The 1,153,433-nt window shown below is 42.4% G+C and overlaps 2 protein-coding genes, 5 non-coding genes and 1 pseudogene across 21 annotated transcripts; 4 read left to right on the top strand and 4 right to left on the bottom strand.

The window, feature by feature from the left end:
• Positions 1-46,797: 46,797 nt before the first annotated feature.
• LOC102268627 (cyclin-I2 pseudogene) lies at positions 46,798-47,960 on the top strand (annotated as a pseudogene).
• A 35,437-nt stretch (positions 47,961-83,397) lies between these two features.
• On the top strand, positions 83,398-83,470 carry TRNAW-CCA (transfer RNA tryptophan (anticodon CCA)). The gene has a single exon. It is a non-coding gene; the product is annotated as a tRNA-Trp (tRNA).
• An 8,323-nt stretch (positions 83,471-91,793) lies between these two features.
• Positions 91,794-91,866, top strand: TRNAG-UCC (transfer RNA glycine (anticodon UCC)). Its single transcript has one exon. It is a non-coding gene; the product is annotated as a tRNA-Gly (tRNA).
• A 121,079-nt stretch (positions 91,867-212,945) lies between these two features.
• On the bottom strand, positions 212,946-213,017 carry TRNAR-ACG (transfer RNA arginine (anticodon ACG)). Its single transcript has one exon. It is a non-coding gene; the product is annotated as a tRNA-Arg (tRNA).
• Positions 213,018-273,491: 60,474 nt separating this feature from the next.
• SUPT3H (SPT3 homolog, SAGA and STAGA complex component) lies at positions 273,492-688,180 on the bottom strand. Of its 9 annotated transcripts, none has more exons than XM_070361256.1 (13): positions 687,981-688,179; positions 675,504-675,601; positions 483,330-483,414; positions 426,761-426,847; positions 422,858-422,948; positions 418,028-418,167; positions 388,515-388,590; positions 381,070-381,182; positions 379,928-380,035; positions 376,200-376,367; positions 367,379-367,489; positions 290,976-291,080; positions 273,507-277,900 (listed from the first exon to the last, which is right to left on the bottom strand). In XM_070361256.1, exons 2-12 carry the CDS (start codon positions 675,599-675,601, stop codon positions 291,015-291,017), a joined length of 1,143 nt encoding a protein of 380 aa, XP_070217357.1. In that variant the 5' UTR covers positions 687,981-688,179; the 3' UTR covers positions 273,507-277,900; positions 290,976-291,014. The 9 variants fall into 9 exon arrangements, with proteins under 9 accessions (XP_070217362.1, XP_070217364.1, XP_070217363.1 ...); XM_070361257.1 differs by having other exon boundaries at positions 273,507-277,707; XM_070361259.1 differs by having other exon boundaries at positions 273,509-277,900; positions 290,976-291,061; positions 687,981-688,178.
• On the top strand, positions 640,799-873,151 carry RUNX2 (RUNX family transcription factor 2). Of its 7 annotated transcripts, none has more exons than XM_070361249.1 (9): positions 640,799-640,938; positions 641,142-641,264; positions 735,772-736,127; positions 744,979-745,135; positions 751,231-751,335; positions 812,896-813,069; positions 832,290-832,451; positions 867,027-867,092; positions 868,832-873,151. In XM_070361249.1, exons 2-9 carry the CDS (start codon positions 641,207-641,209, stop codon positions 869,308-869,310), a joined length of 1,557 nt encoding a protein of 518 aa, XP_070217350.1. In that variant the 5' UTR covers positions 640,799-640,938; positions 641,142-641,206; the 3' UTR covers positions 869,311-873,151. The 7 variants fall into 7 exon arrangements, with proteins under 7 accessions (XP_070217350.1, XP_070217355.1, XP_070217353.1 ...); XM_070361251.1 differs by having other exon boundaries at positions 640,830-640,934; XM_070361250.1 differs by lacking the exon at positions 640,799-640,938 and adding an exon at positions 640,956-640,974.
• On the bottom strand, positions 815,722-815,794 carry TRNAE-UUC (transfer RNA glutamic acid (anticodon UUC)). The gene has a single exon. It is a non-coding gene; the product is annotated as a tRNA-Glu (tRNA).
• Positions 873,152-884,858: 11,707 nt separating the features above from the next.
• Positions 884,859-884,931, bottom strand: TRNAG-UCC (transfer RNA glycine (anticodon UCC)). Its single transcript has one exon. It is a non-coding gene; the product is annotated as a tRNA-Gly (tRNA).
• Between the last annotated feature and the right edge of the window lie 268,502 nt (positions 884,932-1,153,433).

The raw sequence follows: 1,153,433 nt of genomic DNA, 5'->3' as shown, positions 1-1,153,433 counted from the left end.
TATGTGGAATCTTAGTTCCCCTGCCAGGGATTGAACCCAAGTTCCCTGCATTACAAGTCAGATTCTTAACCACTGGTCCACCAGGGAGGTCCTGCTTCTTCTTTAAATTCTGGCCAGACTTCAAGGTTTAGAACAAATGTTTCCTTCTCTGGGGCTCCTTTCTGACCATCACCTCAAACATACTTGGAAAAAAAAAGTGAAAGTGTTAGTCATTCAGTCGTGTCCCACTCTTTGCAACCCCATTGACTGTAGCCCACCAGGCTCCTCTGTTCATGGAATTCTCCAGGCAAGAGTATTGGAGTGGTTATCCATTCCCTTCTCCAGGGGATCTTCCCCACCCAGGGATCAAAACCGGGTGTCCTGCATTGGGAGGTAGATTCTTTACCATCTGAGCCACCAATTGAATCCTATCAACTTGAGAGAAATTGATGAGAGCCCAGGATTTACGACACCACCCTTATGGCAGAAAGGGAAGAGGAACTAAAAAGCCTCTTGATGAAAGTGAAAGGAGAGTGAAAAAGTTGATTTAAAGCTCAACATTCAGAAAACGAAGATCATGGCATCCCGTCCCATCACTTCATGGGAAATAGATGGGGAAACAGTGGAAACAGTGTCAGACTTTATATTTTTGGGCTCCAAAATCACTGCAGATGGTGACTGCAGCCATGAATTTAAAAGACGCTTACTCCTTGGAAGGAAAGTTATGACCAACCTAGATAGCATATTCAAAAGCAGAGACATTACTTTGCCAACAAAGGTTTGTCTAGTCAAGGCTATGGTTTTTCCTGTGGTCATGTATGGATGTGAGAGTTGGACTGTGAAGAAGACTGAGCACTGAAGAATTGATGCTTTTGAACTGTGGTGTTGGAGAAGACTCTTGAGAGTCCCTTGGACTGCAAGGAGATCCAACCAGTCCATTCTGAAGGAGATCAGCCCTGGGATTTCTTTGGGAGGACTGATGCTAAAGCTGAAACTCCAGTACTTTGGCCACCTCATGCGAAGAGTTGACTCATTGGAAAAGACTCTGATGCTGGGAGGGATTGGGGGCAGGAGGAGAAGGGGACGACAGAGGATGAGATGGCTGGGTGGCATCACTGACTCGATGGATGTGAGGCTGGGTGAACTCCGGGAGTTGGTGATGGACAGGGAGGCCTGGCATGCTGTGATTCATGGGGTCGCAAAGAGTTGGACACGACTGAGCGACTGAACTGAACTGAACTGAAGTATGATTACACCTCCAATTGATGAGTGCCCAGAATTGGGGGTGCAGTTGTATTTAAGCATTCCCAATTCTGGGCTCTCATCGATTTGAGTCAAGTTGGTAGGATTCAGTGAACATTCATTCAGTCTCCTATCAGTCAGCTTTTGCCAGGTTATGCTACGTTAACGAACACCCCACCACCCCAGTGGTATACAGTAATAGCTTCCATGTCAGCTGCAGGTTGGCTGTGACACTGTCTATTCCTCTGGGATCCAGGCTGAAGGAGCAGCCTCCGTGTGGGACCTGCTCTTCCCACCGTGTTGGGGGTGGGAAGAGAACGCTGGGGGCCCCCTTGTGGCTCTCACACTTTTGCTCAGATGTGGCACATACGACTCTGTCTACATCCTATTGGCCGAAGCCGGTCAGGAGCCTGATGGTCAATGGGGTGGGGAAGAATAATCCTGTTGCCAGAAAGTTCAGTCTCAGCATCTCCACTCATGTGTGTGATATGTCCTGGGTGTGTATACAAAGTGCCTTCAGGCTCACCAGCCAGAGCCGTTGCGTGTCTTTTCTTCTCACTCTGCCTTAAGGCTCTCAACGTGTTCATTGGGGTCTTTGCAGTCACCATATCTAATAATTCTTTTTTTTTTTTAAGGCAAACTGCATGCAGCTTAATATCTTGGCAGCATAAGATTCAACAACTCTCTCCTCTCGGCTTCTAGAACAGAGATTTCCCATGGTGCTTTCTACTCAAGTCACCTTATTTCATGTCTTTGGGTCCATCTTTACTTTTTTTAAGAAAATATATTTCATTTAAAAATATTTATTTTATTTTTGGCTGCACTGGCTCTTCATTGCTGAGTGTGGGTTTTCTCCAGTTGTGGAGGGCAGGGGCTGCTCTCCAGTGGTGGTGTGCAGGCTTCTTGCTGCAGTGGCCGTGGGTTGCGGCTTGTGGACCAGCAGTTGCGGCTCGCGGGCTCTAGAGCACAGGCTCCGTAGCAGTGGCGCATGGGCTTAGTTGCTCCACAGCATGTTGAATCTTCCCAGACCAGGGATCGAACTGGTGTCCCCTGAATTGCAAGGAGGATTCCCAACCCCTGGGCCACCAGGGAGGCCCTTCTATCTTTTCAATTCCTTTAAGTGTTGTGGTTCCCTTTGGGTTGGGAGTTCTCTTCCTCTGAGTTAATTTTAATTTCTCTTCTGTTCTCTATGACCATAAACTTGTTTTCTCTGCTAAACTTGGCCCCCCCTTTTTTACAGCAGGTTTGGTATGGCCATACCTCCTTTGCAGCTTCTATCCAGGGTGGAATCTAGCTCCCCTTCTCTGAATCTGGGCTGGCCTTGGGGCTTGCTTTGATGGATAGAATGTGACAGAGTTGACTGTGAGAGTTCTGAAGCCTAGGCTTTAAGAAAAGCCAGCTGCCATGCGAGGAAGCCAGTCCAGCCTGTTGGAGGATGAGAGGAGCTGAGAACTGAGGTGCCCTGACTGAAAGCCAGTGCCCATTGCCAGGCTCACAAGTGAGGCCAGCTTGAATGTGCCAGCCCAATTGACCCTCCAGCTGAAGGCAGCCCAGCCAGTGAGCCCAGATCCAGGCAGCAAAGGAAGCATCCAGCTAACCCTCCAAATCCTGAGCAATAATGAATCTGTGCTGTTTTAAGTCACTAAGTTTTGGGATGGTTTATGAGCGATAGATAACGGAAGTATCCTATGCATCTGGAAGTGGTTAATGGCACCACCATCTCACCAGTCTACTAACCCCCAAATCTGGGAGTCACCCCTTGCTCCTCCCTCCTCCTTAGCCCCACAATCTGGTAAATCAACAAGTCTTATCAAAGTGATCTGAGGGAGGAATGGGGAGTTGTCATTCAATGGGTATTTGTTGTTCAGTCACTAAGTGTGTGTCCAGCTCTTTGCGACCTCATGGACCGAAGCACTCCAGGCTTCCCTGTTCTTCACTATCTCCCGGAGTTTGCTCAAACTCATGTCCACTGAATCAGTGATGCCATCTAACTATCTCATTGTCTGTCTCCCCGCTTTCCTCCTGCCCTCAATCTTTCCCAGCATCAGGGTCTTTTCCAATGAGTTGGCTCTTCGCATCAGGTGGCCAAAGTATTGGAATTTCAGCATCAGTCCTTCCAATGAATATTCAGGGTTGATTTCCTTTAGGATTGGCTGGTTGATCAATGGGTATAGAGTTTTAGTTTTTCAAGATGACAAAGTTCTGGAGATGTGTTGTACAGTAATGTGAATAGACCAACTGCACTGCACTGCACTGAACCAGTACTGAACCGCACACTAAAAACACCTAAGACGGTAAGTTTTATATGCCTATTTTACTGCTAAGTTGCTTCAGTCGTGTCCGACTCTGTGCGACCCCATAGACGGCAGTCCACCAGGCTCCCCCGTCCCTGGGATTCTCCAGGCAAGAACACTGGAGTGGGTTGCCATTTCCTTCTCCAATGCATGAAAGTGAAAAGTGAAAGGGAAGTTGCTCAGTCGTGTCCTACCCTCAGCGATCCCATGGACCGCAGCCTTCCAGGCTCCTCCATCCATGGGATTTTCCAGGCAAGAGTACTTGAGTGGGGTGCCATTGCCTTCTCTATGCCTATGTTACCACACTAAAAAAAGTGACTTAAGCATCTCCTGATCCTGCCCCCTGCTCTCAGTCTTCACCTACCACCCTGTTTTCTTTCTAAGATGCAGCTCTGGTCCTGACACTTATTTGAAAACCCAGAATCTCTCCCACTGCTTTCAGGGGAAAATCCAAACTCCATACCAGGAAATCAACCCTGAATATTCATTGGAAGGACTGATGCTGAAGTAGAGGTTCCAATACTTTGGCCACCTGATGCAAAGAACCAACTCATTGAAAAAGACCCTGATGCTGGGAGAGATTGAAGGCAAAAGGAGGAGGGGATGGCAGAAGATGAGATAGTTAAATAGAATCACTGACTCAATGGACATGATTTTGAGCAAACTCTGGGAGATAGTGGAAGACAGAGGAGCCTGGTGTGCTGCAGTCCGTGGGGTTGCAAGGAGTTGGACATGACTTAGCAACTGAACAACAGCAACACCTATCCACCCTTGTATCCATCAGCTTCTGCTCTGACTAATGTTCTTCCCCTGTTTCTGTGTGTTTCGGGCCCTTTCTTGCCTCCATGTCTCCAAGCCCTTGCAAAAGAAATTCTTTTTTTTTTTTTTTTTGGTCATGCCTTGAGGCATGTGAGATCTTAATTCTTCTGACTGAGGATGGAACTCGTACCTCCAGCGGTGGAAGTATGGAATCTTAACCACTGGACTTGTAGGGAAGTCCCTACACAAGAAATTCTTTCCACTAGAATATCCCCACTGCTTCCTTTGTTTTCTTTGCATTAAAAAATTTTTTTATTGGAATATAGTTGATTTACAGTGCTGTGTTAGTTCCTGCTGCACAGCAAAGTGAATTAGTTATATCTATATCCACCCTTTCTCGCTGTTTTTTATTCAACATTGGCAACATCCACTGGGTTTTCAAAGGTTCCTATTTTTTAATACAATTTAACCAATATGTTCAAACCCTTATTTTTTTCCTTCATTCCTAATAGTTGGCCTACTGATTTTAATTCTGAAAATCTAACCCGGACAATAACTGTTAGTGTTCAGTTGCTTAGTCGTGTCCCACTCCTTGCAACCCCAGGAACTGTAGCATGCCAGGCTTCCCTGTCCTTCACTATCTCCCGGAGTTTGCTCAAATTCAAGTCCACTGAGTCAGTGACACTATCTAACCATCTCATCCTCTGCCTCCCCCTTCTCCTTTTGCCAAAAATAACACCAGTGCCCAACAATCGACAGGCACTTTGGGGTTAATGGTTGGGAGTGGACGAGAGGGCAGGGCAGTGAACACCATGGTTTATCCTGACAAGCCTTTCCTATCACAGGAGATCAACACCTGAGCACATTTTGCCCTCTGCAGTGTCTACTATGTGGTGGACACTTTCTGTCAACATCTCTAATCCTTGCCACACTTCCATAAAGCAAGAGGTGTTTATTTCTATCCCTAGATGAGGAAATTGAGGAGCAGGTAGAAAAGGTATTTGAAAAAAATTGACTTTTAATAGAAGTATAACATACATATAGAGAACACATTCTATGGAGAGAGTTCTGCCTCAAAAACTGGGAGATGAGATCGGTTGACACTCATGTGCTGCCAGATATCAAGTAGCATGCTGCTGCTGCTGCTAAGTCACTGCAATCATGTCCGACTCTGTGCGACCCCATAGACGGCAGCCCACCAGGCTCCCCTATCCCTGGGATTCTCCGGGCAAGAACACTGGAGTGGGTTGCCATTTCCTTCTCCAATACATGAAAGTGAAAAGTGAAAGTGAAGTCGCTCAGTCGTGTCTGACTCTTAGCGACCCCATGGACTGCAGCCTACCAGGCTCCTCCATCCATGGGATTTTCCAGGCAAGAGTACTAGAGTGGGGTGCCATTGCCTTCTCCGAAGTAGCATGCTACTTGTCTAAAAGTAATTGAGTCACTAGATTTGGTCAAAGATATTGATAGATTAGCACAAAGTGAACACCTCTGACGACCACCACCCAGAAGATGTGGAACATCACCAGTGTCCCAGGAATGCCCCCTCGTGCCCCTTCTGGGCACTGCCGCACCCTCCTTCCCCAAGCTAATCATCATCCTGGCTTCTAACAAACAGATGAGACAGTTTGCCTGAAGTTACATCTTGGGTGGGCTTCCCTGGTGGCTCAGCAATAAAGAACCTGCCTGCCAATACAGGAGACAAGGGTTGGATCTCTGGGTAAGGAAGATGCCCTGGAGAAGGAAATGCCAACCCATTCCAGTATTCTTGCCTGGGAAATCCCATGGACAAAGGATCCTGGTGGACTACAGTCCATGGGGTCGCAAAGGAGTCGGACACAACTTAGCGACTTAACAGCAACAATAACACATCCTGGGTAAAGGGGCTGATGCTTTCTCTACCACTGGAATATGAGCCCTTAGAAAGGGCAGTGTTTCTCTGAGGGCAGTGACAGGAGAGGTGGGGCTGACTTCATAATTTGCCTCTGTCCTGGCCCTGACTTCAATAAGGGTAGGCTGGACATCTGTGTGTCTGGGGCTATGCATTCTCAGTAAATGGAGAAAGGCCTTTCAAGGAACCAATTCTCTTTTATCTATCCCAGCCAGGCCTTAAGGCATGTCGATGCATTCATCCACACACATGCACACACACACACCTCTCCCCATGATCCATCTACCATTTAAAGTCTGGTTCTAACTGCAAGCTTCCTAATAAATCTCCCATCTCTCCCAGAAAGCTGTTGTGAACTCAGTGGAAGGAAAGCTTTTAAAGTGACCCTCCATTTAAGCCTGGTGTCAAAGCCTGTGTGTTTTCCTTCCTTTTCTTAACTGGAAGGTTATGTGTTTCTTAGCTACTGGTCAGACTGGATGAGACTGCCAAAAAGCTTTCAGGGAATTTCCTCACCATGTAACAAATTTATGAGTCATATGAGAAACTGGGAAATGCTTCAACCAGCTGCCTCTCATTGACTCTGAGCCTTTTTTTTTTTTTTTTCTTTTTTTACAACACCTTGGTGCTGGGGCCTTGGATGGAGCCAGCAGAAAGGTTTATTATAACTACGAAGGGCCTGACATTGCCTGGGAAGAAGCTGTCTTGGTCTCTGTTTTCATCTCCATCTCTTGTCCTCCCCAGCAGAAAGTTCTGTGAAACTGCCCAACCACTAAAAGGTCAAAAGTTGTTCCCCAAAGGACTGGCAGATGGATGGGCGGCTGGGAGGGTGGGTAAAGGCAGGTGTGGGGCTTTAGCCTCCATCTCTGCCTAGCTAACCAACGGGAACCTCAAACTCAATGTGTCTAAAGCTGAGCTCTTGTGTCCTCATCTGTATGGGCTTTCCTGGTGGATCCGTGGGTAAAGAATCTGCCTGCTAATGCAGGAGGTGAGGGTTCTATCCTTGGGTTGGGAAGATCCCCTGGAGAAGGAAATGGCAACCCACTCCAGTATTCTTGCCTGGGGAATCCCACAGACAGCAGAGTCTGGTGAGCTACAGTCCATGGGGTCGCAAAAGAGTTGGACATGACTTAGCAACTAAATAGCAACAACTCCTCACCTGTACTTCCCTCCTTGTCTTAGAAAATGCTAACGTCATCTGTGCCAGATTACATTTTCCAAAGATGATTGCAGTGATATCTACCATTCCATGTGTTCTTCTGGAGTGTGATCTTCATTAAGAAGTAGAGTTAGGGACTTCCCTGATGGCCCAGAGGTTAAGACTCTGTGCTGCCAATGCAGGAAGGGCGGGTTCGATCCCTGGCTGGGGATCACACATGCTGCCTGCCCCGCAAAAGACTAGAGTTAATTTTTCATCTGCTTGAAATGGACCAGGCCCTGTGACCCCTTTGAGTAATAGAATAGGGTGGGAGGGACACCAGTTTGGGGCATAGCCCTTAATTAGCCTTGTGCAGTTCACAACCCATGGAAGGGAGCTGCCATGTAAGAGGTGTGATTCCCCAGGGTCTACCATGCTTTGTGTGTGTGTGTGTGTGTGTGTGTGTGTGTGTGTGTATGTGTGAGAGAGAAACAGACAGACAGACAGACAGACCAAGGAGCCGTCAGCATGACTGAAGCAGCCATCTGAGATGTGGTGCCATTTCCCAGCCTCCCAGCTGGACCGCATGGAGCAGAGACAAACCACCCAACCAGCTTTTTCTGAACTCCTGACTCACAGACCCACAAGCAGCACAAGTGGTTGTTTCGTGCCACTGAATTTGGGGTTGTTTGTCTCATAGCAGTGGGTAGCTGAGACACCCTCTTCCCAATTGCCAGACCCAAACCTCCTCACTCATTCCTGACTTTGCTCTTTCTCTCACACTCACATCCAGTCTGTATGCACGTCCTGTTGCATCTGTCTTTAGACTGCATCCAGCGTCCGACCACTTTGCATCGCTTCCCCCGCCGGCACTCAGCCCCGCCAGGACCTTCATTTCTCTCCCGGGTTACTGCAGCAGCCTCCTAGGTGCCCCCTTCCATCTGCTCTCTGCAGAGCCGCCCAGGGATCCTGAAAAGCCCAAGCTGGACCTTGTTAGACCTGGTAGCTCCTCCGCTCGGGGACCCTCCAAGGGCGCCACCCCGCTCTGGCCCCTGTACCTCTGACCTCATTTCCTAGTTCCCTCCTTTGTTCACTCTGGCCCCGACACACTGACTTCCCTGTGGCTCCTCCACCGGCCTCAGGCCCTGCATTTCTGGCTCCTGATTGCTGGGATGCTCTTGCCCAGAGGGCTGCATGGCTTGCACGCTCACCTCCGCACCATCTGGATTCAGTCGGCACCACTGAAGCCATTCTCTTGCTGCACTCACCCCACTCCGGGCACATCCAGTCTGTGCCCCTTGCTTGCCGCTCCGGATGCCTTTTCATAACAGGCACCAGCCAAGGGGGCCACACTGTCCAGCTGTTTAGTCCTTGTCCCTCATTCACTGCAGTGTGGATTCCGTGGGGGCGGGGCTTGCTCAGCTTTGTCCACAGACATGAAGAACCACGCTGCGCACACAGGAGCTCAACAACCTCTTGCGGCCTCCCCTCTCTCTGAGCCTCAGACTCTGGACTCCACAATGAGGGAGATTATTGTCACTTTCAGGGGGTTGTGAAGACTAAATAATAACACTTACGTACAACACGTGGCATCGAACCTGGAGCAGAGCAGTGCTTGGTAAACCTGAGGGTCTTTCCCACACACCCACTCACTTCTAGCAACTGGCTGCTTGGAGAATCTATTCTGGAAAGTCTGGGGACAAATTGTATAGATTATACATATCAGTTATATACATAAATAGAATTATATAATGAAGAAAATAATAACATATTAAAATATAATGTATTTTAAAATTAAATATGTATTTTATTCTTTATAAAAGGACATGGGTAAAATCTAAACTATTTCTAGTAAATGATCCTGGCTCTATCTAACATTTTGTCTTGCATTATAGTTTTTGTCTTTTTTGGAGTTATTTATTTAAAATTTTATTTATTTTTACATTTTTAAACAAATTGCAGTATAGTGAATTACACTGTCATGTTAATCTCTGCTGTTCAGCAAAGTGATTCATTTATATATATATACACATTATTTTTCATATTTTTTCCATTATAGTTTATCCTAGGGTATTGAATATAGTTTTCCTGTACTACACAGTAGAACCTTGTTGTCTATCCATTCTTTATGTAACAGTTTGCATCTGCTAATCCCTAACTCTCAACACATCCCTCCTCCTATGTTTTTGGTCTTTATCCCCTTCCAGAGTGATCACTTTAATAAGTTTACAACCGAGGTGATAAGAGTGCATACTATCAGATCTGTTGGTTACTGCCTGTCTCATCAGCTGGGTCTCCAATTCCTAGTTGGAGATGGAGTAAATACGACTGGCCCCCTTGGGTCAGTTGTCCGTGCCTGGTCCAGGGGTGGGCAGGGCAGGGTTGCACAGCCAAACGTGCCCCCTTAGGCCATCTGCAGCTGATGTCACGGGGGAGGGGCAGGTCCGAGGGCAGGGGTCTGTCTGCATGACATTTCCTCATATTGGTCACAGACCCATGTTCTGCTGATGGAAACCTTCCCCTTGATCTCATGGTTCAGGGTCTCGGGAGCAGGTCTGTGACCCCCAGGATCAGCCCTTTCTAGCTCAGCAGACCCTCATGATGTCTCCCACCTGCCCCTCTAACCCCTTCACCCCGGGCCAGGAGGCCCTTCTCTTTAGTCAGGGCATCATCTGCATCATCGGTGGCCTTTCCCCACATTCCCACAGGAAACCAGCGGCAGGCTAAGAATAGGACATGAGAGGAGGGTTTCTGTGCGGAGGTGTGGGTGTAGGGGATTGTGTTAGGACAGCCCAGCTGTTGCCACTGGGGGCCCCAAACCTCACTCTCTCCTGTGCTCTAGGCTCCTGCCTGGGGCCTCTCGTGGCTGGACCCAACCAGAGGCCAGAGGGCATGTGGGCATGGAGGTAGCCCAGGGGTGGTTCCCTGGGTCCTGGGGCATGGGGAGGGGGCAGAGTGCATGGGATGCAGTAAAGGAAGGCCCGCAGCCCTCCTCTGCTCACTCTCCATCTCCCTCCAAGCACACCCCCGACGGGCGCTTGGGCCAGGAGAGCTTAAATTTCCAGTATCCCTTCAAATGAAGTCTGCCTTTTGGGGCAAAGAACATATTGACCACTATTGTTGGGAATTCTTGAGTCATAACTTACGGTTAACATAGAATCTGCAAGACACAGAGTTTGGTCATTTTCCCCAAATACAGATCCTTATACTTGCTCCTCTGAAAACCCAACTGTGCACTCATCTGGTGGCTTCTTCCTGATTGTGGATGGTTGTGAATTGACATAGCATTAGGATTTGTTTTCTAAAGACTTAAATTTTTTTTTTTGGCTGTACCATGTGGCGTGTGGGATCTTAATTCCCTGACCAGGGATCGAACCCCTGCCCCCTGCATTGGAAGTGTGGAGTCTTAACCACTGGGCCACCAGGGAAGTCAGGGCTTATTTTCTGATAGTCCAGCTCTATCAGTCTACTATTAAGAAAGCAGAAGCCTGGGGAGGGAAGCCATTTATTGTAAGGAGAAAGGCCTCTTCCTTTACTCTCTGCTGCTGCTGCACTGACGCTGTGCTCAGTTGCTAAGTCGTGTCCAACTCTCTGCGACCCCATGGACTATAGCCTGACAGGCTTGTCTGTGATGGGATTCTCAAGGCAAGAATACTGGAGTGGGTTGCCATTTCTCCCTCCAGGGGATCTTCCCGATCCAGGGATCGAACCCACATCTCCTGCATTGCAGGCAGAATTTTTACCGCTGAGCCACCAGGGAAGTACTGACACTTCTGCTCACCAAATGTGTGAACATTTCCTTCTCCAGTCCCTAAATCTCTGACACCAGCTGAGTGTCCCACCTTTCAGTTCAGGTCTAACATATTCTCCCTGGAGTTAGCATCCAAAGCCACAAGCAAGGGCTCAGTCCCACAGCCCTGCCCTCACTTCAGACTCCAGTCGAGGTCCAGGTTGTCCCCTGTCCTTCTGACCGATTGACTATAAATCAGGGTTCCCACAGCCCCTTCCTTGGGTTCAATCATTTGCTAGAACAGCTCACTGAATTTAGGGAAACACTTATGTTTATCAGTTTATTGTATAATAGAGGATATGATAAAGGCTCTAAAAGACGAGGTTCACAGGGTGGAATACGGGAGGGGCTTGGAGCCCCCACATGCACCTTCATGGGTTCAGCAACCTGGAAGCTCTCTAAACTCTGTACTTCTGGGACTTTAATGGAAGTTTCACCACATTGATTATTAACTCAACTTCCAGCCCCCTCCCCCGTCCAGAAGATGAGAAGTGGGGCTGTAAGTTCCGACCGTCAAATGACTTGGTCTTCCTGGGTTCAGCCCCCATCCAGGAGACTGCTAACAGTCACCTCATAAGAACAAAAGATGGTCCTATGGCTCAGAAAATTACAAGGGTTTTAGGAGCTCTGTTTCGGGAGCCAGGGGCAGAGACCAATATATTTATTTTTATTACTTCACACCTGTCCAGAGCCACACAGCCGGGTTGATGGCAGAGCTGGGACACCACCGCAGCCCCGCTGACCCTGTGCCCAGGGGGCTCTCTACTCCTTTTTTGTTTCATTTTCTACCTTTTGGCCACCCTGAGTGGCACGTGGGATCTTAGTTACCTGTTCAGGGATCGAACCTGCACTCCCAGCGGTGGAAGCGCGGAGTCTTAACCGTTCAACCACTAGAGAAATCCCATCTCTCTACTCCTCCTTGCTGCCGAGGGACTACATGACACCAGGAGGCAGAGGGGAGCCGGGCCCATCCTTCCCTCATCCCCTCAGTCCTGTTCTTATTTTGTCTCATTTGTTCACTCCTTCACATGTTCCAGCAGTGAGTGAGTGACTTCTGCTTCAGTTATTAGGACTCCATTGTGTCTTCCCTCCTTCTAGACTCCGTCTCTCCTTCTCCTTCTGTGTCCCGCTGAGGAAGGATCTAGGAGGGAGGGACAAGCTTGTAGTTCACGGCCCTGAGATTTCGGTACCACAGAGTAAGCCTATGCTGACTAACACCCAGCTCCAAATTGCCAGTCTGAGCCCCGGAGTCATTGATGCAGGAGGCCTGAGTCTTTGCCTTTCTAGCTGCTGGTCCAGGGACCACACTTTGAGAATCATGACCCTGGAGAGCTTTGAATGGCCCCAGATCCTCTTGAGGGAGGCTGGGGAGATTCAGGGATGGCTGGACTGATGCTGCTTGTATTCCTCCTGTTCCCTGGGCTGGCTGTTCTGGCTGCTCCCGAGTCTCCCTCTGTGACTCCTGAGCCTGGAGACCTTTGTCTACTTTATGGGACTTGGCGGAGCCTCAGAGGCTGAGGGTGGATGGAAAACTCCTAACATAGAGCACATCTGACTCTCGTGTTGGGGCTTTTTTTATTACTCATGGGGGAGAGAGCTCCACGTGGAAGGCCTACTCCCTGGCCTGCCGTAAAACTCAGTAATGAAGTGCAACGGTGTGGTTATGATTTCTCTGGGAGCTGCGCCCTTGCCCACCCTGCAGCTTGCTGGGGGTCTTTCTGAAAAGGGCTGGAGCTGGCACTCGATGACCCTGGTGGGGATCTTTATGCCCTGGGGCTCCCCATTCTCTGGGCCATTAGGGCTGCCCCTGCCGGAAATGCCCTTTGAAGCTGTATCTGGTCAGGCTGACTCCTGTCCCCATGGGCCAGGTGACCAGGACGCCCACCTCAGAAGAAGAAAACGTGTCCAGGTATAGCTCCCCTTGTCTGAGTAATGGGACATCACCTTGCTGGGTGCTGAATGTGGAGACAGCTTCCATTCCCTGGTTGCCTGCCAGCTGCATCATCCCATTCTGTCTCCACCATGAGACATGACCCCAGGAGACCCTAAAGCACAGCATGTTCTCACTGTGTGCACTCGGTCAACATTTGTTCCTTAGGAAGGTGGGAGTCAAACCCCGGCTCTTTCCTGTGCTAAGAAGCAGGGAGTGCCCTGCCCTCTGTCACGTCTGCCTCGTGGTGGCAGGCTTGTTTCTCTCAGTGCAAAGGTACCAAGAGCCAGGGCTCTAGCCTTTCAGGTTTGGGTGAGTGTGAGCAGGAGACCTAGCATGCGAGTGAAGGAGACGCCCGCTCTGTGTCCCGGTGGAGTCTTCTTTGTGGTGTGCACATAGCAATAGAACCTTCCAGAATTCCTCTTGCTGGGTGTTGGGGCCACACTCTATCTGGGATGATATTCTTTCTTTCATAAAACTAGCACAAGCAGCTTGAGGTGGTGAGGAAACTGGCCTCCAAAAAGTCACCCCGCTCTCTGAGGGCAAAGGAGGAGACTGTCCCTGTCCCTTCCTTTTGGGTTTCTCCAGATCTCTGCACTCTGAATCACACTGCAGACCACCCTCTTTTATCCTCTGGATATAAGGCAGAAAAAGTCCCTTTTCTGTTTTCTTCCCATTTCAGCTGAGAGTGTCGAGACTCACCTATAGGAATTTACCAAGAGTGAGGGTGGGGTCTTCCCTGGTGGTTCATTGGCTAAGACTCCAAGCTCCCAGTGCAGCGGGCCCAGGTTTGATCCCTGGTCAGGAAACTAGATCTCACATGCCACAGCTAAAAGATCCTGCATGCCACAACGAAGACCTGGCACAGCCAAATGTATAAATATTTTAAAAAACCAATGATCTGTTTTGAGACATAACCCATTCAATGAGCTTCAGAAGGGCCACTTTTGGAATCAGTACCTAAAAATGAATAAACAGATTTCTAATGACTGGTTTAGTAGAATTGGAGGATTTTGTAGTTAGAGGGAACTTAGAAGTAATTTATCTCTACACTCCCATTTTACAGAGGAGGAAACTGTTTCCAGAGAGACAGAATGGCTTATTTCTGGCTAGAGGGCGAGTTTGTGATGGAATAAAGATCAAAGATCCAGTCTCCTACCTCGTGGGTCTGCAGCGCTTGGGACAGGGATAGAACCCCGGATTTGGAGTCCAGACATTTGGCCCGAGGTCTCTGAATGAGTGACCCATTCCCCAGTGTCTGCCTTCTGAGCTTAATCATTGTCTAGACAAAAATGTCCTCCATCTGGGACACTGTTTATGTACAGTGTTAAATATTCTCAATGAAACCCAACGCTGTTCTTTAAAACCTTGAGTTGGTGATGCTTTATAGCCTTATTCATTTAATTAATTAATTTTGCCCCAGTAAACAGCTCTGGGGGATTTAAAGCCATATCAGATCAGATCAGATCAGTCGCTCAGTCGTGTCCAATTCTTTGCGACCCCATGAATCGCAGCACGCCAGGCCTCCCTGTCCATCACCAACTCCCGGAGTTCACTCAGACTCATGTCCATTGAGTCAGCAATGCCATCCAGCCATCTCATCCTCTGCCGTCCCCTTCTCCTCCTGCCCCTAATCCCTCCCAGCATCAGAGTCTTTTCCAATGAGTCAACTCTTCGCATGAGGTGGCCAAAGTACTGGAGCTTCAGCTTTAGCATCATTCCTTCCATAATTAATTAATTTTGCCCTAGTAAACAGCTCTGGGGGATTTAAAGCCATATGACTCTATTTAATTTAGCTCCATGGAACTCTCAGATGCTCTGTCCATGGAACAGCAAACTGGGGCACCCATGGAGCACTAAGCTTGTCATTCTGTTAGTTAAGCTTTTTTGATGTTTTGGTTGCATGCTACAGACACTCCCTTTGACTAGCTTAAGCAAAGAAGAATGATAATTGTTTAGAGGGACTATGGGGTACCTCACAAGTCAAGGGAAGACTTGAACAATTAAAATCTGGAATGAAACTGGGCTGCCTTCAATGGCTCAGCAGCTGGAGTTCCTGGATCTTCTCTTTGGTAGGCTCCCATTAAGACCACCCAGCCTCAAAGATTTCTGGCCAGTGTGTGCTGATACAGGTTCAAATTTTGGGGAAGCAGATTGTCTCTGATCCACTTTGGGTCATGCATCCTTCCATGACTGTGATCAGTGGGCAGATCCTGTAATGGAGCCATGACCTTTGGGGTTCGCCTTGAAATGTCTGGCTGTGCCCACCTCTGAAGGGGCATTCCAGGGAGTCACCCAAGAGGTGTCAATGGTGCTCTGTGAAATTCTGCCACATCAGCCAGGCTTGACCTTGGATAATGTACAAAGTCATTCCTACTACTTTACTACACAGGAAACCAGCATCCTTAACACCACTATTAACTCACTTGTTTTCACTTATTTTAAGCATGGAGCTTTGGGATGTTGGCCAAGACCTTTGCCTTCTTGGGATTTAGCTTCTCATCTGTCTAGTGAGGGATCGTCCCTTTAAATTGTAATTTAACTTGTTGGCAGCTCAACAGCCCCCTTTCTCCTGTCTGGCTTTGAAGATCCCATGCTGTGCATGTGAATACACACAAATATATGTGTGTGAATATGGTCTCTAAGAAGACATCATCGACACCTTCTAAATTGCCAGAGTGTATATTCTTTTAATGTGAATGAACTAGCTCTGGGCTGAGCTGGTCGTGATGGGGGTAGGGGTCATATGGATGGACTGTTAAATTTTCCAGGCAGGAAATTCAAAGGCTGGTGAATCTCTCTTTATGATGTATAATTGTTGGTGTAATTTAGGCTCAGACTGGAATTAAGTGTTCTTCCAGGATACAAACTGTAGCAGTAAATAGGGGATGAAGAGGGATAGATGGGTTTCAGATAGAGAAGGCAAGATGAATGAGAGTGAGACTTCAGTTAATCTCAGAGGCTCCTTAAGAGTCAATAGATATTGATACATGGGCTTAGATGAATAAAATATTTGCAAGGCTTGGAGGAACCCTCTAAACATCAACAGTTGTTTGGTTGCTAAGATGTGTCCAATTCTTTTGCGACCCCATGGACTATGTAGCCTGCCAGGCTCCTCTCTCCAGAGGAATTCCCAGGCAAAAATACTGGAGTGGGTTGACATTTCCTTCTCCAGGGGATCTTCCCAACCAGGGATCAAAACCAGGTCTCTTGCTTAGTGGGTGGATTCTTTACCACTGAGCCAACTGGGAAATCCCATCAACAATTGGGACAATGAAAATCTACCATACCTTATGATTCATCTAGGGTTGTGGGGAAGGTGATGGAAATGGAAGTGTCAGTGGAAAGGACCCATCTCGAGCTGGGAAACACCTACCACTAGACTCTCAAACATGACTTTGGTTCCCACCTAGGCGGTGTAGTCCAACTCAAAGCTGGGTTTTGAACCATTCTAACCTGACTTGGGATCCCAAGTAAAAATCATGTAGTTAGACAATGATAACCAGACAGGTCCTCAGAGACAGCACAACTTATTCCCAACACCTTCTCCCCAAAATCCCAAAGTCACGTCTTTGGTAGTTCCACACAAGTAGGAAAGTTTTCTCTCTACGGTCACTAGTTTTTCACTATACTGGCTGCTGCAGAGACGAGCATCTCACCCTCATACACCCATCTACATTCAGGGTTCACCATTTTTTTTTATCATGGAAGAGAATCTTTCCCAGAAACTTCCACAGATCTCTCCTTTTGTCTAGTTGGTCAGAAGAAGTGGGTTAAATGTCACCTTAAAACCAGTCAGTGTCAAAGGGCCCTGGATTGCCACTCCCGGTTCAGACTAATCTTACTTCATCTCCTGGAGCTGGGGGCAGGTGGCCCTCTCCTGAGCCCAAGGCTGCCCACGAGGTGTGTACACAGCAATACTGTGATACATGTGTGCAAGGTGGGGACATGAGTGAGGAGGGCCAGTGGCTGACACAACTATGATGGCACGCAGTCTAGCTAGCTCATTCATCCCTGGGCTCTAGAGTGGCCTGCCTGTGAGTGCAAATAAACAGTCCATGCTGCTGCTGCTGCTAAGTCGCTTCAGTTGTGTCCGACTCTGTGCGACCCCATAGATGGAGGCCCACCAGGCTCCCCCGTCCCTGGGATTCTCAAGGCAAACAGTCCATAAAGGGTTCTTAAAAACATTGGTGGGTGTGTGTGTGTGTGTGTGTGTATAGCAGATGTGCACATATGACAGAAAGAGACTTATGACCCAAGGCCTTATAACGTTCCTTCCTTAATTAGACATGCGGAAATGCACCGTTTTTGCTTTAAAAGAAGTGTAATGAAGATGGATTATAGTTCAGGGTCTGATTGGAAAGAGCCAGGAACTAAGATTAATTAGCAGCAGCATGTGGTTTATTTTCAAGGTCGTTTTTACTTGGCTTCCAGAAATCCTGGCGTAATATCGTCAAACTCTCACTGAACTTTTCAGGCGTCACGGGGTGGAGGGCTCCGTATTCTTAGTTGTTGGGGAGCAGCATTAGCCCTCCTGCATGACTCTCTGGGCCACCCAGTCCCTCTCGTTTGCCTTGTCCGGTGTCTGTGGATGGCTATCCAAGCTCAACTGACCCTCCCATTCTTACTCAGGTATGGCTTCAGTATGAATTGTTTTCCAGCAGACATTTATCAGGAAGTGTGTGGGTGCTGGGTTTGAGGGTGGATTTTAACTGTGCAAGCTGTTTCAAGTCTCCTAAAATTCCGCAGTATCTTTTCTTTTTATTAGTGCTTAAAATTTCCAAGGATTTTCTGGAACATACACTGCTGCTGCTAAGTCGCCTCAGTCATGTCCGACTCTGTGCGACCCCACAGATGGCAGCCCACCAGGCTTCCCTGTCCCTGGGATTCTCCAGGCAAGAACACTGGAGTGGGATGCCATTTCCTTCTCCAATGCATGAAAGTGAAAAGTGAAAGTGAAGTCGCTCAGTCGTGTCCGACTCTTAGTGACCCCATGGACTGCAGCCTACCAGGCTCCTCCGTCCATGGGATTTTCCAGGCAAGAGTGCTGGAGTGGGGTGCCATTGCCTTCTCCGGAACATACACACACATACACAAAGACACAGACACAGACATACACGGCTTTAAAATAGCCCAGTCATTACAGTTCCTGTGTCCTTTGGAAGATTTAAACACTTTATGAATAACTCCTTGGTTAACATTCATGAGACAATCCCATATAGTCTTTTAGCTTTTATTTTCTCTCTTGACAGCTTTGCCTTTTCCTGAAAGACCACCTCTCCTCCTTTCCACCCAAAGGCTGGCTGTCAGCAGCCTGGTAAGCCCACTGGTAGATTTTTGCTGTTCTTGGGAGAAAAGCTGACCTCCTCACCATGGCCCAGGCTTTGCCTGCTCTGGCCCTCAGCTTTCTCCTTTCCTTCCTATGCTCCAGGCACACTGGCTTTCTCTGGATTCCTTAAATAAATGAAGGGCTTCTCTTGTGGCTCAGCTGGTAAAGAATCTGCCTGCAATGTGGGAGACCTGGGTTCAACCCCTGGGTTGGGAAGATCCCCCGGAGAAGGGAAAGGCTACCCACTCCAGTATTCTGGCCTAGAGAATTCCATGGACTGTATAGTCCCTGGGGTCGCAAAGAGTTGAAAATGACTGAGCGACTTTCACTTCACTAAATAAGTGAATCTTTTTTCCCACTTCAGAACCTGTTACACAAATGTCTCCCTTTGCCTACAACATTCTTCCCATTTGGTCACTGGCTAATTCCTTCTCACCTTCCAGGTCTCAGTTTAAATGTGACCTCATGGCGGTCTTCCTTGACTTCCAAGTGAGATCCCTTCTTTAAATATCTACCACACCATCCTGCATGGGTCCTCCATAGCACTCAATGCAATTTGCTATTATTTTACCATTTTCCCCATGCTGCACCAGTCTTGGGGGGATCTACTCACCATCCATCCCCATTTCCTCCAGATGACGAGCCCAGTTTTATTCAGGTGACAGCATGTTAAGTTCTCAGAGACAAAAACTGTTTCAACTGAAATCAGCTCTTCATGGCCACCCCACTTCCCTTTGCGGGGTTGGTGTGGGAATGCTGTGAGACCCTGTTCCGGTCAATGACATGTAAGAGGAACTCCCTGGGTGCTTAGGGAAGAGGTTTTCCTTCCTGGCAAAAGTGAAGGTAGCATGAGGAAAAGTCTTGTGTTCTCCACCCACAGCTTTCTTCTCCGGGAGCTGTTGGGCAGTGGAGAGAGGCGTGGAGCCATGGTAGCCTTGAGGGGAAGGCTAAGGGAATTGCAGAGACACTGACTCAGCACCCTGATGTTTCTGAGCTCCTGTCTAACCCAGAACCGAGACCTCAACCTCTACCAGCAGGAAAGAGTAGAGCCTGTGACAACACCACCTTGGAAGGAGTCAAGTCCTGGCTCTATCACTCCCTCGACCTTGGGCAAAGTGCTTAACTTTTCTGAAGCTCAGTTTCCTCATCTGTAATTTGGGGATCATACAGCACTTCCCTTGTAGGAAGGATGTTAGGACTAAACTTCTGAAGAAAACATATAGAACAAATGCTGGTAGGCAGTAAGGATTGCATAACAGTTTGCTATTATGATGTGAGATCATTAACTTTGTATTATTTAAATCTCCAAGTAGGACTCCTATTACTTGCAGCCAAATGTATCCTAATTGATACACATGCCCAACAGCTATTACTTTTAAAAATATAATTTTATTTACTTATTTATTTCTGGCTACACTGGGTCTTCATTGCTGTGCACGGGCCCCGTCCAGCTGCGGTGAGTGGGAGGCACTCTTTGTTGCGGTGCGAGGGCTTCTCATTGCTGTGGCTTCTCTTGTTGCAGAGCACAGGCTCTAAAGCAGAGGCTCAGTAGTTGTGGCACACGGGCTTAGTTGCTCCGAAGCATGCGGAATCTTCCTCGACCTGGGATCAAACCCATGTCCCCTGCACTGGCAGGTGGATTCTTAATCACTGGGCCACCAGGGAAGTCCCCCAGCTATTACTTTTTATGTCATGTCATAGTGGTCTTGTCTTTATCATCAGTATAGCATCAGTGTCGCCATCTTTGTCATCACCAATGTCATTATCCATAGCATCATAAGCACTGACACCCGCTTCTTCATCTCCTTCTCCTTTTCTTCCTTTCCCTTCTCCTCCTTCTCTATTGTCATCATCATCATCTCAGGTGATTTTGAAAACCACAGTCCAGATGATCACTAAGGTTTACCCACCACTGAGGTTTTAGGTGTCTCTGATCATTCTCTCTTCTCCCTACCGAGGAGTCTGCAGGGAAGGTTGGCAGAACACCTCAGCAGGAAGTGAGGGGAGTTGAAAAGGTTCAGTGCAAGCCAGCCCTAGGGCAAATCAGGCTGTGACCCAGGAAGGCTGCAGCCAAGAAATCCTACTGGGAACATAGGACTTGGGTCTTGAGGACCATCATCGTGTCTCTCAACATTATGGCCATCTCTGCTGACTGTGGGGCATCTTAGAGAGAAAAATGACATTCCTCATTGTCTCTCCCTTGAAAGCAAAGGCAATTGTTTGTCTTAGGGATGAATTTAGAAAGAATAGTTCATTCCATTCTGAAACACACACAACCTTAAAGCTCATTTTATGCAAGATTCTTATTTTATAGTGAGGAAACTGAGACCCAGAGCAGGATAGTGTTGCGGTCAACTTACTCACCATCCATTGGAAGGTCTTACTTGCTGTCCTGGAGAATAAACCCCCTCAGGCTTCTTGCTATGAGGACTTTATAAAAAGCCAGTTCAATATGCTTACTATCATTTTTGTTCATCTTTTTGAAAGATGCAATGTGCCAGCAAAGTCCACTGTCAATATTTTTATGAACTCTGTGGAAAATATGATGTTAAAGGCTTTTGGTAACCACTTCATTAAGCTTGGCTTTTTCTAGGCCACCACAAAAGGTAAATAAACCCTAATGAGTAATATGCCCAGACTGAGATCCTGTAAATTATACAAAGAGTCAGTGCCTCAAAACATACTTATCCCCCCACCCCATGCCCCAGGGGAGTCTGAGAAAGGTGATCCTAGTCCTGCATTGTGCACCAAGACCTTCAGACAAAGACTTATTAACCCGCAAATTAGATACTAACTAAATGAAGCCAGAGTTTCCATAGACTGAAAAGAACTACATAGCATCAGTAATGCTGTAAAGTTAGCACTCGGCCAGTTGGCCTCCTATCAAAGCAGAATTCCCTGGTAACCAGTACACAGTGAGTAGTGTGGGCTGCTGGGCCTAACCTGACCCCAGCTTACTCTTGTGCTCCTCCCACAAATTCTATGCTAGATGTTGGGGATGCAGCAGTGATTAAGACAAAGTCCCAGCCCTCCAGTGAAGTGAAAGTTGCTCAGTTGTGTCCAACTCTTTGCAACCCCATGGACTGTAGTCCACCAGGCTCCTCTGTCCATGGAATTCTCCAGGCAAGAATACTGGAGTGGGTAGCTGTTCCCTTTTCCAGGGAAACTTCCCAACCTAGGGATTGAACCCAGGTCTCCAGCATTGCAGGGGGATTCTTTACCATCTGAGCCACCAGCCCTCCAGGAACTTGTCTTTTGGGGAGAAATTGCAATATAAGTAAATGGACTATAATCTTGGGGTGCAGTGGGGATTGGTAGGAGAACTAACTACTCCATATTGGAGAAGCAGAGCCAAGAATACATCCTTGAAAGGACTGCAGAGTTGAAAGAAAGAGATCCTTTTAAAACAGGAAGAATTTGAGAGATACAAGATAATGGGAAGGAGCCACTGGAAAAGAGAAAAGATTAAGGGCAGTTATTGGTCTGAGGTTCCTTAGAAAGGGAAGGGGAGGGAAGGTGGAGCCAGGTGGAAGGAAGTGCCTTAGGAGGAAGGAGACTCTTGCCTGTGACACAGATAAGAAAGAGACAAGGGCGGACATGGATGCAGAGGAGCTACAAGACAAGGAACCAGAGGTGGAGAAATGGGAAGATGTGACTGCCTTGGGTGAACTAGGAGGTGTGAGCATCTTCTGAGGAGTTGGGCTGGTGAGAAGGTGAAGGACTTTCTGAGAGGGGAAAGTTTAACAAAGCTGTTGGGAAAAATGGTCACGGCAGCCGACTGTGTCATAGAGGATGTCTGCTGGATGGTGACGGGGGCCCCGCTGTTGTCCTGGACCGGAGGGAAGAGTGGCACCAAAGTGAGTGGTTTGGTGGGTTTCACTGTATTCAGTAGTGTGAACATAGAAGCAAAGAAACATGGCCCTTCGCTGGTGGTCCAGTGGCTAAGACTTCATGCTCCCAAGGCAGGGGGCCCAGGTTCCATTCCTGCTCAGGGAACTAGATACCACATCACAACTAAGAGTTGTCATGCTGCAACTAAAGATCCTGTGGGCTGCAACTAAGGTGCGGCACAGCCAAAAAATAAATAAGTAAAAATAAATATTAGAAAAAGATAAAAGCAGGGCAGCTTGCCTCAACCTAGGATTAGCTTTTTCCAGGTGGATCTAAGGGAAGGAAACAGTGGGGCAAAGGGATTAAGAGTTTTTGTAAGACAGAGGCTGGTGATGAATCATGATATAAAGAAGGGAATAGAAACAGAGGGTCTGATATATTAGAGGAAATGAAGGTGCTAGAGATCTAGAGGTCTCAATACAGTTAAAAACAGATACTGTGAGATTAGTGGAGGAGAATAGGTGTTTTCCTCCTAGAAGAAATAGGTGTTTGTTGACAGAGAATGAGCTATTAAGAACTTAGGTTCCAGGTAATGGTGTAGGCTTTTTGGGACTATCTTGCCTGCTGAAAACAACCACAAATGCTGGATAAAATATAAAATCATCTTCTTAAAAGTAACAAGATCAGTAAAAAGTACAAGATAGTAAGGAATTACCAGGTCAACATTTAAGGAAAAAAAGAAGCCAGAAAGGTAAGTGAGCAAAGAATCTGCTTTTGCCCTGAGGGAATTTGACATTTTAGCAAATCTGAACTTCTGTTTTATCTGACAAAGTTAAGTCAAAGGCCAGCAAAAACGTGTAGAGTCTAACAGAAAGCTTTCCCCATTATGAGTGGGCCTCCTAAGAAGCTTTAAAGCAAGTGAACTGAATTAAACCATCTCTTACACAGTCTTGCAGCTCAGATTTGTACTACATGAGTAGTCCAGGGAAATTCAAACCTTGACCTTGGATTAAATCTCAGTTCTAAACTAAGGTTACCAGATATATATCCTCTACAAATAATTTTTCAAGTATTATATAATGACTAGCACATAGTCAAAGATAGCTAAATAACATAAAAATATATACCAGGAGCAACCCACAGATGTAACAGATTTCAGATATTATTATCAGACACAAATTTTGAAAAAACTCTGCTCATTTTGTTTAAAGAAGTAGAAAATTAGCTGAAAAGTATCTACGGGGAATGGGAAACCATTAAAAAGGACACAAATTTGAAAATCAAATAGAATTCTTAGAATTAAAAAAGACAATAACAAAATTACAGCATGATCACTTTGATCAGAATAGAGTAATCAAAATAGAGAATGGTCTACCTTCTGAGCAGAGCGGTTACTAGTGTTGACATTGTTCAAAGTGTGGCCAGTGAGAGCTTGTGGCTAAGAGGGCATGGAGGAGTCATTCAGAGGAGCTGAGGTGGTAAAGGAACTGAGAGGTGAGGAGGGTTGGTGGATCGTTCATGTGACCTGTGAACTCATCCAGAATCAATGGCAGGACTTGTGGTGAGGAGACAGGTGCCACTGGATGAGAGAGTAGTTATTAGATGACAGAGTGAAGAGAGCCAGAGTGGTCTTGCCAAGTGAGATGGAAACCCATCAGGGAATTCTAACAGGAGTGGAGAGGGAGTGATCAGGAAGCGGTGTTGCTGAGTGAGGAGGTGGATCTCATTTCTGTGTCAGGAACTATGCAGGGTCTGCAATTTTGCCTACTTATAAACTGTTAAGACGGACACAGCTTCATGGATGCTGGCAGAACATTTGAAATTCCTGGGTCAGAGACAGAGGATAGTTTATTACTCACAGCAATATCAGTAACCAGAGGATTATCACTTGCATTGATTCTTTGAGCCCCAGTTCCTACAGGGTGATGCAAAGATCGTCAAGTGATACATATATTTGAAGTAAGTTATGTTTCAGGAGAGGAACGCTGAGTTCAAAGGTCGAATCTTTTATAATAAGCCATAGCTTGGCATTACTTCTTCTTTGGAGGCAGACACAGTCTCTATTGTCAGATTCTGGTCACCACACAAACATCTTGAAAAGAAAGTCCGGAAGGAACGGAGTCAGTGACACTGCTGGAAAGATGTTCCGTAAGATGAAAGATCCGTGGAGGACTATCAACACATACAAGCCTCTGGTCCACCAGGTATGAGGAAGAATGGCTTTTACTTTACAAGACTCAAAGGAAGTGATGTTCTCAGAGGCCAGCAGGATTTTAAGTAAGGCCAGGAGGTGAAGGATATTATGAACATCTATGAGAAAATTAAGAATTTATGGAATACGTTATACCCATTAAATAAATTCTTAAAAGCAGAATTAAATAAAATCTTAAAAACAGAGGTGCTTATTGGATCATTAAAAATAAAATCGTGCACCAGAACTCTGTTTGGTATAACATAACACAATACAACGTTGTGTTGTGTGTTCCAGAAAAGACAGAGTGAGAGAGGGGCTGGCCACTGGGCCAGAAACAGGGAGACCTGGGCAGTGACCCAGCTCTCCACCAACTGGCTGTGGGGAATTGCTTTCCCTCCCTGGTCATCATTTGTTCATAGAAAATGAGAAGGAAGGAGATATTCAATAATTTTGAGATCTACCCCCTCCTTTTTTTTTTGAAATCTCTTTTTTTTTTTTTTTTTTAACACTAACAATCTATGTTGTAGCAACTGACTTCTGTATTTTTATTTGGAGAATCCCATGGACAGAGGAGCCTGGCAGGCTAAAGTCTATGGGGTCGCAAGAGTTGGACACGACTGAGTGACTAAGCACACACACACACATCTATGTTGTCCATACTCAGAAAATCAGGACTCTAAACACAATACCTAGAGAAATTCTCTATTTACCAGAAAACCTCACTTTTCATCCAGGCTGAGGACAGAGTTTAGTAAAATTTAAAAAGAGGATTTAAATAAAGTAGTCACAGAGGTAGTGATAACCATGACTATGAAATAGAAGATGGACAATATGGCTCCCAGTCTGGTGCTGCCCTTCATTTGGCTTTGGATGCCAAAAGTATCCATGGCTATTAGTGCCTAGACAGTACATTTATTTTAACTTTCTGGAGAGTCAGACTGACCAACTCTGATTTCCTAATATAGGAGTGCACATTTAGCGCCTCAGAGAGGCAGCATGCGTCAGAGAATGAATGTGGGCTTTGGAACCCAACAAACCTGGGCATAAATCCAGACTCTTCCACTTACTGGCGAGGTAACTACAGCCTGCTACTACTTTGTGGCGCGCCCCACACCCCTCTCCTTTGGGAGCCGTTCTGGAGGCTGCTCCCGTGGTTCAGTGGGAAGCTGCATAGCTCATATGGCCACACCCCCCTGGTCACAGCTGATTGGTTAAGGGACGGGTATCTGGCCCAAGCTGAGCCAATCAGAGTCTTTCCCTGGGATTTCTGAAACTGAAACTGAGTAATGGAGTCAGTCCTCTGCGGACCAATTCTGTGGATGACAGCCAGGAGGGAATGTAGGCAGATGCTAACTGCCACGTGCATTGGAGCAAAGACGTGGAGAGGCCCAGGCTGTCTGAAGCCCAGCTTCTGGTCACTCTCAGGCTGCCACCCCTTGCAGGGTTTGCTTCTTAAACACGTGATTGTACAGGTATCTCTTGCTTTTTGAAAGTTCACTTTACAGTACTTTAATTTTATGAAAGCACAGCGTTAGTACTTGTTATTGCTAACCAAGAGAAATCTGAAGAGGATATTTGCTGTTATGAAAAAGGAGGAAAACAAAAATAGCGTTCAGTGTTTGTTTTGCAGAGGCAAATTGTAGAGGCAGCGTGTACCAATGAGAGTGGCTCCACCAAGCTCCTTCCTGGGAGCTACACTCAGCTTCTCAGCAGCATACCGCCATAGCTTTGAACTGTGTCTGTGAGCGTCTGTGCTTTATATCGATTTATTCTGTGCATCCCTAAGGAAGATGAGTCCCAAGGTAATTGCCTCTTTGCTTTAGCACTAACTTTGGACAGTGAGGGGAACTTGTGTCTTCCGAAACATTGAGTCCCTTTGGTGTAAAGTTGGCCGAATTGGCTTTAATAATTTGCATCTCAAAGAAGACTGACTTGTTTAGAAATTCTGAGCAAGGAACTTCACAGTTCTTCAGTTTTCTGATTTATAAAATGGTAAAAGTGGGATAGAAATGTGTAGTAGGGGTAGACGAGCTGATGAACTGACATAGCTTATGAGAACACTTGGCACCATGCCTTGCCAGTAGGTAAGCTCAAGAAATATTAATATTCTTTCCTTTTTGGCCTTGCAGGCATCTGGGGTGCTGTTTCTTTCTTCTTTTTAAAAAAAGTTTACTAAACAGAAGATTTACCTTTTTTTTTTTTACTGTACAACTTGCGGGAACTCAGTTCCCTGACTGGGATCAAACCCAGGCTCCCTGCAGTACAAGCATGGAGTCCTAACCACTGACTGCCAGGGAATTCCCTGTTTCTTTAAGTTAACATTTATTGAGCACTGATCCCAAGCCAGGCATTATGCTTGGTACTTAGAATGCCTACTCTCAGTTAGCCCCACAATCATCTTAAGATGTAGCTACTATTAATATTTGGCTCCCCACCCCACCTGTCTTGTGCCCAAGATTGGTGGCTGTCCCTTGAGGCATCCAGCAGTGTCTCAGCACCAATAAGAATGCATGCCTCCTGCCCTCCTTGCACTCTGGGAGAAGGCTGGGCACATCTCCATCTTACAGATGTGGAAGTGATCATGAAGGGAATGGATAGGGCGCTATGAACTTGTTCACTGGAGTTAAGGACCTTCAACTCCACCCAGATCCTACACTGCCTAAACTTCAGAGGAGGTGGGTTTGGACAGTTTTAACACAGATGTGAGAGTAAATGTTCAGAATTTACTACCTCGACAAGACCTTTAGGCTGGAAACAGGAGACAGTTCCAAAAAGGCTTGGTTGAGATAACACAAGCGTGCTATAAGGGGTATTAAGGGGTGCTATGGGGAGGGAGGTGCCTACCCCTCTTGAATTTAGCATCCTGGAGGAGACCCTCCTTCACCTGGTAGAATCCCCTCCTCCCCCTACAGAGCACAGCCTTGTCCCAGAGTGTGAGGAGGGCAGGAAGCATACGTTCTTACTGGTGTTTAGACACTGCTGGCGGAGAAGGCAATGGCACCCCACTCCAGTACTCTTGCCTGGAAAATCCATGGACGGAGGAGCCTGGTGGGCTGCAGTCCATGGGGTCGCTAAGAGTCAGAACATGACTGAGCGACTTCACTTTCACTTTTTACTTTCATGCATTGGAGAAGGAAATGGCAACCCACTCCAGTGTTCTTGCCTGGAGAATCCCAGGGACGGGGGAGCCTGGTGGGCTGCCGTCTATGGGGTCGCACAAAGTCGGACACGACTGAAGCGACTTAGCAGCAGCAGCAGCAGACACTCCTGGATGCTTCAAGGGACAGCCACCAATCTTGGGCACAGGACAGGCGGGGTGGGGAGCCAGGAAGACCCTGCAGTGAGTTCCTAGGGAACATGAGAAATCGAACTGGGGCAGCTACCAGGATGTGGTGAGGGATGGAGGGAAAGCTATTTTTTAAGATTTTCTTGAATTTGGTAATCAGCTGGACACAGGAGGTAAAAGAAAGCTAGGATCACAAAGTTATCAGTTTTTATATAGGTGGTTTCCTGGAAAGACAGAGGAAAATTCCTGAATTTTACTACTGTTAAAAGTAATAATAATAAAGAAATCAAGAAAAAGCAAACCATCAAATCACAGTGATCAATCAGTGGTGTGTGGCTAAGAACCGGTTGTCATGGGACTTCCCTGGTGGTCGTGTGGTTAAGACTTCATCTTCCAATGCAGGGGGTTCAAGCCCTGGTCAGGAGCTAAGATCCTACATGCCACACCATCAAAAAAATAAAAACATATTGTAACAAATTCAAGAATGACTTAAAAAATGGTTCACATAAAAAATTTTTTTTTTTTTAAAGAGAAACGATTGTCATATCTGGTTTTGGAGGCACGGTGTACCATACACTTCTGTACTCACTATTTTTCACCTCCTTTCTGTTTACAGCTGGTCCTCTCTGGATGCTCTGTAGTCCCTCAAACCCCAAGGAACAAAGCAGCATGACGTGACTTTTCAGCGGCCTGAAGCTTTGGAGCTTGGGTGGTAGAAACAACAGAGTTTGGTACTAGGAGTGCAGGGTCCTGCGTCTGTCTTCTTGGGTTGCTATGAACCGGCTGTGTGATCACAGCCAACTCAGTCTTCTTCTGAACCATGCAGGAAACTGTTACCCAGACTCCTTAGTGGCTGCCTCTGGGCCTGCTGAGTGGGAGTGGAACCTACCTGTGCCCCCTCTGAAGAGGGCCTCCACTTCTGTCTTTTTAAAAATTTTATTTATTGATTATTTTTGGCCATGCTGGGTCTTTGTTGCTGCACACAAGCTTTCTCTAGTCGTGGTAAGTGGGGGTTACTATGCATTGCGGTGAGTGGACTTCTCATGGTGGTGGCTTCTCTTACTGCAGAGCATGGGCTCTGGGTACACAGGCTCTGGGCTCACGGGCTTCGGTAGTTGTGGCACGTGGTCCTAGTTGTCCCACTCACAGCACGTGGAATCTTCCCAGACCAGGGATCAAACTGGTGTCCCCTGCATTGGCAGGTGGATTCTTATTGACTGTACCACTAGGGAAGTCCCTCCCTTTCTGTCTTATACCCTGTAGACTGTAAATAACATTATTTTTTTCTTTTAAAACAAGTATCTTTTAACCCATGGATGAGACTGTATACTTAGTTTCTTGCAGAGCTCACATTCATGGGTCCTCTGGCCACATCAGGGCCTTGAAGGATTGTAGCAACAGTTAACCAGGACTTTACCATGTGCTCAACCAGGAACTCCTTAGGCCCCAACTCTCCTCGTGTGAATTAAGCGCCCTTAGGTACATGCAGGTGGACGTCAGTGCAGATTGGGCCCGGGGCTGCTGACCTGGCCAGGCAGGCGGTTTGTACCTGCATCTGGTAACCATTTCCTGTGCACTCCCTGGGAAGCATCTGCTTGCTGCTGGAAAGGACTGGATTTCACTTTCAGCATAATAAGGCAGACATCATAAGGTGTAGGGTTACCTGCAGGCGTAAATGTGGAGGCATGGCATGTGAAATACAGATTCTAATAATCTTCAGTGGGTTTTTGATGTGCTGGTTGGAGCCTGGCTGTAGGCCCAGCCAGAGTCCCTGGGGCCACCCCTGCCCAGAGGTGCATGATGGGGTGAACTGGAAGGAGCTGGTATTGGGGCTCATGGGTGGATTGGGAGAAACAGTCCCCTCCAGAGAGCGGGAGGGGTCCCTCACACATCTCTCATGGCTAGTTCAGGCTGTCCTTCCTGCCCAGTCTGATGTCCCTGCTCCTGAAACCCTTTGCTGAGTCTTGGTTGGCTTCCTTACTCAATGGATGTGATGAGTGCTCCCTGGAGGCTGCTCCTCCCTGCCCCATCCCTATTCTTGGCCACTCAGTCCGCTCCCATTGGGGCTATCTAGGATGTCCGGGGCTGGGGTGGGGAAGGACCTTCCCCTGTAGGTCAACCTTCCCCAGCACGTGACCCCAGAGTGTTGCCATCTCCACCTCTGCTCGTGCCCTCCTCCCTGCCCTGGCCTGGCTTCCACTGGAGATAAATCTCTCCTTACCCACATTGACCAGTTGAGGAGGAAGCCACTCAAGGTCTAGAGCTCCCTAAGCAATACCCCATGTCTCTAACTGAGTCTGTTTTGTCTCTGTTTTAACAACCCTCCCCAAAGAAGCCCTTCAACTTCTCCCCATTTTCTAATGAATTACATGCACGCTGCTTTGTCTGGAGTTCCACACTCTTTGTAAGCTGGACCTATCCACTCTGCCAGCCTCCCTTCCATGTTGCCTCTGCTCCCACCGCTGCTTCAAGGCCGCTTGCTGATTCCTGAAGGTGCCCCAAACCCTGCTTCTACCACCATGCCCACTGGTCCTGTGTCTGAGCTGCAAGTGTTGGGAACAGACCATCCTCCCAGCTCATCGCTGGGGCCGAGCTCCGGGAAGCTTCACAATCCCTCACACGCATTCTCTCCACTTTTGTGGCAGCTCATCATCTCCAGCTTCCTGCTCTGCATCCTGAGGCTGCATCCCTGTATTCCTAATGGTGCCTGGTACATAGAAGGGGGAACCTGAGTTTATCCACTGAGTAGAAATGGGAGGGGTGAACCGTGGTTCTGTGAATGGAGCACGAATTGTCTTTCCCATGACAGTCTCACACATTCCACCATTGGTCCAGGCCTTTTAAAAAATGATGGTCACTCTTGTTTAGGAATTTCTTCTCCTCCCACATCTCTGGCGTCTGCATGTCTTCAGTCAGCTCAGATTCCTATGCAGCGCCCCCCCACCCTTGACCCTCTCATGGGTGATAATGAGAGCTGAATTTCTCTCTGGTTGCCGCTGTAAAGGACACAGTCTGTGCCCTGCCCCCGACCCTTGCCACTCACCATTCCCATGCACTGGTGGCCAGCTGCAGCATCTATCCACGACTTGCTGCCTGAGGGTTGGGCTGGAGATGCTGGGGCATTGGTACTCCAGGGAGCAGTCCGGAGTGGGTAGCCATTCCCTCCTCCAGGACATCTTCCTGACCCAGGGATTGAACCCAGGTCTCCCATATCACAGGCAGATTCTTTACCATCTGAGCCACCAGAGAAACCCCCACTGATGCCAGTGGTGTATAAGTACCCCAGCTCCCTTGCTCCTCAGTGGGACAGTTCTGAGACATGTCCTACTCAGGGTCTTTGAGGTCCCAGTGGCATCGAGCCCCAGATGCCTCCAGAAGCCACCTCTCATTACTATGCCCCTTCCTTTCCCTGCCTCACTCCCCTACTCTCTGACTCCCGCTTCCTGGGATCACCTCCCAAGTAAACCACTTGCACCCAAATCCTCATCTCAAGTTCACTTCCAGGAGAACTCAGCCCAAGGCAGTGTCTTATTCTCATTGCCAGTAAGACGGAGACCCAAATCTTTTGCCTGGAACAACTCCATTTCCAGGCTGGTGGTTTGGCTCCTTTTGCAGGGTGAACTGGCTAAAGATCTTTTGCTCTGGCCTCCTCTCTGACCACCAGCCTGTAATTAGCGCTGGCTCCACCATCCCCATCAACATGCAATCTGGTTCCCTGGCCTCTTTACGAGAGTTGCTCAGTCTTCCCAGAACAACATGACCACCCCACCCCCACCCCCAGCCTCTCCTCCTCTGGCCAGAACATCCCATAGCACCCAGCATGACCAGCAGCTCTTCCAGGATGGTGCCCACGGCTGCAGTCAGAGTTGGAGATGCCCTTTTGCCCCTCACAATGCATTGAGGTCTCACCACCCGGGAGGTTATGGACACGTAGTCATCGTCTGCACCTGGCGTGTGTGCAGAAGAGACTATATCTCACCTGGACACCAGCTCTGGAGAGACGGGGCCCAGATCCTAATTCTCTGTGTTCCCTAGAGGCACCTGCTCAATCTGAACAGATTGGGGTCCAGAAAATGCCCGTTGATGACTCAGCACCCCCTTAACCAACAGGAGATGGGGTAAAGCTATTGGGTCAGCTAAAAAGTCCATTTGGGTTTTTCTGTAAGATGTTATGGTTTCCCAGGAAAGTGGATTCCAGAGAAGGAAGACCAGAGTAGAGCAGGAAGGTGGAGGTTGGGGGAGGGAAGAAACAGAAAAAATGTGTGAGTCATAAAGTAGCAGGGAGCTCTGCAAACCATTAGGTAATTAACCAAAGTGAAAAATCAGAGCGCCGGGCTTTGGCTGCTGTTACAGGGTTGCAGCTGCTTTCAGAGTTTGATTGAATAAAGTATTTTTATTAACTTCACATTTTGCTTCTAATTTTTCCCCTTGTTCTTTCTCATTGTGGGACCCTCCTGTTCCTTGGCTTCTTGACTTGGTGATAGGCAGTGGCAGGGACCGCCCTCCCCCGCCTTCCCCGCCCTCCTCCCTGGCCCTGACCTGGTTCTGCTTTCTCTGTCTTCCGAATACCTGTGCCCATAAACTTTCCCATCAATGCACACTTTGGGGCTACAGATCAGGCCAGAAGGCAACTTCCAGGGTGTGATTGAACTGACTGTATTCTGGAGCGCACTGGACCCTGACCTCTGGCTGCGAGGCGGACATTCACAGAGGAGGGAAAAAAAATGTAGAATCAAAGAGGTCATAAGATGTCCAAGTTCACAAACTATTAAAAAGGGGCAAGGCTCCTACTCAGGCTTCCAATTTCTAAAACCTGCCAACCAGCAGTCACTGTAGACCCCAAACCCTCCCCCACTGCTGAGTTCCGGCGCTTTGGTTCTCTCTCAGGTCCTCTGATGATGGGGTCCTCACTTTCCAGGTATCTCTGCCACCTTAGTTATTTTCCCTGAAAACAAACCTGATGTTCATGTTCTGTTGCTTGAAACTCCTCAAAGCCTCCCTAGTGTCCAGAAACTCAAGTCCAGATAAGACCGTGGTGGTCTTAGGTGCTTCTGGAAACCTCTCCCTGATCATCTCACGGTTTCCTGAACAGGCTTCCTTTCTTCATGCATCTGTGACGATACAAACATGCGGGGCAGGAGACCCCACCCTGGCCTCCCTCTCTGATCTGCCTGTGGACTCTTCCTCCTTCTTCGAGGCCGAGTTCAACATCAGCTCTGTGGAAGCTCCCCCTCAACCCTTTGGACAAACACATCCCACTGTGCTCCCAAGAACATGTCTATTGTTGCCCTTTAAACCCTGACCGCTCACGAGACACTGCTCTGAGAAAGCAGGGACCACTTCTCATTCAGCTCAGGGCTGCCAGCTGCTCGCAGGAACAGCCACCCCACCAGACGCAAAATGCTGCCACCTCTTTGGGGAAAGTTACTGTAGCCCGTGTTCCCAGGGAAGCAGATTCTGAAAAGATCTTTGAGCGCAGGATGTAGAGTGAGGAGGGCCCTGGGTGCCTGGGATGAGAGGAGAAGGGGGAAGCAGGCATGGGCAGAGGGAGAAGGTAAGTGGCCCCCTGGTGGGCTCTGCAGCCAGTATGGCCCGGGTTGGAGCAGATCTGCTTTTGGCCGAAGTCGTCTCACTTCCCAGGACTCCAGATGGGTCACTCATGGATGTGGGCTGCATGGAAGGGGGCTCAACTTCCAGGAGAAAGCTTCTAGCAACTGAGGGCAGGCTGCCTGCTGCCTCTACCTGCAGTAGCTGAGGATGTAAGTCTGTGGACAGAGGTGCCTTTTTCTGGGGGAATCAGATGTGAGGCAAAGGGTCCCTTTGTAGTGATCCTATGGATACTTCTCAGAACACTGTTTTCAAAAGCATACGATAAAAAAAGTAAAGGATTACCAAAAAAGCCAATTGTACTGAAATAGTTATACGCCTGGTGCTGAAGCTGTTTGTGTCATTACAAACACACGAAGTGGCAAACACACCCTTTCCTGCCTTTATGGTTTCATCTGAGTATTTTATGTCCCCTGCTTTCTCTCTTTCCCAGGTCTGCCTAAAGCCCGTCCTTCAAGGTCACACTCAAATGCCACCTCCTGCATGAAGTCCACTTAGATTGCTCCAGTCTGGCCTGTACTAGTTTTTGCAGAGCACAATATTTGCTCTTGTTTCAAGACATGTTCATCTTTTGCCCAGAGATTATAACTCTTGATGTAAGAATAGCATGATAAGAAAGGCAGTAATCGGAGAAGGCGATGGCACCCCACTCCAGTACTCTTGCCTGGAAAATCCCATGGACAGAGGAGCCTGGTAGGCTGCAGTCCATGGGGTTGCGAAGAGTTGGACATGACTGAGCGACTTCATTTTCACTTTCATGCATTGGAGAAGGAAATGGCAACCCACTCCAGTGTTCTTGCCTGGAGAATCCCGGGGGCGGGGGAGCCTGGTGGGCTGCCGTCTATGGGGTCGCACAGAGTTGGACACGACTGAAGCGACTTAGCAACAGCAGCAGCAAAGGCAGTAATAGCTAGCTGAGGTCCAGAGAGGTTAAATAACTTGCTTAAGGTTACATAGTGACGAAGCGGCAGAGCTGAGCTGGATTGGAGCTGCCTGGCTCTGAGCACTGTGCTCAGATCGGCTGTGTCTTCTCCCTGGGTCTCTTGCACTCCTTTGAGTCTTCCATTAGAAACTACCCCACTGGTCATTCAGGTTGGAGAGTGGATGCGAGGGCAGATGAAGGGGTGTCTTTAAAGAGGGGCAGAGGGGGCTTGGTACCAGTCACATCTCAGCTTCTCATGCCAAGGAGACTTGGGTGCCAGGCACCCGAGGTCAGATCCACATCTCCCTCCTCCCTGCACCACCCCCTGCTCTTCTCTTTAGTTCTGCAGCCCCGAGAACTTGCTTCGTATCTTGTTCTCAGCTCAGACATTCGTCCAACTCTTTCTAACGGCTTGCTGCTTCACATGAAACCCCATCCAGGTAATTTTCCATTTCACACTGCAAAGAATAATAGCCTGGGGGCTCTTTTTATAGGAAAAACTCCTCCAAGTAGAGCAAGCCTCCACTCCCAGGCAGACAGCAGAAGTCTGCTAGGCAGCAGTATCTGCAGGAGCTGGAAAACATTAACTCCGCGTATAGATTTCCACTCCTCCCTGGCTACTCCTCGCGGTGATGAGTTTTGATATTTCCTGGCCATCTGAATCCACTTCTGTCTCTTTAATCACAGGGCCCTGCATCTCTTTGGGCCCTGCCTGCCTGGCCTCCCCGGGAATTTGGCATGTGCTGTTGCTGAGGCTCTCCTATCCTGCTGGAGAGATTCAACTCAAACTGCCTCCAGAAAGCCTTCTGTTTCTTCCTTACAGGGCAGCGGGGGGGTGGGGGGTGGGGGGTGGGGGGTGAGGGGGTGGGGTTGGAGGGGTGGGCGGGTAGGGGGGCGAGGGTAAGGAGGAGGAGAGTGATGTTTCTGAGCATCTACTATGTGTTAGGTGACAGTGACAGGTGTTTTTGGGTCATAAATTATAATTCATATACTCTGTAACAGGTTGGTTTCTCAGAAGTGGATGTAGAGATGGAGTTTGGGGAACAAAATATTTAGGAGGGATTAGGATTAATGGGTAGGGAAGCAGAATGTGCAGAGGAAGTAGGTGAATTGTGACCCAGGTCTGGTGGAAGCACAGAGCAATATTGGCCCCCTAGGAGTGTCCAGCGGAGAAGGCAATGGCACCCCACTCCAGTACTCTTGCCTGGAAAATCCCATGGACGGAGGAGCCTGGTAGGCTGTAGTCCATGGGGTCGCGAAGAGTCGGACACGACAGAGTGACTTCACTTTGACTTTTCACGTTCATGCATTGGAGAAGGAAATGGCAACCCACTCCAGTGTTCTTGCCTGGAGAATCCCAGGGACAGGGAGCCCGGTGGGCTGCCGTCTATGGGGTCGCACAGAGGCGGATACGACTGAAGCGACTTAGCAGCAGGAGTGTCCAGTGTTGGACCAAAGTGACTGGGCCCGTAGCCCCCACATCTGCTTCATAACTGGATGCAGGCTGTCCTGGGAGCGGTGTGACTTTGGGGAAGGGGGACAGCTCTCTGTAGGGAGCCAGATCCTGAGGAACCAACATCGGGGGGCTATCTGCTGACTACCCCCAGAATCAAGGGCAGTATGAGTTCTTGAAGGGGGAGCTGGGAGTCGTATCTTTGTGTCTGCAATTTACAAAGGCAATCTTCATATCCTTATTTTACAGATGAGGCTCATAGAGGGCATGACAATCACCAAGGGCACACAGCTAGTAAGGAGCAGAACTCAAGGGTATTTGAAGCCACACCTCATGCCTTTCCCATGATATTGTGCCCCAGGGGCCTGGGAGAGGAAAAAGGAGAATAGTGTGATGTTTAACATTTGTTTCCTTTTTAAAATTTTTTTTAAAAAATTGAAGTATAGTTGATTTACAATGTTGCATTAATTTCTGCTCTACAGCCAAGTGACTCAGTTATACACATATATATTAATACATTCTTCTATATATTCTTTCCCATTATGGTTTATTCTAGGATACCGAATATATTTTGTTGGCCAAAAATTTTGTTCGGGTTTTTTCTGTAAATGAAATCCAGCTTCTGTAATTACAGAAAAACTCAAACAAACTTCTTGGGCAACCCCATAGTTCCCTGTGCTATGCAGAACCTTGTTGTTTATCCAGTCTATGTGTAATGGTTTGGATCGATGAACTCTAAACTCCGAGTTCATCCCTCCCGTAGCCCCCTGCCTTGGCAACCACAAGCCTGTTGTCTGTGTCTGGGAGTCTCCTTCTGTCTTGTAGATATGTTCACTTGTGTCATATTTTAGATCCCACATAAGTGATATCACATGGATTTGTCCTTCTTTTAAGACTTACTTCGCGTAGTATGGTCGTCTCTAGTTGCATTCCTGTTGCTGCTAACGATTGTTTCTAGAGCTGTCCATCAGCATTGTTCCTATGCAGAGGAGGGGGAAAATTTGTTTTGATAAGCAGATAGCCACCTGTACAAGCCCATGTCTAGGACGGAGCTTCACAACTCCAGAGGCTGGCACAGTTGTGGAGGTGGTAGGCATTACACTGATCTACCAAATGTGTCTGGAATTTGCTTACACGGAGGAAGGGGGAGAGTTCTAGGTAGCAGGTACAATGAGCAAAGTGATGGGAGTTAGAACTGAGAAAGTCTCACAGGGAAAGGGCAGCGTGGCTTCGTTCGAGGTGAGCAGTAGGATCCCTCAAATACATGAAAGGCAAGTGGGGAAAATGAAATTCAGCTTCATTCTGTTGAATTCCACAGGCTTTTCTTGAGCACCTACTAAATGCCAGGCAGCTCTCAACTCAGCCAGGCCCAGTGGACAGGAGGGCTCTCTTCACTTGGTTGACGAGGCCTCAGGCATCAATCTACTGTCTGTGCTTTGGAGCTGGGAGGCCCACGACCACTGTGGGATGTGGTCCTGCCTGCAGGAGTCACTGCAGGAAGGCTGATGAGACAGCTGCTTGAGTCCACGGAGAGCCTCCTTCTCCTTCAGGGAGGGGACCTCGGAAGGGATGCTGAGGGCAGCCGTTCCATCCTCAGCACCAACTGTCTGAACCTGTCAGGGGAGGGTGAGGGGCTGCCTTTGCCTTGGGGCTCCCGGGAGAAAGCAGTGAGGCAGAAACCAGCCCTCACTCCTACGAGGAGCCCTCAGGGAGAGGCTTGGGTGGGGGCCCAGCCAAGGTGGGGTGGGGAGATGGGAGAGTGAATACCGAGGAACATGTCCCGTCCTAAAGCTTCCAGGCAGTGAGAGTTCACTCACCTGTAAAACAACAAGAAAAATAAACAGAAAGCACAATTTAGCTTGAAGACTTCCAACTTTTTCTTTTTCCCAGTAAGAACATTAGGGAAAAACCCCACTGTAATGGATTGAATTGTCACTCTGCCTCCCACCCACTCCTGCCCCCAGTATATTGATATCTTAGCTCTTGGTGCCTGTGAATATGACCTTTTTTTTTTTTTTTATTTCTTTTAAATTTAAAATTCAAAATGAATCCACCACAGGTATACGTGTGTTCCCCATCCTGAACCCTCCTCCCTCCTCCCTCCCCATACCATCCCTCTGGGTCGTCCCAGTGCACCAGCCCCAAGCATACAGCATCGTGCATTGAACCTGGACTGGCATCTCGTTTCATACATGACATTTCACATGTTTCAATGCCATTCTCCCAAATCTTCCCACCCTCTCCCTCTCCCACAGAGTCCATAAGACTGTTCTATACATCAGTGTCTCTTTTGCTGTCTCGTATACAGGGTTATCGTTACCATCTTTCTAAATTCCATATATATGCGTTAATATACTGTATTGGTGTTTTTCTTTCTGGCTTACTTCACTCTGTATAATAGGCTCCAGTTTCATCCACCTCATTAGAACTGATTCAAATGTATTCTTTTTAATGGCTGAGTAATACTCCATTGTGTATATGTACCACAGCTTTCTTATCCATTCATCTGCTGATGGACATCTAGGTTGCTTCCATGTCCTGGCTATTATAAACAGTGCTGCGATGAACATTGGGGTACACGTGTCTCTTTCCCTTCTGGTTTCCTCAGTGTGTATGCCCAGCAGTGGGATTGCTGGATCATAAGGCAGTTCTATTTCCAGTTTTTTAAGGAATCTCCACACTGTTCTCCATAGTGGCTGTACTAGTTTGCATTTCCACCAACAGTGTAAGAGGGTTCCCTTTTCTCCACACCCTCTCTAGCATTTATTATTTGTAGACTTTTGGATCGCAGCCATTCTGACTGGTGTGAAATGGTACCTCATAGTGGTTTTGATTTGCATTTCTCTGATAATGAGTGATGTTGAGCATCTTTTCATGTGTTTGTTAGCCATCTGTATGTCTTCTTTGGAGAAATGTCTATTTAGATCTTTGGCCCATAGGGTCATTGCAGATGTAAGTAGTTAAGATAAGGTCGTGCTGGGATAGAACGGGCTCTAATCCAATACGACTGATGTGTTTATAAAAAGGGGAAACTTGCACTCAGAGGAAAGGGAAATGATGTGAAAACCCAGGGGAGAAGGATGTGTGAGGACAGAGCAGAGATTGGACTGATGCAGCTGCAAGTCAGGAACGCCGAGGATCGCTGGTCACCAGCAGCAACTGGAAAGAGGCAAGTAAGAATTCTACTCAGAGCCTCAGAGGAAGCCTGGCCTCGCTGGCACCTTGATTTTAGACCCCTGGCCTCCACGACTGTGAGACAATAAATTTGTGTAGCTTAAGCCAGCAAGTTTGTGGTCCTTTGTTATGGCAGCCCTAGGAAATTAACATGTGTGCATGCCTGCTCAGTTGCTAAATTGTGTCTGATTCTTTGCGACCCCATGGACTGCAGCCTGCCAGGCTCCTCTGTCTATGGAGTTCTCCAGGCATGAATACTGGAGTGGATTGCCATTTCCTTCTCTAGGGGATCTTCCCCACCCAGGGATCGGACCCATGTCTGCTGCCAATGCAGGCGGGTTCTTTACCACTGAGTCCCCAGGGAAGCCCTAGGAACCCAATGCCTCCAGAGGAGGATTCACGCTGGTGTCCCTTAAATGCCTCTGTGTCCATGTCACTGCCTCACCATTTTAAGCTTTGAAAGCTGCACTTCTCAAAGTGTGTTTCGTGGAGCGAGAGTTCCTTGTGATGTTAATGGACGTTAGGCGGAAACATGATTTTGTGGCAAAATATACTTGAGAAATACTGGGTCAAACAGTCTTAAACAGAGTCCTCTTCTGCAGGACTTTTCAGAGACTTTACTATGCAAAAGTGCATTGTCAATATGGTAGCACTTCCCGAATTCAATTGGTAGTGGAATTTGTTTTTTCCCCTCTAAAATATGCTCAGTCTCCTGGAATTATTTTCTGAAGAATACTCTTTGGGGACGACTCTTCTAGAAACCAGGATTCTCAAATTTTCCATGAGTACATAGCAGAGTACCTTGAGTAACTTCATAATTAACCATCCTGCTGATGCTGATGGTCCACGTGCTGTGGGTATCGATGGTAGTGATCATGAGGATCCAGGTCATGATTATGGTGGGGACACTGGTGAGAAGGACATTGGTAATGAGGGTGGATAGTAAGGTATACCTTGAGTAAATCCCTAGGGAGAAAGGGCTGCCAACTCAGGTCTTCTGTATATGAATGACCCCACTAGGCTTTGCAGAGTTAAAGACCTGGGCTTATTAGGAGATGGTTCTGGAAAAGCAACGGTGCAACCCAGGGAGGTCGATGGGCCTGGAGCCAACAGAAGACCTTAGCAACGTGGGAGACCCACCAAAGGTGTACAGCCTTGATTCCTGGAGCCTCTCTCAACATGAATAAAAATAAAAAGAATATCTTTTCCATGACTGGAAGATTCCTGCTATGGTGAATCATAATGTAGTGGGGGATGCTGTCAAGGCTTGTGAATCTGTTAAGAAATGAAGTGGAAACACGTGTTTGCCTCTTTGGGGCTGTGTTGTTTGGAATGGCCCGTTCTTAGCTCAGTCACACTGGAGAAGGTCAGATGAGTTACAGCCCCCAAAGAGACCGAGGGAATTGTGAAGGCAGCAATGAAGCGGTGGTGGAGGGTTTTTTTTTTTTTAAATAAATAAATTAATTAGGCTGCTCCGGGTCTTAGTTGTAGCATATGAATTCTTAGCTGTGGCATGTGGGATCTAGTTCCCTGACCAGGGATTGAACCTGGTCCCCTGCATTGGAAGTATGGAATCTTAGCCACAGACCTCCAGGGAAGTCCCATGTGATGGAGATTTTGCAAAGACAACAGTATTGCCAGTGTTCATAGAGGGTGGACAAAAAGGATACTGGTGGTGACAGGGTCACAGTGAAGGTGAGGACAATGCTCCTGGTGGCCGGAGTGCTGCTGGGAGTGACAGAGGCAGTGGTGGAGGTGGGGATGGGACAGTGATGGGACATCCCCAGTGTGACGCTGCCAACAGTTTGCGAGGAATCACGGCATGCACCGTGCACCGATCAGAGTCTAAAGTGACTCTGTGGTCACCTGCTTCCTTCCTTTACAGGTAGGACAGGACCTAGGAGATGCAAGCTGGCCTGATAAGCACAAGACTTTGCCTTGGAGGCACTGAGTTATCTTCTGTGTAGAAAGGTGGCCCTTCACTTTCTCCATAAATTAACTCCGTAAACTTTCTGCTTTGCCAACTGTAGGTCGTCAGCCCCACAAGCCGTTCCCGCCTGGAATATGGAACTTGAACAAATAAATCACTCTTATTATTCACGTCGGCAGCAATGTCATCATTGCACGGGAGTCCAGACCTGGGCTGACCTACCCAGGGGACGCGGGCGGCCCCCCTCTATACTGTTCAAAGCCCAGCACACCATGATTCATCATCGAACTTCTAGACAGAGCCCCCTATATCAAAGTGACATAATTTAATAGTACTCTCCTCTCTCATCAGAATGGGGCTTCGCTGGGGGTGGTAGACATACGGCTTCCTGGGGAGAGGGGGATGACTCTCAGAGGCAGGTTCATGCCCTTCCCCTATGAGAAGCCGGCTGTCAGGTCCCCAGCCTGTAAATTCACCGGGCCAGCTACTGACAGCTCTGCTCCCCTCCTCTTGTACATGTCGGCTCTGCCTGATTTTAAGGAGGAAATAGAAGCTCAATCTGGATCTGTGTCTGCTGGCAAGATGGCTGCCTCTAGGCAGATTTTTAGCATCTTGAGTAATGCATTCTGGCAAGGGCTGCCCATTTATTGCGTTGGCCAAAAAAAGTCATTCGGATTTTAAACATCTTATGGAAAACCCGAACAAACTTTTTGGTCAACCAGTACTTATCACAGGCTTGTGATTTGTGGGTCCTTGTTCTTCCTTGAGAGACACGAACGCTCGGCCAAGGCCTCACTGACCATTTATGGACATTCACCATATGTCCACAGCTTCCTTGGCACAAATCTGAAATCAGGGCATGTAATTAAAGCCATTGCCCTGCGTTTCTTCATGGTTTTATGCAGGGGACGCAAAGTGATAGTGGGGTTGCCCTTTTTGATCTTTTCTGGAAGGAATTATTCATTTCATTTTTTGTGTGTTTTTTTCCCCCTCTGGGAATGAAATAACAATTCCAGCAACTTCTGGAAAACATCTGAGCTAGTTAGTAGAATGTTAAAACAGGCTGGACATCTCATTCATAGATTTATCAGGTATTTTCCTATGACCTTAAGTGGTTGCAGAGGTCCTTTTGGAATTCCAGTTAGCTGAGGGATAGGGGTCTACGGAAGGCTTCTATTTCAATGTTCTAGGATTGAAAGTCATGGGGGAAGTTGCTGTGGCTTAGCAAGTTAAAGGGACCTTCCAGGTGGCACTTGGAGAAGGCAATGGCACCCCACTCCAGTACTTTGCCTGGAAAATCCCATGGATGGAGGAGCCTGGTAGGCTGCAGTCCATGGGGTCGCTAAGAGTCGGACACGACTGAGCGACTTCCCTTTCACTTTTCACTTTCATGCATTGGAGAAGGAAATGGCAACCCACTCCAGTGTTCTTGCCTGGAGAATCCCAGGGACGGGGGAGCCTGGTGGCTGCCGTCTGTGGGATCACACAGAGTCGGACACAACTGAAGTGACTTAGCAGCAGCAGGTGGCATTAGTGGGTAAGGAACTTACCTGCCAATGCAGAAGACCGGATGGCATGCTGTACTAAGTACTTCGGGTTTCCCTGGCGGCTCAGATGGTAAAGAATCCGCCTGCAATGTGGGAGACCTGGGTTCAGTCCCTGCTTTGGGAAGATCCCCTGGAGGAGAGCATGGCAACCTATTCCAGTAGTCCTGCCTGGAGAATCCCATGGTCAGAGGAGCCTGGTGGGCTATGGTCTATAGGGTCACAGAGTCAAACATGACTGAAGCGACTTAGCATACGTGTAGTAAGTTAAAAGTTCTAGAATACATTGGAATTAGGTATTTTGGGTTTGGAATGTAAATGTGTAATATAAGAAGAATGCATGTTTTGGGGTCATTTTAGGTGTAACTCTGGAAGGCAGAGCCTGCATATTTTGGGGAATCAAGGGACTAAATGAATGTGTACAACAGTTTCAATAACACCATAGGGAACAGGTGACATACAAAATATGCCACCATCCTTATAGTAATAAAATTCCATCTTGCTTTGTTTCTAAAATATTTCAAAACGTAGTATACTGGAACATGAAGGTGTGACAAGACGATTTTTGCAGTTTCAGCTGTAGGAACCCTGTGGCTGATTGCACAACATCCATTCACCCAGACAATTAGGCAGTCTCAGTGGGTCATGCTAATTCCATTCCACTTCCTGGGGATTGGCCCGGGGCAGGTGTGAGCCATTTTGGGTCAATGAGACAACAGGGGAGAAGCTCAGGGCTTCTGGGAAAGAGCAGTCAGTCACACCGCCCCTCTCCTTTCTCCTTGCTGGATGTGAACAAGGATGCAGTTTGTGCGGGGGGCTGTTGGCAGCCATTTTGAGACCATGAGGGGAAGTAGTACTGGGTGCAGCCAGCTCTACTGCTGAAAGAGCAGAGAAAGGAAAAGAGCCTGGGTTGAGGGGCTGAATCTGTCTCCACTGACCTCTACCCTACCCCTGGGCTTCCTTCTGTGAAACATAATGCCGTGATTATGTGAGTGAGTCTGAGAAAGTGTTTCTGTTACCTGAGAGGAAAGCATTCTGACCCACCTATTTAATGATTGTGTACTTATTATTACCGTCACTAAGCTAAGCTCTGAGGAGAGAGAAACAATGGAGTCCATGTGTTGTCCCTGATCTTCAGAGCTCTCAAATGCTTATTGGAGAGGTGATATAACTACACAGAAAGCCACAACGTATTAAGTGTTAAATTGTGACAGAAGATACTCCCAAGGCAGGGCTTGGACAACTCTTCCTATAAAGGGTCAGATAGAAAATATTTTTATTTTTGTGGGCTGTATGGGCTCTGCTGTGACTGCTCAGCTCTGCCATTGTAGCACAAAAGCAGCCAGAAACAATGGCTACAAATGAGCGTAACTGTGTTACAATAAAACTTTATTTAAAAGAGCAGGTGGTGGGCCAGGTTTTGCCTACACCTGCTCTAAGGGACAGAAAAGGCAATGGCACCCCACTCCAGTACTCTTGCCTGGAAAATCCCATGGATGGAGGAGCCTGGTAGGCTGCAGTCCATGGGGTCGCTAAGAGTCGGACACGACTGAGCGACTTCCCTTTCACTTTTCACTTTCATGCATTGGAGAAGGAAATGGCAACCCACTCCAGTGTTCTTGCCTGGAGAATCCCAGGGATGGGGGAGCCTGGTAGGCTACCATCTATGGGGTCACACAGAGTTGGACACGACTGAAGTGACTTAGCGTAGCATAGCATAGCTCTAAGGGAGTTCATAATCAGCAGGGGATTGGGGTCATGGGATGATTCCTGGAGGATGTGGGTGCTGGACAGACAGAGTGGACATGGACAGCAGTCTGTCTGGTGCTGGACAGACAGCAGTGGACCATGCCATTCTACAGTCTACAGGTGGAATTCAGAAAGGAAAGAGCCAGAGTGTATATCATAACCACACCTGACTGTCTCCCTGGTGATCAAGCCAATTCTGCAGTCCCTCTTCTTCCACTTACCAATGATCAGGCAAGAAAAGAGGAAATACCCAGGGGCCACACACAGAAAGAGTCCCTCCCAGATCTGCCTCCTACCCAGAGGAACAAAGGTGAGTCTAGGCACACAGAAGCACAGAGCAGGCAGCCCCAGCAGGACAGACATAAGAGTCTTCAATTCAGAGTTGAATTGTCTTGGGGGCACTGAGCAGGTTCAGAGAGTTACCTCCTAAGGGTGACCTTGAGGATGGGTAGGCTTTGACTAAGAGGCAGGTAACATGGGCAGGTGGAAATAATGCTATGAACAGAGACTTGGAAGGGACCCCTCTGTGGTGTGAAGACACCTCTGTAGGATGACACCCCATAGGATACTCTGGATGACACCCTCTTAGGCTACCCTGGGAAGTTGTTCCCCACTCCCTTGAGACAAGAGCCTAAAGTTTCCTTTGAGGAAGTATCTCGACAATAACATCCAAAAATACTGACCTATAGGTAGAATTGTTATTATTTAGTTGCTAAGTTGTGTCTGACTCTTTTGCAACCCCATGGCCTGTAGCCTGCCAGGCTTCTCTGTCCATAAGATTTCCTAGGCAAGAATACTGGAGAGGGTTGACATTTCCTTCTCCCAGGCATCTTCCCAACCCAGGAATTGAACCTACATCTCCTTTGTTGGCAGGCAGATTCTTTATCACCGAGCCACCAGGAAAGCCCTATAGGCAGACACTGGGAGCTATTAAATCTGAAGAACATCAGCGGGGTTTACAGGGCCTGCAGATGAGTTGGTGGGGGCAACCTACCTTGTCTAAGTGTGGACTAAGCAGCGTGATGAGAACATCACAGGAGGAAGATGGGGAGGAGTGGGATGGGAGAGAAAGGCTTAGCATGAGAAGGAAGGTGGCTCATTCTTTAGGACTGAGTGCAAGTCCATCCAGAGAGCCCAGGGTCACACTTTGAGGAGTCGGGGAGGGTGTGCATTCCTGCTGCTGGGAAGGGGCGCTGTGAGGAGGCTGGAGTTTGCAGGGGGAAGGATAGCCTTGTCTGAGATGGACAGCATCGTTCAGAATGGTGAGACCCAGCATGCTCCCCACCCGCAAAGGCTACAACTTAGGGATGTAAAAATATTCCACCCCTGTTTTCCTACTTTGATGTGTAAGCATGGGGCAATCAAGTTGGAGAGAGGAGAAAGAGAAACCACACTGTGGAGTAATATCCTTTTGCAAAGAAATACATATTTTGGAAAAGGGCTGAAACTTGTGGAAGCTTTAGAAGGGTGTTTTCTTTTCTTATTTTTAAGAACTCAAGGGTTTTGGTGAAATCAGTGTTGTTTTCTCAGGCGCCCAAATGAATGAACCTAGGCATAGCTTCAGAGAGACAAAAGGAAACCATAAAAATAGCTCTCTAATTACTGTCTCCTGTCCCCAAACATGACTGTCGAGGGCTGGGTGATGCCAACTCCCTTTCCCTAACTGGGGTCTGCTCTGCCTGTCCCCAGCTGTCATTCCCTGGCTCTGCCACTGCTGCTCTGGTTTCGCTGTGCCCTTTGCTTCTGTCTCTTTTTGTCTTTGCTTACCTTCACGAGGAGGTGGTTGTTTCTCTTAACTCTCTGCTTTCTTTAGGTTTTGCATGGTTTTTGTCTTCTGTTCAGCTGTCTCCATTGGTTCCCTTACCTTCATTCTGCAGGGCTATCGGTGACCTGGTTCCAATGAGGCTGTTGGGTTTTGTCCAGCTGCTTCTTCAGGCAGGCCCTCAGAGTTATGTGGCTGCCGTCTCTCCCTGTGAAGGTTTTCAGATTTGTTTTGTTCTTCCTGTCTTCTATATGTGTTTCTCCTGGCAGGGATATTGGCTGTTTATAAATTTTCAGGAGTGCTTTTCCTTTTAAGATGAGAGACAGGCTTCTGAATTGCTCGGGCTGAGACACATTATCTGTGAAATTCTTGCTTTGATGACTGGCAGATTTCTGAGCCATAGGGCTGGATTTCCAAATCTGGCTGGCCCCTCAAGCTGTGGTATCACCCTCTGCCTGTGGTTCTTTCTAGATAAGAACCTTCACAAAACAACCACTTCATTTGTGCAACACTTTGCCCCATCAAGCCTCCATCTTTAAAATTGATCAATAAATAACACGAACGATCACAACCTGGAAGAAATAAAATTCTCCATTATAACACAAACATTTCTTCATTGAGTTATTAAAATATAGCAGCTGTGTGACACAGATGGAAAACACGTAATGCTCATCATCCTTATTATTTAATACTAACCCTTTCAATCTTCACTATTCAAAATGGGGTCACTTTGGTGGGGGGTCTTCCCTGGTGGTCCGGTGGTTAAGACTTGGTGCTTCTACCGCTGGGTGTATGGGTTCCAACCCCTGGTCGGGGAACGAAGATCCTGTGTGTCACATGGTGCAGTACAAGCAAACAAACAAGAAAAATACAAGTATGAAATATACACCTGGATTTGAGATACTTGGCATCCCCCCCAAAAAGGTTAAAATGACCAGAAATATGCATTTCTGGTCAGAAATGCATATTTCTATCTTTAGAAGTCAACTTCGGCGGATGGAGATCCATGACATCTTCCAGGAAATCAAGCTGTTGCTCTTGAGAGTTGAGAACATCTTTGAGTTCTCCCAGACCCATTCTGAGCTTCAGATGGTGTTAGTAGTGAAGAATCTGCTTGCCAATGGAGGAGATGTAAAAGAGATGTGGATTCGATCCCAGGGTTAGGAAGTTCCCCTGGAGCAGGACATGGCAACCCACTCCAGTATTCTTGCCTGGAGATTCCCCTGGACAGAGGAGCCTGGTGGGCTACAGTCCATGGGGTCACAAAGAGTCAGACACGACTGAAATGACTTAGCAGCAGCAGACCCATTTTAACCTGGCTCTCGCCATCTTCAGCTTCCTCATGGTTTCAGTAAAGATAAAAAAGCATTTAGTCCATTGTGTTACAAAGATTTCTTTGAGACTTGCTGTCAAAGTTAATGATGAAGAGGAGTTAATTCCATGAGGCTGCTGCTGCTGCTGCTAAGTCACTTCAGTCGTGTCCGACTCTGTGCGACCCCATAGATGGCAGCCCACCAGGCTCCACCGTCCCTGGGATTCTCCAGGCAAGAACACTGGTGGGGGTTGCCATTTCCTCCCCCAATGCATGAAAGTGAAAAGTGAAAGTGAAGTCACTCAGTCGTGTCCAACTAGTATCGACCCCATGGACTGCAGCCTACCAAGCTCCTCCGTCCATGAGATTTTCTAGGCAAGAGTACTGGAGTGGCTTGCCATTGCCTTCTCCGAATTCCATGAGGAGAAGACTTCATAAAGCACAATGGCTCTGGCTATTCCCTGAATGAGCCTCTGAGGATGGAACTGGCTATTTTGGACACAATGCACTGGGATCTCTATATTGGGACACCACTGGACTTCTCAGCCCTATTCCACTCCCTGGTGGTCCTGGGCTGGCCCTGTGTACAGGGGTCACCTTGCAGGCATCCTTTTCTCCAGGCTACCTCCCTGACCAGGCAGCTGAAGCCCTGAGTCCCTGGCCACCAGCTGCTGCAGTTCAAGGGCTCCACACTTACCTTGGTCATCATCACTTTAGAACTGGACAGGCTCATGCCCAATGCTGTGCTCCTGCATCTGATCTGCTAAAGAAGGCGCTTTGGGCATCGAGCATTAGGCAGTTGAACCACTACAAGAAATGGGTAAAGCAGCAGCGGACAAGTGTTTAGTTCTCCTCCTGCACAGACAACTTTCTGTTTCCTCTGCAAGCCTTGGTGCCCTGTGGAGCATAACGGCAGTCCCCCTTGCCTAGCCGTCTCTGTACTCTATGCTTTCTGGCTCCCACAGCAAGCAAGAAAGAAGGCACTGAAAGAGCAGCTGAGAACACGCCTTAGGTCTTATTGTCATATTGCCTCCAGACCTACCGAGTTAGATCTGCATTCTGCTCGAGAGAATAGCATGGAAACACATACACTACCATATGTAAAACAGATGACCAGTGTGAGTGTGATGTGTGATGCAGGGCACCCAAAGCCCGTGCTCGCTGACAACCTGGAGGGATGGGGTGGGGAGGGATGTGGGGCGGGGAGTCAGGATGGAGGGGACACATATATATACCTATGGCCAGTTCATGTTGGCAGCAAAACCCATCATAATATTATAATTATCCTCCAATTAAAGTAAATAAATAAAATTAAAAGAAAAAGAGAAAAGATCCCTAGGTGATTCCTATGTAAGTTTGAGATGTCCTGTTTTTGTAACCATTAAAAACTTTAAATGGAGCAAGATACCAAACAAAAATCAATGAGGAAACAGTATGGTGGATGGCACTTAGAAATGCCCCATTAGTGGCAGCAACAATGAACAATGTGTCTATTTTTGTTTCAGCTTGATGGAGCCCCATACCGCGATCATTGAAGGACAAGTTGGGGCTCCTACTAATTCCTGGGCAGCTGATCATCTTTCCTTCTCCATGGAAAGGTCTCTGGAGGCTCTTCTCTGCCCTTGGTCAGAGGCCAACTCTGTGTCCTGGTCTTCTAAGGTCAATGCTTATCTTCTTTGTTGTCAGCAAAATCAAGGGTGACAGATTCCCAGACTTCTTCCAACATTCATCCAGTTTGCCCATCGGCCATCTACTCCAGGGGCTTCCCAGGTGGCGCAGTGTTGTAAAGAATCTGCCTGCCCATGCAGGAGACACAGGAGATGCAGGTTCAATCCCTGGATTGGGAAGATGCCCTGGAGAAGGAAATGGCAACCCATTCCAGTATTCTTCCCTGGAGAAGCCCGTGGACAGAGGACCCTGGAGGCAGTCCATGGGGTCACAAAGAGTTTGACATGACTGAGCGACTGAGCACACAGCATGCAGGCATCTACTCCAGAGGTGTTTAGGATGACTCTCAACTTCTTTGCTGACTTGTTGAGGTGGGTCACCAGGTTTCCCCTGCTACCTCTCTCCCTGAAATAAGCCATAAAACAGATTTTATCAAGGCCATTGTTTTTTGCTTATGGTCAATGCCAACCTGAGGGATCCTACGAGGAACCTGGTAGGAAAATTTGTATGATTAACGTTCTTCCTTAGTAAGCCATGTCAAAATCTGCCACCGATAGCCTTGTTTCCCCTGCCTCATTTATTTCCTTCCAGGGCCATATGGTGGTGATTATCAATCTTTGGGGAGTTGAAATACCTTGTCATTATTTCTTTGATTCCAAGATGTGCCTCCCTCCAGCAAAAAGGAAAAAAAGATCACAGTATGGCATTTATTTTCAAAATGGAAGCAAATGAAAATTAATTTCATGTTGAAATCAAGAATTCAGGTTGTCTCTTGAAATGGTGACATCCTGACACTGAGAAACGAGCCATAAAAACTCCAAACTGTGTGAAAGGAAACTGCTGGGGTTCATCACTTATTTCTTCCTTGTAAATTGCAGTTTTATGCCAACAAATTTATTTATTTACTTATTATATATATTATATTATATATTGTATGTGTATATATATATATATGTATACTGGCTCGTCAGGTCTTAGCTGCAGCATGCAGGATCTTTTTTTACTTAATGTGGGGTTTTTTGTTGTGGCGCATGGGCTTAGTTTCTCCCTGGGTTGTGGAATTTTAGTTCCCGACCAGGGATTGAAGCCAAGTCCCTTGCATTGCAAGGTGGATTCTTGGAAGTCCCAGGTATTTATTCAATCTCTGACTTTCCACTCTTCCTCAGTCCAACCTGTGTCTTGTTCAAGAGGGGCATTAAAAACTGTGATCTTAAAAATAAAATAAAATAAAATAAAAACTGTGATCTTTCTGTACCCTTGCATTTGCCTGTCTTCATCTGCCTTTACTTTTAAGTAATCCTATGTCACATCCTCCCTTTGCAAAACGGAAAGATACCAATGCAACATGTCTCACCTTTTGCTGCTTCTTTTTCTTTTCCCTCATGTTAAGAAGTTTAGCTGGAAAAAACCCAGACAACCTGTGCCCCAGGGAAACTCCTGAGCATGATGAGCACCAGAAACCTTGTCCGTGGCAGTACTGTTGCCATAGCAGAAGACTGGAAACTCCAGTATTCCTATAAGAGGATGGACAAAACATCAAGATCTGTTATTTGCACCATGGACTATTAGACACCAGTGAAAATGAACGACCATCCAGCTACCTCCAATAACATGGAGAAATCATAGAGACATGACTATGTGTCACTAAGTTGCTTCAGTTGTGTCTGACTCTTTGTGACCCTATGGAACGTGTGACATTACACAAAGAGTGACATGGGGTCACCCCGTCACCCCGTCGCCTGCCAGGCTCCTCTGTCCATGGGATTCTCCGGGCAAGAAACTGGAGTAGGTTACCATGCCCTCCTCCAGGGGATCTTCCCCACCCAGGGATCGAAGCCACATCTCTTACGTCTCCTGCATTGGTAGGCAGGTTCTTTACTGCTAGCGCAACCTGGGAAGCCCTAGAGACATGGTAAGGAATGAGAAAAGCAGATTGCAGAGTACTGTATATCATATGTAAAAATACATATAATTTATAATTATATATATATATATTTTTTTTTTATACAGCAACTCAAAGACTAAGAGAACCCCAAGTATCAGGTAAACCATATGTCGCTTGGGGGTAACATGGACATCTCTAGAGCTGACCCCTGTCCTGCTATCCTCTCCTGCTGGGCACATGGGAGCATCCCCTTGCAGTGGAATTAGCCCACGTGACTAGTTCTGTCAATGGGCCATGAGTCACAGAGGCTTTACTTGCAGCTAAAGTAATCCTGGGGGAGCCTCCTGTTTTGATGGAGTCCTGCAGAATAAGGCATCCTGGACTGTGGAGGACATGTGACACTTGTTCTGGAATGCCAGCTGCACCTGCAGTGGATTTTGCTTGACCCAGAGACAAACTGTGGCTGACGTGTTAAGTAGCTGAAGTGTTAGGCTGCTTCATGACTGCAGTGGGATGTGGCCTGTCCTGGCTGTGCAGATGCACACAAGAGCTGTGAGAAAGGCAAGTATGATGACCAACCCACAGTGGAGGATGTGGCTGGCTCCTGGGGGAAGGCAAAGGGATGGGGGACAGGAAAGAACACACAGGGAGACGAGAGAGGGAAGGTGGTGTTTTGGTTCTTAAGCTGGGTGACGGGTTTTTAGGTGTTCATTTTATTAATTTTAAAAAAATGTTTTAAAAAGAGAATGGACTTGTGGACACAGTAGGGGAAACAGCGGGGGATGAATTGAGAGAGTAGGCATTGAAACATATACGCTACCATGTGTAAAATAGTTGGTTAGTGGGAAGTTGCTGTATAACAAAAGGAGCGCAGCCTGGTACTGTGTGACAACCTAGAAAAGTGGGAGAGGTGGTGGGCAGCAGGGAAGTTCAAGAGGGAATGGACACATGTATTCAGTTCAGTTCAGTCGCTCAGTCATGTCCAACTCTTTGCGACCCCGTGAATCACAGCACGCCAGGGCTTGCTGTCCATCACCAACTCCCGGAGTTCACTCAAACTCATGTCCATCGAGTCGGTGATGCCATCCAGCCATCTCATCCTCTGTCATCCCCTTCTCCTCCTGCCCTCAATCCCTCCCAGGATCAGTGTCTTTTCCAATGAGTCAACTCTTTGCATGAGGTGGCCAAAGTATTGGAGTTTCAGCTTCAGCATCAGTCCTTCCAATGAACACCCAGGGCTGATCTCCTTTAGGATGGACTGGTTGGATCTCCTTGCAGTCCAAGGGGCTCTCAAGAGTCTTCTCCAACACCACAGCTCAAAAGCACCAATTCTTCGGTGCTCAGCTTTCTTCACAGTCCAACTGTCACATCCATACATGACTACTGGAAAAACCATAGCCTTGACTAGATGGACCTTTGTTGGCAAAGTAATGTCTCTGCTTTTGAATATGCTATCTAGGTTGGTCATAACTTTCCTTCCAAGGAGTAAGCATCTTTTAATTTTATGGCTGCAATCACAATCTGCAGTGATTTTGGAGCCCAAAATAATAAAGTCTGACATTGTTTCCACTGTTAACCCATCTATTTCCCATGAAGTGATGGGACCAGATGCCATGATCTTAGTTTTCTGAATGTTGAGCTTTAAGCCAACTTTTTCACTCTCCTCTTTCACTTTGATCAAGAGGCTTTTTAGTTTCTCTTCACTTTCTGCCATAAGGGTGGTGTCATCTGCATATCTGAGGTTATTGATATTTCTCCCAGAAATCTTGATTCCAGCTTGTGCTTCTTCCAGCCCAGCATTTCTCATGATGTAGTCTACATATAAGTTAAATAAGCAGGGTGACAACATACAGCCTTGACGTACTCCTTTTCCTATTTGGAACCATAACTGTTGCTTCCTGACCTGTATATAGTTTTCTCAAGAGGCAGGTCAGGTGGTCTGGTATTTCTATCTCTTTCAGAATTTTCCACAGTTTATTGTGATCCACAATAAACAGTCAAATCCACAGTCAAAGGCTTTGGCATAGTCAATAAAGCAGAAATAGATGTTTTTCTGGAACTTTCTTGCTTTTTTGATGATCCAGCAGATGTTGGCAATTTGATCTCTGGTTCCTCTGCCTTTTCTAAAACCAGCTTGAGCATCTGGAAGTTCACAGTTCATGTATTGCTGAAGCCTGGCTTGGAGAATTTTGAGCATTACTTTACTAGCGTGTGAGATGAGTGCAATTGTGCGGTAGTTTGAGCATTCTTTGGCATTGCCTTTCTTTGGGATTGGAATGAAAACTGACCTTTTCCAGTCCTGTGGCCACTGCTGAATTTTCCAAATTTGCTGGCATATTGAGTGCAGCACTTTCACAGCATCATCTTTCAGGATTTGAAATAGCTCCACTGGAATTCCATCACCTCCACTAGCTTTGTTTGTAGTGATGCTTTCTAAGGCCCACTTGACTTCACATTCCAGGATGTCTGGCTCTAGGTGAGACATATGTATACTTATGGTTAATTCACACTGTTGTATGGCAGAAACCAACATAACATTGTAAAACAATTATCCTCCAATTAAAAATAAAATTTTTTAAATTCAAAAATATTAAAATTAAATTTTTTGGAGTATAGTTGTTTTACAATGTTAGTTTCTACTGTACAGCAAAGTGAATCAGCTAATGTATTCACATGTCCTCTCTTTTTCGGATTTCCTTCCCATTTGGGTCCACAGTTCCCTGAGCTATACAGTGGGTCTCACAAGTTATCTGTTTTATACATGGTATCGATGGTGTATATATGTCAATCACAATCTCCAAATTCATCCTCCTCCTTCCCCACTTGGCATCCATACATTTGTTCTTTACATCTGTGTCTTTATTTGTTTTGCAAATAAGATCATCTATACTGTAGGTGTTCATTTTATAATTAGGCTTTATAATTGATATATGTTAATATAAGTGCCAAATATCACACAATAGAAAACAAAATTTAAACAGTTTAAAAATTGAGCAGCATGAAAGACAAAATCTCTGTGGCAGGTAAATGGGGATTCACTGTAAAATTCTCTCCACTTTGCTGTAAACTTGAATATAAAGTGTTGGCTGAAATCCCTAAATGGCTAACAGTTACATTAAGAACTTAAAAAAAATCTTACCTATAATTCAACTACCCCAGCACAGCAACTATTTTGACTTTTTAGAGCCCTTATCTCTGTGAATACAATGTTATCATAGTTGTGGTCACTATGCATTCATAGTGTTTTATGGCTTGCTTTCTTCATTTAGTATTTTATTATCAACATCTCTCTAGCACTCATGCTGTTTCAGTGAGTGCATTCATGTTTGCGGAATTCCTTCTGTCCCATGCAAATGTGGGAATCCCATAAACCTCGGTTAGACTCCAGAAGCCAGACACTTTTTAACCTGATGGTGAGAGTCGTCAGAGGTCTAACTACTCTGCTCCTTCTAAAGTTTCCTTGGAAGATGCTGTGTCTGTTTGCCGCCATTGTTCTCTTCAGATAAAGGGAAGCTTTTGTGTTTAAGAGATACAAGTTAATTATTTACAAAACATACAGACTCACAGACTTAGAGAAGGAATGTATGGTTGTCAGCAGCGGGTCGGGGGTGGTGGTGGGGAAATGAAGTAAAGGGATAGTTAGAGAGTTTGGAATGAACGTGTGCACACTGTTATATTTAAAGTGGATAACCAACCAGGACCTACTGTGTAACACAGGGAACTCTACTCAATGTTACGTGGCAGTCTGGATAGGAAGGGAGTTTGGGGGAGAATGGGTATATGTATATGTATGGCTGAGTCCCTTTGCTGTCAACCTGAAAACTTACGACATTGTTAATCATCTATCCTCCAGTATAAAATAAAAAGTTAAACAAAACAAACAAACAAAAAGACATACCAGGAAAGTAACAAGTGAATTACTCAGTCATGTCTGACTCTTTGTGATCCTATGGACTGTAGCCTGCCGGGCTCCTCTGTTCATGGAATTCTCCAGGCAAGCATACTGGAGTGGGTTGCCATTTCCTTCTCCAGGGCATCTTCCCTGCTGCTGCTGCTGCTGCTGCTAAGTCGCTTCAGTCATGTCTGACTCTATGCGACCCCATAGACAGCAGCCCACCAGGCTCCCCCATCCCTGGGATTCTCCAGGCAAGAATAATAGAGTGGGTTGCCATTTCCTTCTCCAGGGCAAATTCCCTACCCAGGGACTGAACCCAGGTCTCCTGCATTGCAGGCAGATTCTTTACCAACTGAGCCACTGGAGAAGCCCCAGGCAAGTAACGGCCTTCCTTCAAATCACTGTTGCATGCCCACTATGTGCTTGCCTGAAGAATTTGCTACCTTTCCTTCTAGACTTTTGTCCTTTAGTTTCTCTGCTAGTTCTATCTCATCACCATCTCAAAAACAGCCCTGAATTAAAATCTCCACAGGTATAAGCTAACAGTCTGCTCAAAAAATCCACACGTGTTTGGAAGTATACGTTGTTTCTTTTCCAGGTTGTAAAAATTATTCATGCTCTTGGTAGGTGTTTTAGGAAATGAAATTAAATCCACCTATCTTTCTACCACCTCAAGCTAGACTGCTGCTAATATTTTAGTCTTTTCAAGAAATGTACTTTTTTTTTTTTTAAAACAGCGTCTCTGCCTGAAGACAAAGTGTTAAAAACCAAACCATTCCTCTTGTTTGGTCTCTGCCCTGTGCCCACATGTCCACAGCCCAGATGAAATTAACACCAGTGCCATATGGACCATCACTTTTTATCCACGCGGTAGCTGTAACAAGAAGTCTTCCCAGTCATCATTAAGATATGATTTAATATGTCGTCAAGTATATAAAAGTCTCCTCCACTCAGAATAGCAAACAGCTGTTCACCATCTCCAGTGAGCCTGGAGCCAGAGGAGGGAGACTGAGTGATTGGCTTTCTGGGCAACTTCTGGGCTTCTGGCCCTTCACCGGGAGGGCAGACGGTTCCTGGAGGGTCCTGGCTGAAACCATGAGCTGTGCATTTACCTGAGGCTTGGGCATTTTGGCTTGGAACTAGACAGCATTTGCTTCTTTTTCTCTCTCTGTCTCTGACTTTTCATGACAGTGTGGCTGGTAATTTACAGTGGAAGGGTCAGGGATTGTCTAGTTCTTTGTAGGTTTTTAAAAGTAGCCTGTGTTCTCCTCTGAAGGGCATAGTGCAATTTAATATCTATCTATCTATCTATCTATCTATCTCGGAGAAGGCAATGGCAACCCACTCCAGTAGTCTTGCCTGGAAAATCCCATGGATGGAGGAGCCTGGTAGGCTGCAGTCCATGGGGTCTCGAGGAGCTGGACACGACTGAGCGACTTCACTTTCACTTTTCACTTTCACGAATTGGAGAAGGAAATGGCAACACACTCCAGTGTTCTTGCCTGGAGAATCCCAGGGACGGGGGAGCCTGGTGGGCTGCCGTCTATGGGGTCACACAGAGTCAGACACGACTGAAGCGACTTAGCGGCAGCAGTATATATATCTATATATATATCTTTATTTATTGGACTGTACCAGATCTTAGTTATGGTAAGCATGATCTTTAGTTGAGGCATTCATGCTCCTAGTTGCAGCATGTGAGATCTAGTTCCACGATCAGGGATCAAACCTGCATCCCCTGCATTGGAAGGTGGATTCTTAACCACCTGACCACCAGGGAAGACCCCATAATGCAGTCTTAAGTGGGATGGATTTTGTGACTCTGGGGGTTTCATCCACAAAGATCTGGCTGTGCCTTTTCTGCCACCAGCTTCATACCCCCAAATTCAGTTCTCTGCCATTCCACTCCTACTGGCTGTCATCTTGCCCTCTAATCCTCAGCTGCTCTCTGGGAGGCCAGCTGGGTCTCTTGATCTATCAGTCGGAGGACTGGATAGAGCCTCTGGCTTGGAGCAGTGCATGTCGTTTCATCTACCAACCTTTGGGAATGCTTGCCAGGGGCTTCGGATGGTAGCAGAGAGCATACAAATCATGGAGCAGAGAACTGAAGCTGTCATAGCAACTCTTGATATGATAGTTGAACAAACCCAAAGCTGCCCCTGTCGAGGGCAAGAGTGAGTGGGTAGGGAGCATTTACCGAGCATCCTCTTTATGCAAGGGCTGAGTGGGGCAGCCGCCTGCACCAGCCTTGAGAGGTCAATACTCACTGTTAACCCCATTTTACAGCTAGGAAAAGTGAGGTTAAGCGACTTGCTGGACACTGCCAGCAATTGTTAGCACTGGCATCTGAATCTAGTGCTGTCTGACTCTAAATCTGGTGTTTTCTATGCTCTCATATCACAGCCCAGAGCTCATACATATGCTCCCTGGACCTGGGGTGTCCTGCTGTGGCCATGGCATTCTTAACCATATAATTCACCCAGAAATACAGCTCCCCTCCTGCTTCCAAAACACAATACCCCTTGACCGTGACCCTGTTCCCCCTGTTTCACACACGTGTGCCTTTTTGCAGCTCATTTTCCTCTTTGTTTCACTTCAACCTCATGGATTTCTGTGCAAATATTCTAAAGTCGGAAGTGATGCTGGGTGCGGGGGCAGTGGTGGTGGTAGTGAAGGCAAAGGGTCCCAAGCTTTCCTTGGGGAGGGGGGGACCCTGGTCAGCCTTTGGTTGCCTCCATACATGCCTGTGGTGTGACTGTGGGTGTGCGATGGGTTGTGTCAGCCCTGCTGGTCAGGGAGTGGGTCTGTGGCTGTACCCTGGCTGACCTGGCTTTCCACACGTTTTTCCTGCAGTCACATTGGTCTTGCTCTGTGGCAAAGTCGCCTGAGTCTCATTTCCTTTCAGATTCCTGAGGGCAGCATCTGAGTCTACTTCACTTGGGTGCCACCAGCGAATCAGGAACATTCATCCCATTAGCAACGGTAGACATTTACAAAATGTATTTAAGATTTATTTTTTAATTGGGGGATAATTGCTTTACAGTGTTCTGTTAGTTTCTGCTGTACATGAAGTGTATCAGCTGTAAGTATACACACATCCCCTCCCTCTTGAGCCTCCCTGCCACCCCCTCCCACCCCCTCCCACCCCCTGGGTCATCACAGAGCGCTGAGCTGACTCCCTGTGCTGTGCAGCAGCTTCCCACTAGCTGTCTATTTTACACATGGTAGTGTGTCTATGTCAGTGCTCTTCTCAATTTGTGTCCCCATTTCCTTCCCCTACTGTGTAAGTTTGTTCTCAACCTCTGCATCTCTATTCCTGCCCTGCAAATACGTTCATCAGTACCATTTTTCTAGATTGCAGGCAGATTCTTTACTGCCTGAACCACCAGGGAAGCCTATATATATGCATTAATATATATTTATTTTTTTCTCTTTCTGACTTACTTCACTGTATAACAGGCTCTAGGTTCCTCTACCTTACTACAACTGACTCAAATTTGTTCCTTTTCATGGCCGAGTAATATTCCATTGTATATATATACCACAACTTTTTTATCCAGTCATCTGTCAGTGGACATCTAGGTTTCTTCCATGTCCTGGCTATTGTGAATAGTGCTTCTATGAACATTGCAGTACATGTGTCTTTAACAATAGACATTTACTGAATGAATGAGGTGGCTGTTTTCTACAACCAAGCTTCATGGGTGTATACTTTTTTAGGGGTAAGCTATAGGTTCTTATTAACTTTTTGGACTATATTTTAGGAGAAAGTTCAAACTAGCAGAAGAATAAAATTAATCATTTTGACTATAATGAAGAGTGAAATGAATGCTCTTGTACTTATCGCCTGCTGCTGCTAAGTCGCTTCAGTCGTGTCCGACTCTGTGCGACCCCATAGATGGCAGCCCACCAGGCTCCCCTGTCCCTGGGATTCTCCAGGCAAGAACACTGGAGTGGGTTGCCAGTTCCTTCTCCAATGCATGAAAGTGAAAAGTGAAAGTGAAGTCACTCAGTTGTGTCCGACTCTTCGAGACCCCATGGACTGCAGCCCACCAGGCTCCTCCATCCATGGGATTTTCCAGGCAAGAGTACTGGAGTGGGGTGCCATCGACTTATTGCCTAGATTTAACAAATATTAATAGCATTTGCTCTAGTTGATGTAGCTCCCAGAACCCAGGTTTCTTATCTGTCCAATGGCAACAATGATACCATCTTGTCCAGGGACATCTCATCCAGAACTTCAGAGAGATTGAGTCCACACACAAGCTGAGCCTCAGCACCTTTATATTTGACTCGTCTCCCAATCCTGCGAGACTTACAGAGGGACGACTGTGTGCCAGGCCATATGGGGGGCACCCATCTTTTTCAGGTGAGGAAGTCTTGGTCTCCTTCCTGGAGGCATTCACCCCCAGCCTAGAGAGGGAAGAGACATGTAAGGAGATAACTGCATTGTGATGTGTTAAATCTAACACTCCATTTAATTGATGGACAAAGTGAGAAACTTTGGGACTTCCCTGGTGGCCCAGTGCCTAAGACTCTGCACTCCCAATGCAGGGGGCCTGGGTTTGATCCCTGGTCCGTGAATTAGATCCCACGGGCCGCAATTAAGAGTTTGCATGCCACAGCTACAAGATGTGCTGCAAAGAAGCATGAAGAGACCATGTGCTGCAACCAAGACCTGGGGAAGTCAAATACATTTTTGTATAAAAGGGAGGTGGACCTTGGAAACCTACAGTCTCATCTCTAGGTAACTTGACCAGCTCAAACCTGGAAACTATGGCCAGAGGGGCCCCCGAATTTCAGCTTTATCATTACTTAGCTGTGTGATCCTTAGCCAGTCCTTGCCCAGTTCTGGACAGTTTTCCCTTCTGTAGATCAAGGGGTCAGGCTGGAATATTTCAAAGGCCCCTCCAGTTCCAAGTTTTTAGAACTTTTCACCATAAAGTATTTAACCAGCTTCCTTTCTCCTCTCTTATTTGCCTGTAACTTCCTCTCCAAGCCTGGGGCCTGGAGGAATTTCCAGCCCTGTCCCATGCCAGGGACAATTCCTCCCAGTCAGGAATCCCTCTGGTGGAGCAAACCCATGTCCCCACGGCAGCCGTTTCCATTAATTTCCTTTGACCTGTCCTTGGGGGAAGCTCATGATGACTGGTAATTCTAGCTAATCCTTTAACTAGAAAAAGGAAACTAACCATCTAATAGGCAGAATGAGAGAACGACTTGGCACACTGTCTGCAAAATGTAAACCGAAAATCTTCCAGAATGTTCTCTGGGAGGCCGCAGCCATTAATGCCCAGGAGCTGGCTACTGCAAAGCCTTGTCTCCTAGCGGTGGGCACACTTGAGTGGAGCCAGGGGTGGGCACTGGCGGCGGCAGCCCCCGCTGTGTTCCCCTCTCTGCATGTTTCTGGCAGAATCGTTTTACTTGCTGAGGCTGAACAGCTCCAGGCCCGAAAAGGGCTTTCTGACATTTCTCTGAGCAGCTGGCCTCCCCCCTGTTTCAGGAGTTGTCATGGTTTATTAATTCCTTGCAGAAGCAATAAGAACTGGGTATTGGCTTAATTTGGGGCCAATTTACTGTTATGGTAGAAAAATTGGCTCTGTCTCCTTTTATTCAACATGGGCCCTGTAGTTTCTCCCTTTACCCCTCCTGTGCAGGCCTCTCCCGTCCGCCCACTTCGAAGTGTGTGACCTCAGGCCATGAGTTAATCTTTCTGTGCCTCTGTATCCTCCATATAAAACCGGGATAGTCACAGCGTATATTTCATTGTTTTGAGTGACTATTAAGTTACTGAGTTATTTTAGGATTTCTCTCTACCAGAGGCTTTAAGAGTCAACTATATATATATTTTTAAATCTGGAAGTTTCACACCAAAATGCAGATTTTCAATTTCTCGTAAAAAAGAGGGAACCATGACAACCTCAGTCGATGATCCCATGTAGATCGACTATCAAGAGCTGATTAGAGATGGTTCCCCTTAAAAACGATGCCCGGTGCCTGCCCAGGGCCCATCCTTCCTTCACGTCCTTTCTGGCCCCCCTGGTCTACAGTCTGGTTCCTCTGTTCTCTCAGGCTGGGCTGGGCATGCATGCTAAGTCGCTTCAGTTATGTCCTACTCTCTGCAACCCCATGGACTGTAGCCCACTGGCATTCTCTGTCCATGGGATTCTCCAGGCAAGAATACTGGAGTGGGTTGCCATGCCCTCCTCCAGGGGATCTTCCCAACCCAGGGATCAAATGGCATCTTTTCTGTCTCCTGCATCAGCAGGCAGGTTCTTTACCACTAGCACCACCTGAGAAGCCCAGGCCAGGCATAGATCCACATAAATAAACTCTCTTTAACCCCCAAAATCTGCCCAGAAATGTCCTTCCAGCTTTACCTGTCAATGGTGGCAGGCCGTTATGATGGCTGAAGAGGAAAATCTAAACCAAACAGAATCTCTCCTGTGACAAATCTACTTTTTGGATTGAAGATGAAGTTGTAATTTGGAGGCAGAAAGTAAGAACAGAATAACACTTAATTGTATCAGGACTCCCCTTTTCTCATCTATTGCACCATGGTTGAGTCCAAGCAGAAGGTGCTTTGTGGGCATCCCATTTAAACTGTTATCATCCTGCCAACTAGGTAGGAAGGATTGTTCTTATTTTGTAGATGAGAAATGTGAGACTCTGAGAGGTTGGGGAACTGGTACTGGGCTGCATAAGCAGGAAGTGGTGATGGCACAATGATGCAGCCCTCAGCTGTGAACTGGACTGGACAAACATTCTTACCTGGGTGGGGCTGGGGTGGAGGCAGCACGGGTAGGGTTCCCAAGGCATTTAGCATTCCTGCCGACACTGTGCAGGTGACAATGGGGGAGATTTGGGAGGAGGTGAGAGTGCTCAAGGCTCAGAGAGCCTGTGGGCAGTGGTCCTCATCCAAGAATGACTGTGCACCCCAACCCCCTCCCCCCACCCTGGGGAACATGCAGCAATGCCTGGAGACATCTTCAGTTGTCACAACCTGGGGTTGCTACCGGCATCTGGTGGGTGGAGGCCAGGGATGCTAGGAATCATCCTAGTCTGCCCTTGATCCTCTTTCACGTCCACCAGTCTGATTCTAAGATGAATTGGAGGGTCATTAGAAGACCGCCTGCCTTGAAACATGGTCTATAATCATCTCATCACAGCCTGAGCCCAGAGGCTCCTGTGAAGGGTACACTGCCTGGAGGAGGATTTATGGAACAAAGAAAGAATGTCACACTGGAAGGGACCTTAAAGAGCATCTAAGTAAATCAAAAAATGCTTGCTCCTTGGAAAAAAAGCTATGACAAATCTAGACAGCATTTTAAAAAGCAGAGACATCACTGCTAACAAAGGTCCGTCTAGTCAAAGTTATGATTTTTCCAGTAGTCATGTATGGATGTGAGAGTTGAACCACAAAGAAGGCTGAGCACTGAATAATTGATGCTTTCAAACTGAGGTGCTGGAGAAGACTCTTGAGAGTCTTTTGGTTAGCAAGGAGATCAAACTGGTCAATCCTAAAGGAAATCAACTCTCAATATTCATTGGAAGGACTGATGCTGAAGCTCAAATATTTGGCTACCTGATGCGAAGAGCCAGCTCATTGGAAAAGATCCTAATGCTGGGAAAGATTGAGGGCAGGAGGAGAAGAGGGCGACAGAGGTTGAGATGGCTAGATGGATAGGAGTTTGAGCAAACTCCGGGAGATGGTGAAAGACAGGGAAGCCTGGCATGCTGCAGTCCATGGAGCTGCAAAGAGTCGGACACGACTGAATGACTGAACAGCGGCAAGCAAATACTTCTGTTGTTTTGATGAGGAATCTGAGGCCCAAAGGAAGAAAGTGTCTTTCTAGGGTGACAGTTAGCTCAGCTGACCAGGGGGACACCTTATGTCCGAGGGACTGAAATGCAGGTGGTGAGATGCTATTCAGGAGAGGTGCAGGCAGCACAGCGTGGGCATTCAGGCTGCAGCATCACTTCCACTGCCCCCAGCATCTCCATCTGCAACAGGAAGTGGAGGAGACACAGGCCTGAGGAATTTCCAGGTCAGTTCTCACCTTGTCTAGGGCAGTGGTCCTCATTCTCCTTTCAGTGCCTGCATCTTCTGGAGGGGCTGCTAAAACCCACATTCCTGGGCCCCACCCTGAGCTCCTCATCTAATAGACCTGGGGGCCCTGAATTTCTAGCAAGTTCCCAGAGGATGCTGATGCTGGTCTGGCGACCACACTTTGAGAACTCTGTTCCAGGAGAATGTGTAAATTTGAGATACTGATTCCTGGGAAGGGTATGAAACACTGCCTCGGATTGGGCTGCTGCAAATTAGGTGGGGGGTCCCAGAAGACCCTAACCCCTACAGAGGGCCTCACATTTTGATCAAGAGTAGGTCTGTGTCCCCACACATGGTGTAGTAAGATCAGAACTCTTATGTCTGGGAAGGCCACTCTACCTCAGGGGCAGGGTCACCAGATATTTATCTTCCAAAGTGGGTCACACTTGAGTGTGAGGTGAGGCAATGCTAATAATTAGGTGGAAACAGAAGGCTTACCTGGGGCCCATCAATGCAGATCGAGCCGTGGGAGGTCAGGTGGGCAGCTGGACCTCTGGGGTGATGGCGGGGCCCAGCTGTGTGTGTGTGCTCAGTCACTCAGTCATGTCCCACTCTTTGTGACCTCATGGACTATAGCCCGCCAGGCTCCTCTGTCCATGGGATTTCCAGGCAAGAATAGTGAAGTGGGTTGCCATTTCCTCCTCCAGGGTATCTTCCCAACCCAGGGGTTGAACCCGCATCTTCTACATTGGCAGGTGGATTCTTTACCACTGAGCCACCTGGGAAGCCCAGCCAGGCCCACTTGAAGCCTTAAATCTCCCTCAAAAGCCTTTCAAAGGACTTCTCTGGCGGTCGAGTGGTTAAGACTTCACCTTCCAATGCAGGGAATGTGGGCTGGATCCCTAATTGGAGACTCAAGATGCCACAAGGCTTGCATTCAAAACCCAAAACAGAAAAACAGAAGCAACGTTGTAACAAATTCAATAAAGACTTAAAAAATGGTCCACATCAGGAAAAAAAAAAATCTAAAAAAAAAAAGCTTTTTGATGTGGCTAAGTTGTTTCCATAGGGACCAGAGGAAGGGTTGGGGCAATGCTGGCTATCCCAAAGATTTCCAGGGAGGCCTCAAAATATGCAGAAGAGAAGCCAGCAGGGCCCTGAGCCTTGTCACCCTGCCATCCAGCAGCAACTGGTCAGCATCTTGGAGGCTGGCGGGGCCACTGCTCCATGCCACCAGAGCCAGCCTCACCTGCAGTCCTGGACGTTCCAGCAGTCAGGGCTAGAAGGGCCTTGGACATCCATGCAGGGAGGATGTTGGAGGGGGGCTCCCCCAGCGTGTAAAGGAGACACTGAGGCCCTGAGAGGGGTTGGGATGAGCTCAAAGTCACCAATTGGTCAGTAGAGGGAATGAAGCAGGTTTTCTAGGTCAGCAATCTTTCTATTGACTTTTATATATAGATAGATACCTTGAACTTGGGCAGGTATGTGCATTCAAAGGGACACACTGCTAAATGTTCTATGCTGTGCTTAATCACTCAGTCGTGTTCGATGCTTTGCAACCCCATAAACTGTAGCCCCCCAGGCTCCTCTGTCCATGGGGATTCTCCAGGCAAGAATACTAGAGTGGGTGGCTGTGCCTTCTTCCAGGGGATCTTCCCAACTCAGGGATTGAACCCAGGTCTCCCGTATTGCAGGTGGATTCTTACCATCTGAGCCACCAGGGAAGCCCAAGAATACTGGAGTGGTTAGTCTATCCCTTCCCTAGAGGAGCTTCCTGAGCCAGGAATCAAACTGACGTCTCCTGCATTGCAGGTAGATTCTTTACCAGCTGAGCTACAAGGGAAGCCCAGACTCCTAAATATTAGCGGGAGGAGGGGGAGAGGCAAATATCAGCTCAGAGCAGGCAACCCTTATGTCTAATGCAAATATGGAAAACAGGCTGATGTCAAGTTGAAAATTTGGCATGTAGTTCAGTGAAGATCTGTGTTGTAGCTGGGTGCCTGTCTGCCTCTTCCTTTGACATACTTCCTTCAGATGTGAGTGGTTTGGATATTCTTTGTACTGCTTTTCACCTCTGTCGTTTTGTGTGATGTGATGGCAACAGCAAGGAGGCTAGGGAGGAGGACAGGCCACATCCCTCACCTTCTGGAAAGGCCGTGTGCTCTAGATCCAGGCCAGCAGGAAAACCAGCCATGCCACCAAGGTCCCCAGTGTGGACAAGTGTGTGGGGGTGGGAGGTGTCATGGGGGCAAACCCTAGGCCCAGACAGCACATGACAGGGCTTGGGGGATATACCTGGGCTAGAAAGGGGTCGGATCATGGGACCAAGCTGGAGGGAAGCTTGGGAGTCCTACAGATCAACTTGTCGTGATGCAGATGGAAAAGCTGAAGCCCAGAGAGGGGAAGGGATTTGCTCAAAGTCACCCAGAGAGGACTGTAGTCCTCTTCCCTGATTTATGAAAGAAAAAAAGAAAGTGAAAGTGAAGTCTCTCAGTCATGTCCAACTCTTTGCCACCCCATGGACTGTAGCCTGCCAGGTGCCTCTGTCCATGGGATTTTCCAGGCAAGAATACTGGAGTGGGTTGCCATTTCCTTCTCCATTCCTGACTTCTGATCCAGGCTTATTTCCAGCACATTTCTTTAGCCAGGCAGGAGTCTGGGGTGGGTCTGTAGGTCTCCGAAACATTCTGAAAGTAGAAGGTGTGAGGAACATACGGGGCTTTGTTTCAAGCCGTGTCAGGAGGGTGAGTCATCACCTCCATGCCACCACAAGATGGCGCCTTGCCCAACACAGGCAAGGTGGTCAGTATATGGCTGTCAGTAAAACTGTGTAATAGCACTACTTCCAGAAGGTTTGTCTAAATGGAATTGTCGTAACTTTAACCTGCCTCATAAGGCGTCTGAGTGCAAAGAAAGGAAAGGAACTGGGGGTCTTATGTGCTCTATACATGAGTTTTTTTAAATTTAATTTTATCTTTGCTTGAGCTGGGTCTTTGTTGCTGCACTCTGACTTTCTCTTGTGGCGAGGAGGGGCTACTCTCTAGTTACATGCGTGGGCTTCTCATTGCGGAGGCTTCTCTTGTCGGGTTCTAGCCCCAAAGCTTCAGTAGTTTTGGCACATGGGCTTAGTTGCCCCAAGGCATGTGGGATCTTCCTGGACCAGGGATTGAATCAGAGTCCCCTGCATTGCAAGGCGGATTCTTAACCACTGTACCACCAGGGAAGCCCAAGAATTTTCTTTTAAAAACATTTTATTGTTTTGTACATTATCCATATTTGTATGTCTATAAATACAGTGCACATTTACTACAGAAAAAAAAACGAGTCAGCAAAAAAAAAATTTTTTTTTTTTTTTTTAAACAATAACATGATGGAACTGTGAACCTAAGGGAGGTTGCTTTTTGAGCTGGAATATTCTTGAAACCTCAACTCTCTTCCTCTGGCAGCAGACCTCATTTCGGTGTTCCCATCCCCATTCTCTGTCTCCTTGGCATTTTCTTTGAAGAAAGGAGCCCATGAAGAAACCAAGTGCCAGCATCTTATCTTGTTTCCGATATGAGTGCAGCTTAGGCTGCAGCGTGTCCATTGCTGGGCTCAGATGTGTGTTCCCGTCTTCTAGAGAGTGAAACCAGGGTGTCCTGGGAGACCACCCTGAGCCTGACCTGCTCACAGATGTGCCTCGTCTGATCCTTGCCAGCGCTCCCCACCACATGGCACCTAGGGCTTACAGGAGGGCTTCCCTGGTGGCTCAGATGGTAAAGAATCTGCACAAAGCAGGAGACCCAGGTTCGACTCCTGGGTCAGGAAGATCCCCTGGAGGAGGGCATGGCAACCCACTCCAGTATTCTTGCCTGGAGAATCCCATGGACAGAGGAGCCTGGTGGGCTACAGTCCATGAAGTTGCGTAGAGTCAGTCACGACAGAGAGACGAACATAACAACAATAGGGCTTACAGGAAGGAAGCAGGTTGTCTGAGAGTCTGGGGGGGCACCCAAACCATCCCAGACACTGGGACTCACTCCTATGGATCCACCCTACGTCATAAGCCATGGAAGTGAGAGCATTCTGCCCGCACTGGTCACGTCCTCTCTTGCAGTGCTCTTAAGGAGAGGTCCCAAAACAGCACACACCAGCCCTTGCAAGCTGTAACTCTATGAGCTGTGCTGACATGGCTGACCCAGAGAGTGACAAGTGTCTGGCGGAGGTGGGCTGGAGGACTGGATTTACCAGCCTTTCAGCATGACCTACAACAGGCCGCAGCTCTACTTTTCCTGGGCCGCGCTGTCCCTCTGCAATGTGGGACAATACCCTGGCCTGCCATGTTCCATTCTCTGGGACACTGTGGGTCCCACAGTAATGAGAGTTGAAGGTTGCAATGGAGGGAACATGCCACAAAAGAAGATTTCCTTTCCATAAGCTTGAACTAGCATGAGTTGTTCTAGGATAGATGGTTTTTCTTCCCTTCCTTAGCCTCCTGTATCTTGCTGGCATGTCCCCCCTGCCCCCAGCTAGGGGCAGCATCACTGGCTCCTCAGGACCCCCACCCCCTGCTGCAGCTCCCCAACTGTCAGCATTCATTTCTGCAGAAAACATAGGTAACGAGCTGCTTGCTGAGAGTCCCACCAGCAGATAAGTCAAGGTGGGAAAGCAAAGTCTTCTGGAAGAGAAACAGACTGTACTTGGGAAGTTAAATATTCCTTAGAGGAGGACAGGAAACTTAAAATTCCAGCCATGGATTTCCGAGGAAGGCTCACCCGAGAGGTGACATACATCCCCTCTTTTTTTGGATTTCCTTCCCATTTAGGTCACCATGGCTTCCCTGGTAGCGCCAATGGTAAAGAATCTTCCTGCAAAGCAGGAGACCTGGGTTTGATCCCTGGGTCAGGAAGATCCCCTGGAGGAGGGAATGGTTATCCATTCCAGCATCCTTGCCTGGAGAATTCCATGGACAGAGGAGCCTGGCGGGCTGCAATCCATGGGGTCACAAATAGTCGGACATGACTGAGCAACTAACACTTCACTTAGACCACCACAGAGCTCTGAGCTGCACAGTAGGTTCTCATCAGTTACGTGTCATGCACAGTATCAATAGTGTATACATGTCAACCCCAGTCTCCCAGTTCATCCCACTCCCTTTCCCTCCAGCCTAGTATCCACATGCCCCCCATGTGGGGGAAACTGAGGCACTACAGGGTGAGCAGTTGTGAGCCTGACATTCTGAACAGGGCTCCAAATGTGCTCTTCTTTGCCTGCCTTGCAGGCACATGCTCACGCGCGCGTGTGCGCACGCACACACACACACACACACACACACTGAGTTTTACAGCTCTCTAAAATTTATGAGGAAGTCGAGTACCCGGAGATCTCTTAATTAAGCGGCCTTCCCCTAGGAGAAAGGAAATGGGCTTCCATATTCTCAGCTCCGACATCAGATCACATGATTTACTACCCGAGGCCTGCGTTTCTCCCCAAACCAGCTCCTCTATAGCACAAACATCTATCACTTTGAAGGTGGTTCAAACGCCACTTTCCCCTTCTCCTCCCCCTTTCGCAGTGCCCTTTGGGCCTTAGCACTTCCTCTGATCTGCCCCCTTGCCCTAGAGGTTCAGGATCAGGCTGGAGTGCTGAACAGATACCCTACTGTAGCGGCCCAGGAGAGAGGGGAAGCCCGAGCCTAGGGCTGGCACTGAGGGTCTGCCCTCACCCCTGGAGGAATGGGGGTGTGGGGGCTGTGGGCTGGTGCCCAGTCCTTCCTCACGGCCCCCCGATGGCTGCCGATGGCTGCCATGAAGATATATGGGTTTAATCAGGCCCCTGACAGGTAAAGACCTTAACAACCAGGACAGTTTGTTCTCCCAAACTTTGAGTATCTAAGCCCAATGTTTACTTTGGAATTGAATGAATAACATTGTTCTGGGAAAGGAAATTAAAAAAAGCAGGCTTGTAATTTACAGTAGAGAAGAGAGAGATCTGGAGGTCTTGTCACCCCCCCTTCCCCGCCCCCCCAGGCCTAGACCCCACCTCCCACAAACCCGCACTCTGTATTTTTTGCTGTTTTAAACTTCTAAACACACCACAACCAACAAGCTCATCTTCTCAGTGCTGCCAGGAAAGGTCTCAACATTGCCAGGCTCCCTAGAGCTGCCAAGAGAACGCATTGCTTCAAGGCAAAGTTTTTTTTTCCCCCCTCCTGTTAAAAATCAAAACCAAATGCCACTGAAATTCCAGATTCTGTGAGATCCATTCAAAATGTGGAGTGAAGGGGGATGACCAGGGTGGGCCAGAGGTTCACCTGCCCCACGCACCCTAGGTCAGGAGAGAGCGACTGCTTATAAAGAAATAAGATGGCGAAGACGACCAAAAAGCCAAACCTGGCAAAGGGCACCCCTCTCCTGGGGTCGAGGAATTTCTTCACTGGGGAAAGTCGATTTATTTTTAAATTCTTGGTGTGAGAGTAAGGCAGATCTTCTTGGTATCTAGCGTCTAGAAAACTCCTAGGGCCTTTCTTTGAAGACGGACAGCGCGGGCACCTCTTTCCGGTGCTAAGGCTCGGGATAGTGGTTAGCCGCAGTGGACACCAAAAGCAGCCAGGGGGCGCTCGAGACCAGCTTGTTTCCTTCAAACAGCCGGTTCATTTCCAAGTGAAGCCCTGCTCGGATAGAGACCAGCTCAAAGCCCTGAGATTTCCCCCGTTTTGTGGAGTTGCCCCCGAAAGTAAGACAGGAGGAAGGGGTCTGGGCACACAGGCTGCTGATCTGGGGAAGGGGGGCCCTCCAGCTCCTGGCCTGGCCTCGGACAGGGCCACCTCCCTCTCCTGTCCGCCTCCAGACACCCAGGCCTCGCTGGGCTGCCCGCCTGCCCTGCCCACTTCGGATGCCTAGGTTTAGCTAATTGATGGGGGGGAGACCACTTTGAACATTTCAAGGCCTGGTCAGGGGCCAAGTCTCATTACTTAGCTTCAAAGTCAGAAACTCCATAAAAAGTTCATTGGTGGGGCTGATTGTCCAACATTGTCCCAACGGAACTGAACCCACCACGGCACCCTGGGCCTCCTGTTTTAATGTGGGGTGAGAACACGTGTGTGGTATTGGGAGGGGCGGGGGAGCAGGGACCCTAACCCAAACTACCTTTCCTTTTCTCTTTTCAAATACCAATTACGAAAGAAGTATAACCACATTACACAAAATTTGGAAAACAGAAAAGAGAAAAAGAAAATATTTCAGAAGCCCACACCTTAATACAACAATAATATTTCTCTCTGGGCATTTTTCTTATGTACAATTTTATATACTACCCATCAGCACATGTGTACAAAAATGGCCTGTTTTTGCCTTTTTTTCTTTCCTCCAAGCATTAAATCTTAAGCATTTCCTCACTCTTGAGAACCAGTATTTTAAGTGGCTGTGTGATGTTCTGTTCTGGTAATGTGGAATAATGGTTACATATTTAGGTTGTTTATAGTTTTACTTTTTAAAAAATAAATAACACGAACATATTTATATTTTTCCATGATTTGTTCTTGAGTTTACTTGTTTAAAAAGTAACATTTTTCTGATTAGGAAAGTTTCATAAATTAATATTTTTTTAAAATGTGGAAAACTTGGGAAAGTATAATGAAGTTAATAAAAATTCCCTGTAATTGTTCTGCCCAGAGAGCATCACTGTTAACCTTTGGGTGTATTTCCTTCATATAGGTATATATTAGAAACAGGGTCATGCTGTACAGAAGTTTTGTAGGTCCCTAGGGCCGGGAAAATAAAATTGGCAGAGGAAATATTATTTCCAGGAGAGATTCAATGTGTGATATGTGTGAATTTGAAACTGGACGATGTTTTCATTCAGAACGCTCAAGCTGGGACAGACCTGTGTATGGCCCTGAGGCCGAGAGGGCTCCCCGAGGGGGGCGGCCCGTGGTGGGGCTGTGTCCAGCCCCGGGGGGCCTTGCCCGGGGCTGGGGTCGATGGCAAGGCCAAGGCAGGCGTGAGCAAACGCACTTTCCTCATTTCTTCTGACAAGCGCCGCTGAGCCCCTGATTTATGGGCACGCTTCACGGGACACTAGTAAACGTCCCATAGTATATTTTGTAAGAGTAATGAAGTCTCAGTAACCCCAGCCCTCCCCGCAGCCTCGGCTCATAAATTTAGTTCTGCGAGAGGGCTGAGCCTGCCAGGCGCTGGGCGAGGGAGTGGTTGGCGGTGGGTCAGCAGAGGGGGCCCCAGGTCTGCTGCCCCCTTGCCCCCATCTTTGTCAGGAGGAGGTGGAGGGTCTTGCTGGGCCCCCACCCCAGCCCCCGCTAGGCTGCAGGCGGGTCTAGCTCAACTTGGAGCTCTCCAAAGGCCCGAGAAAGATGAAAAGTTGAGTCAGGGAGCTGAAAAAGGAGGGGGAGAAATCCCAAACCATAATTGTGCCTTTCCTTCTGCAGCTCAGATTACTGGCCGGGGGGCTGAGGGGCGGAGGGCTGGTTCTTTTTTGACTACTGTTTCCCTTGAGTTTGAAGATGAACCGTGTATGGGATGAAAGGAGATGGAGGGGCCATGGAGGTGGGCTGAGTTGGGGGAGTGGGGTTGTATGGGGACCACCACCACAGACTGGGAGTCAGAGGCCAGGCTTTCCCTGGGCTCCAGAAGTGCGATGGGGGTGGGGAGGGGCTGGGGTCCTTACATTCCACCCTCAACCGTGAGAACACGGACACTTCAAAGGGCCAGGGCCAGGGAATCTGTTTGCTACTCCACTGAACAGCTCTCCCCACTGAGCCCACCTCTCGTGAGTTTGGTTTAGAGCTCCGAGTTGTCTCTTGCATTTGTTTGGCTGCTTTCTCCAGGTATTGAGGGCACACAGATGAGTGAGACGCAACCGTTGTCAAAGTCACCGAAGTACAAGCTAATCCTTTGTGCCTGTCGTGTGCCAAGCACTGCTTTAAGCACTTTGCAAGGATTGATTCATTGACTCCTCGCAACGCCCAAAGAAATAGGCATTTTATACCATCATTTCAGTGTTACCCAGACCCTGAGAGATTAAGCAGTCCACCCAAGATGTCCTGAGTCAATGCTCTCGGGGATCCTGGAGTCTTATGAACCTGAACTAGGCAGGCCCCTCAGACTTGACCGCCAAAAGGCAGGTTAAGCTATAAACTAGGAAACTGAAGCTCAGAGAGAAGTAATTTGCCCAAGGCCACACAGCGAGGTAGCAAGGTTGGGCATTAGAGCCCAGTGGCCAGACCCCAAGGCTCTACTGCCCAGCTGCCTGTAAGCCCATCTGGATACCCCTCACCCATAGTCTAAGAAGACAGTGAAGTAAGAACAATCTTTTGACATCTGGGAACTTCTTGTTTGTGATGAACTGCACTAGGTTCCCACCCTGAAGACCTAGAAGGAAGTGTAAAGAGGGTGGTTTAAGGAAAGGATAGGAACTCCCAACCAGCAAGCTGGGAAACATTCTTGAAACAGCGGGGTGGGGAATGAGTTTTGCAAGTGAAAGAGTCAGATTTTAGTAACTAGAAATTTCCCACGTCTATCACAGGGAGTTTACCAGTTTGCTCACCCAGACTCACAGCCCTGGCATAAGTACCTGGAACAGCGTGCCCTGTGTGACCCTCTGGGGCCAGCAGGCACTCTGGGGCACAAGTGACCAATGACCTGAGAGTTGGTGTCAGAGCCTGAACTGCTTTGCCTGCAGGATACTTGCTTCCAGGGTTATTCTGGGGCCCCAGTAGAATTCTCAACCCTAAAAGCTATTGCAAGAGCCTGAGACAGACCTCGATGACTCAGAAGTGAACTCACAAATAAAATCTGATTTTGAAAAGAAAATGCCTGGCCTGAATCGACAATGGTTGCTTTCCAAGTTGGCGAGTGTGGGGGTGCTGGGGCTCTGTTTCCTATTAGGATCGTCCTGTGCTTTCACACTGGAGAAGGGCATGGCAACCCACTCCAGTATTCTTGCCTGGAGATTCCTTTGGACAGAGGAGCCTGGTTGGCTACAGTCCATAGGATCGCAGAGTTGGACACGACTGAAGCAACTTAGCAGCATGCACGTGCTCTCACACAGGGAAAACCTGGCTCATTGCAGGCTGGTCCCCCAGCAGCGCCAGACGAAGGCCCTCTGTTGGGAGTCAGGGACCTCTGTATCACCACCAGCGGTGGCATGCCCCAGCTCTGCGATTCAGATACAAGATAAGGGTGAGGAGATATCTCGCAGCCTACAAGGGGAGGGTGGGTATTTAAGACCTGAGGCCACCTATCCTCACTGCAACCCTGGACAAGCACACGGGATTATGGCCATTTAAAGATGAAGAGCCCAAGAGCCCATGCAGGGGTTCTGAGACTCGCAGTGCTTGGAAGGTGGGATGAACGACTCACAGACCGGGAATTGCCGAGTCAGTACAGTAAGTCCCCTCAAATGAGTGAGTTCCGTTCTGAGAGCGAGTTCTCAAGTCCAATTTGTTTGTAAGTCCAACAAAGTTAGCCTGGGTACCCAACGAACACAATTGGCTGTATGGTACTGTACTTTAACAGGTTTATAATACTCTTCACACAAATAATGCGTAACAAACATGAAAAATAAAGAAAACAGTTTTAATCTTATGGTACAGGACCTTGATGAGTACAGTAGTACAGTACAGCAGCTGACGTACAGGGGCTGGCATCGAGCGAGCAGGCAAGGAGAGTTACCGACTGGAGGAGGGAGACGCTGGAGCTGAAGGATTGTCAGCAATAGGAGACGGAGGGCAAGCTGCAGTTTCACCCACACCTGACTTTGATGGCACAGGTTCTGGCTCCTTGCTGGAACCAGACGCACGTGTGCCTCTTTGAAAGCTCTCAACTTGAAGGCTTATATGTAGGGGGCTTACTGTACAGAAATGCAAAGACCGGGGTGAGCAACTGTCTCCAGTAGATCCATGTTGGTTTCCTCCTTTGCTCCTCCTCCCTCTTCCCCTCTAGGGTTGGGGGCCCGTGGAGGGGCCATGAGATGTGGTGACAGAACGCTGGATTGTGAAGGTTTGGGGGACCTGGGTTCTGGTCTCAGCTTCAGCATTAACTGGGTGACAGAGAGCAGCCTGCTTCCCACCCTGGGCCTCATTTCTTCATCTGGAAAGGGAGCGGCCTCGAGAACACCTTTGAGACTCACAGTTAGAAACTCTGGATCTCTTAGGGCCCAGGGTCCTTGTCTGCTGAGTGCGGTGCCTCTTAGGTTCGCCTTCAGTGAATATTTGTAGAATTCAGTTGTGCTCCCACCCATCTGCGGAGATCTTACAAGGATCACATAAAATGAGGAAGATGAAAGTGATTTTCTCACGCAGCTGGAGGGCTATTTGTTACCCTCGCAAGGAGAACGGCAAGGAGAGGAAACCCCAGCTCACCCCTTCTGCATTCTTTCTGGGGACACAAGGGAGTGGGGAGCGTGCCCCCAGCAGAAGCAGACGCATTTGTGGGATGTCTCAGTCTTTCAAACTTGCACCCCCTCCTGATACACGTTAAAACAATCTTGTGCCCCCTCTTGATGTTTTTTGAAATTTCAGAATAAATGACATAGGGACTTAAAAAAAAAAACCCAAACCAATGGTAATTTTAGATCATGCTTTTTTCCAGGTTTCTCATGACCCCTTGGGGAGTCTGATGAACACGAAGCAGGCTCTGAAAAATGCTATTTTTCATTCAAGGCAGGTGTGGAAATTGAGTTTTTCGGGCATTGCCAGTGATCCTCCCTGGCCAGCTGTCCTTGGTCATAATAGAGAGGGTCTGAGACAAAACTGTGCCGTTCCACATACATTTCTTAATATTAATAATGAATGTGACTATCATTCTTTATGATTCTGTGCTTTTCCACTAGACCACACTGCTTTTTTTTTTAAAAAAAAAAAAAAACCTTGTTTTATTTTATTGAAGCATAGTTGAGGTACAATATCATGTAAATTACAGGTGTACAACATAGTGATTCACAATTTTTTAAGGTTATATTCCATTTATAGTTATTGTAAAATATTGGCTATAGTCCCTGTGTTGTACAAAATGTTCTTGTAGCTCATTCTATACCTAACAGTTTCTACTCTTTAATCTTCTACCCCTGTATGGCCCCTCCTCACTTCCCTCTCCCCAATGTTTGTTTTTGGTTGCCCCTCACAGCATGTGGGATCTTAGTTCCCTGACCAAGGACCAAACCCGTGCCCCCTGCACGAAAGGGTCATCGCAACGACCGGATCGTTAGGGAAGTCCCATTCTCTCCCCACTTAGGTAACCACTGGTTTGTTCTCTCTATCTGTAGACCGCACTGCTTTTTTAAAAAAAAATTAATTAATTTATTTTAGTTGGAGGCTAATTACTTTACCATATTGTAGTGGTTTTTGCCATACATTGACATGAATCAGCCATGGGTGTACACGTGTTCCTAATTTTGCTTTGACGTCTCAGCAGGAGTGAGTTGCAGGCGCCTTAGGAGGTGTCTCTGCTCATCATTTATTCTGTTCGTTGCCTGGGATTCATCTGCTCTTCTTTTCCCCTCTGTTCACCTATGTGAGCCAGTGCTTCCTGGGTGTCTGTGACATAAGAGCATCTCAGAAACGGCCCGCCCTTCAGGCACTTAGACTTGCTTAGAGGAAACCAGATGGAGACCGATCATAGGTAAATGATTAGGTGTCATTATATGGTTGAGTGCCTTAAAACACAGGCTCTCTGTCCAAGGTAACTATTTTTTCAACTTTCTATTCCATTCTCTAAGGCCAGAACAAATCTGGTTTAATTACCAACATGGGCAATTTGTCTAACCTCTTTGAACATCAGTTGACTTGAAACCAAGGTTGGGTGAGATGGTGTTTGAAGCCTCTTCTGGGTCTGGTCTGGGGGTTCTGGAGGGTTCCTGTCTGCACCAGTGGGGCTGAAGTCCTTTGTCTCTGAAGCCTGCTGCTCCCAGCCTGTCTGGTTCCTTCTGATGGCGCCTCCCTGCTTACTACCTGACCCTTTGCTTTTCCAACTTCTTGTCACTTTTTTTCTTCTGTCTTTAGGGAAAAAGTGAAAATAGAAGAGCTGGCATTTGGAGGACATTGTGGGTGGCCTGTAAGGGGGATGATGAGGTGGAGGACTCGGGGGGAGGGGCACACCAGTGACTCACGGGTCGCCCGGTGGAGCTGTGTTACATCACCATGGCCCTGCCCACGGCCAAGAGACCTTCGCCATACCTGCCGTGGCCTTGCTGCCAGCTGGCTGGGTCCAGTGACTTGTAGGAGGCCTCCCGAGAGCTCAGGGCGATGTTGGCTGTGAGCGGACGGGGGCGGGCTGTAAAGACCCTTCATCTGGCAGATGATGAAGAACTCCTCGGGGGCTGTGGTTCTCACCACCCGCAGGCAACCAGCCCAGAAAGCCCTCCTTTCTCCAGGTCCCCTCCTTCTGGCCCTGCAGACTGAGAAACCCCAACCCTGAGCCTCACAGGGCACGCCCAAGCACACCCTCAGCAGACAGAGTGAGTAGCTGCTGCCTAGCACGGCGCCTGACCGCATGATTGGTAAGTGGCCAGCAAAGGTCTGCTTAATGAATGACTGCTTCAAACCCACACATAATAAGCTAAGATGGTTACAAATGAATAGCAATCGACAAAGCACTTTTTACATGTCATTTCTTATTAAGATATCTTTACTTCTTTCTGTCTAGGGCTCAGTGTTTGAAGACCCAAGGATGATGAGTGCTCTTGAGCTGGGGACAAGAAAGCCTGGAAGAGTCACATCACCTCCTGTGCCTCTGTCACCTCACTGTGCAGGCTGTGGAGGAAACCCCTGCAACCTGGCTTCTGTTTAAAGCCTGTTGGCTGAGGGGAAGGGTCTGGGGTGGTCAGCGCAGAGGGCCTCCTGCTGAGATGTCTCACACAACCAGCGACATCCCATTCTCTCTGGGATTCAGGCCCCCCAGCCCCACGGTCCTGGGATCATCCAGGAAAGCTTTTGTTTGCTTTACTACTACTAATCCTGCCGGGGCGACCTAAAACAATGAGGCCAATCTCCCAAATTCCTCCAAGATGGCAAATTTCATGGTTTTTCTTTAGGATCTCAGCTTAAATGCCTTTTCATCAGGAAGCCTTTAAAAAAAAAAAAAAAACACCAATAAGTTAATTTGGCTGTATAGGGTCTTAGTTGCAACACGCAGAATCTCTGTTGCAGCGCTTGGACTCTCCATGGGCTTAATTGTTTCATGGAATCTTACTTCCCTGATTAGGGATTGAACCCGTGTCCCTTGCATTGTGGATTCTTAACCACTGAACCACCAGGGAAGTCCCCAGGAAGTCTTTTCTGAAGAGACTGAAAGAGAGAGTGGAACAAACAGACCATTGGCAGGAAGAGAAATCCAGACAGCAAGGCTAACAAGGGACTGTCTGGCTGGGGCTGAGTGAGCCAGGAGAAGGAAGAGCTTAGTGAGCAGCCACAGACTGGGCCACACTGGGCCTCTGGACCATGGGGAGGACATCAGGTTTTATCCTAAGTGCTGTTAGGATTTGTTGGTGGCTTTTGAGTGAGAAAGTGACATGATCTGGCTGCCATGTGGAGAGAGGTGCCCCTTCGGCACACATCCCTCACTCCTCAGAGCTGTTTTTTTCTGAATCCTATTTCATTGTCTTTGTCTAGCCCCCGTATGTTTTCTGCCTTGGACTCTGGGAGATTTCTTCTGCTCATTACTTCCTGCCTAGAAGCAAAGCTTTTGGACAGAATCCTCCCTCCCACTTGCTTAGATCAGCATCATTTGTCCATGTGTTTGTTCCTCGCAGTTCAAATCTGTACTCTGCAGCAGTAGGACTATGTCTTATTCCTTTGTGATACATATACAAATACAGTGTGTGACACACAATTGATTCTTATTTAGCTCATTGTTCAGGATGAACAAGTGAGTTTTAGGTAAAGCAAAAGAAAAAGTCAAGAAGGTCATCCTACTCACAGGATGGATTCCAACATCTAACAATACTTTAAGGTGATCTAATTTGGATCATCTGTGCCTAGCTTCCCCTCCACTGGGAAACTGTTCAATTGTTCTTGGAAGTGTATCTGTTGCCTCTAAGAAATCCCATGAGACAGGAAGGGCAGACCTGTACCTACTTTGTAGATGCAGACGGAGACCCAGGGAGGTTAAAGGTCAGGGCCACAGCCAGATGGCTAGTGGAACCGGGCTTAGCTTAGTCCAGCCCAGTACAGATTTACTGATACCTCTCATGGTTCAGGGTCTGAGTTTTCACATAGAGAAGTAAGGGGTCCTTGCCCTCAGGGGCTCACAGTCTTACAGCGGAGACTGATACTTGAACCCAGCATTTGCTCTCAGTGGGGAAATCCCTGACACACTTTTCTGATCCCATGAGCTGCCTCTGACCTGATTCAAGCAGTAAAAACAGTGTCAGGCCAGACCTGCTGCTGCTGCTAAGTCGCTTCAGTCGTGTCCGACTCTGTGTGACCCCATAGACGGCAGCCCACCAGGCTCCCCCGTCCCTGGGGTTCTCCAGGCAAGAACACTGGAGTGGGTTGCCATTTCCTTCTCCAATGCATGAAAGTGAAAAGTGAAAGTGAAGTCACTCAGTCGTGTCCGACTCTTAGCTACTTCATGAACTGCAGCCCACCAGGCTCCTCTGTCCATGGGATTTTCCAGGCAAGAGTACTGGAGTGGGTTGCCATTGCCTTCTCCAGTGGACCCCAAACCTGATGGATCTTTGGAAACATCTGGACAGCTTTTAAAAAACACAGATTCTAATTTACGGGTCTAAAATGGAGCCCAGGAACCTGTGCTATTGAAAACCAGATAATAGGGGACTTCCCCGGTGGTCCAGTGGCTAAGACTCTGCGTTCCCAAAGCAGGGACCCCAGGTTTCCATCCCTGGTCAGGGAAGTAGATCCTGGATGCCGCAACTAAAGATCCTGCGTGACTCAAAAGACCGGGCACAGCCAAATAAATAAACGTTAGTGCCATTCAGTCGCTCAGTTGTGTTGGACTCTTTGGGACCCCACGAACTGCAGCATGCCAGGCTTCCCTGCCCTTCACTATTTTGAGGAGTTTGCTCAAACGCATGTACATTGAGTCAGTGGAAAAAAGAAAACAGGTCCTACTGATGGGCAGGCAGGTTTGAGGCCCTGTGGTGTAGTGGGTTTGGTTTCAGGACAACAATCATCAACACCCCCAGGTGTTCCGAGGGGGAAGAAGGTACATTTCCCACGGCCTCAGCTTGCTAAACCTCCCCGGGGACTTCTCTTCCCCGGACCGCCCCAGCCGTGGGATGCTCCTGCCGGCTCCCTCAGATGTCCCCTCCTCTGCTCTCTTGGGCCCCACTTACATGCTTTCCTCATGTTACTGGTCACACCCACTAGTCTTAGGCTTCTCCCCCAGGTTTCAAGCAATGAAGTGCTTTTGGGGAGCCATTCCAAGGATAGAGTCACGCCCGTTCTTGGGTGACAGCAGGTTCTAATCATTTCCTCCTCTGAATATCCACCACCCCTCTGTCTGGGGTTTCAAGAGGCTTCGGCTGTTAGGATGTTTGTGAACAAGTCTGTTCTCCCGTGGAGCCAGTAAACGCCTGGAAGGCACATCAGTTGGGGGTTTATATTTGGACCCTTTACCTCCTTCAAGTCTTGGTTCCAGTGTTACCTTCCCAGAGAGGCTTTCCCTGACCACCTGCTTAAACCTCACCCCTGCCTCCTACACACTCCATCCCCCTGACTCTGCCCAAATTCCCCCAGGGCACCTACCACCTTCTATGTCATTACATCACTTGTTTATTCTGTTCCTCCTCTCTTTCCTGACAATCGGGGATAAGCTCCCAGGAGGCTTCCTAGCTCCTCTGTCTGGGGATGTAAACCTAGCACCAGCACGGTACCTCACCTCAAGTAGGTGCTGTAGGAAGTCGTGTTGGATGAATGGATCCTGAGTAGTCCCTAGCATGCAGTGGTGCTCTCTAAATGCTGTGTGGTTGGTTGGTTGGCTGATAAAGCCAGCCAAGTTAATAGAACAAATCCATCTCCTCTTCTGGAAGAGGCCCTGGACAGACAGCCGAGGCTGGCAGACACTCATTTCTCAAGGCTGATAGAGGGAGCCTTGTTGAGATTGTCGCAGCCTTCCCAACTGGACTGAAAAATGCCTTTGGAATCAGATGCTGGGGAGCAAGACTCCAGCTCCAAGACTTCCCAAGGAGCTGGAGTCAGAGCTGGCTCCCCAGCCCGTTCATCAGCCTCGGCGCACAGAGGAGAGGCCTTCGGCTGCCAAAGACTTTGTTTTATTGTCACTGCAGTTGGCTCCTGTCTGCGTGGGAGTTGCCAGGGCAGCAGCCATCAAGCCCAGGACGCCGGGCTGGGGTAATAATAGCAATTCCATAATTCTTGCTCGCTCCGCAGCTGAAAGGAGGGATGGCTGGAAGTGGCTGGGAAAACAGGAGCCCAGCAGCAGCAGCAGGAAGGGAAGCTGGTACAGGCTGTTCCTCTCCCTTGCAGACCTGGCCTTGGGACATGGCTCACGGACCTGCTTCCAGCTCACTCTCAGTTCAGTTTTTCCAAAGCTTGTCACAGAAAGAGGGCTGGGATGTTATTCTTAAGTCTTGGGGACAGTGGTGGGCTCTCAGGCAGGAAATTCTAATATCATCTTGCAGACCCCATCGCAGACAGCCTGCATCCCAGGCAAGAGGGTTTGCTGCTGAGGATGCATCTGAAACCCTACTTCTCTTACATGTCCCTTTTGGCCATTGCTCTGAGAAATTCCCCCAGAACATTTCTTGCCACCCCTGGGCTCTGAGGCTCCCACATGTGTCTAAGATACCCCTGGGGTCTAGCTTTGGAGTTGGCAGGCCTATTACACCCCCTGGCTATCTGGGAGTTGCTGAGCTGTTACTCTAGCTCCTGGTTTAGGAAGAGGAAGTAATGTCCTAAAACCTGGCTTGTCAAAAAGCCTCCCTGAGGCACCTGCGGCTAAAGCCAGAATTGAGAGCCCAGAAGATTTTCCAGCTAAAGTGTCCGTCCCAGGTGCTGGACAGGAAGGCGCAGATGAGTGAAAACAGGTCTGCAGAGAACGAAGCAGGTGGCTCGAGTGAATATCAGTTATGTCACTGTAGCCCTGCAAGCCCACATCTAAGGTGGAATAACATTCCAGGTCACTTCCTCAGCTTCTATGGGACAGAGAGACTGTCCTCCTATGTGAAGGGGGCAGATTTTTGTGACAAACATGTTTTTAATAGTTTATCACACAAGTGTGCACCCCTCACACTGTGGCTTAATTTTTCCTATGTCTTTGATACATCTTTTAGCTTCTCTTTTAATTTAAGCATTCCTCCCTGATGCCCTCTTTTCCCTTGTCATGTATTTGTTGAAGAACCACGGTCATTTGCCCTGCAGGGCTTCCCACAGCCTGGATCTTTTTTTTAATATTAACTTTTATTAGAATATAGTTGATTTATAATGTTGTGTTAGTTTCTGCTATACAGCAAAGTGAACCAGTTATATATATATATATGCACATATACACATATATCCACTCTTTTTAAAAGTCTTTTCCCATATAGATCTTTACAGACTATTGGGTAGAGTTTTCTGTGCTATGCAGTAGGTTCTTATTAGTTACCTGTTTTATATATGGTAGTGTGTATCTGCTAATCCCAATCACCCAATTAATCCCTCCCCCTCCCCCTTTGGCACCATCAATTTATTGTCTATATCCATGACTCTATTTCTGTTTTGCAAATTAGCTCATTTGTACGATTCTTTAGATTCCACATATAAATGATACCATGTTGTATTTGTTGTCTCTGTCTGACTTCACTCAGTATGACAATCTCTAGGCCCACTCATGTTGCTGCAAATGGCATTAATTTGTTCTTTTTTATGCCTGAGTCTTCTTGATTGCATCCTCATGGTGTCATTTAGCCTGTCCCTCCACCCTGTCTATTTCTGCCAAATTAGTAATTGGACCTAGAGGTTTGATCACATTCAGTTTTGATTTTTCTCCCTAGAGGAGAGGTGGCTGTATGCTCTTTCATCAGAAGCCTCACCATATCTGGTTGTCTCTTTTTTGTGATGTTAGTAGCTGTGGATCCTCAATGCCTAGATTGATTTATCCATTCATGCTTTGTTCTGATGTCTCCAGGCTCTGCTCCATGGCCTTGCATCTGCCTCTGTCTCTATGCTCCGCTCTCTGGAGTGACATGACTTTTCCTGATCTCCCTAAGCAACACCCTCTCAGCCTACATGTCCAATCTCAGTCTCCTGTCCAGGAGACCGAGTTCAGGTCAGAAAAAGTTTGAGAAGTGAAACTTTCCTAAGGGAGAAGGAAGGAAGGCAACTCTATGAGGAGAAGATGCTGCTTAGACTAGCAGACATCCTCTCGTCACCACTTAGATGGGATCTGAGGTCAAGCTCTTAGAATCTTTTCTTGACTTTTGACCATGTTTGGGTATGTGCAGAATTCTTGCCTGATAGACTTGAACTCTTATGGAAAGGAAGGCTCTTGTCCAAACTCATCTCACTAGCTTGCAGATTTGCCTATGAGTCCCCTCTGCATGGATCTGGTCATAACTAATAAAGATGGTCAGGGAGACCATCCTGAGCTTACAGGAAGGAACACTGTAGGACAGCTGGGATGCTGCATAAAGATGCTATTGTGGGATGCTGCATAAAGATGTTGTTATTGTGGCCGCTAAATTCTGCATCTTCATAGTTGCTAACAGAGACTACCATGTGTTCAGCAAAACATTTTCTTTGTCTCCTGGCCACAGGAGGCCTTGTTCTTCCAGCCTCTTTTGAGTTAAGTGTGTCCCTGTGACTGAGTTCTGGCCAATGGAATATGGCTAAATCATATCGCTCAGGTCTGGCCCCTAAATGTCACTGTGATTCCATAACCTTCCTTTCTTATCTGCTTGCTGGCTGGAAAGTGCCCAGCAGAGGACTTAGAGTCCTAAGAGTATGGCAGAGACACAAGGTGGCAGGACCTTGGGGTACTGGATGGCTGTGTAGAAGGCTGCCCACTGGCTAGGAGCATTTGCACTGGACTTTGTGGGAGAGAGAAATGACCTTTTATCTACTTATATTGATTATTTGCTGCATCAGGCCTTAGTTCTGGCACATGGAATTGTCACTGCAGCACGTGGGATCTTTTTTATAGTTGCAGTGTGTGGGATCTAGTTCTTCAACCAGGGATCGAACCGGTGCCTCCTGCATTGGGAGTGCGGAGTCTTAGCCATTGCACCACCAGGGAAATTTCTGAAATGACCTTTTATTGAGTTAAGCAATTTTAATTTGGGGGGTCGTTTGTTACAGCAACTAGTGTTATTTACCCTGACTTATATAAACCCTTCGGGGAGTGAGGAATTGGCTCATGATGAAAGTGGAAGAAAAGAAAGAAAACCCTACAGAAGTTCTTCAAGGGAGAATGATTGGAGCTTGACCGCTTCTAAGTGAGTTCCGTGTAGTCTTCCGTGTAGGAAGACCATATGACGTCTTCCTCATATGGTACTGCCCCTGCCCCAAAGGAATCACTTCTGAAAGCCATGGCTCTCTGAGTTATCTGAGCACCCCTCATGTGTGAGGTGCTCATTTGATAGAAGAGGTAATGAATCACTAACTGGATAATGTCAGGGCTCCTTCTGAGGCTGAAGAGATGTTTATAAAGAGGGCAGAGTAATAGAATCACAGCTTCTCTATCCTGGGAGTGGCTAGGAAATGGGGACCCTAAGTCACTGATGGGACAGAATTTGGCACAGATAATGGGCAGGAAGTTATTACATTAAGAGCTGTGACAAAGATGGAAATAATGCTAAGATTTGAGAAGGACCTGATAGAATGTATCACAGGGTCTTCTCTGATGGTCCAGTGGTTAAGACTCCATGCTTCCAGTGCAGGGGACCTGGGTTTGATCCCTAGTCAGAGAACTATATCTCACATGCTGCAACTAAAAAGATCCCACATGCTGCACCCAAGAACCTGGTGTGATCAAATAAATTTTAAAAAGAGAGAAATCATTACAGATCTGAAGTCCCAGTCTCACTATCTGACTCTGTATGTTCATTCATCTGTGCCTTGGGCTGAGAACACTCGATCCCACACAAGAGGTGACCATAGGATGTCTGCTACTCTGGGTACCATCTTCTCATGGAGTTGTCTTTCTTCCTTCTTCCTTGGGAGAGCTTCATTTCTCAGACTCCTACTAAGACCCTCTCACCTTTCCAATGATATTTCAGCCTTTGGAGGACAGATGGATACTCTGGTTTTGGCCTTATTTAATCATCTTTACCCTTCAGACTTTCAACCATTTGATGATTTACAATCAGGAGAGACCAGCATTTTAGGTTACTGCTTTGAATAGTTCCTGCTGCTTTTTGTTATACACACATACATGCACACACACAGAGGTGTGCATCCTCTAAAATATTTTGATATAGTAGTTAAGAGAGAGTCCTCTGATTTGCAATAACTATTCAATGGAAGAAGAAATAGTGTTTTCAACAAATGATGCTGAGACAACTGGATACTTACATGCAAAAGAATAAATTTGGACCTCTAGCTCATGCCATATCAAGACCTAAATACATACAAAACCTAAAACTTTTAAACTCTTTAAACAAAACCAAAAGGCAAATCTTGATGTGCTTGGGTTGGGCAAAGCCTTCTTAGATACTATATCAAATGCACAAGCAACAAAAGAAAATAATAGATAAATTGGACTTTCTGAAATCTAAAACTTTTGTGCTTCAAAGCACAGCACCAAGAAAGTAAGGAGAAAACCTACAGAAGAGAAAATATTTTCAAATCATTTATCTGATAAGGGACTTGTATCCACAGAATGTATAAAGAACTCTTACAGCTCAACCCATTTTTTAAATGAGCAAAGCATTTGAATAGACATTTCCCCAAGGAAAAAATATATATACATGATCAATAAGCACATGAAAAGATGCTCAACATCATTAGTCTTTAGGGAAATGCAAACCAAAACCATAGTAAGGTGCCATTTCACATCTGCTATGATGGCTATAATCAAAACAGTGGAAAATAATAAGTGTTAGTGAGGATACGTAGAAATTGTTATCATCATGCACAGCTAGCTAAATGGTTAAAAACTGTAAAATGGTACAGATACTTTGGAATTTGCAGTTCCTACAAACAAACAAACAAACAAAAACAAACCACCAGCACAGTTAACACATGACCCTATGGTTCCATTCTGAGGTATACCCAAGAGGAAAGAAAGCGTATGTCCACACAAAAACCTGTACACAAGTGTCGATAGCAATACCATCTGTATCAGCCTCCAAATGGAACCCCAAGTCCATCAACTGGCGAATGGACAAACAAAAGCGGTGTATCTATACAATGGAACATTACTTGGTCATGAAAAAGGAATGGGGGCACTGATATATGCTAAAACATGCATGCATTCTGAAAACATGCTAAGAGAAAAAAGCCAGTCATCAAAGGTCATATTTCATGATTTCATTTATATAAAATGTACAGAACAGGTAAATCCATTGAGACATAGTATATATTAATAGAGCCCGAGGGGCTAGGAGATGGAAGAAATTAGGAACCATCTGCTAATGAATACAGGGTTTCTTTGGGGGTGACAAAAATGTTCTGGAATTAGATAGTGATGATAGTCACACAACTCTGTAAATGTACCTGAAAAACACTGAATTATACACTATAAGAGGGTTAATTGTACAGCATATGAATTGCATTTCTTTAAAGCTATTTGGAAAAGAGAGAGGGGAGAAGTCTTTGGAGCCAGACTGCTTGAGTTCAAACCCTCGTTCCTCTGATCACTCCCTGATGAATGATCATTTATCCCTGCTGTGCCTCACTTTCCTCCTGTGTAAAATGAAAATAATAGCAATACCAGCCTCATAGCATTGTGAGGGTTACATGAATTAATGGAGCAACTCCTGGCACAGAGCAAGCACTCCATAAAGTGTTAACTGCTATTATTATTATTGCTACTTTATTATTATTATTTTTGGGCCACACCATGCAGCATCTGGGATCTTAGTTCCTTGACCAGGGATTGAATCTGTGCCCCCTGCCATGGAAGTGCAGAGTCTTAACCACGGGGCAGCCAAGGAAGTCAATGTTGTTTTTATTATTAATGACCTATGCCCTTATGTACAATGATGCTGGTCATTTGTACATAAATCAAGAGCCAAAGAAGACTTGTGAGCAGGGAAGGCTTGGTTCAGAGAGATGTCCACAAGCAGAACCAAGGCTTGGAGATCTGAGTAGCTCCCATGTTGAAAGAACCACTCATGAAACTCGTAGAGCACTTAGCACATCCAAATACACATAAATACAGAGTCTGGCTCCAGATTTTTGGCTGGAGTCCATTGAGAGTTATGAATCCCTCTTTGAACAATGGCAGCTATTATTAAAATCTAGAGGCTTTGAATTGGATGCTTTCTCCAGCCCAGACACTGATTCAGAGCTGCAGCATTCTAAATGGCGAGGCTAGAAATTGATGCTGCTTTTGAGCTGATTTATGGAGAGGTTTCTTGATCTGGGTCAAGTTCCTGCAACATTTGGAAAGTGACGACTATAGCATCATTATTTCCCCCAAATGACCAAAATTACAGCCGGTAACTTGAGGCCAGTAAATTTCCCTGCAGCAGATGTTAAACTCTTTTAAAAAGATGATTAACAATGGGAGACTTGGGCTGTATGGCAGAGCAACCAATGGGGTGGTGTGGCTGAAGTCGACGTGTGAGGTAAGAGGCACATCCAGACCCCTGTGGCGTGGTGGGGAGCCCAGGCTGGAGGCTGTAAGAGCCCACAGGTCATGATGTAAATCAAGCCTGTGGTCCTGGGTGGCTGGACATGTGGTGCTGTGACAAGAGACCTAGGCTGGCTGTTGGGAGACCCCGGGCTCGAGGCTTCCTTCTGCCAGCAGTGTGACTCAGGGCTAACTATTTCCCTTCTCTGGGATAGAGTTTCCCCTTGCTTTAAAATGAGAAGGGACCACATTCAGTGATCTCTAAGGTATTTCGTGAGTTTAGACTGATTTGTTTGATTACTTAAGAAGAAAGCAAATAAATCATTTGTTAGCTGCTTAAGAATCTGTGCTTTTTTTAGATGACATGACTGCAAAAGAACCAAATGAGTTAGTTGTACAATTATGATGATGCTTGTTTCACATCACCACTGCCAGAAAGTATGGGAGTGAAAGTATGAGTGTACTCATATGTATACTCAGGAAGTATGAGTATACTCACTCGTACCACCAGTGACTTTGCCAGAAAGCATAGGGACGGGTTCCCCTGGTGGTCCCATAGTGAAGAATCTGCCTGCCAATGCAGGGGACACGGGTTCGATCCCTGGTCCGGGAAGATCCACATAATATGGAGCAACTAAGCCCATGTACCACAACTACAGAAGTCCCTGCACGGAGAGCTCCACAACAAGAGAAGCCCACTTACTTCAACTAGAGAAAGCCCCTGTTCACTGCAATGAGAGAAAGCCTGTCTGCAGCAACGAAGACCCAGCACAGCCCCCAAACAAATAAATCTTTTAAAAAGGCATAAGGATGGATCCAAAGAGGTTACCCTGGGATACCCAAACCAGGTTTCTGGGTTCAGACACAAATGTTTGCTGCCTGAGGACAAGGCTCCATCCAAGTCTCCTTGAGAAATGTTATGTAGCTTTTACTCATCTTTCCAGTAGATAAGTTCTCTACCTGTTCATCTCTCCTCCCCTTTCCTGAAGGTTCATCATCTACCCAGGAGATTTGTGGATCAACTACTTGATATGTAAACCCATGCATATACACATTTGTTGGGGAGAGTTGAGTGGTCTTCTAATGAAATTCTCCAATGAGGGCACCTTGAGACCCCCTTCTTCAGCATTCCAAGCTCTCTAACCATGCTCCCAGCTTGAGTCCACCGGGGAATGAAAAGGAATTAACCCAATGGATAGGATCATTGAGACCCTTTAGAAAAGTTCCAGAGGGTCTTTGCTTTTTTATTCCTTTGTCTCTTCCCCCAGCACTAAGGGGGAAATGGCCCAGATCCTATACCTCATAGCATTTCAGCCACAGGGCTCTGGGGAGTAGATTTGAGTTGGTCCAAACTCCTACTTAAGCGTTAAGGAAAGGGCTTTGTTTGACTGAAGCTTCTGAAAAGCAAAAACACTTTTTTTTTTTTTTTTTTTTTTTTCAATCTTAGGACGGAAAATCCCAACAGAATTTATCAGCCCTGTCCCTGTCTCATAAGAGGACTTCTATAGAGAGGCAGCTTCAGAAGCAGCAAGGTCTTAGGCAGAAATCAGGTAGAATGCCACTGTCTCTTTCTGAAATTCATCTCTTGTCGATTTTTCATATAACCTAGTCCAACAAATGTCTGCTTTGTCATCATCAACTCCTTCTTGACATTTTTGTAAATGGTAAAACTTTATGATAATCGTTAGTCACTAGACACATGGAGTTCACTTTTTCTGTGGATCCTTGCTGCCTCCAAAGGGCTACATCTGCAGTTGCTTTAGCTTTGCCCTGGGTTTGCTTTCGCGTCTGACTAGAGTAACTCTGGGGGTGTGAAGTAAAGAGAGAGAGGGCGGAGCTCTGCTGAGTCCTGATTGGCTGAAACCTGGCTGCGCTTTGGAGGGCAAATGTCCATCAGCCTCACATTCAAGGCAGCTCATTGTGGGGTGACAGCTCCAGAAGGGAACTAAAGCTGTGCTTAATTTATCTTTTACATAGCGTAAAGAAGCTCTTAAAACTGTTCTAAGCACAGAGCCAAAAATGTCTGGTTCAATAGATTCTGCACTTGTTCATTCCGTAAAACACAATGGCTCTTCTTAAAAGAAGACAAAAATATAAAGGATACCTAGATCGTGCAGTCCGTGCAAACTGCCCTTTGTGAATGGCGTGGAGGATGATGCCCGCGAAGGGTGGACGCTCCCCATTCCTGTGCTGGTAGAGCTGGGACCGGGTTTACTAAGGCCTGAGGTCTGCAGTTGCCTTGCACACCTTACAAAGAGTATAGCCTCTGATAGTGAATACAGCTGAGTCTTTATTGAATGACTGAGTTACTTAGAGATAGAATTATGAACATAAATAATCCCTTAAAGGAATTATTGAATTTGGGCTGAAGGTGAACTGACCCCAGGGTTTATTCTGGAAGCTGAGCTTTTAAAGAAAATGCAGACCATTTCTCTGGAGAGTGGAGATGTCTATCATCTTGATTTCTGGCTACTTGAGGGTTTTATTACATTGAAGAGTTGGAATGGGTGCGAATGGGTGGTTGTAGAACTAGAAACACAGGCAAAAGTCAGGTGTAGACATAACTAAGAGTAGCCTTGAAGATGTATAATAGGGGATTTCTCTTGAGCTCCAGTGGTTAAGACTTTGCCTTCGAATGCAGGGAACTAAGATCTCACATGCCCTGTGGCCCAAAAACCAAAACATAAAGCAGAAACAATATTGTAACAAATTCAATAAAGACTTAAAAATAAATGAGAAGAGTGTTAGAATTATAGATTAATTTGCAGGGTAGGCTTACCATAATAACATAAACAATAAAACAAACAAAAAAAGATGTATGATAAACGCAGCCTCCTCTGGCATGGCCCTCTCCCTGCCACCCCATCCTTGGTTGCACTGGGGGGATGTAACATTCAGAAGAATTTACCAGCTGAATATACCACAGCGCCTACCCGAACCCCAAATACAGAAGAGAACTTCCTTCAGAGAAACTAAATAGGAAAGTGCCTCATATCCCATTAGGGTCCTATGTTTCTGAGACAGTTTCTGCATCTTGTTTTTTCTTTCCTTCTGGAACTCTGATTAGAAATGTTAGTCCTCTTTATTCTTTTGTTGTTGTTGCCCTGTGAGGCATGTGGGATCCTAGTTCCCTGACCAGGGATGGAACCACGTCCCTGTGTATTGGAAGCATGGAGTCTCCCAATACAGGGACCGCTAGGAAAGTCCCAGCCCTCTTCATTCTATCCTCCATGTCTCTTAATGTGCGCAAAGGTGATCCTCTGCTCTAGACTCCTACGCAACTTCTACTTTATGCTATGAAGTGGGGTACAGACATCATTTCTTCTGCCATTGCACGTTTTAGTCTTGACTCCCTAACTTGACTGCAAATCCCTTGAGGACAGAAAACCCGTCTTATGTGCCATTTGTATTCCCATAGTGTTTGGCTCAGTGCTTGATACAGTAAGTGCTCAATAAATGCCTTGTTGATACAGGCCCATTTGTTCATGCTCCCCAGCTGTCCCTAGCCTGGGCTGACGCATGTGACCTCATGGGATCCAGATGGGAGCACTGGATCAGGGCACACGCATCCTTTCTCCATCAGCCCTTGGAGGGTACAGTACTCTGCTCCACTGGCCTCAACTGACTTCATTTTTTTTTTTTTTAATATTTATTTGGCTGCGCCGGGTCTTAGTTGTGACACACGGGATATTCGATCTTTGTTGCAGCACGTGGAGCGTTTGGTTGTGGCATGTGAACTCCTAGTTGCAGCATGAGAGTTCTAGTGTTCCTGACCAGGAATCGAACCTGGGCCCCTGCATTGGGAGCATGGAGTCAGCCACTGGACCACCGGGGAAGTCCCAGCTGACTTCCTTTGGCTTGCACCTTTACCTGCACAATCTTTCCAGCCCAGGGAACTTACCTCATGGGAACTCAACCTCTTGTCTCCTCAAGCCAGCTCTGTTTGGCTGCCACCCAGAGTCTTAGAAATACGATCCCCAGGGCACACCTTAAAACTGTGAACAGCTGAGGCCTACTTCTGAACATCAAGTTAGAGTTTGACATGTGACTCTACTGGCTGTGAGACCCTGGGCTCAGAGCCTTAGTTTCCTTATCTGTAAAAAAGGAATGATGTGGGGAAAAATAATAGAGGTAATGAAGATGAAAGTCCTTGTCAAATGTTGGGTACAATTATTGTCTGCAAAGCAACATTAAGTGATGGCTGTAACCATTAGACACAGGAAACAGAAACTAGTCTGTACCGCAGCTTTGGAAAAATAGAGTTAAACTGTATTGTTCAGTCTGTCTTTTAAGATTAGATAGAGTTTAAAAAACTCTATCAATCTGACTTTGATCAAAAAGTGCTGAAAGGAGAAAAACCAGATTTTTTTCTGAGCTGCAAAATAAAAATTTTTAAAAAGAGAATTGAGTGGTCTATTTAAAACTGAGCACCTTGAACCTATTTGAAGCCCCATGTTCCCTTTAAATCACGTTGCTCCCGAGTTAATAGGTAAGATTACAGTCAGGAAGAATAGAGTAACAGGAAATAAGGGAGAGGATTTAAAACATAAAAAGTGTCAGGCTTCAGAACTTCAAGAATGCTGAATTCCATCTCAGGTCCCAGCATCCTGCCCACTAAGCCTTTGGTGAGGCCACTGCCTTTGCAAGGATCATCTTCTCTCACAGGCTTGAAATCAAAGCCACATGCAGATCTTGATGCTCCACCTCGTGCCCTCCTCCAGCTCTGCAAGCCAGTTCCCACTCTCCTTGGGGGCGGGGACACCCGAATCTCAAAGCTTTTGTAAGAAACAAGTTCATCCTTGGACACTTAGACACTCTTATGGGAGCAGAGATAGAAAGAGCGAGGACACTACAATGGATGCCCTTTGCCTTTTTTTTTTTTTAATGAGTCTTTGTTACAGACTTACGCTCATTTCTTCCCAACAAACTAGTGCTCTGGGAACTGAATAGGAGAGATTAAATTCCCATTTTACAGATGAGGACACAGAGACTTGCTGAGTCCCAGTGCTGGTAAGTAACTGATGTGGCATGATAGCTCAGGTTTCCATCTCTTACTCTCCTGGGATTATTTGGAGTGCAGTTGCAGCACCACCACCCATGAAAAAATGATCCTAAGAGCAAGGAGATCCAACCAGTCCATTCTGAAGGAGATCAGCCCTGGGTGTTCTTTGGAAGGAATGATGCTAAAGCTGAAACTCCAGTACTTTGGCCACCTCATGCGAAGAGTTGACTCATTGGAAAAGACTCTGATGCTGGGAGGGATTGGGGGCAGGAGGAGAAGGGGACGACAGAGGATGAGATGGCTGGATGGCATCACTGACTCGATGGACGTGAGTCTGAGTGAACTCCGGGAGTTGGTGATGGACAGGGAGGCCTGGCGTGCTGCGATTCATGGGGTCGAAAAGAGTTGGATACGACTGAGCGACTGATCTGATCTGATAAGAGAAGCAGCTGCAAATCCCATTTCATTGATAGGAACACTGAGGCCCAGGACTCCCTTGGTGGTCCAGTGGTTAAGACTCTGCTCTTCCAAAGCAGGGGGCCTGGGTTCGATCCCTGGGCAGGGGACTAGAATCCATATTCCACAACTAAGAGTTTGCAGGCCCCACAACTAAGACCTGGTGCAGCAGAATAGATAAATAAATAAATATTTTTAAAAATGCCTGTAAGAGAACCACATGTATATTCCATTTCACTGATAGGAACTGAGGCCTAAGCACTAACTCACGGACCCACCCACAGAGCGTCGTTTTCAAATCTGGATTTTGTGACTTTTTTTCCACCCTCGAAATGGATTTAATGTTATGGATACCAATTCTTCTATAAAGTAGAAACCCATGCTTGATATTTCTGTTAACTAGAAGAGTTAATTAGCAACTGAAATTGTAGCTTTCAGTCACCGAGTTCTCCCCATTCTACAAAGCCCTTTCGAATCCTTTGTCTTATTTGGTCCAGACACTCCAGTGCCCATGGTATCAACTAACCAGGATGTCACCCATCTTCATGGAAACTGGGGATCTATGGTGTTTTCTACAAATGCTCACATTTCACAGACTGAGTGGCTGGAAATAACAGGAATTTATTCTCTCACAGTTCTGGATACCAGAAGTCAGAACTCGTGCTGGTTGGGCACTCTCCTCCTCCCCTGAAAGCTCTAATGGGAGAGTCCTTCCTGGCTTCTTCCAGCTTTTGGTGGCTCCAGCCACTCTTTGGCTCATGGCTGTATCACTCCAGCCTCTGTCTGTGTCTTCCCATGGCCCCTTCTCTGTATGTCTCTTAAGGATGCTTGTCATTGGCTTTAGAGTCCACTCTGATAATGCAGGATGGTCTCGAGATCCTTAACTTAATTTCATCTGCAAAGGCCCATTTTCTATACAAATCCACGTTCACAGATTCTGCCGATTAGCACGTAGGTACATCTTTCGGGAACCACCATTCAAACCCTTGCAGTGGTTTATATGTGTTACACCATCCAATCCTCAAAGGGTGGTTACCCTGTGGGATAAGTAATAGCAGTGTCCTGGTTTTACAGACAAGGAAGCAGGCTGAGAAAGGTCTGTAAGTGTCAGAGTTCTATGGCCAGTCAGATGCAGGGCTGGCATATGAAACCCAGTAGATGACCCAGGCTCTGCCTGCTACTCAGCACATTGCAATTAAAAAAAAATTATTTTCAGTTGGAGAATAATTGCTTTTCAATATTGTGTTGGTTTCTGCCACACACCAACATGAATCAGCCATAGGTACATATATATCCCCTCCCTCGTGAACCTCCCTTCCACCTCCCATCCCATCCCACCCCCTCTAGGTTGTTATAGAGCACTGACCACCATGAGATTCTGCCTCTTTGTGATGTCTGCCAGAAAATCACTCCTGATAAAGAAACCAGGAATTTGGAAACTGTCCTTGGCAGGTGGCGGTGGTGGTTGTCCTAGAAAGGAGAGACAATTTGGCCACGGAGGCAAGGCTCTGACAAAAGGGAGGACCAGGCCTTGGGGGGGATGATGCTTGTTCTGACAGTGTGAGTGTATGTGTGTGTGTGTGTGTGTGTGTGTTGGTGGCTGGCTGGGCACACACTGCCCTCTGGAGCAGTGAGGTCTCACCCTGGCTTTGGGTGGGTTCCTGGCTTGATCTTTTCCCTGCCATCTGCCACAAGAGCAGGTGTGGATCCGTGGTGCCCTGAGGAAGGGAGGGGGAGCCACGGGGGTCACACGGGGCACTGAAGAAGGACAGCAGCCAGGATGGGTGTCCTGGGGACAGGACACTTCCCAGGAGTCTCTGGATCCCGGGGGCAAAGCCGCCCCCACCCTCCCACACTCACACGGCATGAGACTGGAGCCCTCCGTGCGGCCTTTAGGGGAGGGCCCGGTGGTTCAGGCCCCAGGAGGTTGGAGGAGGTCACCTGGGACGTGGAGGGGCCCCTCTCCTGCGTGGCTGACTGAGGGGACCACCCTTCTGGGAGTGTGGGGAGGACGTGCCCACAGGAGAGGAAGCAGCCCTCGCAGCTGGCCGTCCTGGGGCCGCCGGCAGCTGCAGGGAGCCCGGGAGGATGCCCTTCTCTGCCCTTCTCTTTCCTTGCCCCCTGGGCTATTCTGGGAAGGAGAGGATGTGAGGACTGGAGCTGGGCAGGGAGAGAACTGGCTTTGGTTTTCTCGGCTTCGTCTCCCTGACGTGCTGTCCTCCCATTTTTTACCCTGACTACCACGTTGGCCTCCAAATGGGAAAGTGACCTTCCCAGAGAAAGGTGAGGACGCCCCAAAGAAAGCCTCCCGGGCCCCTGAACCTCTCCTGGCTCCTCTGGGTTCTCACTAAAGGCTGCAGGAGGTCACCTACAAAGGGAGTTTTGTGGAAAAGAGAATAAGTTTTGTGACAGCCCCTCGTAGACCCCACGGTCCTATGCACACGCCAAGTGTCGAGGTGTCCCTAATAGCTGGCCACCTGGTGCAGTTACCCTGGGAGCCGGGCTCAATGGTAGCAGGGGAAGTCAGGGGCAAAGGTCAAAGAGACCCAGTGGCTCCATCTCCCTCTGGTCTCCACGATGTTGTCCCTGCGGACCTGGATCCTGGTGCCACTTGTCTGGCCATGTGGCTTTCCTCTCTGGTGGTGCCTTATCCCGGATAGAGCAAGCTAAGGGGCTCACCTGGCCCCATGCTAAGGGGAATCTTGACTGCTGCCCCCTCCCTGCTCACCCCAGCAAGGCTGCCTGGCTCCTGTGTGGGAGGTGGGTGGAGGAAAAGCAGCTAATGAGTTAACATCCTGAGAGTTGGCAAATAGGGCAGAGATGAGATGGTTTCTCCAAAGGCTATAGCAATTCTGGAGAGCACATAGTCCAGGTGGTCTAACTGTGAGATGGACAAAGACTGGCTAACTGGACTGGAATGTTCCTAGGGAGAAATAAGCCTTTTTTGTGCTAAGTCATTGAGAGTTGGAGGTCTACTTGGCTGCTAGCATTTAATGCCTTGATGAATATAATCATTTACATCAAAATAGCCCTTTCAGTTACATAATATCACTTGCTTTTCAGAAAAACCCTAGGAAGTTTAGTTTCCATTCTTCCCATTTTGCTGCTACTGCTGCTGCTAAGTCGCTTCAGTGTGTCCGACTCTGTGCAACCCCATAGATGGCAGCCCACCAGGCTCCCCCGTTCCTGGGATTCTCCAGGCAAGAACACTGGAGTGGGTTGTCATTTCTTTCTCCAGTGCATGAAAGTGAAAAGTGAAAGTGAAGTCACTCTGTCGTGCCCGACTCTTAGCGACCCCATGGACTGCAGCCTACCAGGCTCCTCCATCCATGGGATTTTCCAGGCAAGAGTACTGGAGTGGGGTGCCATCTTCCCATTTTACAGATAAGCAAACTGTAACAGAGACTTGCCCAAGGTAATAGAAAATAAGCAGACAGGACTGTTGAAAGTTAAGGGAACATGTGGAGGGGGTGATGAAGTTACCCACTTCTTAGAGATCTAGGTAGGGGGCCAGGTTGATGGTGAGGTAGAAGAAAGGAAAGAAGGGGGAGTTTCAAGGAGAATTTTGGCTTCTTCTTCCATAGCCTTAGCCTCATGGCCAACTTGGGATCCTTGTAAGGCAAGGGTGAGCCTTGGGAAAGACCCCCAGCACCAGGGAGGTGGGACCATAAAAGTGAGTCTCTGGGAAGGCATACGCCTGGTTCTCCAGATAGGAAGATGAGTGGCAATAAAACCATTGAGACTTTGCACAAAATGAAACATGGCAGAACGAAGTGTGCAATGAATGCATTACCCTGATGGTGCTCCCAGTTCTCACCAGGCTGCCATTGCTCAACCTGCTTTGGGGCCCTCTTTGGGGTGTGCCTGTTTGCAGCCACATCCTTTATAGTGAAGCCACGTAAGTGCTGGTTCTGTTTTTCTCTTTCTGTACTGTTTTAAATTTATTTTTTAAATAGATTACATATATAAGGGTCAAACAGATGGCTCAGTGGTAAAGAATCTGCCTGTGCAATGCAGGAGATACAGGAAGATGCTGGTTCAATCCCTGGGTGGGGAAGATCCCCTGGAGAAGGAAATGGCAACCCACTCCTGCATTCTTGCCTGGGAAATCCCATGGACAGAGAAGCCTGCTGGGCTTCAGTCCATGGGGTCACAAAGAGTTGCACAAGACTGAGTGACAAAACAACAAAATAGGGTTTAAACATTAAGAGTATTTAAAGGTAGAGAATAAAAGGACATCTTCCACCCACGACCCCACCCTTCCCTCTGACAGGTCACCACCGTTGTTAGTTCATTATTCCCACTTAGATCTTATTTTGGAAACTTGTGGGATAATTGAAATACATATTATTTTTATCCTTGCTTTTCTTGTGAATACTGTGACACTATGCTACATCCTGCTTTTTTTCACTTCTTACATCTTGAAAGTATTTCCCATTCAATAACAAAGAGCATAAAGATGGCTGCCTCTCTTTTCAACAGATGTATATGTTGTAAGAAGGCCATGGTTTGTTTAACTAGTTCCCTACTGATACACATTTAGGTTGCTTCCAATATTTGCTATTACAAATCTTCATGCAATGAATATCTTCCACATATGTCATCTTGCAGGTATTCAAGTACACTTGGAGGGTAAGTCCCTAAAAGTGGAATTGCTGTGTCAAAGGATATATGCATTTTGTATTTTGACAGATACTAAATTGCCCTCTCTTGAGGTTTATTGTGACAATTTTTATTCCCATCATCTGTAGGTGAGAGTGCCATTTTCTGCACAATTCTACCAACAGAACGTGTGTTCAAACTTTCAGACTTTGGTCATTCTGATAGGACAAAAGTGAAATGGTGTTGATTATAATACATTTCTTTTTTTATGAGTGGGTTTTAATGTGTTTTCAAATGCTTAAGAGAGATTTGTAGTTCTTTAAAGAATTTTTTTTCTGTTTCTATCCTTTACTTATTTTTATACTGTGTTGTTTGTCTTTTTCTTAATAATTTGAAGGAGCTCTTTACTTATTAGAGATTAGCTCTTTGTCAATACTACCCGGGGATCGAACCCACATCTCCTGCATTGGCAGGAGGATTCTTTACCACTGAGCCACCATAGAAGTTCAGTTTATTCCTAGTTTGACTTAAAAACAGTCTTCTTGCTTAAAATCTGTTTTTTGTCTTTTTGCTGCACAGAAGCTTTGATTTTTATATAATCAAATCACACTTACTTTTTATAATATGGATATTCTAATAAAGTTAGAAAAGCCTTCTCTAACTCCCAGGTTTTTAAAGAATTCCCCCATGTCTCTTCCTCACAGTTTTATAGATTTATTATCTTTTAAGTTTTGGATCAATTTTGAAATTTTCTAATTGAGGGAGTCCAAGTTTACTTTTATCCAACTTATTAGCAAAATATTCCAATGCCATTTATTGAATAATCTAGCTTCTTCACCAATGATTTGAAATACCACCTTTATCATAACAAATTCTATGTTATTTGGACCCATTTGTGATCTTTCTATTCTGCTCTATTGGTTTATCTATTTATGTGCCAGTACCTCAGTCATTTGAAACACTGAATATGTTTTAACATCTGATAGAGTAGAACCTTTTCATTTCTCTTCTTTTCAGCTATTTTGATATTATTCCTACTTATTTATTTCTTCACATGAAATTTAGAATCATATAATTGGTTCAAAAGATACACATCAGCATTTTCTTGGGGAATACATTAAATTAAAACAGTAATTGAGGAGAGATTGACATTGCATTTTGATACTGAATCTTCCTCTCCAAGACTGTGCTGTGAGTTTCATTTGTTTGAGTCATCCTTTCGCCTCTATCAGTTTTAGTCCTATTTACAGAGGGAAGGCCTTTAGGAGAGGAAAACATTTTCAAATCCACAAGTAGGTCTGATGGGTTCATCATGACAGCAATGGCTAAGGGCCTGGCTAAATCTCCATTCATTTCTCTCTGGGCCAAAGCTCACTGGCTTCTCCCTCATGTGGTGTTGGGTTGGGGTTTTGTGGGGAGAGAGGAGGGTCTGTCAGCAACAGATAGAAAAAGACACAAAGAGGGGGGGTGATGGAGGTGGGGAGAGAGACACCATCTGGGTATCCAGAACTGAAAGTCAGCAATGTCGGACAAAGATAGAAAGAAAGGGCAGGCGTGGGGGACTGCGGGTTACCGGTGATGTCTGCAGGAAGGTGGGGAGGAAGAGAAACTAGAAGGGCAGCAACAGCAAAGGATGGGTGAGGAGGGGGAAGAGGAGAGGGAGGAGGGGGCAGGAGAGGGGATGGAGGTGGGGAGAAGAAGAAAGGACATCTGGTCAGGAGCACACGCCTGTGAGGCCCTAAGTTCACCACAGCCCTTCCAGGACTGGGGTGGTGTCTTTATGTCAACATCTTTTCTTATATGCGGTAAATAACGTACATATAGAGACGTGTATGGACTTCCCTGGTGGTCCAGTGGTTAAGAGTTCACCTAACAATGCACGAGGCACAGGTTCAATCCCTGGTCCAGGAAGATCCTACACGCAGCAGGGCAGGTAAGCCCATGAGCTCCAACTACTGAAGCACAAGCCTAGAGCCTGTGTTTTGCAACAAGGGAAGCCGCTGCAACGAGAAGCCTGAGCACCGCAGTGAAGAGTGGCCCCCAGCACCGCAACTAGAGAAAGTCCGTGCACAGCAGCGAGGACCCAGCGCAGTCAGAAATAAGTACGTAAATAAAATTTAAAAATTAATCTTTACAAAAAGGGTTTAAAACATACATACACTGTTTACTGAATGCGTATGAAGTCAGCTTCCTTTCAGCTACCACCAGGTCAAGAAATGGAACATTTACCAGCATCCCAGAACCTCCGTTTATATGTGACCACTGTCCTGAATTTTTATGATCAGCAGACAACTGCTGTTATAATAAAGAAAAAAAATGTTGAAAAATTCAAGACCAGGACTGAAATGTGCTAGAGAGGGGACTGGAAGCCAGGCTCTGAAGGGATGCTGTTTCCAGGACATTTTCCAGCTCCGGATCCCTCGTGTGTTCCAAGCCTTGTCTCCCTTCCCCAGAGAGAGATATCTGAGAGCTCTCCCTATGTGGGTTCCATTCCAGGCCACTGAGCAGTGCCCCTGGGCCCAGAAAGCCCACCTGATCCCCGGAGGCGGGGATTGCGAGTAGAGCTTTTGGCAAATTATCTGACACAAAGGGCACAGGCAAGGCCCCTGGTGTTTGTGGGCAGAACACTGGTGTGTGTGTGTGTGTGTGTGTGTGTTAGTCATGCAGTCGTGTCTGACTCTTTGCGACCCCATGGACTAGAGCCCACCAGGCTCCTCCGTCCATGGAATTCTCCAGGCAAGAGTACTGGAGTGGGTTGCCATTTCCTTCTCCAAGAGCATTGGTAGTTCTGAAGTTTGACTGGTCCTGGGAAGTAACTGGGAAATTGCTGAGGCTCAGTTTGAATCACTTCTGCCACAGGGAGCATGTGGGAGGGGGGCCACATGAGCAGCCAGCACCCCTGTTCTCCTCTCATGGATCTATCTTGGGACTTTGTTTCTTGTTGAAAGAAAACCTTCCAAAGAGAAAGCGTGGCTTGTAATCTACAAGGTAGTGACCTGGGAGTGGGAAATAGGTGCAGACAACTCCTGGTTCACAATGCCTGGGGCCTGTAAAGACACTTTTGCTTTTTTGGAGTTGGAGCATTTGTATCTGTGCTTGACTAGTCGGGAAAAAAAAAAGGATGTGGCCCCACTGTTGGAGTTGTAGGAACCTAGACAGAGGTGCCAGGCCGGGTGAGGTCAAGGCAACAGAGACAGACTGAGGATGGCGAGAGTGCAGTCGGGCAGGGAGGCGGCTCTGGAACGAGTGTGCCTGGGGCCAGCCTGCCTGGGTGTAGCTGGCCTCATGGTGAAGGGTCTGGCCCCTTGCTTAAAGAAACCACCAGGGACAAGGTTGGGGCCCGTACTCTCCCGCACGAGGTCATTTAGGAAGGAACTCTCATTTCTTTTTAGGTAACGGAAGGACCAAAGTCATTCACTTCCTTCACATTTCCATGCTGACCTGAACTGAGGACAGTCCGTGCCTATGTGGTGGTCTGTGAAGAATCTTTGTGGGGTTCCAAAAAGCTCCCCCTCCCAGGCTCCTTAACGTCTCCCATTACCCTTTCAAAATCTGAAAATGCCCACCCAAAGTGAAATCATTGGCTTGGCAATGTTTCTCGGAAAGCCCGTAATCAATCAGTCCCGTGTTCAAAGCTACATCGCAATGAGGTCCACCTGACTGCTGTGTTCAAAGCTGTGTCCAGTCACTGGAAACTTCCAATTCCCCTTATCCTGCCCTATTTTATTTTTATGCCCTTAACATATAATACGGGAGAAGGCAATGGCACCCCACTCCAGTACTCTTGCCTGGAAAATCCCATGGACAGAGGAGCCTGGTAGCCTGCAGTCCATGGGGTCGTGAAGAGTTGGACACGACTGAGCGACTTCCCTTTCACTTTTCACTTTCATGCATTGGATAAGGAAATGGCAACCCACTCCAGTGTTCTTTCTTGGAGACTCCCAGGGACGGGGGAGCCTGGTGGGCTGCCGTCTTTGGGGTCGCACAGAGTCGGACACGACTGAAGCGACTTAGCAGCAGCAACATATAATACCCTTTGCCTGTTCATTATTTTCTCTCTCCTCCTACCAGAATATATGCTTCAGGAAGGCAGAGGTTTTTGTCTACCATGTTCATGGATACCTCTGCAGCCCCTAGAAAAGAATCTGGCATGTGGTAGGCATCCAGCAAAACTCTGTTGAATGAGCTGAAGATCTAGAAACTGAGAATGTTGAAGTTGGGATGGAGCTTTTGTAGTATTTTAATCCACAACACCTAATCTTTTTTTAATGGGTTTCTGTGGTGGCTCAAACGGTAAAGAATCTGCCTGCAATGCAGGAGACCCAGGTTCGATCACTGGGTTGGGAATATCCCCTGGAGAAGGGAATGGCAACTCACTCCAGTTTATTGCCTGGAAAATTTCATGGATAGAGGGGCCTGGTGGGCTACAGCCCATGGGGTTGCAAAGAGTCGGACATGACTGAGCAACTACACACACACACACACACACACACAAAACCTTTTTTAAGTAGGAAGGCTTCTTTTAAGCTCAAAACATTTCATAGATACCTGTATGACAGAAGCTATGCTTGAAAAGTACAAACTACTTTTAAATGAATTTCTCCTTTATTAATCTATAGACATTTGAGAAGTTGTATGTTATATTCTCTATTTATGTCCATTATGTGACATACCAACATTACCTGACATATGGATTCACAAACTGTTTGCAACAACTCCGAGGGAGCAAAGGGTGTGTAACCCAGAGATAAGGCACATGTTTACAGAGGGAAGGCCTTGGGAGATGGAAACATCTCCAAATCCATGGTAGGTTTGATCTGTTCAACGTGACAGCAATAGCTAAGGGCCAGGCTTGGTCTCTGTACATCTCCTTCTGGACCAGAGCTCACTGGCTTCTCCCTCATATGGTGCTGGGCTTGGATCTGGGGGGAGAGGGGAGGGTCTGGCAGCAACAGATAAAGAGACCAGGGATGGGGTGGAGGTGGGGAGAGAGACACCATCTGGATATCCAGAACCGAAAGTCAGCTGTCTCTGACTAAGCTAGGAAGAAAGCGGCAGGCATTGAAACTGTCAGAAACTGTGAACAGTTGAACACTTTCTGGCTCTTAAGCTATCAGAGAGCAAGACACCAAAGGTTTAGAAAGGCTGACAATTATGTTTTGAGTGGAGGGATGAGCCTGGGCTTTGGAGCTGTCAAGATTAGTTCAGATTTTCACTCTGACAAGGACATTTACGTGATCAGAGAGATACTTCTGTCTTTGTGTTTGGTTCAGAGAGAGGAAATGTGATGGTGGTGTTAGGTGCCGAGCGGAATACCTGGGATGTCCAGATACTCAACAAGTATTCCTTCTCCCTAAATGGTCTGAGGGAGGAGCACTGTCCAGGGAGGCCCCCGCTGAAGCAGGGATGAGGATGTGCTGAACGATGGGTGGAGGGTGTCTTTTCCCAGGCAGATGGGGTGACCTTCAGTGGTTCAGGGAATTGGGGCTCTCGGGGTGGGGGGTGCAGGAGAGAGTTTTTGCCTGGTTCTGGAAGTATCAACTTTGGGCGGAGAAGCCGAGTCCCTGGATGCATTTGCAGTGGGTGAGGGACGCAGCAGTCCCCACAAGTGGGAACCATGTGTGCCATGCTGAGTAGCTGATGAGACTCAGTCCCCTAATTAGAGAGAGAGAGTCCTGTTTGAAGCCTCAAACTGAGACTCTAATTCTAATCAGTATTTTAATTCCAGTACATTTGGCAAAATAAAAACAGCTGTGAAGAGAGCCAGGGAAAAAAGACAAGCGAGCTCTCTTCCTTGCCTTTCAACCCTCCAGCTTTCGGAGTCATTTGGCCATTTGGGCTGCTTGCCTCTCCCCCCTTCTCTTCTAGATTTGCCAGGGAACATGATACCTGCCCGCAGGCCTGTGCTCCCATCCCTTGACCTCCAAGAAACCCTCCAGATTCCCGATGGGGCCAGTCCTCTTACGTTGCTCTGTACGAGCGTCTGTCATTTCAGATGGGCTCTCTGTCAGGCCCAGTCACACAGATGTGAGCCACAGGGATGGCAGCAGGTCTATTTTCAAGAGCTTGGGCTGTGAGTGAGTCACAAACAAAACCAGAGAACACGGCCCATCGCCTCAGAGCACCACTTTCCAGCTACTGATGGGTTTGGCCTTGGTCCTCTCTGTTTTTGTGGGTCAGGCGAGAAGTGTCCACTTACAGAGGATGTGATTTTAAAGAGCTCAGAGATGTCCAGCTACGCCTTGGCCTGAAATAGTAATTCTCCTCCTAGGAGACATGACTTCAGGTCAAGAAGGCTCTTGTCGATTAGGGAACGAACTTATGGTTACGGGGGTCGGGGAGGAGGGGGAAAAATGGGGGAAGTGATAGGGAGTTGGGGATGGACATGTACATACTGCTATAGAAAAATAAAAGCATGAAAAACAACTAAAAAAAGAAAAAAGAAGGCTCCTGTCGAAAAGGAACAGCTGTTTTACCATGAAGAGGAAGCAACCTCTGAGCAGGTTTTTATATTTTTGGAGGGGGAGGGTCCATAGTAAAGGGCAGGTAACACGGGACAGGAGCCTTCTGATATGCAGGCAAGCAGAGGAAAATCCCTGCCAGTGGAGGAAGTTCCTACTGAGAGGAGCAGCTTGGGTACCCGGTAACTAGCAAAAGTGTGTTGAGAATTACAATACACTTTTGGAAGAGAAGGGGACGACAGAGGATGAGATGGTTGGATGGCATCACTGAATCGATGCACATGAGTTTGGGTGGACTCCAGGAGTTGGTGATGGACAGGAAGGCCTGGTGTGTTGCCGTTCATGGGATCCCAAAGAGTCGGACACGACTGAATGACTGAACTGATACTGATTGAGAATTACAGAGAATTACAGAAAGTGCCAACTTCACCAGCTTCACTGTGTTGGTCGGCTGATTGGATTCAGGGCCATGCACTGGTCCAGAAGTTCATGAAGCCAATCCTTGATGACTCTGCCAAAGCTCTCCTATTGTTCTACTATGTTCTACCAGGGAAGTGGAAATCCCCCTTCCATCTCCCCCAGATTCAACCTAAACCCCAGGACTTAATCCTTTCTCAAGGCTCCATGTTAGAGGGAGGGAGATGACTTTGCCCCTTGACCATCCCCGCAGGGTAGGGGCAAAAGTAGGGTGCGTGCCCCTTGGTGTGTTCTCAAGTGGGCGGAACCTGGTGGTCTACAGTCTATGGGGTCGCAAAAAGTCAAACACAACTGAACGACTAACATTTCCACTTTTTCAGGTCAGTGAATCTGCAGCCTGGTTTTGCTCTACCAGGGAAATGGGGCTTCCCTGGGTGCTCAGGTGGTGAAGAATCTGCTTGTAGTGCAGGAGACCTGGGTTCAATCCTTGGGTCGGGAAGATCCCCTGGAGAAGGGAATGGCAACCCACTCCAATATTCTTACCTGGAGAATTCCATGGACAGAGGAGCTTGGAGGGCTACAGTCCATGGGGTTGAAAGAGTCGGACATGACTGAGTGACTAACACACACCAGGGAAATTAATTCAGCACAGAGAGCTTGAGCTGGCTCCTGCTTCTTTGGTGATATAAAGTAGGACCCTCTCAAAACAAGGGCTTCTGTGGTGGCTCAGCTGGTAAAGAATCTCCCTGCAATGAGGGAGACCTGGGTTCAATTCCTGGGTTGGGAAGATCCCCTGGGGAAGGGAACAGCTACCCATTCCAGCATTCTGGCCTGGAGAATTCCGTGGACTGTATAGTCCACGGGGTCGCAAAGAGTTGGACACAACTGAGAGACTTTCACTTCTCAAAACGAAGTGTGTTCTTTTTCAGCTGCTAAGAGGGAAGTAAATCCATCAAGAAAAGAATATTTAAATATTCTCAGCATTTCTCCTGTGCAAAGTTCTGTTGTTGCAGCCCTGAGGGGGATATAGGAGGAATAGTAGTTGTGGGTGGGCGGAGCAGGGGGGCACACTTCCTATTGCTTGCAGTGGTCCTGGCTTATACCTGTAGTTCTGATGTAATTTTTTTTTTTTTCCTTTGGTTTTAAGTTTCTGTGTTTTGGGATAACTGGTTACATAGCAGTAGATAACTAATATAGGAAGTAAATGGAAAAAGGAGAAAAACATGTAACAGAGTCTGATATAACTATTTTTTTACAAACCAATTGATTAATTTCTTTGGCTGTGCAGGGTCTTCCTTGCTGCACACGGGCTTTCTCTAGTTGCAGTGAGCGGGGGCTACTCTCTAGCTGCGGTGTGGGGGCTTCTCATTTCAGTGGCTTCTCTTGTGGAGCATGGACTCTAGAGCGTGGATTTCAGTGGTTGTGGTGTATGGGCTTAGTTGCCCCAAGGCACGTGGGCATGTGGAATTTTCCCTGACCAGGGATCGAACCCACGTCTCCTGCATTGGCAGGTGAATTTTTAACCACTGGACCACCAGGAGAGTCCTGATGTCATTCTTATTAGCTCCTCCTTTTAACGTCAGGGGCTCCCTGGCTTGGACCATACACTGTATGTTCATCTGTAGTATGAAGATGCTGCTGGGAGCTCACAATGTAGTGAGCTCATGTTCCTGGAATGAGTGAAGTGAGATAAAGCTGGACTGTGAGTGGGGAGTGGCTTATTGGGAATCCATGTGTGTCTAGAGAGGGCACCGGCATTCTGCCTTCATTAGCTACTCAGATTCCCGCAGGACCTCCAGGTGGCATGGCTGCAGGGCTTCCTAAGCATGTATTCCAGGTTGGTAGCACCCTCTGGAGACATGTCTAGCATATGTGGTGTGAAGGGTGCCCCCTACAGCTGTGCATCGCGGTGCCCTGGGTCTTGGGTTTGAGAAATGCTGAGAGGGCATCGTCTTGTTCCAGCTGTTCCCTCTCACCTGGGAGCCTGCCCTGTGCATCTTCACACATCATGACACAAGTTCATGCAACAGAGCAGTTTTCCATTAAAGGTGGATTGAATAGCGCCATATTTAACCCCTAACATGAGCCCTTGAAAGACCTTCATGGTCTGACCCAGTGGTTCTCAACTATGGCTGGGGAGACATTAAGGTGATTCCTGTTCCTTTTAAGTTTATATTGAGTTATATTAGCTGTTTATATATTATGAATATGAACACACTATTGGTCCTATCATTGGCTGATGTGATTTCTATCTATCTCTATCTATCTACTAGTCTATCCATCTATCATCTATCTATCTATTGGTCTATCTACAATGGAATACTTCATGCTCAGATGGTCAGTTGTTTCTGACTCTTTGTGATCCCATGGACTGTAGCCTGCCAGGCTCCCCTGTCCACGGAACTTTCCAGACAAGAATACTGGAGTAAGTTGCCATTTCCTACTCCCGGCGAGCTTCTTGATCCAGGGATTGAACCCACGTCTCTTTCATCTCCTGCACTGGCTGGTGAATTCTTTACCACTACACCGCCTGGGAAGCCTGACAATGGAATACTGCTGCTGCTGCTGCTGCTGCTAAGTCGCTTCAGTCGTGTCCGACTCTGTGCGACCCCATAGACGGCAGCCCACCAGGCTCCCCTGTTCCTGGGATTCTCCAGGCAAGAACACTGGAGTGGGTTGCCATTGTTTTCTCCAATGCACGAAAGTGAAAAGTCAAAGTGAAGTCGCTCAGTCGTGCCGACTCTTGGCAACCCCATGGACTGCAGCCCACCAGGCTCCTCTGTCTATGGGATTTTCCAGGCAAGAACACTGGAGTGGGTTGCCATTGCCTTCTCCAATGCATGAAAGGGAAAAGTCAAAGTGAAGTCGCTCAGTCGTGTTGGACTCTTAGCGACCCCATGGACTACAGCATTACCAGGCTCCTCTGTCCATGGGATTTTCCAGGCAAGAGTACTACTCAGCCATATAAAGGAAGGAAATCCTGCCATTTGAACTCAAGCGGGCAGGCTCCAGAACCCATGCTTCGCTTCTGTCCAAAGGCAGAGTTTATATCAAGGCTAGAAAAGAACTGTACGACTTGGGACATGGACACGATTTGCCGTGGAGCCCGTCTTCTCCCCGTGGCTGTCCCTTCTCTTTGTGATGGTCCAGAGACCCAGAACTCTTCGACTTCTCCATGTTCCCACTCCTTGGCTCTGCTGTGGCTGGTGTGGTTATAGGCACTCTCAATACATCTTCTCATCAAATCCTCCTGACAACTCGTGAAGGTGAACATCCTCTCTCTCAATTTACAGATGAAAAACAGCACTTTTTGGGTCATGCAATATGACTTTCTTTTCCTCAATGGTCATATTTTCTGGTGAGGGGTGGTGGCAAATGATGTTCTATGTCAGAGAGCAGTGTGAGCAGAAACTTGGGGGCATCACTGCCCTTTGGGGAATCTGCAAGTGTTACGAGGCTGGCGTGTGGTCAGAGAAGACCTTGGGGAGAGACATGGCCCAGCCTGTCCTCTCTTTGCTCAGTTCAAGCCCAGAAGGCTGTGGTGACCCTGCTGGTCCTTGTACCAGCTTCCCAATAGTACCTCATGCACCTGCCCTGCTTACACAGTCTTCCCATTTATCCCTGGGTCTGCAATCAGAGTGGGTTAGGGAGACTAGTGGGCCCGAGAGTGGCGATGGGGGTTTTCTAGGCCTGAATTTCCAGCCCTTCCTCTGGGCTACAGTGAGATGTCACCCAGTCTCTAGTGATGCTGTGTCACTAGAGGTGAGGGTGTGAAGGTACCTCTGGTGAAGAAGCAGCTCTTGGGAGGGGTTGTTAGATCCAGGTATCTTCTAGGAGGGGGCTGGGCTACCTGGGGGCAGCATGGGGGTGCTCGGAGACACATGGAGGCAGAAGATGGAATAGTAGGTTGTCTCTAAGGGGGAGGAGGTTGGCGGAAAATGCAAGAGGTCACGGCTCCCTCCTCATTCCTGATCTAACGGTTCTTAAGTTGAGTGAGGCCTAACCAGCCAGGCCATCCTTGCTAGCTCCTGTTTTTTTTCTTTTCTTCTTTTTTTAGTGTATATTTATTTATTTATTTGGCTGTGCCAGGTCTTAGGTGTAGCACATGGGATTTTCAATCTTTGCTGCGTCACGCAGAATCTTTAGTTGCAGCACATGGGATCTAGTTCTCTGATCAGGGATCCAACCCAGGCCCCCTGCATTGGGAGCTCAGAGTCTTAGCCATCGGACCACCAGGGAAGTCCCCCTAGCTTCTCTTTGAACTCACTTCTGTGGGTTCCTTCCTGGCTCTCTAGGGAGAATCCACGTGATGGTTATGAGGCTCTTACCTTCCGGTTCTGAGTCTTCGCCTCCGTGATGCAGAACCTCATAACCCAAAGACCCAAAATTTCCAGCCGATTTCTGATCACCTGATCTCTGCTCTGAGGTGGAAAACATACAAGTTTCATTATTTCCAAAATGTCCACGTTCTTCCTCCCTCTTTCCTAAAGAACACGAGAGTCACAGGTGGTGGCTCCGGTCCTTGCGTCTTGGTTGGGCCAAGCCTTCATCCTCGATTCAGAGGGATCCTGGGGCAGCCAGTCTTCGTCCCAGAATTTCCAAGAAGTCTCAATTTCAAACAGTCTGCTGTGTTGGGAGGCCACATGTCAGGCCAGGGCCAGATGAATGTGTCCTGATTTATGTTTCAGAAAATATGCTCAGGATAACTGGGGAGAGAGAAATTGGAAAGGACAGTAGTTGGAGCCTGGTCCTGGGCATGAGGTCGAAACCACAGAGAGGCTCCATTTCAGTTTGCTTAAGCAACGGTAGCTATCACAGCCTATCAGGGTGGAGGGGCCGTCAACGTCAAGGTCGTCTGGTTCAGCCTCTGTCTTTCCATAAACACGTCCTGGTGGCTTTGAGCACCGTGTAGGCAAAGCTACACCTGGCTGTGCTACCTCCTGACTGTGACCTTGGACAGGACTCTTAGCTTCCAGGTCCACAGCATGTAGACCTGGAAGGATAACGACACCTATGCTGCAGGGTTGGTTTGAGGGCTAAACAAACAAAGGAATGGAAATGGGTTAGCCCGGCACCACCATCCTCCTCCTCTTTCTCGCTGTGTGCCCAGCACTGTGGAGACACCCGAGTGAGCAGGATGTGCGGTAAACACTGCTCACTGCCAGCTCTTTATCCACCCTTTCTCCCATTTCCCCTTCTCTCCTTCCCAGTCCTCACTCTCCATCCCTCTCTTTCTTCCTTCCATAATGGACCCTGGTTTATTCAGGGTGGCAAAGTGTTCCTCTAAAGACCACTATGTTTCAATTTTTTTATTGACTCTTCCAGGTGGTCATGTGACATGTAGGTGGAAGTCAGTGGGATCTAGCAAGATTCTCTAAGAGGAGATCATGGAGTAGCCACAGGTGGAGTAGTCACCTGTGACAATGATGTGACAAGCATGATGACAAAAGCCACATGCTAAAGCAGAGCAGGAGGAGAGAGAAGGATTTGAGCCCTTAACAGCAGAGTTGGACAAGTAGGAACCATATGTCAAACCTGGCCTGCCATCTGTTTTTGTTAATAAAGCTTTATTAAAACACAGCCATGCCCATTCCTTTATGCATTATCTGTGGCTGTTTTCACATTACAATGCAGGATGGAGTAATGTGCCAGAGTCTGTGTGACTGGCAAAGCCTAAGTATTTATGGTCTGATTTTTTCAGAAAAAGTTCATTTTAATGGCACTAATGCATCTTGAGCCAATTCTGGATTGCTTATCTCCGAGTGTCTTATTGGTGGCAATATAAATCCTTGCATAAATCATTTTATTTAGTGGGTATTTTGCTTTCTGACTCTCAGATGAAATAGGAAAAAGTGTACCACCCACAGGATTGCTTTCAGTTCTGCCAAGATGTTGCAACCTTCTGCTAGAAGATTCAAAACAAGTGTATCTGTGAGGATACAAGTAACAGAAAGGTGGCAAGTAACAGAAACCCCCTCTAACTGATCAAAGCAGAAAAGATATTTTTAGACAGACTAGGAAAGGTTTGAGAACTAGTGTGAAAGAGGGCAGGTACTAGGCAGTTCAGGGCCGGGGAGGGGGTACCAGGAATCACTCTCTCCCTGAGGCTGGAGGTAGAGTGATTGATGGAGCTCTTGGCTATGGCAGGGAAGCACCTCTGTTAATGGTCCCTTTGCATAGTTCCATGGGAGAAAAGTTCATTTCCCAAAAAGGAATTAGGATGCTACTGGAATGCCAAACCAGTGAGGGGCCAGCACAGGGAGGATAAATAATCTCTGCCTCCAAAATCACCCTGTCATCCTTATGCAGAGCCAGTTGGTTCCCTCTTCTCTCCTCTCCCACGATCATAAAACCTCCAATTTCTCAGCAGGTTGCATGGCCACCCAGAATAGGGATGAATTTCCCAGTTTCTATTGTAGCCAGAAGAGGGCTTAAGACTATGTTGTTGACTCTGGGATGAGAGTGAAGGCGATATGTTCAGTTTCTAGGATGTGAACTGAAAGGTTGTGCCCTTCGCCCTTCCTGCAGCTGTTAATGTGGATTTGCTTCTCCATCTTGGACCATGGGGCCGAGCGCCTCAACCATGGGGAGGCAGTGCATCAGGAAACCTGGATCCATAATGTCATGGAGCCTTCAAACCAGTCCTGGACCACTCGCCTCCACTCACATTCACCATAACAGACAGACACTTCTCTCTTGTTTCAGCCACTGTTAGTTTTGGTCTCTGTTATCACTGATCATTGACTTCCAGGAAACAATTACTCAGACGGAGCTGAGTGATGAGTTTTGATAGCCTCCATCCAGTAGATCTCCCCTTGGGAATGTACATGTTTCTAAGTTCTCTTCCAAAAGACAGTCCATCAAGTATTTCCCAACAACCCCAATCCCCACAACACCGCTGTCTTTTCAGCCCTAGTTTCTCCACTGTTATCTTAGGACACATTAGTCTCCTTTGAAAGCACTCTGCTTGTCTTCACATTCCATATGCCTCACACAACATAAATGCAAGCCAAGCAGGGAGGATCCAGGAGACTGCCACCTACCTCACTTCAGATTCTCCACTTCAGTTTCCCAACCAGCTTTTATAAATTGTCAATGAGTCAACATGTACCCTAAAGGCTATCAATTAAAAAAAACTTTTTATTTTGTATTGGATTATAGCTATTTAACAGAGTTTTGATAGTTTCAGGAGGGCGGTGAAGGGACTCAGCCATACAAATACATGTATCCATTATCCCTCAAACTCCCTTCCCATCCAGGCTGCCACATAATATTGAGCAGAGTTCCCTACGCTATGCAGTAGGTCCTTATCCATTTTAAATATAAAAGCTATCATTTTAATCTTTCCTTTAGCCCCAGTAAAAACATAGTGCAGTATTAGTTTTCTATGGATGCTGTGACAAATTACTAGAAAATGTGACAAAACAAATTTATGCTTCTACAGGTCTGGAGGTTTGAAGTATGACATAGATCTTGTTGGGCTAAGATGAAGGTGACAGACAGCAAGATTGCATCCTGGAGGCTCCAGGGGAAAATCTATTCCTTGCCCCTTCCAGTTTTGGCCACATATCTTGCCACCCGCATTCCTTGGCTCGTGACCCTCTTCTTTCACCTTTAAAGCCAGCGACATTGGGCCAGGTCTTTTCATGCTGCCATTTCTCTGGTTCTGACTCTTCTGCCTCTCTCTTCCACCTTGAAGGATCCTTGTGATCACATAAGGAGCTAATCCAGGATAATCTTCCCATTTTAAGGTCAGCTGATTAGCAACCTTGATTCTGTCTGCAACCTTCACTTCTTTCTACCATGTAGCACAACATGGTCACAGGTCCCAAGGATGTCTTTGGGGGCGGGGGTCATTATTTTGCCTGCTGCACAGATTGATGGTGGTGACCATGGCAACCACTTGTAGAAGCTTTCTGCATGCCAGGTGCAGAGATGAACACTTGACATGAAGAGTCTTATTTAATCCCACACCACTTTGGTAGGTAGACTTCTAAGACGGCCCCAGAGATCTGCCTCCTTGTACACACATCCTACATCCCTCTTCTTTTATTTATTTGGCTGTGCTGGGTCTTGGTTGCATGAGGGATATTCACTGTTGAATGTGGAATCTTGTTCCCTGATCAGGGATCGAACCTAGGTCCCCAGCACTGGGGGTGCAGAGTCTTAGCCACTGGCCCACCAGGGAAGTCCCTCCCTCTTAACTGTGGGCAGAACTGTGAACATGACAGAATGTTAGTCCTGTGATTAGGTTACATAATAAGGCAAAAGGGATGGGCTTGCTGATCCCATGACCAGGTTTTATAAGACTTTGACAGGGAGAGAGTCTCTCTTGCTGGCCTTGAAGCAGTGAGCTGTCATGTTGAGAAGGGCCAGTGGGGGAGGCAACATTGGCAAGAAGCTGATGGCAACTTTCAGGAGCCAAGAGCAGTCAGGCCCGAGAGCCAGCAAGAATAAAGGGACCTCAGCACATAGCTGCTGGGAGCTGGGTCTGCCAACACCTGAATGAGCTTGGAAGAACATTCTTCCTCAGAACCTGCAGAGCAGAACTCAGACTGGCCAATGCCTTCATGTCAGTCTTGAGACTCCCTGAGCAGAGGACCCTGCCTGGATCCTGATCTACAGAGACTGTGAGATAAGGATGTCTGTTCGAGGCCACTCTTTGTGGCCATTCCTTATGCACTGATATAGAATAAATACATCTCAGTTGGAGAGAACCAAAGCTCAGAGATAGTTGGATGCATCATCGACTCAATGGACATGAGTCTGAGCAAACTCCAGGAGATAGTGAAAGACAGGGAAGCCTGGCGTGCTGCAGTCCATGGAGTTGCAAAGAGGAAGACACAACTGAGTGACTGAACAATAACAACAAAGCCCAGAGAATTTAAGGAACTTGTCAAGGTCAGAGTGCTAATAAGATGCAGAGCTGGTATTCAAACTAAGGTCTATCCCCAAATCTGAATGTTTAACTTCTGCTGCTTCCCAACTGACAAACATGAGTAAGAGTTTTGGTGGGTTTTTTGTTTCTTTGTTTTTTCAGCTCTTATGGCATGTGGGATCTTAGTTCCATGACCAAGGGATAGAACCTGTACCCCCTACATTGGAACCACAGACCACCAGGGAAGTCCCAAGTTGTTTAAAAAAAAATTTTTTTTTAATTCTACAATTTAATTGTTAAGCTCTTCACTTGTGCCTGATAGAAACAATTTCTTTTCTGGCTTTCGGAAATGAAATAATGACTTTTTAAAATTTTCTGTAATGAGATAGTTCACCCATTCTGTACCAGTTGAGCATTTCTGAGCTTCTGCTGGGCTTCCCATTGTAAAGTGATTCTCTTGTTTTGAACACCGTGGCACCAACATTTAAATCCTGAAACAAGCTGGATGTGTGGCCAGATTTAGGGTAGAGACTTTCATTCTTTCAACCAGACTTCAAATTGACAAAAGCTACAAAGCTGCGCCAGTGAGTTCACTCAGTAAGTCCATACAGTAGGCAAGCCAATGTCTTGATCTAGACTTAGAGCAATATTGACATTGCACAGAGTACATGACAGATGTGGGTCCTTCGGAAGGAGCCAGACACAAATCAGTTGAAAAATGTTACTGAATTTTCAGTAATTTTTCATTGGGAGGAATTTTCTCTACCACAGATGGGAAAAACATGACCACTATCAACAACTTCTATGTTAAAAAGAGGCCCTCCTGTTGCAAAGTTGGGACTCCTACTCCTCAGGGGTGGGGGTCGTGGAAGCCCACCTCTGCCCTCGCAGCCAACAGCTGATTAGAAAAATACAGGTGTTCTCTTGTCCGGGATTCTTTGCTCTGTGGCCTAGGTCTTTCCTCTTTGCAAGATGTGCCCATCAGCCCTTCTGATATCAATACCACCTCACAGTTTTCTGGAAGGGAGGTTTGAACGAAGTCATTGGGTCCTCTTGAGTGATTTGTGGCTTACCTGTTGGGGTGATTGGGAAGCTTGTGAGAGAGCAAAGCTTCTCAGCTGATGGCTGTTAAGCCCTGTTAGGCACATAGTAAGTACTTGGTAACCTCCAACCTGGCTTCCCGAGTGACTCAGAGGTAAAGAATCTGCCTGCAATGCAAGAGATGCAGGTTTGATCTCTGGGTCGGGAAGATCCCGGGAGGAGGGAACGGTAACCCACTCCAGTGTTCTTGGGATTACTCCTGGGAAATCTCATGGACAGAGGAGCCTGGCAGGTACAGTCCACAGGCTCGGAAAGAGCTGGACATGACTGAAGTGACTGAGCATGTAGGCAGGCATGCACAACCCCCAATCCAAGGGAGTGACTATAAGATGGATAACCCATCTGAAGCACAATAGGCCTGGTCTTTCCCCTACAATGACTTGTTCCTTTAGGGCTTGGAGACACTAATGATAATTAAGGGACCCACCCCAGCTGACTCTCTTTAAGTTCCTCTGTTTAGAAATACCACATTTGTGGCTTCAAATATATCAAGAGAACCTGAAAGATAGGCAATTTGGCCAGATTTCAAACCCACTTAAAACTCTGGCTCTAAATTTAGCTGTGATCTGGAAACTTGAGTTTCAAGTTCCCCTTGTGTTGGGCAAAGGTTGAATTTCAAGCTATTGAACATTTTATCTGTCCTCATCTTTTTGACGTGCCTAAACTTCTTGCTCCCTTTTCCAAACTGGTCCCCTGGCTGTTGCATCTTTCATTTGGCCACTGCTGTGACTTCTCTGGAATTCTTGCCAGTTTTTCATGACTCAGACCTTGTAGTGTGTGTCACACACAGTCACGCTTGTAGTGTGTATCGCTGAGTGTGTCCCTCAGTCTTAACTCCTTGGCTAGGCGGCAGAGCCCTGTGGGCGGGAGCTGTCCTTAGGCCGCTTTCTTTCCCCTCAGTGAAGCTTGCCCAGGGTCCAGCCCATCGAGGTCCCAGTTAAGGCTGGAGGGTTGTCCTGTTGTAAAACTAGACACTTGGAGAAGGTGTGTTTCAATCAGATTTCCAGAACCTTGGTTTTCTGATTTGATTAGTTAAATCATCGAAAGTAAACAAGTACACAAGCAATGCCAAGCTCTGGAGAACAGTGGTTTGAATGAAGAAGTTTACACAGTCTAACACAAGTTTGATGAAAACCAAGCCAAAATGCAATCCATTCAAAAAATGCCTTCCCTCAGTCCTGCCATGCCAGTACTGACTGACCTGTTTGTCTCCATTCTGTGGGAGGTAAGAGACTTATAGGTTAGAATTTGGCACATGGGCAGGTCTAGGGTTCAGTTCACACGTCCTTTTCACACCTTTAATCAGCTTTTACGTATTTATTTGGCTGCCCCAGGTCTTAGTTGCAGCACGTGTGTATTCTTTGGTCTTTGTTGCAGCGGGATATGTAGTTGCTGCATGGGAACTCCTGGTTGAGTTGCAGCATGTGGGATCCAGTTCCCTGACCAGGGACTGAACCTGGGCCCCCTGCCTTCGGAGTGTGGAGTGTTAGCCTCTGGACCACCAGGGTAGACTTCTTCACTCTGCTTTTGAAGACAGAGAGGGTATGCGTTTCCTACGGTTGCCATCACAAAGCACCACAAAGTGGGTGGTGGGGGGTGCTTTAACAACAGAAATGTATTGTCTCCCAGTCCTGAGGCTGGAGTGGACCAAGATGTCTGCAGGGTGGGCTCCTTCTGAGGCTGGGAGGGACCATCTGTCTCCTGTTTCCCCTCGCTGCTGGTGGTTTTCTGGTGATCACCCGCGTTTCTTGGCTTGCAGGGTGCTGCCTTAATCTTCACGTGGTGTCCTCCTTGTCCGTGTCCACATTTCCCCCTTTTCGTAAAGACACTAGTCGTATTCGATTAGGTTCATCTTAGCCCATCTCAACTGATCCTGTTCATAGCAAGCCTGTTTCCAAATAAGGCCACATTCTGAGGTACCCTTGCCATCACAGGAGCACTACTTGGAGTCCTATTTGCATGTATCCTCTGACCCACCTCAGAGGAGTCAGGTCTGGGTTCAGAAAGCAGCCTTGCCATTACCAACCCAAAGCCCCAGTGACTGCCTCCTTTTTGAGCTTTGGTTTCTTCATTTGTAATGGAGCAAACACTAGAGCAGAGCCTGGCACCCAAAAGACCCTTGAAAAATGGTTATTAATGTTGTTACTTGTGAGTGAGGTGTGGAGAGAGGGAGAATGTGTGGAACTAAGACATGTCTGCTGACTTCCAGGAGCTCAACACGAGACACTCCCCAGGTGGGAGTCCAGACTGTCTAATAAACACCATGTCTTTTGATCTGTCCTCATGGCATCTGTGGTGCTAGCGAACACTCTGGAGAGTCCCTTGAACAGCAAGGAGATCAAACCAGTCAATCTTAAAGGAAATCAACTCTGAGTATTCATTGAAAGGACTGATGCTGAAGCTGAAGCTCCAATACTTGGGCCACTTGATGTGAAGAGTTGACTCACTGCAAAGACCCTGATGCTGGGAAAGACTGAAGGCAGGAGAAGGGGGTGATAGAGGATCAGATGGTTGGATGCAACATCAATTCAATGGATGCGAGTTTGAGCAAACCCCAGGAGATAATGAAGGACAGGGAAGGCTGGCACGCTGCAGTCCAAGGTGTTGCAAAGAACTGGACACAACTGAGCAACTGAACAAGAACAACACAGCAAGCTATGATTCTTGGAAACTGGATCCCTCTGAGAAGCTAATTGAAGCTGTGGACTCTCTTCCCCAAACAGCATATATACATGGACTGCATAAATTTAAAGATGATTTCAAAAGGTTTATGGCTCCTCTTCAGCTCATCCATGGAGGCTAAGACCCCCACTCGAGAGGCAGCAACCTTAGAAATACCTTTGTTCATTTACTAAACATTTTCTGTGTGGTTGTCACACGCTGGGTGCTGTGGGAGGGGAGTCAGGGAAAGGGCAGGCAGGCAACCTTTCCCCAAGTTGCTCACGGGCATCCAGAACCATAATAAGAAGTAGAAACGATTCACCCTTTGGGGAGAAGTGTAGCTATACTTATGTGAGAGTTCAGAGCACAGAAATCGTTTCCAGCGTGGGGGCGTATGAAATAAACAAGTGTGTTCAGTGATGGGAGGGACATTGTATTGGAAAGTGAAAGAAGAATAAGAGGTTGACCTCAAATGATATGTTGGCTTTCCCAAGGTACATGCTCTGACAGTTCACACAAGGGCACATGTGTTGCTTGCTTTCACCTGGGTGTAACAAGTTGGCAGATTCTCTCTTATAGGAAGCCAGATACAATTCATGTTGGCTTCTTTGCATATAGTCTTCTAACTCAATATCACCTCCATCACTGAAAGCACAGGTCATCTTCTTGCACAAAACACACAGGACACTGAAGTTCCTTCTGTCTTCAGGCTTCACCTCTGTTAGGAGGGAGTGTCTCACCAGCCCCTCCTCTCCCCAGGGTCAATGCCACGGAGGAGCAGAGAGCTCAGCTTTCTCTCTCCATCATAATCAAAGGTCTCAGATGCCCTTTGATGGCTTGGACCTGGGAAGGGCACTAACCCCAGTAGCTGAGAATCACCTTCCATTTCTCTCTACTGGGAGAGAGTTTTCTTCCTACCCTGACTGCCTCTCTTCTTTATCCACATCCCATGAGTGGCCCAGAGCTGGAACTTCTTGGGGTCAGAGATCATTCTGACATGCTGGGTTTTTGGAGGCCCATTCTGGTCTGGGTTTTACAGGGTGGTCGTTGGCAAGATCTGTATCTCAAGTCATCCCAGAGTGACAGGGCAGGAGGATGTGGTCAGGGAACCCACTTCATGGAGAATTTGGAGACGAACACAGCAGCAGCAAGCTGGCTTTAAATAGAAACTACAGTGTTAGGTTCCCACTGTCAAAATGAGTTTGGGGCAGCAAGAAGTTAGGACAATGATTTCTGCTTCGGGCTTGGCCACAGATTTACAATGTGACCCTGGGTAGGTCAATTCCCCTCTCTGGGACTCAATGCCCTTATGGGTAAAATAAACCAGATGATGGCTAAGGTACCTTTCAGAGCTAAAACATTATGATGCTATGAAAAGGACTTTATTTTAAATTAACTACGAATCTAAGGAAAAGACTCAAAGTCTCCCTTCCCCAGGTACACTCAGTTCTTCTTTCACTAAATTTGATCTCTTCCGTGTCCCACTCCCAAACATGACGCTCATTAGAAAGCTGACTTAATGGCTCAAGCAGCCTTCCGGGATCCCATTTCTGTTTTAATGCAGGCCTTGGATATCATTACCCAAGGTCCCTTCAGTAACCGGGGTTGTGTAGCTGAGTTGCAGGCAGGCTCCTGGGTCACAGAACGGTCCTCCCTTCTCCCTCCTTTTTTGCCCCTTCTTTCCTTTCAGCAGATCTCGAATTGAAAGCTTCCTTTGCAGGAAGCCCTGTGTTATGCCTGGGCTTCCCAGGTGGCTCTAGTGGTAAAGAACCTGCCTACCAAAGCAGACGATGACATAAGAGGGGTGGGTTAGATCCCTGGGTTGGGAAGGTCCCCTGGAGGAGGGCATGGCAACCCACTCCAGTATTCTTGCCTGGAGAATCCCATGGACAGAGGAGCCTGGAGGGTCACAGTCCATGGGGTCGCAGAGTTGGACATGACTCAAGCGACTTAGCACAAACAGAAGGGAATGTACCCCTTCAAGGTGTTAGAAGGCAGGACCCCTTTCCAGCAGGAAACAGTGGAGCCCTCTGAGTCCTGCTGTGATCCTGCTGGGTGTGGGGGCTGGAGGAGTTCTAGAGAACTTCATCTGGAGTCCCCAGGTATTCCCTACCTAGCTACAAGGTATGCTAGGCAAGTGTTTCTCACACTTGAAACTCCCCCTTGAACGAATAAAAGGCTCTCATTCAATTTCGATATTTTAAATGAGAATCTACCTACTTTTGGTTTCTTGCTTCTAGACCTTCTTAGCTGGATATTGTGAACAGAATCAAACCTTCACCCTAATGCACATTAACTCTCACGCCTCAGGTTTTCAAGGGTAAACTGGGGAAAGGCAGAGCTCCCTCTCAAGGCCCACCTGAGGCCCAGTGATTTTTTTTAAGTAAATGGTTTGCCTGGAAAGAGCTTAGTTAATAACAGTTATTATTCTATAAATCACCAATTGATTATATCATTGATATTTTCAAGGCGATTGATTTATGGAGAGCAATTGCCCTTCCAGGAAGTGGTGCCTAGACTGTCAGGCATGCTAATTTCCTGGATGTGAATTAAATAGTTTCTCTTCCTCTGGTTTATCACTGGTGGCAGGGCTTGCACCTGATTGGGGTGGCCTTCGCCCCGTCCTCCTACCCCCAACCTCCCTTGACTTTCTTCCTTCCTCTTTCCCTATTTCTCTTTTTTGAAGTTTATTGGGAGTTATTTCAGTATTAAGAGACTACACACACATTACAGATAACTTGAAAGAAGAAAACAAAGTTTAAAAAAAGTAGAAATTAAAAAAAAACAAACACCCATGGCATCCAAAGAAAAATGCATTTTGGTATACCCCATCTTTCTATTTTTTCATTGTTTTGAGTTTTGCCATTTCCTTCTCCAGGGAATATCATCTATCTTGGCTATAAATATAGCCAGTTGGAGGAGGGCATGGCAACCCACTCCAGTATTCTTGTCTGGAGAATCCCCATGGACAGAGGAGGCTGATGGGCTACAGTCCATGGGGTCGCAGAGAGTCTGACGTGACTGAGCGCCTAAGCACATAGCCAATTGACAGGGCACAATGCTATGGTTTAACATGCCTCCCTTTAAAGCTGATTTTACCTTCTTTCTGATAGGCGGTGGCTGGGCAAACACCCACCAGGCCTGTTAGAATTGCATGTAAAGTAAGAATTAATCGGACTTGCTATCTTTTGGGAAGGCCCGAGGGGCTTTCCTCAGGAGCTTTGGGTTTGACTTCTGTGACACATTCTTCAGCCTCTCGGAGGTCCCCTTTACTTTTACATTTTCAGTTCTTGATTGAGGTCTGTATGGTTGAGATGATCAAATAATTGACCAATGGAATATTACTGTACTAGTAAAAATGCTAAAATCTGCCTTTCTCCCTTTAGAGAAATTTTTTTCCGTAGAGAGGTAGAAGAATGCAGTTATTAGGATCTGCCTGTGTCCAAAGCCCAGCCCTTCTGCATCCTGGCCGGTTAACCTCAAGGACCGAAAGCAAGTTTCAGCCTCTTTGAGCCTTGGCCCCCCTCACATGGGATGGCAGTAGCGTCTATCTCACAGGATTCTGGGTGGTAAATGAATTAATCCAGGTAAAGCTCTGATGCTGGGAGGGATTGGGGGCAGGAAGAGAAAGGGACCCCAGAGGATGAGATGGATGGATGGCATCACCTACTCGATGGACGTGAGTTTGAGTGAACACCGGGAGTTGGTGATGGACAGGGAGGCCTGGTGTGCTGTGATTCATGGGGTCGCAGAGTCGACACGACTGAGCGACTGAACTGAACTGACTGAACTGAAAACACTTAGGAGAATGCCCAGAGCTCAGTAAACTCCAGTAAGTGTTTGCTCTTCTTTTGTCTTTGTCTGTAGACAGCATTGTAAAGTTTCTTATTAACATCTCTGATCTTACATTTAGGTCTTTAATCCCAATGTTCACTGCAGCATTATTTACAACAGCCAAGACATGGAAGCAACCTAAATGTCCACTGATGGATGAATGGATAAAGAAGATCTATACACATATACCTCTATACAACGGACTATTACTCGGCCATTAAAAAGAATGAAATAATGCCGCTTGCAGTAACATGGGTGGATCTGCAGATTATCATACTAAGTGAAGTAAGTCAGACAGAGAAAGACAAAAATCATATGATATCGCTTATGTGGGAAATAGAACAGAAAAAAGTGATGTAAATGAACTTGTTTACAGCACAGAAACAGATTCACAGACTTAGAGAATTATGCTTACTGGGGGGAGAAGTGGTGGGGAGGCATAGATTGGGAGTTCATGACTGACATTTATACACTGCTAGATTTGAAAAAGATAACCAACAAGATTTTTTAAAAACCCAAAGTCAGAATATGAGTCATTTCTTCATATCATATTGTGACTTACTATGCTTATATACTATGTTAAGCATTTTCTATACATAAAAATTGAAAGAGACTAGTTTACAGAAAAGATACTTTTGAAGGTAGTTGTTCTTTCCCTTATTGTTTATATTCATATATTAAAAGAATACATATTTTCAAAACATTTTTTCCATTGTCTGTATAGGCTTTTTCTCTTTTTTCATATTTTTTCAATTGGGGTGTAATTGCTTTACAAAGTGGTGTTAGTTTCTGCTGTACCTCAGAGGGACCCAGCTATATGTATACACACATCCTCTCTGTTTGAGCCTCCCTCCCACCCGCCCATCCCACCCCCTAGGTCATCACAGAGCACAGAGCTGAAGCCCCTGTGTTGAAGCAGCTTCCTACTAGCTATCTACTTTACATATGGTAATATATAATATCAGTGCCAATCTCCCAATACATCCCACCCTCCCCTTCCCCTCATGCATCCGTCTCTGTGTCTGTGACTCTATCCTTGTGGGTTTTTAAAAGAGTCTCAGCAGCAGAAGGAGGAGGCAGATTCAAGGGCAAGGCCTGCAAAGAGAAGGAGCAAGGTGGGGAGAGCAGGGCAGTGGGCCTAAGGTTGACATGGGGGCACCTTGGCCTCCGAGGCCGGGGAATGGGTGGTGCTCTCAGGGCTCCCTAGACACCACCCAAATTGGGCCAGAAAGTGAGAGTCAAGGCCCAACAAGGGATAGGGGATGAGATCTGAAAGTCAGACTCTGAAGGAGGAAGGGGCTGGGATCTGCCCTCCCCCTACAGGGTCACAGCCTAGGAGGTTGGGCAGTGCAGCGTCTTAGGGGGGTGGGTGGGGGAAGTCTAACTATAGAATTTGCAGTTTTCCTTACAAGAGATCCAGCACAGTTGCACTCTGGTAATGGAAGCAAAATTTAAAATATAAGCAGGAAATAAAATTAATTTAAAAATATCTGAAAACATGTATTCTGTGACTCCGTCCAACTGGCCGAGCTCAGCTGGCTTGTTTTTTCCCCAGACCGACTGATTAATAGGACAGAAATGAGGAGGTGTGAATTTATTTTGGACCCGGGTAGAGAGCCAGGGGGGCGCTGGCATCAGCCCACTCAAGCTAAATCTGCATTTTCAAGTCCAGGAGGGGTGCCCTGCCCACCTACTGGATATCCTGGGGAGGTGGGGGGTGGGGGAGTTGGAAGGGCAGCGTGTCGGACTGAGCTCCTTCTCAGCAAGCTTCTAGAAGCAGTCTGTTCTCTCCCTCTCTTCTGAAAGTAGAGTCGTGCAGGGCCAGAGGCAGCCGGGAGACCGGTGTACCCTGGGGGCCTTTCCCTGGCCAGGCCATGGACATGGAGCTGCCTCAGGAAGGGAGGCGCAGACTGTCGAGCCTAAAATGCTCCCTGGGATGAGGTAGGAGGACAGGCGGGCACTCAGGGAAATAAAATAAAATCCCTCTGGGCTGTTTTATTCACTGAGCATGGAGAATCATTTAGCAGCATGAAGGGTGGTTGGGAAAAAGTAAATTACCTTCCAATGGGGAAAGGCTGCTGTCTGGAAAGTGGAGAGTCAGGCTGCAGCACAGAGCATTTGATCTGAGTTGAATCTCTGAGGAGAGGTTGATTGCGCCGCAGCCCAGGACATGGATAATTAAAAACAAAGACATCTTTAAGACAGATCCAAGTCTGCCTCCCTGTCCCTCTCCTTCACTCTGCAAGTCCCCACGTCCATCACCCTCCCCTTTCTCCTTTTCCTGGAAAAGGCCGGGAAAACACCTTCCAAAGTGAAATCATTCTAATGAGAGAAGACCTGTTCTTCAAGAAGCCTTGGCTTAGAGTTCACAGCTCTATAAGACGTCCCACACTCGGGCACTAAGTCGAGGGCACATAGTTGCACTGTGAGCGTGGTCTTCTGTGTGATTAGTTTTACAACATCCTCAACGAAATACAGATTTTCTGCTGCCTGCTTCTGACTGGACGAGGGGCTCTAGTGCTTCTGGATCTTTCGGCACACACACCCGGGTACAGGGAGGGATCACGATCGAGCAGGACACACCCCATCTGCAACACGTGCTGGAGTGGCTGCCGCACGGGGCACACGTGTGCCCCCAGGAGAGCTGCCTCTGCCAGAAACTTCTTCGTGAGAGACAGATCTGCTCTGCTTCTCTGTTACTTCTTTTTTAATATTACTTATTTAATTGGCTGCATCAGGCCTTAGCTGAAGTATGCAGGTGCTTTCATTGCAGCACTTGGCCTCTCTAGTTGCAGGGCACAGCCTCCATAGTTGCACAGTGGGGCTTAGTTGCCCCAGGACATGTGGGATCTTAGTTCTCTGACCAGGAATCGAACCCACACCCTCTGTTGCAAGGTGGATTCTTAACCACTGGACCACCAGGGAAGTCCCTGTTAACTTCATTTAGATGATTGAAATTTTCCTCAACCCAAAGGGTAGGGACAATGGTCTTTTTTTGGATATCCCAGAAATCTGGAAGAAAACATGATGATATAAGTTCATTAATTTTGGGCTCCAGAGAAACTGATTGTCGTGCATGTGTGTCTCTGTGTGTGAATATCTGGGTGTCTGTGTGTGCAGGCATGTGTAGGCGTGTACGTTGGGAGGGTGCGGAATCCTGAGAACTTCCAGATGCTCCATTGCCCTTTGTCCCAGAATGGCCAGGGCTGCCCAGCATTGATTGGGAGCCATTCGCAGGATAAAAGGGCTGGTTTTTCGGTCTGTAATGACCAGCCCCTGCCCCATCCAGCATACGGTGGGCTCCAATGAGGGGAGCTGTTATTTGCTTCCCCAGGTCAGTTTAAGAGGCGGTAAGGAAAGGCAGAGCTCACCTCACCTAAGCAGGCAAGCAGGGTAGGTAGCACAACAATCCAGGCCTCAAAGGTGTAAACCCAGACTTGAATCCCCCAGCCACTTTTCTGGCAGTGCAATCCTGGGAAAGTTCCTTGGCCTCTCTCAGCCTCAGTGTTCTCATCCGTAAATTGGGCCAATGACTTCCATGCTATGAATTCGTAGAAGTGCAGAGTAGGAGAGAGAGTGCGTGCTCAAGGGAGGAGAGGCACCACATTCTCCTCTTCCACCAAGTCCTCCAGGTTGCTGCTGCTAGAAATGGATTTGGCAGAAGGAAGGCTTAATTCCCTTTTAGGAAGCCTCTCTCCTAGACCCTGGCTGCCTCCTTGGCCTTCCACCCAGCACTGGGAGCTGGTGGAGTCTGTCACTCAGGTCCAGGAAGGATCTGGAGTAGGTGTCCAGTAGGACAAGAGGCGTGTGAAAGCTCCACCTGGCGGGGCACCCGGTAGGGCATCACCTCGCAGCCTGAGGGGGTGGGCTGCCTCAGAGACAGGCTCCTGCCCACTTCTCAGCATTGCTCAGAGCCAGCCCTGGGTCAGTGGAGTTCGCCCACCTCCAACACAGATGTTCTCAGCCCTCCACACCCCCACGCGGACTCCCTCATCCTCTGGAGAGCTTCCTTTGCTCCAATCTGATGCTGTGACTGCCCAGAGCAGCCCCACGGGGACAGTTCTGACACTGTCCCTTAGCAGCCGGCAGTTTTAGATGCCAGCACTGGTTGTTCTTGGAACTGCCCTTTTGCGTTTTGTCTGATTTCCCCTGGAGCCCCTGGGACCTTGGCACCCAGGTAGGGCTGTGCCACCCTGGAAGAAGGAAGCCAAAAATAGGAGTCCCTAAACTCCAGTACTTTGGCCACCTCATGTGAAGAGTTGACTCATTGGAAAAGACCCTGATGCTGGGAGGGATTGGGGGCAGGAGGAGAAGGGGACGACAGAGGATGAGATGGCTGGATGGCATCACAGACTTGATGGACGTGAGTCTGAGCGAACTCCGGGAGTTGGTGATGGACAGGGAGGCCTGGCGTGCTGCAATTCATGGGGTTGCAAAGAGTCAACATGACTGAGAGACTGAACTGAACTGAACTGACCCAGGAATGGTGGAAAGGCACACATAGGTGCTCGGGGGGTCTGTGGGGTTAACGTCGATGGTTTGAAGTCCAAACCTGGACCTTCGGATATTGAAACTTAGTCCATTGTCAAGTATTTTCAACCCGTATTTCTCCACAGAAAACGAATTGGATGTAAAACTTCCCTCCCACCCTTCACCCAAACTTCTCTGAAGTTGGGCATTTGACACTGATTTTCCCAGCTCAGTATCAACTATAGCATCGCTGAAGAGCACGAAACTGCTATTTAGACATTTTAAAGATGCAATTTGAGTTCCAGGCAGGGGAAAGGGGTGGATAAAAAGAGATTATATGATAATGATATGGCGGTGGGAGCCTGTCAAATAAAGTGCATTTTCTCTGGTGGGCAGGCTATTTCTGGAGCTGGGCATGGGTCGCTCTGCTGAAGGATGTGTTTATCCTAATGGGAAGCAGGGCTGAGCTAGGCCGCAGCTCCCTGCACAGTTCTTAAAGTCTTAAGATACCGCAAAGACATCTGTGGTATCCAGAAGACGCATTTAGTCTGCCCTGGCCCTTTCAGTGTGTGCTGACTTGGCTCTGACAGGAGCCAGAGGAAGGCAGGAGAAAGTCTAACAGCAGAAGTGGGAGAACGCGGGTCTATTCAGACCTGCCGATTAAGGTGCTTTTGGTTACAAGGAACAATGCAGTTTCCTATAGGATCTAACAGGTGGCCCAGAGCCAGGGCTCCAGGTAGGGCTTTATCAGGGCACTAACTCCTGTAATGCTGCCTGCCCTGCCCTCTTGTAATTCTTTTCTTTAGGCTGACTCACCTCATGGCTGCAAGGTGGCTGCCGGCAGCAGCTCTGGCACTTGCTTCCTTGGTCACATCCAGACGAAAAAGACAGGAAACCTTTTTCCTTCAATTTGTGATCAATTTAAGCCACACCTTGGACTAACAGCAGCTAGTTGGCTGACATCTTGGGTTAATCGGGTTGGCGTTCCGAGCCCAATACTAGCAAAGAGACTTAAGTCTTTGTTAACCCTAACTGCTGGGATCAGATTCCCCAGAGACTCAGGTACTACATGAGGGTGGGGCAGGGATGGGGGAGGCTTAATTGGACTCTGTAAGGAAGGCAGGGGAAATGGTGAGTTGATAATGAAAGCAGTTAAGCAATGGACAGTATTCCCAAGCAGAGAGGCAGAAAACTTGTTCTAACAGAGACCTGGTCTGGTCGGGCCTTCTGTCTCACAGAGCTGTCAGAATCAAGAAGATGATGGCGGGACTTCTCTGGCAGTCCAGTGGTTAAGACTCCATGCTTTCACTGCAGAGGTCTTGAGCTTGATCCTTGGTCAGGAAACTAAGATCCCGCATACGGCACAAAGTGGCCTAAAGAAAAAAAGAAAAAAATTCCAAATAAACTCTTTTCAAATTCTGTTAAAAAAAAAAGAAAGAAGACAGAAAATAAAAATGTGAAATAGATGTAAATAATGTGTTATATAGATAAGATACACTAAAGTATAAAATATATGTATATGAACTTCATGGATGAATCACCTCATACCTCAGTTTTCTGTTCTGTAAAATGGACACAGTAATACTGACTTATCATCCTTTGCAAAGGGTACAAAATTTCATGGATTAATTCCAGCCTTCCTAGGGACCTGCGAGATGACTCTGACTGAGGCTTGTTTTCCCCACAGTGGGATGGTGATCACTCCAGTCCCATGGTACCATCTCCCCATCCCACCCCAACCCAGTTGGTCTCAGCAACACTCCCTTCGAAACGTATGAAAATCAGACTTCTCAGTGTTGTCAATCCCTGTCCCAACTACCACACTGGGAGCTCTGCCTCCTGGATCTAAAACACAGAGGCCTTAGACTCACAGGGAGGACCCGCCTCTTCCCAAGAGTTCCAGGGGGGCATTGCTCAGGGCCAGTCACAGTGATGAAGCTTGGCTGTAAGCCCGAGATGCTATGAATGGGACGGGCTGGAGCCTGCTGGCTGAGTCCCAGGACAGACCAGCACAGGTGTCAGACAAAGGGATGGAGGAGGGGTGTTTTAGAGTGTGAGGCCCAGCGTTGGCTGGGGGGCCTGGGAAGACACAGGTGGGTGTTCCCGCCCTGCAGTAGGACACTCTGCTACTGTTGTCACAGGCAAGGCTCACCCCGAGCTGAAATAATGGCCACAAAGCTGCAGGCTTCCTGTCCCGAGGGCCACCCCTGGAAGTGGAACTGGTTGCTCTGCAAGGCACAGCCTCCATTCTCATGGGAGAAAGCCAGCGTTTTTGTTTCCCCAGATGCCAGCAGGCCAGCTCCTCTGCACCTTTCCTCTTCCTCCAGGTCTGGTCTCTTCTCAGAGGGGAGTAGGCACTATAACATGCACTCGCATGTGTGCGCACACACACACACACACCCTCTCCCAGGTCTTACCTGCTCTGCCCCCGGCCACCGCACATGGAGAGATTGCACTCCACTGAGGACGTGGAGGGCAGACACAGAGGACACGCGTTCCCCTTCTCTGCCTACAAAGAGACACCGACCGTGGGAGTTCTCAAAAGGGAGAGCAGTAAGGCTGTTATGCCTCAGGCCCATTCAGGGTATAGTCTCTCTGCAGCTCCAGCCCGGTACTGAGGCCTTTGGGGGAGCTCTTAGAGCTTCCGGGCCCCCGTGGTGTCTGGTACAAAACAGTGACTGTAGAAACTGGAAGGAATCCGGGGGAGCCTGTGATGCCAGGACAACGGCGGCTCGGCAGAGAGGGAGGGGGCCCACACAGGAGTCTCCTCCTGCCACGTGGCCCGTCCCCTGGAGCCTGGTCCAGGGCGCGCTCTGGGGGTGGGGTAGGGTTGCTGAAGCCCGAGGGAAAGGGACAGTACCCGAGAGGAGCCTGGAGAAGCCCGAGGACTCCGAGCCCCACCTCTGCTCCCCACAAGGTGGCAACAGCCCTTTGTAGGAGCCCCGGCTTGGGGTGGGGGTGATGTCCAAGCTCACTCTGAGGACCAGGTCTCACCTCCTGTGTCCTGATGGTCTGAGGAGTCCTTCGAAATCTTCAGGTCATTTCACCTGGGCCTGGGTGTGCCTCTCCTTCCTGTTTTAGTGCCTTAACTCCTCGGACTGGCCCCTGCTGACGGGTTCTGACCTCCCCACTCCCCTTCAGCTCTTCCATAACCTCTGTGGGAGTGGGGGCAACACCAGGACACAGGTCTACTCTCGGGACTCTGAAAGGGCCAGTGGGAAGACGAGCCAGAGATCAGCTCCCCACTAGACCATAGATAAAAACATATAAGTTAGTACCTCTGGCTGGCCTGACCGTGTGTGCCCAGGACACAGCTGTTCACGGATGTCCAAGAAGTCGCCCCTGCAATGTGGCCAACAGCCATGAGGAGCCTTAGCATGACCTCTGCCCAGTGCTGTCTCTGCTCTATGGGGGTCCTGGCGAAAGGTGGGCTCTCTTATGTGAAAATGAGCATCTCTACCCATCAAAGGCATGGTGAGGGACCCTCTGCTTGCTGCCCATGAGATAGACTTTGGGGGCAGATCTGTGGTCAAAGGCAAACAGCAAACATGTTTTTTCTTTAACTTCAAAACAATACATATGTTGTTATTTTTCAGTCACTCTGCGTTGTGTCGACTCTTTGCCACCCCATTGACTGCAGCACGCCAGGCTCCTCTGTCCTCCACTATCTCCCAGAATTTGCTCAAATTTATGTCCATTGAATCAGTGATGCTATCTAATCATCTCATCCTTTCGCAGCATCAGAGTCTTTTCCAATGAGTCCAATGTGATCCCCTTCATGGATTGTAGTCTTGTGGCAAAGTGGCTTGTGTAAGTCAATGAAGCTATGAGCCATGCCGTGCATGGAGAGTTCTGACAAAATGTGGTTCACTGGAGGAGGAAATGGCAAACCACTCCAGTATTCTTGCCGCGAGAACCCCACAAACAGTATGAAATACATATGTGTGTGTGTGTGTATATATATACACACATATCTAATTTTATTTATTCACCAATTCCGTTATGTGAATTTGCCTACTCATTAAAATTTATTTGTAACCCACAAGTTAATAGACGTAGTATTTTTGCAGCCATTTGAGGACATGGGCAGAGGGGCAAAAAGATTTGAGTCACCCACAGACACGTCCCCAGCTGAGGTCAAATTAGGTGACGTTGTTTTATACTGTTAACAAGGATCCTCGTCCATTTAACATTTTTGCTTTTTTTTTTTTTTTGGTTGGTGATTTTGTTGTTTAAAATGGCTCCCAAACATAGTGCTGAAAAATCTGCCTAGTGTTCCTAAGTCAAAGAGGGCTGTGATGTGCCTTTCTGGAAAAAAAAAAAAATGTGTTAGGTTAGTTTCATTCAGGTCTGAGTTACAGAGCTGTTGGCTGTGAGTTCAGTGTTAATGAATCAACAAAATATGTTAAGTAGAGTGTCTTTATACAGAAACACACATAAAACAAGGTTATGGATTGATTGGTTGATGAAAATATTGTGACCAGAAACCTGACCCCACATTTCCCCTAGAAGCAATGGCTCAGTGTTCTGTATTTCAGTGTTTGCATTGATTTTGTAGAACATAACTACCGCAAATAATAAGAATTAATAAGAATTACCTGGAGATCAATTTATTCATACATATATTCAGTATAAAGATGAAAATAATATAAATGCATATATAAATATAAAGTCATAAAATACATAATCTCCCTTTATCCACTTTTCTTCTCTAATCCTGCTCCTGTCTCCTAGGAAACCATTATTAACCATTTGGGATATATCCTTCCATACCTTTCTTTATTAAATTATATGCTGAAATATATGTATTATATATAAATTTTATAAGTCTATTTTATGAAAGGAATTATGCATGTACATATGACTTGCCTTTTATCAATTAGGTGATGGTCAGCAAATTTTTTTTCTGTAAAAGGCCAGATAATAAATATCTTCTGCTTTGTGAACCAGATGATCTCTGACACCCGTCCTCAACTTTGCCACTGCATTTCAAGAAGTCAACTGTAGACAATATGAAAGTGAACAGGTGCGACTGTGTTCCCATAAAACTTTATTTATGGACACTGAAGTTTGAATTTCATATGATTTTTATGTATCATAAAATATTGCTCTTCTTTTGATTGTATTTCAACCATTTAAAACTGTAAAAACCATTCTTAGTTTGCAGGCAGTACAGTCACAGACGGGCTGGATTTGGTTTATGGGACTCACTTTACTGACCCCTGATGTAGATTACATGTTGAAGATCTCTTTCTGTTAATACATGGCTATATACCTCATTGTTTTAATGGCTGCCTTGTATTTCCATTCCATGAATGTACTTCAATGTATATAGCTATTTTCCTTATTGAAGAACATGCAGATTATCCTCAATATTTTGCTATAACAGAACATCCTTGTGCATACATCTTGAGGCCTTTGTGAGTGTTTCTATGCAGTAGAATTCTAGGATTGGAGCTCCCAGTCCATCCCTCTCCATTCTACTTCTCTCTTGGCAACTGCCCATCTGTGCTCTTTGTCTGAGAATCTATTTCTGTTTCATAGATAAGTCCATTGGCTACCCTAGTTTTAAGCAGGAGAGCGACATGGTTGAATCTGCTTCATTTGGCATAATTTTTTGTTACGAGAATAATTTTAGATTCAGAGAAAAGTTGCAAAGATAGTACAGAGGTTTCAGTTTAGCCAGTTCCCCCTATTATTAAGGACTTATATGGGTTTGTCAACACCATGAGAATCACATAGATATATCATTATTAATTATGCTTCAGACTCTATTCAGACTCTCCCAGTTTTCTCTACTGATGTTCGTCTTTTTAAAAAAATGTCTTTAGTTTTGATTGTGCAGGGTCTTCATTTCTGCATGAGCTTTCTCTAGTCGCAGCAAGCGAAAGCTACTCTTCCTCGTGACACGTGGGCTTCTCATTGCAGTGGCTTCTCTTGTCGCAGAGCATGGGCTCTAGGCACACGGGCTTCAGTAGTTGCAGTTTGCAGGCTCTAGAGCAGTGGTACACGGAACTAGTTGCTCCGCGGCATGTGGGATTGTTCCAGACCTGGGATCGAACTCGTGTCCCCTGTGTTGGCAGGTAGATTCTTACCCACTGCAGCACCAGGGAAGTCCCCAGTGCTCTTTTTGTGTTCCAGGGTCCCATCCAGGATCCCACATTTAGCAGGTCTGTTTTTAGGAAGATAAGCAGTAGTTGTGGTCTGCAGAGTGGACTGGAGAGGCCCAGGTTTGGAGGCCAGGGGACCTTGGGGGAAGTTGGCCAGGAGCCCGGTGTGGGGGCTGGTGGTTGAGGCCAGGCTTTCCAGTTGTTGCAGAAGGGAGCCGGGAGGGGAGATACAGACCTGAAAGGTTAGTGATTATGTTACGAGGTTGACCCAGTGGGACAATCGATCTAATAAAGTGAAGTTGAAATATCACCATGTGTGGCTTCCTGCTAAATCTCATCTGGCAGATGATCACTGAGCCCCTATCAGATGGCGGGTCCTGATGTTCTCCAGACACGGGGCTCTGGGTTCCACCTGCCACCCTCATCTTTAGCCTGGTTTTCCCATTTCACTGCCTAGGAGTACGCTAAAACCAAACTCTACTCCTTAAAAGAAGTCCAACACTGAAAAAATTTTCACAGCCTGTCCTTGCTGCTGCCAAGAATATATATTACCAATTTCCAGTGGAAGCTCAAATGTCCTTTTGCAATAACCTGGCCTCCAGGCACGAAGTTCAAGGGGTCACTACAAGTTGGGACTATGCCTGGGGGACTGATGGCCATGGTGCCTGGTGAGAGCTGTGGAGGGGAGGTAGGTACCAGGCAGGGATGGACCCTGAGACCCAGGGAGCCCTGGATGCTCACTGCCTTGGGCTGCAGCCCGGGGTTAAGGAAAAAAATCCAGAGAAATCCTGGTTGGCATGTTTCTAACCCAGATGGAAGAGAAATAGGACAAACTGCTAAAAAGGTTCCAAAACCAACACATGAGAAGTGCCTGCTGCCAGCAAATTCGAGGTATGTTGGCACACGCAGCAGAAGAGAAATGTATTCACCCCTTTGGAAAGGGGAAGACAAGAAGACGGAGGGCTGTTGAGAGAAGGCGGGTGCTCCTTGCCAACCGCCAAACGCCAGCTCTGGGAAAAAGCCGCTGCTTCCAAACGATCGAGCAGGACTGGGGCGAGCCAGAAGGAAGGGGCGCAGACAGCCAGGCGACAGGCATCTCGCGATGTGGGGCTCGTGGCTTGTCAGCCCCACTCCCCTCGGCAGTGCCCTCAGCCACTCAGTCCGTCTCTCCCCACAAGCTCAGGAGGCGTCCTGTTCCCACTTTCTTCCTGGCCTGGCCCTGCCCTTCCAGGGGGCGCTAATGGTAAAGAACCCGCCTGCCAATGCAGGAGATGCAGGAGACTCGGGTTTGATCCCTGAGTTGGGAAGATCTCCGGGAAGAGGAAATGGCACCCCATTCCAGTGTTCTTGCCCGGAAAATTCCATGGACAGAGGAGCCCAGTGGGCTACAGTCCATGGGGTTGTAAAGAGCTGGACAAGGCTGAGCGGCTGAGAACGCACGCCCTTCCTCAAAAGGGCTACCTCTCTTCCATCTTCTCCTGATTCACACTCTGCCCATCTTTGGGGGCACGTCTCTATGCACTATCCATACATGTAGGATATCTCCAGCATTACACATCCTATGTTATCAAGGGGACTTCCCTGATGGCTGAGATGGTAAAAGCGTCTGCCTACAATGCGGGAGACCCGGGTTCAATCCCTGGGTCGGGAAGATCCCCTGGAGAAGGAAATGGCAACCCACTCCAGTATTCTTGCTTGGAAAATCCATGGATGGAGGAGCCTGGTAGGCTACAGTCCATGGGGTTGCAAAGAGTTGGACACGACTGAGAGACTTCACTTCACATCAAGGGAGAAGCTAGAAGAACATCTCTAGATGCCAGTCCCTTGTGTTGCGCTAGACGGGTCCACACGCACCCCAGTCCTAACCTTGACGTCACCCAGTGTCACTTCCACCGCATACTGTACCTCAGTGAGTTAGGAGTGAATTACAGAGCTGGCTGGATTCAAAGGGAGGGGAATGAGGCATCATCTCTTAATAGGAAGGGAGTAAAGAATGTAAGGATATGTTTTAGAATCACTGCAGACTCCAACTTCCAGAGAGTGAAGTGATTTCCCCAATTTACATGGCTAGTGGGTCAGTGAGCAGGACCAGGATTGGAGCAGGGCAGCCAGTGGCTCACTGCCTTCCTAATGCCCAGCGTTAAAATATTGAGAGAGCGACCTCTCTGGTAGTCTAGTGGTTAAGACTCCATGCTTCCTAGGTAGGGGACAAGAAGTTAGTTTCCTTCAGGTCAGGGAGCTGAGATCCCACGTGCCCCATGGTGTGGCTGGGAAAAAAAAAAAAAAAAAAGCTTGGTTAAAAAATATTTTAAAATATTGAGGGAGAGCCAGATAAGGGGGTCTGATTTGGAGGGTTTTCTTTAGAGGGTTACCTCATTTTTAAGCTACTATAGACCCTTTGGACAGGAAGATACCCAAGGATAGCTAAATAAATAAGCAAACGAATGAACAAACCAGGAGACAAACATACACTTAATGAATCATTGCTATTGATAACGCCTTTTTATATTTGCATAACACATGGTCTAGTCCCATGTTGAATGGCTTATCCATGATCCTAAAGCAAGTCAGTTCAAAAACAGAATTAGAGCCGGAACTAGGGGTCCCAATTCTTTTTTTAATTTTATTTTTGATTTATCTTTGCTCTGCTGTGTTGGCAACCCCCCTTGGGTAACCCACTTATTACTTTATGAGGATATTCTTACAAATATTGTGTCTTTTCTTGAAATAGCAGCAGAGGTGCCCATCACTGACTCCTGGGCAACTGCAAACAGGATAAGCGCTGGGTAGCATGGCTCTGGCTGTTACCAGGCAGAGGAAGGGTTTGCAAGGTTAGGGGAACTGCAAGAAGCACTGGAGCTATTAATAGCTCCCCAATCTCATAGACTCAGAAACTAAGGCTGGGTGGGCTGATGGGCTATTGCTTAAGTCCTTTGATGAGTTAGAGAAGGCTAGCATTCAAATTCAGGTTTCTTAATGTAAAATCTAGATTCTACCCCACCCCCTCTGCCTGTATCTTGGATTCCTGTGTGTTTTTGAAATGAAAAGCAAACTGGTTTTGAAAAAGCTAATCATCATTGCTCCTTGCAGAGACCCTGGAGGGGTATTACTTTGGACAACTTACCAAATCAATCAGTCAATATGTAATTGTTGACCACTGTCTTTGTTTTTTTGATGCTATGTGTAAAATAGATACCTGGAGGAGGGCATGGCAACCCATTCCAGTATTTGTGCCTGTAGAATTCCATGGACAGAGGAGCCTGACAAGTTGTGGTCCACACAGTCTCAAAGAGTTGAACACAACTGAAGCAACTTAGCACTCATGCACACACATAAAATAGATAACTAATGAGAACCTACTGCATAGCACAGGGTGCTCTACTTAATGCTCTGTGGTGACCTAAATGGTAAGAAAATGCAAACAAGAGGGGATACGTGTATATGTACAGAGATTCACTCTGCTGTACAGGAGATACTAACACAGTAGTGTAAAGCAACTGTACTCCAATAAAAATTTTAAAAAATAAACACTATTTTATTCTTATTTATTTTATTTATTTAACAACTTTTTTTGGCCTTTCCGCATGGCATGTGGGATCTTAGTTCCCTGACCAGGGATCAAACCTGTACCCTTTGCAATGGAAGTATTGGATCATCAGGGAAGTCCCTGACCATTGTCTGCTGACCCAGTTTGTGCTAGGTATGGGTGATCCTGCATATAACATCTTGGTTTTTACCACTTTTATAGTGATGCTTCCTGGCTTCAAAGCACTTTATGAATCCAACCTCACAGAACATGGCATTCTGTATTGATCATGCGGATGACCCAAAATAGCCTAATTTCACAGAAATCACACCTCCACCAGTACTTTCTAGGAAAAATAAATAATTAATAGCAGCTTGCTTTTCTAAAAAACACACATACATATGACGGCAGTGAACTTAAGCACTATTGGAAAATCCGAAATGTGTGGAGGTTTTCTAATTAACAAGATTATTTCCTGCAAACTCAGATGGAATATCCTTTCCCCTGCTTCTTCTTTTTTTTTTCCCTGTAAAATAAACTCTCTGCAAGAAATGTGAAATTTATTATGAGAGGGAACGTGCTAACTATCCAAACATCCTCGTCAGTCTGAGGAAACGAGGCCATGATGACTTGGAAAACATCTCCCTTTACACACACACAGCCATTCACACGCGGCCAGGCTCAGCCCATCACCCTGGCCGGAGTCGGCCCCTCAGCAGACTCTGTCAGCAGGGGGCATGTCTGCTGAATCAGAGCAATGCCCATGCAAATCACCTCCTGGGTCTCTTGCTCCCACCACCAGACTAATCCAAACTGCAGCTCTGTCTATAGTACATCCTCCATGACTTTTCCCAGCCAAGGTTTCAGTGACTCAAGTTCCACCATGTTCCCTGGAGGGGTTACGCTGCAGCCAAATAGAACGAACTCACCATTTGGAATTTTTTCCCCTTTGATTGAATCTAATTTTTCCTTTCCTTCTTTTCCTACTGTCATGTTCTTGCTGGATCCCTCTGGACCACCCACTGTGCCTGCGCTTTAAATGTGTAGACTGGAATTTCCCAACGTTAGTTGGTCTCTGACACACTTTTTGAATTGTCAGCAGTTTATGGCTGTGGCACTGCAGTCCCCTCCCTCAGATTCAGACAGGTTCCAGGTTCAGCCCTCTGTCTGCCCACACTCTTGATCCTCTAATATGTACACATGCAAACATTACCTCTTTGTGCCATCAGCTCTCCTCTCAATCCTTGAGCCAAATTTAGCGTGGCGGAGTAAAAAAAAAAAATGCAGAATGTGGCAAAACAGGAAGAATGTCTTTTGAAATCCAGAAATGGTTAGGCTGTCCCAGCTGAGAATCACTGTCAAATATGAATCTAAAGAAAGCTAAACTCTAATTTACCTAATTTTTCCCCTTAGGCATTTTTATTCTTTCTTTAGACATCCTGCTTAGCACATTTTGAGATTGAATGACAATTTTCTAAGTCTTCTTTTCAAACTTGAACCCAAAATTAACTCTGTCTGGGCTCAGATAGTAAAGAATCTGCCTGTAAGGCAGGAGACCCAGGTTCTCCCTTGGGTTGGGAAGATCCTTTGGAGAAAGAATGGCAATCCACTCCAGTATTCTTGCCTGGAGAATTCCATGGACAGAGGAGCCTGGCAAGTTATAGTCCATGAGGTTACAAAGAGTCAGACATGACTGAGCGACTAACACACACTATAATCATAGGAGAATACAATCTTTTGGCTGCTTAACTTAATCATAATATGGGAAATAAGCCCGATAAATGACCAAAATATAAATGTTTGCTGTTGTTGTTTAATCACTCAGTTGTGCCCAATTCTTTGTGACTCCACGGACTGTAGCCCACAAGGCTCCTCTGTCCATGGGATTTCCCATGCAAGCATACTGGAGTGGGTTGCTATTTCCTCCTCCAAAACATATGTAGTCTGGTTTAATTCCAAGACATAACACAGAGCCCCTTGTACAGTTAAGAAAACTGATGTTTAAAGATGTTAAGTAACTTGTGACAATCATAGACTTAGAGTTCAGATAACTGGAAAACATAACTGCTACCAAGAGAAACAAAATCATCTTGGAATGGAGAAGGTAAAGATGGAGGTGGGGGAGGAACCAGACACACCCATGCAATTCAGCATGTCTGAGTTTCTGTCTGCTGTTCCACCACACTACACACAGAACCATATGACACATTTTCAGGTCCCAGGGACAGCTGTTAGGTCCAGATGTTCTCATGTGCACGTCACTCACATAATGTCAACACTGCATCACAATTGGCTGGTCCAAGTCATCAGGTGTAGGCGGTCATGGGTAATTAGAACTTTGTCTAAAGAGACGGCATCCAGACCTGAGCCCCAGAGTGGTTTTGACTTTGCTTTTAATTTTGAAAGTCTCATCAGGGCTGGAAAGGAGGCCAGTGGCTCCATCCATCACTGCACTTGATATATCAAACACATAGTGAGTATGAATGACTGGATGAGTTACCCAAGAGGTGTCTGCCCCGAGATAGACAGAAAGAGCTCCAATTCTGGGACTGCCACGTAACTTTTGCAAAACTCTGTTTTCAGAATCTGTTCTCTGTGCTTCAATCCCCCAATCTATACAATGGATCAGGATCAAAACTATCTCTTCTCTCCCTTTCTTAAAAGTATATTGCCCCCAAAGAACAAAATGGAGCTGTTCTGCTGTTTTTGCTATGTCATCTGGGAGCAGGCATGTTTCCCATTGATTCTCCATTGGAGGAATGACGAGGTTTTGGGCTTCAAAGCCCCCCTGAGGCTCTGAACCTCCTTTCAGTCCCAGGAGACTAGTGCTCAGGGTGCCTGCCCCATCAGCACACTCTGAGGTCCTGCTGCTTGTCACGTGCCTCATCTCTGAGCATCCAGATTCCTCACTTTTTATCTTTCCAGCTCAGCTCACATCCCAAATCTGTGGCTTGGTGTCAGTCCTAAGTTGTGGTCCATTCTCAGCCCTTACGCCCCTGCCCCATTTCCTCTTTCCCTACTTTTTGAGACTCTGATTAAACAAATCTGGGACCTTTTCACTCTATCTTCTATGGCTTTTAATTTCTTTTACACTTCCCACCTCTTTATCTCCTAGGGTTGCCTTCTGGATAATTTATCCAGTTCACGTGGCCTTCCAGGTCACAAAGTTTCTCTGTGTGCTGGTCTGCTGTTTCATTGTCTCCACTGAGTTTTTGGTTTCTATTTTATTTCATTTCTAGACTTTTATTTTCTAGAAGTTCTCTTTTATTCTTTTACAAATCTAAGGACCCTGAACTTATATTTTAAAGGTTCTCTGCCATTTATTGAAAATCAGTTCTGTTTCGTTTGATATTTCTCAAACCAGAAGTGTTTGCAGCCTGATTCCACTGTCTGTTGCTGCTGGCTCTCCATCTTGGTACCTTGTTTCCTCATATTGGGGCTGAATTTTAGTTGCAAGCTTCTATTCTTCTGTAGAAACTGCTGGAAATACTTAGCAGCCTCGGGAAAAGGTGAACACCTTCAGATAGGATTTCTGTTTGCTTCCTCCTTAGTCGTCTAGTCTTGGATCCCCTGGAAAAGAAAATGACAATTCACTCCAGTATTCTTTGCCTGGAGAATCCCATGAACAGAGGAGCCTGGTGGGTCACAAAGATTTGGACACGACTTAACGACTAAACAACAGCAATGCAGAGTGAATTCAGGCTACACGAGATGTTTGGCTTGTAGTTCTCAGGAGAGATATTTCCTCCTTTGCTCCAATACTAAACTTCAAGATAAGCAATTTTCCTTGTAGGTATTTCCTGCTCCCCAAATCTGGGGAGGAGGTTGGATTTTTTTCCAGTCCTTCTTTACACTAAATGTATGGCCCTTGGCTGTTCTAATTCTATGAGACATCTCCTACTAGACTGTCTACCTTGGACAGACCTGGTTTGGTCTCCTACCCACCAAACCTCATAAGGCTCCAAATGTCAACTTTCAGGTTCACTAGGTCCAGAAAATTCCTTCAAGGCAAATGCTGGCTTCAGTCCCCATCTCACCTTCTGAGTTTTGCCTTCATTTATTTATTTTTTTAAGCCAGAGTATTCTATACTTTCTTGCTAACTCATGGAGAATTTGAAAATAGTAAAAAGAAAAAAAAAAAAATTTTCCCCTGCCTGTGTTTTAAGCAGGAGGGCTAGCCTGAACATCTGGTCTACCTTATTGCTAGAAGCAGCAGTCTCAGTTTAAATCCTACCTTTTCTAGGAAGCATTCCACAACCCAGGATTTATCTCGAGGATTCAAGAGTGATTCAATATCCGCAAATCAATTAATATGGGTAGCACATTTCGATACTGACATGATAAGAATTGTGGTCAGAGTGGAGACTTCTGTGTTTAAGTACAAACCAATGCCAAATTCTAAATGTAAAGAAAGAAAAGTGAATTGAACGAATCTTAGCCCTCCATGACATGAATTACTGTGCTCTGTAAAAAGCTGCCATTCGATTAGACACGTGAAAGAGCTTTGTCTGATATCTTTCCAGGATCTTCAACATTTACTCACTTTAAAAAACCCATTGTGCACCCTCTACATGCCAGGCATTGTGCTAGTCAGGGGGTCCAGTGGTGAACAAACAGACATGATCTTTGCTCTTGTAGGGCATGCAGTGTGTGCATGTATTCATGATGGGATTGGGACATGAGACTGGACAAGGGCAGGGGATGGCCAGGGAGTGGGTATGGGGTGTGTGGCTGAGTCATCAGCAAGAATAGCAGGAAGCCAGTGCCTTCTCGAAAATACCTAAGCCAAGCCCCACTCTCAGAGAGTATGGGTGGCCTAGGCACAGGCATTTTTAAAAACTCCCCAGATGATTCTAGTGACTAGCCAAATTCAGGAACTACTGATGAATTGGTGATTTAGGGCAGACTTTCCAACAAGGGGTCCTGGGAATGGATCACAGAGTTCCTGGTTCTTGGTCCTCTCGACCTCACTGCTGAGCCTGGTGTGGGGTTGCCAGAGTCCCCAGAGTCCACCTCAACAAGGAGCCTCATCTATTTGCCTCCCTGCGCCATGCCAATGTTGCACTTCCTATGTGTGCCATCACATGAAAAAGGTTGGGAGGGTTTGAGCTGGAATGTCTGTACTGTAGGATTTGGCTGAGATTGGCAGAATGATCTAGTGAAAAAAATTAAGAATTCTGGGTCAACCACCCAAGAACTGTGTGAGCTTGAACAAGTTATTCAGTTTCTCTTGGCCTCAATTTCCACATCTGTAAAATGCATCTGACACCTACTTTGCATGCTTCTTATAAGGATTAGAAATAATACCTGCAAAGCACTTAGCCCAGGAGCTGGTTCATACAGGCCTGTGTTTAATGTGGTAGCCATAATCATTGATATGGTTTCTATGGTTGGAGAGTTCTACCCAAACTTCCACCAAGGCCAGAGGGAAAATTCAGACTGAAAGAGGAAAAGATGGAGCTGGGCAGGCATATGGGAAATGGGTTCCTTGGATCGCACAGTTATAGACTGTCCCAGATGTGTCTCTCTAGGGTCTTTGTGGGGTCCAAGACGAATGCAACAACAGGAGTATTTGTGGAACATTTCTGCCCAAGCCTGCCACTCCTCTGCGGTTTCTAGCATGTTCTTATTTCAAAGTCACTGGAGGAAACCTGAGAGTCATTCTTTTCTCTGGGCTGAGCCTGGGGGTTGTGGAAGTCACCTAGGGTCTTCTGAGCCAGGCTTCCTAGCATCAGGAGAAGATGGTGAGAATCTGGGCAGAAGCTGCAGGTCCTGAACAGGGTCTGGTTCTCCTCTCTGGGACAGGAGAGAAGAAAGGAGACGTGGGCCTGGGGCTGAAGCTATGGGCTCCACGGCAGATCCAGCCGTGGGGCAATTTCTGGAGGAATGGCAGCAGTGAGACTGCAGGCTTCCCAGGTAATCAAGTCTCCCAGCCAGACACTGACTGCAGTGTCCTAGGGCAATGACGGCCTGAAAAGCAGAGGTGATCGGGAGTGCCAGGACACCTACCCTGATTCTGAAGGACTACCAGGGGGTGTTCCCAAGGGGATGATGACTGCTTGCTTGGCAGAAGGAATTGGTCACATCACAACCAGATTCATGTCCATGGCAAGTTGGGCCTCTGCGGTTCATCTAGTTATTCATGGGGTTGTCTTTGTCTTCTTCCCATCCCTGATGAACCACCAATCTCCAAGGCCTCCGTTTCTTCTCTTGACACATCCTTTGCATCTTTCTTGGTCTCTTTTTTTAAGATTTTTTTTTTTTTTTGATGTGGACCATTTTAAAAATCTTTATTGAATTTATCACAATATTGCTTCCATTTTTCTTTTTGGTTTTTTAGCCATCAAGCATGTGGAATCTTAGCTCCCCGACCAGGGATTGAACCTGTAGCCCCTACATTAGAAGGCAAAGTCTTAACCACTGGACCACCAGAGAAGTCCCTTGGTCTGTTTCTTCACCTGTTATACGACGGAGATAATCATGACACGGTCTATGTAGGTGCTCACCCCATACAGGGTCCTGCTGAGGCTCCAGTCCACATTTGGACTCCCAGGCTGTGCTCCTTCCTAGACCAGACTTGTCTCTTCAGGAAGACCGTGAGCTTCTCGAGGGCAGAGACTACATCTCCCGTGTCCTGGGCGGCCCAGCACCATCTCCTGTTGGAAACAGAATCAGCCACGAGTGTTTCCTGTGCTCCTGCCAGAGACGACGGCCAGCAGCCTCCCCGCCTTCACAGAAACCTGCTCTTTCTCGAAATAAGTCTGCTGGACAGCGGGAGTCTCGCCAGCTGGGGGTGGCCAGGCTGGGGTCTCTTCTGGAGACACTGGTCAGGAGAGGGGACCACCATAGTTGGCCGAGATGAGCTAAGCCCCCTCCCGTGCTTGGGCGCGTCTTCCCGTTTCCATGGCACGTCCTTGGTGGGGTTCCTGGGAGCCCTCAGGTGGACAGTGTAATCGCATCCCAGCCTTGTCGAGGGCTTTCTCATCCCTTCTCCTCTTGCTCTTTGATAGTCCTGGGACCCATGAATGGTTTTTTTTTAATTAAAAAAAAAAATTTCCTGGCCAGAGCATTCTGTCTTCCAGGAAGGCTCTCCCATGGTGCGCGGGAGTGGGAAGCTGCCCGGGGGGCCTGCCTGTGGTCAGTCTGCTCTCTCTCCTCCTGGAAGCCATCGTCTTTGACTCACCTCTCCCTCCAGAGTGACTTATACTTGCCTTGACCAGCCAGACCCCATGGGAAGAAGTCTCGAAGAAGCCCATGGCTTCCAGTAAGCTGAAAAGATACCTCAAGAGGGTCTTGGCCAAGACTCCCTCCATCCCTGGCCTGGCCCCTCACCTGCTCAGACCTGGGAGTGGGACCAGGCTGGAACCTCCACGCTCCACCTGGAACCCATTTCTCCTTCTGATTAATATTAAAATCCCAGGGCTTCTCTCCGTACCCCGAAAGGGTATGCTGAACGGCTCTAGTTAAGAATGGAGATTTTTGTACATGGGTGGCTTCCTCTGGCCCAGCACTTGGGCCCCCTCTAGTCCAGGCCCATCAGCCAAGAAAAAGCTGTAGAGCTGCTCTTTCTGTGTCTGAGTTTGTGAAAACCATAGTCTCTTACTCTTCCTACAGGATGCCTAACAAGAATTTGGGAGAGGACAGTTGACCCTCTCTCCCTCCTGGAGAAATGCATGGAGGAGGCTGGGGCAGGGGCCCTGGGAGATGGGGCTCTAGGCAGGGAGGAGCCCCAGAACCTGAGGTCCCCCGGGGCTGCACTGGGAGAGGCCAGATTGGCTCTGGAAGGCCGAGCTTCGCTGGGGGGTCAGCTCACAGGATCCAAGTTCTGCCCCCCTCCTTGCCCTGTCCTCGGACCAGTGGGGCCAGAATGACCAGAGAGGGTTTGAGACCCCACATGGGAGGCCAGGAAAAGGAAGAGATGGGACCCTGGGGGAGAGAGAGCAAAGGGCCCAGGCACAGAGAGGCCGCAAAGGGAAGAAAGAGGGCCTCCCACAGCCCTGTGGACTCTTGATGCGACTGGAGCTGGAACTCAACCTTGGAGTCAAGATGGTGAGGTCCAATGAGGCTTCCAGTTCAAGCTTGACTAGCGGCAGCAAGGTTATTACACTCCCTCGAACGTCGGATCCTGTGATTCCATGTCTGTGCCCCACGCTGTATTCCCCACTCCCACCCTGGGGAGTCCAGCAGGCCTGCGTCCCCCTCCCCCAGAGAACACACAGTCTACAGCTCTGACAGACTTTGTTCTTTGATCCCTGAGAAAGTCTCAGGTTTCCACGGTGTCTTTCTCAACCTCACCGTGGCCTTGGTTTCCCCGGGATATTATAGATGGGACGTGCCCTGACATTGCGCAGTTGGGACCCTTGTCTACATCCCACACCCTTGAAGCTCTCCCCCTCCCCAGTCACACTGGCAGTGGCTTTGCCACCAGCCACACAGCCTCTGTTCTTTCTGCTTTCCCACCGACCGTGGCCTTCACGGAGGCCAATCTAAACCAAAGACCCTGCTCTGCGTCTGTAACTCGTGATCCATCTCCCTGTTGGCGCCCCTTGATCTACAAACCAGCACCCCCACCCCCACCCCCAACCCAATTCAGGGCTTCTCCACTGTTGAAAATGAAGTGGGTATTTGAACAACAAAATAAATATCACTGTATTAGATTACAAACCAAAGTCTAAAATAAATCTCCATGAGTCCATACTTGTATAAATAAATGACTGAGTAAGTAAATAGATGGGGCAAAGAGACAAATCTTCCTACAGAAAAACTCCAAATACAACATAGACGTTCCCTCCTCCTGGAGGAGGAGCTTAATCTGTCCCCTTTTGGGGTGTGGGTGGCGCAGAGCGTCAGTGAGGAGGGGGCCACTTTACCGTGGAAGAATGTAGCAGACACCACGGTGGTCGAGCTGAGGTCAGCCTCACCAGTGGCGGTCATGGTGGCAGTATGCGGCCCTGGGGTGATGGCTCGAGGAGGCCACCTCACCTCTGTGGTTTTCTCCCACACCCAGAGCCCCCGTCTAGTCATAAGAAAACATCAGACAGACCCAAATTAGGGGGCCTGCTATAAAAGGCCTCCCACCGCTCTTCAGAAGTGTGAAGGTCATGAAACAGAGACAAGACCGAGCAACCAGCACAGCCCAGAGGAGTCGAAGGAGACAGGATGACTAAACGCACTGTGCTGTCTTGGATGGGATCCTGGAACAGAAAAAGGACATTTGTAAAATATCTGGTGAAATCCAAGTGGCGTCTGGAGTTTGGTTAATAGGGATGCACCAGTGTTTCTCAGTTTTGACAATTGCACCATGGAAATGTAAGATGATAACCCAACGCCCAGTGAGAAGCGCGAGGGAACACTCTGTGCTATTTGGCAACCTTTTTTTTTCCCCCAGCAAGTCTAAAATAATTCCAAAATAAAAAGTTTATTTAAAAAGACGAGGTGGACTAAACAAGAGCATTTCTTTCTTTTGTGCGTGTGTTTGCTTTCTTACACAATTATAGAAACACAATCTCATTAGACAGGATTCAAACAGGCAGAAGTTTACAAAACAGAACCTGAAGGTCTCCCTCGTCATTATCCAGCCTTCCAGTTACATCCTCAGAGCTGATGCTGTCGGCCGTGGCTCAAACCTGGGAGCTGCATCACCGTGTGCTTTAGTGACCGCACTGTCCTTACAACAGTCCTTTCAGGTAGGCACTGCAAGTCCCATTTTTAAAGATAGAGACGCTGAGGCACGTGTCCTGGAGATTAAGGACATTGGTCAGGGTAGGTAGTAGGTGATAGAACTGGGAACAGAGCACAGGTAATTGAGTACCAGTACCCATGCTTTAAGCACTTAGAGAGGAGACACCACTTCCACTGTTTGCACCCAACCCTTGGACACACACACACATCTTGTTATTGGGACTAACATCCATGTTGTTGACAACTTACTTTTTAAGAGTCATAACTCACTTCCATTGCTGTGCTCCTTCTGAGTACGTGTCCAGACCTACCACCATCTTCCCTAATTGCTCTATGCCAGTGGTTTTCAGCCAGGGCACTTGTGCCCCCAGGGCTCACCTGCCAAAGTCTGTTGACAGTTTGAGTGTGAATGCTACTGGCACGTAGAGGGATGCTGATGAGCATCCTGTAATGCACAGGACGGTCTCCACGTTGTTATTTTGGTCCTGGATTCAGATCAGATCAGTCGCTCAGTCGTGTCCAACTCTTTGTGACCCCATGAATCGCAGCACGCCAGGCCTCCCTGTCCATCACCAACTCCCGGAGTTCACTGAGACTCACGTCCATCGAGTCAGTGATGCCATCCAGCCATCTCATCCTCTGTCGTCCCCTTCTCCTCCTGCCCCCAATCCCTCCTGGATTATCTGGCCCCAAATGTCGATGTTGCTGAGGTTGAAAAACCCTGTTCTATGGCATTCTGTGGAAAAACCAGACAATTCCTAAGGTTCCTCCCAGCTCCAACGTGCCATGTGAATGCATATCCTCTCATATACACTCCAACTCTCTCTGCTTCCATCATTTTCTGTGGTGGACTCACCTGCTCAACATTCCTCACAGAACCAGGGCACTTCTCAAAACCACGCACCTCTTGCTATGCATCTCACTTTATCCTCAACTGAACTGCAAGCTCTTGAACAACACTCATGGTATCCATTCCTGGATCCATCTTTGGGGTCCAGCACGCTATGCATGGTGGGAGAATCAGGAACTTAAATCACTCTGCTTCTGAAAGAAATCTCACTATTCAAGGTGATATTTTAACGCAGGACCTCCCAGTCCTGGCTCCAAGGTAAAGTCACCTAGAGCTCGAAGTAAATAACAAAGATCCAAGCCCCTTCCCAGCCATCAGTAGAATTACCATCTCTTGGGTTGGGTCTGCACTTCCTCATTTTCAAAAAGTTCCCTCGGTGATTCTAAGGCACAGGAAGAGAACCAGTGGGCTGGTGAGTTACCATTGCAGTTATCACAAACCTCTGAACTGGATTCTTATGGTGCTTAAGATAATGCCTGGTGATAAATTTGTGTCAAGGAAGGGGTCATGCCCAGTGTCCTTTCTCTAATCCAGGGCTTCTCACTCTGTAATGTGCCCATGAATCACTTGGCATCATGTCAAAATGCAGACTTAGACTTCGAAGGTCTGGGGTGGGGCCCGAGACCCTGCATTTCTAACAAGTTCCCAGGGGAGGCTGATGCTGCTGGTCCAGGGACCACACTTTAAATAGCAAGACTTTCCTTGCAGTGTCAGTGGCTAGGAGGCCTTCAGGCTGCTTCCCAAACTTAGGCTATGAAATGTTTGCTCATTCCTTGGCCAAGCACCCGGCCACCCTCTTGGAAAACTCCACTCAAGCACAGCAGAACTGGAACAAGACTGAGGAGGAATGGCAAATGTTTACTGAGAGTTAGAAAATAAAACCGAGGAATAAAGCAGGAATGTGACAACTCCTAAAGCTTAAAAAAAAAAAAAAAAAAACAACAAACCCTGAACAACCCAACCAGAAACTTCAGGGCCCCTTCCAGTTTTAACAGCCTCGACTCCATGTCCATTAGAATGTCAGCTAAGATCCATCAAGAGCGCAATTTCCTCTCGCAGACCGGGGACCTCGTCTCTGCTGCCGCAGCCACACTCTGTTCTCCATCAGTGGGATTTACGCATATGGAACCGAGTGTGGAATTGGGCCCATTACATTTCACTTCCTACATCTGACATATTTAATACCTACTTTTCAAATAAATGAAATCCCTGTTTAGCGCTCGCCTGGAAAGGTACAACCGGTTAACGGGGTTTTCACGGGCAGTTCTAGCCGTACAAGGTGGTTCTGGCCATATGAGGTGGTTCTGCCAGACCCAGTGGTCTCTTGAAGAGTGAGCAGTAACCAGCCTTCTGGAAATCGAGGGATAAGGTTAGAGTGGAACAACTTTTATGGGCCAAGGACTTCCCAGGTGGTGCAGTGGTAAAGAATCTGCCTGTCAATGAAGGAGACACAGGAGATGTGGATTCTGTCCCTGGATCAGGAAGATCCCTGGAGGAGGGCATGGCAACCCACTCCAGTATTCTTGCCTGAAGAATCCCCTGGACAGAGGAGCCTGGCGGGCTACAGTCCGTGGGGTCATAAAGAGTCGGACACGACTGAACACACACGCCCATGCCACACTTTAAAAAAATTATTTACTTATTTCATTTTTGGCTATGCTGGGTCTTTGTTTGCAGTGAGCGGGCGATACTCTCTAGTTGCGGTGCTCGGGCTTCTCACTGAGGTGGTTTCTCTTGTTGTGGGGCAAGGGCTTTAGAGCACTTGGGCTTCAGCAGTTGCAGCTCACAGCCTTAGTTGCTCTGGGGCATGTGGTTTCTTCCCGGAACAGGTATCGAACCTGTGTCTCCTGCATTGAAAGGCAGATTCTTAACCATTGGACCACCAGGGAAGTTCCACAAATGCATTATTTTAATAAAGTTTCACTATAAAAAGAGCTGCTTTGTGTCAGAAATACCATCACTTATGCTGAGACAGGTATGTGTTTCGAAATTGCTCTGAGGGAAGTTGCTAGAAGACACTGGGTGTACGTACCTACTTTCATGATCACTTGCCTTCAAGATCCAGAAAGACTCCAGGATCTTGAGTTTGCAGAATGTAATAGTGATGGCTTCCCTGGTGGCTCAGAGGTTAAAGCGTCTGCCCGGAATGCGGGAGACCCGGGTTCGATCCCTGGGTCGAGAAGATCCCCTGGAGAAGGAAATGGCAACCCACTCCAGTACTCTTGCCTGGAGAATCCCATGGAGGGAGGAGCCTGGTAGGCTACAGTCCATGGGGTAACAAAGAGTTGGACACGACTGAGCGACTTTACTTTCACTTTCATAGCTGGCTTAGCCTGAGTTGATCCTTCAGGTCTTCACAGCTGTTCTGAACTGATCATCAGTGAGTGACTTAGCTCAGGGGACTGGGGCTTGGACGTAGGTGCCCAAGGGTAGAGGTCATCACCCTCACTCATTCCACCCTTGCCGACAGGGGTTGAGGTAGGTGTTCCACAGGGTGTTGGGCTGGGCCAGCCTGGCGCTGCAGAAACTGGAGCTTTTGGGAAGAAGAGTGAGGCAACTCCACTCCCTGTCCTCCACCCCAAGGACCTGTGGGCAAGAGCTTATTTGTGTAGAGTCTCAGTTTGGGGCTGATAAGGAAGTGACATGTGGTCAAGTCAAGGAGGAGAGAAAAGTAAACAGTGGAGGGGATACCATGTGTTCCCTACTCTTGATTTCCTAGAGAAATCAAGGTTTCCTAGAGAAATCAAGGTTTCCTAGAGAAGCTGAGAAGCTCTTTTCCAGACCTGCTCTGTGAGCTCCTGGGGCTCAAGACCTGCTGCTTTTGAACCAGGAGACAGGACAGGAGAAGGCAGCATTCACCATACCTCCCTTTTATTTCTAATTCCAGAAATTTCTAGCCAGAGCCTTTCCTGCAGTGGCAGAGGCTATGTCCTGGCCAAGCCTGTCTTTAAACCCAGTGTCTGGGCTTTGGGTCCTGGAATGGGCCGAGTGAAGGTGAGGTGGTGGTGGGGTGTATCCCATGGGTGGGCAGGGGGAACTCTGTGCGAAGAATCTGGTTCTCTGCTTTGGAATATGTCCTTTTGGTGGTGCTTCTAGGCTAAGGACACACCAGAGTTTCTAAGAACAGCATACTTAGAAAAATCAAAAGAAAAACCTGGAGAAAAAGTCATCGTTGTGATGTTGTTGCTGTAAATGTCCTCAAAACCTCATTTCAAGTTCAGGGCTCCCCTCACCCACCTGCAAGTTTCCCATCACCTGGCCGCATTGGTCCGGTTCCTATTCCTTCTGCAGCTGGAGGTGCTGGAACCATCGGAGCGGCTCCCGACTGGAAGACAGATGGATGGGCCGCCCCGCCCCATCCCAGCCCCGACACAATAACAAACAGCCCTGTAAAAAGCACTTACATTTATGAACTGTTTATAAATTTACCGACATTGATTTATGACCTTTGGCTGGACCTGACATTAGACTCTTTAGGGGTATTTCTTTCTTTCTGTCTTTCTCTTTGGGATTTTTTTTTTTAAGCGTTAATGTTACAGTTCACATTCTTAATATAGCCGCACGCCTGGAACTAGGCGGAAGACAGCTGGGAGCCCAACCAATGAGCCATGGGCAGGAACCGAGATGTGATTTATGCCCAGGGTTGGGGCTGGGGCAGAAAGCCGCTGCTGGTTGGTTCAGAGACCAGCCTCTGCTCCAGGAGAAGATGCCTGGGTTCAAGGGGTATTGAGAAAAGCAGGAAGGGGACAAACTGGATCTAGAGTTGTGTGGACCTCATCACTTCCTAGATATGTGACCGTAGGCAAGTGACCTGACCACCCTGAACCCCAACTTCCTCATCTATGTAATAGGGGAAGTAATTCTGACTGGCATAGTTGTTATAAAGGTACAGGAGGTGATGCCGGTCAAATTCCTGGCTATGCCTCCCCTATAAAGGGGCTCGGTAAATGGGGATGAGCATTATGGGGCAAAACTCATTTGAGCTGGGCACATTGGCCTCTGGAAAACTTTTCAAACAAGGCTTACTCCACAATGACTTACCTTATTATTTATTAGCCGGTTAGTGTAAAGTCGGGAGTGAAGCATGCCTTTAATCTCTCCAACGGAGATGTGATCAGAGTCACTACACACAGTTTGGGTTCCTCTTCCCAGACCTGCAAAGGCTGAGAAGCTTGGAGGAAAGTGAGAATGCAGACTTCCCTTCACCCCCACCCCCACTATAGCTCTGCCCATCCCCCCACACACTAAGAAAAAAACAAATATTACTTTCATTGTGTCCTAAACTTTATTACCTATGTAATCATCTCTATCTCCCTATGTCTGCTGAGGAAAGGAGGAAATGACATTTATTGAGCACCCTCAGTGATCAAGAACCTGGCAGGACTTTTGATTTTAAATCTCATGGACCCTCTTAAGTGGGTATGCTGCTGCTGCTGCTAAGTCTCTTCAGTCGTGTCCGACTCTGTGCGACCCCATAGATGGCAGCCCACCAGGCTCCCCCGTCCCTGGGATTTTCCAGGCAAGAACACTGGAGTGGGTTGCCATTTCCTTCTCCAATGCATGAAAGTGAAAAGTGAAAGTGAAGTCGCTCAGTCGTGTCCGACTCCTATCGACCCCATGGACTGCAGCCCACCAGGCTCCTCTGTCCATGGGATTTTTCAGGCAAAAGTACTGGAGTGGGGTGCCATTGCCTTCTCCGCTTAAATAGGTATAGTTCTCCCTTTTTTCTCAGAAAGAAACTGAGGTTCGGAGAGGTGAGAATAACTTACTCATGATCACATAGCTAGTAAGTGGCTGAGATGAGAGGGAAACCCAGTCTGGCTCCTGTTGATCCTTTAGCCCCAGATTTCCTTTCTCTCTCTCTCTCTCCATATATATAATGTTTCTTTAAAACAAAAGAAAGCACTGACTAGAGGGGGAGAGTCTCTCGGCTTCCCAGGTGGCGCTAATTGTAAAGAACCCACCTGCCAATGCAGGAGACGTAAGAGACTCGGGTTTGATCCCTGGGTCGGGAAGATCCCCTGGAGGAGGGCATGGTAATCCACTCCAGTATTCTTGCCTGGAGAATCCCATGGACAGAGGAGCCTGGTGGGCTGCAGTCCATGGGGTCCCAAAGAGTCGGACACGACTGAAGCGACTTAGTACACACAGGGGGACTCTGAAAGTTCCGTCTGCCCTGTGAGAAGCAGCCCAGGGCACAGAGTGTCCGCTGGGGCAGGAATGTCCTGTGAACAGGCTGTGCCTGTTCCCCTGCTGTAATCCAGGCTGACTCCACCTCTCCCCACAGAACCTAAAAGAAGAGCAGGAAAAACAAAGACAAAAGCAAAAAGCAAAAACCTCCTGTTCTTTCTGCTCGGCCAGAACCCACCGGCAGTGAGGCTCTTGGACACCAGGTGGCGCCCAAGTAAGGCCGAACGAGGAGCTTCGGGACAGGCTCGCTCTGAGGGGAAACAGCGACCACAAACTCAGATGGAGAGGATTAAGGTGATGGACGGCCAAAGAGACGTGTCCTGGCTCTGGTAGGGTGATCCTTTGGTGAGGGACTACGTGAGAGAGCGCTGTCTCAGCATCAAGCCCCGATGCCATTCTCCTGCTGCCCCAGGCAGAGTGACCAGGCAGGAGGTGTGGCCACAGGGTCCTCCAAGGCAGATGAGGGGGACGGGACACTGAAGGTGCGTGGTGCGAAGCAGTCCTATGGTTTACCTAAGACATCTCATTCCCGGTCCTTCTTCAGCTCTGGGTGACCCTCCTTGGTGCCCTGGGTAGACACCAGCAGATAGATGCATGTGGTTACATCCGAGAGGTCCTCCTTAGACCACAAGCCTCATTGCAGTCCAGGGAGGTAAGGAGAGGGGCTGCCCCTCTGGAGCAAGGCTTTTCTATCCGCCTCCCCCTCCCCTCTCCCATTGTCCACGGAGCCCTGATTCTTGACTTCCGCGTGGTACCATGTTTGGGTGCTAACATGGACATCTTGGGTCCAAGGGACATCATAGCCCCAAAACATAGCAACGTAGCTCAAGTGGAGAAAGGACAACTTGGTGTGTCCATATTCCACCCTCTTTTCCCCATCACCCCATTACTGGCACTACTTCAGCCCTTCCAAGACATGTTAATTTCCGACATCCCAGTTTTTCGCATAAATCACTGAAAATAGTCTAGAAAACGTGATAGTCAAGATGATGTTTCCCAAACAATTTCTCCTGGCCAGAAATGGGGCCGAGCTCCTCTGTCAGCCTACATGTTCTAGGGTTCGGTTTAGGTGATAAGATCGCCCCACGTGCATCTTACTTCCTAGGGGTTGGGGGTGGGGGTGGTGACTCTCTTCCACCATGGCATGCCCAGAAGGACAGGCCCCTGCCACCTAAGTGTCCCAGTCTGGAGACCCTTACGTTCCTCTCCATCTTCACGCTGTGGCTTCTAGAACCAAAGTCTTCTAGTCTCAAAGAGAGACTGAGTTCGTTTAGAGACTTGTTAATTACACAGCCAAGAGAAGGAAAGGGAAGGAGAAAAACTCATGAAAATGTTCATTTAAAGTTAATTGCTGCCCATACTGTTACTAATTGAAGTTGCTCCACCGGTTTTCACTTATGTACCTGTGTGTATTTAAGATGGGATATTGCACAGTATAAACTAAGCCACATCACAACCTAACGATCTGGAAAATCTCGGTTTAATAAACAAAGCTGGCTTTGAGTTACTCAGGAGAAACACCCGTGCGCGCACGCACACACACACTCACACACACACACACACACACACTCACACTCCCAAAGCACCAGGATCTCAAACCTTCTGTGCACGTCTTTTCCTCCTTCGTTCAAATTACACACAGTCTCCATCCCTTGCTCGCTCTCTTCCACTCTCTTTCTCTTATTAAATTTATTTTTAACAGCACCTTAAAAAAATAAACACACCCCTCTGTGCCACTCCTATGCCAGGTGCAGCCAGGGGCAAATTTTTACAGCTGAATTACATGACCTGAAATATGGAGCACATAATGAGGACATTGAGGGATACCCATCCATAGCGCGGGACCAACGGCTGGTGTATTAACATTCCTGGATAGAGCAGTAGCCGGGGCAGCAGTGGAGTCAGGCCTGGAGCCCTTACTCAGCATGAGGAATTATATATATCTTGGAACTCTTTCCTGAACCTAAACATTATTGCTGAGAAAGGGATAACAGTGTGAGCAGCCACCGCTCTCCAGCCGGGGCTCGCTTACTGACACAGATGCGAGTTTGCACGTGAGGCTGAAGGGAATCCACCAGACCCAGCTGTGGTCGGGACAGGGGCAAGGATGCAGAAGAAGTCCTTGGGAGGTCCTTGGCTCTGGAGTAGGGTTGACATGGCAGTGGGGATGAAGCCTGGGCCCCTGCAAGCCCAGGCTCCGTTACCCAAGACCCCTTGAAAGTGTGACGGGCTTCTGGCATCTTGTGAGCCTGCTCACTGTAATGACCAGGCATTGCCCTGGAACCTCTCGTTATGTGGAGTTCAGATCAGAGGCCCCTAGAGCTCAGCCATCTGTGACCACCGCAAGAGCTGGGAGAGATAGGGAAACCATCAAGCTACAGGAATTACAGAAATAACAAAGATGGCTTTTAGCGTGTGGCTCTTCCTGCTGCTGCTGCATATAAGTCCCTTCAGGCGTGTCCGACTCTGTGCAACCCAATAGACGGCAGCCCACCAGGCTCCCACATCCTTGGGATTCTCCAGGCAAGAACACTGGAGTGGGTTGCCATTTCTTTCCCCAAAGCATGAAAGTGAAAAGTGAAAGTGAAGTTGCTCAGTCGTGCCTGACTCTTAGTGACCCCATGGACTGCAGCCTACCAGGCTCCTCCGTCTGCGGGATTTTCCAGGCAAGAGTGCTGGAGTGGGGTGCCATTGCCTTCTCCAGTGACCCTTCCTAGATAGACATTATTTATTTGAACTAAAATTCACAGGTGAGTGTGTCAGTCACTCAGTCATGTCAGACTCTTTGTGACCCCATCTGTCCATGGAGTTTCCCAGGAAAGAATACTCAACTGAATTGCCATTTCTTACTCTGGGGGATCTTGCCAACCCAGGGATCAAACCCATGTCTTTTGTGTCTCCTGCACTGGCAGGCTGATTCATTACCACTATATCACCATAGCATAAAATTAATCACTAACCACTTTAAAATGAACAATTCAGTGGCATTTAGTACATTCAAAATATTGTACAACCATCACTTCTGTCTAGTTCCAAGACATTTTGATTACCCCAAAAGGAAACCTCTTACCCATTGAACAGTCACTCCTCACCCTCTGCTCCAGTCCCTGACAGCTTCTGGTCTACTTTCTGTCTCCAGACTTACCTGTGCCATATGTTTCCAACATATGGAATCATACACTGTGCAACTTCTTATGTAAGATACAGATTTTCAAAACCTTCTCTGGATGTATAACATGCATACAGCCATGGATTCTAACTATACAACTTGACAAATTTTCATAAATAGAGCACACGCAAGTAACCACCACCCAAATCAAGAAACAGAATATTACCAGCCCCCAGGAGCCCTTCATTCTACCTCCCAGCCCTAACTCCTCAGGGAGAACCATCCTCTTGACTTCTGTGTCCTGGATTACTCCTGCCAGTTTTTGTACTGATGTTTGGGGGTGTGGCGGAAGATTTTCCATCTTCATGGCTGTGTAGTATTCCACCATGGGGCTACATCAGGATTTATAGATCCATTCAATTGCTGATGAACATTTGGGTACTTTGAGCTTCCAAGCTATGTATTTTTTTTTCTTGGCTACAGTGCACAGCATGTGGGAATCTTAGTTCCTGGATCAGGGATCAAACCTGTGTCCCCTGCAGTGGAAGCATGGAGTCCTAACCACTGGACAACCAGGGAATTCTCCCAAGCTGCGTATTTTTAATTGACATTCAAGTCCAAAAGCATGTTGAGTGGATTTCTCAGACAGTGGCAGTTGAAAAGCATCAAATCAGAGGAGGTGGGGATGTATTGGTAGAGGGGGTTGGACCAACTGGTCCCTGAGGTTTCCGTGGCTTGGACACAGTATGGTCTGAGATACAGTGAGAGAATGCAGAGTAGAACCGAAGCACCTCTGAGCATCCTCTCTCTCAGTAAACTGGGGACCTTTATGGGGAAAGGGTGGTGGAGTTAGAAAAGCCCAGACCAGTTTCCTGGCTTCAGTCACCGTCCTCCCAGCCCTTCTGGACCCCGGATAGACACTGCTTCCTCTGTCCACAAGGGCAGATCTCCAAGCCTGCCTGCCCGTCCTGTCCTCTGTAATCTATGTCATGCTAAGGGACAGAGAGCTGGGCACACAGTGGGGAGGAGCTCTGACTGATTGGATAAATAGCAGTCTGGGGGCTGCTAGGGCAGTGTGCTGTGAATCTGGGTCTGCCCCAGGCTCACAGTCCTTGGAGAGAAGACATGCTGTGAGTCTGTTGTCCATCTGGCCTTGGCCAGACCCAGGGAGACACAGAAGGTGATCTCCAATACATCCCCTTACAGTGTGGCTAAGGCACATTCTCAAATTACCCCACTTTAGAAATCAAGAGCACATCAATATACATATATTTATATATATGTCATATATAAACGGTCATATGGTCATATAAACCATATATATGTCATACATATATATGACATTGAATTGTGCCTTTTCCTGTTATATAGTCTGTTCCGTTAGCTGCACAGCTAAGGCAGGCTTTTCATTTGCAGGTTCTGCCTGGTCCAACTGTATTTCTGGAATGAAGGTTTGGGGCAGCCACTTTGAAAACAAACAAAAGATTCAGGTGAAAGAATTCTAGCCTGCAGGCATTCAGACCCCTCACCTCCCGTGTCTATGCAGTTGGGATCAGGGACCCCTGGCTCTTTCACGTCCATCCTCTGTACTAAGCACAGTATGTATGGGGAAGTGGATTAAATGCCCCCTGACCAGAAAATTTCTTCCCGGTATTATTCCCTTTGTGGGGAGGGAAGATGACTTTGGGTGTAGATTTCCCAAGACTAATTTCCTTTCCCATTATGGATGCTGTAGGATGACCTCACTGCCTACCATCCCTGCGGACATTACATCTTATCTCTCTAGGGAGCAGAGGGAGAGCCCAGAGCAGGGGCCCGATTTCTGGGTGACCTTGGCTCTTCCCACTGTTTTGTCTACTCTGCTCATTCTTCAAGGTACAACTTGTCTCCGTTTCCTGGGAAACCTGTTCCGCTCCACCTTCTGCAGCCTGGCTATCCCTGGTCACTCCCCTGGCCCTTGGAGTGCACTGTGGTTTGTCTTCCCTCTGTATTTCCTTTCTCCCTCCCCAAATCATAAGCCCCTTAAGTTGTAGGAGGAGGGGTGAGTGGGCCACGTCTTCTGCTGGTAACTCAGCTCCCATCACAACCCTCAGCAAGCCACAGGGCCTCAGTTAACCTTTCTTAAAAAAATTAATTTTTTAACTTGGCTATACTGGGTCTTGGTTGCAACACTTGGGATCTTTAGATGCAACATGCAAACTCTTATTTGTGGCATGTGGGATCTAGTTCCCTGACCAGGGATTGAACCTGGGCCCTCTGCATTGGGAGCGTGGAATCTTAGCCACTGGACCACCGGGGAAGTCCCTCAGTAGACTTTTTGGTTGTTCATAACCACAGCACAAAGTAATGGTGTGCTTGGGGTTTTCTATGGTGATACGTTTTTTAAATTTATTTATTTTTAATTGAAGGATAATTGCTTTACAATATTGTGTTGGTTTCTGCCATACATCAACATGAATCGGCCATAGGTATACATATTGCTGATCGAGGCTTTTAAATTCAGCATTCCGGGAAACTGAAGGCCAGAGATGGTAAGGAGTTTTGAGGCCAGTATCATTTCCTCTGATGGTTTATGGGGGCCTGGGACCCTCTGTTGAGTACCCCTAGTATGGCTGTGTCCCAGTGGGGAAGGATGCTTGGATCAATTATCAATGTCTGCTGTGGGCAGAGTGGTAGGGAGTAGAAAGTATGCCACAAATTTGCCATGCTTGATCTCATCCAACTGCTTCATCTTACAGTGGAAGAGACGGAGGTGCAGAGAGGGGAAGTGACTTTATCCAAGGAAAATCAATTTCCTAAAAGGACTTTGCGCTCTGGGCGATGAGCTAACACGTTGGCACTGTTCACATGCGGCTGTCTTGAGCACGGTCTCCCTAAGACCGTCTTCCGCTTCCCTTTGAGGTGGTGGATTTTGACATGGGAAGACATATTAGGAAAAGGCATGACTCAGATCTTCTGAAGCCGCTAAAGAGCATATTAAGCCATCGACAGCTTTTTCTGATTTTCGGTTTTCTTGCAGTAGTCGAACTGATTTTTTTTTTTCCTTTTTAATGTAAACAGATTTTCCCCTCTGTAGCCAGCCAAGCACCCCCCAGTGAATCTGTTGGAGTATGGCGGCTTTTATGACTTCAAAACCCAAAGACTTGAAAAAAGCAGCTAGATGTCATAAGAATTTGTGCTGCTTCTGCTGAGATCAGTCCCTAAGGTATCAGCTGGGACTTTGCTCCCTTCGTTCCTCGAAATTGGCCATGCCCTGTCACCTTGCCTTGAGTCTACTTAGCCTTGACTTTATTCTGAATTATTTTCACAACGATTATCTGAACATCTCCTGCCCCAGTGGACAGTGAACTTCTCAAGAGCGTGGATCGTGACTTATTACCATGTTTTTCCCACAGCCCAGCAGACTGCCTTGAACTCTGCCCGTTCATGAATTTATTCATTCATGGATGCCCACATGCGGAAACCATTTATGGAGCGCCTACCTTGCACTGATTAGATTCTCTATGGAAAGAACTGCTGGGATGAGATGTGCCATGCAGACACCATTAACTGTTAAAATTCTCATGGGGCAAGGGCTCAGCTGAATGTGATGTCTCGTCACATAACTTGACGCCTTTTACAGTGGTGAGCGCATGAACACAGGGTCCCAGAGGGACCTGATTCAAGGGCAGATTTGGAAAAGCTGGGGAGAGAGCGACAGTAGTTCTTTGAGGCAAAAAAAAAAAAGAAAAAAAAAATCCAGCTTCAGAGTCCCAGCTACTATTTGCCTTCTTTTTCTGTTTTTGTTTCTTTTATCTATTTTTATGGGAAAACTTTCAAACACACACAGAATAGAGGGAAGAGTGTAATGAACTCTGTGGCTCTATCAGAAGTCAGTGAGTTTTGGCTTCCCCGGTGCTCCCACTGCAGGGGATGTGGGTTCAATCCCTGCCCAGGGAAGTTCTGCATGCCACGTGTGTGTGCTCAGCCACTCAGTCGTGTCTGACTCTTTGTGACCCCATGAACTGTAGCCTGCCAGGCTCCTTTGTCCATGGGATTTTGCTGGCAAGAGTACTGGACGGTGTCACCATTTCCTTCTCCAGGGGATCTTCCTGATCTAGGGATTGAATCAGGGTCTTCTGCACTGGCAGGCAGAGTCCTTCCCAGTGAACTACCAGGGAAGCCCTCTGTATGCTGTGAGGCAGGGCCAAAAAAAAAAAAAAAAAATTACTTAATTAAAAAAAAAAGAGAGATCAATGATCTTTAGCTCATGACGAATCCTATTTCATCTTTGTCCTACTGTCTGTCCCCTGCTCTGGATTATTTTGAAGCAAGGCCTGGACACCCTAGAATTTGATTAGTATGTTTCAATAAACATTGATAAAAGAAAAGGGATATTAAAGATACTTATAATTCTGTTACATGGAAAAATTAGCAATGATTCCTTAATAACCTCAAATATATAGTTCTGTACTGTCTCATGAATGTTTCCTTTTTATTTTTAAACAGTTGAATTTTTACTTGCTTGACTCGGTATCCAAATAAGGTCCATATATTGTGACTGGTCCGTATGTTTTTTAAGCCTCTTTTACCTCATAGCAATAGTTCTTAGCTAAGGGAAACTTCCACAACAAACTGTGGAAAATTCTTAAAGAGATGGGAATACCGGACCACCTGTCCTGCTTCCTAAAACATCTGTATGCAGATCAAGAAGCAACAGTTAGAACTGGACATGGAAAAACAGACTGGTTCCAAATCAGGAAAGGAGTATGTTAAGGCTGTATATTGTCACCCTGCTTATTTAACTTACATGCAGAGTACATCATGAGAAATGCTGGACTGGATGAAGCACAAGCTGGAATCAAGATTGCTGGGAAAAATATCAATAACCTCAGATATGCAGATGACACCACCCTTATGGCAGAAAGTGAAGAGGAACTAAAGAGCCTCTTGATGAAAGTGAAAGAGGAGAGTGGAAAAGTTGGCTTAAAGCTCAACATTCAGGAAACTAAGATCATGGCATCTGGTCCCATCACTTCATGGCAAATAGATGGGGAAACAGTGGAAACAGTGACAGACTTTATTTTGGGGGACTCCAAAATCACTGAAGATGGTGACTGCAGCCATGAAATTAAAAGACGCTTGCTCCTCGGGAGAAAAGTTATGACCAACCTAGATGGCATATTCAAAAGCAGAGACATTACTTTGCCAACAAAGGTCCATCTAGTGAAAGCTTTGGTTTTTCCAGTAGTCATGTATGGATGTGAGAGTTGGACTATAAAGAAAGCTGAGCACTGAAGAATTGATGCTTTTTAACTGTGGTGTTGGAGAAGACTCTTGAGAGTTCCTTGGACTGCAAGGAGATCCAACCAGTCAATCCCAAAGGAAATCAGTCCTGAATATTCATTGGAAGGACTGATGCTAAAGCTGAAACTCCAATACTTTGGCCACCTGATGTGAAGAACTGACTCATTTGAAAAGACCCTGATGCTGGGAAAGATTGAAGGCAGGAGGAGAAGAGGATGACAGAGCATTAGATGGTTGGATGTTATCACTGACTCAATGGACATGAGTTTGAGTAAACTCTGGGAGTTGGTGATGGACAGGGAAGCCTGGCGTACTGCAGTCCATGGGGTCACAAAGAGTTGGGCACAACTGAGTGAATGGAACTGAAGGGAAACTTTGCATCCAAGGGGTACTTGGCCATGTCTGGAGACATTGTTGGTTGTTGTCACTGGTTGGGGTTAGGGGGATGCTACTGGCCTCTAGTGGATGGAGGCCAGGGATGCCGCTCACATCCTACAATGCTCAGGACGGCTCCCGTGGCAAAGAATTATCTGGACCCAATGTCGAGAGCATTGATATTGAGAAACTCTGACCTGAAGGTTCCACCTCTCTTCTTCTTTTTTTCTTGTGATTTCTTTGTTGAGGAAACCAGTCTGTGGAGGCCTTGCAGAGACCCTTGCTCTGTATCTGCTTGATATAGTTCAATATATCCTTCTGAACTCTGAATGTCCTACAACTTGATTCAATCTCCCCACATGTTCTCAGGGTGGATTCTGTGCCCTGGCCCCTCCCACACAGAGACATGGTCCTCAGGGGTACCTCAGTGGTAGAACCCATTGCCCACATTCTGCTGGGTCCTTGTGCTGTTGGCTGTCCTGCCTCACACACGGGGTCTGCCTGTGGACACCACCACAGGAACCCTCTGGTCACAGGAGATGCATTGGCAGAGGGCTCGGGCTCTCCTGGTGGCCCCATTTGACTTCCCTGTGCATCCTTCTCCCAAGAGGCCAAGTCATCCTCCAGCTTAAGCAAAACATCTGTCCTTTTGCGGTTTTGAATTTGACACTAAGAAACTTGACATTTCAAAGCAGGTTCCAGGAATTTAAGTTATTCTTCATTGAATTAGCCCTTAAAACAACCTGGAAACTGGTTTCTGCAGTGGGCACTCTGTTCCTCGGTCCCCAGATCTAAACCAGGTATTTCGCATACACCCCACCCTGCATCCCCACCACTTGTCCAAAGCTGGCTTCCAGTCACACCAACACTTGAGGACAAAGCCACGGAGACAAAAAGGTGAGAACGAGACTCCTGCATTGTAAGCGAAGCAGCTCAGGGCTCCACAATTTAGTTTTTAAGATGGGAGAGGCCCTCACCCAATAATTGGACATGAAGTAAGACAGTCAACAATAGCGAGAGGTGAGAACTAACAGCAGAAGAACAAACAGGACTATTTTAAAACCCCAATGGTCTGAGCCTATTGAGGGTGGAGATAAATAGCCTTACTCATGTAGCCCCAGGGCTGTAATTACTACCACCCATCATCAGAACTGAGGGCGCTTTTTCAGGTGAAAGAGTAAGAAAGGAAGGGAGATGGAGCTTACAGGATGGAGGGCTAACTGGTCTTCACTGTTCTGGGTGCTGAAGAGCAGAGAAAAAGAATAGCCTTGGCCCTTAAAAGGTTCCAGTGGGCACGCAGGCAGAATTCTAGTAGATCGCGATGAATTTCCTTAATGAGGAAGCCCCCAAGCAGGTGAACCGAATGCAATCTCAGAAAGCTTCCTGGAGGAGGTTGAAGAGGAGTAGCCAATACTTTGGCCACCTGATGTGAAGAGCTGACTCGTTGGAAAAGACCCTGATGCTGGGAAAGACTGAAGGCAGGAGGAGAAGGGACAACAGAGGATGAGATGCTTAGATAGCATCACTGACTCAATGGACGTGTCCAGGTGAAGGACAGGGAAGCCTGGTGTGCTGCAGTCCAGGGGGTCACACAGAGTCAGACGCGACTGAGCAACTGAACAATAGCAACAAGCCAAGTCAAAGAGAGATGGAAAGACCCAGCCGCTCTGACCTGCTGGGAGTGTGGCCTGGAGGGAAGGGTCAAGGGGGAGGGGAGCTGAGCTAGGATGCTCTTTGCAACACATAAAGCACTCAAAATTGGTCCTCAGAGCGAGAGGGAACTGTGAAGACTTGAAGCGGGGGAGAGACGGAGGGTGATTTACATTTTGGAAAGGTTATTTTGGCGGAAAGCATCAAGGAGAGAAGAGGAACAAAACAGAGGTTTACTTAGCGGTTGGCGGTGACCCACGCCAGCAAGGGAGAGTGTGCTCGCAGCGGGTGGAGACCCAGTGGAGGGAGAGGGGATGACAGGATTGTCTCGTTTCATCCTCCCCACGCCCCCGGAGGTCAGAACCTTCCCTCTGTGAGGAGGCAGACTCCTGGAACTGTCAAGGTCGGAGATATTAGGACACAGTCTGGATCTGAACCCAGCTCTGACTCCCAGCCCTAAGTCTGCCCCAGGCCACCAGGGCCATACTTCATTTTATGTCTTCAAGTTCAATTGTGCTCAACACAATCAGTATGCAGGAAATAAGGCAGAAACACAGTCTGTTTTAGAAAGATTTCCATAAAGCAAAATTTCTAAGGGCATCGTGAGAGGACTCAGGAAGCTGGTGTTTCCAGGCTCAGTGGGGATGGTAGAAGCTAGATTCCAGCCACTGGGAGCGCGGGTGGCAGGGGAATGACAAAGCCTGCCATTCCTGGGGCAGGAGGGGGGCACTTCACTGGGCAGTGAGCTGAGCCCCCCACTAGAAGGCCTGTCCCTGACCTAGAGACTCATGGAAAGCCGAGAATCCTTTGGGAGAGAAGGCCAGTGTGGGTGGCCTTCATGGAAAGCACAGACCTGGGTCCACAGAAGGGGTTTCCCTGGCAAAATCTGCCTCCATCAAACCCACCACCCAAGGGGCTCTTATTGGAAAGCATGGTGGTGCTGTGGGCAGAGAAGAATGGTATGTTTCAGCCTCTCTCTCTCTCTCTCTCACACACACGCACACACACAAGCACACACACACAATCTTTGAAAATGTAAAAAGCAAGGGGAAAATGTCTCTTTGCACCATCTGGCTTGTTCTTTAGCTCATTCCAAGAAAGAACTATGCTCTCCTTGCCTTAATTTATGTTTCTACCTTTCCCTTCCAATAGGCCTGCAGAAGGGAAGGGGAGGAGGGGGCAGGTCTGATGCCGTGCGAGGATTCGGCAATGGCTTTGGTATGCTGCTGCCTACACAGCAGTATTTAACCCAATTACAGGATAATAAGGGCTCAGACAAATTATCTGCAAATAGATATGTCTATATGTAAACCCTCACATTTGGAACATGCGTCTGGGGCCAAAGAAAAGTTAAGCGCTTAGCCAGAGAGGGACTGAGCTGAGCTCACAGCTTCCCCCCTCCCAGCCCTGTATATGGAGATATTTGAGTTAGATAAATAAGAAATCCCAGGTACAGACTAGACGGTCCAGCCTTGACGCTGTCCAGATGAACAGTTTGGCTCTGAGACTGTTGGTATGGCGGGTGGAGGGGGTTGTCAGTGCCTGCCCAGTGACCCAGGGGATGGACGGGCTCTGCCGCTTGGCCCAGGGTGGCTCTCACATGGACTGCAAATCCCCACCCCACCAAGGCTGCCCGCCCCCTCCCAGAGCCACTACATGGACCTCTCCAGAGAAATGCTCACGAGCTGTCCCCAGTGGACTGGCTTCAAGCCTTATAAGCAAAGCAGCGGGCTGGACTGGGAGGGCACAGGGGCAAAAGTGGAAAGTGCAAAGCAGCTGAAGTTTGCATTTTATGGTTTTAAACAATCAACCAATGTTGCAAGAGCTTTAGAATTTCACTTTACAGTAGAGCAGGAAACTGAGGTCCAGAGAGAACTGACTCACTCAGGCCACCCAGCTGGCGAGTGGGGAAGCTGAGACAGAACCCAGGCTCCTGGGCCCCAGTGCCAGGCCCTCTGCAGGACCCATGCTGCCCTTGAAACATGGTTGGGGTGCTTGAAAATGGTTCTGGGCAACATGACTCTGTTCTGAGAACACAATTTAAATTTGAAACCGGAATACACTTTCGTTTTTTTTTCCCTAATCGTTTACACCTAGAGGAAAAAGATTTTAAATATGAAGTATATGATGTGCGGGCTTCCCTGGTGGCTCAGTGGTAATGAATCTGACTGCCAGTGCAGGAGACGTGGGTTCAGTCCCTGGGATGGGAAGATCCCCTGGAGAAGGAAACAGCAACCCATTCCAGTATTCTTGCCTGAGAAATCCCATGGACAGGGGAGCCTGGTGGGCTACAGTCCAATGGGGTCACAAAAAGAGTTGGACACGACTTAGCGACCAAACAGCATATGTACAATAAAAGTGGAGATTGCATGAGGCAAAATTCCTTCGTTACCATGTCAGGGGCATGTTTGCATGCGTGTGTGTGTGTGTGTGTGATTGCATGTGTGTGTGGCTGCATGTGTGTGTGTGTGTGTAGGTCTGTGTGTGTGTATGAATGGGTGTTCCCCTTCCACCCACCGCTGTGATGTGTGAACCATCCTGTGGGTGTAGCAGTTCACACCTCCAGCGCGTGTCTCCATCTGCCCCACTGCGGCTTGCCTGCCCAGAGTTCTCTCCATTATGATATATTCTGCCGCACCTTGAAAACTGTTTTCTTTAGACGGGCTGTTTGCTGTTTTATGTGGGGCAATTGACACCAGCCCACATCTAGGCCTTGGAAAATAGTTTTGGTTCCCAGAGAGAGGGAGGCAGGACAGCTTTAACAGGCAGCCCAGCGGTCGGGCTTCTCCTGCTAAAGACACCTTGACAGTTTCCCCTGTCATTTCCAGGAATGTCTTAGATCAGTTTGAACATCTGTCAGGCTTTGAGGATGGTCGTGGCAGGGTCTGGGGGTAGGCTGGAGGAGGTGGGGGATGGTGGGGGAAAGGAGGAGAGGAGGGAATAAATCCAGAGGCCCAGGCTCAAAAGTCCCCCAACCTGAACTCTTGTAAGACGACCCCCCCAAATCTGCCCAGGCCTCCTCTTGCTGGCTTCTACCACCTGCTTTTAGTCCCAGAGTTTTCAGTGCATTTCAGTTTCCAGAGAGCAGGCCCTCAGCAGAGCACGGAGCAGGCCGGAATGGTAGAAAGACCAGGGTGCTGTGTTTGTAGACAGGAGGCCTGGTTTTTGTCGGTCGTGAGGAGGTGCCCAGGTGTTTTTGTGTAGCCCCCAGTTCAGGCCTGGCTGGCTGGAGTGGATTTCAATTCTCCTTTGCCAAACTACACTTCTGAGAGGTGTCAGATATCGAAAACCTCTCCCCCAAGCCAAAGCAAGCATTTGGGGGAGGAGGGACCCAGGAGGGGGGCTAGGGACGGTAAGAGAAGATGCCGGTTTAAAAAAATAAAAAGGAAAAAGCAAAAGCAGAAAGAAAAGTCTCTTCACATAGTGTTCCAAGTTGGCTGTTTCTTTTTAAAATAATTGGTTAAGCCGTGCATAAAGCCAGGTAAGTCTGCTCTGCATTGCAAAGGAGCCTGGGCAGACCGTTCTTCCTGGCATGGCTGGGGTTTGGGGAACCAGAGCTCTGCAGGACAAGGGAAAGGGCTGTGTCTGGTGACCCAAGGTGACCCGTCCCTTAAGGGACAACCAGGGGGAGAGAAGTGGCAAGAGAGGGTGTAAGGAAAGTCCTGGGAGGGAGGGAAGGATGTAGAGGGGAGGAAAAGAAGGGGAGAGGGAGATAAAGGAGGAGGGGGTAAAGGCGAGGGTCTCAGGCCCATGCCTGCAGGATGGGACCCCAGCTAGATCTCGTGCGTGCAAGCCTCCTCCAAGCCTCAGTCCTTAAAAATCACTAACTGTTGACTGCTGCCCTTTCCATAGGGTTCAGAATTCTTCCCTCTAATGACTCATGAAAGCATAAAATTAAGACATTCTGGGAAGCCAAAGGAATCTGGTTTAAAATGTGTGTTTGGGGAATGGAAGGCATTAAAAGAATGCTCGTGTCTGGACCATTCTGTTGTTTTCTTCTCTTGTTTTCTCTTCAAATTAATGAATGAGTCACGGTCATCTTTAGGCCCGTAAAATGCTGCAAAAGGGAGCGTCGGGGAGGGCTGGGGAGCCGACCGTCTCATTTTCTCTGGCTTTTCCGACTCTTCAGACCCGCTGCTGTTTCCCTTTTCCTCTTTCTCTGTCTCCTGAGAAAGTCTCCTTCCCATTAATAAGCAACGCGACTCAAGCCCCTTTCTCCTCCCTCCTCCAGGCCCCAGGACCAGACCGCCCACCTTGAATAAAATCCAGCCAAGTTACAGGGATGTGCAGCCGGGTTCTCCCAGGCCAAACCCAGACCTCACCAGGGAGGGTCTTGCTGGAGCCCAGATTCTCACAACCAGCTCTGCTTCCTCCCCTGGGTTCTGCCTTCCAGCAGCTCCCCAAACCAAGGGCACCCCTTGGAGGGGGGCGGGAGCAGGACTGGCCCTATTCCACCAGAGGGTTAAAGAACAACCCCTTAGCTTCCAGTAAGTGCAGAAAATGTCTCTCTCCTGTATCTTAAAGACACCTCCATCCAAGCCCACTCTCTGGACCTCCCAGCTACCAAGACTGCCCCTTGCCCCCAGGCATCACTCAGCCACTGGGCAGTTCAGAAATAGTCCCCATGGACTGTAGCTTGCCAGGCTCCTCTGTCCATGGGATTTTCCAGGCAAGAATACTGGAGTGGGTTGTCATTTCCTTCTCCAGGGGATCTTCCTGACCCAGGGATCGAACTGGCATCATTGCATCTCTTGCATTGCACAGATTCTTTACCACTGAGCTACCAGGGAAGCCCCAGAAATACTCCACATTTCATAATTATTTCTCGAGGGAGCCTCTTCTTTCCTCTGCCTCCACAAAAACACCTCTTCCCTTACGGCTGGCATCAGGAATGACTCTGATAACCCGAGGGGAAGAGGCAGGGCTCACACCTGAACAGCCCCATAGAGGACTCCTCAGTAGAGCTTCCCCAAAGCCCTGTGTCGTTACTGCTGATGACATCCTGGGCCTGCCTCCTGCCCGGTGGCCCTGATCTTGCTGATGGGCTTCTGCAGCCTCTTAGCTTCTCTGGGGATAGGAGGGTGAGGGGACCACAGGCTTATTTTATGGAACACCCACCATGAGCCCAGATTTACATCTTTTTTTTTTTTTAACATTAATATAATTTGATAATGAGTTTGAGGTCCTTTTAATTTAATTTTTTGGCCATACCCTGTGGCATGCAGGATCTTACTTCCCCGACCAGGGATCGAACCCATGCCCCCTGCCTCGGAAACTCAAGAGTTTTAAGCTCTGACTCATTGTCCTTCTTCAGAAGACAGAACTGGTAGCATCCAGAGCCCACTGTCCTCAGGGACGTGGGCCAGATTGGCCCAAGGAGCGTATCTTGGAGCTGAAATCGGGCCTCTGTACACTGGTACCAAACTGAATCTCGGAGACAGAGTTTTGGGTGAAGTAGAAGAGACCCCCACAGAAACCTGCTCAGTTTCAATCTTAGCTCAAGGCTAGGCAGCCTCCTTTGCCAGGATCAGACCTGCTGGGAAGGGATGTTGGGGGAGAGGACGTGGGGGGCCAAAACCCTCCCCCTTCTCTCTCCCACTCTCCCTATTCCAGCAGATCTCCAAAACCCTTTGTGTTGCTGTGCCCAACATTTACAAAGAACGTTTATGCCTTATTACCAAGTTGCCCTGCAACAACTATGTAAATGATTAAATATGTATCAGATTCCCCGTGCTGTAAGTTTGATCTAATTACAACACTGCAATTCTACATATGTCTATTCTGTTTTTGTAGGTTCTTGCCTGTTGAGTATAGTCATTTGCTCAAAATAAATTGAGGGAACACTGTTTACATATGCCAGTTGCAGAGCCAGGAGAGAAAAGCTGATGTTTATGCAAGTTGTGATTATAAAATAATGACTGTGTTTTTTCAGCAAACAGACTAGGACTCCAAAGACATTCCACTGGAAAGCTCCCTCCTGTTCCAGGGAGGCTGCCATTGCTCAAGTACGGTGTGGCATTGCTTTTGGAATGGCCTTCAGAGTCCATTTGTGTGGGCCACGCGGAAAAAAATAAACCACTCCGCCCCACCTCGTTATTGACCGAAAAATTCTATTACCCTGTTTGATTACTCACCTAATTCCCTGGGATGGGCCTCAAATGGCTTTCAATTGCTTCTAAATATCAGATCAAGCCTCAAATAATGAGAACTAGCAATCTTTGGAGGACACTTCCAAGAATGCTGAGCAGACTCCGGGAGCCATTCCAAAGAACTGCAATCCTAGCAGTGGGGTTGGAGGGTGAGGCCAGCGTTGAGCTGAGCCTTGAAGGGCAGGGAAGCTTTGAGTGACGATGCAAGCCCTCAGCAATTTACCAAGTGCTTTTCCCACCTATTCTTTCTTGGCAGTCTCACAATCAGGGCAGGTGTTATGATGATCACTCTATGATAGATGAGGACTTTAAAGCCCAGGGGAAATCATATGTCTTAGTTACAAAACTTGCAAATAAATAATAGAATCAGGAATTGAAGTTAAGGCTTTATGTGCCTGCATGCACAGCACCCACCGTCCCCCCTATGCCCACAGCTTCTCAGGAAGCAGAAGCTAGTCATCTGGGCCACCTGGAGGAGAGGGTTCCTACAGGAGGAGAGCTAAAAGGCAGGCCAAGGGAGCAGGTTGAGCTGGCTTCTGGGAGGTCTTCAGAACAGATCAACAAGCATGGCAGACACTGATGCTGTAGCTACTGGCGAGAGACCAGTGCTGGGGACCACACAGGTCCTGCAGACTGACATGTTTTCTCCAGACTTGGATGCCAACCCTGCAGTCTGGCTCACTAAACATCTGCTCCCCGGCCTTCCTGAATCCTAGGATCTGACCTGTTATAGCCAGAGTTTCTGATGATGGCTGAGGTATGCCAAGTGGTGGTTCATATATAAGGCATGGAAGACAGCCGTGAATAAGGTGAGGTTGCTGCTGGATGTGGGGACATCAGATTCCCTGGAGGAGGCATTTTTTTTTTTTTTCCTGCAACCATCCTGAGTAGTCCCTAACATCACAGGTGTGGAGTTTCCACAGAAATTGTCCTGTGGCGTGGGTGAGTGTTGCCTCAGTCTGCACTGTTCCCAGCTTGGTTCCCTGGCCTTCCAACACATTTTAAAAACTCTCCAATGTTCTCTAATACATCCTTTTTCTTAAAAAAATTTTTTAATTAAAAAATTTCTTATTGGAGTATAGTTGATTTACCATGTTGTGTTAGTTTCAGATGCAATGCAAAGTAAACCAGTTATACATATTCATGTGCTGTGCATGCTCAGTCACTGAGTTGTGTCTAAATCTTTGCTACTCTAGGGACTGTAGCCCACCAGGCTCCTCTGTCCATGGGATTCTCCAGGCAAGAATACTGGAGTGGGTTGCCATGCTCTCCTCCAGGGAATCTTCCCAACCCAGGGATTGAACCTGTGTCTCCTGCATCTCTTGCATTGCAGGCAGATTCTTTATGCACTGAGCCACCTGAGAGGCCTATACATATTCATATATTCACTCTAATAAATCCTTTTTTGTGTGAATCAGCTAAAGTGGACTCTGTTGTCTGCAACCAAAACCAACTAAACCCTCAGATCAATCCATCCTCCTGTTCATGGCACAGATTTTTCTTCAAATGATTTATTCAGCATTTACTGCATTGGCAGGTGGATTCTTTACCACTGGCACCATGTGGGAAGCTTGTGCTTTGCTGTACATTTTTATTTGATATGACAATTGCCTTGTGATATAATTACTCTCACTTAGACAAGAACAAACTGAAGCTCAGAGAGGTTAAGAAATAGGCCACACAGCCAGATGTGGACAAGATTTTTAATTTGCCTATCATGCCATGACCTAAAACTTGCAGGGTAGCTTTGAAGGACTGGTGGATTGGTGATGGAATGAAGGCATGTGTATCTTTTAGAGAGAAGAGGTCCAGTATGCCAGTCTGGGAGCATTTAAGGGGTCCTGGCTGCACAACGTTTAGAGGCCAAGGAGGTTAGAGGCCAAGGAGCTGAGGGAGGGACTGGAGAAGAGGCTAACTGAAGCCACTGTCCTGGGGAAGTCATTCGATATGTGCTATCTTTGGGTATGTGATCAATTTTGTAAAAAGGGGACCAGATTCCTGCGAATTGAGACCTATTTGGTGATGCTGAGTGGCATGTAGGATCTTAATTTCCCAACCAGGGATCAAACCTGTGCCCCTTGCAGTGGAAGCAAGGAGTCCTAACCACTGGACCACCAGGGATGTCCTGAGACCTATTTTAAAGACCCTGGGAGGGCTCATTATTCCCAGGACAGTTATATAACTTTTCTCTTTGTTACAGAGAGCCTTCTGTAATCATGCTGGCCCCTGAGTTCTCCTTTGCATTGATAATTCCAGATTTTCACAACCAGGGACCACACGGGGCCCCTTTCCTCCTCTGGAGTCTTGCCCAAGCCCTTTCCTTTGCTCTCTGGAAAAAAGACTGAGGCTAGAGGTGTGTTAGCATTTTCATTCCAAAACTTGCCTTCTCCCTGAAGAGGGTGAATTCTCATGTTTCTGGAACAAGGATCTTGAAAACCCAGGGCTTGCTTCTTCTGATTAAGTGACGAGGAACTGAAAATATGGAAAGCAAAGATTTACGTCAACAGGCGCTGTGTTCTCACTCCTGGTTTCTTCCCCCAGAGCCCCTGCCCAGCAGGTGTGGGGCTGGCCGACAGTCAGAGGGGCACTTCCGGAAGCTGGCTGACCTGGGGTAGCCCTTGGGAAGGCACTTTTCCCCGTTCCTCACCTTCTTGGTTCCTCACCCTCTTCACTCCCTTGCCCCCTCACCTCTTTTGTGGGCTTTCCCTCCCTCTTTCCCTTACTCTCTCACCCCTCACTTTCTGAGTCTCTTTAGCTCTACTCTCTTGTCCCTCCCTCCCAAAATTCTCATCCCCATCACATCCCTTACTCTTCTAATGACTCCCTTACTCCTTGGGCCCTTCACCCCCTCAGCCTCCTCATCCTTCACCTCCCTGCCTCATCCTTCACTGCTCACACCAGCTCCCTTGGCCTCCCTGCACCTTGGGCCCTCCCCTGGGCTACTTCTCCCCTTCATCTGTAATCTTCTGTTAGAAACAATACACCAAAGCCAACTTCTTGAAGATTCTGGCTATGATCATTTCTACAGCAATTTTGAGAAAACCCATCTCAAAAATGACCTGTGAAAGTCTTTCAGTCAGGTCCGACTCTTTGCGACCCCATAGACTGTAGCCCGCCAGGCTCCTCTGTCCATGAAAATTCTCTGGGCAAGAACGCTGGAGTGGGTTGCCATTCCCTTCTCCAGGGAATCTTCCCAACCCAGGGGTTGAACCCAGGTTTCCTGCATTGCAGGCAGACTCTTTACCATCTGAGCCAGCAAGGAAGTCCAAAAAATCACCTGAAGAGTAAGGAAATAGTACATTAAGGAGTGTAAGGCCTGAATTGGTCAGCCTTCATGAGTGGTGTGATCAGGATTATGTCTCCATTTCCCTGTGATCCTCTTGGCTTAGCTCTTTTGGATGGCTTGGTTTCACTGAAGCATGATTTTCCAGATGGTGGCAAAACAGCTGCAACAGTTCCAGGCTTCACATCCACATACCACACCATAGAGAGCAATAGATAGAGCTCTCCTGCCCCACCTCACCCCTAGGTATTCAACATGAGTCCTGTACTTCACTCTAATTGGGCCAACCTGAGCCAGTCACTGAGGCCAGGAGGAGAAGGTTGTGCTTTCATTGGCTTAGGCCTAGGTTTCTTCCCAGCCCTGAGCAAATCACTGTGGAGAGGAGAATGAGACTGTGCTGCTTGGTTTATGGATGTGGGAGATGGAATACTTCCCCAAACAGGGTTGCCCCATGTGGGAGAAGGCTGGAAGACCATCACATTGTCCACCTCCCCAGGGAGCTGATCTTAGATATAATCTGATCCAGAGAACGTGGGTTTTAGGTCCTGACAGACCTGATTTGAAGTTCAAATCACTGAAGCTTGAACCATTTGGTCAACTACTCTCAGGTTAAGGAAGATTTAATAAGTCATTTAACCACAATGAGCCTTAGTTTTTTCAGCTGTAAAATGGGTATAATTCTGCCTACCTTCCAGAGAAGTAATATATGCAGATCTGTATGATGTCTGGACACCACGGGCATCTGTAGATGGTAGTGATAACACAAATGTTTTAAGCTCCTGAGCTCAGGAGCAGTCTCTGTCCCCTGCCCACCCCGCTACTGCCCCCTGCTGGAAGGAAGAAGCCCTTTGAGTTGCATTTGAGCCAGTCAAAGTGAAAGTCACTCAGCTCTGTCCGACTCTTTGGGACCCCATGGACTGTAGCCCGCCAGGGTCCTCTGTCCATGGGGATTCTCCAGGCAAGAATACTGGAGTGAGTTATCATGCCCTCCACCAGGGGATCTTTCCAACCCAGAGATCGAACCCAGGTCTTCCGCATTGCAGGTGGATTACCAGCTGAACCAAGGAAGCCCAAGAATACTGGAGTGGGTACCCAAGAGCGGATCTTCCGGATCCAGGAATTGAATCGAGGTCTTCGGCATTGCAGGCGAGTTCTTTACCAACTGAGCTACCATGGAAGCCAGATGCCAATACAAAAAGCTCCAGGGAACCCCCTGAACCTTTCCAGTCCTTCTGGCATCCGGTGAGTCAGGGACTATGGAGACAGACCTGATCCCCTCATCTGCCACCTCAGGGAATCCAGAGAGAGGTTATTCCACGGGACACGCTCAGAACTGGCAGGCACGAGACTGTGAAAACCGTGCTTGCTTCCAAAGTACCAAGCTAGGTTCTGGGAAGAAATAAAGGAGCAGTCTTGAGCCTGGACATGGATGTCATGCTTCAGTAATGAGATGGGCTTTGGGCGTGGAGAACCCTGGTTCCAGTTCCTACATGGGTTTGTTGTGAAGACTGAGTACAGTAAAGCATGCAATTAACCTATGACTATGTTAAGGAATAAAAGATTACAGATAAATGTTATTTTTAATTATGAACAAGTGCAAACAAAATATTTGTATTTTAAGGGTCTCTTTTCATTACATCTCTAATATTCTAGGATCTTTTTTTTAAATTTTAGGATCTTTTTTTTTCAAATTAAATCTGGAGTTCACTGAGATTTATAAAATGCTCATACTATCTTCTCAGTTCATTGGAGTTGCATCAACATATATTCATTCAACCAATATTTACTGAGCACTTACCAGTGACAGGTACTCTGCCAGGAGCTGGAAATACCATGAGCTGCCATGTACGGTTGTGTAAGCTGCGCACTGTTCCATTTCGCGTGTCCAGTCACACCCTAATGTTTGTAAGTGAGCCCCCGCTCCCGGAATTGTGCTGTGCACAACCTGTACAGCCACGCAAAGTGCTCTACACTCTCTATTCAAATCGTCCACCATTATATAATGGAAAACTCAGATTCATGCAGCAATGGAAAAGTAAGGAGTACGATGAGATTTTTATCAAAGGAGGGCTTGGAGTGAGGGCCAAACCATGCAGGATCTATTGATTGGGTTAAAAAAACTGGGTTAAAAACTCAAAGCCTGAGTTTTTATTCCTGAAGCAATGAGAAACCATTGGAGGATTTTTTAAAGGGGAGCAACATGATCAGATTTGCATTAAAAAAAAAAAAAACCTGCTGATTGCCATGGAGAGAATGCATTATCAAAAGTGCAGAAACAGAATCGTCCGTGAGGCTTTTATGGGAGAGACATGGTCATGGCTTAGATTAGGATGGCAGGAAAAACAGAAAGGAGGGACACATTCAGAAGTCGACAAGTGCTAGGTTGGGAGGGGACAGGGAGGACTCAGTGGAGAATGGTGAGGAGCTTTTCTGAGAGGAGAAACCTGGGAGGAGGCTCATGATTGCCAGACTTCCTAATAAGATCTGTGAAGGTCTTTACGCCCATCGTTGTATTCCCATGCAGCTGAAGGTTGTCGTTCAGTCACTCAGTCTTGTCCAGCTCTTTGCAACCCATGGACTGCAGCACGCCAGGGATCCCTGTCCTTCACCATTTCCTGGAGCTTGCTCAGACTCACGTCCATTGAGTGGGTGATGCCATCCAAGCATCCGTCCTCTGTTGTCCCCTTCTCCTCCTGCCTTCAATCTTTCCCAGCATCAGGGTCTTTTCTAATGAGCTGGCTCTTCACATCAGGTGCCAAAGTATTGCAGCTTTAGCTTCAGCATCAGTCCTTACAGTGAGTATTCAGGACTGATCTCCTTTAGGATTGACTGGTTTGATCTTCTTGCAGTCCAAGGGTCTCTTAAGAGTCTTCTCCAATACCATAGTTCAAAAGCATCAATTCTTAAGCATTCAACCTTTTTTATGGTCCAACTCTGACCTCCATACATGACTACTGGAAAAACGGTAGCTTTGACTATATGGACCTTTGTCAGCAACGTTAATGTCTCTGCTTTTTTATACACAGCTGAGAGACCTGAGGTCTAATGGGCGAGCAGACTGAGAGGAATATGGAAGGACGCTCGGGGGCAGAACCCCAACCCAACAGCCCTGCTTAGAAAGACGCTATGATCTCAGTGAGGTCAGGATCATGCTTCTGTCATGATCTGTGCTGAGAGCCTCAAACTGAGCAGCAATCCTCACCCACAGGAGACAACAAAGCCAGCATCTGAATTCCCCAAAGTGCCTTTATGGAATCCTGCCCAGGGTGATGGAAAGATGAGTCAACCCCAGGCACCAGAAGTCTGGGAGGATTGAACCAGCCTCAGGAGTTTACCTGTTGGAAAGCCTGTTATTAGACTCCTAAAAGGCCTTAATCCAGCCTGCAGAGGCGCACCCTACCTGTATGCAAATCTCCTTTCCATCCTTTACTCTGGGGCCATTAGTCACTCATGTCTCCTGGCTTCCAAATGTAGTTCTGCTCGGCAGAAATGACCTGCGGTGGAGCTGGCACCTCTGAGGACAAAGGTCACACACAGATCAACTGCTCTGCTTCTCTACCCACGAGCTTTGACAGAGGACCACTGCTCAGGACCTGGCAGACAGGCCACCTTCTCCTGGCCAAAGGCTGGATCTCTGAACACCTCTCTTTCTGAAGCTCGGCTGTGGAGATGCTGACTTAAGCTTAAGAGCTGGGCTGGGTGGAGGGGGCCTGCTGGATGCTAGACAACCCAATGGATGATATTTCCAAAATGGCCTGCACTCTGGCACCTCCAGGGAAAAAAAGAACTCCAACTGTCAGAACCATGCTTTACCAACAAGTTCAATCTCTAGAAAAGAATGACAGTAAGATGTAGGCTTTTAATGAAAGAGTCCAAAGCACTTGCCTTTTACTGTGTATTATTTCTCGGTTCATTTGTTTGTTCATTCACTTACTTGATCATTCAGAAGACACGATGGAACACCAAGTGTGTGCCGCGTAGCGTGCTGGAGAGAATGGGTGAGTGGAGGCAGCAGGGTTTGTATACCAGCACACCGAAAGCAAACAGCCTCTCGGCCCAAGGTCTGTAAATTTCCACCTGCTGGCCATATATGTCCCTGTCCCTGTTCCCAGCCATGAGGAAAGGTGCTTTTTGATGTTTTAAATGAGCAGTACAGTCCTTAGTATAATAAATAGCCACCCAACAGGAATAAGAGGTGCTTTTGGAATATGTAGCCAAAGAAAATATCAACCACGAACTCCAGACCCTGCAGCTAGGGACTTCCCTGGTGGACCAGGGGTTAAGAATCCGCCTTCCAATGCCAGGGACATAGGTTCGATCCCTGGTCAGGAAACCAAGATCCCATATGCTGGAGGACAACTAAGCTGGTGCGTCACAACTACTGAAGCCAATACACCACAGCTAGAGAGTCCCTGAGCCGCATCAAAAGATCTTCACTATGCGATCAACACCCCACATGCTGCAGCTGACACCCAACACAGTGAAAGAAATACATATATTTTTAAAGAGACCCTGTGACCAGGTTTGTAGAATGGATTATTAAGGGAGGGCTTTTCCTATATGGCAACCCACTCCAGTACTCTTGCCTGGAAAATCCCATGGATGGAGAAGCCTGGTAGGCTGCAGTCCATGGGGTCGCTAAGAGAGGGGCACGATTGAGAGACTTCACTTTCACTTTCCACTTTCATGCATTGGAGATGGAAATGGCAACCCACTCCAGTGTTCTTGCCTGGAGAATCCCAGGGACAGAGGAGCCTGGTGGGCTGCCATCTATGGGGTCGCACAGAGTCGGACATGACTGAAGCGACTTAGCAGCAGCAGCAGCAGAGAAAGTGAAATGAAAGTGAAAGGGTTAGTCACTCAGTCGTGTCAGACTCTTTGTGACCCCCATGGGCTGTAGCCTGCCAGGCTCCTCTGTCCATGGGATTCTTCAGGCAAGAATGCTGGAGTGGATAGCCACGCCCTCCTCCAGGGGATCTTCTCAACCCAGGGAATGAACCCGTATTGCCCACATTGCAGGCAGACTCTTTACCATTTGAGCCCCCAGGGAAGTCCCATATCTAGAGAAGGAAGTAGTAAAAAGAATAGCTCATACTTGGGCTTTCCATGCTCCTTCAAGCCTCATAACCACCCTATGAAATGGGTACCATGGTTACTTCAACTCTGCAGGTGAGGTTTAGTGGGGCAGAGAGAGGTTAAACAGCTTGCCTGGTGAGTGATTAAAACACACAGCCCAACTCACTCTGAGGGGGCCCAGCAGCAGGGCCTGAGCCCTAACCACTGCACCACACTCTCTCCCCCCAAGTGCTTCCTGGAAGGAGCCTGACCGTCCAGGAGCAAGTACGTCAGTCCATCCATACTGTCTTCCTTGGCTGAGTTCCAGGATGAGCACATCAGTAGGAGAAGAGACTGCGTTTCAGGATGAGACTGAGAACTCTATCCACGTGCTGGTACAGTTGGGTGGGAGGGTGACTGTTTGAACCACTGTCTTCATGGGGATGCAGTGACCAGATGGGTGTCAACCCAGAGGGCACTTTCTGGAGGAGAGCCACACTCTAGAATGTTGGGACCAAGCATTCTGGCAAAGTTGCCCCCAGCTCTGTCCTACTGAGCGTTTCCATTGGTGGCTTGTATGACAAGTGGAGTGGCTGTCCCTATGAGCCAGTAGAGACCAGATGGAGAGCCAGTGGGCCACGGAGATCTCTGGTCTTACCAGTTGGTGGTCTTCCTGGAGGAGGAGGAAGAGAGGAGGTGATTAGAAGCTTTTATGAGACAAGTTTTGGAAACAAAGTCGGTCACCACTCAGTATAAGGGGGCATTTGCTGGAAGGTTGACCCTGGCTGGATCCAGTGAGGATGCTGGATTTGCGGTCTCCTGTCCAAGTCCTAGACACTCTGGAGCCTGGGTTCAAATCCCATAAGACCTGACTGAGTCAGCAGAAAGGGTGTCTCACTCAGCCTGTAGGCGATTTCCGGTAACTGGATCTCTCAGCAGTGATGCAGACGTGAGATCTGTAAGCAGAGGCGAGGCTGGGACAGGGGGTCAGCCCAGATGGCTTGCTTGCACCAGCACCCTGACTCCTGAGAACGCCTGCAAGTCTCCTGCTCAATCCGCTCCAAAGCCTCGGCCCAAAGACAACTGGGTCACTGCCATTTGCAGATTAGCAGGAATTAGTTTAGGCTGTAGAAATGTAGAATGGAGAGCGGGTAGTGTATTTTTTCTATAAGGTTAAGGAACTAACCAGGGCGTTGGCTGCCATCAGGGTCCTGCAAGCCAGCTGGGAGGATGTATCAGTTCCCAGTGCTGCTGTGACCAAACACCATCCACCCTGTGGCTCGAAGCAACACCAGTGATTACCTCCAGTTCACTAGGTCAGAGGTCCAACACAAGGCTCATCTGAGGGCCTTAAAGATGAGGGCTCATCTTTGGCCTCAAGGCCAAAGTCAAGGTGTCTGTTGATCTAGGCTCTATGTGGACCTTGGGGGAGGTTCACTTCCAGGATCATTTAGGTTGTTGGCAGAATCCATGTCCTTGCTGGATGCCAGCTGGGAAACTTTCTCAGCTTCTTAAAGCCACACCTTCCCCATCGTCACGTCCCCTCCACCTACAGGTGACAAAAGTGGGTCAAGCTCTTTTCATGCTTCGAATCTTTGCCTTCTTCTGCCACACTTCTTAGACTCCAGTCAGAGAAAGTTCTCTGCTTTTGAGAACTCGTGACTTAGAATGGGTCACTCTGATAATCCAGACTCATTTCTCTGTTTTAAGGTCCCTGACCTTAGTTACATCTGCAAAGTTCCTTTTGCTACGTAACAAAGTGTATTCACACATGTAACATTAAGAATGAAGGTCATAGAGGCCAAAGTCCTGCTCCCCTGCTCTCCAAATTCTTACTTCTTTTGTGACCAGTTCATGGTTCAAGCCTTCTCAGAATGTAGGCTTCTTGCTTATTTAACAGTTGGGTATACTGTATCTGTTAAAATGCCCTTTAAAAATCCACCTCCTCCAGGAAGCCTTCCCTGATTGCCCCAGCTCTAGCTCGGTGCCCTATTGTTTGGTGTCCTTTAGCAGAGAGGCTTTCACTTTCTACCTGTGGGGTTGGTTGCTCTGTAAGCAGCCTCAGGTTAACTCACAGATGTGCAATCAGACTTGCCAACATAAGCTTCTCAAGGTCAGAGAGTACATCTCAATATAACTATTATTATTATCATTAGTATTTGTAGCTCTTTAAAAAGGATAAAATGAGGTTGGGCACTTGGTGACAAGACCTAAATCCTTAGTCAATTACTGTAAAGATGTGACAGTGAATTCTAAAAAGGAGGCAGAAGAGGGGTGGTGTGAACTTAGTTATTTTTATCTCCCTATCCAAAGTGAGGGCTTCCCTGGTGGCTCAGATGGTGAAGAATCTGCCTGCAATGCGGGAGACCTGGGTTCGATCCCCAGGTTGAAAAGACCCCCTGGAGAAGGGCATGGCAACCCCCTCCAGTATTCTTGCCTGGAGAATTTCCATGGACAGAGGTGCCTGGCGGGCTACAGTCCATGGGGTCGCAAAGAGTCAGACACAACTGAATGACTAAGCACAGCACATCCAAAGTGGGGATGCTGGGGCTAGAGTTATTAAACTCAGGCCCAGTCTTGGCTTCCCAGATCTTTCAATGACCTGCTGTGTGGCCTTGAGCATTTTATCCTAATCTCTCTCTTCCTCTGAGCTTCATCTTTCTCTTCCCTGAATGAGGACACCAAGCCCACCTCAATTAAATGAGAGCACCCAGGGGTGGCACCCCGCAGGCACAAGGCTGCTCCGAGGCTCTGACTGCGGCCCTGTCTCCTCGCCCCCACATGAAGCCACATTGTTTGTTCTTGGACTTTGTTTTGCTCGTGGTTGCTTCCCCAACATCGAGACCAGGCTCTGCACACAGTAGGTGCTTAATTTTTGCTGAATGGAGAGACCTGTGGTGCATCCAGCTGTCAGAGAGTGATTTTCACAAAAGCAGTGAGTTTGCCGGGGGCCTGTCCCACCCCCTCTCTGCGCCTGCAGCCCCACATCCAGCTGGGGCCCTTCATTCATTCCCCAGCGTGGGCTCTGCCCTCCATGACCCAGGAGCTCCTGGGCATCCCCCCGGCCAGGATTTATGCCCCACTGCCTGGCCCCCCGCTGGGCAGGCTGCTCTTTCAAGTCCATGCGCATTCTCTGATCCAACTTGTCCCTGTGCTCTGCTCCCAGCGCTGTGGTCGCTGGGTCATCCTGTGGTTTGCTGAAGGTCAAGCCTGAAGCAGTCTACATTTTCTTAAGCAGAATCCAAATGCTACCAGCTGAGAGGCCTCCTGGAGGTCACTGGCAGTGAGTCCTTCCTTCAACTGGGGCCCACCCCTACCCCACCCACATGCCCGCAGGCACCCAGTGTGGAAGGGGCTCCTCTCCTTTGATTTCTTACACTGCAACTCAATCGTGTGTCAGCTGCTATCCTGACTCCGGAGAGGCAGGCTGGGCCAGCAGACCTGGATTCACTGGGGGTCCTACCTCTTTCTGGAAAGAGTCAGGCGGGGCACCTTCTAGTTCCCCAGGAGGACAAGAGGAGCCCTCAGCCGAGGTCGGCCCTTTCCTCACAAGCTTGATGGCAGCATCCTTGGTGGCTACCGCCAGCTCTGTCCATCCTGGGGAGATGACTGGGAGAGCTCCTTGGCCGGAAGTCAGCGACGCCCCCCACCCACAGCCTTCAGATCCACTGCGCCTCTGGGCTTGCCTCTCCAGCGGACAGCTGTCACCCCTCGAAGGCCATTGACAGCGGCTCCGGGGATGGGAGCCAAGAGGCCAGGCCCAAGCTCTATCCAGGTTCCTGTGTGTCAGCTCCTGCCCCTCCGCCTTCTCGTCTCTCCCTCCCGTCCTCTGGCTTGCAGAGCCAGGGCTGGACTCCAGCCATGACAGACTTGTGACCGGAGGGCCAAGCAGCCGAGGTGAACTCCAGTCAGTGTGACATCACCCTTGGTCTAAAACCTCCGCTTTGGCTCCTCTGACGAGTTCACATCCACTTTAGGGTTTGGCTCCAGAGCCACTGGTCTTACTTACTCCATATTACCTAAAAAGAGCTACTTAAGTTCTGCAAACCTCCCCAGCCGCTGAGGTCAACTGCAGCTCGTGTAACGACCATTCCAGCATTCTGGGGGAAAGGACAGGGCCCGTGATGCTTTTGGCTCCTTGGAGCCCTTCTGCGGAAATCCCTGCAACCACCAACCAAGTATGTCTCAAATCTTCTTTAAATACGTTCGTATTTTCAAAACATAGAAAGCAACAGTGGAGCTTGGCTGCTCGCAGGCCGCACCAGGAGGAGAGAGGCAGAACTCACCCCTTGCCACTTTTATCCCTCCTGTCCACAGGATCTTGTTTTCTGCCTGGAGCCACTTATTGCTGTGCGTGTAATGAGCTTCATACGATCAGGTACTTGGCTGGTGGAAGGTTTGATTCTTATCTTTGGGGAGGGGCCAGTAAGGCTACAGTAATGGTAATAAAGTAATATTTCTGTAGCTCAGAACTGTGACAACGCAGTCCCAGGTCTCTCCCCTAGCTCCTCTATTGCAGTCATCCTGGCCATTCGGTGACATCTTTTTTCTTAGTTGTGGCATGTGGAATCTTTGATCTTCATTGCGCCATGCGGGATCTTTAGTAGTGGCATTCAGACTCTTAGTCACAGCCTGTGGGATCTAGATCTGTGATCAGGGATTGAACTCTGGCCCCCTGCATCGGGATCACAGTATCTTAGCCCCTAGTCCACCAGGGAAGTCCCTCAGTGACATCTTGTGTCTTGGCCATGTGGGTCTCTGGCTCCAAGGCTGCTGGTTCAGGTGGAGACTGAGGTGACTCAGTGTCTTTTTCACTAGCGGCTCTTCTCGTGACATTAGCCAGGAGCTCCCAGATTGCTACCCTCTGTCCCAGCCTGGGCTCTGTCCTGAGTGCTGATGGACTAAAGTGAGCAAGCATCCTTTCCCCGCTTGACGGCCCCATGGTGACCAGTCTTGACCCAGTGACACCATCCTTTTTCTCTCCCAACCTCCTTTCTGTGGAACTCCGGTCTGGGGTGCAGGTAACTCGTGTAAGAGGGCTGTGTTGGAAGGCTTTGGGTAAAGGAGCATGAAAGGAGAGGACGGTCTGAGTTATACACATTCTAATTGTTTTAACAATTTCCCTGCTCCTCTGGACATAACCCATTGTCTTTGCACCAAGCACATATATTTGCATCTCACTTCCCTTGCAGAAATGAAGTGAAAGTTGCTCAGCTGTGTCTGACTCTTTGCGACCCCCATGGACTATATAGTCCATGGAATTCTCCAGGCCGGAATACTGGAGTGGGTAGCCATTCCCTTCTGCAGGGGATCTCCCCAACCCAGGAATTGAACCCAGGTCTCTCACATTGCAGGCAGATTCTTTACCAGCTGAGCTATCAGGGAATTTGTGGAAGTGACACTCAAAAGTGACCCGTAGTAAGAGCCCCTGGGGGGATTTTCAGCCCTCCCACGCTCACATGAGGTCTGCACTCTGGATGAGTGTGGCAAACAGTCCTCTTGCCTACAGTGCTAAATGAACTCTTGGTATTCAGCACCACTCAGGCCCACATCTCTGGAAGGCAGGGCTGGAAGCCTGTGAACTACATTTCCCAGAATCCACTGTCAGCAGGCATCCCATTTATACTCTGCAATGACACACTCATCTGAGAACTGGAAGAGAGAGGGGAGACACTGACCACATGTTTCCTCCAGCCGTGGTGGGCAGTCACATTGGTTTGGGTAGATGTGGGGTTTTGCAGCCACCTCTGGTTTTTTCCCTGTGAATCACCTGCCTGCCTGCTATGGGTAGTTCTAGTAGCCAGAGCTCTAGAATTAGTGGTGGTTTCCTGTGGTAGTAAATTTCTGATGTCCTAAAAGCTGGCAGTGGATGTAGAGCCAGTGCCAGCCTTCCCTTCCCTGCTCATCTTTTCAACCGTCTTATACACACTCAGTTCCCTGTGTCCCCGTATCAAATCCCTCTTTCTGCTTGAACTACATACATTGGATTCTGGTTTTCTGACAGATACACATTCTATATCCTTCACACCTTCTTCTCTATGAATAGAGTCCCGATTTTAGCAGGGCAGACATGTCCAAATGTTATTCTGACCAATTGTTGTTTAGTTGCTGAGTCATGTCCAACTTTTTTGCGACCCCATGGACTGCAGCCAGGCTCATCTGTCAATGGGATTTCCCAGATAAGAATACTAAAGTGGATAGCCATTCCCTTCCCCAGGGGATCTTCCCATCCCAGGGATCGGACCCACATCTCCTGCATTGAGAATTCTTTCCCAACTGAGCTACCTAAGAAGCCCATTTGGACTGATGCTGCTAAGTTACTTCAGTCGTGTCCGACTCTGTGCGACCCCAGAGACGGCAGCCCACCAGGCTCCCCCGTCCCTGGGAGTCTCCAGCAAAAGTCTGCTGGAAATTTGGAGGAAACATTTTGCTTTTCTGATACAAGTATTGCCTCTTTTTCTTTGATCTTCATTCCTATTTTCTACTTTCTGGTTATAATTTGAACTTAGTGGCTGTCGGTTCAGTAGCAATGTTGTGACCAGCAGGGAAAGGCCAAGGAAATTGCTGAGACCTCGGCCTTGGAATCCTTAACCCCTGAACTAATACTAGGAAATTTTTTTTCTGGACTTCTTGTTTTGAGAGGAAAAAAAATTCTCCTTAGTTTATGTTAGTCACGGTTGACTCATGATTTCTGTTACTTTTAGCTAAGCTCAGTCCTCGCTAACACTAAGAGGTGCCCAGCTACTTCATCTCTTCGGGAATCCCTGTCAGACTGGGCCTTGTTACTTCAGGCGTGTTCAGATAGAACTTTACAGAGAATTCCTTCCAGAGGCTTCTTGGCTTCTCATCTGAATAAGCCCTCTCAAGCTGCTTCAACCCAGGCATGTCCAGGCAGGTTTGCATCCACAGGATGTGGGCTTCTTAGACAAACTTTCCAGCATTACAGCATGTATGGGATTTATCTAGAATCTCTTAATCAAACAAACTGAACTCTAAAATAGAACTTGTCTCTTTCGTCGCTCCAAGGCCAAGGTCTACCTAACAATCAGAATAATCTGTTATATATAAACCAGGGGCAGAAATCTATACAAATAGACAAAACAACAACAACAAACCAAATCCCCCCACCCTGCCCCCAAAAGCTACTCTTTCAGGTCTTATCGTAAAAAAGAACCGGCCTACTTTGGAAAAAGTTCTAGTTTATATGGGTGATTAACATAGGAGTAATAATGACAGAGAAGTATGTATGCTTTTGCAAGTTGATGATTCTGCTCATTAAGGGAAAAAAAGTGATTTTGTCCTGAAATGCAGAGTTTGATGGTTCCAGACATGAAAGAAGATGGTGAAAGGAGAAGACCTCTATGAATGGAGGAATTAGTAGAACCTTTGTGAAAAGAGAATTTTATTTGCCTTGAATTATAATACCTACAAATAATGAGTATCAAAATAGGCAATGAAAAGTAAAATGTAAAATTTTGCCAATACTGGCTAAGTTTTATGAGCTTATTCATAAGATATTTTTAAGAAACAGAAACCTGTTATGCATTTACTGCAAATATAATATTAATGCAAAAGTCAGAATTTTGTTTTCTTTCTACCGTGGTGACAAATTGGTCTTGGAGTATCCAGTCTGCTTTTAACATGTGATATAAAAGTTTTTTTCTTTACCTAGAGAGTAAAGATTTCATATTTCAGAATGGCTTTGTGTACTTAGTGCTTCCCTCCTCCCCACACTTTTGATTGTTTTTAAACAGAGTAAACTACAAGACTTTCTTATTTTTCGAAACAGCTAAAATCTCAAGACTATCTTCAAGTTTGCTGGTTTGTTAGAACTCACAAAACTAATAGCAGGTTATAATCACAGCTAAGTTTTCTTACTGAAAAAAGGAAATAGAGGGTTTCCCTGGTGGTTCAGTGGTTGAGAGTCTGCCTGCCAATGCAGGGGACGTAGGTTTGATCCCTGGTCCTGGACAATTTCACATGCCAAGGGGCAGCTTAGTCCGTGCAGCACAGCTATTGAGCCCACACACCCTACAGCCCATGCTCCACAAGAGAAGCCATCACAATGAGAAGCCCGTGCACCACACCTGGAGAACGCCTACACCCAGCAAACAAGGCCCAGCACAGCCAAAAATGAATAACAAACGAATACATAGTTTTAAAAAAGGAAATAGAGCAAGACAATAGGAAAAAGACTACTTACTGTCGATTTAGAATATTTTACAGACCCATAAAGACAAGCATTAACTTGTATAAAATTAAGATTGACACAAATGATTTTTGTCCAAAAGCAGTGTAAAAGATTTTGGTTCAGAGGAGATACAACTGTTTCTGTCTTGCAGAAAAGAAAACTCCAAAGGTTACAATGTTTTTTTGCTCTGTGGATTATTAAGCAGTTATGTTTCTAAATTAGTGGGTATAAATAGTTTGCTCACTCCAGTTTTCTTTGAATCAGTCTTACTGTCTTGCTGGTTCCGCTGATACGTGCTCACTTGAAAGCAAACAAAAGCCTGAAGACTCAGAATGAAAACACATCAAAGCTCAGATAAGTTTTTTAATGCTCCTTTGAAAAATATCATACATGTGAATCTTCTGACTCTGCAGGAAAAGAAAGAAGATAGGATATTAATCATCAGCTGTAACCTGGAACATCTCCCAACCCCATGCAACAAACCCAAACAGAATGTCTTATGAATACTGTTGAAATATGGATACAAAATCAACCAGATAATTTACATTGCTAGAGTGGGAAACAATTTACAATTTGTTTCAACAAAAATGTGACTAGCTTATTTTGCTAGTATTGGAAATGGGGGATGTAAACAGTGCTCAGAAGTTGCACCATTAAGAACTGAAAGTGCTAAACACTTAACCATATAATCAGAATGGCAATTCTCTTCCATTCAAGTTCAAGATCCCAATAAAGAAAATTTGAGATCATCAGGGAGGAAGAAAGTAAGAGATTATCAGGGGTCAATTTTATATTAAAAAAGCATTTGGAACCATCAAAATTTGTGGAAAAAAGTTTATCAATGACTGTCAATAAAGAAGCAAAAAATTAGGAATTACTATTAATTAGAGTTGGTAGCAATATCAAGTGGTTATTTAAAATATACCCAGAATTTTCAGATGTAAAATATCTAATAGACTTCAGAAACAGTATTTTCAATAAGATCATATTATTATAGTCTAGTTTACGGTCCTGCTTGTTATAAAACATTTGCCTACTAAAATATGTAATTGCTTTTGGGAAAACTTATGCATCAAAGCAGTAAAATGTCAATCATGGTTGACAAAGCTTTAGCTCTTTCACACTGAAGTATTGTTAAAAATTTACTTAAATATGTGAAATTTAAGACTTTGAAATTAGTTTAATAGATTTTGTCTATCTTATGGAACTGAAAATAGTGATGTTTGAAGTAATATATCTAACCTTATCATCAGTGTTTGAGAAGAATGATTTTTCACTGAACAATAGTTATATAAAAATCTCATTGGATTTCGTACAGAGTACCAGTATAATGCTATGGAAAGTTTGTGATATTTCAACCAAGATTTTAGGAGAATTTCCAGTCTGATTTAAGTTGGTAAGTCACTGTGTTCAGTTAGCTTTGAAAGATGCAATGGAAGATGTAAGTAAGATAAATCACTTTAAATCTTTCTACCATAAACTTTTATTCTTCAAAAAAATACAGTTAGGGGTTTAATAATACATTCAAAGAGCTTAGAATTTAGAAAATAAAAACTGGAGGAGACCTCGAGGGGCCTCCTACAGTTTAAGAGCTACGAAAGGAGGTTGAAAATTGTGTCAAGATTTGGATTTTTTTGAAGAGAAATTATGGAGAGCAATAATCGAATATTTTGAAAATAATTTTTTAGAGATTCAGATTTAATAAGTGATATCCTAACAAAAAAGCCAACATTTGGCCTCTCTACATGGCTTGTAGGATCTTAGTTCACCAGCCAGGGATTGAACTCCTGCCCTCTACTGTGGAAGCCCAGAGTCCTAACCACTGGGCTGTGAAGAAATTCCCATACCAATTCTTTTTTGAACTTTATAAGAAAAAAAAATTTCTGTGATGGTTAATTTGGGGACAGTATATTCAGATAAATACAAGAAACTAAGGGAGAAAAGCAGAAGCTGTCACAAAGTGGGTGACCCTCTGGTTTGTCCCCAGAGATCCTCCTTCCTTCTCTGCTCTGCTCTCTCTTTTGGCAAACCTGACCTGATGGGCTCATCCTGCTTCTGGGTACTCAGCCTGCCCCTGGGGTTTGGCAAGTTGGAGAATCAATAAGAGGTTTGAGAAAGGGAGGGTCTGAGTCCAGGGAATCATAGCTGGTTCCCTCCTGGCCTGGGGGTGGCAGGGGTTGGTGGTGGAGGGGGGAGTCTCACCAAGGCCAGCAGCTGCTACTCCTGCCCAGTTCTCTCCAGAGATGCTGGCGTCTGCTCATGCCCCCTCTGGCCTGGGCTGGGTGTCTCCCCACTGTGACCAGCTCTTGGGTGCTGCACTCCTTCTTCCTGGCCACCCTTCTAAGAGTTGCTTCATTAAACTCTCCCCCTATCAATCACCCAGTTTGCATGTGCCATCTGTTTCCTGCTGAGACCCTAACTGATTTGTATCCATTTGAAGCAACAAAAAAAGAGAGTATCTATTCCAAGGGAGAAAGAAAAACTACTAGATTTTAAAAAATTATTTATTTTTTCTTTGGAAGGAGTGATGCTGAAGCCCCAATACTTTGGCCACCTGGTATGAAGAGCTGTCTCATTGAAAAAGACCCTGATGCTGGGAAAGATAGAAGGCAGGAGAAGGGGTTGACAGAGGATGAGATGGTTGCATGGCATCACCGACTCAATGGACATGAATTTGAGCAAGCTCCAGGAGTTGGTGATGGGCAAGGAAGCCTGGCGTGCTGCAGTCCATGGGGTTGCAGAGTCGGAAATGACTGAGCGACTGAACAACAACAATTAAAATTTTTACTTTTTATACCACTTGAAAGGTTACTTTCCCTTTACAGGTATTACAAATATTGGCTATATTCCCCATGTTATACATTACGTTCTTGAGCCTGTCTTACATCCCGTACTTTGTACCTCCCGCTCTCCCACCTCTTTATCTCCCCACAGTGGTAATCACTGGGTTGTTCTCTGTGAGTCTGCTTCTTTTCAGTCATCTTCACTAGTTGGTTCTATTATTTTAGATTCCACAAATAAGTAACATCATAGTGTGTTTGTCTCTGTCTGACTTATTTCACTTAGCATAATGCCCTCAGAATCCATCCATGTTGCTTCAAATGGCAAAATTTTCTTTTTTTATGTCTGAGTAGTGTTCCATTGTATATGTATACCACATCTTCTTTATTTATTTATCTGTTTATGGACACTAAGGTTGTTTACCTATCTTGGCAATTGTAAATATTACTGCTATGAATGTTGGGGTGCAGGTATCTTTTTGAATTAGTGTTTTTGTTCTTCTCAGATATATACCCAGAAGTGGAATTGCTGGGTCATATGGTAGTTTTGATTTGAGCTTTTTGAGAAGTCTCCATACTGTTTTCCAAATGGCTGCACCAATGTACATTCTCAACAGTGTACAAGGGTTCCCTTTTCTCCACATCCTCACCAAGATTTGTTACTTGTGTTAGATTTTTTTTTAAAGTAAAACTGTTAGACTGTTTTTAAAAGGAAGAAAAATATCTATTGTTTGACAACAAAAAGTGAAAAATATAATGAATGTTTATGTTCTTTCAACTGATCGAATCCTGAAGTATGACCAAATAATATTTGGGTTGATGGTGAGTAAAACTAAAAAGATGAGGCCAATTAATTAAATATGACATTCCAATGAATGATTTCATATGATTTTTTCAATAATAGAGATGTAAAATGCATAACAGTGAGCACTACAGTTATAATGTATAATGATTGGTTGTATGTTTTTAATAGTGTCCAGGCATCTACCATAACCATCCCATCCCATATTAGAGGGTGTTCCTAATATAATAATAAACGATAGATGGTAGAAGCCAAGTTAAGTAAGGGAGTGCATGTTCTTAGTCCCTCAGTCGTGTCTGACTCTTTGTGACCCTATGGACTGTAGCCCACCAGGCTCCTCTATCCATGGGGATTCTCCAGACAAGAATGCTGGAGTGGGTTGCTATGTCTTCCTTCAGGGGATCTTCCCAACCCCGGGGTTGAATGCAATCTCCCACATTGCAGATGGATTCATTACCATCTGAACCACCAGGGAAGCTTAAATTAAATAATACAATCCATACTTTATTTTTTTTTTTTACAAAGCAATATTCCGGTTTCTTTTAGTCATTGTCTGGTGTTGACTCATAACCAGTTTTTCATAAAATGTAGGAAACAGTCAAGGGAACAGGATCCATGTTTTCTTCCAGGCATAGGTCCCAAGGGGTAAATGGACTCACCATCTTCTCTGGAAATGGAGACCCCGGACTTCAAGCCCAGGGTACCGTACATGGCTGTAGGGGCAGTAGGCCTCCTGGGATGGCAGAGAGTGGACCCGGAGAGAATCTGCTCCCTAGTTTTCCCTGGTGGCTCAGTTGGTAAAGAATCCACTTGCAATGCAGGAGACCCAGGTTCAACTGCCTGCAATGTGGGAGACCTGGGAAGATCCCCTGGAGAAGGGAACGGCTACCCACTCCAGTATTCTGGCCTGGAGAATTCCATGGACTGTATTGTCCATAAGGTCACCAAGAGTGAGACACAACTGAGCGTGTCCTGAGAGTGTGCATGGCTGTAGGGGCAGCAGGCCTCCTGGGATGGTAGAGAGAGGGCCCCTAAGAGAATCTGCTCCCTAGGTCTCTAGGAATGAAAACACCTTAAAATCGGTGATACTGCCTCACCACCTTGCTTCTCCCGGGAGACCCATGTTCCAAGTCTGGGAGAGTTGTCACGGGCCATGGGGATACCGCCTGCTCTGTCAGACGGGAACCTCACTCCAGCTTCTTGTTGGGTTCCACCAGCTCATGGGGAACACCCCACAATCCTGGAGTGCGACCTGGAGGACATGGGCCCACCCCGTCCTCCCCGGGGGCAGCGCACACCGGAGGCTTGTCTGTAGCATAGACTCCACCAGACCTGCCAGGTCTGATGAAGTGTCTGAGTAATGGGGGCTCCCGACACATGGACGCTTCTGATGCACACACAGTGCAGGAGGCGTGGGCAGAGCAGGGGGCACTAGGGCGGGGAGGGGGTGTGCCCGGGGGTGCAGGCACACTGGCTGTGCTGTGCCTGCGAGGCTGGTCTCCAGCTATTCCCTTCCTGATGGCCAGTCCTGGACCCCACAGGGATTCCCTTCATGCTGGAGTGTCGGGATCTTGAGAAATGAAAAGCTCATCACAGCCAGGACCAAGAGGAGAACAGGACCCTAAGGAGAGTTCGCACACTGCTTCAACTCTGTCTCCTACCCTGGGAGGCTGGACGGATGTATTCCATGTATTTATGACTTAGTCTCCCTCCTCCCTGCTCCCCCACCCCACACACACATCAGTCATGCTCCCATTTTGAGAATGTTGCTTACAAGTTGCTTTAATGTGGCTATGATGATGACATCCTCACATGCTGGGAAGGGATTCTCCGGGGGGGCCCGGGCAGCTGGAGGGGGTAATAGGAGAGGGCCGACAGTCGTAATCCTCCCGTGACTCCCGAGCACGAAGAAGCTGTCGGCTCTTTAGGAACCGCGGTGACAGACAGTGGCCGCCCCACGAGGAGGCCCGGAGACAGTTCAGGCAGGGCGGCCCAGGCCCGTGGTTTGGAGATGCGTCTTGGCTGAGCCTGCTGTCGGCGTCCAGCCCTGGCGTCAAACCCCCTCAGAGGTGGGCCAGGGCTCCTCTCCTAGGCTGCTAATTCTTACATCACCTCTGGAAAGAAAGGCAGACGTGGGCAGTGGGGCAGTGAGCTCCCCAGGGTGACTCTGCTGGGCACGCTTGACTCCTCTCTCAGGGGAGGGAAGTGGCTGGGGGGACAAGGCATCACCTCCACTCCCGGGTGACAACCACGGACACGAACGTGACTGCCTGGCTTGGTGGGCGTGGAGGACGGGAGTAGAGGAAAAAGCCGCCTTCTCTAGCCGTGGCCCCTGTTCCAGAAACCTGCCCCCGTTTGTGATAGCGGCTTGGCTGTCACACCCTCCCCCGCCTTCTCCAGGACCACAGCATCCTTTTCCTCACAATAAGGACCACAGCCTCCACCCTGCACCAGGAACCTCCAGGGACCACCGACTCACATCTCCCTCCTCAGCCTTGTCTGCTCTCCCTCCACCCACTCATTTATTCAGCATACTCTTTGAGCACCTACTGTGTACCAGACTCAGCACACTTATTGAGCACCTACTGCATACTAGACCCAGGAGGACTAAGCCTTGAAAACTCATGAATTCCGACTGATCTAGGTCCAGATTCCAGTTTGGCTGCTTACAAGATGTATGACTCTCAGCACTGCTTAACTTCCCTGAGCCTCGAATTTCACAAAAGGGGGACCATCACACGTGCCTTAGGATGCAGTTGGGAGAATCAAGAGAGATGATACTTGTGGGGTTCTTGGCACAGCCGGCAGCTACTCTTTCTTCCTCAGTTCTCTTTTTCTTCCTTGAAAGAGATGAGGTGAGACCTCAGATGATGCCTGGTGACAAGCTGGGATAAAGGAACCTATGTGCCTCGTGCAGGGGGATCTCGCTGCACCTTGATTGTGAGCCTTAGGGTTGGAGATGTCTTTGGACACTGTCACTGTTTTTTTTCTTTTTCTTCTCTCTCTTATTTGCAAATGAGCCAGTCAGGACCCGGGGAGGTGGCAGCTTGCCAAGCAGTGGAGCAGGGAGCCTATTGAATGAGGCCAGACAATCTGGTTCGAATCACTGATAGTGCCTGGGTTGCAAGGGTGCTGGTTCTCAGGGTGTTACCCGCTCAGTGTTCACCCAACTCTTCTGAAGCCCGGTGCTCGTCCCTGTTCTGTCTGCTCAGTAAGATTGTTGGCAGGGGACAAGGCACCAAATGCACAGGACTGAAATGCCACGGAGCTTTGGCAGGGGGGTCTGTCATTGTGATTCCTCCTTATTAAGCCATGGGCACCTTTGTGCTGACCGAGACGACTGTCACATTGGAGAGAACAGGAAGCAGGATGTTGGCAAAACTACTAAGTCACTGAGTGACCCTGGGCACATCCTCTCCTGCTCTTGGAGCCCAGAAGCTGTGCCTGGCAGTCATCACGTTCCTCCAGGATTTGAAGGTGGATAATATTGAAAAAGCAAGAGAGTTCCAGAGAAACATCTATTTCTGCTTTATTGACTATGCCAAAGCCTTTGACTGTGTGGATCACAATAAACTGTAGAAAATTCTGAAAGAGACAGAAATACCAGACCACCTGACCTGCCTCTTGAGAAACCTGTATGCAGGTCAGGAAGCAATAGTTAGAACTGCACATGGAACAACAGACTGGTTCCAAATAGGAAAAAGAGTACGTCAAGGCTGTATATTGTCACCCTGCATATTTAATTTCTATGCAATGTACATCATGAGAAACACTGGGCTGGAAGAAGCACAAGCTGGAATCAAGGTTGCCGGGAGAAATATCAATAACCTCAGATATGCAGATGACACCACCCTTATGGCAGAAAGTGAAGAGGAACTAAAAAGCCTCTTGATGAAAGTGAAAGAGGAGAGTGAAAAAGTTGGCTTAAAGCTCAACATTCAGAAAACGAAGATCACGGCATCTGGTCCCATTACTTCAAGGGAAATAGATGGGGAAACAGTGTCAGACTTTAGTTTTTTGGGTTCCAAAATCACTGCAGATGGTGACTGCAGCCATGAAATTAAAAGACGCTTACTCCTTGGAAGGAAAGTTATGACCAACCTAGATAGCATATTGAAAAGCAGAGACATTACTTTGCCAACAAAGGTCCATCTAGTCAAGGCTATGGTTTTTCCAGTGGTCATGTATGGATGTGAGTGTTGGACTGTGAAGAACGCTGAGCGCTGAAGAATTGATGCTTTTGAATTGTGGTGTTGGAGAAGACTCCTGAGAATCCCTTGGACTGCAAGGAGATCCAACCAGTCCATTCTAAAGATCAGCCCTGGGTGCTCTTTGGAAGGAATGATGCTAAAGCTGAAACTCCAGTACTTTGGCCACCTCATGCGAAGAGTTGACTCATTGGAAAAGACTCTGATGCTGGGAGGGATTGGGGGCAGGAGGAAAAGGGGACGACGGAGAATGAGATGGCTGGATGGCATCACCGACTCAATGGACGTGAGTCTGAGTGAACTCCGGGAGTTGGTGATGGACAGGGAGGCCTGGCGTGCTGCGATTCATGGGGTCTCAAAGAGTCGGACACGACTGAGCGACTGAACTGAACTGAATATAGAAACCAGGCAAACCCACTTCAACTGTAGACCATCTGTTGGCGTTGCGCTCCTTGGCTGCTTTAGGCCAGACTCTCTTGACGGTTACCCTAGGGGTGCCTGGCAGGTGAGGGGTGGCTCAGGCCCTTGGTACAGCCCACATGCAAGACAGCTGTGGGGGTTGAAAGCACATCTTTGAGAGGAAAATCATTTTCCTTCGACACAGTCTGGCAGCTGGAGGAGATAGAAGTCTCTGACCCAGGGGTTTTCCAAGCCGGGTCAGACTTCTGACTCCTACGCCTACTCCTACTCCTACATTTCTGCACCCGAAAGGCAGTGAGGGAAACCTAATTCACCCACTCACTGTTCTCAGTTGGGGCTCTTGACAAACCACCAAGTTACCCATCTTTCCGACCTCTTCCTGGTGTTTTATGCTGTTTTGCCTGTCAGTGGTCCCACATCACATCCCAACCCTATAAGGCATCACAGAAAATCAAGGGGCTAGCAAGCCTCTGCACTGGAAGAATCAAGAAGCTTGATTCCACTGGTCTTTAACATTTTTCAGTGGTTTTGTCAAAAGAAAATGAAATAACCAGAAATGGCACTTTTAAAGTTCAATTTTATAACATTGGTGTATTATACAGCCCATAAATGAGCACAGGGGTGCTGTTTTGATGGACTTGAGAATTGAAAATTCAGGATTACAGCTGACGGTTATAATCACATTGACATCAGCATTCAATTTAATTCCCAACTGTTGTTGTTGTAGGTGATTAAGAAGATAAGTAGTTGCAAATAGTAATTGTTTTTAATTGGCTTCAATCTTAGGGTACCCTTCAATTAAACAGAGATGGCTAAGAAGCATCATTTGAGGTGTGTTTAAAAACAAGTTCACCTGTCTCTCAGAGAGTTTGGGTGAATTGGCAAGTTTGGAAACCACAGACAAGTTTACTCAGAGTCATAAACATGCTTTTCATGTCTGTATATCTCAGTGCCCAGCACAGCACCTGGCTTGTAGTAGCAGCTCAATAAATGTTTGTTGAATGAATGAACAAATGGTCAGTTTGTTTGATGTTTTAATCCCTAGTCTGTCTTCCTACCAAGCTTTCCACTATATCCTCAGTGAAGATGGTGATATTGATAGATAAAAGACAGATAATTGATTGATAGAGAAAATAGAGGATAGACAGATTGATCGATGATAGGTAGATAGATGTTTGGTTGATAGGTGATAGGTAGATGATTGATAGATAAATAGGTGAGCGATGATTGACTGATGGTCGATAGGTAGACAGATGACTGATTGATGATGGACAGATAGATAGATAGGGATGGCAGGTGGTACTAGTGATAAAGAAACTGCCTGTCAATGCAGTTAGATGCCAGAGACAAGGGTTCAGAAAGATCCCCTGGAGGAGGGCATGGCAACCCACTGCAGTATTCTTCCCCAGAGAATCCAATTGACAGAGAAGCCTGACTGGCGGGCTATGGTCCATGGAGTCACAAAGAGTCAGACACAACTAAAGTGACTTTGCATGCACACGCACTAGGAGTATCTCAGAGTCATCCTTGGAAGAACGAACTCTCACCATCTAGTGCTGTCAATGAAGAGCCCATATGTACATGTTCATACAAAACCTTAACCTCTGCAGTAGACCTTCATCTTACTAGAAACCACATTGCCCAGCCTCCCTTGCAGCTAGATGTGGCCACGTAACTAAGTTCTTTGGTAGAATATGAGCAGAACTGAGGTGTGTAACTTCTGCATCACTTGCTTACACAAAAATAAATTGTCCCCCCACTTCTACTATAACAATAAGTTGCCTTGTTCCCTGTGAGTAAGAGCTCTGACCACCTGGATGAAGACAACTCTCCAGAGGATGGCAGAGCAAAGCAACAAGACAGAAGGAACCTGGGAGCCAAGTGACTGTGTGGAGCAGAGCTTCCCTGCTGGCCTGGACCCTTCACCTCCAGGCTGTCACAAGACAAATAGCCTTCAGTCCAATTAGGCTCCTGGTTCCAGCAGCTTACACAGACTCCATCCTATCTACTACCCCAGTCTGGGATATATTCCTTAATTACAATTACTTTTGCAGAGGGTATATTTTGCTAAAACTATGAAAGGCAAAGTCAGGATATGGTATGTGGCACCCAAGAGGAAAGGGCTTCCCTCCTAGCTCAGTCGGTGAAGAATCTGCCTGCAATGCAGGAGACATGGGTTTGATTCCTGGATTGGGAAGATCCCCTGGAGAAGGAAATGGCAACCCACTCCAGTATTCTTGCCTGGGGAAATCCCATGGACAGAGAAACCTGGCGGGCTACAGTCCATGGGGTCGCAAGAGTCGGACACGAGTGAGTGACTTTTACTGCTACTACTACCTACTACCCAACCAGTCCCTCCTAAAGGAGACCAGTCCTGGGTGTTCATTGGAAGGACTGATGCTGAAGCTGAAACTCCAATACTTTGGCCACCTCATGCGAACAGTTGACTCGTTGGAAAAGACCCTGATGCTGGGAGGGATTGGGTGCAGGAGGAGAAGGGGACGACAGAGGATGAGATGGCTGGATGGCATCACCGACTCGATGGACATCAGTTTGAGTGAAGTCTGAGAAATGGTGATGGACAGGGAGGCCTGGCGTGCTGTGATTCATGGGGTTGCAAAGAGTCGGACATGACTGAGCGACTGAACTGAACTGAAATGAACTACTACCCAAGAAGAAAAATTGGACCCCTCTCAACCAGGAATCACTCTTTCCAGAGATGTGTAGAAAGGACCAAGGTGGTGAAACACCAGCAGAAGAGCAGGTGGTCTTCAGGGATAAGGAAGAAGAACACCCTGGTGGGGGCGGTCCTCATGGGTCTTCCATAATCCACAGCTCTGACTACTCTCCTCAGTCCTAACCAAGTTCTAACCTCAGAAGGGACAGGACAGCCTTTCAAAGAAGTCTTTGTCTTTAAGTCCTTGTCATCCCAGAACTCCCCTCTGAATTTCCGAGCATTCTCTCTTTATGCAGAGACAGAGTGTGGGGGCATGTGTGCGTGTGTGTGTACATTGTGTGTGCATGTGAATTGGTACATGTGTGTTTGTGTATGTGTGGTGCTGTAAGCGCTTGCTAGAGAGAACTGAGGTAGAGGATCTAAGAGGCCGCCCTATGGAAGCTGTGTTCTAACTTCCGTTCTCTAAGTGTGCCAATGGCCCAGCTATTCTGAATGGTGACTCTCACGCCAGACTTGGCTTTTCCTCAGACCTCAGCGGACAGCACCATTGGGTAATGCCCCTGGGGTGCAGGTCCGCTCTGCCCAGCAGGCAGCCCCTTCTTGGCTTCAATGTTCCATCTCCAACATACAAGACCATGGAGCTAGTAGCCCAGTTCTCTCTCAGGTCCTCATGATTGTTCCTTTCCAAGGGCCTAACCTTTCCCTTTTGATCTTTCTGAAGCTGACACAAAACCCTGGGACATCCATCAGGGTAATAGAATCAGGCAGAAGGAGACAGTAACAGAACATGCTGACAAGCCTTTTCGGCTGGCTTTGGGGTTGGATGTTTAATGACAGCAAATGCTGGAAAAGCCGGGAAATAAAAACGGAAAGATGTAAATAGGCAGAGATTATCGCTGAATCCTTGTAATTGTCTTACAAGTCCCTCTGGAGGGGCAGACAGTGACTAAGGAGGGACCCTGCCATGGGATGATGATTAAGCCTTGGCAGGCGGAGGTGTGGTTTAGAGTTGGTCCTGAACGAATAAATGTTCCAATCCAGTTTTTTTTTTTCCTATCACTGGTTTTGTCAGTTTTCCTCCTCCAGCCCCCGCCCCACAAGCTTGTCAGGCGTGAGTCAGGAAGAGGGTGCTGTGGACCTGGGGAAGCGGGCTGGGTCCCTCCCGCTTGGCTGATCCCCAGGTGGAAGGGCTGGGTTGGTCCCAGATCTGCCCTAACCAGTCACAGGAAGGGACAGAGCTTTCCTTCCACCTCTGTAGGCCTCTGTCTCCTCGTGGGAAGGGTGATTCAAGTCACCTCTCACCATCCCTGTTTGCTCCTTTTTCCTTTTACACGTGTGCCTGCCCCGAGGTGGACCCCAGCTATGGAGCTCGCACAAAGGGTCATCTCAAGGGTCCTGCTGAGGCTATGAGACCTCCTGCAACCCAGGGAGCAGTGTCCGCCCTGTATCTGGGGTTGACCTGACTTATCCGTCTGGGTGAACTTGGACATGTTACTGAGCTTTAGTTTTTTAACCTGTAAAATGGGAGTTGTGAGTACTAACATTTATAGCAATGTGGATGGCCCTTGAGGGCATCACGCTAAATGAATCGTCAGGCGGAGAAGGACAAATACTGCAAGGGATCACTTCCATGTGGAATTTTTAATTTTATTTTTGACGTGGACCATATTTAAAGTCTTTACTGAATTTATTACTATATTGCTTCTGTTTTATGTTTTGGTTTTTTGGCTGAGAGGCCTATGGGATCTTCAATCCCCGACCAGGGATGGAACCCATGCCCCCTGCATTGGATGGCCAAGTCTTAACCACTGGGCCACCAGGGAAGTTCCTGGAATTTTTTTTTTTTTAAGTCAAATTCACAGAAACAGAGAGTAGAAGTGATCGCCAGGGAACGGGGTGAAGGAAATAGGGAAAGGTTGATAAAAGGGTACAAATGTTCAGCTGTATGATGAATAATGTGTGACATGGTGGCTGTAGCTGATAACACTGATTATATAATTGAAAGTTGCTTAGAGAGTAGAACTTAAATGTTCTCAACCCCTAAAAAAAAGAAAACCAGTGATGGATGTGTTAATTAATTAGATGGGAGGAATCCTTTCACAAGGTATATGTATATCAAATCATCTCAATGCACACTTTAAATATCTCACAGTTTTATTATACCGCAATAAAGCTGAAAAAAGCGGGTTGTGAGAATTAAATAGAATGTTCCACATAAAATGCGTAGCATAGTGCTTGGTTCTGAGTGAGCACTCAATTCACACTTTATACTACAGCTATTTTCCCCTGACTTCTTCCCTCTTGACAACCAGATACGGCCTCTGGCTTCTTTAGCATCTCCTTGGCCTCTGACTCTGAAACTCAAAGTTGATTTTGGTAAAGATGGTGTCACACATTTTTAAAAGATTTCCCTCCCATGCGGAGCTACCGAGCATTGCAGAAGCTGCTTTGCATCCATATTCACAATTATTTCAGCATTCTTACAGGTAAGGCATTCAGTTCAGTTCAGTTCAATTCAGTTCAGTCGCTCAGTCATGTCCGACTCTTTGTGACCCCATGGACTGCAGCATGCCAGGCCTCCCTGTCCATCACCAACTCCCGGAGTTCACCCAAACTCACGTCCATTGAGTCAGTGATGCCATCCAACCATCTCATCCTCTGTCGTCCACTTCTCCTCCTGCCTTCAATCTTTCCCAGAATCAGGGTTTTTTCAAATGAGTCAACTCTTCACATCAGGTGGCCAAAGTACTGGCGTTCAGCTTCAACATGAGTCCTTTCGATGTACACTCAGGACTGATCTCCTTTATGATGGACTGGTTGGATCTCCTTGCAGTCAAGGGACTCTCAAAAGTCTTCTCCAACACCACAGTTCAAAAGCATCAATTCTTCGGCGCTCAGTAAGGCATTTATTTTTCCATTTTATAGAAAAGGAGACTGAGTATCAGTGAGAATAACTGAGCTGACCAAGGCCACACACTTAGAAAGTGCTGGAGCCAGGATTTGTGCCAGTTGGGTCTGGTGCCAAAGCGCACAGAACACCATTCCCCTCCATGGGTACCAGGTGGGCCCTTCCAACTTCACTATGCCCTCTGAGACCAAGTGTGCAATGGCTGACTTGGGTCAAGTGCACAGGATGGGGCTTATGAGTTTGAGGGGACCCAGCAGGCCAAATGCCTGACTCTGGGCCTATGGACCTCACGCTCCAGGCAACGGAGCCAGCCTGCAGGCTGGAGTCCTCCCAGGAACACTTGGAGAAGAAATAAAGACATGATTGGTGACATCAAGCCACAGACTCACAGAAAGATGATGGAGCTTCATTAAGGTGGAATTTTAAATTTGGACAGAGGCTGGCAAGGAACTGTATCTTATTGCTATCTAGAAAGAACTTGCCAAGCAAATTAATAATGTAAACAGGATTTCCCCAAAGAACCTTTAATCCATGTAATCCTTTCCAATTCAATAAACATTTCATAAGTGCGTTGGAGATACAACACCAAATGAATCTTTCCCTTTCAAAAGGAGCTCACAGTCCAGACCAGACACAAGCATCTAAGTGTTCATACACACACACACTCTCTCTCTCTCTCACACACACACACACACACACACAAACACTACATTAAAAATTTTTTTTTAATGAAAAAAAATCAAGCTGTACATGAGCACGGTGATGAGAGGGATGAATTGGGTTTGGCAAGGTCGGAAAGAACACACTCCCTTAAAAAAATCCCTTTAATTTGAAAGATCAACTTAGTAATTAGAATTATTCCCATCAAGTTGGATATCAAAGCAGGAGATCAAAGGGCTGATACCACCTCAACTTTAGTAAGCTTAGTAGAAATTATTGCATGAGCTTCAAATAATAGGACTTCCCTCTCCTAGGGATATTCTAGAATGTAGATCCCTATTTAGTTCAAACACATGGTCCCCTCAGTCCAAGTTAGTGCAGCTTTTCTGTGGGCCATGAGTAAAAAGCTTCTGTTTTCCATTTCTTAGGGGGTCCCAGAGCACTCTTTTGCAATGAACATTTCCCAGGAAAATGTGGAGAATATGGTACAGAGGGATTCAGGGTTAAGATCAATTGGAGGGACTTCCTTCAGGTCCAGTGACTGAGACTCTGTGTTCCCAATGCAAGGGGGCTGAGTTCAATCCCTGGTCAGGGAACTAGATTTCACAGGCTGCAACTAAAGATCCTGTGTGTTGCAGCGAAGATGGGGGATCCTGCATGTCACAACTAAGACCTGGTGCAGCCAAATAAATAAATGTTTTTTAAAAGAAGGATCAAATGGAGAGCATATTGGATTGTACCGAAAGAATGGGAACTGGACCACGAACTTGGCATTTAACCAGATTTCCTGGAGGACAGAAGGGAAAGAAGCTGGGTGAGGATGTTAGTCAACAGATGTCCATGTCTGGAGGCAGAGTTGGCAAAAGGCAAGACCAACAGAGCAGGAAGAGGCTTTGGGTCTGAGGGATCTACTTTGGAAGGTTGTTGGGTGGCCATGAATCCTCCATGACAGGATATTGGAGCCACAGGAGGTCGGCACGACCAGTGGGTGCCCTCAGTGGTTACCACCCCCCCCCCACTCCACCCCCCGCTCAGCCCCACATGTCTGCTCCACACGCCCCCTCTCTCAAAACCCAACATCCCTCCTTGAAAGTTCACCCGAACCCTACTCCACTGACTCAGCAGGCCACGAAGCACGGAGAAACCCTTTGGGGGAAATCCAAGGGCCAGAGCTTCTTATTCTGAGAACCTCCCACCACCGGACGGAAGCAGAGATCATGACACTCAGCACTTTCCAGCCACCATTCCTCTCTCCCGAGGTGGCATCCGTGGGGGTTGGCGACTCTGCAGCTATTTTTACCCTCAGATTTCCGGAATTGCCGACTAATCTTGGTTACAGGACACCACAGTCAATGCCACTCCATCCACAGCAATCACAAGAAACCTCAGGCACAACGTGCAGCTGTGCATGGCCACACTCATCCTTCCCCCGGACGCACGGCCCCGGCTGTGGAGCCAAGTGCCAAGGCCTCTGCTGGATGGAGAGTGGGAGTGGCGGGGGTGGGCAGCTCCCTCGGGGCAATCTAGCATCAGACGTGATATGACACACGTCGTAGCCAACAACCTCTGCCGGTCGGAGGAGGACCCCAGAGTCCAGGATTGATGTTTTCAGCTTTCAAAGGACCTCTAGGTTGAGTGTTCCCATGGTTTGCGGTGAAGCCAGTTCAGTACCCACAAAGAGCCACTTTCTTGCTCCAATCCTGTGTTAGTGATCACCAACTGGACAAAGGTTCCTTGCCCGCCTTGACCTCTCACCTGTGAACCTCTGAGCATATTACCTTTTGTTTTCCATCTTCGTGTGTCTTTCAGTCTACAGACCCTCTCGGAGGTCCCAGAGGCTGGTGTATTTTAAGAAAGAACTACTTTCTCGGTGTAGATGGAAAAATAATGTTAAAGCTGGAGAAAAGTTTGAAACCAAGATAGGATTTTCCTTCTGCCTGAAAGAATCCTATGAGTTATAAACTCCCACTCAAGGCACATTGGGGCCAGCAGCAAGGAGGTGTTGAAGGATAATGAGAATCAACATTGTAATCTCTTCTCCAACGGCAGCTGAGTGCTAATGGCTAGAAAACAGGCAAAGAATAATTTCCTATAATTGTTAATAATGGCAATTATTACTGTAATAAGGATAATCCTGTCTGAGGCCAAAAGCTGGCCCTGCTGTGTTCTCAGCCTTCTCCTGGGAGGAGGGCCTCATACAGAAAATTTCTCTAACTCTTCATGATCAAAATATTGTCAACCAAAAGCCACTGAGTATCCAAACCACCATCTTCTCCTTCTGCTATTGACCAGTGTTGTTTGTTTAAGTCTCAAAACACCCCTAAATTACAAGGCCTTTCCCCATCGGATTTCCCACAGAAAATTAACTTGGATCAAGAAGGATTCAGAGTGGGTCGGACTTGAAATCCGCCTGGCTCGGACTCGAAATCCGCCTGGCTCAGGGAGCTCAGATGTTGGCCCATGGCCCCACTTTCGCAGGTCCACTTCCGGTGACCGTTCATTGCGGGATTTGCCGGGCAGACGTTCTCCGTTTCAGTTACTGAGCTGGGACATGCTGGCTACAGAGATATACCAACTCACCCAGCAAGGGCATCGCAGGGCTGAGAAGGCCTGGCCTAGGTGGGGAGCGAGGTGGAAGGAAGAGGGAAAAGAAAGTTACAAAAAAAAAAAAAAACGGACTTGTTAGACCCACTATTTCATCATGCAATATTCAAATATTAGAACCTTGGCCCAAAATAGCTGCTCACTTACTGCCTTTTCCCTTTGCCTTGGCTCCAAGAAACACGAAACGAGAGGTAGCTGAACAAAATGCCTCATTCATGAGAGTCTGGCGGATGCAAGCGAGTTCATGACTTGATAATCCCCGACAGCCCTCATTAAATCAGGGAGCCGCAGGTGTGAAGGCCACTGGGGGCGGGAGCTGGAATCCGGGCCAGAGCCGCAGGACGCTGTCAGTTGAGGGACCTTGTCAGGCTGGGGCAGCTTTCCAAGTTGATAAGGGAACAGTGCCAATTCGGAATGAATGCTTAAGGCAGAAGTCTCTTTCCACGGCAAGAAGTCAGAGGCTGTTCTCTTAATCTGATGTGTGTGCATAAAGGCTTGGTTTCTTAAGCAAAACTGAACTCCAGACACCCTAAAACTGGTAAAAAGGGGGAAAAAAAATCTCCTGGTGGGCAGGAGTTCGTACCTCTTCCAGGCTTGACCCTCATCATTCAGAACTTACCTTCCTCTTAGGGATCAACGTCAACTGCTGTTTCCCGCACACCCTCTTCAGGAGACAGGCTTCTGCTTTGGCCAGCGAGAGAGCACCTCCACCCCGGGAGGAGAGCCTCCCGCAGGGACCCTCCCTCCTCATCCATCTCAGACAGAGTTTTATTAGGGAAGGGAGTGCACTTCAGGGCATGTTTGTCTGACAAAGGAACAGGTTTATGGGGTGAGTTGGGTGGACAGGATTAACTGCCACTATTGTCGTGTGATTTTAGGAATGCCTTTAGGAAAATTTGAGGTCAAAACCATTTCTCCCATACTGCCTTTTTGTCACAGATCCCTGAAACCCCTCAGCTGAGGATTTTGGTAAATTACAAGTACTAGTGAGAATTGAAACGCCCAAGGCTATTTCTAATATTACAAGGTACCAAGGGGGAACATCAAGGAGTGAAAGAAACCAGGTCCCCCACTGCAAGCTTTGATTGACAAGGCACAATCACAAAAGAGAACTGACGTCTAAGACAGCTTTTGACAACCTCTTTGAGCCTTAGTTTCTTTATCTGTAGAATGGGGATGACGACAACAAAAATAGGAACTAGCTCCAGAGCACTGTCAAGAAAATGTAATGATGTCCAGAAATCTGCACGATCGCTTCAACGTTATACTAGCCAAGTGGAAACTTCCTATGACACCATTTTCCAGGGCAGAACAACCTTCCAAGTGGTTTTGGTTATTGACCTATATTGACCCAGCAGAGGATGGGCCCCAAAGATTTGACTTTTGGGAGGTCTCAAAGTCAGTTGCTCCAGAGAGGAAATACTGGCCACTGGGTCTCTTGGTACACAAATTGTCTTGTATCTACGGGAACATCAGATTTGCAACTTCAAAATATACTTTTAAACCTATACTTAGTGAAAATGCCTATTACTAATTAACTCATTCACCTGGTTACCTAAGATAGCAACCAGTATTTGAGGAACTGGGAACAAAAACACAGGAGTCATTCAAAACAATCCAAACCATTGAAATTCAACCACCATGGCAACACACTTTGCAAGCAGACAAGAAAAATGTAAAACTGAAGCTCTTTCTAATGGCTTTAGCTAAACAAAATAAACCTAGAGGGGAAAATAAAATGATTTCTTCCAACTAGAGTTTTTACAAGGAGAGCAAAATCAAATGCTTTCCTAAAACTCTACAAAGCAAACACAACCCTTCAAAAGTCCATGAGAAATGGCAGGTATTTCACTGATTAAGTTTGAGTGAACAAGCAAGAAATGTTTCTGGAAAACTGTGGGGAAACGGGCATGGACAGCCCTCGTCAGAATCATCAGGGTTTGACAGTATTAGAAATGCAAGCCTGGAGCTACAAACTTGAAACCCAGGACTTGAAAATGGAATCCATTCTTGCCCCTACTCTCACCTCCCAACAGAATAAAACCCTAATGTCCTCAGAAAGCTATAATGTTGAGAAATAACAGGCAAAATATTTGAAATCATTAACATTTACTGGGCTTTCCCTCTCTGTTTTTCTAATTGGCCTTTGTGTCTTTTGCTAGGGCTGCCATAACAAAATACCACAGACTGGGTGGCTTAAGCAACAAGAAGTTATTTATTTTTCTCACAATTCTGGAGGCCGGAAGTCCAAGATCAAGGTGTTGGCAGGTCTGGTTTCTCCTGAGGCCTCTCTCCTTGGCTTGCAGACAGTTGCCTTCTTCCTGTGTCTGCTGCTGCTGCTAAGTCACTTCAGTTGTGTCCGACTCTGTGCGACCCCATAGACAGCAGCCCACCAGGCTCCCCCATCCCTGGGATTCTCCAGGCAAGAACACTGGAGTAGGTTGCCATTTCCTTCTCCAATGCATGAAAGTGAAAAGAGAAAGTGAAGTCGCTCAGTCATGTGCGACTCTTCGCGACCGCATGGACTGCAGCCCACCTGGCTCCTCTGTCCATGGGATTTTCCAGTCAAGAGTACTGGAGTGGGTGCCATCGCCTTCTCCCTTCCTGTGTCTACATGTGGTCATCTTTCTGTGTATGCTCATCCCTGGAGTTTCTTTGTGTGTCCAAACTTCCTCTTACAATGACACCAGTTAGATTGGACTAGGGCCAATCCCGACAGCCTCATTTGAACTTAATTACTTCTTTAAAGGCCCCATCTTCAAATACAGTCACATTCTGAGGTTAAGACTTTTAACACATGAACTCGGGGGGACACAATTCAGCCCCAAATACCCTATTCTTAATCTCTCTATACCTTTGCACTGGGAAAGTTCTGCTGGAGGCTCTCTTCCCTATTCTCAAATATCTAATAAATAATTTCTATGTGCCTGTTTTAAGCGATGGCAACAGAAGAATACTATTCTTGCCCTCAAGGGATTTTTATTCTAGAAGTTGGAAGGATCAGTTCAGTTCAGTTCAGTTCAGTCGCTCAGTCGTGTCCGACTCTTTGCGACCCCATGAATTGCAGCACGCCAGGCCTCCCTGTCCATCACCAACTCCCAGAGTTCACTCAGACTCACGTCCATCGAGTCAGTGATGCCATCCAGCCATCTCATCCTCTGTCGTCCCCTTCTCCTCCTGCCCCCAATCCCTCCCAGCATCAGAGTCTTTTCCAAAGAGTCAACTCTTCGCATGAGGTGGCCAAAGTACTGGATTAGCATCATTCGATATGTGACTTCAAATGCACATAATTTAAAGGCAGTCTGTGATAAACACCATGAAAGACTAGGGCAGAGACTGACAAACTTCAGCCTGAAGTCCTAATCTGGCCTGCCACCCGTTTTTATAAGTTTCTACTGAAACACAGCCATGCCCATTTATGCATATATTCTTTTTTCAAAGTTACGTAGAGGGTGTGATAACCCACTCCAATATTCTTGTCTGGAGAATCCCACAGACAGAGGAGCCTGGCGGCTACAGTCCATAGGATCTCACAGAGTCAGACACGACTGAAGTGACCTCATGCGTGTAGTTGTGACACAAAGATTTTATTATCTGGCCCTTAACAGAAGCAATTTGCTGAGCCCTGGACTAGAGTAAAATTTGATCTGAGATGAGAGATAGAAGGAAGCCCATCTGACTGTTGTCCCCAGAATGTGTGATTTAAGCTGAGCTTGGATGGATGAATAAGTTCAAGCAGCTGAGGTGGGAAGGGGGTTCTAAGCAATGTGAAGAGCATGAGCGAACGTGTGAGGGGGTGGGAATTCAAGGCACGGTTGGTGTCTGAGGGTCTTCACCCTTAGACATCAAGATAGGAGCCTGGACCCCTCTCAGACGGCTCTGGAGCACCTTGGAGGGTTTTGGCCAAGGTGCTGACATGCAACTAGCCTACCGTGTGAGAGGCCTGACGTGAAATGCTCAGATGAATTAGACCCAGTTCCTGCAATAAAGTTATGACTCTAATAAAGGGAATAAGGCAAGCGTCGGAACAATGACAGGACTGGGCAGAATACTGCCTCCGTGGGGAGAGCTTACATTCAGAAAGCGAGGTTCAAGCAAAGTTGATGATCATGTTGAGGATGGATTATTGATGATAGTAATGATAGTTCAGGGACCTCCCTGGTGGTCCAGTGGCTAAGACTCTGTGCTCCCAATGCAGGGAGCTTGGGTTCGATCCCTGGTCAGGGAACTAGATTCCACATGTGGCAGCTTTAAAGAAAAAATCCTGCATGTCACAACTAAGACCTGGTGCAGCCAAATAAATTAATTTAAAAATCAATATTAAAAAAATAACGATAGTCCAGGTTCACTCAGCCTGTCGTGTAAGTCAGGTCCTCTGTCCCCTGGTCTGCACTCACTGCAAGGAGCTCCTCATATTATTCCAATTAAGTGATGAGGAAACAGAGGCTCAACTGAGAAGGATTCACACCCAAGGTAGCTGCTGCTGCTGCTGCTAAGTTGCTTCAGTCGTGTCCAACTCTGTGAGACCCCATAGACGGCAGCCCACCAGGCTCCTCCATCCCTGGGATTCTCCAGGCAAGAACATTGGAGTGGGTTGCCGTTTCCTTCTCCAATGCATGAAAGTGAAAAGTGAAAGTGAAGTCACTTAGTCGTGTCCAACTCTTCGCGATCCCACGGACCGCAGCCTACCAGGCTCCTCCACCCATGGGATTCTCCAGGCAAGAGTACTGGAGTGGAGTGCCATTGCCTTCTCCACCCAAGGCAGAGAGAGAGCCAAATCACTATGGTAAGAGGGGAGGCCCTGATAAAAGACTTTTACAAAAATCCATGTTTGCAGGGCTTCCCTGGTGGTTCACTGGTTTGGAATCCACTTGCCAATGCAAGGGACATAGGTTCGAGCCCTTGTCCAGGAGGATATACCACATACTGCAGAGCAACCATGCCCAAGTGCTGCAGCTACTGAAGCCCGTGCTCTGGAGACTGCAAGCCACAACAACTGAAGCCCATGTGTCCTAGAGCCTTGCTGTGCAACAGCTAATGCCACGGTAGTGAGAAACCTGAGCCCCACAAATGGAGAATAGCCCCCACTCGCTGCGACTAGGGAAAGCCCTTGAGCAGCAACAAAGACCCAGCACAGCCAAAAATAAATATAAATTTTAAAAAAAGTCTATGGTTTGCAGAGAAGCAAACAGAAAGATTTAGGATTCATGGTTTATAGTTAGTATTTGAGTAGTCTCCAGTTCTTGAAAAAATTTTTCAAAGCGTAGAAGGATGATCGATATGTCTCAGTGTGTGTCCTTGGCTCCGAAATGTGGTTTGTGAAGAACGGATTCCCTGCTGTTCCTGTGGGTGTGACATGTGCCTCTGCTTTACACAGGGCCACAGTGCTTCCGGGAGAGATGGGCAGAAGAAAAAGCTAGTCCTTCCAGGGAGAGTTCAAAAGAGATGTAGTCCTCAATTCCAGGCCAGCAGTGTGTGCTCAGGCCAAAATACCTTCTGCTTATGTTTAAATGGAAAAGTCCATCTGACCACTCCCATCATCCCTGGGGCTACCCTGGAGGCTGCCATGGCTCCTAGAGATGCTTCCAGAGGCTTGTGCTGGGGGTCAGCGCATCAGTGAGGAGGTCCCCCTCTGGGCAGCGACTGCAGTTGGCATTAGAATAGATGCCGCACAGTCCAGAAAAGAGCAGAAAGACAGCAGGGCCACTTGGCTCCACCACGGTCCTGATCGGACGGTCGGGAGCTCCCCCCATGGCCCTAAGGGACACAGAGAGAGGACCAAACGCGGGAACTGAGTAGCTCTTGGCTCTCCACCCCCCCTCCTGGGTTCCTCACATACCACCAGGTCCTAAATGACAAGCTACAATTACAGGAAAGCGCTGAAGTTACAAGTTGTTCTAAACACTCTTCAACAAAGAATATTCAGTGAAAAGGAACCCCAGGCAGTTATAAACCTTTTTAGCTGTGTTGAAACCATAAGGTTTGCATCCAAGAATGTGTTGTCTGTTTGAGGCCAGCCTTTATTCTTTCCATCGGGTGCCAGTGGCATGCATTTCAAATGAGCGGTTGTCTGTGGCCCCAGAGTCTGTGGCCGAGGCATATCTAATCGGGTTGAGCAGCCGTTCATCCCAGCTGTCAGCTCGCTGGAAATCAGAACACTATCTGCAACCACACACAACTCGAGGAGAAGGTTGGAGCTCGGAGCCCTGAGCCTCCAACTCCCCCCTGGCCCGACTGGGGCGGCCCCTGGTTTTTCCTTTTCTTACATGACTATGTACAACAGTAGCAAAGCTATTTTAGGGATTAAAACAGCTAATTGCAGATTTCCATCAGGGCCAGCCGCTCAGAACCCAGGTTTGGAGAGCATGTTGGTGGTCTTTGCCTGTGGGATGGTTTTTTTGGTTTGTTTGCTCGAGAGGTCGTTGGTCCACACCCCAGACCCACAAAGCTGTTAATTGGAGGCTCTTCCATGTAAGCTGCTTGGTTCTGGGAGTGAGGAATTTGCTGGAATTTAGTGTGAAATAGCGTGTGATGTTTTTTTGGCCCTAAAAGCATGGCTGGAAGGGCCTTTAAAAGTCGTCTACTCAGCCTGCTTATTGGATAGATGAAGAAACAGCGGTTCAGAGAGGCCCACAGCCAGTCAGAGGGCAGAAGTGGGAGGAGACTCCAGCTTGGAGGACTTCCTTTCTGGTGCTCTCTCTTCTGAGATGTCTGCACAATTCTCTCAGGTCACTTAAAAGCTTCAGAAAGGTAGTGAAACAGGCTGGTTTACATCTCCAGGCCCTTCCATGTGCAGCAAACAGTACGACCTGGGGTGAGTTATTTAACCTTGCAGAGCTGTGCTTGCACCATCTATAAAAAGGGCGTCATAGGTTTGCCTATCAGGTCGGCCAGTTACTTACATGAGATCTTGATGCTTAGTGGTCCCTTGACAGTGCTCAGTGGCCATATTACACATGTCGCTCTACGTGGCTGCTTTTGCTGAGACTGACTGCAGATTCTTCTCCTGGAGAGGACGCACTGGGAGTTGGTTTTCCTGCCGTGACCCCCTCCAGCTTCCAAAGCTCTTCCTGTCTTTTCTGAGAGGTGATCTCCACAGGGTCAAGGAACCCAGTCCTGGGAAAGCTGGGGTCCTGGGGGTATCAGAAAAATTCAGGAGAAAAATATGTTATTTTCCACCAAGAGATGATGAAGGTCTCATTTATTTTTTATTTTTTAAAAGTAATTAACTTTTAAAATTAATTATTATTATTATTATTTTTTGGCCATGCCATATGGCTTACAGGATCTTAGTTCCCCGACCAGGGATTGAACTCAGGCCCAAGGGGGTGAAAGCACAGAGTCCTAACCTTTCAACTGCCAGGGAATTGGCTGAACTGAAGGTCTCATATATATTCTAATGAAAGTTAGACCTGTGACTTCCGGGCCTGTCTTTTCTGTAGAGCAGCGTAGATGTGCAGGATAACGTGCTTACCTCCTGTTTAAAGTTCACGGCCTCTCAGAGGAAGCAGTTTGCATCTCTCCCTTATCAGCCTGGGGATATACTTCAGAGTGCAGCAGGCAGTGGCCTGGGAGGGCGTCCCTCTTCCAGAAAAAAGCATTGCTTTTTCAGGAAAGGTAAGAACAGCTTCCTGCTTTGCTCTCTCCATCCTCCCCCGCTGTCTGGGGACCCACAGCAGGTCCGAGGAGCCTGGAAAACCTGGGCAGGTACAGGACATGGTGGAGACCACTTGCCCCCTCCACTGCCTGAGGACAAGGTGAGAAGTCAGCCACCTGCAATCCAAAAGAAGGTCTTAACCAGAACCCGGTCGCTCTGGCACCCTATTGTTGAATTTCCAGCCTTCAGAACTGTGAGAAATATACTTCTGTTTTTCATAAGCCACCCAGTCTATGCTCTTCAGTTACAGTAGCCTGAAAAAATGAAGATAACCTCTTATAAACTAGAAAGAGATGGGTACTCCCTCAACCTGATAAATGTCACATACATCCAATAGCTATAGTAAACATCATATTTAATGAAGAAACTTTAGCGATCCCCTTTAATACTGGAACAAAACAGGGATCCCACTATTGGTGCTGTGACTTAGCAAAGTATGGAAAAAACTGCAAGTACCCCCACCCACCCAAAAAATATGCACAGTGGAACAAGTCAACAGTAAGAAAAGGCATAAAGATTAGCAGTGAAGAGATAGCTATCCTTACGATAAAAAATAAAAATGAAAATCAGCACACAAAACTGATAAGGATGGTTCGCAAAGTTGCTAGATAAAAGTTTAACTTACAAAAAAAAATCAACTAAATAGCATTTTATGCTAATAGACAACTAAAATATAAGAGAAGATTAAACATGATTGTTACTAACAGAAAAATTGAAATATCTAAGACTTAATTTAAAAAATATGCCATGGAAGAAAGTTAAAGTTCTTTTAAGAGATACCAAAGAAAATCTAAATAACTGGGAACATCACTCCATACGCTTGGTTGGGATGGCATAATATTATAAGGCTGAAATATCTCTTCCAAATGATCTATAAATTAAATATGATCATAATATATAAACATTTGTTGTATTTTTAAAAAACTCAATATATGTATTCCAAAAATTTCTTGGAGACAGAGATGTCCACAGATAATTATGTCAACAAAGGATGAACAAAATAGAGACTTGCCTGACCCAGCATCAATATGTATTACAAAGGAAACCCAAATAGAAAAAAAATAGACAAAAGACGTGAATGAGCAATTTACAGAAAAGGGAGACCCAAATGATTAAAGAAACATGGGGGGTAGGGAATGCTCAAACATCAGGAATTAGAGAAATTCAAATTGAATCAATAATAGTGTATCACTTTACACACCCTGGGATGTCAAAACTGAAGAGCTGGTTGATGCCAAAGTTGCATGGACTCCTGGTGGAAGTGTGGCTAGGCATACTCATGCTGGAAAACAACGAGCAACACTTAGCCCGTGAAGTGTGTTACGCCCCAGGTCTCAGCGGTCCCACTCCTGCCTGTGTCCCCAGGGAACTCATCCTCCAAGTCCGTAAGGGAACACGTACGAGAATGTTCACCTCAGATTGTCATGGAAGCAGGAGGTGGAGGTAACCTTGGTGCTGACAAGAAAAATGGGTGGACACATGCTCTGAAGTACTGCATAGCAGATAAGCATAGTCTGGTGCGGCTATGTCTTAACAACATGGTGTTTAATGGGAACAAATGCTGGGAAACAGAATGAGGTTCTCAGACCACATTGTTTATATAAATAAATATTTGCACGCTTAAATACAGTACTATGCATTTAGAAGTGTGCATACACATGCATGGACGCACATGAAACACGTTAGAGAGTTGCCTCTGCGGAGAATGAGTTGGGGGCAAGCAACGAGGAGTCAGTGGACCCAGGGCGAGACCGCGCATATGTGCCAATGACAGGTGCTGAGAATTGGGTGTGATGCTCTGCACCTGGAGTCTCTAACAAATTCTAAAACTATTTCTCTTCTTAGATCCTTGAGTGAGGGTCTCTGAGTTATAAAATTCTCCTAATATCTGGATTATCGGAAAGATCTCTATTTTACTTCCTTGAATGATAGTTTTTCTGTACACAGAATTTTAGGTGGAATTATTTCCCATTAACAGGTTTAGGATATTGTTGCATGTTTTCTAGCCTTTATTGTTGCTTAAGGAAGTCTACCATCATTCTGTTATTTCTTTAAAGGTATTTCCTTTCTAGTTGCTTTTGTTTTATTTTCATTGTCTTTGGTGTTCTGGGTGGTAACTTATTTTTGGCTAGCTTGCTTGGAACTCTGGTCCATTTCAGGGACATAATACAGACACGCTAGTAAGACCTGGGACCTAAAACAAGACCCCCCCTCCTTGACCCAGGCTGGGACAATGCTGGATGGTGGGGGTCATGGCATGCATTGCATGCATGGCACCATGGTATAGTTGTGGTGTGGGTACCGAGGAAGGAGCTTCCATGCGAGAGTTGAGAACCGGGGTCATGTGAGTACCTGGATTAAACAGGCCTGCGTGCTGCAATTCATGGGGTCGCAAAGAGTTGGACATGACTGAGCGACTCAACTGAACTGACCTGAAGGGGCAGACCTGTTTTGAATCCTGAAGACCTTTCACCTTGGGCCCATAGAAGCCATCCCATCTCAGGAAGCAGCATGTTGAGCTAAATTTAGAAGACTGAATTTCCAGTTTGGGATACCTTGCAGGAGAAGTGGATCTTTAAGAGGGGAAACTCTTTTGGAAAGACAATTTAACTAGAAAGAGAAAGGAGGGAGCTGTGAGAGCAGGAGAAACACAGCAGACCCTCTGGACAATGGGCTGAACCAGGAGGACCTTAGGGCTGAGCTGGGGCAAAGATCTCGGGAGACCATCTCCCTGCCCAGGGAAGCCAGCCGAAAGCTCCACCTGGTTTGTGCTGCTCGGACTTTTTCCAATCGCCATGTGGAACTGCCAACATTTTCCACATTAAGAACAAATCAAAAGAGATTTTTCACTAAGCGTGAGTTAGGGGGAGGGAATGAGAACAAATCAAATTCATGCAAAAATAGAGGAAATTAATTTTTAAAAAGTCCAACCAAACACCCTGTAATTTTTAGTGATTTCCTTTCAAGGAAACTGACCACTGTCACTATAAACAAAACAGAGAATAAATAAATAAAAAGGGAAAGAAGGTTGTGTGTTTTTTTTTTTTTTTCCTCCTGGCCTCCCTGATGGATGGTTTATAGAGGCCTCAGGATAAAAGTCAGCCTCTAATTGTTCCCAGATGGTGCCCGCTTCTGCCTGCTTTGGTGTTTCCCTGAGTCTCAGCCCCAGCCTGGCAGACACGCTGGTGGTGACGGCTGCTGGACCCTCGTCCCCTTGGCGGTGACCGCAGCCAGAGGCAGAGGGGCAGCAGAAGGTCGGGGCCCTTGGTGGGAAGGGCAGATGGCCACAAAAAACCCTATTAACATCATGGAAATGACAAGCCACGAGCCAGTGCCCTTCAGAGTGGCTGGGCTCCTGCCTCTGTCCCTCCCAGGGGCGGTGTGCCTCCTTCCTCGTGGGGTGGCCTTCCTCACTTGCTCTTCACCATGCTCTGGGGGCCCACGAGGTATGGCCACTGAGGAGGGGCATGGCCAGGCAGAGATCTTCTCCTGACTTGGGAGAATTTTGCCTTCTTTTTTAATGCTCAAAAAGCAATCTAACCTCCTAGACCCTCAGTTTTCACGTCTGCAAAATGGGGATTAAAAACACCTACCCCTAGGGTTCCAAGGAAGAAGGAAGGTGAAGTGAGTAAACAGTGGTGGCCTCTGGACCGGTTATTATGAGCAGCCTCCAACCCTTTCTGAAATAAGGCAAGGTATTTGTCATAATTTGAGGAACCATCTCATATCATCTTTGGTCCTGTGGGATGGGGGCTGGGGGTCTCCATGAATCACCCTCAGCTGGTACCACCCCACCTTCTAGGAGCCCCTCACCCCTGGCTGCCACCCCTGCACCTCTGCTGCTTTAGCACGTAACTCCTGGGTGGTCACTTGGGACGTTTCTGTGTCTCCCTCTGCACTCCTGACCCTGCCTCCCAGGAATGCAGCCCGGAACCCCGCATGAGCTGGTCCCCTCCTGATTCCTCGATGAGTGGGACCTTAGTAAGACTGGGGGGTTAGGCACACAGTCAGGGTCTGAACCTCTATTCTCACCATGTCGGCTCCTCTCCTGACTCTGTTTTAGGGATTCAGGTGCTTTGACAAGATCAGATGCTCTTCTTTGCCTAGGAAGAATTTGAAAATAACTTCTTAGTTGTTGAATATCTCTTGCAAAACAAATAGCATGATGAGCTGGGGTAAATGAATCAGAAACAGATGGATAACATTTATCTGAAATACATAGAATTTCAACCCAGAGGGAAGGGGTGAGGAGGGGTAGCATTTGGGGTTTCCATGAGCCCAGATACAAGGAAAGGGGTTCGAGCCATATGAGGGATCTGACCGGCTCATCCGGGAGCCTCCAACCCAGGGTCTACAGAGGCTGTGCGTGTGGACCTCCGAGGAGCGTGGTTATCAAGGACCAGAGCTGCTATCAAGTTTCTAAGACATGGCTTCTGAAAATAAGCTGTTCTAATTTACAGTATACCTTCTCCTAACAACGCCCCCGCAGCACATGGCCCCGTGGGAGATGGAAATCATTTTGGAGATAGCCAGTTGCTGAGTTTGGCATCCGATCTGCAGCCGTTACATGTGTGGAGAGAGGCCGTGATTGGTGGGACTGGGAGTGTGCTGGGGGGTGGGGGCGGGGGTGGACACATCAGTGGTTTCAGCAAGAATGCGAAAATACTATATTTTGTGACAAAGTTGCTCCAGGGCAGGCAGATTGCTCACAAATCGGTTACAGATTTCCCTGAAATATGTATGGACTTCCATGCAGAAGGAAGGGAGTTTGGGGCCCAAATGCATTTGGGGTTTTGTTGGGCTCAAAACTGGGAGTGGAGTCGGAGACAATGGCGTGGCCCAGCAGTGGTCCCTGGGCCTGCCCCCGCCCTTCCTACAAGCGGGGCCGTGCCGGTCCCATATCCTCAAGAGAAGCTATCGCCCTCTTGGGTCTCCAGTCCTCCAGGGTGTTGTTCAGTCACTCAGTCGTATCCAACTCTGCGACCCCATGGACTGCAGCACGCCAGGCTTCCCTGTCCTTCACCATATCCCGGAGTTTGCTCAAACTCATGTCCATTGAGTCAGTGATGCCATCCACCCATCTCATCCTCTGTCATCCCTTTCTCCTCCTGCCCTCAATCTTTCCCAGCATCAAGGTCTTTTCCAGTGAGTTGGCTCTTCCCATCAGGTGGCCAAAGTACTGGTGCTTCAGCTTCAGCATCAGTCCTTTTGGTGAATATTCAGGGTGAGTCTCTCCCAAACCCACCCGAGTCTGTGACTACTGCCACCATATGCCACCTTCATCAGAGGAGAAGCCTGCTTTCCAGTTTGGGATGTGATATTTTGGAAAGGATGGCAGAATGGAAAGTGCTTGGAGGATCACTCAGAATCTGTCCTGAAGTTAACGTTCTACTGAAAATTTTAGATACTCCTTCCCAGGCTCAAGTGTGGTCCTTCCTAGAATGTCAAACGTGAACGTGAACGTGACGTGAAGTCGCTCAGTCGTGTCCAACTCTTTTCGACCCCATGGACTGTAGCCTACCAGGCTCCTCTGTCCATGGGATTTTCCAGGCAATAGTACTGGAGTGGATTGCCATTTCCTTCTCCAAGTCATCTTCCCAACCCAGGGATCGAACCTGGGTCTCCCGCTTCGTAGACAGACGCTTTACCGTCTGAGCCACCAGGGAAGTCTTAAGTGTTCATCAATTGATTGGTTCACACTGAACACATCTAAACTGGGACTCTGCTTTCTGCTACTGTCTTACCTTTTTATCTAAGAGTTTTTTTTTTTTTCATAACCTACACACGTTGTCTCATATACTTTATTTTGTTTCATTTTTTTGGCTGCCCTAGGCCTTTGTTTCAGTGCTTGGGCTTAGTAGTTGCAGTCCAAGAGCTTAGTTTCCCCTTGATATGTGAGATCTCAGTTCCCCAGCCAGGGATTGAACCTACCTCTCCTGCATTGGAAGGTGGATTCTTAACCACTGAACTTCCAAGGAAGTCCCTCAGATTCCTCCTTGATTGTTCCCTCTTGCTCATTCCTCAGGTCCAGTCTATCAAGGAAGCCCCAGAAGTTTAACTCCCAGACCCTCAGTGTTCTTGAATCCTCCAGATCATCAGCATCTTCTGCCTGGACAACCTCGATCCCCTCCGAGATGGCCTCCACCATCTCCACCTGCTGTTCTGCCTGCCTTTCTGCCAATGCACCCTCCACACAGCTGCCCCAGGGGCTGCTTCTATTCTCAAAACATAATTCAGATCATGATGCATTTTATGCATTTCTCTGCACAAAATTGCTTAGTGGCTTCCTATTGTCATTAGAATTAAATCCAAACTTCTCACTGTGATGGTTAAACCTCGTATGTCCCAGCTTTTGCTGGGAAGGGTTCCCCTCTGTGCTTTACCCTGGCTTCCCTGGGACCCAGCTACACCCCTCTCCTTCCATCTGAAGCCCTCTCAGACACACAACACTGGTTCTTCCTACTTCCTTTGAGTCTCAGCTTAAAGGATTTCTCCTATTTGTTCATGGCAAATAATAATGATCCAAAGCCCCAAGACCTTGATGGAAGTCAGCCACTAATTAGAGTACAAAATAGGTAAGATTTCTGGCTGCTGATCTTAATTTCTGTTTATCTTTGATACTTCTTAGCACGAGGGTGTTTTTGCATGCACACCCATATGCATGAACACACAACATCAACTCATGACACATACATTAACTGCTGTCCCCGGTGAGGACAGCACTGCTGAAAAGGGGCTGATGAGAGCAGAGCTGGGGCTGGTGAACACCTACTCGCAATGGAAACAACTGTAACCCTGGACCCTCCTAGTCCAGGAACCCCTGCCATGGTGGTCTTATGAGTGAGGGCTTCTCTGCTCTTTCCTGATAGTGGATGATCAGGTCCTGGGGCCTGGCTGGTCACTGGTAAGTGAATTGGGAAGCATGTACGCTCTGCTGCACCCAGGGGAACAGGACCATGTTGTCCAATCTGGATCAACCCTCTGGAGCATGAAGGGGAGAAAGACAGGACGGGAGGAAGGCTGACCTAGGACAGATGAGGAGCAGGGAGCCAATAGGGCATTTGACTCTTTCCTCTATGACTCTATACCCTAAAAAATGTTACTGTCACCAAGAATATCACGATTAAAGGGGCGGATTCAGCTTATCTTTCCCCTATGATTGTCAATTTATCTCTCATAGTCAATTATCACACACCATTACACAGTGATTAACAAATTTTGCATGAAAGATTTAAGATTACTTTCTCAGGATAGATTAGATGGGTTCTTTAGATTAGGCTAGTTATTTTAACCTGTAATTTCACATTTGTTTAGTTCATTGTGGTCAGTAATGATTTTTAAGCCTCTTTCTCTCTTGATCTCCTTTTGTTTTCCCTTGATTCTTTATAAAGCAACTTTCTAATGGTTGCGGGAGGTCTCAGCAAGATGTAGCTGCTCAGCAAAGTCCTTTCTCTCCTTCTTCCAGGACACAGCTAGACCCATTTCCCAGCTTGCCTCACAGGGAAGATGTGTCACTTGGTTGAGTTTTAGCCCATGCAATTCAGAGGAAGTGAGGCCTCACACTTCCGGGCCTGATGGTTAAAGTCTCCCATGTATGATTCACCATAGTTTTCTCCTTCCATGAGACAGAAGGAGCCTGGGCCCCTGAAGGACATGGAAGAGAATCACACTGCCTTTCTGAACAGTTGTGTTTAAGTGATCAAGAAATCAGCGTGGGGACTTGCCTGGTGGTCCAGCAGTTAAGACTTCGAGCTTCCATTGCAGAGGGTATGGTTCAATCTTGGCAAGATCCCATGTGCCAAGTGGCCAATAAATAAATAAATAAAGCAATGATGAGTCAAATTTAAGGAGAGAGAATTTTCATTTAAAAAAAGAAATAAGCTTGTATTGTGTTGAGACAGTATGTGTGAAAGAAGTGTTAGTCACTCAGTCATGTCTGACTCTTTGTGATCCCATGGACTACAGCCCACCAGGCTCCTCTGTCCATGAAGTTCTCCAGGCAAGAATACTAGAGTGGGTTGCTATTTCTTTCTCCAAGGGATTTTCCTGACCCAGGGATAGACTCGGGCCACCCACATTGCAGGCAGATTCTTTACCTTCTTAGCCACGTGGGAAGCCCTGAGGCAGTATGTGTTAGTCACTTAGTCATGTCTGACTCTTTGTGACCCTATGGACTGTGGCCTGCCAGGCCTCTCTGTCCACAGAATTCTCTAGGCAAGAATACTGGAGTGGGTTGACACTCCCTTCTCCAAGGATCGAACCTGGGTCTCCTGAACTACAGAAAGATTCTTTGCCACCTGAGCCACCAGTGAAGCATGATTTGTGTCTAATTGTTACAATTTAGCCCATACTCACCAATATAGACCCACCAATATTAATGTCCAATGTTCAATGGTTCCAAGCCCCTATTTATGTGAGCGGAGGACCTTACCCTCCTCACCCAGGTGTTTCTGGAAGTCTTGATCTCATGCACAGGAATGATTCTGCTCACCCTTAACCACCTACCTCTCCAAGGAATCCTCTCTCCTTCTTCAAGGTTAATAAAGCATACTTGTTATCAACCACCCAGGGTGTGTGTGTGACCTTGAAGTTGAGAGAGTCTGGCACATGCTTTGATTTCTTCAGGGATGGATATTACTGGAGGCTCCACCTGGCCAAAGGTTTAGGCACCTCTCCTGAACTGCCCCCTGGGAGGGGCTCCATGGCCCAGAAAGGACCCAGAGACTGCTGGACAGAGCCAGGGAGTTCTCAAGAGCATTGCCCAAAGCAAACACCAGGCCTCCTTGGGCTTTCCTGATGGCTCAGCAGTAAAGAAACCACCTACCAATGCAGGAGACAAGGGTTCGATCCCTGGGTTGGGAAGATCCCCTGGAAGAAGAAATGGCAACCTACTCATATTCTTGCCTGAAAAACCCCATGGACAGAGGAGCCTGGTGGGCTATAGTCCACGGGGTCTCAAAGAACTGGACACGACTGAGCAGGAGCCCTAAATAAAACCAAGCTTCCTTAAGCCTCCTTACAGAGAAGCAGGTGCAGGGGGGCAATGAGAGCCAGAGACGCAGCAGGGGAGGGCGATGAGCAGAGGAAGGCAGCGCCCTCAAGGTTTCCAGGAGCTCCAGAGTGGGGCCTGGGGCCTTGCTCACAGGAGCTGAGGGGTCTTCCAAGGTGCCAAATCTGTTTAAACATGTGCTACAAAATTATAAGCTGCTATTTCCTGAGCTGCCTCATTTAAAAGCCCACATCAATGAGTGGGTAATAAAAATATCATTTCATATTCCACATATGATGAAGGCGTCCTCAGTGCCAATGTTTCCGCTGAGAAGCCTCTTGCCCTGTCCGACTTATGCAGCTTCCCCATCCGCCCCTGTCACGGAGGGAGGTGCGCTGAGCTGTCGGATCCAGCTCTGGCGGCTCAACAAGTCACGGGAGACTTCATCTGTCACCTCCCGGCATCCCAGGTTCCTCTTCCATAAGATGGGGACGAAAGTGGAACCTGTCTCATAGATATTAGGAGGATGGAATGAATAAAATCATCCTAATCCCCTGAAAGACAGCTCCTATTCTAAGAAATAGGCTTTCTCTGGCTGAATTCTCCAGTTTAACACAGACTCTGACCTTATACTTACCAGATACCTGAACCAAGCAAAATAACCTTCCGATTTGGAGAGCACTTTTAGGCTTTGTTTTTGTTCCAGTTCAGGTTTTTAATTTTCATTTTAAAAAATTTAGACAGGTCCAATTATTCTCTTTTTTTTCAGAGTAGGTTTGCTGGGCTGCTGGAAAATCTTTGGTTTGGTTAGCGGGCAAACTCTGCAAACTAGCTTTCGGGTTTGGTTTGGCTTTCAGCTGAAGGGAGCAGCTTGGGTGGGTTCGGGGGTGCACAGTTTGGCTCAGCTTAAAGCCTGAATGTGGGATTTTTGATCCTCTTTCTCTGCTGCTCACCGGAGTGCGCCCAAGAAGAAGGCAAAGTGATGCTCTAGAGAGAGAGGTCGGCGTGTCTGCAGAGCCTGCTGGCTTTGCATCAGAAAGTTCCTTGAAAATCATGGCTCCTTTGCATCTTGAAACACGATAGCCTTAGAGGCCTCAGAATATCGCGTCCATGGCCATGGAAAGACCATGGCAGAGACAGTTTTGGTTTTGCCCTTTATATATAGATGGAGCATAAAAGCTTTACTCCCAAACCCACAGGTATCTGGAAGAACCTGCAGCAGAACCAGGTCCTAACCTGAAAGTTCAGCAGATGTTTGCTCTGCATTCATGTCCATAGACGTACTTGAACTTCCAGCCTCACACTATGTGAAAACTGCTGAACTGATAGGAAATGTTGGCATTATCCACTAAAAAAATTGCTTCTAGACATATTTTCCCAACTACTTTGAACCAGAGAGGTTATGTGAATTTCTAAGTCATCATGCAGCACATGAAGGCATGAGGCATACCTGCGGAATTCCTCTGGTCTGCTCTGACCTCCACCATTTCCTTGTCTTCAGGAGGGTGGATGCTGGTCTTCATAGGATCCCTTAGTTCCTCGGTAAGTCCATGATGACCGATCACTCAAGAGAGAGTTTTCAAACTTTCTTTTTGGGTTATCTCAAAAACTGAACAGAGATTTAGGTTCCCAGCAGAACAACAATTAGTAAATGAATGTGCTGTGGTTTTATTTACATCACGTTCCCGGGGCTAATTCTTCTCCCCCAGGGATTCCTGTGTCCCCCAGGCTATAAGCACAGAGGGAGGAAGGCCAATGAAAGGTAAGAGCCCAGTCCTACTGGCTCTCACCTCTGTTTGTCAGGAAGGACCCCCTCCTAAGTGTTTCTGGGAGTTGTCCCCACGGACACAGCCCGTGCCCTGCAGGGCAGCGGTTCCGTCTCCTATGGGACCATCGAAGGCTCCCCCTTGCTGTGCTGCCTCCAGGTTTTGTTGGTGATACATCTTCTGTTTGCCTTTAGCCTTCTATCTTCTTAGGTCCCAGAAGTGAGTCGGTGTGTATTTCACTGGTGACAAACCAGAGTCACAGATTTCACGCTCACGCTCTTTCAGAACCATGGCTTCCCTCCGACTCTGGTGGGTGTTTTGTTAACTGAGTCAGGTCGGTCCCCAGTAGCTGCCTTGTCTCTTGGGCTGTGTTCCTTCAGGTGTTCCCTGTGGCCACAACACCCCGAAGACTCCCAGTTGCTCCTGAGGCCGCCTCTGTGTGTCCTGGTGAACGGCAGAGTGGAATGTTAGTCGCTCAGTCATGTCCGACTCTTTGCGAACACATGGACTGTAGCCCGCCAGGCTCCTCTGTCCCCGGGATTCTCCAGGCAAGGATACTGGAGTGGGTTGCCAATCGTGCTTGTGGGTAAATAAAAATACCATGCACTTAGAGCCTGAGCTACCAGCTTATGAGCTGGATTTCAATCTACCGTATGAGATAAGTGATGACAGAGCATGGTGTAAACTAGCCATGTTCTGCCAGTTGCAGACTGATTGGCCAGAAACCCATCTGGCGCATACTCTCCTGGCCTGCATTTCCCACCTTGCTGCGGTCCTTATTTGGAAGGTGTTGGAGGGTCTCTGGCCCCTCATCTACTGACAAAAATCAGGTTTCTTTTAACTACTTATACATACATATGTTGCTCAGTCATGTCTGACTCTTTGTGACCCCATGGACTATACAGTCCGTGGAATTCTCCAGGCCAGAATACTGGAGCGGGCAGCCTTTCCCTTCAGGTTCTCTCCTGCCCCACAACTGCTCCTGTGTCCCACCCTCACCCACACCTGGGAGCAGCCCTCAAAGCCTCCTCTCATACTATCATGGATCCTGCCAGTTTGGGATGTAATTGTCATTTCCAGAATGTTGTCCAGGGGTGAGACTTATTCTTTTTTAAAAAAACTGTTAAATTGTATAAGAAAACACTAATACCAGTATTTTTAATATGTAGTTGTTTTACAAGAGCTTTGAAATTTTCAGTTGAAAAATGACTACAAAGTATGTCTATGTATCTGTCTGAGTTATGAACTAATCTGGCCCTGGGGTGCACGTGGGGTCTTATAAGACTATAATCATCAGAAGTGGTCCTGAAGTGCATTCAGATCAGATCAGTCGCTCAGTCGTGTCCGACTCTTTGCGACCCCATGAATCATAGCACACCAGGCCTCCCTGTCCATCATCAACTCCCGGAGTTCACTCAGATTCACTTCCATCGAGTCAGTGATGCCATCCAGCCATCTCATCCTCTGTTGTCCCCTTCTCCTCCTGCCCCTAATCCCTCCTAGCATCAGAGTCTTTTCCAAAGAGTCAACTCTTCGCATGAGGTGGCCAAAGTACTGGAGTTTCAGCTTTAGCATCATTTCTTCCAAAGAAATCCCAGGGCTGATCTCCTTCAGAATGGACTGGTTGGATCTCCTTGCAGTCCAAGGGACTCTCAGTTAGTTCGAGGATATTAAAGCCAAAACATGCAAATATTTGGATATTAGATTTCTTTTCCCTCTGTATTTCTTTTTAAAAAAAGATTTATTCTGATTGGGGTAGATTGTCTACAAATACGATCAATAACGACTCTTTCCATATGGATGGGCAGTGAACATGCATGCTCAGTTTCTTCAGTCATGTATGACTCTTTGCAACCCCATGGACTGTAGCCCACTAGGCTTCTCTGTCCATGGGATTCTCCAGGCAAGAATACTGGAGTGGTTTGCCATGCCCTCCTCCAAGTGATCTTCCCAACCCAGGGATTGAACCCACATCTCCTGAATCTCTTGCACTGCAGGAGGATTCTTTACCAGGGAAGCCTGTGGGTGGTGATAGGGAGGGTCTATTCTTTCTCCCTTGAATCTGGGCTGACCTTGTAGAAGTGCCATTCCGGGACTTCTGAGCTGAGGCTTCAAGCAGCCTGACAGCATCTGCTGTCCTGAAACTCTGGACCACCCATGTAAACTACCCTCCAGAGAGAAAGGTTCCATCAGCCCCGTGGCTGTTCCAGCTACAGTGCCTGAAGGGTCCAGCACGTGAATGAAACTTTCATGGTTTATTCAGCCTCAACTCAGCTTCTAAACTGTAGAGTCATGAGCAAATCAGTGCTTCTTGTTTTAAGCCACTAAAACATGGGGTAGCTTGTTTTGTAGTCAAAGATAACGGATACACTATCTGTAGCAGGCTGATTGCCCTGGCAGCTTGCCTATGACTTAAAATTTACCAGGATGATGTGAGAAAATTTGCATAAGGAATTCAGGGGCTTGCTGGGAGAAACTAGAAGGAAACCTCAGTCCCTCTACGCAGAGATGTCAAGTTGTGGACATTAGTCAGGATGGACTTAAACCCCAGGCTATAATCCAGGGACACAGGAGTGTGTAGCCTCCAGAAGTAAAACCAGTGGAGAAGCTGTGAACAGGGCGCAGGACCCTCATTAACAGCCACAGTGCTTCCTGCACGAAGGCAGTGGCCACAATCACAGGGAGTCTCTCAATCCCTACATAGCTAGGATGTGGCTATGGGAGCAGCCAGACTGACATACTGGAGTTGCCTTGACATACAGGGAAGGGAGGTGAGAGAGGGAGGGGCTTGAGAGGCAGACTTAACATGCTGCAGTCTCAAGCACTGCCTTGGAGACACTCCTGGGGGGGGTTTGTATTTTGACTCCCAAACTGTGAAGTCAGCTATTCCAGGTGTATTCCTATGACAATTTTCAGGTTAATTTTTCATCTTGAGATACTTCATCATGAGGAGGAAAAATCTATTGGAAAAACAAAACAAAAAAAACAGAACAGTAGCAAGTTGTAAAGAAATATCCTCCTGTTCACAAACAATGTCAGTCTTTCTTTCCAAATACAGAGTGTGTGGAACGGAACACAAAGAAATAATTTTTACTATATGAGGAAAATTGTTTATACCATCCCACAGCCTAGTGTTTGAAAATTGCCCTCAAGGAATACATGAATGGTTAAATTATTAATTAAAAACAAAAACAAAGACTCCAAAAGATGAGTGATTTAGGCTTTTCCTCTTCTTTACTTTCTCCCCACCTCCCCACCCCCAACCCAAATCAGCAAATCAGAACACACCTCCACCTTGCTAAACTTGAACTCCAATGTGCTTAAGGGAGACAGGGCTGACAGCCCAGGGACTTGAGGGTCCCATTAGCAGTCATCCACACCCATTACCTTGTCTCTCTGGATTTCCTCTTATGCCAGAGTTCCAACACTCCTTGCAAAGGCAGGATCTGAAATTTGAATGCAGATCCTTCTTGATAGTAAAAATGCTTCAAGATGTGGTTGGGAGGACTGAGTGGCTGACTTCTGAAGCTTTGAAAGGCCCTTCCTGGTCTTGGCCTCATTTCCCACAGTGGAGAGGTATCCGTGGTCTGTCCTTCAGAAGAGCAACCCTTCACCTCCTCTACAGGGAGGGATTCCCGGAAATGACCATGTGACCCGGAAGGTGATGTTCTCTGGAGCACTTGGAGGCCAAAACTCACAGCAGGGGGTGGGGAACAAGGGCGGAGTGTGTGAACCCGATAAATTCTGGTCTATGTCTCGCATCCCGGCTTGAGTTTATCCAATGACCAAAGATGGACTCAGGGTAATGGGGAGGACATCTACCTGCCACGTCATCAGCATGATCGGAAGGTGGACTCACACATGTTAGATCTTTTCCTTTAGCTTCAACTGGTCAAGCTTCTAGGATTCTCTCCAACAGGGATGTGTCTCCAGCACAGGGCTTCTTAACCTGCAGTTAAGATGTCAAGGGGCCCCCAGTTTGGATAAGAAGAAAAAAAACATTTTTTCCTTTTCTCACCTCAAATTGAAGTTTAGCATTCTTTTTCTGTTTTTAGTTGAGATATAATTGACACAACAGTATATTAGTTTCAGGTGCATAATCTGATAATTCCATATTTGTATGGATCATTTGAAATGATCGCCCCAGTAAGTCTAGTCAACATGCATCAAACACATATTAATACATGCAGAACTGTTTTCCTTGTGAGTAAGAAATGTTAAGATCTGATCTCTTAGCAACTTTCAAAAACACAATATAGTATTATTAACTATAGTCACTATACTGTCTATTACATCTCCAAGGACTGTCTAATCCAAAAACGAGGGTGTCCAATTTCTTCTGAAAGCATCCTATACAAGAGAAGGTCACTCCTGGGGTCAGCCTAGTTTATAAATTGGTCTAAAGCTACAGGACATGAGATGTTGGGGTGTTGGGGCTGGGGCAGAGGTGGAGGACCACCTGAGAGACAAAGGTGGCGGCAGGGACACGATCAGGTACCACTATGTCTGTTTCAGAAAGTCATAGTGATGTCCTGGCAAGTCCTATGGATCCTTAATCTTGTGATGCCCAGTGTCCCTACCTCCTCGCCTCCCAAAGTCAAGGACGAAGAAGAGACTTTCACTTCAGCTATTCTTTTTTTTTTTTTTAATACAGAGACTACAGGTTAGTGCAGCCAACCTCAAAGACTCATTGCTTTTTTAAAAAGAAATTATTTTTTATTTATTTTTGACTACACTGGGTCTTCACTATGTGTAGGCTTTCTCGAGTTGTGGTGCTCAGGCTTCTCATTGCGGAGGCTTCTCTTATTTCAGAGCTCAGGCTCTAGGGAGTGCAAGCTTCTGTACTTGAGGCGCTGCTGCACAGGCTTAGTTGCTCCATGGCACGTGGGATCTTCCTGGACCAGGGGTCAAACCTGGGATCGAACCCGTGTCCTCTTCGATGGCAGGTGGATTCTTTACCATTAGATCACCAGGGTTGTCTTACTTTGGCCATTCTGAATGGGGTGGTACTGCCGGCCTGTGGTTCATGACTGGCACTTAGCAGGTGGTGGCCAAAGAATGCCTGACGCCTGCCATTCCCGAGAGTGTCCCACAGAATGAATTGGTCCTTGGCCTGCACAACTGGCAAGTGTCCAGCTTGGATAGTCATTCCTGGAGGTGAAAAGCCTGCTTTTCTCATCTTATACCAGAACCCATTTTTGCATGGTTTCAGAGTACATTGAATGTTTTTCAGGAATGCGACAAGTACCTAAGATTGTACTTCAACAATGTTTAAGATTAATTAAAATTTGTCCCTGATAGAAATGCAGATGGGAGTTTTTGAACCTCAGGACGACCCACTCACATACCCATGGCTCAGTGTGGTGGGGGTTTGAGAGACTAGTCATGAATGCTGTGGTGTGTCCTCTGGGCTTTCAGACAGTCTTGTCTGGGCATTCACATGTGGCAACCCACAGTAATTTGTCATAAATTGCTTTCTTTCTTTCTTTTACAGTTGAGATGTTGACCTTTTGCAATTTTGTGTGTAGATACAATTACCTTTTCCCTTCCTTTTGGGGCAGTAAAGGAACATTATGAAATATTCGTAATAGAGAAGAAGCATTGCATCTGAGAAGGTTGAGAAGCCCTGCTCTGAGAAAATGGCAGTTTCCTTCTTTTCCTAAGAATTGCTGGATTGCAGGATTGGAACTGAACTTGGTCACCTGGTCCTGCCCCGGCCTCCATCCAGTGCTCAAATCTGGGTGGCTGGAGTGAGGAGTGGGAGCCTTCCCATCACCTCTGCTTCCTTCCTCTTGTGATGCGGCCAGGATAAAGCAGATCCTGAGATGCCCCAGAAGGACCAAGGACCCAAACTCCAAAAGTTTTACAGGGTCTCAGCAGGAGGTGTTATGGCTACTTGGGTCCAAGAGCCACTTCAGATGTCCACTGGAATCTCCAGGCACCAGTGGGAGAACCCAAGTCTGCTTGCCAAATGGAAATACTCAATTCTCCAAGGCTCAGTTCTTATCAAGGATCCCAGAAATCCAAGCTGTGGACAAAAACCCCATGGCTCAGCACAGCTCCAGGTAACCAAGTTCTAAACGACACTGAAGTCTGATTCTCAAGAAGCACTGGGCTGGGTGGAACTGAGTGAACAGATGGGCTGAGGTCAGTGCCAGCTAGAGAGCAACTAAGCAAAGTTGTCAACTCTCGGTAGTTTAATCTAGAGTCAAGCAACTCCAACTCCATATTCTAGGATAAGGGGACTGTGTCAGAAGCGGGGCTTCTGCCAAGGCTTAGCCCCATGTTCTGCTGACTCAGTGACCCCAAAGCTGCCTGGACAGGAGGAAGACACTGGAAGAAAACACACCTTCTGCAGTCTGACCGTGTCAGCTCGCTGCACCCTGGTCCACGCTCCGTCCTCCCCCATCCTTTCTCCCCTTGCCCCCTCTACCCCACGAGTTTGCAACTCTCTCGTCCTGCCCCACGCCCTGTGTGCTTTCCACGGAGGCTGGACAGCCTTCTTCCACCCCTTCCCACCGCCCCCGGGGCTGACACAGAGCCCTCTGTCTTCCTGTGGAATGCAGTAGTGATTCCGAGCCTGGTGTCGAACAAGGAGTCCAGCTCCCGCTATAAACTTTTTATAGCTTAGGAAAATAAACATGTGGTTTAAGGTCTTTGCATAGGCAGTGCTCACCGAGTTTGAGCTTGCTTTACAGAACTACGAAAGAAAATATTGGTAGAGCTAGTAAATTTCCGAGCCAGCCAAGGGACAGTAGTCCAGAAATCTAGGGGAAGGTTGATGGTTTAAGAGATAAAAGGAAGAATTATCTCTGCAGCTGTTCCTCTCTTCCACTCCTGCTCAGAATCTGCCTGCCTGAGTGATGGGACCAGGTTCCCGTGTTTCCTGGGGCTGGGAGCCAGTGAAGGGATGGGGAATCACAGTATTTCCCGGCTGCTGCCAGAGCCCTGGGAGATAACTTTACAAATGGGGAAGGAGGCTCCAGAGAGGAAGCAGAGGAAGTGATCTGCGAGTCACACAGCTTATTAGAGCCTGGGACTGGCCTACTTCTCCCTCAAGCAGCTTTCCAGGCATCTGCTGTGTGTGTGTGTGTGTGTGTGAGAGAGAGCAGGTAGCACTCTGAATGCACATGCACGGAGCAGGGCAGCAGGGCTCTTTCTGAGGTTTACTTCCCAGGCGTGTGGAGGACCAGAGACCCTAGGAAGAGGATGAGTGACCAGGAGGTTTCCAATTCCAGCCTTGGGTAGTAAGGACAAAAATAATAATCAACCTTGCTCCTATTGCCATGTATTAAGCATTGACTCTGTGTCAGGATCCGAAGTCACTTCCCTGAATCCTCACAGCCCTGAGAGGCCAGGATGACCACCCCTATTCAGCAGCTGAGCAACCCTGGAAGTCACTTTCCCAGCATCATCTGGCTGGAAAATGGCAGAGCCAGGGGTCAAATCCAGGCTACCAGACTCCAATGTCTGGGCCTCAGGTTGCCCAGCCAGTAGGAGCAGCCCGAGGGGAAGACAAGGAGGTCAGGTTATCAGGTTAGACCCAAGACGATGCAGCCCTCTCTGGGACGGCCAGGCAGAGGTAAAGGTCCAGGTGCAAGATAGGCATCAAGGCTGGGCATGTGGATTTGGGTTTACCTGTTACGGAGTGAGAACGCCTGGTGTGTAGAGAGAGCTGCTGGAGGGTAAGGTGGAAACCTGGGCACATCAGCAGTCACAGGCAGGCAGAAGGCTCCTCGGGCCTTGCTTACTTCCTGGGGGAGACGGGGAAGGCCACACCCAGAGGATACATGCAGAGGGTATCCAGGCTCTCAAGGCCAACACCATTGCTCTCTAGGAAGGATACCAGGCCATCCCTGTGGCCCATGAAGACATGGGAGGGCATATATTTGTCCCTCTGCTCCTGTGCCTTCTAGGGACACTCATTCTATGCAGGCCAGTCCAGGAACATCTGAACCTCTGCGTGTGTGCACGCTTAGCTGCTTAGTCGTCTTTGACTTTTTGCGGCCCCATGGACTGTAGCCCTCCAGGTTCCTCTGTCCATGGAATTTTCCAGGTAAGAATATTGGGAGTGGGTTGCCATTCCCTTCTCCATGGGATTGTCCCAACTCAGGGATCAAACCTGTGTTTCTTACACTGGCAGGAGGATTCTTTACCACTGAGCCAATTGGGAAGCGATATCTGAACAAACAACCCTAACACTGGGCCTGCCCTCTGCACCTGGCGTGCCCACTTCTAGGAGTTTATTCAGAGGACGTAATCAGGGACACGGTGAGGATATTCATCACAGGAGAAGAGACGCATGAAAACTTCCAAATCTTATAAACGTTTCATGATAAGGGATCCTTCAAAGAATGAAACACATGTAGCCTGTAAGATAAAACGGTAGAATGCATATGACCAACATTTTGGTCAGTGTTAAGTTTTATGGACAGACTGTGAACAGTATGAATAGCTTGAGACAATTTTTTGGGCAGAGGAGAATGGACATGTGTGGAATTTCAGTGCCCTTGCCAGACAGTTAATAGACTTCTCTTTGGATGTTGGGACTGTAGAGAGTGAGGTTTCTCTTTTTCTCTTTCTCAGATTTTGCAAGTTTCTTTTGTTTCTTTTTTTATATCCAGTAGATATTATTTTTTGTAGCTTCCCAGGTGGCTCAATTGTAAAGCAGGAGACATAAGTGGGGTGGGGAAGATCTCCTGGAGGAGGAAATGGCAACCCACTCCAGGATTTGTGTCTGGTAAATCCCATGGACAGAGGAGCCTGGTGGGTTACAGTACACTGGGTTGCAAAGAGTTGGATACAGTTGAGCAACTGAGCACTCACAACACATATATTATTTTTGTAAGTTGGAAAAAGATCTTTCTGGAGGATTCAACATAAATAATATTAGCACGTGCTTGCCTGGTGCTTATTTCTGACCAATGCTATTCTGAGTGCTGTACAGGGATTCAACCCTCAAGACAATTCAGATGGTGGACTTGGGGCTCAGGAAGCCCGGGCAGGTGCCTGGGCAAGTTCACAGAGCTGGTGCGTGGCAGAGCTGGAGACTGAAGCCAGGCCATTGGTCAGCCAGGTGCAGGCTCTTAAGCTCTGCACGATCCTCTAGCTTCCTAAGGACCACAGAGTGTGGGAGGAGCTGCACAGGCTGCTGGTGGTACTGCTTCTGAAAGCTCGGCCTCGCTGTACACCGGCACCAAATCAAGTCCTGGAGACAGAGTTTTGGGTGACGTAGAAAAGGATAGCTTTATTGCTTTGCCAAGCAAAGGGAGACACACCAGGCTTCTGCCCCCCTCTCCCAAAAAAAACTGTGTGTCTCATCCCCAGAGAACTTGATGAGGGTTTTTATAACATGGGTCAAAGGTGGGGTCTCTGACAAGATTAGGGTGTGAGCAGGGTTTGCACCCCTTTATCGCGTCTCAGATGATTGGTCTCCTAGTCTTGCTGAGCTTCGTTTTGTTCCTTTCAGAGGTAAAGAATCTGCCTGCAATGCAGGAGACCTGGGTTCGATCCCTGAGCAACTCAGAGATCACAAAGGCTCATGTCACTGTAGAGAGGATGGAATTGAGGCCCAGAGCTGAGAAGGGCTTGTTGGAGGGTACATGGGTTTTGGAATGCCTCATTACTGGGGCCAAGAAGCCCCAGTTCCCACCTCAGTCTCTTCCTGGCCCCCAGTGGGGCACTCCAGTTCAGAGCTGCTTTGGTGGCCAAGCCAAGCTGGGTGGAAGGGGACAGCTCCAAGCAGGACTAAGAAAATGCACATAGCTGAAGCAATGCTATACACATTAATCTCTGCCTCAGAGGACACGCAGCCCACTGCGTGAGTGTGGACATCAATCCCACTTGAAGCAAACCATGTAAAGCCATCCTAGGCTGGGTAGAGGAGGAGGGGAGTTCTTTCTGAAAGTAGTCAGCCCATCATTTCCTCTCCTTCTTAGTTGATTTTTTAAAGTTTATTTATTTTGGGCTGTGCTGGATCTTCGTTCCTGCACCCCAGTTTCCTCTAGTTGCGAACAGCAGGGGCTAGGCTTCTTATTGTGGTGGCTTCTCTTGTCGTGGAGCACGGGCTCTGGGGAGCCAGGGCTTCAGTAGTTGTGGCTCACGGGCTCAGCGGTGGAGGCTGCTGGGCACTTGAGTTGCAGTTGCAGTTTTAAGTTGCACCTGAACAGCAGTTGAGTTGCTCCAGGGCATGTGGGATCTTTCTGGACCAGAGATCAAAACCCGTGTCTCCTGCATTGTCAGGCAGACACCAGGGAAGTCCTTCTAGGAGATTTTTAATCCGAGTATGTCTTCCAGGGAGCCTTCCCTTCAGCACACATTTGAGGAAATGTGTGTTGTGCACAGACTTACACATTTACAGGTGGCCTTTTCCCCACCTGGCCCAGCCAAACCTGAAGCAGGGAGAGGGACCCCCTGGCCTCTGGGACCTCACTGCAGACACTGGGCCCACATGTCCTCCCTGAACCCATCCATTAGTCACTTCTCTCCGTTTTCCAATTTCCTTCCTGGGACCGAGTGAGGAGAGCCAAGATTGTGGGAAAGCCTGTGAATCTAAGAAACATCTGGAACAGGCTGGGGGGCCTGGGAGGCCATGGAGCCCAGCATCATCATGTCACATGTGCGGGAGTGGAAGGGCAGGGTTTTCTCAAGGCCCGGAGCTGGTGGGCTCCCTGCCAGGAGATGCTCCTGGCAGGTGGGTGGGATGAGTCGGGTCCTGAGGTATTTTCCCCACACAAGGTTTCAGTTCTCAGGTTGGGATCTTGGCTCCAGAGGGGAAACTCTGGTCCAAGCTGCTAGAAAACCCTCAGCGGCTGCAGCCTCGCCCTCGGATCGGGCGTGGCTGGTAGGAAAGCAGGCTGCCAATAAATGATTTACAGCCTGTTCCCTCATGTTTTACAGTTTCATCATTTCATGTTGCAGCCCAGTCTCCAGTAATGGGATCTGCAGAGGCATCCGGCTCCCCAGACCGCTGCCCCAGGGAGAAGCCTGGGGGGATGTTCACTGTGGTTCTGTCATGTCTCAAAACTGTGTCCCAGAACTTTTATCATGACTGCCTTCCTATACCACCCTCCTACCTGGAGGGGGTAGAGGGAACCCCTGGCCTCTAGGACCTCACTGCAGACACTGGGCTCACATATCCTCCCTGAACCCGTCAGTCAGGGAGGCTTCCTTCTCACCTTGGACTCTGGGGGGCCTCTGAGCTCACACTGTTCTGGGCACTGAAGGCAAGGAACTTGGGAGTCCTGGGAACACCACGCAGGAGCCCTGTCTCAGGCTTTCACATATCATGCAAAACCCCCAGAGGAATCCTCCTCTACTGTCCATCTGAGGATTCTCAGAACCTTTCCATGGTGGGAACATAAATGATGCAGACCCTGTGGAAAACATTTCAGTACTCCTTCAGAAAGTTAAACATAATGACTCCCCTGGTGGCCCAGTGGCTAAGATGCTGCACTTCCAAAGCAGGGGGCACAGGTTCAATCCCTGGAGAGTAAACTAAGATTTTATATGCAGCATGGCACAGCCAAAAAAAAAAGAGTTAAACGTAGAATTACTGTTGGACTTCCCTGGTAGTACGGTGGATAAGAATCTGCCTGCCAATGCAGGGGACATGGGTTCTATCCCTGGTCTGAGAAGATTCCATACGCCGTTGGCAACAAAAGCCCATGAGCCGCAACTTCTGAAGCCCGTGTGCCTAGAGCCTGCGCTCTACAACGAGAAGCCACGGCAATGAGAAGCCTGTGCACCACAGCAAAGGGGAGCCCCCGAGCACCCAACAACAGAAAACCTGTGCAGCAACAAAGACCCAGCACAAACACAAAAAACAAAGAAGTAATTTTTTTTTTATTAAAAAAAAAGAATTACTATGTGACCCAACAATTCCACTCCCAGGTATATAAGAATTGAAAGCAGAGACTCAAACAAATACTTGTATAGGCATGCAGCATAATTCACAGCAGCCAAAGGTGGGGGGAAAATGTTCAATAGACAACGGATAAACAAAATCTGGTATCTACATACAATGAAATATGAATCAGCCATAAGAAGGGATGAAGTACTGACACGTGCTACCACATGGATGAACCTCAAAAACATTACGCTCAGTGAAAGAAGCCAGACACTAAAGCCCACGTATTGTAGGACTACATTTATATGAAATGTCCAGAATACGTAAGTCCACAGAGACAGAAAGCAGACCAGTGACCGCTGGGGGCTGGGGGGCAGGGGGCAGGGGGTGACTGCTTAAAGGCTGCAGGGTTTCCTTTCGGGGTGATGGAAATGTTGTTCTGGAACAACAGATAGTAGTCGACGCAGGATAGTGTGAATGCACTCAATGCCACTGAATTGTACCCTTTAAAATGGTTCATTTTATGTTATGTGAATTTCACCTTAAGAAATTTTTAATCAAAAAACTTCTCCCACTGCCTCCAAATTTCACTGCACCCTGGCGTATACATATGTCGTCATTCATACCTCCAGCTGCTCACCCAGAACTCCAGATTCACGATAGGAGGTGGCTGCGGAGGCTGTCAGGGAAGGAGTTCGGGATGGGCCCGTAATGAGGCTGGGGGAGCGGGCACAGGGCTGTTCTTAGCCAGTGAGGGCGCGGAGGCCGGCCCAGGGCAGCCCCGTCTCGCTGGCTTCTCCTCTCTCCGTGTCCCAGGCCCACTGTCACCTGGCTCTGTTTTGGGTTTGTTGTTGTTGGTTTTTGCTGTGCCGGTGGTCGGCACGTAGGACTTTAGTTCCTTGACCGGGGATTGGCCCCGCGCCTCTTGCATTGGGAGTGCAGAGTCTTAACCGCTGGACCCCCAGGGAAGTCCATCACTGTGTTTTGAGGGAGAGTTAGCACATGTAACATTGGTGGCTGAGAACTAGCGGAACAGAGAAGGCCTCAGGCACATTCTTTGTGGCTCACAGGGGGACTATTTGAGGCTAGACATTTGGCTTGGGCTTCCAAGCTCAACGGCTGGGTCCCCTAACTCCCTAATATCACCCACCTCTTTCAGGAGGACACACTGCCCCTCCCCTTGTCACTCTCCTGAACTTTTAAGGGTTGTTACTACTCCCCTGGTGGAGTCTCCTCCTCCCTGACAGGCCCTTTCCTCATTTTCACAAAGAACCACCTCCTCTGGGAAGACCCCCTTTCAGCCTGGGCCTCCTTCTTGGTATTTACTCCACCCAGATGGGAATGGAGGTTGGTCATCTGATTTGAAAACTCCAGGATCAGACATGCTTTGCATTTGCTCCTTGAGAACGTCAACTTCAACTTTTGCATTTATTATATCTTCTGTGCTTGGTCAGTATTCAATAGATAATAGTTGGTATTTAAATGCAGACCTTCATGTCAATGTATGGCAAAAACTGCTACAATATTGTAAAGTAATTATCCTCCAATCAAAATAAATAAATTTTAAAAAATAATAAAAATAAATAAATACAGACCTGCAGTTTGCAGCTCACTCATCTGACAGGGTTTCATGTTGAGCTTGTCAAATGGGTGATATGACCTGGGCCTGTCCCTGGACTGGTGGATACCACATCTTTAGGAGGAAAGCATCTCCCTGCAGGGCCATGATGGCAAGAAAGATGGAGCAGGGAGGCTCCATGGGGCAGGGGATGTGCCAGGGACACCCCTATCCAATCTCAGGGTGAGCCCTTCTTGGCAGGGCTCTCAGACTCCCCACAAGAAACCCCCAGAGAAAAGTACTGCTTTGGGGACTTTCCTGGCGGTCCAGTGGTGAAGAATCCACCTTGCAGTGTGGGGAACTCAGATTCGATCCCTATCAGGGAACTAAGATCCCACGTGCCAAGGAGCAACTAAGCCCACACGCCACAGCTAGGTCTATATGCTGCAACAAAAGATTCAAAATGCTGCAGCTAAGACCCAATGCCCAGTGCAGCCAAAGAAATAAACAGAAAGTACTGTTTTCCAGGAGGGCTGAGAGCAGAGGACTGAGCTGCGGGGGAAGGTTCCCATATTTCCCTCTTTAGATTCTTAGTTATGCTTCCTATGACATCAGACTTTGGATTTGGGAAAAGATGGCCTCCACGTGAAGATGAACGAGGAGGCAGGTGGGCCTTGGCAGAAGGTGGCACACCAGAGCACTAGAGACAGCCAGCCTCTGGGATATCCTCTCTCACGCAGTGGTTTTGAAGTTGGTTTTCCACTTAGGAGGAAAAAGTCCTTTGGCTGCGCTTGAAACTAATGCAGAGGATTCATCTCGTGGGGAGAAAGGGTAAGACATGCAGCTCTGTCTCTCTTCAGCTTCCCGTGTTGGGGGAAGGGGTTTGGACTGGTGGGGGGCGGGGGGAGCAGGCAGGCGGAGGGGACAGAGCGGGTCGGCCCAGGCTTAAGGCTGTCACCGAAACAGGGGTTACTGCCTGGGGGAGAAACACGGAGATGCAGGGCATGGGGTGGGAGGGGAGGAGAGAAAAAGCAAGAGAATGGGGGAGGGGTGAGAACCAGGAGGCCTAGCCCCCCTCTCCCCCACTCTGCCCTCCAGACACTGACTCTTGGGCTTCCCTCTCACATATGGGCCTAATTCAGGTAGAGTGAAAACTTGCATTGCTCTGGTTAAAAATTATTGCTTCGGATAATGAAATCTTTGTCATTGGAAACTCCGAAAGAAAAAAAATAAAAAGGCCTTTGGAGCTGTGACTTATGGGCAGCGTGGTGATGGCAATGAATTCATCATCCCATTTTCCTGCATCTGAACTGGAGGACAAGCTTGATTCATACCCGGGCGGTGTGTGCGGGTCCCCGGGGGCAGGGTGGCGGCAGGGCTGGCAGGGAGCCGGCGTGGAGGAGCTCCCGGGACCACGCTGGGGGCCGGAGGCCAGCGATAAGCATCACCTTGGCACGCTCAGGCCTCGGGTTTCCCTGAGGATTTGCCCAAGCTGTCAAAACATTTCAGGGCGGTGCAGAGGTTGTCTGCTCCTATGGAGAAAATTCCATAATAGCTCCATGAAATGGCTGTGTTTTCCCTTTAAACCGTCAACCTCACACCCACATAGAAATCTCCCAGACAAAGCAACGGTGACCTGCAGGGGCGAACAGTCCGACTGGGACTGGTCCTCTGACTGTGGCGCTTTTCATCTGAGATACACAAGTGCGTACAATTTCTTTTTTCTTTTTTCATTGATCTCCGCGTCCCTGCAGGCAGATGAAGGATCCCTGAGATGAGAAACTTGTGGAGAGTTAAGTTATCCCTGCCAACCCTCCCAGGCCTGCTTGCTTCCTTCCTCCTGACTCCTCCACCCTGAATCCTGTTGCTTGGGGGCCATGCCTGGCCTTCTGTGCCAGCCCCCTCACCCCAGGACCGGGCCGGGCGGCCTTGGCCCAGATACCTGCCGTCAGTTCTGTAGATCTCAGGATTGCCTGCTCCCTCCCAGGTTCCCTGGGTCATGCAGACTGCTTCTAGGACCCACCTATTCCTCCTGCTGCCCTTTGTTCCTCCAGAGCAAAGCCTCAGCCAGGTTTGGGGTCAGCCCAGAAGGAAATGTAACTTTGTGTGAAGACAGATCCCCATAGGATCCCAGCTCTGTTTCTTGTCTGCTGTGTGACCTTGACTAAGTTGCTTAGCCTGTCTTAGCCAGCCCAAATGTCCTCATCTCTAAAGAATGGTATTTTCAGGGACTTCCCTGGTGGTCAAGTAGCTCAGACTCCATGCTCCCAATGCAGGGGGACTGGGTTCAATCCCTAGTTCCCACATGCTGCAACTAAGGCTTGGTGCAGCTCAATAAATAAGTAAATATTTTAAAAATTAGTAAAAAAAAAAAAAATAGAACAGTACTTTCAGAGGAAGAAAAGAAGCATTTCACCACAACCTTCTTCAGTTTCACTTAGGAAAGGAACAATCTTAGTTTGGGAAGACGCAAAGATGGGGCATTAAGGGTGGGGGCTCCCCAGGGGAGGCTGAAGGAAGAGGAAGACTAGAGAACATCTCAGTCTATATAACAAAGGACCAGGAGGTGGTGATGGGCATAGGTGAGAGAGGGCTGCAGCCATGAGGACCTGAAGCTGAAGGGGAGGACAGATTCCAGGCACTTCTTAAGCACCTTAAATCCCACTGTTTATTTTCTCTGCAGTTTGGAGTGAGATATATGCTTCTTTCTAGTGCCCCTGAGTCTTCAGAAAAATCTTTACACCCAATTTCCATGCCTGATTGTATGCAGAGACTTGGGGTTCAGGGGAAAGGGTCTTTCTACTTCTGGGTCAGTGCTGGGGAGACATCCTGGGAAGAGCAACAAAATGCAGAGAGGAGGACATTGCAGCCAAAGCCCATAATCAGAATCAGAGGAGGCAGAATAAACATGAATCTCCAAGAACTCCCAAAGGCTTGGGATGGACGGGGTGGTGGGGTGGCACCGGACAAACCTACCAGGTCTGCATCGTAAGGGGCCGGTGGCCCTAGGGGACACCAGGGTTATGCCACCCTGCAAATCTTGGGGGGATTCATGGGCAACTGGTCAGTCCTAAAGGAAATCAACCCTGAATATTCATTGGAAGGATTGATGCTCAAGCTGAAGCTCCAATACTTTGGTCACCTGATGCGAAAAGCTGACTCATTAGAAAAGACCCTGATGCTGGGAAAGATTGAAGGTAGGAGGAGAAGGGGACAACAGAGGATGAGATGGTTGGATGGCATCACTGACTCAATGGACATGAGTCTGAGTAAGCTCCAGGAGTTGGTGATGGACAGGGAAACCTGGCGTGCTGCAGTCCATGGGGTCGCAAAGAGTCGGACATGACTGAGCGACTGAACTGAATAGAGGATGAGATGGTTGGATGACATCATTGACACAATGGACATGAGTCTGAGCAAACTCTGGGAAATAGTGAAGGATAGGGAAGCCTGGTGTGCTGCAGTCCATAGGGTCGCGAAGAGTCGGACTCGACTTAGTGACTGAATGACAGCATGGGGATTTGTATTTAACTGCACAGCCATTGTCCCACCTGGGACTCTGGGGGTCGAGTCCTTTCATTGTCTCCCTTGCCTGGCCTTGGCTGGACAGTGGGGTTCTGGCAACTTCTGTGAGGGACAGACAGCTGTGTGGGCAGCTTTCCCAGAGCTGGGGATTCTGGCTGGTGCATTAATGCCTCCTGACAGCTCAGTCCCCGCACTGCGGCTGGTGAGTGTCAGGCCGAGTCTCAGAAAACAAATGGAAGTGATTTCTGCTCATTCCTGCTGAGGGCTGGCACACTCCAGGACCTGCCGGTTATCTGAGCAAGTGAGAGCCGCCAAGGAATTCCCTCCTGTCCGAGTGTTTGTCAGGCAGGGCCCCTCTGAGGGGCTGAGCAGCCAGCTTCTGAGAGCGAGCTGAATCTCCCACTCCAGCTGCTATGGGGGGCAGGGGGCTTCCCCTTGCCCTGGAGGATGGGGTAGAGAGGGCAGCCCTTCATGGACACAAATATCCTGGGTCCAGGCTCGGTGCTAAGAGGGAAGCCAGGTGCTCAGGCCCTCCCCTCCCCCATGGCTCTGAGCCTCCAGGAGGTCTCATTTGGTCTACTGTGCAGACAGGACAGAGGGGAGGAAGGCTTGACACAGAGACAGAAAGAGACAGCAGACAGCTCTTGGCATAGAAGGACCATCAAACCCCATTTGATTTGCTGTAAATCAAATTGAGTCTGACCCCTAGTCTGCACTGTGACTTGGATAAGGGGGTGAGTTTCTATTGAGCTGACACAAGGATCACGGAGTTTATAGAGCAGAAAGTGGGGCAGGGTCCTCTGTAGCTCCTCTTGATTGTGGCTCAGAATAGGAGGCTCTCACGTCAGGGTCAGCTGGGACATCTGCTCCGCCCAGGGTGAATAGCTTGTCCTGGTTTACCCAAGAATCCCCCAGTTTAAGCTGTGAAAGCCCTTTGTCCAGGGAATCCCTTCATCTCCGGCCAAACTGGGATGGTGGGTCACCCTCTGTCCCTCTCCATCACCTAGATGCGCTGGGTGACTGTCTCTCTGGGCGGTCCTGTCACCTCCGTGGGGTGGGGGTGGCAGGCTGCAGGTCCTCCTGCCTAGACGAAATCCACAGGCTCCCTGTATGGGCCCCCCCTCCCACTGCCTGATCCCCTTAAGTTTCTCCAGCTTCTGGAAGGCAAAGGCCCAGAAGATGGATTGTTCCCAAACAACCTACACCCCCAGCCTGCATGGTCACCCTCTCCAGAGGGGCAGGAACAGAGAGGCTGCCTACCTGCCACCAAGAGGAATAAGCACAGCACATGTGAATGTCCCAGCAGCTTTCCCTTGCATAAACCGCTTCAAATGGCTCAGACCAGATTGTTCAGTTCAGTTCAGTTCAGTCGCTCAGTTGTGTCCGACTCTTTGTGACCCCATGGACTGTAGCACGCCAGGCCTCCCTGTCCATCAACAACTCCCGGAACTCACTCAAACTCATGTCCATTGAGTTGGTGATGCCATCCAACCATCTCATCCTCTGTCATCCCCTTCTCCTCCTGTCTTCTATCTTTCCCAGTATCAGGGTCTTTTCCAATGAGTCAGTTCTTTGCAACAAGTGGCCAAAGTATTGGAGTTTCAGCTTCAGCATCAGTCCTTCCAATGAATATTCAGGATTTCCTTTAGGATGGACTGGTTGGATCTCCTTGCAATCCAAGGGACTCTCAAGAATCTTCTCCAACATCATGGTTCAAAAGCATCAATTCTTCGGCGCTCAGCTTTCTTCATAGTCCAACTCTCATATCCATACATGACTACTGGAAAAACCATAGCTTTGACTAGATGGACCTTTATTGGCAAAGTAATGTCTCTGCTTTTTAATATGCTGTCTATATTGGTCATAACTTTTCTTCCAAGGAGTAAGCATCTTTTAATTTCATGGCTGCAGTCAACATCTGCAGTGATTTTGGAGCCCCCCAAAATAAAGTCTTTCACTGTTTCTCCATCTATTTGCCATGAAGTGATGGGACCAGATGCCATGATCTTAGTTTTCTGAATATTGAGTTTTAAGCCAACTTTTTCACTCTCCTCTTTCACTTTCATCAAGAGGCTCTTTAGTTCTTCTTCGCTTTCTGCCATAAGGCATCTGCATATCTGAGGTTATTGATATTTCTCCCGGCAACCTTGATTCCAGCTTGTGCTTCTTCCAGCCCAGAGTTTCTCATGATGTACTCTGCATATAAGTTAAATAAGCAGGGTGACAATATACAGTCTTGACATACTACTTTCCCTATTTTGAACCAGTCTGTTGTTCCATGTCCAGTTCTAACTGTCGCTTCCTGACCTGTATACCGATTTCTCAAGAGGCAGGTCAGGTGGTCTGGTATTCCCATCTCTTTCAGAATTTTCCACAGTTTGTTGTGGTCCACACATTCAAAGGCTTTGGCATAGTCAATAAAGCAGAAGTAGTTGTTTTTCTGGAACTCTCTTGCTTTTTTGATGATCCAGTGGATGTCAGCAATTTTATCTCTGGTTCCTCTGCCTTTTCTAAATCCAGTTTGAACATCTGAAAGTTCAAGGTTCACGTACTGTTGAAGCCTGGTTTGAAGAATTTTGAGCATTACTTTACTAGTGTGTGAGATGAGTGCAATTGTGCGTTAGTTTGAGCATTCTTTGACATTGTCTTTCTTTGGGATTAGAGTGAAAACTGACCTTTCCCAGTCCTGTGGCCACTGCTGAGTTTTCCAAATTTGCTAGCATATTGAGTGCAGCATTTTCACAGCATCACCTTTTAGGTTTTGAAATAGCTCAGCTGGAATTCCCTCACCTCCACTAGCTTTTAGCGTAGTGATGCTTCCTAGGGCCCACTTGACTTCGCATTCCAGGATGTCTGGCTCTAGGTCAGTGATCACACCATCGTGATTATCTTGGTCGTGAAGATCTTTTTTGTATAGTTCTTCTGTGTATTCTTGCCACCTCTTCTTAATATCTTCTGCTTCTGTTAGGTCCATATCATTTCTGTCCTTTATTGAGCCCATCTTTGCATGAAATGTTCCCTTGGTATCTTTATTTTTTTTTTTTTGAAGAGATCTCTACTCTTTCCCATTCTATTGTTTTCCTCTATTTCTTTGCACTGATCACTGAGGAAGGCTTTCTTATCTCTCCTTGCTATTCTTTGGACCTCTGCATCCAAATGGTTATATCTTCCTTTTCTCCTTTGCCTTCCACTTCTCTTCTATTCACAGCTATTTTTAAGGCCTCCTCAGACAACCATTTTGCCTTTTTGCATTTCTTTTCCTTGGGGATGGTCTTGAGCCCTGCCTCCTGTACAATGTCAGGAACCTCCATCCATAGTTCTTCAGGCACTCTGTCTATTAGATCTAATTCCTTGAATTTATTTCTCCCTTCCACTGTATAATCATAAGAGATTTGATTTAAGTCATACCTGAATGGTCTAGTGGTTTTCCCTACTTTCTTAATTATGTCTGAATTTGGCAATAAGGAGTCTGTGCCACAGTCAGCTCCCGGTCTTGTTTTTGTTGACTGTATAGAACTTCTCCATCTTTGGCTGCAAAGAATATAATCAATCTGATTTCAGTATTGACCATCCGGTGATGTCCATCTGTAGAGACTTCTCTTGTGTTATTGGAAGAGGATGTTTGCTATGACCAGTGCGTTCTCTTGGCAAAACTCTATTAGCCTCTGCCCTGCTTTATTCAGTACTCCAAGGCCAAATTTGCCTGTTACTCCAGGTATTTCTTGACTTCCTACTTTTGCATTCTAGTCCCCTATAATGAAAAGGATATCTTTTTGGGGTGTTAGTTCTATAAGGTCTTGTAGGTCTTCATAGAAGCATTCAACTTCAGCTTCTTCAGCATTACTGGTCGGGAGATAGACTTGGATTATTGTCTACAGACTAGATGGAGTGTGTGCTAAATCACTTCAGTCATGTCTGACTCTTTGCAGCTCCAAGGACTGGGGCCCACCAGGCTCCTCTGTCCATTGGATTCTCCAGGCAAGAACACTAGAGTGGGTTGCCATTTCCTCCTCCAGGGGATCTTCCCCACCCAGGGATTGAATCTGCATCTCTTATGTCTCCTGCATTGGCAGGTGGGTTCTTTACCACCAGCGCCACCTGGGATGGCTGCGATTTAGTGTTGTCACAAAAAGGTTTTTCTTGGGATCTGTAGGGGCACAGCTCTTTGAACCCAGGGCTTAGAGAAGGCTCTTAAGCTGCAAAAATGTCACCTCAGGGGACTCCAGCCTCCTCCCTCAACACTCCACCTGCGAGTGGTGTTAACTCACTCTCTGCCTCTCCCCTGATCGCATGGACACAGTGCTTTAAAGCTCTCAGAATCAAGACCAGGAACCTCAGTCACGTGTGTTTTATTACTGATTAGAGGAATAATCCACGATATAAGACAGTTCTGGACAAGGTGCAGAAGCGAGCCCAGAGAGGATGATGCTTGTTAGCAGAGTAACATCATGGCTAGTGAGAGCCCACGGGGGGCGGGGAAGGGGCAAGAGTGGGCCAAGGGGCCAGGCCAGGCCTTGCCTGTCCACTGACAGCAGATGGATGTAAGGGGGAAAAGCTGGAGGGGAGCTGTTTAATGCACTTAAGAGAACAGATAGCTTTTAAGCCCTTTAGACATGTTGTTTCCGTGTGACCAATGGATGTGTTCATTCCACCTCGGTCTTTACTGTTGCACCAAAGGCAGCACTAGGCTGTCCTTTGGCCGAAGGCCTGTGTCAGGCTCCTTTCTGTCCTCGGAGCCAATAAGCTGTGTCTCTTTAGACAGTGTGTGATTGCTTTAAGAACAGTCTGCAATGGAGTGTCCTTACACATTCATTTCCAGTGGTTCACAGGCAGTAGGCCCATCACCATGGCCACCCAGAAGCCCCAGGGCCCCTCTGGTTTCCAGCACCATGGAAGGGTGAGGGGGACATGCTGGAAGATGTGGTGACATCACCCTCAAGGGGTGAGGGACGTTTCTGCACACCTATAGCTTCCTGACTCTCGGGCTTGCAGGCATCACCTAAGAGGTGACGGGATCCTCCACGAGTCCCCGGCGGGGAGAACCTGGTTCCCCTCCTCTGTGGAGGAGATGTCCTTCCTTTTACTTTCTGAACTCAACTCCGCAGTCCCCACTGCAGAACTTTTCATACTAGACTCTTGGGGGCGCTGGGGGTGTGTAATGCAGGCTGGTCTGCCCTCCCTAGTCCTCACCCCACTCAGCGTCATGTCTGGAGGAGCCGGGCCCCAGGCTTCCTGTCCTCTCCTCACTCTTCTTGCTCAGAGCTGCCCTTCTCTAAATGAACCACAGGCCAGTTCTCTGGAACCCAATAAAAATCACTCAGCACACTGGCTGGGATTCCCAATTCTCCTTCCAGTGCCTGGGAGGGTTACAGGTCCCGGCCCCGCAAAGCCAGACTCGGCCAGGTGATGCTGAGCGAACTCAAAAGGCACCTGTCACTTGGGGTAGAAGCATTAACAGCCAAGCCGTGTGATTTCCATGCCTGAGCGTCCCCTCTGCTGTGGTGACCACTACCATGAGAGCAGGAGCTGGGGAAAGTCGCTCAGCCCCCCAGGGCACAGAGTCTCTGAAGCTCACTCCTGACCTGGATGAAGAAAATAATGAGAGACAAAGAATCTTCCAGAGAGCGGATCCAGAGCTCTCAGAGAGCAAGGGGAGCTTCTCCAGAGAGTGAACTCCAGACCTAAAGGGGACATGACCTGTCAGAGGGTGGGTGCCCTCAGGCTGGGGCCCCAGCATCCGCTCGGGTCTCCCTTTGCTCCCATCAGGGTTGCAGTGCCATTGTGCCCCAGGCTCGTGGGTACCTTGGGGATGTGGGGCAGACAACTCATCAGGTTATCAGGAAAAGCCACAGAGCCCTGGCGAGGAGCTCCCATGCATCACCCAGAGCCATGGGCCTCCACCAGACGCCTGTAGGGGACCTTCCGTCTGTCTCCCCAGGGAGGAGGGGACTTGATTTCTCATGCGATGAGGAGGGTGGGTCAAACATGCTGTGAGCATAAATCAGACTACCCATGACAAGTATTTCCCGACCTCCTTCTGAGCACCTCAGGGTTGTTCTCTCCTGGTAGTGCAGCCCCATGGCTTGCACTGGTCAACAATGCGTGAACGGAGGTGAGGAGGGACCCTCCGGGGCAGCGCATGCTCACCATTCTCCAGCTCTTCCTGTGTGGTGATGGCAGGCGCTGGTCCAGATGATGGCTGCTCCATCAGCCTGAGTCCATCGTGGTGACAGTTTAGAGCTTCTGGCCCATTGTTTTATGAGCAAGAAACAGTTGTGCAGTACAGCTTGTGGGATTTTAGTTCCCTGACCAGGAATCTAAACCAGGGCCCTTGGCAGTGAAGGCATGGAGTCCTAACCACTGGACCACCAGGGAATTCCCTGGGTTTGTTCTAAGCCACTGAGATTTTGGTTTTATTGGTTACCATGGCATGATCTAATCCATTTCGACTAATACTAACACATACATGTCGGAGAAGGCAATGGCACCCCACTCCAGTACTTACTGGAAAATCCCATGGATGGAGGAGCCTGGTAGGCTTCAGTCCATGGGGTTGCTAAGAGTCAGACACGACTGAGCGACTTCACTTTCACTTTTCACTTTCATGCATTGGAGAAGGAAATGGAAGCCCACTCCAGTGTTCTTGCCTGGAGAATCCCAGGGATGGGGGAGCCTGGTGGGCTGCCGTCGTAGGGTCGGAGAGAGTCAGACACGACTGAAGCGACTTAGCAGCAGCAGCAGCAGCAACACGTACATGTACTGCTTCATTGAACAAGTGCTGACTTACTATGTGCCATCCTGAGTCCAGAGGACATGGAGATTAATCAAACACAGTCCATTGCCTTTCAGGTGTGCAGTACACACACTCTCAGGGGCTCACCATTTGGTAAAGGAAACAGAGCAGAAGACACATATTTTCCGTTATCCTCCCACCTGAGACATGTCTGCAGTAGACATTAGCACTCTTCGGCACTTTTCTGACTGTATTCTGGTGATCTCTGCACATCACCCTTCCATCCAGATGCAAAGATCCTGGAGGATGGGCAGAGGTTAGAGGATGCATAGATGGGTGGATGGAATCAGAAGGAGCTGGTCTGATTGAAGAGGCATCTTCTCAGGGCCCATTCTGTATCCTTTCTCCACCCTCTATCAAACTCCACAGCAATAGGGACAGTGGTGTGGTCTTTCTCAGTTATTAGCAAGCTTGATACTATTGGGGAAATGTGTGTTGTGCGTGGCCTTATGCATTCACAGGCGACCTGTTTCCCTCCCGGCCCAGACAACAAGGAGGGGGTGGCGGGACACCCGGCCTCAGGGCCCTCACTGCAGACACTGGCCCCACACGTCCTCCCTGGGGCAGCTCCAGGGAGCCTTGACTCTCTCTTCTCTTCCTAGTTGCTTCTGACAGGATGGGAAAGTCTTTTAGGTTGGACAAGCATATCAGCATGTAATTTTTAAATATTTTGTTTGCTTCTGAACACAGTTTGAGTCCATTCACTATAACAGTATGTTCTGCGGTAGATGTTACAATAAGAACAAAATCTTGAGGGATTTTTGAGAGGCTGGTAGGATAATTTCAGGTGAGACTGAAAGAAAGTGAAAGTGTTAGTGATTTCAGTTATGTCCGACTCTTTGCGACCCCATGGACTGTATAGCCTGTCAGGCTCCTCTGTCTGTGGAATCCTCCAGGCAAGATCCCTTCTCCAGGGGATCTTCCAGACTCAGAGATCAAACCCTGGTCTCCCACATTGCAGACAGGTTCTTTACACTGTCTGAGCCACCAGGGAAGCCCTTGGGTGGGACTGGATCTCAGATAAATCGTGAAATCTAAACCATGGTCTGCACTTTTTCTAATGGTTTCCCCAATCCATGCTGGGTGCTGGAAATGATATTGGGCGGGAGATCAGGAAGTCTGGATTCTTTTATCTAATGGTCTTTTTCATTTTTATCTAATGGTCTCCCCAGTTCATACTGAGTACTGGAAATGATACTGGGTGGGAGATCAGGAAGTCTGGATTCTTCCAGGATCCACCAGGAATTAGCTGCGCGTCACCATGTGACCCTTGACCTTGATCTCCTCCTTTGTGGGAGTCCAGGGTCATAAGTGATGCCCTCTCATGGACAGGCCCAGAAGTCTAAAGTTTTGTGATTCATAACAAGAGTAATATTTTAAATTTCAAATTGAATGTTACTTAATGACTGAGCAGATAACACAAGCATGTGGTTCAAAACAGAATAATATTGGACTTGCCTGGTGGTCCAATGGTTAAGAATCCGCCTGGCAATGCAGAGGACATGGGTTCAATTCCTGGTCCAGGATGATTCCGTATGCCATAGCCTGAGAGCCACAATTACTGAGCTTGTGTGCCCTAGAGCCCATGATCCACAACAAGAGAAGCTACCGCAAATGAGAAGCCTGTGGACCGCAATGAAGACCAGCACAGCTACACATAAACAAAGTCAATAAAATTCATCTATTAAAAAACCAGAATAATATGAAAACATATGCCGTAAGAAGCCTCATCCTACTCCATCCTTATATACCACATTCCCTTCTTCCTCATCAAGAACTGTGGAGGGTCTTAGATTTTACTCTACTTGTGAGCTAACAAGTAACTCTGCCACTTTTTTTTTTAAAGACAAACCAAATTTATTTATTTATTCATTTATTTACTTGGCCACCTGGCACCCACATGGGATCCTAGTTCCCTGACCAGGGATCAAACCTGTGCCCCCTGCCTCGGAAGCAAGGAGTCTCAACCACTGGATTGCCAGGGAAGTCCCAACTCTGTCACTTTTCAATAGCAGAAGACCTGTGACAATTGGGGGAAGGAGGCAGTGAGCCTGCTGCTCACACTGGTCCTCCACACCCCCCAGGTGGATGCTGCACACGCTGTGGGTTTGCCTCACAGTTGAGGAACCCCAATCTCTGATTCTGGGCTGAGAATAACACACCTCCCAATCTTCGCCCTGCTGGGAGACTTTATCTTAATATTATTAATATCAGATAGCAAACGAACTTCTCTGGAGAGGGACACCACCTCTATCTTCTGAGGCTATTTCTACACAAACATCTTTGAAAAAATAATTCACAACGAAACTGCATCCAACCTCTGGTCAGAAGATGTGCAGAAATTTGTCTTTCAACACCTTCACTCCAACCATCTGGGTAACGGCTCTTCCTAGTTACTTTTGTAAAAGATATTTTTGATGTGGACCATTTAAAAAGTTTATTGAATTGGTTACAGTATTGTTCCTGTTTTATGCTTTGGGTTTTTTGGCCCTGAGGCATGTGGGATCTTAGCAACTCGACCAGGGATTGAACCTGAACGCTCAGCACTGGAAGGAGAAGTCTTAACCAAGGGCCCACCAGGGAAGTCCCTCTTGCTAGTTTCTTGTGTATCTTCTCAGGGTTTCTATAGGCAACTGTAAGCAAATATGAATATGTTTTTGAAGCTTAACCTGTTTGCTGCATAAAAGCAGGTCACTGTACCCATCATTATGCACTTGGCTTTTTTTAACTTACCAATCTAAGTTTTTCCTCATTCTTTTTTACTTCTGTAGAGTAGCCACTGTATGCATATTACTTAGCCAGTCCTCTATAAATGGACATTTTTTGCTGTTTCAAACGAGGCTAGAAGAGGTGATCTTGAACACATGCCGTTTAGAATTAAAGAGGGGTTGACTAGTAGCCCAAATGGTCACTGTATTGTAATTTAGTTAGATATTTTTAAATTGCTCTACATAGGCGTTGTTCCATCTTGTGCTTTCACCAGCTTTGTCAGTCAACAGCCAGGGCAGTCCTCTAGAGAACAATAAACAAGCAGGAAGCAATGGGGGGCAGAAGGAGAAGGGGACCACAGAGGATGAGATGGTTGGATGGCATCATCGACTCAATGGACGTGAGTCTGAGCACACTGCCGGTGATAGTGATGGATGGGGAAGCCTGGCGTGCTGCAGCCCATGGGGTTGCAAAGAGTTGGCTGCGACTGAACAACAACAACAAGAGTTTCTCCTCCCTCTTCCAATCTTGCAGGCTTCTTCTAGTTCCCCTAATGGAAAAAGCTGAGAGGGAGCAGCTGGCAAAGCCCAGTGTCAACAAAGTGGAAGAGAGAGCTGATGACCTCAAGGCATGTTGTCAAACATTTGCCTCTTTGCCAACATGACAGGTGAGAAATGGTATCTCAATGGACGTTTCTCTTACAATGAGTGAGACTGACCACTTCTTTATGTATGTTGTAGTTACTGTTTCAGTCGCTCAGTCCTGTCCAACTCTACAGCCCCATGAATTGCATGGGGTTGTAGGACAGGCTTGAAGGACAGGCTTCCTTGTCCTTCGCCATCTCCCAAAGTTTGCTCAAATTCATGTCCATTGAGTCAATGATGCCATCCAACCATCTCATCCTCTGTCATCGCCTTCTGCTTCTGTCCTCAATCTTTCCCAGCATCAGGGGCTTTCCCAATAAATCGGCTCTTTGCATTAGGAGGCCAAAGTATTGGAGCTTCAGCTTCAGCATCAGTCCTTCCAATGAATATTCAAGGTTGATTTCCTTTAGGACTGACTGGTTGGATATCCTTGCTATCCAAGGGACTCTCAAGAGTCTTCTCTAGCAACACAGTTTGAAAGAATCAATTCTTCGGCACTTAGCCTTCTTTATACACATAGCGACTCTTTATATTCTCTTTCTGTGAATTTGCTGTTCATACTCTTTGGCCATGTTTCAGTTGAGTTGTTTCAGTTGGTAACCTCTTAGTTCAGGTAAGCATGGGTGGCTGAGCAATTCCCCACCTAGAGTATGTTCATGTCAAGAGGGAGAGGGGGACTTCTGTTGATGCAGTGGTTAAGACTTCACCTTCAAATACAGGGGGTGCAGGTTTGATCCCTGATCAGGGAGCTAGAATCCCCAAAGCCAAAACCTAAAACAGAAGCAATATTATAACAAACTCAATAAAGACTTTTAAAAATGTTACACATTAAAAAAAAAAAAAATACAGGGACAGGAACTCAGGGGAATGAAACACTTCTGGGAGAATTTTGGACATGGTGAAACCCAGCCTGGGAGACCATAAAGGCCTCCAAGTGGTCCCCACTGTTCACTCTCCTAGTTCAAGACTATGTTCCTTGTGTCAACAGGACCTGACCTGGAAACTGCCTGTGACTGCCCCCTTCCCCCACTGGAGTGGTCCCTTACCACCTTGGTCTGTGGCTTGCATGGTGGTTTGCACGCCTGTGGTCTCCTAGGTGAGCCCTTCCAAGACACACGCCGGCTCCTTATTTGGATGTGAAATACAGGTGGTCTTGGCCAATGCCGCTTCCTCAACTGACTCACCAGGGTGGGAAATTCTTTCACAAAGCAGGTTTTTTTTTTTTAAACCTGGAAAGTCCTGGAGAGTTTTACTCAAATTCAGGGCTTGTGGCCTTGGAGGTGAAACACACTTTCCCAAGGGGAACAGAAACCTGCCCAAAACGGTTAAGTCACGCAACAAGCTGGGAACCCCCGGGACTACTCACAGCTGGGAACCAGGGAGGGGGCAGAGAGCCCATGAGCCTCTGAGAGTCCATGCATGTCCCTCACACAGGGACCCTCAGGCCTCCAGTCACAGCCTGCTCACTCTCCTGGAGAAGAGCTGCCCCTCACTGAGTGACCGCAGTGAGCACTATGCGTCACGGGTTCTGTTTCTCATGCCTGATGCCCCCGTGAGGTGGTGTGCTTATCCCCATTTTATGGATGAGAAATGGAGGCAGGCCCCGTAGAATCATGTGACCTGTGCAGGAAGCCTGCAGCCAGGTCCATTGCTTGGGATGAAGGCTGAGGGGTAGATGAGTGTGCTGAGGGAGGAGTGGGGTGGTGCTCAGTGAAGGAAGAGACTGGGGCCTCACTCAGGCAACCCCAGGGGACTTCCCACAGGCAGTGAGGCTTAAGTGGGGTCTGCATCAGGGAACAGGGGAGAAGATGGACAGGTGAGCCCTTGGGGTGAAGGTGAGAAACTTCCGGATGAGGTGGTCACGTACCATCTGTGTGGGGTCAGGCCTGGTGCTGCCCATGGGGGCTCCAGCACGGCCGGAATTAATGCTGCCTGGAGGGGCTCAGCACCACGCAGTCGGAACAGGAACCGAGGGGACGTGACCTCCTGACCCAGAGCTGGCCAGAGTTTCAGCCAGGGGTGGGTATCCTGAAGCCCTCTGACCTCGGGTGTGAGGAAGGGCCTTTTATTCCCATTTCATCAGTGGGGAAACTGAGGCTTTGAGAGAATAAGTTAGGCTGCCCAGGTGATGTTAATGTGGACTTTGAGCCCTTAGTCATTCTGATAGGCTGTTATTGGTCAGACCTAGATACAGCTCTGTGATCCATATATGATCTTTATCTGATGTGTCTCCCTTTATCGCACCTTACTTTCTCATTTGACAATACAAGATGCCTATTTTCCTGTATCAGTAAGTTTTAATGTTAGCATTTGGATGCATGATTTACTAACCAGTTTCCTGTCATTTCAATCAAATCCCTTATGATTATACAGTGGAAGTGAGAAATAGATTTAAGGAACTAGATCTGATAGATAGAGTGCCTGATGAACTATGGATGGAGGTTCGTGACACTGTACAGGAGACAGGGATCAAGACGATCCCCATGGAAAAGAAATGCAAAAAAGCAAAATGGCTGTCTGGGGAGGCCTTACAAATAGCTGTGAAAAGAAGAGAAGCGAAAAGCAAAGGAAAAAAGGAAAGATATAAGCATCTGAATGCAGAGTTCCAAAGAATAGCAAGGAGAGATAAGAAAGCCTTCCTCAGCAATCAATGCAAAGAAATAGAGGAAAACAACAGAATGGGAAAGACAAGAGATCTCTTCAAGAAAATTAGAGCTACCAAGGGAACATTTCATGCAAAGATGGACTCGATAAAGGACAGAAATGGTATGAACCTAACAGAAGCAGAAGACATTAAGAAGAGGTGGCAGGAATACACAGAAGAATTGTACAAAAGAGATCTTCACGACCAAGATAATCACGATGGTGTGATCACTCACCTAGAGCCAGACATCCTGGAATGTGAAGTCAAGTGGGCCTTAGAAAGCATCACTGTGAACAAAGCTAGTGGAAGTGATGGAATTCCTGAAAGGATATTTCAAATCCTGAAAGATGATGCTGTGAAAGTGCTGTACTCAATATGCCAGTAAATTTGGAAAATTCAGCAGTGGCCACAGGACTGGAAAAGGTCAGTTTTAATTTCAATCCCAAAGAAAGGCAATGCCAAAGAATGCTCAAACTACGCACAATTGCAGTCATCTCACACGCTAGTAAAGTAATGCTCAAAATTCTCCAAGCCAGGCTTCAGCAATACGTGAACCGTGAACTTCCAGACGTTCAAGCTGGTTTTAGAAAAGGCAGAGGAACCAATATTCACTGGATCATGGAAAAAGCAAGAGAGTTCCAGAAAAACATCTATTTCTGCTTTATTGACTATTCCAAAGCCTTTGACTGTGTGGATCACAATAAACTGTGGAAAATTCTTCAAGAGCTGGGAATACCAGAACCACCTGACCTGCCTCTTGAGAAATTTGTATGCAGGTCAGGAAGCAACAGTTAGAACTGGACATGGAACAATAGACTGGTTCCAAATAGGAAAAGGAGTACGTCAAGGCTGTATACTGTCACCCTGCTTATTTAACTTCTATGCAGAGTACATCATGAGAAACGCTGGGCTGGAAGAAGCACAAGCTGGAATCAATATTGCCAGGAGAAATATCAATAACCTCAGCTATGCAGATGACACCACCCTTATGGCAGAAAGTGAAGAGGAACTGAAAAGCCTCTTGATGAAAGTGAAAGAGAGTGAAAAAGTTGGCTTAAAGCTCAACATTCAGAAAATGAAGATCATGGCATCTAGTCCCATCACTTCATGGGAAATAGATGGGGAAACAGTGGAAACAGTGTCAGACTTTATTTTTTTGGGTTCCAAAATCACTGCAGATGGTGACTGCAGCCATGAAATTAAAAGACACTTATTCCTTGGAAGGAAAGTTATGACCAACCTAGATAGCATATTGAAAAGCAGAGACATTACTTTGCCAAAGGCCCATCTAGTCAAGACTATGGTTTTTCCAGTGGTCATGTATGGATGTGAGAGTTGGACTGTGAAGAAAGCTGAGCACCGAAGAATTGATGCTTTTGAACTGTGGTGTTGGAGAAGACTCTTGAGAGTCCCTTGGACTGCAAGGAGATCCAACCAGTCCATTCTGAAGGAGATCAGCCCTGGGATTTCTTTGGAAGGACTGATGCTAAAGCTGAAACTCCAGTACTTTGTCCATCTCATTCGAAGAGCTGACTCATTGGAAAAGACTCTGATGTTGGGAGGGACTGGGGGCAGGAGGAGAAGCGGACGACAGAAGATGAGATGGCTGGATGGCATCACCGACTCAATGGACGTGAGTCTGAGTGAACTCCGGGAGTTGGTGATGGACAGGGAGGCCTGGCGTGATGCGATTCATGGGGTTGCAAAGAGTCAGACATGACTGAGCGACTAAACTGAACTGAAATTCCTGTCATTGTTTTCAACTGTTTTCTCATATAAATGAAGCTGCTGGAAACACACCTTTAGCCAAAGCCCTGTGCACATCCAGGACAATTTCTTTACAGCAGCCCTGTTCAAAGGCTTTTGATATAAACTGCCAAACTGCTGGGGTTCCCTGGTAGCTCAGTTGGTAAAGAACCCACCTGCAATGCAGAAGACCCCGGTTCGATGCCTGGGTCAGGAAGATCCCCTAGAGAAGGGATAGGCTACCCACTTCAGTATTCTTGGGCTTCCCTGGTGGCTCCTACTAGGGCTGTAACAATTTATTTTCCTGCTTCCAGAGGAACAGCTATCTTACAACATCCTAGCCCATACTAGATTTATATTTCAAAATAAGCCCAATGATTTGCTGGGTGAAAATCGGTGACTTGTTTTAACTGGGTGTATTCTACTCCCAGTGAGGTGGGACACGGTCCCATAGATCTGTGGTCTGCACTTGGGTCGGGGTAGGGGGGTTCTCTCTGAGTCCCTGTGTTTCCTACTCAAAATGTGACACCAGATACCTTCCCAGGTCAACAGAAAACTCCAAGTCCCCACATTCTAAATGCCCCCAGAAAACTCTCCTAATTAGGCCCCAGGTGGAACCACTGAAATGTTCTTTGCTTGGCCCCTCTGAATTTTCTTTGTCTTTAATACAGGATGAAGCAAATTCACTGTTTCTCTTGGGGCTTATCCACAAATTGTCACCAGGCACATAAAGTATCCGTTGCATACTCACCCGTAGGAAAGAAGGAAAAGAAAAAGAAAACGGAAAACAGGTTTTGCTCTCAAAACTCTAAGAGATTCTTGAGCAAGGACAAAGTGAATGGGGAACGTTTGGAAATGAGGTCCTTTCCTCCTTAGGGAGGGCACTCGGAATTTTCCTCCTCCTTCTCAGGAACTGGATTGTGGCCTAGGAGGTGAGGATGGAAACTGAGTTAGAGTAGAAAATGCTGGGCTCCACCTCTGCTGGCAGGCCCACTGTGGGCAGCTGCAGAAATTACTGTCCTAGGGCCCCCGCCGAATGGTCCAGGCTCCACGCTCAGTGTCTCCTAGGGCAGAGCTGGCCCTGGCGGCAGAATCCTAAAGTGGTGCTAACGTCCTCCGGCTGGAAAGGACGCAGCCTGGTGGCACAAGGGGGACAGTTCTCCCTTGACCTTCTCTCTGTGGTGGTGTTTGCCTCTCTGGAAGCTTCCACATCCATCTGGCACACATTCATCACCATGCCCTGGATGGGTCCCAGGATAGCAGGGGCACAGGCAGTGAGTTAATGGAGGGGGGACTCTCCTGCTCTGTCCCTGCCCCAGGGCTGAGCCAGCTACCCAGAGCAACGTGGGCATCTGCCAGCTGCTCTTAGTGAAGGATGTTGACAACTGATTCCATCTAGTAATATTCCTGGCTCAGCGGACAATAGTGTACAGTAGTTGAGGACGAGCTACATCACTTACTACCTGGGAGCTTTTCAGCAAGCAACTTAAACTCTCAAATCTCACTTTGTTCACTTGTAAAACGTGGATAGTAAAGATTCTCAAATTCTATGCAGGCTGGCCATCTTGGTCAGTGGTAACTTCATTCCTCCAGTTTGCCTGGATCAAAACCTTATTGATCCGGACTTCCCTGGTGGTCCAGTGGTTAACAATTCACCTTGCAATGTTAGGGGACTCGGGTTTTATCCCTAGACAGGGAACTAAGATCCCATAGGCTGTGGAGCAACTAGGCCCGCATGCCACAACCAGAGAGCCCGAGTGACGCAGCTACTGAGCTCATGCGCTACGACAAAACAGCATGCAAGATGCAACCAAGATCCTGCCTGCTGCAACTGATAGCTGACACAGCCAAATAAATAGATACATAATTTTAAAATCAGCTTAGAGACTTTATATACATATTCTAGACCCTTCTCTAGGATTCCTTATCCAATATATCAGTACTTCTTATCAATCCTCTTATCGAATGTAGCCAGGATCTGAGCATTTCCATGTCCACTGCTTCCTTTCTGGTCCAAGCCAACATCATCTCTTGCTCACATCACTTTATTAGCTTCCTAATAAGTCCCCCGTTTCTGCCCTTGGCTCCCCACACAACCAGAATGACCTCTGTTAAAGTGTAAGGTTAGCCTCTCTCTTGTGTCACTTGCTCCAGGGGAAGCCAGCTGCCATGTCAAGACGACATTTAAGCAGGCTGAGGCGAGAGCCAAGAGGTGAGGAAGGCAGACGCCTGCCAACACCCACGGAGGTGAGTCATCTTGGAGACAGGTCCTGCCATTCCAGGCACCCCTTCTAATGACTTCTACTTCTGCTAATATCCTGATAAAAACTACATGCGAGGTACTGAGCCAGAACCTCTCAGCTGAGCTCCTTCTGAATTCCTGAACCCCAGAAACTGTGTGATAATAAATGTTGGACTCATGGAAAATCAATAATTAATACTGATTTGGGGTACCTGGAAGAGGGAGCTTGCTATAACAAATATGTACAAATCTGGGCATGGCTTTGGAACCAGGAGGTGAGGAGAAGCTAGAGGACATTGATGAGAGTGTAAACAAAAGCCTGAAGTGCTTGGAACAGTCTGGATGTTGAGGAGGATACCGGTGAGAGCTTAATGGGACATGAGGAGCATGTTAGTAGAAACTGGGTGAAGGAGAATCCCTGATACGTAGAGGCAGAAGCTCAGCAACAGTGTTACATGTAGTCATCTGTAATAGAGGATGCAGCTGATGAGCTGGGCGAGTGAACCATTTCCAGCTGGAGTGATAGAAGTTTCCCTGATTCTTCCTGTTTGTACTAAAATACACAAGGAAGCAGACGCACCAGAGGAAAGATTAAACCAAAAGGAACTAAGATTTGCTGATTTAGAAGTTTCCAAGAAACTCCAGCAGGGAATTCCTGCTGTTAGGACCTGTGGTTAGGACCCCGCACTTTCATTGCTGAGGGTCCGGGTGCAATCTCTGGTCTGGAAGCTGAGATACCACAGACTGTGTGGTGTGGCCAAAACAACAACAAAAACTTCAGCATCCAAATGATTATAAAATTAAGAAATATCTTTCAACTAAAGAGCAAATTGGACTTCCCTGGTGGCTCAGACGGTAAAGAATCTTCCTGCAGTGCAGGAGACCTGGGTTCGATCTCTAGGTCAGGAAGATCCCATGGAGAAGGGAATAGCAACCTGCTCCAGTATTCTCGCCTGGAGAATTTCATGGATGGAGGAACCTGTGGGTACAGTCCACCAAGTCGCAAAGAGCTGGACAAGACTGAGCAACTAACAAAGAGCAAAGTATGCCAGAAAAGCATGGTCAAAAAACAAAGCCGTGAATGTGGCTGTAAAATCCTTTGGCAAAACTTCAGGAAAATTGACGAGAGTGCCTTAGAGTACCATTCAGCTAGACCGAAGGTGTTCTAAAGTGTTTAAGGATCTGTCTCACAGATCCTTTCCATCCAACAATGGGGCTTCTAAGCAGCTTACGTGCAAACTTACTTATTGTAATAGAAGAAGCTAGAGAAGAGCTTATCTCAAAAGGATTTGTGTGTTTGGCTTTTGTCTATGGAGAAAAACCCCAAGATCATTCATAGGAAAGCCACAAATTTTAAAGGATAATTACATTCACAAAAATATCTTCAGGTTGGACTGAAATGGACAGAGAGTACAAAATAAATAGAGGTTTGGACCTTTAAAGTTCTACTGGCAGGAAAGAAAAAAAGATAAAGCATGACTCAGAAGACAAAGTGGAGACCTCCAGAGAGTAGAACTAAGAGCCCAGACAGTAAGAACTGTGGAGAATCATTTCCTGGCAGAACTTGGACTGAATTCTTATCAGGAAAATTTCTTTATTAATTTTTTTTTTTCTTTTTGGCCATGCTGTGCATGACCAGGAATAGAACCATCACCTTCTGTATTAGAAACTCAGGATCTCAAACACTGGAAGTCCCTCAGGAAATTTTCAAAAATTTCTCCACTGGATTTCAGAATTGCTATGGGCCAGTGACTCCTCAGTACCTCCCATTTCCCCCCTTTTGAACAGGATTGCCTGTAGTTATTCCTACCATGTTCCAACATTGAATGTTGCAGGGAATAACTTGCCTATCCTGTTTGGAGATCTTCAAATAGAAAGGTATTGTGTTCAAGGAGCTTACGTAAGGAATTACATTCAGGAGTCTCATTTGTACTTAGCCCTCATTAGGCGATGGGATTCTAGACTTTAACCAGATGCTTTCTTGGGCTTGAGATGTGTAGGAATCTTGGGAGGGGATATGGATTTGGGGGGAGGGCAAAGGGAAGGTTGCAGTCACCAGTCTCAAAGATGCCCGCCCTGTTAGGAGGCATGTTGCCTGAAAACGCCTGGAGTTTATTACACCTGCCCTAGTGGGACTCATAGTACCGCTGACTGATACTGTGATACAGAAAGATCATTTCTTTGCCTCTAAGAGGCATAGATAACCTTTTTGTGTCACTCATACTCCAGAGCTCTTCATGGGATCAGAGTGAGGTTGGACTTCAGCTGAACCCATCTTTTTGCTGAGCTTCTTCCCCTGTCCTAGCCTGCATTATTCATTCCCTCAAGAAAACACATCTGAATAGAATCCTTGTCTCATGCTTTGCTTTGACGAAATACAATTTACAATACCTAATAATTATGGCAGAAAGTGAAGAGAAACTAAAAAGCCTCTTGATGAAAGTGAAAGAGGAGAGTGAAAAAGTTGGCTTAAAGCCCAACATTCAGAAAACTAAGATCATGGCATCTGGTCCCATCACTTCATGGGAAATAGATGGGGAAACAGTGGCAGACTTTTTGGGGGCGGGCTCCAAAATCACTGCACATGGTGATTGCAGCCATGAAATTAAAAGACGCTTACTCCTTGGAAGGAAAGTTATGACCAACCTAGATAGCATATTCAAAAGCAGAGACATTACTTTGTCAACAAAGGTCCATCTAGTCAAGGCTATGGTTTTTCCAGTGGTCATGTATGGATGTGAGAGTTGGACTGTGAAGAAAGCTGAGTGCCGAAGAATTGATGCTTTTGAACTGTGGTGTTGGAGAAGACTCTTGAGAGTCCCTTGGACTGCAAGGAGATCCAACCAGTCCATTCTAAAGAATATCAGTCCTGGGTTTTCATTGGAAGGACTGATGCTGAAGCTGAAACTCCAATACTTTGGCCACCTCATGTGAAGAGTTGACTCATTGGAAAAGACTCTGATGTTGGGAGGCATTGAGGGCAGGAGGAGAAGGGGACGACAGAGGATGAGATGGCTGGATGGCATCACCGACTCAATGGACATGAGTTTGAGTAAACTCCAGGAGTTTGTGATGGACAGGGAGGCCTGGCATGCTGCTATTCATGGGGTCGCAAAGAGTCGGACATGACTGAGCGACTGAACTGAACTGAATAATTATAAAATGGTGCTCATCAAGATATGTTCACTCTGTGATGGGATTTTGGGACATTTTGTGAAATCATCATGGATACTAAGAAGAAGAAGAACGAAACAGCCTTGAATGTCAAGTTCAGGGAATTCTCATTGAGGTAACATTGGCAGTCTTTGTTGGTTTTGTTTTCCTTGTTAGACTTCAGGAGTGGGACAGAGGTAATCACGAGCTCCAGTTCACGGTGCACCATCTTTACCAACCTGAGCAAGACCCTTCTCATTGTATTTTATTCCATGTCCACCTTCTCTCTGACTCACATTTTCATTCATTTCCAATATGTACTCACTCCAATGTGTTGGATCAGTTCAGTTCAGTCATTCAGTCACGCTGGACTCTTTGCAACCCCATGGAATTGCAGCATGCCAGGCTTCCCAGTCCATCATCAACTCCCAGAGCTTGCTCAAACTCATGTCCATTGAGTCGGTGATGCCATCCAATCATCTCATCCTCTGTCGTCCCCTTCTCCTCCTGCCTTCAATCTTTCCCACCATCAGGGTCTTTTCCAATGAGCAGTTCTTCGCATCAGGTGGCCAAAGTATTGGAGTTTCAGCTTCAGCATCAGTCCTTCCAATGAATATTCAGGACTGATTTCTTGGATATCCTTAAATGTGTTTGTTTTTCTGATCTGAATGGGAGGGCTTCTGGGATTTCAAAGGGCACCTGGGACTTCTGCAGCTTCTTTGTAGATGTTCTTTGTCAGACTTAAGAGTTCTATTCCTAGTTTACAAAGAGCTGTTGCTTTCTCATTATGAATTTTTGAATTTTCCCTAATGCTTCATAAAGAGTTCATCTTCCTAGCCTCCTCAAAAAACTGGAGCAGAAGGAATAAATGTCTCTTACTCTATTCCTTGGTTTATACTGGAGAGGACTGACTCTTTAAATGACTTACTGAACTCACCATAAAGCCTTCTGGACTGATGTTTCTTTTTGAAAATTAAACTAGTGATTCAGTTTCTTTACTAGTTAGAAGTTTACCCAGATTCTTAATCTCTAAGCCACTTTTATCTATTTCATCTGAATTTTAAAATTTGGACATGAAGTGCTTCCTGATATCCTCCTATCTGTTTAATCTCTACACTATCTGCAGGTGTCTTGTTTTTCCCTCCCAAACAAGACTGGTGAGCTTTCAGGTAGCAACAGAATGCCTCCACGTTCTTTCCACTACACGATAATGGCATCTTCGTGGAGACAGGCTGATCCTGGGACCTGCCCCACAGCTGACCGCTGGCCCAGGCGCAAGGCCGGGATGGAGCAAGGATAGAGCAGCTTGAGCAGAGTCAGCTTCGAAATTGTGAATCCAAGCACGAGGCCACACAGTGTCTGCGGACAGCCTGCAGCCTCGGTTTGGGGGTGGGGAGGGCTTGTCCGGGGGCGAGAGGAAGCTCAAGTCCCAGGCTCAGGCCTCCAGCCTCTTGTCTGGTGCCACCTAGTATTCTGTGCAGTGCCTCATCTTTCCCTCTCATGGTCCCCCTTTTGCATCACTGACCCTCAACTGACTCATCTCATTCCCACCTCTGCCCGCCCTGCTCAGGCCCCCTCCAATTTCCCAACATCACTGATGACTCAGCTCATGCCCAGATGCCCCCTGTAGGGCCACCAGGGGTCCAGCATGAGCAGAGGGATGGGCAGGATGACAGGGCAGCCCCAGGGGCAGCTTCCTGGAAGATGTTTGAAAGACAGAGCCCGACTCCCAAGCTGGGTCTCCTGTGATCTTAATTTGTGGCTTTGTCTGATGGGATTCGCTTCCCTCTGCATCTTCGTCTGGTTTTTTATTTGGGTAAAGGATATTCTCTGCCCTTTCATGTCTGAGTGGTTTCCTCCTGCATATGTGTTCGCTGTGGGGTCTTCTGCATGCCTGGCCCTGGCAGGGAGGGGTTGGGTGGGTGCTTCTTCCGAGAAGGGAGCCCTCAGGGGGCGGAGAGGTCAGACAGACCTTCCCTGGGGCTGCCTCCTGGGGGGCCGCCCCTGCCCTGTGGACCAGCCCCACACATCTGAGTGAAACTCTCGCAGATTTCCTTGGACTTGGGCTAATAAGATTTTTCCTTTGAAAGGAACTTTCCATTGTTTGTTTTAAAAGTGAAATGAGCATTTTTTCCAACCACAGAGGCGATGCTGAAGGAGCCTGTAATTTCTAGGATCCAAGACTGGAACTTAAAAACAAGAAGAAGAAGAAAGGGAAAATTAAAAGAGTTTTCCAATTAAAATGGGTCTCTCCCTTCCCCGCTTCAGGCGCTCCCTCGTCTTCCGTCTCTTTCAGGACAGCAGCAGGGCTGGCGCTTCGCTCCTCCTGCCCCAAACTCTAATGAGCTCTGTCTTCCATTCCTTTGCAGTGCCATTCCCTTCTCCAGGGGATCTTCTCAACCCAGGGATTGAACCTGGGTCTCCTGCATTGCAGGCAGATTCTTTACCACGTGGGCCACCAGGGAAGCTCAATAAAGAGGCACCTGTGGCTAACTAGACATAGGGATGGACTTGAATCTGAAACTGACATACCAATGCCACCCAGTTCAATGCGCACCAACAAAGTCTGTTCGGCTCCCACTGGACACTTGTCCACCACAGGGCCCCTGCTCTCTGGCAATGTACAGCCTAGTAGGGTAGCTCAAGTCTCTTTTTTTATTTGCTAAAAAACTGTAGCAGATATTCACCACATGGAGCGACTAGAGCAACAGCACAGAATGGGAATAAATGGAGGAGCAGGAAGACAGCCCGGTAACAGTTGTTTGGTGTTTTTGTCTTTTTCCCTCCCAGAGCAAACCAGTGGGTGCTCACTGGGCAGCATACCAGGGTGAGGAAGATGCAATCCCTGGCTTCAGGGGATGACAGGCTTTGGGGACCATAGATCCACCCACAAGTTTGTATCACAGCAGCCAGTGAAGCTCTAAGCACCATGACAGAGATGAACACGGAGGCTGAGCAGGATTAGGAGGAGCCCAGGGGTCTCCTTTGTAGGGAGAGGGGCAGAGGACACAGAGTTGGGATCGGGAAGGCTGGCAGGGCATCAGGGTGGCTCGGTTGGGGAGAGAAGTGAGGACCCTCCCCAGAGCTGAGGGTGCTGCCAGTCACTGTTCAAAAGAGCCCCAAGCTGCCCTGAGCTGAGTGCTCAAGTTCATTACCAGGCTCGGTTCTACCTTCCAGAGTCTGCCGTTTGGCTGGAAAGTTTATGAGAACTGGCTTATTCTCTGGTGTCTTGGCACTTTCCCTTCATGTCCTGATTGGAACCAGGGAGGCTGTAAGTGCAAACGTTTTTGTACCTTAGAGTAAATTCTATCTGCTTTCCTGGAGGAGGCCGCGGTGAAAGTGTCTCTTGTTTCCAGTGGCCTGGCTCCCCTCCTCAGGAGACCTGAATTCCAGGCCGGCGCTACTATAAAGTTGATGAATGCGTGCCAGGCCCTCATCCAACCAGCAGCTCCCCATCTCTCCTCCTCTCCTTTCTTCAGGGAAAGGAAGCTGGATTTTTCTTAATAAGGTAATAGCACCTCTTTTATATTTTCCTTTCATAAATTAGAAAGAATTGAAAGCAGAATAAGGCAGCAGCTTGGCATAATGGAAAGATTACTGAGCAGGGTGGGAGTGTGAATTGGTACAACCACTTTTGGAGAGCGAATTGGCAAAAGCTAGCAGAGTTGAAGCCATGCCTATCCCAGAGCCCAGAGCTTCTCCCAGGAGAAGTCCTGGGAGAAACTTTGGGCCATGTGTCCAGGAGATATTATAGCACTGGTGGGGATAGCAAGGCATTGGGAAAAAAGCATGGGTGGGGGATGGAAAAATTGTGTCCCCCGAATGCTTATTGCAACATTATTTATAACAGTAAAAAAAAAAAAGAGCTTAAATGTCCATCAACAAGGAGATAAATAAATCATGTGTCTGAGTAGTTATAGTGTTTGAACCAGCCTGGCATTTATCATCATGGTTCAATCTCAAGCCCATAACAGCAAGATGCAGGATGTGTGCAGTGTTACGCTGTTTATATCAAGTTTAAAAACATACAGCGTGAATCTATGTACTGTTTATAGATCTACACGTGGGTTGCAAAAGTATAAAAACCCGTGGGAATGAGAACATCAAATTCAGGCCACGTGACTCCAGCCCTCCAACCACAGGAGTAGGTAGGCTCTTGACCAAAGTTGAACCAGTCGGACTGTCCACCCCGGGCCTGAGGACTCAATGCAGTGACTCAAGGTGATGGATCTGTCCATGCCTTTGGGTCCGGAGTGGCTGCTTTTGTCTAAGTGTAAGAGGGGTGTGTTTCATCATTGTCTTCACTTAGGGAAATCTCCTGGACCATTCAGTCCCATGTAAAGGGAGGTATCGGGGGCCATTAGTCCAACGCCCTACCTTCGCTGTGTCACTTCTGTTTGGGGAACTCCTGCATGTCTGGCACCATTAGATCCACATAGGATGCGGCTGAGCAGTGACTTGGAGCTGGAAAGCTGCTACCCATGGAGATACTTGACTTGAATGAGACTCCCCAGTGGGCTTCCGGGCAGGTGATGGGGACCCAGGCGTCTTGGGAGCTAGTTTGGCTGCCCCTAGGTAATGAGCTCGCCTCCATCTTCTCACTCTGGACCCTGCCAGCCTCCCCTTATTTGTCTCATCCGTTTCCCATCCTGTGGATCAGCTGATCTCTGGGATCTGGTGGTCTCTCCCTCTCCTAATCATCTAGGCCATCCATATAGGCTTATAGCATAAGAGCTCTTCAGGATTTTGCCCTTTGTGTTTCCAAAATCTGGTTTTTGGAGCCCAGCAGACTCTTTTGCTCCCACAAGAGCTTGACTCTCACCAATCAAAAACCCCACCTTTCAGCACCAATGTTTTTGTTGTTAATGTTAGAAATCTCTTTCCCCCAAACGGGCGTTGATGATTTCTGTTTCCCTTCCTTTTGATGAACAGAGGCCCAGTACTTTCTGAGACAGTGGATGCCATCTACTGAATAGAATCCAGTCCAAGGACAGCAATTTGTCCAGCATGTTATCACGCCACACAAGGGAGAGAGTGCTGGGACTCTCCCTTGTGGACTGGCAGCAGGAACTTGCTGTGCTTTTCCGGTTAACTTGGTCCCGGCGGCGTCCCTCGTGAGGTCTGTGCTAGTTACTGCCCTGACTCCTTATCCCCAAACTGCCCCTTTCCTTTCAGCCAGTTTGAGTGACCGGAGAAGGCAATGGCACCCCACTCCAGTACTCTTGCCTGGAAAATCCCATGGACGGAGGAGCCTGGTAGGCTGCAGTCCATGGGGTCGCTAAGAGTCAGGCATGACTGAAGCGACTCAGCAGCAGTTTGAGTGAATGTTTACTTTTTCCCCCACCTGAGGTGGTGTGAAGGGTCCAGGTGGCTCAGTTGACTGGAATGGGTGCCAGCCAGGCTGGTGACCACACACTTTTCTTGGGGTGAGGTGCAGCCACTGCTGGATGGATACAGATTGTTCTCCCTCTCAGAGACAAGTCAGACCTCACAGTGACCTCCGCCACCAAAGGAATGTGTGATGTCAATGAGCAGGGCTTGAATTCCGCCATCTTTCTGCTGTTGTTTCTGTTTATTTTGCCAAGAATACAAGGACTGGGGCTTCCCTGTCGGTTCAGCGGCAAAGACTCCGCACTCCTAATGCAGGTGGTCCGGGTTTGATCCCTGGTCAGGGAACTAGACCCCACATGCCACAACTAAGAGCCCACATTCTGCAAATAAAGATCTAAGATCCTGAGTGCTGCCACTAAGAAACAGCACAGCCAAATAAAAAAATATTAAAAAGAAAAAGAACCCAAGAGCTGCATCTAGGGGTCAGTACCACGGTAGATGCTCAAGAACCATTCTGTCAGTGAGTGATCTATTTATTCTAGAGAGAGTCCTTCACTCCCGGTTTGGTCCACACAGAGAGCATTCAGCACCACCCTGGCGACTGGGAGCACTTCTCTAGTCCACGTAACGTGCCGCTCTTGGGGGCCTTTGGTCAGAGACCTCTGACCTCACGCTGTACCAGTAAACCACCCTGTCCTTGGAACTCTTCCTCCCCTCACCCACTCCCCACCCTTCAGTCATTTTTAAGAACCCTTTTATTGTGGAAATTTTCAAATGTAGAAATAAAATAGTATAATGAATCTCAAAGTATCTGTCAATGTCAACAGTTATTATTTTTTCTTTAACCTTTCATCTATTCTTCACCACCTTTTTTTTTTCCTATAACATTTTAAAACAGATCTTATACACATTTGTTTTCATTTACTGTTGCAACAAATGACCAAAACCTTAGGGTTTAAGACAAATTAATTGATTATTTCATAGATGTTGGCAGGGCTGCGTTTCTTTCTGGAGGCTTTTGGGGAAAATCTGTTTCCCCACCTTTTCTGGCTTCTAGAAGCTGTGCACATTCTCCAGTTCTGGCCTTCTTCCTCCATCACTTATGTGAGTAGACTGGACACACTCAGCCTATTCTTCTATCTAAGGATTCTTCAGTTAGTCGTCCCTGCAAAATCCCCTTTGCCAGGTAAAGGGATTAGAATCTAAACATTTTGGGGGACTATTATTCTACCTGTCAAATAGGGACATCATTTAATTTCATCCTAAATAATTCAATGTCCATCTCTAACTCTTAAAGTATATCTGTGTGACATCATCACATTTTAAAAGTTTTAAATTAATTCTTTAATATCGGTAACAGCCAGTCCATATTCAAAGTTCCTTGATTTGCTACAGTTGATTTGTTCAAATCCAACCAAGAGCTACACATTGCGCTTGGTTTTCGTATCTCCCATTTTTTTATTCTCCATTCTTTAAAACCTCCACTATCACCACCCCACCTTTTAATTTTTATAATTACTGATGGGACTCCACCCATAATCATGTGAGCCAATTCTCATAGTATTATTTTTCAAAAATTTTGGCCATTGTTACTTCAAAAATATTTCTGTTCTGTTCTTGCTTTGTTCTCCTTCTTATATTCCAATCACGCATATGCTATTCCTCTTGAAGTTTCCCTCCAGTCCACGGATATTTTATTCACCTCTTCATTTTCTTTTTTTCACTCAATTTAAAAAACCAAAAGTATAAACAAAAACAGTTCACCTCTTTCTCCCAGCCCCAGTCCCCACCTCTGGCAACCACAGATTTGTATCTTTGATGTCTACAAGTTTTTTTCATTTTGGCCATACTGCATGGCACGTGGGAACTTAGTTCTTCAACCAGGGATTGAATTTGTGCCCCCTGCAATGAAAGCTCAGAGTCTTAACCACTGGACCACAAGGGAAATCCTTCTATAAGCTTATTTTTAAGAATTCCATACAGATATAAGAGAGACCATATAGTATTTGTCTTACTAATCTTGTCTTCTCTGATTTATTATTATGCTTATTTCACTTAATGCCCTTGAGGTCCATCCATAATGTTACAAATGGCAAGATTCTGTATTTTTTTTGAATAGTATTTCTTTCTCTCTCTGTATCGCAGTTTCTTTATTCATTCATTCACCAAAGGCCACTTAGGTTGTCCCCCTCCCCGCCTTCTTAATGCCATCTGTTTGGTGGAGAAACCAGGTTGTTTGACCTGAAGCCCACATTTTCGATGTGGCTGATTACTCTAATTTTTCCCTCCGTCTCCTGAATTTCCTGTACATTGGTAATTAGAGCTACAGACTCAGAGTCTAATGTGTCTGGTGACTCTTCACAGGGGCACATCACATTGTGAAACCCACCATGTACAGCTGCTCCACCTTTAGGGATGTGAAGACTGACCAGGGGCTGGAGGTGGTGCCAGCCTGACTCTCCCATCATAGAGCTCCCCATCAACCTTTATATTTGATGTATTTGATCTTTTTGATGTTCATATTATCCTTAGGCCAACAGGCACCCTTTCAAGTAGACTCTCTTATGTTCTGTATTCTACTGAATAGACACATTAAGATTAGTCTTTGGTGGTTTCCTTGCTTTCTCGTGCAAGATATCCAAAGCTCATCTTGTATATTCCTTGCCTGAGACCTGGAATTAACCATTTTGCCATGAATTTTTGGCTCCCTTATTGTGGGTCTCTAAATCAGATATAGAGACCACAAAAGTAGGAACTTATTGCTACTGGGTTATCAGCTTCTAAGCCTTTTCAATGGTCGTGGTTAGTTGCTCAGTCGTGTCCAAGTCTTTGTGACCCCATGGACTATAGCCCGCCGGGCTCCTCTGTCCATGGATTCTCCAGGCCAGAATACTGGAGTGGGTTGCCACATCCTCCTCCAGGGGATCTTCCCAACCCAGGGATCACACCCAGGTCTTCTGCACTGCAGATGGATTCTTTACTGTCTGAGCCACCACGGAAACCCTTTCAATGGTTAGAGCTAGGAAATATGTTATTTCTTAAGAGAAAAAAAGAATTAAGAACTCATTAATTTTCCAATGTAACTTTCAAATTATAAGAAACCTACTAAATAAACATTAAGATTTCTTTACAGTTCTTATTGTCCTGTGCATATATCTTACACGGGATGTATAATCAGAATGCTGCTAAGCTGCTAAGTCGCTTCAGTCGTGTTCGACTCTGTGCAACCCCATAGATGGCAGCCCACCAGGCTCCCCCATCCCTGGGATGCTCCAGGCAAGAACACTGGAGTGGGTTGCCATTTCCTTCTCCAATGCATGAAAGTGAAAAGTGAAAGTGAAGTTGCTCAGTCGTGTCCGACTCTTAGCTATTTAAAAAATGACCTGAAGCAATTCTTTTCTCTGCATGACTGTTTCACCATACAACATACAATCAAGTTTCTTTCTTTCAGTTTGAGTACTTTTAAGTATTCATTTATATGTTCAATCATATATCTCCACAGCAGCTATTACTCTTGGGGACTTACCTACTTCATTGTTAGTTATTATTGATATTCCCCCTTTAGCAGGTAAGCTCCACAAGAGGAAGGTCTTCTGTCTGTTTGCTGCTTATATCCAGTACCTAGAATAATTCCTGGCACATAATGCACTGTCATAAGATGCCTACAGTGTAGTAATTGCTCACATGAGAGTACATCATCCCAACAACGAGAAGTAGGTACTTTTTTATTTTTAAAGTCTTCTGGCCACGTGCCAAATGTGATCTTAGTTCCCTAATCAGGGATCGAATGCTTGCAGTGGAAGCTAGGGGACTTAACCAGTGGACTGCCAGGGAAGTCTCACAGAAGTAGGTATTCATATCCCCAGTTCATTAAAAGATGAGGAAACGAAGGCTCAAACAGGGTAATCACTCATGCAAGCCTTCACATGAAGTAACAAGACTTTAGTGGGGCTGGGCTGGTGGATGAGATCTTGGACTTGCAGTGATTCCAGATGGGGATGAATTCCACTACTGAATATAGAAACAGAGGCACTAACTCTTTGTATTTCTGGAAAAGGAAGTGGTTGCAAGAGCCTTGCAAATGATTACAGGAAGCAAGGCAGCGTTGCTGCCCCACTCCCATATCCTGGGCCAAAGTCAGAAACCTTCCCTCTTGGATTTGCTACCAGAAAGAGGAATTCTCCCAGAAGTTCCTTGCAGTAGAAGGAGCACTGATGTGGAGTTGGAGACCTGCTTTAGAGATCTGGCTTCATGGATCGGCTGTGTGCCCTGGGTGAGCCATGCAATCTCTGCACACCTTGGCTTCCTCATTTGTAAGATGGGGTGAGGGGTCTCAGCTCTGAGCACCTCCCAGGGCTTCTGGGGGCTGAGCTGAGGCTGCAGGTGAGGAAGCACTGCATCTGGGAAAAGGGAAAGGCTCTCTAGGTAGAAGGGGTATATTGTCACTCCCTCCCTTCTCTTTCCTGCCAGCATTTAGTAGAAATATGGTCCTCTCTGCCAAAGGTTTTGAAAGAAGTTGGTGAGGGATACACTCACCTGGGAGAAAGGCAGAATACTTTCCTGGTGGAAATCATTAAACGAAAAACAAAAAAAACAAGAAACGGAGTGGAACAGAACATTTGCTTTTTGGTGATGACTTACTGCAGTGGGAAGAAAAGAATCTTCAGAATAAACCAGAGAGTTAGAGAGATGCTGATGAAAGCTGGAGGTGGGGTCACAGTGGCACCACCTCAAATCCTGCGAGGTAGGAATTATCACCTCCACTTGACAGGTGAGGAAACTGAAGCTCCAAGAGGTAATGAGATGTGCCCACGTGCGGAGAGTTGACCAGGACCAGAGCATAATGTAAAGCCTGGAGGGAGGGAGGCTCTCGCTACTTCACCTTGCTTCCACGTCCAGGGACGTTCAGCCGACTCCGTTAGGTTGTAGGGCTGAGAGAGTCACAGAGCAGTCTACGTTGAGGTCAGCTTCACTTGACTTGACTGAGCAAACACTGGAGAAACTGCATCCTTCCTGTGCTGTGTGGCGTGGTACTTGGTGCATTGAGGGCTCAAGGAATAGAACAGAAAAGGTGTTTCAGAGGGGTTTGGATGATCTGCAGAAGATGGAGTGATGGCCATGCTTGCAGATACTGGGAACAGCCATAGGAGCTTGTCTTCGGCCAGTGGTTATATTTGGCTTCATGGCCTGAAGGCCAGAGAGGATTCACAGTCTCAGAGGAAAGAGGAGAAGCCTAGAGAGAGTCCACGAAAGGCTACATGGAAACACGCTGGGAGGTGTGGTAACAAATTTCACTTCTCCATCCTTGGACCAGGTGAAAGACTGATGCTCCTCCTCTTGGTTCCGTCACATCCAATTTCATGAGAGCCGGACCAGCTTGACAGGGGAGACTTGTTACAGGTTCAGCTTCAGCACAAATTTATGATAGTGCCCCCAGGCAAACCCACAACCCAGTGCAACTATAGCCAGATGCAAGATCACGGCTGAGTGCTTTCTAAGCTCCCTTGGAGAAGGCTGAGCTCTGTGGCCAGGTTCTATTATTTATTTGCTTTTTAGCCATCTGACAGTAGAGGGATTTGCTGTTGTTATTGTTTTTAACCTCTAGCTTTGCCTACATGATCCCTCGGACTCCCTTTTCTGTCTGAATCCCACAGGGATCTCCAACTTATTTCACAGTTCAATCTGTGTGGTCCAAAACCTCCCCCCACTGCTGCACCCCAGACTTCCATCTGTAAAGTAACTATCAATCTCAGAGGCTTGTTGTAAGGATCAAGATACAGATACATATATTTGTGTGGGTTGATATTTTAGATAACATTATGTATAATAGATGGAGAAGGTAATGGCACCCCACTCCAGTACTCTTGCCTGGAAAATCCCATGGACGGAGGAGCCTGGTAGGCTGCAGTCCATGGGGTCGCTAAGAGTCGGACACGAATGAGCGACTTCACTTTCACTTTTCACTTTCATGCACTGGAGAAGGAAATGGCAGCCCACTCCAGTGTTCTTGCCTGGAGAATCCCAGGGACGGGGGAGCCTGGTGGGCTGTCATCTCTGGGGTCGCACAGAGTCGGACATGACTGAAGCGACTTAGCAGCAGCAGCATGTATAATAGATGAATTCTTTTAGATAGCCTTCTCTCTTCACTGGAGAAAATTCTGTCCCATTTTGATTCCCTCTTTCCCACTGTCATCAGAACACAAGATGACAAGAGTCAGGTGGTACCTGGAACTTCTACATCAGAAATCTGAACCTGCAACCACAATAAGGAGAAATGTTTTCCTCTGCTTTGAGAGAAAAAGAACGATGAGTGCAAGTGACTGGGGTTTAATTATTATGTTTAAGTATCTATTCGTTACATAAAAATACTTGCATAACTTTAGTTTTGCCCTTGTTATTGTTCAGTTGCTCAGACGTGTCTGTTTATAACCCCACAGACTGCAGCAGGCCAGGCTTCCCTCTGGTTTGAGCAACCATCTCTTGGAGCTTGCTCAAACTCATGGCCACCGAGTCAGTGATGGCATCCAACCATCTCATCCTCTGTAGTCCCCTTTTCCTCCTGCCCTTAGTCTTTCCCAGAATCAGGGTCTTTCCAGTGAGTTGGCTTTTCACATCAGGTGGCCAAAGTTTTGGAGCTTCAGCTTCAGCATCAGTCCTTCCAACGAATATTCAGGGCTGATTTTCTTTAGGATTGACTGGTTTGATCTCCTTGCAGTCCAAGGGACTCTCAAGGGTCTTCTCCAACACCACAGTTCAAAGGCATCAATTCTTCATTGCTCAGTCTTCTTTAAGGTCCAACTCTTACATCCATACCTGACTACTGGAAAAACCATAGCTTTGACTAGATGGACCTTTGTCGGCAAAGTCATGTCTCTGCTTTTGAATATGCCCTCTAGGTTTGTCCATAGCTTTTCTTCCAAGGAGCAAGGGAGGGCAAGGAAGTTTTGCCTTAGAGGAGAATAAGTGACTTGCCTCTCTTTCCATCTTTTTCCTGATTGAGAGTTTTGCTCAGTTGACCTCCCTGTATATTTCTCTCTTACATATCTCAGGCGATGAAACCTGGGGGTGGAGTGAACAGCTTGGGGAAGTTTGGGGCTTCTGCGGAGAGCAGCAAGCTGTTGCTAGGGAGGCTGAAGGGAGTGTATTTGTTTAACATCCTTCCTCTTGCCTTGTCGAGTCCAATGGCATGTTATTTCCACTGGGTGGGAGCCAACGCTGAGTTCCTCCCTGTTGTGTCCAGCCTTGAACACTGCTCTGTGATTATGTTTCATCCAGGGATTAGCAAAACGCAGAGGGGAAAAAAACCTGAGAAGGTGTTTGGCACGGGGCTCCATGCTGTGTTAGCACAATCCTCGGGCATCCTCGGCTAATTGCAGAATGGCAACAAGCAGACCGGCTCCGACGCTTGCAGGAGCGCTTCGTCTTGGATTACCATCAGTGGTTTATTTATCCAGTGTCAGGCTTTTGTGTGTGTGTTTTTGTTGTTTGTTTTTTATAACCCCCTGAGGAAATGCCAAATAAACAAGCAGTTTGCACCGCCTCACCCTGTCTGCACCATTTCTGAGTGATCAGAAAATCTGGGAGCAGGGAGCAGGCTGCTAAGGATTCTTCCTTTCTGACTTGCCAAGGGTCATTATTCAGTCTTCAGCGAATCTGGAAGCAGTATTTTCTTCTTTTTAAGGGGATACCGCTTTGCTTAGCTGGTAAAAGCAGAAGACACAGCAATTTGTAGAGACTCCTGAAAGATCAAGTTCTGCTACCAGAGACCTGCTTTTTTTCTGGCGAAAGAAGTGCAAAGGGAACATTGCTTCTTCTTCTTCTTATTTATACATATTTTTAAGTCTTTATTGAACTTGTTACAATACTGCTCCTGTTTCCTGTTTTGGTCCTCTGGCCAGGAGGCACGTGGGATCTTAGGTCCCTGATCAGGGATTGAACCCGCACCTCCTGCATTGGAAGGTGAAATCTTAACTACAGGACTGCCAAGAAATCCTAAAGGGGACGCTTCTGAATGAGCCTTGGTCTGCCCGAGGCCATCTCTTCACAGCTTCAGACGGCTGGGCTGAGGGCAGTGGATGATGTATGAGGGGATGGGCAGTGTGCAGGGCAACTGAAGATGCTTCAGATTATTAGCAGAGGAGAGCCTGCAGACCCCTCCTCCTGTGGGCCTTGATTCTTGGTAGGGACGCAAAGTAAGGCCTTACCCATAGCAAGAACGTTTATTAATGATAAGGGAAGAAAGAGAGAGATCACCTCAAGAGAGAGGTGGGCCACATCAAGGGAGGCAATGGCCCTGGAGGGCTGTGGTACAGTTTTTAAGGCAAGGTCATTTGCATAATCCATAACTGTTGACTGACAATCTAGATTCACAGCTGCATGTTATATAACAGGATGCTCTACTGTGCATGTCTTTCCCATAATTCAGTCTATCATAATTAGATACGTATTCATGGAATCTTTTATACAGTTAATCAGTCTAATTAAGAAGAGGTGGCAAGAATACACAGAAGAACTATACAAAAAAGATCTTCATGACCCAGATAACCATAATGGTGTGATCTCTCACCTAGAGCCAGACATCCTGGAGAGCAAACGTCAAGTGGGCCTTAGGAAGCATCACTACGATAAAAGCTAGTGGAGGGAATGGAATTCCAGTTGAGCTATTTCAAATCCTGAAAGATGATGCTGTGAAAATGCTGCACTCAATATGCCAGCAAATCTGGAAAACTCAGCAGTGGCCACAGGACTGGAAAAGGTCAGTTTTCACTCTAATCCCAAAGAAAAGCAATGCCAAAGAATGTTCAAACTACTGTGCAATTGCATTCATCTTACATGCTAGCAAAGTAATGCTGAAAATTCTCCAAGTGAGGCTTCAGCAGTATGTGAACCAGAACTTCCAGAAGTTCAAGCTGGATTTAGAGAAGGCAGAGGAACCAGGTCAAACTGCCAACATCCACTGGATCACAGAAAAAGCAAGAGAGTTCCAGAAAAACATCTACTTCTGCTTCATTGACTACACTAAAGCCACTGACTGTATGGATCACAATGAACTGTGGAAAATTCTTAAGAGATGGGAATACCAGACCACCTTACCTTCCTCCTGAGAAATCTGTATGCAGGTCAAGAAGCAACAGTTAGAACTGGACATGAAACAACAGACTGGTTCCAAATTGGGAAAGGAGTATGTCAAGGCTGTATACTGTCACCCTGCTTATTTAACTTGTATGCAGAGTTTATCGAAATGCCAGGCTGGACGAAGCACAAGCTGGAATCAAGATTGCCTGGAGAAATATCAATAACCTCAGATATGCAGATGATACCACACTTATGGCAGAAAGCGAAGAAGGACTAAAGATTCTCTTGATGAAAGTGAAAGAGGAGAGTGAAAAAGCTGGCTTAAAACTCAACGTTCAAAAAACCTAAGATCATGGCATCTGGTCCCATCACTTCATGGCAAATGGATGGAGAAACAAAGGAAACAGTGAGAGACTTTATTCTGGGGGGCTCCAAAATCACTGCAGATGGTGACTGCAGCCATGAGATTAAAAGACGCTTGCTCCTTGGAAGAAAAGTTATGACCAACCTAGACAACATATTAAAAAGCAGAGACATTACTTTGCCAACAAAGGTCCATATAGTCAAAGCTATGGTTTTTTCAGTAGTCATGTATGGATGTGAGAGTTGGCTATCAAGAAAGCTGAGTGCCAAAGAACTGATGTTTTTGAACTGTGGTATTGGAGAAGACTCTTGAGAGCCCCTTGGACTGCAAGGAGATCCAACCAGTCCATCCTAAAGGAAATCAGTCCTGAATATTCATTGGAAGGACTGATGCTGAAGCTGAAACTCCAATACTTTGGCTACCTGATGCAAAGAACTGACTCATTGGAAAAGACTCTGATGCTGGGAAGGATCGAAGGCAGGAGGAGAAGGGGACGACAGAAGATGAGATGGTTGGATTGTATCACTGACTCAATGGACATGAGTTTGAGTAAACTCTGGGAGTTGGTGATGGACAGGGAGGCCTGGCATGCAGCAGTCCGTGGGGTCGCAAAGAGTCAGACATGACTGAGCGACTGAACTGAACTGGACTGAATGGGTCCTATGGCCATCAAAAGTTACTTTAGCGCACGATGGTAGGTGCGCATGTGCTAGACTAGGGGAAGTCCCAACAGTCAGCGGTGGGAATTTTTCCCATTCCCTGACTATTTTGGAGTACTGATGGGAGGGGTGTTACAAGTGGGGCTGGTAAATTGCTTGCTGGGATTAGGCAGCCTTGGGACCTTTAGCAGAGGGGGCTGCCTCTCAGTGCTCTCAGCTAACCTCCTGCCTAATAAGACCCTTCTCCTCACCCCAGACCTGGCCCCACTTGCTGCGTGGCTGCTGGTCTTACACGCACATTCACACACGGTGCTTAGGGAAGGAGGCTTCAGAACAAACACGTGGCAGGGAGGAGGAGGGAGGGGGCCATCCCCTGTGGGCCCAGGAACCTGTGTGCAACAGTCTCTGCCCACCTCTCAGAACTCTAACCTTTTACAGCCCTTCTGCGGGGCATGGGTGGGGTGGAGGAAACGACACTTTAGCAGGTACTCAGCTGCCCCCAAGCTGCTCCAGACCTAGGAGCTCCAGGGCAAATTCTCATTAAAGCTCCGAGGCTGGTGGTTGTGTTGAAATGGTTTGCAGCATGGCTGAGGGGTGTGTGAGGTCACCAGCTGGTCCCGTAAACACTGGATGGGGGTCACGGGCCTGAGAAAACACACCAACAACCCTGAGAGGCCGACACGACACGAGGAGAAGTGGGGAAGCCTTCGAGGTGCCCGGGGCCGGTCTGGGATTGGAATGTGTAGCCGGAGGTGGGAAATGTGACTGTGGAAGGGTTTTGTTGTTTGTCTTTTCAAGAAGGATGTGAGTTTGGCAGGTTAATTTGGTAAATCTATAAATCAAGAATGGGATTTTGACTTGGAACCATTCTATTTACTGCATGTTAGTTTAACAGATTCCACAGAAAGAATTCACCTGTTACAATGATGTTTTTATAAACATCAAAGACACATTGGCTTTCCTTTCAGAGGCCACCTCTCATGCACTAATATTTTATTATTCTTGTAGTATTACAAACTCACTGAAGACAGAACCAGGGCACCATCCGATGTGCCATGGTGTCCTCTGCCCCAGAGTGTGGCACAGGATTCAAACTGGGTGACAAGGAGGTCTGATCACTCTCTTGTCCTGACAGACTTCTCTGAACTTCTTGTCACTTGCTAAGTAAGTGACTGAGGGGATGCAAGGGAACCCCCCTCTCTTTTGCCAACAGCTGAACAAGGTGGTTATTTCCTAAGACAAATATGGGTAATGAACAGAGAAAGGCCAGTGGGCCAATCGAGTTCTATAAGAACTGCATGCCAAGAGCACACCCTTCCATGACACACACTCACGGGGAAGACAAACTGAGTGTGTGAGATGTGTCCCGGGTGGGGGACTCTGTGACCCTTGGAGCGCCGGCGGGAGGCGCAGTTTGGCACAAACCGCATCTCAGATGAGTTTCATTTCCCTCCGGTGCATCTCCAGTGTGCTGGTGAACTAGCCCGTCTACTTGTTTCTTGCTTCTCAGCACCAGTGACATCACCACTTAGTAAGTTAGGGACTCACAGCCACATTTCAAAGAATCATTCAGTTTTCTCATTAAGTTTCTATAGGATTCCCCCCGTGCTCCCCCACCCACCCGCAGCAACAGCCTTGCCAAAACAATGTTAAAAATAGACCTGGTAATACATTTCACATTTGTAGGCAGTCATGAATGTTTAACAGTGTGTATGTCCAGCAGATGTACATAACTTTAGAATTAAGCACTGAATTTTACAGAGTAATACAGAGGACATATACTTGTGAAAAGGATTTTTCAGAAAATGAAGCAAAAGACAAACCTTAGGCTTGGTTTACCTAAGGGAAGCAAAACTTGTTAGCCGCTTGATTTTCTTGTAGGAAAGTGTTTGTTCAATGCATAGAGCATTTAGGGATAAATATATATGTAAAATGGAGAAGGGCATGGCAATGCACTCTAGTATTCTTGCCTGGAGAGTCCCATGGACAGAGGAGCCTGGTGGGCTAGAGTCATAGGGTTGCAAAGAGTCAGACGTGACTGAAGTGACTTAGCATGCATGCACGCAAGCACTATGGTAATTTTCTGACCAGCCTTGGCTACAACTTTTTAATCTCTAGGAGTCTATCTACCAGTGAAAGTTTTCTTGCTTTTGGGGTAACCATAGAGATGGAGATTAACCCTCTTCATCCCCCAGGCTCTAAAAATTATTTTGACCAAAATGTTTAAGTCAGGGGTTTTGTGTAGCTTAAATGAGTCATTAAGAATTTTATTGGTTAAAGTAGGCATATTTTCCCCTAGTAGACATAATGACATAACAGTAATAAAAATGTAATATTCAAGTAATTGCTGTAATGTAATTATAGTTTGGGTTATAAAGTAAGATTAGAGGTCTAGGATGGCTATTTTGTGGGTGTGTGTTTTAATGTCTGAATGTTGTCTTCGAGGGGCCTGTCCCGTCTCCCTGGAATGCTGGTGCAGTCCATCACAGAACCAGGTGGCCAGGAGCCCGGCTGAGCCAGCAACATCTAGGGGTTCTGACACCCCGCCTGCCCTCTCTGGACATCAGCCTCCTGCCTGTCGCAAACCCCTAACCATCATAGTAACTGAAAGCAGTGTTTCTGGTCTTATGTAGACAGCAAAAGGGGAAGTAAAGAAGGGCAGGATCCTCACTAGGGGGACCAGATGCAGTTCAGGGGCCAACCTGGAACAGCCACCACTCTGCCCAGCCAGTGCTGTAGCTCTCGGGTTCCCTTTCTTATCCAAGAGTTTGGTGGGGTTGGTTCTGCTTCTCTATGTCTCTGCTGTGCTGCAGGGTTAGCCTGATCTGGCTGTTGGACGGGAGAACAGTTTCATTAGGTCTCAACAAAAAGAGCTTGATTAGGTGTTTACCCAAAGTATATCTTACCAAAGGATTTGTCATCATTGGAAGCAGTCTTTGAATGGTTATAAGTGAATTTCTGTCTGCTTTTCTTATTTGATGGCATGACCTTGAGAAAGATAAAACTCCAGACAATGAAGTGCTTAACTATTTGTGAATCAAAACAATGAAAAATTTAATTAACAATATTTACACTGAACCATTGAAAGAACATCAGATTTTGTTGTTGTTACTAGTTTTCCTTTGTAACTAATAAGGAATTTGTGGGAAAATAACCTGAGACATTACTTTGCTGACAAGGGTCCATATGGTCAAAGCTATGGTTTCTCCAGTAGTCATGTAAAAAGAGTTGGACCATAAAGAAAGCTGAGCGCCGAAGAATTGATGCTTTCAAACTGTGGTGTTGGAGAAGACTCTTTTGAGTCCCTTGGACTGCAAAGACATCAGATCAGTCAATCCTAAAGGAAATCAACCCTGAATATTCATTGGAAGAACTGATGCTAAAGCTAAAGCTCTAATACTTTGGCCACCTGATGTGAAGAGCTGACTCACTGGAAAAGACCCTAATGCTGGGAAAGATAGAAGGCAGGAGGAGAAGGGGACGACAGAGGATGAGATGGTTGGTTGAGTGGCATCACCAACTCAATGGACGTGGGCGACTGAACAACTTGAGACTATGCAAATTTCTACTCATCAGTCTTTCTCCCTCAATGAAGATCTTTTAATGTCATGATTCCACCTATACTTATTAGTTGGCGATTGATGGCAAAAAAGAGCTTTCACTTTCTCCTCTACTTATTTATTTACATTGTATGGACTCAAAACTATTTCTTTTATTCTATGGGTGATAACTCATTATTATAATCAGATTTTCCCAGATTCAGCCAGTGGTAGCCTCTTGATGTTCCCATTTTTGACATGTCCCTCTGGTTCTTTGAGCAATTCTTTGTCTTCTGGTGAGTTAAGATGTTTCAGGCTAATTTTTCAAGGCATCTTTCCCTGCCTCACTCCTGGAATCAGTTGTTTCTCCAAAAAGCTTCAATATCAATGGAGAATGCTTAGAAACTAAGATCTGGGTCCTAGACATGAAAGAACATCACTTGTGCAATGTGTGAAATTTACTCCTCAGTCTCGAAGAATTTAGGGTGCCTATAAAAAACCAAGTATCCAGAGGTAAATGCTATTTTAGGATCTTGAAAGTTGGAATTCTAAAAGGAAACTAGCCCCTCATCTCCATATTACAGACCTGTCACCGGGATGCCAATCAGTCTCAGCAAACTGATAACATCTTTAAGCTTTTCTCCCTCTGAGCAAATGCTGTTCTCTTGGGACTTCCTAGGTGGTGCCAGTGGTAAAGAATCCACCTGCAAACGCAGGAGACACGAGAGACTGTGGGTTTGATCCCTGGGCCAGGAAGATCTCCTGGAGAAGGGCATGGCAACCCACTCCAATATTCTTGCCTGGAGAATCTGGTGGACAGGAGTCTGGTGTGTTACAGTCCATGGGGTCGCAGAGTCAGACACGACTGAAGCGAATGAAGCAAGCTTCTAATAGCTCTAGACATGTGTTAACTCACGGCTGAATCACAAATCAGCTATGTAGACCATTTCACAAATTTAACATCTTGACAATATCTGTGACTTTAAATACCCGTGTCTCTAAATGTTCTCTTTTTTAGACATAAATCTCACACCGACAAAGGCTGACTGTGAACACAGGTAGCTACCTGCGCATGCTCCTGCCTCTCGGCACTGCGTGGTGTCCTCTCAGTAAATAGTGCGGAGAGTCCCATTCTGCACCTTGAGTCTGTGGCCCTGTTTTCTGCAGTGGTGACCCCTGAGCTGGGGCCTCGGGCAAAGAGGAGGGCCAGAGAGTTGGGCCTACAGCATTTCCTCTTTAACTCCTTTGAGGGAAGTCGAGGGAGGGCAAAGCGTGGGATTTGACTGATCCAGGAGAGTTGCTGGCTTTTACTTGGCATCTATACCCTCAGTGCTTGAAAAATGTTATTTTTTCCCTAAACTTCTATCTCATTAATCTTGCCTTAGGAGTGGTCTAACCCTGTTAGTTTGGTAGGTTGCTTCTATTCCATTAGCATATATTTCCATAAGTGTTGAGAGGAGAAGGGGATGGAAGAGGCAGAATTTCTAAACTATTGACCTTGGAAGGACTTGTAGGAAGGTGTGTCTGACATGAGTGTAATACAACTGAAAAGTGTAATACAACTGAAAAAGCTCTCGTAAATGTTAAGTTATGGTTGGCTCTGATGATTTACGCTAAGCAGAATAAACTATGATGGAAACATAAAATATTTCTAAGCTTACACTTTAGTCACTCAATACACATAACACTCAATTTTCCTCCGTAAAAAATAGACACTTAGAGCACCGAGAATCTCCAGAGGAAACAGGGTTATTTACTATCTCTGTGTTTGCCCATGTCACACATTCCAAGTTGAAGAGTTGGAAATGCTTTCATATTCTCAAATGAAAGGGCCTGTGTGATGCCCCCATTTAAATATAAATCCTACTATTATTAATATATGATCCCTACCATTACATTAAGTGACTTTCCACTGACAATTTGAAGGGGGAATGTCAGAACAGGGCTTCAGCAGCCAAACTGTTTCATTGTTCAAGTATTGACAGGCCAGTTGCCTAACCAGAAAATGCAGAATTAAACCAAGGAAGCTTATTTTGAGAGCAGGTCTGTCGCCATCTACAATATAGGACCAGGAGGTAAACAGGAAGTACTGAGCTGTCTTGGTTTACTTCTACAGGCACAGATTAAATAAAATCAGTGTTTACCGAATGGGAAAGCACAAAGCTGGTACAGAGAGAAATGCTATTTTCATGCTTCTAAAAAGGTATTACAAATAACACAAAGTTTCAAACCTATAATTAAAAACTTATTTTTAAAAAGCTTTGATTAGGCTCCTTTCAAAAACAGAATTCTAGGTGGAAATAAATTTCTTAAAGGTTGACTTCCATGCTGGTTTCCCCTAATCCGTTCTAATCCCCTCTTTCAACGATAGACTTCAAGGGTAAAAAGTATGTCTCAGAGTCACTGAGTAGAAGTTCAGTGCTCCCACTTAATAGATGGGGAATCCAAGGCGCCAAAGTTAAAGTCATTTATAAAGTGTCGAACAGCCAAGTAGGGGCAGGGGGAATTTAGGATCTGAGTTATTCATGAGAAAAATTATGGATAGACTTAATTGCTTAGTGTCAGACACAAGGACACGATCCTGTGGTAAAGGGGCTAAATGTATTTATTGTTGGTGTCCTTTTGGCCAGAAGACAAAACAGTGGTCCTGTGGATTCAAACTGCGCAGGCACTCCCACCCACCTTCAGGAAGGACAAGACCCTTTCTTCTTTTGGTGTCAAAAGCCTCAACTGAAAAATGAGGTGATTCTGCAGTTCTAATATTGTGAAGTTGAGAAAACAAAGAACTGGAAAAGGTGATATGACTCAGGGAAACAGAGAATAAACGAATGGAAATTAAGATACATTATTTTGGGTGAGAGTAATTCATGATATTTAAAAGTCTAGCAGGGTTGTTTGAGGTCAACTAAACTTTTAATAAGCCAGTTTGCAGACAAACATCAACACGCAAACCAGGAAGAGCCTAAGAGAGAATGGGTAAAGTACAAGGTCAGGCAACTCAAAGAACACAGATGCATGGCCAATCAGCTCAGTTCAGCTGCTCAGTCGTGTCCAACTCCTTGTGATCCCATGAACTGCAGCACGCCAAGCTTCCCTGTCCATCACCAACTCCCGGAGCTTGCCATCCAACCATCTCATCCTCTGTTGTCCCCTTCTTCTACCTTTGATCTTTCCCAGCATCAGGGTCTTTTCCAATGAGTCAGCTCTTTGCATCAGGTGGCCAAAGTACTGGAGCTTAAGCGTCAGCATCAGTCCTTCCAATGAATATTCAGGACTGATTTCCTTTAGGATGGACTGGTTGGATCTCCTTGCAGTCCAAGGGACTCTCAAGAGTCTTCTCCATCACCACAGTTCAAAAGCATCAATTCTTTGGCACTCAGCTTTCTTGATAGTCCAACTCTCACATCCATACATGACTACTGGAAAAACCACAGCTTTGACTATATGGACCTTTGTTGGCAAAGTAATGTCTCTGCTTTTTAATATGCTGTCTAGGTTGGTCATTGCTTTTCTTCCAAAGAGCAAGTGTCTTTTAATTTCATGGCTGCAGTCACCATCCGGAGTGATTATAGAGCTGAAGAAAATAAAGTCTGTCACTGTTTCCATTGTTTCCTCATCATTTGCCATAAAGTGATGGGACCGGATGCCATGATCTCAGTTTTTTGAATGTTGAGTTTTAAATCAACTTTTTCACTCTCGTCTTTCACTTTCTTGAACAGTATGAAAAGGCGTGGCCAATAAACACATTCAAAATGTTCAACCTCAGTGGTACTAAAAATGCAAATAAATGCAGTGGTCAGACTTCCCCTTCTTCAAATTAGAAAAGATTATAAACAGTAATGATATCCAGTGGTGGTGCAGGCACAAGGAAACTGACTTTCAAACATTGTTAATGAGAATATAAACTGGGAAAACCTGACTGGAAGACCATTTGGCAAGCCACAAAGTCAGGAAGTTCTACAAACTGCAAGAAAGATAAAATGAGAAAACAAAAACACTAATTCAAAAAAATACATACACCTCAGTGATAATTTTGCAATGTAAATACACATCAAATCACTATGTTATACACTTGAAACTAATATAATGCTGTATGTCAGTTATAGTAAATAAAAAATCAATGCAATGTATCACCCCCCCAACCCTGGATTATCTCCAAGTATGCAGAAAGTCCAGTTGATAAAATTTAACATCCAATCACTATAAAACACTCAGGAAACGGAACTTCACTCAATATGATAAAGAGCAAAGAAAATCTTAGAGCTAATTTAATGGTTAAAGACTGAAAGTTTTTCCCATAAATTCAGGAAAATGTAAGGATGTCTGTTCTCACCATGCCTATTCAACAGTATACTGAAGATCCTAGCCACTGCAATAAGGCAAGAGGAAAAAATAAAAAGTGTATTGATTAGAGGGCTTCCCAGGTGGCGCTAGTGATAAAGAACCCACCTATCAATGCGGGAGACATAAAAGACAAAAATTCAATCCCTGGGTTGGGAAGATCCCCTGGAGGAGAGCATGGCAACTCACTCCAGTATTCTTGCCTAGAGAATGCCATGGACAGAGGAGCCTGGCGGGCTACAGTCCATGGGGTCAAAGAGTTGGGCACAATGGAAGTGACTTAGCGCACACACACACACACATACAGATTAGGAAGAAATAAAGCTGTCTTTATTCGCAAATAACATAATCATCTATGTAGAAAATTCCAAATAATATACAAACAGAAACCAAAACAACCCTCCTCCCCCAACTATTATAGTTAATAAGTGAGATCAATAAGGTTATAGAATAAAAGGTTCACATAAAAAATTGATTCTATTTCTATATATTAGTAATGAACCAGAAACTAAAAAAATTTTAATCTTTCTTATAACATCATATATGAAATATCTATGGATAAATCTAATAAAGTAAGTACTGGATTTACATTCTGAAAAACTATAAAACATTGATGAGAGGAATTAGAAAAGACCTAAGTAAATGAAAAGCTATTCCATATTCACTGATTAGAAGACCTAGCATTAGAAAGCTGAAGGATTCATAAGACCTGATTACATGACTTAGTAATCAAGACAGTAAGGTACTGTTTAAGGATAAGCATATAGATTAAAGGAACAAAACAGAATCCAAATGGACCCACACATATATGGACAACTGGTTTCAGACAAAGGTGTCAAGATAATTCAGTGAAGAAGGAATAGTCTTCAAACAAATGGTGTTGGAAAAATCAGATATCCATGTGCAGGGAGAAAGAAAAAATCTTAAACCTTACTTTGTACCATATACAAAAATAAACTCAAAATGAATCAGGTACCTAAAAGTAAAAGCTGAAATTTAAAATATCAAGAAGAAAACATCAGAGAAAATCTTTGTGAGCCTGGGTTAGATCAAGATTTCTTAGATAAGACACAAAAAAGTATGATCCACAAAAGGATAAAAACTGATAAATCAAACTTCTTCAAAATTAAAAATTTCAAATCTTCCAAAGATACTTGTAAGAAAAGTCAAGACCCATATAAAACATGTGAAAACCACATTTCTATATCTAGACTATATGAAGAACTCTAATGCTGTAATAAGGAAACAAACAACCAGTTTTTTAAAAAATGGACAAAAGATTTGAACAAACAGTTCAACAAAGAAAAGATACAGATGATAAATGAATACATGCAAATGCTTAGTATCATTAGTCATCAGAGAAAAGCAAAGTAAAGCCCCAGTGAGTTACCACTCTTTGCTTATTAGGATGGCTAAAATGGAAACAAAACAACAGAATAGATCACACCAAACGCTGGCAAAGACAGGGAGCAACTAACCAAGTCAAGGGAAGGCAAACGGTTGAGGCACGGAGTCAGACAACAAGCCGAGACAGAGGTGAGACGAACCAGAGGACGATGGCGTGGGCATATTGCTGCAAGAATCTGCAGAGTTAAGGACTGATCAATCATTCATGTGTGTTGGAAAACACTGACGGGACATGCACTGGTGTCGGCCCCTGCTCCAAGTGCTGAGCACGCAACAGTGGGAAACACCACGATCCTAAACCCTGGACAGTTTACACTCGGAGGGAGAAGATAATGAGCAAAACAATAAGTCTGTCAAACGGGTATGGAAATATTAGTGAAAAAAAAGAAAGCAAGGAAGCGGATACGGTATGTAAGGCGAGGCTGGGGCTTCAGTATTTAAAAGAGGTGGGGGTCAGAAAAGGCCTTACTGAGAAAGGTGCTTGATGCGGGGGAGGGAGCCAAGAGGAGAGCTTTTACAGGCGAGTGCTATTAACACTGAGTTCTCACAGGGTACTCAGCTAACACCCATCCACTTTGTTGAGATCCATTTAGTTTCCACAATAATGACATAAAAAGATACCATTTAATGTGATAACTGGTTATTACAGTTTATAAAAATGATTTATGGGGTAAATATAATCTTCATTTCAACTGAACAAGAAACATTAGAAATTCAACTGAAAGAAAACCACACACTTCAATTTACTCTGAACTATTACTTACCCCTCCTGTCTCAAACCTGCCCCTCTTTCAATTTTCATTTATATGTGATTCTGAGAAAGCTGAGTGGCACAGTTTAATATTAATAAATTTTGGAGTATTAGCTGGGAAAGTGGGTTAGAAAAAAAACAGGAGGAAATAGCCTATTCATATGAAAATAATAATCACATAATATTTATTGTCTGGGATTGAAATGTTTCAAATATGCAAAGCAATAAAATGTCAGGAAAAGCAAAACTTCCTAATGTTAAAAAGATCATAAATTTTCCCCAAAATAAGACATGTAAAAAAAAGTTCAGGTGATACTTTATGTCAAAAAAAAAAAAAATACCCTCAAATCCAAGCTGCTGCTGCTACTGCTGCTAAGTCACTTCAGTTGTGTCCCACTGTTAGCGACCCCATGGACTGCAGCCCACCAGGCTCCTCCATCCATGGGATTTTCCAGGCAAGACAAGCTTAAAACCTTCAGAAGCACAACTTACCACTGAAGGGCTATGGAGACAATGGCAGTTACTGTAAAAGCACAGAAAGCAACAGTTATCTTTTTTTTCTTTTTGAGCTTGAGAATCACTTTTTAACAGGAACAAATTCCCTGACCTAGGCATTCTGTAACATGTACTTTTGCTATGTCTTGAGTGAAAAAAAGACACGTAATGTCAAAAAGCTACCAGGATTTCAGTGTCATTTAAAAATAAAAATTTTTTAAACATTTATTTACTTGTCTACACTGGGTATTTGTTGCAGCACTCGGGAATCTGATCTATGTTTCCGCAGTGGCAGCCCGTGGGGTCTAATTCCCTGACCAGGGATTGAACACAGGCCCCAGGATTAGGGGCATGGAGTCTTAGCCACTGGACCAGCAGGGAAGTCCCAGTGTCAATTTTAAATGAATCTGTATTTTATAGATCACAGTGGCAAGTATGCAAATGTCTAAAGTAGAGTCATACTTACGTTGGCAAAACATGTAACATACTTAGTCTATGGATAATTTAATCCAAGTGTCTCTTGCTTCCTTAAATCCCTTTGGTAATTCCTTGGTTTCCCCCAGATCCTTGTCTTACTGTTTGGGAACTGTCAATCCATGTTGATTGCTTTGGATTTCATAGGTGCTAAAATTTGTTTTTGAATCAATGAATGAATGAATGGGGATAAAGAAAGCAGACATTCTAACTGTCAGCTCCTTTTGGGTGAAAAACTGTTGCTTCCTGTTCACAAAATCCCATTATTTCCAATCTAAATAGATCTTCGCATTTACTTTAAGTTCAGTGGACACATTACCTTAGGGAAACCTCATCCTAAAACAGCTCACTGTGTTTGCAGTAAACCAGTGGGAGACCCAGCAGGTTTTTAAGGACAGTGCTACAGACAAAAATGGCAAGTGAGTCTGTAAGTCTAGACTCAAGCAGGCGCGAAGGTTCTGAGGTCTTTAGTGGTATGTAAGTGTAACTAAGGTTCCCTCCCTCTCTGAGGTCATTAACCCCTTCAGATCAGACTGCAGTCAGAGTGTGTGCTCAGTCGATCAGTCACGTGCAACTCTTTGCAACTGCATGGACCATACATAGCCCACCAGGATTTTTCCAGGCAAGAATACTGGAGTGGGTTGCCATTTCCTTCTTCAGGAGATCTTTCCGACTCAGGGATTGAACCCACATGTCTTTCGTGTTCTGCATTGGCAGGAAGATTCTTTACCACTGAGCCACTTGGGAAGCCTGTAGTCAGATCCGAAAAGCCACAAGAAACCTGACCCGTGGCCTGCTTTGAAGTGATTTCTCTTGAGATACTATATGACTGTCATTATGAAAAAGGCTGGGATCATCTATAGTTCTTGAGATTTGAAGCCAAAGGCAAACAAGTATCCATAGAAGATTAAACATAGACTTAACCAAAAAAAGAAAAAAACGATGTTTAAATGCCCATTTTCTTTTCTGTCAACCAACCAATAGATGTTTATTGAATACCCAATATGTGCAGGTGGTGATTACAAACAGGTATAGATTTAAGACTTTCCCTCAAGAAATTCTTAATCTGGGGCAGGCTACAAAGTACATGGACAGACGATTAGGGACAGAAAACAGAAACTACCGAGACCAACAGGAGCATAAAAAGCTCGGAAGACGCAGAAGGCACCCTGCCCTGAGACAGGCAGGAAGCTTTACGGGAAAGAGCTGGGGAGGAGGCCACCTTGCAAACGGCAGACGGATTTTCCACAGGTTCACGGACACGACTCTACACATTTCAGGGGAAGGCGCCCTAAGACCTTTCATGTTTCCACACGGGCCACTTGGCAAGGTCCCACCTCGCTCGGCGATGGTCCCACCTCCCTCGGCGATGGTCCCAGGGACATGACAGGACAGCCAGTCTAGGGAGGGGCCGCCACAAGGAATCATCTGCCTCCCTGGTTCTGGAGACACATGACATTTTCCATCTTGACCTCCTTCTGGGTATGGATAAAGCTGGAAAACTGCTTGGTGGTTTAATTAGAGTTGGCATTCCATGACTCGGTGACCCACCACTCTAATTTTCTGTCATCTGGCCCCTAGATTTGGTATCTTCCTGTGGGATTAGGACCATGGAAAGTCTTGTTTGGTTTTTTTTGCTGTGCCAGGTCTTAGCTGTGGCACATGGGATCCAGTTCCCTGACCAGGGATCGAACCTGAGCCCCCTGCATTGGGAGCATGGAGTTTTAACCACTGGACCACCAGGGAAGTCCCAGGACAGTGAAAAGCTGACACCATGCTGATCTTGCTTAGGCTGCCACGTAAGTCCCAACTTCCAGCACCACCTGGGCTCACTGTCTCTTTCCAGGCCAAACCTATGAAGTGTGGCCAGCCAACCTGCAGGAGTCACTGCTGCTTAAGCACTGCTCAATGGATTGGCACACACAGTCTGGAAGGAGTGATGGGAAGAGGCCAATGTACTGGCAGGTGAACTGACTTCTCCCAAGTAAAGTGGTTGGCAGAAGGAAATCAACGTCGTTCGCAAAAGAAACCTGTAGGTACGTAATGCCACAGGCTGAGGCACTGCTAGTCGACATCTTAACAAATATAAATTTGAAAGTGACTTGTTCTGAGGCAGAACAGACCTCGGGCTGAATTAAAGAAGCTGCTAATGAGAGAGGAAAATCATCATTTATAATGCAAATTGTGTTCAGCAACTTTTGTTCCACTTCCTTCCTTATCTCTGTCCACCACTATCCCACGCACACAATTGCACATCCTGGGCTGGGAGAAACAAAAGACTGCATCACAATTAACAGGCAAATACCTAAAAGGGGCATTTGTATAAAGTTACAGGGGGTTGCTGCATGTACTTCTGGATCGGCCACTGCAAACACATGTAAACACGATGGGGATTGTTTTATAACATGAAATAGCTTGTATGAAAGCATAAAATAGTAGCCTGTGTAATGAGAGCCTTCTAGAGAAATCTGGTCCCACAAAGGAGAGGCTTTGTACACATGGATCTTGGGGAAGTTTTCCTCATAATTTGTACAGGGATTCTTAGTATGTGCATTGATCCTACGTATTTATCTTAAGGTTCAAGACATTACAGAAGACTTGGCATCATGCTATATAATTATAGTCTGTTACACATTATATGATATTCTATTATATACATAATACTTGGCCTCAGGGAAGGAATGTGAAGTTAAAATTTTCTTGTAATCAAGTTTTTTGGTATTGAGAAATACTTCTAGGTTCAGGGCAGCAATTGTGTTATCAGAAATCTTTAGCACAGTGCAAGTGGTATAACACTGGTTTAGAGCATGAGCTCTGGGGTCAAAGTGTTGGGTACTAACAGTAGCTCCATCTCGGGCACTTCTGCATCAGGCATGGGACCATCCTCTCTTTTTTTCACTTATCTATTTCTGGTTGCACGGGGTCTTTGTTGCTATGCGTGGCCTTCTCTAGCTGTGTGTGTGGGCTTCTCATGTTGCAGAGCACGGGCTCAGGAGTTGTGACACACGGGCTTAGCATGTGGAATCTCCCCGGACCAGGGTTCAAATCTGTGTCTCCTGCACTGGCAGGCAGGCTCTTAACCACGAGACCGCCAGGGAAGTTCGAACCTTCTGTTCTTAAATTTGCTTTCTACCATCTACGGGCAACACAGAGAATGACAACGCATCTCTCATAGTGGGGTTGTGAGGATTTAATCAGATAATCACATAAAGTGCTTAGGGTACAGGGTGGCACATGGTGTCCTACGATTATTATGTGAAACTATGATTATTATGTGAAACATTATTAAAATGCTGATATAATAAATTATTTTTGATAGCAAGTAAACTGTTCAACAGTTATATAAGTAAACATCTTGCTTCTTGAGTTTTCCTATATCTTTTTCTAGTTTTATACTCTTTGGGGAAAAAAAAAGGAATAGTAAAGATTGGGTGGTGATGAGCAGAAAAGAGAACATGAATATAATACCCTATACAGAGTTACAGTGGTTTCCAACAATGAAATATTGTATCTGGGTTTCTCATGACTTTGTAGGAATTGATTGTTTTAAAATATGCTTCAATTGCCAAAACTCTCATGACTTACGACAGCCTGAATATTTGATATTTTCTTCCAGAAAAAAAAAGTCTCTTTTTTTTTCTTAAGTGCTATGGTATCACTATCCTAGTCCTGACACTAGAAACTTACTTTAAGAGATATGACTTTTTAATATTTGAGCTTTTAAAGCCATCTGGCCCTTATTTAACCATCACATTTACATCCAATTCCTGCAGGCAGAGATTTGTTGTTTAAGCTTGGCTTGACGCCCTCTGCAGAAAGCCTTTCCTTTAATGAACTCGACTCCACTAAAACTGCTAGCTAGAGTCCCCTGGTCTGCCCTTGTTCCCCACTCCCACCAACTATACAATAAGCACAGAACGTTTCATCTTGTCTTCCAAACAAGAACATAAAAATAAGAAAATAAATCGATGAAGAATCAGCTTAATGTGGCCACCACTGCTATGACATATTCAACTCAATGCCCTTATATTATTTGCAGAAGTGTTTATGTACTATGAAATGTTCAGCCAGAGCACACAGGAAACTGTAAAATATTTTATAAGATGTATACATGGTTGATGGTAGAATTTTAAATGCAACTTGGGAAGGTTCTATCTAAATTCCAGGAGAGCAGATGAGGGAGTATTTTCTCTGTAGTGACTCAGTTTTACATAAGGGGTTATATGAACTGGAAAGAAATGCCTGATTTGGGAACTATATAAATTTTTTTCATAAAACTAAATTTTATAATTTCTAGACAAGTAAACTTATTTACTCTCAGACCAAGAATTACCAGTTATGTTTATCTGTCTTCTACATGGTAAAAGCATTAAAAGTGGATTGTTTACTATTTTATAGGAACAAAGAACATAGAGTAATAAATGAGGAATTCATCCCAAACACAGAAATTATATACACCATTAAAAATAGTTATGCTTAAATAACAACTCTTGCCTCTAAAACTGGAACATTATTTTTGAATCTCAACTATTGCAATATGTGCAGACAGAAGGTTAATGACATATCCTCAAAATGGCATGTTTAGAAAGGTGCATTTGCAAATTCAGGTGAAGGGAGAAATTTTTTTTTTTTTAATTTATTTTTAGTTGTGGGATACCTGCTCCACAATACTGTGTTGGTCTCTGCCATACATCAGCATGAGTCAGCCATAGGTATACACGTGTCTCCTCCCTCCTGAACTTCCCTTCCGCCTGCCACCCAATCCCACTCTTCCAGGTTGTGACAGAGCCCTGGTGGAGTGCCCTGAATTATTCCGCACATTCACACTGGCTATCTGTGTTGCACAGTAGTGCACATGTTTCCACGTTACTCTCTCCATTGGTCCCACCCTGTCCTTCCTCCCTGCACCCTCCCCCGGGTCCGTAAGTCTGTCTTCTATGTTTACATTCCACTGAGGTCAAGTGAGGTCGCTCAGTTGTATCCGACTTTTTGTGACCCCATGGACTATAGCCTGCCAGGCTCCTCCGTCCATGGGATTTTCCAGGCAAGAATACTGGAGTGGGTTGCCATGCCCTCCTCCAGGGGATCTTCCCAACCCAGGGATCAAACCCGGGTCTCCCACATTGCAGGCAGACTCTTTACCCTCTGAGCCACCAGGGAAGTCCTTAATTGCTGCCCTGCATATAGGTTCATCAGTAGGTCTTTCTAGATTTCATATATATGTGTTATTATACAATATGTTTTTCTCTAACTTCACTTTGTATAACAGGCTCTAAGTTCATCCACCTCATTAGAACTGACTCAAACATGTTTCTTTTCATGGCTGAGTAATATTCCATTGTGTATATGTACCACAGTTTCTTTACCCATTCATCTGTTGGTGGACATCTAGGTTGCTTCCATGTCCTGGCTACTGTGAATGGTGCTACAGTGAACACTGGGGTACATACGTCTGTTTCAATTTTGGTTTCCTTGGGGTATATGCCTAGTAATAAGATTGCTGGGTTATATGGTAGCTTTATTCCTAGTTTTCTAAGGGATCAAAGGGAGAAATATTTCTATTTCTTTTATCCTCATGTCTATAAAGCAGCATCAATTTCTCATAAGAGAAGTTATTTATTTACTTACCTGATTTATTTATTTTCAAATTCCATCTCCTAAACACAGAGCTACAAAAATAGAAACTATTTTGTATATTCCCATTTGATTTACAATTGAGCCTGACTTTTTATATTGTTTAGCTATAACTTTTCATTTTATGTTGGAGTATAGTTAATTTACAATATTGTGTTAATTTCAGGTATATAGCAAATTAATTAGTTGTACATATACATATATCTATTCTTTCTCAGATTCTTTTCCCACATAGGTCATTAGAGAGTGTTGAGTAGAGTTTCCTGTGCTATACGGTAGGTTCTTGCTGATTATATTTATTTTGTATACTGGAGTGTGTATGTGTTAATCCCAATCTCCTCATTTATCCACTGCCCTCCACTTTCCCTGTTGGTAACCATAAGTTTGTTTTTCTGAGAGTCTGTTTCTGTTTTGCAAACACAATCATTTGTATGATTTTTTAAATTCCACATATAAATGATACCATATGATATTTGTCTACTAAGTGACTTATTTCACTTAGCATCCTCCTGCAATGCGCGAGTCCTGGGTTTGATCCCTGGGTTGGGAAGATCCCCTGGAGGAGGGCATGGCAGCCCACTTCAGTATTCCTTCCTGGAGAATGCCCATGGACAGAGGAGCCTGGCAGGACACAACTAAGCGACCAAGTGCAGCACACAGGATAATCTCTGGGTCCATCCAATGTTGCTGCAAATGGCATCACTGTTCTTTTTTATGGTGAGTAATACTCCATTGTATATACGCACCACGTCTCTATCCATTCATCTGTTGATGGACATTTAGATTGCTTCCATGTCCTGTTTATTGTAAACAGAGCTGCAATGAACACTGGGCTGCAGGCACCTTTCTGAAGTATGGTTTTCTTCAGATACAGGCCCCAGAGTCGGATTGATGGGTCATACGGTAGCTCTGTTTTTAGTTTTTTAAGGAACCTCCAGAGTGTTCTCCCTAGTGGCTGCACTAATTTACATTCCCACCAACAGTGTACGAAGGTTCTCTTTTTTCCACATCCTCTCCAGCACTTACTGTTTGTAGACATTTTGATGATGGCCGTTCTGACCAGTGTGAGGTGATACCTCATTGTGGTTCTGATTTGTATTTCTCCAATAATTAGTGATGCTGAACGTCTTTTCATGTGCCTGACTTCTTTTTAAAAATTGATGTACAACTGACATATAACACATTAGTTAATTAATATCACAGCCCATCTGAAGATTTTAATCTAATGCTTGTGCTTTAGAATATGTCCATAATTAGAATCATTTAAAAAATAAGAGTTTGGGGGCTTCTCTGATGACTCAGAATCTGCTTGAGATCCAAAAGACAGATCACAGGTTCAATCCCTGAGTTAGGAAGATCCTAATGGCAACGCACTCCAGTATTCTTCCCTGGGAAATTCCATGGACAGAGGAGCCTGGTGGGCTACAGCTTATGGGATTGCAGAGTCAGACACGGCTGAGTGACTAACATTTTCACTTTCACAAAATAAGTTTAGGTTATTGTCTAAGATAAACATGCCATAAAACCCTGACATGTCTTGGTGACATCTAAGGCAGATCCAGAATGGCAAAGTATAAGACTAAGCTGAGAATTAGGGACAATGAGTCTGGTCTCTGGTCTGTCACAGCCACTGTTGAGTGACCTTGGGAAAGTCAGTTTCCCTCTCCAAGCCACCATTTTCCATCTGTAAAATGAGTGGATGTAGTCAATGATCTTTAAGACCATCTTCTACTCTTGACATTTTATGATTCCACATAATATTTTAATCTTGAAAGAACAATTTATTTAAGTCCCAATTTCTGAAACTTTCCTTTTATAAATCTTTTTCCCCCCTATACTCACTGCTTAAGGAAATTTTATTTCACTTCAAATTTAGCGCTGTGGAAAGAGTCAGAAAAAGAACCTAAGTGTAGACAAGAAAAAAAAAGAATTACAAATATTAATATTGAGCAATTACGGGGACATCTAGGCTGGTTCAGGACAGACATAAATGACCTTGTTTTATTCTAAATTCAGCTCATTGGCTTATGATGAAAAGTGAAAGGTTATTATATGGACTTACTGGGCAAAACCAGATTTTATAAATAATTACCTGTCAGACTGTTCAAGATAGACAAACATACGCCAGACCAACAAAAACATAGACCTGTCATATTTTTGAGAGAAATGTACGTTGAGTCTTCCTTCTCTGGGACTATAAGGAGATCAGGTAGAATAAAATGAAGGGGAAAAAACCTAAACCTTATATTTTCTGCCTTGTGCATACTTTAAAATGTATAATGTGGGACAGGAGGAATTTTGATGTGAAAAATCAGCTCCTGAAGATTTTATACATCTATGAGCCTGGCATAGAAACCAAATACAATAAATGCTGTCATTTAAAAAAGTTAGGATGTTTACTGCAAGCTTATAATTTTCTGTGATTAGGGACGCCAAGAAAAATAAGAATGATGATAAAAAGAAAAGTTTAATCATCCATTTCACCAATCACAGATGGAACATCAAAACCCTTTGGCAATTTTTTGATATTATATATCTGTACTTTGTTGTTGTTGTTGTTGTTCTTGACATGAAGATTTCTTCCAGAAGGACTAACACAAAACAGGTAAATGACAGTTCACAAATGTGAATGAAAAAGTAAAAGTGAAGTCGCTCAGTCGTGTCCGACTCTTTGTGACCCCATGGACTGGAGCCTATCAGGCTCCTCCGTCCATGGGATTGTCCAGGCAAGAGTGCTGGAGTGGATTGCCATTGCCTTCTCCAGGGGATCTTCCAGACCCAGGAATCGAACCCAGGTCTCCTGCATTGCAGGCAGACGCTTTACTGTCTGAGCCACCAGGGAAGCTATTGTGGCACAATCCCATTAGCTGAGCCTCGCTGTGATCTGGTCACAGCAGGAAAATCCTTCACGCTTCTCATTTCTATTTTTATTAATTCTTGACAAAGGCTGTCTCAGTGTGCGTAGAAACCACAATAAAAGTAAAATTATGCAAAACTCATCAAGTGTGAAAGAGATAACTTCCTTTTTTTGCAATTCAAGTTGAATCAAGATAGGTATATTACTGCTATATTCGAGTTTGTTTCCAAGAGTGACAGTTCCTCATTTGCTGGAGAAAGTACAGATGTCAGAAGGATAACTCAGCTGCTAGAGCAGAGAAGGGCCCAGCCCACACGCAGGCTAGGTGCTAGCACTTTGGAGTGAGAAAACCGATCACTCAGCTGCCCTTCCACTGATTCTAACTGCTTGGCTTCTAAATGGGTATGGTGTGTGTGAGGGGTGGGCCTGGGGATCCAAGGGACAGGGGAAGGCGAGAAATAAAGACGGGAAGAGTTCTGTGAGGGAAAAAACACACCACAGGCAGATACTTGGAAAGTAGGGAAGACGCCGTAAGAATGACAGATGTACAATACGTGGGGTGAAGGGAAGAAAAGATAGGAACAGACAGTTCATCGGGCCTATTAGGTCTTTGATTAGTCTGAGTTCATAAGGTGGACATGTGTCTGTAAAATACATGAAGATCTAGTCACCAAATGTCAGAAAGTAGAGTTGGTGGGACAGTGCAAGGGGAAATGTGACTGTCCTTTTAATTGTGTGTCCTTTGTCCCAAACCTGGATTACAAAATGCATCAAATAAAACACAGACTAAACACTGAGAAAAAAAAAAAAAAGACACTGCTTTTAAGTTATGTGAGCTGAGAGCAGCTCTACTCCAAATTCAAATTGCAAAATTGCATTCTTGTCCACCTACACACCACCCTGAACATCCTGCCATTAATTGGCTAAATGGCCCATCCAGTAAACAAGACTAAGCGCTGAGGGGGCTGGAAAAGGGCTGGAGTCAGTCAGTTGATAGTCACAACAAACCAACCCACTCCCAAGGCTGTGGAGAGGGTAAACTTGTATTTTATTTTGCCCAAGGAGGGGAACAGAAATCACCTTAATATAACATTGCCTTTCCTGTTGTCGCAGTCACAGTCACATCAGCAGGCCAGAAAAGCCATCCCGTTCCTGCGGTAGGCACTCTGTCAAAGAAGAAGAAATCTGCAGTGAATTATCACATCAAGTCAAAGCAGGAAAGGGGGCAAAAGAGCAAGCAGCACTTTCTTCCTGTTTTGGGGCTTGGCTGGCTACAGTCTAGTAGGGTGCTTCATCTGAACATTGCTGGTGGCCAAGCATTAGCAACTGCTCTGTTAAAAAGTCAGTGTGGTTAACAAGTGGTTAGTGATTCTATTTCGGGGCAGTGGGAGAAATGTAAAATAAGACATCCCATTTTGTTAATTGATTGGGCTTGGTTAGGCCAAAGACATGTTGTGTTGAATCTGTTTGTCCTTTAGAAACATGTGTTCTCTATTGGACATGCCCAGGAATCACTTCTAACTAAGTATCTTAATAGTCTATAAATTACTGACTCATTATATCCTTCCCAGGCCTAATTTATAGTCCCAGTAAAAAGCTATGGGAACAGATAGTAATAGAGGCCCCCTTGCCCAATACGGTGCTAGAGTTCTGTACATTATAGGCATTACATAAAACGTGAATCTTACACAATTTTATTATGCATAGATAGATAGATAGATATTCATGATGGGATAAAAATACACCCATAAAAGAAAAATGGGAAAATAAATACTAATTGTAATAATGTAATATACTCCAGCAAAGAAAGTAACACGGCATAATAATGTAATATACTCCATAAAGAAAGCAACATTTCATCCCAAGAGACATATTTTGCGTTTCAGAATTGGGAGAATTGGGCCACACAGGGCCTTCCACAATGAGACTCAGAGTGAAGCAGAACTGAAATCCAGGATTTAGGAATAAAATTCCTCTTTTCACCACCATAGTTTTCATTAGTTAAACTTGGACCAGCCACCTTCAGAGGATTTGTAACCCTCAATTAGATGAAATTTTTATATAATGTATTTTCAGAAAAATGTGAAAAAGACAAATCCTCATAACATTATGAATTTTTTGTTCTTTTAAGCTAATAATTCTGGGGCTGTTCTGGAGTATATAAACTTTCAGTCCAATAAATTTACCTTCAACAGCCATCTTACAGGAAATACAAAATAAGCTTTTATGATTAAGATAATGTTAGGAATGTGCGGAAGAGTTTAATTCTAAAAAATGATTATTTTTAATTATACAGAAAAAAAAAGAAAAGTAAAACCCAAGTTTTTGACAAAGACTTCTACCAACATGAGGTGAAACAAAAATGGTTTTCCAAATAACTTTCTCTTAATCATAAAATTCAACTAGCTTCAAAACCTTCCCTCCAAATCTCCTGCTTACACAGGATTTACTATGGTTGTCAGGCTTGGGAGCCCTGGTTGAAATTTCATTAGTGGGCTATTACACAGTTCACTCTGGATCAGCATATCAAGGATGAGAAAACAGGCAGATCCGATAGAGCCCTTCTTTGGGGCTCGCTCTGTGAGCTCCATCTTAACAACGGACTTTCTGTGTCATAGGGCACTTTTGGACGGAAGCACACGTGCGAACAAAGGCTAGAAAATTCCAACTCGAGCTCCTAAGACCGTGCACAGGAGAACAGTGGAAAATGAGCTCCTTGGAGAGCCACAAATAACTTGCAGGAACGGATAGGGTGTCTTCCCACAACCACAGGCAGGGGAGCCTCAGGCCCTGAAATAGCCCCTTCCACCACGGCTGCCTTCGAGAGGCTCACACCAAAGTAATACTTTCTGCTTCTTACCCTTGATATTTCACGTTTTACAACCACTGTGACAACCTTCAACATAACATAATATTTAAAGCCCAGGGATGGTTTACATGGAGATAAACAGACCTGGGAGTAAAGCTGGATTCCTCTTCAACATAAATGGTTGAGGTGAGCCTTGCTTGAAAAAGTAATCTTGGCTCAGGAGAAGACCAAAGTTTTGGCTGAGCCCACCTGAGAAATTACCAAGTTTAATCTTTCCAGGGTGGGTGATATGAGATGGTTTACTCCAGTTGAAAAAGTCTCTTTTCACCTTCATAGGTGAGTTGATTAATGCTGTTTGCAAACAACTAAAAGATGACAGGCTTACTGAATAACAGAGGCCCTCAAGTTTAGTAAGAAAACCAAAGTTTAGAGCTGACCCGGATTTCTGGAATAAGTTCTTTCTATTCTAATTCTAAAATAAAGAAGGAACAAACAAGCATGTGTAATTAGTGAAGAGCAATTTCAGCAAACCAATCCCCTAGGGTCCTCCACCCTGAGTCACTGCTCTTTCCTTTTGATGTATAAAGGATGTATGTTGTCTGTCTGTGTAGGGCAATTATGGGAACGTCCCAAATTTGGCATCCCTTCCAGAGTAAGCAACTTGAAAGGAAGATGGATGGAGACAACTCATCTTTGTGTCAACTGTGAATTTCTCTCTATTTGTGCTGCGAATGCTGAAACTAAATTTAAACATTGCTTGGTGTGAGGGCCTTCCAGAGGCCACGTTCTCATGAAGCACTCTGCATCCCACTCACTCTCTATTGTTAGATATTGTGAACAATTCACAGACACTCTTAGTAAAACCCAGACCTTGAGCAGAAAAAGCCAGGACCTCCCCAACTACTGAAAAGTATAAATTAATTAATAACACAGACTCCCTCTCCTCAAACCAGCTCTGACTTGCTATATACCACTTAAGCTTCATTTCTGACTTAATAGAGCTCTGTTCTCAACTACTGTTTGCTTCCATGTAAATGTATTGAAAAGTTCAGATATTTTAGTATCTCTCAAAGTACCAGCAAAGAATATATGTATACATATACATGTGTATATTTGTGTGTGTGTATGTATGTGGCTTCCCTGGTGGCTCAGATGGTCAAGAATCTGCCAGCAATGCAGGAGACCCCGGGTTTAATCCCTCAGTCAGGAAGATCCCCTGCAGAAGGGAACAGCAACCCCCTCCAGTATTCTTGCCTGCAGAATTCCATGGACAGGAGCCTGGCAGGCTATAGTCCATGGGGACACAAAGAGCTGGACACGATGGAGCGACTAACACTTCCACACACACATACACATATATATATATATATATATATTATGTATTTTTATTTTTTTTAAGGACCAATTGTAGTTCTTAGGTCTTTTTTTCTAAAATTGAGTATCAAGTTAGTCTCCCGTTTTTGACATTCTTTTTTATCGATTCAGCTCCAAATTATGACCTGTTACTGGAAGCTCAATCTACCTGGATAAGCAGACACAGACTCTACCTGCTGCACTGGGCACTGGTGGGATGTTAACTCATAAGTGTGACCTTTAAAATAGGAAATTAAAAAGTCTGTGTGTGCACGGGCAATGAACAAACTAGGGAAAACATTTAAATCCCAAACTGGTTTACTTCTGCTTTTATGGTTCATCATAATTGGACATTTTAAGGAATACAAATTAACATTAAAAAGGCAAAAGTTAATAAATATCTTAAGCAAAAAGAAGATAAATATGCTACAAAGCATACCCTGCAGTTCCAAGTTGAATATGATTGTGTGTATACGTGTTGTTTCGGAGAAGGCGATGGCACCCACTCCAGTACTTTTCCCTAGAAAATCCCATGGACGGAGGAGCCTGGTGGGCTGCAGTCCATGGGGTCGCTAAGAGTCGGACACGACTGAGCGACTTCACTTTCACTTTTCACTTTCACGCATTGGAGAAGGAAATGGCAACCCACTGCAGTGTTCTTGCCTGCAGAATCCCAGGGACGGGAAGCCTGGTGGGCTGCCGTCTATGGGGTCGCACAGAGTCGGACACGACTGAAGCTACTTAGCAGCAGCAGGAGCAGCATATGTGTTGTTTGTGCCAGTAGCCTAATTAGTAAGACTTTAATTACAGATAAAGCTATCTCCTTCAGTTCAGACCTACACATATTCTCACTACTACACTTCCTGATTTACTCGCTTTTTAAAGTAAAATAAAACAAGAATTTCATTGTAGGGACTAACCTCAGCAAGATGGCAAACTAGGAGGTCCCAAAGCTTGTCTCCCCAACAAAACAATAAACAACTACAAACAGTCAAAAAATAGCTCCGAATTACAACAAAAAAGTATGACTATACAGAAAAGTGTAGGAAGCATTTTATTTGCATTATTCACCCATGCCAGTCCAGAGCAGCTCAGTACAAAGAGTGACCCTACCTTGGAGGCATATCATCCCAGAGGAAAAGGAAAGCAGGAGATTCCCTGCAAACCTCCCCTCCCCAATGCTGTGGATGTTTGCTACCAAGCACCCCCACAGTCTTTACCAACAAAGAACCCAGTCATCAAGCTGCATGGAGTCCCCACTGCTGTGTTTCCTTGCTGGGGCTGGAGCTGTCTCCCCTGTGCCTCACTCTCTGGGATCATGATGCCATAGCATCTCACCATTGATGGGAGTGAAGCTACTGCTGCTCTCTGTGCCTGCCTCCAGGGTTCTGCAGCTACTATCAGCGGGGCCCAGATGCTGCTTTCTGTTCCACTCCTGGATTCTAAGTCATGGCATTGCTTGCCATCACTGGGCTACACTGATACAGCTCTGCGTTCTACCCTTTGGGTCCTGAGTCATGGCTTTGACCTGGCACTGCTGAGGCTACGCTGCTGCTGCTCTGTACCCTGTGCCCTGGAGCCAGAGGCAGGACTTTGACCCACCATCCCCAGGGTGTGCCGTTGCTGCACCCCCCAGGTGGTGCCACTACTGTATCTCCCCATCCTGGGGCCACAAATCACTGTGGGGAGTCCCAAGGACTCAAACTGGGGCTCCATGAAGACGTGCACACGCCTGCACCTCAGGCACTGGTGCACCAGGACCAAGGTACTTCCCCATGCGCCTGACTCCAAAACCCCGGCTCCACCGCCACTGAGCGCCAGAGCACTAAATCTGGCACCAAAAAGGATCCCTTTGGCTAGAAATTCCTCCAACAGGCAAAAAAGGAAGACCTCCAGCAGCCTCTGTCATTGAAGACCCCAACAGCTGTAGATTCTACTGCCACTGGCAGGACCTCTGTGGTCTGGGCCACTGCAGAGCCCTGCAGTCTTTGCCAAAGTTGACCTCAGCTGCTGATGGAGCTGCCTGGAGACTATGCCACTGTGCTTTCCCCAGAATCAGAGCTGCTGAACTCCAGCCAACCAGAGATCTCACAGACACTTTCAGGTGAAAACCCTCCTCTTCCAGAGTCAGTCTGAAAAGGCGGAAAAGAGATGACTGCTCCCTCAAATGTGCAAACATCAACACAAAGCTCCTAGAAACAGGAAAAAGCAAGGAAACATAACACCACCAAAGGAGCTCAGTAATTTTCCTGTGACTAAGGCCAAAGAAACAGGTATCTGTGAGGTACTTGCAAAAGAATTAAAAATGATTATCTTAAGAAATCATTTGTCTGTCAGAAAGCTGACAGACTGAGTTGTCTGAGTTCAATTCAATGAACTCAAGGAAACAATGCATGAACAAAATGAGAAGTTCAACAAAGAGACAGAAATCATAAAAAAGAGTGAAACAAAAATTTGGGAGCCGAAGGATGAAAAATGCAAGAGAGAGCTTCAAAAACAGACTCAATCAAACAGAAGAAAGAATGTGCCAACATGAAGAGAGATTTTTTGATATTATCCATTAAGAGGAGAAAAGAAATAAGAATGAAAAAAGTGTGATAAAAGTCTGTGTAAATTAGGGGATATTATTTAAGTGAAACAATATAGTCAGCTCCCATATGTTAGTCACAGAGCAAGGTTTAACAAACTTAAGAACACTGACATCCTATCAAGCGTATTTCCCAAACACAATGAAACTAGAAATCAATGATAGGAGGAAAGCCAGAAAATTCACAAATATGTAGAAATTAAAAAAACCCACCCACATGGACAAACAATGGGTCAACAAAAAAGTCAAAGGGAAATACAAAATTTCAATATAAACAACAAAAAAAGCCCTATAATATACCAAAACTTATGGGATGCAGCAGAAGAAGTTCTAAGGGGCAAGTTTATAGTGATAAATGCCTACATTAAGACAAAAGGAAGATTTTAAATAAACCTAGCCTTATATGTTATATAACCTTATATGATTCAATTATCCCTCAATAAAGCTGGAAAAAAATGGGGAAAAAAATCTCATTATAGCAGGTCTCAAATTCACTTTTAAATACTTCATTTCTCAAAGGTCTAAGACAGAAGATTTTTGTCCTATTATCTGAATTCTTATAAATTTGCAGAATTTGATCTTAACAACTCTACTGAGTTCCAACTCCGTGTAAGCCACTATGTGCTTGGTGGTACGAAGGCCTCGAAGACGAGTGACACGGCTCCTGCAGCCGCTGAAGCTTCCAACTGGATGTTAACAGTTTAACCGCCACAATTAAAATGCATTGACAGGTCATTTTCAAGGGTGGGGAAAAAAATAAGGCAGGCTTTTTGTTTGCTCTTCTACTTTTAATCACAATATTTAATTTCAGATAAAAGGCATGAGATTTGTATATTTCTTAAAGCAGGGGTTCAGTTCAGTTCAGTTCAGTCGCTCAGTCGTGTCTGACTCTTTGCGACCCCATGAATCGCAGCACGCCAAGCCTCCCTGTCCATCACCAACTCCCGGAATTCACTGAGACTCATGTCCATCGAGTCAGTGATGCCATCCATCCATCTCATCCTCTGTCGTCCCCTTCTCCTCCTGCCCCCAATCCCTCCCAGCATCAGAGTCTTTTCCAATGAGTCAACTCTTCACATGAGGTGGACAAAGTACTGGAGTTTCAGCTTTAGCATCATTCCTTCCAAAGAAATCCCAGGGCTGATCTCCTTCAGAATGGACTGGTTGGATCTCCTTGCAGTCCAAGGGACTCTCAAGAGTCTTCTCCAACACCACAGTTCAAAAGCATCAATTCTTTGCTGCTCAGCCTTCTTCACAGTCCAACTCTCACATCCATACATGACCACAGGAAAAACCATAGCCTTGACTAGACGGACCTTTGTTGGCAAAGTAATATCTCTGCTTTTGAATATGCTATCTAGGTTGGTCATAACTTTCCTTCCAAGGAGTAAGCGTCTTTAATTTCATGGCTGCAGTCACCATCTGCAGTGATTTTGGAGCCCCCAAAAATAAAGTCTGACACTGTTTCCACTGTTTTCCCATCTATTTCCCATGAAGTGATGGGACTGGATGCCATGATCTTCATTTTCTGAATGTTGAGCTTTAAACCAACTTTTTCACTCTCCACTGCAGGGGTGGTAAATATTAAAAAAAAAAATACTATACTTTTTAAGATTGGATTATGAAGTATTCAATACTTTCATGTCCATATCTAATTTAGCCATTGCCACAACTATTAAAAATAAAGGCCTTATTATTCTCCTTTTTAAAGTGATATGTTTAATGAGTGATCAGTAAATTTAGGATTCAAAATTCAAGACCTGTATTCTTTTCATTATACCATTGTCTTACACTAAACAAAAGAAAACAACTCCCCACCCCCCAAAGTCTAGCTTAATTTATCCCATCTAGATTACTGTAGACATATCTGTTCTCCTAGTCCTAACAAACTCAAGTCTTGCTAAAGGTCACTTAAATTAAAACTGTACTTCAAAGATTTAAACTAGATTAGCTTGGCACAATCCCTGGAGTGCAGAGATGGGACCTTAATCTAAATCATCTTCAGTTTGGAGGCACTCTCAACTAGAGCTTATTTCCAGACTAATTTAAAGGTTAGTATATAATAATAATAATAATAAAACACTGTGCGTCCAAATAACTTGGGGGAGCTTTACAAAAATAACAGATACTCTGGCTTCACTTCTTTCAAGTCTATTGGTCTGAGTGGAGTTCGGGTTTGGAACGTTTTAAAAGCAATCCAGGGACTTTCCTGGTGGTCCAGTGGTTAAGAATCTACCTTGCGATGCAGGGGAACGTGGGTTCAATCCCTGGTCGAGGAACAAAGATCCCACATGCCCTGGTGCAACTAAGGCCACAGGCCCCAACTACGGAGCCTGTACACCACCACAAAGATCCACATGCCGCAACTAAGGCCTGAGGCAACCAAGTAAATAGATACATTTTGAAAAAAAATTCTTCCCTATGACCTAGATGCACAACAAGGGCTGAGAACGATGGTGGAGTAGGTGAGTGCACCATGAATAGGACTCCAAAATGGTTTTGTCAACAAATACAGAATTGTTTCAGTCTGTCACGATCAGACAGTATTTCATAATGGGAATCCTAATCTTAGCATTTAATACAGAAGAAATAGAAACTAAGGTTTTCAACTGCTACATTTAACATGGATAACCAACACGGACCTACTGCACAGCACAGGGAACTCTGCTTAGTGTGATGTGGCAGCCTGGATGGGAGGGGAGTTTGGAGGAGAATGGATCAAGTATAGGTGTGGCCGAGTCCCTTCACTGTTCACCTGAAACTATCACAACCTTGTTTGTTAATCAATTCTACCGCAATACAAAATACAGTTTTAAAAATTGAGGTTTTCAGACGTGCCTCTTATGAAGACAGCAGATGGGCTACCTGCGGCTCTCTCACTTCTGACTGGGGCCACGTGCAGACCAGTCACTGTTCTCCTTCCCAGGAGCTGGGATGCTGCTGTGACGGAGCACAGCCCTGCAGCCCGCCACACCACGTTTAATTCCATAACGGCAGAGGGATTTGGAAGCTAAGCCTACTAAACCACATTGAACAAGTCTTTTGCTTACATCTAAAATCAAGGAACAATAAAACTTTGGAATTGGGAAGTGTCTTTGAGAACTCCTCTAGTCCTATTCCTAATCTAACAGATGAAAAAACTGCTGCCCAGAGAGAGACACACAGACCTGTGGGCACGTGGCGGATAACCCAGGACGGTTCTCATTCTGCCCAAAGCTGTATGTTCAGCTTCTCCGACCTTAATGGGGAAAACAGATGTCGGGGGAAAAATTGTTTTTCCAGATAAAGAATCCTTGGGAGCAGAAAAGTTAAGGGGCTGGAGGGAGGGAAGGACTTCATTGTCCAAAACAGGACAGCTGAGTAGTTAGAACAAGACACGCCATGATGAGCTTTCAGTGCTATGCTTGTCTCTTTGGCATTCTGATTACCTCTCCCTTGGAAAATCACTTAATATCCCCGAGTGCCCCCAATAATAGTTTTGATAAATAGATGAACTCTGTAAATAATTAAGATCAACCTGGCTGAAAGGTTCTGTGGCAAAAGCACGCACCTTTAGAAGCTTCACGGGAATGACACACCATTTATTTGCGCTCAAGTCTTTCTAATAAGTCTGTGTTCAGTGTCTGATTTAGGGTCAAGCATACAATGTGGCCTGCCTGGGTCAGCTTGGAGTTGGCCAATTTGGGCTAAATCCAGGAGAGAAAGGACAATAAAAAGATTTGGAGCCTACATTCACCCTTTCCCAAACTACTGTTAACTCCCAATTAACTAAATGTAGGGTAGACTCTGCGTTTTGGATGATTTGCGGGCCACAGGAGCCACCCTGGTTACCAAGGGCCTGGTGGTTTCTCAAGAGCTCTCTTCTGCTCCATGGGGATGCGAGGGTACCGAGGGCAGAGGTTCTATGACTACTGGCTTGGCTTTGCTGGAGGATGTGGTGGGGGAGGCAGGGGGGTGAACTGAAAGCAACAGGCTTTCCCTGCATGTGTGTGCCAAGTTGCTTCAGTCGTGTCCGACTCTCTGTGATTCTATGGGCTGTAGCCCACCAGGCTCCTCTGTCCATGGGATTCTCCAGGCAAGGATACTGGAGTGGGTTGCCATTTCCTCCTCCAGGGGATCTTCCCCACCCAGGGATCGAACCTGTGTCTCCTGAGGCTCCTGCATTACAGGTGGATTCTTTATCACTCAGCCACCGGGGAAGCCCACAGGCTTTCCCTAGTCTTTATTAATGAAGTTAACCTAAGTGTTCCATTTATTGGACTATTCAGTTGAGTAGGGGCTGAGGGTATGTACCTCTCTGAATTTCATGTATAAAAATGTTAATTTCATGTATAAAAATGCTGTTTCACAAGACAGCCACATTAGCCCACCTCACTCCCCAGTTACTGTCAAGACCAACGGTGCTTTTATCTCCCTTTTTCTATCTCTCTTCTGGCAGCAACACTGGAGACTACACCAGTTTGTTTCAAATTCCACGACCCCCATCAGCCCCAATTCAGCCCTGCCCTCTGTGGGGTCACTGGATTCAGAGTCCAAGCCCCCTCCCAGCTCCTTCACTTGCTGAAGGAGGTGACTGTGCCCTGAGAGGCATCTTGTTTTGCTTTAATACTATAAATCTTTGAACCCCTGGAGCTTCATATCAAAGCTATGTAATAGCTCTTTAAAAGATAAAATATGCCCCCTTTTCTTGCTGCCCTTGTGTCTGCGTGTGGGCAAGAGATTTAATTACAATGAATAAAACTGAATGGTGGTCTGAGACTCTTAAAATCAAAGTGGGGATCATGGCTGAATTTCATTAGCAAACATAAATACAAATAGGCACATCTTGTTTGTACCAATGCCATGTGACTTTCCCCCTTTTGATAATTTCAATCTAACTCTGATAAATTTCAGAAAATCTAAACTGAACCATATGATGTATAGCACTGTAATATGCAAAGCTCTTCATTAAACATTTTCCTTTTTTGGGTACTTCCCCATGTTATAAATATCCTGTGAAAATCATGGAGGACAGTTTGTCAGACAGCAGAGCCTTGATTTAAGACAGTGGAGGGAGCCCTGCCCTCTAAATAAGAGGTCTTCTCTGGCTGGCAGAATGGGAAAAAGACATAGCATTAACTTCCATTCTATTCCAAGTAACTGTGAGCCTATAAATCTTACGGAATGTGTCATTTTATGCATGTTTTTGTCTAAGTCTGTATCATATTCTTCTTAAAAGTTATTTCAGCATTCTGGATATAAACATCTCTCAATTAAAATTAATTATTAAAAATTACCATTTCTAATTGCCCAAGTCATCTCAATCAAATTATATGAGAGATGTGTTAATTTCTTTGCTGTCATTGAGCAAAGTAATTACATGGTTGATGCAAACAGCAGAGTATTTTAGAGAAAAGTTTTTTGTGAATGTTATTTTTAGCAATTTTATATGAGTCTAAATAGAAGTGTACCATTTCTATGCTTAAACTATTCTTTCCATGATACTGTATGCACTTAAATACATTTATGGTAGTAATAATTTAATGGCAATAATATTAAGCTTTTTTTCCCCTTACACCTAAATTATAAACAATTAAAACACAAATTTCCAAACTATTCCAAGCTGCAGACACATGTTATGTATAAACAGTACCAAATTGGCAGAAGTTAGTCATCAAAATCCCCATGGCAGGCAGGGTTGGGGAGAGAGGTGCTCAGTATAACAACAGTTAATTCTTATTTTTCTTGTTTGATTCAAAGCTCTCCAGGAGGCAGGAAGTTACTATTTTATTTGTCTCTGTATGTCCAGGGTACAATCCAATGCATAACATATAAGTAGGTGCTCAATAGACAATCATCTAATGAATGAATGCATTTGATTTGCAAATAGCTTAGTTTCCTCTGGACAATGAGAAATGCTAACATGTATTCACCATGACAGTAGGGGCTGAGATATTGTCAGCTCCAAAAAAATCAGGTTTAGACTAAATACTTATCATTTCACCAGATAATCGTCAGCAGCAATTAGTAGGAAAAATAAATTAGTGACCTTGATAATTCAGTCATAAACAATGCTGCAAAGAGTCACTCTGATGTTAGTTCTCAGTTCCCACTGGGAGTGTTTCTGGCCTTCTCATTACTGTTATCTGCCAGGAGTAAACACTTTTGCATCAATGGAGCCAACTGCCTTGTGTGCCAGAAAGAAAGAATCCAAGTCATCTAAAACAACACTATTGAATTGTTTTGTTGCATCGAAACACTTTAAGTTCCAACATTCTTTTACGGAAAAGCTTACAGTAGTATAAAATAATGTTCTAAAAGTCTTGGTTGGGTGGCAGTATTACTCAACTGTATTTTCCATTTTCAAAGTTGTCAACAATGATATAATAAAAATTAAAAGAAAACACTGCCTCAGTGGCATTTGCTATGTCAAAAAATACAACATGAGGGATAAGTACATGAATAGCAACAGCTGTTTACCAATGGTCAAGGTACCAATTTAGAACAGTAAACAAATTATAATTAAAATTCTCAAGAATTTTTAGAAGAAAATGAATAATAAAATTACAACACAGAACTATCAGGACACAGTCACTAATAATGAAAATCACTGTGGTAGCCACCTGAGAAGGTATACTTTTGTATGAACCTATTGTCATTCATTCATTTAATAACATAGGTTGCGAGATGCAGTGGCTACAGCTGTGATCAGAGAAGTGGTTCCTGCCCTTCACGTTGAACAGCCTAATGGGGGAGACATATTGAATGAAAAATGACAAAGGTAATGGGAATCACAAAATGAGAGTAGAGTATAATGGGACCAATAAGAGCACAGTAGAGGTGGGTGGTGATCAACAATGTTTCTTGAAGGAAAAGACACTCAGCTGAGGCCAAGCTGGGGATGGGGATGAGTGGTGAAAGGGCAGGACAGAAAAATGTTCTAGGTTAAGACCCAGAGGACAGATAGCCTGACTTATTCCAAATGCCAGTCTATAGGCTATGCTTGTCACAATAAATAGCAAGTCTAAGACACTAACCCACACCACCTACCACTGAAGGGTTTATCAAAATTCAGGTAAAAAACGATCATGTTATATTAATGTTCAACTAATTCTTTTCAATCACTGCTTTAGAGCCTGATATAAACTCTTTACATCAAACTGGAAGAATTGGAGGACTTCTGGTTTCTGATCCAGCATGGAAGAAGTCTGGAAGTTGCTACTCTGTCCTTGTTTACTCAAGTGAAAGTTGAACAAAGTGAAAAATCAAGAACTCTTAGATCCAAAGGAGAAGTGAAGTCACAGGGCAAACCACTGTCCTTAAAACAGAGAGACAGACAAAGAGTCACGACTTAATGGAACAGAGATCTATAAGCAAAAACCGCTGTGGGAACCAGTGCTGGGGTGGGGGACACTGAACTGTAACTGACAGACTGCTAAAGCTCCGTGTGGACAAACCTGGGGCTAAAACCCAGGGGACTCAGACATGGGTGGTGGGGTGGGGATGGGGAAGGGAGCCACGCTTTTGTGAGTTTTAGCTCCTGGAGGTCAACTAGGTTCTCACAGTGACTATCACAGAAAAACCTCTTCATGCTTCCATTTTGAAATACACCAAAGCATTATGTTCTTCTTAATAAGGTCTAAGTACAAGAGAAATAATTTAATCAGAGCTTAACCTGCGTAAGTTTTTAAGCGTGTAACTGACCTGGGCAAAGGGAAATACCCGACTGTCAGTCCACCGCAGTCATTCTGTCTAATAGTTTGGTGGGTGGGTGGACACTACAAAGCACTCGTGTGCTTCACAGTTCAGAGGCACAGGCTCACTGTAAGACTGAGACCTACTCACGGTTGCATAGAATGTCTCCCCTCTGCCCACATTTTACCATCACAATAATAAAGGCCTATTTTTACAGCAGTTCCTTTAACCCAGTACATCATGTCTGGCTACTAAGACAAAATTACAAGGTATAATAAAAGGCAGAAAAAAAACAGTTTGAAGAACACAGCAAGCATCAGAACCAGACCCATTTATGACTGGCATGTTGGAATTAACAGACTGGGAACTTTTAACAACTATGATTGAGACGGTTGGATGGCACCACTGACTCAGTGGGCATAAATCTGAGCAAACTTCAGGAGACAGTGAAGGACAGGGAAGCCTAGTGTGCTGCAGTCCATGGGGTTGCAAAGAGCTGGACATGACTCTTAGCAACTGAACAACAGCAGCAACAATGATTAGGATGCTAGAGGCGCTAACGGATAAGGTAGACACCAGGTAAGAACAGAAGAGCAATGCAAGCAAAGTGATGGAAATTTTAAGAAAAAGTAAAAAAGAAATGCTAGATATAAAAACTCCATTGTAACAGAAATGATGAATGCCTCTGATGGGTTTATTAGTAGACTGAATAAGACTGAGGAAATAAGCTCTGAATTTGAGGGTACTGTACGAGAAACCTCCAAAACTGAAAAAGCAGAGTGAAAAAAACCCAGAAAACACAGAAAAAAATATCCAAAAACTATAAGACAGCTACAAATGGCATAACATATGCATAGCAGGAATATTAGAAGAAGAAGAAAAAAAGAAAAGAACAGAAGAAATATTTTTAAAAATGACGACTTAGAATTTTCCCAAATTAATGTTAGACATCAGACCATAGACCCAGGGAGCTTAGGGAACACCAAGAAGGATAAATAAAGACAAATAAAGGAGAAATAAAGATCTTCTCACACAAAGAAAAACCGAGGGGATTATTTTCTAGTAGTTCCTTGCTTATAGGAAAATGTTAAGAGGAAGTTTCCAGATACAGTTCAGAAACTTGGGTATAAAGAAAGAAAGAACAATGGAGAAGGAGTAAGTAAATCAGTGCAGTCACTATGGAGAACAGCATGGAGGTTCCTTAAAAACTGAAAACACAGTTACCATGTCATCTAGCAACCCTACTCCAGGGCATATATCCGCAAAAGATAAAAAACTCTAACTGGAAAAGATCCATGCTCCCCAGTGTTCACAGCAGCTCTGTTCACAGCAAACAAGACAGGGAAGCAACCTAAACGTCCAGCAACAGATGAACAGATAAAAAAGACGTGTGTGTATCAGTTCAGTTCATTGCTCAGTTGTGTCCGACTCTTTGCGACCCCATGAATCGCAGCACGCCAGGCCCCCCTGTCCATCACCAACTCCTGGAGTTCACTCAGACTCACGTCCATCGAGTCAGTGATGCCATCCAGCCATCTTATCCTTTGTTGTCCCCTTCTCCTCTTGCCCCCAATCCCTCCCAGCATCAGAGTCTTTTCCAGTGAGTCAACTCTTCACATGAGGTGGCCAAAGTACTGGAGTTTCAGCTTTAGCATCATTCCTTCCAAAGAAATCCCAGGGCTGATCTCCTTCAGAATGGACTGGTTGGATCTCCTTGCAGTCCAAGGGACTCTCAAGAGTCTTCTCCAACACCACAGTTCAAAAGCATCAATTCTTTGGCGCTCAGCCTTCTTCACAGTCCAGTTCTCACATCCATACATGACCACAGGAAAAACCATAGCCTTGACTAGACAGACCTTTGTTGTCAAAGTAATGTCTCTGCTTTTGAGTATGCTGTCTAGGTTGGTCATAACTTTCCTTCCAAGGAGTAAGCGTCTTTTAATTTCATGGCTGCAGTCACCATCTGCAGTGATTTTGGAGCCCCCCAAAATAAAGTCTGACACTGTTTCCACTGTTTCCCCATCTATTTCCCATGAAGTGATGGGACTGGATGCCATGATCTTCGTTTTCTGAATATTGAGCTCACACAATGGAATACTACTTAGTCATAAAAAGAATGAAATAATGCCATTTGTAGCAATATGGATGAACCTAGAGATTATCAGAGTATGTGAAACAAGCCAGACAAAGACAAGTATCATATATTACTTATATGTAGAATCTAAAGAAATGATACAAATGAACTTACTTACAAAGCAGAAATGGACTCACAGGCATAGGCATAACTTATGGTTACCAAAGGAGAAAGTGGGGAGGGTTCAACTAGGAATTTGAGAGTAATGGATATAGCACTATATATAAGATAAACAATAAGGATACACTGAATAGCACAGGGAAATATATTCAAATATCTTAACCTATAGTGGAAAAGAATGTGAAAAAGAATATAACTGAGTCACTTTGTTGTACACTTGAAAACACTGTAAATCAACTATACATCAAAAAATAGAAAAAAAAACTTGGACCGTGTGTACTGACTGGACAGTGACAGGCATGCCTTCTCCATGCCTTTGTGTCTCCTTCCCTAATTAAGTGTGTAAGGCACTACGAACATACTTTTGAACATATTAATTGCCATATTTCTTTTTTTTTTGGTGGTGGCACTATTTATTTCATATCTAATTTCACATCATGGTAGCTAACATTATTTGGATGAAACTCTCTTAATTGCCATATTTCTATAATGGAATTGTGTTAATGGAATTTCCCACAGACATTTACAATCTACCTCAGCCATTAAAAAAAAAATCACCTTCAAGTATCATAAATAACCAAAGTGTGTTCTCTAGTGAGAAAGATTAATTTGAAGAGAGCTAGCATATTAAATGATTAAATCCCTGAGGTATGGAATCATTCCAAGTCAGATACATAATCTCTATAGCAGCAACAGTGCTCATGTTAGTAGGCATTATTCTAATAAACCCTAAAAGTAAGCTATCTGGGGATTCCCAGGACGCACTAGTGGTAAAGAACCTGCCTGCCAATGCAGGAGACATGAGATGCAGGTTCGGTTCCTGGCTCAGAAAGATCCTCTGGAGGAGGAAATGGCAACCCACCCCAGTGTTCTGGCCTGGAAAATTCCAAGGACAGAGTAGCCTGGCAGGCTACAATCCATAGAGCCACAAAGAGTCAGACATAGCTGAGTGCCATAAAGGGCAGGCTATCTGGGTCACAGTAACTGGAATACTGCACTGGCCTAGACTGGCCTTGTTCCACCCTTGTTCGACTCTGCTGTTTACTGGTCCTATTGTTACAAATACTGAGAGCGTGCAGGTTTAGCACAGTAAAAAAATGTTCTTAATTTCACTTTAAACAGTTATTACCATAAAAAGATACTTTATCATAGAATATTTTGTTTTATTAGTCACCAGATAAATTAAAAAACAGGCCTTCAGAAGGCCTATGAAAAATTTAGCACCAATCCTGGACCAGGGAATGAAGACATTAGTTGACACTCTTGTTGGCGAAAGCTGAGATCAGAGACATCCTTCCAAAAGACTGTGGCTGTCATTATTTCAAGAACTCTTAACCGTGATTTCTTTAGGAAAGGCTGAATGAATTCTACCTTTATGTATTCTATTCGTCGAGCGCTCCAATGTAAGCAGGCATTCTATAAAGTAAAGCCTTGGGATATATAATCTTTACATTGAAATTAATTCAATGAATCATTTCAACCAGGATTTAGGAGAAGGAAGGGAAAGCTCTTTTGCACATGAGTTTTTGTCTGTCCGTCCAGCGCATGTGGTGGTATCAGGGACCGAATGGGCAGGTCCCACCACTCCCAGGGTCCACTGGCCTCCAGTGTGTGCGGCTGGCCTCTTCTTGTTCCCCATAGCCGTGGGAGGTGAGGGGAGGTAAGCTAATGCATGAATAGCTGCCAGGAGAAAAGATGGGAGGGAAAAAAAAGCTAAAGAAATATAGTATTTCAATCAAAGTCTGAAATTTGTAGAAGTGGTTTTGGTCTCCATATAGTAAAAATATTTATCCAAGAAACTCCTACTCGGGTGTGAACATCCTACTTCTAGTGGGATTTTGCTTGGCAAAGGGCTGTGAAAGAGTGGAAGCTAATACAGAACATGTCTATAAACAAATTTATTTAGTTAGTACAGACTGACACATTCGCTAGAGGATTTCAGCAATTACATGTGTAAAACTATTTCCTACAGTGGTTTCCTTTTGTGATTTTGCTAATTTATTCAATCTAGGCCATTTTCATGCACTGACTGTTATAAGCCATTTAGCCACACAGGCCGAAATGAACATATGGAGACTATGCCTTCTTTCCAATTCTTCATGTAAACATAATTACATGGTGATATTAAAGAGTCAAACTTATAATGAAAAAAGTGTCAAGCAAGGTTGTAATATCTTAAAACATAATGTTGTAATCTACCTTTGGAGAAGAGAGTCTTGGAAATTTTGGCTATGGTAATATATATCAGTGTTTGGTAAAATGTGAAGCCTTATGTAAGGGTAAGGGTGTTTACATTTATATTCAACGTGTATTATTATTCTGATTATAGCTATCAGTTCAGTTCACTTCAGTTGCTCAGTCGTGTCCGACTCTTTGTGACCCCATGAACCGCAGCACACCAGGCCTCCCTGTCCATCACCAACTCCCGGAGTTTACTCAAACTCAATGGCAACCCACTCCAGTATTCTTGCCTAGAGAATCCTGTGGACAGTGGAGCCTGGTGGGCTGCTGTCCATAGGGTCGCACAGAGTCGGACAACAACAGAAATGACTTATCATGCATGCATGCACTGGAGAAGCAAATGGCAACCCACTCCAGTATTCTTGCCTGGAGAATCCCAGGGACAGAGGAGCCTGATGGGCTGCCATCTATGGGGTTGCAGAGTCGGCAATGACTGAAGCGACTTAGCAGGGGCAGCAACAGCAGCATGTCCATTGAGTCAGTGAAGCCATCCAACCATCTCATGCTCTGTCATACCTTTCTCTTCCCACCTTCAATCTTTCCCAGTATTAGGGTCTTTTTAAACGATTCAGTTCTTTGCATCAGGTGGCCAAAGGATTGCAGTGTCAGCTTCAGCATCAGTCCTTCCAATGAATATTCAGGACTGATTTCCTTTAGGATGGACTGGTTGGATCTCCTTGCAGTCCAAGGGACTCTCAAGAGTCTTCTCCAACACCACAGTTCAAAAGCATCAATTCTTTGGCACTCAGCTTTCTTTATAGTCCAACTCTCACATCCATACATGACTATTGGAAAAACCATAGCTTTGACTAGACGGACCTAACTGTTGACAAAGTAAAAAGGCAAAAAAATAGGACACTGAAAGATGAACTCTCCAGGTTGGTAGGTGCCCAACATGCTACTGGAGATCAGTGGAGAAATAACTCCAGAAAGAATGAAGAGACGGAGCCAAAGCAAAAATAACACCCAGTTGTGGATGTGACTGGTGATAAAAGCAAAGTCCAATGCTGTAAAGAGCCATATTGCATAGGAACCTGGAATGTTAGGTCCATGAATCAAGGCAAACTGGAAGTAGTCAAACCAGAGATGGCAAGAGTGAACGTCGACATTTTAGGAATCAGCGAACTAAAATGGACTGGAATGGGTGAATTTAACTCAGATGACCATTATATCTACTACTGTGGACAAGTATCCCTTAGAAGATATGGGAGTAGCCATCAGAGTCAACAAAAGAGTCCAAAATGCAGTACTTGGATAAAATCTCAAAAATGACAGAATGATCTCTGTTTGTTTCCAAGGCAAACCATTCAATATCACAGTAATCCAAGTCTATGCCCCAACCAGTAATGCTGAAGAAGCTGAAGTTGAATGGTTCTATGAAGACCTACAAGACCTTCTAGAACTAACACCCCAAAAAGATGTCCTTTTCAATATAGGGGACTGGAATGCAAAAGTAGAAAGTCAAGAAACACCTGGAGTAACAGGCAAATTTGGCCTTGGAGTACAGAATGAAGCAGGGCAAAGGCTAACAGAATTTCGCCAAGAGAATGCACTGGTCATAGCAAACACCCTCTTCCAACAACACAAGAGAAGACTCTACACATGCACATCACCAGATGGTCAACACCGAAATCAGACTGATTATATTCTTTGCAGCCAAAGATGGAGAAGCTCTATACAGTCAGCAAAAACAAGACCAGGAGCTGACTATGGCTCAGATCATGAACTCCTTATTGCCAAAGTCAGACTTAAATTGAACAAAATAGGGAAAACCAGTAGCCCATTCAGGTATGACCTAAATCAAATCCCTTACAATTATATAGTGGAAGTGAGAAACAGATTTAGATCTGATAGACAGAGTGCCTGAAGAACTATGGACGAAGGTTTGTGACATTATACAGGAGACCATCCCCAAGAAAAAGTTATAGCTATAACAACATGAAATCATATGCTTGGAGAATTTTAACTTTAACAAATGTATGTTCATTGAAATGCATATTCTCAACTCTAGAAGCACTTGGATTATAATTCTCTAATTATACATATTTCTATTTGAGAATGTTAATTTAATTCATTATATGAATTAATAACTCCTACCTTTCAAACTGTGTTTTGGTCATTATTATTGTAGATCCCACAATGTCTTACATTTAGAAGCTCAATTAATATTTGGTAAATAAGTAAACTCCATGTAAACTTGGGTAGTCCTCATGTAAAGAAAACCAATACAGATGGACACTTAGGAATTAATTTATTTCACACTAATTATCTTACAGATTGAGAATTTTTATTTCTCATATATATATTATGTTTATGATTAATAAGAAAAAAAGGCAGAGTAAATTTTCTTAACTAAAGGAAGGATACCATGTGAAGGCAGACACGAGACTGGAGACATCTACAAACCAAAGAGTACCAAAGATGACTGGTCATCACACAAAGCCAGGAGATGCGGGGAACAGACACCCCTCTGAGGGAACCTGCCCTGCTGACTCCTTGATTCCAGACTTCTAGCCTGGAGAACTGGGAGATCACTCACATCTGTTGTTTCAAGCCGCCCAGTTTGTGGTACTTTGTTAACAGCAGTCTTAAAAAACTAAGGCAACTCTCTTACATTAACTATTTACTTTTATCGATCTGTATGGTTTTCACCAAATGGCCTGGGAACTAAGGTCCTTGCTGAAATCTTTAAAAACCTGTCAGTCTAGTTAGTAGGAAAACAGCTGCTTTTGTGGGAAAAAACCCACTACTTTTCTGGCCTGAGAGGGTCAAATGAGATGAGCTCTGCTTCTACTTGGACAGAACTTTTCCCTTCTGGTTTTCACAGCAGGTATGGAGTGGGAGTGCTGTAGTCACTTGAAACAAAGTATATTCTTAAGCAAGGCTTTCCTAAATGATAGATCTAGGGCAGAAAGAACTTAGTGATATTTTTCAAGACAGTGGCATTTTCACTTCAAACCCTGCATAAAAGTATAAGACGAGAGAATATTAAGGTACTGGCCCTCAAAGGAAAAAGTTGAGATATTTTAAAAGTGAAGTTCCTGATAATGGCCATCCATCACACCACAGTCCTTTGCGTCAAGGCTAACCTAATAACTGAGATCAAGTTACTTTATTTTTGGCCTACTGAAGCCTAGGATCAGTAATTCTCATCTTTATAATGTGTAAGGGAATACTAAACACATATATTATGGCAAAAAAATTTGTGTATGGGGAGATATTTGAAAAAATTTAAAACACATATGGAAATTCTCCTTCTGGTAGCCACTGACTGAGAAAACAGGTACTGATCAAACTCCTGCAATGATGGGTTTAGATGAATGTTATTTACCAGAACAGTACCTACAACAGTTGAACACATTACGACGTATCAGTTATCCTTTCTATAGACAGTGCTTATGTGTCTTGGGGTCTGGGGATGTGCCATTCTAACTGTAAGGCTCTTGGGGAATGCAGGTTCGCAGGTTTGAAAATGCCTCCCCCACCCCCTTCCCCAAAGAGGGGAGGATGAGCTGAGAGAGTAGCGTTGACATATATGTACTACCACATGTAAAACAGATAGCTAGTGGGAAGCTGCTGTAGAGCACAGGGAGCTCAGCTCTCAGGGCTCTGTGATGGCCAAGAGGGGCGGGAGGGAGACTCAAGAGGGAGGGGCTATATGTGTACTTATTACATATAGGGGATGTATGTATACTTATGATAAACGTTGTTGTACAGCAGAAACCAATGCACACTTAAAGCAATATCCTCCATTAAAAACAAATTAAAAAAAAAAAAAAGAAAATGCCCCCAGCTTACATCTGTTTATTCATTAGCTCACAAGTATTTACTGAGTGCCTATGATGGCTCAAGTAGTTACTGTTCTATGTGCTGGGGGCTCATCATGAAGATAGTAAATCTGACTTTCTTGTGAGTAAGACAGTCCATAAGTAAATAAATACATAAACATAATGCCAGTCGTGTTGAGTACTATGAGAACAAACAAGCCGGGGTCGGGGGACAGACAGCAATGGGGTGGGAGCAATGTCCCCCTAGCTGGTGACATTCAGAGGCCGGAGTGAAGCAGAGGAGGGAAGCCGTGCAGACACGGAAGTTGGACAGCTTATGGATTGCAGCAGCAGTGAGGGGTCAGGCAGAACTGAAATCGTATTTGGAAGGGAAACCCCTGTAAGACAGTGGCAACACTGAGAATATCTTATCTTCTTTTCAGCATTTTCTGTGCATGTCCTGAGTGAAAGGTACCCAGTAGGCTCTGAGGACCTGAAGCAGTGATCCACTCACAGTTCTAGTCACCAGGATCTTGCTTTGGGTCAGGGGGAGGGAGTGGGGAAGAGTCACTTACGACGTATACACGTACGCATGCGCATGCGCACACATAAACTATCAAACGTGACCTTTTCTAGAAGGATGGTCACAGCCCAGCTTAGTCCCAGGTGAGTGATAGATCCATAGTTTACAAAAAAAATAAAAGCTGTTTTCTGGAGTCTGTTCTAATGCTCATGCAAGGGCTGACTGTGAGCTCGCTAATAACACATTTGCAAATAAAAAAGACACCATCTCCCAACGAATTTCCAATTAAAAAAAAAAGTCCCTCAATACAAATCAATCCGTTAACATATCTTTCTTCAGAGAAGTTCAGATTTTGGTGACGCATTTTCCTCACAAAGTCCCTTAAACCAACCAGTGCCACGTGGCATGGGAACATCTACACACCAAGAGGGAAAACGTGCACTGATCTCATCTCCATGGTGAAGTCATTCGGGAGGAAGAGATGGTGTACATCTGGGGCACTTATTTGAAACTCTGACTTAGACAGAGCAGCATACAAAACTCATTTTATGAGGAACTCAAAGTACATTACACATTGTGCAGGACCTGCCACTTTAACTGAGGTCTCAGAGCACGCACTGATCCACAGCAACTGAGACAAACTCAGCAAGAGGCGCTGCGCGCTTCAGCAACTGTTGAGCATGCCAAAGCATCTGAGTTAGCAAGTCCTATCTAAAGTAGCTTTCCTTAAGTAATAAACGTGAAAGTTCTGCTTCTAGGAAAATGGGTAACTGGTATCAGTTTAATAAGAAACCTGTGAGGACATGAGATCACGAGGCTGCTCAATGCTCCCCAACAGGAACTATTTCAATATAAGGAAACGACTGGACAGAGAGTGAGAGAGATCACCAGCCATAAATCAACCAAAGGCTTCTCATGCTTTCATATACCTGTTTAAAAATTACATATATGCATACGTAGATTAGAAAAAATTTTAAATGTTAAAAATGCTAGCCATATAAGAGCAGTGTGATGGTCAAGGAGATTTGATTACCGTGTGGTGACAGACAGGCCTGCTTATCCAGTTTCCTCTAAGATACGAGGGGCCCATGTATCACATTTCCACACAGCAACAAGAAAGGCTATTATGGTAGTGACTATGAATAAATGCTCACAGCAGAATGAATCATAATAAATGCACAATGATGTCACTTGCTTTCGGTGTGATCAGAGAGACAAAGCTCAATGAAAAAGACCCAAGTTCACTGACTTTTGAAAAGAAACATGCTTGTTGTGGAAGAATATTGTTACCTGGGCACATTGTGGCCACTGAGATGACAAGATGAGATGACAAGATGAATTAGATAAGAAAGTACCCAATATTGCTAGAAACTTTAGAAATATTAACAAATAAAAGTCTGGTTTCAGGACCATTATATTTTGGCATGGTAACAAAATACTTCTTGGTGGCAGAAATTATTCTAAGTTAGCATCCTAATGATACACACAGAAAGCCTTAGAAATTCCAATAAGGCATATACACATAAACAGAAATAGAATAAAAACAATAGTGTTTCTTAATCTGATAAAGGACATCTTACAGCTAACATCAAAGAAAAATCCATAGCTAACATCAATTTTAATTGTGTAAATTTGAACACATTTCTCGTAAGACCAGAAACAAAGCATGATATCTACATTCCTATTCACAATCAATACCAGTGAAATAAGAGACATACAAACTGGAAATGCTTCAATAAAGCTGCCTCTATTTACAGACAGCACGACTGTCTACGCAGAGAACAGCAAAGAACCTAAAAAAAAAAAAAAACATAGATGCTAGAACTACTGATTTTAGCAGGATTTCAGAATATAAGGTCAATATAAAAATGAATTTTATTTATGTATGTTAGCTATGAACAAGTAGAAACTGAAATCAAAAACAGTGAAAAAACATGAAATACACAAGAAAAATTTTAATAAAATACATGCAAGACCTGTACAATGAAAATTACCAAATACTGATAAGAAAAATTAAAAAAAACACTAAATAAATGAAGAGCTATGCCATGTTCATGGATCACAAGGCAAGGCAGTATTGTTAAGATACTCTCCACAAAGGTATCTACAGATTCAGTATAATTGGCTTCTGAACTCCACCAGGCTTTTCTGTAGAAAGTGATAAGCTGATTCTAAGTGAAAAAGCAAGGGACTTTAAACAGCCAAAAAATCTTGGAAAAGAATGAAATTGGAAGACATATACTACCTGATCTCAAAACAAGTAGAAAGCTAAATTAGTTAAGTCAGTGTGGTAACAGCACATATACAAAGATGCAGGTAGAACAGATACAAGCGTGTCAGATAGAGTCTATGTATGTGGTGCATTTATTTTCATCAAAGATAACTCAGTGAAGGAAAGAATAATCTTTTCAAAGCTCAAACAACTGAACATTCATATGCAACGCCCCCCGCCCCAAACCCTTGATCCTTACATTATACCAAATACAAACAGTCATCCCTTGATATAAGTGGGAGATTTACCAGGAACCCTGCTGCTGCTGCTGCTAAGTCACTTCAGTCGTGTCCGACTCTGTGAGACCCCATAGAGGGCAGCCCACCAGGTCCCCCCGTCCCTGGGATCCTCCAGGCAAGAACACTGGAGTGGGTTGCCATTTCCTTCTCCAATGCATGAAAGTGAAAAGTGAAAGGGAAGTTGCTCAGTCGTGTCTGACTCTTAGCGACCTCATGGACTGCAGCCTACCAGGCTCCTCCGTCCATGGGATTTTCCAGGCAAGAGTACTGGAGTGGGGTGCCATTGCCTTCTCCAGGAACCCCTAAGTATGCCCAAATTCGAAAATGCTCAAGTCCTGTAGCTGAACCTCAGTGTCCATTGGCAGATTCAAGCAACCTCAGATGGAAATTTAGATCTCTGGTACGTTGACTCCTCAGATATGAAAAATACACAAGGACCAACTGTATACTATTGAAAAAAACTGCATATAAATGGACCCACACAGTTCAAAACCTATTGTCCAAAGGTCAAATGTATTAACCAGGAATGAATCACAGACCTAAGCATTAGAAACTATAAAACTTCCAGAAGAACAAAGGGAAAAATCTCTATGACCTTATGATAAGCCAAGATTTTTTAGCTAACACACTTACACACAAAGACAAAAATGGACAACTTGAACTTATAACAAGTTTTGAACTTCAAAACTTAGAGACACAAGAGAACTGAGAACATGCCCACATAAAGACTTATAGTGTATGCTTATATATCTTAATGTAAACTTTATTTATAATTGCCTCAAATTGGAATTATCCAAAATATCTATTAACATAGATAAATAATGATTACGGATTCACAAACAACACGGATGGGTTTTAAATGCATTGTGACAAATGAAATAAGTCAGACTCAAACTGGTACAAATGTAGGATTCCATATTTATACGACATTCTAAAGGCAAAACTATAGGGTCAGAAAACACACCAGTAGTTGACAGGGCTGGGGATGGGAGGGGAAAAGATTAAGACTTTTTTTTCTGCAGCAGTGGAAATTCTCTATATCTTAATTGTGATGGTTATATGAATATATATATAGTTGTCAAAACACATCAAACTATATACTTTTAAACAATGAATTTTATTGTATGTAAATTATACTTCAGTAAAATAAACAAACAAAAAACCCCAAATAAATATGGCTTTTCTGGGGATGGTCAGGATTTCTACATCACAGGCAGGAGGAATATTTGAACTTGAACAGTGTCAGGAAATGAAAGATGACACTTAGTAAGTTTCCAAGTTTTTGACATGGCAGCATTCTATGTTTTCATTAGAAGGGTGTAGTTGAACAGAAAAAAATATGTGGCTACAATTATTAAAACCAAAGTTAAATGTGTACATATTTATAAAGTCAATTCAATTTGGCAAACACTAATTGAATGCCTACCATGTATCAGGTACTGGCTGAGGCACCAGATGGGAGGAAAACAGATGTGGCATAAAACAGCATGTCCAGGGACGCCAACGTGGTAGATTGAAGCCATCCATTCACATTCTGCCACTGGAAATTATTAACAGCCAGTAAAAAGCCCTGAAACTGTATCGCTTGGTGGAATGCCTGAAATCTAATTCTGGATAACTGTCCTTTGATACAAAGTGCATGAAACACCAGGTTTTGAAAAATTGTTCTGGACCATCTCTGACTCTTGGTGCTTTTCACCAATCTGCTCTCCAACTTTGCTCCTTTCTGCACGATAATTTTTGACATGACAATCATGAACTTTTCCTCAACTTAATGCTAAAGGCTAGTTATTAATAAAAATACGGCAGCTGGGTTCACTGATCTCTTCAAGAGGCAGACTTAAATATTCCAACAAGTGAACCACAGATGACAGTGACAAGATGCTCAATAGTTTAGACACTGGTGAGGAGCTTTAGAGCCCAACCATAAACCATGTGGAGCAGACAGCAAAAGAAACAAAGAGAGCTTTCAGAATCCAAGAAAACTGGGGAAAGGAGGTAGGAAGACAGACAGAAGCATATATACACTGCTGGGAAACGAGAAAGGTCTCTGCAGAGAACAGGGGAGGCCTGGCTTTTCTGAATATTTTGGTCTTTCCCCAATCGAGCATATTTTTCAAAGAGTAAAGAAAGAATAACTTTACATACCAGGAATGGAGTTTTTAGCATTACAGTTTCTTTGACTTTCTTGGCTTTTTCTGTGTTGTTTAAAAACACATAAATGTGACTTTTTCTGGTAACTGATGTTAAGGATCAGACTGAACCTCTGGGCATAAATCAGGACAATGCTCTGGGCACTGGACCCTGAGCACAATGAAAGGCAAATACTTTGTTTCTTGTATTTTATTTTGGGACTGTGCTAACTACTATATACTTTTCCAAATGCTGATACAGTTATTTTGCTAAGCATAAAATGCCACTGTCTTTCTTGCGGAAAGATTTTTTTTTGGCATTTCTGTAAATGACCTGAGACTACAAGTCTGGTCACAATCATAGTGTCTGCACAATAAAGGGAAACCGGCCATGATTAGTTCTAACAACTCAGATTAGCCGTTAGATAAATATTTACTAGAGGGAACAAGAATTGTGAAAATAACACTTAATGCTCATGTTTATGTATACCTATTGCCACTTGACTCACTCGATAGCTATCATATTACTGGCTGAAAACTCACTTTTCAAGTGGAAACTTAATCTGAGAAGAGTTTTGTCACTCCCCTCTGCTTTTTCTTCTCCTGCTCTGATTTTCCACCTGGTGAGCTGTCAGCTAAGCTCCTATAAGATGATGCTTGGAGGCCTGTCGGCCCCACCCATTTTCATTAGACACATAGACTCTTCTACTGTTGATAGTTATCTCTTTGGGTCCATAAATTCCACCTTTGTACCTAGACTTTTGGAGACCTTCTTTTTTAATCTCTCTAGCACAGTGATTTTTCTCACTAGCAGCTGATGGTGCCTTAGAACCACCCGGGAATCTTGTAAAATCCTATGGCCCAGATGGCACCCCTAGATAACAGATTTCTGGAAGTGAGGGCGGGGCATCAATTTCAACATTGAATCTGAATGGAGAACCACTGATACAGGAGGGGGAAACAAATCAAACCCTCTTATGTCTTTCAGGATCATTCTGAGTTTTAATTCCTGCTGCCTGCATCCCTTGTGATTCAACAAAAATATTAAAACATTACAGTTATATTCTGTGTACACGGGGGCTTCCCTAGTAGCTCAGTTGGTAAAGAATCTGCCTGCAATGCAGGAGACCTGGGTTCAATCCCTGGGTTGGGAAGATCCTCTGGAGAAGGGAATGGCAACCCACTCCACCACTCTTGCCTGGAGAATTCCATGGACAGAGGACCTGATGGGCTACAGTCGACGGGATCGCAACGAGTTGGACACGACTGTGCGACTAACTTTCCTTTCCTTTCCTTCTGTGTATACTGTTGTGTGAATATCTGCAACTGGCTTTTTCTCACCAGGGTTTTTCTGTCAGTTGGCTTATAAGAGAACCTTTTCCATTATATATTAAAGCAGTCCAAACTGCTTGCTCGAGAGACGTTTTCCTTGACCGACGCTCATCATTTAGTTTGAACTGGCACCAGTGTGTTTTATGTGCCTCTTTGCACAGTGGTTTATGACTGACAAGGTCCTCCTAGAAGCATTTGCTCATGTGCACCCCACAATTGTGGATAGCGGGTGGGACTATTAAGCCCATTTTAGATGAGATAACTGGTGGAGGGAGGTTAAATGACTTGTCTAAGCCTCAGAGTTCAGGCAGGACTAGGACACAGACACGGGCAGGACTAGAAGCCAGCACATTTAACTCCCCGCCCGGTACAACTTCTGCTTTCACTCCACTCGGCCTTCCTCTGAAGAAGAACAGAGGTGAGTCAGAGACAGCTTTCTTGTTATCCTCTGACTCATTTCAATTCAAATGTGACATCAGAAGCCAAGTTACAGCTGAAGCACTGGGTGCCATATATGGAATCAGTCTAACATAATTTAGTGAGGTGCCCGGAATACAGTATGTGGTCAACAAATATCTGTTGAGTAAATAAATACACAAAATCCTACTTACTTGTGGCAAGGTATATCACCTTTCTATAGAGAACAGCTCTGGAGATAAGCACTCCAAATGAATCCCAGTTTTCATCTTGGTTTGATCTGCCTATAACCCTAAAGATCTGGAGACAGGGTTAGAAAAAGGAATTCAGCAGGTTGAATTAGTCTTGGAGGAAGACAGAGGCCGACTAATGGACAATAAGACACACAGACACGGTTCTCTACTCTTCCTGTCTGGAAGAATAATCTCAGGAAGTAACTAAATGTATGCAGGAGGAAATATTAACTGACAACAGCTTATAAAAAGCTACAATCAAACTCACTGTGCAGGAAGAGTCAGGGAGAACTATTACGGCAGGTCAACCAGATACACGATGTGAAGCACAGCTGCAGAGGCTGCATGCTCATATATTTACAAAAGGTATTTCACAGTGCTGGTGATGTATTTAACAGGGGAGAAAATAGTATATATTCGTAATAATGCCCCCAACACACCTGGCCAGAGGACCACCACTGACTGACATCTAGAGGCATGCCCAGATGCCACTTCCTCTTCAGACATTTCCACTGAGAAGTTGAAAAGTGGATATGAGGCTAAGAACTGGCCAGAGATGACGTGAGTATCAAAATGCTAGTAATGATGGGGCAACTTCTAAGAAACTCAGTCAACAATTTTGAAAAATTATTATAGTAAGATGTATGAGTTTCCCAGGCCAGGTGGCGCTAATGGTAAAAAACACGCCTGCCAATGCAGGAGTCTTAAGAGACTTGGGTTTGATCCCTGGGTCAGGAAGATCCCTTGGAGGTGGGCATGGAAACGCACTTCAGTATTCTTGCCTGGAGAATCCCATAGACAGAGGAGCCTGACGGATTACAGTCCATGGGGCTGCAAAGCGACCATGGACACAACTAAAGTGACTTAGCATGCAAGATGTATGAATGTTCAGATTGGATAGTAACAAGGCAAAAAGTGACTTAAAGGGGCCTAAGGATTGATCTCATTACTGAAAAATAAAACAAACTAAACAGAAAATTGTTTGACTCATGTCTCCCCACGTCTCCTTGCTTGTTTTTCTTGCTACTTTTCAGTTTTTTTTTTTTTTTTTTAGTCTTTCAGAGTTTCTGGTGGGGCTTTGGAGAGACACACACTTCTTGACATATATTAGGCAGGTCCAATCCAGATGTATGTTTTTTGAATTAAGACGGCTTATTTAAAGCAATAAGAAGCTGCCACAGAGTAGCCGAAATTACAGATATTAGGGATGGAAAGGACCTATTAGATCATCACATCTGTCTCCAAGGGCCAGTGCCAGAGAAGCAATCGAAAGAAAATGACCCAGTTGCTCCAACTGCTCTCTGTGGTTAGCAAGACAAAAAAACATTTTCAAATAGAAATGAGTCTTGGAAATTTATGACTGAAATATAGACTGCTCTGTCTTTTTTTAAAAATTATCTTCATTGTCAATCAAAGTCTGGGGAAGCTGGGCTTTTTTGTTACTGGTTTTATATACTATCCATCCATTTATCTAAATGCATCTGTATTTGTGTGTATACAGAACACATACAGGCACTGTGGAGTCACCACTTATGGCTTTCAGTAACCTCTTGCACAGTCACATATATATTCCTAATAAGCTACTGACTCATCTAGAGGTACAGATTCAGATTATGTTCCAGATTTGCTAGTCCAGGAATCACTTCCGTAGACTAAGTCTTCTCTTTTCTGGGAACTCAAGATTTAAGGAGGGCTCTGACCACTGGCAGATGATGCACACAAATCCTGAACACAGATCCTGGTATAGAATTCTAATAGATACCAGCGTCAAGGTCATGAGGATTTCTTCCTTGGGCAGAGACCGGAGCAAGGAAGAGCTGTTAGCTTTCCTTGCTGGAACACTTCCAATCATTTTGAATGACACCTTTCCATGGGACTTTTTAGATATAATATTTTTGAAGAATTTGCATAAAAAATTTACATAAATACAAGAGTAGGATAAAGCAACATCAGTATATAGGGATTAAAGAGAGTCTCCCACACTGGCTGGGATGAGTAGAATGTGGGGACACAGGAGATTCTTTTTCACTGGGAAACAGGAAGTCTTGAAAGAACCCAGATGTGACTCAGGGCAGTGAGTAGGCCTGTGTTAGTATCTACCCCAGTTATGGCTGGCAGCACAGAAAGAGGTAAGGCAATTATGGGGAAATGAATCCAACCTCAAACTGTTCTACCAAAACACTCATTCTCTAAAACCTGTGCCGGCTATAATTGAATTATCAGTGAGAAAAGTGTGATTTCTTTATTAAGGAGCCATTGCTAAGTGGCTCAACATCTCATCGAGGAAACTTGTCAAAACATTCTCTAAACAGTCTTTTAAATTTCCATCCTAAGGTAGACATATTGTCGCCTTCTAGGTCCTTAAAATAAAAATGTGATAGAAATAATTTTTTTAAAAGATTCCATATGGTTTACTATGCCCTTGTAGTAAAAATACATAAAAGTCTTGAGTTATGAAACACTACAGCCCCTTCTCTAATTGATTCAGTTGGTGAAATCTTGGTGTCTGGAGTTATTTCTATAAAAAGCTGGGCATCAAGCCCTTGGTCAAGAATATAAACTCCTACTGAACACTTTCTATGGGAAAGTTTAATACTGACTCACACCATTTTGACTTGTCAGGTCTTTTCCAGGAACTTAACCTGCCAAAGGGATGTAGACTGACTCCTGTTTAAAGAAGAGGGGCGCACAGGCATTTCCTGTGAATCTGATGCCAAAGGAAATGGAAAATCCATTATCCTTGGACATTTGAAGACCAATCCATGGTAATGATACCATATCTTCTATTTTCTAGCCTTGGGAAACTCAATAGACCTTTGCTTCTAGTTCTTATTGTAGTCAAGTGAGGAAGGAAGAGGCTCAGAATCAACTATTTAGAAGCAGTTAAGCCAGAAGAGGAAAATGGGCACCTGAGGAAAAGTAGTTATTGGTGACACCAAACTCCCCACTACAGTCACTCTTTCCATTTTGATTTCTTTTACCTGTCGACTAGTTCCACTCTTCTATTTTTCCCCTAATTATGCACAACGCATGGCTGTGACATGCTCAGACTCTGGTCAGCTTCATTAACCTTCCTGAAAGCTACACTGTGGAGCTGAGAGTCTATAACACGGCAGCCATCTTAAAATGGCTTTAGAGGTCGAGTTTTAGCAAGGCTTCAATTTTGCATTTTGAACTTAACTTTTGATTGTAAGGTTATTGAAGGACTGAATCCTTTGAAAAAAACTGAATGGAGAAGGAACCCTCTCGTCTCCCATGCCTCGGCTTCCTCTCTCTACACTCCCCTTCTACAAGAAATAGTATTTATGAACATCAGAAGAGAATAAAGACATTTTAAAAGTGATGTTATGTTTACCCATTTTTCTGGTTTGGAGAACTTTATTTTCACAGAAGAACAGTTATGATAAATTCTCTATTTTTTTTTTTTTTTACCTTTTAGTGTTTTATTAAACAAAAGGACGATTAGCACACAAATAGTCTTGTGCACCCACAAAATTCACAATTAATTTGCATAAAGTAAATGCTGCCTCCTAGAATTTTCCTTCGTGAGCTGACCTTCAAGGAGCTAGAGGGAACGGATGCTGGAACACTACTGCTCTGCCCAACAATGGGATTTCAACCCTTTATCTTTGGGAGGTTCCCTTCCACTACCTGGTTCAAAATTATCCTGAACAGAAAGCTTTAAGTTGATATCCTAAATATTTCTAAATAATGTCCCAGTGGCTGTAGAAAGTATTTTACCCAGTGGTTGCCTTGCTCTTCTGGAGACAAGAGAAATATGCTTTGTTTCTTTATGATAATTATAAAGGCTAGCATACTGCGTTTCCTCTGTGCCAGGCACTGCTCTGAGCACCTTACTCATATGAACACACTTGATTCTGACAATAATCCTATGCAGTGGGTGCCACCAGGAAGACTATATAATGTGCCCAAGGTCACTTATCCACTGAGCAGGGGAGCCATGATGTGAACCTAGGCAGCTGCTCCAGAGTCCATATTCTCAAACTGGATGTCATCCTGGCCTTGAATCACTGACACCTCGGGAAGCTCTAAAATCATCACAGAAACACGTACTCACTGAATGCACGCATGTAACGAACACTTGCTGAGTGCTGACTCCATCCCTAACCTTGGGCTGTGCTCTAGAGACAGAAACGTGAACACGACTTAGACACCACTGGCATGGTGCCGGTCATTTCAACCAGTGAACAGGTACACCGTGCTTGGGGCTGGGATCTGCATGTAGGGTTGGCCAAAAGGCTCACTTGGTTTTTCTATAAGATGTTATGGAAAAACATGAATGAACTTTTTGGTCAACTCAAAACAAAAGTCAAAACAGAGGCAGCCCCAAGTAGGGGAATAAAAATGAATGCAGAGATGGCAATAACAGGCCAAAAAAGAACTGGCTGCAATCAACTTTCCCAAAGCAAAATACACTGTACCAACAACTCTCTGCAGACTCTTAGAGTAACCTCTGAACTTGTCTCCCTTGTTTGCTTGTTTCTGGCTTAGGGGACATTCTCTTCACAGCAGTCATCCATCCTTTATCATCTACTTGGAGCAGGTGAGAGTCAGTGAGTGATTACTCACTGACTTGACTGATTCCAGTCGTGAGTCAGGAAAAGCTCACACCAAACAGTAGATACCATGAGTCATTCGGTTTCTCGGCTGAACATGGTTACTACGTGGTGGGACTGTGCAGGGGGTTTGACATCATCGAACAGCTTCCCCTGCAGAGGGTCTTCCCCCTCCCCATCTGCTACCTCCCCTGGCCAGGGGCCGCCTTTCTTCTCTTTCTACCTCTGTAGATCTGGCTCCAACTGCCAGTCTCTCTCTGCACCCTGTCCCTACCCCTGTACAGGACCAAAAACTGCAAGTGTAGGCATTTAAAATACACCTAAAGAGTGATTTAGAAAAATATTATTTATAGAAAAGATAAAAAGAAACATTTACCATTTAGATAATTCTTTTATCTCTTAGAGATTTTTCTAACAGAATCTGCGAACAGGATCAGTTCAGTTCAGTTCAGTCGATCAGGATAGCTCTCTTTGAATACCTGAAGGTCTAGCTTAGGAAACAGGATTAGCTATCTCCCTGAAGTTCCAAGAACCACCTCCCTGCCCCACCGCCCTGCCCCGAGATAAAAACAGTATTTCCTTATCTGAAAGATAAAAAATGAACTCGAGGAAGCACAAAATGTGTTCTTAATGAGGAACGTGTTAGAATGAAAACAACCACGGAGTGCATTCTCTTCCATTCAGCTCCACAACCTGCAGTTCTTGGGCTATCAAAGCACACTCAGGCCTGAAGGAGAAACTCAGGCTTTGTGATTTCAGCACTGAAGCTCCTCCCATCACGTGGAGTTGCGCATAAACATGCTGCACTTTCTTGAGGGGTCAGAGGACACTGCATGCTGAACCCTGCCCCCTTTGGCCTGGATCGCTCTACCCTGGAGGAGGGAGCCGGGTGGGCTGCAGCCCCATCTCTCGGGCTGGCCAGTTCTGATTGGCAGATGCTTCTTTCTATCGAGATGGTAGTTTTTCACCTCCTGGGCTTGATGGCCCACACTGTAACAGATAAGGGGCAGCAGACATCCTGTCTCTGGGCACTCAGAAATGAATGCAAACTAATGCAAAACAGAATCAGAAGGCTCTTTTTTTTCCCCCTTATTTTGCTCTCCTAATGAAACTGTCACTTTTAGTCATAGAATGGTTTCTTCATATCTTTCCGCTACTCCTACTGTGCAGCCATAGGTACTGACTTGAAATGTGTTGTATTTGACTCTTCGTCAGTTCCAGTTTCTCAACTATTGCAGGGAATCAAAAATTAATGTACAGCAAAGGCCACTATGACAGAGATGGTGTGTGTATGATTTTGTGAGCATATGTACATAAGGCAAATAGATGTCAAATATTTTCATACATCATACACACCCCTTATATAAGTGTTCACATCCCCGCCCCGCCCATTTTGGTTTAAGGACCACCTTTAGGTCCCTACCCACTGCGTTTCCTCTGATCAGGGACATTTCTGATTGTCTAAAAGGCAGCCATTTACATGACCATGATACTTAATAAAGACTGAAGAGCGTCCTCCTGTCTGTCACTTGGCCTACTCAAGCTGACCGTCTTTTTAATAGTTTCAGTGAAAGTTGTGTGAGGAAATAATATTCTACGGTTCGTGGGTCCCTGGGGAGGAATATGGTCATTCCCAGAAGAGTTTCAGACTTTGCTGAATCTGCTACTTTAAGAGTAAAACAGGAAGTTCAGTCCTCTTTTATTGTACCTTTTTTGTTTTTGAAAAGCTGCCCAAATAGTTCCAAGTCAACTTGAAGCAAAGTTATTCATGTCAAGAAGCCAAGATCTTTCTCCATGGTTTGCTGAATGAGGAAGGAAGAAAATGGTTTGCACTCAGCTGTCCTTGGCTTCTTCGGCTTGGGCCAAAGCACCAGGAAGGAGAAGGAATGAATAAGTGAAAGAGCTGGTGTTTATCTTTTAACGAAATCATGATGTTCTGCGCTCAGCTCCGGCAGTCAGATGTGGCCGTTGCATCTTTAAGACAGGGAGTCTCTCCTCAGAGAGACGACACCCTAATTATAGTGCTGCTGCCGGAGGGAGCTCACACATGCAAACCATTATGTAAAATATAATTTCTTTTTCTTTAGGAACACTCAAGATCATTAGACATGGTTTCTTCAATGCTAGAAAATCAGGCCAAAAATGAAAACAAACAGTTTCAAGTATTTGCAACATAATTCCCGCATGTATTTATGGAAATAGAGTAAAAGTGCCCTAAAATGTGGTTTGACATTTCATGCTGCCCTGTTATTTCTATTTTTCCAATTCCTTAACATGTGTCCTCTTATCCTATATCACTTTAGTTTCACTGTATTTCAAATATTCACTGAGCAATAGCCACAGTTATTACCAAATAGCTGTGCTTCGAGGGAGCTAGTGAACAACAGGAAGCAGCCCAGAAGCTTGTTGTAAATTAAACAAACTCCTTGTAAATTAAACACAGTAACATATGAACACAAATGCAGGGCATGACAACATGACATAACTTTTAAAAACAGCAATTAAATGCATAGCACTGCTTTCCCTAATGATGTGCTATGCTAATTCAAGGCTAAGGTGATGATTCTGTTGATTTAACAGTTTAACATGGAACTCATAAATGAGAATAAAATCTGTAATAAAGAAATCTTGGAGACTATAGCATTTATGAGGATAGAATTAGGTATGTTATTATATAGGAGAAAGATATACATTTCAATTCAATCCATTTTCTATATCATAAACTAACCCGAAACATTTCAATTTTCTGTATCATAAAGTATCCCAAAACATTTAGGCTGAACAGTAAGCAGTCTTTTCAGACTGAAACAAATATATCCCTTTCTTAAATATTCAGGTTCTCAATGGGATATTGATTGGCAAATGATCTTTTTCATTTTTCTTGTCTGTTTTGCTTCTTTCACAATATTTACCTTTTTAATCTTTTAAAAATAGATATTCTGAAAATACAATAGAAAAGACATCATTTATAACATTAGTATCAAACATAAAGTACCTAAGGCACATGCAAGTTTGAGCTCAGTAAGAGGACACAAGCGGAAAGAAAAACATATTCTCTGAACATAGATGGGTTTGCTGAAAGAAAAGAAGGTTCTGTTTGGGGGAACAGCCTTGCTGGAAGGGACCTGCCTACAGCAATCTTTTGCATTCAGTGGTTTACTCTGCCCTAGAGGAAAAAAATATCCAGATCAGTGGGGTTGATGTCCATGTTTTTAAAGTCCATGTTCAGCTCAATGTTAACTGCCTTTGTTTTTTTTTTAATGTGCCTGTTGATTTATTCAGATAAATAGGTCATCCAGCTTCTACAATCACAATGCTATAGCTATTATGATGTGGCATTCTGAACAGATTTTCTTTCCAAGTCCTTTTCTTTATTCCACAGGTCAGTTTTCTTTAGTTCATTTTTCCTACCTAGGACCTTTGATGTATAAAAACACCTTTACACATGAAGCCACTTCTGTACAGGACAAAAAAGCATTATAGTTAGAATTCCTTGATAAGAACTCTCAAACTAGCTGAATTGGCAACTGGCAATAAGCTCCTATAAGATGGGTAGAAATCAAATGAGTTTCTGCTGTGGTGGCAACAGATGAAACGTGCTATGGATGGGGTAATAGGTAAAACAAGGGAGGGAATCAGTGACTGTGCTTTCTGTTCCCTGCTTGGGCCACATTTAACTACTGGCAGGTCTCAGAACACAAGCCACTCTCTCTTCCTCAGGCCTCGATGCTTGATAATCATGCTGATGAGGATGATCCTTCTGGCTTCCCTTGACTAACTTCCACTGGTCCTTTGGGTTTCAGCTTGGATGGTTACTTCCTCCAAGAAGCTTCTCTGACCATTAAGACAGAGATCTGCTTCACCTATGTGGGTCTCCAGTCCCTGATGACCCTACAGTACCATTAACCACATTCCATAAGAATGGCCACAGACATTCCTGTAAGCTCCTTAGGGGAGGGAATACGGATGGCCTTTTCGGAAATTTGGTTCCAGCAACAGACACTCAGCCGCCCATGTAGTCAGATACCAATAAATATTTGTTGAACAAATGAGTAAGATGCTGATAAAGACGACAATGCTTTATGATGTCTTCATTTACTGGGTGCTCATCATACGCCAGGCCCTATTCTACTAGGAGCTTTACATTTAATGCTCACAGTGACCCCAGAAGGCAGGCACCGTGACCACCCCCAATTCATGGATGAAGAAACAGAGAACCCTCTGCATCTTTTTGAGCCGCTTTGTTTGGAAATGCCTTGTCAATTTAGGTGTATTTAGCTAACATGCCAGGGAAAAAAGCTGAACTGAAAGATAATGGCTGATAACAGACCAAAATTATTATTAGACTGAACCATATGAAACGGTTGACATTCAATTGGTTTTGACTTACAAATACAGCAGTATCATACGGTTCAACCTCATACATAGAGTTCAGCTACAGCTCAGTCTTCATCCACACGCCCCATCCCATTTACCCACAGCTGGGAAAAACACCACACCCCTCCGTACTGTCATGCTCAAGAGTGACAGGTATATGGACAGGGACCACAGAAAGCATTTACGCATAGGATTCTTTTTAAGTGTGCCAACGAAGCCTTGTATCTATGGCTGTCTGAGACGTAATGATCTCTTTGCCGTATATAACCCTCTGTGAACAGTGACACTGGTCGTAACACATTCTGCCTATGTAGACAAAGTCAAGGGCCCCAAAAGAGGTAAACTCAGTGGCATGTTTTTCCCTAGTTTTAGGTCATATATGATGACATAAACCCAAAGGTAAAAGAAGAAAAAATAGAATCTGGAGTTGAAAATGATTTAAATTTGCTAGTTTCCAGCACTTTTGGAATATAGCCAGGGTTAATTTGGATTAGGTCTGCATTGCTCTAACCTGAAGTGGCCTAAAAAAATAGGCTTGATAGAAAGAGGTTAAAAAAAAAAAAGGAAAAAGTGCACCTTTTTTTGAGTTGTGTGTAACTCAACACAACTGACAGTCTGTTCTCCAGTGGCCCAGCCCTGCATCCGAATGTTTTATTTGTGTCACTCTAGAAAAGCGTGATACTGTGTCTCAGTGAAAGGTATTTGTGATGAAAATAACTTATAGGCTAATCCCAGACTCCGTAAGGCAAATGCTCACAGGACGGAATAGACCTGTTTTCAGGGGAGAAACATTTTTAGAGTTTGCTGGAGATTTTTATTTCAAAATCTCCAAATTCAACAATTCTTCAGCCTCTGTAAACTTTCAGATGGAAAGCTCCAATATTTAGAGTAAATAATGTCTAAGCTTCCCCTTCACAGCAAGCTTTCTTTTTCTCCCCTGTCATAAGAGTGTTATATCCTGGCAACTGAAATACAGAACCCCTTTGTAGTAAAGCTATCACACTATACCACTCAGAATGTGTTGCTAATGAGGTTATTGCTTAATAGAACCATAGAAGGACATTGAAAAAAAAATACCCTGACAAATGTGTTGACCAAAGGATGCCAACAACTCTCCCAGGGTTCTGTCCGAAATTCAGGGATTTTTTTTTTTTTTAAGTAAAAATGAACTTTAGTGTATGTGAAAAATCATAACATTGAAACATAAGTCCATTTATCTTTTAACTATTTTTCTAGTTCTCTTCCAAAATTTTACTGGTTATTAAAACACTGCTGTGTAAATAAAAATGTTCTGCTTTATAACTCACCCCCTATTTCTTGTCCTTACAATATAATAATGTCATTGTTTGTTATATCACACTTCTCCTTAAAGTAGTAAGGCTTGATGTGAAGGGCTTTAAATAGCAAGCTGAGGAAGGGCTCGTGTAGGAAAATGAGACTGGGGGATCAGATACAGAAGGGGAGTTCAGAGAAGGACTCTGAAAGACTTGTACAGTTCTGAGCCTGGGAAGAGTTTCTATATCACGATTTTCACAGAGATGAGCAGAGCTCTTCGTAAACGTCCTCCTATCTGCTAGGTGGGCTGTCCAAGGCTGAGCTGTCCATTCATAAGGTCATGGGGAATGCATTACCAGAATTTCAGTGAAGCCATTCCAATTTCCAAACTGGGAATATAGCTGCAAATAATTTAACCCATTTCATTAGCATGTATCCTTTGCCTAGATGAGTAAAAATGCCCACTTCTCTTTTGAGAGATTCACAATCAGTTTCTTCCTGTACCCAACTTGAGTCTTTAGGACCACCAAAAATGAGAGCTCATGGCAGTCTATAAAATGTCAACACTCTCAAAGATAAAACACATGCGTTGTAATTAGAATCACAGACTGTAGGAGTTGGAATGGGCCTTTGAGGTAATTTAGTTCAATCTTCTCATTGTACAGTTGAGCTTGAGTGACTTTTCCAAATGTTATCCAGCCAGTTAATGGCTGGACTGGGAGTAGAACCAGGTCTCCTGACTCCTACTCCACCGCTTTTGCCATTAGGACAGGCTGCAGCCATGATATACGATCATTATGGTATATGGTCAGTAAACCCAGGCACTATCAAGACTTAATGGGAAGGGATTCTAGTAACAAGGGGCCTAACAGAAAACTCCCTGTATCTAATTCCTACATGTTTAAGTTGAGGGCTAACTTGGTACTCTTTCAGCATGAAAAAGCAAAGGGAACTGTATAAACTGGATCCAGTTTTAAAAGAATCTGAAATGTTAAAAAAAAAACTTGCATAAAAATTAATTTAGCATGTATTAAATGTAGAAATGATGCTAAAGCTGAAATTCCAGTACTTTGGTCACCTCATTCGAAGAGTTGACTCATTGGAAAAGACTCTGATGCTGGGAGGGATTGAGGGCAGGAGGAGAAGGGGACGACAGAGGATGAGATGGCTGGATGGCATCACTGACTCGATGGACGTGAGTCTGAGTGAGCTCCAGGAGTTGGTGATGGACAGGGAGGCCTGGTGTGCTGCAATTCATGGGGTCGCAAGGAGTCGGACACGACTGAGTGACTGAACTGAACTGAAATGTAGAAAATTGACTCTACCTTGGACATTTTCTTTGTCTCATATATTGCACCTGTGTTAACAGGAGTAAGGAATTTCTGTTGCATGAGATAGTTTTTCTCCAATGAATGTATGTTATAAACTAAACTCTCTCCACTGAAGGCTAACTTTGGAATCAAGAGACTTGGTTCTGTTCTGGGCTTTTCCATGAATTAGTTTAGATACTCTTACTTCCTGAGTCCCAGTTTTCCAGTCCATAGACTGAAAAGGTTGTTTTTTTATTTAAGTGTATTCAGAAATGGAGGTTCTATGACACTGTCTCAGGAGTTGACAAAGCAGCCAGGGGAAGAGTGTGGGGGAGGCCAAGCAGGGAAGTTCTGAGTTTTCCACCCCAACCTCAACTGGGCAGTTCTGCTTTGATCTGCTCTTGATATTAAGTTAATACGGAAGATTTTGTTTGAAGAACAAATTAAGTGGTAAAGTTTCAAAACTATCAAAAAGTTGAGTACTACAATATTCCTTCTAACTCTGTTGGTCACTCCCCAGCTTAAAAGTCCTGCAACTGCACCCCATCAAAGATTAAGTCCAAGTTCCCAAACACAGCATTTCTCCCTGCCTCAGTCCCCACCTCCCCTCTCCTCCTCATCTCCAGTCATTCCCACATATGCTTCATGTGTTAATGTTTTCAAGTTGCTGGTCATTTTCTGACCAGGCAGTGCTGTTTCACGCCTCCTGGGATCTCTGTTTTTGCTCATGTTCCTTCTGCATCTCTTCCTTCTGCTTGACTAAACTCCTCTTACCCTTCAAATCTCAGCTCAGGTAAATCTTCCTTTATGAAGGCTTCTCTGAAATGGGACCAAGCTTGCTTCTGAAATGGGACAAAACTTGCTCCCATTTGGTCTTATGAAAGATTATCAGAGCAACTAAACATTATAAAGAAATTATATAATTCTATCCTGTCTCTTTCAACTGGGCTGTAAACACCTCATGAGCAAGGCCTTTCTCTTGTACATTTGTTAAAACTGGAAAAAGAAATAAAATAACTTGAACTTGATCAAAAATTTTACTTTCAGAAATTCTGAAAAAGGCTTTGATGATGCATAGCTTATTCTCTTGTTAAAAAACCTATCCAAGCTAATGAAGAAGTGAGTCTCCACAAGGATATGACTGGTATTGATAAGAAGCAGTAGGAAGGTTCAGCCAGAGATAACAGCACTCTATTTACTAATAAAAACTGTTTTAAAAACTTTCCTCAACGGAAAAAAAACACTGGAAAAATCACTAATTAAAAACAAAACTTCCCTGGTTAGAAAGCCTACTTGATCTTAGATCTCTTTCATTTTTCCTTTTAAATCAAAACAGATCACCCACCTGAGATTGTGAGGGCAATCTGGAGCTTGGTAAGAGCTGTCAGTTTGGTACAGCTCCCACTGAGGATGCTAATGACACATAAACTTTCATATGTCCTCACTTCCTCACCCCCGATGTAAGGGGTGTGTGGTGTGCTTAGTTGCTCAGTTATGTCTGACTCTTTGCTACCTCATGGACTGTAGTCCACCAGGCTCCTCTGTCCATGGGGATTCTTCAGGCAAGAATACTGGAATGGGTTGTCATGCTCTCCTCAAGGGGATCTTCCCAACTCAGGGATCGAACCCAGGTCTCCTACATTGCAAGGGGATTCTTTACCATCTGAGCCACAAGGGAAGCCGAAGAATGCTGGAGTGGGTAGCCTATCCCTTCTCCAGGGGACCTCCTGACCCAGGAATCGAGCTAGGGTCTCCTGCATTGTAGGTGGATTCTTTACCAGCTGAGCTACCAGGGAAGCCTGATTTAAGGGGAGATGGCATAAAAGTCTACATGAGTCATGTTTTATTGTTGAACTGGGCAGTTAGCAAGAAAGAAAAGATTAACAATGATGAAAGCAGAAGGTTTTAGTGTGAATCACAGGAAGTTCAGTCTTTGTCTGCACCAGCTGAGCTGACAACTCCATTTATGGTCCAGAGGAAGCACGAGAAGACTTGAAACCATTTGCTCGACTCATGTCCTGAACAGTGCTCTGGCCTCATGTACTGATTATTCTCCACAGCCTTCAGAGGTTGCTTGAGTGGAAGTTCTAAATTATTCCTCAGTTGGTAAAACATTAGCTCCCCGTCAGGCAAGTAGGAAGGAGTGATTAAAATCAGTATAGACACAAATCATTACCTGGGGCTGCTCCTAAGTCAGAGGAATAACACGTTCAGTCAAGAGAAATTCCTCAGTTACAAAGAATATCCAAATACCTAGATATTCTTAGGTATTATGGAGAAGACAGTCAAAGGAAGCGTTATCACGGTCCTTTAACCACAGTCATTAAATAGTAGCAACTTGAAGATTCTATTTCTCAAATAAAATGAATTAAAAGTCACTATAATTACTGAAATTCAGGCCACAGGTGATTAATCTTCAAAGAACCTTTTAGCTTGTTTCTTATAAAGGAAGATGCAACTTTTATTTTTAGTAAAATATACAAGATAAGTATTTACTAAATGGCCCATCTTCAGTTCAGAAAAAATTAAACCTCTTCCATTACAAGAAGATCCAGCTAGTCTGAATTCTAACCTCCCTTGCTATCTCTTCTCACAAGTACTTTTTTTTTTATTTTTTAAGAGGTAATAAGCAATCCCACCCCAATGCTGATCTGTAGTCTCAGCTTGCCTGTGCAAGCCTGTGTCACACACGTGTGTGACACATGGTGGAATCTCATTGGTTCACAGTCCTGCAAAAACCACAACCCCCCAACTTTCAAGAAAGCAAAGGCCTCTTAACCTAAGTGCACATTAGCTGCTGGCTCGGGCAGGCTGGATGATATGGAGGCCTCTGCAGCGGGCAGGCGCACCACGGCCAGGCCCTCATTAAGCTATTGAGTTTCATTCCAGTAACTGTTAAGTACATTCTTCGTTGTACCAGAAAGTGTGTTTGTTTGATACTGGTACTTTGATGTCCCCCCATCTACTCTTCCTCCATACTCCCTCATCCCTGCACCCCTGTTTTGGTACTTTTTCCTATGCTAACACGCAAAATATCAGTAATTCTCAATGGGTCTCCTGGTCATTAGTGCAAATTAGTGAGGTTTTACTGAATATGGTCAGGTTTGATTTGCCAAGTTCTTTTCCCGTTAAGGTTTTAAACCCATGTGTATTTCAAGGGAAATCTAATTTGTAGGTTTCGGATTCATTTACACTCAACTCACAAACGTGGTTCTGTGAGTGCCTCCATAGCCAGTGGACAAGAAGCCACAGGAGCTGGTTTCCCTTCCTTTTAACAAGTTCTTGTTAGAATGTTTGCTTTGAAGTAGGTATTTGGACCATGCTGGAAGCAAATAGAACTAAACCCCAAGAAAATGTAAAGTAAAATTTAAAAACCAAGTTCAAAATGGGTGTTTCTTGCCCCCGATAATTACACGTTTTAAAGACAAAATTCTTAAGCATGGAACCATCCATTTCAGCCTTTTAAGGATGATGTCACCACCTGCCTGCCCAGAGGAGGCCACGCTTCATGATGCTTCCGTCTTACAGGATGACAAGGGAATCGTCTGTGAGTAGGTGACTTTCTCTGCTCAGCCTCTGCCCCATGAACTCTGGGCAGGCCCTGCGCATCTGCTGGGCCACCCGCTCTGCTCCACCATCCCACTGGGACTTCACTGGTGGCATCTTCTCAGCTGCCATTTCTGCCCATGGGCGTTCCCACATCTACTGACTCCTGCCTGTCTCCCCTTCACCTTAGCTAGCTCCTTAGTTCCTTCTTAGCTCCTTAGTCGGAGAAGGCAATGGCACCCCACTCCACTACTCTTGCTTGGAAAATCCCATGGACGGAGGAGCCTGTTAGGCTGCAATCCATGGGGTCGCTAAGAGTCGGACACGACTGAGCGACTTCACTTTCACTTTTCACTTTCATGCATTGGAGAAGGAAATGGCAACCCACTCCAGTGTTCTTGCCTGGAGAATCCCAGGGACGGGGGAGCCTGGTGGGCTGCCATCTCTGGGGTCGCACAGAGTCGGACACGACTGAAGTGAAGTCATAGCTCCTTAGTTGTTGGACTTCACCCCAGCCACAGCTTCCTGTGCCCCACCTCCCAACAGGACAGAGTCCTTGTCATCCAGTCATAGATCCCTAATCTGCTTTTTGTCTGAGGTCTTCAACTGCGGACCAACTGCTGCAATCCTTGGCCCTGGTTCTTTGGCTTCCCCGCTGGGCTTCTGTGATGACGGCCTTCTTCGTATCCACCTATACCACCCCACGTGGCAGACCACTACTGGCTTGGCTTCCTGTGTGTCACTCTGGTTTGCTCTGAATAAAAGGGCCAAATCTCACTGATGTTTCTACTACCCATTTCTATCAGCAGTAGGATGGGAGTCTTCAGGAGACTTCTTATCCTTGCAGATGGCAAGAACAGTGCTTAAAAAGGCAGACCCTCTCTAGCTGTGTCAACTCTTGTCCAAACATCAAAAGTAAACAATTCTCCACACTGAGAATATGTTGGTTTGCCTCCCCGCCACCCCACTCCAAGAGTGTCTCCCTGGAATAGCATATCACACCCCAAGAAGTGCGGCAATTCCAAAACATCCTCTACCAGCTGTCTCCTGTACAAACAATTCCTTCCAGGCCTTGGGAGTTCACTTCAAGTGACTTTGGAGAAAAATTGCCCTGGATGCTGCTAAATACTGGCATGACTCATTAAGACAGTGGTGAGCTCTGAGTGGTGAACAAAAAGCTGAGATATGAACCACTAAGAGCAACTAAGACTCCAGCAGATTCAGACAGACTTTAAATTGCAACTGCTCTGAGAAATCTACAAATAATTCAGGGACTAGCAAACAAGGCCCGTGGCTATATAACTACAAATATATATATATATATATATAAAACATATAGCTGTATTATATAGTTGTGTTATATTATTACTATAAATAAGCAAAAAAAAAAAAAACCCAAAAAACTAAGCCAATTATGGATGCCTACCTATGAATGAGCAGTCATGTATGGATGTGAGAGTTGGACTCTGAAGAAGGGTGAGCGCCAAAGAATTGATGCTTTTGAACTGTGGTGTTGGAGAAGACTCTTGAGAGTCCCTTGGACTGCAAGGAGATCCAACCAGTCCATTCTGAAGGAGATCAGCCCTGGGATTTCTTTGGAAGGAATGATGCTAAAGCTGAAACTCCAGTACTTTGGCCATCTCATGCGAAGAGTTGACTCATTGGAAAAGACTCTGATGCTGGGAGGGATTGGGGGCAGGAGGAGAAGGGGACGACAGAGGATGAGATGGCTGGATGGCATCACCGACTCAATGGACGTGAGTCTGAGTGAACTCCGGGAGTTGGTGATGGACAGGGAGGCCTGGCGTGCTGAGATTCATGGGATCGCAAAGAATTGGACACGACTGAGCAACTGATCTGATCTGATCTGATGAATGAGCAGGGCTTCCCCAGGTGTCTCAGTGGGTAAAGAATCTGCTTGCAATGCAGGAGACACAGGAGATGCAGGTTTGATCCCTGGGTTGGGAAGATCCCTGGAGGAGGGCATGGCAACCCACTCCAGTATTCTTGCCTGGAGAATCTGATGGACAGAGGGACCTGGTGGGCTACAGGCCATAGGGTCGCAGAGTCAGACGTCACTGAAGCTATTGAGTACACAGGCACACATGAATGAACAAGCCCTTTACGAATCTGCCTGGAATCCTTTACTCTCACACTTTTAGAGAAGGCAGTGCATGATCCATCAGAAGACAATCATTATCTCACAGGCACCAGGTAAAGAGTCTCCAGAAAGGACTTTCTGATGCTAATGCTAGTCATTCAGTCATCTTCACTCATTCACTTCCTTATTTATCCCTCTTTACAAGGTGACAACCACATGTTAGGAGACACTTGAGATTCTCTCTCTTGGTTGAGAAAGAATTTCTAGGGATAAGAGTACAGAAGAGAAATATCTTTTTCCATTTCCCAACCCTCACATTTACAAATCAAAGCAAAAGTGGAAAGCAAATTATTTTGAAGTCCATATATGTATATAAAAGTACTCAAATGCCTATAACCTGTTTTTTTCTAATCTTCTGCTAAATTTGCTTTTTAAAAAAGAATTGTGACATTTTTCATTCTCTTATTTCTCAACTCTTTTTAGTGATTTAAATAATGATGCTTTCACAAACTAGTATATGTTATAACTAGCTTCTGCTAATGGAGCAATGCCCCTTTTTTCACAACAAAACTCTTTCAATGTAACATATACAGAACATGCTGCTAAGTCGCTTCCGTCATGTCCGACTCTGTGCGACCCCATAGACGGCAGCCCACCAGGCTCCCCCGTCCCTGGGATTCTCCAGGCAAGAACACTGGAGTGGGTTGCCATTTCCTTCTCCAATGCATGAAAGTGAAAAGTGAAAGTGAAGTCGCTCAGTCGTGTCCGACTCTTAGTGACCCCATGGACTGCAGCCCACCAGGCTCCTCCACCCATGGGATTTGCCAGCCAAGAGTACTGGAGTGGGGTGCCATTGCCTTCTCCATACAGAACATAGCATGATTTAAAATGATGATCTAAAAGAAAAAACATTAAACATCAGTAAATAAGATGAATGCTTAGGTAGTGGTGTTTGGAACTTAGTTTGAAAAGCTTCACACAAAAAAGAGGTGGTTGATGAATGGAGAGTGGACAGATCTGTAAGAAAATAAGAAGAGTAAAAATATTAATTGTGGATACAGGTGGTGGGTATACGGGTGCTCACCATAAACTTCTGTCAACTTTTCTGTAAGCCTGTGTGTTTTATGCTACAGTTTCCATAATAAAATAATAGGAAAAAGGTTCATCAAGAAGTCATTTCCACTTCTATTTCTTTTACACATTTGTTGAGGGTACATTTATTATTTCTCTAATTTTGGAAGCTCGTGAAATTTAACATTGTTTTCTTTATAACCTACAAAGGAGGATAGTGAGTACAGAGCACTTGAAATGAAGAGAGGTTCTAGAGTGAAATATCCAGAGGAACTGCTATGGATTAAATTGTGTTTCCCTCTCAGAAATCCTATGTTGAAGCCCTAATGCCCAGTGTGACTGTTTTTGGAGGCAGAACTTTTAGGAAGTAATTAAAGTTAAATGAGGTCATAAGGGTGGGGTCCTAACCCCTAGGATGGGTGGTTTTATAAGAGGAGGGGAGTGCGAAAGACCATGTGAGGTTATAACCAGAGAGTAGCTACATGCAAGCCAGAAAGAGAGCTCTCACCAGGGGCCAAGCTGGCCAGCACTTGGATCTTGGACTCCAGAACTGTCAGAAAAGAAACATCTGTTATTTAAGCCACTCAGTCTATGGTATTCTGTAACAGCAGTCTGAGTTGACTAATACAGAGCCTGGAAGTTAAACATCTGTGGATGTTTAAGAAGTCTGCATGCAGTTAACACAGAGGGAGAAGAAGATCTGAATCAGTTCATTCAGAACTAGAATGATGGAATGTTAGAGCTGGAAGAGGTTTTAGCAACCATGTCATCAAAATGCTCATACAGATGAGGGAACAGAAGCTCACAGAGGTCAAGTGATTTGTCTGAGATCCTTCAGGGAGATTAGTGGCACAGCCAAAGACTTTAAGCCCAAGCCTCTTGACTCTTGCTCTTTTCGCCACATGACACAGCTTCAGTAAATCAACCCCCCTTGAGCCAACTGTTAGCAGCCAAAAATCTAATTTCTTTTCTCCTACTGAAATCTACTTCAAGAATTCAGCCCCATTTTTTTTGACTTTGTACTTTTCTCTCTACTCTTACATTACAAATTCCCTGGTGGGTTGGATGATAACGAATCTGCTTGCAGTGAAGGAGACCTGGGTTTGATCCTGGGGTTGGGAAGATCCCCTGAGAAGGGAATGGCAACCTACTTCAGTAATCTTGCTTGGATAATTCCATGGACTGAGGAGCCTGGCGGGCTACAGTCCATGGGGTCGAAAAGGGTCAGACACAGCTGAGCAGCTAACTCAATATACCCTACAGTAGTCCACATCAATTTACTCATACAGACTTCTACAGAGAAGTCTTCTGAACAAATACAAAATGTGTATGGTTTTCCAGGAGTCACATATAGATGTGAGAGTTGGACCATAAGGAAGGCTGAGCACCAAAGAATTGATGCTTTCAAATTGTGATGCTAGAGAAGACTCTTGAGAGTCTCTTGGACAGCAAGGAGATCAAACCAGTCAATCCTAAAGGAAATCAACCCTGAATATTCATTGAAGGATTGATGCTGATGCTGAAGCTCCAATACTTTGTCCATCTGATGCAAAGAGCCAATTCACCAGAAAAGACTCTGATGCTGGGAAAGACTGAGGGCAGGAGGAGAAGAGGGTGACAGAGGATGAGATGGTTAGACAGCATCACCAAGTCAATGGACATGAATTTGAGCAAACTCTGGGAGATACTGAAGGACAGGGGAGCGGGGCATGCTTCAGTCCACAGGGTACAGCAAATAGTCAGACACAACTTAGCGGAAGAACAACAACAAATACAAAAGAAAAGTACACACACAAAAACCAACATTTAAATTGAGAAGATGGTGACTCAATTATTCATCTGCAGGAGAGGCCTGTGTGCCCAAAGATAGCATAGGTGTACACTGGAAGGAATCTGACTTCCTAATAGTCGCCTATTATAACACATAAAGACATTCTAGAAAAATAATAAAAATGTATTTGTTTTCCAAATTAATCATTTATAGTCTAATTTAGCACAGTATTACATCTTTATAACATTTAAAATATCCATTTTGATAAAACATTCTCATAAACAGGCCAAGAAAACCAGGTTAATAAGCCTGTGTGTTTTATAGGGCAATAAAATAATACATTTTTATAACATTTAAAAATAATATAAAATATAAAATTGAACAATATAATAATTGAACATTATTTTGTTAAAAAGTTATTATAGAACATTTTATTTAACTTTCCACTAGGTAAATGAGAGTATGTGAAGATAAATACTCTTAATGATGTGGATACAATGGAAATATGCCAATGACGTCCAGAAATGGTAATAACCTATTAGTACCAGTTGATATTTAAAATTTTTAAGCAATTTTTTAATTTTCTGCATCAACTTAGCTTCAGCTACTGAACTGGGCCACAAAACAATCCATTCCATAATTTTTCTTTTTATATTTATGTGTACAACCATATGGTGTGTTTGTGAAGTAACTTGATTCATCGCCACTGAATCTTTTCAAAAGAATGTGTTGCAAGCTCTGAAGATAATTACCAGAGAGTAATTTCAAAAATATTTTGAGTGAAGACAGCATTGTTTAAAATTGGAGAGCTACTCAAGGACATTTTGTTTTGAAAGACACAGCCTTTGAGAAATAACGCCTTGGTTATATTTGAAAACAAAACAGGAAGAATAATAAAACTGGTCAAATTGCTTCTAGTTTCCCCTGTCTTTTTAACATGGCTGAGATGATGCTGGCACTGTCTGGGAGTGTGGTGTATTCCTAATGCAGTAACTGCATAGAAGACAATGAGATCTTGCTTTTCAAGCATTCACCCAAAGCAGAACAACACTTAGTGGAAAAGACTGGAGAACAAAGACTTGATTGTAATCTTTGCACTGTGCAGCATGTGGAATCTTAGTTCTCTGACCAGGGATCGAACCTGCGGCCCCTGCATTGGAAGCACTGAGTCTTAACCACTGGACCACCAGGGAAGTCCCCAAAGAATCTATTTTAAAACCAAACCATTACTTACTGCTTTAACAGCCTGTACAATAAAAAATGGAATTCATGCCTCCTATCCAAATAAGTAAGAAATGAGAAGATGTAACTGAGGTAGGGTAAAGTGAGTGAGTATCACACAGGCAGTGTCAGCGGAAGTGAGGTAGCTCAAAGAGTTCCTGGGAATTAAGTAGGATTCTCTTCCACCCTCCTAGGTGGTGACACCCTGGTGGGACCTAGTTTTGAAGGAGGTGTTGCTGTATGTCCCACAGACTCAAAATCCTAGGGGCAAATACCATCCCATCTTTCTCATTCCTCACTTTTTTCTGTAAGACAGTCTTGGCAGCGCTGTTTAGATGCTGTGAGAATCAACTCTATATTTAAAAAATAGACAAGGTCTGAAAGATATATGCACAAACAATGTGGTTTAGTAGAAGACCTGAATTCAAGCTTCAGCTCTCCTACTGTGTTATCTCAGAGAAAAAAATGATGACCTTTGATGAATCACAGCTTCCTCATCAGCACAATCATCATCATAAACATCGTCATTGCCATTGCTAAGACTTACGGAGTTCTGACTGCATTCCAGGCAATGCTGAAAGGGCTTTCACATATTTTAACTCACTTAATCCCTAACAAGTCCATGAGAAGGTACTGTTACTAGTCACATTTTCTACATGAGGAAGCTGAGTCATGGAAGTAAACTGCCCAAAGAGAACTCTTGTTCCCTAGGGTGGCTGTGAGATCAAATACAAAATTACTAAGATGATGATGGATGAGAGGGATCTTTAAGATCATCTAGCCTTAAAAAGAAAAAGGGGGTGACAGAGGATGAGATGGTTGCATGGCATCACTGACTCAATGGACATGAATTTGAGCAAACTCCAGGAGATAGTGAGGACAGGGAAGCCTGGTGTGCTGCAATCCATGGGGTCACAAAGAGTTAGACATGACTGAGTGACTAAACAACAAAAAGCCTTAAACTCTAACATGAGGCCTCTGAGGTTCACAAAAGAGCTGGTTAACTGAAGCCATTGAGCCTCTTCCAGATCTTATTCTAATGGCCTTTTAAAAGCACTTCTCTCCTTTTTTCTAAATAATTTTCATGTATTCTTTCACTTACATGTATAACATTTCTCTAGAGTAGACAAGTCAGAACGAGTTGTCTTCTGCTTTTTAAAAAACAGGTTAGAAAACTCAGCATGCCTCAAAGTCAGCGTGGAGTACAGCTGGACAGGTCAAGGTCAGATGTGAACAGTGATAAGGACAGCACAATCAGGATGACTCTGACTACCACCTCATTAATTGCACCCTGATTCTCGTTAGGCCACTGTCCAAAGCCTCTTATGCACACTCTCTCATTTACTGCTAAGTGGGCCTTTGAATGCAGAACTTGAAATGTTACTAGTTTTAAAATCAGAGAATGGCTGAGCCTGAGGTTGAAAAAACACAGACTTTCTGGAGTCAGGATTCCAAATCCCAGTTGTGCTGACTCAACCCAAGGTCCTACTACAGAGGAGAAACTGAAGGCTAGGCCGATGACGTGGTGTGGGGTTTGGGCTGGACGTGGAGAACAGAAACCTCCTCTCTGTGGAGGAGACACACACAGGTCCTAACTCTTTAAGCAGCATATCAGCTTTATTTGTCAAAATGGATTTTTAAAAACAATGGCTGGATTACCCTACAGTTCATTAGTCATCATACAGAAATCCACTGTGATAAAAATGTTCACTTAAGATTTAGTGGAGGGGAAACGGAACTTGTTCAGCAATTCTTGGCTGTGGTGCTTTACTCAACAGAAATGCCCTCCTTTAATAGCACCAGCTATTGGAAGTAATGTGCCCTCATCTTCAGTGTTCATACTTTTGGAGATGAGATGAAGTTTCTGACTTGGTGTCCTGTTTTTGTTGTTGTTTGTTTTGTTTTTAACTGAGTCCAAATTGCTCTTTTCCCAAAGACTGTATCCTGCATGGGTTGCTGTGCAGCCAGCTTCCAAGACAGTCCCTGGTAATTCTTGCCCCTTGGTATTCCTGCCCTTGCATGGCTCCTCCCACACTGAATCAGGATTGGTAAAGCTATCAGCATGACCCTTAGGTAGGGTGCAGAAGGCCCTTGTGATTTTCTCCATGCTCTCTTGGGTTTCCAGCTCTGGAATAAGCCAGTTGCCATGCAATGAGGACACGTAATCTCACAGAGAACTGAGGTCTCCAGGAAATGGCCAGCACTAACCGTGACAGCCATGTAATAAGTGAGGCACCTTAGAAGGAACCATCTGACTTCAGTCGGCACCTGGCTGACAGTTGACTATAATCTCATGGGAAATCACAAAAGGCAGGCTCAACCCTACTGCTCCCAAATTCTGGGCCCACAGTAATTATGTGACATCAAATGATAACTGTTGTTTTAAGACACTAAGTTCTGGGATTGTTACAGACATCACAGATACGACACAGTAGATAATGAGTACTGTTGCCAACCTTGAGAGCAAGCAATGGCTTACTGTGATTCTCTTATCATCCATAAAACCACCATCATTCCATCAGTTATTACAGACCCGACTATTATTAACAATTGCAGCTGGCCAAAAGGTCAGCAGTTACATCATTACATTCTGATCTATATTTGGTATAACAGGCATTATTATTTGGGGAGGTGGTATTTTTCAAGATGATCATATACACGATATGGCTGTCCCCATTTTCTGAGATGCTAACTTCACGGGCTTGCAAAATCCCCAGTCTGATACAATTACTGGTGATATATGTTTACTGTGCTTTCTCCAATGTTAAGTTTTAAAAAAAGAGAAAAATTGCTTAGTTTCTACCTTTTTTGAAGATAAACTCTGACATAGCGGCTCTGACTGTAGGCAGTGAGGAAGGACTAAAAAGAAGAGACTTGGAAAGAGCAGCAAGAAACAAAACTCTGCCATAATGCGTTCAGCAGTGACTTCCCAAAGCAAGACCTTTAAACAACTCCCCATGTGTTCAAAGGGCTTCATTTCAACCGGTGCAGAAAGGTAGCAAGAATTTCAGAAAGATAATTTAAAACTAAGCACTGGGCACTGGATCTCAATTCTAGACAGTAAAGAAGTGCTACACATGAATTCACGGAACTCACCGGCTGCCCAAAGTTTGATATTTCACCTTGGTACTATGGGGAAAGTATTTAAGAGGACTGCCAACTCGGCCATCCTGCATCTTAAATTAGACCCATGTGATAGTCAAGGAAAGCTACCTTCACACTCCAGAAACTCTTTACTACAAGCCAGTTCTGTGCCTGGGACTGGGCAAAGAACTGCATTGCAAAAAGGTAGGTTTATACAACTCCTGATACATTAGATACCAGTGCACTAAAATACCTGAGTGAAACCTTAAAAAATCATCAAGATACTTTATTCGTAAAAGTTCCCACTGGCCTGGCTTTTACTCTGAGCTTCTATTTTCTTTAAAATATTTTAAAACAGGTAATACTTGAAATTGGTCTAAAACCTCAAACTATGGCAAACGTTGACATTAGCTAGTATGCCTCTCTCTTATCACTGACCTTGTCAACAACTGCGGCCACCTTCCAGATGATTCTCTGCATACAGAAGCATCCAGTCCAGTCTCGTGTTAGTCGCTCACTTGTGTCTGACTCTTTCTGACCCCATGGACTGTGTAGCCTGGCAGGCTCCCCTGTCCATGGAATTCTCCAGACAAGAATACTGGAGTGGGTTGCCATTTCCTTCTCCAGGGCATCTTCCTGACCCAGGGATCAAACCCAGGTCTCTGGCACTGTAGGCAGATTCTTTACCATCTGAGCCACCAGGGAAGCCTATTATATATAACCATATGCATATATAAACATGTATAGATAGAGACAGATACTTTCCTCGATTACTCCTTTTAAATAATAACAGAATATACCTTCTTGTTGCTTTATATATTAGGTGTTTTTGGTGGTTGTTTTGGTTTGGTTACAAACATAATTTTGGAGACTATTTTTCTATTTTTATTGTATGTTAAATTCACCATCCATATTTGGGTATATTTTTGTTCTTTTGAGGTTTCTCAATCTATTTATATATCAATATTGAATTGTGAGTTTCTAAAGCTTTGTACTACGTTTTAATACTTGTCCTACCTAATTAATACTCCCTCTCCCAATTATAAGGGGTTTCTCTGGTGGTTCAAAGGTAAAAGAATCCAACTGCAATACAGGAGATGGAGGTTCGATCCCTGGGTCAATAAGATCCCTGGAGAAGGAAAGGGCAACCCACTCTGGTATTCTTGCATGGGAAATGCCATGGACAGAGGAGCCCGGCAGGGCTCTAGTCCCTGGGCATGGGGTCGCGAAGAGTTGGTCATGACTGAGGGATACAACAACAATAACAACCCCAATTAAATTTTTTGAGAATTTTCCTGACTATTCTTAGATATTTCACTTCTAACCCCAGTTATAGCACTTCTAGCTCCAGTTTTTAAAACCGATATTTGAAGTAGGATTGGTTATTTAGTCCACTCCCTACTTCAAATTTCGATTTTAAAAACTGGGGTTAGAAGTGATATGGCTTTATTTAAGCCTCACACAATCTTATGAGGTAGGTACTCAGGTTATGTCTTACCATGTGAGTTAATATATAGGCCAATTATCTTAAAATTTACATTTATCTAGCTTACAATTATAAATGTTCACTTTTATCATCTCCTTTATTCTTCTTAACCTCTCTGGGACCCAGAAGGTCCTGTATTGTGACTCACATTACGGATGGAGAGAGGCTCATGGACTTGTCACGGCGGGGGCAAGACCAAAGGCAGACAGCACTGGGATTCTCCAAGGAATATTTTACAAACAGGGATGGTTTTCGTTTTAGTGCCATGCCACATTTTAGAAATGTTGGCAGACCATCAAATTATTAAACTTTTAATGATGTTTAAAACTTAATAACACTGGCATGAACACAGCAAAATCTGAACTCTCACGAACTGCTGGTAGAGTAACCTGGCACAGCCCTTTTAGAGTGCACCTGGGCGACACATACTAGAGGTCTTCAAAGTGTTACAGAGGAAGGAGAGGACTGCGGCTGCGCTTCTGGGCCAAAGCCCACCCCGCCCTCCACTGTGAACACGGATCCTTTCTGCAGCTGGGCCTGCTTCCCCATTGGCTTCTGAGTGCCTGTGGCCACAGCTCATCTCTCCCGTCTGCTGAACCTCTCTCCTCTCCTCCCTCCTGGCTCTTTTCTCCTAGACCCTGACCTCAGTGAAGTCTCACTTCTCCTCTTTCCCAACCTTTCACATCAGTTTCTAATTTTTACGTGCTTCTCTCCCTGCTTCCCAATCTGATAGATTCTTCCAAAGTTTCTCCACTACATGTCCTGCTGGAGACAACTGCTTACTTCGTGTAGTTTATATGTCAAATGAATAAACACTGTTCCCCAAGTTCAAATTAAGTGAGAAGCTTTTTCAGACAATGCCTATCCCCTTCCTCACTCCATAGAATTTACCTAACTTTTCTAGAAATAACAACAAAACAAATAAGAGATTCATTGAAATGATTTTCTTGTAATAATAACCCTGATCTATAATAAACAGAAAATATTTTCTATAGAAATCAGTTTTAAAATGATTTGTGAAAATTCTCCTTTGTAATTAGGCGAGTATTTTCATTCCTTTGTTCAAATTTGCTTTTGATTCAGAAAACAATTTTCTCTTAAAAAAAACAACTTTTTGAAATAAGTGAATTAGCCAAATTTAGATATAACTTTTGGATAAGCTTTGGCTAGCATTATTCAACAGTTCATACCGAGTAACTTGGGGACAGTGCAATTTAAAATTGATTTTATTTTCCTTCACAGACCTTGATTTATTCTTGATCTGAGAAACTTGTGTTGGTCTCTTTATGGTTCATCTTATACCTTCTCAAAACTAAATCAAATCACTTCATCTGTTCTTAGTCAGCATTCCCACCATATGTTTGACAGTGATTGCAAGGTCAAATTTGATATCTATTTCATCAAGATGTCCTTTCTTTGGGTATATCCAGAAAAAATAATAAGTAACCTTCAAATTGTTCCAAAGAATGTCACTGTTATTGACAGAGTTGTGACCACAACTTCTAGTAACAAATTTGAAAAACTTTGCATTGTACAAAGCACAAAAAAACACCACTGGCATTTCCCCCAAATTCTAGCCTTGTATATCTTTTCCTTTACCAGTTGTGTGAATACCATTATGATGGGCCTTGCCCTTGATATGTTTTTAAAGTATTTAAATCAAATTAAAATTTATATTTTAGCTTTTTGAAAATGTAATGGAATCATATTATATATTTTAGTAAAATAAATATATTTGCAATTTGAATATTTAATGCCCATCTAATTAGTTGCTAATATACAGAAAAAACTATTATGTTTCATGTATTCATTATCTGGATCTATAATACATATATACCAACAAATTTAAGAGTAATATGAGTCATACTGTTTTTTAAGTTTATTTATTTGTACAGGCTCTAGGGCACTAGGCTTCAGTAGCTGCAGCTTCCAGGCTCTAGAGCAGGAAGTTCCAGGCTCGACAGTTGTGGTGCAAGGGCTTAGTTGTGCCACGGCATGTGGGTCTTCCCAGACCAGGGATGGAACCGATGCCTCCTGTGTTGGCAGGTGAACTCTTCACCACAAGCTACCAGGGAAGCCCCAGTCATACTCGCAGCCAGCACATGCACCCACCGTGGACACTGTGTCAGTTCATGAGTGTATACTGAATTTTGAATTAGAACGTGAAGAGAAGAAGGATTTGATGAGCGAATCTACCTTTTCTCTTACTTAAAAACTTATGCAGCTCAAATCCTCGGCTAACTCAGACTTATATAACACCCACCTAAGACTCTGGCTACAGCACAATCCATAGACCTTCGTGTCATTTGGCAGCAGCTGCTTTTTTTTTGGGGTGAGGACAATGAAAAAGAAATATATATATATAACAAAATATTTGCCACTGTAACCATTTTAAATGCATAATTCAGTGGCATTATGTTTACAAAACTAAACAACTATCACCACTGTTTCCCCAAAGCTTTCATCACTCCAAACAAAAGGTCTGTACCCATTAAACAACAATTCTCCCTCTCCTCCACCCCTGGAAACTTCAAATCCACTTTCTGTCTCTGTGAATTTGTCTTTTTTAGCTATTTCACAAAAGTGAAGCCATGTAATATCTGTCCTTTTGTGTCTGGTTTATTTCACTAAGCGTGTTTCCAAGGCTCGTCCATGTGGTAGCAAGGATCAGCACTTCGTTCCTTCATGGGCTGAACAACAGTCCATCGTCTGCATAGACCACATCTGCTTACGCATCCATTAGTGCCTGCCTTTTGGTTCAGGGCGTGGCGGTGAAGGGGGCCTGAGCAGTGTTTGTGATAGGAGGTTCGGCACACAACGCGGGGTCGAGGGCAGGAGGCCTTCCCACCAGGCCTTGGAGAGCACAGAGACGCACAAGAATCCCTGAGGGAGACTCTTGATTAATCCAGCCATACAGTTCCCTCTGAATTCCAAAAGCAATGAATGAGGTAAAGTTAACACTTATGTAAAGAGGGAGTCACTGTTGCCCTCCCCACAACTGAACGTCAAGCTCTCTTTCTAGTCTCAGGCACTGGTGCTGGGAGTTAACAGAGGTGCAGATAAAGACTGGCTCTCGGTGTGCCCGTTCCTGTGAGAGGTGCTGGCACCCAGCAGATGTTCATTTTTTTCCTTCCTCTCTTCTCCTGTGTCTAACATGGCACTAACCACATACCAGGAATTCAAAACTACAGCTGCTTAATTAATTAACTGGAAAATGATTTCTTCTGAACAAAATATGAGAATTACTCATCATCTTTATTCTTCCTTGTTCATCAGGGGAATTGATTTCCCTGCCCAGTGAGAAGAGTCAAACCAAACACACCCCTCGGGAAAAAGACAGAGGCTGCAGAGAAGTGGGTTTCCTAATTACACACGGGAGGGGTGATTTCTTCTGTCTTCCTTCCCAAGTCTTATCTCCATCTGCCTATGGAGAGGAACCTCCATTCCTTTAGCTGGCAGCAGTACATCAGGACATATTCCTTTGTTACTATCTTGCTGTTGTTTAGTTGCTAAGTCGTATCTGATTCTTTGCAACCCCATGATCTACAGCTGGCCAGGCTCCTCTGTCCATGGGATTTCCCAGGCAAGAATACTTCAGTGGGTTGCCATTTCCTCCTCCAGAGGATCTTCTCAACCCACGGATCAAACCTGTTGATTGGCTCGATTGGCAGGCAGATTTTTTACCAGTGAGCCACCAAAGAAGTCCAATCCTGAGAATTCTTTTATTTCTCTCAAAGCAGAATTGCAGCATCCCTGTGGATATCTGCTTTTCTTTGGCATAAAAAGAAAGACGACTTCTCCTTCAGTGAGGAAATATGAAGCTGCATCTTTATACTGCAGGTGACCAGTGATTTTATTTAGCCTTACAGCACAAAATACTATCTGCTGGGAATGAATTTCTTAATGGGGCAAGAGAAAGGTTCCCCACTAAGAATGCAGACAACTACAGTCTGTGTGGGAACCTGACATTTTTCATGACAGCATGTGAAGCTGTTATCCAATGAGAAAACAGTTTTTCCAAATTTGAAAACAAGATGTCTAGACTCTTTTCCTAATTGATGGCCATGCATAAAAATGTATCATAAAAATGTGTCTGAAACTGTACAGCAGCATACCACTAACAAAGGGACTTTTATCAGAAAAGTTAGGCTGTGTCTCTGGGAATTCATAATCATCTCAGTAATAGCCGTTCTTAATATCCAAATAATTCGGCTATTTTGGGTTCTTCAAATCTTGTTTTCTAAGTGGTTATTTCTGGTGCCTATAATTTTTCAGTCAAAAGCTTCCTGAATGGATAGTGATGATTCAGTGCCACCTCTATCAGGGGATAGTTTCATATTTATAATTGCTGTCATTAAAAAACCTATCTATTGACTATCAACTGTAGCCTGCCTTAAATGTTATCAGTTTAATCGCTCATAAAATAGCCATACCAGTAAAATCTGACTTCATCCATGAAGAAGGATTTTCTATAACAAGGCCAACTCCAGAGCCCAATAATTAGACAATGCTTTCTTGGATTTAAACAAAACAAAACCCCCCAAAGCAAGAACCCTGGAGGTCCAGTGGTTAAAAATCTGCTTTTCAATGCAGGGGATGAAAGTTTGATCCCTGGTTGGGGAACTAAGATCCCACACGCCACTGAGCAACTAAGACCATATGCTGCAACTCCTGACCTCATGCACCACGAGGACAGAGTCTGTGCGCTACAACAAAAGCTTCAGAGTCAGCTCCATTATGGCTCCAGCATGATGCGAGGAGCTAAGCTCCATACTTTCTCAGTGCCCAAGGATTCTTCAAAACATCTGGTATGTAAGTACCCACTGAAAACATTCATTTTAAAATAGATACTGCTCATGAGGTAACTTGGGCATGATTTTGCCTCAGATTCCAGGGGAATCAATGATTAATGCTGGACACTAATAATGAAGCAACCATATCATTTTTATGGCTCTGCAGTGATCTATATACTGTTTAATCAAAAGTAGTGGAGTATCCATGTTTTTCCAGTGGTCATGTATGGACGTGAGAGTTGGACTATAAAGAAAGCTGAGTGCTGAAGAATTGATGCTTTTGAACTGTGGTGTTGGAGAAGACTCTTGAGAGTCCCTTGGACTGCAAGGAGATCCAACCAGTCCATCCTGAAGGAGATCAGCCCTGGGTGTTCAATGGAAGGACTGATGTTGAAACTGAAACCCCAATACTTTGGCCACCTGATGCAGAGAGCTGACTCATTTGAAAAGACCCTGATGCTGGGAAAGATTGAGTGCAGGAGGAGAGAGGGACGACAGAGGATGAGACGGTTGGATGGCATCACCGACTGATGGACATGGGTTTGGGTGGACTCTGGGAGTTGGTGATGGACAGGAAGGCCTGGCGTGCTGAGGTTCATGGGGTCGCAAAGAGTCGGACACAACTGAGTGACTGAAATGAACTGATCCAGATCAGGATATACTAAGTTGACCACCTAAAGCTGACCACGGAGATGAAGATTAGACTTTGTCCATTGGAGGGTTGTTCTCTCTTCAGACCATCATTTCGCTCATCTGTCCGTTCACTCATCCATCTTTTATGATGAGCTCCAAATAAGCAAAGGCCAATGTAATTCACTGAGGGAGATACAAAATGATTAAAACACAGTCTCTTGGTCTATCTGGGGGTAGGGAGACCAGGAAATACAAAATATCTTGGGGAAAGTGGGTCAAGGTTCAAAATTTGTCTCTGAAGAAGAAAACAGTTCAGAGAGAGTCAAAGAAATAAGGAAGAGGAGGGATTTGACACTTCCTACCATACCCTGAATCACCAGGAGCTCCCTGGGCCTAGCTCTATCCAAGTGTGAAGAGGTTTCCTTCTCTAGACCTTGACCCCTAAAGGAAGTATGGGCGTACACAGAAGCTGTCTCGAGATTAAAGTGGAGACAGTGACAAACTTCTTCCAAGCAAGTGTGAGAAACACAGCTACCAAAATTAGAAAGGACCTCAGAGAGCTTGTTCATATCATATTATAGAATTTTTCTTTCCACAAAGGAGAAATAGAGAAAAATTCTCAGTTTAGGTTGGAAGAAAAGAGTGTAAGGATTGGATGCTGAAATAACCTGGGAACAGTGATTTCACAGTTAAATTCTTAGGAGGTTTTAGAAAAACAGTATAAATTCTCATTTATCTTGAAAAACTAAAGGGAGGCAGGTCCTACTAAGATGGACTGAGAGAACGGATGAGGACTACAACTTAAAGTATCATCACCAAATGATTTTGTTGAATTATGAATCCTTTCACCCAGATACTTGAAATTAAATTTTCACATGGGTACAAGACATACTTTAAGAGAGGTCAGTGACTGCTAGCTGGAGTTTAGGGTTTAGGGATCAGTGAAAGCAGGAATAGGAACCTTTCTAGGTAAAGGTCCTTTCTTGATCCTCAAGCTGGAAACCTGAAATTAAAGCCAGTTTGCGATGTACCATATCTTTCATTCTTTCAATCTAAAGCTTCCAACTTCTCTAAGCTCTCATTCCTGGAAAAGCTTTTGGCAGTCACTTTTTGCAACCCACAATTTCTGTAGCTTTTCATCTTTTTACCATACCCTTTTTGCATCTAAGCCTCACTTCCCATATGTGGTCAGTAATGCCACCACCACCGGAAGTACAATGGTCCTCAACATGGGCCTGTTTGCCCACACGGGGGCAGAAATGTGGGGCAGGAAAGGAGTCCAGCGGTCATGGAGCTCAAGATACTCTGAAACTATAAAGAACACATTATTACCCACTTTGTACACGTGAATGTAGACATGAAAACAGCAGGGAATTCTCTGAAGACTACAGAGAAACAATCAGTGGGTCTGGGTCTCTGCCCCATAGTCACATGTCAGACTGGATCTCCTCTGCACTTTTCAGAAGGGCATACTAGCCACGCCATTTCTACTTCTGTGTTCTACGAGGATGACGATGATTTAAACAGAAAAAACTGTGTTTGCTTTGGGGAGCACGTTCTCTATTTTAGGCATAGTGCTAGGAACTTTCAAGTGTTACTACTAAATATTTGCTAAAAAACAGTTATTTTCATAACTGATTAAACTGGGGTTCAGGCCAGTCATCTGACTCCAACCATCAAAGACAGTAGAATGTCAAATGGTGACTTACATGAAATAGTGTCAGTGAAATTTTTGGTTCATTTAAGATAATCTTTTAATGTTTATTTATTTAGGATAGTCATAATTCTACTATCTTTTAGGCTGTTGGAATGACGAAATGGTATTATACATTTAAAACCTTTAGAAGACAATGTTTTAAAATGAGGCTACTTATGTGTATACATGCACATACACACATAAATTCTACCTGTCTAAAAGGCTACACAGACACACATATACATTTTGAATAAAAGTGACAGTTTAAGGCAAATACTGCGCTCACATACCTGGCGCTGATTTCCCATGCAGTCCCCCACATCTCTGAAAAGCACACCAGGAGGAGGACTGACTAGGCTGTGCCAACGTGACTGACTGCTGAGCTCCTGAGATGTCTTTCGCCTCGGCAGGACAGAGGGAGTGCCACATAAACTCTCAGGAGGATAAATGAAGCCTCTTGAGTATTTTGGAATAAACTCCTCCAGGCTTGCTGGGACCACAAGTAAAGCTGCCTAGAAGCTCGATCCTTTGCTTCCAACACTTTGTGAGCTATGACACTGAGATCCGTGTAATCCAAGCATCTGAAATGCTTCCATGCCATTTCAAGTGTAATCGTGAAATTTAAAAATACTCCCCTATCACCATATAGAACAGAAAAAAGCCAATCTTCGCAAAGCTTTTTTAATTTAGATATTTGCATATGTAAAAGCTATTTTAAAATCCTATCAGTATTGCTTTACGCTGTCAGCATACTAACCTTCCCAGTTACTAAATATTAAGTGATTAAGAGTACCCTCTAAAGTATTAAGATTACCCCCATGGAGAGAGCTGGTAACCTGCAAGATCAAGTTAAACGGCATATTCAGTGACCAGTGAACTCCTAGAAAATTAGTTTAAAATGATGCATCACTTTGTCAAACCCTTTTAAGAACTAGCTTTTTAGGATCTCTCTTTAGAAATATGAAACCCCTCAAAACCATTACCACAAACAGCCAATATCTAAAATAACTGCCAAGCCACCTGCTTTTCTCCAGGAAACACCATAAAACTCACAAGTTAGTAAAGCTTTGTAGAGCCTACAAAGTCTCGATCTTTCTGATGAAGTTTACTTATTCTTTGAGAGACTTTATTTCCCCTTTTCTGAGCCATGAAAAGTCCCCACACCAGGTTCAGTTCAAGACACAGGCTTATGTGTACAAGAAGGTCTCTGGGCAGAAGGGGATGCTGAAGAACACCTCTTTGTCACTTTGGTCTTGGCACAGTGTTTCAGATGGTATTCATCTGGAATAAAGAGATCGATGACATAACACCCTCCTCTCTAAGTGGCTTTACTAGAAGTGGGTAAGGGCAAAAAGATATAAATTCATCTGTCTGTAGGCAACCCAAAACATATCAGCTCGTCTTGGAGTAATTTAACCAATACGATGATTTAGAGGACAGTTCAGTGGCACCATTTTTGGAAAGTAAAAGCTTAGCAGAAGGAACATAAATCAAAGGTGACTGGCAGGTAAAGGATATATGCAGCAATCAGCCAAACCATGTGCACACTGGCACCAATTCAATAAGATCATTTATAAAATTTTTAAGGCAGGAGTATACAAAAGGGGTCTGGTGCTAACTAAATCCACAGATAGCTTACATGCCACTGAAATAAACACTTCCAGATGCGGGTGTACAAAAACCTTTCACAGAAAGCAATGTTTTCTTTCATAAAGCTGAAGGAGGGACTCGTAGCGGGGAAGGGCAGAAAGTCTGAGACTGAGCTTCTTACAGATGGTCGTGTCGGTGAGCAGGGAGTGCAGGGTGAGGATGAACTGAGCATAGTGCGTCTCCACTGAGAAGCATCGCTATCATCGCTAAGACTGGATTTCTGTTAAAATAAGGTAAAAAGGCTAACGGTACATCATTCCTTCATCCTCCAAAATCTGCTGTCCGAGTCAGTGTTGTTCCCATTACTTCCCTGAGGCTTTATTTTGGGGGAGGTGATGGAGATAACAGGTTCACACAGAGATGAACGCCACTAATCAACGTTTAGAAAAAAGATGCTCTGGTTATTTGTACCAGTGCAAAGCTATTGGGGGCATGGCTTTAATGATGAAAACATTTCCAAAATCTGGCCAGATTATAGTCATCTTTCAGGAATGCACGACCAAATTCATTCATGGCTTAGAAAGTCAATTTGTTCACCCAAACTGCATAATAATACATGGGACTTTCTGGTTATATATCTAAACACTCCCAGAAGTTCAAACAGAAAGTTAGAATGCCTGTTTTTTTTTTTTTAAAGGTTCAGGTGAGCCATGCATTGAGCTGTCCCTCCTTCCCCCAAGGAAAACCCCTTGAAATTAGTTTTCTTGTTGAATCTTTAAGCTAATGCAAATTTTCTGTAAGCATCTAGGTAGAGAGTTTATTCTTGGGACTATTTCTAATTATCTGCTTTATGCACTGACCTAAATCACAAACTTGTCATCTATCATTCTTTCATTCAGGATCTTGTTCTACTTGTTCTTTATGGCAAATGTCTCTTGAATAGAGCCCCATCTTCTCTGCTCTCAGTGTCACTGCCTCGGCAGAGGCTGTTCTGTCTTCTGGCCTGTAATACTGCGGTGGCCACCTGATCAGTCTCTTGGCCAATTACATCTCCTAACCCCAAACCCTCCTCCATCCCATTAGCTGGGTTACTTTTTTTTTCTTCCCAGAATTCATGTTTGTTCATATGAATGCCTTGCTCAAAAACTCTAAAATTGCTCCCTGCTAACCGTACCTGTTGTTTACAAACAAATTTTCCAAATAAAATCTTCCTGAAAACTCAATATATATGACAGAGAAAAGCTGATCTGTACTATTTAGGGAAAACGCTTTATTATTCTGCAGAAGACATGTAAAATAATCTGGGGTTTCTGTAAAGCATGATTAGATAACCGCTGGCCTGCGTGATGGAGTCCATATAAACTGGCCTGGGATTCAAAATCCCTCTCAAACTGTCATCAGCCGACCTTCGACGCTTCGCCTGCTCAGTGCACTCCAGACTCAGTCCCTTCAGTTCAGTTCAGTTCAGTTCAGTTCAGTTCAGTCACTCAGTCGTGTCCGACTCTTTGCAACTCCATGAATCACAGCACGCCAGGCCTCCCTGTCCATCGCCATTTCCTGGAGTTTACTCAAACTCACATCCATTGAGTCGGTGATGCCATCCAGCCAACTCATCCTCTGTTGTCCCCTTCTCCTCCTGCCCCCAATCCCTCCCAGCATCAGAGTTTTTTCCAACGAGTCAACTCTTTGCATGAGGTGGCCAAAGTACTGGAGTTTCAGCTTTAGCATCATTCCTTCCAAACAACACGCTTACCCTGGTCCAAACAGCCATTCTATCTTCCTACATTTTATTTTCCCTCATTTTATTCCTGCTCTTCTTTCTGCCCGAGCTGTCTTTTCACAGTTCTCACTCATTTCCTTTACCTCCATCTCATAAACTCAGTTTAAATGTTAGTGGCTCAGCAGCCAGTGGCCTCTTTTGTGTGTTCCTCCCCCCTGCCCCCACCCCCGCAACACCAACCACAGGGCATGGCTTACACGTGCAGCTGAGCATCTCCTTCACTGTATGGAACATCCAGCTCCTCATCTCCATACAGTATAGCCCCCTTTCAACAGATTTTTAATACACGTTTAGCAACTTTTACTGAACTATTAAACGGAGACACCAGAGCTGTAAGGATCTCAGGCCATGTGGGGATGGTACCCAGCAGCACTTCCACTTCTAAATCATGTCTAGTTCAATCGTACCAATAAGGATTCTATCAGATGAACTGCTACCATCTAAACCAAACTAAGAAAGCAAGTGCTGTCCTTTGCATGAAGGGTACCTCATGCTATCAGGAAGGCATATACTTCGAGTTGTTTTTCCAGCACTGGCACATGGCAGACTGACTTGGAGCAGTGCAGTCTTGTCCTGCCTCCTTATTCATTTTGCCTTTAACCACTCGTGAACTGGTTGTGTGGGTGCAAGATGCTGCTGTCACCAAAACTGGAAGTGAGGTTCATTCACTCACGTGAGAATCAATTCCCAATACCGTCATCTTTAGACAGTGGCTTCAGAGAAAAGCTCAGTGTGCAGCTCGGGACTGCTTTTTCCTCCTCTCCTCTCCCTTCTTTTTCCTCCTCTTCTCCACACCCCCTGTCTTTGCGTTAAACACCAAAAGCTTGCTTCAAGGAGGAATGCTTGTCAACTACAACTTATTTACTTATTAGGCTCTTAACCTAATTAGTCCAGCATATGGGAATGGGTGGTTCAGGTTAGATCAGGAATGCAGAATTAAATCAGGGCCAGAAGAACAGTCCTTAACTTCTCTCCTGGAAACTATAAAATCTGCACAAGTGTTTGAATTGGAATTGACAGGAACCTGCAGTCCGGGCTGTGAACTTCTGAAGCCAGAGAGGCAACTCAGATACTCCTCCCCTGGTCTCTCCAGCAGGGGCACAGTTGCCCAACTGTCACCTTGAATGCACCTAGGCAAATTCAGAACCTGACCCTGGGCTCTGCCCTCGTGCCCTCTGCCAACTCATCAGCCAAAATACTTCCAGATCTGGAGAGCCTACTCCATATCTTGGGTATACGCCCAGAACTGTGAACGCACTCCAGTCAGGTGGGAGAGCCTCTCCAGGTGCCAGGGCAAGAATTAACATCTGACTGACATATGGGCTATGAATTTTCTCTTCTCACAGCTTGGGGTCATACAGAGGCGGTGTGTGGGAGTGGAATATTTGATCTGTGCATACACAGCCTGGGGGATTTGGTTTAAATCAAATCATAATTAAAACACCAGTCAGGAAAACAAGGCATAATTATTTTTTTCCTGCATTTTTTTCCCTACCTTGCATACAGTCTTAAATATATGTTGGGCACAATAAGACCCAGGTATCAGTTTCATTTTTGGAAGGTGTAAATTTTCCACTAAAAACAATCCACTTATTATGTTGTAGGAATTAACTCTACAACGACATCAGTAAATTAAGTGACAGTTCAATGATTGTATTTGGGTGACTAAAGTATGTAACCCTATTTAAGAAATCATCAAAAAGTAAATCATCTCCACTTCAACAGGCTCTCATCATGGTTGTCTGGAGGGAATTTTTGTCACACTATCAATAAAACAGTACACGAATGTTTTACTTAAACCAAACACGCTATGACTATTAGATGTTTCTGGCAATGGTTAATAAAGAATCTATCCCAATAAAATTAATGTGTTCTTCTCTAATATTCAACTACTTTAGATATGAAATATTAACTGAAAAATTTAAATGATATTTTTGCTAGGTGAACCTTGGCAATTTAATATATTGAGTTTATGTCTAACTCAATGTTTACAATCTTATTTGTAGACTTAAAAGGAAAATTTCTTGCCATTTTTAGGCCATACTTTTTAAGCTCAGAAATATCTCAGCTTAGTTTGGTTCCTCCCAACTAATATTTTTGCTGCTTTCATGAATTTATGAGTTGAAAGAATCCTGTGAATTTTTAAAAGAAAAAATAATTTCCTGTCGGGAGTCACTCAAAATATTTTTCTATTCTCTCTCCACTCTCTCAGAAGATTGCAAAAACCTAGGAAGTACAATAACACATTCAAATTTCAAGATGTGGTCCTTTTAGAATATTCTGCTCAAAAAGCTTCTCAGTTGTCAATTACTGCTTCTTCCGTGCACTCATGTTCAAATTCTTCCTCTATTCTCCACCATACAGCCTGCCTTTTACAATGAATAGAGATAAGTTAGCTTCTTAAACTACTTCAAATCCACGACCCCCACTAGAGGACTCTGACTGTCTCTTTTTCAAATTATTTTCCTGAAAATTCTAGGATTCTCTGCAGGATTTCTAGGGGCCTCTTAGATGTCTGATGTGGATGCCCATTTACAATTTTTTGTGCTACTCAAAATAAGGGTTCTGTCATCTTGTGTTTTATATTTGAACTTCTTGTAAATATTTTGTTGTTTAGGAAGTTATGTCTTGGAATTCTGGCCTTTCAGGTTCTTGTTTGTTTTGATATTTAAAGCAGTCCAAATAAACACTCTAAAACTGCAAGGCAGTATGTCACCTTTGGGTGTATACAGCTCACGCTGAACCAAGTGTGAGGTTATTACTGCTGATATTAAGGCAGAAACAAAGCAAAATGTCCCTGTTTACTGAAGAGACAAACCAGCTGTTAATAACACCAGAATTTTTCAAAACGGAACTGGGTAACTCTTTGTAGACAAATTCATGGGCTGTCCCAATGTAAGCTGTTACTGCAGAATGCTCAGATGACATAAGATCTCTTGTCCCTTCTCCCTGAATTCTGTCTGATGATTAAGAAACATTAAGTAAACATATAACATGATTATGCCAACTCTACTTAGCAATATAGAATAAGACGTTGTGCTTACAACAGTAGAAAAAGTATCGGTAATGAATTCACCAAACCTGGCTTCAAGAGGCAAAGCCAAACAAATCCGACACTGAAACTTTGAACTCCTGGAGAAGAGAAAGGTGTCCCACTCCAGTATTCTGGGCTAGAGAATTCCATGGATTGTACAGTCTATGGGGTTACAAAGAGTCAGACACAACTGAGTGACTTTCATTTTCACTTTAAATAGCTTATAGAGTTTTAAGACACCTTAAAAATATTTCCAGAAAACCATGAAGAGTTATGCTTGAATAAGAAATCCATATATTGATCCCCTTTAAACATAATCAGTTTAAAAATATCAGCACTTATTAGATACTGTTAGTGAAACAATTTTTGAGCAAAAATTTCTTAGTATTTCTCTTTTGAGGCAAGACTATTACAGGTTTGTGTTGATCATTATTAAAAACTGTTATATTTGTGAACTGAAATTTCTTAATGCTTAAATAAAATAAAATGTGGAAATAAAGTAGATACTGTGATGAATATAATGTTACAACATAACTTTGATTTTGAAACATCTTCTCTATTCCTACTGAATGAGATTTTCAGAGTGGATCTTCTACATATAACAATCAGATTTCTGGAATATTTGATAAAGAAACCCTTCTCTTATGGAGCATCTTTAAATTCCTCTTAGAACACTTGTCTTCTATGCAATGTAGTTTAGGAAATGCTATTTCACATTTTCACAATAAGACCACTTAAACAGTTAAGAATAGAGGCCAATCTGCAAAGAGGGAGTTAATGAGGAAGATTAGTGAGGATTCATTGAAGCCTGTGGTCCCTGTGAGCCACAGAGTATTTCTATTTAGCTCTTGTCATGATGTAATCTTAAACTGGTTTCCTGATTTTTCTCTAAATATCAATTTTCTTACCTATAAAGTGGGGAAAACAACACTCATCTTGCTGTGTTGTAAGAATAACACAAAATAAATGAAAAGTTCCTATACAAATATTGTATGTTATTAATCAACTAATACTTTTCTGATTCTAATGACTCTCTCTCAAGAAGTCTTCTAGTATTTTTACTACTACATTTCAAACGTTCTCTCCCGAAGTAATCCGCAAGTGAATACTGTGTTAGTTGGATCATTAGATTTCTAATATTCAACTGCTTATGACCTAAAGAAACCATTATTTCACATAACTTGACACAATAAATCTTGTAATTAACATTTCTGCCCCACCTTATTTGAAAATTAAAAACTAAATTAAAAATTTTACCCCTTTTCTAAATTTTAGGTTATTCTTATATGATAAATATGTGTGTGTGTGTGCTCAGATGCTCAGTCATGTCCAACTCTTTGTGACCCCATGGACTGTAGCCCTCCAGGCTCCTCTGTCCATGGAATTTTCCAGGCAAGAAGACTGGAGTGGGTTGCCATTTCCTCCTCCAGGGGATCTTTCCAACCCAGGGATCGAACCTGCTTCTTCTGCGTTAACAGGCAGATTCTTTATTTACCACTAGTGCCACCTGGGAAGCCCCATATGATAATAAATATGCCACACATCAAATTTGTTTTCTGAGAACCAGTGGCCCATACCTATGAAAAGGTACTTGGCTCCAACCTACATGATAGATTTAGTACTTACAAAAAACAGACTGAGAAATTTTTACTTCCAGTTAAAAAATATTCTTAAAAATATTTATGAATTCATCCACAATTTCTACTTGGTATTTACATTTTAAAATTAATATTTTATAACATTTTATTTTCCAGGTTGAACACATAAGATGCAGACAAATTTTATGTGCTCAAGACATAAGAATTATTCATGAATGTGAAATTCTATATTAAAATAGTCAAAGCAATATGCTATGCCACTTCTGTTTTTAAAAGTTTAACATGAGGATTTCTTAAAGGAAATTTCTTATTTTTGACTCTTATTTGTCTATAGTGAATATTTATGAAGAACCAATGATATGAGAGCGTCTCCAGCATCCCTAATAGACATAACACATCAAAGTAAATGGCCACAGGGAAGAGTAGTCAGCCTAGAGTCCAGAGGCTGGATTCCAGAGCCCGCCGGGTCATTCACTTACAAGGTGCCACTGGGTACAAGGCAAAGCTTCTCTGAGACGGAATCAAACAACTTTCTCAAGTCTTTGTTGCTGTTCAGTCACTAAGTCATCTCTGACTCTTCTGTGACTCCATGGACTATAGCTCGCCAGGCTCCTCTGTCCATGGGTTTTCTCAGGCAAGAACACTGGAGTGGGTTTGCCAATGACTTCTCCAGAGCATCTTCCCGATCCAGGGACTGAACCCTCGTCTCCTGCATTGGCTGGCAGGTTCTTTACCACTGAGCCACCTGGGGAGCCCTTCTCAAGTCTTAGCCAGTTTTAAAATGCTCAGCCAGATGTCTCACAATTTAAGACAGCTGAGTGGGTTTTGAAGCCGCTCACCTCTAGGGACACACTTAGGTACCATTCAGATAAATGACCATGCTTAAATGAGAAATTTTAGTTTTACTATTCTGCTTCAATGGAGAGCCACATGGTAACATGTAAGTTCAGGAGGGTGAGATAGCTTTCCACTGTGAATATCATTCAGGAGAAACTAATATATTTAGGCATTACACATGGGATTATGTCATCCCCTTGGTGTACACAGTTTGCTTTCTCTGGCTTTCAAAATTACAGACCCGGTTTTCTGTCAGCCATTTCCAGCACTTCTCACTGAGCACGGGACTGCGCTTCAGAGGAGGCAACCAGGGGCACCACCCACTGCTTGTACACAGCCGGGGTCTAGAGGAAACACATGTCTGACCATCTTTTTCGTGATAGATAACACAGCCCGCTGAGTTATTCTTTGCAGGTGTTTTCTTCAAGAGAAAAAAACAAAATGCTCTAATTGTAAAATCTACTTCATTCACATTTTAAAATGCTTTCTTGTCCTTTGACCTGAACAAGAATATTCCATGATTTTTTTTTTTTGAAAACAAACCATTACCAAAAGCATCTGAATCTTTAGGCTGCAAGGAAATACTCTTCTGTTACACAATTAAATTCAATTAAAACAATTAAGTACCAATTAATTGTCTGATAGAAAAACTCATTTAAAGCTTTTGCTATACTGTTTTTTTAAGGCCCTAAAAGTTTCTTAATATAAGTTTTATTTTATCCTTTACTTTTTTATATTTTAATTTTCTAACATACTAGCATTATTTTCATAATTGGTAAAATGAGGAAATTTTAAAAACTGAGAAAAATGAGATTAGTAATAATTTATGCTTAAAAATCATACCAACTTTGACACATACAACAGCCTCTGAAAACCTTTTTACAATAACTTACACAAATATATAAATTCATATAAACTGAATTTGATGAAGCTTTATAAATCTGAGGCTGTGCCATTTGTTCCATAGATTTCTGTTTCACAGGAGCTAGTAAGCAAAACCTAAATAGTAAGCAAAAATCAAGTGGAAACTATGTACACTCAGTTGCTGAGACCTTGTTTTTTAATATGACAGTGGTGGTAAAAAAAAAAAAATCCATTAATGTTCTTCAGTTCAGTTCAGTCGCTCAGTCGTGTCTGACTCTTTGCGACCCCATGAATCGCAGCACGCCAGGCCTCCCTGTCCATCACCAACTCCCGGAGTTCACTCAAACTCACGTCCATCGAGTCAGTGATGCCATCCAGCCATCTCATCCTCTGTCGTCCCCTTTTCCTCCCGCCCCCAATCCCTCCCAGCATTAGAGTCTTTTCCAATGAGTCAACTCTTCACATGAGTTGGCCAAAGTATTGGAGTTTCAGCTTTAGCATAATTCCTTCCAAAGAGCACCCGGGATTGATCTCCTTTAGAACTGGTTGGATCTCCTTGCAGTCCAAGGGACTCACAAGAGTCTTCTCCAACACCACAGTTCAAAAGCATCAATTCTTCGGCACTCAGCTTTCTTCACAGTCCAACTCTCACATCCATACATGACCACTGGAAAAACCACAGCCTTGACTAGACGGACCTTTGTTGGCAAAGTAATGTCTCTACTTTTTAATATGCTATCTAGGTTGGTCATAACTTTCCTTCCAAGGAGTAAGTGTCATTTAATTTCATAGCTGCAATCACCATCTGCCGTGATTTTGGAGCCCCCCAAAATAAATTCTGCCACTGTTTCCCCATCTATTTCCCATGAAGTGATGGGACCAGATGCCATGATCTTCGTTTTCTGAATGTTGAGCTTTAAGCCAATTTTTTCACTCTCCTCTTTCACTTTTATCAAGAGGCTTTTTAGTTCCTCTTCAACCACGATCAACTTAAAAAGTGAAAATGAACATTAATTTATTCTCAGGGATAATAATCTTTAAGTAGCATTTATATCTTAATGGTATAAACTATAAGTCTGTAAAGAAGTCACATTATAATTCAAATTTTAGTTTTTTCTAGGATTACAAAGTGAGGCTTCTGTGTGTGTGTATCTGTGTGTTTGGTGGTGGGGGAAATGGTTTCTACTTTATTCCATTTGTATTTTTACCTGATTTTTTTTAGAAAATACACTCCAGCTATTACTGCTACTTCCAATACTATTACTTCTACTATTATTAATGAAATACATTAAGAGCTTATCACTTGTCAAGTTCACAGTACCCCTTAGATTCTATCATGAAGTATGTTCTATTATTATGCCCATTTTACAGATGAGGTAACTGATCCATAGAGAGGTTAAGGAACTTCCTTAAGGCTACTTTGCTAGTAGGTGCAGAGCTGGGATCTTAATCTTGGCCATTTGGTTCTAAGGTCAATCACCATGCAATATAATTTTATATAATGCCAACTACAATGCATAAAAGGATAAGATGACAAGCATCAAAATGTCTCAGGATACCCCAGTTTGCTAAGTACTGTAATGACTACAAGTCACAGGCTCTGAAGTGATTTTCAGAATTATTTAGGAAAAATCAATAATTAAAAAAAGGTAAACTAGTCTTTTTAAATGTTCTTAAGTATTTAAGATAGATACAGAAGCTAAGTCTCCACCACAGAAGATCAGGTATACAGCCATGGGAAAAGTTGCAAAAAAAAAAAAAAAATCTAACTTAAATTAACCTCAGCTTAATCTAAGTTAATCTTTTAACTTCTAGGTACGATACTCTCTTCTGATCTTCTGCAAAGGATTGAGAATAAATGAAAACACTGAAAAGAAAGAAGTCACTGAGTAAAACCAACATGCCAAAGGCAATATAGTTGTAATTGGCTGAGTGGGGACTGGAGGTTTGTAAGTGTCTCCACAGCCTTGTATGAATGGCAGGAAACTGCTGTTCCGTCACACTGTCCCCTCCCTCTCCAACACAGCAGCTACTCAGTGCAAAGCGCTGCTTGTTCTCCTTTCTCCCCTCCACCTTCCATGGCTTTAATCACTCCTTTCTTCTACCATTTCAACTTATTATTCCAAGGGGAAGAACTCACTTTCAATTCTTCATATAATGAACCGCATTCCTGAAATCTATAATGGTGTAAATTTGTACAATCATTTCACAAGTCATACAGTAGAAGGCAGAATGATGCCACATCAAAAGCACAATTTTTTGGCTTTACTGGTTGACGCTGGGATTCAGTTTCCAAGTAACCTACTGGTTGTCATTTTAATTCTCCAAATTAGTCTCATAGTTTTAGGAATAAACTATGTATCAGTCAAGTTATGGGTAATCTAAATGAGATATCTCATTTATATACACCATTAGACAAGCACTTTATGTTCAGAATGACATGCTGCAAAGACAGAATCTCTATGTTTCATAAATATAAACTAGCTGCTAATGGCGATTTTAGTTTACAAAGGAAATTTCATACTGGAGGTAAGTTAGCTCAGCCTTTCTGCATAATTTAGTTCCAGTCTAAGGTTGCTAGAAAAGCAGCCCACATGCCTCCTCTCCTTTTAGGAGCCACAGCCCAAAGCCCAGGAAGCAAAGTGTCCCTAGAGCAGCATCATATATCACCTCAGGGAGTGGACATCAGGGAACTTAGCATCAGCATCCTCCCAGCATCAGGAGAGTCTCCTCTTAACAGTGAAGGTACGAGGGAACCAGGATCGGCGCTCACACTGTTAGCATATGTGGTCTGCAAATCTATTCTACTTTAAAGAGAAATTTAACTTTAAAAGGCAGATTTCTGTATTGTAATACGTAATACTGCCTGATCCTACTACTCATGACAGACAATGGAGTGGGCGTCTACAGCCCTGTGGGCCGGGCAGATCCTTACAGTCCCGGGTAATGGAGTAGACCATTCAAGGCCTGAGGCGTGAAGAAGACTCAGTGTCCGCCTGTGCTGGCCTTCTTTCCCATCTGCTGTTGACGCTGTTCATCTGCTCTGGCAGTGGCTAAGCGGGCCTTCAAGATCATGGCTTATTTGTTCTATTTTCCAGATCTATTTACACTAAGCATTTTTAAATTGAATTATTAGTTTAAAAAACCATATTGGTTATATGTTTATTAGACAAAAATCATCTTAAACTATATTTGAATACATACACACACACACTGAATATTTCAAGTATATTTCCTGCCACATACTACAATCTTGGATTATAAAAGCAACAATACATGACTATCAGGTTAGACACGGAGGAATGAATATATAAGTATACACAGACACACAGTGTCATCAGCCAAGATGGTTCTCAGGTGATCTGACCAGTGTTTTTAAAAACAAAAAACTTGAAGAATTAATGAGCTTACCACCACCACCACTTCCATGTGAAGAAACATCACAGACCTTGTGATTAGGAGATTTCCCCTTATAGTAGATACATTTTCCTTTATGTAATTTTACCCATTACTTTTAGTAACCATTTTAGGTTATTTCTCAAAACCCCTGTCTCTCTTTGCTACCCTTTAATTAGTTCTAGATTATTATCAACTCTGCCCTTTTCTTCTCTCTCTATTCCATTGCCTCAGACTATTAGTCATTATTTGGCTCTTATCTATGGATCTGAAAATTTTAATCCTTTGTTATAAATTGGTTCTTTCAATTTCAGTTGGTTTTTAAACTCTTCCAATCAACTCATATTTCTCTAAATCTCATCTTCCTTTTGGCTAATCACATAAAATAGTCTCACTTGTCATGTAGGAGAAAAATAAAACAAGAGATACAGACTTCATTCTTTCAATTGTAATAACCTAAAAACACTCATGCAAAAGGATACACTGCTTAATCAGTAACATATGATTAATATAAATATGATGAATCATATATATGACAAATTTAATACATTAACCACAAGTGAAAATAATTGTCACCATTATAGAAAGCTTCTAGAGACAAAGAAGCTCTGACACATTCTCGTGGTCATATTGATAATGCATATGATTAACAATAACCAATGAAAACAAAGAATGCTAAGAAAGCATTCTCTTTAACTGAAACACAAGAAAAAAGATGATGAGATAATTTTGAAGAAATTATGACTTCTATCAACAGATAATAGCAAAATCCACTCAGGAAAAAACATATGCTATGTACGTACGTATGTGTAATGTTACACATACATATTCTGCTTTAGTGTGTTAAAGTAGATGTGAATATGAAAAAATGAAACAAATGGTGAATTATACTGTGCTTTAGTCATAAATCAAACCTAGCTTTCTGAAAATCAAACCAATCCCTTATAAACAGAGAAGGACTTGGAGAAAGTTATATTAACATGAATAAAGATTTTTCTTAAAAGAGCCATAAGATGAGCATTTAATTAACACACATACACACACTCTTTCTTTAGGCTGTTGAAATATAAAGTCTTAAATTCTCCATTAAAAAAAAAAACAAACCTTGATTATAAGCTTTAAAACCATTTGAAGATGTGGAAGACTGTCTGCCTTTCAGCCTACTTCAAAGCCAGTAGAGAAATCATTTCTTCTTCTTCCAACTCAAAGTATGTTTAGGAGCAGAACATCTGATAGAAGTGGTATTGCCAATCTAACCAATTTTAAAATATAAAGTGCTTCTAGCAATATTTGGATACATATAATTTGACAAAAAAAGTTTTATAAACCTAAGCTTTGAAAAATAGAAAATATAAGCCCCAAGGAAAAAAAAAAGCATAATTTGTAATTGAAAGAAAATAATATTTTGTAGAGAAAAAAACTGTTCTTCCAAAAAGAGACAAAAATGACTAACTCTTATTTCCCAAGAGAATTATGCCACTTTTATACAACAAAATTACAGCTACCACAAATTGCTTTCAACAATTCCACTGCTGCTTCATTTGACCACTTGAAAATCAAAATTCTTTCAGATTATAAATATAACTTTTTATAACTCTGTTATTACGTACTGTGAATGGGGAAAGGGGGCCAATCTTGTGGCCGTAGCGTCGGATGGCCTCTCTGATGTGGCTGGGCTGGATGGCATCGCTGTGAGCCTCAACACCACAGGCCGCAGTGCTCTGCGACAGAAAAACACATAAATTGTTACTAAATCAAAAACACACAACACAACTACAGTGTATAAAATATGAAAATAAACTTTTATAAAATGGACGGTTTTTCCCTTAGGATGCACATCAGTGCTGCCATATACTACATCTAACAACAACAAAAAAATTCCATTAGCAAATCAAAGATGACTTTTACATGACCCCTTCCAAGCAGACCAACCAAATGCAATTTTTATGCCCCCAATATTTCACCTAGGCCTGCATGTCAAGGTACAGGAGAATAGAGCCGGTTGTGAGCGGTTGAAAAGTGTCATGTGAGCTTGCTGAAAGAACTACAGGAAGCTATTTTTTAAAAAAAACATTTAAACATTTATTACTATAAATGTGTCTTGGGAGCTTGTTGGATGTATTTCTGAAATAACCTGAGAGTCATCAATTTTAAAATAAAAAATGTAAAACTGCTATATATTTATTTATAATACAGGGGATGGCCATAGAAGATCATTTCAACCTGGTTCCTAGTTTTCTAAGTGTCCTCTGTGATTCATTTTGATATTTGGCAAAACTAATACAATTATGTAAAGTTTAAAAATAAAATAATTTAAAAAAATAAAAGAAAAAAAAAAAAAAAAAAAAAAAAATAAAACAGAAACTATTACTTTAATCTGCCTCATCTGTAAAAGACAAGTTTGAAAGTACACAAAGACACAAGAATGAAAAAGATTATTTGCAATAAGAGTATGGATCTCAACTCAAGAAATGTATGTAACATGATTTTAAAAAAATGAAATAGAGGTATTATATGTTTATGATTTAGTTGTAGGCTCTGGCTTCTCAAATACCTTGGTCTAGATCCCAGCCATTTCAGTTACCAGTTCTGTCAAGTCATGTAAGATACCTGTATTTTAGTTTCCTTATCTGTAAACAGGATAATAATTTTAACTGCTCTATAGGGTTGCTGTGAAAATTAAATGAGTTGATATGTTTAAACTCTTAGAACAATGCCTGACATATGTTAGCTATCAACAGCAGTAGGTTATTGTTTAAATTAAAAACAGCACATCCATGTTCTTGAAATGATAAGCTAATTTACTTAAAAGTGCAGTAGGTACCAGATGCCAAGTCATCAACATTAAAGAATCAAGAGAAAGAAATAGTAGCCCATGTATTACTTATCACTCTCATTGCAGAAGTACCATGCTCAGAATTCCTTATAGAGGTATATCTAGCATGACCTCTACTGAGAGTGAAATGGCAAATCTTATCAAAATGAAAAAATACAACCATGTTTGATCCAACAATTTCATGATTTCTAAGGATTTATCCTGCAGATATATTATTATACAGGCAAAAAATAATACAGATAGCTAGACAGTCACTGCTGTACTATCTGAATTAATGAAGCAAATGTTCATCAAGGAGAGAACCATAAAATCAATTATGATACATTCATTCAATGCAATAGAAACCACAGCAACCACCATAAAGAAGGAGGCAGCTCCATATAGATTCCTATGGAGCTATCTATAAGACATACTGTTTGAGAAAATGCCAGGTGTACAACTGGATAACCATGTTATCAGCTTTTTTTTTTTTTTAAAGGCTGAACAGTACATGCTCATTTAAGCATAGGTTATTTCTGCAAAGACACCCTGAAAATTAGTAACAGTGCAGAATTTCTTTCTCTTGGAGTACAGATGGGTGTCTGGAGCATATGGGTTAGAAGAAACATTTTTCACTGTACATCCTTCTGTGCCTTTTAAATATATTTTTTGTGCCCTTTGCATTTTTTTTATTATTATGAACTAGTAAAATAATTAAAACATTCCTACAAAGAGCATCTAATTATTCAAGCTGAACCTGAAATAAGACTAAAATATAAAACGAGAGCTTGATTATTTTTAATTATTTTTAACAAGACCTGAAATAAGCCAAATAGGAATATACTCTAGAGTATCTTTCTCAATTTCATTCCAACAATACCCTAAATAACATAACTGCTGTGCCCACAATAACAAGGATTAAATTATCTTAACCCCTCACTTTGGCACTCATATAAAAGTGCACACATAGTTTTTCTTTAAAAAGAAAAAATGCTTTCTTGATTCTTATCCCAAGTACTTTGTTCCAGTTGGATTATATTAGAATAAATGCAATTATCAAGTACCTGGTGAGGCTAAAGACTCTTTTGTGAGTTGGGCTGGCCAAAAAGTTTGATCAGGATCTCATAGACAAGTGAGAACAGACATTTTGGCCAACCCCATACAACATGGGGACATTCAGTTCAGTTCAGTTGCTCAGTCGTGTCCGACTCTTTGCGACCCCATGAATCGCAGCACGCCAGGCCTCCCTGTCCATCACCAACTATCAGAGTTCACTCAGACTCACGTCCATCGAGTCAGTGATGCCATCCAGCCATCTCATCCTATGTCGTCCCCTCCTCCTCCTGCCCCCAATCCCTCCCAGCATCAGAGTCTTTTCCAATGAGTCCACTCTTGCATGAGGTGGCCAAAGTACTGGAGTTTCAGCTTTAGCATCATTCCTTCCAAAGAAAGCCCAGGGCTGATCTCCTTCAGAATGGACTGGTTGGATCTCCTTGCAGTCCAAGGGACTCTCAAGAGTCTCCTCCAATACCACAGTTCAAAAGCATCAATTCTTCGGTGCTCAGTTTTCTTCACAGTCCAACTCTCACATCCATACATGACCACTGGAAAAACCATAGCCTTGACTAGACGGACCTTTGTTGGCAAAGTAATGTCTCTGCTTTTCAATTTGCTATCTAGGTTGGTCATAACTTTTCTTCCAAGGAGTAAGCGTCTTTTAATTTCATGGCTGCAATCACCATCTGCAGTGATTTTGGAGCCCCAAAAAATAAAGTCTGCCACTGTTTCCCCATCTATTTCCCATGAAGTGATGGGACCAGATGCCATGATCTTCGTTTTCTGAATGTTGAGCTTTAAGCCAACTTTTTCACTCTCCACTTTCACTTTCATCAAGAGGCTTTTTAGTTCCTCTTCACTTTCTGCCATAAGGGTGGTGTCATCTGCATATCTGAGGTTATTGATATTTCTCCCGGCAATCTTGATTCCAGCTTGTTAAGAGGGCAATATCCTGCAGACAAAGAGGGTAAGGGGTTTTCCAGCGCTTTCCTCTGTGAAAGCTCCTTTCTATCTGAAAAGTGGATTTATTTCTTTGCTACATGGCCATTGCAGAGGGACTCTTCCTTTACTTTCCCAAATAAGTTCTATTTTGGTATAGAATATGTTGGTCAAAATCTCCCAGAACTTCTGGCATGGAGATCCAATAGACTTCAGAACACTGAAGAAGGAAGTGTAAGTTAGAAACCACTTGTGGCCACTATTTGTAAGATGGCAGCAAGTAAGCCATCCTGTTTGAATCATGTTATCATTGCTAAAAATAAGAAGTTACCTTATATAAAAATAAGAATATTCAATTCTGTGAAAAATGTCATTAAAATTTCTCTTTTGCCCATTTCTGGTTTATCTGCTATAATTATGCCATTGCAAACACCAGCATAAGTTACCACATGTGCTTCTTCACCCTCTTGATTTGCCCACTGAGTTCTTTGCAAGGAAATCTTTACATCTCAAATGTGTCTGCAGTATTGTTTTCATCTCAAAAAATACCTTCTCATTTCTGTAAACATCCCTTCCCTCACCAAAGTACTAGTAATCTGTTTAAGTTCAAAATTCATATCAAGTTTAGAATTTTTACTTCAGCAGTGACTTCATAAATTTTCTAACAGTCTTCAAAACTGTTACAGAAGGATTAGTATTAAATTTATGTATTTGCTACACTAATAAAAATATTATGTTATAAATACATATGAAGACTGTTAGATTTATATACCAATTTAGCTTTCTCATTCTGCTTGAGCCCACATCTTGGAATATTCTTTAAATTTTCAAAAATGAAACCCACATGTTTGACAAAATACTGAGTCTTGTTGTCTATAGTGTATTTATCAGAATTTCTGTGGGGACTAAACTCCTAATTTCTTAAAGTCAAGAACAAGGTGCTTGATAAAATTCTTCTTCATGTGTCAGCTGCCCTTCCCCCGGCTGTATTCATATTCCACTCTTGGATTCTTCCATTTCGTTTTTAGTTATGTCTTTTTATTCAGAAGCTGCTGCTCAACACTGGAAGTGGAAGTATCACACGGAGTTCTCCATACTTCCTGGATCTGGGCATTGTCTCTCTTCTGTCCTTGCTGACTTGAACTGAATAAAATTCTTCAACAGTTTCAACACTCAACTGTAGTACAAGAAGTTACCCTGAAACTTCGGTTGCACCAGGATCTCTTATCTGACTCTTTTCTTCCCAACATAAAAGCTGTTGGGAAGAAACAACTTTTTTTTTAATCCTTTCTCAGCTTTCCCCTTGCCAGGTAATCTAATATTTAAGAAGGACCTGGAATCTCAGATAACCCTCTTACTCTTTTCACGACTACATCTTCTGTTAAACTTGATACTTTAGATTCTACAGAGGTGTAACAGAGGAGTAATATGTATCTCCAATCAGAGCAAGGGAAAGGTTAGTAGCCTTCTGTCCCTCACTGACCACATGGATTGATGTATGACCAGAGTGGGCAGGCAAGTGTCTTTTTTCTTCTCACTCTTGTACACAGAGCTCTCTCAGTTCTTCGAGTTTATAGAGGATTTCCCTTCAGATGAAGTTGGGCCACTCCTTGGCTAAAGGCTATAGTATAATACAGTTAAATACAGTTAATTTTCTCATTCCAAAATTTAACTGAGATGTTGTGTAATCTGTCATTCTATGTAAGTAGGAAGTGATTTTTTTTTAAACTAAAGAAATTAACTAGAAAAGGTATTTGAAAAGAAGATAATAAAGAATCACCAAATTCAAAGATTCATATATTATAAAATTTGGAAAAAACACAAGATATTATCTATGCTAAACTTTCCCAACTCCCCACATTATAGGTGATACAGTGAAGATAAGGGACACTCCCAAGATTAAAATGACAGTATTAAGATATGATTATACATCAAGTTCCTTGGCTTTCAGTACCATCACAGCTGAGGTTTCCAGTGAGTAAAAAATCAAAATATAGCAAGAGCTTGAATATGGAGTAAGAAATGGTAACCCACTCTAGTATTCTTGCCTGGAGAATTCCATGGACAGAAAAGCCTGGCGGGCTATAGTCCACGCGGTCGCAAAGAGTTGGATACAACCAAGCAACTAACACTTTTAGTTTCCTGAATGTAGAAGATGCGAATAAGTAAATAAAAATAAATAAATTACTTTACATATGCATAATTACCAGGTTAATTATAAATTTCTACGTAGTTTGTAAAGCAAATCCACTGAGGAGGTCCTTAAGTAATATTTTACACTCTAGTTTTAGTTACTGAATGAGTTGGAAAGCACTATAGCCGAAATTCTTTAGAACTACTTTACAATACAGAAGTTCTTTATTGTTCGGAGTTTCCCTTAATAAAGAAGCACTGAGCTCTGTCACTTTGAAAATAGAAGGGGGAATCCAGATACGAGGATGAAATTTAAATGTGCTCACCATCAGTTATAAGATGATATCTTGGCACAGCTCCACTACTAGTAGTGGCAAACAGTTTCTCTTGTGCCAACCAACGTGTACAGAAAAGTATACATTTTGGACAAATTATAAAAAACAAGTACCTGAAAGCAAAAGAGTGATCTCACCCGGACAAAAACTGAAAGGGCGAGTACTATATATAGGAGGAGGGAATGGCTGTGGGTTGGTTTTCTGTTTTTCTGTTTTAGCCTAAGGGTAGGCCCTAGTCAGTACAGGGTCACGGGGCCTTAGAAGCATGAAGAACTGTAGCTCAGAGTTCAGGGCAACCACAGTAGGTGTAAAGAGAAAAAGAAAATCCCAAAAAAGGACAGAATCAAAGAAAGGAAGACAAATATTCAGTGTATAAATTTTACCCAAATCTTTGACTAACTTCTAAGCTATTCCTTCGTGGGACTGAATCCAAGAAACCAAGGTAAAACTAAATAAAGGAAGAGAGCGTCTAGCTGCTGAAGAGGCATTTGAGTTTGGAGTTTATAGAGTTCCATCTAGAAGAGTAAACAGTCTGCTTAACATACATATGAACACACCACCAACACCACCTCTTCTCATAGGAATACTACAGAACCTGAAATCTCTACAATATATTACTCACAATGTCCAGCATATAATTTAAAATTACTAGACATGCAACAACACAAGAAAGTGTGACTTATACTCAATGGAGATCAAAATAATCCAGATAGTTAATTTATCATATGAGAGTTTTAAAACAGCTATTATGAAATAAAAGAAGTTAAAAAATAACAATAAACTATAAAAAGAAATCAAAAGAAAATTATAAAACTGTAAAACAAAATATCAGAAACAAGACATTAATGGATGAGTGTTAAGACTGAACGGACAGTAGATAGAGTTTGGAACATAAGGGAAGATCAACAGAAGTTATTCAACCTGAAGAACAGGAAGAAAAGATTGAAAAGGAAATTCAACAGAGCTTCGGGCACACGTTGAACAATATCAAAGTAACTAACGAAAATATACCTGGAATCTCGGAAGGGGAGAAGAGAGAACATGAGGCAGATAATAGAAATAATAAGAAATAATAGCTGATAATTCCCCCCTCAATTTAAAAGTATTCAATTTTCAAGAGGCTCAGAGGATTCTAAACAGAAAAAATGCAAAAGAAAACCATATCTATGGATATCATAGTCAAACTGCTTAAAATCAAAAATAAAGATATGATTTGGAAAACATCCAAAGAAAAATAGAACATTACAAACACACAAAAAAGCTACAAAATCTTCTGACATGTGATTAAAAGCAGTGGCTCTAATATTTTCTCCCATTCTGTGGGCTGTCTTTTCATTTTGTTCATGGTTTCCTTCGTTTTGCAAAAGCTTTTATGTTTAAGTGGGTCCCATTTGTTTATTTTGATTTTCATTACCCTATGAGGTAGATCAAAATAGATCTTGTTTATATCAGGCAGCGTTCTACCTAGTGTTTCCCCCTAAGAATTTTATATATCTTGTCTTACATTTAGTTCTTTAATCCATTTTGAGTTTTTGTGTATAGTGTTAGAGAGTGTTCTAATTTCATGCTTTTACACATAGTTATCCAGTTTCCCCAACATCACTTATTGAAGAGACTGTCTTTTCCCCATTGTATTATATACTTTTGCCTCCTTTGTCATAGATTAGTTAAGCATAGGCACGTGGGTTTATCTCTGGGCTTTCTATCTTGTTCCATTGACCTATATTTCTGTTTTTGGGCCAGTACCATTCTGTTGTGATTACTGTAGCTTTGGATAAAATGATATAATCATTTGGGAAAAAAGTTCTTGTAGTTTCTTTAAAAACTGAGCACATAGCTACTCTATGATCCAATAATTTCATTTCTAGCTAGTAATTTCATTTCATTTACCTATGAAAAATGAAAGCATTTGTCCATAAAGATTTGTACTATAATGTTCGTAACAGGTTTATTCATAATACCCTCCAAACTGGACATAGCCTAACTATCAAAATGAGAATGAGTAAACTGATATACAAGCAACTTACTCATCAATAAAGAAGAATAAATTACACTTGTACTTAAAAACATAAACTTTAAAAATACCCTGAGTGAAAGAAATTTCACACAAAAGAGTATACATATTATATTCTCTTTGTATGAGGCTCCAGAAGAGAGAAAAGAGAGAAAACTAAAAAGTCAGAACTGTGTTTGCTTTTCTGGGGATGGTGACGGGATTGCCTGGAAGAGGTGTGAAAGAATTTTTGGAACTGATAGTAATGTTTTTTGTAATCTTGAGAGGGTATCAGAAAACAATGTATTTATATATCTGTCAAAACTCAGCAAATGGTATACTTAAGAATTGAGTGGTACACTGTATATAAACTTTACCTTTTTTAAAAAAGTATAATGTATACATTATAAATTTCTTTATAATGTATACATTATACAAAATTATGTGTTCTGGCACAAATTATACTGATGCCTGCTGCTTACCTTTTAATGTATCAAAAAAAAAAGAACTGGTGGATGGATAAAAGAATAATCAGATATACATATAAAGTAAATGTAAATATAGTAAATATATTAAACATAGTAAAATTTTAATTGCAGAATCAGATGATAGATATATGGTATTCACTCTACAATTCTTTTAACTTTTTTGTATGTTTGAAAATTTTTATAATAAAGTATTAGAAAACATCAATATCTTGCTATAAATTGGCTGTTTCTAAAATCTGATTAATGAGAAAAACAGAATACATGTTCCATCCCTGTGAACTCAGTAAGCTCTCCCTGTGCTGTGCTGAGTCACATCTGTCTCTTTGTGACCCCATGGACTGTAGCCTGCCAGGCTCCTCTGTCCAGGCGGATTCTCTAGGCGAGAATAATGGAGTGGATTGCCATGCCCTCGGGGATTTCCTGACCCAGGGATCAAACTCAAGTCACTCACATTGCAGGTGGATTCTTTACCATCTGAGCCATCCAGGGAAGCTCCACTCCACTGGAGTGGGTAGTCTATCCCTTCTCTAGGTGATCTTCTCAATCTAGGAATTGAACCAGGATATCCTACATTGCAGGCTGATTCTCTACCAGCTGAGCTACCAGGGAAGCCCCAAGATCTCTTTTCTTTGCACCAAAAAGAAAGAAAACGAAATAGAAGAATATATTAACCTTTTTTCTTTTCCTTTGCTTGGTCTTAGCCGAGTCTTGTCCAGCACTCCCATTCCCTAGGGATCCTGATGTGGTCTTCCCCGAGTGCTGTGAGCCTGCTGATGGAGCTGTTGGTGTAGGAGGAGGTGTGTTCTCAGGAGACTCTGGATAGGGCTTCATGCAAGACCCCTGTTCAAAGACATGTGGCTCTGAAATTAGGCAACCAGAACTTCTACTAACATTTTATTTAGATAGTTCATTAATTCAGTAATATTTGAAAGTTACAAATATAAAAACCCCATTTATTATTATCCAGTCCACAGAAATGATGCCATCATCTTGCCCCTAAGGGTCTAAATATATTAATTTCTAATCTGTCTGATCATTCAGATAAAAACTAAGATTCCTCAGATACAGCTTCCAAAATTTCTGCTGATTCAGTCAGATAGATATTTTTACTGAGAAGTTTTGTCAGTATTTCAAAAGCACTCAAAAGGAAGTTCTAAACTTTCCCCCCCGAACAGGATGCCTTTCAGACATTCTCTGTATCATGGTGACCGGCCTTCACTTCAGGGTGAAATAACTCACACTCAGTGCTTTAGGGTCACTGCAGCTTTATCCCTAGCTCCTCCAACACCTAGTCTCTTCCTTCCTTCAGAACATCCCTCACATCTACCTGCTTTCTTTGACTATGCCTGCAAGTCTGTTCTCTCTCCCTGGTGGAGGTCCTTCAAATATTTGAAGACTGTCTATCTCACAGCCTCTTCTCTTCTACAGGTCAAGCACCTTAAGTCCCTTCTACCACTTATTATGAGACGTGCCTTCGGGGTCCTCCTCCCACCCCTATTACTCTCCTTTAGATGGCCTCCACTTTGTCAATGTCCATCCTCTCAGATGGTGCCTAGACACTGAAACAAAACAAAAGATATTGTGATGTTTCCTTTTCAGTACCGTCACAATATTTATTATTTATCATTATAAGAAACTTATAGGCAAATAAGTCTTTTTCATATATGGTATTATAAATCTATATTTTCCCGATCCTATCAACTGTAATAACTATGCTATCTACTGACCTATTTAAAAAATTATGCTAAACTTTGTAAAACATTTTGCTGAAATTCAGATACTATTTCCAAGAATATTTCTTTGATCTGCTTGCCTAGAAACATCAAACAAGAAGGAATAAAGCTAATGTGGCATGAGTTGCTCTTAGGAAAAACAAGGTAATTCTTAGAGATCATTACTTCCAGAATATAAACCATGTGTTTGAAAAAAAAACTCTGGAAAATTAATTCAAATTAATATTAACCTTGATAATCTGAGAAACCTAAGTTTAACTAGCTCACTTCTTTATATGGCTAGTGTTCAAGAATGACAATTATTAAAATAGAATGCATGTGATTAATTCCATGCCTTGTGCTTCCAATCCAATTGACTGTACATAGCACCTCCATTTGGATCTTCTTAAAATACCCTTTTGAACTCATCACTCTTTAGCCAAGAAACTTTCAATTCTTCCTTCCCGAAGTGTCTAAGGCCTTTATTTTCTAATTTCCTACTTCCCTTCTCAATGAATCCTTGGCTTGAATATTTTAATCAGGTTTTTTCCTCCCTGTACAACTGCACTTATGCTGCCTCCAAAGCCTACAGTATTTTCCCCACTTTTATCATCTCATCAAAGTTTTATCTTTTCTTCAACACTCAACTTCTTTTCTGAAGTCTTCTTTCATTATAATTAGGGAGCTGCTTTTATCTCTGAACTTTCTGTCTATGACATTCATTTGGAAATCAGTACATAAAATCTTGAACTGTCTGTTTGTTCATTTACCGCTTTGCTTGTTTTGCAGAATGTTCTGTCTCCCTGAATACAGATCATATTAGTCTCCAGAGCCCCCACTGGTTCCTAACCTGGTAAAGTCCCTAAAGCAGCCCCTTAATTGTGCTTGCTGACCTGCAATGCTGATGAACAGGAATTCCTGGCCTAGAGTGGTCATTGTGTGTTGAGTTCGGTAATAAAGGGCAGAAAGACTTCGAGTCCCTCCAAATGTTCATTTTGACCACTAGTCATATTGGAGGAGGGGTGTCTAGCCGGCCAGGGAAATGCTGGAGGCCTGTATCAACATATTTAGCCAGGATGCTTTCTGACACTCCTGCTCCCATCTCCCAGAGAGCCCAGGAAGTTCAACACATACAAGCCATCTTTCTTAACTGCTGGGTAGCTGGGAGCAGCAGCTGTGGTTGCTGAGCACTGTCCAGGGCAGCTTGGCCACCCTGGAGAATCAAGAAAGTGCGGGGTGGAAATACAGTTTTCCTAGCCACGTAAGCAATCCCTTGAATGTTATGGGAAAACTAGGCTTGTTATGTTCACTGTAAATTTCTTTAATTAGAAATGTTACAACAAATTTGTCTGATGTTAATGAAAAGCATACTTCTACACATATTCATAAAGTGAACACGTACCAAAGACAGTTTAACGGGTGTTCTTTGACATCATAATTTGGGTTTGTAACATAAAGAAAACAAATACTGTTTAATCAACTGGGTGTGCTTTAGGGACTTTTGAAGCATGTTCACTGATAATGATGTATAACCTTTTTCAAGACAAAAATGGATTTTTAATGGGCATAAACATTTTAATTCCTACTTTAGTTCTAAGCCAATTTGGTTCCACAAGGGGCATAAAAAAGATGTCATACTTTTGGCTTGTAATAAGATACAGGCATATATCTTTATATATCTCATAAGTATCTCAGAGCAGAGACACTTAAACTTGGAGTCCAGTGGGTTCACAGATCCTTTATATTCATGGAATGGTTTCAGAGAGTCTCTGAATGCCCTGAAGTTGTATACAAAATGTGCAAATGTATTTATGGAGAAAGGATTTACAGTTTTCTTCGGATTCTCAAAGGGGCTTAGTAGCCATTTTCAGGTTATAGGTTTCACCTAACTAAATCTGAGGCTCACTTCATATTATACATGTGAATGTTAACCAAACCTCCTTGCTGCCCTCTTTATGGTCATTAGGTTGAATTATATGAAACTGATGTTTATGTTAGTGTAAAAAAAAAGTCAGATTATTTGCAAATTCATTAACTAGATGTTACATTTATGGTTTTTAGGCACATGCTGTTTACAGGAATTATTTTTTATGCCAAAAATGACACACACTTATTATACAAAGCCTTAAAGTTGGAAAGAAGACTCCACAGTCCCCACAGGTGGGGATCCCAGCAACAGAAACTGAATATAGAAAGGATCTGATTTTTGCATGATTGGGTCAATCAAACCCCAAAGGATACATGGAGCCGTATTTCTTTAGATCATGTTTAGAGATGGATCCATAACTGGAAAGTCCAACCATCAATAATGCCAGGAATTATCATTACATGAATAAAATAATCCTTTCATCTTTGAAGCAAAAATTAAATACATAACTTTTCTCCATGTTATTCAGTTAACTAAACCAAGTGTTCATCTCCCATGGAAATGAGAGGTACTCTTTCACTGAAGGGCCAGGAATACTAAATAAGGCTAAGAGAAGGTGATAAAATCACTGCATTAAGTGGACTGTTAGGGCCTGATACATAGTAGGTATTTGTTTGAATGTTGAATGTATTAAGATTCTGTGACTGAAGGCTATATATTCCTACATAATCTTTTTCTTAGAACTACTAATGTAAACACCAAACATGAGGGGAAAAAAAAAACCCCACAGATGTGTCAAAGCCAGATTTTTTAATACTCACCTCAGCAGAGTTGTGGTACTGAATGAAGGTGGCAGAGATGGCATGGCTGAAGGGGTCTCCTGCCTTGGTTACCATGTCCTGCCTCACAAGAAGAGCCAGATCCACCAACTAGAAGATCAGAATAAGAAAGTTACAGAGCTGGAAACAGTCACCAAGGTGACTGAAACGGTAACTACATACAAGCAATTATATCCCAAATGTTATTAGTGAGATGGTCTGCCTAAAACATCTGTATTGTGGACATAAAGGTATGCTTTCATGGCTGGTAAGTGGACCTACTCATGAACACAAAGGATAAAGTCTGACTTCCTAGTGGAGTGGTTCTCAAAGTTTATAATCTCTAGGAAAACATTTTTAAATACAGATTTCTGGGTTCCATGCTCTGAGAGTCAATAATAATTCAGTACAGCTGCTCTAGGATGTAGCTTAGAAATTTACATTTTAGACAAGAACCAAGGTGAAGCGGATGCTTGCAGTCTGAGAACCAGGCTCTGAGAAACTACTAGAGGACAGTGATTCCAGACTCAGGTTTTGGGAAGCACTCAGTGGATTGTACATTTCTAGAGAGGTATTTTTCAAAGTCCAAAAATAATCTCTAAGCAAGAGAGATGTGTACTTGGAATTCAATGTTGACGAAAACTAGGCAAGGATAGTTTCTGGTTTGGCTAAAGTTGCAAGAAACAGTCACTTTTGCCTAATACCCACTGGAGCTGAGGATGCAGAGAAACATAATTGGCCTGCTGCTGCTGCTGCTAAGTCGCTTCCGACTCTGTGCGACCCTATAGACGGCAGCCCACCAGGCTCCCCCATCCCTGGGATTCTCCTGGCAAGAACACTGGGAGTGGGTTGCCATTTCCTTCTCCAATGCATGAAAGTGAAAAGTGAAAGTGAAGTCGCTCAGTTGTGTCCGACACTTAGCGACCCCATGGACTGCAGCCCACCAGGCTCCTTTGTCCATGGGATTTTCCAGGCAAGAGCACTGGAACGGGGTGCCATTGCCTTCTCCATAATTGGCCTAAATTTCAGCAAATACTGAGATTATCATAGAAGAGAACTCATGGCTGTTTTCAGTCCTGGTAGAGCAGCAGGTGGAAGGGGAAAGCAGCTACATGCAGCTTGATACGACAGATTCAAGTTCTTACCTGTGCCACAGTTTCATACGCTAAATATGCTAAAATTTCCATAGCAATAACATTGGGCTTTATCTCCATACTACCGCAGTCCAACCAGTCTCGAAATTTGGACCCTTTTTTGGCTAGTCATTAAAAAAAAAGTAGAGAATATTTAGTTTTTGAAGTGTTTTAATACTGCATATTACTATCGCAAAGTGAAAAATATATCTATTGAAAACAATGTGCATAAAATGTAATTTTTGAAAACTCTTATTAGTGTCTAGATATATTCTAGTCCCAAGAACGCCTGTACACGTTTGCATCTTTCATATCTCTGCTGCCTAGAAGTACATTAAACCACTGAATGCTTAGCACTTCTTACAGTGTGTTAGAATAGCTTATCACTGACCATAGATTCTGTTCTAACAATAGTCAGAAGAATCACTTGCTTGATGTAACTTTATTCTTATGGAAAGAAAATCCTGGAAGAAAGAATCTGTGATGAAAAAAGGAACACACGGAAATGTATTTTTCAGTTCAGTTCAGTCGCCCAGTCGTGTCGAACTCTTTGTGACCCTGTGAATTGCAGCATGCCAGGCCTCCCTGTCCATCACCAACTCCCAGAGTTCACTCAAACTCATGTCCATCGAGTCAGTGATGCCATCCAGCCATCTCATCCTCTGTCATCCCCTTCTCCTCCTGCCCCCAATCCCTCCCAGCATCAGAGTCTTTTCCAATGAGTCAACTCTTCACATGAGGTGGCCAAAGTACTGGAGTTTCAGCTTTAGCATCATTCCTTCCAAAGAACACCCAGGGCTGATCTCCTTCAGAATGGACTGGTTGGATCTCCTTGCAGTCCAAGGGACTCTCAAGAGTCTTCTCCAACACCACAGTTCAAAAGCATCAATTCTTCTGCACTCAGCTTACTACCTTTCAAAATAGGTCTGTTTCTTGAGTAGGCTCGAAGTTGTGAATTTAGAATTAAATGGAACAAACTGATATCTGGCCTGATCTAAGTCTGTGCTTACATTTTCCTGATGAAAAATGTGTCCATATTCTTAAGCGTGATTCTCAAAACCACCCAGAATGATTCCAACCTTCCTTTATATTATTCCCTAATTAAAATGTCACCTGGGCTTGAATTAATCTTCTTTGTGTTGACCCCTGCATGGGATACTCTCCTATCACTTGACTTCATTCATATGAATCTTGCCCAGGGCCACAGACACACGTTCCCCATTCCAATCATTTACTGAACGCTTATCAGAGATCATTCTGTGTCTGCTCGTGATTTCACAAGCCACATTACAAGTTTTGTGGGTCGACACCACGCATCTCATCTCTCTGCATACCTACCAGTACTGAAAACACAAGGAATCTTCTGTTAGGTATCTCGAAACTGCCACAGCACTATGCAGTCTAATGTGACATAGGGCCACAGTAATAAGATATCACTTATTACTATTAATATATTATTAATAAACTATAAATTATATAAATAATTATAATTAATAATTATAAATTAATAAGTTATTATTAATATATTGTTACTTATTAATAGTAATAAGATATTACTAACTTAACTAGTAATCTAGAGGAAAAGATTGATAGTCAAGATTTTATCACATCTATAACATAATCATCTTTAAAAAATCCACTGATTATTCTTTTGGTTAATCTGGTCCTACAAGTCTGTGAAACACTTAATGGTAACTCCAAGCATGATGTTTTGATCCTGATAGATACAGTCCTCCTGGATTTCACATACAGAGAGTTTTCTGTGAAATAAATCACAGGAGACATTAAGTCCTGCTATTGAAGCATGTATCCAAAGCTGTCAGCCGTGGCCGAGTTACGGTGATCCCCACTGAAGCTATCTCCCTAAAGGAACCGATCTTCCCAGTGCTCTCTGACATGTAACATTCCATCTAACTAGGAAGCTGTAATAGCTCACCAACACTTGGTTCACATCTGTGGAATACTTCTGAAGTTAACAGGCAGCAATTTGGCAAGATCAATAAAATGCACCTTATTCATTTCTCCCTTTGACAGACAGTTATAGGGAAACTGGTTGGGCCACAGACTTGGATTACCATGATACTGAATGGTTTGCCTTAGAAATGAACAGAGATCATTCTTTCGTTTTTGAGATTGCATCCAAGTACTGCATTTCAGACTCTTTTGTTGACTATGATGGCTACTCCATTTCTTCTAAGGGATTCTTGCCCACAATAGTAGATATAATGGTCATCTGAGTTAAATTCACCCATTCCAGTCCATTTTAGTTTGCTGATTCCTAGAATGTTGACGTTCACTCTTGCCATCTCCTGTTTGACCACTTCCAATCTGCCTTGACTCATGGACCTGACATTCTGGGTTCCTATGCAGTATTGCTCTTTACAGCATCAGACCTTGCTTCCATCACCAGTCACATCCACAACTGGGTGCTGTTTTGCTTTGGCTCTGTCTCTATATTCTTTCTGGAATTATTTCTCCACTGATCTCCAGTAGCATATTGGGCACCTACTGACCTGGGGAGTTTATCTTTTGGTGTCCTATCTTTTTGCCTTTTCATACTGTTCATAGCGTTGTCAAGGCAAGAATACTGAAGTGGCTTGCCATTCCCTTCTCCAGTGGACCACATTTTGTCAGAACTCTCCACCATGACCCATCTGTCTTGGGTGGCCCTACATAGCACGGCTCAAAGTTTCATTGAGTTAGACAAGGCTGTGGTCCATGTGATTAGATTGGTTAGTTTTCTGTGATTCTGGTTTTCAGTCTGTCTGCCCTCTGATAGATGATGGTGAAGGAAAAGACCCTGATGCTGGGAAAGATAGAAGGCGGGAGGAGAAGGGGACGACAGAGGATGAGATGGTTGGATAGCATCACTGACTCAATGGACATGAGTTTGAGTAAACTTCGGGAGCTGGTGATGGACAGGGAGGCCTGGCATGCTGCAGTCCACGGTGTCGCAAAGAGTCAGATATGACTGAGTGACTGAACTGAACAGTGACTTTGCTCTGAACACTTGATTTTAAAAGTGAGGGAAAGGAGAGCTCTTGGTCAGATCTGTCCATCAACGCAACAGAATGGGCACCTTCCTCATTAGCTCTTCCACACTGAGAAGGCAGAGGTGAGGACCCTGGGTGTGTCGTGGTATCCTAGCACCCAGAATAGTGCCCGGCATTAGTGCATTCACCATAAATATTTCTAGAAGAAATGAGTGAGTGAATGAATGAAAGAACAAACAAATGATAGATAGTTCTTTAGTAAAAGGACAGGATCCAAACTGCTCCATACATCAGAAAAGATGCACAGAGGTCCCATAAGACTACTTGGTGTCACTAAGTTGCATCTGACTCTTGCGACCCCATGGACCGTATAGTGCACCAGGCTCCTCTGTCCATGGGATTTTCCAGGCAAGAATACTGGAGTGGGGTGCCATTTCCTTCTCCCAAACTGCTTGGGTTACTCCTATTCCTGCAACAGGTGAAGATTCTTAGGTAATTCTGTCCCTGAGACATGGGAAGGACTGTTTCAGAGATGGATCCTGCCAGGGTAAAAGTGGGTCCAACACAAGATGCATAGAGACCTCCAGTCATGATGGTGTGTTTTTACCAGATCTGAGGAGGGCATCAGACTCGATGAGTTCCTTTTCCTTCATCCCTTTTCTCACTGTATCAGGATTAATCCTAGAAATTTATCAACTTATTCAGAATAATAATGATCGATAATAATGATCAATAAATTTATCAATTTATTCAGAACCTTGACCAAAGGTCAAAAGTTCCTAGGATCATCCTCCTTCTGATATTCCTTGGTTTTTAGCCTGTGCTGGAAATAAACTTTATATAATAATTTCATATGGAAATGTAAGGTTAGTTAATTCTCATATACTTTGTCTTTCTCGTCAGTAACCGGGGCAAAAGCCATTCCATTCTCACCTCTCACCCCTCCATGTTATTTCATTATTTTTTCCATATCCCTTTTCACCAGCCCTGCCAGTCCTGACCCTTCCCTCAGGGCCCTCTGTGATGCTCACTGTACTCTGAAGAAAGCCTTCTGCAACTTCTCTCTCTGCAAAATCACTGTTATTTGGGTGAATCAAAAATAGCCTTCCTAAGAGGGCATGGTTTTCTCTGGAATTTTTTCTTTCCCTAAGATTTTTTTTTTTTTTTTTTGATGTGGACCATTTTTAAACTCTTTAGTGAATTTGTTACAATACTGCTTTTGTTTTATGCTTTGTTTTTTTGGCTATGAGGCATGTGGGATCTCAGCTCCCTGACCAGGGATCAAACCCACACCCTTTGTGTTGGAAGGTGAAGTCTTAACCACTGGACTGCCAGGGAAGTTCCCTCCCTGGAAGCTTTTATAGTAGGGGTTCCTTCTTTCTTTCTTTTTATACCTATTTATTGATCAGCTATAAATAGGGATAGTGGTCATAGCTCAGTTGGTAAAAAATCTGCCGGCAATGCAGGAGACCTGGGTTCAATTCCTGGGTCAGGAAGATCCCCTGGAGAAGGAAATGGCAACCCACTCCAGTATTCTTGCCTGGAGAATCCCATGGACAGAGGAGCCTGGTAGGCTACAGTCTACGGGGTTACAAGAGTCGGACACGACTTAGTGACTAAAGAGAGAGAGAGACTGATCAGCTGCTGCTTGCCAGCCTGTTAATTTCCCCATATACTGTAGGGCCTGGCAGCAACATCTTCATTCTTTTCTTTTCTCCCACAGGGAAACCATAAAACAAACAGACATCAGATTTCTCACCAACAACAGAGGCAAAAAGACAATGGAATCATGTTTTAACCAATAACTATTAGTCTACAATTTCCTACTTAACTAAACTATCAGTTAAATATGAGGACAAAGTAAAGCCATTTTTTTTTAAGACAAAAAGGAGTGCTTTAAAGTACTTTCAGAGGCTTGGGAAAAACAAAATTAGGCTGAGATGGAAAGTTCAGATACAAGTATACCTTGGAGATACTGTGGGTTTGATTCCAGACCACCACAATAAATCATATATTGCAACAAGACACATTACATGAAATTTTTGGTTTTCCAGTGCATATAAAAAGCTATGTTTAAAGTATACTGTAGTCTATTAAGTGTAAAATAACGTTATGTCTAAAAAAATGTACACAGCTTAATTAAAAATAATCTTGTTTGAAAAATGGCACCGATAAGACTTGCTTGACACAGGGCAGGGCTGCCACAAACATTCAACTTGTTAAAAAAACACACTATCTATGAAGCACAATAAAGCAAAGATCAATACAAGGTATGCCTGTACTTACCAACTTAAAGAAATTTTAGGCCAGGAATGTGCTTTAGAAAATTTAAGGATAGCAACTAAAATAATAGCAATAGAATAAGTAATACACAAACTGGTTTGTGAAAAATGGATCAAGAAAAGACCATCAATCCAAATAAAAGGAGGAAAACCAAATAAAAAAGCACAGTAAATTCAAAACATAAAATAAGATAGCATATATAAACCCCAATGTATAAGTAATTAAATACATATAAATTAAACTCATCAATTACAATACTCAGATTGATTAAAAAGAAAATTTAGGTATTTGTTTACAAAAACCACACATGAAACAATGGGGTTGAAAAGACTGGAAACAGGTTTATCAAATTATAACTAAATTACAGCTTTGTGAATTAATATCAGATTTTAAAAGACTTTTAAAGGGAAATGATGATCTGACTTGTATAAATATAAAACCAAAATACTGGTGAATGGGATCAGTGTCCTAATTGTAAAGCTCACCCTCAGCCTTTATAAGTTATAGATAGGTCATTTTTAAATGCACCAGCAGTCTCAGCTAGTGAGTACTACGATTAAATATTTAAAAAGACACAAATGGCTGGATCGCAATTCCTGTACCTTGGTCATGTATCAGCAAAGGCATGAAGAGTCTAGTTCTGGAACTGCTGAGCCCCTTGGACTGAGCATTCCCAAAGACAGTACTGTGGCACAGAAAACAGATTCTCCCACTAAGGTTTCATGATGAAGTACTGTGGCACTATATGAAGAAATATTTTTCAATGCCAAGTCCCTCTTCTTTAAAGAAAAAAAAAACTGAGCATAAGATACTGTTTATACTATAATTATTTTATACAGAAATGGAAAATATTAATTTTTAATCTACTATAGTTTATTATTGTTATGAACCAAAAAACTCACTTACGAAAAATCAGATTTTTAAACAAAAGAGGTATCAGGACACTACATGTTTTAGTGTGAAATAGCACTTGTTTCTTTAAGTAAATTAAGAATGATTCAAAAAAATAGTTCAATAGCACTGAATGTTACTTTATAAAATGGAGATTTATACTTATAAAAGACTTGAATGCCATTTTTAAACCTAAAATTTACAATACAAAAACCTCTCATTTGCTGAAATTGCCATGATCTGAAGTGTCATTTACTTAATGCTTCACAGATGTATGATGCCAAATTGTTAGTCAGACTGCAAAGTATATTTAGTCAGGAGAAAAAAAAAAACCTCCCCAAACATGTTGTCCTATATTTTCCTGACATTTACATGGGGTGCTGTTTGAAATGTGTCATTTATTTGCACTTTATGATCTATAAATGAAGCTCTCATTTTCTTTTTCCAAATTGAATACGCTGTTATTGTGACCACATAATAGCTTGTTGTTTAAAGACACCATTGTGTCTATGATTTCTCAGACAAGGGTCATGTGCTACTTTGTCATATTTTTTAACTGGACTTTTCATCACACTTACTCTTTGACCTTTACCCTGCAAGTCTTAGTCATCCCTGAACTGTTGCTGTAAGGATGTTTTTCCTACACAGTCTGGTCCACTGTTTATCACAAGCCTTTATGTACTCTTGATGAGCTGTGTGCAGGGGCGGGGCGGCACTCGTTTTACCAAAGGTACAAGGTGGGGACTAATGACCTTGGCTAACAGGGAACACAGCCTACAGCAGGGGGTTACAGACGAAGACAGAAGAGACTGCTGACACATTCTGTTGTGGCAATATGAGTATGCACGCGCGAAGGGAAAGTTCGGTATTTATTAACATTGCGGGCTTTTAAATGTCATGAGTGTGCTACCACAGCCCACTACGGTCAAGCACAACCGGCAGTACTAGTGCAAACATGACTAAGAAACCGAAAAAGAAAGTTAGATGGGAATATTAAGAAAAATGGAATTTTTCTGACTAAAAGTAACGTGAATAATTAACATGGCTCTTTGTGTATTACCAGCATCCTTTAAAACCTCTTAATACTTAGAACTGCAAAACAGCAGAGTGGGTTAAAACCTTTTATGGGTTCCCCTACAATGCAGAGGTTGTTTCCATAACAGTTATAACTATGCATACATGTATTAAATTCACCAATTTCTAAGGAACAGAGATTGTGTTGTACTTTAGTGTATCTGTAACACATAATCTCTTAAACATATAATGAAGCCAAGTTAAATGCTTACTTACAGAAACTTAAGTGTCGACTTTCACAGAATTCTGCATATTGAGCTGAATCCATAACTCGAGTTTGTCTTTCTGCTCTCTAATAGATGAAAATAAAAAGACACACACCCAAATTTAAATCAAGCGGAGTATTATATGTTTTCACAGCTAAAACTCAAGAGCATAAATTCCATTTCCTTTCCTTACTTTAGGTGAATACTTTAGTACCACCTTAAACACCATGATACACAAAATTTTCTAAGTAACAGTAGTTTTGAAGCTCGCTTGTTTTATAAGTAAAGTTTAAAAAACCATTTTCCAGTCCTCTGTTAATTTTACTATATTGGAAGAAAAAAAAACTAAAGGACCTTACTTAGACTGTGCACTTCTGAATTTTCTTTAACTGTACCGTCCTCTTAAAGAAAAAGATAACTGTGAGGTGATAACAAATTAAACAGAAAATCTGTTATTAACTTTTACTATCCATCTGCCTTAAAGCTAAGGTTTTTCAACATTAACATAGGAGTCAACAAATGGAACCCATATATTTCCCCATAGAACATGGAGCCAGAGCTAAAAAATCCATATTTTAAATGGCAAAGAAAATCAAGAAAAAGGTAAACACAACACAAATCCTTTAATCTGCGTCCAGGTATGATTCACAGTTTGGTATAGTTTCATTCGTGGGGTTTTGGATTCAGTATAGCAGATGTTTGCTGCTTCACTGTCCCACCAGAGGTAGGATAATTATAATTCATCCATAGTTTGGTGGGAAAGAATATGACCGCTTCCGCTTCCTTGGCAAAGGAAGCATTTTGAAATGAGACAGGCTGGTACTTCTTGGAATGAGTTTCTGGCCAGTAAAGGAAAAAAATTCCCTGAGATTTAAAAAAAATTTTTTCTGCTTTGGAAGGACTTTTAGCAAGTTTTCTTTATCACAGTTGGTAGAGTACATTAAGTACCACTTCTAATGTCTGTGGGTATTTTTATATTTTTTAGGAACTGAAATTATTCTTTTTTGCATTTTGTTAGATTTGGGTGGGCGGACAACTTAATTCCAACAATCTAGCTGCAGCGCCATACAGAAAAGATTGTGTGTGTGTGTGTGTTGGTGGGGGGGGCGGTGTTAAGGCAAAATTTACTGACTACTGTGGTTCCTTCTAAGACCACCGATTATTTTTTCCCTTCCTTCTCTTCCTCTTCTCCTTCCTTCTCGTCTTTCCTTCCTAATCTCCTTGATACATACTCACAAACATATATATGTACTGACACAAACCCAGGCTTCTCTATCCTCTCGGTTCAAGTATTCTTTTCTGACACTTACAAGTAAATATTACACCCACAGCCATGCATGTATGTGTACATGTATCCTGGTGTGCATGTATCTGATCATGTTTCTGGAAGGGTATATTACTGAATTTTTATGTACTCAGAAGTATTTTTTTGATGCAATTTAGTTTTGTCCTTTTTAATGTATCTGATACATGACTCAATATACATTTACTAATGGAAAATGGGAAGCAAGGAAAGGATAATTTATGTGCTTTGAACATTTCAAATTATTTACCAATGTGTTTTTTTACAAAAAACCCTCCCTCTGAGACTGATATCTTTAATGCATGTATATATTATGTATGCAAGTCGGTATGTACATCTGACTGTCTGTGTCTGACTATAGCAGGAACTTCTCAGGTTTGAATTTATAGCTCCTAGAAAATATCTGACACGTGGTAAATGAGAATAAAACACTTGTGGAATAAACAAATGCTACCATAATTGGTCTACCTTGTGGGCAAATTACCATAATGCCGCCAGTCCTTGATTATCCATGTGTTCTCCAGGTCTCCTCTGCTACCCTCCAGCTAGACAGCCTCACCCACCAAACACACACTAGACAGAAAGGACTCAGACAACTACATAAAAAGCTCCTAATGAGATTTTTAATATTAACTTTTCTTCTAGAAGTTGAACATTCAAGACCTGTCACCTACATACAGGCAGGCCTAGACAGTGACAGTTGATGTATTTTTTTTTAACAATTCCTTTAGCATCAATGCAGAAACTTTTGGTTGGGAGCCCATGAAGCTACTAGACCATGTATAGAAATTACTCACCAAGTGCTTAGCATACAGCAAACACTCAATGCGAAGCAGTGGACTCCACAGCAAAGATTTATAGGCAGTATAAAATCATGGCATATTAGAGCTAGAGAGCAGCTTAAAATTCTTGTTCAGTCTCCCTCATTTTATACTTGATCTTAGCCAAGAAGTTAAGAAAGCTCTCTCATTTCAAAGATAAGGAAATTGAGGTTCAGAGAGCAATGATTTGCCAAAGGTGATCAAGTGAGAATTGAAGTCCAGGACTCTCAATTCCTTGAAGCAGCCGATTTTTTTTTATTATAAAGAGTTGCCTCAAACCTACAGTAGTTTTTAATCCAGTATTTTTCTTTGGGATCATCCTCTATACATTATCTTCCTAAAATGTATCATGGAGTCACTGCCACCAACATGCCCAAACTGTTCTTAAGAAAATGAAATCATGAGGCCCTGAGCGGCTAAACCACCACCACAGTCACTCAGTCGTGTCCAGCTCTCTGTGACCCCGTGGACTGTAGCCCGCCAGGCTGCTCTGTCCATGGGATTCTCCAGGCAAAAATCCTGGAGTGATTGGCTGCTTCCTTCTCCAAGGGATCTTCCCAACCCAGGGATGGAACCCGCGTCTCCTGCATCACAGGCAGCTTCTTTACCGCTGAGCCACCAAGGAAACCTGTACTTACCTTGGTGTGGCATATCGCTTTAAAATGTTATCACTTTCTACGTGCCTCACAACATGAAAGGGGTTGGGAAGCACTCCTACTAACACCCTTGGAATACACGTGATGAGACACCGAAACTCATGCTTTTCACAGCGTGGTCAAGTGTGATCAACAGGAAATTAGAGATGTTTACTGACAGCTGAGGATGAAGAAGATGATTCAGATTCGCCCCTCACGCTAATTTTTCTTTACTTGTCTCTCTTCCCAAGGAATTGTTTCAAATAACCAAAAAAGGGGGACAAATGTGACCTCATGAAAGCATCCAAATGGTTTAGCATCTGATTATACTATCTCCTAATCTGACACCATCACCTTAAACACTGGGAAGTCAGAAGGTATCTAACCTTCATGGACTACATATTCTTTGCTTCCTTAATCTCAGTGTTGGCCACTGCTTAGCTTGGACTCACCTGGGCCTCAGTAAGCATTTGCTGGCTGGCTAAACAGCTGGGCAGATGGACAGGTGAACTGAGGCAAAAGAAATGCATATAAATCCTTGCTGGCTGATCTACAATCAGGAACTGTAATATCTGTGATCCAACTGTACAAATTTCCGAAAGAGTAGGCAACTTTTTTGAAGCCAAAGACCCATAAAAAACAAGATGTTGGCCAACAATGAACTAAGGCTGGCTCTTGTTTTCTGTGTTATCTTAATTCCACTTTCCCTTCTGCTTCTCTTCAGAGCACTCTCTGTAGTCCACACTAAAGTGCACATTGGCAGTCCCTTTTCTATTCCTGGAACTTTAAGAAATCTCTGCAAAAACATGCAAGGGGGGAAAAATCATAAGCCTAATAAGTAACATGATCAAAAAAAAAACAATGCCTGCTCTTTACATAGAGCAGCACAATAACCTTTAGGATAAACAGTTTTCATAGCTCCATTTTACAAGCTGAGCACACTGAGATGTAGACAAGTTAAAAAAAATTAAAGCATAATGTTAATAAAGAGGCAAAGTGAGAGGTAAATCTTGGTGGGGGGGGGGCGGTCCTGAATGTCCTACTCTGGGGTGTTATCACTAAATAATCTTAGCAGATTAATCACAGCTTTTTTTCATCCTGAACATCCTCAAATGACACACGTTCTCCTGATCTCAAGACTCTCATATGAATGTCAGGTCACGTCTGCATTACTCATGCTTTTGTATCTACAAGTCCAGTTCATCTTCCACTTAATCTGGCTCTTGTACCCACTCCTCCCTTTCTCTAGGAATCATCAGTGCTCTGAACATTGATAACAACATGCTTCATACTCAGAGGCTTTTCTGAAATTGAACCTTACTAGTACTACAACATTGGAGAAGGCAATGGCACCCCACTCCAGTACTCTTGGCTGGAGAATCCCATGGACGGAGGAGCCTGGTAGGCTGCAGTCCATGGGGTCACAAAGAGTCGGACACGACTGAGTGACTTCACTTTCACTTTTCACTTTCATGCATCGGAGAAGGAAATGGCAACCCACTCCAGTGTTCTTGCCTGGAGAATCCCAGGGATGGCGGAGCCTGGTGGGCTGCTGTCTATGGGGTCACGCAGAGTCGGACACGACTGAAGTGACTCAGCAGCAGTACTACAACACAGCAAAGCATTACCAGGTAGGGGCATACGTTTGAAAGAATTATTACCTTGAAAGAATTACTTCTAAACTCTTCAAATGCCCAACAATGCTTTAAAATCTAAATGAAATCACTTTTTAAAAAGGTAAAAGAGAATAGTCATGCTAACAATCATTCACCTCATTATCAAGCTTACTGGTCTTTCTGGTTATTGTAAAACAGAAGGCAGAATTGCAAGGCAGGTGAATTTACTTTCTGGGTCCTACTTGAATGAAAACAGGGGAGCAAATATCCCTACAAATGTAGTATGTAGTATAATTTGTTCAGTACCTGAACGCAACAGACTCTCAGTATATATTTGTTAATGCAGTTTCAGTGAAAAGTTTTTACTTCAGTTGATGAGAAATTGCTTGCATCTTTGAAAAACACTTTCAATGACAGCAATGACAATCACCATTTGCCCCTGCATGTTTCAGTTTGAGGTATGAGGCTGGATTCCTTCTGTAGCACGCAGTTCCATTCAAATTCTCTCATGCTTTCACTGACGCATACGTAAAGGTTATAGAAGCTAGGCACTGGCATATCTCTTGGCGGCTTCTCAAGACACGTGACTTTCTTCAGCAGCACAGAATCACAGAACATAACATTTAAACCAAGATGAAAGCTTATCTGCTTTCACTTCTACCTTGAATTTTTAAAAAAAATCTTATTTTGATGACACTTAGAAGTCTTAACATCACTCATTATCAGAGAAATGCAAATCAAAACCACTATGAGGTACCATTTCATGCCAGTCAGAATGGCTGCAATCCGTAAGTCTACAGGCAATAAATGCTGGAGAGGGTGTGGAGAGAAGGGAACTCTCTTGCACTGTTGGTGGGAATGCAAACTAGTACAGCCACTATGGAGAACAGTGTGGAGATTCCTTAAAAAACTGGAAATAGAACTGCCTTATGATCCAGCAATCCCACTGCTGGGCATACACACTGAGGAAACCAGAAGGGAAAGAGACACGTGTACCCCAATGTTCATCGCAGCAGTTTATAATAGCCAGGACATGGAAGCAACCTAGATGCCCATCAGCAGATGAATGGATAAGAAAGCTGTGGTACATATACACAATGGAGTATTACTCAGCCATTAAAAAGAATACATTTGAATCAGTTCTAATGAGATGGATGAAACTGGAACCTATTATACAGAGTGAAGTAAGCCAGAAAGAAAAACACCAATACAGTATACTAACGCATATATATGGAATTTAGAAAAATGGAAACAATAACCCTGTGTACGAGACAGCAAAAGAGACACCAATGTATAGATCAGTCTTATGGACTCTGTGGGAGAGGGAGAGGGTGGGGAGATTTGGGAAAATAGCATTGAAACATGTATAATATCATGTATGAAATGAATCGCCAGTCCAGGTTCAATGCATGGTACTGGATGCTTGGGGCTGGTGCACTGGGACGACCCAGAGGGAGGGGTGGGGAGGGAGGAGGGTGGAGGGTTCAGGACGGGGAAAGCGGGTATACCTGTGGCAGATTCATTTCGATATTTGGCAAAACTAATACAATATTGTAAAGTTTAAAAATAAAATAAAGTTAAAAAAATAAAAAAAATAAATATAAGACAGAATAAAAAAAAAAAAGAAGTCTTACAAGTGAATTGCAAAGTCCTTTCTGGATGGAAAATGCTAAATGCCAATGGTAACCAACCAAATACCTTATGTTAGACAGGAATTAGTTGCTGAACTTGAAAGCTACATACAGAGAGATTGCAGCAGCATCCAGCAACATGATAACACATGAACTGTGGATGCTGACGGTGCTCATGTTTGTCCACAGCAGAAGGGGACTCAAAGATCAGTAAACACCATGGCATCCTGAAGAATTTCAGAAACCACATACATCCCCAACTCACTGTAAACAAGAAATCTGAGGTCCAGAAAGGTTATGGGGCTTTATCTGGATTACTGCAGAGGCAACCTGGTGACCAGGTGAGTGCTGGCTCTGCTTGCTGGGTCAGTTTGTAATTTACTGGATTCCCTTCCCAAGAGTTTAGCATGTTTCCGCAAAACATCTGGTAGATTCCCCTGCTTTTAATTGCCTACTGCAGTGCTCAACAGTTTGGGCCTGGAGGACTGCAAGAGGGTTCTGCTGGTGCCTTCCAAATATTTTAACTCTCCCAACCCATCTGGATACAATCACTTTAAATAAAAACAAAGAGAAAAGACCTGGGCACAGAGGTCACCCTTCGTCACATCTGCCATGTTCAGCTATCCCCTGCCCCTCCCTCATGACTGTGCTGGACATCCCCTCTCCCATCCCCATGGCACCTTAGCTCCTTTCCTTTCAGCATAATCCTCTGCCAAATTTGCCAACAAGATCTACCAACTGCTTTAGCAAGTTTTCCCTCAAGATCCCAGGTCACGTGGATTCCTCTCCTCTAAACCGTACATGCTCTTCTGGTATCATACCCCATGTACTTCTCTGTGTGCTGCTTCTGTCTCCCCTCAGGGATTATAGCTGCAAGAATGTATCATTAACTGAAAAAAATCAAGTTCAGAATTAGAATGCTGTGTGTCTTGATCCCATTTATGTTGAAACACAAAAGTGTCTGCACACAACATACATAAAATGTTTGCAAACATCTGGAAGTATACACATTATGCTTTTAATAGTATTCATCTCTGGGAGCAACATTAGAGGGAACTTTTACTTTTTCAGATACACATTTCAGTAATTAAAAAATTTTTTTCTTAACTGAATTACAATTAGGAAAAAAAAATTTTGGAAAGTAGTGAAATCTTGACTTACAGAGGGTCATTAAATAAATGTCCATGTGCTAAAAAATTATCAAAGCGGTGACTCAAGAGGCAGAAAGTCACAGAGAGACAGCATTAGTTGGGGTATATGTTCTCAGAGAAAGTGAAGGAGGATGAGAAAGGAGAATGTCACTGTGATGTTAAGGGAGCCAGTTCAGAATCCTGGTTGATATAACCTTGAAATCAAAAGTTCGTTTAAGCCTGACCCAAAACTTTCTCTGAATTATATAACTAGTAAAGTGAAAGTGAAAGTGACTCAATCATGTCCAGCTCTTTGTGACCCTTTGGACTGTACAGTCCATGGAATTCTCCAGGCCAGAATACTGGAGTGGGTAGCCCTTCCCTTCTCCAGGTGATCTTCCCAACCCATGGATCAAACACAGGTCTCCCACATTGCAGGCAGATTCTTTACCAGCTGAGCCACAACGAAAGCCCAAGAAGAACTGATTAAAGATACAATATATTTCCTAGCCTAAAAATAAAGGTTTCCATTGATATTGATTTCTTCCCCCAGAGTGATTTTTATAATCCACCAATTTTATATGCCCAAGGTATTAAGAATGTATTATACTAGTCAAATGAAGTTTCCTGAAGAAACAGCTGTAGATTCTAGGAGAACATTCAAGGAATTTAAAAAGAATTTTTGTGCTAAAAATAAGTCAGTAATTCTAAGTATAAAGCATCAGTGATTGAGAAATACATACTCAGAAGGATATTTGTGATATTAGTTCATAATAGAGTTGTTTCAAAATATTGGATTTTTTGGTCTGTACTCTGGGTCTAAATATATTACTGTTAATATAGGAGTTTTTTCTTTTTTCTGTATTTTAAACTATGAAGAATGAGCATGAATGATTATATAAGGAAAATATAGTTGTTATCAAAATAAAAATACTACATTTTAAATTGGGGTAATGCCTGCTTCACATTTTAAAATCTGAATTTATTAGCTAGTAGTGGAGAAAATTATTCTCAATAAAACATTTCCTGTCTTGGGATAAAATGTGTGCTAGGAAGAGTATCACTTTTTAAAAAAAAATGGAATATAATTGCTTTACAATGTTGTGTTAGTTTCTGCCGTGCAACAACGGTATCATTTTTTCCCATTAACTTAATACCAAACCACCTAAGCCCACGTGTAGTTGTAGACTCTCATGCAGTATTAGTACTAATGCTCACTGATGTTTCCCTGAAATTGTAAACAGGCTTTGTAATAACTGAGCTGGCAAATAATATAAAAAGCTATGTGAATTTCCACCCAAACTAGCTCTTTAAAGTGACAGAAGATGGACCTCTTTTTTATTTTCCTGATTGAGAATTCTATAACCTTTTTTGTGGTTTCTATTTGGCTGTATACCCAAAAGTGAGCATATTAGATTAATATATGTAAGCTCTTTAGGTATTCTGAATAATTCTTCTAGAAATTCTCATAGGTTTATGTAATATCCAGATGAGTCGACATGACTTTTTAGAGTCTAGCAAATACACGAGGACATAGTGAAATATGTTGGTTGTTTCACAACTGGAAAATACGTATGTTTTTTCCAACTATTGCACAAAATTTACTTCATGCTTTCTCTTTAACCTTGAGTTAGATCAAATTCTTGAGCAGTACAACATATGTACTGAACTCAGGCCAGCTTCACTTACATATTTTTAAAAATAAAATCCTGTGAAGCAGGGAGACTGTCATTGCAGCAAAGGCCTCACATCCTTGTCAAGGATATATGGAATTCTATACAGAGCAAGAGAGCCTTCCTTGGAATTTCCCTGTTGTTACTATGTGATACATCTGAGTATTTTCAATGAAGATTTTTTTAATATGTAAAAAATTTTTTTAGCTACTTAAATCCTTCTAAGTTCCAGGAGTTTTGCCTTCAAAATATACCTGGAACGACTTTTCATCACCTTCCACTTTCACTCCTACTACTCTCGTCCAAGCCATCGTCCTCACCTCTCCCTTGGACTATTGCAATAATCCCCTTGTGGGTCTTCCTGCTTCCACGCTTCCTCTGCTCCTATCCCCAACTCTGAGTCTTTTGACTGAGCACTAGCCAGAGTGATCGTTCAAAAACTGAAAATCAGATCATGCTATTTGTGATCAGAACTTCCATGCAGCTATTCTTCCCAATATAAAGTAAAATTTAAAACAAAAACTTCCAACAGCTTCTCATCACATACAAAATAAAAACCAAAATCCTCAGAATGGCCCATAAGCCCCTACACAATCTGGTTCCCTATTACTCTCCGACCTCACCTCCTACCACTCTCCTCACTCCAGTTACTCTGGCCTATCCTGAAGTTTCTTGAAACCGTCAAATAACATTCCCATACCAGGGTTTTTGCACTTACTACACTCTGTCCAGAATGTCTTAACCCCGTATCATTGTCCGGCTTGCTCCCTCAATTCCTTCGGTCTCTGTTCCAAAGTCACTTTATACAAACTGTTTATGGCCACTTAATCTAAAATAGCAGCTCCCTCAGGTCACTCTCTGTCCATTACTATGCTTCATGTTTCTTCATAGCTCTTACCACCATCTGCCACAGTAATATTACTCTCTTATTTTATTGTCTATTTCTTTCCAACTAGAATGTGAGGTACCTGATGGCAGAGATGACGTCCACTTAACTCAGTACTGAATTCCCAGTCTCTACAGAGCTTGACGTACAGTAGTGTTGCATAAATACTGGTGGAACAAACCCATATATACTTTTTCCTATATTCTTTTATAATTATTTTTTTAAAAAATGTTGGCTGTGCCATGAAGCATGTGGGATCTTAGTTCCCCAAACCAGGAACGGAACCTGAGCCCCTTGCAGTGAAGATGTGGCGTCTCAACCACTGGACTGCCACGGAAGTTCCTTTCTACAGTCTTTATAGAGAAAAGTTAATACTAAGGCAAGGCTTCTCAGTCTTGGTAGTACTGACATTCTGAGCTGAGTAATTCTTTGTTGTGAGTCTGTTCTGTGCCCTGAAGGGTGTTTAGCGGCATCCTTGACCTCTGCCCACTAGATGCTGATACCATCGGCCCACCACTTTGTGGGCCGTGAAAACTAAAAACCAAACATTGCCAAGTGTCCCGCTGGGAGCAAAATCCCACCAGCTGAGAGCCACTGGTCTAAGGCAAAGAGGACTAATGCTGGTTGGCTCACCACTATGTGTGTGTGGGTGGCACACTGGTCTTTTCATTATCTCTTTTAATTTTTCCAATAATCGCAATGGGCAGATATGATTCCTGTTTTTAAAATGAAGCATCTATGATCAGATACATTAGGTAACCTCGTCTAAGTTTGCTAAGCAGGAAAGAGGCGTGTACACTCTGAAGCCAGGTCTGTCTTAATCCAAAGTCTATGCTGGTTTTTTTCCTACCTTAAAAAATTTTTTTATTGGAGTATGGCTGCATTACAAAGTTGTGTTAGTGTCTGGTGGGCAGCAAAGTGCATCAGTTATACTTATACACAAATTCCCTCATTTTGGGATTTTGTTCCCATTTAGGTTACCACAGAGCTCCGGGTAGAGTTTCCTGAGCTATATGGTAGGTTCTCTTAGTTGTCTCTTTTATATATACCAATAATTGGACTATAGGCTTTTAGTATTGCTCTGTTCCATTAATTTGGTTCTCCTCTTTGGGGGGTTCAGTATACAGCTGTAGGAATTTCTCTGACTGTCTTCTATGCCTGTCACTTTCTCTTAAATTTTTTTCATGTCTTTCATTCTTTTGGAATTTTGACATTTCCGCCTTTTAATATTCTATTCCTGTCAAGACAGTTCTTTTACTCTGAAGCCTCAGTAATGAAACTGCTAAAGCGGAGGTGACGGAGGGGAGGGAAGGAGTCTTAAGGGTCTTCAAGTTTCCTTCTCCTCTACAAGGTATGTTTCAATCAAACACCAAAACCCACAGGGCAGAACCTGGAAAGCACTGGGCTCTCCCACGCTGCCTGCCCTTCACGGGACGAGCACTGTGCCTCCACCCTATGGTTTCAAAACAGGGGCCACACCACGCCTGAGACTCACAGGATGGCCACCATACTAAAGGAACAACTCACCCCACACATCAGTCAGTGACCTTTCAAAAATGTATTCATGTGCCGTTTCTATCTAACTCCTCTTTAGTTCTGACATCACTGTGAGGTATTGCATGCTGAGACGCTTCATTCACGTCCGACTCTTTGTGACCCTATGGACAGTAGCCCAGCAGGCTCCTCTGTTCAAGGGATTCTCCAGGCAAGAATACTGGAGTGGATTACCATGCCCTCCTCCAGGGATCTTCCTGACCCAGAAATCAAACCCAAGTCTCCTGTGTCTCCCGGATTAGCAGGCAGGTCCTTTACCACTAGCACTCTGTTGGAAAAATGGCAGGCTTACTTGTAGAGCACAGACAACACAGAGCTCCCAAAGCAAGGGCGAGAACAAATGCTGCCCCTTTCAATCCTTCTGAACGAAAACTCCAGGACCTACCCTTGCCCCTCATCACTACTCCCTATTGCAAAGCTCCACCATTGCTGCCGGAAACGTTGAAAAGTAGCAGAGAAAACTGGCTCAGTGGTGGATCAGAATAACCAGTTCAGTCTCTGCTTCCTACAATTTATGCTGATGCTTTCAATCTCTTAGTTTATAAAATAATTTAAAAATTGGCACTTCATATAGTAAACCTTAAGTACTCTAGCTAAGAAGGTATTCTAATAAAATGGTTAAAATTTTCATTTAGTAATTTTCATCTGAAGGAAAACAGTGCTGTAAAAAACTGTGACAAATAGGGGTGTAAAAAACCATGTACAACAATAAATTTGAATCACACATGCTTTAAAAAAATCCAAAAGAAGAAACTATGAAAAGATGAATAATGAAGTCTATTAGGCACCAGCGAAGAAACAAAGTCATCAGTCTAGGAAAAATTCTCAAGGGACTATGTGACAGAAGAAAAAATAGGCTTTTACAACTGGACGCCATCTGAGTTAAGATTAGAAACAAGACAAACCAAATTAAATTGTTTATTTCCCTAAAGAGAATGCTCTTAACCATTTTCAAGCTGACGTTTCTTTTCTCATAATTGGCTGAGCTGTTTTCGTGAGTCAGAAATGAGCAAGTTCATCAACAGAAATCTGCCACAAAGACTGATGTAGCTGCAAGCATGAGTTAACCCCAAACAAAAAGAAGAAAAGGATTTCCTGACTATGCCAAGATTTAATCACTGAAGAAACCCAGAAACAGACTTGACCAAATATGACTCTGATGAGAATACAAGAGCAATCTTGGCTATCCCAACTGCTTTGGTTTCAAACGTGATAAATGAAAAATTCTTAAATTATTAACAGGAAAAAGCAGAAATATCTACACATTCAAAAAATTAATGTCTATTTTTACTCCTACCTTAAAAACTCTTACCTAATAAAAAAAAACTAAACAAAAACAGAAATCACCTTTAAAATAACTGCAGGTTCAAAATCTTGGAAAGATAGAGTCCCGTAGGGTCTTATCTTCTGAAGAAGCCTTGGATGTACTTAAATTAGTATTTCAAGCAGCCTGAAAACTATGATAGCCTCTTGGGCTTCAAAGAATGCAGAACAGCAAAATCCCCTAGAATCATAAATGTAAAACCTATAATTATGGTTATTTAACAAAATGGTTTCTATTAAGATATTTGATGATGAAATTCCCATACTCAGATGTCGGTGCCCAAATTTTAATCAGCCTTTACTCATGAGTAAATGTATCGTAACTGTTATTTGATTAAATGTCAGTGGCCATTAGGCTGGGTTTTTCAGAAAGAAGGCTTAAAGAAGGCATGTCACAGAGGGTGTGGAAGGGATTACAAAGGAAGGAAGAAAGAAGAATTGTTTTGGTAACTGGTCATGTTCGGCAGTGCTTTACCTTATGTGAAGTAACCACAAAGACTTTAAGAAGCAAAGACAACCTTGGCAGCAAGAAGAACGGGAAGACCGGAGGTGGTAAAACGGTGATGTCAAGTAAGGAAGACTCAGCACAGAAGAGCAGCATTTTTGAGTTTTATGTGTATTGCTTTACTTGTTGATTCTCTTGAGAACTGTCTGGGGTCAGAAGGTCAGCTATTATTACCATCTCCATTTGACCGATGAAGACACTGATGTCACTGAACCTCTGTGGCTTCAAAAAAAACAACAACCAACTAACTTCATATTTTGAAATCATTTTAATTTACAGAAAACTTACAAAAACAGGACAGAAAATTTCTGTGTACTTTTACCCCAGCCTCACCAGCCCAAAGACTCCTTGTCCCTTCCGACCTCAGAAGCCAAGTGGGGTTAGGGTGCGTTCACTACTTGGATGAGAGTATTGTGGCTTTTCCTTAAGGTAAGGCATACTGCTAGGGAGTTAAGACTCCTTCTTTAAACCAGGACTTTTTCCACTATGATACTGATTGCTAGAACAAAACTTGTCCCTCAAACATTTTCTGTCCAAATATAGATAGAATTCTCCAAGTAAATTTTACCCAAGTAACATCACCCAAAGAATTCAACTGGACATTAGTGCTGCTCAAACTTGAGCTATGTGTAGCTCTGAGAAGACTTAGAAAAGCATTCTAATGTGAGCAAGACATTTAACAAGATACAAGTGGACAAGTATTATGGAATTGTCTCATATAGTCCCTTCTGAAGATACATGCTACATCTTTAGAGTCATTCTAGTGGGTGAGAGCAGTCACTGTCAGAAAGCAGCCCAATAATTTGATCTTTCATATATGCTGTAAACTCTTTGACTGGTTCTGTCTCTGGTCACTATGAAAGGAAGACTGTGCCTAAACTATATTCCATTTGTATGCATACGCACAGGAATTTAGCCTTATTGTACATTTTTATAAAGATTTTGTCAAAGACAGATACTGTTTTTTAGACACACATGTGCTGGGCACTGAACTAGGTACTTTACACGTGTTTTCACAAATCCTCCTCAACAGTTCTAAGATGTGGCTTCAGTTAAGGAATCTGAGAGTCAGAAACATTAAGCAACTCATCTAGGATACTAACAAAGATACCTGGGACAAGATAAGGCATGGAACCGTGAATTGAGTGCCAAGGTCTGTCTGACCTCAGAGCTGATGCTCTGGTCATAATACCATGCAGTATGAAGAGAACCTCAGAAGGAAGACAGGCGCGCTGCAAACAGCTTGGTAAAAGATTTTTAAAACATTGTCATTCTGTGATAAAGGCTTTTTACTTGTTGGTGATGACTGACATCACTGATTCGGAAAATGATGCCAAGGAAACAAACACATTGATAAGCACTTTGAGAATATACTGTGTGTGTGTGTGTTTAGTTTGTAGGTTTTAAGTGAGAAACACACTACAGTGACCTAAGCATGTTCTCATCTGTCTTGGAAGGTCAACCCTCTTCCAAAGAGTAAGAAGCAACAAGAAAGCTCAGGGTGAAGGTGAGGAGGGGAGAACAGAATTTAATTAGCTGGTCAGAGAAGTCCAATAACCCTGATGGTTACTGGGGCAACAAGTTTCATAACCAGATTGCTCAAATGTTAGAGGTGAATTAAAAACACAACCAACAACACACAGACAATGTGGAAATGAATGATGACAATCCACACAATGAAAATATGACCTTAACAAAATAATATTAAGGTTCTTCACAGGACAAAAGTAGTCCTCTAGAGTTGTTTATATTGTTGCTTTCTTGGTACATTTACAATATGATGAAATAATCTGATTTGTATACAATTTTTTTCTTTTAATTTTATTGAAGTGTATGGCCAATTTACAATGTTGATTTCTTCTGTACAGCAAAGTGACACAGTTTAAAAACAAGTATATACGCGCATACATTCTCTTCCATTATACTGTGTCACAGGACATTGAATACAGTTCCCTACGCTGTATGGTCGGAGAAGGCGATGGCACCCCACTCCAGTACTCTTGCCTGGAAAATCCCACGGACGGAGGAGCCTGGTGGGCTGTAGTCCATGGGGTTGCTAAGAGTCAGACACAACTGAGCGACTTCACCTTCACTTTTCACTTTCATGCATTGGAGAAAGAAACGGCAACCCACTCCAGTATTCTTGCCTGGAGAATCCCAGGGACGGGGGAGCCTGGTGGGCTGCTGTCTCTGGGGTCGCACAGAGTCAGACACGACTGAAGCGACTTAGCAGCATGCTGTATGGTTGGACCTTGTTGTTCATAAATTTTTATGGGGGCTTCCCTGGTGGCTCAGTGGTAAAAAATCCATCTGCCAATGCAGGAGATGTGGGTTCAATCCATGGGTCGGGAAGATACTCTGGAGAAGGATGTGGCAACCCTCTCCAGGATTCTTGGCTGGGAAATCCCATGGATAGAGAAGTCTGGCAGGCTACAATGAGGCTGCAAACCAGTCAGACACGACGAGTGACTAAAGAACAACAATACCAATTTCTAAGTGATACTCCTATTGTACCACCTCAGGTATCCTGTAAATATAGTTAAATGAAGTGTGCCTTTGCATAACCTCTTTTGCATAATGTTCTTTAGAGGACGTAGAAAAACACACAACCCAGATGGTACTTATTTTCTATAGCACAGTATTTTAATTAAAGTAGCAGGATGGATATTTTGATTAACAAACAAAAAATCTAAAATCAAATCTTTTCCCATATTTTCCTCTGGAATTTCAGCAGCAGGAAACATAGTACTAAATGCTGAATGACTTCTTCGATCTTTTGATGTTGATAAGTTTTGATAAACAAAACTTTTAATTAACATGAGACTTATGCTGAAACACTTGTCATGGTATTAAAGTATTAACACTCGTTGCATGGCTATGACAATTCTTTGAAAATCACAGGCCACATGACAGAATATTCCTTCAATATGAAAAACAGATTTAATCACTTTCTAGATATCCTCAATTTTATCAAAGTCTCATTCACAGGTACTACTAAGTGTTTTATAATATAATACAATTACAAATTATAGATGTTTAAACAAGATAGAAATTTATTTTTCCTCACATAAGTGAATTCTGGAGACAAGTAATTCAGGCTTAACATAACTGCTTGCTGATGCTGTGAGAGCCCCAGTTACTTCCAACATTGGCTCTGACATTTTTAAGCTGTAGCTTTTTATTTTTTTCCACGCTTTAAAAGTTATTTATTTATGTATTTATGCATTCAGTCATTTGTACATTCATTTCTTGCCACCTCATCCCTGCTTCACTGAGATATAATTGATGTATAAAACTGTGCAGGCTTTAGATTCATCTTCATGATACAGAATAAGCCCTGAAGCTCCAGATAATCACATCTGGATCAAGTAATCTAACATAGGAAGATAAGAGGTATACCCCTATAGCCCTTCTATTTAAGAAAACCAAGAGAAGTCCAAATATAAATTTATGCTTACATTTCACTTGCCACAGCCCAATGGTACGACCCAACCTAGCTGCAAAGTAAGAAGAGGGGTGTGGTACTCTGTATGCCAACAGCTACAAACCAGGTCCATAGAGGAGGATGGAGAGCAGGGATACGGCATGGTGAGCAGCTGTCTCCATTGTGCTGGTGTATATAGTTATTACACATTTATGTGATCTATTATATGATTTCTAGACCTGCTTTTTAGCAGTCATAGTGGCCATGAATGAGCTTAAGAGTCAGTATTCTCTCTCATCACAATACTCCCCAACATTTTTTTGTAAATGCAATTTATATTTTTTTAACTTCAGGGAATGCTTTCGAGGATAAGGAGAGGACAACACGGAGTCAAACAAATAACTAATAATATTATCCTAACTCCAAAAAGACTGAGATACTCCAGTCTAAAAAGAAATAGATTTACTTGCATTTATCTACTTGCACATGACAGATAGCATAAAACAACTCAAATGAAGGTGAATGACTTAACAAGGGGCTTGACAAACGATTCACTACAATGGGTGCTTCTTCAATACTTACCATTTTTAATCTACACATTCTACATAAATGTTGACTGGCAGGATAAGGACATTGTTTTTTTACCTGTCCTGTTCTAACAATTTACTGGAATCTTAGCTACAGCCAATGAAAAGCCATCCATCTCAAACTTCATCAATGAGAGAAAAGACAACTGAAGCAGACTTGGGTGTGGGATGCAGATGGCTGAAGTGACCTTGAGAACAGTGAAACTTGAAAGTAATAAAGAGTATCTTGAGATGGATATAAGCAAATGTAGGATGGATTTTAATGAAGACATGGACCATGGTAACTGAAAAATACTGCTTTGCATCTTAAACGAAAAACTTAAAATTGAAAAAAAATAGCGCATACTTCTTAGGAAGTTCTCCATTTATGCACTGTTTTATTTTGATGATAAAGATATAAACAGAAAGCAAATAAGATGACATTCGAGGAGATGTATTTGAAAAGGAATGGATAGGGTATATTATAGGGTTAATACAATTCCAATCTAATCTCTATATCCTCTAAATCAGTAATTCTGAGTGGTAACAGCTTTTAATCATAATCTAAAGCTCTGATATATCTTCTTATACGACCTGAGATACATTCTATTCCATCGGAAAAATACTGGAGCGGCCATAGAAGAGAATGCTGACCCATGAATCAGAAGACCTGTATTTCAGTTCTTGTTTTGTCTCGAACACAAAATGGGAATCTCCAGGTTAAGCTGCTTCATCTCACTGTGACTGAGTTCTGTCTCCTCTGTATTGTGCTGATGTTCTGTGATTCTATGTGTATCCTGTACCTTGGTGAAGTCCTGAAATCTTTAGAAATACTTCAGAGCTACAGATTCTAAGATTCAAGAGATCAGACAACTTGTGCAAGTCCAGACTAGAAAATAGCCTCAGTGTATTTGCAGTGATTCTTATATAGAAGAAATATCACTGGAAGAAGCCATGAGGTTCCTAACTCCTGGGAAATAGCCAGGCATTTCAAAATGGAAAACGTGTGCGAATCACTTCTCCTGCAGCACTGATATAGCTATTTACTGCATCAAGTTTTGCTATGCCTCCCCTGACTCAAACAGAGGGGCTTAGGAAGTCAGCAGGTCTCGTGATATGGATAGTTGAAGACAGACTGTGGCATTCATAATGATCTGCACTTTCATTATAGATGGAGAAAAGAAAAAGAATTCAGGGTACATTTTTTCAGGGAAGTTAAAGGTTAGGAAGATCACTACCACTATGGCTTCAAATACCTCCCCCTCAAGATGCTCCTTACTGTAGTGAATCAGGTCTAATACAAGAAACCTAACTTATATGCAGAGTACATCATGAGAAACGCTGGACTGGAAGAAGCACAAGCTGGAATCAAGATTGCCGGGAGAAATATCAATAACCTCAGATACGCAGATGACACCACCCTTATGACAGAATGTGAAGAGGAACTAAAAAGCCTCTTAATGAAACTGAAAGAGGAGAGTGAAAAGTTGGCTTAAAGCTCAACATTCAGAAAACGAAGATCATGGCATCCGGTCCCATCACTTCATGGGAAATAGATGGGGAAACAGTGGAAACAGTGTCAGACTTTATTTTTTTGGGCTCCAAAATTACTGCAGATGGTGACTGCAGCCATGAAATTAAAGACGCTTACTCCTTGGAAGGAAAGTTATGACCAACCTAGATAGCGTACTCAAAAGCAGAGACATTACTTTGCCAACAAAGGTCCATCTAGTCAAGGCTATGGTTTTTCCTGTGGTCATGGTATGGATGTGAGAGTTGGATTGTGAAGAAGGCTGAGCACCAAAGAATTGATGCTTTTGAACTGTGGTGTTGGAGAAGACTCTTGAGAGTCCCTTGGACTGCAAGGAGATCCAACCAGTCCGTTCTGAAGGAGATCAGCCCTGGGATTTCTTTGGAAGGAATGATGCTAAAGCTGAAACTCCAGTACTTTGGCCACCTCATGGGAAGAGTTGACTCACTGGAAAAGACTCTGATGCTGGGAAGGATTGGGGGCAGGAGGAGAAGGGGACGACAGAGGATGAGATGGCTGGATGGCATCATTGACTCGATGGACATGAGTCTGGGTGAAATCCGGGAGCTGGTGATGGACAGGGAGCCCTGGCGTGCTGTGATTCATGGGATTGCAAAGAGTCGGACACGACTGAACGACTATCCTTTACCATTAACTGAAGAAAGAATAAAATCCCTAACAAGTCCCTATTAAAAAGAAGTCAGATTTGGTATGTCTGTGACAGTTTAAAGACCATATTATGTGGGAAAACAAAATCAACATTTAACCTAGCCAGTGAAAATGGTTTTGGAGTTTCAACATTTGGCAGACAGGTGGAATTAAATTCAAGTCAAGTATTCAGAGAAACTAATATAGTATTTAAATATTTGCTTAAGTAATATAGTATTTAAAATAACATATTTGAAGAAATGTTTTTGTTGAAATGTTTTACAGTTTTAAGTGAGGATATTTTTAAGAGAAAAGGCTTGACTGAAGAATATTTTACTTTCTTTGTCATTCTGGGAACTTAAGTGGGATTTTTATATTTACTCTTTTATTAGCCATGTTCTTTTAAGTCTAAGATAACTGGAGAGTATCCCTTGTAGCTTTTAGAAGGAAATTATATTTAGATTAAGATTATATAATCATTTTTGAAGGAAGACACCGAGAGTCTCAAAGTTGGATCTAGTGGATGTGTGTGCAGGCTAGAAATGACGAGTGGACGAGTGGAGGGCTGCCTGGAGGCAGTGAGCGTCCAGGGCACTGGCTGCCTCCATTGCTGCCAGCTTGCCCTACAAGCCTGCACAGCAGAGTGGTTACTGTGCGGCCCTGTCTTCCGCCATGTGGCCAGGCCCCTGCCTGGACACCCAAAAAGAACCAGATCAATCAGAGGCCATGTACTGAGATTTGAGATTCTTATCCCAGAGGGTTGGGTCTGCCTCTCTCCAGGTGAGGAAGCTAACTTGGGAGCACCTGCTGGCAGAGCGTTACCCAGGTGGTAAAAAATGTCAATCAACTCGAAAAGAAAAATGAAGCCTATGCAGAGAGAGAAGCAGGAGGTCAGAAACTGTGAACAGAACGCTGATTTCATTGGTGTCTGCTTTAAGCTCCCGAGGCCCAGCTGTATTTCCGTTGTTGGGTTGCTTAGAAGATACAGATTCTCTCATGATAAAATTTGTCTGTATGCAGAGCTCAACATTTTTTTAAGCAACATATCAAATGGGTTATAAGTGAATTTATAAATTTAGCTTGTCATTGCTTGCCTCTGAATGAATCCATGATGTCTATACACTCTGTATGCCAATTACAGAAAGAAGAGTGGCAACTCTTATTGACATGTAACTCCCAGGATAACTTTGTACTGTCATCCTGAAAAAAACTGATCTCTTTGCTGTATGTAACCAACACTTCTTTTATTTAATAGCACAGTAAATTAATATACATCTTTAATTTACCATCAGAACATTGCCAGTAGCTTGGACATAAATTATGTAAAGTCTTAAATTAATTATGAAGTCCTTTACTCAGTAGGGAATATGATCATCCTAAATAATCTTATAAAAAAATCAGGTGGAGGTGCCAAAATTTTTTACTGGCCTCTAATACCAGCAGTTTTATTACCAGAGAAAACAAGCTGGATAAAACAGTTTCTAGAGATGATAAGCAGTTGTATTGCACTGAAAATTCGTGAACACGTAAAACTTAACTTTTAAAACTAAAATACAAAATCCTCCAACTTAAATCCTAAAAGTGTGTTCTGAATTCAGGCTGCACCTTCTCATAGAAATATTGTCTTAAATGGTGGGTAGGTTCTTAAGTAATCTTACAAAAGCCTCTTTAACCCATATGTATCTGACTGTATCCAGTTTATGGAAGGATCAGAAGAGGCATAATTAATTAAGAGAATTTGGTCCTTGTCCAGAATTATGCAAAATTATAAAAACACAAAGCTGACGTCTTATTTTATTTCTGAAATATCAACCTCCTAGAATCTCTCTAGAATCTTCTTTCCCAAAGACACAGAACACAGCACGTCACGTACTGTCCTCTACCCTTAAATTTCTCTGAAATTCAAACTGCTTTACCTTTACCCCTTGCTGACCAGAAGTCTTTAAAGAAAGTCCCTTTCAGCAGATGATTAAGAGGTAAGCAATGTCATTCACATCCATATGTAAATAAGCAAGCGTCCTTGGCCCTGCAAGTATTTTTAAGCATTTTGAAAGAAGAAACAGTGATCTCTCATATCAACCACGGTTTTGAAAATCGTGGATTTAAGATAACAAAGGTTCACATTTGTAACACAAATATGATAAATCTCTTATCTTTTAAAATGTGTGATTTTTTTCAGCCATTACCTGAAATAGCCAAAGAAAAGCAAAAGTAAAGCAAATAACCTTCTTTGCCTTGATGCTCGGGAGGCGAGTAACCATATACAACTCAAGGAACTGCTTTCAGATCAATTTTTCCAAGTTGGAAGAAATATGACACTTTTCTGCTATTTTTCTTTTCCAGAATAGTGCTTGCACCCATGAGTTTTCCTTCCTAGCATTTTTGCCTTTTAACTGTGATCTTCAGCAAGTGCTTTAGGGTCCTCATTTGCAAACAGAGGATAATAACAGAACTGACTCCAAGGGTAGACATGAGCTGATGTCTGTGTCAAGGTTTAGAACAGTGTTTTGTGTGTACTAAGTCTACACAGGATTCTGTAGTTATTACTACTATACTATTTCTCTGGTATATTACATGTTTTGTCAAGGAAACAACTGTATTGTGAATACCATGTCCCCACGATCTAGTACAGGAGCTGGCACAGACACACACAAATAAAATTAAAAAATACTACTTCACTTTTATGGGTCATAAACTGAGACGTACAGATTTATGATTCCTCAGAATTTAAAAATAACCACTGAAAGAATTACGTATAAGTTAACTCTGAAATTACAAATAAAAAAGAATTAATGAAAACAGGTGAGGAAGAATAAAAAAAGATAAAAATGCATGTGCTATGGAAATAAGGGTAATGTCATCAATTGAAAGAAATTAAAGGAAAAAACATTAATATACTGTTAAAGACAATTATACCCAAACTAATTGGTTCAGAAAGACTAACAGTAAAGACAGGCAAAGTTGTAACAAACTTAGGTATTCACTGGAACAAGAGACTCAGACCTGGGCCTGATGAAGGCTCTATCGACAAGACGTGACAGAGCAAAGATGGAGATGCGAGTTTTCCATGCCACAAGAAAGTCAACAGTAACTTAAAAGGCATCTACAAATTCAAACTGTTTTCTAAGTGGAAATCAGCCAATAACTAACAGAACTGTCCAGAGAAGTATTTAATGGATCAGAGAAGTGAACAAGTATGTTATTATTTGAAGATGCTAAATTGTAAAATCTTATAATAGCAAATACACAAGAAGTGCATAACATTTATTGCCGAATGTTCTGAACTGACAACTAGAGGCAATGAACCAGTGGTCACAGATGCTATTGGTCCATTTGAAAAAAAATCTGGTCATTAACATTAGAACTGATGCTTAGTATCAGCCTGTAGACATATCTGAACACTGCGGGTAAATATTGAAGCAGTGTGGTTAGGAGAACTTCTACAGCTAGAACTGTGGAAAAGCCACCACTCTAATTTAAACAGGAAATTATTCAAACAATGAAAATTATTTGCAACTGGAAGGCACCTTAAAAGGTGTGTTGAAGAATTCCTGGTATAAAACCTTCATAAAGGTATATATAGCTTTTTTTGTAATCCTATGTGAATGAGAAGAAAAGACTAATTTTATATACCTGGAAACTGCATTCTTTAAGCAGAAGAGAAAAAAATTCAGGTTGTCCAAAGGATAGATTAATAGTATTTGCGTGTATCACCTATTACTTCCCCTTATGTGGACAAACAGTTAATGAAAGTTTATAATGTTCAAGGCACTGTGCTGGGTACAAACGATATGAAAGTACAGTATGTCCATGCTCTCAAGGACCTTATTTAGTAAGTCAAACTAAGCAAAAAACATCTAGTTATAATCTTTCACATACTAAAATATCAGAACTGAGATGCGGCCAGATGGAGAAAGATTAACGGAAGGGAAGAAAAGACGAATGCCTATTTAGGGAACTGCAAGTTCAAGGGACTCCTTAAATAGTGTGGGGTGGTGATGGCGGTGTGTGTGTGTGTGTGTGTGTGTGTACATGTGTGTTTCGGGAAGTAATATGGGTAAAGAGGGGGAGCAGGAATGATGGGAGATGAACATGAAAAAGTTTGTTGGGGCCAGATTATAAAAGATGCATGAATAATGTGCTAGGGAGTTAAGACTTCTACAGAAAACGGAGAGTCAGGAACAGCAGAAGCCTGGCAAGGATCTGATCTGCCCTTTGAACCAATCCTTAATAAACAGGAGAGTTCCCAACAGCCATCCACATGCAACAGATTACATTGATCACTAAATGTTTACAGCTTACTCCAAAATTCCTATTCTAAATGAGGAATACAATGATCTAAGAATAAGTCTAATTGCATTAAACAGCTTGATTTGCATGATTTACCATAAGGTGGTGGCAACAATAAGAACTGATCTTAAGGCAGCTCCTTAGCAAGGATGCAAATAAAGGAACAGAAGGAAATTACCTAACCACACAATCAATGATAGGCTAATTCCACTCAATAAATGATGGCATTGAGAAGACAAAACTCTTTCCACAGAATACATTTATTTTCATATTTAGAAGGACTGACTTGTTGAGATTAAACCAGTAAAGATAAATAAAAGCCAGGCTACGTAACAACAATCTGCCCACCTACTGTGGGGAATTCGGGTGAAGGAGAAAGAATAGGGAAACATAATCTACAAAATATTCAGGACAAAAATATTTTGGTTATTACAACAGCCACAATTTGAGAACTATAAACATTAAATGTAAATTAGTGGTAAGTCCTGTGGTGTTCTTAAACTCGATGATATTTTAAAACTCTTCTCTGCCAAGGTGTTTTATAAACAAGCTAGCGGACTGATCTCTAAGGAAACCCTTGAAATGTATCTTTTAAAAGTAAAGGATTTCATTTTCAAAAGGTTATGGTGAAATTATTTGAGAAAGAAAATACTGATTGATTCTATTAAAAACTTAATTGGACAGAGTCATCAGATGTGTTAGAGGAAAATCTGCTTAACAAGACTGAACAGTGTGGTGCAGCAAAGCCAGGGAGATACGGATGGTCAGTGTGCATCACTGGTGTGCATCTTTCCCCCTGGCAAATGATGCTCTGCTTTACTGAAGCTGACACTTCTGGTGAGGAAGGTGGAAGTGGATGGCAATCACTGTTTCTATATTTTACTACCAAGGCCAGATTTAAAATACATACGCTGTCTCCGAAACGAAAGATACCAATGGACGTCGGATTGCAAGCCCTGATTTGGGTTAAGGGAAATATGACTACTATGAGTATTACTTCAGTGCTGTCACTGTGTATCTTGCTCCTTAATAGACTAGGCAGGGAAGATTTTTTTTTTTTTTTTTCAATTTCACCCAGACATTAAATAGTAAAAAATCTTCAACGACTCTGAAGTTAGAAGATGATACTTGGAATGTGATACTAAATTTTTTTTTATCATAGAGACGGTAGTTGTTTATTTGATTTTGCTCTAAAATTTTTCTACAGCAAAGCATAATCCAAGAGATTAAGCATCTTAAATGCGAGAGAATGATCAAAACACTGCTACCATCACCCGATCACTTCTGGTTTCACACCTGGTACATGGAGCACTCTGAGGAAAACAGAAGTCTGACTTTACCCTCAGTTCACAGCTCATAGTTCACATGGATAAGAAAGCCTGAAAGAATTCCTTGAGGAACATCTGTCAAATATGATGTATTAACCTACAGGATGATAAGGACGTGGGTAAGAGTTAGGGAATATTCTATTGTTATAAGATTTGTAACTTACTCTTCATGTCATTGATTGAAATGTGTCTTCTCCAGATGTTTTACTGCAATGAATACACAGGTCTCTACCATTCCATAATCAGTGTTAGTCCCTCAGTTGTGTCCAACTCTTTGTGACCCTGTGGACTATAGCTACAAGGCTCTTCTGTCCCTGGGATTCTCCAGGCAAGGATATTGGAGTGGGTTGCTGTTTCCTTCTCCAGGGGATCTTCCCGACCCAGGGATCAAGCCCAGGTCCTGCATTGCAGGAATATTCTTTACTGTCTGAGCCACGAGGGAAGCCCAATAATCAGAGGTGGGGATAAAAAGTAGTTTGACAGAGCTGGAAATCAGTTTCAGAGTTATATATCATATCAACCTTTGGGTTCTCCTGAAGTCAAGTAACACTCCCTGGTCTGCAGTTTCTAGGCCAGAAAAATATACACTAAGTTACATTAATTCTTCTCTGTGCCAGCTAGAATTACCAAAGATTTTGGGGGTATTTCTATTAGTATTCCCCGAAGAACAATTTCACAGAGTACTTTTAAATTGAACAAAAGTTACCTTGAAAAGAATAAAAAAGACACGGTGATGTGTTCTTTTGATGAATCTCTTTCAGAAACGAATCCTGACTATCACACTATTTTATGTTTTAAAATGGACCCTAGTTCTTTTATTCTGTTTTGTGTCCTCTTCAACAAACCACACTGAAGCTAGTTCTATAAACCACTCTGAAGTTAATCATAAAATATTTCTTGAAGAAGACATGCAGTTTACTTCAGAATAAACAAAATCTCAAATAAAATAACAAGTGAAATAGAATATACATGTCTTCATCACACAACCAATAATCTACTAAGAAGGTTCAAAATTCAAGACAAATATTAGTCATAAAAATGGCAACCATTTATTGAGCCTGTATTCCCCTACCAGTGTACTCGGCTAGCTTTTGATTTGCCAGTTATTACTAAAGGCCTGTGAGGGCAGAAACCATACTTTGTCTTTTTTATAGTTGTAACTTCAGGACCTAGTACAGTGACTGATTTACAAAAGAAGCTTAGACAAATGCTGAATGAATTAAAGAGTGGAAGGACAGATGGATGGATGGTTTGCTTGAATCCAAAGAAAATGATTTCCACTCGTTCTAACACGCTGTCTCTACGGGAAAAAATCCCAGAGATCTGAGCAGAGTCGAGATGATGATGCACTTCCTCTGCCAATTCTTACACATAAGGAGAGGTCCTTTATCCTAAGGACCTTTGTGTCTGCCTTTTCAGCACCTATTCCTTCTTCTTAACGCTGCAGGGACTCACGCTTTTACAGAGGTTAACTGCTTCCTCTTTGGAGATGGAGCATATGACTTAAGCTAAGCCAATCAGAGAATGGTCATCCTATCAGTACAATTCAGATGGCACATGAGGTCTTATTCAACTTTCAGTCAATTTTAAACAATCTTTAAGCTGTCTTAAATTTTATGTATTCCATTCTACTTTCTTTCTAGATTCCAGGATTAGGCCTCTGACTTAAAAACAAACAATAAACAGTCACTGGGGATTTTCAGCACCCTAAGCTGTTTAAAGGCTGCCCTTTGGTGAGCTCTGAACTTTGGTCCCTGTTTATTTTACCTATTTGAGGATTAGTCAGAAAGTAGAGAATTCACTCAATTTTCTTTTTAGTGTTCCTTATTTACACCTCCTTCACAAACCCTAGCAGCTCATTAGACAGGATATTTTACTTGGTTAATGAGTAGAGCAGCAGGGTCTTAGGTGAGGCTCTTATGTGAGTGACGACAGGTCCTTTGTTAAGAAAATACAAAGCTACCTGCAGGCTTTAGTGACCCTTTCTTGGCCTTGGTTGACAGTCACATTTAGTTGATTAGATCTCAAAAGATTGGGATGTAAGAAACAGGATCAACAGTCAAACACACCTGGTTCTTTCTGGTGGTGGGTAGAGGGGGTCTGAAAGGTGCTTGGAGGGCAGTTGTAAATATTTAGATGTATTATGCTTATCATTTCCCTGCTTCTCTTTCCCAGTCTCTCAAATATACTAAAGCAATTCTGAACATTGTTTAATCTACACTTGATAATTTAAGAGGGATCTTCAGAGGTCATGGATCATAGATCTCTACTATTCATACACCAAAGTGTTGGTGATGGGGAAAGATAAATGGAGTAAGAGTTAGTTAATATGATGATGGACTAGCAAGCAGATATAAAAAATGGACATAAAAATTCAGACTTTTTTATATTTCAAATATATAATATCTAACGAAGCAAATTATGAGTAAAACACAAAGCCAGGCACACACACAAATCAGCTGAAAACAACAGGAAAGAACTCAGTTTTTCATATGCTTCCTCAATGTTTTGAGAAAAAGCTAGGATCCCAAGAGAGCTTTTATGTCTATAAATTTCTTTTTCTCTTCTAAATTACATTTAAATGAAACAAAAAAAGAAAGAAAAAACAATAATAAGCTTTGTTGGTAGGTCTATACCATTTTCATACGTTCGAGGGGAGAAGGGAGTAAACAAAGTTTCTACAACTGTAAGTGATGCTTAGAGGAAAATTCAATCACTGAGTGATGCCAGGACTGATTATTCTACTGCACTTTAAAAGCCAGGGATTGCAGTCTGTGAGTCCAAAGTGGTTTCATATGGACTGCCACAGTTGTGGTTTACGCTTGAAACTATAACCTGTCAAATTAGAAGCAGGCAAGACTATGCTCTTAACGGTTCCACTTTCTACTGTCTACAGTTTTGTCTACAAGTTCAGCGTTTTTTATCCAGTTTAAGTTCTGTTATTTGGATGAACAGAATCTCAAAACTACTCTTTGTTATTTTGGTTAGAGATTTTAGTTATGATTCAAGGCTTAGAGAAGCTGGCAATCTTAACTTTTCTTGTATAGATGAAGCTGACTTTCACTGCAATTCTATCAACTATTGATATTTTATTATCCTGGTCACCACTATGCAATATATAATATAACTATAGGGAAGAGAAATTTAAACCGTATGAGCTCCCAAGCTTTTTCTGCCCTACATTTCCAAATATTTGATTCATTTGAACATCTACCTTACTGACTCATCAGTTTTCCAGGCCCACAGTAGCCTGCTATTATGAGCTTACTGTTACAACATGCTCCATTTCTCTTCTTCTCCTTGATTGTGGAATGCCCTTCTGGGCAATAGGCTTGGTTGACAGAGATTTTCCTGTCAAAATTGAAAGAGCTACTTGTTCAATTTCACTAATGTTTTCTGTAGAGTCCTTCGTTAATAAATTTTTCTTAATGCCCATTTGTATAAGGTAAAAATGTTTAAAAAATAAAGCATAAACAATATTTGCTCTCTGCATAATGCATCATAAGTAAAACCATGCCACTAAACAATCATATCCTGTTTAGGCCATAATGACATCAGAAATATATGTTTATCATCTGCTTTGGACAACTGAGCATGTTTTTGGCCCAAGGCAAAGTTGAACTAAAATCATTTGCAGTTGCCTCAAACCAAGATAACCACACATTTCTAAGGTAATTGATACCTAAGAAGAACACTGCCTTTAGATCACAGCTCATGATCTAAGCATACTAATTCTTGAAAGAAGGCTGTTAAATTTTATAAAGCATGGATGTCTACTGGACTTCCTCCAAAATTTAACATGAAATAATTATATTTTTAGCATGCATAGAGACTATGATAAAGTCAGCACTTAGCACAATCTTTCAGAACTCTGGAATTACCTCTCTTGCCCAATTTAAAGAGAAGGGGAAAAATGGAGTTTAAAAAAAAAAAAAAAAACCATGTAAAAGTATTATAAGAATACAAATGATAAGAATAACGCCTTATATTTTGAAAGGCACTCAAATGAAATGAGTCACTACTTTTGTTTTTCCAAAGTACAATATTTAAGGAAACAACTTTATGAATAAATAGCTAGGGTAAATAGAAGGCATACAATTTTTCTTATCCATTGTTAAAACATGCCCAGGGAATCCAAGCGCTTGTCACTGACATTGTTTTACAGCAATATAAAGCATGTAATTGCCCTGGATACTACCTTAGCCGGTGAGGCCAACCATAGCCTGTAACTACAGGCTGAAAAATATAGCTCTTCATACCATAAGTCAACACAAAAGCAGTAAGAATTAGTTTTGCCCACAAAGATAACTGGACAGTTTGGTACAAAAACGAAGTAAATTATTTAATTATAAACTAGCTTTTATTGAAGAAAATAATATCAGTAGAAGTCAAATCCAGAAGGAAGCTTAGGGAAATCTACCCATATTCAAAGGTGGAAACAAAGAAACGGGGGACTGAAGCTGTCTCCCAAAGTCAGCTATGAAGGCAGAGCTGGACATCCTTCCCAGGACTACCTCACTGCACAGCGCTGCTGCAGACATGTCCACTGATGTGGACAATTCAGACAAACTTTTAAAGGACATAAGAATAGAATACTCCAATATTATACACACTGCAATGGTTCTTCTGTTACTCTAACAAGGGAAGCATGTACTATACCTCCATTCTTTCTTGTTTAACTTCATCAATTTCATCATCTTCAAACATTGCCAAGAGTTCTCCTGTTTGGTCAATAGAGTTGAGAAAGTCTTGAGCGATTTTTTGTCTTTTGTTTACATTATTGCTGCCACTCAATTTGTCTTCATGAAGATAAAGGAAGGAAAAACAAAATATTCTTAAATAGGTTTACATCAGTCCTAACCATTGTTAAGTATGGAATACTGCATGTAAAATTCAAAACTGGAATTCTCTCAAAATAATCTTCAAAAGGAGAACCCTTGTATCCAAAATAAAGCATAATGTCTTACAGAATTGAATCACCTACTTACGTCATGAATAAGATTAAGTGAATAAAACCAAATAATCAATTACTACAGTAAGTATTTATAGACTGATTAAAATTTCTTACCAAAAAAAAAAAAAGGGCTATCAGATTTGGAAAAAGAATCCTGCTATGGCAAGCCCAATTGAGAAAATAAAAACAAAGACATAAATAAAGGCATTAAGATTGCAACTTGAAATTAAAAGAAGAAAATACTAGGTACATTACTATGACAATATATGTAAAATCTATGGGATGAGATTTTACTCTTTTTCTCATAAGATATAAAACTATCACTCTTACTTAAAAGCAAAACAAAACTCTAAGAAAAGTTACTGCAAAAAGTCAGGAAGGAATGTAACATACAATACATAATTAGTACAGTTTATTACACAAAAGTATCAGTGTGACTTAGTAAGAACTGGATTATTTTTTAATGTGACAAATTACATACTCATATACCAAATAAAGACAACCCTAACATTTTAGAGTGAGAATAAAAACTGTCATTCCCTGTTCCAATACAACTTTGTTATCATCCAACTCATTTGTGTTGCTACTGTCAAATATACTACATATCTGTATGCTACAGACTCAACAGTACAATTATATATATTAATACAATTACTAACACAGTTATATTTTCTTTTATATTTACCTACATAATTACATTTATAGATACCCTCTGGGAGGTGTGTGGGTGTGTGTGTGTATGCATGTGGATTTAATTTCTACTTGTTTCTATTAATATAATTTCTATTTCTTAATTGGTATTCTCTATTTTGTGAGACACTGTAACCATACTTTTGTTATATTTACTATGGTTTCTTTAAGTTTTTTGAATGTATTTATCAGTTCAGTTCAGTTCAGTCACTCAGTCATGTCTGACTCTTTGTGACCCCATGGACTGCAGCATGCCAGGCTTCCCTGTCCATCACGAACTCTCAGAGCTTACTCAAACTCATGTCCATCGAGTTGGTGATGCCATCCAACCATCTCATCCTCTGTTGTCCCCTTCTTCTCCTGCCTTCAATCTTTCCCAGCATCAGGGTCTTTTCCAATAAGTCAGTTCTTTGCATCAGGTGGCCAAAGTATTGGAGTTTTTTATACTCCAAAATATTTAATGTATTTATAATAGCTATTTAAAGTTTTCATCTGTGAAGCCCAACATCTGGCCCTCCTCAAAGGTACTTTGTCTTATCTGCTTATTCTTGTCCTTTTTATGGATCATATATATCTGTTTTTTTGCATGTCTAGTATTTTGTTGTTATTGATGAAAATGGATATTTTAGGAAATATACTAGAGCAACTGTAGATAATTCCCTTTCCTTCCTGGGGCTTGTTGTTATCATTCGCTTGTTTTTTTTTGTTTGTTTGTTTGGTTAGTGACTTGGCTGGACTAATTCAAATAAGTCTCTTTCCCTCTCAGTGTGTAGCCTTCGATGTTGCTCTTCAGACAGCACAGCCTTGAGCGTGTGAAGAGCTTACTCCACCACCAGGAATGACTGTGGTTTTTAAGTCAGGTTCTCTTTTGCTGTCACTTTTCTCTCCATTAAGTTTCTGGCTGGTCTGACTCTATTTGTATCATACACAGCTGTTAGCTTCCACTAATTGCTGGCTCAGAGTTCTGCTGTTTGAATAATACTATTGAGCACAAATTGCTCCACGGACTGATCTAAATAATTTGGGTCACTCTGCAGAGTCAAGGTTGACCAGCCTGTAAGTTTTGCTCTGACCCCAGGAGGGGGGTCTTCTTAGCTATTGCTCTTCTTAGCTACTGCTTTCTTTTGTTAAAACTTTAAGCTGGTGCACTGTTTTCTGTGTTGTTATTAGTATTAGAGTAACCAGCTTCCTCTTAATGGCTCACCACCAGGATCTCCATTGTTTTAAAACACTCTTAGTCAAGAACTTCCAAATGCTCTTTTCCAAAGAGTCAGTCCCTGCAGGAAGAGCTGTAGAGCTCTCTGCTATTAAGGCTCTCTCTTACTGGCTGAATCTTTGTAGTTCTGTACTAGAGCTGGAGTTGGGAAGAGCAATCAGTAGTCCAAGAAAGCCTGTCCTGGATCTAAGAGGGGGGACCTCATTAGAGATGGCAGACTCCTGTCTTCAAGGCTTGTCTCTTCTGGTGTGAAGCTTTATTCCCTGTGAGCAAGTCAAGATGTGGAGAAGGCAATGGCACCCCACTCCAGTATTCTTGCCTAGAAAATCCCATGGACAGAGGAGCCTAGTAGGCTGCAGTCCCTGGGGTCACTGTGAGTTGGGCACAACTGAGCGGCTTCGTTTTCATTTTTCACTTTCATGCATTGGAGAAGGAAATGGCAACCCACTCCAGTGTTCTTGCCTGGAGAATCCCAGGGATGGCGGAGCCTGGTGGGCTGCCGTCTATGGGCTCGCACAGAGTCGGACACGACTGAAGAGACTTAGCAGCAGCAGCAAGTCAAGATGGGACAACCTGAGAGCTTGCCTATTACTAGAGGATGAGTGACAGTCACAGTCCTTTTAGCTGTGCTTGCCTAGCTCTGAAGTTCTGCAACACAGAGCTGAAGATGAGAGATGCTGACCTCCTGCCCTTCCTGGGGTGAAACTGTCACCCTAGATTAGGGGGTAGAGAAGCAGGTGTCCAGTGTTCTTGGACACATTTACCCAGAGTAAAGCTTGTATCATTTTGAGCTGGGGCACTCTGAGCTGGAAGGGAGGAGACAGGTGATGAGAGCAGACTGTGGCTCAAATGCAACAGGTTCTCACTGTTTTTAGTGAGATTTAGTAGACTGTCTGAATATGTTTTTCCATTTGCTCTCTGCCCTTAAGAATAGTTTCTAGAGATTTTAAACTATTATTTTTCTTAATGCTCATGAATTAAATGTGTTTCTCTGGGCAAAGAGTCTACCACAGTCCTCACACAGCCATTCCAGAAGACCCACTTCAGTATTAAATGTATTTTACCTGAGTATTTTATTTTATAAATTATATGAACTACAGTGCACCCTTGAAGAACACAAGTTTGAAACACGTGTATCCACTTAAACCTGGATTTTTTTTTTTTTCCACCAAATGCATACTACATGACTCTACGTGGTTGGAGAATATGGGGACACAAAACAGTGTATATGAGGGCCAATTGTAAAGTTTTTGGCAAATTTAACTGTACAGACAGCTAGCACCTCTAACCTCCATGTTGCTCAAGGGTCAACTGTATTTTAGAAGTTTATATAAGGCACACAAAATTAGAAAATTTAAATGATAAAGTGGAGAGGTTTGAGATAAACTAAGGAGGAGAGGGCATCAAACTGACACATGACAGTGTGAGTGAAACTGAGTACTAGTCTGAGCTGCCCGGGGTTCAAAGCATCCTAACAGCCACCACTGATGCAGTGGCAGCAGTGTATCCGCTGCCCTTCATATGTCATAGTGAACTGCAAAGGCCAGTAATATAATTTCTGACTTTCAAATGAGAAAAGTGACCCTCAATGATGCTTCCAGAAAGAAAGCAGAGAATCGGGATTAATAGGAATTTAGGTCTGTTTGCTCCAAGTCTTTGTTTTTTATGCTCTCCATAAATGAAAGCATTTAAATTCATTTGGAGAACTATTTTGCAGGAGTTAAATTGTATGAGAACTGTAGGAATATGAAATAGACAATACTGATTAAATGTTTGATCAGTATTTTTTTTTTTGACACAGCTATTACTCTTGCGGATCTGTTGAGGATTAATGAAAGTAACTGGTTCTCTTTCAAAGTCAGTTAACTCTTTAGTTGGTTCTGAGCAATTTTCTGGAATTGTCCTTAGTACAGTAGAGTTTGTTTAGCTACTTTATCACTAGCAAAGGATACCACTATACAGTGACCATATTCAATAGAAAGTAGATGTGTTATTTCTAAAAACACAAACATTTATTTTGATTAGTAATATTATTTAGTAATTATCTGTTTTCAGCTTATCAGTATTTGATTTTTGCAACATAAATATTTTTTCTAAATATCCTAAAATAGGGAATTAAGTTGGAAAATCAGCTAAGGAAAAATTCCCACTTTGTGTCAGATTTTTTGTTAAGATTTCAAACAGCCCAGAAATTATACATTAAAATGATGTGACTTTACATTATAAAATATATCAGATACTTTCTATAATAAATTAACAAAAAACTATACGTGTCAATTTCAAAGATATAATAGTTCAGGCTCCCTATATTCACAACAGAAAAATTATGTTTTCTAAAATCAATTATGTTTTAAATTGGCACAATTTTCTCAGTTTCATGATATTCTGATGTAAAGCAGGTTATTTTATTAAAAGAAGAATTAAAATAACAGATTACTCTGAAGTCACACAATTGGAAAATCACAAGATTTAAGTACCAACTATATAAATATTTGGACAGTTACTAAACTACATATTTAATAGAAGGACATATATTGAACTCTGATGGGAGTTATCTACCTTGATTCTATATAAATGTGTCATCAGCATACAGGAGTCACATAAGTTTTAGTTTAGTGCTTTAAGTTACCTTCCAGAAGATCATCCTCGTCAATGCCTTTGACAATCTTTGATTTGTAGTCTCGGAAAAACATGTATTTTAGCAGTCTTCTAAGTTTTTTCTATTAAAAATATGAAATAAGTAAAGAAGAAACCTTACACATACATTCATTTTAATGATTAAGAACTACTATGATAACTAAATCCCCTTCATGGATCACAGCCTTGTCGTAGTGAAAGGGCTTGTGTAACTCCAAGAAGCCATGCCATGTAGGGCCATACAAGATGTAGAGGTCATAGTGGAGAATTCTGACAAAACGTGGTCCACTGGAGGAGGGAACAGCCAACCCATCTCTTTGCAGTATTCTTGCCAAGAGAACCCCATGAACAGTATGAAAAGGCAAAAAGATCTGACACCGGGAGATCAGCCTCCCAGGTCAGAAGGTATCCAATATGCTACTGGGGAAGAATGAAGGGCAATTACTAATAGTTTCAGAAAGAATGAAGCAGCTGGGTCAAAGTGGAAATGATGTTCAGTTGTGGATGTGTCTGGGGGCAAAAGTAAAATCCGATGCTGTAAAGAAAAGGTCAGGGGAGCATGGCGTGCTGCAAGTCAATGGGGTTGCAAAGAGTCAGACACAACTTAGTGAATAAACAGCAGCAACAAGAAGAGTGATAACTAAACAGAATAAACTTGTACCCCAGGACCACTGGAGAAATACAGCAATTCTCAGCATAGTACTATGAATACAAAACTTAGTCATCAAATTAAAGATAAAGGCTAAAACACAAGCATTTTTAAAAGCACATTTGAAAGTATTCAGATACTCCAGAATCACAATTAATTTTGGTTTTTTCTGGGTTTTTTGTTTTTTTTTTTTTTTGGTTAAATTCCTTCTGAAGATTGCAATAAATATCACACTCTCCACACTAAGCTGACAATACTGTCTTTGCGGAATTTTGTACACCTTCAAGACCAAATTTCATTTTTTAAAATGATTTATAAACACCTATACAAAAGTTTGCAACAACTGTTTTAAGAAGTCAAGCACTTTCCTTTTTTATTTTTTTTTAATTCCCTGAGAATCTTTTATTTAGAAGAGTTGGTTTATGTTTTATATTTCTGGAAAACATCCTGTAATCTGAGAAACGTTATTTTTTATGAAACTCAAAGCTGATGAATGATAGCTGAGGCTTTTTTAGGTTTATTAGAAGACTACAATACCGCTTAACTTTAAAAGTAACTGATGTGTGTGCTCAGTCGTGTCTGACTATTTGCGACCCCATGGACTGCAGCCTGCCAGGCTCCTCTATCCATGGGATTTTCCAGGCAAGAATACAGAATTGGTTGCCAGTTGTATGCTTACACTTAGAGTAGATGATTACTGGTTTCTGGTCTTCAGGTTTAAGATTCCTAATGACAGCTGAAACATATTTTACAAAGCTCTTTTACATGCATTTTGATATTTTTGATAGCCCTGAGATACAGACAAACATTATCATCTTTTTTCATATATAGGGAAACTGAGGTTCAAGATAGTCTCACAATTAGAGCCAAGCAGGGCCAGAAGGAACACATAACCTTTGAACCTCAGTCTCCTTATTTACAAGGTAAGTAAAGTACTTACCTTAGAGGAACATTGTGAGAAATAAATCAGAAAATGAGCGAAGCTGTCTAGTGCAGTATGTAAAATACAGTGGGCAGTCAACAACTTCTACTTGAATATAAACCGGAATTATTAAGAGGAAAAAACATATACTTGCATCCAGGTCTTTGCTATCCCTCCTTTCTCTTTGTTCTGATTCCATTCAGTACTTTAGATTTGATTTTGTCTTATATTACAGTTGTGTAAACTACTTTAAATTCTGTTTGGAACATGTCAGCATATAAATAAAATTATTATTTTGAGGAGAAAGATGAGAACACTGGCAACTATCCTATTACAGCTATGTTCCTGGTTGCTTAAAAGATTCTGATTAAGAGTCCTCTGGCCAGTAGAAGGGCTTTGACAATCGGTGTATGTTCCTGAAGGGTCCATAGGATTTAAAACATTGACTCCTCCAAGAGGCAGGAAAAAGTGTCAACGCAGACTACTTTTTGTGCTGGCCTGTTTACCTCTGTTGATGAAAAAGAAAAAACGACTGGAGGTATTCTGCTAACTCCAGTTACCCAGCTGTCTCGGTCCCTGCTTCTCCAAGGGCACATTCAGGCTCCTTCCTCTCAGCACCATTTGCTGTATGGTGCCTACTTCTCCTTTGTCTTCCTAGTGAAGTCACTAGCTCCTGAATAGCCTTACTCTTCACTATCTCGCTAAAACCTTCCTTCGTATTCACTTCGAGAGCCATCACACTAATCATGATTTGCCTTGATTACTAAGCCTGAACCCTGGTTGCTGCTGCTGCTGCTAAGTCGCTTCAGTCATGTCCGACTCTGTGCAACCCCATAGACGGCAGCCCACCACGCTCCCCCGTCCCTGGGATTCTCCAGGCAAGAACACCAGAGTCGGTTGCCATTTCCTTCCCCAATGCATGAAAGTGAAAAGTGAAAGTGAAGTCGCTCAGTCGTCTCTGACTCTCCGCGACCCCATGGACTGCAGCCCACCAGGCTCCTCCGTCCATGGGATTTTCCAGGCAAGAGTACTGGAGTGGGGTGCCATCGCCTTCTCCGGCACCCTGGCTAGTTCCATTCTAATATAACTGCATGAGTTTCAACCTAGGCAGAAAACCTCCATTCCACTACATTCTACAGACTCTCCGTCTAACCACACAACCTTAAAATAATCAAAAGGCTCAAAATGCTTCTTCAACTCAATGATACAGATTTCTTAAACCAGATTATAGCTTCTTGATAGTAAAGACATTTCTTTTCTCTTTATAGTCCTCATAGCACGTAAGAGTCAATGAACTAAAAATTCATAAAATTCCATGGTAGACTGGTGGAGGTGCAGTTTGTATATCCCACGGCATAAAGAAGAGAAAATCCTTCATCCAAGTTTAGTCAATCTTCAATCAATCAGAAGGAAAGGTTTTTATGAATACAAAGTAATGGGTATCAGAAAGCTATGTTCACAGGATATCCTGAGGGTCAGATGGGATGCCTTCTGATAAAAACTTGAGCCACAAACATACAAAAATGGCGAAAGAAAAACAGGTAAGTGTAATTAAAAGACCAGGGGAAAAGAAAGAGAAATGAAAGCTGGAGCATTAGGAACTAAGCCCTGGGTGCTCATCTGGGTTAGCAGCTACCACAACATGCTCTGGTTACTCAGCTCGTTTCTCCACATATAACAATCTTTTAGATGAAAACTACTAAAAACACACAGAAAGTCACAAAATGTTTTCAACTAGCTACTCATGGAAGATAGTTATGACAAAATTATATGCTTAAATAGTTTAATATCAGAGTTCAAAGATAGATTTCTAGCAAATAAAAAAAACCCTAAGTAATAGAGTGTATATTTTGTGCTATTGCAATATTCATCTTGATTGATTTGCCTTTTCCTATTAACCAGTGTCACAGAAAAACTTTGTATTTCAAGAGAAAAACTACTCTATGAACGTCTACAATCCTGTATAAAATTAGAAAAATAAATATGCCATTTAGTTATATCCCAGTTACCAGAACAAAGTACCCAGTCAAGATCTAGTGAATTTTACGTAGCAATGAAAATGTCTAAATAGACATGTTAAGGATAAGTGAGAATTAGTTGTCAGCAGTTTTACATAAGTGCCCTTGTCCATGTAAAAATAAAAATTAAAAAAAATCAATTCTGTTGTAGTAAACCACTTTGTTGTGCAAACTATGAGGACCCAAACATGAGTTCAACACTTATGATTCCAATATGAAAGCCATATAACAAGGGTAGCTTCCTTACATAAGTGTAATTAAACACAAAGTATGGCATTTCAATACAGTGAAATTCTTTTACATTACCTTATCCTTGCGCATCAGAAACAGAAGATCTTCAGCAGAGATTACTCTTGCTCCCCGAAGCTGAGAAACTTCAGCAGCTTGCTGTAACTAACAACAAAGGAAATTTTTCTTAATAATCTAAATTAAATATACTACAGTCACGGTGTCTCAAGAGAGATAAATACACTAAGAGTTAAAAATCTTTGGGGATCACCCAGCAATCACATTACTGCTTTAAAAAGCAAAATGTCTTATGTTTAATGGTATAAAAAAATGCAATTAACTTATATGCCCACCTGTAACTGATACAATAAACAGAAATCCTTGATTTCTTTCATGCAAAAGAAAAATCAAGTGCAGCTTCCAGAAATGCATTAATGCACCTGAAAATAATTTTATGAAATTTTATCCTTATATCCATGTGAGCAATGGTTTTGCTCAGTATCACTGGTTGAATAACTATATTATTAATCTGAGTTCCCATGCTGGTATGATTTGAAATAGGCCCATTCAGAACTTTAAAAGATCAACAAAAACAGTAGCTGTTTCTAATATCCAAAGGAAAAAAAAATAGTTTTAGTTTTGGCAAGTCTTCAGTGGGCAAAGGATTCAGTCCATAAATCATAATACTGGACCGCATTAATTTCTTTCCACACTAATCACATACACACAAAAAGTTAACTGTATCTGGAATGCACAACACAAAACATACTGCATGAAAAGTTAGATTCCCCTTGAAATGTTCATCTGGGCCCTTCTATCTACAAAGTTGAGAGTTTTCTGGAATTCAGAAGTCCCAGAAACACAATCTTACTTGAAAATGACCTGGAAAATAAAAGAATGTGAAAAATGATAGTTCTATTTTTTTGGCACAGGCAAAACCAGTTTCTTATTTTGATTAGTTAGAAGGAATATAAAATACATCCAGCTGAAAAAAATAAAGATGCTGGAGAAAACAGTACAAAAATGTGCCTGTAAGTTCTTCCAAATTTGATCAATGGTGATTGCAGCAAACCAACTCTATCCAATATTATAAAAATATTTACATACAAAAGCTGTTCCTGAATGCATCCTTCTTTGAAAGGAATAAATCTAACACATATTCCTAAGAACTAATCTTTTAAAAGTGACACACTGTTATCTTAACAATTACAAAGAAATCAAATAGTGCATTTGTACTAAAGAAATTCTGGATGTTCAAGCAATTTTGCTAAGTAAGCTTCAAACCTCGTCTAAATACACAGACTATGAAACAGACTATAAACTCCCTATGTGTCAGCCTTACCGCTGAATTTCCTGGATACTGGTGGTTGGTATATAAACATAATTCACCTAAATATAGAAATTTAAATTTAACTGTGAACCATTTAAAAAGAAATCTTGGGGGAGAGGTTTTTAAAAAGATGATATATCTGCCCAGAAAGAAACTAAGTTTTCAGTAGGAAAAACGTGAACATATTTTTCTAAAAATTGGAAGAATGTCAGGGAAATATGTGTGTATGTGTTTTTTCCAAAGAAAAACATTTCTGTCACAGCATAAAACACACACAATCAATGTGGAGCAGAATATGGACTCAGTATCCACTTGTCTGGACACATACAGAGAACTAGAAGGCCACACCATCAGGTAACGTTTTTATTTTCTCAGACGAAGGATGGTATTGATTTGAAAACTTGAAAATACGACACAGATATAAGCAATTTTTTCTCATGTTGAGGAAAGATCATGATAAGTATACATCCCTAAGTAGTCTTCCCAATAAATCAACTGTTTATCAACCCTACATATAAATAATCTGTATTTATAACACTCTCCAAAATGTTAGTTTACAAACACACTCAACTAGGGAAAATGAAAATGGAAAATAAAGACTTGGAAGAGTCAGCCATTCAAACACCCTTTCAAAACCAGTACACAACTATCATGGGATCTGGAATTTATGTCTCAGTTATGTTGTCATAATTAGCAGGAAAACTTTATCTTTAGGTTTTGTCTATCTTATTTACTGATTTCCCTCACCTAACCTGTACCCTCACTAGCACTGGCTCTGCTGGGCACCTAACCTAGTACCCTCACTAGCATTGGTTCTTCTGGTCACCTAACCTAGTACCCTCACTAGCACTGGTAATGCTGGTCACCTAACCTAGTATCCTCACTAGCACTGGCTCTGCTGGGCACCTAAACTAGTACCCTCACTAGCACTGGCAATGCTGGTCACCTAACCTAGTACCCTCACTAGCACTGGCTCTGCTGGGCACCTAAACTAGTACCCTCACTAGCACTGGCTCTGCTGGTCACCTAAACTAGTACTCTCACTAGCACTGACTCTGCTGGGCACCTAAACTAGTATCCTCACTAGCACTGGCAATGCTGGTCACCTAACCTAGTATCCTCACTAGCACTGGCTCTGCTGGACACCTAAACTAGTACCCTCACTAGCACTGGCAATGCTGGTCACCTAACCTAGTACCCTCACTAGCACTGGCTCTGCTGGGCACCTAAACTAGTACCCTCACTAGACTGGCTCTGCTGGTCACCTAACCTAGTACCCTCACTAGCACTGGCAATGCTGGTCACCTAACCTAGTACCCTCACTAGCACTGGCTCTGCTGGTCACCTAACCTAGTACCCTCACTAGCACTGGTAATGCTGGTCACCTAACCTAGTATCCTCACTAGCACTGGCTCTGCTGGGCACCTAAACTAGTACCCTCACTAGCACTGGCAATGCTGGTCACCTAACCTAGTACCCTCACTAGCACTGGCTCTGCTGGGCACCTAAACTAGTACCCTCACTAGCACTGGCTCTGCTGGTCACCTAAACTAGTACTCTCACTAGCACTGACTCTGCTGGGCACCTAAACTAGTATCCTCACTAGCACTGGCAATGCTGGTCACCTAACCTAGTATCCTCACTAGCACTGGCTCTGCTGGACACCTAAACTAGTACCCTCACTAGCACTGGCAATGCTGGTCACCTAACCTAGTACCCTCACTAGCACTGGCTCTGCTGGGCACCCTCAAACTAGTACTAGTACCCTCACTAGCACTGGCTCTGCTGGTCACCTAACCTAGTACCCTCACTAGCACTGGCAATGCTGGTCACCTAACCTAGTACCCTCACTAGCACTGGCTCTGCTGGGCACCTAACCTAGTATCCTCACTAGCACTGGCTCTGCTGGTCACCTAACCTAGTACCCTCACTAGCACTGGCTCTGCTGGTCACCTAACCTAATACCCTCACTAGCACTGGCAATGCTGGTCACTTAACCTAGTACCCTCACTGGCACTGGCTCTGCTGGGCACCTAACCTAGTACCCTCACTAGACTGGCTCTGCTGGTCACCTAACCTAGTACCCTCACTAGCACTGGCAATGCTGGTCACCTAACCTAGTACCCTCACTAGCACTGGCTCTGCTGGTCACCTAACCTAGTACCCTCACTAGACTGGCTCTGCTGGTCACCTAACCTAGTACCCTCACTAGCACTGGCAATGCTGGTCACCTAACCTAGTACCCTCACTAGCACTGGCTCTGCTGGTCACCTAACCTAGTACCCTCACTGGCACTGGCTCTGCTGGGCACCTAACCTAGTACCCTCACTGGCACTGGCTCTGCTGGGCACCTAACCTAGTACCCTCACTGGCACTGGCTCTGCTGGGCACCTAACCTAGCACCTTCACTAGCACTTGCACTGCTGGAGCTCCACAAGAAGCCTTGAACCTCATGAAGTGAGTCCTCCAGATGAAAGTTATCACTGTTACTGTAACAAGCCCAGCTGACCCCGACATGTCCCATGCTCCAAAACAACCTCGGCCACAGTATCACCACCTTTTCTCTGCCGACTAAGGAGAGCAAGCTTGTTAACTAATGACAGTGTTTGCACTCAAGTGTGTACTGCCCATTGGCTAACTTCAAGAAATTTTACGAGAGAGTAAAGCTCCTCTTCGACAACACAGGCTTAAAAAGCAAGTCAGCAGGAGGCTGGTTCAGTTCCACCGGACACTGAGCTCAGGATCAAGTGCATTCAGTGTGAAAACAATACTAGAAACAGGAAACCAAATCACAAAATATTTCTAATACCTTCAGTGTCAAAAAAAAAAAAAAAAAAAAAAGCTGATTCTATATGGTAAGAATCCCTTAATTTTTTTCCTTGAAAATAAATGGAAGTTGTACTTCATCATTCACTGTGGCAAGTCAAATATTTCTGGCAGTATTGAAAATGACATGATAGTCCATTTTATGATTTTTTATTACAATGGAAGTAGCATACATTTAATTGCATTATAAAATATATAAGAATTGACAGAACATGGGAATATTTTAAGACCAATAACTAGTTGAATGAGTATACAGAATAAACTTTCTTAACTATACAGATAAAGGGATGGTGACAGGAAACTTACAGAGATTTACTTGTAACTCAGTAAAATATTTTGCTAAAAGATATTATTCTGCAATAGCAACTCATTTAAAGCATTGATTTTTTTCCTGATAAATATTATTTCCATTCTTTCAGTTCAGTTCAGTCACTCAGTTGTGTCCAACTCTTGGCAACCCCATGAATCACACCACGCCAGGCCTCTCTGTCCATCACCAACTCCCGGACTTCACTCAAACTCATGTCCATCGAGTTGGTGATACCATCCAACCATCTCATCCTCTATCGTCCCCTTCTCCTCCTGCCCCTAATCCCTCCCAGCATCAGGGTCTTTTCCAATGAGTCAACTCTTCACATGAGGTGGCCAAAGTACTGGAGTTTCAGCCTCAGCATCAGTCCTAGCAATGAACACCCAGGACTGATCTCCTTTAGGATGGACTGGTTGGATCTCCTTGCAGTCCAAGGGACTCTCAAGAGTCTTCTCCAACACCACAGTTCAAAAGCATCAGTTCTTCAGCGCTCAGCCTTCTTCACAGTCCAACTCTCACATCCATACATGACTACAGGAAAAACCATAGCCTTGACTAGACGGACCTTTGTTGACAAAGTAATATCTCTGCTTTTCAATATGCTATCTAGGTTGGTCATAACTTTCTTTCCAAGGAGTAAGCGTCTTTTAATTTCATGGCTGCAGTCACCATCTGCAGTGATTTTGGAGCCCAAAAAATAAAGTCTGACACTGTTTCCACTGTTTCCCCATCTATTTCCCATTCTATTCTTTAGTGTAAACTAAAAATACTATATTTAACTGTTTAAAAGAAAAATATTTCCCCTAGCATATTAACACTTATCATGTTTGCATTTTAAATATTTTGCAATAGTTTATTTATAGGCTGAGGATAAAGTTTAAACTTTACATGACATCTTAAATGCCTCATCTTTGATCCCACAAATAAATCTCTTCTCAACTTCTCATTGTCATCAATGATGCTAACATTGGAAGATTCTTTCTCACTCTCTTTTATTTTCACTAACTTCCGTTGATTTTATTGTTTTAATTGGCTCGGGGTCTTGAATTTGCTGTCTGCTTCCACAGTATTCATTTGAACCTAGGCCTCTGGGGTTTTTGCTTTGTTGTTATCAAGTCATGTTCAACTCTTTGCGACCCCATGGAATGTAGCCTTACAGGGTCCTCTGTCCATAGGATTTCCCAAGCAAGAAGACTGGAGTGCATTGCCATTTCCTTCTCCAGGGGATCTTCCTGACCCATGTGTCCTGTGCTGCAGGCAAATTCTTTACCGTGAGCCACCAGGAAAACCCTGGAGTTTTTGCTTATTGCTTTCTAAACTTCAATGTCTCCAAATGGTGATGTATCTTAGATTAAGTGTTAACATGATCTTCCTCAAATATAATGCCCACAACTTGTGTTCCGGGATCTGTGATAATCCACTGTTATCTGACTTCAATGTGGTTTATAAAGATCAACTCACAGATATTCCCTATACTTCATTCTTATTAAATTTGTTTTTCTGTCGTATTTTTCTACATTTATTCTCCGGTAAGTTCCATTCTGTCTTTATGCCTTTGTGCACTTATGACAGTTCATTTTATGTGTCACCCTAACTGGGCTACCGCGTGTCCAGACATTTGGGCAAACATTCTGAGTGTGACTGTGAGGGTATTTCTGGATGAGATTAATATCTTAATTCCTAGGCTAAGGAAAGCAGATTGCCACTCCTCTCCACCAGCCCCTGCTAATGTTAGTGAGCCTCAACCAATCAGCTGAAGAGGGATCTCCTTCTGCTTAACTGCCTTAAATGGGGACTTAGATCTTTTCTAGCCTTTGGACTTGGACTAAAATATCTCCTATTTCTCAGGCTTTTGGACTTGAACTGCAGTCTGCCTCCCCTGGGTCTCTGGCTTGCCAACAATGGAAATTGGGATTCTTAGCCTCCACAGTCATGTGAGCCAATTCCTTATAATAAATCTATGTACACACACATACACACACGTGTACACACACACATACATGTAACCTATTGGTTCTGTTTTTTTCTGGAGAATCCTAGTATAATACTATACTCAAGTTATAAGAAATTCTTGATTACTTATGGGATACAATTTCACTGTTTTTGTTTTTCCTCAGAGACTCATCAGGAGTCTGCCAGATTCTCTTTAACAGTTACATTCTGGATTTTTGTTCTCTTGATCTCTTTTGTTCTCACTTAATTTATTTTCTTTCTTTTGGTAGAGCACATTCCCTGGAAGTTTCTCTCTTTTGTTTTTAAGCATATTCATAATAGCTGCTTTATAAAATCCCTGTCTGCTGTTTCAGCATCTGGGCCATCTTACAGTCAGTCACCCTGTTGTTTTTACTCTTGGCTATGGATCATGTTTCCTTGTTACTTTGTATTTTAAGAATACTTTGATTTTATCTGAGCTATTGTAAATGATACATTGTAAGGACTCTGGGTTCTGTTATATTCCTCTAAAGAATAATGATAACTTTTTTTTTTTGTAATGATACATTGTAAGGACTCTGCATTCTGTTGTGTTTCTCTAAACAATACTGATAACTTTTTTAAACAGGCAGCTAACTAAAATGAATTCAATTTGTAGTATTTACAGTCTTCCTCCAGTGGTGGGATACAGCTGAAAAATACCTCTCATACCTTCCTGAGAAAAGATGTGTGGAAAACAAAAGTTTTAAAGATTCTATATGTCCAAAAAATCATTTATGCTACCCCGATATTCAATTTATAGTCTACCCAGGTATAAGATTTGAGATTTAAAATAATTTTTTTTTCTCAGAAATTTAAAAACACTGTTCTATCATATTCAAACTTAAAATGTTACTGCTGAGAAATTCAGTTTGTTTGTTTGATTCTGAAACTTCTGTGATTCCCCCACCAGCCCCCTTCCTAAGAAACTTTTACTATTTTTCTCTTTGTACCAGAATTTATTGCTGGTACCAGAATTTCATGCTGTTATGCCTTGATGAGGCTCTTTCTTCATATATTTTCCTGGACACAGGGATATTTTAACTCATATATTCTTGTCCTCCAAGTCTGGGAAATTTTTTTAGATTACTGTGAAAATTTCCTGTTTTCTGGATTCTTTCCAGAATATCTATTAATTGAATGCTGGTGGTCTTTGTGTGTGGGGTCTCTGAGTTCTTTCTGTTCAGTCTCTCTGGAACCTACACTGTTTTGTCAGAATGGCAAAGGGGCAGCTGGCTGCCTGCGTGGTTGTGGCAGGGCATGGGAATAAAACTGCTCCATGACTTTTTAGTGATGATGCTCTCGTGTTTCCAAAGGTATCCTGAATCCTGATTTGTGCCCCCCTGTTCCAAGCTTTCATCTTCTTCAAATCTGTTAAACTTTTAGCATTTCTATCCACTTTTAAGAGTCCATAATTACTTGACATATCTCATCTGCTATTTAATATCCCACTTTTTTGATCTTGATAGATTTATGCTTTTAAAAATTATTTTGCTGGCATTCAGTGGGTTTCTGAGAAGGTTTGAAGACAAGCAATGTCTTACCCATGTTTAAATGAAAGCTGATGTTCTCTTTATATGCTGACATTTACTAAATGTACTATCCCATGCTTCCTGCCTTCTACATATCATCTCATTTAACCCTCACAACAAACCTAAGAGAGATGTCAAGGTACATAAAACTTGGACTAAATAATAAATGCTCAACATTAAGCCATTCATCTTTCTCTCTAAGATTAATTTCTTATTCAGAACACATGAAGGTATGATCACTAAACAGTCTTACATTGCATAGAAAATCTACCCACAAAAACATTAATTTGCCTTTGAAAACATTTTCACTGCTGGCAAATAAATGGTTGCCAAAAAGAGGTTTGGATCAAAACATTCACGTCAGTTGCTTCATGGAGACACAGCTTAAGGACTGAGAACTCAGCAAGTGTTAGAAAGGAAATAGATTTGTAACTAAATGCAGTCAACATTCAGACTATTATAAATGTAAGATATTTGACTTAATCCGTTCCTATCATATGATCTCCTTGTTCTATTTTGGTAACTAGTCTTCCACTGTCCTAGACATTTGAAACATAAACAAGTGCATAAACTGGTTAAAAGATGTGCCAAATTTTTTAGAATTTCATTTTAACTCTTCTTTTTAGAAGACTAAGTCAAACACAGTCAAGTGTTTAAAAAATATGATAAGGCTATAATTACCAGTATCTCATGATTCAAAGAATTCATTTTTATTTATATATGCATTTGAAAGAATGACCAATGACAATCAATATAAGCTTGGAAAGCTTAAAAAAAGGTCCAATAAGAACAGCAATCTCGACAAGAAACTAATTCTTTGGTTATTCTTATTTAAATGTGAAAGTGGCAGAACAACAACCATTTGAAAGTTTTCTTTTAAACTATTTTGCATGTAAGTTATTTGTAAGTAAATTTCAAGTTTAAACAAATCAAATTTTGAAGGCAAAAAGATATTTTGAAAAATTTTTAAAGTTGAAATTAAACTAATAAACTAGACTATACTTTAAATACATGATGAAAAATTATACTATACTCACAATTGCACTCATCTCACACGCTAGTAAAGTAATGCTCAAAATTCTCCAAGCCAGGCTTCAGCAATATGTGAACCGTGAACTTCCTGATGTTCAAGCTGGTTTTAGAAAAGGCAGAGGAACCAGAGATCATATTGCCAACATCCGCTGGATCATGGAAAAAGCAAGAGAGTTCCAGAAAAACATCTACTTCTGCTTTATTGACTATGCCAAAGCCTTTGACTGTGTGGATTACAATAAACTGTGGGAAATTCTGAAAGAGATGGGAATACCAGACCACCTGACCTGCCTCTTGAGAAATCTGTAATCATGTCAGGAAGCAACAGTTAGAACTGTACCTGGAACAACAGACTGGTTCCAAATAGGAAAAGGAGTACGTCAAGGCTGTACATTGTTACCCTGCTTATTTAACTTATATGCAGAGTACATCATGAGAAATGCTGGACTGGAAGAAACACAAGCTGGAATCAAGATTGCCGGGAGAAATATCAATAACCTCAGATATGCAGATGACACCACCCTTATGGCAGAAAGTGAAGAGGAACTAAAAAGCCTCTTGATGAAAGTGAAAGTGGAGAGTGAAAAAGTTGGCTTAAAGCTCAACATTCAGAAAACGAAGATCATGGCATCTGGTCCCATCACTTCATGGGAAATAGATGGGGAAACAGTGGAAACAGTGTCAGACTTTATTTTTCTAGGCTCCAAAATCACTGCAAATGGTGACTGCAGCCATGAAATTAAAAGATGCTTACTCCTTGGAAGGAAAGTTATGACCAACCTAGATAGCATATTCAAAAGCAGAGACATTACTTTGCCAACAAAGGTCCGTCTAGTCAAGGCTATGGTTTTTCCTGTAGTCATGTATGGATGTGAGAGTTGGACTGTGAAGAAGGCTGAGCACCGAAGAATTGATGCTTTTGAACTGTGGTGTTGGAGAAGACTCTTGAGAGTCCCTTGGACTGCAAGGAGATCCAACCAGTCCATTCTGAAGGAGATCAGCCCTGGGTGTTCTTTGGAAGGAATGATGCTAAAGCTGAAACTCCAGGACTTTGGCCACCTCATGCGAAAAGTTGACTCATTGGAAAAGACTTGATGCTGGGAGGGATTGGGGGCAGGAGGAGAAGGGGACGACAGAGGATGAGATGGCTGGATGGCATCACTGACTCGATGGACATGAGTCTCAGCAGACTCTGGGAGTTGGTGTTGGGCAGGGAGGCCTGGTGTGCTGCAATTCATGGGGTCACAAAGAGTCGGACACGACTGAGTGACCTGATCTGATCTGATACTTTAAATATGGAACAACAGACTGGTTCCAAATAGGAAAAAGAGTACATCAAGGTTGTATATTGTCACCCTGCTTATTTAACTTATATGCACAGTACATCATGAGAAAGGCTGGGCTGGAAGAAGCACAAGCTGGAATCAAGATTGCTGGGAGAAATATCAATAACCTCAGATATGCAGATAACACCACCCTTATGGCAGAAAGTGAAGAGGAACTAAAAAGCCTCTTGATGAAAGTGAAAGTGGAGAGTGAAAAAGTTGGCTTAAAGCTCAACATTCAGAAAACAAAGATCATGGCATCTGGTGCCATCACTTCATGGGAAATAGATGGGGAAACAGTGGCTCCAAAATCACTGCAGATGGTGACTGCAGCCATGAAATTAAAAGATGCTTACTCCTTGGAAGGAAAGTTATGACCAACCTAGATGGCATATTCAAAAGCAGAGACATTACTTTGCCAACAAAGGTCCGTCTAGTCAAGGCTATGGTTTTTCCAGTAGTCATGTATGGATGTGAGAGTTGGACTGTGAAGAAGGCTGAGCGCCAAAGAATTGATGCTTCTGAACTGTCGTGTTGGATAAGACTCTTGAAAGTCCCTTGGATTGCAAGGAGATCCAACCAGTCCATTCTGAAAGAAATCACTCCTGGGTGTTCTTTGGAAGGAATGATGCTCAAGCTGAAATTGCAGTACTTTGGCCACCTCATGCAAAGAGTTGACTCATTGGAAAAGACTCTGAAGCTGGGAGGGATTGGGGGCAGGAGGAGAAGGGGACGACAGAGGATGAGATGGCTGGATGGCGTCACTGACTCGATGGACGTGAGTCTGAGTCAACTCCGGGAGTTGGTGATGGACAGGGAGGCCTGGCGTGTTGTGATTCATGGGGTTGCAAAGAGTCGAACACAACTGAGCGACTGAACTGAACTGATACTTTAAATACTATAGTATGCTAGATTATAGTTAAATACTATACTATTAACTAACTACAGTTAATGTTATTTAAAATTTTACTATTTACTATTTAACTATTAAAACTAAAATACTCTCTACTTAAACTAAAATATGATTAAAATTGTACAAATGTGGCAGCAGATCTTGAAGCTGTTCAGTATTACATACAGCTATCTTTCCGTTAGTTGATAACTGAAAAACGGTACTGGTACAAATATGTACGTTTCATTTGCATTTCTTAAAATTATAGATGCATAAAGCGTTCTGGCAGCCTATAAAATGTATACCTTCCTGGTCTACATTTCATGTCTTGTTTTTTCCCTCTGCTTATTTCCTGCCATCTTAGTGCCTCCTTCTGTTCACACTTCTGAAAAAGGCATCTACTGAAAGAACTATAGTCATTACTTATTTCTCCAAAGGACAAAATAATAACAGATATAAGACTCAGTTAATTACTTTTCTGCAGAACACTACCTAATTTTTCCACATGATAACTTGGTTTCATTTCACCCTAGAATGTTTAGGAATAAACATAGGTCTTGTCCTAAATCTTCATGTTTAGGTCAGGGTATTAAAAGCACTGAATTACACCAGACCACACACAGACCAATGTAATGACTGGAAAAACTACCAAATGGAAAGAATAATGCTAAAGAATAATCATGAGGAAATGAGAAAAACTATTTTCTAATTTTATCTCTATTGCTATCACCATTGTTTTTACAAAAGCAATTTTATCATTTTGTCTTTTTGTTGAGAAAATATAGGGACAAAGTGCCAACTTTACAATTTCAGAACTGCAGCTTTTCACACTGGGTCTCAGAACTCGAGCAATGAACAAGGAGGGCAAGGGTCTGCTATGAAATTCAGTTAAAGTTTGGTTTTCTCTGTCAGTACGGTGTATCTTGAAGAGAGTTCCAGAGAATTCCGATTACTCCCTCCATTTTAAAGTCTCACTCAGTCAGCAGATTGTCTCCACGCAAGGCACTACACCACTGACTCCACAAGCAGTTCAATGAAGAAGCTGTAGAAAATCATTACTTTAAAGAAGTTTCCAAAGCCACCTTCAGTTCTTTCCTCTCATTGATGTTTAAGGGAGGTAATAACGTGCAGTATACAGTAATCCCGTAGTCACGGCTATCTCCACTTATTTAGAAAGGAGAAATTACATTTTGGTGTCAGCATAAGAAAATTTGTAACTTTCAGGCTACCACTGGACTATAACTTAGCACTTATGACTTATTTTACTGTAAACAAATTTAGGATGTAAATATTTATGTGGATAAATTACATGTATATTACTTATATACATGTATATAAGTAATATACATGTAATTTATATATACACATGCATATACACATAGATTTATATTTGTATGTATTTACACTCTCATATATATGTGTGTATATATCATTAGAACCACTTCTTTACAAGTTTTAAGAAAATAATTTTACCTAGAGTTCAAGTGGAAAACTAGATGGACTTCTTTTGATAGAGAACTAATAGTTTCTCTAATAAATTCTCTTGAATCAACTCGCCATGAAACACACTGCATGTGTCAGTGTGCATACATTCTGAAGCTACAGTTTTGAACGGAATAGCTGATCATTCTAATTCTCAAGTTCTTCAAGTGGGAACTGAACAGATGTGAACAACAAATGAGCTCCAAAGAGCCTCTGGCCTTTCCTTTCTCATTTTAGTATTTAACACTAGGTATACTGTACTTCTGGCTGCATAATTAGCACTTGCATCAATGAGAGAAGAAATAAAAAAGAAGAATCACAAGGAGAAATAGTACAACTTAGTGAGAGGCACATGGGAGTCGGTTTTCAAAGCAAAGTCCTCTTAGTTATACCAGTGGAAAGGACAACCCATCCAATTAACTGAGTGTGGCAGGAAGCAGGAGGTTGGACTATTATTTAGCATTAATGACTTATTTTACCATAATGTTTGCCATGGTACACAAATAAGCAGGTGATATAATTATTCCAGCATCCTACTCAATAGTTCCAGATACATTTGAAAGCCAAAGCCAGTTGCAAAATGGGATTAAAGCAATGCAATTACTAATGTGTAGAAGAGACTCCTCTCTATCCATTTCCAGTGTGCGCTATGCTTTTATCATGTGATGAGCAGAGGTAATTTGTATATGCTTCCCCCTTGGTCTGTCAGAGAAAGTAGCTCTTATTCAAATTTTGTATCCGTACACTGCTTGCATAGGAAAACCAATCAAGGTTGTATATAGTATTTATCAAATTAGCTGTAGGACATGCAAACTAAATGAAAAGTCAAGTTTCCTAGGCTCAGATATCAGTCCTGTGTTCCACTCAAGAATTTTAGGAGTTACTAAAAAGGGCTTGAGAAGGTGATACACTACAGATCTTGTTACACTCCCAGACCACTGTGAAGGTTAGATGAAAAGATGTGGAGCACATGCTTAGAGAGGGCTTCCCAGGTGGTGACTTGGGAAGATCCCCTGGAGGAGGGCACGGCAGCCCACTCCAGTATTCTGCAATGGAGAACCCCATGGACAGAGAAGCCTGGTGGACTATGGTCAGTCCACAGGGTCACAAAGAGTCGGACACAACTGAAGCAACTTAGCACACATGCGCATTCTTAGAGACCAATTAAGCACTCTACCACCACAAGATACGGTGTGGGGATGGATAATGTGGAATAGCAGCCTACACAAGAAAAGAAAAAATTTCACTGTTAATTCAGCAGGCAGAGAAAATGTTTCAGATTTGCGGCAAAAAACCAAACCAAGATATTCTCAAAGGAGTCATTCATATCAGACATAAAATGGTACAAACTTCAACAATACTCACACCATCACATCCTGAGAAAGCAGATAGCATAGAGAAGACAGAACCCTCGTCCTTCAAAAACGCAACCCACCCTGGAGCAAAGACCTAACCACTCCCTTCCCACTGTGCTTCCTGGGGTCCTTGTAGGACTTCGGCTTACTCCTTATCATCCTACTTTGTAAAGATCTCTTCACAAGAAAAAGGCTTTCCTTCCAGAAATGGAAGGAAACGTTCCATTAAAAGGTAAACTCTCCATTAAGACGTATTAGAAACAAGTGAAAGAGCAGTGAAGCAATTTGGCAAAAGTCACGTGAAAGAAAGGTGCATGACTGGTGCATGGAAACTGGCACAGGGACTAGAAGGCTGAAGACCGCTGATCCTAAGGTGAGCTCTAAGTGAATGTGGCCGATAACCAAACACCACGGAGACCGCGCTAACCAAAACAAACACACCCAGGAATAATACCTGTTCTCTTGCAGGGATGTTAAAAGGAACGAGTGAGGAAGACAAAGTAAACGTAGAAAAGATAATGCCTAAAACAATTATCTGGCCCCCAAATACTAGTCTTTTATTTCCTTCTGTGGACTCACAGGGCAGTGATTTTACTAAAAGAGAAGTCATGGAAGGGTAACTCTTCAAACTGCAGTCACACAGAATGAGGTTAAAATGAAGTAAGCATGGTTAAAAACCTATGAGTTAATTGAATACTAGGCCCTGGTTTGTTCAAGATGTATTTATTGAGCACCTGAAAGTGAAAGTCATTCAGTCGTGTCTGACTCTTTGCGATCCCATGGACTATCAGTCCATGGAATTCTCCAGGCCAGAATACTGGAGTGGGTAGCCCAGCCCTTTCTCCAGTGTACTTCTTGACCAGGCATTGAATTGAGGTCTTCTGCATTGCGGGGGGATTCTTTACCAACTGAGCTATCAGAGAAGCCATTAAGCACCTAGTGTATGCCAACCACTGGGCTTGGAAGTGGATATTATGCTAATTAGAAGTAAAGCAAGCAAGCAAACAAGAAAAAAAAAATCAAAACATGGTTCCTAAACTCATGGATTTACAGATCATGCTTATTTTTTTAGTAAAGATGCATAATAAATAAGAGCAGATGTTACACAATTTTGATTTAAATGAAGTTAAACAAGTTAATGCTGAAAATCAGAGCTGAGTGGTAAGTGCCGTAACTCGTACCCTGTGTTGAAAAGCACAGGGTCCAGCTAACACCTTGGCGAATGCTGCACAAGGAAGCCACACACTACACTGAGGTTACTCATCTGGAAGGAGTCCCAGGACAGTGCTACGGATTATGGAAAATATAAGGAAGAAAACTAAAGAAAATATCCCGAATAGTTCTGTCAGATATTAGCCATGATTAGTTTCCAGCCTAAAGGCAAATCAAATCGCCTCCCAGTCTCTAAATCAGGACTTGGAGAAAAGCTCACATTTCAGAACTTACCTGGCGGAGTCTCAGCTAACATATGCGTGCCTGCAGCATCTCTGGGGATGACCCATATGGGATCACTGATATTTACTTGAATACGCATTTATCAGTCAGGGGGTTGGAATGAAAAGATTAGCAAGTTAAACTGGGTAACTAGAGAAGAGAGGAACTGCTATGAAGTAATTTTTAGCAAGAGAAACAAGATGGAGCAATGTATAATATAGACCAATTTTTTATTTTAAAAAAAGCAACAATAGGGACAAGCCTTGTATGTGTTAAAGTTTCTATATATTTATACATACATAACCTAAGTATACATAAGTATATGCTATAATATACATATATAACTTAAATAAGTGAATGTAGCATCTAAGATAAAAATATAATTTGAAGAGGAGGTATGATTTTTAAAAGTTTTAAGAATCTGTTCTCTTGTTATAAAAGCTGAAACTTACTTGATAAGGATTAAGTTGGCAACTAAATTACACCTCACTGTAATTTTTTCAATGTTATTTTTAACATTTTTAAATGTTATTAAAAATCTTAGCATTATTTTCAGTGTAGCTTTTAACTTAGATTTAACCACTAGGTATTTCCAGAAAAAATTATGTTTCTGTTCTTTAAAGTGCATTTTAATTAACATTCATTTTCCAAGAACACTGATTTGAAAAGGCTATTTCACTTCCCTCTAGTGCAGAGAAAGGATCCCATTTAAACTTTTGAAGGGCACAGAAAAAAATAAACAAGTCTGCTGAACATAATTTCCCTTTTATTCCTTCTGAAAAGTTATGAAATAAAATCTATTATTTAATTACACTGGATCAAGAAACAGGAAGAAAAGGATGCATTTAAGTCACAACACTCCTAAAGAATAAATTACTATACTTCCTCTGGGAAGAAAAGTGTTTTAATATATGGATAGGCATTGCCTAAATATTTCAAATCTACTTTCCTAAGGTGTGAAAGGCTTTCAACAAAAATCAACAATAAAACAGCCATGTAAAAATTGAACGAAATTAAAAAAAAAAAAAACTGCTTGCTAGGATTGATTTATAAGTGTCCTGTAGTATTAAAGAATTTAGGTTTTGCTCTGAAATGTTTCTATCAGTTTACTTTAAAATAAAAAGACCCCTCTGATATGCACAGCTAGGAAAATTTTATTAGACAAGTAGGGTTTATCTTTGCTGTGCTTAAGTAAAATTTACAAGAGGTACCAAATTTACTACAATGGCTATGGAAATAAGAATAAAGGCGTTCAGTTTTTTTTTTTTTTTTTTAACATGCAGTAGGATTCTGGAGTTGATCAGACTCCAGCAGGGCACCAGGCATAATGAGCAGATCAGACAGGATCACTGCCTTCATATGATCTGCAGCAGAGGTCAACAAGCTCTTTGTGTAAAGTGTCAAACAGTAAATATTTTCAGCTTTGAAGGCCACTCTGTTGCATCTACCCAACTTTACCCAACTTAGCACACATCTAGCTACATGTTCTATGAATGAGCATGGCTGTGTTCCATGGAAATACCATTTATAAAAACAGGCAAAGGGCCAATTTCATCCATGTATCTTGGTTTGCTGGCCCCTGGTCTAAATTATTATGGAGAAAATATAAAAATGATACTGTGTTACAAAAACAACGCTATTCTATAAAGTAAAACAAAATAAAAGTAGCACTCAAAACCCAACAAAAACTTAAAAGAGTTTAAATACGTGCTTCATATATGGAAATGCAGATACAGAATAGTTGGAAAAACACATGATTAGTTATACTAGCTATTCACAAGTTTCGATGTGATCTTATAAACTATTTTATTAAAATAGCATTTGGAGCTTTTTTTTTTTTTCCTTTTTTTAATTTATTTTATTTTTAAACTTTACATAATTGTATTAGTTTTGCCAAATATCAAAATGAATCCGCCACAGGTATACATGTGTTCCCCATCCTGAACCCTCCTCCCTCCTCCCTCCCCATACCATCCCTCTGGGTCGTCCCAGTGCACTAGCCCCAAGCATCCAGTATCGTGCATCGAACCTGGACTGGCAACTCGTTTCTTACATGATATACATGTTTCAATGCCATTCTCCCAAATCTTCCCACCCTCTCCCTCTCCCACAGAGTCCATAAGACTGTTCTATACATCAGTGTCTCTTTTGCTGTCTCGCATAATCGGGTTATTGTTACCATCTTTCTAAATTCCATATATATGCATTAGTATACTGTATTTATGTTTTTCCTTCTGGCTTACTTCACTCTGTATAATAGGCTCCAGTTTCATCCACCTCATTAGAACTGATTCAAATGTATTCTTTTTAATGGCTGAGTAATACTCCATTGTGTATATGTACCACAGCTTTCTTATCCATTCATCTGCTGATGGGCATCTAGGTTGCTTCCATGTCCTGGCTATTATAAACAGTGCTGCGATGAACATTGGGGTACACGTGTCTCTTTCCCTTCTGGTTTCCTCAGTGTGTATGCCCAGCAGTGGGATTGCTTTTGATCTTTACTTGCAAAGTGCATACCTGTAAAATCCTATCTTCTAACACTTTTACACAGACTATAAGCACCTAAAACAAAAACCTTTTTCAAATAGATATTTGTACTCTTGAGCAACACACTAAATGTTGTATTTCTACTATATTCTCCTGATATGATCAATAATTCTGCTGAATTATGGAGAATCACAACTTTAAGATGCATAATTAATTAAATATATTGACAGTGAGAAGGAATCCAGAACACAAACCCATAAACAGCCAACAGCTTTGGATTTGTTACAATGAAATTAATTAGCCCTCCTCCCTTGAGAGATTTTCCCTTCCTTTGTATGTGTGGTCAAAAAGTTGGATGTCAATCTCTTGATGTGTAATTTATTTCTTCCATTTCAAAAGTGAGTTAATTTTAGCCAAGTCAATTTTAGCCAAGAAATCTCAACAGAGAATAGGTAGCTATTTCGTGCCATGTCTTACAGAAGCAAGACTAAAGCAAGCTCTGGCCTTCAATTTGTCTTCAATTTGTCATTCATTCTCTCAACAAATATTTATTGAGCGCCTCCTGTACATTGTACTCTGTGCTAGGAACTAGGTGGCCATACTGAAAAAAATAGCCATGGTCTGTCTTCAAGGAACTTCCATTATGACCAGGAATGAATAAATCTATATGTTAAAGATTTATAAGTCATAATGAATGATATAAGGAAAAACTGGATTGTTGACACGGGAGACACCTATGTTACACAGGGGTGTCAAGGAATGCCTCTCAAACATTTTAGACGTTCAAGCTGCGAACTGAGACCTCAAGGATGATAGGAATCTAGTCATTCACAGAGCACTCACTGGTGAGAGTGGTGAAGAGCAGCATACAGGCAGGGAAAAACATGTTGAAAGACCCTTCGACAGCAAAGAACTTGGCTTGAATGAGACGCTGAGACATGACGACAGTGAGCTAAAGAAGAATAAAAATGAACAAATGAGGACATGAAAGGGCAGTAGTCAACTCATGCGGGCCATTAGAAGATGTGTGAATTTATTCTAAGTATAATGGACGCCACTCAAGAACTTTATGCTGGTTGACCACATTGATTTATCCAAATTGGGACCTTTTGTTACCATGAGGGTGTTATGAATAATTGCACCTGGATAACTGACTCAAATGAGATTGTCCTAAACAGAACAGCTACCAGGTCTGCCTGCATCTGAAGAACTCTTGCTGCTGTGAGGAGAAGGGATGGCGGGGGGCAGAGGTGAAGCCGGGAGGCCCTGGCTCCAGGCAGTCAGGAGAAGGGATGGCGGGGGGCAGAGGTGAAGCTGGGAGGCCCAGGCTCCACACAGTCCTCTAAGGGAGGGTGGGGAGTGACTGACGGCACTGGGAATGGAAGCAGCAGATGGGTATTTTGGAGGAAGACTCAACAGAACTTCTTGATGTTTCATCAATAAGTTTATTCAAGGATAAAACTGTAAAGTGTGAAGTACTACTGATAGGGATGAAGGAATATGTGGGGTATACCAATGACTAGACAATACTTTAGAACTTTTAAAGATACAATGATTCTACCACATAATATAAAACATTATAAAACTATAAACCAGTATGTGCATACCATCTTCAGTAATTTTCCTTTTAACTAACCCCTTGTATACCCAAAGTAAACATTTATGCCAAGTACTAGCAAATGTTGATATTAAAAACAATTTTAAGGAAAAGTGATATCCTTATGTAAAGCTAAACTCAGGTTTCCGGATATCTATTTCCTTAATCTACAAAGATAAATGTCCTCAAAAACAGATAAGGTTTTCTTAGATTTGCAATACTTCATTAATTTACAAGTCTGTAAGTTCAAAGTTTAACTCAGACGCATTTCTTTATAAAACTTAAAAGTTAATAAATTAAAAATGGCAAAATTTAAATCAGAAAGATGCTTATGAAATGGAAATTTCAGAGAACACAAAATGCAAAGAGAAAACATTGTCCTTTCACTATTAAAAGACTTTTAAAAAGTCAAACTTACTTAAAAATTCATTTAGTCTAAGTTACCCTTATGGTGGTAAACACAAGTAGAACGCCTAGGACATGGTTTAAGACTGTTTACTATCTGCCTAGAATAGGGAGGGCACTCTATGTAAGGTATTATTAGGGAAAACTAGCCTTTAGTGCTTAAGAAACTACTAGTACTAAGTTATATACATGTAACTATTTTTATTAAAGAATTATCCCATATTCAACATTTTGTGCTAAAAAGGACTTTACGAAATGGCATTATCCACCTTATCCTCTTATGTATCTCTACCATCTAATATTAGAATATACCTTCAAAATATTTTTGCTGAATGAATGAATGAATGTATACAGCATTATTCTAGAATTATTTCAACATGGTATATTAATACTTCAACATTTTACAAGTAATTTCAAAGTTGGAAAATAACTTGATTAAAGTCTCACAGTTACTAGGTGATGGCATCAGTAATAAATCCAGGCCTGCTGCTGGGTTGGGCCAGATTATCCTACACTGTCAACTGAAAGTATTAGCTTAGGTTCTCAGATGTGATTTTTCCAGTATGAAAACAGAGGCACCACCCTCTAGCCAGATGAAGAATTCTTTTTTTTTTTTTTTGAAGAATTCTTATAAAGCATGCAAATCAGCATTTCACTTAAAAAAATTATTTTAGTGTTTCAAATGGCTAGTGAAGGCTTTCTCAAAGCTTTAGTAATCATACAGCTTGCTATCTCTAAGGCAGCCATGCTCAGTTTCACTCTGGATTATTTCATGAGAGGAAAAAAGAATGCTGGACCACCAACCCTACCTATACTCACTTGCCACTGAAAAAACCCTCATCATTACTCATGGGAAGAATGGCATCTGAGAAAATACTTTAGAAATATCATTAAGCAAATTATTAATCCAGGCCATAAAACAGACTAGAGACACTGTCATATTACAAGCCTTAGAAGAAACCAGCTGGCAGACCACCCAGAGACTCCAAGGAGCCCATCAGCGGTCTGTGGGGACCACACTTTGAGGACCAGTGTTACAAGAAATGAAACTGCTTCCTCTTCAGTAATTCAGGAACTCAATTTTTCCCCCCTTAGGGGAACACACTGTCCTTGTACGCCAAAAACATCAAAGTATTAAAGACCTCTAAATTCTTCTAAAATACTGTCATAACCCCAAACTACCTTGTTTATGGGATGTAGTTTTACAGTTGTAATTAATAAGGCAGTGAACTTCTAATACATGTGAACATGTATATCTGTATAGAATACAGACACATAAATGCAGTTCTTACTTAGCTTTTTAAATTTCTGCTTTAACAGTGCAACCATCATTATTCTGGAAAAACAGAACTTACTATATAATAAATGAATTTTATTAGATATACCTAACAGAGTCATTGGCAGGATATACTGCTAAATACTAAAAAACAACAACAAAAAGGGGCCAAAAGTATATAAGAATACTATCTTTGTGAAGATATCTATATTATTTATATAATATACATACATATATGTGTGTGTATATATACACACATATATATATATCCGCCTATGAATATGTGCATATGCATGCGTTATACAGGCTTCTCAGGTGGCTCAGTGGTAAAGAATCTGCCTGCCAATGCAGGAGACACAGGTTCCATCCCTGGGTTGGAAAGATCCCCTGGAGGACAAAACAGCAACCCACTTCAGTATTCTTGCCTGGAGAATCCCATGGACAGAGGCGCCTGGCAGGCTACAGTCCAGGGGGTCACAAAGAGTTGCAACTGAGCGACTGACGACACGCATACAAGAGAGATATATCAGCATCACATTATATTTGTAATTTGCATTTCCCTAATGACTAATGATGTTGAGTATCTTTGCGTGCACAAACACAAGTGCTCTTTCATGAAGTGTCTTCATGAGTTTTCTGGCCCATTTTTCATTGGATTGTCTGAATTTGTTTGAAGAAAAGGAAAATGTCTTAGGTAGAACACAAAGGGGAATTAACAGACATGCAAGGAAATGATTACCATGAAATCTAAAAACAGTCAGGGATAAAGGCAGGTGTTGACTGGAGAGCAGAAGAGTTTAAAGTGAAATCGTAGAGGGGGTTCAGTTATTGTTGACAAGGTCCCAGGTATGACCATGGGGATTCTGGCTGAAGCAGGCTGGAGGACAGTATCATCAGAGGAGAGGAAATCAAAGTGAAGGACAGGGTATTGGAAGGATCGTGTATATAACTACTAAAAAGACCAAGAACTGTCAGAGGAGTATGGTGGACAGAAGGAAAATGAACCAGATCTTTTAATATATCAGAGGGAAGAACCTAGGTACTTTTTATGGAATAATATTTTAGTCATAATAAGGAGGTGAAAAAAAAAAGGTTTTTTGAGGTGAGTCAGTGAGAGAAGATTTAAAACACATTTTCTGAAATGGGATAATTAATAGGGTGGGAGAATTATGTCATTGTGGAATTCTGAGTTTAAAAAAGTGTACTTAAAATAAGGTTGTTACGTTTGCTTTGTCATATTTGATTCATTCAGAAATTTAAATTAATATTTTAAAAGATTTTATTTCTCAGAGGTGTTAAGAGCTAAGAAAGATTGTTAAACAGATAGATGTTCATACCAAGTTTCCCTGAAAGGTTGTTTAGAAACATGCTGAATGTAATTCCCAAATTATGGCATGAATATCGTTCAGTGGCTCTGCAAAAATTCAGTCATCCAAATGGCAGAATTCTGTACAGACTGCATTTCTCAGGAGATGATGACCGTCAATATAATTAAACACCGTTGACGCAGACACTCTTATTTAACCAAGTTTAAAGCAATAGCAAAACAAAAACCTCTACATAAATACAGCTCTTAGAAAATGCCCCATTATTACTAACAGACATTACCTTAGTCCTACTGTCAGGAGAAACAGACCCATAGACGACTGTACTTACCTCATGCTCCTGAGAAGGTCTCCAGGGTACTGGACACTACACCAGAGGCTGGGAATGCAAAGGCGATTAAAATGTGGTCCTCATCCTTAGGGAGGTCATGTTTTGATGTGCAAGACAGACCAGAAAAAGAGGGGTGGGAGAAGAGTATGAAGAAGGAAAAGAGCGCTCTAGGCAGAAGAAAGTATAAGTAAGGCACAAGACCTAAGTGTGTGTGTGTGAGTGAGTGAGTGAGTGAGGTGCAGGCAGAGAAAGTTGGGAGTAGGAGGGAGGGGAATGGGGAGAGAGAAGCAGAGAAAATAAGAAGTCGAGGATGACTTTATGGTTTGCAGTTTTATTGACGTGGTAAGAGGCAGTATCCTCACATGAGAAATTAAACATCTATAGGCAAAGAGGAATTTGAAGGATAAGCTAAGGAATTTGGTTTCAGATGCATATGTGAAGTGCTCACAAGCGTCTAAGAGTAGAGAGCGGACTCAGACACATCATAACATAGATGGTAGTAAGAGCAGTGCCTGACATCAAGCATTTAGAGCCTATACAGTGTTTGACCTCAGGGAGCAAATATATCTGAAAGGCCATGTTAGAAGCACCTGCGGAGATCTTTGAAACCTCACACATACATATACATTTCTTTTATTTAATCCTAAGGTCCAACCCCTTCGGACTAAAAGAAGGGCATAACTGTCATTGAGAAACATGGAGAAGCGTAGAGCATGACTCCAGCTGCTCTCCAGTGTCTTTACCCTTTCCCCCCTCATTGTTCTTAGCTCCAGCCAAACTCATTATTCACTGCTTACTAATTTGTAAAGTTGTTCAAATGCACATATTCACACCTATCTATTTCTCTTGGCCTTGAATGTCTGCCCTCTTCACTTATCCATCTTTTCACTCGAAATCTTATTTAAAACTCACCTCCGATTTCTTACACATTGTAAAGATGTTTTTGATCTTTTAAGAACATCTGATCTCTCCCTTTGCTGAGTATCTAGGTACCTTGAATTCTTCTATTCTACTTATATTTATTGCTATAGTGTTTCATAGATATGAGACAAGAACCATCAGGAAGGTAGGATCTGTGTGTGCTCATCTGTGCTTTGTTTTCCTTCAACATTTAGCACAAGTTATAGGAGATTGAACTGGAACACATTCTATTCAGAAATTAGAAATTAGTGATACTTTTAAAACTAGAATTTATTACAATGTAGATCCATAATTTTTATTATTTTAAGTTTTTGCAATGTCGTATGTGCAGAGCACTTTAAAAATCCAATATATATGAGTATACAAATCAATATTAGACAAATATTTTAAATAATATTCACATTTAAAAGAATTCTAGCCATGCTATTATTCACTATTCTGAGTTTTTAAATTCTGAGTTACATTTCAAAATCAATTGTGGTACAGTAAGCTTTTTATCCTGGAGGTGCTTTTTTGGCAAGGATTCAAATTCTAACTGAAGGGGATTCAACTGGGTGATATTATGTTGTATGAACATCTATACACTGTTAAAATGAAAGTGCTACTGCATATCTAAATTTTCTTAAAACAATTTAAACCCACAATTTAAACGCAATTTAAACAGTACTCAGAATCAATCTTCTTCCAAATACAAAGCATGCAAATTTTAATGTGAATATACACTATACCCTGTGTTTGCCCTGAAGTCTGGATCGTTTAACCTAATCATTCAATCCAGCCCATGACAAACTCAAGGTCACTGCAGCACTTTTTTAAAAAGTTGAAACATGTATCTTACAAAGTAATTTATAAAGTACGTACAATATAAAGTAACACACACCATACTGCAAAAATTAAAATGATACAATGAGTACACTGTAATAAGTGCAACTTAAAAAAAAATAAACTAGAGCATGATGTAAATATTATAAAATAATCATTCTTAGATAAATATCTCAGTGTTATGAGATACTAACCAACATTACAGCCAACAAACTTTAAAAGGGAGAACTGAAATAGTGCAGGCTTCTTAGGAGCGGACTTTACTGCTTTTGCTGTGATTCCTCTATGTAATTCCCAGTGCCCGGAGCAAAGCAGAGGGTCAATAAATACAGAATATATGAATATAAAACACTGAATTAGAAACTGTGGAGATAAAGACAATTATGGATCCTGTCACCAAAAACATTACAGAGACAGTAAAACAAGGCAGCAAATTGTGAATATCCACAATAGCAGCACAAACAAAGGTGTTACACATAGTAAAGCAGAAAGTGTTAAACAACAGTATTACATTCTGAGCAGGGGGAGAGGGTGGATGGGGTGACATGTTAAAGGCTGTGTTTATATATTAACAGCATGCGTTAGAAGGGGAGCTAGAATTGAAATCCAGGTATCATCACCACATGGACTAATTTTAAAACAGTTGTAGGAAGGGAGTGAGAAAGAAGGATGGATCTGTGGTCATAATACTACTTAGATTTATAGACCCTTGTAAATTGGCACAGCATATTTGGCTTGGTTTAGGAAGCTTGGGAGGCAGAAAATGTAAGTATGATTCATATAAGTATATGTAAACTATTGGAAGGAAACAGTATACTTGAAGCTGCCTCTGTATTTCCTAGAAAGTTCCTGTTAATTTTTTTTAAGAGTAACTGCTTCAGCATTATACCAAAAGAATCTGAGATATATGAGTAGAGTGGAAGGAAACCACAAAAAAATCCACAGTTTAACAAAATTATATTTTGTAGAGAACCCTGGAAAAAAGTCACCGAATTGGTTTTATTTTTTGAACAATATCTGAACAGTAATATTGAGCTACCTTCTCCTCTGAAGGTTTTAGGTAACTTTGTTTTCGTTGTTTAGTCGCTAAGTCCTGTCCAACACTTCGTGACCCCATGGACTGCAGCCAGCCAGGCTCCGCTGTCCATGGGATTTCCCAGGCAAGAATACTGGATTGGGCTGCCATTTCCTTCTCCAGGGGATCTTCTTGACCCAGGGATAGAACCTGGTTCTTGTGCATTGGCAGGCTGATCCTTTACCACTGAGCCACCAGGGAAGCTCTACTCCAACACAGGAACAACACAGTATCTCCATTCCTCCTGCTTAATCATGCCTAGAGAGGAGACTACCAGTAGCTGCTGCTGCTGCTACCAAGTCGCTTCAGTCGTGTCCGACTCCGTGCGACCCCACAGACGGCAGCCCACGAGGCTCCCCCGTCCCTGGGACTCTCCAGGCAAGAACACTGGAGTGGGTTGCCATTTCCTTCTCCAATGCATGAGAGTGAAAGTGAAGTCGCTGAGTCCTGTCTGACTCCCAGCAACCCCATGGACTGCGGCCCACCAGGCTCCTCAGTCCATGGGATTTCCAGGCAAGAATGCTGGAGTGGGGCGCCATTGCTTCTCCACCAGTAGCTACTGGCAGCAGTATTTGTTAACTGCTGGGAGAGGGAACTTGTTCAGTTTCCTTCAGCAAAGTTATTCAACAAAGTAGTCACATGTTAAAGAGCCATCAGATCAATGCCATGTATCAATACACCATGTTCTGCTGGTACTAACAGTTTCCAAGAAAGGACCTCTAACAGGTTTTCAGGTTACCGAATACATAGAAGAAAATCTGCTCATTTTCCTTGGCTATGAATATACTAGCATATCATTATTTATTTCATATAATCTGGAAATTTAAGAGGAAAAAGATCACTGCTTATCCAACAAACCCATGTTATCCAAGAACAGTCAGTATCCAGACAGGAGGTAAAACATGTTGAAATGTATGAGAATATATAGAGCCTCCAGATCAAAAAGTAGATTGCTCATCTTTTCAGACCACCCCAAAGCCAGTCTGTAAACTACAGGATCAATCTATTCTAATTCAGTGTTCAGAGACATAAGTTTCTGCTGAAGGGGTTGCATGCATGGACAACAGCTGGGAAAACGAAATCCTTTCATCTCAAAATGGAAGCAATTTCTTTTTAAAAACTGGAGTGATGACACGGAAGCAACTGTCACATCCAGTGTGCAGCAGGATGCCGTAAGTTCAAAACCACCAATGAAATCACAGGAAACGAAGCAGATGTATAAACAGCAGACATCTGAGCCACACAACAAACCTCCTATTCCTATGTCTTCTCTTGCCATTTATTCTTAACGTAATTAGTATGTTCACTATACTTAAAATAAATATGATAAAGAGTAATAAACCCATGATTGAAAAAGAAGTTCTCAGTATTTTATTTCTGCCCACTCTTCTAGAAAATGAAATGAAGAAAAGTGGATAAAGTAATAGAAAGATATGTATCTTTATTTCAGGCAGGTTCTTATTTGGCAAGAGTTTCAAGTTTTATTGAATGACAGGAATAACAAAGCCCTGGTTAGAAGATATATGGGAAATCCACATTTTTCTTTATTCTGTAGGACAGTGAACTGAGGATTCTGAAGGTCAACATCAAGAAGCTCTAATCTACATTTTAAAATTTTTGTTCAGGAACACTTAGAAAAAGCTGCAAATGTCACAAGTCAGGAAGCTACCTAACCAAATAACTTATTATTTGCTGTTTTTGCTTTGCCCCATGATATCCATCAAAGACTGTTAACCTGCAAACTCAGTCCTTCCTAGGCATGGAGCCAATGCTATCTTCTTAGGCATCAGCCAGAAAGGGTAAAAGAGAGGTAAAAGAGATTATCTCTCTTTATAGAGCTGGCTATCAAGCACCAATAAATTCAGGTTTAATTCAGGAAATACCAACAGCCTCTGAATTTCTTCTGTAGGTCTAGGCATCAGGCATCTTTGTCTGATTAAGCAATATATACTAAATATTAAGCAATATATACCAAATTAAGCAATATATGCCAAACATCTAACACTGCAAGTAAGATCACCATTATTTGAGCACTAAGAAAAAATACATACTGCCAATTAAACTGATACAATGCTCTCTTATCTGTGCTACTCAAAATTCGGGCCCTGATCAGCACCAGACCACAAACTGCTGTCAGTATTCAGCAAAATAAGAAGAGAAAATGAGTGTTTAGAAACTTTTATAATATTGTGACATCACTATGATTTTTTTTAGTATATTTTATAAATGTGGGAAAGGTAAAAAATACCAAAAATAAAAATAAAAACCAGACTTTTACTCCAAATAGTTTAAGAAGCACGGACTTAGAACTTTGACTCTTCTGAATCTATTTTTGACGCAGAGTCATCTGGACTCATGTTCCTCTGTTATCAAGGCTGCACCACAATCAGCTCCTGGGTTTTAATCTCAGACAGGGACAAGCACTCTTCAAACTTGGATCCCCTCTCCATCTTACCAGAAGGATTCAGACAATGACAGCTGTGTCACTATACATCACCATACATTCAAACATCAGAAAGCTCAAGGTTAAAGAAAATAATCTCAGAGTTCAGAAAACAATGGTATCAATTATTACTGTCATCTTTAAAATTTCTTGATGCTCTCAACTCTATTTTTCCCACTATAAGTTTGAAAAAAAATTACTTTGCCCCTATGTCTGTTTTTGTCCCTTGTAAACAACATTCTGGTGGACACCTCAGCAGACCTCTTCATTATCTACATAGAAGATGTGTGGGGAGTCCACAAGCAGCATTATTTAAATATACAGATCTCTGGAGCCCAAACAATGTAATTAATCACATGAACTCAACGCATTCTAGAAGCTCCATTTTCTCCATCTTCTATTTATACTGATTTGAAAAATTCATTAACCAAATTATCCTAATATCTAAATATGTCCTATTCATTAATTAGGCATTGCCAAAAGTTTAGAGGACATAGTCTACTCTTGGACATTATTAATGGCTACTTTTTGTTTCCAAGTTATATATAAAAGCCATACACATTTATCATGGAACATTTGGAAACTATAGAGAAGAACAATAAGGATAAAAATCACCCTTAATCTGAAGATCAAATTAATTATAATTAGGTTATAAATACGGTAAGTCTAGGGTGAAAATAGACTACTCAATAAAACAATTATTTTATTTGAAAAACTAGAAATCAATGTTTTCCTAACTTCACTTATGAGAGTCATCAAAATGTTTCTAAAATGAACACAGAATTCTAAGAAATCTTATAAAAGAAAAGCAATTGGGCTTCAATCATCACATTATACTCCCACACCTAAAATACATCGGGGCAGCATGTTATATAACAACTCAGCTAAATAATTTTAGAAAATACCTAAGATCTTACAGCTTGTGGGGTTTGTGTCTTTACACTTCATTTTGAGAAACGCAGGAAAAACAGATTAACTGAGACTCTGAGGAGAACTTTAAGATAGCAGTTAGATACAAATTCACCAAAAGTCACTCCATATTGACAAACAGGAGTAACTGGTCTAAGAGTACAGATGGAAGAGAACAGAAAAGTAGGATGCACGATGACACCAGCTTGCTGAAACGTTACGGGCAGGTACAGTTTAATGAATTCACTAGCGGACAAAGTGCAATTAAATTCAAAGGAGCGAACAGAAATGCATATTGATGAATTACACAAAATAATTTAAAAATCATATGGTCTTTTATCCAGTACCCAAAATGTTGCTGAAATAATGGGTAACAAATGTGGATGAGAAAAGCAAGCTCCAATATCTACCTTATTCCACAAATAAAAATCAATTCAATGTACATCACAGATTTAAGCATAAAGTCAATAACCGTAGAAATATCAGAAGAAAAACCTGAGAGAGAATTGTTATGACCATGGGATACACAAAGATTCATCGGACAAAGCATAAGAAGTACAAATAATCCAATAAAAACAGGCAGAAAACTGAACAGATATGTCACAAAGTGAGACACATGAATGGCCAATAAACATATTAAAAGATGCTGAATATCATTCATCATTAAGGAATTAGAAATAAAAATCACAGTGAGATAACATTACATATCCACTAGAACATATAAAATAAAAAGACTAACAAACCCCAAAAAAGCTAGATACAAGGGTACATTCTGTATAATTCCATTTATATGAAATTTAAGAAAACACAAGTTAATCTGTGGTGACAGAAATTGCCTGGAGGCAGCAGGCAGGTTGTGACTGGAAATGAGAATTTCCTGAAGGAATGCAAATGTTAGTCCTAGTTTGGGGTAACAGTTACATGGTAATGTAGAATTGCCTAAGTTCCCTGACTGAGGAACTAAAATGTGCATTGCCTTGTGCTAATTTTATATGCACAAATATGTATATTAACATATGACATACATATATGCATTTATATACACTATCTCTCTACATATATATATATAGTCTAAGAGAAAGACTGAATTTAATTAAGTCTTCTTTGCATAACGACTAATTTAATCGACAAACATACACTGAGTTCCTAGCAGATGCGACATCACTTGTTTTTGTGTTAAACATGAATATATCTTAATCTGACTTAAATGTTCCAATACAAATACTATGTTGAAAGTAAAACACTCTGTAAATCTCCCTCCTAAGGAATGGTAACTTGTCAGTTCTCTGATGACAACACTGTTCAGTGGTTTTTCTGCATCCAAGATATCCCCTATCTTTTAAAAACAGAATAAACTCCTATCTGCAAACATGAAAACTACAAATACAATACTTTAATAATTATTAATGCTTGCTGTCAATTACTCTGTATTTATGTGCTTATATATTTTCAAATACTTTTCTAAAGCTAGATAGTTAACCAAGGTCTGAGAAAAGATCTTGTATAACAGATTGTCAAATCTTGGTCACAATTGAAATGGTGGTATACTTGGATGGTCAGAATTGACCTTGGCTTCTCTGCCTAAATGATGTTTGTGAGCAATACTTAGGTTTCCACAGACTAGAACATTTTCAACAAAACAGTGCTAATCACTTGCAAAAGAACCACTGAATTTCAACATTTTTCTTTGGTAGAGAAATGCTTACTGTCTCCCACCTAGATTGTAATGCTTGAGTCATTTCATTATCTGCTGCATTTTCTTGATAGGAAATTCCATTTCATGATAGCAAAAATCCTCAATGCTGTTGTTAAAGATATTTCAAAATTATGTGCTATGACAAACTCATGTGCTTCTTTGTGATTTCGAAATATCTATGCGTAAAACAAGTGCAAGTTCCAGGCAGAAGAAAATATTACTAAACATACACGACATACCAAAAGTAGGCAAAATATGGTCCAGAATGTTCTCATTTTTCTAAATTTCTTAGTTCTTCAGAATTTAATTAAAGGAAAAAGTCATCTTGATTTAAAGTTCTCTGAATCATTTCTTATCATAAATAATAATGATCTAAAGTTACTGTGCTTGCATATATCTAGAATTATAATAAATGCCATGTGTCAAAGAGTATTACTAGAGTAATTTTCATTATCTATAGAATTAGTTCCCATAATACATTTAATGGCCTGTTATATGTTTAGCCGGCAAGTTTCTACATCTACTAACCCCATAATTTTATATTAGAAAATTATATATCAACCTACTGTTTTTATTTTGACTACATCCAAAATATATTAATTGTGGCACATACAGTCAATAAATGAGCCATTATTCTCCAAGGTGTATAAAATACATGCATAATGATGCCAACTGCATTAAATTTCCCTGCCAAACAGGAAAACAATTAAAATTGTGTTAACTATAAAATCAGGATTACATTTATTTTAATAAAAGGAAAAGATTTACCTTATTATTTTTTTTCAGCTTCAGATATGCAGTTATGTGAATGGTAACCTAATGCTGACTGTATAAAATATGAACTATGCAAAGGTTTTACAGCTGGTTTTGATCAGCTTCCTTTGTTTAACATTAAAAGTTAACTTCCAGAAGATACATACAAGCTACAGGTAATAGTTACCAGATGGAGATGTTGTTCCTGTTACTGTGTCTGATATCATAAAGAATACGCCATAAGAAGGGGAAAAAAAAACAACGTGGGCAGAGATTCTGATGTTTTCTGTGATAAAAATAGGCTCTTCCCAACTAACGCTGGCCAGCAAAGTCAAAGACCCTTTACCATCAGAATGCTGTTGTACTTTTTTTATAAGAGTACAATAAGGTTACATTCAGCATACATGGCAAAACTTTTACAAAATTTACATAAACACTGTTAATTATTAGCTCTTCTTTCCTGTCAAAATAATTAAGTTGCAGGCTATTGAGTAACATTAATGTTTTATTACTCACAATCAGTTCAGAACAAAAGGTTTGCTCCCCACTACATATGCCAGGCACCCATGCCATGTCCTGCAACCAGCTAACTTACCGTCAAGCCCTGGGAGTCGAAATGCCCTGTTTCCTACCAGGGGCCCCAGCAAGAGTCTCTCGGTCCCAAACTATTGCATGTACTGATATTAGGCTATTATCTGAAAACAGCATGAAAAATAAGGTCAAAACTTGAAGAGACTCTCAATTTCTTTTAAATGTGATCTCATAGTTTAGATTTTTAAATTTCATTTCCTTTCGCTTCAAGGATGATATTATTTTCTTCAAAATGAAATACTCATTTTTCTCGAACTATTCTATCTATAACTTCTACTATCTAACTCCAAAATTATTTCCAGTCTCTATGAGATCAGATATCACTAATTCCTAAGCCAGCACAAAAATTATTTCCTTCATAAGGCTTTTCCTGATTCTTAGAGGAAGAATTAATTTTTCCCTCATTGAACAACTATAACATCTCATATATTACACCTTCATTAGTAGTATATTCATTTCATAATTTATCATATCCACTGCTGGACTATATATAACCTCTCTAGTAAGGCAGAAGGCATCAGATATGGTACTTTTTGAAGGTTTTAGCCCTCACTGTATCCCTAAAGTTCAATATAAGACATTCTGATGAACTCAATACAGTTCAGCAAAGGAAAGACTTAAAATAAGGTATTACTTGGCTTTTTGAGAATGTCTAAATTATAAAATGAAATAAAAATTAAATCATTTTGTAGTATACCAACATACATTGAGTATCAGAAAAGTAAATCATACTATATTAAAATTCTTATCCTAAGTATATCCAACAAAAATATGCTCATCAAAATACCTGTACAAAAGTAATATTAATAATAGCTCTAATTGGATTAACCATAATATTTACTAAAATTAAAACTGATAAGTTAATTGTGCTGAATTTGTACAATGGATGCAGCACTATTTTACAATAGCTAGGACGTGGAAGCAAGCAACCTAGATATCCATCAACAGATGAATGGATAAAGAAGTTGTGGTACATAATACACAATGGGATATTACTCAGCTATAAAAAGGAGTGCATTTGAGTCGGTTCTAATGAGGTGGATGAACCTAGAGCCTATTATACAAAGTGAAGTAAGTCAGAAAAAGAAAAACAAATACTGTATATTAACCCATGTACATGGAATCTAGAAAGATGGTACTGATGAGCCTATTTGCAGGGCAGCAGTGGACACGCAGACAGAGAGCATGGACTCACGGACAAAGAGGAGGGTGGGATGAATGCAAAGAGTAGAACGGAAACACACGCGTTCAGTTCAGTTCAGTCGCTCAGTCATGTCCAACTCTTTGCGACCCCATGGACTGCAGCAATGCCAGGCTTCCCTGTCCACCACCAACTCCTGGAGCTTGCGCACACTCATGTCCATTGAGTTGGTGATGTCATCCATTATAATATGCAAAATAGATAGCCGATGGGAATTTGCTGTTTGAGTCAGAGCTCAAACCAGAGCTCTGTGACAACCTAGAAGGGTGGGATAGGGGTGGCTGGAGGGAGGTTCAGGAGGGAAGGGACATATGTACACCTATGGCTGATTCATACTGATGTATGGCAGAAACCAACACAGGAGGGTAAAGCAATTATCCTACCATTAAAATAAATTTAAAAAAGTATACAATGGAATGCCATTGAGCACAAGAATAAATAACAATTCATCACAACAATTGTGATGAATCTCACATGATGAGTAAAAGCAGCTAGATTCAGAAGAAAATACACTGTAAGCTTTCATTTATATTATTAGATCCATTAGAATAATACTTATCAGGTTCAATAAACTCCTCCCTTGATCCCAAACCCTCTCTCAGTCTTTGACAGTGAACAGAATGCTGATAACAGTTATGCCGGGATGACAGGCACCAACTAGGACTTCCTGAGCAAGCCAGGACGCGTTCACATTTTACAACAAAAATCCTCTCTAGCTTGAGTATCACATCTGCCTTCACTTTCTCATCTCCAATTCTCTGGGTAATTATTTTGAAAAAGACTTTTTTTCTCCCACCATTGAACTGGACCTATTCTTGCCACATCTTATCAAATGTAATAATCAAGTTTCCAGTTGGTTCAAGGAGTAAAGAATCAGCCTGCAATGCAAGGGACACAAGACACTTGGGTTCGATCCCTAAGTCAGGAACATTCCCAGGAGAAGGAAATGGCAACCCACTCCAGTTATTCCTGCTGGGAAAATCCCATGAACAGAGAAGGCTTGAGGGCTACAGTCCACTGGGTCGCCAAGAGTCGGACAGACGCATGACTAAGCAGACGCACGCACTTACGATTTAGACTTAAGTCTTCATTTTAGTCAACTTCTCAGCAGGATCTGAAACATCCTCCTCATTTGGCTACTAGCTCGTATGGATGGGCCACCTGGCTCTGCCCTTATGGCTTTAACCTGTGAATCTTAGGATACCTTCTGCAGCTACTCTCCAGTCCTCTCTCTGTCTTTTCTCTTCTCTTCCTAAGTGATCTCATACTATCTTATGACTTTAAATATCATTTATATGCCAATGACTCCAAAATTCTTATCTTTAGTGCCAATCTCTCTCATGAATTCAAGTCCTCTATTAAACTGCCTACTGCACTCCTTCACTTAACTGTCAACTACACTACTATACAAAGGTTCATATACTCAAACCTATGTTTTTTCTAGTAGTCATGTATGGATATGAGAGTAGGATCATAAAGAAGGCTGAGCACTGAGAACTGATGCTTTTGAATTGTGGTGTTGGAAAAGACTCTTGAGAGTCCCTTGGATGGCAAGGAGATCAAACTAGTCAATGCTAAAGGAAATCAACCCTGAATATTCACTGGAAGGACTGAAGCTGAAATTCCAATACTTTGGCCACCAGATATGAAGAGCTGATTCATTAGAAGACTCTGATGCTGGAAAAGATTGAAGGCAGGAGGAGAAGGAACAATAGAGGATGAGATGGTTGGATGGCATCACAGACTCAATAGACATGAGTTTGAGCAAGCTCTGGGAGAAGGTGAAGGAAAGGGAAGCCTGGCGTGCTGCAGTCACCAAGAGTTGGACACGACTGAGCGACTGAAGAGCAGCTACTTAACTTTAACACAATCAGTGAATTTAACATATAAATGCTAAATTTTGGCCCCAAACCACTATTCATCTAGCTGCTCAGACAAACATTCTAGACGTCACTTTGATTTCTTATCTTCACATCTAATAATCCTGTCTGTGAACAAGTCCTGCTGATGACACCTTCAAAATAAAGCCAGACTGGATCACTTTTCACCACCAGTGCGAGCTACCACAAACCACCTGAGAAGCTTCTTAAAACTAGTTAGTCTCCCTGCTTCCACTTTGAAACTCCTACAGCCAGCTGCTGCTGCTAAGTCACTTCAGTCGTGTCCGACTCTGTGTGATCCCATAGACGGCAGCCCACCAGGCTCCACCGTCTCTGGGATTCTCCAGGCCAGCTAGAGTGATCTTTTAAAAACCTTAAATCATCAAGAAAGGTCTGGGGATCCATTGTACAACAATGTACCTGTGATTAAAAATACTGTACTTCAAATTCAGAAATTGTTGGAATGATGAAACAATTAGTGAAATTACTTCCCTGGATAAAAATACTTTTGAAACCCATGTGCTTAGTTTCAAATTCTAGAAGATAAAAAAAATACCTGTAACTGAGAGCACAAATCCATTCCCTATTTATAAACTTCAGTAGTTTCCTATTAGACTTTGAACAAAATGCAACTCTTTAGCAAGATTTATCAAAGTAAATCAAACCTTTTAAAAGCTTCTGCCCTATACAAAGTTGAAAAGGGAAAGTGATACAGAGAAACACAATGCCTACAGAATCATGACCTTGCTTACATTTTACACCTCCTCATCTAGCATTTGACCCCACTTCCTCCACTCCAAACACCCTGAGATTTGTTTCTGAAACACATTTCAGTCTTAGGAACTTTATACCTCCTGATCACTGTGTCTGGAATGACCTTCTCCTAAAAGGCTATGGTTTTCCCAGTGGTTATATATGGATGTGAGAGTTGGACTGTGAAAAAAGCTGAGCGCAGAAGAATTGATGCTTTTGAACTGTGGTGTTGGAGAAGACTCTTGCAAGTCCCTTGGACTACAAGGAGGTCCAACCAGTCCATTCTGAAGGAGATCAGCCCTGGGATTTCTTTGGAAGGAATGATGCTAAAGCTGAAACTCCAGTACTTTGGGCACCTCATGCGAAGAGTTGACTCACTGGAAAAGACTCTGATGCTGGGAGGGATTGGGGGCAGGAGGAGAAGGGGATGACAGAGGATGAGATGGCTGGATGGCATCACTGACTTGATGGACGTGAGTCTGAGTGAACTCCGGGAGTTGGTGATGGACAGGGAGGCCTGGCGTGCTATGATTCATGGGGTCACAAAGAGTCGGACACAACTGAGCGACTAAACTGAAATGAACTGAAACTGCTGTATGGTACTCTATTTAACATTATGTACTTTTTTGCTCAAATTTCACCTCCCTCAAAGTAATATAACTTTCCCTTTCCCTTTCCTTATCCTTCATGATTTTCTTTATAGCAGTTAATATTAGCTATTCATTTATTGACATTACTTATTCATTTATTATCTTTCTTGAACACCAAAGAAATTATCTTTATTATTTATTCATTTATTATTTTATATTATTTATTCATGTATTATCTTTCTTGAATACCAAAATACAAGCTCTATGAGGGCAGAGGCTTTGTGTGCCATTATATCCCCAATGCCTGAAACAGCGCTTCTGCAAGTTTCATCAGTAAACCTTTGACGAATCAATGAATGATGGAATCCCTGTGAAGCCAACAATTCCATCCAGTCTAAGTCTACCTTGTTATACACAGCATAATTGAGGAGACCAGATTTTACTTATTTCAGAATCCACATAATTATACACTATTTTTAACAGAGTTCTACCTTAGGAGTAGCAATATAAAATTGCAGTAGTTGTAGAATATTTTACTCTTGGGCCTGATAAAACATTAAACCAGAAAGTATTCTAACATAACTGCCTGTCCCAGCCGTTTCAGCCAATTTTTGCACCTGGAACAGAAAGGGAAAAAAGCCAGGTGAACTTTCACTCAGTTACATGTAAGTGTGGTGCCTTTCTTTAATTTTATTGGGTTTCTGAATGAAGCAAGTGATTTGAATAAAAGTGGTGCCAATGAGCTTACAAAGTAGAAAAGTACAACATGCACTGTCTTAAAGCTTCTGTGAAAAAATGTAATTTGAAACTTTACTGTCCTGATTTAAAAAAGAAAAACTGAAATATTTCATTAAACATTCTGAAATATCTCTACACAGAGAATCAATATATTTATGGACATAATTTACTACTGCTCCAGTTTTCATTCAACATTAATGTATGCTAATATTCTGAATTAAAATTTTCAACCCATTTAAATCAATGGAAAACTATGTACTCCACAATGGTTACCGACTTCATTACTCATTTTTGTTTTATCTGACAAGGTCCTTTCATGTCACACGTATAAGAGTACAATTAAAGGGACTGGGCACCACTTTTCTAAGAACCTGGGTGATCTGGAGCTGAACTTGATAATCCTGAAAACACAACTTGAGAAATGTACTGAAATTCAACCCCTAAAATAATGTGAGAAATTTACTGGAAATTATCAAAAATTTAGAAATGGTAATAAAAATTCTTTCCTAGTTTTTTTCTGTATTTCTCTAGTCTTATCATTTCTGTTAACCAAAACATTACGAAGACCTCATTAAACACCTTTTTCCTGCATCAAAAATAGTGTCTATCAAATAGCAGACAATAAATAAATTTAAGTTATGAATATTAATTATATAATAAAGATGTGTTGTACTATGTATAAAAAATAGCTTATGAGACAGAGTTCCCCTTTCAAAGTTCTTCAGTTCAGTTCAGTTCAGTTGCTCAGTTGTGTCCGACTTTTTGCGATCCCATGAACCACAGCACGCCAGGCCTCCCTGTCCATCACCAACTCCCGGAGCAAAGTTCTTAGATTACCTAAAAACATAATTATTATTAACAATAAATCTAATTCAATTATGATTACCTCCTATGTTTGATTTTTACTTATAAGAAAAATCACAGTTCACTGAAAGATACATTTTGTTACTCAAACACTCTGAGATCTGTAGCAAATTAGGAATGACTTGAAATTTACTCTTTGTCCCTGACTTTGTAGATACTTAAGCAAATTAAATGTTCAAACTTATTTAAAATTTTCAACTTAACCAATAATATCATTCCCTACATTCATGAAATATATAAAAAACAAAATGAATAAATTTCATTATGTGCACTGACCACCTGGATTTCTGGTTTAACCATTGCTTACTACATAAATAAATTTTCCCCAATTTATATACATGTTTACTTAACTGCAGATAATTTGATACTAATCTTCTAGATCTTTAAACTTTATTACCAGAAAGATTGGAGTATTTAAAGCATCCTTAGGACTTCATAGGAAATAGTAAACATATAATATCACAAGGTCACTCATTCCCAAAATTAGAGACTATACAGCGTGGTAACTATAGTTAATAATACTGTATTGCAAGCTGGAAAGTTGCTAATAGAGGAGATCTTAAAAGTTCTCATCACGAGAAATAGAAAAAAAAATTGTTTTAACTATGTATGGTGACAAATGTTAACTGGACTTAACTGTAGTGATCATTTTGCTATTATTATGTTGTACATGTGAAGCTAATATAATGTATGCCAAATATACCTCAATAAAAAAATCAGAAACAACTCAATCTTGCTTCATTCCTGTCCAATGAATAATATCAAATCTTCAATGCTTACATAATTAAATGTAATTTGTTACCTCTATTGCCTAGGAACCAAACTCACATAAACAAAATCATCTCCTTGGACTTGAAGGAACTGTGTACATAGCAAAGCACTGGGGTCTTAAGAATTTTGGTTTTAAAATCCACCTAAGTTCCTCTCACCTTTAAAACTCTATCCTTCATTGAGTTTTGCTGTGGTCAAAACAGCCTCAGCAATTGAGTCATGTATATAACTAGGAAAAACTATCTCACTGGTGTTGGAAATAGGAGTTACTGATTTGTGAACAGGTGCACTGCTTAAAAACATGTTTTTTTATAATTCTAGTTCCAGAGCTATTAATAATTAAATAGTTCCAGAGCTATTAATAACTACATTTTGATATTTAAGATATCAGGAAGAGTGAACACTAGGTGTCAGTGTAAGAAATGGAAAAATATTTTTAAAAACTTGTTTCCAATCAGGTGTATAACAAAGAAATCAAAAACAGCTGTGACCACATTTACTTATAATTGCATAATTCATTTAACAAGCCAATCTTTCTTTCAAACAAAAATTCCTGTTCCAAAACTATCAAGAGTTTAATATCAGATTAAGCTGATTATTAGAAGTTACAAGTCTTTTTGTAACTTCAGTTACATAAAGCACAGAAAGTAATTTTACTTTTACGGATACATATTTTGAAAAATGGTGTTAAATACAGGTATAAGCCTAGAAGTATTATGTTGCACGATTTCAGTTGGTGGAAAAACTATTTTAAAAATAATAAAGCTGGATGATTAATTTTAAAATATTGAATTTTAACTTTTTCTCTGAAACCTCCTACATAAATGCCAAGGTGTTAGAAGGTAAAACGCATAAGGGTTGATTCACAGAAAACAGAACACGGGAAGGATGTTTGACTCTCCCCTAATCTTGGCACCTGGAGGTTATAACTTAACTCCGAAGGCAAATTTGTTGCTACTGTTTAGTCCCACAGTCGTGCCCTCCTCTTTTGAGACCCTGTGGGCTGTAGCCTGTCTGGCTCTTCCTGGCAAGAATGCTGGAGAGGGTTGCCATTTCCTTCTCCAGAGGATCTTCCCTACCCAGGGATTGAACCCACATCTCCTGCATTAGCAGGTAGATTCTTTACCACTGTGGTACCCAGGAAGCCCATGAATGCTAATACTGATAATAAAAATTGCATCTATTAACTCTAACAATATTTCAGATAAAAAGCTTTATATTTGGTAAAAAGCTTTATTTTCAGAGTAAAGACTTTCAAAACAGGTTTTGAAAGATCATTATTAGCAACAATAATAAATATAGTGCCTCATATTTTAAAAGGTATATTCATAGTAAATAACTGATTCTGGCCGAATAATAATTATATAATAAATTAGCACAGTGCTCATTTTGGGGCCTTGGACTTTCATTTCTGTCCTCTGAACCCTCTCTCACTGACCCATTTATGCATTTCTCTGCACTATCTCTCCAGCTCCATGGTACAACCTACTTCGTAAATCTTTCCATGTGTTTTTCAGGCACGTTGGGTAACTTTTTCATACAATATTTTGCAAGTTATTCATTTGTGGGAAAGGGAAAAAACTAAACATAGTAGTCACAATAAAATACAAAATGCTGGGACTTGAAAAAGCATTTAGGAGAGCATTCAAGGATTTGATGGAGAAAAATAAATGCTTTCAGTCAACATCATGCTCCTGTTTTTACTTCTAGTTAAGTTACGATTTCGAATTGCAGTCATTAGATGAGAAAGCATGAAGTTTATGGAAGTCTTCTATGCCCCAGGATTCAAACAAAGGCAATTTAGACCACTTTGTATCTAACAATTTCTTCTCAGGGATATAATGTTAGATGGGAATAGACAAGGAAGGAACAGGGAAATCCACATATAACAAATTATCAAAACTGATACCTAAGAATTTTAAGATATCTAAGCATACCAGAGTGAGAGGTAGGAGAAATCAAAACAGAAGAACTGTATGTAGTGTGATATTCAAAGTCAGGAAAGTGGCCCCAGAAATACATACAAGCTCTCTTTTGGCTCTTTAGTGTCTCTGCCTTCAACATTGTTATTCCAATTGTATAGATTTATGATTAAATTTATGGCTGGCATTAATGAAATCATGTTTTCATCAACAGTATCAAGAGCTAAATCATTTATATACATCATCTTATATAATGCCTATCAGGTAGGTACATTCCTACAGATGAGTAAACCAAGTTTCAGAAAGATTAATAATGCTCAAGGTTGCACAACTAGCAAGTTATGAAGCCAAAATTCAAACCCAGGGCTATGTCTCCAAAAGCTTTCCACTCTACCAGTATTTCCCAACTGAAGGTTCAAAAACTCTTGTGGGTTTTGCAAAAGTAACCAGGAGAGTCACACTTAGAACAGTGATTAGTAAGTGAGAATATGTCAAATTGGTACATCTGAATGTACTAAGAACTCATACTTCTATTAATTTTTTATTCAGATAAACACTGATATCCGTCATAACAGATTTGATTGATATTTTGTTTTGCATTTATTTATTCTTAAAGATATGGGATTTAATTTACAGACAAAATAGATTACTGTTTACAGATAGCAAATATAGTACAGAAACCTGTAACCATCCAACTCAGAGGTGGTAACATTCCTGCCTAAATATTAATATTTCAACATTCTCCAAACAAACACTTCTGGAAGTAGCATCTTGAGTCCTTCACTGTCCTATATAAAACAGCCTGGTTATTCTTCCACTTTCCTGACTGCTGCTTTCTAAAATTTTCAATGGCCCCAGCAACCAAGAGAGTTATATAAAAATTCCTCAGTTTGAAATTTAATGACCTTGAATATTTAGTCCCAACCTTCTTTTTCTTTTTTTTTTAAATTAATTTATTTTTTTTTTCCAACCTTCTTTTTCATTCCTTTCTCATTTCTTACACATTTAAGAAACATTTATATTCCAACTAAAAATCCACATAGCTTGATCAAGGAGATTTCATATAAACCAATGGCTAAATTTGAGTTCTGGGCAATTTATCTGACATTTAAAAATTGGAATCCTACTCCTGACAACATCTAGAACTTAGTTTCTTAAAGCCAATGATCAACAAGCAGCAAATGGTAAATTCCCAGAAAAGTTCACATTTTAAATATTTTTTTGAGTATGTTTTAATCTCTTCTTTCTTAACATTTAATTACCTTTGTCCAGAGATCTATCAAATGATGCCACTTTAATGTTATAAAATTATTCATTGTGCTGAGAATTTTTTACTGATTATAATGACCATTTCTCAGGTTGAAGAATGCTACTTTTTCTCTTTATAGATTTAAAATATGAGATATCTTTAATGGAGACTTGATACTAAAGTTTTATTTTCCACAAGAAAAGAAGACTCTGCTTTTTTATCTTGGGGCTCCTCTCTGCTAACCATTTCTTTTTGTTCACTATTCTCTGCAAACCTTCTGCAGAATATGAATCTATTCTGGAAACAATACTCTTCACTGCAGAGAATCACAGAATACTCAAAATTAGAAGGGACCTTAGAGATAGACAGTAAATTCAACCACTAAGTATCCATAAAAGAATCAGAATTTTTCATCGTCCCCAAACTCTCTGAAGACGAAATCATTTGAATTTCACATTTCCTACTTTATAACCTATGTGACTTTTGTCAAGTTGCTTAATCTTTCTGTTCTTCAGTTTCCATGCCTACAAAATGAAGATATTTTTTAACTCCCCAGGTTTACTGTAAATATTAAGTAAAATGTTGATTTTTAAGAGATGTCATTCTGTCAATGTGTGCACAGATTGAAACTTTAAAAAGAAAATATATTTTAAAAATTTCATTAAGGAATTGCTAAATCAAGGAATTCTTATACAAAGTTTTGGGGGGAAAGGTTTTCCATCTTTTAAGAAATCTATGCTATATTATACATAACTAGATTTCCAGATTAAAAAAAATAAACTTTTTGTATTGAGAGGCATCTTTCTAAGTGTATCACATGCTATCTTTACTTTCTAAAGAGTATTCTGAATGCATCAACTTTTTCTACTTGTTTCAAGCCTTCATTTTGAGTATTAATCATCACACTTGTTATATGTAAGAGTGGTTGTCTTTGCAACCAATGAACTTTATTAGGAGATATTAGGTATTTCAATACATACTTTCTGGAACATAATTTATAAACTGTATTCTTAGACCAATTAGATTCCTATAATTTTGTTTTTAAAGCAATCATTTTCTCTTAGCTCCGACACTTTCACAACCTCTTGCTGCTGCTTATCGGCACCTGTCTTAGTAACTACTTGCCTTGATCCTCACCATTTCTGCTGCATCTACTCTACTGGAAAAAAGAAAAATCGATAAACTTTTAGATTAAAACCACTAAAGATTCAGTGTGATTGATTTTAGTGAAGTGAAGTCAGATTTTTAGCTGGATTAGAAGTGCAAAGTCAGTAAGATTTTATTGATAATAACACATTATTTTCAAAATTAGCCTCAAAACATTCTTAATATGTTCTCTAAAGCCTTTTCGAATTGAAACATTTACTTGGAAGACCTTATTTCTCTTTCCATTCTTTTTAAAAATTTAAAATCAATTTTATATCAATCTTCAAACAGAACTAACATCTTTTGAGTTTCACATTATCTATGTGACTTAGAATCTCAACTTACTCTAGAGAAGTATCTAAAGATAGTGCATTCTTAAGAAACAGAATGTGATTTATAAATTCATCAAGAGACATAAAAATGACTAGAAACATGTGAAACTATCAGCATAAGCAAACTGCTCCCTATCACAATCAGTAAAATAATATCCCTAATAAAAATGAGGATGAATGTGAGTATCTGAAGGGATAAAAACATTTTAAAAAATGAACTATAATATATTTTTAAGTGTAGACTAATATATAATACTGGGATCTGAGAAATAAAGGTGTCTAATTCTATCTATATAACACATAAGGCAGAGTTAAATTGTGTTAAACTAAGTTAAAAAGCTATACAGAAATTATAATGTGATTTTTTTTAACCCTGGAAAATGGACTATATATTTACAACAAAATAATACATAAAAAAATTTTTAGGGCATTGGTTGGCACACAGTAGATGTTAACTAATTTTTATTTCCTTTTTCTCTGGGTAATTTTCCATTTATCAAGAGAAACAGCAACTCCATTAAAAGATCTAGGGTTACAAATAAATAAAAGACTTTCAAAGACCTTGGGAAAGATACTAGAGGATAGGATTTCTTGGTTCAGATACAGAAGAGAACACAAAATCTGATGGATGAGAATAGAGCAGCTGGGAGATATTTGCCAACGTAAAAGGCATTACAAGTAGAAACAGATACAGAAGGAGAGCTCACTGTCTGCTCATCTAGATGGGAGGTTAGTCAGTCACTCATCATACAGGCAAAGCTTATTCTTATCTAATTTACATAATTAAAGATTATTAGAATAACTCTGTGGAGAAGGCAATGGCACCCCACTCCAGTACTCCTGCCTGGAAAATCCCATGGATGGAGGAGCCTGGTGGACTGCAGTCCATGGGGTTGCTAAGAGTCAGACACGACTGAGCAACTTCACTTTCAGTTTTCATTTTCATGCACTGGAGAAGGAAATGGCAACAAACTCCAGTGTTCTTGCCTGGAGAATCCCAGGGACGGTGGAGCCTGGTGGGCTGCCGCCTATGGGGTCGCACAGAGTCAGACATGACTGAAGTGACTTAGCAGCAGAATAACTCTGAAAACCAATTCATATATTGAAACAAATTTCAACAGACTACATGGTTTACTAGTTGGCTGATAAATTTATATAGTGAAAATATAGTATGACTTTTAAATGGAATGCTAATAATTATATTCTATGTATAAAACAAAAAGACCTTTATGATATTTAACTGTGAGTAAATAGGGAATTAAAAGTAGCGATACAGTCATAAAAAAACATGTTTTTTTTTTAAAATGCACTCAAAATGGATACTATCAAAAGCATAGTATTGACAGCATAAAATATCAAGTCAGTCACACAATTTCTAGTTGGCACCAATCTGTACCTATTTTAATTCAGTGATGCAAATCAATCTGTAGAGAGGATATTTTATGAAGGGGCTGCCTGTGTTTGGTAAATCTGAAATTCTTGGAAACTATGCACTAGGCATTTAATAGGAATTTCAGCCAGAACTGAAACTTTAAGCACAGGTCAGAAATCCAAACTTGGCACAGGAGCCAAGTAGCCAAGTAGAGCTTTGCCTGAGTTAGATAATAGGATTCTAGCTGACCAGCAGGAAGTAAATGAAGAACACTAAAGGAAAAGCCTTGACACTCATGGAAAGGAGGCAAGGTACTGTTTTATAACTCTGCTAAGAAAACCATGTAATATGAAACGGTGCTTTAAACTTACTGGAACTGTAAACAGTGTATACTCTGAGATTCTCTTACCTTGAATTCAATAATTGACTATCAGCAGAATAATATTCTAGTAGTAGAATGAATACGTCAAGGCTGTATATGGTGACCCTGCTTATTTAACTTATATGCAGAGTACACCATGCAAAATGCTGGGCTAGATGAATCACAAGCTGGAATCAAGATTATGGGGAGAAATATCAACAACCTCAGATATGCAGATGACACCACCCTAATGGCAGAAAGCCAAGAGGAACTAAAGAGCCTCTTGATGAAGCTGAAAGAGGAGAGTGAAAAGCCTGGCTTAAAACTCAACATTCAAAAAACTAAGATCATGGCACCTGGTCCCGTCACTTCAGGGCAAACAGATGAGGCAACAATGGAAACAGTGACAGACTTTATTTTCTTGGGCTCCAAAAATCACTATGGGTGGTGACTGCAGCCATGAAATTAAAAGATGCTTGCTCCTTGGAAGAAAAGCTATGACAAATATAGACAGCGTATTAAAAAGCAGAGACATCACTTTGCCAACAAATGTCCAAATATTCATAGCTATGGTTTTTACAATAGTCATGTATGGATGTGAGAGCTGGACAGTAAAGAAGGCTGAGCGCTGAAGACTATGTTTTCGAACTGAGGTGTCAGAAAAGACTCTTGAGAGTCTCTTGGACAGGAAGGAAATGAAATCAGTCAATCCTAAAGGAAATTGACCCTGATTATTGAACTGACTATTATTGAATGATTTATTATTGAAAGGACTGAAGCTGAAATTCCAATACTTTAGTGACCTGATGAGAAGAGCCAACTCATTGGAAAAGACCTTGATGCTGGGAAAGATCGAGGGCAGGAGGAGAAGGGGACAACAGAGGATGAGATGGCTGGACGGCATCATCGACTCGATGGATTGAATCTGAGCAAGCTCCAGGAGATGGTGAAGGCCAGGGAAGCCCGGTGTGCTGCAGTCCATGTGGTGTCAAAGAGTAGGACACAATGGAACGACTGAACAACAACAAGTAGAATGAACATACTACAGCAGGAGAAAGGAGATATGCTGAGAGTAGAGAAAGGACTGGAAATTCTTTCCTTGTTGGTGCTCCTCTAGGTTATGCTACAGCAACTACCCGGGGGAACTGATGGGAAAGTATAGCTAAATAGGCAGTCCACTGAGAATATGCCCATTTTGTGTAGCAGATTAAATATCTGTCAACTGCAATACAAACGTTCTTTTTTTAAAAAGAGGAAATATAATACTATATCTGAAGGCATGAGGTAGTAATACATGAGAGAAAATGACTCATTAAATAGAAAACATTAAGAACAATCAGAAACAAGTATTGTTCAAAACAATTAGTAAATTTTCCACAGTACATTCTTTAAAAAGAAAACAAGGAGGAAGTCGATCACGTTTTCACGGCATACTGTGCTCTGTGTTGTGAGCCGCTCCGTGTGTACGAAGTCGATCACGTTTTCACGGCATACTGTGCTCTGTGTTGTGAGCCACTCCGTGTGTACGAAGTTGATCACATTTTCACAGCATACTGTGTTCTGTGTTGTGAGCCACTCCGTGTATACGTGTGCACGTTATGTGTGTCCCACAAAAGAGGTGTACTTTCAGAAAGTTTATGCTAAAGAAGTGGTACTTCATTTCCTCAACAGTAGAAACAGACAAATAAGCCAAGAATTTTTTTCCCAGAGGGTATTTGTGAACTTCTCTGTCCCATCCATGTAAACACAGATGGTGTTCCAGTGTGCTGAGCTACAGCTCCACACTGTGACTTAGCACAAAGTCTGAATGTTTAGTCAGCGAGAAGACTGTTTCCATTTTGTGATTCATTAGGTCCCCATGGTACCTCTACTTCCTTTATTTTATGCAATCACAAATTATATTAGTTTGTCTTATTTTGATAACCCTAATAATTGAAGTTCTGCACAGGAAACTCTTACTACTATTTTAAAACATACTCATAAACCATGGCTGAGGTGACGTAAGTGACAGCCCCACAGAAGTGGTGATGAGAACTGAACAAGTGCCCTGCATTTATCCTCCAGGAAGATAAAGTGTCCAGTGAAAAAGCATTACAAGTAAGTGGAGTCGGGAAGGCACGACTCGGTGAATGCTAATACAGATGGGAGATGTAAGCAATCACTTTGGACACACACAAATTTGCTATTAGTTTTTGTAACTAAAGACCTTTAGAATAACCCTGAGAAACTGGTTCTGATATGAAAACACAGTACAACAGACGGAAGAGCTTACTAGTTGCCTGGTAGATTATATAGTGGAAATCCAATGTGATTTTGAAGTGGAATGGTAGATAGTTATACTTTATGCATAAAATGAAAAGGGTCCCCTGATATTTAACTTTTAATGAATTAAAAAAAATGAAAGCAGCTACATAGTCATCAGACATCATGACAGTTTGGGAACTTGAAAAAATGTTATTATTGACAGCAATCATAAGAGCAAGTCTGTCGCACAATTTCAAGTTGGCATAAATCTCTACCTACTTCAAACAGAAGTGTAGCTCACCCTGTGGAGTGGGAGAAGATGGAAGATTAGGATATGAAAATGTCTGCATCTTTCTGGAAAATCTAGAAGAACATTTCAATGAATTTTTCAATTCATTTCTAATCTAAATCCTGATATTAAACAGCCCTGTTACCTTATCATATCCATTATAGTAGCAACCATTTACTATTACTAACTTACAGAAAGTTAGTAATAGGAATAATAAAATTACGAACACCACTGAGTGACTAAGCACACATGTATAAAATCTATAACTAATTGAGAAACTACTGCACAGCACAGGGAGCTCTGCTCTCTGCTGTGACCTAAACCAGGAGGAAATCTAACAAAGAGTGGGCGTATGGATACTGTAGGACTGATTCACTTTGCTGTACAGCAAGAAACTAACAAAACACTGTAAAGCGACTGTGTGTGCGCGCGCGTGTGATCAGTCGTGTCTGACTCTTTGAGATCCATGGGCTGTAGCCTGCCAGGCTCCTCTGTCAATGTGATTTTCCAGACAAGAATACTGGAGGGGGTTGCATTTCCTATTCCAGGGGATCTTCCGGACTCAGGGATCAAACCCACATCCTCTTGAATCTCCTGCATTGGGAGGCGGGTTCTTTACGACTGTGCCATTCCATTCCAATAAAAATTAATAGCGAAAAATCCTGTGGCTTTAATAATCTAACATGCTCTCGAATATAGTCAGAAGTTGTATACAGATTTTAAACTATATGTTTTGGATTTTCTTCCCCTTTAAGTTTCAGGTATGACCTAAATCAAATCCCTTACGATTATACCATGGAAGTGACAAATAGATTCAACGGATTAGATCTGACAAATAGATTCAACGGATTAGATCTGATAGAGTGCCTGAAGAACTATGGACAGAGGTTCGTGACGGAGGCAGTGATCAAGACCATCCCCGAGAAAAAAATGCAAAAAGGCAAAACAGTTGTCTGATGAGGCCTTACAAATAGCTGAGAAAAGAAGAGAAGTTAAAGGCAAAAGAGAAAATGAAAGATATACCCATTTGAACGCAGAGGTCCAAAGAATAGCAAGGAGAGATAATAAAGCCTTCCTCAGTGATCAATGCAAAGAAATAGAGGAAAACAACAGAATGGGAAAGACTAGACATCTCTTCAAGAAAATTAGAGATACCAAGGGAACATTTCATGCAAAGATGGGCACAGTAAAGGACATAAATGGTATGGACCTAACAAAACCAGAAGATATTAAGAAGAGTGGCAAGAATACATAGAACTATACAAAAAAGATCTTCACAACCCAGAAAACCATGATGGTGTGATTACTCACCTAGAGCCAGAAATCCTGGAATGTGAAGTCAAGTGGGCCTTAGGAAGCATTACTACAAACAAAGCTAGTGGATGTGGATCAGAGAAGGCAATGGCAACCCACTCCAGTGTTCTTGCCTGGAGAATCCCAGGGACGGGGAGCCTGGTGGGCTGCTGTCTATGGGGTCACACAGAGTGGGATACGACTGAAGCGACTTAGCAGCAGCAGCAGTAGTGGAGATGATGGAATTCCAGTTGACCTATTTCAAATCCTAAAAGATGAAGCTGTGAAAGTGCCGCACTCAATATGCCAGCTAATCTGGAAAACTCAGCAGTGGCCACAGGACTGGAAAAGGTCAGCTTTCATCCCAATCCCAAAGAAAGGCAATGCCAAAGAATGTTCAAACTACCACACAATTGCACTCATCTCACATGCTAGCAAAGTAACGCTCAAAATTCTTCAACCTAGGCTTCAACAGTATGTGAACCGTGAACTTCCAGATGTTCAAGCTGGATTTAGAAAGGCAGAGGAACCAGAGATCAAAGCGCCAACATCCACTAGATCATCAAAAAAGCAAGAGAGTTCCAGAAAAACATCTGCTTTATTGACTACACCAAAGCCTTTGACTGTGTGGATCACAACAAACTGTGGAAAATTCTTAAAGAGATGGGAATACCAAACCATCTGACTTGCCTCCTGAGAAATCTGTATGCAGGTCAAGAAGTAACAGTTAATACTGGACATGGACAACAGACTGGTTCCAAATTGGGAAAGGAGTGTGTCAAGGGTGTATATTGTTACCCTGCTTATTAAACTTATATGCAGAGTACATCATGTGAAATGCCGGGCTGGATGAAGCACAAACTAGAATTAAGTTTGCAGGGAGAAATATTAATGACTTCAGATATGCAGATGACAACACCCTTATGGCAGAAAGCAAAGAAGAACTAAAGAGCATCTTGATGAAAATTAAAGAGGAGAGTGCAAAAGTTGGCTTAAAACTCAATATTCAGAAAACTAAGATCATGGCATCTGGTCCCATCACTTCATGGCAAATAGATAGGGAAACAATGGAAACAGTGACAGACTTTATTTTGGGGGGCTCCAAAATCACTGCAGACCATGACTGCTGCCATGAAATTAAAAGACGCTTGCTTGTTGGAAGAAAATTATGACCAATCTAGACAGCATGTTAAAAAGCAGAGACATTACTTTGCCAACAAAGGTCCATCTAGTCAAAGCTATGATTTTTCCAGTACTCATGTATGGATGTGACAGATGGACTATAATGAAAACTGAGCACCAAAGAATTGATGCTTTTGAACTGTAGTGTTGAGAATCCCTTGGACTGCAAGGAGATCCAACCAGTCAATCCTAAAGGAAATCAGTCCTGAATATTCACTAGAACGACTGATGCTGAAGCTGAAACTCCAATACTTTGGCCACCTGATTTGCAGAACCGATTCATTGGAAAAGACCCTGATGCTGGGAAAGATTGAAGGCAGGAGGAAAAGGGGATGACAGAGGATGAGATGGTTGGATGGCATCACTGACTCAATGGACATGAGTTTGAGTAGGCTCCAGGAGTTGGTGATGGACAGGGAAGCCTGGTGTGCTGCAGTCCATGGGGATGCAAAGAGTCAGATAGGACTAAGCAACTGAACTGAACTGAAAGTTTCAGATTAAGGCATTAAGTAAGGGCCTTCAGGAAAGGAGAACAAGTTTCTTCTGGTTTCTTCTATATTATGTATTACCTTTGACAGTACACTATCAAAGCATTTTGATAGATCACTCTTGCATTAACAATGCTAAGTCATGGGAGAAAAAAAGCATATAACATAAAAAACTTCTTTATTATTTTTGTCTATGAACATCAGAGATGTATATAATACTGTTCTCACAGTTTTTCAAAAAAAATTCCTTTAAAAAATGTCATTTTCTTCCAAAATTAAAAAGTATGTTTTTCCTTTTGAAAAACTGAAACTGGAGATGGGGAATATGACAACAATATGTTGTATAACTCCATCAATGCTGAATACTTTTCTGGTTAAGTATTTTCTGGTTTTCACTGGTTAAAAAGCAGTCTGTGAAAAGACTTCAGGTAGCAGTGGCTCCTAAGCTCAGATTTCCATTTCAAAATTCATACCTATGTTGTCAAACATTTCAATTTTAATGTTTCAAGAGAAGCCAGAAATCCTAAGTTTTTGTATAAAGGTGATCTAATTTTAAAATGTTGGCAACTAAATTTGTATCTTAATATACTGCAAATGAAATTTGTAGATTCTACCCTACATCTTTGTATAGCTCAAGAGTTTATTACCTCTATCCTGATGCTTACTTTCCTGAGTTAGGTTTAATAAATATATGTTGACTCTTATGAAAGATTTAAAGTATGTTTTTTATAGAGATGAGTATATACAAAAGCATGAAGAACTCTAGACTAGAGTTGTGCAAACTTGTATCTATGTGAATACTACCATTATCAGTTATGATAATATTTTAAAAATTAGTTTATTTTTAAAATAAAAAAACATCAGTTTATTTAAACTAAAACAAAAACTGTTCATTCCATTCCACTCCCTGACACTGTCAGCCACCAATCTGTTTCTCTGTATCTATGAGCTTGATTTATTTTTATTTTAGATTCCAGCTAGGAGAGAGCTCTTATAGTACTTGTCTTTCTCTGTCTGCCTTATTTCACTTAGCATAACAACCATGGGGTCCATTAATAGTACTGCAAATGACAAGATTTCATTATTTTTTGTGGCTCAATAATATTCCATTGTGTAGCTAAACAATTTCTTTACACATTCATCCACCTATGAATACACACCTTGTTTCCATATCCTGGCTACTACAAATAAACTTGGATGTGCATATGTCTTTTTGAGTTAGTGTTTTCAGTCCTTGGATAAATACCCAGAACTGGAATTGCTGGATGATATGGTATTTCTGTTTTAAATTTTCTGAGTAACCTCCACACTGTTTTCCATAGTGGCTGCACCAAGTTACAGTCCCACCAACAACGCACAAGGCTTCCCTTTTCTCCACCTCCTCATCAACATTTGTTGTTTACAGTCTTTTTGACAACAGCCATTCTAACAGCTATAAGGTGATATGTCATTGCTTTAGATTTGCATTGCCCTGATGGTTAATAATGGTGAGCATCTTTTCAGGTACATGTTGGCCATTTTGATGTCTTCTTTGGAAAAATGTCTATTTAGATTTCTTCCCATTTTATTAATTGGATTGTTTTTTTTTTCTTTTGCCACTGAATTGCATAAGTTTTTTATATTTTTTGAATATTAGTCCCTTATTAGATATATGATTTGCAAACATTTTCTCCCATTTAGTAGGTTATCTTTTCATTTTATTGAGAGTTTCCTTTCCTGTGCACAAGCTTTTTAGTTTGATGTAGTCCCACTTGCCTTTATTTTTACTTTTGTTGTCAGATTAAAAAGATCATCACCAAGACCTATGTCAAGGTTTTGGTCTGTTTTCTTCTAGGCATTTCATGGTTTCAGGTCTTTCATTAATTCTTTAATCCATTTTGAGTTAACTTTTATGTATAGTATAAGAGCATCCAATTTCATTCTTTTGCATGCAGCTCTCCAATTTTGGCTTTTTGTTAGTTTGTTTTCATCACTAAGTTGTGCCCAACTCTTGCAACTCCATGGACTATAGCCCGCCAGGCTCCTCTATCCATGGGATTTTCCAGGCAAGAATACTGGAGTGGGTTGTCATTTCCTTCTCTAAGGGATCTTCCTGACCCAGGGATCAAACTCGAGGCTGCTGCACGTCTCCTGTACTGCAGGCAGATTCTTTACCACTGAGCCACCAGAGAAGCCCCAAAGAAAACAAACAAAAACTCCAATTTTGTTTACTTTTCTTGTACATTAATTGACTATGTACATGTAGAATATTTCAGGGCTCTAATTCTGTTCCACTGATCTGTGTCTGTTTTATGTCAATACCTGGGTAGGGCTATTATGAAAAAGGTATGAAATAACAAGTGCTGGTGAGGATGTGGAGAAAAGGGAACCCAGTACTTTAAATCTGTTGTGCTATTTCCTCCTAGTCTTTGTATTTTCATAAAAATTCTGTGGTCCTTCAAATCATTGTTCCTCTATAGTAATAAATCTGGGTGCTTTTAAGATTTATATTATTTCTCTCATAGTCAGCAGTTTGAACATTCAATCTTTGGGCTTATCCATTTTCGGAGTTTGCTCAGCTCCTTGAGACTACAGATTTATGTATTTCAGTAAATTCCAGATGCTTTCAGCCATTATGTAATTATAGATAAAGCCTATTTCCAATAGCAAATAAGAAGATTAAATACTTAGGAATATATCTAATAAGAAATACATGAAGCCTATAGAAGAAAACTATCAAAACACTCATGAAAGACACAAAAATAGCCTTGGCAAAATGTAGACATTCCCTTTCCTTAGAATGAGTCAACATTAAGATACAGTTCTCTTTAACTTGATTTAAAAGTTCACACAATCTCTATAACAATACCAACAAGCTATTTTACAGAGCTAGAAATTTTAAAACTGAAGTTCATATGGAAAAATAAACATATAAGAATAAACAAGAACATACTGAGGTAACATTAAAAGGGGTGTCTAGTCATGAGAATCTTTAAGATATACCACAAAACTTCTACAATTAAAAATGTTTATTAGCACATGCACAGACAAATAAGCCACTGGTATGGCTCAGTTGGTAAAGAATCTGCCTGCAGTGCAGGAGATCTGGGTTCGATTGCTGGGCAGGGAAGATCCCCTGGAAAAGGAAATAGCAACCCACTCCAGTATTCTTGCCTGGAGAATCCCATAGACAGAGGCGCCAGGTGGGCTGCAGTCCATGGGGTCGCAAAGAGTCGGGCATGACTGAGCTACTAACACTTCAACACACAGAACATGAAATCAGAAATAGACCCCAATATACATGCCAATCTAATAAAGACAGTTCAGTTCAGTTCAGTTCAGTCGCTTAGTCGTGTCCGACTCTTTGCGACCCCATGAATCGCAGCATGCCAGGCCTCCCTGTCCATCACCAACTCCTGGAGTTCACTCAGACTCACCTCCATCGAGTCAGTGATGCCATCCAGCCATCTCATCCTCTGTCGTCCCCTTCTCCTCCTGCCCCCAATCCCTCCCAGCATCAGAGTCTTTTCCAGTGAGTCAACTCTTCACATGAGGTGGACAAAGTACTGGAGTTTCAGCTTTAGCATCATTCCTTCCAAAGAAATCCCAGGGCTGATCTCCTTCAGAATGGACTGGTTGGATCTCCTTGCAGTCCAAGGGACTCTCAAGAGTCTTCTCCAACACCACAGTTCAAAAGCATCAATTTTCGGTGCTCAGCCTTCTTCACAGTGCAACTCTCACATCCATACATGACTACAGGAAAAATCATAGCCTTGACTAGACGGACCTTTGTTGGCAAAGTAATGTCTCTGCTTTTGAATATGCTATCTAGGTTGGTCATAACTTTTCCTTCCAAGGAGTAAGCATCTTTTAATTTCATGGCTGCAATCACCATGTGCAGTGATTTTGGAGCCCCAAAAAATAAAGTCTGCCACTGTTTCCCCATCTATTTCCCATGAAGTGATGGGACCGGATGCCATGATCTTCTTTTTCTGAATGTTGAGCTTTAAGCCAACTTTTTCACTCTCCACTTTTGCTTTCATCAAGAGGCTTTTTAGTTTCTCTTCACTTTCTGCCAGAAGGGTGGTGTCATCTGCATATCTGAGGTTATTAATATTTCTCCCGGAAATCTTGATTCCAGCTTGTGTTTCTTCCAGTCCAGCGTTTCTCATGATGTACTCTACATATAAGTTAAATAAGCAGGGTGACAATATACAGCCTTGATGTACTCCTTTTCCTATTTGGAACCAATCTGTTGTTCCATGTCCAGTTCTAGACAGAGGCATTTCAGATCACAAAAGTAGGTACTTTCTAATAAATGATGGTTAGGAAACTAAATGTTAAAAATGAAACCACACAGGTACTACAAGACAGTATGGATGAATTTCTCTTTAAACTCAGCATAAGAAAGATGTCACTAACTATAATTCAAAATACAAAGGAAATAAAAGATTGATGCATTTGACTAAATTAAAATAAAAATACTTTATGCCCCCCAAAAACATGTTTTATGTTTTTTGTCATAAAAACAAAGTCAAAAGAAAACTACACAGCAGAAGAATATACCTGTAGCATATGCCCCAAGCAAAGGACTGACATGCATAACATTTATGAGATACGGGACCAAAGATTTGATAGGAAAATGAGGAGAGGACGTGAAATCAATTCTAATGGCCAATGCTGGAACGAACTGAGCAATAAAAATAAATTAAAATATTACATAATGATTATAAGAGTAAAACTTAAATATACATTAGTCCATACATATGTACATTAAACATTTATTAAGTAATGGTGATAAAGGATAGCTATTCCTTTCAGAACAATTGCAACTTAAAAAGATAAAAGGAAAGAAGGAAAAGAAAAGAATATACTCACTGATGAATGTTAAATAAGCAATTTTTTTCAGAGAAAGAGTATTTGCATAGTCACAAAATATCTCCCACAAGACACTTATTAACAAAAAAAGGAAAAAAAAAAAAGTAACCTCATCATAGCGGAACAACTCAGCATATAACACCTTATCCAAGTTATCAAGGTTAAAATTGTAAAAAAACATCAACAACATGAATCCATTAACATGATACACAGAGAAGTCCATCATTTCTGTGGTATTACCACCAAAAAGGCACAGTCACATTCTAACCTTAAGAAAGTATCAGAACAATTGATAAAGAAGAGCATTCTACAAAATAACTGTTCTGCAATTTTCAAAAATATATATGTCACGAAATACTCTAAGAAAAGACCGACCACAGACAGAAGACCACAAAGACCCAACAGATCACTGCAGTGAGTTACCCTGGACTGGATCCTGGAACAGAAAAGGGCCATTAATGGGAAAACTGAATAAGGCTGGTATTTTTATTACAGTATGATACCAATGTTATTCCTGGTTTTGAGAACTGTAGTACAGTTATGCAAGTTGTTAACAGAGGAAGCTGAATGCTACCTGAGAATTACCTGTACTATTTGTGCAATTCTTCATATATCTCAAATACAGAGAGAAAGATCATTTTTAAGTTCTTAAAAAACTATACTGATATAATGATTTAAAAACAGACCAGCGTTATCAGGAGTGGGAGAAAAGACTGATGACACAGGGGTACAAAGAAATGTTTCTGGATGATGGAAATATTTCTATATAATGACTGCACTGCTAGTCACATGACAATCAATACTCAGTTGACAAAACTCATTGAATCATGCATTGGTGAAATTTTGTTACATGAAAATTATATCTCAATAGAGATGACAAGAAAGAATTTGAAATATTTTTTTAAAAAAGATATTTAAAAAAATGTTGGGTTGCAATGCCAGTATAAGCAGAACACAGAGCAGAGCTACCAAGTAAGAGTACATGCTCTTACCAGATTAATTAACTGTGTGTGCACTACATCTTCTACCAAAACTGCTGTTTCATGAAGAGGCCTCCGAGCATCACCTAAAGAAAACCTGCAAAGAAAATCAATATGCCAAACATTAAGAACTGTAAAACTGAAAAATATCAATTATAATACTCTGCTTAATAAAGTACAGATTGGTCTCTCAAATGACAGAGTAGGCATATAATTTTCTATGACAAAGAACTGCAACTTTCCTACGTAAGCTGAAACTTCCAGAGAAAAGAACAGTGTCATCAATGTTATTTCTTGATTCGTGTGGGCATCTTTGAGGGCGTTTACTATTTCAAAATGTAAAATTTTAACAACCAATTCATTATATTGGTAACCAGAAAATCATGTTACCATACTCAAATAACCAACACAGTTGGCCCTTCATATCTTCATGTTCTGTATCCTCAACTAAACATGAATCAAAAATACTTGAATTTAAAGAAACAATTCCAAAAAGTTCCAAATAGCAAAGCTTGATTTTGCCATGTATTGGCAACTATTCACATATCATTTACACTGTATTTACAATTATTTACATGACATCTACTTTGTACTAGGTATTGTAAGTAATCTAGAGATGATTCAAAGTATACAGGAAGATATCTCAGGTTAAATGGAACTCGTTATTGTTAACAAGGGCTTCTCAAGTGGAACAGTTGGTAAAGAACCTGCCTGCGGGTGTAAGAGATGCAGGATTGATACCTGAGTTGGGAAAATCCCCTGGAGTAGGAAATGGCAACCTATCCCAGTATTCTTGCCTGGAAAATTCCATGGACAGAGGAGCCTCGGGAGTTACAGTCCATGGGGGTCTCTAAGAGTCGGACGTGTCTGAACACACGTGAGCGCGTGCACACACACATACACACACGTTCTTAACATGTTCCCCACCATTATGGAACAGATGGTCTGACGGAATGATGAAATGACCTTTTGAAGGCTGAGCGACAGTGCCAGTAAGGTGGTAACACCTTGTAGAGCAGGGGTAAGGTTTTCCAGAAGACTATACAGCCTATGAATCAGCATCCAATACATGGTGTGGTTTCTCCCACGCACAGAATTCACAGGTCTAGGAATTAAGGGATGGAAAGGGAGAGGCACCACTCATCGTTACTTCTAAAGACCCACTAGCAAAATTGTTGCTTCCTGTTCCCATGGTCTTATGAGTTGCTAGCCTAGAGGTCTTAATTCCAGAGGGAGGAACGCTTTCACATTTATTCCATTGACACAACAATTATTCCATTGAATGAAACTTAAGACTGCAGCTGAGTCACCCTGGGTTCCACATGCTTCTGAATCAACAGGCAAAGAAGGAGTTACTGGGTCGGCAGGGGTGAGCGATACTGACTCCCCAGTGGAAACTCTACTGGTACTCCACAGTGGAGGTAAGAAAGAGTATGTCTGGAATACAGGAGATCATTCAGGGTGTCTCATAGAATTTCCATGCCCTGTGATTAATGTCAATGGAAAACTACAACCCAATCCTGGAAGGGCTACTAATACCTCAGATCCTCCAAAAATGACGGTTTGGGTCTGTCCACCAGTTAAAGAACCACAACCAGCTGAGGTGCTTGCTAAAGGCAGGGGAATACGGAATAGGAAGTGGGAGAACGTAGTCATTAATGCAAGCTACAGTCATCTAACCAGTTACATAAAGGGCATTGTAATGGTCATTTTGTTATGAATACTTTTTTGTGTGTGAATACTTCTTTGTGGGGTTGTTAGGGAAATATCTTGTTTCCTTCCCTCTCTTACTCCCTCATCATGTAACATAAAATGTGTTGGACTTACAGCATTTATATCATAGTATTTAAGCTAGGAATATTAAGGAGAAGTATAAATGTCACTCATGGACTTAACCTCATCTTCTAGGAAAGGGGTTAGTGCAATTTCAACTGTGTGCTGGATAACTGTATCATCTTAGGCACAATTGTGACCCTGTTACTATCTTTATTTGGAGACTAAGTATATTTTAAGGAGATATGGGTACCAAGTTGATACGGGTGATGGTTAATTTTACGTTTCAGTGTAACTGGACCATTAAGTGCCCAGATATTTGGTTAACATTCGTTTGATATGTATTTGAAGTTATTTATGCATGAGGTTAATTAACATATGAGTCAGTAAACTGAGTAAGGCAGATAGCTTCTCCAATGTGGGCAGGCATCATCCAATCTGTTGAAGGCCTGAATACAACAAGAGAGGAGTAAAGAAGAGTTCAACTTCTCTGCCTTCAAGCTGAGACACTGGTCTTTGACTGCCTTTGAACACATTTTGGGACACCATCAGTTCTACTGTTTCTCAGGTTTTTATACTGCAGTTTTACCCTCCCCTCATCACATTCTTCCCCAGCGGCTTAGATGGTAAAAAATCTGCCTGCAATGTAGGAGACTCAGGTTCATTAGATCCCTAGGTCAGGAAGATCCCCTGGAGAAGGGAACAGCTACCCACTCCAGTATTCTTGCCTGGAGAATTCCATGGACAGAGGAGCGTGGCAGGCTATAGTCCATGGGGTCGCAAAGAGTGGGACACAACTTAGTGACTAACACTTTCACACTTTCATCACATTTTTTATTTCACAGTATACATTTTTTTACTTTGTGTATCATTAACAAATTATTGTAGTTATTATTTCTACTACTTTGGTCTTATAACCTTCATACTAGATGTATAACTGATTTACCCACCATTAAAACATTTGTGTATTCTGAATTTAACCAGTAGAATTTGTACTTTTATATATTTTACTACTACTAACTAGTATCCTTTCATTTACTATCAATGAAGTTGCTTTAACATTTCTTATAGGCTAGTCTAGTGGTTATGAACTCCTTCAACTTTTACTTCCCTGGAAATTCTTCATCTTTCCTTCAATTCTGAAGGATTACTTTGTTGAGCAGACTTCTTTTGGTTGTCAGGAAAACAAGAGTAAACCACAAATTTATTAATACAATTAACTACATAAAATCTGAAAAAAGAAAATCTAAATGATCATCTCAATACATGTGGGAAAATCACTAAACAATTCTTCACTGGGACGACCCAGAGGGATGGTATGGGGAGGGAGGAGGGAGGAGGGTTCAGGATGCGGAACACATGTATACCTGTGGTGGATTCATTTTGATATTTGGCAAAACTAATACAATTATGTAAAGTTTAAAAATAAAATAAAAAAAAAAGAAACTTCATGCTAAAAAAAAAAAAAAATGAGGAATAAAAAGAATTTTCTCAATCAGATGAAGAGAATCTACCAAAAACCAGATAGGAAATAACTTACTCAGAAGCATTCAAACCTTCTGAAATCCAAACCAATATAAGGATTCCCCCTATCACCACTTTTAGTCTATATAATACTAAGATTACAATTACAACTTAAGGCAAGAAAAAAATTTAAACTATATGAGCACTGCAAAGGAAAAACTAAATTGTTTTTATTCATATAATCTGAATATCTACAAAGAAAACTCAAAATAATGGGGAGACAAATTATTTCAATTAATACTAGTCAGAAAGTTTTTCAATTGTAAGAGCATCTAAATAGCTCTTTAACACAAAGAGCTATTTGTTAACACATCATTAACACAAAGGCAGAATGAACTCACTGAAACAAATAATGGAGTGTTGGGAGCGAGGGAGATAGGAAATGATCCTTAAAGGGTATAAACCTCCAGTTATAAGATGAATAAGTTCTTGGAATGTAACATACAACATGTGACCCAGTATTGTATTACATGCTTCAAAGTTAAAAGAGAGTAAGTCTTACATATTCTTACCACAAAAATGAAATAGTAATTGTGTGATGTGATGGAGGTGTGAGCTAAAGCTATGGTGGTAATCGTTTTGTAATAAACAAGTGTATCAAATCAACATAGACTCAAGCCTACATAATATATCAATCATATCTTAATAAAGCTGAGGGAAACAGCACACAAAAGCACAAAATGCAATTAAAATATATATAAATTGACTCTAAACTTTCTGTGAGAGAGTCAAGAGCCAAGAATAGTTAAGATATCTATATATCTATTTTATGTGGACTATTTTTAAGTCTTTATTGAGTTTATTAAAATATTGCTTGTTTCATGTTTTTTGTTTTTTTGGCCACGAGGCATGTGCAATCTTAGCCCCCCAACCAGGTATCAAACCTACAACCCCTCTACTGGAAAGTGAAGCCTTAACCACTGGACCACCAGGGAAGTCCCAAGACACTTTTGAAGTATAAAGTGGGAGGAGATATCCTACAAGACTTACTATAAAGCCAGAATAATTAAAGATACTGTGTTACTGGTAAAAGGACAAACAAATCAACAGAAGAGAAAGAGCATAAAAAGTCCCCATCAGAGGATAAACGCCACAAAGGCAAAAATCTTCTGTTATGTTCACTGACATATTCAATATTTAATTCTTTGGACTGCCTAAACAAAGTTTCCCTTTGGTTATTTTAAGGTAATTGAAATCTCACACAAAAGAACAAAGTTATCAAAACATCCACTTCTGCTTTATTGACTATGCCAAAACTTCTGACTGTGTGGATCACAGAAAACAGTGGAAAATTCTTAAAGAGATGGGAGTACCAGACCACCTTACCTGCCTCCTGAGAAATCCGTATGCAGGTCAAGAAGCAACAGTTAGAACCAGACATGGAACAACAGACTGGTTCCAAATTGGGAAAGGAGTACGTCAAGGGTGTATATTGTCACCCTGATTATTTAGCTTCTAAGCAGAGAACATCATGAGAAATGCCAGGCCGGATGAAGCACAAGCTGGAATCAAGTTTGCAGGGAGAAATATCAATAACCTCAGATATGCAGATGACACCACCCTTATGGCAGAAGCGAAGAACTAAAGAGCCTCTTGCTGAAAGTGAAAGAGGAGAGTGAAAAAGTTGGCTTAAAACTCAACATTCAGAAAACCAACATCATGGCATCCTGTTCCATCACTCGTGTAAATAGATGGGGAAACAATGAAAACAGTGACAGACTTTATTCTCTTGGGCTCCAAAATCACTGCAGGTGGTGACTGCAGCCATGAAATTAAAAGACGCTTACTGCTTGGAAGGAGGGTTATGACCAACCTAGATCGCATATTGAAAAGCAGAGACATTACTTTGCCAACAAAGGTCCATCTAGTCAAGGCCATGGTTTTTCCAGTAGTCATGTATGGATGTGACAGTTGGAATATAAAGAAAGCTGAGCACCAAACAACTGATGCTTTTGAACTGTGGTGTTGGAGAAGACTCTTGAGGGTCCCTTGGACTGCAAGGAGATCCAACCAGTCCATCCTAAAGGAAATAGGTCCTGAATATTCATTGGAAAGACTGATGCTTGAGCTGAAACTCCAATACTTTGGCCACCTGATGCAAAGGACTGAATCACTGGAAAAACCCTGATGCTGGGAAAGATTGAAGGCAGGAGGAGAAGGGGATGACAGAGGATGAGATGGCTGGATGGACTTGATGGACAGGAGTTTGGATAAACACCAAGAGTTGGTGATGGACAGGGAAGGCTGGCATGCTGCATCATGGAGTTGCAAAGAGCTGGACATGACTGAGCAACTGAACTATCAAAAGGAAATAATTAACTCAAAGATAAAATAACAAATTCAATTCACATCTCTAGTAAAAAGAATATTTTTAAACTACTTTTTATATTATTAAAATGTACAAATAATTACCAAGTTTTATCTCATGATTTTATAAACTTTTCTTCTAAAAATGATCGTCATTAGTATAAACATGTGAAGTATCAAATCAGCTAAAGATATAACTAGGGATGTGACTTTGATGAGTATATTATGTTAATTTTCAGGGTTTTTAGTTCTCCAGCTTTAATTTACATGTTTTCTCCTATTACTTCTGCCAACTTCTTTTCCCCACATATAGAAAGCTAGATATTGTCCTAATGGTTTTTGTAAGACAGAAATGAAAGCCATTGTACCTAGCTATGCTGCTGCTGCTGCTGCTAAGTCACTTCAGTCGTGTCCAACTCTTCTCGACCCCAAGGACTGTAGCCTACCAGGCTCCCCATCCATGGGATTTTCCAGGCAAGAGTACTGGAGTGGGTTGCTCCAGTACCTAGCCATAGTCACCTCTTTTTGCTCTGCAGCACATATAATATTTTTCAATCACTTAACGACAAAATCCAAGTAACTGGTCAGTCAGTCAGTTCAGTCGCTCAGTCGTGTCTGACTCTTTGTGACCCCATGAATCGCAGCACTCCAGGCTTCCCTGTCCATCACTAACTCCCGGAGTTCACTCAGACTCAAGTCCATCGAGTCAGTGATGCCATCCAGCCATCTCATCCTCTGTCGTCCCCTTCTCCTCCTGCCCCCAATCCCTCCCAGCATCAGAGTCTTTTCCAATGAGTCAACTCTTCGCATGAGGTGGCCAAAGTACTGGAGTTTCAGCTTCAGCATCATTCCCTCCAAAGAAATCCCAGGGCCGATCTCTTTCAGAATGGATTGGTTGGATCTCCTTGCAGTCCAAGGGACTCTCAAGAGTCTTCTCCAACACCACAGTTCAAAAGCATCAATTCTTCGGCGCTCAGCTTTCTTAACAGTCCAAGTCTCACATCCATACATGACCACTGGAATAACCATAGCAAGTAACTGGTAAACTTACAAATCTTTTTATTTTCTACCCCCATTATATCGTACTACTCACTGATGCCTTGACTGACTTGTCTTGGGACTATTCCCAAGCAAAAGGGTCTGATGTTCAATTTCTTCACATACTGCCTAGATGCCTATAAAACCATCAATGTTGCTGGTGCAGCTTCCACTAAAGGTCTTTCAGGAAACTTTCCTGAAAAAGTTGTCTCTCCCTTGGTCTTCTACAGTAGCTTCACTGCTGTAACACACAAGTTTCTATTTTAGTTTTCATGTAACTTTGATAACTATGGTCACAACAAGCAAGACAGTGGGCTTGCCTTTTCACCCAAACAGGTCTGGTTTTTATTCAATCCCAGAATACAGTGTCTCAGTGGGCAGCTGGACTTGAGCAGCAGATTCTGCAATTCCCAGTGTACAATGGAAGTATGAAAGAAGCATGACTATCCATAAGGTGAATTTATTCTTCTTATTCTGTACACTTAGACAGAGGAAAGCATATGCTGAACAAAACCATGGGACACCTTTCCAAAAAGTCTGCAGAACTTACCACTAAGCCTTTCAGTACTTTTGTGTGTTATGTGTAACCCTAACACAGTCTAAAATGGGAGATATTCTTTATATAGACATCTATTAAAGTAAAAAAAAAAAAACTATTATTAGACAGTGCCGAGTAAAATAAAGTAAGAACTAGTTACAGAAACAGTTCCAAAATACAGAAAACAAAGGTTTAAAAATATACACTGAGTATTACTCCAGTCAGTATGTGTTTCCAAAAATACAACAAAACCTTATTTCGGTAGTTTCTAACCTCAGTTTAAAAAAAAATTGTTTTTTTAAAAAGGAAGGAAGATGCCAGATATTTGCTATCTTACTCTATGTTAACCCCTATTGACATCTTTGATTAGTAACTTATGCCAACATGTTTCCCAAGCATGGTGATACACTTTCAATGTCTCGGAAATTTCTAATACATTATTATTAATCATAATCTTGGGCTAACTTCCAGATCCTATGTAAATGTGTATATCTGATGATGTATCTATCTACAGACCCATTCTCCTAACATCCACTTATTACCAACTGCTGAAAACAAATCAACTCTAAATTCTGTTTTTTAAAATAATTATAGCAGACTTCAGCTTTTAGAGCAGCTAAAGAAAAACAAACTGGAAACTACAGAGAGTTTTCTTATATCCCCTCATCTCTCCCTGCACCCAGTTTCCCCTATTATTCACATTTTGTATTAGTGAGCCAGTATTGATTGTTAAGTTGTTATTGAGTCTATAGTTTACCTTAGGGGTAACTCTGCGTGAGATTCTCTATTAGTTTTGACAGATGTATAATGATATGTATCCACTATTACACTATCATATAAATGGTTTCACTACAAAGCCACTGAGGTTGGCCTATTCATCCCTTTGTCTTTTGTAATCCCTGGCGATAACTGATCTTTTCACCGTCTCCGTCGTTTTGTCTTTTCCAAAACGTCATATAGTTGCAAACACAGAGTATGTGATCCCTCAGATTGGCTTCTTTCACGTAGCATTATGCATTTAACATTCCTTCATGTCTTCATGGCCTGATAACTCCTTATTTATTACTAAATAATATTTCATTGTTTGGATATAGCATGGTTTGTTTATACACTTATCTACTAAAGGACATCTTAGTAGCTTCCAAGTTTTAGCAATTCTGAATAAAACTGCTATAAACACTCATTCAAGTTTTGTGTCGGTGTAAGTTTTCAAGGTCTTTGGGTAAATAACAAAGAGTGTGTTTACTGGACCATGTGATCAGAGAGTGTTTAGTTTTGTAAGAAACCGCCAAGCTGTCTTCCAAAGTGTCTGTACCATTTTGCATTCCTATCAGCAATGAATAAGAGTTCCTGTTGCTCCAGATCCTGTCTGGTATTTGGTGTTTTGGATTTCTGTCATGCTAATAGCTATCTAGTGGTGTTTCATTATTGTTTTAAGTTGTAATTAATTTATTAACAATGTACGATGTGGAACATTAACACCAAATTCTTTTAACAGCTGTAACTGTAAGAAAAACAAATTTTTTCAGCAAGCATATACAATGCGTATATTTATCTCTTTTTAAGTCATATAAATATACATGTAATATTAGTACAATGACACAGCATAAAACAAACACAAAAGAGAAATATCAAAGAGGTAAAAAAGGATCAAACGATATTTTTTAAATAAGTATTATTTTATTTGGGCTTCTCTTGTGCCTCAGTAGTAAAGAATCTGCCTGCCAATGCTGGAGACACAAGAGACATGGGTTCAATTTCTGGGTCAGGAAGATCCCCTGGAGAAGAAAATGGCAACACACTCCAGTAGTCTTGCCTGGCAAATCCCACTGATAGAGGAGCCTGGCAGACTACAGTCCATGGGGTCGCAAAAGAGTAACAACTTAGCAACTAAACAACAACAAGTATTTTATTTATTAAAATTAGAAAAACAATTTTGCTCTGATTAAAAACAGATATAAATAGAGAATGAACTTATGGTTGCTGATATGAAGTATGAGGGTAAAAGATAGTTACGGAGTTTGGGATGGACATGTACACACTGCTATATTTAAAATGGATAACCAACAAGGACCTACTATATAGCACAGGGAACTCTCCTCAATGTTATGTGGCAGCCTGGATAGGAGGGGGCTTTGGGGGAGATTGGATACATGTATACCTATGGTCGAGTCCCTCTGCTGTTCACTTGAAACTACCATAACACTGTTAATCGGCTATACCTCAATACAAAATGAAAGGCTAAAAAAAAACATGTAGATTATTAGCTTTACCAACACTTCCAGTTTGCCTGAGACAGGGATTTTGCAAATTATTTTCTACCAAATAAATCAGGTTAATTAATACTAAAACCCAGAAAATTTTATTTTTTAAGGCAATGAATGAATAATACATAAAGTTTGTATACTATTTACTTTCAAACAATTATCCTATTATTTTAGTTCTAGAGTCCCAAAAAAAGCACGTGGGGAATTTACCCCTTCATTTGGAGATTAAGTTTTTCCATGTTGTGGAGTTGAAGACTAAGTTCATGGTAGTCAGTGGGGGAGGAGTAGAGACCCAGATGAATGTCACTGTAGTCACTGCCTCCACTCAAAGAAGAAACAGCACCCAGCTGAATGAGGCGCCAGAGACGTGAGCCGAGAAAAAAACAGATACAATTCATATGGCCAGTACCCAATTAGGAAGATTACAATAATGCAGCTAAAAGTCCCACTACATCCTGGTCATCAGCTACAAAGAAGAGGCAATCAGTTATGATGAAAAGAAATTAGACTGAAAGTTAGATGACCTGGTTCTGGTTCCTACTCTGTGGCTAAGAAGTACTGTAACCTCGGGCAAGTAACATTTCTGGGGACGTCGGTTCCTCAACAATGAAAGGAGGGGACTGGATTCAATGATTTTTAAGATGCGTTTTCATATATTTACCTCGGACTATGAAAGCAGCTATAATCCTTCAATAACTCAAACTTCTATCTTCAAGAATTGCAAGAAAATTATATTTTAAGAAAATCACTTTTATAACTCTTGTAAGAGAATTAAATCTTACTAAACTGAGTAAACTGGGCAAAAATCATGAAATTAAGAAAAAAGAAAAAAATTTTAATGGGTAACAGAATGAAATAAACAAATAAAAACAATTGGAGGAAGAGCAATAAAGCTACAGTTTATTCCTGTACTATAAGTGGAAATATTTCCAAGAAGCATTCCACTGCCCCCTTAAAAGACCTATACTGAGGGAAAGTACCACAGAGTTTTATATTATTCTTTTTTAGTATATTTGACAGGGTCAGCTTTTGAGTCTAAAATACTTGTTTTCAAATTTTCAAGCCCTGATTAAGAACAGGACTGAGTAAGTTCTAATTAAAGACATTCTTCGATTAAAGAGATCCTTTCCCAATTTGTATGTCTGTCAAGGCATTACACTGGACACTTTAGCTTACAATTTTGTCAATTATACTTCAGTAAAGCTGGGGGTTGGGAGGAGAGTCTGAAAAGGAAGCCAAGGAGGTAAGTTTAGCAAAAATCTGTGACAGAGAGCCTGCTAGAGCAGTCCAGAAGGACACCAGGCCCACAGGCAAATCTGCTCATAAAGACCCAGGAACCAGACTTACAAGGACAAAGAGGCACTTCTTTACCACCTTGTGTGCGTCTTTTTGGACGCTGAGTTGCTTTCAGTACTTACCACTGGCTACAAACTCTAATGTGGTTAAATTATTCTGGATACTGTGGTTAAGTAATTGCTGTGGTCTTGGGAGCTAGATGCTTTTTTTTTTTTAATTACTTCTGGTTTTCTGAACGTTTTCTACCTCAGGTAATCGACATTACGTTGGAATGGACCACTGTGACTACTGCGTGGTGTTAGAAGGCCCTGGGTGACTTTCTGTCCCCAAAAGAAAGTTTCCTTTTTCTCTTCAAACCACTTATTTGATTATACTTTTATAGGCTAGGTATTACTATAATACCCAGGAATTTCTCCTAACTGGAATTAGAGTGAATAGCAGGCTGGAGCGCGAGCACACACTCAGTCAGCCAACCTGGCACTAGACGGCACATGCAAACATGGACGTCACGCCGTTTGTGTCATTCCTACCCAGTATTTGCTGAGACTGATTTACCTTCTGTCCAAACGGCGAAAAAAAAGTACACAAGTTTGACCATGAGCAGTCATTTAAGGCAATCAGACAGTCATAAACACATGCAAATTGTCCTTACTCTTCAATTTTTAACACCACTAACCTTTATAACTCTATGATTTTATCTACCTGTTTTCCAACAGAAGAAATGAATTCAATTAGCAATGGCTCTGAGAAAGCCAAAGTGACAAGTAAATTAAAATAATCAAACAGCTAAAACAACAGTTTTTCTAGATATGATGTTTTTTTCATTGCTTGCTTGATTTTCAATATCCATGCTCTTGTCCTTTACTTTAGCATATATTCACATAAAACTTTGAGAATTATTTTTAGCATTTTATAACCTTCCATGAAGTAAGTATAAATATCTTAAGATAAATGGGCTTCTCTGGTAGCTCAGTGGTAAAGAGCTAATGTAGGAGACATGGGTTTGATCTCAAGGTTGAGAAGATACCCTGGAGAGGGAAATGGCAGCCCACTCCAGTATTCTTGCCTGGGAAATTCCATGGACAGAGGAGCCTGGTGGGCTATACAGTCCAAGGCATTGCGAAGGGTCAGACATGACTTAGCAACTAAACAACTACTTCTTAAGAAATAAGAAAAGCAAAGATTATGAAATTATCATTATGATGTGAAATTTACAATACTGATGGGGAAAAAGATATAAAAATACATACATTTGTTTAAAGTAAAAGTTAATACAGGCTAAAATTCTGAAAAAGCATTTAAATAACCTACAAGTATTCACTACTGTAGGTATTAACACCCAATCAACAAGTATTTGCTGAGGGCCTTGAATGTGACAGGCACTATTCTACCTGCTGAGGATACATCGATGAACAAAACAGGTTTAAAAAAAATGAGTAGAGTTTGCATTCCAATGAGGAAAGGATACAACAAACAATATACATGATAAATTACTAAGTAAATGGCTTATATGATAAAAAAATGACAAAGGAAAAAAGAAAGCATAGAACAGAATGAGGAAATGGGACATGTGGGACACCAGAAGGGAGACAGTAAATATCAAAGTGGACATTTATTAGTTTCTGACATGTGAAAGAAATGGCTTTTAAGAAATAGGAAAGAGAAAAAAATCAGAAAACTAGGTAAAAACCAAAACCCACCTAGGAAAGCTCCTCTAGAGTTATGAGAGCATGAGATATAGAACTATGCCTCTGAGGAAGTTTATGAAAATGGCCTCATATCTGTATGAATTTCTTCTAACAATTCACAGAGCAATTTCTCTCACGTATACTGCATTCTGAAGAAGCAAATAGCCCTGTATTCAAACTCTAATGCACAACAGCATAAAGCAACAGATTATAAGCACTCTTTATTTCAGGACAAAAAAGAGAATGAATGAGAAGCATACCAATCTCTGCATGTTAGGTCAGGGAAGGACCTAAAAGATTGAGTCCATCTTTTCTAAAGAGAGGGAAAATAAAGGTCAGAGAGGTCAAATAATCATCTCAGGGTCACAAATCCACTTACAGGTTATTTCACCCAAAATTCTTTTTCTGCAATACCATGTTAAATGTATAAAAACTGTAACAAATTAGACAACTTACCCTTCAATGCTCATTAATCAAAGATTATGATTAACAAAAATGATATAAAGGAAACTTAGTTCAATTACTTTATAAAACTGATTTTTTGAAGCTTTTAGAGAGATATGTAGTAACTTCAAGCAAGTTATTTTTAGTCCCTTAGGCTCTCAAAACATTAAATCACACAAGGATTTAACTATCTTATTATTGCTGAAATTTAACAGTAAAAATTAACTTTCTATAAGATTGGATATAGACACAGCTTAATAACAAATTTCACCCAAATTTTCAAGCATATTTCATGGACTGGGTATCAGAGATTTAAGAAAGTTAAAGAGATTTTGCCTATGGCATTAGCCATAGTAAACTTGAGAATTACATGCTGTAAGATGGTCACTTAAAGATAAGAGAATTTTGCACTATACAGATATTAAAATAACTAGCAAAATGTGGCATACTATTTCTAGCATCTCCCTAATTGATGTTGCCCATAAAAATAGTAATCTGTAGTTAAATAAATTTATGAAATAACTTGTATTTTATTCTTTTCTAGATTTGCAATGCATGTTCCTATTTTAGATACTCTGAAGAGTTCTGGAGGAAAGAAACTTCTGGTTTTTAATGTATTTACTGTGTATGTAATCATTTTTCTAAGCCCACTTAGTAATAAAGCATTGAAAATCAATTTAGGCAACACTGACATAAGCAGAAAGAATCTAATATGACTTAAGAACTTTAGTGATGGGATCCAAATATGCTGCAGGCTAAGGTGCTAGAACTTCAAGGCTGCTCAATTTCAAACAAGGAATTGATGGTGCTGATAATAACAAGTAGTTGGTTTCTCTGATTTAATCCCTTATTTGACAGATGCTCATTGTGGTTCTCTACATTAGGCACTGTGTGGTACACAACTGTGGTGCTGGAGAAGACTCTTGAGAGTCCCTTGGGCTGCAAGGATTTCAAACCAGTCAATCCTAAAGGAAATCAACCCTGAATATTCATTGGAAGGATTGTTGCTGAAGCTCCAATACTTTGGTTACCTAAGGCGAAGAGCCGACTGGAAAAAACATTGATGCTGGGAAAGATCCAGCAAAAGGAGAACGGGCCGGCAGAGGATGAGGTGCTTAGATATAATCACCAACTCAATGGACGACAGGGGAGGACAGAGGAGCCTGGTGTGCTACAGTTCATGAGGTCACAAAGATTAGGACATGACTTAGCGACTGAATAACAACAACATTAGGCACTGAAATTTACACTAGCTGAGAATTTTTAAAGTTACCACAAACTAAGGATTTCTCTGTAGCTATGGTAAGGAGCCACCAGAATCAGATTAAAACTCATCGGATCACCTAACAGTGGCAGGTCCTCACTTCTGAAAGTCAATTAGGAATAGACTTAACTTGCCTTTAATGTGCCAACCAATGCATATCAGTCTCATCTGAGCAACCTCGTCTACAGATGACGTCAGCCTCCAGAACAACACTGATCCCTGAACTCCGTGCGTCCCCAAAACTCTACATAAGGTCAGTCATCTTCCCTGCTGTGGCACTGTGCTGGACCAGCATATATACCTCTCTCCTCTGGTCATAAAAATAAATCTAGTTTTCTCTATTTCAGATACTGAATTTGAACAATGGTCTCATAACACTATCACACAGTGTTGAGAAAGACTGCTTTCATGACCATGTGAGCCTAACCCCTTATGCTCTCTTTTTTCCTCCTTTTTATTTGGAAAGATTTCAAGTCAACAGCAAAATTGAAATGAAAGTTCAATGGATACCTAAAAATCCTTCAGCTAGTAGTATCACTGTTAACACATTAGCACATTTGCTTTCTCACACATGGTTATACAAATGCACACAAATGCACATTACACACTATACACATACGTACTTGAATCTATTTTTCTTTGAACAGTAAACACCTCCTGAGTGCTTTACCTGTGCCTGACATGAATTATGCCATTTAAGCCTCTTAAAGATGCAACAACCCCGTATCACTATGCCAGTCCCTTCCCATCTTGGAGAGACGTTTCTTACAGTAAGTGAGGTTCTATTTGCTCACTTCCATACACTGGGCTTACTTTTGCAATCAAGACCTAGATAAAATATCCAATCTATCTTTTACATAACAGATTTTTCAAAAATATGACAAAAGTTTACTTAAAATTTTTTTCAGGTAAGTAGAATTTTTTAATAGTTTGAGATATCATTTTTATACCATAAAATTCACATATAAAGTGTACGATTCAATGATTTTTAGTAAATCTGCAGAGTTGTACTACCATCACCATAATTCAGTCTTAGAACATTTGCATCATTCCAAAAAGATGCTTCCTGATGAATTACAGCTAGTCCCCACTCCCATCCCTGGCCCCAGGCAACCACTAATCTACCCAAAGAAACCTTGCACCTCCCTCTACTGTTCTTCAAGGTTAAGGATTCCCCATTTCTTATCATTTAGGTCTCTACTTAAGGGTCATATCCTTGGAAAGACTTTTCCCAATTACCATCACTTCCAATCCTCACTTGAATCAGAGCAATTAGGCATTTATGTGACTGATACACGGAGGTCCTATCCACGATGATTTCATCTGATGAAAAGGTTCCAAAATTTTTAAATAAACAAAAGGAATGAAAACCTCTAAGTTAAGTGTTTAACAAGTTATAAGCCAAATATTAAGTCCTGTAATCTAAAAGATATCCTGAGACAAAAGATTCACTAAAGAACCCCTTGTGAGCCAGCAAGAATTGAACCAACTATCAAGCTGCCTTTGTCTGGACTATAATTCTCCATCTTATCCATAAGAACATCTTCTTGAAATTTTGTACTCTACTGCCATGGCATTACTCTATCAGGAAGGGAAATTATTTTTACTCCAGTATGAAATGTTAATTCATGTAGGTTCCTACTCATTACAGATCCCAGAATTTTATTGAGATTGATGTCAAATTCACTAGGGTGTAATGACTAGAAATCTCCCTTCCCCCCTCATATTTTTAAATGAAGCAAACTTGTGCCAAAATTATAACTTAATTACACTTCCTTAAATAGCATTCTAGAAAAACCACCTGGTAATAATTAATACCACTGTTGTAAATAATCTCACTCCTAATGTACTTTTATTTCCAGGATTTAATTTATCGTCCCAAACAATAGCTTCAGTCTCATATACTATAATACTGACTAAATAAATCCGTAAATTAAAAATATGGAAAACAGTACAAAATTGTTATATTACCAATTAAGCAACTCAGAAATTAATTGTGCAAATATTCATGACTGCCAACAGGAAAATACATAATATATTCCAGTTGCAGTGCATAATACATTCCATTTGCTCCCTCACAAAGGGCTTCAGTTTCAATCAGGAAGTGTACAAGACAATTGTCTTTCTTGAATATGTAAACTGGCCAATGATCAGTCACTTTTGTTCTGACAAAACTAAGAAAAAATTTATCTCTACTTTCCACGATTTTCCTCAAATCAAAATCAAACTTAGTATGCCCAGAAAAAACATATTTTAAGTCTGTTTTCAAGAATATGGATAAAAAAGTGATAGTGAAAAATGTCAAGACAATTATATATAACAATTCTAGCAGGAATAAATGTATAGGATATAATAAATGATCTTCTGGCTTCACCTTAACATTTGGCATGTATAAAGAAGATCCTTTTTTATAGATATTTACACACATTATCAGTGAAAGTTGTTATTCTTTAAATAAATAACATTATGAAAATCTTAGTCCATATTTCTAGTAGCTTACAACAAATAATGTGCAGTCTTCTAAATGTGCTAAAAATATTAATGAAAAAGTACATCATGTACCAGCTACCAGCTGATATATTATTAAGTATCTTCACAAGGAGTAGTTCCGTAAAAGCAAATAAAAATAGTTAAGGCTTCTCTGATGCCTCAGAAGGTAAAGAATCTGCCTGCAATGCAGAAGACCTAGGTTCAGTCCCTGGGTTGGAAAGATCCCTTGGAGAAGGTTATGGCAACCCACTCCAGTACTCTTGCCTGGAGAATCCTATGGACAGAGGTGCCCAGCAGGTTACAGTCATGGGGTCACAAAAAGTCAGACACAACTGAGCGACTAACACACACAGACACACAATAACAATATCAATAAAATACAACTTAACACCTAGGGTTAGAACCATCACAGAATCCCACAACTTTAAAACTCTTTGCTTTGTATATAAAAACCTTTGAAACGTGACTCTGCCTTTTGTTCTGGCCTTACTTCCAGCCATGCATTCTTTGTTCCCATGTGATATATCAAAACTATTTGAAGACAGCTGACCATACAATGAGCGTCACATCTTCTGGCCTCTGATTCTTCTTTCATTAAAATAATTATTCCAGAATGTAGTTCAAGGGGTACCATCCTTGGAAAGTTCTTCCTAATCCCCATGTAATTTAGGTGCTTCTCTGTGGTATATTGCATTGGTAGCCCTACCTTTACCACACACTATATCCATTCCCATTGCAAGAAACTTCAAGTACTTTTATACTATAACTCTGAGCTCAATCACGTTGTATGCTTTGGCCAATAGGATGTTAGCCACCAGAAGTTAAGGAGCATTAAACATTTCAAGTTGTGCTCTTTGTACTCTGCCAGTGCTATGAACATGTACCCAGGCTAGTTAGTGTGCTGGCAGATTAGAGACACAGGGAGCAGAGCTGAGTCAGTCCAGGTCTCCCAGCAGAGGCACCTAAGACCAGTGAGATGGCAGGAACCAGTCAAGACTGGGCGAGCTGCAGAATCTACTGTCCGAGACATAAACATGTGTGCTGAGGTTTTACAACTGACGTACTATGGCTTTTCGTCATGCAGCACTACTGTGGCAGTAAATAACAGGTCCACCCTCCTAAATGCTGCCACAGCTCTTATCATAGCACATATGATATCACACGTTCATAGTGACTCACTTACCTTTCTCCTCTAGACTTTAGAGGAGAGTAAGTCTTAGTTAAATCTGTATTCTCAGTACCTAACACAATGCCAGATGCATGTGGACATGAAATACCAGTTTGGGAAAATATGGGGGGAAAAGCAAAGTAAAAGGAGGCAAGCAAAAAGGAAGGAAGAGAGGGTAAGAAGGAGAAAGAAATAATCAAAAGGATTATTGTGTTGAAGAGGAAAAGCTTCTTATGGAAAAGCATAGAGGTAATGAAGAAGGACAGCTGTTGAGATAGGGTTTACCTCCCATCTGATTACACTGGGATCTCAGATTCCCAAAAATCTTCTTCTCCATTCTCCACACTAAACACTGGTCAGTTCAGTTCAGTTCAGTTCAGTCACTCAGTCATGTCTGACTCTTTGTGTCCCCATGGACTGCAGCACACCAGACTTCCCTGTCCATCACGAACTCCCGGAGACTACTCAAACTCATGTCCATTGAGCCAGTGATGCCATCCAATCATCTCATCCTCTGTCATCCCCTTTTCCTCCCACCTTCAATCATTCCCAACATCAGGGTCTCTTCAAATGAGTCAGTTCTTTGCATCAGGTGGCCAAACTATTGGAGTTTCAACTTCAGCATCAGTCCTTCAAATGAATATTCAGGACTGATCTCCTTTAGGATTGACCGATTCGATCTCCTTGCTGTCCAAGGGACTCTCAAGAGTCTTCTCCAACACCACAGTTCAAAAGCATCTATTCTTCGGTGCTCAGTTTTCTTTATAGTCCAACTCTCACATCCATACATGACCACTGGAAAAAACCAAAGCTTTGACTAAAAGACCTTTGTTGGCAAAGTAATGTCTCCTCTGCTTTTTGATATGTTGTCTAGGTTGGTCATAACTTTTCTTCCAAGGAGCAAGCGTCTTTTAATTTCATGGCTGCAGTCACCATCTGCAGTGATTTTGGAGCCCAAGAAAATAAAGTCTGTCACTGTTTCCACTGTTTCCCCATCTATTTGCCATGAAGTGATAGGACCAGATGTCATGATTTTAATTTTCTAAATATTGAGCTTTAAGCCAACTCTTTCACTCTCCTCTTTCACTTTCGTCAAGAGGCTCTTTAGTTCTTATTTGCTGGTAGAGCAGATCAAAACTGGAAGGCACATAGGTAGCTCCCTCTTAGATGAAATAACTACAATTCATGTGACTTGTGAATATGATATTGGCAGGAAAGAGCCAATAACTGTAGTATTCTGGCCAAGAGCGTGGAGTGGTTTTACATATGTAGTAAAAGGGCAGAGAATCAAAGGGTGTATGTTTGAAATCTTAACGTTTTCACATGTAGACGTAGTAGGCAGAACCGCAAAGATGCCAAAGGAAAAGGGCCCCCACTTTTCATTTTCTCCTGTAAACCCACATACTACGACTTCCACACCTTTGTCTCTAGGTTTGGTTGTACTCCCTCAACTTGCCACCACTTTTTATCACCTGTTTAATACCATTGTATCTTTTAAGGTCTTGATCAAATGTTTCCCCTTCTATGAAATTATTTCTAACACCTACCCAAGGAACAACTAATTATACTCTTTGAATTTATACATGCCTATTTATAGCATAAGAACATTATACTAGTGGTAATGGCAAGATAATGGAGACTTGATCTTTCTCATCAGTATGAAATGAAAGAGCATATACTGGAAACTCAATAATGTTTACTGAATAAATTAGCACAAAGAAAAAACATTAAAAATTGCATTATAGTTGGTATGCTTTGAGAAATAGGTAAAAATTATTCAAAAAAGTGTTCAGTTCAGTTCAGTTCAGTTGTTGTCGTGTCTGACTCTTTGCGACCCCATGAATCGAGCACGCTAGACCTCCCTGTCCATCGCCAACTCCCAGAGTTCACTCAGACTCACGTCCATCGAGTCAGTGATGCCATCCAGCCATCTCATCCTCTGTCATCCCCTTCTCCTCCTGCCCCCAATCCCTCCCAGCATCAGAGTCTTTTCCAATGAGTCAACTCTTCGCGTGAGGCGGCCAAAGTACTGGAGTGTCAGCTTTAGCATCATTCCTTCCAAAGAAATCCCAGGGCTGATCTCCTTCAGAATGGACTGGTTGGATCTCCTTGCAGTCCAAGGGACTCTCAAGAGTCTTCTCCAACACCACAGTTCAAAAGCATCAATTCTTCGGAAACTCAGCGTTCTTCACAGTCCCAACTCTCACATCCATACATGACCACTGGAAAAACCATAGCCTTGATTAGATAGACCTTTGTTGGCAAAGTAATGTCTCTGCTTTTCAATATGTTATCTAGGTTGGTCATAACTTTTCTTCCAAGGAGTAAGCGTCTTTTAATTTTCTCACAGCAACAGATACAAAAAAGAAAAAAATCAATGCATCTGAAAGGACATAAGATTTATAATTACCATAATAATAGAAATGAGGAAAAGAACAGTGAAAGGTATTTATAATACATACTGAGGATTTACTATTTGTTAGACATTATTAAGGGCTTTCTAGTGGCTCAGTGGTAAAGAATCCACCTGCAATACAGGAAACTCAGGTTAGATCTCTGGGTTGGGATGATGCCCTGGAGAAGGAAATGGCAACCTACTTCAGTATTCTTGTTTCAGGCTTCTCTGGTGGCTCAGATGCTAAAGAATCCACTTGCAATATGGAAGACCTGGGTTCAATCCCTGGGTTGGGAAGAATCCCTGGAGAAGGGTACGGCTACCCACTCCAATATTCTTGCCTGGAGAATTCCATGGACAGAGGAGTCTGGCAGGCTACAGTCCATGGGGTCACAAAGAGCCAAGACACGACTGAGCTACTTTCACTTCAGACACTACTGAACTGACTTATATGTCAAAAAGGCCCATGGAGTAGGTACTATTATTTATATTTCTATACTTTTAGAATTTAACTAGGTTATCCAAGGTCACACATTTAATGTATGACAAAAATAGGATTCCAATTCTTACCAGTCTAACTGCAAACTTTAAAAATCAACCCATGGACCGTAACACTATCTTTCACAGGAACTGAAGGGACCTCATATGTCATTTATTTAGGGCTTCTATAACAATAAAAAACAAAATAAATAATTTTAGATGATGTAAGCATATACCCAATTAGGGTGCTTGAAGTAGGTTGCTGGATGACATGTACATAAATTATGAATGACTTTTTTGATAATTAAGTGTGGAACATGCACAAAAATAAACAAATATATAAAAGGCTGTAACAGTAGTCAGTTTAGAGGATTAAGAGGAAAAATGGAAAACTGGAACATCAAATGCTTTTTATATCAAGATCAAGAAAAAGAAATCTAGAGGATGATTAAAAACAAACATACAAACAAACTTCTAAGTCAAATGCAAACCAATGTCTTTTTATTTTTATTTTTATTTTTAAACTTTACATAATTGTATTAGTTTTGCCAAATATCAAAATGAATCCGCCACAGGTATACATGTGTTCCCCATTCTGAACCCTCCTCCCTCCTCCCTCCCCATACCATCCCTCTGGGTCGTCCCAGTGCACTAGCCCCAAGCATCCAGTATGGTGCATCGAACCTGGACTGGCAACTCGTTTCATACATGATATTTTACATGTTTCAATGCCATTCTCCCAAATCTTCCCACCCTCTCCCTCTCCCACAGAGTCCATAAGACTGTTCTCAAACCAATGGCTTTCTATTCAAATTGTTTATGACATGAAATTCATCTTTTACATCTCAAGATATTATAGTGAATATTGTGACTGCATAACTAAGAAAATCCATGGCCACCTTTATGCATAAATCACGAACATATAAATCACCAGAGTTCTGGAACAAAGTTTAGAAGTCATTGTACCAATTAATGCAACATTTTCCCAAGGCTAAAACCTGATGAAAATTACGATTTAATACAGAAATACTAAAACAGTAAGAGTAAGGTTAATTTCATCATACTAGATTTGTCATAATAAAATTACAGAGAATAAAAGTGATATTTAGAACAGAATGATTAATTCAGTTTGGTTCAGTTGCTCAGTTGTGTCCAACTCTTTGTGACCCCATGAATCACAGCACGCCAGGCCTCCCTGTCCATCACAAACTCCCGGGGTTCACTCAAACTCATGTCCATCGAGTCGGTGATGCCATCCAGCCATCTCATCCTCTGTTGTCCCCTTTTCCTCCTGCCCCCAATTAATTAGGTATATAATTATTATTATACTCACAGTGAAATTTTCCTTGAAGCTTAAAGATATTCAGTTCAGTCGCTCAGTTGTGTCCGACTCTTTGTGATCCCATTGACGGCAGCACACCAGGCTCCCCTGTCCATCACCAACTCCCAGAGCCTATTCAAACTCATATCCATTGAGTTGGTGATGCCACCCAACCATCTCATGCTCTGTCGTCCCCTTTTCCTCCTGCCTTCAATCTTTCCCAACCTCAGGGTCTTTTCCAATGAGTCAGTTCTTTGCATCAGGTGGCCAAAGTATTGGAGTTTCAGCTTCAGCATCGGTCCTTCAAATGAATATTCAGGACTGATTTCCTTTTGGATGGATGGGTTGGATCTCCTTGCAGTCCATGAGATGCTCAAGAATATTCTCCAACATCACAGTTCAAAAGCATCAATTCTTTGGTGCTCAGCTTTCTTTATAGTTCAACTTTCACATCCATACATAGTTCCCCCCATCAGATCTTACAACATGCTCTCTTTGTAATCAGATCAGATCAGAACAGTTGCTCAGTCGTGTCTGACTCTTTGCGACCCCATGAATTGCAGCACGCCAGGCCTCCCCGTCCATCACCAACTCCTGGATTTCACTCAGACTCATGTCCATCGAGTCAGTGATGCCATCCAGCCATCTCATCCTCTGTCGTCCCCTTCTCCTCCTGCCCCCAATCCCTCCCAGCATCAGAGTCTTTTCCAATGAGTCAACTCTTCACATGAGGTGGCCAAAGTACTGGAGTTTCAGCCCCAGCATCATTTCTTCCAAACAAATCCCAGGGCTGATCTCCTTCAGAATGGACTGGTTGGATCTCCTTGCAGTCCAAGGGACTCACAAGAGTCTTCTCCAACACCACAGTTCAAAAGCATCAATTATTTGGCGCTCAGCCTTCTTCACAGTCCAACTCTCACATCCCTACATGACCACAGGAAAAACCATAGCCTTGACTAGACGAACCTTTATTGGCAAAGTAATGTCTCTGCTTTTGAATATGCTATCTAGGTTGGTCATAACTTTCCTTCCAAGGAGTAAGTGTCTTTTAATTTCATGGCTGCAGTCATCATCTGTAGTGATTTTGGAGCCCAGAAAAATAAAGTCTGGCACTGTTTTCACTGCTTCCCCATCTATTTCCCATGAAGTGATGGGACCGGATGCCATGATCTTAGTTTTCTGAATGTTGAGCTTTAAGCCAACTTTTTCACTCTCCACTTTCACTTTCATCTTTCCACTTTCATCAAGAGGCTTTTGAGTTCCTCTTCACTTTCTGCCATAAGGGTGGTATCATCTGCATGTCTGAGGTTCTTGATATTTCTCCCAGCAATCTTGATTCCAGCTTGTGTTTCTTCCAGTCCAGCGTTTCTCATGATGTACTCTGCACAGAAGTAAAATAAACAGGGTGACAATATACAGCCTTGACGAACTCCTTTTCCTATTTGGAACCAGTCTGTTGTTCCATGTTCAGTTCTAACTGTTGCTTCCTGACCTGCATACAAATTTCTCAAGAAGCAGATCAGGTGGCCTGGTATTCCCATCTCTTTCAGAATTTTCCACAGTTTATTGTGATCCACACAGTCAAAGGCTTTGGCATAGTCTGAAAACAACAAGTTACAAAGCCCTTGGTGAAATGGAAGGACCTCCTCTCCAGACAGTGGAAGGGTCCTGACCCATTATTAATTAGCAGTCGAGGATTTGCTTGTATTTTTCCACAGGACACAGATTCTCCAATTTAGATCCCAGACAGGCTGATTCACCATGTTGCAGTCCCCCAGACATCCGGTTCCCCCATTGCTTCGATCACAAAAGACGAGGGGCATTCCTCCACCCCTGCCGCCGTAGCACGGAACAGCCGCGCGTCAGGAGCTGCTGGCCGGACCAGCCTGGCTGCCGGGGTCCAGCACACAGTGCTCGCAGCCGGTCGCCCTGCCAGTGTCTGTCTGTGCTCGCTTGGCTGCCGCTGAGCGTGAGGCTGGTTCAGCAAGGGAGCAGGGGCGGCACCCGCCAGCAGGGGAGGCAAGATAAACATCAAGATCCCAGCAAGACTGACGAGGCTGCTGCAGCGCGAACTCCAACCAGAAAATAATTCTACTTATTCTGTTTTGGCTTGTCTACCCTCTCCTTATGTTTTTCTCTTTACCAACGATTCTGGAAATCTTAATGTACATATGACTTTCACTGGTGGACCCAGTGTAGTGACTTGTGAACAATGTATGCTCTCATCTTGTTTAAACCCTCAATATAACGTTTGGTCCTTTGTAGTGTTACAACGTCCACCTTATCTTATGATGTAACCACTTACTGATATGATAATTATGGTTTCGCTGTGTTACAACAACTACAAGATTTAATGTGACAACAGCGATTTGTGGGCTTACTTATTTTAGGAATATCAGCTTTAATAGCAGCAATCACTTCTTTTACTGTGGCAGCAATATCATTGACTCAACAAGTACATACTGCCCAATTTGTTGATACCATGTCTAAAAATGTTTCTGTAACTCTAGCAACCCAAGAAGCTATAGATAGGAAATTAGAGGTGAGAGTAGACACCTTAGAAGAGACAATAATGCATACTGAGACTGAGTTACAGGCTTTAAAAGTGAAAATGGCTCTGTCATGCCACGCTGATTACTGGTGGATATGCGTGACATCTTTGAAGGTAAATGAGACAGATTATGAATGGGAGAAAACTAAAAATCATACTTCAGGTGTTTGGAACAGCTCTGACATTGGCCTGGACCTAGGGAAACTTCATAATCAAATACAGACCTTGGAACACTCTCGACTGGATTTTACCGCCGCTGGAGCAGCTAATGACTTTTTTCACACCTTCTCTAACTTCATTTCACGAAAAAACATTGTCTAATATCTGTAGTTATGCTGCTGTTGGTGCTCTAATTTTGCTTCTCATAATCATTCTTCCTTGTATTGTCAGGATTCTTTTGCAGAACATTCAGAGGCTCGCGACTGAGCTGCATCTGGCTGTTTTAAGAAATAAAAAAGGGGGAGACGCCAGAAGCCAGCGTGAGGAACTCCGCCCATGGCAAAGGTAATGAGGAAGGAGGCTCGGCATACACAAAGGCGGGATCGAGCCTCAGGAGTCCCCCTGGAAATTCTCGAGCACCTACCCCCAAAACCAGAGTCTGCCTACTTTACTGCTTTGTGCTCTCACCTACACCTCTGACTTTATGGGGGCTGTCCCCCACCACCTCTGAAAAAGAACTAACTTACAGCTCCAGTTGATAAAGTTCCTGGGCATGACAAGAGTGTTTCAACCTACAAACTCCTTTGGAAGTCGTCTAGCCTGCCTGAACAGGTTCTTCTGGCCACATGTGATTGTTCACAGCCTCCCAACCGTGAGAGGCATGAGATGTTCTAAACTGTCTAAATACAGATTCCTTTGAGCAGTTAAAAGATTGATTAGAAATTGTATTGGTGAAGGGTTTTTCACTTGTTGGGCCAATGTTTGCTGCTAAGTTTCCATATCCCTTACCTACTGTGTCCCTGGCAGTGTATTGATTAATATAATTGGTATATAGGAATGTAAGTAGTAGCTTTAATGTTTGTAACCTTGGACCCTTGAGTTAATTCTTTTTCTTATTATAGCCCACCACACCTTTGCCCTATAGGAATGCAACTTTATCTAATGCTTTCAGAGGGTGGTGCCTGACTTTAGAATAATCATCTTTAGAGAAAAATAACTTTTCTGAAGAAAGGGTCATAAAATGTTAACAGGCCTCTTGGCTAGAAGATGATGTAAATCACCTAAACTTTTGCATATGATAAGTTTGCAGGAAGAAAGCCTGGCTTACCGCTGACTCTACCCCTTCCCCCATTATACCCTATGCACAACTTAAGGTATAAAAACTACTTTGGAAAATACAAGTGCGGGCCTTGTTCACTGAAACTTGGTCTCCCCATGTCGTTCTTTCTCTCACCTGCTGGCTGAATTCCCATCTGGAGCATGGAGGCTCGTCAAGCCTACTAATTATGCCTGGGCTTCTAAGATCTGACAGGGGAGGCCTTAGTGTCTCCTCTCCTTCAGGAGAACGGGAGGATGCCTGCGGCCTACGTAGGTGATATAAATTCCTTGCCTTGGAATTTTACTAGCTTTCCACGTAAACCAAGTTATTCAGCCTCTTTTCTCCACTGAATTTTCCTGCTGAGTTATCCTTATTCTATTACTCTTTATATCTCTAATTAATATTTAATTAAAGCTACTGTATCCAGTTCGCCGACGCCGTCCCCACTTCGAATTCCCTGGATCCACCAGGGCTGGACCCCGGCACATACACGACTACTGGAAAAACCATAGCTTTGATTATATGGACCTTTGTTGGCACAGTAATGTCTGCTTTTTAATATGCGGTCTAAATTGGTCATAGCTTTTCTTCCAAGAAGCAAGCGTCTTTTAATTTCATAGCTGCAGTCATCATCTGCAGTGATTTTGGAGCCCAAGAGAATAAAGTCCGTTACTGTTTCCATTATTTCCCCATCTATTTGCCATGAAGTGATGGGACCAGATGCCATGATTTTAGTTTTCTGAATGTTGAGCTTTAAGCCAACTCTTTCACTCTCCTCTTTCACTTTCGTCAAGAGGCTCTTCAGTTTCTTTGCTTTCTGCCATAAGGGTGGTGTCATCTGCATATCTGAGGTTATTGATATTTCTCCCAGCAATCTTGATTCCAGCTTGTGCTTCATCCAACCCAGCATTTCGTATGATGTACTCTGCATATAAGTTAAATAAGCAGGGTGACAATATACAGCCTTGACGTACTCCTTTCCCTATTTGCAACCAGTCTGTTATACCACTCATGTAACAAACACAGAGAGTTTGACAAACAGAGTAATATCCCAAAAAACCTCAAACCATAAGAACTTGGCTTCCCCAAATAACTTGAGGTTCCCACAGAAGAATTCGCGCTTCTTTTGTCGTACACAAATTTCGTATCTCAAACGCCTTGGCAAATCTCTGCTTAGCCTTTACAGACAGAGTTCTTAGGCAACTCTGAGAGGGAAAAAGGGAAAGTGTTATGCTCTAGGGGCTCCCCAGTGACTCAGTGATACAGAATCCACCTGTAATGAAGAAGACACAGGAGACTCAGTTTGATTTCTGGGTCAAGAAGATCCCCTGGAGTAGGAAATGGCAACCCATTCCAGTATTATTGCCTAGAGAATCCCACGGACAGAGGAACCTGGTGAGCTACAGTCCATGAAGTCGCACAGAGGTCAGACAAAACTGAGTGACTGAGCACACACACGTGATGCTCTACGCCCTGGAGCCCAGAGGTTCCCAAGATTGAAACAAGTGTAACATCTGTCTCCCTCAGCAGTAATAAGGAATCAGAATATTGGATGACACAATCTAAATTCTCTCAGGTTCAGGAAGTTCCCCTCCACATTCAAAAGATAAAAGCTAAGAAATTATGGCTAGGTGATTGTCAAAATGTATTTCACATGTGGGTGACTCAAAATAATACTAAACATTTCAAATTAAATTCTTCATACTGTACTATTCAATTTTTCATTAAATTCAGGGAGCTTGTTTCTACTTAGGGATCTGTTCTTAAAACCTTAAGTGGAAAAAGTTAAGTGAAAAAGAGAGATTTCATTTTTTAAAGATGAAAGAGTGCCAGAGTACAAAAACACTATTTTCTGTATATATAAACTTTAAAAGGAAAATGCCAAATTAATCTGGTTACTCTTACTACATTTTCATATAGGTATATTCACTATATTTCACATCTTTATTATGCTGTTAAAATGCAATCGCCTACAACAATCTGTTCCAGATTGGGGTGAAAGATGGGAATTGGTGAGGAAGTAGCAAACGAACAAGGTTGTCTGTAGCACTTTTAGTAAATGTTACAGAAATAACATATAACAGAAAAAACCATGGTTCAATTTAGTATAACTACCTCAATTTTCTTAAACTGACATACACTTTACAGCTAAAGGTCTTACACATTTTCTCTCTAAAACACTTAATTTAAGAACAATTTGGCCACACTTCTGGGAAAAAAATATTTATATTTATAAAAATATGTATGTATTTAAATGTATAAAATACTGATATTTAAAATGTCTCTTTTTAATCTATTTGCTAAGAAAACAAAAAATTTCAAAAGGGCACTAAAAAAACCATCATTAATTTTATGCTGGCAACTAAACTTCCTCCTAATGTCCTAAGGCTAAATCACCACATAGATAATTAAAACAGCAAAGATAGAGGAGACAGTTGCTCTTATCCTCATAGAGGAGTTTTGCTTTTAATTTTTGTGAAAAAGAAACAAAATGGGTGTAATGTTGGAGAGGAGTCCCATCAAAAGGAGGTATTTTTCAAATTTAGACGAGCAGGAGCACTTCGTGCGTACTTTCTAAGTTTAAATCACATTGAATATTAAACTCCCAGATCCAGTCCACAGAATAACAATCATGAGAACTTCACTAAATTCTTTCATTTTGGATTGTGTACTGAAGACGAAAAGAGGAAATTTAAGGGCCTATATGTGCTCTTCTTTCAGCTTTATCATTAATATGTCGGAAGACCTGGTGTAAATTTATTTCTATCAGCAAAATATTCTAGGTATGCTACTTAGTTGTTCAACACACACACACACACACACACAGAAACATCTTTATTTACAGATAAATTTAATTGCTTAACAATATTCAATGAACTATAATCATTCTCCCACTAAAAGCAAAGAAATAAATGTGAATAACACTGAGTCCTTACGAACTCTAAAAATATATATAGCAACTGGCATATGAACATAAAAATATACAACTGTCCCTTTTAGTCAAACATAAAATTATTTTATCTTTTTCTTTCATATGTGAAATAGACTAATAAACTATTGAGAATAAAGCACTGGTAAACAGAGGGTCAGCGAAGTTTTTCTATATAAGGCCAGACTGTAAATATTTTCACCTTTGTGAGCCACGAGGTCCCTCTTGCAATTCCACAGCTGCCATTGTAGCATCAAAGCAGCCACCGACAATCCGGTCAAACTTAACAGTCATTAAAATTTGAATTTCACATAATTGTTAACATGTTACAAGATACTATTATTCTTCAGACTTTTTCCCAACGGTTTAAAAATGTAAACGGCATTCTTAGGTATACATGATATACAAAAACAAGCAGCTGCCAGCATGTGGCCCTCAGGCTTAGTCTGCCAACTCTTGTATAATCAAGTGCCAATACCAAATATTAATAATACATGATTCTAGAGTGACTCCAGTAGGTACTGACTATAATTGTTACTGGTGTTGAGAGAGGAGAAAGGAATACAATTGAACAATGAAGAAATACTCCTTTGAGTAAGAAGAACTTGAGCTAGGACTTGAGCTGATCTAATGGTGAGAATTCATTTACTGCAGCTCCAATCTAGTTTACATGTGTAAGAAAGCTGTTTCACTCTCTGGGGAAAAAAATCACTGTTTACTCAAAACATGCAGAAAACAACAAGCAATTAAGCACAATACTGTTCAAGCTGTATTTAGAGCTTACCAACTTTTAAAATATTGTACATTCACATTTAAAATGACAAAAAAACAAATGGTCAGGGGTTATCAAAAAAGATATGTGGAAAAAAAGAAAATTAAAAAGATATGTGTAGGTCCTCAATCCCAGCACCTCAGGATATGATCTTTCTTTGAAATAGGGTTTTTACAGAGGTGATGAAGTTAAAATAAGTTCACTAGGTAGGCCCTAATTCAGAATCCTTATAAAAGGGAAAAATCTGGACAGAGAGACAGATACACCGAGGGAAGACCATGTGAAGACATAGGGAAAAGAGCGCTGTGACCGGATTACTATGTCTGCATCCTAAGGCATGCCCAGGGCTGCGGGCAAACACCAGCAGCTACAAGGGACAAGGAGAGATCCTCCCTGAGAACCTCCAGAGAGAGTGCACGGTCTCATTGACACCTTAATTTTGGAGTTTTAGCCTCCAGAACTGTGGAACAATGAGCTTCTGTGCTTTTCAGCCCCCCAGTTTCTGATATTTGTTAAAGAAGCTCTACAAAACTAAAATACAAACATAACAAAGTATTAAGGACATTTTTCATTTTTTAAGACTATCATTACAGTACTCAAAACACATCATCACATAATGAACAAATAAAATATTAAGTCTGAAATAAAATAAATGCTGCATTAAAACTGTCATGTTAAAAGTAAATCGACTTTCTACTATACAGCACCTGGAACTAACAAGAAGGGAGTTTGGGGGAGAATGGATATATGTATATGTATGGCTGAGTCCCTTCACTGTTCACTTGAAACTATCACAACATTGTTAATCAGCTACACCCCAAACAAAATAAAAAGTTTAAAAAAAAATTAAATGGACTTTCTTTGCATGATGCAGATACCAAACAAGGCATTCCTTATTTTGTTTTTTACCTCAATACCTCAAACCAGATGTTCTTTGGCTAAGGTGGACAGCTAACAAGCAGACAGAAAATCAGAGTCATACTTATTTAGCTTGCTGCCTCCAGATGTCAGGTGAAAGCTTCCTGAATGAAGCAGCTGAGTAATTTAGCTGCTGCAATTAAGAGCCTTGGTGTCCTCAATGTCCAAATGGTATATTTCTCATTAGGCATGGGGTGCTCCTGAGTAATTAAAGAAATGACCACTAATACCACCTTCTTTTCAAATGGGGATAACATAAGCAACCAGGAAATTCATTTGGATCCAAGTCAATATTTCTCTTTTTCAAGATGGGGCTTCACATTAATGAATAAAAGGAAAAGGTTTTCCTCAAGCAAATAAAAGCATAGCTACCTTGCCCAGGAGCTCTTTCTTGCATAAGTTATGCTATAACATTTTCATTAAATGGTCCGTTACTGCTTTAAACATGAGCACCACCATACTTCTTTAGGAAAAAAATAATAATAATCAGGGTATTGTCTTGGATCAAGGCCACTCAGTAAAAATAAAGTCGGTCAGCAACATCAAGGCTACCACAGAGTTGTTAGACTGCCTTTTTGTTATTTAAGAGTGTACATTAATCATTTAACTTTGGCTTATACAATGTAGAATATTTTAAGAGTATTAATAAGAACTCAAATTATAAGATACCACTTATCATCTTCACCCTATGTTTTAACAGAACATCTCTGAAAATATGAGTTTATGAAGAATGTTAAAGAGAAAGCTGATGGATCTAGGCCAGATTTAGCTGTTAAAACTCCTCATTCTGTTTTTCCTTCTCAGGTTTCCCATTTATACCAACACTTTATGAGGAATCTTTTCTAATCTGTTTTCCCAATGTACTATTTTCTATAATGTGTAGAATTAAAACAATGTGGTAGGTTCTCTCCAAGCCATTAACCATGGTCCCAAGATTGTAATGACCTGTAATGTACTAAGATAAGAAAAACTTCTCAGGGCAAATATTAGAGTTGGGAAAATATATAGAAAGACCCTAGTGGTGGTAAATTGTAGAGGGATACAAATTCGGAGACACAGATTCTGTTTCTATTTAAAGTAGAAGTGAGAGTTTCTATAATCCATCAATAAAACTTATACTTGAGTTCAACAGGATTATCTTAAGATGTGGTCAGGGAGAACTCTACCCCGAGACTCAATGTCACAAACACAACTACATCAATACTCATCACAGGCCCATAACCCAAATCACCCACTCTCCTGAATAACACCATTCAGCCCTGAGGGGAAAACTTCTCCACATTTCTGAAAACAAAAGACTACTGCAACAGAATGCCACGCAAGTCTGTGGGTTGTGTTACTACTGACATGGGAAATGCACACTGCTCTGGGGAGTCAGGGAGATCAATTGGTAGAAATGCTGAAGTTCTCAAATCTTCTTAGACAGCGTGAATGCAAAAGATTCTGGCACTACAACATACTATTTTCACAAAGTGCCAAGGATTCATTTTCTCGCTTCTCTTCCTGTTCTGATTTGTGATTTTAGGTATATTTATGATGACACGTGGTACATGGGCCTTCATTTAAATTCTTACACTATGCCCTACACATTTTGGGGGGCAAGTTTGAACAAAACCTGAATCAGACACATGATGGTTCAAATAAGGTACAATTTCTATCTCATTTCTAGCACAAATTCACTGTCTGGTAAGTAAAAAGAATGAAGTATGTTTAGAAATTTGGGGTGAAAAACATTAAGAACTATTGACCCTAATTTATTCCAAAAAAAAAAGGATATCTTTCCTGTTTTTAAAGATTTCCAGTAAAAGGTAGTCCAAAGCTGTATTATTATTTATGATAAAGTTTTCATTTCTAGTTTATTTGTATTTCATCCATTTTAAAACATGTTTGAAAAAGCAGATTCGCACAGAATGTTGGCCAAATTTTCAAAGAGACCCAAACATGATCTCCCAAATATGATCTTACAAACTTTCTTAATGTCTCTGAAGTCAGATTTATGCATTTCAATGTCATTTAGGAGACCAAATTTAAATTTCTGGAATGCTTATCAAGCACAGTAACTGAAAACTTGAACTAAATTCACAAGTGTGCAAAGAAGTAAATATCCATTGGAAAAAAAATCCTGATTTACAGGGTGGCCCATTTAAAACAGTTCCTATTTAATAATGTGGCTGTGTACAGGGCCTCTTTTAAATGGGCCACCCTGTATGAAGCTTAAGTCCAAGATAAAAAATGTCCTCCCTTGAGAATTTTTAAAAACCAAAAACACTGTAGGTTTAGTGGTTATTTTTAAGGTTTTAGATGGTTTCTTTGGACTCCTTTAGAACTGAAAAAAGATGGATACACATTTTAAAAATGAAATGTTACAACCACACATCTGTAATGAGAACCAGTGCCAGTGGATATTTTTAAAGCAAATTAAAATGGTCAACTTTTTTTTTTTAACTTAGGCAAACAGCTGCTACACATACAGTGCACAGTAACTACTTTTCAGCAAAAGTTCAGAAGGAATTTCCTAATGAAGATTTATAGGATGTTCTGGGATTGATAATTAAAGGTTCCCAAAAAAAGATATGAATGACAGCATCAGAAATGTGAGGGTTAAGGGCACTGAGCACGCCTGTCCTCTAAGGGAAGGGCCTGGATAAAAAATGCACGGTAGTCGGCACAAAGGTAAATCAGGATGAAACAGACGTGGAACAAATTTGTACTGAATGCTTTTCTCTACTGAATTCAAAATGTTTCTGGGAATTCTACAGTGATTTCTAGTGTTTAAATACCTCTGTAATTTAATTTTGTCTCTTAAAAAGGGGAGAGAAGAAAGAAAAGGCTTGCCTGAAAAAAATTAGGTAAAAGAAGTTGTGGGCTCTAAAGATTCTGACTTCCATTCTGTACCTGATTTTAATAATGCTTTTCCCTCCAAATCAATAATAATAATAATAATAATAATAACAACCATGAAGCCTGCCATCATACTAAGTGCCAAGCACTCTTCCTACACACCTGACATCATTAAGTTATTTGATGCCTACAAGAATATCGTGCTATGAGGTTAATACTACTATCTCCGTTTACAGGTAATCTCACTAAGCAATTAAGTGATTTGCTCAGAGTCACACACACAGTAAAACTGCCTGTTATGACTCAGGTTCCAGGGTCAGTGTTAAGTATCAGGCTATTCTAGATCTTCAAAAAGAACAGAAGTTGCACAGTTCCTTGAAACTATCATTTTGGCAGAATCGTATTCTGAACATGACATACTATGCCTCCTTAGAAGGAAAGCAGCCACCACATTCAATTTCATTCTCAGAGGCAGCTCATTTATTCAACAAAGATTTAGTGAGCATCCTATTGTCACAAGTCATAGGGCAGAAAACAATGAATGAATGAAACAGGAACTCACCCTGATAATCATAAGAGTACTCAGGTTGTACCTAACTGGGACGAATGCTTAACCTTAAAGGCAGGTATCTATCGACAAGTCAGCAGATAATAAGGTGGATGCACGTTATCAGCTTTGCCATACATAATAAAGTACTACCCGATTATATTTATTCTCTTGGAAAGTTGACAAAGTCAACAGGAAGTAGAATAGGCAAAGTAAAGAAACACAAGAGTGAAAGCAATTCAACCCAAGTAAGCAAAAAACTGCAAGACAGAAAAGAAGACAGTGAAGTGGAGGACTGCAGCAAGAGAGAAACCACAGCAAGCACACAGAGAACCAGAGCGCTAAGAATCTCAAGAATCCTGAGGAACTGTGCAACCTCTGCTACAAGGTGTACACAGTGGTTCCCCGTTATAGTTTCAATTTACATTTTCCTGAAGATTAATGGTGTTCAGTAGTTTTCATGTGCTAATTGGCATGCCTTCCTTTGTACAATGACAAGTCTTTCGCCAATTTTTTATTAGTTTGCTTAATTTTTTTAATTGAAGTATGATAATTAGATACTCTGAATACAATTCCTTTGTCAGACAAAAGAACTGCAAGTCTACATCTCCTCTCAGTCAGTGGCCCACCTGTTCATTTTCTTCAGATTGTGTTTTCAACAGATCCAGCACAATTTGTTAAAAGGGTATCCTTTCATGGTTGAATTACCCTGGAATCTTTGCAGAAAGTCAACTGGCCATCTATGTGCCACTATTTCTGGACTCTCCATTCTGTACCACTGAGGTACATATCTATCTTTCTGCCACTACACACAGTCTGGATTACTCTAGCATTTCACTTTTTAGTGAGTCTAGAATTAGAGAGTGGAAGGCCGCCAACATTATTGTTTTCAAAAACTATCCTGGCTATCTTTTGCAGACATAGAAATTTTAGAATAGTCACGTCAATTTCTATTTGTAACAAAGCCAACTGTGATTTTGATTGAGATAACATTCAACTATAAATCAATTTGGGGAGAAGTGACAATAAATTGAAGGGGTGTAAGTCTTCATTACTTTGCCTTTTTTCGCTCAGAAATATTTTGTAATTGTAACTATATAAATCTGTCATATTTTGAATTTATTTCTATTGTATGATCTTAATGCTACTATAAATGGGCTATATTTTGAACTTTACTTTTAAAACCACTTTACTGAGATATGACTTATATTAAAAAATCTATACATATTTAATTCATTCAACTTGATGAACTAGAGATAAGTATATATCCATGTTAGGGAAACCATTCCCGCAATCTATGCCATAAACACACACATCATGTCTGAAAGTTTCCTCCAGTCTTTTTCTTACTTTTTTTGATGACAAGAACACATAAAACAAGTTCTATCCTTTTAGAAAAAATTTAAGCATACAATGCAGTATTATTAACTATAGGCACTATGCTCTATAGTAGATCTCTAAAAATTATTTTTATAATAAAAATTCTGTACTATTTGATAATACCTCCATGTTTTTCTCTCCTGCCAGTCCCTGGCAATCACTTTCAACTTTCTAGGTCTATGAGTCCAACTGTTCTAGATTCTTCATATAAGTAGTATAATGTAGTATTTGTCTTTCTGTGCCTGGATTATTTCACACAGCATAATGTCCTCCAGATTCAACCATATTGTTGCAAATGGAAGGATTTCCTTTATTTTTAAGACTGAATACTAGTATAACTGTATGTATGTCTTTATCCATTCATCCATCAATGGTCATTCAGATTGCTTTCACATTTTGGCTATTATAAACAATAAATTTCATTTACTGATTCTATGCTGCTTGGTTATAAAAATATATGAATTTTCATTTCTGAACTGTATACCCTGTGATCTTAATACATTCTTTTCTTAGTTTCCAGTAGTCTTTAAACTATTATTACAATCATTCTTTAGCATTTTCTATATATAAGATTATATAATTTGTGAATAAAAGCAATTTTACTTTCTTCTCAATTAGAATGTTTCTTTTATCTTCAGGTGCCTTCCTGTACTAAAACATTGAGTATTACATCAAATAGAAGTAGCAAGAGAAAAACATCATGCTTGTGCTCTTGATCCTACAGGGAAAATGTTCTAATATATTAACTATGATACATGCAGTTTTCATAGATAATCTTTATCAGTTTAAGCATATTTCCACTTATATTTTTTCTATATCAATTAAAATGATTATAGTTTTTACCATATGTAGTATTAATATAGAGAAATATACCAATATATTTTCTTAATGTTGCAACAAATATGCATTGCTGGGATAAATTCTTTATAGTCTTTACATATATATTGCTGGATTAGATATGCTGACATTTACCTAATAATCTTTGCATCTCATGTTCAGGAGAGACAGTAATTTCTAGTTTTCTTAACATATTTTGGTTTGGGTATCAGGATAATGGAGTAGGCAACAAAAACAATGCTAAAAGGCAAATTTATAGCTAAAAATACCTATACTAAAAACAAGAAAGAACTCAAATCAATAGCCTCCCTTTACAACTTCAGTAACTAGAAAAAGGACAAACTAAACCTCAAACCAGCAGAAAGAGGGAAATAATAATATTTAAAGCAGAGAATAATAAAACAGAGAACTCAAGGAGGGTTCCCTGGTGGCTCCATTTGCCAATGCAGGAGATGTGGGTTCGATCCCTGATCCTGGAAGATCTCACATGTTGTGGAGCAACTAAACCTGTGTGCCACAACTACTGAGCATATGCTCTAGAGCCCATGAGCCACCACTACTGAGTCACACGTGCCACAACGACTGAAGCCCACGTGCCCCAGAGCCCACGCTCCACAAGAGAAGCCACTGCAGTGAGAAGTCCACACACCGCAATAGAGAATAGGACCTGCTCCCATAACTACAAAAAAGCCCTGCAGCAATGAAGACTCAGCATTCCCAAAAATAAAATAAAAATTTTTAAAAAGTCAATGAAACCAAAAGTTGGTTCTTAAAAAAAGAGAAAAAAATCAAGAAAACTGAAAGCCCTGAAAGTAGACAGAAGAGAAAGAGAGAGAGAAAAGACCGAAATTACTAAAATCAAACGAAAAAAGTAGAGACACTGCTACAAATTCCAAAGAAATTACAGGGATTATAAGAAAGTACTAAGAATAGTATGCCAATAAATTGGGTAACATAAATGAAATGAAAAACTTCCTAAAAACATAAAACCTGTGCAGGGTAAATCATGATGAAAAAGAAAATGTGAATAGGCCTGTAACTAGTAAGGATATTGAAAATTAATCAAAAATCTTCCAACAAAGGAAAGTCCTAATGAGTTCTACCGAACATGTAAAGAACTAATGCTAAACCTTATCACAACTTTTCCAGAACTTTAAAGAAAAAGAAACACTTTTAACTTGTTTTATGAGGCCAGCATTATCCTGATAAAGACACTACAAAAAAAAGGAAACTACAGACCGATATCCCATATGAACATTGTTTGCAAAAATCTTCCTCCCCATAATAGAAGCAAACAGATTTCAGCAGCATATAAAGAATTATATGCATCATGTCCAAGTGGGATTTATTCCTGGAATACAATAAAGTTCAACAAAGAAAAATCAGTCAATGTAATATGCTATATTGACAGTATGAAAGGAAAAATAAAAACATATGACAATCTCAACTGACGCAAAAAGAAAAAAAGTACTTGACAAAAGTCACTAACAGGATAAAAACACTCAACATAATAAAATCCAATACAAAAAAAAACGCACAACAAGCATCATACTCAATGGTGAAAGACGGAAAGCATTTAATCAAAGACCAAGAATAAGGCAAGGATGTCACTTTCACCATTTCTATTCAACATAGTACTAGAAGTTCTAGTAAGAGCTACAAAGCAAGAAAAAGGCAGGAAAGGCATGCTAATTGGAAAGGAAGAAATAAAACTGTATTCTTTTTACAAATGGTATGAGTTTATATGTAGAAAACCCTAAAGAATTCAAAAAGATCCTGTTAGAACTAATAAATGAATTCAGTGAAGTAACAAGACACAAAGTCAGTGTACAAAAATCAGGTGCATTTCCGTATGTGTGTGTGTGTATGTGTGTGTGTGTGTGTGATTCTGTGTGTGTGTGTGTGTGTGTGTGTTTCCGTGTGTGTGTGTGTATATGTGTGTGTGTGTTAGCTGCTCAGTCATGTCTGACTCTTTGTGACCCCATTGAGTGTAGCCCGCCAGGCTCCTCTCTCCATTGAATTCTTCAGGTGAGAATACTGGAGAGGTAGTCACTTACTTCCCAAGGGGATCTTCCTGACTCAGGGATCAAACCTGGGCCTCCTAAGTTATAGGCAGATTCTTTACCATCTGAACCATGAGGGCATTTCTATACATAAAGAAAAATAATCTGAAAAGGAAATTATAAAATCATTTCCATTTATAACAGTCTCAAAAAGAATAAAATACTTAGGAATTATCTTAAGGAAGCAAATTAAAGACTTGCACAATGAAAACTCTCTTCTTGCCTGTTCACTTGATACCAGTCCCTGTATGCCAGCTGTTGCACTACACTACTATACTTTTCAAGGTACTGTACTATAAGATTTAAAATGTTTTTGTTTTTATGCATTATTATGTGAAAAGTATTATAAACTCACTACAGTATAGTACTATATAGCCAATTGTATTACTTTGGTACCTAGGCTAACTTTGTTGGAATTAGGAACAAATTGGACTTACGAACACCCTCTTAGAATGGAACTCATTACTTACTGTATTATTGAAATGTCAATAACACCTAAAATGACCTACTTTAAATACAATCCCTATAAAGTTCTAACGTTTTTACGCAGAAATAGAAAAACCCATTCTAAAAATTGTATGGAATCTCCAGAGGCCCTGAACCGTCAAAATAATCTTGAAAAAGAATAACAGGGGAGGACTCCTGATCTCAAAACTTACTGCAAAGCTACAGTAATCAAAGCAGTGTGGAACTAGCATAGGAAAAAACACATTAGACCAATGGAATAGACAATCTAGAAATAAACCCTCACATATACAGTAAATTCAATAAAGGTACCAAGACCACTCTATGGGGAAAGAGCAGTCTTTCAACAAGCGATACTGGAAAAGCTGGATATTCATATGGTAAAGCATTAAGGCAGATCCTTAAACTATATACAAAAAAATTAATTAAAAATGGTCAAGAACATAAGATTTAAAACAATGTACACCATTGGCAGATATGTAAAATGGAAAACACTATGGAAAACAGAATCATGTTCCTCAAAAAACTAAAAACAGAATTATTACATAATTGAGCAATTCCACTTCTGGGTATAATCCCAAAAAACTGAAAGCAGAGTCTCAAACAGATATCTGTAAGCCTATGTTCATAAAAGCATTATCCACGATAACTGAAATATAGAAACAAACCAACTGTTCATCTACAAATGAATGGATAAGTGAAATACGGTATATACGTACAATGGAATGCTATTTAACTTTTTAAAAAGGCAGGGAAATTCTATAGTAAGCTAACATGAATTAACTTTAAGGACATTATGCTAATGAAATAAGCCAGATGTAAAAAAGACAAATACTATAGATATTTTTATGAACAACTTAGTAGTCAAAATCCTCATAAACACAGAAGGTATAATGGTAGGTAGCAGGGTCGGGGGAGGGGAGAATGGAGCTGTCACTTTGTGGGTACAGAGTTACAGTTTTACAAAATGAAGAGAGTCATGTGGGTAGATGGTGGTGATGGTTACACAATAATGTGAATGTATTTAATACCACTGAACTGCATACTTAAAAATGGCTAAAATGGCAAACTTTACGTTATATGTATTTTACCATAGTAAAGATACACATACAGGAAAATAGGAGAAATGCAAAATACATACTTTCAGATATAAAGGCTATTTATTATAAAGATGTTGATTTTCATAAAGTTAATACATGAATTCAATATAATTTCAAACGCAAGCAAAATGTATACAACTACCATAGAAGACTTTGAAATAGATTAATGAGGAAAGGACTATCTTATACAAAAATACAGTATACTTAAAACAGTATAATATTCAGAAATATATAAATGTTTTGTAGTAACCTTTCATGGCATTAAACATCTCTCTCCTTTGCGGCACTTGTAACACTGGCAACTTTACATTTATTGAATGGCTATCTCAACTGCAAAGGTATTCCTACTTTGCAACATATCATCTGATACACAGTAGGTACTCAAGACCTATTTGCTCAGTGAATGAATGAATAAATAAATGAAAGGTAATGGAATACAACAATATCACCATGTGTATATAAGAACAATACATGTATCCTCAAATGAACGAGGCAAGAATGCACTATTCAATTAGTGGTACTGATGAACTGACTAGCAACTTGGGAGAAAAAAAGAGCTCATAACCATACATCATTTATAAAAATATTTTCAGATTGTTGGAAGATCTAAATGTCAAGATAAAACTATGGGCAAAGAACAAAGTCAAATACCATTCTTAACTCATTACTTTTTAACAATTGTAATTTAGCTAAACATACAGAATAAATATAATTCCCAAGAAGCAATGTGAAATAGAGAAGAACAAGTAAATTACAGCTTTAGTTAAGTATTATTTCATCGTAATTACAGTGACCAGACATTTCAGGCTGGTTGGAACAATGTTGGATTTATTTTCCAGTCCTAGGTACTGGCAATTTCAAATCTCCTCTAAAATTGGATCTCTGTATTCTATGGAAGCAGCCCAAACTGAGAGGTAGGAAGTTTTGCCTCTTCAGACTGTTTGCAAACCTCTCATTAACTGTGATACACAAACAGACTGTCAGATAATAGTAAGGCCTTTTTCATTTCTATTTTCCCATTCAAAATTGCTTCAAAAGATGACTTCAAATGGCTCCATGTCTGTCTCCATACTAAACAGGAACAAAAGCAGGAAAAAAGCCATAGAGCTCATCTACTTCAAATGTTTTCCCTAATGCCTGATAGCCTACTCCAAAGTCCAACCAAGGAAGGAAGTGACAGAACAGAACAGGACAGAAAAAGAACCCTCTTTTTTTCTTTTTTCTTTCTTACATTTCTCTTTGACCACTGGACCTTTCCTGAGACCAATGGACTTTATATATTACATTATTGGGAAAAAAGTGCTGATTGAAAATTGCTGTAATTCTACAAAAGACTTATCAGATTAGCATTTCGTCATTGGTGACTGTTCATGGGGGAAAAAGAAAACAAATCCAAATGTACTGGCACCCTATGCTTTGGAACACCCTGATACCTGATGCAAACAGCCAACTCATTGCAAAAGTCCCTGATGCTGGGAAAGATTGAGGGCAGAAGGAGAAGAGGGCATCAGGGGATGAGATGGTTGGATGACAGTACCAATGCAATGGACATGAACTTGGGCAAACTCTAGGAGATGGTGAGGGACAGGGAGGCCTGGTGTGCTGCAATCTATGGAGTTGCTAAGAGTCGGGCATGACAGGGCACCTGAGCAACAACAATGCACAGTGAATTATCTGAATTCACAAAAATAAACTTTAGGATGGAATTAAAATAATGCACCTGAATCCATACAAGTAAATTTAGGAAACAATTCCTTTCTTACAGGACTTCTGTTTGCTTTTCAAAATTATTCAACACTGCCTAGAGAAGTATCAGTCAAGAAATTAATAAAATTGTAGCAATAGAAACACTATAATTCAATCTTAAGAAAATATGAAAAAAAATGGTATGACTGTTATCATCTCTTTTCAAAAAAGAAAAGTAAGACTTAGAAACAGAAGTCTCATGAATAATAGAATGGTGAGGGGGAGCAGTCTCCTAAAAGTAAACACATACACACAGTTAGTGGTTATAATCTTCATCTGCTTACTTTCAGCCCCATTCTACTTCACTGCTCAGCCTGCAAGACTCGCTTAAACTGAGGAGGCAGTGCAGAAGTTCTAAACCTGAGGAACAAACGATTTGAAATAAATTCCGTTTTTTCTTGCTAATACTCCATATAACTTCTTCAGATCCTCAACCCAGATAGTCTCCTGCAGTCCTAACTTCAAAAAGTGTTTTGAAATGTAAATTAATAGTCTTTCCCTTCCCTAGTGGAAATTTTCTTCCAGTATAGAATATTCAGAGAGCAGGAGAGGATAGCCACACAAACCTGAATTTCTGATTATCTATCATATTTGAATCATTTTCAGTCTGAAAATGAACTGCACCATATACTTAGTTAAAATGCTAATGGGGATTCACTCCTGTAATGATAGGAGAGCAACAAGTCTTCTGCCATCTCCACCAACTATACAGCTTAACAGAAGTGTCAAAACAACCATTTCAGCATTCAGAAAATAAACCACAGGCTTACAACAGACTGAGAAGTGGCTGTTCATAAAAATCACTGCACTATGAGTAAGAAAAGCACAAGAAAAGCACAAGGTGATCTTCCTGAGGCTTCTGACAAGCTCTCAGCTCTGTATATGCAGTAATTCAACTAGGGCAAAACAAGGTAAGTAATTGGAAATTCAGCTGCTGCTATTGAAGAGGATCTAAAACATTGTCAGTGAAAATGGTGATCTTAGTGACACACGAAGGCCACTCTCCCCTAGTCAAGGTATTGTTGTTTTTCAGGTAATCAGTCAACAGACTGGCAGACAAGCAAGGAATTTAATAGGTAAGTCTGGGAGGTGAGACAGCCACAAGGGGCTGGATGAGATCAGTAAGTATCCTGCACTGCACAGCAGAGAGTGGAGGGGGGTAAGCCACTCATACATCTTTAGTAAACAGAACCTGAGGTAAGGCACAGAGGAGACACAAAAGAACCCAACAGAATGTAAGAGCCAGGAGAAACTTAAAAACGCAAGAACACTGAATGTACCCTCCAAACAACGCAAAGATCCAAAACTAGACAGGAAGCCTTACTAGCTCAAACTATTTGAGCACAATTTCTGACCAGGAGCTGACTGAAGAAGCAGCTACGTAGAAACAGAGGAAAACATTTAGGTAGCCAGGCTTAAAAATAAAGAGAGTTGGGGGAAAAAAGTTAAACAGAGATCAGTGGCCACACAGTTTGGGTGGAGATTGAAGAAGAAGCTACGTAGAAACAGAAGAAAACATTTAGGCAGCCAGGCTTAAAAATAAAGACAGTTGGGGGAAAAAAGTTAAACAGAGAGATCAGTGGCCACACAGTTTGGGTGGAGATTCAGTCTAAATAATTACCAGACACACAAGCAAAGAGAACAACAAATCTCAGGAGAAAACCCAGGTTATAAAACTGCTACGAAATATTATCTAAAATGTCCAGTATTCAACAAAAAGAAATTATAAGGCACACAAAGAAACAAGGAAGTATAACCTACTGACTCAGGAAAAAAAAAAAATCAATTGAAGCTACCTCTAAATGCTGGGTTTAAGAAATAAAGATTTCAAAGCACCTCTTTTAAATATAGTCACAGAACTAAACATGTTGTCACCATGTTTAAAGAAATAAAGAAAAGTATGACAACAATGATTTACTAACTAGAAATTATAAGAAAATATTACTTAATAAACAATGGAAATTCTGGTGCAGCTAAGTACAATAACCGAAATGAAGAATACACTAGAAGGATTCAATAGCAGATCTGAGCATTCAAAAGAAAAAAATGGGTGACTTTGAACTGGTCCTACATAAATTACCCATTCTGAAAAACAAAGATTGATAAAAAATTAACAGAACCTCAGAGAACATAAAGTATACTAGTACAAGCATTAAAAAGAGTACCAGAAGTTGTTAGAGAAAAAGAAAACAAAAATATCTAAAGAAATAATGGCTGAAAACAAAATTTGATGAAAAACATTAAGCAATACAACCAATCTCAACAAACTCCACACAGGATAAACCCAGAGATTCATAGCTATACATTTTGTATGTCAAAGACAGAGAAAATCTTAAAATACCAAAAGAGACATGACTAGTTCCATATGATATTAAGAGCTGATTTCTCATTAAAAACAAAAGAAACAAACAAAAAAAAATGATGCCAGAAAGCAATGGAATGCCATGTTGAAAGTTTTAAAAGAAAAAAAAATCAATCAAGAATTCTATAGCCAGTAAAACCATTTTTCATAAATAAATCTCTAGATAAACAAAAACTAAGAGAATGTGTTGCTACCAAATCTGTCTTATAAGAAATAATACAAGTAAAAAAGTGAAAAGGAAACCTACAGAATGCAAGAAAATACTTACAAACCATATATCACATAAGGGGTTAATATCCAGATATACTGATACAAAGAATGTGTACAATTCAAAAAAAAAAAAAACCCATGCTGGTTTTTATAAAGAACAAAGAAACTTAATAAATATTTTGCCCTAGAGAAGACACACAAATGGCCAACAGGTACACACCAAGATGCTTAACATTAGTAATGATCAAAGACTTGCAAATCAAAGCCATGAGATATCACCTCACACCTGTTAGAATGGCATCATCAAGTGGACAAGAGATAAAAAGTGTTGGCCAAAGTATACAGAAAGAAGAATCCTAGTGCACTGTTGGTGAGAATGTAAATTGGTACAGCCACCGTGGAATATAGTATAAAGATTCCTCCAAAGTCAAAACCAGAACCAGTACATGATCCATTAATCTCATGTTTAGATGTACATCCAAAGGAAATGAAGACAGGATCTTGAAGAGATATCTGTACTCCTGTGTTTACTCTTTATTATTCATAACAGACAAGACATGAAAAAAAACTGTCTTTTAATGGATGAATAAATGAAGATATAGTACATATATCACAAAGGAATATTATCCAGCTATGAGAAAGCAAGAAATCTTGTCATTTGTGGTTCTGGATGGGCCTTCAGAGTATTAGGCTAATGGAAGTAAGTTTGATGAAGAAAAACAAACATTACATATTATCAATATGTGGAATATTAGAAGGCCAAACTTATAAAAAATAGAGTAGAAGGTGATTCCCAGGGGCTTGGGTCTGAGAACTGGCAGGATGTTCTTTAAGCATATAGGGTAGGGGAACTGGGGCGATACTGTTTAAGGGTACAAACTTGCAATCAGTAGATAGCATCAAATGCACAGTATGTGATTACAGGCAACAGTATTGTATCATAGATATCAAACTTGCTAAGAAATTAGACCTTAATATTATTACTCACACACACAAAAAAACAATAATAATAATTATTCAAGGTGATAAGTGTTAGCTAACACTACAATGATAATCATATTCCCATGTATCAAAGCAAAAGACAGGGAGGAAAGATGCTCTCCAGTGAAAAGAGGGAAAAAGAACTTGAATCTTAACAGCAAATTAGGAACCTTGGCTAAGACAAGAGCTGGTGAAAAGCCTGCCAGAGCTTGTCTTAAAGTCTTAGAAAAGCCAGAAAATAACACGTCTTGAGGAACCTAGTACTTAAGGAGGGAAGGGGAAGGAGCAATGTTCTCAGGACGGTTCATGGTAACTGAGAACTGTAAGAACGGCTTCCATTTATTGAGTATTTACTCTGTGCCAGGTACAATTCTAAACACTTGACAATTACCACTTCCTTTAATCATCACAATAAGCCTACGAGGTAAATGCTATTATTCTTCTCATTTTACAGATCAAGACACTATGGCACTGAGAAGTTTGGTAAACTGCCTAAGGTCACCAGGCTAATCAGTGGCTGAGCCAGGAATCCATCCAAAGCAGTCTGGCTAGAGATCTGGTGCTCTTAACCACTACATTATATACTGCTAGGATATTTAAAAGACTTTGCCCTGGTTGTAGAAAAGAAAGGAATCAGAAGTTAAGTTAGACAATGAAAGATAAAGGCTGAAGTGAATTACTTACTGACAAGGAACCCAGGTGTTCAAGTTTTAAAATCCTAATTTACATTTGGCTACATGTTTGTTTCCTCTTTCCTTCATTTTAATTCCCTGCTGCTGCTGCTGCTAAGTCGCTTCAGTCGTGTCCGACTCTGTGCGACCCCATAGACGCCAGCCCACCAGGCTCCCCCATCCCTGGGATTCTCCAAGCAAGAACACTGGAGTGGGTTGCCATTTCCTTCTCCAATACATGAAAGTGAAAAGTGAAAGGGAAGTTGCTCAGTCGTGTCCGACTCTTAGCGACCCCATGGAGTACAGCTTACCAGGCTCCTCCGCCCATGGGATTTTCCAGGCAAGAGTACTGAGTGGGGTGCCATCGCCCTCTCCGTTTAATTCCCTAATACTCATCAAACATCTAGTATGTGCTAGACCCAAGAGATAACAAAAAATCAAAATCTCTGAAAACAAAAGGCTTAGTTAGACTTCTATGAGGCCATAAACTGGAAAAGAATTAAACAGTGTAATTGCTGTATGAGGGACACACGTAAGACTGGATGGGAACGGAACAGACAGATACATTCCAGAATCTCCAGCAAAACGGGCCAAGAACTAGATCTTCCAGGATGTCTGCAGTATATGGTGTCACAGGGGCAGATGGCTTGAAGGTGAGGACAGAATTCTGAGCAAGCCAATGGTCTAATCATTTTGTTGCTTTGTCAGCTAAATGGACAATGGATGAACCACGGCAATGTAGGAAGAAGTACATCTCAGTACCAGGGACAGGGCAAGAGGCAGAAGACAAAAGAATCCAATTCCGTATGGTAACACTATAGATGAAAGATTAAGGCTCAACCAAGACAATGGAAGTAAAGGACAAAAGAAGATGAAATAAATAATGTCAGTTAGCTAACAGAAAGATATGCTATTTTAATGAAGAAATTTATCATTATAAAGAAAATTAAGCAATAATCCACTTACAATGAGGGAGACCTGGGTTCGATCCCTGGGTTGGGAAGATCCCCTGTAGGAGGGCATGGCAACCCACTCCAGTATTCTTTCCCAGACAATCCCCATGGATAAAGGAGCCGGGTGGGCTACAGTCCATGGGGTCACAAAGAGTCAGACACGACTGAATGTCTAAGCACAATACAGCAAGCAATAATCACACACAAACTTTCTACCATGTAGTCCCACAGGAAAGCAAGGCACTACTATTGATAACAACTGGAATTACCAGCATAGGCTTAAATCACCTTGCTTGCTTGTCCTTCTGCTCAGTTGAGACTCCATGGACTGCAGGCCGCCAGGTTCTTTTGTCCATGGAACTTTCCCAGGCAAGAATACTGGAGGGGGTTACCATTTCCTACTTCAGGAGATCTTCTGGACCCAGGCATTGAATCAGCATCTCTTGCATCTCCTTCACTGACAGACGGATCCTTTACCACTGCCCTTGAGTCACCTATAAACAGCTAAATCTATACTTCTACAGCTATACATAACTAGACAAAAACATGAATTTGCATATTTTCAGTTTCCTCAGGGCAATTTCTGCAGAGGATATAGGAAAGTGCTTCATTTTTAACAAACATATATCATATTCTAAACTTAGATGTACACATTCACTTAATCCTCTCCCAAACCCTGTAAAAGTTCAACACTATTATCCCCTATTTTGAGCTAAGCCACTTCAGTTGTGTCTGACTCTTGTGACCCCATGGACTATACAGCCCACAAGGCTCCTCTATCCATGGGATTCTCCAGGCAAGGATACTGGAGTGGACTGCCATGCCCTCCTCTGGGGGATCTTTCCAACTCAGAGATCAAACTTAGGTCTCGTCTCCTGCACTGGCAGTTGGGTTCTTTACCACTAGCGCCACCTAGGAAGCCCACAGGAAATCAAGGCTCTGAAAGGTTATGCCACGAGTCAAAGGTCATTAGACAATACAGTCCGTTCTGCTTTAACCCTTATTTTGAGAATGTAAATGTGTTTCAGTGAAACTGAAATAGCAAGGAACAATGTGAGCATAACTCACATTTCGTATTTGCTTACAAGCAAGTTCATTCAGAAGAAATATACAGTAAATACAGAAAACTGCACCCCATTTTCTTTACCCCATGACACAGAGCCATGCTGGAATACACCAAAAGCACACACCACAAACATCTACGTACCAGCTACCAGCCCACCATGTGAGATGTGAATCACATCCACTCACATCTGGTGTTACCTCTCCTTTAGATTTCAGTCAGCTTCCTTCCATTACTCACAGGAACTCACAATCCTGCAACCGCTTCCACAAGGGAGTAACGTATTTTGCAATATTAAGTGTCAAATATATTGCAATATTTATTTGTTAATCTTTTAACATTTATAACTTTTTCACTATATCACTGACAAGTCTCTGAGTATTGAGCTATAATCTCATTTTCTTATAAATCCTATGGCTTTCCGTGTGTGATTTTGCATAGCACGATGATTCCTTTTAGCAACGAATATGTTGCATTATGGCAAAACTCTGCATTACAGCAGAAACTCAGTGGCATCTAAGTTTGCTCATATCAAAGTCAATGATCTTAAGTTACAGGGGTCACCCACCTTTATTTATACACTCACCCCAAACTGTTAACACATGATGCGCTTTGTGAACATCTTAAACGTCCGATTCTCTTTTACATGAACTTCTGTGACTATACACATTCCTTCATCCAATTCTTCAATCCAAAGGCCTTAGAATCAATTCTGACTTTTTTCTTATGGTCCACATCTGATATGTTAGTAAATATTGCCAAATACCTTCAAAACATTTCTAGAAATTGATTACTTTTCACATCTCCAAATGCTACTGCCCTAGTCCGAGCTACCATCATCTCCAGCCTTGGCTCCTACAATAGCCTCCTATCTGGCTTTTCTGCTTACACCTTTGTCCCAGCTCATGTCTTTCCTTCACAGCTGTGTGTGCTTAGTCACTCAGTCATGTCTGATTCTTTGTGGTCCTATGGACCTGCCAGGCTCCTCTGTCCATGGGGATTCTTCAGGCCAGAATACTGGAGTGGGTTGCCATGCCTTCCTCCAGGGAACCTTCCCAACCCAGGGATCAAACCCAGGTCTCCCTCAACGCAGGCAGATTCTCTACCATCTCAGCCACCAGGGAAGCCCTCCTCCACAGCTAGAGTGAGCCTTTTAAGAACAAACACATTCCTCCCCTAATCAAAGTCCTCCAATTAAAAATAATAATAATTTTATATATATATATATAAAATCACTACTCCTGGCCATGGTCCACAAGGTCTGGCTTCTTGGCTCTTATCCACTTTATTCCTTCTCTCTTACCAAACAGTCTTCTTACTGTTCCTTGAACAGTCAAAACATGTTCCTACCTAAAGGCTTTTATATTCACTATTCCCTCAGACGGGAGCTGCTCCTTCCCTAAATATTGGCATAACTTCATTCAGATCTCTGCTCAAATAATCACCTTTCAAATTGGTCTTCCTTGGCCACCATACTGAAAGCAGTCACTTCTATCGTATTGTATCCCTTTGGCCTGCTTCATTATTCTTCCTAGGACTCAGCACTATCAGATGTATCATATATATACTTATTTGCTATCTACCTCTATGACTAGAAGGTAAGCTTCATGAAGACAGAAACTTCATCGTGCTCACAACTATAGCCCCAGTGGCATGGAAGGTATACAGTAAAATTTATTGAATGCATTAGCTCTTAATTAGGACATTAATAGAAACAGACTAGTCAGAACTGGTCACTTAACAGGGACCAAGAGATAGACATCACACTATATTTCTCACGTTCATTAAACAACTTTAATAAAGCATACTAAGTAATAGAATATAGAGAAACTGGTGATTAAACCTTCATAGGAACTATATCTATATTATTCATTATTAAATGGAAAATGTGCATATTCGTATTACAATAAAGACAGGTCAAAATTCATTGATAAATATTTAGAAAGTACCCTATTGTGTGAATTGCCAAGTCCTTACTTTCATAATTACAACAGTTTCAAAAATTCACTTACTCCATTAGATTTAGTTTTTTCCTTACTAACATGAGACGGGGATTTTTTATAACCCCACCCTGTCTAACCATGTAGTTCCATGAATCATCCTTCAGCATACAAAATGTACTCAGACAATGACTGGTAAACATGAATATCCTTTATATAATTCATCTACTTGTTGTTGACATGATATAGAAGAGTATATCCATCACATAATTGTAATTTCTAGAAAATTCAATTTGATTTCATTTTCATATTTAGAGTCATCTTAGAATAACAGACTCTTTATTATGAGGAAATTATGAAAAAGAGAGGAAAAGAAAAGACTATAAAGATTATCTAGCCCAGTGATTTTTCCTTTTTAAGCAGCTGGAATCCTGTCCTTAACTGGAATCTTACATGAAAAGCCCAGTATGTAAAACTTAAACAGATACATTTCAGGCATGGGGATGGAGGGAAAAGGATGAGTCGAGAATGCAGAGGGACTTTGAAATCTTGACTGTTTATTCCCCTAGGATTCAATATCCATCCTATTTACTGTGAGTATCTCTAGGAAACTCCACAGGACAAAACACCTCTTCTACTCAAAGTGCTGGTTTACAGGTGGATAAGGAAAAGGAGGTTCAAAGATGAGGAGAGGACATTAATTTCTCATAAAGAGTAAGTAGATTTTGTATTACAAACAAGTGATTGAGAATGTTGTTTTTCAATGAATAAAACAAAAGAAAGACTAATGGACAAAACTGAGATCCCAGGATCAACCACGCATTAGGGCAATGAAGTTAGCTAGTAGCTAGTATGAGGCATTCTGCTGAGGAGCATCAGGAAAAACTGCCTTCAGTACCCATCAGAGGCCATTCTACCCTGAAGTGGTCAATTTGCAATTTTAAAATATTCATTATAGCAAATAATTCATCTCACATTGAAACACAATAAAAATAAAACCAAACAATACTTCTGAGAGTAAACAAAATATTTCTAATTCTTCAGCATGACCTAGCTACACTCTAGCCGAAAAAGCAAAACAGAACATAGCTTGTCACAAAATGGTCAAGAGAACAGACCTCATGGCCAATAATTATACTACCAAGCTACATGGACCATAAAAAAACCAGCTCCTTTTGCATATGTAACTTGTTTCCCTCAGTGCTCCAGACTAGCTCAGCCGAAGAAACCCACATCCTAAGCCACAGAATAGAGCCACCTGGCCTTGTTCTTATCACAGGATGACAAAATGATTTCAATCCCCTAATGTCACGCAGACATCCTCAACATTTGTATAGAGTTTTTTAACTAACAAAACTGTTGCATCCTTCCTGAGTTCAAGAATGGTCAAAAGGCTCGATGCAAACACTTCTTTGGACAACATTTATTACCACATTTAAAGGCACAGGCTCAACGACTGACATACATTTCAAAACACTATCTCCATTTTTTTTCCCCTTTTCTGTTCGGCTTCTTGCATGAGAAAGCATGAGTTCAAAAAGTTTCTGGGATCTCTGCTTCTAAAAATGTTTAAATCAATGCAGCTTTACCTTACTCATTCATCAATCCAAATAAAATATTAACAATTTTATGAGCATGACAAGAAGCAAGTTTTTTTTTTAATGCTCCAATTCCATGATAGGATCAGAAACAAGTATGAGAAAATACACAACATAAAAAAGTATCCAGGACTTCTCTAATATATGTAATAGAATGTGAATTTTTTGACTTTTGATGAGAAAGATTTTTGGAATAGCTAACTTGAAAGAATAATATGCAATTTTCTTGGTTAAAAAGTGTAAGTAATTCTGTGGCTTTCTTTTTTAGCTACTCCACATGGTTTGCAACATCTTAGTTTCCTGACCAAAGAGTGAACCTGGGCCCATGGCAGTGAAAGCACTGAGTCCTAACCACTGGACTTCCAGAGAATTCCCCACTGTGACTTTGTAATACCCTAATTTCTACAGTACTATGAAAAGAAAACACAGGATTCAAAATGTGTACAAGTTGAGATACAAATACAAAGAATTTAATAGCCATCATCATATATCCTGGCCTCTGCTGTCTTGGCCAGAGAATACTAATAAGTAAATGGAATTCCATTTCTAATCATTTTCAATGAAAATGCAATTAGCTGGTGAAAGTAAGAGATTTTTTTCTGTTAAAAATAACGAGGGGGACTTCTTTAGTGGTCCGGTGCCTAGGTTCGATCCCTAGTCAGGGAATTAGATCGTGAGTGAGTGAGTGAGTGAGTGTGTGTGTGTGTGTGTGTGTGTTAGTCACTCAGTCATGTCCGACTCTTTGCGACCTCACAGACTGTAGACCATCAGGCTTTTCGTCCATGAAATGCTCCAGGCAAGAGTACTGAAGTGGGTTGCCATTCCCTCCTCCAGAGGATCTTCCCAACCCAGGGATCCAATCCTTGTTTCCTGCACTGCAGACGGATACTTTACCATCTGAGCTATCAAATCCTGGGGGCCTAGGTTCTATCCCTGGTCAAGGAACTAGATCCTACATGTTGCACTTAAAGATCCTGCATGGCCAAATAAATAAATATTTTTTTAAAATGATGAAAATTACATTTTTCCTTCTTTCAACTTCAAAGGATTATTATTCACTTCTATTACATTTATAGATAACCATTGTTTTTAGAAAGAAGTTTTAGTAATGTCATAATAATTTAAAAGGCTTTACAATTAATACAACTCAAAGTGTGGAAGTCGCTCTAAGTGTGGAACTCTTTGCAGTCCCATGGACCGTAGCCCGCGAGGCTCCCCTGTCCATGGGATTCTCCAGGCAAGAATACTGGTGTAGTTTGCCATTTCCTTCTTCATGGATCTTCCCGACCCAGGGATCACACCTGAGTCTCCTGCATTGCAGGCAGATTTAGCAACCTACTCCAGTACTCTTGCTTGGAAAATCCCATGGATAGAGAAGCCTGGTAGGCTACGGTCCATGGGGTTGCAAAGAGCCGGAGATGACTAAGCGGCTTCACTTCACTTCTTTACCATCTGAGCTTCCCAGGAAGCCTTGGAAGCCTTAACTCAGAAAAAGGAATGTCAATTTTTATGTTTTAAGATGTCATACTATTTTAAAATGCAGTAATTAAAATCAGTTTCCAAAAATAAATATATGATTGAACATTTAACTTAGAATGTAAGTAAAATTTTCTCACTCTGGCTGAGTCATTCTCAAACCTTACCGCACATCAGAATCACCTAAAGATCCAGAAACACACAAGTGCCAGAACTCCAACCCTAGGACATGCCGATTCAGCTGGTCTGGGTAGAGTTCAGGCATCAGCATGCTTAAACCTTTTAGGTAAATCTAATATTTAGCCAATCATGAGAATCACTGTTCTAGATCCTGACCAGCATTCTAAAATTTAGCTTTCTAAAATTATAACTTTTGAAAACTACTTAATATATTTATTTTATAATCTCAATCTGTAACGCCATCACACTTCCCAAACTTTGATCTACGTTCATTTCTTAACCTCTACATTCTTTGTTATCAAATAAAGTAAAATGGATTATTTAATAAGAATCTTCAAATATCCTTTTTTGATTATACAGTGTACACATTTATGTATCTAAAGCGGTTCTGTAACTGTTACACAAAATTCTTTCTAAAAAATTATCTAAGTCATAACACCATTAAAACTTTTATTACTAATTCTTCCTTTTAAAATTGAAGTACAGTTGATTTATAATATTGTGTTAGTTGCAGGTGTAGAGCAAAGTGATTCTGTTATATATCTATTTTTTTCAGATTGTTTTCCATTTTACATTATTATAAAATGTTGAATATATTTCCCTGTGCTATACAGTAAATCCTTGTTTATCTGTTTTATGTATGCTGCTGCTACTGCTAAGTCGCTTCAGTCGTGTCCGACTCTGTGCGACCCATAGACGGCAGCCCACCAGGCTCCCCCGTCCCTGGGATTCTCCAGGCAAGAACACTGGAGCGGGTTGCCATTTCCTTCTCCAATGCATGAAAGTGAAAAGTGAAAGGGAAGTCGCTCAGTCGTGTCCAACTCTTCGCAACCCCATGGACTGCAGCCCACCAGGCTCCTCCGTCCACGGGATATTCCAGGCAAGGGTACTGGAATGGGGTGCCATATAGTAGTTTTTAATCCCATACTCCTAATTTAGCTCAGCCCCCTCTTCCTCTTCAGTAGTAATAAGTTTGTTTTCTGTATCTCTGAGTATATTTCTATTTTGTATGCAGGTTCATTTGTATTCCTTTTTTATATTCCACCTATAAGTGATATAACATCTGTATTTCTCTGTCTGACTTAGTACAGTATTCCGTACTAAGCAACTAGGTCAATCCATGTTGCTGCAAATGGCAATATTTCATTCTTTTTTATGGCTCAATATGAATCCATTTTGTGTGTGTGTGTGTATCTCATATCTTCTTAAACCAATTGTCTGTTGTTGGACTTGCAGTATTTCCATGCTCTGGCTATGATAAATAGGGGCAAAAGGCCTAAAGAGACATTTTTCCAGTGACTGCCAGCATCACTAGAAGCTAGAATAGAAGCATGGGACAGATTCTCCCTCCCAGAGCTTGCAGAAAAAAAAAAAAAAAAAAAACAAGCCTGCTGACACCTTGATTTAAGACTTCAAGCCTCAAGAACTATGAGACAATAAATTAATCTTCTTTTAAGCCACCCAGTTTCTGGTACTTTGTTACCAGCTGCCCTAGGAAACAAACACAGTACAATTACAGCTTATGAAACAAAGTAGTATAAGAAGTATTTCATATTTACAAAAAGAGGGAATTTTTTTTTAATTAAGAAAAAGAGACAAAAAGGCAAATAATAGGGATCCTGATGAAGTTCCAAGATTTACTTGTTGATTCCGTTTCTGCAGCTATAAAACAACAACTTCTTTCAGGGTAGCTCAGAGTTGTGAGAGCTGCTATGAGGACAATTTGATTCTCACACACAACACATACAGTTATTCGGTGTAGTTATCATAATGTTGAGAACTGCTCTTAAATTATTCCGTGTGAGTCTATCACTCCAAAAAGAAGTATAAATTTCCCAAAGACAAGAATTATACTTGTAATCCCTACAGAAACCCAACATAAGGCTGAGTAAAGACTCGATATAAAATAAATACTTGATTTAAATTAAACAATCAAGTCAGAGCTCTTACATAACTTATCCAGCAAACTATATATGGTGGTGGTTTAGATGCTAAGTCATGTGTGACTCTTGTGACCCCATGAACTGTAGCCCGCCAGGCTCCTCTGTCCATGGGATTCTCCAGGCAAGAATACTGGAGTGGGCTGCCATCTCCTTCTCCAGAGAATCTTCCCGACCCAGGAATCAAACCCAAGTCTCCCACACTGCAGGCAGATTCTTTACCAACTGAGCTACTAGGGAAGCCCCAAGTGTGTGTGTGTGTGTGTGTGTGTGTGTGTGTGTATGTGTGTGCGTGCGTGTGTGTGTGTGTGTGTACACACAAGGGAAGCCCCAACTGTGTGTGTGTATACACACAGTGAAAAACAGCTCTCACAATACTGTCTCAATAAACTCACTGTGTTCTATCTGCATTGCATCTTTTTGATCTTGCAATAATGTTCAAGTTTATCTGACACACACACTTAACAAAAACATACACAAGTTTTACCATGAAGTTAATGAAATTAAGCTTCATGTTGCCTCATTTGTATTGACTCTTCGCATGGGCCTGGTGAGATCTAAAAAACATGGTTATATGGTTTCATTTAAAAATCAACATAAATAAAGCACTTTCATGATAGTCAGTTAAGAAAGTTGTCACCTTCCATATTAACTTCCCTCCATCACAGTTCCCTCTTGTTAGTGACTCTGAAGTGGCCACAGGCAGTTTTAAGAAGCTAGCTAAGGGAAGGATGAAATGGGGGTACCCTTTGTTTGGGTTACTGTGATACATTTAGTGGTTAACAGTCACTTCCTTGCATGGTTACTGTAGTTGTCAGTGTACAGCAATGGCTTCTATAAACAGTGCTGTATCCCACTGTACTGATTCCTGTGTGAAGGTATGAAGCCAGAGGTCATATCATGATATAACCACACTGAATAGCTCCTGGCACCATGATGTAGACAGTGTGAGAACAACACACACCCCACCACGATCAGTCACCCAGAGGCAGACCCTACTAGTTACTGGGTTCTCTCACTGGGGACAGTGGCTTCAATCTCAAAGAATTAAGAGCATGCAAAGGGTTCAAATCCAAGTGGTAAGTAGTGTGGCTCTCAACTTGACTTGGTGTCCATCTCTAATGCCACATTTCACAATCCATAATGGAGTATGTAAAAAACTCTATGCAACTGTGCTGAAGTCCTGCTTCCACATCCCTACCCTCCCATTCCCACTGAAGGGTAGACCAAGCTGTCCAGTTCTCCAGTCTTCTGGCAGGTGGCCAAGCCTCTAGCATTGAAGGTCAGTATGCCATCTAATATGACAGCATGCCAGATTGGCTCAAGCTTGTTGGCACGGTAACAGGCCCATTTTCCTATGATGCACAGCAGTACTGAACCTGGTGAAGCCGCCCTTCCTTGTGGTGAAAGATTACTGGGACTGTTTGAAGGTACTGGCTCAGAGTACGTCTTATGAAGTCACGATCAAATACCTAACTGACTGCCAGTGGAGCACCTAAAGCTCCGTAGTCAATGAGAACTTTCAGATATCTGCAGATCAAAACTGTCATCCCACGGAAGGGATCTACAGAGAGGCTGTCACCATCCCTGGATCTACCGTCATCTATAGCCTCACCCAACGTCTAAACATCAAACCTTCTTCAGAGACAGGTGTCACGGAGACTAGTGAGACCCATACAGATTCTCCCATAAACCCACAATTCCCACACTTTCCAGTCAGCTAGCAATTCCATGTTTGTTTAAACAGACAAAAAATTTTTAGTTTCCACATAACTCTATCAGAAATTTACAATTTTTAAATGAAAGTATTTTAATTCTTCTCTTTGTTTCACTAATAACACTGAGATCTGTATTTAGTTGTTGTTGTTCAGTCACTCAGTCATGTCTGACTCTTTGTGACCCCATGGACTACAGCAAGCCAGGCTTCCCTGTCCTTCACTATCTCCTGGAGTTTGCTGAAACTCATGTCCATTGAGTCAGTGATGCCATCCAACCATCTCATCCTCTGTCACCTTCTTGTTTTGCCTTTGATCTTTCCAAGCATCAGGGTCTTTTCTAACCAGTTGGCTCTTTGCATCAGGTTGCCAAAGTTTCTGAGCTTCAGCTTCAGCATCAGTTCTTTCAATGAATATTCAGGGTTGATTTCCTTTATGACTGACTGGTTAGCTTCTTCCGAATATTTTTTATTGGCTGCTGGTCTTGTTCTTAAACAATTTTACTCTAAGCTTGCTTCAGAAATGTAAGATAGAAATATTCATACATTTCAGTTTGGTTCAGAAAAGTCAGGAATTTTTTAAAAACAATGATTACTCTAAGCCTGTTCCTTGAAAGTAGAAACAGTAGCAGCAGTTTAAAACACACATAGGCACACAAAGTATAAGAAGATGGTCCAGTTCAGTTCAGTCGCTCAGTCATGTCCGACTCTTCACGACCCCATGAATCGCACCACACCAGGCCTCCCTGTCCATCACCAACTCCCGGAGTTCACCCAAACTCATGTCCATCAAGTCAGTGATGCCATCCAGCCATCTCATCCTCTGTCGTGCCCTTCTCCTCCTGCCCCCAATCCCTCCCAGCATCAGGGTCTTTTCCAATGAGTCAACTCTTCGCATGAGGTGGCCAAAGTACTGGAGTTTCAGACTCAGCATCAGTACTTCCAATGAACACCTAGGACTGGTCTCCTTCAGGATGGACTGGCTGGATCTCCTTGCAGTCCAAGGGACTTTCAAGAGTCTTCTCCAACACCACAGTTCAAAAGCATCAATTCTTCGGCGCTCAGCTTTCTTCACAGTCCAACTCTCACATCCATACATGACCACTGGAAAAACCATAGTCTTGACTAGACGGACCTTTGTTGGCAAAGTAATGTCTCTGCTTTTTAACATGCTATCTAGGTTGGTCATAACTTTCCTTTCAAGAAGTAAGCGCCTTTCAATTCCATGGCTGCAATAACAATCTGCAGTGATTTTGGAGCCCCAAAAAATGAAGTCTGACACTGTTTCCCCATCTATTTCCCATGAAGTGATGGGACCCGATACCATGATCTTAGTTTTCTGAATGTTGAGCTCTAAGCCAACTTTTTCACTCTCCTCTTTCACTTTCATCAAGAGGCTTTTTTAGTTCCTCTTCACTTTTTGCCATAAGGGTGGTATCATCTACATATCTGAGGTTATTGATATTTCTCCCAGCAATCTTGATTCCAGCTTGTGCTTCTTCCAGCCCAGCGTTTCTCATGATGTACTCTGCATGTAAGTTAAATAAACAGGGTGACAATATACAGCCTTGACGTACTCCTTTTCCTATTTGGAACCAGTCTGTTGTTCCATGTCCAGTTCTAACTATTGCTTCCTGACCTGCATATAGGTTTCTCAAGAGGCAGGTCAGGTGATCTGGTATTCCCATGTCTTTCAGAATTTTCCACAGTTTATTGTGATCCACGCAGTCAAGGGCTTTGGCATAGTCAATAAAGCAGAAATAGATGTTTTTCTGGAACTCTCTTGCTTTTTCGATGATCCAGCAGATGTTGGCAATTTGATCTCTGGTTCCTCTGCCTTTTCTGAAACCAGCTTGAACATATGGAAGTTCACAGCTCATGTATTGCTGAAGCCTGGCTTGGAGAATTTTGAGCATTACTTTATTAGCGTATGGAATGAAAACTGACCTTTTCCAGTCCTATGGCCACTGCTGAGTTTTCCAAATTTGCTGGCATATTGAGTGCAGCACTTGCATAGTATCATCTTTCAGGATTTGAAATAGCTCAACTGGAATTCCATCACCTCCACTAGCTTTGTTCATAGTGATGCTTTCTAAGGCCCACTTGACTTCACATTCCAGGATGTCTGGCTCTAGGTGAGTGATCACACCATCATGATTATCTGGGTCATGAAGCTCTTTTTTGTACAGTTCTGTGTATTCTTGCCACCTCTTCTTAATATTGGAAGACAGTCCAGCATCCCTCAAATTAGTTATAGGTTTATAAGTAACAAAAGAAATTTGGGTCCGAATGATTCATTTATGTTCCAGTCATCAGAGAAATGAAATAGAATTGGAAAATATTCTTTGAAATGTAGGGGCTCTAACAGCTATTATCAAGCATGGCAGGTTACTTCTTAAATAGTTAAAACCGAGGTCATTAATGAAGACACTTAATGTGTTTCTCTTAAACAACCATCTGGCAGGCTGAGATGTGTCCTTTATGTTCTTGTCAAGTAAGATACAAACTTACTAACTGCTGATTTTGAAAAATTGTTAATATTTTAGAGGTAGGTCTCCAAACAAGGGAATTAAAACTTTCTGGAATGTTAAAAGGGGCTTTAACAGAAAGATAGATCTGTGGCAAGTATTTGAAGGAATAGCACAACACTAGGGCTTTGGAGCAGAAGAGAAAACATTTTAAATGCATGACCAAATGTTTTCTTGAAAATTGGTCTAAAATTAGATGACCAAAAATATAAGTACTATGTCTACAGTCTAGAGATATAAAGATTTTCCATAAAAATGAATGAGCACAACACACATAGATTCTGCAAGCCTAGCAAAATCTGAAACTAAAAATATTGTTTTAGCTGGTAAAAACATTTTTTATATGTAAGTGAATTATGGTGCGTTTCCTAACTGCCTGAAATGAATACCGAATTGAAACAAAAATAAAATTCTGTAAAATTTGTATGTTTAAATGAGAAGAGTAGAATAAGAAATTCAAGTAACTACAAAAGAAAAAAAATGAAGACAGTAAAACTATTCACATACACAAAGAAGGTGTAATTCATAGGAGAGACAATGCTTTTGTTATACACGGAAAAATCTAGATAACTAAAGACTCTAGTCTAAGTCTTGATGAGAAACACTTTATACAAACAAAATCCTTTAACCAGTCCACAAATTTTCCTCCCTCTGAAATAGGGTCATGTTTAACTGATAAGTTATGGAGTCAAGAAGGAAGCATTACCTGGGCCTGGCTTGATAAACATGACTCTTGGGCCACAGAAAAGGAACCCTGGTTCATAACCACATTATAAATTCTGCGTTAGCTCCACCCAGCTCAGGAGACCTGACAACCAAGCAGGGCGGTGCTTTTCTGCAAGCTCACACACCAGTGATCTCTCCCTGCTGTGAGGATGGGGTCAGCTGCTCACCAGGGATCACCTTAAAGTTTTGCTCTTCAGCCCCATGCTTGTCACCAAGTTGTCAGAGGACTACTGCCACACTCTGCAACTCAGGGCAACACTCACCTCAGAAGAAAAAGAGGCATGTGGCACTGGACACTGTGCTACCTTTATCGAATACAGCAAAAGCCCTACAGGAGACTTTCACTTACTACTTATTAGCTAGAACTCAGTCACCTACCCGCCTCTGACTATTAGAGTAATTGGAAAAGTAAACACAGTTGATCCTCATATTTCATGGATTCTGTATTTGTGAATTCATCTACTCACTGAAATCTGTTTATAATTCCAAAATCAATACTTGCCGTGTTTTCATAATCATTCACGGACATGTGCAGAAAAATCTGAGCTGCCGATACATGAAACTCCGGCCGAGGTCTAACAAGGTGAACCTGTGCCTTCTCTTTCAGCTCGTGCAGAGGTGACCAGAGGATGGGGACGGAGCGGGGTAGAGGAAAGCAGGGTGAGCTGGGGAGGGTGTGAATCTTAACTCTGGGACCTTCGGTGGGGAAGCCTCAGGGAACTGAGTTAACACTCGGAGGCTCATTTTCTTTTTTATAAAATAAAGAAATTCGACTCTACTAAGATCAGTAGTTTTTAGGACTTACGATTACAGTCTGTGTGAGGGGTGTGCGTTCACGTGTGTATTTCGCTAGGAGCAACAGCTGAAGGTTTCTGACAAATTTATAGAACCCACCTTTTGCCAATAACAAGAATCAACTGCATTTTTCCAGCCACTTCTCTATTGAGGTAGGCACAGAAGGGGTTTGGAAACGAGTGCAACCTAAAAGTGTCTACGTCACTGATGACTCAAGAATGCTTTAAGGTAAATTTTTCTGCCTCTGTTGTTTGCTCGGCTTATGATTCACTGCTTCTCAAACTTTCCACAGAAGCCCCCTCCCACCTCCTCCGTCAGAGAAGAACATGCACGCTGGGCAGTTTGAGGAGTATGCCACAAAACAGCTTGCCATCAACAGATTATTTCTCTGGAGATTCATATTTTATCATAAAAATTCACCCCAACATATAAAATTTATTTTGGAATTCTGCTTCTGCTTTAGGATGCAGGGAACCACAAGAGAATGTTATTCCAAACTGAAGAATGAGAAATCTCCAAATAACCTATAAAATCATAACTTTTCTTGAGCCCATTAGAGAACTGAGGTTACAAGGCACCAAGTAAACAAATTCCAAAGAGTAACCAGAGCCTCTCAGGAGAGACAGGATGCACACTGTCTCAGCCCTGATGGAGCACAGGAGAAAGAGGCAGCCCCATAAAAGTCAGTAGAAAGAAAACAGGTAAAATTTTAATCCATTTTAAAGGGTGAGTATGGGCCTCAGGCTATGGCCTCAGCCCATAGCCCCACCAGGGCTTCCCAGGTGGCGCTACTGGTAAAGAACCTGCCTGCCAATGAGGAGACCTAAAGAGACCTAGGTTCGATCCCTAGCTGTGGAAGCTCTCCTGGAGGAGGGCATTCTCCTGAAGAATCCCCATGGATAGAGGAGCCTGGCGGGCCATAGTCCCTAGAGTCACAAAGAGTCGGACACAACTAAAGTGACTTGGCACACACGCACGCACACACATGGGCCTCAGTGGTACACACAGAAAATCCCATTCACCTCCTCAGACCATTATCTTAAACCAAACAAAAACTCACACTACTAGGGAGAAGCAGAAAACCCTCTTGGGCCCAGACTTCAGTGTCTGCTAAAGCCCAACACCGCACAGATACAAACAATGCCAAGTCTGAGTCCACAGGAGGGTGTGCCGGTACACAGAGAAGGCCACATCCTCAGGTCGATGTGCACAGGGCCACCTAAGATTAAGGTTGCGCAAGAAGAACTGAGAAACTTCCATCCTGTCCCCACCACAAGCCCCACAGCCAGTAACAAGAAAAGGCATTCTACTGCAGGGAGAAGAGAAGAGACAGAGAGAGATGTCTTCTCTGTGATGCAGGCATCTCTGTGTTGAAAGAAAAACCCAGCAGCACCACCAGCCCCACAATAAGCACAAGGGAACACCAGCTCCCAGTGGAGGAAATCGAAGGCTGGGGACCTAAAGGTGGGTATGCTCACTTATGTCCAACTCTTCTCTGCTTCTCTCTCTGATTTCAATTCATTCAATCAGTCGTGTGATTCGAGAATCTTACTGTGGTCTGTAAGCCATTTTTTGTTGTTGTTTAGTCGCTAAGTTGTGTCTGACTCTTTTGCGACCCCACGAACTGCAGCCCATCAGATTCTTTTGTCCATGGAATTTTTCTCTGCAAGAGTACTGGAGTGGGTTGCCATTTCCTCCTCCAGGGGATCTTCCTGACCCAGGGATCTAACCCACATCTCCTATGCCTCCTGCACCGCAGGCAGATTCTTTACTGCTGATCCAATGCAGAAGCCCAAAGGTGGCACAGCCACAACAAAATCCAAACTCTGTTTGATGGCTGGTTGACTCAAGCACCCATTCGTAACAGGAGAAGAGGTGTGCCCATTTCTAGGAGCAAATACCTAGTTAGCAAAATACTACTGTTCTTCTACAAGCAGTATACGGTATTCAATCACAATTATGAAACACACAGTAAAGCAATTACACAATAACCAACTGTCAAATAATAAAGCAGACAACAAACCCAGGATCAGAGATGATACAGATATGGGAAACACTACACAGAAACTTTAAAATACCTATAGTTGTATGTTAAAGGTTCTGGTGGAAAAGAGCACAACATGCATGAACAGATGGGGAATTGTAAGAGAGAGATGGAACCTACAAAAAAAAAGAGTCAGGTTGGAGAGCTAAAAATAGAATAGCACAGATTAATTCCTTAGTTGCGTTCATCAGCAGTAAGGACAAGAAGAATAGCTAAGGTAAGAATCAATAAACTTGAAAAGGTGAACAGAAACTAGCCAAGCTGGAAGACAAAGTGGGGAAAAAAAAAAAGAGAACAGAGAACCCTAGAGCAGTGGGATACTATTCTATGGTCTCACATACATAGAAGTGGAATGAGAGAGAAGAAGCAAGTTTGATACTGAGGGGAAACAGTTGCAAAACACATACATGATAAAGAAAGAAAACTTGTATCTGGAATATATAAAGAAATCTTACAATTCAACAACAAAAAGACCACCTTCTCCCCAAACACACACACAAATAAAAAGAAAACCAATAAAAACTGACCAAAGGATGTGAACAGACACTTCACGGAAAAAGATTTTCAAATGGCCAGTAAGCACAAAAAATGATGCACAGTATCATTACTCATTAGAGAAATGCAGATGAATACCATGATTATATGCCATTACATATCCACTAGAATGGCTAAAATTCAAAAGCCATAATACCAAGCACTGGCAAGAATGTGAAATAAGTAGAACTCTCATGTCCTGTTGGTGGGGAAGTGAAATTATATGACCCCTTCCTTTGGAAACTACGTTGGCAGATTTTTTTATATAGTTAAACACACACTGCTTGACCAAGCAATGCCACTCCTAGGTTATTTAACCAATAGGATAACAAAGGCTGTTAAAAAACAGCCTTAAATTTGAATTGTCAAGAGTACACTAAGATCTCTGAGAAGAAACAACCCTGTCACCTAAGACAGCTCCTGGGCAAGATTTTCCAAATGGGTTAAAAGCTTTGAATGAATAGGAATTGCAGGCACTCTTGAAAGTTATGACCAACCTAGATAGCATATTCAAAAGCAGAGACATTACTTTGCCAACAAAGGTCGATCTAGTCAAGGCTATGGTTTTTCCAGTAGTCATGTATAGATGTGAGAGTTGGACTATAAAGAAAGCTGAGTACCGAAGAATTGATGCTTTTGAACTGTGGTGTTGGAGAAGACTCTTGAGAGTCCCTTGGACTGCAAGAAGATCCAACCAGTCCATCCTAAAGGAAATCAGTCCTGAATATTCATTGGAAGGACTAATGTTGAAGCTGAAACCCCAATACTCTGGCCACCTGATGTGAAGAACTGACTTACTGGAAAAGACCCTGATGCTGGGAAAGATTGAAGGCAGGGGGAGAAGGGGACGACAGAGGATGAGATGGTTGGATGGCATCACCAACTCAATGGACATGAGTTTGAGTAAAGTCCAGGAGTTGATGATGCACAGGGAGGCCTGTTGTGCTGCAGTCCATGGGGTCACAAAGAGTCGGACATGACTGAGTGACTGAACTGAATTGAAACCTAGCCAAAGACACTCCTTCCTTTCCACCTTTAACCTCACACTATGGCAGGGAAGGAGAGAGAACGAAGTGATGAACACAAAAAGTGTGTGTTTCAGATATACCAAAGTGTGATACTCTCTTGGAATTTCCCTTGAAGTGTGTGTTTCAGATATACCAAAGTGTGATGCTCTCTTGGAATTTCCCTTGGACCTTTACATCTGGCCCCACTGCTTGCAGTGGGCTTGCTAAGTGCTAACTAAGCACCTGTCTTCCCTGCAAAGCTGCTAAAATCTATTAAGAAACTTTATAAGGGTCAGTTTTGGTAATGTGGCCAAAAAAGCAGCAGGTAGGGGAGGAGGGGTGGAGAAGGCAATGGCACCCCACTCCAGCACTCTTGCCTGGAAAATCCCATGGACGGAGGAGCCTGGTTGGCCACAGTCCATGGGGTCGCAAAAAGTCGGACACGACTGAGCGACTTCACTTTCACTTTTCACTTTCATGCATTGGAAAAGGAAATGGCAACCCACTCCAGTGTTCTTGCCTGGAGAGTCCCAGGGATGGGGGAGCCTGGTGGGCTGCCGTCTATGAGGTCGCACAGAGTTGGACACAACTGAAGCGATTTAGCAGTAGCAGTAGCAGCAAGGGAGGAGGGGAAGGCTTGATGAATTTTGTTTTACTAATCTTTTCTGCCTGTGCTCATGTGCTAAATTAGCTGCTTTATATTTCTAAAGTCTTAATCATTTGCATCTTTTGGTCAAACTCAATATTTATTACTTTAGGGATTTTGGCATAGAATTTAAAATCCTAGGAAGGAAGAGACTGGTGATTTTGGCTGATTTTTTTTCCTTTCTGGCTGGAATAAGGAAAATTTAGAAGATGGTGAAAACACTGAGAAATGTGTACTGAACTTTTTGATGAAACATAGCAATAGCCTGACTCAGGTCTTGATTCTGACACAATTAAAGCTCCCTTCTCCCATCATATGAAACTGCATCCCTGATCATAGTATTAACAATACCTTTTGGTATTAGTTTGTGATTAGAGCATTGTTTCCCTGTGTTCCTCAAGAAACTATTGCTTTCTAGGACTTCCACAATTTATGCTAAGAAGTACTTCAGTAGAGCTGAAATTGTTCATAACTTTGCTATCATAAGTATTTACAGCATGATTAACTATCTGAGAATTTTCTTAGCCCCATGCTTCTCAAACTGGAACAGAGGTACTTCTATCTCCCATGACAACAGAAATTCATAAAACAGCAATGGCATACCTTCAGTGGGCCTCAGGTTTACTCGTTATGTAATTTACAAGGAAGTTTCTAAAGCCAGATTTAGTGAGGTATAATTTCCATGCAGTAAAATTCACCTTTTTAAATGTACAGGTTGAGTTCTGACAACTGAATATTGATGTGTAAATGCCACCACAATCAAGACAGAAAACATTTCCATCATTCCCACAAGCTTTTTGTGCCTTTTATAGAAAATTCTTGCCCCTATCTCTGCTGACCCCTGATCTGTTCTCTGTTCCTAGAGTTTTGCCTTTTCTAGAATGTCATAATAACAAAATCACAAAGTATTCTTCTATGGCTACATTTTTTCATGGAGCATAATGTCTTTGAGATATATTCATGTTGTGGTTATCCATAATTGGTTGCTAACCTGTATACAGATTCCACTGTACACAGGTACTTTGTTTATTCTTTTATCAGTTGATGAACATTGAACTGTTTCCAGTCTGACAAATTATGAATGAAGTTGTTATAAAGATACACTTCCCTCTGCCCCTAGGATATCCTTATGTCTCACTCCCGTACTCTTTTCAGAACTTTGCTCTAGTGTCATCTATTCAAAAAGGTTTCCTTCGACTCCTCTATTTGAAATAGCACTTCTCACTTCTCACTCTCTGGTCCCTTATCTCCTGTTTCACCACATGTAAGTACTCAGCATTACCATCATTTGCATTATACTTCTTACAAAAAAGAAAGACAGAGATAATATTAGTCAGGGGTCTCTGGAGAAACAGAGACAATAGGATATGTCTTTACACAGATATAGAGAAACAGAGCCAACAGAATACAGTTACATAATTTTAGACCTGAAATCTAGCCTAATTCATTCATTTACAGACAGAGAAAACCTAAGCCTAAGACAGTGATGTCACCTAACATTAAGTCCACTACCCTTTTAACTACACAAAGGTGATCTTACTATATGAAACAACAACTATGCACAAAAAGCAAAACATTTATTCTGAGAAGACAAAAATCATTCTAAATTATAAAATTATTCTAAATTATGCAGAAATTATGTGGAAAAGGATATTCATAGCTAATATTGTAAGAAAACTCCCTGAAGACTGATTTTTATTCAATAAATATTCTTGAACAGTGGCTAGAACCAAAGGTGTTACATATTACAATGTTTAGAGTGTAACTGGATGTTACATTATTCCAAATACTAAGCATTTATAATTAATTAAGTGAATCACTAGTCATTTAATAGGCACCTATCAAGTGCTTATAATTGCTCAGAGGTTAAAAAAAATGTTACTATCTTCAGTCGCTATCTTGAAGTTACTTAAAAGTTTTTGATATTGGAGCAAAAATCTTTAAGCATTTGACATGACCACAATCTCACAAGTTTGAAACAAGTGAGAAGAAAAGAGAATTTTCCAGTATTAGTGTAAACATCCAAACTGGGAAGTGACTATTATAAAGTAGGGAAAAAAAAAAAAACCCATGGGGCCTGAGGCAGGAGACCAGAATCTGTGCTGGACTCTGCCATCAACAGTCTCTGGGCAAACCAGTTCACATGTCTGGGCCTTGCTTAAAACAATTAAATAAAGTAGTTCTTTACTATGAGTGTTGATCACAATCATCTCAGAAGCTTTATAACAATGTGCCATGTGCAGGAGCCACCTCAAAACCACTCAATCAAATGACCTGGAGAAATCTGTGGAAAAGTCCTTCAGATTATTCTGCTATGGCTCTCTGGTCAGCGACCTACGGTTCTTTCCACCCTCTAACAGACTCATTCTGTGAAACAGGGTTTTAATATTTTCTAGCCAGAACAAGAATATATTTGAAATCTCTTTGCTTCTTTCACAGTAAATAAGACTCATCCTAGTATATGAAAGTCAAAGTATATGAAAACTGACAAAAATCATTTAAGAAGAGAATCATTTAGATACCCTACAGTGGAACTTATTTTAATTTACAAAGTTAAATTTCAAGCCAGTATATAAAGTAGATGCTAAATAGAATTATTTACTTTGAGTCTGGCAACTCAAAATAGATCCCTAGGGCACAGTCCCAGGAGGTGGGAACAGGAAACCGACCCCTGGTATGCTTTGAAACTTCCCACTCCTATCTTTCAACACAGAAGTATCACCAGTTGCCTCATTGTGATTAAGGAAAGGCTATGATTTGGAAAACAACTCTTGGTAGACCTTTAGGGAAGAAATATACCCTTTCATAGGGCATAGTGGCAATAACGTATTTGCTACAAAAGATGGATTAGTGGAAAAAGAAAAAAAATCATTTTGAACAATACTTACGAGCAGTCCTACACTGGGCACAAACTGAGCCACATGGACCAGCAATGAATGACTTTAGGCAGGATCTGTGTTTCCTTACATTCTTCCCGACTAGAACAAATCAAGGGGCTTCCCTAGTAGCTCAGCTGGTAAAGAACCCACCTGCAATGCAGGAGACCCCAGTTCAATTCCTGGGTCAGGAAGATCTGCTGGAGAAAGGACAGGCTACCCACTCCAGTATTCTTGGGCTTCCCTACTGGCTCAGCTGGTAAAGAATCCCCTGCAATGCACGAGACCTGGGTGTGATCCCTGGGTTGGAAGATTCCCTGGAGAAGGTGACAGCTACCCACTCCAGTATTCTGGCCTGGAGAATTCCATGGACTATACAGAAAAAAATCATAGCCTATGAAATTTTCTTCAGTCTCCATATGTAGACCACTTCCCCTCTACAGAAAAACCTTTTTGACATCTCTACCCAAATGAAATGTTCACGTTCATTGACTAAGTCCACAAATCTTTTATAGGTGAAAGGAGTTCAAGGAAACTCTGAACTATTTTTTCTGGAAATTAAAGCAAATCTGTGCAATTTATCATAATCTTTAAAAAGTTTATTAGTATAGCATCACTGTCTTTAAAAGCACATTAGTATAGCATCACTACTCAGAAAACTGGTGATTTGGTTTGGTTAAGTTTTCTTTTCCTTTAAAATGCTGACTATGAAATTCTCACTTGGTTTTCTGTCCAGAATGTGAAAATAATTTTCTTTTACTTAAGGTGGATCCTACAATTAGTTATATTTCCACAGGGCCTCACACTTCCCCAGCACCTCTACAGTTGTCACTTCCAACTAGTAACATAAGAAAAATGGGGAACCTTTTGTTAATTTTTTTTTCTAAAATGCAATGGAAGATCATACAAAATAATTCTAAGATATCACGAGCTCAATATTCATTAAGATTAATTTTTAAAATAAAGACATGTTCTTAGAGAATGTAGACAACAACATGGAACTTGGAGCCTAACATCTTGTTGGTATCACTTACTAGGTGTTCCACTCATACACAAGTTAATTAAGATAATAACACTCCTGCATCAAACTGATGGTAGGATCAAGAGGACACTCTACATCGCCACTGCTGTTCTGTTGCTCAGTCATATCTGACTCTCTGAGACCACATGGACTGTAGCCCGCCATCCTCTGTCCATGGGGTTTTCCAGGCAAGAAGACTGGAGTGGGTCTCCTGAATATCAGAAATCCTCATATCTTAGGGGAAGTCGCTAAGGCATGTCAAACTGTTTTGCAACCCCATGGACTACAGCCCTCCAGGCTCCTCTGTCCATGGGATTTCCCACACAAGAAGACTGGAGTGGGTTGCCATTTCCCCCTCCAGGGTATCTTCCCAATCCAGAGGCTGAACTCACGTCTCCTGCACTGGCAGGCAGATCCTTTACCACTGAGCCACCAGAGAAGCCTATCCTGCACACACAAGGCTCTACAAATAGTAAGCTATTACATACATGTTAGCTGCTGGTGGTTTTTAATTTTATTTCGAAATGAATCTTTAATAGTCTCTGTCCAATGAGGATTATCAATAGTAGGTTCTTACAGGTTTTCTTCAAATCTCAATATACCCAAATAAGCCCACTCCTGTAACATCTGATTGCACTATGAACCCTGAGTACTGTGATCTCCAGAAGAACTGTTCACATGTATAATCTCTATTTAAATTTTTTAAAAACATTCAGTTTTTGTGCCTATATTAGTTTTAAGCATCAGCTTTAAGGCAATCAAAACTGCAACAGATTTTAATTAATCTCAGGACTCTATCAGCAGTTCAGAGGCACAGAAAACAAAACCAAAAAAAAGGCAACTTCTCTGATGCTATTAGCAAAAACAAATACCTTATTTAACATGTTATAAAACGTGTATGAATTTATACCTTTAGTTTTGCTCTTTCTGTTTTATAACACAAACAAGACAAAAATACACTTAAGAAATATTTTCTAGAAATAAAAGCAATACTAACATTGAGTAAATGTAAACAAATATGGCAAGCAAGCCTACAGAGAAATCAGCACACTCTATTTTTAATCAAAACCCCAAACCACCATGGCATTTTTACAGCTTAAAAATGAAGAGGACCTTTCAAACCAGTGCCCCCAACTCGAACAGTGAGGCACTTCAAGACTGATAAAAGATCACAATCTCCGGTAAGCTCAACACATTGCTCTTATGAAGTGTAGACAACTCTTTGAAATTATCCCTTCCTTGTAAGGCATGCACAAAAATGCCACTTGCTTTTTTTTTTAAGTGATGGGATGGGATTCCAACAGAATATGGTCATTTATTTTCTTATTTTTATTATGTACAAAATATTATTCTTAAGTTACCCTGTATATATCTGTACTACTCTTCTTCATCTCAGATTTTAAACTGCTTTAAGCCAAGGGTTCACAACTTTCTTTTGATTAACAATGGACTCAATATATTAAAAAAAAAATTCTGAAGATATTTTTAAAAATTTAGTTGTTGAGCAATTGTACTGGGAATCCTTCAACTCTGATGAAAGAAGCTATCTAAAATTATTAATGAGACAAGTTTATCAAAAACTTTCTGATCCAAAGACGTGATGAAATAAAAATATGCACAAAGCATACAGATTTCCAGCTGTTGGAGAGGGCGCACACGAACAATCACATGTTAAACACCCGGATGCTGCACACTCAACTCTAGGGGTAAATTCTTCATGGTTTTCTCAGAAAAACACTGTTTAATATCTATTTACCAAAATAGGACTCCTCTTAATTCTCATTTCTTCACGTGTCTAAATTTATGGTTGCTACTGGAAATACTATAAGTCTACATGAACTTAAGTAAAACATCTTCCCAGCTATTTTGAGCACAAATTTAGCACCAATGTAACATGTACTAATATAATATTTTGATAATTACAAACATAGTTAGGTAAGGCTCATTTATTAGTAAAAACAGCTAACCACCCCACAGTACTCAGTATATGCCAAGCACTATGCTAAGAGCTTTGTAAGCATAACCTCATTTAATCTATAAACAGTAGTGTCCCTGTTTTACAAAGGCTTATCCACTTTATCGACGGTCACATAACTGCAGGATCCAGGTTCCATTAGCTCAGTTCTACCTAATTCCAGACCTGGACTCTTGCCACCACAAGACAAGCCATTTTTCACTCAATGTCACCCCCTGTAGGGTATGACTCTTCTTAATGGTTCTAAACCAACTGTAAACCGTGCTTTCTCAGTGGGGGCTTAGAATCTTAGTAGTTTGGGGAGAACTACTGTCAGTGTCCGAGGCAGAAAGGACCACAGATATATTTCAAAAGTCCTACAGATAAATGCTTTAGAGACGATAACACACCTTAATGACGCCAAGAGAAAATTCAGCTTAGCTGTCTCTTTCGCGGGGCAGGGGTCGCTGACGCCCTACTCGTATGGCTACCACAGGCTCCGTCGTGCTGCATGCCACCATCTACTTTACTGTTCTCATCACCCCCTGCCTTCTGCCGTTCTATCTTTGCACTTCCCATACCTTCACAGTTTACTAGAAAACAGAACATCTGTATCAGACCTTCCTGGCCCAAGTATCAGACAGTCAAGATTCCACAGTTTTAATCTCTTATCCTACGCCATCACAGGCAAAACTATCCGGCGATAGCAGACTGCCTTAAGGTTGGTTGCACCTTAAGATCATAAGGGTATTCTAATTCTAAGTACATTACCTCAAAAAGTTTGACCCCTTTCTTGCTAAACTGTAATACATGCTCTAACCCTAAGAAGATAGAGACCATGATGCGTTTTAAGAAATGCTGGGCATAAAAAGGGAGGTGAGTAAGTGGAAAACAGACCCAACATGAACATCAACTGCCATCATGGTGCATAATATAAACTGCTTAAATGGGTTTTCACTTTTATAAGCTAGCAAACAAAATACCACCCTTGCAAAACACTCTAAAAGAAGAACACATGAATAGTTTGTAGTAACAGGCTCTATTTAAAACAAACATTTATAAAAATGGGTTTTACATTATATTTCACCTTCCTAATGTTCTGAAACTGAATTATATTCTCCAAACGTTTTGACAAACTAACTTTAAAAATATATATGTATAGGATGCTGATTTAGGTACAGTAAAAAGATGAGTGCTTGCTAGGAACTGTGGGCAGGAAAGAAGGAAGAACGACTAAGTAGTGCCTGGGGCATATTGAGGACAGTCAAAGTATTCTGCATGACACGGTGAAGGTGGACGCGTGTTACTAAACATTTGTCAAAACCTACAGCATGTACATGTAGCATCATCAGTTGTAACAGATGGAGCACACCAACGCAAGAGCTAAAAACAGAGGAAAAGCGGGAAAGGAAGAGCGGAGCGTACCTGAGAACTTTCCATACTTTTCACTCCTTTTTCTATAAACCAAAAAGTTTTTTTTTTAAGTCTACTAACTAACAAAAAATAGTTTTGGAAACAGTTAATGGTGATGGCTGCATAACATTGTGAATATAGCTAATGCCACCAATCTGTACACTTAAAAATGGCTAAAATGGCAAATTTCATATTATATCTGTTTTACCACAAATTAAAAGGATTAGAGACACTCCTTGTCTGATAAGAAAATAATTCAGTGATTCCAGGGGAAAAAATGCTAGTAAACGAATCATAATCCAATGCAGAAGTCGGTGAAATTCTTACCGGAAAATATTTTCAGGAGATACTACTCCACTATAATAAGAACAGTAAATTTTAAGTGTTGCCGTGTTGACAAAAGCAGTATCTCAAGGGACTCCGGTTCTGTCATGAAGGGAAGCTCCATACCTCCCAAGTCTTTCCTCTCACAACTAAAAAACCAGAGATGTCACACACAGAGCAGCATAGCAAGTGTTCCAACGGTGGAAAGAAGGCGGCTGCCTAGAGACCTCGCCCCTGGAGGAAAAACACGGCGGTGTGTGCCCGGGGCCTTCTGCTGGCCCCGGTGTCGCAGGCAGGGCACGGCAGGAGACAGCCTGTGGGACCTCCAAGAAAGCTTCTCCTCCACCCAACACCCGGCCAAGGACCAAGAAAAGGGCGGGCCAACAAAAGAACCAATCACCCTTCTATCACCAATGGAGAAACCGCTTTCCCCTCCCAGCAGACCAAATGAAGCTGCAAACCCCACCCAGTCTACCCTTGTCACCAGAAGCAGTCACCCCGTCACCCACCAGTGGTCAGTCAGACAGCTGGAGAGGCAGGCGGACCGTCAGCGTCCCCCAGGGAGAACCAGGGGTGCGGCAACCGCCCTTCTGGCAAACGGTCAGTGTTGCTCCTTCTCCTTAGGCCCTAGAATGCCTCCAAGGAAGGAACATCTGCAAGGAGGAGCAAAAAGCTGAGCCTCCTCCCCTCCCCAGCAGCAATGAGATGTACTAAGAAGGCAGTCTGAACAGAGCTAGTCACCAAGATTAATGCAGTCCAAGAAAAAGCAGAGCCTCGCCCCGCACAACTGATGAGATTGACCAAGACTGCACAAGGGGGGACCCACCCCTGCTCCACCTTCCCCGGGCTCCCAGGGTCACTGAGGCCCAGTGGGGAGCTGAATCTCCACACTCACTCCGCAGTACCGAGCAGGGCTGGTCAACATTCCTACTCCCCACTCACCTAGGGTCAGCAGTGCCCGGGGGAAGCAGAGCCCCAGCGCTACCGTGAATTCACAAGGCCAAAGGAAGCAGTGGATGCAGACCTGGTTGGCACGCCACTCCCTCCGGCTCTGCCCTGGTGGTGGCAGCAGGCTCAGCAGGAAACTGACACTCAAATCTCCAGAAGGAGAAGGTGAATATCCAACCTACCCACTGCTTCTACTTTTGCTACAGGGGTCCTGGAGTATGGAGTCGGGCGGAACCTAGTGGGCACGTGAACATACACAAACATCCAACCCTCGTCCACGTCAACAGGAAGCCTAGCTGATTTAAAAATAATAATAATAATAATTAAACAGGTTCAAGAGTCTCATAATACAAAACCAGGATATAATTTTAAAAATCACTGCCATACCAAGAACCAGGAAAGCACAACAGGAACAGGGACAACAACAACAGCAGTTACAGCCGAGATGAATCAGATGTTGAAACTGACAGGATTTTAAAGCAGCTGCAACACAGGCTTCAACAAGCAGTTAAAGTTTTGTTAACACAAATTAATACGATTTTGAAAATAATGAAACACAAAGTATAGAACTGAAAAAAAATGATAAAAATAAACTTATTGGATGAACTCAATGCTACAGTTAACATGACAGAGAACATCTTTAAGCCCAGATGGTTTCACAGAAGAATTTTATCAAACATTTAGAGCAGAATTCATACAGATTTTACATAATCTGTTCCAGAAAATTAAAAAGGAGGAAAAATGTGCACATTTATTTTAAACTATTATTCTGATACTGAAACAAAAGGAGTCTAAAGCACAACCAAAACACAGTATTAAAAATGGAGGGGGAACTATAAACCAGTATTTCTCATAAATTTAGATATAAAAATTCTCAACAAAAGATGAGCAAACCAAGTCCAGCAATATATAAAATGAATTTTACACAATGACCACTGCAGTCTATTCCAGGTACACAAAGCTGGTTCAATATTTGTAAATCAATCAATGTAATCCACCATGGACTTCCCTGGTGACTCAGTAGTAAAGACTCCGCCTGCCAATGCAGGAGATGTGGATCAATCCCTGGGTTGGGAAGATCCTCTAGAGAAGGAAATGCCAACCCACTCCAGTTTTCTTGCCTGGGAAATCCCATGGACAGAGGAGCCTGGTGGGCTACAGTCCATGGGGTCGCAAAGGAGTCGGACACAACTTAGCAACTAAACAACAAACAATTCACCATATCAAAAGACTAAATAAGAGAAATTAGAAGATCATGTAAATTGATGCAGACAAAGCATCTGACATAATTCAATATCACTTCATACTAAAAATTTTCGTGAAATGCTTTCCTCCTAAAGTGAGGAACAAGGCAAGAATGTCTGCTCTTACCTGTCTGATTCAACATAACATTGCAAGTGTTAGCTACTGCAATAAGACAATAAAAAGAAAGAAAAGGAATACAAATAAGAAACAAAGTATCTTTAATTGGAAATGATCCTTTACATAGAAAACACCAGTGGATTTGCTGATAAACTCTTACAACTGTTCTAAGTTATTTCAGCAAAGGATACAAAACTAACACAAAAAAATTAAATTTCTATTTGCCAAAAAGGAACATGTGGAAACTAAAATTAAAATATTATGTATAATCACACAAAGAAAAGGAACTATTTTTCTATAGGGTTAACAAGAATGCATCTATATGCAGAAAATTAGAAAATGCTGAGGAAAGAAATCAAAGAATACTTAAATGAAATGGAGAAACATATCATTTTCATGTATGAAAAGACACAATACAGCAAAGATGTCAATTCTCAAATTAATCTTTAAGTTCAATGCAATTGCCATCAAAATCCCAACAATGTTACTTGTAGGCATACAATACAAGCTAATTCTAAAATTTATATAGAAAGGAATATGCCCTAGAATAAACCATTTAAAAAACTAATAGAGTGAAAAAAAAAAAATCACTCTCTCTGCTCTTCATGCCTACCACATGAAGCAAAGCAGTATGGAATTGTCAAAGAAATACATGTGCTAGGCAATGGAACAGAATCTAAACCTAGGAGTAAACACACAAAAATATGCCCAACTAATTTTTGAAAATGTTGCAAATCCAATCCAATGGAGAACAGACAAATAGCCTTTTCAACAAATGGTGCAGGAACATTAGAGAATCCGTTGGCCAAAAAAAAAAGAAAGAAATTTCAAACTACACCTCACAAAACTTAACTCAAAGGGGGCCATGGACCTTAATCTAAAACCTAAAACTATAAAGCTTTTAGAAAAATAAATATAGGAGAAAATCTTCAGAATAAAGGACTAGTCAAAGAGTTCTTAAACTTCACACCAAAAACACAATTCATACAAGGAAAGTTTCATAAACTGGACTTCATTCAAAATTCAAAACTTTCTCTGCAAAAGGCTCTGGTAAGAGGATGAAAAGACAAGTTACAGAACTGAGAGAAAAATATTTGTGAAGTGCATATCTAATAAAGGATGACTATCTATGAAGAACTCTTAAAAATTCAACATAAACAATAAATAATCTAATAATAAAATGAAGCAATCATTCAACAAAGAGGAAATATGGGGAAAACAAGCACAAGAAAAATGCTCTGCATCATTAGTCATTAGTGAAATGCAGATGAAAGTCATAAAGCGATGCCACTACACACCTATTAGAATGCCTAAAACAAACAAACAAAACAAGAGCAGCACTCATTGTAGGAAAAGCTGCAAAGAAACTAAATCCCGGTCATCAGCACCTGGATCACTCACACATTACTGATTGGAGTGAAGAGCGGTACAGCCACTCTGGCTAACAATTTGGCAGTCCCTAGTAAAACTAATCATCCAATTATTATGACTCAGCAACTGTATTTCTAGGCATTTACCTCAGAGAAATGAAAACTTGTGTTCACACACAAAAAATCTGTACACAAATGTTTTCAGCCGTTTTATATGACAGTCTCAAACTGGAAACAATCTGGATGTTTTTCAGTAGATGAGTGATTAAATTAACTGGTGCAATGAAATACTATTCTGCAATAAAAATGGACAAATACTGACAGATGCAACTTCAGCTGCTCCAGGAAATTATAGTGAGTGGGGAAAAAAAAATCCCCAAAGATCTCATATTGTATGTTTCTGTTTATATACAATTCTTGAGCTGAAAAAACTGTAGAAATGGAAAAGACCAGTTGCTGGGCGTAGAGCAGATGAAGGGTGGGAGCTGAGGCAGTGGGTATGCCTCTGAAAGGATAACTAGAGGGGTCTTTGTGGTAAACCTTGGTTCTGGACCTTATTTTGCTAGTATCAGTATGTTGAACTACAATTTTGTAAGATTTACCACTGGGGAAAATGGGTAGAGGGTGCCAAGGATCTCTCTGTACTATTTCTTTAAACTGAATGTGAATCTATTATCTCAAAATTAAAAGTTTAATTTTAAAGCTCCAATATAAGTTTTAAAGCCATAATAAGATCTTAACATATAATGTTCCATTATTAGTTTCACTAGAAGATACTTATAAAATGGGACATGCACTGTTATTTTGGGTAGGAGAGTATTCTCATTCTTTTTTTTCCTTTTTTTTTTTTTACTAAAAAAAGTGGGGAGGGAAAAATGGAGAACATTTTAGAGCTACAAACAGAGCCAAATCATGCATTTGCATAAGTCTTCAAAAATTTCAAAGGTCTTGAAAACATATAATCTATGAAGAGCTTTATTACAACATTTGGGTCTTAAAATGAGAGGGCAGATAATTTAATTCTAATCAAAAAAATTAACAGAAAAGAAGCAACTTGACCAAAGTTGGTGGCAAAGCCAAAATTAGATTCAAAGTTTACAAACAAGGCTATTTCTAGTTTTTTTTCTACCACATCAATTTCTTACTTTTAATTCAAGAGCAATATTGTTCCATAAAATACATGTTTCAAGTATATATTTTGTTAATAGTTGATTCATTTAAACAAAAAAAGAGTGTCTTATTTGTATTACCACATGTTCTCTAGGCAGCTGCTGCTGCTGCTAAGTCGCTTCAGACGTGTCTGACTCTATGCGACCCCATAGACAGCAGCCCACCAGACTCCCCTGTCCCTGGGATTCTCCAGGCAAGAATACTGGAGTGGGTTGCTATTTCCTTCTCCAATGCATGAAAGTGAAAAGTGAAAGTGAAGTCGCTCAGTCATGTCTAACTCTTAGTGAGCGTACCAGGCTCCTCCATCCATGGGATTTTCCAGGCAAGAGTACTGGAGTGAGGGTGCCACTGCCTTCTCTGAAATTACTCCTGAGTAAACTATAAATAGAAAATAACTACAATGTAACAACACTTTATAATGACTTAAAAGGGCCATTTACATTTAGAGTATGTATTTTAAATATTATCAAAACAGAACTTAAAAATAATATATCAACTTTATTAATTATATGTACATAATTTATACAAAAATGTTAAGGATTTTCCCCCCCATGATTATAAGGACACCTCTGATCAACTTTTTTATAATTAGCTGATACACATTCATATAATACTAATTAATTTTATTAGCCTAAAAAACTAAGTGAAATATAACCCCAAATAATCACCATCCACTTAGAAAAACAATTAAAATACTATCTAGGCAGAGACATTCATAAACATCACAGAAAATACATGTGCATGCAAAATGTGGAACTCCACAACTAAATTTTACTCTGAAATTGTTAAATGTTACTTTTAAACACACCACTAAAAAAGATAAGTCATATTTCTCCTAAAATAGAGGCATTGTTGACTAATAGAAACCATTGATTAATAAAAGTTACTAACGTGAAATACAAACAAATATCACTTTAAATAGATTTAAGGGGCATTTTACCTTTAGTAAGTTAAAACAGATGTCTTAGAATCAAGGATATATGATATTTTACAGAATCCTCTAATTCTGGAGTTGAAAAAAATTAGTGTTCTTTATTCTAGGCAAACGTGAAACACACATCTCAAATAGGTTAGACAATCTGCCCAGTCACAATCACAAATCAATTAGAAATTAGAAACCAAGGCTCTTGACTCCTAGCACCCAGTGGAAAGTTTTTTTGTATGAAACAAATACTTTAAAAGATACATCTTTTAAATGGTTGAACCAATGTCTTAAAGTACTTCCTATAAAGTATTCTTAGTGTCTCAGTTCTATTAAACACTCTGGGACATTTTCTCTGGTGAGTTCTTTTTAGCAGACTGCCAAGAATGATGTCAAGGAACTTATAAACTATGTGTTTTCTTTAGGGGTTTTATGGCTTAGGTCTTATGTTTTAAGTCTTTAATCTGTAACAAAAACCTATGGTAGATATAAAAAAGATTCAGAGATGAAGCAAAGAACAAAATACTGGGCCTGTACTCTTAGCTTACGTTCTAACAGAGATAACAAAACAAGTGAAGAACAAACAAATATATTAAGATAATGACAGGCAGGAATAAGTGCAATGAAATAAAATAAAACAGAGTTATGGGCATACACACTGAGGAAATCAGAATTGAAAGAGATATATGTACCCCAGTGTTCACTGCAGCACTGTTTACAATAAATAGGACATGGAAGCAATCTAGATGTCCACAGGCAGACCAATGGATAAGGAAGTTGTGGCACATACACACAATTAATATTACTGAGCTATAAAAAGGAACGCACATGAGTCAGTTCTAATGATGTGGATGAAACTGGAGCCTATTATACACAGTGAAGTAAGTCAGAAAGACAAACACCAATACTGTATATTAACGCATATATATGGAATTTAGAAAGATGGTAGCAACAATCTTACATGCAAGACAGCAAAAGACAGAGATGTAAAGAAAAGACTTTTGGACTCTGTGGGAGAAGGTGAGGGTAGGATGATTTAAGAGAACAGCATTGAAATATGTATAGTACACATGTAGAACAGATGACCAGTGCAAGTCTGATGTATGAAGCAGGGCACTCAAAGCCAGAGCTCTGGGACAACCCAGAGGGACAGGGTGGGGAAGGAGGTGGGAGCGGAGTTCAGGATCGGGGGGGACACATGTGCACCCGTGGCTGATTCATGTTGATGTATGGCAAAACCAATACAATATTGTAAAGTAATTAGCCTCCAATTAAAGGAAATAAATTTAAATTTAAGAAAAACAACAAAAAAAATCACAATATTGTAATTATCCTCCAATTAAAATAAATTAATTAATTTAAAAAAATTTTTAAGGAAATAAAGTGAAAACCTTCCTGGGAATTAAAAAAAATGAGAATAAAAAGTGATGAGTATTATATTAAATAAGATGGTGGTTAGGGTAGAAATTTCAGAAGGGGAAATACTAGGGAGAAACCTGAGTATAATATCACAAATATTGGAAAGGATCGACTAGGAAAATTCCAGGAGAAAGAAGCAGTAAGTACAAATGTCTTTGGTGGAAAGTATGCTAGATGTATTTTAGAATCTAAAAACCAATTTTATTGTACTCGTTCATATCTCTTTCCACTGTGGCACAGCATATACTTCAGAGCTTACCACTATTAAACCACATTACTCATTCTTACAAGAAATTTGAATTCATCTTGTAGCAGTCTTTTTATTCTGTTTTATGGGTGGGAAAAAAAATTCACTGTATAATAAATCCTCTAAGTGGCTAATTACATTGGGACTTTCTTAGAAGGAACTTTTAAAGAAAGGTTGAAGGTCATTTGCCTTTTTTTTTTCCCCAAACAAAATAAATTATATTAAACAAAAGCAATTTGTATGTTAAAAACACTGAGAAGAAAAATACAACCCTTTAGATAATTTACTGTATCACTTAAGGCTTTGGTGGCTCAGACGGTAAAGAATCCTCCTGCAATGTAGGAGACCCATGTGCGATACCTGGGTCAGGAAGATCCCTAAAGAAGGGAATGGCAACCCATTCCAGTATTCTTGCCTGGAGAATTCCATGAACAGAGGAGCCTAGTGGGCTGTAGTCCCTGGAGTTGCAAAGAGTCGGACATGACTGAGCTATTAACACTAACTTAAGGCTCTTACCTAGCTCTAATACCCATTTGATAAAAGGTTGAAATAAATAAAGGTTTCTATTTCCTCCTTTAAGAAGCAATTTTTAAAAACCAATAAAAAATAAACTCAAAATGGATTAAAGATCTAAACATAAGACCAGAAACTATAAAACTCCTAGAGGAAAACATAGGCAAAACACTCTCTGACATAAATCACAGCAGGATCCTCTATGACCCACACCTCTCAGAGTAATGGAAATAAAAGCAAAAATAAACAAATGGGACCTAATTAAACTTAAAAGCTTTTGCACAACAAAGGAAAATATAAGCAAGGTGAAAAAAAACAGCCTTCAGAATGGGAGAAAATAATAGCAAATGAAGCAACTGACAAAGAATTAATCTCAAAAATATACAAGCAACTCCTGCAGCTCAATTCCAAAAAAATAAACGACCCAATCAAAAAAATGAGCCAAAGAACTAGACATTTTTCCAAAGAAGACATACAGATGGCTAACAAACACATGAAAAGATGCTCAACATCACTCGTTATCAGAGAAATGCAAATCAAAACCACAATGAGGTACCATCTCACGCCGGTCAGAACGGCTGCTATCTAAAAGTCTACAAACAATAAATGCTGGAGAGGGTGTGGAAAAAAGGGAACCCTCTTACACTGTTGGTGGGAATGCAAACTAATACAGCCACTATGGAGAACAGTGTGGAGATTCCTTAAAAAACTGGAAATAGAACTGCCTTATGACCCAGCAATCCCACTGCTGGGCATACACACCAAGGAAATCAGAAGTGAAAGACACACGTGTATCCCAATGTTCATTGCAGCACTGTTTATAATAGCCAGGACATGGAAGCAACCTAGACATCCACTGGCAGACGAATGGATAAGAAAGCTGTGGTACACATACATAATGGAGTATTACTCAGCCATTAAAAAGAAGACATTTGAATCAGTTTTAATGAGGTGGATGAAACTGGAGCCTGTTATATGGAGTGAAGTAAGCCAGAAAGAAAAACACCAATACAGTATACTAATGCATATATATGGAATTTAGAAAGATGGTAACGATGACTCTATATGTGAGACAGCAAAAGAGACACAGATGTATAGAACAGTCTTTTGGACTCTATGGGAGAAGGTGAGGGTGGGATGATTTGGGAGAATAGCATTGAAACATGTATATTATCGTATGTGAAACAGATCGCCAGTCCAGGTTCGATGCATTGAGACAGGGTGCTCAGGGCTGGTGCACTGGGATGACCCTGAGGGATGAGATGGGGAGGGAGATGGGAGGGGGTTCAGGATGGGGAATACATGTACACCCATGGTGAATTCATGTCAATGTATGGCAAAACCACTACAATACTGTAAAGTAATTAGCCTCCAAATGAAAGAAAAAAAAAAAAAAACAATCATTTTCAAACCATCCTCAACTAGCTACTACAACATGAAAATAAGTCCAGTCCAGGTTCAATGCACAATACTGGATGCTTGGGGCTAGTGCACTGGGACGACCCAGAGGGATGGTATGGGGGGGGAGGAGGGTTCAGGATGGGGAGCACATGTATACCTGTGATGGATTCATTTTGATATTTGGCAAAACTAATACAATTATGTAAAGTTTAAAAATAAAATAAAATTAAAAAAAAAAACACATAATGTATATACTATAAAAATTTATATATGCAGTAAAGGCAAAATACTCAAAGAGAATATGCATATGAAGAAATGCAAAGAATATTAGATATAAATTAAATATTTAAGTTTCAAAAGCATAAAATGCTCTAAGAGATAATTAAAAACCAAAAGAAAGATGTTCTAGTTTTTCCTCACCATGTTCATAAATCATAACTTGGCATTACAGGCTCAGAGTCTTCAATCAGAAACAAAACCTTTGAAATATCAGTCTCTAAAGTAAAAAATATAAATTTTAATGTGGTTATATTTCAGGTTCATTTCAGTTCAACTAATGAAAAATGTTAAAGTTCTCATCAGTCCAAGATTTCAGAGAAACATGGTTCCTGTTTTTCAAAGCAACCCTCAGAAAAGCTCACGTGCCAATTCTACTCATTTCAGCAGATCTATAGAGGAAACCATAAGATGGGGTTTAAATAAGAGAACTGCAGTTAACTACTTATCAGAAAAGGTAAATTAATATTTCTGTATCAATCCCCCAGGCTAAAAGACCACCCAAAGACATTTTCACTGGACAAAACTTATAAAATCAAAGAGGAAGTCCTCACCACCAAAGAAAACAATACTCTTTCAAGGAGAATTTATTTGTGAGACAAATCAAAACCTTTAAGCTTCAGACTCTTTTTTTAAACAAGAATAGCAAATGATTTTATTTTGATTGGAAAGCCATTAAATACTATGTTCCTTGATATCAAAAGCTATATGTAACACAACTAAACACGGACAATAATAACAGAATTTTAAAATTCCTGTATTCTCATACTAAAAATTACACATTTTAACTTTTTATCTTCCCTTTGGCACTAGGCCAAAAGAATTTTCCAGTGCATGCAACCTAAGGGCATCATTTTCCTCACTACTCTTCTGGTAGTATTGTGAAAGCTGAAGCAAATGTTCTCCCAGAAAGGTTCCATCATGGAAAACTGCTGGGATCACTGCAGTAAACAAATAAAATATGTTTCTTTACTATAAAAACTTGCTTTTAAAGATTTAATATGCATTGCTAATCAAGTTCTAAGATAAAGTATGAAATGTATTTCCCAAAATATATGACAAAGGAATAAAAATTTAGTATGTAAAAAAATCTCTATATATCTTCAAAAATATTCAAGTTTCCTGGAATATAGTTTGAGAAATGCTATCAAAAGTGCAAACTAAGAAGGATGAAAAATTCTAACTGGCCCACAGAAATTGGTAGGTTCAATGCAGGGCTTCCCAAAATAAGACACAACAAATGGCTTTCGCTGTCAAACTTTTAAGAATGTTTGACATACGTAAACTCTGTAAATAGGCCAATTCTTTGTGCTAATCTTTGTGAAAATATACTTCATAGTTAAGTAGCAGACTTTCTTGGGTCATTCTTAACAAGTTAAGAGTAGATACTTTAGAGAGAGAGATTTTAAAAATATGTAGACTGTGTAAGTGAAAATTTTTAAAATGTTGAAAGGCAAAGAAGAGACAAGCCCCATTCTGTGAGAAAATCTTTGAATGATACATATGTGCTAAAGGACTGGTAAGCACAAAATACAAAGAATTCTTAATACTCAATATTAAGAAAACAAAGATTTCAACTTAAAAATGAGCACAAAGACCTAAACAGAGAACTCAACAAAGAAGACATCCAGATGTCACACAAGCATGTGTTACCAGGGAAATGCAAATCAGAATGAGATACCACCACGCACCCATTAGATTGAACAAAGTTCCAACCCGAGTGCTGTCAAACACCAAATGCTATTAAGGACGAGGAACAAGGAGAATTTTCATTCACTGTGGGTGAGAACGCAGTACGACAGAGCCACTGCAGAAGTCCATTTGACAGCGCTTCACAAAACTAAACATACTCCCAGCACGGGATTTAGCGATAGGTTTCTTAGTATTTAACCAGTGAGGTGAATACTTACATCCAGAAGCTTTATTCATAACTACCAAAACATCAAGGTAACTAAAGTGTTCTTCACTAAGTGCCTGGATAAACAAACTGTGGTACATCCAGAGAATGAAATATTATTCAACAATAAAAAGAACGAGCAATGGCGCCACAAAAAGACATGGAAGAAACTTCAATGCGTATTACTAGGTGAAGAAGCCAAACCAGAAAGTCTACATACTATATACTTCCAACTACATGATATTCTGGAAAAAGGTAAAACTATGGAAACAGCCAAAAGGTCAGTGGTTGCCAGAGGTTCAGGGGAAGTGAAGGGATGAACAGGTAGAACACAGAAAACTTTCAGGGTGGTGAAACTACTCGGTAATGATAGATAGCTGCCATTATCTGTGCAATATAAGTTAAGGACTTTAGTTTATAATTGTGTTCTTTGGAAGAATGATGCTAAAGCTGAAACTCCAGTACTTTGGCCACCTCATGCAAAGAGTTGACTCATTGGAAAAGACTGATGCTGGGAGGGATTGGGGGCAGGAGAAGGGGACAACAGAGGATGAGATGGCTGGATGGCATCACTGACTCAATGGACGTGAGTCTGAGTGAACTCCAGGAGTTGGTGATGGACAGGGAGGCCTGGCGTGCTGCAATTCTTGGGGTCACAAAGAGTCAGACACGACTGAGGGACTGAACTGAACTGACTATCTATCTGGGCTTCCCTCGTGGCTCAGTGGTAAAGAATCCACCTGCCAATGCAGGAGACACGAGTTCAATCCCTGATCCAGAAAATCCCTCTTGCTACGGAGCAACTAAGCCCGTGCGCCATAACTATTGAGCCTGTGCTCTAGAGCCTGGAAGCCACAACTACTGAGCCCACGTGCCCTAGAGCCCATGCTCTGCAGCAAGAGAAGCCACCGCAGTGAGAGCCCACACAGTACAAGGAAGAGGAGACCCCGCCCGCTTCCACTAGAGAACGTCTGTGCAGCAACAAAGACCCAGCCCAGTCTAAAATAAAATAAATAGATAGAATTATATATAAATATATATATATAAAACTGCCCTTTCAATTTTAAATGAAATGCGGGTCAGGGAAGCAGTGGTGGTAGAGGAGTATATGGCAACCCTCTATACTTTCAGCTTAATTTTTCTCTAAATCTAAGACTGTTCTTAAAAATAAAGACTATAAATTATTAAATAACACAATAAAATAAAAGCAAGCAATTCAAGTGAGAAAAAGTTATTTCTTTTCAAATTTTATGAAATTATTACTTTTAATGAATCACAAATTCTACAATAAGACTAATTTTTAAATATTTTTGTCATCTACTCTAGCAGAGTAAGAAAGAATATCATCCTAGTGTCCAAGGATCAAAACAACTCAGGTCATGAAAGTAAAACAATAAAATAAAATAAAATAAAATACCTAGTGTCTTAATTAGTGTCATCAAATCATTTTACACCTGCTGTATGTCTCTGACACTTTTACTGCAGTCGCCTCATCTTCACTTAATTTACTAAGTAAACAGATGTCAGAGACACTGCTACATTCAAAAGGGTAACATCAATTCAAAGGAAAAGCTACGACACAGTAATAAATTCACTTGTCTCTTAATCCAGCACTCCCATTCTTTAAATCATTTCTATTTAGATTTTTTATAAACATTTTTCCCAGGGTCCTTCCAATAACTTCTGCAGACAGACATTTGAACTCTTACTCAATTTAAATGAGTCAATTTAATTCTCTTGGTCTTCTGATAAAGGGAGAAATCAATGTTCTAATTATAGCATTATAGAACACAGTTCTATAATAATATTAACTTGGGTCAACAGGATTTTGCCATCCAAGTGCTTATTGTATCGGTGATAACCTATTTACCACCAAAAAGAACAGAGCAAAATTTTCAAACACGTTACAATAAAAATGGTTTACTTTCTCATGCCTTTATAGGTACATGCAGCAAAATATTTTAGTTAAATACACACATATATACACAATCAAAATCAGTTATCTAAACTGACATCAAAGCTACTATAAATACATATTTGGTTCTAGTAAAAATATATCATGGTTGTATGCAACAAAACTAATGAATTGCAATACAAAGTTAAGCTGATTCTGCAGCAGTGCTTTTATTACAGTGACTTAACCCCATTTAAACCCAATCTCATCCTGAGTAGTATTCATCTAATTTCACACTACTTCGTAATTTTTACTCCAAAAGAGGTTGACTACTCATTTAGGAAATTTATGTGTCCATGATATCAAGTCACAACAGATATACATTAAAAGGTTTAAACTACTGTGGAAAGACCTGTAAATAGCTGAATAGTGTTTAATGGAAGACAATGGACCTAATTCTTGGAAACTTGCAAGTTCCAGTAATTTTCCTGCATGATTAAATTTTTGTGTCAATAAAAAATAATGAAGTGGCAGCCAAAACCTGTTTAACTGTAGTGTGATAATGGGAAGTTGGAAAAGGGAATGTGGGATGATAGTAACTCAATATGCAAATAATGGTCAAACAGGGTCAAGATACAACTCTAGACAGACTTCATAATAACTGGAATAGAGAAAAGTCACAGGAAATTGGGTTATCACAAGGGAAAAGACAGCAATGATCAGAGCTTTCCAACCATGTTCTTTGTATCTCTTATGCAACTGGGTGTAAGTGCATAGATTTCAATCCCCTCAGCCTGTGGAATGGTTGGCTAGGGCCAGGGGTACTCAGGCTCCCCACCGCCTGTCGTCACCTGTCAGGACCAACCTTGTGCTTTTACATTCCATGGCCCTATGAATACTAATATTTTTACTTGTGGTGTGATGTGCAAAAATCACTGCGAATGCCTGAAAAAATGTAACCAACTCTTACACCACAGCAGTCACACTGAGGAAGGGGGTTTTTCCAAGAGTGAAAAATCTGTCACATTAAATTAAGACCAGTAATTTGACTGTTATTGGTATTATGGATTTAGTTTTAATCTCTCAATTTGTTTAAAATGTATCATTGCGTAAGATTTAAACACAGTAAGAAGTTGCTGTGTATATATGTTTATCTGTATATGTTTGTATGTATTTCAGGAATGTTAGCCTAACAATGCTTCACATTAATAGTGGGGTTGGGGAGGATTTCCTTCCCCGTTTTAATGGGATCTGGACTAAACACAAGGTTGAAAAGCACTTGGTTAGTGGGTCTGGAGTTAAACAGCTTGAAGCTCTGGCCTAAGCTAAGCTAAGCTAAGTCACTTCAGTTGTGTCCGACTGTGCGACCCCATAGATGTCAGCCCACCAGGCTCCCCCGTCCCTGGGATTCTCCAGGCAAGAACACTGGAGTGGGTTGCCATTTCCTTCTCCAATGCATGAAAGTGAAAAGTCAAAGTGAAGTCGCTCAGTCGTGTCCGACTCTTAGTGACCCCATGGACCACAGCCTACCAGGCTCCTCCATCCATGGGATTTTCCAGGCAAGAGTACTGGAGTGGGGTGCCATTGCCTTCTCCAAAGCTCCGGCCTACCACTTACAAACTTTGTGATTCTAGGAAAGCTATTTACCTTCTCTTTGAGCCTCAGTTTCTCTATTTGTAAGATAATGATAATTCTTATCCACAGAAGGGTCTTTGTGAGGATTCAAGTCTAAAACGTGATTAGCCTGGTATATTCTTTAATTAATTTATTTATTATTTAAGGATACTTGCTTTACAGAATTTTGCTGTTTTCTGTCAAACCTCAACATGAATCAGCCATAGGTATACATATATCCCCTCCCTTTTGAAACTCCCTCCCATCTCACTCCCCAGCCCACCCCTCTTGCTTGATACAGAGCCCGTTTGAGTGTATATTCTTGACAAACATATGCTGGTTAGCAAGGAGAGCTGACTTTAGAATGCTAAAAGTACGTTTCACATATAACGAAAGCATAGTTTTAATTTAATTTATCCATCTTAGATAAAATACAATGGAAACCTGACTATATATATGTGACCATATTCCGTCTTTAAAGGGGATAGGGGACAGCAATATTGCTTTAGAAGGACTCCTACCATTCTAAAAATACTGTCCCCGCAGCTGTTTAAAATTTATTTTTTTAGACCATAGCACCACTGTTTGGTTGTTTCCAATTTCTAAAACCACAAATAGTAAAAGTGTACTCAGTCTACTGCAAACATAAATAGCAAATGCACGCTTCAGCACTTTTTAAAGGATATGGAAATTGGCAACAAAAATGCAGTTCATGTTGAAAATTTATGACAGCCCTGCCATATTTCTTCAGAAATACAATCAGGTAAAAATTAGGAAGATCTCTACCAGCTGGGTGGTATTTTTATGTTTTTTTACTTATATTTTCACTAACTGAAAGACTTTCATTATGCAACTTCTGGCACTTGATAAAATAGAGCAATAGTACCTTTGCTAAAACCACAGTTTCTTTGGTTATGTTTAGCATTACACAAACATCTTTCACCTTAGATATCCTTTTGCATTAGAGTGTTTAATTTTAAATTGACTAAAGGGAATTTCTTTTTTCAGAATATTATGCTTTCTGGATATCATTAGCACAAGAATTGTATTTTTATAACTTCTCGAAAGATTATGTGTGTGTTACAATTATTAGGCATTTGGTTCCATAAAAATATTGTGAGAACTACTGCTAAAAGATGAAAATATGAAAGTGATTCAGGGAAACACAGACAGGGCTGATTTACTGTGATACTATAAATCACAAGAGAAAAAAGTCTGTTTCAGAAAATATGTAAAAAAAGAACAACATGGATTCAGTGCCTCTTCCCTGATACGGTTTATCTAATATAACATATCCTCAAGCTTCTGAGACAGAGAAAGAAAAGAAAATCATTCTTGGACCAAAGGTTGAAATAAATAATATTTACCGTGAAACTCAACAATGGAGAAAAGAGTTTTGTCATTAGGACAAATTCTTCACTACTCTATTTCTCATCACAGTATTTAAATTCCTGCTGCTACATACTGAAACTGGTTTTTAAATACCAGGGCTAGGAAGAGTAAAAGATCATGTGTTAATCTTTTGATAAAATTTTTTAAAAAGCTGAATTAGTACTGAGTGAACAAATGATTAAGCAGAGGAGAAAATGGCACTTGGTCATTTCAGATAACTTTTCCTTTTAATGAGATTTTTTTAAAAGATCAATTCAAAAGTTGATGACCAGTTACTCTACACTTTCTTCTTAATTGAAAGAAAAAAAAAACTGCCAAGGAACTTTTTAAATGGCTCTTCTTTTTCATGGTGGTCCCTCTTTATATGCATTTTTACTAAAAATACTATGAAATATTTTTAAAGAGTCACTGAATATATGGCTTATTCAATTGGATGAAAACTACATATCTGTTTTATATGTTTTATAAAGCCAAACAAAAATAAGGAAAAATTTAGATTAAAATAGGCACTGTAACAAAACTACAAACTGAATGAGAAAAACAAAAGTTCTGTGATATTTGCAGAAAACGAAACTATTATATTTCTTAGTTTACTGAAAAAAAAATAAGAAAGTTAAGACTATAAAACTATTATGCTTTGAATTTTTAAGTCCCTATGTGTTATGTAAACATTGCTCTTTCCCCCTGTCTTGTAAAGGGCATCTGATTTTTGCGAGACAATTGCTTTTCTTTAAATTTACACACTGGGAAGTGAACCTAACTGCTAACCAAATCTAAAAAATACTCAAATTACATCATAAATTAAGAAACCTACTATATTTTTCTCATCTACAATCAGAACTTACTGAAACTGTGAACTTAAAAAAGCATTCAGACTGAATTTCTTACTTTGAATGCTATTTAAATACTATGAACTTTATAATACTATATCATTACATTTCTAGATATCATCTAAAAACATTTCAAAGTTCTCAACTTATCTAATATCTTTTCTGCTGAATAAGGTATTATCTGAAAGGTTAGTGACTTTGAATTGTCCATTATTACTTTAAGATGATACTTAATCATATTTTCCTAAAATAAGAGATGGTTAAATCAATATAAAAGCTACAAAGAAAATAATATTTTTTAAAATAGCTTTTCAAAATAGGAATACATATTCTACTGATGCAATTTTCTGATTTGAAATCGGATCACTTTTACAAAAAATTTTAAAAAACTGATTGTCATTTTTTATTCACCAAAAGTAGAAAAAAGACAATAAAAGAACAAATGTCCACCTCAGTTGCTACAGCCACGAGTTCTGAAATGGAAAGAAGTTAAGAATCAAACAGTAGCAGCTTCTGGAACATATAAACACTGCAATTTAAAACTACAAAGTCTCCTAATGTAACAGTTTTTTATTAAAAAACATTTTTACAAAACTGACCAAAAGACAACAGAGAGAAAAAAGAATGAGTCTTTACATTGCAATAATTTGCTGAAATTTTCATTTCTGAAACAAATCAAATTTTAGAACTTGGGAGTAACCACATACAATGAATCAATGTGTCATCTATAATAATACTGATACACTGAAAAAAACTTTCATTCTTAAGTTGTGAAATAACTTAAGATTTTGAGGAAAATTTGGTTGATCTTATGTTAATTACAACAGCCTACATGAATGTTTTTTAACTACATAAAGAGCTATAACTTTTTAAATTCTATAGATACAGTCCTTGAGTTACTCTGAGTGAAATCACACTATCTTAAATGATAATGTTTGGAACATTATCTTAAACATATCATTTAAGATATGTTTCAGTTATTGCAACAGTTCACGTATTCTTTTTTGAGTAGACACATTAATTTCTAATCAAATCTTTTATTCTAAGCTCTAAATAATATGGAATTAAATAATAGAATAATCCAAGGGAATCACAACAGACAGACTGATTACAACAGTTTATTTTCTGTACTGTTACTTTTTTTTACAAATATTTGTGGTATTTTGTAACATTAAAATCAATCATAAGAAAAGAAATATTAAGTGCTTATTAAGGCTGCTGTCATGGGATATTAAGGGATGGAATATCCTAAAAATCAGAAATACAAATAATTTTATATTTCAAAATTTATTAACTAAGGATAATAAGATGCATTTATTAAAAAAACATTTTAAATGTTGTTATATTGGATTAGAGTACGTATATAGTTAATGAATACCTCTAATACAGAGTTAAGTCTATTTTTCCTTGTCAGAAAAAAAAAAAAAGACTTCAACTTAATTTTAAACAATTTTATCACACTATTACACAAACTTAAAGCGTGTACCAATAATGTAACCTGAAACCTACTCTGACATCTGAGAAATTACTAATTAAAGCATGAATCTTCACAATTCAGCAGCACTTTAAATATTTTTATGAAAAAAAAACATTATTTGCACATTTACTCTTTAACCACATGAAAAACATTTCCTGGGCTTCTTATAGCGAAAAAAGTCACTTGTTTTGGAATAAAGTATATACCCAAAATACTTGGTAATCCAATAGACTATTTTTCCTACATTATGGTCAGGCAAGAAACCCCACCAAATATTGAAGATTGACATTCGTAGGTAATTCAATAGTCAGATGATGATTCTCCAGTAGTTTCACAGTAGCATAATTTTTCACATTACTTGAAACCACTGTTAAACCTATAACACATTTTCTGTTTCGCTATGGGTGTTTTTTCTATCTTTAACTCTAGAAGAAATATCTTTTATCTGTCTACAGTACAAAAAGCATTCATAATTCAGAAATGTTTTCCTCTTTTGCAATGCATGACTTTGAACTCAAGATTTCTCAAAGATCAGTTAAACATTAAAAAAAAAAAAAAATGTTTCTTTAAGACCAGAGCCTTATTTATGTGAGTCTGTGGCTTAACTGACAAAAATTTTTCTGTTCCAAGCAAAGTCAGTCAGTTTACATCTTAAAACACCGTAATCTAGCTTCAATTCATAGAGATATCTGTGAGGGAAGACAATAAAATGTTGCATACCCTTCTATCAAATCACAGACTGTAACAAACATTAATTACTCTGTGTGACAGACAAGAGATAAAAATAAAACAAATTGACGAGAGGAAATAAATACTTAGTTTTAAAAAGTAATCAGCAATAATACATCTATATATTTATATAACACATTTATGCAACAGTTTCTATTTAACTCAGCAAATATTAATGAAACTCTAATATGTGAACATAGTGAGTGCCATGTTTGATCAAATGCCATAGGTGATCATTAATAAGCATCTAGAAATTTGTTCTCTAATTAGATTATTATACAAAATACTGTCCATATAATTGTCATGTATATTTTATTGCCTTCTTAGAAATTAAAGTGACCAATATTAAGTGATAGCTAAGCCACCCAATGTTAAATGAAAACAAGTATAAATTAATACATTAATGAAGAACATCCACAATCAAAATGTCCAGTAAAATAGCTGAAGCAGATCTAATTTTGACTTATAATTTTTAAAATTTACAAATTTTCAAGATTCCAAAATCACATATTTAAATGCAGCTAATATAACAATCCCACATTTTTGTTGATAGCACCTATTACATGCAAGGTACAGATGTTAAACACTTTGTATTTTTGCACTTAGTTATTGCTCAGAACACCCCTTCATTTTATAGATGATGAAAAGTAAGTTGCTCACCTAGAAGTGAGTAACTTACTAAAGGTCACACAGTTATTAATTGACAGACTATTGGTTTAGAAGTCCATGCTCTTGAGGTCTATCCTAATAAGTAAGTATCACAGGAAAATTTGACTTTTTAAAGTTGGAAGAAAAAATGTGATATTCATTTACTTAATGCCTGAGTCCAATATCTAATAGATTATTACATGAGCATACATACACAGCTTAAGTCTGATATAAAATTATTGTACAGTTCTTGTAACAAATGGACATTCTATACATTATTTATTTTCTATATTTATTTTTTAATTTTATTTTATTTTTAAACTTTACATAATTGTATTAGTTTTGCCAAATATCAAAATTATTCTTAAATTTGAATAGTTCTGATCTAAACAATCATATATGCCCATATACACACAAGCACATATATACTAACTTCCTTAACAGAATATAAGGATTTCAATATAATTTTAATAAACTTATTAAATTCAAGAATAAAAACATTTTCTGATTAGTAATTTAAATAAAATGATTAAATATGTATTAAATTGCATTTTGTTTACTGAAATTCTAATATGTACATTTAAATGAATAATAACAGATAACACAGTAATCATTCACTTTATTTTTTAAATTTTATTTTATCTATTTATTTATTATTTATTTATTGGCCCCACAGTTTGGCATGTGGGATCTTAATTCCCCGACCAGGGATCGAACCCACGACCCCTACACTGGAAGCACAGAATTTTAACCACTCTCCACCAGGGAAGTCCTTCAGTATAGTTTTAATGTGAACTATAAGTTACCCTTTTCAACTCAGTTATCCTGCAGTTAGAATTAGAATTTAAAACAAGAATTGCTAAATGCAAATACTCTTGTTCAGCAATTCCCCTGAACATCTTATTCAGCAAGAATTCATTTCTAATTGCTTCACTTAGGTAAGGCACTTACTTTTCTTTGCAGTGAACAATGTTTCGTGTCTGGCTAAATATAGGAAGTTACACCACCAATGGAATGTGATTATCTATAATGAGAGTAAGTTACTCCATATTCCCATTTTGAAAAATAAATTAATGTATCAACACACTCTATAACATTTATATAAACTTTAAAATACTAGCTAGCTAAAAGTGAAAAGAACATATAATCGGGCTAATTTCATACCATGCATAATCATTCCTCACAGAATTTTTATTACACAGTATGGAATGGATTATAGTAAATGTATTTCACACATGCTATTTCTTATTCAAAAGGAAATACAGAATAGGATATAGAAAAGTTCTAGCCAAATCTTCATTCAGATCCAACATTCACGGACGCCACTGTAATTGAAAGACATTTCCAAACAGATAGCTGTGGACCTCATTTTCCTTTAAAATAATATGTCTTTCACATCTGTTCCAACTAAAACATTCATGTTCTTAAACTTCACCAAACTGCCTTATGCTTAGTTTTTAAAATATTGTAGTTTTATTTTGTTTTACTTTAATTTACAACTAGTTAAGCTCATAAAATAGAGTTCAAATTTTCAAATTATGTTAACATGTTAAAAAATAGTATCATATGCATACCTAATCAACGTTTTACATCAGTTATTTCCAATGTTTCTGAAACTCCACTTGATTTTAACTGACCTTCATACAACTTCCTAAAATGGGATACATTATATATTTTAAGATCAATGTGAATTCACTTTTAATTTCCCTTTGAATATATCTTCTCAAATAGAGACAAAGTTTGCAAATAAGAGGCAAATATGAATTCGATCAGTTTTCAAAATTTTACTTTTCTTTTGACCTACTCAATAATTATAAATTAAAAATAAATATGCAGTATTAAAACATGGCGTAGGCATCTTTGAATTAACGATGATACTATCTCTGGAATGTGTACAAAATTATCATATTTCAGATAATTAAGAAATGAGTTCAAAGAAGTTTCAGATTGAAGGTGTATTAAAATCAAAGTAATTATTATGAGAGAAAGGATAAAGAGAAGAAAGGAAAATAGTGAAGGCCTTATGCACTTCTTGATGAAATATTTTAAAAAGCAAAAATCTACAATAACAAAAATTTAAGATTACTGTTTATCTAATAGTAAATTCAAAAGTTTTTACAACATTAATGGAAACTTACTCAGATTGGTTTTAAACAATTACCTTTTCCAGAAAGCAGTCAAATGACCAGTTTAAGAAAACTGACTAAATACCTTTGTCCATAAGCCTTTCTTAACAGCTAACTTCATAAAGTCTTGTATGCTATCACCTCTCCTCTCAACAAAATCCCTATTTTGAAATACTTTTCTATTCAATTTAGAGTATTTACCTAGATAAGGAAATTAGTGGTTCTCAACAACATAAATACAACATTTATAAACCAGATAAAATTGTATGTAATGTACTGAAGAATGAATTGTTATAGCAGAGGGGTATTTGTACTTTTTACTCTGATTTTCAGATGCAAATATTCATAAAGCAGAAGGAAATTACAATGCAAATTGGGGACACCCTACAAACATATACATGTGCATATAATAACAGAGAATCTTACAAAGTAACATCAAATATAAGACAGTAAGATAGAGAATACACAAATACTGATAACATCATCAAGGATGGTAGACTCCAAGATGGAAGTTTTGCACCATGGTGTGGAGAAGGTTTCAATTTGAATTAAAACCCAGGAAAAACAGTCATTTTAAGTGTGTAGAAAGTGAAAGTATTAATTGCTCAGTCATGTCTGACTCTTTGCCACCCTATGAACTGTAGCCCTCCAGGCTCCTCTGTCCATGGAATTCTCCAGGAGTGGGTATCTTCAGGGGGTCTTCCCAATGCAGGAATTGAACTCAGGTCTCCCACAGTGCAAGCAGATTCTTTGTTGAGCCACCAGGCAGAGAAGGTCATAAAGGTATGGAGGAGATGGTGATGAACAAAGGTACAGAGCGGAGAGAAGGAACAGAAAAATGACATGTGAAAGCAACATGAGAAACAAAAAAGGAGGCACAGGCCATGAAGTTAATAAATGACATTAACATTTATCCACCTATTCAGATCAAAATCTAAGGTGTCATCAATGACATGTTCTTTCTCTTACAATCTGCAGCTGAACTGTTACCAATTCCTGTTAACTCTGCCTCCCAAATAGATCTTAAACCGGTGCTCATCACTAGTTCCCCAGTACCAGCCCCATGGCTCAGACACAGCATCTCTCAGCTGAACTGCTTCTGTGGTCTCCCAGGTGGTCTCCCTGTATCTCCTGGTCCCCATTTCCATCTCACCCTCACAAGAAACCAATTCTCTGCCAGGCTGGTCCGTTTAAAACATAAATCAGGTCATTGTACCCCCTCACTGAAAAACCTTTCAGCGGATTACCAGCACTCTCAGAATGAAGCCTACAATCTTCAACATGACAAGCACTGATTTGGTGCTTATCTGTATTTTCAGTTTGACCTTGTTCCTCTCCAGCCTTACGTGAGCTCCTGCCCTCCCATGAAGGACTCCTCTGAGTTCCTCAGACAAAACCTGCTCTCTTGTCTATCTCCAACAAGCCCCACTGTAACATTCACAAAGAAGTCCTCCCTGATCACCCCTCACCTGAGTCCCTCAACAAAGCGAGATATTCTTACAAGCTCAGATTGACTGGTACTTCTCTGTCACAACACTCTATGGATTACACTTAAGAGTTATTTGATGGCTTTTTATTATCTTTTAAGTGGTGGCTTGCTATAACAAACTGCAAGGTTTCATTGAGAAGGGACTCTAGTATTCTACCATTCCCCAGGGATGACACAAAAGTGGGAAATAATAAAGATTTGCTAAATGCTAAGTCAAAGAGACACAGGAAGATGTTGCCAACCAGAAGATTCAGAGGATATAACAGACTCTCAGGTCACCAAATATTCAATCTAGAAGAACATTTACAGACGATTTACTTCAATGGTTCCTGACTCTACTCATCAGAGTCCTCAGATTCAACAAGATGCCTCAAAGACCAGGAGGAGGACCAGCCAGCAAGGTACTGGTGTCATCTATCACCAACTTCTGCCTTGGCTCAAACCAAATCAGATTCACTTTCATGCGTTTTTACATATTGTGTCTTTATATAACACTTCCTTTGGAGGTGGGGGGGGGGGGGAGAAAAGCTTGAAATCCTCTGCCCTAAATAACTTCTGAATCTTAACCCATATACTCCATCCATTCATATTAGAGTCCTTCCTCCAGCCACTGCTCCTAATATCATAATATCCTGATAGAAAGTGCCCTGGTAACCCTGGTTAAAACCTCAGATCATCTTAAATCTCTGCTTCCTTCATTCTTGTACATCCAATCAACCACCAGATCCTGGGATTCTTCCCTCCTCTCATCTACCCCTTCTCCCCCATTACCACTGCTGCCAGACTAAAACAGACCTAGATCCTTTCTGTTCCTGGAATTACTACAACAACATCTTATGCAGCTTATGCTCAACTGCTCAGTCATGTTCGACTCTGTGACCCCATGGACTGTAGCCCGCCAGGCTCCTCTGCCCATGGAATTCTCTAGGCAAGAATGCTGGAGTGGGTTGCCACTTCTCTTCCAAGGGACCTTCCTGACCCAGGGATTGAATGTACATCTCTTATGTCTCCTTCATTGGCAGGCAGGTTCGTCACCTGCTGAGCCATCTGGGAAACCCTCCTATGCAGTTTACTTAACTCCAATTTCCCCTTCCTCAAAAACACCCATGTTGGACTCTCTTCCACATAGTACTTTCATTATATCCGTAGCAGAAAATTCCCCTCCCTGATTTTAAAATCCTCCTTACCTGTCCAAACCATCTATTTAACCTTCTAGACTTCCTATTTCTTATCTCGGTTTTCTCAAAAGTCCATCGTCATCACTCAAGCAGGATGCTGACAACTCTCCTGTCCGCCTATCTAAACCAGAGCTCCAAAGCTGCACGGCCTAAGTGACCAAGGTGCATTTGACACACTGAAGCAGAATTTTGTGTTCTTAGTTTGACTAATGTAAACTATAGGAGCAATCTTTATATTGGATGCATTCTTTGTACTTCTTTGGTACATTAAACCTTGGCAGAAAACCTCACAATTACACAACGAAAAATTACTAAGGTTATGAAAGAATTAGATAACATAGAGCCTACAGTCTGCATTTTACGGATGAGGAAATGAAACTCAAAAGAGTAAGCCATTTGTTCAAGGTCACACAGCAAAGTTAAGGGTAGGCCAGGAACTAGACCACTAGCAGCTCTGCTCATCCCTTTTTCTTCTAGTCTGGCTCTATCCCAACTATCTTCACAGGAAACTTCAGAGTGCATACTTAGATCTATATAACTGGGCTCTAGACTTGGGCTGCAGGAGTTTTAATATAGGTCATAACATTTACTAGGAAAGAAAAAAAGCAAAAAACCCTGATTCTCCATTATAGTAATTTTTAGCTATTGTCTTCCTACCTGTGTGGAATGGTAACATTCATTTAACAAAGAGTTACTTTGCTCCTAACAGGTGCTGGGGATAGAGCAGGGGACAGAACTAACCATTCACTTCATGAAGAAAATACTTCAGTAGGGTAAACTAATATGAATGAATAAGTTAAATATTTACAGTGTCAGACAGTGATGAATAAGAAAAATAGGTGAGGAATAAGGAAGGGAAGGGTATATACTTCATAATCATTCAGGGGATCAGGAGATGAGAAGCAACCAACAACCAAGCGATGAGCAGGAAGTGACTAAACAAGGTAAAAGAAACACCAGAAGAGTGAGGTTCTTCCGGATAATGAATAATGTCTTTCAGCAAGAAAGGTGATCAACTATGTCAAATGTTATAGATCAATGAAGGTAAGCACTAAAAACTGACCACTAGATTTAGTAATGCAGAGGTCACTGGTGACCCTCAGAAGCACAGTCTGAGTGGAGTGATAGAAGCAAAAATTTGAATGAAGTGGCTTCAAGAGAAAGAGAAGGTAACTGGAGACTGTGAGAACAGACAACTCTGTAAAGTTCTGCTAAAAGGGGAGCAGAGCAATGGGAATATTAGGAACGATGCACAATCAATATGTTGTGGTTGCTACTGTTGTTTATTGTTTGAGAGTAGAGGAAATTTATGCAACTCCAAATGCTGTTGATTAGCAAAATAAAAACTACAAATTCTGGTGTAATGTCTTTGAGGAGGTGAGAGAAGACAGAATCAAATGCATATGTGCAGGGCGTTGGCCTCAGATAGGAGCACAGAGAGTTCATCCATAGTAACAGTCCAGGTCGTGGGCACAGACAGAGATGAAGATGTATATTTGGTGTTGGGAACTTATTTAAATTTTCCAGTAAATAGTTTTATCATCTCAGTGAAACAGAGAGTAAAAGTTAGCAACTGACAGTAATGCTAAAGAAGAGGTGCTGAATGTTTAGAAAGAAAGGAGAATGTATAAGAGGGCTATTAAAAAAAAAAACAGAATAGGGAATGAACTGGGAGAATCAAAAAGTTTGCAAAGTACAAGCTGAAATTAGTGGTCATGATATAAATCAGAAAAGTCAGTATCAAGTATTTTCTTCAGACACACTGACTTGTGCCTATGTAGAGCCAGCCTAAACACAGAGTAGGCAGGAAGGTGAAGTTAATTCAAGGAAGGAGGGAAAGAGGAGCAAAACAACTGAGGAGGAAGAAAGCAGAATGAGCAAAATAGAGTTGCAGGTACTTGCATTGTGATGATTATAATGACAGTGGAGACTAGAGGTACGTAAAGGAGGAAGACAAGAATTCAAGAAGGGTAAGAGAATAAAAAAGTTTACAGAGCAATGGGTTTGTTAAGTTGGGATAGTAAAGAGGTGTGCTATGAAGAGAAACAGTGCTGATCAAAGAGGGCAAGTCTTGAAACTGAGTTTATAAAATGGTTGCCAATATTGACAATAACAAGATTAATAATGGGACCAGAGAAACTGGTAGCTAGGCAAAGGACAAGATGTTTGGACCTAGAAAGCATCCACTTGTTTTCTCAAAGTTCTAACCAATTCTTCACATCTCTAATGTCACTGTTTGAACCTACACAACCAGGGACCTATCCTGAACCATATGTTTTAAAGAATCTGCTCTGGCCCTCTTCCGGTTAAGTCTATGGGAACCAAGAAGACTTGCTTGACCCAAGCCTTCATCCCCCTTTCTAGAATATGTTCCAGATACCAGGACCCTCAAACACCTTGATCAATGTCCAAAGTCCAGATTCAGAACCTATGCAAGTGTCCTGCCCAGATCCACCTTCCTGAATACTCTCTGTACCGCTCCTTGATGCACCATTAAATCTGAGGGACAGCCAAGTGGAGACACAGGGCTGGGCAGAATACGAACATGTCAGCTGGAGTACTCGTATCCATGCAAGCAAGGTGCTCCAGGACTGGGAGGGAGAACGGAGCAGAGTGGGCTACAACATGAACTCTTGTCCTGGAACCCACAGATATTTCTGTTAGACTCACACACCTTAGTCCATTCTGGCTTATACTCCCATCACTCCATAAAGTATTCTCTCCAAAGCCACAAGTAACCTTTTTTTTCTCCCAAACACAAGGTTATTTACCACCTTTTATTTTATTTGATACTACTGACAACTTCCACTCAGAAAATCTTTCTTGCTGGGGTTTTGGGACCTCTCTTCTGATATTATTTTCTACTCTCTAGCTATTTCATTTTGATTACTTTATTGACTTCTCTTTCCCCAAATGATTCTTAAACATTGGTGGGCCTTTGGAGACTTCTTTCAGTTTTCTTTTCTCCCTCTACATGTTGTCACTGAGAAAACCAACCGTGGCCATGGCTTCAACTGCTATCCATAAACTGATGATTCTGAAACCTTTATCTTCAGTCCCTAAATATCCTTGATCCATATTTTGACTGACTACCAGACTTTTGGAAGTCCTAACACATATTAAATTTTGCTTGCCTCAAACAGAAGACACCAACTTACCCTGTAAATGGACAATGACTTTTACATTACCTATTAAGGCTGATAGCATCACCACCTCCCAAGTCTAAAACTCATTCTAAACTTCTGAGTTCACAGCCACTCACCAGTCCCATGAATTCTTCTTCTTCAGTATGTTTCAAATTGGTGCATTTTTCTTCAATCCAGCTGATGGCAACTCAATACAAGCCCTTGGCATGTCTCACCTGGGCTTTTTGGATACGGTCTCATAACTGGTTTCCCTGCCTCAAAACCCATATGGAGCTGCCAAAGCAATTATTCTGGAAACTCAGATCTTGAGCATTTCCATTCCTCTAATAAAACTCCTTCGATCCTTTTTCTTACCTCTAACAGTGCTTCCCTATCTTTATGGCGTTCCTGGGTATTTCACTAACAGTTGAAATAATCAGTCCCTGGCACTACTATTATCACTCACACGCTCCAGGGTGATGGGGCAAACTGTTTGGGAAGCTCTGACCTACAAATGAAATCCAAATTTAAAAAAATTTTTAAGTTTTTAATAAAGTTATAACAATTTAAAAACTTAATTAAAAAAAGAGTTTACATAAGGTTGATCAAGAAAAAGGAAGATACAATATTAGCAATGAAAAGGGCAACATTACCACACAGAGAGAAAATACCATAAATACCTTTAGTAAGATGTATCTAAAACCAAGACAAACTGGACAGTTTCCCAGAAAATAGCAATTTTAAAAAATAAATAAAAAACAAATAGGAAAACAGACCCACGGCTGTTCAAGACACTCAAGCTGCAGTTAAAAAATAAAATCAAATCAAACCCTTACTCCTCTAATAAACACAAACATACAGACACACACACAAAAGCCGTAGACAATTTTATAGCTGAGTTCAATAGAACTGTCTACAAATAATCTCGACCTGATATCAAAAGTTCTAGAGAGGCGCTGAACGGGGAAATTTCCCTTATCTACTAGAACTGTATGTGGCTGTCTAAAAGGGAGACTTGCACACATAAGGGTTTTGTTTGGTTTGTTTTGTGTAATGAGAAGTCCAGAGGTGGGTGACTGCTGATATTGATTAATGGCTATATTATTCTCCTACTGTTGCTGAAATAAACGGGGAGGCTTAAAATAACACAAACATAGTATCTTAACAGCTGTAGAGATCAGAAGTTTAAAATGAGTTTCAATGGGATAAAATCAAAGTGACAAGAGGCCTGCATTCCTTCTAGAGCTTCTAGCTGCCATTCACAAATTCTAACGCTTCCTGTGTGCAGTGCTATGGAAAACAGTATGGCAGCTCCTTAAAAAATTTGAAAGAGAATTATCACATGACCCAGTAATTCCACTTCTGGGTATACATCCAAAATGATTGAAAGCAGAGTCTCAAAGAGATATTTGTACACTCATATTCACAGATGCACTGGTCATAGCAAACACCCTCTTCCAACAACACAAGAGAAGACTCTATACATGGACATCACCAGATGGTCAACACCAAAATCAGATTGATTATATTCTTTGCAGCCAAAGATGGAGAAGCTCTATACAGTCAGCAAAAACAAGACCAGGAGCTGACTGTGGCTCAGACCATGAACTCCTTATTGCCAAATTCAGACTTAAATTGAAGAAAGTAGGGAAAACCACTAGACCATTCAGGTATGACCTAAATCAAATCCCTTATGATTATACAGTGGAAGTGAGAAATAGATTTAAGGGCCTAGATCTGATAGATAAAGTGCCTGATGAACTATGGAATGAGGTTCGTGACACTGTACAGGAGACAGGGATCAAGACCATTCCCATAGAAAAGAAATGCAAAAAAGCAAAATGGCTGTCTGGGGAGGCCTTACAAATAGCTGTGAAAAGAAGAGAAGTGAAAAGCAAAGGAGAAAAGGAAAGGTATAAACATCTGAATGCAGAATTCCAAAAAATAGCAAGAAGAGATAAGAAAGGCTTCTTCAGCGATCAGTGCAAAGAAATAGAGGAAAACAACAGAATGGGAAAGACTAGAGATCTCTTCAAGAAAATCAGAGATACCAAAGGAACATTTCATGCAAAGATGGGCTCGATAAAGGACAGAAATGGTGTATGGACCTAACAGAAGCAGAAGATATTCAGAAGAGATGGCAAGAATACACAGAAGAACTGTACAAAAAAAAAGATCTTCACGACCCAGATAATCATGATGGTGTGATCACTCACCTAGAGCCAGACATCCTGGAACGTGAAGTCAAGTGGGCCTTAGAAAGCATCACTATGAACAAAGCTAGTGGAGGTGATGGAATTCCAGTTGAGCTATTCCAAATCCTGAAAGATGATGCTGTGCAAGTGCTGCACTCAATGTGACAGCAAATTTGGAAAACTCAGCAGTGGCCACAGGACTGGAAAAGGTCAGTTTTCATTCCAATCCTAAAGAAAGGCAATGCCAAAGAATGCTCAAACTACCGCACAATTGCACTCATCTCACGTGCTAGTAAAGTAATGCTCAAAATTCTCCAAGCCAGGCTTCAGCAATATGTGAACCATGAACTTCCAGATGTTCAAGCTGGTTTTAGAAAAGGCAGAGGAACCAGAGATCAAATTGCCAACATCCGCTGGATCATGGAAAAAGCAAGAGAGTTCCAGAAAAACATCTATGTCTGCTTTATTGACTATGCCAAAGCCTTTGACTGTGTGGATCACAATAAACTGGAAAATTCTGAAAGAAATGGGAATACCAGACCACCTGATCTGCCTCCTGAGAAATCTGTATGCAGGTCAGGAAGCAACAGGAAGCAACTGGACATGGAACAACAGACTGGTTCCAAATAGGAAAAGGCGTACGTCAAAGCTGTATATTGTCACCCTGTTTATTTAACTTATACGCAGAGTACATCATGAGAAACGCTGGACTGGAGAAACACAAGCTGGAATCAAGATTGCCGGGAGAAATATCAATAACTTCAGATATGCAGATGACACCACCCTTATGGCAGAAAGTGAAGAGGAACTAAAAAAGCCTATTGATCAAGGTGAAAGTGGAGAGTGAAAAAGTTGGTTTAAAGCTCAACATTCAGAAAACGAAGATCATGGCATCGGGTCCCATCACTTCATGGGAAACAGATGGGGAAACAGTGGAAACAGTGTCAGACTTTATTTTTCTGGGCTCCAAAATCACTACAGATGGTGACTGCAGCCATGAAATTAAAAGACGCTTACTCCTTGGAAGGAAAGTTATGACCAACCTAGATAGCATATTCAAAAGCAGAGACATTACTTTGCCAACAAAGGACCGTCTAGTCAAGGCTATGGTTTTTCCTGTGGTCATGGTATGGATGTGAGAGTTGGACTGTGAAGAAGGCTGAGCGCCGAGGAATTGATGCTTTTGAACTGTGGTGTTGGAGAAGACTCTTGAGAGTCCCTTGGACTACAAGGAGATCCAACCAGTCCATTCTGAAGGAGATCAGCCCTGGGATTTCTTTGGAAGGAATGATGCTAAAGCTGAAACTCCAGTATTTTGGCCACCTCATGGAAAGAGTTGAGTCACTGGAAAAGACTCTGATGCTGGGAGGGATTGGGGACAGGAGGAGAAGGGGACGACAGAGGATGAGATGGCTGGATGGCATCACTAACTCGATGGACGTGAGTCTGGGTGAACTCCGGGAGTTGGTGATGGACAGGGAGGCCTGGCGTGCTGCGATTCATGGGGTCGCAAAGAGTTGGACACGACTGAACGACTGATCTGATCTGATCTGATTCACAGATGAGTCATTTGTAATAGATAAATCATGGAAACCACTCAACTACCCATCTAGAACAACAGAATAACATTCAGCATTAAAAGGAAAATTCTGACACATGCTACAACGCAGATGAACTCTGAGGCCATTGCTGCTGCTGTGTCACTTCAGTCGTGTCTGATTCTGTGCGACCCCGTAGACAGCAGCTTCCCCGTCCCTGGGATTCTCCAGGCAATTAAGCTAAGTTAAATAAGTCAGTCAGAAAAAGACACATACTGTTATCACTTCACTTATATAAAGTACTTAAAGGAGTCAGAATCATAGATATGCAAATAGAATGGTGGCTACCCTCCTCTGGGGGAGGGAGAGGATTGGAAATTATTGTTTAATGGGTTTCAGTTTTACAAGATGAACAGTTATAAAGATGTATGGTGGTGACAGCTGAGCAAGATGATGAATGTACTTAAAAACACTGAACTATATACACTTAAAGATGATTATGGTGAAATTTTATGCTATGTGCACTGTCACGATAAAAAAATTGAAGAAAAAAATTTTTAAAAATTCATACACACATAAACCAATTTAGTCATACAAATGCCATTCTCCTCAATATTGGAAAATAGAAGAAGAGTCAGAAAGAGAAAGAATTCTGTTTGCCACGTAATTCGATTATGTACAGTCAGAATATGCTCAGCTGGATTCAGTCCTCTCATGTTTCAATTAGCTTGAGAATCTCACCACACAATGTGTCTATAGATTATCCTTTTTTCAAACAATAGGAGCCCTCAACACAAGCATTCTGGTGTTCAACTGAATCTAAAGCAAAGTGCTAGAGAAGACTAAAACAAACATATATTACAAAATGGGTTACTGTCTATAACATACAAAAAGTCATTTAAACTTAATATGAAAAAGATCAATGCCTTGAAAGAATAATGAACTGTTTGGAATTCACAGAAGAGAAAACATAAATAGCCAAAACCTTTGAAAAAATGTTGAAGTTCACTAAAAAATTTGTAAATTAAACACACAATCATTCTACACCGGTGATAATAAAACAGATAAACACTTGTGCTGGTAAAGCTGTTGCAGAAACAAGTTTTCATAGCCACTATTTTAATGAATATAAACCGATACATTCATAAAGCAATTTGGTAGCATTAACCACAACTTTAAATGATCAATCTTGTAGAAACAGTGGTTTCACTTCCAGGTATATACCCTATTGATAGTAAGTTGAACAAATTATTAGGAACAAAGAAGCCTATTAAGTGTTAGCTAAATATTTAAAAGCTGGAAACAATCCAAATGTCCAAGAGACTGCCAAGAATAAATAACAGAACTATGTAGACATAAAAATAACAAAGGAGAGTTGTAAGTAATGACAAGGAAAGATGTCCACAACCAACACATGATTTTAAAAGGTTTTATGTTTTTGCTTCCAAAATTAAGTTTATCTACCTTTCAGATTATAAAGATAATTTTGAAATTATACTGAATACTGTGTACAGAAAAGAGTAAAAGAAAAAACCATCCAGAATTCTTTTAGCAAATAATCTTCCTGGATCACTAGGAAGATTTTAAGTCATACAAAAATTACTCCAAATCGAGAATTAAAATAAAACTTGCCTTTATTACAAAATCACTAGCGTTTTAACCTAAAGATCTCTTAAATTCTCATACAAATTAATATACTATGGAGAACACTGAAAGCTGGTACTAGACAGGATTTATCTCAAAGTTTCTAAAATTCACCTAAATTTACAAAATTTACCAAAGATAAAAATCCTATCAATAACGTGAATAACTATGTCAATACAACAGCATTCAAAAGACTTTTGAGATTGTGAAACTTTAAAAAAAAAAGTCAATAGACTGAAAGCAATTAACTCCAGGAAGAGATTTTAAACAATAAAGCAATGTATAAATGAGCAAGCATAGCTCACAGCTACAGTATCAAACGGTTCAGTGACCACCCAAGGACATAACAGCTCAGAAGAAAGAAGTGGGTTTTCTACAACACCTTATGAAAAAAATTTAAATATCTGACCACACACATTCCCAACCCATGTAGTTATAGAGGAGCGAAAATAACAGGAAAAATGATATAAAAGTGAATAAAAGTATAAATTAAACCAAATGGGAGAAGGATTTGATAGATGACAATCAGAAAATTGATGATTAAAAAAAAACTAATGAAAGGAAATCAGCATTAACTGAAAGAAATACAGAAACTTTTGTCTAGACATGAATTTATTAATTTAAAATATTAAAAATACAGAAATTTTGATCATAAAGACACTCTGAAACAGAGAATGCTATCCCACTCCAGACATTTATGAAAATTCAGAAAAAACACATGTGTGAGAACATTAAGAATAATCAATACTATCTGTTTATAAAACTGAACAGAAATCAAATGCTTTCATGACATGAATATCAATAATTTATATAATCATAACTTACTACCAGGTACCAAAATTCACAGTTAACTATTTACAAAGTTAACAGCCATCACCTTACATAGATATATTGTCAAAGAAACAGAGCACCAGTTAATTTAAGAAACTCCAAAACAAGAAAGACCTTTAAAAATCACACTATTTTTTGACATCTCAACTGGAAAATATTACTCTTTCACTTATACGACAATTGGTGGAGAAACATTATAGATTAAGTATAAACTGTGTTTATCATTAAGAAGAATCTGTTAGTTGAGATCAGCACAGATGAACATACTAATTTGCAGTCTGATTACAACACTTTGATCTTCCCTTAGTGTTAAAAAATGTATGGAAAATAGCTACTACTCATTCTTGCCATCATTATTTCATCATTATTATTAGAACTGTGTAATCAGATGTGTTCTTCCAGCACTTTCCTACAACCCGAAAATATTTTTGTTCATTGTCATCAAGTACAAAATATCTCATTTGTCTAAGAATATGTTTTAATATTCCTCATACCACTAAAGCATATAATGTCTTTAGTATATACTACATTTACTTTAAAAACTTAATCTCATATTTAAAAACAATAAATGAAGGAATGTGTCCTTGATAATTGACTAAAGAAAGTCTGTCAAAAATAAAAATGAAAAAGAAGGAACATTAGAGTACAAGTAAGGAAAAAACAGAAAAAGCAAAACTACAGGCACATACAGTAGGCCATCACCCCCCCAAGTTTTATAAATCATACTTGATTTACAATAAAATCTTTACCACCGTCTGATACTAAATTTAAAAAGGAGAAAGGTAAAGGGGCCTAAATAGAAATAAGGCTTCTACATGTCATTTGAAGTAAAAAAAAAAATGTTGTTAACAGTAACTTAACACAGCTCATGTAAGTATTATCATACTCTGAGCAACTGCTGTGAAAATCATAAAAGTTATGCAAAATACACTCAAATACACTCAAAAACACTATCTAAAAACCAAGATGGAGTCCCCAGAAATGTTCCAGTACATACAGGAAAGTCAGAAAAGAAAACAGAGAAATGAGAATAAGGAAAATAAACAAAAGTAAGAAGAAAGAAAAGCTATTACACATTAATAATTAACTTAAATGGAAATGGTAACAATTCACCAAAATAGCACAATGTCTAAAAACATGAAAGTAATTCTTTGAAAGCAGAAGCTTGAAAAAAGACATACCAAGTAAACATGAGTCAATAAAAAGGAGGAGTAACTGTATTAATATCAGATAAACTAGATTTTAGAGCAAAGAAAATGGCAAGAGGCAAAGGAAGATACTACATAATGACAAAAGGATCAATCCGTAAGGAAGACAGAACAGTCCTACAGAAGTTCTCACATCGAAAAACAAGTGTCTCAGAACATTTTGAGGAATCTTATTTTATACTGTAGCACTGAAGTAGATAAAACAATCTTTAAAAAGAATAAACAAATTGTATGAAGACTCATTCTACATGATATTAAGGACTATTTTTAGCTACAGTAATTAAGACACTAGGATACTGGTACACAGAGAAACACAGAACAATGGGCTGGATTGAAACAGGGAACATGGAAATAGACATAAACAAATATAGCCTATAGTGAAGTGAAGTTGCTCAGTCGTGTCCAACTCTTTGTGACCCCGTGGACTGGAGCCTACCAGGCTTCTCCGTTCATGGGATTCTCCAGGCAAGAATACTGGAGTGGGTTACCATTTCCTTCTCCAGGGGATCTTCCCAACCCAGGGATGGAACCTGGGTCTCCTGCCCTGGAGGCAGATGCTTTAACCTCTGAGCCACCAAATACAAATCATATCAGAGAGAAATTACAGCCATTTTAACCATTTTAACAACTGCTGAGAGAGCATTTGGACACAGCAGGCAAAACAAATATACCTCAACCTCATGCCTTAAACAAAAGTTAACTCAAGCCCAATCACAGTACTAAACAGAAAACATCAAAATGTAAAGAAAAAAAAAATTGGAGAAAATCTTTGGGATGCAGGGCAGACTTGATATCAAAAACATGATTCACAAAACGCAATATGATAAGCTGGACATCATAAAAACTAAATCTCTTGCTTTATAAAAGACTACTAACAGGATAAAAAGACAAGCAACAAAAAAATAAAAAGGGGGGAGGGAGAAAAATATTTGTGAACCACATATCTGACAAAAGAACTAGTATGTACAGCTGAAAAGAACTCTAGTAAAACCACAAATAACGCAATTAGAAAACAGCAAAGGGTATCACTTCACAGAAAAGGATATACATAGGGCAAATCAGCCCAAGAAAAGATGTTCAACACATTATCCATCAGGAAAACACAAATGAAACCCCAAGATTATCACTGAATGTGTATTAGAATCTCTAAAATAAAAAGCAGTGTCAATATCAAAGGCCGGCAAGGATACAGATACATCACAATGTGTCACTCACATACTGTTGATGGATGGTGGCTGCAGCCATGAAACTGAAAGACGCTTGCTCCTTGGAAGAAAAGATATGACAAACCTAGACAGAGTATTAAAAAGGAAAGAGATCACTTTGCCCACAAAGGTTTATATAGTCAAAAGCTATGGTTTTCCCAGTAGTCATGTATGGATGTAAGAGCTGAGCCATAAAGAAGGCTGAGCACTGAAAAACTGATGTTTTTGAACTGTGGTGTTGGAGAAGACTCTTGAGAGTCCCGTGGACTGCAAGGAGATCAAATCAGTCAATCCTAAAGGAAAACAACCCTGAGTATTCATTGGAGGGACTGATACTGAAGCTGAATCTCCAATACTTGGCCACCTGATAACAAGAGCCAATTCACTGGGAAGACTCTGATGCTGGGAAAGATTGATGGCAAGAGAAGTGGGTAACAGAGGATGAGATGGTTGGATGGCATCATCAACTCAATGCACATGAGTTTGAGCAAACTCCGGAAGGTAGCAAAGGACAGGGAAGCTTGGCGTGCTATAGTCCATGGGGTCGCAAAGAGTCGGACACGACTGAGTGACTGAACAACAACAACGATTTACAGAAAAATAGTATAGATACTCTGGAAAACAGCTTAGCAATTTCTTTAAAAAACAAAATATGCAGTTAGCATATGATCTAGCAATGCTTTTAACATAATTGCTAGATTATATGGTAAGTCACAAAGTAGCAAATATTTTAAGCTTAACTTTAAGAATGCATTTACTATACTTGCTGCACAAAAATATTAATAAAATCAAATCTAGCATTCTATTTAAGAACTTACTATGAAGCTCAAAATTCCAAGTTTATTTTAAATCTCTTAACCAAAAACATTACTATAATTTTAATGATGCTAAATGAAAAGTTACAATTTTATGAATATCACATATTTATCAAGATTAAATTACACTGAAAATCATAAAATAAGCCTAAATATCTGAATTGAAAAATATATACTATATACATACTAAGTTTAGGAGATATAACTGATAATCTACCAAAAACAAAATTCTTGAACCAAATTGCACAAAGAATCAAAGTTAGATTCTTTAGTTAATTTAGTTAGAATTCATCATAGGATTCAAACATAATATACTCACATAAAACATAAATATGTCATCTTAAAATTAATCAACAGCATTCTTACCATACACTATTTCTGAAGCTTTCCCCTTTCCACTGTATAGCCTAATTAAAAATGTTGTTGTTACCCATATGTAAGCATTCCCCTTAAACAGCATGAAATTCTCTCAGTAGGATTATTAAAGGATCTACACTACTTCATGGTTTGAGTAGAACAAACTATGACATGGTAAAAAAAAAAAAAAGTTTCTCCCTGTGTGGTTCTGCCACCACCCACATACAAAATTTACTATTAAAAAAAGAAAAAAGCACTGACACTTCACACTACATGGCATCTTGGCACAATTAATCTCAAACAAATTAAATCTCTATATGTTATTGTCATTTCACAAAAACACAAATAGGGCTACAACAGTCAATTAAAGCTATACCAGATTTTACAGAATATGAATAAAAGCAACAAAATTTGCTTACTATAATGTCTATCATATACATTATAATAAATTTTGAATGAGGAAAGAGCAAAAAGTTATTCATAATTATGTATCTTTTTGAACATATACAACTTTCCAACTGTCTGATTCATTTTTAAACAATTTTTAATAATCTACACTGTGTAAAGGGATGTTTATGTTCTTTACTACTAGGCCAAAAGAACATTTAGGCAAAAATAGCTACCTTATTTAATCTACATGGTATGAAATTTCTTATATGCCTTAATTTTCAAGGCTGGGGTTCAATACCAAAGCACGCTAAGAGCTATTCAGTCATACTGTCAAAACTAATCCCAACTGTGATCACTACTGTTTTACCATTTATTACAATTAAAACTTAAAAACTTTTGTATGCATTTCAAACATGGTGAGAAATGAGCTGGTTGGAATTTACCACTATCTTTTCCCCTCTATCTTCCTCTTCCTCATCACTTAATAGGTACTCAGCTAGTATTTATTTTTTAACCCTGATAATTACCAATCTTGAAAGTTTGTCTCAGGTCATTTATTAAGAATGCATAGTACAATTCCACTTCTTCACAGAAACTGCAACATGGTTTTAATATACTTTATCTTCATCATACTCTTAAATATGCATGAAAACCTGACTATACCCACATGTCAGATACGTCCCCAAAAGACACACAGACATACAGCCTGCCCTCCCCCTCTTTCCACACAGCCATGGTGGTTTACTAGTGAAACTAAAATATACAACTAAAAAACTTCCTGTTTTACATAACCGGTAACCACTGCAAAGTACTTAGCACCACTGGAGGGAGTGTAAATTCATTCCTGGGTCGGGGGGGCGGCCGGAATGAAAGACTATAACCTTCATAAGACTTCAATATAACAAAGTACTCATCAGATATGTGACAGTAGCACTAGGTTTATTGAGCACTTACAACTACCTAGACCCACACCCTTTACTTGTATTAACTGACTTTATTCTATCAATAAGCCTATATACTATTGCTATCATTTCACAACAGATATATCAAATCCAGGAAACAGTGAACTCTTTTGAGTTGAGTGTATTAAAACTACAAATTCTGCTGCGAAAAATATTTGTTTTAAGGCAGTGAAATTATTTTAGCTTTCTGTCATCATTGAGTATACACTATGACTTTATGTAAAGTCATAGTTTTATATATATATATATATATATATACATATACACATATATATGTCAGACATGACTGAAGCGATTTTTCACTTTTCACTTTCATGCATTAGAGAAGGAAATGGCAACCCACTCCAGTGTTCTTGCCTGGAGAATCCCAGGGACAGGGGAGCCTGGTAGGCTTCCGTCTACGGGGTCACACAGAGTCGGACACGACTGAAGCGACTTAGCAGCAGCAGCAGTGGAGAAGGAAATGGCAACCCACTCCAATGTTCCTGCCTGGAGAATCCCCGTGACAGGGGAGCCTGGTGGGCTTCCATCTATGGGGTTGCACAGAGTCAGACACGACTGAAGCAACTTAGCAGCAGCAATAGCAGCATACACACACATATATATATGTATATGACTCATTTACTCAAATACAGGGAAAAATAAGAAAAAGTTTAAACTGCATGATTGAATGTCTCTTTAATGGTTTTTAGTTTATGAAATGAAAAAATACTGAAAATACTCTCCAGCTGTACTATTATAAGCCTATTTAATTAAATGAAAAGGAAACAGTGAAAGAAAATACCTATTAAAAGCAGAGCGATCCAAGGACAGTTCTACATACTATATCCATACAGTTGCTCCAAGAAGCCAAAATTTTTACATTTTAAAAACAGGTTCATACTCAAGTTACATTTAAAAGGCAATTCAACGACTGAAGGAGACTACAATGATGTCTTCAAAACAGAAGAATTCTTAGAATTAAAATAGTTACAAGATTTTATTTGTATTATATATCCTAGAAAAAAAATTCTCCTTCCTCTTAATATTTATAAGATGTTAATTAAGTTCATGTTTTCTTTAATCCTATGAAGTTCATGTGCTAGTCCCTTCAGAACTATGTTAGGCTATTTAACTCAGTTTAGATCTCAGCCTTAAAAACATACAAATGATTATCAGGAAACAAGATACTTCTCATTAAAAAAAAATAAAATTTGTGGGATTTCAACTACTACGTTTTTCTGCTAGTTTTAGACTGATTCCAAGAAAAAAATTATATTTTGCTTTCAGTTTTCATTTTGCCTTTCACATTTAAAACTTAAATATTAGGGTAAGGGAAAGATGGACCAGCCACTTGTTGCATTCCCAGATCACAATTGGATTTTTAGCGAGATAAGATACCCAGAGCCACCTGGCAGATTTATGCTATGAATAGATGAAGGTAAGAAATAAAAAGACAAAAACACAGGTAACTGGTTACATTACTAAATAGCGCAATGTAACTATTCTTTAATTTACCATTTTGTCTGCCAAGACTAATTTCTAAAAAACACACTGAAGTTATATTATAGATCACTGTAGGTAGGGTAGTACAGCTAATGTTTTCAGATGGGACGGTGGAAATTTGGTGGGTGGAAGGAATATATTCCAAAAAAATAAAAAATCTTATTTTTAATCAAATAAGATGGATGAGGAAGAAAAACTAAAGCAGAACAAAATATCTACACTTTAAGTACATCTTAAGCCTCTGACAACTTGAAACACAATTTGAAAACACACAGTAACAACGACGCCACGGCAACAGCACATGTGAAGGAGCGACCTCTACAACTGAAGCACCTTCAGCTGTTCCTCAAGCAAAAGCAGCAAGTCAGTAACTTGCTTTTACTATTTTCTGCTTATCTTCTATGATGGTTAATTTTGTGTGTCCATTTGAAGGTGCCAGGAGGTGCCCAGATATTAAGTTGAACATTATTCTGGGTGTTTCTGTGAGGATATTGTCAAATGAGATTAACATTTAAATTGGTAGACTGTAAAAAGCAGAATGTGCTCCATAATGTGGGTGGGCTCCTGCAATCAGGTGATGGTCCCAACAGAACAAAAGGCTGACCCTCCTGCAAATAACAAAAGCTTCTCCCATCTGATGGCCTTTGACTTGGGCCTACCCTCTCCCTTCCAGAGAGCCTTCCAACTGAAACATCAGCTGTTCCCAGTTGTCCTGCAGCTTCCAACCTTACTTGCCAGCCCCCATCAATACATGAATTCCTTATAATAAATCTCTTCCTACACATACATGGACTATTGGTTCCAATTCTCTATGGAACCCTAACACATCTTCCAAAAATAAATTCTTTACAATCAGCTTATCAACAGGATTATTGAAGCTTCTGACACTGTGAGAAGAAATAATTCTACACAAAAGTATTTCACTTGAGTCAATGAATTAATAAGCACTCTTAAATGTGCTAGGATGAATACTAACATTTAAAAAAAAGTATAAAATCAAAATTATTGCCTTTTGTTATATAAAAAGTCATGAATTTTAAAAAGAGTAAGTTTTTAAAGATATTACTGATTTTAATTTTTACTTATTATTATTGCAGTAACTATTTTCACTGAAGTAACTACTTGTTTAATAAACTTCTTGAGACTCTGTTATGTATCACAGCAGGGGCTACAAACCTTTAAAATCATTATTTCTCCTAGGAGAACTATAAATCCACTTACACTGAGAAAGCAGTTTTCTGATTTAGGTGAGGGTTTCATTGAGAAGTGATATTGCCTCCTGAGCAGGTATACACAGAATGAGGAATATATACATAAGTCACGCATTTGGCTACAACAAAATAATATTTGACACATACCTAAGCACTTACTAGAAGTCCCTTCAGATACAGATGGTGTTCTAAAAACTTCATACTTATTATGTCATCTATCTTCTTCAACAGCCTCCAACCTTGATGACATCATCAGCCACATTTTCAATATGAAAAAACTGAATTCAAACACCTCTTTTCCAAAAATACACAGCTACTAACTGGCTAAACCTCCGTTCAAATTTCAGATTGACTCTAAGCTTACATTGTTCACACTACACTACACCAACAATTACCCCAGAGAGAAATATGTTACTTTCCAGTAAATCTTTTAGAACAGTATGACTGAAATTATAAGTTACTTTCAAAATTGCTGCCCTTTATTTTGTACTCAGGGACATCACTTTAAAAAAAAAAAAGAGAGACACAATCTCAAATATGTCTTACTGTTCAAAAAAATGGTTTGGCACTCCTTGAAAGACAGTCAGTATATCTGCACCAAATTCTAAAACAGCTATGAAGTTATAACAAGTATTCTCTTCGTTGAAAAAAGCTACAAAAACTCTATAAACATTTTCCTTTAAAATGGTCCTATGTATTTTCAACTCTTGGATAAAATACATTACTGAGTAAATGGTGATGTACTGTTCAATTATTTAAAATTCTTTAATCCTCTGGTAAACTATACCAAAGTTGTTGAATAAAAGTAGATATAAGACGCCAAGTTTCTTATTTTTTACGGAACTGAATACTTATTTTCAAATTTAACAATTACCGAGACTTCCTTAATCTTTGGTAGAAATACTATATATTTGTTTTCCTTGTTCGCCTAGCTTAGTCACTATCTCTACAGCGAAACAATGTGATATTATTACACTTGAAGATTTTAAAAGTGTAAACAAATTATAACTGGGTAGCAAGTTACTACCTTACTATGGAATTTATAATATTCTTCATTTAAATGACAAGTTTTCTAAGGAGATCTCCACTGACTGGAAGCTTTTCTAGGGTACAACAGATTTGTATAAAACTGAATAGCTGCATGTTTTTAAAACCCTTAAAAGCAGTTCAGTATAATACAAAGGCCTTCTTAATTAACTATAACAGCCAAATAAACCAGACATCTTGCAAAATTCTGCCTTAATATCCTCAATGGGAAAAATATCTCCCTTGGGAATTATTTTTCAAATTTAAACAAAGGAAACAAACTATATTAAATTATAAAGTGAGAAAGGGGTGAAAAGGTCCTAGGAAAAAAGCCGCAACAGAGACCAACTAAATGGCTAAAAACCAAAAATTTCTCCTTATAAATACTTACGAATACTTGTAATACCTGAAAAGTTTAAATTATTAGTAAAGGACAAACTACATCACATTCTCTATACGTATTTTCACTTGATGAACCAAAATCCAGAATAAATTCTCTACTGAAACCTGAAAGGCTCAAAAAGCATCACTTGTGAGAAAAAAGTCTGTAGATCCTAATTTAAATATTATTAGGGAAAAAAAAAACAACTTCTCAGAAACAGTAATATATTTTTGGTTTTCGAGGAACTACCACACCGTTTTCAACAACTGCACCATTTTACATTCCTACCAGTAATGCACAAGCGTTACAATTTCTTCACATCCTTGCCATGGCTTCTCTTCTCTTTCTCTTTTTGCCTTTTTTTGTTGTTGTTGTTAATAGCTATCCTAGTGGACGCAAATGGTATCTCGTTGTGGTTTTGATTTGCATTTCTCTGATGATCTGTAACGTGGAGCATTTTTTCATACTCTTACTGGCCATCTGTATCTCTTTGGGAGAAACGTCTATTCAAGGTTTTTGCCCAGTTTTTAACTGGGTTGTTTTATGTTTTTTGAGTTTTATTAATGGGAATTCTTGATATTTACTTCTGCATATTTACTTCTTCGCATATATATGACTTGTAAATCTTTTCTTCTACTCTGTGGGTTGTCTTTTCATTCTATTGATAGTATGCCTTGGTATACAAAAGTTTTTAATTTTAATGAAGCCCAATTTGCCTATTTTTTCTTTTATTACTTATGGTGTAATAACCAAGAAAACACTGCAATAAATTATGATTCATCTCAGGAATGCTACTTTGGTTTAACATTTAAGTATCAGTTAGGGTTGGAAGACTCACTATCAGTTCTGTTCAATTCAGTCGCTCAGTCGTGTCTGACTTTTTGCGACCCCATGAATCGCAGCACGCCAGGGCTCCCTGTCCATCACCAGCTCCCGGAGTTCACTCAGACTCACATCCATCGAGTCAGTGATGCCATCCAGCCATCTCATCCTCTGCCGTCCCCTTCTCCTCCTGCCCCCAATCCCTCCCAGCATCAGTCTTTTCCAATGAGTCAACTCTTCGCATGAGGTGGCTAAAGTACTGGAGTTTCAGCCCCAGCATCATTCCTTCCAAAGAAATCCCAGGGCTGATCTCCTTCAGAATGGACTGGTTGGATCTCCTTGCAGTCCAAGGGACTCTCAAGAGTCTTCTCCAACACCACAGTTCAAAAGTATCAATTCTTCGGCGCTCAGCCTTCTTCACAGTCCAACTCTCACATCCATACATGACCACTGGAAAAACCATAGCTTGACTAGATGGACCTTTGTTGGCAAAGTAATGTCTCTGCTTTTGAATATGCTATCTAGGTTGGTCATAACTTTCCTTCCAAGGAGAAAACATCTTTTAATTTCATGGCTGCAGTCACCATCTGCAATTATTCCCAGATTAATCCATAGATTTAAGGCAAACTCAATCAAAACCTCAGTAGGAATTTTTACACAAAAAATAGAAATAGATAAGCCACTTTTAAATTTCATACAGAAAGGTAAGGAAACTAGAATAGCCAAAAAAAATTGTTAAAAAAAAAAAAAGACAATAAAACTGGAGAATTCATCTTAAGAGGTTTTTGAACTTATTATAAATCTACAGTAATCAAGATGGTACAGTAATGGAGAAAGGATAGCTCAAATATCAATTGAGCAGAAAAAAATCTAGAAATATACCCACACAGCTATGGTCAATTGATTACTTACAAAGGTGTAAAGGCAATCCCATTTAAACAATGACAGACTTGTCAACAGTGTTAGAACAAATAAATATCCACAAGCAGAAAATAAGCAAACCTTATCTCATACTTAACTCATATAAAATTAATTCAAAATACACTTAAACATATAACAAGTGTTTTATCAAATTATTAGACAAAACAGTTAAAAATGCTTGTAATCTTCAGATAGGCAAAGAGTTCCTGTATATAATATCAAAAGCATAATACATAACAGGAAAAATTGACAAAAGCTGGACTTAGTTGAAATTAAAAACTCTGTTCTGTAGAAGTTACTGTAAAAGACAAGAAAGACAAACTCAAACTCGTAGAAAATATTTTCAAATCACATTTTAGGCAAAAGACTTGTAAAGGACTGATATTCAGGATATATGCTCAAAACTCAAAAATAAGAAAAGCCTCTAACATAAAAGAAGGTAACCAGAACAAAGAGGATAAAAAGGAAAGCAAATGAAGCAGAGAAAATAAAGGCTCTAAAAGAATGTTTTACATAATCATAAATATTTTTGTGGAGATACGATATCACACCTACCCATTAAGAGGAAAAGGAGGGCTTTTTTTTTTTAATAAGTAAAAGAAACATTCAGGGAATCAAAAAAGCTCTTGGAAATTAAAATTATAACCAAAACTTTTTAACTGAATAAAAAGTTTAGAAGACGAAGTTAAGGATAAACTCCTAGAAAGTAGACCAAAAAGGTAAATGGGATAGAAAAAAGGAAGAAAACTGAAGGACCAGTTCAAGAGACCCAACAGTTGAATAACAGCAATTCAAGAAAAGAGGGAAATAAAGCCTGAAAGTTGAGGAACAGGTAGAGAGAAGGAAGGAAGAAAGAAAGAGAAACAGAGACAGAACACTAAGCAGGGAGGGAGAGAGAGAAATTATCAAAACAATAATTTAAGAAAATTTCTAAGAACTGAAAGAGTACCCAGCTAAGTGGATGAAAAAAGATCCATACTATACCAACATTATCATAAAATACTGGAACACAAAAGTTAAAGAAAAGATACTAGAAATATTGAGAGTAAGAGGAAAAAATGGTCAGATACAAAGGCTCCCAGGGCTGAATGACATGAGACTTGTCAGTAGCAACAACAGCTGGAAAATAGTGGGAGAAAGGCTACAGGATTTTAAGGCAGAATGGTTTGCAACTCAAAACCTACATCAGAAGATCTGAAAACTATATGCAATGATCCGAAAGGTATGTGTGTGTGTTCCATTCTCACTTGGCTTTAGAATTCATGTTTATCTTTCAACAACAGTTAACATCTAAATCATGTTTTTCTAAAACCTATGCTGAAATTAGTCTCTCCTTTAAGTGGATTCTAAATGACTACGAAGGAAAGCTGCCAAGAAAAGTGCTCAATGCCAGCTGAAAGACACAGTAAGATTAAAAATTTGTTGTGAGTAATCCCCATGTACAGTTCATTACGGAGAAATTTATGCCTGTCAGATTCCATCAGAACATCAAGCCAGTGACAGAATTTTCAAGTCCCTCAAAATCCTCTTTATAATAAAGGCTACCATGGATAGATTTGATAGAAAAGATGAGCTTTTCAAGTACAACAGAAAAGGATATGCTTCATAAAATATCACCATCTGATATTCATAAAACTTAACAATTATTTCTTTAAGAAGATCAAAGTAGTTCTACATACCTCACACAGGTATGTGAAGCCAGAAGGCTTCATATTACCATTGACAAAAGTCAGGTTAATTGAATGAATGACCATGATGATAAACTATAGTGTTTCTTACACTGCTATATGGCTTCCAAAGGTTTAGATATTAACTTTTCTTAAGCATAAAATACAGGGCTTTAAGATAATAAAGATCATCTAAAACAGAAGATAATCAGACCATTATCTCAAATAATCTACTTCAATAAATTATATAAATAAACATTGTATAGGGGAGAGGAATAGGGAGTGGAAGTGAGAGAAGAAAAGAAAAGAAAAAAACCACTAAGTGGTGGTTTTAATAAAGGTTTAATAAAGGGACATGCCTAAATTTAACTCTAGGTCCCAAATTAAAAGGAGACTGGTTACAACAACATGTAAATATTTACTTGTTCTCACCTGTGTGCCAAATACTGTACTACAGACATCTCCCTCAATCCTCATCAACAGCCATCAGTTCCATTTTAGACAGGAAATTATAATGAGACAGGCTAAGAAATTTGTTCAAGATCACAGTTAATAGGGAGAGGAAGCTTCTGATTTAATTCTACAGCTGATGTTCTTCTGATCTGAAGCAAATTTATACACAATGTCTAAATGAAATTTTATACTTGCACGTGAATATATGTTTATATTGCTGTGAAAACAGTAATACGTCTACCAAAATAATGAAATAACAAAGATGGAAGGAAATGGTATTGCTGGTTGTCTCTATGCTGTCTTTCACTCAATTATCAGTTGAGTTCAGTATCTACCCATTTCCTACTAAATGATAAACACTGCTCTGGTGCTCAAAGTTTTCTCCAGAGGAATTTCAGACCTGGAAATGGCAGAGTAAAACTTAAAACATGTAAACGGAAGGACTAAAAGTTCTAAGTACAAACTGGCACCTAAGCGGGAGTGGGGGGTTTTCCTCTCAGAAAAGGGATACCAAAAGATATGACTCTTAAACCAGTTCATGACATTTATTTATCCATTCAAAAGCATTTCCTACCACCCTATTTTATGTCAGTCACGCTTAGTGGTAAGTAACAAGATGGATACTAGTGAATAAGTAGCATTGGGATTATGAACAAGAGAACAAAACCAAGAATAATGTATCAGAACGTAAGAAAATAAGCCAGGAAAGAAAATATTCTAAATCTTATAAATTATTCCTGGGAGAACTGGGTTCAAGGTCTAATGAGCATTAAAGGAGACCAAAAATGCAACATGTGAGCCCACCATCTTCAATGAGATATTCCTATCAGCTATGAGGTGACTGAAACTAATGCCATCCAAAGTATTCACCAACCAGGAACCAAAGTCAGAAAACCACGAATGATCATGTTATATGTGACATAAAGATTTTAAAACTTCTGAATGACTATCGTACTATAAACATGTAAACGTTATTTCAAATAATAAACTTAAAAAAGCGTTGAAATACAAAATGGAGAGAGTTAAAAACCTTCCCTTAATACACGGAGTTCTTATAACTCAATAAGGAAATATAAACATCTCTATCTCTCTAAAATGAGTAAGAAATAACAAATAACTCACAAAGAAAATAGTCTGTTTGAAGCAAGTGCTGGAATCTCTGTCTTTCTCTCCCTCTCTTTATATATGTATGTGTGTTTAACACACATACATACCCATACATAGATACACATACATGCACACACACATTTATATCTATACCTATATCAATATTTGAGCAATATACACCAAACAATAAAAATTATTTTAAAATGCTGAGCTCATTAGTATTTTGTACTTAAAAAAAATATTTTAGATCTGCCTTTTCTCTATAAATATATATGGACTACTTTTATAATCAGGAAACCATAATGACTCCCTCTCTATACAGCAACTGAGGTAAAGGACTGAAGCAGGTAGAGAATAGCATTCTAAACATTTTTCTACTTCAAACAGAATCTATAGAAACCCAGGTTGTAGCAAATCTACAAAGAGAGGCTTCAATCGCAAAGCGCTGACAAGCACAAGACAGAAGCAGAGGAAACGAGCATCAAAAGTCAGTCAGTTTTATTGCTGTTACTGAAATTGTACATTAATCAGAAAATCAAGAGTACAAACAGAGACATACCAGAACAGAATCATGATGGAGCATCTGTAAGTTGCTATACACAGTTTTTGATACAGATTTACAGCTTAGTTTTAACAGATCAATACATTATTCTGTTTGCAACTGAAACTGCTTATTTTTATTTTTTTATCTTTATTAAACTTTTATTAGATTATAGATAATATAATCTTGCCAAACAAGTTGAAAATTACAGTTTTTAAAAAAGGAAAATTGAATGTATTTTTTTAAATTTAACTTTATTTTTAAACTTTACAATATTGTATTAGTTTTGCCAAATATCAAAATGAATCCGCCACAGGTATACATGTGTTCCCCATCCTGAACCCTCCTCCCTCCTCCCTCCCCATACCATCCCTCTGGGTCGTCCTAGTGCACTAGCCCCAAGCATCCAGTATCGTGCATCGAACCTGGACTGGCGACTCGTTTCATACATGATATTATACATGTTTCAATGCCATTCTCCCAAATCATCCCACCCTCTCCCTCTCCCATAGAGTCCATAAGACTGTTCTATACATCAGTGTCTCTTTTGCTGTCTCGTACGCAGGGTTATTGTTACCATCTTTCTAAACTCCATATATACGCGTTAGTATACTGTATTGGTGTTTTTCTTTCTGGCTTACTTCACTCTGTATAATAGGCTCCAGTTTCATCCACCTCATTAGAACTGATTCAAATGTATTCTTTTTAATGGCTGAGTAATACTCCATTGTGTATATGTACCATAGCTTTCTTATCCATTCATCTGCTGATGGACATCTAGGTTGCTTCCATGTCCTGGCTATTATAAACAGTGCTGCGATGAACAAGTATGAGAAAGCATTCAAAATAAAGTACCTTACTCTATAAAAATAAAACATCAATTAAGATTATTTCAAGAAACCTAAATCACTTCCTTCTCTAATTAACGAATGATTAACCACAAACTATTAGCAACCACAGTCCTGTTCTCAGCAGTATAAATGACATTAAAATTTAAAACACAGCCCAAGCTACAAGCAAAGAATTTTTAATTCCATGATTACATACAAACCCAAATGAGACATACAGATATTAGCATACACAAAGGCCAAAGGTAGTCAAGTCTCTAAGTATAAACAGAAGATGACAGCTAACATGCAATGAGACAGAGCAAGTAGATCATTGTGTGCCTAGTCACTCAGTGGGGCCAACTCTTTGCCACCCCATAGCCACCAGGCTCCACCATCCATGGGGATTCTCTAGGCTAGAATACTGGAGTAGGTTGCCATACCCTCCTCCAGGGGATCTTCCTAACCCAGGGACCAAACCCAGGTCTCTCGCATTGCGGGTGGATTCTTCACTTTCTAAGCCACTAGGGACACCTAAGAACATTGGAGTTGGTAGTCTATCCCTTCTCCAAGGGATCTTCCCAACACAGGAATCAAACTGGGGTCTCCTATATTACAGGTGGATTCTTTACCAGCTGAGCTACCAGGGAAGCCCCTAGTAAGATCAAAGAAGGTGTTATATCAATAAGATGACTTCAGCTTCAAGAGACAGATTAGAATAACACAACTTATTTTATCACATAAGTAGCCCCAAAGCAAGGTAGCCCGAGTTCTTTCCAACTCTAGAATCTTCTCTCTTCTGAACAGTGTCTCCCTCCTGACTAGCTACAGCTCAGGGCTATAATTAAATTTTAGCATACTCTTCATTATTTGAACTCTTGCTATAAGCCAAGCACTATTTTAAGAACTTTAGCTCATTAATTTTATTTCTTACAACATCCTATAAGGTAGCCTCATTTGCACCAGTTCTACTGAAATATAACTCACATATCATACAATTTTCACTGATTTAAAGTATACAATTCAACGGCAGTCATCATTATAGTCAATTGTAGAAAAAGAACCCTATAACCTTCTTAACAGGAAAAACTGTGGACAATTCTTAAAGAGATGGGAATACCAGACTACCTAACCTGCCTCCTGAGTAATCAGTATGCAGGTCAAGAAGCAACAGTTAGAACCAGACATGGAACAACAGACTGGTTCCAAATAGGAAAGGAGTACGTCAAGGCTGTATAATGTCACCCTGCTTATTTAACTTATATGCAGAGTACATCCTGCAAAATGCTGGGCTGGATGAAGCACAAGCTGGAATCAAGATTGCCAGGACAAATATCAATAACTTCAGATATAAAGACGACTCCACCCCATGGCAGAAAGCAAAGAGGAACTAAAGAGCCTCTTGATGAAAGTGAAAGAGGAGAGTGAAAGAGTTGGCTTGAAACTCAGCACTCATGGCATACCGTCCCATCACTTCATGGCAAATAGATGCAGAAACAATGGAAAATAAGAGACTTTATTTTCTTGGGCTCCAAAATCACTGCAGATGGTGACTGCAGCCATGAAAAGACACTTCCTCCTTGGAAGAAAAGCTATGACAAACCTAGACCACATATTAAAAAGCAGAGACATTACTTTGCTGACAAAGTTCTGTATCATCAAAGCTATGGCTTTTCCAGTAGTCATGTATGGATGTGAGACTTGGACTATAAAGAAAGCTGAGCACTGAAAAACTGATGCTTTTGAACTGTGGCGTTGGAGAAGACTCTTGAGAGTCCCTTGGACTGCAAGGAGATCCAACCAGTCCATTCTGAAGGAGATCAGCCCTGGGATTTCTTTGGAAGGAATGATGCTAAAGCTGAAACTCCAGTACTTTGGCCACCTCATGCGAAGAGTTGACTCACTGGAAAAGACTCTGGTGCTGGGAGGGATTGTGGGCAAGAGGAGAAGGGGACGACAGAGGATGAGATGGCTGGATGGCATCATTGACTCGATAGACATGAGTCTGGGTGAAATCCGGGAGCTGGTGAGGGACAGGGAGCCCTGGCGTGCTGCGATTCATGGGGTCGCAAAGAGTCGGACACGACTGAGCAACTGATCTGATCTGATCTGACCAGGTTTAAAAAGTTACGACTTAGCTACTACTGTGCCAGTGTTATCTGTATGAGTGAATGGATAATTATAATGTCAGTCACTGAGTAAAAGACTTCAATAACAAAGAAAGCAAAGAAACCAAGACTTGCATTAGGCTGAAATCTGACTATGGAAAATTAAGTCTTAACTATAGAACCAAAGGATTAAATATGAAACATTTATTTGTACATTTTCAAACAGCCAAAAAGTAAATTAACTACAGTTTAAAGCTGGAAAATTGCAAACAATCATTAATAAAATGTAACATTTTAAATTATAAGGCTTCTAAGTCTCTCTTCCAATAAAATGCCACTATAAAAAAAGTTTTCATTAACTTTAAGGTTCTGGGAGGCTCAGATAAGCTTTCCTCAAGAATATAAAGTTTAACTTCAAATAATTTTAAGTAGTATTTTATATTACTTTAGCAACTATATTAGCAAATAGATTTCATAAATCATATTTTAAATGTAGTATTAATTCCTAATGGACAAATGGTTTTCATTTTCCACACTTTTTATAATGTATTACTTATAAATTAGAATGTATGTTCCAAAAATGATATAATACATATTAGCATTTGCTCCTTGGGAAGAGATCAGAAAATAAGATGAGTTTACCAGATCATACAAACATATATTAGAAATACTTTCAAAGTATTTATGTTGATCCCTCACCAAAAACAAAAAAACATTTAAAGTTGGGGGAGAAGCTGAATAAATAATTACAAGCCATGGCTGCCTTTAGATAGAAGGTTTATCATTTAACTATAATGCTGATCATTTAAAAGTATCCAAAATGTCTCCAGCATTTTAAAGAGCTAAGCAGAGTTATTTTTAAAATCAAACATATGTGCTTTTTCTGTTTATGTCTTTGGAAAGAACATTCTGTATAATGAAAAACACGACCAGATTTTTCACAGTACATCACTATAAAACCCTGTAATTGACTTTTGGGGTTGGTTTACTCTATATCTATTTTTGACCACATAGAAAACAGCAATGATGTGGTGAAAAGCCCAAAATGTAAGTCCCATTGCAGGATAAGACTCCATCCTGATTAGTACAGAAGTATCATATTTATGCTGGGAAATGTGCCCATTTGAAAAGAGAAAATTTCAGTGCATAGGAGCCTCCTCTTTTTTAATCAAGCCATGTAAAAACTAGTAACTCTGAGGCCTGGTCTGGGTCTTAGCTGGATGCTGCTGTACACACCAATACTTCCACTGAAGACAGCTTAATATTGATGCTCAAAACTGACACCGGAAATAACAGGTTCATTTCTACTGGCTAATCTAATGGAAGATAACACTGTAAATTAACGATTAAAACTATAAATTAACATTGGATAGTTACTTTTCCCCTGTCTTAATAGAGATTATATGAAGAATCTTAATAGAGATTATATGAAGAAGTAATCCCCTCCTAAAAACTCTGCACTTACTCAGTGACAAAACTAATTTGTCATTCCTAACAAAAGCACTGTTTTCCTTCACTGAAAAGAAGTCTAAAATATCTCTAAATGAGCTCTCCTAGCTTCGTTAATAAAATTTACATATTAGCAAGTAAAATAAACTAAAAGAGGGAGATGGTGTGTGGCTTAAAAATCAGCCTGTAACACCTACCACAGATTTATCTCCTGTGAGTTGACTCAACCATTCCTTTTCTCAGTAAATAAACTACATTCTATGCAGGGTACTGCGGGAGAGGTTTTCAAGAGCCAAGTAAAGGAATATGTTTTAGATGGAATCTTCCAAATTGACATCCTGCCCACTTTTGGTAGGTATTAAAGGGTCCACAGCACTTTAAGAATTAGTTGTGGTTTACCTAAAAATCATGGCCAAAGCCAGCATGGTCACTGCACGTTCAATTTATTCCTATCAGAAATCAATGTGCCTTAAAAAAAAAAAAAAAGGCTTAGCCTATTTAGAAAAAAGTCAAGCTAAGTGACAGCATTCTAGCAGCACTGCTGACTGAATGGCAATGTACCATTGTAACGTATAGAAGTATACTGAATGATAAGCCAAATTTGTATTAATTTTTATTGTTATATTTAGGTCTTTTATAATATAGATTATTTGCCTTTTATTCTACATTTTAATTGAACCAATAAAACAATGAATTAACACTGTGTATGAATATTTAATAGCTTTTGCCAACTTCTTGGGGAGCGGTGGCACAAAGATGTTCACAGAATTGTCACTAATTTATGAAGAACAGAAAACCCCTGAAAAATCCTTCAATTAATTACCTATACAAAAGATCATCTGAACAACAGAAGAATTTCTTACCAAGCTGACTAAATAGCCAAACAAAAATATCACAATCTGACATTGATTTTCCAGAAAGAAATATGTGAAAGGCTTAACTGAGCCACACGGGAAGTCACCCAGATGAGAACTGGTGGCAAAGCCCTGACCCAGTCTGTTCAGTCCTGGTCCAATTCCTTTCAATAAATCCCTCATCTGAACAAATGAAATTGTCCACCACTACATTACCTGCATTACCAGATAACCCAGCTTTTGTTTGAAGTGCTTTATGCACATTTTTAAACTGTTGTGGTGAAGGAAAATGGCAGAAAGCTCACCAGTCAACTTTTCTCTTTCATTTGCTAACTTTCTCAAGAAAATCAAGCTAATACTAAGGAAGGAAAAAGAAAGTATCTTCTCAATAAATGACATAAGAAGAGTAATAAGTTGGACTAAATAGTTTCTTCAAAATCACTGCACTGGGCCTTTTACTGGAAAACCTTCCCACTATATTAGCATTATATGTTATAACTAAAATTTGATTATTATAAAATTATTATGACATTATTAAGTCTAAACCAGGAGCCTGGAAATGCCTAAATTTCAACTGAAAGAAAATTCAATCTAACTGCTACAAACTTGTAATGTTACCAAGACGTTTTTACTTTTTCCATGTACACACTACTGTGTATAAAGCAGATGAACTACAAGGACCTACTGCATACACAGGGAACTATGGTTAGTTAGTGTCTTACAAAAACCTATAATGAAAAAGAACCTGGAAAAGAATATAGATACATAACTGAATCACTTTGCTATATACGTGAAGTTAACACAACACTACAAATTAACTATATTTCAATTTTAAAAATGGCTAAGAAAAGTCCTCTTACAATGTAAGACAGAAGTAGAAAGAAGAAACTATAAGACTTTTAACAACATTATAAACCAACCAGACCTACAGATACCTATAGACCAATCCAACCAACAACTGAATGCACTTTCTTCTTCTCAAGACTAACAGAACATTCTCCAAAACAAACAAAATGCTAGCAACAACACAAAATAAGTCAATAAATTTTAAACAGGTAACATCATACACAACCACAATGAAGTAAAAATAGAAATCACTAAAATCAGTAAAAGACAGAAGCTTGGAAAATACATAAATATGTCAAAACTAATCAACATGCTTCTAAAGAGCCAATTGGTCAAATTTATAGTTTACAATAAAATGATAATGTTAGGTGTCTGTTGTATGCTCTTTTGTACGTATTCACTTACAGAATACAACATTAATCAAAAATAAAAATTCTCTTGAGGAAATCTTAAAATAACTGTATATATGTCAAGGAAAACTTGAATTACAGCAACTGTCTTCTCAGTCAAACACATCATAGGGGAAATTTCAATTCAAATTAATTTTTCTGTTAATAGATAAGTTCATTCTATTTTCATTTATCATTCTGATATAAGCAAATCAGGTCTTCTCTCACTTAAAAATATATTTTTTTAAACTGGTTTTTATATTTTCTAAATTCCCACCCCTTTCCCCTTTCTCTCTTTTTAAATTTCCCTGGAGAATATTTCTTGCAGAATAGGTCTGCTGGTGATGAAATTGCTTAGTTTTCCTTTGTCTGAGAAAGTCTATATAGTATTCCCTTTTTACTTGGGAAGGAAATTTTTCTGGATATAGAATTCTACAATGGTGGGTTTTTTCAACACTTCAAATCTTTCACTTCTTTCTCTTGCTTGCCTGATTTCTGATAAGAACCCTGTCCATTCCTATCCTTGTACCTCTATGTATTTTTTTCTCCTTGCCTTTTTCAAGATTTTCCCTTTGTTTTTTTTTTTACATACTGATTTTTGTGTTGTTTCGGTGTGATATACCAAGAGGTATGTGTGTACGTGTATTTTATTCTTCTAGATATACTCTGGGCTTCCTGGATCTGTAGCTTGTTGTCTGTCACCAGCTTTGGAACATTCTGGCTATTATCACTCGAAATATTTCCCTGTTCTCTCTCCACCTTCCAGTGTTTCAATAAGGTGTGTGTTCTGCCTCTTGATATTATGTCACATTTCTTGGATGTGGTGTTCTGTTTTTGCTTTCATGCTTTTTTTTCCCCCTCTTTGCATATCAGTTTAGAGAAATTCTATAGACCAATCTTCAAGTTCACTGATTCCTTTTTTGTCTCTGTTGCATCTACACGAGTCCATCACAAGATTTTTCATTTCCTTTACAAAAGTGAATTTCAGTTTCTTTACCATTGCATTTTGATTCTTTCTTAGAATTTACAGGTCTGCTTGTGTTACCCATCTGTTCTTACAAATTGTCTACTTTTTCCATTAGAGTCCTTAACATGTTTGTCATAGTTATTTTAAATTATTTAAATACCCTGTTTCATAATTCCAATATCTATGTCATATACAAATTTGTTTCTGATGATGGCTTTTTTTCCTCTGTGTTTGTTTTGCTTTGGCATGCCTTGTAAATTTTTCTTGACAACAAGACATGTCATATTTGGTAATAGTTACTGAAATGAATCGGAGAAGGCAATGGCACCCCACTCCAGCACTCTTGCCTGGAAAATCCCATGGACGGAGGAGCCTGGTAGGCCGCAGTCCATGGGGTTGCTAAGAGTCGGACACGACTGAGCGACTTCACTTTCACTTTTCACTTTCATGCATTGGAGAAGGAAATGGCAACCCACTCCAGTGTTCTTGCCTGGAGAATCCCAGGGACAGGGGAGCCTCGTGGGCTGCTGTCTATGGGGTCGCACAGAGTCGGACACGACTGAAGCAACTTAGCAGCAGCAGTAGCAACTGAAATGAATACCAATACATCCTTAATATAAGAGCTTGACTTTGCTTGCTTTATTAGTAGGTGCAAGAGACTTCAAATTATTCTAATGTTCATGATTTTGTCTCATCTTGAATTTGGGCTTCCCTTGTGGCTCAGCTGGTAAAGAATCCACCTGCAATGTGGGAGACCTGGGTTTGATCCCTGGGTTGGAAAGATCCCCTGGAGAAGGTTAAGGCTAGCCACTCCAGTATTCTGGCCTAGAGAATTCCATGGAATATATAGTCCATGGCTTTGCAAAGAGTCAGACACAACTCAGTGACTTCACTTTCAGTGCTGCCCCTTATATGTCTGTTTCTTGGAGCTGTTTTACCTATAGTCTACTGTTGTGATATTGGTTATTGATTTGAGATCTTTCTTCCTTTTTAATGTATTTACAACTGTGAATTTCTCTCTGAGCACTGCTTTTGCTTTATCTCAAAAGTTTGATACTGAGTTTTCATTCTTGTTCCTCTAACACAAACTTCTCTTTGTTTTTGTTTTGAATAAACTTCACTCTGTTCACCTAATTTCTCTTGTTGTAAGCACCTATTTATTCTTTCTCATTTTAAAGTAGTACTCCCAGGAATAATGACTAAACTTGTACTGAATTTCCTTTTTGATTCTAAATATAATATTTTGGTAGAGAAGGCAGACATAAGGATACAAGTCTTCTTAGCAATCATAACTTTCAAGTAAGCAAGAAAAGACACTGAGCAATACTGATATCTTTAAGTGCATTAAGGTTAAAGTCAAGTAATTTTTAAAAACCGTTAACTATACAAAGCACACCAAATTACAGTTTCTACCTCCTGTCTTTGCACATAATTTTTCAGAAAAAGTACAAATGATGTCACACGGCCATGAAAAACCACATAAAATTTGTGTGGTCCTTGCAGCAATCCAATGAAAATTATAACCATTTCTTTTAGTGGACATTTTGAATGTATTATACATGCAGCAATATTATGTTTGATCAATTAATACCTTGAAAGTAGTTAAAAACAACACTACACCAAAGGAAAAAAAACAATGTGTATGTCAAGAAGACGGAAATAAGTTAAAATCTACCTTCTCAAGGTGATCAAAAATGAACTTATGTATGTCTTTTGCCCAAATATAAATCAAACTTCTTTTCTTCACAAAATTATCCTTTAGAAAAACAGAGTTGTAGCATCTTAGAATCCTAACAAAGGGTCTCCTGCTGCAGATATTTTATTTAGAATCAAGAAGTATAATTTGGGAATCATACAGAAGCCTGAATCAGTCTCACTCAACACTAGTTCTGGAAGCTTATAAAAGCCACCTAACAAAATTAAGATTTAAAAAATAAAGAGAGAGAAGCAACAAAGAAATTCAATATGAGTTTAGTCATTATTTCTGGGAGTATTACTTTAAAATTAGAAATGCTAAATGTTACTGTAAAAGAAAAAAAACTAATGCTAAAAAATGTGAAAATACTTATCATGTAAATATCACAAAGAATAAATAGGTACTATGACACAGTAAAAATTTCTAATTATTACATTAAATTATGCTGTACCTCAATCAACAATGAATAAAGATCATATACACTGTGTGTGAAATCTTAAAAACATCTCTAGCACTGATGAAAACATTAAAGCAGGTGCATGTGAACAATTTGAAGATTTGTAAAATTTAAATGGGAAAAATTACATTTTTAATTACTTTTATTTATATATTAATTTAAATTCTTTTCAGTCTTCTCACACAGTGAAAAGGAAATCTGCCTTATATCCAAAAACACTATACTCAGCTATACGCACTAATTTAAAAGCGTAAGATAAAAAGTATATTTTCAAACATAACCGATAGCCATCATGGAAATCCTCTTTACCAAAACTGTTAATAAATTTAATACAATAGTATTAACGAAAAGGCTGACTATGTCACACATATTTCAGATTCTAATTTATAAAACAGATCTAGAATGAAAAAAATTTTTCTTTAATTCTCTACCATATTCATACATAAATATTAATACATATATGCAAGTTTTTACACATGCATGTAAGTGTAACGCTTTTATTTTAAAATGATCCCAACATAAATTTGACAGTGTCAAGGTAGTTAATTGATAGTTATTCAATTAAAAATATAAATTAAAAAACTGAGATATTAAGGGATGGTGACTAGGGGAATTTAGTTAATATTCAAATCACTTAAGAGTCTAATTAATTTATCTCCCTTAAACTCTCAAACTGTGGTAGTTTACATAACAGGTTCCATGTTTCCATCCACAACACTGACATGGCCTCACTATGGGTGGAGTGTACTTCCCTGCCTCTAGACTTTTAATCGGCCATGTGAACTTTTTTTGCCAGTTGATAAATGGGCAGAAGTGACAAAATGTGCCAGTTATTAACCAAGGCCTTAAAAGGCCCTCTTGACACTCTGCCATCACCAAAATAAGAACATTCCTGAGGTACCTCATAAAATAAAGAGGAAAGTGAAGGGGACTACAGCCATCACCCCCAACCCACACATCTACAGTCAGAATCAGAGCTGCCTAAGCCCAGTCAAAAGACCCAAACAAACAGGCAGTAATAAATAATTGCTGTCACTGAGTTTTGGCATGTTTGTGCAATAGCAAAATGATTTATAGGTAGACTCCTTATACTCTTTGGTGCCAAGTGAAACATCAATATAAAATTATTCTCCTTCCATAGAATCAAATACCTTGATTTCCAAAGTTATAACCAAATGGGAATAAAATCATTAAACACACCACTGAAAAAAATGGACTTTTCCTTTCTCTATCTCTCATAATTGGACGAAGTCATAATCCTGCTACTGTGACAAACAGATTCAGAAACCCAAATAATTTATTTCTTATGACTCCAATAAGGGCTTCCCTAGAAGCTCAGATGGTAAAGAACCTGCCTGCAATGTGCGAGCCTCTGGTTCGATCCCTGCATAGTCAAGATCCCCTGGAGAAAAGAATGGCTACCCACCCCAGTATTCTTGCCTAGAGAAATCCAAGGACAAAGGAGCCCGGTGGGTACAGTCCTGAGGCTGCAATGAGTCTGACACAAGTGAACAACTAACACACACACACAATTCCAGTAAAAACTTTTAGAAAAAAATCAGAGGTATGCAAGCAGCACTGTAATTAATAACTGTACACCATCTGAATTATGAAAATCCAAGCAAACTTTAACAGTATGTGATGTGTTTTTCCATTGCTTAGCATCCAAGTAAACACATGGTTTGTAAATCTGCCTAACCTGGTAAAGGAAAAAGCACCTCATCCCACGTAAAAGAATATTTTTAAATGAATGATTAAGGCAAACTGGAGATCATTTGAAATATAATTTCTCAAACATAACCACCACACATTCTTATAGAAGACAACTGACATAGGAATTTTTCTCTCATTCTAGCAATGAGCAATTATAGAAATGTGCAGTTCACCTACTTTCAAAAAAGTATTTAAACTATTAGAAACAGATAAAACCCCAAACTATTCAACAAAACTAAAAAGCTAGATAACTAAGAAAATAGTTGTGATAGTTTCAGAAGGAAAATTCTTTCTGATAACCTAGTCTGGGTTTATTAACTGAACAAAGATCTTTCTTTTGAAAGTTATGTCAGCTAAAGTTAAGAGAAAAGCATACTGGCTCCCATTGTTTTACCTAATAAAATGAAGCAGAACAGTCAGGAAATATAACTTTTTTCCAAATCTTCAAAAGGGCAGTGTCATGCAGGCCTTTTTGACAGAGAAATGGGAGCATTATAACTAAAGGTCGTGTGCTGTAAAGTCATTCATCTAAGGACCCAAATAAGTAAAGCCTGGGTATGTCCTACTACCATCAATATACCTGAGGAAAAGATAAAGAATGAGAGTAGCATTTACCCTAAGTGCTTCAGGGTGCATAAATGCAAAACACATTAGTAGGTATAGAGAAAACAAAAGATAACTAAGGTTGGGAAACCCAGAATTAAAAGTCTCTTTACTGCAGGACTGCTCAGAGCCTTTAACAGAGTACATACAGTGGCAAGCACCAAAAATACCACCTTCCTCCAACTTACTTAACTTGAACAACTTTTCTTCAAGACGCTTTACTCAGGGCACATTTAAGAAAAAATTAATGTAGAGGAAAGACTAGTTCCTCAGACTATGCCACTTTAATAATTAAAGTCAACATTATTTACTACTTTAACATTAATACTTTGGTTGTCAGGAAATTATATTTTAATTATAATACCTCTAAAGATAAAAAGCTTTTCCATTTTCCATCAGTTTTTCTTATCTTTATATTAAACTTGTAATCCAATGTGTCATTATTAATAATCGTTCATTCTCATCTTATGGTTCTTACAGTAAATTTTTAAAAGCAATTCAATCTAGTTTGGGACTCTCCATTTATCCCATGATTTATTTTCAGATTATTATTACGTAAAGATAAATTCTAATACCTCATAGAATTTTCACTACTAGAAATACCTTCCTACATTATATATAACTTTTTATATTACTGCGTAACAACACTATACTAATTATTTTTCCTTTACAAGAAAAGGACAATTGGATCAGTCACCCAATATCTAGAATTAGCCCTTCTCATCTGTCTGGATGATGAGGCTAAAATAAATGTAGAGACTTCCCTGGTGGCCCAAGGGCTAAGACTCCACTCTGCCAATGCAAGGGCCCGAGTTCAATCCCTGGTCAGGGAACTAGATCCCACACACCCCAACTAAGACCGGCACAGTCAAATAAATAAATAAATATTTTTAAAAATTTTAATAAAATAAAAATTTTTTAAATAAACATACAGTTTATGAGCTACAACCCTGAAGAAGAAACAATTCAGGCATCAGTAAAAAGTAGATGGGAATGACTGGGAGAGTTGCTTCTTACCTCTGCTACCTATTAATTTTCATCACAAGTGGATCTGGAGGGGCAGACACCAGAAGAGAATTTAAAGTGATATATAGTGATGCAACAGGAATTCAACCAGACAGAGATTACATGGATCTGATTAGCTTATCAGCTTACAGGGACTTGGGAATACAGTTCTTGGTAGAATTCAAATTCTGTGTGCTGAGATTTATGTACACAATACTGTACACTACTTGGGCTCTCTTATTAGTATATAAAATTAATAATATTTCAAGTCTATAGAGGTATTTTTCTAACTATGATATAAAATACAAATCAAATATTGACCATATTAAGTATGAACTGTTGCCCTTTAAAAGTTCCATCATTATTTAATTCCATGAAGGTATTATCAACTATGAAAATAAGTAGGTGGGAATGTATAATTTGAAAATATTTGGTCAAAGAAAAAGCCCAGTATGACTAAAACAAGATGGCAAATGACTTCATCTTCTTTTGGAAAATGACCTCATAATGACAACTAGCTAACCAACACTAGCTTCCAAAGCCACTAAGAGTAGCTTACAAAGTCACAGCTGTTACTTTTTCTAACAACTAGAAGTTGATTTCATTTTAAATGTCATTTCAAAAGAACTGAATGATTTCTTCAAAGCACTACAACTCATGAGCAAGAATTATATTGAGAAGAGGACAATGATAAGTCTGTGACTTGTTCAATAAAGATGATTGTAACAAATGACAGAACAATCCGTTAAAAAACACTTGGCTGTGGCATTCTTGGACAACAAGCAGCCATACTGAGGACTGTAAGTCACTCATGAGTAAGACAGTAAACACACAAAGTGCTTATTCTGACCTTTAAGCAATAGAAAAATAATTGAACTGACAGATAAAAATTTTTGATAACTAGCTTATTTCGTAAGTAAAACTGATGGAGATTTGAGTAATTTTTCTGGAAAAATGATTAAAATAATTCTTGAAATTTAAAACGTTCAGACCCCAAGTACAACTGTCACTGATTAAAATTCTGTGGAATTCGGTTTCTCAATTATTTAAAAGCCTGACCTAATGAAGCTCCTAATATGTCTGTAATTTATCTTCGACTACTTGCCCACCCTGCCTCTACTCCCTCCATTCAGAGAGATGCAAATGAAGGTAGGTGTGGGGATAAATTGTGACTTAAATGTAGACCAAGGCAACAAACACAGAAAGATTACCATCCTTAAAACAATAGAAGATTTCAGGGTAATGCAAGCACAGTACACGAAGTCTTTCAGTATCTAAAACTATCTGCTTCTCAGTCTCATCGCCCACCAACCTTTCACATTTATCAGTCAAGTGCCCAGTGTAGATCCTGCAGTTCCCTTAGAGTGGCTGTGCTCTGTCAAGCCTCTACAACTGCATATGACATTCTATCTAGACAATGCATCTCTCTGGAGTTCCCAAACTTATCTCCCTGAAAGACCCCACAGTGACCCCACGTCCCCACATGTGTCACAACTCTGTCTCTTATCTCAACCCTGGGACCCCAAGAGTCCTCAGATACAATCCAGCACAATGTTTAAGAGCACACAGACTTGGGGGCCAACTACCTGAGTCTGAATCTTTATCACAAACTGCACTAAATCCTGTATCATTCTGGCAAAGTCCTCATCTCTCTGTGCCATGGTGTGTTTATATGTAAATCTTGATAATGACAGCTTTCATATAGAGTTGAGATGTAAATAAGTTAATGCATATAAAGCCTTAACAAGTATGGAGCCATTCAAGAAACACTTCAAGTGTTAGCTAGAATTACTCTCTTAAAATTCAGTTTAAGTATCGCATCCAGCCCAACTGTTACCCCATGAAGCTAAGTCAAGTACCCCATCTCTGTCATCCTTATAATATTTTGCTCATCCATGTATCAGCACTACCTAGTCGACTTTAATGTGCTTTATCCACTCTATATCTCCATCACTGAGCACAATTACTACCATATACTGTAATCAGTACAATGAATGAATGAAAAAAAATTAAGCAACAGAATATAAGGCACATGGTTTTAAAGATAGGAAATACAGAAACAAGCAGGACTATCAAGCATGGTTAGAGGATTTATACCCTGCACAAAGCACTGGCTAAGAGAGTAGGTACAGGCTGAACCACCACGGGTGTATCCTTGTGCAAGGCAATGAACACAGGATAAGAGAGTGGTGGTGGTTTTTGCTTTTTAATACAAAGATGTCATCTTCTTGTCAGTCTGTACAGTCAAGCGTTTTTAGCCCAGAATGGGACTCTTTCTAATTAATTTGCCCCAAAAGAACACATTTCCTAATTCACAGAAAGGATGAACGGACAAACAAAATATAGTACATACATATCATGGAACTCAGCCTTTAAAAAAACACTTGTGAAACACACTACAACATGAATGAATCTTGAGGACATTACACTCAGGGAAATAAGGCAGTCACAAAAAGGTAAATATTGTATGGTTATACTTATATGAAGTACCTAGAACAGTCAAATTCATAGAGAAAACAGAACGGTGGTTGCCGAGGGAGGGAGGAAGGAGAAGTTACTGTTTAATAGGTACTGAATTTCAATTTGAGAAGATGAAAAAGTTCTGCAGATGGATGACAGTAATGGTTAGACAACAATTCAAATGTACTTAAGACCACTGCACTATACACTTTAAAATGGCAAAAATTATGTATAGAGAGAGAGAGAGAGAAAGAAAGAGAGGTTTGCTGCAATTTTTAACAGTTTATGATCATTAATAAAAACTTTTGTTGTGCTGAGAATGTTTTTTTCTTATATTATTTTTTGGTTAAATGACCAATGCACAACAGAGATGAGTGTTTCTTTCATCAGAAAGAACAAAGTTATGACATACTAGTCTCAATGGAGGGGGGTGAGAGAGTTAGCGTTTGTCACTATTTTTTCTCAATTTTTAAATTTTTAATTGGAGGATAATTAGTTTATAATATTGTGTTGGTTTCTGTCACACATCAACAAGAATCAGCCATAGATATACATTATGTCCCCTCCCTTCGACCTCGTACCCCATCCCACCACTCTAGGTTGTCACAGAGCACTGGATTTGGGCTCCCTGTGAACATTAATAAAATTTAAGTCAAATTTTTCTTATTTCCAAAATTAAACTACATCTTCCCAACTTAAACTGATTTATTCTATTACCTGTGGCAAATTTGCCACAAGTAATTAGTTATTACTTGTGTATCTTGTAACTTTTTAAAACTAATAAGCATTAATTTTGTACATTAAAATAACACACTATTCAGAGTTAGATATGCTGCACAAAGCTTTCCTATAATTTTATCTTTTTATGGCTGAGAAAGACTGTTACATCTGCCTTAAAAAGTTTCCAGGTTAATATTACAATGGTCATACATTTATTATACAAAATTGCGGGGCCTCAAGTACTTGTTTCCTACTAGAATTTATGTAATACTATTTTCTAAAGAAAATCCCTGTGCTGCCATCAGGTCATTCCTAAGCTCACCTCCCTTATCTGGCACATCTAACCTCTGCTCCTCAACCTTCATGATATGATGTCAAATGTATTTCACCTTAACCTCAAGGTGCGAGTCACTACTCAACCAGCCACCAAGGCCTGAAACCTATATACCTTTTAGGAATCATCCCTGAGATCTGAAAGTAACAATACCTATTTGTGCTCAGTTTTCTAGTCCTATGCGAGAGGTTCTCAGGTTTACTGATGGTTCAAACTGTAACAAGAGCTAAACTTCTATGTTTTGTATGCATTTCACATACAAACCTAACTCCCAAACCCCATCCTCTTTTCCTACTTTATATTCCTTTTGCCTCATTTTATTACTCATTCTTAACGTATTCTATCTTGCAAGGCTGTTTCCACTTTTAAAAGTCATTTAAAGTTCTTTTTGGAACAATGAAGGATATAAATAAATAACGCAGCTTTCATGAAAATATAAACTAAAATCTGAGATCTGGTCCTGGCTCTGGGAATTACATACACAAAGGGACTTGAGTCACTTAACTCTGAGGGGGTGAACATGGAGGATCTCACCAAATGTAATATTTTGCTTTTATGATGACTATGTACATTCTAAGAATGTAATCTATGAAATACTACCTAATCATTGTGTGCATGCTAAGTCGCTTCAGTCATGTCTGATTCCCTGTGACCCCGTAGATGTAGCCCACCAGGCTCCTCTGTCCATGGGATTCTCCAGGCAAGAATACTGGAGTGGGTTGCCATGCCCTCCTCCAGGGGATCTTTCCAACCAGAGATCAAACTGCATCTCTTACATCTGCTTCCGACTGGCAGGTAGGTTCTTTACCACTAGCACCACCCAGGAAGCCCATCTAATCATTAATGGTATTATATCCAAAGGAAAATTTATTGAGAAGTCAGATAATATATTAACATAGAAATCTTAGAAAATATTTATGCATACTTACCTTATGCATATAATTACCTTATCTTTAGTTCCAAAAGAAGAGGTAACTTTGAGAAAATATCCATCAGTAATACCCAAATTGTGTTATGTGTGGTGAGTCTGACTGCTGAGGGGGATATAATAACTAAATATGCTTGCTGAAAATTTTTAAAGAAAAACTATACAAGTCAGTTGTTAACACCAGCACCAAGACTGAAGTATGAATTTTTAACAGTAACAATTTCTTACTTAAATATTAAAATACAATTGTCTTTCTTTGGACAAATTCTATCTCAATTTTAAAATTATTTGGGAAGTAAGAAGGACTCTTGTTTTCAATTGTAGATAAAAAGGAAGACAATGACTGAGCTAATATGACCTGTAACTAGCCCAGAAGGAGTGAGACAGACTGTCCACCAGGCACAGACTGTACTACATCTACAGCAGTGTAGGCAGTCCTGAACTGCAACATCCTAGAACCAACAGAACCACTTCTAGACAAGGACAGGACGCTGAAGATTTCATAAAAAGGCAGGAGTGGGAAGCAGAATGAGAGAAAAGGCTCACATTTATTTTCCATGTATTCTCTTAGCTGCTGTTTTAAATAAAATTATCCAATAAACATCAACAAAAATACTGCGGTAGGTCTTCTCTCTTTTGAAAGATAAGGATAAGCAAAAAACTAAGTTTCCAAAAACTTAATTCATTCAAAGCTGAAAAGTATGAAGAATTATACCAGACTTCAAGTCTATCCAATTCCAAACTCTCTGCATACTACTGATTCTAATGTCAAATCTTAACAGTGGCTAACACTAACTGAGGGCTTATTCTACATCCTAAACCACCCCACAGTATGATATCACAAAATCCACTGAGAAAGATGCCATGCTACTCCCAGTTGACAAATGAGGAACTAGAAGGTCAGGAAAGTGAAGTACCCAGCATTCAGTCCCACAGACTTCCCCAAAAAGTCTTATTTAACCTCTACACTGCCAGCAAAAGAGAGAAACGGCAAAGACTGGCCTTCAGAAGATAAAATCTATGAGAGATATCAGAAACGCTTTCTGGTCTAAATTCCACCTAAAACATTATACAGAATTCTAGTTAGCAAAGAAGGTGGATGGATCTGGGTTCCAATCCTAGACCCACTACCTATTGGCTGTATGAGCTGGGTCAATTCTGGGCTTCTGCATCCTCATTTGCAAAAGGAAGATAAAATGAGAAGCTTCACAGCTGACAAAGCAATGATATAATGAATGAATGCCACATCTACTACGAGCTAAGCATTATGTTAGGGGGTATTAAACTTAATCTCATTTTAGCCTTACAATAATCTTTCATGATGCATTATCATCACTTTTAATGATTTCAGATAGCAGCTCAGAGGTTATGTGGTTTATCCAAAGTCATAGTTATTAAGTGATAGAAAAAAAATGTAAATGATACCCTTCAGAATTCAAAGATAATACAGCTTTCCTTATATCAATGGTATCACCAAGTAGAACAAAGAGTTCTCAAAATATTACTTGTTCTCTTAGAAGTCAATCTAAACCACAATTAGATTATCAATCTTATGACCTTTCAGCAATCTAATAGTAATTCTGGATATACAGTATTTCACCAGACTCTCTAGACTCTTGAGGATCAGCAAGTATTACTGATAGGCCAATTCCTCTCAACTGCCAAGGAAAATTCACTATGATTCTCTCCCCTTGCCTATTCTTCCATGTAACAAACATCTGCAGTAAAAACAACATGGATAAAACTTTGGTGATACCAGAAACCACAAACTCAAAGAAGGCAGTGAGAGAGGTAGGTGACAATGGCAGCTGCTTTTGCTGCCATTACCAACTCCTAACTGCAAAACTGTGGATTAGTCACTTAGCATTCATGTACTTCCATTTCTTTATCTCTTGTGGTGTTACTATTGAGGACCTACAAGAGCACTGTGGCCCTGTGCTAACTGGCTTACATAATCTATTCACATTCTTAAGATTGAGGCCAGGAGGAGAAGGGAACGACAGAGGATGAGATGGTTGAATGGCATCAACAACTTGATGGACATGAGTTTGAGCAAGCTCCGGGAGTTGATGGACAGGGAAGCCTGGCATGCTGCAGTCCGTGGGATCGCAAAGAGTCAGACACGACTGAGCAACTGAACTGAACTGAGAGGAAGTACTCTTAACCCTATCTTATAGATGAAAACAGTGAGGTTGAGGTTTATCAACCTAAATCACACCATCCTAAAGCTGCTGCTTCTACTAAGTCGCTTCAGTCGTGTCCGACTCTGTGCGACCCCATAGACGGCAGCCCACCAGGCTCCCCCGTCCCTGGGATTCTCCAGGCAAGAACACTGGAGTGGGTTGCCATCTCCTTCTCCAATGCATGAAAGTGAAAAGTGAAAGTGAAGTCGCTTGGTCGTGTCAGATTCTTAGTGACCCCATGGACTGCAGCCTACCAGGCTCCTCCATCCATGGGATTTTCCAGGCAAGGGTACTGGAGTGGGGTGCCATTGCCTTCTCCAATCCTAAAGCTACCCTGGTTTAAAAAAATCTAAAGATTCGTTCATAAACATTCTATATAGAGTCTCTTTAGCTGCAGTAGGAACAGGCCTTTTTGCTGTTCAAGCACAGGTACTTTTGCTTTTATTACTGAAAATATAAAAGACAGTCCTACTTTCTATCACCTTCATAACCTCTCTCACTTAAATTATTAATGATACATATAATTTTAAAATTTCAACATCTACTTCCCTGTGTAGCTCGTCACCTAGAGAAGACCCAGCACATCCAGACATCCCATACATACTGAACGAGTGACACAGCACAATTTACTTAACCAGTTCCTTGTATTAGGCACTTTAGAAATATTATCTAATTTAATTTTCACAATATTCATAAAATGATTATGCCCACTGTAGAGATGAAGCAGCAGAAAATTCCAGAGGTTGAATCACAGAGTTGATCATCAGCAGAGCTGGAGCTAGAACACAGTTTTGACAAAGTCCAGAGCGGTTAGGTTTCTATAGCCTCATGCGGCTCTCATTCCGAAATTCACTCAACAGTTTTACAAAAAGGTAGGGTTTATGAAAACTTGAAGGATGACCAGGACTTCAGAAAGTGGAGACAAGGAAGCCAATGAAATAAAAGGAAACACAGACAGCAAGAAACAACTTCAGGATATAATGTTTAGTACTGTTACCTAGAACAAGCATGTAACCTAACTATATATAAGTATATAAGCGGTCTGTAGTAATAAAAGTTTAAAAGTACTAGAGTGCATAAATTTAGAGACAGAGGAATGAGGTCATAATTCATAAGACCAAAGTAGGGAAGTTCTGAGTCTAAACCAAGTTGGAAAACTGGAAGGAAAAGAAAGGATACAGAAAAACAAGGGATAAGGATTAAAAAAACAGAGTCAAAGACAAAACAGCAAACTGAATGACTGGAAGAATGATGGTGCCAATGAAAAATTTTGTTTTCTACACTTCAACAAAGTACATGTGTAAGTTTCATAATCAGGAAAAACTAAAATTCTTTATTTAATTTTAGTTACTTAAATGAAGGAAAAATGGATTGAAGAGAAGAATTAAAGATGTTTCACAGTTAATTTCCACACATCTGTGACTTGATCTATCTGTAAAATATCAAATCATTTACAAAAACCAGAAACAAATCTTACAAGATATGCCTAACATATCTAAAGAATATTTATTAAAATGTAATCTAATTCTTCGGAGAAGGCAATGGCACCCCACTCCAGTACTCTTGCCTAGAAAATTCCATGGATGGAGGAGCTTGGTAAGCTGCAGTCCATGAGGTCGCTAAGAGTTGGACACGACTGAGCTACTTCACTTTCACTTTTCACTTTCATGCATTGGAGAAGGAGATGGCAACCCACTCCAGTGTTCTTGCCTGGAGGATCCCAGGGACGGGGGAGCCTGGTGGGCTGCTGTCTATGGGGTCACAGAGTTGGACACAACTGAAGCGACTTAGCAGCAGCAGCAGCAATCTAATTCTTAATGACAAATAACTCAAAAGTCCAAAACAATACATAGTAACACACACACAGCTACTTGGTCTGCTCAAATGAGAAAAATACATGACTGAAGATTAACAGCATACTCATTATTTTATGAACTAAATGATAAATTTTGAAAATCTTATATATTGCAAACTAAACCAATTTATTTCTCAAAACTCCCTACCAAAATGTCAGAATTTATCAAAATTTTTTGAAATCTCCAGTTCTGTATTTAAATTTCCTAACTTTACCTTGATCTCATAACACATCCACATTATAATTATATTTTTAAAGTTACTTACTCAAACTTAAAAATGATGCTTCCAAAATATGGTTCATTTTAATCTTATGGCTTTTGATTATCCCCGGTAAAAAGCCATAAAAACCACAGAAGTTTCCAGTTTTAAAAGCATCAAAATAAGTAAAGATGCTTCATTGAATTATACAAAGTAATGATATTAAACTGGTGACTATTTAAAACAAAAGCAGTAACAGGTTCTAAAACAGGTAGCCCCTGAAATAAAAGAAACCTTAAAATAATTGAAGATCCCAAACACCAAAAAAAAAAGGTGTTAAATATACAAACTAGAAAAATAATACTTCAACCATATGAAAATACTATAACACCTACAAGAAGGAATACTATGTAGCAACTAAAATGGTATTACAGAGATTTCTTATATTTAGAAAACATACCACAATGTTAACTTAAAAATTAAATTAAAGCATCACATATATATACATACGTATGTATCAAATACATACAAAAAGAAAAAAGACTGATTTAAAATTTTATCTCTAGGAAAAAGAATTACAAGTGCCTATGTTCTTCATATTATGCAACATTCTGCCATTTTTCTAAATTAATATAAACATGATTTACAACAAAGCCTACCAATGGCAAATTTTAGTGAATGCAGCCCTTCAGCCAACAAACAGGCACTGAAAATGAAATAGATTCTCAGCCATCTTATACAGAAACTGTTATCAAGAATAGTATATTTTAAAAGTAAAAAGGGACAACCAAAAACTTAATACTGTAGGCCTCAATTAGTTTTCCCAATGGTTGATCATAATCTAGTTTTATGATTCCCTTTCTATACACGTCTTGTAAAAACTAAGAAACATACCCATGATTTGAATCCAATTTCAGTTTGAACTGCACATCACAACATAAAAAGTAAAGATAAATGTATGATACTCTGTAATATGCCAAATATTTTATCTGCCAAGTTATTTAAATGATCCTTACAATCTTAGGATGAGTGTTAGTTCAATTTTAAAGAACACTGTGGTTCACAACCACAAGGCTGACCACAATCAAAGAAAAGAAAGGAAAAGAACAACATTCACTGGATCATGCAGAAAGCAACAGAATTCCAGAAAAACATCTACTTCTGCTAAAACCTAAGACCGTGTGGATCACAACATACTGTGGAAAATTCTTAGAGACAGGAGTACCAGACCACCTGACCGGTCTCTTGGGGAAACCTGCATGCAGGTAAAGAAGCAACACTTAGAACTGGACATGGAACAAATGACTGGTTGAAAATTGGGAAAGAACTACAACAACGCTGTATACGGTCACCTTGTTTATTTCACTTAAATTCAGAGTACATCCTGTAAAATGCTGGGCTGGATGAATCACAAGCTGGAATGAAGATTGCCGAGGGAAACATCAACAACCTCAGACATGCAGATGATACCACTCTAATGGCAGAAAGTGAAGAGGAACTAAACAGCCTCTTGATGTGGGTGAAAGATGAGAGTGAAACGCTGACTTAAAACTCAACATTCAAAAAGCTAAGATCATGGCATCCAGTCCCATCACTTCATGTCAAATAGAAGGGGAAAAAGTGGAAGCAATGACAGATTTTTTTTTTTTCTTGGGCTCCAAAATCAGTGCAGACAGTGACTACAGCCATGAAATTAAGATGCTTGTTCCCTGGAAGGAAAGCTATGACAAAACTAGATAACATATTAAAAAGCAGAGACATCACTTTGCAAACAAAGGTCCATATACTCAAAACTATGTTTTTTCAGTAGTCAGGTACAGATGTGAGAGTCGGACCATAAAGAAGGCTGACTGCTAAAGAACTGATGCTTTTGAACTGTGCTGCTGGAGAAGACTTTTAAGAGGCCCTTGGACTGCAAGGAGATCAAATCAGTCAATACTAAAGGAAATCAACCCTGGATATTCATTGAAGGACTGATGTTGAAGCTGCATCTCCAATACTTGGACTACCGAATGCAAAGAGCTGATTCATTGGAAAGACCCTGATGCTGGGAAAGACTGAAGGCAAAAGGAGAAGCGAGTGGTACAGGATGAGATGGTTAGGCAGTATCACCAACTCAATGGACACGAATCTGAGCAAACTCCAGGAGTTAGTGAAGGACAGCCGAGCCTGGCGTGCTACAGTCAACAGGGATGCAAAGAGTCAGACACAACTTCACAACTGAACAACAAAAACAAATCAGAAAAAGCACTCTTCATTTCTTCTACAGTGGTGGCTTCTTGTTACCTTATTCTCTTCCTTAAATTTTTTTATATAAAAGCATGCCCTCAGTCACCTGCAAAGAATTCTCATCTTAGACTACTATCAATTCCTTGAAAGACATAGGTTACCAAAACTTACACAATGACAAACAGATCATCTGAATAGGACAATATCTATTTTAAAAATTGAATGAGTAATTAATAATTTTCCAAAACAGAAAGAGCCAGACCCACATGGTTGCACTGGTGAATTCTAGCAAATTTAAGGAAGAAATTACCTGCAATTCTCTACAATCTGATCCAGAGGGAATACTTCCTAACTCATTCTATGAGATCACCATTCTCTATTACCAAAGACATTATAAGTAAGGAAAAATACATAACAACATCTTCCGTGAATATAAATGAAAAAAAAAAACCTCCATAAAATTCAATAATGTATAAAAAGAAGTATTCACCACAACCAAATGGGAATTATTTGAGAATCAACATATCTAATCCATCATACCAAAAGACTAAAGACCATATGCTCCTATAGATAGATAAAATTTCACAAAATTCAACACCTATTAATGATAAAAATTCTCAGCAAATTAAAGTTCTTCAACTTGATAACAAATATATGCAAAATATTCCACAGCTAATGTCATACTTGATGGTGAGAAACTAAGCTTTCCTCCCTAAGATCAGTAACAAGGCAATGATATTACCTTTCATCACTCCTATTCAGCATCACATGAGAAGTTCTAGCTAATGCAATAAACCAAGGAAAGAACATGAAGGTATAGAATGTTCAATTACAGCATTATTCACGATGACCTAAAGGTAGAGATAATTCAAGTGTCCATCAACAAATGAATGTATAAACAAAATGTGGTATATACAAAAAACTCTTAAAAGTCAATTTAAAAATTTTTAATTTAAAATTGGGGAAAGATCTGAACAGATACCTCCCTAAGAGATATAAATGGCAAATAAGCACATGAAAAGTTGCTTAACACCATTTGCCATTAAGGAATTACAAATTAAAACAGTGATGAGGTATCACTACACACCTAGCAGAGGAGCTAAAATCTAAAACACTGTGAACAGCAACAGCTGACAAGCAGGGAGCAACGGAAGCTACTACCTTTACTACTATGAATACAAAGTGATACAGCCACTCTGGATGACCATTTGTCAGTTTCCTACAAAGTTAAATATGATCCAGCAGACAATCTAGAAACTGCGTTCCTAAGTATTTACTCCAATGATTTGAAACTTACATCCATAAAAACCCAGCACTCACATTTATAGCAGCTTTATTCGTAACTGCCAGAAACTGGAAGGAGCCAACATTTCCTTCAGTACGTAAATTGATAAACTGTGGTATGTCCATACAATGAAATATTTTTCAGAAGTAAAAAGAAGTCAGCTTTGAAGTCACAAAAAAAACACAGAAGAAGCTAAAATGAACACTGCTAATTCAGCCTGAAAAGGCTTAATTTTGTATAATTCCAACTTTACGACATTCTGAAAAAGCCCTATAGAGAGAATAAAACACCAGTTGCTAAAATAGTTAAGACATTAAATTTTGTTATGCATATTTAACCAAAATTTTGTGGCAATTTCTAGAAAAAATATTCTGTACCATACTATAATAATGGATACATAACATGAGACATTGGATCAAGCCTCAGAACTGCACAATATAAAGAGTGATGCCTAATATAAACTACTGACTTCAGGAGATAACGTATCAACACCGGTTCATCAACTGTAACAAACACAAGGCCCCGTGAAACTCCAATACTTTGGCCACCAGATGCAAAGAGGTGACTCATCTGAAAAGACCCTGATGCTGGGAAAGACTGAGGGCAGGAGGAGAAGGGGATGACAGAGGACGAGATGGTTGGATGGCATCATTGACACAATGGACATGGGTTTGGGTGGACTCTGGGAGTTGGTGATGGACAGGGAGGCCTGGCGTGCCGCAATTCATGGGGTCGCAAAGAGTCGGACACGACTGAGCGACTGAACTGAACTGAATATTAGCAATGGAAATTGAGGGCTGATGGAAGCATATTAGGAACTCTATACCTTCTGCTCAAATTTCAGTAAAAATAAAAATGGCTCTAAAAAATAAAACCTATCAAGTTTTTAAGTGGTTCTTTCTCACATTTCCAGTGTTAAGCTTTATAAAGATTTCATGCAGTAAATACAGATCAATGCTGTCATATATACCAATTACATGGAATAATCTCTATGCTCTTCCAGAAACATGCAACCTTTAGGAGTTCTAATATTTTAAAAAATATGAGTTGATAGCTAAAAGGACAAGAACTCCAGAAATTTAAAATTGTACAAAGAGAAAGCAAAACATAATAAATAAATCTGTATATGATCATTAAATTTTAGGTCAGGTTTTATTCCTCAAAAGTTAATCTTCCTATTAATGAACATTATAACTTTAAATGCCAAAACTGTTACGAATTTTGGATAAAAATCTTCTCTAAATATTTCTTTAACTTTTAAAACAAAGTAAGGTTAATAAACTGTTCCTCCTGTTTAACTACTTTCAAAACAATGACACCTTTTAAAAACTATTAAAGTAGATAAGGGAGTTTGAATCCATTTAAATGACCTTGGAGGATGCTTTTTGAGGCTTCTGTTTACCTCCCAGACAGGCTAGTCTCATGACTTGCCATGATTTATGTGTCTGTCTTATAATTAAATATTGGGGAAAGGGGAGTAGTGTAAAAACAATCATGTTAGAACTTTATAATAAATGAGGATAAATAGGCAAAGACCAAGAGCTTACAGAGGAGAAAAAAGGGAGGGAGACTGCTCCTTTACAATAAAATTTTATGAGATTTATATAGTACTAATTTTTCAACTGTCTGATCCTTAGTTAGGTATGTAATAACTGGAATTGCTTAAAATAATCGTGGCTAAAATAAGGTGTTTAAGAATATGAACTGTAAACTTTTCTTTAAAACTATATCATCTTGGGACTTCCTTGGTGGTCCAGTGGCTAAGACTCCACGCTCCCAGTGCAAGGGGGCAAGGTTTGATCCCTGGCCAGGGAACTAGATCCCACATGCCACAATTAAGACCTGGGGCATCCAAATAAATAAACAAAAATAAATACTTTAAAAAAAAAAAAAAAAAGACACTCATTTTATATATACTTCATTTATTTTAAAGTATTAACACATATTTTAAGTATTTATATACTAAGTATTAACACATGTATTTTAAAGTATTAATACACTATTAATTTGATACACTATCAAGTTCAGATCAAAATATGGGTTCAACTGGTCTTTACCAATGAAAAACAAATAATGGGTCCTTTTCCTGCTCATTTGTTGTAATCATCATCATCACCCAATAGTCAGTCTAGCTAATGTAGATGAATCCTCAGAAAACTAGTTTACTTTGGACATTATATACAGTGATGGGTAAAATGAATGTTTTAGAGATTAAGTAATATCAAAATTAATTATTCCTTTACTCAGATTTAAATTCAAATATAAATGAAAAAGAGAAAATAGTTCATAATCTCTAACAAGATTTTTTAAATATTTTATGCTTGGGCATTAAATCCAGAACAATCTGAAAAGAAAATAAATCTGTGGATAAAAGTCACAGGAATATTATCATTACTTTTAAAGGCATTTTACATAGTTTAGAAGCATCCAATTAATAAACAATGACATAGTAACAACATGTTTATTTTAAGGCTCAAAAACCTCTAGTTTATTGGTCTAGACTTGAGTTACTGCCAACTGCCAAGTCACTTCAGTCACGTCAGATTCTGTGTGACCCCACAGATGGCAGCCCACCAGGCTCCCCCGTCCCTGGGATTCTCCAGGCAAGAACACTAGAGTAGATTGCTATTTCCTTCTCCAATGCATGAAAGTGAAAAGCGAAAGTGAAGTCGCTCAGTCATATCCAACTCCTAGCGATCCCATGGACCGCAGCCCACCAGGCTCCTCCATCCATGGGATTCTCCAGGCAAGAGTACTGGAGTGGGGTGCCATTGCCTTCTCCAGACTTGAGTTACTATAATACAAAAGTGTAATTTTTTAGTTGGCTATTTTCAAATTTAACTTATCTGAAGAGTATATCATGCAAAATGCTAGGCTGGATGAAGCACAAACTGGAATCAAGATTGCAGGGAGAAATATCAATAACCTCAGATATGCAGATGACACCACCCTTATGGCAGAAAGCGAAGAAGAACTAAAGAGCCTCTTGATGAAGGTGAAACAGGAGAGTGAAAAAGTTGGCTTAAAGCTCAACATTCAGAAAACGAAGATCATGGCATCCGGTCCCATCACTTCATGGCAAACAGATGAGGAAATAATTGAAAGAGAGAAAGACTTTATTTTGGGGGGCTCCAAAATCACTGCAGATGGTGACTGCAGCCATGAAATGAAAAGACACTTGCTCCTTGGAAGAAAAGCTATGACAAACCTAGACCGTATATTAAAAAGGAGAGACATTACCAACAAAAGTCCATCTAATCAAAGCTATGATTTTTCCAATAATCATGTCTGGATGTGAGAGTTGGACTATAAAGAAAGCTGAGCGCTGAAGAACTGATGCTTTTGAACTGTGGTACTGGAGAAAACTCTTGAGTCCCTTGGACAGCAAAGAGATCCAACCAGTCAATCCTAAAGGAAATCAGTCCTGAAAATTCATTGGAAGGACTGATGCTGACACTGAAACTCCAATATTTTGGCCACCTGATGCGAAGAACTGACTCACTGGAAAAGACCCTGATGCTGGGAAAGACTGAAGGTGGGAGGAAAAGGAGACGACAGAGGATGAGATGGCTGGATGACATCACTGACTCGATGGACATGAGTCTGAGTAAGCTCCAGGAGTTTGTGATGGACAGGGAAGTCTGGCGTGCTGCGGTCCTTGGATTGCAGAGAGTCAGATATGACTAAGCTACTGAACTGAACTGATTTTCAAAAATAATTTACCATTTCCAATTTACATTTGCCACATATAAATTTGTGAAAATTATTTAATATGAACAGAATTCCAAAGTAAAAACAAAACTATAAACTAAAACCTAAAATTGCTATATATACCCCAAGCTATCCATATTCATTAAAAAAAAAAAACTTACTATTATACAAATAAATTAATTTTCCCCATCTATCTGATTTCAATTTGAAATCAAATCCCCATATACTTTTCCTATAAAATGTTTCACCTTTCAGAAGTTATTGTTTAAGATGAAAAAGAGTAAATTTGTGCTCAGTTGTGTCTGACTCTTTGCAACTCTTTGGACTGTAGCCCACTAGACTCCTTTATCCGTGGGATTTTTCAGGCAAGAATACTGGAGTGGGTTGCCATTTTCTCCTCCAGAGGCTCTTCCCAAACCAGGGAGCAAACTCGAGTCTCTTGCATTGGCAGGCAGATTTTTTACCCACTGAGCCATCCGGGAAGCCTAAAATAAACAGCAAAAAAAAAAAAAAAAGTCCTTCACCTGGACTCACCAATTGTTAACATTTTGCCACATCTGTTTTCTGTATGAATTTGATTAAGTATAGTACTGACTTCATGAAAATAACTCATCACGTACCTTGTTAAGAGTAAAGATATTTTCCTTTGAATGTGCACAGCATGATCATGCTTAATTAACATTCCATGGTATCATCAATATCAAGTCACATTCCAGTTTCCTCAAATATCCTAAATATGACTTACAAAGCTTTTTTTAAAATCTAGCATCCAATCAAGGTTCACATACATGACCAGTTTCTGAGTGACAAGGACCAAATTTTTCTTTAAATAGTCTTTTGGGGTATACTATCTTCTCTCTTCTTTCCAAAAACTTGTTCTCTAGAAAAGCTGTAGGAACAAAACTTCCCCAGACCTTTCCTGCCAGAACCATTAGAAATGAAAAGGTATTGGGATAATGATGGGAAGGAAACTGAATTTCCAATTATCTCAGTAGATTCTGTTTTCACTATGAAAATATTTAGAATGAAACCACAGTCTTATCATAGTTGATTATATTTTTTATAAATATATACGTAGCCAACATCCACTGATCAAGTGAAAAGTCTTGTCACCAAGACATGCCAGGACTTAAGAAATTACGTTTTAATACCACTATCACGAATAATAGGAAATCATGAATAACTAACTATCCAAATACTGTATCATCTTATAAAAAGAAGCAATATTTTATAAAAGCCTAAAACATGCTCTTTACCGGTCACTGAAAAAGCCAGTTTTAGAAGACAAAACATGCTTTTTTAAAAAACATATGGTGAATTTTTAGAGTTCACCAAGTTAAATAAAGTTTTAATCATCCCATAAAAAGACTGAATAGCTTGCATATTATGCCTATGCACTAAGAAACTGACTTCTTTGGCAATTTGTTTCAAAGTTTGCAAGCTTTTATTTAAGCACAGAACTTGTATTTTGAACAATGCTTTATTATACCAATATTATAGAAATACGTACTCCTGAATAGCACGGACCACAAGTTTTTTCTTATTATGAATACAAGTCAAGTTTATAAATATTTTCAAATTCTTTCATAATTTATTTAATCTTAAAGTACAAATTGAAGCAATTTTTGACTACTAAACTGACTGGGAAATTGAGATTTCCAAGGGGAATACCATCAAATTTATAAAAACAAAAAGATCAGTATTCTAGTGATTCATTTTCAATATATTCTCTGCATTGTTAATTATGGCTGAACTCAAAGTATTTTCCAGTGTAAATTATACACAAGACTTAACAAATAGAGAGACCTAAATCTGCAACTCCCTTTACAGAAACCAATGAAAAATCTATACACAGCGATGAAATTGGCATACAAATAAAAGAACTGTCAAGACATGTATCCCTAAAAATAAGCCTACAATAACTATTTTAAAGGCTGTGTGTGGTCTCACCCATATACTTTGGCAAGATGCACTTTCTCCAACCACAGCTAGATTCATCCGAATGCAGTGGCACTGGAGAGCCTCTGTCTCACCTGTCAAAGCTGAAGAACGTGGTTCCAAAGACCACCATGAGTCCATGGAGAAAAGCCACAGCGCTACAGCTGTTATTGATAAGCAGTCTCTACAGGAGAAAACACTTCAAACAATTAAGCAACCCATCCTTAACAAAGATACAGACAGACAGACAAAATACTAACGTTTAAATGGTGAGATGACAAATACCATGGCAGGTCTGAAACAGCAGCATTTACGTAACTGGGAATACTAAGAATCTTTCAAAACTAACACTAACTTCATAGTCTCTTCTGTTCTTTATCTCACACAATCTCTATACATTATTTACCAATTTGAAACCTCTCTCATCTTCCCTTATTTAAATATTTGAAAATCTCCCTTATAAAATCTCAAAATTCATCTAAATTACTAATGTACTAAATTCATCCAGATTACTAAAGTCTGACAGTTAAGAGCATAAGAAATTAAGACTTAAAACAGAAACTCTAAGGATATTAAAACCTGTTTTTCTTTTACAGAAGATATCTTCGTATCTTTTTCAATGACATTATAGAAGAAGTTTTTCTGCTTCAGACTAACCTCCCTTTAGTAAAGCATATAGACTGGCCAGGTAAGCTATAGGTAGGTTACAATAAATAAATAGCAAGAAAAACAATTACTTTGGAAAGAAAACTGCCTCCAATGAACACTTAGAATCCCATGTCAAATCTGGCAATAAAAACCAACTTAAAATGCAAAGAAATATACCTTGCTGGGTAAAGAGTTTATACAAATATGATGAACATCTCATAATTTACTTTTCTTACTAGATGACGATGTTCTCGAACCTTGTATAATACTGCAACGATTCAATCAAAAAAGAAAAAAAGGTGCCCTTTTGTGCCTTTTCCAGGAAAGTGAATATCCAAAAAGTTCACATTATAGGACGGTTTCACCTACAAGCAAGACCCATAGCACAAAGGCTCCAATGTGCTATGATGCCCTAGTTTCATTTACTACATTCTCTAAGTACAAAGGTTCCAAAAAGATTAGTTTCACTTTTCCCTAGATATATTTAGTACGTTAACTAGTATCGCAGGGATATTATTTTTCTTTGGTTTTGTCAGTAGCATGTTTGATATAAATTTTATTAAGTGGTAGTATATGTAACATTGCATTGTGGGTAGGAGTTTCCTGCTTTACCCTAGCCACATCCTCAGCTGTCATATGAGCATGTTTCCCATATTTTCTGCAAGTTCTCGCCTTTTTTTCTCCTTAGAAAAGTGACAGCAATAGAAGATGAATTGTTTTAATAATTATAAGAAACATGATTTATACAGTAACATTAAACAAGTATGGATCACTATGTACTTTGAAAAACTGTCCAAGGGAGAAAAAAAGTAATCCTCACAATTAAAGTCCTAAATTCGTGTGAAATAATGTTAAAGTAAATTAACACTGAGGAAGGACTTAAAATTGTTAAAAGAAAGAAAATCTCTGTAATCAGATGCCAATACCACCTAACAAATGAGGTGTACTATATCAAGCTATAACGATAATTCGCCTTGAATGTTAGAAGCTGCAGACCTCCTACATATTCATTAGTGAAGATTAATGTCAATATCGCCTACAAGGACCTTAAGAATCTACTCTGAGATTTTACAGAAATGTCAAAACAGAGAAAGAGAAACCAAAAAAGCCTGGAGGAGAAAGGGAAGAAAGTGGGAGGAGTGGAAAGGGAAAGAGAAGGGGAGAGAGAGAGAGACAGAAGTTAACTACTTTCTCTTTTGGCATCCAATTTCCACATCATCTCACGGTCAGCCAGAAAGCTGCTTATACCAACCAAATGAAGTTGTTCAAACAATCATGGATATGGCAGTGTTTTGGGTTTTCACAAAACTGAAAGACACTGCAGAGGAAAACAAACAGTACTCCCATTACAAAAAAATATCACATTTTATACAATACATATATATACACACACCACATAAATGTTTTAAAGTACCACAAAATAATACCTTGCACATACATACAACTGCACATATGTGTGCAGTTAACATGGATATATATTCCATTAAAATAAGTAGAATTAAATCTCTCATAATCATAATTTAAAATATTAATAAAATTATATGTATTTTACTAATATAAACATTTTTCAAAGCATCAATATAAGATCCAATAAATTCTATATATGTCTCAATAGCTATACATTAAATCAAAAAAAACTGTCAAAAAAATTGCCACATACCACGCTGAAACAATAAGAAAATTCCCTGCTAAAACCTCATAATCAATGAGAACATTTTAAGCCAAAATAGGATTTCTACAATTTATACAACTCCTACATCAAACCTATTTTGCTGCTTCTACTGTTCTCAACTAAAAGAAAAAATAGAGTAGCAACAAAGAGAAGTTTAAAACAATTTAAAAAAAACAGAAATGGGCACAAGACTGATAGTGATAAAATGATTGTATTATAAAAGGATCATTAATTCAGAAAATTTTTAAAATGATTCAAAAGGTAACAATGAAGCTATATGTAGTATTTAAAACATTACAGTGTTATATCATCTAACAATATACAATATAAAAAGTTCAACCAATGTTGACAAACTTATTAAATATAAGGTAATGGGAAGCAAAATTACTTTTGTGAAACTGTTTTCAAGTTCAAAGCTATAATTTCCATGGCATTATAATACATAATTTATACAGCAGAGTTAAATTCATTACTTACTTCAACATAACAAATACTCATATATCCCCCGAAAAAATGAAGTTTTGAGGGTCTTTAAAAACCAGACAACAACAAAAAAAACCCTGTGGCTTTCATTTCTGATGTGAAGCATAATCAAGGGCTTTATCTGCAATGACTCTGCTGAGTCAGTCCCTCTTCATCATATGTGGTAAGCTATTTCTAATGAAACAAACTGTCAATTATCAAATGTGTACCCGTTATCACTATTGTTTTTAAATTTTTACCCCAAAGTAATATTTACTCCAAAGAGGATAGATTTTCAATTTAGAAAAAGAAAAAAAATACATGTATGTGTTTTTGTGTATGCAGATAATGAATATACAAACTTTAAAGCTCATGACCTCATATGTTCTCCAGTCAGAATGAGATGGGCCTCACCCAGAGCAGAAAGGTCATAGTCAACAATATCTACTAAGCTATTAAGTAGTAAGAGTGCTTTACTCTGACCTAAAAATTATGTGCAGAAGGGTTACCTGCAAAAGAGAACAAGCAGTTAAGAGACACATAGATGTTAGAAATTATTCAAATACATACACAGTTAATTTAGAGGGTCATAGTACACTTAATTTAAAAAAATATTTTAAGGGAGAAAACATTTAGCAAAAAGTTGGGGTTACAAGATGTCACGGAATCATAACTGGAAAAAATCTGGAAAGAAAAAAACGTTTATACTTATCAGACTACTACATTTTTCTCAATTGCCTAATTCTGTGCTATTGCATGAGCATATGGAATTATGCTTGAAAATTCCACAAATTATATGGACAAAGTTGTCCTTTAACTTACTTTAGATATTAATTATAGCTACGGATCCCACTGCACGCCTTATTTAAGAAAGAGAATCAATGAATGACTTTTCTCTTTTTGCACGAATAACTGCACGATAAATGAAATCTTTTAGTTTTCAATGTAAAATCTGTTTACATACATGATGAGGCACGACAAATCTGTATTTTGAATAAAACACTAAAATGTATTTCTTTTATCACTAAAAGTTTATTATGGAAAAGTTCTAGACATTTGAATAATAAAGGATTAAAGCCATTTCAATGTCCTCCCAGTGTATTTTGGGGAAATTATTTTTTTCTAAGAAGCTTACGAACACATTAGTACATTTATCTTTACCGAATATAAACCAAAAGCAGATATTGAAGTAGGCTAGGATGACCACACGAAGGGGCATTTTGGCTCTAATATCTTCCTTACTATTTCCCAGCCCTACCCCATTATATACCCTGAATAATGTTGTGTAATTCACTGTCTCCGCCCACCCTCCCAGTCATTTACTTCATGCCACTCCTGGTTACTATCACACCAGGAAGAAGTCTAACATGCAAATTCAGAGTGGCGTGGATAACTGGCCAAAAAATGCCTAGAAATTGGTCTGTTCAGCTTGATAATTTTTGTTGAAAAATACCCCATCGCTCTCAACTGATGAAAACAGGAAGCTCTATTCATAAATATGAAATTCTCTGCCTATGATATATAATCATCCTAATAAGAAAATGAGTTCTATACATACATGTCCAAAGGGGCAAAAAAGGAGATAGTTTCCCAAAGATGTTTCCAATTTTCTTCTGAATCAGAATTAGCAAATCGAGACGACTCACATACTCTGTGTGCATTATTCCTTACTACACACAGCATTTTGTAATTTATTTCAAAGCTTCTATTATAAACAAAAAATACAGCTTCTGTTAACCCACTCCATTCTGAGCTCAGAAAAATCAATAACATTTAACAATCTACGTTACAACATAAGAATTTTACTTTATATTTGTATAAGATTTGCTATCAAAGGCTCTGTTAAAACTAATATCCAAAGAAACTATTTAAAGGATTATACAAAATGAGTATATTTCCTTGAAAAATAAAAAATTATTACAGGCATAAAGAAAACTAAGATCCATCCAATAAACTATGCTATAATTCTTGCTATTCATTTTTATAAGATACTCAAACTAGCCATGAGATAAAGGTAAACGTAATACAAAATGTACTAATTATATTTCATCTTTATTGTAGGAGCCGGCATCCAGTATTGATCATACATAAACTAGACAGACATGATTTAATATTTGTAAAGGAATTCCCAGACTAACACTTTCATGACAGCCAATTTACAGTCAAGCCCAGCAAGCAGTTTGCAACCAGACCTTAAAAAAGGTAAACTTTTTTACAATGAGTTACAGATTCACGAGTTTAAGAAGACAAGAAAAAGAAAAACAGGACTCCAATCACCCAGCAAATATGAAGCAGACCCCAGAATGTGATACAGTCCAAAGATGTAAATTACTGTAAATCATCACTGTTGTTCAGGACTTCACACACCGCCTCTTGAGCCAATTTTGCTCACTTCTCCACAGACACAATAATGAACTAAATAAAAGGAGGAGGCACCAAAAATATAGGGGTGGGGGATAGAAAAGAAAGCCCCCAACTGCAGAGCTCTGCTCCACAGACGCTTAACCTTACAGGGGTTTGGGCTCCTTCAGCGTTTGTATTCTATCCAAATCCTCATGAGTCACAAAAATTAAAAAGCTATATCCTTCTGGATGCCAGGAAGGGCCTTACCACAAGCCTTTTGTCAGAGGGAGAGAGAGAAAGAAAGAGAGAGCATGAGCAAGGGGGGGAAGCCACAGTGGTAGGCAGTCCCACTTGACTGTGAGTACTGTGAGGTCACAAACCACATGATTCTGTCTCTCCAGTAATAGTGCTTGCAAAAAAAAGGAGTTTGAAAGCTTTTGCTTTTTTGGATTGTGTGAATGCTTCATTCGCCTCACAAACAACCACAGAACCACAAGTGCGGTGCAAACTTTCTCCAGGAGGACAGCAAGAAGTCTCTGGTTTTTAAATGGTTAATCTCCGCAGGTCCCTACCAGCCACCGAGACCAACAGAGTCAGTGAGTGCTCTCTAAACCACAGTCTATGCAGTAATAGTAGGTCCTTCCAATATTTGCTCATTCTCTTTTTTGTTTTGTTTCCTTGCTTTTCCCATGCTACCAGCTACATAATTTCTTGACAGAAAAAAAATAAATATCAAGTCTATGTACTGCAGGCATACTGTAAAACTAAAACAAGGTTTGGGTATGGTTTGTGTTTTCAGTTTAAGGCTGCAAGCAGAATTTACAACAGAGGGTACAAGTTCTATCTGAAAAAAAAGGAGGGACTATGGCATCAAACAGCCTCTTCAGCACAGTGACACCATGTCAGCAAAACTTCTTTTGGGGTAAGTGTTATCATATTTTAAAATCCTATCAGAGATGAACCTGTTAAACAGAAAGGTATGTTGCTCGGATAAACTTGCTAGCTTCGCCGGCTAACATTATATGAAAGGTCATAATGATGCTGTTTTGTTGCACTGAAAGCTGAAAAATGAAATTGCAGTACAAATGTGCTTCTGGCATCTGTAACTTATCTACTTCTCGGGCTAATGACTTGAAATAGAAAAAATTAAATTATCTCACATTAGTCTAAATGTTTTCTAGGGTTATAGAAATGAGGTAGCCGAAACAGTAAAGCAAAGTTTAATATTCTCATTAACCCTCACTGAAATAAAATTAGACACTAAATTAGTCAAAGTATTGTGAAAAGTATTCATTCCGGCAGCTCCCAATATTTGAGCAAACTTTAAAAAGGAAGCAATTTTACAAAATAACAGACCACAGAAGTATCTTGACATTATACTCAAGCATGCAAAACAGAGAAAGAAACCTGCAGTATAACTAACATTTTAACCAGCTCAACTAAAAGATATCTATTTATAATTTTAAACTGCATCATAAGCTATCTGCACAAGCTTGTTTCTAAACAATTTTACAGAACTAAAGCATATATTCAACAGAAAAAAATTATGATAAGTATTTAACAGCCATTTTTAAAAACTCTTTATAGTTGCCCAGGAATCCAAGATATTAAAAAGCTCACAGAAGTCTTCAAAAACTTACAAGCAATCATAACTTTCTATACAATTTTCATTTACATCTATACACTATTACCCACATGTAGAACTTGTTATAAACACACAACAAACATCAAAACGTCTAGGATTCTTTTAATCATACTCTTGAACCTACCAAATGAGTTATCGTTTAGTATCATAAAAAAGAAAATTCTGTAAGGATACTCTGCATGATTTAAAAGAGCCAGACCAATTAAGTCATGCTGGACTTCAAATAAAACAGGCATAATATAGTATTAATATTTAATTTCCAGTTAGTGTTGATACAAAAAGTAAACTACTTTAACATTCATCAGCTAAAGTGGTAGTATAGTAAAACAGCTAAACACTTACAAGATTCTCTTTATGATGTCCAACATGTTCTATAAGACAAGTTTATAAAATTTTCTTTTATCCCTTAAAATAAATCCTTTTGCTGCGTATACCTGTATTAACTTTGCTTTATCACTTACAACTAACAATTGGAGTTTCCTTTACTCCTCCTACTTCACACATTTTAACTGGCTACCAGAGGATCAGTCTTAGTTTCGGTCAAAGAGAAATAATTAAACCTGAAGGAGAAAAAAGGTTTCTCTTAAAAGGGTGAGGAAATGTACTATGTATTTTACCAAAAAATGTAAAACTGCTGTAGTGACTCCTCAACAGCTCTAAGTGGGCCCCCTCAGATATAGCACATCCAATATAATAATCACAGATTATTTTTTAATGTAATGGAAGGTAATAAGCATTACTGTAAAAACTTCTGCATTAAGGAAGCAGAACATATACACAACTAGACTGCATTAACAACTCTTGTAATTATAGTTTCTACATGGAAACTTTTGCTGTTCCTACTCAAAAAGAGGGGTAAAAATGCTTAAAACAATTGTTGTATGGAGGGATAACTTGAAACAGGCACCTCAAGAAGTTAAGTTACTCTTCACAATATTACTCTGCTTTAAAAAAATAATGACTTTTCAAACCAGATCAGGAACACAAATTTCAAGCACTATTTCAGCATTAGATTTAAAGTTATTAATATAGTCACAAAAAATATGTTAAAATGTTCTTTATTCTATCATGTCAGGGAGTCTTATATTTCTGAAACATCTTTAATAACTATTTCTACAGTAAAATTTTCAAAACTTGATCAAGTTAGAAACAAGGCATGTAACAGTGAATTAGATAATCTTCTATCACATGTCATATATGCTTATACATCATAACTTAAGTCTTCCTCTTCTGCAAAGTGGAATTTACCCCTTCCCACACCCAAACAGTATTGGAGAGCCTGGATAGAGAACATAAAATGAACCCACTTCACCGGACTAATTACAGGTGGGTGGTGGACAGAAGGTACAAGGGTATCATCACACTACAAACATTTCCCCCTTCTGGGATCTATCTGAAGTCTGAAACCTCACTTTAGGCTTTAAATTTTTACATAATTGACCACCAAAATAACCTAATGAAATGTCAAAAGTATGTACTCCGATTTTGTAAAATACTTTTAAAAGTTCAGGCTCTTCCTAGGTGAGGGACAAAGCTGACCAACTGCTTCACCTCAAAATAATGAGGGAAAACAATGTGAGTGTATGTGTGAGTATGTGAGAAAGTGTGTGTGTATGAATTTTCAATCTGTGCTACTCAAAATCTGTTCATTATTTATCATAAATGAAGTCTGTTAAAAAAACAGATGTAACTCATGGAGTATCTTACCATTAAAAACTTACTTATGAAAATATATCAGCTGACAATTTCTACATAAAACTTTGCAACTGATCACAGTGCCCAACAGAACGTGATGTGTGAACATTGACTTCCAAAACAATACTTGTGGTTCATACCAATGATAGTGACTTTATAGTTTCAAGACTGACTAGCAACAAAGTGTCACAACTTGCTTCTAAAATAAGAGAGCTAAACTCCAAAATCCAGGGAGATGATTTAAAAAGAATATACATAGAGGATCACTCCTATTAAAAACTAACAAGGTTGATGCAATTTCCAAACATACTTATTATGAATTATTTTACATAAGAGTAAATAAACATAATTTTACATGAAAACTGGTAAAGATTTCACATTTAAACATTATAATATTTTAGAACATAAAAGATTTAAAAGAAATCAGAAAAAAATTTTTGTTAGTCTATATAAACCTGATAGTCTTTAAATCACAAGAAAGCATGAAATACACATGATTATATTATGATATATTCTAGTCATTTTAAAAGAAGAAAAAATTAATCTATTCGATTACACCCTTCAAGCTAATCACTGATAGTTTGACTTATTTAAATCAGTCATGCTAATGCTAAATTCAGTAAGATAGAAATGTTCCAGTTTGTTAAAAGAACACTGAAATATTTGATGGTTAAATAAACTGCAGAGGGGGGAAGAAACTAACTCATTGAAGGCAGTAAGATTTTATCAAACACACAGAATTAATCTTTATTGAATAGAACCATTCACAAATCAAAACTCAATGTACTTCAATACTTCCAAGCAGCGCTAATCAATTACAAACCTTTTCTAGCTCATGTGCTTTCAATTTTATACACTGGTGGTCCTCAAGTACTGTATTGGGGCTGAGTTAAGACATTCTGTATCACAACTTTTTTTCCCCAACAAATATTCATCTAGAGGGCTTTTTTTCCCTTCTCAAGAGCTGCTCACATGAAAACTGTGGTGATATTTTTATACTGTACTTCTTTGTTGAAGCAAAAGGTTAGGGGTTACCTAAATACCTCAACTGTATATACAAAAAAGGGAAAAGGTAAGTATTCATATAAAAAAATCCAATGGGACTGGATTATTTATTTTTGCATTTCCTATGATTAATGATGCACCCATGCATACTTGAAAACTAATGGCAAAACAGGGTAACATCTCAAACTCCTCTCCAAAGCATGCAAAAAAAACTTTGCATGCTGTTCTAACCTTTGTTCCAAGAAACTTAAATGGGACAACTCTAAGTCAACAGTGAGGTCATACGAAGCTCCTCAAAAGAATTAAGATTGCAAACTCAATTAATTACCTAACAAAAGTCTTTAGAGATAATTTCACATTAAGGTTCACTGGACAGTCTACCTCTACACTGTGCCTCTGTAAAAATAATAGACATGTGGTCAAACAGGCAAATACCTTCAATATGAAGAAATCCTTCCCACGAACAAAAAACTATAATATGACTAAAGCATAACTATTTTTCCTAGCTATTTGCCATGCAAAATTTATTAGTAAATGGGTGCTAGCAAAATCAATGCTAATTTACGCAGTCTTCCTATGAGGTAACCAAAATGCACTACCTTTTTCTCCTAGACCAGTGAATCCACTGAATACAAATTTTTATCCCCCCCCCAAAAAAAGTCATTAGTCTCCCATAATAAGGATAACAACAAACTCCATACTCAAGTATTTTCTAAGGAGCAAAATACTTTAAGTTGTCTAAAGTACATGGAAATGCTTCAAGAAATATGAAACAGTTTTAAAACAAATTTTCAGAGAAGGAAGTCTCACATAATGAAAATATACACCTTGATACAATCTATTGCCATTTCAAAGTTTATGGAATTCAGTCAATACGTATTTTGTTTAATGTGTTACAATTCAAAAAATAACGGGGAAATTCTATACCTTATTCAAAGGGAGCCTCCTTACAATCTTAACCACAGCTGACCACAAGCTTTTGTCCATTTAACAGCAAGCACACATACATTCCCACATAATTTTTTAAAGATTTGAATAGCAACTGAGATTAAATGCTCTTTTATTACATTGTATACAAAAATCTTCATCTTCTGTTGAATTCTTCGGAATGTCTCTCCTTTATATTATTTACTGAAGACGTAGGATTCAACCTTGGTGCAGGGCTGAATGTAAGCGACACGGTCTCAATCATTCGGGTGTTTACTGTTGTTGTTGAACAGGATGTTGACTCTAAGGTATATTTTTTCATAAATATGCTGTCTTACATAAATAAAAACCTCATCATTCATCAGGATATCTAAGATAATTCAAAAATAAAATGAGCTGTAGAACTGAGTCCTATATAAGCATTTAATACATGCAGCGAAAAAAAATTCATTATTTATACATCTCCACTAAATACTCTGTGTTCTTGTTACTACTCATAAGTCCAACATCCAATATGCAGTTCAGGACTAAAACTCATACCAAGTGTGATTTTAGCTCTAAGTGATTTTCAATTTTCCAATCAACTGTCCACAAAATAAGGATTTCTACACTACACAGACATACATTAAGTGAATGCAATTTTAATGATATTTAAGATACCTTAAAATTAGATGTAGTGATGTCAGAAAATTTAACAAGCTGCATTATTCCCAGACGTGTACTTAAGACTATGGTGGCCATTAGTTTAAAGTCTGTTCGCTGCATGACTTCTATTACCATCCCTTAAGAAATTATACATAAGAGTTACATTAGAGAAGTGACAGTCCTAACAAGGCACACCTAAATAGCCTGTGCAAGGTCAATAACTTCTACCACAAAACCAAACAATTTTACTTTACTTTTCAATTTTATTATCAGTGGTATCTACTGAAATTATTATACCCTCACCTATAAAAATATATTTACATAAAAGACTTAAAAGTTTAAAACTCAAAATTTCAATACACATTTACAGGTTTGTGAAAATTATATGGCCCATGAGCATGCCAAACTTTGTTTATACACTCCTTATTGTTAGATACATCTTGCAGTCAGGTATCTAGCAACTAAATCCATTGTATGGTTTGGTAAAAGCACAAGCTGAAAAAGGAAATAAAGGAAAAACGCAAGCCAAATCACAGTAACAGTAAGGTTTAAAAAATGTATATGCACTCTTTCTTTAGAAAAATTCTAATAATGATGTTGCAGTATTCCACAGAACTTTCCATTGATATGGACATAGTTCTATAGCGAGGCGTGTATTTGCCATGTATATAAAACTTCAATTTCTTTCAATTATGAAAATTTTAATATGTAGTATATGAATTTGCCTGGGCATATACATAAGTGACTAGAGAAACTTGGGATAATAACTGTAAACCAGGAAGAAAATAATTATAAATTAGTTAGTTAAGGTATGGTTTGAAGTTCATTTGGAAAGACAATCAATTACTTTTTGCATGTACACTAACAGAGAAATGTTAATCTGTAAAACCAACAATAGAGATTAGGCATCTATCAGGCAATACAAGATTAAAATACACTTGTAAAACACAAGGATGTTATTTCCCAGTTATAAATTTACATTAAAAACTGGTATCAGTTAAACAAATTATTATATTTCACAAGGGAAAATATGAAATGCAATTAATCTGTTAACAAATACCCATTTACACACATTATATCAAAGAATAATTCTGGCCTGGTGCTAAACAGGCATATTTTCTACATATTTACTCACTGACAATATAATCTAGGTAAACAATTTGGCACTATATTAATTTGGTTATTTTGATAGTAATAATTATAATTAATTTTATTTCTAATTTTTCTACTGAAGTTCCCAATTTAAACTTCAAATTTCAGGACAATCTTCAAGGGGAAAGGTATCATCATTTCTACCAAATGATTAAAAACTACTTAAATGGATCTAAATAAAGTGAATTCATTCACTATGAAACTGAAAAAAAAAAAAGCTGTATTTTATAATTAATATTTTTTATCCCATTGGTTTTACTGTATTAGCGTAATCTGATCCCAGAATTAGACACAAGGGTATCCAAAAGTTACAGTGTGCATGTTCCTTTTAATCAATAAAAATTTTATTATAAGAGTTTTTTTGTAAATACAGCTCAAAGAAACCCTATTTTTTGAAAAGTGAATTCTCAGTTTATTTTATAAATTTCTATCAGATTACAGAAATCTGCATTATACTAGCACAGAAAGAAAAGTTCTTTATGCTAAGAATCTACATTATCAATCACTGTGCTTTCCATAAAACATATAAATGTAAAACTATACAAGCACTTCTTACAAGGACCTTAGCACCCAATTCAAAAATAATAAGACATCATAAGAAGATGTCTACAAGAAATTTCCATTAAGGCAGTAGCATCCAATATCAGGCAAGATAGCTGGTTACAAAAGGTAATCTAGCAAGATTAATTCTTTACTTCTCATGAAATTTGTAAAGCTTTTCAGGTAATTCAGCTTTTGACAAAATGCAGAAAAAATTGCTACTGCTCTTACAGAGTTCAACACAAAAATAAAAAGATTTAAGAAGGGAATCCATAAAACAGATAGACTGACAAAGACAATGCCCTACAGAACATCTGTAAAGCAATATAAACCTGAAAGTCAATGTAATCCAAACCTTTGATCACTAATCCAACCTTCTCTCCATAAGTAGAAACTCCTCTTTCTCATATTATTAAAACTCCAGTGTTCACAAAGAATTCTTTACATTCCCTCACTTGTTAAAACTAAACACATATAATATGTTCTCTATTTTAGGAGGAAAACGTATAACCTTTTTAAAACTTTTTACCACAAGTGTCCACCTTATTTTTAAAATGCCATTATCTAACCTAGATAGAGATAATCAGTATTGTCAGAAGATCATCACCCTTAATTTAACAATAAAGATTTAACAACATATTTCCCTTATAATATGTGCGAGCGGATTGCAGAATATTTTAGTGTCCCAACAGGACCAAGGAAAACACCTAAGGAGATTTTTTAAAAATTATCATACACAAGTATCTAGAGAGAAAACTGAGTTATGTGATTATTAGCTTATTTTATTTTCATAAATATTCTTATTTTTAATATAATGATAAATCAGAATATATCAAGAGATAATAACTTTTTAAGAAAGCAAAATATTTGGCTTAAATTGCTAAATTATTTCATTATTAAGTGGTTAACCATTCTATATAAATTTATATAGATAAAAAAATTTTACTGAGACACGTTCAAACTATTTTCTTAGCTACGAAATGAAATCATGTGTTCCAACAAATAACAGTATTTTCGATAAAGCAGTTATGCACAAAGTAAATATATGTTAACATGTACAAGATTAGAAATTTTGTATAACGAAACTACATTACTATATGTAACTCAAATTCTCCACTTTGATTTAAACCTTATTCTGCCAAACACATGGTCAATTCATTGTGCTTCCATGATCAGAAAACATCCAATATCCTGAATGCTGTTTTAAAGGAAACTTTAAGAAAAATTACCTTATTATTATAAGCTGACAGTTATTTTTTGAAAAGCAGCTGTGAAAAGAGTATGATCTGAAAACTTACATATGAACTTAAAACTTACACACTCAAACATGAAATGAACAAGAGAGCAGGAAGCAAACGCATAAAATAAAACCCTAGCAACAATACCACACTAAGAAGTCAACACTGAGCAAAGGAGAACCACATACGCTTTTTAAAATAAATGCTCAAATGTAAGCTTGCCTTCTGAACTGCTCAAATGAACAGATAACATCCCAGTGACTACGGAATTTTCTTCTAAACTGGCAAGACTAAAAAGAATCACATCTCGTTCCTAATTTTGCAATTATAATGTGCGAATCTTTCTTTACTCATAAGACTACCATTTATTCTAAACTGGCTGGAAAGGCTCGCCCATTGCATTTTTCCTGTACGTACCTCTTCCTTATCAATTATGGTGTATCTTCAGCATTCGGAGAAGAGGGAAAAAAAAAAAAAAAAAACGCTTCGAACTTGGAGTTTAAAACATATCATTAAATCAATATTCACAGGGCTACCCTAAAAATATTCATTTTTAGAAGGTCAGAAAATCTTGCTTTTTTTAAGCTGATGCATCTACACATAGAAAGCAACTTTTAGTAAGTTCTTTTGCTACGCCATAATGATCTGCTCCAGAAACTCAAGGGTACCTAAAACAACGGGCTACCTGTTCTAGCCATGCTTAGGAATGTGTCCAAATCATTTTTATTGATTTAACCTTTATAGGAATGCTACATATCCTCAGAGAAAAACATTTTGAATGTATTTATAATATGATACACTTCTGAGAAACCATGAAAAAGAAAGCTAAAAACAAATCTAGATACTCCTCCACCCTTGGTTGTTATGGGTTTATTTTTGTTTACTTTAAACACTATCAACAGACCTAAATATTACATAATTTTATTTAGTAAAACTTACTTTGGCACCCCTGTAAGTAGAAATAAAAATTTATTTTGGAAAAAAAAAGTGCATTTAAATAAATTCTGACTTTAAGAAATAAAATGCCTGATGACAATGATGTCACATCTACAAATTTTAACAGATTCTAAATACACCTTTTATACTCGAGTTACACATTAATCATGGAACCTACAAACATATCAAACTTAAAGAATTTAGTCCTTATTGAATAAGCTAGGTTGTACTCTAGTTTACATTCTGAGAGTTTACAGAGAAAGTTCTGTGTTGCCTATCTCTCTAGCTTTCTGCAAGTAGTACTTTATTAATGGCTTCAGCAGCTAATGCCTGCATTAGTTATGTTTGCCAAATAATAATTCACAATATTATGCTTCCTCACATTATGGTTCATCATTCGTTAACTTGAACCTCACCTCTAAAGGAGTTATACTTTCACTGCAAACTGTTCTCTTAAAAAGGCAAACAACTTTTGAGCATTTCCAGATGTAGCACTCAAAAAAGAAAAAAAAAGAAAAATCATAGGCAAATTCTCAAAGAATTCTAAAATTATTAACAGAAATACAGTAAAACTGAAGTTACTACTTATTACTTCAATAATCATCCATAAGTTTAAGAGCTGAATGTACTCCTTATCAAATTAAGAAACTTATGATAGAGGACTAATGGTTTCAAATAGCTGCCAGTAGATAAAATAAGCACAGTTCAGTTTGAGACAAGATTCAACTGAACTGGAATTTCTGAAACTCTGACAATCACTGAACATGCAAGAATAAAATCATAATGTTATCTTTTTCCAACAGTGAACGGATTTTTTGTGGATAATATAAATTTGGGTTTGGCTACACTACTTTCATTGTGATTATTTTTATGAAACATTCAAGCATGCATAAGATTATGCTAAACTGAAATTAAAATAATTTATATGCAGTCTACTTCTCTGGAGCAGGGCTGGAAGAGAGTGAGGCAAGCAGGCAGGCGCCTGGGGTTCAGAATTTTAGGAGATCCTAACGCACAGCCCTGGAATGAGTGCTTCCTCAAACACTGTGCCCTGGGCACCGTGCTTGCCTCACTCTAAGCCCAGGTCTGCTCTGGAGCCACACGAGCATAAACCGTTTCATGACATATGTTCTAAGCAAGGTGTCATAAACAGAAATTTGGTAATATAAGAGTAATAAAATTATAAAGAAGATTCTATCTTTATCTGATTTACATGTTTCTAAAAAAAGAAAAAAGGAACCACTCCAACTTAAATGTAAATACTTTTTAAATGATCATATTATAATGAGTAGTTACAGTTCTGAGATGGCACAGATTTTCTTCAAAGGAGACTTGTATTTGCCATAAAAACCTTTCAAAGTAAACTAAGCTGCCTTATTGCTTAATTTAAAAAAAAAAGACTAAGTATGTTCCATTTAGGAGCTCATAGTGCTACACTTGAGTTGGTGCAGCCCAGTGACACCCAGGTCTGACTGATCAACAGAATCACTTGAGGAACAGGTCTTGGGAAGGGGAGAGGGGAAGAGAGGGTCTTGGAAAACTTTTTTAAGCCAAGCTTCCAGGTAAATTAGCCAAGTCTGGGAGCCAACAGTCAACTTATAATAAGCTTAAGACACAAATAAGTTATTAAGACAAGTGGTACATATATAAATTTCCAAACTGTCTCCCCTGTAAACATTTGTAAAGTTTATTTCACAAATCAGGTAATATTCAAATTTCAGTTTGTTACTTTCCTGCCTTTCCTTCAAGTAGAGATATTAGTCAACACTGATGTGTCCAACAGGTAACATCAAAAAGGAAAATGAAGTCAGAAGCACAGACAATTCAATGAGATGAACAGCCCCCCAAATTAATATTTATTTTTAGGTTTAAATAAATATTCTAAGTATATAATTTCAATCTATTGTGAAAATCTAATATTTTAAACTTTAAATTCATTTAAGTTCACAGTAACATATTTTAAGAATATGTATGTGCCCAACATACCTTCATGATTTTTAATTGAAACTCTATTTTGCTTTTATGTTAGCTTTTCTTTCTTGAGTGTTTATTGTGCAGGGCACTACGCCCCTTTATAAACATTATTTCCTTTAATTCTCTCAACTCTCTAAGATGGGTATTATAATTATTTACAGATGAGGAAACAGAAAATGAGGTAATATAATCTGCCCAAGTCACATTATTGAAGACCTGGGATTCAAACCCAAGCTTCTCACTCTTAATTACCACCTTACAATGTTATTCACAACCTTAATGAAGTCAATTCATAATCCCCTGTTTCATCTGTAAAGGTGTTACTTCTCAGTAACATGAAGTTTTATTAAATTGACAAAATACAAAGAGAGAATCTTTGCATCTCTGAAGTCTCCGAAAGTGTAAGTTTTAGTAATACTGATCAGTGAGGATCAGATATCAAGAACAAATAAAACTGAAGAGGATACCAAGTGATAAGGTTAGGTTAGGTTTAATCAGAAGATGAAAATTCCAAGGCAATAAAGAATTCTTAACCTATTATTAGAATCAAAAATCTTATTTAATGTCCATACCACACAGTATATACTTCACGTGATATGAACATACCATTTTAGGAGTTAAAAATTAAGCTGTTAAATTGAATATAAAGAATTTACAATCTTTCTTCTTTATAAAATTTAAACAATAATAATTTTAATCACAGGCTTTGGTGTCTGTCAGATCTGGAGTCAAATCCTAGTTCCTGTAACTATCCACAACATTCCCTTTACCAGACCTCGCTGTCCAACCTAAAAAGGCCTATATGACCACAGTTAGGCTAAGTGACCAAGGTAACTTTAATTTCTAAGTCTTAATTTCTAACCGTAATTTCTTAAACTCTTCCTTGATCTCTTACTTGAATCTTTGATGCTCCCAAACATCCACTCTTAAGGGTACATTTTTCTTTACCTATCAAAGAGATTATGTACATGATTCTAGGAAGTAAATCTTTTGACATGCACTGTTCATCCCAATTAGATCCACAACCATTTCTCCATTATTATTTAAGACAAAAAAATCTTAGAGAAGCCACAAGAGAGCTCTAGCTGCTTTTTTTCCTGGCAGAGGGTAGGAATAAAGCTGTGAGACTACATTTCTCAATCTATATGGCTCCACTGAGAAAAGATGCATTGACCAGAAGCCATAGGTGATGACAGGTAGATGAGACATTTTTGAGAATAACAAACCAAGAAGAGAAAGCTGTTTGAGCATTTACAAATGTCAAGAGACTTCTCCAATCTTCTGCAAACCAACAACTTCACAAAGCCTAAATAAGGCACGAATCACTTAGTAAAATTAAATAAACACATGCAAGTATAAAATCATAGATACTACATTAAAAAGGAAACATGCAAACTGGTACCCTATCTCGCAATGGTGCCAAGTTAAAAAAATTGTTTTTTAGTTAGAAATAAAAGCTAACAGGGTCAGATAACTTTATTGACTTTAAACTGCACAAGTATTCACACTGATTTCATTAAAGTTACTAAAAAGATGTAAGAAAAGACAAAAGGTTTTATGTGCAGTCAAAACAGTCAACCAAGGAAGCAGAAGAGAATGAATTGAAGAATTACATGGTGATTTAGTCACTATTGACTAGTAGAAAGAAATCGAGCCTGGATGTGAAAAACGGGGGCAAGTTAAAGAGAGAACACAAAGAAACCAGCAGAATTTGGCAGCAATTATTGGGAGGGGCAAAGAATAAGGACAATGTGACTGTAGCTGAAGAGAGAGTGGTGAAGTTGTCAATGATTAAGAGAAAAAATGGAAAAGGGTAAATTAGAGTTTCGCTATGTCATGATTAAAGTTGCAGTTAGTAGGAAAAAAATAGGTGTACACAACACAATTTCCATTTTTAAAAAATTATACATGGGTGTGCATGTATATCAGAGGAACTCAAAATTATGTTTAGATAATAGAATTATGAAAAACTTTGTTTTTTTACACTTGTCAATATTTTTCCACTAAAAAATGAATAAATATTATCATTTTTAAAATTTAGTTGACAGTATGCTTTAACGTTTAAAAAGCTTATTTTCCTGAACCCACAGAACAAATTTGCTACTGGGAACAATGTTGGGTTGGTTTTTTTTATCCCATGTTCAAGCTGTTTAAGAAATGAAGTAAATTCCCACAATTTAAAACTCTTTTTATGTGCAAAAAAATAAGTTTTACAAAAACAATAGAATCTCATGGAAACATGACAGATTTAGCAAAGGTTCTGATTCTTTTAAGTTTAAATCCCAGTCACACCAATTACAAAACCATGAGCAAGCTACTTAAGCTCCCTGTGCCTCAGTCTCTTCATCCTAAAAATATTACCACCTACCTTGAACGTTTTCTGTGAAAAGTAAGACAACACATGGAAAGTACCTACAGCCAATTAGAAAAAAAAAAATCACTGCAGTTATTACACATAATCAACTTTCCAATTCTTAAATCCTCTTCAAAGTCTAAATCTGACTACTCAGTCTAAAGGGGGGGGCTGAGGGGAGGGAAGGGAGACTCAAGAGGGAGGTGATAAATGTATAATTATGGCTGATTTGTGTTGTTGTATGGCAGAAACCAATACAACACTTATGTAAAGCAATTTTCCCCCAATTAAAAAATTTTTTTTAATTTTTTAATAAATAAATTTGACTACTCAAGAGTGTGGTCCACAGATCAGCAGCATCAGCATATATAAATATGCAGAACTTCAGGCCTCAATCTTCTGAATCAGAACCTGTATTTTCACAAGATCCCCAGAAAAAACAGAATGTGATAAGCCCCATTCAAAATAACATTCAATGAAGGTGTTACCAGCTCCCTGAAGTTGTCCACTCCATTTCTGTTCCACAGTTTGTCTGATGCTGAGCGAAGAGCACCTCCTTGTTCACTCCTAATTACTAATTCTGAGAGACTTGCAAGAAACTGACAGAAAGACTAATCATTTCCACTTGTAAACATAACTTTTCAAACCTAAAGATAACTCTCGTGTTCACCCTTCAATTAATCCACCTTGCCTGAACATGAAGCGGACCTGTGGTACAGAACTCTCTCTTGTAAAACAAGGTCTTTATGAATTCAACAAATTCAAATTGTTTAATAACTCAATAATTACACTGTATAAATTATTAAGCTGCACAACTGTATTAACTAGATTTCAGGCTGTATTTACCCATGCTGTACACGAAGTATCACCACAAACTTCTCAGTTCCTTACTGAAGATTAAAAACACTATCTGGCCCATGTTCCTGAGATGGCTCCCCAGCACCCTAGCTGCGCAGAGCTCGTGAGGCATGGCTATTGCTGAGGGCAACTGTTGGGCTTCTAGTATTCACCTGCTAGGCGGCTCCTCAGTCAGGTTTTTAAGAACCCATTATAAAATCTCAGAGGCCTCAAACTGACAGGGCTTTAGACTCTCATTTTGAAAACTAATTACTCTCTTGATATTTTTATACTAATATTTACTGTTAAGTATTTTAAAATTGCAGGTGCCCAGTAGGGTCTTTTTTTCCATTTCCAATCAGCTGAATGAAACAGGCAATACAGAAGACAAATTGTCAGATGAAATAGCAACTGAAGGTCCTCAATTTAGAGAAATAAAAGGCAGTAAGAAGTAGACATGAAAAAGGACGTCTGCAAGGTCTGGGGCATCTCCTAGATTCAGCAGCACACTAACAGGAGTTAGACTCTTACAGAGCTCCTAGAAATTCATCTTCTCTGAAGGATTTCTTAGGCTACTTTGAATAGAATTGTCAACTCTTTTACTTCTTATACAGTTGAGAACTCCCTCAGTGACTCAGACTCAATTTCCCCTTAACTACACACTTATCCTTATTCTCCACCCTTAGAAATGACGTGCCCTTAGTTGCCCATTCAGGTCCTGCTTATTTCTTCTCATTCTCCTATCTGAATCCTCTTTTCATTCATGTCCACATGAGCACTGGCTCAGATTTCAAGCTTCCAGTGGAAGGTCCATACATGTACATAAATTTCCTAGAGTGGCAACACTAGGCTCGGCACGCCAGTAGTGATAGAGCCCACAAAGAGATACGCTTACCACAAATTTAAAATCCATTAAAAATTAAGAACAGACAAAAGCATGTCAACTTTTCAGGTAAGGAAGTGGTGTAAGATTCAGCATTTTACTCTTGGCTGGAAAGAATTCGAGAAAAGAAACCTGCATACGAAAGGTGAATTGGCCTTAAAGACAACAAGAGGAATATACCAAGTGAATAGAGAAAGGAAGCTCATTTAAGAAATGAAGAATGTGATGACCTAGACAAGGGAGACAATAAAACAAGCGGAAGTTGAGAATTTTTAAATTTGAAGTGTAAGGGACTGTTTGTAAGCAGGGTAGTTTAGCAGTTGCCACATAGTATTCTCTAAAGCAGGCTTCATTCTTAGGAGTATCAGAACATCTCCACTGAACCTAATAGAATCAAAATCAAACTGATCAATGCTAGTAAGAGGGCAGTATATTAAAATGTTCCTCATGATCAGTATCTACTTCCTCAGCATACCTGTATATCTAATAGGTAGCCCCACAAAACTGGAGAAGGAAATGGCAACCCACTCCAGTGTTCTTGCCTGGAGAATCCCAGGGACGGGGGAGCCTGTTGGGCTGCCATCTATGGGGTCACACAGAGTCGGACACGACTGAAGAGACTTAGCAGCAGCAGCCCCACAAGGAAACAAACTTAAAAATACAAAGCATGATACCCAGCCAGGATATCAGAAGTTCACAGTGAAAGATTAATTACAGTCACAGGACATAGTCTTAATAAATTTTTCCTTTTGATTTCTTTACAGGGTTCAGTTTTCCTGGTTTTTTTTCCAAGCTTCCAACCTCACCCCCAATTTTTCTAGTATGATAGGATTTTTAAAGGACTAAGCCGCAAATGTAAAATCTACTTACAGAGTCGTAATGATATAAAACAAAACAGTTTTTCAGAGTTTCAGTTTCATCACTTATCATACTGAACTGTATATGGCTTTTCCAAACTCTATATGGCTTTTCCAAATTCTGTGTCTGCCATATTTATTACATTCTGGAGAGAAGATTATTTTTAACAGTACTTCCTGGCTAGCAGAAGGCTGTTCACAGCAGACATTATGGTAGAAGGCATTTTTTTCCCACTGAGACCCTGCATAACCACAATCCTTCTCAATTCTGGTCTTTAGGGAGCCACTAATAAACAATAGGAATCTGTACAAGCTTTTTCACCATTCCATGCCTGAAGGTTTATCCTTCCATTTAAAATTCAATTTCTTCTTCCTAACTTTCATCTAACTATGCTCATTGCTACTGAATCCTGACATATATCTTTTGAGTTTTTCCTTCTCCAGCCCTAGATGTATGTTTTAATAAGGCACTAACAGAGGGCAGTGATAAGAAGTAGAAAAAGTAATGAAAAAGACAAGCAGATGGAAGAACTTAATTCTAGAGCATTCTACTCTCCTGTATGGCTTTAAGAAAACTAAATGGTTTTTAGACAATACCTCCTCATGCCTTAGTTTCCCCATCTGTGAAATAAGAGGAAAAATCCATCTTACCTGCCCTGCCCTCCATGGATATTTTGAGATTTTAATGAGATAAATATGTCAAAGCTCAAATAAATATCTCAAGAATATCATATGAAGTCACTATAATTTAGTACTATTAAAAAAAGATAAGGTCAAACCTGAATATGCCACACACACAAAAAAAAGCTTGTGCCTTTAAACGGCAATAGAGGACATATGAGGGCTTCCAGGTTGGCCAGTTTGTTGTTGTTGTTGTTGTTTTTTAATTAAAGAATTAAACTTTAAAACTTTCAACAAACCAAGCAGTTTTGAAGACTAAATTTTGTGATACAATATTATCTCAAAGTTACTCTATCTATACATTCCCCTAGCTCAGTGGGTCTCCTCCCTTTTACAATATAACCATCAATAAAATATACATGAAATGACTACCATTGTACATTTGTTTATAAATTATATACATATAACCTTTTATTTACCTTATAAATTAGTCACAAAAAGAGAAAATTTAAGACATGAAAAAAACACATAAACAGAAGTCACTTAGTATTTTTTCTCTGAACTCTACTTTAGATATCACTGCCCTATGTCAGTAGTTTCAAATTTCTTTAAGCTATGGACCTCTCTGTTCCAACATCAGATTTTAAAATGCAAATCCAATCTATGAGACAAAAAAAGGCAGAGCTACTCTGACTGAAGTGGGAATAAGGGAACAGGAACCTGGAGGTCCGTCATGAAGCACCTACAGTTCCAGAAAGCACAATTTGAAACAACTAATCTTGAGATCAGACTTTCCATTAGCCTCTTTAAAAATAAATAAATACGCCTTTACTTAATAGTGCTGTTTCCTTAGCTGAACGTCAAAGATGTTATGAAGAATCAACTGGATACTCGATATTATATTTACTGCTGGTATCATGTGTTATATCATGGACTGTGAATCTAGTTTCTTTTGAGACGGTATAGTACACTAACGTTATGCTTTCCTATTTTCTAGGAAGCTTAACAATAAAACTTTTGCCCCAACTCAGCAAACAGAGAGGGACTTTATTATACATATCTCACTGCATTTTTACCACCGGTACTAATTTTGCATCTCTTCTCATTTAGGTTTAATCTTGATTCTCGTTTCTTCTATTCTATTATAAACAATTATGACAAACTCCTCTAATTGTTTTGGGATCAGCTAAGATACAAATGATAAAACTCAACACTCAAACTTGCCAGCTGGCACCATCAGTTTCTAATTCTTCCCGAATAGAAACCCTGGAATTATCTTTAGTATCTGATGCACTAATTCCATCAGCCCTCAATACCTGCAATCTAGCCTCTGCATTATCACTTAAAATCATGTCCTATTCTTCAATCCACTGCCATTACCGCTGAATTATACTATTACAATGCTATTTCCATCATGCTGTTTTCCTTACTCATAGTGTTCTCTACCTATCCTCACTGCCAGCCTCCCTCCAGATTCCCACAATGCCAAACATTAGCCATCCTTGACGACAGAACACAGATGACATTATTTTAACAAACTCCAAACTGAAAATCCCCTTAACCTACCTCTGTATTCCCAAACTCTAGTATACCTGTCATTTTTCACATATTCATCTATCATTACCTGTTTCTGTCTGTCTATGAGACTGCTTCTCTACGCACACATACATGTAAACATACAATTCTTCTCGACCAGTGACCCTGAAGTTTTTTTTTTTAGCTGTAAAGTCCATTTTTCACATAAGATGGTATGGGAAGGCCTAGTAAGGAAAATGGACTTTTTTAAAGGTGCTTTTCTGGTTGCAAGCGAGAAAGGCTAAGAAGATAGCTAAACCTCACACTCTGCAGACATCTTCACAAAGCACAGAGACCACAGCACACCAAACCATAGCCTCTGTGAAGACCAGGAGTATACTCAATTTATTCACCATCTCCCATGTAGGAAGGCAACACTGTGTAAGATCAGATAGTCCTGGGATCAAATCAGAGCTCTGTTCTCTATGCAAACCCTGAACCTCTCTGAACCTCTTCTGTAAAATGGAAAACCTATCTCATGTGACAAGAGATAAGACACATAAAAGTCACACTTCATACCAAACACATACATCAGTGCAGAAAAATTCCTATTCTGTTTCCTCCCCATACTTTCCTTCCATATCATGTACCCAAATGTCTGTTATATAATAGGAATTAAATAATCATTTCTTGAGTGAATTCATGAATAAGTGGATGACTTAATGAATGAATTGAGTAAGTGGAATAGGTGAATAAATGAAAAGTTGTCTTAACAAAACATAAAAAGACTTGGAAAAGGGATTTGATAATAAGAACAGAAAAAATACTATATAAAATACTACATAAATAGAAAAATACTATATAAATACTGTAAATACTGCATAAAATATATATAAATACTATACAAAAAAGGAAAATACCTCACAAATAACTTTGAAGTCTAGAAAAAAAAAAAGCAGTATTTTATATATTTAAAACTAGAGACTTTTCAATAAATATTTGCTATCAAGGAAAGAAGCTAAGATTTTTAAGGCTCATGTGTGGGTAATACAATATCTAGCTAATACCTAAACTCAATTTACATCCAAGAGCTTAGAAATAAGAGTTATACTACGTTAAACTATAGTGAACAAATATCATGTTTTTTAATGAATTTTATCTCACTGATTTATGTATGACTGTTATGGAATGATGTTCCGATTTTCTTTTTAAAATGTGTTTCCTCCTTTCTCAAGTTACAAATCTAAGGTTCTGCAATTGTATTTAAAATCTTTTGGAGGTAAATACACACAAAAGAAATACCTCAACACAAATCACCATGACACACAATGAACCCAAAAGGAATAGGCATATATCACTAACGGCAAGATGTTCAGTTTGATAAAGCAAAATCTGACCTTTAATATTTTTTAAAAGTGGTTAATAAACATAAAATGTGGCAAGGCTTAAGCCCACATATTTTTAAACTCTTCTGGCATCCTTGGGGGTCTGTCCACAAAAACCAAGCAGTATATACAAGCTAGAGACAAAAAAAAAGTCAAACAAAAAGAAACATAAGCCTGTGGGATTGTCGTTTAAATATATGGCTGAAATCTAAATGATTTTTCCGTATTCACAAAACACTCCCAAGAAATTTCATGCAATGTATAAAAATCAATAAATGAAAAGTAATAGTGTAAAAAAAAAAAATAGGGATACTATTAGCACAAAACTCTTAAGGATAAGCTACAAATCGAGATTTCATCTTCTTCCTTAAAATTGAAAAAAACAGATCAGCAATTAGATTATAAGTCTCTCTTATAAAAACTTCACTCCATCAGAGCAACAAGGTTAAAGAATGATTTACCAAATTTGACTCCCAAAGATGACTTTAACAGAATGCTTTTAATCTGATTTCATGAAATATGTAAAACCTTCTCACTACTTACATGAAGTCTAAAGTCAATACATTATGAAATGAAACTATAATAAAATTACTAGCATTCCAAAAACAGATGTAGATATCACTTGAACATTGTAGGTTTATTTATCAGTAAGTAATTTTGTATACAAAGTATGATTACAATTTTTAAAAAAATAACAAATGCCTAAATAATGAAATAATCAAACATAACAAAATTGTCAAAATGGTTATCTCTGAATGATGAGATTATTTCTTTTTTCTTCTAAAGTTTTCAAAATCTCTCCGAAGTGTTATCTTTACAATAAAAAGTAATAGGAATATAAATACCTATACATATCTGAACATATGTGTCTGTAAATGTCCTAGTCTAATTTATAGAAACAGCAGGGCCCTGGTGCAAAATGAGAAAAAATAAAATAGGAAAGTAGCTCATGTAATCTGGTAATTTAGAAAATACCCTCAAGTCTCCCTAATGTAACATGGTAGTTAAGAGTCTGGCTGTAGAATCAGAAAGACCTACTGAAATCCCAGCTCCACCACATAATAATTGCAAAACTGTGGCAAAGTTATTTAACTTCTTTGATCCTCAGTTTCTTCATCTGAAACTTGGGAAAAATATTATCCAACTAACAGGGCTAGTAAATGAAGTAATATATGGAAAGATATGAGTGCATAATACCCATTAAGTGATTTAGTGATGATAGTAATATTTCCTCTTTCTATAATCTTTGTGGAGCCCAAACTCCTGCCAGTCCTTCAGAGTGCAGCTTATACGAACTTGCTTAGAGAGGCTTTCCCCGAATTAAGTTCCCACATTTCACAATTTCAGAGTGACCTGTGCATTTTCTTTAATAATCGTCAAAATTTGTAATTACTTATTTATGCAAATGAATCTACCATGCATAGCATACCATATATATTTAGTAAATTATAAACTAAGTTATGAATAAAAAAGTTTAAATTTGTAATCTTCCCACTGATATCATAAAACTGTGTCTCTATATAATCAGTGGGATCTTGATTACAAGTATTATTGATTGTAATATGGATGGGGGATATACATTTGAGTTTAGTACTTCTGCACGACTACAGGTAGGAAAGAAAAGAACATCCCATCACCAGGATTTCAGTCTATCTCTACACACTTAATCACAATGACAGAGTCACAGTAACCCTCTACATTTTATCCTTTATCTTCCATTATTCAGTCTACTAAAATAAGGGTTAAGAAAAGTGCTAAGTTTCTTTGCTGGCTTTTGGTTTATACACAGTTTTCTTTTAGTCCTCACCTGCTAGAACTGTGATTAAATCAACTTGTCACTGTAAGTCAGAGAGCACTGAGAGAGAGTGTGCTGGCTCTCAAAGTGTGGTTTCCAGACCATCCATACCTGCATCACCTCAGAATTTACCAGAAAGGCAAATTATTGGGCTCACTCTAGATTCACTGAAATAAAAAGCCTGGAAGTGAAGCCCAGCAGTCTTATAGTTAAGCAAGGCTTTGAGGTGATTCTAATGCACACTGAAGCTTGAGAGTCATCACATTAGAAGATCTAGTCTTTGTAAGCAATAGACTGTTTCACTGATTTTCATCAATTTAATTTGCCAGGCTTTATAGTTCATTATTAAAATTCTAATATTGGAGTATAATCTCTAAAATCTGAGAAACAGGACATGTGTCAGAAATATAAGACAGGTAATCAAAGAAAGATTGCTTAATACACTGTTCTGTCCACATAAGTTGCATAGTCAATTCATGATGTACCTGTTCCTTTTCATTAGAAAGTAACTCCCTCTACATGTCCTCCTAAAAAGATTCTTCCTTCAGAACCACTAATTTCAAATAAAGTCAGAAGGTGACAAAAAATACAAACTGTTGTCAAAGGTTTTGTAAGTCACAGGAAAGAGACAATGAGCTAAGCAAAAAATGTGATTATTATTCTACAGTATTACTTCTGTATGTAAAAATAGACACAATGAAGTCAAAGCTTCAAGTGGGTTCTAGATTAATCTTTATTTTAGAGATATAATTAATGATAATAAACTTCCATAACAAGATTATAAACATGGTTTAATGATAGAAAACTTGCCAACATATTAGTAGGTCAAATGTGAAAAAGGCATACAATCATCTCAAAGATAACCTTTCTGGCATCTGATAAAACTCAATGCCCTTTCATTTTCTTTTTTAAATTCAGAAATATAAAACTACTTCCTCAAAGTGATTTAAACCATTTTAAACCAAAAGTCAACATTATGCTTACCAATGAACAAGAAAAACATTTCCATTAAAATCAGGAATAAAAAGATCCATTATCCTCACTCTTAATTATTGATGTTTTGGAAGTTCTGACTTAAACCCGTGAGTGCATGCTCAGTTGCTCAATCGTGTCCAACTCTTTTGTGACCCCATGGACTGTAGCCCACCAGGCTCCTCTGTCCATGGGATTTCTCAGGCAAGAATACTAGCTACGGTTGCCATTTCCTCCTTCAAGGGATCTTCCCAACCCAAGGACGGAACCCACGTCTCCTGCATCTCCTGCACTGCAGGCAGATTCTTTACCACTGAGCCATCAGGGAAGCCTGTCTTAAACCCTTATTTGTGGATAATACAATTCTCTTCCTAAAAAGCTCAGGAGAATCAAATAAAAAATTAAGTTGATTAAACTTTAAGAATTTCTTCATAGCAGTATTACCACATATGTAAACATACACAGAACGAAGTCACAGGTTCAAGTACATAAGACTGTAAACTGAAAAAATACAGTTTTAATACAAAAACAACAGAACTTCTGAGGAGAAAAAAAAAAGAAATAACAATGGTATTTCTAACAGAACTGGAACATAAACTCTAAAGAGATTGGGGGTGAGGAGTAGGGGTGGGGGTTATTGCTGTTGCTTTATTCACTGCTATATCTTCAGCCCCTAGAAGTCTGCCAGGAAATAGTAGACACTCAAAAGAAATTTGCTGAATGAATAAATGAAAAGCATTAGCATTCAATAATCCTTTATATCAAATGAGTTCTTCCTATAAGTGACAGAACTGCTTATTAGGAGTCCACAATGAGACCAAGAGTTTGCACCAGAATGTACATTACTGTGCACATCTTTTAATTTTGCCAGTATCACAAGAAAACTATCTCAATGAAGAAAGCAGGGGACTGGTTTACAGTCTGGATCAGGCTACTTACCTTATAAAAGACAACAAGGAACAGTTCTCATACTGGTTACACTGAGTGGCAGGCACCTCTTTGGACTAAATGTTGGGAGTTGAAAGGGGGAAAAAAAAAAAACTAACTTCAAACCAAAGAATAATTTGTAAAAAATCATGTCTGGCTGCTGAAATGTGGTTATAATTAGGTCACTGTGTCTCTTAAAGGATACTTATGAAACATGAAAGCAACAAAAAATTTTAAGGATAATTTTTTGTCAACTGAATGTCAGGTTCTAAGCAGGAAATTCAGACATCCCAGTAGTGTCTAAATGAATGAAGCCTTTACACTTTCAGAGCAGTTTATAAAAATGATCACAGGAATTAAGGCACATGAGAAGATATGCTCTAAATCAATATAAACACTTCAAGTATATGCCTCACTCCTCACTTTAGAGTGGGTCCAAGATTGTAGTGTCATCTCAAATAAACAAGTAAAACAAAAACTGAGTCAGTGCTGGTGGTTTAAAAAATGAAGAACAAGTGAAGAAAACAAGTGAAGAATAGTCAACTTAACACTAACTTATAGCAGACAGGCTCTGGAAAAGTAAACTGGACTGATATTCAGAAGACCAGCTATATAGCCCTTGAACACCAAACTAACCTACTGCACAGCCTAGGGCTAATCACCTCACCTCGCTGTTCTTCAGTTTCTTCAGGAGTAAATAAAAAAAGACTCTAAATAAAAAAAGACTCTCGAATCTTCCATTCAGTCTAAGTAATGGATACTAGCCAGATTCCCTTCTTCCTGAATAAAGGCAGATAAGCGATCCTACAAAAATATGGTGAGGTTCAATTCTATCTATAAACCTACAAAGTCAAACTAATTTAAAAAGTATAGACATTTTATATAGAGATCTGCACTGAACACCTTTCTATCTTCTCTGTAAATGATTTATACAATCTGGTTCAAGTCACAAAAGACATCTTGAGAGATGTATATGTTTATTTGAGTTTTACAAATAAAATTCTCAGCGATATAAGAAATAGAATTCATGGTACTTACTCAAATTTATATGACTCCACAACATCATCCTTTCTTCATCAAACCAGATGTGACACATAGCCATAATTTTCTAAGGAAGCAGCAGAGGTTTCAAGCAAATCAGACACTCAAAATATAGAATTCTACACACACACACAAAAAATGTTTTTCATGCAATGAAGATGAAGAAGAAACTCAAGGTAATGTAGGAAGAGAATAAAGGGAATAATATAACTTCCGCTCTAAAGTTAGCAAGAAGGCAAAACAGACAAGGGATGAGGGACATAAAAATATAAATTTAGCAAGTTATAATCTCCAAGACCCATGAAGATTGTCCTCCTAAATTATACTATCCCACCCTGAGCACAATTTCCTATTCATTCTATTAAATATAACACCTATTAGGTACCTAACATATACCAGGTACTGTAAAATAGGAAAGTTAAAACAAGCTCTGGATTCATGAAGCTTACAGTGGGGAGAGAAACAGACAAGTAAACAGATCCCTGGAATATACTAAAGTAAGGACTTCCTTAAAGAGTATACTATTAATACAAGGTGCCATGGCACACAGAAAGGAATTAACAAGACTGGACAAGCCAGTGATGTCTTCTTGGGGGATGAGCTGTCCAAGCTGATATTTTCCATTTTATTGTATTTCCTATTCCTCCAGTTCTCTCAATTAATCTTATATTTTTCTGACTTTTAGATTTCATTGAACTCTCCAAACCCTTCTCCCATTGTTCAACAAATTAATCAACTTCACTCCTTTCTATTCCATCCCTCCCCACTAGCCTAGGCTCAGTGATTAGAACCTCTAACACCTTGAATTTCAATATTCTTCTGTTTTATCTGCCTTTCAAATTCCTAAATCAACCCAATCACCTTTCTTTTCCAGTCCTATGCCCAGCAGTTGAGCACCGCCACAGAGAAGTATACAACCTTGCTGTTAGAGCCCTTCTATGATTCAATGGACATGAGCTTGAGCAAACTCAGGGAAGTAGTGGGCAGGGAAGCCACGCGTGCTGCAGTGCGTGGGACCACAAAGAGCTGGACACGACATAGCAACTGAACAACAACAAAATGAGCTCTGCAGAGCCCTGGACAACTTAGGCAACACTAAGCATATTCCTGATGAGCTTTCTCTCCCTAACTCCCCTGCTGCCATTACAAACCTTCACCACTCTCGAGCTTCCCTACCTCCCCCTCCCTTCCATGCCAACTCCAGTCACTGGCCCTTCCTGCTTCTTCAAAATGGTATGAATGATAATTACGCATAGCTGAAAATATGACTTTACACTACTTTTAAGGGTTAAAAAAGTTATGTGTATTGAACTAAGCCAGCAATCTAACATTCTTAACATTGTTTCATTATGAAAACAGATTTGGTCCCAACAAAGGACTTGCAAATAAACTCTGACCTGCTACCTGAACAATTTCAGCTACTAAAATACAACCAAAAAACAAAAGTAATAAGTATACCAACTCTCAAAACTGATAATTAAGTTTACACACCAAAGATCAAGTGACTTTTCTCGGCAGAGAACATGTATCAGGCTTTCCTAGAGTATGACGTATTTTAGGCACAAATCTGATAAATTTAATTTCTAGTCCATAGTAGCCAGAAGCAGCATTCAAGCGTGGGGGTGGGGAGGGGGACGGGGTGGCAAGGCGAAACCCTGCCAGAGTACAGCACAACAGCAGCAAAATTAGCTGATGCAAATGAGAGAGAAACCATAAAACTCAACCCCCCAAAATTATAAATTCAAATAGCAGATCAAAGTAGGACTATTGATCACAGGAGCAAACTACACTTTATGCCTCATGGTATCCTAGGGCATCACAACGGTACAAGCGGGCTATAACACCTGACATATTTTATAATGAAATTTCAGTTAAAGAAAAAAGTTCAAATTGTACCTGGTATTCCATCTGTACATAGTCATAAACATGCTATAATAACCTTACTATAGAAATATTTTCATTAAAATGGTCAAAATAAAATCCATTTTATCACTTAGATTACCTCATGTATTTATAAAATAAATATATTAAATATATTTATTCTCTATGATATATATATGGCATAGATGCCCTGGTTTTTAATTCTAATAGAAAACAGTTGTAAGCTAGTCTTTATTACAAAAATTAAGCTAGTTTTTTGTTTCCAATCATGCTCTTCACTCAAAAATAAGACAATAATTGTATAATTGAAAATTGAGACAATAGTCTGGCTGATTTTTATACACTGCAGGCACAGCACAATTCTACATTCAAGCAAGTAAAACAAACACTAAAGAAAACTGAGTTTTCAGCATCTCTAATCACACAATAGTTAACCAAGTCACTCGTTAGTCAGTTTCTATCCAGCACTGTTTCAAATAAAATTTCTAAAAGTAAAATTATTTCATTAATTGACTTTAAAATAAATCACACAGACCAATGTCTGAAATTTGAGTATACAGCAGAAAGCATAAAAAGAAAAGAAAAATGAAACTGCTTAAAATTTGCACTTAGAATTTGCTTTGGAACTTGATAAAATGATCCCTTAAAATTCATGTGGAAGAATAAAAATAGGAAGAGAGACAAGAAATATTTTAAAAAGAGAAGTTATGCAGGTGACCCTGAACTGTAATACCAAACATTAAAACATATTAAGAAGCTATAATAACTAAAGTAATGTAGTACTGGCAAAAGAAGAGACAATTCGATAGACAAAGCAGAAAACTCAAAAATAATAATTCATTATCTGATAAAGGTAGCATTTCAATTCTGAGAGAAAAGGGAGGTTTATATATTTGTGGTGGTGAGACCACTGGCAAGCGAACTTAAAGTAAAAACTGTTTTGACTCAGAACCCTCCCTGGCACTATATGACAAAATAGTGGATTAAATATTAAACTGTAGAAACTAAAAGCCTGAAATATGAAAAGTACATGATGATTTGTGCAAAAGTTGTGGGTAAGACTTTCTGTCAAAGCGAAGTAATAAAACAAAGGCAGATTTAACTACATTGAAAATGAAAACAAACGTTAAAAAGAAATAAACCTTATGGAAACCAAAAGATGAAGGATATGAGGGGTTGTGCGGAGACTTCTATATTATGATCAATAATGGCTTTATGTCTTTAATATATTAAAAGCCCATAATAATAAACAATGGGAGGAAAATGAGAACTCGGTAAAACTGTGCTCAGAATGTGAACAGACACCCACAAATGAAGAAATACAAATGGCCAAAATAATTCCAAACTCAGTAGTCAAAGGAAAGTTATTATGTAAAATAGTTAAAGAAAAGCACAATGTTTTTCCTGTTAAAATGTCAGAGATGGAAAGGGGTACTCTCACAACTGTTGGTAGGCGTGTAAAAAGTCCAGTTTCCCTGGGGGATAAATTAAGAAACTACTATCAAAAAAGCTTTTAGACTCAGAAAAAATCTTCTTCTAAGACTTTTATATAAGATATTAAGCTTTCATTACATCATTTTCAATAGCAGTATAAAAACTGGAAATAACCAAATGATCCAATAACAGAGGATTAAAAACATAATAGATATCCATATAATGAGTTGTTTACATTCTGTATCAACAGAATTTCTTGTAAGGAGGAAACATATAATCATAGGTAAAAAATTGTAATTTCCTACCCAAAATTAGTAACCACTCTCTAATATATTTTCAGCATTTATGAATCCATTTTTATTGAGTATCTTTTTCAAAGATTAATTTTGACCTTCATATATTTAAAAATAAGTTTTCAAAATCTCAGCATATTTATAATAAAAATAATGAACTGACAGAATGCTATGCGACATACTGCTAAATTTTATATAGCTACCAAAAGTTTTGCAAATCCAGCTACGTGAAAACAAGCACCCGAAACTCACAATGCTGTTATACATTCAGTTACACAACTGGTGTGATAATTAAGTGCAATATAATATACCCAGAGCAATAATCACAGAATTTTCAGAAAGACTAAATATAAATATGTTAAGTAAATTCACAGAACATTTTTAATATTCAGTATTATCCAGACTGCCTACGAAATGGAATATGAAAATAATATTAAACCTCCCCATCAAATCTGACCTGTCAAAGTAACCAAAAATTAACATCCCCAAATCACTGAAAAACTGTGAGACAATGACAACCTAAAAAAGGAGAAATAAAAAGTTAATGGATGACAGTGTTAAGAATAAATATAAAACAAAATCATGTAACATGTAAAATGTATCTTTCCAATTTCAACAATATAAGCATACCAGAAAAGAAGTATTTCATGTATATATTTTCCATATTTCTTTTGTATTGTCCAAAATGGGAGCCATTTACTACATGTAATTATTTAAATTTAAACTAATTAAAACAAAGAGCAGAATTCAGTTGCTCAGTTGCCTCACTCAGTTAATGTACTCAAAAGGTACCTGTGGTTAGTGGCTATCTACTGGCGAGTACAGAAACAGAAATTTCCATCACTACAGAAAGGTCTCCTGGATGGCTTGGTATAATATAGACAAATTAATTTTTCTCTATAATTATAAAAATTTTCTCCACAAAACTGCAAACTTTTCTCCCTACATCTGAAAAATTTTTATAACCTTCCTAAATCAACAGGTTGATGATTATAATCATTCTTTTAAGTACAATGATGATAAGTACTAACAGCACATCGTTTATCATGTGCCAGGAACAATAAACATGGGCCAGTGTTTTTCATGTGCTCTCAGTACCTCACTTAATTTTCATATAAACCATATAAGGTAGATACAAGTCTACAATGCCTTATCTGAAAGAAGTATTCCAGAATTCAGAAGTTTTCAGATTTTACAAAGCTACTACTACACAAAAGTCATATACTACATAACTCTTGAGGGAAGCACTCAAGAGCACAGTAGAATGTATGAATATTAACATGAAAGGTAAGTCAGCCAGTAAATAACCATCAGTTAGGTCCTGGTGCTGCCATCAAAGTAGTTCAGAACAGGTGTTCCCACTGACCAGCATTAGCAACTCGCACTTACACAGTACTACAATCTCAGAATGACAAATCCATGAATTCTTCCCCACAGGCCCAAGGATTTTCATCACAGAATTATTAAATGACTCTTATCTCCCTGAATTTCAAGAATTCATTTCTAAGACTGAACAGAATTTTTTCCCTCTAGTAATTATGTATCTTAAAATAAAAGGCCTGGCTATCTTCTTTTCATGAAATAATTGATAAGAGATATTTAAATACAAATTCAAAACTGTATTTTGTCACATTTATAAAACAATATGCTTTTTCAGTGCAAGTACTTAATTCAAATGGATAACCATTACCTTACTTCATTTCTAAAAGGAAGAAAAGTATAAACCTTCAGCTTCACAGTGCTTTTATGTTCTAAATCAACTTTTGCACATTTTCTCACTTTCAGGAAAGATTATGACCAATTTTATGTTACAATTTGAAAATGTTCATTATTCTTATATTTATAAACTAGTGTATATCTTAAAGCATTCCAAACTGATGAATTTCACAGAAAGTACTACGTGTAATTTAATGAAATTTAAATATCAAGAATTAAAATAAATCATTTAATAGTGACAAAATACAAAAGTAGGACAGATATTTAACTATTCAACAGTGTGGCCATGTTTATTTCAAAATTATGAAATATCACACATATAACCATCCAGTAAGGAGTACATAAGTATTAAGTTTCTATGAAAAATTATACTTTTTATTGGTTCTGATATGGCCTTGCTTAAGAAGATCTGGTGGTTAGACATAAGAAATTGAAACAAATGCTATGATAATATGAAAATACAAATTAATCCAATATTTATTATAAAAATTAGACCTCATCACAAATAACAGTAATTAACCAATTATTCACCTTTCCCATTATTACTTCCTTATACCACACTAGTGACACATAAGTTGGTAAAATTTCATTTGTAAACTAAATTTTGTAAATCAAAATAAGTTTTATTAGTTGAAATGTAGTTTAGCATAATTTGTTAAGAGCACGGACTCTGGAGTTAGACTTCCTGTTTCAAAGCAAGATTTTACCACTTGCTACAATGGCAATTTTTGGTGTTACAAACACCTGTGTCTCAAGTTTCTTCATCTATAAAAGGGAACAAACAACACTACCCTCAAAGGGTTGTGTGAGGAGTAAATGATAATGGTATGTGGAAGTGCTCAGGAGAATGCCTGGTACACACGACAGCATTTGCTATTATCATTGGCCTTATTAAAGCATCTCTGAAACTGTAATAATAATATTAATGTTACCACTTATCACGGTTAAGAATGTCTTTGCTCCAGCCTCCTGAAAAACTTAAATACACCAGGGAAACTCAGTGTTTGAAGGAACCCTGTGGCCGTTTAATACATATCAATTATCAATTCATATATTTTTCCATTAGATCCCTTGATAGTCAGATTAAGATATGGATAGAACTAGGAACACATGCTTTCACAACTCATTTCTTAATGTTATATAATAGCCAAATGATACCATTTCACATACACAACTGTGCCCGTACTCTACTGTAGCAATGTATATATGGTTATTGCCATTTATCCCAAAATTCCCAAGAGAAGAAGCAAATCTTACTGAGAAAATTACACGTTCATTTTTGGACACACTAAGTTTGAGCTGCTAACAGAATACTTAATGGATGTTCCAGAAAGCAGTCAGGAGTACAGACCTAGTTCAGGGAGACCACACTCAGATCATCACTCCGCACCTTGTACTACCATGGGATTTTTCACATCCTACCATGTGACGTTCATTCACCTCCACAACCCTTCTCCACTGCTAGACTATCTAGAAAGCATTCAGGTTTTGCCATACAAGGGCTCAATAATGTTGCTTTTTTTTAAAAAAATGTAAAACTTGCAGAATAGTACAACTAAAAGAGTGAATTTCATTGTCTATAAAGAAAACTCTGATTTAGAAAACACTTTTTTCACCCTGTGGATTTTAGAAAAGGATGAAATTTCATTTGGAAGAGTTCTTAGAAAATATAAGGAGCATTCAAACAAAATCCTTTTTTTTTTTTAATTTGGTCACATGAGAATTACTAAATGCTACCAAGCAGTGAAACCTGACATTATCACCAGGCCTATAAACCTGCAAGAGTACAATATAACCAGGCAAAGAAATTTATAAGAGAGTAAAATAAGGAAGAAAAAACTCAATGAAGATTCCTTGATGTGTGTTTAAATTAATTTAATAAATCATTCAAAATACCTGCAATGTGGGTTGAAAAGATTTTACTTTCTAATTTACAGGCTACTTGAGTTCAATAACTTTAAATGAAAAGCCTCTGGACCCTTCTTAGAATATATTATTCAAAAAGCTATGATAAGGAGCATAGAGCAAAAGTGTTAAGTTACAAGCATGGTAAGGTAAAGCTGCTGTCATTTCCAACCCCGCCAGGAACTGTTTGACCGCCAATCCTTTAGTTTAAAATCAGTAGAAGCACGTCCTAGAGAATGCTGCATTCAAAGTATTTCTCACCCAAACCTAAAATATGGTCAGTCCTATCAAGCCTCTCTAATAGGAAGACAGACCAGCTGCCAGCTCTGTATTTAACAGCAGATCCTGACAATTCCATTTGTGCCTGACAACTAGTCACCTTTCAGTGAAGCCATTCCCTGGAAATGACACTACAATATTGTTACTTATTTAGAGGTCACGGAGTCAAGAAAAAACAGCTCATTTGTGGTGAATGGCTGGGGAAGACAGTAGCTGGAGAGGATTAAAAGAAGCAACACAATACACACTGGCTTAGAAGAACTGTGAAAATGCAGAGGAAAAAGAGTAAAGATTCACAGAATCAAATTCCTACAACATGAAATAAACACAGAGACTTAAGGCTGCATTTTCTCATTTAAAATCATATAAGCAAGGATCAAATGCATATTGATTCTAATTTTATATAATCAAAAGCCTGAAAACATTATGCTATCAGAAAATATTGATAAATTAAAAAAGGATTCCCCTAATCTTGGCCCCATTTTTCTGTTCTATGAAGCAATTCATAAGAAGAAAAAAATAACTTCAGACTATAATGATGAATGTAACTATTAGAGGTAGCCTCTCTATGAGGTCTGAAATAGAAGGAAAATGTACATTTCTTCCAAAGCTGTGGCCAACAATAACTTTTGCATTCTGAATCCAGCTTAAGCACATTAGTTGGGAAGATGTTTGCAAAAGTATTTAATAAGAAAGTGCTGAATTTAGCTTTTATTTTCTTTTTTTCCTCAGTTTTCTTAAGTGGCATACAGTCTATCCAATGCACTAAGTAGAACCTCTTTTAAGTATAAATGACAAAAGGAAATACAGCTTTCTTCTTACAGAAAGCTGTTTTTATAGATCAGGGGTCGTCAAACTTTCTGTAAAGGGCCACAGAGTAAATATTTTCAGCTTTACAGGCCATGTGGTCTCTGTCACAAATACTCAACTCTGCCATGAAGCATGAAAGAAGCAATAGATAATAGATAAACAATGCCTCTGACTGTGGTCCAATAAAATCTCATTTTTTAAAATAAGCAGCCAGTCTATGGCTATAGTTTGCTGATCTCAGCTATAAAGCATGTTTTTTCACCTAATAATAAATATACTATTTTAATAAATAATACCAAATTTGAAATATGATAGCTTAGAGTTGCTTTAAAATAATTTCATTTTTAAAAAGTGAGGACTAGGGGAAAAGGTTAAAGAAGACTGGCAAAACAATTACCGTTAGTCTGAGGATGGATGTATGGAGTTCACTATACTATTCCAATGATTTTATGAGTTTGAAATTTTCAAAATTAAAAGATTTTAAAATGACAAAGTAAATTAATGAACTGGCTCTACAGGAAAATGAATTTCCTTGCTTTATATTATAAACATTCTAAAACACGTTTAGTAGTTTTTAAACATAATTAACAGTACAACATAAAATTTTAGCGTACAGCTACTATACTACAGCTAAAATCTTTAAATATACAAAGTGTATACAAGCATAAACCCTTAAAAGTTTCCATAATTTAAAAGACAGCCTAACTTCATACAACTCCTAAATTAACACATTTAATTTAGTCTTATCTTTCCTAACAAAATGTGTTACCAATTATTGGTTTTAGAATATAATTATTTTATAGGGTATATATTACTTATGTTAACATATCATAGGCTTATTATTTTTCACATGAATCATTTTTATTAGTTTTAAACTCTAAGCAATGAATAATAATAGAAACAATTCACATAAACAAACACTGCTTAAGGTCTTCAATAACTGAGAGTTTAAAGGCATCCCAAGACCAAAGTTTGAGAACCTGTGACTTAAATGTTTCCAATGCTGTTTAAAGTATGTTTACCAAGCAACTATTAAATACATGCTCAAACTCATTTTTCCATTTTTCCTCTGAAGGATAATCATCTCACAAGGGAGTTAATCCACTATGAAGACTATCAATATACACCCACTTAAAACTTCAACAGAAACATTCTTTTAAAATTGCTGGGTATGTCATGAATAATGTAGCCACAGGAAAAGAAGAGCTCTAATGTGCTGTCCCCCATATGCAGAAAATTGTCTCCTGAACCAATAATAAAGAAAAACCAATATGTGCCAGCAGACATTTCTAATAAATCTGCTACCTCTCATCAGATCAAGTTATGCAGTCTCAATGAAAGAAGCCAGAAATCAAGCTGAAAAGAGCCTTAGGAAAGAAATCTTAATGAATACACAATTTCTGAAAAAAGAAATAAATGTGTTTTTTAAATGTCCTAAGTTTTTTCTCCAGTTCTGAAACACAGAAGTATTATAAAAACTGAAAACCAAATGAGGTTCATGGAATTATTATGACGGACATTTGAGAAAAACTTGAGAACTCTGTGAAAATATTTCCAAGTATTCAAGAATAAAATCAATGTCAAGATTTTCTAGATCTAAAGTACAATAAACAATCCGTAATACAGATCTGGGTAAACGGTAGCTAGGCACACATGTCTACATGAGTACGCATTCTTTTATGAAGATGAGCCATACTTTTGGAACAGCGGTATCACCGCTGCATTTTTAACCAATCTGCCCCTTCTGTACTTGGCTATTTAAAATGTTATCAGACTATTTCATTCTTTTACTTAAGTACAAATTTGCAAGTTAAGTTTTATAAATCTGGTTATTTCTGCTGTCTTCTGTCAACATGAACAAACTTAAAGAGTAGTAAGTGAGACACACAGCCGTACTCACATCATACTCTGCAGCTCTGCAGTGAAACTTACAGACTTCCCTGTGCTTCTTCCACTTGAAGAGGCAGCAGACATGGGGCTGGCTGCAGTATTATTCATCTAAATAAAAAAGAGAACCCAGCTTACAAAATGTATTTAGCTATAAGTAAATGCATAGAAAAGGGAAGCAATTATAAATTACTTCAAAAATGACAGAAATTTTTTAAATTCTGATTTGTCTTATGTAAAAATCTGATTTATCTATACTTGTTCTTTATTAAAATCAAATAAAGGCAAGGTAGAAAACTGCTTCGTCAAATATGATATCAAAAAACTGCTGTGTGATAAACTTTTCATTACATATTTTACAGTAAGTATTGGGAGAAATATACTCATTAAAGTATTTTAACAGAGCTCAGTGGTTTTCAAAATGTGTTCCAGGGAGCCCTAAGATTCCCTGGCAATATTTCAGCAAGTTCCCAGTTTCAGTGAGCTCCCACTGGCCATCCTGAACACAAGAACTCTGATTTTTCTATTTTATATATTGGGGTTTCAAGTAACACTTTATTTAAAGAAAAAGTTGCACAGCTATAAGATACAAAATTACAAAACCAAAACATGACCTAATTCCCATTTGAACCACAGCCAAAAATACGAATAATAGAAATAAAGCCAATCAGTAGATCAGAAGTTAGCACTGTGATATGTTATAGTCTTATGGTTAAATAATACCAATTTAAAATGTGATTTCTTTTCCCAATAAAAATAAGCTGATGCATAATGGGGAAACTAGATGCCAATCCTAATATACACCATTTTATTTACTGTATGTGGCAGTCCATTAAATAAGAATTAGTGAAAATAACATTTAAGTAATAAAAGTAGATAAAAGCCTTGGCTTTTATCTCAAGGACACAGTAAGTGCTCAACAAATGTTAGTTACTATTTTATGTTTAAATAAATTTTTCAATACTATGACTTTCTTTACAAAGTAGTTTGCAGAGTTAAAGAAGAATGAACAAATCTAAAATATATAATAAAATTAAGCAGTACTAAGAAATGTAAGTATAATAAAAATAATGAGGAGTCAAGAGTCAGACCGCTAAGGTTAGAAGCCTAGCTCCACTAATTTACTAGCACTTGGGGCAAGTTCCTTAATTTCTTTATACCTCAGTTACCTCATCTGTGAAATGGTAATGATGGGTTGTTTTAAGGATTAAATGAACTAACATGAACAAAGCATCCAGAACAGTTCTGAGCAGTCAGTATACAATGTTAACTATTATAAACAGAAAGAACTCAAGAATTCTCCCTTTCTTGATGTGCTAAGAACTTTTTATTTTTTTTTTTTTTTTTTTTTTTCACTTTACAATATTGTATTGGTTTTGCCATACATCAACAAGCATCCACCACGGGTGTACACGTGTTCCCCATCCTGAACCCCCCTCCCACCTCCCTCCCCATACCATCCCTCTGGGTCATCCCAGTGCACCAGCCCCAAGCTTCCTGTATCCTGCATCGAACCTGGACTGGCGGTTCGTTTCTTATATGATATTATACCTGTTTCACTGCCATTCTCCCAAATCATCCCCTCCTCCCTCTCCCACAGAGTCCAAAAGACTGTTCTATACATCTGTGTCTCTTTTGCTGTCTCGCATACAGGGTTGTCGTTACCATCTTTCTAAATCCCATATATATGCATTAGTATACTGTATTGGTGTTTTTCTTTCTGGCTTACTTCACTCTGTATAATAGGCTCCAGTTTCATCCACCTCATTAGAACTGATTTAAATGTATTCTTTCTAATGGCTGAGTAATACTCCATTGTGTATATGTACCACAGCTTTCTTATCCATTCATCTGCTGATGGACCTCTAGGTTGCTTCCATGTCCTGGCTATTATAAACAGTGCTGCGATGAACATTGGGGTACACGTGTCTCTTTCAATTCTGGTTTCCTCAGTGTGTATGCCCAGCAGTGGGATTGCTGGGTCGTATGGCAGTTCTATTTCCAGGTTTTTAAGGAATCTCCACACTGTTCTCCATAGTGGCTGTACTAGTTTGCATTCCCACCAACAGTGTAAGAGGGTTCCGTTTTCTCCACACCCTCTCCAGAACTTATTGCTTGTAGACTTTTGGATCACAGTCATTCTGACTGGTGTGAAATGGTACCTCATTGTGGTTTTGATTTGCATTTATTTGATAATGAGTGATGTTGAGCATCTTTTCATGTGTTTGTTAACCACATCTGTACGTATTCTTTGGAGAAATGTCTATTTAGTTCTTTGGCTCATTTTTTGATTGGGTCGTTTATTTTTTGAACTGCAGGAATTGAGCTGCAGGAGTTGCTTGTATATTTTTGAGATTAGTTGTTTGTCAGTTGCTTCATTTGTTATTATTTTCTCCCATTCTGAAGGCTGTCTTTTCACCTTGCTTATAGTTTCTTTTGTTGTGCAGAAGCTTTTAATTTTAATTAGATCCCATTTGTTTATTTTTGCTTTTATTTCCAATATTCTGGGAGGTGGGTCATAGAGGATCGATCCTGCTGTGATGTATGTCGGAGAGTGTTTTGCCTTTGTTCACCTCTAAAAGTTTTATAGTTTCTGGTCTTATGTTTAGATCTTTAATCCATTTTGAGTTTATTTTTGTGTATTGTGTTAGAAAGTGTTCTAGTTTCATTCTTTTACAAGTGGTTGACCAGTTTTCCCAGCACCACTTGTTAAAGAGACTGTCTTTTTTCCACTGTATATTCTTGCCTCCTTTGTCAAAGATAAGGTGTCCATATGTGCGTGGGTTTATCTCTGGGCTTTCTATTTTGTTCCATTGATCTATATTTCTGTCTTTGTGCCAGTACCATACTGTCTTGATGACTGTGGCTTTGTAGTAGAGCCTGAAGTCAGGCAGGTTGATTCCTCCAGTTCCATTCTTCTTTCTCAAGATTGTTTTGGCTATTCGAGGTTTTTGGTATTTCCATACAAATTGTGAAATTATTTGTTCTAGCTTTGTGAAAAATACCATTGGTAGCTTGATAGGGATTACATTGAATCTATAGATTGCTTTGGGTAGTATACTCATTTTCACTATATTGATTCTTCCGATCCATGAACATGGTATATTTCTCCATCTATTAGTGTCCTCTTTGATTTCTTTCATCAGTGTTTTATAGTTTTCTATATATAGGTCTTTAGTTTCTTTAGGTAGATATATTCCTAAGTATTTTATTCTTTTCATTGCAATGGTGAATGGAATTGTTTCCTTAATTTCTCTATTTTCTCATTATTAGTGTATAGGAATGCAAGGGATCTCTGTGTGTTGATTTTATATCCTGCAACTTTACTATATTCATTGATTAGCTCTAGTAATTTTCTGGTGGAGTCTTTAGGGTTTTCTATGTAGAGATGATTATCTCAATAGATGCAGAGAAAGCCTTTGATAAAATTCAATATCCATTTATGATTAAAAAAAACTCTCCAGGAAGCAGGAATAGAAGGAACATACCTCAACATAATAAAAGCTATATATGACAAACCCACAGCAAACATTATCCTCAATGGTGAAAAATTGAAAGCATTTCCCCTAAAGTCAGGAACAAGACAAGGGTGCCCACTCTCACCACTACTATTCAACATAGTTTTGGAAGTTTTGGCCACAGCAATCAGAGCAGAAAAAGAAATAAAAGGAATCCAAATTGGAAAAGAAGAAGTAAAACTCTCACTGTTTGCAGATGACATGATCCTCTACATAGAAAACACTAAGAACTTTTATATGACAAATTTAGATTATCCTTACTTCACCATCACAAAGTTTAAGTAACTTGAATATTTTCACTAGAAGACCTCAATATAATTCAACAAATATTAATCAGTTTCCTTATAAAATAAGTTCTGTTTTCACACTGACATCAGTGCTGCTACTAGTCAGCCTGGCTCAAAATCTCAAGTCATCATCCTTGATTCCTTTTCCTGCACCCTTAAATTTGCTAAGAAGTCAAATAAATTCTACTTTATGTTTCTACCTCCTCCCTTTCTTGTTGAGTTCTATTTATAGCTTCTTTCTTGCATCTCAGTGTACTCTCCACACTGCTTTCAAACGTATTTCTTAATACATCCTCTAACCTGACCACTTTGGTGGGCAACAGAGACTAAAATTGATAAAGGAAACCTGAACCAGTCATTCACTGACGGCTGAGATAGAAAGGCGGAGCACCATGAGTGAAAGAGTGGGCTTCCCTGGTGGTTCAGAAGGTAAAGAATCTGCCTGCAATGCAGGAGACCTGGGTTCAATCCCTGGGCTGGGGAGATGCTGCCAAGAAGGGAACGGCTACCCACTCCAGTATTCTGGCCTGGAGAATTCCATGGACTGTATAGTCCATGGGGGTCACAAAAAGTTGGATGCGACTGAGCAATCTTCACTTTCACTTCCATGAGTGAAAGCTCAAAAAATTAACTACTACAAACTACTGTCTGAGATGGGCCACATATGAAGCTTCTGATAAGGCAAAAGGACAGAGACCTAAGGCAAGCAGCATTCTAGCTGGGTGGCTAGATCTGGAACATCCCAATAGCATTCTGTGGCAGGACCAACTCTATGCCAACAAAACCCCTCTCTAATCTGAGGGGCCTAAGGGCCAGGCAAAATTCATTCAACAGAGAATGTAAGAGCAGAGAAAGAAGAAGGTTTCACTCAAACTGAGCCTGAAAACCAAAATTCTAAAGAAGTTATGAAAAATCATCGATCTTTTTAAGCCTGAATTTGTCCTGTTTGTTCACAAAGACTTTTGGTGGGGGTGGGGGAGGGGGGGATAAGTACTTTTTTCCTACAAATATTAGAGAGAAAGAGGAAACACCATTTGGACCTCAGTTTAAAAAAAAAAATTATTTTATCATCAGTCCAAGACTGGGGAAAAATAAGACAGGAAAGCAAGTACTTCCAGGAACAGTCCTACAGAATCAGAATACATTGATTAAAAAAGGAACTTGGCTATCCCATTGAATTTAGAAAATGTTTCACTTGTCCCAAGAGAAACTGACAAGAGATATGACATCCTGGAGAAGATGTTAAACTTAAAGATTACATGTTAACCCCATTCTCCAAAAGCAGTCATGATTTAGGCTGACTCATGTCAGATCTGAGGGCATGCCATTCTGTGGGACTCTTCTGAGAGACTGCCAGAGTAATTTTCATTTTGCAAATCCAGTCACCTTGCTTTAACACTCTCTGAAGAGACATTTCAGAAAGTAACTTCATAGCAAAACTCCAGCTTTCTTAGATTGTGCCCCTGCTGCAAATGTTTCATATCAAGAGTATTTATTAGTAAGAGGGAAAAGGTCCCAATTCTAGTTTATTATAACCATGATCATCCTTTCACAGTCAAGTTATTTAATTCTTAAATCAAACAGGTGGATAACATTTTTCTTGACATGATGAGCTGATAGTGCATTAGAATCTTTAAAATTATTTCCTGTGCCCACATTTTGTTTGATGATGGGGATAATTAACTTCTTTAGACATTAACTTTTTTACACATCAAAGTCCTATCATTCCAATGCTTTATTTCCTATCTCCCAGACATTAAAAAAAATAAATGTCGGTTAAAAGCAGAAGCACTCAAGTCAATTTTCTCTAATAAATATAGTTAACATGGAACTGAAAACCTACTGTAATCTTCTCAATGGGTTAATGTCCTACAGTTGTTTTAGCTTTCAATTGAAATGCAGCTGTTTGCCATATTTTACAAAATGAATTCAGATGTGCAGATGGAGGCCTAGATTATTTCAACATGCCACAGTTTAAATGTGAACTCAAGGAATAAGTTCATCACTGATTAATACTTATATTTAAACCTGATCATTCAGCCAATAGCCAATATTACATCACATCTGTAAAATTCTGTGCCAGAGTATAAAGACTGGTATCTTTTAATAAAAATAATGGAATTTGAGGATATACCCCTTTTCTTAGAAAATATGACAAAAAAAATGTTTTAATGTAATAAAGTTATACATCACAAATGTGAATTAAGGAAAAATGTAATGAACCTGTTACTCGGTTTCTGTTTATAGCTCCTATTTTTAGTGACTAAATGACCAAAGAAATACCATGCAACATCTTTAGCCTAAAATACCTCAGAGTTGAAAACTTTATTACTAGTTAAAACACCTTCAAAACAATGTCAAAATCTGGATTGTGAAATCCATCAGTCTACCCATTTATTAAAAGATAGCAGAATTTTTTGTTTCATTCTTGAGAAAAATTAATTCAGCAGACCTCTGTACTGATTCTGAGCATCTAAGAGTCTCAATTTCAATCATTTATAATCTGAGCATCCTACATAATATAAAGTAATAATCCCAAATAATATAAAGTATAATGTTCTGTTATAATCAGAACATTTTCATTTTTATAGAACTCCAAAGGCAGGAAGAGATTATGGTTAAACCAACACTATTACACACATTTCAGCTTTACTGCCTAAAAAAAAAAGCTCAAGTTATATCATGATATAAATTTCCTCCTGCTGTGAAAAATACCACCAAATGATCAATCACTGAGAATATAAAAAATAAAAAAAACAAATTAAAATGTGCAAAATTTTAAAACTTCTATGTCTAGTTGGGGATAACACAATAGTAATTCCAATATATTTATATACACCCCAATTCAAGTTAATACCTACTATAACTTGGTAGTAACAGTCAACTAATCTCTCGTTTAGTTTCTTGATATGTCAAGAATAATTTATCTCAGAGGAGTACTGTAAAGAAGGCAGTGGCTACAACATATGAGCACTCAAAAAATACACTTGAATTGAAAATATCAAAACACTTGTAAAACACGAAAATTCCCTCTAGATAGATTATAAACTACGCTTACATATCTCAGTTGGCTACATGAGCAATTTTTTTTTACCTACTGACAAAGAAGCTGTGACACAATGGTCAGAGACACGTGAAGTTCTATCTTTTCTTTAGTTTCATATTAATGTAGGTTTCTACTCTATGTGCTTTCTTTTTTTTCCCCATGTGTTTTCATATACAGTACTCTCCTTAAGAAATACTGAGTTTCCTAAGTATTAACTCTTAAACGAGTTTCAAAAAAATTTTTATTCTTTGCAAAAATGTTTCTTACACACAGCCAATCTGCCTGTCAGATCATCCTAAAATACATGACATCCAAAACCCTGAGAAAATGGCAAGCTCACTTTTCCAATATCAAAAACACTTGTTTCTATATAAAATAATACACAATTGAGTGACAATGGTTAACTTTCCAGATATTTGGAATCAATTATACTTCTAATAATAAGAAGTAAGTATATTTGACAAGGATGTCAAAAAAGGAGATCTCTTAAACATCAAGATTCTCTTCTAGTCCAGACTCACATTTTAAAAATATTAACTGTTATGAGAAGTCCATATTAAGTACAAACAATTCAATAAAATATCTCATGTGGTTAAAAACACACTTAACGTGACTAAACAGAAAAAGGAGGGGGACATTTTCTGGAGGCATGTATAAAAGAGATGAGTTTGCATAAGCATTTCAGAATTTATAAAGGATCTTTCACCTGTATTAGCTCACATTTGTTCAAAACCATCCTATTAGGCATGTGTTCCCCCCAACTAACAAAGAAGAGTGAAAACACTGGGTGAAGGCCACAAATCTAACACACAAAAACGCGCTCTGATCTTAGATAACCCACAATAGCCAGTCCACCTACACACATACAAAAATTCACCCATCTTCTACCTTAGTGCCTAGTTTTAACACACTAAAATATGAATTACTGAGAAGTAGTACCAGGGAACTTGTCATTACGTTTTCTTAGAGACTGATAACTTTAAAAATTAAGTTCAGGAATTCTTTGCTTAAAAGTAAATCTCAGGCAAACAGATAAACAACTATAACTATAACGGGCAAAGTATAACTATGCACGCTGGCAGGCGGAAAAAAAAAGTGAAAGTGTTAGGCGTTCAGTCGAGTCCGACAACCCCATGGACTGTCGGGAGGGGGGACCAAAGACATCTGAAGTTCAGAACTACAGTTTGAAAATCACTAATTTCATCCAAATCCCTCATTTTTCAGGTGAGGATACTGAAGTCCAGAGGGGTTTCTTGAACTGCCCAAGGACACATCACTATTTAGCGATACAGCTGGGATTAAAACTGAGGTCCCCTGACTTCTGGTCCAGAGTTCTTTCTACTATCCCACAAGGAACACACAAATAAAAGTTGGTTATAATTAACTCACAAGTCCTCCACAATGTGTTTGTCATAGTGAACTTTGTTGTGAAGTATCTGTCTATGCCAACTCACGGTTTAGCAGGTAAAGAGCTAGGCTCTGGAGTTCAAATACAGGCTCTAACACTTACCAGGTGACCTTGGGCAAGTCACTCACCTCCCTGCCTCAGTTCCCTCATCTTTAAAAAGGAGATTAAAAGTACTCCTCTCATAGGCGACATCAAGTAATGGACACAAAGCACCAAGGACAGTGCCTGGTACCTAGAAATACTCAGTTCATCATGATGATGACGATGATGATGAACCCAACAAAAGTACAGTTTCTTGAAAACATATCCCAAAGTACTACTATTAAACATGCATATCCTCAGAGAAAGAATACTATGCTTAGGAGTAGTCTTTTAAAGATTCAGAAACAAATTAATATGAAAAAAAAAGTGAAATATAAAGGATCCAGTCAAAAAAACCTCTACAGCATTTGAAATAGCAAAAGCATACTTTAAGCTTTGTAAGTAATGTATATTTGTATATTTTATAATTTTAGAAGTTCACATATTTACTGCCCTGTGAAAATTCAAGGAACACAACAGTTTTTCAGCAACTAATACATACTATATGCCAGACAGAATGTTATTTTCATATTCATAAACTTAAACTTCAATATCCACTATTAGATATTATCAGAGGCAGCAATGTAAACAAAGAATCTTACATATCCATTCCAGAAAGTAAAGACTCATCAGTACCACCTATTAAGGGGGAATGACATCTTTGGATAAATAAGATAGAGCATTAGTTTGGAACACATGAAGTGCCCATGAAAACATTGGTTTTTCCCTTAGCAGTTAGTATAGAGTTGTTTGGGGCAGGGAATATACTGGAAACAGATCAGTTAAGCACCATTGCCGGGACTTACAGTATTATTTGTAAAAGAGAATGATCTTATGTATGTGCTGATTCACAAATTAAAATACATGCAGTTTTTGCAGATTTAAGGCCAGTCTTTACTGGAGGTAGGAGGTAGACCAGTTGAGACTCAACCAGTTAAATTAACGTCTGAAAGACAATTTACGCAGTTCTCATCTGAAGCCTCCAGTAATCCTGTGAGGAGGTAGGTTAAGGTTAGGTCCTAATCCTATTTTACTGATGAGGAAATTGAGACTCAGAAAAGTTAAACATCTCAACTGAAATCATAGGGCAGAAAACGTGTACACCTGGATTTTGGAATTAGTTAAAACTAATGCAAAATGCATCTCCAGATCCATTACTTGATAAACTTAAGGCTAGAGCAGCTAATACTTGCTGAGTACTTCTGTGCTTTGCTGCACCCAGCACTGCACCCAACACATCACAGGGGTTACTGCATTTAACCCTCAGCAGTGAGGAATCAAACCAAATGTGTTTGACTCTCAATAAAGTATTTTAATCCACTACACTATAAATTCAATTAACACAATAATGCATTAGATTGAACTATTATTCTTTACTATTTAAGTGAAACCAGTCTTTAACGTGGTAAGCAGATTTCTAACTAATTTCATCGCTCAATTTCACCATACAGTAAAACAGGTATGATTTTCAACAAGAATACTCAGTGTTCTGATTTGACTGGCATGGTCCAACTTTCTTTGCAGATTTTACAACAAAATATTTTTTTAGAGAAAACCAACAATCAAAGTACCCAAGATTGCTAGCCAATTATACTGAGAAAAGTAGAAATTTTTAATTATCAGTGGCTTAAGCGGACAGGTCACTTGCTGGCCTTACTCCAGACAGCTCATGTGTTATTTATGCACATGAGCAATATCTGTCACTACTTCAAAGTGAGTACATTTCTGAGACCACAGTACATTTACTCCTCCTAAAATTATATACTCCAGATTTCAACAAGCTTAAAAGGAGGGTGACCATATTATTATGTGGACCCAACTGGAACATTTTTTAAAATGAAAGGGTCCCTATTAATAATTATGCAGAGACAAACAGGCTCTAAACCATGACTGACCCAAAAAAGCAGGGTATACAGTCACCCTACACAAGAGCAATCCATTTGATTTGTATGTTATGGGGTATTCTCTGTATATGCTTTATTTATGAGCTTCCAGTTTTTGTTCCAGATCCAAGGATTACCATCAGCCTTGAGACAAAGGGTACCACTCTACAGACACCAGACCAGAGTTAAGGGTGTGTTATCGATAAATAAAGTGGGTTTTTTTTTTAAGGTTTTCTTCAAAACTTAACTTTATAAACATTTGCTTAAAAAAAAAAAAAAAACTATATTTCAAAGAAAGCATCCTTGCAAAATACTGCCAAATTTCAGGCTTCTCTCTTCAAGAGTTTTGAATACCAGTAACTACAAAACTATTGCAATGGCCCAATGCTCAAAGTTTACTATTACAGTTAATGAAAAACACGATCTTTCAAACTGAAAAAACTTTAGGAATAAAAGAGTTGAAAGGTTTTCACTGAAAACTAACTAAAGTGATAAAAGATAGTGGACACCCAGTCACAGTACAATAATGGTTAAAGGAAACTCCACTTCATATTATTACGACTCTCCAGATGAATCTGGCATTAGCTGTACAACCTAGGAGTCAAAAGAATGCTTTGCTTTAATTTGCAAGCTGTAAATAAGTATTAACAGACCCAAGCTTTGAACTACAGTATTTGAATGAAAGGTATTATTTGAATATAATTATGATTCCCTAAGGCAACAAATGTTCTAAGAACTGGCTTCTCCAACTTAAAATTCAACCAAATCAAGAATTGGAAAAGGTCTCAGGGCCTAGATTCTAGACCTATGCTGTCCAACAAGGCAGCCACTAGCCACAAGCCGCTATTTATATTTCAATTAATTTTGTTTGCTTAGTTGCTAGGTCCTGTTGGCTTCTTTTGCAAACCATGGACTGCAGCCTTCCAGACTCCTCTGTCCATGGGATTTTCCAAAGAATACTGCAGTGGGTTCCTTCTCCAGGGGATCTTCCCGACATCAATTAATTTAAATAAAATTAAAAATTAAATTCCTAAGTGCACTAGCCATACTTCAAATGCTTAAGAGCAACTTGTGTCTAGTGGGTACCATATTAGGAAAGCAGAGATTACAGAATATTTCCGTAACGACAGGAAGTTCCACTGGACAGGGCTGCTCTAGATCTTTTCTTAAATGTTCCCAGAGACAAGAAACGTGCAATAGCACACTAAAGGGCACTTTCTTTTTGCAAAATAGTAACTATCAGGAAACTTATTCATAACAGTCAAATCCATCCTCTCTCAAACATCTACCAGAAATTCCACGAGTTCCGTACTCAATTTGGTCTTCAAGTAAATCTTCATAGACAAATTTAATTCTACTTCCAAAGTTCTATCCCTCACATACACTAAGACTCTAGATCTTCCCCTCCCAGATAAATTCATCATCATTTCTTTGCAAGGAAATATTGGTAGCTAAAGTCTTATAACCTCAGGGAGTTAAGCTCATTTATCCCCGTGTACATTAATAACACATTTCCAGGAACGCCTCTGAGCGCCACATATTACATTCCACTGCCCCCTATAAATTGAGGCCAGTTTCATTTTCTCACTTAGAAAGCCAGGTCACAGTCATTCTGAATTCCTTAAAACAGAGAGATAAAAATGGCAGGTAATTAATCAGTGCTCAGAGCTTGCAATAAGCATTTAACCTGTATTATCTCATCTAATCCTCACATTTCTGAGATAGGCTACTACTACCCCCATTTGACAGACCAAAACACCCAGCCAAAAACACGCTAAATAATTTCCCCAGGGATAACAGATGTGGGGAGAGTCAATTTTTTCCCTTTCCAGGATGCTACACCTCTTCTAACACTACCTAACTCTTCTTTCACCTCGCCCATAAAGCAACAATTTCCTTCTTTAAGAATTATTTCCCCCTAAACACGGCCTAGATGACAGGCGGAAGGTGCTTCTTAACACACCCAGCGGTACCCGCTCTCACCCGCCCGCCCAACTCCCCTGGCCCCACGCCCACCCGCCAACGGGGAGGAGTCAAGGCCAACTCCACACTCCGCGGGCGAACCCGGGCGCCTCGCGGGGCCGGCGGCTCCGGAGACGCTGCTTCGGTTCTCCCCTCGGCCTCCGGCGCGAACGCCCGGGACCCCCCGCGGCCGTCCCCCGGGGACAGGGGCCGGGGCAGGGCCCAGACACGTGGGTTCGGCGCCCCTCTCGACCCCAGCCCTCTCCCCCGTCCTCCCCCGTCCCGCCCCCGATACCCCCTACAACCTCTGCTCTAAGAACACTTGTAGACACGGCTGGGCGTCCCGCGTGGAGAATGTGGGGTTAGAGATGGTGCGGTTTCTGCGGCGGCGGCCCGGGACACGCTTGGAAAAGGGCGGGGTGGGGGGCTGAAAGTGTCGAAAGGGAAAGGGTGGTTCAGCGGGGACGTGGTTGGGGTGGGGGTGGGGGGGCAAGATGGCGTGAGCCCGATTCTCACTGTGGGGCGGGGGTGGCGGAGGTGGAGGAGGGAGGGCTACGATCGCCCCCACCACTCTCGGCGCGGGCGCTGGCGCATGCGCGCTCGGCCAGGTGGCGCGCGGTCTCCTTTCCTGAGCCAGCCACTTCCGCCACACTCGCTGGGGGCGGGGCTTCGCGGCGCGCTCCTGCTGCCGCTTTCCCTGAGGCCGTGGTGCTTTGATCGCCTGGCCGGCGGGCGGGCGACCCCGAGCCACGCCGCGGCCTTTTTAGGACGAGGGCTGCTGGGAGAGGGGTGGGGATGAACAGAACTGGAGGATGTTCAGGGCCATTCCTTTAAGAATGAGCTGAGAGGGCTGGCGTTTTCGAGGGACGGAGGAAGTTTATTTTCAACTTCAGGGCAGAGATTGGCCTCTAACGGTTTCCTTCAGAATTGAGATGAACCGGAGTCCCAGCGGGACTGTGCCTTTAGGATGGTGCAGGGAAATGGAAAGATCAGAAAGGCTTGCTTCCCCAGAGGACCGCTCACGGTGCCGGTGTGAGGACAGGGGACAATTTCTGAGACAGTGAAACATCCGGTCTTCCGCCGGCTCCCGCGTATCACCACTCCATCCTTCCCGTACAGGCAGTGGAAGATGATACCCCGCAGCGACTTTTCCCCCATTCCTCATTTTAACATTTAACGACTACGTTTTGATTGAAACCTTTTTGCTATTTCAAGGCTTCTTGATGTATGATCCTGTATTTATTTTTCCTTAGAATTTTAGCCTGCTTCTCCTTATTTTTAAATCTTGACTCCCACTTTTGAGCTGTACATCCTGTCCTCAGGATTGGTACAGATATATTTCTTTAAATAATACAGTCATAAGAGTGACTTGAGTTGCTTTCTTTATTTTTCAAAGATTTAACTACTAACCTTCCAGTTTTTTAAGCGTTGCTACTTCGGTTAGTTTCTTGCCGGTGAATATTTGTGTTCTGAAATAATCCCTTCCTTCTTCCTATTTGCTTACATTGTTTAAAATAGCAACTTATTTGATTATTTCCTCTGTGGATTGTAGTTGAGTTCTCTGTTAATTTCGTGTTTAGGTCTCTTCAACCTCCCCAATGCTTAAATACTTGCCAAATAATTAAAGTTTCAAAAGAATAAATATGTTTAGGATGTAAAAGCTCACCATAATGTGTAAATCAAGGCTCAGTTCATTGGTAGAAAAAGTGTAGACTTTAAGGGAAAGTAACAGAGAAAATTGTCATAATTTCTTACGAAGGAAGACTGGTTTATAAAATTGTTGAAAAACCCTTTCAAGTACATTAGCAAGAAAATAGAGAATTAAGAGAAATACTAACATTAGATCTACAGAAATATAACCCAAAGGAGATCATTTCAATTAAAATTATGTTCCATCAGTGTTGCCATACTCATATTTTCATGGGAGTTTTACCTGCATCACATGGGGACCAGATATAACCTAGTTTTCAGAACAGTACCCAGACTTTACTCTCAAGCCACTGGTATCTGACCTACAATATGATCACACACAATAGGAAAGGTGTCGGAGAAAAGAAACTAAGTTAAACAAGGTTCTGGTAGAGGGAGCTCAAAATTTCACTCTTAGGAAATTGTGACATGCTGTTCACAAAGATCTTACCTTTGAAGTCACATGAATTATCTTAATGTTCCTACCTCCTGGAATCTGTTAAAATCTATTTTAAAAATTTGGCTTAGCTATAATTTTGTTTGTAGTTTGAGAGCATTCCTGTCCACAGAGTCAAAAATACTTTCCATTCAATTAATACCAAAGATCCTCAGTTATCAATACTACTAAAGTATCTTCATTATAACAATGCTAAAACAATGACACCAGTGCCGATAAGAAAATGTTGATGACTACCAGCTTTCAGAAAAATATGTGATTTCCAAACATGTGGAGAAGACACACCAGGAGACCAAACTGAATTCATCACACCACAAAAAAGTCTTCATCCCTTGAACAAAGCCAGCTGCTACTGTAGACTTTTACATTCCTCTGGCATATTAACCTTAATATAGACTCACTAATGCAAACAGAAAGGAATATATATCTAAGCAAAAATACCTCTTGGCATCTTAAAAGATGACTAGATTAGATAGGTAAGAAAAGAAGCCCTAATCCTCCAAATAATAGCAGAGGCCATGCATACTATGGAACCATCTCTGTGAGAAAGTAACTTCTCCTCCTGTGAATGCCATAGAACAATTCACTTCAGGTGACCTGCAAATTCTTAACTCTTTTGTGACCCATGACTCTTAATTATTTATTAGGATGCTTGTGGAGCCATTTTATCATTTTATCAATTATTTTATCCTTTGCTTAATTTGCTTTTCTAGTGTTTATGTAGTCACCATGGAAATAAACTGCGTAAGACTGCATATTGTTTAGAATTCCATATTGTAATTTTTGCTATAGTCAATTAATTTCCTTATACTAAGAACAGGTTTTCAGTGGCAATCTCACAGTTACCTTGTTTTAATCTTAGAAGAAGTTCTGACCAAAACAGTTATTCAGTTCCGTGGTATCTTGGAGGCTCAGTTTTCATAAGTGTAAAATAAGGCAATCAAGCCAAGTAAAATACAATCTTGTAGCCCTAAAATTCTGTGCTTCTTTTAAATAGGCATGACCAAAAGATGGATCTGAAAGGTGTGCAGAATAGTTTTAGCTTTCATATTTATGCTTCCAAAAATTAAATACGATAATTAGCACCTATTACTAATTCTCAACTCTTACTAACGTTGTCAGACTCTTGCTTTAGGCCAGTTTGGATGTTCAACTATGTGCATTTTAAAAGACCAACAGGGAAAGGTATATATTAATCAAATTTATTGATACACTGGAGGTGTAGCACATAATTATTCATAGTGTAATCAAATTGGCTTCCCAAACCTTCCAATTATATTCATATATTTCAAAGTAGGAAGAGTAGCAAAGTGATGAGAGAAGAAATACTAAAATCAGCTTGTAGAACTGTAATCATGATCCATCCTCTTAGGAAACTCTCATTGCAGGTTTAACATTCCAGGATCTTTTAAAATTAGTGCTTGGCTGCTAGAAAATGATCATGTTTTCAAGATTCCGATGGGAAGAGAATCAGAGAATATCAGGGTTTCATCAGGCCCCTGACCTCTCTAGACTTATGGAAACTTAAGTTGTTCCATTCCCATAGAATCTACTATATAATACCTCTTGTATTGGAAACAAACAACTTTTACATTTCTACCTTTGAAAAATAGGGTCTATTTGTTGAGAGTTAGTAATAGATGCTAATTATCATATTTACTCAGCAATTATTTATGATGGGCCTACCTGGGGTCGCTAGAGTCGGACACGACTGAGCGACTTCACTTTCACTTTTCACTTTCATGCATTGGAGAAGGAAATGGCAACCCACTCCAGTGTTCTTGCCTGGAGAATCCCAGGGACGGGAAGCCTGGTGGGCTGCCGTCTATGGGGTCGCACAGAGTCGGACACAACTGAAGCAACTTAGCAGCAGCAGCAGCATAGTGTGCCTGGCACTATTCTAGGAGCCACAGATATAGCAGTGGACAAAACAAAACTCCATGCCATCATCAAACTCACATTCTAGAAGGAGTTGGACAATAAGCAAAATGAATACTCAAATTATATATTAAAAGGCCATTAGTGTTAGAGGTGGAAAAATTATACAACAGGAAAGAGATTATGGAATGAGATAAAGCACAAAAGGAATAAGAGAATTGTGATTTTTATATTCGACTAGCAGGGTAGGGCTCACTAAGGAAGTGTTATTTGAATAATGACTTGAAGAACGTGAAGGCGGTACCTGTAGTTGTTTAAAGAAAGAGAATTCCAGACCATGAGGACAATGCACGCGAAGGCCCTGAAGTGGGAACAGGGTTGGTAAGTTGCAGGAATGTCCAGAAGGCCATTTTAACTGAAGAAGAGTGACCCAGAAAGAAGAATAACATAATATGAGGTCATAAAGGAACCAATGCATGACTCTCAAGTGTTCTGAGACACTGGAAAAATGACTTTGCCATTAACTGAGATGGAAAGGACTGGGGAGAGAGTATCTTGAGTGTATGTACGAGACCAAGAATCCAATTTTAGGCATAAATAAGTAATGAAGTACAGAGTTTGTATTATCTTTAGCATTTTTGCCATCCTAAGTTCTTATGAAAGTGAAGGAAAGTTTGTACCTCTTTTAATAATAATTCAATTTTTAACCCTGCTCACATAATAGAAGCCCATCTAGACCTGTCTAATATATGTCAAAGAATATTTTATTTTTGCTTCAAGATGTGAGGAAGAATTCCCTGGCAGTCCAGTGCTTAGGACTCTGTGCTTCCACTACAGGGGTCACAGGTTCGATCCCTGGTCAGAGAATCAAGATCCTGAAAGCACATGGCATGGCCAAAATAAAGGAATAAAAGAAAACAATACTTGTTTTTCAGGGGATGAGGAGAGAGGGTCTATCAATACCTGAAAATAAAGTGGAGAATTCAGTTGAGACAAATATACAGAAACATTCAGTTCGACAAAGTATTTTCATGGAGATATTTAGATGTAAGTAAAACTGGATCTAATTCAGGGAATTGTTTGAGTAACTGTCTCCATTTTCTATTATGCATATACATTTATTTTTCTATGAAATGTGGAAAGAGGGAGGAAAATTAATCTGTACCATGAGTGAAGTAAACCATGGTATAGCTAATGCAACCTGCTGTTCCTAGTTCACATTCTGAAGCTGGATGCAAACCTGTATTGACTAAAGAATGCTCAGATCAATTGCTAGTGACCAGGAGTGAAAACTGAAAGTGTTACCTGCTCAGCCATGTCCGACTTTCTGCAACCCTGTGGACCGTAGCCCACCAGGCACCTCTGTCCGTGGAATTCTCCAAAGAGAATACTAGAGTGTGTGGCCATTTCCTTCTCCAGGGGCTCTTCCTGACCCAAGGATAGAACCCAGGTCTCCTGCATTGCAGGCAGATTCTACCATCTGAGCTATCAGGGAAGCCCAGTGACCAGGGGTTTATATCAAAAATTTAATCAAGTTAATTTACTTTTATTTTTAGTCTTTCATGGATGCAGCAGAAGCTATATCCTCTTTCCAGAGTATACTTAAACTCATTAACCCAAAAAATACGGGCTTCTATGCCACCCTAATCCTAACACTAAACTTTCCCACTGGCTCAGCTGTAAAGAATCTGCCTGCGGGAGACCTGGGTTCAGTCCCTGGGTTGGGAAGATCCCCTGGGGGAGGGCATGGCAACCCACTTCAGTATTCATGTCTGGAGAATCCCATGGACAGAGGAGTCTGGCGGGCTACAGTACATACGGTCCCAAAGAGTCAGGCAATACTAAAGCAACTGAGCACACATATGCCACTTATTAGTATAATAATTTGTATTGAGAATGATATAAACTTCAGAGTTTTGTTGTGATGATTGCCTGAAAATGTACATAAGATGTCTGGCACATAATAAGCCCTTAATATGTCTTCTTTTTCATTATTACTATTAAGAAGATGGATGACTCAAAAAACCCAGTTTTGAAAAGTGAATAATAGTTGAACAAAATGAAAAAGGGTAATTTAGGCAAAGGGAGTAACATAAGCAAAGCCAATGTGTTAGAGGGAATTGCAACCCGTCCAGCACACTGGGATCACAGTGTGTAAAAATGGGAGCCAGAAACTTGGGAGGGGACAAATCAGAGAAAGTCTTGGGCGTTGTTTTATGGAATTTGGACTTTATCTGATAAAAAATGGGGAAACTTGGAAATACGTATTTTAATGACATTATTAAATTTGCCTGTTACGAGGTTGGCAGTGATGTGCAAGAAATATTGGAAGGGTGAAAAATTGGAAGAAGTTAATTCAAGAAAGAGATGATATAGGCTAGAGCTATGTCAGTGGACTAGGAAATGATAGAACATGACGGATGGAAGAAATACTAAGGAAGTAGAATATAGAGGACCAAAATATAACTAACTGGTAAGATATCAGGATGGAGGTAAGCCACAAGAAATAGAATGATTCCAAATTTCCTCAAGTTACCGAGAGGCAAGTTAGTCATGTTAAGTGTAAGGTGACCATATGAAATCGCAGGTAGCTATAAAGCAGTAGCCAACTGGACACTTCAGACAGAGTGGTGGAGATAGAAGCCAAAATCAAGTCTGGAGTTCAAGAGGGTAGATGCCCATTGGGAAACAGTAGCACACAGTACGTAGCATTCCACACATGTCACTTAGATGTGGAATTTAGCCCTGTACCAGCTTTGGCCTGAAAACGTTCTCCTAAAGGATCTGTGGACACAACTGAAGCCAAGAGAGACAATGAAATGCCCAGAAGAGTACGCATAGAACAAAGACTGGATTCTACACACCCACATTCAGTAGGACAGGGAGAGGAAGAACTCATGAAGTACACTAAGGAAGCAGTGTTGTCATGGAAACCAGGAGGGCCAGGAGTTTTAAAGAGAGATGAACAGTACTAAAATGAGTTAGTTGGATTTAGCCCGTTCAAAACGACGTTTGGCAAAGCAGCTCCAATACAGTGGTAGGATTCATAATTTGTGCTCTCTCAGTCATGTCCGACTCTTTGCAACCCCTGGACTGTAGCCCTCCAGGCTCAGCAGCTCTAGGCAATAAGACAGGAGCAGTTTGCCATTTCCTCTTCCAAGGGATCTTCCTGACCCAAGGATCAAACTCTTAGTCTCCTGGGTCTCCTACAGTGGCAGATGGATTCTTTACCACTAGTGCCACCTAGGAAGCCCCTAGTAGGATATGTGGGAAGTCTCTGATAGGATTAGAAATTTGATTGTGGTGACTTGAAAAAGGAAGAGTAGATAAGGAAGTTGAGAATTCAACTGTGTTATTCTTTCCAAGAACTTGGACAGTGAAGAAGCAAGAGAGTAGAGAAATATTCGAGGTCACAGAATAGATTTTTTTTAAGTTCAAGACCTTGAGTTTGCTCAAAAACTTTGGAGAAGATATCAGTAAAGAGGTTGAACACTTGATGTAGAGGAGGGACAATGGCAAAAATATCTGGGACATAAAGATGACAGTAGAACCTGGAAGAAATGGGAAGGTTTTTTTTTTTTTTTTTTAATTTTTATTTTATATTGGAGTATAGTCAATTAACAATGTTGCCATGGTTTCAGGTGCACAGCAAGGGGACTCAGCCATACATATACATGTGTCCATTCTCCCCCACACTCTCCTCTAAACAGGAAGGTGTTTTTCTTTTTTCTTTTTTTTTTACCTTTTTATTTTGTACTGCGGTATAGCTGATTAACAATGTTGTGATAGTTTTCAGGTGAACAGCTAAGGAATTTAGCCATACGTATACACGTATCCATTCTCCCCCAAACTCCCCTCCCATCCAGGTTGCCACATTCAGCAGAGTTCCATGTGCTATGCAATAGGTCTTGGTTTGTTATACATTTTAAATAACAGTGTGTACATGTCTATCCCAAACTGCATTAACTGTCCCTTCCTCCAAGAAACCATAAATTCCAAACAGGAAGTTTTTTTTTTTAATTTATTTTTTTACTGAAGGATAATTGCTTTACAGGATTGTCTTCTTTTCTGTCAAACCTCAACATGAATCAGACATCAGTTCAATTCAGTTCAGTCACTCAGTCATGTCTAACTCTGCGAACGCATGCACCACAGCACGCCAGGCCTCCCCGTCCATCACCAAATCCTGGAGTCCACCCAAACCCACGTCCATTGTATTGGTGATGCCATCCAACCATCTCCTTCTCCTCCTGCCCTCAATCTTTCCCAGCATCAGGGTCTTTTCCAATGAGTCAGCTCTTCTCATCAGGTGGCCAAAGTATTGGAGTTTCAGCTTCTACATCAGTCTTTCCAATGAACACCCAGGACTGATCTCCTTTAGGATGGACTGGTTGGATCTCCTTGCAGTCCAAGGGACTCTCAAGAGTCTTCTTCAACACCACAGTTCAAAAGCATCAATTCTTTGGCGCTCAGCTTTCTTTATAGTCCAATTCTCACATCCATACATGACCACTGGAAAAACCATTGCCTTGACTAGACAGACCTTTGTTGGCAAAGTAATGTCTCTGCTTTTTCACATGCTGTCTAAGTTGGTCATAACTTTCCATCCAAGGAGTAAGTGTCTTAATTTCATGGCTGCAGTCACCATCTGCAGTGATTTTGGAGCCCAAAAAAATAAAGTCAGCCACTGTTTCCCCATCTATTTGCCATGAAGTGATGGGACCAGATGACATGATCTTAGTTTTCTGAATGTTGAGCTTTAGGCCAACTTTTTCACTCTCCACTTTCACTTTCATCAAGAGGCTCTTTAGTTCTTCTTCACTTTCTGTCATAAGGGTGGTATCATCTGCATATCTGAGATTATTGATATTTCTCCCGGCAATCTTGATTCCAGCTTGTGCTTCATCCAGCCCAGCATTTCTCATGATGTACTCTGCACAGAAGTTAAATAAGCAGGGTGACAATATGCAGCCTTGACGTACTCCTTTTCCTATTTGGAACCAGTCTGTTGTTCCATGTCCAGTTCTAACTGTTGCTTCCTGACCTGCATATAGGTTTCTCAAGAGGCAGGTCAGGTGGCCTGGTATTCCCATCTCTTTCAGAATTTTCCACACAGTAATCATACATCCCCTCCGTTCTGAACCTCCCTCCTTCTCCCTTTCCATATCACCCCTCTAGGTTGATACAGAGCCCCTGTTTCCTGAGCCATACAGCAAATTCCCGTTGCCTGTCTCTTTTACATATGGTAATGTCAGTTTCCATGTTACTCTTCCCATACATCTCACCCTCTCCTCTCTTCTCCCAATGTCCATAAGTCTATTCTCTATGTCTGTTTCTCCACTGCTGCCGTGTAAATAAATTCTTCAGTACCATTTTTCTAGATTCCATATATATATGTTCAGTTCAGTTCAGTTCAGTCACTCAGTCGTGTCTGACTCTTTGCAACCCCATGAATCGCAGCACACCAGGCCTCCCTGTCTATCACCAACTCCTGGAGTTCACCCAAACTCATGTGCCTCAAGTCAGTGATGCCATCCAGCCAAAATATATGTTAGAATACAATATTTATCTTTCTCTTTCTGACTTACATCACTCTGTATAATAGGTTCTAGGTTCATCCACCTCATTAGAACTGACTCCAATGTGTTCCTTTTTATGGCTGAGTAATATTCCATTTAAGGGCCTAGATCTGATAGATAGAGTGCCTGATGAACTATGGAATGAGGTTTGTGACATTGTACAGGAGACAGGGATCAAGACCATTCCCATGGAAAAGAAATGCAAAAAAGCAAAATGGCTGTCTGGGAAGGCCTTACAAATAGCTGTGAAAAGAAGAGAAGCAAAAAGCAAAGGAGAAAAGGAAAGATATATATAAAAAAAAAAAGGAAAGATGTAAACATCTGAATTCAGAGTTCCAAAGAATAGCAAAAAGAGATAAGAAAGCCTTCTTCAGCGATCAATGTAAAGAAATAGAGGAAAACAACAGAATGGGAAAGACTACGGATCTCTTCAAGAAAATCAGAGATACCAAAGGAACATTTCATGCAAAGATGGGCTCGATAAAGGACAGAAATGGTATGGACCTAACAGAAGCAGAAGATATTAGGAAGAGATGGCAAGAATACACAGAAGAACTGTACAAAAAAGATCTTCACAACCCAGATAATCACGATGGTGTGATCACTCACCTAGAGCCAGATATCCTAGAACGTGAAGTCAAGTGGGCCTTAGAAAGCATCACTACAAACAAAGCTAGTGGAGGCGATGGAATTCCAGTTGAGCTATTCCAAATCCTGAAAGATGATGCTGTGAAAGCGCTGCACTCAATATGCCAGCAAATTTGGAAAACTCAGCAGTGGCCACAGGACTGGAAAAGGTCAGTTTTCATTCCAATCCCAAAGAAAGGCAATGCCAAAGAATGCTCAAACTACCGCACAATTGCACTCATCTCACGCGCTAGTAAAGTAATGCTCAAAATTTGCTCCAAGCCAGGCTTCAGCAATATGTGAACCGTGAATTTCCTGATGTTCAAGCTGGTTTAGAAAAGGCAGAGGAACCAGACATCAAATTGCCAACATCTGCTAGATCATGGAAAAAGCAAGAGAGTTCCAGAAAAGCATCTATTTCTGCTTTATTGACTATGCCAAAGCCTTTGACTGTGTGGATCACAATAAACTGTGGAAAATTCTGAAAGAGATGGGAATACCAGACCACCTGACCTGCCTCTTGAGAAATTTGTATGCAGGTCAGGAATGGACATGGAACAACAGACTGGTTCCAAATAGGAAAAGGAGTATGTCAAGGCTGTATATTGTCACCCTGCTTATTTAACTTATATGCAGAGTACATCATGAGAAACGCTGGACTGGAAGAAACACAGGCTGGAATCAAGATTGCCGGGAGAAATATCAATAACCTCAGATATGCAGATGACACCACCCTTATGGAAGAAAGTGAAGAGGAACTAAAAAGCCTCTTGATGAAAGTGAAAGTGGAGAGTGAAAAAGTTGGCTTAAAGCTCAACATTCAGAAAACGAAGATCATGGCATCTGGTCCCATCACTTCATGGGAAATAGATGGGGAAACAGTGGAAACAGTGTCAGACTTTATTTTTCTGGGCTCCAAAATCACTACAGATGGTGACTGCAGCCATGAAATTAAAAGACGCTTACTCCTTGGAAGGAAAGTTATGACCAACCTAGATAGCATATTCAAAAGCAGAGACATTATTTTGCCAACAAAGGTTCGTCTAGTCAAGGCTATGGTTTTTCCTGTGGTCATGTATGGATGTGAGAGTTGGACTGTGAAGAAGGCTGAGCACCGAAGAATTGATGCTTTTGAACTGTGGTGTTGGAGAAGACTCTTGAGAGTCCCTTGGACTGCAAAGAGATCCAACCAGTCCATTCTGAAGGAGATCAGCCCTGGGATTTCTTTGGAAGGAATGATGCTAAAGCTGAAATTCCAGTACTTTGGGCACCTCATGCGAAGAGTTGACTCATTGGAAAAGACTCTGATGCTGGGAGGGATTGGGGGCAGGAGGAGAAGGGGACGACAGAGGATGAGATGGCTGGATGGCATCACTGACTCGATGGACGTGAGTCTGGGTGAACCCTGGGAGTTGGTGATGGACAGGGAGGCCTGGCGTGCTGCGATTCATGGGGTTGCAAAGAGTCGGACACAACTGAGCGACTGAACTGAACTGAACTGAACTGAGGGTTAGTTTTCTGGTAGTCTAGGGTCTTGGAGGCAGTGCTCCCACTCCAAAGGCTCAGGGCTTGATCTCCATTTCAGCACTGAGGGAATCTGGAAATAATTTCTGTCCTTTTGGTTTTGTAGTCCATGAATTGGGCCAAAGTGTCAGTTCTTAAGTTGAATTTCCATTTCTATGGTTATTTTCTCTTTCGGCACTGCTGCGTAAATGTAATTTTGCTGCAATGGAAGCACTGGTTTAAGTAGTTGGGGAGTCCTGTGGGATTAAGTTAGAGCTGGCATTGTGGTACACTTCTCAGATATAAGAGTTGATAGCCTTGGAGGATCCCAGTGAATGGCTTGTATATGAGTGCCTATTAGGGGCAGCTCTTAGTTTTCGTTACTTTGTCAAAAATCTCGTTACTCTCCTTAAGACTGCCTCTTTGACAGCAAGGTATCACTCACTTGTCCGTCCACACCTCCTCATTCCCCAAGCCTCTGCACCTTGCATTCTCACCTCCACAGCCGAATCCCCGCTGCAAGCTCCACTCCTAAACAGGAAGTTTTTGATCAAAAGTCCAGGAAGTGGAATGAACCTTAAAATAGAAAAGGATTAACTGGAAGAAAAGAACAAGAACTTGAGGCAGTTCATACCAATGACCCCAATTTTGAGATTCCCTAATATTTGAAAATAACTTCTACAGAACTTGTGACTTCCCCCAACTAGAAAGCAAGTGATAAAGCAAAAACTAGGCTACTCAACCATATTCTAGTCATTTTTTAGTTACATTTTTCATATCATAGTGTAATATATTTATTCAGAACAATATCCTTCAAGATTTAAAAACTCTGCTGGTTTCTCTCTGGAAATGGATGTCATACGTGATTAAAAAATCTGAACCAAGAGAATATTTTGTTTCAAGTTTTACCAAGAGAATTCTGTTAAAAATTTTTGCTTCTCTACTCAATTTCTGCTTTTATATTAGAAATAAAATTGTTCTTAACTCAGTCAAAAGTATTCAGTAACTCACTGTATAGCAGCAGTTCTCAAGTATGCTCCTGCAATAATCATCCCATTCTAATTAATGGTAGATGGGGAGAAAGCATACAAATTGAATTTTCTCAATTTTAAGTTATTCTTCCATAAATTTTTCTTAACCTTTTGGCCCTTGTAACTGATTATTTTGCAAAAAGAAGTGCTAATAGGTTACAAAATAAGTGAACAAATAGTAAAGTAATATTAATAAAACTTGAAGTTAGCCAGTCATACTTCATTCAATAATTTGTCTATAATTGGACACATGTTCATGGTTATAATTTTTATACTGCATACCAAAAATACAGTCCATTTCTACTACCATTGTTCCAACAGTGTTGCCTTTGCTCAAATACTTGGAACCTAACTTAGAACTACTTTTGGGATCTGGAGAGATGTTCTTTTGAATACCTTAAACAATGGGAAAGCCAACAGTCACAATCTGGAAGAATCTTAAAAACTTATTTTATAGCCAAGTAGGTAGGTGGGTGATAAGGCTGATTTATCCAGATGTGCCTTGCTTTAAGAAATATGAGGCTCCCCTGGTGGCTCAGTGGTAAAGAATCTGCCTCTCAATGCAGGAGACGCAGGTTTGATTCCTGGGTCAGGAAGATACCATGTGTCATGGGGCAACTAAATCCATGCACCACAGCTATTGAGACTGTGCTCTAGAGCCTGGGAGTTGAAACTACTGAGCTCAGTCCCCCTAGAGCCAGTGCTCAGCAACAAGAAAAGCCACTGCAATGAGAAACCCACTCACCAGAGCTAGAGAAAAGCCCTCTCAGCAATGAAGACCTAGCACAGCCAAAAATAAATACATACATAAATAAAACATTTTAAAAAGAAATATGACATCATATGTGGAAATCCATATGTACAATCTATAGGTGCACAGAGCAGATGACAATGAGGTGTTTCTGTAAGTACTGATAAGACTAATCTCTGAAAGTTTGTTTGTACAATAAACAACTAGCAGATCACAGAAGGGATATAAATCAACACAAGCCTTAATTGTAACCTGACTACAATACCAGATCCGAAAATAGGTTAGTAAGTTTCAAAGCACAGAAAAAGCAGAATTAGAATTAGAAATTGGCATAGCATATTTTTATATGGTGGAGGTGAATGGGAAAAGAGAAACGAGTCAGGCTATCAGAGTCCTAACATCATTCAAGGAAACCAATTAGGTAGCTAACTCCTCTTATCCTGATTCTGTTATGATCAGCAATCTTTGGATATTGTTCCAAATAATATTATGATCAAGCTGATTGTTGTTGTTCAGTCACTCAGTTGTGTTCAACTCTTTGCGACCCTGTGGACTGGAGCATACCAGGCTTACCTGTCCTTCACCGTCACTGCTCAAACTCATGTCCACGGAGTTGGTGATGTCATCCAACCATCTCAGTCTCTGTCGTCCCCTTCTCCTCCTGTCTTCTATCTTTCCCATCATAAGGGTCTTTTCCAATGAGTCAGCTCTTCCCATCAGGTGGCCAAAGTATTGGAGCTTCAGCTTCAGCTAATAGGATCAAGCCGATAGTATGGTTCATTCCAACCAGCAGTTATATTTCCTCACTACAAATTGATAACTCAGCATTTCAGTTTTAATGCTGGTCTTATTTGAGTCAGGGTGAGTCAGCTTGGAAACAGGGATAATGTTACCTGGTAAGGGTCGGGACCAAACCCCAAACTCCACAACTCTACAGTGAGAGGCTCAGACAGCCCTCCTTGGCAGCACCCCAACCTGGAACCCTGCCTTCCTTCTGAACAACTTCAGGAAACAGATAAATTAGCATGTGCTTATTCACTTCATAAAAGGATCAGTTGCTTTATGAAAATATTTTAAAGCCCAAGGAACTTAAAGTGGATGTTATTCAGTCACTGAGAAATGACTTCTGAGTTCACTCAGAAATTCTTTAACCTTCACATAACTAGTCTTGATGGTGCAGTGGGATTGAAATGAGAATGTATTCAACAGTCGCACATTTGAGAAGTTCAGCCGTTAAAGAAAGGAAGGAAACAAGATGGAAGACGGAAACGGTTATGGTGCAAGTGGAAAGAGTTTTGGTTCTTTTTTTTTTGGGGTCTCCCCCTCATGTAAAGGACATTAGATTAGGAAAAAAGAAAGAAGGAGCTGACAGAAACCTGTGAGATAGCCATTGAGTAGATGAAGTGGAATTCAGGCTCCCTAAGAAGATTGGGTTTGTGTGGCAAAGGATGCAGGCATATCTCTTCTCTGGGAATAACTCCTTCAAAATTCCTCTGAAATATTAATATAATATTTAGGCACTTCTTCTAAATGCGTAGCTTTATTACTAGAGAATGGCTTTAGACTCTCTTTTCTCTGATCAGGTATCTCTCAGCTTTTTATTTTCCAAATGTGATTTAAGTTTCTCTCACAGTTAAAAGAGGAAGAAAGGTGTGATTCCTGTCCTAGAGGAACTTACCCCCTAACAGGAGAAATGGATTTGTAAACAAATCATTTGGGGTTTCATAAAGGTGGAGCATGCTATGGGACCAATGAGTTTTACTTTTTAAATATATAAAGAATACTTTAAAACTATTTAATCCACTCGATTAGAGGCTTTTGTCTTTCCCAGCTTCCAGTCTTAACCTGCAGGTCTCAGTGTAGTTAATAGTTAAGCTTTTACAGATAAGTCCAATCAGTTAAATAGCAAGCAAGTCATTTGCTTCAACAGGATAAACAGAACTACACACTCTAGTGAAAGTCGCTCAGTCGTGTCCGACTCTTTGCCACCCCGTGTACTGTAGCCTACCAGGCTCTTCTGTCCATGGCATTCTCCAGAGAATAATGGAGATTGAACTCAGGGATTCAGGGATTGAACCCTGGTCTCCCGCACCGCAAGTAGATTCTTTACCGTCTAAGCCACCAAGGAAGCCCACATACACTAAGGGATTCAGAATTATGTTATTGGGCTTTCCCTAGAGATCAGTTGGTAAAGAAGCTGCCTGCAATGCAGGAGACCTGGGTTCGATCCCTGGGTCAGGAAGATCCCCTGGAGAAGGAAATGGCAACCCACTCCAGTATTCTCGCCTGGAGAATCCCACGGACAGAGGAGCCTAGCAGGCTACAGTCCATGGGGTCACAAGAGTCGGACAGGACTTAACTACTAAACCACCACCACAATCCCTGTCTTCAAGAGATCTGCAGTTCATTTGGAGAGCTAAAGCTAATAGAGCATTTTATTTTTTGTTGTTTATATTTAAATATAATTTCCTTATTAAAGGGGGAAATAATTTGGCTGTACAGCCCCCTGCGACAATTCTAACATATTCTCCAGACAGGAGAGATTTTAGGTCAGTGGAGGGGAAGTCAGAAGAAAAAGAAGGGAAACCAAGTAGTTGTCATATTAATTAGAAAAAACAAAACAAAAAAATCCTTTACACTTTGGATCCATGCTCCAATCTCCCTTTGATTATCTGCAGTGTGATTACAATATACCTAGGTGTAGATTTGGGGATGGGGTGCTAATTCTTCTGCTTGGTGTCCTCTGAGATTGCTGTGGTTGGTCTGTGGTTGGTGTCTGTCATTAATTTTAGAAACTGCTCAGCTATTATTCAAGTATTTCTTTAGTCTCTCTCCTTGATCCTTCTTTTTCTGGTTTTCCCATCACAGTTATGTCACATCTTTTCTCCTTGTCCCACAGTTCTTGGATACTCTGTCTTAATTTTTTCATTCTTTTTTTTCTCTTTGTTTTTCAGTTTTGCAAGTTCCTAGTGACATATTTTCAAGCTTACTGAAATCTTTGTCTGTTCTGCTGAGCCCATTAAGGGCAGTTTTCATTTTGATTGCAGTGTTTTTTAATTTTTTTTTATTTCTAACAATTCTTTTTTAATCTTTCTTAGCATTTCCATTTTCCGACTTACATTAACTATCGGAACTTACACTGTAGTCCACTTTTTCCGTTATAGCCCTTAGTGTATTAATCATAGTTATTTTAAATTCCCAGTCTAATAATACCAAAAATATCTTTGTCATATCCAGATGCCATATCTTTGTCTGGTTCTGATCCTTGTTTTATCTCTTCAGATTGAATTTTTAGCCTTTTAGTGCTCCTTGGAATTTTCTGCTGAAAGCAAGACATGATGTACTGGGTAAAAGTAAGTGAGGGCATTCAGTGTATGAAGTTTTCTGTTTAGCTAGGAGTTAGGTTGTGTTCACTGGTGCTGCAACCATAGTGTTAGAGGCTAAAATTCCTCTAGGGTCTTTATTTTTGGATCCCCAAGAGATGCCTTCTTCAGCAGGGTCTGAGGCTTGCAGTTCTTTGAGTTGTAATTGTTTAACTGTATGTTTGTGTGTGGTCATTCATGTCCGACTCCTTCTATCCGTGGGATTCTCTTGAGCCCATGTCTCCTGCACTGGCAAGCGGCTTCTTTACCACTTGAGCCACCTAGGAAGTCCTATAGCCTATGATTACATTTCAGGTTTTCAGTGAGCCTGTGTCCCTAGGCTGTGACCTTCCAGAGAACTCATCTTTTCCTCCCCAGCTTTGCTGCTGTTCAGTTGCTCAGTCGTGTCCGACTCTTTGCAACCCCATGGATTGCAGCACTCCAGGCTTCCCTGTCCTTCAGCATCTGCTAGAGTTTGCTTAAGCTTCTGTTCATTGAGTCAGCGATGCCACCCAGCCATCGCACTCTCTGTTGTCCCCTTCTCCCCTTGCCTTCGGTCCTTCCCAGCATCAGGGTCTTTTTCAATGAGTCAGCTCTTTGCATCAGGTGGCCAAAGTACTGGAGCTTCAACTTCAGCATCAGTCCTTGCAATGAATATTCAGGGTTGATTTCCTTTAGGACTGACTTGTTTGATCCCCTTGCAGTCCAAGGGACTCTCAAGAGTCTTCTCCAGCATCCTACTAAGTAGCTTAGAAGGACTAGAGGGATCTGGAATTGGGTATTTCCCTTCCTCCAGATACACAGCTAGAGGAGGCTGGAATTAGGTATTTCCTTTCCCTCAGGATTTCCCTGGTGGCTAAACTGGTAAAGAATCCACCTGCAATGCTGGAGACCTGGGTTCAATCTCTGGATTGGGAAGATCCTCTGGAGAAGGGGAAGGCTACCTACTCCAGTATTCTTGCCTGGAGAATTTCATGGACTATAGTCTATGAGGTTGCAAAAAGTCAGACATGACTGAGCGACTTTCACTTTCACTTTCCCTCAGGTCAATTAGGCTTTGGTAAAACATTTTATCTTGGGGGTAAGCTAAACCATCTGTCTCTCCAGTGTTTGGGGCAACGGTTTGCCCTGCAACCTCAGTTCTCTGATGGATCTATGAAGAAGTGTTGATTTTCAATTATGTTCAGCTTTTTTCTATTGTTGTGAGGATGGGAGTGACAACTTCCCAGCTCTTTATGTGTCAGACTGGAGACTGGAAGCCTACTGCAATTTCATATATAGAAATAATCTATGAACTGATGTTGCTGTTGTTGTTTAATCACTAAGTCATGTCCGACTCTTTTGGGACCCCCAAGGACTGTAACCAGCCAGGCCCATCTGTCCATGGATTTCCCAGGCAAGAATACTGGAGTGGGTTGCCATTTCCTTCTCTAGAGGATCTTCCCCACCCAGGGATGGAACCCGTCTCTCCTGCATTGGCAGGTGGATTCTTTACCACTGAGGCACCAGGGAAGTCGAGCTTATGAACATTAGCCCCTAATTTCTATCAGTTGAAGCCACTCTAGTATCCAGTGGTAGAAAGACACACTGTTTTATGCTCGGATATAATTTTTAACCTGAATGCTGAGTCTCCCAATCCACTTGAGCTCTATTTACTCAATTGTAAAATGAGGGTAATATTCACTCTTCCTAAATCATAGGCTTGCTGGAGAGTAAAGGAAGACTATATGAGAAAACCTTTGGACAAGAAGGATATGTCACAAAAATTCAATGAAAAAGGAGACAGTTTCTATGGTTCTTTATACTATAGCCTATAAAGGTAAACATTTCAAAAGTCACACACTATTTAACCCAAGAAATTTTTAACCACTATATTAATTATAAAAAGATTATTTGCTTTATGAAACAACTTCTTAATTCAATAATTGCTTTGAAATTAAGATAGAGTTTAAAGCTGAGTAGATATGATCAACTGATGGGTAATTACAAAGCTTTAGTACAGGAAACTCCCATATTCTAATTTATTCCATAATTACATATATGATAATATAAACTTTAATAATATGTATAATTATTATATGTTATTGAATACATTTGTTTAAATATTATATAAAACAAAAAATAGAGTCCATATTAATAAATAAAATATCTGAGATTATCAGTTACATATTCATCTAGGATTTTTTCTTAATGTTTTTAAAAATTTGTTTTTTGTTTTGTTTTATTTTATTTTGATTAGGATTTTAAAATAAATCTTATTGAGGCATAATTTGCATATCATAAAATACACTTATTTTTATTGTATAATTCAATGGTTTTAAGTAAATTTACCATGTTGTGCAACTACCACCATAATTGAGTTTTAGAACATTTCATCACCCCAATAAAATCCTTTATGTGCATTTATAGTTAATCTCTAACCTTAACCCAACTCTGATCCCTACCTGTACCTTGTGCAAAACTTATGCTGTCCCCAAAATGCCTGCACGGTCCAGGAAGTTGATAGTCTTGTGCTCACCTCTAGTTCTGACTTCCCAATTCCACCAGATTTGACTCCTCCCCTTTGGCCTGTATATTCCTTTATCTCAGTTTCTGCATCTATTTACCCTTGGAAGTCAGCCGCTTTTTTGGACTTCTATTATCTAAAAACACCATTCTTACAAGGCCTCTTTGTGTAGAGTGAGCTCTACTAAAGTTAAGGAGACATGAGGAATTACAGGGCTACAACACAGATAACTTAAAATTGAATACAATACATCCCTGTTTTGAAAATGCCTGCAGCTGTACGGTCTGCAATTTACTTTGAAATTCTTTTTTTTTAGAAAGATGAACTGCTGGAGAGATAGAAGGATGACAGAAGTACAGATGTGTGATAAAACACATGTAATAAAATATTAATATAGAACAGAGAACATAGGTGGGTAATTAAATGGGTGTTTGCTATAAATATTCTTTCAACTTTGCTATTTAAAAAAAATTTTTTTTCATAATCTAATATTAGGCAAAACAAAATCCCTTAAGTCTCTCTGCCAAGTCATTCAGCCATTCATCCTACTCTCTCTGATTCTGGACTATCTCTTCAGTGGGAAAACCCTGCCAAAATTTCTGTTTACTTCTAATGGAAAGAAGTTTAGCCTTCTTTGTTGAGTTATCTCTTACCATTCGTACTCTTAATGTCTTTTCACCCAGACTGCTTAAGATCTTCTCCTCAACAGTGACCTCCTTAAGAATTCTTTAAGAGTAAGAACCATCTTATATATATTTACATAATCTCTGTGTGTGTGTGTATATATATATATATATATATATATATATGTATATATATGGGCTCCTCTGATGGCTCAGATGGTAAAGCATCTGCCTACAATGCAGGAGACCCGGCTTTGATCCGTGGGTCATGAAGATCGCTTGGAGCAGGGAATAGTACCCACTCTAGTATTCTTGCCTGGAGAATTCCATGGACAGAGGAGCCTGGCAGGCTAAAAACCATGGAGTTGCAAAGAGCAGGACATGACAGAACAACTAAACAATGAAAAAACAACAATATGTATATATGTAAAGCACTGTGTAATTTTTTTTGATGTGGACCATTTTTAAAGTCTTTATTGAATTTGTTACAATATGCTTCTGCTTTATGTTTGGTGTTTTTGTTATGAGGCATGTGGGATCTTAGTTCCTCAACCAGGGATCGAACCCACAGCCCCTGCATTGGAAGGCAAAGTCTAACCACTGGACCTCCAAGGAAGTCCCTGTGTTTATATACTCTCGAACACATCTAACAATTGCTTATCTAAAAGGGATCTTGAAAACATTAAATAAGGACACACATTAAATTAGCCTAAAAATGTTGGTTTAAGCCCTGACTGTCTCACTAACTGTGTGACCTAGACTCACTGCATAACTTCTCTGAATCCATTTCCAAGTTTTCTAATCTGAAAAAGAGGTGTGTGTGGTTTTTTTTTTTTTTTGATGCCTAGCTCACAGAATTGCCCTAAGAACTGAATTGGATAATGTGGGCTTTTAAAAACTAGAGCCAGTAATTGAACAACTGGATAATTAAAAGAGGGCAAAACCTGTTTATGTGTCTGACTGTTGAGGGTCCCTACCTTTCTGGCTAATGAACAACAGGAATTCAAAAACCAGTATATGTTCCTCCTGTGACAGCTCAACCTCTTCCGGGGCTTTCCTTCTCCCTTTCCCATTTCCAAGACTGGTGACAGCTATCTTCAATGAGCTACTGTCCGGATGGTTCTAGTACTGTTACTGTCCACAGTGCCCACTTGGCACAAACAAATGTCATACATCCTTATCAGTCCAAACAGTGGTAATGTGGATACCCAACTTCCCTTTTTCTTCAGCTTCAGGTCCTAGTGCCTTGGGTTCTAGTAGTTACTTCTGGAGCATCAAAAAATATCCAACTCAACATTTTGAAGCATTATGAGAAATAACTAGGTGATATAAGGTATTGGTTAAAGTGAAAACAATTTAAAGCATCCCTTATCCTCTTTTAACTTGGCTACTTCCTTAGCTGATTTGTATACAAATGGGAATTTTAAAATAATTGTTCCCACAGCAACCAGCAAATTTTGCAAATTGCCTTTACTGATCTTGGAGTTGCCAGAATCATGTATCACAAGCTGAATTATGAAAGACCAGTCAATATCAGGATGTCTCCCAGAGATAGTCATTTGAAACCAACATTTTAAAAGAAGAATGTAAAAGAGGTTAAAGGGCCCTGAAATGACTTTACCTAAGTTAGTTAATACATACTAACATTTTATGTATTTCTCAGTGAATATTTTAGAAATTATAAACCTTCTTAGAAAATGTCAAAAGACAGTAATCGGATATATACAGCATGCTTTTAAAATATGGCATATAAAAATCAATACTTAAATATCAATTTAGGAGTCTTTTTTGCTAAGTCACTTCAGTTGTGTCCGACTGCATCACTATGGACTGTAGGCTGCCAGGCTCCTCTGCCTGTGGGATTCTCCAGGCAAGAATACTGGAGTGGGTTGCCATGCCCTCCTCCAGAGGATCTTCCCAACCCAGAGATCAAACCCATGTCTCTTCTGTCTCTTTTTTGGAAAGGCATAAATGTAGATTTTTTTAAAAAAAGGACCTCTACCACAATGTCTGTAAAACATTTTGGTGGACCTATGAGATTTTAAAAAGTGGCCCACGAACTGACAGGACATTTTTCTTCTTAGGGTTATAAAATAAAAGGATATAATCATGACAAATGTATAGTATGGATCTAAGTTCGTTGCACTACCTGTGTCATTAACACAAAAATGGGATTGAAGAGCTTCTTAGTTTTTCTTCAGTGACTGGCAGTAGGCTCAAGCTGTCTTCTTCCATACTTATTAATTTTGATTTTCCTTATAATCAATAGAGGTGTTGCATCTAGCTGATCAGTGTTAGAGATGTAGTCTATTCAAGGAACCAGAGATGTGACATCTCTGCCACATTTGATCATCCATATTTGAATACTTGTATTCAAACGAGTATTTATTGGGTGCCTGCTGTGTGTCAGGCACTGTAACAGATGCTGTGGATTCAAAACAGACAAGACACTCTCATGGAGCTGATGTTCTGATTTACACATTTGAGTTGGGGAAAGAGGGAAGATGGATTATAAGGAAATAAACAGGTAAACCAAGTGCTGAACTAGTTGTTGTTGTTCAGATGCCCAGTCGCGTCTTATTCTTTGTGACCCCACAGACTGCAGCACACCAGGCCACCCTGTCCCTCACCATCTCCCAAAGCTTGCCTGAGTTCATGTTCATTGCATCGGTGATTCTGTCCAGCCATTTCTTCCTCTGATGGCCTCTTCTCCTTCTGTCCTCAATCTTTCCCAGCATCAGAGATTTTTCCAATTTTTCATCTGTTTGCATCAGATGACCAAAATACTGGAGCTTAAGCTTCAGCATCAGTCCTTCCAGGGAATATACAGGGTTGATCTCCCTTAAGATTGTCTGGTTTGATCTCCTTGCAGTCCAAGGAACTGTCAGGAGAGAAATGGATAAAAATAACCCAGGAGAATGGATGTAAGAGCCAGCTGGTGAGGTGAGGGGTGGGGAAAGAATTGCTATTAATACATACAGTTCTGGGGAAGCCTCTCCGAGAAGTGACATCTAAAAGGATGAAAGAGGGAATTCCTCAGTGGCCCAGGGGTTAGGTCTCCTATCCTTCACTGCTGAGGGTGTGGGTTCAATCCTTGGTCCAGGAGCTAAGATCCCACAAGCTTCCCAGTGTGGCCAAAAAATAACAAAGGATGAGGGAGTGATCCATGTAGATATTCTGGAGAAAAGTGCTCTGAGCATAAAGAAATACAAGTGCAAAGGACTCACTTTCTTCAGATTGTCTCTGACTCTGAGAGATCTACATCCTCAGTCTCTGACTCAGCTTCCTCTGCACATTTCTGTGGTGTTTCTCCTTCTCCCTGTTTAGAAAAACAGCCTGTATGCTGAATATTTTTTGCTTCTCGCTCTTAAAGAGATCATCCATTCTTTTAAATGTCAATTAATAAATTGACATTTATTAATTCATTCTTTAAAATATCCATGCAATGGAACAGAATTTCCAATTCTTAGGGTATCTGTCAACATGCTAGACAATCAACATAACAGACCAACTTGATTAATTATTCACTGCATAAAAAAAAAGGATGTGCAATTCATATCTTAGCCAGAGGAAGATTCTCTGCATTCCAGAACCAGAACATAGCATTTTGAAAGATTAGATTTCAATACTTCTTTCATTAATGTATTTTAAGATCAAGAAGGCTAAAGAGTTACAACTATAAGAACTAGCAAACTTGGAAAAGATTTCAAAAGGTCATCCAGTTCATCCCCCTGCCTCTTGGTGGATCAATGTTGAAGCTGATCCGGTCACTGAAAAACTTTTCATTGAGAGGTTCTACAATTTCCTTTTGTAGTCTGATTTAGCGAACTGAGCTGATTTCGAAAAACATTAATTCACTTACTAGCACTTTTTGTTCATGTCCACACCCCTCTTTAGAATGCGTTTCTCTTCATCCACACAAATTCTGCAATGATTTAATATTAACTCTCCATAAAATCTTACTGGCCCATAGAGTCCACTGCTATTTTTTCCACCTCTAATCTATACTATTTATTTGATAATTAAATGTGAACTGTCATTTCTTTTATAAAGTTACATGAAGTGAAGTGAAGTCACTCAGTTGTGTCCGACTCTTTGCAACCCCATGGACTGTAGCCTACTACGCTCCTCTGTCCATGGGATTTTCCATGCAAGAGTACTGGAGTGGGTTGCCATTTCCTTCCAGAGGATCTTCCTGACCCAGGGATCGAACCCAGGTCTCCTGCACTGTAGGCAGATGCTTTACCATCTGAGCCACCAGGGATGTTGTTTTATTCAGCATTTCACTACTGTAAATATTGTCTCTCCATTCATCCTATAACTACCAGAAAGGCAAGAATTGGAACCTAAACAATTGTCTCGCTTTAGCACAGTACTTCTTGTAGACAATAAGCACTGATAAATCATTGTTCAACTTTGCACTAGAGCTGGCTTGCATCATTTCATTCTGCTAGAGCCGATTGTGCAGATCCCTTTCCAGCCCAGTGTTGGTAACATCATGTTTGTAGCTTAAGGCCAGTTGTGATGGAAGTATTTACAGTATAGAAATTGGCAGATGCTACAAATCAATGGCTTGGGTTTGCATCCGGCTTTACACTTACTAGTCGTATGACATCAGGTGAACTATCATTCTGCCTCTCAGTCATCTCTCACTACTCTCAGTTTCCTTCATCTGAAAAATAAGGATGTTGAATTATCTACATATTTCATATGAATTATCTACATATTTCATATGAAATATCTACATATTTCATAAAGTTGTTGTAAGGAGTGTATGAGTTCTGCATGTACACTGCTGCTAAGTCACTTCAGCTGTGTCCGACTCTGTGCGACCCCATAGATGGCAGCCCACCAGGCTCCCCCGTCCCTGGGATTCTCCAGGCAAGAACACTGGAGTGGGTTTCCATTTCCTTCTCCAATGCATGAAAGTGAAAAGTAAAAGTGAAGTCGCTCAGTCGTGTCCGACTCTTAGCGACCCCATGGACTGCAGCCCACCAGGCACCTCCGTTCATGGGATTTTCCAGGCAAGAGTACTGGAGTGGGGTGCCATTGCCTTCTCCAGCATGTTCACTACTTGGGAAAAATCATGGTACATGGTAACTATTCAGTAGTTGATAGCTTAATTTTTATTAGATCGTCTAACGACCTATCTCATAAATTCTCAACTGCTCTGTGAAGCTTTCCAGGAATTCTACAATATAACCATGCTCTATTTATGCAATATCATTTCCCACAGTGCCTCTGCTGTATAGAGTAGGACACACTCTTTGCTGCCTCAGTGAAATCTTCTTCACTTACTGCCTCGATCAGGGAACCTGACATGGGATGAAAATGTTGCTCCCTAGATACTTACAGGAGAAGGATCACTGATTGAGAGACTGGGGCTAAAGCAGTAGCTGGTTATGTTCTAGCATCCTGACTTCTCAGGCAAAAGTTAAGCCTCATTTACCACAGAATCAGTGGAAGAATATAAGACTCAGTATTATATTTAGTTATACTGCAGGTTAAATAGGCTTTCCTGGGCCTGATGAGAATTCGACCAATATTTATAATATTGTTTTATGAGAAAAAGTGGTCCCAACTCCCCAGAATCCTTTTGCAAATAAAATTTGGGAACACAGTTCTTTTGAATTGTAAACTTGGAAACTAATAAGTTGATTTTTCTGGGTTAACTGGTTCATGTAGGATTTGACTAAAACCTTTCCTTTTCTAAGGTACTGAATCAACTAATAGAATAACTAATAGTATTTAAAGATAGGAAAAATAATGACAGATTTTCCAAACCAATCTGCAGCCCAACCCAACAACTGGGAAGTATACATGCTTTAAGTTATAGACTTTGGCACTCAGAACCATAGAATTTTTTTAAATAACTTTGATTTCATTTTTATAAAATATTATGGCATATACAGAATAGCAATACAATGAACAGTTGTGTACCTACCACCCCGCATATGAAATAAACTGTTGCTGATATCTATGAAACCCTGATCTGGTCACTGATCCACTTCGGAGATAACCACAAGCTTGAATTTGGGACTTATTGTTTTCTTGATTATAATTGTAACAAATGTTAGTTTCTCCAATATATTATTTAATTTTGTGTGTTATTGAATTTCATATAAATAGTATCATACTTAATAATTCTTTAGCAGATGACTGCTGCTTTCTTTTTGAACTTAATTTTGATACATGATATATATACAGAAAAGTGTGCACATCGTGTGTGTGCTGGTTGTAGAATTTCTGCAAGTTATTATATCCATTTGACCTTCCCTGAGATAGAGAAACAGAGTGTTATCAGCATCCCAGAAGGCCTACAGACAATACCATCATTTCTGCCTGGGGTAACCAGTATCCTAACTTCTAATCTTGCAGATTAGTTTGGCCTGGTTTTGAGTTTTTTATAAAGAAAAACATATAATATGTACTCTGTTACTTTTTTTCCCATTCAATATTTTTTATGAGATTAACCCTATTTGTTACATATAGATTGAACTTAATTCATTCTCATTGCTCATAGTATTTCACTGTATCAGTAAATATACTTTATTCATTCTACTGTTGGTGTTGGTTGAGTAGTTTTCTTTCTGTTTATTATGAAGAGCATGGCTATGATTATTCTCCTCTGTCTTTATACTCAAGCAATTTGTTGTTTTAGTTCAATATTGGTTTCCTGAGTCTCATCTATATGTCCTTTTTGTGCTCAGTCACATGTGACTCTTTGCAACCCCATGGACTGTAGCCCTTCAGACTCCTTTGTCCATAGAATTTTTCATGCAAGAATACTGGGGCGGGTTGTCATTCCCTCCTCCAGGGGATCTTCCCAACCCAGGGATCAAGCTTGCATCTCTTGCATCTCCTGCGTTGGCAGATGGATTCTTTACCACGGCACGACCTGGGAAGCCCCATTATTGTGTGTAGTTGTTGTCTGTTCTTTTTCACTGTAGACGGTTCTATGGCATAAATATTCTATTATATGTTTATCCTTTTACTGTTAATGTTCCTAGTGCTGCTATGAATATTCATTCATCCTCCTAGAGCACATAAGCACAGGTTTCTTTCAGGAATAATTTACAAACTGAAGTACTCTAGTTCCTTTCCCCCAGTATATTTCGAGTCCCAAACTTTTGTGATTTTTTTTTTTTTTTGGCTGCCCTGCATGACATGAGGGATCTTACTTCCCCAGCCAGGGATTGAACTCACGCCCCCTGCATTAGAAGGTAGAGTCTTAGCCACTGGACAACCAGGAAAGTCCTCAGTCATTCATTTTGTAAAAACTTTAATTTAATTAAAAACTGAGATAAAATTCTATTACATAAAATTCACCATTACAATACAATTCAATGGCTTTTTAGTATATTCACAAGGTTGTGTCATGATCACCACTATCTAATTCTAGAATATTTTCATCACTCCATAAAGAAATACCATACTCATTGACAGTCACTCTCTTTACCCCTCCCTCCAGCCCCTGGCAACGTCTAACATACTTTCTGAACTCTGGACATTTCCTATAAACAAAAGCTTACAAGAAGTAGTCTTTTGTGCCTGGCGTCTTTCACTTAGCATTATGCTTTCGAAGTTCATCCATGCTTGAGCACGGATCGTTGCTTCATTTCTTTTTATAACTGACTAATATTCCATTGAATGGATATACCACATTTATGTATTTATTCAACCATCAGTAGACATTTAAGAACTTTCCACATCTTGACTATTATAAATAATGCTACTACAGATATGTGTACAATTTCTGTGTGATTGTATGCTTTCTTTTCTCCTGGGTATAATTGCTGTGTTTTATGGCAATTTTATGTTTAACCTTTAAAGAAACTACCAAGCTGTTTTCCACAGTGGCTACACTGCTTTACATTCCCATCATCAATGTTCTAATCTCTCCACATTTTCTCCAAAAGTTGTTGTTGTTCATTTTTTCTATCAAAGTCATCCTACTGGATGTGAAGCAGTATCTCACTGTGGTCTGGATTTGCATTTCCTAATGACTAATGGTGTTGAGCCTCTTTTCATATGCTTATTGGCCATTTGCATTTCTTCTTTGGAGAAATGTCTCTCAGGATACGTTGCCTATTTTTAAATTGAGTTGTTTTGCCTTTTCTGTTGCTTTGTTGTGGAGTTATGAGTTCGTGTATATGCTAGATTCTAGACTCTTATCAGATATATGATTCAGAAATATTTGTTCTCAATTTGTTAGTTATCTTTTCATTTTCTTAATAGTGTTCTTCAAAGTGCACAAGTTTTTAATTTTGATCAAGTCCAATTGTGCTAGTTTTTCCTTGGCTGCTTGTCTTTTGGGTGTCATATCTAACAAACCACTGAAATCCACAGTTACAAATACTGATACCTGAAGTTTCTTCAAGAAGCTTATGGTTTTAGCTTTGACACATAAACCTTTGACCAAATTTGAGTTGCTTTTTGTATACAGTGTGAGATAGGGATCTAACTTCACTTTTCTACATACTGCTTACTCAGTTTTAGGTTCACACCTGTGCTGGGCACTGACCTGTCTTTCCTTTCCATATTCTGCTGTGTATTTAAGGGAATTACTTTTCCCAGGCTCTCTAACCATTCTAACCACCTGGCTCCCAGTAGGGTCAGCCACTGGAGGCACTAGTGGGATTAGAGAGCTTCCCACTAGCACTGCTTGTAAAGAATCCACCTGCCAAGGCAGAAGATGCAAGAAATGAGGGTTCGATCCTTAGGTCAGGAAGATCCCCTGGAGAACAAAATGGCAAGCCGCTACTGTATTCCTGCCTGGGGAATCCCAAAGAGTTGGATGCAACTGAGCATGCACACACGCATTCGGAGGACAAATAGGAAGGGAAGAAGCCAGAAACTTCTCTCCTTCTCATTCAGCCTCAGGTAGTACCTCTAGCAGTCGCTGCATTGCCCCTGTGACTCCATCGTATACTAAACAAGTCTTCCCTTTGGGTTCTACATCCTCAACGTGGTCCCTCCATGCTTCTGACTGCTAGGTGGCCCTGCATGCTGTTAACAAAACCTACTCTTGCTGTTGCTATAGTTTTGGGTTAGAAGGAACTCCTGCTGTTGCTAACCTCTGAACTGCTTCATATTCCCTGTTGACTTCTCAGCTCTTCCACAGCCTGTAAATACCTTTATTAAATTCTCTCTGTTGAAAGAAATACCTGGGAATGTTTCTGTTTTCTTCACTGGACTTTGATAAAACATCAACATTTTCTATTACAGGCTTAAATAGCTGTCAAAGATGCTATTTCCAGTGTATTGTGATTTTTTACTTTGAAAAGAAAACCTATACATATAGGAATATATCTTTCAGATATATTCAGTGCAAGATAAATGTCATAGTGATCTGAGACCATTTATATGAAAAGGATCCTTGTCAGTCAAAAGTTTTACACAGTTTCTTTCATCCCACTTCTATTACACATCCTATACAGAAAATGTCTTAATGTAATATATTTTATGCTTTTAAGTCTTCAACCAGTCATGCTGGACTATTTTCAGCAGCAAAAACAGGTACATAATTAATAGGTACATAAATTAGAAATTGTTAGCTTCCTAGGATCTCCACAAACTGTGGAAAATTCTGAAAGAGATGGGAATACCAGACCACCTGACCTGCCTCCTGAGAAACCTGTATGCAGGTCAGGAAGCAACAGTTAGAACTGGACATGGAACAACAGACTGGTTCCAAATAGGAAAAGGAGTACGTCAAGGCTGCGTATTGTCACCCTGCTTATTTAACTTACATGCATCATGAGAAATGCTGGGCTGGATGAAGCACAAGCTGGAATCAAGATTGCCAGGAGAAATATCAGTAACCTCAGATACGCAGATGACACCACCCTTATGGCAGAAAGTGAAGAAGAACTAAAGAGACTCTGATGAAAGTGAAAGAGGAGAGTGAAAAAGTTGGCTTAAAGCTCGACATTCAGAAAATGAAGATCATGGCATCCGTTCCCATCACTTCATGGCAAGTAGATGGGGAAACAGTGGAAACAGTGACAGACTATTTTCTTCGGCTCCAAAATCACTGCAGATGGTGACTGCAGCCATGAAATTAAAAGATCTTACTCCTTGGAAGAAAAGTCATGACCAGCCTAGATAGCATATTAAAAAGCAGAGACGTTACTTTGCCAACAAAGGTCCGTCTAGTCAAGGCTATGGTTTTTCCAGTGGTCATGTATGGATGTGAGAGTTGGACTATAAAGAAAGCTGAGCACCAAAGAATTGATGCTTTTGTACTGTGGTGTTGGAGAAGACTCTTGAGAGTCCCTTGGACTGCAAGGAGATCCAACCAGTCCATCCTAAGGGAAATCAGTCCTGAATATGCAGTGGAAGGACTGGTGCTGAAGCTGAAACTCCAATACTTTGGACACCTGATATGAAGAACTGACTCATTTGAAAAGACCCTGTTGCTGGGAAAGATCGAGGGCAGGAGGAGAAGGGGACGACAGAGGATGAGATGGTTGGATGGCATCACTGACTCCATGGACATGAGTTTGAGCAAGCTCCAGGAGTTGGCGATGGACAGGGAGGCCTGGCATGCTGCAGTCGATGGGGTCCCAAAGAGTCGGACACAACTGACCAGCTGAACTGAACTGAATAGGTCCATGCGTTTCTAATTGTTAAAATACTTCTGGTTTGAGTTATTATACTATTAGTATTCTCCTAGTATACATTGATGAAAACAACATAAATATATTATACTCTTTTACAAATAATTATTGAACATGGCTTCCCTGGTAGCTCAGTGATAAACAATCCACCTGGCAATGCAGGAGATGCAGATTTGATCCCTGGGTCAGGAAAGTCCCCTGGAGAAGATAATGGCAACCCACTTCAGTATTCTTGCCTGGGAAATCCCTTGGACAGAGCAGCTTGGTGGGCTATAGTCCATGGGGTCGAAAATTAAGCAATGACTTGGTGACTAATGGAATGCATTGCTTATGTCAAATGAAGTGTTGCTTTTGGTGTCTTGATTAATGAAAGTGCCGTGTGGCAGCCAGGAGATTTTTAATATGCCCTGGAGCAAAACACAGTGGGAAGGGAAGATGGCCAGAATGTGTCTTTTCATTTGTGAAGTAGGGAAAGGGAAATATAAAGAGAGAAAATGGGAAGCACAGGCAAGTTCCCAGGCAGATTGCTTTTAGGAAGAAATACATATTTAAAATCCTAAAACATGATGCTGTTAAAGGAATGCACTCAATATGTCAACAAATTTGGAAAACTCAGCAGTGACCACAGGACTGGAAAAGGTTAGTTTTCATTCCAATCACGAAGAGGGGCAGAGACAAAGAATGTGCAAACTATCATACAATTTCTTTGCTAGGAAAGATTGAAGGAAGGAGCAGAAGGGGACGACAGAGGATGAGATGGTTGGATGGTGTCACCAACTTGATGGATATGAGTCTGAGCAAGCTATGGGGGTTGGTGATGGACAGAGAAGCCTGGCATGCTGCAGTTCATGGAGTCGCAAAGAGTTGGACAGGACTGAGTGACTGAACTAATCATACAATTGCTCTCATTTCACATACTAGTAAGGTTATGCTTAAAATCCTTTAAGGTAGGCTTCAGCAGTATGTAAACCAAGAATTTCCAGATGTACAAGCTGGGTTTAGAAAAGGCAGAGGAACCAGCGATCAAATTGCCAATATCTGTTGGATCATAGAGAATGTAAGGGAATTCCAGAAAAACATCTACTTTTGCTTAATTGACAATGCTAAAGCTTTTGACTGTGTGGATCACAACAAACTGTGGAAAATTCTTAAAGAGATGGGAATACCAGACCACCTCACCTACCTCCCGAGAAACCTGTATGCAGGTCAAGAAGCAACAGTTAGAACTGGGCGTGGAACAACGGACTGGTTATAAAAATTGGGAAAGGAGTATGACAAGCCTGTATACTGTCATCTTGTTTATTGAACTTATATGCAGAGTACATCATGCAAAATGCTGGGCTGGATAAATCACAAGCTGGGATCAAGATTGCTGGGAGAAATATCAACAACCTCAGATATGCAGATGATACCACTCTAATGGCAGAAAATAAAGAGGAACTAAGGACTTCCCTGGTAGCTCTGATGGGAAAGAATCTGCCTGCAATGCGGGAGACCTGGGTTCAGTCCCTGGGTTGGGAAGATCCCCTGGAGGAGGGCATGGCAACCCACTCCACTATTCTTATCTGGAGAATCCCATGGACAGAGGAGTCTGGTGGGCTACAGTCCATAGGGTTGCAAAAAATTGGACAAGACTGAGCAACTAAGCACAGCACAAAGAGAAACTAAAGAGCCTCGTGATGTGGGTGAAAGAGGAGAGTGAAAAAGATCCCTTGAAAGTCAACATTCAAAAAACAAAGATCATAGCATTGGGTCCCATCACTTCATGGCAAACAGAAGGGGAAAAATTGGAAGCAGTGACAGACTTTATTTTTTGGGCTCCAAAATCAGTGCAGATGGTGACTGCAGCCATGAAGTTAAAAGACATTTGCTCCTTGGAAGAAAAGCTATGACAAACCTAGATAGTGTATTAAAAAGCAAAACATCACTTTGCCAGCAAAGGTCAGTATGGTCAAGCTATGGTTTTTCCAGTAGTCATGTATGGATGTTAGAGTTGGACCATAAAGAAGGCTGAGCGTTGAAGAACTCATGCCTTTGAATTGTGGTGCTGGAGAAGAATTCCCAAAAGTCCCTTGGACTGCAAGATCAAACCAGTCATTCCTAAAGGAAACCAACCCTGAATATTCATTGAAAGGACTGATGCTGAAGCTGAAGTTCCAATACTTTGGCCACCTGATATGAAGAGCTGACTCATTGGAAAAGACCCTGGTGATGGGAAAGACTGAAGGTAAAAGGAGAAGAGGGCAACAGAGGATGAGATAGTTAATAAGCATCACCGACTCAACGGATATGAATCTGAGCAAACTCTGGGAGATAGTTGAAGGACAGGGAAATGTGGCATGCTGCATGCTGTGTATGGTGTTGAAAAGAGTTGGGTGCGACTTAGCGACTGAACAACAACAATAATATATGACTTTGAGGATATTGAAATTAATTCTTAAGACAATTTGTGTTCTTGGAAAGTTCTCATTTCCTGTAGGGGCACATGTAACCCAACATTATATGGGAGATTACCTTGATGCAATGGTAGCCTCTAAGAACAATAAGGGAAACTATTTATCACTAAACTAAAGGCTTGTGCTGTGCTTAGTCAGTCATTCATGTCCGACTCTTTGTGACCCCATGGACTGTAGCCCACCAGGGTCCTCTGTCCTTGGGGATTCTCCAGGCAAGAATACTGGAATGGGTTGCCATGCCCTCCTCCAGGGGGTCTTCCCAACCCAGGGATTGAACCCAGGTCTCCCGAACATCTTGTGGACTTTTTACCTCCTGAGCCACCAGGGAAGCCCAAACTAAAGGCTTACAGACCACATTAAGATTCTTGAATCACGCAATTGTTTGAATTAATTGAAATCAGAAGGAGAAGCAAGAGGACAGAGACGGTGTGGATTGTTACACTTTAGGGTAGGGTGCATTGTTTGAAATTATGCAAAGCTTGTGTATTCCATCTCTTTTTCTAATGCTATAACATTCTGCCAACCATATGATTACCAGTCAGAGTTGAGGTCTGTGCAAGAGTGTTCTGCAAGAAGGAAGGTAGCTAGAATCAGTACCCACTTGCTTATTGGTACTTATTGGTACTCCTGGCCATTGTTGTAGCTCACCAGTTAGATTGATGGGCAGCTGCTGAGTTTATTGGGCAGAGGACACATGGGCCAGAATGAATGTCATCAATGGGATGTCCGTTTAAGATCTTGAGAATATTGAGTGCCTCATATTTATTTAGCGTGTTATGAATATTTGATGCTGTTGATCATTCTACCCCTTCCAGTGGCTGTTAAGCATGTTAAGCTCTGTTTCCTTTATGTCTTACATAAAGAAACATGTCTTTGTTACATGTCTTACAAATGACTAAGTTCTATATTGTTTCATCTATCCTTATTTGTTTCTCTTATTTTCTAAAGCAGGATGAGTATTTTTAAATATTACAGCAAACAGCATTACACTGCTAGTTTGAAGACCACCACTACAGCAGAAAGTATTGATCCCTGAGCACTCAGGACACAGGGCAGTGTGAGGTGGCGGAAGCTCTGCTTCCTTACCTCTGAGCACAAGCCTTTCATTTCCTTACTCCAGAATAACATGCAACATATCATTATTTTCTATGTGTCTTCTAACTAAGGTAGATATTTAGGTGTGGGGTTGCAAAGTTATGGAACATATGTGCAGTTTCAGCTTTACTAGACAATGCCAAACTGTGATTCCCAAGTCTTTCCCCGAAATTTATGTTCTCAGTAAAGTATCTGAATGAGCTGTTCCATATCCTGATCAGTATTTGATCATTTCAGACAGAACCATAGGATTTAATAACACAAAAGTTCCTATTTTATTTACTTTGTTAAATTAATTTTTATTGGAGTGTAGTTGCTTTACAATGTTGTATTAGTTTCTACTGTACAACAAAGTGAATCAGGTATATGTATATACACATCCCCTCTTTTTTGGATTTCCTTCCCATTTAGGTCGCCACACAGTGCTGAGTAGAGTTCCCTGTGCTATACAGTAGGTTCTCATTAGTTATCTATTTTATACACAGAAGTATGTATATGTCAATCCCAGTCTCCCAATTCATCCCACTCACTTTCCCCCTTTGGTGTCAATTTGTTCAAAATGTTCCTATTTTATTTATTATTTTTTATCTATAAAAGGTTCCTATTTTAAAGGACAGAAAACTCAGGTCTAAATAGAAATTTCAAATAAGTTTATTCACTGACTCATGTAAGCAAATAGTTATAGGCACTTATTGTATTCTGGACATTACGCTAAGTGCTGGGGATGAAGAATGAACAAAGCCAAGCCCTGCCCTCAACAGCAAAGGAGAGTAGGAGATGTATGGAATGGAGTTTTTCATAAGATATGTTTATTTTCAAATTTGGGTTTCACCTTTTACCCCTGTGCTTGTGGCCAGATGGTACAGTGTTTTATCCCTTGTCCCATATAATAGCTGATACAGAACCACCGAAGGGTTTCAAGCCAGGAAATGACATGGTTGAAATTGTATTATAAAAAGAGACTTCTTTGGGAGGGACGTCCAAAAGGAAGGGAATATCTGTATATGTTTGGTCGGTTCATTTTGCTGTACAGTAGAAACTAACACACCACTGTAAAGCAACTATAATCAAAATTAATTAAAAACATTTTTTTAATTAAAAAAAGAGAGTCCTCTAATAGGAACATAGAAGATGATTTGGGATTGAAGGTGGGTATGAATGGCACCAGGAAGCTAGAAATCTCTTGCAGTTGAGATTCAAGGTGATAGAGGCTTGAACTAAGGTACTGGTTATGGAGATGGAAAGAAAGTAGATAAAATCATACTTAGAAAGTAGTATTAATAGAATTAGGTGAAAGAGTAGAAGTGGAAAATGATGGAGAAGACTAGCTTATCTTGATACCCAAGTTTCTGCCTAATGGGGAATATTCATTCATTCAGTCAACTCATGTATACTGGTCACATACTACTAATATAAGCCAGGCTTTATGCTCGCTGCCATATGCTACCATATTATATCACTCCAGGGAACATTATTCACATTGTTATACATGGACTACAGTAGGAATGGAATTCCCTGGATTTCTTCAGTGGTGTGGTTTCGGATTATTTGTGAGCCAAACATAGTCGCTATCATTATGGAATTCACAATCCTGTGTGGAGTGGGAATATTAATAAAGATGGAGAAAATATAAGGACTGTGTACAGTGGGCTTTGGCAGCATAAATGTCCCTTGTTTCCCTTTCTGCTTGGAACAATGAGCTAGGTATACTGGACATATTGACCTTGACTGCTTACAGAATGAATCTTCAAATGGAAATTTCTGTGAGGTCATAGGACATGTTGTTCTGGAGTCCTTGTTACAGGTTTTATGGGGAGTTAGCTAAAAAGATGTGCCAAGTACACTTCCCATTTTGCACTGCTACCCTCTCTTCTAAAATACGCTGAGAAGAAATATACTTACGTGTGGTCCTGTTGCTCTGCCCCTGGAAGGGAGTTCAGAGGGAAGAGACCAAATCTCCACTCCAATATAAACCTTCTGAAAGTTTTTTTTTTCTTTCAGTGGCTCCAAATTTCATGCTCCCTGACCAAGAAGAAAAGAAAGTTGAGCAACTTGTATTAAAATTATCAAGGCCACATAGATTCTCACATAATACAATGATTTTAAGGGAGAAGTGAATGAATTAAAACAAATCTCTTTTTCTTTTCATATAAGTGTAATAAAAATCACTGATGGACTGTTTAGACTTTAATTTATTTAGATATAAGCCATCCCCCTTTTTCAGTGACAAATGCAAAGCAAATTTCCAACTATTTTTTCTTCCAGTTTTTAAAATTTTTAACACTGACAGTTGGAAATATTCTATAGAAACTTTAGCTCTGAATGGAAATGTTTTTGCTGGATCTCTGATGAGAGAGAAATTCTATGACTGAGTTTATAAAAGTTTGTAAAACAAAGTTGAAAACTGAAAAACTTTCAAATTTTAAGGCTGACTTTAAGATGAGTTATGGTTCTTATGTATCATACCTCTTGTAATTCTCTCCTTATTAATATTTTTTCACAGTTCAAGTTTTATCATAGATACTTTTGAAAAAGGTATTTTTTTCCTGTGAATAATACTATCAGTAGTAGAGAAGCCATGATTAAATCTCAAATGACAATACATAATAAACTGTAACACCTCAAGTCATTTCCATGTTTACAGTTATGGGCACACTATAATAAAATGCCCTTTAATAAGGATAAACTGCTGTGAAGAAGTTAAAAACAGAACAAAGATGATGTTCAATGAAACTACTGGATGCAACCCGCATTTTCAGCAATCTTAGAGAAGAATAAGCTTTAAACGAAGTAAATCAGATAAATATCTGAAACAATTCATCAGTTTCTTTTTTACTTGACAGTAATGAGAATAGTGTCATCTAATAGGACTTTTAGATTTGTTGATTAGCCAGGTTCATATAAATCTGACCTAAAGGCAAAAGTCAACATCTTAATTAAGATCTGCCAGGAATAGTCAAGTAGAAAGTTTTAAAGCATGTGGAAAACTGCTATTTCAGAATGCTTAAGAGTCAACAAGCCATGGTTAAGTCTTAAATCTGGTCATAAAAAACTAAAGAAAAGTTAGAGATTTTACTTAGGAAGTAGAAATAAATATATTCTCTGGGCAAAGATGTAAATGAACAGAAAAAGAACTGTATTGAGAGAGGAAAGAACAGTAGCCAAGTAAGCTTTTTTTTAAAATGTCTTAACTCTCCCACCCCACTACCGCTTTGCGGAAAGTTTATCTCCACCACGTTGGCACTAGTAGGAAATGTCTTTAATACAATTCTTATAAAGATTTGATAATGGAATCCATTTATTAAAAGAATCCAATGAATGTAACACCAACACAATACTTACAGAAATGAAAAATAACAGGCTTTAACTGTATTGTGTTTGCAACATATTTAAGTAAAATTGAAGATAGTTCTAAAAACAGAGTTAAACCCCAAAGTAGGCATATTTTTGCCTTTTTTAAAATTGCATAATAAAAAGCAGATGATTTGTATTTTTGTTGCCACAGAGTGATAACCAGGTATACACAGATTTACCCTTACATATTATTATATTTTTGAAGGTCAAACTCTTCTGTTTTATCTGCTATTGAAACCTCAGTTAGGTACTGAAAGTTATAATGTGTGTTCTTTTCTGGGAGAATGTGGAATTATTGCAATTTGTATTTGCCTTTAGAAATAGATTTTAAAAAAGGAAAGATGGTGACAAAGCAGGAAGGTCAGGAATCGCTCTGTAAGTTTCATATCCAAAAGAGCTGGGCTAGGATTAGGATGAAAGAAATTGAGGCCGTGGCCTTGAATAGAAAATTTGAGGGCATTCCAAGAAACCATTATTCACGATAATATTTTCATGCAGTATTCTTAAAAATCAAATTTAATACCACAAAATCCACAATAAGCAAAGTAAGAATCAAACTTTAAATAAACATAGGATGGGGACCACCCTGGAGGTCCAGTGGTTAAGAGTTCATGCTCCCACTGTAGGGGGCACAGGTTGAATCCCTGGTGGGGGAACTAAGATCCCACATGCCACACAGCATGGCCAAAAAATAAAATAAAACGGGATTGGACCCTGTTTTGCAGGCTCTTCTGTCTCATCCTCCTACTGGCCTTGCTCAGAGAAATTTCCATTTAACTCTTCTGTTTGGACCAAGAAGGATGAATGGTCTAGAATAGCAGGATGAGGGACCGAGAGCAAGGCTTCTAGAAGCAGCTCAAATATTCTCCTTCCTGTATATGTGCACAAAGGTAGGCATCACGGTACCAAGGCCCTTTGTGACCTAGCTGTAAGTAGTTTAGCCAACTTTATTTCCCTGCTACGTTACAATATTCCCTTCTAGACAGGATAGCCCCTTTAACGTTGCAACAATTTTTTTCCACTTTGACTTAACACTGGATATTCTAAAAATACATCAAAGACCTCTAAATCTGCTCAGAAGCAATAATTAAGTGAATTTGGGAAATAGTATGTTCTGGTTTCTTTTCATGGAGTTTCAAGATGCATATAACATATTAAAAGCTGGGAGAAAATTGGCAATACCATGTCTATTTATTTTGCTTCATCCAGTGTTTGTTGGTTTATTTTACAGTAGAAAGATAGCATTGCCTAGTCTCTGACTTCAAGTACAATAAGTCAGCATCATCTAATCCGGCTCCCTGGCTTTCTTGGGTTGGTAGCATTTCGCTCTCCACATCTTGCAAGATACCTATCCACCTTCCCTAACGCCAGCTTTTTATCAGATGTGGGCATGGGGCAGCTCTGGAATTTTTGTGTGTGATTTTATTTATGTATATCTTTTTCACATGAGTTTTTATTTGAGTGTGGTTGCCTTACAATGTTGTATTAATTTCTGCTCTACAGTAAAGTGAATCAGTCACACATACACATATATTCCCTCTTCCTTGGATTTCCTTCCCATTTAAGTCACCACCGAGCACTGACTGGAGTTCCTGTGCCCTACAGTTGGTCCCCATTAGTTATCTCTTCCATTCATAATAGTGTACATATGCCAATCCTAATTTCCCAGTCCATCTCATCCCTTACTTATTCCTTCAGTATCCATACACTTGTTCCCTATGCCAGTGCCTCAATTTCTGCTTTGCAAATAAGTTTATCTATACCATTCTTCTAGATTACACATATATGTGTTCATATAGGATATTTACTTTCTCTTCCTGACTTCACTCTGTGTGACAGGAAGTCTCTAGGTCTATCTGTGTGTGTGCTAAGTTACTTCAGTTATGTCTGATTCTTTGTGACCCTATGGACTATAGTCCACCAGGCTCCTCTGTCCATGGGATTCTCCAGGCGAGAATGCTAGAGTGGCTTGCCATGCCCTCTTCCAGGGCATCTTCCCTACCTAGGGATCAAACCTGAATCTCTTATGTCTCTTGCATTGGTAGGCGGGTTCTTTACCACTGGTACCACCTGGAAGCCCCTAGGTCCATCTACACCTCTGTAAATGGCACAATTCCATTCCTTTTAATGGCTGAGTAATATTCTGCTACATATGTGTGTACCACATTGTGGACTATGGGATTTCATGAGAGACAGCAAGAGGACTCTGGGTAGAAAATATAGACCCATTTAACCTATACTCTCTTTCCATTCCATACCTTCTCTTAAAAATATACATCTTTTTTTTTTTTGGAATCTCTTAAAAATATACTTTTTTTTTTTTTTTTTTTTTTTTTTGCCTCTCTGTGCAGCTTGCAGGATCTTAGTTCCCCAACCAGGGATTGAACCTGGCCCTAGCAGTGAAACAGCCAAATCCTAACCCTCGGATCACCAGGGAATTCCTAATGGCTTCTAAGTGTAGCTTTATCATACCTCTTAGGTAGAGATAAATTAAATAGATGTAATGTAATGTTGGAAATGCTCATCTTATAATGACCCAAATGGAATGACCCAAAATGGAAACCACTGTGAAGAAGTACATTTTGGAGGATAGAAAATGTAACCCCTACTCTATCAGTCTGGAAAAATTGAGGAAAGCAAGACCACAAAGCACTTTTTAAGAAATTCAAGTATTTTGTATTTTGCAATAAGCTCTTTTAAATTATGTTCACATAGTAATTTGAACAAGGAAAGTTTACTATAAGGAACTATTGACTATAACAATGGATTGGAGTCACAAGAAATTGGCTAGGAACAAGTCAAGAGAATTCTTAAGACTATAGGAAGAAGAGCATCCACCACCCTCAGGACTGAAAGAGCGTAACCAACAAAGAGCCGCCCCTCCCCACCTCCCCAGGGGCTGAGATACCGATCTCATTGGGAAAGCACAGCCTTGACTCACTGTGGGGCACAGAAGTTGCATTGGTGGAACTTGCTGGAAATCCACCCTCTAGGGTGCTAGGGAAAGCTGTTTCCAAGTAGGTGTCTTGCCAGGGGCATGCCATTACAAAACAAAGGTGGAGGATGCTGGGAGAAAATGCTGGGTGCTGCTGGCAGCTGGCTGTGCACAGCAGGAGCCTGGCCCTGGAGAAACCAACTTTGCTAGGGCAGCTGAGCCCCGGGGAAGTGGGTATCGCAGGAGCTGTGAGCTGAAGAAGCTATACTTGCTGGGTTGTGGCAATCTGCTCTGTTGAGCATGAGAGAACCAGGAAGCAAAACCATTTCCCTCTGTAACATTTCTCCAATGCCCCCTACTGACAACATGTTGATGCCAGTGGGTAAGAAGAAATATTTAAAGGGCCCAGATCCATTTTCACAGAGCAGGTAAAAAGTTGAATTTGGACCTGAGAGGCAATCCGTTGATTATTGGCACCCTCAGGGAAGGAAAACGATCTAGAGAAAAATCGTGACTTATAGGAGTGTGATGAACAGATCTCACCCAACAGCTTCCTTGGTGGCTTAGACCTTAAGGCATCCACCTGCAATGCAGGAGACCTGGGTTCAATCCCTGGGTAGGGAAGATCCCCTGAAGAAGGAAATGGCTACCCACTCCAGCATTCTTGCCATGGAGAATTCCAAGGACAGAGAAGCCTGGCAGGCTACAGTCCACGGGGTCTCAAAGAGTCACACACGACTGAGCAACTAACACACACACACACACACACACACACAACAACAACAACAGGATAATTTAGGTGAATCATGTGAAATGAAACAAAAGAAAAGAATCATCGAGTACTGATCATGGCTAGATGGGAAAAAGAAAGTGCTTTTTCTGAGAAAAGTCTAGTTCAGAAAATCCTGGGGGAAAACACTGGAGAAAGAGTTTCTGGGTGTGAAATAAAGAGGAAAAAAATAATTAGGATGGTGACCCAGAACTGGCATCCCCTAGACTGCAGCTAAGAGAACCAAGTTGGATCATTTCTATTCTGCTCTTTTTTCCTCTTCTATTTTTCTTGACTCTCTTGTTGGGAATTCAAATTTCTCAGACTGTGCAAAGGCTCATTTTGTACTTCTTTATATGGACTAAGACTGTTTCGATTTATATTTCTTACCCTGATGGAAAGTTGGAGAGAGGGGACAAATAGTTCAGGCTACCATCCCAAAATCTAGAGTGAAATTCAGAATTGTAGGCAGTGGATTAGAGTTGGATAGCAACATGCCTTGGTGTCCAGAAGGTAAAATGCAAGCACGTCAATAAAGACATAGATTACTATGGGAAACCTTTTTTTACGGTGTTTTTAGGTGCTTCATCACAGAGTTTTATAAGGTTTTACATATAATTTTCCACTACTTCTTGGAGACCACTGCCACTGACACAGGACAAGTGCCAACATCAAAATACTAAAGGGCTGATTTAAGAAAATAAGTTTTATTTCTCTGACTTCTAGGTAATAAATGAGACTCTTCTTACAAATTATGTTGTCACCTCAGGTAGAGAGGGTGTCATTTAAGAAGCTGATCTTTTTGTCAAACATAACATGTACCGACCGCTCTAGTTCGTGTCGCTCCTGGCATACAATTAGGCAGGTGCTCTATAAATGTGGAAGATCACATGGCAAGCATAAGCCTTTTTATGACGATGCTGCACTCTCTTATAAATGCCTGAAAATGGCCCATGGGAATGCTAACTGGAGCAACAAGGAAAAGTTTACGATGCTAAGCTCCCCAACTACAAAACACTTCATCTCTTGTTACAGCCATGCAAATTTTTATAGGTTCATTGACAAAGGGAAAAACTGAGTGAGTTTACAACAAATCAGACAGTATTGAACTGTATAAAACTTAAAATTTAAAAAGTCAGAAAGCTTTGGGATCACATAAGTTATAAAGCTAACTGTCTCAAAAATATAAACGTTCCGCGCTTAGTCACGTCCGACTCTTTGCTACCCCATGGACTGTAGCCCACCAGGCTCCTCTGTCCATGGGGATTCTCCAGGCAAGAATACTGGAGTGGGTTGCCATGCCCTCCTCCAGGGGACCTTCCCAACCCAGGGATTGAACCCAGGCCTCCCGCACTGCAGGCTGATTCTTTATCATTTGAGCCATCAGGGAAACCCAAGAATACTGGCGTGGGTAGCCTATCCCTTCTCCAAGGGAACTTCCCGACTCAGGAATGGAACCAGGGTTTCCTGCATTTCAGGCCCTGTGAAAATTCTAGTATACCAGAAAATTCTTGGTAAGCTCATTTATGTTTCTTGTGTAATCATCTGTAAAACAGATGGAATAAACCTATGCAAGCCTTATGTAATTTTTTCATGTTCAGATGACATGTAAATTTCTTTACCCCTTGCTCATCTATGCAGTTAATGTACTCCCACTATGAAGGACAGTTGAAGATGCTGACATATAGAGGTGTGCCAGAAGAGGGTGCTTAAACAGCTAGGGAAAAATTATTAACTCCTCATTCCCTGTTTTAGCACATCCAAAATGATTAAGTGAAAAATATTAGTCTAACTAACAATTTATACAGAAAAGAGTAAGCTACTCTAAAAAGTAGCTTACTCCTTTCAGCTGCTGTATCCTTCTCAGGGCAGGGATTGGCAAACGTTCTCTGTAAAAACAAAACAAAACAGATATTAAATATTTTAGGCTTTGCAGGCCACGTAGTCCTTTCCATAACTACACAATTGTATGAATAGAGCTGTGGACACTGAAATTTGAATTTATATCAGATTCATATGTCACGAGTATTATTCTTCTCCAAATTGTTTTCTATCTGAAAATTCAAAAACCGTCCTTAACTTGTGGATTATACAAAAATAGGCATTGGGCCAGATTTGGCCTATGGACTGTAATGTGACAATTTCCGGCCTAGTGGCAGTGCTACTTCTACAAGAGCTGAGTGAATTTCATTCTCACAGTCCAAAGGAAAACTCTGTAAAGATGGTTCTGTGTATAAGGTTTTCCCATCCAACCATTCAACACTTTAGCGATCATCAATATGTCATGATTTTTCACTGCATGTCTGAAAGGTTGTCCCACTTCATCAGCTGACCCACTGAAAACTAGTTTACGATTTTACAGTGACTTTTTCACTTTTTATCAAGAAAAAGCATATATAAAATGATTTAGCAATTAGAAGAGAAAACCTGAATGAAAGAAGCACAGCTTCTGGTCTTGGTTTTGAAAACTCAGTTATTTGACTAGATAAGTAACTTGACTGTTTCACATCTCATTTTCTTTGTCTGGAAAGTCAGGATTTCCAGGTGTTGTTACTAAGCAGTTATATTAAATGTTAAAGGAGATGGAGGGGAAAATTATGCCTGTATTTTCTGGAATAGCTACATGTTCAGAAAAATGTGTGTGTGTGTTTTAAATGCCATAATGTACAACAGAAGAGAGGCATATTTCTGGAGAGGAATCTAGTGGGTGATTTCTTCTGAACATTTTGAGGTAGAAAAAAAAAATTAAGCCCAAGAGTGAGCTCATGCAAACTATAGCATAAAATACACACATGTAAAATTTCACAGTTTCCCTCTGTGCCTACTATTACCAGGAGAGGTTCAGTTTAGGGGTCTGTAAAAATGTTTTCTTCCTTTAAGAGTAACTCTCTGAGCCAAGACATCATCAGTTCCAGGCTCAGTCAGCTCCAGTTGAAAGTGTGAATGTTCAGCAAGAGGATATTTTTGAAACGAGACTGAAAATCCGCTGTGCCAGATACCTGAAACGTTGTTAGGGTATTCAGTGGAAAATTTCATTTCCACATTATAAATAACTGTAGGATATTTTAAGGGATCCAAGACTAGTAACTTCCAAGAGTTGCTTATATTAGCTCCACTGAAATGTGAAAAGAAGGGAGGATGTCCAAGGACAGGCTATAAAGCTGAATTACGGATATGATTAATTAAAATAAATAATTCAACATTGATTAAATCACCCTTAAAATCCCCAGTCAAAGCACCCAAACATTGAGGCCTGCATATTTTGCTATCCACTAAGTAAAACAAAACAGCAATGAAGAAAGAGGAAAAGCCCCCAAAATGATTACTTAAGTTCAACTGCCCTAGAAGTTCTTATTCAAAAAAGAACCCGTCTGGTCGCCCATATTCGAAATACTGACTGTTACTTAGCGTCACACTTTCTGGTAGTCACTGGTTCTGCGAATTTCCAGGGAGAAGGACAACCCCAGAGAAGGCGGCATAACACCGACTGTGGTATTAATAGTTACTGAAATTTTATCTCCCTTGACCACAGAAATAATCAGCTTCCGGTAACTTCTCTCTTCCTTTGCAGCCCCTACACATTAAAAAAGGCAACAAACCAAATCAGAGATCTTTGATAGACTGAGGTACAACGTGCCCGAAATAAAGCTGTCCCGCTGAAAGGCAAAAAAAAAAAAAAAGAAAGAAAGAAAAAAAAAGCCTTGTGTATGAGTTGTGTATGTGTCTTTCTGTATTGGCATGGAGATGTGTGAGCGTGTGCCCCAGTGCATGTGACTAAGTGGAGGCAGCGGTGGGGGGAATAAGGTAGAAAATTAATGCAAGCAGTCTGGTCTCTCTTCTGTCTTTCTGAAGGGTAAGCCTGGCTTCCCTTTGCTGGTCCGCTGCGTGCGGCTGGGGAAGACCCGACCCTCGTGCGCGCAGGCGGCGCGGCGGTGCCCAGGGTTAGAGCTCTCCCCTGTGACCGAAAAGATAATTAGAAATCGCACGCGCCGGAGACAGCACCGTTCCTCGCTGCGCATCAAGTCCGTAGTGATAAGTGGGTTCTCTCATCCCGCTGGCGCCCGGGCTCGGAGCCAGTAGTTTGGGGTCGAGGAGTAGGTTGGGCAGGGGGGTGTCCTAGCAGGTAATGCAGAATGAGTTACGCAGGGGCGCGGCGGCTAGGCTCGGGGTTTGGGGAGGAGAGGCGGGAACGCGGAGAGAAAATTGGGGAAGAAGTCGGACGAGGGAGGCGTGGAGTTGTCGATGGGGAAAGGGAAGGTAAAAATAAGCCCCAAAGAGGAAAGACGGAGCAGTGTCCCTTGAACCCCATCCTTACCCCCATGAGGGAGCTCGCCTAGCCTAGCCATCCCGCCCCCGCCTCCGCTGCCACGGTTGGAAGCCCCTTAGTCGAAGGAGCATCTTTTTAGAGGGCATCCCTTCAGTGGTCCCCAAGCAGGCAACGACAGCCCTTGATGTTCATCTTGCTCTTGAAATAGGCTCCAGAGTCCTGGACAGGCACCGGGTCTCCTCTGCCGCGGCCCCCACGCTCTCTCTTCCAGGCCCTTTCAAAGGCGCAGACCCCCCCCCCCCCTCCACCAAGCGCCGGCTGGGCGCGTGGAAGCGATGTTTTAAAAACCAGGAGGGAGGGTCGTGGCAGGTCGCTACCAGCATGAGAGAGGCGTTTGCGCAGAGCAATAAAAACGCCGATTAATGGGTATGTGAATTGGTTTAAATAAGATGGAGGGGGGTGAGGATGAGTGATGACTCAACTATCTTCCTGAATACTCCGAAGAGGAGGCACTGTAACTTTTCATTTCTTTTACAACGTCGCTTATTACTGTGTAGTGTCAGTTACCCTGTTAGGCATCTTTGAAACGTTGGCAACGGATGATTCTTACAGACACGTTTTCAAGCTTTGCGAGGTTTAAAGGAGATTGACAGCCAGGAACTTAGAAGTACAGTTCGAGGAGGGGAAACAGCCCGGTGCCCCCTTCTTAGGGGTGCAATAGCCTCAAGCGGATTTCCCGGCTTCTGCGGGCGCCGCACATTGTTTTATTTGTTTTGAAGGCTCAGAGTTTGAGGCTGGTCGGAGACACCCACGTGCTTCTGACTCTCATCAGCGTAATGATCGCCTTAGCCAGAGTCGTGTCTATATAAACCACAAAAACCTAATCATTAGAAATCCCAGCCTCCAAAAACCACATTTTAGGTAAAACTGCTGCTTTTTTTCTGCGCTCCTTCATCCTCTCGACCACAACTTTTTGGGGGATCCAAAGTCGCTTTTTAAACCCACATTGGGAAATAAATACATAAATAAATAGCCATTGAAACATTTTGAATATTTTATTTTGTACTTTTAATTTTTTTCCCCCGGGAGTGGTGGGGGAGAAATTAAGACCTTAGACCTAGTTTTAGATGCAGAATAGACAATAAAAGTTTGAAATTCATGGAAAACTGCTAGGGTTTTCCCCCAGCGAGGGTTTTTGCAACTTATTTTAATCATCAAGCTGACAGTTTCCAGTGCTTAAAAAAACTCATCCTTGTTCTCTAGGAACGACTAGTTTGAATATAGAAGAAAAAAGTGTCCAACACCCACTTGAGTTTCTAAAACTATTTTGACAAGTGTCCCCTCCATCCCAATTTTTTGTGTCACTTAAGTGAAAAAAAAAAAAGAAAAAGAAACACACCCAAACCCTGCAAAATCTTTTTTTTCCCTCGGGAGCCGCTCCGGCAGAGGTGGGGGGGGGTAGGGTGGGGGAAGGGTGAAGAGTGCTGAGAAGTCAGCACAGACGCTCAAGAATTTTCCTTCCTCCTCTCCTGAAGTTAAAACGAAAAATAACGACAGTCAGATCAGCCAGCGGCTCTCTGGCATCTCAGCTTCAATCTCCCTGGACCAAGAAGGGGGTTCCTTGTCCTGGGAGGAGAGGGCGAGAAGCAAGAAGACGCGACCCGGCGAGATCCCGCTAGCCCGGGGCCGCCTCTCTCGGCTTCCGAAGCTGCGCGCGGCGTCCCGGGGGCTCCTTCTCGCGGCCGGCGGGCGGCGGCAGCGGCTGCGATTCGTAGCCTCGAGATCCGTTGCCCCGAGATCCGCTGCCCGCGACTTACCTCCTGGCACCTCGAAGCGCGAGGGTCAGGGAAGCTTTGCAAGTAGCAGGAGGGAGTGGATGCGAGGAGGTGGCGGTGAGAGGGCGAGAAGAGGAGAAGGGAAAGGAAAGAGCCGGACCGGGGAGCCGGACTGGCAGCCGCCGCGGGAGGAATCTGAGTGCGCAGCCGGCGCGGGGGGAGCGACGGCCGCCGCGGAGGAGGAGGCGGCGGCGGCGGCGGCGGCGGCGCGGGCGGGCGGGCGGCGGCGCGGACGCCTGCAGCCGGGTAGCTGCGCGCGGCGCGGAGCGGCGGTGGCGGGCAGCGCGCGGCGATCCTGGCCTCGGGGCTGGACTGCTGAACCCACTGGGCTCCACCGCTGGACTCGAACTGGGAGGGGCGCCAGCGCACCCAGGACGCGGTTCCCCAGGGGGCCCCACTCCAAGTTGCTGCAGACTGAAGCCTCCCGCCTGCCCGGGCCAGACACGTCCCGGTGCCCGTTCGCAGCTGCCACCCCGGGTGTTCCAAAGGCTCCATCAAGATCTGCGCCTCTCGGGTCTCCCCAACCGCCAAGCCGATTGCTCCGCAACGCCGCCGCTGGCTCCCGTCAGACTCCGCCCGGCAGTCGGCTTCATCGAACTTGATTTCTCACCTCCTCAGCCCCATCACCTCCAGCCCCTTTTCCCCCGTCTCGCCTCCACCCCCCCAATTTCCTCCTCCTCGCCCCTCATTTCCACCCTCCTCCCCCTCCCCCGGCCACTTCGCTAACTTGTGGCTGTTGTGATGCGTATTCCCGTAGATCCGAGCACCAGCCGGCGCTTCAGCCCCCCCTCCAGCAGCCTGCAGCCCGGCAAGATGAGCGACGTGAGCCCGGTGGTGGCTGCGCAGCAGCAGCAACAACAGCAGCAGCAACAACAGCAGCAGCAGCAACAGCAGCAGCAACAGCAGGAGGCAGCGGCGGCGGCAGCTGCGGCGGCGGCGGCGGCAGCGGCGGCCGCGGTGCCCCGGTTGCGGCCGCCGCACGACAACCGCACCATGGTGGAGATCATCGCTGACCACCCGGCCGAACTCGTCCGCACCGACAGCCCCAACTTCCTGTGCTCCGTGCTGCCCTCGCACTGGCGCTGCAACAAGACCCTGCCCGTGGCCTTCAAGGTAAGAAACTGCGGCTGCCCCCGGCCCCCCCTCCCCCGCCCCCGGCTCAGCGCCGCCGGACCTGCCCGCAGGCGTCTCCGAGCCTGCGGGGACCCGGGTCCCGACCCGGGAGACCTCCAAGGCTCCGACCTGAGGGACCCCCGTCTGGCCCTCTTCCTCGGGATCCCCCAGCTGGGCTCGCCGCGTTAGTGGTCCCGCACGGATCCTTCCCTCTCCCACTTGTGCCCGCAGCCACCACCTCCGCCCGTGTCCCCTCTATCCGTTCATCACCCCTCGAGCCTCTCGGCCAAAGTCCCGACCCACTCCTCTGAGCCGATCTCCCCTCCCACAGGAATCCCCCGGTGCCCACTCTCGGAGCCGCCGCCGGGACGAGCTCCACCCCGCCCCCCACTCCACCCGGGCGAGGATCCGCGGCGTTCTCCCCTGAGACTCCCGCGCCCCGGTCCCCGGCATCCCGGCCCAGCCCGTACTGCGGGCCGCTGCGCCGCCCCTTCTCGGGATTCCGCGGGCTCCTACCCTCTCCTCCCCTCCCACCCAAACGCCCTTCGCCCGTCTCGGCGCCCCCTTCTCTGACCGGCTTGCGCCTTGGCTGTCCCGGCCTCTCCCGGGCTCGGGGGCCAGTGTTCGTGGGGTGCCGGCGCCGGGCGTTCGCGCCCGGGGCGGGGCGCCGGGTGCCGGTTGCTGGCGGCGGCGCGTGGGCCGCATTACGGGTGTCCGAGAGGGTCCGGGCAAATTTAGGGACTCGAGGAGCAAGTGATGGGAAGGCGGGACGGGGGCGTCCTCAGCCTGCAGACCCGCGCCGATTCCCGCTACGGAGGAAGGCGGGGCCGCCGGGGTCGCCGCGCGCCCGGAGGCGGGGGAGCCCGGGAGTCCTGGGAGCCAGACCCTCGAATGCGAGGCGGCGCGGGACAGTGGAGGGGCGGGGGCTCGCCGCGCCGCGAGGCTGAAGGGAAACCTGCGAAATGCCTTCGGTTCGTCCGCCTTGAAAACTGAGGTGACACTGTGAGATTTGCCTTATTCTTTCTTTTAAGGACTCAGACCCCAAAGGTCCCTCCCGCTTCTGAAAGGTCGTGGGAGGCTCGGGTCAGCGACCTGGGCGCCGAGGCAGTGACCACCCCCCTAGGCTGTAGAGACCCCCCCGCGCGTCCCTCAGCGGCCTCCTCGGTCCGCCTGGCCCGTTAGTTTGAGGGCGGATGTCAGCAGCCGGAGTCGCGGGCAGCGGCTCGGCAGGTTGAGGGTTTGAGGGTCCGGAGTCTCTGTGATGCAGTTGGGGTCCCCCAGCCCCTGGCAGCCCTCGCCCCCTCTCAGAGCGCCCCGGGTTGCTGGAGAGACAGGGTACCCAAGCCCTTCCTCCTCGAGGGATTAGGCGCTTGGGATGGAGGGGGCGGTGAGCCAGACGCGGAGGAGAGGGCTCGCAGAAAGATGCTTCCGGTCCAGTCTAGCCTCTGAACCCGCGAAGGTGGACCTGGGTCCCATGGGTTCTGGGATTGTGGAGAGCAGGGTAAACCAGGTCTTGGGGTTGGGTGGAGGGGGGGAGGGAGGAATCCCGCCAGTTCCTCCCTTGTGGACCCTGGGGCCAAACTCCCACGGGCCACTGGCAGTTCCCTGTTGTTGACCACCCCCCTGCGCCATGCACCAATTCAGATTCCGTGTGTGGGTGGGGTGGAAGGAAAGAGGAGTCCAGGTCAGTTAGAGCTGGTTATCTCGCTAGGTCTTCTATCACAGCAGGAATCAGAATGAATTATTATGGAAAGGGGATGTTGCATTCTGGGGCAAGTTTCATTTTGCACTTGGCTCAAGAAACGTGTGTGTGTGTTAACCGTCCCATTTCTCCTTTTATAAACCACCCATTTTGTAGGTTAAGCGTTCCTTCCTTGAAATACGGAAAGCTCAGAAAATAGGTGAATCGTAGAAATGTGGATTGTCACATTTGAGAGAGATCTTTTACAATTCATCGTCCAAGGGTCCAGAATTTTCTAATTAGGCTTATGTGAGAGTGGAAATTTGTTCCCACCTACCTTTCCCTCCTCCCTAAATCCCCTCAAAACACAAACAAAAAGCCCTGGATGAAAACAGCAAATAATAAAAATAAATAGATATTATATATGTAAAATGCCAGAAGTCAGGATATGAAAAAATGAAGGCTCTAGACGTTTGATATTCTGCATTCCGTTAGTTTTGCTAAACATGGTTTTAAGGTATAAATGTCTTGAACTATACTCTTGGATTTATGGTGCTGAATTGATTCTGAGCATGAATACTTTGACTAGAAAGGCTCTTTTTGGCACAAAGATAGAATGCAATTTAGTTTGAGCTGTTCTCAGATGTTTTGGCTATCTTTTCTCATTACCACCCTTTTAAAATTATTTTGAAAATAAATTGCTTTCTCTGTTATTCATCATACTTATTTTTAATTATAGAGTAATTTTACTTTTAACCAGTAAACAAAACCATAGATAACACATGGCCATATTAAATTGAATGTTTTAATTTGTATTAACTGAAAGATAAATTGAATTAACATACATCTTGACTTTCATGTTTTCCCACCTCCCTAAACTTGTGTTTAACAAAATTCAAATAGTGGCGGACAGCTGACATCCACTCAATATAGAAGTTTTGTCTCTATTGAAAAAAGATGTGTAGATACTCGGAACATCCAGATTTTGACAATATTTTTGTTTGTTTTCATCTGAATGTTAGTAAAATCAACCTCTTTTTACCTTACTTTCGAGATAAAAGCCTGTGAGCGGTAGACTTTCTAGACTCTTGCAACATAATCAAATACATCTGCAAAGAAGAAGTAATATGAAGAAGTCTCAGTTTTAAAAGTGGTGACAGCAATTTGGCTATCATATTCAGAGCTATGTACAAAGTAAATTATAGTGTTGTTGGGTAGATAGCAGACAGGTAAATGTATTTAATATAGAACTTAATTGTTGAGAAGTCTGGTATTCAAATCAATATAATATTTATTGAGCCCATATTTTATGCCTGTGACACTGAGCTCTGCAAAGTAGAAGATCAGAAATGAATTCAGTAGACTGTGTTTTGATATGTTAACTTAAAACAGTGCTTCAAAATGATATTGGTGGTGTATTGCATTAAGACATGTCATGTACTAGCGTTGCTCATCTGATCGTGTTTTGGAATTATACGAGAGTACTTAATTCATTTATACGCTGACGTGAAAAAGGGCAAAAACAACTTGTATGCTTTAAACTACACCAAGTTGTTTATTACGTTATATTTTTAACAAAGTTCTGCAGTTTTGAAATGTTCAGTCCTCCCAGGTGTCAAGGAAATGGAAATAAATATTTTTAACGTTTTTCTCAGGTGTATGTCACTGAAAGCTTAAAATAGTTAAGGCATACTATTAGAGGATCCCAGGCCCTTTCTGTCTTGGGTAGCTGCAGTGATGAGAAAGCGATATGCAAATTCATTGCATTAGTTAATGGTCAGGTAGAAACAGTGGGGAGAACGTGTTAGCCCTGTAGCCAGTAGCACCCTTGTAAGTTAGGAGTCTGTCAGCATTTTCATCCTGAAGCTTGGTGTTCAGGGTTCGTAGCTCAGTTGCTTTAAATAGCTTCAAGCTGAAACACTATGTAGAAATTTTAAGTCCAGATGTGTATTTTAAAGTTAAAAGTAGTGTAAGACTATTGCACTGCTTTTAGTGAACACTGCTCTGTATATTTACCAGGATCATATGTTTTTCTGGCAGTGTTAAAGAAAGAAAACACATTTTTTGATATATGATCTATTGCTCATAGTTAATTCTGCATGTTTAATAATACCTTTCAGTATTTGTCACAAGTAGGGTTTCAAAATGATGGAGCAATTTCTATTTGAAAATAATTTTTTGACATCATTGGCCATTTTTCTCTTCATAAGCAAATATGTAGCTAATACCTATTTGACATAGTGAGTTGTATTTTCCTTACGTAATTAGCGATCAGATTTTATGTTTGTGTCATTTTAATGTAATTATACCTAAACAAAGAAAACAGGTTATTAAGCCTGTTAAAACTTTGCTAAACCTACTCTGAGTTGCTGTGCAAAACTATGTACATCATAATAGATCTCAAGTTGTTTGAAGACAGACTTATTTTTGTGTTATGCCTTTAGATGCAAGAAAAATTATTTAAAATTCAAAATTTTAGGATTGAGTAAATATAAAACTTACTGGTAAGACAATGGAAACAAATAGTTTTAGATGGAAAATAAATAAACAAAAAATTTAAAAAACTTATATTTGAAAACAGGCATGGTAAAATGTCATTAATTATTTTTGCCCCTTTGGGATTGCTGTTTTTATCTTTTTAGAAGTCCAGAATATCCATTGTTAGATGCTCTAAATTGGTTTGATGCATGGCTTGTGAATTTCTGGCTTAAACTGAAATAATGCCCATCAAATTTCTCTGACATATAGTATAAAAATTAAGAAATGCTATTTTATATTTACTCTTCTCTGTACAGTTCAATCAGGTTTTTCTAAGTTCTAGGTTAGAGTCTAAAAGTAACTAATATTTGTGAAACTTTGTGATAGTTTATTTAAAGTTATCTTTACATAATTACCATAGGAATAAAACTTTTCCTTTTTGCAATTACTCCCTGACCTTTCTTTTTATTCCAAAGATAGATTTGGTCAGATTCTATCTTGAAAAATAATTGTATTTCAATTTTGCTGCAAGTACAATGTGCCCAAGTGATATTGGTCTTTAAGAGTAATTGATTAGTGAAGACTTGACTTCTGTCTATGGAAATGTCATAAGCAATTTAAATTTCCATATAATAAGACCACAAAAACAATTTTAAGGGCCTGAGTTAATTCTCTATTGCTCCGGTTTCAGAGTAGCTCACAGATTTAGTCAGAGGAAGCCTCATAAAAATTTTCAATAGTGTTTTTAGAGTTAAATATCCTTTTACTTTATTTTTCACAAGCTCTGTATCATGTGATTTAAATGCTAGTTATCGTGAGGTGCGCTAAATAAAGGAACTTCTTTCTCTGTTCTGAAATGTCAGGACACAAAATTACTTCCCTCTTCCCCATGAAGTTTCTTGAATTGGTAGATTTTATATTTGAAAAACACCTAGAAAAGTAACTGTTAAAGTTTCATCACAAGTTATTCTTTGCAGAACAGAACTTTTGTATTGGGTGGTGTGCAAACAAAATTTTGAGTGCTAAACTAACTAATTAAAAAGTGATTTTTGAGTGCTGTCTACCCCTTAAAATGTTTTGCATTGCTTGGGTTTGGTGCAGATGAAATGTGTAAAAATTTCTTGATTCTTTTGGTTTTCTTTTAGATAAACACAGTTGAGTATCTCCAAGGGAAACTTTTTAGCTTCAGAGATCTACTTCTTTTTTTTTTTTTTTTAAATCCTCAAACATATAATTATACTTGTGATTGATATAAAGTCAAATATATTCTCTGTATCTCCCTTTTTTTCCTCAGAAAAACATTAGTCAATCTGATTTGGTAGAGTGAATAGCAGGAAAAAAAAAAAAAAACAACCCAATAGATTTAGCTACTAAAATAGAATTCAGCCAAAACAGGAAAAGTTATCACTATATCTTGTTAGTTAGCACTTTTTTTCCAGGCCAAGTTGTAAGCCTCATAGAAGACTCACACAATTTGTGATGACCTATATGTTTTGTTATTAAATGTGATACATAAAACATACCATTATTTAATATAGCCATTATTATACTGCTTAAGCAAAGAAAAATGGATTTATGTATTTCACTCTTAGGGATCTTTTCTTTCATATTTTCCCATATTGAATCAATTTTCCTTTTCTTCTAACTAAAAAAAAAAATCCATTATATTAAAAATATGCAGTAAAATAATAATGTCCCAGAGCTCTAAAAAACCTTTATATTGGGGCAGATTTCTTCACTTTTTTTCCGAAAATTTTGCCAGCCTGGAGTGAAACCCATCAGCAGTCCTATATCTCTCAACAACACCAAAAAACATCTCAGGACATGAAGTAAAGAATTACATATTGAATTGAACCCTTTAAGGATGCTTATAAGGAAAAGCCTGTGTTTAGCACACAGCCGACTTGGAACAGAAGTTAGCCTGCTCATCTTACTAAAAGCACATCATTATAATTATACTCTATACTTATGGTATATCTTCTACATTTTACAGACTTTAAAAAAATTATCTCCAATTTATATTGGAAAACTGTAGTTTCAGGAGATGAAGTTACTTGCGATCATGGCAGAGGGGTAATAGAGGTGGGGGGAAAGACGAGGGTCTCTTGATTTTTGGTGCATTAATTCTCTTCTAAAGAGTTCAACTTTTCTGCCTTCATTAATACACTTACTGGTTCCATATTTACTTTGACATAGAAAGCCACACAGCAGGTGTTAAAACACAATATGCTGAGTGTAAAAAATGTCAAGCATTCAAATGAATACTGGCAAACACAGTTATTTCAGTATTTTTCAGATGTGCACATTTTGGCCTTGTGAATTTGAAAAGTTGATGAGTACTTTGCCCCCGTCAGGGGTACAGCATTCCCTGGGTTCAGTAGCTGCTTGAGGCACTAGATCAAGTATGCAGGAAGGAAGTCATGCTCTCATGGGATTTACCCTTGACCTGGGAGACTTCTCAGATTGAATAGAGTAACCGTATATTCCGGGTAAAGGACAGTGGGCATGATTCCCTCTCCTCTGGGATGGAAAAAGTTGTCAGAAAACTAGTTTGGAGCAAGGGCATATTGCCTCTAGCTGGGAGTGCTGACTCAAACTTTAACTGGTTCTCTCACGGACTGTTGGCGGTGGGACATGATGCTCTTTATGGAGCTGTTTCATTTATTCATTTCAAAAATATTTATCAAACACTTACTCTGTGCCAGGCACTGCTTTGGGAGCTGAGCATAGAGTGGTGAACAAGGCAGATGAAGGCCCCTGCCTCTTGTAATTTCTAGTCTCAAATAATCTGGGCCGCTAGAGAGAGTCTCTTAGCTTTGGGCTAGCATATCAAAGGGAGTAAGATGGTCATTCCTATATGTACATTGAAATGAGGATTATTTGAGTACAATGGGATACTATAGAAGTGGGTTCTATAATTTGAGGACAGCTTTAAGATTTTAAACCAAAAGGAGGCATGGATTTCCTTGGTGGCTCAGATGGTAAAGTGTCTGCCTACAATGTGGGACACCCGGGTTCAAGATCTGAGTCAGGAAGATCCTCTGGAGAAGGAAATGGCACCCCACTCCAGTACTCTTGCCTGGAAAATCCCATGGATGGAAGAGCCTGGTATGCTACAGTCCACGGGGTCGCAAAGAGTCGGACACGACTGAGTGACTTCACTTTAAAGGAGGCATAGAACTGAGAAACAGCCTAAAAGAACAGTAAAGGTGAAAAAAATATTGACATTTTTTTTTTGCTTTTTGTTTGTTGAGTTGTTTCCCTGGCTGGAGCCAAGGGCAGAGTGGAGGGGTGTTGGAGCAGGCTTCCTCGGTGGGGGAAAGGAAGTTCTAAAGTATAGTGATCATGTCTGTTTCATCATGCTGTAAGAAATCTGCTTTAATGAGAGTTATGTACGAATTGTATTGGGGGCACGGAATTAAATGCTTTGGTTTGCTTTATGGACATCTTGATAAAAGAGGGAGGAACAGAAGGGTGAGGGTAATATTTGCCAGACGGCAAGCACACATGGGTATTGTCATTGGAGGGTGGTGGGGTTACTGTAGTTGGAGCCATGGGTTAGTCACCGCAAGGGCATCTGGAAGTGGAATGAGCAAGAGATGGAAATCATCTGAATATTATAGGATCCTGGAAGTTAGCTGCGAGAAAGGATATTATTAAGAGGCAGGCCCTTGGTAATAGGTTTAAGAATAGTGTGTTTTATGTACGACAGCAAAGACTCTGCACCGACAGTCCCTTCCGGGCTCCATGTTAATCAGAGGCACCTATCTGCAAGTTAGCTGACCCTGGTTAAAAGTGTGTTCCCTGGCAGCAGTGAAAAATGTTTATTAGCCTCAAAGGCTGATTATTCTGGATCCTGACTTCCCGAGTTAGTCGGCTGCAGGTTAACTGCTGAAGATTAAGGAGGCAAGTGTGACATTCCAAGATGGCAGATAGGATGAGACAGAAGTTTGGCTAAAGGTGCATTTTCTGTCTGTACCACTCATGTGTCAGTGATCATTTTCAGCTGGTTACATGTCTTTATTCCTGTACCTAGACTTTAAGCTCATGATGGCTTTGTATATTCCACTGGGTCCCACTCCAGAGTGGGCACTCTGTCATGATTTGCAGTGTGATTGAATGCTGAATATCTAGCTCAGAGTAAGTTGATGAAATGTAGTTCTGGATACCATACCACATTTAGACTTCCCTGTAATCAGGAACTGTAAGGTTTCCCCTAAATGTCTTATCCCATAGAGCTGACCACACTTCCTTTTTTTTGGGGGGGGTGGGTGGGGGGGTGGGGGCTGTGATCTGGCTGAGACCACACCTCAGGGAGCTCCAGGCTGCAGACAGGCAGTGCCTTAATACATATGATGCAGTCTGCACATGGGCCGTCAGCTTTCCTTCTGTGGTATAATTCCTATGGACAACTTAACATGGGGATTTAATAAAAATGTACATATATTCTGTGAAGAGTCCAACAACAAATGAAGGAAGCTTTTGCATGCCTTTGAAATGGGTGGGCCCTGAAACGTTGGTCTGTTTGAAGTGGCATCCGAACCCGTATGCAGATGCCTCCGTCCTGTCTGCCATTCCTGGACTAGAGCACTAAGTCCTGATACAGTGCATCCTTTATGATGAGACTATATTCTCAGTTCTTCAGCTTTTCTGAGATGCCATTATTGCTGCTATCTTTCCTGTTTTATGTAGGTGGTAGCCCTTGGAGAGGTACCAGATGGGACTGTGGTTACTGTCATGGCGGGTAACGATGAAAATTATTCTGCTGAGCTCCGAAATGCCTCTGCTGTTATGAAAAACCAAGTAGCCAGGTTCAACGATCTGAGATTTGTCGGCCGGAGTGGAAGAGGTAGGTCTCTGGTTTTTCATACGGATAATGGAATAAACACTTTAGGATCCTCTGATGAAATGTAGGCTAAGTCTGTATACAAATCAGCACCTTCTACCGAATAGAATTACTGAAAGTTTTCTTTAAATACGTCCAGATGAGGTTGAGTGTTTTAGTGAGTACTCAGGCCTTTTTCATTTGTTTTATGATATTGAAAATTCAAACAATGTTTTCAGAAGGACCAGTTCCTAATTTCACAGGGTGTGAGCATATGAGGTGGAAGGAAGAACAGTTGGAGATTCAAGTTCTGAGTTATGAGGAGCCAAATAACTGAGTACATTCAGTGGCAAAGGGCAAAGAAAAGGGAGTGCATTGGATCAATTTCCTGGTAATATCAATTTTGCTCTAAGTTGTAGCAAGGACAGCTAGCATAATGCTCTTCACTTGTCACATATGTTACCTCTGTAGGATTTAATTTACTCCTATAGGAACTTATTTAAAAATCATAGGCTTTTATAGAAGGCTTTTCATTTGAATAAGTGAATAATGTATTACTTATGTTAGAATGACTATGTGGAATTGCCTAGACAGATGAATGATTGGGACTCTAAATATTTCCACATTATTTAAGACTTTCCACCATCCATACCCCCCATTCAAATATTAGGAATCCTTAAAAAGATCATAAAAGAGAAAATAATCCTTTTTAGGGTTTTCGTAGCTGTTTCATAAATGCGGTTAATATTTTTTTTAAAAAGTCTCAAAGAAAACCAGTATTTTGGCTTTTATTTACTTATTCTATGGCAAGACTTTTAATCATCATTCATTAGAAGTTTTATGTTCATTTACTGATTGATTGAATCTGACATTTCCATTTTAAGTATTTTGATGAGAAGAGGGAAAATAGACCACTTTAGGACTGGAGTGAAATAAATTATAAATAAATTATAAAGACCTGTGGAATGACTTCAACCCAGGTTTGTGTTAGGAAATGAGAAGCATCAATTTTTAAACCATGTCCAATAATTGCCCTTTAGTTTGGATCAGATGTCAAATTATTACCATTGTAAAAACTTGATAAGGGAAATTCATGCAAGACTGTTTCCGGTGAGTAGTTTTAGTTTACTTTCTAGGAACAGGGCCAAGAAGTTGTACTTTTTAACTTAAAAAAAAAATGATGCATGCTAATGAGATACTGTCACTGAAGATTTGAAATAAAATGAGAGCCTCTGGTAGAATCAAAACTCAAGGGGTTATCTCTGCATCAGGTATAGTTCACTTTCATTAAAAGAAAAAGAAAGATACATCTTAGTCTCACTCTTGACTGATTAGGTGTAAAGTGTTTATGAGTGTGTATTCATTTTTCCCCGCAGTTACTGTGTAGGCCCACTGTACAATTCAAATTTCTTTTTTTCTAGTAAGAATCAAGAGAAATTTGAACATGATGTATCTTCTGAACCTGTATCTTCTGAAGGGCATCTTTCTTCTAATGTAATATTACTTTGTTAAATTTTAGTATTTAAAAGACCAGGCGCTATACATCATTTTATAGACACAAACGAGTTTTCATTTATCTTGCTTTTGTATGATATGGATGCTGCATAACTTTTCTCTGATCAGTTTGAGTAGAAACTATGGCAAAGTGATAGTGTACTTTGTAAACCCTCAACATATTTATTTAAGAAACTTCAAAGAGAAACAAAGGGTGTGCACTGTTTTACTATATTGGCTTTCTGAGTTTTGGCTGGTTTCCCAAATAGCAATTTTTATATTTAAAAAAAAAAAGACAGACTTAACTGCTTGCAGACTTTTCACGCATGGAAGATGAAGAAAGCTTCTTTTGATGAAGTGTAATTATGTCCAAACAGAGCTGACCCCCTCCCCCTATATTTCTTATGATCTTAACTGAAGAAAGTAGGATTTTTCCTTTGAAGCAGCCGGGACTTGGTGGAGGATCTGAAATGCCACAGTCTGCTGCCAGAGGCAGGATGGAGAAATTGGTCCAGACTTGTCTTCGAGACTTAGATTGGGGGTGGGGGGAGTGAGTGGAAAGAGAAAGAAAAATTGATGTATCACTAATAATAGATTTTTAAATCAGGGCATTAATATTATATGAAAGGAAACAGTAATATCAAGCTGAAATGAAGAGGGGAAAAAGGACAGAGAATATTGATGAGATACTACCCTTTGAAAAAAAAAAATGGGTCAGTTCTTCAGTGGCAGGAAACCCTTTAACCTGCCTGTGTACCTGACCTGCTTCTAACAGTCCCTTTCCAGCTTCCTCTTTGATTTTCACACTTCTATATTTCTCTCAAGTTTTTAAGTCTGGGTCAACAAGATGCTGCCATTGTATCTTCTGCCCAGCTATTTACATTTTCTATTTTCAGTAGCATTAAAAAATGAAAAAAAACAGCAAGTTCCTCAAATGCTACATTTTTTCATGGGTAGAAAGATACACTCTCAGGAATTAAAAAAACAGTTTTCGATTTGTAAAGCAGTAACATTGCTACTTACTCTGGCCTTATGGGTTATCTGAGGACCACAGCTTTTGGAAGTGCTTTGGAATACGAGTAGAGCTTCGGTGAAACTTGCATTCAGTGGAGAGTGGCTTACATTTTTAAATTGTCTTTTCTCTTTTTCTTCTTTATATGTTAAGCCAAGTATTGAAAGTGACTTTGGTCTTTAAGTTTTCTTGGTGTGCTTCCTCACTTTTGACGTCAAGCGAGTTGCTTGTAATTTACAAGCACTTCTAAACACCTGTAGTGTGCAGAGCGTGGTACTTTGTCAATTCCGGATACAATCTGTGCTTATAGTCTTAACTTTCCCCACTATTTCTGACAGCCCCTCGGGCTAGGTTAGAATTGCCTTTCAATGACAGGTCCTATGTGTATCTCAGAAAATATATGACTTGAGGACATATTGCAGAACTAGTTCCTAGATAAAGCTAAGGATGCTACAATTAGGTGTCTAACGAGTGCTAGCTCCCTAAGTAAGAGCTTGCATTTTTTTTATCACTTATGGAGAGTAATAAACAATGGGATTTGGAAAAGTTTTTTTTTTTTATTTAAGGAAGTAAGTCACAAATACTCATATAAACATTTGACTTCAGAAATGTATCACTGTTTATAGGGACGAGAGCAAATGACCTAGTTGGATGATAGTTTTTGGAACCGTTAGGTTCGTGTTCCTTCTGAAGGGGCAGTAAGAAGTGGGAGGAACCTCCTTGTCTTTTGTTTTAGTTGTTAAAGTACATCTTGATTCTTAGGATTTGATTTTAGAAGACTTCAATCAGACTTTCATATTGGTTTCCTTTCTCTCAGACCCAACTCTTTTTAAAATGAAGTCTTTATAGAAAATCGGTTCTGTTGTGAACATTGGATGGTGAGTTTTGTATTTCACCTTCTTTTGTTCCTATGTGAGGTGTTTCTATGAATTTGGAGAAGCATCAATGCATTTTAATATCCAGAGTACGTTGTGAAAGTCTCAAACAGCAATATTCTCAGAAATGGTTTAGGTAAATTCATGGGCACTGTCTCTTGCGGTTATTAAGAGTCATTAAAGACAATTGACGGAGAAGGCGACGGCACCCCACTCCAGCACTCTTGCCTGGAAAATCCTATGGACGGAGGAGCCTGGTAGGCTCCAGTCGATGGGGTCGCTAAGAGTCGGGCACGACTGAGCGACTTCATTTTCACTTTTCACTTTCATGTATTGGAGAAGGAAATGGCAACCCACTCCAGTATTCTTGCCTGGAGAATCCCAGGGACAGGGGAGCCTGGTGGGCTGCCGTCTATGGGGTCGCACAAAGTCGGACACGACTGAAACGACTTAGCAGCAGCAGCAGCAGCAAAGACAATTGAGATGTGTACCTCCTTGGTTTATCAAGATTCGTGCCATGGATGACAACTGTCTTCTAAGCACCACTCTTGAAGCACTGTTAGAAACCCAGTCCTGGCTCACAGGCCATTGATCCAACCCAGAATGGATCTTTTTTTTTTTTAATGGTTTAATGCAAATTAACTTTCAATCTGGGAGTGCAGCCAGTTCACTCCTCCAGATCTTCCCATTGTTTTAAGGTCCTGATGTGGATCCAGTGGCTTCCTATTCAACTTTCTAATCTCCATTTCTGTAGACTTTCAGTTTTCTGTGAGTAGTTCCGACTCCTGGCTGCCTTATTCTTCTGGTTAGTCTTAATGTTTATAATAAATCCTTTGTTCCCTAACCAGATAATTAAATTTCTTAAATCCATATAACATTCAATATATAATGGATAAAATATAGAATATCAGTGACACTTTAAAGATAGATGATTTCATCATTCTGGTTGACATACTTAATTAGTAGATTTATATTTGTTTCTTGGTCTGATAGAGCTGTTTGGGACACATGTAGCAATAAATTACCTATTAGTTTCTAAAAATGTTCTCTAACAAAGTCAAAAAGAACATTAATTTTAGGGTCTGGAAGACTTGGTTTCAGATCCTGATTTTTTTCCACTTATTAGTTGTGTGGTTAAATTAGTAAGATTCTCTGAGCTTCAGTTTCCTTATTTGTGAAATGAGGGTGATAAACCTGAGTGGGTAGGATTAAATGAGATAATGTGTATGAAGTGACTGGCACTTCACAGGTTTCTAATCAATATTCATTTTCCTCATATTTCCCTCCCCCTGCCTTTCTCTCTTTCCTCCCCATCCCCTCCCCACCTTCTTAGCCACAGGGTAGCCAAAGAGACTTAAAACTATATATGCCTAGTAACAAATGATATGTGTCTTAAACATATTTTAGGAACTTAACATGGTCTGGGTTGAAAAGAAAACCCATTCACTAGACTTGACAGCCAAAGACCTGTTCTACATTAAGCCTCCTCTACAACCTGTTCCATATTAAGCTTTGAAAAGATTGCATTAAACTCTGTGTTGCTACATATTGTTTAAGATTTGTGTTTTGATTTCATACCCTCTGCTTTCAGTAAAGGGAAAAACAGTCTTTGACCAAAAAAAAAAAAAAAAAAAAGGCAAAAGGAAAGGAGCTTTTCAAAGCTCTGTCCCAGGAGCAGGCTAAATGAATTCTCTGGCCTGAGATTGCTGAATGTTTTATTGAGTCACTGCTTCACGCCCACCTTTTCCTGTCTTGTAACAGTTTGCAGTTTTGACTATCTGACATGACTAACCGTCGCAAATCTAACTGATTACAACTGTCAGTGAGTCTGGGTAGCAGAGTCTGGTATCTTCTTCTGGAGAAAGCAAACAGCCAGATCTGCACCCAAACTTTTCCCCATCATTTTTGCCACCCTTCCCCCTTCCACCTCCCCGCCCCCCCATCACCTTTTTTTAGCTCATTAATTTGAAACATCAAATGCACTTTTTCAGTGAGTCACACCCTCTGCTGAAAGCAAGCGTTCATATTTACATTGGGAGATGTCATGTACATTTAGCCAAAAATAAGTTACTGTCAGGGAGTCATTTCAAGATGGCTCTTAGACGAGGAGGTATGTTAGGGAAGGGGTGGGCAGGGAGGAGAAAAACTTTGTTCCAGTAATGATGAAATCATCATACCACAGGCACATTAAGGCCAGGACGGGAGACACTGGCTCCTGTTAAAATGATTCCCATAAGAATCTTACTCTTTCATCTTCTCATTGTAGTGCAGTTAAGCAAATGAAATACTAAAGCCATGTGAAGTCAATAGCATAATCAACAGTGATTTAGTATTGTTCTCTCATGGGGTCATGACCTAATCCTAAATAAAGACTTCTAAAATTGTCTGCTTGGATGTGTTCCTGATGTTGTAGAAAAACTGAAAGCAAAGAGAACCCTCTTCAAGTGGTCAAGAGTTTTTGTTTGCATTAGAGCTCTTGCTACTGAGCAACTCTTTTTTTGAAATTGGAGCCTCCCTGTACAAGACTGCCATGAAGATGAGGATTTTAGTGCTCATGAGCTTAGTAACTCCCTAAAGTAGCCATCAGAGGGTTTCTCATTAGAATAAGGAGTCTTGACCCTTGTTTGTGTTTGGTTACTTCTTCAGAGATGCTTAAATGCAATGTAGACATTAGCACTGCCATTTTATCAATACCGTCTTTTTATATTCACTGTGGATTTTCCCTTTTCTATCTGCAGGCAAGAGTTTCACCTTGACCATAACTGTCTTCACAAATCCTCCCCAAGTTGCCACCTATCACAGAGCTATTAAAGTCACAGTGGATGGACCCCGGGAACCCAGAAGTAAGTGCTTGCCTTTCTATTGGAAATGGGAATAGAATTTGTGGAGACCCTGTGAGGAATTTATCCAAGATAAGTTAGTGCTCCTTTCACGTGAAGAGTTTCTTTGCCGAGTTTGCTATCTGCGTATATTTTTACGAGGGGCAATTAGATCTTCACAGTTAGTGGAAAATCAAATTACACTTTTCACCTTTGCCCCAAAATTGCTAAGCCCAACATAACTTTATGAATTTCCGTTACTGTAAGTTTTTTTGCTAAAAAATTCTGCTCATCCACTGGACACAATAGATGAGGCAGAACAGACCCACGAGAGCTGAGGAAGAAAACAATAAACTGCAAAATCCTGAGCTTAGTCAAAAAGCTTTTGCGTGTGTTTCCCATGGTCTAAGAATGTGTTTTAACTTTTTAACTCGCCCACTCAATTCCCTTTATAGAGAGCACACTGCTTAATTACAAAGAATTTATTTGCAAATGATAACTTGCTTGATTGTTACAACACTGTTGTTTGCTCATGTTCTAGTAATTGCCATAGATAGTTTCTTTAGCAGATAGAGTCAAGCCAGACTTAAATCCAACTTGGTTTATTTGTCTCCTGGGACATCTGACAGGTTGAACCAGCATCATTTGAAGGCAGTGCCCATCATCCATTTGGGCTAATATGCATTTTCCTCTTAAATCTAAATTAAAACAGGTTTGCTCCCCCCTCCACCCCTAAAACTGATTTGAACATACTTACCAGAGCTGAATTTAAATATGTTTAAAGATTAAATATTATTTAATACATACAACCTTAAAAATTCCGTGCCAATGGAAACATCACACAGAACTCCGCCTTTGATGAGTGAATCCACTGGAGATGTAGCCATTGTGTTTGGAGAGTTTAATTTGGCTTGTGGTGGAGGGACAGCTGGCAGAAATCTTTGTTATATAATGATACACCTGCCAAGACAATGGCATAGCTCTTCTTCTCCTAAAATCGAGAGCAAAGGGCTGGTGAAGTTTTGCCTCCCCTCTGCCCCTGGGGCTGCCTGTCCTTGAGCCATGGGAAGACGTGTTGCCTTCCACTCCTCTTGCACTGTCTCTTCTCACGAAGGCTGACTGCTTGCCCAAACGAGGGAGGTTTCCTGCCTGACAAGTCGGTCTTTGAGGTTTTTCTTTTCTCCGTCTTTCATGTGTATGGCGTTCTTCTAGGTTTCCCAACAATGGGAGCGCTGGCTCTGTCTGCTCAGGTTAAGAGTGTCCTGTTAGGCGGTGGCCACACACACGTCTCTGGTTGCCCCGTCTCTGGTCCTCAGGGCCAGCAATCATGCAGTGCAGGTGAATGGATCAGCCTAGGGCTATCTGGCCTGATTTCAGATTTTTGCCTGACTTTTCTGGACCACTGTCCGTCTGGAACGATGGCTTAGGATGGAAGACCTCTAGCATTTTATCTGATTAGCCCCCGAGTTCCTGAAAAGGCAGGGACATCCCTCAATAATGCACCAAGCAGGATGGTAGTCTTTTCACGTTTAACACAACTAATACTTATTTTGTAAAGATGTTTCCTGCTGATCTCAGCTGCTTTTCTCAGTTCTTGGAAAAACCATCACTGTGTGTGTGTGTATGTCTCTCTTTCTCTGTGTATATCTCCAGATGCTCACAAGTTGATGCTCAGACTTGATGGTTGGGAGAGGAAGCAGGGGAAGGTGGGTGCTGCCTCATTCTGAAAGTGGTGACAGAAAGAAGGAGGTAGAACAGCTTTGGGAGAGTCACTTCTCTTTCAAGCAAGGGTAGTATCACCTCATTCCCAGGAGGCCATTGGCAGAATGAACAGTTGCTAGGCTCAGTCCCTGTAAAGACAGAGAAGTGCTCTGAAAGCAGTGAGAGTTAGGGATAGAGCAGATAGTATGCATGTGACCTGAGTTTAGGCTTTTGATGCTGCTGAAGGTGCTGGGGAGAAGCAGATATAGAAATCGAGTGGCGGACCTCTGCCCTAGATCTGCTCACAAACCAAAAATATCTGTGGAAATGCGATGTCATTTCTCTGACATCACAAGGTGACTGGCCAAACTCAGTGTCTGGCTGTGTCTGGTATCAGTAACATTTTAATCCTACAACCTGAATTCTCAGTATGGGGTTATTTCCTTCTGTCCTGCTCTTGGCCGTCTGAGCATTGGATGTTTGTAAGTAAAACCCTCTTCTCAATATTGTTCTTTAGTTTTGAGACTCTCAGGTGTGGAAAATGCCCAAGATTTTCAATTTCCTTCAACTGTGAGTTGAAGGCTTTTAATTGATAGGTGTGTATATAATGTTAAATGAAGAATCCTCTAGAACATGAATTGGCAGCCTTTTTTTGTAACGTGCCAGATAGGAACTGATTTCAACTCTCTGGGTCCTATGATATCTGCCACAGGGACTCAACTCTACCAGTGTAGCTCAGAAGCAGCCTTCAACAATACATAAACAAATGGTAGTGGCTGCATATCAATAAAACTTTATTTACAAAAATGGGTTGGGGGGTGGTCAGATTTGGCACACAAGTTGTGGTTTGCCAACCACTGCTCTCGACTTCTTCAAAGTGGCTTATTTTCTCAACCGTTAACAGAGAAGAGATTTAGGAAAATTCTGAGGGAAGAAAAAAAAGACAGTGAGTGCAATTGTTTTAGCATCTTCTCCCACAAAATTTTAATTCTGTAAGTAATGGTTGTTATTGAAAGACTGTACGTCTGTTTCTTACTGTGAAAGTTTGAAGGGATTGAGTATTTTTGCTCTCTTGGTCCTGTTAATGGAATTTCACTCCTTCTTCAGAAGATCACAGTATAAGTTGAAAAGACTACTTTTGGCAGATGAGCTGTTTGAACAAGGACAGGTTCCAGGTTAACTGGTTGGGTCTTTACTCAGCAACAGGACAGTGATTAAGGGTGTGGGCTTTTGCATCAGGCTGTCTGGATTGAAAGCCCGGGATGCCACCATTCACCAGTTGTGTGGTGATAGGCAAGTTACCTAAGTTGTCTTGGCCTCAGTTTCCTCCTCTGCTAAAGTGAGAAAAATAATTAATAATAAAGTGAGAAGACTAATAATAGTATCTTCCTCATCCGTTGCTGCAAAGATGTTAAGTGATGTCATGTATCTAAAATGCACAGCCCAGGGACTGTCGGGCAGTAAGTGCTCAGTAAGCATGAGCTATTATTACATCAGTTTCAGCGTCAGAAGTTTGCTGTAGTTTTTGCTTAGACTACACTTCCAGGAAATAGATACCATCTAGCTTCTGTTCTCTCGGGTAATATTTTTTTTTGTTTTCTTGCAGATGGCTTTACTAATTTCTGCTCATTAGTAAATGACACTAATAAGTGTTATAAATTGTGCTAGAGCAGGTATTCATGCTGCCTGGGGACAGCTGGGCAGAACTGATGATAAACAGCTTGTTCACAGCAAAGTCCAAGAGAGGATGCTAGGGCACCGATGCCGCCCTCGGAGGCCCCACTTATCAGCCCATCTGCCAAGGCTTGCTTTTCACTGAGAAAATCAGAAAGGTTTCATCCTTCCATGTTTTCTGTCTCTGGCAGCTGAACGGGTACTGTCACATCACAAACAACTCCTTCTCTTAATATACACATCTGGCGCTGGCAGTTGGACGAACTTCATAAGAGCACATGATCATCACTCATTACAAGATTAAAAAGTACCCCATGGCATCATTGATGTTTTTTAACTTTGATCTTTTGCAGTTGTGATTCATCTCAGTTATAAAACTTCCCTTTAAAGGAACACAGCCGATGACTTATTAGAACCTTCGTCTTAAGTAGCGTAAACATGAGAATGGTACACATCTTTACGAAATGCCATTTATTTTCTCCGCCAGCTTATCAGTTTAAGACATGACATCATGCTTAAGATCCCAAATTTGTCAGCCTGGTGTTTAGGCAAGGCATTTTGACCTTCTGTTGGCAAGTTAGCTCTGAAGAGGTACTGCCGTACGTTCACCAGCAGAAGTCAGTGGAGCAGCAGCAGCTATAGTAATGCATTTGGATGCCTGACTCTTTCAAACATCAGATTCTATTAGGATCTTTTGTTCCACATATGCAGTTGCTTCCAACTGCAGTCCTTTTGAAAGAACTTCTCCAGGAAGATGAAATCTTGCTCAGTGGTGTCATATTCTACTGTTGTATTTCTGAGTTAAGGAGGAAGAGTGATGGAAGGGTATTATTGGCTGTGCAGAGGATGGAAAAAGTAAATCACCTTACACAGTCAGAAGTCTTTTTATTCTCTTGCTGCTCTGTCAGTTATCTCTTGCTAAATAACAAACCATCCCCAAACACAGTGGCTTAAAATAGCAACCAGGGAATTCCCTGGTGGTTCAGCGGTTAGCACTCTGTGCCTCTACTGCAGGAAGCCTAGGTTTGATCCCTGGTCAAGGAACTAAGATCCCAAAAGCTTCCTGATGCAGAAAAAGTAAAAAAATAAATAAATAAAGACCAAAAAAAAAAAAAAGAAACAGCCACTAGTTTATTATTTCTCACGACTCTGTGGGTTGACTGGGGTTCATCTGGATGGGTTTTCTATGGTCTTTCTTGCGGTAAGATGGCAGCTGGTGCTGGAACATGCCTGATGGTCTCAGTCCCTTGTCTGGTGCCTTCATGGGGTGACTGGAAGGTTAGGCTCAGCAGGAAGGGGGCGACAGCTGGGCCTTTCTCTCTCTCCTATAGTTCCAGAGCCTCCCCTCTCCGTGTGGCCTTTTCTGTTGGAGTCTGACTTCCTATGTGGCAGCTCAGGGTTCCTTTGGGTGCAAAAGTGGGAACTTTCTGGCCTTTGTAAAGCTTCTTAAGGCTCAGAATTGGAGTAGAGTCACTTCTTACATATTCTATTGGTGAAAACAAGAGACATGTGCAGCCTGGCCTTGAGGGGAAAAAAATCTTGCAAGATGAATGATGGGGATGGTGGTTCACTGGACCATCAATGTCACCTACTTCCATCAGTGCTTATATCGGAAATATCATTGCTGCCACAGGAGAAATGATTTTTTGAGGTACCATTTCCTGAAAAGTCTTCTGACTTTTTATTCTGGAAGACATCTAAAGTTCTTCAAGGTCACTCCAAGTTCCAGTGCTAGTAGCTTCACTTTGAATTAGACCAGTTTGGTAATTACCAGATGAATGAGGGGTGGGTGATAGCTTGTGGTGCTTGGTATCAGCAGGTCAATAGCAAGTCAAGCCAGATCAGTCCTCTTATGGGAGAAGAATATTAGATATTTGAACATAAAGAGGTTATTTGCCTTGCTTGGCAGCTGGGCAAATCTGTAGCCAAAGTATCTTATGGATCCTCAAATGAACAAGCCTGGTGGTTTTATGCTGTCTACCACTCAGCTTTACAAATTCTCCCTTGTCAGTACACCTGCAAATCTGATACCTAATGCACATGAATGGGTTTCTAAGAGCTTCCGTGTGCTGTGCCCCAGGGAAGTAAATCATAGTTACCCTTCAGGAGAGACCAAAGCCATCATCTGTATCTTTGCTACTGGGACACTTTTGGTCAGTGCTGGCCACCTACCTGTCCTGAGCTGGGGGGAGAAGGGGAAAGCCCTGCCTTTTCTTTCCCACGATCTGGCTCCTTTCCTGCAGGCTTGGTGCATGGCTACAGCACTGCTCTGCTTAACTCGTTCTGTGACTTCAGTAGGGCTAGCTTAGGTGATGGAGAACCTCTCTGGGTGTGCAGGGTACCTTGTGTGTTTCAGGGCCGTCTCAGCACTCGGCTTCACCAGCTTGTCAGGGTCATGTCCGGCAGCCAAACTGTTTTCTTTTCCTGCTTGCTTCTTGTCACCTGTGCCCAGTTCATTGCACGTTTTTAATTCTTTAGAGAACATTTTATTATTCTACATTCTTGTGCACCTCTGATTGCAGAGGTTTTACCTTATAAACTGAACATTTAAGACAGACTTAAATAAAACAGTGGTCTGTGGCCTGAAGCATCTCATTTTTCTCCCATGCTGTTCCACCCAGTTCTTTAAAAAATTTTGTTTTTAATGAATAGTAAAAATTTCCATAAAGACTATTTTTGTTCAAGTTTAAAATATTGTTGTTGTTCACTGTTCTTTAGTTGCTCAGTTGTGTCTGACTGTTTGTGACCCTGTGGACTGCAGCATACCAGGCTTCCCTGTCCTTCACCATCTTCCAGATTTTGTTCAAACTCATGTCCGTTGAGTCAGTGATGCCATCCAACTATCTCATCCTCTGTTGCCCCCTTCTCCTTCTTCTGTCAATGTTTCCCAGCATGAGGGTCTTTTCTAAAGAGTCTGCTGTTCACATCAGGTGACTGAAGTATTGGAGTTTCAGCTTCAGCATCAGTCCTTCCAATGAATGTTCAGTTTAAAATATATCTTTTATTTATTTGTTTAATTTTTGTCCACACCCTGCAGCATGTGGGCTCTTACTTCCCTGACCGGGGGTCAAAAGCATACCCCCTGCATTGGAAGGTGAAGTCTTAACCACTGGACCACCAGGCTAGTCGCTCTATCCAGTTCTCCAGCCCCAGAAAGGGTGGCAAGAATCATGGTCTTGGCATTCGCTATTCCTCATTGCAGATGGTGTCAGTGGCAGCTGGCTTTTCTCCTCCACTGCTCTCACCCTGGTTGGGTGTAGGAATAGACTTTAATGGTGCCTGGCCCCTGATCTTTGCTTATTTATCAGTGGTGGATGCTGATATAGAGCTTGGTCAGATGTGAAAAAGGACGGGAAACATGTAAAGTGTGTTGGATGAAAGGACAGCAAAATTGTTTTAAAGCTGTTTGATTTGTCTGGACATAGTTCATATGTTCACATTCTTGCTGTTTGTGAAGACAATTTGAGAAATGCTTGATAAGCCTCGTACCACATCCCTGATGCCACAGGCCTGAATTTTAGTCTCTGGTTGGAAGTGTTAGTAAAAAAAAAAAAAAAAACCCTCAAGTTTTTTTTTAAATGGGAAAACATTTTTTTTTTTTTTTTTGAGTGAAAGATTCTTTAAATTCTATAGGGCTTTACGATTTTTAAACGTTTCACACACATGATATTTTTTAAAGTTTTTTTTTTTTTTTAATGTGGACCACTTTTTAAAGTCTTTGTTGCGTTTGCTACACCATTACTTCTGTTTTATGCTTTGATATTTTGGCCACCAGGCATATGGGATCTTAGATCCCCGGCTAAGGATTGAACACACACCCCCTGCATTGGAAGGTGAAGTCTTAACCACAGGACCACCAGGGGAGTCCCTACACATGGTTTTTTATTGTCCCATAATAACCCCTTTTATGCCCCCCTTACTCCTGCATGGCACCCACCTTCCTTCTTCCCACTGGTAACCACTAGTTTGTTTTGTATATCTGTGAGTCTGCTTCTTTTTTGTTTTATCCACTAGTCTGTTGTATTGTTTAGATTCCACATATAAGTGATATCACATAGTATCTGTCTCTCTGTGTCTGGCTGACTTCACGTTGCATAATGCCCTCCAAGTTCCATCTACTGCAAAAACGCCCTCCACTTCTTGACTTGCAGACTTCCCGTGGCTCTTCCTTGGCACGGTGCTCAAGGAGTGGCAGTGAGGGGTCCATGCCACATTTTGATACTCACAAGGCAGCAACCACAAGCAGCAGTTTGATGGTCATAAATATGTACCCTCTGGTCACTAAGATCCAAACCATCATTGACCACCTTTGACTTAAGAGAATAATCACAGTTGAAAAAAACTGTTCCCTTTCCTATTTTCCTTAAGGAGGATGGTGAGGGAGTCAGAAGCGCTGGTGGAAGTTAAGTCTGGTGGTTGGTGGAATGTACTCTTGAGAGGAGCAGTTTTAAATCTCTTGCAGTACTTTTTTTTTTCTGTTGACTGACTGTCAGGAGCTGGGAAGATGGCCAAGAAGGAAATGACACATCGAGAGGCATTTTGTGTTGTGCAATATTCTGTGGAACTGATGCAAGGCTATATGGCCTGTTTACACATTCCTTCGCTCGCAGACAGCATGGCAGTAATTGAATTCAGCAGCACATGGCATGCTGCAGCAAGGAGCCGGGCCTTCACATCCTTTCATGGCAAATTATCGCAGCCGTTAAAACACGCTCATGTCCCTCCTTTGCACTCTCCCCTGGCTTCTCAGTTCTGAATGTGCTTTCTGACTGTATGGGACGTGTGTTCACAAGCAGCGTGGCTTTCCCAGGTAGAGCTCCCTGTCCACAGACACAGTTCCCATTGATATATTTACTTCTCACTAAATATAGCAAGCAGCGTGGCAGGTTTTCAAGCTCTCTGTGCTCTCAAAACACACCGACTGGACCCAAGTGTGTCACCGGCTTATATCTCACTGGAAGTCAGAAGTCATTCATTCTTCAAACAGTGCTAAATACTTGAGAGAGAGAAAAAAATACATTTTTTGGGCTTTATTTTATAAAAAATAAATTTTCCTTCCCGAGAGAAAGAATTTCCAATAGATCACTGAACTACTTCTATTTTGTTTGTACTATAGCATTTGCTTCAGGAAGGGCTGGGCCAGGGCAAAATAGGAGATACTTGAGAATAACAGAGAAAAAAGATTCGTTATGTTGCTCTTCATATTCAGACTTGTCCCTACCTAGCATGTTATAGGATACCTTTATAATGTCAGCTAACATCATAGTCTTATCATAGACCTGTCTTTGGTCTTCATATAAAATCTCTGAAGTTTTTATTTAGGCAAGCGTGGAAAATAATTGCTCACTTTTTCGAGAAACTCTTGGAAATTAAGCCAGTGCATAAAAAGTACATAAATCAACGGTATTAATTCAAGGTCATATGCAGAAGACTGTATTTGGGATGTGGTGCTTAAGTATTAATAGCAAAGGAAGAGCTCCCTGTTCCTCTCGAAATTTCTCTGCTGCTGTGCTCTGGTGGTGGGACTCTGCTTGCAGACGAAAGTACTTCATTAAAATTCAGGATTATGGCTTATGTCCAGACTCCTCTAAGAAAGGTAACTCAGATTTAAACTCATACTAAGATAAAAAATAAGTCATCTCGAATCCTTTATTGGGAGGAGGCTTGGGAAGATGAAGGGAGAATGATCAACCAAGTCCTTGTACTAAATGTAAACACAGAGTCAGGTGGGCAGGCTGGGCCTTTGCTGGCCTTAAGGCAGTCATCGCCAAGTTTAAGGGTTGCAATTTTGCAGCAGGTCAGCCCTAGCAGTGTGGATTCCTGATGTCAGGTCTGATGTAGGATTCTGTAGTCTCATGGTATGAAGTTTTGGTTTTTATATTTTCATATTTACCCCCTTTGCAGATATTTCCCTTTTATAGAGTAGTTCTCATCTAGTTTTGTTCTAGGTATGTGCTGACTCTTTCCTCTCTGGTTAGCAAATTATCATTCAATTTCTGTTTTTCTTTTAATTATCATTATTACTATTTTAATGTGTCTGTTTGTCTCAATGAGATTCATTATAATCTCTGTCCACCTCAGATAATAGAACCTTACTATACTTTTTTTTAAAAAAGATAATTTTTATTGGAGTATTGTTGCTTTATCAGTTTCTGCTGTACAGCAAGGTGAATCAGTAAAGTATCAGTGAAGTATTAGGACTGTAGCCCGCCAGGCTCCTCTGTTCATGGAATTCTCCAGGCAGGAATACTGGAGTGGGTTGCCATTCCCTTCCCCAGGGGATCTTCCTGGCCCAGGGACTGAACCCAGATCTCCTGCATTGCAAGCAGATTCTTTACCATCTGAGCTGCTAGAGGAGAGATAGAATCAAACTTATGGTTACCAAAGGGGAAGGGGAAGGGATAAATTAGGAGTTTGGGATTAGCTTGTGCACACTACTATATATAAAATAGATTAAACAGCAAGGACTGACTGTATAGCACAGGGAACTATACTCAATGTATTGAAAGGTTACTTTAAATAACTTATAATGGAAAAGAATCTGAAAAAGAATAGATATTGATCTCTCTATATCTGTTATACATAGATCTATATTATATAGATTATATTATTATATATAGGTTATATATTATATTAATAATATTATAAATACCAATGTATTAATATATTATCTATTAATATATATTAATAATATATAGATTATATTATTATATAGATCTATACTATATCTATACCTATTATATATCTATAGATCTATATCTATTACATATCTATATATAAATATATCATAATATATAATATAAATCTATATAAAACTATATTATATATCTAATATATCTGTTGCATGATATATATATATGTATTCTTTTTCAGATTCTTTTCCATTATACATTATTGCAAGATACTGAGTATAGTTCTCTCTGCTATACAGTAGGTCCTTGTTGTTTAATCTATTTTATATATGTAGTAGTGTGCACAAGTTAATCCCAGACTCATCCCTTTCCCTTTTGGTAACCGTAAGTTTGATTCTGTCTCTTCTCTTGTTGTTGTCTGATATTTTTATCTTTGTTTTATGCTTCCTGAATTAGTCATCATCAGTATTTAAACTGTTTATTTCATATTTGCCTGTATGTTTATCAGTTTATTGGCTCACCATTCCTTCCTACACGTGGGTCCTTCCTTCTGGATTTAGTTTTCTTGATGTATGTTCTTTAGTAGTTCTTTCAGTGAGAACCTGTTCCGGGTAGACCCAGTTTTTGTTCCTGAAAAATGTTGGCAGTTGTGGCCACTGGCTGCCAGTGTGGTGTGGTGTGAGAGGGGACCTGTGGAGAGTCCAGCTGCTCAGGGGGCTGGGGAGCCACACTTCCGGCCATTCTTTGGGCTGAGACTTTCAGGTGGTCGTGATCAAACTAGTGGAGTGGCACTTAAGGGAATGGGACCCAGGACTTCCATGGATGATGGATGAGGGAAAGAGGGATGCTCTGAAAAGTCCGGGGCCAGTGAGGGGAGGGGTGGTGGGAAGAAATGTTCCTGCAGACAGAAGGGGAGAAGACAAAGGCAGGGGTATTTAGGGAGAGGAAACTCAACTTTCGGCTTCACTGTTTCCTCATGGTCAGACCCTATGGTGCTTTGTAACTTTCTATCCAAATTTATGGTAACAAGCTCTGTCATTGCACTTGACTCTCTGAGGTTATCTGGCTGCTGCTCATTGAACAACCAGAGCAGCACTTCTTAGATGTTGTATCCACACGTTTTCTGTCATTTTAGTGAGAGTATAGGATTCAGAACCAAAAGATGCTTCATTTACCAAAAGATGGTAAACCAGTCATTAAATGAAGCAGGGGAGAAAACAGGTGTGAGGACTAGAGGGGCGTGGTTTGAGAGCTGGGTTCACACTCTTGGGTAGAACTCTCTGTAGGCAAAGTGGACGGAGGGCCTCCAGTGTTGGCTCTGTGCAACTCTCATCAAAGTGGCTGGTGGGGAAGAGGTCAGATGACACGCAAGCAAGCTGGTACTTTCCACCTTTCCGTGAACTCTCGCACTCTTTATGTACCCTGTGTGGCATGCATCTTCTCGTCCCTTGCCTTCTTGGTGTTAATTCTCATGAGCTACAGCTTGTGTGGCAATGCTAGCATGCATTTTGCTAGGCAGAACTCAGGGTGATTTAACCTGGACTCTATGCCTTCTTAGGGTTGGCCCTGAAAATTATTCATAGAAAAATATGAGCCCTTTAGAGAGATTATGAAGGTCCTGAAACACTGTTATACCGGAAGTGAAAAGAAATATAGATGTGTTAAAAAAAAAAGTGATTGTGAAGTCTAGGTTACTAATTCTAGAGCTTTGGTTTCTGTTTCATCTCCTCACCATTCACTCTATTCTACAAAAACAAGTTACAGTGTTTTTTGCTCCATGAGGGCTGTTTCAGAGCAGCGTAATGGGGAATTCATCTGTAGGTATCGTTTGTGTGGAAGATGTGGATTCGGTTATGGTTGAGGGAGTGGGAGGACTTGAAAAGTCCTCTTCTGTGATCTCAGTGCCATCTTAGTGACCCTAGGAAAATCCCTACACTTCTCTCCAGTTCAGTTTCTTCGTCCTTTGAGTGGAAGTAGACATGAAGACAACTTCAGAGTAGCTGGGAGTAACTTGCAAGGAATGATCATAAACTGCTTGGCACACATGAAGGGCAACTTAAGTACCAAATAGTAATTATATAGCGCCTTTCTGCCAAGGAGTTCCAGAGGCTTAGACATTACCTCACTGGTTCTCTTTATATCCCTTTGAGGAATATATTATGCCTTTTACAGGTGGGTAAACTGAGGCATGGGCACTTGAAAACTCATTTGCTGCATGTCGGTCTACAAGTCAGCAGATGATTTATGGAGGTGGGCAAGGAGCCCAGGTCTCTTCCTGTTCAGTTATTCACTGCTCAGACTCCCTGATGCTTTGTCATTAAAGTTGTGGAGCTCCTGGTATCGTGCCCAGGATATTCTTGATTGATGTTCTGAAGTAGTGTTACCTGAGAGGCAAGCCTGGTGATGTGGCAGCCTTGCTATATAGTAAAAAAGTCCCAAGGTATAGCCTCATACACAGAAGACATATATATGAAATCTCTGTGTGTGTATATAGTCTCTATATATGTTTGTGAAATGAATCTTGAATTCATTAAAATGAAACTTCATCAGAGCTTAAAACATCGAAGTCTATGAGATGAACACAAATTTTGTAGGTTAACCCTCAGTAGAATCTCACTTTGAATACCACCAAAATAAAGCTCATTAAATCTTAAAAAAAAAGCGGGGGGTTCCCTGGTGGATCAGATGGTAAAGAATCTGCCTGCAATGCAGGAGACCTGGGTTCTGTCCCTGCATCAGGAAGATCCCCTGGAGAAGGGAATAGCTACCTACTCTAGTATTCTTACCCGGAGAATTCCATGGACAGAGGAGCCTGGTGGGTTATAGTCTATGGGGTTGCAAAGAGTCAGACACGACTTAGTGACTAACACACAAACACACAACCTTAAAAAAAAAAATCACTCAACTAGAAAATACAGACAAGGCCTTAGAGGAAAAGTTAGAGAATAAAAATTAATCAAAAGAAGAAAATGTAAAAAATGTCCATAATCCCATCTCCAAAGATTTCCACTGCCAATGATAGCCTGAATATTAATAAATAATATTCATCATTCATTAAATTTCATAGAAATGAAATGCTAGTGCTTCTGTGAAGGGATCAGCCATGAAGATGTAGCACCAGAAAGATGATGGAATGCTACAAGAGGTGTGAGTGTGTTGACGCTGAAAGGAGAAAAAATGACTGGAAATGAGATTAATTACTTTAAGGAGCAGAAGGAAGATGGTGGCACTGACCACAGTTTCCAGTTTTTTAATGTCTTGGAAGAGGCAGCAGCTTTCTCTCTGTTGGGGGGCTGTGGTCCTGGCTTTGTCTGAATGATTAACTCGATGGACATGAGAAGGGCCCCTTCCTCCCACCACCCTGTCTCATCACTACATGCACCACTCCTCAAATACCACCCCCATTTGTAACAGCTGACAGAGCCTTTTAAATGACAATTAGAGATGTTTGTTCCTGCCGGTTTTATTGAGATATAATGGACACCCAGCACTGAATGCCTAGAAGGTCTACAGCATAATGGTTTGACTTACCTATGTCATGAAATGATTACTGCAATAAGTTCAGTCAACATCCATTATCTCTTGTTGTTATTGTTCAGTTGCTCAGTCCTGTCCAACTCTTTGCGATCCCATGGACTGCAGCACGCCAGGCTTCCCTGTCCTTCACCATCTCCCAGAGCTTGCTCAAACTCATGTCCATTGAGTCGGAGATGCCATACAACCATCTCATCCTCTGTCGTCCCCTTCTCCTTTTGCCTTAAATCTTTCCCAGCATCAGGGTCTTTTCCAATTAAAAAGTCAAGAAATAGAAAAAAGTTTTTTCCTTGTGATGAGATCTCTTAGGCTTTACTCTCTCAACCACTTTCATAGATCACATATAACGATGTTAATTATCACTCATGTTGTACACTACATCCTTAGTACATATTTCTCTTATAACTGGATGTCTCTACCTTTGTAAAACATTTTTTTCCCCAGTTTTTTAAAGAGAGCTTGGGGATAGGCTGTCTTATTTAATTTGCTTTTTTATTTTTAGCTACACCCTACACGATCTTAGTTCCTCGACCAGGGATCGAACTCACATCCCCTGCATTGGAAGCATAGAGTCTTAACCATTGGACCGTCAGGGAAGTCCCCTGGAAGTCTGTACCTTTTACTACCGTCGTGCAATCCCCCTCCCCCCAGATATATTTTAAAATGTAAATATTTCCAGCAGTGGAGACATTAATTCCTTCAAAAATCAAATGCGTACCATTAGCCAGGTTCCAGGCATACAAAGCAGAGCAGACGTGACCCCACCTTTGAGGAGCCTCCATTCTGTGGGCAGACAGACAAGAAATGGGCAAATGAATTTTCATCTGTAATTGCATCTAATTGCAAGTTGTGACAGTTCTGTAAAGGGAACTGATCTAGTAGTAAAGAAGGATCGGGAGCCTATTCTCGAGTGTTCTGGAAAGGACACAGCCTCAGAGCAGATACGTGAGGGTGAAACAAAGCCAGCTATAGGAAGAGTGGAGAAGAGGCTTCAAGGCAAAGGGTGCCGGAGATTCTTTTCTGAGTTAAGACTTTGAGGACAGGACCTTCATAGATGTTATCAGTAAAGCATAGCATATTTTAAGACATTTTTCGGTTAACAACTTGGTTTAAATAAGCGTATCTGATTAGGTAGATACTCATTGTGTAACAGGATCGTTGGGGGAAAGTGGGTTGAGAAAGGCCGTGAAGAGCTCTGGTGAGGAAGAAAGGGTGGGAATAAACACTGGTTCCCAAAGAACACGTTTTCTTTAAAGAAGGAACTGTAAGAGCAGGTTTTCACCAAAAAGAACCCAAACAAAGCAGTAGGTTTCCTATTCGAGTACATCCTGTGGGGTGTGTGTGATGCACAAAAGTCCTGGGGTTTTGGGGACGGCGAGAAGCAATTCCAAAGGTGAACTGGGTTTCAAAACATAAGAGCAACATGGAAAATGTAAGAATGTTTAGCGAAAAGCATTGATGATGATTAAAGGATTGTAAAATTGAACCTATAAGGATAAGTTGAAAGACTTGGGATTATTTAGCTTCAAGAAGAGGAGACTAAAAAATGACTTAATAACAGACTTCGAAATTATGAGGAGTTATTAAGCTGTGTATGGTGACCAGCTGTTTTGTTTCTGGCACAGAGACAGCATAGGTTTTCACTGAAGCATAATAGATTTAGGTTAGATTTAAAGAAGAACTTCTGGACTCTAAGAACTGTTAAATAGGACAGGTCGCTGAAGGCTGAGGATTTTGACTGGAGGGCTTCTCCTTCAAATCCCTTCCCTCTTCGTGATTCTCTGTGTGTTTATCAAGTGCAACAAAGTGCCACCTTTCTGCTTTTAAAATCAAAGTCATGATTTCTGTTTCCCATTATAATTCTGAAGCTCAGAGTCACAGAGGTTTGTAGACATAAATGATGAGGGTAATTTGTCTTGCTTCAATGGCCATTAGAATCTTTAATTGAAAAATATGACGAAAAAGAGGAACAGATCTGCCACATGGCAAAAAAAAAAAAAAAATTGTTCTTGATAATCACAAGAGATGCATGATTAAGAATTTGGGGCCGCGTGAGGGTGAGATCGTTTTATCCTTAGAAAAACTCAGGTTTGTTTGACTTGTATATGCCAGATTCAGAAGGTAGAGTTCTAGGAAGTCGACTCATTTTCCTCTGTTCCCTCCCTACTGGGAGAAGTTAAAAACATTTCCAGGTGACCCCGAAGTTCATATAACCTGTAGCTCAAGAGACGCAATCCAAAAATCACCCTCAAGGAATTTATCGGCGCGGAGAAGGAAGGAGAGGGGAAATAGGCAGGATTTATTTCTGAAAACAGAAACCTTCATGCATTTAAAAGCTGGCAGAGCAGGGGAGAAGTCGAGCAGAGCGAATCTGAGAAGGGCTGACTGTGTACGCCGTTGCTTTCCACGGTGGAGCTGGGGCTGCAGGGAAGCCAAGAGTCCCGCTTCCTGGGTTAAGCTTTCTCAAGGAAGCCAAGTGTCAGGGTTTTCATTTTAAAATGTATTTCTGAATCCACTCTTTCACTGATTAAATACCTGTCTGAGCAACTTTTGTAATAATAAATTAGCCCACCTGCAGATGGTTGGCTTCAAGCACTGATGCAACGGTGAAAAAACAAAGCTCACACACATAGTGTTCTCAGATGGGTTCTTTGTTTTGAGCTAAGTGGATATAATTTTCTCTAAAGGAAAAGAAATAATCAAAGAGACCAAAGAAACAGACTTTGAGACAGGTGACGCGACTGGGAAGAAGGTTAGGTGGGTGTGGTGCTAAGCTAGAGGAAAGGAAAAATACTCAGAAAACATATTTTTCTTTCCTCCCAAAATAACTTGTGCTCCTTGGTTCATTAAGTACTTTTAGACCCTTGAACCACTACACTTGACCTTTCCAAGGCATCGCTGCCCATTGGAGAGCCACCCACAGCCCGCGGTTGGGTCAGAAGTCACAACCCGTTTCCTTTTACTGGCCTCTTTTCTTCCTTGTCTGTGATATTTTCTTAGTGGCTTTGGCACTTTGGGACTTAATTGAGTTATTTTTGTGATTTCTACATTTGGGTGTCCCTCACGCCCTGATAATTTATTTTCAAAACCCTATTCTGAGGGTTCTTAAAACTACAGCTGTCTTTTCCATAGGAAAAGGAGACCTAAAGGGAGTCAGTGGCCCTTCTTTTCTGCTCTCGAAGCCGAGAGATGGATAGTGGGAAGGAAAAGCAACTGACAAGAGGTTTGGTATACTCCTATTGTGAGAAAGAGTGCTCTTCTGAATCCTTCTTTGTTGGGGGAAAAGTCTCCATTATACGTATGTGGGCAGTGGAAGGGCATTTGTTCTTTATTTTCTGTGATACTTTTGAAATACTGTGAACTGGGGCTGACTGTATTTCCCCAGGGATTAAGCTGATTGTGCTGGTTTAGCTGAAGCAGCAGAAGACCCATTGGTGTGTCCACAGAAACTGTGTGGTTATCTGTTCTTTCGTGAGTTCTTTCTTCCCTGAGGACTTGACTTAACACTTGTGAACCAACCTCCCCTTCCTTTAGGAAAGCTGTGATAAGAGACAGACTGAGAGCTTTCAGTGGTCAGCGCTTCATAGAAGGTTGGCCACACTGCCGTGGTAACGTCTAAAACATAACCAAGAAGGACAAAGGTTTTTGTAAAGGTTCGAAGATGTTAAGGGAGCAAAAGTGGATGATTTGGATAGTCTATCAGTGGAAGGTCTGGTGCTTTGCTCACTTCTTGGGGTTGGGGGAAGTTCGCACATGGGTGTCTCCTTGGGTATTTTTAGAACTCTACATTGCTGGCACAGATCAGACATAGCAAGGGAATTTTTCTAGGACCAGGGATATAGGAGTTTCAGGATTCTATAATTAGGAAAGCATAGACGGACCAAAATGTAGGATATATATTGGTTTTATGATTTACAGAGTGTATTTTGGGCATCCCACCCGCTTGCTGCATGTGGGATCTTAGTACCCAGACGTGATTGCACCTGTGCCCCCCGTAATGGAAGCACAGAGTCTTAACCAAAGGACTGCCAGGGAAGTCCCCTGGCCTCCTTTTACTCTATGCTGTGTTGATTCTATGTACTGTGAGCTCTGAGGCCACAGTTCCTTGGTGGAGCCAAGTCGCTGGAAAACCCCAAATAGGACATGTGCCTTTGCTCTTTGCTCTCATCCAGTCCATCTAGGAGTTGTACTGGGGATTCAGTTTGACTGTAGTTGGTCTGTCACGTACTGGCCCAGTGCTGGCATGTGAACAGAAGTTAGTCCTAGAATAGGACACGAGGTAGCTGCACCGACCATCCGGGTTTTGCTGCGGGTCCACCTTCTACCATCAGCGACAGCTCAGGAGAAGCTCTTATGTGGTGGGGACTCACCACTTCTGCATTCTCTTTTGTTGGGGGAACTGAAATAGAATAGAAGTTTGCAACGGAATTGGAAGAAATCTGACACTGAAAGATGAGATGTCGCTTTTGCAGCATGAGATTTGTGGCACACACTGACCAGAGGAAGGAAATCTGATGATCTAGATAGATGCCTCTGGTTGTTATCACTTTTGCTGTGAGCCTCTCAGCTAGGCACTCAACAGGATGAGCCAAATACATCAGTAAATAAAAACTTTTACGGGGGATGGGGGAGAGCCTTGAGTTTGAAGGAATAGGTGGCATTTCTGGCTCATTTATATACCTCTCCTTTCATTCTTTTTGAAAAGGTAATAATTTGCACCAAAAATATATTGGATGCCAACTTTTTTTTGCTACTACAAAGAGCTTCTGAAGGCAAACTAGAGGCAAACACTGTTTCTAGTTCTGTCCCTGATACTGTCTGACCAGTTCTGGGAATGGATTTTGGTGTAGACCCTGTGTAGTCACACTAGTCTCCTCTATATTGAGTCAGACTATTGGATGCCTCATGGTTTGTAAATTATAGAAAAGAACTGCTTTTTAAAATATTATTATTTGTACAGTAGAATCTGAAATCCCAAGACCTCTACACACTTAACGAGGTACCTCTAGCAATGCAATGGAATTCTAATGTTGATACTTAGACCCTTTTGTTCATGATTACTTTGGTAGTTTAAATACGTTAACCTTAGGAAGAAAAGTCAGCATTTATATATACATATATCCTTTATTTCTACATTAATTAGGCAATCATTAATAGCCAGACTGCTCTGTGTCAGAGCCTCTGAATGCTGGGGTGCTGAAGGAATAACTGAGAACCTAACTTGAAAGAGCCACAGCAAGATCGGGAATCGAGCCAAGGGTAGTCACAGTATTTTTTGAACACGTCAGGAAGTAAAGCCGTTATTTGTAAGGAAGACGAGCAGGGTCCCAGCTTTTATTTTAGTGACTTAGAAGTTTGTGATTTCCTTGTGCTTTGTTGTCGGCTGTCCCCTCTCTGGCCACATGTGCATCTCCTTAGAGCTTTCAGGGCCCTCCTTGAGGATTCAGTCCCTGCATCTCTGACGTTACCTCAGTTTATCCCATCGTTCCCTTCTCTTCCCTTCTTCGTCCAGCACCAGACCTGCTTCCTGCCCTACACCTTTGTGCTCCCTTGCTCTACATCACTTCATCTGACTGGAACACAGAAGCGCGGCTCTGCCTTAGGAAATAGCCTTCCAAGTTCATTTGATTTAAAGAAAGGTTTCCAAAGCTGAATGATTTTTGTTATTCAGTCACTAATTCATGTCCGACTTTTGTGACCCCATGGACTGGGGCCCTCCAGGCTCCTCTGTCCCTGGAATTCTTCAGGCACGAATACTGGAGCGGGTTGCCATTTTCTTCTCCAGGGGATCTTTCTGACCCAGAGATCGAACCCTGGTCTCCTGCATTGCAGGCAGATAGCTTACCCATTGAACCACCAAAGCTGAATGGCGTGTAATAAAGCTCATCTAATTTAAATTATGTGCCCGTCCTTGGGGGAGGGCTGGGGAGGACAAAAACTAATGCTCATTAGTTCATGAGGCTCTGTGCTGGATGCCTTATGTCTATTAACTTCTCTTTTACAATGAGGAAACAGGCCTCATGGGGGTCGCATTAACTGACCCACGTCCTTCACGCTAAGAAAGTCAACTCTGTTTTATGACTTCAGGTCCATACTTCTTCTGCTGCTTTTTTAAAAAAATTTTTTATTTTTGGTTGCATGGTAAGGCTTGTGGAGTCTTGGCTCCCCAACCAGGGATTGAACCCAGGCCCCAGCAGTGAAACCACAGAGTCCTCACCACAGGGCTGCCAAGGAAGCTCCCTTTTCTGCTTGATAATAAAGGCTTTGACTATCTGTGCGTAATTTGGAAGGGAAACTTTACAGAAATTTCTATCAGAGGTTAAGACAAAGCTAGATGCACGTATTTGTTGTAGTTGTTTGAGGTGTCCTTAGCTCATGGTGACGTGTGAAGGACTAGGGTGTGAAGCGGAGGAGGCCATGGCACCCACTCCAGTACTCTTGCCTGGAAAATCCCATGGGCTGAGGAGCCTGGTGGGCTGCAGTCCATGGGGTCGAGAAGAGTCGGACATGACTGAGCGACTTCACTTTCACTTTTCACTTTCATGCATTGGAGAAGGAAATGGCAACCCACCCCAGTGTTCTTGCCTGGAGAATCCCAGGGACGGGAGAGCCTGGTGGGCTGCTGTCTATGGGGTTGCACAGGGTCGGAAACGACTGAAGTGACTTAGCAGTAGCAGCAGGGTGTGGAGAGTTTCTTGTGACCACCAGCATACAACCTGGGACTCCTCTGAGCCTTGCTGAGCTTTGCCTCACCATCTTATCTTCTTAGAGAAATTGGAATTATTAATAGTCGCAGGAGATGAATATGCTCATGGACTATAGCAGACTTGTCTTTTCCTGTTAGTTGTGAATGCCACCATGGATAAATGCTCTGCCATGGTAGAGAAATATTAATACTTTTATTTCTTGGTAGTTTAGATTTTGTGGAAAGTATGTTGATTTGATGAGAACACATGGGAATGTTGTGGGAATATGATGTTCAGTGCTACCCACTGTTTCTTCTTACGTTTTATTTAAATGTTTATTTATTTGACTGTGCTGAGTCTTAGTTGTGGCATGTGGAATCTAGTTCCCCAACCAGGGATCAAATCTGGGCCCCCTGCATTGGGAGCAGAGTCTGAGCCCCTGGACCACCAGGGATGTCCCATTTTTAAATTTTAAATGATTTTTCTTTTTTTTTTTTTTGAGCAGAGGAAGGTTTATCGCAGGGCCAAGCAAGGAGAATGAGTAGCTTGTGCTCAAAAACCCTGAACTGAAATAACATTTATTTTTAAGATTTATTTTTTTAGAGCAGTTTTAGGTTCAGAGCAAAATTGAGAGGAAGGTACAGAGGTTTCCTGTATACCCTCTGCTCCCACACATGCGCTGCAGCCCCTCCACCAGAGTGGAGCTGGTTACAGTGGATGAACCTATGTTGATTAACATGTTGTTATCACCCAAAGTCCTTACTTTACATTAGAGTTCACGCAGGGTTGTACATTCTGTAGATTTTCTCAATGTTTGACGTGTGTCTACCATTATAATTTCATCCTGAGTAGTTTGACTGCCCTAAAAATCTGAGCTCTACCTGGGCATCCCTCCCCTCCTCTCCTCAAACCCTGTAATCTCTGACCTGTTCACTGCCTCCACAGCTTTATCTTTTTCTTAATATCTTTAGCTTTTTCTTTTGCTTAGTGGTTTCTATAGTTGAAACCACACAATATGTAGCCTTTTCAGATTGACCTCTTTCTCTTAGTAATATTCATTTAAGATTCCTCCCTGTCTTTTCATGGCTTGATATCTCATTTCTTGTAACGCCAAATACCACAGTCTGGATATACCACAGCTTATTTATCCACTCACAGTAATATTGGTTTTAATTTAATTACTATATAAGCACATTTGTTGTAAATTTCAGGAAATGCAAACAGTATAAGAAGGAAGTAAAAGTCACTTGAAATTCAGTACCAAAGACGACTCCAGTTTATACTGTGACGTCTTTACTTTTAATATTTTCCTAAGTGTATATTTTTTGTATATGCATAGTTGTTTGCCCTCTTTATTTTAAAATTTTGCTCATATCCTCTAAGCTGATTTTATTTTTTTACTTATTAGAAGGAATTGGGCTGCACTTTGATTTTTAATATAAGAATGGTAAATCTTCTGTTTACTAAAGATAAAAGTTGTGAAATTAGCTTATAAAATTAGTGTAAAATTTCCTATTCTGGTTCCTTTAAAAATTTTATAGCTCATGGGATTATTTAATCTCCAAATATAGTTGCCTGTCTCAGAAAAGAGCTTGCATTAATTGTACTTTCTCTTCCTTGCTTTTGCTTTTCTTCTTGTCTCTTTCTCCTTTCATCTTCACTTTGTTTTATAGGTGCTCATGTGACGCCCGGTATGCTAAATGACCAAGCTGTGCTACGCTGGGCGCCACAATCATGCTTTGAGGGTCTCTTGAGTCTCTTTTCAAACGTCTTGGAGGCTCCATCTCCATGTGTCTTCCTTCCAAGTGGTTCTGTGTGCCTTAGCTTAGGATCTCATATGCTATATTTGTGTTTTTTCCAAAGTGTATGTTAACTTAGGGGCTTCCCACGTGGCTCAGTGGTAAAGAATCCACTTGTAATGCAGGTGACTCAGGAGACGCTGGTTTGATCCCCGAGTCAGGAATATCCCCTGGAAAAGGAAATGGTAACCCACTCCAGTATTCTTGATGGAAAAATCCCATGGGCAGAGGAGCCTGGTGGGCTGTCCATAGGGTCACAAATTGTCAGACACGATTGAGCAACTGAGTGCACACATACATGCATACACACAAACACGTTAACTTCTGATTTCATAATAACCCTGTGAAGTAGGCTGAGAAAATGTCATTTTGCAGGTGAGGAAGAAGCCTTGAGACATTAAGGGACTTGCCCAGGGTCACACATCTCAGTTGAACATTTAATGTTTAAATACAGCTTAGTCTGACTCAAACAAAATTCAAGAAAAGTTTCCTGCTGAGAATTGAAAAGGAAAGTGCAGAAAACATTATCACAGTCAAAATAAGTTTAGGTTACTCTAACTAGAAAAATTAACTATTTTTTATGAGCCTTTCCCCCCCCCCCAAAGTAAGTAGGAATCAAGTACAAGTAAAAAAAAGCCAATTTAAACCAATTAATGAAGGAAAACAAATGTAGGGAAAGCAACGGTCTCTTCAGTGTAGCAGCTCACGCATTATCAGGACTGGAAGGGAAAGACAGTAGTTTGTCTTCCCCAACAGAAAAAGCCTACAGGGAGAGCTCAGACAGCAGGTAGAATAGTTGTTCATTCTCTCCTGGCCCATCTCCTTGGGAGTGAGGGTGTCTGGTGAAGGGCAAATGGAAGGAAGGTCAATATCTTCCTTTGAGGAAGTAGTAGGTACTGGAGTAGGTTACCAGTGGCTTTTCCTATTTCTGAAGTTCTAGAAGTGTGAATATGATACCACGTAGATTCAAACTTCTTAGAAATCTCTGAAATCTAACACATCCTCAGTTCATAAGGATATCTGAGAAAGGAAGAAGCATCCTTCACAGATGTTCTGTGTTAAGCTACTTTATCTACCTGGAAATATCATTTGAATTATTATTATTTTTTATTCAGAGCTTGTGAAAAGGAAACCAGCCTGTCTAGTGTCTGACTTCTTATGTAAGTTGGGAGTCTGTCCCACAGAACCAAGCAGAAGAAATAAGCCAGGTTGATGATGCCTTGGCCGAGGAGGGCCTGTGACGGAGGGGAAAAAATAAGAGGCTCAGTCAGTCTTTGTGGTCCAGAGCTCTGGGGAAGTTTGCAGAGGTCATTCGAAAGTGTGTTTCCCCTATTAATAAAACAAGGAAGCTTATAGGCCTGCTGCTGCTGCTGCTGCTGCTAAGTCACTTCAGTCATGTCCGACCCTGTGCGACCCCATAGACGGCAGCCCACCAGGCTCCCCCGTCCCTGGGGTTCTCCAGGCAAGAACACTGGAGTGGGTTGCCATTTCCTTCTCCAATGCATGAAAGTGAAAAGTGAAAGTGAAGTCACTCAGTCGTGCCCGACTCTTAGCAACCCCATGGACTGCAGCCTACCAGGCTCCTTCGTCCATGGGATTTTCCAGGCAAGAGTACTGGAGTGGAGTGCCATCGCCTTTTCCAGCTTATAGGCCTGGACTAGGGCAAATAAAGATGCTCTGATCAAATGACAGACGCAATGATGTGTTCTGGGGTAGGAAATTACAGTCAATCCAAAGACTTCCCACTGGTGGTCCAGGAGTTAAAACTCCGTGCTTCCAAGGCATGAGTTGCAGATTCTAGACTTGGTTGAGGAAGTAAGATTCCACGTGCTGGGCAGTACAGTCAAAAAACAAACAAGAAACAAGAAAACAATCCCCCTCCTCCCCGCAAACAACAAACAATAAAAACAGTCTAGTGCTAACTCAGAGGCAGTGTACCTTAAAGATGTTAAGCATCTTGAATTCTTGATGAAACTAATACAGAGAATTCTTACCTCACTTTTGTAATGTTGAAAAACCACAAAGAAATACTGAGTTACTAAGGAACCAGCTATGATAACCTCCACAAATTATACCTTTGTTCACTGCCAACTATGTGTTCAATGGCAGATACAGTACGCCCTTCTTTGGTTTCCAGTCCTTCTTGCCATGTAAATTAAGTCAACAAAAATAATTTCTTGTTGTTTTTCCTCTCTGATATAAAAAAAAAATTCCATTAAAAGTATGTGAATAGCCGACTGCTAGCAGAATCTTCTAGTAGTTAGCTTAATGAACCTGTCAGGTGTCACATATTCCTTTTGTTGATAAAACTGATTGGTAGTGATCTGTGGCAGGACAGAGTGGCTAGTTTGAGGAAAGATCTGGAAACATCACCAAACCTCCCAAAGCCTTGAAATTCCAGAGCAGCTGCTCTCTTGTTAACGATTCTGAGTCTGAAGTCAGTGGTGCCACTGATGCAAAGCCTCGTATTCCTTTTCTCAGAGCAAACTTGTCCACAGGGATGTGGGGCTGCATTCTTTGGTTCTGAACCCTGACAGGTACCTGTAGCTTTTTTTCGGTTAATGTCTGTTTTTTTTTATTTGGTGGCTCCGGGTCTTAGTTACGGCATGTAGGGTCCTCCTTTTCATTCCACTGGAAGTGTGGAGTCTTGGCCAGTGGGCCACCAGGGAAGTGCCAGCACCTGTAGCTTTGAACTGCTACCTACTCCTTCTCTCTGGGTTAATTCCCCTCCCTCTTTTGTATGGATCATTCTTCAGTTCATATTTCTTTCTAGATTTCTTTAGTTAAAATCCCACATTTCCTCTTTAACCTTAACCGCTATCCTCCTATCTTTTAGCTGAATTTCTTTCAGCTTGGGTGCATTTACATTCTTTTTTTAAAAATTCTACATACATTATGGTTTTTCATTTTCAGTATCATACCACTATATTCCCACAGGGCAGGGATCTGTCAGTTCATTTTCTTCATAAAAATCTGCACACACAGAATTACCTAAAGATAATGACTTGCTGAATATCCTTGAAATTCTGGTCCTGCTTTTCTCTGCATTGCTCAAATCAGTCAGACAGCCACAGTCTTTACTGAGCACCTGCTGTGTACCCACAACTATACCAACGACATACACATTGCAATGTAAGGCAGAAGGTTCTGCTCTTAAGAAATTGAAATACGGTTCAGATGATAACACTTGTAATTACTAAATGACTGGATGGTCTATACTTATTCATTTATGTGATGTTATCATATGTTCATTTCTTCAACAAGTATTTATTAAGTCCTACTATATGCCAGAAATTTCTTCTAGATGTTAGGGGGAATGTGTGCTCAGTCGTGTCCAACTCTTTGCAACCCCGTGGACTGTAGCCTCCCAGGCTCCTCTGTCCGTGGAATTCTCCAGGCGAGATTACTGGAGTGGGTTGCTATTTGCTACTCCATGGGATCTTCCTGATCCAGGGATCAAACCTACGTCTCTTGCATCTCCTGCACTGGCAGGCAGATTTTTTTCCACTGTGCCACCTGGGAACCCTGATTAGGGAGATAGTCTTGAAGAAAAGAGACAAATTTCTTTCCCTCATGGAGCTTGCTTCCTATTGGAGGAAGGAGATAGTAAGCAAACACATACATATATAGTATGCAAATATGCAGGGTGGTGATAATCACTTTAAAGGAAATGGAGGCAGGGTCAGGGGATGGAGATCACCCTGGGAGGTGGGTCCTCTTTTGTGCAAGTCAGGCAGGCCTTGCTGATGGATAACATTTGAACAGAGACCTGAATCAAGTTATACATTTGGGGAGGGATCCAGGCAGTGGAATATGAAGAGCAAAAGCATCAAGAAGCTACTCGGCATGTTGGTTTTTTATTTTTTTTAATAAAATTTTATTTATTTATTTGGCTGCACCAGGTCTTAGTTGTGACGCGTGGGGTCTTCAGTCTTTGTCGTGGCATGTGGGATCTTTATTTGAGTTAGGGTTAGGGTTAGTTGTGCTCCTGGAGAAGGAAATGGCAATCCACTCCAGCACTCTTGCCTGGAAAATCCCATGGACGGAGGAGCCTGATAGGCTATAGTCCATGGGGTCGCAAAGAGTTGGACACGACTGAGCGACTTCACTTCTTCTTCTTCTTCTTCTTCTAGGGTTAGTTGTGGCATGCAGACTCTCAGTTGGGGCATCTGAGATCAGGTTCCCTGACCAGGGATCAAACCGGGACCCCTACATTGGGAATGTGAAGTCTTAGCCACTGGACCACGAGAGAAGCAACTCCTTGGCATGTTTATGGAGGGGCAAGACGGCCAATGTGGCTGTAGCAGAGAGAAGGGGGAAGGGTCAAGCCATGAGGCCAAAGAGGGAGTTGTGGGCAGAGGCTGGTGCTGGAAGGCCCAGATCATCTGGGTGTCGACTGTGGATCTGGAGTTCAGGCAACAGAATGGATCTGGAGTCCTATTTGGAGCTGTGAGACTGAAATAAATATTTTTAGATAGAGAAGGGAAGAGGGCCAAGGACATAGCCCTGGGGTGGCTTCCAACATTTGAAAATTGCAACTGGGAGAAGGGACCAATGAATGAAACTGAGAGGGTGCAGTCAGCGAGTAGGTGGAGCCCCGAGGAGTGTGGTGTCCAGGAAGCTGGGGACTCGGTTCCGGAATAACGTCACTGACCGTGTCGGATACTGTTGATTAGGTTTGGCCATACGGAAGCCATCGGTGATCTTGGCAAAAGAAATGTCTGTGGAAGGATAGGTTCACAAGATGCTTTGATAAAGTTTAAGAGGAAACAGAGGACAGGAGGTAGGGAGAAGGAATTTTAAAAGTTCACAGCCTTTCTAAAAAGATTTTATGTATTTATTTTTTGGCTGTGCTGGATCTTGGTTTCTGCAACGCAGGCTTTCTCCAGTTGTGGCTGGTGGGGGCTTCTCCTGCTGCGGAGCACGGGCTCTAGAGCGTGGGCTCGGTAGCTGTGGCCCATGGGCTTAGCTGCCCCACAGCATGTGGAATCTTCCCTGTCCGGGGACTGAACCTGGGTCCCCTGCATTGGCAGGAGGATTCTTAACCCCTGATCCTCTAGGGAAATCCTGAAAGGTTCACAGCCTTTGAGAGTGTTCTCCAGAAGGGGATCATGGAAGTGGGGAGGACCCAGAAGGGGAGGTGGCACAATCAGGAGGACCTTTAGGACTTTGTTACAGACCTGAAGCTCCAGGGCCCCTCTTTCAGGGGAGAGTGTCCTTAACAAACTCTTGTCTCTTGGGGCCTTGGCATCGTCAGCGGAAAAATGAGGATAATGAAACCCACCTCTAACGGTGATCATAGGGAATCCTGTCTAATAAGTTTGTTACTGTAAGCTGCAACATAAATGTGAGAGTCTTGGATCTTTAGTGTGTGGTAGAAATCCTAAAGAAAGATGAAATGACTTGGAGGAAGCTGAGTCCTGAAGACAGTGAGTATGCGCGACTGGGTGAGCTGAAGACCTTCACTGAAGGCACCGGGAAGGAGGGACCATGTGGTGTGAAGAGGGAGCCAGCAGAAAGGCCCGAGTGGAGCAGAGCATGCATGGAGGGGAGGAGAGGAACATCAGCTGGATGGGGAGACTTGGGTGGAGGATCTGGGGCTGGGCGGGCTCCAGAAGAGTCTGAGCTGATGGGGCAGCAGGAGGGTGGCTCTGGGGGTTTGCCAGCAGGAGAGGTTGGAAGAGGAAGGCTTGAGATTTCTACATGCAAGGATGGCAGTAAATTTTGCCTGTCTATGGAAGAGCTTCAACATCGGGAGGCAAGGGGGATGTTTGCGTTTGGTGGGGGAAGCAGGAGGAACCAAAGGCAAAGAGGAAACAGGAGGTGAGGAATATAGGGGGCCAAGGAGGCCAGCTGGAAAGGTCCTTCCACGACCCAAGTGTGATGAGAGTCGGCGTTGATTAAAATTTCTTGTTTGGGAGTTTCTGTGCCGTTCACGTCAGCATGAGCACTGTGGAGAAGGACCGTGCAGAAGGAAGGCATCTCCATACAGGCGACAGGTGTTTACTGGGCACCTACTATGTGCTGCTGCTGTTCTCGGCCTTGCTCTGGGCCCTCTTCCAGGCGCCCTTCTCAGCATGGACTGCATACCCTTGGTGGCAGGAAGTGTGTGGGAGGAAGCCAAGCTGTGAGAGCACTGGGCTTAAATTTCCTTTTCTTTTCATCTTGTGTTTTGTGAGGGATTATATCTTACCAGGATCCTGTGTATTCTTCTGTGCCTGTCATATAGTTTGCTCCATCAGTCTGTAAGATCTGTTAAATGAATTAGCCATATTAATCTCTTGGTGCAGTTTAAAATAAAAAAAAAACCCAAAACGTGATGTGTCAGTAGACATTAATTACGAGTCTTAAAAATGTTCCCATGGCAGCTGCGGTTAGAATGCATGATCTGAGTTGGCTTGTCAAACTAGAATACTATTAAATTCAACCCCCACTCCGCCATTCGTTTGACATTCATACAAGTAAACGTTATAAATAGAAGATATTAATTAAGATACATAAAACACACAGAGACACACGGATTCAACATAAAGGGGAAAAAAGGTTCCATTTCTGACAGTCTGTCTTAAGGAAATTGGTTTTAATACATGAAAGGTTTTAGGGCTCAATGAAGGGCACTACAGAGTTATTTATATCAGTGAAGTAAGCTGTTTTCTATTTCTAATCCTGTGGGAAGTGCTGGTTTGATCCTTACAAAGGGAACAGGAAGGCAGGGGGCCTGGTCCACCGTCATTCATTGCTCCTCCTTGGTACTGGTGAGCCTATCAGATGACCACATAACAGTGGTCATAGTAGAAGATGGTCATAGTAGAAGACCATCGAATAGTGCACCTGGAGATCAGGTGAGAGTGTACAGACACATGAATAAGAGAACCCTTAAATTGGCTAAAAACTAGCATTAAGCATGAGATAATGAACACTCCCTAATTTGTGAACTATAGTTTTAAGTAATTCATCAAGACTGGGGCGCTGGTTTTAATGGCTTGTTTGGTGACAACACGCAACTATTCACAGTAGAATTTTATAGACAGTATCCTTCTAATTGATGTCATTAAAATGAGGGACCTGGGTTTGGGTTCTAAAGCAGACATTCAGTGGTTCAGACTAACTTCAAGCAATGGTTTCAGAGGTTGAAACCAAATGTGTGCAAGAGTAAACATTTCCCTTTCAGAGCAAAATAATTTGAACGCAAGTGAGTAGGCATCAACTACAGGTTAACTTTGACATTGATGTCCGGAAAGCATCACCCATGAGCACACTTTTTATGAGCCGTAGTCTAATATCGTGTCTCTGTGGTCATGTCGGAAAGAACCAAGTTACTTACTTGCTTGAGCCCAGACTTGTACTGAGTGGCCAGAACCTGAGGCTGAAGTCAGCCGCATCTGGAACTGTGTGAAGGATGCACTGAAACAGGGAGCTTCTCAGAACTGCGGTCACTGTGGATCTGAGCCAAAACTGGAGCGTATCATAGCCAATTTCTCTTTCTATCAAGTATTGATCAGTGCCTTTTAAAAGAGGAGGAAGGTGAAGGTGAAGTCGCTCAGTCGTGTCCGACTCTCTGCGACCCTGTCTCCAGGGGATCTTTCCGACCCAGGGATCAAACCCGGGTCTCCCGCATTGGAGGCAGACACTTTAACCTCTGAGCCACCAGGGAAGCCCAAAAGAGGAGGGGTCCTCACCAAATGGTTTAGTTCCTGGGTCACTTCTCTGTCTTCCTGTCTGGTTTTATGAGCATAGGAAACAAAATACAGGGTGATACCTTCTACTGGAAAGAGAACGCATGCCCTTGCTCTCCATTAAAAGTAAAATCTTCTGACCCAGAAGCAAGAGGAAAAGTCTATACAGGGAAGTATTTGTATCGTCCTCAGGCATATTAAAGATTGAGTGAATTGACTAAGTCAGTGAAAAACACTCTAAGGTGGGTTGTATGTTAAACAGGCTGACCTGAAGGCATTTTACGTTCCCATACTATTCCAAAAGGATGGAGATATTTCTTTTCTAGCTGGGGAAAAAAAAATCTTTCCCACGTTAGTCTTTATTTCATTTAGCATATTGGGTATTTTTTTTCCCCTTTTGTCTTGCCAGTAGAGTTAAAACTGATGGATTCCCTCGGCATGTGTCATAGTAGTAAAGCAAAGAAATTGATACAGTGATGCTCACATTTATTCAAGTACCTTTTGTTTCTTTTCTGCTGTATCTTGTGGCATGCAGAATCTTAGTTCCCCAACCAGGGATCGAACTTGTGCCCTTTGTAGTGGAAGTGCGTAGTCCTAACCACTGGATCTCCAGGGAGTCCAGTGCTTTTCTTAAAACACTAATTTTCTCTTCTCTTAACTTTTGTTCTTTTTTTTTTCTTTCAGTGTAATTATTCCCTGGCAAGAAGAGGTAGCTCAGTTTGTTATTCTTCAGCCAGAAAAATACAGTGAAACATTTGCATCCAAATCTTTATTTTATCCTGAAAATTAATTAATTAATAGAAATGTTTTTATCTTTATTAACTTATGGGATAAGACCCACTGGACAACAAATTGGACTCATGGTGAATTGTGTTAAAAATTAGAAAAATGTTCTCAACAACAGAGATAGCTGAGCTCCCAAACGAACTTCTGTAGGTTGTTTATCGGGGACTAGGTCTTTTTATCCTAATGTACAGGTACCCGGCTCAGTACCTGGCAGGTGGTAGTTAACTCTAATGTTTAGAAGGAGTAAATGAACTGTGAAGTGATTGCTTAACCCAAGAAAGCACCCCACATATAAGCATTTAATTTTTCCCTTTAAAGTACTTGGATGATGACCTGAGAATAATGTGAAATGAAATGCAAATCCTTTGCTTCATTTTGATCAGTGTCAGCCTCCCCAGGCTGTATCTCCAAGTGGCCCCTGGTTGGCATGAGCTGCCTCAAACCAGACTTGTGTGTCCTTTCCTTTGCTCTTTACAGAGCTGGAAGAACCAGCTGAGACCAGTGTCACAGCATTATCCAGCACTTACTCTTACCGAAAGTAGAGGGATCTCTTCCCTGAGAACCTGTAGAGGATTGAACAGATAGAGCCTCTTGCTTCAGTTTGCTCATTTCACCCTAATGAATTCTATCATATCCTTGGTGACAACAGACGTCATTTTGATAACTTGAGGCAGCTGACTGTGTCTCAGTTGGATTTACAGTTTTTTAAATTTGTCTGGACATGGCCTCTGCAGGGTGTGAATCACAGTCTCTCTCGTTGCACGTGGAGACCCGTCAGCCTCTTACATATCTGGGACGTTTGTCTGTAACATAGCTGCACCGCTGCTTTTAGACACGAGGGGAGTCTAAGGAGGGCCTCGTTGATGCTTAGTGTGCAAGCCCTGCTCTCTTTTGTACGTATAAGAGGTTTATGAACTCGAAAGAGTTTATATGTGACACTTTTTCTTTTGTCTCTTCTGTGGTTTCTTATTTACCCAGTGGCTTTGGGGCCTGTTTTTGAACTAAGATCACCTGTGCTGTGACATGTTTATAAGCCTTGGCCAGGCCATTCCTTATGGGCATTACATAGGTACTCTGAAAGCTCCAAGTTCCTATGGTGATTCTAGTTGGGGTCCTAGTCCTGAGAAAAACACACTGGGGACAGTGAGTCCCCAGAGACGCTGGAGGTGTCCCCTGGTCACATGGAACACTTTCAGATGGGCCCAGTGCCTAGCCAGCTGGGCTCCCCTGGACACCAGATCCTGGAAGTCCTTCCCTCCCTGAACCCCCTACTAGTCTGGTGGGTAAGGTGGGTCAGGCTTCCAAGATCAGAAGAGGCTGGTGGAATGGAAATGTTGCTTATTATTATGATTCTTATTAATCTATTTAAATGATTGTGCCAGGTCTTAGTTGCAACACATGGGATATAGTTCCCTGACCAGGCATTGAACCTGGGACTCCTGCCCTGGGAGCTTGGAAGCCCCAAAACACTGCATCTTTTTAATCCTTTCTTTTGAAATATTCCTCTCTCATGGTTGATTACATGTCCTTTAGGGGTTTAAGGGGCTTCCCAGCTGGCTCAAGGAGTAAAGACTTCACCTGCCAATGCAGAAGCTACAGGAGACATAGGTTCAAGCCCTGGGTCAGGAAGATCCCCTAGAAGAGAGCACGGCAACCCACTCCAGTATTCTTACCTGGAGAATCCCATGAACAGAGGAGCCTGGGTGGGCTATAATCCATAGGGTTGCAAAGAGTCCGACAAGACTGAAGTGACTGAACACATTTAGGGGTTTTAGGCGATGCATTTAGCAAGAGAATAAATATCGCTGGTCACAAGAGTCTTATTTTTCAAGGGCTCTAATTTTGATACCACACTTACCTTGTGGATCATTATCAATACTTTGTTGATCTGAGCTGGGGCAGACTATTCAGTTAATTAAGAAGGAACTTGGACTTGCTGGTGTGGTCACTGTGTTGCTAGCTTTGAAATTTGTGCTCCATTCTGCATCTGTTGCAGCTTAGGAAAGCCACTGCATCTTTCCATGCCTCAGTTTCGTACCTCTTAAACTACAGCAGGAACACTAATCCTGAGATATTAAGAATGCCAATAACAATACCTTATGTTATATAACATTATAGTTCTGTGACTGAATATTGGTGTGATCTCAGTTTAAATGTGGGACTTCCTGGCGGTCCAGTGGTTAAGACTCCACACTTCAATGCAGGGGGTGTGGGTTCGATCCCTGGTAGGGGAACTAAGATCCCACAGGCTGCAGGGTGTGGCCAAAATTTGCATAGATAAATAAATACACTTGTAAATGTGAAAGAAGAGGAAAGGGCTTAGAAAAGTTAAGGAACACGACCAAGTCCTCAAACCCAGGGGGTTGCAAAGCCAGGACTGGAATCCAGCACCAGCGTCAGGGCCTGAGCTCCCGCCAGGCTGGGACGTCGTTGTGCAGTGGGCTGTCAGGTCTCTTGAGAAGGTGGCCAGTCTGACTTTTGGTACCTCTTCATGGGTGGGCGTAGGCATGGGCTTCCCTCGTGACTCAGATGGTAAAGAATCTGCCTGCAATGCAGGAGACCTGAGTTCCATCCCTGGGTCAGGAAGAGCCCCTGGAGAAGGACATGGCAGCCCGCTCCAATATTCTTGCCTGGAGGATCCCATGGCCAGAGGAGCCTGGTGGGCTACAGTCTATGGGGTCACAAAGAGTTGGACACTGGTGGGTGTGGGAGCCCTTCAAGTATTACAGTGCCTTTTAGTCTGTAGAAGGAGCCTCCTAGGAGTGGACATTTGTTTTTCTGTCTTTCACTTTCAGGGAGAGATAAATCCCGTTTCCACGAAACAAGACTTTTGTTTCGAGGCTTCATTTCCGACCCAATGTGATTTGTCCCAGCGGCTCATCAGAGAATCTTAAAGTCTTACCTAAGGCCACTGAGGCTCACTTCATTTATTTAACAGATAAAGAAACTGAAAACCAGTCCCTGCCACATTTTTTGTTTATCAGGTCAGATTTACCTTCCTAAGACATCCTTTTCTTTCCTCCTTCTTTGAGCGAATACCTTCTTTCTCTTCTCTCTAGCCACCCAGCTTCTGGAAAGAGCCTCTTAGGCTTGTAACCTCCGCTTCCTCACGTGCACTCACCCCTGGCCGCCGGCAGGCCGGCCTCCGCTCGGCTGCTGGGAGGACCCGCGCCTCCCTCTGGCCGCCTCTTCCCTGTTTCCAGCCTCAGCCTCTCCAGGCACTGACCCTCTCGATTACATCCTCTGCCCCTGTCCTTGGCTTCTGCTGGATCCTACTCAGGCTTCCTCCCGCCTGTCTGACTGCTCCTCTTCCTCTGGCGCTTTATCTTTTAAACTCCCACCTCCTCCCACAAGTTGAAGTCACCCAGAGCCCTGAACTTGGCTCTCCTCCCTCTGTTTCCTTGCCCGCTCATCTAAGCAATCACATTGATTTTGTGATAAGCCCCTAAATCTCTCTCTCATGTTTCAAGTTTTTATTGAACCTGCCTCAATATTGCTTCTGTTGTTTATATTCTGGGTTTTTTTTTTTTTTTTTTTTTTTGGCCTTGAGGCATGTGGGATCCTAGCTTCCTGACCAGGGATTGAACCCATGTACACTGCATTGAAAGGCAGAGTCTCAACCGCTGGATCATCAGAGAAGTCCTCCTCTCCAAATCTTTTATCTTTCTTCCTAACCATCTTCAATTTCCCCATCTTTTTATCCCTGAAACGAATGCCGCAAAATCCTTTTATAAAAACCATCCCTTCCTTGTGTTGGCATAGGAATGGGAGTGACATGCCAGGGTCACTCACTGTTCTTGTTGCCGTCAGTCTCTTTCCCCTTAAAGTCCTCTTCGCCCAGAGGCTTTGATCATCGCACCATGATGGCTTTCCGTCGTGTCACCCTTGTGGGGCTCTAGTCGTTACCCCGTCACTTGCAGGTTTCTCAAAGCCATGAGCATCTTATCTTTATGTGTCCCATCTTGGCCCTGTCTTATCTTTACGTCTCCCTTCACTTTCTTACACACTTTCTAGTCTAGTAGTTCTCAGATGTATTAAAGCCGGCACCCCCTTTTTTTTTTTCTGTAACAAAACTCCAATAATCTCCCTTTACTATTCTGAAAAGAAATCATAGATTTTCTATATCTATCTAGATCTATCTATCACTTCCAAAAAATTAATACAATATTAGGATTGAAGTATAAAGGAAAGGGAAAAATCAAGGAACTTAATTTAAAACAAAGTTATGTTTATATATTTTAGTATCTAAATACTTGGGAAAGAGTAGGCTAGAAAACTAACGAACTAACCAGCTGCTTGAACGTTGTATAGAACCATCTCACGTGTGGCAGCTACAAATTAAGATCGATCCAGATCGTGTGTTAAGAGACTCAGACACCCAGAATGACATCCCTGTTAAAGATTTTCTAAAATGTACAGCTCTTGGTAAAATTCCTAACCAAAGTGTGTTCTCTTCCCTTGACTTCTGGGTAGTTTTATTCCTGGAAAATCCAGTGTGTTAAAACTTGAGGAAAAAAAAAATCTTTATGTTTAAGTAGAGTTAGGTTGTAGGGTCAGGTAACTATAACCAGATTTTTTCACCTACTTGAATGCCTGATGGATTTTCCAAAAGTCCTGAGGGATGTGGGGAAACTGCAATGTGTAGGACTATCCCCATGCACTGCAGGACTGCTGACATCCGAAGTCCAGGAGTGCATCTTCAATGATGTGACCGTCAAAACCAAGCCTCCCCCGGGGCTGGCGCTCCCTGTGAGAAGCACGGCTATAGCCCAGCTGTTCTTACTGCTGCCTGAATGGGCCTGGTCCTTGGCTGATTATGCATCTCTTTTCATGCTGTGCCTTTGCTTTCAGTATGCATCTTCCATTTCCATCTTTTGAAACCTCACCCACCTCTCTAGCTCAAATGGCACCTACTTCATTAAGCTTTCCTTTAGGAGGAATGTCTGGCATTTAAAATCTTGTAACACTCTGACTGCAACACTTTGCTGTTTTTAAAATATATTGCTTTGGGTTAGTTACTTATGTCTAGGGCTTCCCTCCTTGCTCAGCTGGTAAAGAATCTATCTGCAATGCAGGAGAGCCCAGTTTGATTCCTGGGTTGGGAAGATCCCCTGGAGGAGGGATGGGCTACCCATTCCAGTATTCTTGCCTGGAGAATCGCTATGGACAGAGGAGCCTGGCAGACTACAGCCCATGGGGTTGCAAAGAGTTGGACACGACTGAGCGACTAAGTACACACTTATGTCTAGGTATTATCTCACCTACCAGCTTGTAAGATCCTTGAAGATATAGACCATATATATATTCTTCAGTGTTTGTAGCAAAGTGCCTTATACATAGTACATACCCAACTAATGTTTATTGGGTAAATGAATGGATAGTTTGTAAAGAATATTTGTAAGAGAAAAACAAAATGAGAGATTGGTTCTGATTCTAGTATTTAAAACTTACTTTTTAAGTGATATTTACATTTTACCTTCAGGCCATAAATTTCCCACAGTACAAGTTAATGTCAGAAAAGCACACCAGTCGTCTATGGGTCTATAAGTTTGATCTGCATAAATATTTGTGATAATTTACGGTGTGTGTTTGTTGGGATTATTATTAAAGATAAGACCATTCTCTATCCAGAGTGAGAGTTTGGAGCAGAACTAAACCAGCATTCAAATATTGTAGAGAAAATGTGGATAAAGTGCCTCTTTTTCATTCAGTTCTGAAATGTGCAGATAAAATCAACTTTTGAAGTCGATCAGGATGCTCGTGCAATTTCCCTCGTTTTCCCTCTTTACTCAGAAACCTCAAAACCACTATGGGTAATTCCCTCAAGATCGACTTCTAACACATACGCTCTAAAGAGTAAGCAAAATTTCCAAGAACTGAATGCCTTCAGCTTTTTCTCTTCATACTCCATTTTTGAGCATCTGTCTCCAAGGACATGAGCTTGGAAAGCCCAGGGCTCACTCCCCACCCACCTTTCATCTCTAACTAGAGGCGCATGAAGCATTTGTGCAGTCTCTCCCGCCACGGCTTCATTTTCTGTCATCTTAACTCCATCACCAATCCTCGGCCCCCTAACAATATCCGTATGAAAGAAATCAGACTCCTTCGACAATGAAAAACACATTTAAGCTACTGCACACCACCGTTGCCACTGGAAAGTAGATATTACTTTTTTCTGTCAATCCAGCTACAGCACTCTGGCAAACTGTAGTTTTGATGGCTGTGTTTTCATGTGTAAAATTATGAGTCAAGCCATAACACTCATCAACACAGGCATTATTACTATGGAGGATGGTGAGAAAATGAACAACTCTTTGTTAACATATTTTTTTGAAGTAGAAAGTATTTGTCTTTGAATGTAAAGGCCATGTAAAGTGATCCAAGAAAGTGATACGGCCAAATGACATGATCAGTTTTCATTCTTTCCTTTCCATCTCTTGACTCATACGCATTTGAGCATATGATAGAAAAAGCTTTGACTTTGTCCAAACCAGTCAATGAAACACCAGCTCTTCTTGTAGGTTTGGGAGATATAATGGAGAATAAAGGTGAGCTCTGTCTTCAGGGACCTCATGTAGAGTTGGAAAGTTGAGAAATACTTGCTAGCGGAGATTACAAAGAAATGTGTACATGTCAGAGGAGTGACACTGATCAGAGTTCTTCAGATTCTGGGGACAAGATCACCGTGGACGCTGATACTCAGAAAAAACACTGTGATCTCTTTCTGAGTCCACGATGGTCCTTTGATCAGATTGTCTTTCTTTGGTGCCTGGAATACACCTCTTGGTCACTAGGCGCTTCCGTTGGCGCTCAGACACCGTGTCGTCTGTGACGTGGAAGTAGGGCATTAAACATTTGTCACTTCCAGGCCTGTTCCTTTTCCTAACACACCTCTTTGAAGGCATGCCCCAAACTCACTGTCCTTTTTACATTTCTTAGCTCAGGACTCTGGCAGGTACCATGGCTTTTGGGAGGGCAGAAGTTTCCATAGAAATGAAACGGATTCAAATTAACTTCCTACCTCTACCACCCAGGGAAATTTTTATACGTTTTGTGGATTCAAGTCTCCAAAATAGGGACCTAACAAAAACTTACATAATAATGGTATTGTGGGAATTAAAATGGTATAGTTCTTCAGTTCTGCCAGTTAGAACCTGAGGAAAATCGAAAACCAACCCAGGAGCTGTCTTAGGAGGGGGGACACTGGAGTGTCGGGAGTAGGGGTGGGAGAGTACTCTGCCTTCCCATTCTTTTTTCATTTTCTGGTTGTGCTGGGTCTTCATTGTCTGCATGGGCTCCTCTCTAGTTATGGGGTAAACCCGCGGTATGTGGGATCTTGGTTCCCTGAGCAGGGGCTGAACCTGTGTACCCTGTATTGGAAGGTGGATCCTTGAATGCTGTACCACCAGGGAAATCCACATACCCTCCCATTCTTTTTTAGCAAAAGTGTCTCAGTTTTTAAATTGGGGGAGAATGATTCCTAGGCATTGGCTTCACCAAATTTGTTATATCAAAAAGCAGATCCAGATTAGAGGAATTCCTGACTATAAAAAGTATGTATGGCTTTTGTACAAAATTGCTACTGTCTGGGTGATGTTTATGGATATAAATCAGAGTATTATTCTATTTTAAAATTCCTATTAAGCAAGGTTTGTGTAATGTGCTTTTTTTTTTTTTCCCTCTCTGGAACTCAAGCAATACCTATACACCTGGTACAGGCATCTTCAAAGCTAATTGAGTGGACTAGGCAAGAAGGTTGTGTCGTATTATTCCATGCAAGAATAGTGGAGTGGGTTTCCATTTCCCATTTCCTTCTACAGGGAATTTCCTGGACCGGGGATCAAATCAGAGTGTCCTGGACTGCAGGCAGATTGTTTACCCACTGAGCCATTCTTAAAACACTGAACTACAAGGAGATCCAACCAGTCAATCCTAAAGGAAGAATCCTAAATGGAAGCTGGCTGCTACTCTCTGTCAATGGTTAATTTTCCAGGCTAGCCTTCTTTTTCTCTATTGAGCTCTGGCCTTTTACTCTGAAAGACACACAGTAGAGGCTGGCTTTATTTATTAGGCTCTGTTCTTGCTCTGTTGTTTCAGCCAGTATACTGTCAAAGTAAAACTTGGGTCAGTTCAGTTCAGTCGCTCAGTCATGTCCAACTCTTTGCCATCCCATGGACTGCAGCACACCAGGCTTCCCTGTCCATCACCAACTCCCGGAGCCTACTCAAACTCACGTCCACCCAGTCGGTAATGCCATCCAACCATCTCATCCTCTGTCGTCCCCTTTTCCTCCCACCTTCAATCTTTCCCAGCATCAGGGTCTTTTCCAATGAGTCTGTTTTTCGCATCAGGTGGCCAAAGTATTGGAGTTTCAGCTTCAGCATCAGTCCTTCCAGTGAATATTCAGGACTGATTTCCTTTAGGATTGACTGGTTGGATCTCCTTGTAGTTCAGTGTTTTAAGAATGGCTCAGTGGGTAAAGAATCTGTCTGCAGTCCAGGACACTCTGATTTGATCCCCGGTCCGGGAAATTCCCTGTAGAAGGAAATGGGAAATGGAAACCCACTCCACTATTCTTGCATGGGAAATCCTATGGACAAAGGAGACTGGCGGGCTCCAGTCCATGGGGTCAGACATGACTGAGCAACTCAGAGAGAGAGATAGAGAGACAGAGAGACACACAGAGAGTTAAGGAAATAAATCTGATCAAGGAAAGTAAGTCATATATATATATTAATTTAAGAAGACTCAACCAAAACCTGTTTGGCAACATAGTTTTCAGGCATGGTGAGGCTGTTTCCTGTTGTTTCTGTTTTTAAGGAATTTCAAGATTTCCAGTTTGTTTAACATTCCCTTGGATTGTTCGAAACGAAAAATGCCTTAGTGTTGGTTGGCGCAAAAAAAAGAGATGTAAAAGTCTTGTTGGAAATGAAAGTGAGTGGAGAGATTTGTCTGCCCAATCCATCAGTAGACAGCAGACCCAGGGTCAAAAATGAGAAACAAAATCTAGGTCTGGGGTGTCGGCAACAGAGGCAAAGTTTCACTCCGGTGTGTATGATGTTGGAATTTCATTTCGTCTCCCCGCAAAAAAGAACAGCCTTAGGTTTTTCTCCTGTTGTGCCAAGAACTCCCTCCCAAGCTTTCGATATATTCTACAGACCACACACAGGAGCAGGGCTGTCTGTCATAGAACCCAGATGCCCAGCTGTGGAAGATATTCTTTCAGCAGCATCCGTCTGTTTCTTGGCACGACGTAGAGGCAGTCTAAAGAAAACAGTCCTGGCCTGCCTGGTGCTGAATACTGTGCTGCTTCTATCTGCTTCCCGGCCTCTGGGTTCTGGACACTGCCTGCTGTACACAGCGCTCTGTCTCTGTCTTTCTGTCTCTCTCTGGTTCAATTTTGTAAAATTCCTGTGGACATCTCCAGAAATTTTACTTTTTTTTTTTTGGTTGTTTCTCAGCTGATTCAAAGAGAGGTGGTAGGTATTGGAAGGCAAAACGTGCTAATATAGGGGAAAGAGTCTCTTTCTACAAAGCGCCAAGAATGCTGGCAAAATGAAAGGTAGTTTTCCTGGGTTCCTGTTCAAACTCAGTGATCTTTAATTGCCTGAAAGGGAGAAATGAGTTCATTTCTAGCCAACCACTTTAATAAAATTCAGATTCAGGGGCAACCTGGCATATTCTGTTCTTAGGGGAATATTCTTAGGCTTAAAGGGTGGTCTCCTTTGAGATCGCTATATTTTAATGGTTGTGTTCTTTGGTTGAAGTCTTTATTTTTACAGCATTTGTGTTGTTCGTCTCTGGCACTGGAAGGATTTTATTTTCCTATGATTTTGATTTTATTTTTAAGGTTAGCAGTTGAATGTTGTGAACATTTATTTAAGAGAGTGGTCCCCCTTTCCTCCCCGCCTCCCCCCAGCAACTGCCCTCCGCCAGCCCTCCTACCTGCCAGTTGTGTCTGAAGTAATTTCCCAGAAGTTCTGCTGTTGACTTTGGGAGATGCAGGATTTCAGGTTCTCAGTGTCTGTGTGTGTCTGTCTGTGTGTGTATTTGCCCTCCTATCTGACTGATAATTAGCTGTTACTTGCAAGCTCTGTTCATCTCTCCTGCCTTTTTCCTGACCTGCTCAGAGTATTAACACATGAGAGTCAAAGTGGGGGAGCCTTATGCATGGCGACAGGTGCTAATCTTCAGGGAAATTTCCCTTGCATTCTACCCATTAAAGGTACGGTACATAAAAATGGCTTAATGTCTCTTTGAAGGTGTCAGCAGGCATGTGTGGACCACACAGAATGGGTTTCACTGAGAGTAATAGAGTGAAATTGTCTGCATAATTATTTTCCTTGGATTGAGAATCAGCAGCCCTCTTTGGGTTCAGGAAATAAACCTCTGTTAAAACCATATGGCACTATTCTCAGAAGAGATGTTATTACAGGGCCACTTCCCTCTGAAATTTTGAGTCAGGAGTTCTTGAAAGGAGTCACATATGTCTGAGAACCAATGTCAAGTTTTCCGCCTCCAGCTCAGTTGTGAAAATGTCAGAAGGTCTCTTGCCTTTTTCACAAATGCCATCATGGCCAACAGGTATAAGGTCTTAGGACGAGGCCCCCCAAGCTGCAGCGGGTCCAAACATCTCAGGTATAGATGCTTTGAATTATTATCTGGGCCAAGGGATTTTGTTCTTATAAGAAGGAAAAAAATGCTCTTAATCCAGTGAAACGTGTGATTTGTCAACCCCAAAAGCGCATCTTTTTTTTTTTTTTTAATGTTGATTTTATTTTTTTGCCTGCACTGGCTAACCACTCCAGTATTCTTGCCTGGAGAATGCCATGGACAGAGGAGGCTGATGGGCTACAGTCCATGGGGTCGCAAAGAGTCGGAACCGGCTGATCGACTAACACTTTCACTTTCGTGCTGCATGTGGAATCTTAGTTCCCTGACCAGGGATGGAACCTGGTGGAGGTGCAGAGTCTTATCCACTGGATCGCTGGCAAAGCCCCTAGAAGCACATCTTAAGAACAGGATAATTTCATCCTGTCTGCCCAAACCTTTAATGCAGATTCGGTTGCTTTGCTATTTTTTTTTCCCCTTGTCCAGCATCAGTGGCTGTAACATTTTCCTCTGAACTACTTGCCACAGTACTGATATGCCCTGGAGGTCATTGTCTTGGAGGGAAAGGTAAAGTGAATTAGAGTATGGTTTGCATACTGGCTAAGGGAATATTTAGGTGGAGAACTAGGTTGGTAAATATATTAAATAATGCTCGTAACACTTTTACATTATACATGTATGTGTATTTCAGTGTTTAAGGACACAGTACAATGTGTACATTGTGATGAATCATTGTGCATTTTATCTTTTTTGAGGAGGGCAGGCTTCCTGTCTAGTGTTTGCTATAAGAGGAAGAAAAGTTGATATTTGTTCGTTTTTGTTAGTAAGTCTGAAATAGGATAAGAATCTGTAGAGCTTTTATCTGGCTCTTGGAAATACTAAGAAGTTTGGAAGTCTCTTTACGTGTCAGACGCCCAGCGAGTGCTTCATAGATATTAAGTCCAAATTTTCATTTCTTATCCAGAAAAAGAAGGCAAGATATGTGAGTTTACAGGGCTTTCCTATTGCCTTGAGTGTTTTTGTAATGAGGACTGTTTTTTACTGTAGAGAATGGTTGTTAGCATATAGATTCTCTCAGGCGCTGGGCCATTTATTTATTCAACAGACACTGATTGGGTACTTTTTATTGGTGTATAGTTGCTTTGTAATGTTGTGTGAGTTTCTGCTGTGCAGGAAAAGGAATCAGTTATACATATATCCCCTCTTTTTTAGATTTCTTTCCATTTAGGTCACCATCGGGCTCTGAGTAGAGTTCCCTGGGCTACACGATAGGTTCTCATCAGTTGTCTATTTTATATATGATATTGTTAGTGTGTGTATGTCAGTCCTAATCTCCTAGTTCATCCCCTCCTTCCCTCCTTGGCATCCATAAGTTTGTTCTCTACATCTGTGTCTCTATTTCTGATTTGCAAATAAGTTCGCCTGTACTGTTTTTCTAGATTCCACATATAATGATATTGGTTTTTCTCTTTCTGACTTACTTCACTTTCTTTGACGGTCCCTAGTTCTTTGCATGCTGCAAATGGCACTATTTTGTTCCTCTTTATGGCTGAGTTACATTCCATTGTATATATGTACCCCTTCTTCTTTACCCATTCCTCCGCTGGTTGCTTCCATGTCCTGGCTATTATTCAAGCATGGTTTTGGAAGTCCTAGCTACCTATATGTACTTTTAAAAGGCCTGTGGGAAAGCACAGATGACTTAGTCATATAGATTGCCCAGAAGGCAGCTCAATCTGATAAGGGGAAAAAGCACGGGTGTTAAATGGCTGTGCCTGTGTGATAGAAAATGGTAGGAAATGAGAAAGTGGCATAAGATAAGCATAAGAAGGTGGCAGCCAAAGTGAAGGAACTTCAGGAGCAGCTTCAGCTTGGGGGGAGGGGTTGGAGGGAAGGTTTTATGCATGTGAAGGCCTGTGAGCTGGATTTTTTTTTACTATTATAAAGTTATTTATTTTTGGCTGTGCTGGGTCTTCCGTGCTGTGTGTGGGTTTCTCATTGTGGTGACTTCTCTTGTTGCTGAACGGGGGCACTAGGTGCCCAGGCTTCAGGAGGTTGGCACATGAGCTTAGTTGCCTCACGACATGGGGGGGATCCTCCCAGACCAGGGATCAAACCCATGTCCCCTGCATTAGCAGGCAGATTCTTAATCACTGGACCACCAGAGAAGCCTGTGAGCTGGATCCTGACTATCAGTAATTAAACTTATTGGCAGAAATTCTTGAATATTAAATTCTAGGTAGATAGATAGTGACTTTCAGAAGACTTAACACTAAATCTCTTCTATTTTTATAGTTGATTAGTACCTCCCCCCTGCTAAACTGCCCCCACCCCCCAATCCAAAAGCAGATATCTCTCTGTCTTGACTCTTTGCAGACCTACTGAGGGACGTTACGGCCTGGTACTTTGGCTGGGGTGGTATTTTTCAGTTTTAATTCCCTTCTACATTCCTCTTTATTAATCCTTGACATTAGGGCTAAGTTCAAATAGCGCTTTGCCCCTGTAGATACTCAGTTGAAGGTAATTCAGTGGGACAAAGTAGATCAGGTAATTGAATTACCTTTTAAAATACACAGTGAAGTTTGTTTTTTCAGATTAGTATTAAGGAATGAAAATTTGTGCTGTGAACTGGTACTTAAAACTATTGACCAGTCTAAGGCCTCCTTTCAAATTAACAGAAACAAAGCCCATTGCAGAATCGTAGAGATGACCATCATGTTTTCTCAAGGGACATGATAAATTGCTCTAGAATTTAGCAACCTCTGGAGTTCAGTGTCCATGTAGGGAAAAGGAAAAGGCCTTAAGATCTGCAGGCCAACTTGGTGGCTCCGACTTTCTTTTCAAAGCCCTTTGATATATGTTTATTAGTTAAGTTTGCAGTTCTCTAAATGCTATCACTTGCCCTGTTTATACTGGACCCCTGCCATGCCTCCATCCATAACAGATGGATTCTTTCCTTCCATCCCCATATACATTCTTCAGGGTTGGTTACGTTCTGATTGACACCGGGAGTGAGACTGCAGAAAGGGGGAAGGTGCAGAAGAAGGACTGGGTTTATTTGATTTTGTTCCTGTATTTCTCTTAAGCTTATTGGAGTGCCAATGGTAGGCTAAGAAGTGGTCAGATATACTGCTCCATGAGATTTGGGAAGGCTTTTTCTCCAAAGTCATGCTGGGAAAGATGGTTAGTTTTAGAGATTTTTGCTGTTGCTTCCTGTTTTGTCTTGTTCTCACTCCTCTGGGATGCTGATTTAGATGTTCCCAGTGTGATATTTAGACTGGACCACGTTTTGGTTACTCTCTGACCTGTGCCCATGACAGGTACAGAGTCGCAGATCAGCTTGTGACTTGGCCCAGAGGTGGCTGATTGCCATGCAGCAGGGAGTTTTGAAAGTATTCCTTTAAAAAAGGAATATTAAATTTTTCCATTTTATAAAAGCATGACCAAGATTGCACTCAGAAGACCCTGTGCACACTCGCACAGTGTGAAGCTGGTGAAGGTATTTTTATTAAAAAGATGCCCTGGAGGCATCTAGAAGTGTGAATCTCAGGTTCAGGAGAGTCTAGAGATGCACTTGAAGCCGTAGGAGTGGGTAATGTTGCTTGGGGAATGGATGGGTACAGAGGACATGGAAGAGAGTTATCTTTTTTTTTTACCATTGTGGCTGAATTAACTTTGTGCCTTTGGCCCTGGAGCAGGAGGAGAGGTTGCTTTCCTGCCAGGCTTCCTTGGGCCCCTGAAGTAGCTGCAAGAGAGTGGCTCCTGGCTTGTGTCCCTCCAGGAGGAGGGCTATCTCCACTTTGGTTTCCATGGCACCACTGACCCCCTCATCCTCCTCTAACTCCACCTCTTTACCTGCTCCTTTTGCATGCTGACCCCTTAAATGTTTGGCCTTCTTAGATTCCATTTTAGATACCCTCCTCTATTCATTCTCTGGGTGACCCTGTCATTTACACGGGTGGCTTCAGGTTCCTGTGACCCCTGAAAATGCATCTCCATCCTCTTTGAAATCTCAGACTCATATTTCTGGTTTGCTTCCTGGGCATCTCCACCTGAGTATGTCCCCTGGGTGCTTCAGGGGATGTCTCCCCAAATATTCGGGATTCCCCCACCTCCACTTTAAGCAGACTCCTCCACCCGAATAGGAATCCCTTCCGTTTTTTCCAGTTTCAGGTTCTCCACAGTTCACCTGTTTGACCAAACCAGAAACCAGAGGCTGAGCCTCTCTGCCTTACCTCTTACACCTTCTTGTTCTGCTGTGTTGTCTGTTTCTCTGTTCTGTGTCTGAAATGCTTTCCTGCTATAATTGACACTCATCCGTGTTTATTTTCTGGTCTATAATATAAAAAGAATTCCCTAACTGGTTTCATGCCTCAAACTGCACTGTTTTTTAGTTCTGTTTTCTCCTGTAAGTAAAGTGGTCCTCTGAAACTATAAATCAGCCCGTGGAACTCCCTTGCCTAAAATATCTCAGTGGTCCCCTGTTATTTACAAGATGAAGTTCTGATGTTGTGACATTGTGGACAAGGCTATTCAGCATCTGACCTGCCCCACCGCCTCCCTCCCGTACCCTTGTGGTTGAACCCCAGCTCCGCCAAGTTGCTTCACTCTGTGCTTTTTAAGCCCTGTGTATTTGCACCTGCTGTTCCTTCTGTTTGGAATGTCTTTTTCATCTTCATTTGCTTGACTGAATTCTACTCATCCTTTTAAGTTTATACTCAAGTGCTGTCTCCTCTGCAAGCCCTTCCTGTCTGCTCTTGAAAGTTAAGCATTTGTTTATTTTTATTTTTTGTCTTTCTTAAAAATTAGGGTATAATTACTTTACAATGTTGTCTTAGTTTCTGCTCTGCAGCAACACGCATCAGCTATAAGTGAAGTCACTCAGTCGTGTCCGACTCTTCGGGACCCCATGGACTGTAGCCTATCGGGCTCCTCCGTCCATGGGATTTTCCAGGCAAGAGTGCTGGAGTGGATTGCCATTTCCTTCTCCAAGGGATCTTCCTGACCCAGGAATTGAACCCGGGCCTCCCACATTGCAGGCAGATGCTTTACCGTCTGAGCCACCAGGGAAGACTCACGCATCAGCTATAAGTGTACCTATATCCCTTTCCTCTTGAAAGGATACCTATATCCCTTCCTCTCCCCAACCCTATCCCAGCCCTCTAGGTTGTCAGAAAGTACCAGGCTATACAGCAAGGAAGTTAAGCATTTCCTTTTCGACTCCCCCTTGCTGATTGAGACCTCAGTTGTGCCATTTGTCACACTGTTGTCATTATTTGTTGATCTGACACCTCCCCGAGTGTGCGTCTCCCTGTGTAGGACACTCTCACCTTTATTACGTTTCGTCCTGATGACATCCCTATGATGCAGATACTTTGATCCTCATTTTATAGATGAGGAAGTTGAGTCATAGGAGGAAATTGAGTCATAGAAATGATAAATTATTTGCCTATAGCTCTGCAATCGAGTTCGTGGCAAAGCCAGGAACACACTCCCCATGTTCTGGTCCTTGTCAAGTCTGGCCCAGATTTAGATACGGGATTCTGCTTTTTAGTCAGACAGCAGCTTGATCTTTTCACCATTCCATTATGTTACATTCACTGATTGTGTGTGTATGTAACCCATGGTGACAGGTAAGGCGTCCGTGGCATCACTGATTCTCAGAATTAGAAGTTAGGTTGTCTGTTATCTGACAGATGAGAAAATTCTGTACCCAAGAAGTTCACAAGTTACTCTTAGCGTAGAATCCAAATCTCCTGACGAATAGTCACGGGTTATCTTTCTTAATATGCATTGGGCAATCCTCAGTAACACTGGACAGAGCTTTATTGAATCTCTTGGACTTGTTTAGCCGTTAGGCCAGTGGGCTCTTAGGAAGAGCCTTCCCTTGGCACAGAAAGGATATCATTTCTGTGACCATTAAGGGCCCTGAAAGCAGTAGCACCCAGAAGAGGAAGAATCAAATGATGATGTTCTTTCGTTGCTTTTACTCTACTTTCTAGACTATTCCTCCTTTTCCAGTGCCTGGAATTCTTGAGTATGTGCCATACTGAAATAAAACCAAGGCATCTGCTTAGGCCGATGATGTGTTCAGTAATCAAAAGAGCCATGGTGTCCTGGTATAAGCAGAGTATATAGCAGGTTGAGCCTCAAGAGGACAGCATCCTACTTCTCTGGAAAGGGACATGGAACTGACATTGGTAGTGACTCTGTCCCTTCACTGGCTCTCCCTCTCTGTATACATATATGTATGCATATAATAGACAGAATATCAGTTTAAAACCACATACATGCATGTATGGAAATGCTGATACTTTACACATTTTATGCAGACCAAAGAAAAATCTTCATATGTCCTTACTGACTAGATAATTCAGCATGAAGCCAGCAAACCAAAATCCTTAAAACTTTACATCTGCTTTGGGGGAAGAAAAAATGTTTGATTTTAATCACCTGAAGGCATTTTTAAAAATATTTTGAACTGGTGCCTCTATCGTAGTCTTTCATTGAGAAGGTACTGATGATGAATTCTGAAAAATGGAAACCAACCCACTTCCTTGGATTTGAAAAGCCTGCACTTTTGTAGTCTGCTGTGCCTTGAAAAAAAAAAGGTAAAACTTGCTATCTCCTAACTCCATTTAACACTACTTTAGATTCCTTTTTATATAACAATAACTTGATCCTACTCAAAATACTTGGCACCTTTTGTGACAGAGTGGAATGTAAGAACACTTTAGCAGATCTGAAAGCAAGTAAACGCTGGTTGTTTTGGAATGAAGAGGTAGAGTTTTCAGCTCTTTATTCCAAGTTTGCAGAAAATAAGAATCCTGAGATTAACACAATAGACTCCCTTCATTACACACGACTGAACAAAGCAATTATCTGTCTATCAAGACTGTACTACATTGTGCAACAGCATTTAGGAAGGGTGGATGGATGGGTGGATCAACGCGCTTCCATTGGAAAAGGCTGCTGATCCACGAGGGAATTTTTCTGAGTTTAACTTGTAAACGGTTTTATTTTGGAGTTTATATCATGTTACCCTTGCAGTTTAGAGAGAAATGAGGTTGTTATTTTTTAATGTTGTTGATGGCATTTTTTAGTTCCTTACCCATCTGACTTTTATTAGGGGGGTTATTTCAAAGACATCTCCTGTTTAATCATGTTTAAACAATCTGTTTAAGACCTGTTGTGTAGATATAAACACAATAGTCCTTTAATGTAGTAAAACAGACTTCTGACAGACACAGCACGTAACAGGCACCCATCCATTATTGCTTAAGCCGCTGTTCCTTCCACGCCTGACCTGAGAGGGTAACCACAGAGCTCAGCTGACAGCATTGGCCGCTCGGAACACTGACATACCCTGTATTCATGTCTAGGGAGCAGAGAATTGCAGAGCAGCAGACAATTGGAGAAGCCTTAGACCAGATTAAAACTAAGTACCTTAAATCTGTCTTAATGGCTGTGTTTACATCTCTTTCTTCTTCATTCCTTTAAAAAACTAATCAGGTTTCGCAAGCGTTAAGAAAACCACCTCTTCTTGCCAGCTGGACTGGGTCCAGTTTAAGCAAGAAATTCTGCCCCCCCCCTTTTTTTTTTTTTTCTGCTTTGTCTTTTTCTTTTTTCTTCTTCTATGATCTTCACTGCCATTCAGCACAGCAAGACCAGGCTGCAGGAGCTGGCTGACTTTTTCCTTGGGTTATTACTTTTTAACATTTTCTTCCTGTTACAGAAATGGGAAAATTGAAAATGATGTTCCTTGGCTGTAGCAGCAAATGTCAAGAGAGGAGCCCTTTGCACTTTTTAATTGCTTCTATGTAGTGCCTTTTTTTTTTTTCTTTGCTTGAAACACACACACAGTCACACAGCACATGCCCCAAAACTATAATAATGAAAGAGAAACAGGGAAGATCGCATGCAAAGGAAACTCAGCCAGGATCCAGGAATTGCGTGACAGTCTGTAGGCTAGTTGTCACTAGACTCTTTGAAGAATAATGCCATCCATGTTTAGCTGGATTATTGGCAAATAAACAGTGATGCTTTTTGTTCAACTATGGAAACTACCATTTCCATTGCCTGCAACGTTACTGTAAAAAAAAAATCTTTACATCTCTCAGTGGGGGTCTCTATAAAGGCCAGTAACACAAAACTGTGGTGTGTGAGAATATATTATAGTCAAAGAAGGCAAAAGAAATGTTTTCAGAACTAACACACTTAAGTTTTACCAAGTTTGGGGAGTAACGTGTAGGCATAGAGAAAGAGATCTTTTGTTCATTTCCCAGAAACTGAAGGGAACGTTGCAGATTCTGATGGCCCAAGGACAGTTGTGGACATTGGGTTGTAATTAGTAGAACAAGATATGTTGCCGTAAACTGAGTCAATAAGACAGGGTATAATGTAATAAAATATCTGAATTATGGGTCTCACTGCTTTTTCTTCTTTGGTTCTTTCTAGGTCTCTTTTCCTTAGCTTTTTTTTTTCCTTCTTCTTTCCTGGTGTGGCAGCCTGGTGTATCAAAAAGAGGACCAAGGCAGGTCAGGGTCACTACCTGCTTCCTTGACTTCAGACAAGTCACTGGGGTTTTCTGGGCAACAATTCCTTCTTTTTTCTCTTCTCTCTCACTCTTTTTTTTTTTTTTTTCTGGCTGCACCTTTCGACTTGTGGGATCTTAGTTCCCTGACCAGGGATTGAACTGGTGTCCCCTGTGGTAGAAGCCTGAAGTCCTCACCCCCGGACCACTAGGAAAGTCCCTCAATTCCTTTTCTAAAATAAAAAATGTGATCTGGTGAAACCCACATTCTCTGCCAGCTCTGCAAAATTCAAATTCATATCATCTGACTTTGAATGGGAATACAAGTGGAGATCATTCCTTGGAAGCAACAGGCAGACAAAGTCCAGGATAGCAGGGGTGGAAGTGGAAAGAAAGTGCCGGAGAACTGAGAGGTGAAGAGGCAGGAGCAGACTGGAGACTCTTGGGACAGAGCAGAGGGGCTGTGCTGAAGTCAGCCAGGCTCCCTGTAGAGTTCTGTCTCCCCCGCCCTCAAAAATATTACATCCCCTCTTAGATATTTCCATTTTGTTTTCATCTGGTCTTTCTTTACATTTTTAAAGTTCTTTTTTCTCCTTCCCTCCCACAAATTTCTCTTTCTTTAGGTATTTCAACTTATTTGACTCCTTTATTTCAAGAAAAAGGATTGCACGCCAAGCATATGTTGTTTAGAGGCTGTTCCCTGGTGGGTGACTGTCTTTTCTTCCAGATAGATTATTCTTTGACCATGGGAGTTGGCCTCAAATCTACAGTTATAAAGGGACTCGCACTCACGTCCACGCAGATTAATGTCTCACAGTTCTCCCATTTGTGTTTATCGGACGGTCTTGAATTCTTTAACCTTTAGAAGCCTTCAGTTTTGAAAGAGGCTGTCCTTCAATGATCTCTCTCATGCATCTAATTATATTTAAAAAAATGACTCAGTGCAAGTTTGGGAGAGTGAACTTTTTACTCACTGATCTAAACTGGCGCCTCTTATTATTAAAATAAAGCAAATTCAGCTTTTAACATTTTTTTCTATGAACTGAAGTTCCTAGAATATTTCTATGTAGTCTATGGCTTAACTATGTAATTATGTCTCTTGAGTAGATTATGTTTTTCTTCCCATAATTATGTTTTTACCCAAGAGACTTGGAAGGCTTCAGACCTCTCTTGGGTGAAATTGTTCTTCTTCTCTTCTTTCCTGATGAACTCTGAATTCTACATGCCTGACTATGTTCAAGGGCTTGAAAGCGGGCCCTTGAAGATATGTGGTAGTGATTATGATTTTTTTTTTTCCTTTAGAAATTGGTTTATAGATTAAGAAGGGCCCTCAGAGGGAAGCTCTGTTAGTTCATTTTTGAAATGCCATCAGAGAAGAATCTCCTGGAAGGGGATTTGTTTATGATCTGTGGTCCTCTGTCTGAAGCCAAACACTAACAGTAGTCCAGGGCTGTCTTGTCTCATAGGCCATCCTGTGTGCACTCTGGGGCCCCATGCACACATCGCATGGCACAGTTGCTCATTTCCAGCGGCTCAGAGGAGCTCCAGGCCTTAAACACGAACAGTTCCTTAGTCTGTTTCATTATTCTAGTCCCAAAATAGTTTTTGACCTGAACCAGACAGCATAGTCTTAGGAAAAAAGATGACTCAGCAGCCTTTCCCAGCAAAGATTAGAGACTCATCAATTTAACTGTGGGAAATGTTTCCCAATAACCAGCCTTTTTTTCCCCTCTCCTCTCTGACTTTTACTGAACAAAAGGAGAGAGAATTCTAAATACATCAGTGTTCCCATTTATGAATTAATTCAACAAGTATCTGTTCTGTGCTAGAGTGCTAGATATAAGACATGATACTCATCTTCAGGTTCATAGTCAAGTCCAGGAGAACCTAAGATATGAGGGTTTTAAATTTTAGATAAATTCATGGAAGAGTGAAAGTGTTAGTCGTTCAGTTGTGTCTGACTCTTTTGCAACCCCATGGACTGTAGCCTACCAGACTCCTCTGTCTATGGAACGCTCCAGGCAGAAATACCAGAGTGGGTTGCCATTTCCTTCTCCAGGGGGGATCTTCCCAACCCAGAGATCGAACCTGGGTCTCCTGCACTGCAGGCGGATTCTTTACCGTCTGAGGCACCAGGGAGTTAATGCTTACTGAATGCCTACGACACTTAAGCATAACCACATGCAGTGGACAAAAAGCAGTTGTAGCTGATTTCAGTTTGCCATGATAGAAACCAGAAGACTCACCAAAGCCCTCGAGACAGAAAAGACCGGAACAGCGTGATGACCAGGTTGAGGCTGGGAAGGGATTTGGCCAGTGTAGATGCTGAGGAGAGCCAATTCTAAGTGGAGGAGGAAGCTTGGGCAAAGGCACGGGGACTCTTTGAAGAACTGTGAGGATTCCAGTGTGAACAGAGCTTAGGTTGGGAGCAGTACAGTTGGAGCCATTGGAAGAGAGCTTAATAAGGTACCTAGAGACCATCTTCTCCAGGCCATGTCCTTGTTTGCTAGGCTTAGGGGCTCAGCTTAATTCAGTAGACACTTTAAGACAGTGGAAAGGGTTGGAGCAGGTAAGTAATGTCACTGTTAGGATTCAGGCACTAAAAGGACTTTAGGAATTATGAAAACTATCTCTTCATTTTTAGTCGGCTCAGAGAGTTCCATTAAACCCTTTCTGTGATCATACAGGGTCTTCCCTGGTGGCTCAGTGGTAAAGAATCCTCCTGCCAATGCAGGAGATCCAGGTTTGACCCCTAGGTTGAGAAGATCCCCTGGAGACGGGAATGGCAACAACCAGTCCTTGCTGTTTTGTCTTAGCCACAAGTGAGAGGTTAGGCGTGGTCCTAGTAGAAACGAAACCTAGGGGCACATCCCTGTAGATGGACTTGAGCTGCAGATATTATAGGCATGGGCTTGACTGGATGGATGCTGGGGTCAAGGAAAGAGAGTTGGGAAAGACCTCAGCTGGATTTTGAACCTGGGAGACTGGGAAATGGTGATATTAATGGAAACAGGGAAATTTGGTTGGGACTGTTTGCAGTGGCGTGGGCAGAGGGTGGGGAGGTGTGTAAGGGAGAGGTGAAGAGCTTGTCTAAACATTACAAGCGTGACAAGGCTACAGGTCTTCAATTTTTAGACTTTCACAAACCACCAGTGAAATGTAGTCATCTGAATGTAAACAGAGAAGAGTTTCACTTTTCTCAATAGTATTTTCATTTTCACATGTATGTAGGAATGCAGAAATTCAAGGTTTTTAATCTAGAGCCTCAGTAAAGTGTTTGGACCCAAACTTGGCATGGCTTCCCTAAGAACTGCCTGGAGTCTGTCTCATCATCTCTGTTACGGTGCTTTTGTGGAAAAGCATCTAAACCAAACTCTCTCAGATGGAGTAAGGCTTATCCTTTGAGGTAAAGTTCCATTTCATCTGGAATTGAACTGTGGCTTTAGAGTTAGTTCACCTGATTTGTAGCAGCATGGATGGACCTAGAGATTGTCGTACTGAGTGAAGTAAGTCAGACACAGAAGGAGAAACACCATATGGCATTCCTTATATGTGGAATCCAAAAAGAAATGATACAAATGAATGTGAAAAACAGAAAGAGACTCACAGATTCAGAGAAGGAACTTGTGGTTGTGGAAGGGAGATGGTTAAGAAGTTTGGGATGGTCATATACACACTGCTGTATTTAAAACAGATAACCAACAAGGACCTGCTGTATAGCACCTAGAGCTCTGCTCAGTGTTATATGGCAGCCTGGATGGGAGGGGACTTTGGGAGAGAATGGATACATGTATCTGTATGACTGAGTAGCTTTGCTGTCCACCTGAAACTATCACAACATTGTTAATTGGCCTCAATATAGCATAAAAAGTTAAAAGTTAAAAAAATTAGTAAACTTAGTCAACCTGTCCCCTAACCCCTCTCTGCAAACACTCCATCATGTATCACTTTCAGGGTAGAGAGATTAGGATTGAAGGCATCATTTTTGTCCCCCCCTCCTCAGAACTGCTGTGGAATAGCATCCCTATTGCATATAACCTATTAACTCTGAAAAATGGTAATTCTCTCCCCTCTGCAAGTCCTCTCCCAACTTCCTTTTTACTCTCTAAGTCATTGTCTCAAAATTCTTAGATGATTCTATCCTGTGGCTTGAGCCCTGGGATATTGGACCAGATCTCATTCAGTCACTTATCTATTGGCAGCGAAATTAGCTCACATCTCCCCAGACCCCCTCTCCTCCAGGGAAGCCTAATGCATGGCCGGGGAGGCTCACAGATTCTGAAGTGTCACTTTATTGGTCAAGGGGTAGAATAATCTGTTTACAAGGACAGATTAACATATATAAATATATATTGCATCATTGAAAAGGATGTATAGCTGTGAAACGAGAGATGTCAAGTGATTTGAAGGTGGTTTGCCTCTGTTTGGTTAATATCACATATATGTTCAGCACCGTCTTGATCACAGGACAGTTATTATCAGGGTCAGTTTTTAGACATATTATATGTATTATATATAATATTATATATAATACATATTATATATAATTAATATATATAATTAACATATATAATATAATATAATGTATTATATATAATATATATTATATGTAATATATAATATATAATAACTGTTCAGACAGTTTTTATCATTTGTCCTCCAGCTAGCTTTTCTCCTTTCTCTGCTTATCGAAATCCTCCTCCACTTTTGAGGACATAATGAGCTCATCGGTGAGGGTTTCCCCTTTCCTTTAACACCAGTTGCTCCACTGCTCTTGCAATGGCATTTTGTTATTTTTTTACCATGAAAAATTAAAAGAAATTATATTTCATAAAACCCCAGATACCCGTCACCTTGTTTTATAATGAATAGCATTTTGCCATATTTGCTTCATTTGTTATTTTACTGAAATACTTTACAGGAAACACCAAACATCAGAACATTTAACCCATAATTATTTGTTCTAAAAGCCAAAGGCGTATTCTTACTTAGTTACCAAAAGCACCTCTTCCTTAATATTTTGAAATGGTCCATACTTACAATTCTTCAATAGATCCCCAAACTGTAGTGTTTCAGTGATTGCCTCACAGTCCTTTGCAGTTATACGTTATTGTTCTGCTTTCTTCCCTACTAGACTATGCTCTGCTTGAGGGCGAGGACATTTTCTTACACGTTTACTTCCCCCTCCTCTTACTATGCCCAGTGAGACTTGCATGGTAGATGATCAGGACACACTGGCTGGACTAACTGACCTGAATAAGGATGTGCACTGGTTCCTGATTGATGCTTTAGTGCAGATCTGCCTGTTAACATTTATTTATAAATTGTGTCTTCCTGATACCCAGGATGCAAGTAGATAGATATCTAATAAAAGAAGTGAGTGCTTTTATTTGGAAAAAGAATTTATTTGGCTGTGCCAGATCTCAGTTGGGGCACATGTGATTTCCATTTTCACTGCAGCATGCTGGTTTCTCAGTTGTGGCATGTGGGATCTAGTTCCCTGACCAGGGATTGAACCCGGGCCCCCTGAATTGGAAGCACAGAGTTTCAGCCACTGGGCCACGAGGGAAGTCCCAAGCAAGGAGTACTTAAAACCGATTTCAAGTATTTCTGTAAAGAGAGGAGCATCACGCCCCAGTGACCAGCAAAATGAACCCTGCAGTGCCACGTGAGGATGGGTAGGCTGTGATGTGGCACGCCCCTTGTGAAAGGGGCACTCTTTTGTCAGTACACTTGGGCATCCTTCAAGACGGCGCTGTAGCCCAGGCAGCGCATCATGCTGTGGATACAGTGCAGAGAGTGTGAGGTTCTGACCGGGCTCAATCGACTTTTATAAAAATGGGCAGAATGGGTCACATCAGAATGGCATGTTCGCTTTCATAGTTCACATACCACAGTTTCAGAGTCTTCATGGACCAGTTTCAGATGCATGATTTTTAAAGCAGAAGTTCTAATGGCAACATTACCAACTTTCGCTGGGGGTGAGCCGCGCCCTTGGACTGAAAGAGCCAGGCGGGGAAGAACGGGGCCGTTAGACTATTGGTTGATGACTTATCGTTCCTCATGCATCTCTAGAGACGTGTGAACGCTGTGACCTTTCCATCCCGCTTTTTTCTTGCGCTCCTGCGTTTGTTGCAACAAAAGTCACATTCAGCCAAACACACTAAACTTTTTGAAAGAAATTTGTTCTGAAAACTCCTTTTTTTCCCATTTGATATTAATTTTTGACCTTGATTTCCCTTGAGTCAATGATGATGTGCCATTTTAATCTAAAATAAGCTGGTTGGCCATGAGAGGGAAAAGAGCCCTGCTCCAGCAGTCAGAAGACCTGAGTTCTCATCCTGACACTAACTATGCGATTTTGGGCAGGTCATCTCTCCTCTCAGGGACTCAGTCCTCATCCATTAAAGAAGTGCATTGCCCCAAAATTGAGTCTAAATGATTTCTCTTGTCCTTTTCAGCTCTGTGATTGTAAATGACTTGCAGCAATGCTTAAGAATTATAGTGACGAATGGGCGTAACGGGGAGTGGGGTGGGGGAGAGGAGGGTGAGACAAACTGAGAGAGTAGTATTGACGCATATACACTGCCATGTGTAAAACAGAGAGCTACTGGGAAGCTGCTCTATAGCACAGAGAGCTCAGCTTGATGCTCTGTGATGACCTAGAGGGGTGGGATGTGGGGAATGGGATGGAGATCCAAGAGAGAGGTGATGCACACACACACACTCACACACACACACACACACACACACACACACACAGCTGATTCACTTCGTTGTACGGCAGGAACTAACACAACATTGTAAAGCAATTATGTGCCAATAAAAAGAAACAGAATTATAGTAAGAGCAAATGGGACATTTTCAGAAAGCGAGGAAGCTTTCACTTAAATGAATGTTCTTCAGGGAAGTGTCTTAGGAAGCACCAATAAAGGCTGGTCTCTAAAAAAGGAGCCTAGCCCACTGGATTCATGCGATTTCCAAATAAAAAAGGAAGACTTTTTTTTGAGGGCGGTGGGGGGGGAGGAAGATAGTGTTGTAATATAATATCCTGAGACAGAAAAAGTTCTCTAAACCAAGACATTTATCTAAAAGAGGAGACCATTCATTCATTGGATAAACATTTATTGAGCACCTACTATATGATGGGGATTAAACTGGGTTGTGAGAATATAGTTGTAAACAAGCCAGAGCACTTGTCTTCATGAGACTCAGTCTCGAGATGAATCAGTGCTTGAGATGATTACGGATTGTGATGACAGCCATCAAGGGAATTGAACAGGGTGTCCTCTAGCAGGAGGGAGCCTACTCTGGGTCTGGTAGCCAGGCACCCTTCATAGGAGGTGGTGTTCACCTTGAGGTCTAAGAGATGAGAAAGAGTGGGCTGTGTAGAGAATCAAGGGAGAGCATTTCAGATGCATGATTTCTTTAAGCAGAAAATGGAGAGGTCCTGGGATGGGACACTGGAAGGAGACGATGGCAGATGCCCAGAGAGACCTGATGGGGTCCTGAGCCAGGGCTGTGCTGGTGGAAATGAGAGAACTGAATAGATTCAAGGTAGACTCTCAAGATGGGAATGGCGACTCGATGATGGACTGAATGCGGGGAGTGAGGGGTAAGGGGAAGTCCAGGAAGGTGTCAAGGTTTTTGGCTTAAGGGACGGAGTGGCTGGTGCCATTTACTGAGATGGGGGCTCTTAGGGAGGAACAGGATTTCTTGGAGAAAATAATCAAGATTCTTGTCTTAAATACACTGCATTTAAGATACCTTTGAAATGCTTCAGGGGAGAGTCAAGTAGACAGAGGGATGCACAAACCTGCATCTTTGGATAGAGTCCAAGGTTCACCCCAGCAATGGGGGAAGGCATTGGAGTGAGTTGGTGGTCTTGAGCTCATGGGGCTGTGGGATCATCCTGGGCTGTGGCTTTCTACATCGGCTGCACGATGGACTACGTGATGAGCTTTTAAAGAATAACTTCCCCAGGCTCCTCTTCCAGAGCCCTGCATGTAATTGAGCTGATATGGACATCCATATTTTTCAAAGCTTCCTGTTGCTGCTATTGCTGTTCAGTCTCTCAGTTGTATGTGACTCTTTGTGACCCCATGGACTATAGCCTGCCAGGCTCCCCTGTCCATTGAATTTTCCAGGCAAGAATATTGGACTGGGTTGCCATTTCCTTCTCAAGGGGATCTTCCTGACCCAGGGATCAGATCCAAGTCTCCTATGTTGCAGGCAGATTCTTTACCACTGAGCCACTACCAGCAGCAATAGCAACCGATACAAGACAGCAGTTATCCATTCTTCATAGCTTCCTCCTGCTTGGAAGATCCACTCTTTGGTCCTTTATCTTTTTAAAAATAATTTTTATTATTTTTTGGCCATACCATGTGGCATGTGGGATCTTCGTTCTCCAACCAGGAATCCAGCTCACACCCGCTGCAGTGTAAGTGCAGAGTCTTAACCACTGGACCACCAGGGAAGCCTTCCTTTGGCCCTTCAGATGACATTTGGTTCTCTCAGTACCATGGCAGAGTATCTGTCCTTGATTTAAGTCAGTGTACCCTTTTTCCTCTGAGTCCTCGATTTCTGAAGGGATGTCTTGGGTGCTGAGGATTTAAGTACCTCTTCTTTCAGCCTGTCATTCAAGTGTCACCCTGATGTGGTTTGGTGGTAACAGGTACTTGTCATGGTTGAAAGATGAAGCACCATTTGGCTTCTGCTCTTCATTCTCCTGCAAGGATTCTGTTGTGGTCGTGGTGGTGGCTGTGAGGGGGCAGACATTCTAGAAGGAAAAATGCAGGGTTTTCTGTACAGATGCAACTACAGATAGACGTTCCCCAAATTACTATAGGGTGTCTGCAGATACTTGGTCGCTCCTCTTTGAGGATCATTTCCAAAAGGTCATTGAGGCTTTTCAGATAGCACCTGCTCTTAAACTTCTCACACACGCTTGTGCTCCTCAAAGTCCTTGATTCTTGCTTACTACCCCCTATCACTGCCCTGAAGCACCAGAGGAAATAAATGTGTCCTCACACACCTGTGTACTGAGTTCATGTCTTATACGGTCTCCATGCGTGGCATGCATGCTCAGTCGTGTCTGACTCTCTGCAACCCTGTGGATTGTAACTCTCCAGGCTCCTCTGTCTATGGAATTCTCCAGGCAAGAACACTGGAGCAAGTTGCCATTTCCTTCTCCAGAGGATCTTCCTGACCCAGGGATTGATCCCTTGTCTTTGGCCTTTCCTGCATTGGCAGGCAGGTTCTTTACCATCTGAGCCACTGGGAAAGCCCCCACATATGGTCTCCATGAAAACCTAATGAAAGGTCTGTAGAAAGCAGAGGCAGAGCTCATTAACTTTTCTTGTGACTGTGGCCCCCATAAAGCCCCACTATATAGAGGAACCATGTGAGATCATGGAGCCCTCCCTTCAACCCTCAGGGAATCTGCTATTCCCAAAATATCCTATTAAAAAAATAACTTCCAGAGACAATTCCATAAGCTTTCTTGTTAATGTTTACAGCTGTATTGACACCACACCAATACTTTTTTTTGGATATGTGTATGAACAACAGAATCCATGGATCTAAGTGTGATGAGTACTATGTAATTCTCGAATCATGAACCTTGTAAGACACAGCAAAGTGTACTGATGGAAGTTTATTTAGGGTAATGGGTGAGCTATTAACTTTGTAAATGAATCCGTGCTTCTGCTTGTCTTGAAAACCAGCCTGACGCCTTGCAGGGCTTAGTCCTCAGGTCCTTTATACGGGCAATCTGAATTTTTTTCAGTCCTTTGTAGCAGCTGAGAGAGGAAGGGAGATGCTGGGATCCAACATGGATGGTGCCATGCAATGTATAGAAAACTTGGTCTGCTAGGACCTGAACTGCATCCTGATCCAGCAGGAGGTGGTCAATAGCTGAGATCCACGGGCTAGTTGTTTTATCTCTGTAGGCCTCGGTCACTTCATCTGTGAGCACTTTTCTTTCTGGGGCCTGGAAGTGATTTTGGATAGTCTTTGAAGGTCCTTTGGCTCACACGGTAAAGAATCCACCTGCAATGCAGGAGACCCAGGTTCGATCTCTAGACTGGAAAGATTCCCTAGAGAAGGAAATGGCAACCTACTCCAGTATTCTTGCCTGGGAAATCCCATGGACAGAGGATTTCTGGCAGGCTACCGTCCGTGGGGTCACAAAGACTCGGACATGACTGAACGACTGACACACACGAAGGTCCTTTAGATTTCTACTATCTATTTGTAATCTGGATAAAATGTCATAAATGGTGGGGAAAACAGCCATCAGTAAACAATGAGCTTTCCTAGTTTGTCCTCATCATTTTCTCCCAGTCTCGGCCCCTCAGTTGTAGCTCGCCCCAGACTTAACACTGGCAGGACATAGGGTGGTGGGTGCATTTCAGTTAATGGGCCTTAGTTGGAACATGTTTGGCTGTGGAGGCAGCTACACTCCTATTACCAGGCCTTGGCTTCCTGTCTGTTTTCTTTGGGCTGGGTAGGCAATGAAAAAGGAGACAGGAAAATACATTTGGGGGCAAATAAAATAAGGAATTTGTCTTAGGAGGACAGCTTATAGTTGGGAAATTCTAATGCTGGGCTTAACCCTGTCCTGATATATCTCTCTTGTCCTATACTAAGTGGGTGAGGAGGTGTTCTTGCTACTTGTAGAATCGACCTTCCCATTCTCAATGGCTCCTTCAAGGTTTATTTTATTATGGATAGTACTCCTAATGCCCTTAATTGTTTCCTGCAAATTCTTATTCTAGTCATCATCTTAAATGGCTCTTCTTTGAATTAGCTTCAGTTACTTAACATTTTACTAAACTATTGGGGTAACATACTAGGGCTTCGCTGGTGCAGAATATGAAATGTATTTCTGTTTAGCCAGTAGACATAATGGTACTTGTTCACCACAGTCCCACTCTACAGATTTATACTAAACTAATATTGCACCAAGATTCAGATGTTTTCCTGTTAATACCTGCACCAAGGCAATACTATACTCTTTGCTAAGAATGATTGGATGATTTTTTAAAAGTCTTAGTATCTTGGTTGTATTTCAGTTTGCATAGTTCTTTAATATCTAGAATTCCCTTGGATTTTATACTGGAATAAACTAGAAGAGAGGCAAAGCAAAGTTTTTTTTGTTGTTGTTTTTTCAAAATAATGGATTCTCACATTCCCATGGTAACCCAAAGGCTATTTTTCAATTTCTCTTACAGAACCACAGTACTCGATTTAAAATAAAAAACCATTCTCTCTGATTAAACATAGTTTATTATACGCTTTCAGGCTTTGGCATATCACAAAATAGCCACATTCCTCTTGAGAATTTGAGTTTCCCTGCCTGTTTTTGTTTCCCTCTTAAAGGGGTTCTCAGTTTGAGTTTTCATTTTTCAGAAGGGAGTCACCATAAGGTACAGTTGTAACATAAAAAAGGCAAAGTCACTTATGGTCATCACGGAAATGTCCCTTTGACAAATGTGTTTGTCTCTGTCTCTGCCCCAAGTGCGGCCCAGTATGTGTTCCATGCATAGACTCAACTTTCTGGGATGTTTCCTCCTTCTTGAAATGAGCAAACACAGTCCCGGACACGGTCACCCTTCCCAGCCTCACCAAGAGGCCAGAGGGGGCGCCCAGAGAGTCCCTTTGGGCTCTGGTGTCCAGACCTCACCACTGACACTTAGCCCCGAGTCACCCCTCTGGACCCCTCAGCTCTCCATTCAGAACCAAGCCAGGGACACTAACCACGGAATGATGTTTACAAAGCCCTTTGAAATGGAAGACATTATACAGATGCTTCATTATAAAGATCAGTATTGCAAATTCCTTGGCTTACCCCTCCCTCCCCCCAGTATGTATGTTCACGTATCTATTTAGCATGGTCAATTGTTCAGCTAATTAATATGCTTTTATTTTATGATTTGCTATTTCCAGGGCACAGACAGAAGCTTGATGACTCTAAACCTAGTTTGTTCTCTGATCGCCTCAGTGATTTAGGGCGCATTCCTCATCCCAGTATGAGAGTAGGTGTCCCGCCTCAGAACCCACGGCCCTCCCTGAACTCTGCACCAAGTCCTTTTAATCCACAAGGACAGAGTCAGATTACAGGTAAGACAGACTCCTAGGTCTCACTTGCGCAGACTCCGGCAGGCTGGGGGTGAGGGGCTTCCAGATGAGACGCGTTCACTTCACAACTCCTGGAGCTGGGAAATGGCTTACGATGAAAGAGATCGACACTTGAAGATACTGACCTTCTTCTTCTTCTTTTTTTTTTTTTTCTTTTTCATAAAAAGCAAATACCAATATTCACTAACTTGGGGATAAAGCTTGGGGGAAGTCTCTACGGATGCTGTTCTCCATAGTGATGTCAGTCTGAGCAGAGGTGGGATGGTTATACCATGCTCTCTGGGAGAATGTGTGTTGTAAGTTTCTCTATATTGTGTCCAGGTGGTGTGGGGGATAACATCACACCCTCACTATTAGAAAATTAGTGTTACCGGCTCAAATTTGGGCTTAAGTTTCTTACATGTATAACTATTTCATTAAGTGTGCTTGAAAACTGCCCAGGGCTAACAGGAAGTCTTGATTGGTGGTTACAAGCCAAGACCAAGGAGCGGCTCCTTGGGCAGACAGAATCCCACCCCCACCCCCGCCCATTCCCGTTGAGCTCCTGGTCTTCATGTGACATTTCTCTTCATGCATTCCAGTGTGCTTCTTGCTTTACTTTTCTTCTTAAAAATGAACATCAGCATCACATTACAGACTAATCATTCACATTTGGTGCATTAAGACTCCCAACTCTTTTTCTTTTTTTGATCCTATCTGGCTTGGGCAGATCTTACTGTAGGACTAGTCTGATTGCTTTTATGTCATGGTGATGATAAAGTGTGCTAATCATTGTACATCTTTAATTTGCTATCACAGTATTGAGAGCAGCAAGGAACTCATAGATCATCTAGTTACTATTGTTGGCAGAGGGACCAGATGAGAGGGAAAATGATTCAGAACAAAAAGTATGATAAACTCGGATCATTTCAAAGGGTTAGTTTCTGTCTGTAGCAGTTAGGTTTTGAGTGTCCTTAATGGTTTGTAAGCATAATTGTTTATAAACAAAATGACCTGCCTCTGCTTCTCTCCTGCTTATATTAGATATATATCTTCTTGGATATTTACTTATGTTTCCGTGGGTCTATATTAGTCTGAAAATTTGGGTATGCCTGAGTATATATGTTTAATATAATATAGAACTATAAAAATAAAATATCTAAGCACTGAAGAGAAACAGATACCTGTATTAGGGAAGATCCTTAGAACTCTGTGAAGAAGAGTCATGTGTTAGATTTAAATAAATCTCCAAATGTTGAAATGTAGGAGTCAGGTTAGTGTATTCACTAGACATGGGTCCTTGATAAAAATGCCAGCGTGAAATTCACACTAACCTGTGAATTTGAAGCTTGTGGCTATAGGTGCTGATGCATTTAAAGTAGTGGACTTTTTAATTTTTTATTGATTTAAATTTTTATTGATGTATAGTTGATTTATAGTATTATATTAGTTTCAGATGTATAATATAGTGATTTAAAAATTTTATAGATTATACTCTGTTTATAGTTATTATAAAATATTGGCTGCACTGTGCGGTACAATATATCTTCATAGCTTATTTTTTATTTGCAGTAGTTTGTTTAAGTGGTGGATTTTATATTAGTGATTAAGGGTCATAATAGCTGTCCTTTTGTCTTTCTAGGAACCTTTAGATTCCGTGTGTGTGTGTGTAGAACCATATGTACACATATATAAATGTGTTAATATGTGATTTGGAAGGACTATGATGGCTAATACGATACATATAAGAAAAATAGATGTTCTATGAGTTGGCAATCCCTCGGTTCTTTAAATGTGTGATTTTTGTATTCTGATCCTTGGTAGTGGTTTAGTTGCTAAGTCATGTCTGACTCTCGTGACCCCATTGACTGTAGCCCACCAGGCTCTTTTGTCCATGGGATTTTCCAAACAAGAATACTGTGTTGGGTTTTCATTTCCTTCTCTAGGGGATTTTCCCAACCCTGGGATCGAACCTGTGTCTCCTGCATTGCAGGTAGACTCTTTAACACTAAGCCATCAGGGAAGCCCAATTTGATCCTTAACTGTTTACTAATGATATTTTGCTAATGACTGATGCCTTTAAAATGGCCTTCGGAGCTTGTGTGTTGTTAGAGTCTTTTAAGAAGAATCTGTTTTCTTAATAGTGATCATGGTTGTATAATCACTATGAGTTCTCCCACTTGTCAGCATAAAAGGCAAATTGAACTCCCAGAAGAGCGACATGAAATTAGGAATTATAGATTGAGGAAGTCCTAAGCCTTCAGTGTTTCATGTTAGTGTCTCTTGCGGTTCCTGGGGCTCAGGGTCCTACCGTGCAGTGGGCCGGCTTCTTTGCAGCGCTGGTCTGGCCTGTCCCTGTCCAGGTCTTAAATGGCTGTCGTTCTGCCTGAGGGCCCAGGGCCTCCCCATGGTTTCCTGAGGAAGTTGCTTCCTCTGCACCTCTTTTTTTGTTTGTTTTTTAAAATCTTTCAGACATAGGTTGCCTGTCTCTGGGTGCTAGGAAACACCTAGTCTGTCAAAAATATCCACTTCTTTTGATTCAGAATGTGGTGATAATGGTGGTGATAACCGTGTCAGGAGATATTGCTCATGATAAGCACTATTTTTTATTTATTTGTTTATTTCTGCCACGCCATGCAGCTTGTGGGATCTTAGTTCCCTGACCAGGGATTGAACCCAGGCCCTTGGCAGTGAAAGCGCCGAGTCCTAACCACTGGACCACCAGGGAATTCCCCATAAGCACTGTTTTTAAGCTCAAAATGCTCTCTGGATGGGTAAACTGCATCTAGAAGGAATAAAAAGCTGACTCAGCCCCTGGTGGACTGGGAAATCCATCTAACCTTTGAGGTGGGCATTCTGCCATGCTGTTCTTCATTCCTCCAAAAAGTAGTTATTGAGTGCTTTCTGTTTGCAAGACAGGGATGTAAGGGAACAAGATAGTCTAGTTTCTCTTCACCAGGGGCTTGTGTTTTGGTGACATATAGTCAGCAATTGGGTCAAGCATTCATGCAAGATAATTTCAGATAATAGTAAAAGCTTTGGGAAAATGAAAGGAGGATGAGAGAGAGACCAGGGCAGAAGCTAATTTTGATTGGAAAGTGGGGAAACGGCTCTTTGGAGAGCTTTGAGGACGGAATTTCTGGCCAAGGGGAACTCAGGCCAAATCTCTCAGGGAGCTGCAAGTGTGGTGCGTTCAGGGGACAGGAAGGTCCCGGCAGGTGGATGGAGTGAACGAGGGGAGTGGGCGGTGGCTGGATAACGGAGAGTCTTCCAGGCCCTGTTCAGGAAAGTGGGTTCTGTTCTGAGCACAGAAGGGCATTATTGAAAGATGTGAAGCAGGCAAATGACATTATCTAATTCACATTAAAAACAATTTGTTGGCATATAATTGCTTTACAAAATGTTGCGTTAGTTTCTATTGTACAGCACAGTGAATCAGCTATATGTATACATGTATCTCTTTTTTGGATTCCCTTCCCATTTGGGTCACCACAGAACACTGAGCAGAGTTCCCAGTAGGTTCTCATTAGTCATCTATTTTATTCACCTGTGTTTCAGAGCTCACTTTGGCTGCTGTGAGAAGCACGGGTCCTAAGGGAGCAGAGGCAGGAGCAGGGTCATCATTCAGGAAACAGCAGCAGGAGCCTGGGAGGGAATTAAGACTGGTTGCACTTCTCCTCTTTCTTCAGAACTCAGATCAAACGCTGGCACCTCTGTCAGGCCTCTTCCACCCTACCCAAGTCAAGTCCAATGCTCCAGACCACTGTTGGACATGGTGACGATTCTTTGTGTACGTGTCCATCTCCTCCATCAGACTTTGAATTTCCCAAGTGCAGGGCTATGTTTTACTGATCTCTGTGTCCCCACTGTCTTTGGTGGTGCCCACTGCTTGGCGACTTTAGGTTTGGTGAAGAATGAATGAGCAGGTGTTTGACTTCTTCAGGAAGGGTGACCTGTTACTATTCTGGCCCAGATCTTTTTTCTAGTACCTATTTGAGTGGCTTGCTATTAGCTGCTGTGTACTAACAGTACTGCCGTGACTACTGTATATGGGGTAGCAGGCATTTCTCACAACGGGTCTATGAGCTAGGTGGTGATGTGAAAACTGAGGGTCTGAGAGGCTAGATAACTTGCTCAGAGTCCCATTTACACTCTAGTGAGTCGTTAATACAGGAATTAGGGCAAGATCCACATGGCTGGACGGTCCTACGCACTCAACCTCCAGCATCTTTGGGAGGCTGAAGTGAACTTCTCTCCTGTCCCTGTTTCCTCCCATTTCAGGCTTTTATTTGTGCAGCTGTTTACCATTTACAGACTAGTTTTACACAAAGTTCTTACTGAAGCCTTAAAGCAGTTGTGAAAAGTAGGATTTTTTGCAGGTAGAGGAAAAGGACTCTTCAAGAAATGTGTTTCTCTAGGCTTTTGGAGCTAGTTTAGTTGACTTTGAGTTCCAGGCTCTTAGTGGGCAACCAGCATCATGGCCATTGAGTTGGGCAGGCTGCTGACAATCTGACACATGTCCTAAGGGACCAACGTCTTTTTCTTCCCCCCTTGGATATTTTTTAGGACCCTCAGGGACAAAACATTCATAAAAATGATGCATTATGAGTATCTGAATTATGCTTTTAAAAGACAGCATAATTGTTTTTGATAGTTAATGGACAGTTATATATGAACTTATACTCAAGGTAACCTTTTTAGGGGTATCTGGAAAAAAACGACGTGGCAGACATCATGTAGAATGATGTGGTCTTATTGACGGTTACCTTGACTGAAGCGAAGTCATTTCTGCCCAACTTCAGTCTGATTCTGTGTTCCCCTCCTTGGCAAACACGCTCCTTTAAGCATTAAGAGGATCCAAGAAATAGAGACAGATGAAGAGAACGAACGTACGGATACCAAGGCGGAAAGGTGGGGATGGGATGGATTGGGAGATTGGGATTGACATATATACACTACAGGTCCTAAGTATAAAACAGATGACTCATGAGAACCTACTGTAGAGCAAGGGAGATCTACTCAGTGCTCTGTGGTAACCTAGAGCGGAAGGGAATCCACAAAAAGAGGGGATATGTGTATACGTAGCGCTGATCCACTGTGTCGTACAGCAGAAACTAACACAACATTGTAAAGCAACTATCCTCCAATAAAAGTAGAAGTAAAATAAATTTTATTAATTAAAAAAATGAAGGAGAATCCCCGCCAGCTGGGTTTTGCCTGTGTTGATATTTGGCTGTCTTAGCCCTCAGCCTGCTGGGCTTGCACTGGAACATTTATTAGCGGGCCTTTTAGACACTGGGGAGCACAGTGTCCTAGTCGAGTGCTCAGTGGCCCCTCGATTCTTTGGTGTGAAAGGAGGTGGAGGTGAAGTGGGTGGGGCTGTGGCTCTGAGTGTGAGGAGGGTGAGCCCACGGCGGGCACAGTGACCATAGCCGAGCAGGAAGCGTGACTGCGGGTGAGAACTGTAGGATGTGGGGAGTGGGAGTCCTCTGAGGTCTCGCTCCTGCTTTTTGACCGCTGTGGTCCTGCTCACCTAGAGGCTTCTTTTGTCTTAAGGAACTGAAATCACCACACTCAACACAGGTGGTTGGAAGTACCATGCTTTCACTTGGGTGGTGCTGAGCTTTCATTTCTGAGGTTACTGTGGAGTCTTGTCCTGCCTCCTTCCTTGGAGATCTTGTGGGCAGAATAGCCAGGAAAATTTGCTGTGACCATGCACACGTGTGAGCAGGAAAGCTCTTTAGAGGAGGTTGCCCATTACAATCATCATGAAGAAACAGCATAAGTCCTGTGAGTGAACACGAGTATTAGGAAAAGTGGAGTTCAGGTCCAGCTTGTGCTGGCTTTGAAGGATAAGGCTCAGTATGACCCTGTGAGGGGCTGGCCATCAGTGTGCCATGTTGTCCCCACAGCTGTTGACATCATCCATAGATGAGCTGCTTAAAAGTCCCTGGATTTCTGTTGGTTGAAATTCCCTTTTTAGATGAAGATGCTCTGGCTTTATTATGCTTTTACAAAAAGATGAGAGGGGTAATGTTCCAAGAAAAATCAAGTTTTTGCGTTCCAGAATCTTGTCATTGTAATTTCCTCCTGTCTGGAATACATGATGCTCAGTTACTACCTAGTTGTGATAAGGAGAACCCATCTCTGATAAGACCTCACTCTCTCCTTCCCTAAGACTGTTCCATCTCTAGCCTGACTTCAGGACTGTGCCCAGAGGAAGTCTGGGTTTCTTTCTCTCCTTTGTTCCCAAAGCACCATCTTTCTCTTTTTAGCTTGAGCTTTACATATATGTCCATATGTGTACATACATGTATTGGTGTTACTCGTTGCCTAGGGACCCTTCTTTCCCCTTTTTGCCTTTTGCAATGGATTCTGAGCAGAATGATCAGAACAGGAGTCTAATAATGACATATTCAACTTCCTGGACTAACCCAGGAGAGGGGCAAGTCATGTATGCAGTTATAGGACGCTCTGATGGTGTATTTTGATGTTGAATTGTGGATGGGTACCCAGGGCTTCAGAGTCAGAGTATACTGTACTATGTAATATTAATAGCAACAACATATTACAGATGTTATCAGTTTGAAAAGTATTTTCATTCCATTCTTTTTTATTTTAATATATGCAGAAGTATTCCAGGAATAAAATTGTATGGCACTATTCCCAGGGAAGACCATCAGATTCTTTCCAAGGCTTTGTTTATTTTGATAAGGACTTGGTTTTTTAGCTGTTTGAAAACAGTTGGCTGTAATAGTCTTTAAATGACAGATTTCACTGCAGACTCAGTATTGTGAACCCTCTTTCACACATAAGAAAACTGAGGCATCACGAGGTTCTGGAACTCTCAGGGCTGAAATTATAAGTCAGTGTCCTGGGAGGGTGAAGTCTGACAAGGTGGTTTCAGGTGGGGAGGATGTAGGGAAAAGGTTAGGAGAACAGTGCACCTTTGGGGCTGTCAGCAAGGTGAGTGGGCGGGGAAAGGAAAATGGCTTGGAGCATGGCTGAGGACCCAAGTAAGGACAGAGATGCGAGGAAGAGCCAGTCAGCAAAGTTATGATTGTCTCCTGCAGGGGTTGCAGTTTGTGAATAGAAGTGGGCTCTGCCGTGGTGGATGGTCGGTGGGAATGGCAATTTCTCGTGAAACTCCGTAGGACTTGGTGCAAGTCAGGGAAACAAGAAAGATGTGGGACCTCTTACCAATGTCTGGGAAGGTTCTGGAGGTTGGTAGGTTAGAGGAAAGACAGAAGAATTTCTGAAGGGGATTTGGGTCATCTTGTGGCCTTGGAGAATGAGCAGCGGCCCAGGGGAGAGGTTAGGAGGAAGGATGGGAAGAAAACCAAGCTTCAGTTCAGGTGGGAAGTAGACGTCCCAGGGAGAGGCTGAGGGTAGATGGGAGCTGTTGGCTGTCCCTTAACCATTCCTCCTGTGACAGATGGAGGTCCTACAGCTTGCTCTGTCTCCTCCAGGGTTCTGGGCTGACTCCACCTTGAAAAAGCACAACTCTCTAGCACTGTCTTATCTGGGGGTAGGGGTTCACGTGTGCTCTGTTAATACATCCCAGGACCGTGTTGGCTCTTCGTCACCCCATCACACTGTGGTTTGCAGGCTGTGGAGAAGGCTTGCTGCGTTCGAGGCAGCTCCCTCGGGCCTGTCTGGGAGTTGACCGACTGCAGCACCGCACGTTTGTTCTCTGCGGGTTTCACTGTGTCACTTTCACCTCCTCTTTCCGTCTCGAAGAGTTATGTTATAGCTCTGATTCTTCATCCACTATGTTGACTCTTCCTCCCAATTTCATCTCATCGTGAAGCTTAGGAAAGTTGCTTTTCACCCTTCAAGACTTTGCTAAAGATGCTGAATGTAACTAGGATTGTCAAGCCCTCGAATATACTACTGTGTTCCTCTTTCAAGGCTGACCATGACCCATGTCAATGATCACTTTCTGGTGGGCCTTTTAAGTACCTGTACATCCCATTAGAGGTAAGGTATGTATCTTGCTGAGGTCAAGATGCACAGCAGACAGAGGACCTTTCCCTTAACCTATTGCTCAAGTAATCCTGGGAAACAAGTTTTTAGTGAACCCATCCCGCTTTCTGATACTCACTTTGGGGATCAAGTGTGAAGCGCTGATTGTACACAGGCTGTCAAAAGTGACTCCAGTGTTTTTAGTGGGCTGCAAGCAATGATTCCAAAATGCTAGTTGCAATTTAGATTTTACCAATAGCAATGCCATCTCCAGAAAAGGTCGATGGGGTGAAATAATGTAAAAGTACAGTTATGTAGTAAACTTTAAAGGCATTATCTTCAAATAATTTAATAACTGTCATATGGACAAGGAATCCCAGGTAGTAAACCTAAGATTAGGAGTGAACAGAGTTCCAGGAAGACATGCTTTCCTTAATATAAAGAACTTTGCAGACCCTGCTCTGTCACATAAAGCCCTTTATCTGCCAGTCTCCATACATTCTTGCAATACTGTGGGGCATAATTCATCTTGGAGCAGACACTTGAATTCATTTAAAGCAGTAGGTTGCTCTCTCTTATCTCCTCACCTGTCTTGGGCCTTCATTTCCTCTTAAGCATGTTTGTTCTGCTCGTTCTGTTTGGAGATTGTTCTTCTTGATAGGGAAGATTAAATCAAGTAGTGTTGGGTAATTTTCCTTTCTAACTGTCATCAGTAAAAATCATGCCCATTGTTCTCCAACTCTGGCATCTGTTAGCATCTCCTGTGGAACTTGTTACAGGTACAGAGGCCCAGGCTTTACCCCTGAACCAGAAGGTATGAGGTGGAGCCTGCCCAGATCACAGCTGCAGGCCCCAGGCCCTTGACCTGGGGCTCCCCTCGCCCACCCAGAGCCAACCTGCTCCAGCCCAGGCCTCTCAGGCGTTCATCCCTCTGGTTGGGCCACATGCAGAGGCAGCTGTATGCCTCTGGCTGCTTCCTGGTTCCCGGGGTGCAGCTCCTGAACTCCACCCTGGCCTCCATTTCAGCTGCTGTTTTCCCTACACGCCCTTCCCAGTCCTGGGCTGGACTTCTGCCCTGTTTCTATTGTGATGTTGTGAGAGGGAGATTTAAAAAGGTACGTATCTGATGATGTCACCTTGTACTTAAAAACACCCCCATGACCTTCCACCGCTCTTAGTATAAAGACTAACCAACACCTCTTGCGTGGTCCGACAGGTTCTGCATAGCCTGGGTCCTTCCTGCCTGTTTTCCACCCTCTTCTCAAACTGTTTTGAACCTTTTGTCAGTCATCCAACCACACTGGCTTTCTCACCTCTTCAAAAAAGAAACTGTACTACCTCTGTCTCCGGAACTGGGTATATGCTGTTTGCTTAGCCTGCAGCCCTTTTAACCCCACCTGAGTATCCTCTGGACTTCTGCTTGCCCTTCAGTTCTTGGCTTAATCATTGCATCATTAGAGAAGCCTTTCCTGGCTCCCAGGCATGGCTGGAGTCCCTCATGGCACATTCTTACAATGCCAAGAACATCTCCTTTTTAGCACTTTATCACAGTTATATGATTAGTTGATTAATGTCAGTTTCTCCCACCAGATTGTAAACTCTGTTGAGGGCATGCAGACTCTTTATTCACCATTCATGTCTCTAGAACCTAGCAGAGTACCAGAGTAGGTGCTCAATAAATATTTTCTGAATGAATGAATGAGTGAGTGATGGGAGACAGGTCTTAGAACCACAGATAATAGCATCATCTATCCGGCAAAAGGATCCACCATGCCTGGGGACCTTCTATGACACCCCAACTGCTATAAGCTCACCCCCCCTGAATGTTAATAGCCCGAATTGAACTTGAATTTACTGCATTCACTTCAATATTGTGATTTGAACTAAGGTCACGTCCCCTGGCCAATACCACATCCCTGTCATTTCTCAGATTCTGGTCCTACCTGTTTGTGACTAGTTCCCTTTCCTCTATTGCCTTTACTCTGAGGCCTTAGATATGCTGAGGCTGAGACCAGGTTAGCTGTGACATGTGGTATGCCCTCTCATTTCTTCTATTAGGTTTTTCTTTGAAGTAAGGAAATTCCCTCATTTTCTGTAGGACAGTGATGAGTTCCTTCCAGCCCCAGATTGGTGATTCTGAAAAGACACCTCTTTTTACCTTGTCTTAGCTTCCTTCTGGTTTTTCTTTTAATATTTTGTTAGAGGTGGTGATGTCTTAGACTGTATCATTTCTCATTCTCTCTTCCACTATCGTCTCTTAAGATTCGTGGAGATTCATGGAGCCCCTCTCCTTGCATTGTTTGTATTAACTCCTAGTGGCTGGTGTACCCTGTGAGGCATCTGGTTTTATCCAAACAGATTGCTGCTTTTTTGGTCAAATTTCAGTCTTTTTTTTTTTTAATTGGTGTGTAGTGGTTTTACAGTGTTGTGTTAGTGTCTACCTCACAGCAAAGTGAATCAGCTATACGTATATCTCCTCTTTTCCGGATAGCCTTCCCATTTAGGTCACCATCAGAGCATTGAGTGGAGTTTCAAATTTCAGTCTTAAGCTCTGTGAATCGGTTGGGTTGGTTTTCTGCCAAGTGATTCTGGCCACCTTGGCCAGTTGGAGAGAACCCCGACTGGGGACAAGGAGGGAGGTCAGAATCCTGCTTTTGAGGTCTTCTTTGCTGACATGGGTCACAAGCTGCGCTATGAGAAGCACCCTGAGTGTCAGCTCCCCTCTCCCAGCCGCCCCGGATCAGCCCAGGAGGGCTTCAGTAATTTCTGGTGAGCTACCATCTCCAGCAAGGACTGAGTGTAGTAGGGTACCCAATTTTTCAAGTGGTTAGAATCATAGCATTTTATCTTCGGAAAACATCTTAAAGACCATCCATTCTCATGTTACACCTGACCACAGCGACAGTCAGAGAGGGGGAATCATTGGTGTTTGATTGCACAGTTAGCGCCAGAGCCCCCCCGTCCAGGGTTCCTTTTGCACCCCAAGAAGCCTGTTTTTGGACCATGTTTCTTCTTGGTCAAGAGAACTGGAAGTGAGTGGGAAAGCACATTCTAAATGTCCACTTAGTTATTGGCAGGGTTATTAGAGAAGACAGGGAACTTAACATTTAGCATTTAGTATAAATGTTAGGAAATGTGAATGAATGAATGAGAATGATGCATCTATTTGTATTATGAATGATAGTAATACGACAGAAACAGTCTAGGATAGGAAATTGTAAATCTGCCTCCCTCCATTGAGATTATTGACTTTGGTTGCAACGGAGAGGCAAAATCTTCAGGAGAACTGTCTATGCAATTCATGTTAAATACCCCAGTTTTCTGAAGAAATATTTGGGGTTTTTCCAGCCTAATTTGAGTGCCGTTGAGGGGGAAGTGGGTAGAAGAGAAGGGGTGGGAATATGATGCTCTTCTAGTGATGGTCCCCTAGTATAGCAGGTGCTCCCTGGGGGCGCATGGCTTGGGCAGAAACCACTGGCCACTGTCCTGCCACATCACCCAGCAGCCCGCTGGCAGCACAGACAGGAAGGAGCCACTTGTGTGCTGGTTTGGGCTTGGCCCCATTGGCTGGTTTCCTCCCATCTCTGCGTGAAGTTGAACACCGTATCCAAGGTGTGCCCTGTTGTGAGCAGTTCTCCGGAAGCAGTCCCCGTTTCACACCTGAAAGGTGCGAAAGGTGTCTAACCAGAGTGTTTACCAAAGGGGACCTGTTCACAGCAACTCCTGAGTTTCCATATGTACCTTTCCCTGTTCTTTTTTTCTTTTTCTTTTTCTAAATTTGTTTTATTTTTTGGCTCAGTGGCATGCAGGATCTTAGTTCCTCAACCGGAGATGGAATTCGCATCCTTTCAGTGGAAGCACAGAGCTGCAATCACTAGATCCCCAGGGAATTTCCTCCCTGGGCTTTTCTAAAGCTCTCTGCCCACTCTCCTCTCCCCATTTATCTTATTCATTAAGGAAAGACTTCTACCTGTTCTCCTAGAGTCACTTGTTTTTCCTCTGGTGCTTTTTTAATTGACCTACAATGCCTTTTTTTTTTTTTTTTTTTTCTAACCATCTGCCTCCCCCTTCCTCTTATTATGACCCTAAGTGTTCAGAGTTCAAGTCTGTAGACATGAAATGTAGTTTCTCAGTCATTTGAAAAGTCTGAGTACTCTTAGATCCCATGACTCTTTACAAATCATTTCAGGAAATGCATGACGCTGCTTCATTTTCCCCACACCCATTATTAAATTTCAGAAACTATGGTCTAACTCAAAGGAGAGATCTTGCTTTTCTCACACCCACGGTTTAAATAAATGCCAGTCTCCATTTCTGCCTGATACAGAGACCACATGAGATGCATGAGCCACTTCTCCCCCAGGTAGCATCAATTTCTGAGCATCTCCTGGGGATGTTTTCTTAGGTACTTTTATGTTCTGAGGTCTGTAGGATGTAAGGCAGATATGCCCAGTCTCCAGGTAGCCTAAGCCAAAGGAGCACCACTCTAGAAGGAGATCTTATAAGATCCACAATGATATCAGGGCACCATGGTTCATGTCTATCTTTAGAACTTTTAAAGAAACACAGGTGCATGCTTTGACAGTTTTTGAATTAACTTGTCGTTTTATATGTTAGTCTTACTCTCCCCACCTGCTTGTGTAAGCTTTTGCACAGCAAGAAATGTCTTTAGTTTTTTTTTTTTTTTTTTATCTATTCCTTAGACCATCTCACTGCTGTGTAGGTTACAGAAGCTGTTCATGACAAGAAAAATGGATAGTTTGCTGACTCACCAGAACACCATGTAAAAACTTCTCTCCCCACCCCATCCAGAAAGCCCTTTTAAGGGTGGCAGTTATGACCATTGGTACTTTGGAGGTGAGAAAGGGACAGCTAAATAAGAACCTTGCGCTCAACTTGAGTTGAGAGAGAAAGTGCAAAGTGTTGGGAGAGAAAGTGCAAAGTGTATGCAGGTCCCTGGATTTTGGTGTCTTTTTATTTATTAACTTGTTTTATTTTTTATATCTTCACCCTGTATTTAATTACTTTCGGCTGTGCTTTGAGGCATGTGGGGAGTTGGGAGAGAAAGTGCAAAGTGTTGGGAGAGAAAGTACAAAGTGTTGGGAGAGAAAGTGCAAAGTGTATGCAGGTCCCTGGATTTTGGTGTCTTTTTATTTATTTACTTCTTTTATTTTTTATATCTTCACTCTGTGTTTAATTACGTTTGGCTGTGCTTTGAGGCATGTGGGGTCTTAGTTCCCCAACCAGGGATCGAACCTGTGCTCCGTCCAATGGAAGCAGAGTCTTAACCACTGGACCACTGGGGAAGTCCTGTCTTTTTTTTTTTTTTTAATTAAAAAATTTTATACAATTTTTAAAGGTTACTTTCTGTTTACAGTTATTACAGAATATTGGCTGTATTCCCCCTTTGCTACAAAACATCCTTGAGCCTGTCTTATACCCAATAGTTTGTGCCTTTCTGGTGTCTATTTCTAAAGTTCATCCAACAGATGTTGCTTCAGCTAGAAGCTGAAGGGATTCCTTTTGTCAAGTGACGTGACTGGCTCCTTTTTATTTACCTGGCACTCTTTGTAGCTAGACTTGGTCTGCTGACACAGAGGAGACCACGATTTCTTCTGAAAGCATGCAGCTGTAGATCTGAGGTGTCCAGTCAGCATGACCTCAGAAGCCAGGTGCTAGTTGCAAGTGTGCGTCCCCAGTTAGACTGGGGGCTCTTCTCTCCTCAGTCATCCCCAGCGCCTCCAGGAGCTCAGCCCTAGGTTTTCTCTGCCATTTAGTCGTTGTGATTAGTTACATCCTGCTGTGAGCATGGCTGCCCATTGTATAAGGAAGACCTGACTTTCTCTCTCCCCCCACACACCTTTTAGGTGATAGGAGAGAAACTTGGGGAAAAATAGGGGCGGAGACCTATTAAAATGTTCATGTGTGATTTCATATTTCAGGTTTCTCAAGCACGAAAGAGTATGTGCCCATAAAAAAACCAGCACCCAAGGTCTTGTTTTGCAGTGATCATATCCATTTAAAAACATCTGTCAGTGTTTTGAATGTCCAGAATATAGTAATAAAAATAATATTGAGGCTGTTTCTGTAGATTGCCATAGAGAAGTACTCAATTACTGTTCTTAAAGCACCCTAAAACTAAAGTGTAGCAGCAGTTTTGGCTATGAAATAGAGTTCAGTTATTTTCTGAAAACTCATGGGTGTTCATAGGTAATTTCAGATCACCCAGGATGTGCTACCAAGATAGTGATTGGTACCTTGAGCCTCTGAGGCCCCCAAATCAAGGATATTCTTATTTGTGTTGGATTGGAAGGACAAGGTGCTTCCTTCCATGTGTCTGTAGACTTGACAAGAGTTTTAGTGTAACTCTGGATGGAGCAGAGGGAAGGAATGCATTATACTAGCCCTGTGGGGCCCAAGGTAGATGAAGATCGTTTCTTGTTAATGGTTAATTTGTAGGTTTGTCTTAGACCTAGGTCCTGCACTCACTATTCCCTATTAGTAATCTTAGGATTGATGCCTAAAAACATCTGTCACCTTCTCTGAGTCATCCAAGTTCAGAGTCAATCTCAGAAGTCTCAGGTTTCTTCAGGAAGTTGAGTTCAGAAATCACTGGTGAGATCGGGTTAAGGTGACTTTTCTCTATTGTCAGCCTTAATAACTGTCCACAACAAAGCAAATGTGCTGTAATCATATGTTTATAAGATTACATTTTCTTAGTGGTTGGGCATTTAGGAAGTCAAGATCTTTTATAGCCATTTTTTCCCCCACTAACAGTTTGAAAATGTTGACGCATACAGTATTAGAAAAGACACTGAAGTGATTAGGATTTCTTGGTCTGGGAGAAGCTAGGATGAGGAAGGAACGTGACTCAGGTTAAATGATTGTAAAGGCTGTCGAAGCGACCAGACATAGTCTCAGGTGTAGTCTCCAAACAGCAGACTTCAGAACTGCAGGAAGCTTTCTTAAAATGGCCTTTTGCTAGAATAAGAGGTTAAGCGCTGGAAACATAAATACAGAACGAAGGCTCAGTAAAGGTGATGCTTTAATAGTGGTGAACGTTTACTGGGTTCTTTCCATATGCTAAGCTCTTTCCTACATGACCTCATTTAATCTTTAAAACAACTTTAGGAGGGAGGTCTTCTTATTTATCCCCATTATTAGGAACCTTGAAGTCAGATAGGTTATAAAATTTGTCAAGATCCCACAGGCCAGAAATGAGGGAGCTGGGGTTGATGAGGCCTCATTCACAGGGTGTTAGAGAAAGACTGGGGTGTTTGGAGACCAATCCTTTTATTTTAAGATTGCAGTTCCTTTTCAAATTCCGTAGACTAGATCTAGTAAGCCCCATATGGCGGTTCTTGTGTTTTGTTTTTCTTTAGTAACTCTCCCTGTTGTTGTTCGGTTGCCAAGCCCTGTCCTATTCTCCTTAAGTAGGTCTTTATCATAGAATCTTAGGATGGTGACCTTGAAAGAGAGATTGGCCAGCCTGCAGCCTGTTCTTTGAGAGACAGAAAGCAAAGAGAGAGCTTCTCGCTTGTTTAGGGATAGTGAGAAGTTCTTTTTGCTAACACTGGGAATCTTCAGAAAGGCCTCTACTTAAAGGATAGTGATCCTTTGCTAGTTCAAGTGTGTATGCCAGCAGTCAGGAAGTTTATGTCAAAGCTAAAACCTCATCTGATACAAGTTCTTTTATAGCCTAAGGGGGAGTTAGAGAAAGACTAATTACTACTTCCTTATAAAATCCCATTATTCACTCCAGCCACCCCGGGAGGTTCCTGCAGTAGTTGTTTCTTGAGCACCTACTATGTGCCAGCCATTATATTGAATTGTGATGAGTCTGCTCTGGAACATCTTTAAGACTAACAGTAGACAACCCAGCCACGCTGGATAGTTTAGAGTCAGATTTTTTTTTGTTTTTTAAGATTTTTTGATGTGGACCATTTTTATAGTCTTTATTGAATTTGTTACAGTATTTCTTCTGTTTTATGTTCTGGTTTTTTTTTGCCTCTAGAGTCAGATTTTTAGTTTTTTTGAATAATGCTTAGCCATTCGCTCTGTTATTTAATCCTTATGATACTCTTTGAGACTGTATTATCATACCCATTTTACAGATGAGGAAATTAAAATTCAGCCACATTAAGAAACACACCCCAAGTCACACAGCCGGGCCTTGGCCATGTGATGTGAGCTCCCATATCACAGGAGAATAATGATCATTTTCATATAGTACCTCAGAGTTATCAAAAGGCTTTTCTTGTGTTATTTCATGTAGTTCTGTAAACAAAAATGATAGTAGTTACAATTATACTCATTTTACAGATAGCAATGACCATTTCTATTTACTGTATTCTTTGTATGTGCCAAGGGTGGCAGACAACCTACTAGACAAGGCCTAGTCCGTGTAAATGCTCACAGAGCCCTGATAAGCATCCCGGTTCCCATTTTCCAGGTGAGCCACTGAAGCCCTCAGAATGCTCAACAAAGTGGGGAGCTGTGATTCAAGCCCCAAATTGGCTGTCCACCTGGCACAATGAACTCTTGGCTATGTTTGCTTCACCATGCTATGCTGCCTCATTTTCTAGACGAGGAAACTGAGGTTCAGAGAGTTTGCTAGTACAGCCAAGGTATCCAGCTCACACATGGCAGAGCTGGGACCCCAACTCAGATCCTCTCATCAGAAAGGCCCCTTGTTTCCCCTTGTACTGAGCTGCCTCTCAGCTTGAGGAGAAATGCAAAGCTGTATCTTCCATTCAAGCTAAGTCCCCTGATTCCTTTGTGACATGTCTAAATGTCAGTGATTTTAGTCATTCTTTAGATTTCTTTGTATTTCCCCCACTTTTAGGCAGAGAGCCCTATACTGCTGGTAACGTGCTACAGTATGGGAGTGGAGATACAGATGAAACTGCTTGCTCAGGAAGTCATCTGGTGATGTTAGATTACCTGAGTCCCCTGTGCCCTGCTCATTTTGCTGTGTGGTTCTTATCCTTTGTATCTGTTAAAAATGGTGCTTGAGGGAAGGCCTTGTCTTTGTGAGATTGCTTTCTGATGTTGTAAGGAATGAATCTTTTTCCATCTGAAGATCATTTACCATTTATCTGAATAGCAAATGACATTAATGGTTAAAACAAGGAAGTATATCTGTATCAGATATATAACAGGATCAGGTTTGAAATGTTGCCGATCTATTACAGTCTCAGCCTTGAACATTTTAAAGCACAAAATTTCATTACTTGAATGATTAAATATCCATCCAATTTCTAAAGGAAATGTCTCTGTGAACCATTTACAATAGTTCCTTAATTCAAATTGCAAACTCAGGTAAATGTTCCTTAAAACAGAATTGGATGAAATTTTTCTGTATATCTGTGGATACAGTAAACATTCGATAAATATCCAGATGGATTTAATTATTTTGAGTCAAAGAAAGTATGTCCCATTTAGATAGTCTTTAAATAAATTGTTTCTGAATTGAACAAATAAACAAGAAATAGCTGAAACTAAATGGCTTTGTACAGAAAGACTGAGAGGCTTTAAAGGAGGAATGATCTCAGAAAAAAACCCACATCTTGTTATCCACTTTTTTTGGGTAGAGATAAACCTGAATTGACTCAAATGTATTTATTGTTTTCAAAAATCGAGCTTTTCATTTTCAGAGGCTGATAGGTAATATGGGAATAATTTAAAAATTAAACCTATTCTAAATGGATTAGCTCCAATTCAGGTGTGTTTTAATCATGAAACAATTCCTGTGTCACCGAAAGTTTTTTTAAAAGGCAAGAATTAGTATCACTGAGCATCTCCTGTGCTAGCCCTCTCTGCATGGTCTTCTCATGCAATGTCCACATATTATTACTTCCCATCCCCTTTTACAGATGAGGAAACTGAGGTTCAGAGTCACTGAGTGATTAACCCAAAAGCACACAGCTTAGAAATATAAGTCTCAGAACTTGAACCTAATTCAACATGTTCCAAAATCCATGGCTATTCTGAGATACAAAGTTGTTTTGAGAACAGCCTGGTGTATTGGAATTTTTTTAAATTAAGAAAAAGTGAACTTCGCAAAAAACAAAAAATGTTAAGAGAACTTAGCTTATGATTCTCTGTGTATCTCCAAGAAACTCTGTTAGAGATACATTGAAAGATATTACTAATTCTCAGCGGTTCACTCTAACCAGTCAGTTGCCCATTATTTTTATTATTGTAGTGACTGTAGGTAACTCCGGGCCACATTCCAAACATGTGACATCGTTTAAACAGATTCCAATAGGATTAAAGACATTTCCCTGTTGTGTTTGGGTTTTTTTCTTCCTGTCAGAAACTCATGTGCTTTACATCGAAACTAGATGGTGATAAAGCTTTCTGTTCTTGGTTAGTTTTGAAATTAAGTTTTGTTTTTTTCTTAACGGTTATTTTCTGGGGTAGCTTTAGCATCAGAATAACATAACTGTGCATGCTCACTTGCTCAGTCGTGTCCGACTCTTTGAGACCCCATGGACTGTAGCCCTCCAGTCTTCTCTGTCCATGGGGATTCTCAAGGCAAGAATACTGGAGTGGGTTGCCATTTCCTTCTCCAGGGGATCTTCCTGACCCAGGGATCGATCCTGTGACCACTGAGCCATCTGGGAAGCCCAACATAACTGGCTCCTTTCTTTCCTGTTGTACTTACATGCTGTCCCCTTTGTGCTCATCTCTGCCCCAAACTCCTCATCCCCATTGACCTGCCTGGGATGTGAACTGTGCTAAAATCACAGAATCATGCATTTTTAGAACCAGAAAGCATGTCTGAAGGATACTGACTGGATGCACAGCAGCAAAAGGCACCATCTCCCTGCTCTTTAATCAAGTAAATTGTTCCAAACATTTCTTTTTAAAAAAGAAATAAGTAATACATGTTCATTGGAGTAATAAATTTAAAAAAAAAAAAAAAACACAGAAAATAAAGAAAATAGAGTTCAACTTTGTGAAGATACCCAAAACAGATTGTTTTCTAAATGACTGTTAGTCTTTCCAAATAGAAATATTTACGTGTGAGGGAGACAAATAGTCCTTATGCATGATGCATTTTGTTACTTTCATAGAGACTCGGAGTCTAGAAAGCTGTGTGCTCCACAGGGCCTGCAAGGGTGGGGTTGTGGGAAATTCGTCGTCCTTGTATAGTCTTTTTTTTTTTTCCCCTGCTTTATCCTTTCTAAGTTTGGGGTTGTGTGTGTGGGCCAGAGTGGCTGGTGTGCTAAGGATTTTCTTCTTCTTCCCAGACCCCAGGCAGGCGCAGTCCTCCCCGCCCTGGTCCTATGACCAGTCCTATCCCTCGTACCTGAGCCAGATGACTCCTCCGTCCATCCACTCCACCACCCCGCTGTCCTCCACGCGGGGCACCGGGCTGCCCGCCATCACCGACGTGCCCAGGCGCATTTCAGGTAAAGACCACACTTGATCTCAGAGCCCACTCTGGTGCAGGGGTGGGCCTGGGGCTGCAGGGTGGGCCTAGCTGTCTCAGCTACGCTCACAGTAAACTCTCCGTCAGAGGCTTGTGGACAGGGGTCCCACAGCTGCAAACCAGGTCTTCTGAATTACGGGGCTAGTGAGGGCTTGAACTTAAATTGAGGTCAAGAGCCTGAATCTCCACCAGACATGGCATCCTTTGCTAAGAGGACACTCAGTGTCCCCAAGGTCAATTGCATCCCCTTCGGTTGGCGCTGTCTCCCAACTGGGGCCTTCTCCTGAGGGTCTTGTGCCCGGCCGCCCAGCTTTCCTCTGCTTGCGTTCCTTTCTGTTCCTAACATCTGCCTGAAAGCCAAACTACAGCCTGAAGGCACAGCCCTCCGTTTCTAGAGGCTCTTAAACACCCAGGAGTTCCAGGTAGCCAGTTCAGAGAGAGAGAAACCACACACTTCAGATCCCCGTCAGACAGACACGAGTCACTCCAAGGACAGTGAGGCTGCAAGAGGCTTAAAGGGCCACGTGTTGTGGCCTCTGAGCAGCCAACTCAAGACCCAGGCAGCGCCATGAATCACACAGCTCACTGCTGTTGCTCGCAACGTGGCAGCCCCCAGGGCTCACCGTCCTCTCTTCCCAAGGCACCACGAAATTCTGTGACTCATGGTGGGGGTGTGTGTGATCAACATCCTGGCCGCACTTCCCCCCTCTCATAGACTAGCGTTTGTCCCTGGGAACCAGAGAGTATCCACGAAGATGTCAGATTGACAAGTGGAGGAAAGTTAAAGGCTCTCGGCCAACCCTCTGAGTCCTGTGAATAAGAAAAAAAAATCTGTCATACCCCCTGCCTCCGGACTGCAGCCCTGCCCCCATCAGTTCAGAAGCAGCCCTCCCCCGCCCCCCACCCCCTCCGTAAGAAGCACGCACGGTCGGACCCTCTGTGTGTGTCCGACACTGCTCTCGGCGTTCGGGCTCCATGCACCTGTTTGACTCCTGGCCAGGTTAATGCCTTTCTTTCTTTCTCTTTGTGTTTCTGTCTCTGTTTTCTCTCCCTCTCTCCTTTTCTGCAAAGCTCGAAGCCGGTACTCGCTCCGCTGGGTTGCACCACTGGCAAGCTGATGGGCCGCCCGCAGGCTTGCAGGTTGCGATTAGCTCAGACTCCTTTATTTCTTTCAACTTGGGAGGAGGGAAGGCTTTGTTTCTCAAGCGAATGGCAGGAAAGGGCTCTCGGGTCCTAAGGCCTTCACCTTTTCTGCCACAGACGGACTCCCGTAGGGGTGAGTAGGGAAAGCAGGGGTGGGGTGCGGGGGACGGGAACCTCCAGAGTCTTGGGAAAACCACGTGACCCTTTCTCATTCCGACTGCTGTTATTATTGTCATGAATCACATGGTATTTATTGGGGAATCTGCAGAGTGTAGAATTGTAGTGATCACTTCCCTTTACTGGAACGACTCCCTCCTTTAGGCAAACGTCAAGTGAGGACACGGGATAGATAGGATGAGGCAAGCACAGAGGGTAACCAGGGCTGATGCAGGGTCACAGGGACAGTGTTGGATGGTGCTGAGTTAGTTCTGGTCCTCCCTTATGTATTTTAGACTGAGTCTGTTTTTGTCTTACATGGGGCCAAGGTGACACTTTGCCAGGACAGATTTGTGCAACTTTGCCTCTGTTTAGGGTTCTTTGGGGCTTCTGTCTGTCCAACCCTCTGTGGCTGAAGCTGTTCGTCCTCTGGCTTTACCTGGAGGGAAAAAAAACCTCAGGGAGAGATGGCAGCTTTAGAGACATTTATCTCCAGCATTTTCTTTCTGAAGTGTATTCATTGGGAAAACGTTGACAATAACACTGGAAAAAAAAAGCTGCCTAAATGGCATTTTATCATTTATCATGTGTAATATGGAGCAGCCAGGTTATTTGGAGGCAGTTTAATGATATCTACTGAAAACATTTCCATGAACAAATATGACACAGCTTTCTCATTTCACGGAGGAGGCAGAAACTGGTTTATTATCCAGCCGTGTATTAATCTGAGGCCAAAGGTAGGAACGGGCTTCTGCTTGAAACTAGTTTAAACCTGAGTTTAGTCCAGTTTCTTCCTCCCACCCCAAACATCTCTATGAGTTGTTCCTGGCAGAGTAACATGGTGCCAGGGTGGGAGGGTCTGAGTAAACATGAGAGCGAAGAGAACAGAAAATCCCTCTTGTCAGCATGTAGCGAATCAGGAAGAAAGAACTAGATGTCAGCTGTCAGGGAACCAGAGGAGCCCTGCTTCCTCTGACCTTGCTCCTGGGTGTGGGGCTGCATCCACGCCCCGAGCACTGCTTGGTGGACTACGGGACCGAGTCTTCAGGAGTGAGCCCCGTCTCCAGTTCCCTTGGGACTGGTCCTAGGACACTGCTTGGATAGGAGTCTGTCTCATAGATTCTCAGGTGCCACACTGCATACTTTGTCTTGTTATTATCCCCCTCAATATCGAAAGATGTCCCTAAGTTCCAGGACGCTATGTCTCTATAACATGGACGGCTAAAATATTAACCTCTGTTGCCATCTCCACGCAGTCCTGTGTTCACTTTTTGAGATGCTTTCCAGAATAGTTCCTGTTTTCTTTTACTGTAGAGCAATCCGTTCTCATCTCCCTAATCAAAACATTCTCATATGAGTTTGGGTGAGAAAGAATACAATTCATCACTTACACAGTAAGGGTGGAGATCCAGGCCCAGGTTTGAATCCCAGCTCATACTCATATTAGGCAAGTTTCTCACTTCTTGGAAACTTTTATTATTTGTAAAACGGGGATATAATATTTAGCTGTTAGGGTTACTATGAGGATTAAATGAGATGCATAGGTGTAAAGTGTTTGGGCAGGCCTGACACACCATATGTGTGTCACACAGATTGTAGCTGACATTAAGGAGATAAAAGTGTTTGTAAAAATTGTATGTCTATATATAATTTGTAGGCAAGCCCTGGCTTAAATGAATCAGTTGATAAAAGTCTAAACTTTTAAAGGAGTTATTTGCTTTTTGAAATGGATGGTCACAGAGTATATTTGAAACAAACAAACAAAAAAACTCATGAAATATTTAAATAAGTTATTACTATATAGCATTCATAAAGCACTTAACACAGTGCCTAACACAAAGAGTACTCAATAAATATTTGTCAGTACTATGATTATTCTGTAGACTATGAATTTTTATAGAGCTAAAAGGAACTGGGAGGCATTCACAAAAAGTCAGTAAAGCACTAAGAGAAAATAACTATTCACTTATGATGTCAGAAGATAGAAAATGTTAAATTACACTTACACGTAATTAGGCATGCTAATGTTCTTTTCCAAGGGATCACAAGCGTAAAAGTCACCAGAAATATCTTTCAGAAAGGAATATTCCTAAGGAAATTCCATTTTATCTGAGAAGACCATTGCAAAGAAATACCACAATTTAATCTATTTAAAGACCTTCAGAGAATCCAGTTTTACAACTTCCTTTTTTGTTGTTCTTTCTTCTGAGTCATTTATCAAGTGTGGCTGCAAATGCTCACGTAATGAATCACAGTGATGACAGTGACACTATACCATGTATACGCTGTTGTTGTTTAGGCACTAAGTCGTAGCCAACTCTTTTGTGACCCATTGGACTATAGCCCGCCAGGCTCCTCTGTCCATGGAGTTCCCAGTCAAGAATACTGGAGTGGGTTGCCATTTCCTTCTCCAGGGGATCTTCCAACCCAGGGATTGAACCCACTTCTCCTGCATTGACAGGTGGATTCTTTACCACTGAGCCACCAGGGAAGCCTGTATATATGTCCTGTTCGTGGTGGTGGTATTGTTCGGTCGCTAAGTCACGCCCGACTCTTTGTGATCCCATGGCTGTGGCACTCCAGGCTCCAGGCTCCCCTCTTCTTCACTATCTCCCAGAGTTTGCTCAAATTATATATTCTGTAGTTTCCCCCACATCCTTTATGGAAGCAAGGAGTAAATAAAATAAGATGATAAAGATATATTACATGCAATCCCTACTTTATTGCAAAGAAAGATAAAAAACCAGACATCTCAAAGTTTACAGGGGGCAGTTCCAAGATTCAGGAAATATTTCTTTAACCTTGAGTAGTCTTTGGTATTATAAGAAGAACAATAGCAGCAGATATAAGTTTGCTGCTGCTAAGTCACTTCAGTCGTGTCCGACTCTGTGCAACCCCATAGACGGAAGCCCACCAGGCTTCCCCATCCCTGGGATTCTCCAGGCAAGAACACTGGAGGGGGTTGCCATTTCCTTCTCCAATGCATGAAAGTGAAAAGTGAAAGTGAAGTTGCTCAATTGTGTCCGACCCTCAGCAACCCCATGGACTGCAGCCTTCCAGGCTCCTCCATCCATGGGATTTTCCAGGCAAGAGTACTGTAGTGGGGTGCCATTGTCTTCTCTGGTTATAAGTTTATGGCTGAACAATAAAGTGTTGTCATGTAACTGACTAATAGGGTCGACCTTATTGTATTGAGTTTAGATTCTATCCAGCTGAATTATAGAAATCAAGCAGAAACCAGTCTAGAGAGATCTAATGCCAAGAAAGCTCTTGAGGGTTGGTTCCTCTCCCCACCATACTTACAGTGATAAATATGGCCTTATCACATAATAATTGGGATTTAAGTAGTGACCCCATGTAACAGTCCATGTAATTCTCCAAGCCAGAATACTGGAGTGCATAGCTGTTTCCTCCTCCAGGGGATCTTCCCAGCCCAGGGATTGAACCCAGGTCTCCCACATTGCAGGTGGATTCTTTACCAGCTGAGCTACCAGGGAAGCCCTATAACTGACTGATACGGTTGACCTTATTGTACTGAGTTTAGTTCATATCCAGCTGAATTATGAAAATCAAACAGAAACCAGTCTAGAGGGATCTAGTGCAGAGGAAGCCCTTGAGGGATTGGTTCCTCTCCCCACCATACTTATAATGATAAATATGGCTTTATCACCTAATAGTTGGGATTTAAGTAGCACCCCTGAACACCCAGTGATTTTATATATTATCTCATTTCATCTTCAGTTCAGTTCAGTTCAGTTGTTCAGTCATGTCCGACTCTTTGCGACCCCATGAACTGCAGCACGCCAGGCCTCCCTGTCCATCACCAACTATCGGAGTTCACTCAAACTCACGTGCATCGAGTCGGTGATGCCATCCAGCCATCTCATCCTCTGTCATCCCCTTCTCCTCCTGCCCCCAATCCCTCCCAGCATCAGAGTCTTTTCCAAGGAGTCAACTCTTTGCATGAGGTGGCCAAAGTACTGGAGTTTCAGCTTTAGCATCATTCCTTCCAAAGAAATCCCAGGGCTGATCTCCTTTAGAATGGACTGGTTGGATCTCCTTGCAGTCCATGGGACTCTCAAGAGTCTTCTCCAACACCACAGTGCAAAAGCATCAATACATGATTATAAAAGAACCTTTACCCTACAGGGGTAGCCAAAGTTGTTTCTCACTGATTCTATTAAAGAGCAAGGTGTGTGGGAAGGCAGGGAGACTTGACAACAAACCAGACCTTGCATGGCTTCATCATTGTAATATTGTTATCACTCATGGCATTTTTGATGTTCAAAGCACTTGTGAGGCTTAACACAAAGATTATAATTACTTTTCTGGAGCTCGTTAAAAAATAGTATGTAGACACATAATTACTGACTTTCAAAATGTATTTTATGTAATTATACTCTTACGAAAAGATGTCTAGCTATTTATTGAATCTTATTCTTTGACTTATGAGTCAGAGTATGAGCTATTGTTAGCCTTCTAACGGAGACTTTACATAGGTTTATTCATTGCAAATAACTCCTCCCATCTCACCCATATAAGTTAAGTAACTTGTTTGGGTGGGTGGGTGAAACAGAAAAGAATACCTTTATTACTTTGCCAGGCAAAGGGGGCCACAGTGGGCTAATGCCCTCGAGACTGTGTGACCTGCCCTGGGGTGGGTAGTGAGGAATCTTATAGCATTCAAGGAACAGGGCATGAGTAGCTCATGGATGTTCTTCTGATTGGTTGGAGGTGAGGTAACAGGGAGTCAGCATCATCAACCTCCTGGTTCCAACCAGTTTAGGGTACATAGACCCTAGAAGTATCTTGTGTGCGTGCATGCTGAGTCCCTTCAGTCGTATCTTGAAAGTCACAACTCTTTGTGACCCTGTAGATGTAGCTGGCCAGGTTCCTCAGTCCATGGGATTCTCTCCTCAAGAATACTGGAGTGGGTTGCCATGCCCTCCTCCAGGGGATCATCCCAATCCAGGATCGCACGTGCATCTCCTGCATTGCAGGCAGGTTCTTCACTGCTGAGCCACCAGGGAAGCCCTGAAGTATCTTAGATTAGCCTAAGTCTGTATTGCTCTTTGGCATTTTTTTCTGTGGTCTTGGTCATTGTACCCGTGGGCCTCTGTGATCCTTTTAGGAGGTTTCTTAGAGACGTAAGATACATGCATTAGATATACAGGATCATATATGTTGTCTGCCTTGGAGACCCTGGGAGAGGCCAATACAGGTTATGTGGATGCTTTTTCTCTACAATTGTAGGGTTATTTTTACATAAGACAGCATTAAGAACTATAATCTTTTTGAAGATCTTTTCTTTCTGTTTAAGCAAGCAGTCTTGAATTTATTCTTTCAAAATACTTAAATATCAACAAATGCCACTTAATCAACTGTACAGGACCACTAAGTTGTCTCCATTTTTGTGACTGTTAGTTGTTAAACTATAATATTCCCAAAAGTCAGCAGAATAGGGCTTAGTCTGATAAAGTTCCTAAAAACTATTTTATTACTTTCACAAAATCTAGAAATTGCAGAGGAAAAACTCCATTTGATCACTCAAGGTCAATTGGCAGGATGGTTCATGTCATTTCAAAGCCAGCAGTGTTTGATATCATTCATTTTTAAATATCCCTTCTATAGCTGAGTTTCTGTCTGTTCCTCTGGTTTGAGGGTTTGAAACCAGCAGCTTCAGTAATGTGCCAAGTATGTGTGGACATTAATTTTAGCAGGGCCACTCTTAACTCACAGGAGGGAGTGACGCCTTCAGAGAGGTTAAAAGGAAAACTCCAGCAATTAAATCAGAAAGGTAAAACAACTATAATAAAACACTAGACCATCTACTTTTTACTACAGAACTATTCCTTTATTAAGACCTACCTGTTTGGTAGACACACCTCTGCCATCTCAGCCACGGGCAAGTAATTAAGTTTAATAGGAGCCACTCTTATTTTGAAGAAGTTCTCTGTTTAAAGCCACAGAGGGGGAAGTTATTAAATTTAATGGACCCTAAACAAAGGCAAGCCCTGTGTTACCAAGTGAATATTCAATATTCTTCCCTATAATACTGACTGTGATTGGTTGGGTTATTTTTGCATTCTGTGAGTTAAAACTCATCTTGCTTTCTTTAGAAATAGGATATTTTCTGACACAAGCAGAGGGTATTTTTATCTTATTGCTGTAGACCCAGTTTCAAGGGCATCCTTGGACCTCAGCTGAGCATAATTTTTGAGTTTCTGATGCTGAGGATATAAGAATGATTTCCATTCCTACGAGATTGATTAGGGATAGTTGGCCCAGCTCACAAAGTTGACAAAACTTGGTTGTGTGACTAGTCACTGTTATTTGTAGCTAGAATGAGCTACCAAAGCACAGGATGAAACCTGGGTTCAAGGTTCAACTGTGGCCGTGTACGTGGTTCTTGTTGGTTGTTTTCGTTGAGGATTTATTTTTGATAACATGTACAGCCGCCCACACATGGAGAAAAGACTCAGTAATGAAAGCGATCTTGCTTAGGCGGGGATGGCAAAAACGTGGTTATGTATTTTAGTGAAAGATTTGCTGTAATCCCTTTCTTTTCATAGAAGTTTGGGTGCTTGAACCTAACTCGAGCAAAAGTATTAAAGTTAATTTTCGAATGACGCCGTGGCTTCTGTGGTTCACCGGGATCCACGTGAGGGTGGAGACAATCGAACTTGAGGAAACCTGAGTTTTGGTTTCATTGTCACTAAAGAGTCTTTGCATCTTTCTCAGATATGTCAGTTAATTTACTACACCTCCATGGTCTCGTGTAAGTGAGTTACTCAAGACTGTCCAGCCGCTTGTCTCAGAGGTTCTTCAGGGAGTATGATTGTGTCTGTCCAGGGATTTGTTGTTCTTAGGACTTTTGGTAAAGAAAGCTTGTCTGACCTGATAAATGTTAGTGGAAGAACTAAGTTATGTCATTCCCTTCAAAAGAGTAGAAACATACTATCATATATATTTGTTTTTAAACTAATGCTTATTTTTTAGAGCAGTTTTAGATTTCCAAAAAGTTGACCATAAGGTACAGAGTTACTATATCCCTCCCCAACACCATCTGCACCAGCCCTTTTTTCTTGTCATTAACATTTTGCTTCTGTTTGGTACATTTGTTAACAGTTGACAAACCAGTATTTGGACATTATTATTAACTAAAGTCCATAGTTTACAATAGGGTTCACTCTCCGTGTTGTATGCACCTGTGGGTTTTGCCAAATGCTTAGTACCATGTATCCACCATTACAGAGTCGCACAGAATAGTTTCATTGCCCTAAAAAATCTCCGGTGTTCTACCTGCTTATCCCTCCCCACCTGCCCTCTTAACCCCTGGCAGCCACTAATCTTTTTCCTATCAGGATATATTTTTAGAATTTATTTTATTTTTGTGTGCTCTGGGTCTTTGTTGCTGCATGCTGGCTTTCTCTGGTTGTGGAGAGTGGGGGCTCTCTTTAATTGTGGTGCACGGGCTTCTCAGTACGGTGGCTTTTCTTATTGTGAAGCATGAGCTCTAGGGCCCACAGATTTCAGTAGTTGCTGCATGCAGGCTTAGGAGATGTGGCTCACGGGCTCAGTTGCCCCTCTGCATATGGAATCTTCCTGGACCAGGGGTCAAACCAGTGTCCCCTACATTGCAAGGTGGATTCTTAACTACTAAACCACCAGGGGAGCTCAATGTCTGTATAGTTTTGTTTTTTCCAGAATATCATATAATTGGCATTACAGTATGTAGCCTTTTCAGACTGGATTATTTCACTGAGCGTTATGCGTTTAAGGTTCCTCTGTATCTTTTCATGGCTAGATAGCTCATTTCGTTTTGCCACTGAATGATATTCCATTGTAAGGATGTTATTAAATTTTTAAAAGCATTCAGGCCATTCTCCCTGCACCTCTGAATACTACCACACCGTTTCCTTTTCCACTAATATTTTTTCCATTTAACACTTACTGAGCACCTACTATATGCCATAACTGTACTAGGTTGTAAGAATACTCAAGAACATGTAAGACACAGGCTTGTCCTTGAAGAAGCTGACTTAGTGATATTTCTTTTTAGAAAGCATTTCATGCATTCCTGCCTGGGGGAACACTTCCTCTGTCTTAGCCATTGTCACCAAATGGCCCAGATTATGGCTTTCCTTATCTTTGGCTCATTTTTGCATGAAAACTTTCTTCTCATAGGAATGGTTTTGCTCATAGGAACGTTTACTATTTAGGTGGTTGTTCCTGTTGACTCAAGTACTGAACTGGCCCAGCTAAAAATAACAATCCATTTATGTGGCTACTTAGCTGCCTCCCCAAATACCCAACTCTCCTAGGTAACTGTGTTAGTCACTCAGTCGTGTCTGACTCCTTGAGACCCCACAGACTGTCGCCCGCCAGGCTTCTCTGTCCATGGAATTCTCCAGGCAAGAATACTGGAGTGGGTTGCCATTCCCTTCTCCAGAGGAACTTCCCAACCCAGGGATTGAACCCTGGTCTCCTGCCTCACAGGCAGATTCTTTACCATTTGAGCCTCAGGGAAGTCTCTCCTAGGTAAAGGATGCTGTTTATGTCCCAGGAATGCCTGGTGTTCTTCAAGTGTGTTGTGCTCTTCCAGTTTGAGGCCAGCCCACTTTTCTGCACTGCTCAGACAGGGCCAGGCTGATCCTTCTCAGGCATCTTCTTCCCAACCGTCCACTTTCCTCCAAACGAATCACTCTTTCATCCATTTCTCATCTTTGTACGGACACACCTCTAATGCGTATGTATCTTCCTTTAATAATAATTAGATTACATGCTTTCACCCTCTCATAGGAGATCGGCGTCTTCAAGGACAAGCCTATGCCATATATGTTCTTAAGTATTCTTATAACCTAGCACAGTTATGGCATATAGTAGGTGCTCAGTAAATGTTTAATGGAACAAATATTCGTGGAAAAGATGACAGGGGAAAAAAGAAAGAAGAAGATAGGGAACTTCCCTGGCAGTCCGGTGGTTAAGACTTTGCCTTCCAATGCAGGGGCTGAGGGTTTGACCCCTGGTCAGAGATCTGAGATCACACATGTCACATGGCCTGGTCAAATTTAAAAAGAAAAAAGCAAACAAAATAAAAGGAAGATGGGCATGTGGGAGAAAATTAGAAGAAAGGGAAAAAGGAAAAAGAAGAAAAAAAGTTTTTATTCACCTAGGACAACAAATAAAGGGCAAAACAAGAGAAACTTTTATGACTGATAAGACAGGAAATAGCACAGTAAGAGTGTGCATGAGCAGTGTATATTTTTATCTCCAAGTCTCTCTGCAATGTGTTTCACATTTAGAACACATATCAAGACTGCATCTGTTTCCAGAACTCGCTGCTAACAGTTAGTAATCATGCCAAAACATACTTTAGGTCCAGCTTGAAACCAAATGATCAAATAGAGTTTTTGATTTCTAATTTAGAGTCTGACATTAATTATAGCTGTCATGTAATAAAGTGTCAAAGTCTTTTCTGAGAAAACGATAGAAATTGTATTAACTAAGCCATAAACTGAAGCAAAACTCTTTCTCAAAAACAGAGCAACAGATCTGGTTTGGACAACTATCATTTCTCATAAAGTCTTATCTTCTGAATTTTTTCTGTTCTCCCCTCTTCTTCTGGAGAAGGCAATGGCACCCCACTCTAGTACTCTTGCCTGGAAAATCCATGGACGGAGGAGCCTGGTAGGCTGCAGTCCATGGGTCGCAAAGAGTCAGACACGACTGAGCGACTTCCCTTTCACTTTTCACTTTGATCATTGGAGAAGGAAATGGCAACCAACTCCAGTGTTCTTGCCTGGAGAATCCCAGGGACGGCGGAGCCCGGTGGGCTTCCGTCTGTGGGGTTGCACGGAGTCAGACACGACTGAAGCAACTTAGCAGCAGCAGCAGCCCCTCTTCTTCTCCCCTTTTTAAACTCTTGTTGTATGATGAGATTTTGTGACATAAGACCTCACTGTCCTGGTCAGTGGTCTTTGGGCAAAACACACTTCCTCAGTGGCCCTCTTGAGGCCTGGCATCCAGAACCAAACTCTTTCATTCTCAGCCCCTGTTGGTGCTGGCTAAAGTGGCCTTGGTTCTTTGGTGACCATGTTACACTGTTTTCTTATATGTGCTTCTTTCTGTCAAGCTGCATTTCTTCCATTTTTTAACTTTTGCAGGTTTTTTTTTTTTTTAGATCCAAGTATGGAAATTTATGGTTATTCCTGTTGTGTGTGTTAATTGCCCAGTCATGTCTAACTCTTTGTGATCCCATGATCTGTAGCTCACCAGGCTTCTCATGTCCATTTCCAGGCAAGAGTACTGGAGTGGGTTGCCATTTCCTTCTCCAGGGGATCTTCCTGACCCAGGGATAGAACCCAGGTCTCCTGCATTGCAGGCAGATTCTTTACCGTTTGAGTCACCAGGGAAGCCCACTTATTCCTGTTAAGTTTTGTGTTCTTTAATTCAGGTAATAGCTTCTGCCTGACAAGAACTTTGAATTTTTATTAATTTCATCCAATATATTAGTAGTAGCCTCTTGCTTTCTTTCCTACCTGAGATGTCTTTCCTCAGTTCATTTCAGCCATTTCAAGTCAGTTCAACAAATACTTGGTACATGACTTAAAATGAGCTTAGGCAGGCAGTGGATGAAAAGACATTGTCTCTGGCTTCAGGAAGACTTCAGTCTCATTCAGAAGACAGGATGGGAATATGACATGGTTATATGATGATACCAGCCCACATGGATGCCAGAATACGCAAAAAACGCTCAGGATTTTAGTGAATGGGGATCTCTTTTGACCCCTGCATAAACTTAAAGTCTTCTCTTTGAGGAAATTAAAAAGCATTTCCATTCTGCTCAGATGATATTTTTATTCCGAATTGCTTCGACAATTACATTTTCAGCTGAAAAAAAGATGACACTTGTTGACATGTGTGGTTTCATAATGTTTCTTAAGACAAGAATGTACAAGATCTTGTCTTTTCCCAGCTAGATTGAAGGCTCCCATAGGCCAAGGGCCTGGCCTCCTAATCCTTTGCTATCTGTCCAAGACTTCAACTAGATTGAAGGCTCCCCTTAGGCCAAGGAACTGGCCTTCTTACCCTTCTCTGTCTCTGTTACTCTCCCTCTGCTGTGCATGGAGGTGCTCATGGGAAGTTCTTGCCTGCAGAAGAGAGGTCAACCCCATAGTCCAGGCTGCGTGCCTCAGGGTTGATTCTGCTCCGACCGTAGTTGTTGTTCAGTTGCGGAGTCATGTTCTTCGGGACTCCATGGACTATAACCTGGCCAGGCTCCTCTATCCATGAGATTTCTCAGGCAAGAACACTGGAGTGGGCTGCCATTTCCTTCTCCAGGGGATCCTCCTGACTCCGGGACCACACCCAGGTCTCCTGTGTTGGCTGGTAGTCTTTGCCACTGGGCCACCAGGGAAGCCCATAGTTAGGAATTGGCCAATAGATCTAGAAGTGGGTTTATATAGGAGACTGAGGACAATTGTCATTTACCCTGATTTCATATTCCATATACACAGATATGGTCCTTGCACATGATTATATTATAGAATTTTCCACTATCATCTTTTAAAGTGAAGGAATACAGTTAGCTATGTGCTGTAACATATATATGCACATATGCATGTAGTCATCTGTTCCCTACATTTAGATGAAGATACATGTAAATATCCTTGACTGGGTATATTATTTGGGATATTAAAACATATCAGCAAGGCTACTACTTAATTTTTTCAGGAAAAATAGGACCATTGAAACCCCCATGTTTCAGTATTACTTTGTTACTTTGTTGAGCATTGACTTCTCTGTGCTGTGCTTACTCACTCAGTCATGTCTGACTCTTTGCTACCCCATGGACTGTAGCCTGCCAGGCTCCTCTGTCTGTGGGGATTCTCCAGGCAAGAATACTGGAGTGGGTTGCCATGCCCTCCTCCAAGGAATCTTCCCAACCTAGGGATTGAACCCAGGTCTCCCACATTTTGGGTGAATTCTTCACCGTCTGAGCCACCAGGGAAGCCCATGAATACTGGAGTAGGTAGCCTATCCCTTCTTCAGGGGATCTTCCCAACCCTGAAATCGAACCAGGGTCTCCTGCATTGCAGGTGGATTCTTTACCAGCTGAGCTAGCAGAGAAGCCCTTTGACTTTTTAGGAACTATTAATTGATCACTGCTTGTAGAAAACGGGAAAGAGAAATTGTGTGATAATATTAAGTTAGTTTTTAGATTTGTTAATACATAGAAACAGTTGTAAGGGGAACTTAGAAAGATGCATTTAAAGAGGTAACTAAACAGGTAAAAAGCTTTTTTATCATTTAAGTTTTATATGATAAAATGCAGATGATGGTACTTTAGCTTGAGTTGTTCAAAGTCATTTTGGGGTAGTATTTTGTTTTGAACAGTTTGTTTTCAGAAACAAACAAACAAACATATATATATATTTTTTGATGTGGCTCTCAAGAAATTCAGGAATGTCTAGTTTATGAAAGTCATGTAAATTAAAAGTCTGCTCAAGTGACATTGTCCCTGAATATCTCAAAGGATTTCTTCACCAGGAAGGTGTCATATCTTTTCTAGAGAGACTTTGACCTTCAGCGACCAACTTAGAACCAGCCAAGCATGGTGGACTGGAGAAGCCCAATGTTTCTGTAGCCAAACATTGGCTACAGCTCTCTCCAACCCAAACGGTCACCATTCCAGCTCCCTGTTGTCATTAACAATAATGCTATCATTAATGGAATAATGATAACAAATATGAAGATGGTTATAAACACTCCACCCTATGGCAAGGAGAGCAGTGATTCATGATAAATCAACAATAAACCCACTGATGTGGTCACATCCACATGTAATTAAAAAGCACCCTTTCTAAATAACAACTACAAAGGAAATAAAACCAGGCTTGGAGAAAACAAAAAAGTCTGATAATACTGTTGTGGTACTCATTATTAAAAATAGCAAACTTGTCAGCTCCCATACGATACCTTGGGAAAACAGTGATTCTCAGTATTACATAAAGGTATGTTGGAGAATTGACCTTAAAGATTCTGAAAAGGAGAGTTTGACCTCCTGGGTGGTTAGCAGAACAAGTTCCATTTTTTTTCTGACCTTAGAATAGGTTGTCAAGGGTACCCTACCTTTGAAGCATTAACTAGGTCTTGGTTTTTGGTCCACTCTGACAATCTCTTTTAATTGGTGCATTTAGACTGATGACATTTAAAGTGACTACTGATGTAGTTGGATTCACATCTACCATGTTCGTTACTCTTTTCTTTGTATTAGTGTCGTTCTTTATTCGATTTTTTCTTCCACTCTTTTTCCGCCTTTTGTGGTTTTGAGTGTTTTATTTGATTCCCTCTTCTCTCCTTTCTTAGCGTATCAGTTCTGCTTCTTTTTTAACCTTTTTTTTTTTTGGTCATTGCCCTAGAGTTTGCAATATACATTTGTGACTGCTCCAGCTCCACTTTCAATAACATTATACCACTTCATGGGTATTGTGAGTACCTTGCAATCTATAAACATTTGCGTGTAGGTTTTGTGTAAACATAAGTTTTCAACTTCTTTGGGTAAATGCCAAGGAGTCCAAATACTGGATGGCGTAGTAAAAGTATGCTTAGTTTTGAAAGAAACCACCAAATTGTCTTCCACAGTGGCTGAACATTTTGCATTCCCACTAGCAGTGAATGAGATTTCTCATTGCTCACATAATTTCTGTGTGCCTTTATATTTAAAGTGAGTTTCTTGTAGATAATGTCCAATTGGGTCTTGTTTTCTGATCCACTCTAACCATCTCTGTCTTAACTGATGCCTTTAAACTACTGACATTTATTGTGATTATTGATATACTTGGATTGGTCTCTCTTTGAAGGGTGAGTAAAGTCTCAAATACCCTATTTAATCTAGCAAATGATTGAAACTTTTAAATTTGGGACATGCACCTCCAAAGAGAGTAGAACCCAACAGTGATAAAAGTAGCAGTTGTTGAGTAAAATTGTGTTGAATTGACTTGGCTTATCAGAAAAACATTTCTTGAAAGGCCCAGGCATATGGCATAGTGATTAAACTCTCAGAGCATCATTGGAAGTGTGTTGGAAACAGTGCTTGGCTGGGAATTGAGGAAACTGGCGTTTAATCTTGGATGTACCTCTGAGTTCTTAAGCAAGTCAGTTAATTTCCGTGGGTTTTAGTGTCCTCAGGTGTGAGGTGAGTTAGTTGGGCTAGATATTCATAAAGCTTTGAATGTCTGTGATACTAAAATAAAATACTAAACTGGATATTGCCACCCATAATAAGAATAAAGGCTTGGATAATACTTGATTTATGAACTAAATTTATAGAAATAACTGCTGCAGATGTCAAGGAAAGCTTTGTCTTGTACTTCACTTGATTCTGATGAGAAGCAACATGAGATAGGTTAATTAATGCCAAAGTGCATTCAGCCCTTACCCACAGCTGAGCTTCTGTGCGAGGTGCAGCCTCAGATATGTGCATGTGTGTCAGGGTCTGCAGACAGATTCTGAAGCCCTAGCTTCAATTGAGAATTAAGGAACTTTATTTCATTGACATTTTACACATCCTTGCATGGCTGTATGCAGTGTATCTGTGTTACACCTCTTTACTTGATGATGGTTATAATGAAGTGCACTTTCTCTCATTGGAGAAATGAGAATCTTGTAAGCTAAAGGTTATTAAAACAAAAGAGCAGGTGAATTCTGTTAATAAGTGAATACCTGGACTCAGAAGACCAGACCTTCTATATTGAAGAAATTAGATATATTTAGAGATTATTTATTTATGATTTATTTAGACATTTATATTTATGACAAATATATTTATATTTATGACATATATATTTATAACAAAATTCTGTTTAGTGAAATATTGCTATCACAGTTTCTTATATCCATGTGATAAAAACTTTACTAATATGGTGATAAATAAGAGAAAAGCTCAGAAAGCTTTTTCTACTGGTATATGATGTGGTGATTAAACATTCAGTTTTTGGAGCCAGGCCTCTTCACTCACTAGCTGTGTGATCTTGGGGTTATTACTTAGCTTGTCTGTGCCACAATTTTTCTATATGTAAAATGGGCTAATAATAATAATACTACCACCAACCTCAAAAGGTTGAGGACTAAAAGGTAGCTAATATATGTAAAGCCCTTAGAATAATGTCTGGCACACAATACATGTTAGCTATTACTAGGTAAGGGTAGGCAGTTGAAAATAAGAAAATATTATCTACGGACTGTGCTATGAAAAAAATAAAGTAGGGTGACCTGATGAGTAGGGTGACATTTAAGCTGAGACCCAAATAGCCAGGAAGCGTAGCCCTGCGTGATCCCCCCAGGCAGTGGGGAAGGCTAGTGCTCCTGCCCTCACGGGGGAGCAGAGTGCCCAGTGGCTGCAGATGTAGCAGATAAGATGTGTCAGAGAGATGGGCTTTGAGTCATTGCGGGGTCTTGATGATCGGGATTAGAAGTTTGGATTTGCAGGGACCTGCAGTGATGAGCCACCAATAGATTTTAAGCACGGTCAAAATATAAACGTGTTTCTATCTTCCAAAGGTCACTTTGGCCTTGTGGGGGAGAATTGTGTAGGAAGATGAGGGACAGAGCAAGAGCGTGGCTGGGAGGCTGGGGCAGTCGCTATGGCAACAAGATGGTGGCGTGTGCTCAGCCTGGAAGGGTGGGGATGGAGGGACTATGGATTCGGGGTGGTGGGGGGGAGTGGTATCTGCCTGTATCATCAACATGTTTTAATCATACTTCCCCCCGCCCCCATCATTCATTTACTTTGAAAGGAAGAATATTGCATCCTCTAAAACCTAAATGTTTATACACTGTTCCTATACCCTGGAGTGAATCGGTCATTCAGGAATTGCTTGATTTATTAGGTGAATACAGAACCACCCACCTGGAAAATTCAGGCCAGCAATCCACTCTGAGAGCTGAAATGTTTGGTTTGGTTGTTTTCATTGACACATTAATCTGATTATTTCCAGTAGCTCCCTTTCCTTGGCACCATGCAAACCCTGATTGCAGTGCAATGAAGTGCAATGATGAGATTAATTGGGGGGACTGACCAGCATTGTATTTTGTCCTCTTAAAATGTAGATAGTGTGTTTATCTTTCATTGCCTTTATCTACTGCTAAGTCACTTCAGTCATGTCCGACTCTTTGCGACCCTATGGAATGTCGTCAGCCAGACTCCTCTGTCCATCAGATTCTCCAGGCTCTGTCCATGGAATTCTCCAGGCAAGAATACTAGAGTGGGTTGCCATGCCCTCCTCCAGGGGATCTTCTCGACCCAGGGATTGAAATCCAGTCTTCTGAGTCTCCTGCATTGGCAGGCAGGTTCTTTACCGCTAGCACCACCTGAGAAGCTCTATCCATTGCTATATATGGCTTTTAAAGATGGAATAAAATGCTATACTGGGGTTATTAGATGACCATATAGAAAGCGTGTGGCAACAACCCTGAAGGGAGGAGACCCCTGAGCGAGGGGCTGGGGCTTGTTACATCAGGCTTGCAAGCCCAGCTCCTGTATCTGAGACAAGGAAAGCTGGGTAAGACACCAGCATTTGTCCTCCCTGGGAATGGAGTCAACCACCCCACACAGCTGCTTCCCAGAGGACTGAGAAATAAAGACATGGCTTAAATTGGGAATAACTTGAGTTGATAAGAGGTGAGGGATTTGTTCTAAGCAGAATCTCAAGCACAAGCTAACGTTAACAGAGGAATCTTCAAATAGCTGAGACACTTATATTGCCATTGTAGTCAGTGATCACTCCCTTCTCAGATATCTTCTAACTGAACCTTAAAGAAAGAGTCTTCTCTCCCTCTGCCCCCAAACCTTCCATCTGTGGTTCTAGAAATTAGCTTCCAGATCTTACAAAGATAAGAGCACTTCTTACATTTCCTGTTTGAAGTCACAAAAGTCCTGCTGTCTGTGGATACCAGTGACCTCTTCTTCCTGCCATGCCAAAGGACAGAGGGAAGCATCCTAAAACCGTTACCACAATTTATTAGCTTATTATTATTTTTTTAATTATTTTCTAAGAGAACTTATTTTAATTTTATTTATTTGGCCACGCCATTACAAGGCATGTGGAATATTAGTTCCCTGACCAGGGATTGAACCTGAGCCCTCTGCCTTAAAAGCACACAGTCCAAACCACGGGACCTCCAGGGAAGTCCCTTGTCAGCTGGTTTTAAAGGAAAGGAGTGCAGTAAAATCAGAATCTGGGGAGCATATTTCTCAGTGACCTAATTACTTAGAATTTCTTTGATGGATTTATATGGAGTTTTGGAAGGTCAAAGAACTCAAAATACAGTACAATTCAAAGGGCATCAGCATTGCATAGGATGGGATGATAGAATCATTCCAAGGGCTCTGAAAACATGATGGATTGGAATTCCGGATAACAGGTGGGCTCTTCCGTTAGCTTTGGAACCTAGTTCTTACCTTCCTCTCTGGCTTTGTCTAGACATGGCCCAAGGAGAATGGAAGCCAAAAGACTCAGTGTAAGGAGGATGCAAGACCAGAGGGAGAAACAGCAAATAACAGGCCACTGGGAAAAAAATAGTCACTTTTTAAAAAGAATAAAACTTAGAGACAACATGGTTTAGAGTGAGGGCTGTTTTCACCCCAGAAGCCAGGAGGTCTGACTACTGATGGGGCGGCTTGCTTCCTCATCAGATGAGGGGTGGTCTTGACCAGGCTCATGGTTCCCTCCAGTTTCACGGCTTTGGCCCCGTTCTTTTTTGCTACAACTCTGCAGTATTATGTTGAAAATCACTGGGGCTTCTCTGGTGGTCCAGTGGTTGGAGACTCCATGTGCCAATGCAGAGGACATGGGTTAGTCCCTGGTCTGGAAAGATCCCACAGCCCCAGGGCACTTAAGCCCTTGCTCCTAGATCCTGTGCTCTGCAACAAGACAATAGCCGCCACTCGCCGCAACTAAAGAAAGCCTACATGCAGCAATGAAGATACAGCACAGCCAAAAATAAATAAACTGATAAATTAATGTAAATGAATCACTACAAAAGTGGGTAAGGAGATATATAACTAGACCTCTATTTAGGGACATTGATTGGCACTAGAAAGTTGGTGATTGATCTGGTTGTATTTCAGCCCCAACTCAGATCCTCTCAACTAGTATGTAAAATGTCAGCTTGAAGCCATAGCTTCTGCCCTGGGTCCCTGCAGGTGGCCACCTGGCATTGCCCTGCTATGTGCCATGTCCTTCGGTGCCTACAAGAGGAAAAAAAAATAAAACAATTTTACCAAAGCAAACCCCATCCAAGGGTCTTCCTTCTAACATTTTAATAGAGATAACATTTCAAATTGCAAATAACAGAACTTCTAGTTAGAAGGTGGGAAAAAAATCTGAAAGTTTGTGAAAGTCGAAAAAGCAAGGACCAAGTAAGGTTATGCAGATGGCAAATTGCAGCCATTCACACGGAGGTAAAACTTCGGATACTGAAAAATATGGCAAGTATGCTCTAACAAAAAGAACAAACAGGCAGGTTAGCACTGAGGGAATCGGGAAGAACAAAGAGATCTGTACAAATAACCCTACAGGTTGGGACTGTAGATTTCAGCGGCATCACTCTGGGTATGACGAGTACTGTGGCCCAGTGCAGTCTGAGGACGAAGAGACTCTACCAGCTCGTCTGGCTCAGGGGATGGTGGCCTGAAGGCTGGGTTGACCAGGAGACACGGAGACCCTGAAACCAGGAGATGCAGGCGCCCTGAATGATGAAGAAAAACTGAAGACACCACCAGGAAGAAGGAATCGTCCTCGTGATGGGGAAGCTTGAAATCTTCTGCCGCTCTCGTTCAGCAACTGGAGGAACAAGAGAAAACTGAAAAGACCCAGGATGCTCACGTCATCAATAACCGTGGCTTTTCCAGTGGCAGAAAGGAAAGCCTGTGGATAAGGACCTCCCTGGTGGTCCAGTGGCTAAGACTCTGTGTCCCCAATGCAGGGGGCCTGGGTTCAGTCCCTTGTCAAACACCGCAACTAAGAGTTGACACGGTGCAACTCTAAAATCCTGCATGCTGCAAGGAAGATCGGAGATCCCTCGTGCCGCAACTGAGACCTGGCACAGCCACATAAGTAAATATTGAAAATAAATAAATAAAGCCTACAGTTAAAGAACACCGTGTTACAACAAATTAGGTGCAGAGGCAAACGGGAAGGGTTATAGCAACTATATCCAAAGGTGACAGTAAAAATAAGGGTACAAAACCCTCAGGATTAATAGTGATAATATTTAGACAGCGTTTTAAATCTATAGAAAAGACTTTCACAGACATCCTCATGTAACCTCACAGCAGCTCACCAGGGTACAGATGTTGTTGTAGTCCCTGTTTTGCAGCAACTAGGGGCTCAGGGGCATTCAGAGACTTGATCTCTAGGTCACACGGGGAAAAAGGGGGAGATGAAGCCTCAACCCCGAGTTTCTGGGCTCCAAGTGTGCTTTCCCCACCGTGCATGGTCATAGGAGTCTCTATGTCAAAGCCAGATTTTGCTACAAAAGCCTGTTGAGTGTCCTCAGGGATTTTTTTTTTTTTTTTAATCACATCCAGTGTATTCTCAGGGAACATAACACCAGTCTTCCTTACTAAGTAGGCAATATCCATGCTGGAAACAGATCAGATAACCCAAAATAAGGTAAAATTTACCAGATTCCTACCAGAAGCAACAGTGAAAATAATCTACCTTCTGATTTTTGTAAATCTACCTTTTATTGTAGAGATTTAAAAATGCATATATTAATGAAATTTTAAAACCTGAAAAGTATATATTTTTATATGTGGGCAAAGAAACTTAAGCTACTTAAATCATGCAATATATCCTACCCTGCAAGAGCTGGAAAGATGGATATAAATATTGTTATTTTAATTTCAGATAGGTCAGGTCAAAACAATTCTCTGAGAGTCTAGAGCAAAGAAGAAAAAGAAATAGCTTACATCATATCTCTCATTGAACGTATGACCTTAAAGTGAAGTTGCTCAGTCGTGTCCGACTCTTTGCGACCCCATGGACTGTGGCCTTCCAGGCTCCTCTGTTCATGGGATTTTCCAGGCAAGAGTACTGGAGTGGATTGCCATTTCCTTCTCCAGGGGATCTTCCCAACCCAGGGATTGAACCCGGGTCTCCCGGATTGTAGACAGACACTTTACCGTCTGAGCCACGACCCTAAAGTGAATTTTAAACCCCTTTCCTGCTAAATTTAATGGTGAAAAACTCTTAAAAGCTAATAGTGTTCACATTTTCTTTTGGCTTTCTTGCAAACTATTGTCAACAATTATACTTTTTTTTTTTTTTTTACTACATTTTCTAATCAGCACATTGTATCTAGAGGGGAACCAGGTATTTTTCACACAGTAGACATACCTCATTAAAAGAACCGTAATACTCTTTTCCACCTTTCTTTAGAACAGTATTTCTAATAGAATTTTTTAAGGTACTTTTGGAATTCTCAAGGTTTTGTAATGTGTAGCTGAATCAAAATTTTAGAGCTGGGGAACAACAGAGACAGTTGAGTCAACTGTGGTCATTTTGCGATGAATGTGGGGCCGGGGAGGAGAAGGGGCTCCACACCACCACCCCGCCCATTAGGTGCAGTGCTGTCTCCAGAACCTCAGCCCGACTGCTCCAGGGCTCTAGAATCCTGTTCTCCTTCGATGTTTGTTTTTTTTTTTTTGTGGCTGTACTGGATCTTCGTTGCAGTGTGTGGGCTATCCAGTTGTGGAGCTCGGTTTACCCCTCGGCATGTGGGATCTTAATTCACCAAGCAGGGATCAAACCTGCACCCCCTTCACTGGAAGGTGGATTCTTAACCACAAGCCCAGCTGGGAGGTCCCTCCTGCTACATTTCTAGTAGGCCACTGACCCTTGTTTGATGTTGTTGCTGTACCTGGCCATTTTGATCTGAAAAAGATATCCATGAATTATCTCCTTTGCCCCCTTCATCTTTTCACCCTCAAATTAAATCCTTATGAAGAGACTCAGTAGACTTAGCCCGACATCTGTGACAGCACCGTCTCTCTCGACCAGTTATCAGTTGTCTTGGACCACATCTAGCGGGGACTCGGTGGACAGTATTCCCAGGCTGGGGAAAACAGGGCTCAGGTTTGGGGCAGGCAGAGAAATTCTGCTGTTGGAGGAGCTACCGTTGGACTATTTGTTGTGTTTTTGTGTGTTTCTCTCAAGGATACTGAGCTGACCAGGCCCTCTCTCTCTCTCTTTTTTTTTTTTTTTTTTGGTCATCAAAACAAGTAGCTCCTCTCAGACACCTTAATACATAATTAGGTGTGTCTGTTTACACTTGGGAGACAGCGGGCTTCATGTCCTAAAGAAATACAAGGAGTCTGGGAGCAGCCACAAACAGATGTTGACATTATCCATTTGTGGCGAGTTTATTACTATAGCACCAGGACTAAACATTGAGGATGAAACCCCTCTGCAGGGGTGGGTGTGTGTGTTGAGAGGGTAATGTTATCGAGCAGAGTAGAAAGTGAAAGGAAGTCCTTTTTTTTTTTCTTTTTCTTTTTTTTTTCGATCTGCTCTAGTATTTGTTTATCTCCTACAACAAGGAAAATTTCACTATTTGGCTTTGGCTGTTTGAAGGCTTTTGCCAAATGCTTGACAATCTGTAAGTTTTGATTTGTGTCAAAAAACCCACTTTGAGAACAAGGTTCTATGTAACTAAGATGTGTTTGTTTTTGTTTAAATCACTCAGAAGAGAAATCATCTCTTGTCTATTGTGAAAAGAGAGTTTTCAATCAAAGGAAAATTCTCCATATTCTAAAATATACAAACGGCTCTTTGAAATGGATGCCAAATCAAACTCTGAAAGGGACATTTCTCTTGCAGAAGTTTTGAGTTAATTCCGTGTGCAGGGCTTGAGTGGGAAAGCTCAGACTGTCGGGGGAACCAGTTACGGCAACACTATGTGTGGAGTAGGAAGTTACATAAGGACCATTGTATCAAGACAGCAGGAAGACTCTTGTACATGGTTTTAGGCTAAATCCTAGCAACAAAGTTCTTTTCAAAGTGAGTCAGATTTTCAGTTAAATAAAAGGTAGTACTTTGGTTCCTGATATTGTTTCCTCCAATGTGGGAAGGCATGTTGGTCATCACTTTTTAAAAAAATTTCAACCCAAGTGATCCCTGTTGTTAAAGAAACACCATCTTTCCGCCTGTCAGGACTTCTCTTAGGATAAAAAGTGGTAGATGCTAATGAGATAAGTCTACTGGAGAAAAGGGACACAAATTAGGAAACTTGACAATTTCACTCTGGCTCTGCCACTAATTGGTTGCGTCCACGAGTCACTGATTTTTTCCCTTGGCTAAGTTTCCTTATCCATTGGTACCTGTCAGTTGGGCTTAAACCAGATGTATGTAAAAACAGTGACAACCTGAAAAGCATTGTATACATTTGAGGTGTGCTTTTTAAATACAGTTATTACTTTTGAGACAGGAGAGTTGGCTTGGGGCTGAAAAAGAATAGCTCTTAGGATAAGGGAGCAAATCCAGGGGACAGGTTAGAACGAGAGATGCACCCCAAAAGTGGTGGGCAAAGCAGAGTTGTGAATCTAGAACTGACCTGAACCCTTTAGGTGCAGGTAAACCATAGGTGTAGTAGGTCAGGAAAAGCAGGTGGCTGAAGACGGACAGGCAGAAATCAGAAGGCACAGGCAAACTACAGTTAGAGATGAGGACTTGGGACAAACCCAGCATCACCATCTCTTTTTCCTTATACACAACGCATTTAAAAACTTTCCGAATGTCACTCTGAGAGGAGCTACAGTGCCTTTACAGATACTTGCAGATAGGCAGGACGGAGTTGTCATTCTCAAGGAATTTACAGGCTGGTAGAGTGGTGAGGCGGAGAAGGCAATGGTACCCCACTCCAGTACTCTTGCCTGGAAAATCCCATGGACGGAAGAGCCTGGAAGGCTGCAGTCCATGGGGTTGCGAAGAGTCGGACACGACTGAGCGACTTCACTTTCACTTTTCACTTTCATGCACTGGAGAAGGAAATGGCAACCCACTCCAGTGTTCTTGCCTGGAGAATCCCAGGGACGGGAGAGCCTGGTGGGCTGCCATCTATGGGGTCCCACAGAGTCGGACACAACTGAAGGGACTTAGCAGCAGCAGCAGCAGCAGCAGCAGCAGCAGCAGCAGCAGAGTGGTGAGGTGACTGTAGGCCCTCTGCACGTGCATGCCTGCCTGGAAGAGACAGATGAAGAACAGGGCGGGGGGTGGGGTGGGCGGTGTGCCGAGGAGGGAGGGGTCACTCTGGGCTAAAGCAAGGACACGAGCAGATGACTCTTGGACGCCGGGGGGGTTGTGAGGTAGATTTTGCAGGCTGCTTAGAATCTCAAGGAATTGAGATAGAGTGAGCGTGGGTACACTGAGGGCTGATCACCTCATCTGTGATTGAGGGAAGATAGAAGAGGGTGGACAGGACAGAACCCAGACAGGGGTCCAGTTTGACTGGATAGTAGAGTTCCCGAAGGACAGTGAGACGAGCCTGGAAAGGCAAGTTGGGACAGGATTGTTACTCCGGCAAGTGTTTGCTGTGTGCCTAATGGAGAGATCTAGACATGTACACAAACCGGCGGAAAAAGCGTGACATGAAGTCACAGAACTCGTAGGCAGTCACCAACAAGGAAAGCCTGAGGAGCCAGAAAGTCGGAGGAGGCAAGGCTTCAGGAGCCCAGATGAGCCATCTGGGCAGCAGATACAGCACACACACGAGTGGCTCCTGATCCTAGGGCAACCTTCTGGTCACAACCAGGAAGCCTCTTACAGGGTCTCCGTGGACACAGACCCATCCCAGGGCCTGGGCAGAGGGGCAGGCCAGCGGATGCATGTGAGTGGAGCGGGAGCCGGGGCACGGGTAAGGCTGGGTCCCGGCAGGACCAGCCAGGCTTGAGGCCAAAGCCTGTGGTTTTGATCTCAGGTTAACGTGGGTCGTGTGAGGCCTGGGAGAGCCGGTGGAGCTGACTTAGAAACTGAACCAGGGCATTTTGGTCTTCTGGTTCGCGTTCCAGGTCTTGGGGCATCGGGTGGTTTGAGTCACAGGTATTAGGGTTCAAGATGGCTTCGGGGCTGTTGGACCGCACCAGGGCGCTTAGCCTTTTGAACGGAATTTTATTTGAAGAAAAACTGTGCCCCAAGCTTGTCAACATTTTAAAGGATGCTCCCTCCGAGGTGGCTGCTGCCTGGAGACTTCCTGGATCAGCACTCGAGTCAGTCACAGGGAGAGTCAGGCTGTGCTGAGGCCGGATTTAGACGGGCAGATCTATTCTAACTTTCAGAAGGGGAGAATCGAGCCGGATCTGAAAACACAGTCTGTGCATTTAGGGGATGGTGGAATGTGGTCGCTATGGTGATTATTTGCTCTCCTAGCCTCCTTTTCCCACTGCAAGAGGCATGTTTATTTTTATAGAGGAGTTTGGTTGGGTCTGGCGCTGGGTGTGTGGAGTTTAATCGGGAGCTTCCAGGATTCTGATTCTCAACTCACGTTTTTCCTAGCTTGGACCCCAGTTTTTACGTATTCCTTCTTCTCTAGCTCTTCTAATTCAAATAATACCGTATGAAGGGATACCCTCATGAGATGGAGATGCTTACCATTTGCTGTGTACTTTTGCCAGTTCTCACTTACAAGAGTCTTATCCAGGGAGAGAACCTGAGGAATAGAAAGTGTGACTTGCTTACAATCACTCAGAACATCAGTGGTAAAGACCATGTGGGAATTCAGAGTCTGAGTGAAACCCTCAAGATAGGGATGAGGAACCAGTACTGGTATTTGATCAGAACTCTTTTCATCATTGCCCTACAGGTAGGCATGGCCGCCAATATGTTAGAACTCTCATAAAAATGACACTGAATCTCTGCATACTGCTATATTTAAAACGAATAACCAACAAGGTCCTACTGTGTAGCACAGGGAAGTCTGCTCAATGTTATGTGTCAGCCTAGATGGGAGGGGAATTTGGGGGAGAATGGATACATGTATATGTATGGCCAAGTCCCTTTGCTGTCCAGTGGAAACTATCACAGCATTGTTAATTGACTCTGGTCCAACACAAAATAAAAAAATTTTTTAAAAATGACACTGAATTTCTGAACAGTGGAAGGGACTGTGGCAGCGGAGCCCCCCAGGTCTGGGGCCAGGTTCTGGGCCACCATTTACTGGTCTGTAACCTTGAAGAAATCATTGAGCTTCAGTCTGTCATTCATAACGTGGGGTCAGTGACACCATCTCCCTTCCAGGGCTGGGTTGAGGATTTAATGCTCTAATGTGAATAGACGTCTTTCATGGATGCTCTGCAGGTGGGATCCTCAAATCTCTTCCCCATTAGTAAAATCTGTGACACCACAAGATGCTGGGACTACAGAAACACCTGGAAGATCCCTATGGTTGGAGCAAAGACTGGGCTATTAAGCACCAGTCCATGCTGGTCCCCAGCCCATCCTCACGGCATTCCTAAACAACATACCGTGCTTGAAAGATTCTCCCATTGAAGCACCTCAAGGGGCAGAGGGAACTCTGGAGCTCCTCCTGCACACTCTGTTCCCCCATCTGCTGACATAACCCAAACCACCCGGCTCCTGCCTGGAGAGCATTTTCATGTCATGTGAATTTTCCTCCATGATATACCTACTTTGGTTTTAATATAAAAATAACATCTTAATTTACTAATATCAGTAATATGTCCTTTAAAAAAAGAAAGAAAAAAACTCCCCCATGTATTCCCTTCTTTATTTCATGCCCTCCTATCAGCTAGGCTTGGGTGTCTAATATATAACATCTCAGCTAGTTCATAAACTTTTTGCATTTAATATAGTCCTGAGTTACCACTAGCACAGGCCACGGGAAAATACCATCCTGTCCCTTCTAAATTCAGGCTTTTTGGAAAGATTAACTTAGGAACAATTTATCATTTAGTTGCAATTTTTAAAATAATCTTAATTGGCCACATATGTTATCAAATAAGAGCGGGTCTTCCTAGCCTCTGCTTCTGTCCACATGTCCCCCACCCAACACGTGCGCATGCACACTCCATGTTGCCAGGATGTCAGAAAATTAATTATATCACCCTAGGCAGATACCGTCACAGGAAAGCCGCCCCCTGATCGAAGATAAGATTACTGATACCAAAGCTGTTATTTTTAGGAGGGAAAGGCTATTGCTTTCCAACCTCCGTCCCTCTTTTTCCTAGTCCCTCCTCTCTTAATTGTGGCTCTATGTTTTGGTAGCCATAAGTCATTAGCGGTTTTTAATTTCTCTGAAACTGAAATAAGGTCTGAAAGGGTGGATTTGTCCCTTTTTTCCTCCTTTTTTCCTCTTCTTTTTTTTCTGGCTAATCGGAGGAACGCAACCACATCTGAAGCCACTTGGCTCATTATGAATTTCATGGAAACTGATTCTCTGAAAGTGTTTCCATATGTGTGTTCCCAATATATCCCATCCTCTCTAAATGGGAGCACAGACGTGTGCATGGGCTGGAAATGGCTTCAGGATGTGACAGAGCAATCATATGACCGCCGCGGCACCGTGGGTGGCCCCTTCTGAAAGACACGGTGTCCTGGGTGCTGGCCTCCTTCCTGCTGCGGATCTGGTTTCAAAGACTATCCACCCTTCCTAGCCTTTAAAAAGTTCTTCATCAAGGCCTAGCGAGAAGAGCCCTCTCGTGTTCTTTTTTTTTTAACTCCGTTTCTCTCCCCCCACCACCCCATCCTTTGGTTTCTTCCTCCTCTTAGCCTCCCGCCCTGTGCACGCAGGATCACACACACACTGCACATCTAACCACCTCCCTCCTCCCCCTCACCAAGAGGAAATGTATTATTCCAACAATATCCTCAAAATTTGGGTGGGTTAAAGGGATGGTTGAAGTTTTTGAAAATTGCCAGGTTGTACTTTTTTTTTCTCCCCCCTGTTCTCTCTTTCCTTCAACGTAGCATACTTTCTTAGCCTTGGGATCAGCTGGTCTCAGAATTTGTGAGCGTGCAGTGGAAAAGTACAATTCATTACAACACGGAAAATAAATATTTATACTGGATAGTCGAGGCACTTTCCTCTCTTTTGCACAACTATGGAGCTTGCTGGTCTGACCTTTTATTATCTTCAAAAAATCGATTTCAGATTCTCATTTTTCTGCTTTCTTTCCCATCAGCCTGACCCATCACATTTCTTCCACGTGGGGTATAGTTTTCTGACTGATTTAATGAAATTAAAAGTAAAATTAATTGAGTGATCAATACTTGATCATTTTAGTGTGAAGGAATAAATTCAGGGAAAGAAAGAAAGTTGATGTAAAATCTCTTAAAGCCTCAGTGTGGAAAATGCAAAGTAATCTTCTGGGTAGAGATGAAAATTGATTTTTAGATAATGTTTATACAGCCTTTCTGCTTCTGTCATGTTATCTGCTTGGGACTATGCTAGTAGTTCATTCATTTAGCAGATTTTTCGGAAGTACCCAACTTTTCCCAGCACCATACTGTGGAAATAGGGAGGATCTCAAAGGAGGATACATGATTCTTCTTCATTTGCTCTCCCATTAGTTGGAAAATGAAAATACTTCTCTAAATACTAAGTACTTCTAATACTCTAACACTAAATATTCTAAGTACTTCTTTAAAATACCTTAGTTGGAAAATGAAAATATTTCTCTAAAACCAGTGACAATACTTTTACCACAGACTGGTAAAATTTACATATGTACATATCCTGGATGTATAGGGTAAAGAAAAGATGATAAGGATTTGTATACCTGAAAGTCCTTGTGTGGTGGTGAGTTTTGAAGGCCCTGCTTACCGTACCCGGGTCTGGCAGACAGCAGGGAGGTAGCTGTAAGTTTGAGCATGCACAGAGCCGCAGTGAGGTGAGGGTCCTGAGTGAATGGCCTACCACAAACGGGAAGGTTCATCCTGAGCAGCGAGAGAGGTGACCTTGGAAGGGTAGAACAGGAAGCTCTGACGATGCCAGTAGTTTTCCCATTATCTTTTTTTGCAGAGCTGTTCGGTCACACCTGGTAAAGGGTAGCCGTGACCTGTGCTGGGTCAGGGTGATACCCTCTGGTTTTTCAAGGCCTTGCATCAGCATGGCCTGAAAGGGTGGAAGATTTGCCCGTTCTGTGTGTGTTTTCAGAGAACTCAGATCTAAGGAAACTCAAGGCTGAGGCTCTGCGTTTTCCTGCTGGCATGCACTGTCAGGGCAGCCAAGGGGGAGATGTTCACGCGGGCCTGAGACAGAACTGCTTTTGCATCTCAGGGTCATGAAGATCCACCTGTCTCCAGGCTGCCACTTCTTCATCTATAAAGGCCATCCTCAGTTCTGGGTGACGCTGACATACTGGCTCTATCTACTGTCCAGAAATTCAAACAGGATGTGAGCTTTACTACTACCTACTCCAAATAAATGACACAACCTTAGTGGCAGCAGTTACCCTGGGGTCCTGGGGACAGGAATGTGCCCATCCACTGTGCATTTGTAGCCTGGCCCTCTTTCTCCTTTCTGTCTTCTCCGCCTGACTCCCCAGTGCAGACTTAACATAGATATGGGCTCTCAGGATACTGGACACAGCACGGTGGCATCTGTTCACTAGTGGCAACTACCATTGGTCAGCCTCTGTCTGAAACGTGAAGTCAAGTGATGTAGTGATGTTTGGTGAGAGCTTTGAACACCCTTTAAAGAGAGTTTTATGAGATTTCATAAGTTAGGAATTGTATTTGAGTTACATTTAGGTCTGATGCCACCATTGCTGAATGCTTATTATAATATCTATTTTCTTAATGCATCAAAAAATATACCAGCTGTTGTGCAGAGTTCTTGAATCCCTAGCCCATTTGCCTTGTTCATTGATTTATTCATCCATTCATATGCTTACATTAAAAAAATTTAAGCTCTTACCCTATAGACTGTTCTGAGGGATATGAGAGGAAAATAAATCATAATCCTTACCATCCAAAGTTTACTTTGTAGTTGGAGAGCACAGGCTAAGAAACAGCTAATAATTCAGTAAAGCAGTGGCTGAGGGCCCAAAAGAGTGATATGGAAAATAAATGCTATTAGAACAGGAGTGAAATAGGAAATTATATAATAGAGCAGTTGGGAAGGCGGCAGCCAAAATGTAGAAGGGGAAGAAGCTGTTTAGAGGAGAGAGGCGCTGCTTCTTATTCCAATAGAGAGGATGCTGCAAGGGGGTTAATGAAAAGTGTTATTGTTTAGTTGCTAAATCATGTCCAACTCTTTGTGACCCCATGAACTGTAGCCTACCAGGCTCCTCAGTCCCTGGGATTTCCCAGGTAAGAATACTGGAGTGGGTTGCCATTTCCTTCTCCAGGGAATCTTCCCAACCCAGGGATTAAACCCACGTGTCTCCTTCATTGGCAGGTGGATTCTTTACCACTAAGCCATCAGGGAAGCCCTTAATAAAAAGTACCTGGATCTTATTTGAGATTTGGTGAAGTGATAACTCCTACCATTTAAAATGTTTTCATGAAGCTTTGAAGTTAATACCTTATTGCTGAGAAGTCTGATGGCTTTTCATACTGTATATTTTTGCCCTTGCATTAAAAAAGGACAGAGAAGTCTGCATTTGCCAACCTGTGTTCCACCTGGACTCAAGGTCCCTGGTCCTTTTCTGTGTCCCGACCTGCCCTCCACAGTTGGGATGTGTAAATTCCACTCCCTAGTGGAGATGGTCCCTGGGTGTGATGTTTCCTAGCTGATAGCCCTGAATGGCAAGTACCCCAGTCCAATATTCTTTTCAAGCTCTTATCTCCAGTCTTTTTAGCACTATCTTGGCCCATCTTCAACCAACCAAGCCATAATGGTTTGAGTGTCTATTGAATGAGAAAATGTATGTGAAGGTACTAGGGAAAGAAACATCAAGCATGGTTGTTATTAAACCCAAAAGGGGAAGATGAATGAGTATTAGATCACTGCTGCTGTAGCTTCCTCTAGTTAGGAGTCCAGCACAAGTCAAGATAACCAGCATTAGACAGCAGCATGTGGAAGGCGCTGAGTGGAGGTTTGCAGGCCACAGGAACCAGAGATCAGAGTTTCTCTTTTATTCTCCCTTATCTTGGTTTCACTCCTTCCCCACCGCACTTTCCACTTGCTCAGAAGACCCAAGAGACCTGGTTGGTTAAAAGCAGGCTATTTCCTTTTTCTCCATAGACTTTGAGGTGGGGGGGCAAGAAATTTTTACTTTTTAAAAAATGGTTTTCACAATGATTAGACTTTGCATTCACTGAAGAATAATCAGTGCTTCCTTTTCTTTCCTTTTGGCTGTGCTGGGTCTTCGTTGGGGTGCGTGGGCTTTCTCTGGTCTAGCATGAGAGATTAGTTGCCCCACAGCATGAGGGATCTTAGTTCCCTGACCAGTGGATTCTTAACCACTGCACCACCAGGGAATTCCCAAGGACTTTTTACTTTTAACTTCGATTTTATTTTTATTGGAGCTTTATGGGCATTTTATCAATATATTCTTCCCCAGGTATATTAGATTGTGAAAAACTTCTGCTGCCGCCGCCGCCGCTGCTGCTATTTCAATGAGCAAGTTTCCTGCAGCTCTCTTTCTGATAAGGACAGAAATCTGCAGGTCTCTGACTTTGGCAGGGGGTGCAGAGGGTCATTCTGGAATGAAATGCATCTGTAGGGAATCAGCAGGTCCTAAGGGAATCAAGCCCTTGACCTTGGTCTCACTCAGGTTACGCCATGAATAACTAAATTAATTGCTCACTGCTTAGCAAATTAGGTCAGCAAGTGCTGAAAGAGTTTTTAAATAGTTTCCCAAGAACAGTAACTCTCTTTGGGGGCAACACGTGGGCACCAGAAGAACCTGCTTAAATATTTTTAAGCAAATTTATTTCAGCATATAGAACTTTTAAGGCAGATTATATATAATATATCTGCAATTGTGTCAACCTAATTCTTAAGGGTGACTAAGATTAAAAAGAGGTTAGAAGTCTGAGAGGTCTTGTCTAACTGTGGTTCTGCCTCTCTTGTGCTGGGTGATTTTGTAGAGTAAATGGTTCCCCTTCTCTGTTTAGCTTCCCTATTTGTCAGTGGGTTAGATTAGGATTATCTAGACAGTAAAAGAGGGGTTTGGATTTTTGTCACCAGAATACCCCAAACCAGCACAGGAGGATAAATGGGTACCTTAGGGAACCTGGGGGCATAGTCTAAAGCCTCCCAAGTGCAAAATTTTGTTGAAATCAGTTTTCATTTGTCTAAAAATTCATCTAAGTTTTCATTTGTCTAAAAATTCATCTAAAGCTTTACAAATGGAAATTTTTGTTGAAATAATTTTTTCGTTTGCCTGAAAACTCACCCAAATGTTGCGTGCTAGTCCATATCATATTCATGTTTACTGTACAGCATCCGCTTGTCTCCAGACTGAGTAAAGCCAGCCTTTTGGGAAGATGTACCGTGTTTATCTTGGGCTTCAAGTAACTCCTGGCAGTACTGGCTTTATTTAATCTGTAGGTTGGGATCTGGTGTTTTAAACCGGCTCTGGGGAGCTCTCAGGCTACAAGGCAGATCACTGGGGCAGTTACTGAGCTTTGGCTTTATGTTTCTAAAATTAGATTGGGGTAAGAGTGCTTCTAGAACTCTCCAGGCATTTGTCCTTATCCTTGCAATAAGTAGATATGACATTTTCTTTAGTTGATATAATATCTAGGTCTGTAGATGGTTTGTAGTTGTATGTATTGTGGTTGGTGATGTGGGTATGAATAGTTTAGGACACAAAGATCAGAACAACCTGAGAAGATGTTCTAAAAGAAAAACTGAGTTCTTGTACAGAAAAAAGATTAGAAGTATAGAAAGAAATGTAGTTATAGCATTTGTTTCTGTAATAATTATTATAGAAAATAATTGAAAATTAGGAAGGAGTTTAAGTTCTTTTTAAGTTGAGGATTCTTTCAATCTCCCCACCACTGATTATTATATAAGAGATCTCACGTGAAACTGTGACAAGTTGTTAAAATTTCTTCCTACAGTGTGTTCTGTAGGAACACACTAAGCAAGTTCTAGAGAATCATCTTTTTTTAAGTTATAAAAATGGCCATATAATCCCTTTAAAGTCCACGTCAGCTCTCTCTGCTCAGAAGGAGTTAAATCCTCAAGACCTGACAGTCTTAAGTGACTGGAAGCCACTGGTGAAAATTCTATAAACCTAGCGGAAACTTGTCGCATGGTGTTCTATAAACCACAACCAGAGCTCATTAATTGAAAAATGAATGTCAATTTGCGTTAGCCGGCATCTCTAAACCCAAAAGGTACAGTGATCCCGGCATGTGATGGATAATAAAAACATCAGCCAAACATATCAGGTAAAATCAAGAAGTTGGGGGTAGGGGGCGGAGAGATAAATTCAAAGCCACATTGGAATTTACTGGCAGGGTCCCACATAAAGGGTTTTAATAGGGCTTCATAGGGCTTCTGCATTAAAATAAGGGAAACCACATGGAATTTTAATTATAAGGACAGGATATTTTAAGTATAAATACTCACGAGAAGCATTTTTTACATCGATGAGCCTATTTGTGTGAGCTCTGTGCTTCTGTGGAGCAAATGCTGCTGTTTTAAGTGTGACTTCTTTCCTTTTGAAATTGCTCACGTTATTCTGGTTTCTCTCACACGAGCTGAGTGTTGAACTTAATGCATACAGAAGTGGCCTGCCTACACCTATTAACTCTGCCGACTCAAGTTCACCTAGATGCCCCATGATGAAAATGGGCTGGCCGAGAACATCTGTGGTCTCCATGCCGGGCCTGTATCGTGTCAGGCGCTACAGAAGCCCGGGGCAGGGAGATGGCAGATCTCATCTGCACCACCGTGGGCAGTTCTGCCCGCGTCCCTCCTTGCACCTTTTCACACTTGAACTTGTCAGCATTTTGTACTTGGGAGGGGTTAGGGAGAGGCCAGCAGAGGATGGAAGAATTTATCAAAAGCAGAGAGCAACTGCCCAGACTGTGCGAGTTTTGGTTTGTCATCTTGAAAGTGTTTGCTTCCGGTATTAGAAGCTAGCTGCTCACCAGCTTTTCCCCCTCTGCTTATGGGGCCTGTGGATTCCGGGAAGGTTTACTGTGAGGGTGGGAACTTCCCAGCCTCCCCTCCCCCTCCCCCAAGGCAGTAGCTTCTCCTGCTGTCTTGGGATTCACGGTGATAGAATGGTAGAACCAGAAGGGAACTTAGAGCTCATCCCCTCATTTTACAGATGATGACACTGCCACCTCTGACTTCTGCCTCTGGCCTTCCACTCTCAGTAAGAAGAGCCAGGCAGGTGAGACTTTTCACAATTGCTGGGTTGGGCTGGGTGGGGTTGTCTGACTGAGACTGCCCGATGAGTGAGAAACACTTTTATTAACGACATATTGCTTTGAAGTAGACACTTCTAGTTATTAGTGCCCACTAAGGCACTTAACCTGAGCATTTTACAAAGAACACAAGGCAGTGTGCATTTTAAGAGAAATGAACAACTCTCGATCAGCACCTTGAAAGAAGAAGATTGAGATGCTTCCTTTAGGATCCCAGAACGGGGGCTAAACAAAAAGGAAGCTGAGGAAGTACCTGCTCACTAAGGCCTTCAGGAATGACTGAGGGAGACTTCACTGGCGGTCCAGTCCTTAACGTGGCCCACTTAGCCTTCTAGTGCAGGGAACAGAGGTTCGATCCCTGATGGGGGAACTAAGATCCCACATGCCACGCATGGTGTGGCCAAAAATTTAAAAAGAATACTGAGTGTTTTCCCTTATAGATAAAAGTGGTAGGAAAAGCAAATATACGAGAGCCAAAGGATTGGAAGAGTTCAGGTGTGAACAAAATCTTTAAGAGCACTGGTGTAATCGAAGAGCTTGTCACAATTCTGTCAGTGTTAGAAATTCATAACCCAGTCTTTAAAGGTCACAACTATAAGTTTTTGGCATTTCCGAAAACTAATTTCCACATGAAGTGGTTTCTAACTGTGGTTTCATAAGTTGAGTGCCAGAAATACCTATTACGAAGGCATCTTGTTAGTTTTAGAAGTTAAAGGACCTCATGTTTTAGGGGAAAACTGTCTTTGCTTCAGGTTCCCAGTTCAAAGTGGCCAGCAGCTAACTCTGTAGGATGTGGTATATGGGCCCGGTGGGTGGATGGTGAGACGCCCTCCTGTTCTTTCTCCTTTTCTAGGGAGCTTTTCCCCAGAGCTGCTGTTGGCATGTGGCCTTAATCAGGTCTTGCTTCTCCCGTCAAGGCTTGAAGCGCAGTGATTGCTAGGTGCCACCCACTTTCAATCCTGCTAGCTTATGACCCTCAGCAGAATTTCTAAGGGTCAGACTCTCCTATATGACCCCAGATACATAAGCTAGTTCCAGAAAACATTGAAATCTAGTTTGATTTTCTTTTTCAAATCAGTTACTAAGATGAGGAAAAAGTACATAAATTGGTTACCAAGATGAGGATTTTACATTATTTTACAAGTTCAAGTGATAGGCGTGTGTTAGGGTATCTTTTTTTATATTCCTTCACTGATGAAAGGGCCCTACTAAGAGTATCAATACCAAAATGGATCATTTTGAAATTTCTTTATTATTGGGTGAGAAAAAGAAATGTGTCAGACTTAGTATGAAGGTCACTTCCAAATATCTGAGGTGCCACAAGAAACAGAAAGGGAAGAGAAAAAAAATCAATGAGGATTCAGTCTTAAAGTCTGGTGAGTGAAATCTGTCTCATGGAGTATGGGGTTTACATGTACAACCTAGCACATATATGGGTTTTTTAAAGCCCTTTGGGATTCTCTGGGGCGGTGGGGGGTGGGGTGTGTGTGAAGAACTTGAGGCTAAAAGACTGTAAAATGAAAAAAAAAAAACCCAAAAGACTGTGTAGTGACTGGTGCATTTGAAAGTCTGTTTGTGGCTTGCTGTTCCATTGGGGAAAAGCTAAAGTTTTTTTTTTTTTTTTTTCCTTGTAAAAAAAAATTCTTTCATGATTTTAACTGATATTTACAGATGTTTCCCCCCCATCTTCTGTTGTAATTTTTAGGTGCTTCAGAACTGGGCCCTTTTTCAGACCCCAGGCAGTTCCCAAGCATTTCATCCCTCACTGAGAGCCGCTTCTCCAACCCACGAATGCACTATCCAGCCACCTTTACTTACACCCCGCCAGTCACCTCAGGCATGTCCCTCGGTATGTCCGCCACCACCCACTACCACACCTACCTGCCACCACCCTACCCCGGCTCCTCCCAAAGCCAGAGCGGACCCTTCCAGACCAGCAGCACGCCATATCTCTACTATGGCACCTCGTCAGGATCCTATCAGTTCCCCATGGTGCCCGGGGGAGATCGGTCTCCTTCCAGAATGCTACCGCCGTGCACCACCACCTCGAATGGCAGCACGCTATTAAACCCAAACCTGCCCACCCAGAACGATGGCGTTGACGCCGACGGAAGCCACAGCAGTTCCCCCACCGTTTTGAATTCTAGTGGCAGAATGGATGAATCTGTTTGGAGACCCTATTGAAACTTCCTCAGCAGTGGCCCCAGCGGTCTCGGTGGGGAGCCACATCCCCAGTGTATCGACATATACATATATAGAGAGTGCATATATATGTATATCAACTCGCTATCTACAAAGTGCCTGTTTTTTTAGAAAATTTTCTTTTCTTCTTCTTCTTTTTTTTTTTTGCATTCAGCCACTCTGTCACGATCTTGCAACCCTAAGAGGGTAAATCTTGTAAAGCAAAAGGCCCAAGAGAGAGACAGTCCTAACCAGGTTTCAGATAATTTTCTATTTAAACATGTACCTTTGTAAACAAACAAAGGGAAAAAAAAAAAGTATTTTTTGTTTGCTGTTGTCGTTTGGTCTCTTATCCTCGATCATCTGTTCAGATGCCAGTTCAGAGAGGTGGACTCCAAGTCCGGGAGGAAGAACAAAGCCGCTTCCTCCCCGTGTTCTGAAACCACACGTCCTCACGGTTCACGGCGCCGCAACACGTGGACCAGTGCCTGGGCAGACCCGCTTACAAAGCCGGTCCAGGTGCCTGTGAAGGGAAAAGAGGCAGAAAGGAATGCTTCCACTCCCCTGCCATCCATTCAGAGTAACTGTTCCAAACTTTTGCTTTCATACTTTCTGCAAGTACTCATTTGAACTGTTTGGGTCAGTTGTTTTTATTATTATTATGTTTTTCCTACTTTAAGAAAGTGACTTCAAAAAAATACTGATCAGGATAGATTATTTTATTTTACTTTTTCGTACTTCTTTTTTCCTTTTCCCATTGAACCAAAAGGAAATCCGATCCCGAAGCACCTGCCCCCTCCAACCCACTCCTTCTCCTGTTATGCAAAACTGAAAATGGCAATACCTTATTATAGCCATAATGGTAGAGATAGTGTTTGCGTTTGGCTGTGTGTTATTTTGTCTTTTTTTTTTTTTAAATTATGAATATGTGTAAAATCTGAGGTAACTTGCTAACGTGAATGGTCATATAACTTTAAAGATATATTTATAATTATTTAATGACATTTGGACCCTTGAAACATTTCTTAGTGTATTGATATGTTGACTTCGGTCTCTAAAAGTGCTCTTTATTAAATAACAAATTTCTTCAGTGGGCTAGAGCCATATCTGAAATATTGCTAAGCAATTTCAGTTCATCCAGGCACAATGTGATTTTTAAAAAATACTTCCATCTCCAAATATTTTAGATGTAGCTTGTTTTTGCAATGTATGAAGGAATTGATATGTTTCATTCTTTTCAGATCTTTGATTGCCTCTAAAACAGCTTTGCCTTTTTAAAAAATAGCAATAATTAGAGATTTAAAAAGCACCCTGAGTCCTTTATCACTTATGTTGCCCTTTATCAGCATAAAATGCTGGAGTGATGTGGTTTCCTAATTTCTTTGAAATAGTGATGACTCTCGTCATATTAAAAGACAAGCACAAGTGAATCCTTGAACTGCAGAATGGCGTTCTGTGGTTTCATAGTTAAAGCAAAACTTAAAATTGCCAGGCTTCACGCTGAAGACGCAGTCAGCTTAAAGCCACACACGTAACTGAAGGATCAGTCACGATACGCAAGGTACAGGAGAACAGAACTGTGCCAGGGAGCCTTACCCAACCCGCCTTACCCAGACAGTAAGTCAGGGGAACCCAAATCTGCCTTAGCCTGGGCCCCACTGGCAGCTCTCCACAGAATTTGCATTTAAAGGAGCAGAATTAAGTCATTGTCTTCTGAGAGCAGGGTCATCTGAAGGAGCAGGCAAGTTCCAACAGGCAGCTGATCTGAGAACACACAGGCTGTGGGGACCCATACATAGCCTCTGATACTCATTGTATTTCTCACCGTGGAGGGTGTCAGGAAGGCAAGGCTAGGTGGAATCTGGTGTCTACTACTGCGTGTGAACTTGAGCTGAAGCCCTCCTGTCGGATGTACTCTGAGCTCTCCTGGTCCTTAATCCAAGCCAGGACCGCGTCCTGACACCACCAGGCAGATCCCCACCCGCCTCCCCCACAGGTCAGGGCTCTTTCGTTCAAAGTCTGTGCCCCTCTCCAGCCCCCCACCCTAGGCAGAACCTGTTAGAGATTTGCCTCCAGCCCCCAGAAGCCCCTTGCTCCCTGGTCATCCTCCAGCCCACTTCATAGACCCCCCAAGCGTCTCGGGACAGCTCAAGGGGCATTGGACCTGTGCTTCTCACCTGGGAATTCACCCTGACTCCCCGTAATAAAAATCAAGGGGAACACCAAACCAAACCAAGACACTTTGCCTTCTAAAGGTTGTATACCAAGTATGCCTAGATAAATAAGCCACTTTTCTATTCCTAAAGATGGAAGTAGTAATGGATACTATTTATTGTTTGTGTGTGGTGGCTTGAAGCACACCACCATCCATTTATTTTTAAGTGTAAAATATGTGTGTTTGTTTCAGCAGCACTTAAAAAAGCCAGTGTCTGGTTACACATTTCAATCTTAATTAATTGACATAAAAATGTTCTCTCCAGTGCCAGCTGTACCCTATTTAATAAAAAAGGTACTATATCTATACATTCTTTTTTAATGTTAAAAGGGCTTTTTTAAGTTTACAGTACACATACTAAGTGACTTGAGGGACGCTTTTGTGTTGAAATGTTAGTAATGGCTGCAGGCAGCAACCCAGAAACACTTTAAAAGTTTTTTTTTCTTGGGAAAATTCAAGCAGTTCTTCCTTCTCTCTTCACTCTAACCATTTCAATGGGGCAATTTACATTTCTTAGATCAAATTTGGCCCTTTTTCAGCCTGGGGATTAAATTTTGCTTTAAAAAAAAAAAACAAACAGGTCCTTAATTTGCACTGAGTCACGTGCATGATTTGTGATTTCAAGATTAAAACAAAGCCTTACTGCTACTATGGAACCATGAACTAGCCAGCACTGTACCTTCTTCAGGTTAAAATGACATGGTTTACAACGTCACCAATATGGCCACTTTTTTAAAGACCAAAACAACATTAAAAAACCTGTTTTAACCTGTGTCAGAGTTCCAGATTAGGTTCCAAAGATTTTTAGATTTTTTGTGAAATGGCATCCAGTTTAGAACTCAAAGATTCAACAGATTAGCTGTGGTTCACTCTTCAGGCCGTCCTACCCTGACCAGGACCTTTTAAAAGTGAGCAGAGAACTGCACACCATTAGGCCCCATTCATTGTGGAATCAGAGGGGAGGAGATGGGTGTGCTGGCTCAGAGTTCCCTCCATTCCCAGGAAAGCGACTGACTCAGAGTCTAGGGGAATATGTGAAAACACAAAGCATTAGCAAAAACAATAATTATACCTATGACATTCGAAGGAACCATAATAAATAAATAAAAGATGACTTTTTCCAAACCTTGAATTTGTTGTTCTTAAAAAAGATAATGCCTTTGAAACGTATTTTCTATGTGAGAAGTTTTTAGATGTTTGTTTACTTCATGTTTACAAATAACTGTTTGCCTTTTCATGCAGTACTTTGAAATATTATCAGCCAAAACCATAACTTACAGTCATTTCTTAGGTATTCTGAATAAAATTCCATTTTTTTTGGATATGCTTTACCATTCTTAGATTTCTGTGGAACAAAAATATTTGTAGCATTTTGTGTAAATACAAGCTTTCAATTTTTATTTTTTTTTCAATCGCTGTTGCCCAAGACTTGCTTTCGTGCACATATTGTACAAATTCTGCTTTGTGCCACAGGTCATGATTGTGGATGAGTTTACTCATAACTTCAAAGGGACTATTTGTATTGTATGTTGCAACTGTAAATTGAATTATTTGGCATTTTTCTCATGATTGTAATATTAATTTGAAGTTTGAATTTAATTTTCAATAAAATGGCTTTTTTGGTTTTGTTATGTGTGTACACTGGGTTTTTTCTCATCCGCGGCTTCTTCTCTTGTCTGACGCCTGCTCCTGTCTACACCTGGGCACTTATTGGTCATAGGACTTGCCAGGGCTGGATGAGAGCAGAGATCCTATATTATTGGTGAGAGGAAAAGCATCTTGGTAAGCGCTGGATTCTGCTTTGGACCTAGGTTCAACCCCTGGGTCTGGAAGATCCCCTGGAGAAGGGAATGGCTACCCACTCCAGTATTCTTGCCTGGAGAATCCATGGATAGAGGAGCCTGGCAAGCTGTAGTCCATAAAGTCACAGAGTCGGACATGACTGAGCGATTGACACAGAGATGGGTGGGTGAAGAATCTAGGAGTGCGCTCACTTCCTTATCAGACTGTTGTCTGAAGGAAGGAGTGCTCACCCCACTCTTGGGTAAAGCCCCTTATTCCAACCAGGGGAGCAGTCAGGGTGGAAAGACAGCAGCCTCGATGGTTCCATGATCCTCATCTCCAGGCACATATATAGGGCCAGCAGTGAACCCTTGACTGTAAGCACAAGAAGCCACCACCCATAGAGGGGCGATCTATTTTCCTCTTCACATCTCTTTGGGGTTCCTAAAAAGAAAGTCAACCAAAGACGAGGATGAGTAAAAACGGACCTTGGCCTGGGGAGCTCTAGCTTCAGAAAAATTCTACTAGTTGTGAGACTTTTATTCTGGGCCGCTGTTTATTTTTGGTAAGTCCCTCCTCTGCAAGAAGGTCGAGGGCCTGGGTTAGCGTGGTTGCTTTCTTTCTGTCCTGTGCTGTCTATGCCTGGGCTTATCACACTTTTAGGGAGGGACAAGAAAACCTCCGTACCTATGAGCACAACCACTGGCTAGGGGCCCACGTCACACTACGAATTAGAGGCTGCCTTTCAGATCTGCTCATTCTTACCTCTTTGGCTCTGTTTTCTAAAAGAGCTTAGCAACCGCTCATTTCTAAGCCTAGGAGACATCCTAAAAGCACTTGGGGTGAACTTAGGCAGGGGAACTTGTTTGCGACTCTTTGAGGATGCATATTTATTTATCCTTGTAAGTTAAACATCTGCGTGACTTTAAAAGGCATTGCACGGGAGGTGGGCATGGTGGCTCTCTTAGCCATTCCAGCCTTGTCCAGTGGCAGCAGGGTTTAGGGTGCATCACTGTCCTCCTCGGGGGTCTCAGCTTCTTGGTTTATGGAAAGGTGATGGGCTAGACTTTGGTGCTATTGACATTTCAGGCTGGATAATTCTTTGGCGTGTGTGCGGGGAGCTGTTCTGTGCAATGAAGGATGTTTAGCAGCATCCCTGGCTTCTACCAGCCATACACCACGAGCAGCTACCCACTCCTGATGGTGAAAAATGTCTCCAGACGTTGCAGATGTCCCCTGGGCGGGGCAGGGCCGGGGTGGGGCTCAAAATTGCCCCGATTGAGAACCATTGGGCCAAAGCCTCCAACTTCTTAGGCTTTCTGTACAGAACCAGTGTAAGAAGACATTGCTTATTCAAACAGGAGAATCAGGCAGGACACCTAGGGACTTCCCAGGGAGGCAGGCCCATCACCCTCTCTCACCACCTCACCTGATGGCACCCTGAGGTCTGCATGTGTCGGGAGGCGGCTGCTGGCTCTCCCTTCTGCACTGCCTCCCTCTTCCCCGCTTCATGGGCCACGTAGCCCTTGATCAGCACAGCTGTGGGGCTTTGCTGGGACTGGCCGGCTTGGCTGCGTTCATCAGGGCTCTCTGTTTCTCACTGGAAACAACCGGCGGAAGAAGAAAGCAATTTCTCCAGTGTTTTTGACCCTTCGTGCCCCCTGCCCCCCAAATATTGAATCATCAGACATTTCTTAGAGAGTGGGTGTTTCCTGTTAACTCAATCCCAGCCGAGACCGGCCCCATAAACACCTCAGCTCTCTGTCGCAGAGTTTATTTGGCTGGGAAATGGGTATTGCCATGTAAACAGGAAGCCCCCTGAAGTTATTATCTGCAGATGCGGTTGAAGAGCCACATGTTTATATTTATGGGATTTGAGAACAGTCTGGAAAGGCCAGGAAGGAGGTAGAGGAAGCGCTCCTCGTTCGCTGGGAGGCGGGGCCCGCAGATCTTCACGAGCTGATTTTTCAGCCCCTTTGGAAGCGGGTGGTTAATTGCAGTCACCCAGCCAAGAGCCAGGGTAGAAATGGAGGTACCGGCTGGTCTGATGTAAGCAAACAACCCTACCTAGATGATCAGGGTAATGGGGGCACAATCCAGTTTCAGTGTCTGTCGCAATCATTTAAAGCTAGTTTAGAGACGTGCCCTAGGAAACAAGGGTTTTGTTTTTTTTTTTTGGTTGTGGGGTGGTTTGTGATAAGATTGCTATTTTGTAGTCTCTGAGTTTTTCTGGGGTAAGTCAACTGACCACCTCTGTCTCAGTGAGCGCAGGCCAGCTGCCCTGTGAGACCCCAGGCAGACTCATGCATTAGCTCCTCAAGTCAGTTGAAAGGGCCTGGGAAGGATCCTTCATGGGAAGGTCTGCACCACCTGAGCTGTCCGGGTGTTGGTGCAGAGAATGTGGGGTGGCAGGGCAGCTGGCTTCTCCCTTGCCCTGGGTGACCTGGCCACTTCCATCCCTTCTCCACCACCTCTGCTCTTCCTTCCTGGGCTCTCTCCTCGGTCCTGGAGAAGATGCTGAAGGAAGGCCAGGTAGTAACCAATACGTGGATAGGTCCTTATTTAAATTATGAGCTCTGAGCAAAGACAAGGGCATTTCCTTGCTCCTTACCAGCCTTTTTCTGTAGCTCCCCCAGGGCTTCATAGCAGTAGCCATTCAATTGCGAGGCTTTGAAAATGAAATTTAAAAAAATAATAATTCATCAAAATTTAGCCTAGGATCCACTGCAGATGTAAAGGGTAATACACTAAGCGGGGTGTGTGTGTGTGTGTGTGTGTTGGGTGTGTGTGTATGATGGGTACATGCACGCCTGAAGAGAGGGAGAGGGAGGGAGAAGGGGGAAGGGATGGGAAGAGGTACCAGAGCAACCTCTCAGGGAAAGATGAGGCTCAGTGCACACACAGATGCCCCTTGACACAACATTTATTTGCCTCAGATGTTCTTTCTCCTGCAAATTCTGCAAAAAAAAAGCACACCTTCCTCCCATAAGCAATTATTCTTCCTCAAATAGGTTATTTAGAAGGGACCGGGGACACTGGCCGCCTCCCTGAGATGTGAGGAGCACAGTGATGTGGATGACTAAGAAGGGCTATTATTCATTTTTGTAAAGCATTTTTATTCACAAGCGTTCCGTGATTCAGCCGGCCCTGCTGTCCTGACAGACACGCTCAACCAGTTGGAAAGCAGAAAGATCAAGTTTCTAGAAACCCACTAAACGTTTACTAAAACTTACTTTAATTTTGTTTTCTTATGATCTTGTTGCGATGATGTCTGACCACTCAGTGGGGTTTTCTGAAAAACCTACTTTATGTCTTAGCATCACAAGGGTAGCTCACTTCGTGATTGCCACGCTTTGTTCCCGGTTCTGTGTCACTCCACAGCCAATAGGAAGGGAGAAATACCACCCCTGCCCCGCCCCCACTCCCCCCAGAGATACCATCCTTATGGAGAAACCAAGACCATCTAGCAGAATGCTAGGAAAAAATGGGGGCCGGGGAGGGCCAGGGACAAGCTAAAGAACTTCCACACAAGCCCCTCAAGAACAAGTTTTGTCTTCACCACACAGAAGAGGTCAGAACACAGAATTGCAGCCAGGTCTCGTGTGGCCCTGTTCTCCTACTGCCTTGAGGCATTTCTCTCTGAGAACCCAAAGTCCCAGGGTAAACCAGTGCAGGGAGGAAGATGGAGTAGGATCCATGGAGTCAGGAGATATAGGGTACAGTGGCAGAGCCAGAGCGGGGTTTTGAGAGATGAGGGTACCAGCAACTCCCAAAACACAATCAGACAATGCTTTGGTATAAAAAGTGCAAGTGTATTATTTAAAAATAGCAAAAGGCCAACACACAAAACCATGTGATGTGTGTAATCGTGAGGGCCTTGATACAATGGCTTTATCATTTAAAGCTCCTTGGGCATCCTTTCCTTCTTAAATTAGGTCATTTATTTATTTATTTTTTAATAACTGCTTCCATCTCTGACAGTGCAGCAACTCTGGCCAGTTTCACTTTCTGTTTCTCTGTGAGTTTCTCTCTATTCTTCTGCCCTAAAATGAGAGGAACCTTTTGTGGGACTTGTGACAGACCCCAGTAATGTCTTAGCCCAATTCTCTTTTTCCCTCACAGTCATTTAATATTGAAATCTTGAAAATCACAGTGACCTTTCTCCTTTTTAGCCGTGTGCCCGGAGAGTCTTTCTGGGTGTGGCTGTGAGGGTGTAGAAAATCCAACTCCTTATCAAGATCTTATTAGTGGTTTTACAGATGAGAAAGGCAGAGATTATTACTGACTGTAATTCTCTACCACAACTTCTGGGGCACACTGGGAACTCAAACTGTGGAGGAGAGACTTCTGGACTGACTTTCACTCTTCTCAAGCATCCAAGGGAGGGAAGGATCCAGGAGGGATGCAAGGCGGAACTTTAGCAAGGAGTTAAGTGGTTAATAGAAACTCAGTTTTTTTTTTTTTTTTATTGGCTAATAAAACCTCTCAGGGTTTTTCATATTATATGGTTCCTTCAGGCTTCTAGCCCAATGCTTAAAATAAAAAGCAAAAGATGAAAACAACAACAAAAAAGCTGGAGTCTGAATACCCATGCAGCCCCAGTCTTGTTTACTTTTTCATTTCCGCAGTTGTAAAAAAAAAAAAAAAATTTTCCTCTGGTAGTTCAACTTTATCACACTGAAGGAGCCGGGCAGTATTTGAACAACTCCAGCGATTCTTGCCTCCCAGTGAAAGGAAAAATTACGCTCTGTCTCTCTGTTTCGGGCAAGAGGAGACCACGATGCGAATGACAGATGCATGGGGAAATTTCAAAATGAAAGCCTGGGATGGGGGTGGGGAGTGGGTTGGGGAGAGCAGATATTGAACCGAAACCAGCTCTGGAATCCTGAATGCAAATATCTCTGTCCATTTCTTGCCAGTGGTGCTGTTCTCCCAAAGGAGCAGGATGTTCTTGTTTTTAATAATAGCCAGACCAGATGCTAAATTCTCCCCGGCAACATGCTGGAGAAGTGAGAAGGCAAGCAGCTGATTCCTGTTAAGATGAACACCAGGCGAATAAGCCAGAAAGTATGAGAATGCTCTGGAGGTTTTCGCTTTGTAAACCCCCGTTTGGCAGAAAGATCACAGAATCTGAGTTGAAAACACAGAGTGTCCTCCTGCCCCGGTGCCTCCTCCACTCGTGCTGCCTGCTGGGGGCCTTGCTGCCTTCTGGCCATCCTGCCCTTTTCTGAGTTCTCCAGAGCACCGGCCCCCAGGTCCCCCGTGAGGGAAAAATCGGAAGCCCCGTGCCCTCCGGCTTTCACTGACTGTAAAAAATAAAAAACAACAACTCATCAACAGGAGGGATTTTTTTTTTTTTTACTTGCTCCTTGCCATAGAAAATAGTGAAATCCTGAACCTGAGCCAATGATTTTAAAATGGCATCTTTGTTCCATCTTTTTCGCTCTCTTCTTCCCCCTGTCAGAGTCCATCAAATCTCGCAGTTCTTATTTTGTTTTAGGGTCTGCCACACATGGAAGATGCTGCTTTCTTCTTTCCCAGGGAGCTGCCAGAGCCACTGTGGGGCTCTGCAGGGCTGGGCTGACCACAGCAGACATTGACCCAGCTGCACACTGAGGTCTGCTCTCGCCACCCAGTTCTTTCTTTCCCGGAGAGCAAGGGTGCCTGGCTCCCTGACTGCCTCTCCTTGGGGCTTTGTGCCCAAAGTCTGCAGGAGTGAGAGAAGGAATGGATGTTAGGAGCAGGTAGAGAGGTTCATACTGGTAATCAGGTCCCTAGAGTTCTCCTGGGGCTTCCCTGGTGGCTCAGTGGTAAAGAATCTGCCTGCCAATGCAGGAGATACAGGTTCAATCCCTGGGTCGGGAAGATCCCCTGGAGAAGAGAATGGCTACCCACTCCAGTGTCCTTGCCTGGAGAATTCCATGGACAGAGGAGCCTGGCAGACTACAGTCCATGGAGTAGTAAAGAGTCAGACATGACTGAGCCCCTAAACAACACCAATGAAGTCCTCCTTACGGCTTTTCTTCTTTGTCCCCATCATCCTCCTAAGCCCTGGTACTTCCTTTTCCTGGTTGCTGCTCCCTTCCCTGCAATGCGGACAGGACAGCCTAGCTACTGTTTTCTCACTGTTTTCTTCCTCGTTAGCTGTCTTTGAAGTTTGTTAGGCCCAGACCTCACTAGCATGACCATTCCAGGGAGAAGGCAATGGAGACAGAAGATGGTTTACCTCTTTCCACTCTTGGGATGGCACTGAGGCCATTGTTTTAATTTCTTCTTGGGGAAAAGTCATATTTGGTACTATAACCTGATCAAATAAGAATACTTACAACATTTAATTTTCATCACACACTTGACTATGCCCTTGGCACTTGGCTGAATGTTTCATGAGACTATCTCAATCTTCCCAGCAACCTAGGAAGAAGGTAGTACTGTCTTTATCCCCATTTTACTGATGAGGAAACAGGTTTAGACTTGCCCAAGTTACACAGCCATTAAGACTCAAGCCTAGATCTGTATAATTCTAAAGACTATGTCCCTAAGCTAAAACTTTAGACACACTCTCCTTTATCATCAGTGAAGAAAGTAAATGATTTAATGAGATATGAGGAAGCCTAGCAAAGTGTCTGTAGCATAATAAATATAAAATAGATGGACTCTCTTATAGTTACTCTTTGTGCCCCATGGACTGTAGCCCTCCCGGCTCCTCTGTCCATGGAATTTTACATGTAAAAATACTGAAGTGGGTTGCCTTTTCCTACTCCAGGGGATCTTCCTGACTCGGGGATCAAAACTACATATTTTGTATCTCCTGTACTGGCAAGCAGATTCTTTTTGGCTCAGTGGGTAAAGAATCCACCTGCAATGCAAGAGATGAGGATTTGATCCCTGGGTTGGGAAGATCCCCTGGAGTAGGACATGGCAATCCACTCCAGTATTTTTGCCTGGATAATCCCACGGACAGAGGAGCGTGGTGGGCTACAGTCCATGGGGTTGCAAAGAGTCAGACATGACTGAAGCAACTGAGCATGCACAAGCATTATTGTTATGCCTGGACGACAGAGGATGAGATGGCTGGATGGCATCACTGACTCGATGGATGTGAGTCTGAGTGAACTCCGGGAGTTGGTGACAGACAGGGAGGCCTGGCGTGCTGCGATTCATGGGGTCGCAAAGAGTCGAACACGACTGAGCGACTGAACTGAACTGAACTGAATGACTAAATTGATTCTCTTAAAATGTGTCTATAAAGATTCCAAATAGTTTGACTCTCAATACAGCTAGAGCCCCAAGTGGAATGCCTTTTTTAAAAATATTCTTTGGACATTTAAAAAAATGTTGCTCTTTCAAAGTAATCTTTTTTAACTTATTTTATAGACTAATTTTCTACTGAACATCATGTCTAACTTTGGCAATTGGCTTATCATGGCCTCTTCCCTGAAGGAACTCAGAGACATCACATAGCATAAAGGATAAATTTAAAATGCATGGGCACATTCAAAACAGAAATGTTGACTCTGCCCCAACCTCAACCCTCAATATGTGATTTCTTCCAAGGTCTTCCATTTAGGTATGTTGAGTTTCATGTTAATGTTGCTGCTGAAAAAGGTATTAATAAACCCAATTTGGCAGCATTGCCCTCATTTAACAAGAGAAAGGCCCAGACCAAGAAATTCCTGTCAACTTCAACTCTTGCCTTTCCAAGAGTGGCTCTGGGGTCCTTCTTGCCACCTGACAAAGGGGCAGGTGACGAGTCCTGCCCCCGGGTCCCCCGTTTCTGAACTGGCATCACTAAGAGGCGGAACTGATCTTGGAGGCCCCAGGTCTGAGTTGGGATACCTGATGTGTACATGGCTTTGAGTACTTGTACAGGGGCCTGGAGGAGCCTGGGAATGGAATCTCAGTGTTTTCTGCCCTAAATCATCTAAATCTCTTTAACTGAATAAGTAGGTTTCTCTCCAACTGTCTTAAAGCATTTTACAGACTATTTCCTTACATCTATTTTATATGGAATTAATATCCCATTTTCCCAAATTCCCAGAGAATAGAACGACCTCTTTCCCTCTCATTCTCTCTGCCTTATTTTCTTTTTTCTTTCTGGAAATATTTCTTGAACATCTACTATAAGCAGAGCAATATAGTGGAAGGCTCACCACCATTAAAAAGCGTGTTGGCAAGCATCTCTGTTCAATTCATCCATCCCAATAAGAGATGTCTGTCATGCCATTCTCTATTTAAGCAAATTCATGAATGTTTCACGTGGCCAAAAACAGAGATTAAAAAGTTAATGATTCGTTTCTAGAGAGAATTTAGATAGTTTTGATTTCTGCTTACAGCCAATTTCATTTCCCACTTCCTAAAATACTCAAGTATTTGTAAGGTACTCGACATCTATATTTAGTCATACAAGCCTTTCATTTCCACCATAATATATGGGAGGGTTGGTGTTGAAAAAGTGGATGATTTTCATATAATCAGAGGGGGAAATCTGCTCTTGCATTTTCTCTTTCCTATTGTCACAGTCCTGCAGCTGCATGAAGGGGCTGAGCGACGTATTGAAAGGGGGAAGTGGAGGGACTGGTGGTCCAGTGGTCTGGATTCTGCACTTCTGCTGCAAGGGGTACCGGTTCAATCCCTGGTCAGGGAACTAAGATCCCATGTGCCCTGCAGCGCAGCCAAATAAATAAATAAATAATAATAAAAACAAAAGAAAGGGGAAAGCAGTAAGTGGCAAAAAAAGATCTGAGTTCCAGATCCCTACTAACCAAACGTGTGACCTTGAACAAGCCACTTAACCTCTCTTGACCTTCTCCTGAAGTGTAGGCAATGATATATTACCTTCCAGATGGTCTGCTAAGGTTCCATGCAGCAACTCTCACCTATCTATAGATGTGGAGTGGCTTTCAGAATGGAGAAATTGTGGGGAGTTTTAAGAGGCAGCTAGAGTCTGCCTAGCATTAAGAGAGATAACGAGGTCCACTGTTCCTCACAGAATTGGCCAAAGTGGCCCTTTTGTAGAGGATTAGGAAATGAAATCCCAGAGAGGTCAAATCACTTTTGCAGGATCACGCTGTAGACGGATGAGGGGACGTCAAGGGTTGGAATCTATTTCTAAGTAGTTCTCAAGCTCATTCCCTGGAAGGGGCATTTCCTTCCTTTATGAGAGTAGCATCTTCTGCGTTATCCTTTCATTAAGCATTCATTTACTTTTTTACTTTTTATGAACCTATTTCCATTTGTTATTAACTTAAACTGATTCTGTTAAAAATTTCTTATACACATGTGAATTAATTTCCAACATACGAATTCCATACCATACTCCAGCTGTTGTTCAGTCGCTAAGTAGTGTCCAACTCTTTGTGACCACATGGACTGCAGCGTGCTACTCTCCCCTATCTGTCACTATCCCCTAGAGATTGCTCAGATTCATGTCCATTGAGTCCGTGATCCTATCTAACCATCTCATTCTCTGCCACCCTTTTCTCCTTCTGCCTTCAATCTTTCCCAACATCAGGATCTTTTCCAGCTAACCTTATTGAAAAAGACCCATTATACATGACTTCATTACAATCATAGGTAAAGATACCAGGTCTGACCTAGTAAGAAATTTGGTGTAAGAGGATGAATGTCATTCCTTCCTGAACAAAGGTGATCTGTCTGTTGGCAACATGCTTCAAACTGATTGTTCCTTAGTGGACAAGAGGTCCGCTTGTCCTCAGTACTAAAGGTAGATGTCATGACCTTGCTGTGATCCAAGGTCTTTCTATTTGCTGTTTTATGCTCTGACTATAGACAGGAGGCCACATTCTGGATTTCATTCACCTGATGTCCTAGCCATCTAAAGAAATGGTACATGACAGCTAATCTTGAAAAAAGACAGATTTTTCATCTCAATTTTACCTTTCATCTGCTTACCATCTGAGTTACATTACAACCAACACATATCTTCAATTTTAAAGATGTAAGCAGAAAACCATGCTAGTGGTGCAAAGATGGGAGACACAGGTACCAGGTGTAGTGTTATTAGACAAAACTTAGAATGTGATTAATCATCTAATGCTTGTTTAATGATAGGCACTGCCTTATTATGTCTCGTGATTGTGAGACACAAGTGCAAAGCCATTTACAGGGCAGAAGGAAGTGGAAGGCTAAGAAGAGGGAAAATCTGTAGCTTTGCCCTATCCCTTGCTTGACAGAACAGTTGTCATTGTTTTGCTTCACAACCCCCGACTCTCATCTGGCCTGGAGGGAGGGGCCATTCATTCAATAAACACTGATTGAACACTCACTAGAAATGATGGAAAGGAAAGGACAGTGAATGAGATATACTCTGTGCCCCCTAAAAATTCACCATCTACTCAGAGAGACAGAAAAGTAAGCCTGTAAGTGACAACACGGCACAGCAGCGCCACAAGAGAGCTGTGGACCAAGGGTTGTTGCTGTTTGGTTGCAAAGTTGTGTCCAAATCTTTGCAGCCCCGTGAACTGCAGCACGCTAAGCCCTATTGGGCTTCCCTGATATCTCAATTGGTAAAGAATCCACCTGCAATGCAGGAGACTCTGGTTCAATTTCTGGGTTGGGAAGATCTGCTGGAGAAGGGGTAGTCTACCCACTCCAGTATTCTTGGACTTCCCTTGTGGCTCAGCTGGTAAAGAATCTGCCTGCAGTGTGGGAGACCTGGGTTTGATCCCTGGATTGGGAAGATCCCCTGGAGAAGGGAAAGTCTCCCCACTCCAGTATTCTGGTCTGGAGAATTCCATGGACTGTATAGTCCTCGGGGTTGCAAAGAGTCGGACACAACTGAGCAACTTTCACTCACTAAGCTTCCCTGTCCTTCACTATCTCCTAGAGTTTGCTCAAACTCATGTCCATTGAGTCGGTGATGCCATGCAACCATCTCCTCCTCTGTCGCCCCTTTCTCAGTGGTAGAGAACCAAGGGTAGAGGAACCCCATACAGGCAGCAGCCCCCGGGAGCAACAGGAAGATGACGCTTGAGCTGGATCTGGAAGAATGAGTAATCCATTCCTTGCTGTTCTGGGTCTGCCGCCGAGCTTGAGTGTCAGCCCCAGTCCACCTTGCAGTGTGGTACCTGGGAGCAGGCAGGCCCCCACATACAGCTCTCCAGAAGGAAAAAGAGGTGATACGGCCATCCCAGGCTTGTGGCGATCTGTAGTGTTCCAGATCACATATCCATACATAGGATGGGAAAGAGGACTTCTCAGAGGCTTTAGAGTGAGGTGGTTGGGTGAGCAGTATCAGAGTCTCTGTGTGATACGAGTCTCATTTCAGAAACCATGTTCAATACCAGAATAATTAAAGACCCGTGCTATCAAAATATACAGCATGAAGATAAAAATGTGCGATCTTGATGTTTAACAGAAGAAACACCACTGTAAGAAACATTGAGGGATGACAGCACAAAATATCAAAATTTCAGGACCAAGTATAGATATGCTTTATCTGATTGCTCAGATAAAACTGATTATTCAACCTCTGCTACCAAGTGGATTGAAGTCTTTTACTTTTTGGGCCATGCCAGGGCACGAAGAATCTTAGTTCCCCAACCAGTGATTGAACCTGGGCCCCCTGCATTGGAAGCACAGAGTCTTAACCACTAGACCACCAGGGAAGTCCTGGACTGGAGTCTTGATGAGAAAGTGAGAGATGATCTGGCACCTGAGACATTTCAGCGTTCAGTAGAGTGACCAGTATAAATGGTTGGGACACGTTTATGCTCTGGATGAGACCTATTCAAAGAATGTCACGCAAGTTATGCTCACGACTGACCCTATGTAAAACTTTAAAGCAGGATTTTGGGATCTTCTCTACCTACCCCTCCAGACCCCTCCTTTGGAGGCCTGCCATGCCCCTGAAGGACCCCCATGGACCCTGTGTCTCTCCGTGAGCCCACACCATTTACCCCTGCATTGTGGATCTCTTCTTTTATAAGGCGAAAATGTCCTGACACTCACCTTTGAGGAGTCAGTGTATTTGCATTTCAAGAAAGGTTTTTTTTGGAACCACTGAAACCTCACTTCCAAAGTCACATACCCAGCTCAAAGGGCAGGAAAGTTGCTTGGGATGGTTTTTTTGACATCTCCTGGAGCTGCTGCCTTCCTACAGGCTAATCCCTGCCTTGCCCCGTTGAAAGCCAACCCTCATTCTTCTTTCTCTCTCCCTCTTGCCCCAGAACCCTGCCCAGATGCCTTGAGGTGATAGGGGACCCGTGTTCTTAGCCACTGTGGGCTGGAGTGAAAATGAGGGAGAGAGTCCTGGTTCTACCTGAAGCTCACATCAGGGGGCCTTGCATTTTATTCCTGTCTCTGCAAGAGGTGGTTTATTGATTAATGGAACTTTATTAGACTTATTAGAGCAAATAAAACACATGCACACACACACAAATCCTTCTGTACCCCTCCCAAACCACTGGCTGGTGGAACGAGTTCTATTTCCAGCCCTGACATCTTGCCCGTCTGTCATTCTCCGTCCTGGCTGCATCAAGTTCCATTGGGTTTGAGTTTATTGGCGACACAGTGAAGTTTATGTTGTCATAGAAATTAGCCTTGATGGACAGGGATACGGCCAGGGGATCAGGAGAGCTGGGCAGCCTCGTGGTGTTGGCATGACTGAGATGTTAGGGTGCCTGGAACTTTCTCCAAGAAAAATCAAAGCTGGCTCTTTTGCAGCAGCAAACGAGAGCAACAAGACACTCCCCAGGGACGGACACTGGGACGTGATTGTGAGCCATCCAGCTCCCATTCCCCCCAACCCTCCCGGTGCCCCCCTGGTGCCAAAAATCCTTCCCTGAGCAATGGAGGCAGGGCTGGGAGGCCTGAGGTTAATCCGCCCTTCTGCAGTTCGTGGTTAGCTTTCGTAGGCTCTTGGCTGTTTGACAAAGTTGGATAATAATTCAATATTTCTTTCTGAAATACTTGACCTTATTGTTAGTTTTTGTGACAAGGGGAATTTAAAGGAGCTGCAAAAAATGCAAGTGAGTGTGGCTGAGAAAGGCCAGGGTACGCCCCTGACTAGCGCACAGTTTCTTTTCCTGACGTCTATAAAATGTAGGTGAAAACAGGTCAACATTGATGTTGGCAAATGGGAAAACCAGTTCTATTGTTAGCCAACGAGCTTCAGATATAAATGTAAGTCTGGTTCAATCAAAACCACGTTTGTGTTAGACCCTAGTGATGTGCTTTCTATTAAAAAAAAAAAGCCTATTTATATAGACACACGAAATAAAAATATTCTTTGACCAGAAGGATTCTTTTCTGAGTATCACAAGGACTTGTTGGAATACAAGACTGCTTTCATTTTCTTTTTTAAAATTTGCAGGGGACACACTCCCAGTATCTTCCCTTCTCTTTATTTTGAACCAGCCAGAGCTGTTGAAGATTAAAATCATATATAAAGAAAAATTCTGCGTTGCCTGATGTGGGGGCTTCTTGGAGATGGCTGGCTGGGGGCTGAAAAAGAAATGAAGTTATTAGGAGGTCAAACATACAGCCTGCCCCCCAAGATTTGGCCTGAGTCTATCATTGCTTTTATGAGCTCCTCTCAAGAGGCTCATAAGACACGTTTGAGCTTACAAAGGAGGAACAGGAGAGAAGTTTAGCCACTTGCCAAATCCAGATTGTGGAGGGTCGGTTAATTTTAGCCTACTGGGCAGCTCGCTGATTTTACTTTCTCTCTGTACTAGGAGCCTCTCAAGTCCTGTCCTGCAAGGAACTAGGAACAATCATATAATGTTGAATATGGGCTGGTTAATAAAATTCTAGAAGGATTTACTTTTTCTTGTGAGATCATTTTTTTTTTCCAACTTGGGGTGAAATTCACATGGCATAAAATGAAACTTTCTCTAAAAAATATCTATTTATCTGGCCATGATGGGTCTTAGTTACAGTGTGCAAATATGTCATACAGGATCTTTCATTGTGGAGCTCGACTCTCTAGTTGTGGCATGGGGAGTTGAGTAGTTGTGGTGTGGAGGCTTAGTTGCCCTTTGGCATGTGGGATCTTCCCAGACCAGGGCTCGAACCCATGTCTTCTGCATTGGCAGATGGATTCTTAACCACTGGGCCACTAGGGAAGGCCCTGAATGAACCATTTTTAAAGTGAACCATTCAGGGGCGTTTAGTCCACTCTTCACATTGTGTGACTGTTGCATTCCCATCACCCCAAACAGATACCATTAAACCCTGGCCACCTCTAGATCCACTTTTGAACACAAGTTGGTTAGCTGTGTTCTCACACAGAGTGCCGTCTTAGAGCCTCATGATTTTAAACAAGGCTTGACTGTATTTCCAGAAAGGACCCAAGAGGAGAGAGGATTTGCTGTAGGAAGGACTGGAGGCCCTGGGCAGGGCAGGGCAGGGGGAGGGCGGGGAGGAGGGATGTGGGCACAGGAGAGATTGCCTCTGTAATCACCGGGTAACCCAGAACCAGAGACCTTCCGAACTGGAGAAGGTGACCATCTGTTGGAGTAGCTGCTCCTTCTGAGGCTTATTTTTTGTCTCCTACTGAGGTGATGAGCCCTTTAAAATTCTCAGCATTCTCACTCTCCTGCATCCCGCGTCCCGTCTAGGAGGCCGTTTATTCCTTTAATTTGTGTTGGTCGGCATCCAAGTCTGGCACTAGGCAGTCCCCAGTGGAGAAGCTGGGAGGTGGTGCAGGCTCACCCAGGTTAGGGAGGGAGTGCTCCCCGGGATGCTAACTGTGGCTTGTCTCCTTCAATACACATCATCCTGCTGGATAATCATTTTCAAATGGCAAACAATAATAAAAGCTTTCCTCTCTATTGCTTCCAAGTGTCAACGTATCTACACAGGCTGTAGACATGAGTGTGTGTGTGTGTGGGTGGGTGTGTGTGAATTCTCTAAGAAAAAGAAGTTTGGGGGAGCATTTGAGCGTGTTGGAAAGGCTGAGAATCACCTCAGGTTGCTTTCCAAACACTCTACTGGTGGCTGACCTGGAACCTGGATCAGAGATAGAAGAACAAAAGTGTCGGGTGACTGTCATTTTTAATCCACATCTGAAGGGAGTCGGCGGGTTCTCTCCTGAGCTGGGCCCCTTGTGAACCTAGGGGGAGCTTCAAGCTGGGAATGAAACAGGATGAGGGGATGCCAGAGGCTAGATATGGCTGCTAAGGATGTGTGACTAGATCTTGAAAGGAAAACCCCAAAGTCTGTGGCCACAGACAGAGAGTGAAGCTGATTCCCCCCCTCAGGGTGCACGTGTGTTTTGGGTCTACACAGTCTCCTGTCTCATTGTGACCCCTTTCCCTGGAGTATCTATTTTCCTTGAAGTGGTTGAGGTAACTTAACTGCTAAGAAATTTCAAACATTTTTTAATGTTAAGATATAGATGAATAAAGTATGGAATGCAATATGAAATTCATAGCAGTTGGAGAGATAAAACAGAACTCTGGAGAAATCTCCTACTTATAATGGGCTGCTGCTGCTGCTAAGTTGCTTCAGTTGTGTCCAACTCTGTGCGACCCCATAGACGGCAGCCCACCAGGCTCTCCCGTCCCTGGGATTCTCCAGGCAAGAACACTGGAGTGGGTTGCCATTTCCTTCTCCAATGCATGAAAGTGAAAAGTGAAAGTGAAGTCGCTCAGTCGTAGCCGACTCTTCGTGACCCCATGGACTGAAGCCCGCCAGGCTCCTCCGTCCGTGGGATTTTCCAGGCAAGAGTACTGGAGTGAGGTGCCATTGCCTTCTCCGTATAATGGGCTACTTTGGGTCAAATTCAGGCTGATGCTCCAGGGTTAACGGTTTGCTCTGCAGTCAAGCTGCTGAAGTGAAAATAAAAGAGGAGTCTGATGGGTGTTCAGGGCATTTCCCCAGAGGCCTGTGGAGTAGCTGTATCTTGTAGAATTTCCTCCCCGACACCCTGTCCTTGCATGCATCCAACTCCATCTCCTCTTACAAACCTTCAGGTCTCCTTCTGTGCAGACTTCCTAGCCATTCTGACTCAATTGCTCAATGACACTGTATGTCGTCTGAACCCCATGGGTTTGGTGCTCTAATCCTCTTACATTATTTCGGTTATCTATGTTTCTGCTTAACCAACAGCATCGCAATTTAGTGGTTTAGAACAATAGCTGTTGTATTGCTCATGATTCCGTGGGTCAAGAATGCTGGCAGGGCTCAGCCCAGCGGTTTTGCAGGGCTAGCTTGAGCTTCCTCATGGCATGGTGGTCCCAGGGTGGCCAGCATTCTTCCAGTCAGGGCTTCTAAGGGGCACAGAAGTGGAAGCTGCATCTCTCTTAAGGTCCACCTTGAAGAGGGGATGGGCAAGGTCACTATTCCACTGTGTTCTGTTGGTCAAAGGCAATCACAGGGGCCAGCCTCGGGCCAAGGGGAGGGGAAGTAGACCCCACAACTCCTCACGGGAAGAGAGGCAAAGCCTATGAGTGTAACCCCTCTGTAGCTACATCCTTAGATATTACAGTTCCCAATGGCCACTCTCAGGGTCCCCTGCAGTGGGACTTGGTCAGCATTTGGTGATTGTTTCAGGAGTCAGACACCAGGTGTGAGAGAAGAGATCTCAGGTGTGAGGCATCTGGATAAGGGGCATTGTGGCCATAGAGAGTGGGTTTGTTTATCAAGAGGAGTCCCTAATATTTTGTCAAAAGGGTCATGATATGCTTTTCTGAGTCCTGTAATGGATCAAATATATGCCAAATATACTAGGGTTGGGGGACTCTCTTTATGGGGTAAGTAGAAGCTCACACCACTTAACAGTTCTGCGGGGAAGAGCTGGGTGGCAGGATCCCTCTAGACTTGCCCAGGGCCCCTGGGGGCAGTCAGGCTGGAAAGTCTGCCCTGGTTGTCACTCAGAGACTCAGCAAGGGTCCAGGAGCCACCCTTCCAGGAGAGCAGAGAAAGAGGCTATTGTTTCTTGCCACTTTAAGTAGCTGATGACAGTAGAAAAGAATGTAGTTAGAACCTTCCCTGTTAACTACGGAGGATTAGAACCAACTGCAGAACTAGACTCTTGAAGCCTCTGGGCACAAGGTGTGGGAACCACTGTGGGGGCAGAAAGGGAGGGAGCATCCCCTGGGGGTGGCCCTGTTGATTCTAAAATTCCATCCCTCCACGTCCCAGTGACTGAAACCTTCATCCCACTCGGCCTTGGTTTCCCGATAGGCAAAATGGGGACACTGCTTCTTAGGAATTTTTTTTTTTTTGGAAGAGTAAATAAAATAACCTAAATAGAGGGCCTAGCAAAAGTATTAAATATTAACACAGAATAAATAAATATTAACTTCTTTCTCTCCAAAATGTTAGAAAAGGAAACTTGGATCACTGAGTCCAATTTGTGAATGACCAGACTGAGGCCTGGACTTGTTAACATGCCTTGCCCAGGTTTAAGGATCACACTAGGGTTCACCCAGGGGCTCAGGGGTAAAGAATCCACAGGCAGTGCAGCAGACACAGGTGATGCGGGTTAGATCCCTAGGTCGGGAAGATCCCCCGGAGAAAGAAATGGCAACCTGGCCCAGAATTCTTGCCTGGAGAATCCCATGAACAGAGGAGCCTGGTGGGCTGTGATCTACGGGGTTGCGAAGACTTGGACACGACTGAAGCGACTCCACACGCGTGCACACGTCACGCTGGTGCGTCCTCATTTCCTCCTCTCAGCCCAAGGCTCTTCCTTGACATCTGAGTCCTTCTAAGGACACGCAGTATTTCAGTTGCAACAGCACACTGCAACTCAAAGTGGCCACTTTGGCCTTTGTTCTTGGTAGCTCACCCCATAGGACCCCAAAGAACATTGGGGTAACCGGGAGAGAAAATGCTGGAGAAACATTGAAACTAAATGAGACAAAATACCACCTCCAACACTGGCAAATTTCAACACAAAAATCTTATAATTTTATTTTTTATTTTAATTAAAATATTTTAAAATATCAAAACCATTTTGGATTGGGGTCTAGCCGATTAACAAAGTTGGGGTAGTTTCAGGTGAGCAGTGAAGGGACTCAGCCATCATATGCATGTATCCATTCTTCCTCAAAACCCCCTCCCATCCAGGCTGGCACATAACATTGAGCAGAGTCCCATGTGACAGGGTTTCGCTGATAGCTCAGTTGGTAAAGAATCCACCTGCAATGCGGGAGACCCCAGTTTGATTCCTGGGTCCGGACGATCCTCTGGAGAAGGGATAGGCTACCCACTCCAGTATTCTGGCCTGGAGAATTCCATGGACTGTGTATAGTCCATGGGGTTGCCAAAAGTAGGACATGACTGAGTGACTTTCACTTTCACTTTCTTTCCAGGCAACACGAAAATCTTTGAATAAAGCCATCTATTGAAATCACATTAGTCTTTGTTTCTCTATCAATTTCTTTTTATTAAAAAAAATTATTTGCAAGATCAGCCCAGAATTACAATAAAGTAAAAAAAGATGTCTCTTTTTGTCTATCTCTCCTCTCCTGCTAATTCTACTCCAGACAACTCTTATGTGGGTCCAACTTTGCCTCTTCTTCCATCAACAACTCCTAGTGGACTTGTTGCCTAGCCACCCCCCGCCCCCCCCTTCCCCATCCCCTCCTGAGTTAGGGCATTCAGTCTGTATAATTAAGTTTTGCAGAATCCCAGGTTTAGAGACATGGTACTTGGGCCTCATCATCTGTTACTGAACAATGCTGCTGCTGCTGCTGCTAAGTCGCTTCAGTCATGTCCAACTCTGTGCGACCCAATAGACGGCAGCCCACCAGGCTCCCCCGTCCCTGGATTCTCCAGGCAAGAACACTGGAGTGGGTTGCCATTTCCTTTGCCAACGCATGAAAGTGAAAAGTGGAAGTGAAGTCGCTCAGTTGTGTTCGACTCTTAGCGGGCCCATGGACTGCAGCCTTCCAGGCTCCTCCGTCCATGGGATTTTCCAGGCAAGGGTACTGAACAATAAATCACCCCAAAATATGGTGGCACAGGAGGTTGATATTTAATGACATGGATCAGAAATTAGAATAGGCTTGTCTCCATGGTACGCAAGTGGCCTCAGCTGGGAAGATTGAAAGACTGAGGGATATCTTCATTCACTTGTTGGTGCCTAGATTGGGCTGGATGAAGGGTTGTCTGAGCCAGGACCCCCTCTGGGTGTGGGGGCCTCAGGGTCGTTGGACTTCTCTTGTTCTTGCTTGGCCCTGAGGACAAGTGTCCAGTCAACCTGGGATGGGGGGGCTGCACGGCCTTTAATGCTGGGGCCTCAGAATCACATGGTGTCACTTTCTCTGTACCCATTGGTCCACGCAGTCCCAAGTCCACCCAGATTCCAGGAGAGGGGACCCTGTCTCTCAAGGGAGGTGCATCGAAGACCCGGTACCCAGGGAGTTTAAACCGTAATGGACAAACGGTGATCCTGCTTTCTGAATAATGAGAGCTCACCAGCTAACAAAGGATTTTGGTGCTGTTTTAGGGAAGAAAGGCAGTCTTAAAGAGATGAGACTTGGACACCTGGTCTCTGGGGCATTTTAAAAGATTACAGAGACAGAATAAGTAAAAATGGGACTACCTTGGGTAATCTTGGGGGAAAGTATGGCTTTTAAGCAGTTGACTGGACATTTTCATTCTCCACCCGTGAGAAGCAGGGCCACCACCTGTTGCTTTTTAGAGAGTAAGACCGTTCCAGGCCCAAGCCCTCACCCCAGAGCCTATGTGGTGATGAACTGGACTTTGTGTTTTTTTTCCACTGACAGCAGAGGAAATAGTGAAAGTGAAAGTGAATTCACTCAGTCGTGTCTGACTCTGTGACCCTATGAACTGTAGCCTAACAGGCTCCTCCGTCCATGGGATTTTCCTTGCAAGGGTACTAGAGTGGGTTGTCCAGGGGATCTTCCCAATCCAGGAATAGAACCCGGGTCTCCCACATTGCAGGCAGATGCTTTACCCTCTGAGCCATCAGGGAAGCCCCAGAGGAAATAGTAGTGCAGGAAAATCTCCTTAAAAGCAGAGCAGAGGGAGTGTGGCTTCATTTTGAGGGATGGTTGGGCCCCACCCTCTAGCCTTGCCCCCACCTGTGTACATACCCAGAAGGAACATCCTCTGTATTGAATCTGAAGAGGAGTCTTTGAAGCCCTCAGAGATCTTCAGAGTGAAGTGCTGGGTGAGGTCAGGGCATTCAGGAGATCTGAATGGAGGGAGGAAGGGAGGCTGGGTGTGTGCCAGGCAGGTGACCTTGAGGTGGATGCAGCTAGGGGGGTGCCCCACTCATGGCCAGGCAGCCCAGCAGCCGTGTGGTCCAGGACAAGACACCTGATGTGCCATTCCCATCTCCTTCCGTACCTGGAGTGAAGGTACAGTTGACAAGCTCACAGCCTGCTTTGTACAGGGCGCTGTTAGGCACTGTGTGTCATTCATCTGTTTCATTTACTCTATGAATCCAGTTTATGCCTATGAAGTGGGCTTTATGGTCTCTATTTTATTTTATTTCAGTTAAAAGACTGAAGCCCATGAAAAACTGTTATTGTGTAATTGAGAAGTTGTGTCCAACTCTTTTGTGACCTTACGCACGGTAGCCCACCAGGCTCCCCTGTCCATGGGATTTCCCAGGCAAGAATACTGGAGTGGGTTGCCATTTCCTTCTCCAGGAGATCTTCTACACCCAGGGATCAAATCTGTGTCTCCTGCATCGCAGGCAGATTCTTTACCACCGAGTCACCTGGGAAGCTCTGACTATCACTGAGACAACTGGGAAACAAACAAACAGAAAGAATCAATTAACAAAAAGGTAACTTTCCAAAACTAAGTGTGATGGAAGATACTTGGACAAGGTAAACAGCAATAGGCAGTCAGGTATGCGTTCATGATAAGTTGCTTCAGTCGTGTCTGACTCTTTGTGATGCTATGGACTGTAGCCCTCCAGGCTCCTTGGTCCATGGGATTCTCCAGGCAGAAATACCGGAGTGGGTTGCCATGCCCTCCTCTAGGGGATCTTCCTGACCCGAGGATCTAACCCCCATTTCTTACATCTCCTGCCTTGGCAGATAAGTTCCTTACCACTAGAGCCACCTGGGAAGCCCAGTCAGGCATAGTTATGTGTCAAATTAATATATAAACAATTCAGTTATCCACTTGTTTCTTTATATAGTTTAAAATATGTGTCATCTGCTGTTCTAGACACTACAGATAATGACAAAGGCAGATAAACAGTAAATGAATAATAAAATAAATAACATAATGTCAAGTTGTGCTAAGTGTTTTGCATAAACAAGAAACAAAGAAAGGGGATAGAGAATAATGAGGTAAGTGAGGATTTTGTTTCACATAGGATTGCCAGGACTGATCGTTCTGAAGAGGTCATACTTGAATAGAATCCCGAAGAAAGTGAGTGACTAAGCTCTAACCCCAGGGGAAACTGTTTCAAGCAACAGGAGCCATAAGTGCAAAGGCCCTGAGGCAGGCATACACGTTGTTTTTCTTCTTGCACTCACACAAGTCGATCTTTATCAGATAATATGTGTATTGTCTGCTTCTCTAGTTATAATACCCACGCTTGGCTCTAGAAACAGTGAGAAGGCTTATGAGCATCGAGAGTGGTAAGAGAACTGCGAGGTGGAAGAGATGGAGCCAGGACCAGTTCATGGACCCCAGTCGTAGGCTGCGATGGACTTTGGACCGGAGGAGCTGGTAGTGATGGCGGATAGAGGCCACAAGCTACTTTAGGCTTTGGTATTTTCTTTTCAAACCAACTTTTAATTTTGAACATTTTCCAATCTTTAGAAACATTAAGAGAATTTTATAATAAATACTCTTCACTTAGTTTGTTAATCAATTCATATTTCACCATATTTACTCCCTCTGTTTTTCTCTCAGTCATTTTAAAGTCAAGTTGCAGATATCATGATACTTCACACCTAAACATTTCATCGTGTTTTCCAAAATACAATGATCATACCCATGAGACTTTGACCTATTGTATCATATGATATATGATCATTTAAATATAAAGATATATTATTTAAATATGTTACTATATTACAAATAGTGAGCCATTAAATTTCTCAAATTGTCCCAATGATTTACAGCTACCTAAGAAAAACTCTAGGACTCAATCAAGGATGACATTTTGCATTAGTGTCTATGCCTCTTGTCTCTTCTCATTTAGAATCAGCTCAGTTCAGTTCAGTCCTCAGTCATGTCTGACTGTTTGTGACCCCATCGACTGCATGCCAGGCTTCCCTGTCCGTCACCAACTCCTGGAGCTTGATCAAACTCATGTCCATTGAGTTAGTGATGTCATCCAACCATCTCATCTGTCATCCCCTTCTCCTCCTGCCTTCAATCTTTCCCAGCATCAAGGTCTTTTCTAAGGAGTCAGTTCTTTGCATCAGGTGGCCAAAGTATTGGAGTTTCAGCTTCATCATCAGACCTTCCAATGAATATTCAGGACTGATTTTATTTAGAATGGACTGGTTTGATCTCCTTGCAGTCCAGGGGACTGTGAAGGGTCTTCTCCAACACAGTTCAAAAGCATCAATTCTTTGGTGCTTAGTTTTCTTCACAGTTAAACTCTCACATCATACATGACCACTGGAAAAACTGTAGCTTTGACTGCTACTGCTGCTGCTAAGTCGCTTCAGTCGTGTCCAACTCTGTGCAACCCCATAGACGGCAGCCCACCAGGCTCCGCCGTCCCTGGGTTTCTCCAGGCAAGAACTCTGGAGTGGGTTGCCATTTCCTTCTCCAATGCATGCAAGTGAAAAGTGAAAGTGAAGTCGCTCAGTCATGTCCGACTCTTAGCGACCCCATGGACTGCAGCCTACCAGGCTCCTCTGTCCATGGAATTTTCCAGGCAAGAGTACTGGAGTGGGGTGCCATTGCCTTGACTAGATGGACCTTTATCAACAAGGTAATGTCTCTTCTTTTTAATATGCTTTCTACGTTGGTCATAGCTTTTCTTCCAAGGAGCAAGCAAGGAAGATTATAATTTAGAATAATCCTCTATAAACAGCTCAGTGGGAGATGAGTTTGAGAAGGCAGATTGGGACCAGATAATGGAGACTTTAGGTGCAAAGCTAGTGATTTGGGGCTACAAGAAGCCATTGAAAATTTTGACCTAGTAGTATTGTAGGATGGTTCATGCAGCTGCTGGCTACAGAATGGATTTGTCCTGAGAAAGGCCTTGTGGAAGGAACAAGTAAGATGGTGACATTGGCCTGCGTCCGCACCCTCTCCAGGCCCCACCCTCTCCTCTTTCCTGTTCTGGTTTCCAGTGCAAAAGTGCTGCCTCTGACGCTCCTCCTCTGCCTCTGGCTTTACTTCTATCCTCTGTTTCCTCTCCTCCATTCTCCTTTCTGACTCCCTTCTGCCGTTCTTTCCTTCAGAGGCTTCATCTAAAATGTGGAGCCAAGTGCGGGGGCACTTGGGGTCCTTCTCAGGAAGGAGGAGGGTCCATGGCACACCTGCCTGAATGTTCTCAAATCAGAGCAGTTCTTGGGACTTCTCTGGTGGCCCACTGCTCAGCACTTCCACTTCAGGGGTCATAGGTTCAATCCCTGGTCAGGGAACTAGCATCCCACATGCCGTGCAGTATGACCAAAAAACTAACTGAAAAAATAAATATCACTCCAGTCATTTTTTTTTTTTTTTAAGGACAGTTCTTTTCCAGAACTTGGAGGGTAAAAAGGGAAATGCCCAAACGTAGGAACTTCACAGTCTGCAGTTTTAACCCAGCTTCCTGCCTCTGCAACATCATTTCTTCCTTTTCCCAAGTATTCCTGTAGCTCCTTCCCACAACCAGGAATCTGGAGAGTAAGAAGGCTTCAGACTTAGACACTGTCCTCCTCAGCATGGACCTGTGGTCCTCTTGGGTCCTTGCCAGTCATGCCTGTGCTTCCCAGTGGCGGTTTCCTCCTGGGGTAAAAGGGGTGCTGGCCGCTGTATTTGAGGGCAGTGAAAGTGAAGTGAAGTCGCTCAGTCGTGTCCGACTCTTAGCAACCCCATGGACTGCAGCCCACCAGAGCAGGGGGTAGAGTCTGGACTACAGTGGGATCCTAGGTGGGCACAGTGACCAGGACTTCCAGGAGAGCCCTTGACTCTGCAGTCTGGTCCTGAGAAGTGACCCAGGCTGGAAGTGTGGCCCTTGTTGGTGGAGGGACAACCTGGCAAATGAGTCTTGAGCAGGTGGGGGTTTGTGGGAGCCCTTCAAAGCCTGCCATAGGTAAACTGGCTACTCCATTGCTTCTCATTATTCTACCTGTCCTTTTAAAAGTTGGTAAGTTTCATCACTGTCTTGCCCAGAGCAAAAGCAAAAGCCCTTATGTGTAGTTTGCCAATTTCTGTGGTGTAAATACTTCCTCTCTGGCCAAGTTCAAACACCAGTGTGATGTCACCATAGCCAGAACTGAGAAGTGATGGGTACAGCTGGTTCTCAGGGGCTGGTGAGAATTGGCTCAGGGCACTTTTTCTTTCTGCCTCTGCAAAAATGCTTGGGAAACTTTTCTTTAGGGATCTCTGGAAGTCCTGGACTTATCATGTTTGAGCACACGTAGAAACGACAGATGCAGCTTCTAAGTGACACCTGGGAATGGCTTGTGCCTTGGGGTTACGTTGCTAAAGTTGGAGGGCTCACTATTTCAGGTTTGGTGCCGCCACCCCATGTGGTGTCTGTTCACTGGAATGTGTGTGCAGGTCGCCATTATACACAGTCACTAGGTCTGTGTTCCTGAAAGGAGAGTCCTGGTTGTCACCTTCAGCAATCTGATGAGAATTAGCTAAATATGAAGGTCTTCCCTGCTACACGTGGGCTTTCTTTAGCTGTGGCGGCGGGGGCTACTCTCTAGTGGTAGCACGTGGGCTTCTCCTTGTGATAGCTTCTCTTGTTGCAGAGCATTTACTTTACTGGGCCCTATAGCATGGGCTCAGTAGTTGTGGCACATGGGCTTTTTTGTCCTGAGGCATGTGGGATCTTAGTTCCCAGACCAGGGATCAAACCATTGGCAAGGAGATTCTTAAGCACTGGACCACCAGGGTGGTCCCAGGAAGCTATGATTTAAATCTTGCCTGGACTTTGGGTAATAGTTACCCTCTTTGAGTTCAGTTCCCATATGTCCTGTGTAAGATCATGGTGCAGATTTCGGGAGATAATGTCCACAAGGTATGCAACGTGTCCAGCATGGTGTTTGGCCCAGAATCGGTGCTTCATTCTTGATAACCTCAATGTAAAGAGCAACAGCCATGGGTATCCGAGGAAGCAACCACTAAGTTACCCTCAACCAGGAACCCAAGAGGAAAAAGACTGGAAAAGGTGGATTGAGGAAGGCCGATAGATGCTATGAGGGCAGAGGATTAGCTAGAACTGGGCAGAGAGACCATAACAGGCGTGAAGTCGGGGTCTCGTTGGTCACCGCTGCTCTGCGTGGTGGCCTTGTTTCCCCCTTAACTTGGTGACAGTAGCACCATTAGATGGTTAGTTTCTGAGAGGAAACTGAGGAGGAAAAGTCCCCATAAATTGCTTTGCTTTCCAAGCAAAATGTGAATGGAGAGCCCTACATATGGCACGTATGCAGTAGGATACTGGATGTACCAGCTGGGATGCACTGGATGGAATTTCCTGCAACCTTAGAGTCTAGAGAAGCCAACTGTGATTTGGGCCCCCTCCTCAGTGCTCTGAGACCGAAACAGACTTGCCGTAGGAGCAGCTTGTTGGCTTAGAATGAAAAATGACATTTCATAAGCCAAGCAAAACAGAAAGAGCAGACGAAGAACTAGAGAAAGCCAAGAGGGTAGTCAGGAAAACATCCCTTGAAGCACGAGCCCGGGAGGGTTAGGTCTGAAAGGACGCAAGATCTGAGCCCCGTGGGGTCCGGATGTTCCATTATGAGCCATTCAATAAGACAAGCAGCGAGGCTGAGGACCTGCTGAGGGACACCCATGAATAGTGGAAGCAGGTGCTAGAAACAGAAGCGCCTTTCCTCTCAGAGCACTGCTGAGTGACCTGTCCTGTCTGGGGACAGCTCTCAGGACAGATCCCCAAGGGCACCCCTCCAGGCATGGCAGCTGGATGCCAACCATGCACCCGTTGAGTTACATCATCTTGCTGCTTCACACCACCTCCAAGTGCTTCTAGTACAACCTGCCGATCAGGGAGTTTTGCTCTCTTATAATGAAAGATGTGGAAATGATGCAGGGTGGGGGGATGGGGCATGGGGAAACCATACATGGAGAAGGATACCCTCCTCTTAACTCAGATAAACTGGTGAGTCCAACTGCAGACCAGTAACAGTGGGGAGCCAAGGGGCTAAGAAAGGAGAAGAAAAGTCAGGAAGGGTGAGTCAGGAGAGTCTCTGTTTCTATATGGGAGGCTGAGTTAAGAGCCACATTCTCCATTAGGGTCCTTGGTACCACTCTGCCCTGACTTGCCCTGCCAACTATGGCAAATTCCTCCTCAATCTTTAGGCTTTATCAATAGCTTCCTTATTAATAAAATGGTGATAGTGGTAGCCCCAGATGGCTTCCAAGTTCCTATAGAGCCCCTTCATTCCCTTATTTAACCAAAGCCAGTGCTAAGGATGGCTTTTGAGGAGTGCAGTGGTGGGTTGGCATTCAAATCGGACAACTGGCTAGTGTGGATGGAGTACACCAGTATCTCCACCATCATCATCTAGTGCTTACCATTCTCTTGTTAGTCCCAATGGAGAATGGCGCTGGTTTGGGAACAGTACATGACATTCATATTCTGTTGACCACACCATATGCCGTTGGCATGTGTTGCTAATTAAGCCTTGGTTTCCCACTGCATCTGGGTTAGGTGTCGGGATGCTAAACTGCATCAAAGGAAGCCTTGAGATAAGCACTATGCCTGGGCCTGGTGGCCTTCATCTTATATTTTGATGGGGCAAAGGGGATCTTGGGAAGAGTTTAACTTGGAAGGGACTTCTGATCTTCTGCTACTGCTGCTGCTGCTAAGTCACTTCAGTCGTGTCCGACTCTGTGCGATCCCATAGACGGTAGCCCACCAGGCTCTCCCGTCCCTGGGATTCTCCAGGCAAGAACAGTGGAGTGGGTTGCCGTTTCCTTCTCCAATGCATGAAAGTGAAAAGTGAAAGTGAAGTCGCTCAGTCGTATCCGACTCTTCGCGACCCCATGGACTGCAGCCCACCAGGCTCCTCTATCCATGGGATTTTCCAGGCAAGAGTACTGGAGTGGGGTGCCATTGCCTTCTGATCTTCAGTTCAGTTCAGTTCAGTTGCTCAGTCATGTCCGAATCTTTGCGACCCCATGAATCACAGCACACCAGGCCTCCCTGTCCATCACCAACTCCCGGAGTTCACTCAGACCCACGTCCATTGAGTCAGTGATGCCATCCAGCCATCTCATCCTCTGTCGTCCCCTTTTCCTTCTGCCCCCAATTCCTCCCAGCATCAGAGTCTTTTCCAATGAGTCAACTCTTCGCATGAGGTGGCCAAAGTACTGGAGTTTCAGCTTTAGCATCATTCCTTCCAAAGGAATCCCAGGGCTGATCTCCTTCAGAATGGATTGGTTGGATCTCCTTGCAGTCCAAGGGACTCTCAAGAGTCTTCTGCAACACCACAGTTCAAAGCATCAACTCTTCGGCGCTCAGCTTTCTTCACAGTCAAACTCACATCCATACATGCTGCTGCTGCAGCTAAGTCGCTTCAGTCGTGTCCGACTCTGTGCGACCCCATGGACTGCAGCCCACCAGGCCCCTCCGTCCATGGGATTCTCCAGGCAAGAGTCCTGGAGTGGGTTGCCATTGCCTTCTCTCATCCATACATGACCACTGGAAAAACCATAGCCTTGACTAGACGGACCTTTGTTGGCAAAGTAATGTCTCTGTTTTTAATATGCTATCTAGGTTGGTCATAACTTTCCTTCCAAGGAGTAAGTGTCTTTTAATTTCATGGCTGCAGTCACCATCTGCACTGGTTTCTGATCTTCAGAGGTGCCCAAAGATGGATTTTCACACCTGCTAAAAAGTATCTTTCTCATGGGACATGGACCTGCTTATCAGCTAACTCCTTGCTCACCGGACCAGTCAATCCTGTTACAATGTTGCTTAACTTGTAATACGGAAGTAATAATATTCCAAGGAAGTGTTTGAAAAAAATACCAAGCACAATGCAACTATGGGGTTATTAATAATGTTGTTGTTATACATTTTGATTGATGAGAGTTTAATAAAGGAAAAGGCTGCCCTCCCTCCCCCATCCCCGGCCACAAGACTCGTTCCCAAAAGTACATCTCAGTCCACACTCCAAAGACATTTCTTGGAATCACATCTTAGTGCGGTTCACCCAATAAAAAGCTCCTCTGGCTCCAAGTGGGCATGAAAGTTCATCACAACATTTGCCATCAATAAAAAACCAATTCTTTCCATATGCAAAGCATTACTGCTGTCGAATGGTTATTGAGTGATGATACCTGAATGATGGGAATACAGGAACGGGGAAATGTACAAAGGGAAACTTCACAGGGACGCCAAATTGTAAAGATAGAAACACTGATATCAGAGGGAATTAGTTAAGCTGAGCAGAGGATGTTTGCATTCGCCAAGTGGGAAAGATGAGGGCAGCAGGAGAGACAGGAGGTGGAGAAAAACACGGTGACATGACAGAAGCAGCGCTGCCTGTCTGATGAGTCACCGAGGAGGGTGACATACAGCCCCTGCAACAGCCCACAGCTGCATGTGGCCAGCTCTCTTGGCCAGGAGGTGGCCAAATATTATCTCCTGGAAAATTCTTACACAACAGCCATTGCTTTAGAGCTCCCTTGGCCACACAGGAGCCCTGGAGTTCGTCTGACCACATCCATGTCCGAGGGGTGGGATGTGGGGCTGGAACCTCAGAGCAGCCATCTCTGAGGCTCCTGGAGAAAGTCAGCCTCTTTCAGAAACCCAGCCTGCCATCCACCAGTCTTCCTGGCCGGAGCCTCCTGCCAGCTCCTTAATGCGGCTCTTCTTTCCACCACCTTCCCGTCCATCTTCCTGTTCTGCCACACACGTTCACATGTACCACTCACCCCACCCGCGTGGTGGCCACTCCTGACTGACCGAAAGGAATGTGGGTCAAAGTGGTGGACGAAGAATACGGCTCTGAGGAAGAGCTCAGTTGAGCATGGTTTCTTCCACTGCCGGGGAAGCTTTGCAGCCTCAGTTGTTTCACCTGTTAAATGGGAACAACGCCTCCCTCCCAGTGAGAGCAGATGAGGTCAAATAGTGAATGTCCTGTGTAATGAGCTATACACATGTGGGGTAGGGGGACCATAGTCCTGGTTTACCCAGTACTGTTTAGGGCTGTGGTCCTGTTGAAATCAGCAATGGGGCCCCATTTCATTCTCAAAAGTGTCCTGGTTTGGGTGCAAAGTCATATCACCCTGGGAATTGTAATTCCTGATAGATGGGAGTCTGGAGGGCCTAAGTGAGCCTGGGAACTCTCCCTCAAAGACCCCCAGACCCCAGCCCCTTGTCCATTCCTCCTCTGTTGCAGAACTGAAATTCATGTCTGCCAGTCCTGATTCATTTTCAAAATAAAAATTCTTCTTCAGTTAGTTCGCTAAAAGAAATAACAGCCCCAATTTAATTTCAACAACGGCCTTGGAATGAAAAGACTACTAATTACCCTAATTAACCAAGCACATTAAGTGCACATGTTCAAACGAATATTAAAATGCCATCAATCTTGGTCCTCAAGTCCTCAAGATGCTGGAATGTGTAAACATTTAGTGGAAGAAATTGTGACTTCGGAGAAAACACAAACAAAGCTGCCCGTTTGTTTGCACGACTGCCTGCTCGTGGAGAAACAATCAAGAGATTCGGAAAGACATGAGGGTGTCTCCGCTACCCCTCCTCCCCAATTTTATGTTTCCAATTATTGCCCAGAGGAGACAGAACAAAGAAGCTCCTATTTATAGCAAAAGTCTAAAGAGGCGGGAGGAAAAGATGCTTAATCATGAGAAAATACACTCCAGCATTGGCATTAATAAAATCAGACTGTAGTTTATCAGAAGAACAAGCCGTCTGCAGGGAAAAGAAATATCTCCTTCCGTGTTCTGACTACATGCACAAGGTGGTCTGAAACCACTTTACTTACCAGCCAGGATGGCGGCGGCTGATCCCTCTCGGGAAGACTGGTTTTGTGGTGGGAGCCAGGTCTGAGCAGCACGGTGGGCTAGCTCTAAGCTTCAGGCTAGCCCCTGCCTCCGTACCTGTGACCAGCAAGGCCAGTGATGACCATGTTTCTTGGACTGCACCCTTGGGTCATTTCTTAGGGCTCAGACCTCTGGAGATGCTATGAGGGAGGAGGGAACAATGCTCAGGGCCAGTGCTAGCTTCTTGGAAAAGATTCTGCATAATAATGTCCAAACGGAGGACTTCCCTGGTGGTCCAGTGGCTAAGACTCCATGCTCCCAATGCAGGGGGCCCGGGTTCCATCCCCGGTTAGGGAACTAGATCCCACATGCTGCAACTGAAGATCCTGTATGCCGCAACTAAGACTTGGTACAGCCAAATTAATTAATTAATTAAAAAATCAGGACCAAATGACCTCAAGGTTCAGAATCCCATCTTGTTTTGGAATAGATAACATGGCAGCACCCTCCTTGGCATGCTGCCGCTGCTGCTAAGTCGCTTCAGTCGTGTCAGGCTCTGTGTGACTCCATAGATGGCAGCCTGCTAGGCTCCCCCGTCCCTGGGATTCTCCAGGCAAGAACACTGGAGTGGGTTGCCATTTCCTTCTCCAATGCATGAAAGTGAAAAGTGAAAGTGAAGTCACTCAGTTGTGTCTGACTCTTAGCAACCCCATGGACTGCAGCCCACCAGGCTCCTCCATCCATGGGATTTTCCAGGCAAGAGTACTGGATTGGGGTGCCATTGCCGTCTCCCTCCTCGGCATGAGACAGCTGCTATCTCAGCCTTAGGAGAGGGCGCTTGCCTTGTGTTACAATTTGTTCTCTTTCCTTCCCTCCCTCTACAGCCTTTTCCTTCTCATTCATTCACTCCCTTATTCTTTATTTACTCAACAGATACTTTGAGTTTTTTAGAACTAAAATAGTGTTCAAATTGTGCTCAATACTGTGATGAAGAAGCACAGTTTCCTGTCTCAAACATCCTATGATCTCACTGCAGAGACAAGACTTCCCCTCCTGACATCTTTATTTTGATCACTGATAACACACTTTCCATAATAACCGAGGCGTTATTATGAAAGACTCCCATCTCTTTCGTTTCTGTTATTCAGTTCTGTTGGTTTTACCCTTTCTCTATTTTTCCTGTCTCTTCTTGCCTTTATATTTCTACTGGCACGTCTTCAGAAATAGAAGGGCTCTCCCTGTTAAACAGAGTGAAATAAGTCTGAAAGAGAAAAATATTGTATATTAATGCATATATATGGAATGTAGAAAAATGGTATACATAAACCTATTTGCAGGACAGAAATAGAGACACAGATGTAGAGAACAGATTTGTGAACATAGTGAGGGAAGGAGAGGGTGGGACAAATTGAGAGAGTAGCTTTGACACATATATATACAACCATGTGTAAAACAGATAGCTAGTGGGAAGCTGTATAGCACAGGGAGCTCAGCTCGGTGCTCTGTGATCACTCAGAGGAATAGGATGAGGGGTGGAAGGGAGGTTCAAAAGGGAGAGAATATATGTGTATTTCTGACTGATTCACATTGTTGTACAGCAGAAATCAACAGTACATTGTAAAGCAATTATCTTTCAATTGAAAATATTTTTAAAACAAATTTTTAAAAGTAATAGGACTCTTTAAAAACATAATTAAAAAATAAGTATCTAGTTAGTACTTAGGTCAAGCCTTCTATGATTTCTATGTCACTGACTCATTTAACCCTCATAACAAACCTTTAGACATGTGTTACTGCCATGCCCATTTACAGGTGGGGAAACCAGGGCTCAGAGAGAGTCACTGGCTTGCTCAGCTCACACCAGTGAAGTTCTAGAGGGTCTGGGAAATGGCCAGTTTGGATACTGTTCTGGAGGCACCAAAAATCATGATAAAGGTACTTTCGGGTAATTGGCTCCCTGCCTTTGGGTGGTTAGAGTCTCCTGTCCAATCACTGGATAAGGTGGCTCCAGGAAGAACCTGGCTTAGGGCACAGAGCGTGGACCTGCCCGTCCTATGTCAGTACCCATGGCATGGTTGAGGCACTGCCCTCTCCTTTTTTTATAATGTATCTGAAATTCCAAGATCCTTCCAGATCTCCAGGGCTGTGGACTGGGAGTAGGGGAGGTTTTAGAAGAATAGCAAATGAGGATCTTTTTTCCCCATTATAATCAATTTGGCTTGTATTTTGGAGGTGCTGAGGGCTACAGTAGCGTTTGGTCCTCTGCTATGCCAGATTATTTCCAGGAAAGATACCAAGCAGGGGGTTACATTATAACTGGGGGTTGTTGCGAACACTCCAGAATGTCCAAATAGAGAGTTTCTGCGGCTGGCTTAGGGTAGAAGTGACTCCTGCGAGGGCAGACTAGAACAAGCATTGTCATCATCATTCATTCATTTTTGCCTCTTCCTTCATCTTCAGGAACTCAATTGCTCTGACTACCCCTGACCTGCAGAAACAAGAAGAGTCAATGAATACCATCATTTCTTTCAGATTTTTCCTTCTCTTCCATCCCACATTTATCTCATTAATCCAGACAATCATTTTAGTTGTTGCAATTTGTGTCTCTGACTCTAGGTTTTGTCTTCTGACCTCTCAATCCATCTTGCGATCTGCTTCCTGAATAATAATATCTCATTCTCAAGTGCCCCTGACTCAAAATTCTACAGTATCCCATTACCTATTTTTGAGTTTTTTTAAATCACAAAAATAACACTGTCCCAAATTCAAATAATATTGAGGTGTATCAAGGAAAATACCTCATATCTATCTATTATCATCTATCTTTCCATCTATCATCAAACCAAAGGATGGATCTTTTGAGATTCTTTCTTTTAGTCTTTTTAAACTTTAAAATATTTATCAATATAATTCATGCATATAAAAACAAAAATTATGTAAATAACAATAGAAGAAATCTTATAATGAAAACAACAGTCTCCTGCCCCCTGCTTCACACTAGCAAGCCCTGTTGAATCAAGGTCACGCGCTAAGCTTTAACGTCACTGTGTGACATGGTGCTGCTTGTATCACCTTCTTAATCGTATTTCTACCCTTCCTCAACTTGGACCAACTTCTTCCTCCATGTCAGTCTCTAACAGTCTTTGTCTTTCAATTAGAGTCTAAACCATTTAAATCATTTGCAATAACTGAATTCTTTGTATTCATTTCTACCATCTTATGCTGCACTTTCTGGTAATATTTATCCTGCTTTTCCTGTATTCCTTTTTCTTTTCCCTCCTTTGCTTCCTTGTTTTGAATTGATTGGTTTCATTCACCCCCAAAATCATTTCCAGTTCTTTTATGCTACGTTAAAGAATGTCTAGGTTACCCTAGATATTTCAATATGTATATTTAACATAATAAAGTTGAAAATGAATATAGTTAAGCTCTTTCCAAAAGGTAAAAGAAGCAAAGAACTCTTGAATTCTAATTGCTCTCTTCCAAATGTTACATTCGGTTGTTTAGGATTTTAATTTTCTTTTAATTAAAAAAAACCCTTAAATGTTACATTATTGCTCATTATACCGTCAATATTTATTTAGGTTTAGCACATTTCAACCCTTTCCTTTGCTCACTAAACTGTTTGCATTTTAGACCCGCATTCTAGGATCATTTTCCTTCTTTCTAAAATGTATGTCCTTTAGAAGTTCCTACAATGAGAGTGTTCTGGTAAATTCTTTCAGTTTGTGATACTTTGAAAAAATTTTGCCCCTCCCCCAGGCTCTGGGAAACTAGCTTTCCTCGTTCAGAATTCTAAGTTGTTGATTACTGGATACTAGTTGGTTGATATTAATACATCTAATTTTCCCTGCTGTTCTTGAGAATTCAGCTGTCAACATGTCATTCTTTCCCAGATTATCAGCTTTTTCTCTCTGATTGCTTTAAAATCTTCTGTTTGTTTTCGCTGTTGTGTAGGTTCACTGTGATATGTCCAGGAATGGATTTCTTTTTATTTATCCTGCTCGGGATTCTCTGGGCTTTCTTAATCCATGCACTGGCAACTTTCCATTGAATCTGGAGCATTCTCAGGCATTATTTCTTTCAATATTGCCTTTCTTCATTGTCTTTATTGTTTCCTATAGAATATGCTCACACTTTCATATTTCCCATATTTTATTGATCACATTTTTCATTTCTAGGATTTCTATCTGATCTTTTATCAAATCTGGCCAGTTACGATAGTCTGTTTTTTCCTTTGCTATATCAATGTCTCTGTGTATTTCTGAACCTGTTCAGCATACTAATTTTATAGTCTGTGTTTGATTAGTCCCAGTATCTGTGGTCTCTGAAGATCTGATTGTAGACTTTCTCTAGCCGACTCTCACTTAGTGTGGCTTATTTCCTTGTGTGTTTAGTGACTTTTTAAAAGAAAGAGTTCCTTCTTCTTGTAACTTGATGTGTAAGGATTCATTGAGGCCCCATTTAAGAGCATTTTTCTTCCAGTGAAAACTGGAATTTGCTGCCGTCAGGTACCTGAGGATATCACCAAGTTAGAACCAGTTGAAACTAACATTTCACAGTTTTCTTCCACCCGCAATGGTTGTGTATATTCAGGCCCCAAATTCATGGAAGTCCAGGCCTGTGATTAGAAATAGGGAAGGAGGATCTTTTTCTTTTTCTGCTCCACTCAGAGCTGAGGCCAAGAGGTCATGATCTCCACCTTCCTGTTCTGTGGGATTTGGGTTTCTCTGGTTCACTCACTGAGAGCGTTCCCTGCAATATTTTTGGTCTCTGTTCTGATCTTTCACTCTGCTTGGGCTTTAGAATTTGTTCCTGAAGTGTGGGAAATGCTGACTCCAGCACTCGTTGATGCTGTTGGATTTTGCCTTGCTGGTCATTTCTGAAACACAAAGTATTTCGCTTTCTAGCCAAATCTGTCATGCACTAAAAATAAAGAATTTATATTTTACCTAGTACTCTTAGGAATTCTCTGAAAAATCTGGTTGACCTTAATGTCAAAAATAGAAGACTTGGGACTTGCCTGGTGGTCCAGTGACTAAAAGTCCACGCTCCCAGTGCTGGTGGCCTGGGCTCGATCCCTGGTTGGGGAACTAGATCCCTCATGCCCCAAGTAAGAGTTCATATGCCACCACTAAAGATCCTGCAGGTTACTAGTAAAAGAGCGTGCATGCTGAAACTAAGACGTGGTACAGCCAAACTAAAAAAAAAAATAATAGAAGAATTTACCTTTTTTGTGTTGGGCAGATTACTTCTCTGAGCTTTAGTTTGTTTCATTCAAAAAGTGGCATAATACCTGCATCATTAAGATTTTTGTGAGGATTATATAAGATACTGGATATAAATGCCTCCAATGTTGGAGTTTAATAAATGATGATAATCACTCTTACATTTATTACATTTAACAAATGATGGTAGTCGCTGCTATTTTACTGCTAGTACAACAACAAGTACTAAAAACACAAAAGGGCCTGTCATTCCTTGGAGAGTCAAAGAACTAGGAGAAAAATAAGTAATTTTAAAAGCTGTTACAACATTAGCTTTCTAAATATAATTCTCATGTATATGATGTGTGAGAGCTTTTTTTTAAAACACCACCCTGAAGTGGTGAATCACATATCTTCCTGCAGGACTTGAGCCCTGTCCTGTGAGCTGTACCTTTGATAGGGGTGTGTGTGTGGGCTGGAGGCGAGGTTCAGTCAATAACCAGTGTCAGAGTCCACAGTGGAAGCTCTTCCGCTCCCTGCAGCACGGGTGGGCAAGCTGAAAGAACACCATTTATTGGAAGAAAGGAGCTACACATATACAACGAGGTGTTATATTTATTATTATTTCTATTTTAAATTATCCATTGAAGAAAGAAGACATGGCAAGAATTTTTAATGAGGCCCAGGGTCAAACTGGGTTCAGAAGCCCACAGGGACACGTGGCAATTTTCTGACTGGGAGGCGTGTGACCTTGGGCAGGTCCAGTAACCTCTCAGCCTCACTCCCCTTGTGTGTGAAGCAGAGTTATGGAACTTTGGTTTGGGGGGACGCCGACATCTCAAATACTATGATTCTCATCTCTCTCAACCCACATCCCCTGGACTCCCTAGTTCACTGGCTTCTAAGACCCACCATCACAGCTTCGCCAAAGAACACTGTTTACCGGGTGATGTCTACCCAGCGGCCCCCTTTCTCTAAAGTGAGAACCAGAAATAAGAGCCACAGTAGACACAATCCTTCACGTGTCTTTGGCCGCTCCTGTTTTACGAGATGCTCATCTGTAGGATCGGAGCAGCTCTTGCCACAGCCACCATTGCCATCGAAGGAAGGAAGTATTAATAGTTGAACCCGGTAGCCTGGGGGCGGGGTGAGCCACGCGCAGAAGTAGGCCCCACCTAGAGCCACCTTATACTTGTGCTTCTAAGAAGCCTTGAAAACCAGCTTGATCCTTCCAAGGGGACAAGGCTGTATCCCCCAGCCTAGCAAGAAACTCCAGGGAAAGAAACCACAGCCATGGTACATGACCTCTTAGAAGAAGAGGATGTCTGATGGGCAGTGGTCTCTCTGGGGTCTGAAAATGGGTATCTGTAAAGCAAAGACATATGTCTGTTGGTAGTGCATACTGAGGAGCACATGTAGGTGCCCAAGGGAGGCAGAATACCACCCCCCCACACACACATACACACTTCAAGCTTCAGCTTGGCTTGCTGGCTCTTAAGCTTTTGGGCTCTCATCTCTAACTGGAGATTGGAAGTTGTGACATGGATGCTTCTCTATCCTTGTACCCCAAACTTCCATCATTCAAATGTCACAGTCAAGATGTTGGTCATATCCACTTACTATCTGTCTTTTTGGCCTTCCCAGGTCATGCTAGTGGTAAAAAACCCACCTGCCAAAGCAGAATACTCAAGAGATGTGAGTTCAATCCCTGGGTTGGGAAAATCTCCTGGAGGAGGGCCTGGCAACCCACTCTAGTGTTCTTGCCTGGAGAATCCCATGGACAGAGGAGCCTGGCAGGCTACAGTTCATAGGCTCACAAAGAGTCAGATGTGACTCAAGTGACTTAGCACACACCTGTCCTTTTATTTCCTTAATATTTGCATTTAAGTTGATTTCTTTTTAAATTAAAAGGTGTTTATTTTAAAAGGAAGCTTTCTGTGACTAGCAAAAGTGAAAAACCAGTATCACTCAATACATTTAGAAGTTAATCTTTCTTTCATATAACACACACCACAATGAAAAAAAAAAAGCGAGGTTGTGAAGTCCTGCTAGGCACTGTTGTCTGTGGAACTCTGAGCCTGCGGTTTGCTCTCTTTTTGTTAGAGGTCAGATAAACTTAGCAGCACAGACGACTAAGACACTATTTGGTCCATTAAAGAAGATTGACAGAAAACAACAGAAATGGATTAAGTTTGTTGAGCCCTCCCCCTCCCTTGCTGATCCTCTCCTCCCTTTTATTTTGTTTGTAGATTTTTTAAAAAATTGGAGTATAGGTGCTTCACATTGGGCTTCCCTGGTGGCTCAGAGGGTAAAGCGTCTGCCTGCAATGCAGGAGACCTGGATTTGATCCCTGGGTCAGGAAGATCCCCTGGAGAAGGAAATGGCACCCCACTCCAGTAATCTTGCCTGGAAAATCCCATGGACAGAGGAGCCTGGTAGATTACAGTCCATGCGGTTGCGAAGAGTTGGACACGAGTGAGCGACTTCAGTTTTCACTTGCTTCACATTACTGTATTAGTTTCTGTAAAGTGAATCAGCCATATTCTATCTCCTCTGTTTTGGATTTCCTTCCCATTTAGGTCACCACAGAGCACTGAGTCGAGTTCCCTGTGCTGTACAGTAGGTTGTTATTAGTTACCTATTTTATACATAGTAGTGTATATATAGGGCTTCCCAGGTTGGGGCTAGTGGTGAAGAACACGCCTGCCAATTCAGGAGAGATGTGTGTTCTATCCTTGGGTTGGAAAGATCCCCTGGAAGGGGGCATCGCAACTCACACCAGTGTTCTTGCCTGGAGAATCCTGGGGTCAGAGGATCCAGGAGGGCTACAGTCCACAGATTGCAGAGTCTGACATGACTGAAGTGACTTAGCATTCACGCATACAGTGTATATATGTCAATTCCAGTCCCAATTCATCGCATCCCTCCTTTCCCGCTTGGTATCCATATATTTGTTTTCTACATCTGTGTCTCTACTTCTGCTTTGCAGGTCATCTGTGCCATTTTTTTAGATTCCACATCTATGCTTTAACATATATTTGTTTTTGTTCAGCCTCTTTTTACTTGTATTTCACCATCCTATGAGACAGCTAGTCCTATTATTTCCATCCCTTGTCCAGCTAAAGGCACTCAGGCTGAGACAGAATAAATCACTTGCTCAAAGCACACAGCTAGTTTGGGCTGCAGACACAGTGGGAATCAAAGTGATTGGTCACCAGGGTGTTATTTCTTCTCTGGTACTGCGAGTCAATGTTATTTAATGCTCTGACTTAATGACACCCAGAGCATTTCAGGTCCTGCCGACAAGCATTTCCTGCATCCTGAGTTATAGGGAGAAAGTGCCTTGCAGGAAAGCAAACAGCCTTGTGCCTGACACCCAGGAAGTGCTCCATAAAGCTTAATTCTTTCTCTCCCCAATGTCTCCTCCGTGTGACAGGCCATCCTGAAGCCTGGCTCCAAAGATGCTTGTAGGGAAGGGACCACTTCAAGCCGTCACAACTTGAATACACCTGCCATCATTCTCTGATGATCCACAACTTGCAGGTAGCCTTCCCATGGTGACTTGCTTTGCAGAGTGGACTTTCCAACTGGGGAGAGAATGAGCTTTTTTTTTTTTTTAATGCTATCTCAGTGACTGATGTAGGACCCTCTATAAATATTCACTGAACGAGTGAGAAAATGTTTGCTGGTTGTTATATTTCTGATAATAATACCATTGACAATAGAATGGTTACATTATGGAGCTCTTACTAGGTGCTTGACCCTGTAGTAAACATTTCCCCTGAGCTGTACTATTTTATTTCTGCAACAACCCTATGAAGTAGGTACTGTTGTCCTAGTTTACAGATGAGGAAGTTGAGGTTTGAATAGTCGAGTGAGTGTTTGATTCCAAAACCTGTGGGTGCTTCCAACTCTAGCTTATACTGTTTCTCTCTGGAGCCACCAAGTGGCTCTGAATTCTGGTGAATTTGGTGAAAGATGGTTGGGCTCTTTGAGCACCACCTCTGACTTTACTGACGACGTGGGTCCCTAGCCTACAAAATTCTCAGTGTGATGTGATGGTTTCTCTGGCTTTGGTTCAGACAGGCCTGAGTTCCAATCGTCCTCTGCGGATGATGTGGTTACTGGTTATGCGATGTGAGGCAAGCTGCCTGATTTCCCTGGGCCCCTGTTTCTTCATCTCGGCACGGAATGTTACAGAAGAGTATACCCGGAAAGCACTCAGCAGTCTGCCCTGGGTACTAGCTGGCATGTGATTGAAGGTATTTATTGTTATGGAGATGAAGCAAAGTCTACCTTGGCTGGGAAAGAGAGGTCCTTTGGACAGGAAAATGGAGACGGAAGCAGAGTTCTTCCTGTCTCTGTAACTTTGGTGAAAGTGTCCGTGGAGGCCTGGGAAATCTGATCTCCTTCTTTTTGGAAACACCTCTGGTGAGCAAACCGTCCAACCCCAGGGGCCCCCAGAATGAGTCTTGGCACCTCTGGTTGGTGGAGACACAGCCTCCTGAGCCAGGTGGCCAACTCTCCTGGCTATTCCCTAAATGGCTCGCCCGCCGAGGCTCTGGCATTTTAGGAAATGAATTCCCTCACATTGGCAGCCAGAGGCAGATGGAACACCCAAGAAGCATAGGCGGTGATGAAGTGCGTGTGTGTGTGTGTGTGTGTGTGTGTGCGGTGTATGTGTGTGTGTATAAGGGGCCACACAGAGGAGCCAGGGGGCAGCCTGGGTCTGCGGGGAGGGTGGGCAGGAACTCCTGGGGCTGGTCTGGATTCAGCCGAGGCTCAGTCCTCTCCTCAGCCTGGGCACTGATGCCACGGTCCTTCCCCCTGACCCTGAAAGATCATTTCCTCCATGGAATGTCTATTCTGACCTTGAGGAAAGAGAAAGTGAAGTCGCTCAGTCGTGCCTGACTCTTTGTGACCCCATGGATAGTAGCCTGCACCAAGCTCCTCTGTCTATAGGATTTTCAAGGCAAGAGTACTGGAGTGGGTTGCCATTTCCTTCTCCAGGGAATCTTCCCAACCCAGGGATCGAACCCAGGTCTCTCACATTGTAGACAGACGTTTTACCATCTGAGCCACCAGGGAAGTCCTTGGGAAGACCTTGAGGAAGACTCTGTCAATCAAACATGGCCTCCCTTCCTCATCCATCCTCCCCACCCCACCACTCCTCCTTCCTTCCAATCACGGCATCAGCCCTCGTTTGCCTGTTTACTTGATTTTGTGGGTTTTAGCTTAGATGTGGTTAGAGAGAGGTGGGGTCGGAGGACAGGCTCTCCACCCTACTCCTCCCCCTCTCTAGACAGACAGACAGGTTCCGCTTGGGCTCAGAGACCCAGCATGATACCGTTGGCACAGCAAATGGGGAAATTCTGATGTAGTTTCTCTGGGGTGGGGCCTCAGTATTGGTATTTGCTGAGAGCCAGGTGATTGAGAGCCACGTCTAGTTTCTGAAAGAACTGGGATGACTAACTGCACTTAGAGAGGGCAAATCACTGGGGAAAGTTGGGCCTGGCCCTAGTGAGAAGTAGCATAGCTTATTCCTGCATAAACATGAGCTAAGGATGGTTTGATTATCTAGAGCCCTTTGGCAAGTTTTTCAGAAGCTTCTTCCCCACATTTCATGACTGTGGACAAAGAGGATCTGTTTGCTGGGTTCTTTTGACTTCTGCCAAAATGGCGCTTGTTTTCAGCAAAGCCCTCGGCAAACTAGGTCGTTGTGACACCCATGAAATGATTTAGCCCAGGTGGTGGTGGTGGTAAGAGGCACCAGCCAAGACCTGAAATCTCAGGGGTTACTCAGATCATTCCAGAGTCCTCCAGATGTTATTGAACCAGTGGGAGCTCCCTGGAATAATAAGCTCCACCCAATAGGATGTGATGGATTCTAGAGCCCCTTCGACCTACTGGGATAGCTGGAGGGTGTAAAGGGAAAGATGTCAGTGCTGCTTTTTTTTTTTTCCTTTTTTTAATATTTATTTTATTTATTTATTTAGGCTGCAACCCATTTTTATGGGTTTCAGCACACGGGATCTTCACATGTGGCCTGTTGGCTTAGGTGCTCCGTAGCACTTGGGATTTTAGTTCCCCAACCAGGGATGGAGCCCATGTCCCCTGCATTGCAAGGTGGAGTCTTAGTCACCGGACCACCAGGGAAGTCCCAGTGCTGCTTCTTGTCCACAGATTTATAGCAGAAAGGATGGGCTTAGAGCCTTGGTAAAACTCTGCAGGGGATTTTTAAGGAAAGGATGGGTTGTTCGGTGGGTGTGTATAGATGACGAGATTGCATAAAGTCAGGGTGGCGGTGATGTGGTGTCAGGAAATGCCAGATGCACGCAGCAGGCCTCCAGGGGTCTCAGTTATGAGAAGCATGAGATGCACTGATGAGAGACAAAGATACAGGCGACTCCCCTGCCCCACCCCATCCCACCCCAGGCTCTTAGACCCCAGGTGCAGACTCAGCTCTGTAGTTTGTGGCCCAGTGATCTGTCAGAGGCTCTTCCGCATTTTACTGACTTTCCCCTTCTCCAGCAAGGTTACCAGTTCAAGATCCGTGACCCATCGGCAATGATCAACTAGAAAAGAATATGGGAAATGAGACCCTATTCACAAGACCAGCTAAGCCCACAATAAATTTGGGAATGAAGCTAACAGAATATTGTCCGAAACCTTTTGGGGGATTTTTAATAACTCTTTCAAAGAATGTAAAAGTTAAAGGATGATATTATACCAGAATATCTTTAATGTAAATGAAAACACATATATTCCATTTTTAAAAAGGATAGAGACATACTCAAGGACTTCTGGTAAATAAGTGGAGGACCCTGGCAGGGGAGATGGATAAAACAGAGGCTGATAGTCACGTATATGTCATCTCATAACAAACCAGTTTCCTCAGCAAATGATTGTTGCTCTCTCGAATTGTCAAACAAAGCAGGCAAAGCTGGCATATTGTCATCATCATTACGCATGTCCTTTTTTGTAAACTACCAGCTTTTAGATTTTCTTGAGGGCATGGATTATTTCCATAGCACTTAATTCAGTGCCTTGCATATAAAAGATGCCCGATACATATTTTTATAAAAGTCCAATTAGAATTAACATTTAAGCACGATAGAACATATGTTCTAGGAAACTTAGAACATGTATATCATAGAGAAAATTTAGCAGATGTATACTATAAAAATTTAGAAAATACAGATAAGTCAAACTGTGTTAAATTCATCTAAAATATCACCCTTTGTAGATAACTAATATGGACATTTTGATTATGTGATTCCAGTTTTCAAGTAGGGTATTTTTACATTTTAACTAAAAACTTTTCCTTTATTTATTTATTATTGAAGTATAGTTGATTTACAATGTGTAAATTTCTGCTGTACAGCAGAGTGATTCAGTTATACATATATACATACATTTAAAAAATATTCTTTTCCATTATGGTTTATCATAGGATACTGAGTTCAATTCTCTGTGAGACAGTAGGACCTTGTTGTTTAGTAGTGTTTTTTTGTTTGTTTGTTTTTCTTTTTAATGACCGCTGTATGACTTTAAAATTTTTTCATGCAGTAGTTTTGCCGTTTTGTAGTTTGAGTGAGAAAGCATTTAGAAATGAATTCAACATACGACATATTCACTCTGCAAGGCTCTGTTCAGAGCTTTTGAGAAGGGAAGCACCAGCCTGAGGGCTAGTCTGCAGGCAGCTCTGGAGGAACAGGAAGGGGCCGGCCAGGCCCAGCGTGGGTGTGCGTGGTTGACAAGGGAAGTGGTGCAGAGGGCAGCGAGCTTGTTCTGGAAAGAGCCAGATGTAAATATTTGCAGGTCACACGATCTCTGTCACAACGACCCAACTATGCTGTTCTACCATGAAAGCCGCCATAGACAATCTGTGAGCAGATGAACGCGGCTGTGTCCCCATAAAACTTGATTTATGGACATAGAAGTCCAAATTTCATATACTTTTTGCAGTTTTCAGAGGGGAAAGGACCGGAGGCAAGTGAGAGCCCAGAAAATGGAAAGAACTAACAGAAGGTGGTCACAGACCACTGAGTGGGAGCGGGAGGGGAGGGATGTGGTTGCAGAGGCTTTAGCCCCTGGAAGCTGGGCTCTGGGTACTGCTAAAGGGTTTGAAGACATGGAGCCGGATCAGCTGGAAGGAATGTTAGAAGTGGGTCCATGTAGTCATGGCACCGAGCTTTGAGCTGTGGCTCAAAGTGCTTTGGTCCAGAAAGTCTGCTTTCAGATTCTTCTGTACTCTCTCAAGAATACAAAGCATCCAGGAAAATAATGTCCCACCTTGGAATGCCCAAGAACTTTTTAAAAATTTTTATTGATTTATTTACTTATTTATTGTTTTTGGCTGTGCTGGGTCTTTGTTGCTGCACAGGCTTTTCCTCTAGCTGCGACGAGCAGAGGGGCTAACTCTAGTTGTGGTGTTTGGGCTTCGCATTGTGGTGGCTTCTCTTCTTGAGGAGCATGGGCTCTGGGACGTACGGGCTTCAGTAGTTGCGGCACAGGGGTCTCAGCAGTTGCGGCTCTGCAGCCCTGGAGCACAGGTGCAGTACTTGTGGTGCACGGGTTTAGCTGCTCCGTGGCATGTGGGATCCTCCCCGACCAGGATCAAACCCATGTCTTCTGCATTGGCAGATGGATTCGTTACCACTGAGCCACCAGGGAAGTCCAACACCCAAAATGTAAAGCAACTAACGACTTAGGGTTGGATGGGAGCTGTGTACATGAGCCACTGCACACGCAGGACGGATGGGGTTCATGCAAAGTCAGCCCAGGGTATGTCTTCCCCACTACGACACTCTGCTACACACCTGTCATTTCCTCCTCCAGGATCCATGACATTCTTATCAGTCCCATCCACCTCGTGCCCAGGTTCCCGATTCAAAAATCAGATCTCATTGTCTACATGGCCTGTTACCTTCCTGATCAGTCTCATGCTGTTTTCAATGCAGTGTTGAAATCTTCATAACTAGAGACTCCCTGTTTCCTTAGTAATTTCTCCTCTGCCTTTTCACACCTCCTTGCCAACCCTGATGGCAAGTCTAGGCAATGACCTGGATGAAGCCGGGGACGTATTACATTTATTCTCATTTCACCCTATTCCACTGAAAATTGACGCGTACCTCGATGAAATGTGACACATCACAAAATCTGCATGGGGTTGTTTTTCCGCCCCGAGTGCCTGATTTCAGCCTGGTTCCTTGCACCTTTCCCCAGATTTCCTGGACGTGGTGTTTTGGTGCAAATACCTGCTGATTTAACTCCATCACTCTTCCTACTGCAAGGAAGTTCTCGGCATTAGGACCGTGAGACTGGATTCCTCGATGAGGGGAGATACGAAGAAGTGACCTCAGAGGCAAGGTCTGCACCTTGCAAACTTGTTTAAACTTTTAAGCCGGGGGTTTTCCGAGAGGACTTGGTTTGCCGGCCTCAGTGATGAAGCAATTAATACACAGCACATAAAACTGTCCAGTCTGTTTGTTCTTGCTGTCATATCATCCGTCATGATGGCAGGAACTGACCTAACGAAGCAACCCAAGTATCTGTGTACACAGAGAAAGAGAGGGAGAACGGGGCGAGGGAGACAGGCATGCCTCGCCAATATAACTCACATTTCTCCAAGAACACAACTCTTCCTAATGCTTTTCTCATGAATAGTTCAGGTCTTTCTGGAAAAAAAGAAAAAAAAAAAGGAAAAAAAAATCTTTATGAAATTTTAGCCCCGTTTCTCATTTCATTGAAAAACCTTTCAGAAAAGCCATTTTTCATACTTAAGACTTTTTCAAATCTCTCCTAACCAGTTACACTCCGTATTGTATCTTTCAGAGCTGGTAACCATCCAGCGACAATCCTTAAAAATCCCTTTACAGTTTTAAAGGAAAATACAGGCTCTCATTTACCACTGGATGGAGTCAGAAAATAAAAGCTTAATGCCTTGACAGGCCTGGATATTTTTTTGAGGCCTAAGTCTGATTTATGGCGGTAGCCGGCAAACCAGGCTGGTGAAATATTTGCTGCTGCTCCCAGGGATATGGAAAAATGAAGTGTGAAGTTCTGGGGAGAGCAGGCCACAGCCTTCCAGTCACTAAACACTCCCACCAAGTTGGCAGAGGAACAGAGCCCTGGGCTGCAAGATGAACCTCAAAGGAATAGAGGGGGAGAGAGGGACCACGCATCGTGTCAAAATACTGCCAAGGCTTAACGCGCGCCATACATTTTGCGACACGGGGTAGGATGTTTATGAGGAGGGTTTAGGGAGGAAAGAGGAGAGAAACAGTTTCTTCCTCCTTTCTTTCTTTTATTTTCTTTATGGCTTCCCTGGAGGGGTTTCACTCCAAGTCGAAGAAATTAAGAGCAACCACGGGACTGTAGGAAGTTGCTTAAGCCCCCATCGTAAAACCGTTCAGATCGAAAAATATGATCTGGTTAGGGAGAAAGCACTGCCTTGCCCTAGGGCTCGGAGCTCCAGGGCAGGAAGACGGAGCCACCTCCCCAAGTCCCCAGAATCTGAGCGCGTGGGAGCCGGGATTTTCATTCCCATGAAAAGGGAATTTCCTAGAGGTAAAAGTGAAGTGGGTTTTCTCCCCCTCGAATGTTCTTGAAGTGAGTCATCACAAAACGCATGCCAGGTAAAACACTGGGGGTTTTGGTTTTGTTTTGTCTTTCTTTTATTTCAAAATAAAAAGAAATAGACGTGGACAGCCACTGTGAAGACGTGTTTTTAACTTCGGGTTTCTGAGGTAAAGTCTTAGAAACCCAGGCTTGTTGCAGAGGGCTTCATCTGCGCTTGGTGCTATTCAGAGGGAGGTGGGCGGGGGCCTGTGGAGAAGCAGGAGTTGATTTTTGTTGTGTTTTGAAGTGAAAAAGCTATCTCTTCGAGGTGATAGTTTTGGATAAATCAAAGCAAGGAAGGGCAAAAACGGAAAACATGCAATTCATCTCTTCTCCCCACATGAACTTATCTTTGGAAGATCAGTGTCGAAATCTGATTCATTTGAGAGCTACAATGTGCTTCTTTATTATTATTATTATTTTAGAATTTTAATAACAGCATCTCTATCTACTGGCCCAGAGATTTATGCAACTGTGAATTTAGTAGTAGGTCAGTGAAAACAGGCTCAGTAATTACAGAAATGCTCATATCAGTGAGCAACTGCCCCTCCACCTCCTCTCTAAATCACTAATAAACACACCTACTCTCGCTCACACAGGCTCTCCCAGACGCACTTGAACACCCCCACAGAAACGGCCTCGCTCCTTTGCTTATCACAAAGGTAAACTTAGAGACACTTCAAGTCCATGAATGTGTATAGATGGCTGCCCACCCTGTATAAGGTTTTGATGGGCAATGGAAGGGTGCTGGGGATCTTGGAGTAGAATTCAAAAGCAAGATTCTGACCTGGACCTCAAGACATTTGCAATTTAATGGAGGGAGAAACTGCTTTTCGATCCATTTACCTTGCAGTAAAACTTTATTGTGGTAAAGCCATAAAATGTGCTTTTCTTCCTCCCCACATTGGCAGAAGAAAACTCAGTGACTTGCCTAATGCCATCGGCAGTGGCGGCAGACAGGACCGAGCCTGTGGTTTATGCCTGTACCAGGCTAAGCAGTCCTTACACCCTATCTCCTTGAATCCTCGCCAACCCATTCAGAGGCTCCTCACTCTACAGAGAAGGAGACTGAGGCAGAGGGTAGTTAAGTAACTTCCCCAAGATCACTTTGCAAGGGAGTGTGGCGTGGAGATTCAGGGTCTCCTTGGTCTCTCCACAGACCCGAGACTACGCCCTTCGGTCTCCTGCCTCCTGATGCACTGCTTTTCCTACCTGTCTCTAGTCCCCAAATTAGTAATGATGAGGTGGAATTGAAAAACAAAAGAAAACAACATTTTACTCTCCTGTTTATTTTGAATGGATTTGGAGTGAAGAGACGAGGGAGTGCTTTATAAAAATGAACAAATTACTTTTTGGCTGTGCTGGGTCTTCATTGCTGCGCACAGGCTTTCTCTAGTTGAAGTAAGCAGGGGCTACTCTTCGTTGCAGTGCCCAGGCTTCTCACTATGGCGGCTTCCCTTGTTGTGGCTCAAGGACTGTAGAGCGCTGGCTTCAGTAGTTGGAGTGCCCGGATTTGGTTGCCCCATGGCATGTGGGATCCTCCCAGAACAGGGATCAAACCCGTGTCCTCTGCATTGGCAGGCAGATTCTTAACCACTGGACCACCAGGGAAGTCCCTAAGGGGTGCTTTGTAAACTATTTTTATTTGGAAGCACCTAGATTTCAGCCTGAAGGAGGTTTGGAAATACTTGAAATTTTGGAATATAGTCATTTCTAAGCCATACTTAAAAAAAAAAAAAGAAAGAAATTCTGTGTTGGGAAACTGAGAAATCCAGGGCATGTACAAGGTGCCTGGACCTCCACAGTGGCTGCCCTGGTGTTTGGTAAGCGACATGCTGAAAGCAATCATGGAACTCTGAATTTCCTCCGTGGCAACTGCCACACACAGACAGGCCTTAAAACACACACCCACAGTTCAAATATTTTAGCAAATGTCCTGGCTTTCCTCCACCACTAAAATGAAAGTGAAGGTGAAATCATTTGGGGGCCACTGGAGCAGACTTCTCACCCTTGATAGCTGCCCATAGATTTAAATGCCTCACAGGAGACCCAATTAAACATGAGTGAGATCCCAACCCACCAAAGGATCGTATTTTCTGGCCATTTTCATCACTCACACTTCCCAGCAATTTAACAATGAGTTTAGGATATGACTTCTTCCCTCAGGCACCCCCCCCCCTTTTTATTTTATTTTTATTTGGGATCTGGAATTCTAGATGGCCCCAGTGTCTGGAAATACCAAAGGCAGGTTTTTCTTCCCAAGTAACCAGTGGCTCTCTGCACTCCTCCTGGTTTAATTATGATCTGAATCACAAATGAGGGTTGATGGGAGTCTCTGGATTTGGTTGACAATGATCATTCAAGAGGATCCCTGGGATACAATACCAAAGGTGCCTACAGAGCACTGTGGCTCATACAGACAAGGTGTTTGTTGAATGAACCAATGAGTGAGGGAAGAGTCTTGCTCTTGGTCTTGCTCACGATCACTGGAGGAACACAGGCAGGCGGTGGTACATCAGGTGTTTCTCACTGCTGGTCTCAGAATGACCCCTGTCTGGTGGGCTTTTTCAAGAACAGCATCTTCACTCTGTAGTATGCATCCTTCTGGGGGGTCTCCAGAGGCTATGCAGATGCACATGGCTTTAAAGGCATGGGTTTTGAGTTTCTTCACTTCCATCTTTTCTAAAACTCACCAGCCTGAGAACATTATCCCTTTATGATTGCACTTCTCACACTTTTACAATAAAAAATTCTTGTACGGGACAGTCCATATTCTTTTGGATTCTGGGTGGGGCTATATTGAAAATGGCAAATACCTTATTATGCATATTTTTGCTGTTTCAATAGCCTTAAACATTGTTATCAATAGTAACAAAGAACCAATAAAGAGAAGACTGTGTTGAAGAAAAAAGCATTCTCTCACCAACCCCAATCTCACTCCAGAGCATCACCCCAGGGTCTAATATCCTCTGGGTCCCTAAATAAAGGGACAATTTGAGCAGGCATGTTTGAAAGCAAACCTTTTCCATAAGTGGGATCACCTGAACCTGTTGCAGTAAGGGTTTGCTGAAACAGAGCTGAAGTACCAGTGAAGAACACCCACTGCCAGATGGGGTGTGTGTGTGTGTGTGTGTGTGTCCAATTCTTTGCAGCCCCATGAACTGCAAACTACCAGGCTCCTCGGTCCATGGAATTTTCTAAGCAAGGATACTGGAGCGGGTTCCCATTTCCTCGTCCAGGGGATCCTTGCAACTCAAGGATCAAACCCTCATCTCTTGCATCTCCTGCTCTGGAGGGCAGATTCCTTACCTCTGTGCCACCCGGGAAGCCTACGTCCTTTATAACTATCTACGTATATGACGATGAAATGTAGATGTCATCTGAAAAGAGGAGTCTTAAAAGTCTCTTTTGTGGGTGCACACACTTGATGATCCCTGATTTAGAGAAAGCTTGGGAACATAGACAAGGAGGACAACTCATTAAGAGACAGAAGGGAGTTGGGATCAGAAAAATGCTCTCAACACTGCAGACATCTAAGCGGAGATGGAAACAAGTGAAAAAGATTAGGAGGCCTGGGGATGAAGATCGGCTGCGTGTACTTAAACATAAATTTGATCTGAGATCTTGGTGAGCGGTCCTATACAGAATGAGGACATCTGTAGCACTCAGGTCTGTTTGTTTAAACCCTCAGAACACTTTAAAATTTAACTTTCTTCTTACCCAATTTGACTTTCAGAGAATCAGGTAATCAGAACTTATGTAAAAAATGATGATTTGTTTGGATATTTTTTTGTTTTTTAGCTCGTCAGGTAGAGTATTTCTGAGTCCTACTAAGAAGTCATTGTTGTCATGTATACATGTGACTATTCATCCCATAATAGGCCATAATGATATACTGTGTGTATTAAGTAGGTGATTCTGAAGTAGTTGGGTCAGTGGAGTGGTGAATTCCAGGAGGAAAAATTCCCCATAAAAGTATTTATGCTGACGTACCTTCAAAAGAAAACCCCTCCTAAAACAGATACACTTTGAAGAGGCCTTACAAAAGTCATGCAATTTGGCGTTGATGTTACTCCAGAGTCTGCAGTGTTTTCCTGCTTAATTTACTGCTATCTGGCCTCCACTGCACCCCCATCAATCTGTCAGCCGAATGAGTTCTAATTATGCATCTTGTAACCCGGTGTGCTATAGCACGCTGCGTTCAAGTGGGGATAGACCTTCAAGATTTACTGCATGCATGCTGATAAAATCCCTGGGTCTCCAAGTCGGGGAGAGGGAGGGAGGGGGTGAAATCTGCAGCCAGGCCATCACAGGGAAAGGGGAGCAGTCGGGCACGGCAGAAGAAGGCGAAGGTTCAGCCAGTGACTCAGTGCACTCTTAGCCTGACATAATACAAAGTACATTTGAGTCTGTGCTTTAGCAGAGGTCCCTAACCTCCAGGCCACAGACTGGTACCTTCTATCAGGTCAGTGGTAGCATAAACGATTAAAAAGAAAGGGCACAATAAATATAATGCCCTTGAATCATCCCCAAACCATCACCCACTCCTGTCCATGGAAAAACTGTGTTCCATGAAACTAGACCCTGGTGTCACAAAGGTTGGGGGCTGCTGCTTGGACAGTGTATTAGCCCAGAATATACAGAATTTATAGTCAGTTTGTTTGAGGGGTTGTTAGAAGCTTCACTCCTCCTGCTGCCGATCTGGCTGCTTTGTACATTCTGCCCTCTTCTGAGGCGCATTTCTAGATGGATATGGCAGTGAGAAGAGCGAGGGAAGGGTTTGGGAGGGAACTGCCCTTTATTATGGATCTTTTTTTTTTTTTTGCCTTGGTCATTTCCTTGTTCACTTCAGTCGCTCAGTCGTGTCCGACTCTTTGTGACCCCATGAACCGCAGCACGCCAGGCCTCCCTGTCCATCACCAACTCCCGGACTCTACCCAAACCCATGTCTACTGAGTTGGTGATGCCATCCAACCATCTCTGTCATCCCCTTCTCCTCCTGCCCTCAATCTTTCCCAGCATCAGGGTCTTTTCAAATGAGTCAGCTCTTCGCATCAGGTGGCCACAGTATTGGAGTTTCAGCTTCAACATAAGTCCTTCCAATGAACACCCAGGACTGATCTCCTTTAGGATGGACTGGTTGGATCTCCTTGCAGTCCAAGGGACTCTCAAAAGAGTCTCCTCCAATACCACAGTTCGAAAGCATCAATTCTTTGGCACTCAGCTTTCTTTATAGTCCAACTCTCACATCCGTACATGACCACTGGAAAAACCATAGCCTTGACTAGACGGAGACCTTTGTTGTCAAACTAATGTCTCTGCTTTTCAATATGCTATCTAGGTTGGTCATAACTTTCCTTGCAAGGAGTAAGCGTCTTTTAATTTCATGGCTGCAATCACCATCTGCAGTGATTTTGGACCCCAGAAAAATAAAGTCAGCCACTGTTTCCCCATCTACTTGTCATGAAGTGATGGGACCGGATGCGATGATCTTAGTTTTCTGAATGTTGAGCTTTAAGCCAACTTTTTCACTCTCCTCTTTCACTTTCATCAAGAGGCTTTTTAGTTCCTCTTCACTTTCTGCCATAAGGGTGGTGTCATCTGCATATCTGAGGTTCTTGATGTTTCTCCTGGCAATCTTGATTCCAGCTTGTGCTTCCTCCAGCCCAGTGTTTCTCATGATATACTCTGTATATAAGTTAAATAAGTAGAGTGACAATATACAGCCTTGACGTACTCCTTTTCCTATTTGGAACCAGTCTGTTGTTCCATGTACAGTTCTAACTGTTGCTTCCTGACCTGCATACAGATTTCTCAAGAGGCAGGTCAGGTGGTCTGGTATTCCCATTTCTTTGAGGATTTTCCACAGTTTATTGTGATCCACACAGTCAAAGGCTTTGGCATAGTCAATAAAATAGAAATAGATGTTTTTATGGAACTCTCTTGCTTTTTCGATGATCCAGCAGATGTTGGCGATTTGATGTCTGATTCCTCTGCCTTTTCTAAAACCAGCTTGAACATCTGGAGGTTTATAGTTCACATATTGCTGAAGCCTGGCTTGGAGAATTTTGAGCATTACTTTACTAGCGTGTGAGATGAGTACAATTGTCCTGCAAAGTGTACACTGTAATCTTGAGTTCCAGGGAGGCCCTGTGTGTGTGTGTGTGTGTGTGTGTGGCATGTGGCATGCAATCCTTCAACCCCTGTCTCCTTGGGAAAGCGAATGCCTCTGATTCGTTTTTCTACCAGCTTGCTTTCTCTTGGGCAAGTCGCTGATACCTCTTCTTTTTAATGCTGGGGTGTTTTTCTTTTCTTTTTGGCTGCGCTGGGGTTTCTGTAGTTGCGGTGCGTGGGCTCTCACTGTGGCGGCTTTTTGTTGCAGAGCACAGGGTCTAGGCACATGGGCTTTAGTAGTTGCGGTGCATGGGCTCAGGTGCCCGGCGGCACGTGGGATCTTCTTGGGCCAGGGATCAAACTTGTGTCCCCTTCATTGGCAGGCAGATTCTTAACCATTGGACCACCAGGGAAGTTCACTGATAACCTCTTAAAGCAGGCTTTGTGGATTTCTGATTGGTGTGCCACTCTGTACTGCTGGCTTCCTCTCCCTTCCCTCCATCTACCAGGAGATTGGGGAGGATAAGTCAGATAATGCCTACAAAAGGCTTTTAACCCCTTCGGAAAAATTTGTCTATGCACAAACACTGCATCCTATAAAAATTCCATGAGTGTTCATATCCCCATCCATCCTCAAGGAGCCAGAGAGTGCCGGATGAGAAGGAATCCCGCCTGGCTACTGCTGTGTCCACTGCTTCTGAGACAGACAGAGGTCCTGGAGAGACTTTGCATGAACACCTCCCCCACTGCCCCGATACAGATCTCTGTGAGGGGCGAGAAAAAACTTATTTGCTTCACAAACTCATTGACTAACTTTTTTTTCTTTTCTTGCTGTTTATCCCTAACTTAACCAGAGTCATAGCAGGGACTTTAGATGGTGTGAGTTTGACCTTTGAAAAAGGCCATAGTGCAGGTTTATTTTCAATTTTAGTATTACATCTCATTTGGTTTCAGTCTAATTTCTTTTAGGCTCATCTTGGCTTTGCTGGCTTAGAAAGCAAAAGATTTCACCTCTTTGCAATTCCATGAACTAAATATTAAGGCCCTGGAGTCTGTTTGAGACCCCAGGACAGGCCCCCAGGCACTGGTGGAAAGAAATCTTTAAATGACCCCAAATATATAAGACCTTAGGTTTCACGGGCTACCCTCAAACTCTGCCAGCTGCCCCCGAGCTCCTTTCAACCACGTCGGAAAGCAAGTTCTCTAAACAGAAAATGTAACCACAAAAAGTTGTGTCACTTTGGTGATATATCTCTCAGAATATTATAAACTGGGTAGCTGAATTTTTCATTGCCTTAGAGATGTCCACAGCCAGAGATCTGAGGATAGAAAGTTTATGTCTCTCTCCATTAAGAAATTTAATTCACATTTTACTTGGTCCCAGCCTTTGATTAATACTTTGGATACGTCATGCGGCAGTTCTTAGGATTATGAAAAGTGATTTGTCTAATCTGTGTGTCAGTCTCCTCTGGGGTCTGCCTAGCGGAAAAAAAAAGAAAAACAAGAAAGCAACACTCTGTAGCTATTGATTTCATAGCATTTGCTCAGCATTTGCCTTTACATTCCGGCCAAGTCAAGTGCATACAGAGCAATTTGATCCATGGAGTGTGGCGAGAGTGTTGTCACCATCTACAGACCCAATTCATCTGGAGGATTTCACGTTGCACATATCAACACTGGAAGTGGGTTTTAATGAAATCTCTAGCAAAACGAAGTTCATAGAAAAGTGAATGGAAAAACATATGCTTATGATTCCAGCTGGCTGGGAGAGGTACAATCAACGATGCACAGCATTTAGGTCTTTAGTGCAGACTCTCGGCCTTGAATAGATGTTGCATGACCCGAGTCAAAGCTGAGCTGAAGGACAGTTGTGAAGGACAAGTATGTTTCAGATCTGCACTGGTGTTTTCTGAATGTCAGCTAGCTCTTATCTCTCATTGGTTTTTCCTTTCTCAGCCCCCTTTGACTCATTTCTCCAGCAAGGCAAAATCTCAACCTCTCTATCTACCTTCCTGTCCACAAACTGAGTTTCTCCTGACCTAAGCTGTTATTATCTCAGAATCATTGTTCTTCCCAGGAGACAGTTAACCAGTTGAAGGTACCCATCTACTCAAACAGATGTGCCCAAGGTGATGCATGGTCCTTACCTCAAAGTATTAAATCAAATGGGGAGGGTTTTCATGGCAGTTGGTCAGGGGGATTAGCTAGAACAAGTGGGGCTTTTATATGTCTCTGCATTAGAACTTGTAGGGTGGCCTGTTTTTTTTTCAAGAGAGGTTTGGCTCTGCCTGGAGGGGTGTTTCATGCAAGAGTCTTGCTTTAATTAGTTACGTGAACCAGAGGGAGATGCAGAGGCTCTAGAAGTGAGCAGCATATGGAGCTCAGACTCTGGTGGGTGTGGATGGGGAGCTTGTCATTCTAACTAGAGCAGTGCAGGCAGGGCTGAAAGAGTCTTGGGAAGTCACCCTTGCCTTCACCTAAGCTATATACTGAGGAGACTTGAAAAGCAGTGACTTACTGCAGAATGAGATCACACAACCTTTTGGGCAACACATTTTGACATCTCATGAATCCTTGAAAAGAACAAGATTTTCCCGATGAAACAGAAATGTGCTTTCTATTGTTCGGTTTTGCTTTCCCCCCTTCAGTGAAAATAATAATCTAGTACTTACCAGCAAACATGGATATCACTTTATATATTGTTATTTCAGCTCCTTTCTAGGCCAAATAATCCCCAATATTTAAGTTTTCTACTCCTAAATCTTGCACTATTGTTATCAGTTTCCCCAGGGTTCCTCCCATGTTACTTTATTTCAGCTGACACCCCAGGATGTTCAGATGACATCCCAGTTGAAGACCATTGAACTACGTTCAACATTAAGTCATAGAGCCTAAGGTCAGTGTTTGAACCACATCTCTACCACTTAAAGACTGAGATGTTTCTAAGCCTCAGATCCCACCTCTGCACAATGGGCATGACTAGGCTTCACCCTCTCTCAGTATCGCAATGAGGATTAAATTTGAAATACAGTAGGACATTGCTTGGCACTTGGATGATGGGTTGTACATAATAAAAACAATCTGTATCTGCATCATGTATGATCAATCCAAAGTAGACGAAGTTTCTTGAACTACCAAAGACCATAGTGACCATCTAGATAGATCATAGTACAACTATTGAAAGACAGAGACAAAGAGAAAACTTAAAAGTAGTAAGAGAAAACAATGGAATGCATACCTAGGAATAACAATATGGTTAAAGTTGACTTTTCATTAGAAATACTGAAATAAAGTGATGGATGACATATTCAAAGAACTGAAAGAAAAAAAATCAGTCAAGAGTATTATTATCCAACAAAATTGTCCTTCAAAAGTGACAGTGATGAAACATCTTTCCAGGCCAACTGAAAATTGCTAGCAGAACTACCTTATAAGAAATGACATCAAAGAGTAACTTGAATTCACATGAAGAAATAAAGACCACTGGAAAAGGTAATTACATATGTAAATATAACAGACTACATTACATATTTTCTCTTTTCTTCTCATATCAGATTTAAAATATGATTAAATAAAACAATATTTGTAAAACTCTATTTTGGGGCTTACAGAAAGACATAATATATATGCCAAAAATAGCAAAAAGGAGGGTTATGTATGTAACAGATATATTGAAGTAAACTCAATATTGTACTGGAATTAAGTTAGTGTTAATCCAAAGAGAATTATGATAAATTAAGATATAAACTATAATCCTTAGACTAACCAGTCAGACAATAATTTAAAAATCCAACAAAGGACTTAAAATGGCATACTAGAAAATATCTATTTGACACAAAAGAAGGTAGTAAAGGAGGAAGAGATAAATTAAAAAGAGCATGAAACATATCGAAAACAAGAACATGACAGACACAAATCCAGGCATTTCAGTAATTGCATTAAAGGTAAATGGATTAAACCACTCCAATCAAAAGGCAGTTTTCAATAAAAAGTCCAAATATGTGCTATCTACAAAGAGATGCACTTTAGATTCAAAGACACAGATAGGTTGAAAATAAAAGGATGGAAAAGATATACTTTATAAAAAGTAAATGTAAGAGAGCTACACTGTCAAACAAAATAGATTCTAAGACAAAAAAAAATGTTATTAGGTACATAGAGGGACATCTTATAATGATAACTGATCAATTTACCAGGAAGATACAAAAGTTATAAACTTATGCACACCTAAGGACAAAGTCCCAAATATATGGAGTAAAAACTGATGAAATTAAAGGGATAAATAGATAATTCAAGAAAAATATTTGGGAGCTTTAATGCCACACTGTCAATAATTGATAGGTAACTAGACAGAAAATTGGAAATGATATAAGACTTGAATAACACTACCAACCAACTTGTTTTGCTCTATGGAACATTCCACTCAACATCAGCAGAATACATTCTTTTCAAGCATACATGGAACATTCTCCAGGACAGGTTCTATGCCAGGTCATAAAGCAAACTGTTAATAAATTTAGATGCTTTAAATGATACAAAGTATTTTTATGAACACAGTGGAATTACATTAGAAATTAGCAACAGAAATACATATGGATAACCTCCAAATATTTGAAAATTAAATGACACATGTCTCAGTAACCCGTGGGTCAAATGAGAAATCACAAGGGAAATTAGAAAATACTTTTAACTAAGTGAAAACAAAAACACCATCAAAATTTATATGAAGCAGCTAATGTGCTTAGGAAGAAAATTTGGTTAAATAGCAGCTTTGTTGAGGTACATGTCACATTCCATAAAATGTGCCCTTTTAGGGTATACAGTTCAGTGGTTTTCAGTATAACTGTGAGAGTTTTGCAACTCTTACCACTAATTTCAGAACATTTCATCACTCCAGAGAGAAACTCCATATCCATTACTAGTCACTCTGTATTATTCCCTTCCCCGTTCCCATGCAAACACTAATGTAATTTCTATCTCTATAGACTGCCTATGTTGGATGTTTCATATAAATAGAATCATGTGCTCTGTGATCTTTTGTGTTTGCCTTTTTTCACTTTGCATATTTTAAAGATTCACCCATGTTGTAGTTTGTATCTTTATCTTACTCCTTTTTATGAATGAATCGTACATTGTATGGATGTACCACATTTTGTTTATCCATTCATCACTTAATGGACATCAGGATATTTCCACCTTTTGGCTATTATGAATAACCCTTCTATGAACATTCATGTACAGGTTTTTGTGTAGACATGAGTTTTCCATTATTTGGGGTATATACCTAAGAGGAGAGTTGTTGGGTTATATAGTCACTCTGTGTTTAAATTTTTTAGAAACTGTCAGAGAGTGTTTCAAAGCAGCTCCACTAGTTTACCTTCCCACCAGGGATAAAGAGGATCTATGGAAAACCCAGAGCTAAAATAAATCTTATTGGTGAGAGACTGGAAACTTTACCCCTAAAGTCAGGAACAAGACAAGGATGTCTGTTCTCATGACTTCTGTTCAGTGTTATACTGGAAGTTCTAGCCAGGACAATTAGGCAAGAAAAAGAAATAAAAGGCAACCAAGTTGGAAAGGAAGAAATGTAACTGTATTTGCAGATGACATGCTCTTAAATATAGAAAGTTCTAAGGAATCCACAGAAAATCTTTTAGAGCTAATAAACTAGTCTAACATGGTTGCAGGAAAAATATCAGTATAGAAGAATTAATTATATTTCTAAAACACTAGCCATGAATAATCCAAGAAGATATTTCCACTTACAATAGAATCAAAAAGAAGAAAGTACTTAAGAATAAATTTAAACAAGGAAATGTAAGACTTATCTGTGGAAAATTATAAAACATTGTTGAAGGAAATTAAATAAGACACAAATAAATGGAAAGAAAAAAATGGAAAGATATTCTGTGTTTGTGGATTGGAAAACTTAATATTGTTAAGTCTGTAATATTTCCTAAATTGATCTGCAGATTCAATGCAGTCTCTTTTAAAATTCCAACTGCCTTTCTTGCAGAAATGGAAAAGTTGATTTTAAAAGTCATAATGTTCCTTGGATTGTTATAAATTATGAAAAAAATGATTTTAACATTTTTGACAGAGTTCTTGTTGCATTTATGGAGGGGTTGATTTTCAGAAGTTCTTACTCCGTTATTCCATAACTGTTTCTAGAGGGAAAATATAAATGGATAATTTCCTAGTAAAATAAATTTAACAAAATTGACTCTGAACAAATAAAAAATTAATAGATCTATAACCATTGAAGAAATAAAAAAAAAATAAAAAGCTAGTAGTTTGACCTGGCTTATTCTAAGGGGATGTCTTTCAGCCCAAGTGGCCTGTGAGACTCTCCCTCTCTCTGTTTCTCTCTTTGCATGAGTTTTTGAACATGCAGAATCAATGCTAGAATTCTTTCCACTTGGGTGACAACTCCTGGGTGGGTGAATTCGAAGATATGTGTCCAGTGGGAGGCTGGTGGTCTAATGCCCTCTAAAGGGTAGGCATGGGGAGGGGCGTCATTTCTATTTTAAAATTGGTGCTCTAGGAGGGTGTGATTGTAGGAGTCATGGCCACCCTTGGGTTTGCACTTGAGGGGCTGGACTCCAGTTAGTTCCTAACTCCTAGATGTGGTGTAGAGAGGAGTAGTGGAAGGGGCTGTGAGGACCAAGTTCTAAGTACGTCTCTCCAAGGGGAGCACCTAGAACCTCCTGGGTGCTACGGAGGGCTCCAAGAGGGTAGAGACAGCCTGAAACCTCCCAACCTCTATTCCAGGGCTGCAGGCTCAGCAAGGATGAATACGTTCTGTGCCTTGCCTTAGGCGGTGTGGCCTGCTGAAGTCCTTCTGTGGAAGAGCATCTTCGGGAAGCTTTGTGTGGGGTTAAGATGCTGCAGTGGGGCCAAGCGGCCATTGTGTAGGTCTCGTCTTCTCCAGACTTTCTGTTCTGTGCAGGCTGGAAAGGGGTGGTGGGAGGTATCTCTCTTAGCGATGAACTGCAGGCTCTTCCTTGAGGAACTGGAGAGGATACACATCCCCTTCGCCTCCCCTCACCCTGGTTCTAAGAGCTTGTTGTTACTGCTAAGTCATATCTGACTCTTTGCAATCCCATGGACTACAGCATGCCAGTCTCCTCTGTCTTCCACTATCTCCCGGAGTTTGCTCAAATTCATCTCCATTGAGTTGATGATACCATCTAACCAGCTCATCCTCTGCTGGCCCTTTTTCCTTTTGCCTCCAATCTTTTCTAGCATCAGGGTCTTTTCCAAGGAATCAGCTGTTCACATCAGGTGGCCACAGTATTGGAGCTTCAGGTGCCCAGAAGCCTGAAATGAACATTTCTGGTTTTACTCCCTATGAAAAAAAGAGAGCTATTTTTCTGAAAACATATTTTATAGGAAAGAAGAAAGTTTAGTTAATCAGATGTTGGGGTCCTTAAGCGAGGATGGGGCCAATTTGGGAAGGATAGTCATGGAAGGGAACGTGGATACAGGTGGCAGGGAACATTTCTTCATTTGATGGTGGTTGGAGGGTAGCTGGCCTGAAAAAGTGTTCTGCTAGCTGAAATGTTCCCAGAAAGGAGACTCACTAAAAATGGATCATAGACAGTGTTCTAATCCAACTGCCGTTTTTCAGGTTGGGCAAGATAGATTTCATTTGATTGCTTTTCCATTTTCTTTTTATCTTAGATAAAGGGTGTGCCTGGTTTCTCTGCACTGAACAATGACCCGATTGTTAGAAACCTTGCTTACATGTATATATGTGTGTGTGTTTTGCCATGACTCCTGTGTTTTGGAAGTCTCTGGGGACAGATGATATTTATGAATGATGTCCCAAGGGTATAATCAGGATGACTCATTCTTGGAACCAGTTTTATCCGTTAAGAGATGCCAGCTGCACCCAGTTCACAACAGAACATACTTGAGATAGCTTCTCGCTCTAACCTGCTCCTTGCTTGGGGTCAGAAGGGCATATTTTCGAGGCCTTTCTACTTTTCCAGAGATTTAATTTCCCATGATGGAGTCCTGGGGACTTTCTGTTAAGTGTTTTAATAAGGTGAAGACGGTTACATAGTAGAGAAAAAATTGTGTTTTGGGATTTCAGAAAACATATCCCCATAGGCAGTTTTATGAGTTTCAGCATAATGGCAGTAACAAAGTCTTGTATTTATTCTCTGTCATTCTTGAGGTAATACAGAAGAAGTTCCTGATGCTATTGTCTCTGTATTTATAAGACATCAGTTAGGCAGGCAGAGTGGGGATTATTAATCATCTCTTTTCTTGCCTTTCCAAGAGTCACCACTGAAGGGGAGAAAGGGAGATGATGATTTGTTACATGATGTTCAAAAGCTCCTCCAGTAAGGCAGCATCAGAATGGGAGACCACATTCTTGGGGTCTAAGTTAGTAAGCTTTCATTGGAAGTTCCACCCGATCCAGGCAAGCTGAAGTTGCTGAAGGCTTCTGAGACCTGATTCTATACACAGAGGTGTGTCTCAGACCCCAGACAAACCCACGATGACCTCTGCAGAGGGCTGGCCTCTGAATCTGACTGGGGTCACCTCATCTCCAAGGCATTTGCACTCATTGCCACCTGTGCTTTCCTGAATTTTCCCGTGGACGACCATCCTGGAGCACTTGGATCTGACAGAGGTCTCTCTGTCTCCCCTATCCCATTTTCTGGGGTTCTTCATGACCACGGATTCATTTATCCTGGGGAATTTCCCTGTGTTTACTTTTTCCACCCACTTTGCCAAGTCGGACATGCTACCAGCACAAGGATTAGGTAAGCACTCCCTCCTTTTTCTCTGGACTCATCCTCAAAATAGCTGTCTGATCCCATCTCTTGGAGAGAAGGCAGGCGGAGCGTCGAAACACACTTCAACCTGCACATCTGGCCGGTGGACTGGCGGGCAGGCGAGACTGGAATTCCTGGACGGGTTCCTTGGTCTGTGGTCTCTAGGGATTGCTTGTTGAATAGCTCCGCAACACATCACTTCACAGATAAGGAAGATGTCATCCCCACGGCATCTCTGATTTCGGCACAAGCTTCAGAAAACCCCAAGCAGCTAATCTAGAACATGATGTTTTAAGCCGCTATAATCACCAGCCAACTTTGAACATGTGCCACGCACATGCCTGCCTGCGCATCCTAACTGCAGCTCTCAGCCGCGGGAGTACCTGGGTGCACTCTCTCCCGGTGCCTATGGGAGGCGCTAGAGCTGCACACGGGGAGGCAGAGGATGTCACCATGCCCGCCCGTTGGAGTCTTCCGCAGGCACCGGGATGCGACCCTCCTGGAAAGGGCACTGCGTGGAGGTCGAGGCCCTCGATTCATTCCTCCCCACCTGCACGAATCACTTGTGAGCTCTTTGGCAAGTCTCCTCGCTGGGTGTCAATCTCCTTATCTACCAAATGGAAATCTCTTGACTGGGAAACAGCCAGGAGTCAACTGAGGCAGGCTGGACCAATGGGTCAAACAGACTAACAAGGAAAAATTTAATGGGGAGAGATTTAACATCCTGGACACCGGTTCAAAGCAACTGTGCCAGGAAGTAACAAGAGAGCTGAACAACAGAAGCAGGTGGGAATGGATGTTGGGTGTTTTAGTTAATAGCAAGCGGAGAGATGAGGATTCCTGAATAGCAAGTGTAAACACTGGTTGCCTTAGTAGTTCTCAAAACAAGAGAGTTGATAGTCATACTGGCTGGACCAGTGCTGGACACTTGGGTTCTATTTGGGGCCTCATTTTAAGAGGACAGTGACATCCTGGAGTGTATTTGGAGGAGGATGGACCAGCATGGTGAAGGATATGAAAGCCCAGGGCATCTAGGAAACAGCAGAAAATCAAGAATGTCCTTTTCTGTCTCTGGAAAAGGATCCATTTAGTAGGACCTAGGCACCCTACTCCAGCACTCTTGCCTGGAAAATCCCATGGACAGAGGAGCCTGGTAGGCTGCAGTCCACGGGGTCGCGAAGAGTCAGACACGACTGAGCGACTTCACTTTCACTTTTCACTTTCATGCATTGGAGAAGGAAATAGCAACCCACTCCAGTGTTCTTGCCTGGAGAATCCCAGGGACGGGGGAGCCTGCTGGGCTGCCGTCTATGGGGTCACACAGAGTTGGACACGACTGAGGCGACTAGCAGCAGCAGCAGCAGCAGCAGTGGCTCAAATGGTAAAGAATCTGCCTGCAATGCAGGAGACCTGGGTTCAATCGGTTCTGGGTCAGGAAGATCCCCTGGAGAAGGGAATGGCAACCCACTCCAGTATTCTTGCTTAGAGAATCCCTGGGGACAGAGGAAACTTGCGGTCTATAGTCCACGGGGTCACAAAGAGTTGGGCTTGACTGAGCAGCCAACACTTTCACTTTCAGCAGGACCTGGTAGTTGCCCAGAGAACCAACCAAGGACAAAAAAGCCAGAAAACGTCAGGATAGTAGTTGTGTTGGTTTTTTTTTCTCAGCTTATGGGAGAACTTTTGTTTCATTTTTCTCTTTTTTCCTTTCTTTTCAAACTTTCCCCCACCCACTGCTTGTAATATTGTTCCTTCACAGCAACCAGAGAAAATTTTATTTAGCGCAATGTAATACATTCATGTGGTTAAAAAAGTAACTAGCCAACTCATTAACCAATCAACCGACCAACCAAGTTAATACAAAGTCTAAAAACAAACACAAGCACAGGGAAAATCTCCTTGTCACCCTTATACTCTGGAAGGGACAGTTTGGCAGGGTCCTTAGAGCAGGGACTCTGAAGCCAGGCTGCCTGGATTTGCATCCCATCCCTGCTGCTGACTAGCTGTGTGGCCTTAGGGAAGTTCCTTAACATCTCTGAGCCTTAGTATCCTCATCTGACAAACAGGAATAATGATGCAGGATTGTAGTGATGACGAAAGGGGTTCGTGCATGTAAAGCGCTTAAGAGTAGCTCTTGGCTTGCAGTAAGTAAATTGCACATATGTGTTAGCTTTCATTATCCTTGGCTTCATTTTCCCCTGTTCCCCCTTAAGTAACTTAAACATTTAGTTGTGGCGTGTGAGATCTTTTCGTTTCAGCATGTGAACTCTCGTTATAGCATGTGGGATCTAGTTCCCTGACCAGGGATGGACCAGGGAGCTCCCTGCACTGGGACAGAGTCTCAGCCACTGGACCACCAGGGAGGTCCCAGGGCACCTTTATTTTTGAAGTTTCTTATATATTCTTTCAGAGTTTCTTGATGCACGTATAAGCATATATGAATATCATTTTTGTTTATCTCATTAAAAAAAATTCCAAAGTTAGTATATGGTACACATTGTTCAACACTAGGTTTTGTTTTGTTTTTGTTTTTTCTTTCCTTTCACTTGATAGTATATCTTGGAGATTTTTCCACATCAGTACAAAGAGAACTTCCTCATTCTTCTTCACAGCTGCACATATAAGGAAGAACTTTCTAACAATTAGGGCTTGTTTTTAAAATAGAACTCTGTCACTGGGAGCATTCAGGCGAAGAGCAGACAGGGATGATGGAGCTGAGATTTATGTGTCGGCGAGGTAGTCAGGCTAGAATACGGCTACTGTTCCTCCAACTGAGATTTCCTGATCCTGTGTGTTAAGCTGTCCACAGAATTAAAGAGCAGTTAAAAAAACTCCAGAAACAACATTGTTGTTCTGTGTCTCTGACGGGGTTCTGACCTGGGGGTCAGCCAGCCCTGGGGTGGGTCGGACTCCAGAGGGCTGAATGGGCCATCTCAAAACCCAGGGGCTCCCAGTCAAGGTCCCAGCTCATCCTCTAGCCCCACTGGGAGCTAACCTGGTCCGTCGTGATTACCTGGAAGGAAGAAGAATTCCATTCCAGAAGATTCCAAGCCATTCTTTGGTAGGCACGGTCTCATCGGGAGGTGTCCTTCATGGTGACCCTGATCAGGGTTCTTGGCCTTCCCCAACCAATACAAATGGACTAGAGGTCAGACAAGAAATTCAGGTAAGGCTTTACTGGGGCTCCTGCCGCAGCAGGAGGGAGCAAAAACAAGTAACAGGTTTCCCTGCTTGTTCCCCAGGGAGAGGGGACCAGCTGGTTCCTTCTATGGGGTGAGGGTATCCAGGGGTCGTTGGGCTGGAAGAGTGATTTAGGTGGTTTGCCGACCCCTTGGGGGGCGTTGTGTGCAGGGGGCACTCTGCTTTTGCTCCCAACACCTTACTCCTGGCCCTTCAGAAGTAGCAATTCTTTTTGTTATTTGGTATCTCGTTGTCCAGAATTTGGCCCAACTGCACGTGCACAGTTACTTTTAGTCCCTTACAGTTTCTTTGTTTTGAAGGCACTGCCGCAAGGAGTCCAGGTCCCAGGTCTCAGCCTGTCTCAACAGGACGCTAGTTTTGTGCCCCATTTCTCAGCCTGCAACTCGCCATCTCTGGTAGAACTTTGCTGGCCAGTATGACTGAGTTCCCAACAGGCATCAAAAGCTCCAGGCCTTTCCTCCCTCCTGCTCTTTGCTGGGTGTTCAGTTTGAAAGGAAACAAGAGATTAGGTCACCTTCCTTCTACCAGCAGCTCCCAAAACTGAAGAGTATAGGTCTCCTGACTTGTGATTGCAGAAGGTGAAAAGGAACTCAGGGTGATTGCCCAGGTGATGCAAAGATCCCTCAGGTCTCAGGAGAGTCCGACATATCCCCTCATAGAAATGAAGCCTTTTTGCTCCACTGATCTATAAAAATGCAGGTCCCATTGAGAGAAACCACATAAACATTTTTCAGGCACTAATTCCTTGGTGGGCGGGAATAGCTGAGAACAGAGCTCCCCACAGGGCACTCAGACCTGGTGAGACTGCTAGAAGATGCTAGAAACAGATGGGAAGGCTTCTGGGAGTTGGCCCTGTGCTGGGACTTTATGGATACAGATCCTAAAAGGAATCAATCTGGTCTACTTGTTTGGATTCTTAGCAGAGAATTAACTGCAGCAATGGTTAACCTTGCCTAACTCAAATAAATATTTTCCCCCATGTTTACTTCAAAAGTTTTATCGCTTTAAGTTTTAGGGCTAGGATCAATTTTGAGTTAATTTTTGTATGGAATGTGAAACATGGTTCAAGGTTCTTTTAAAAAAAATACTGTATATTAAAAAAAAACACATTTATTTATACATTTGGCTGCATCTTGCCTTAATTGCAGCACGAGGCATCGTTGTTGCGTCATGCAGGGTTTTTCATTGTGGTACGAGAGCTTTCTCTAGTTGGGGCGCATGGGCTTAATTGCCCCACAGCATGGGGGATCTTAGTTACCTGACCAGGGATGGAACCTGTGTCCCTTGCATTGCGAGGTTATTTTTAACCAGAGGGCCACCAGGGAAGTCCCAAGTTTCATTGTTCTGACATATGAATATCTAGGTATTTCAGCAACATTTATTGAAGAGAATTTCCTTTCTCTCCTGAAATGTCTTTGCACCTATGTCAGAAATCAAATGGCCATATATCTGTGGGTCCACATCTTTTGGGGCTTCTTAGGTGACTCAGGGAACGGATGCAGGTTTGATCCCTGGGTGGGGAATATCCCCTAGAGGATGGCACAGTATTCTTGCCTCCAGCATTCTTGCCTGGAGAATCCTATGGACAGAGGAGCCTGGCGGGCTGCAGCCCACAGGGTCGCAGAGTCGGACACGACTGAAGCGACTGAGCACACATGCCATGTCGTTTGTATTCCTGAGCCCCACTCTGTTATAGGTGATAACTGCTTGGGGATATAACTTGACTGCAGGCGTTCAGAGTTTTCTCATTAGATCCAGTTGAATGTGGCTGGGCTTGGAGACAGTAGGGCAGTAAGGAAGTCAGATGGTGTGAAGGTGCAGGAGTGTGCTGTTGTTCACGTTGCTGGCTCTTGTTCACATTGACTTTAAAGGTTGGCACTAAATAAGTCCAGGTCAATCTGAGTTCCTGAAAGATGCTATAGGAATCAGCTTTCTCACCAAGCCAGTAGGTTTCAGAGACCATGCCTCCAGTTTGTGAAACTTAGGGCTAAAACACTCAAAACAACTGTCAACAGAGGTTATCGTTGACTCCTGATAACTCCCTGTAGCAGTGATGTCCAATAGGAAGATAACACAAGTTATAGATATAAGTTGACATTTTCTAGTGGATGTCTTTTAAAAAGTGAAAAGATACAGGTAAATCAATTTTGTAACATAATTTAACTTGACAGATACAAAACATCATCCAACATATAATGAATATGAAATCATCAATGGGATATTTTATGTTTTTTGAACTAAACCTTCCAAATCTGGTGTGTATTTTACAACTATAGAACATCTCAATCCCAACCTAGCAGCACATTTCAAATCTCAGTGGCCACATATGGCCAGTGGCTACTGTGCTGGACAGCAAGGCTTCTGAACTTGCCTTCCACTCTTGCTTTAGTTCACTCCCTTTCTTCTAATCTTTATTCCATAGAAAAGCTCTTCTCTCTGGAGTCCAGCTTCCATTCCCCATCCTGTTGCCGGAAGGCAAAATCAAAGGAGGATAAGAATATCCTGAGGATGGAAAATAGAAAAAGAAAACCTAAATCCATATCAAACAAAAGTTCGTGAATCACATTTTACTTACACAAAGTGGGGAAGGGTTGGTGCGGAAGGCTTTGTGGTGTGTGGGCTCACCAGAACCAATCTATTGCTTTTCAGGGATTTTGCAAGCCAGCTTGCAAAACACAGCCATTAATGAAAATTAAGATATATAAACTTTCCATTGACTAGAGTATATTAAAAACGTAAGTAATAAATATACGATACACGCTACTCACCACTTCCTAATTACATGACTCTACTTTGCCCTCACCTCTGATGACTGACATCTCAGTAGCAGAACCACGGTACAATGCTGCGCTCCTCCTTCCAACTCTGAGTCATAACTTGAAACAGATAGGAGTATTTACACCACAGAAAATGGCAACTCTACAAGGCAGGGCTCCACCCCAAGATTTGCTGGTTTTTAAAACTTTACCATCATGTCCCTGGGAAGGCCCTAGAACATGTCCATTCAATGAGATGAAGGATGCTCAGCAATTTTACATGTTCAGTAAGTGAGGTTGCTCTATTGATAATGAATGGAAATCTGAATAATTTCAAGAGGGAGAGGATGTTTGGTTTGAAACAGCCTGTATCATTTCTGTAACTTTTTTCCACATACCCCTAATGTTGGCTTTTCCCAGTGTCCAAGAGTGAGGTTGACCTAGAAGTTTCAGCTTACACTCAGTGGAGCTTGGACAATAAAGTTATTCTCTAAGTACTACCCTCATTCCCATTGCTCTAGAGCAGTGGTCCCCAACCTCCAGGGTCTAATGCCTGATGAACTGAGGTGGAGCTGATGTATTAATAACAGTACATAATGCTCTTCAATCATCCTGAGACCATCCCCAACTTGGTCTGTGGAAAAAATGTCTTCCGTGGGACCATCCCTGCTGTCAAAAAGGTAGGGGACTGCTGCTCTAAAGGATGGAGACAGAGAAAGAAGGCTTGACAGCCTACCTACTAGATATTCATAGCCATTCTCTCCAGGAGGTTTTCTTTTGTTTACCTACATTTTCTAACTTTTCTACAATGACATTCCAAGTTTTAACTAAGTTAATTTTAAAAACAACACATAAGAATGTTTCAGTGTCTTCAAAGACCTATTTCAGTCTAAGAGCGCTAAGAGTGGGGAGAGGCATTTTAACATGAGAGGGTTTCCGCTGGACTAGATGAGTCTCCCTGGATTCCCAGCGTTTGAGATGAATCAATTAAAAGGAGGCGAAACAGGAAGACTGCAGACAGGTCTCTGTGAGTCCCAGAGTATTTGTGTTGAAGTATCCTTCCTCCCACACGAAAGCCCCCATTCATCCTCACAGATGACATATGGGATGTCGATTAATGAATATGGATTTGATGTGACTTCATCTCTCTGCCAAACCAACTCACAGAACTAATTCCACTTTCAACTATGTTAAATGAGGTTTTAAAAAGTGTATTAGAGGATCACTTTTGAAGTCTTTTACCTAGATCAAGGGGTGCATTTGGGAGAAAACTTTGGGGACAACCCTTTCCCCATACACCCACAGTTGGAGCCATATTTTGATGTCTTTGATTTATAAGGGGAGAGGCTAGGGGGATCTGTCTTGAGAGGGCTTTGACTTTTAAGGGATTCAACTAGTTGAAACCTTATGTGCATTTGGAAATAAAGCTCTTTTATATCATAAAAGCTTGAAGGTGGGATGGGACCCCAGAGGTCAGAACTCTCAACTTAAACTGGGTGCCTGAGCCCCCTCATTATGGTGCAACCCGGTTTCCATCTTTGCCTGACACACCTCCCATGACAGCCCAGTCCACATAGTACTGTCCATAGAAAGCTTGGCTCACGTTGATCCTGTGATGTGCGCCCATTGCTCCTCGGTCCAGAAGATGGGCGTAGGGACACATTTGGATGCAAGCTATTGAGATCTGTATAAGAAAGAAAGACCATTTCTTAGTAACTTAATGCCACATGACCAGCACTCACTAAGAGATCCTCTATGAGCAAGGCTCTGATTTAGGCACTGTGGGTGATATAAAAATAAATAAAATAGAGGCTCCATTCCCATGAAGTTCACAGGCCACAATCCCGTGTGTGTGTTTATGTGTGTGCACGTGCACATGCTCAGTCATGCCTGACTCTTCGCAGCCCCATGGACTGTAGCGTGCCAGACTCCTTTGTCCATGGAATTCCCCAGGCAAGAATACTGAAGTGGGTTGCTGTCCCCTACTCCAGGGGATCTTCCTGACCTAGGGATCGAACCAGTGTCTCTTGCGTCTTCTTCATTGGCAGGAGGATTCTTTATCTACTAGCGCCACCTGTGAAGCCCCCTGATGTGTGCATGCAACAGCTCAACTACAAGGTACAAGATGAGCTGATGAAGGCAATGGGACCAATATTTGTCAAGTACCTCTGAAGGGCTGTCCTTGTCATGAGTCTCATGTAATCCTTGTGGCTTGTGCATTAAACTCCCTAAACTGTATTTCCCTTATTTGTGAAATCAGATGTTGGACGAGATGTCCTCTGAAGTCGCTTCTAGCCTTCACATCCCATGGTTCATCCTGCCTTTCCCAGCGACCCTAGTCTTCCTCTCCTGGGTCGGGCTGGCTGGGGGAACGGAGAGGCAGGAGACATGTTGTTCTTTTTCTCACTCCCTGTGGGATGCACTGTTGACTTCAAACCAGTTTGAACAAAGCACTCAGGAATAAACCACAGAGAACCACCTAGAATTGGCAGAGGATAACCCTATGACCCCAGAGGCCTTTTCCAGCTCTAATTTTTATGATTCACTAATTTGCTGCACCACACTCTGTCCGGGAATTCAGAGTTCAAAAAAGATGCAATGTAAATTGCTGGAGGTAATGAGAAGGTTGCTGGCACCGTGGGGCCAAAAGCGTGGTTTTCAGCGAAATTAAATACAGGGAGATATTTAAAGAAGCCAGAGACTTTTTTTTTTTCCCCTGAGAGACTCCCATTTTAAGGTTGGTAGGGTAAATTTCGGGTTTTCGTTTGCAGTGGTGTGACTAGGTTTTTGCTCTGTTATGACTCCAATAGAGCTGCTTATCTGTTTTATAACCTCCCTGAAGCTCTCGGATACAGACATGGTTGTTTAGCAATGAGTTCTGCTGTAATTAAAAGACAATCACTTTTGAAGTGGGAGATGCTGTAGGAAGACAAGTGTGCTATAAATATGTATGACTTCTTTGAGGAAATTGCTTATGGCCAGAAGCAGTAACTTGGTATTCGAATAGTCTCATGACTTTTGGCGCTTGCTACATTTCCCCAACTCTGGGGACTCTTTATGCCTCTTTGCAGCTTTGCATTGACATGATGTCATGGAGATAAGAGACAAGTAGGATGATTGTTCCAGAACTACGATATGGCCAGAAGACCAGTAAGCCAGTAGCCTTTGGTGCCTATGGGAGTTCAGTGAGGCTTGGTTTAGTGGGAGGATGGAAGGAGAGGGCCGGCCAGCCAAGTGCATACCTGTGTGGGAGGATAATGAGTAGTCAGTACAACGGAAGCATTTCTTTCCTGGGTCCACATTCTAATGTAGCTATAAAGCATACACCATGCATGCTTAATAATAACGTCTTAAATCCCATAGAAAAAAAATTCCCGTAGAAAGGCACCACTTTGGAGAGTGGCCGGCATCCCAGTGATTTTCCCTCTTGGTTGGATTGTGTTGCTGTTTTGGAGTTAGGCATCAGATGAAGACGTGCACCTGTGTTTAGGGACCATGTTCTCTAACAACACGTATCTTTAAATGTTGGGTTTGTGGGATTTCCCTGATGGTCTAATGACTAAGACTCCTCGCTCCTAATGCAGGGGGCCTGGGCTGGATCCCTGGTCAGGGAACTAGATCCCACATAATGCAACTAAAGGTCCCACATGCCACAGTGAAATACCCAGCACTGCCAAATAAATAAATAAATATTTTTTTTTAAAGTTGGGTTTGTACCCAGAACCTGCACTCAACAGAAGCACTTGAGGCTGGATGCCATAGAAGGAAGAGTAGATTCATATCCTTCATCTCAAACGCTCTTTGCAACAAATGACTATGGAGAAAAACACCAGGCTTAATGACTAGTATGATTTAAATAGTTATTTTCTGCTATTACTATCTATCTTTCATTTTTGTTTCCCCCCACATGTGAAAAGTTGAAAGTGCGAGATAAATGGGTACATGATGCAAACTGTGTAAAGATGAACATGTATTATTGCCTTTGTTTTTCACAAGAATCCTACATAATAAGTGGTGTTAGCCTCATTTTGCAGATGTGAAAACTGAGGTTCATGACTAGCATAAGTTCATGACTAGTGGTGGAATTTGAGCTAAGTTTCCAAAACCTGTGCTCCTTTTTCTATGTCTAACAAACTGGGTATATTTTTTATTTATTTATTTTTAAGCATTTATTTGGCTGTGTCGGGTCTTAGTTGCAGCATGCAAGATCTTCAATCTTCGTTGCAGCATTTGGGATCTTAGTTGTGGTGTGTGAACTCTTAGTTGCAACACATTGGATCTAGTTCCCTGACCAGGGATCAAACCCAGGCCCCCTGCATTGGGAGCATGCAGTGTTAGCCAAGGTACCACTATGGAAGTCCCTGGATATATATTTTTAAAAGGAGGATAAGAACATAGAAAGCACATGAAGGAAGGAAGGGATAGAGAAAGACTTGGAAATAAGAAACAGACATTTATGGAGTGTCTGTTACATACCACTTACTGCATTTTGCATATCTCGTGTTCCAGGCTGTTAGTTTCCTATGGGTACTGTAAGGAATTATCACAAACTTAGTGGCCTAAACAACAGAAGGGCATTCTGTCACAGTTCTGGAGGCCAGGAGTATGTAATCAATATTGCTGGACTAGGGGCTTCCCTGCTGTTCTAGTGGTTAAGTCTCCATGCTAACAATGCCAGGGGCACTGGTTCAAACCCTGGTCGGGGAACTAAGATCCCACATGCAATGCAGCGTGGCCAAAAAGGGGGGAAAAGTATTGCTGTGCTGAAATTAAGGTGTGAGCAGGGCCATACTCTCCCTGGAGGCTTGAGGGGAGAACCTGCTTCTTGCCTCTTCAGCTGCTGGTGACTGCTGACATTCCTTGGCTTTAACCACATCCCTCCAACCTCTGCCCTGCGGTCACACTGCCTTCTCCTCCTCTCTGTGTGGCAAATCTCTCTCAGCCTCTCTCTTTATAAGGACACTTGTGATTATGTTTAAAACCCACTTGAATAACTCAGGATACTCTCTTCATCTCAAGAATCTTTAACATCTGCGAAGTCATTTTTGCCATATAAGGTCACATTCCCAGGTCTTGGGAACTGTGATATGGATTTCTCTAGGAGGACCATTATTCAACTGACCACACATCCTAATCATGTATGTTCAGGAATGCCCTAAGCGAACAGCTTAGCCATTTGTATATTTTGTTGTTGTTGTTGTTTATTTTTCTGAGTAGAGATCATTAATTCTGTGCCTCACCTTTGAGGTCCACCTAGACTGAGAAAAGAGAAGAATCATTTACCACCTGAGTTTGCCTCACATCTATATTTGTGAAAAAAAAAATGTAAATATGTTATATGTGGTCGACCCCCATTCGATATATGAAGCTTAATTTTTGCTTTGGCATGAGGGTAAAGTTCAGTTTAGATACTGAATGTATGGTTGCCTTGGGTCATGGTTTTTTCCAGAAGGCTACAACCTGGCCGGTGCCCACATCTTCTGAAAGCAACAGGCTCACAATTGCAGCAAGAGAGACTGGGCGAGCTCTGCAGAAGGGCTGACCGCAGAGGCACGGGAGAGGTTCGATGAATGCTTCTTAGTCTGATGGGGGTGAAGTTAGAGGAGCTTTGAGAGGCCCTCAGAGACTGATGCTACAGAACAGGAAGTGACTCGAGCATGTTCTATGAGCTCTGAGTGGAGGACTACAATTTAGAGGGGTGAGGAGGTGTGCACACAGGGAAGCGCTGATGGTTCCTCAGAATCTGAAGATGTCAATAGGATACTGGCACCATGATGAGGCCATGAGGAAAATTCACAAGGGCCAGACAGCTCTTCTAGGCTATAAGAGGTGCTCCCTTTCACGGAGGGGACAGGTGCTTGCTCTGACTGGTAGATGTGTAAACCCGAATCCCAGTGATCTTTACCAAAGGCTTGAAGTTCTCTTTTGACTTAAAAATGAAGCACTTGGATGTCCCTCCATCTGAGGCACATGAGAAACTTTAAATTCAGGTCGTTCCCACTCTCCTCCCAAACCAGTCCTCTCTGCTGATGTGTCCATTTTGGAGATTTGTACAAGGATTCTCTCAATCACTTGGGACTCAGTAATGATGCTGCATTCCCTTAGCTTTCTCCCTCAGACCCTTTCTTGAAGAGGCAGATAGCCTAGTCATAAGACTGTAGGATCTGGAGTAGACAGAGAAACCAAGAACACAAATTGTATTAGAATCAGGCTCTTCTGCTTATTTGCTGTGTGACTTAAGATCTATTCAGTCTCTGAAAAATCAGGATAACACAATAAATCCAACCCCACAGGGTTATTGGGAGGGTAAGATAATAGTAATAGTTATTATTGTTTTGTTATTCTTTCTCTTATAGCTTCCACTTCAAATCAGGCCTTAATCACCCCAAATCAGGACTATAATAGATTCCTTTAAATCAGTAATTTTCAAGTCTCTTAACCATGACCCAGAGTGAAAATTTTATTTTTATCTCATGACATTAAAAAACCTGTCACAAAGTGGAAATACATGTTTCATGAAATACTCTGGTATTTTCCATTCTTTTCTCACTAATTGCAGAAAGATTTTTGTTTCAGTCTATTACATTGATTTCATGACCACTAGTGAGTCAGAAGAGGGGTGGGTCATGTTGAAGCCTGGAGAAGGCAATGGCACCCCACTCAAGGAAATGGCAACACACTCCAGTGTTCTTGCCTGGAGAATCCCAGGGACGGGGAGCCTGGTGGGCTGCCGTCTATGGGGTCACACAGAGTCGGACATGACTGAAGTGACTTAGCAGCAGCAGTGTGTAGAAGCCATTGTGAAGACTTCGGATTTTATTTAGTTCCTTATTCAGAAAAGAACTCTATGCCTTATATATGTCTTAATCATGCTGTTACATTTTCTTTTACATTCAATACTGAATGGCATGTAGGATCTTAGTTCCCCGACCAGGCATCAAACCTGTGACCCTTGCATTGGAAGCTTGGAGTCTTAGCCACTGTACCACCAGGGAGGTTCCTACACTCAAACCCTGTTAGCTCACTCTGCTCTCCTAACTGTGAATCCACATCATTATCCTCAGTGAAAAAAAATCCCAAGTTGTACTTTCAGAAGAAGACACCCCCAGGATCCCATCCTCACTTCCTCCAAGCAGTGTGGTGCCCCCAGGCCCCAGCCAACCTGATCTCTGGATAACCTTTTAATTTGTGAAGAGCTTTATAGTCTCTCTCTGTTCATTCTCAGCTAAAAATAACTCACTGCTCAAGATCCGTCACATTTCTGAATGCAGCTGGGGGATCGCGTCTCCACGCTGGGGTGAATCTCACTCTCTGAGCAGTCTGACCTGACCTTTAACCTGTGATGCACTCAGGGCACCAGGTAACGTGGCACCTGTGGGTTACCCGGGCTTTATAGGTCGGCCTCATGCATGTCCTTAAAGGAGCTCACCATGTACAGCTCATTTTCCCATTTCATAGGCTCCAACTCAAGAGGCCTTGCAAACCTCACTGCCTTTGTCCTATTTAAGAAATACTTCCTCCTCTAGACGCCTGTCTGGAGTGCAGGACATTGTGTTCCTCCCAAATACTAACTGGAGTGGGGTGCCATTGCCTTCTCCGCAAATACTAACAGAACCTACAAATAGCGAGTCTTGAGTGATTAGCTGCATTAGCATGGCAGTGATTAACAGGCATCACTACTCTTAGTCCTCCAAACAGCCATGGAGGTAGCTACTAATGTTGACCTCCTTTCATAGAGGAGACGATCAAGGCATAGAAAGCCTAAATATGCTCTCTCTTTCTCTCTTTCTTTCCTTTTAGTATGCTTCAACACGGACAGAAGAGCCTGGCAGGCTACAGTCCACGGGGTCACAAAAGTGTTGGTCACGACTTAGGGACTAAACACACACACAATATTTTAATAGGGCTTCCCAGGTGGCGTAAGTGGTGAAGGATCCGCCTGCCAATGCAGGAGACGCAGGAGACTCAGGTTTGATCCCTGGGTTGGGAGGATCCCCTGGAGGAGGAAATGGCAAACCACTCCAGTATTCTTGCCTGGAAAATTCCACTGACAGAGGAGCCTGGTGGGCTACAGTCCATGGGTTCACAAAGAGTTGGACATGACTGAGCACAACAACCAATATTTTAATAGTTAATATTGCCTGTGTCGTGTGGAGATAACTTATGGACTTCATATATATACAATTCATTTTTTGGTTATATTACATATATACTTCACTCATCATGTCACAGATGGAGGATAGATTTTTTTGTTGACCTTAAAGCAACACCCATTTATTAATTCACGGTTTGTTAACTCACAGAAGTCTGGGGACTCTGTAGGCTCTGGGGGAAGAATTTACTTCCAAGGTCATTCGGGGGTTGGCAGAACTGAGTTCCTTACAGGTATAACACTGAGCTCCCCATTTCCTTGCTGAATTTCCAACTGCTTTATGTGGTCTCCTCCAACTTCAGCCAGCGGGACAGATTTTTCAATAACAAAAATAGGCTGCTGGCAAATTTGAGCCTTATGTATATCAGTAGCATATTTTTATTAAGTTTATTAAATTTTATACATTCAGCAATTACTTATTAAGTAAAACCCGTTAATGTCTAAAATTTCCCAGTGTTCACATTTTATAAAATCTTATTTTTTAAAAGAGTGCAACATAATATTCCCAGAACCTCTTCCTTGAAAGTAATCAAGGAATACTTGGTCATACCTCTTCTAAAAACGAGACATAGAGTCTCGTTCAGATTCAGAACATTCTCTCAGCTTAACTCCTGGGCTGCATGCCCTCTGGTGCATCTGAACTGGTTACCAGAAAGGGAAGCAGGGTTGAGTGAAGTTGTGAAGGACCGTCATTTCCTCCTCAGTGTGGCTAACCTTTGCTCTCCCTTTCTGTTTTCTTTCTCTCTTCCTGATGGCCTGTTTTATGTTTTGGCTCATTTTCTCCATGTCGCTCTCCCTTTTTTCTTATTTTCTCCGTCTCCCTCCCTCCACTAAAGAAAACCCAATATTGGGAAAGAATCTCATGAGCATACAAGTATGCATAAATGGCTAGTCTATGGCCCGGCACGTTTGTTCATCCAGTATTTAGAGAGCGCCCCCTACAGGCAGAACTCGGGGCTGCGTGAGTTTATTGAACCACCGAATTGCCATTTTTCTCCCAACTTTCCTGGAGTTTTTGTACATAAAGAGAGAGCTGTAGTGAGTGCCTAGGATCTCACAACTTGTTAATGGCAAAGCCGCAAAATAGACAGAAGTCCCCGATTCTTAGTGGCGTTGTTGGCCCCATATAGCATACAGGCTCTCTGATTTGCTTATTCATAACCATAATGGTCCCATCACTTCATGGGAAATAGATGGGGAAACAGTGGAAACAGTGTCAGACTTTATTTCTTGGGGCTCCAAAATCACTGTAGATGGTGATTGCAGCCATGAAATTAAAAGACGCTTACTGCTTGGAAGGAAAGTTATGACCAACCTAGATAGCATATTTAAAAGCAGAGACATTACTTTGCCAACAAAGGTCTGTCTAGTCAAGGCTATGGTTTTTCCAGTAGTCATGTATGGATGTGAGAGTTGGACTGTGAAGAAGGCTGAGTGCCGAAGAATTGATGCTTTTGAACTGTGGTGTTGGAGAAGACTCTTGAGAGTCCCATGGACTGCAGGAGATCCAACCAGTCCATTCTAAAGGAGATCAGTCCTGGGTATTGTTTGGAAGGAATGATGCTATAGCTGAAACTCCAGTATTTGGCCAGCTGATGCGAAGAGTTGACTCATTGGAAAGGACTCTGATGCTGGGAGGGATTTGGGGCAGGAGGAAAAGGGGACGACAGAGGATGAGATGGCTGGATGGCATCACCGACTTGATGGACGTGAGTTTGAGTGAACTCCAGGAATTGGTGATGGACAGGGAGGCCTGGCGTGCTACAATTCATGGGGTCGCAAAGAGTCAGACACAACTGAGTGACTGAACTGAACTGAACTGAACCATCACGGATGAACATCATGGTGAACCTCTACATGGTCTTGAATCAAGTGGAGAGTTCTTGGGATGAAGGAAGCAAACAACTGGTGCTTTTAAATTCCCATCATACAGTAAGTGTCCTGCTTCAGTTATTTTTAAGGGTTACCCTGGAAAATGCATTAACAGAGGTGAATGATCACATCCTATAATCAATGTAGGGACCCAGGACAGGCGAGTTTTGATGAGTGGGGAAAATAAGAGGTAAAAGTTTGGAAAGGGAAACATATTTCTCAATCAGCAAAGCCATTGTATTGAGAATTCCTGGGCTTCTCAGACACAGAGTGGGCCCAGAGAGCCCAGTGGGAGAGGAAGGTCTTAGAACACTGTAGAGTAAGGCTCACTTCACAGTTGCCCATCCCACATCAGTCCTAACTTACCCTTTCATTAACTGGGTTATTCTGAGAACCTTCCAGTTGCTATTTCATCTCTGAGACCATGGGTCAGAATGCTGCAGGATTGAGCTAACTGACCCCCAAGGTCCACATACTATCATCCCTTCCCGGCCCCGACAACCCAAGTGCTTTTAACTCTCCAGGCAAAATTCACTTTGCTTCTGGGCTGAAGCACACTGAGCACATTCTTGAACAGAGTTCAATCTAACAGATTTCCCTAAAATGAGCAACTCCCTGGATGCCCTGGGAAGCCCTGTGACTACTGGGGGGATTAACATAGCCAGAGCAACGTGGCTCTGGTCCAGAAGGAAAATGTATGTGCTTTAAAAAAAAAAAGCTGGCTCAGAGTCTTGGGAACCCCATAATCAGAAGCATACTCATTCTGACGGTTTCAAAAGACCCAACACCCACCTCCATGCGACCTGGCGAGGGTTCAGAGAAATCCACCCACTCTTTTGTCTTTGGGATGGAATGCAAGAGCCATATAAGACTTCCTGCCTAGAAGGGAGAGAGGGGGCTGGCCTCTGCCACCTTGTCTTAGCCAAGTGGGGAGTGTTTAGAGATGGCTAGTTTGGGGGCTGTGATCTCAACTTATGGCATGAGCCATTCTGTGTTAATTCTGCATGGCGTCCAGGTCACAGTGGATCTGCCATCTAATCTTCATCCAGGGCTTTTATTGATTTATATTTTATTTGGCTTGTCTCCTGAGGCAGTGGTACTAGGAGTTTTGGGGTGTGGGTGGCTTCTGTCGGGACTGGACACGCAGAAATGGATCAGGAATCAAGAGTGGTCTAGGGGAGGACGGGGGCTCAAGAGGGAGGGGATATATAATTATGACTGATTCGCGTTGATGTATGGCAGAGACCACCACAACACTGTAAGGCAATTATCCTGCCCCCTCAAAGAAGAATAGGGGTCTGCAGGCCAAAAAATGTGAACTTGCTGCCCTCCAAGGTCAACCCTGAGGCCTAGCTAGTGGATCTGTCATGGCAGGACAGGACAAACAAGTCTTGGAGGTCAAGGCAAGCAAGATCAGGAACCCAGATGGTTGGGTACCTCAAAACAATAGCAGTGGCTGGTAGAAAAGTCATTTTGAGTCTGAAGTAGGTGCTGAGTCATCTCTGGCTTCCTGAATATTTCTAGTAGGCTGGGCACAAGTCTGGGCCCCTGGGGAGTCTACCTTCTATCTTTAACAAGCTAGAGACCAAAGTTCAAAGTCTGGGGAAAGGGAGAGTCTTGCAGCTACTAACAGACATCTCCCTATAGTTTCTAACTCATCCTCTGCAGAGAGAGGGCTTTGTCTGGGGGTGTTGGGTTTGCAGGTCACTTTGGCAAAGGAAAATGAAGGAGCCATCTGCCTGTAGTCTGTTGTGATCCATATTTTCTATCACTGAAAATGCCAGGGGAAGATTTTAAAATATTGGATCCACACTGAGCCAGCTTCATGGGGGAACTCTGGGAAATGAATGCTTCAAACTTTTCCTTAGAAATCTTGATTTCTTCAGAATTGGCTGAATCTTAGGATGAAATCTTGATTTCTTCAGAATTGGCTGAATCTTAGGATGAAACTAGTTTTGCAGTCTGGTCACAGGTTTGCAGATCTGGTCACTTCTGCATACCCTGGTCCTGCTCTGTGCTCAGGGATGGGGTTTCAGCATTGCTCCTTGTAAGTCTTATTTCTGGCGTTCAACTCTAATGATGATCAAGGGTTACCATATTTAAATGTGTTACCATATTTAAAGCAGAATTTCTAGTCCAGTGTTTTGCAGCCAGCTCCTGGGGAATCCATCTGTGATTGCTTCCCACTCCAAACCAATCATCCATGTACCCATTCAGTCATTTGTTCAACAAGCAGGGACTCATGAAAGGACTTCCATGTGTCGGAAACTACCAGATGCTGAAGACACACAGCTGATTAAGAAGGAAGAGGTGGAGCCGTGATCTGCAGGGACCAGAAGAGTGGTAGGGTCAGTGTCTGGCTTGGGGAAGGAGAAAGAGGGAAGATAAGCTCTTTTGAACATGTGAGACCAGGCAAGCCTCGAAAGTTTAGTCAGTAGGACTGATACATAGTCAGAGCACACAGGGCAGTGAAAGGGGAGTCTGGAATGTCCAATCCTGGAAGAGACTGGACTCTGAACTTTGAGAGGAAGCCTATAGTTTCCTTCCTGAGGGTGCATGTTGCTGCCTTTCCTATATGAATGGCTTTGCTGATGGGCATTGCCATGAGGTTGAACTTGAACAGCCCAGCCTTATCTTTACGAGCACCTCTACCCAGCTGATTTCAAAGGTTTAAGTCTATGATGAATTTATCTGGCTGGTGTGATTAGAGCTGGTCATTCTAAGCTAGAACCACAGACTCAGTCCAGTGGGTCCAGTTGAACTCCCTTTGTTTTAATGTTAAGGGCGGTTTTAATGTTAATGGCTAGAATAAATACACACATGATCACATTCGGCTACTAGACTGGAAGTTCCTTGAGGTCAGTAATGTTATTGCCTATTACACCTCTCTGGGGCCTGGCAGGTCATATCATATGCTGGTGATTATATGAAAGCTGTGAATACTTTGGGTAAGACAGTGTGGAAACCCATTACTATGAGTAGAAACCCACTGCAATCATCTGAGAAACTCCTCTAACATAGGTCTCTTCTTGTTGGGTTTCTAGGAAGACTTGAATCAATTCTATACATCTTTACCCACAAAAGCTGGGTGCACTTATCTGTAAATTTTCCTCTTCTACAACACTTTGCGTGTCGTTGACTATAAGTAATTTTAAAAACTAATACTGGTTCAGGGGACTTAGAAATCTTGGAAAGCAGTCAGTTCTTGGCAAATTCTGATCCCCAGGTTGAAAGCATCTGTATCAGCCAGGGTCTCTTGAGCAAAAACCAAACTCATGCAGAGCGTTTCATAGAAGAAATTTAATATGGGAAATTAGTTACAAAATTTTTAGAAGAATTTCAAGAGCAACCCTGAAAGGCAAGGCAACACTAAGATCAGCAATTACAGCTCACTGTTTCTTTCTAGGGCTGGGGATGTAGAGGTGTTACCTGAGCTCAAGAGCCTGGATTACCTGTTGGAATCTGGTTTCAGGGGAAGTTTATGCCGAATAGGGAAGACTCAGCCAGAAGTATGGGGTGGGGTCGAGTGGGAGTGTTCACTGTCCACCTGCCCACCCTGCAGTCTCTTTCTTGCCTGTGCTTCGCTTCGCCCAAACCAAGCAGGTAGCAGTGGGCAAGGGAGCCTTGCTAGTTTCCTGGGGTCACCTTCTCTGAATACAGAGAACAGGTATTCTCTGTATGGTAGGGACCGGATTTGAGGATAAATAGACAAATGATCAGCATCCATCCATCCATGTGGTTTAGTCGCTCAGTCATGTCCAGCTCTTTGCCACCCCATAGTCTGTAGCCACCCAGGATCCTCTGTCCATGGGATTTTCCAGGCAAGAATATTGGAATGGGTAGCCATTTCCTTCTCTGGGGGGTTTTCCCCACCCAGGGATCGAACCTGGGTCTCCTGTACTGCAAGAGGATTCTTTACCACCTGAGCCACCTAAGAAACCCTCATTCATCCATAGATGCCCCCAATGCTCCTTGTAGTGTGGCTTTGAGGGAATATGGCTATACTCATCTTGGATAAATGGTGGCCCTTTGGGAAGGTTGTACTGAACCCTTTCTCTCTTTCTTCCCTATTTGGCCTTTCAAATTAGCCTCACCCTTGTTGCTGAAATGTGCATGGATGGAGCTCCTTTTAGGCAGCTCCTCATTAAATAAACACTCTCCTTCTAAGAGCACAAGCTGCGGTCACCACATTGCCCACACCAGTGGGATGGGAGTCCTTGGGAGAAGAGAGGAGTGGGGATGTGCTTTGGGGTTAGAATTCCTATTCATAGGTCTTCTGAGTCCTCATTCACAGGGACGCAGGCCAAGCAGACCTATCAGAGAGAAATGGGGAAACTGGAGTTCCATCCTGACTGGACACTGTTGTACATACCTTGGAGACATCCTGTGGGGGCCCACTGGGTTTGGAGGCTCTGTGATTGTATATGTAGTCAATGCTCTGCGTCAGTTAGGGTTTGATCAAGGAAGCGAAATCACTATGGGTGATATGGTCAATAAGAGATTTTCTATAAAAATGACCACTTACCCATCTGTAGCTGGTGAAGAAATGGATGGAAAGCTCTTACCTCTGTGTCTGATGGTGGCCTGACATCACTGCTGGTCCATGTTAGCAATTGGAAAGGAAAGCTTGGATGTGAAGTGGGGCAGAGCCTCCTAGAACCTGGGTGCGTCACTCATCACCTCTCACCTTAGCCTTATGGATGCCTTGTAGCAACCCGTGTCTGTCTCCATGACACTCTATGCATGCCTGGCCTGGGACTCAGAGCAGCGGAAGGAGCCAATCCTGCAAGCTCTCCTCCAACAAGACGGGCTAGTGGACCAGCGGCAACAGGCGGGGGCCACAGAAGCACTTGGTGCTTGACACCGGCCTCCTGTTGTGATAGAGGCTGCTTCTGCTCCAGCCCTCAGATCCCACTCCAAGTCCTCTGGTGGCCAACCCTCATCTGGAACCATAGTGGGAAGGGAGTTCTGGGAATCCCAGTTACAGCTTAGCTGAATTGACAGTGGACAAAGGCAGTATGTGTTGCAGGAAGACTGAAAACTAATGGTTGGAGCTGAGTTCTCTGTTTGGATCCAGAAATGAGCTTTCCTCACCCCAAGGGAGAGGAACTATGTCTGTCCTTGGGGACTAGCAGCTGTAAGTCGGTGGCCTTCTCTCTGGGTGGCTCCTACACCAGAGGAAGTCTGGAAAGTCCTTGGAGACCAGGGGAGCCCTAGAGGACCAGCGTCTGCCAAGGAATTGGACGTGCAGGATGCTTCTCTGTCAGGCCTGGGAGAGCCTTCTTCAGGCTACCTTATTCCCTCTCTCCAAGATAAGTTATAATCACACCTCCCCTCCCAGGGTGTTGGGAGGGTTCCTAAGTTAATGCTGGCAAAAGGGCTTTGAAGGTGAAGGGTGTGTTGTAAATGCTGTCATAATTGCACCCAGATGCCTGAATCCAGATTTGCAGTCGCTCTGCTGACTAACAGTAGAATTTGTTGGAGTCGGTGGTGACCTTTTCTCCCCCATGACATTTCTAAATATTTTGGTAGTCAGTTGTAAACAAGCCCATTCTGAAACACACACACACACAAATCAGACTTTCTGTTGGTGTTTTTTAAATGATCCTGATTCCACTGAGCCCTTTTGGTTCCCCTCTGTCACCCTCATCTCTCTTCTGTTGGGGATGGCCAGACGAGGCTTGCTTTCCTTACACCTGCACCTGGAGAAGAGCCAGGAGCCGGTGTAAGACTTGTAAGACTCGAACATACCCTTTCAAGCAGCCTGCCTTCTTACCAGGTGGCTAGGATGTTAAAGTTTTTAGTCAAGACTGTCAGGATGGCAAACCTGTTAGTCAAGCACTCAGATTCTTTTCTGTTTGTTTGTTTTGTTTTCAATGATGAGAAATAATTGGTCCTTTCTACTAAACTTTTGACATCGTGTCGCAATGCTACTGCAGCATTTGCGTTTGTCTGTTTGACCTTCACCGTTTTCTTTCTTGTCCCAGTTGCTTCTACGTTATCGTCTTTTTTTTTTTTCCCCTATGTTATCATCTTAAAGTCTGTAACAAAGGCAGCAGATTGTGATAATCCCCATAGCCTCTCTCCCTCTCTCTGAGAAAGCCTTTTAATTTTCTGGAATCTCGGATACTGGGCAGGATAAGATGGGCAAAGGCTAAGATGGCGAGGGTGGCCCATCTGATATACGTAATAAAGAGCTGAACCACAGAGGGTAGCAGGAAGAGAGAAGCGAAAGCAGGTGTGAAATGGGCATTCAGGAAAGTCTGGGGGCTGTAGAGAGAGAGGGAGTAAGTGGATTTTTTGTGGAGGGAGCTCTGATGCGAGAGAACAAGCATGAACGACATCTAAAGAGGCTGATTTTTGTTTGCTCCGGTTGCCATAACAAAATGCCACAGACTGGGTGGCTTGAAAGACCAAAATTTATTTTCTCACAGTTCTGACGGCTGGACATCCAAGATCAAGGTGCTGGCGGGGCTGGTTCCTCCTGAGCTCTTTCTCCTTGGCTTGCAGGTGGCCGTCTCCTGGCAGTGTCCTCACATGGCTTATTCTCTGTCTGTGCACCGGAGTGTCTCTTCCTCTTCTTTTAAGGACACCAGTCATGTTGGATTAGGGCCCAACTCATGATCTCATTTAACCTTAATTACCTCTTTAAAGGCCCCATTCCCCAAATACAGTCATTTTGGGGGTTATGGCTTCAAAATAGGATTTTTAGGGGGAACACAGTTCAGTCCATACAAGGGTCTTAAAGTTGATTTATTATATTAAACATGTTTCTTCCCCACCCCTAATTTGGTGTTTTCTAAAAAGAACAAAAGGACATTTAAAATTGCTTTCAAGTGTATTTGTTTTCTATTGACTTGCTTTTAATAGAGCCCTTACCAGGCCTGGGTCACAGGGGCTGTGCGTTTGTAGGGGTTTTTCCTGTTGTTTAGTTGCTCAGTCGTGTCTGACTCTTTTGTGACCCCGTGGACTGTAGCCTGCCAGGCTCCTCTGTCCATGGAATTCTCCAGGCAAGAATACTGGAGTGGGTTGCCATTTCCTCCTCCAAGGGATCTTCCCAACCCAGGGATTGAATTCACGTCTCCTGCTTGTCAGGTGAGTTCTTTACCACTGAGCCACCTGGGTTTGTGTAGTTTTAGGCAACTCTGTTACTCAGTTTTCAAAGAATCAGAAGGTAATAAAATAAATTTGATAAGAAAATCAGAAGGAACATAATTGAATCATTTGTAATATGAAAGACTTCATAGGAGTGAACTCACTCCCAACTATGAAAATTACATCTGTGAAAAATATCTGGATATGGTTATGCTGTTGCAAAAACTAATGCCACAGAACAGTTTTGGTTTTCGTAGGTATAAATAAGTGTGGATAAGCACATGAGGTCTGTAGAATTAGAGCACAGGTTTTCTTTTGCTATTAAGAAAACGAACGATGGCCTCAAATGCTGTGAGTTTCATTTTTGATAATTGTCTAAATGAAACCTGTCATTTAGTGACTGCCATTTGGAAGTATCAATAACTGTTTGAAAATAAGCAAACCACAAGCTGGCTGGAACAAAAAAAGCCCATGCTACAGTATAGTATTGGGCTTCTCTGATTACCGCTGGGAGCTGCTGCAGAGGCACAGAAGGGCCCCTTTTCCAGGGCTTGGTGGGATGACTGCGAAATCTGGAGCAAATTTTGCCCAGGCTGCGGAGCCACGTTGCATGTCAGACCCATGGTGCTTGTCAAGGTGCTGTTCTCAAGGATCGGTGGCCTCCTGTCTTCAATGAGATGTGTGTCGAGAGTATGGAGAAATGCATTTTCCAGGGAGAGTGAGCCTGTCTGTAGCCACCAGACACACCTGAGTGACTGCGTTGCCTTGAGGCAGTTAACTGCAGGGTCTGACCCTAGATCCTCTGCTGAGCCGAGGAATGTCTCAGAGCAAATGTTAGTGGTGGGGCTGGGGTGGGGGTGGAGGTCGGAAGGTGTGGTCAGAATAAGAGGAGGAAGGGAGGAGGAGAAAGAGAGAGAAATGAGAGTCCTGTGTAGGGTGTGGATGGGAGAAGATACAGATCTTTTTTCAAGATCTTTATTCAAGGGCAATTTCTAGGTCAATCAAATCAACACTGTCATAAGGCTAATCTAGTGCCTACTTATGCCATTGGACGCTAGTCAGATGTGGGTCCAATTTTATGAAGTCTGTATAAGTGTGTCTGCGTTTCCCTGGTACAGGCCTAGTTGTTTTTTTTTTTTTGTAAAGTCCTTATTATTTCTAATCCTTTTATATATGGAAGATGACGGTTCTTTATGGTTCAGGTGATTTAAATCTGGGCCTTTAGAGTCATGCATGATTTATTTGCACAAGGAAATCATATTTTCTTTGGAGCTTTTCAATGGAGGCATAATTACAGTGTTGCAAATACAGTGCTCTATTTAAGGGTCTGTCAGCATTTCCATAATAAACCTCTATTTTCAGGAGTCCAGAATATTGCCAGAGAGAGGGACACACACACTGGAGGGACAGAGAGAGAAAGAAAATTCATCTAAAATACGTTTGGTGGGGTCCGTCAGGGACTTGATTTTTCATCTAGATCTGTACACGTCTGCAACCACACGTTCTTCTGTGTTTGTGTGGTGATGCCAGTTATGTGCCAGGCGTCTCTGGACCCTGCCCAGTGGGGCTTCGGCTTTAAAGCAGGATGTTCTGTGTTCCCGGGAAGCAAGCAGCAGCGCGCTGGGTGGCTGGCAGGCTCCCTTTCCAGACCCCAGCTGACTGCCAAGTTGCATCTCGGCTTTAAGAAAAGAAAATATTTTTTGCCCTTACTTCTGGTTTGGTTGTGTGTCTGTTTGTTTTGGTTAACTTAGATATATGCTAAGTAGAATCTCAAATAATAGTACTAATGTCATGCATAATCATAATAGCATTACTGAATATCATTTACCATTATTTAATATTGATATTATTATGAATAATATCAATATTATTATTATTGAATGATATTACTGAATTGTTAGCTTGAATAATAATAATGATGATGGTGATATTATTTATTATGAATACTAGCAATAAAAAGCCCTTAATATTGCTAGTACTTGTAGTAAATAATATCACCATCATTATTATTCAAAGCTAATAATTCATGTTAGTGTTAGTGTTAATTGCTCAGTCATGACCAACTCTCTGTGATCCCATGGACTACAGCCCACCAGGTTCCTCTGTCCATGGGATTTTCCAGGCAAGGATACTGGAGTCGTTTGCCATTTCCTTCTCCAATAATTCAGTAACATTATTCAATAATGATATCGATATTCATAATATCAATATTCAATAATAGTAAATAATATTCAGTAATATTATACATTCAATACTATTATTATTATGCATATCATTAATATTTATTATTTGAGATTCAACTTAGCATGTGCCTGAGTTAACCAAAACAAACTTAAGTGCCCAATATATGCCTGGCACTTAACAAATATTATTTAATTTTCCTACCTTATAACAGTCCTGCAAAGGAGCAATTATTTTCCCTGATGTTCAGAGGGTGCAAAGAAGCTGAAGGAAGATGACTTGCCTGGCAGAGTCACTTCAGGGTGACTACGGCAGTCACCGAGTCAGGTCCTGGGCTCCACAAAAGTTGTAGGAAGCATCTTTCAAGCGGGAGGAGCCCCTTTAGAGAGTGAGACTAGGAGAGATGGGTGGACTCAGAGACAACACAGGCAGGACCAGAGAGGGCTGGGGGAACTGGCCAATCAGGAAGAAAGGTCTCGAAGGCCATTTAACAACTCCTGATGCATAAGCTTAATTGGTAATAGTGTCTCTGGTTGAGCCTGGATAAAAATATCTGAAGTTTTTTCGAAGCTTACTTTGTGACAAGCTTGTGCTTTCACATGGGTTGTCTCGTTTCCTTCCCAGTTTGAGCAAGGCAGAGAGTGAGTTTTATGGAGATTTGGATAAGATGCCAGGATTATATAACCAGGAAGTGGCAGAGTTCCCGGGTCTGGAATCCTGGTTCTTGATGTGATGCTTTATGGCCCCGCGGGAACCAGTCTCTCTCTCTCTCTCCATTTGGAAGGTACATTGTGAATGGAGACAGGAAGCTGAAACTCAGGATCCTCTTGCTTTATGTGGGAGATCCTGTCTTGGAATCGCTGATGGACCCTTTCCAGGAGTCTGTGTGTTGGCATTTAACAGAGAGAAAGGTAATATACAGCCTTGGCGCATGGGGAGGACGCGGGGAACAGCAACAGAGGCAGAGACCACCCTCCACACTGTGTTCGCAGCCAACCACTGGGAAACTAGTTTGTAAACTCCCGATCCCTGGTGGGTGGTGTGATTTAATTCTTTTTCCTTCTCCTTTTCTGGGGCAGCTTTGGGGTTGTTAGTTCCAGCTGAGGCTAGAAGTGGTAACACAGCCCAAGGAGCAGCAAGAATGGGAAGATTTCTCACTGAGAAAAATGTTCTTCCTTCTTCTGGAAGCAAAATCAGGCAAGTGTATGGGTGGGTATTAGTTACTGAGATGTTTTCCTGCTCTCAAAGCTGAGGATGAAGCTCACACTTCTGAAGAAAGGATTCAAACAGCCTTTGGAAAGCAGAATGCATTTATTTTATTGGAAACAACTCTGGGAGGCTGCAAATTCTGTCCAACAAGTCTTTACTGAGGGTCTTCTAAGGGGTCAGTGTTGTGTGTTATCTCCACAGGGGACGTGGTTCAACTGGCATAAAAATCGGACTCTAGTGAGCGTTGGAAGTAAAATGGTGGAGAGGCCCCTCACGTTGCCAGAACCTAAACACTCATTAGAGAAAATGCCACATTAGTGCTACTGGGATTAAAAAGTGAAGTGACCAGTGTCCATTCAGAACCAGAGCTATTTACTTAACCAACCAATATTTACTGAGCAACTTCTATATGCTGGACCCTGATCTAGGAGCTGAGGGTTTGGCAATGAACAGGCAAAGGTGGTTCCTGCTTTCGTAGACTTAAGTCCAGATGGGGACTAAGACACTGGGTAGATAATTATGTGCTTAGTCAAAGCTGACTCTGTGATCCCATGGACTGTAGCCCACCAGGCTCCTCTGTCCATGGGGATTCTCCAGGCAAGAATACTGGAGTGGGTTGCCATTTCCTCCTCCAAGGGATCTTCCTGACCCAGGGATCAAACCCACGTCTCCTGTGGCTCCTGCATGGGTGGGCAGATTCTTTACCACTGAGCCACCTGGGAAGCCCCCATTGATAATTATAAAAAAATATATGTATGTAGATAATTATACTAAGAATTAAATAATTTATTTCAGTAATTTAACTAGATATATTGAAATATTTAGAAATAAATTCAGTCCAAGTTGTGAATGTAACTAAACTTCTGAACTTAAGAAATACTTTATTAAGTGATTTTAACTGTGATAAGCTCTTCAGAGGAAAATATGAGGTCCTATGAAAACGGCTAACAGAGGGACTAGATCTGTTAGAAGGCATTCAGCTGCAAGGAACAGAAAGCCAACAGTGATTTATATAAGTAGGGCATATTCTTTTTCACATAGCAAGAAGTCCCAAAGAGGGATGTGTTGGCATTGACTCTGTGATGTCATCAAGGATCCAGGTCCTTTTCATGCCTTCTCCCACCTTCAACATAATGGAGTTTTTATTCTTGGGCTTGTGGTCTCATGACGACAGGATGGCTGCTGCAGCTCTGCTTTCAAAGTCAGGAAGCACAGGGATGGGAGTATACCAGAGAGCTCTTTTGTTTAGCATCAGTGTATTTCAGCAGCAGCAAAATTTCTTTCCCAGAAATCTTTCAGCAGACTTTCTGTTAATTCATTAGCCAGAACTGGTTTTTTTTTTTTTTTTTTTTAGGGAAGACTATAGAAAAGACAAAGAGGTCAGCAGTTACGTAGGTATAACTGGAAGTAACACTTGTGGAATGTCTTGCAGACCACATTCATGTATATTAAGTTGCGTGAGTCTCCCATCAAGTCTGGGAGAAGCAGAGCAATGTCTCAGATGAAGATATTGAGGCTTAAGTGGGGGACTTGCCCAAGTACACACAGTTAGCCCTGCTATGGCCAGGGGTCCTCAGCTCATTCCTGGGTGCTTGCACTGCCCTGTGTCCAGGTTTTAGGACAATCCTGAGCCCTAGATACATTCTGAAGAGAAATGCAAGAGTGTGGGGGTTTGCAAAAAAAGCAAGGGTTTGTTTTCTGAGATGTTTGCTTGGGAACTCAAAGTGTAGATGGCTTCTCAGATGTTCTCTTATGGCTGTCCCCAGGGCTGACAGTCACATGGTGGGAACTCAGGCCAGCAGGGATGCAAGAAGACGTCTTCTGATAGCAAAGTCAGAGTCTCACGGTGGAGCCTTCGGGGTTCATTCTTGCCAGGATATAAAAACAGGTATAACAAATAGCATCTGCGGATGGGGCTGTGACCTCATTTCCAGACAACTTTGGAAATATTGATTTTCAATGTTTTTGAGTAACCCTCAACCCCTGGCATCCAACTCAGGCCAAAGGTGGGCTGTTTAACAACTGGGATAAATGACTAAATGTTAAAGACACAGATTCTCATGGTATTTTAAAAGCACCCAGGAAGTCACCGTGCCCGTCACTTGCAGCATCCTGATCTGTGTCCCCTCCCCAATCTCCCGGCATGCCATGTGCGCCTGTCACAGCAGCGATGACGTCCTCGGCGGCTTCCACTCTCCCCACCATCTCTCTCGCCTCCTGTGTCTGGGTTCTGAGGTTTTCTGTTGTCTGTTGCTGGCCTGGTGGAAGGAGAGACAGATCTGCTGGCTTGGGACCATCCCATGAAAATCAGGATGGGCGGGATGCCCGGAGACGCACCAGCGTCCTTGAGTTACGCCAGTGGAAACACGAGTCATGTACCCTGTGTTGGAGGACGTGTAAAACTGACACCGTTTACCAGATGTTCCAGGGTTTTACGAGCTCTACAAGACCTTCTGTTAAGTAACACTTATTTGAAAAAAAGCAAAGCTTGCCTGCTCTGAGTGGAAAGTTTTTGTTTTGAGTCTTTTTTAAAAAAATCTTTTGGATGAACTCGGCTGCACCTGTTTTCACAGCAGAGTTCCAGCCTGCAAGGGGCCGCTTCTGGTGAGTGACAGGCAGAAGAGAAGTATGTAGCAGGCAACCTGGTCCTGATTTAAGAGGCCAGAGACCAGAAGTCCAGGCTTATGGATGCAGACACACAACTTACAGACAGGCACCCAGATGTGCACCCTCCTTTAAGGCAACAAACACGCTCCTGAAATGTTGGCTGTGAATCATGCATTTTTGTAGCCTCACTTAAGATAGCCCTTTCTTGTGCAATAATTTGATTCTTCAACAAATAACTACCATTAAACTCACACTTAGTGTTTATCTGAATTTTCAAAAAATAAAGTTGAGTAAAATGACATCCATCTTTATCACACGCCGTGAAAAGCAGTGCATCAGGAAGTGGCCATTGATTATAGCTGGTGTCTTGAGAATGTTGTACCAGACGGTGAATGATTTTAGATAATTAGAAGTGAGAGAGAGCAAGAAGGTGCTCTGTAGGCGCAGAGGGGAATTCTGTGTGGTAGGGTACCAGCCGGGCCAGAACACGACTACACACAGAGAACAGTCTGGAAGTACCACCTAAAGGGGCTTTGGGGTGTGTTGAAATCCACATAGAAACTACCCCCCACACCCCACCCTATCCAGCTTCGTTTTGGGAGGAAGAGGAGGAGGATGTCTGGGGTGGTTCTGTTTGTCCTACCCGTCAGTATATTTTGAACAGAACTCAGTTATAGCCCAGCAGCAATCTTTAAAATTATAGATAGCACCACATCCACAAGATAGAAGTCTTCTGACTTTTTATTTTATTTTTTAGATAATTTTTTTTCTCAAGGATTTTTTTTAAGTTGATCATAGGAACATTTCAATAGCAGCTTTTGTCTTATTTTTATTTTATTTTGTTTTGGCTGCATGCTACGGCATGCTGGGCCCTAGTTCCCTGACCAGGCATCAAACTAGCATCCTCTGCACTGGAAGTGCTGAGTCTTAACTGCTGGACCACAAGAAAGTCCCCGTCTTCTGACTTCTAATCAGAGATTACTTAATTGCATGTCTGTATCTGTCTTTGTCTCTTTGTCCAATGTTCATTGTCAAAATCTAGACTTTCCCCAGGAGTGGAGGCTTTTATCACCCTCTGCCCTTGGGCTTCCCTTGTGGCTCAGCTAGTAAAGAATCCGCCTGCAAGGCAGAAGACCTGAGTTTGATCCCTGGGTTGGGAAGATCCCCTGGAGAAGGGTACGGCTACCCACTCCAGTATTCTGACCTGGAGAATTCCATGGGCTGTACAGTCCATGGGGTCGCAAAGAGATGGACACGAGTGAGCGACTTTCACTTTCACTGCTGTGTGGAGAAAGGTGAGTGGAGATCAGGGTGGGAATATGAGGCAGTGCTGGTGCCCTGCAGGGGAAGTGTTGAAGAGGCGGAGACTGGAGATAAGAAAAATGACCGTGAAAGAGAAAAAGGTGTGCATTATAAAAGAACACCAATACGTATGATCTCCCACTTATACAGAAGGCATATGTATGCTCACAGACAGATATATAGAGAGATGGGTTACCAAAGTGTTAATGGTAATTAACAGACTAGTGGATTTCAGGTTAGTTTTAGTTTCTTGTATTTTTCTAGAGTTTGAGTTAAACTGTTTATTCTTTCTGAATCAGAAAAAATGACTGTTTTTAATGTAAACATTAAAAATAACCACAACAAGACAAAATCAACACATACATTTCAGATCTCAAGGTGTCCCTCTGCTCATTTCCCCTCTCGGAATCCTAGATGCAAACTGGAGATGTGGCCTCCGGGAGAGACGAGAAGAAGAAACGGAGCCCTTTACCCCATGGTTGGGGCCTGTATCCTCTCTCTCTGGAGAACCAGGTGTTGATAACAAGGTGATATCTCAGCATCAGTATCATCCCTGAGGAAGCTGGGTTTGCAGAGGCCATGGTCAGATGCAAGGCTTAGCCTCAGCTACTTCCCCCTACATTGCTCTTTTCAACTGATAAGAACCACCAAGAATGCATGTCACCACATAAAGCCAAGTTCACTAACTTGCTGCAGCGAGGGGAACAGGCCCTGAAGAACCATGGGCATCTCAGGAGGAAGGGCTGGGGAGAGGTTTATTGTAAGATCTGGGCTCAGACTGAGTGATGGGCAGGGAGGAACCGGGGAAAACGAGGGCTATTCTGGATTGCAGGTGAACACGAAGTGGGGCCCATTTAGTAAGTTAGATCTCAGCCATCTCCCAGGCAGGAGGAAAGAAGCAGGGTTGAGCATGTCATCAACAAGGCAATCACTAAAAGGTAGTCACTTTGTTTATGGCATGGCCCGGAAAGAAACACTGAATTCTGTTGGCCTTGCCATGGGCTTGTCTGAGACTTTTGGGGAGGTCTCCATGTGATGAGGGGCAAGGCAGACTTTCATGTTTCCACTCTCAGGGGTCCAGGGCCAGCTGTCATTCCTGGAGAGGGGCACTTGGAGGCTGGGGTCCGATGGAGCCTGCTCTGTCCACAGGTCTGGCTTGGGGAGGCGGGTAAGGATGGAATGATGCTTTTGGACACAGGTGTTTAGCACACAAGTACAGATTCCTCCAAACCTGAAAGATCTTCAGGGTCCTTCCTTATAAGCCTGAGGAATCCTGCCTGGATTCCTCCTGATCCTGCACCTCTCTGTACCTCTGTCTTCTCACCTGTGGAGACGGGAAATTATACCACCTTCTCTAACTAAGGGAGAAGGAAATGGCAACCCACTCCAGTATTCTTGCCTGGAGAATCCCATGGATAGAGGAGCCTGGTGGGCTGCTGTCTATGGGGTCACACAGAGTCAGACACGACTAAAGCGACTTGGCAGGAGCAGCAGCTCTAAGACCAAAATGGCATTGAGTGAATCGCACATTGTAAGCTCTAAGAACTTCTAACTTCAAAGAGAAAGATGTCAATATATCAATGTCTTTTATTTTTGTAAAGTTTTTTTTTTTTTTTTTTTGATGTGGACCATTTTTAAAGTCTTTACTGAGTTTGTTATAATATTACTTCCATTGTATCTTTTGGTTTTTTGGCCTCGAGTCATGCTGGAGCCCAGCTCCCTGACCAATCTGCATTGGAAGGTGAAGTCTTTAACCACTGGACTGCCAGAGAAGTCCCATGTCAACGTCTTAATATGGGGTGAAATCTTACTCTGTGGTCAGAAGCAAACAGCGGCCACACGGCTGATGGCATCTACCTGCCTGGCATCCCTGGGCTCCTGGAGGCATTGCCAAGGCAGCTGCTTCCTGTTTCTCTTCTCTTCTCTGCTCACCCTACCTCGTCCCCTTCCAGTGCATCCCTCTGACCCTTGACTCCCCTGTGGCTGCTGTCCCCTACGGCTTCCCAACCTGGACTTGGCCTTGGTCTCCTTCTCCAGGCAGGAGGGTGGAGGGCCTGTGGCCAAAGGGCTGGAAAGGGAAGGTCTGAGTCTTGATCTTCTGACTCAGGCCGCCAGACTGCCGTGTGAATGAAAACAAGAGAGGCCAAGTCAACAGTGAGAGCAAGAGCCACGCACACCAAGTGGAGACCTTCCCATCACTTAGAGGGTGGTGGGCAGGCATGGGAAGGGGGACACATTTTCCTACCATATTAGAATAAGATGAGCGGTGGCCGTTTGGGCTGGGCTCTGACGGACTCTTGGAGAGCACCTCAGAGCTGCAGATGAGGCCCCAGGTTGATGTCACTGGGGCAGTTTCAGCGCTGCCAAGTATTTGTAGTGTCAAGAAATTATAAAACGTGCCGGTGGTCTGGGAGCTGGATGGGGTGGACGGGGTGCATGTGTTTGAGACGGCTTTGTGACTTGGTGACAGGCCTTTTTGATTCCCTTCCCCTAGAAATCTGTTAGGATCTGTTAGAGGAAGAAATGAAATGTAGATGGCCCTGAATCCATTTCCTCCATTTCTTCTGTTGCTCCCTTTCTCCCTTATCTGGAGAAGGCAAGGATTTTTTTTTGCCCCCTGGCGTGATTTGTATTTAATTATCACAGCTCAGATTTTTCTCTACCACACTGGAAGCCTGAATCAGCTTCCTCTTCATCCCTGGACTCTGGAATAACATGGCTCCCTGTTAGCGATTATCCCTGCCATTTGGGAAGTCTGCAGCCAGCCCAGTGTAAGGCCTGATCAGTTTGCTTTAATTAAGCTTCAAAGGAGAACCGGAGTCTCCATCTTATCTGCAGTTTGCTCCTTTAATTCCTTTTCCACGGTGCCTGCTGTAGGTGGGAAGTGCCGCCTGGTCTCCGAATGGCGGGGGGTGGGGTGGGGACCCTCCTGGTCTGGCCCAGCCTTGCCTGGTGAATGAATTTCTCTGAACCTCTTCCAAGGGCCTCCTTTCGATTTTCCCCGATTTCTACAGGGAACTAATTGCTAATGATCTTGAAAAAAAAAAAAAAATCCCCTTGAGCATTTCTGACTACTACCAGCTCAGAAGGAAGAAGTGGGGCGGGCGGCGAGCGGGCCTAGCAGGAAGAAAGGGGGTGCAAGGCCGCTGCTAAGCCCACCACCAGAGAGCTTCCAGCAGGAGGCCTGTTTCCAGCCCTAGGGAAAGCATTTCACCCTTAGCAAGATACTCTCTCGCTGCCTCCCCATCCTTTTGTAGAATTTTCCTTGTGAAACTAACCGCGTGTGTGTGTGTGTGTGTGTGTGTGTGTGTGTGTGGTGTGTACACCCACAGTGGCAGCTTTTTGTCCACCGGATGGAATTTTCAGTTTTTTACCTCCAGCCACCAGCTACTGCGCTCCTGAGAAGGAACATTTGTAACCCAGCATTCTTGATGTGGTCCTCGATTAATAAACAGGAACCCACCTTTCGAGGCCGACGGGGGGAAACAATTTTTTTCCTGTTCACCGCCCCTGCGCGTCAGGTCCATGAATGGGGGCTTTCAGAACTCGCCCTTCGGCGCAGCCACATGTCAAAGTGCTGCTCACACCTCCGCCCGACCCTCCCCGAGGTGCGGCCGAGCCTCCGCCCGGGGCCGCCCTGGTCCTGCGGTTCCGCGCTGGCCGCCCCGTCGGGCCACCGCGCCAGGGCTGAGAGCGCCCAGGCTCCTCCCTGGGACCAGCGCCCGACCCACCAGGAAGAAACCGGGGACCACCAGCGTCCATTCCCCCCTCCCCACAGCCCGAAAATAACCGTATTTATATTTACTTGTCTGTGTGCCCTTTTGCGGCCTTCCTCCCTAGTCACGTCGCTCCGTTGGGAAAGGTTTTGTGGTGAAATGTTTCTCCCTTCTTCTTTTTACTTTCCTCTGTCTCCCCTCCTCTCTCATCTTGGATTAGTGGGTCTTCACCCTCCCACGTTACAGCTTGGGGCTCCTCTGGCCTCTTCCCTGTCCTGCCCCCAAGCTCTGAGATCTGCTGGTTTTGCTGGGACTTCAGGGAAGTCGGAGGCTGAGAACAATGACTTCCATCAGCTCCCTGGAGACGGATAGGGTGTGTAAAGGGCTAGGACTCCCATCTACAGATCCCGGAGTCTGAGACAGGGGCTGATTGAGGCTTTGTGAGTTACAATCAGGAGGATAAAGGAGCCGCAGCACAGAAACAGGAAAGGGCTTATCCTGAGCGCTTCGTGGCTGCCCCGCAGGGCTCTTCTGTCTGGGCCAAGGCACCTTCTCATCATCCTGGGCGTCTTCCAGTTGACTTATGCTGGGAACCGGTTTTAGAGCCTCTGTAACTGGAAGCACTGACCTGGCAGCTGGCTGGGGGAAGTCGGGAGGGGGCAGAAATGAACCCGTTTCGCTCTTTCCTCCTCCCAGTGGTCCTGCCCTCCCGCTCCAAATGGACCAGCTGGGAAGACGGAGGTAGTGTCACTTGCCTTCATTCCTGTTAGGATCAAAGGCATACTTGCTCGGCCACAGTCTCTGAGTTCTTCCTAGGAAAGGGCTTTGCAGAGGGGAAGGGACACTCAGGTCTAGTTAGAGCAGATGGGTGGTAAGTGGGTGGGGGCTGTCTTTTCTGTGATACAATTTGCAGCCCAGGTAAGGCAGCTCAGGGGCTCTCACCCTGTAATTCTGTGATTGGAATCAAATGAGGTGGGATCTTTGGTCTCCTGTGGCCTCGTGTGTTGGCAGAGAGGGAGTCTGGATATGATCTTCATGTGGGGAGAGAGGCTGAAGAACAGGAATGGAAAGCTTTGGGGAAATGGAAGGAAGACTCATTTTTAGTTCTCTCTCTGCTGTGAATCTGAGAGGCCTCCCCTGCTCCATGAGACAGGCAGGAGGGGACCACTGTGCTCATGTCACAGATGGACACACGGAGGCTCCAAGGTGCACAGCGAACACACCAAAGCACAGAGCGTGGGTGTCCCCTGAATTGTGCTTCTTCACCGCCCCAGCGGGTACTCAGGCCCATGGAGAGGAAGAGGAAGAAACAGGAGCTGGCTGGCAGGTGCTTGGCATGCTTCTTAGAAACCCTGAACATTGTCCAGGGGATGTCATCTGCTTGCTTCCCACCAGATTCCCACCCTTCTTTGTAGGGACAGTGTGGGGGAAAATGAGGGGGACGTGATGGGCAGAAGCTCTGTCAGCAGAGATCCTGCCCTGGATGGCAGTGGCCACACAGATCCTTTGCAAGTGAGCTCTGTTTATAAAGCTTTCATGTCGGTGACCTGTGGGAACTGGCCTGGCTTCTCCAAATGCCCTGGCCCCATCTGTTGGCTTGGCCCTGATAGTTCTCCCCACTCCCGGCCACTCTCCGACATCACCAGCATTCCCAGGAAGCTAGCAGACCACCACTCTCTTCCCCCTGACTTGAAGAAAGCAACACAGGATGGATGTGTGTCCAGGCCATAGAGTGGTTGGGAGACATCCAGGACAAGGGCACAGGTCCCATAGCTTGTCACACTGACACTGTGGTGACCCCCGACCCCCATGGCATGAGGAGGTGAGAGCTGATTCATGAGGGGCTTTACAGAAGTTAGACCAGGTCTAAGAAGGCAGTCAGCAGGAGGGTGAGGGTTGTAATTAAAAGAGTCGTCCCAGCCCCAGTGCTGGGTCTGGACTTTTCTGGGCTTTGCAGTGGTTTTATTGCCCTGATGCTGGTACTGCTGGGGATGGGCAACTGAGGGGTCTGGCTTTTCACAAGGACCCATGGTGGAAAGAACAGCTTTGGGTATCCCCTCACTATCCCAGGGTGAAACACACCCTGGCAAAGACCAGAGGGACGCTCTCCTTGGCCAAAGGGCTTCTTCCTCCTGAGACAGTTAAGAGTTCCGGAGGATGACGCATTTCTATTCTTCTGGCCTGAGGAAGGCAGAGGTGTTGGTCTTTAATGAGCGTTGGCTGGGGACCATCCTTGCTGGGTGCGGTACATCATTCGTGAGAAGAGCTGACGTCTACTGAAGCATTGATGGAAGCGATGTCACTCCTTGAAATAGCCTTCCAAAAGAGGGGGTTTCGAGGTTCAGCAAATTTGGAAGACCCCAAATTCTGCATCCCTCTCATGGTGATTATGACAGCCTTTATTAAGTTGGAGAAGCGAATAGCACCCCACTCCAGTATTCTTGCCTGGAGAATCCTGTGGACGGAGGAGCCTGGTGGGCTGCTGTCCATGGGGTCACACAGAGTCGGACACGACTGAAGCGGCTTAGCCTTACTAAGTTAAGGTGCCAAGAAGTCCTGTCGTACTTTGTTCAGCTCTGAACGTTTCAGCATTTCTCCACTGAAGTTTCATGGTACTCCATTTAACAGCCTCTGGGAACAGCGAAGTAAAACACAATGAAAGAGAGTAAAACATAGATAAGGAAGCCACAGTAAGTAAGTTTCTTCCCAAAGCGCATGGGATTGGAAGAGGAGATTTCACATGTGATGTTTTTCTGATTTGGTTTTGATTTCTGTAGGGGTGAATGCATCATTGTTGGCAGCGGGTGAGGGGTGGGGGTGCTCTGTGACTGTAGACAACGTGGCCCTTACTCTTGTCCTTTTTTGTTCTTAAGTTTTTTTTGTTTTTGACATGAACCGTTTTTAAAGTCTTTATTGAATTTGTTACAATATTGCTTCTGTTGTCTATGTTCTGGGTTTTTGGCCATGAGGCACGTGGGATTTTAACTTCCCGACCAGGGATTGAACCCACACCCCTCCTGCATTGGAAAGTGAAGTCTTGACCATCGGACCACCAGGGACGTCCCAACCTACTCTTCTCTTGTTGAGGAGGCAAAATACACACACACACACCCTAAGGTAACTAACTGTCCCTGAGAGGAGTATGGACTCTGGGAGGGGAGACTCTGAGGCCGGTGTGGGAGAGAAAGGCAGGAGGGGATGCCAGAGGGGCCCGGGGCAGGAGGGCAGCGCCCTGTCGTGACCTGTCCCCCCCAGTGTGGGGAGGCAGCCCGTCTGGGTCCTGCCGGCCAGTGCAGGGTCAGCCGTGCCGTCTCTGGAGACGCCCCCTCCCCTGTAGTGAGGCTGTGAGTGGCCATCATGTGTCCAGTGGGCCTCACGCTGAAGGCAAAGTTCGGAGGAAACGTGACCAGCTGCTTTCTGTCACTTTGGGACTGTCCTGTGCCTGCAGCCTCCGAGGCCTCAGGACGGGCAGGGGGAGTGGATAGAGGCCATGTTGGTGGCCCCAAGGGAGATGTTTGTGTGTGTCCAGAGGAGGAGGTGACACACGCAGGCGTGCCCAGAGACCAGGCCGCACCTGTTGAGGCCACAGCTGCAGCCAGGGCCGGGGGCATTCTTGGCCGCTGTCTCACGGCCGCCCCAGCAGCTGCCTGGGTGTTTTCCCACATTCCACGCAGGACACTGATGTCAGAAAGCCCCGAGCGGGAAAGCACCTCCTTGGGGACAGCAGGGGCCTGCTGCAGTGGCCCACACCCCAGAGGAGGCTCCAGGCTCCTTTCAGAGAGTGCCTGTCCGGGAGGCAGAAGCAAATTTACCAACAAGGGTTCGGAGTCAAGTTTGATTTAAGTTATCAAAACATCTGGCATGTTCAAAACAAGGGGTGCAATGGGGAGCACAGGCCGAGGAGAGGCAGGCATCAGAGACAGGAGGAAATAGCAGGTTGTGAGGGGACCTGGGTCCAACCAGCTGGCTCCTCATCTGATAATTCACATGAGCAGGGAGAAGGTTTTGGCTGTTTGAAGAAGAAAAAAAAAAAAAAAGCATGAGTAGAGTTATTAATAGAATTTATTAAAAGATAAAGAAGAGCAGGCCAAGAAATGACTTAGAGGATTTCTGAAGCCCTTTTAGCTCACAGTCCTTGTTCTAAGTCATGTAAGACACAGGGATGGAGGGGGTGGGGAAGAGGAAAGTGGAAGTGTTAGTTGCTCAGTCATGTCCGACTCTTTGACGCTCCATGACTGTAGTCCGCCAGGCTCCATTGTCCATGGAGTTTTCCAGGCAAGAATCCTGGAGTGGGTTGCCATTTCCTTCTCCAGGGGATCTGCCCGACCCAGGGATTGAACCCGGGTCTCCTGCATTGCAGACAGATTCTTTACCTGCAAAGGGAAGAAGAGACAGGGACAGAACTTCTGACCACGGAGCAGGATCCCACTCTGGAGCTGAATTTTCTTCTCTCATGTAAATTCCTTAGTCCCAGGACTTTAAAACACTGGACACATTTGCAAAAATTCAACCTCACCGCCTGCCCATGGGAGGTGCTCATTTTATATATGGGGGAACCACAGCATGGCCCAGGGTTCTGGGGGTGAGCTTGAAAGAAAATGTTTCCAGGGCCTGCCAGTAAGAGAGACCAGCTCAGGCTCAGAGAAACCCTGGCTGCCCCCAGTGCCCTCCCCAGGGTTGCATCTCAGCAAGAAAACTGCAAAACAGATGATAGATGGCCAAGAAAAGGGAAGGTTCTGTTAGTTTAAAATATATGTATGTGTGTGTGTATATATGTATGTATGTATATATATATAAAACGGAGAAGGCAATGGCAAGCCACTCCAGTACTCTTACCTAGAAAATCTCATGGACGGAGGAGTTTGGTAGGCTGCAGTCCATGGGATCGCTACTAGTTGGACACGACTGAGTGACTTCACTTTCACTTTTCACTTTCACGCATTGGAGAAGGCAATGGCAACCCACTCCAGTGTTCTTGCCTGGAGAATCCCAGGAATGGTGGAGCCTGGTGGGCTGCTGTCTATGGGGTCGCACAGAGTTGGACACGACTGAGTGACTTCACTTTCACTTTTCACTTTCATGCATTGGAGAAGGAAATGGCAGCCCACTCCAGTGTTCTTGCCTGGAGAATCCCAGGGACGGTGGAGCCTGGTGGGCTGCCGTCTATGGGGTCACACAGAGTCGGACACGACTGAAGCGACTTAGCAACAGCAGCAGCATATATATATAGTTATAATGAAAATAATTTCAAGTAAATCTATGTATTACATTTTAGAATTGATAAACAGCAAGGTCCTACTGCATAGCACAGGGAACTATATTCAATATCCTGTGATAAACCATCGTGGGAAAGAATATTAAAAAAAGAATGTAAAATAAATCTATAAAATAAAATCTACAATATATAACATTTTTTAAAATTTAGAAATCATAGTTCACTAAGATTCAATTCCTTCTTACCCAACGGCCTCCTTTAATTCTCTTGTTTCGCCTTCACAAGTCAGTGAAGAAGCAGCAATTCAGAAAAACGTTTTTTTTTTCCCAGAATGAGACGAAAACTGAAGAGCTGTCTCTTTGGATGGTGGTGAGAAGATGGGAAGAGAAGGGAGGGGATTTAGGGGAAGGAGAAGAAAGGGAAGGCAATGACACCCCAATCCAGTACTCTTGCCTGGAAAATCCCATGGACCGAGGAGCCTGGAAGGCTGCAGTCCATGGGGTCGCTGAGCGTCGGACGTGACTGAGCGACTTCCCTTTCACTTTTCACTTTCATGCATTGGAGAAGGAAATGGCAACCCACTCCAGTGTTCTTGCCTGGAGAATCCCAGGGACGGGGGAGCCTGGTGGGCTGCTGTCTATGGGGTCACACAGAGTCGGACACGACTGAAGCGGCTTAGCAGCAGCAGCAGCAGCAGAAGAAAGGGAGATGGGGTGGGGGGAGAGGAAAATTATCTTCTTCACCTTGGTTGAAAGAGGCCCAGAAAATATTCATCTTATGTTTGCCTCAGAATGGCAGAAGGTGTAGGAGCTCTGAGACCTTTGCTTCAGACTGGAATTTTCCTTCCCAAGTTTGACTTTTTATAGCTGAGAATGCTCTGGTCTTCCCAGCTGGGGGAGGTCTGAGGTGGGGAAGGGACTGCATAGGTGGGGTCGGGGGTGACTTCAGGCATGGGGTGCCTCATTTTACGCAGTGTCTAGGTGACTCCCTTAGTGTCTGCCCTGCGTTTTCTGCATTTGAAAGGGCAGCATAAAAACATTGGCCTCGCAACTCACTCAGTTCAGTCGCTCAGTCATGTCTGACTCTTTGCGACCCCGTGGACTGCAGCACGCCAGCCTTCCTTGTCCATCACCAACTCCTGGAGCTTGCTCAAACTCATGTCCATCAAGTCGGTGATGCCATCCAACTATGTCATCCTCTGTCGTCCCCTTCTCCTCCTGCCTTCAATCATTGCCAGCATCAGGGTCTTTTACAATGAGTCTGCTCTTTGGCCAGAGTATTGGAGTTTCAGGTTCAGCATCAGTCCTTCCAGTGATTATGCAGGACTGATTTCCTTTAGGATGGACTGGTTGGATCTCCTTGCTGTCTAAGGCACTCTCAACTCACTAGAATGTTTAGAAATTCTCTGCTCTATTTATAAAGGCTCCATCCTCTGTGGCCCCATGGCAGGGTGTTAACACACTATAAGAATGCTGATTCCTTGCTGTTTGCATAATGTATGACAGTTTGCAAAATGCTTCTACACCCCTTCCCAAGAACCCCGAGTGAGGCCAGGCTCCACATACAGTTTCGTAGTCACGTTTAAACATTCCGTGTGTGTTAATTAATTAAAGCATAGTTGATTTACATTATTACATGAGTTTCAGGTGTACAGCATAGTCATTCAATGACTATTTAAAACTTTATTTATTATTTGTGTATTTTTGGCTGTGATTCATCTTCATTGCTATGCGTGGGCTTTCTCTAGTTCCTGCTCTTGAGCTACTCTCTGGCTGCGGTGCGCAGGCCTCTCATTGAGGCGGCTTCTCTTGCTGCAGAACAGAGGGCTCTAGAGTGCAGGCTCAGTCGTCGTGGTGCGTGGGCTTAGTTGCCCAGGGGCATGCGCAGTCTTCCTGGACAAGGGAGTGAGCCTATGTCCCCGGCACTGGCAGGCAGATTCTTTACCACTGGGCCACCAGGGAAGTCCCAGTCACTCAATATTTTTATAGATTATACTCCATTAAAACTTATTATAAGATAATGGCTGAAATTCTTTGTGACAATATGAGCTTATTGTTTATCTGTTTTATACAGAGTAGCTTGCATCTCTTAATCCCACACCCCTATTTTGCCCCTCTCCCTTCTCTCTCCCTTCGGATAAGCACTAATTCGTCTTTTATATCTGTGAGTCTGTTTTGCATATACACTCATCTGTATTATAGCTTAGATCTCACATGTAAGTGCTGTCATAGGGTATTTGTCTTTCTCTGGCTGACTCATTTCATTTAGTTGATCCTCTCCAACTCCATCCATGATGCTACAGAGGGCAAAATTCCATTCTTTTTCATGGCTGAGCAGTGTTCCCTTCATTTTAATTTCCAGGATCTTGTGAAAGATGTCATCGATCCAAGTGCTCCCCCCCTCCCCAAACTCTGGAGGGAAATATAAACCATCACTAGTAGAGACTGGTTGTGGCTGGTCTTCACTAGCAAGCCATCTCTAGTCCTGGCAGTCATAAGTCACACACGAAATTGTAATTAATCTGCTGTATTTGGCTATTTCAGATTGCTTGTTAACATCAGTAAAATTGAACCCATAAATCTACCTGCCTACCTAGTCTGGCTCACCTGGACCTTACAGGGCTGTTCTAGGATCTTGTCAGGAACATTGTAAATCTAAGAAATCATCTCTGTCCTCCACGCCTCTTCTCATCCTCATCCCTCCTCCCGCCATTCTCTCCGCCAAACCCCCAAACATCAAGACCAACAGACATCATACAAGAGAGCTTAATTCTGCAAAGGAAAGCAACTGCATCAATACCAATCTTTCTGTCTGTCTGAAGAATATGAATTTCCTGATGAAACTGAGTTTCTTATCTCCTCTAATTTGGCGACAATGGGGGAGGAAAGTTGGGGGAAGGCAAAAGGAGGCTTACGGGTTTTCGTCCTCAGTTACTCAGCCAAGAGGTGCTTTTCAGGGTGTTCCAGAAGGGAGGGGGGGCCCTGCAAGTCACACCATGTGTCACAGTGCCTCACACTGACTCACGGCCAGATCTTGAGAAAAATTCACAGAAGTCAGTAAATTCCCGGCAAATGGTCTCATTTCACCCTCTGCTGACCCTGCAGTTAGAGCGTAGGTAGGGTCAGGCTGGAGGGCGTTTCTTTAAAAAGGGGAAAAAAAATCAAAGCACTCCTGTTGATTCTGCATGCCCAGGGGCAGGGCAGGGTCCTAACAGGCCTAGCTGAAGACAGAGCATCAGCCTCCAGTCCCAGTGCCCTGGGGCAGCCAGCGCTGGTCTGTTTCTGCATTCGCAACTTTTTATTTGTGCAGAAGATTCCCTCCCCCGCTCTCCCTCTCCCTCCGCCCATCCTTGGCTTTGTTTCCCCTTCGGGAACAGCATCTTTCTTTCTGGGCAGACCAAGATGCCCAAGATCCACCCCCCTCCAACCCATTCCAATGGACAGGGCCAAGTTTAGAGTTGGGGCTGCTCATTTGAGCTTTGTGTGTAATTGAACCTGGCACAAAGGGTTATCATTAGGAGGGATGGCATGGGATGAAGAAAAGGGAAAGCTCAGACCCAAATTAGAAAAGCTTTCCCAAGGAGACACACAGTGGCATGGCTTGGTGGGGTCCGATCTCTGAGGAATTCTCCAAGAAAGGACTAGGTGTTAAACATGCTGAGGAAACTCATATGGCCAGTTTCTTGGTATCATTTGTGTCTGAGTTCGAGGGTTGGGCAACAGACACCAGATGCATCAGATGTTAAGACTGAGGCTCTGCTCCCAAGGCTGCATGGAATCCTGAGCAAAACGGGGTGATTTGTGTTAATATATGTTTACCAAGTGTGTCCAGAGCTGGGCACCACCATTTTGGTCCAGAGGACAACGAAGGTCCTGGAGGGTGCTGAGCCTTTTCCTCTGCTCGGCTACTGACCCAGGGACACCCCTGTCCAGAACCTTGCTGCTTCAGGCCTCGGGAAATGGGACCCTCCCTCCCCCACCCGCTCTGTGGGTGGGATGCTCCACCGCTTCCTCACTCCCTGTGGGTCCACAGTTTGTAGAGAGGGCATCGTAACAAGGCAAGGAGGTTTCCTCCCTGAAGTGCTGTCCCTGCTGAGCTGGTGAGTGGATGCGTGAGGCCACCTGCCTGACCTCAGGGGTCCCGGAGCCTGGCCACGTGAAGAGGGCTGCCCAGCCCCTTGCTAGGGGCACAGCGCTGCACCCGCCCAGCTGTCCTGGCTTCTCCCTCCGCCTGTTGACTCGCATCAGGGAGCTGGCAGCACGGGGCCCCAGTGATCCCCAGCAACACACCCCCAGCCCCGCCAGACTGTCTCTCCTCCCCGCATTCCTGGTGGCGTCCCAGCTCCGGGTGACCCCGGGCTCTAATATTCTTGGGTTGGTTCAGACTACCCAGCTGGCCGTGCTCCGGGCTGCGGACCTTGTTAAAGCCAAAATGCCGTCTTTTACAGCCTGGCTCTTTCCATCAAGTTCATCAAGCAGCCCGCTTTTTCTTTTCTTTTCTTTTTTTTACAAGCGAGATGGCCCCTTTGGTGAGCTCTCTTGTTGTTGGGGAGGGAAGGGAAGCCGGCAGGAGCCTGAGCTGCAGCAGGGTCTGGTCTGGGCCCATGTTATTGTTATTTTTTTAAATGATAGTTTACAAAAAAATGAAGTTCAAAGGTGAGTGCCCTTCCAGGAGGAAGGATTAAGCGGGTGGATTTGGAAATTGTTCAACCCTGGAGGCATTGCTAGGGAACATAATCTATTTTGAATTTTTCTTTGGGAGCCAAAGTTGGTTATGGTGTGGGAATAGCTTTTGCCTTCTGTCTCTCCCTTCCTCTATGCTACAAACACGGGCATGCCAAGGAATATACAGGTTGTACAAACAGCTCTTCCCCAAAATCACATAAAGACATTATATATAGTCACATGTCTCCTTCCAAATGGATGTGCTCGTAAAGACACATAGAGATATCCCTCACACCCTATATGTAAAGAACAGCCAATTTAGAAGTTGGCAGAGGAGTCCTGTCTGAGTGAGTAGAAAAGCCTGGCTCAAGGCTTAACAAACAATCCCATAAAACCCACGCCTGCTTTTATTGAATGGCGACACATGAAAGATCCAGGGTGGCCAACTTGAACCAGACAGGAGCCAGCCTTCATAGCATTGTCCATAAAGGGTGGCAGGAAGGTATCTTTTTGTGGAAATTTAATCCATTCCTAGAAAAAAAAAAAATTTTTTTTTTTTTTTTTTGCTTCTAACACTGGTTGGTTGGGCTTCACGTTTGTGTCTCTTTCTTCTCTAATATTATTTTAGCTCCTTGAATGGTCTAGAGGTTCCTTTTACATTTGGTCTTCCTACCTCCAGCCTCACCCCCTCTGTTCAGCCTCCACAAGGCTGGCTGCCAGAGTAATCTTTTAAAAACGCAAATCAAATCAATCACTCTCCTACTTAAAACCCTTCAGTGGCTTCCCTTTGCTCAAATTCAAATTCCTTAGCCTTCAGACAAGCCCCTCATTCCTTGTTGCCTTGTAAAGTCATTTCCTGCAAATCTCGCAACTCTGGGTACCCTATGCTTCTGCTCTGTCAAATTGTCTTTCAAGTCACAATCCCCGAGCCGCATATTAATTTGACTCCCTCCACGTGGAATGACTCCCCGGCTATGAGTGGGACAGTGAGAGCATCTTGTGGACAGGATGTGCATGCATGCATGCTAAGTCACTTTAGTTGTGTCCAACTCTGCGACCCTGTGGACTCTAGCCCACCAGGATCCTCTGTCCATGGGATTCTTTTAATGCTGAAAACTGGCAAGAATACTGGAGTGGGTTGTCATGCCCTCCTCTAAGTGTGGGGGGATGGGGATAGTCCTTTCAACCGGGGATTCCAGAAAAGATCTCTGGAGAAGGTGACTTTAAGTGAAGACGGAAGGTGGGAATGGAATGAACCATATTGATTTTTGAGCAGGGAGCATGGCAGGCAGGACAGCAAGTGCAAAGGCCCTCAGGTTGGAACATGTCTGATACCTTCAAGGAATTATTGCAGCAGACTGAACAAGGAAGGGGTGCAGTGGCTAGGAGCCTGGCTGAGAACCTTGAGGCTCTTGAACTGAAATAACTCTTACCTTTTTTGGTGGCCAGCAGTGCTAGTGAGAAATGGGGACCCCGAGGAGCCAGCAGTTTCGCTGTGAAGTGCTTGGAGGGGTGACGTAACTGTTTATAAAAGCACAGTTCGTCTAAAAGTGGATCTAAATGTGTCAGACTCCAGACTTCACTTTCTTAGAACCTATGTCCATGGTCTCAACAAAGCTACTTTACAACTTTTCACCATGCTGATTGAAAGTGGAGTGGTCTGTGATGCACCAATGTTTATGTCCAGGTCTGCAGAAAGGGTCTTCATCCTTAGGGGACTTTGTGGGGTATTGAACCTAATTGAACATTGATCTGTAATGTTCTCAACAATAAAAAAAAAAAAAAAAACAACTTATGTCCTTCTCATTGCACTTTTACAAACAGTCCCAGAAAGGTCATCCATCAAGCATGTGGATAAAATTGTGAATTAGGATGTTACCCACTGTTTTTCTTTTTTTATTATTGTGGTAAAATATATAGAGAGTACATTTACCGTGTTACCCATTTTGAAGTGCACAGTTCTATGGCATTAAGTACCTGCCCACTGTTAGGTAACACTCACCATTATGCATCTCTGGAATATTCTCATCCTCCCCAGCTGAAAGTCTGCACCTGTTAAACACTAACTGCCCAATCCCCTCTCCTCCTACCCTGCGGCAACACCCTCCTCTTCTCTGCCTCTATGAACTTGACTATCCCAAGAACCTCAGCCAACAGAAATCATCTAATATTTTCTGTATCAGCTTTTGTTAATGGTTTATTTCACTCAGCATAATGTCTCAAGGTTTACCCACAAGTGCGTATCAAAATTTCCTTCTTTTTTAAGATTGAGTAAAATGGTCCATTATGCTACCTAGGTGGCTTATTGGTAAAGAATCTGCCTGCAATGCAGAAGATGTGGGTTTGATCCATGGGTCAGGAAGATCCCCTGGAGAAGGAAATGGCAACCCACTCCAGTATTCTTGCCTAGGGAATCCCACGGACAGAGGAGCTTGGCGGGCTACAGTCCATGGGGTCGCAAAGAGTTGGACACGACCAAGCACAAGAATGAGTATTCCATTATGCAGAGATCACATTTGGTTTACCCATCCATCCGTGGACACATGGGCTCTTCTACATTTTCAGTTCAGTTCAGTTCAGTCGCTCAGTCGTGTCCGACTCTGCAACCCCATGAACCGCAGCACACCAGGCCTCCCTGTCCATCACCAACTCCCGTAGTCCACCCAAACCCATGTCCATTGAGTCGGTGATGCCATCCAACCATCTCATCCTCTGTCGTCCCCTTCTCCTCCTGCCCTCAATCTTTCCCAGCATCAGGGTCTTTTCAAATGAGTCAGCTCTTCATATCAGGTGGCCAAAGTATTGGAGTTTCAGCTTCAACATTAGTCCTTCCAATGAACACCCAAGACTGATCTCCTTTAGGACAGACTAGTTGGATCTCCTTGCAGTCCAAGGGACTCTCAAGAGTCTTCTCCATCACCACAGTTCAAAAGCATCAATTCTTTGGTGTTCAGCTTTCTTTATAGTCCAACTCTCACATCCATACATGATCACTGGAAAAACCATCGCCTTGACTAGACGGACCTTTGTTGACAAAGTAATGTCTCTGCTTTTCAATATGCTGTCTAGGTTGGTCATAACTTTCCTTCCAAGGAGTAAGCGTCTTTTAATTTCATGGCTGCAATCACCATCTGCAGTGATTTTGGAGCCCAGAATATTTAAATAAAGTCAGCCACTGTTTTCACTGTTTCCCCATCTATTTGCCATAAAGTGATGGGACTGGATGCCATGATCTTGGTTTTCTGAATGTTGAGCTTTAAGCCCACTTTTTCACTCTCCTCTTTCACTTTCATCAAGAGGTTTTTTAGTTCCTCTTCACTTTCTGCCATAATGGTGGTGTCATCTGCATATCTGAGGTTATTGATATTTCTCCCAGCAATCTTGATTCCAGCTTGTGCTTCTTCCAGCCCAGCGTTTCTCATGATGTACTCTGCATATAAGTTAAATAAGCAGGGTGACAATATACAGCCTTGACGTACTCCTTTTCCTATTTGGAACCAGTCTGTTGTTCCATGTTCTATATTTTGACCATTGTGAATAACGCTGTCATGAACGTGGGCAGATAGACACCTCTGTCACTACTTCCCCCGCCCCGTCCCTCTTTAAAGGTAGTCTTTGGGCAGAAGCACCTTTTGGCTGGTCAAATCAGTCTCTGCCTGCCCTTCTGCCTTCCCAACTACTTTTTTACTAAGTTGATTGATGATGAACACCTTTTCTCGTTAGCCTGGCCTTCTGCCGTTAGGAAATTGGAGGCTGGATAATTCACACGGAAGTAAAGGGTGATGACTTATCTCATGTCACCCTTGGGAAGTCACTCATGTTGCTGGAAACAGAGACCAAAGATCTCCCCTGGGCTCGGCCTTCTGATCCTCAGAGGGTGGCCCCTCAGAGGCCCGGCACTCCAGTGGGTGGGCAGGGTTCTCCTGGGAGAGTTTGTGAGTACATCCTGGTCAGGGCTACTGGGCATCTCTTCAGAGGTCCTGACCCACTGGCAGTAGCAGAGCCTGGATGAAGCTCTGCCATGGCTTCAGAGGCCTCTAGGCCAGCCCGTTCTCCTCAGCAGCTCCAGACTATACCGCTGCTCTCCAATAGCTGGCCTAAACCGTATTTCCAAATGAACACAAAATATGCAAATCAAAACAAGAAATCTACATAAAGAAAGTTCACATACTTTCAAAATGGAGAAGGCCCTGATATGAGCGAGAATGGAATCAACATGAGTGGTGTGGGAGTCAGACAGACACAGACCGAGTCTTGGCGGCTGTGGGCTTGGTCCAAGCTACCCAAATTCTGTGAACCCGTTTCTCCATTTGCAAATGGCAAGAGGGTCCCTGTCAGGGTTAAATAGGAAAACGTATGTGGAACACATGTACACCTGTGGCGGATTCATTTCGATATTTGGCAAAACCAATAAAATATTGTAAAGTTTAAAAATAAAAATAAAAAAAAAAAACATATAAAAATTGCTTTTGTCGACTAATCCTAGCTGTGTATTAGTATTATGTTACAGAACGGGTCCTTTTGGGGACCTTTGGGGTTAAGACTTCACCTTCCAAGGCAGGACGTGCTGGTTCCATCCCTGGTTGGAGAGCTAAAATCCTACATGCCTTGCGGCCAAAAAAAACAAAACATAAAACACAAGTGATATCGTAACAAATTGAATATCAAGACTTTAAAAATGGAGACAGCAGGCATAGAGAACAGACTTGTAGACACAGTGTCGGGAGGAGAAGGAAGGATGAATGAGACAGTAACGTTGAAACATACAAATTACCATATGCAAAACAGATAGCCAGTGGGATTTGCTATATGGTGCAGGGAGCTCAAACCTGTGTTCTCTGACTACCTAGAGGGGGGATAGCGTGGGGCGCAGGAGAGAGGTTCAAGAGGAGGGGACTCATGTATACCTATGGCTGATTCATGTTGATGTATGGCAGAAACGAGCACGGTATTATAAAGCAATTGCCTTCCAATTAAAAGTAAATAAAAATAAATAAATAATACATAAAAGTTAATAAATCTTCCCTGGTGGCTCAGCTCGTAAAGAATATGCCTGCAATGCAGGAGACCTATATAATTATTTGATTTATGCAATTTATTTGATTATTTTCTGCCCTGACAATAACGTCAGGGTTTAGATCTGGCTTTGTACACCATGGAGCATTCTGCTCAAAATATTGTAGGTGCTTACTAAATATCTGTTGAATGGATATATTTATTGAATAAATATAGCTATTATCTTACATTAAAAAAAGAGGCTAGGACACATGCAACAAAAAATTTTCCTGGGAAAATGTCGGAAAATGGCCAGAAGGGCCAGGGATACACAGTAGAGCCAGGGGAGAATTCTAAATGATGCATTTGAATGGAGTAAGATTTGGGGTTGGGGCTTCCCTGGTGGCTCAGATGGTAAAGAATCTACCTGAAATGCAGGAGACCGGGGTTTGATCCCTGGGTTGGGAAGATCCCCTGGAGAAGGGAATGGCAACCCTCTCCAGTATTCTTGCCTGGAGAATTCCATGGACAGAGGAGCCTGGTGGCCTAAATCAATGGGATCACAAAGAGTCAGACACAACTCAGCGACTAACACACTTTTAAAATGTAGGATGGCTGAACACCATCCTCACAGATCATGATTGAATTGGGTGAGGCATCGATAGTATTTACAAAGTTCCCTGAGTGATTTTAATAAGCAGTCAAGGTGGCAAATCATCAACCCAGAGTGTGGCCAACCTTGCACAAACGTAGGCTCTCCTCAGCCCTTGTCTCATCCTTGCAACCCCATAAAGCACATGCCCTCCTTCACATGTGATGACCGTGAGCAGGGTACTGAACATAGTAAAGCCTCAGTTTTCTCCACAGTGAAATGGGATAGAGAGCAGAATCCAACTCATAATATTCCGCGGAGACTAGAAGAGAGAACTCAGCACATGGCTTAAAGAGAGCGAGCACTCTGTGAATGTCAGCTCTTACTGGGAGCACGGTTAGTGTTAAGTCAGCAATCCCACGGTCTGCACTGCAACTGGCCCTTCTCACCCCCTCCAGAGACACCAGCCCTACTATCCCCTGCCCAGCTGCTCTGCTCCGGCTCTCTTGCTGAGCCACGTTCCTGGGAGATGCCTGGTGAGAACTTGAGATCACACTGAGTCAGAGGTACTTGTAGGCGTGACTCACCAGGTCTTAAAACCAGAAGATTGCCCTGTGGGCCTCATGACGTTTCTGGAAAATAAAAGCAGTGAATACTATTGAGTTGAGTTCATCAGACACTCACCCTCCCTTTTGTATGCTGGGGTTTCTGAAAGCAGCAGGCGGCGGCCCAGCCAAGTCTGAACCATCAAAGGCCAGGGCCTGACTATAGTGCTGAGAGATGTTGCTTCTCCTCCAGAAAGGTTTCATCCTCTTCCCACAGACTTCTGCTTCTCTGGTTCCCCGCCCAAAGCTACCCCATTTCTCCTCCCTCCAGGCTCCTGAGAAAATGTTCCCACGGGCTGCCTCTACTGAGGTGTGTCAGAGCTGAGCTGTGCTGCAGGGCTGGGTATGGATTGGGAAGGGCCACCCAGACTCCAGAGAATAAGAAAGGGAAAGTTGCCTACAGAAGTCAGAATTTCTGGGACCTGGCACTGAAGCACCAGCCAGGAGGGCACCCATTTCTCTGATGCCCTTTTCACCACCTCCTGGTTCTCTGCCGATAGTAAATCCTAAGGTTTCTGGGTCCCAGCTGCCTCTTGAATCTGTCTACTTCTCTGCATCTCTAGCAAAAACCACTGTCATTTTCTAATTTCTCACCTGCAACTGCAACCTCCTGACTTGTGTCCCCAACTTCTAATCTGTCTACTTCTTGCCCAACATAGCCAGGTGGACTTTTCAAAATACAAAACTGATCATCTCTCTTTCTTTCTCTCTCTCTCATACATACACGTTTAAAACTTGTCCAGGGTTTTCCATTCCTCATAGGATAAAGACAAAACCCTTTAACAAGTTCAACAAGGCCATGTTTATCAGGATTTGGTTTAGCTGTCAGTGATAGAAAACCCAATTTAACAGAATTTGAATAGATAAGATTTTATTTTCTCATGAAAAAAGCTGCAGTTGAACTAACTAGGACTGACATAGCAGTTCCTCTAAATTATCAAGGATTCAGTCTTCTGCTCTTTCATCCTCAACATGTGATCTCTACCTCATGGTCCAAGGGGACTGCTTGAGCACCAGCCATTGCAACCAAAACCTAGGCACAGGAACAAAGAATTGTACATAGCACTTCTACTGACATTTTTTTCTGCCCAGAACTTAGTGACATGGTTAGAGTTAGTTGGAAGAGAGGCTAGAAAATATAATTTTTATTCTAAAAGGCCATGAACCAGCTCAAAAGAAGGAAGAGAATAGATATTGAACAACACTGGCAGTGCTTATCACATACTATGTCTCCTGACACCTACTCTCCTTCTGAGCTTCTTCTCACTTCACACTTCCTTCCCTGGCTCTATCCACTCCCAGCACATTGGCTTTCTCTGGGAGTCCCACGTACACTCCCTTCTGCCTCAGGCCCTTGATCATTCAGCAACATTTTCCCCTCTTCCTACTTAACTACTCATCCTTCAGAACTCCATTCCAACAGCATTTCCTCAGGGAATCCTCCTCAATTGAGTCAAACTCTGTCTCTTATTTCAGATGCTTATAGCATGTAGATTGTATAACTGATGCAATTATATGTTTGTTTATGCAATTATTTGATTATTTTCTGCCCTGACCATGATGTCAGGGTTTAGATCTGGCTTTGTACACCATGGAGCATTCTGCTCAGAATATTGTAGGTGCTTACTAAATATCTGTTGAATGGTATATTTATTGAATAAATATAGCTATTATCTTACATTAAAAAAAGAGGCTAGGACACACGCAACAAAAAATTTTCCTGGGAAAATGTTGGAAAATGGCCAGAAGGGCCAGGGATACACAGTAGAGCCAGGGGAGAATTCTAAATGATGCATTTGAATGGAGTAAGATTTGGGGTTGGGGCTTCCCTGGTGACTCAGATGGTAAAGAATCTACCTGAAATGCAGGGGACCGGGGTTTGATCCCTGGGTTGGGAAGGTCCCCTGGAGAAGGGAATGGCTACCCACACCAGTATTCTTGCCTGGAGAATTCCATGGACAGAGGAGCCTCGCGGGCTACAGTCCATGGGGTCTACAAAGAGTAGGACATGACTGAGTGACTTTTACTTTTTCAAGCTTTGGAGTGTGTGGCGGAGGAAACACTGACCTGGAACTCAGGAGCCCTGGTTTCTGGTCTCAGCTCAGCCACCGATAGCTGGGCCACTGCCTGGAGCCAGTGAGAGTTGATCAGATGCTGGATATGGTTTGAAGGCAGAGCCTGCAGTCACTACTGGCAGATTGGATGTGGGGAGTAAAGGAAAGAGATGGGTGGTCTTGGGTGTTTGGCTAAACTAAGGGAAGGTCACTTACTGAGAAGGGGAAGGCAGCAAGAGGGACATGCTTTAGGGGACCACCAGAAGAGTTTATTTGCAAATGAATCATGGGTTCCAGTGGCCAGCTGAACATTCTACCTCATCTGCAGGCTTCCCCCAGGGAAAGCCTATGCCCTAGGCTGGTGGGTCTAAGTGGTGGAGACAGGGGACGCCAAGTGAGTGTAAAAAAGATAGAAAAGGTCCACGTTCAAGGTGCATAGCTACCAGCCAAGAAATGATTCAGTCTGACTCAGCATAAGGTGGAACAGAAATTACTCAGAAGACCTTGACTTACAGGCTTAGGAGGAAGAAGTCCCTTTCTGCTAAAGGTCAGTGACAAGAGAAGGCATGTCCATGCGTGGTCATTGCAGAAAACTTTGACGTTTTAGTTGAAACAATGGTGAAGGGCTTTCTTCCTTAAGCAAACTTCATGGTTCCCTCCCTAAGCCAGTGCTCACTGGTTCAAAGTTTTGCCAGAAAACCATCAAACTAACAGCAGGAGACAGTTGCTCTTCCTTCCTCAGTGATCAATGCAAAGAAACAGAGGAAAATAATAGAATGGGAAAGACTAGAGATCTCTTCAAGAAAATGAGAGATACCAAAGGAACATTTCATGCAAAGATGAGCACAATAAAGGACAGAAATGGTATGGACCTAACAGAAGAAGAAGATATTAAGAAGAAGTGACAAGAATACACAGAAGAACTGTACAAAAAAGATCTTCATGACCCAGATAACCACGATGGTGTGATCACTCACCTAGAGCCAGATATCCTGGAATGTGAAGTCAAGTGGGCCTTAGGAAGCATCACTATGAACAAAGCTAGTGGAGGTGATGGAATTCAAGTTGACCTATATCAAATCCTGAAAGATAATGCTGTGAAAGTGCTGCACTCAATATGCCAGCAAACTTGGAAAACTCAGCAGTGGCCACAGGACTGGAAAAGATCGGTTTTCATTCCAATCTCAAAGAAAGGCAATGCCAAAGAATGTTCTTAAAATTCTCCAAGCAAGACTTCAACAGTATATGGACCATGAACTTCCAGATGTTCAAGCTGGGTTTAGAAAAGGCAGAGGAACCAGAGATCAAATTGCCAACATCCATTGGATCATCGAAAAGCAAGTAGTTCCAGAAAAACATCTATTTCTGCTTTATTGATTATGCCAAAGCCTTTGACTGTGTGGATCACAACAAACTATGGGAAATTCTTAAAGAGATGGGAATACCAGGCCACCTTACCTGCCTCCTGAGAAATCTGTATGCAGGTCAGGAAGCAACAGTTAGAACTGGACATGGAACAACAGACTGGTTCCAAATCAGGAAAGGAATACATCAAAGCTGTATATAGTCACCCTGCTTGTTTAACTTATATGCAGAGTACATCATGCGAAATGTTGGGCTGGGTGAAACGACAAGCTGGAATCAAAATTGCAGGGAGAAAATCAGTAACCTCAGATACGCAGATGATACCTCCCTTGTGGCAGAAAGCAAAGACGTGAAGAGCCTCTTGATGAAAGTGAAAGAGGATAGTGGAGTGAAAAAGTTGGCTTAAAACTCAACGTTCAAAAAACGAAGATCATGGCATCTGGTCCCATCACTTGATGGCAAATGATGGGGAAACAATGGAAACAGTGAGAGACTTTATTTATTTATTTTTTTTGGTACCAAAACCACTGCAGATGGTGATTGCAGCCATGAAATTAAAAGATGCTTGCTCCTTAGAAGAAAAGCTATGACTAACCTAGCTGCTGCTACTGCTGCTAAGTCGCTTCAGTCGTGTCCGACTCTGTGCGACCCCATAGATGGAAGCCCACCAGGCAACGCCATCCCTGGGATTCTCCAGGCAAGAACACTGGAGTGGGTTGCCATTTCCTTCTCCAATGCATGAAAGTGAAAAGTGAAAGTGAAGTCGCTCAGTCGTGTCCGACTCTTCGCGACCCCATGGACTGCAGCCTACCAGGCTCCACCCATGAGATTTTCTAGGCAAGAGTACTGGAGTGGGGTGCCATTGCCTTCTCTGATGACTAAGCATATTAAAAAACAGAGACATTACTTTGCCAACAAAGGTCCATCTAGTCAGAGCTATGGTTTTTCCAGTAGTCATGTATGAAATGTGGGAGTTGGACTACAATGATAGCTGAGCGCCAAAGAATTGATGCTTTTGAAGACCCTTGAGAGTCTGCAAGGAGATCAAACCAGTCAATCCTGAAGGAAATCAGTCTTGAATATTCCTTGGAAGGACTGATGCTACAGCTGAAACTCCAATACTTTGGCCACCTGATGTGAAGGACTGACTCATTGGAAAAGACCCTGATTCTGGGAAAGATTGAAGAAAGGAGGAGAAGGGGATGATTGGATAGTATCACTGACTTGATGGACATGAGTTTGAGCAAGCTCTGCGAGCTGGTGATGGACAGGAAAGCCTGACGTGCTGCAGTCCATGGGGTCACAAATAGTGAGATATGACTGAGTGACTGAACTGAACAGCAGGAGAGACCACCTCTCTTATTCCCCTGATAGCCAAATGAGGTCATCAGCGTTATTACTATCTTCATGATCATATAAGGCTTCCAGGTTTCTCCTCTACCCCTGATGACTCTAATTTCTATGATTGTGAACCCTAAGCTTTATTGTCAACTTTGTATATTTGGTCTACACCTTTGCTATGCAAGGTGTGGTCCCCAGACCAGCAGCACCCATGTCTCCTGGGAGCTGGCTAGACATGCAGAGTCTCAGGTCCCCACCCCTGACCTGCCGAATCACAAACTGCCCTTTAACAATGTCTCAGGGGAGTGGTCTGCACATTAAAATTCAGGAAACACGGTGCTAGGTCATTCAGTGTGCTTGCCTCTATCTCATTTTACACGTGAGACTTCTATTTGATTAAATATAAAGGCCTCCTGCCTGCTGTAATGTTGGATGTATGAAGCTTATTAACATCTTTTGCAAGTAAAAGCAGAGCCAAGAGTTTGTAGGGCTTCACTTTGATCATTTTCAACTCGCAGGAGGTAACATGCGCAGAAGTGTCTTCATTCTTGGTTTACAAAAGAAGATCATCACAGAGACTGGAGGAAATTAAGTTTCAGAGGAGGAGAGGCAGTTCTGTGATAGCCAGGAGCAGAGAGTACCCACGCAGCTTCCAGCAGAGGTATTTGCAGGCACATGGGTGTTTCTCGTCAACTGTGGTCCCCAAGGAGCCATTGCTTCTCTGCTCCCATCCGACCAGATTCCCAACCACACAGACTGGACCTCGGACCATCTGGGGTCTATGAGTCCTGGAAGGACGTGGTTGGGCTCTGATGTCAGGATGAGGGAATAAGCTCTCACCAGATGATTAGTGCTGTTCTGAGTCTCCGCCAGACCCAGATCCCACATGAAGCAACAGCTCATCCATGACGGGCGGCGAGAGCACACATGTTCATAGGCAACACAGAACGTGTTTACTCACGGGCTCTGTCATCATACCGCTCCTCCCCCTCCCCCCAAGATAACAGGCTGGGGTAATCAAAGTGAGGTCTGCCTTGGAAAGCCCTGGAACCCCCTCAAGGGGTTCCCCTCAAGGGCAGGGCAGAAAGCTGGGTACCAGAGCTGCCAAGGAGGAGAGCCAAGAGTAGACACTCCAGCTGGAATTGGGGAGCAAGACCTCAGAGGCTTGGCTCCACTAAAACTCAGAACTGTTTCCAGGGTGATCACTAGCCATCTACCCAAAGGCAGGAAAGGGGTGGCTGAAACAGCTGAGTTAAGGTTGTTGGCATGGAGGTGGGTCCTTTGATCTGCGGTTGGTAAACCTTGTTGCCATACCCAGTTGCAAAGAGCTGCCACCCACTTTCTACCTGGAAATTCAGGGGATTAGGGGAGAACTAGCAATAAAAGGCTTGTAGACTCTTTGCATGCAGCCCTCTATGAACTGAGCCCTGTGCTTTGAGCCGAAGACTTTTGAAGGCAAGTTGATCAGTCCTGGTAGGGACCTGGGGGTCGGGGGGAGTCACTGGGCCCACCTTCCCTGTACAAAGGAGGAAATAAAACCAAGTTCTCCAGGGCAATGGGCCTGGCCCATGGTTCCATGGCATTTTCTGGCAGAGTAGGAACCAGCAGTAAGATCTAGCTCCTGGCCCCAAACTCTTTCAGTTCCCCCTTGAGAGCTTGGCTTTGTTGGGACAGTGGACCAAGCCCTCTGCCTAACACACATCCTCTGAGGAGAGTGAGGAGGGGGCCCTCCTTTTACAGCCTTGACCTATTGTCCTTGGCAAGACTACTCCCTCCCACCCCTGCCTGGAGCTCCCTCTTGACTTCCCAGCAGTGCAAGGTCTAGACCTCAGAGGGAGAACCTTACTCACCAAGATGCTTGCTGGATTCCATGGTCTCCCCTGCCTCCAGCTTCCTGTGTTCCCGAAACCCACTCTTCCTTACTCCATCCTAGGTCTGGGGGTTAGGAAATACGTTTCCACCTTCTAACTCAGCTCTTTTATCCCTAGCATGGAGCTGGGGATATGGTTGACAGTCAGTAAAAGCCCCAGTGACCCTTTCTCGTTTCTTCCTTGCCAGATTCAGAGCCCAGCACCTTGGACTCCCAGTCTTCAACCACCCTGTTCCTCTCCTCCGAGGAGCCAGGCCCCTCCACCGCTGCACTGCCGTCCCCCTCGTCGTCCTGCGAGCCCTCGGCGTTCTCCCCGGGTCCCCCGGCGCTGCCTCACCTGCTGCCTTCGCTGCCCACAGGCGCCCGCACCCGCGGCCTCGGGTTCCGGCGCCCCTAGGCGCGCTGGCCTCTACTCAGTGGTTGCCGCGTCCCCAGAGGCAGCCTCGCGCCTCCTGGACTGGCTCCCCGGCGGCCCCTCAGCCACCCCTCCCGGCACCCGCGGGGATGAGCGCGATCGGCCAGGGCCCCGCGCCCGCGCCCTGGCACAGCGGGCAGGGAGGAGGGCGCTGAGGACCTGGGCGCCTCCCCGCAGCCCTGCGCCCGGCCTGCCACCTCTGCCAGTTTGGAAGCCAATGTTGGGGACATCCTGGTGGAGCTGAGGACAATGAACGGTCACCTGGATGTCATCGCGAGGGCCCTCACCAAACTGGCCTCCTCCCTGGGGCCGCAGCCGCAGACCCCGCCCGATGCCCCAGATGCCAAGTGATGGGGCTGCCCCGCGACTGTGCATCCGAGCCACGCAGTAAAGGGATCCGGAATGCACCAGGCATCGCTGCCTGAGTCACCTTTGAGCCCAGCAAACCCAGCGGAGGACAGGATTACTCTGCTCAACCTGCTTACGGGAAGGCATGGACCTCCCCTGGCATTTCAACCTGAAATGATGGTGCTTCTCACACTCTCTGCCTTGTGAGGCTTTCTCAGCTCTCTTATGCCCACCTGGGTCCTCGGAGCTCTCCTGGCCCTTCAAATGTCCTTCTCTTGTTTTGGTAAAGGCTTTGAGCTCCTGGCAGGACAAGTTCCCTAAGACAGTGGTGGGACCCTGGAAAGGCTCAGAGAACCATCCCTTCCCATCCCCATTGGTGACTTTTGAGAATTGTGGGAGAAAGGCAAGTGCACAGCACGTTACATAAGCAGTAGTTCAAGGGCAGATCCAATGCTCTTTTGAGTTGCTGATGCTGTATCTGATCTCTTGTGATTTTTTCACATTTAAAAAAAAAATTATTTTGGGAAAAATAAGTTTACTTTTTTCTCATAATAACCACATTTTGAGAGGTTTGGAAAACAGAGAAGTGAGAAAAATCTGATGTATTTGGAGAAGGGGGGTATTTAAGTCTTTCTTATGAATAAGAAAGAATTTTGTGTAATAAACAAGATTTTTGTATGTACTCTCTGGGTGTTGGCTTTTCTGGGCCACATTTCTTCCTTTCCCTGCTCTTTCTGTTCTCAGTTACCTGTACCAGCCCTCCTTTACTCCTTGGGGCTTATTTCAACTTTTCTCACACTTGTGAAGAACAAGCTTTTAAAGGTTCTCATGATTTTTTTCTAAAACTCCCAGACCTCCCTACATTTGGCAAATCCACCCCTTTGCTTTGTGATTGGAGCAGAAACTGAGTCCCTGGCCATCAGGGAGGAAGCCAGCACCCTTGGCCTCTCCTCCTAGATGCCCATAACACCACCTGCCCCAGTTGTGATGAACAAACATCTCTCCAGACTTTGCCAATGTGCCCTGGTGGAGACCTGGCTGGAATTTCAGCAATCTGGAGGAACCTGTGCCCTCCAGGATCTGACTTCCCATAAGGAGGAGGGCTCTTCTCGCCTCCCTGCTTGGATTAGAATTTTAATGAAGTGCGCTCATCTGCCAGAAGCAAATTGACTGCTCTTTTCCCAGAAACAAACCAGACATTGGAAACCACACTGCACAGAGCAAAACTCCGTCCCAAGCATTTGTACGGCTCACAACTGGTGAGCTGCCTGGTGTCTGCCGTTTCTGGCACCCCCAGAGCCTCTCAGACTTGTGTACAGAGAGCTTACAATGCAAGTTCTGCTTTGGTAGCTCCGAGGTGGGGCCTGAGACTCAGCGTTTCTAATCAGCGCCTGGGGATGCTGATGCTGCTTGCCGGAAGACACACTTTGCGTAGTTGTGAATAGGGGGTGTCTACTCTGGGGTTCCTGCTGGTTCCATCACTAGTCGCCAGAAACTGCTGTTTGTCTTTGTCCCTGCAGGGACCTGGATTCCTCTAAACGTTCAAAGCAGCTCTTTGGGGAGACTTCTCTATTTGAAAGCAAGCGTGTATTAGGTCTAACCACCCAGTTCTAAAAAAGTTTCAGTGGAGTTTAAATCGATTCAACAAGCATTTATTGGGTGTCTACAATGCCAGTGCCCTGGGGCACCCAAAGATGAATAGAATAAGGGCCCTGCCCTTCACCGTCCTGCACGGAGAGGGATTATCAGTTCCAGTGTGGAAGCAACTTGCAGGGGCTCTGGAATCAGCAGGGAGGGTGAGCATGATGGTCACAGGAGGCTGGGCTTCTTGATGTTTGATGTTGGTAGACTTATTTAATCCCTCCAAGCCTCAGTCTCCGGATCTGTGTCAAATGGCGATGATGACATCTGCCAATCAGAATCAGACACAGACGTGATGGCAGCTTTGCAGCCCCCAAAGTGCTGTCCAAATGCCTTTTTTTGGTTGGTGGGCATCGTTACTCCCTCTCTCCCGGGTCTTGTGTCAGGAAGGCGGGTAGAGTGAGAATCACACACCCAGGTCTGAGCTGCCCTCTGGCTCTAGGGACTAACCCTCTCTCCCCCTTCATTTTTTCAGGAAGAGAATTCCTGACTCAAAGGGACCAGTCTCTGTTCTACTCTTTAGCTGAAGAAACAGCTAAACTGGAATGCCAGCATCACACCTGGGAGCATCACCTTCTGGTCTTTACTCATATGAACTGTCTTTTCATTTTAACTGAATTCTTTTGCATGAGATTAGAAACAACAGCAACAAAATAAGTCTTTCCAAAATGAAGAGGGCCTGGCATATAAATCCTAAATTTAGATCAATTTAGATATAATGACTGAATCATTTGATCAGAATCGCCACATATATGATTGAGGCTATCAGAGGAAGGAGCTGACATACACTGATTCCATGGGGACACACTAGAGAAGTCTGAGCTCCCATCTTAGGTGAGTGGGACTTTAGAAACTGAAAGAGTCCTTAGATCCCTGAGTTCCCCAGAGTAAGAGCCGTAGGGTTTTGGGAAATGGAGCAAGAGGGTTAGAAGAGCAGGATGGCCTTCATCTTGCAGAAGATATAACCAGGGAAATTTGATAGTTTGTGGGGCAGAGGCACGGGGAGGGGAATGGAATTGAGTTCAAACAAAATATCAGTTTGAAGGAGCTGAGCAGAAAAAAGGAAATCTAGTTTTGTAGCTTCTAGATTGGAACTTACCCTCTGGAGAGCACGAACTTGTCCTGATATCTGCTTTTCCCCAGGTGTAGGGTGTCGTTCAGGTGGGGACAGCCTGAGACAAGCACACGATGGTTCACGGTGGCAAGCTGAAGGCAAGCATAAAACCTATGGCAGAGGATAGCAGGTTTAAGCCGAGGAAGGATCTGCCAGCAGTTACCAGGCTCATCTGTGTAAGGTAGTGAGGAACCTGTTCCTGGAGGCATTCAAGCAGAGGCCAGATGGTGAACTGGTGGTGCATCAGCTGAAGGGATTCTCCACCGGGTGGAGCAGTGATCTAAGGACTCTTTAACTTGGAGTAATCCTCGGTTCTTCCCTATCTCTCATGCCTACATCCAATCCAAGACCATATCACCTTGGTTCTACCTTCTAGAGAGCTCCATTACCCAGCCACTTCTCACCACCTCTACAGCTACTACCTGGTACAAACCACACTGTCCCTTCTCACCTAAGTTACTGCAATGGCCTCCTAAATAGGTTCCCTTCTCCCTCCCCATTCTTACAGAGCAGCCAGAACGGTCTTTTAAACATATTTCTGGCCAGGTTATTCCTCCACACAAGACTCTTGGTGGCTTTCATCTCAGAGGAAGAGCCATAGTTTTACATAATCTGATCTCCTGTTACCTGCCTGATCTCATCTCCTATGATGCTCCTCCACTCAGATCGCCCAGTCCTCCTTGCTGCTTCTCCCACGCACCGGGCACATTCCTACCTCAGGGCCTTTGCACTGCCTATTTCTTCAGCCTCGACCAGATACATCACATGGCTTGCTCCCTCACCTCCTTCAGGTTTTTGCTCAGACATCATTATCCTTTTAAAAGTAACCTTCTCCCAACCCTAAGCCTCCAATCTGTAGATGCATTTCTTTTCCTCCTTTCTCGCTTCAAACCAATTTCTACCCCACCCACTCTAGGTCTCCCTGTATTTATTGTCTTTAGAATGTCAGCAGAGAAGAAATTTGTTGTCTGTTTTGTTCACTGCTGTCTTCCCAGCATACTGCCTTTTAAACAACAAAAAAAGTGTGTTGTAAAAGGGACCCATCAATTGCAACAATTCAGACAACACAGAAGAGAACAAAGAAGAATATAAAACTCACCCCAAATTCCACCCCCAAGAGATAACTGCTGTCAGTCTTCTGGCAACGACCATATGAAACATCTGTGTTTCAACAGAAACACATCCATGTGTGTCCAATTCTGCAGATCATAGTCTGTCTGCTGCTGTGTAGTCTGCTGTTTTGTTTGTTAACTTGATAATAGATGAAGAAAATCTCTCTATTTAAAAAAATAGACATTATATATGAAGAAAAATTTACTTAGTCCATCTTCTATTTGAGCTTCGAGATTCTCACGGCCATGAGCAGTCCTGTAGGGACCGTGTCTGGGACACACGTGCTGGCTCTTCTATGACTGTGTTGTTCCCATCAATTCCTAGAGCTGTGATTGTGGGGTCAGAGGCTCCTACTTCTTGTTTGAGATTGTTGCTGCCAAGGCAGGAGATGCAGGTTTGATCCCTGGGTCGAGAAGATGTCCTAGAGAAGGAAATGGCAACTCTCTCCAATATACTTGCCTGAAAAAATCCTGTGTACAGGGGAGCCTGGTGGTCTACAGTCTGTGGGGTTCAAAGAGTTGGACACAACTTAGCAACTAAACAAGTAGTTTCACCAAGATTCCAAAAGGGGAAGGGAGTGGATGGTGGGTGGAACACAGGGCCTTGGGGTGGTTCCATCCAGGATGCTGGAAAAAGGGGAAATAGAAACAAATCTGCCTTCTGGAGGTTGAACTTTAAAGTCAGCAGATGGGGGAGCATACGGAGGTGTGTCACCACCCTGGAGGTGGTGAATCTTTGAATGGTCACTCAAATGGTGTATTAGTCTGGGTGTGGTCAGGAGATGGAAACCATCTGGGTTTTGCGCGCAAAGGGGACTTATTCAGGAACCGGGAGCAAGGGTGTTGGAAGGCTGGAGGAGTGTGGAGGGGAAGGAAGGTCCCCAAAGACGAGTGATTGCAGGCAAGTGAGTGCTACCAGCCTTGGGATGGAGGTGCCAAGGGGACCCAGGATCCTGAATCAGTGTGATGCCACGGACCTGGCTACAGAGCTGAGCTGCTTCAGCAGGAACCCAGGAGCCATGCTGCCAGGCTGCACCCCCACCACGGTCACCCTCGGCTGTCACTAGGGCTGTTGCTGCTGCCTGTCACCCTCCTCCCCTCCGAACAAGAACCACAGGGAGGAAGGGAAAGAGTTGCTTCTCCCCGCCTCCCACCTTCCCTGCCAGCGCCTCCTCTTCTGGGAACCTAGAGGGAAGCCCTTTGGAGGAAGTCTAGGAGATGCAGTGTGGGGCCTCAGCCCTTAGGACACAGGACAGAGCAAAGAAGAGCAGGAACGTGGCTGACAACTAACAAGCCAGTGACAGTCTCAGCAGGGACTCAAGTCGCTCAGTCGTGTCTGATTCTCTGGGACCCCTTGTACTGCAGCCCTCCAGGCTCCTCTGTCCATGGGATTTTCCAGCCAAGCGTACTGGAGTGGGGTGCCATTGCCTTCTCCGCCTCTTACACTAGACTTCCCCTTTTCAGAAGTGGGTCAAAGATCCAGGACCAATGAATACCTTTTGGCTGATGATTCTTCCCGAGGATGGCAACAGTATTGCTCTCTGGAAGTAATAGGTCCCTGAACAATATCACAAAATGTTGGAAAATTGGAACAATAAATCATAAAACAAAAGGGGACTCCCCACCACTACCCGCACCCCCCGTCCCCCCCTGTTATAGCACCAATGATGTTGTGTGCATGGGGACTGGAGGATGAGACAAGGTACAGGAAGGAATAGAGGAGGTGAGTTTGGGAGGGCTGTGCCCCCTCCACAGTTCTGAAATACTAGTAACCCGAAGGTTACTAGTAACCTTAAGGTCAGCGTCATTAGCCACATCACGTGTACAGGGAGACTCAGCCATAATTGTGTTCTGTTTCCCTCACTTCTTATCCCCTCAAGCTACCTGGCTTCCAACAGCCAACTCTGCTTGAAGAACCAGAAAATGGGAGATATTTCTGCAGGTCTCATAGCACCTGCACTAGAATCCTGTATCCCGGGGCATTTGCTAAGCCTCTTGCAAAGTAGGGCTTCCCTGGTAGCTCAGTTGGTAAAGAATCCGCCTAAGGACCGCCGCAAATGACAAGCAGGCTGACTAACCTTGGCTTTCATGCATGAGGCTGGACATGTACCTGGCAGCTCAAACCATTTCCATAAAACAAATATGCAGAGCCTCTGATGAGGGGCCACCAGGGCATCACCCAAGGTTCCCAGCTCAGCTTCTTCCTCCAAAGTGCACCAAGGGGTATGTCTCTTGCCCACACGCTCTCCGGAGGGCACTGACTCTCCAGCCTGGCCATCTCTCCCTGGTCCCCTCGGTGCCTGGCAGGATTCAGGCAAGGAGTTGATGCTCAGAAATGTTGATGGAGGGAGCAGTCCCAGGGCATCCAGCTTGGCAGCGGTGGGCACCACCTCCCGCCACCTGAGGGTTGCCCGGGGTCGCCTGGATGGAGATGAAGACCTGTCGGCTGGCCAGTCTGGTGTTGGCCTGGGAGGGAAGGTCATGACGACCTGCCTCTGCTGCAGCTTCCAGGCCTCGCCTTTGCTTGTTTTCTGGGAGCCTCAGTGTCTGCCCACAATGGCATGGCTCCTTCAGCTGCCCGGATTCTTGGCGCGGTGTGCGGGCCACATGGCCTGTTTCCGTGGTGAGCATGGCAGGGAAGGCTGGCGCTCGGGGCTCAGCATTCCTTCAGGGTCTCCCCAGCAGGGCTACTGCCCGGGGCGGGGGGAGGGGTTCCGCTCCCAAAGTGGGATATTCCGATGGTGGGGGGGCGTGATCACCTCAAGTCACCTCAGACTTCGTTGTGCTTTGTGCTGGCGTGAACAGATTCAACAAATTTTATCCAGCCCTTTTTCTTGCCTCCCACTTGGTTTCCAAAAATGTTTGAGATGGCCAAATGGAATAGCGCATCCAGGAAGGAGATTGGATGACATCCGACCTGACCCCTGTCGCTTTGCAGATAGTATAGGAAGGATCGCAAAGGTGGAGTGGCTTGCTCAGGGGTGCCGGGCAGATGTCCTCCATGTCCTGTGTTCTCTCAGCTGGCAGTCTTCCTGGCTCCCCAGAGTGAATCTTTCCATCGCTATATGAGCCGCTGGTCCGCCTCCTCCAGCACAGAGGGGGCACATGTATGCTCAGCACACACATGTACACACACGGAAAAGGCATCAAAATTTTAAGATGGAAAGGATGCTTTTCAGTTTTCTAAACCAGGGATCAGGCAATCCTGGCTTGTAACTTTGTTCTTGTTTAGTTTGCTAACTGAGAGTGATTTTTACATTTTGCATTTACATTTAGACTGTATGTGGCCCACAAAGCCAAGAATATTTACTCTCTGACTGCAGAAAAATTAAAAAGGCCTGCTGATTGCTGGTCTGGACAATCCATTTGACTGCTCATCCAGCGATGGTAAACAGTCTTCCCAGGATGCTAAAAATTCTCTTTACAGATTGATCTGGTCATCTTTACAGGACTCGGACTCTGAAATTTAGAATTTGCAGCTTCTCCCTTCGTCCCCAGAGATTTGTGTCTTTGCTGAGTAGTGTCTTGCTGTTGCTAGATTTTCTCTTCTGAGGGTAAACCATGAGGTGACCCCCTTGTCTAGAAGACTTCCAACAGGGAAATAGGGGGTCAAGGCTGGCAAGACATTGACTGTTGGTACCCACCATGGGGCTGTGCCTGGAGGTACCTTGAGAATGACGAGCTGGGGATGACCCGGAGGTGGGGGCCGGTAACAGAAAACTGCCCAGAGAATGGCAAGGGAAATTTCTTTCCCATCAAAGGGAAACACAGAGGTGTATGCTCTGTGAGCCTATTTCCTCTTCACCACGGCAGGCAGGCTACTCCACCAGTTCCTGTCTCTCCACGTTGCTCATTTCTTTATAGTCACTGAACCAGAATAACCGCAAGTCGAACCGGAAGCCCACGATAACCTGATGAACTTTCCGTGGCCTTGGCCGGGCGTCTCTTTGCGCACATTCAAATCCTGCCCTGGCCTCTCTCTGCAGCTGTGAGATCTCCAGCCAGCACCCAGCAGCGTCTGCAGCTCCAGCCTCAGGCTAGTAACTTCCACAGTCAGAGAAAGAAAGAGGGTAGGAGAGGGAAAGTGACAGGCAGTCGGAACCAGGAACGTTCCCAACTGTCGGAGCCACTCACAGTCGTTAAAGATTTATGGGCAGGCAGTTTGGAGTTTAAATATAAGATGACACCAGAAGCCTTTAATGTACAGGGGAGCTTTAAGCATGATCTGGGAGCAGAAAATGGTCTGTGAACTCCCCTCTCTGAGATCTTAGAAGTTCTTTTCTATTGACTCCAGGCAGGGCTGCAGCCCCAGTGCACTTCACGGGCTCATAAATATAACATTATTGGACCAAAAAAAACCAATCCTTCTCCAACTGATTAGGCCCAGATTGGTCAACTCATAAATCAAGGCTGAATAAGAACTATAAAGTTGTGAATCAATGTGTCCCAGATCTCCAAACTGGAATGAAAAAGTTGGAATGAAATAGCTGGAGTCCTTCCAAGATCCTTCTTTTCATCCTTTCCTCCCACCAGCTCCGTATCTTAGAACCTTAATTTTAAAAGGCCTCTTATTTTTTTTTTTGGCTTCTTGGGCTGCCTGCGGACAGCATTTCAGAGCAGGAAATTCAGTCTAGAAGGGAGGCTGGGGGAACAGAGGCTGTCCTGTTGTGTTTCCGGTCAAGACTGATCTGCAGTTCCGTGGTGTCTCCCTGGCTGGGGTCTCCACCCGTGGCTGAGAGGTGATGGCGTTTGTCACCCATGGCCTGAAGGCAGGAAGAGAGCAAGACACCCCCCGAGTCACTGGCACACAGTGGGTGATCAGGTCATGTTTGGTTAATGACTGGGTGTTTAGATCTAATTCCTTCAAGGGCTCTGAGCCCCTACATTGCATTACTAGATGTAATAATCCATTCTCCTCTTAGAACTGCACGTCAGGTTCAGAAATGCCATCTACTCTCCCTGTGGGACATGGTCACCCTTTTGGATCTGGGAGCAAAAGCTGTATGCTATGAAGGCTGCCCACACACACGCAGAGAGAATCCCATCACAGTTCTTCTGAGTTCTAAAGCAAAGTTTGTTTTCCAAAACTCCCTTCTCCAAAACCTTCCTGCCCCCCAGTTTGATGGCCCCAACTGGGGGACACCATGCACATCCTTCTGCCCTCCTAAGGTCTGATTGTTAGTGGTCTACTCTCCTGTGCTGAGGTCGCTTACTCTGCCTCAGTCATGCCAATGTCCAGCGAGCCTGCAGTCCTCTCCCCGCTGGGGAGGACACGCGCATGGTACCATACACATCCCTTGAGGGATGGCCTCCAAACACAGACTCTAAGGGCTGGAAGGGACTTGAGTCACACCCTGTTTCATCTGCATGTTTGGGAAAACCGAGACCCAGAGAGGAGTACTCACTCATCTAAAGTAGAACTCAGTCCTGCAAACCAGTTCACTTCATCCTGGTGCAAGCCTTATGCTAACAACATTCTTGTCTTTCTCCCTGAGGGGAAGGACAGTCCTTGTCACTTTCTCCTAAAAGCTATGCTGTGAAAGCAACATTTCTATACAAGTTGACTGTTTCCTTCAGCCAGTTTCATTTCCCCCGTGTTTTCCTCTCTCCTTACAAGGCCATGAGCAGACAAGCCCAAGGCCCCAGAAGAGAAATTCTCTCCTCCAGCATGTGCCCCTAGGAGGAATGGGGCCGGATGACAGCGCTCTTTGACGAATGAGCTCCATGTTGGTGTTTTAGCACCGGTGGCCGCAGAAACCTTGCAGGATGTGTCCAGGGAAATGGATTTTGTAGGGTTAGCTGAGTCTGTACCACCCACCGCACAATAGCAGCTCTGTGCAGAAAGGCGGCTTTGAAACAGGCTTAGTTTTCCACCGGTTCCAAGTTTAGGCAAAGAGTCAAGTTCAGGTGAAGGAATTATTTCTGCCTCTGGAAGATCTGTATCCCCCCTCCTCACCCTGATGCCCCTGATGCCCGGCTCTCCCACCTTTTGCAAGTTCTGACATTCTCTCTCTGCTTTCTGGAAAGACATTTAACTCCCCAAACAGAATGTAAGGAATAACATGATTGTGCTGTTCGGATGTATTCTTCTATCAGCAGACCTAAGAGTGAGTGTGAATGTGATGGATCCTATTGACTAGAGAACACTTTTTAGCCACTTAGTTCCGCTTTTAGCCCTAGGTCTGAGGGCCCATGTCCATGGAGGCAGATGGGAAGGATTGTAAAAATGGTCCTAATTCTTCATCCCTCCTGTATCCATGCCTTTGCCATGCAACTTTGCATTGACCTCCAAGGCTGCATCTGAGCTCAGCCAGTAGACTGTTTTGGCCAATAGGATCAAATGAAAGTGATGTGCATTGGTTCTGAATCTAGATCCCAAGAAGTCAGGCGTATTTCCTTTCGTTCTCTTGTGCCTCTCATTGCCATGGCAATATGTTCAAGCTAGCCTATTGAAGGAATTGACATCAGGGAGCAGAGCTAGGTCATCCCAGTTGTTCCAGATGAAGCCAGTCTAGATTAGCCAAGGGCCAGCCTATCACTAAGCCTCAGTGACACGGAAGAGTCAGTATCTAGGGTCAGCTGAAGGTCAGCTATGAGGTTCTGCTAATCTAGGCTGGACTAACATGTCTGGGAGTTGGCTACCAGCAGTCCATGGGGTCGCACAGAGCCGGACACGACTGAAGTGACTTGGCAGCAGCAACAGCAGCAGCCAACTCCCAGACATGTTAGTCCAGCCTAGATTAGCAGAACCTCATAGCTGACCTTCGGCTGACCCTAGATATTGACTCTTCCGTGTCCCTGAGGCTTAGTGATGGTAAAGACTGGGACCTGGGACCCTTTACCGTAGTCCTTGAACTTAGATAAACATCTCCTCAAGCAACAGAATACAAATAAAGGGCCAAAAATAAATGCATGTCTGCACAGTTGAGGCAAATTATGAACAATGATACAAAAAGGCCCCAATGCAGCTGCCACTTCTGAGGTGCTAGAAACAAAAGCAGGATACTGTGTGTGATCCCTGAACACAGCACCCCCACGGGGGTGGGCAGACCGCCTCAGCCACCTCTCAGGCCCAACCCGCCGATCAAGGGGAGTGAGGGATCAGCTCACCTGCCCTCGCTGAGCAAGCAAGAGCACTTGCTGCTTGTTTTCCCTTTCATGCTGTAGCACAAACCACAAGCCCCAGTAAAGCCATGCATGAATTTCTCATCTGTCCCCCTATCAATTTCTATTGATTAAGGAGACCAAGGACCCTCGTCAGTAACAGCAGAATTACTGTGGATGTAGATGATTGATGTGGGGAGTTACCTCTTAACACTTTTTATTCCTCCCTTTAACCCTTTTGTGAATCAGCTGGTTACATATACCATCCGGTCTACACTGCTAGGTGTCCATCCAGTATCCATTCATCCCTTCTTCCTTACTGTCAGAACCATGTGCTAAAAACCTACATTTACCAGCTTCCCCAGGTAGGAGTTGTCATGTGACGCTCTTTTGGCCAATGAGAAGCAAATGAGTGGTGCTCCTTGAAGGGGTGTGGGGGTGGGGAAACCCTTTGGCCTAATCATTCTTGCAGTCTCGAGTGACAATGCAAAGCTGAAGAGACAGCACAAGCTGCGAGTGGCTGAGGGGGGAAACAGAAAGGGCCTGGAACTCTGAGAGTGTGGCCACAGGATCTGTGCTGAGAAAGCCCTCGTTGTGGATTTCTAATTACATGCAGGAAAATAAGACTTCTAAGTTATTTTATGCTCCTGTTTCTTAGGCTTCTCTTCAACTTGTAGCTTACTGCAATTCTTTTTATGAACAAAACTGAAGTATAGTGGATTTACAACATTGTATTAGTTTCAGGTGTACAGCAAAATGATTCAGTTATACATATATATTCACATATACCTACATATATATCAGTTTATTTTCCATTATGTGTTATTGCAAAGTGTTGAATTTGTAATTCTCAATAGCACTCACTTTGTCTTTGTTTAAAGAATTCTTAGGAAAAAATGAGTAAAGATACATTCTAAAAATATATTAGACCTACTGTATAGCACAGGGAACTATATTTGATGTCTTATAATAACCTATAGTGGAAAAGAATCTGAAAAAGAATATATATAATATAATAATATATACTACATATAATACACACACACACACACATATGGCTAAATCATTTTGCTGATGAGGAAACTGAGGTTCTGAAAAGTTAAGCAAACTAGTTCATACAGATAGTGAGCAACAAAGCCTGGATTTGGATCCAGCTGGCCTGGTTCTAGGAGAAGGCAATGGCACCCCACTCCAGTACTCTTGCCTGGAAAATCCCACGGATGGAGGGGCCTGGTAGGCTGCAATCCATGGGGTCGCTATGAGTCAGACACGACTGAGCGACTTCACTTTCACTTTTCACCTTCATGCATTGGAGAAGGAAATGGCAACACACTCTGGTGTTTTTGCCTGAAGAATCCCAGGGACGGGGGAGCCTGGTGGGCTGCCGTCTATGGGGTCGCACAGAGTCGGACACGACTGAAGCGACTTAGCAGCAGTAGCAGTAGCAGGCCTGATTCTAAGGGTTTTGTACTTTGTCCTGCATGTTCCTAAACATGTGAAATCATTGTTATTAGTGCAGATGTAGCTGAGATAGTGGTATTTGCCCACTGGTTCATGGGTTCCCCTAAATTTCTCACTCTCGTGTCCAATTAGGTTGGGGCCATATGATTGGTTTCTGACAACAGGGTGTGGGCAGAAGTGATGTACAACTAACCCAAGCATGGCCTGCAACAACATCCTGGCTAAATCACCATCCGTTTCTTCCTCTTCCATAATCCAGGAAGCTGGATGTTGAAGTGTTGGCATCTCAAGATGCAGGCAGCCTGGATCCCTGAATCACTGCATGGAGGAACATTACCCTCAAGAGCCACCCAATCCACATTTAACTTTAAATAAGAAATGACTCTTAGTTGTATTCTTGGAGCATGGTGTTGCCTAACCTAGCTAATATAGCAGAAATGACCATTTCATATATTTATTTTATATAATTGCTTATACTGCACAAAATATTTTCTTGATCCTCCTAACCTTTTGAGATAAATAGGGATTAGAAGCCTCGTTTTATAGGCTAGGAAACTGAGGCTTAGAGAAGTGAAATGATTAGCTCAGGACCACAGAGTTGGTAGGTGGTCAAACCAAGGTTAGGCCCTTGGTATTTTTCCCACATTCTGAAAATTTTATAACTTCCAAGTCTGATGTTATAAAAGCAAGCAGTAACCTCAGAGGGAATGATGGTCCCACTGTATAGAGTTCTGCAGATTAAATTAAACACCTTGAAGGACTAAAAGGCTAGGTAGCCAGTCCAGACAGGTGTAGTGCATTCCGATGGCTCATATTCTTAAGTCAACAAGCTGCAGGCATCCTGTGGCTGCTCGGACTCCTGGGTGGTCCGGGAGTGGGGGTTCTGAGCCCAGCCCTCGAGCAGCCTGGTGTGCAGATCCCTGATCTGAATCACAGGTCTTGAATGAAAGACATAACGTTGCTCTCTCTGGATGAAAATCCTCACTATCTGCAGGTGGATTGAGGGCCTGATTTTCCTTCCTCATCCCCACACAACAATCATTTTTTCCTTGAGCAAATTCTTCCCAGAGTACAAAAGACTCCATTATTTCATTGAATTCTCTCAAAACCTGGTCATGCCTTTTTGGTGGGAAATTCAGAAAGGCTAATCTGTTCTGAGTTAAAGACGGGGTTCTGTCTCTAAGAATAAACTCTTCACATTTATTGAGCACATACTATGTGCAGGATCTTATTCAACCCTAAGTCTTCCAAGGTTGATATTACGGTGATTGTTCTACTGGAAGGAATCTGAAGAATGAGAGATGGAAAGCTTGTTCAAGGACACTCAGCTAGGAAGGTTCCTAGTGGGGATCCATAAAGCCTGTACAGGAGTCCTCAACCAAGACAAAAAGGGAGGAGATGGAGGGCAAATCACTCATCTTCCCACCCTGTACAAGGGACGTGCCACAAAACCCAATACTTCTGGTGAGTCTATCAGCCACCATCAATTGAGCACTTATCATATTCTATTGTGGTCTTTGATCTTTCCTCTCCTCAACAATTCTATGTGCTTCCTTTACAGGGACCAGAGTTTCCATTTAGCTGACCTCTAATAACCCTGGTGGTTCAGACGGTAAAGAATCTGCCTTCAGTGCAAAAGACCTGGGTTTGATCCCTGGGTCGGGAGGATCCCTTGGAGAAGGGAATGACAACCCACTCAAGTACTCTTGCCTGGAGAATTCCATGGACAGAGGAGCCTAGCAGGCTACAGTCCATGGGGTTGCTTAGGTATCCTCTGCATGACTTTGTAAGCATGGATCTTATCCACATTCAGGTCCTTTTGCTGACTAAAGTCTCCAGAAACTTCCCTCTCTCTAGCTCCTGGAGTTCTTCTGCCATTGACCTGATAAGCTATCAATAGCTTGAAAGTGACAAGGATCTAAGCTACCTCCATTTATGGTTATTTGGCTTCTTCCGTTCCTTGCCATAGTCAGGTCCATTTTTAGCACTTTTCCCTGTGACACTCAGGCTATTGTGACAGGGAACCATCCCCAAGCCAAGGGTCTCCAGCTGCCCAGTGCCAGGGCACTGACCACTTTGCACTCTGTGTCAATGTCCCCTTGGAGTTGGACATGGAGATAAGACTCTGGCCCCACTCTTGACTGGTGCATTCATTCATTCAGAAATAATTTTATGCACTGGCTATATCTCAGACCTTTTATTGGCCTCTGAGGATGGAAAGGTGAGTAAGACAAGCTTGTCCTGGTTGATGGTGACAGACCATCCACACCCGAGCCACTTTGGAAACCTGGCCGTCACTGTCAACTCTCCCTCCTCTTTGCCCCCACACTACAGTCAATCCCTGAGTCTCATGAATTTTACCTTCAAAACATCTGTCATATTCATCTCTCCTTCTGCATCCCAGCCAAGAATCCCCTAGTTTAGGTCCTTCATACCTCTTTTGTTGATTGTTGGAATTTCCTCTTGGCCAGTCTGTTTGATCTGGTTTCATCCTTCTGCAACACTCTCCCACACTGTTTCTTGAGTGATTTGCCTAAAATATACATCGTACTAAGTCACTTAGACGAACTTTCAAGTGGCTCCCTTTGGCCCACTTACCATGGAGTACAGAGTCCTGGCTGCCCTTGCTTGAACCTGTCTCTCCAGCTTTGTCCCTTAGTAGATGCTCCTGACCTCCAGGCTGACTGTTCCACCCTTTGCACTGGCCTCTGGTCCTCCTGGTGGGTAGGGGTTTTGACTCTTCCTTCTGCACCCACCTCCCACCCCCCCACCCCCACCTCTCTGCCTTTGCTCCCTGTCCCCTGCTTCATTTATCACCCTGGATAACTGCTTTTATGAGTTGATGAAGAGGATGACTCTTATATTCATTCTTCAAGGCTTATTTTAGCGCCCAGCTCCTCCAGAAAGCTGTAGTTACTTCCCCCTCCACCCTCTGACAGGTGTTCTTCCTCAGCAGCCTGTGGTACCCCTTGCACATCTCCATCATTGCTCCTGACACATGGATGGGTAAGTTGCTTCCAATGTCTTCTGGCTTCCCTAGACTCTGGATTCCATATGGCGAAGGGTCAGGGTGCTTGGCACACAGGAGGCTCCCAATAAACTCACTGAATGAATAAACAAGTCATTTGAATAAAATGGAAAACAAGGGAATTCAGAAGTGGGTTTTAAGAGAAGACACGTGGCTGTGTGTTGAAGGAAGCAGAGGAGCTTGTAGGAGGGGAGTAGGGAGAAGGCTACAGTCCTGGTGGTGGTGTTCAGTTGCTCACTCGTGTCCGGATCTTTGGGACCCCATGGACTGCAGCACACCAGGCTTCCCTGTCCTTCATTGTCTCCCAGAGTTTGCTTAAACTCATGTCCATTGAGTCAGTGATGTTATCTAACCATCTTATCCTCTGCCATCCCTTTCTCCTCTTGCCCTCAATCTTTCCCAGCATCAGCATCCATCGCAGATTTTGCTTCCTGTTCCTGTGACTTTATGTTCTGCTGGCTTAGAGGTCTTAGCTCCAGAGGGAGGAAGGCTTCCGCCAGCAAATGCAGTAATGATTCTATTAAACTGGAAGCTAAGGTGGCCACCAGCCACTCTGGCCTCCTCTTTCCTCTGAACCAACAGGTACAGAAGGGAGTTACAGCATTAACTGGGGTGACTGAACCTGACTCCCAAGGGGAAACAGCATTGCTCCTCCACAGCAGAGGTAAGAGTGTGTCTGAAATACAGGAGCTCCTTAGGGCATGTCTTAATATCTCCATGCCCTATGGTTAAGGTCAGTGGAAAACTACAACACCCCAACCCAGGCAGGACTACTAATGACTCAGACCTTTCGGGAAAGAAGGTTTGGGTCGTCCCACCAGGTAAAGAACCACAACCAGTGGAGGTTCTTGCTGATGGCAAAGGGAATACAGAGTAAGTAGTGGGAGAAGGAATTATAAACACCAGCTACCACGTGATCAGTTATAGAAATGAAAACTGCAATTGTCATGAGTGTTCCTCCAGATTTTGTTATGAGCACATTAGTGTGTGACCCATGGAATGAACTATATCACAGCTACTCACACATTCATTGTCTTCTGAAGGACATAGCCTCCCTGATCGTAGCAGCCCACAGCCCACAGCCCCTAGCCCCTAGCTGGTCTATCCTGTGGTCACCTGATTTCTCTCTCATGGTGCTGGGCAGGGGCTGAGCTATTTCAAACAGCACGTCATCAACAGCGTTTGAGAAAGTGTACTGAGAATTTACCAGAGTGAGAGGCTGTGGAGAAGGATGAGTCAGCCACAAATTCTACCCCGCAGTGGTTTTACAGTCTAGTAGCAAAGCAAATACGGTGTGTTTGTTTGTTTTCTGGCTTTTTTTTGCTGTTTTATAGTTACATTTGCCTGTATCAATACAATGTTAGTACATGGTTATAAGAAGAGCAGAGGTGCCCCGCACACACTTGTTGGAATGGGCTGCATGGTCCCCGTACCCTGCTCAGGGATTGCTCATGACTGCCAGCGATCAGAAGCTGAGTTACTGCAGGTTCCTGCCAGCAATGCAGCATCCAAGAAATGAATCCCTTCTGGGCTTGGAGGGCTGAGGTTTGAATGAACCATCAGGACCCCAAGAACCCTCTGCTGCCCACCCCCGTCCTTCTGCTCTTACAGTTAATCTTGGTTATTTTTATTTGTTCCCGGTAATTTGTGTTAGAGGCCAAGCAATTCAGGAGACAGAATGGTGTTCTTGGGACAAGCAGCATTTCAATCCTAGCTTTTCAGGGGTTGTTATTCAGCCGCTCAGTCATGTCCAACTCTTTGTGAACCCATGGACTCTAGCACACCAGGCTTCCCTGTCCTTGACTGTCTCCCAGAGTTTACTCAAACTCATGTCCATTGAGTCAGTGATGCTGTCCAACCATCTCATCCTCTGTCATCCCCATCTCCTCCCACCTTCAATCTTTCCCAGCATCAGGGTCTTTTCCAATGAGTCAGCTCTTCACATCAGGCGGCCAAAGTATTGGAGCTCCAGCTTCAGCATCAGTTCTTCCAATGAATATTCAGAGCTGTACTTCCTTTAGGATTGACTGATTTGATCCCCTTGCTGTCCAAGCGACTCTCAAGAGTCTTCTCCAACACCACAGTTTGAAAGCATCAATTCTTTGGCACTCAGCCTTCTTTGTAGACCACCTCTCACATCCATACATGATTACTGCTCTGAATCACTTTGCTGTTATGATGGAGGGCTTTGAGAAACCCTCCCCCACAAACCTTTGGTAGTATTCATCAAGAATGTTAAAAATGTGTGTGGAATACTACTTAGCAATAAAAAGGAAGGATCTATTGATATGTGCAATAATGTGAATGAATTACAAAGTCATTATGCTAAGTAAGAAAGCCAGAGGGAAAAGAGTCCATACTGTCTCATCCGTGTACATAAAATGCTAATTAATGCTAACCAGTCTGCAGTGACAGAAAGCAGGACAGTGGTACCAGGAAGCGGGAGAGTGGAGAGGGCAAGAGAAGACAAAGGGACTCAGAGAGACTCACGGGGATGATGGACACATTCCTTATCTTGATTATGGCGATGGTTTCATGGGTGTGAACCCATGTCAAAAATCACAAAACTGTGCACTTTAGATACATGTAACTTATCGTGTGTTAGTTATACCTTAAAAGTGAAAGTGAAGTTGCTCAGTTGTGTCCAACTCTTTGCGACCCCATGGACTGTAGCCTACCAGGCTCCTCCATCCATGGGATTTTCCAGGTAAGAGTTCTGGACTGGGTTGCCATTTCCCTCTCCAAGGGATCTTCCCAACCCAGGGATTAAACCTGCTGCTAAGTCGCTTCAAGCGTGTCCAACTCTGTGCGACCCCATAGACAGCAGCCCACCAGGCTCCTCCGTCCCTGAGATTCTCCAGGCAAGAACACTGGAGTGGGTTGCCATTTCCTTCTCCAAAGCATGAAAGTGAAAAGTGAAAGTGAAGTCGCTCAGTCGTGTCCGACCCTCAGCAACCCCATGGACTGCAGCCCACCAGGCTCCTCTGTCCATGGGATTTTCCAGGCAAGAGTACTGGAGTGGGGTGCCATTGGTCTCCCAAATTGCAGGCAGACACTTTATTGTCTGAGCCACCCGGGAAGCCTTATACCTTAATGCATCTGTTAAAAAAACATAAAGGTGTGCGTACATTTTGACCCAATAATTCCATTCTAGTCAAAGTCCTAAGGCAATCATTGAAGTGCCCAATTTAAGATCTTCAGCACATGGTTTAGAAAAGTGATAAAGTTCAATAATAAGAGGGCAGAGGTAAAAAAAAACAATGAATGCCTCAATAAATTCCAGATGATGATAAATAGTATACAGTAGTTGGAGGAGTAGTAGTCTATGTAGTCGGAGAATGCCATGGCACCCCACTCCAGTACTCCTGCCTGGAAAATCCCATGGACCGAGGAGCCTGGTAGGCTGCGGTTCATGGGGTCGCTGAGGGTCGGACACGACTGAGTGACTTCACTTTCACTTTTCATTTTCATGCATTGGAGAAGGAAATGGCAACCCACTCCAGTGTTCTTGCCTGGAGAATCCCAGGGACCGGGGAGCCTGGTGGGCTGCCGTCTATGGGGTCGCACAGGGTCGGACACGACTGAAGTGACTTAGCATACTATGTAGTAGTATAATATACTGTATAATAGCATATAGTAGCATGCTACTCTGTATGCTTTTTTTTTTCTTTTTTAATTTTTTTTCTTTTTTTTTTAATTTTACTTTATTTTTAATCTTTACATAATTGTATTAGTTTTGCCAAATATCAAAATGAATCCGCCACAGGTAGCACCATCTTATTTACTGTGATAAAGAAAACATTCACCCCGCAGAGCTTGGTAGAAAACTGGTTATAGAACAGTGTGAACATTATGAGATCGAATGAATGAGACTCAGGAATCGAATGGTCTCCTGCGTTGCAGGTAGATTCTTTACCAACTAAGCAGTCAGGGAAGCCCGTTATGAGATCGCAATGTTACAAAAATTAAGGTATGTGTCCAGGAAGGAAATGGAAGGTTTGTGGACAGGTTTACAGGTGATTTTAGTTTTCTTCTTAGGGCTTTTATGTATTAGTCAAATTTTCTCCTTTTAAAATGTATCACTTTTAAAGTTGCAAAGCAAGAAAAAAATTTTGTGGGGGGGTGACCACACCCCAGCCACTTCGTTCTCTGAGGTGGTTGCAGGAGAAGGGCCTGGCCCTCTTGTGTCTCTTCTTCAATCGATCGTTAAGTAGGTACTGTTCCTTGACCACAATGAACACCAGAGGTCTTGGGGACACCCAGGCCCAGGCCTTCCAATCCCATCTGGGTCCCTGGTGCTTCTTCTATGATCCACAGTCAGCTCATATACACAAGGGCCCACTTGCTCCCTGTACTGCTGGTGGCAATAACTGAGCAAAGGATGCTTATGGCCAGCCCCTGGAGGGGCCTGGGTGCTGGGGAGAGAGGCCGATCTTGGCCTTCCTGGCTCTGTTTCCTCTGGTTAAGTGCAGCTCTTAGAAGCCGTCAGAAAGTAAAGCGTGAGCTAACCTAGGCTTGGCCAGGTCACGTGTCTATAGCCTTCCAGCAAAAACAGTAGCCGCAGGTGGGGAGACTGGGGGCATTTTATGTGTACAGGTCAGTCTGCCTTTCCCCGACCTCCTGCTTCACTCCTCCTCCCCCAGTAGCGGAAGCTGAGGAGGACTGAAAGAAGGGCCCTTAGCTTCATGCTCGTTGCAAGTGGGACAGCTTCCTGCTTGCTGCTCTCTGCACTGTGAGCTGGTCCTCCAGCTCTTAGTCGCTGCTCTGGACCAACCAGCTGAGATCAAGAAGGTTCATGCCAGGGGTTTAGCACACTTTGAAAGCACACCTGCTTGTTGTGCCAAGGACGGCAGGGTTGGGAGCTCCAAGGTGCCTTGTCTCTGGTGGCTGCCACCCAGAGATTTGTTCCTGAATGAACAGTGGGATGAGCCAAGACTGGAGGGTCTGTGGTTGAAAACTGAGTGGCTAGCGGGGAGAGAGGCTTGGGGGCCAAACGAAGGTGTATACCATTGGCGCCCTGAATATGTGGAGGGAGAATCACACGATGGACAGGTTGCCTACCCTTGAGGAGGCTCAGTTGCTCATCTGTAAAATGGGATGGGACTCAATCATCAATCCACATAGTCTCTAAATACTGTTTGAGCACATTCTGTGTACCAGGCACTATGCTAGGGGATGGAGACACAACAAATTCATTAGAAATGGCACTTGGTTTCTTTGGGTTCTTCTTTATTAGGTTGTGGGAAGGTCTGGGGAGGTTAAATATATGTTTGATACATAGTAGATGCTCAAGAAATGCTACTGTTACCACTGAGGCAAGGACTCCTGTAAGGGATCAATGCCTGGACCTGTGGCCACAAGGCAGAGGCTGGGAGACTAGCTCTGGTACAAGTGCCAGTGAGGGTCAGCCAGCGAACCTTCAGGACGGGTAGAGCTAAATGTGTGAGATCCAGGCTGTACTGGAGAAAGGTTTTGATTGGAGGCTAGAAACACTCTTTCGCGTATTTCTATATATAAGCTTATTGGTGTGAAAGGATGTTCATCCTGCATATCATTTGTTCACATAAAAGGCATTTATTTACTTCAAAGGTGTTTCTTCAGTGCTGGGCTTCAAGCCGTGGAAGAGATAGGGGATCATGACGTAAGACTGGGGTCTCGGAGGCTGGTGGAAGGGCAAGCGGGTACAAACAGATAAGGCGAGGGGTGGCCTTGGGGTCACAATGAGTGAGATGGGTCAGTAGAGTAGGGGTTCAGAATGGTATAGTGGGGCAAGAGTGGTTTGCTTAGAAGATGGCAGAAAGCTGGAAAATATTTTACAGCAGATGCAAGGGTATCAGGCCTTAGCTTGGTCTTATGGATCGTGCCGAAGAGATGTTCAGAGAAGCGAGGCTATGGTTGGATGTTGTTCATTCGTTTAACAGATCTTTACTGAGTGCCTCCTTAGGCACTTTTCTAACCTGTGGGACAGTGAACACGACAGACAACAGCCCCTGCCTTCACGTAGTTTGCATTCTAAAAGAGGAAGACAAAAAATAACCCATGTTTTATATAGTAGCTGTTCTCAAACTCTGGTCTCAGAAACTCGCTCTATTCTTAAAAATGACTGAGGAACTCAGAGCTTTTTTTCTACATAGGTTATCACTATTGAAGATTACAGCCCTAGAAATCAAAACTGAGCAATTGAAAATATTCATACATGAACATTTAAAAGCAACAATATGCTCATGATATTTTAGTATAAATAACGTATATCCAGTGAAAAATGAAAATTTAGATGAAGAGTAGCATGTTTGATATTTTGGCAGAGCTCTTTATTTTTCTGACTGAAGTGGGAAACAGCTGAATTCTCATCTGTTTCTGCACTCAGCCTGTGCCGATATATTGTTTTGTCTGAAGTGGATGGAGAAAATCTGACCTTACGTGGGTAGGTAGTTAGAAATTCCTACAGGAATATTTGAATAGCCTTTTAATTGTGTATATTCTTCTCTTATACTACATCAGAACTCAACAAGGAGTCTTTTCTTAAAGATTGATTACATTGAATCTGTAATTAGCCTCCAATGAAAATAAATAAATTTAAATTAAAAAAATAAAAAAATAAAGGTTGATTGCAATGTTGAATCTGAAACCATGTCAATATTCTATTTCCTTAAAATCCCTTGGTCTACCTTGTACTTTCAATGGGTCTTTTACCCATGCCTTACAAATTGGTCATTTGTAAAGAACTGATTCGCCATGTTATGCAGATTCTTTCAAAAGTTCACGCTTTTCATGATTCAATACCAAAATCACATTTATTCATGTCATCTCCAATTTCATCAGAAAACTCTTAAAGTTTTGGGAAGTAACAGATCCAAGTCTTCCAAAAATTTAAATTTTTGCTTGAAAGCCAGTATTTTATCTTTGGCAGCAAACACCATCAGTTATTTTCTAGAAAATATCTGCCAAATACCCAAGTTGGAATGATCATGATTTGCCAGTCATTCTTTTAAGTAAAACATAGTCCATGAAGAAAGCAGTCTATTCAGCCTACAACTCAAACCATCACACAAGTACAAAAATTAAACCTTCTTGGTAGGTGATAGAAGAGCTTGGTGCATATTCCTCAGAATATTAGAGGGACTTCCCTGGTGATCCAATGAGTAAGACTCTGCACTCACAATTCAGGGGACCTGGGTTCCCTCTCAGGGAACTAGATCCTACGTGCTGTAACTAAGAGTTTGCATCCCACAACTAAAGATCCCACGTGTCCAAACCAAGACCTGGCACAGCCAAATAAATATTTTTAATAAAGAATATTAGAAAGACATGTGCTCAAGGGTCAAAATTTAATAAAATGAATAGTCTACACTCATTTCTCAGGGACATTCTTATGTGAAACTAGGACCTTCTCTATTGTGAGTGTGGCAGCGAGAGACACAGTAACCAGTAGTAGTTTGATGTGCCTGATCTGATTCATGCCAAGGTGCCGGCAGTTTTACTCAACTCTGCCTTTGTACCATTGGTGCAAATGTCAACACACGCAAAAGGCCAAATAGCATTTTTGTGTTGTGAAAATAGTTTGACTGAGTCTTGGAGAGCTTCAGGGTTGGTGCACCATGCTCTGAGAACTCCTTAGATGGTGATATACACAATGGAGAGAGTTGTAGCAAGGAAGGAGGATGAGAGCGCAAAGGAAGAAGGTTCAGTTCAAACTAGTGGTCAAGGCAGGCTTCTAGGAAGAGGTGACACTTGAGCAAAGACTGAAAGGAGGGGAGGGAATGAGCTTTAGGTCAAGGAAAAAAGGACAGCAAGTGCAAAGGCCCTGAGGCAGGAGCACATCTGGCATATTTTGGGAACAGCAAGAAAGCCAGGGTGGCAGCAGGAACAGGCGATAACAGTGGTAGCAAATGAGGTCACAGAGAAGACAAGAGCCAGGCCCTGAGGGGCCCTCCAGGCCATCATAAAGGACTTGGGCTTTAATTTTAAATTGGCTGAAGGGGACTTCCCTGGTGGTCCAGTGGTTAGGACGCCACGCTTCCACTGCAAGGGGCATAGGTTCAACCCCTGGTCATGGAACCAAGATCCTACATGCCACTCAGTCAAAAAAATAAATAAATAAATAAAATAAAAATAAATAAATAAATAGGCTGGAGAACCAGTGAAGGGCTCTGAGTGGAAGAGTGACATGATTTGTTTCTGTAGCAGAAGGGGATACTGCTGAATGGTAAGGGATGGCCAGATGGTATATTTGTAAAGTTTGTACATTTATCCTTGAACACCACCTTACACAGAGTAGGCATTAAAGAAGTATATTGGGTAAAAGAATATCCCACATTCCTGTGTCTATCAAGGCGCAGACCTGTGTCTGTCAAGCAGCTTTTTGCCCCAGTAAGAAGCACCCCCAATAGCTCAATGGTTTAAAACAGCAAACATTTCTTTCTTGCTTATGCTCTATTTCTTGGTTGCAGTTCTGGTGGAATGAGAAGAGGGGAATAAACATCTGGGGGATGATAACGTGATCAATAAAGGTCACTCTGAGGGGGTGGTGTGGCCCCAGTCGGCTAGCTGAGTCAGTGTATTTGACTATCTCTTTGGCTTATGTGGCCCCCAAAGGCCATCTTACAAGAATGCTGCTGCCAGAATTGAGTCACTGGCTTGTACACGCAGAGAATAAGTGCAGAGTCTTCCTTCTGTGATTCATTCCAAAAGAAGGGCCAAGAATTCATGGCCTTTTCACCCCAGGAGCACAGAGCTTATCTGAGAGTTACTCAACGCTGCAAGTGTTACGTTTGGGGCCCCTGAATGGAGCCATGCTTGGGGCTCCGGGGGCGTCTTGGTTACAACAGGTCCTTCAACCACCGATACTGGAATCGCATGATGGGCACGGGGCCTCTTAACCAACAGGTCCTTCAACCACCGATACTGGAATCGCATGATGGGCACGGGGCCTCTTAACCAACAGGTCCTTCAACCACCGATACTGGAATCGCATGATGGGCACGGGGCCTCTTAACATCACAGACTCCTGGACCTACATGAAGACCTTTGGCGAGTGGGTCTGGGATTTCCAGCCTTTCTTACCCACTCTAAAAAGAAAGGGTATCTTAATGAAACAAAGTTGGAAAATCAGCCTTTTCACAAGCGCTTGCTTCCACTACTCCGCCCTGGCCTCTGTTCTCCTTGTGAATGCTAGAGATTGGACCTTGGGGTGGGTTCTGTGTACCAGGCCATGCCTCGGCCTGAGAATCACTGGAGACTTGGTGAGACGACTTCAAACTCTAGCGAACTTTCTTTCTCTAAAATGATACCATGACCCAACCAGGTCCCCACCTCACGGACCAGCCTCTCAACTTCTCTATCTGAATCCAGCTGACCTGCTTGTCTAATATTAAAAGGAAGCCTCTCCCAGACAACTGCATATGGCCCTTCCCTGACCCCGTCCCTTTAACCTTGAGGCACAGCTTCTGAGTCTCAGCACATCTTATTTTTGAGAAATCCTCCTTAAAAATCTCTTGACTACCAGAACATGACACCCACCAGTTTCACGCTTGTAGGGTGATTCTGTGGGACCAGAACCATAGCCTCTTAACCACATCAGCTGATTCACACCGGCCTGTAGTCTGGCTCCCTCCACGCCTCCCAATGTGGGTAGAAGTGTCTTCTTTTCAGGTCTCACCAAGTTCAGGCAGCTCAAGGATACCTCCAGTGGAGGCTGTTTGTGATCTGGAGTGATTTATAGCAGCACTAAAACCCCTCACAACAGACAAATTAATACCCAGACACCTTTCCAGCGCCTCCTCTGAGAGAGTGGTTTTGACGCAGGGCCAGGGCAGGACGCTTCCCTCCAACCCCATTGGGTGGCAGCCCCTGGGATCACACCCACCTTGGCCTGAAGTTCTGCACGCTCCAAAATTGGTCTCTGCTAAAATATATATATATATATATTTTTTTAAACTTTATTTAAAAATTTTTACAATCGTGTGTTGGCTTCTGCAAATAGGCCATAATTACACATACACCTCCTTCCTCAGGAGTCTCCCTCCCCTCCCCTCGGAATTTCTCTCCCCTCCCCCGATCCCACTCTTCCAGGACATCGAAGAGCTCCAGACTGGGCTCCCTGTGCTATGCAGCAACTAGTCACCAGCTTTCCATCTTATACCTGAAATAGTGTATCCGTTTTGATGCTGCTTTCTCCATTCATTCACTCTCCCTCCCCCACTGCATCCACAAGCCCAATCTCTATCTACATCTGCATCTCCATTCCTTCCCTAAAAATTGGTTCATCGATATCATTTTTCTAGATTCCATATATATGCATTAATAGGCTCTTTGGGTCGGTTCTAGCGAGGTGGTTGAGCCTAGAGCCTGTTATACAGAGTGAAAAGTCAGAAAGAGAAAAACAAATATGGTCTCTGCTTTTTGACTCAGTTTCTGACTCCGTCTTTACTTCTCAGCTTTGATTTGTGTGAAGTCATTGTTCCTAATTAAAGGAACACCAGGAGAAGGAAATGGCAACCCATTCCAGTGTTCTTGCCTGGAGAATCCCAGGGACGGGGGAGCCTGGTGGGCTGCCATCTATGGGGTCACACAGAGTCAGACGTGACTGAAGTGATGCAGCAGCAGCAGCAGCAGCAGGGAAGCCTGGCATGCTGTAGTCTATGGGGTCGCAAAACGGAGCAACTGAACTGAACTGAATTTGCAAAACTTCCTGTGAATAGTTGAGACTCATCCAGCATTAGAATATGCCACTATGTTTGAGGCTGATCTCTTAGTATCCTTTTACTATGGCAGTATTTTATTTGCTACTTGGTTCTATTTGCTATGCTTTTTGTATTACTCAGTTTCTCCCATTAAAGAAGTACTATTCCTGCAGATGGCAAAAGCTTATAAAAAATGACACTGCCTATGTAAATAAAGCTGTAGGTTATATATTTTGTTATCCTTGGCTCTGCCACTTAAAATTTTCTCTAATTGAAGTATACTTTTCAGTTGAGATTCTGCTAATACCCTCTAGTTTATCAAGAAATACATTCCAGTGTATCCAAAAAATAAATTCATATATTTCAAAAAAAAAAAAAAATAAAGGAACACCAAGGCAGCAGGCCTGGGTTCAGGGAGGCGGAAGAGTTTTGAGTGTTCTGTGCACTTCTTGGGTTTGAGCCAGGTTTGCATTTCCTTCTTGGAGGATCCCACCAGTGACTCCCAATCGCTTTTCCTCTGGTGGACGTGTAATGTTCTGTGACGCAAATTGCAGCTACCTCTTCTAGGGTCGTGATGAAAACTGTTGAGACCCTCTCTGTGTCTCCCAGTAAAAAGACTCCAGAATCCTGGCAGTGGAAATTGTAGATAGACTCAGCAAGGGAAATACTGAATAGAGGAATAAAAGTCTGAATGAGTTATCTAATGAGGACCCACTGTGTAGCACAGGGACCTCCATATTCTGTGTTGACCCAAATGGGAAGGAAATCCAGAAAAGAGGGGATATATGTATACATATAGCCGATTCATTTTGCTAGACAGTAGAAACTAACACAACATTGTAAAGCAACTATCAGTTCAGTTCAGTTCAGTCGCTCAGTCGTGTCCGACTCTTTGCGACCCCATGAATCACAGCACGCCAGGCCTCCCTGTCCATCACCAACTCCCAGAGTTCACCCAGACTCACGTCCATCGAGTCGGTGATGCCATCCAGCCATCTCATCCTCTGTCGTCCCCTTCTCCTCCTGCCCCCAATCCCTCCCAGCATCACAGTCTTTTCCAGTGAGTCAACTCTTCTCATGAGGTGGCCAAAGTAATATACTCCTATTAAAAAAAAAAAAGTCCGCATGAGAAAGGGCTAAGTTTCAGAGATTTTATAAGGTAAAGGCATACCTTTTAATCAGTGGGACTTCAATTTCCATATCTCTATGTGGGATGATTAAAAAATTTTAAGTGAATACTTCAAAAAAGGAGCTAGAAAATGAACCCATTGCTGTTATGAGTTTTTTTTCCCCCCTACCAAGAGGCTGGGGTGAAGAATAGGCCTGTTGTCTGCAGGGTTTTTGTTTTGTTTTGTTTTGCCATGCCATGAAGCATGTGGGCTCTTAATTTCCCAACTAGGGGTGGAAGCCCCCACCTACTCCCGCCACAGTAGAGTAGTGGAGTCTTAACTACTGGACTTCCAGGGAAGTCCCTGTTATCTGTAGTTTTAATCTGTTGCTGTGTAGTTGCTAAGTTGTGTCCAACTCTTGCAACCCCATAGACTATAGGCTGCCAGACTCCTCTTTCCGTGGGATTTCCCAAGCAAGAATACTGGAGTGGGTTGCCATTTCCTTCTCCAGGGGATCTTCCTGACCCCAGGATTGAGCCCTCCTCTCCTGCATTGGCAGGCAGATTCTTTACCACTGAGCCACATTTTCAGTAGCAACAGGTAAACAGAAAACTCACATTCTTCAAAATGTGTTCCCGCCTGGAGCTCTTATTGGTCACAAGCAGTGATTAGCAAGAAACCACCTAGCGATCTGGTAATCCCAGGTTGCTGGTAATGCCCTGGTAATGCCCAGTAATCCTGTAGCTGTATGTCTTGTGTTTGGGAGCTGGAACACCAAGAAGGTCAAGATTATTGGTTCATAAGCTTGGCTCCGGTCCACTCTGGACCTTGGCTCCCTGTTCCTGACCCTAGCCTCAGAAATTCCTCTTCCATGAGTCCATCCTGAGGAGAGTTTCCCCAAAAGTGGCGTGTATTGGGGGCAAGCCTTTGCACACAGAGCCATCTGCTATCATAATTTAGAAATGCGCAGTCCTGGGAAAAATTGTGTTTCAAGAGGGGAATGAGTAAGCAGATATGATAGTTTGATAGCTCCTTTAACGCAATACTCTGTGGGCATTACAAATGATGTTTGCCAAATCTGTATGATTACAAGGGAAAAGCTCGCGATGGAGCAAAAAGCCAAGACTCTGATTATAACATGTTTGTAACTAGGTCAAGAGGGGAAACTCTCAACTCAAAGAGAAACGACAGGCAAGAAACAATCAAATGGCATCTCAGGTTGCCTTTGGATGAGAGTCTTACGATGTTTTTGCTTACGCTGCTTTTTTTTTTTTTTTTTTTTTTTTACATTTTCTTTAATGATCAGTTACTGATTTTATATATTTATTTTAAACATTTATTTATGGCTGCACTGGGTCTTCCTTGCAATGCCCGGGCTCCTCACTGTGGTGACTTCTCTCGCTGCGGAGCACAGGCTCTAGCACACGTACTTTTGTGGTTGTGGTGTACGGATCTAGTTGTCCCATGGCATGTGGGATCTTCTGTGACCAGGGATCAAATGCATGTCCACTGTATTGGCAGGTGGATTCTTAACCACCGGACCACCAGGGGAGTCCCAGTTATTGCTTTTATATTCTGTTAAATAGACACATGAATATTTATCTATACATATCTTTATTTCAAAAACTAAAGAATCGCATAGACTTGGTGCTGAAACAGGACCTGGTGCCTCAGTGTGGGTGGCTGAGATCAGAGCTGTTGCTTTCACTAGGAGCTGATTGCTGTGCTAGCTGGTGGCGAGTACCTACAGGTCACAGACGAGCAACATTGTCCTTGGCCGGGAAAGAGGTATGTATGTGTCAGCATCCAGAACCGTGGCTCTCTCTCCCTGCAGAGATGGACAGATGCCATTTCTGAACACAGTAGACCTTGAATGTGGTGTAGGATTCTTGAGGTCTAACTTGCTGAGGTTGTTGGAGCTTCAGGGAATACCTGGGACAAAGATGTAAAGGATGGATGGACTCCCTCCAGCCAGCTGAGCCACCCCTATCCTACTCAGAAAGCCAGCAAGTCCCCCCTCAGGACACAGACACCTTGGAAGACCCAGTATCTACTCAGATAATAGATCCTGAAGCTTCCCAGTGACATTAGAACGATCCTCGCCTCTTAGGATACAAATAGAGAAGAGCACTGATGCCTATTCTGGTTGCTTGAAGCCTTGTGTCGGAAAAGATCATGAGCAAGCATGCGGATTAAAAAAAGCCCGAGGACCCTCATCAGCATACTATCATCATCCAGGCTGGTGCCACGTGTGTGCTCTGTGCCCAAGGGGACTCTGAGCTGGTCCTGGGGGTCTCAGGTGGTTCTGCCTGCCCTGCTCTCAGCCCTGAGTGACCAGGATGGAAGGAATCCCTGAAAAAAGCAGCTCTTCTCGCCAGACTCTCCTGGACTTGGACGCACCCCTGACCAAGCTTCCCTGCTTCTCACCTGCAGTCACCTTTGCCCTCCATTGGTTATTATGAAAACTGAACTGTCCTCCTTGAGCCAAATCATTGTCCAGCTCCCCTTCAGTGCCTGGGTTTCCTGGAAGGCCTTTCAATCAGCTTCCTTATTCACTCATATCAGGGCAGAAATAAATTAGAAAAAAAAAAAAAAAAACTGCTGAATTTTCAAAATATTCATACCCGGACTTTCAGACAAGTCCTTACTGACTGTTATTTAGCATCTTGTTCAAGACCTGTGTTGTCCAGGCCAGTAGCCACCAGCCACACATGGTTATTTAAATTTAATTTAAACTAATTAGAATTACTGGAAAATCCCATGGACCGAGGAGTCTGGTGGGCTGCAGTCCATGGGGTCGCTAAGAGTCGGACATGACTGAGCGACTTCACTTTCACTTTTCACTTTCATGCATTGGAGAAGGAAATGGCAACCCACTCCAGTGTTCTTGCCTGGAGGATCCCAGGGACGGTGGGGCCTGGTGGGCTGCCGTCTATGGGGTCGCACAGAGTCGGACACGACTGAAGTGACTTAGCAGCAGCAGAAGCAGAATTAGATAAAATGAGTAAAACTCATTTCCTTAGCTAACTAGCCATATTTCAATGACTCAGTAGTGGTAAGTTGATAGCACACCGAAGAATTTCCATCATTGCACAAATTTCTAAAAGTTCTATGAAGTTATATCACGATGTCTTCTATCTATCTATGTATCTATTTTAGTTTCCCAACTCCAAGTAGATTAGGAATAGCAAATTAAGGGCCAAGGGAATGATGTCAACACATGACTTGATATAGAAGGAGGAGATGAAATCACTAGAAAGTAAAACACTCATCTGTTGACTCAATCATTAAATACGTGTTCATTGAGCAACTGCTACGTGTCAGGATTAGTCTAGGTCCTTGAACTACGTTATTGAGCAAAAAGGACTAACGTCCCTGTCCTCAAGGGCTGTATAGAACCCGTGACACACACCACTTTGAGGACGTTGAGTGGAGAGACCACAAGCTTTGCTTTCTTCAGCATTCTCTGAAGGCACCCTCTGTCCACAATCCAGTTTAAAAACTGATGTTTATCTGGAGTCACCAGGAATGGTTAATATACTTTAAGAGGGTGACCTGTACGTACATTTTAGAAAGGTGCCTTTAGAAAGTAGCTAAAAGAGCTAGTTTCAATGATTTGAACCTGAATTGCCTATGCTTTTTCCCCCCTTTCTAAGCTGGGTTACTGTCATTTTATATGTAAAGGGTGAGAAAGAAAGAAAGAAAGAAACCCCTGTCATTTTAAAAGCTCCTTCTTGCAGATGAATTTGCACTGACCTTTCTTTTCGTATTCCTTTTCAGGCTGATATAATTTGCTTTTCAGTTCCGTCACTTGCTACATATGATGCTGGATAAGTCATTTGAACTTTCTTATGCCTCAATCAGAAGGTGAAAAAGAAGCAGAACTAACCCAGGCAAAACCGTGGGTGGCATACATTTTATCCACAAAGTGCCTGAGAACCAGCACAAAGCTTCTGAGAGCTTACTGAAGGCAGCAAAGGCCAGGCTGGACTTGACGAATCCATACGGGTTCTCTTTTCCCCCCATTTTCTTTCCCCATGCAAAACCCCAAATGAATTCTCTTCTCGCCCTTCCCAACTGGTAGAAAACACAGAAGCCAAGCAGTATTAAGTTTAAATATTTCCTTAGAGAAATAATTTAATTCTGGTGGTATAAAAAAGAAGGTGTCAAGGCAGGCGAGAAAGAAATTAAGTTCTTTGTAGCACACTCCAGGGTTTGGCATCCGTAACTCTTCCAGCTGATAGAAGGAGTTCTGTGAAGGGAAGGGGAGGCATGCGTCTAAGCTGCTTTTTTAAAAGAGTAGGTCAGAAACCTTTAATGTAAAAATGATGTCAGAGACAGAGTCCAAGGTCATTGGTGGATGGGAGACAGGACAAGGCAGAGAGGGAAAACCCGGCATTTGAAACAGGCAAACCTAAGTTAAATTCCATCTCTGGCACTTATTAGCTTGGACACCTTATCTAAGTAACGTGTTAGTGTACTCAATTGGAAAATACAAAGAGAGCTGGTGAGTGTACCCACCATGAAGGCTATTACAAGCATTTAGTGAAATAATTAAGGTAACCCTAGCTGTTGGAACAGTTCAGCGCCAAATTCCAGTGGTTTCGTATAATTAAAGTTTATTTCTGGTAATAGACTCAACAGGGAAAGTAGGAGGCGTTCCTCCACGCGGTGACTCGGGGATCCAGGCTTCCATCCTGTAACTCCCCCATCTTCTGGAACCTTCGAGTCCTCTGCTTTCAGGAGGTGAAGGAGAGTGGGAAAGCCCTATTTGTTTTTCAGTAACCTTAGAGGTGAGAGGCACCCACTTTGATCACATGACATGATGAGAACTGCAACCTCAGTTGGGCGTAAGGAGAGCTGAGAAACACAGTCCCAGCTTAGCAGGCTCTCTGAGCAGTAACTCTGCACTCAGCAAGGGGTGCCCAATGTTTCTGGCCAACGCCCATCAGTTTTGCCACAAGGCTCGACAAATGGGAGCCAAATGGTTTCGTATGACACATGGAGGCCGGTAAGCAGTGAGTGATCTTGGATAAGTACATTGTGTGCTGTAAAATGCTAAAGGATAAGAAAGAAAATGCAAAACTCAGATGATAAAACTAGATGCGTGAACTAGGTTATAAAGTTCAGTAGTATCTCAGACCATGTTTTATTTGATCCTATTGGAAACCAAGGAGTGTCATGTTTTCATAATCCATCAAACAAATATTTATTAGAGTGGCTCGAGGCAAAGCATTGGGCTAGGCTTTGGGTGTAGGCTGGGAAAGGGGTACAAAGATGAGTAAGGTCTGGACTTGCCTTCAAAGAGTTGATATTAGGGGAGGGATGAGGGATGTGCACATTTGAAGAAATACAAAGACAGGCAATGTGGGCAGCGCCCCAGGAAGTGTAAAGTGCCCCTTGAAAAAGGGCAGGATGGGTCTCCATGCAACCTGATTGAGAGAACATGCCATCATCTCTGCTGGCTCCAGAGACCTGCCCCCTACCACTTTGTTCTCAGATGTCCCATCTGCTCCATTTCTGCCTCATAGCTCAGAGTCCTGCTTTGCTCTGGGACCTTGGTGTGTCCCTCGTCCCAGGCAGGACCTGGGTGTCCAGACTCCATAACCTGCACTGGCTCCCTCCCCCTGGCAGCTCTCCAGAGCTCCATCCAGGGAGCAGTACCTCCTACGTATGGCCAGGTGCCCCAATGCTAACTGACTTCCTCGACTCTTTTCTATCTTAGAGTTGAGAGGTGGGCCACTTGTGGGTTAAACTGCATTTGAATTAGGTTTTAAAGGATGCATGGAAGTTTGTTAAGTAGAGATGAGGCTTTTGTGTCTGTCATGCTTGATTCAACCAAAAGGTCTTCTGTTATTACTTTCTCAATGGATTAATAACTACAATCTTTTTGGTGTCATGTATGTTTTTGGAAAGGCTGTTATACATCAGGCAAGGGCCAAAGACATTGAGATTAATAAGATACAGCAACTCTGTGACGTAGGCAGGGCAGCTTGTATTGATGGCCAAAGACACTGAGATTAATAAGATACAGCAACTCCTGTGGTGTTGGCAGGAGTGTTATCGCACCCATACTATGGATAAGAGAGACTGAGGCTGGGGTGGGAGAGGTCACGTGACTTTCCCACTGTTAAGCAGGAGAGACAGGATTCCTCTCCAATTCTCCTTAGCCCTAGTCCAGTGCTCTTTAACTGCACTGCAAAATACCATGGAGGGTCACATGAAGGAGCTGCATTTTATCAAATTCAAGTGCATTCTGTCAGATACAATATGTTGTGAAAAGATCTGCAGTTTAGGACACGCTTAAAGTTAGACGGTAAAACCTTCAGCAATCAAACAACTAAACTTCCCCATCACTATTTGCTACGTAACTGAAGGATGACGTTGATGAATTAATGGACGCATGATGCCCTGCTCGTTCTTGTAATAGAAATGTGTAGACAAGTCCATACCCTGTCCGGTGCGAAGCAGGTGCTGACTCTGACAGTCTAGGCTGTAGTCTTGGGGACAAAAGGTCCTCAGCCTTTGCTCTTTTGATCCTCATCTGCCCCAGGAGGCGAGATCTGAAACACCTGGTGAAAGTGTGCCTGGCTCAGGTTAACTGAAACTGACATTTTATTTCAGTTCTGCTATTACTCCTGCCTCTCCAGATTCTCAGGGTTGGGTGGCAAGAGGGAGGGACCTTCCTTGTGAGACCACGGAGAGGGTTTCACTCAAGAGGGAGGGATCTGAAACAGGGTGGTTTGGTGGAGCAGGAGAAACAGGTTGTCCTAAGTACAGGGGACAACTTTGAAAACGACAGAGCTGTGAAGCCAGTGGCAGGAATGAGGGTAGGAAGCGGGGCACGAGCATGTTTGGGGTATTTATTGAGCAATAACTCTGTGGTCTTAAACATGAGCCAAACATTTGGAGCAACTAATAGCGATGCTGAGCTGTCATGGGCTGGGGAAAGAAATCAGAGATGTGGCAACCCAGCTGAAAAATGATCAAGCTCACTGCTACTCCAGGACTCAGAACCTGTCCTGTGTGTGGAAACACAGCCCTTGTCTGGTTAAAAAAATGTTGCGTTTTCCTATTTGGGACCAAGCTGCAGCCCTTTCGCCCTTGGAGGCTGGGCCCGCGAGGTATGAAAGAAGTGCTCTCAGTTCTAGCCCCGAGCACTTTTTGAAAAGACTGCTTTTCTTAAAGGCACCATATTTTGAAAGGTAACACAAATCTATATTTGAGATTAGAAAAATAAATGAGCAGGAAAACAGTGCAACAGAAAGACGCTCACAAGCCCGCTGGGATGCTTCCCAGCTTCTCAACCCTGGGTCCCCTCACCAAAGGCGGGGCCTCCACCATCAGAGCAAGTGCTGGGTTTCGGCTGAGACAACCAACAAACGCGCGAACTGATGGGGAAGGAAACGCGTCTTCTGGCTCCACTGAAGAAATGGGAAGTTGAAAGGGGCGCCTGTCTCAGATCACGCTTTGGGGGCTGCGGTGCACACGGATGTCTGGAGGCCGGGTTTCCTGGTCTCTTCTCTTCCCGCAGAGGCTGCAGTGGCAGGGGTAGCCTCATCAGACCCAAGTGGCCAGGAAGGTGTTGGGATGACAGGTGTTTTGGGTGGAGCTGATATTTGGGGAGACCCTCCTGTTGCACCTCAATTCTCACTGTGTAGCAGCTTGACCAGTTGGATGCTACAGGAGGCCTCCCAACCGGTCGGGAGCCCAGTCTGGTCCCTGATCCAGGCCCCTCTCCAGGCTCAGCCAGAGTGATTAAATGGCAATCTGAGGAGGTCACTGTCTCCAGGAGAGCCCTTTAGCACCACCTGTTGCACTCAGCATAAAGACCCTCCTTTCCTCCTGATGTGTCCTCTGGATGAACATCAGGAGGAAGGAGAGGCTTCACTGGTGGAGTTGCTGTGTGCTGAGCTCCTCGTCTGTGCCGGGCAGGAGGGCACAGCCATGAGCTAAACAGGCAACCCCCCAACCCTTATGGTGCTTCCATTCCAAGGGGGTAAGAGAGGCAATAAAAAAACAGATACATGGCAGCTAACAGAACATCTGGGACTTACCAAGTGGCTCAGTGGTAAAGAATCTGCCTCCCAATGTGGGAAACTCAGGTTCGATCCTTGGATCAGGAAGATCCCCTGGAGGAGGAAATGCCAGCCCATTCCGGTATTCTTGCCTGGGAAATCCCATGGACAGAGGATCCTGGTGGGCTACAGTCTATGGGGTGGCAAAAGAATTGGACACAGTGACTAAATAATAACAACAGAACATCTAACATTATAGTATGTTAGATGGTGGTACCTGCTGGAGGGAAATGTAGTAACAAAGGCTGGAGGGAATACAGGATGGGAGTTAGGGAGGCTCAGAGAGCAGGCGACGTTTAAAGTAGATGCTAGAGCCGTGGCTCTCTCAGGGGAAGAGGGGTCCCTGCAGAGGGACGAGCAGGTGCACAGGCCCTGGGGGCTTCCCTGTTGGAAGTGTTCTAGGAGATCGGTGTGGCTGGAGTGGAGTGAGAGGGGCAGAGAGTCCCAGAGATGAGGTCAGAGAGAAGCCAAGCATCTGGGCCTTGTGGGCCGGGCCTCCGATGGGGGCTTTTACTGTAAGTGAGATGGAGCCTCGGGAGGCGAACACAGCCAGGGCAGGATCCGACATAAGTGAAACGGGATCATGCTGTGTGGACTTAGGTTGAATGAAAATCTCTTAACACACTGGTGAGAACATAGCACTTAATAAATGTTCGATGCTATTGCTGTTAGGCTTATTAAAACTTGGTGGGGAGAGAGGATCACCAGGTGGTGAGCGGTTTCCTATGACAGGGGTGCTACAGGCTGCCTCCTCTGGCTCCTCAACTCAAGGAAATCAGACTGTAAGTGTGATTGGGGCTTCCTGGGCCCTGGGCCTGAAACTAGATGAGCAAGTGTCTAGTTTTGTGATGACCTGCCTCCTAGGGGGAAAGGGCATGTTTTGAGCATCTCCTATATGTCAAGTGCTGAAGCAGATGCTGGGGATACAGTAATGAACAAGACGGATGGCTCCCTGACTCGTGAGTGTCACTGAAGTCAGATCTCCCTCCAGGGGGCGGATATAGGATGACATTCAACACAGTGTCACACACGTAACTGTGGCAGTCTTTCAGTGATAAGTTAAATAAAAGATCAGGGCACTGTGCCCTGGGATGCATTGCAGGGGGCCTGAACTGTTCATCAAGAAGTCAGAAAGAGAAATATAAATATCATATACTGACACATATATGGGAAAGATGGTACTGATGAATTTATTTCAGGGCAGCAGTGGAGAAACAGACATAGAAAACAGGCCTAAGGACACGGTGGGAGGTGAGAAGGGAGAGGCTGAGGTGTATGGAGAGAGCAACGTGGAAATTTACAACAACATATGTAAAATAGATAGTCAATGGGAATTTGCTATATGACTCAGGGAACTCAAACAGGGGTTCTGTGACAATCTAGAGGGGTGGGATGGGGAGGGTGATGGGAGGGAAGGTCAAGATGGAGGGGACATGGGTGCACCTATGGCTGATTCTTGATGTTTGACAGAAAACCGCAAAATTCTGTAAAGCAAATATCCTTTAATTAAAAAATAAAAAGGAAAAAAAATTATAAGGAAAACAAAAAAAAAACAATAAAGGGATGAGTATTTGTTTAAAAAAAAAACAAAAAAAAGAGTGACTTCTCTGAGCAAGGGACATTTACGCTGAGAGAGGAAAAGTGGGAAGAAGGTGGCCTGGTAGAAAGCAAGGTGGGTTGCGGCCCTGAAGGACGGGGATGCCCTTGCAAAGGCCCTGTGGCAGGAAGGAGGAAGTGAATGCCCAGGGTCTGGAGAGCAGAGAGCTCGGGCAGAAGGAGGGGATGAGCCGGAAGAGGCAGGTGGGGCTGGTCAGGGGGGACCTTCCGACAGGTGAGGATTGGGGTCTTCATTCTGAGTGCAACAGGTGGTGCTAAAGGGCTTTGTATGACACAGTGACCTCACCGGATTGCCATTTAATCACTCTGGCTGAGCCTGGAGGGAGGCCTGGATTGGGGACCAGACTGGGCTCCTGGCTGGTGGGGAGGCCCCTGTAGCATTTGACTGGTCAGCTTGCTATACAGTGAGAACTGAGGTGCAACAAGAAGGTCTCCTAAATATCAGGCCTAAAGGCTCTCTCATTTGGCTCTAGCCTGTGTTAGGATGCTGGTTTCCACCCTCCTCCATTTGAACTAATGCTGTTAGCACTTGATGTAACTATCGGGGGCCCTGGACTCAGCCTGACTTAGAATCCTAATTCTGTCTCTTCCTATCTTGGTGGCTTGGATAAATCTCTCTGCCCACAATTCCTCATCTCCTAAAATGGGCAAAACTACACTTGCAAGGATTAAATGAAATAACACTTAAGGGTCTGTCCCAATGTCTGTAGAAGCGGGCATTTCACCAGATACTAGTTTCAGACTATTTGAATGAATCATCTAATGAGAACTAGTCTCTTAGTTAATAGAGTAGTTTCTATTCCACAAAGGCCCCCAAGAGAGAGAGTGAAAAACGTGATGGTGTGAGATATTGGAGACCGTGACCTTTGCCTGAATGGCCTGCTGATGCTCTGAGAATTGAAAATATGGACAGTGTCAATGAGACTTGAGTGAAAGGTGGTGAACAAATGCAAGATATGAAGTAGTTTCTCTTTCTGTATAAACTAGTTTCTGAGATTAATAAACTCACTTTAAAGGGAACAAACCAGCAAAATCTTAGAGGGAAATGGTCCCAAAGCATGGGAAGATTGTATGTCAATTTGTGCTGTTGTTCAGTCGCTAAGTCACGTCCGACTCTTTGCACGAATCCCATGAAATGCAGCACACCAGGCTTCCCTGTTCCTCACCATCTCCCAGAGTTTGCCCAAGTTCATGTCCACTGAATCGGTGATGCCATCCAACCATCTCATCCTCTGTCACCCTCTTCTCCTTCTGCCTTCATTCTTTCCCAGCATCAGTATCTTTTCCAATGAGTCAGCTGTTCTCATCAGGTGGCCAAAGTATTGGAGCTTCAACTTGTACAGACTACATATATGAGTGTTTGCATAAATGCATTTATCATTCATTCATTCAACAAATAAGTGATTATCTCTTCTATTTCTGACAAGATGCTGGGCGTCATCTAATGGTGACAAAACTTGTCTACTTCTTCCCGTGGTCCCCCAGGTCTATTTTTTCCACAGGAGACCATAAACTTTCTGACGTGATTCCTCAGTTAAAAACCAAAGGGCAGAACTCTGTTTTTTCAGTTTCACTTGGTATTTTAATTGTGCCTTTAAAGTGTCAAGATTTAATTGTGCATATCATCACCTCTTAAATTAGATTATCTTGAAAACTTCTACTCAAACTCTTAAACATTCAAATTTCAAATCCATTCCAATTTTAAACCCTGTTAATGATGAGTCCCAAGTAATTCCTCTGGTGAAGTTACAGAGGATGAAATGTGTCTCACAGCTGATTAAAAGGAAACCAAACACACACACGGTAGATATGTCAAGATTTGTATCCCTAGGGCCACTGAGTCCCATAACCCACATAAATGTGTAGCTCTGATCTTGAACATGAGACATGAGGGGAGTTTATGGGTGTCCCTCCACGATCACATACCTCTTCTGCCAAAATCTCTCTTTTGACATCCCCCCCACCCCGCCCCGAAGAACATGTGATGGTCAGAATTGTGATAGTACAGTAAATTTGCCAAGCAAATTGTGAAGTATGAGTCACGCTGCTATTTGTTCTGCAATTTTGAAAATTGCAAAATTCTTTATCAAGATAGAAACTGAAAACTCTTGAGTGTCACCTTATGAGGAGCCCTGACACTCACGTCAGGCTGCTCTTCTCATTCACTCCCCACAACTCTAGTCACGCTATGCTTCAGCTAGGAGGTACCCCCTGTTTTGTACTCAGCAACCAGAAGACTGTCCACCCTAAGGCCCTTTCCAAAGGCCCTCACAGGCACCTCGCTCTTGGCCTGATCCCCGGCTCGCCTGCCAGGCAGGAGCATGTGGTCTTGGAGACGCCATTTCTCCACCAGCAGCCCCTCCTACTACTCAGACTCTGGAGTCCGGCTCCCCCTCAACCCAGCTCTGTCCTCACCAGATGCCTGTCCTGAGGCTGGGATCTCCCTGGCCTGAGATCCAGGTTTTAAAAACTGATTCTTTATAATGCACTAATACCTCAGTTCTTCCAAGGAGGTGTTATCTTAAAGTGACCCTTGGTAGATAACACCTCAATCCAATGATTTTAAGAGTTGTGTTTCATGAAATCCTTCCATAAATGTACCCAAGGATCACCCCACGGAGCCTAGAAACCCTGGAAATCCACCACATGGGCTCTGATAGTATTTGCCTTCTACTTTGGGGCCACCCAGTGGGGGTCAGTAATGGGTGGGCTCTGGAGTCAGACCACCCCGATTTGAACCCCAGCTCTACTACCAACCAGCTGTGTAACGTTGGGCAGGTCATTTAACCTCAGTTTTGTCATTTGGGGAAAACTGAAGAGTATCAGTACACTGTATCTGTCTTATGGAGTTGCCGTTGGAGTAAATGAGTTAAAAATCTGGCACATAATAAATACTATTGAAGAATCTGCTATTATGATTTTACACAGGGCACTTTGCAGGATTTCATGTGGAGGAAGGTTTCCATTGCTTTTAAAAAAAAAAAAAAGGAAAAACAAACAAACAAAGCCCCAAACTCTCGCTACCTTCACTCAAAATATGAATAACTTATTGGAATTCTGCCACCAAGGGTAGGTTTCTTGGCGCCTCTGAAATCCTACCTAAGTGTGGGGCCGAGCTGGCTTTGGGTCTGCACATAGACTGGATCAACCAGCTCACACCCAGCGTTCACATTCAGAGCTGCTGACTTAGAGAGAGGGCTTAAGTGTATGGTCTGGGGCGTTTCATTCATTCTAACACTCTATGAGGTTTTTTTTTTTTTTTAAGTTATATTAAATGAATAATATTAAGCTTTATTCATGATGCATGCTGAAGCTGTTTCTGCAGTGCAGCGGTTTACACGTTCGCCTCACAATGCATGCTGAGTAATAGTCAATTGACTTACAATGTGACAAGGGGCCAAGTGAAAAAATGTTTCCTGATCTTCCGGGAGGGGGGTCAGACATTATTATCAAAGATCTCTGAGACATGCACGCTTCGTTAGAGAGCTTTGAAACCTCACGCGTGGCTGTCACTCAGTGTTTGAGGGTTAGGGTCGTAAATTTCCAAGGATACCTGCAAATCTCTCCTGGTTCCAGAATAAACATATATGTTGTGTTCTTTCAAGTTCAGTGCTAATTGTGCCATGACTTTGTGTATTTGGAATCTGAGTGCAACTATCATTCAGAGAAACTGTGGGAGAAACGTGGGCTGAAGAATTAGGCTCCTCCACCCCCATCTGGTAGGCTATTGTCTATGGGGTCACAAAGAGTTGGACACGACTGAGCGATTTCACTTCACTTCACCCCGATCTGGGCTTTCCCAATGGCTCAGTGGCAAAGGATCCATCTGCAATGCAGGAGACGTAGGAGACTTGGTTCAATCACTGGTGGGGAAGATTCCCTGAAGGGAGGGCATGGCAACCCTCTCCAGTATTCTTACCTGGGAACTCCCATGGACAGAGGAACCTGGTGGGCTATATATAGTTCATGAGGTTGCAAAGAGTCAGACATGAGTGAAGTGACTGAGCACATGGGCATGCACCCTCATACAGGTTGCCATGACTGTCATAGGCTCCTACCTCAGAGCTTTTGCATCTGATCCCTGTGGACTTTTTTGGCCTCAAAATCTCCTCCTCCACACCCCCAGGAGGACTTTCGTGCATGCCGGCTCTCCCATCTCAGGACCTTGATCTCCTGGCTCAAGACAGAGTTATATACAACTAACAGTCTCTCCCTCTTGTAGACTCCACAGTGCACTGTGCTTACCCTACCTGGCACTTGTCACTAGGCATGGTCAGTTTCTCATACACCCTTGTGAGATCTTTGAAGACTGACTCTGTGTCCAGTTCACTCTTGACTCTGCAGGGTCTGGCACTGGGCATGCCACTGTGCTTAATAAAAGTTTGTGAGATGAATGAATAAACCAGTCCACTTTTCCATTGTGAGTGGCAACATGTTATTGATCGCTTGGCACACGTGTCATAGCTAATTTCTTTTTAGAAAATCTTGAGGTCTTCAAACTTGGAAACCACACCCTGTCTTCCGTCCCTTTTAAGCATTTGTGCAAGCTCAAGGTTTTTATCCCATGATAATGTAACTCTCACATGCAGGATTTAGACTTGGGCTGGGGTTAAAACCGTCAAGAATTGCACTTCCACTGAGTTGCTCCAAGAACATCTACCTGACCTTGACTGAAGAACAAGAATGGGAACCACACACATGCTGTTTAACACAATCGGGGCAATGCTTTCCCACCCTGGGGGCTGTTGGCACATGCCCCACACATACCCCCCATACACCCCACACACTCTTCTATGATGCTTTAAGTGGGGTCCAAAATATTCCATGCAAGCATGCTTAGTCACTTTAGTCATGTCAGACTCTGCACACCAGGCTCCTTTGTTCATGGGATTCTCTAGGCAAGGATACTGGAGTGGGTTGTCACGCCTTCCTCCAGGGTACCCTTCCAACCCAGCGATCAAACCCACACCTCCCACAGCTCCTGCATTGCAGGCGGATTCTTTACTGCTGAGCCACCAGGGAAGCCCAAAATAGTCCATAGGGTCATTTTATTATAGTTAGGGCTAGAATGATGATGGACCCAATCTCTCTGTTTCTGATTTTAATTTAGGAGTCAGGGCATGGTCTTTTCACAGGATTTCACTGGATCTGAGAAATATATGGTTTTTTGGTGACTCCTCTACCATTTACACTGACCAAGTGACTTCAGTGACAGAACTCCAGACTTACAAGTGCTATCAGAGAGAACAGGAAGCAAATTTTAGGGAAAGTGAAAGTAAAGTTGCTCAGACGTGTCCTACTCTTTGCGACCCCATGGACTGTAGCCTACCAGGTTCCTCCATCCATGGGATTTTTCCAGGCAAGAATACTGGAGTGGGTTGCCATTTCCTTCTCCAGGAGATCTTCCGGATCCAGGGATTGAACCTGGGGTCTCCTGCATTGTAAGCAGACACTTTACTATCTGAGCCACCAGGGAGAGCAGCAAATTTTAGGGAGCTGGTATCAAATGCCCCTGTGACTTTCTCTGGGGGGTCAGTCTTAAATCACATGATTGTTAACCCTAAAGACATTCATGTAGCTTTCAGAAAGAGACAATGTTCTCATTTGTCTCTGCTTAACTTAGAAGGGCATTGTGGTGGTATTTTATTTGCCAAATAAGACCGTAGCTAACATGTGAGTGCTCACTGCATGCCAGACCCAGAGGTGAGTGCCTTCAAACAGAGTGTTTCATTGATTACCGGCAATAATCTACGAAAGTTGAGAAAATGAAGACTCAGAGGGTCTAAATGGCTTGTCTGAAGTTACCCAAGGAGCTTCTCTGGTGGTCCAGTGGTTAAGGATCCACTTGCCAATGAGATCCCTGGCCAAGGAAGATCCCACACACCTCGGGGCACCTAAGCCCACACGCCACAACTGCTGAAGTCCGCACGCTCTAGGGCCCCTCCGTGTTCCACAGTAAGAGAAGCTACCGCAGTGAGGAGCCACTTGCCGCAGCTAGAGAAAGCCTGAGTATAGCAACAAAGACCCAGCATAGCCAAAAACAAACAAATAAATTTGAAAACTTGAACAGTTATCCAAGCAGAAGCTCGTGAGGCTGGGATTTGAACCAACATCCAGCCCCAAAGCCTGACTCTTTCTTCCTTTTATACACATAGGCTCTCCTAATGAACACAGGGCATTTACCTCATTATACTATGACAGCCTTCTCCAGACAGATCAGAGCTTTAGAAAATATTTTAAGAGTTCTCACTCAGATAGATCATCAAATACTGATGTGAATTATTCTGCTTGAGAATTTTCCCCATTTCTTACTCCTTTGTCGATTCAGCTTGGAAACCAATCTCAGGGAACGAAATCTCCCTATACCTATAGCACACATTCTCATCCATCACTTTAAGAGAGCAACAGAGCTGCATACACAGCTTCAACTTACCAGGACAGGTGCCTCTGCTTTCAGCAGAAGGGGCTCCTGCCAGACTGTCACCATCCTCTGCGTCCCTCCCCCCTTTCCTCCCAGCCCTGGAAAGTCTGGGGCCCAGTGATGCTAGTGAGGCTGAATTCAGGGACCCTCTTGAACCTTAAGCCTTAAATGGGCCATTTACAGGAAAAGAGCCCTTCTATAGAAGTCTCATGGTGAAGTTGCAAAAGCTGCGTGCCCTTCTGGCCCCCAAAACCCTCACCGTGGGCATGCACAGCCAGGGGCCTTCTCGACATCTTTTGCTCTCATCTTTACCTCTGAAGGACTGAAGGGAGAAATCTGAGGAGCTGGAAATTCCGATGAGCGCTTTGTCTCTCGGTTGTGGTGTTGAGGCTGGGTGAGTCTTATTCTCAGAAAACGGTGAGAGATTGTGGATCGAGGCTGCCAATCAACCTTCATCTAGGGAGAGGGACTGAGTCCCATGGTCAAAGTGGGAAGGAAAATGAGGCAATTAGGAAAAAGTGAAAGGAGGGAGGAGGATGCACTTTTATTTTTTTAAAAGTGCTCTGTATGGAAAGAGGCATATACAGCCAGGGTCTTACACAACAGCAGTGGACTTTGCAAGTTTGCTCTGAGAAAAGAGCAGGAGGGCAGAGCTGGGGAAAACCCACCTGGAACAGGAGTGAATTCTGAGCTGGCAAAAAGTCGTTGATCTTGCCAGATTCCAACTTTTGACAGCAGCTAAGAAAAAGACACCTGAGAAAATAGCTTCGATTTTATAATTGGGAAAAGGGAACACTCCTCGGGGCTAAAGGCACAGAAAGGGCACGAGGGGCTTTCCTGGGTCTTCTGGAGGTGACTCATTAAGTCTGGGTGTCTGGAGACATTTGGGGTCCCACAAGGACGAAAAAGACACATTTCCTGCCCCGCGAGCTTGGGCACCCACTTTGACACGCTTAAGGCAAAAACCTGTCAGAAAATCGCCTCTAGGCAACAGCGCCCTCTACTGGATTCTTGACTGGAAAACAGTAGCCCAAAGTCCCTCTAATCCCATAGCATCTTCAGACGTTTTTCTGTACGTTAATACCTATCCTGATGTTGGCCTGGACACACACCCAAGAAAGATGAGACACAGTCCCAAGATTGATGAACGAATGGAGGATGGGGCAGCATGAAATTTTCAGACTTCAGAAGACAGAGTCGTTTCCCGGTGTGGGGTTGAGGACTAGAGAAGAGGAGTCATTTGCTGAAGACACACATAGCTGGCAAAAGGCAGCCCTGGGATTGAACCCCTGTCTTGGACACCCATTTTAGTGCTTCCTCGCCTGTGACAAAGTGGACTGTACATATTCAGGGTGGTTGCCTCTCGAGAGAGGTTCTGGTCATAGAAACCCAGGATCAGTCTAGGAGGGAGGTGGTCCCTTATGCTGTTTCTCTCTCAAAGTCTCCAGGTCCTTGATGACCCACAGACCTGGTGTGTGAAGCAGTTCTAAGCCCTGCCCAGCCACAGGTTCTGGACTCTTCTCTGTCAGAGTCACTCCTAGACCAGTGCTGCCCAGTAGAACTTCCTATAATGATATATTGGGTTGGCCAAAAAGTTCGTTTGAATTTCCCCATAAGATCTTATGGAAAATCCATAAGAACTTTTTGGCCAACTCAATAAATGGTTTATATCCAGATGGTCCAATATGTAGCCACCAGCCACATGTGACTACTTAGCACTTGAAATGTGGCGAATATGAATGAAAAAACTGAAGTTTAATTGTAATTAATTAGAAATTAAATATCCACATGTATCTTACTTAATGGACAGTACAGTTTTAGAAGGGTCTGTTGACATGTGTCCATCACCTGGAAAACAAGATATAGTTTCCTTGTTTGGTGTCAACTGGTAATTATCAAGGCTGTCTGAAGGGCATGGGACCCAAGGGGCAAAGCAGCTTGTACAAACAGCACTGAAAGCAAAACTCCTGGGGTTGTAATCTGTAATCTTGCTTCTACCCCAGAGAAGCTGCTCGGGTTTGGGAGAGATCTAACTCCCGCGATTTTATATCCTCACCAGTGAAATGGGGCTGGTTGGTGGTTTTTGTCCCTTTGCCACTAAGGAGGCTTTTCATTATTTTTTACCCCCCCATGGATTTCCTGTTTAGAAAAAATAAGAGTCAATACTACAAGCAGCATTCATTAAGTAGTCATTGTTACACTTAAAAATTATATACTATTGATTAAAACTTTTATCAGCATGAGCTAACCAGAGTGATCACATTGAATGGATACAATTCCATCCAAAAGAGACAGAGACATAATGAACCTGCCTAGTCTCACAGGGGACACTTGTATGTGTTATGAACAGCTTTGAAAAATAGTTACAGAATCTCTAGCACCCCGTTATTGCCTGTCAGCACATTTAGGGGGCTTAGGGACCCAAATCAGAACCTAGAAGGGATGCTCTCTGCGTCCCACTGGGTCCCAGAGTTCTGAAGCTAAGGAGGCTTGGACACGAGGACCTGGGGCCGGCGTGAGCTGGGGCAGCACCACTTGTGCAGATCCGGCCTTGTTTGGGGAGGGTGGTAAAACGCATATGGGAAAGCCACGCAAGAGGATCCCACCTGCTTCCGCCCTCTGCTTGTGTGCTCAGTCGCTCAGTTGTGTCTGACTCTGAGACCCCATGGATTGTAGCCTGCCAGGCTCTTCTGTCCCTAGGACTTTCCAGGTAAGAATACTGGAGTGGGTTGCCATTTCCTACTCCAGGGGATCTTCCCGACCCAGGGATCGAACCCAAGTCTGGTGCATCTCCTGCATTGGCAGGTGGATTCTTTACCACTGCGCCACCTGGGAAGCTCCCTTCTGCTTTAGGGCACTGCTTGGGGGCTTCTGGGAGATGCTGAAGTCATTGGTTTAGAGCTGCCCCCAGCGACCCCATCAGGCTGCCTCCCTCCCCTCTGGGCACCGCCTCCACCAGCAGGAGACAGAGCATAAGGTGAAGGGCCATTTGCTTCCCAGCATGCGACCCTCCAAGGCTCGTGGAAGTGCCACAGAGAGGGTGGTGGGAGGAAACCCAGAGCAATGAGGCAGAACTTGAGACAAATTTACACAAGCAATTCCAAGGAAGCTCCTCCTCCCATCCGAGGGTCTCTGAGAGTCAAATGGTTTCTTTGAAGGACAAGCTTGCAGGTTGGGCTCACATCTGGGCAGCACGTCTGCATGCTGGTCTCTGTTCCTCCATGTTCCCTCTGCATCCCTACAGAACATCCTAGCTGTTTTCTGTGAGGGAAAAGATAGTAGTCTGCTCTGTAAGGAAGGAGGCGAAGAGCCCATGAGGCCAAGGGAACAGGTGAGATTATAAGGTTATTTAGCTGGTGGATGACAGCTCTGGGATCCACACCAGGACAGCTGGGTGACCTGAACCTGGATGATATGACAGAGCCCTCTAAGGAAGAACACAACCTGTGATGATCTAAGCATCCTTGCTTCTGTCACCTGATACCATGTTGGCAAGGAGCTCCCTCTTCAGCTCTCTTTGATACCCATATCATCAGCACTTCACTGGTGGTAGCCGATTTGTACATATAAGTTTCCATTCTTGAAAATTCTTTTTTTATCCTATGTAATTTTATTCTCCAAGAATGCCAGCCAGGAGATGGAGCCAATCTCTTTGTTCCCATTTTATAGATGTAGTAAACTGAGACCCAGGGAATGACAGGACTTGGGCATTGATTTCAGTGGTTAAGTAAAAAGAGAGCTTTTCTGACTGATATACTGGCCCTTTTGACCAAACGGGCCAAGATATCCATCTTACAATGTCAGTATCCTTCTGACACATTTTGGTGTTGGAGTTTAAGAGGTTTTTATCCAGTCTAGTTTTGATAAGGAATCAGTGCTCTGATCTCAGCAATTTCTGTGGTGCTGACAGAGATCCCCAAATCTTGAGATGCTTCCAAATTCTTGAGAGAACCAGAGTTTCCCAGTGTTGGTATGTGTCAGTGGGCAGCATCTGCATTAATCCTGTCTTTCAGGGACCTGGAAGAGGCCCCCCTTCTCTGGAGACCAGGTGCAAGTTTTGATACCCTGCCTTAATCAAAGCAGCTAGGAAGCATGAAGGTGCTTTGAAAAATCATGGCACCCTGGTCTGGGTGGGGACTGTAGTAACAATCACCCATCTTGTCTGTTCAGGCTGGGGCATGACAGAGGGCAGTCCACGGGGCTGTTTGTATGGACGTTCCTATTTATTTTTAGATAAACATTAACCGAGCACCTACTATTTGCCAAACCTTGTCTTAGACACTTGCATGCTTATCATCCCTTTGAATAAGGCTCATGTTTAATTTGGGTTTTGTTTGGGAGCCTACTTGAGCATCTGGAAAAGGATTAAAATAATCATAGCCCTCTCTTTTTCCCCTTCTTAACTTTTCAGATTTTATTTCCCAGGAGATTGTGTTCAGTCGTTTGATTTTACGATTGAAGATGATGAAGGACTCTTTTCTTCTTTTTTTAAACATTAAATGCTTGCCAAGGAGGTGTGTTCTATGGAGGGTGTACATCAGACTGGAATGAGAGTCTGCGGTGAGGGCAGCTTAACCAGGGGAGGGGGCGGCCACATTAATAAACTGAGATCATAGAGGAACAGGGGGGTGGGGAGCTCAGGGCTTTTGTTGGAAAGATATTAATGGGAATCATTCTTACATTCTTAGCTGAAGAAACTATTTGATCTCCTGAGCATAGCTCTGATGTCTCTTATGATATGTATTAAATGTAAAACCCCTTTCCACTCAGAAAGTCATTTGTCAAATCAAGCATTTGGAAGTTTCTACAAAGTTCCAGAGCCTCAGAAAGAAAGATGGACATGGCTGGTCCATCAGCAGCTGTAGTGAGACTGGGACGTTATGATTGGGCTGGAGAAGGTCCTGGAGGAGGGGGGACCTTTCCAGCCAGTTCAGAGCCTCAGCACACAGTCTTTTGGGGTCTGGACTTCGTGGGGTTGGTGGGCAAACAGGAATGGTGGGGAAAAAATGGTTAACCTGACAGTGATAAAGGGCCCGTTAGGTGCCAGGAACAGAGCAGGGGGGTTAAAATCCACTTTCTCATCTAATGAGGACAGTGGTCTCATTGGTCTCATTGAATTTGGGTTTTGTTTGAGGAGGGTACTTGAGCATCTGGAATAGGATTAAACAATCATATCCCTCTATTTTTCCCTTCTTAACGTTTCAGATTTTACTTCGCAGGAGATGGAGTTCACTTGACCATGGGTGATGACTCCTCTTTAAGGGCGTGGCGGAGTCGGGAAGGAGGAGGAAGAGGGCAGGAGGGTAGAGAAGGATGGCCTTACGCTGCCCTTGCTGTTTTAGTCACTAAGTCCTGTCTGACTCTTTTGCAACCCCATGGACTGTAGCCCACCAGATTTCTCTGTCTGTGGTATTTCCCAGGCAAGAATACTGGAGTGGGCTGCCATTTCCTTCTCCGGGGATCTTCCCAACTTAAGGATCGCACCCATGCCTCTTGCATTGGCAGGCAGATTCTTTACCACTGAGCTACCTGGGAAGCCCCATTTTGCCCTTAGGGGCATGCTATCTCCTGGACAGACAGAGAAAATGGGCCTTCATTCACTGTCTTTTTGGGGTGCTCATGAAAGATATGTCTTTTCCATTGGGCTAAGATTCCAAACTGTCTCCTCCATTGGGCTAAGATTCCAAACAGCTAGGTCACTAGGGTATCAGATCTGAAGCAGGAGCCACACATGACCTCCTGAAGCCCCTGTTAAAACGCCCCTAAAATTCCCTTTGAGAGAAGAAATATTTGCCTGGCATTGGCATGTAATTATTTCTCAGGTTCATGGAAAACTTGGGGGTTGATTTAAATGAAAGGTATGGGGACCTAAAGTTTTACTGAGATCTCACCTCTCTCCCTGGGCATCCAGGGATCAGCAAAGACCAAGCTTCTCACCCGGAGCCTGTAAACTCTTCATTCTTCTCTGCAAGTGTGGTACAGGTGTGCTTTGCCTCTGTATTCTGTCACTCATGAAGGCAGCAGGCTAGACTGATGATTTATAGGATGTTGGCGTGGCAGGGCTGTTGCCTCAGAGGAGAGAGGCGAGGGGTCGGGGGTGTAGGAGAAGACCATGGCTCACCCACCTGATCCCCACAACCTACTGGACAGCCAGTGACTCAAGGGGAATTGTAGGAAAACCAGACAAGAATCAAAACCAAGCAACGCAATCTCTTGGAGCCTAAAAGGAGTAAATTCTTTTGGGGGAAAAAATAAGGTGAGCAGTGGTCTGGTAAACATGATCCTGCATATGGATCAAGGTTAATACACTTTCTCAAGAGTTTCTTAGGCATCGAGTGAAGTGCTTTATATGAAATGTCCGATTTTCTCCTCAAAACAACCCTAAGAAGATACAATGAGCACTCATATTTTACAGCTGAGCAAACTAGATCCAGAAGATTTTCTTTCTTTTTTTTTTAAGTTTATTCTTATTTAGATTTAATAACATATTATCAACTTTTTGTTTATTGTTACTTAATGCATTCATTTCTTCTGTTTCCAATTTCATCTTTCATACTTTCTTTTCTATGAAGATTTTTGAAAACATTTTTGTTGGCGTACAGTTGCTTGACAGTGTTATGTTAGTTTCTGCTTTATGTTGCAGACAAAGGAGCAAGATAAAAACCCACAACTCCGAGAATGGAGTTGCTCGTTGGAGGAGATGTGGAGAGAAACAAGGGGTGGGGAAGGATGAGATTGGGTAATACTTCCACCCATGGAAGTTAAGCTAATGCATCGACTCTGGCCCACAGCTTTCAGGATCTTATATTTCAATGGGAAAATCAAGACACACAAGATATTACAACTGATTACTTCTGATATATATGAAATGAAGAGAAAATAGGCAGATTTTCTAGTCTGTGGAATGAAGGAAGAAATATGACCAGCAACATCTTCACTAGGACCATATAATATCAACAGTCTAGAAGCTTAAGAGAAACATGAATATGCCTGATATTGAAACCAGAGAAAAACGTCTCTTGTGAAATACATGGATGGAGTCACCATCATCAGGCAGCACAGTATTAGACCATATTACACCCAAATCTATACATCCAGATGAAGACTGGGCTATTAGACCTCTGCTCTATGTTAATGGTATCATAACTGGAGCTCCTAAAGGGAAGTAGCACTCACCTCCACTGGAGGGGATATATTTGTGTGCAGAAGGAAATTCTTCCTTCCTGGAGATGGTGGCTGACTTTTCCACTGACACAGTCACAACTGGAGAGGTGACTGTCCTCCCTGGAGGCCAGTTGTCACCTTAGGAAAATGATTTTAATTCTTTGGAGGTCGAATCAGGTCTGGTGGATAAAGTAAACATTCAAACTGAACGTCTGAGGGAGAAAAGCAAGGCTGATTCTCTGTACAGCTCAGAAGTCAATCCAGCTCCTAGACAGGAATTCCAAGGACGTTTTGGCAGCAGCCTTGGAATAAATGTGCATGGCTTCCCGAGATGACAGCTTTGGGGTTAGTGTTCACTTATTGGAGTAAGTTCTGATATATCAGAAGTAATCAGTTGTGATATCTTGTGTGTCTTGATTTTCCCATTGAAATATAAGATCCTGAAAGCTGCGAGCCAAAGTCGATTCATTAGCTTAACTTCCGTGGGTGGAAGTATTACCCAATCTCATCCCTCCCCACCCCTTGTTTCTCTCCACATCTTCTCCTCCAAAGAGTAAGTCCATTCTTGGAAGAGAATGGATTTCTCCAAAATTCTTGGAATCACACCACTTCTCTACCTGCTTCCCTCCACATCCAGTCGGTCAGACAATCCTATTGGCTTTAAATTTAAAATATACTCAGGGAAAAAAGGCCACCTCCGTGGCTCTGATCCATGTCTCCCTTCCCGACCCCCTCCCTTACCTCTGCCTTCTGTGGTCTGTTCACGGCCAAGCAGCCATTCAGAAATAAGGTCACTCTTCTACCAGAATCCTCCGGTGATTGTGGTGGTTGGCAGACTCAGGGCCCCCAAACATCCATGGCCTTATGCCTGGAGCCTGTGTGCTACCTCACTGGGTGAAAGGGACCCTGCAGATGTGATCAAGAGGATGGGTCTTCATGGAGAAGGCACCTTGAGCCACCCGAGTGGGTTCAACTCTAATCCCATAAGTACCCCTGCTGGGCTGAGGTCAGAGAAGTGGAGGTGTGGGCCTGGAAGGATGCTCAGAGGAATGTCAGGTGAGAAGGACCTGACCCCCAGCAGCTGGCTTTGAAGGTGAAGGAGGGTTCATGAGTCAGGAAATGATGCAGCCTTTGCAAAGTGGGGGGCGAGGGCTTCTCCCCTGAGCCCCCAGGAAAGAGCCCAGCCTTGCTGACACTTCGATTTCTGCCCAGTGAGACCCATGTCTGGCTGTTGTCCTCCAGGACTGCAAGATTAAACATTTGAAATGGTTGAATCCAGGAAGTTTGTGTTGCGGTAGCAGCGATCAGAAACTGAATAGACTTAAACGGAAGTGATGCGGTCCTGCCGTCTTTCTGGGTTAATTTCCTTCTGAAGGGAACTGACCCTCCATAGGCCTCATTACAAACAGCGCCCCCTTCTGGCTGGTTATTTTCTGTCTCTCTCACCTGGCTTTGTTCTTCATAGTGGTCACTACCATCTGACACGCGCACAGACACATACACGCTGATATTTCTATGTGTTTGTTGGTTTTTTGTGTCTTTTGATTTGTTATTGTCTGTTATCATCCCTAGAAAGTAAGCTCAAAGAAGGCAGGGATTTTCACCTGTTTTTTCCCATTCTGATATAGTGCCTAGAATATGGCTCATAGTAGTAGCTGTTCAATAAAAACTTTTTGAATGAATGAAGGTATGAACAAGGTATTTATTGTTCTATACTATATAAAAAAAAAAACTTTTGCTATGATGCACTGATAATTGTCACCTTTGGTTGGACATAAAATTAGCCCTCAACCATACATTCTTCAAATAGGTGGCTTATTTTGGACAACTTAAATTTTTTTCTTTAATGAGATTCAGTGTTTGTATCTAACGCTCAGAGGTAGAGTAATGTCACCCTTGTCCCTACAAACCGCCAGGATGGCAACTTCAGGTCTTAGGGTTCCAGCCCAGCGGCCCCTCACTGACTTGAGGAGCTTGAGCAAAAGCACGTTCTTCATTTCCTCCTATGGAAAAGGGAGAGGAGATGACAACTGCTCCCTCTCCTTCTGCCTTGAAGATTTTCAGGGCCCAACGATTCTACCCCTGCTTGGATCCTTCACGGCGGTTAACAGAAGGGAGCTTGCAGCACCATCTCTCCCCGTGCCTTTGAGAGACACTCTTTTGTGCTCTGCCCCTAGAAGCACAACAGACTCCTGGAGCGCAGGCAGGGTGTGGGTGTGTGTCAGCCAGCCAGTCTGTGTCATCAGAGGAAAGGTGGGGAGAAGGGATGGTAGGGAGGAGATGAAGGGGGCAGGGAAGAGAAACAGGTCATGCCACAAAAGATTCTTACACTCTTGAAGAGAGAACACTTTAAATCTGATTGAAGAATGTTAATGGGAAGCATGAGGAAGGCATGGCAACCCACTTCAGCATTCTTGGCTGGAGAATCTCATGGACAGAGGAACCTGGGGGACTATGGTCCATGGGGTCGCAAAGAGTTGGATGTGACTGAAGAGACTTAGCATGCAGGCCACGAGAGGCATATTGAAGGAGGCAGGTAGCCGAGTTAGGAAGCTAGCCAGGAGCATGGAGGTTGAACTGGCTTCTTCAGAAAATGGTTTGATAATATCTAGTAAAGCTGAAGATAGGTGTAAGCTATGACCCAGCAATTTCACTCTGCTCTGAACTGAACTGTGCTCCCCTTCCCAATTCAAGTATTGAATCCCTAATCCTCAATAGGATATATTTGAAAATGGAGCTTTGAGACATAGTTAGAGCTAGATGAGACGATGATGGTGGAGTCTTCATAATGGGGTTAGTGCCCTCATAAGAGAGCTTGCTGTCTCTGCCATGTGAAGACACAGTGAGAAAGTAGCTGTCTACAAGTCAGGAAGAGAGTTCTCACCAGATAATGACCATGCTGGCACCTTATTTTAGACTTTTAGCCTCTAGAACTTTGAGAAATATTTTTTTTTTCTGTTTAAGCTACCCAGTCTATGGTATTTTTTTTTTTTAATTGCAGCCCAAGCTAAGGCTTACCCCTAATACTTATACTCTAGAGAAACTTTTGCACATGTACACCAAGAAATAGGTATATTTACAGCACTATTGTTTAGCAAAAGGTAAAAACAAACTATACATTTATCAGCAGTAGACGAAAGAAAGAAAGAACTATATATATATATATATATATATACACACACACACACACACACACACACACATAAAATGGAAGGGCTTCCTTGGTGGCTTAACTGGTAAAGAATCCACCTGTAATGTGGGAAACCTGGGTTCCATCCCTGGGTTGGGACGATCCTCTGGAGAAGAGGAATGGCTACCCACTCCAGTATTCTGGCCTGGACACTTCCATGAATAGTATACCCCATGGGGTCTTTAAAGAGTTAGATACAACGGAGTGATTCCCCTTTCATACAATGGAATATGATACAGCAGGGAAGATGAATATATCTCATTAGTCATATTAATAAAGATGGATCTCTTAAGTTGTAGAAGAATATGTGTAGTATGAGCCCATTTAAATGAAGTTCAGCCTTATATACAACTCAATAAAATGTCATTACACATATCAATATCTATATCTATCTATCTATATAGATATACATATATAGTGAAAGCGTTGTCATGTCCAACTCTTTGCAACCCCGTGGACTGTAGCTCACCAGGCTCCTCCGTCCATGGGATTCTCCGGGCAAGAATACTGGAGTGGGTTGCCATTTCCTTCTGCAGGGGATCTTCCCAACCCAGGGATCAAACCCAGGTCTCCTGCATTGCAGGCAGACGCTTTAACCTCTGAGCCACCAGGGAAGCCTATACAGATATACATATACATGTACACTATGTATATATATTTATATAAATACATAGTAACACTATCAAGGAACAAGCAAGGTGAAGAAAAGAGAGCAGAGTGGGTACCCCAGAGGAAAGGGTGGAGGGGATGAGAATGGGGTGGACACACAGGTGAGTTCGAAAGCAGCCAGAATGTACTGTGTTTATGGCTTGCGTGGTGGGGATTATTCTCCATACTTTCTATATAGTGCTATGTATATGATTATATATACATATGAAATATTTCATCATTAGAAAAACAATTTAAGCAATGAAACAAAACATAATAAAAGCCTAGGTTTTGGAGGCAGGCCAACCCGGGCTCTGCTCCAGGCTCCGCTGCTTTATTAACTTGGGATCTGAGCATGGCTCTTCCCTCCGCGACTAATGACACATCCTTGCAGGCACTGGAGGGGAAACCAGGAATGAAATGAACAGAGCCCACATACAGTTGGTGTTCAGCCATGGAAGGGATGCTGAGAAAGGTGGGAAGAAGCCCTGTTAGAACTAAAAGGCTTTTCTTTGGACTTCCCTGGTGGTCCAGTGATTAAGAATCTGCCTGCCAATGCAGGGTACATGAATTCAGTGTCTGCTCTAGGGAGATCCCACATGCTGCGGAATCACTGAGTCCCTGCATCACAACTTCTGAAGCTCACATGCTCTGGGGCCTGTGCTCCACAACAAGTCGAGAAGCCACTGAAATGAGAAGCCCTAGCTCTGAAACTCAGACGGTAAAGAACCTGCCTGCAACGTGGGAGACCTGGGTTCGATCCCTGAGTTGGGAAGATCCTCTGGAGGAGGGCATGGCAACCCACTCCAGTATTCTGGCCTGGGAAAATCCCCATGGACAGAGGAGCCTGGTGGGCTACAGTCCACGGGGTCGAAGAGAGTCGGACACGACTGAGTGACTAAGCACAGCCCAGCACCGAAACTAGAGAGTGATCCCTGCTTGCCGCAACTTGAGAAAGCCTGAATCCAGTCACGAAGACTCAGCACAACCAAAAAACACATAAATAAAATTGAGAATTTTTAAAAAGGCTTTTATTCGTCTCAAGATGATGAGAGCTATTGGAAAATGCTCGACAGGAATAATTAACCTGCGTGGGAAGCTTCGTAGTTCGCAAACCCTTTCTTCCCTGGATCTGACAGCTGTGTGAGGCAAGTGAGAGCAGACACATTATACAGAGAGAGAAGGAGCAGCAGCTGTGACCTGCACCATCGCAGCGACAGATGTTGCACACAGTGGCCTCAGGACCAAGCTGACCGTGAGTTAGCACAGCTGTCGAGGGTTTGGACGGCTCACTGAACAAGCTTGACTCGGTGGACATCCAAAGGAGCCCTGCACCCCATGGTTGGGGCTTACGTAGTTTTTCCTGTGTAAATGTTTATAGCAATTGGCCATGTATCAGGCAATAAAGGTTACTATGTTTCAAAAACTCAGGAACACACAGGCCATGTTTTCTGACTACAGTGCTGTTAAATTAGAAACCAAGGACAGAAAAATAACCCACATGTACTTGGAAATGTAAACATGGGAATCCAGATGAAATGACATAGACGCTGGCAGAGAGGTTCTAGACACGGTTAAGTCTCTAGCACTCTTTGCTAAGCTTGGGCTGACCTGGAAACCAGGTCTTCATTTTGGAAAGATTTATTTTGTTGTTGTTGTTGTGATGAAGGTCTTGGGTTCTTACCTTTCATGGTGCTTTTCCTTCATCCAGTCTTCAAGTGACAGCTTCATATCTTCAGACCAAAATGCATGTGTGCATTCTAAGCCACTTCAGTGGTGTCCAACTCTCTGCGACCCTGTGGGCTCTAGCCCGCCAGGCTCCTCTGTCCATGGGATTCTCCAGGCAAGAATACTGGAGTGGGTTGCCATGCCTTCCTTCAGGGGATCTTCCCAGGGATTGAATCTGCGTCTTCTGTGCCTCTTGCTTATGTGGGTTTTTAACACCAGTGCCACCTGGGAAGCCCCAAGTATGTACCGCTTTTACCTGCCTCTGTCCCATGACTTCTTTTCCCCATGTCAGAATCTCCTGGCTGATTGTCAGGGGTGGAAGAAAATGCATATTGGTTGAAGGCTGGCTGTCTACTGGGGCTGGGATTTGGGGCACATAGACGAATAAAACAAAGTTCTGATCCACAAAGAGTTCACAATTGAAGAAATGTTAGTATATCTATTGTATTCATATATAAGAGTATAATCTATTTTCTACATTATATTTAATAGATTCATACATAATCATGGGAAACTCAGTCCAACCAGGATACAATTTCAAGTGCATCTCAATTCAGGAGGAAGGGAGGAGAAAAGACCAATGGAACACCACAAAGAGATTCAAAAGAGCCTGATTCCCTTGGTAAACAAATGCTCAGGGTGTGGGTGATGGAGACGCTCCATCTCCATACAGGGGCTAAAACCTGAGACACTGAACTCTAAGAAGTTTGAATTAGATTCTGTAGGAGAAGGGGAGTTCACAGAGGTTTTTTAAGGCAGTAAAGTGACAAGACTGATTTTTTTTTTTTAAGTAATCACTGGCAGAAGAGGAGAAGATGAGTGGGATGGAGGAGAGAACAGAGCAAGCAGCCAGTAAAGGGGGCCTCTGTGAAGGTTGGGGTGGGGTGCTGAAAGCATGATGAATGGGTTCTAAGATGCTGGAGACCGATACTCAGTGTGTTATCCTCCCAGGAATTTTATACTTTGACAGGGGACACTATCTTAACCCAAAGGAATGAAACCATAAAGATGACAATTCCTTAGATGACAAGCCAGTTAGAGAGAGGTTTTGGGGATGAGGGGCCTTAGGGGTCCTTTAAGTAGATACTATGTAGGGGAAGGGTCACAGCATTGTCTTCTATGAGATTCTTATTTGTCAACACGAATCTTTGTCCATGTTACATTGTAAGTGTGATAAAAATAGTTGTAGCAGAAATGGTATGGAAACATAATTCAACCAAATTTGAAACGGAAAGCTCTTTCTTCGCGTACATCATCCAACCTTAGCCAACTGATTCTGAGAGCATCCACTTCCTCCAGGTGGTCAGTGCAATGACATGTTGAGTGCAAACCTGGGTTCAGCCCAGACCGGAGGCAGGAGGCTCTTCTGCCAAATCAGTCCTGTCACAGAAACCGCTGTAGGGCTGCCATGCCTGGAGCACAGGACCAGAGCGGGAAGAGGCTTTGGGGAGGAGGGCCTTGCGCTCATGGAATTCCCTATGTTGCTTTCAGATTTGGAATCAGGACTCCCACTAACACGGTTTCTCCAGCCCTGAACAATCATGAACCATCCCTGCCACCACTTGAGTGGGTGGAGACGGTGTTCGGTACCCACAGTGACGGAGACGCTAAGAAGAGTGGTCCTTTCTATTTAAAGATGATGCTAGCCTATCTCTGCCCCCAGTGCTGGTTGGGTCCTTCTGTGGCCATGGGGACTGCTTTCCAAGAGCCATCCACACTCTCACCTGGCTTTTTTGTTGTCTACACACAGGTATTATAAAGACAGCTGGGCATGACCTACCTGGCTATCCACACTTGGTTTTGTAAACATGGTATCTTGTATACATTTACAGATTTTCCACGCTCCTCCCCAGACTGGCTTGGGGCATCTCCTCTCCATTCCCACGTGCTTCTCTCAAGGCACCTATGTGAATAAGACAGGTGTACCCAGCATCAACACAGCTCCCAAAAGGTGGAAGCCCAGATTTCCCTGGACCCTATTTTCATCAGAGGCCAGCTGATCATCATGGATGCCCAATCAGGGTCTACTCATTTCTAGGACCAGAGTGAACTGGTAGCCCAGTTGGAGATCTGCAAGCAGTTTGCTTCTTTCTGCAGCTTTCTTGGCTCTGGCCTTAACCTACCTTTGCAAAAACGGTCTGCAGTCCATCAGGTTAAGCAGATGTAACAGAAGATGGCTACTCTGGGCAGGAAAGGGAGGGCTGGGGTCCAGCTACTTTCTAATCTCTATAATTGTCATATCCCAACAGAGACCAGGATGCCCCTATGCAGTCCAGCCAGGGCATGTGGTGGTGACCGGCCTCTGGCTCTCCAGAAAGCTAAAACTTGATGTGAAAGATACAGAAGCTACCCAGAATCCTCCGTGTGCTTGGCTCAAGTGGCAGGGGACAGGGGAGGTAGGTTTCAAAGATGAGTGAGGTGACTGGCAGCATGCACCCTGGAAGCAAAAGATGCCTTTTTTTTCTCCTTCTTCTAAGTGTTGAGAGACTACTTGGCTAATAACTTGAGAACTTCCAGGAAGGAGAGTGCTGGACTACAGAGTCTTTTGGACTCTGGTATTTGTCCTTTGTTATAAAAGGGCTCACAGAAAGCATTCTGCTTCTAAACGTGCTACAGCTCCTCCAGTCCTATACCCCATTCCAAGGAGGACGAGAAAGACAAGTCCTGTGACAGTCACTCCTCATTCCCTGATCTCATCAGGCTTGGAGGATAGCATTCTCTCTTCTGCTTCTCCCAGCCTTCCCTAAATCAGACTTAGAATCCTGTAGCCAGAGGGACCCTGAGGAGACCCCTGAGTCCAAGATTTTCAACCTTAAAGACCCTTGCCCCCTAATGAGAGCATGATAATTCTATGCTGACCAAACCCTGGTCCCTGGTATGGACATGTCTGGGTCTTTTTTCAATTTGCATCTTTACTGGCTAAGGTTTTGTTGAACTTTGTGTCTTGTGGTGTGTAGTATGACAACAATTTAAAAAAAATCAATTTCTGAATGTAAAATTAAATTACGGCAATGGGTATGTTTGTATGAAGGTTCCTAGGCATGGAGTGAGGGGTTGATCCTGAGGTTGGTGGAGAATGCAACTCAGAACACAGCCAGGCTCAGGTCTCAGTGATTCACAAACATCTTGACACTAATCGTCTCATCAACCCAGTTGAGATGGATACCCACAGTCCCATTTTTCAGATTAGTAAACTGAGGCTTGGGAAGTTGAGAGGCTTTCTCTAGGTGCCATAAGTCAGAAGGGCAGGGGCAGGATCAGAACTCATGACTCTTTGACTTCAAAACCCATGTGTTTCCCAAGATTCCAGGTGGCCTGGGGATCTGTCACAGCCCCGGGTGGAACCTTGGGGTCTGTCTCACCACTACGAGGTTGGCGCAATGCTCCTCAGTCCCTTTCCAGATGGTTCAGATTTTCTCAGCAGGCTATGTCCTCCAGGTGAGACAGGCAGCATAACAACATGCCAGGTAATGGGGCAGGGGACATGGTGGTGAACAAGACCCAAGTGGTCTCCTTTTCTCAAGATGCTCACTAGCTACCTGTGTGACATTAGCATTTTAGTGTGTCTGAACCATGGTTGTTCATCTAGCTGTTAAATTAAGTAACTTTCCCAAAGTCACACATGCATGAATGAAAAAGTGGGACTTGAATTCAGTGTGTGTGCACTCAAAGACTAGGTTAACCTGCTCCATCTGGGAGCAGGGCTGAGTGAGGAAACAGCCTGACCATACACAGTCCCTTCAATGATTTTGGAGGGCCAAGGTTTTATTCTGAGAAACTGCACCAAAAGGTCAAAACTAGGACATACGTTCAGGATATTTACCAAGAGAAACCTCACGTAAACTCCACTGCACTTCAAACGGCTTTCACTTATTTATTTCCATCAACAAACTAGACGGCAATCATGGGTAGACAAGAGGGCCTGGGGGCACGTGCTGTCTTGTCTGGGATGGACCAGTTTCCTCTCACGGGCTCGGCTACCCTCATCCCAGCTCAGCTGGTCTGCTGCTGGCCGTGTTCCTCTCCTGGAGCTCTCGGTCCTGATCAGCACAAGGGGCTGGAGCCACTGACTGGTCAGTATGCAGTGCTGATTACTAGTTCACTGTGCTCCGGAGAGATCCAGGAAGCTGATGCTTCCAGGGACCTGGGGGTCTGGGCTTGGCACAATGAAAGGAAATATTGATGTGATGGTTAAATTTACTGGGCAAAAGCAAGGCATGCTTATAGAGGAGTTGGGTGTCATCTTTGTTACAAAGGACTGACCTGAAGATCAGAGGGGCTCATGCTTGCTTGAGGTCACAGATGAAGAAAATAGCACCAAGACTTGAATCTGAGTATCCCTAATACCTTGTCTCCAAACGAGACTTGGATTCTGAAATCTTGGGGCTGAAAACATGCATGCTTTGAAATGCATGGCTTTTCTTATGAAGAATGCAACTTTGGTTTAACACAGAAGATACAATGATTTCTCTTTTGGGTCTGGGGGCTGTGTGTATCATCCTCCAGAATGCAGGTCTGTGGGAGTAGGGGCTTTGTTCCTACATGCAGGATGGGTTTTTTGGCACAAGTCAAGTGCTCAGTCCCTGCAGGTCCACAGAAATAAGCCAGGCAATTCGTGGTCTCCAGTGAATACATAGTCTACTTAACCCAGGGTTTCCAAAAGAACATTGTAATAGCCTGGAGCTCAGGAAAAACTATTGTTTCACAGAATACTTAGACGAAACAGAGATTCAGATGTAGAGAATGGACACAGTGTCCACAGAGCTGGACACAGTGGAGGAGAGGGTAGGACAAACTGAGAGAGTGGCAAATAGACATTGTCATATGTAAAAGAGATAACCAGTGGGAGGTGGTGTGTGACACAGGGAGCCCATAGGTAACACAGGCAGCTGCTGTGTGCACACAGGGAGCCCATAGGTAACACAGGCAGCTGCTGTGTGCACAGGGGGCCTGTGTGTAACGTAGAGGGGTGGGGTGGGGGTAGGGAGGCTCAAGAGGGAGGGGATATGTATGTATATATATAATGATGACTGATTCAACTTGATGTAGAGCAGAGACCACCACAGCATTGTAAAACAATCATCCTCCAATTAAAAATACATATAGTTTCTTTATAAGCGTTGTTGTGAACAGAAAACTTGGAAACAGAAGCTGTTAGGAGGTGGTGGAAAAGTCAGGACAGAAGTGACACAAAATGCAGACAGGAAGGCGAAACAGCCAAGAATTCAGCTTTCAAAAGATCTGCGTGTATGTTCATTTATTCATATTATGCGTCGCCTTCTCTGGAAAACGTTTTAGAGGACTGAACTGCCCAGAGATGCAGCAGAGGTGTGTGCCATGTGGTCGGGAGGTAACCACAGACCCAGGCTGTCTGCCTTTTATTAGGGCTGTGACCTCAGGCCAGCTACTTACCAGCCCGAGTCTCCATTTCCCAACTAGAACATATGGGTCATCAAAGATTGAACACAGTGTGTGCAAAGTGGCCAAGAGGGTGACTTCCTGGCTCACAGTAGACCTCAAGTGATTGGACTCTATTATTATTGTTATTTTACCGAAAAGGAGAGAGAAGCCTCCTTGTTGTCATGATCATCACTACCACCACCATCATCACCTCCATCTTTATGATCATGACCATCCTTAGCATCATTGTCGCTAATACCTGTGGAGTGCTCACTATGGATTAGGCACCAAGGTCTTCATGTGCACTGACATTTAATTCTAACAACTCCACAAGCAGAGATGTGAGGAAGGAGATGCAGAGAGAGGTCAAGTGATCTGTGGTCCCAAGACCGCACAGCTGGGATGTGTCATCAGTTAAGTTAGGCGATGGCTCTTGCTAGTGTCAGGCTGTACATATAACCTGAGATGCCCTGGGGTGTAACCAGACCAGTAGCCTTCCTGCTGCCTAGTGACATACAGAACGCATGTGAAGGAATTCTAACTTCAAAGCTATATCCAAACATTGCATGGATGGCTTGGATAAAATATAGCATCAGCAAGCACCCTGGCCTTCGGGATACAAGTAGCCCCTTCCTCTCCCTGGTTGCTAGACAATGGGGGCACAGAGGAACCCCTCTGGTTTCCAATTCACTCCTTGTAGCCCATCATTCAACTTCCTCAGGCAGGCCAGTCATCTTGTCCCAACAACCACAGATGAGAGGCAGCAAACTTAGCACCCTTTGGCCCTTCTACTATTGGAAATAAACACACAGCGGAAATCTCTGGTTAAAATGCATGCAATGTTCCTTTAAAATACACAGGCGCTTTCTAAGACAGCCATTTCGCTTGGCAGTTGCACGTTCAAGGCTCCAAATTAAACAAGAGTGTTAGTGAATTGAGCCAATTCATCTGCTCGGTCCCAGTGTAAATGTATACACCAGTGTGGCCATGGGTGTCTGTGTGCAGCCAGGGAGTGTTTACATGGTGAGAGTTGAGCCTGGATAGTTAGGATTTGATCCCTCCTTCCTGCTTCTCCTCTGGTGTTCAGCAAAGTCCACCCTTCCCTGTTCAGAGGTAGAAACGCTCTGCATGGGGTGAAGTTAACAGCCTAGAGTTCTGGCCCCTAGCTGAGAAACCAATGTACCTCTTATGATGTCCTTTTCCTTTAAGGTTTTGGGCCATTGTAACAGGTGTGGACACCAGAACCTCAGGAACCGAAGGAAGAAGAGACTTGAAATCTCCTTCAAACCAAGTGCAGGATTGGCCCGGTGCTTCAGAAAGATAATGGAGAGACTTGAAAGTGAAACTTCCAGTATTTGAGCAAAATATTGTCGAGAATCTTTAAACCTTCCTCACCTTCTAACCTTATTCCATCTCCATTTTACAGACGATGAAGCTGAGGCACAAAAAGGTTAAATCACTTTTCTAGAGTTGCACATGATGTAGTGGTAGATCTTGGATTCACACTTTGGAAACCTGGCCCCAGTTAAAATCACTGTCTGCTGTTTTACCATCTGGAGATGGCACGGTCAGGATTTCAGCTTCAAGGTGTCTTCCCTAAGGGCCAACTTTTTTTGGAACAACTGTGAACTTGGTCAGATTAATTCGTGTTCCTGGGTCTCAGTTTCCTCCTCTGTTAGATGGGGTGACATTACTCATGTGACTCATCCTGCTGGATTGTAATAAGAAACAAAGGACATTGAAAAAGTGTGAGTGAGGGTTATGGAGAATATAAAGAGCAGTTAAGAATTATACCAGCTTCCCAGGTGGCTCAGATGGTAAAGAATCTGCCTGCAACGCGGGAGACCTGAGCTCAATCCCTGGGTCGGGAAGATCCCCTGGAGGAGGACATGGCAACCCACTCCAGTATTCTTGCCTGGAGAATCCCATCAGAGGAGCCTGGCAGGCTACGGTCCATACGGTCACAAAGAGTCAGACACGACTGAGTGACTAAGCACAGCACGTGGTTTGAGGGCTTTTTGATCAATGGTGTGTTACCCTACTTAATCTGAATGCCAATGCTTCGATCCAAGTCTAATCAATCCCAACTCAAATATGAGGTTATTGACACTCAAAGAAAAGTGACTTTCTTAAGGTCTAGGACATAAGCCAAGATCTTCTGAATTCAAGCCAAAGACTTTTATATGATTCTTTTATGCTGAGAGTTCATAGGCTTAGGGGATGAACAATGTTCTTAGTTTATTTTATTAAGTCTCTCTGATTAGGGAACATAGTGACTTGAATATGGAAAGGATTTAGTTAGGTTGTTCTTGACTGAATGAACCATGACTAGATGGAGAAGAGGATTTGATTTACCAGAAACTTGGGGAAATACAAGTTCTGACTGAGTTTCTGATGAATCTAGAATCAGTCTGTAACAAAGGGGTTGAAAGTTTCCAGCTCACTCTCTTTCTCTCAGGAAGAGCTGTGATACACATCACTGAATCTTCATTGGTTGCCTGAGGATCTTACAATGTCTCCTAGTCATGCAATTATGGAAAGTTTAGATCTACAATGCATCTTGGAAATCATCTGATCCAGCTTTCTGCTCAGTGGATAAATTCCCCACCACTATGAACCTCAGCTGGCGGCTGAAAACCTGGGCCAACCATTTCCTTCTCTCTCACTTTCCAGAGTTGAAGTCAGACAATTTGAATTCAAGTATCAAACTACAAGCCTGTTCTGGCTCAGTGGTAAAGAACCTGCCTGTCAATGCAGGAGACACAAGAGATGCAGGTTCAATCCCTAGGTCTGGAAGATCCCCTGGAGGAGCAAATGGCAACCCACTCTGTCTTGCTTGGAAAATTCCATGGACAGGGGAGCCTGGCAGGCCACAGTCCATGGGGTCGCAAAGAATTGGACATGACTGAGCAACTGAGCATATCAGACTATAAGAAATGCAACCTGAACAAGTTCCCAAAGTACTCTATGCCAGTTTCCTGATTGGTAAAAGCATACTTTAATAGTTTGCTTTTTTTCACTTAACAACACACCTAGGAGATTGTCCATTTCAATATATAGAGCTGCATAACACACACATACACATTCACACAAGTCCGCTCAATCAGTTCCCTATCCTATACTTTACTTCCTTTTTTGTCATTGCAAACATTCTTATGGTAAACATCTTTGCTGCTGCTGCTGCTATGTCACTTCAGTTGTGTCCGACTCTGTGCGACCCCATAGACGGCAGCCCACCAGGCTCCCCCGTCCCTGGGATTCTCCAGGCAAGAACACTGGAGTGGGTAGCCATTTCCTTCTCCAATGCATGAAAGTGAAAAGTGAAAGGGAAGTCGCTCAGTCGTGTCTGACTCTTAGCAACCCCATGGAGCAGCCTACCAGGCTCCTCCGTCCATGGGATTTGCCGGCAAGAGTACTGGAGTGGGGTACCATCGCCTTCTCCGAAACATCTTTAAATAGGGGTGGGAAAAAAAGCAGGGCCTGCTTCATAGGTTGTTGTGACAAACAAATAAATTCCTATAAAACATTTAAAACAGTGCATGGCACATAACAAGTACTCCATAAATGCCAGGTATGATTATTTTAATTTTTGTTAACTCAATGATTGGAACAGGAAGAGGCCTAAGTTTGGGATAAAGGAAGAGGAAAACAAAGCAAGCAAACATGCAGCCTGTTAAGGGAATGTATCACTTACGAATAAGTTTGAGAGTGAGCAACCTTGCAAACCAAGTAGAAATTTACTCATGCTTTACATTCAGTAAGTTTGGAGGCAAGTGGTTCAGAGCATTCCTGGACTCTGTGGCCACAGGGATTCAGGCATCTTTAATCTGTATCCTCTGTCATGCATGGCTTCTCTAGAATGTCCTCATCCCAGTTTGCTGCTGGGGCTCTAGCTATGATAGCCACATTCCAGCCAGTGGGAAGGAAAAAGACTGGGGATAGAAGTGGGGACAAAGGGCATAATTTGCTTTTAAAGCCATCCCCTGCAAGTTACACACACTGCCTTAACCTCCTTGGCCAGGACTGAATTATGAAATCACATAACAGCAAAGAAGCCTGGGAACTATAGTCTTTAGTTGGATGCCCCACAAAAAATCATGCATCAAAGGACTACAGACAGGCAGAATATGTATTAGGGGACAGTCAGTAATCATTGCTACAAGGAGTTTTTGGATTTTGGGGAAAGGCTGTTCAGCCATCTTTGCCTTGGTAACAGGATGCCTTTGGGTTCAAGCTAAGAGTTTTGGATTCATACCTTGAGGATTTTCATTAAAAGTACCTCCATCCCCCAAACCATTGCCTCTCTGAGTCACAGTCCAGCAAACCACTGCACAGGGTAGAGCTGTCCCCCTGCCCACAGTGGGTGTCTATGCTTTGGCCGTTGGCCCATGGGTTGACGTTGCAGGAGCCTGACTTGTGCCCACGAAATCCTGAGTATTATAAGTCACAGGAATCAGGTCCTGTGATTTCTATTGTCAAAGATGAACTTGATACAATACTAAAGCCCAGGTCGGACCTGGAACCTTTGAGCTGCTTTTCTTCTAGAGAGAAACCCATCCCCTTATTGGATCTCCTTAAGGTTTTTTCCTCTAACCATGTAATACAGACCTTCTGGTCACTTGAAACATCTAGCAAATCACATTCTTGCTGTCTGTGGCCTGTCTGTATTCATTAGAGTTCCTTCTCTTACTCTGGACCTGATCTTTCCTTCTCATTCCAATAAGTGATCCCTATCTAAAGTGGTTCCACGTGCTGCAGGAATTTTGTCAGGATGCACACTAATTAATTTCTGGAAATCAGAGTAACCCTGGAAGCAGTGCCTCCCTGTACATGGAGGAAAATCTCTCTTTTTCACTCTCTGTCTCCCCACCTCGCTCCTTCCTTCTATTTGGAAATACCACAGAACACGGGGCAGGAGTGTTGGCTACCCTGTGACCCATTTCCTCAGCAGAGACCTCAGAGGGGACAGGATGTCGTTTGGAAAGAAAGATGGCCTCAGTCAGACCCAGGGTGGCCTTGTGAGAGCCTCCTCTACTCACAGCCTTCAGTGACTGGCTATTTGTTTTTTGGGGGGAGCCAAGCACATTGGTATGAGACTAACTCCTCTCATTAGAAAAGACCCTGATGCTGGGAAAGATTGAGGGCAAGAGAAGGGGGTGACAGAGGATGAGATGGTTGGATGGCATCACTGACTCAATGGACATGAGTTTGAGTAAACAGGGAGATAGTGAAGGACAAGGAAGCCTGCAATACTATAGTTCATGGAGTTGCAAAGAGTTGGACACAACTTAATGACTGAACAACAACAACTCCTCTCTGTGACCAAATTGTGGAGCAAGTGGAGTTGGCTTCGGTGCCCACCAGCTCCACTTCATAGACCTCCTTCTCCCTCCTGGGCTTCCTGTGTTCAGAGTTCTGGCTGCTTCTTATGCAGCCTGTCTTTGTCCCTCTCAAGTGTCTAACAAGTTTCCCATTCTCCTAAACATTTCTTAACCGCTTCCTTACTAATTTCTCCCCAAACCACTTAGCACTTTTAGGGGAATGGGCCAGTCACAGATGGAGGGGTCCTTTACTAAATACATCAACAAACTGAACCAAACTTGGAGTGCCAATGTGATTTTTGAGGTGGTCAGACAAATGTTAGGAATTTTTAAAAATCATTAACATTTGCATCAAGAGTTTTGTGATTAACAACACCCCAAGATCATATAGATAATAGGTTGTGGAGGTGGGGTTCCAACCCAGATTCTCCACTGATCACCATCCCAGGCCTCAAGTGGGATGTCAGAAAGGTCAACAGAATGACATTTGGAGACAGGTGGGTCTTTCAGGGTAGGTCTTGCCCCTCCCTCCGTGACTGGCTCTCTCCCCCAGAATGGGCTTGGACTTGGGGACTGGGGCTCCAGGACAAGCTAAATAAATGGGAATTTTGGTTGCCAATTCATTTGAATCAGCTAGAAGGAGAGCTGACCAGGAATCACAGAACTCTGGAGGTGAACCAGGGGCAAGTTTTTTGTAGGAGACATTGGAATGAAGCTGGGGCGACCTTTCCACCTCTTTCTCCTCCTCGACTCAACCTGAAAGTACGTCAAATAATGTGGTTTAGGCTCCGTTTAACTTCTTTCAACCTGAAAGTCAAAATTTCTCTCCAAAGGAGGGAGACCTGCATGAACTGAAACCGAAAGAAGTGAGCTCAGAGCCCTGTGAACGGAAACTGTCAAATTTCACACAGCTCCAGTTCATTTTTCTCCTCTCCCACCCACCCCCACACCCCCGATCACATTCATTCAGGGAACAAGTCCGAGGTAGATATTTTTCCAATTGCCAGGCTCGAAAAACCATTGACACACCAAGCTTATATTCTATAGTTATAATAGCTAAACATGGCAATGCATTCCGCTTGCTTTATCTACCACAGAGTTTGACATGCTGGACGTGTCAAAAAGATGATTCTTTTCAGGGTAGAAAGCCCGTTGCATAGATAACTGAGCAAATTCCCAGTCTACCTGGGCTGTTGGAAGGAATAATGCTTTCAGAAATTGCAAGAAAGTGTGTGCCTTCCTTTCTGTCCTCTTTGAATCATCAGTCTCTTCCCTCTCCTGAAAAGACTGAAACATCAGATTTACCCAAAGATGCTACTCAGAGGGCCTGACCCGCATGCAATGAAAGGCAGTTGCTGAGACCAGTCGGGCTCATCTAACACTGAAATAACCAGTGGGTGACCGTGGAATGTGATTCGGAGGTTTCCATCCAGGGCTTGCCTCCAAAATGTCTCTCCCGTAGCCCCAAATGCCCACCATTGGTGTCCCCAAGGGGGTCATCTACTCCAGGAAGCACACTGGACGTTGAAGGACCGCTGCCAGCATGAGCAATGCCCTGTCTCTTTTAGGCTACCTGGAGAGAAAAGAGTAATTTATTAGACCAAAAGAAAAATAGTCCCAAGTAGAAATTCCTTCATCATTCAGGTGGGTTTCTGAACCCCTTTTTGTATTTTACTTGAGTCTTCTGTCAACTCAGGAAGAGGCCTGAGGGGAGGAAGGGAACCCAATGGAATGGAAATGAATATTTGTGTCTTTTGCAAAAGTGTTTCATGCCTGCCATCTCAATTCATTTTCCCAGGACATGTTTAGCAATGGCTGTCCTGAAACAGAGACAACGTCTCGGAAGAGATTGAACTGGATTCACACTCCCATCTTTCTGACTCCTTCCATAATTTCCATGCCTTCTTTCTTAAGGAAGAGATTTTCAAGATCTCCTAGGATAATCTGCCCATTTTATTGAGGAGCAAGCTGGGGCCAGAGAGGTCTCACCTGAAATCACACAGCTGGCTGATGTCAAAGGAGGGGACGACCGTGTTCCTAAGCACAATTCTCTCAACTTTACCCACAACTGCAACAAGAGGAATCCAAAGGCCTCTGCAAAGGCCACTGAAAAATATCAGAGTATGACTATGGGGTAGAGAGGGGAATGATTTATATTTTAAACATTATTGGGGGAAAATTACATATGAGCCTTCGTGCCAGAAGTTTTCATTGTTATAGGCAGAACATTTCATTCTGTTGCAAAAGATGAGCCTAGCATAGTGAACACTGAAATTGGCTGTAAACAGATTCTCTACAGGTACGGATTAAAAATACCAGGGTCCAGATGATTCTAATGTGTACCCAGAGATGAAAACCACCACTAAAACTCAGTAAGTGTGGTCCAGTGGCTAATGGACCAGTATTCTTGCCTGGGAAATCCCATGGACAGAGGGAGGAGCCTGGCGGGCTACAGTCCATGGGGTCGCAGACAGTTGGACATGACTTAATGACCAAACAACAACAGGGGTGAGGACCCCGTGTTCCCAATGCAGGGGACCAGGATTCCATCCCTGGTTGGGGCACTAGACCCCACAGGCTGCCACTAAGAGTTCATGTGCCATAGCTAAAGATCTCGTATGCCACAGCTAAGACCCAGTGTAACCAAGTAAATAAATAAATAAAAATAGTTTTAAAAACTCAATGAATCCTTGTATTAACTTCTTTGCCTTTAAACTCAGCTTACATTAAATGAAAATATTTTGAAATTGTCATAACCCAGGCTATAAATTAAGATCCTACCTTTGGTCGGTGCCATCTGCAGAATTGCAACAGACTGGCTAGACTGCAGAAGGGTAGCTGTGTCTCCTTGGCTGTATTATACTCAAGCAGGCATCATTCACAACACACAACAGAGAGAGAAGGGCTTCTGCTAGACATACCCTCCTGACCCTCAGATTACATGATTTAACGTGTGTATGTGTGTATTATGTCAGACATGCACATATATTTAAACATACAATATAGATTTCTGCCTATACCTAACTGAAATGATTATAGTTTTTTTTTTTTTTTCCAGAGTCCATGATTTTGAAGAAATGTGACATTATTTCTAGGGAGGTGAGGAGGGGAGGTTTCTTGCCTCTTTCACTGTCCCAGTGAAAATCTCGCTCAGAACAATACATCTTCTGTGAAACACTCGGCACAGAAAGTCGTGGAAATAAATCTTTCCTCTCACCACTCGAGCTGAAGTCAAACCTAGTAGAGTACAGAGGCTTTGGGAGGATTGACACTCCACGGAAGAGGGAAAAAGGTCCTGAAAACTGAATGGGTGGGGTGAGGGGCCGATGTAGAATTCCCTTCTAGCAACTGTGCTGTGGGACTGAAAGCCTGTGAGTTAAGGCAGAAAAGAATATAAAGACTCCTCTTAATAAATCTCCAGCTCTCCTACCTTTCATGCCCATTTAGTGGAGAATCCTAAAGGGGACCCTGGGCTCTATCTGTCTTAACCTCTATTTTACAAAAGGGAGAAACACAGGCGAACTCCACCAACTCCTGGAGCAACTCCTGGTCGAGTCCGGGGTGATGAGCCCAGCAGACTGGGGGGCTGGGTCTTAAATGGGGGGGTTCTCTGAGGCACCCCCAGGCTTCCCTGGTGGCTTAGCGGTTAAGAATCCGCCTCCCAATACAGCAGACTCAGGCTCAGTCCTTCAGTAGAGAAGATCCCCTGGAGGAGGAAATGGCAACCCACTCTAGTACTCTTGCCTAGGAAATCCCATGGACAGAGGAGCCTGGCAGGCTACAGTCCATGGGGTCACAAAAAACTCAGACACAACTTAACAACTAAACAACAACAAAAAACAACAGAGATGCTCCCACATTCTCCACATGCTCACATTCATTCAGAGGAAGTCCCTTGTTCTCAAAGGTTAGGACTAGGAATTCTGTGGAATTGATAGATGTCCTTTGTGAATTAAGAAGTTGATAGATGTCCTTTATGAATTTAGATAAGATTGCATATCACATTTTTTTATTGAATGAATTTTATTCTACTTTTTAAGATTTTCTTTTTTTTTGATGTGGGCCATTTTTAAAGTCTTCATTGAATTTGTTACAATATTGCTTCTGTTTTATGTTTTGGGTTTTTGGCCTCAAGGTATGTGGGATCTTAGCTTCCTGACCAGGGTTTAAACCCACACCTTCTGCATGGGAAGGCAAAATCTTAACCACTGGACCACCAGGGAAGCCCCTACTGAATGAACTTTAAAATCAGCTTCTCCATGGGGCCTGCCCTTAACATCCAGTCCCCTTTTCCAGGCTTTCTGTTCCCTTTGGCATAACACATGTTGCCTACTTTGCAGACATATATTTGTTCACTTATGATGTTGGCTCTGCTGACCCCCCAGAAGTAAGGTCCTTACAGTGGCCAGAATCTTTGTTTGATTCACAGATGTCCCCAAGCCTCTAGCACCAATGGCCTGCCAGCATTTCTGGACTCAAGAATGAATCAGAACCCTCATATGTGACGGGCACTATGGTAAGTGCTTTCACAGTGATTCCATCAAATCCTGAAAATACCCTTCAAGGCGGGTTCTATTAATATCCCCACTTTATACAGGAAGAAACCGAGGCTTAACCAATTGAACTGATTGCCAGCAGCTCGCCGAGCAGCCTGATGGGTTAGTCCCCCCAAAGGTCACTGGCAGAGACTCACCAGGCAGGCGGCTGCCCTCTGGCTGCCCATCCCTGCCCCTCTGTGGTGAAGGCCTGGGCTTCCAGAAATTTCTCTGAAGGAGCAGCCCTGTTCTCTGTGGTTCTTGAGGCACTGCTGGCCTTGCTGTGGGTTCCTGCCACCTGACGTTCCAAACAGAGGCATTTGCTAATTTCCTGGGGAAAGCTCCAGGCAGGCTTGTCCTTGGGTAAAAGCTGTTCCCAGTAGGTGAAAAAAAAAAAAAAGGAAGTTTCCAGACCACCACACACTTGGAGGTTTCACTTTCAGGGCTGTGTGGAGCTGACCAATAAACTTCTGAGTTGGCGTTCTTTCCCCTGCAGCCCCTCCCGCTGCCTCTCTGCTTTTCCAGATTCATGTGAATGTTTTGGTTAACTTTGGCCCCTCCTGTGTGACTGTTGTTCCACCACAGGTTAATGCGGGGCTTCTGGAGCCAAGAGGACGAATCTGAGTCACAGGATGGAGCTTCAAGCCCGAATGAGGCGCTGAAGCTTTTGGCTGGTCCCATCTCAGATATACACCCGCACATCTGGACGGGAGATCATGTGACAGCTTGAAAAGCCAGCAACATATCCTGGATACCGTAAAAACTAGGTTCTGTTAAATTAAAAAGGCTTTAAATACTTGCTCAGTTGGTTTGGGGAGGGAAGGGGTCTTTATTTCCCTTTCTCTCTTTTTTCATTGTTCTGGAATGCGTTGTAAGATTTGTGATTGCTGAAAATTTCATTTAATATTGTGAACCCATCAGATTGTGAACTCATTGTAAGGTTTTTGGGTAAGTTCAGCCAACCCTTCTCCACTTTCATTACTTTGGGCATGGCTTGTCAATTTGGGGATTGGTGATTGGGACTTGGTATCTTGGTAAAAAAATACAAACACACACTTGAATAAAAAAAGAAACTCTCCCCTTTCTCACTTGCCAGCCCCTCACTCAGATTCCCCCAAGAAAAGTATCAAAACCATTGACCAAACCTATCTCGTTTTAGAATCTTTAAGAAAGCTCCTGTAGCGTATTATGCTGTAAGACGTTACTGGTAAAAAGAAGTGTCATAGTTCTCTTTGGATACAATCCAGAACAGACTGGAAATAAAGACTTTCCCGAGATGAATGGATGTAAAACACCAAAGTATGGTCAAGACTCGATTCATGCAACTCAGGAAAAAAACAAATCTCTATTTTTTTTTTTTCCTTAAGCAAATAAAACATTCTTGTGTTGCCCACTGGACATATCTTTCTCCCTAATTTACCAAGATTGCAGAAACCAGAATTAAACAAGTCACCCATTCCAAAACCAAAAATCCATTTTCTGAAATTATCAGAGAGCATGACTTTGGTAGTGAGCTGGTGATTAAAAGACAAGATAGGAAAATCGTGCTTCATTTCTTTTTGGAGAATGGACAGAAGGCTCTCTCTTGGCATTTGTATCATCTTCTGGTGATGGCTTATCTTCTAATCGAAGTAAAAGTAGATGAAACAATATTGGTAAAATACCACCAGCTTTGGGTTTTCTAAAATATATGAAATCATCTTATTTTCACCTATTTATTAGCTTTGTACTTCTTTTCCCATCATTGGGCTGTCAGAGTCCTGTGAGGGAGGACCTTGTCCGCCTCATCCTCTGTTGAGTCTTCTGCATCACCAACATTGCCAGCCGGTTTTGATCTGGGTGTCTTTGTTTGCCCCTCCAGACACTATGCCTCTCGTCTGTACCCTTCCTCACCCGCTCTGTGCCCCGGGGCTGTCTCCTACCAACCGCGTCCACAGGCTCTGTGATGGTTAAGTTTATGGACAAGCTTGACTGGGTCAACAGGTCCCCAGATAGCTGGTAAAGTATTATTTCCAGAGGAGTGGTTCTGAGGGTGTTTCTAGAAGAGATTAGCATTTTATTTTGATAGACCAAGTAATGTGGGTTGGCATCATTCAACCCATTGGGGGCCCAAATGTAACAAAAAGGTCAAGGGAGACTGAATTCCCTTTCTCTCTTCTTGAGCTGGTATGTCCATCTCTTCCTGTCTTCAGATATCAGAGACCCTGGTTCTCGGGCCATTGGATTCCAGGATTTACACCAGTGGCCCCTGATTCTCTTACCCCACTTGCTTTCCCAGTTCTACAGCCAGCAGACTGCAGACAGTGGGACTTATCAACCTCCAAAACCATATGAGCCAATGCCCATTGTCAAGCTCACACACGTCTGTATATACCATATTGGTTCTGTTTCTCTGGACAACCCTGGCTGACATTGGATCCAGCCAGTGAAGGCAGCAGAGAGCATTAGCCTGGAGCTGGCTGAGTCCCTGGGCTGTAGCCATAGCCCCTGTCGGCCTAGGGATAGTAACACCTCTCTCCTTCTAGTCCCAGGGCCCCGTACTGTCCCTTGTAATAGTCTCTTCATTAAACTCAGAAAATGACTCCACTTGAGTTTATCTGTTTTCACCATTATCTGTGTCCTGCTGGGATCATGACTGAGGATACTAAGATTTATTGAATGAGCAAATGAGTGAGGCTTCACTGTAGTGAGCCACGCTTCTGAATAATTGCAACAAGCTGATTCGAGAGCCATTCCCTCCCATGTTCAGTTTTTGTTTTTGTTTTTAATTCTATTTGTTTGTTTGGCTGAGCCAGGTCTCAGTTGCAGCTTGAGGGATTTTTCACTGTGGTGTGTGGCTTCTCTCTGGTTGTGGTGCACAGGCTCCAGAGCACACAGACTCAGTAGTCGTGGCACTCAGGCTTAGTTGCCCCAAAGCATATAGAATCTGCTTCCTGACCAGGGATTGAACCTGCATTCCCTGCGTTGGAAGGCAAATTCTTAACCACTGGACTGCCAGGGAAGTACCCCATGCTCACTTCTTCAGAGACGTAGTCATTACCATTAATTCAAGGCTCCAAGGATATGCCAGAGTTCTTTTCCTCCAGTAAAGTTGCCTAATCTGCTCTAATCACCCCCTTACTGGCGTCTCTTATAATCAATGATATGAACAAGCAAATCAGTTTACAGCACTTAGGAAGATCCATTATTGAGTCACCCACCTATTCATCCATTCATTTATTTATTCACCATTCAAGAGAATTTTAATAATCATTAACCATGTGCCATGCGTATAGGGATGGCAATTTTATTTCATGTTGCACACACTGAAGAGAATTCTGAAGCAGTCTGAGCACAGTATGAGCTTGGGAAACTGTACCAAGATCCATTAGTAATGTCTGCCATGGATAGAGGAATAGAAGCACCCAGGGTCAATATTTACAAGATCAGTACTTGCCATCCCTGTGTTAGATTCCACTGAGTAAGCAATAAATAAATAAAGCTATATAAACCTCAGTAACAAGATTATTTTCGTCTCCAGCTTTGCTACTTCATGCTAAAACTGCATGCTTGGGATTTCCCTGGTTATCCAGTGGTTAAGACTCTGCACTTCCATTGCAAGGGGCACAGATTCAATAACTGGTCAGGGAACTAAGATCCTGCATGTCTCATGGTGCAACCAAAAAAAAAAAAAAAAAGTAACTATATGCTTGCTCAAGAGTTTCTCATAGACAATAACTGCCTCCCCTCAAATGCACCCAAGTAGTTATTTGATTGTACAAAGGCATCATTGAGCCGACAGGGTCTGTTTTCATTATTTACTGTCTTGATTGTGTTTGACGGGTTACAGCACACGATTAAATGAAAAGTTTTTCAATCTACTTGCCTGAAATGGAAATCATAGACTGCAGTGACCAGCCAGTCCCCAAACTTAGTTAAGATGAAAATTTTCTAGCTGATCTCATCACTTTTGGGTAATGTGTCACAGCCATCGCTTGGGAGTGAAAGGCAACCTTCATGAAAACTTTTTTGTCCAGCCCTCTCTTCCTGGATTTTCTTAATGAGGGAACACACATGAGGAAAGTTACTCCCCTTAGCTTTTCCTTCTTGATTATAGTCAATTTTGTTTTATATCCAGCCCAACTCATAAGACACTGGATTTGACAAGCAGACTTCTTGAACTGAACTTCCTGTGTCCTGGGTATGCATTCCCCTGGGTGCGGGGGAAGGTTTCCTGATTGCCCTGTTTGGCACTTGATCCTCTTTCTTGATCATGTTTCTTTAATACAATCTACTCAGCAGCGCTGGGAAAAACCACCCTCTCTGGGCCTTCCTCTGACAGGAGGGGATTCCATAATAAGAATTAATAATTATGAAGCACTTACTTTGTGCCAGACTGTGTATTAAATATATTTAAATGTATACAGAGTCAGAACTAAATTATTACATTAAACATGTAATAGATGCTTTACATCAAGGATCAGGGGTTTCCCTGGTGGTACAGTGGATAAGAATCCTCCTGCCAATGCCGGGAATGTGGGTTCTATCCATGGTCTGGGAAGATCCCATGTGCCACAGAGTAACTAAAGCCTGTGCACCACAGTTACTGAGGTTGCACTCCAGAGCCAGAGGGCCACAACTACTGAGTCCGCACGCCCCAACTAGCGAAGCCAGTGGGCTTAGAGCCTGTGCCCTGCAACGAAAGAAGCCACCATAATGAAAAGCCCATGCACTGCAACTAGAGAGCAGCCCCCACTCTCCACAACTAGAGCAAGCCAGCGTGCAGCAGCGAAGATCCAGTGCAACCAATAAATAAGTCATTTTTTTAAAAGAATCAGTAACACTTTCTATAGAGGACCCTACAGCAAGTATTTTCAGCTTGTAGGCCATATGATATCTGCTGTGTTTGCTTAACTCTGCCACTGCAGTATGAAAACAGCCACAGGCAATATGTAAACAAATGAGTATAACTGTGTTTCAATAAAACTTTATTTACAAAAACAGAGGATGGGTTGGTGGGAATGTAAATTGATACTATGGAGAATAGTATGGAGATTCCTTAAAAAACTAAAGCTAGAACTACCATATGGCACAATAATCTCAGTACTGGGCGTGTGCCCTGAGAAAAACATAATTGAAAGAGACACATGGACCCCAGTGTTCATTGCAGCACTTTCCACAATAGCTAGGACATAATAGCAACCTAGAGGTCCATTGCCAGATGAAAGAATACAGAAATCGTAGTACATGTATGCAATGGAATATTACTTAGCTATAAAACATGCATTTGAGTCAGACCTGATGAAGTGGATGAATCTAGAGGCTACTGTACAGAGTGAAGTAAGTCAGAAAGAGAAAGACAAATATTGTATATTAATGCATGTGTATGGAATCTACAAAGATGGTACTGATGAATCTATTTGCAGGGCAGCAAGGGAGATGCAGACATAGAGAACAGACTTGCAGACACAGTGTGGGAGGGAGAGGGTGGGGCGAATTGAGAGAGTGGCATGGAAACCTGTGCATTACCCTATGTAAAACAGCCAGCGGGAATTAGCTGTGTGACACAGGGAGCTCAACCCAGTGCTCTGTGACAGCCTGCAGGGGTGGAGGGGGAGTTCAGGAAGGAGGGAACACATGTATACCTGTGGCTGATTCATGTTGCTGTGTGGCAGAAACCAGTATAATATTGTAAAGCAATTATCCTTCAATAAAAAATTTTAAATAAGAGTGGGCTCAGTTTGGCGCACAGACTATACTTTGCACTCTGACTTGATAAATCAGAATTTTCCCTTTTAATTTGTATTATAATCTCATAAGATAGGTACTAGTTAACTAAACTAAGTCACTTTTCTGCAGTTCCTAAGAAAGGAAGAGACAGGATGCAGAGCCAGCCTAGTGGCTCCATGATTAAACCACCCTTCTGTGTTTCTAAAAATACTGGACATTGACCCATTCCTGCTCAGGTACCTCCTAGGGCCCCCAGCATCCCAACCTGAGTCCTTATCAACTCTCTCCCATCCCCCTTAACCTCTCTGAAAAAGGCCACACTTCTCAGGCATTCATTTCCTCTTAACTCACTGTCTGTCCTCAGTCCAGTATTTGGCATCAACCCCAGCAAATTCTAAATCCTCTTACTTTCTGAATACTAAGTCCTCTGCCAGACTGGGGTTTCGCTCCGTCTACATACAATTGGAATGAAATCACCAGATGAAACCAAAGAGCTCACATGTGAATCATGCCTGTTCAGTCAATATGTGGACTATCTCATGGTTTTGAGTTTAAACTGTTAGTTCCACTGTCAGCTTGCCATGTGACCCCAGGCGTACCAAAATCTCTTGATTTCTTATCTATTGAGGGGTGAATTTAAGAAAACAACCCATAAGTTTGTGGTAAGCAGTTGCCAATAAAAGCATGATGTAGTCATGGAGATATGGTGTGCAGGGATAGCAAACCGGCCGGATCCCTTTCGCCTTTCTTCTTTCCGTCTTTCGAGGGATGGCAGTAGAGGTGTTTACTTGCTGCCGGCTAGAGGTGTGTGTTTGTGTCCGGTGGCAAGTCTGTCCTGAGCGGGTGAGCACTGACTGGTAGGAATGTCAGTTTCAAGCTTTGGTTCCTGTCATCTATGTTGGGTTACCCTCCAGCTGAGGGTGGACCCATGGATCCACCCACTCATCAAGTCAATATTTATTGCATGTCAGGTCTGTGCCAGGCATGACGCAGCCTGGGGATGTGGTGGTGGACAACACAGACTAGGTTCCTGGAGTCTAGCTAGACCTGCAGACACTCAACAACTCACCCAGGGCTGTAATAACAGTGATGATAAGTGCTGTAAGCTGCGGATGCCATGAGCACACAGGATAAAGGATTCCAAACGGAGGTGAAGAGAGTCCAGGGAAACCCTGCCTAGAGCTTCCCTTCATTCTCCTCCATCTGCCAACACTAGCTGTGTAAAGGACCAGAGTGTTCTGAGGAAATGAGTCCAGGATGCTAGGGATCTTGGGGATATGAACTGAGGCCAGAAAACTAGGCAGAGGCAAGATGGAGCAGTGCCTTATAGATCTTGGGAGAAAGTGTTAACTTTATCCCAAAGATAACAGGAAAGTATTAAAAGGTGTTGAATAGGGAGTGACATGATTGTGGATAGGCAAAGGACGTATGAGCTCAAAAGGATACTGATTGATCCTGAAGCTTTTGAAGGAAAAATTTGCCTTCAACCAACTTTCTCATCCTTATCTTCCTGTGTTTCTTTACATTCTCCTTCTCTTCTCTCTAACAGATGGGTCTTCTCTATGTCTTTTAACCCCCCACTCCATTACCACACCCTGCTCTTCACAGGAAGGTTCTCTTTGCTTCTAGGTGCTCATCTAGGTGTAAAGTGAAAGTGAAAGTAGCTCTGCTGCTGCTGCTGCTGCTAAGTCACTTCAGTCGTCTCCGACTCTGTGAGACCCCATAGACGGCAGCCCACCAGGCTCCCCCGTCCCTGGGATTCTCCAGGCAAGAACACTGGAGTGGGTTGCCATTTCCTTCTCCAATGCATGAAAGTGAAAAGTGAAAGTGAAGTCGCTCAGTCGTGTCCGACTCTTCTCGAACCCATGGACTGCAGCCTTCCAGGCTCCTCTGTCCATAGGATTCTCTGGGCAAGAGTACTGGAGTGGGGTGCCATTGCCTTCTCCGGAAAGTAGCTCAGTCGTGTCCAACTCTTTGAGACCCCATGGACTATACAGTTCATGGAATTCTCCAGGCCAGAATAATGGAGTGGGTAGCCTTTCCTTTTCCCAGGGGATCTTCCCAACCCAGAGATCAAATCCAGGTCTCCCACATTGCAGGCAGATTCTTTACCAGCTGAGCCACAGGGAAACCCAAGAATACTGGAGTGGGTAGCCTATCCCTGCTCCAGTGGATCTTCCAGACCCAGGAACAAAACTGGGGTCTCCTGCCTTGCAGGCAGATTTTTTACCAACTGAGCCGTCAGGGAAGCCCAGGTGTTAAAATTGGCTCATTTAATGGGAAACGATCATTCATCTAAAATGGAGGTTGGCAACCTTTTTGTTCTTATACTCCCTAAATAAATTTTGAAAAGTTATTTACCCTTCCTGTCAGATGTTTTTGAGTTGATACTTACATTTAATCAGCTTTCTTTTAAATTTGTATTTAAATTTTTAAATTTTATAATTGGAGTATGCAATTGAGTATATAATATGATTCACAATGTTGTGTTAGTCTCAGTTTACAGCAAAGTGATTAAGCTATACATATACATATATCTAGAGCTTTTCCAGTGGCTCAGGTGGTAAGGAATCCACCTGCAAAGCAGGAGACCAAGATCCCCTGGAGAAGGAAATGGTTACCCACTCCAGTATTCTTGCTTGGGAAATCCCACGGACAGAGGAGCCTGACAGGCTATAGTCCATGGGGTCAAAAAGAGTTGGACATGACTGAGCGACTAACACACACGTACATCTATTCTTTTTCAGATCATTTTCACATACAGGTTATTACAGAGTATTGACTAGAATTTCCTGTGCTATACAGTAGGTCTTTTGTTGATTATCTATTTTATATATTGTTGCTATTGTTCAGTTGCTAAGTTGTGTCCAACTCTGCCACCCTAAGGACTGTAGCCCTCCAGGCTCCTCTGTCCATGGGATTTCCCAGGCAAGAATGCTGGAGTGGGTTGCCATTTCCTCCTCCAGGGGCTCTTCCTGACCCAGGGACTGAACATGCGTCTCCTACATTGGCAGGCGGATTCTTTCCCACTGAGCCACTGGGGAAGCTTTCATTTCATATATAATAGTGTGCATACATTAATCTCAACCTCCTAATTTATCTCTCCTCCTGACCTTTACCCTTTGGTAATCTCAAGTCTGTTCTTTGAGTCTGTGAGTCCATTTCTATTTTGTAAATAAGTCCATTTGTATTTTTTTTTGTTTTTTAGATTCCACATATGAGTGGTATCGTGTGATATTTGTCTTTGTCTAACTTCACTTAGTATGATAATCTCTAGGCCCACCCATGTTGCTGTAAATGGCATTCTTTCATTCTTCTTTTCTGGCTGAGTATTATTCCATTGTATATATGTACCACATCTTCTTTATCCATTCAGGTATCTATGGACATTCAGATTTCTTCCATATGTTGGTTATTGCAAGTATTGCTGCAATGAATACAAGGGTGTATGTATCTCTTTGAATTATGGTTTTCTCCAGATATTTACCCAGAAGTGGAATTGCTGGATCATATGTTACTCTCTACTTAGATTTTATTAGGTTATGCTGCTTTGACAAACATACCCAAATCATAGTGGCTTGTTATAACAAGGTCTTATTTCTGGCTTACCTGAAACATTGGCTGCGGGTTGTTTATGGCTCTGTTCCATGTCTTCTCTTTTCCAGGACCTGGGCTGAAGCAAGCAGCACCTGCTGTTTGGAACATGACATTCTTGTGGCAGAGGGAAAAAAGAGCTCTGGCAGAACCGCTTGATGACTTTTAAAGCTGCTGTGCAGCTATGGTATACAATGCTTCTGCTCGAATTCCATGAGCCAAAGCAAGTCATACGGCCAAGCCTGACCCAAGTATCAGTATATTCCTTTTATAAGAATGGGACAGCAAAAGTTGGAGATAAAAATGCAATCTATCTCAACTTCTAAATTCTTTTAATCATAAGCTTAATAGTTGCAAATGTTATCATTTCTGGCATAGTGCATATGTACTTTAAATATATTTTGTCATGGCCTTAGAACTCCTTCAGTTTGTGAAAATTTCCACTCACATAAAAACCCCTTGGCAAAGGTGGTTCTCATGTTAAAATAAATCAGTCAGATCGGTCTCGTTTTTTGTCAGAAAAAAAAAATCTAACTTAAAATTTCAATTCAAAAACACTTTTTGATATGTTCCTATGGCAACTATTGATTTCTAATTTGTAGATGGGTAGATATTTCCACAGTTAAAGTCACAGAGTCATGTCATTAATTGGTTTCCGGGAAGAAAAAAGGTTCTGCCCTTTTAATAATTCTTAGTCAAGTTCTCCAGAGAAGGCAATGGCAACCCACTCCAGTACTCTTGCCTGGAAAATCCCATGGATGGAGGAGCCTGGTAGGCTGCAGTCCATGGGGTCGCAAAGGGTTGGACACAACTGAGCGACTTCACTTTCACTTTTCACTTTCATGCACTGGAGAAGGAAATGGCAACCCACTGCAGTGTTCTTGCCTGGAGAATCCCAGGGGTGGGGGAGCCTGGTGGGCTGCCATCTATGGGGTCGCACAGAGTTGGACATGACTGAAGTGACTTAGCAGCAGCAGCAGCAGCAATCAAGTTCTCAAGTCTTTGCTGTCAAGGAGTTCCTTTTGGAACAATGCATTATCGAATTGTCCCTTGTCTGGTGTCCCAAAGGATTTTACTCACCAAGTCATACCCCAAAGAAAGATCTGGATGGGCAAGAAATACGCTATGTTTTGTCAAGCAGGAAAACGGTGACCATGAAAGGAAAAGTGAAAGCAGATGCCACAGACTGGAGGTGCTGATTTAAAGAGCATTTGTGGATGTTCAGGATCTGAAACATTATTTTCTTATTGTTCTTGCAAGTGTACACTATTCTCCCCACCCCCTGAAAGTCATAATACCTCATAGGAGTATACACATCCAGTTTGAAGATTGTTTCCATAAGACACAAGATGCTCTAGGTGAAGGTGAGGTGAATGGAAAGACCTCAGTGAAAAAGAGAACCAGGGACTTCTCTGCTGGTCCAGTGCTTAAGAATCCACCTTCCAACGCAAGGGGACGTGGGTTCGATCCGTGGTTGGGGAACTATGATCCCACATACCGCAGGGCAGCTGAGCCCTGGCGCAGAAACTCCTGAGCCTGCATGCCGCAGCGAAGAGCCCATGTGCCACAACTAAGACCCTATGAAGCCAAAAATAAACACATAAGTAAATATTTAAAAAAGAGAAAAAAGCAGAAAGAAAAAACTGGAGCGAAAGTCTCAAAGCATATAGAAAATGTGTGAAAGTTGGGGAGTAAAACTCCCCAGCTCCGTGGCTAAAGCTGGCTAGGGAGATATTACAAACTTTCCCCTTCCAGGAGAGAAGGCTAAACCAGTGCTGGGGCTGGAGGAGAGCGAGAGCTTGGGCTGCATCTGAGTGAGGGGCAAGCCTACGCGGAAAGGGTCCTGGACCCCAGCCCATGAAGGATGACTCGACTGGTGCCAGTTTGAGGAAACATCACGTACGTGGTCTCTCGAGTTGATTTCAGAGGAAGTTTCAGGAATCATTGATTTCATCTGCTCGTCACCAGTATGATTAATACATGTTTCAGGACACACACAAACACACAGTCACACTTTCTTATTAATGAAGCCCGTATGCCTTATACAAGAAACAGATCACAAAACTCTGAAATACGTTCCAGGACACTTCCTGTCCCTGCCCCCACCCTCCATCACCCACCCCCCACCCACCCCTTCTCCTCCCTCCTTTCCTCACCTCCTGTTGCTCTTTCTTCTCCTTTTCTTGTTTTCTGCCCCTTTCCTGTTGTTCCTTTTCATCCTCATCCTCATCCCCAAAGGCTTAATCCTGTCTCAGTGTTTTAGTCAGGAACTGACACTGATTTAAGGGAAAAAATGAACAATCTCTGCACCTCTTCTCTCAGCAAGGCTCAGGAATTTTTTAGTTTTGCATGAGCCTCTTTGTTAAGAAAATGAATCAAGGCGGTGATAAGGTATTGTTGAAAGTCTCTAGCCAGGTGTGGTTAGCATAGCACCAAAGGGCTTACTTAGGACCTTATCTGTGTTTATTATTTAAAAAAATACATGTTTGTATAGAATTGTAAGATACCAGAAGGGGAAAGAAACTTAGAGACCATCTAATTCAAATTGTTCATTTTACAAAAGAGGAAACTGAGGCCAGAGAGGAGACAAGATTTATCCAAAGTCACATAGGACTGGCAGCTTTCCAATTTAGAATCTGTTATCTAGGGGGAAAACTGGGACCCAACAGTCAAAAGTCCAGAAGACATCCATTTATTAACATGCAGAGGTGAGCAAGTCCACAAACATGTATGCAGTAGTTATAGCAAATATAGTAGGCATAGGGTGCTCTCCGGAGAAGGCGATGGCACCCCACTCCAGTACTCTTGCCTGGAAAATCCCATGGACAGAAGAGCCTGGTAGGCTGCAGTCTATGGGGTCGCTCAGAATCGGACACGACTGAGCGACTTCACTTTCACTTTTCACTTTCATGCATTGGAGAAGGAAATGGCAACCCACTCCAGTGTTCTTGCCTGGAGAATCCCAGGGACAGGGGAGCCTGGTGGGCTGCCGTCTCAGGGGTCGCACAGAGTCAGACACGACTGAAGTGACTTAGGGTGCTCTCTGCTCCTAACCTCTTTTTGGAGGGTTTCTGATTGAATATATTCAGCTCTTATGCATTGAAGAGTGGAATGTTGTTGTTGTTCAGTCACTAAGTTGCATCTGGCTCTTTGCAACCCTATGAACTGTAGTCCACCAGGCTCCTCTGTCCATGGGATTTCCCAGGCAAGAATATTGGAGTGGGTTGCCAATTTCCTTGACCCATGGATCAAACTGGTGTCTTTTGCATCTCTTACATTGGCAGGGAGATTTTTTTTTTTTTACCACTGACCCACCAGGGAATAAGAGTGGCATACCTATGGTGATTCAGGGACTCATTTGCCAGTTTGTAATCATGTATCTATGGTTTAGGCCCAGCTGGAAAGGGATTGAGGCAGCACACACACATAGGCGTATGTCTGGAGTGTGCATCTCTGATTGAAGTCTTTTTTAAAAAATACACGTATTTATTTATTTGGCTCTGTTGGGTCTTGTCTCATTATGCATGATCTAGTTCCCTGACGAGGGATCAAACTCTGGCCCCCTGCATTGGGAGTGTGGATATTTAGCTACTGGACCACCTGGGAAGGGAAGTCTCTCTGACTGAAGACTTCAGTTCAGTTCAGTTGCTCAGTTGTGTCTGACTCTTTGTGACCCCATGGACTGCAGCACACCAGTTTTCTCAAACTCATGTCCATTGAGTCGGTGATGCCATCCAGCAATCTCATCCTCTGTCATCTCCTTCTTCTCCTGCCTTCAATCTTTCCCAGGTTCAAGGTCTTTTCCAATGAGTCAGTTCTTCGCATCAGGTGGCCAAATTATTGGAGCTTCAGCATCAGTCCTTCCAATGAATATCAGGACTGATTTCCTTTAAATTTGACTGGTGTGATCACTGTGCAGTCCATGGGATTCTCAAGAGTCTTCTCCAATACCACAGTTCAAAAGCATCAATTGTTTGGAGCTCAGTTTTCTTTACAGTCCAGCTCTCACATTCATACATGACTACTGGAAAAACCATAGCTTTGACTAGAAGGACCTTTGTTGGCAAAGTAATGTCTCTACTTTTTACTATGCTGTTTAGGTTGGTCATAACTTTCCTTCCAAGGAGCAAGTGTCTTTTAATTTCATGGCTGCAATCACCATCTGCGGTGATTTTGGAGCTCCCCCAAATAAAGTCTCTTGCTGTTTCCATTGTTTCCCCATCTATTTGCCATGAAGTGATGGGACCATATGCCATGATCTTTGCTTTTTGAATGTTGAGTTTTAAGCCAACTTTTTCACATCCCTCTTTCACTTTCATCAAGAGGCTCTTTAGTTCTTTGCTTTCTGCCATAAGGGTGGTGTCATATGCATATCTGAGGTTATTGATATTTCTTCCAGCAATCTTGATTCCAGCTTGTGCTTCATTCAGCCTGGCATTTTGCATGATGTACTCTCCATATAAGTTAAATAAGCAGGCTGAGACAATATACAGCCTTGACGTACTCCTTTCCCAATTTGGAACCAGTCTGTTGTTCCATGTCTGGTTCTAACTGTTGCTTCTTGACCTGCATACAGATTTCTCAGGAGGCAGGTAAGGTGGTCTGGTATTCCCATCTCTTGAAAAATTTTCCACAGTTTTGTTGTGATCCACACAGTCAAAGGCTTTGGCATAGCAGAAGTTTTGGCAATAAAGCAGAAGTAGATATTTTTCTGGAACCCTCTTGCTTTTTTGATGATCCAACGGATATTGTAAATTTGATCTCTGGTTCCTCTGCCTTTCTAAATCCAGCTTGAACATCTGGAAGTTCATGGTTCACATACTATTGAAGCCTGGCTTGGAGAATTTTGAGCATTACTTTGCTAGCAAGTGAGATGAGTACAATTGTGCAGTAGTTTGAACATTCTTTGGCATTGCCCTTCTTTGGGTTTGGAATGAAAACTGGCCATTCCAGTCTTGTGGCCACTGCTGAGTTTTGCAAGTTTGATGGCATATTGAGTGCAGCACTTTAACAACAGCATCTTTTTGGATTTGAAATACTCAATTGGAATTCCATCACCTCCACTAGTTTTGTTTGTAGTGAAACTTTCTAAGGCACTTGACTTTGAATTCCAGGATGTCTGGCTCTGGGTGAGGGACTCACACCATTGTGGTTATCTGGATCATGAAGATCTTTTTTGCATAGTTATTTTGTGTATTCTTGCTACTTCTTAATATCTTAAGCTTCTGTTAGGTCCATACCATTTCTGTCCTTTATTGTGCTCATCTTTGCTTAAAATGTTCCCTTAGTATCTCTGACTGAAAACTTAAGTATACTATGCCTAATAGTAGGATCACCCACCATGTTCTGGGAGAAGGCAGTGGCACCCCACTCCAGTACTCTTGCCTGGAAAATCCCATGGACGGAGGAGCCTGGTAGGCCGCAATCCATGGGGTCGCTAAGAGTCGGACAAGACTCAGCGACTTCACTTTCACTTCTCACTTTCATGCACTGGAGAAGGAAATGGCAACCCACTCCAGTGTTCTTGCCTGGAGAATCCCAGGGACAAGGGAGCCCGGTGGGCTGCCGTCTATGGGGTCGCACAGAGTCAGACACGACTGAAGTGACTTAGCAGCAGCAGCAGCAGCCACCATGTTCTATTCTCCCAAAGAGCATTTGAGTGGGAATTAGGATATCTTGAGTGGACCCTGCTCTGAGCTGATTTTCAGAGTGCTGGGCTGATAGAACTGGCCCCTGCCAGAAAGTCTGTCTCAAAGATCTTGACCTCTGTGCTGATCCCAAGGATCTACTGCATTGTATTACATTATGTTATGGTTCTAATCCTGCCATGTCACTGGTTTTTTTCTGAATGGCCTTGAGAAAGTCCTTTTCCCTCTCTGAGACTCTGTTTCAGCTTTTTTACAGTGCAAATAACACCTCAGAGAGTTGTGAGAAGCAAATGAAGCAGTGAGTGTAAAGTGCATGCATGATAAGTGATTAAGTGCTGCTGTAACAGAAGGGACTCTAATTTTCATCACCACCTTCCATGGCCATGGGGAATTCAGGGTTTTTTAACAAGTGGAAGATGTCCCCCTGCACACTCTCTGCTTGCACTTCAATTCCTGCCACGTGACTCCCCTTCAGAGAGGCTCCCCTAAACAGCACCTCGCCATCAGCTATGCTACCCAATCCCTCGAACCAGTTCACTCTCAATCCTCTTAAGCAGGTCTGTTTTCAACGCTAGACCTTACCACTCCCTGCCATGTTATGAAATATTTATTTTCTTTCTCTTTTTTTCCCCCTTGGGGTATAGTCACTTTACAATGTCATGTTAGTTTCTGCTGTACAATGAAGTGAATCAGCTGTATGTGTACATATATGTACAGCTATATATATCCCCTCCCTCTTGGAACTCCTTTCCACCCAGCCCCATCCACCCTTCTAAGTCTTCACAGAGCACCAAGCTGAGCTCCCTGTGCTATACAGCAGATTTCCACTAGCTACCTGTTTTACACATGGCATATTTATTTCCTTTTTCCACTGACTGTAAGACCCATGAGGGCAGGGACTTTGGCCATTTCTCCTACCACTTTATCCCAGGGTCTAGAACCGGTAGTACTGGCATGTAACGCATCTTCAATAAACATTTGCTGATGTACGAATGAGTGCAGGACCCGTTGAGGGAATCTGAAGCAGGCATCTTTAGCCAGAGATGAAGTAGCTCCAAGGAAGAGTAGGAGGTGACTCTGGGCGGTGGTGACAGCTTGGGAGATGCACAAATTCAGATTTCATGGCCTCAGTGGATGTTTTGAATGCCCAGAGATGTTGGAGCACTTGTCTCAGAATTTTATCTCTACATGTCTGGTGATATAGAAGACCGAAAGGATGAGGCATCAGCAACTTAAGAGAGTGAGGGGTGTGCCTGCCGCTATCTGTCTAGAGACATGGGTGGAGCTGGGACAGTGCGTAGGTGGGGCGTTGGCTCGTTCTCCAAACGCTGTGGGCCAGCAGAAGAGGTGAGGTGAGGAGGGAGTCAGGAAAAGAGGCAGACAGGTCTGCGGTGCTTAGAGGAGACCTTCCCCATCTTCCAGTGCAACCAGCTGTTGGCCCCACCTTGGACACTTGTTGATGTGACTGTCATGGAAGCTTCTGATTTCATGAACTGAGTAGAAGAGTCTACTCTTAGAGAGCCCCTCCCTTCCTTTGCAGGGAAATGCACCTGGTTTCTCCACTGAAAACAGTGGTGGACCAGAGATCTTGAGTGGACTCTGCTCTGAGCTGATTTCCAGAGTGCTGGGCTGATAAAACTGGCCCTTTCCAGAAAGTCTGTCTCAAGGATCTTGACCTCTGTGCTGATCCCAAGGATCTATTGCATTGTATTACATTATGTTATATTTCATATATTTTACGGTATTTATCTGGGTCTCTGGCATTGCAGGCAGATTCTTTACCATCTGAACCAGTAGGGACCTCTTCTATATGTACACACATCTATATATATATATATATGTACAAGTATATACACACATGCTGCTCCTGCTGCTGCTAGGTCGCTTCAGTCGTGTCTGACTCTGTGCGACCCCATAGACGGCAGCCCACCAGGCTCCCCCGTCCCTGGGATTCTCCAGGCAAGAACATGGGAGTGGGTTGCCATTTCCTTCTCCAATGCATGAAAGTGAAAAGTGAAAGTGAAGTCGCTCAGTCGTGTCCGACTCTTAGCAACCCCATGGACTGTAGCCTACCAGGCTCCTCCATCCACAGGATTTCCCAGGCAAGAGTACTGGAGTGGGATGCCATTGCCTTCTCCGACATACATATACATGTATGATCAAACCAGCCAATCTAAAGGGAGATCAACCCTGAATATTCACTGGAAGGACTGATGCTAAAGCTGAAGCTCCAGTATTTTGGTCATCTGACCTGAACAGACGACTCATTGGAAAAGTCCCTGATGCTGGAAAAGATTGAGGGCAGAAGGAGAAGAGGGTGTCAGAGGATGAGCTGACTGGATGGCATCACCGATGCAATGAACAGTGAACTTGGGCAAGCTCCAGGAGACGGGGAGGGACGGGGAGGTCTGGTGTGCTGCAGTCATGGGGTTGCAAACAGTCAGACATGACTGGACGGCTGAACAACAGCAACAACACACACGCATCTTCTGTGTGTGAAAAAGACAGCAGAGAGAAAGCAGCAGGAGACAGGAGGTCAAGGACGTACAGTTCATCACAAAGAGTGGTGCTGACCACAGGCAAGGGGTTTCTCTGCATCCTCTTCTCCTGAATTTACAGCACACTGAATGCCCCGGCAGTGCTCTGCAGTCCCACGCGAAGCCCTGATCTCAAGATGGTCCGAGCAGCATTTGCAACAATGACAGAAAAACACTAAATGCAGCTAATCCCTACCATCCTGGTGGCCATGCTGGTGGGATGACAGCCAGCCAGAAGCCGGCTCTGGTGGCCACATGGCTTGTGTCTGCACATTCCCCCCAAATATTTGCAGTCCGCAGACGAGGGGCTACCTGTCAACAATTCCGAGTCATTTTCTTTTCCATTCTGGTTTCATGCCTGGGGCCTCCAGGGGGCCCCAGGCACATCCATTAGGGGTCTGCCCCGGGTTGGGAAAGCACAGGAGGGGATGCTGTGGGGTCAGCTGGGCTTTGCCTAGGCTGCTCTCCCCCTCCCTGAGGGAGACTTCCGCGTGTGTCAAGCGTGGTGGATAGGGGAGGGGAGCAGCAAACATGCTCCCTAGTGCTCCCTAGCGACCCTGGGGAGTGTGCAGGAGAGCCAGCCAGCCATTCTGCGCCCCCCCGCCCATCTCCCTCCTGCAGTCAAGCAGGAGGGAAAAGTCTCCTTTGGTATGGCTGTGGGGTCCCTGACCTCTATCTGGCCCTCCTGCCTTAAAGCTGGGGGACCCATCTTGGGATCTTTTCAGCTTTCTGTGAAGATCCGGGCAAGCTGTTTTTCCTCCTCAGGAGGCTCTGCCCCGCCAGCCAAGTCATGTTCATTGAGGTCATGGGAGATGGATTATTTTACACAGGCATTTGCAAATGATGGCTCAAACTCGAATCTACAAGTAGGTGTTGATGGCTGAAACTCCCAGGCATCTGTTCCCATCCCCTTGGCAACCCTCACCCCCGGCATCTGCTTCACACCTTTCCTGCCTCGCAGAAGATTTCTGCTCTCCTTCGAGCTTCTGTCTTCCCTGGCGGTCAGTAAAAGCTATGACGTGGGAAACCCAGAGTTGGGGGTCTCTTGGAACCTCAGGATAGTGTGGGGCTGTCTGCCCCGAGCAGTTGACTAGAGACCCGGGGCTGGGAGGCACTCAAAGGAGCCTGTGATACAGAAACTCACCCATCAATTGCCAGCGTTTGGAGGAGGACCACACATGGCTGTTTTCTTTTGCAATCCTCTCCCGCTCCTTGCCCTCCACCTCATGTTAGGCTCAAAGTTGTGCTACATCCAGGGGAGTTGTTCTTGGCACTATCCTGGATTTTCTTCTCTTTTTGATGTAGGTCATAGAACAATTGTTCTCAAAGACAATGAAAAGGAAAAGGGAAGATTTTTGACTGGGTCCCTTCTTCCACCTGCTCTTCTATCTCCTGCCTCTGAAGAGGTTGAGTTAGTACCATGGCTGTCTCTCCCTCTCCTCATTCTGCCCCTTGTTCTCTAAACTCCTTCAGACATTCTAGGATTAGATAAGGAGAATTTTAGAAGAGCCCACAATCAAGTTTGGGTAGTTGGAGTATGTTTTATTCTGATTTCCTCCTCCCTAGTCAGTTCTGAAAAATTGTTCACTTGGAACAAGATTCTTTAAAGATGCTGAGACTGTGAATTGCAAAGATGCAGGATTTTGAAACACCATGACTTTTCTTCTCCACACCCAAATTGTAATTGGTGGTCAGTTATTTCATGGAATTGGTGATGCCCGGTTCTAAAACTCTTCAAGTTGAGTGCAGTGTCCTCAACAACATATCTAGAAATCAGAGCCTGATATTTTATTCCAAAATCTTCAGTGCCTCACAGCTATCTTCAGGATGAAGTCCGAAGATTTAGCCAGACTGCTAAGTACAGTCGTTCAGGTTGTACACTGTACAATGCTAAGGTGACTCGTACTCGGCACAATCACAGGTTTCCGTAATAAGCAAAGCATTCAAAGTTCTTCCGAGTACATGCTCAAGTGGCTCTTCTAATCTTATGTTCCCTTAGTCTACAGGTGTACCTTTGACTTTAGCCAGACTGATTTCACTGCCTTCAAACAGCATGAAATTCCAACATCAGGGGCTTCATACAGAGTCTTCCTTTAATTTAAAGGAATACATCTTCCCTCATCTCCACCTAGCTGAGTCTTCCTGGTCTTTCAAAACCTACTTTATCTTATTTTATTTTTTATTTTTCTATAAATTTAAAGGTTGCTTTCTATTTACAGTTACTGCAAAATATTGGTTATATTCCCAGTGTTGTACAATACGTCCTTGTGGTCTATCTCACACCCAGCAGCTTGTACCTGCCACCCCCCATCTCTTATCTTGCCCTATCCCCCTTCCTTTCCCTGCTGGTAGCCACTAGTTTGTTCTCCATGAGTCTGTTTCTTTTTTGCTATATTCACTAGTTCATTGTATTTTTAAATTCCACATATAAGTGATGTCATCAAGTCTGTGTGACTTATTTCACTTAGCATAATGCCTTCCAATCCATCCATGTTGCTGCAAATGGCAAAATTTCAAAGCCTACTTTAAGTTTCACCTTCTCTGTGACATTTTTCCTGCCTGTACCACCTGGAAGACATCACCGCTTCTCTGGGACTTCTGTAGTATTTGTGATCAACAGACTCCTCAAGACAGACTGGAATTTTAGTTTTATGCCCACAAATTCTAGGTCTCCAAGTAGATTTTGAGCGTTTGAGGACAGACCCCAAGTTTAACATGGCCTAAATTTCCTACAGCACCAGACACAGTGCCTGACACACAGAGGGGGGCTCATTTGATTAGTGACCTCCTGGCTGGTTGGTTTCAGTTGCTTTGTGAACGATCCATTCACCCTCTCTCCCACCCCCTTGTTATTTTATTCCAGTTCCTGGAATTTCATAATAACAGAGATGGTTCCAAAAAGCTGATACAGACCATTTCCTCCAAATAAACCCATGTTTCATATGACAAATGCTATAAAAGAAACCCTCTGTTTGGGCTCCATCAAACATGCCAAATAATCATGATAATAAAACAAAATCCATTTATTTAGTGCATCTTAACAATAGATACATGGACTAAATACATACATTATCTCCTTTAGTCCTCAGCAAACTGTGTTTTCTCAACTTTGCATGTGAATATTTGTGGTTGTATAGGTGCTCAGTCATGTCCAACTCTTTGCGACCTCATGAACTGTAGGCCACCAGGCTCCTCTGTCCATGGAATTCTCCAGGCCAGAGTACTGGAGTGGGTGAGTAACTGAAGTCTAAAATAGATAAAGCAATTTGTCTTAGGTGCCAGAGCTAGTGCGTGATGGCCTCAGTATATGAACTCAGTCTTTCTGAATCAAGGGTCTTAACCGCTGTGTGGCTATACAAGGTCTCCCGGGTCTGGTCTGAAGCACTTTTGAAGAATATCCTGGCCGTAAGGATGAGATGGCTGGATGGCATCACTAATACAATGGACATGAACTTGGGCAAATTTTGGGAGATGGTGAGGGACAGAGTGGCCTGGCGTGCTGCAGTCCATGAAGTCGCAAAGAATCAGACAAGACTGGGCAATTGAGCAGCAGCAACAACTGGCCATCAGGCAAACTGTGGGCTTAGGACTGACCTGGATGTGGCCAGAGCCCTCAGTCCTCAGCGGTGTCCGCCAGAAACTAGTTAATAGGCCTTATCTTTAAATCAAAGCGATTGGCCCTGGTCCCTTCCTGTTCTAAGAATTTATAAAGCTACAAAAAAGTAAAGACACGGCCCTTGCTCTCAGGAATTTACAGTCTCCTGTGTTTGGGGAGAAGGGATTGGGGGAGGGGGTGGCAAATAGAAATCTCAGTAGAGAAAAACCCAGCTAAGGTAAACTATGTCCCAGCCAGGTGATTGGTTGAGGTCCATGGGTTCAAGTACATCAGCGCTGCTGCTTTGCAAGCAGAGAGAGCTTGGATCCGCCATCAGCAGGCTGCTTTTTTCCCAAGGACAATGAACTTGACCTAAGGCCGGGGGATGGGGTGATGGTGCTGCCGGAGAAGAGGTGCGTATCACTAACCCCAGGATGTTTATCAGCCAGGCCAGTTTGACCCTTCGACAAGATGTTTCTTGAGCAAATTTTTTGGAATTTTGGTGGGCTCTGACCTGCAGTTTTCACTTCCAAAATAACTTGACTTTTCTAAAGTGGTAATTTCATTTTCATGATAATACTAAACTGAAGCCACATGATCCCTAATTGGAAGCAGGTCTTGGGCCGCAGAGTTGCCAAGAAGCAGTAAGAAACATGCTTATTCTACTACTTTGCTTGAGGCACTCAGCATTTTTGAATGCCTGGGCAGAAATATAGTTTTTTAAATAGAGCCAATCCCTGAGAGAGGAGGGGGCGAGGGGAGGGGAAAGAGTGGGGGTGGTTAGAAATGGGAGAAGGGATTTTTTTTTTTCTTAATCCAAAAAGAGGAAAATAAGACTCTTTATTTTTGTATTTAAATTGTCCCATCTGTCTCTACCATCTTTTGATATGAGTGAAATCGGGGTGTGTCCTGTGGGTCTTGGGGTGGTGGTGGGAGGGTGGCTGCTGTTCTTTCAACATTCAGATTTGCTGTTCTGACTTCCATCAGTCCAGCAGGGAGTACAGGGCCAGCCTCACGAGGGACACTGGGAGCGTTGCCTTTTTCTATTTTCTTTCCCACATCACTTCATTTGTTCTATTAATTGTATCCTGATGAGAGACGCAGAAACTCCTCCTCCAGTGGCAGTTGCGAGATCGTTTGAATAAGTCCCCCTGGAGGAGGAGAAGAAAGCAATCCCAGCCTTTCTTTGCAGAGTGGCAAAAAATCTCCCAGGCAAGGAGACCCCAGAAAAGACGGACCCAAGGGAAATCTTTTAATGATTTCTTTCTTTTTTTTAAAATGAAACAAAACAGATCCCCTTTCTGAAAACAAAAATTAGATCACGGATTAAATGCATCTCGGAACTTTCTGATCTGACGGAAGCCAAAGCTGTTTTCTAAATACAGTTGGGAGCCCATAATCACATGGTGGTTGGTGAGACTCTTTGCTTTCTGCTGCCCTCAGTTTCCTGCGAGGCACTGTTTTAGACAAGTTTGCTGGAGGGGACACCAGCTTCCGTGGCTCTGTCCCACCCTGTCAGTTAATAGCTGCCTGCGTGCTGCTGGAGCCTCTGCTGGCTGGCTGGCTGGCAGCCATGTGGGTCTTTTTCTTTCTGGAGGCAGCAACCCTCAGCATCCTTCTACCTCCATCCCTCTGCTCGCCCTGCCAGCTCTGGTATGGAGCCTTTTCCCCAGGGCTACCCATGGTTGGGCTGTACCAGAAGAACCCCTGGCTTGATTCTGATGCTTCCAATTCCTGCTTTGCACACTGCTGTAAAGAAAGAAAAGATAGAACAGGAACGATGAAGAAGAGATCAAGGGAGGGACAAAATGATGGGGGAAAAGTGAGTGTTGTAGATTTTAACTGTTGCCTGTAAAACAACCCTCTGCCCCCTGCGTTGGGCAAGGGTAGGCCAGAGCTTGGGTTGAAAGAGAGAGTCTGTAGGGGGAGAATATTTAGACATGCAGCCACAATGCCTCCAGATAGCTGTGACTCAATGACTTCCCAAAACATGGATTTCAGATAAATATCGTATTACGTCCTTTTTTGTTCTTTTCGCTGGATTTTGCTACAGCAGTTGTTGACCATTTTAATTGAAACCCTGCCATTACACACCCACTTCAGTTTCCAAGGAAGGCACGCAGGTGGTGAAGGTCCACAGGGGACACTGGCTGGTGTCTGCTCGTGTCCCCAGGGACCCCTAGGCCCTGAAGCCAGAGCATCTGGCCCATTTCAGCAGTTTATTTGCAAGTTCAGCCAGTCATCTGGATGTTTTGTCTGTACAGTGCCAAACATCTGGATTGACTTTTTTTTTTTTTTTAAACCAGACTTACTAGATGTTTTGGCATTGTGTAGACAAGAATTCAATTTTTTAATAATTATTCCTCTACTACATCTGAGATTCTTAGGAACTGGTGCTCTTGTACAATGGAGGAGAGAGATACAAAAGAAGGCTTTTTTTTTTTTTGCTGATTTTTTTACTTTTTTGGAGGTGTCTACACCATTCAAAGTCGGTGGTTTGACTGCTTTTTCACTAGTAGATGAAATTGACCAAAATAATATGGTGTGTTGATTTAACAAAATACAACCTTAAATGCCCCCAATTCATTTGAAAAGAATTACAGTTTTAAGGTTTTTCTGCAAGAGTTTAAAAACATAGAGAATTGAGTGCTCTAGAATACGACTTATGAGGTTAGGTTACCTCTGGATTGTCATACTTATCCTTTTGAGTAAGAGATCCTCTGTGTCAGGGTGGAGAGCTTCTTCCTATAGTTACATATGGTCTGTTCTTAGGACTTTCATTTTCCCCTGGGGAAATGTTAGCTTCACTGTTAGGGGTTATTACTATCAAGCAGGCCAATGCCACAAAAAGTGCAGGATTTTGCCCCATGTTCAAGTTTCCTGTCCATCTTGATGGGTAATGTACTCTCATATTTTATTGTGTGGCCATACTGAAAACAATTTTTGTGTCTTATATAAAACTCAACATGAGGAAATCCATTATATTTTCAAGGTCTCAGCTTGAGGGCTCTGTGTAATATTTCAATTGTATTTCAGCACTGGGGAAAGGCTTTGTCTCATTAGAATCTATGTTTCCCTTTTTGCCAAGGCTGCAAGGGAGCTTCAAGCTAAATTTAGTTTTCAAATGTGTTTACTCTTACATTGCAGGCATTTAACAAAACAATATTCCCCAACTAAAACTTTTAGAGCCTCTCTCTTTTTTAAAGTTTTTTTTTAATGGGGATCGTTTTAAAGTCTTTATTGAATTTGTTACAATACTGCTTCTGTTTCATGGTTTTGGTTTTTTGGCAACAAGCTATGTGGGATCTTAACTCCCAGACCAGGGATTGAACCCACACCCTCTGCGTTGGAAGGCGTGGTCTTAATCACTGGACCACCGGGAAAGTCCCTAGAACCTCTCTTTTTGATTTTCTATTCTGAGTCACTTTATTGCATTATAACTTTGCAAGCTCAGTGCCTAAAGTTCTAAAGTATGTAATTATATATGCAAAACCAAATTAAATATGTAAGGGATATCTACCACTAAGAAAAAAGAAGCATACAGGATATTATCCAAATTGAAAATTTATTGAAATATGCATAAAAATATAAATTAAACATTATATAACTAAACACTAAAAAAGTCCTATCAGTAAAATAAAATGTATGTTACGAGATATTAGTGGGCAGTATTCCCAGTTTATATTCTTTTGCATTTATTTTTTTTAAAAATCCATAGAGTCAGTTAAGCTTCACATAGAAGCTACACTCTTCACAAAACTGGATTGCAGGAGGAGACTGTAGAAATAAAGCTCTACCTGGATGACAAACAATTATTCTCTAGGGCCACGTGACAAATGGAAATTTCCAAAACATAGCAGGTTCTCACAGGATGACATTTTCCCAAGTTGAGTTGCATGAATAGAGTTCTGATGATACAGCTTTCAGTATCTCTTTTGATATGTCTTAAGACATAGACAGGCTTCCCAGGTGGCTCAATGATAAAGAACCCGCCTACCAATGCTGGAGATGTGAGAGACGCAGGTGCAATCCCTGGGTTGGGAAGATCCCCTGGAGAGGGCATGTCAACCCACTCCAGTATTATTGCTCAGAGAATCCCATGGACAAAGGAGCCTGGAGGGCTACAGTCCATAGGGTCTCAAAGAGTCAGACACAAGTGAAGTGTCTTAGCATGCATGCAAGACATAGACAAAGGATGAGTTTAGAGATATCTTTTTTGTTTGTTTGTTTCTTTATTCATGTCCATTTCTTAAAATTCCTCAAGGGATGTCCCCTAAAAGTTAAAGTCTTGGACCAACCTAGCTATGGGACATCAGCCCTAAATTAGCTCTCTCTGCTCCTTTCGCAAGTTCTTATTCAATACTGTATGATAGTGTGAAATGAACATTGTTATGAGTGTGAAATTAGGTTAAAACAAGTCAAGAAAGGTCAACCGCAAACTCAACAATAATGACCTCTTTATTCCCCCTTCACTGCCCAGCCAGTTGGTCCCTGGGGTCCCCAAGGTTGAGAAGGTAGCTAGGGAAGATTCCAACAATCTGCCTTTCCCTTGTCTCTGGGGTTTGTCTTCCAGTGGGCTTCCCTTCCCTATAATGTGAGCATGATTGTTTCTGTCACTCAGGTCTCTCCCATCTTTGAAGGCTCTTCTCTCCCAATTATTATGATACAAGTGATATTACAGAGTCTCCATGTAATTTTTCTGCATTAAAATTGCTCCTTTGCTGTGGAAACGATGGGCTATAAGTTAACAGTGAGCTTTAGGCTAATTCTCTGTGGTTTGACCTTCACTCCCTCGTCCAGAGTCCTGCAGGATCTTCAGTCAGCTGAGCTTTTCCATATGCCCATATCACATTTTCCATGCACATATCACAAAGGCACTGGGGTGTACAAGGTGATCAGGAAGCAAGAGAGAGGAGAACCAGAGTGTTGGCTAACTCAGGCAAGGGAGATAAATTCAGCTGGTTGTCTAAATGAAGTAAGATGGAAACTCATTAATTTCTATTCTTTCCAGCAATATCTTCAGTCTAGGGTGCCTTGGGCTGGTGGACTCCATTCAGTGTGTTGAATTAAACCCTTGCTATTAAACTTCATTGAATTACTTAAAATGATAGCAAGGCTATGACGGTTCACAGAGCCCCCATGCTAAGAACGTTCTCTTTATGAGCTTCCAAGCCCAAGGATAAGTAGAGTTAACTTCTTGCCCTACAGCAGTTAAAAGAAGGCAAAAGGGAATGACTGCATTTTTTTTCCCCTCAGAGAATTACCTCCAACAATAATGAGAATTTCCAAATTATGAAGTGATTAAGTCTTTTAGGAAAGAACTTCAAATCCTCCCAGAGATAACTGGGTCACATAATCTAAGAATTTAAGGAGATACATAAGAATATGTTACCCAAACTTTTCATCAGACTCAGAGCCATGCACTGACTTGTGCTGACACCCCACAGACCCCTTGGTTTTGTCTCATAGACCACAGGCCTTTGGCTGTCATTCTCCCTCCTAAATGACTCTAACTCCTGGAAATTCAATTTGTCTGGAATAATTAAAGTGGCTGCTGGAGCCCTCTAAGCCTTTAAAATCCATTCCATTCAAAGGGTGAGGAACAACTGGGGAAAAATAAACTCAGAGAGAAATATGGGCTGCCCCTGCTACCCCCAGTGCCCTGAAAAGCACAGCTACCTGAGTTCAGTAGTCAGAGCTTCATGAGCTCTAGCTATAAAATAAAGTTAAAAATAAAATTAATTTTAGGGAACACTTTAGTAAGGAATTTCTCAAGCCTATGATTTGAGAAAGAGGTATCCAATTATCCTCATTAGGCATAACTAGTATCTGAGCTTTCAGATCTGGCTCTTAGAAGAGCAGTCGTCTGCCAAAGCCAGCAGAATGGACCAGAACCATGGAGCTCTGTCCTTACACTGGTCAGGACAGAGGCTGTGACACCTGCTCTCTTTCGTCCAGTTCTGAAGCCCATTCCTTGTCCAAGTACATTATAAACACCATGAATATATAAAATGCCCCACTATTTTGAATCATTTTAAGTCTTTTACTTTTTCAGTTTCCCAAGAAAATACACAAGTTCTGTCTTCTAATCAAAAGCCAGTTTATGATTTCAATCAAATTTCTGTAAACCTGGGGCGTTCCTGTGGCCTCAGTGGTGAAGAGTCTTCCTGCCAATGGAGGGGACATGGGTTCTCTCCCTGGTCCAGGAGGATCCCGCATACTGCAGAGCAGCTAAGCTGGTGCACCACAACCGCTGAGCCTGTGCTTAGAGCCCGTGAGCCACAACTACTGAACTCACATGCCCCAACTACTGAAGCCTGCACGCCTTAGAAGCCCCTGCTCCTCAACAAGAAAAGCCACTGCGATGAGAACCCATGCACCACACCTAGAGAGTAGCCCCCATTCTTGCCTCAACTACAGAAACAGTTGTACAGCAACCAAGACCCAACACAGCCAAAAAATTTAAAAAATTGCTGTACACCTGAAATTAACACAACTTTGTTAATCAACTATCTCTCTCTCTTTAGTTGCTAAGTCGTGTCTGACTTTTTTGTGACCCCATGGACTATAGCCCGCCAGGCTCCTCTGTCCATGGGATTCTCCAGGCAATAATACTGGAGTGGGTTGCCATTTCCTTCTCCAGGGGATCTTCCTGACCCAGAAATCAAAGCCAGTTCTCCTGCATTGCAGGCAAATTCTTTACTGACTGAACTATGAGGGAAGCCCAACTATACTATACTATATATTATAGTAATCAACTATATGCCAACATAAAATAAAAATAAAGAGATTTTAAACAATTATATTATTTAATGAGCAAGTAATTAAGTTTAATTTTCCTAAGATGTTTTTACTGGGAATGTCACTTCCTTTTTTTAAGGGGAAATTATGTACCAAGCTCTTTCAGAACAAGTTATAGATAAGATCATTTTATATATTTGAAAATTGGGTAGTGGTTTTGCTACTTCTGGTAAAACTCAGTGTTACGTACTTCTTGGATCTTTTCAGAAGGAGGGTATTCTTGGTCTCTGCATTTACTTGATTAAAATAAGCTAAGAATTATTTGGCAATTCAGTTTATGGAAATAAACTGCTATTTAAGATATGGAAAAGATGAAAGAAAAAAAGAAGTAAGGGGAAAAGCAAGGTCTTGAAACTTAAAAGTCAAATTGCAGAAGGCTGGTTAGATTTCATGTTTTCACCACCCAGTGGAATAATACATAGCCATTTTTAATTATTTGCATATATATCTATTGATGTGAAATGATTTTCACACCAGTTAAGTGAAAAAATATTGCAAGACAGGAGACCTGTTCTTTTTAGGTTTTTATGATTGATTGTAAGGCATAGACACCCAATGGAGGAGTACTATTAAGGAAAATCATTTTGCTATAAGGCACATCCTTCCTGTTGGATTTAACCTTCCCCACTTCACCTTTATCCTCCCTTCCCGGCTGATGGCAGGCAAAAGATTTATAGAAGCCTAGTAACCCAATTTCTCCATGGGAAGACCTACCCTCAGAAGGCATCCTGTCCATCATGACATTCACAGAGGCTGTGCTTCTCAGACTGATACGGGATTTGGCTCATTGATATAATACTGTGCTGGGTAAAAGGAACCAGGAGGAAATACAAACAGTGGGGAGGAAAGAGTTCAGCATCATGAGAGCAGATGGTCATGTTCCAGCATCCTTACCCCTTCTGGGTGGGATCCTTTCTTGGCCAACTCACCTAATCCAGCTGAACCTGCAAAGTGGGTATTCACACCCCTCTCCTTGCTTGCTGGACTCCCAAGGGCCATATAAAGTGTCAGTTGTGATAGTAATTCCTTCCTTTCTCTCCCCTGGGAGTGTTGTCTTAGGCAACCCCAGGACTGGGAGTGGGTGGCTAGGTGTTTCCTGATCTGTATTTGGATCCTCTCAAGAAATTTCAGTGAGAGGAAGAAAAAGTGAAAATAGAGACTAAATGGAAAAAGAAGGATCTCAAGGAAACAGGAAACTTGATGTGCTGTGGGATTTCATTTCTCATGTGCAAAGCACATTTTCTCCAACCTATCATTTCTGAAATAAATGATCCCCAATCATTTAATGTGAATGCATCCCAGACCTGGGCTGGGCCGTGTAATTTGGAATCAGAAATGACTGACGGGTTGACAGCAAAAGTTCTGCCAATAAATTACATACATCCTGTTAGTACAGTCTCATACCTAAAAATATCTTCAGAGACTAAAGAGAAACTGGCAATGGCTATGGATTGACTGGGGAAAAAACCACTATAAAACTAAGCAACATTATGTTCATATCCCCCAAGCTGTAGTTAAAATTAATTTGCTTTTAGACCAAAGTCAACCATGCCCCAGCAATAGATCATTCATTGAATCCATTCAGAGAAGTGTTCACTCAAACTAGATTTTGGGTGCTATGTAGACTCAGATAGGATCGATGTTTTCTTATCAGAACTGCAGGTCACCCTCCTGTTGATGTGGGTTGCTTGTAACTTCGTGAAGTGTTTCCATTTCAGGAAGAAGAGCTGGATCACAGCAATAAAGTTAACGGGACTCTTAAGTTTGTTTTTTTTATGGGAGTATAGCTGCTTTGGGCTTCCCCAGTGGCTCAACAGTAAGGAAAATGAAAGTCACTCAGTCATGTCTGACTCTTTGCCACCTCATAGACTATAGCCCATGGAATTCTCCAGGCCAGAATACTGGAGTGGGTAGCATTTCCTTTCTCCAGGAGATCTTTCCAACCCAGGGATCAAACCCAGGACCCCCACATTGCAGGTGGATTCTTTACCAGCTGAGCTACCATGGAAGCCAGCAGTAAAGAACCTGTCTGCAATGCAGAAGCTGCAGGAAACACGGGTTCAATACATGGGTTGGGAAGCTCCCCTGGAGGAGGGCATGGCAACCCACTCCATTGTTCTTGCCTGGGAAGTTTCATGAACAGAAGAGTCTGGTGGGCTACAGTCCATGGAGTTGCAAAGAGTTGGACATGACTGGAGGAACACCCATAGCACGCACACACACATATAACATGCACACATATAGCTGCTTTACAGTGTTGTGTTAGTTTCTACTGTACAGCAAAGTGAATCAGCTATATGTATGCACATACTCCCTCTCTTTTGGATTTCCTTCCTATTTAGGTCACAGAGCATTGAGCAGCATTCCTTGACCTATACAGTAGGTTCTCACTAGTTATCTATTTAATACATAGCGTCAATAGTGTATATACATCAATCCCAATCTCCCAATTTATCCCATCTCCCCTTTACCCGTTGGTATGCATACTTTGGCTCTCTGCATCTGTCTCTATTTCTGCTTTGTAAATAAAATCTTCTATACCGATTTTTCAGATTCCACATACATGCATTAATATTTGTTTTTCTCTTTCTGACTTAATTTAGGATTTAATTTCTAGGGAATCAGATTTGCTTACTTGCTTCACTTTTTCCTTCCAAAAAGCAGGGCCAGTCACTTGCTGTCTAGTAGCTGAAAGTCACTTCTATACAACTGGATAAAGTACTGTTTGCCTAGTGGAAACAATTCGGGGCTTTATCCCCTTCCATGATGGAAGACCAGCATCTGGTTGCAGAGGAACTCAAGGTGAGCATAATCCAGGCAGGATTGGGAAGGCCATTCCTCAGCTCCTACTCCCCATCGTTGTTGCCAGCTCAGGTCAGGAAAAGCTAAATAATTTGTTTAACCTGATCCCCTTTCCCTACCTTGAGGGAAAACTCCTATAAGCTCACTGTAAACACAATTATGCCATGTGGGGCTTTCATTAATCTCGCACAAACCACAGCCTGACATCCACTGGGCAGGATTTACTTTATTTTTTAATTTTTTTGCTTAGCTCATTTTCAGCACCAGTTTATCCTTACACTTCCTACCCAGAGGTGGTTATTTGCAGAGTGTGAGTTTGGGGGAAGAAAGATGTTACCAGAACCAAACTTTGTCATGACAAACATTTTCCAGGACCCAGAGATGGTCATGGATGCTTTGGGTAGGGTTTGAGGGGACTCAAAGTTCACTAAGAAGTGTTGAAAACTCATTTTATAAATGAAGGGATGGAGTCCCAGAGGTCACCCAGCCAGGGAGTGGTTTTCATTTATTTAGCGAATATTTGTTAATATTAGACTCCGACTTCATGGAGATACTGAGCGAAGACGCCAAGGTGAGTAAGATAGATGTGGTGTCTAACTTCAGAATCCATCTTTTTATTACATAACCCTTAACTGGGGACAGCCATAGCTTTGGGCTGGTAGAAAACTGCATTTATCAAATTCTTTTTTTCTTATTTATCTATTTTTTTGAAGTATAGTTGATTTACAATGTTATTAATTCCTAATATACTGCAAAGTGACTTGGTCATAAGTATATACATATTCTTTTAAAAATATTTTTTCCATTGTGGTTTATCATAGGATACTTTTTTAAATTGGAGGATGATTGCTTTACAATGTTGTGTACAGTTTCTGCTGTACAACAATGTGAATCGGCTATAATCCCTCAAGAGCCTCCCTCGGATCCCCATCCCACCCCTCTAGGTCATCACAGAGCACCCTGCCGAGCTCCCTGTGTTATACAATGGTTTCCCACTGTGAAAGTGGCCCAGTTGTGTCCGACTCTTTGCGACCCATGGACTATACAGTCCAAGGAATTCTCCAGGATTGAGGCCAGAATACTGGAGTGGGTAGCCTTTCCCTTCTCCAGGGGATCTTCCCAACCCGGGGATCGAATCCAGGACTCCACATTGCAGGCAATTCTTAACCAGCTGATCTGCAAAGGAAGCCCATTCCCACTGGCTATGTATTTTATACATGGTAGTGCATATATATCATATATTCTATATATGTGTGTCAATATATACAAAAACTGTTTATCAAATTCTTTTGACCAAAATCCACAATACAAAGGCATTTAACATTGAAGTGCCTGAAGAATATTTATATAGATAAATGTAGAATATATTTGTGTATAACTAAAAAAATTATTAATGCATATAAACCCTCCAAATTCTAGAAATATATTTATGTTTATTAAGTATGATGAACTCGAGTGTTTTCTGTTTTGCTTTTTAGAAATGTTGACTGTGATCCTCTGCTTGAGAAGGTTAAACGTTGGTTTGTAGCCTAGCATTCCCTGAAGCTTAGGGGTGTGGTGACATTGGTGGAATTGTGATTTAATGATGGCTTTCTAGGATTCGAAGGATTATGGTATGGAGGATGAGGAACCAGCTGCTTCTGCTTGCTTGAGGCGCTGGGGACCAAGCTGGAGGAAGTGGGCTTAAATGGTAATGGCTGTGATTTAGAGTAGACAGGCTAGTGTAAGAGCTGCCAGTGGGATGATGAGAAAGCTCCTTTCTGGAAAGATGCCATTTGATGGAAATGGAAGCAGTGGGAGGGTGACAGGTCACACAGACCCCACAGCATGGGAAGTTTAGGAGCTTGGAGTGGAGGGAAATCATGTACGGATGTGAGAGTTGGACTGTAAAGGAGGCTAAGTGCCAAAGAATTGATGCTTTTGAGCTGTGGTGCTAGAGAAGACTCTTGAGAGTCCCTTGGACAGCAAGGAGATCAAACTAGTCAATCCTAAAGGAAATCAACCCTGAATATTCATGGGAAGGACTGATGCTGAAGCTCCAATACCTTGGCCACCTGATGAGAAGAGCTGACTCATTGGAAGAGACCCGGATGCTGGGAAAGATTGAGGGCAGGAAGAGGAGGCAGTGACAGAGGATGAGATGGTTCGATGGCATCATCAACTCAATGGACATGAGTCTGAGCAGACTCTGGAGGGTAGTGAAGGACAGGGAAGCCTGGCGTGCTGTAGTTCATGCAGTTGCAAAGAACTGGACATGACTGAGTGACTGAACAGCAACAACAGTCGGGGGAAGAGAAAGGGTCCGATCTTCTGAAAAAATGGCCAAGTGGTGTCAACTGTAGTGGAGACAGAACACAGACCCCAGGGAAGCATGGCAAAAGTTCAAGCATTCACTGATGTAGCCTCTGGGTGACACCTCCCCCTAGAATCTATAACCCAACCCCTTCAGCAGCCCATCTTTCTCAATGAATTAAAAGAGACACAAGAGAATCTAGCATTATTTACAAGTTGGTTACTTTGAGCTCTAAGGAGGAACTGGAGATGCTTAATTGAAGATGAAAAGGCTAAGACTCAACAAATGTCTCCAAATATTAAAAGAGCAGGGGCATGGGAAAATGAGTAAACTTCTTATGTTTCTTTGGATGACAGAATAGAGCCTATGGGTGGCAGAAATAGGAGGACACAATTTAACTCAAAGGAAGAAAGAACTCTAAGAAATAAATGCTGCCCAATCCTGCAAGTGAAACTCAAATGCCCAAGGTTAACAAGTGGTGCTGGGAAATCTGGTCAACCACTTGTAAAAGAATGAAACTAGAACACTTTCTAACACCATACACAAAAATAAACTCAAAATGGATTAAAGATCTAAACGTAAGACCAGAAACTATAAAACTCCTAGAGGAGAACATAGGCAAAACACTCTCTGACATATATCACAGCAGTATCCTCTATGACCCACCTCCCAGAATATTAGAAATAAAAGCAAAAATAAACAAATGGGACCTAATTAACCTTAAAAGCTTCTGCACATCAAAGGAAACTATTAGCAAGGTGAAAAGGCAGCCTTCAGAATGGGAGAAAATAATAGCAAATGAAGCAACTGACAAACAACTAATCTCAAAAATATACAAGCAACTCCTACAGCTCAACTCCAGAAAAATAAATGACCCAATCAAAAAATGGGCCAAAGAACTAAATAGACATTTCTCCAAAGAAGACATACAGATGGCTAACAAACACATGAAAAGATGCTCAACATCACTCATTATCAGAGAAATGCAAATCAAAACCACTATGAGGTACTATTTCACACCACACAGAATGGCTGAGATCCAAAAGTCTACAAACAATAAATGCTGGACAGGGTGTGGAGAAAAGGGAACCCTCTTACACTGTTGGAGGGAATGCAAACTAGTACAGCCACTATGGAGAACAGTGTGGAGATTCCTTAAAAAACTGGAAATAGAACTGCCTTATGATCCAGCAATCCCACTTCTGGGCATACACACTGAGGAAACCAGAAGGGAAAGAGACACGTGTACCCCAATGTTCATCGCAGCACTGTTTATAATAGCCAGGACATGGAAGCAACCTAGATGTCCATCAGCAGATGAATGGATAAGAAAGCTGTGGTACATATACACAATGGAGTATTACTCAGCCATTAAAAAGAATACATTTGAATCAGTTCTAATGAGGTGGATGAAACTGGAGCCTATTATACAGAGTGAAGTAAGCCAGAAGGAAAAACACCAATACAGTATACTAACGCATATATATGGAATTTAGAAAGATGGTAACAATAACCCTGTGTACGAGACAGCAAAAGAGACACTGATGTATAGAACAGTCTTATGGACTCTGTGGGAGAGGGAGAGGGTGGGAAGATTTGGGAGAATGGCATTGAAACATGTAAAATATCATGTAAGAAACGAGATGCCAGTCCAGGTTCGATGCACGATACCGGATGCTTGGGGCTGGTGCACTGGGACGACCCAGAGGGATGGTACGGGGAGGGAGAAGGGAGGAGGGTTCAGGATGGGGAACACATGTATACCTGTGGCGGATTCATTTTGATATTTGGCAAAACTAATACAATTATGTAAAGTTTAAAAATAAAATAAAATTTAAAAAAAAAAGAAGTGATTGAATTCATTGGCTTACTCCTCAGTCTTTCCTGAGTTCCTCCTATGTTCAGTGTATTCTGTCAGCCTGGGGAATACATTGCTCTTGAGAGTCTTGTAGGAAAAATGTCTGCATTAATGAGAAACTTATTTGGCAACTTCTTAGACTTCTTCCAATTCTAGGATCCTCTTCAAGTTTGCAAGGGTGCCTGTAACTTAGGAAGAAAATTTGTTGAAACTACATGTGATGTGAGGAACTTTGAATAGTGCTTCTATGGTTACAAAGAGCAGAGACTCAATGGAGCAAGGAGCAATGATCGAAAAACTTCCCTGGTGGCTCAGAGGGTAAAGCATCTGCCTACAATGTGGGAGACCTGGGTTCGATCCCTGGGTAGGGAAGATCACCTGGAGAAGGAAATGGCAACCCGCTCCAGTACTCTTACCTGGAGAATCCCATGGACAGAGGAGCCTGGAGGGCTACAGTCCACAGGGTCACAAAGAGTCAGACACAACAGAGCGACTTCACTTTCACTTGCTTTCACTTAAGGAACGTGGATAAAGTCAGAGTTGCTTAGTCTAGCCAACTGATCAGCCCAGTCATTGTAGAGTCATATGTTATTGTCACCAAGTATGTTCTCCACGTTATCCTGCCTGAGCTGCTCATCCTTCCCCAGTGTTCGTGCCTAGCTATATTTACTTTTCCAGTTTCTTGGAAGTCTCTTTGTTTGTCTCCACTGTGTCCTCCGTGCCCACAGTTCAAAGCTCTTCTCCGGGAAAACGTCCCTGACCTTATATCCATATCCTTCTTGCTCATCACATTCTGTCTGTACTAGTCATTTGCTCTTTCTTATATTGTCTGAGGGTGTCTCTTGGATACATGTTTAACTTTGGGCACGTGCATCATTTACCTCACCCACTGGATTGCTGTGTTCTTGTAGGCAGAGTCCTTATTGTCTATTTTGTTATATTCCTTGTCATCACAGAGCAAAGCATGCCTCCAGTTCCTACAAAGTTGGCTGCAAGTACATCAGACCTTTCACCATCCATTCTTGTTATGACACAGTCACAGCTCAGGCCTGCTGTTTATATGAATGGAGAAATCTTGTAGATAACATTGCTGAAAGCATTCCAAGATGTCTGTGGCAGTCTCTATTTCATGTAGGTTTTGAACAACAAGAGCTTTTATTTCTATTTTATTTATTTACAAACACTCTTCATAGTGTTCGTCAGGAGCCAATCATTAGCCATGCTGACCCATGAACCTTTGAAAAGAATGCCCTTTGCTGTCGTTTTCTTTATCTTGGCCATTAGTAAAGTGCTGCATGGCATGACATTTACCAATGTCTATTCTATATGCTGGTAAAGAACTGGAATTCTGGGATGATTGTAGAATCTTCTGGGGTGGGCTTCTGTCTTCTTGTGGGTTTGCAGCTGTTGAGAATGAGCCTCACCTCTCTGACTCACTTCTCCAGCAAGACTTCTAGTCCTTCTCCACAGCCAACTTCTTTTCAAAGCTCTCTTAGACCCATTCTTTACACACAGGACTCCTCTTTTCCACTTCTTGAACCATTTCAGGACTGTGGCCTAAAGGCTCCACTCTCTAGGAGTTTTTCATCCTAGAGTGTGGTAGAATATGGACCTTAAGAAGATTCTCAGAAAAAATGTTTCTTCTTGGAGGATTGTCTCCTTGATAAATATATAAATGGAAATACATGAAGTGTGGTCACATCACAGAGAAAAAAATAGTTTTCATCTAGAACCCAAGGAGTTTATTCTCAATCTCTTGCCCTATACAACCCTTCCCACTTTCCCCACCACATACACACATGCATCCATGCTCTCACACGTGCGTGCACACACACATACATACAGTCTTTTCCAGGCTTCCAAATATGTTATGGATCTGTGATTAAGTTAAAGTAAGTTAGAGAATCTGTATTCTCAAACATAGAGATCAAAATATCATTTTATGGAAACAGTGTTTTCCTTAACTAAGAAGGATCAAATTCTGGGATTTGGGTGTTATGATCTGAGTCAGTGACCTCCAGATGATGAAAATGAGGCCCAGGGGGGGATAAATCATTCACCTGAAGCCATAGGTGCTTTCATGATATGACTGGCTTAGACCTGCATCTCTTACATCCAGGTTGTTGCTTCAGTAGTTAAGTCGTGTCCAACTGTTTTGCGACCCCATGGCCTGACAGACTCTTCTGTCCATGGGAGTTTCTAGGCAAGAATACTTGAGTGGGTTGCCATTTCCTTCTCCAGTGGATCTTCCTGATCTAGGGATCAAACCCATGTCTCTTGCATTGGCAGGTGGATTCTTTACCCCTGAACCCCCAGGGAAGCCCCACATCTGGGTTGAATGCTCCTCCAAGAACATGATGACAAACTCTGAGAGCTCACAGATATCCCTCTCCCTTCACAGGCTCAGCACTAATAGTCATGCTCCGAAGAAAACTGCTGATTGCCATTGTGTTTGGACGCACTAACCCTGAGGTTTGTTTTGAAAGTGATTGACACTGGCTATTTCCTAGCACCGCAGTAGACTAAGGCTGCATCTATTCTGATGTTATGCAAATTGCATACTTTTATAAAAAGAAGTATTAGATGGAATGCTTGGGAAACCCAGTAAGTTGGAACTTCCAAAGAAATTTTAAAAACATACAAAATGAGTATTTTCCAAATGACAAGAAATGTAATGATTATTAGGGATTGATCTTATGGATCCAGGGAACATTGAAATTACCAAGAAGGCTTGTAGAGAGAAATTTACCAGCTCTTGCAAAGAGACAATGCAATTAAGTCTGTTTCAGCAAATATAAATGATTGCTGACTCTGTACAAGGTAGCGTGATTGACAGGAGCTTTAGAGGGACTTGAAGGAGTATAAGAACTGGTCCTTACCCCTAGGGACTAGAAAACTAATGGGGAAATGTGGAAACACTTGAGCAGTATTCTCCAGAATCATGCTCCAGGTTGAAGACATAACACATTCTATAAAAAATGGTCTGTTCTTTGGCCAAAGATATATGAAGAGCTACATTCTGCTTAAATCAAATTCTCAAATTTAGCTATATCTTTTTTCTAAGCTTTCTTGAATTCTTTATAACATCTGTTGAATTCTCCTGGTGAAATAACCAGTTCCAAATATTTCCTGTGGGTAAATGTGAGCACTATACCTGTGAGATATCCTTTAAATATACATTGCTTTATTGGATAGAGTATGCTTTTTGTTAGTCCCCATGCTTCTTTCTCTAAGGCTCTACGTATGGCGGGGAGGGAAGGTAAAGACCATGGCCACCTTGTTTTCTCTTTTGTAACTTTGTAGGTAGAATGTGGATATTGGTAACATCCCTTCCAAATAGTCTCTATTGAAGAATCTTTTATCACTGTAAACCCACTCTGAAATGCTTCAGTCTGTTTTCTCCCTCCCTCCCTCTCTTCCTCTTCTTTTGGTCTATTTTATCTCTCTTTGTTTCCTGAGTTCCTTGCTCAGCTCAGTATGTCTTTCTGAGGTGGAAGAATGAGAGCAATGTGAATTACCTTAATTGAGTTGCACCATGCTTTTATTCAGGAGTTGGGTAACGTATTTATGTATTTTTGAAAAAGCAATCATGCTGATGATGTGCCTGGAATTTTATTGGTCATTTTGGCCCTGAATACACATTGGGATCATGTCTTCAGAGGATAACCAATGGAGTCTTCTGCATTCCTTTCCTGTAACCAGTTTCTTGCAGAGGCCCCAGTTGGGGTCTACTGGATGCCAAGTGTTCTTTTGTCATTGTTGTTGCTGTTAGGCTTCCAGGACTCATGCAAAAATGCTTACATATTTTGGCTTATTTTCCATCCACTTCCCACACCTGTTGGTTGTCTGATTAGGTGTGCAAATAAATTGTCCCAATTTCCTCTTATGGATTCTCTCCAAATCTCTCTAATAAGAATCCTGGAGCCAATGCTTACAGTCTTCTGGGTGGAATCCCATTCTGTAGAGTGAAAAGCACTTCAGCATCTAATCTAGTGGTGTCAGTTATGTTCTTTATAACTTAGCAAACCTTTATACAAACCAAATTATAAATCTTATAGGGAAGTCCATTGCAATAGCTTTAGTTCATACATGTATTTAACCATATGGATGTGTGTGAGAGAGAGAGAGAGAGAAAGAGAACTTGCTTGCCTCTTGGCTCAACGATGGCAAACCCGAGTAAGCATGAGATAGAAGATGTGACTTTGCTTTTCTTCACTTGGTTTTGGTTCCTTTGAAATTATCACAGTATACATTGGAGTGACTAGGGGTTTTGTAAAGAGTGATTTTGGCCCTATGCAATTTTTCTTTATGAGCCAATTTAGGAACTTAGAAGCGGAGCTACTTGGATTGAATTAGGGGCAAGGACTAGTATCCTATCTTCATTCCTATCTCTCTTCCTTAATACAGGTTCTAAGGAACAGGGTTTCTAAGTCAGTGAACTAAACTGATTCCATTCTGTGCACAAGGGAACCTAGACTTAGAGCTAGCTTTGAATTACAGTCATCCAGACTGTTAATAAGACCTAGAAATTGAATTTCTGTTCTGCGAGACACACAGGCCATTGATTTGGAAAGAGCCTATTGGCTTCCCCTACCTTCTTTGGTTTAAAATATCCTCTCTCCCTTGTCCATGTTGATTGTCCATGATCAGATACCACTTTAGTTCAAACTGAGATCACATCTCCTCTTTATCTGTTGCCAAAGATCTCCCTGCAAACTCTACCCACTTGGACGTGTCCAGCACATCACTTCCCACCCATGCTTTTCATCATCTCATGCACTGAAGCTTAGATTATTCTTCATCAACCACTTATTTAGGCCCTGCTCTTGGTATGAGCCATGATTCTAGAACACCTTGCCCATTAAAGTCTATCTAGTCATGGCATCCATTAATGATCACCAAACCAACCACTAGATTTGGGGAGATGTTTACAATGTCCCTGGCTTTGCATTGAGCACATTCCAAAAATTATATTAGTCAGCTCTACAACAACTTCTGTTGTAGAGACTATTTTCTCTTTTCCAGGTGAGGAAATGGGGTTCAGAGAGACCACACGGCAAATAGCAGAGCTGGAATCAGAGGCTAGGTTTGTCTGACTCTGGAGCCCAAGCTTTAGGCCTCCAGGCTCTCCCGACTCTCAGCCATTTGAAGCTAAGGCTTTCTTACAGCATCAGCACCTACATTTAATTTGTATAAGTAATTATCACGATTTGGGGAATGGTATAGGATGGGCTGCTGCTTTATGAAGCAGCCCAAAATGATTTTAACTCCAGTTTATAAAGCAAATACTATGGATGAACTTTTTCACCTAATTCTGAAATACTCGGGCAAGCAGGCAGCTTGGAAGCTTGAGGTAAGTTAGGGAAAACAAGGAAATAATACTCTCCTAGCACGCAATAAAGTTATGGAACTCATTACCCTGAGAGGCAGTACAGACAGGAAATGTAAATGGATTAAAAAAGAGTTTGGACAAATTTATGAATGACAGAGTCATAAAAGGCTTCTAACAGAAGCTGGAATATACGAGGTGTGACGATAAAGCAATAAAAAATCTTTTTTTTTAACAAACACCAGAACTTGTATATCCAAATAAATATATTTTTCCTTCAAAGTAGTCGCCTTAGGAGAATATGTGCTTATTCTAATATGGCTTGCTTGCTCAGAACATATTTGAAAACCATAGAAATTCAGAGGTTTAAATCCACCCCCCTCCTTTTTTACAGATGAGAAAATTAAACCCTAAGGTCATTAAATAAGTTGCCCACGGTCATACAGAAGCAGTCTTGGAGTTAGAATCCAGTTGTCTGACTTCTGGTTTAATTGCCCCTTTCGTTCTCACATGCTGTCTCCTGCTATAGCTTTTTTTTTTTTTAAGAGTCTGTGACTAATTCTTTATGCTATACTACTGGGGATAAATCTTTATCCTTTGTGAATGGATTTCTGGGACAGCCAAAACTGATTTAGATTTAAGGTTGATGATTAAGATGTGTGTTCAAGCTTTATATGAATATTAGTTGTTCAAAGCCCAAGAAGCATTTCTTTAAAGAAAGAGGCAATAAAACCGTGTTTCTTTTGCTGTAAACCAGCTTCCTGCTGGCCACCTTCAGCTGGCCCTGAGGAATGTGTAACACATCTTCACTTTTAGGCCACTTTTCATAACCATGTCTTTGAGCCAAACTGCTCTGACTCCTCCTTGCCCACAGCAGCTAATCAAAGCACCCTCAAAGGAAATTACTCTCTCAAGGACAAAAGGAAGTGAGCAGAGAAGCAGGTCCCCTGGGCAAAGGGAAATGGCTTTGGAGCTCTCAAAACTCCTGGAAGAAATGTTGCAGGTACCCTGGAGTCTGACTTCAAAAAGATCAAAGATCTCTTGAATAATGACCAAGGAGAGAAGAGACTTGACAAAGCAGGGTTAAAACCTCACCATAGACCACTGTTGTCATTGAAAAGATTTAAAAAAAAAAGAAGAACCGTAGCTCTCAGATGAAAAGCAGGAGACACGGCTGTGATCCCCTCAGCGGCAGCAAACGTGGGTACCGAGGATGGATCTCATCAAGTTCCAACCAAAGACAGAGGTCACAGGGAGCTCATTGGTTTGTTTCCTTCATGCCCTGCCAGTTGAATTCCCTTTGATCACCAAATATTCTTTTCACTTGGATTTCTAAGAAAAATAAGAGGGGAGGGAGGCCGATGGAAGGAGGAGGGGAGGCATGGAGAAACCCCAAAATCCATGAAGCAGATCAGAAGACTTCTGCTTAGGCTTGGAAATGTCACTTCTCCAAATAGATTCACGGCCTTGGACCAAAGCTAACAAAGAAAAGACAAACACGTCACTGAAAGTAACATGTTGACACGTGTCAACGTCTCAGCCAAAATTTATAACACAACCCAGAAGGAGCGCTTGAGATGCCTGGCCGAATAGCCCGGTTGATGGCATGTGTCTGGGGGATTCTGGTGGGAGATAGCCCAGCGAGGTCAAGGCTGGCCAGGAAGCGGAAACAACAGCTCTAGGTCCTATGACGGAGGCTGTTAAAAAAGTTAACCTTTGTTTTGTGGTATTTGAAGCAGACAAACCAGAAAACCTGGTGTAGATAGGAATGGAAAAGAATGGTTATCAGATTTCATGAAATCTTGGGAAGAAAATCAATAAAGAGAGAAAGGATATATATATATATATATATATGTATATATATATACACACACACACACATATATATATCTGTATTTATACACACATACACACACATGCACACACACAGAAAGCACTTACACAGACATCCAAAATGCATGTTTTCTTTGGGACTTGGCCAGCTCTGCAGTGCAGGGAGCGTGAGGATATGGCCATGCAGTTCTTATGTAGAGAGGTGCAGACACATAGGTGGCCTGCTACACACACATACACGCACACACTGTTTATCTCACACAACAGAATTATTACATACACTTCTTGGCTAAGAAAGGGAGTGGGGGGAAGTTGAGCCTTCGCTGTAGGTGCGAAGTTGCTAATAGTAGGAAACTGCTTATTTGGAAAACTTCTACAATTCCACTTAATCCCACCTTGGCTCCAACCCAACTCCATGGAGCCTTGCAGATCTAGCAGAGATACAGAGGTTTAAAGGGACCACAAAATGCTATGTGGAAAAAGCCCTCACTTCTTGGGGCCCCCACTGGTTTCCTGGAGAGACAGTCCCTGTTTGGGAGCCTCAGGGAGGGGCTACTGATGGGGGGCTGCTTTCCAGGGAGGGCACTGGGAATGGGGTGTGAACACACTGTTGGGGAGCTTGATTTATTCTGCGGTGTGGGGAAGGTATAGACATGCGTGTGGAATCCTTGCTGCCTTTACTTAGGAGCAGGGCTGTTTTCTGGCTTAAAACTGTATTTTTTGTATCTGTTTTTATTTGGCTGTTTTTTGTCTTTGCCTGTCTCTGTCTTGCTGATCACCAGGGTGGATGAGGACTTCAGCTTCCTCCAGACTCTTGGGCAGATGTGTCTCTGGATGACAAAACCCATAAGCCTGTGTCACAGTCAGAGCACAGTAGACCCAAAGATGCTCTGAATTCAGAGAAGGGGCTTCACTCAGCTCATTTCCCCAAATTTCCTCCAAACCTCTGGCTTTGTTGCTGTTGTTCAGGCACCCAGTTATAACTCTTTGCGATACCTTGAACTGCAGCAATCCAGGCCTCCCTGTCTCCCATCATCTCCCAGAGTTCAGCCAAGTTCATGTCCATTGAATTGATGATGCCATCCAAGCATCTCATCCTCTGCTGCCCTCTTCTCATTTTGCCTTCAATCTTTCCCAGCATCATGGTCTTTTCCAATGAGTCTGCTGTTTGCATCAGGTGGCCAAAACATTGAGCTTCAGCATCAGTCCTTTCAATGAATATTCAGGGTTGATTTCCTGGCTACTTGGGTCTTAACATAGGACAGACGAGACCTTTGTAAATGGTGGCCAATATTATTTCTTTCCAAAAAAACTCATTCATTTTCCAATTAGGACACATGTTTCAAATAAAAAAATCTCTTGACAGACACTGAGAAATGGGAGACAATCAATGTTTGTCAGACTTGAAGGGGTAGAGAAAGCACTAGAAGAATCATTTTGTCTCTGAGTAACCTCAGGGCTAGAACAAAGAGATATCTACCCACTCTGTTTAGTCTCTTGCATGTGCATCAAATGAGAAAATGACTAATCATGGAAGCTTGATGTCCTTTGACAAAATAAGATAAAAGTTCTTGCCACCTCTTTTCCATTTCTAAAAAGTTGAAAAGAGAGTCAGCTCTAGTTCATTATGGCCCTCTTCTTGAGTTTGGTTGGAAGGATCTGTTGCTTCATGCATTTAGGTTTCAAAGGAAAACTTCATCAACAAGCAGCAAGGGAAACAAATAGTACTTTAGCGGGAATCTGAGTCCAACAAGCCCTCATGAAAACTACAGCCCGAGGATGTTCTCAAGGTCCCGTTCAGGCCCTTGGCAGACATTCCTCGCCAGATCTTGCTGTCCAAAAGATCCACAGCTTCGTCAACCTCTGAACACCTGACCCTGCTCACATTATTTAAACACTTCCAAAGTAAGCAAAAAATAGAAACTGGCACCACGGATCCGTTCACCTGATCCCTGTGTTATTCTGAAAGAAGCAGCCTTGGGTCCACTTTATTTTTTATAATTTTATTTCTTCATTCATTAATGCTTATGGCTGTGCTGGGCCTTTATTGCTTTGTGTGGGCTTTCTCTAGTTGCGGTAAGCATGGGCTACTCTAGTCGCAGTGTGTGGACTTGTCATTCTGCTGACTTCTCTTGTTGTGAAGCACAGGCTCTAGGGTGCGTGGGCTTCAGTAGCTGCAGAACATGGGCTCAGTAGTTGTGGCTCCCCAGCTCTGGAGCACAGGCTGAATAGTTTTGGTGCACGGGTTTAGTTGCTCCGTGACATGTGGGATCTTCCCAGATCAGGGACCAATCTCATGTTTCCTGCATTGGCAAGTGGATTATTTATCACTGAGCCACCAGGGAAGCCCCTCAGTTCAGTTCAGTTCAGTTCAGTCGCTCAGTTGTGTCCGACTCTTTGTGACCCCATGAATCGCAGCATGCCAGGCCTCCCTGTCCATCACCAACTCCCAGAGTTCACTCAGATTCACTTCCATCGAGTCAGTGATGCCATCCAGCCATCTCATCCTCTGTTGTCCCCTTCTCCTCCTGCCCCCAATCCCTCCCAGCATCAGAGTCTTTTCTGCCGGGGTCCAGCCCCGGCTGATCCAGGGTATTCCAAGCGAGGATCAGGATACAATAGATTCAATTAGATGTTAATTAGACATGTAAAGAGTAATAGAATGAGGATAGTTCAGTAGGAAAATTCAGTGGAGAAAAGAGGCTGAGTAGCTTGGTTTATGCGGGAGACCAATAAAACTTCAAGACAAGAAGTTTGCACCACTTACATAGGCCGCAGGCGTCCTTCCGTTCTCCCGAAGGAGAGGAGACACTGAGGCCTCCCTGGTCGGATCTTAGAGGCCCAGGCATAATTAGTAAGCATGGTGAGTTCCGCACTCCAGATGGAGACTCAGCCAGAGTGGGAGAGAGAGCGACATGGGGAGACCAGTATTTTGAGAAACTGATCCCAATTCTTTATTTTCCATGGTCTACTTTTATACACTGAGATGTTATGCAAAAGTCATGCGGGGTCAGCAGTCCTGACTTTTATCAAAGTCAGGTGCTTCATACAAATGTATACAGAGGTCTTAGGGGTGTTACATCATCTTCTGGCCAGGGGGCCTGCTGACAATTTATGACCCTCTCCTTGTGACAGCGGTCAGTCAACCAGGACACTTATTTCTCCAGGGGTGATTATTCTTAAAACAGACGCCACCCAAATAAAGTTACATTCCTATAGGGTGAGGGTGTAGTGGGTTTTAGTTAAGGAAAGAATTTACTTAGCCTAAGGTCTAATGTGATTAATATCAAAGGTTAATACTTATTTCTTCTATATATTCATTAATGTGTGTAAGGGCAGGGGATATGGAGACTTAGCAACAAACATTGGCTCAACAAATGAAAAACCCTTCACCAATACAATTTCTAATCAGCCCATTATATTTATACTAATAGTTTTCTAACTTTTCTAAGGAACCTGTTTTTAGAAGGTTTAAAACATCTCGTGCCTCTCACAGTTGGGAGGCTGTGAGCAATCACATGTGGCTGGACAAGCCTGTCAGGCAGGCTAGAGAACCTTCAGAGGAGTTTGTAGGTTAAAACACTCTTGTCATGCCCAGGAGTTTTTATTAACTGGAGCTCTAGGTTAACTCCTTCTCCGAAAGAGGTGGTGGGGGACAGCCCCGTAAAGTCAGAGGTGTAGGTGGGAGCACAAAGTAGTAAAGCAGGCAGGCTCTGGTTATGGGGGTAGATGCTCGAGGATTTCCAGGGGGACTCCTGAGGCTCGATTCCACCTTTTCGTATGTTGAGCCTCCTTCCTCATGACCTTTGCCACGGGCAGAGTGCCTCACTCTCGCCCCCAACACTTTTCCAATGAGTCAACTCTTTGCATGAGGTGGCCAAAGTATTGGAGTTTCAGCTTTAGCATCATTCCTTCCAAAGAACACCCAGGGCTGATCTCCTTCAGAATGGACTGGTTGGATCTCCTTGCAGTTCAAAGGACTCTCAAGAGTCTTCTCCAACACCACAGTTCAAAAGCATCAATTCTACGGTGCTCAGCTTTCTTCACAGTCCAACTTTCACATCCATACGTGACCACTGGAAAAACCATAGCCTTGACTAGACGAACCTTTGTTGGCAAAGTAATGTCTCTGCTTTTGAATATGTTATCTAGGTTGAACATAACTTTCCTTCCAAGGAGTAAGCGTCTTTTAATTTCATGGCTCAAAGCCCCTGCTGCTGCTGCTGCTGCTGCTAAGTAGATTCAGTCCTGTCTGACTCTGTGCCACCCTATAGACGGCAGCCTATCAGGCTTCCCCGTCCCTGGGATTCTCCAGGCAAGAACACTGGAGTGGGTTGCCATTTCCTTCTCCAATGCATGAAAGTGAAGAGTGAAAGTGAAGTCACTCAGTCGTGTCCGACTCCTAGCGATCCCATGGACTGTAGCCTACCAGGCTCCTCCGTCCATGGGATTATCCAGGTAAGAGTATTGGAGTGGGGTGCCATTGCCTTTTGGTCCACCTTAAATCCATGGGAGTTTGAGAAAAATGGCACCTGTCAGAAAAAGAAGCTTTTTCTTATAGCATCTTTTTTGAATTTTTTTTCTCATTTCTCAAGATTAATTTTTTGAACAGGCATATAAACCAGTGCCATACAATAAGCTAGTAGCCATTCACAGTTAAGGCAGGAGGTGCTAAGGGACTGATTCCAGCTGGTTCATGATTCTGGACATGAAAGAGAATCTGCATCCTGACCCAGGCTGTGGGCGCAGAGATGGATGAGGGGTGCCTCTGGGATGGGGGGATGTGAGGCAGTGTGGTGGAGTGGAAGACCACATACTCAAACAAATCAACTTATATTACTTTGAAGCCCTGGCTCCAGCACTGTGTAGCTCAGTAAGTGGACCAGACAGTGAAGCTCTCTGGGCCCTCATCTGTATAAGAGGGATGATGGTGGGTGACATGGCTAATTGACTCAGCGCTTTGATGGCTGAAAGGCTTCCCTTATCAGGGAAACTATTGCTCAGTTGGTAAAGAATCCTCCTGCAAGTGCAGGAGACCCCAATTCAATTCCTGGGTCAGGAAGATCCCCTGGAGAAGGGAAAGGCTACCCACTCCAGTATTCCGGCCTGGAGAATTCCATGGACTGTATAGTTCATGGGGTTGCAAAGAGTCAGACATGACTGAGCAACTTTCACTTTCACTTTGATGGCCGAGGTAGAGATTTGACATTCACACTACATTTTACCACACTCAAAGAAAATCCCCAAATGATTAGCTTTTAAAAATGATCAAGTAACTTAGAAGGAAGACACTTGCTTGCCTCCTGTCCATCTCTGAGCCTCATCTTAGGAGTGAAATGGAATTTGAGAATGGAATATGCTCAGAGGTAGGGGTGAGGGTCCCAGATGGGCGGAGGGTTACAGATAAAAATGAAACATTTAATGACATAGCTTCTGAGCTTTACTGAGAGGGCTGTCTTTAAAATGCCCGTCTTCAGATGGTCAGTTCCATAGGTTCCATAGGAAGAGGCTTACGTGAGACAATGTCTTTAAAAGCACGTTCCATAGAACTGGAGGCAGCACTTTCCCCTCATTCTTTCTCCCTTCTTCCTGTCGCCTACTTTCAGAACTGATGCTCATTTTTCTGCATCTTCAATAGCTAAACATTATATTTTAGTGTATCCTTTCAGAACTTTAAGTGAGAAAGAGGGAAAACAAATATCGTATATTAAAGCATATATTTGGAATTTAGAAAACTGGTACAGATTAATCTATTTGCAGGTCAGGAAGAGAGACGCAGAAGTAGATGTAGAGATGACATGTAGACATGGAAGGGGCCCAGGGAGGAGCTGGGGTGAATTGGGAGATTGGGATTGACAGATACACGCTACTGAGCATAAAATGGGCAGTTAGCGGGAACTTGCAGAACTGATGCTCTTAACCCCAAGCTATACTGCCTCTTAAACTTAATATCTCAAAACCTGAGCCCTGTCATGGCATAAGAGAGATTGCGACTGGCTTTCTTTGTATCTGCAAGGCATGCAGCCCTACTCCTAGGTCAATTACAAGATTGTTGGGTCTCTCCATCACTGCAAGCCCACTGTTCTAAGGGAGCCTTAGATCTATCGATGCTTCCCCATTCTGGGGTATTAGCTACCCTTTACCATCCCAGCTTGATGAAAGGAGCCTGTAAGGTACAGCCTATGGTCCAGAAACGCACACCAAAGAGGAGCTGGGCTTGGGAGGAAAAGTTGGCAAACAGTGCGGCCTTGAGGGTCACATTGTGTGTGAGGGACCAGGAAAACAGGAGTGGAGGAAGGAGGAGGAGAAGGAAGCCGAGCTGACTGAGAATCCCACGTCCCTCCCTGTCAGGCTCAGAACCACACTTCTCTGGGTCCTTCCAGTCCCCTAGGAATAGGGTGCTGGGAGAAGATCACATCCTGTGATTATGTTAATATTTTAACTTTTCAGTTACCCGAGTATAGCAGAAATTTTCTCCCCCATACCCTTCTTCCTTTCAAGCCTTCATCTCTGTTGGGGAAGAGATCTTTGAGAAAGACATCCAAAAAAGACATTCTGCTTTCTTTTTCTCCCCACATCCCTCCACCCCAGAAAAGAATATCAGAGTTACAGTGCCCAAGGGGGCCAACATGGGCAAGAGAGAGCTAGGCTGTGTTTGTAGATACCCCTTTCTGAGGATCCCAAGGACATACAGCCCCCTCAGCTACGCAGGGGTCTCAGAGTCCCCCGTGCAGAGGGTTGGGGGCAGGTGAGGGAGCCATGCTGGGATGATCCCAGAGGTTTGATGCTGGGTTGTGGATGGACAAGCCAGGTGGCTACATCCACATTGACATAGACCATCATGCAGCTGTTTTTTTTTTTTTTTTTCCCTTATAATTTCAATCACCTTCCTATACTCAGAAATACACTTCTCCAGCATCATTCTTAACTGGATTCCACGGGATGAAGGCACACTTTTTAATTTTACTTTCTAACTTCATAGCTTATCTTTCTAGGATGCTTGCAGTAGAATCCTCAGACTCTGCATGGTTTGCTGAGCTGGGAAACATCCCTCAAGAAGGAAGAAAAGGCAGTTCTATTTCCAGTTTTTTAAGGAATCTCCACACTGTTCTCCATAGTGGCTGTACTAGTTTGCATTCCCACCAACAGTGTAAGAGAGTTCCCTTTTCTCCACACCCTCTCCAGCATTTATTGCTTGTAGACTTATGGATTGCAGCCATTCTGACTAGTGTGAAATGGTACCTCATAGTGGTTTTGATTTGCATTTCTCTGATAATGAGTGATGTTGAGCATCTTTTCATGTGTTTGTTAGCCATCTGTATGTCTTCTTTGGAGAAATGTCTATTTAGTTCTTTGGCCCATTTTTTGATTGGGTCATTTATTTTTCTGGACTTGAGCTGTAGGAATTTAGAAAGATGGTAACAATAACCCTGTGTACAAGACAGCAAAAGAGACACTGATGTATAGATCAGTCTTATGGACTCTGTGGGAGAGGGAGAGGGAGAGGGTAGGGAGATTTGGGAGAATAGCATTGAAACATGTATAATATCATATATGAAATGAGTCGCCAGTCCAGGTTCGATGCATGATACTGGATGCTTGGGGCTGGTGCAATGGGATGACCCAGAGGGAGGGTATGGGGAGGGAGGAGGGAGGAGGGTTCAGGATGGGGAACACAGGTATACCTGTGGCGGATTCATTTTGATATTTGGCAAAACTAATACACTTATGGACTCTGTGGGAGAGGGAGAGGGTGGGAAGATTTGGGAGAATGGCATTAAAACATGTAAAATATCATGTATGAAACGAGATGCCAGTCCAGGTTCAATGCACGATACTGGATGCTTGGGGCTAGTGCACTAGGACGACCCAGAGGGATGGTATGGGGAGGGAGGAGGGAGGCAGGTTCAGGATGGGAAACACATGTATACCTGTGGTGGATTCATTTTGATATTTGGCAAAACTAATACAATTATGTAAAGTTTAAAAATAAAATAAAATTTAAAAAACAAAATAAAATTAAATTAAAAAATATATATATATAAAATAAAAAAAAAAAAAGAAGAAGGAAGAAAAGGCTGACTGGGCTGATGTGAGGTCTTGCTTCCTGGGGTCAATGTTGGCCCCAGCCCCAGGTCCCCACGGTGGGTCAGGTCCGAGGCCCCCATGTGTGCAGCCAGGGTACACACGCAGTATTTCAGCCAACATACACGATTAGATTATCCTTTAATCAGAACCCTCTTTATACCAGGGAAAGCCTCAGCTGCTTGTCAATGAAAACATATTTGTACCATGGCCTTAAAACACACACACACACACACATAAATTGCCAATTATTCCCTGTTCATAGACTCTCTGGCAAGACACAGGGGCGAACTGTTTGCTTTCCCTTAGGCCAAATTAAGACTTGCCTTTCATGGCAACTTGTTTGCAGGAGTAATTTTCCACCTCATTTAATTAGACTAATTGATTCAGCCATTCTATTGAGGGGCAACCAGAGCTGGGGGCTTGGGGCAAATGAGTTACGTGCTCTTTGGACTCCCTTGGGGCAATGACTTGATTAGCTTTCCTGTTTGCAAGCCCAGGTCAACCCAGGCCCTGTGGATCTGACTCTGTGGCACATAGATGGGTACACGTAGAGAGCCCTTTGAAGACAGCTGGGTGCTGAGCCCAGGGCTGAGCCTATCCAAGGAACAGGAGCCCACTAGATCATGAGAGAGAGTTGCCACAGCTGTATATTCAGAGACAGTGAATTGGGTGGATCTCAGTTTTCCAGTAGTCATATATGGATGTGAGAGTTGGACTATAAAGAAAGCTGAGTGCAGAAGAATTGAGGCTTTGAACTGTGGTGTTGGAGAAGACTCTTGAGAGTCCTTGGACAACAAGGAGATCCAACTAGTCCATCCTAAAGGAAATCAGTCCTGATTATTCATTGGAAGGACTGATGCTGAAGCTGAAACTCCAACATTTTGGCCACCTGATGCGGAGAACTGACTCATTTGAAAAGACCCTGATGCTGGGAGGGATTGAGGGCAGGAGGAGAAGGGGACAACAGAGGATGAGATGGTTGGATAGCATCACCGACTCAATGAACATGAGTTTGAGTAAACTCTGGGAGTTGGTGATGGACAGGGAGGCCTAGGGTGCTGTAGTCCATGGGGTCTCAAAGAGTTGGACAGGACAGACTAAACTCAACTCAACAGTGCAAAGAAGTATTGTCATTCTCGTCCACTATCCGTTTGGATTTTGTAGGAGCCATTCTGTTGGCTGTGTCCTAGAACAACCAGTCATGGATGTTGTGAATGATTCTAAGAAAAGAAAAAAAAATAAGTAAGGAGTAGGAACTTAGATCTAGCTAAATTGCCAATGGGTGGGAACTTCCCTGGTGGTCCAGTGGTTAAGACTTTGCTTTCCAATGTGGGGGACATAATTCTATCCCTGATCAGGCATATAAGATCCCACATGCCTTGGAGCCAAAGAACCAAAATGCAAAACAGAAGCAATATTGTAACAAATTCAACAAAGACTTTAAAAATGGTCCACATTAAGAAAAAATCTTTAAAAAAATAAATAAATTTCCAGTGGGTGACTACCTCTTTTCCATGTTTTCTTATTTCCCCTTTTCTGAGAAATGGGTGTCTCATGGACTTTGGATGTTCAGGGATGACTCAACAATAAAAAGGGACTGACTCAAGAGCTGATGTGGACGGAGGCTACCTGATGGCCAGGCACTATCCTTGACTTATCTGGACATGAATACAAAAGGTGTTCCTTCACAGTGGCTTCTCTGGTAGCTCACATGGTAAAGAATCCGCCTACACATTGAAACATGTATAATATCATGTATGAAAAAGTCGCCAGTCCAGGTTCAATGCACGATACTGGATGCTTGGGGCTGGTGCACTGGGACGACCCAGAGGGATGGTATGGGGAGGGAGGAGGGAGGAGGGTTCAGGATGGGGAACACAGGTATACCTGTGGCGGATTCATTTCGATATTTGGCAAAACCAATACAATATTGTAAAGTTAAAAATAAAATTAAAAAAATTAAACATTAAAAAAAAAATCCGCCTACAATGCAGGAGACCTGGATTCAATTCCTGGGTCAGAAATATCCCTTGGAGAAGGGAATGGCAACCCATTCCAGTATTCTTGGCTAGAATATCCCATGGACATTAGCCTGGAGGGCTATAGTCCACGAGATTGCAAAGAGTCGAATACAACTGAGCAACTAACATGTTCATGTTTACATTCTTTCACATAATTTCGTTATAATCTTATGAGCAAGGTCCAATTGCCATTCCCCCACACAGATGAGAAAACAGGCATGCAGGAACTTAAAGGATTGGCCCAAAGTCTCACACCTGGCGAGCATGGAGGGGAGATGCTTCTCTTCACACCCACATTCACATTGCAGAAAATCAATGACATGATCATAAGTTAGGAGGGAGGATCCTAGGTTCTAGTTTGCATTGATATATAAATGTCCTCCTGTTAAATTAGGAAAGTGAGACTGTACTTCCATATTGGTCTAAATCAAGAGTTGGTAAGTTTTTTCTGTAAAGGGCCAGATAGTAAATATTTTAGCCTTTGTGGATGCATATGGACACATATGGTCTCTTCATAATCAACTCAGCCTTGCAGCATAAGAGCAGTCATAGCAAAATGTAAATAAGTGCATGTGGCTGTGTTTCAATAAAACTTTATTTATAAAAACAGATGGCTAGGATCCAAAAGGGAGCAGATATATGTATATGTATGGCTGATTCACTTTGCTATAGAAGAGAAAATTACACAATATTGTAAATGAACTATACTCCAATGAAAAATTAAAAAATAAATTAAGAAAAGTGTGGACCGTAAAAAGCAAAGCAAAACAGATGACTGGCCAGATCTAGCCCACAGGCCAGGGTTGGTCAACCTGTGATCTAAAACGTGACATCAAGTCAGCATAAACCATCACAAAACATTCTGAAAACTTAAAAACGCAAGAAAACCTATAACCCTTCTATTTCCCTTATGTTATACATGCATTCACATTCACATTCCCAGATTAACTGATTTCTTGAGGCTCACTTTCTCTCTGTTCTCTTCCTACAAGTGATGATTCAGGGCAGTGCATAAATGTGGCCCTCAATTTGCCATTTTCCAACCTGGAAGCAAGGGTGGTCAGGCCACCCACGGCAATGGTGAGAGGTAGGGGAGAGGCAGAGCCCCTCTCCAGTAAACAGCCTGGACTGTTTACTGGGTTTTTGAGACAACCAGGCCTCAGGGAAATTCCAGGAGCCTGAAGTTGGCAGTGACAGAGTGAGGTATACCATGTTGTCACTGACCAATAGCAAATGGGCTTTCATTCTGGACGCCATCAAGAACACCTCTGCAATACTTTTCCTGTCCTCATTAAGTTCAAGCTTGCAAGGAGACTCTCTAAAGCCAAGTTAAATACTCTGAGGCTTTTTGTCTGTGATTCAGCCACCCAGAGAGGGGAAATGCCTGGCATTAGAGCTTCTCCCACAGAACAAGATTGGAAGGTGAAGGTGGGGGGCTTTCCTCCCAAAGAAATGGACATTACTTAGTCAATGGCTTAATTAAAAGTATATAGTCTTGTTCTTCCCAGGTGGTGCAGTGGTAAAGAATCCGCCTGACAATGCAGAGATGCAGGAGATTCGAGTTCTATCCCTGGGTCAGGAAGATCCCCTGGAGTAGGAAATGGCAACCAGTATTCTTGCCTGGAAAATCCCATGGACGGAGGAACCTGGTGGGTTACGTTCCATGGAGTCACAAAGAGTCAGACATGACTGAGCTCACATGCACACATATAGTTTTAAAAGGAAAAAAGATAAAACAACTTAAACATTTATAAGGACAAAAAATCAACAAAATATAGTATCTATGATAATTTAAATAGATTTGTAGTGTCAGAATATGAAAGGAGAGATGAAGAGGTGGAGTAGTATTTTTGAGTAGTTTTTTTTCCTTTATCTCTTCTCTTTCTCTTGTTACACAAGTCACTTACCATTTTTGTTGTTGTTGTTCGGTCACTACACTTCACTTGTTCAGTCACTAAGTTGGGCCCAACTCCTTACATCCCCATGGACTGCAGCATGCCAGTCTTCCCTGTCCTCCACCATCTCCCAGAGTATACTCAAGCTCATGTCCATTGAGTTGGTGATGCCACCCAACCATCTCATCCTCTGTTGCCCGCTTCTTCTCCTGCCCTCATTCTTTCCCAGTATCAGGGTCTTTTCCTTTTAGGGACTTCCTGGTGGTCCAGTGGTTAAGACCCTGGGCTTCCAAGGCAGAGAGATGCGAGTTTGATTCCTGTTTGGGGAACTAAGGTCCCTCTTGTGATGCGGCACAGCTAAAAAATAGGAAAAAATCTACAATCATTCAATATAAACTCATCTAAAACAAAATAATAAGATAATGGTCTTCAGTTCAGTTCAGTCACTCAGTTGTGTCTGACTCCCTGCGACCCCATGAATCGCAGCACGCCAGGCCTCCCTGTCCATCACCAACTCCTGGAGTTCACTCAGACTCATGTCCATCGAGTCATCCAGCCATCTCATCCTCTGTCGTCCCCTTCTCCTCTTGCCCCCAATCCCTCCCAGCATCAGAGTCTTTTCCAATGAGTCAACTCTTTGCATGAGGTGGCCAAAGTACTGGAGTTTCAGTTTTAGCATCATTCCTTCCAAAGAACACCCAGGGCTGATCTCCTTCAGAATGGACTGGTTGGAACTCCTTGCAGTCCAAGGGACTCTCAAGAGTCTTCTCCAACACCACAGTTCAAAAGCATCAATTCTTCGGCGCTCAGCCTTCTTCACAGTCCAACTCTCACATCCATACAGTGACCACTGGAAAAACCATAGCCTTGACTAGATGGACCTTTGTTGGCAAAGTAATATCTCTGCTTTTCAATATGATATGTAGGTTGGTCATAACTTCTCTTCCAAGGAGTAAGCGTCTTTTAATTTCATGGCTGCAGTCAACATCTGCAATGATTTTGGAGCGCAAAAAATTAAGTCTGACACTGTTTCCACTGTTTCCCCATCTATTTCCCATGAAGTGATGGGACCGGATGCCATGATCTTCGTTTTCTGAATGTTGAGTTTTAAGCCAACTTTTTCACTCTCCTCTTTCACCTTCATCAGGAGACTTTGAGTTCCTCTTCACTTTCTGCCATAAGGGTGGTATCATCTGCATATCTGAGGTTATTGATATTTCTCCCAGCAATCTTGATTCCAGCTTATGCTTCATCCAGCCCAGCCTTTCTCATGATGTACTCTGCATATAAGTTAAATAAGCAGGGTGACAATATACAGCCTTGACGTACTCCTTTTCCTATTTGGAACCAGTCTGTTGTTCCATGTCCAGATAATGGTCTTACTCTGCAATAAGGTTTCTTTTCACAAAGTTGATAGGTATTATTTTTATTAGTGTCTCCAGACTCAGAGATGCCTTCTAGAACAGAGCTAGAGGACCAAGGCCATATTAACAGAGATGTAAGGAAAGTGCCCTCTAATTTTTTGGTGCAGAAGGGGCAGGGTGGTCAGTCCCGCAGCTTATGGGTGCCTCTGCTGGTTCCAAAGATGTTGTTCTTGGAGATGGCTTTAGATGGGTGTATGGGTGGGCTGCAGATGCCTAAAGAAGTTCTACATGGCAGAGGAGCTGAGAGTTCCTGAGAAGGAAGGTAACTGGGAGTTGGTGAGTTTTCAGAGGCACTTGGAGGTACCACTTACCTGGCACTGACCAGAGATGATGTACAGAACTTGTTCCCAGTTCTCTCTGGTCTGTGGGTATCTTTATTCCCTTTTACTCTCTTCTCTTTTCTGTATCTTTCACTCCACCAAGCCCAGCCATATTCCATCTTCCTGCTTTGCTTTATTATCCTGCAGCTGGGAGTGTCCAACCATGATGGAGGGAAACTGCATTTCTGCCTAAATTCCTGAAGTAAGATTGCCAATATAACCAAATATAAGGGTTGAAATTCCGAAGAGACTTGAGAATCACAAATGTCGTAAATGAAAGAAAAGATGCTGCTTTGGTGCAGGTTATGTTTTAGGCTAAATTCCAATAAGGTCAATGTCCCATGCTTCAAAATTCTCCATCATTATATGGGCAACTTGATCAACAAGACTATAAAATTATCTCTTAGAATAATTTGAATATTTTCCCTCTTGTAGGAAAAAAGATTCCATGTTCATGTGTTAAAATTAGCTATATTTTTTCATGGAGATATTGGAGCTTGTTAAATCTTCATTTATGCTACAGATATTCATTATGTGTCTCCTATCTGACAGATACCTTGTTAGACTCCAATGTATAAAATGTACAAGACACACTTTCTTCCCTCAAGGAGATGGTTGACTACTCTGTGGCTTCACTACATCAGAAATGTGCCTGGGACACCTGTCTATCCACTATTCCTTCTTTGAAATTTCCTCTGGGGAGGATAAGTGCATTTATTGGTTTGCTCTGTATAATCGCAATGTACATTGTCAACGGAGAACTGTTGGTCCCATCTCTTGCTCTTCAGGATGTCTCAGTTCGGTTGATGTGATGACATCGTAATTCCAACCTAGACCTGATGAATGAGTAGGACTATGAAGATGTGTTTTTACCCATTCTTTTGTTCACCTTAGGTTGAACCAGTAGTGAACATCTGTCCAAGGCAGAACCAGACTCCCTCTTTTGAAAATATGCTCTGAAACTCAGAGACTGAGGTAGTTGGAACTGAGCAATAGAGTTGAAGTCAGGTGGCCAAATCTGTTAGCATAGCAACCCAAAGCCATATTTGCAAGCTATCACTGTGGAGGGAAAAAACCTGAGAGACTTGGAAAGAAGCCATGTAGTGGGGGAGTGAGACTCTGTTTTCACATCACTAATGGACCAGACACTCCCATTGGGCTTGCCAAGAGGCATGGCCTCTGCTGCTGTCCATCCGTCTCTCCTCCCAGTAGAAGAGGGAAACTTGGGGTGGAATGAGACTTCCTACTTGAGTGAGTGCTGTGAGCCTCTCAAACCATCCTCCATTTCCCTTCCCAAGGAGGTTTAACTTTCTGAAGTCAAAGAGTGGAGATCTCAAGAGAATCGCTCATAAGTTTTCCTGTAGTCCCATGAAAGTAAGTCCAGCAAGCAGAAGAAGTTGCTGTGAAATATCACTGCAAGTAGGTGAATCCATTGGCTGGAGAACAAGTGAAAGAGGTGGTTTAGTCTCCCAAGAGATCACCTATGCCTAGAGGAGCATCTCTAAATTGAGCCTCTAAATTGAGCAAGGCTGTTGGAACCACCAACCTGACCATTTTGAATTCATAGATAATGAGCCAAATCAACCAATCAAGGTGAAGTCAGGGACAGTGTGAAAGCTCACTATGAGTGGTCACATAAGAAGATACATACCTTCTAATCCTCTGCTCTCCACCTCCAAATGAGAGTGTAGGGGAAGAAGGAGAAAGGGTAGAAGAGCAGACTGCATCTCACTCTCCCTCCCTCTGGCTAAGCCAGTTGAGCTCCCAGCATAGCCCACTCTGAAGTCCAGAAGGTGGAAAGAGAAATGTTCCCCTTGAATATGGAATTGGAGATTTTAAACTGACAGCACTGACTCTCAAGAGCCGAAAAGAGATTGCTTTGATCATTAAAGGTAATGAGAAAGGCATGCTGCCATCTCAGCTATGGTTATCAGTGAGGCATCCAGAGGAAAGGGCAGGTCCACAGAGCCCAACTGGTAGCAGATACTCAACTAAGCAAACTGTTTCTGGTTTATCTCCCAGTGAGTTGAGACTCCTAATTGGACCAGTTTGTGGAGAGATTGTTAGAAGGCCCTCAAACCCAGCAACTGTCTTCCCTGGCAAACCTTGCTACCCTGGGATGCTGAGCGGCTTCCACACAGCTTCAGATTTCCTGCTACCTGACATCGTTGTTATGGTTGTTCAAGTCCAGTAGAAATGAATCAAAGAAGCCTTTAATGTGGGTAAATCAGATACCCAACTTCATTACTTCATTGCAGTCACCACCCTTGATAAATATGTCACGGTTCATGTATCAAAAATCTGTTGGACTCTAAGACATGCTAGTTTTTCTATACTGTCTTAAATTAAGCTGGTCCACTTAAACATTGCATCTGACTCTGGCCATCAGATATTGCAGCAAATGATGCCATATAACTCACCCTCCATTACCCCTTGTCCTTAACGTAACAATGAAGGGACATTGGATGTTTGTGTGGATGAAGGATCTAGGCATCTGGATTTTGCATGAGACAGAGCACTGGGCAAAAGCAGATGAGAGTCTCTACCTAGAATCTAGTAGGTGAAGGGGAAGATAGCTGCCTGATGGTGACTTTCTCAGTCTTTTAGGACTTTCTGAAACTGACTTCCCTGACAGCCCCTTAATTATAATAAATCTCTTTTTACTTGATTCTGGACTAAAGTATCTATATGTGAAACCAGATAAAGGAGAATAACTGTCATCGTAATTCTGAGGACAGGACATGGGAGCAACTTTAAAAATGGTTTAAGAATATTCCTTTCTGGGGGTTTCCCTGGTGGCTCAGTGTTAAAACATCTGCCTGCCAATGCAGGATACACGAGTTCAATCCCTGGTCAGGGAAGATCCCACATGCTGTGGGGCAATGAAGCCCGTGTGCCACAGCATACAAGCTGCAACTACTGAAGTCTGCATGCCTAAAGCCTGTGCTCCTCAAAAACAGAAACCACTGCAATGAGAAGCCACACACCGCAATGAAGAGTACCCCCACCTGTCACAACTGGAGAAAGCCCTCGCACCTCAAGGAAGATCCAGCACAGCCCAAAATGAAATAAATAAATGAAATTTCCATTTAAGAAAGAATATTCCTTTCTTCTGCTTTGGTGAAGAATCTAGATATTCCTGTATCTAAATAAGCATCTTTATCAAGGCAAAATTGCTCCTTAGGGGGAAGAATTGGTTGGGAGAGAATTAGATATTATGATGATTTTGGCCCCCCTAAACTCAATCTGACCCATCAGAGTAAACAGATACACTCTATATCTGTGGTATTCACTTTTCATGTGAGCAAGGGGACAATTAGAAATGTCTTACAAGACACCTTAGAGGAAGATATAATGAAACATGTTTGTGAAACATAGACCAAAATGGAGCCCTTTCAGTCTAAAATGTTGGACTGTGTTTTTCCACTTTGACTAGACATATAAATTCCTCTCTAGATGACTCACATGAAAGAAGGGGATTTATACATGGCCTCTGTTTCTAAATGGAGATTTGCCTGTGTTTTCTGGCTTCCCTGGGGGGTCCGAGGAGCAGAGAGCAATCCTCCACACACAAAATCTTGCCTGTTTTCTCCAGGCAGCTTAACTGTTATACAGACTTTGAAGGAATAGTCTCTGCATTTCATCTCTTACAGATGCACTACTCTAGTCTATGAGCAATGTTCAAGGTCTGTGGGTGTTTTTATGACTGAGCATTAGATGAATGTGACAAAGTCTGGGATTTGTTGAGGGCAATTTGTTGAGGGCAATTTTTTCCACACAAATAAAAATGCAGAATATATTCTTAGAACGATAGCAAGGCAAAGTAAGCTGACCTGAGGGTCTTAGTACAAGTACGGCATTCCACTGGTAGCTGGAAGCATACTCCCTTCACGCTTTGCATGTTTATGGGCAAAGTTAATCAGAATTAATTAGCCACATTGCTCGCAAGTGGGAATTGTTGGCCAGCTGAAGGCTGATAGCTCACTGGGCTCTGCAGGTGGCAAACTTGGCATGCTGGGCATTCTTCCTTACTCCTCCCTGATTCAGTCTGATGCACCCACAATATTCTCTTCTTTGGCATGCCAGCTGCCCTGTGAGACTTGCTAGCTCCAAGGCCTGGTGATCTTTGCCTGGATCGGTGTCTGCTGCAGCCAGCCTTGACCACCTCTCCAGCAGGTGAGAAAGCATGGCCGAGCTCAGAGAAAGAACACCTTAGATGAGGCTCAAAGATACCACAACTGATTTGCATTATTAATCCTTGTCATGGGTACCTCCCAGGAATACAAAGCTGTTTCGATACTCAGAACAAAATCAACGTAATTCACCACATTTAACAGGCTAAAGAAGAAAAATCACATGTTCACATCCATTGATCCAGAAAGTGCACTGGACAAAATTCAACACTCACGCACGATAAAAACTCTCAGAGGGACTTCCCTGGTGGTCCAGGGGTTGAGAATCCACCTGCCAATGCAGAGGACACAGGTTCGATCCCTGGTCTGGGGAGATCCCCCGTGCCTCCAGGCAACTAAGCCCATGTGCTGCAACTAGAGAGCCTGAGCCCGGCAACAAAGAGCCTGCACAGTCTAAGCAAAACAAAGACAAACAAAACTCTCAGAAAAATAGAAATAGAGGGAACTTCCTCAACTTAATAAGGACCTCAGCTACAGCTGACATTATATTTAATGGTGAAAGACTGCTTTCCTCCTAAGAAGGACAACAAGACAAGAACAGTACCATGGAAATTATTCAGCTCTAAGAAGCAACAAACGATTGATAAACATTCACTAACCTGGATGAATCTGCAGATAACTATGCCAGCAAAAAAGCCAATTCAAAGAGGTTAGTCGCATATAATATGTGGTTCTGTTTGTGTGACATTCTTGAAACGTCCATGAGTGGCTGCTAGGGGCTCAGGAAGGATTGTGGGTGAAAGAGAAGTGGATGTGGCTGTAAAGCAGCAGCATGAGGCATCCTGTGGTGATGAAAATGTTCTCTGTCTTGACTGTATCACTAGCCATATTCCAGCTGTGATAATGTACTAGAGTTTTGCAACTTGTTACCACTGGGGGACCCTGGGTAAAGGATATAAGGAATCTCTGTATTATTTCTGTATTATTTTGTAAAACTGCTTATGAACCTATGAAAGTGAAAGTCACTCAGTTGTGTCCAACTCTTTGCGACCCCACGGACTATACAGTCCATGGAATTCTCCAGGCCAGAATACTGGAGCGGGTAGCCATTCTCTTCTCCACGGGATCTTCCTGACTCGGGGATTGAACCCAGGTCTCCTGCATTGTGGGTGGATTCTTTATCAGCTGAGCCACCAGGGAAGCCTATATAATTACCTCAAAATACAATGTTTAGGCCTCCCCTGGTAGTCCAGTGGTTAAGAATATGCCTGCCAATGGAGGGGACACGGGTTTGATCCCTGATCCAGGAAGATCCCACATATTGTGGATAAACTCAGCCTAAGTACCGCAACTATTGAGCCTGTGCTCTAAGGCTTGGGAGCAGCAGCTACTGAGAGCCTAGAGCTGATGCTTAGCAACAAGAGAAGCCACCACCATGAGAAGCCGGCGCTCTACAATGAAGAGTAAGAAGAGCAGGCCCTGCTTATGCAACTGGAGAAAGCCTGTGTGCAGCCATGAACAGAGCCACCTAAATAAATAAATAAATAAATAAAATAATTAAGTGATTTTTTAAAAGTAACTGTTTTTTTTTCAAGTTTAATTTATAAAGGGAAGTACACAATGAAAAGTAAATGTTCCATCCATCATTGTTTCTTAGTCATCCACTTCCTCCCTCCAGGGGAAATTTTCCTACTTATCTGTCCAGAATATTTAATGAATATACGAGCTTGAACAGGAATATATCTATATATCTGCATATCTAGACCTACATGGTATTTTGGGGCTTCCCTAGTAGCTTAGAGTAAAGCATCTGCTTGCAATGCAGGAGACCTGGGTTCGATCTCGGTTGGGAAGATTCCCTAAAGATACAAGTGGCAACCCACTCTAGTATTCTTGTCTGGAGAATTCCATGGACAGAGGAGCCTGGCGGGCTACAGTCCATGGGTTGCAAAGAGTCAGACATGACTGAGTGACTGACACACACACACGGTATTTCACCAGAGTTTTAGTTTACAGTAGTCTTTATGACGGAGAAGGCGATGGCACCCCACTCCAGTACTCTTGCCTGGAAAATCCCATGGACGGAGGAGCCTGGTGGGCCACAGTCCATGGGGTCGCGAAGAGTCTGACATGACTGAGCGACTTCACTTTCACTTTTCACTTTCATGCATTGGAGAAGGAAATGGCAACCCACTCCAGTGTTCTTGCCTGGAGAATCCCAGGGACGGGGGAGCCTGGTGGGCTGCCGTCTATGGGGTCGCACAGAGTCGGACATGACTGAAGCGACTTAGCAGCAGCAGCAGCAGCAGCATTCTTTATGAGTTGAACATCTTTTCATATAAGTGTGATAGTGTTATTTTACCTGTGAACTGTTCTTATCTTTAGAGTATTTTTCTCTTTGAGTCAAGTCTTTGTTTGTAGGAATTTCATTATACATTGTAGAGATTTCGTTATATATTGAAGATATGATCTTTTTTAGGATGAATTGCAGCTATGTTATTTTCAGTTTCTCTTTGATTATTTGATTTTGGTGGGATTCTTTTCCCCATACTGTAATTTTAAAGTTTTAATTTATTAAGTATATTGATCTTTATTTTTATGGCTTCTGCATCTTGCCACACACTTAGAATGGTCCTCTCTCCTCCAATACTATTTAAAAAATTTTCCCACATTTCTCTTAATACTTTTATGATTTTATTTTTCATGAAGGATCCAGGCTCCTTCTCCCCTTCTTTGTGTAGACTGAGATCCTTTTGGTCACAAGACGGTTGTGAACTTTCAAGCATCAAGTCCACATTCTTAGAAGCAGGCAGGGATAAGAGCAAAAGGAAAAATGGACAAAAACTCAGGTTATTGACTCTGTTTCCCTGGAAAAATCCATCCAGGATGTTCCAATTATCAGCTTCTGCTTATACTCATTGGTCAGAATTGGATCCTGTGCTCATTCTTAGCATCACGAGAGTCTAGTGATGTAAATAATTTTATCTGGGTACATTGATATAGACTCTAAAATCTCTGCAGACAGTCACTACAGCCATGACATTAAAAGATGTTTTCTCCTTCGAAGGGAAGCTATGACAAATCTAGATAGCATACTAAAAAGCAGTGACATCACTTTGCCGACAAACGTCTGTCTAGTCAAAGCTATGGTTTTTCCAGTAGTCACGTACGGATGTGAGAGTTGGACCAAAAAGAAGGCTGAGCGCTAAAGAATTGATGCTTTTGAACTGTGGGGTTGCAGAGGACTCTTGAGAGTTCCTTGGACTGCAAAGAGATCAAACCAGTCAATCCTAAAGGAAATCAGTCCTAAATATTCATTGGAAGGACTGATGCTGAAGCTGAAGCTCCAATATTTTGGCTACCTGGTGTGAAGAGCCTACTCATTAGAAAAGACCTTGATGCTGGGGCTGGAAAAGATTGAAGGCAGGAGGAGAAGGGGACGACAGAGGATGAGATTGCTGGATGGCATCACCTACTCAATGGACATGAGTTTGAGCAAACTCCAGGAGACAGTGGAGGACAGAAGAGGCTTGCATGTTGCAGTCCATGGAATCGCAAAGAGTTGGACATGACTTAGTGACTGAACAACGGCAGCAACAACGTTGATATCCCCTTCCTAAGAAAATGGATTTTTGTCAGCAAAGAAGATACCACTAATATTAGGCAAGAAACTAACAGTGTCAGCCACCAGACTACTTGATAATACCCAGGGTCATTCTCTGGGTCCCCTCTTGTCTCCAAACTGTGTGTTTCTAACTGCTTTACTGACTTCCAGCATCTACTGTAGTGTAATGTCACTCTGATTCAAATCCCCCTTATAAAAGCTACTTTTGCTCTCAGAAGCTTTTAAGCCTTTCTCTTTATTTTGCAAAATCCCAGAATCTCTTGTACCCTTAGGTGGGATCTCTTCAGGCATTCTTCTAAGATTTTACAGGCACCTTCCATCTGGAGATTCTTATCATTCCTCTGCTCAGGGAACATTTATCCCTCCCTCCTGTCTTTGATTGTTTTCTCTTTTCCCTTGTCCCTGTTCTCTCCTTCTAAGACCCTTACTGGACATAGACTGGATTTAGTAGATTTTTCTTTCATGTCTCTTAATTTTCCTTTCACATTTTCCATCTCTGTCATAATGCCCTATATTATGGAATGTTTGCCAGTTACAAATTCCACCTTGGTTTTTAACCTCCTCTGCTCTGTTCATATGACTGCCTTATTTTGAAAAAAATTTTAAAAATTTCCAAGAATTTTGTTCTTTGTTTTTCTTTCTTCCTTCTTGTTCTTTGAAGGCTTGTTTTTTTGCTGCACTCTGTTTTCCATTTCCGAATGCATCATCATCTTAAAAGTCTCTGCAAATACTAATCACACTTTTTAAAAAATGTCACTTCTGCTCTGTGAATAACAATAGATCGCTTTATTCACCTGATCCTTGCCTGTTACGGAATCAACTTTTCTTCCATATTGGATGACCTTTGGTTTTAGGGTTCCCCTGCTTTTGCACAGGGCTGTTTGCCTAACAGTCCTCTCCCATAAATTGGAGAACAGCCTTCTTACTCTGCTTACTTGGGCATGGCATGTGCTTCCATATGGGGTACCCTGCACAGAGCAGGCTAGACAGCCCACAGAAGAGCAAAATAAAGAGGACTTCTGTTTGGGGATATTAACTTTCCGTGTGTTTTACTCCTGGGTAGAGCTGCTTTTTTATTTCCCTAAGAATTGAATGCGGGACTTCCCTGGTGGTCCAGAGGTCCGCCTGCCAATGCAGGGGTCACCAGTTCGATCCTTGGTCCAGGAAGATCCCACATGCCACAGAGCAATGAAGCCTGAACACTGCAACTATTGAACCTGTGCTCTAGAGCCCAGGAGCCACTACTTCTGAGCCCAAGCACCCTAGAGCCCATGCTCCAAAACAGGAGAAGCCACAGCTCTGAGAAGCAGGTGTACCACAGCCAGACCGTCGCCCCCACTCTCTGCAACTAGAGAAAGCCCTTGACGAAGACCCAGCATAGCCAAAAAAGAGAATTGAATGGGAGAGATGGCTAGTGTCACCAAATGATTTATTTTAATACAATCACAAACTCACCCCTACACCCGAATCCTTCCCAAGCAGAACATCGATTGTCGTCAGAGATCAGTGCTCAGGTTTTATTCAGAAGGCAAAGTCTGCCACCAGATGCCTGGCACTGAAGAAGGTGGAGAGGCCTCCCTGTCTCAGCTGCTTAGAACGCAGTTTAGAAATAATAAATAACGTGAGGATTGCTACAAGGTCCTCCACAGAGTCTGAGGGCCCAGCGAAGTGACTGATGTTCATAATTACAACCATCATGACTCATTGTTTACAGTTTATATTATGTTGAGAATTTCATGTTTAAGAAGTTTGAGTAGTGCATATTTTCTTTCAGAGGGTTTTTTGATCCCAATTAAAATATATAACTTTCAGTGGGTAAGCTTTATTTATTTGGGAATTGTACTAATAATGTCAGATAAATGAGGCTTTAATTTAACTACAGATGTGAGGGTCTCTGTTGCGTGTGTGTGCGAGCATGTACATGAAAGAAACTCAGGTAAAGTCTTAACTTGGCTTAACTTAAATTGGTTAACAGTCAAGTCTTTTCTTCAATTACCTGCTAAGACACTGAGCTCTGAGCTCCATGCTGTAAGCAATTAATTCCGAAGGAACAGGAGATGTGGACAGAGGCTCTGGGCTCTACACTTTTTATAATCAGATTGCACATGCATTATTTAGAGTTCTATTTGTAGTTCTATTATGAAATTTTTAGCTTGAGTATGATTACTTCTCAATGTGATTTTAAGAGTATCTTTTAAGGAATAAATCTATAAAGTGGTTTAAACTATGGAATCATTCAGTTCAGTTCAGTCACAGTTGTGTCCAACTCTTTGCAACCCCATGGACTGCGGCACGCCAGGCTTCCCTGTCCATCACCAACTCCTAGAGCTTACTCAATCTCATGTCCATTGAGTCGGTGATGCCATCCAACCATCTCATCCTGTCATCCCCTTCTCCTCCCTCCTTCAATCTCTCCCAGCATCAGGGTCTTTTCAATTAAGTCAGTTCTTCACATTAGGTGGCCAAAGTATTGGAGTTCCAGCTTTAGCATCAGTCCATCCAATGAATATTCAGGGCTGATTTTCTTCAGGATGGACCGGTTGGATCATTACTATCCAAAATAATGATTCAAACAATGAGCAGACATGAATGCATGCCTCTAATTAATTAAATCTCCAAATACTTGTTCCTTCTTTAATACCATTAGCCCAAGTAAATCTTGTTATATAAATAGATATATAGCATAAATCACTGTATTTCTTCAGTGGGGGTGGACTTGTGTGTGTGTGTATATGTAAGTGTGGGCATATATGTGTATATATATGTACATTTTTGTATGTACATATATGTATATATACATATATTTTTAAAATTTGTCTTTAATTAGAGGATAATTGCTTTACAGGGTTGTATAGGTTTCTGCTATACAACAATGTGTATACATATATTTTTAATAGAGATTATATTAGCCACATTTCATAAGGAATGTGCTCTGATCATATTAGTCACATTCCATAAGGAATTCACAAATTTATAAAAATTAATGAGAATTTATTGATAAATTTTTATTCAAACTTTTGTCCCATTTCAAGAACTGATATTTATTTCACACTTTTATCACTAAGTTTAGCTTTGTTTATTTTGCCCCATCTCCATTTATCTGTCTATATCAGTAAAAGACAAAAACTCTTCTCTTGCACAAAATACATGTCTGTTTATATACACACTGCTATGTATAAAATAGATAACCAGCAAGTACCTACTGTATAGCACAGGGAACTATGTGTAAAAACCTATAACCTATAACCATTTGTAAAAACCTATACAAGAAAAGGTATGGACCTAACAGAAGCATAAGATACTAAGAAAAGGTAGCAAGAATACACAGAAGAACAATACAGAAAAGATCTTCATGACCCAGATAACCACAATGGTGTGATCACTCACCTAGAGCCAGATATCCTGGAGCCTAAAGGCAAGTGGGTCTTAGGAAGCATCGCGATGAACAAAGCTAGTGGAGGTGATGGAATTCCAGTTGAGCTATTTCAAGATGATGATGTTAAAATGATGCACTCAATATGCCAGCAAACTTGGAAAACTTAGCAGTGGCCACAGGACTGGAAAAGATCAGTTTTCATTCCAATCCCAAAGAAAGGCAATGCCAAAGAATGTTCAAACTATCACACAATTGCACTCATCTCACAGGCTAGCAAAGTAATGCTTAAAATTCTCCAAGCAAGGCTTCAACAGTACGTGAACTGAGGAATTCCAGATGTTCAAGCTGGATTTAGAAAAGGCTGAGGAACCAGAGATCAAATTGCCAACATCAGTTGGTTCACAGAAAAAGCAAGAAAGTTCCAGGAAAACATCTATTTCTGCTTTATTGACTATACCAAAGCCTTTGTATGGATCACAACAAACTGTGAAAAATTCTTAAAGAGATGAGACTACCAGACCACCTTACCTGCCTCCTGAGAAATCTGTATGCAGGTCAAGAAGCAACAGTTAGAACTGGACATGGAACAATAGATGGTTCCAAGTTGGGAAAGGAGTACGTCTAGACTGTATATTGTCAGCCTGCTTATTTAGCTTATATGGAGAGTACATCATGCGAAATGCCAGGCTGGATGAAACACAAGCTGGAATCAAGATTGCCAGGAGAAATATCAATAACCTCAGATATGCAGATGACACCACCATTATGGCAGAAAGTGAAGAGGAACTAAAGAGCCTCTTGATGAAAGTGAAAGAGGAGAGTGAAAAACCTGGCTTAAAACTCAACATTCATAAAACTAAGATCATGGCATCCGGTCCCACCACTTTATGGAAAATAGATGGGGAAACAACTGAAATGGTGACAGATTTTATTTTCTTGGGCTCCAAAATCACTGCAGATGGCGTCTACAGCCATGAGCTTAAAAGACGCTTGCTGCTTAGAAGAAAAGCTATGACCAACCTAGACAGCATATTAAAAGGCAGAGATATTACTTTGCTGACAAAGGTCCATCTAGTCAAAGCTATAGTTTTTCCAGTAGTCACGTATGGATGTGAGAGTTGGACCATAAACAAGGCTGAGCGCTGAAGAATTGATGCTTTTGAACTGTGCTATTGTGAGAAGACTCTTGAGAGTCCCTTGGAGTGCAAGGAGATCAAACCAGCCTATCCTAAAAGAAATCAGTCCTAAATATTCATTGGAAGGACTGATGCTGAAGCTGAAGCTCTGATACTTTGGCCACCTGATGCAAAGAACTGACTCATTGGAAAAGACCCCGAAGCTGGGAAAGATTAAAGGCAGGAGGAGAAGGGGACAACAGAGGATGAGATTGGCATCACCAACTTGATGGACATGAGTTTGAGCAAGCTCTGGGAGTTGGTGATAGGGAAGCCTGGTGGGCTGCAGTGCATGGGATCGCAAAGAGTCGGACATGACTGAGTGACTGAACTGAACTGAGCTGATGAAAGAAAAGAATCTGAAAAAAATATATGTATAAAACTGAATCATTGTGTTATACACCTGAAACTAACACAACATTGTAAATCAACTATACTTCAATTTTTTAAAAAGTCTGTTTAAAATTTTCTAACTGTTGGCATTTATTTATCTTTTAGTTTTATTGAGATACAGTTAACATCTGGCACTGTATAAGTTTAAACTGTACAGTGTAATGTCTCGACTTACATATATTGCAAAATGATTACCACAATAAATTTAGTTAACATCCGTCATCTCATGTAGATACAAAAAGAAGGAAGAAAGCTTTTTTTGTGATGAGGACTTTCAGGATCTAGTCACTCAGCAACTTTCTAGGACAGCGTAGAGCAGTACTCATTGTAGTAATCACATTGTACATCACGTCTCCAGTACTCTGTATCTTATAACTGCTAGTGTGTACCTTTTGACCACCTTCATCCAATTCCCCCACCTGCTACCTCCCACCTCCGGTAACGACAAATCTGATCTCTTTTTCTATGAGTTTGGTGGAGTTTGTTTGTTTTTTAGATTCCACATATAAGTAACATCATACCATATTTGTTTTTCCCTGTCTCATTTTACTTAACATAATGCCCTCAAGTTCCACTCATGTTGTCACAAATGGCAGGGTTTTCTTTTTTAGGGCTAATTAGTACTTCGGTGTGTGTGTGTGTGTGTGTACATATGTATGTGTGTGTACATTTTTAAAGTTTAATATAATGACTCTTTTAATTTCATCTTTAAAAATGGCATCTTTCTCCAAATGAAGATCAAAGGACTTTTGAGCTTTTATATACATACAGGCTTCTTCCCAGGTGGCACAGTGGTAGAGAATCCATCTGCCAGTGAAGGAGACCAAAGAGATGTGGATTCTATCCCTGGGTTGAGAAGATCCCCTAGAGAAGGAAATGGCAACCCACTCCAATATTCTTGCCTGGAAAGATCCCATGGACGGAGGAGCCTGGCAGGCAACAGCCCATAGGGTTGCAAAGAGTCAGACTCTCACTGAGAGGGTCTGAACACACACACAGGATGTCAAGAGAAAAGACAATAGTTGGAACTGCAAAATGACTTTACTAGGTATCTTCTATGTGCCTTTATCCTCATGTCATTCCCTCCTTGCTCTGTCAATTCCTTCGTTTGCTTTGCAAAGTATGAATATGGTTCTTCTCCCCTATCCCTTTAGGTCTGTAGGCCCACTGAGTTTTGTTGATAGACATTCATTCAACATATATATATATTTGGACAGTTATTGTGTGCTAGTTATTGCTGCCAGACTATACAGTTTGCTCCTTCACCAGAGAGAATTCATAAACTCATCTCTCTAGTGTACCATGTGTCCAGTGGCCCGTGTCTGGACGCTGCCCGAAGAGAAACAAACATGGAGAAAGATCAGAGTCTCTGTGCTTGTGAGGGCTTCTCAAGATCTGTCTTAATTCCAAATGGCAGGAATCAAATCCATCTGGGCAGGGTGTCTTGGGAAGCTACAGTAAACCAGAAGCAGTGTATTTGTGTAGATTTTATGGGATTCCAGAGTGAAACCATGAATGAGTATTTATTTTTCATCCTCCTTACAAGGGTCATTTCAATTAAAGTCTTAAGCTAAAGAGAGTTGGTCAGTTTATCAGCCTAAATCTGATCTAACGTATCTTCTGTTTCTTTGCAGGGCCATGAAATTCTTCATGCTTCAGGATTTTTGTTTTACTGAAACCTTTGACACAGAGCTTTCATTGAGAGGGGGAAACGCAGAAAGAGGCAGTGGTTCCAAGCACCGTGAGTAGCTCGACTCTAGGGCAGAGCACCCCAGGGTGAGTCAAGGAGCTGCCATTTAGCTGACAAGAGGCTTACTGTAAACCATGGAGGTAACGGGAATTTCAAGAGAGGGAAAATGAGCTGACAGAAAAACATCCTTTCTGAACGCATCCTATTTTCTGGTTCAAATTCATCTCAAAGGCGATCCTGGACCAGCAATGCTGCCTAATCCAGGCATTTTCCCTCTGTCCAACACTAAAGCCAGAGTTGAAAAATCACCTAGGGGAGAAAGGTTCTTAGGAATAATGAGAAAGCATCAGGCCAAATTTGGCCCAAACTTTACCATTTCTTAGTTTCAAGTCAAATTTAAACCTTTGGGGGCTCAGCCTTTTTTTCTCTTGGCAAACCACAACATCCTATTTCTAAGAAAGGAGCTTTAAGAATGACTTCTTGGCCATCAAATAGCTGTTCGAAAACAACATTTTGATGAGTTAAGTGTAAATGAATCGGAAACATGTGGATTAGATTTACCTCAAAGTCCATGTGGGTTTGAAGGGAAAGGAGGAGAAAGCTTAGGCAGAGTCACACTTGGGGTTTTTCTGATCATTATATGAGTGAGAAATAGGTTTGAGGGGTCATCGCCCGCCAACACCAGGAGGATGTGGTTGGTGTGGCATGAGTTGTTATCACTGTTGTTGTTCTTAGGATTATTGATTGTGTACGTGGGCATTTACATTTTGTAGTCTCTTTTCTCTCTCGTGCTCGTTACTTAGACCATGCCTGTGAAGGGAACTGCCCAGCATGATGAAGACTAATAGCAGGACTGGACTTGGGACACAGAACTTAACACTTACTTTATCATCCATTGATGCTGTATCTCTTCAAATATATGAGAAGAGAATCTGTTCAAAAGTCCTTACATTGTTTAAAAAGAAATTTGTAAAAGATACGATGGAGATGTTCCCAGGTCAAAACTAACTACCTCCTATGGCTCCCAAAGTCACATGGGAGACAAAGGGAGTTTTAAGGAAGGAGATACCTTGACTATTACTCCTTCGAGAAGGATCCCATGACTCCCATAGTCTAAATTAGTCCTCCCTACACCCCTTGATCCTCTCCCATGGTGCTTTCTGCATTTTCTTCATAGCACATCTCTGCTGCTCCTAAGTCACTTCAGTCGTGTCTGACTCTGTGTGACCCCATAGACGGCAGCCCACCAGGCTCCCCCATCCCTGGGATTCTTAGCACATCTCACAGTTATACAATTATGTGCCATGTCTCTTGCATTCCAAGAAACTTCTCTGCCTTTCCAATATTCTAAGGCATTGGGCTGCATCTTACAGCCCATGTATACCTGTGATGAAGAACTTTCTTACAATCGATAATATCATAAAGACAAAGAAATATGGCATTTTTCTGTGTGTGTTAATATCTATTTCCTCCACTTGTAGTGCCATCTGGGCAGGGGCTATGTCCCCTTGGTTCTCCATCTGAGGTCCCCAGCTGCCAGGGGTCTGTATGGGTCTGGCACATACAGGAGGTATTGTGTGACTATTTGTGGGGAAAATAGATTGAATGAAGGAAGGAGGGAGGATGGGCCATGGATAGTGACCACTGCAGCTTTCCGATCTCTCCAAGCTTGTCTCCCAGACTTTGTACTCACAGGCCCTGAACTCAAGACGGACACATCTGCTCCACATCCGCCTCTCTTGATTCTGCCTTTCCAATTCCAACACATATATGAAAAGTGAACATGATTTCCAGACACCCCAGGAAGATATCTCCCAGAATAATGACCTTTGCTCAAACCCCTGGGTCAGAAACCAATGATATATACTTTGGAGGTAGATTCAACATGCCAGGCCAGTGGACTGGAGGTGGGGGGGATAGGAGTCATTTCTTGAGATGGTGAATGCTCAAGGATTTCAATGTGGGTCAGATAAACTATGAATATGTTAGCCTGAAGTTCAGTAAAGAAGTCGGAAGCTAGAGATGTACACGTTAGAGTCATCAGTGTATAGATGGCATTTAGAGCCAGGTGAGAAATTCTAGGAAAGAAGAATAGAACTGAGAAGAGGGCTCAGGAAAAAGAAAACAAAACAAAACAAAAAAAACCCCCTGATGTTGAGAATGTAGTAGGAGGAGTGGAACCAGTGAAGGGACTTGGGAAAGGAATGGCCAGAGAGGTAGAAGGAAAAGCCGGGGAGGGTGGGTTTCACAGGATCTAGGAGGGGGCAGTATTTTAAGACTCAGAGACCTGTCCACTGTATCAAATGCCACTACCAAAGTGATGAAGATGAACCCAAAAAAGTGTCTATAGAATCTGACTCCATGAAGACTGTTGGTCACTGATAAGCGATGTAGGAGCAGAAAGAGAGGGGAGGATAGGTGATACTTTTAAGAATTTTGTTTTAAAAGTATAGCAAAGATTCTGGGGCCAAGAAAGGCACCTTTTTATAGATGGGAAATAATAGAGCTTGTTTGCTTGCTGATGAGAATTGTACAGAAGAAGCAGAGGAATAACTGAGGCAGGAGAGTAAGACCTGTGTTTAATCCTCCCTGAAAACCAGTACTTTAACATCTATTTGGAGAGTGACACTCTCCTTTGACCTGAGTCATTGCCCACTCCTCTTTTATCTTGAAGTCAGCTTTGGAGACGTACATTGATTTCTCCAGGTCAAATAAAAGTCTTTTGGGGTTACTCCTTGCCTGGACTTCTGTGTGACCTCTGCAGATAAGCAACAGTCAGAGCCACCCTGCACCAAGCAGGGACGTTTTGGTCTGATGAAACCTACTCCACAAATGAGCTCAGAACCTGCAACTTTCCCTTTGAACACAATATAAATGCTACTGTGGACCTCAGAGGTTAATCCATTACAACGAAGCAATTAAATGTAGGAACCGTTTGGAAGATAAAAAGCAGCAAGTAATAACCAGTTCAGAAAACTCAGCCATGATGGATTTCAATAATTTCCTCTGACTTCACGAAGCCATGTCTGGTGACCCGAGGCAGGATGGTGTGACTGGCCGGTGGTGTCAGAAATGCGAGAGGGAGATGACTTTTATTAAATAAGTTACTTCTGAAGCGTTGGCCTCTCTTGCTTCCCCTTTCTCTCTCCAGAAGGTCTTTTGCTAGCTGGTAATGCATTTAACCCTTAAGCATAGCCAACCTTGTGTTAGCCAGGGGATCGTTTTACAAAGGGAAATGATCTATGTTTTGTTTTGTTTTTCTGCTAGCTAGGATGCTCGGTTTTGAATTTGGACTACCTTCCTTCTGTTGCTAAATTGTTTTAACTGTTTTGCTTGCTTACCAACCTCTGGCAGGTTTTATATGGATTATCGAAAAGCAAGATGTTTAACTTGTCCTTATCTTCACTAAAGAACTTTATCCGTGAGAAAGAAGAATAAAATGCTCTTACAGGCTAGAGCTGGGATGAAAACCTTCAGACCTTAATTTATTATTCTTTGGCTCTATTCTCTGCACCTCTTTCTAGCTCACAAATCACATATCCATCCTGAAGAGTCCATCTCATAGACATCTCTAGACACCCACTCAGTCTATGGCACTGTGTTCAGTACCAGGGAGCATATAAATGTGTAACCACATGGCCTCTGCCCTCTGGGAACAGATCCCTGCTCTGTTTCGAGGGGGGAGTCCAATGAGGTTGCTAACATAGTCATTTTAGAAGATTGTTTTCTCTGTGCCAAATTGCCCTGTCTCGTTAATGACAGGCTCAATTTCCATCAGGTTCTTTGATGGGTCTTGCAAGGCGTCCAAGAGGGAGCTTCCTTTCAGCCCAGAATTGTAATTCCCTGCAGATAAACGTGTTGGCATCCACCACTCAGGAACATAATGAAGTTAATTTTAAGGAAAAGCAAACACAAATGTAATGGTGAGCCTGAGAGTAGCCATGACTGTCTGAGCCATTTCTTCAATGGAAGAATTAGCTCATTAAGTAATCTGCACCCCTCCTTTTTTCCCTGAAGGATTTAAGGGGATGATTGTCTGGTTCAGAGAGCTGTGGTTTCAAATTTGCAATCAGGAGACTGAATAGAGTCTCAGTTCTGATTATTTGAGCTCTGCCCCTTCTCAGCTGGAAGACCTAGGTGTTACTAAACCCTCTGTCTGACCTACCTCAAGGGGCTGATGGGAGGATAAAGAGATGATATCACACACAATATATTAATTCAAAAGGACTTTGTTAAAGAATAAAGCATGAGGCATGTGTGTGTGTCTGTGTACACATGCTCACTCAGTCATGTCCAGCTCTTTGTGACTCCATGCACTGTAGCCTGCCAGGCTCCTCTGTCCACTGATTTTTCTAGGCAAGAATACTAGAGCAGGTTTGCCATTTCCTACTCCAGGGGTTCTTCCCCACCCAAGGACTGAACCTACATCTCTTGTGCCTCCTGCATTGGCAAGTAGATTCTTTACCACTGTGTACCCTGGGATACACATATTAGTTATTATTTCAGAAACCAAAGTTAAGAAGAGATACAAATCTTAATTTTGGGGGAAATTTCTTTTTATAATTGACATATAGTCGATGCACAATATTATATATGTTACAGGTGTACAATATAGTGATTCACAATTTTTAAAGGTTATACCCCATTCATAGTTATTGTAAAATATTGCTCATGTTCCCTGTGTTGTACAATCCATCCTTGTAGCTTACTTTATATAATAGTTTGTACCTCTTATCCCCCCACCCCTATCTTATCCCTTTCCACTTCCCTCTTCCCACTGGTAACTACTAATTTGTTCTCTGTATCAATGAGTCTGTTTCTTTTTTGTTATATTCACTAATTTAGTTTGTTGTATTTTCTAGATTCTGCATATAAGTGATATCATACAGTATTCATCTTTCTCTGTCTGACTTATTTCACTTAGTAGCAGGAATTTTTCCATAGAGCTAGCTGGCAGATCATTTCTTTCTTTTTTTTTCTCATTTCTTCTTTGTTTGCATCTCAGAGAATTAGTGACCAGACAGGCAGGAAATGCCATTATTAGAATATAGATTGTCTGGGTAGAGGGGAGGTTCCAGCCCTGGCGTCTTCAGTGATGCCTGATTTGCATACCTGTAACTGTCTAGCCCACTGATGACAAAAATATACCCAAATGACATATATTAAGCTTTGACTGGTCAGGGTGTCTTCAATTTTTAACCTGAAGCTCATTCCTTTGGGTGGAGGCATTGACTCCAAATAGATGTTTCTAAAGCGTGCTCAGCTCAAAAGTCTCTAGAGAGTCTGGACATGAGAGAATGGAGTATATCTTCTGCCGCCACCAACTGCATTGTCCTCCCAAGAGGCATCGCCTTGGCCTGCATCTGATAGGATCTGGCAAGTAGCTCATTAAACTATGTATTGTGAAACCCATCTTGGAAATTTCTGACCTGAAACTTAAACATGTCTATGTGCATACACAGGCATATAGACATATCCATGTATGATTTGTTCTTTTTTTAAATCCCTAATCTTTTTGTTTGTTCATTCACCAATTGTTGGGGTTGACCAATTGCTCAGTAATTGGTTGCTCACCCATGTTCTTTTAAAAAGTATATTTCAAGGAGTAGACCACAAAAGCCCACTTTTAAGGGGATGACTTGATGTGTTCATTGAGACTGCAGATCCCCACTTTTGAGACCCATTGGATAAGACTATCTGAAGGTGGGGCCCTGGATCCTGCAACTTTAACAAGCTTCCCAGGAGGACATGAAGCACACTTACGTTTGAGAACTCTAAATACTGTCCACAGAGGTTTGGTAGTTGCTATGGCTGTTTCTTTCAGGTTCAAAGTCCCTGAGTTAGTACTCATGATTACATTTGAAGCAGCTGGATGAACTCTTATTAGCTCTACATTCATCTTGAGCACTGATAGACCCTTCACCAATCTTGCTTTTATTCTTTGTGGCCTGAAGATTTTTCTTCTTTCCAGAGAGAACAAGCAAATCAGGAGTCTGAGTGCTCTGCTTTCATTGTATCATCCTTCAAATCTATAGCATTGAGATTGGCCCCTGGACTTCTCTCTGATTCTGCAGTTAGTCCATGCTGGCCACAAAAAAGAAATCTCTTTTGACACTTGCATCATCACTAACCTCACTTATTGTAGACCAAGGTGACCAAGTGTTCTGATTTATTTAGAACTGCCTCAGTTTTAGCACTGAACTCTCCATATCCTGGGAACTCTCATTCTCAGAAAAAGCTGGTTACCCTGTCAGGTAGAGGTGTCGTTTGACTTCTATTGAATGAACTGCTACTTGGGACTTTCCCATTGAGCATCCTGGGTGTGGCGTCAGAGCTGCCCCAGGAATTGGCTTGCTACTTGGGTTCTTTCCTGACTTTCAGATGAATTCTAAATCATCCCACACTTGACTAAGAGAATGACACCAAGGATCTGAAACACCAAGAGGCTGATCTTACTTCACAGATAAAGGAAGCATGCCAGGTGACCTGTAACTCAATACAGAAAGGCAGGAGGCTACAGCACAGCCAATTCCTGGAGCTTAACAAGCAACCAAGGGCTCACAAGGATGCCCAAGTATCTCCAAGCTGACCCCATGCTTCCCGCTAATATCCCCCTTCTTACACAGCTTGCTTCCACCCTCTGACTTGGGTGGTTCTAATGTTATTTGGGGAAGGAGCTGAAACCACAAGAAGGCTGTGTTGTATTGAGTTAAGAGAGGAGATTTCTTGAGATCTGTATTAGGCTTAGTCAGAAGGCACACATTTGCAACCAGCTTGGGACATTGTACTGTCTCTTTTGTGATTCTTTGGCTTTTTTAAATGGATACTAAAGTTCTCAAAAATGACATCAAGCCAGACCAACTTTTAATTTTCTTGAAAGTTACATCAGGTTCCCTGCTAATAGAAAGGGATATAGGAATCAGCACCATGAGCTAAAGGAAATAAAATCCCCAAATTAAATCATTCCACCAAACTTGAGGCATTTCCCTCTTTCCTTGCACTTGAGATCAAAGGATCTCAGTTTTCCACCACAGGAAAAACTGTTCTCCACTCCTTTTTAAGATCTTCCCAACGTTTGAGAGACAAGTTTCCGGCCTGACTCACAAGGCCATGGAATAATGCCTTCACATTCTAGCATTAGTCAGGCACTCTGCTCTCAGCATCTCCCAGATCGGTCTGGTGGCACTGCCAATGCCCTCCAGCTGACCACAGTCTTCTCTGACCACAGCACATCCTCTCCCCTGTCCTGGTCCCCTCACTCACATGCTTTCCAGAAAACTTTCCATAGCGGGTCTGGGAATTTTAACATAGCCGTCTATCTCCTTGACTTGTGTGACTCAGCATGCATGCATACTCAATCACTCAGTCCTGTCCAACTCTTTGTGATCCCATGAACTGCAGCCCACCAGGCTCCTCTGTCCATGGAGTTTCCCTGGCAAGAATACTGGAGTGGGTTGTCATTTCCTACTCTAGGGGATCTTCCCCTCCCAGGGATCAAACCCATATCTCACCAACTATGCCACTGGGGAAGCCTTTTCAGCTTCCCTTTCCAGAAAAATGTCTTCTTCTTTTGAATTCCAGTTTTAAGATCCATCCCATTAAGACACGGGGATGCCTGGGAGAACACAGTCCAGGAGATCATCTTAATTTCTCTTCATTTATGCATCACACCAAATGCTTGTTTGCAGGTAAGTTCTCCTCGTCTCCTCTCAAGGATACCTTTAAACTCCACCTGGAAATGCTTAAGAAAACCTTCCCTGACAGTCCAGTGATTAAGACTTCAACTTCCAATGCAGAGGGTGTGAGGAAGACAGACCTTGTATTAAACAGGGAGCTGCTCTTTTTTAAAGAAAGCATTTTAATGAGCTTTTGATTATACATCATGTTTTAACTATATGGATGCCTTTGAGTCAAAGAGAGGCCTAAAATGACTCTCCATAGTTTTTATGAAAATTTCAGTGTCCTTTGGATGAGTCTAAGTGTTCACCATTGGAGAAAAGAGGTAATGGCAAGCAGTGGCTTGGGGAAGAAAGGTGATCAGAAAGGAAACCCAGCTTGCGACTTTCCTCTGGTTGTGAAGAATCTGGAGTTGCCATTTTGGATGGTAGATATCTAAGCCCTCATGAAGGGCTACGATAACCAACTTTCTTAGCATTGGTATTAGATATCCAATTTTAAGTTGTTTCCTGTCCTCTGCTGTAATCTTTCAAAGTCTATTCCACACAGGCAAGTGTTGGTTTTGCCTTGAGGAATAAAAGGAGGCTGATTGGCCCCTGGGGGCAGTGATGAGGGCGAGAGGAGCATGCGCTGACATCAGAGATGACTGGGGGAACCAGGAACAAGTGTTTAGGGCTGGTGGGTAGAGACAAGCTTCCAAAGATTGTAAATATCTTACCAAAATCCTGAGAAATACTGGAAAAGCATTGGATTCCCCACAGTTACAGAAGATAAAGGTGAATTATTTTATATGAATATTAGACTGACAATAGTACCCAAAGCCTGTGGATCTGTGATCAGTTGGGTTATATTATTTATGAGAATCCTTCTTTTTGAATAGCAGAGAAGCTAAAACCGTCAGGGAAGATATCAAGTCTCTCAACAGACTTTCACAAACACTATTGCTTGGACTCTCATCCACTGAGAATTAAACTTGAATAACAATTTTCTCATGTTTTGCTACTTTTCTCTGACACAATCACAGATACATAGCAGTGTTCAGAGACAACAGTTAAACTTTTGGACACGCACCAAGCACTTCTATTACTATAGCTGCAAAGTGATCTGAAACTTCTGAGATAGGATTACAGAAGAGGGGAGTGTGTCAGAAAGTGTGCAACGGACTCAAGACTGGTCCTGAAGGAGGAGAGCTGCATTTGCATACAGAATCAGTGCCTGGGGACTTCCCTGAGAGTCCAGTGGTTAAGATACTGCCTTCTAATGTCTCACATCACTCACAGGTAATGTGAGTTCGATCCGTACTCAGGGAGCTATGATTCCACATTCTTTGGGGCCAAAAAACAAAAACATAAAACAAAAGCAATAGTGTAACAAATTCAAAAAAGACTTTAAAAAATGGTCCACATCAAAACAGTCTTAAAAAAAAAAAAAAAAAAAGAATCAATGCTTGAACTTGAGTTGCATGTGTGGTGATGAAAACATCCTAGGATGCCAACATGGTGGGTAGGACTTAACAGCAAGAGTGTTTGGGCAGGGGTGATATTTTTTGTCTGGAGGGTCACTGACTTGTGTATCCAGGAACTTCTTTTTTAAAAATTAAAAAACAATTTTTTGAAAGTCTTTTCTGAACTTGTTGGGAGAAGGCAATGGCACCCCACTCCAGTACTCTTGCCTGGCAAATCCCGTGGATGGAGGAGCCTGGAAGGCTACAGTCCATGGGGTCACTAGGAGTCGGACATGACTGAGCATCTTCACTTTCACTTTTTACTTTCATGCATTGGAGAAGGAAATGGCAACCCACTCCAGTGTTCTTGCCTGGAGAATCCCAGGGACGGGGGAGCCTGGTGGGCTGCCGTCTATGGGGTCACACAGAGTCAGACACGACTGAAGTGACTTAGCACTGAACTTGTTACAGTATTGCTTCTGCTTTATGTTTTGTTTTTTTGGCTGCAAGGCAAGTGGGGTCTCAACTCCCTGACCAGGGTCGGAATTGACACTCCCTGTGCTGGAAGGTGAAGTTTTAACCACTGGACTTCCAAAGATGTCCCATCCAGGGACTTCTGTCTGTGAGAAGCAGGACCCCAGGAGGTGGTGAAGAGTTTGGTAAATAAGCTTCAAACCTAGAGAAAGATGCCTGGCTAAAACCATATATTTATTGAAATGAATCTAAAATTATGAATCTCTAGTATCTGATCAACTGCTTATCATTGCCACAGATCCCTAAGGGAGAGGGACAAAGGGAGCATCCTTTATTTCTGGTGTATACTTAGGCCCCAAATCCTTATCTGATGTCTTGCCTGAGGCCCTGGGATGGATCATATGTGAACTGTAAGGACTCATTTTTCCCTCTAATCCAAGACTAGGGTCATATCTCTGTGGTCTCTTCCACCTATATATATATATGAGTCTGTATCTGGTTCTACTCTCACCCTTTCTTTAGTGAGGATGCACATAAAATTATGAACTCAAAATAAAAAGAATGCTGGCCAAGTTCAGGCCCATGTCATCTCTTCCCATCTCCAAGCTCACTACCCAGAGTGGAGATCTAATTGTCCCAAGACTCTGTGATTTCAGAACTCTTCCTCTTGGACGTGGCTGAGGGATGAGAGGATTGGGGAAGCCACCTGGGGAGAAGCAGGAGGCTTTGGGCTGCTTGTGGAGGTGAGAAGGTGTCACTATTATTATGTTAGTGTGGAGATTGCACATCAGTTGACTGTGATGAAGAGCAGGGCGTCCATCACTGTGGAAATGATGGGATGCAGGGGGAGGATGCCTGTGAAGACGAGGCTAAGGTTAGAGAGCGGTGGACAGGACACAGAACAGTTGCTTCATTTCCATCAACTTCCAAGGTTAATTGTAGACTAGTACCAAACATACCCATTGCTTGGAATGGGGCTTCTGGCTTGCTGCCTGGCTTGGTTAGGGCTGACTTGGGGCCACAGTGGGTCTGAAGTGGTAATGAAGAGTTCAGTTCCTGTCAGATGAGAGGTTGGGACAAGACAGGGGGATCAAAGAGTCGTTCATAAGATGCTACAGGATTGATCTTTCTTGACCATGGAGACCCATGTTAGTCCTCTTTGAGCTTTACTGTTCAGGCAGGTTTGGGAAAAGAAATTCATCTATAGCAATTCTGCAACGTCATCTCTGATAGACCTAGGAGAGGGTCATATTTTCACACAGCAGCAGGAAATTCTCAGATGAACTGCTCATTGCAGACCCAGCCATGTCTTTGGTGAGTTGTCACCCAGCTATTGTGATATATTGTTTGAACATATTGGTTTCTTGGCTAGATTTATGGCATTTAATACACTTACAATACGGACAAATCAGTTCAGGACTGGCTCAAGCAATCAGAAGAGGTGCCAGAACCAGTTGGATGGATGCCACACCCAATCAGAAGGGATGCCACGACCCATCAAAACTGATAGCACCACACCTGTGCAGACCAGCCGAGGGGCAGCCCGGTTCCCAGGAGGGCTTGAAATAATGAATTCCAACAGGAGCCTTCTACGAGTGAGAATTTTAGAAAGTATGAGTGGCTTGTGGAGTTTGCGGTTCTTTGAATTCTTGCAAGTGGTGCCTCGAGGCAAGGCTGGTCTTCTTAGCACATTGCATGGCAAACGCAGTGAAACTTCTCTGTGAGGGTAAAGCGGCAGCCAGAGCTTGGCCACGGGCCACCTCTCTTTTGTTGAGAACTTTCAAGCAAGCATGTGTCGGGGGCGGAGGCAGAAAGACAGATGCCAAGTTTAGCTTGAATTCCATCGAGTCGGCTCAGAGGCTGATATACACACTCAGGCACACACGCCAGCGCTCACGTGTGGGTGCTCACAGGCACTCCATGCTGGCTGGGGCTGTTGGGGTTCAGGGGAGCCGGGTCCAGGCAGAGCCAGCAGCTGGCAAAGGCATTGTTCATTGTATTGTGAGTGACATGCAATCCACCGCTTGCCAGCCAGTCTACATAGCTGTGGCGATGCGAGAGGCTCACTTTAGATCACACATTCCACTGCTGTGCATGGATTAATATGGCTTTGAAAGGGCTTTTCTTTCTTTCTTTCAAATTTAATATGAGAGGATATGAGGAAGAACATGGTGGCAATTAGCTGCTGCCATGAATTTTATGAGCAGTTTGCAAGAAACCACATTAATGACTCCACGGGTAGAGCTGAGATCAATTTTGCTATGTTATTTTTTCTCTTTCCCCCCCTTTCCCTCTTTAAAGGCCAGCCCAAAGCTCCAGGATGGTATCAGGTGGGTGGTCCTAATGGTAAAGTTTCTCTCTTCCAAGACAGGTATCCTGGCTCATCCCAACCTTGGATCCCACACAGAGTCTGCCAGGTGGGTCTAGCCTTGTTCTGGAACCTGGAGCAGCCGTTAGGATGGGAAATAGTCTGGCCACGGTTCTGACAGGTGGAGAAAAATCTTTGCAAGAAGTGTCCACAGTGAAGTTGCTACCAAAAAGAAATCAAACACCCTGCATGTTTCTTACTTTTAGCAAAGGGAGTTAGAATAAAACATGGGCATTAGCCCGGGGAAAAAAAAATGGAAGCGGACAGTCTTTATAAATTCTCAGCGAGCGTGGCGATGGTTTAAAACTATTTAACCTGAAGCCAAGGGAAGGTTGGTGTTGGATAAAGAGACTGGATGCAGGAAGCCAGCCTCCACACAGCTTTGTGGGAATGTGTTCTGAAGCCAACCGAGGTCTGCGTTCAAAACGGATCCGGAATCTTGAAAGAAACAAAAATAAGTTTGTTGCCAAGTCACAAACCTTGATCTAGTCATGAAAGGAGGACCTGTAAACACAAAACAAGTGAGATAATATAGTCCAAACCATTGTAGTGAATCAGTGGGCAGCAGAGGTCAATTTAAAAAAAAATCCAACAGCAACAATAAAAATAACAAAAAGCAAAAAATGCTTTCTTTGGTCTGCTTGAGGAAAAGTCGATATGAAAGCGGTGAGAACAGAGCTTTGACTTCTGCTCCTTTTCTAGGACAGGAAAAGTTAGCAATGGAGAACTCTAGAAAAAGCACAGCCAAGGTGGAAAAATCAAGGTAGATTCTGTGATGAAGAAGAGATAGATATATGTCTAGCAGTGGATTGCAGGACATATGTTGCAGGTGGTTCTATTTTTTCGTTTTCTGAAAAGCCTCCATACTGTTTTCCACAGTTACTGAACCAATTTGCATTCCCACCAACAGTGTAGGAGGGTTTCCTTTTTCCATCTGTAAAAAACTATAATTCAAAAAGATACATGTACCCCAATGTTCATAGCACTATTTACAGTAGCCAAGACATGGAAGCAACCTAAATATTCATTGACAGATGAATATACAAAAAAGATGTGGTACATATATATAGTGGAATATTACTCAGTCATAAAAAAGAATGAAATAATGCCATTTGCAGCAACATGGATGGGCCTAGAGATTATCACACTAAGTGAAGTAAATCAGAAGAAGACAAACACCATATGATATCACCTATATGTGGAATCTAAAATATGACACAGTGAACTTATCTATGAAACAGAAACAGAATTTCACACATAGAGAACAGATTGGTGGTTGCCCAGGAGGAGGGGGTTGGGGAAGGGATGGAGTGGGAGTTTGGGGTTAGCAGATGTAAGCTTTTATATATAGAATGGATAAACAGCAAGGTCCTACACTATAGCAGAGAACCATATTTATATCCTATGATAAATCATAATAGAAAAGAACATAAAGGAATGTGTATATATATTAACGAATCACTGCTGTACAGCAATAAATAACACGACATTGTAAATCAACCATACTTCAATAAAACAATAAAGAAGAGGGGCCACCTATGGGTGGGAGAGGGGATTACAGCTACCTCTGGCCAACAAGCACAGGCTCGTGATTTCACATCAGCTAAACTGAGAATTGTGGCTTAATGTCCAGGAAGCCTTCTGGCTTTTGACTCAAGCAGAGATTCGGGATGACCATAAAGGAAGATCTGATTCACACATTTTTTTTTCCCCTTAAATAAACAAAATGATAGTGGTTTGTTCATGTTGCTTCATCTCAATTGGTTTCGTGAAGCAACATCTTTGGCTGATAGGAAGTAGAAAATCCATGATGTTACATCCACAGGGGCTTGCATCTCTAACTCAACCAAAGCTGGGCACATCTGATTCTTAGCAGTTTGCTAGGATGATGGAAACAATACAATCAAATATCATAAATGGCCTGTTTCCTGACATTTATTGATGAAAACATTGTATTTTAGCTCAGACATGAGTATTTCAATAAGAGAGAACTAGACTGTTAGTAAACTTGGCTCATTGAAAACACTCCAGTTTAAAGTTTTTTTTTTTTGATTCAGCTTTTTTTTCTTTTTAGAATGGGCCATCTTATAAATCTTCTGATGCCTTAGCTGAATATTGTCAGATTTGACAGAGGCTATAATAAACGTGTGTGAAGGAGTTAAAATAGCATCACTGGATGGCTACTCTTCATCCCCTACAAAAGCAGTCATTGACCCAAATGTCAACTTATGCTTTTTGCTAAAAACAAACAAGACTGCTTTTGGTATTAAAAAAAAAAAAAAATAGCATCACTGGGTTTAAAACAAAGCATGATTTCAATGTAAATGTAACTTAAAATACAGACAATGGTGAAATAACTCTCAGCCTTCTCTCTCAAATAAGGCAAATCCAACACAAGGTCACTGTTAATAGAAAAAATAACTTGTGCTGGGTGTGTGAGTTCTGACTGTATTTTGTTTTTTAAATTGTGCGTGTATGTTACATAAACTCTTTTTACTATTTTTCACAACAGAAGAGTTTGCAAAACTAACTCATTGGCACTGTGAATTAACTTTCCTCCTATACATGCATGCACACATGAACACGTTTATTATGAGGCAAATTCTCACAAAACGTCTAGCTTGGGCCTTGATGATTTGAGTGACACAGAAAGTCAGGAAAATAATAAGAAACGAACACAGAGAACTCTGAAGGCACTGGCATCCATCGCGTAACCTAGAGAAGACAAAGACCGGGTTGATTTAGTAATGGTCTCCTGGTTTATGGAGGGTTTTTATGCAGAAGATGGTGTCCAGCTGTTTTTCATTTCTAGTGAAGACAGAAAAAAAAAAAAATAACCTGGAGGGGCTGGAATTGCATCAGGGGAGATTAGGGTTGGAGATGGAGGAGCAGGTCCTGGTTGAAGGGTTGTAAGACATTGGAACGAATAACCGAGGGAGATTATGAAATCCCCATCTTTTGAATTCTTAAATGAATGTGATCGGCGTGAATCAACGTGGTGGATTGGTTTAGTTATCTGCCTGGGATGGCTGAGCCGAGGGTTTTCTGCGGGCCAAGTCCCCCTGGGGCGCCCCGACGCCGCTGCGTTGAGTGTATTGCATGTGGCAGCGAACCCAGTGCGTGGAGCCAGAGCCTGCTGCCTCGTGGCGAAGCTCCTGGTCTGTGTGCCGAGTAAGCCGACACTTCGCGATCCTTTCGACTCGAATGGCTCCAGAGTCATTTAGGACCGTTCTGACTGCCAACTGCCACCTTGAAATAGGAAAAGTATTTTAAACAAACCCTCCAGGACGTGCAGGCGGAGGGGTGTATTTGCCGTGCTCAGAATACATGGTCACCGGACACCTCGTAGAGGCAACTGTAAGCTATTAGCAGCAGGAAACCCCGTGGAAATGAGATGTGGGAAGCTGGGAAGATTTGGATATTAACTTTTCTTTCTTTTTTTAAAACTTTTTCTTTTTTAACATAGAAGCTAAATGTTCTTGATGACCAGATCTCTCTCTCTTTCTCTCTTTCATTTTCCTTTCTTGAGTTCTTTCAAGTTTTTTTTAACTTAAAAACAAAGTATTTAAAGTATGACAATTAGGTTTCATGGATGCTGAGAGGCAAACCCAGAGAATTTGAAGGAGGCAATTACATTTTTTGTTGTTGTTGTTTAAAAAATAAAAGCTCAGAGCTTTGCTTTCCTTATAAAAGGATACTTTTACTTGTATCTGTTTTAAATATATTTCTTTAGGTGATGAAACATCCCCGGGAACAGAGCTGTATGTGACGAGATTTGTGTGGAAAGGAGGATTTTTGAAACTTTTTTTCATCTTCCCGAAGCAGCCTAGCCTCATACTTCAAAGGAGCTGAGCAGAACTCCCACCTAAGGGACCGCTTGCCTCCCCCGGCAGGCTTGGTTTCCATACCATGGTTTTTATGGAAATGTCCTCTTTCCATAGGCTACCTCCGCGTCACGCCTCATTAAGAGTGATGATTATGACCTCCTCTGGACGTTCGGATGCTGCTAAGAATCGGGAGGATATTTTGAGCCCTGGAATTCGGGCTCTGCCACATGTTTGGATTAACAACCAGTTAAACCTTGCTAAGGCAATATTTTTCTATGCAGTTAGTTTTTATACCAAACAAGGTTTGTAGTAATTGGATGCCCTACTTGAGCAAAACTGTTTACCAGAAAATAAATCACTCCTGGCATTAAGAAAACACGAGCCCAGGGATTCGCCAGCCCAGCCTCATCCCGTTCATTTCTCATAAACCTAAGCCCCAGACATGTGCATTCTCATCTACGATGACTTATGCTTTGAATTGTGGTCTCTTTATTTCCATGCCCATTATAATGCTTACCTAAACATTTCCCTCTGTTTAGCTGCGGTGCTTCTGGTAATGACTTCTATTTGGCTGCCGGGAAGCATTTGCCAGGCCTTAGCAAGCCCTATGGAAAAAAGAGAGAGGGGGAGAGAAAAAGAGAGGGAGAGAGGGAAGGAAGAAGGAAGGAGGGAAGGGGCGGGAGGCAGAGGGAGAAAGAAAGAGAGAGATTGGTTGAGGAAGGAGGGGGAGAAAGGAAAGGAGCAAGGGCAGAGGAGAGGAACGCTTTTTTCCCTAAGTGGCCATGGAATTATAGAGAATTAGACCTTGAAGCAATTTCCGGTTTAATTACCTCTGTAATGGACACGTGGCTGGCTATGTGTACCATAGGAAGCAGAAAGGTGGGATGCAGGAGATGTAAGAGACTCAGGTCCAATCCCTGGATCAGGAAGATCCCCTGGAGGAGGGCATGGCAACCCACTCCAGTATTCTTGCCTGGAGAATCCTATAAACAGAGGAACCTGACAACTCCAGTTGACCTTTGCCCTGCACTGAGATTTCTTCTGTGCTCTGGCAGTTTCCTTTTCCACTGGAGATCCTGTGTTCCTAAATCAGAGGTCAGGAAAGCAAGATTTGCTCGGTCAGGTGCTCCTGGAAAGAAATACCTGGACTAAACGGAAATTGCCAGTCTTTCCATCATGGTAAACAAGAGAGAGTCAGTGGGTTTTGGGGGGCAGTCACATGCTGCTGATAGGGGGCTGGGCCTTCTACAAATGGTCCTGTCCAAATTCTGGCAGTCAGTCCACACCAGTCAAAGCCATGTTGGATGGAGCTGTTAGTTATGCAAATGTCAAGGCAAAACAGGAAAATGATCCAAACATAGGAGTTTGTCAGATTTTGAGGACTTTGTTGAACTTCTTATAAAAAATGTGAGAACGTTCATCCCTGAATGAATGATTCATTTATTCTACTGACCTCAAGTCAGAGCTAGTAGCCCTAATCATTTGGAATAAATCTAGTTGGTTTTCTATGACTCAGAAGACCTGATCCTAGTCAATTCTGTTCATAAACTATAAACACTCTAAAAGGGAAAAAGCACCTCAAAAATAATCAGAAAGATTTTGTATGAATTCCTCATCATTTTTTCAATCTGACTTTTGCATATTGGAATCTTTTCGGAGCCTTTGCGTATTTTTGATGACGGACAAACTCCTGGGTTTTGAGAATCCAAAAATGAGTTGGTGAGCATGAGAAGATTTGGTCATTAATGAAGTAAACATTTTTTTTTTCTCTTCCAAGTAGACTTTTTCCTTTGCTTTAACTGGGTACTGTCATTTGTCAGAGAGACTGGGGTCATAAATGTAACTTCAAGGGAGTTTCCCGGGTTCACTTGCTTTAATGATGAAACCATTCACATGGAACACACTGAACTTGGATTCTAGCATGGAAACCACTTCTTTAGGCCTAATTTGCATGGGCTAGAAATATCTTGAGAGCTGGGGCAAGATTTTTGATCAGACCACGTGAAATAACATTTTTCTTTGCAAGTTTAGGTAATAAATATAGTGGATGGAGGAACCCATACATGAGGGAAGGCCTGAATGAATCATTTCATAGCACAATATGATTTAGATATTCCTATGCACATAACCATTCAGCAGTGATTACCAGGTCCTTGCTGTGTGTAACACAGAGTGAGAGGCACAGAATGAGGCATACAGATGCATCTACTAGCAGATGGCTTCTGTCGTCAGGGAGCTTACACTCTGCACAGGACAGAATCACGATACTTAACCTGTTTTGGTGAAATCGTGGATCAGGTCAGTTGGGGGACAACCATCGTCCCCAGGGGTCCTCCATCACTCGTAAGAGGCCTAGCTTCCTCTGTCTTCTCCTTCTAGGCTTTTACTCTACCACCTACCCTTTCTACCCACTTCTCATGTCAAAGTACTTGACTGGAGGACCAGTGTTGATAAGCAGGATTCATCTATTTGACACTTCCTGGAATTATCAGGGGAAACCCATATAAGATTGCAGCTTTTGTACGTCAGAAACAGTCAGCTATCAGTAAGTTTATGTGATTTCTTCAAATATTTAGCACATTTGTATGAAATGAATAATCCATGAGCTTTGGCAGTCTGTGTTTTAGAACCCTCCCTCAGCCAGACAGTCCCAGTATCAGAGGCTGAGGGTTTGGGGTGGACTGTGCTTCTGAGAGGGGCTTCCCAGGTGGCCCTAATGGTAAAGAACCTGCCTGCCAATGCAGGAGATGGAAGAGACTCAGATTCGATCCCTGGGTCAGGAAGATCCCCTGGAGGAGGGCATGGCAACCCACTCTAGTATTCTTGCCTGGGGAATCCCATGAACAGAGGAGATTGATGGGCTACAGTCCTGGAGTTCACTAAGATCGGACCCGATTGAAGCAACTTAGCATGCACACACGTGCTTCTGAGAGGGGAGAGTTAATGAGGTTTTGTTCATTCTAGCTGAGGGACCCTGAATTGGAAGGATGCTTTTGGTATGAGAAGTACTTTGAAAAATCTTGTTTGCTTGCCAGAATAATCTGATTCAGATAATATATCATAAAAATTTCAAAGTAAATACAGTTATATGAAAAGGTATGAGAACTCAGAATGAGGTGACTTAGTGAGGCCCTATTTTTCCTGTAATCTCTCCTGTTTCACTCATAGTGTTGGCTTGAAAACCTGCTGATTTCATCTGGATTTTAAAACATCCAATTAAAAAATAACTCAGATAACACAAGATTATGTTGATATTAACCACCCCTCAAAAAAAAAAAAAAAATGAAGAGGAAGAATAGGGGTAGGAAGAGAAAGAAAAGAAGAAAAGAAAAAAAAAATTAAACCTCTACTAACATAGCCTAGAGAGAGCTGTTTTTAATGTTTTAGTGAAGATGCTTCTAGACTTTTTTTCCAAATAGGTAATACTTTGAAAATGCAAATATTCTAGGGAGGTGAAGTGGAAACTATTAATCACTTCTAATTTACTGGGGGTTAATGATAGTGAATCCCAGGAATGGCAGAGCCTGGTGGGCTGCCGTCTATGGGGTCGCACAGAGTCGGACATGACTGAAGCGACTTAACAGCAGCAGCAGCAATGAAAGTGAAAGGGCTTCCCTAGTGGCTCAGATGGTAAAGAGTCTGTCTGCAATGCAAAAGACCCAGGTTCTATCCCTGGGCTTGGAAGATCCCCTGGAAGAGGACAGGGCAACCCACTCCAGTACTCTTGCCTGGAGAATCCCATGGACGGAAGAGCCTGGTGGGCGACAGTCCATAGGGTCACAAAGAATCGGACATGACTGATCGACCATCACTCACTCACTCAATGATAGCAAGTGCTTTCAGAACTGAAAGTGACTTGGAAAATATTTTAGAGCAGTCTTCAACCTGGGGTGATTTTACTCCCCAGGGGACATTTGGAGTGTCTGAAAACATGTTTGGTTGTCACAACTTCGGGCTTCTCCTGGCATCTAGAGAGCCGAGGTCAAGGATGCATCTAACCATCATATTAATATGAGACAAGGATAGATTTTAACAACAAAGACTAATCAGGCCCAGAAATCAATAGTGTCAGTAGGTGAGAAAGCCTGTTTTTGACCAATTACCTTGTTTTCAGACTAACTGTCCAGAGTTGGAAAATCATTTACACCAAGTCACTCAACCAACAGCAGGAGCGGGATGTGAACCCTTGTTTCCTGATTCTGAGTCCAGGGCTTTTTTTTTTCACTGCACTGGAATGAAAAGTTTTTCTCTGAATACCTTGTTGAAATCAGCATTGTGAGCTGAGAAAATGGAAATTTTGATAGCTAATGCGGAGCTCAGGACAGTGTGAGAGGATAGTTCTAAAGCAGAGGAAAGAGAAACAGATCCAGTTAGTGAGAGGCGAGAGCCTGCAAGCAGGAGAAATGGAATGGAACAGAGAAATGGAGAGCACAGAAGGGGTGACGGAAACCAGTTCTAGAAGAACAGGAAGAGCAGCAGGGATCCCAAACATTGCTTGCCTAGCA

The sequence above is a fragment of the Bos mutus genome, chromosome 23 (genome assembly GCF_027580195.1).
Source record: "Bos mutus isolate GX-2022 chromosome 23, NWIPB_WYAK_1.1, whole genome shotgun sequence".
Classification (NCBI taxonomy): Eukaryota; Metazoa; Chordata; class Mammalia; order Artiodactyla; family Bovidae; genus Bos; species Bos mutus.
The sequence above is the reverse complement of the archived record's forward strand: the minus strand, read 5'-3'. Positions and strand labels throughout refer to the sequence as shown.

Bases quoted from the DNA above. Each gene is read 5' to 3' on its own strand.
- RUNX2 (XM_070361249.1), top strand. From the start codon at position 641,207: ATGGCATCAAACAGCCTCTTCAGCACAGTGACACCATGTCAGCAAAAC. The intron at 751,336-812,895 runs GTAAGTGCTTGC...TGCTATTTCCAG, and splicing joins TGGACCCCGGGAACCCAGAA to GGCACAGACAGAAGCTTGAT. The intron at 813,070-832,289 runs GTAAGACAGACT...TCTTCTTCCCAG, and splicing joins AGGACAGAGTCAGATTACAG to ACCCCAGGCAGGCGCAGTCC.
- SUPT3H (XM_070361256.1), bottom strand. From the start codon at position 675,601: ATGAATAATACTGCAGCCAGCCCCATGTCTGCTGCCTCTTCAAGTGGA. The intron at 483,415-675,503 runs GTGAGTACGGCT...TTTTCTTTGCAG, and splicing joins GCAGAGCTGCAGAGTATGAT to GTTTTCTTTAGGTGATGCTC. The intron at 376,368-379,927 runs GTGAGTATTAAA...GTCTTTGAACAG, and splicing joins AGTACCACAACTCTGCTGAG to GGGTCTTGCATGAAGCCCTA.